Source organism: Ovis aries, chromosome 10 (assembly GCF_016772045.2).
Source record: "Ovis aries strain OAR_USU_Benz2616 breed Rambouillet chromosome 10, ARS-UI_Ramb_v3.0, whole genome shotgun sequence".
In the NCBI taxonomy this organism is placed as follows: Eukaryota; Metazoa; Chordata; class Mammalia; order Artiodactyla; family Bovidae; genus Ovis; species Ovis aries.
Window position 1 is genome coordinate 77,222,342 of NC_056063.1, and position 1,090,848 is coordinate 78,313,189.

The 1,090,848-nt window shown below is 41.8% G+C and overlaps 4 protein-coding genes, 1 long non-coding RNA gene and 1 other non-coding gene across 12 annotated transcripts; 3 read left to right on the forward strand and 3 right to left on the reverse strand.

Moving 5' to 3' along the window:
- Positions 1–19,325: 19,325 nt before the first annotated feature.
- Positions 19,326–251,080, forward strand: ITGBL1 (integrin subunit beta like 1). The gene is made up of 11 exons (XM_042255042.2): positions 19,326–19,635; positions 20,591–20,811; positions 117,416–117,562; positions 123,871–123,993; positions 128,995–129,135; positions 131,659–131,799; positions 140,344–140,490; positions 213,764–213,880; positions 239,452–239,598; positions 245,540–245,653; positions 246,662–251,080. The coding sequence occupies exons 1-11, from the start codon at positions 19,535–19,537 to the stop codon at positions 246,751–246,753; spliced, it is 1,491 nt and encodes a 496-aa protein (XP_042110976.1). The 5' UTR covers positions 19,326–19,534; the 3' UTR covers positions 246,754–251,080.
- Positions 241,924–891,161, reverse strand: FGF14 (fibroblast growth factor 14). Of its 2 annotated transcripts, none has more exons than XM_027973760.3 (5): positions 890,175–891,161; positions 371,641–371,751; positions 364,495–364,598; positions 255,432–255,630; positions 241,924–253,918 (listed from the first exon to the last, which is right to left on the reverse strand). In XM_027973760.3, the coding sequence occupies exons 1-5, from the start codon at positions 890,380–890,382 to the stop codon at positions 253,782–253,784; spliced, it is 759 nt and encodes a 252-aa protein (XP_027829561.1). In that variant the 5' UTR covers positions 890,383–891,161; the 3' UTR covers positions 241,924–253,781. The 2 variants fall into 2 exon arrangements, with proteins under 2 accessions (XP_027829561.1, XP_014953444.2); XM_015097958.4 differs by lacking the exon at positions 890,175–891,161 and adding an exon at positions 417,184–418,363.
- Positions 860,163–860,234, forward strand: TRNAG-CCC (transfer RNA glycine (anticodon CCC)). The gene has a single exon. It is a non-coding gene; the product is annotated as a tRNA-Gly (tRNA).
- Positions 891,162–981,983: 90,822 nt separating the features above from the next.
- Positions 981,984–984,767, reverse strand: LOC121820468 (uncharacterized). Its single transcript, XR_006061018.2, has 2 exons — positions 984,409–984,767; positions 981,984–984,056 (listed from the first exon to the last, which is right to left on the reverse strand). It is a non-coding gene; the product is annotated as an uncharacterized LOC121820468 (long non-coding RNA).
- A 144-nt stretch (positions 984,768–984,911) lies between these two features.
- On the forward strand, positions 984,912–1,043,667 carry TPP2 (tripeptidyl peptidase 2). 3 transcript variants are annotated; one of them, XM_027973762.2, is made up of 30 exons: positions 984,912–985,172; positions 992,375–992,503; positions 998,172–998,267; positions 999,863–999,967; positions 1,002,959–1,003,083; positions 1,003,753–1,003,916; positions 1,005,639–1,005,793; positions 1,006,459–1,006,535; positions 1,008,757–1,008,884; positions 1,011,341–1,011,440; positions 1,011,706–1,011,854; positions 1,013,561–1,013,676; positions 1,014,137–1,014,305; positions 1,014,998–1,015,155; positions 1,015,445–1,015,521; positions 1,017,429–1,017,535; positions 1,018,239–1,018,393; positions 1,021,086–1,021,202; positions 1,021,442–1,021,542; positions 1,022,122–1,022,218; positions 1,023,060–1,023,197; positions 1,024,514–1,024,758; positions 1,025,015–1,025,093; positions 1,026,956–1,026,994; positions 1,032,909–1,033,060; positions 1,034,107–1,034,203; positions 1,035,197–1,035,327; positions 1,038,483–1,038,690; positions 1,040,369–1,040,488; positions 1,042,730–1,043,667. In XM_027973762.2, the coding sequence occupies exons 1-30, from the start codon at positions 985,008–985,010 to the stop codon at positions 1,042,817–1,042,819; spliced, it is 3,789 nt and encodes a 1,262-aa protein (XP_027829563.1). In that variant the 5' UTR covers positions 984,912–985,007; the 3' UTR covers positions 1,042,820–1,043,667. The 3 variants fall into 3 exon arrangements, with proteins under 3 accessions (XP_027829563.1, XP_014953746.2, XP_042110977.1); XM_015098260.3 differs by lacking the exon at positions 1,026,956–1,026,994; XM_042255043.2 differs by having other exon boundaries at positions 1,035,197–1,035,338; positions 1,038,483–1,043,667.
- A 2,143-nt stretch (positions 1,043,668–1,045,810) lies between these two features.
- METTL21C (methyltransferase 21C, AARS1 lysine) lies at positions 1,045,811–1,059,250 on the reverse strand. Of its 4 annotated transcripts, none has more exons than XM_012184922.5 (5): positions 1,059,221–1,059,250; positions 1,056,768–1,056,976; positions 1,052,421–1,052,572; positions 1,050,143–1,050,260; positions 1,045,811–1,048,676 (listed from the first exon to the last, which is right to left on the reverse strand). In XM_012184922.5, the coding sequence occupies exons 2-5, from the start codon at positions 1,056,874–1,056,876 to the stop codon at positions 1,048,282–1,048,284; spliced, it is 774 nt and encodes a 257-aa protein (XP_012040312.1). In that variant the 5' UTR covers positions 1,056,877–1,056,976; positions 1,059,221–1,059,250; the 3' UTR covers positions 1,045,811–1,048,281. The 4 variants fall into 4 exon arrangements, with proteins under 4 accessions (XP_012040312.1, XP_027829566.1, XP_027829565.1 ...); XM_027973765.2 differs by having other exon boundaries at positions 1,056,768–1,056,979; XM_027973764.3 differs by having other exon boundaries at positions 1,056,768–1,057,058.
- Positions 1,059,251–1,090,848: the final 31,598 nt, after the last annotated feature.

Genomic DNA, 1,090,848 nt, shown 5'->3' on the forward strand with positions numbered 1-1,090,848 from the left:
AGCTCACCAAGCACGCCTGTGCGCTCGGGACCGGCACACGACCGCGGACACGCGAGCCGGGCCCGTGTGCGCGCCTGTGCATACGGTCTTGTCTTACTGCACAGGGTATCTGAGGATGCCGGCTAGTCACACCCTGGAGTGTGAAGTTGCTACATCACGAGGACCTTGGTGGCATTTATAGCTTCTAAGCATGTTAACATTTTCTCTTAACGTTAAAATATGTCATTATGTGGAATGAACTGGTTGCCCATTGGAAAACTGGTCACCTCCAAGCACTGTAAAGGCTTTCCTAATGGCTTAGCGAGTAAAGAATCCGCCTGCAAGTGCAGGAGACACCGGAGACTAGGGTTCGATCCCTGGGTCCGGAAGATCCCCTGGGGGAGGAAACTGGCAACCCAACTCCAGTATCCTTGCCTGGGAAATCCCATGGATGGAGGAGCCTGGCAGGCTACAGTTCAGGGGGTCGCAGAGTTGGACCCAATTGAGCGTGCTCACTGGCTGATTAGGGTCTATAAAGGTACCTGGCCCGAACTCCACCTGTGATGTTTCCTGGGGCTCCCAGAAGAGCAGGTTTGGTGAAATCAAAGAAACTTGAACACCCTGATCAGGGCCAAGGGGACATCTTTTCTCTCAGTGGCACTTGTTGAAAAGTTTACTCAAGGCCTAGCATCTTGCCTTGGAGTTGGATATTAAACACGGACAAGAATCCTTGACAGTGATTTAGTCCTTGGGTGTGGTCCTGTCTTCACACATGTCACAGAAATAGAAACATATGAATACAGGGAGAAAGGAAACAGAATGAAACCTCCTCTAGAAGAGAAATCAGAACTCCAAACCAAAGAATGAGTCCCTGTGAAAAATTAGAGCCCAAGGGATGAATGTTGAGTCACATACACACATTTAAAAAATAAAATTTAATTTTAATTTAATTTTATTTAAATTTTATTTTTAATCTTTATTTTTAAAATAAAATTTGATTAACTTACCATCTTAAAAAAATCTTTGCACAATCCATTCACATTGGGCCAATATTAGTGTCTTTTTAAAATTATTTAAAGGAAATTTTAAAAATAATTGGCATTTTATGAAATACAGAACCATGTGGAATATTTTTGCAAATTTATGAAGATAGTAGAAAGACCAACTATATAAAAAGCTATGTTTTAAACAAATGAAACCATATAGAAATATCTTTCATAACACAAAATGGAAGATAATATAAACAATGATATATCTGTAAACCATTCATTTAGAAACGTCTAATCATCTTAAGTCACTGCTCCTAAATGTTTTATCTAAATGTTAGTTTATTTCTCTTTGCATGTAGCTATGAGCATTCTTTGGAATTCATCAAGTTAGAATCATCAGTTAGAAAAATCATATTAACGAAGCAAAGACCAAGATATTTATTAATTTCTTGGGTGAAGTGATATAGAGGCAGCAATTTTACTAATCTCAGCACCACTCCTCACCCATCAGGCATTTTAGACTCCACTCTGGCCATATTTGATCTACTGCTGTGTAAGTATCCATAATTCATGCTTAGGAGCCAAACAATCCCATGGATGATGAGACGATGAGAAAGTCTTGGGAAATCCATGAAGAAATGATAGCTTACGGTGAACAATGTTCAATTCGTCATCTCCGAAGAAGAAAAATCTAACTTCAGGACTGGGGACCAGGCTTGATCACTCAAGAGCTTTTGTGTAGCAGAGTTGTATTAAGTGAAAAGGGAGAGAGAAAGCTTCTGACACAGACATCAGAAAAGGGATGGAGCATGCCCCCCTAGCTACTGTTAGCAAGGGAGTTATATACTTTCTAAATTAGTTATTACAGTAAATCAAAAGAATGTCTCAAGGTTGTAAAGATCTTACTAGACCCACTCCCATAATTTACATTTTAAGATAACAGGATTAGCCAGAAGGTTTTCAGGAAGGAGAAACTGTCCTCAAGCAGGATACATTGTTGTTATATAATCTTTACTAAAGAATGCAGAAAAAATTTGCCCTTTCCTCCCCCTTGAGAATTCCAGACCCCTATCTCCTCCTTGAGAGCCCCAGACTCCTTTCTCCTCCTCGGGGACCCTGAACTTCTTATCAACCTGCCCAGGAATTGACTCTCTCAGCTTAGTACAGGCATCCAGGAATCTGTAGAAACTCACCATGTATTGGAATAGGAAATCATCCTAAAGGCAGATACTTATGTCCCAAATATCACATCATTCATTCCACCTACTCATTATCCTTGGTGTTTCTTATCAGTAAAATTAAGGAGGATGGGCAAGCATCTTGTCCAGGTCTAATGGGCCCTGTGACTACACCCATTGCCATCATCCAATGAAAGCAAATTGCTGCCCCATGGGTTCAAAATAATTCACAGATGTGTCTTGTGAGATATTTTTGAGAAATAAGAGCAATTACCAACATTTGAAAACCATGAGATGTTTGGTTTATTACAAAAGAGAAGATCTGGCCAAGTCCGATGTGCATTTCCACAAGGCAAAGGCTGCTGGAGTCTAGTCGGACAAGGATTTCCTATTTGCTCCTGTTCCTCAGCCTACTTCAATGCCCACTTCCAGAAGGCAGGGAGGGTGGGTGTGCTCGTGACCGGTCATTTCAGTTGTGGCCGACTCTGCGAGCCCATGGACTGTAGCCTGTCAGACTCCTCTGTCCATGGGATTCTCCAGGCAAGAATACTGGAGTGGGTTGCCACACCTTCCAGGGGATCTTTCTGACCCTGGGATCGAACCTGCGTCTCCTGCGGATCCTGCTTTGCAGGTGGATTCTTCACCACTGAGCCACCGGGGAAGCCCTGTCAACTGTCTGTCCTTCCGCAGGGCAGAACTCCAAGACTGAGGGAGGGTGTGTGGTTGCCCTGGGTTGACTTCATTAAAGTAACTCCCCGTACCTGGCAGCTGGCCCCTGACCCCATCCAGTTATTAGCCCTGACCCCAGCCCTCTCTCTCCACCCCCAGGACAGTTCCACACCTCTTCCTCCCTTTCCATTTCTCCTCTATTCAACGCTATGAGATCAGACAGGGAGCACAGTCAGAGAGAAAAGAGGAAAATACACGGAATTTTTGATATAGTTCAGCCTCTGTATCTGCAGGTTCCACATCCATGGATTTAACCAACCACAGGTTGAAAACATTTAAAAAGAAATTCCAAAAAATCCCAAAAATCAGGAGTAAAGTGTATGAATTTGCTACATGCTGGCAACTATTTACTTAGCATCTATATTATATTTGCAACTACATACATAGCATCTACATTGTATTAGTTATCCGCCTGCAGTGGGGGACACCTGGGTTGGATCCCTGAGTTGGGAAGATTCCCTGGAGGAGGGCATGGCAACCCTTTCCAATATTCTTGCCTGAATCCCCATGGACAGAGGAGCCTGGTGGGCTACATGACTGATGGACTAAGCACAGCACAGCAGTTATTATAAGTAATCTAGAGATGATTTAAAGTATCTGGGAGGATGGAGGTTATATGCAAATACTGTGCCTTTTAATATAAGGGATTTGAGCGTTTACAGTGTAGAGGATGAAACCAGGCCAGTGTACAGCCAAATCAGTAAACTGTAATTTAGAGAAAATGGTTTTTGGGGTCCAGCAGGTGCTTTGAAACAGAAGTAACTATGAAACGCAGGACAGCAAAAATTTGATTAAAATAGGATATTTGTTTCTCATGAACTCATCTGCCCCTACCATTTATTTCCACCAAAAATTAGTATCTCATCTGACACTGCAGTGAGTAGCTGAGAAAACAATATCAATGCTGAGAAAGAAATTTTAAAATCCGTGGTGGGGACATGAAGTGCCATGTGCTCTGTGGAAATAGAGGATTCGATTCAACTCTGGAAGGAATCGGCTCTATTAGATCTATGGGTAGATATTTTAAAAAATAATTTTATTTACTTATTCATTTCTGTCTGTGCTGTGTCTTCATTGCTGCTCAGGCTCCTCTCTAGCTGTGGTGTGCGGGCTTCTCATTGCCATGGAGTCTCTTGTCCCAGAACACAGGCTCTAGACCTCTGGCTCAGCAGTTCGGGGGCACAGGCTTAGTTGCTTGGCAGCACATGGGGTCTTCCCGGATCTGGGATCTAACCTATGTCTCCTGCAATTGGCAAGCAGATTCTTTCCTTCTGAGCCACCAGGGAAGCCCTATGGGCTGATTACACTGAGTAACTACTCCAGACAGTCCAATATTTTTGAGAGACTTGTTAAGACTGGTTGTAATCTGTACACATCTTTCTTATATTATGTGATTTCAGGGCTCATGTATGACTGTTTTGAAACCAAATATGGATATGATTGAATTTCCTTTATTAGAGAGTCTTCGCGTTGGGAAAATAAAGGTCCAGAAGACTTACTTTAAAAATATAAACAGACCAACCAGGAGGCACCTAGTGTTGACTTATCCACCAGCAAGGATCAGCATGTGCAAAGTTCAGTCCATGAGGACAGGAGCTTTTTGGAGGTGGAGGGTCTGGGGGAGGTTTAACACCATTTGTTTCTACATCTTGAGCAGGAAGCATGATGTTGTAGGCCTCTGGGGTGTCCTCATCTTCTTATGAATCAGCTTTCCAGGAGACCACAAAACATTCATTCTCCATGTATATATTGCAAGGTTTTGGAAGATCCTTCAGCTTCCTAAACTTTCCTGGGAATAAAGACTTGCTAGGGTGAGCTTAAATGTTGCCATGAAGATTCTAAGTGTCTCTTGAGTGATACATGCAGCTACGGAAAAGCTCTCTTATAATGAAGCAGGTATCTCTTTGGGCAACATGGTTCCTGCAGTTGGCACCCCTTCACGAGGAAGGATTCCTTTCCTAAGAAACCACCATGGAATTGCCCACTCCCGTCCTTCTCCTGCCAGTCCTATGCACATCCATTATCAAGTAGACACGGACCAGTTCTGGAATCCCGGTAGATCCTGCACTCATGCTGTCGCGTGTTATCTGAAGCACTAAAAACACGTAAGTGCAACTGGGTGGTGAAACACCATCTGCTGCCTCAGATTTGAGGTTTTGCAAAGTTGTCACATGGGTGTTTAATGTTTCAGTGCTTCCTATTTGCATTCAGATCAGTCATACGTAGAAGATAGGCTGGTCCATCTTTCAACGGCAGATAAAAGAAGGAAAGATGATGTTAAACCTCCAGGAGACAGAAGTTATGATTTTTAAAAAGAATTTCATTTATTTTTGACTGTGCCGGGTCTTCATTTTCTCTAGTTGAGGTGAGCGGGGGCTCCTCTCTAGTGATGACACGTGGACTTCTCGTTGCAGTGGGTTCTCTTGTTGCTGAGCATGAGCTGTAGGGCACACGGGCTTCAGTAGTTGCAGCATGTGGGCTCAGATGTTGCGATTTTCAGGATCTAGAGCACAGACTCAGTAGTTGTGGTGCAGGGGCTTTAGTTGCTCCGAGGCATGTGGGATCTTTCCAGACGAGGGATTGAACCCGTGTCCCCCGCATTGGCAGGTGGATTCTTTACCACTGAGCCACCAGGGAAGCCCTGAAGCTATGATTTTTTAAACTGGGAAGAAATACACTGGGGCAAGGAAGGCAATTAATTTCTCTTACAGAAAAATAAGCTGCCTAATGATGTGGAAGGGATTCCCAAGGACAAACTGAACTTGGAAAATCATAGGGTATGTAAATAAGTGTGATTCTCACACCATGCCTACTTTCCAGGTTAATTGAAAACAATTCCTGCTCACGACTTTGTTCAACTTGAGAATTATATTTTCAGGAGAAACTAGATTTTCAAGGAAAATGAAAAAAGATTGTCAAATCAGGAATAAACAGTAATACCAATTAAATGCTCAGGCTGGGAGCGAAACAGGGATTTCACTGTCCTGAGTGGCAGCTGACTCAGCTGCCCAAAGGGACTGGATGATTTCTGAAAACAAAGGTCATGTTTCAAGAGACACAGTTAGTAATGAAACGAGGCATGCTTTGAGCACGCAATAAGAAAAGCTGCTGCCAGATAGGCATAAAGTTTTGAGTCCTGAAAATAACCTTGAATTTATTGTAGAGAATATCTTAGTATCCAGGAACTCAGCCCCTTCAAGGTTGAGGTTGCTGGGTTGCTGTCTAAGGCAAGCCACCCAAAATAGTGCTCACTGGGAGGAAGAAAGTCTAGACTGGGTGACAGAGAAGAGAGCTGATGACCACTGTGGATCAACTTGGGACCAGCTTACCAAGAAGGCTGTTGTCACCTCACTAATTCTCCTCTTAAAAGTTGCAAGGAGTTGGGACCAACCAGAAATCGAGAGCAACCGTGCCTGCATGGAATTAACACAGTGTGAGAAGCAAGCAGATCTGAGTAGGCAGGAGAGGCAAGGGGTGGATGGCATCAGGTTCTGTTGAAGCCACACCCAGAGCCTCTTTGACCAGGTCAAGGCACCCATCCCCAGCTGCCATGAGGAATGGTGCTAACTTCTCAGCGCTATCCTTGTTCTTCAGGGAATGGCCCTCTTTAGAAGACAGGACCTGTCCCCAACCCTGAGGGCAATCAGAAGCCAATAATGAACAGGCATGATGTACAAAAAACTGACCCCCTAACTCAAAATAGATCAACTCTCCCTTTCTCCTGAAGGTACTTGAATAAATCATGTGTCCCTAAATCCCTGTTTCAGACCCTGCTTCTAGGAAGCTAATCGAAGATGACTTCCAATTCTAAGGCTATTTCAATAGGAGTTAGTAAATTGCACTCTCTTCCTAGTTGTTTTTAGAGCCCAGAAATCTTGCAATACTTTAGTCCTGAAAATTCCAAAAATTTAATGTAGGTGTTTTTAAAAAATATTTTCTACATGCAAAATTATTTTGTCTCTGGAAAGTGACTGTTTTTCTTCCCTTTCTAAATTTATATATTTTATTTCTTTTCCTGCTTTCTGTGCTGGTCACCTTGAAGATATTGGACACAGAGGTTATTTTGCATCTCAAAGGGACAGCTTTCATTGAATTGATTAAGCAGTATGTAGGATATTTTCTATGGGTTTTTTGGTTGGTAACATTTTAGGTAGAGTTATTTCTATTCTTATTATACTAAAAGTTTTTTTTTTTTTTTACCTTGAATGCCTTTGTTCTTTTAAAAAAGCTTATTCCACATCTATTGAGTTAAACATATATTTTCCCTTCAATCTGTTATTGATATGAATAACAAATTCAAAAGATCTTTAATGTTACCTTAAATTATGATCTCCAACAAAAGCACATACAAAAAATGAGAGCAAGCAAACAACTAGGGAAAACAGTTTTATTTACAATCACCAGCTACTTTGTATCTGGGCCAAATCAAGAAGCTACATTGGTGTCAACTCCGTTGGTTAGAGGATGGTGATAATTACATACCATCAGGTAAAATAATGTCTGAAACACGTCTTCATACTTGTGGAAAACATTTAAAAATACAGAGTTGTCTTCTGCATCACTTTCAAGCCACCATGTCATTAGAGTTTAAAATTGCTACTTTACAGAAACCTGGAATCTCCATCACAGAATCTGCAATAAAACAATATTGTCAAGTCAAGTACCATAGTAGCAAGGCTTCTCGTGAAAGTTTATTGATTTTGTGCGTGCGTGCTAAGTTGCTTCAGTCGTGTTAACTCTTTGCAACCCTATGGGCTATAGCCCACCGGCCTTCTCTGTCCCTGGGGTTCTCCAAGCAAGAATACTGGAGTGGATTACCATGCTCTCCTCCAGGGGATCTTCATGACCCAGGGATTGAACCTGCGACTCTTACATCTCCTGCATTGGCAAGTGGGTTCTTTACCACTAGTGCCACATGGGAAGCCCTCATTGACTTCATGTCACATTATTTCTGCAGATATTACAATATATGCACCTATTTGGGCCAAAAGATATAAATATATTACCTAATATATTGAATATTATAAATTATAAAATATATATGTGGGCTATATAAATATAATATGTATATAGGATATATATAAATATATACACATATAATTTGTGCTTCCCAGATGGTGCTAGTGGTAAAGAACCTGCCAGACAATGCAGGAGACGGAAGAGATGTGGGTTTGATCCCTGGGTCAGGAAGATTCCCTGGAGAAGGAAATGACAACCCACTCCTGTATGCTTGCCTGGAGAATCACATGATTCTCCAGGTGGAGCCTGGTGGGCTACAGTCCATAGGTTCACAAAGAGTTTGTCATGATTGAAGCCACTTAGCATGCATGCATATATATACTTTAAGAAGATATAGTCAGATTTATTCTACTTTCTAAAGTTAATGAATCTTGTGCTAACACGGATTTTTTTTTTTAAATTCAATAGCAAATCTGTTCATGGAAGACATCTACAGAGAGAAAAGAGAAATGGGAAAATATACTATCGAGGAGGGGCAAAAAGGAAGATAATTGGACAATTATCAAGTGAATAAAAGGACTCTTTAAGAAATATGCATTGCGGTTTCTCTCCAAAATTATTCAACCTCATTAACCCCAGTGGTAACCTGCAAAGTTGATTTTGAGGTGTTTTCAGCTGGAATCTATCAAAACATATTTATTTCTTAAAGAATACAAGTATTTGAGGGAAATTTCTGAAAGATATGAGAAATAAATTCACTTTATGTATTATTTTACATTAACAGTCTCCAATGGATAGATTTGTCCTATTCTTGCTTTCATACTGTTTTTTATGGTAATTATTTATGAAGATGTGTCTGCTTATTCAGACTCTAACCTAACCTTATAAGTCTTTGCATCCCAATTTTGCTTTGTCTAGTACTTTTTTTTTTTTTAACCCAGGGAGGTGCTCAATCAATATTTGTTTAATGAATTAACTAAATACCACTTGGTCCACAAATTTAATTGCTTGAGATTAAAAGCTTTGTATGAATAATTTTCCTTTTGATGCAATAGGTATTTTTAGTGAGGCTGTCAAATATTTTTATATTAGGAATGGAAAATTTTCCATTCCCCTACCAGAAAGCAATCTTAAAACACAGCCGTGATAATGTCTAATTACTAAACCCCCAGGGAACGGAAGCTTCCTACTTTAGTGTGAAAATAAAATAGAGGATGATGTTGCATAAGTATGTCCTCATGAGTCTTTGAGACATCCTCACACTGTAAGACTGGAAAAGCCTTCAGAGGCCATTGGATTCATCCTAGGCAGGATGATAACTCAATTATGCAAAAAATATTGTTGCCTCTCTTATATAAGAATCTTCAGTGAAAAAACTTAGAAAATTGTTTAAGTGAGAAGTTTTCACAACGCTACATAACATGATAAAAATTACAGACATGACGGCTGTTATGTTTATATATCATTAAGCCGTTGAATGTAATGGGTCTTTTTAACTAAAATTGTTCACTCCAGAAATTATTTTCTTGTTATTAAAACCCTTCCAGTGACCAAGAGTGTATTTATTTTCCAAACAGTCACCGGAAATCTTCTTTGATTTAAGCCTATTTCCTGCTCTTGTCACATTATTCATGAATTATATTAATAAAATGATTGCTTATTGCAAATTCTATCAGGTATTTGTGTATATACTTGCATGCTATTGCTACTATTATTATATGAAGTTTTTAAAATTCACAGAGACAATGGCTAAATCTAGCCTAATCTTTTTCTCCAAATTAAGTAATCAATTACCTCTTGAAATTCAATATTGAGCCACAACTATTAGATCGCTGGAAATGATCAACTTTATTGTCATAAACAGTTGATAGCGACAATTGCTTATGGATTAAACTAAGATATCCCATATAACATCAGCTGTTACATGTAGTATATAGAAAATAAATGTATGTTATCTTAATTTGAATTTCCTAGAAGCAGACATTGGGATGAATACGTGCACGTTAAGTTGCTTCAGTTGTGTCCAACTCTTTCCATGTCTATGCACTGCAGCCCGCCAGGCTCCTCTGTGCATGGGATTTTCCAGGCAAGAATACTGGAGTGGGTCGCTGTGCCCTCCTCAAGGGCTCTTCCAGATCCAGGATCAAACCTGCATCTCCTGCATTGCAGGCAGATTCTTTACTGCTGAGCAATCAGGGAAGCCCATTATAATGAATATGTGTGTGCAATTAATTTTGAAAGAAGTGCTCCCAAGGAAGAACAAGACAGAAGCAAGACAGGGAGAGGAAAAAGCAGTGATCTGAGGCATAAGACTCACTCACAGAGAGTAGATTAACCAGGGTTAGTAGGGGAATGCTAGATTATAACTGACATCTCAGAGATATCTAAAGCCAGACAAATCTGCTGGGCTTTCAACAGTCATTGCTTAATGGAATCAGGAAGGTAAGTGGGGGAGGGAAGAGGGGAGGGTAAGGGTATAAAAAGAAACACCCAGGCACTTCTGACTTTCTGCAATTACTGACAAAGTGGTCCCCACAGCCTGAGGGCAGTGCCTTGAAGATCTGTGGATGCTGGCCTTTGAAAGTATATCAAAAGGGTACCACCTACACCAAATTTGTGAATCTGAAGTGGCCTGGGCAGGGAACCAACAACGTCTGCCACCTCCAGTTGATGCCTTCATGGTGCTGAGAAAATGCATCTAGCACATTTAAGGGCCGATGTAGTATAATGCAGGGATCAGCAAAATAACTATCACTGTAAATCCAACATAAGCTGAGGCTGTCCAAATTATCCACATCGGCGGGAGGCGGGCTGAAGAGACTTGTGAAAGGCTTTGAACTAAAGTCAGCCTTTAAAATATGGAAGACTTAACTGCATGGAAGAGAAGAGAGGACATTTTAAGTGGATGAAAAAGCAAAATGCTGCCAACTGGGAGGCAAACAAGGAGAAGGATTTAGGAGTGCAGAAGATTTGGGAGGAACAACTCCTGGGGAAGGGAGAGGAGGAAGCAGGATTGGGGAGGGGGAGCCATCGGACTGCTCTGCCGCTGGCATGGCCCTGGGTCAGCCCCGTGGGCAGCTGGTGTACAGGGCTATCCCCTAGTGACACCACATGAGCAGAAACGGCTGGACTCTCACTACCGCCTTACCCAGTCAGTGATGAGTCATTTCGAGAAGAGTCGTGCCCTTGGCTGCAAAGCTGAGGTAGTCTCTAGAAGGATAATTGATTTCACCTCTGCTTTCTCTTTGATTTATAAACAAGAAAGATATGATGAAAAATAAATGTAAATAAGCATAAAAGAGCTCTTTCAGTCAGTATAAAATAAAACCTATACCGGAGAAGGATACATCACAGTGCAGTTGGCCATATTTTCTCTTTCTCAGCAGTGCAGAAAACAATAATGAATCTTATATTGGATGAAATATGGCGCAGAACCTGGCAGACACATCACAGGTTCTCAATGAAAGTGAATGGACTTGATTTTTCAATTATTTGTAAAGTTGTCAATCTTAAAGGACTTAGGCATAAGTCATTCCAGTAATGCTTTGGAAAATGAACACAATGGAAAGTAAAAACTAATCATTTAATTAATATCTTTTTAATGTATTTAGAGTTTTATCATTAACTGGAAGAAGTAAATGTCATCTCTCTTTCTAACCACGCTTATATCCAATCAGTTGTAATAGTCCCAGGAAGAGAGTTAATTAAAATTATGACAATAACAAAACAATGAACTCAATTTTCCCCTTGTTTTAAATATCTTCTCAGCACACCAGGACAATCTTAAAGATATATAAGTTTTCAAGAATTATTGAGATTGAAGCTTCACTTGTATCTGAAATGCCAAAGCAACTGATTTAGGAGCAGAATTAACTAAAAGAATGAATTGTTCGACCATTTCAGCCAGAGCTCGAAAGGCAAGTACAATTTATGGTGTCTCCCTGGTCAAGAGGAAAGCAGAAGAAATCGACTGAGTTATTCAAAGACAAGACCATGAGCTTCTGTCTCCTCCAAAACTGCCTTTATCATCCCAGCTCTTTCTCAGCTCCTCAGTTATTCTTCTTTGGGGTTATTGGCCTCATTTCATCCCTCTCCTTTTTCCTAAATCAATTTAATTCTCACTCCATTTGCAGTAATGTATATAGACTGATTACCAGGCTTCTAGCAAATGAAATTTCTGTAAAACTGAATTTCGTCATTATTCATGCATATATGAATGTTGCTAACAATTTTCCTTACCATAAGAAAGTGTTTATGAGCTGCCTAGTCACACGTACTACATTAAAGTTCACATAATTTTTTTCATACTTATGATTTCAGTTTGTAAGTTGCATATTATTATGGGAAAATGTTCATCTCTGATATGGTCTTTTATACACTGTTATTATTATTATTTTTCCCCAAATGCTTGTCAATGTGTCAGACAATGCATTCAGTGCCCCAGACTCAGAGCTAGCAGGCAACGTGCGGAGAAGCTGTCTTAACCTACATAGAGTGCCTTTGGGCTCACAGGTGGCGCTAGTGGTAAAGAACCTGCCTGCTGATCCAGAAGACAAAAGAGATGACGAGGGTTCCATCCCTGGGTAAGGAAGATCTCCTGGAGGAGGGCATGGTAACTCACTCCAGTATTCTTGCCTGGAGAATCCGCATGGACAGAGGAGCCTGGCGGGCTATAGTTCATGGGGTCACAAAGAGTTGGACGTGCCTGAAGCAACTTAGAATGCAGGCAATGTGCCTTTAGTTTGCTTATCTTTTTCTGATTTATGTAGAATGGATCCTATTCCTGTTGGAATAATATTGAAAATAATGGAAACTGTCGTATACATAAAAGTTTTGAAACACACACCAGTGTATGGTGTGGTAGTAGTAAGGTAGCATTAGTCAGTTGTGTCCGACTCTTTGTGACCCTGTGGACCGGAGCCTGCTAGACGCCTCTGTTCATGGGATTCCCCAGGCAAGAATACTGGAGTGGGTTCCTTTCTCCAAGGGATCTTACCTACCTAAGGATCGAACCTGGGTCTCCTGCATTGCAGGCAGAGTAAGAAACCTAGCAATGATGATGAAGAGAGAGCTGAGGGACCGACCCACTGACCAGCCTGCGTAGTGAGAGAGGCAACAACCAGTCAGGAGTCCGGACGTGAGTTTGAACAAACTCCAGGATATGGTGAAGGACAAGTGAAGTCTGGCGTGCTGAGTCCATGGGGTGGCAGGGAGTTTGACATGACTAAGTGACTGAACAAGAAGGACAGATTTCAAATAAAAATGCATATAAATTAAATATATTTTTAACTTCTGGAAATATATGTCACATAATCTAGCTCCATATAAATGCCCATCACCAGAAGACTAAATACAAGTTTCCGTCATTTCCATCGCTAATAGATGTGTGTATGGAAGTGAATACGTATATTTGTTTATATTCACTTGCAAGAATATATATTCCTATTCCCTCTTTGTTACTGGAAGACTTTGAACAAATATATAAAGAAAATCGAATCACAGAAATTCAGAATTGGGGAAAACCAACATTCCCTTTACCTGTGCCACTTGGGAAACTGAAATTCATCAGGTTAAAGAAACCCGCCAAGACCTGGCAGTTAACGGATGGCAAAACCAGTTCAGAAACCCTTTTCTGAACAAACAGTTCAGTGTTCTCTCCACTGGCCGGCTCCTGGTCTTATCCTCCCCTTGCTTACTCATTTGATCAACAGTCGAGCGTGACTTTAAGAATTAAGAGTCTATTAGTCGGGATAACATAATATTAAAGTGATAAATCTTTTTCCCCTGAAGTCAATGAAAACAGCCTCCATATATTTCACTTTTCCTAAAATTTCCCTCCCACATCAACCAGAACTGTGAAAATACTCAGAAGACTGGAAGATTATTTCTTACCCCTGAAGCACCTAATATTTCCAGGTGTTTTCACTATGTGGGAGGAAAAAAAATGCTCTTGGTTTTGCTCTGATGTCTGGAAAAGTTGTTAACTAGACACCTTTTTATTCCACAGCTCTGGCCCAGATGAAAAGTTCTTTTTCTTGGATATTGAAGCTTATTTTTATTGCTGCCCGGGAATACTGAAGCTTCCTGAAAGCTTCAGAGTACCTTTAACTTTTTGGAAACACGGATGCCTCCTTTCTGCTGAAAATATTACCCGAGTGGATTTTGAGTGAAATTGAGATTTTTTAAAAAGAACACAAAACTTCAAACTTGAGGCTAAGTGATTGAACAATTAGTGTGGCTCATATATGTAGACAGATGAGTAAGAGCTGTTGATTATCTGACTCTAGATTAGCTCTCTGGATTTTTTTCTTTTTTTTTTTTTGTGAAACATATTTTCTTGCTGATTTTTCTATTTTAATGGCCTTAATGTAGCACATAATGGTGTGTTAATTCTTTCCTTCCACTAAACCTGAAATACCATACTTTGGGCTTCCCAGGCTGTAGCGCTAGTGGTAAAGAACCTGCCTGCCTGTGCAGGAGACATAAGAGACAAGGGTTCGATCCCTGGGTTGGGAAGATCCCCTGAAAGAGGGCATGGCAACCCACTCCAGTATTTTTACCTGGAGAATCCCATGGATAGAGGAGCCTAGTGGGCTATGATCCATAGGGTCACAAAGAGTCCGATAGAAGAAGCAACTTAGCATGCATGCACCATACTTTAGTTCAAACTGTTGAATCTAATCAAACTGTCAAAAAAGTATTCATTTATTCATTCATTTAATCATCCTCTAGGCAAATATTTGCTGAAATATTATTATTCCGTGCCAGGCACTGGAGTGACAGTAAGGAATGATCAAGCAGAAGTCCCTGCATTCATGGAACCTGCCTTCAATTGGGAAGAGGTAGGTAATACACAGTAGGTGAACAAAAGATGTGAGACCCTGGTCAAGGCTGCAAAAACAAAGACAGAAGAAAAGGTTCTTGGTCTGGAAGGCAGCTTTAGACAGAGCAAGGAAGGAGGGGGAGCAGAAAGGGGAGAAAGATGAGAGGGAAGGAGGAAGGGAATAGTAAATTAACCAACGAAGCTTCTCTGATGGCTCAGCAGGTAAAGAATCTGCCTGCAATGCGGGAGACACAGGAGACTCAGGTTTGATCCCTGGCTTGGGAAGATCCCCTGGAGGAGGAAAAGGCAACCCACTCCAGTAATCTTGCCTGGGAAACCCCATGGACAGAGGAGCCTGGTGGGCTACAGTCCATGGGGTTGTAAAGAGTCTGAAGCTACTGAGCCCACATGCACAAGCAAATAAATACTTCTGAAAAAATCTTGCTCAGCCTCACATCTCACACGTCTAGTTGTCTTCAGTTTTTGAGTCTTTCCTGCCTTGTCAACACGAATCACAGTGATGGAGCTGTCCATCTCTACAATTTCTATATGGGAGGGGCATCAGGAGGTCCATAATGTTGCAAATGGGCATTAGGGGGGGCCGTCTGGGATCTGAGCAGTCAGCCCTGGGAAAGGCTGTTCCCAAGGTACAGGGCAATGTCCAGCAAGGGATGTAGCTGTGAGCCATTGGCCATCAGCCAGGGGATGGCTACAGGAGCCTTGATGAGGGGATCTGGATGAGCACCCACCATGGAGACCAACATAAAGTGTCTTCTATGAAATGACACAGTATTTGAGCTTTATGCAATCAACAGTGTACAGAGCTACAATAGGGAGTGAATGTGCTGAAAACCATAGGTTAGAAAGAACTCCCCGGGAGCAGGATAAGGACAGAGACAAAAGTCAGAGGCTGGATGCAGTGAGGCCAGTTTGGAGGCTGTGGCAATGGTGGACAAAATAGAAGTAAAAGATGCTGAAGAGGGAGGCTGGATTACTAAACGGTGGAATCAACTTGATTCAGTGACTTACTGGACAATCCAGGTAAACTGTAGAGAGGAATCAAAGATAGCTCTCAGAATAGCGGCTACTGAAGTCAGTAAAATGATGTAATTAATTGTTGTTGTTCAGACGCTAAGTCCTGTCTGACTCTTTGCAACCCCATGGACTGCAGAAGCCAGGCTTCCCTGTCCTTCACCATCTCCTGGAGCTTGCTCAAACTCATGTCCATTGAGTCGGTGATGTCATCTAATCATCTCATCCTCTGTCGCCCCCTTCTCCTCCCACCCTCAATCTTTCCCAGCAACAGAGTCTTTTCCAATGGGTCAGCTCTTCACCTCAGGGGGACAAATTATTGGAGCTTCAGCTTCAGTGTTTTTAAAATATTTCTTGAACCCCAGATTCTATGATTTTGTGACCTGATGACTCAGAACTATGTTTAAGGACTAAGATGCTTTTCAGTCCCTTTAAGTTTGGTTTCAGGCACTAGAGAGTCTAGGCCTTTCTCTCAGAGCTGTCAGGGGGTCTTTGGGGTCAGTGAGAAGCTCAGAACCTTCCACACAGCAACTGGGTGCTTCCTACCTCTGTTCTCAGGCGGTGTTTGTCCTTGTGTTTTCTGCAAACTGGGAGAAGGAAGAAAGTAGGTCGTTCCAGGCATTAGTACTTTGGCAGGAAAAAAAAAAGTATATCAAAGTTTGCTAAAAAGAGAAAATGTTATTTTCTTTTATTTTGACAGAGTTTGTGTGGATGCAAGACCTTCTAGTGAGTCACCAACTCAGCCGCAATATAACTATTTCAGCTTCCTGGGAATACTGTTTCTGAGTCGCAGTGATATAATGATTTGAACATTTCAATGCTTTCAGGAACCTAGAACATACCATCTTTGCTTCACAGCTGCACATGGTCCTCATGGTAATATTCATCATTGCATGCTGCCCTGTATGAAAATACCACAGAATAAAAGAAATGTTTTAATTCCTGAACGAAGTGTTCAAACACCAGTTCCCTATTCCACAAGTCTCTTTTTCCCTCAGAAAATACGCAAAAAGCAATACATGACTCATTTGTTAAAAGTTCCATGTTTTCATTGCAAATTCCTAGTCAGGCTTTGGAATTGATGCTTCTCTTCGACGATTCCCATATTCTCTGAGTCACCAAAGTTTTTGGATGTTGGCAGGAGAGTCTGTTCCTACGATGTCCTCACAGAGTTACACGTGGCCAGGAAGGAACAGGGTGCCTGGATTTGAACTAGTAGTGAGGGTGGGTGTCATTCTTCCATCCAGGCATCCATGACCCCAGGCCTGGGCGCTGTGCAAATAGAATTCTCAGCAATACTGTTGAAGTGTAGCCAATGATTCCATAGGTCTGGGGCGAGGGTGCTGAGATCTTGCGTTTGTAACGAGTCCGCAGGTGCTGAGGATGCCGGTTCAGGAAATGACTGGTTTAGGGATTCCCTCCGTCTCTCCTCCAGATACGCCCCTCCCACACAGGATGATCACGTGATCCAGGGCATCCAGTAACACCAGACTTGGCGGCTCCTTCTAAACCACACTGTGGCTACCCAGGACTCCGGAATTTCCCGCCCAGACAGCTCGCTGTTGTGTACGCACATCTACCCAGTCTGTCCTTCCTCTGGCCGATGCCACCGCCAGTGTGTACGTGCGTGGTTCAGTAAGGGTTGGCAAGGGGTCAGCCTTCGGAGAAAAGAGAGAGAAGCTGGTGGCCCTCGGTTCAGGGACCTCCATATGCCTTTTTGCCCTAGCAGGTAAATGGTGGAGGTGGTCTTTTTAAAAAACAACAACAACAACAACAACAACTTTTTATTTTGTATTGCACTATAACCGATTGATGAATAATGTTGTGATAGTTTCGGGTGAACAGCAAAGGGACTCAGGCACACACACACGTATATCTATTTTCCAAATTCCCCTCCCACCCAGGCTGCCACATAACTCTGAGAAGAGTTCCCCATGCTCTACAGTAGGTCCTTGCTGGTGATCCACTCTAAATACAGCAGCGTGTACCAGTCCATCCCACACTCCCTAACTATCCCTTCCCCATATGCTTCCTCCTACCAATCCTAAGTTCCTTCTCAAGATTTTTTGATGTGGGCCATCTTTAAAGTCCTTATTGAATTTGTAACAATATTGCTTCTGTTCTCACGTTTTGGTTTTTTGGCCACCATCTTAGCTCCCCAACCAGGGATCGAATCCAAACCCGCCCTGCATTGGAAGGCAAGGTTTGAGGACAGATCCCTGGGCGTGGTCTTACATCTGTTCACGTAAATGACAGGAAGAGATTCCATCCGGAAATGTTTTCTCTGATTTTAAGGGCAGGGCACAGTTTGGGTGGTTCTGTTTCATGAGAATCTACTGCCTCTAAAGGTCTTAGAACAATGGGAGAATTTTTCTTCCCTTCCATAGAAGGGTCCACACCTTTCCCAGGTGACCGCGCCAGGTAGGGAACAGCGCTGGCTTTGAGGGCTCCTAGCTTTTAGCTGAAGTCCAACTTCCTGTGTGAATTTGAGTAAGTCCATCACTTTTGAGCAGGAAGGCATGCTTTGGTCCCAGTCTCTTGATCTTTATAATGGGAATACTACCCCACTCTCTGCCACATCTTCCCCATTTCCAGCCAACTTATCCTCATCCTTTGGCCTTTATCTCAAATGCCATCATTTTTTTTTTTTCATTGAGAAAATTTTTATTGAAATATATTTGGCATAATATTGTGTGAATTCCACATGGACAACGTGTCAATTTGATACTTTTTTATATTGGACCACAGTAACTAGATCAGACGCTTGGAGCTAAGATGGGAGTAACTGGCAACGGTTCCTCCTTTTATGCTCCTGATTTCATTCTATGTCTGCTAGCCCAATGGATTCCTAGAGCAGGGATCATGTCCCCTTAATTGTCTGCTGCGTCTTTACTGGCACACAGCCTGACGCCTAATAGATGCTCAACCTGTGTTTGCTAAATGAGGAAACGAATGTGTGGCTATTGTCAGAATTGCAGAGAGAATTTCCTAAGTGACTGGCACCGAGTAGGTGCTTCGCAAGTGACATTCATGATTTTTCAGTGCCATTGACACTGGAATCACACATTGTATCTTCTCATACTCAATCCGTGGGGAGAACGGGGTGAACTTGGAACAGCTACAGTCTGAACAGTCCAAGTCAAGAAAAAAATGTGGTGTGATAAACTACTGGCCTGAACAACTAGAAGCATGACACGCTTTTTAAAGGCTTAAGGAAACGAGAGATCCATAATTTAAAACGCAGGATCACAAGTGCAAAAAAGCGGCCCTTAACTCATATTGCTTGCCCCTCACAACTCACACCACAGACAGTCCAAGAGCGCACCTTCTTGAAGAGCAAGGGGTGAAAAGGAATTCCCTCCTGACATCACCTAACTCCCTCCTTCCTCTCCTCATCTCTGGGGATTATCTTATCTGTCCCTTTAATGTCAGCCAGCCCAAATAGCCTCTTGTCAAATATTTCTGGGGCCTGTACTTGAAGAAAGGAAGGATTCTCTCAAATCTGTGAACAGGACATTTTTCTTTCTCTCTCTCTCTTTTTTTATGTCAAAATAAACCATCTGCTTGTACAACTGTTTCTAATTACTTCCCTGCCTAGACTCTCCACTTGAGGGGTTTGGTACCAGCACCCCGCCCAGAGCGCTGCCGCCCAAACCCTCGCAGGCAGCTCGTCCACGCCCTCGCAGCTCCGGGTAGAGCCCGGTCCGGTACGCCTGGGTGTTTGTGGGTCCCTCTGCCCGGCCGTCTGCTGGGGGCACCTCTCCCCCCTCGGTCTCCCCGCCCCCCGCCCCCGGGAGCCCCACCTCGCAGCCACGCTCCTTGCTTCTGCAGCCTGGAAACTCAGCATGCGTCCCGCAGGCTTGGGGAGCGTCTTGCTGCTGGTGTCCTCCCTTCTCCTGCCAGGGGGGCTGTCAGCTGTTCCGCAAAGCTTTTCGCCGTCTCTGAGGTAAGTCTGGTTTGTTTTTCTTGAAGACAGACCTGCCCTGCCTTGCGTGGCGGGACTCAAAGCTCCGGGATGGCTGCCCCAAGCCAAGAGCAGTTAGGAAGTTGGACGCCAGATCAACTGTTTTTCAACCTGTTCCGATTCTCCTTCCATCTACACTGTGCATTGCCTTACCCCTGTTCATTTGCCCTTCCTTGGGAAGAATACAGTCATTGAATACATTTATCATTTCCTCCTGCTCCAGTGCGTATCAGGAGGAATTTTCTGCCATGCCAGGTGTACCTTTGTGCTCTCACCACCTAGAAGGCAGAGCATGGGGCGGGCATTAACATTTTGCATGACATTTTCAGAGGATTGGAGGCACATCTCGATAACTAAACTTGTATGCTTTAAAAGCATAGTTTGTAAGTATCGCTTATTGCAACTTGAAAAAGCCTTATGTCCTCTGCTATCATAACCTGTATGGTTCTTTCTATATAATCATCTCTCCTTTTTCATAAAACAACTGCCCCTGACCATCAGCTAGCAACAGGACTTTTGAAACAGAACTGAAAAGTCAGCCAAGAGTCAGACTTTGGATTAATTTGCATTTAATCTAAATGCGCTGTGTAAGGTTCGGTGGCGGACCTCCAAGGGGGCAGGCCCGGATCCTCCAGTTCACCTGGAAGACGGTCCTCTTCTTCGGTGGGGCAGGTCACCACTTAGACACCTGTGGTCATTTCTCCGGTGATGACCAGTGGATGGCATCAGCTTGGTCCTCGGAGAAACGTGGGGGTGGGGGTGGGGGGGTGCCCAGGCTAATGATCCCCAGGGGGTTGGCGGTCGGTCTCCGGTTCGGGATCTGGGTGGACCCTGGGAGGCCGCGGCGGCGGGCCGCGTTGAGGGGGTGGTGCTCGGAGCAGAAGGGGAAGTGCCTGGACGTGACCGTGGCCCCCGCTGTGGTCTGTCGCCCCTGCAGGAGCGGCCCGGGCGCCGCTGCGTGCAGGCTGTCCCGGGCCGAGTCGGAGCGCCGGTGCCGCGCGCCCGGGCAGCCCCCAGGGGGCGCTCTGTGCCACGGCCGCGGCCGCTGCGACTGCGGGGTGTGCATCTGTCACGTGAGTGAGCCCGGCGTGTACTTCGGGCCCCTGTGCGAGTGCCACGAGTGGGTGTGCGAGACCTACGACGGCAGCACCTGTGCAGGTAAGGGGGCGCGACGCCGGGCCCTCCGTATGCGCTCCCCGGGGGGCTTCGGCCCCTTGGGGGAAGGGGAGGCTGGGGGACCATCCCATCTGCATCCTAGAAGCCACCGCAGGGAGGGGGCGGGCCCTGCCTTCCGCCAGTCGGTTCTGGAATCACGCCTCTTAACCCCGACCTCTTGCTCTAGGGCCCAGACTTCAGTGGAAATAATATTTGCTAAGGTTCACTCGCTCGATTACAAATCTCAGCTTCTACTGTTTCTTCCTCATTACAGACCAAACCTCCCCACTTCCCCGTAAATGGAGTTATTTCGCTGGGCTCTCCACCCTGATCACGCATGTTAATCATAATATTTGCAGAGTGGAAGCCCCTATTTGTTTTATTTCTTAATTGAAGGGTAGCTGATCGACAGTGTGGCGTCAGCTTCTCACCCGTGTTTTCTTTCTTTACCAAGGAAGCACCGGAAAATCTGATTTTCCTAAATTCCAGGGAAGCCCACTGTGTTTTTGAATGTGGATTTGCCCTCTCAGAGGTAGCATTTAGTTGACACGTAGTGGCCTGTATCAGAAAATCGTACACCAAAACGAGCAGGCCTGTATTTTCTTGGAAGCGATAGCTTTGGTATTGTTTTCGCTGCTCGCATTTTTTGGCTTCAGTGCAGCTTGGTGTTTTGTAAGGGTGGAGTGAAAATAAATTCATTTCCTTTGCACATTTTAAAGGAGTGATTTGGGTTCTCATACTGGAAGGGGTCAAGCTATTTCTTCGAAGAGAACACCCCTCATGTCTATAACCAGTTTCACATAACTGCGCCATTTGCTTCGAGCCAAGAACCTCAATCAGGTCATTGTGAATGATCCAGGCCCTCGGTCAGTAAAAGTGCATTCTCAGTGCACTTTTGTGGGAATACACACAGTGCATTCCCACCAGTGTTTGGCAGACTTGTAGGGAAAAAAAAAAAAGAAATCCACTTATTTTACCCACAGTGTAGCTGAGAATAAGAGTCCAACACTAACAGAGAGATCAAGCATGAGTTTATAGCAAAATGTTTTTTTTATTTTTCCTCCTGTGGCATTTGGGCCTAGAAGCGCAAGGAGGGTATGTAATATGCGGGCTGTTTGACAATGAAAAAAAAAAAGTAACAAAAGTAATTTGGAGGGCCACAGGTGCTTCTGTGTGTTTGTGTAGCCTTGGAGGCTGTGGTTCAACCCTTTAAAATTATTGAATGCCACAGCTTATTTTAGCTTGTCAGTCCCACATGCTACAGTGCTATTAAGGGCAGCCCTTTGGAATGAAAGCTAAGTATGGGCTAATATTTCTCTCCAAATTCAACTGTTACCTGGCTTCTCTGTCTTTGATTGCCTCTGGCAAGGCCTCCTCAATATTGTGAGTTCTGGACACAGTTTTCAGGGCATTTTGCATTGTTCTTTCATTGGAAACATAAGAAGCAGAATGCAGTTTTTCAGCCAGTAAGCTAGTTCTGGTTACCAGTAGCTTGAACTCCCCCTTTAAAGAAGCCGATCGGTTTCCTTTCTGTTAGTTAAAGGGTGGCTGTGGTATGTATATATACTCTTGTTTATCTCCCATGGAAAATGATTTTTGTTTTGTCCTGCTATCTTGTCACTGCATTCCTTCCATCCTGGTGCAGAATGCAGCCCTGAGTCATGCATGGTTTTGTTTGCTTGTGTGTGCATTCCTGCTTCTCTATATTTAAGACTGAATGAAAGAACTGTGTTTGTTTCCAGTCCTCATCTTTCACGCTGTTGCCCATTGACGCCGGCTCGCTGGGCCTGGTGTAGAATCTGCCGCTGCACATTCACTGGCTACATTTGCCAGGCCAGTGAGGACAGCCTTACACACGGTCTATCTGGTTATCTTGCCAGCTTGCCCTCTTGTTCTGTGCTTCAAGTTTAGCTACTCCATTCTGTCTGCAAGAAATAATTCCTATATTATCGCCAGTAAGGTGGAAACATGGGCTTCCCCAGTGGCTCAGCAGTAAAAAGAATCTGCCTGCAATTCAGGAGACACAGGAGACGTGGGTTCGATCGCTGGGTCAGGAAGAGCCCCTGGAGAAGGAAATGGCAACCCACTCCAGTATTCTTGCCTGGGAAATCTCCTGGACAGAGGGGCCTCCTGGGCTATAGGCCATGGGGTCGCAAAGAGTCGAACATGACTGAGCACTCACTCCAGATAGAAACAGCAGGTTGTCTTTTATGTTTTATGTGCTTCTGGGCCTTGGTCTCTGTGATGAGCCCCTGTAGGAGATTTTCAGAAATAGAGTAACTTCCAGAGACTTGCCCCACCTCTGTGAAGAAAACACAGTTCTGCTCTGGCAGGGTATCAGAGAGTGGTTAAGACTGTGGGCTCTGGGAGAAGTTTTCCAGGATTTGAATCCCACACTTAACATCTGTCTGAACTTGGGCAGTTACTTAACATTTCTGAGCCTTGATTTCTTCATCTGAAAAATGGGAATAATAAAGTAGCTATCTTATGGGATTGTTGTGAGGTCTAACAGATGCAGGAGACTTTTGCATGAAGTCAGCACTCAGACATGAATATGCTTGTATGTGTCTATATAACATTATTTTGGGATGCGCAAAAGGTGAGCTAGGATGAATGGATAGAAAGAGATGAATAGATAAACAGCCTGGCTTTGTGTTTGTTAGTCAGTTGATCCTGTGAAAGCAATTTAGTTTCATTAATGTCTTGGGGGTGGGGGTGGGGGGACCTGTTATTGATCCAAAGTTCAAAAGGTCAAGCAAGGACAGCAATTTTGGCTCAAGCTGAGAGCAGCTGTAGGAGATACACTGTGCTCTTTTCAAGTTAAGTCCACTGGGATTCTTACACCGTGACTCATAGGAGACATACTTACTTTAGATGAGCTGGTTGAGAGTGATGACGTTTACACACGATCGCAAGTGGTCTCTCTCTCCCAGTCTCCACTGGCTCCTGGCACATGATCTTCCTCCAAATTCTGTAGCATAAAGATCTGACCCAGCGATTATTCGTGTGGGTGTGATGGTCTATTGAGGAGTAAACTCATCTTGGTGAAATATTTCTTTAAGAACAGTCAAATGTTTGATTCTATAAAAACAAACTTTTGGTTTGGAATTCAGGGTATCCTGAATAACCCCCCCTGGGTACCTGTGATTACACTTAAAGTATTGGGTTTCTTAAACATTTTTCCAATCACTTTTTGAAATACATCACTTAAAAGAGTTTCATTTTTAGGAACTTGGGAAAGCTAACTGAATCCATTATAGCCAGTTCTCTAAAGTGCTATTAGAGAAGGGAATGGTAACCCACTCCAGTGTTCTTGCCTGGAGAATTCCGTGGACAGAGGAACTTGGCAGGCTACAGTCCATGGGGTCACAAAGAGTCAGACACGACTGAGCAACTAACACACACACACACACACACACACACACACACACACACACACACACTCTCTCTCTCTCTCTCTCTGCTATATGGCCTTCCCTGATGGCTCAGTGGGTAAAGAATATGCCTTCAGTGCGGGAGAAGAAAGAGACTTGGGTTTGATCCCTGGGTCAAGAAGATCCAGGGATCAAACCCATGAATCACATCGACAGAGAAGCCTGGAGGGTTACAATCCAAAGGGCTGCAAAGAGTTGGACAAACGGAGAGACTAAGCACTCACACTTGCACACACAAAGTGCTGTATATTTGCTAGACTCCCTGTTTACTATTAGAGATGTTGTTATGTAGTTGCTTAGTCATGTCTGATCTTTGCAACCCCATGGACTGTAGTTCACCAGGCTCCTCTGTCCATGGGATTTCCCAGGCAAGAATACTGGAATGGATTGCCATTTCATTTTCCGGAGGATCTTTCTGACTCAGGGATTAAACCTGTGTCTCCTGCATTGGCGGGTGGATTCTTTACCGCTGCGCCACCAGGGAAGCCCCATAAGATGTTGTAAATACATGCATATGTATAACTGAATCACTTTGCTGTATACCTGAAACGAATGGGACATTGTTCATCAACTGTATTCACATATAAAAGGAAAAGTTAAAAAATAATAAAATGAATGTCAGTTAACTCCTAAAAAAATAAAAGTGCTACAAAAGATGAGGAATACATGACAGGTTCCCACTGAGGAGAAATACCAAATGCCTATAAGGCAAGGAAGAATGTAATTTCTATGTATTTCTATGAGGGTTCCATTAAGGTAGGAATTTCATATTGTGGTGTAAATTCTGGAAAAATTGTAGCATTTGACATAAATCTTTTAGTATAAGGAGGTTTTTATTCCAAAGGGTGGACAATTGGAATTCTGAGTGAATAAAAATTGAAGAAATGATTTAGAGGCAGAAAAACATGTGGGTGCGTTTGGAGAAGTGTAAAGGGTTCTGGGGCTGGCTTTGCTGGAAATTAGGGCTGTGGGAAGCCTGGTAGAAGATATATTGAGAGGTGCAGCTGGACAGCTGGCAGAGAGCTCTGAACCTGAAGGTGAAAGTTAAATGCTCAGTTGTGTCCGACTCTTTTGCGACCCCATGGATTACGTAGTCCATGGAATTCTCCAGGCCAGAATGCTGGAGTGGGTAGCCCTTCCCTTCTCCAGGGGATCTTCCCAACCCAGGGATCGAACCCAGGTCTCCTGCAGAAGAATTGCAGGCAGATTCTTTACCAGCTGAGCTACAAGGGAAGCACGCTGAATGTGAAGCCTGTGCTCAGTTAAACAGTATATAGGAACCATGAAGCAGTTTGAACATGGGAGTTTGAACATGACTGATGGTCAATGCTTTGATTCATGGAAAGTAATATGGTGCCTGGGGGCCCAGCAGGTTGGGATAGGCACTTGATGGGGAGGAACTCAGGTTAGATTGTGTTTGAATACTAGTTCCCAGGGGAGAGAATAAGGATAGAATTATGAGGCATTTTAAAGACTGCTGGAAGATAGAATCATATGCTTTAATACTCAGGGATGAGTAAGATGGTATCAGTGATAGAACTGATGGAAGAAAGTCAGGAGAAAGAGTCAGAAAACTCATCAATGGTGAAAAGGCCCTGCTAAATTAAAAACACTTATTTTTATCTGGAATTGCTGTGAAACGAAGAATGATTGCTTATAGAATGAGTCTGGACTTTATGGCACTTCTGGGGTTAGATTGGAATCTCGTCTGAATTGTTAACTCGAGTTAACTTGTTTCTGTCATTCATCCCTGAGACAGTCATTTGATTTCTCTGAAAGTTAGTTTCTTTTTCTGGAACATCTTTATGGGTATAAAGAACTTGACATTCTGCAGGATATTATTCAGAATAATTTTTAATCTTTATGTATAAATACATTTAATATCTATATAATTTAAAAATTAATTTATTCAGTTCAGTTCAGTTGCTCAGTCATGTCTGACTCTTTGCAACCCCATGGACCACAGCACTCCAGGCCTCCCTATCCATCACCAACTCCCGAGGTTTACTCAGACTCATGTCCATTGAGTCCGTGATGCCATCCAGCCATCTCATCCTCTGTCTTCCCCTTCTCCTCCTGCCCCCAATCCCTCCCAGCATCAGAGTCTTTACCAATGAGTCAACTCTTCACATGAGGTGGCCAAAGTACTGGAGTTTTAGCTTTAGCATCATTCCTTCCAAGAACACCCAGGACTGATCTCCTTTAGAATGGACTGGTTGGATCTCCTTGCAGTCCAAGGGACTCTCAAGAGTCTTCTCCAACACCACAGTTCTAAAGCATCAATTCTTCGGTACTCAGCTTTCTTTACAGTCCAACTCTCACATCCATACATGACCACTGGAAAAACCATAGCCTTGACTTTACTTTGTTGGTAAAGTAATGTTCCTGTTTTTTACTGTGCTGTCTAGGTTGATCATAACTTTCTTTCCAAGGAGCAAGCATCTTTTAATTTCATGGCTGCAATCACCATTTGCAGTGATTTTGGAGCCCCCCAAAAGATTAATTAATAGATTTAATTTATTCAGACTATGAAACATCCTTATAAGCATTGGTTTAAACACACATGGTATGAAAATACTTCAAATAGATGGAAATACCCCTAATATGGAAGTATTAGTAATTTTTTTTCTGGCAGCTATTTCTGATGTCTACACTGTTAAGTAGTATGAGAGCTGTATATGACTATTCATGAGAGCTGGATTTTCTGAATCCTTATAGTCTGTCCTAGAAGTGTTGGACCTACTTGCTCTTCACAGTTGCATTTTACTTAAATTTTTTTTTTTTCAAAATTGGAGTGTAGTTGTCTTACACTGTTTCTACTGTACAGCACTGTGAATTAGCTGTGTGTGCGTATATCCCCTCCCTCTTGGACCTCCCTTCCATCCTCCCATCTCACCCCTCCAGGCCATCACAGAGTGCCGAGTTGAGCTCTCTGTTATACAGCAGCTTCCTCCTAGCTATCTCTCTAACATGTGGTAGTATAGATATGTCCGTGCTACTTTCTCAGCTCATCTCACTCATCTCACATGGCCCCACCCCATGTTCACAGGCCCATTCTCTACGCCTGCGTCTCGATCTCTGCCCTGAAGATAGGTTCATCAGGACCATTTTTCTAGATTCCACATACATGCATTAATATATGTTCTTTCTTTTTCTCTTTCTGACCTACTTCACTGTATATGACAGACTCTAGATTTATCCGCATCTCTACAAATGACCCAATTGTGTTCCTTTTTATGGCTGAATAATATTCCATTGTATATATGCACCACAGCTTTATCCACTCCTCTGCTGACGGATGTTTAAGTTGCTTTCATATCCTGGCTACTGTAAAGAACACTGTGATGAACACTGGGGTACATGTGTCTTTGGAATTATGGTTGCATTTTCTTAGAGAATTGAATAACTGGCTCCAAGCCTATTTTGTGGAGTCACTCTTTGGTGTTTCTTTCTTAGTGGTCTTCTGTTTTCCACCTTGCCCCCCAACCCCCCTTAGATGCAATTCTGTATCCAAAGATCCAACCTATCCTGGATCATGGAGGACTGGGGTACATGTTTATTGTAAGACATCCACATTGTAAGTGGTGCTGTGCAGTTCAAACCTGTGCAGTTCAAAGGTCAACTGATTTATTGAAACATTACTCCGCGTCCTAGAGTCATCGGGGGTTGGGTTGTTTAATCACAGGAATGTAAACCAACTTAAGACTGAATAATAATCATTCTAGTTCTTGAAACTCTCCAGTTTCCAGTCCCATACTTCAGTCCTCTCCCTGCTCTCCAAACTTTTTTTTCTCTCACTATTCATCATGTTTATTTCATTTCCAAATTCTGCTCATTTGGGGCAAGGAGTTCAGCTATTATTTCTATTATCTTGTTTCTTGGTCATCCACAGTCTTTGAAGTCTTGGTGTCTATTCAAAGAGTTGATGTCTTTAGGTATTAATGTTATATATATATATATTCACTTTTTTCAAATCTTGCTTTATAATGTATATGTACTTATAAATAATATAAATACCAAGGCCTGAGGAAGTTCTCTTCATGCATATATATTCTGGTTGCCGGTTAAAGCATATATATGTGTATTCAAATATATATTTGCTACCTTAAATTTATACACATATGTTATATACATCTGAATACATCAATATGTCTTCAAAGATATGTTTGCACGTGTATGTGTTCATGGCATGTATGTGGGTGTTAATATATGAGTGTATGCACAATTGCATTTACCTGTGTGTGTTTACATATGTGTGTGCATCTAAAGGTACCACAGAGACACACACATGTAACCCCTCTTTCTGAAAGACTGCTGTCTGCAGAGGGGAGTCCATTCCCTTTTCAAATCTTTGCAATGCTAATACTTCTGATAGAAAAGGCACCTTGGGTTGTTATCACATTTGTAGACCTCCTACAAACCAATAGCTTATTGGGGCATACTTTGGGTGACTGCCTCTTCAAAACGTCTCATGAAGACAGTGGGAAGTTACTTGGCTGGCTCCTAATTTGGTTCTCCTTTTCACTGTTCAGTCAGTTAGGCTGCGGGAGCCACATTTGAACTACGATTCATATTTGGGAAGGATGAATGGATGAAAGTTGCTCAGTAGTGTCTGAGTCTTTGTGACCTCATGGACTGTAGCCCACCAGGCTCATCTGACCATGGGATTCTCCAGGCGAGAGTACTGGAGTGGGTTGCCATTCTCTTTTCCAGAGGATCTTCCCAACCCAGGGGTTGAACCTGGGTCTCCTGCATTGCAGGCAGATTCTTTATTGATGGAGCCACCGGAGAAGCCCCATATTTGGTAAAGAAGTTCTCTAATTCTAATACTAAAACTTTGTTCATAGACAGGAATGAAAAAATGACTCCCTTTTCTACTTTTTAAGTGAAAAATAGTACTGCTTTTGTCACTAACATATTTTTATTCTGCATACGTTTTATGGAGAATTTGAAAATTCCCTAAGGCCCCCTGTTCTATGCTGAAGCCTTGAATCCAGGGTTAGATACAAAATCCCTGAGGATTCTTCTTATAGCCTGCAGTCATAAAACTATAAACCAAATCATAAATTTTCTCTATCCTCAAGGCAATAATATCTTCTTGTCTGGTTTTGCCTATAACAATAAATTCTACTATTACAGAAATTTGATTTCCTGCTTAGTTCATCTGAATTTTCTAATCATACCTCAGCAGGGAGAAAAAAGGAAATAAATAAAATGAGATAAATCAACTTTTATGTCTAACTGGACTGGGCTTCCTAGATGTCTCAACAGTAAAGAATCTACCTGTAACAGGAGACACAGGAGATGTGGGGTCAGTCCCTGAGTTGGGAAGATACCCTGGAGGAGGAAATGGCAACCCTCTCTAGTATTCCTGCCTGGGAAATCCTATGGACAGAGGAGCCTGGTGGGCTACAGGGGTCGCAAAGAGTCAGACATGACTGAGCACAGGCAAGAACTTCAGGAGAAGACAGCTGGATTAGGGGACAGAAGAAGCAGGTGGAGGTGTGGTGGGGGACTGAAAGGGAGCTAATTGTAGGAGGAATTTGGTTTAGCTTTCTACCTTTCTTCCTGCCTAGAAGGCATGTGAAGTTCCAGAAGCCTTTCTTAAAAACTGAAGTTTAGTTAATTTATGACATTGTGTTCATTTCAGGCATGCAGCACAGTGGCTTTCAGATGTAAGTGTGTGTGCGCGTGTGCATGTGTGCATGTGTGTGTGTGTGTGTGTGTGTGCATGTGTGCGTGTATGTTTTTTTTCTGTTCTTTTCCATGATAGGTTATTCTAAGTTATTGAATATACTTCCCTGTTTTGTACAGTAGGACCTTGCTCTTTATTTGATATATAGTAGTCTGTATCTTGACTATGCCAAAGCCTTTGACTGTGTGGACACAATAAACTGCGGAAAATTCTGAAAGAGATGGGAATACCAGACCACCTGACCTGCCTCTTAAGAAACCTATATGCAGGTCAGGAAGCAACAGTTAGAACTGGACATGTAGCAACAGACTGGTTCCAAATAGGAAAAGGAGTACATCAAGGCTATATATTGTCCCCCTGCTTATTTAACTTCTATGCAGAGTACATCATAATAAACGCTGGACTGGAAGAAGCACAAGCTGGAATCAAGACTGCCGGGAGAAATATCAATAACCTTAGATATGCAGATGACACCACCCTTATGGAAGAAAGTGAAGAGGAACTAAAAATCCTCTTGATGAAAGTGAAAGAGGAGAGTGAGAAAGTTGGCTTAAAGCTCAACATTCAGAAAATGAAGAACATGGTATCTGGTCCCATCACTTCATGGGAAATAAATGGGGAAACAGTGGAAACTGTGTCAGACTTTATTTTGGGGGGCTCCAAAATCACTGCAGATGGTGACTGCAGCCATGAAATTAAAAGACGGTTACTCCTTGGAAGGAAAGTTATGACCAACCTAGATAGTATATTCAAAAGCAGAGACATTACTTTGCCAACAAAGGTCCATCTAGTCAAGGCTATGGTTTTCCTGTGGTCATGTATGGATGTGAGAGTTGGACTGTGAAGAAGGCTGAGCGCCAAAGAATTGATGCTTTTGAACTGTGGTGTTGGAGAAGACTCTTGAGGGTCCCTTGGACTGCAAGGAGATCCAACCAGTCCATTCTGAAGGAGATCAGCCCTGGGATTTCTTTGGAAGGAATGATGCTGAAGCTGAAACTGCAGTACTTTGGCCACCTCATGCGAAGAGTTGACTCATTGGAAAAGACTCTGATGCTGGGAGGGATTGGGAGCAGGAGGAGAAGGGGACGACGGAGGATGAGATGGCTGGATGGCATCACTGACTCGATGGACGTGAGTGTGAGTGAACTCCGGGAGTTGGTGATGGACAGGGAGGCCTGGCGTGCTGCGATTCATGGGGTTGCAAAGAGTTGGACATGAGTGAACTGAACTGAACTGAACTGAACTGAATCTGTATCTTGGAGAAGGCAATGGCACCCCACTCCAGTACTCTTGCCTGGAAAATCCCATGGACGGAGGAGCCTGGTGGGCTGCAGTCCATGGGGTCGCTACTAGTTGGACAAGACAGAACGACTTCACTTTCACTTTTCACTTTCATGCATTGGAGAAGGAAATGGCAACCCATTCCAGTGTTCTTGCCTGGAGATTCCCAGGGATGGGGGAGCCTGGTGGGCTTCCGTCTATGGGGTCACACAGAGTCGGACACGACTGAAGTGACTTAGCAGCAGCAGCAGCAGCAGCAGTCTTTATCTGTTAATCCCATACTCCTGTTTTATCTTTCCCCTTTGGTAACCATAACTTTGTTTTCTATGTCTGTGGATCTATTTCTGTCTTGTAAATAAGTTTGTTTGTGTTATTTTTAGTTTGCACATGTAAGTGAGATGTAATATTTGTCTTTCTCTGTCTGACTTACTTCACTCAATAGGATAATCTCTAGGTCCATTCACGTTGCTGCAAATGGCATTATTTCACTCCTTTTTATAGTGGATATTTTATGTTGTGTGTGTATATTTGTATATTATTCCACCTCCTTTGGGCTTCCGTTATAGCTCATTTGGTAAAGAATCCACCTGCAGTACAGGAGACCCAGTTCAATTCCTGGGTCGGGAAAATCAGCTGGAGAAGGGACAGGCTACCCACTCCAGTATTCTTGAGCTTCCCCTGTGGCTCAGCTGGTAAAGAATTCGCCTGCAATGTGGGGGACCTGGGTTGGGAAGATCCTCTGGAGAAGGGAAAGGCTATGGACTGTAAAGTCTGTGGGGTTGCAAAGACTCGGACACGACTAAGTGAGTTGCACTCACTCACCACCTCCTTTTATTGCCATATATGCCTTAAGTGCCTCAGCACATAGAATGAAATTCAAGTAAGTTAAATATGTATGTGCTGTGTCTCCCCTTCAGTCTTATTGTTAACTACAGCATCTTGTTAATATTAAATTTAAGGTGTAAACATCCCTATTTTCCCATGATTATATAAATATGTTATAAACACATATAGATAGGTTGTTTCCATTCATTTTTTCTTGCTTATTTTCTTTAAGAATAGATCATGGCCCTCAGTCTAGTTTATACATATATAAGCATTTTATACATATATTAAGAATTTTCACAAGTATATGATGTGTTGAGGTATGAATGTATTACTTCATTAGACTGTCTGCCAATTAGTGAACACTCTGGTTTGAAGTTTTTGTTATTTTTGTGTTTTTTGATATAGAGACTTGAAAGAGCATTTGATTTAAAATTGCTCACACATACACTCATACACACAGCTCTCTAGCACTCTGGCTCTTGCACAAGCAAGTATACACTAGAGTGAGTTGGGTTCCGAGACACTTGAGAGGGTGTCTCCAGGCAACAGAAGTGTGAATAAAAGTGTCTTCCTGTGTTGAGAATCTTGGCAAAGGGAAACTTCAAACAGGGTGGAACCAGGAGATCTGAAGCTTTTGTCCTTTGGGAAATTTTGATTCCAAGCCTGATCTGGGATTCAAGGTCGTGAGTCACATCTGAGGAGGAGGAGAATAGTACTGCTGGGCAGAGAGGACCATGGGGGATGGGCCAGGGCATTTTCAGAGCCCCACATGGGTAAATTCTCAAGCTATTTCCCATTAACTCTTAAATTGATAAAGATTGAGAGCTGCAAGAAGGTTGCAAATCTCATTTTCTTTGGAAAAGAGTGCTTTGTCTTTTCAAGGATCACATTTCCTGGCAAATAAGAAACTCTATTTGGTAATAGAACTCATTCTTCTGTCTACTCTAAATCATCTTATTTAAGGCTGGCTAGAATGATGGCTTTGTAAAGGGAAAAGAAAAGTAAGACCTTGATAAGAGTGCTCACTGGTCTGACCTTGTGTCACCTCAGTCTTAATTTATGTGGTGGGACAGGCTTCTGTGCCAAAGTGCCTGTCATCCTAATTGTACGTGATCACTTGTTTGAACATCAAATTGTTCCAAGTCAATAGTGACCCACTCCAGTTTCCCGATTTATTATTTTATCTGGATATTTCCTAGGAAAAGGCGGGCTAAATTTTTTTCTTACAAGGGGCCAGTGAGTTAGGTATTGCTTAGAAGCTTCTCTTACAGCAGTGCATGAACGTAAATTTGTGATTTAGCCAATGAGAATAAGGAGCCAAAGTGAAGAAATCAAAAAGCACGGTCAATGTATTTCCTAATTGGTCATTACTGCTCTTTCAAAGCTGTCATTTTCTGCTGTGCACAACAGTTAGACAAAACTAGTTATTTCTCTAAACAAAATGACTTGGCCATTTAATTAAACCTTTTCTTCTCCAAAATACAGAAGACAAGTTATAAACTGTTTTTTTCTTTCTTGATCAACACCATTGCTTATGTAAGTTCCAAAAGCAGTATTGATGTGAAAAGAACTCATCTTTAAGAAAGAAAGGACATTTTTAAGAAACTAAGAAAATATTTTTTTGAGAAAGAAAGCAAATAATTGATTTGTTAGCTGTGTACTAGATAGACTTCTTTTGATTTCTTCCTTGAATAGATATGAGCCCTAAAATTAGTGTTGTGTTGGTAATACAAAAGAATAATAGAAAAATATCTACTTACTCTTGAGCATGCTTTGATGGAAAATATTTTCATATGTAAGAATTCATTCACTTTGCTGACAAAAGTCCATATAGTCAAAGCTATGGTTTTTTCCAGTAGTCATGTGCAGATGTGAGAGCTGGACCATAAAGAAGGCTGAGTGCTGAAAAATTGATGCTTTTGAATTGTGGTGCTGGAGAAAACTCTTCAGAGTCCCTTGGACTGCAAGGAGATCAAATCAGTCCATCCTAAAGGAGATCAACCCTGAATATTCATTGGAAGGACTGATGCTGAAACTGAAGCTCCAATACTTTGGCCACCTGATGTGAAGAGCTGACTCATTTGAAAAGACCCTGATGCTGGGGAAGATTGAGGATAGGAGGAGAAGGGGGTGACAGAAGGTGAGATAGTTGGATGGCATCACTGGCTCAATAGACATGAATTTGAGCTAACTTTGGTAGATAGTGAAGGACAGGGAAGCCTGGCGTGCTACAGTCCATGGGGTCGCAGAGTCAGTCATGACTGAAAGACTGAACAACAATGAATTCATTCACTTCTTCTATAACTTGAAAGGGGTGATCAAAATTGCTATTCTTCAGGGACTTCCCTGGTGGTCCAGTGGTTAAGACTCTGTGCTTCCAATGCAGGGAGTACAGGTTCAATCCCTGACCAAGGAGCTAACATCCCACATGCAACACTGCACAGTCAAAAAGTGATATATATATATATGTATATATAAAATTCTCTATCCATCATACTGAGTAACCCAAGAAGAAATGCGTCCCCCACATCAATAGGTAGCTTCTCTTCAAACATATTAATGTTGTCCTGAGACAACATATTTAGGGGAAATTGTTCAGTTGCTGAGACTTGTCCAACTCTTTGCAACCCCATGGACTGCAGCACTCCAGGCCTCCCTGTCCATTACCAGCTCCCAGAGCTTGCTCAAACTCATGTCCATCGAGTCAGTGATGCCATCCAACCATCTCATCCTCTGTCATCCCCTTCTCCTCCTGCCCTCAATCTTTCCCAGCATCAAGGTCTTTTCAAATGAGTCAGCTCTCTGCATCAGATGGCCAAAGTACTGGAGTTTCAGCTTCAACATCAGTCCTGCCAATGAACACCCAGGACTGATCTCCTTTAGGATGGACTGGTTGGATCTCCTTGCTGTCCAAAGGACTCTCATTTCTTCTCTAGCACCACAGTTCAAAAATATCAATTCTTGGACACTCATCCTTCTTTATGGTCTAATATTTAGGGGAAATATTTTCATGAGTTTGGAGTCTTGAAATGAGAACCTCATTATTCAGGAGCCTCATTTTTCCATTGAAACTATATCTTGATTTTTTTCCTTTTTTGTGGAGAAGCAGACTGTGCCTCTCCTTTCTGTCTTATGTCAGAGATAGAGCACATAAAAGCTCAAATATTGGGCAGGAGAAAGAACACCTCATTCGTTTAGCATCAAAAGAAGTCCAGGTAACAGAAATCACTGAGACTAAATTACTCATACCAACAAAGAGCTTTTCTCTCAGCTGTAATTGAAATTCTTAGAGTGATTGCGATTAGCGCTAACTAAGGACTCACTAGAGTCAGCAATAGGGGAAACTCTTCTACAACCTTTGGTTTTTCCTTTTCCATAAAGTCAAAAGAAAACATAGGTAGGAGAGTTGAATACATATTTTTTATTTTCACGGACATGAACTAGTATTACGTGTATTACCCATTTTGGATAGTATGAATGAATCAACTTAGATATTATTTTTGCTCTTATAAAATTAAGGTGTTTATAATATGAAATCCAGAAGTTCAAATATATGCATTTTAAAATATATGTATGGTGTTTTTTAGAACAAAGAGATGTGAATTGACGGCAGTGTGCCAGGAGAGAAGTGTGCAGAGAAGACTGAACAATTTCGATTAGGTCATCATGAGCGTTTCCTTTGTGCCCTGAAGGTGGGCATGTCAACCTTTGCATCCTGATATGCGGGTTCTGGGGACAGGCTACATCTATCACTCATCAACCTGCCTGGCATGTGACATTCCTGAATGCTTCTATCTCAGACAGCCCTGCTTATATGCTAGATGAAGAATTTTAAGGCTTTCGAGGGATAGCGCATTGATTTGTTATTCATAAAGCCTTTCTGTGCATGCATATACATGCCTGCTCAGTCACGTGTGACTCTTTGCGCGCCAGACTCCTCTGTCCATGGGGTTTCCCAGGCAAGAATACTGGAATGGGTTGCCATTTCCTTTTCCATGGGATCTTCCTGACCCACGGATTGAACCCGAGTCTCCTGAGTCTCCTGCCTTGGTAAGAGGATTCTTTACCACTGCGCCACCTGGGAATCCCAATAAAGCCTTCATTGAATTTAATAATCTGTCCTTCAGGAGAGCTGAGTGAGAATGTTTGGACAGGAAGGAAAGGCAGAGGCAGACTGCTCTAGAAAATGCCTGGAAATTGGAATTAAAAAAACTAAGCAAGCTGCTTGTTGTTTCTCCAAAATTGTTGTTCAATGTGTGTCCTTGTGAAAGTCACTTAACTTCTCTGAGCCTCAGTGGAATTATGTTTAACAAGCATTTATTAAATATCTCCACAAGAATGTCTAGAGAGGTCACTCTGCTCTTTCTGGTCTGCGAGGTGGGTAGGTAGGTGGGAGCTGAGGAGCTGAGGGCAATAATTTTCTCAGCCGTAGGATTTAACATAAATATGTGAATATAGTGGTTCCTCAGTGGCATTAATGCATTGATGCGATTGTGACAGTCTGATATTTAGATCTAATTTGCGGGGGTCATTATGTTTCCTTTTGAAGAGTAACTGTGTTAAATTAATTACATGGAAGATTATACTAGCATCTTAAGGATTTTATGAAGGGATGAGAAAATTTTAAAGGAAAAGCAAAAATGTATCTAGAAACTAATAGTCAATGAAGGAATTCGTATCATTCTCATAAAAAGGAATTCCTTAATTATAAACGTAATGTTTGGTGTGTCAGAGGGGAAGAGTTCCTTTCCACTGGACTTAAATACACCAAATCGGTCTTTTTACGGCATCTTCCAGCTGATCTCTGTATAAATACATGCTCCAGAGGCCGTGGTGGTAGTGGTGGTGGTGGTTTAGTCGCTAAGTCGAGTCTGAACCTTGTGACCCATGGACTGTAGCCCGCCAGGCTCCTCTGTCCACAGGATTTCCCAAGCAAGAGTACTGGAGTGGGTTGCCATTTCCTTCTCCAGGGGACCTTCCCATCCTAGGGATCAAACTCTCATCTCCTGCATTGCAGCTGAATTCTTTACCACTGAGCCACCAGGGAAGCCCCCTAACGCCGTAAAATACAGCAATTTAATGAAAACCAAACTGTTGACCCATGTCACCACGTAAGCAAATAGGTTCAGTGGCTGTCTGTTTCCATGTGCATGTTCAGTAAGCCATTTATCTACTTTTTAATTAAATTACCACCTTTAATTTTCACATCTGTTCTGCCTTAGAAGAGTATTTTATGTAGCATGATGTGTTTGGTTTTTGGATAAGCTTATTTTGGGACTTTCTTTTATGTCCTGAGAACTTCAAAAAAGCACTGGAATAAGTCTGTGTATTTGGTATTATCCAGATTTCTGTTCTTCAGATTTTAAACAATGGAGCTCAATTTGTTTAAGAGGAAGAGAGAGTGTAAACAGTTTTAAATTGTGTGAGATGTCAGTACCACCGGTGGTTGGCCAGTGAACCATTGTAAAGTAATTGGCAGCATTGTTATGTATGTAGCTCATTAATTTAATGCAGAATATATTTCTTGTTTCTAGTGAAGAACTGTAGGTCCTTTAGGGACTAATTTCTCCGTGAAGTTTGATTGATTCTGAAATGCAAAATACTTACAGTTTTATTGGAAGTCAGTATAAATATTTTTGACAAAAATGTGTGTAATTAGTATTTCTAATAAGTTAGTTGGTATACATTAGTCACTAACATTAAGAGCTGAAACTGAAAATGGACCACTTTTTCATATTTAAAAAGGAGAAGGCAATGGCAACCCACTCCAGTATTCTTGCCTGGAAAATCCCACGGATGGAGGAGCCTGGCAGACTATAGTCCATGGGGTCACAAAGAGTCGGACACGACTGAGTGACTTCACTCACTTTTCATATTTAAAGACTTATATACAGATATAAAATTAGAGATACAGATCAGTGTGTCCTATGTGTGTAATCTCTATGCCATTTACTGGTTCAGTTACCAGCTATTTATGGAGAAACTACTACGTGGTTAGTTGGGGTTGTTGTTTTTCAGCCCCTCAGTCATGTCCAACTGTTTGTGACCCCATGGAATGCAGCTTGCCAGGCTTCCTTATCCTTCACTACCTCCTGGAGTTTGCTCAAACTCACGTCCATTGAGTCGGTGATGCCATCCAACCATCTTGTCCTCTGTCGTCCCCTTCTCCTCCTGCCTTCAATTTTCCCCAGCATCAGGGTCTTTTCCAATGAATTGGTTCTTTGCATCAGGTGGCCAAAGTATTGGAGCTTCAGCTTCAGCATCAGTCCTTCCGATGAATATTCAGAACTGATCTCCTTTATGATTGACTGGTTTGATCTCCTTGCCATCCAAGGGAATCTCAAGAGTCTTCTCTAACACCATAGTTCAAAAGCGTCAGTTCTTTGGCACTCAACTTTTTTATGGTCCAACTCTCACCTCTGTACATGACCACTGGAAAAACCATAGGTTTGATTAGATGGACCTTTGTTGGCAAAGTAATGTCTCTGCTTTTTAATGTGTTGTCTAGGTTTGTCATAGGTTTTCTTCCAAGGAGCAAGTGTCTTTTAATTTCGTGGCTGCAGCCACTATCTGCAGTGATTTTAAAGCCCAAGAAAATAAAATCTGTCACTGTTTCTATTGTTTCCCCATCTCTTTGCCATGAAGTGACAGGACCAGATGTCATGATCTTTGTTTTTTGAATATTGAGTTTTAAGCCAGCTTTTCCACTTTCCTTTTTCACCTTCATCAAGAGGCTCTTTAGTTCCTTTTCACTTTCTGCCATAAGGGTGGTGCCATCTCCGTATCTGAGGCTATTGATATTTCTCCTGGCAATCTTGATTCCAGCTTGTGCTTCTTCCAGCCCGGCATTTCTCATGACATACTCTGCATAAAAGTTAAATCAGCAAGGTGATAGTATATAGACTTGACTTACTCCTTTCCCAATTTTGAGCCAGTCCCTTGTTCCATGTCTGGTTCTATTGCTTCTTGACCTGTATACAGGTTTCTCAGGAGGCAGGTAAGGTGGTCTGGTATTCTCATCTCTTTAAGAATTTTCTACAGTTTGTTATGATCCACACAGTCAAAGGCTTTAGTGTAGTCAATGAAGCAGAATTGGATGTTTTTCGGGATTGCCAGTTTATTATCTGATGGATATTTGTTAGGAGCCAGAAGACTAAACAGTTATACTCTTGAGCTCAACTCATTTTCTGTACAATATTGCATCCAGAGAAGCTTCTAGTTATTGAAACATGTAGTTTGATTTGTGTTTATCTAGCACACCTGGACTCTTTAAATACAGGTTACCATTTCATTAGGATTGTGAAAAATGAATGAGAAATAAAATGATAGGTTGTATGTTAAACAAATGCTAGTTATAAATTTGTTATTTTTACTATATTCAAAGTAAAATAAGATCTTCTTTTTCATTATATTCCTTATGTACACATAATTTCCATTTAAGTTAATCAAAAATAATCCTCCACATGAAAATATCATGAATTTCCTATTTAAAAAAAAAGAAATCTAAGTAGTAAATAATTTTTGAGTGTACCTCCAATATTTGATTATAAGATGTGATGAAATTTAATTGTAGCACAGTATGACGTAGGAATAAACCCTGAATGTACTGTGAAATCAGTGTTATTCTGTATAATAATTTCTTCATGACTTCCTTTCATATACTTTTCAGTGTATGAATACTTAAATAATTCAAGCTTGTATGGAGTGAGGGGGATGTCTTTCAGATGTGCTGTCGTGTCTTACTCTTTGGGATACCATGGATTGTAGCCCACCAGGCTCTTCTGTGGAGAAGGCAATGGCACCCCACTCCAGTACTTTTGCCTGGAAAATCCCATGGATGGAGGAGCCTGGTGGGCCACAGTCCCTGGAGTCACACAGAGTTGGACACGACTGAGAGACTTCACTTTCACTTTTCACTTTCATGCATTGGAGAAGGAAATGGCAACCCACTCCAGTGTTCTTGCCTGGAGAATCCCAGGGATGGGGGAGCCTGGTGGGCTGCCATCTATAGGGTTGCACAGAGTCGGACACGACTGAAGCGATTTAGCAGCAGCAGCAGGAGCAGCAGGCTCTTCTGTGCATAGAATTCTCCAGGCAAGAATACTGGAGTGGATTTCCATTCCCTTCTGCAGAGGATCTTCCCGACCCAGGGATCAAACCCTGGTCTCCTGCGTCACCTGAATTGACAGGTGGATTCTTTACCACTAGCGCCACCTGGGAAGCCTGTCATTCAGATACTCATGGGTTTATCAGATTGGACAGTTTTCTTGGGTCCAAATAATAGAAAACCCAACTTATATATGCTTAAGAAAAAAAAAAGTTTGCTGGCCTACTTAATTGAAATATTTAGGAAATGGTTCCCAAAGTGTGGTTCAACTGGGAACTTGTTAGAAACGCAGATTCTGAGGCCCCACCCCAGATTTACCTGCTCAAAAGCTCTCACTGTGGGGCTTAGCCATCTGCTTAAAAAAGATCATCATGTTGCCTGATAACACAGTAAAATTTGAAAGCCAGTGTTCCAGGATGGAATCTGTCTTCAGGTGCAACTCAATTTCTTGCTCAAGGGATTGTACCAGTTCCTAAACTGGGGTTGTAGACCCCAGGGACAGCCCCATCTCCACGCTTCACATGGTAGCCAGTGGCAGCTTAAGATACCAGTCTTCATAGCATGTCATCCAGTGACAAGAGAAATGATTTTGCCTTCACAGTCTTCAGTACCAGGCGGAAACCTGTGTCCACCTGAAGAATGAAGAGAACCAGGAATGGAAACTGTATGCATCAACATATGCCATGTTTTTCCTTTATGTAAGTCTCTTTAGAAGAAGAGAGTCCGAGGGAGAAAATATGACTGCAATAAAGACGAAAAGATGAGCTACTGGAGAAACAACAGGAGATGAGCTGACTGGGGATATGAAGGCTATTTGAGGAATCGGAGGAAATGGTAAATAATATAAATCTGCAACATGGGGTTCATATTTTAGAAGTCTAGACCCCTTGCAGCTCTAAAACTTCATAAGCTATTCAAGTGTCATGTTTAATATTGTAAAATAATGATAATTTTAATCATTCATGCTATTGCTATTCTCAGTGGCTACATTACTATTCATTTATTCAGTCAATGCATGCTTAGCACTAGGAAGGCAGTAAACACACAGCCAGTATTGCTCACTTTACTTAGGTTAGTTTTACACAAAAATATGACTATACTGTACCTGTCAAGTGTCAAGCTTTTTAAAAAATATTTTCTAAATTGCATCAACCAAATGGTAAAACAAAATCTAAAAATATGTAAAAAACTACTAAAATACATTCTTAGGGTCGATACTTTATAATAAAATTTTCTTTATAATATTTCTTCATAAACCTTGAGTTTGTTTTATGGCTTCTACGTTTTTCCAGTGATTTTGATGATCTGTCTTAGTTTTTGTTTGTATATCTTCCTTAGATGAGAACAAATCAGATTTAGCATATTACTCAAGTGCATTAAATTTCACAAGAGAAATGTGTAGTTACAGCTGCAAGGCAGGTGTTGTGATCTTGTCAAATTGCTCACGCTAATTTCGAGCCATGTCAGGGAGGTTGCTGGGAGACGTAAGAGCAGCACAGGAAATTATAGGGAGCCTGTTGATAACAACGTGTCCTTGTACTGTGACCTAAGATAATACCTAACCTGTCACATTACCAATGCTCCAGTTAAAACAGAAGTCCTGTATTGGAGGTTTGAAGCTCCCCAGGTGGTGCTAGCGGTAAAGAACCCACCTGCCAATGCAGGAGACACAAGGGTCTCGGGTTCAATCCCTGGGTGAGGAAGATTCCCTGGGGGTGGGAATAGCAACCCACTCCAGTATTCTTGCCTGGAGAGTCCCATGGACAGAGGAGCCTGGTGGGCTATGATCCACAGGGTCCCAAAGAGTCGGACATGACTGAAATGACTTGGCATGCATGCATGTGCTGGAGGTTTACACCAATATCACTGAGAAAAGAAAATTAGGACAATTCTAAAAATATGGTTGTAATTATTGAAAGTTTAGTAGTGAAAATATGGATAAAATTGGCAATTTTAATTGTGATGACAGAAAAACATTATTTTTAAAATAAATATATTTGCTGAATAGTTGAATTACTTTGGTTGTGTTTTCACAGCTTGGTGACCATAAGAATTCAGTTCAGTTCAGTTGCTTAGTTGTGCTTGACTCTGCGACCCCATGGACTGCAGCATGCCAGGCTTCCCTGTCCATCACCAGCTCTCAGAGCTTGCTCAAACTCATGTCCATCAAGTTGGTGATGCTATCTGACAGTCTCATCCTCTGTCATCCCCTTCTCCTCCTGCCTTCAATCTTTCCCAGCATCAGGGTTTTTCCAGTGAGTCAGTTCTTTGTACCAGGTGGCCAAAATATTGGAGATTTAGCACCAGCATCAGTCCTTCCAATGTATATTCATGACTGATTTCCTTTAGGGTGGACTGGTTGGATCTCCTTGCAGTCCAAGGGACTCTCAAGAGTCTTCTCCAACACCACAGTTCAAAAGCATCAGTTCTTCAGCACTCAGCTTTCTTTATGGTCCAACTCTCACATCCATTCAAGACTACTGGAAAAGCCATAGCTTTGACTTAGATGAACCTTTGCCAGCAAAGTAATGTCTCTGTTTTTTAATATGTTGTCTTGGTTGGTCATAGCCTTTCTTCTAAGAAGCAAGCATCTTTTAATTTCATGGCTGCAGCCACCATCTGCAGAATTAGCTGTGACGTTTTCTATCATTGGTTTCCTAAGGCTGTCTTCTAGGGAAATGCATTTTCTAGGTGTGTGTCTTTAATCAGTGCCCTGGGTAATTGTCAAGCTCAGATATATTGGCAAAGTGCTGTGCCGGGGTCCAGCCCCCGCAGGATCCAGGGGAACCTGAAGGAAAAATGGCATCGGCGGATGATTTAGAGAGAGATAAGGAAAGAATATTGTAGGTAAGAAAATAGAGGAGAGACAGAGGCTGATATTCCTTGGTTTACATAGAAAGCCAATAAAACTTCGAGACAAGAAGTTTGCCCTGTTCACGGAGGCCACAGGTGCCTTCCCAGTCTCCCAAGGGAGTGAAGACGCAGAACGTCTTCCCGTTTAGGTCTTAGAAACCCGGGCAGATAAGTGAACGCAGGGAGCCTCTATGCTCCAAGAGATCAGCCTGAAAAAAGAAAGTAAGAGAGAAAAAAAGAGAAAAAAGGAAAACACGGGGTGACCAAGCTTCTTCAAGCGAGGCCCATTGTTTTTATTTTCAAAAGGATCTTTTACACCTTTACTTGTAGATAGAGGGAAATGAAAGATGCAAACTCATACAGAGTCAGCCCAAACATTACATCTGTTTTGTCTTTATCGAAACCAGGATTTTTTCTGCAAACCTTTCCCATAAACAATATTGTGTACATTATCTTTTGGCCTTGGAGGCCTGTGAACATTTTATGACCCTCTTTTGATAAAGGCTGTTTAACCAAAAAACTTATTTTCCCTTGAAATGTTTTTTCTTATATTTCTAATCTATGTCAGCCTCAAAAAGTATTAAACAGAGCTACATTCTCACGGAGTAAAGGTGCAGGGAGTTACAAGAAAGAACCAAATATCTCAAAAGTCTGATGTGGTTAAATTCAAGGCTACACTTGTTTTTCTTACATTCCAACTATGTTAACTAATGCATTCCCAGGTGCACAGTGGATAAGAGATATGGGAACTTAGCAACAAGCATTGGCCCAATAATGAAATCCTACATTAACACTACTCTAATAACTTTTAACTCTTTGAAAGGCTCTATGTTTCAGGCTTTCTGTGCCTCTTACAGTTGGGAGGATATAAATAATCACATGTGTAGCTGTAAGAGTCTGGATATATCTGCCAAACAAGGTAAAATGCTAACAGAGGGGTTTTGATTGGAAATATTTTTCTCATGTCCAGGAGACTTATTAGCTATAGACCTAAGTTGATTTTCTCCAGAAAAAGGTGATCAGGGTTAGCCCCCTGTTAATGTCAGAGGAGTTAGTGAAAGTCATGAAGTAGTAAAACAGACAGATTCTGGTTTGGGGGGTAGATGCTCGAGAAAGCCTAGGGAGCCCGTTGAGTTCTGAAGCCTTGCTTAACAGTTCTCTTCCACATGACCTTGTCATGGGTGGGATCTCCCGTGGTGGCTCCCGGCAGTGCTGGCCTAAAGTAAGAGTTTCATTTACTTTTCAAGAAAATGAATACGGGGAGGTCGTAGACATGTATCCAGTCTCAGCTTGTGAATTTTGTTTTGTTGCTGATCATTCAGTGTCAGAAAGACGGGTTAACCTCCCTCACTCACCTGGTGCCTAGGAAGACAGGTGAAAGGTTAACCAGGTGTGTGTTCTGTGTGTGGTTGGCACAGAAGGAGATGAGCATAGAGCCATGCAGAAAGGTTGGCGCCTCGGTGATGGTGATGAAAGAAATCCTGGGATTCAAAGGAGGAGACCAAGGGAGCCTTCGCTGTGATAGGAAAGGGGTCACAGAGGAGGAATTGGGGCCCCAGTAAGTGGAATAATGATGTCTGTGTTTCCCAAAAGATGTTTAGATGAAGCAAGTCTTGCCTCTCAACCCAAGGAAGCAGCCCTTGCACAGGCATCCGGGGGAGTATAAGGCTGTAGACACACGCACAGCGGCTTTTCTAATGGGAAGATGTGGTCTTTTCAGAACAATCTGCTCATCCTTTATTTTCTTTTTAAAGGTAGTGTTGTTTATGTTGTTGTTGTTCAATCGCTCAGTCATGTCCGACTGTTTGCAGCCCCAAGGACTGCAGCGCAGCAGGCTTCCTTGTCCCTCACTATCTCCCAGGGTTTGCTCAGATTCATGTCCATTGGGTCAATGATGCTATCTAACCTCTCAACCTCTGGCGACCCCTTTTCCTCTTGTCTTCAATCTTCATCATCAGGGTCTTTTTTTAGCTTGACATATGCGTTTAATTGAGTCTATATCTTGACTTGAAAGAGTGGCATTTCAGAGTTCATTCCTTTACTTGTAAGTAGGTAAAGGACATATGACTGCTTCGTTCCCCCCGCCCCTCCACCACTGATTGTAGAACTGGGGTGGACGGCTTTAGGAATGGACATGGGAGGAGATTCCAGGTCACAGGCTTTAGAACCTGGAGTTCTTGAGCTGACTCTTAACTCTGCCTTGTGTGAGCTGTGTCAGGATGTGAAAGCTGCTAAACCTGTCCGATAACTTTCTCAGCTGTGACCTGAAGAATAGGACAGCTTGATAGAGAGCACTACTTACTCAGCATGAACTGTGTGCCCAGGCGCTGTGCTAGGTACCCTATATATTGTTCATGGGATTCTCAATTCAGCTTTGTGAGAATAGCACTGTTGTGTTCTGACAACAGCAATAACTATTAATCTGCCTTACAGGATTGTGAGAGGGTAATCAATGAGGTTAGAGACATTAAACGAGCAAAAATCATATTCCAAAGTAGGGATAAAATTCTGTTTCTTTTGAGACGTAAACTATATACAGCTTTGGAAGATAGTTTCTGCCCCCTGACAACTCCCACCCATTAAATTTTTATGGAACCCCTCCTCATCCGTTTGCACATGACATATAAGGGGTGTAAATAGGTGGCACCGGAAGTTGAGAACCTGCCTGCCAATGCAGGAGACATAAGAGATGTGGGTTCAGTCCCTGGGTCGGGGAGATCCCCTGGAATAGGGCATGGTACCCACTCCACTGTTCTTGCCTGGAGAATCCCGTGGATAGAGCCTGGTGGGCTACAGGCCATAGGCTCACAGAGAGCTGGACATGATCGAAGCAACTTAGCATAGCAATATATTCTAGTTTCCCATCTATGCTTTGAAAAACCAGATAATATAGATGAATATATATGGAATTCAGGGTTAAAAATATTGGCCATATAGAATCTTGTCTGTCTTGAATTGGCTGTGTGACACCTAACAGGTTATTTCACTTCTTCTGAGTCTATTTCATTGGAAGAGTGAGAATCATCTCTCTTATGAAGCTTAAATGAGACAATGGAAGATGACCTATCGCAGGGATTGACAAAAATTGGATCACATTTAAATGAAATGTCACGGTTGAATGAGAGTTTGCAGAATAATTCTTTATAAATGCAAGTGAACGCCATCAAATCTAATAACAGAATGATTCGTGTCTGAAAAGTGTGAATGTAAATAATGTTAAGAGTAACATTTGGTAAGATCCCTTCTGAAGAAAGAGTTAGTAAACTTGTATTCTCTTTTGCACCAGAGGAAAAAGCGTAAATATACTGCCAGAGATGAGGTCGCTGACATCAAAGGACACCTGAGTACTGATGCATGCTGATAAAATAGCATTCAGTTTGTCTGACTCACTGGTGAAAAAATAGAAACCATTGAGAGGTGGACTAAAGGTCTCGGTGTGAGGATTGCTAGCTTTCAGAATAAGTGAAAAACAAAATGCTTTTCATCTTAGACTTTGTTTCAAGAGCTTACTTGCAGCGATGGAAACATTCAGTAAGAGTAAACAGAACTTTGTGATGGACTGAAAGTTTGCGTGCACCCCCCCCATCATATGTTGAAGCCCTCCCTGACTCTCATATGATGTGTATTATTAGGAAGTAGAACCTTTGGGAATTGATTCAGTTTTTTCCTGTAGTCATGTACCGATGGGACCGTTCGACCATAAAGAAGGCAGAGTGCCAAAGAACTGATGTTTTCTAGTTATGGTGCTGGAGAAGTCTCTTGAAAGTCCTTTGGACAGCAAAGAGATCAAACCAGTTAACCCTAAAGGAAATCAACCCTGAAAGGACTGATGCTGAAGCTGAAACTCCAATACTTTGGCCACCTGATGCAAAGAGCTGACTGATGGGAAAAGACCCTGATACTGGGAAAGATTGCAGGCAGGAGAGGGGAACAATGCAGGGTGAGATGGTTGGATGGCATCACCGACTCAATGAACATGAATTTGAGCAAACTCTGGGAGATAAGTGAAGGACAGAGGAGCCTGTCATGCTGCGGTCCATGGTGTTGCAAAGAGTCGGACATGACTTAGCGTCTGAACAACAACAACATGGGTTTAGATGAGGTCATGGCAAGTTCCCCCATGATAAGATTAGTGCTCTTATAAGAAGAGGAAGAGACAACAGAGCTCTTGGCCCTCTCTACCTTGATCTTGGATTCCCCAGCCTCCAGAACTGTGAGAAATCAGTGTCGTTTGAGCCTCCTGGTATATGGTGGTGTGTTATAGCCAGCTGCGCTAAGACACTCTTAATGGGCAGCTATTACTTAAGCATAGGGTTCTCTTAAGCAGAAACGAATAGTCCAACCCTGAAACCAGTGAAACCAAGATTGGTTAAAATAATGTAAACACAGTGTGAGAAGCCTTGAATTCTGTCTGGGATTGTCAGTTGGGAGGTACCCTTTGAATGGGGCCTGGAAGAAGGAAAGGGATTTGTATCCTTGGGGTATGATAGCATCAGAGAGGTGAGACATTCATCGCAAATGAGCGCAGAGAAGAGGCTGAACTGCAAATCAATGTGTCGACAAAATATGCCAAGCCTGACAAATGGAGGCCAAGTCAAAAGCGGCAGCCTTGGCTCTGTTCATCTCCTCACTTCAGAGTTTAGTCTGACAGATTTGCAGAGAGAGGGAGCAGAGTTTCTTGGTCATTAGAGAAATCATCACTGAAGGATACACTTTTCTGTTGATGAGCTAGGAGCCCCTTAGTATTCCCAGCATCAGAGTTGCCCCAAAGCCAGAGACATTTACTGACTTTTAGTCTCTACTAAATCTCTCAGGTTTCTTCTTGCTGGCTCCCATGTTAATAAGTGGTATACTGGAGGGTTGCACACCTGAGATCTCTCTGCTTCTGGGCAAACCAGTTGCCTGAAAATTCTATAAAGTGAGTTTTTGAAGGTCTGATGACTTTTCTACTCTTTCAAATGCTTCTGTACCTCCAACTTCTCATTCTGGAAATCACAGTGAGTTAAGTGTGTCTGAATTTTGTCATTAAGGAAATGGCCTGGTTCTCTGTCTCTGATGAAGGCTGGAGGAATCAAGTGTGTGGGCTCCTTTTCGGTAGTTTTCTCCTCTCCCAGGTCAGCAGATGGCAGAGCTGGTTGGGGCCAAGGTCTCCTTCTGACCACCCTCTTAAATCATCTTTGCATCCCTGCCACGGCAACCATTTGTCTTAGAAAGCTCACAGCTTCCACATTAACCCACTTTGGGGATTTCTCATCAAGAGAAGGTTTATATAAACAGGGATAAGCTGTGCAGTTGAATTTGGTTTGTTACTGTTGGAAGGGATTGTGAGATCAGGTGGCAGAGGGTTCATGTCTCCAGACAGATTCTGACAACTTTTTCTCCATCATCTGTGCGACCGTTTTCTTCTGCCGCACATCCCTTTGAGGATTTTAAATATTTTTCTTGGTTTTCAGCTGAATTAGAGGGTGGTGAAGTCTTGAGTCCCCTGGATGAATGTTTTCTTATGTGAGAATCTGGATTGTGAGCAGCACCTTCTTTGTCAAGTTCAACGGCTTCAGATACTGAGCTGTATTTGTGGTCATGCTCGACTGTTATTCAGTTAGGAGGTGATTTTGCTATTTTGGGAGATGAGGGAAATGGAAATAAATGGGGTTGCTTTTTGAGTCCAGAAATCCATTTGGCTCAATGGAGCTGACACACTTTATTGCAGGTTTTAGGGCCTCTTTCTAATTCGCAGTAGATACCGATTCCCTGCTTAGATTTCCTAAGGCCACATCTGTTAGTCGGAAAGGAGACTAGGGTAGCCAGAATTCCCGCTACAGATCTCTCTCCTCTGCTTTCTTTTCTCTGGTCCCTCCTTTCTTTGCCTTTCTTTCCCCAGAATCCCTTAGAGCTTGATGAGCTTTTCCTTTCCTTCCCCTTCTGTGCTCCTGGGAAATCCATTTTGTAAAGCACCCAGATTTAATTCAGCAGCCCCAGAGGGTGATAGGTTCAAATGTAGCCACCAAAGGAATTTGGAAAATCTCTTCAAAGAGCCTGGCTTTTGAGTGTATTGTCTTGTGGTACAATCCTCTTTTGAATTTCAGAAGCCTAATGTTAATTCTTTCTTTCTCATCACGTTGCTTTTCTAAAAATTCTTAAATTCCCCACTCCCCTTCATCCTCCAAAGTCAAATGGAGATGGGTCAAGCTGCCTAGGGTATAAATGCATTGAACAGCATTATTTAACAACAATCTCTCTAGGTAGGCATTTGCTAGGAGTGAATCCCAAGGTTTCCGAGATCACTTAGCCCATAGTAGATGCACAAAGAAGAAAATAAATAAGTAGGTGAAACTCCAGTGCTTTGGCCACCTCAGGCGAGGAGTTGACTCATTGGAGAAGACTCTGATGCTGGGAGGGATTGGGGGCAGGAGGAGAAGGGGACGACGGAGGATGAGATGGCTGGATGGCATCACTGACTTGATGGACGTGAGTCTGAGTGAACTCCGGGAGTTGGTGATGGATAGGGAGGCCAGGCGTGCTGCGATTCATGGGGTTGCAAAGAGTTGGACACGACTGAGCAACTGAACAAAGTAGGTAAATGGGTGGCAGGGAGATGGAAATGACAGATTTTGTTGAATGAGCAGATTTCATGTCTTCCTAAGCGTCTTCAAAATTTGGCTCCTTGGAGGTGCCGTCTAGAGCTAAGAAAGCCTCTTGTTCAGTCCCTTAGTTGTGTCCCACTCTTCTCAACCCCATGGACTGTAGCCCACCAGGCTCCTCTGTCCATGGCATTCTCCAGGCAAGAATACTGGGGTGGGTTGCCATTTCCTTCTCCAGGGGATCTTCCTGACCTAGGGATCGAACCCACGTCTCCTGCTCTGGCAGGTGGATTCTTTACTGCCGAGCCACGAGGCAAGCCAAGAAAGCCTCTAGTAGTTCGTAAGTAAAAGGCTGTTTTAATTTTCTGGCTTCCTTCCTTAGCAAAACGGCACTCTTGCCTTTCGACCTTTTACCCTCCTTCCCCATGAAGGATTGGGAGGATACTGAAGGATGATGATCCTGATGAAGGCTTTCTTTAACAAGACAGCAAGTTTCACTGACTTTTTGAAAAACAAACAAACCAGCATGAGGCTGCAATATTTCCCATTAAATCACTTTAATGTGCCCGATGTCCTGTCCTCTTTATTATGATTCTCAGTGTTGCAGCAAATTGTGTCCTGAGTGTCCTTGATTGAAATGTGCATTCCTCATTCAGGTATGGGGACCAGAGTGACTCCTTTCTTTGGGTGTGAAATGACATCTGCGTTCCGGACAGGCTTCAACCACCCGACAACTGTTCTCCCGAGTGATCTGTGAGCTGGGCCTTCGTCACCTGTTCAGTCTGCCAATATATTTTCCACATCTGTCCTCCCAGTCGCCCCGAGATTTATTTTGCTTGCCTGACGGCAAAATGTCCTTGCACCTGAGGGACCGAGGCTGGGGAAACATCGATCTCTTGTTTCTTTGACATGAGTCCATTAGCTTCATCTGTCTTGAGGACAAACCCGGCTAAGAGCCGATCTGATTTTTCTTCTTTGGGGACCTTTCAGAGTTTCAAGGTTACAGAGAAATTGGCTTTGTGCAAAGCCTGTTGCCATCTGTTGCTGGTTTCTAACCTCAGAGCCATTTAAGAGATGTGCCACGTTAGATTCACACAGACGCTTTAACTAATTATACGTCCTCGTACTTAACCCAAGAGCAAATATTAAGGTTTGTCCTATCTGTGCCATTTATCTAAATATCCCACGATTCAGCCTGTTTTTGGCTTTTTTGACATAGTGTTTATCTGTGATAAGATGTCATCTTCAGCGGCAGCGTGTGTATTCTGGATAGTCATAAAATAATAATGCATGTGAATGGAGAGCCAAAAAGCAAGCAGGGGATTTGGAGATTCCTGTTTTGTTTTAATTGAGAAAACTGAAACCCAGAGAGCTTATGTGGCTTCCTGTCAAAGTCTCAAAATTAGCTCATGTTTCAGGTGAAATTTGCCTTTGGCTTTTAAACAGATGATAGCACTGAACTTTTGGTGACTGTTTGCTTATTATTCCTCAGTGTTCTTAGATTTCTTAACTAAGAAATGACTGTTTTTTAAGGTATAAATATTATTTTCTAGTTAAAATTTGAAAGGGGCTAAAAAGTAGAAGCCTCAGTCAGAATATGCAACTATACAGCTCTTTCTTTCTATATATACACACATATATGGGCTTCCCTGGTGGTTCAGGTGGTAAAGAATCTGCCTGCAATGCGGCAGACCTGGGTTCAATCCATGGGTTGGGAAGATGCCCTGGAGGAGGGCATGGCAACCTACTCCAGGATTCTGGCCTGGAGAATCCCATGGACAGAGGAGCCTGGCGGACTACAGTCCATGGGGTCGCAAAGTGTCAGACACAGTTGATCGACTATGCACAGCACATATGTATACACACACTTCTATATAAATAAATATGATAATTATATTAATATTCTATGCTAGATTTTCTTTTATCATATTACATATGCCTCATATTCACTTCCTCACATACAGCTCTAATCGTAGAGCTTTTTTAAGGAGACGTGTGCTAAGGAAATAAGGAGAGGAAGGGATATGCTATATGCATGAAGATGCATTATGCACTGATGCCTATACAAGCAAAAAGTCATCGGCAGATTGTTTATCCAACAGTAGAAAGTGCATTATAGCACAGTAAATTAACGTGATAATTTGCAGTCATTGGAATGATAAGTACGAAGATTTCGTTTGTGGGCGTGGGTTGTAAAATCAGATTCGAAAAACCACGACTACTATTGTTCTGTCTCCTCTGCTATCAACTGTGGGAAAGGGACGTACGCATACAGACAAATATGCAAAATTCTGTGAAAACCAACTGGTGTTGGTGTGATTGTCACTGCTTTTTTTTCTTTGCTTTAAAATTCTTCTGTAGTTTCATATTGGTTCATACAGCGTGATTATAATCGTGGGGTACGTTATGTCAGGAAACGGAAACACACTAGGTGAAAAGGATGGCAGTGATAGTGACAAGTACTGAACGTCGTGTGTAAAAATGACAGATATTTCCAGTTGGCCAGGGAGGGTTTCGAATCCTCAGTTGGGCCTTGGGAACCATAAATTGAATAAGACCATATGAAAGGTGCTGGTTATTTCCAATTCCCAATCCTATATTCCCAATAAATTAATATTTTAGAAAGACCATTGGCTTCAGAAGTCTCCATAATATGTAAGTAGCAGGAATGAAGACTGGGCCCCAAATCCCTGGTGTCCATTCTTTAGAAACGTATGATACCGAAGTGGTGAGGATATTAGGGACTGAGCTTGCTCTTGGCATAACCTTGAAATAGCCCATCTTTGTTTCCGGCTGCCACAAGGATGGTGCCCCGTCTCTCTTCCAACAGGCATGAGCGTGGATCCCTCTTCCCCAGGCTTGATTTTCTTTTCCCATCCCAGAGTCTCTCATCCACCTGCCATCCTCTCAAGGATACTCAGGACTTAGTCTGGTTTTGGGGTACTGCTCCCTCCATGGTGCTGTGTATAGGGGTCTTCTGGGAGCAGAAAGAAGTAACTAACAGAGGGAAAATTGTTTTTTCGAGCTAATAGTGTTTGGTACTTCTCAAACCATACTGTAGGAGGGGCCTCACTCACGTAGGGTGAGTCCAAGTCAGGGAGGCAGAAGAGGATTGAAAAAGTCTTAACTTGGAGCTACTGGGGAGATGTATGGGGTGTCCCGGCATCTGTCTGGGACATTCCCCAGTGGCTCAGAGGTAAAGAATCGACCTTCGATGCAGGAGCCACAGGAGACTCAGGTTCAATCCCTGTGTCGGGAAGATCCTCTGGAAAAGGGCATGACAACCCACACCAGTGTTCTTGCCTGGAGAATCCCATGGACAGAGGAGCCTAGTAGGCTATGATCCTTGGGGTCACAAACAGTCAGACATGAGTAAGGCAACTTAACATGTTAGCACGTCTGGGACATAATTAGGAAGAAGATTTTCTATTTAAGGTAGGGGCTGGTGGTGGTGTAAACTTACATGGTTCACATAACCAGCATAGCTTCCCTTTATCTTGAGACAAGGATTCCAGTAAAAGGATTTGTTGAGCTAAAAGTTAATATCTGATAGCTTACAGTGTGTATTTCATAATTTGTTGTTGTTTAGTCTGACTCTTTGCAACCCCATGGACTGCAGCATGCCAGGCTTCTCTGTCCTTCACTATCTCTCGGAGTTTGCTCAAACTCACATCCATTGAGTCGGTGATGCCATCCAACCATCTCATCCTCTGCCATCCCCTTCTCCTCATGTCCTCAATCCTTCCTGCATCAGGGTCTTCTCCAATGAGTTGGCTCTTCACATCAGGTAGCCAAAGTATTGGAACTTCAGTCCAATGAATATTCAGGGTTGTTTTCCTTTATGATTGACTAGTTTGATTTCCTTGCAGTCCAAGGAAATCTCAAGAGTCTTCTCCAACACCACAGTTCCAAAGCATCAATTCTTTGGCGTTCAGCCTTCTTTATGGTACAACTCTCACATCCCTACATGACTACTGGAAAAACCATAGGTTCGACTATACAGACCTTTGTCAGCAAAGTGATACCTCTCTTTTTAATATGCTGTCTAGGTTGGTCATATCTTTTCTTCCAAGGAGCAAGCAGCTTTTAATTTCATGGCTGCAGTCACCATCCACAGTGATTTTGGAGCCCAAGGAAATAAAGCCTATCCCTGTTCCCATCATTTCCCCATCTATTTGCCATGACGTGATGGGACCGGATGCCATGATCTTTGTGTTTTGATTGTTGAGTTTTAAGCCAGCTTTTTCACTCTCCTCCTTCACTTTCATCAAGAGGCTCTTTAGTCGCTTTTCACTTTCTGCCATTAAGAAAGGATGGGGTATTTTCAAAAGTTTTATTGTCTTATGTTGATTTTCTTAATATTCTTTAATTGCCCCTTCAGCCTGTTCCCACAGCTTGTTTACGTGCTGATACCCTTCCCTTCAATCTATATTTCCCATCCGTATTACTCCAGGGTCACTATTTTTTCATAGAATATTTCTACTTGAGTAATTTACTGATATCTGAAAATTAAATATCGAAGCCAAGGTTCAAAATCGTTTTCTGTTGCAAGACAACAGATAGTACTCAGTATCGAATTTCTCACTGTAATCAAATTCCACTTACTCCAAAGGTAGATAAGCTCCCAGGGAGGCCAGGGGCCAGCAGGGATCAAGTCCAAGGCTGGGAACCAGGGAACCAGGGAACCAGGGCTGAGCTACCTTCTGTCTGCACACAGCTCTGTGATCATGTAAATCTTTTAACTTCTCCCACTTCACACCAGGGGGTGGCTTGACCTACTTAATCTGCAGATCTTCTTCAGGCTTGAAAAATTCTGGTTCTCTTCCCTGATTTTAATATTTAATGATATGCATAGTTGTCCTTTTGTTGCATGAGAATTAGGCGTGAATGATAAATGGCTCACAATGAATGGCTCTCATTAGTTATAACTTAAAGAAAACACATCCATTTTTAAGTCTTTCCTTTTCTCATTTTATTGGGTTTTCCAGTATCAGTAGTTAGTATCAGTGGCATTTGATTTTCCCTGGGAACCTTGCATCCTTTTATTATTGCCATCCTCGACCTCTTCTCTCCGTTGTTTTCATCATAGTGGCTGTGGATACATATGTTAAAGACTATTACAATGTGTCCTCAGTCACTCAGTCATGTCCAGCTCTTTCCGACCTCATGGACTGTAGCCCATTAGTCTCCTCTGTCCATGGAATTTTTTAGGGAAGAATTCTGGAGTGGGTTGCCATTTCCTTCTCCAGGAGATCTTCCTGATCGAACCCAGGTCTCCTGCATTACAGGCAGGTTCTTTACCATCAGTGCCACCTGGGGAGCCCACAGACTATTAAGCTGGATATTACTTCCCAAATCACTAGTTGCTTCCTGTTGTAATTCTGTGGTACCGTGTTTCTTTCCTCTGTCATTCCCTCTCATCCAGGGAAGATCCTTTGTTGGCAGCTTCTTGCCTATCCTGAACGAAGGTTAAAAACCTAGAGATGAGCATGGAGGAATTAAGAAACAGGGTCTATGCTACAAGAGTTAACAGTCTAGGGCGTTGAATTATTGAGCTGCTCGATCACCTTGGGTAGGGTCTGGAGAACCAGGGCATGCTGAAGGAACATGGCAGAGGGCAACAACCCACCATGGGAAAGACCCTGGAGCCCACCTTCTCAGATGGTGGGGGTCTGATATGGTGAGAAGAAAGAGGGTGACTTGGCATTACAGGATGCAGGGAGCTAGAATGGAGGCTGTCTGATAAAGTGGTCTTCTAGGCTCTGTAAGTTAACTTTACCTGATAAACATCATATTCATTATTATAGCTAATATTAATTGACCACTGTGAATGGGTTTCCCTAGTGGCTCAGACGGTTAAGGGTCTGCCTAAGGTGCAGAAGACCTGGGTTTGATTCCTGGGTGGGGAAGATCCCCTGGAGAAAAAAATGACAACCCAACCCAATATTCCTGCCTGGAGAATCCCCATGGACAAAGGAACCTGGCAGGCTACCGTCCATTGGGTCACAAAGAGTCGGACACAGCTGAGTGACTAACACTACATGAATGTGAAAGGCACTATGATAAGTGCTATAAGAGGGTCATTTTATTCCTCGCATTATCCCTTTTAGGTACGTGGTTTTTAAAAAAAATTTTATTTATTTATCTTTATTATTATTTTTGATACGGACCATTGATAAGTCTTTATTGAATTTATTACAGTGTCGTTTCTGTTTTATCTTTTGGGTTTTTGGCTACAAGGCATGTGGAAGCTTAGTTCCCAGACCAGGGATGAAACCCACACCCCTGCACTGGATAAATCATGGGTCAGGAGTCTAAAGCATAGCAATTTGGGGAAGCTTGGCTTCAGTCACATGGGTAGCGGTTGCTGGAGCCAGCTTCTGGAATGTCTGTTTAAGGGATGAGGAGAAGACATTTGCTTTCCCCTTCTGCTTACCTGACATGACATCCCCAAAGCATGTAACTGCCGTATCTGTTTTTTCCTGTTGAGATGGACCCAGACACTTAAACCAGGAAGGCATCAAGACTCTGAAAATTCTATGTCATTGAGCAAGCTAGTCATAAAGTGAAGCTGGAAAGGAAAGAAAAACTTTGATTCCCTTTGGTATCTTCTAATTGAAAATGGCCACATGGAAGTCCTAAGCAAAGATGCTCTTGACCCAAGCAGCCTGGTACTTCTCTTCCTAAGCTGAAAGCACATCACGTCCCTAGCCCCGTGTGGCCCTGTAGCACCTCTTAAGGGCTGTTCCTTTGGACGACAGCCGAGTGGTCTCTAGAGAAATTATCCGGAAATTGATTCTGATGCTAAGGAGTCCTTGAGAGAAATAGCATCTGTCTCTTGTTTCAGAGTAATTCAGCTGATAGATATTTTCTTTTTAGGCAGGTACAAAATTCCATGCTGCTCAAAGATGAGTGTTCCTTATGTAGGATTTAATACTTGGACAGTTCCAGTAGAGGTGGGGGAGATTTTGATGCCAATCTCTGATTGGAATGTTTTTCCAATACTAGCATGTGGTTCTGTGGTAGGATTTCAGTTAGTCAAGTTTTCCGCTCAGTCATATGATTTGGTGCTTCTGGTATTTACGTTCTCATTTAGTATAGATGACCTGTCACTGAACATTTTTGTCGTGCTTTTTTTCCTTTTAATTCAATAGCCAAAAAAAAAAACCAAAAAGAAGGGTTCTCTACGTGAGACCTCATATGACTTTCACTGGGAGCTGTCTCCACTTTCAACTTCCATTTCCTTTTAAATTCCACTGGCTGGCCTTAGTTTCCACATGTGCAGCTGGGAAGGCTCTTGTGTGAAGCCTGGTCATCATATTTCCTTTGCAGATCTGAGTGCTTTTTTTTTTTTAACTTCTCAAATATGACACAAAATCAAGACTTGAAATAATCTGTAGTGGTGTGGCCAAGAGTGGAAATATGAGGCATACATTTCTATAGAGCTATATATTATAATCATCCTTTTTTATGCCATTTCATACCTGTAAAATACCTTTATGAATTGATATGCTTCCCCAGGTCATTTGGGAAGGGCTGGTGTTTGCATTGGCTTATGTCTAGAGATCTACAGTGAGATGTTTAGTGAGATTCATTTAGGGTTTTACAGAAATAAAAGAATCAAGCAATTTTGACTCATCAAGGCTTTAGGATTTTACAAAAATAAAGGAGTTATAGTGATTGTAAAACTCCTAGAAGACAGCATAGGTGAAACATTCTCTTAGGTCAGTCTCTCCAGTTAATGGAAATAAAAATGAAAATAAATAAATGGGACCTAATCAAACTCATAAGCTTTTGCACTGCAAAGTAAATATAAAAAAATGAAAAGACAACCTGTGGAATGGGAGAAATCATTTGCAGATGATGCCATGAACAAGGGCTTAATCTCCAAAATGCAGAAACAGCTCATACCACTCAACAACCAGGAAACAAACAACCCAATTGAAAAATGAGCAGAAGACCTTAATAGACCTTTCTCCAAAGAAGACACACAGATGGCCAGTGAGTACATGAAAATATGCTCAACATCACAAATTATTAGAAACACAGAAATCGAAACTACAGTGAGGTCCCACCTCATACCTGTCAGAATGGGCATCATTAAAAGTCTCCAAATAAGAGATACTGGAGAGAGTGTGGAGCAAAGGGTCCCCTCTGACACTGTTGGTGGGACTGTAAGTTGGTGCAGCCACTATGGACATCAGTATGGAGGATCCTCAAAAAAACTAAAAATAGAACTACCGTATGATCCAGCAATCTCACTCCTGGGCATATAACCAGACGAAACTGTAATTCAAAAAGATGCATCACCCCTATGTTCATAGCAGCACTATTTTCAATAACCAAGACAAGGAAGCAACCTAAATGTCCATTGGCAGATGAATGGATAAAGAAGATACGGTACGTATATACAATGGAATACTACTCAGCCATAAAAACAACAAAATAATGCCATTTTCAGCAGCATGGGTGCAGCCAGAGACTATCATACTAAGTAAGTTAGAAAGAGAAAGGCAAACGCTGTGTGATATCACTGACATGTGAAATCTAAAATAGGGCACAAATGAACTTATCTGCAAAACAGAAGCAGATTTATCAGTCATAGCAAGCTGACTTGTGGTTGCCAAGGGTGATGGGGACAGGGAGAGGGTTGAACTGGTAATTTAGGCTTGGTAGATACCAACTATTATATATAATGGGTGAACAACAAGGTCCTACTGTATAGCACAGGCAGCTATATCCAATATCCTGGGATAAACCATAATGGAAAAGAATATATATATAGTTGTGTAAAACTGAGTCACTTTGCTGTCAGCAGAGATTGGCAAAACATTGTAAATCAACCCTGCTTCAATAAAACAAAAAGTTATGATGGCTGACAACTGGAGTTTTGGTGATGATCACACTGCAGTGTATACAGAAATTGAATTATAATGTTGTACACTTGAAATGTATCAAATGTTATAAACAAATGTTACTGCAGTTGAAAAAAGGGATTAGTTTACAAGATGTGAAATGTCTTTGAATTTAAAATATATACAGATGGTCTCAATCATTTGTTCAGATGGATATTTGCATGCACGGTTGTGGTATACATGTCAGCTGATTAAACTGCCAATGGGGCCGCCTCCAGCCTACTGGCATAAATGGCCTCCTGGTTCCCAAATGTTCATTATCAGTACAGTCTTGCTTTGTTTTTGCATTGTGTCTTTAATCACATACTGAGAAAAGAAAGAAAAGTGCTTCCCTCATAGCTCAGTCAGTAAAGAATCTGCCCACAGTGCAGGACACCTGGATTCAGTCCCTGGGTTGGGAAGATCCCCTGGAGAAGGAAATGGCAACCCACTCCAGTATCCTTGCCTGGAAAATCCCATGGACAGAGGATCCTAGTGGGCTGCACTCCATGGGGTCGCAAAGAGTTGGGCACGACAGTCTTGCTTTGTTTTTGCATTGTGACTTTAATCACATACTAGTCATATCCTGGTTATTTGCAACAAAGAATTTCAGACTTCATCTGTGTTTACTCCATATCCTTTTGTTATACTGTATGACTTCTACATGATATATTGGTTCTTACTTTGATTCCTATTAACTCTATCAACTCCTACCTCAGATCTTTGCAAGTAGAATTACACAGAGGTACTTGTCACAAAGTTTGTTGAGTCAGCAGTGTAGAAGGCTGCAGTAATTTGCTTTACCATGGAAGGTTGTACAGATTTTAGTGGATTTATCTGGAGAAAGAAAGCAGACTATTTTCTCGCAAGAAAATGTTCTTTTCTTTATGTTCTTTGTGTTCATATTTTCTCTTCGACTTTCACTGTAAAATGCCCTCCCTCAGTTTTGAAATTAGCAAGAACAAGGACAGTTGTCAAAAGTTGCCGCTTCTGGCTTGGACAAGAAATTTCGCATGTTGCTTCCATCCTGTTAATGTGAATTGCCTATAAATAGACTTTAGCAATTGATTTTACTTTTTGTAATCAGCTGCCCCCAGAGGGATCATTAATGGATGGCCTTGAAAAAGGAAGAAATTTCTATGTGTTTGACATGCTTTCATTACAGTAATTGGGGAAAAAGAGAAGAAATGGGATGTGACTCAGGGCTTGGGGGTCTCTGTGTCCTAGTTTGCTTCTCAGATGGAACTCTGTGCCTGAAACACATTCTTGCCTTCTGCTGCTGGCTCAGCTTGGCTTTCCTTGTGGCCATGGGCTGACCTTGGTCTCCCTGACCCTGCTCCATCCCCTGAGGCCATCACCTGCTGCCCCTGTGGGGCACAGGTGTCTCCTGCCATGCCATCCCACCTACCAAATGTAGTCCCCTAGGTACTCCCATTTTAGGTGCTCTCTCAGGATAAAGCCATCAGGATGAAGACTGAATTCAAAATCGCTTTTATTTGGTTGATCTTGGTTAGAATCGTCTTTGATCATTGCCTGCAAGCTTCAACACACTAGCAGAGAGTCCAATAAAATGTATCATGCAGTGCCTCTTTATAAATTGTTTTCTTTAAGAGGTATGAACAGGACTTCCCTGGTGGCCCAGTGATAAAGAACCCACCAGCCAATGCAGGGGACACGGGTTTGATCCCTGGTCTGGGAAGATCCCACATGTTGCGGAGCAACTAAGTCCTTGTACCACAACCACTGAGCCTGTGTGCCTGGGGTCCGTCCCCCATGGCAACAGAAGTCACCACGATGGGGAAAGCCAAGCACTACAATGAGGAGTAGCCCCCACTCGCTGCAACGAGAGAAAAGCCTGCACAATACAAAAATTAAAAAAATTTTAAACAAAATAAGAACTGAAGAGCCTCTTCATGAAAGTGAAAGAGGAGAGTGAAAAAGTTGGCTTAAAGGTCAACATTCTGAAAACTAAGATCATGGGATCTGGTCCCATCGCTTCATGGCAAATAGATGGGGAAACAGTGGCTGACTTTATTTTTCTGGGCTCCAAAATCACTGTAGATGGTGATTGCAGCCATGAAATTAAAAGACGCTTACTCCTTGGAAGGAAAGTTATGACAGCATATTAAAAAGCAGAGACTTTGTCAACAAAGGTCCATCTAGTCAAGACTATGGTTTTTTCCAGTAGTCATGTATGGATGTGAGAGTTGGTCTAAAAAGAAAGCTGAGTGCCAAAGAATTGATGCTCTTGAACTGTGGTGTTGGAGAAGACTCTTGAGAGTTCCTTGGACTGCATGGAGATCCAACCAGTCCATTCTGAAGGAGATCAGTCCTGGGTGTTCATTGGTAGGACGGATGTTGAAGCTGAAACTCCAATACTTTGGCCACCTGATGAGAAGAGCTGACTCATTGGAAAAGACCCTGATGCTGGGAAAGATTGAGGGCAGGTGGAGAAGGGGACGACAGAGGATGAGATGGTTGGATAGCATCACGGACTCAATGGACATGAGTTTGGGTGGACTCCGGGAGTTGGTGATGGACAGGGAGGCCTGGCATGCTGCGGTTCATGGGGTCACAAAGAGTCGGACATGACTGAGTAACTGAACTGAACTGAAACAAAAAACAGTTATGAACAGAGCTCACTGGGTTCCTCGTTATAGCAATGAGCTTAATAGAGTGATATTCCTGCTGACTGATCTTGGAAATGAAAGTTTCATTCACAAGGATGAAATTAAAGCACTATCAAGTTTAAAATGTCGTGCAGTTCTTTGTCAGTGAGGTTCATTATGCTATATTATTATATTCGTACAATTTCTTTCTTCTAAGGAGCTTAATGTTCTTGCTGAATGTTAACTGCCACAAAATTCTTGTGAGATTATTATTTTTCCTAATGACATAAAATTTCAAAATTATTTACTAATTAATCCTTTTGAATTTCTCCAAAGTAGGGTGAATTCAAACAGTCAGGAGCCTCCTCCTCTCCGAAGCTGGGCTGGTTATTGCATCTCCCATCCTTCCTTTCCGCGTAAATGAGCCCTAGATGGAGAAGTGCATTCTTCTGGGAAATGACATTTTGTAGCCTTTCAAACAGCTTCTTTAAAACAAAAGAGAATAAAAATTGGACACATGTGTAAATCTTCTGGGAACCCTGTGTCTAGCAGAGGGATTTGAATCAACTCCAATATCCAGTCTGGAAGTGCCTTGGACTTTTCCAGGACAAAAGCAAGTAAAACTTGGAATCCTACCTAGTTTGTTACCAGTTGAAATCACTCACAGTTTATTTAAATCTAGTTGTTCTTGCTCCTTCCTCTTGGCAGTAAATAGAATAATAATGAAAAGTTATTTGTTTTAGACATAGGAAACAAGCTTATGCTTACCAAATGGGAAAGGGGAGGAGGAGGGATAAATCAGGAGTATGGGATTAACAGATACCCACCACTATGTTTTGGGACTTCCCAGGTCACGCAGTGGTTGAAGAATCCGCCTGCCCATAAAGGAGACACAAGAGACGCAGTTTCAATCCCTGGGTAGGGAAGATCCCCTGGAGGAGAAAACGGCAACCCACTCCAGTATTCTTGCCTGGGAAATTCCATGGACAGAGGAGCCTGGTGGGCACAGTCCATGGGGTCGGAAAGACTCAGACATGACTATGGGCGTGCACACACACACAGTGTATAAAATAGATAAACAACAAGGCTTTGCTGTATATATAGCATGTGGAACCATATTCAATATCTTGCAATAACCTAGAATGGAAAAGAATCTGAAGCTGTGCTCCTGCAACTAACACAGTGCTATAAATCAACTATAGTTTAATAAACATTTTTACAGTTATTTTTAAACAGCAAAGTGATATAGATCTCAATAGCTGTGACTCTGATTGTTAGTATTATTGTGCGCCTCCTGTTCGGTTTTGTGGTGGAGACGGCGTTTGGCTTGACTGAGACTCACCTCTTGGCTCTTGCTGTTTGCCTTGATGACTTTGGCTTGTGTTGACTGGCCTGTATTGTAGGTTCTGGAATCTGTTGTAGGAAGAGCTCAAGTGGCTTGGATCTGATTCTTAGGAGGAAAAAGGGATAGGCAGGAAGGTGTTAGGAAGTCCTTTCCTAATTCCAGTCTCTCTGTGACAGCCCAACCTCCGGGAAACGTCTGAGTTATACTCCTTTACTGGACACTCGCAGCCATGGTTGATCTTGGCACTGGGAGCTGTCTGAGGTTCCAGCCATCAGCAGCAGGTGCCGCCAGCCCATCCTCTCATTCTCAGAGTCTTGATGGGGTGTAGCCCTTGTGTGCGCGGGCCTTGTCGCTCTTGTAGTGGTTCAGTTTCCAGGCAAAAGCAAGGAAGAGCTTTCCCATAGAGGGTCCAGCTATCTGACACTGGTATCCTCACTTGAAATACATCGATTGGGGGAGTTCCCTGGTGGTCTGGTGGTTAAGACTTCAGCTTCCAACACAAGGGGTTCAGGTTCAACCCCTGTTGTTGTTCAGTCGCTCCATTGTGTCCTACTCTTTGCAACCCCATGGACTGTCCCTGTTTCCTGTCCTTCTCTGTCTCCTGGAGTTTGCTCAAACTCATGTCCACTGAGTGGGTGATGCCATCCAACCATCTCACCCTCTGTCACCCGCTTCTCCTCCTGCTTTCAACCTTTCCCAGCATCAGGGTCTTTTCCAATGAATCAGTTCTTTGCATCAGGTGGCCAAAGTATTGGAGCTTCGGCTTCAGCATCAGTCCTTCCAGTGTATATTCAGGGTTGATTTCCTTTAGCATGGACTGGTGTGATCCCTGGTCAGGGAGCGAAGATCCCACCTGCCTTGTGGGCCAAAATCCAAAACATAAAACAGAAGCAATATGGTAACAGATTCAAGAAAGACTTTAAAAATGGTCCACATAAAAAAAAATATCTTTAGAAAAATACATTGATTGCAAGAGACCGGCAAGAAATCCTATGAAAAGGCAAGTGACTCTTAGATATTATCCAGCAAGGAAAGCAGAGTGTTCCAGAGAATCAGAACGCCCTCCAGTTACCCTTAAATTCGCTCCCCACTTAGGATATGTGATTGAAAGATCTGTAAATGCTATGTGACCTTAAGCTCTACCCTTCAGTGGGGTCAGTCTCTTCTTGTATTGCTTATTGTTGGACTCCCATGAAGCCAAGTTTTCTCCAGGATGTGTCCCATGGATACACTTTTGGATGAGTGATGAGCAAACTACAGTCTGGGGTTTGAGGTGGCGCACACACACTGCCTAACGTGCTTGCTGAAGTCCCTTATGATCTAACGTTTGGGAATCTCTCATCACAAAGATGGAGGATGTGAGGACCGGAGGATGCAGTGTAAGCCAGCTGAATCCTGCTGCCTCTGCAGTCCTTCTCCCCACAGGCTCCAGGGATGTGCCTGCCCTCCAACGGATGGGTTAGATTAATCCCATTCGCGGAAGCAAAAGGATGCAGGCAAAACAAAGTGAGAATTTACACTGCCCAAGGGAAATACCCTCATTTAAAGGCGGAGGGGATTTCATAGGCATAAGTGCACACTTAGAACACCAAAATGGATTCTCTTAAATAGGTGCCCTTCTGAGAGTGAGAGAAACACATTAAGCACTTAACAGTCTTTAATTTTTATGTAAATTGGTATTTTTATTCTCCAATTTAAAAAGGGTGTTGTTAAATAAAACACAGATGAAGAAAACCACACACAACCACGCATAGCTTAATAAAACATTAGACAGTTGAATTCTCAGGACAAGTAATTGAAATCTGCAGTCACACCAGAAGCCACGTGTCCCATCCCAAGTTTGACCTGACTCTCTGCCTTCAAAAGTAACCATTGACTGGGTGCCGGGTCCTTTAGTCATTTATTCACTATTTGACATGAATGACATTTTAGATATCCAAGACATAGTTCTAAATAAACCCGATTCTCCTGATCAGACGTGGTTTGATCCCTGGGTTGGGAGGATCCCTGGAGAAGGGCATGGCAACCCACTCTAGTGTTCTTGCCTGGAGAATCCCATGGACAGAGGAGTCTGACCAGCTACAGTTCATGGGCTTGCAAAAATTCGGGCATAACTGAGCACACACACAGAATTTAAGATTCAGCTCCTTGTTGGTAATGATGAGAGAGACAGATATGATTAAGTCACAATTTTGTTTGTTTCTATAGGACTTACACTGTAAGAGCAGCAGATATATCACAAAGGAAATATTAGTAGTCAAAATGTCAGTGACTTTTTCCCCCTAAATTCTCATATGCCTGGTTATAGTTTTTGAGATGGGAGGAAAGAGAAAAATGCATTTAGAATGTTTGTTTTCTCCACCAGTCTTTTCCTGGGAGAGGAGAGAATGAGGCGAAATGAATTCTCTTTCCCCATTTATCTCTTCATCTACAGGTTCCATCCTCTAACAATTTCCTTCCTCTGATTTAAATGCAATGCTCCTGGGAACATGTTTTATGTAGACTCAATAAAACAGGATTAGTCTGATAGTGGTTTGTTCAAACTGGCACAAAATTGGGAGCAAGTGCTATTTCCTACCTGCCAGATGTTGTATCTGGTAAAAGAAACGTGGGATAATCTATGTTACAATCTCCTGGGCCTTGGTATATTGTGAAATTTAGGGAAGGAACAAAGTCAGGATTCAGGCAGAAGGATCTAGAACATGAGAAGAAAGAAAGTTGTGTGCTTACTCGTGGGGCTTCCCAAGTGGGGCCAGTGGTAAAGAACTGCTTGCCTACGCAGGAGATATAAGAGATGGGGGCTCAATCCCTGGATTGGGAAGATTCTCCTGGAGGAGGGGATGGCTACCCCCTCCAGTATTCTTGCCTGAAGAATCCCATGGACAGACAAGCCTGGTAAGCTACAGTCCATAGGGTTGCAGAAGAGTTGGACACAATTGAAGTGACTTAACAAGCACACACACAACTGCTTACCTGCATGTACATTTTTCTAAATATGTGAACCCACTCTTTTAAGGCTACTTTTAGTCAGGATCGGGGTGAGGTTCTCAGGGGCATGACAGTGGGATATCATAGGGTTTCACTCTCCAGAAGGAACTGCTGGACCTATGAGGAAATGGTGACAGGAGTTTGAACTGATCATCAAGCCTTAGAGAATGGGAAGTATTATTCTGAAATAATGAAGGAAAACACAGCACGTTCCTTCCATGGGGGCTAGGATCAAGGAAGGAGCGCCAGGAGAGTCCAGAATTCACCCCTTCGCTGCATGGATGCAGCGTCTTTGTTCATGATTAGCAGAGAACATGCCTTTGCATGTGACACTGCTGGGCAGCTCTGAAATGACCTCCCGGCCCCTGGAGGATGCCCTTGAAATTTTTCAAAAAAGCAAGGAACCATAGAAATTGAAAGAACTGATCTTCTTTGGCGAGGTTTCATCCCTGGGGGGGGGGTTCATTTCCCCCTTGGCCTCGCTACGTAAAACTGTGGGGCGGTAACAAGTACCAGTGCTGAGAACTGAGACTGCCCTCTTTTGCTGTCAAAGATGACAGAGTCGAGCTTTGGGACATCAGGACATCCGAGCAAACAGTAACTACACAAGCAGCACATCTTGTACCGTGGTGAATGGTCATGTTGAAGAGCAAGAGTATTCGAGACTGGGTGTCCATAAATCCTGAAGTTACTACTCTAACCTTGATGGTCATCTTAGGCTAATGTGACTTGCTAAGGAAGAGCCGACTCACTGGAAAAGACCCTGCTGCTGGGAAAGACTGAGGGCAGGAGGAGAAGAGGGTGACAGAGGATGAGATGGTTGGATGGCATCACCAACTCAACAGACATAAGTTTGAGCAAACTCTGGGAGATAGTGAAGGACAAGGAATCCTGATGTGCTCCCCCATCCATGGGGTCAGAAAGAGTCAGACATGACTTAGGGAGTGAACAACAACAAAGTGAGGATTATGTGAAAAACTCAGAGTGTAGCTGAAATATGGGCATATCTTTCAATCTGCAAAGACAAAAGACAATTAAAAAAACAGCTGATTTTAAGAGTAAACATTTTTTTCTGAATGTTGAAATAATTAGTAAAAATATTTTGCATTTGTGAAGAGTTTATGAAGATGTATTCCCAGGGGAGCTGTCAAAAGTCCCACAGTTAGGATAGATCCATTTTAGAAAATTGAAATATTTTTGTTATAAGATTGCTCATTCCTTAGTAGTTGATGTCTCCATCAAGCAGTTGGTTTCCAGGTGGATACAAAAGTAGACAGAAGGGAACTGAGTCCTCTGATAAAGTCAATCCAGTGAGAATTTGGACATGACAATATGACTGCCACACCAAGCAACTTAGTTGCTATTTATACTACATTTGAGATTTGTTTTGAAGGTTAAATAAAATAATGAGTGCTTTGTAACAATATATGCAACCAAAATGCCACTACTAAAGCAAATGTTCTGTGTATGTCTCTAAATATCTCTTTCTAAGTAATCATCGAGAACATAAAAATGCTACCATCCTTACATTGCAATCACCGTTCTGACAAATTCATTCTAGATATGCAAATCTAAATATATCCCATGTATACATTTTCTATGAGAGGAGATATTAAAAAATAAATACTGAATGCAGAAATGTTGCATGAACCTTTCACCTTGGCACCTATTTTGGAGGAAAATAGTTTAAAGAAACCACAGTAGCCCGAGCCAAATGACTGCCAGCTGGCTGATTCCTTGCTTTAACTTGCTCTGGTAGCTGCTGCTCCTATCTTGACTGTGAATAAGGGGAACATTTTACCTGGCACATTTCTCTACTGTGCATTCCACTGTGCTTGGAGAAAACGACATCTTCACATCATGTCAGAGAAAAAACAGCATCCCGCAACCTATTTGTACAATTAGGGATAATTCTATGTAAGTGGAAGCCGATGAGGGCAGAATAGAGTGGTCAGCAGGTCATCTCTCCATGCAGTGTTAATACGGAGACATTCTGGGTGTCCATGCTGTGTTTTAAGCTCTTACCAACTCTCAAGCTTGCCTACTTATTTATTATAAACATTAAAAGCAGAGACCTTCACAAAAGGGCAAAATTAACAATGAGTGCATTCACACAAAGAAAATGTATTTGAATGAGGCGTCTCTGCTGTTAGAGGGATTGTCAGTGGGGTTGTCTCAAAGGGTGTTTGTGCTTTTCTCTAAATTGTTTGACTTTGACAATCAAGAGCATGTAGAGTCCCTGTACCAGGAGTATGCACATAAGTGGCATTTTTTTGTCTGAATTTTTACCAATTCCATGAATACTTTTTGAGTGCCTACTATGTACTGAGACTTCTCTGGTAGCTCAGTTGGTAAAGAATCTGCCTGCAATGCAGGATACCAGGGTTCAACTTCTGTGTTGGGAAGATCCTCTGGCAAAGGAACTAGCAACCCACTCCAGTATTCTTGACTGGAAAATCTCGTGGACAGAGACAGGAGCCTGGCAGGCTATAGTCCATGAGGTCACAAGGGTTGTACATGACTTAGCAACGAAGCCGCTACTATGTACTTGATGTGTATGTCTTTGAAGGACTCAGAGTCTAGCAGAAGATGTAAATAAATTAATAACTAGAAATGCTGTATTTGGTGCTGGGAATACACTGGTAACAAAATAGAACGGTGTCAAAACAGAAAGGATCTGAGACCTTTACTCTCTTTGCAAGCTAACAGGTTAGCCTGGTAATGTCATGGATGGTACCAGCAGACAAAAAATCCTGGTTCAGAGACAAAGGACTTTATTTGTTGCTCAGATCGGGACAGACAGCGTAAATTTCATGTTCATATCAGTTCTTCTTGCTCTCCAAATCTTATGCGAAATTGCAATGATGGTCCAGATGAACACCATGTACACAATAGTGAATTTATAGTTTCTACTTCTTGAGTGAATCTTACTAATCTATACTTTGTCTCAAAATTACTTATTATTAATACATTCAATTTTTCAAATGTATTACCATTTATATTTGTATTACCATTTATCATTGCAATGATAATGACAGTTATAACTCTGTATTATTAGTGGAAAAAAATTTTAACTTTTATTTATTTGTTTATAGCTGGGCTGGGTCTTTGTTGCCGTGTGGGCTTTTGTCTAGGTGTGGCGAGCTGGGACCACCCCTCACTGCAGTGCTTGGCTTTTCCCTTGTTGTGGAGGATGGGCTCCGGGGCCCACGGGCTCAGTAGCTGTGGCTCCCGGGCTCTAGAGCACAGACTCAGTAGTTGTGATGAACGGGCTTAGTTGCTCTGCGGCATGTGGAGACTTCCTGGACCAGGGATCGAACCCCTGTCTGCTGCATTGGCAGTTGAATTCTTTACCACTGAGCAGCCAGGGAAACCCAGTGAAAAATGTTTTAATCTCTATTTACTTTTTATTTCCAACAAGAATTTTCTCATTTCATATGTAACCTTAGATTTTTTTTTCTTGATAAATGTCTGAGCTTTCCCTTTCCTTTTGTTGCATTTTAAATACCTAATAGAATTCAAATAACTTCTTGATCAATTTTACTAATTTTTATCACTTTATTTACTGTGTATTTATGTATTCTTCCTCTGCCGTTATTAAGGCTTTGTGTTATTCTTTTTAATTCTTTCTAAATTTAGTGCTTGTTTTCCGTACTTTTGCCTTTAACTCATAATTGCTTTACACTGTGGATCTCACTGTATACTGATTTCTTATAGTGTGTATAGTAGGTCGCAAGGGGTGTATGGAGTACATGGCAGACACTTATGTACTCAAACAGAGAAATTTAAACCTTCGAGTACCTATGATGACATTTCTCTCCTGCTCTTTGCTGTGAGGAGTTGACTTTTGTGATCAGGGAAATGACCTGCTTCTTTGCACTTTACTGATTCTCATTAAAAGATGATAAAAAAAAAGAGTATAATAATACATTGAAAAAAATATGACGCATGAACTATTTTTATTCTTATATTTTAAAAATTGCAACGCTAATGCGTGCCTGTGGACTCAGCTGTGTCTGACTCTTTGTGACGCTGTGGACTGTAGCCGGCCAGGCTCCTCCGTCCGTGGGGTTCTCCAGGCACGAATACTGGGGTTGTCATTTCCTGCCCCGGGGGATCTTCCCGACTCAGGGATCGAGCCCGAGTCTCCTGTACTGGGAGTCAGATTCTTTACCACTGCGCCACCTAGAGCGCCCTACAACACGAATAGATCATTCTTATAAAGTAGAAATGCAGTAGAATATAAAGGAAAAAACAAAAAAAAAACTGAGCATCTCCCTGTCCCTTCACTGACAATACTAAACTGTATTTTTTTAAAAAAAGAGACTTATTTATTTTTTTAATTAAAAAATCCGTCTTAAACTTTTTATTTCCTATTGGGTATAGCTGATTAACAGTTCACCTGATAGTTTCAGGTGAACAGTGAAGGGACTCAGCCAGACATATACATGCACCATTCTCCCCCAAGCTCGCCTCCCATCCAGGCTGCCGCCTGACATGGAGCAGAGTTCCCTGTGCTGTATGGTAGGTCCTTGCTGGTGATCCATTTCAAATAGAGCAGTGCGTACCTGTCCATCCCACACTCCCTAGCTATCCCTTCCTCCCATCTTTCCCCCTAGCAACCCTAACTTTGTTCTCTAATCATGTGTGTCTCTTTCTGGTCAACTGTATTTGTAATTCCCTGTCGCCTCCTGTGACCTTCCGTGATTTGGACGAGAGGGCCTATCTCAGGGCTCTGTCTCACCCTGAAGGACTATCCGTAACTGACTTTCTCGTCCTCTTTCTGCTTGTTAACACCCACAGAAGCAATTATACCATGGCTTTACCCAAGCGCTGAACAAGGGCAGCTTGCGGTGGTAGCTTTCCAGGTCTTCATAAACTTATCAAGCTAACAACAGAAAAGAAACTGGACTTGCTGGATGTGGGTGTGTAGGTTTGAGAGTTGTCTGGGCAGCTGAACACCGTCCTCTGTTCTCTTTTTTGGCCGTGTGTCAGTCCTGGGTGGCAGTGCAGTAGTGGCATTAGAGGGGTGCTTTGCCCAGAGGCTCCGCTACTTTTGAAAGGTGGGTTTTCCTACCAAGTGAATATTCTTTTGGTGGTGGGCCAACTGCGACGTGCAGTGAACTAACCCGAGGACATTTGAGTGAACTTCAGATATCCTAAACTGTGATCATGTCCTGCTGAGCAAAATAAGACGTTCCCGATGGGGTGTGCTTTCCTCTTCAGTTTGATTTGGGCTGAATTACCAGGGGACATACCTTTCTACTTTTATGTAGCATCTGTGACATTGCAGATAGAAGACATGCTGCACTTTGTGATTGTGAAAGACAAAACTCCAGCGCTGCAGTTTCTTCATCTAGTTTCTTTCGGGATACACTTCCTGTGTCATGCGTCAGGAGAGCAACGGTGTTCTGATGAGAGGCACTGGGCTTCCCTTGTGTGGTTCAGCTGGTAAAGAATGCGCCTGCAATGTGGGAGACGCGGCTTCGGGAGGATCCCCTGGAGAAGGGAAAGGCTACCCACTCCAGGATTCTGGCCTGGAGAATTCCATGGACTGTATAGTCAGTCCATGGGGTCGCAAATTGTCAGACACGACTGAGCAACTTTCACTTTCATCGTTGTCCCTAGCAACCGTAAACAGCATGTTATCAGGTTGTTAAGATACTTTAGAAATGAGCCAGGTGAAGTAACAGGTGCATAAAAGGGGAAGCAGGGAGGGCTTGTCGGCAGTGCTGGGCATGGAGTGGCTCTGTCTTCATGCCATCTGCCCACCCTCTGCCTTCACCCCGTGGCTGCAGACCTGGAGGGGTTCCCAACTCAACAGGAAACACAAGAGACTCATTAACTGAGACAAAATCGTCTTCAGGTTTCGTGTCTCCTTTGTTGTGGGCTCTGATTTGCATGTGATTTCTGATTTCCTTTGACTTGTGTGACATGTCAGAGTCTTGTCTCCTGAGATCTCTCTCTTGACTCTGAACTGATTACCCAGGGTGACATTGAAAACATGAAAGGCTTCCACTTTCTAAGGATTGTGGATTTTAAAGACAGGCATTTGTTCAGTAGAGATGGTGGTCTTGAAGGTCTAATTGGGAGAACTAAGGCTTTTTGTACAAGGAAAGAAAATACAGAGACACTGGGGAAGATCTGGGGGAGGGGGCCGTTGCTGGGATTGGGAAAGAGGAAGTAAAGGAAATCTGGTAGCTAAAGGGTGTATCTGAAGAATATTTCCTCTCTGAGCCCCAGTAGAGGACGTCCTTGGTGGCTCAGTGGTAAAGAATCTGCCTGCCAGTGCAAGAGACATGGGTTCAACTCCTGGGTCAGAAAGATCCCCTGGAGAGGAAATGGCAACCCACTCCAGTATTCCTGCCTGGAGAATTCTGTGGACAGAGTTGCCTGCTGGGCTGCAGTCCATGGAATCGTAAAGAGTCGGACATGACTGAGGGACTAAACAACAGATGCTCCAGTAGGCATCCCACAATAATACAGTAGCCCTTCACATCCACTGGTTCTGCACCCATGAATTCAGAACCCACAGACACGGAGTGCCACAGTCCTGCACCATTTGATAATAATTACTTGAGCACTGGCAGATTATGGTATCCGTGGGGTCTTCTGGAACCAATCCCCTGCAGATATGCAGTGACAGCTGTATGCAGTGTAAACCTATTTCCTTCTAACCTCGTGCAAAAATTTCTGAAGACATTGCTTTCTCATGAGTCTGCGCTGTGTGTGGGCGCGCTCCATCGCTTTGCGACTGCACGGAGTGTAGCCCACCAGCTCCTCTGTCCTTGGGATTCTCCAGGCAGGAATACTGGAGTGGGTTGCCATGCCCTCCTCCAGGGGATCTTCCCAATCCGGGGGTGGAACCCGAGTCTCCTGTATCTCCTGCACTGGCAGATGGATTCTGTACTGCTGACCACCAGGAAAGCCCCCATTTGTCTGTGGTGAAGTCAGATCTGTTTGTTTGTTTTCTGCATTTTCCACCAGAAGTTCCATAAGGGAAGAAGGACAGCCTTTTCTGTTCTTGGCTTCAGCTCCAACAGCAAGGACAAGCGCTTGGTACAGAGTGCTCCAGTGCTTACTCAACAAATGACTTATTTATTTAGAAATAAATTATTGTTTTTATGATTGTATTGACAGATAAATGATTTTTTCCTTATTTTTCATCCCACTTCAAATGCTATTTCTAGCATATGTGGTTTTAATTTTTTTCTTATGATAAAAAAATATAATTTCCTTAATGTTTTTAAAATAGAGAAAAATGTGGGGCAGGGAAAGCACAATTTCATCTGCTGTGGGAAGCTATTAGTTCTTTTACATTCTTCTAGTCATCTTGTGTGTTTTTGTATAGCTGAAGTTAACTATAGCATCATTCCAATAATTAACTCTAGCTTGTGTTTTAAGGAAACACGGATATAGCAAGCTCATAGAACCACGATACAACTAAGCTTTTGGAAATACTAGCCCATTGATCCTATTTTCTTTCCACATCTGCTTTATGAAACTTAGAGCTTATGGAGGCATTGCTTGCAAAGGAGTCTGGGAAATGGAGTTTTAGCACACCAGACTTATTTTGTGTATTATTTCTTATAATTTTATTTCCTTTGTCTAGAATGCTTTTCTTGCTGCTGTTCACAAAAGTGATCCATTGACATATTTTAAGTTGCAATTCAAAAGTCACCTCTGCAGAGAAACTTCACCCTCTCAGTGACCCCCACATGGCCCTTTCTGAGTAAAACCCACCATGCAGTTCATTTCCTCTGTAGTGTTTCTGACCGTCTATAATTACTGTGTCTCTTGACTCTCTAATCCCCTAGAATATAAGCTCCAGGAGGGCAGGAATGTTGTTTTATCCTGTACTGTATCTGCAGGACCTAGCATTTGGCCAGGACTTTGCATATTTTATCCACGTTTGTTTCTGATGGATTCACCAAGATTGTAACTTTAGACTTTTTCCAGCTTACCACCTTAAGAACTGCAGTAATGGGCATCTTTGCACAAAACTGTCTACATTTCTGGCAGTTTTCTTGGTTTAAGAGAAGATGAGCTCTTGGATAATTAGGTTGGGAACATTTTGCATCTGCAGAACTGTTTTATAAGAATACTATTCCAGTTCAGTTTCCTGCCAGCAATATGTGAAAGCTTCCATCTTATCTCATCACCTCTGGAACTGAATATTTTCATGTTTAAATCCTTGCTAATTTTTTTTCCCATGGAAGTGTAGAGGTTTTTTTTTTTTTAGATTATAAACATTTTTCAAGTTTTAGAATATTATGAATATTCATTCTTGGTCATATTTTTAAAAACAAAATTTATGTCGTTTTGTTTTATGCTAGAAGTTTTCAACGCCTATGTAGTCAAAGCCATTGATTCTTTCCTTTGTGACTTCTTTTATTGAAAGAAAGGTTTATCCAGACAGCAGAAGAATATTCAGTCTTTAATTCTTTGATGTTTTCAATATTTCAGTTCTTTGAGATACTTTCTGTATCAAATTTATATTCATGAATTATATTTTAGGGGCTTTTAAAATTATCTTCTTTATCAAATTTGAAACTGGCTTATATTAGTAGGAAATAAAAGAACTAAACAGAAACTAAACAGAAACTAAACAGAACACAGACGAAAAGGAAAGACCATGAAACTAAAATGTTTTTATATCTTATGTATTTGTCTGTTCTTGTACCAGTATTGATCAAGTCTGAAAATCACATTTGAACACTATCCCCCCCCCAATTTTAACTGTATTTGCAAGCATAAATTATTATAGTGTTCATGCTCTAAGTGGAATAATGCCATCAAACCTGGTTTGCTTAGCACAATGTTGTGATTGCCTCAGTATCAAGTTATTGGATAGTATTATTGTTATTTGAGGGTGAGGTTGGAACATGGACCTAACTGCATCCTTGAAACTGATCACAGTGACTTCCAATAAGTGAGGATGAATTGGGGGGAGGAATTTGATTTTAGCCATACGGGATGCCAGTCATCCTCAATGCTTGACTCTAGAGTGAATGGAAATAATAGGCCCTCCTGTGAGTCCTTTAAGTGCTAACATATCAGCTGAAACCCTTAGACGAATCTCTTTGAAAAACAGTGTTCTCCAATTTCCTGTTGCTGCCTTCAGGTTGAAATTAAAATCACCAATATTTTATAACTGTGAATAGTTACTATAATAATTGATTTAATTTAATTTAACAATGTGCCTGCTGAGGCATAGATTATGCAGTGACCTTGAAAGAATGAAGAATATTAGAGCAATTAAATATGCCCTATGCTGATTTCTTAGTTTTCCTAATTTATTGGCTTTTCTTGGAATAGTTATTCTCTTCTCTATTTTGGAAAAAAAAAAAAAAAAGAACTCCAGGAATAGAATAGAAGATGATTTTAATTTGCAGAAACTATGGGTTTATCTGTTTAGGTATTATACATGAGAACTGTGAAAGGAAGTTCAGAATTGAGGGTGCAGAAAAAGTAATTGAGTGTCCGATTGTGTGGCAGACAAAACCCTAAGGTCACATCCTTGGATAGTCCGTTCCCTATTGAGTGGAACCTGTGAGTTGCCTGTAACCAGTAGAATATGGTAAGAGTGATGAATCTTATGGACAGAGGAGCCTGCCAGGCCACAGAGCATGGGGCTGCAAAGAGCTGGACATATCTGAATGACTGAACACTGTTTCTTATGGGTTACTGGAAAAGGGAGATTATACTAAGACCTTGTCAAGTCCTTGAAAGGAAGATTCAGGCCTTCTCTGAAGTTAGAGAGTCAAAGCATCAGATCTTCCCCACCCTCCAAAGCCCCCCGTGGCTTTGAAGAAGCAGGATGTCATAAATCTTACAGCCACCAGGAAAGGAATTTCACCAATAACCAGAGGGAGCTGGCAGGTGGAACTTTCCCTATTTGAGCCACTAGATGAGAAACAGCCAAACCTATACCTTCAGGACAGCCTTCTGAAGCTCTGATCAGAAAGCCTAGCTAAGCTGCATCCAGAATTCTGATCTGCAGAAGCTCTGAGATAAGGAATTGGTGTTGTTTTAGGCGTTTCAGTTCGTGGTCATTTGTTGTGCTGTCAGAGATAATTAAAACAAGCAATCCCTGGGATGGCATCAGCTAAGGCAGGGAGAATTCACTTCTCTGACACAAGATGTGCGGTTCCTTTCACTCTCAGTTTGTAGATTAATGTGAATAGTGTTGTTCTAATTTGAAATTATGCTCATGTCTGAAGAATCATCTGGTCTGATACTCCTTCTATTTCTTTCCTTGTGATCACTTTTTTTTTTTTTTTTTTTGAGGATTATGTTTTGTTTGATGGAAGTTACTGAAGGCTTAAGCCTGGACAACAGTCTCTTAGATAGCTCTCCTGTGGACAATTTTTATTAAGAGAGGCTGATAAAGATATCAAAGGGATTATTCTTGAAAGAATGCCCCCTCTGACTAATAGTTGTACTTATTTCTCTGAGTTTTGAACTTCTTTACGATTCTACTACTCTTCTACTTTTTGTCTATTCTCATTTAAGCCATTTTGCATCTGAGCTCAAGCGGACTCACCCTTTCTGGTTGTCATTGTGTTTGGCGACCTGATCTCCTTTTCCCCTTATTTGTCCCTTGTCTTTGCTGGATGATGCTGAGTTTCCCCTTCAAGTCTACATGCTCAGGGTGCTTATTTTAGTTTATATCCTCTTTCCATTCCCGTTCTGGGTTCACTCTTAACCCTGCCTCATTGCATCTTCCCCATGCCACTCAGCATTCGAGGAATTTCTGTCTCCTTTCCTCTTAAAAATTTTTCTCCACTGTAGAATTTCATTTTCTGCTTGGCAAGTTTCAGATTTAGATATGTGGAGCTTAGGCCTGTTCCTTTGTGGGATTCAAGTTTTGTGTTTACTCTCTTCAAAAAGTGAACAAATCAATCTGCAGCTTTGAGTGAGCACAGGATTTCTCATCATCATTGGATGGAAGATCACATATGAGCATCTCACCTGAGCTCTAGGATTGTGGACAGTGAATTACAGATTGTAAGTGAGCACAAGGACCATTCCCAGTATAGGTATGGTCCTTTGGAATCAGAAGCATCACAGGGGAACTTGGTTTTTCTTTGACCAGAGGACATCTGCTATAGATTAAATATTTGTGTCCCCCTTAGCACAGATTCACATTTTGAAATCCTAATCCCCCAGGTGATAGTATTAGGAGGTGGTGCCTTTGGAGGTGATAGATCATGAGGGTAGTCCCCACATGAATAGGATTCAGTTCAGTTCAGTCGCTCAGTTGTGTCCAACTCTTTGCGACCCCATGAGTCGCAGCACACCAGGCCTCTCTATCCATCACCAACTCCCAGAGTTCACTCAGACTCGCGTCCATCGAGTCCGTGATGCCATCCAGCCATCTCATCCTCTGTCGTCCCCTTCTCCTCCTGCCCCCAATCCCTCCCAGCATCAGAGTCTTTTCCAGTCAGTCAACTCTTCACATGAGGTGGCCAAAGTACTGGAGTTTCAGCTTTAGCATCAGTCCTTCCAAAGAAATCCCAGGGCTGATCTCCTTCAGAATGGACTGAATGGATCTCCTTGCAGTCCAGGGGACTCTCAAGAGTCTTCTCCAACACCACAGTTCAAAAGCATCAATTCTTTGGCGCTCAGCTTTCTTCACAGTCCAGCTCTCACATCCATACATGATCACAGGAAAAACCATAGCCTTGACTAGACGGACCTTAGTGGGCAAAGTAATGTCTCGGCTTTTGAATATGCTATCTAGATTGGTCATAACTTTTTTCCAAGGAGTAAGCGTCTTTTAATTTCATGGCTGCAGTCACCATCTGCAGTGATTTTGGAGCCCCCAAAAATAAAGTCTGACACTGTTTCCACTGTTTCCCCATCTATTTCCCATGAAGTGATGGGACCAGATGCCATGATCTTCGTTTTCTGAATGTTGAGCTTTAAGCCAACTTTTTCACTCTCCTCTTTCACTTTCATCAAGAGGGTTTTTAGCTCCTCTTCACTTTCTGCCATAAGGGTGGTGTCATCTGCATATCTGAGGTTATTGATATTTCTCCCGGCAATCTTGATTCCAGCTTGTGCTTCCTCCAGCCCAGCGTTTCTCATGATGTACTCTGCATAGGAGTTAAATAAGCAGGGTGACAGTATACAGCCTTGACATACTCCTTTTCCTATTTGGAACCAGTCTGTTGTTCCATGTCCAGTTCGAACTGTTGCTTCCTGACCTGCATATAAAGGAGGCCCTAGAGCAAACCTGCTCCTCCCACCGCATATTGTTGTTGCTCAGTCGCTGAGTCGTGTTCAACTCCTTGTGACCCCGTGCCAGGCTTCCCTGTCTTTTACTAACTCCCAGGGTTTGCTTAATCTCACGTTCTTTGGCTCAGTGATGCTACCTAGCCATCTCATTCTCTGCTGCACTCTTCTCCTTTTGCCTTCAGTCTTTCCTGACAACAGGGTCTTTTCCCAGTGAGTTGGCTCTTCACATCAGGTAGCCAAAGTGTTAGAGCTTCAGCCTCAGCATCAGTCCTTCCAATGAATATTCAGGATTGATTTCCTTTAGGATGGACTGGTTGGATCTCCTTGGAGTCCAAGGGACTCTCAAGAGTCTTCTCCAGCACCACAGTTCAAAAGCATCAATTCTTTGCTGCTCAGCCTTCTTTATGGTCCACCTCTCACATCTGTACATGACTACTGGAAAAACATAGGTTTGACTAGATGGACCTTTGTCGGCAAAGTGATGTTTCTGCTTTTTAAGATGCTGTCTAGGTTTATCACAGCTTTACTTCCAAAAAGCAAGCATCCAAATCTGTCAACATCATGATCTTGGAATATCCAACTGACAGAACTATAGGAAATAAATGTTTATTCTTTGTAAGCCACTCAATCTGTAGTTTTCTGTTACAGCAGCCTGAACCGATAAGACAGTCTTCCTTCTGGAGTCTGTTTCTCCTCTCTGATTACCTTCCCTTCAGTCCCTGTGTGTGCCAAGGTCTCCTCTAGTTCTTGCATCTGTGCTTCATCCTCCAAATCTGGGACTCGGAATATATTATAATAGACATTATAAGAATTGCTTGGGTGTTTCCTGTACCAGGACATAGCAGTGGCTTGGTGTCCTGCCCATTTGTGGGGCAGGAAATACTTTTATTTGTGCTGGTGAATTCATTTTGCCTGGGTTGTCTTTCTTTACTAAAAATCTTGCATTATTTTTCTTAACAAATATTTAGTGACTAATTATGTTTTTCCAGGCAGTTTACAGAGGGCTGTGGGGAGTTTAAAGATGAATAAGAGTTGCCTTTCTCCTCCCAGATATAATAAGTGTGAGATCTACTGGGAAGGTGACATTGATGTTTGGTGGGTACACATCTGCTGTGGCATAAGGTCGGTACTTGGTTAGCCTTACTAAAAATGAGAATTTTTGGCTTTGGAGCTTGAGATACAAAAAAGACTCGCGTGTGATTCTTGTGCAGAAGAAAGTTTCATAAAATTATTACTTCGTGACAAAATAACATTATTGTTATGATGATGATAAAATAAGATGTAACACCAGAAAATCTCCCAATTTCTTGTTATGTCTTTAAGAGAGTATTATAATTTTAAAAGAAGAGAGTATTATAATTTTAAAAGAGAAACCATATGCTCTTTAAAATTATTTTCATTAATCAAAAAATTAGTATCTGTTTTAAGCTTAGAATTCCTGTGCCTTTGTAATTCTCTCATACTTGTAAGTCTGAAGCTTTTAATATGGTCTTTCATAATTATACTTGAGATTAATTGAGAACCATTGACCCAGTGAAATCAAGTTCTGAAATTGACTTACCAGTAATGAATTCTTGATAAGGATGTATTATTCATATCTGCGGTAATTATTTTGGACTAACGATATTCTAGATTAAGTTGATCTTGGAAAATACCTCACATGCAATGCTTCCTGATCTCAAGACACAACTCAGTGATGAATAATATAGAGTAAATTTTATATTCTTGCAATAACTGGGAATGAGGTGCTGCCCTGAGTGTGTCTAGAAATACATACACAGCATTCATGTGCCTAATATTTAAATTTATTTGTATGTAATTAGTACCCTAAATTGTAATACCTTCTGCATTGCTAACCATTATTTTGTGTCGTGAGATTTTAAACATATCTCATGTTTAACATACGTTTTTTGTTTCCATGTGATGATGGGTGAGGACACATTCTGAAATAGCAAACGCAAAATAGCTTATATGTAAATATTCCATTCTGTGCATCCCCATCTTTTTGCATGGTATAAAGTATATTGATTGGTTTATGGAAACTTTATAACTAAATATGTATTTATTGCTGGATTAAAGATAAAAGTGGTCAAGATGTTGGCCTCTGTTAAAAACCTGCTAATTTTCATCATTGGAATTATTATGACTTTATACCCTTCAGTAAATAAAATAAAAGTATCCCTTAGAAAAAAATAAATCACTCAAAGCAAATTAATTCTTCCAGGTCAGCAAGGTGCTATTCCATGAATCCTATCTAATTAGTTTAATTTTTTTAGTTAGGAATCATTTTTAGGAGTTCATTTTCTAAAAGTGTCTCATTTCTCCTTTTTATATCATTTGTGTAGTGAGAGGAATATATTTATAACTGATGATAAATGTTAAAACAGATTACTTATCTCTAGTAATACTTACATCTGTTAATATTATGAAATTTTAATTTTCCTTCCAGCTGTTCAAAATCATTTGCATTTAATATCTGAATTTCAGTTCCTTTTATATCTCTTTTATGTGAAAGTGTAACCTTGAATCTGAAACAACCACTGAAAACACTGCCTTAAAAACTCAAGAACTTGAAGGTATGTGGGTGTGGCATGTGCACAGCCTCACATACCTGAACTTGGGTGATTTAGTTCCTTCCATCTTTGCCTCTGATGCCCCCGGGCTAGGGGAGACTGAACTCATATTAACAGGCGCTTTAACACTGGCCGCCAGAGGGCTCCCCTATTCCTTTCATCCTAGTATAAAAATACAAAGTGCAACAGCTCGTAAAATTCGCCATCAAACAAGAAGTGCTGTAGTATTTATGATAAAGTTACCTTTGGGAGTAAAATGTTCCAAACTCACTGTGTTCTTTTACAAAATGACTTTAAGGAACAGACTTGAGATTCACATTTTCATGGAAGCAAAGTGATGACTTTGTGTGGTTAGTTTTGTTTTTGTTTTTGGAGACCATGGAACAGACTGACAAGAGACAGTACTCAGTAACTCCATTGAAAAAATATTGACATTAGCTAATATGTGCATAAAACCATTATATACTTATAGATGATATAGAATATGATTCTAGTTATTGGAGTACAGTATAAGTGGGCTTGTAGATTATCCTGAAATGAAACTCCAGGTATTTTTGTTAGCCTAGCTTTTGGTATTTCATGCAAGGGTGGAATTTCTTTGGGCAGTCGTTGTGGTAAGAGGAATAATGTCACAAGTGATGTAAGTTTCAACTGGAGAGGAGGGAAAGGGTTGCTTTCTTTGTGGCTCTTTCCTCTGGTTCTTTCTGTGTTAACTGAAAACCAGTCCCTGGGGCTGAGACTTTGCCAGGTAACTCTAAGGGTTTCTAAAAAGCAGCTAATGCATTTGTCATTCTCCTATTTTCTTTAAACTGAGATTTAATTTATTTATTATGAATTTTTGATTTAATTTTTGGGCTGTTGGACTTCCCAGGTGGCACTAGTGGTAAAGAACCTGCCTGACAATGCAGGAGACATAGGAGACTCAGGTTCGATCCCTGGGTCGGGAAGATCCCCTGGAGGAGGAAGTGCGGCCCACTCCAGTATTCTTGCCTGGAGAATCCCATGGATGGAGGAGCCTGGCGGGCTACACTCCCTGGGGTCGCAAAGAGTCGGACAGGACTGAAGCAACTTGGCACTCACAAAGCCTGTGGGATCTTAGTTACCCGACCAGGGATAGAACCCACCCCTTCCTGCATTGAAAGCCCAGAGTCTTAACCACTGGACCACCACGGACGTCCCCTATTTTTTTTTTTTTTTTTTTTGCGATCATTTGTCTGCCTCTGACAATCCAGACGCTGTCCCCAGAGTTAATGTTTGCAGGCACATTTCTGCCATGAGGAGGACAGTAGGGTTAGCATTTAAAGGAAATGTTGTAATTCACAGGAAAACAAACTTTGAAAAAAAGAATGTAAAGAAACTCTTTGAATTCAGGTGAAATGCTTCAAATGGGTCTCTAGATTGATCTTCTCTGCGATGTTTTTAAACTTCAATTTATCATCAGTCACTGGAAATGTGATCTAACTATTCTACCTCTTTCAATTACTTTTTTCTCGAATACATCAGTTATTATTTCTGCACTTACATGTGCATCAAGGAGAATAACAACATGGAGGGCCTGGAAGCTCAATTATACACCCACACCTCCATGCCGTCTTTTCGACTGTGAGACTGCAATATTGTGTTACAGAAGAAAATAAAACAATCTGTTCCCCCTTTTATCTATTATGTTCCTCTGGTCTAAGGATTATTTTGCGTTTTCCCTAGAGAAAGATAATTTTAAAATAGAGCTAATTTTGTTTTATCTTGTACTTATCAAAATAGTTTCAAAGCAGCATTATGAATTCTGTTTTAATCTGTGCTTTTGAAATGATATTTCTTGATGCACGCTTTTTCTGAAGGCTCGTCTGTTCCAATGGTTCCCGTCTGTCCATAAGATAAAAGGAAAAGTGAAAGTTGCTCAGTCTTACCTGACTCTTTGTGACCCCACGGACTGTACAGTCCATGGAATTCTCTAGGCCAGAATACTGGAGTAGGTAGCCTTTCGCTTCTCCATGGGATCTTCCGAACACAGGGATTGAACCCAGGTCTCCTGCACTGCAGGTGGATTCTTTACTGGCTGAGCCCCCAGGGAAGCCCTCTCCACATGATATTGGTGATTGAAAACACCACAGTCCTTAGGCTTAGATTACCACATCTCCTTGAAAGGTGCTTGAGAAATGATCAGAGGGTAAAATTTAGTCTGGAAGTTCAGGTAGAGTTAGTTATGGTACAAACAGGTAGTAGCAAACCTAGAGCCGCTCAGCCCGGTGATTCACTGGCTTGTGTTTGGTGCCACTTTTGCTCAAGGAAACCCAAACTGTTGCAAGTGATAATTAACCACATTTTAAACCATTGTTTATCTCTAGCTCAGAATATGTGTCAGCAAAAGAACAGATAAAAAAGATTGATAGCAACTGTATATCGCCCAAGCCCACAAATTATTAAAATTCTCTTATGTTTTATGTTCCCTGTGGAAGCCTTTGAATTAAAAATGAAGGACAATCTTTTTAGTGAGATAGATTTTGCTTAGGAAAGTCTGCTTATTGTCCTACCATTTCTAAGTTCCTCTTATTTAGAAATGAAAATGCCTGGAAATGTTTTCATTAACATAGCCAAGCAGTTTTGCATAAAGCAATTGGTTCCTGCCTTTCCTGAATCATGACTTCAGTTCTGAAATCCAGTATGTTTCGATGCTGCTCCAGATGTATGTATTTACCATTTGGAAAAGAAAGTGTGTCCCTCTCTAGACTCCGTGAAATCAAATTGGCATGAAATGAACTTTGGCTCCAAAGCTTCTGCTGACATTTATTTGCAAAGGTTTCTGTGGCCAATATTCCTGCTGCCGAGGTGACATTAAACCTGGCTGGTCACCAGGGAGAACTGTGGCTTTTCTCTTCACTCATTCCGGGTGTGAGAAAAAAGGAACTACTTCAGGATATGCCAGCCTTGATTTTGATTTGGCTTTTTCTGCCCCAAGCAATCCTTGATATTTACATTTCAGCAAAAGACCAAAAAAAGTAAAATAAAATAAAATAAAAAACTGAATTTCCAGCACAGAGAGACGATAATCAGGGGGAGAACTTAACATTGCCTGGCTTTTTCTTAAAATGTATGTTAAGTCCCTCTTCCTAGATGCCTTGTGTGCTGGAGCTGTTGATGTCGATCATTTTTATCCCTGGATTTGAGGTACCTTTAACATAAAATATAAACATTTATCTTAGAATTCTGGTTCCCAGTCTTGACTGGGAATGCTTTTTAATTCCTAATGCTCAAGCTGCATCACAGACCAGCTGATCAACATGTCTGCGGTTGGAACCAGGTATCCAGTTTTTTGAACCTCCTAGGTGCCTACAGTATGGAGTCAAGTTCAAGAGTCACTGTCTCATACACCCACATCCCCAAGTGATGTCATCCTTCTTGATATGTGTAGCAGATGAGGACCCTAGGCTACAGGTCTAGATGTTCTGGAAGTGCAAGGTGTTTCTTATACCTGATTTAACTTTAATAACAAGTTGCACACTCCAACCTGTGTAATTCGGCCACTGTGGGGGAGAGTTGATCTTCGCTAATTTAGGTTTCTTTCTTTCCCTAGGATTGCAAGTGAGTTTCAAGGGAATTGAAACTAGCTGGAGAGGGTGCTGGTCCAGGCTGCTTCTTAACCCCTTGCTCTGGCCTTAGCCAAAAGGACACCAGCGCATCTGTCCAGCGATGGGTCTGTGTTCCACCGGGTCTCCCCAGGACTGCCCCTCTGCCTTGCCCCATCCCACGTGAAGGGCTGTTTGTTTCTCCCACGCTGGGTGTTGTGTGAGGCATTGAGGTGAACTGGCCGAGTCTGCCCTGAAGCGCCATCCAACATTTTCTCTTCCGCATCTTCTCCACACTTGGAAAGTGGCTCCCACGAGGTTTGCTGTTTCAGACAGAATGAGAGAGATATTGAATGAAAATATTAAGAAAGGAACCAGAATTAAACTGGAGCTTCTGGTCAGCGAAACCAGAGTCTCCTCTTTTTCTTTAGACGAAAGCTGTACATTCCTTTTTAGTTTAAAAGGAACCATAAAATGATGCCTCTTGTCTTGAAGCAGTTTTTTTGCATGGAATTGTTTGATTAAAAATTATCATTGAAAAGGATGTTACTATCAAAGTTCAACTCCACGTTTTTTTTTAAGACACATCTAATTGTCTCTGGTTCCTCAGGTACTTTTGTCATTTGTCTACACAGTATGAATCACCTTTAAAATTGTATCAACTGGTGCCGCCTCCACGGGATCAGGCAGACTTGTTTTAATCCCATTGGTGCTTCCTCTCTTGTCCTTTCGAAATTCTCCCTAATTATTGATGTGGATGAATTACTTCATTTTAGAGAATGTTTGAAGCTGATTTATTGACAGTTTCTTCATTAGTATCTTTACTGAGTACACCTCAGCTTGTCTAACTCAGTTCTGCATAAGCCCTTGGCCTTCAGAAAATATGATTCCCCCTTACAAAGTCCAAGTTAAATATGCATAGCATTTATGTTTCTGTTGTTGTAACCACAATATCCACTAATCATAGGCCTGTTATGTACCAGACACCGTGTTCCTACCTTATAAAGATTGTCTTGTTTAGTCTGACAGTCTCCATTTTACTGTCAGATGAGGAAACTGCTCAAAACACTTGTCCAGGTTTACTTAGCGTGTTAATCACAGTTAGGACCTGCTGAACACTCTTAACTATTAGACGTACGAATTAAGGCAGTTCTTGATGTTTGAAATGTTATTGTACACATATGTGTGTGTGTGTGTGTCCAACTCTTTGTGACCCCACGGACTGCAGCACAGCAGTTTTCTCTGTCTTTTACTGTTTCCCAGAGTTTGTTCAAACTCATGTCCATTGAGTTGGTGATGTCATCCAACCATCTCATCCTCTGTCTCCACCTTCTCTTCCTGCCTTCAATCTTTCCCAGTATCGGGGTCTTTTCCAATGAGTCACCTCTTCGCATCAGGTTCTAAAAATTAAATATGTTCAAATTCATAATAGAATTTCAGGAGAAGCTTGGAAATGTTTTGGAAATAAACCCTTTGAAGGTAATGTGATCGGTACTATTGAGACTTCCACAGAAAGTGTCTTGATACCTGTGTCTGATATGGGGGACAGTGGTTAGGGGACCTTGGTCTAACCCAGAGCTGCCTGATGGAACAGGAAGCTTGATGGAGCCTTCTTTCTCTGCACTGACCAGCATGGTAGCCTCTTTGCCCCTTTTCTTTTCTGTTGGCTGCTCTGCATGTGGAATCTGAGTTCCCCAACCTCTACTGCAGGAGGATGGAACCCAAGTCTCCTGCAGTGGAACCTTGGAGTCTTAACTGCTGGACCACCAGGAAAGTCCCATCTTTTCTTCTTCTCTTCTTTTCTTTTTTCTTATGATTTTTCTTCCTTTTCCTCTTTTTGTTGAATAAAGAAAATAAACACAAGCTTTGGCATCAGACAAAGTTTAATTCCTAATAATAATAATCTGAGTAAATAACTGAGTTTTTCCTTTCTAAATGCAAGTAGATAGTAGCACCTACATGTATGGTTATTTTTAGGATTAATGGGATGATCCTGCAGAGTTACTGCTGTACATCATCTGTTCATGGTGATTTGATCATGGTGATGGTCCTACTTCCCAGTGGTACAATGGTAAATAATCCACCTGCTATGCAGGAGGCATAGGAGATGCAGGTTCAATCCCTGGGTTGGCAAGACCCCCCGGAGAAGAGAATGGCAACCTACTGCAGTATTCTTGCCTGGAGAATCCCACGGACATAGGAGCCTGGCCAGCTACTGTCCATAGGGTCCTAAAGAGTTGGGCATGACGGAAGTGACCTAGCATGCCTGCCTGTTTGCACTAGTAGTAACATAAAAACTGGTGAGAGAAAGGTTTGCTACAGATTTCAAAGAACTTGTACTCAAATTCCCATCTTCTGTTTTCATTTGCTTTTCTTCTGCACTATCGTATTGCATCCTAAAAATAAATAAAAGACTCCAATTATAAATGTGGGGCTTCATTAAAACTTCCCAAGACGAAAGAAAACAATAACATACCAGAATCAGTGATTTAGCATGATCAAAATTCCAGAAATTGATTTTTCAGTAGTCTGCTCTGTTTTTTTTTTTTTTTAAACCAGACCATTAGCAGTGCTTTTTAGAGGGCAGCATTTGTTTTGTATCATCTGCAGTTAGAAAGTTTCAGCCCAAGCCCCAGAAACAAGTGTAGAAGTGGCGTGTGATAGAGGAAACCCGGTATTGTTTAGGGAACATAAACTAAAGAAGTCATCTCTTGGCCAGGATGCAAACAAGTCATGAATCAACTTCCATCCTCCACTGTGTCAAAGCTCCATGGAGGAGATGGCATCGAGTCACACTCCCAAAAGATAATCATCACTCTGTTCAGGGCGTCCCGCTGACTCCACGGGGCTGCTGGCAGGATGCTGGAGACACTGCAAGGCTGACTCACTGCCACCAAGGGACTTAGCACATGGCAGGAAAGGAGAGAGAGTTTAAGCTGAGTGAGATTCCGAAGCAAGGAGAGTGGAACCAGAGCATTGCTGAGCACATCACTCATCTGTGGGGCTAGAGAAGGAATACAGGATACCAGCAGCCAAGACAGGCTTCCAGGCAAACAGGTTGGTGTCTCAGGTTTGAGAAGGAGGTGGAAACGAACAACAGGCAGGCTGATGAAGTGGCCAAATCACTGCCTTCTGTCTGCTCTGGTACAGTCCTTTTTAATCTGACTCCTGTCTTAAATAAAAATGCCACTCGAGAGATAGGATTTGGGCAGAAATCAAAGAAGAAAGGACTACCAAATGAAGGAATGATAAGAAATTCTGCAGTGGAAGAATATTAACAAACTCTGGGTGGACCCAGACCAACAGACCTTTGCTAATATGGGAGCCGTGTTTGGTGACATATGGCTTGGAGTCATATTGGAAAGTTGTCCCATACTCATTGGTTCATTCAAGGCTTCCGTGGTGGCTCAACGGGTAGAGCACAGGAGATGCAGGAGACGTGGGTTCAGTCCCTGGGTCTGGAAGATCCCCCGGGGTAGGAAATGACAACCCCCTCCAGTATTCTTGCCTGGGAAAGTCTATGAACAGAGGAGCTTGGTGAGTCACTGTAAAGAGTTGGACATGACGGAGCGCACACTCATGTAATCTCAGAGTACTAAAAAGAAAAAAGCTCATCAACTTCTTAGTTCATTTGTTCTTGCACTTACTCATTTTTCAGGCACTGTGGTAGAAGTGGGAGACCTAGCAGAAAATAAAACCCGGTATCTGCTCATTTTTAGTTTTCATTATAATATGGGAAATAGACTGTAAGCTAGAAAAGAAGCAAAAATAAAGTATGTTAGATGGTGATAAATGCTACAGAAAACTGAACAGGCAGGGGGATTAGGAATTGTTGGGCTGAGGAGGACCGTGGTGTTACATAGGATGGCCAGGGAGGACTGACAGTTGCCAATGACTTTCCTTTGTATTCAAGGATAAGAAGGAGACAGTGTGGCTGGGATGCAGGGAATGAGGGGCAGGGGCTGGAGTTGACGTCGGAGGAGCAGTGGGTGGGGCCAGGGACACGGTAGAGTCTGATGGAGACACAGCAGAGACCTGGACCTGGGATGAGGGCCCCGCCAACTATGAAAAGTGAAAGTGAAGGTCGCTCAGTCATGTCCGACTCTTTGCAACCCCATGGACTGTAGCCTTCTAGGCCCCTCTGTCTATGGGGATTCTCTAGGTCAGAAGACTGGAGGGGGTGGCCATTCTCTTCTCCAGGGGATCTTCCCAACCTAGGAATTGAACCCAGGTCTCACGAGTTGCAGGCGGATTCTTTCCCTCTGAGCCACCAGAGGAGCTCGAAGGCATCAACAAGGTCTTCATGCCCTCAGGGATGCTGAAGGGCTTCCTGGCCCCTTTTCCTGACAGGTTATTCATCCACAATGAGCTCAAGTAAAATCGTGATCAAAACTGTGCTGATTACGTCTGTCCCTCTAGACTAGTTATTTTTCATCTGGAAAACTACACTAAAAAAATGTAAAAGGTGAGACTGCTACTATTCCATCCAGTTTTTACTTCCATCGTCCTAGCCCTGGAGCTTATGATTTCTGTGACTGATACGGCATATCGTGGAGGAATCTGAGTCCAACTGGAGACGCCAATAAAGTGCTCTCAAAAGTGACATATATACACTATGATGTGAAAAATGGGCTTCCGCTGTGGCTCAGTGGTAAAGAACCTGCCTGCCAAGGAGACATGAGACATGGGTTCAACCCCTGGGACAGGAAGAGTCCCTGGAGGAGAGCACAACAACGCAATCCAGTATTCTTGCCTGGAGAATCCCATGGACAGAGGGGCCTGGTGGGCTACAGTCCATGGGGTTGCAGAGTCGGACACGACTGAAGAAACTTAGCACACACACACACATGTGTGTAAAATAGCTAGTGGGAAGCATCTGTGGAGCACAGGGATCTCAGCTCAGTCCTCTATGAGGACCTAGAGGGGTTCAATGGGAAAGTGGGAACAAGGCTCAGGAGGGAGGTGATACATGTACTCTTACAGCTGATTCACATTGTTGTACAGCAGAAACTAACACAACTCTGTAAAGCAACTTTATTCCAATTAAAAAATATTGAAAAGAGATAAAACTTCCCTAGAAGCATGGTTTTCGAAGAATGATATGGATGACTGCCTCATGGGAGGCATGGAGGTTAGGAGTGAGAGACCAGTTGACCAGCTTTTCCACTGATGGAAGAAAAATGTGGTGAGGTTCATAAGTGGGATGCTGAGGGAGGTTCATCCACTCAGCGGGGTTTACTGAGCATCTACTGTGTCCTAAAATGTCCCATGTATAGGGTTCTGGGCTTCCCAGAAGCTTCCCAGAATTCTTTAGTGGTAAAGAATCTGCCTGCCACTGAAGGAGACGCAAGAAACATGAGTTCCATTCCTGGGTTGGGAAGATCCCCTGGAGAAGGGAATGACAACCCACTGCAGTATTCGTGCCTGGAGAATCCTGTGGACAGAGGAGGCTGGTGGGCCACAGTCCATAGGGTCTCAAAGAGTTGGACACGACTGAGTGAGCATAGAACAAGTCAGGGCTCCTTGCCCTCATGATATTTACCTTCAATGAAAATAAAGAAAAGTCAGATTTGAAGAGCCTTAACCAGAACACTGGAGAAGGAAATGGCAACCCAGTCCAATATTCTTGCCTGGAAAATCCCATAGACAAAGCAACTTGGCAGGTTAATTGTGCATGCGGTCACAAAGAGTTGGACATGACTAAAGCGATTTAGCACAAACCCAGACACAGGAACACATTTTATTAATCCAGGCAGAAAAAAGGCAAAGAACATGAGCAAAGAGTAGCAATTGCATGCAGCCTTAGAGTTAGGAAGATGAAGCCATGTCTTCAGAGGAAAAGAGACTAGTTGATCCAGCTGCAGGCAAAATAGTGCTGATGGACTGAATACACATTCATTGCTCAGCCAAAGACCTCATCTCAGGTCGTACAGGAATTTCTTTCCTTTTGTGTAAATTCAAAATGTAAACTAAATGGAAATAATGGTTCTTTTGAAAATTCAGCGTTAGTTGCTCAGTTGTGTCTGACTCTTTGTGACCCTACGGTTTGTAGTCTGCCAGGCTCCTCTGTCCATGGGATTCTCCAGGCAAGAATTCTGGAGTGGGTAGCTGTTCCCTTCTCCAGGGGCTCTTCCCGAGCCAGGGGTCAAACCCAAGTTTCCTGCATTCCAGGCAGATTCTTTACCATGTGAACCACCACTCTTTAGATCCCTTTCCTGGAGCTTATCTGTTCTGTCAGACAAAACTGATTGCCTATCCTGGATGAAATAAATATGGTGCCAGATCCAAGATTTCTTAGAAAATAAATTGATTGCTGGAAGTGTTTCAGCAATCTGTGAATGACCCTACATTAACTGTTGACAAGAGGAGCGGGGCTGGGTGCAAACAGTTGCCTTCCATTCTTCAAACGATTTGCCCTTCAAACCTCCTTGTGAGAACCCAACACTCTACCTTTCCGGCCAGCAGAGTTGGCTTAGAATATGTTCTGGAGTGTGTAGCTTACCAGTCAGCGTATTGGAAACTGGAAGTGTTTTTGCTAACTGAATGTCAAATAGATGAAACTTTACTCGTGAGACAGAATATTTTGACAAAAACACCATGTACCTTTATTGACAGGGCGCCTTCTGCTTTGGATTCATGCTCATCTAAGACTGCTTGTTTCTCCTGTCAGACACCCATTGAGTTGTGATGAATGCAGGTGACTTCCGAAATGTCAAAGTCTGAACACTTAGCTTGTTCACTCGAGGAGCATGTGTTGTTCAAATTCAGGGTCGCATCTTGTTTTTCTCTTGACAACACTTTGATCTTAAAATCTGGAAGTGCATCGGACCCTTGAGGGCGTGTATGTGGCTGTAAAAAAAATAAACCCATGTGCTCCTGGCTGGCTCCATCCTAGTAATCTGCGGTCCTTCCAGAAGCAGCGTGCGTCACTTCCAGTGATTCAGGGCCAGCTTGTGGGAGGGACAGCCACTCCACACTGCCATGGGCAGTCACTGCGTGGACCATGATGACTTGCCCCAGAGCTTTATTCCTCAGACCACATCTGTTGTGGTACGGGTGAAACGTGATGGCTGAGAATTATGGATTGTGGCCAACTGAGTTGTCACTCTCTGGTCAAACGTGGGCGAGAAAGAGAAGGTGACAGAACCCTTTTTTACTGCAGTTAAGTGTGATTAATCTTTGTCTTCCTAATGCAATTAAAAGAAAAAACCCAGTATTTTCTTTCTTTTTTCACCACCTCTCCTATACACTGCAAGTTAAAGTATTCTACACAAGTGAATAGCAGGGAACAATTTCTACCTTGCTGGAAATCCTCCCAATTAAAAGCATGAAAGTGTTAGTCGCTCAGTCGTGTCCGACTCTTTGTGACCCCGTGGACTGTAGCCCACCAAGCTCCTCTGTCCACGGAATTCTCCAGGCAACAGTATTAGCCATGCCCTCCTCCAGAGGATCTTCCTGACCCAGGGATTGAACCCAGGTCTCCCACATTGCAGGCAGATTCTTTACCATCTGAGCCACCCGCGAAGCCCAATTATAGCCTGTCTTTATTTCTTTTTTCTCTTTTTTATTTTTTTAAATTCTGAAAATATGATAACATACTTAGAAGAAACTTGGAAAATACAAAACAAAGGTACATATAGTTCCATTATGTATTATACAATCATTTTTAAGTAGATACGTGAAGATTTTTAGTTGGAGTTTCAATATCAAACTCAAAAATTAATAGAATGAATATACAGAGAAATAGACAGATGTAATAGACCTGAAAAACGCTATGAACCAAATTGATGTAATTAAGATTTATATAGTTTTTGCATAACAGTAGGATACAAATTCTATTCAAGTTCTCATAGACTCTAAACCAGTAGATACTGGAACATATCCAGGGACATAAGACCAGGTGCAAAAATTTCATGGTCTAAAGGTATTGAAATCATACAGAGTCTGTTCTCTTATCATTTATCTCTTATGATAGCCTGTCTTTGAAAACCAAAAACAATGAATATGGTCAGTAATACACTTCAGAGTATATATAACCTGCTCACATTGTCCAGGTTGTGGTTTATTTTATAGAGGAAATAGTTCAGTGCTTTTATTAGTGAAAGATCGGAAAACTCAATCTTTCCTCATTCATTCTTTTTGCCATTATTCATAAATCAAAAGTTAAAATATGACACGATTTCTAAAGTAGGGAATATAAAAAAAAAAAGTGAAGCCATCTGAGTTTGGGAAGGATTTAGATGGTCATTAGGTTGAATTATTTTGATAGCTTTCTCTACTGATGTGATTTTACACGTGTTTGTGATTATTTGAGCTGTCTCCTGCGCTAGAGTCTAAGGTGTATGGAGGCAGGGGCTCAATGTGTGGGCTCACTGCTCCCCGCAGAGAACCAGTATGGACCATGACCCAGAATCAATCAGCTCTAGCTTGAATGTTTGTTGATATAAAGACTGAGTGAATGAACTACCTATAACTAGTGTTTTGTGCAGTTTCTGTTTAAGGGGGTTGTCTAAAATTTTTTGAATACTTCTATCAAAGAGGAAGTAAAGTTCCATATAAGTTACATGTTTACACGTTTGAAAGTTGTTGTTCAGTCACAAAGTCATGTCTGACTTTTTGCAATCCCATGGACGGCAGTATGCCAGGCTTCCTTGTCCTTCAACATCTCCTAGAGTTTGCTCAAACTCATGTTCATTGAATCAGTGATGCCATCTCATTCTCTGTTGTCCTCTTCTCCTCCCACCTTCAGTCTTTTCCAGCATCAGGGTCTCTTCTAATAAGTTGGTTCTGCACATTAGGTAGCCAAAGTATTGGAGCTTCAGCTTCAGCATCCGTCCTTCCAATGAGTATTCAGGACTGATCTCCTTTAGGATGGACTTGTTTGATCTCCTTGCAGTCCAAGGGACTCTCAAGAGTCTTCTCCAAAAGCACAGATCAAAAGCATCAATTCTTTGGCAGTGCCTCTGCTTTATGGTCCAACTCTTACATCCATACATGATTACTGAAAAAACCATAGCCTTGACTATATGGACCTTTGTCAGCAACGTGATGTCTTTACTTTTTAATATGCTGTCTCAGTCTTAAAGTACCTTGAGCCTTTTTTTTTTTTTTTTGAAGTAGTAGGACTGTTAGAACTGTTCCAATTCATTTTAGGAAGATATTTTACAAGACAATCCTATTGACTTTGAAAATCTTTGGAGGTGGGTGAGATAAACTTTAAATGATGGCTGAGTTCATGAAGTTCAGCCAAAGTATTTAAACTATAAATTGAGCTTTACTTGTTGATTTTTGAAACTGTTATGCTAGTTGGTTCAAATCAGAGGTCTTCAGTGTTATTTCATGAAATTAAAATGTGACTAAAAAGTCACAAAGTATTAATAAGAATCACTAAGAGTTCCTTACAAGGTCAGATGGTAGGACTCTCACGGTTCCACCACCACTGCACTGAAATTCCTTCTTGTAGCTTCAAATTTCTCTTCAAGCTTTTTGTTATCATTAGTATTTATTCACTTATTCAGGTGTGAAGTATTAATTCAAGTACTACTATTTTCCCTGGGTTAGATATCATGCTGTTTTAAAGCAATAAAAGGAATAAAATTAGCCATTAAAGGGATAAAATTTAGCAATTAGATATTTCATATAAGTGGAGAAAAAATAGTTCTCCTTTTGTGTGTAGTTCATTTAGCATAATGTTTTCATATCAGTCTATGAAATGTGCCTATGAAATGTGCGTGGTATATGTTATCTGTGTTCACTCCTTTTCTTGATTCTTATTTTATTGTGCGTATATACAACATTTTGTTTGTCCATTCATCTGTTGATGGACATTGTTTCTGCCCTTTGGCTGTTGTGGATGGTGCTGCAAAGAACATTGGCATATGCTTTAAAAAACAAAAATACAATGGTTTATGAAGTCAAGTTCATTGGGAGGGTTTTCATGAATTTGAAAGAGTGACAGATGCTGGAAAGATGTCATGTCCACTTGCTTCATGGTTTTGGTGAGAATCTACCTTACCTATTAAGCAATTTAGGTAATTTATTGGTGATTTTGTGCTTTTCTTGAAGGTTTCATACTTTTTAATGTGCTCTCCAGGAGTCAAGACAAATGTGTACATCTTAAATTAAATCATACACCTATTTAAAGAACTAATCTTTCCAAATGATTCCTTAGAAGGAAACTGTTTATTTGAAGAGATGTTAATTTAAAAAAAAATGATTTGGGTACTATTAAGTGCGTTTTAAAAAAACAAAAAGCAAATATGCACTAAAATCCTTTGCAGTATTTCTCTACTTATCTAAGAAGCTAATGTCTATTTTAAGAGCGTACAGAGAGAGGATCAATATTCAGTACATTCTCTAACAAGTAGTGTGGTTGTTCATCCCAAATTAAAAGTCAAGTTCATAGGGCAACAGTGGAGAAACAGACATAGAGAACAGACTTATGGACAAGGGGAGAGGGGAGGAGAGGGTGAGATGTATGGAGGGAATAACATGGAAACTTACATTACCATATGTAAAATAGATAGCCAATGGGAATTTGCTGTATGGCTCAGGAAACTCAAACAGGGGCTCTGTATCAACCTAGAGGGGTGGGATGGGGAGGGAGATGGGAGGGAGTTTCAAAAGGGATGGGATAAAAAAAAAATCAAGTTCCCAATTGTTCTGCTTAGTAGATGCTTAAATATATTTTAGCAGAGTCAAAATATAAGTGACTATATTTTTAGAATTCAGTATCAGTGTATTTAGATGTCAGTTGCATGTTAATCGGTCTTTCTGTCAAAACCTAAGCTCCATAGATTATAAACAGCATTTTTATTGCAGATTTTCTAAGCACTGTGTCAGCTGATAAAGTTCTCTTCACTTCCTAGCACTTAAGATTAAGACGAGGGAAGGAAAGCTATTGAAATATGAAATTATTCTCTGAATATGAAATTATGAAGTAAGAATGTAAAAATGCATAATAACTTTAAACTGTTACCTTGCAGAATGTTTTGTTTTCCATAACACTAGCGTGATAAAGTAAAAAAGATTGATCAAAATAATGAGTCTAAATAATAGCCTTTCACTGTCATAAAGATGATTATAGTTATCAGTAAACGCCTAGAAGCACTAGGTCCTAACTCTTAACATTAGGTCCAATTTTTATTGCATGGTTATTTAAAGGCATGTAATTAAACTAACTGAAGATTATTTAAAATAGAAAAATTTAAAAATCCTGTTTAAGCAATATTAACAATAGATAATTGAGGTACCTTCTTCCCAGTGGCTGGATGTTAATATCAACATTCAACTGAATTTAAGCCAGTGCTGAATACCATCAACTAGAGCAAACTTCCAGAATGACAAGAATACATCTGAAGATTAACTACTCATTTCATGCTTATTAATTTTATCATTGAAATGTTTTGTGGTCAAATTTCAAAAGACATGATGGCTAGACTAACCCAGTTGGAACTTTTATTATTTTCATTCAAAATATCTTTGAATCCCTCTGAAAATCATGAATGGAGAAATTTCTCTAACCTTCCTCTGATTTGCTGGAATCTAGACTGCCTCCATGCATGTTTTTGTGGAAAGGTAAGCTTTTGGTCCAGAGTCATTTCTTAACGATAAGTTGAGGGTTTGCCCAAGAATCTGAGATCAATCTAGAAGTGAAAACAAGTTGACACAAATTGTCATTATTTTCATAAACAACAACAAAAAATGTCCCAAGCTGTCTTTAAGCTCTCGGAAGAAAATTTCATTCCTGAAAACTTTCATGGAGAGAGTTACCAAAACATTTTCCTTGCAAGATTTGCCAATTCAAAGACTTTATTCATCATCATTTTCTACTGAAAGTTCCAGCTGAACATTTCTCATGTTACCCTGAGGAACTGTATCAAACATTGACAACAAGCTTAATTTCTGTTGTGAAGAAGTTTATAAAGTATATTTCGTGTGGCTCTCTAGTTTAGCTTCTTGACATACATTTTGTATGTGGTCCTTAAGTTTATTTTCTTGTTCTTAAATATGGGTGCCTGGGGAAGGTTGGTGTTCCTATAGTTAAAAGGACTCTGCCTGGCAAATAATCAGGAGACAGTTCAGTTCAGTTCAGTCGCTCAGTTGTGTCCGACTCTTTGCGACCCCATGAATCATAGCACGCCAGGCCTCCCTGTCCATCACCATCTCCTGGAGTTCACTCAGACTCACATCCATCGAGTCAGTGATGCCATCCAGCCATCTCATCCTCTATCGTCTCCTTCTGCTCCTACCCCCAGTCCCTCCCAGAAACAGGGTCTTTTCCAATGAGTCAAGTCTTCGCATGAGGTGGCCAAAGTACTGGAGTTTCAGCTTTAGCATCATTCCTTCCAAAGAACACCCAGGACTGACCTCCTTTAGAATGGACTGGTCCTTGCAGTCAAGGGACTCTCAAGAGTCTTCTCCAACACCACACTTCAAAAGCATCAATCAGAAGACAAGGCTATATTTATTTCTTCTAAGAGCAAAATTAACTGCCTTTCTCTCCCCCAAATCAGGCTTACTGCTAGAACAATGTTGCATTTTTTTTTTCTAGAAGCATTTAGTTTCCAGAAGAGAGAAATACATAAAACAGCATCCACTTTCTCTAGCATAATCAATCTAAATAAGATTATATAACATGCTTTCTTAAGTCATTATTCTGAAATACTGAACCATGGAGGCAGGTGTGTTCCTGAAAGTTATGTTGGAAGGAGGTAAAATTGAAAGTGAGTGTTGAAACTGAGAAGTGTGGTGGGAAACACAAGTTCATGGGTACTGGATTTGAATCAGATTTTATGATTTGAGACAAGCCAGTCACTCTCCCTGGGCCTACATGTTGACTTTCTGATTCTAAACTCATAAGGGTTTGGTCAATAACCTAGTGCTAATGAACATAAAGTACCCAGCATAGGATCTGACATATAGTAAGTACTCAATGAAAGTTAATTTATTCCTTTCTTACTCTCATTTTTACTTTATCTTATGAAAATTTTGAGTCAGTTGGTACAAGACCTCTATTAATTTTCCTGTGATCACCTCAATAGCAAATATTGCCTTATCACAGAGGATGATTTCTGGTCAGATTAACTTATTTTAATCACATGTTAATAATTGGTCCCTGGAAAATACTGCGGGCCAATGATATTTGTGTATATTCAAGAAACCAATGGTTTTAGGTACTGAAGCCAATGACATTTAATAAATGTTTAATACATAGTCTTTCTTTGCTTATCTCTGTATTGAAGTACACCCTTTTTTTTTCCCCTATGGTGAACATGATCTACATTGTCAATAAATTATTTCCTAGACCTCTTCTGGCATCCAGTGTTCCTCTCTCTGATTGTGATCACATATTTTATAAGAACCGTGAGCGTATAGAGACAACCATATTAAAGTGATATGTCCTGCTGCATTCCATGATGAGTCTATTCAGATACATGAATTCATAATATTTTAATCAAGTTGATTATTACAGCCCTGACTACAGAAAAATTATATCAGCTCTGACTGCCAGAAAGTATATCTTGGTAATCAGAGGATTGGATCTCCAGGACCTTCTCTCTCTCTCTCTCTCTCTCTCTCTTTTTTTTTTTTTTTGATGACTACCAAGAACTAAAACAAGTTTCGGCCTAGTGATTTAGACAATATTTTAAATAGGATATGTATCTTAAATGAGTAAAATAAATTAGCTGAATATAATTTCATATACAATTTAGTCTTTAGAGATATAGAACATTTCAAAGAAAGCCTTTTTTTGTCCCAAAGATTTTTTTTTTTTGATGAAGACCATTTTTAAAGCCTTTATTGAATTTGTTACAATATTTTCTGTTTTTTGTTTATGTTCTTTTTTTTGGCTTTGAGTCATGTGGGATCTTAGTTCCCTGACCAAGGATCGAACTCACATCCCTTGCATTGGAAGGCAAAATCTTCACCACTGGGCCAACAGGGAAGTCCCCGAAAAAGGGCTTTGAGTTCATCCATTCAGACTGAAAATATGTGGCAGTTTGAGGATGCTGTTGCCTGTGGTGTTGCTTTGGCAAAAGTTAAGTTGAAAGTATAAATTTTGACAACTGGGCAATTTATTTTATTAACATACAGCACAATGGTAATCTCACTGAATTTCCTCGATTTAAGAATCCTAATTAAATAAAGTTATTCGTTTAAAAACATACACATTTTTCACATAAAACAAAAATGTTCCTCTCCTCTCCTAGCTAGATAATTAAAGTTGTCTTATGGATCACAACCTATTAAATTACTATAATCAACTCCCAAGTATTTTCACCTTAGAATGGACTCTAAATGTTGTCTATATCTTATCTGAAAAAGAAGGGATTCTCTAAGAGTATTTGCATTAGAAGCAGTCGAGTTTTAGTCACAATTATCTGTAGTTGGTTAGTTGCAGCTTAATCAAAAAAAGAATTATGCAATGAGGGTTTATTAATCCTATGTCAAACTTTGGTTACATAGATGGAAACTATATTTGAACCAAGCTTTAAAATATCATATGAATTAAAGCTTATTATTAATGTCTGTGCAAACCATACACCATAATTTTGCCAGTATTAGAATGAATAAGAGTCATTTGCAAGTCATTTGAAGGATAATTATAATTTTAAATATATAAAACAGGTTTTTGACCTATGCTTGAGTCCTTTAATTTATATTCATGTAAATGTGGAAACTTATACAAATGTATGAAAAATATGATTTGCAGGAAGAAAATGCTGGATTCATCACTACTTTTATTATTTACCAGTAGTGTGCCCCTGGACAATAATTTTATGCCTTCTTCATCATCTATATATTTATCAAATTTTTTTTTTTTGGTAATTACCGTGTGCCAGAAAATTGGATAGGAACCAAGGATATAAAATTAAGATGGCACATAGCCTAAAGAAGGTAACTGTTTAGTAGGGCAGAAAGCCATATCAAGGGATAATTATGGGTTAGGGAAGTAATAGATATATACATGGTATTATGGAGCCTGGAAAAGATTTCTTTTCCAGTTGAGTGTGGGAGGGCATTTCAAGAAGAAGAGAAAACATTAACAATGAACTGACTTACGGTCCTCGGTGGAAATGAAAGTCATTTGCAGCCATTTTAGAAAACATTATGGGCATATGTGTTAAACTTACATATTCATATAACATTTAATTCCTCAACTTTACCTTCAGAAATTAATAATAAACTATTTGCATGTATGGGCAAACCAGTATTTATGGAGAAGTTCACTTATCTGATTCCTTTCCGCATTATCCTTTCAAAAATAATTGTCCCAGGAAAAAATCCCTCTCTTCAGTGATGGATAATAAATAAAAAATTAATATGAGCCCTGTAAAAATAATATAAGAAATACAGAACATAAGTAATAACTAAAACTCAGATAATAAGTCAACATCTGAAAGACCGTACTGTGAAGCTAAAGATAAATTATGAATGACTTATGTTATGAAATTAAAAAGAAAGGATTATTTTTAATGGATAAATTGCTTCTCAGCAATGAACTCAAAGAGAAGATTCGAGTACTCAAGGAGAAAATTATGGAAGACAGAAAAAAAGTTTAAGGATTTAATAAATACTTACACAACGGTTATTATGTGACAGTTACTATCTTAAGCACTTTACAATTGTCATCTGACTTAATCCTTATAATAACTATAATACGAATACTACTGTTGTTCCCATTTTACAGACACGAATCCTGGGATATATAGAAAGATTAAATAACTTGCTGAAGTTCACACAGCAAAGATATATAGTGAGGATACTTATAAATTAAAAAAAAATCCTCTTAAAACTCTTGCAAAAAGAAAATAAACTGAAACTGCAGCTTACCAAATTTGATGTCATAAAAATTTGCAATATAATGACAGAAAAGAGACTAAATTCTTTAACTTATAAAATCCACTACTCATAAAAATCATGAAAATGTTCAAAAACCAATAGAAAAGTTGGCAAAATATATAAGCAGAAAATTGTAAGAAAATGAGACAAAGAATGATTTTGTTTATAAAATAAAAATGATTTATAAACCAAAGAAAACATGTTGAACCTCATACATAGTTAACACATGTCAACAAAATTCTCCAGTGTAATTTTTGATGCTCAGATCAACTCAGGTTACTTGGTAATATTCCATGTTATGTGTTGGCAAGTGAATCCTCACGCATTGTTGGTGGGAGTGTATTTAGTATCATTTTGGAGACAAATCTTTTAATGATATGCATGCCCTTTTATCCCTAAACTTCCCTTGTAATAATTTATCCCACAGATCTTTTCACACTTCTGCTTAAACATGCCTGTTCAAGGAAGAACCCTATGACAACATTGTTTGCAGTGGTAAATGATTAAAACTAGTTAAGTGAAATCATTAAAAAGGGACGGCTACATGGTTGTGGTGTATATACAGGGGAATATTATGCCTCTGTTAGAATGAGAAAAGCAGATCTCTGTAGGCAAGATGTTGACATGAATAGGGGTTGGGAGACAATTCTCCATGGGTTTCTTATGTTTCTGTACTTTTTTTTTCATCACAGGCACTGATTGCTTTCATTCCAGGATATCCTTTCGTGTATGTTTGTACAGAGAGTCTTGCAAGACACAGCCAGTGTCTCTTTCTGAAGCAAAGAGGGTTTGTTTATAACCTAGTGTAATAAAACAGTGCCCTTCTTTGGCATAGATTCTGGCATGCTTTTTTATTGTTCAGTTGCTCAGATGTGTCTGATTCCTTGTGACCCCATGGACTATAGCATGGCAGCCTTTCCTGTCCTCCACTACCTCTCGGAGTTTGCTCACAGATTCGTGTCCATTGAGTCGGTGATGCTACCCAGCCATCTCATCCTCTGCTGCCCTCTTCTGCTTTTAGCTTCAGTCTTTCCCAGCATTAGCATCTTTTCCAATGAGCTGGCTCTTCACATCAAGTGGCCAAAGTACTGGGGCTTCAGCTTCAGCATCAGTCCTTCCAGTGAATAATTAGGGTTGATTTCCTCTAGGATGGATTAGTTGGATCGCCTTGCAGTCCTGGGGACTCTGAACAGGCATGCTTATTCCACGTATTTTACAAGAATCAGGATCCCCACCCAGGAGGTTTCTCTCCCATAAACCTGCCACATGTGTAGGAATCACCCACTCCTCTTTGTGTTGTCCTGTGGGGACTGGAGCTTGGGTAACTGACGGAAATCGAGATTTCAGTTACTGCTATTGATGTGAGTAATACAGTCCTTAGACTCTGAACCCAGTCTCATGTCTTCTGCCAGAGTCCATGAAATGGTACAGGCTCCAGTACTCTTGCCTGGAAAATCCTATGGACGGAGGAGCCTGGTAAGCTGCAGTCCATGGGGTCACTAAGAGTCAGATACGACTGAGCGACTTCCCTCTCACTTTTCACTTTCATGCACTGGAGGAGGAAATGGCAACCCACTCCAGTGTTTTTGCCTGGAGAATCCCAGGGATGGGGGAACCTGGTGGGCTGCCGTCTATGGGGTTGCACAGAGTCGGACATGACTGAAGCGACTTAGCAGCAGTAGCAGCAGCAGTTTCAAATAGAGGAAAATCAGATCTCAGCCCCTTCTTTGCAATTTTTCTTTACTTGTCATGTTATAACCATACAGAATATTTAATATTACAGTGTCTTGAAATTAGACATGCTTTTTGTTGAACAAATATTGAAAGCATAGGTGATTATCTTCCATTTTTAGATATATCCATTTTGTGTTCATAGAAGCAAAGGTATTACTTTCTTTATGACTTCTCTACTTGTTAACAGTAAGACGAAGAATGGTGTTCAGTTTGAAAGCTAGTGTTTTCAGAAACAGAACTGGAGTATAAATACATATGGTAAAGTAATTAGCCTCCAATTAAAATTAATTAATTTTAAAAATACATGTCGTGGTTGTGTCAGAAGTGCTCCTGCACCTGTAACTAGTCTCTTTGTGAAACCTTTTTTTTTTTTTAAATTATGAAACTTTATTGGAGTATAGTTGTTTCACAATGCTGTGGTAGTTTCTGCTGTGCAGCAAAGTTAATCAGATATATCCCCTCTTTTTTGGACTTCCTTCCTATTCAGAGCACTGAATAGCGTTCCCTGTGCCATACAGTAGGTATAATTATTTTATACATAGTATCGGTAGTGTGTGTGTATATATATATACACACATACACATATATATATACACACACACATATATATACACACACACACTGATATATATATATATATCAGTTCCAGTTCTTCCCACCCCCCTTCCCCTTTGGTACCCATATGTTTGTTCTCCATGTCTCTATTTCTGCTTTGCAAACAAGATCATCTATACTGTTTGTCTAGATTCCACAGATATGCGTTAATATACGCCTTCACAGTTCTTTACAGAATCTCTCCCAGATATATTTTAGGTAGAAAAATAACATCAAAGCTAAGAACAAAGTCTGTTGCTAATTTTAAGAAAACTGAGAAGTGAGTATATGTGAAGATTTAACTTTAACTTGAAGCTTGCATATTTGGCTAAGCAAAGGAAATACTGCTTTTAATTCCTTTTCAAATTTTCTCTGATACGCGTTACATGAGTTTTCCTCTTATTTTCCAACTGTTCACTGAATGCCAGTGAAAAAAGTAAAATAATTAAACATGACTTAGTTCACGCTTGCTTAAAACTTAGTGTGATTCAGTGGTGTAATGATGAGCTTAGGTTTAATTAACTCTCTTCAGAATAAATATTCCAGTCTCTTTTTATTCCTCTTACTTTGCTTAGATTGTCGAAGATACACTGGGAAATATGGATTTTACTGATGCTGTGTGTTCAGGCAGGATGGAGGAGGGTGAGAAGGCAGAGAAGGACAAGTGGCAGGGTGGGAGAATGAGGGGAAGGTGCCAAAGGGTTGAGAAACAACTGATAAGATAAGGACTTAAATGTCAATTGAATTAAGGAATAAAAAGCATATTCAATTTTCTAATGTCAGTAGAATGGTGGGACTGAAATCGGATTGTAGATAGAAGGTGAGACTGGCAGTGGAACACTGCCTACCTGGAGCTTTAAATAAGGAACGGAGCATTGATTTGGAATAGAGACTAAGAATAGGGACTTGGGTTTAATACAGGGAGTGTTGATTACCTTTAGTAGAGACCAGGAGACGCTTGATGAATTTCACGGTATAAGAGGAAGGTGCTAACAACGAAGCTGAGGTTGAGTCAGAGGAGAGAGAGAAAGCAGGGTTTCCAAAGAACCAGATGGCAAAGAAATTGAGACTCCCTGAAAGGAATGGACCTCGACACAGCCTCTGAGGCTGCAGGAAGGAGGCAGAGTGGATGAGGGTTCCTTAAGAGGGAGAAAGGATAGAAAGCTGGGGGATTTCATTCCTGGTCATCCTTGTGGGTACCCAAGCTGAGTGGGAGACTTGAGAGCTTGGTTGAAAGTTTAGAGGAATTGTTTAAAGGCATTAACTGAGAATTTTCGCTTCAGTAGGTGAGGATGGTAATACTGGTTTTCTGTTTTTTCGTGTCATTTGATAACCGAATAATACGAATTAAAGTGATTTGTAACTCAGAATTTTAATTTTTTTTTTTTTAGGTGTTCTAGTATGGTTTGGTAAAGCTCTTTTCCAGAGTAAATACCTCTGTACCAATGTGAAAAGGAATGCAAGATACATTATCTAGAATGATTAAAAAGGGATATTTTGAAACTGAATGGTAGGTGAAACTTATCTATCATGGATTATGATGATAACTATAACTCCCGGGCTCTTGAGCACCAGGCCCAATACTTGTAGTGCACGGGCTTAGTTGCTCCAAGCCAGGTGGGATCTTCCCAGATCAGGGATCAAACCCACGTCTCCTGCATGGGCAGGAGGATTTTTTACCACGGAGCCACCAAGGAAGCTCCCAAACTGTTTATATTTTTATGTGAAGATATTCCTTCTCTTTGGAGCTCAGGCTAATACCACTGTTGTCATACTCTTCCCATTCTCAAAACACCTTGATTTTAATGGCTTCAAAACAAGCGAGCACGCTATTATGGCAATCTTTCCTTTCTTTCTGTTTTTTCTTTTAACTTCAAATAGCAATAGTTTATTTGTGCTCATGTGTCCATGGTTTAGGTAGGAGGGCGTGCTCAGTTGTGCTTGACTCTTTGCGACCCCATGGACTGTAGCCCACCAGGTTCTTGGTTGGTCCATGGAATTTGCTAGGCAGAATACTAGAGTGGATTGCTATTCCCTTCTCCAGGGGATCTTTCCCTACACAGGGATTGAACCTGCATCTCCTGCAATGCCTGTATCAGCAGATGAATTCTTCACCACTGAGCCACGTGGGAAACCTTTGGGTGGGAGTTGGTTGACATAAACTAGTCGCACGTTTGGTTCAGATCTGCTCCACAAGTCTTGTCAATTGATGATAAAAGAGAAGTCAAGCCCAGCTGTGCAGAGCATACTTAAAGCCTCTGCATAAAGATCTACTAGCATCCCATAGGCCAAGTGAGTTGTGTGTCCAAGCCAATGTCCTTTCCTCTCCATCCTCTAAACATACTGCTCAGTTAAGTTTGCCTCTCCTGTTCCAATATATATGGTTTCTGTAAGAGCTACTTGTGAATGAACTGTGTCTAGTTTTTACTCCTCCTAAAATGAGTAGGGATGTCAGAACAGTGTAACAGAGTGTTATATCCTAAAAGCACCTTTGCCCTCTGGTTTTATTTCCAATTTAATTTTTCTGTCTGCTGATCTAGATTTTAATTTTTTTAAAAGGGAGCCAATGATGACAACTCATTTGAAAACATTTTACCTTGTCCATGAGTTCCTTTTTTTTTTTCCCAATTTTCTAAATGACTTCTTGAGTTCCTAAAAAGTTTTAAAAATGAATACTAGTGAGCTCAATTTAGTCTCCATGCCAACTACTGAGAAGTATTTTTTTCTGCTGACTGATCTTTGTATTGTAGAAAATGTCTTGACTTAAAGTGCTTTACTTGCTTTCAAGAGAGTAGTTTCATTTTTTTTCCAATCAAGTGAACCAAACTGTCAACAACTTTTATTCTGTACCCGCTTTTATGAACAGCTTAGAGGAGAGGTACGCTAGGGGGTTATTGAATTAATAGAAAAGTCCTTGCTATTAGAGGATTTACATTAAAGTTGGACTGAACATATAAATGTTTATTAATTTTTGAAGTAAGTGAGAAGGAAATAAAATAATAAATTGCTACCATCTGCTTCTTTTTAATTGGTTGAGGGTAAAATACCTCAAGAATCTCTTGATCATAATGCTTGAAGACCTTGAGGTGATCATAGCTTTGTTTTAGCCATTGCACAGACTTCTTTAAGGAGCAATAGGAGAGATTTTTTTTTTAAAAAAATAGATTTTTTAAAAAGATAGATTATTAAAAGTCCATGTTTCTGGTAGTGTTCACTTCTGGGCATATTTTAGAAGCTCTCTATGGGGGAACCTTCCCACAGCCCACTGGAATTTAGGAGTTGCAACAGGGCCAACGGGAAAGGCTCGGTATTTTTTCGAACAAATAAAGTGGTTTTATTTTCTAGAAAATAGGGTTTGGGGAATGGAGGCGTCCTAGGCAGAATGATTAGAAAGATAAATCATGGAGACTCATTTTATCTGTTTCCCAGAGACTGCCCAGGCAGCGTGCTTTGTTATATGGGGGATTTCTATTGAATTTTTTTCCTATTGACTTTTTTTTTTTCTTTTTTTTTTTTTTTTTAATTTTAAAATCTTTAATTCTTACATGCATTCCCAAACATGAACCCCCCTCCCACCTCCCTCCCCATAACATCTTTCTGGGTCATCCCCATGCACCAGCCCCAAGCATGCTGCATCCTGCGTCAGACATAGACTGGCGATTCAATTCACATGATAGTATACATGTTAGAATGTCATTCTCCCAAATCATCCCACCTCTCCTCTCCCTCTGAGTCCAAAAGTCCGTACACATCTGTGTCTCTTTCCTGTCTTGCATACAGGGTCGTCATTGCCATCTTCCTAAATTCCATATATATGTGTTAGTATACTGTATTGGTGTTTTTCTTTCTGGCTTACTTCACTCTGTATAATCGGCTCCAGTTTCATCCATCTCATCAGAACTGATTCAAATGAATTCTTTTAACGGCTGAGTAATACTCCATTGTGTATATGTACCACAGCTTTCTTATCCATTCATCTGCTGATGGACATCTAGGTTGTTTCCATGTCCTGGCTATTATAAACAGTGCTGCGATGAACATTGGGGTACATGTGTCTCTTTCAATTCTGGTTTCCTCGGTGTATGCCCAGCAGTGGGATTGCTGGGTCATAAGGTAGATCTATTTGCAATTTTTAAGGAATCTCCACACTGTTTTCCATAGTGGCTGTACTAGTTTGCATTCCCACCAACAGTGTAGGAGGTTCCTTTCTCCACACCCTCGCCAGCATTTATTGCTTGCAGATTTTTGGATCGCAGCCATTCTGACTGGTGTGAAGTGGTACCTCATTGTGGTTTTGATTTGCATTTCTCTAATAATGAGTGATGTTGAGCATCTTTTCATGTGTTTGTTAGCCATCCGTATGTCTTCTTTGGAGAAATGTCTATTTAGTTCTTTGGCCCATTTTTTGATTGGGTCGTTTATTTTCTGGAGTTGAGCTGCAGAAGTTGCTTGTATATTTTGAGATTAGTTGTTTGTCAGTTGCTTCATTTGCTATTATTTTCTCCCATTCAGAAGGCTGTCTTTTCACCTTGCTTATATTTTCCTTTGTTGTGCAGAAGCTTTTAATTTTAATTAGATCCCATTTGTTTATTTTTGCTTTTATTTCCAGAATTCTGGGAGGTGGATCATAGAGGATCCTGCTGTGATTTATGTCTGAGAGTGTTTTGCCTATGTTCTCCTCTAGGAGTTTTATAGTTTCTGATCTTACATTTAGATCTTTAATCCATTTTGAGTTTATTTTTGTGTGCGGTGTTAGAAAGTGATCTAGTTTCATTCTTTTACAAGTGGTTGACCAGTTTTCCCCCTCTATATGCTGCTTACAAGAGACCCACCTCAAAACAAGGGACACATACAGACTGAAAGTGAAGGGCTGGAAAAAGATATACCACGCGAATAGAGACCAAAAGAAAGCAGGAGTGGCAATACTCATATCCGATAAAATAGACTTTAAAACAAAGGCTGTGAAAAGAGACAAAGAAGGCCACTACATAATGATCAAAGGAACAATCCAAGAAGAAGATATAACAATTATAAATATATATGCACCCAATATAGGAGCACCACAATATGTAAGACAAATGCTAACAAGTATGAAAGGGAAATCAATAACACAATAATAGTGGGAGACTTTAATACCCCACTCACACCTATGGACAGATCAACTAAACAGAAAATTAACAAAGAAACGCAAACTTTAAATGATACATTGGATCAGTTAGACCTAATTGATATCTATAGGACATTTCACCCCAAAACAACGAATTTCACCTTTTTTTCAAGTGCTCATGGAACCTTCTCCAGGATAGATCACATCCTGGGCCATAAATCTAAACTTGATAAATTCAAAAAAATCGAAATCATTCCAAGCATCTTTTCTGACCATAATGCATTAAGATTAGATCTCAATTACAGGAGAAAAACTATTAAAAATTCCAACATATGGAGGTTGAACAACACACTTCTGAATAACCAACAAATCACAGAAGAAATCAAAAAGAAATCAAAATATGCATAGAAACTAATGAAAATGAAAACACAACAACCCAAAACCTGTGGGACACTATAAAAGCAGTGCTAAGAGGAAAGTTCATAGCAATACAGGCATACCTCAAGAAACAAGAAAAAAGTCAAATAAATAACCTAACTCTACAACTAAAGCAACTAGAAAAGGAAGAGTTGGAGAACCCCAGAGTGAGTAGAAGGAAAGAAATCTTAAAAATTAGGGCAGAAATAAATGCAAAAGAAACAAAAGAGACCATAGCAAAAATCAACAAAGCCAAAAGCTGGTTCTTTGAAAGGATAAATAAAATTGACAAACCATTAGCCAGACTCATCAAGAAGCAAAGAGAGAAAAATCAAATCAATAAAATTAGAAATGAAAATGGAGAGATCACAACAGACAACACAGAAATACAAAGGATCATAAGAGACTACTATCAGCAGTTGTATGCCAATAAAATGGACAACGTGGAAGAAATGGACAAATTCTTAGAAAGTACAATTTTCCAAAACTGAACCAGGAAGAAATCGAAAATCTTAACAGACCCATCACAAGCACGGAAATTGATACTGTAATCAGAAATCTTCCAGCAAACAAAAGCCCAGGTCCAGATGGCTTCACAGCTGAATTCTACCAAAAATTTCGAGAAGAGCTAACACCTATCCTACTCAAACTCTTCCAGAAATTGCAGAGGAAGGTAAACTTCCAAACTCATTCTATGAGGCCACCATCACCCTAATACCAAAACCTGACAAAGATGTCACAAAAAAGAAAACTACAGGCCAATATCTCTGATGAACATAGATGCAAAAATCCTCAACAAAATTCTAGCAATCAGAATCCAACAACACATTAAAAGATCATACACCATGACCAAGTGGGCTTTATCCCAGGGATGCAAGGATTCTTCAATATCCGCAAATCAATCAATGTAATTCACCACATTAACAAATTGAAAATAAAAACCATATGATTATCTCAATAGATGCAGAGAAGGCCTTTGACAAAATTCAACATCCATTTATGATAAAAACTCTCCAGAAAGCAGGAATAGAAGGAACATACCTCAACATAATAAAAGCTATCTATGACAAACCCACAGCAAACATTATCCTCAATGGTGAAAAATTGAAAGCATTTCCCCTAAAGTCAGGAACAAGACAAGGGTGTCCACTTTCACCGCTACTATTCAACATAGTTCTGGAAGTTTTGGCCACAGCAATCAGAGCAGAAAAAGAAATAAAAGGAATCCAAATCGGAAAAGAAGAAGTAAAACTCTCACTGTTTGCAGATGACATGATCCTCTACATGGAAAATCCTATTGACTTTTTAAGATTTATTTTTGTTGGCATGCAGTTGATTTACAACATTGCATTGGTTTCTGCTGTACAGCAAAGTGAATCAGTTATACATGAGTGAGCTACCCAAGAGTATATATATGGACATATATAAACATGTATGTATGTCCATATACGTGGCCTGTATCGTGTGCTTGCCCGTTCACAGCTGTTTCACCTATGTATACATATATACATATAAGTATCTCCATTGAGATCCATATATACATATCTCCATTGGCCCGATTCCTTGACACATATCTTTATCTAAATGAGAAGGAGGTGGGTGATGGTGAGCATCGAGCTTCATTTTGTTCCTAGTAAAACTGGGGAGATGTCACTCATTCCCAGTTTCCTAGTCTGGTTACAGTGTTCTGAGATTCTTAGATTCCAGTTTGACTAAGTTCATTTCCATCAACTAAGAAATACTGTTGGTGGATAGTGAGAAATGGCAACCCACTCCAGTATTCTTGCCTGGAAAATTCCACAGACAGAGGAGCCTGGCAGGCTACAGTCCATGGGGTTGCAAAGAGCCGGATCTGACTGGGCGACTTTCACAAGACTTGAGTGGCTTCTTGAGATGAAGAAACGCTCTTGAATAAAATACCCCTACACAGAGCAGCAAGCCAAGGAAGAAACTAAAGGAACTGAGGGTACATTTTATTTTATTTTTTTAATTACAGAAGGAAATGAGGGAATCTTGGTAAAGGTTTCTGATGAAAAAGCTCTTAGAACTGGAGCTAGAGGAATAGAGAACTGAAAGTTTCTATCATCTGGTCCAGTAATCTTTCTTTCTCTTTCCCTTCTCAAGAGAAATATAGTACATCCTCTAACGATGGGGTAGGGTGGGAACAGCAGCTTCTTGATAAACGTGGATAAAACAGAGCAGGGAAGACAATTCTAATAATTCCCCATTAGAGACACTTGGGCTTCCCTGTTGGCTCAACTGATAAAGAAACTGCCTGCAATGCAGGAGACCCTAGTTCAGTTCCTGGGTTGGGAAGATTCCCCGAAGAAGGGATAGGCTACCCACTCCAATATTTTTGGGCTTCCCTGATGGCTCAGCTGGTAAGGAATCCACCTGCAATGCGGGAGACCTGGATTTGATCCCTGAGTTGGGAAGATCCCCTGGAGAAGGGAACAACTACCCACTCCAGTATTCTGGCCTGGAGAATTCCATGGACTGTATTGTCCATGGGGTCGCAAAGACTCAGACACGACTGGACTGAGCGACTTTCACTTTAAAGACACATACCCTGCATCCCTTGAGAAATACTGTATTTATGTACATGTTTAAGTTACCAGACCACAAAGAACAAATGAGTCCTAAAATGTTAGAATATTAACTCACCTGGTGAAGATCAGAAGACCGACTGTGGCAGAATATATATGAGCACCTAGGTTTCCCGAATTTCCAAGCTAGTGCTTGTGTCTGAGTGTCTTGTATAATTCTTGAATATGATGTATAATTATATGTTTGTGAATTTACTACCCATGATTCTGCCAAAATATTGTGTATTGTTTGCTATAGTTTATATTTTCTGTTTTACAATGTATAATTATTTCAGGTTACCAGAATTCTAATGTTAAATCCCTGAATTTTAGCAGTATTCAACCCAAACCCACTTTAAAAATAAACTTATCAGGATAATGTACAGTATTTTAGTGGGTGCTTTAAGTAACAAGTAGGATTTTGTTTCATGATATTGTCAGTAGCAAACAGATTCAGTAACAATATCCACCACCACTCCCCTGATTTAATATGTTGAATGCACTGTTTGAAGGGACTAACTTGGTTTATTGTAACAAAAAACAAGATAACTGAGGCTGTAGTATGGAGTTTTCAAGGTGAAAGGAATCTTGGGGGTGATTTCAGTCCAATCTCCTAACTTTGCGGATCAGCACAGTGAGGTCTAGAGAAATCAGATAACTAGACTCCTGAATTCTTTAATCTGCCAGCCTTAGCATTGTTTAATTTTCAGTAGTAAAGTCTGATGATTTTGCTGTTAGGATTCTTTCAACAAGTATTGAGGAATGCAGTTCTGAGCATGTGAGTTAGGAAAGGAAACATCAGACTAAACTGGTGTCATCAAGCCGCTGGTCCTCACTGACACCACTGTTCCTGGAGCAAAAAGCTGCTCCCATGTTGCTGTTGTTCAGTTGCTCAGTCATGTCTGACTGTGACCCCATGGACTGCAGCGCGCCAGGCTTCCCTGTCCTTCACTGTCTCCCTGAGTTTGCTCAAACTCCTGTCCAGTGAGTCAGTGATGCCATGCAACCACCTCATCCTCTGAGCCCCGTTCTCTTCTCGCCCTCAGTCTTTCCCAGCATCAGGGTCTTTTCCAATGAGTCAGTTCTTCACATCAGGTGGCCAAAGTCTTGGAGCTTCAGCTTCAGCACCAGTCCTTCCAGTGAGTAATCAGAGTTGATTTCCTTTAGGATGGACTGGTTTGACCGCTCATGTTTACTGCATTGCAATTAGATGGATAATGTTGATTGTAACAGGAAAAACACAACTTTTCAGCTAAGTGAGCTAATTATACTTTGTTCCTCTTATTTGTAAAACAAGGAAACAAAATCTATCTCACTGGCTCCTTATGGAAGCCAAAGAGACTAGCCTGCATAAAGTACTTATCACTCTACCTGGAAACCAGTACTTATTAGTTTTCCTTTCCTCTCCTCTTTTCCACTTTCCTAATCCAGGTCATGTGTGGATTAGTGTCCAGGCAAGACTAGAGAGCAGATCTTTCCATTGCTGGGGCAAAGTTCCCTTCTACGCAGAATCCTTCCATTCTTCACATAGAAGTGGGAAATAACTATCTAAGAAGTCTTTTTTTAAAAAAAATAAAGAAACAGGGAGGGACTGGTGCCGCTGTCTTGAAAATAGTCATTTCTATTACAAACCATGAAATAATTGTAAAATTAGCCAAGGGATCCTTTTCTTAGAATTTAGATGTGGCAGAGAGGCTGGAAGAGCTATAGTGGCTTAGAAAGAACAGGAGAAAAATTGAGTGTGTCTATTATTAAATGAGCTTGTTTGAATCCACTGGACATTAGTGGATTAGGATACAATGCTGGTCTTGGAAGTTTACCTATTTGACCAAAGCAAGTAGATCTGTGGGCTTTCCAGGTGGCTCAGTGTAAAGAATCTGCCTGCCAATGCAGGAGATGAGGGGTCGATCCCTGGGTCAAGAATATCTCCTGGAGAAGGAAATGGCAACCTACTTCAGCATTCTTGCCTGGGAAATCCCATGGACAGAGGAACCTAGTGGGCTATGGTCGATGAGGTTGCAAAGAGCCAGACACAACTTGGCAACTAAGCATCAAGAAGTTAGATTTGCAGGGCCAACTGAGTTCTCAGATTAAAACAGTCTATTTCAAGGTTACTGTGTGGCTCTAGCAGTGTATCTGACATGCATAGAGAATAATTTTTTAACATCTATCCTCCTATAGATGAATAATTATTTTCAGTGGTAATGATGGTATAGTAATTAATAATCAAGATTTATTTCCAGCTTTATTAAGATACAGTTGACATGGCATTGTGTAAGCTTAAAGTGTGCAGCATAATAATTTACATATAAATAATAGCCACAATAACTTTGGTTAACATCTGTCATCTCATAGAAACACAAAGAAAGAAGGGAATGTTGTTTTCTCTTTGTCATGAGAACTCTTAGGATTGACTTCCTTAACCTTTGAATATACTATACAGCAGGGTCCCCAACCTCCAGAATTTAATGCTTGATAATCTGAAGTTGACCTGATGTAATAATAATAGAAATAAAGTGCACAATAAATGTAATGAGCTTGAATTATCCTGAAAACATTCCCTGCCCTGGTCAGTGGAAAAATTATCTTCCTCAAAATTGATACCTAGTGCCAAAAAGGTTGAGGACCACTGCTTCATTGTGTGTGTGTGTGTGCGCGCGCGCGTGTGCACGAGCACTTAGTCACTCAGTCGTGTCCGACTCTCTGCAATCCCATGGACTGTAGCCACCAGGCTCCTCTGTCCATGGGGATTCTCTAGGCAAGAATACTGGAGGGGGTTTCTGTTTCCCTTCTCCAGGGGATCTTCCCAACCCAGGGACTGAACCTGGGTCTCCTGCACTGGAGGCAGATTCTTTACCATCTGAGCCACCAGGGAAGCCCAATGTATGTTAACTATGGTCATCGTGTTGTACATGACAGACTGGTACTTATTCATCATACTACTGGAAGTCTGTACCTGCATCCAGTTCTCTGTCCCCACCCTGTTAAGTACAAACCTCTTTTTTTTTTTTTTTTTTTACGAGTTTGGTTTTTGGCTTGTTTGTTTGCTTGGCTTGTTATTTTCAGATTCCATGTGTAAGTGAAATTACGCACTATTTCTCTTTCTCCATCTGACTTATTTCACTTTGCATTTTGCCTTCATGTTGCTCCGAATGCCAGGATCGCCTTCTTTCTCATGGCTGAGTAGTAGTCCATTCCACCTCTGTTCCCCTAGCCCAAGGAGACTGGGACCAAGCCCTTCTACCACGAAGATCTCCCCATGTCTTCCAGAGCTTGCTGTGGCTTTCCCCCTAGTCTGGGGTGGTGCAAATGTCCTGGGACTGGGGGTGATCAGGGACTTCAATTGTGGGAGGAGTAGGGGAGAAGAGGGGCTAGCAGAGCTGTGGAAGCACACACGTGGATCTGGGCTGGGCTGTCCGTGGGGATTCTCAGGCCCTCCTAGTATAGCATAGAAATGGGGAGGGGGCAGCTGCTCTCAGCTCTAGCCATTTATTTTCATATCTAAGAGGGAATAAAAAGACCACATCTTATACGTGAATATGTAGTTCAGTTCAGTGGCTAAGTCGTGTCTGACTCTTTGTGACCCCATGGACTGCACCATGCCAGGCTTCCCTGTCCTTTACCATCTCCTGGATTTTGCTCAAACTCATATCCATTGAGTCAGTGATGCCATTTAACCATCTCCTTCTCTGTCGTCCCCTTCTTGTGTCTTCAGTCTTTCCCAGTACCAGGGTCTTTTCCAATGAGTCGGTTCTTTGCATCAGGTGGCCAAAGTATTGGAGCTTCAGCTTCAGCACCAGTTCTTCCAATGAATGTTCAGGGTTAATTTCCTTTAGGATTGATGGTTTGATCTCCTTGCCGTCCAAGGGACTCTCAAGAGTCTTCTCCAGCATCACAGTTTGAAAGATAAATTCTTCTGCACCCAGCCTTCTTTATGGTCCTACTCTCACATCCTTATGTGACTGTTACAGAAACCATAGCTTTAACTCGATGGACCTTTATTGGCAAAGTGATGTCTCTGCTTTTAAATATTCCATCTAGGTAGGAAAGAGGGTAATCAGGATCTATTACTTGCAACTCTTGAGGATTAAATTATGCCCCAGTAAAGGATGGGTGAAATCCCCCCACCTGGTGACTTGAATGTGACATTTGGGAAGACAGTCTCTGAAGATGTAATTAAGATGAGGTCCTCCGGAAGTCTGATGGACTCTAAATCCAGTGACCCATGCACTTATAAGGAGAAAGATTTGAAGACACAGACACGCAGAGGAAAAACCACATGAAGAGAGAAGCGGAGCAAGGAAAGCTTGCTCAGACAAGGAGCACCAGGACTGCAGGCAGCCACCAGTAGGTGGGAGACGGGAATGGGAGCCAGTAGGTGGGAGACGGGAACGGGAGCATGTCTCTGGCAGAGCCTCTAGAAGGAATCAGCCCGTTGGCACCTTCATGTCAGCTTGCGGGTGCTAGAGTGAGGAAATTTTTGTTGTTTTAAGCCTTTCAGTTTATGGTACTTTGGATGACTGCTGCAGCAAACTAGTACACAGTGGAGCAGGTGTTTTGCCAAACGGGATGTTCGGCGAAGCCACGTTGTTGACACTACAATGGAGATTACCTTGCTTTGATACTACAGCAGCCTCATTCCCTGAGGTTGGCCAAAGTTCTTTTCAACCTTGGGTAAAGAGGATCTTCCCTGGTGGCTCACGGTGAAGAATCTGCCTGCAACACAGGAGACCCAGGTTGGGAAGATCCCCGGAGAAGGAAATGGTTACCCACTCCAGTATTCTTGCCTGGAGAATTCCAGGGACAGAGAGCCTACTGGGCTACAGTCCAAGGGGTCGCAAAGAGTCGGACACGACTGAGTGACACTTTCCCTTTCAAAGAGTAGGACTTATTTAAAGATTCTTTTCTTTCTAAAAACATTGTGCACTTATCTCCTGATAAAGTTATATAGGCTATTCCTTGGTAATTTTTGACAGTAAAAAAAGAAAAAAAAAGTCTACTCCTATGCGCTTTCCTAAATGGAGGAAAGCGAATCAAGAAGACCCTACTGGGCATGAAGTTTAGATAAAACATAAAAACAGCTGACCTTGGCTGTCATCTTTGCCTGCAGTCAGATCCTTAAGGAAAAGGTGAAAACATAGCTGGCAGTGTGTGCTTAAGATGTTAACATAAGATGTGAGGAAAAGGGGACCCCTAATAAAAAAATTGTGTAATCTAAATAAAGTTAAATAGCTTGAAAACACCTCTGATGGGCTTCGGTGTGCTGGTATATATCATGAGACTCTAAGAGAAGAATATAGCATGTCTCTTTCCATGTTTATTTTATCATAGAGCCTTTTATGGAAGAAGTTTCTGAAATTGCACCTCCATGTACTAATAACTTTGGGGTATAAGCACCTAAAATATAGCTTCTACTGATGCTTTATGGAGTCATTGTGAGATGAATGAGCCTTTTAGTATCATCTGTACATTTTCCTAATGTTTCCTCTATTTTTCCAAGTGTTCTCCATTTTAAAAAGTCTGTAACTTTTGACTCACAAACCGTTACTCATCTCTGTCATATATACCTGGTTTGGAGTTTAAGATCTTCCATCCAATATAAAAGATGTATTCTTTTTCCAGATGCTTCCTCTTCTTCTAAATCATTCTTATTTTCTTCCTAGTTGCTTTGGGGCTTTCGTTATTGGGATGAACCATAAAAAAATAGCTGACATGTACATAGAAGTGGCTGTTTCTTTGCTGTATGAAACAGGGAGCTCAAACCTGTTGCTCTGTGACAACCTAGAGGGGTGGGATGGGGTGAGAGGGAGATTCTAGAGAGGGGGGACTTATGTGTACCTATGAGTGATCCATGTTGGTGTATGGCAGAAAGCAACACAATATTGTAAAGCACTTATCCTTCAATTAAAAATAAATAAATTTATTTTAAAAGTGCTATTTCACATTGTTTAACCTAATACACCAATATTATTAAAGAATCGTTACAGTGACCGAGATTCTTAATTCACCGAAAGAGGTTTAGCCACTTTAAGAATAGCACTGAATAAGAGACATCGTTCAGACATTCAGCATTTTGAGAACTTGTCCATGGACAGAGGAGCCTGGTGGGCTACAGTCCATGTGGTCACAAAGAGTTGGACAAGACTGAGTGACCAGCACCTTCTTCTTCATTCTCCCTACAACCCATTCAAACTCTGCTCACCTTTCAAAGCCCAGTTAAAGGTCAAAGAAGTCCAGAAAGTCTTTCTCCTCTTCTGTAGGTCGTAGACTGCATCCTTCAACTTCATACAACAAACAGTTCTGGCTGAACATAACACAATCCTCTTTACATATTAACCTTGACTTTGCAGTTTGTGAATCCCTTGAGGACAAAGACCAAGGATTGTATGTGTTTTGCACTTCTGTCTAATATGCAGTCAATAAAAACATTAGCTGGCTTCTTCAAACAAGTCTCGATAAAAGTAATGACCACAAAAATAAAAAAAGCAAAATGTTGATTTGAGAGAATGAAAGGTTGAGAGACTTTTGTGAAGGTGGATGACTATGACTCTTATCCTTTTGACTCCTGAACCAAATTTTCCATCAGGAAACAAAATGTATACTTATTTTTCATGTTAATCTTATTCCAAAGTGGGAATTATAAATATATAGAGATATATATTTAATATGAAGTCACTCAGTCATGTCCAACTCTGCGACCCCATAGACTGTAGCCTACCAGGCTTCTCCGTCCATGGGATTCTCCAGGCAAGAATACTGAAGTGGGTTACCATTTCCTTCTCCAGGGGATCTTCCTGACCCAGGGATTGAACCCGGGTCTCCTGCATTGGAGGCAGACGCTTTAACCTCTAAGCCGCCAGGGAAGATATACAATTTTATTGCATATGAAATTCAAATAAACATAAGGCCAATGTTTAGTAGAATTTTATCTAAGATTCCTTACTTAGAGTTTGTGGTTTTGTGTGTTATAAAATGCAGCTAAATGGAAACAATTTTTATTGGGTTTTTGTGTCTTAAATGCACAAGTGCCTGGTGGACTTTTTTTGGTGCTAAATTTTCTGATTATGTGTTTTAGACCTATGGTTAATTATCTAGCCTAATGTCTCTATCAGTTAATGTTTTTAGAATGAGTTATCAAAGTTGATTTTGGAAATAAAGCCCACATAGTCCATTGTATGGAGTATAAATAGTGTTCCATGCCCCCTCTCCCCTGCCAGCTGCTGTCATATACTTGTGTTTGAATTTATTATGGTTCATTCCTGAGCCAGCATCACTCTTGAGATTCTTTGGAGAACAATCTAAGTCTAACTGGATGTTGTTAAATTCTCAGGCCACGGTAAGTGTGACTGTGGCAGATGCAAGTGTGATGAAGGATGGTTTGGTGACGCTTGCCAGTACCCAACCAACTGTGACCTGACCAAGAAAAAGAGTAACCAGATGTGCAAGAATTCTCAAGACATCATCTGCTCTAATGCAGGTAAGAATTCTGTCCCCAGAGCATCCTCAAATGAAATCATCAAAGTTGGGTCCTTAATGGAAATATGTAGGCGTCGAGAAATGTTGAACCTTGGAGTGAGACTGCTTTTGAGTGTATTTTTTTTTTTTTTTGAAATGAAATTCAGATAAATCAATTGGGAAAAATGTCATCTTGCTGAGACTGGCAAGTCTGATGCTCTCCAGCTGTTCCACATGCCTCCTTTAAGCAGGATATTTTCTGGAATAAAAACCCCTGACAGCATTTTATGTCAACTGTGAGCCATATTTTCAAATGCTGGATTAATTCTTTTAAAAAGGATTTGTATAAACTGAATTAATTGTTCTCTGTTACAGATCAAGGGGGATTTGAATTCATATGTTACCATCAGATAGAACTAAACTTTTCAAATTTGATGGAGGTTTCAGGTGCCCTGGATGTGAAACCCATTGAAGAAGATAGTTACAACAAGAGTTTTATTTAACTGAAGTATTTTTCTATCTTGTAGGTGTCATTTCAAACTATTTTTTTTTAGAAATGTACAGAGGAGCTGTTAAAATTAATTACCCAAATCATATAAAACTCAACAACTATGGTTTGGGTTTTAATGATGTATAGCCAATATTAATATTTTTTTGACAGTTGAGCACATAAAAGCTCAAAGTCAGTTTATATTCTCAACCCTGGTTGAAACTGGGAATGCTCCTGTCCTCACTGGAGGCTCTGATTTCATTGCTTTGGCGTCTGCTATGAACTGTAGTGGGTTTTTAAAGTTCTCTGGGTAGTTCTTCAGCACAGTGGTCCCCAACCTTTTTGTCACTAGGGACCAGTTTCATTTTTTCCAAGGACTGACAGTGGGAGGGATGGTTTAGGGATGATTCAAGGACATTGCATTTATTGTGCATTTTATTTCTATTATTATTACATCAGCTCTGTCTCAGATCATCAGGCATTAGATCCCGGAGGTTGGGCACCCCTTCTTAAGTAGATCTGGGGGTATGAGTTCTTGCTTTGTGTGCTCCAGGCCAGGGTTTGACGACACGTGAATACCTGCCCTCCTGAAGTTCCTGTGATTGGGGGACTCCTTTTGCAATCACAGCTGGGACCTTTTCACAGTCTTTGAGAGGAATTGCTCTGTGTAGATTCAGGGCAGTAGGCTGTTTTGTTAATAGTAATCAGGGCTATTTCCAAGGGAAGTTGTGACTGATGCAGCCAGGAACCAGGACGGAAGTCCTGACAGTCAGGTGTTAGCTGTCACTCTCCTGGCTTCTCTCCAGCACTTCCTTCTTTTCTTTCTTCTTAGTAAAATGTTTTTACTTCCGGTTCACAATACCCACCCTTCAAACACACACACCCGCGCACGCACACACACACACACACACACACACACACACTCTCTCTCTCCCTCTCTCTCAACTTCATTATTTCTAAACTTCTTTCGGTGATAAGTTTTGAAATCAATTTCAGTTTTGTTTCTTTGCAGTCTATTTTGGATTGATTGATTTTCAAATCCAGTGTTTTTTTAAAATAATAATACATGTAATAATTATCAAAAATTTAATAATACATTTTAGCCACCTAAGAATTAGTCTAACTGTTTCTTTTAACTAAGAATTATTTAGCTATTTAATAGTAAAAATGTTCGACTATCATGGAATCTAAACATGTGATTCACTACATCATCATCTCAACACATCCAAAAGGAGAAAATTTACAGAACTGTTTTACGATGAAACACGTAGGATAAGGTATAAAATGCATTTCTAAGATATTTTTACCTCTATTTTTTAACATGGATATAGTATTTTTATGTAATCTACTGTGCATATTCCAGTTTCGCCAACTGACCCAGCAATGCCTTGTATAGCATCGCCCCCACCTCTGTTCCAGTCTAGGGGCAGTGTCACATCTGGTTGTTATAAATCTTCAGACTCCTTTGATGTGTCTTTAGACAATGTTCACAGACAGCACAATCTTTTTTACTCTCACACTCTCCTCTCAGTTTCTTAGCCTTTCAAGTTGACTTTGGGGATCTTGTCCTCACATGTCTTTCTTTAATGCCTACTTCTACCAGCCTAGTTCAGGCCCACTGCCCACAAGTTGTGTTAGTCTGAGTCCCTTGGACAACGAGGAGATCAAACAAGTCAATTCCAGAGGAAATAAACCCTGAATATTCATTGGAAGGAATGATGCTGAAGCTGAAGCTCTAATACTTCGGCCACCTGATGGGAAGAGCTAACTCACTGGAAAAGACCCTGATGCTGGGAAAGGTTAAAGGCAAAAGGAGAAGGGAGCAGCAGAGGATGAGATGGTTGGATGGCATCACTGACTCAATGGACTTGAATTTGAGTAAATGTTGGGAAATAGTGAAGGACAGAGGAGCCTGGCATGCTACAGTCCACTGGGGTTGCAGAGTCGGGCATGACTGAGTGACTGAACTGAACTGAAGATGTTACTAAGAGTTGGATACGACTTAGCAACAGACAACAGCAACAACTGAGTTGCTATTACTGATCTTTCCCCCTCATACCGCAGTGTGGTTTTCAGGAAGCAGCTTGGAGCAGAAAGGGAAGAGGAGCTGTATGGAGTGGGGAAGAAGACTGAAGGGCAGGGGGAGAGGGAGATGGAGCTGGGGACCAAAGGAGTCCCAGAAGGTGGCTCCAGAGGGGCGCAGAATGGCAAGGCATAGTCTGCAGAGCTGAGCCAGAGCAGAACGAGTCTCCCGCACCATCGCATCAGGGATATAGGCTGGTGTTCAAGACAGGGAGTCATCCTAGAAAGAGCCAGCTATATTAGGCAGAATGAAAAGTCAGAACTAAAATAATCTAGCATGAGACAGAAGACCAATTCTAGAGACTGAGCTAATTGGCAATCAAGAAAGAGCCACGGTTTGACACAGCATGAGCGCACGAGTCTGGCGCGTCTGCCGGGGCTTCCATATGCCGTTTCTTGGAGGCTCAGTTGTGAATTCCACTTGATGAGTAAGACAGGAAGGCTCTGAACTGTTGTAAACTTCCTGCGTCACCCAGGGATGGTTCAGATGTGTGGATTGCAGGGAGCCAGCCTGTGGGGGACGTCAGGGAGGATTTGTAGAATTCAAAGCAGAGACTATGCCTTCTCATCTTCCCTGAAAACAATGACGGCATCGTAACCCTCATGATGGTACACCTCTCTCCCCAGCCGGGAAGTGCTCCTGGTATTCCATCAGATACATTCTAAAATTCTTGACCAATATTCTGGATCCCATACTTACAGACACTTTTCTCCAAACTCAAGTCGGAGTCTTCACTGTTGTTTGATTCTTCATCCTATTCCTTAGCTCAGACTCTTTCTTCAGCATCACAAGGCTTTTCTCCATCTCCTCTTCTTGAAATTCTATCTGTATACCAAGTGCCAACTCAAAACTTACTCCCTTGCTGTGCCTTTCCTCCTTCACGGAGCCAGCCTGAGGTCCATGCTATCTTCACAGCATTTGTCACAGATCTGTTGCAAATGCCTTTGAGTCATCTGGTTTCATATATCCATTGTGTAATAAGTATCAATCATCTGGCACATTCTTCCTGATCTATGATTTACTTGGTTTTAATTTTATTCCTCTTATTATCTCCTATAGCACCTACAACTTCACCAGTGTTATAATAAGAAATGAGAAAATGTAATGAATAGAGATGTGAATGGTTGAAAGACAACATGAATAAATGTGAAAATGAAAAAGAACGGTGATAATTAGAAAAAAAACAGATGAGACAGTCCCATGAATTGTAGCACTAGATTCGAAATGAACTTTTATAAATCAAAATAGTTTTCAGGGGAAAAAAAACCCAAGAAAATGAAATGTAATAAAAGTAAAATTCACACAGGCATTCTCAAGGAAGAAAAATAACAAGCTCAGGTTCTGTGAAATTACCATTTATTTGTGACTGTGAGAGAAAGAAGTGACCTGTGTAACAGAATCACACAGAGGGTTGAAAACCAGGAAACAGTGGGGTCTATAAATATAAAATGTGTCTGGAGAAAATATTTGGGAATATGACTAATGTACTCGAAGTCTTAATGGGAGAAGACAAAGAACCCAGCATTTTCTGGAAGTCTACAATGTGCTAGACACAATAGAGTTTTTAGAAAGATGACAGGGTGATATATTTATCACTTGTTCTTCAAAGTAGCTCTATGAAGTAGACATTATTTGCAGATAAGGAATTTGAGAGTTAGGAATAAAAATAATGACCTCAAAAGTGTATAGCTAGAGGGGATTAAGACCTGGATTTAGCTTCAGATCTTCCTTAGTCCAAAATCCATGTTCCTTCTGGTTCAACACATAGAGAATTTCCAATATTCAGTAGCTCAATTCAAATTTCAATATCTTTAGTTCCTTTCCATCCTTTACCTCTCAAAACCAGTCACCGAGTCATCTTTTCTTTCTCCTGAAAATATCCCCATGTGTATTTCCTTTTTTCTAAACTCATGACCATAACCTGGGTCAGCCTCTATCTTCTTTCCTGCAGACTGATGGACCAACATCCCTTCAAATCCATTTTGCCTCATTTCAATGCATTCGCCATGTGACAACCAGAATAACCTGGTGAAAATGAGTCATGATCACATGACTCCCTTGTTGAAATATTTCAATGGCTTCTCATTATTCTTGGATGAAAGTTGGAAATCTTTAATGTGACCTCTTTGTTGTTGTTCAGTTGCTAAATCTTGTCTGACTCCTTGCAACCCCATGGACTGCAGCACACTAGGCTCCCCGTCCTTCACTATCTCCTGGAGTTGGCTCAAATTCGTGTCCATTGAGTTGGTGATACTATCTAACCATCTCATCCTCTGCCACCCCCCTTCTCCTTTTGCTTTCAATCTTTCCCAGCATCAGGGTCTTTTCCAATGAGTCGGCTCTTCCCATCAGGTGGCCAAAGTATTGGAGCTTCAGTATCAGTCCTTCCAATGAATAGTCAGGGTTGATTTCCTTTAGGATTGACTGATTTGATCTCCTTGCGGTCCAAGGGACTCTCAAGAGTCTTCTCCAACACCACAATTTGAAAGCATCAATTCTTCAGTGCTCAGCCTTTTAGATTTCCATAAACTTCACCATTAGTGGCCTTTTTTTCCATTCACGGCGCCCTCTGCTTTATTTTCCACTATACACCAGCTGTCTTTTTTCCCCTGTTATTTCCTCTTTTACTGCAGAGCTTTTGCTTTTGTCTCTTGCTGGAAGTGGGCTTCTTCACCATCTCACTTCTCTTAGCTGTTATTTTTTCTTGGTTTTCAGTTCTCAGTTTAAGAGCCATTTCCCAGGGACCCTTTGACCACCAGGGATAAATCCCCTTACTGTGAGTTTCTGCAACACTCTGCACTTCTCCATTTATTTTATCACTTTGGTTTTTACTCATATAAAGCTTTAAGAGGAGGTTATGGCTAAATCGATCACCTGTTGCATTTCCAGAGACTAGGATGAGCTCTAGCAAATGACAAAGTCTCAGTTACTCTGTGGTGATGGATGTGATATCAATTAAAGATTAAGACATAAGCATTAAAAAAGAAGCTACTCAAGTGGACATGCTACTTCTCAGTATCTTTTGAACGCTGTTTTATTGTCAGTGAACTCACTCTCAGGGGTTGTAGTCAAATCCTTTTACACTTGACTGGGTATGTGGAGAGCGGTAGACCAGATGGCTCTGGTGCCTCTGTTTCACCCTGAGCTGTCCTGAGAGTCTGGTGAGGCTCTAGGATTCCAGGCGTAAGGAAAACCCACTCTGGGCCCTTTGTCGTAGGGACCTGGGTATCACTTTAACACTACAGCTATGAAGGTTTTAGGAACACTTGAGTTTTTTCATTTATTTAAATTTAATAATGAATGCCGCAAACATTTATTATATAAATAATAAGCTCAAATATTGCACAAAGCATTGAATAAATAACTGGTGAGGAAGATAAGCAAGGTTACTTTTCTCACAAAGCTTAGCATTTTCTGCTTTAGTTCACTCAGACCCAGGTGTAATCAGAAGATATTCATTCATGCATTGATTGGATGGACATTTATAATGTAACTCTGCTCTTAGGGAGTTCAGATTTACATTCATGGAACTATTAGAGGTCAATCATAATAGCTGTGTGCTATAAAATGTGACTAATGGGCTACAATAATCTCAAAAAAGAATGTCATTATCCATCTCATCATACCCACAGTAAAACCTAATAGGAATATAAAATTGATTGGAATTGTCTTTATCCATGAAAGAGAGGTTAAAATTCATTAATTATAATTTATGTGCATTTAACAAATAATTTTTGCTTTGTTTTAAATGGTCTAGGTACATGTCACTGTGGCAGGTGTAAATGTGATAATTCAGATGGAAATGGGCTTGTTTATGGTAAATTTTGTGAGTGTGATGACAGAGAATGCATAGACGATGAAACAGAAGAAATCTGTGGAGGTATGTATATTAACTTTGCAAAAAAACGATGTAAGTCCTTGATTTTGTCACCTGTTTCACTGAACTTTTATCTCTATGAGTTTATGTACTAGGTTTACTCATTTAAGCTGAACCTGTGTTTATTTGGAAAATACTTCATATAAGGAAATATAGACTAAGGCATTCAGAGCAGATTAATAAAGCTTTGTTGCTATCATTCAGTCACCCAGTTGTGTCTGACTCCCCGCGACCCTGTGGACTACCACACGCCAGGCCTCCCTGTCCTTCACCAGCTCCCAGAGTTTGCTCAAACTCGTGTCCATTGAGTCGGTGATGTCATCCAACCATCTCATCCTCTGTCGTCCCCTTCTCCTCCTGCCTTGAATCTTTCCAGGCATCAGGGTCTTTTCCAGTGAAAAATTGTTTATAATTTTTATTTTGTAACTATTTTATGGAAGTATTATTTACAGTGTTGTGTTAGTTTCAAGCGTACAGCATAGTGATTCAAATGATATATTTGTGCATCTATGTATTCTTTTTCAGATTCTTTTCCATTATAGGTTATTATAAGATATTGAATATAGTTTCCTGTCTTATGCAGTGGGTCCTTGTTGTTTATTTTATATAGAGTAGTGTGTATCTGTTAATCCTAAACTCCAAATTTATCCCTGGTATCCCCTTTGGTAACAGTGTGTGTTTTGTATGTTTGTGCATCTATTTCTGTTTTGTAAATAAATTCATTTGTATCATTTTTTAAGATTCCACTTACAAGTGATATCATATGATATTTAGAGCAGACTAGTATTTTTTGAGTTTTTCCCTTTAATTTTTTATTATTTTTTTAATTGAAGGATAATTGCTTTACAGAATTTTGTTGTTGTTTTCTAGTGCTTTAAATGCATGTACACCCGTGATGGATTCATGTCAATGTATGGCAAAACCAATACAGTATTGTAAAGTAAAATAAAGTAAAAATAAAAATTTTAAAAAATTTAAAAAAAAAGAAAGAAAAAAAAATGCAGAATCAGATTGTTCCCAGAGAAGAGCCAGATCATAAGGGCAACAGGCCAATTGCATGGTTCTGAAGCATTCCTAGTGGAATCTGTCTTCTTTGCTCAGCTTTTATTTCGCCTCTTTTCTCCCAGTCTCTCTATTGCATGTTTTAATTTCATTTTCTTTCCCGTTTTGAACCATAACCCTGTAAATACTCTCATGTGCTACTGGGGACGTTGAAGACCAATTGGATTATTAGCCTGGAATCTATCCCTCCCCACACACTTAGATAACTATTTTCATGATTGTTTCTATGGACAACCATTACTCAATCCATTTTGCTGTTGTATCAATTACTGCAGGCTTGCTAATGTCAAGAGCAGCAATGAGTACTTCTTATTCAATAGATAATTTACCAGGATCCGAAATGACTTGCCAGGGTTAAATGGAATTTAGACTCCTGTCTGTCTCATGCCTGGCTACCCTGCTGGCTCAAGTGGGTAAAGAACCGGCCTCAATGCAGGAGACATAGGTTCGATCCCTGTGTTGGAAAGATCCCCTAGAGCAGAAAATGGCAACCCACTCCAGTATTCTTGCCTGAAAAATCCCATGGACAGAGGAGCCTGGAAGACTGCAGCCCAAAGGGTTGCAAAGAGCCAGACATGACTGAGTGATTCTGCACACCCACACGTGTTGTCTGATGCCAAAGACTGTGCGATTGATTGCTCCCCAGAGAGACCTGCCCTGGAGTTTGGAGCTCCACAAGGAAAGCCCTTCTTACCACTTGTACTATATTAATAGTTCCCTTCTCTTCTGCTTCCCTCTCTGCAACTCTGTGCCCAGGGTTTCAACCAAGACTGGCACAGGGCAGGAAAGTAAACAGCAGTGAGAATCACTTCAGTTTGGGAGCACTCTTCGCTGCTGTTACGAAACATTTTATCCTTCTTACCTCTGGCCTAATCTCTCTATCCATAAGTAATTGATTCTTTCATTGAAATCTGAAGAGACTCCATCCACGGAATCCTGTCCTGCATATCAAATGGGTGATTTCAGAAGAGTATTTTCCCTGAAAGGATCAGGAGCCAGCGGGGTGGGGAGGAACCAGAAGGCCATAAAGTGTCACTAAGCTGCCGCTTTGTTTACAAAACAAATTGAGGCTTCAATTCCTGTGGTCATCCAGATGCTCTTGTTTTAGGTCAGCTCGGATCTCTCTCTCTGGTGTCCTTGCTGTACCACCAACCAGGATAAAATAAACAAAGAAAAGAACCTTCATTTTTTCCACCCAGTGACCTAAGCTCGATGCTGCTCAGACAGTTCTGCTAAAGGGCTTGTTCCAAAATGATTAGAAATTAGATAAAGCTGCCCACACATGTGATGTGTTTGTCTTCCTGATATTTCATTTGCAGTTATCACAGATCAAAAAAGAGGAAGGGAACATGTGTGGAGCCAGTGTTTTCTGATACACACTGCCAAAGCAAAGTCTATTTGCGTGTGTAAATATAAATATTGACCTGGAAAGAACAGGAAATGTTTAATGCTCAACCTTTCCACTTATTATTTCTGTTGGTTTGAGGCTAAAGCAATTTCATGGTGCAAACTCTCTGACCACAGACAACCAACATTCCCGTAAAATCCTATGGCGATGGCACTGTGTAGGATTCTAGATTTTCCATGTATCATTCACAAGAAAACAGTCTGTTGAGAGGTGATTTTACAGCCCAATAGGGAAGCAATTCAAAAAGAGATTTTCTTACTCCATCAGTTTGCACAAAGCCAAGAATGATGTTCGTTGTCTGGGCTGTGTATTGTCCTAAGGCTTATATTTTATCTTGGTTATCCAGCTATGTCTTATTATAGTATTTTCACTTGAATTATGAAGATATCTGCTTAATTTTCCATATCTGCATATGGTATAGCTTTACATGATTTATTCTAATAATCCTGTTCACCTCTATCTCAATGATTTTTTAGTATAACCTTGTCAGTACTGAATTTTATAAATATACAAAGAATTTGAGTGTGAGGGATGAAGATTTATGATCATTTGTTAATCTCATGGTAAGCCTTACATGAGATTAACAAACTGCTGCATGTTACATAAATTCCTTATAATGACAGAGGAAATAAACTTTGAAGATTTCTGAGATTATACTACTTTAAGTATAATCTACTTAAAGGAAATTCTACTTTAAGAAGTTAATCAAGTCTTTAAAAAAAAAAAGACAAACAAACCTGACTTCTAGGAAGAGCTTTTAGAAAGCAATTGTCTTGTTTTCTTTCAGTGTAACCCTCAGGTTCCTGAGGCTTGTGATATAACACTGGCTCGTGATATTTTTGTGTGCATACATGTAGAGATAGTTTAAGTCCATGAATAAAATGTATAGCTTTTATATTTTACTATTGATGAAATCATTTGATGGTCTTTATGTCAGCTTAAGTGAAAAAGTTAAAGTTTGCTGTAGAAATGACCCTTCTCTATTAGCTTGTGTGCTGAGTCACTCAACTGTATCCTACTCTTTAGGACCCCATGGACTGTAGCCAGCCAGGCTCCTCTGTCTATGGGATTCTCCAGGCAAGAATACTGGAGTGGGTAGCCTTTCCCTTCTCCAGGGGTTCTTCCTAACCCAGGGATAGAACCCAGGTCTCCTGCATTGCAGCTGGCTTCTTTACCATCTGAGCCACCAGGGAAGCCCCATCTCCAGCTTAAGAAGAGGTTTTCTGTAGATACTCCAATGGCAGCTCATTTAGACAGAAAACATGACATTATACATTGGGCCCTTGTCTCTTTCTCTGTATTTCACTGTAGCGCTTTCTCTTCATCTCTGACTCTCTCTGTCTCTCTGATATGTATCTGAATGAAGGAAGTCTCATCTGAGAGGCAAAAATAGCCTGAGACCAGCATATTTTATTGTATTTTCCCTTCATATGTGTGTGTACCAGGCCCTACTGACGCTCCTGCTGTTGACCAGAAATGCCAGAGTGTTTAGAAAGAAAAATAGCCCCTCTCTGGGATGATGGCTGACGGAGAAGAGAGAGGCAAGAGCAAAGCCTTTAGCCATAGACTGACAAAGGATAAATTCATGTAAAGCAGAAAGAATAGACTAAAAACCAAAACGGTGCTGTTTTTCATCATAGGTGCAAGAATACACGTTCATGGTTGTTGACATAGCTACAGAAAAAAAGAGGATATACAAGGAGATTTGGGGTGGAAAAGACTTGTCATCTTTTGGGAATTTGTAGGGTTGCTGGACATGGGCACAGAAAGTGATGAGGTCACATCATTACAAATTATATGGACATAAGTACAAACAAGCAGAGTAATAGTTTGTGGAGCAATGGGAGCTACAGTGGTGGGGGGGCCTCTGGAGACGAAACGATGGGCTGCCCTTACCTAGCACTTGTATCCTCTTGACAGATAGGAAGGGGATTTGACTTTAATACCAAGGGTCCATGCTATTTTATTTGCAGTTAGTAGTTTAAGTAACTACTAAAAGTTGATTTAGCTGAGACCCTCTGCCACGTGGTAAAAACACAACAGCTTGTCAGATACTGTTGAATGAAAAGATGAAATGTTTCCTCTAACTAAAGAAATGGCTCCGTCATTAATACTGTGCATCCAAAGAAGTAAGCACCATTGGTATCTCATGGTTGATTTCAAATGACTTAAGGAATGCTCTCAGAGTGAATGCTTATATACATTTGAGTTTGATGTACACATTTGTGACTGGAGGCCTGGTAGGCTTTCTCTGTCTTTCATGCAGTTTCTTGAACATTCTGTCATTTTCATCAGCCAACTGGCCAGGAAAAATTAGAGGACACCTTGACTTGCTTTATGTGTGTGATGATGTAGATATGGGCACACCTATGATGTTTCGGTGGCAAACTACATAATTTGATTATTTTAAGCAAGAACTGTGGAGTAGGTTGATTATTTCCAAAGGCAGAAGTGATCACCAAGAGGTAGAAAGTTAATTCTGCTTTTGAAAGCTGCTTTTTTTCCTCACTGTATAAAATTCATTTTGGGTAAAGGCCACGGAAAGTGTTACTGTGGAAACTGTTACTGCCAGGCTGGTTGGCATGGAGATAAATGCGAATTCCAGTGTGACATCACCCCCTGGGAGAGCAAGCGAAGATGTACATCTCCAGATGGCAAAGTCTGCAGCAACAGAGGTGTGTCTTTCATACTCATTACTACGTAATTGGGGAAAAAACAAAGCTCTTAATTATTACCTCACCTTTTCTGTGTATTTCCTTCCATGTGGAAGTCATCTTTTATAGGATTTGACTTTGATGTAAATCAATATTTCTTATACCAACAAGCATCCCTTTCTTATTTTTTTACTGGGCAGAACGCAGAAAGATAAGAAAGTTGCTGTCATACTTTCAGCTTCACTGAACAAATAGTTAACTCAGGGACTGTAATTTCTTTGGCAGCCCTCCAGAAATGACATGGTAGAGTGAAAAGGCGATTCTTGTAGATACTTCTGTTAAATGTCTCTTGACTAACAGAACCAGCTACAGCATGAACATCTAATTATTCAGAGAGTATTCCAGAAAACACTTGTCTTAATTGAGTCAATCAAAGGCTTGGTTACAATACTGAATTGATAGGAGTCATTTAGCTTTGATACACAATAATAAAAATGAGATAGTGAATAAAATATAGCCATGTGAAATTGAGATTGACCTTAGGCAGGAATTTAAAAAATATATTAGTATTGCTATCATGTAATTTAAAGTGAGTTAACTAAGTGTTGATATCAAATCAACTAGTATTAAACACTTGGAAGAAAATTCTTGAAAATACGTGTTCATCTTCCCTTTGTCAGCTCTCCTGGTAGATAAATAGCCATGTTGGGCTTTTCTGACTACTTGAAGTTATCAGTAAGTGGTCAGTTTCCTTCAATAAAAAAGTTAAAATCTAGAAAGCTGGAAAATTATTTTTTTGCATTTCTATAAATGAATGATACATTTTAATAGGTAATGCTTGCATGGAAAGCCTGAACACACCACCAGTTTTATCTTTTTAAAGGTTGACACAGAAAGTAAAATATGCCCAGTTTCTGTACACAGAGAAAGGAAAGCAAAAGGCCTGAACTTGGGACAAAAATTATAAAGAAAAGTCCTCTCTTTAATTTGTGCAGAGCAGGTCTGATTATTTATCATACTAACTCACTTATGTTTTCATTTATTATATAAGCTATGTAGGAACCCTACTGATGGACATTTAGATCACTAGTGGTTTTTCAATGACATGATGCCACCATATTTAATGTTCCTATACATGTACTTTTCAGTTCTTTCCCTTTCCTCTACATACATTAATTGAAGTGAGCTGTTATAAGTAACATACATCTAAAGAGTCTATGTTGTGAAACTGCCATCCAGAAAGTTGTACATTTTATACTCTGTACCTGCACCAACTCTTGATCCTAAAACAATCTATTTTATTTCTGTCTATCTGATGTCTGAAATAATTCTAATTCACTGTTGTTTAAAGTTCTCTTAACCCTTAATCATTACAGGTTGAGTTGTAAGCATTTTTACATTGATCTATCGTCATTATTTCTCTCTACAAAACTTCCAATTAGTGTCCTTTGTCTATTTTTCTGTAGGCATATTTGTCCTTAGATAATTCATTCATAACAATTGCTTATGTCTATGAAAGTAGCTTCGTCTTTTAAATACATATGACTACATGTTTCAGCTGTTTTTATCTTTTAGTTTGTTTTTGGTGCCTTGCCCTCAGCCAGAATTTTAGATTTTTATGTCATTAATTCTTTTATTTTTTCTTTAAATAATTTGCTTTGATGTTTTTGAATAAAAATGGATTTTATTTTACATTTTATGGTTTTATATCCTTAAATCTTTAGTCCAGCTGGAATTGACTTTGATGTAAGAGGTAAGAGAGGGATTTAATTTTGTTCCTTTCACAAATGATCTAAAGATCATTGCCCTAAAGATGATTATTTATAGTTCACACAACTTTATATGATTTACAACTTAACACTTCTCTATACGAATCTCCAAAAAGCCAGAGTTCTAGCTCTCCGCCTGCGTCAGTGTCCTCTATAGCCTGGGCTCGTCTGATGGAGCCATGCCCGCTTTTCAGTCTTTCTGGATATGCTCCTTCTGCTCCAGTGGGTCAGGTCTGCTTAGGATCCCATGTCCATCCCCACCTTCCTTGGCTCACTCTCGCTTTCTTGACCTCCCTTGAATTGTTCTACCTCCGAAGCTCCTAAAACATTTCCCCTTCTCTCTTCTTGTCCAGACCATCTACCTTAATTACTTCTGCTCACACTGACTTCCACTTTCCCAACTTTTAGAGTATTTACGTCCTAGTAAATGTTAGTGCTTCCGTGCTAGTTTTTTTATTCGCTTTTTTTTTTTGGGGGGGGGAGGTCGAATAAATTGTAAACCTCTTGAGAGCAAGGGTGACATTTTATGTTAATTGTGTTGGTGTTATCTTTGAGTCCTACCAGCACGGTGAAGTATCGGCATGGATAGTAACTTTTGTTTATGAAGGCTCTCTACTAGCCACTCTAGATGGTGTTTTCCTCTATAGACTATAATTCCTGAACACGTATATTTTCCAAATATGAAGTGAACAACAGAAGAAAGAGCAATGGGTAAGATGCTTTCTTTCATGATTTTTCTTCTTTCGACCCATACAAAATCATTTTTCCCCTCTAGGGATTTGTGTGTGTGGTGAATGTTCTTGCCACGATGTGGACCCCACTGGAGACTGGGGGGATATTCATGGGGACACCTGTGAGTGTGATGAAAGGGACTGCCGGGCTGTCTACGACAGATATTCTGATGACTTCTGTTCTGGTAAGTGCTTTCCTAACTCCTGTTTTTATTTTATTATTATTATTATTCTTTTTAAAAAAGATTTATTTATTTCTTTTATTTGACGGTGCTGGATCTTAGTTGTGGCGTATAGGATCTACTTCCCTGATCAGGGATCAAACCTGAGCCTCCTGCACTGGGAACCCAGAGTCTTCACCACTGGACCAGCAGGGAAGTCCCTAATTCCTGTTTTTAAATACGAAAATGTTCATTTCCCTCTTTTCAAGATTTATTCTGCTTCTCCCAGAAACTGTGAAAGAACTGAATGTGCCTTCTGAAGAATTTGAGACCCATAGGACTCCTAATATCAACCTGAAAACCCTTTAGAGACTTTGCCACACTGGGCAAAGATCTGAGATGAAAACACACCCACTCTCTGAAAAGCAGTCTAATCTTTCACCAAAAAGAACTATTACCTCCATGTATCTAATCCTCAGCAGTGAGAACACAAAGCTAGCAGACTTGACCCCGAACAGGAGAGGCACCCTTAAGGCAGCTGTTACTAACACAGTACAAAACTAAAGACAGTGTGGCTCTTGTAGGCAGTTTATTGCATTGCTTTTTTGGTATAATTTATATACTAAAAGTTGTCCTGCATTAAGTCTACAATTGAATATCAATTAGTGGATTCAAAAATTCTATATGGACCAGCTACTCTTTGCCAGCATCTTTGCTGCATCTGGGTCACTGGTTCCAGCAATGAGGAGACAAACATAATCCTTGACAGGGAGCCTGTAATCTAAACGCAAGGGGCTTCCCTGGCAGCTCAGCTGGTAGAGAATCCACCTGCATTGCAGGAGACCCTGGTTCCATTCCTGGATTGGGAAGATCCCCTGGAGAAGGGATGGGCTACCCAGACCAGTATTCTTGGGCTTCCCTGGTGGCTCAGCTGGTAAAGAATCCGCCTGCAATGTGGGGGACCTGAGTTTGAACCCTGGGTTGGGAAGATCCCCTGGAGAAGGTCATGGCAACCCACTCCAGTATTCTTGCCTGGAGAATCCCCAGAGGAGCCTGGTGGGCTACAGTCCATGGGGTCGCAAAGAGTCAGACATGAGTGAGCGACTAAGCACACACAATCTAAATGAAAAGGAAAAAAAAAAAAAAAAAACCACCCTGCCAGAATTTCTAAGAGTGCAAAGGAAAACAATAAGCCGTCCGTTTTATCTTAAAAAATGTCACTCAACAAAAATGAAGTAATAGATTTTATTACATGGGACGATCCAGGAGGCGTAGACACATGTTCATGCTTGATTGCTTGGTTGGTGTAAGGAAATATATAGGGAGCTCTGTCTCCAGATAAAAGTTTGCCAGCAAAGGCAGATAAAAGAGCTGCCCTTTTTAATTACGATGATGCAACTGCAAAGACTTCTCTGGCCTGGCCAAGGGGAGCTGGCTCCTGAAGCTTCCCCCTGCAGAAGAATCGCCCTGTTCTGATGATTCCTTGGGCTTGGGAGAATTTTCTGAATAGGCTCACAGAGGTGATGGGGTCGTAGGCTGTGATTTGAACAATAAGACATCAGGCTGTGATTGTGATTTTATTATTCCTTTGTTGAAGTGAGCTGAATGTGGCCAGTTCTCCACAGTCTGCCTCCCACACCTAACATGAGAAATTTAAGCAAGAGGAAACTCATTAACAGAGATCTTGTGCTGAGAGACACCTGTCAAGTTCGTTCACACACCTCATTCCATTTTATGTTCGCACGGACTCAGACAGGGATACATTATTATCTACGTGTAAGAGGGAATGTTCAAAGAAAATTAGCGACTTGACAAAGTTCACAGCGCCCTTAAGTGTCACCTGAAAACAACTTGAGCTGAAGTGCTCATGTTGTTTAATCTCCAAATGATGCACAGAGGATGTTTCGATTTTCCTTTATTTCGGTAAGGAAGAGATGTCCTTTGAATGCTTAAAATTCTTATAAAACTAGGCTTCTCTGAACATTGTTTTGATCTGGGGTGGGTGTCAATCTCTGGAGTAGTTCTTCATGCTTAGTAAATCTTTAGAATTCTATATGCAATGCTTAGTAAATTATTAGTCTTCACAATTTTTCCAATTGCCCAGAGTTGCACCAAGAGAAGAGAGCCATGCAATTGACTATTGAGTGTGGTAATACCTTAGTGTTATGAGATAGAAGTACCCCAAGGATGTGGATATTCTCTAGTGATTTATGCCAGGCTGGAGTGTAATAAGACTCAGATAAAATGAAGCTTTATTTTTAGCTCTCATTCCAGCCACCCTGAGAGTGTTGAGCTTATTTAAGTCCAAGAGAAATCTCCCATTGGATTATAGTTGGTTCATTTAATTGACCTAATTTTACTTATTCATTCCCGCTCTTTCCATTCATGTATTCAGTAATGCACTTCCATGTAAATATTTTGTGCCTGATCCATCATGGGTACAGGAGATGTGATACAAATTTTAAAATGTGATCTCTGCTCCCAAATAAATTAGTTGTATTTATTTGTTCTTTCACTCCTAAAGTGTATTTATCACTTCTTTTACACTTCTTTCACTCCTATTCACTGATACATGAGTTCATCCATATACACATATGACTCATATATCCACAAAGATACACACACATGTACATGCCTCAAAGAGGATACTCTAGACAAGTTTTGAGTGTGACTGAAATGACGGCATGACCAGCCATCGTGAAGTATATCAGCTGCTCTGTTATTCCAGTTCTATGAACTGCTCCCCTGAACTGACTTTCTGATTCTGAAATAACTCCTTCTTCCTGATGACTGCTTACCAGTCTGATCCATTTTGCCAAATTCCCAAATAGGAAAAAATATGCTGCAGTGTGACTTTCCACTTTTTCAGCTTGCTCCTGCCTAGCAAAATGATGAAAATATAAGGTTAGTCCTGGCCTAGAGTTCCCTTAGTGTGGAAAGTAGACTCATTTGGTAGAACCATATTATAGGAGGAAATTTGTCTTTGTGGATTAACAAAGAGTTAAGGGAAGAAATGGAAGGAAATTGTTACATACATTCAGTTTACATTGTCTTGAAAGGGAAAAATAATATATCAAGTGGATTTTCAAAAAAAATGACAAGTGCTAGTTAGATCGAATTCATTTCCCCCAATTTTTTCTCTCCGTGGTCTTCATATTTCCTTGTGAAAAGCAACTTGTAAATACCAGATTCCAGTTCATGAGCATTTTTTGTTCATTTTCAAGGAGAGAAATAGCCTCTGTGGAAGAAGAGCATTCTGGAATGGATGGAACTACATATGTCCTGGGTTGATGTTTCTGAGGTTAGATAGCTTAACACAAAAGAGTGCAATGATCACACACACAAAACAGCTTTGGTGTCAGTAACCTCTTCTATAATTTCTTGAGAGCCTTTAAAGCTCAGTGTTTTGTTTTTTAAGTAAGTTTTCTTTTTTTTAAGAAGGTTTCGGCGGTGCTGGGTCTTTGTTGCTGAGCGGGCTGGGCGGGGACTTCTCTCCCTTTGCGATGCGTGGGCTTGTCATCGCGAGGTCTTCTCTTGTGTCCCAGCACGCGCTCTGGGGCGCGCAGACTTCAGCGGTTGTGGCGCATGGCCCCAGGCATTGCAGCCTCTGGACTCTAGGATGCATGGGATTCACTAGCTGCGATTCCCAGGCTCTGGAGCTTAGTTGCTCCAGAGCTTATGGGTCTCCCTGGACCAGGGATCGAACACGTGTCTCTTGCACTGGCAGGTGGATTCTTCACCGCTGAGCCATTAGGGAAGCCCCTAACGCTCAGCGTGGCCGTGATGCCTTTGATGTCCCTTGCTGCCAGCTCCCCACCCTTGTGATGCAGTTCTGGCTGTGATCCTATTTACATGCCAACACTAGACACTGTTGTTTTTCCCTTGTCATGAATGTGTGTGTGTGTCTAAGGAGTGTTCGTAGGCCTTTGAAAGCAGTTCTCTAATGTATTTAATATCTGTGATAAAACAATAACATTCTATATCTTTCCTGTCTATTTTGTTGATTCCCTTGTCTACAGAGTTTAAAAGAATCTTTGTTAGAATCAATGAAATGAACTCCTGAAGGCCAAATATATGTGGATACATACACACCTAGATTTGACACATTAGCACTGAAATGTGATGTTTCAGATCAGGGTGGGAGAATTCACTTCTTCTAGGTCTCTCACTTTAAAGATAAAGTGAGATGGAGCCGGGAAAGGTGAACCATTGACTCAGTTAGGTGGAGGACATGGATCTCCTAAATTCTTCACGTTTGCTTTTTTCTCTATTTGTTTATGAAAGACTCTGATATAGTATGTTATGACAGTCTAAAGGATTTTCATGATAAATAGATCTTATCATTTCTAAACTTATGAATCAAAAACAAGCATTTTCATCATCTTCATTTTATCGCTCTAAAATTGAGAAACTAGTAACCTCAGAAGAGAAATTGCAATTTCAAGTTTTGATTTCCTGTCTTTTCTGAAAAGCTTCAGAACCTGGTATTGATACCTTACATTTCTAAGTGGGTTCCTAAACCCACTGATGAACTACCGTAAAGAATTTTAGTAGAAAAAGGTACAGTTTCATTTAGAAGGGAATCCATAACTTATTTTTGGCAGCATGTGACTTTTAAGTTATTGAATATAATTTTATAATAAAAATATAATTTTTAGAACTGTGAAAGCATAGTTTTGTTTATGTTTTCACTTGTCAGGTTAATCCCTGGTCAACATTTAGATTAGCGATACCACTGTCGATACTATTTTTCCCCATTCTAGACTAGAGTTACATTTAAGCCTTTTCTCTATTACTCTTGCATTTGCTTCTTCTGTGATATTCTTCAGAGTATTGGATTTAAGTATACCTACTTTTCCCCAAACAATGAAACCTTCAAAAACATTCTGTATGCCACTATTTCACCATTTAAACTGGTTGCCGTATACTCACTGACTCTCAGGAATTACTTTCACTGTGAATGTTTTACTCAAGCCATTCATTTTTTTCATAACCCTTCTTTCCCCAGCTTGAACGTATTCGCTGGATGTTGGCTTCTGGTGGCAAAGTGTAGAGGGCATAGACGTGGATGATTTGACGAGGCACAGGGGCCATCCTGAACTAGGCAGTGTTCTCCCACTTTGATCCTTTCTATTTAGAGGACAGACCTTTCAGGCCAGGCCAGTTGCAGCAATGACAATATCCCATCAGTTCTTTCCAGTGTGTACGCAATCGACCGCAGCTGTTTCTGAGAGTGCCTTTTGCTCAGATGAGGCAGGGGCTGGGGTCCAAGACTGAGCCCAAGACACAGAAGCTTAAGGATCATCACACATGTGGTGAAAGTGAGGGCACATTTTATATCTTCTTCCCGTTTTTGTTTGGAGTTGGTGATGCCTAGGATGACGCATAAACTCAGAGTAGTAATCCTTGAGAAGGTCCGTGATGCTGCATGAAATGCACAGGAAATAGAGGTGAAGACCTCATGGACCACGTTTCCCCTAGAACTTGTAGAAGTGCTCAGAAATAGCAGAGGGCCAGAAAAGTGAAGCCGCATAACGTTAGGGGCAAAAGCACAGAGAGTAAGAACTAAGCGAGGTAAATAGAACAAAAAGAGAAGAGAGTGGATATGAGGGCAACAAGGGGAAAGACTTGCATCTGCACATTTTTTAAACATTTGTTAAAGCACCCACAATTAATCTGACTTCTGAAGATAATGACCAGATTTTAATTTCAAGAATCTCTGTTAATAGTATCTGACCATCTTCACAAATTTGTTTTTTGCCTCTGCAGTGTTTTTTTTTTTAATGTTGACATGTGAATGAACCTCAGACAGAAAGTAATGGCTATTCTTTTTTAGAAAATGGTTACTTATTTTTAAATTACTTGTTATTAATTTATTGATTTGTTAATTTATCATTTATTTGAATTCACTGGATCTTATTTGCGATGCATAGGATCTTCACAGTGGCATGCTCTAGGATCTTTAGTTGCACCATGTGGGATCTAGTTCCCGGATCAGGAATCCAACCTGGGTCAGTGCCTGGGGAGCTTGGAGTCTTAGCCACTGGACCACCAGGGAAGTCCCTGTAATGGCTGCTCTTAAGCCAACTATAGCACTTTAGAATATCCTCCCATCAGTCCCCATCTTTGTCCACACAGACTCTGACTTTACTCCACATGCCAAGGGATCAGGACTCTCACTGCCTATGAATTCCAAGCACCTGCAGTAGGAGGTGGCCTTCTCCTGAGTACTTAGGAATTCCCTGGCCTCCTCACCTACTGGATGCTTTGTTCTAACTTGCACAGCTATTTTAAACTTTCAAGAGGAAAGCCTTTCCCCCCCCCTTTCAGTCTAACTGTATTTTTCAGTTTTATTGTTGAAGTATCAGCTCGTCTTGCACAAATGGCAGCATGTTCTGTACTTTGTCCAGCATCCTCCTGACACATTCAAGTGCCCTACAAATGATGCTGCTTGTCTCCTAGAATTTCAAAGTCACCGGCTCTCATAGAACAGCAGAATTGACTGTACTTTAAATGTTAAAGATTTTGTTTTAAAACCTGTTTTTTATCTATGCATTTGCAATACAGCTCTGTTTGCAAATTTTGCTCTAAAAATTATATCAGGACAGGGAAGAAGGGGAGGAACTTTGTAAGCTAGGATAAATGGCTAGAAGCTAGGGTACCCAATAACCTCAGAGCTATAAGTGTTAGTAAGTTAAATTTTTATAATAAAAATTCTTGTGTTTGAAGGTCTAAATGATCATAGTCACATGTCGTATGTATCTATTAGTAATCAAAAAATTTTCCTTTAAAATTATGAGCTCTAAGACAAAGTGTTAGTATCAACAGCAATTTGTTCCATAGATTCTATTACATAGCAGGTGCTCAATAAACTTGTTGAATGGAATTTAGTGTAAATGAGAGATTTGGGTTCCGTAGTCCCTAATAGCTCATCCTACTTTGACTATGATTTTATGATTTATTCCATGAAGAAGCTGGTTTACAATGAAAAGCTTCCTGATAGACAGTGTTATGCTCCGAGCCCGTATCTCCGAACTGACCGAGAGAGCAAGTCCACCACAGTATTGCAAACGCAAGAAGGGAGTTTGTTTATTCCTAGCGCGCTAGGGCCCAAGTCTCATCCCACACAAGGGAATCTGACAAGAGCCACGAACAAAGGAGTATGGCGGCTTATATACAGGCAGTTCTTTGTCTCAGTTACAGGAGTAGTTGGCGTTACATGATTGGCCAGGCAGGATGAGCGCATATCCTGTCTCTTTCTGGTAAACATGACTCAGGTCCTAGAGACCGTCGTTTGGTCCCTAACAGACAGATGCTTCAAACTTGACAGATGGACATCTGCCCACAGACCTCATGAGATACTGATAAAACAGGCCAGTCTTCACTGAAGGCCAGTTTTCATACTCTGTGATATATATTAATATCGACGGACATGAGTTTGAGTAAGCTCTGGGAGTTGGTGATGGACAGGGAAGCCTGGCCTGCTGCAATCTATGGGGTCACAAAAAGTCCGACGCGACTGAGCGACTGAACTGAACTGAATGCAAAATGCAAAATAGCGTGGATTTTTCATCCAGTACCAACATACTTGATTTACTTAAGGAAAGTGTAATTCCACTTCCTTTAAAATCCTTCATGCATTTTTGGAGGAATTATTGAAATCTGCTTTACTTTGCGTTTGTAATAATGAGTTTCAGAACGGTTATGAAGAGTTAGCAAAACTCAGCTAAGTTGTTCATTCCTTCCTGTTCCTACTTGGTTAGATGTGTGGGCTCAAATGAACAAAAATAACAATAGCTCATTTTTATGTAGCATTTTAAGATACAGTATATACTTCTTGATAAATGTGGATAGATAATTCGGTTTAAAATGAAGAACCTAAATGTCAAAGAGGCTGTCATTTGACCAGCTGTATTCAGTAGGGAGCAGGGTCAGGATTTGAACCTACTTATATGATTGATAACCTGGTCTATTTTCTGCTATACCATATCACCACTTATCACAGTTTTTTGCAGGCTGTGTGTCCATGTGTAAAGAAATTAATTTCTTTCCTGACCTCTTTTGTGTGTATGAAATTAGTCTTCAAGGGTTGTGGGTAGTAAAAAGGTCATGAAAATAAAGTCTGGGAGACTCCAAGAGCTGAGACCCTGTTTCAAAAACAAATCGCTTTCCATTTCCTATGGCTCTCCTCCGTGTGAATTAATCGCCAGATCCATGAAACCCTCCATTTGGGCCCCAGCAGGCTAATTCAATCTCATGCACTTGGATTTTGAAAGATTCAAGTTGATAGCCCTCCGAACCTGTTTATCTGATCTGGAGTTGTTGCTTTTCTTTACCCTTCATGATCAATCAATACAGCTCCGGTATTTAAGAACGTTGTTGAAAAATGGACTTTTGCCTTATATGTTTTCTGTGGTGCTGATGGAGATCCTGACTTCTTTGTGACACTCACTGTTTGGAGACTAATTCTGACTTCAGTATATTTTTCTCATATACATGTGTATGTGTATATATATAATACATTTTTACATACACTAATATACATATATACTTACTCTCATTGTGAAGGTCACGGGCAGTGTAACTGTGGAAGATGTGACTGCAAAGTAGGCTGGTATGGGAAGAAGTGTGAACACCCACGTTCCTGCCCGCTGTCAACGGAGGAGAGCATCAGAAAGTGCCAGGGAAGTGCCACTCTGCCATGCTCGGGAAGGGGTAAGTGAAGGTCTCAGGCCTTGCCACCCACCACCTCTCACCCTGTGAGTCGAGTGAATTTAGTTCACACGTATCTTATTTAAAAGGTAGCTGAGATTCCTGAATGAGGAAAAATTTGCCTTTTCAGAATAATGACTCCAGTATCCACGAGTGAAAATACGGAGAACTACAGTCTCTCCCTTTCTTCCTGTCGCACCTACCCACACACACACTCTCTCACGCAGTCTACTTTAGCTCTGAGATTTGTTCAATTTCCATCTAGTTCAATGCTGCATTTAAAGAAGAAAAAAAAAAGTTTGGATATTTGCTCAGAGATTTATCAATAAAACCAACTAATTGTCCACTGACATTTCTGAAACTTAATAACACTCTATTGAATTGTACTGTTGGCTTTTGAGAAAGCACTGTATAAACAGACAGCTTGGAATAAGCTTTCCTCCTCTTGGGTGGCATGTAGCCTCAGGTGTGTTCTTGGTACCAGATCAGTACACACTGGAGGAGAAGGAAGGATTCATCTAAGGGAAAGCTGGTTTCATTGTGTTTTTGATTTCTTAAAATAAGAAATACAATTTCACCTCTCATGTGAAAATGGCAAAGTTAATGTGAAATATGCTTTTGGAGGAACTGGTAATTGAAGTTATTACAAATTGTATTCATGAAAGAGGAAAAGGAGAAAGATTTCCCTTATGTGAATGTTAGATCAGAACCACCACAATATTGTAAAGTAATTAGCCTCCAATTAAATAAATTTTAAAATTAATTTTATGTTGCAGGGCTTTTTTTTTGAAAAAGGAATTTTTGAGATAGAATTCAAGTGTCATAAAATTTATGCTTATAGAGTATACAACTTAGAGGGTTTTTTTTTTTTTTTACTGTATTCATAGAATTATCTGACCTTCACCACTGACTTGTTCCAGAACATTTTCATCACCGCAAAAAGAAACTTGGTATCCCCTCCAATCACTCTCCTGTATTCTGTCCACTCAGCCCCTGGAAACCATTAATCTTCCTGTCTCTGTACTTTTGCCTGATCTGGATGTTGCATTCTAAACATGAAATGTGTTCTTTTGTTTCTGGCTTTTCTCGCTTAGTTTAATGTTTTCAACATTGTAATGTGTCGGTATCTCATTTTATGGCTGCATAATATTCATCTGTATGGATATACCACATTTGTTCATCCCCTCATCTGTCAATCAACATCTGAGTTGTTTATCCTTTTTGGCCATTGTGAATACTGTTCTATGAATATTTATATACAAGTTTTGTGCAGAGAATTTTTTTTTTCATTTCTCTTGGCTATCTGCCCATGAGTGGAATTGCTGTATCATATGGAGTTCTACATTTAGGTTCTTGACGTACTGTAACACTGGCTTTAAAGTGACTACACTGTTTTAGTTTTCCTTCAGAAGTGTATGAAGGTTCCAATTTCTCCACATCCCCACCATTATTTATTATCATATTTCATCTTTTCTCTATTATTACTTTTTTGAGGGGTGGGTCACAAACCCTCCCAAGTCTCCAAGATTATTTGTAACATGCTGTTTTCCTGTACTCTGGTATTTATCCCTAATGATTATAAGAAAGAGGATAAAATATGAGTAGAAGGAATTTTTAATTTCAGAAGCATTTCTGATTTGCCCCATCCTTCACTAATAACCCCAGACAGGAACCACTGTTATACCAGCATTAGTAAAATATTGTGATTCTAGTGCTTCAGCAAGCCTATTATGCTCTTAAAATAACAAAGACTAAAAACCAATTTTTCTTAGACTATTGTTATTTATTTATTGCCAAGAATAGCAAGCTATATAATAGAAAAATAAGAAAAGCATATAAAATATCTTAAACATATAAAATGACTTTAAGTGTGTGTATATGTGTGTGTGTGTGTATATTTATCTGCCAAAGTTTTCCATTTGTCTTGAATTTTTATATGTTAGTGCAAGAGAATTATTTATGGACTTGATATATCAATGTTTAATAAACTCTGATAAACATATTTGTCTCCTACCTTTCTGAAGAATCTTTAGTTAGTTCCTATATGTCAGGACTAGAGTATATTTAAAGTTTATTGTACCAAAAAGGTGTTAATATGTAGAGAATTATATTTTTAATTTTTTTAAAAATTCATTCAAGCCTTTTGATGCTCTTTACCAGTTGTAAGCTTCTCTAGTTTCCTCACAAGGAAACAGAGATATTGATGAGTGAAGTGGTTTTCCAAAAAACTATAACAAAATGTAAGAATTTTGAGAATGAAGACCAAGGATTTATGACAGGCAGGCCAGGGCTCGGACCAGTGGTCAGAGACTTCGTTTTTTATAGGGCTACATTTACAAACTCATGGGCACTGGAGGTTTTAAAGCAAATGGCCAAGATGAAAACTTCCAAAGGATTAGTTCTGCAGTTTATGAATGACAACTGCAGCTGTGGTTACATGAGTGAAGAAAGCAATTACAAGGCCCATCGGTTCTCCAGCCGGAGAGCCTCAGCAGCTCGCCAGCTGGGGCCAAGGGAAAAAAAAAAAAAAAGCAATTCTCCTGGTAGAATTAAATTAGATTACTTGCTTGTGCCGGTGATGACTATGTGTGATCATTATGTCTTAAATTCTTGGTTAATCCTGTGATTCCTTGATTTCTGTTCCTTCATTTAGTTAGATGATTCTCCTGGAGCCAGTGTGGATATCCAGTGGTTCATCCTAATTTCTGCTTCTGGGGCTGGGGGGTGGATGCACCTTTCTCTATTTTCCTATCAGTGTTCCGCTCCAAATGCAAACCAGTCGGACATGACTGAGCACACAGACACAGGTGATGTCCACACATCAGTTTTCAACTCTTCTTGGTTAAAAACACACTTTTATTGTTATTGAGGTTCTTCTGGGTATGTGCCTGGCTTTGGCCAGAAAATATGAGCACAAGGGATGTTATCACTTCTGAGCGGAGGATGCAGAGGCCGTGAGAGACTGTCATGCTGCCGTGCTCCCTGGCATGGAGATTTGCAGTGTTTGAGATGGTCGCTGGTTATTAGTCTGGATCTCTAAATAAGGAGATGTCTGCTGACCCACCAAAGGTCTGTAACACAAGTGAGAAATAAACCTCCGTTGTTTCAAGTGGCTGAGACATCGGTGTTCTTTGCTACGGCCGCAGAACTCCTGATCATACTCTCTTCTGCATGCAGAATTACGGAACACAGCCAAAGCAACACAACCCAGCTAGCAGTGCAACAAAAACGGCACTTAAAGCCGAAGAGATAAGTATAAAAAAATTGAGGTTTATTTTGAATATATTGTATCAGTATGAGTATCTAAATCAGCATAAATAGGGACTTCGCTGGCAGTCCAGCGGTTAGAAATCCATGCTTCCTCTGCAAGGGACATGGGTTCAGTCTCTGTTTGGGGAACTAAGACCCCATATGCTCCATGGTATGGCAAAATCAAACGTAAATATATGTATACTTTATAAGTGATACATTTATATTATTCTGTTAATATCTATAGCATTTATGGGCACAATAAAATGCTAAGAGCATTGAATGCATTACCTTTTTTAATATTCCCAAACACAATGAGGTAGGAAGAAATATAATTCTTCTACTTCTCATAAAAGAAGAAACTGGAACAATCTGTCATCTTACCTGGTAGGTGCAGGAGGTACAAGTTTTCATAGAAATTTAAATCTAAGCCCTTCAATGCAAGAGCTGTCATGTAAGATAATTTACTAACATTCTAACTTGTTACTGTGTTCTTATAACAATTTTCTGAACAACTTGCAGTGAATGTATATTTTCTTGTTATAAGTATTCTTCTGTAAAATTATTGATATGGCTGCATAGCATTCCATAATATGGTTGTATCCATAGCAAAATAATTTAATCAACCCTCTTTTATTAGAAATCTAAATTGTCTCTTATTTTATTCAAGTGACAAATATCATACTTTATACTCTTATAGCAGAGTATTTGCATAAATCCTAAGTATTATTCTTAGCTGTGGATTTGTTGTTGTTGTTGTTGTTCAGTGGCTCAGTTATGTCTCGCTCTTTGCAACCCCATGGACAGCAGCAGGCCAGGCTCCTGTGTCCCTTACTGTCTCCCAGAGCTTGCTCAAACTCATATCCTTTGAGTCCATGATGCTGTCTAACCATCTCATCCTCTGCTGCCCCCTTCTCCTTTTGCCTTCGATCTTTCCCAGATCCAGGGTCTTTTCCAGTAAGTCAGCTCTTCACATTATGTGGCCAAACTATTGGAGTTTCAGCTTCAGCATCATTCTTTTCAATGTATATTCAGAGTTGATTTCCTTTAGAATTAACTGGTTAGATCTTGCTGTCCAAGGGACTCTCGAGAGTCTTCTCCAGCATCACAGTTGAAAAACATCAGTTCTTTGGCTCTCAGCCTTCTTTAGGTCCAACTCTCACATCCAAAAACCATAGCTTTGACTATATGGACCTATGCCAGCAAAGTGATTTCTCTTCTTTTTAATACGCCGTCTAGGTTTGTCACAGCTTTCCTTCCAAGCAGCAGGGATCTTTTAACTTCATGGCTGCAGGCACTGTCCGCAGTGGTTTTGGAGCCCAGGAAAATAAAATAGATCACTGATTCTGCTTTTTTCCCTTCTATTTGACAGGAAGTGATGGGACTATCTGTGCAGTTCAAATGTTGAGTTTCAAGCCAGCTTTTCACTCTCCTCTTTCACCTTCTTCAAGGGACTCTTTAGTTCCTCTTCACTTTTTGCCATTAGAGTGGTATCATCTGCATGTCTGAGGTTGTTGATTATTTCTCTCAGCAGTCTTGATTCCAGCTTGTGATTCATCTAGCTCAGCTTTTCTCGTGGTGTTCTTTGTATATAAGTTAAATAAGCAGGGTGACAATTTTACAGTCTTGTTTTACTCCTTTCCTGATTTGGAACCAGTCTATTGTTCCATGTCTGGTTCTACCTGTTGCTTCTTGATCCACATCCACAGTTTTCTCAGGAGACAGGTAACGTGGTCTGGTATTCCCATATCTTTAAGAATTTTCCATGGTTTGTTGTGATCAACACAGTCAAAGGCTTTAGCATAGTGAAGTAGTAGATGTTTTTCTAGAATTTTCTTGCTTTCTCCATGTTCCAAGAAGTGCTGGCAATTTGATTTCTGATTCTGCTGCCTTTTTAAAAGCTGGCTTGTACATCTGGAAGTTCTTGGTTCACAGTACTACTGAAGCTTAGCTTGAAGGATTTTGAGCATAACCTTGCTAGCATGTGAAATGAGTGCAATTGTATGGTAGCTTGAACATTCCTTGGTATTGCCCTTATTTGAGATTGGAATGAATACTGACCTTTTCCAGTCCTGTGACTACTGCTGAGTTTTCCAAATTTGCTGAAATATGGAGTGCAACACTTTAACAGCATCATCTTTTAGGATTTAAAATAACTTAGCTGGAGTTCAGTCACCTGCACTAGCTTTGTTCATAGTAAGGCTTCCTCAGGCCCCCTTGACTTCACACTCCAGGATGTCTGACTTTAAGTGAGTAGCCATACCATTGTGATTCCAGGTCATTAAGACCTTTTTTGTATAGTTCTTCTGTGTATTCTTGCCACCTCTTCTTAATCTCTTCTGCTTGCTTCCCTTGTGGTTCACCTGGTAAAGAATCCACCTGTAATGTAGGAGACCTGGGTTTGATCCCTGGGTTGGGAAGATCCCCTGGAGAAGGGAACAGCTACCCACTCCAGTGTTCTGGCTTGGAGAATTCCACAGACTATACAGTCCGTGGGGTTGCAAAGAGTTGGACATGACTGAGCAACTTTCATTTTCACTTTTTTCTGTTAGGTTCTTATCATTTCTGACCTTATCATGCCCATTCTTGCATGAAATATACCCTTAAAACATCCAATTTTCTTGAAGAGATCTCCAGTCTTTCCCATTCTATTGTTTTCCTCTATTTCTTTGCACTATTCTTTTAAGATGGCCTTCTTATCTCTCCTTCCTGTTCTCTGGAACTCACTTGGGTGTATCTTTCCCTTTTTGCCTAGCCTTTTGCCCCCCTTCTTCCTCATCTTTTTGTAAGGCCTCCTCAGATGACCACTTTGCCTTCTTGCATTTCTTTTTCTTGGGGGTGGTTTTGGTCACTGACTCCTGTACAGTGTTATAGATCTCTGTCCATAGTTCTTCTGGCACTCTGTCAGATCTGATCTCTTGAATCTATTCATCACTTCCACTTTTTAATCATAAGGTATTTGATTTAGGTCATGCCTGAATGGTCTAGTGATTTTTCCTACTTTTTTCAATTTAAGCCTGAATTTTGCAATAAGGAGCTCATGATTGGAGCCACAGTCAACTCTAGGTCTTGTTTTTGCTGAATGTATGGAACTTCTCCATCTTCAACTGCAAAGAATACAATCAGTCTGATTTTCATATCGCCCATCTGCTGATGTCCATGTGTAGAGTCTCTCCTGAGTTGTTGGAAAAAGATGTTTGTCATGACCACCCTGTTCTCTTGACAGAACTATGTCAGCCTTTGCCCTGCTTCATTTTGTACTCTAAGGCCCAAACTCTTCTCTTATTCTGAGTATCTCTTGACTTCCTACTTTTGCATTCCAATCCCCTATGATGCAAAGTACATCTTTTGAAACAAACCAAGATCATTCCGTCATTTTTGAAATTGCACTCAGGTACTGCATTTCAGATTGTTGGCTATAAGAACTACTCCATTTCTTCTAAGGGATTCTTGCCCACAGTAGTAAATATTATGGTCATCTGAATCAAATTTGCCCATTCCTGTCCATTTTAGCTCACTGATTCCTAAGATGTCCATCTTCAATCTTGCCATCTCCTGCTTGATCACATCCGATTTACTTTGATTAATGGACCTAACATTCCAGATTCTTAGGCAATATCATTCTTTATAGATTAGAACTTTACTTTCACCACCAAGCATATACACACCTGAGTGTTGCTTCTGCTTTGGCCCAGCCTCTTCATTCTTTCTGGAGCTAGTATTGCCTTCTGCTCTTCCAGAGTAGCATATTGGACACCTTCTGACCTGGAGGGCTTAACTTCTGGTGTCATATCTTTTGCCTTTTCATACTGTTCATGGGATTCTTGAGGCAGGAATACTGGAGTGGGTTCCATTTCATCCTCCAGTGGAACATAGAACTCGTCACTATGACCAGTCCATCTTGGGTGACCCTGCATGGCGTGGCTTATAGATTCCTTGAGTTACACAGGCCGCTTTGTCATGACAAGGCTGTGATCCATGAAGTAGTGGATGTGGATTGAAAACATTTAAATGAATAAAAGTATAACTTCTTAATAAACGTTCCCAAACAATTTATATTCTCTAGAATAATTGTATCAGGGGTGGATGAGGGTTTCCCTCCGCCTCCCAGTAGTGACAATTTAAATAATTAGTTAGCGTTCCTTGGGGTATTTTCTGTTTGTGTTGAAACTTTTACCATTTATCAAACTCCTCTTATTGACTTCTATCATCATCAAAACAAACAATTTATCTGCAGGCTTAGTATTCAGAAGCTTGTGTTTGCAGCGTTTGCCTTCTTTGGTTGCCTTTCGTCGTTGTGTCTAAGTCATCGTCTCGTTTGGCGCCGCAGTCCCACATGCTTTTGTTGTCTGTCCTCTGTGCCCTTGGGGTTTCTTTCATCAGACTTGTTCTAAGAGAAATTGCATGTGTTTTGGGCCTTCAACACACATACCCATACACCCCCACAAGGGGAGCTGTGAGGTGGGAGGAGAATGACAAATGGAAGCTAAATATTGAACGTCGTAGCTTCTAGAAAATAGGAACCGTGTCCTCATTTGTATCAATTAGTATGCCTTAATTAATGAATCAAGCAAGTTGCTTCAGTTTCCTCACCTAGGAACATAATTTGAAAGGATAGCATGCCAAATTTGCACCATCTGGAGATTTTTCAATTTAAGCTATCATTTATCTCTTCTTTTTATTGGCAAAGCATACCTTTTCTCTCTTTGATCAACCGGAGACGCTTTTTGTGATGCATGCATTTTTTTTTTAACCTGTGTTTTTTCACTCTACATAATTATTTTATAACTGTCATTTTTCTTATTTATATATAGAGCGATACAATTGTTATTTGAAATAGAAAAAAATTTTTGTTTTAAGTCCTCTAAAAAATTATTGTCAATTTTTTGTAGGTAGGAGGGTCTTTTAATTTTTTAATAAAATTTTTATCAGCTTTATTGAGATATTGATATAAGAAACAAAAAATTGCACATATTTAATGTATATAATTTGATTAATTTGGATGGGTGCATATACCTGTGACACCATCAGCACAGTCAGGGTGATAAACATATCCATTAAATATCTGTGTATCCTTTTCCTGTGTGTGTGTGTGTACGTAGTAACGCTTAGCACAAGCAAACATTGACTATCTAACACAGTCAAACTAACAGAAGCAGAAAATAGATGGTGGTCACCAGTGGAGTGGGGAGGAGGAAATGGGGGAGTTTTTTTTCAGTGGCTATAAGTTTTATTTATATAAGGTAAATAAGGTCTGGAGATCTCCTATACAATGTAGAGTGGATAGCTAACAGTTTTAACTTTTTTGTGTGGTTTTGTGAACTGAAAAAAATTGTTAAGAGGATAGCTCTCCAAACATTTTAAGTACTGCACCACCTAGTGTGATTTTGATTGTATTTTTAAAATTCCCAGAGGCTTAATTAGATATCTTATTGTAAGTGAAGTGGGAAATGTATAGACGAGAGAACCCAGTATTTCCTTTGAGTAGTACTTTGAGTACACTTTGTCGACAAAGGTCTGTAGAGTCAAAGCTATGGTTTTTCCAGTAGTTATGTATGGATGTGAGAGTTGGATTATAAAGAAGGCTGAGGGCCGAAAAACCAATGCTTCCAAGTTGTGGTGCTGGAGAAGACTCTTGTGAGTCCCTTGGATAACAAGGAATGTTATCCAATCAATCCTAAAGGAAATCAACTCTGAATATTCACTGGAAGGACTGATGCTAAAGCTGAAACTCCGATACTTTGGTCACCTGATGCAAAGAGCCAACTTACTGGAAAAGGCCCTGATTCTAGGAAAGATTGAAGGCAAAAGGAAAAGGGGGCAGCAGGAATGAGACGGTTAGAGAGGAACATGATGGCAGAGGAGTAGGTGGACGTGGAGGACATCTCTCTCTACAAGTACGTCAGGGATACGCCTTCAGACACAGAAGTGCTCTCAGAACGCCAGCTGAGAGTGTGCAGGAGTACCTGACCACTGGAAAAGAGTATATGCTGCTGCTGCTGCTCAGTCACTTCAGTCGTGTCCGACTCTGTGCAGCCCCATAGACGGCAGCCCACCAGGCTATATGGAGCCATGCAAAACTCGGTAGGACGAAGGAACTAGGGGGGAAACAGGAGTGTTAGTAGGACTGGACCTGCCCTCAGCAGGTGGGGCACTGAAGCCGGGGTCCGATCCCCACCTCAGGGCGATTGTTTGGGTCAGAGGAGATGGTTAGATAGCATCACCAATGCAATGGGTGTGAATTTGAGCAAACTCTGGACGTTAGTGGAGGACAGGGAATCCTGGTGTGCTGCAGTCCATGGGGCTGAAAAGAGCTAGACATGACTTAGGGACTTAACAACAGCAACAACTTTGAGAAGGAGAGTGGGATTCAGATTTACTCTTTACCAATATTCAGTTTGATCGATCCCCTGCGTCTGTCAGAGCTTGAGAACTCTGGAACAGTCATACACTGAATTATGACCTTTCAGACATAGTTGCTGAGCACCCCAGCCAAAGAAGATGCAGAAATGATCCTGTAAAATAAGCTTCTTTACTCTTCCTTTTCCAGAAGGAATCATCCTACTTTCAGTGATGCACCAAATGGGGATAATATCAGTGAATTGGGAAATCATGCCAGAAGCAGAAGTCTATATTTTATCGTATTATAGACATTAAATGATGAGACATCAGTCTTTGGATCCCCAGGGTGTCTCCCATGGATCTCTGAGCACACCTTAAATTTTCAGTGTCTCCTTTACGGCTTTTATGTGTGCTCTAAAATCATGGAATGACCCAGAGTAGAAAAATAGTATCTAAGAAGAGAAAAAGCCTCTTTGTTATTTGCTTCCTTTGTACTCAGAAAATACTTATTAGGATGTCTGAAACTGTGTATGTGTTCCACATTCCACAAAGCCTCAACAATGTGAATGCTCTCTATTATGCCTTAGTTAGGGCTTCCAGGCTGGCACAGTGGTAAAGAATCCACCTGCCGATGTAGGAGACGCAAGAGACACGGGTACAGTCCCTGGATCGGGAAGATCCTCTGGACAAGGAAATGGCAACCCACCCCAGTATTCTTGCCTGGGAAATCCCATGGACAGAGAAGCCTGGTGGGCTGCGGTCCAGGGGAGTCACAAAGAGTTGGATCTGACTGTATTCGCATGCACACACACACAACTTATTTAAAAAATAGTATGGAGAGAAAAAGACTTGGATCGTGGGAAAACTAAATATAGTGCCTCCACCGTTCTTTGCGGTTTCATAATGTGTTGGGACGTTTTCTACCTTCATGAGGGACCAAAGTTGCAGGTGCCTTGTGCAGCTGCAGACTGGTGTTTTTCTGGACAGTCCATATTAAATCTGATATCAATCTCTCGATCCTATGAAGAAGCAGCGTTTACTAAACTACAGGCGTAATTTGTGTACATTGAAGGAAATTGCTAAATATAATGGAAGCAAGCCAAGAAAAGAAGATCTCATGTAAGGTGACTCAGTAGGAATTCTCCTTTCCAGCAGGCAAATAATTATCGCTTTTCCTCTTCTTTATTTCATCATGCCTTTCCTCTTGCTATTTTAATATTCAGCAGAGCAGAAAGGAAAAGAAATTCAAAAGCTGGATTTAATAATTTTGTCTAATCTTTTAAAAAAGATGGTACAAAGTAATTCAGTGGAAAATAATAAATGTAGTATTTTTTTTTGATAACCTGAGGATTTTCTGATCCATAGTCCAGAAAACCGTATCACTCCCCAGACAGAGTGAATATTTTGTGTGTGTGTTCCAGTCAGCGATCTTGCTTAAATGGTTTGTCTCTGGCAACAGAACATTTTGTGTCAAAGATAGAAATCACTCCAAATAAATGGACAATTTTTATTACATTTTGCATAACTTTTATGCAGTAAATTGAAAACTGGCAAAATTTTCTGGCTAAGAAAAGTTCCCAGTAAAGACTGCAACAAATATTGTCAAAATCTATTTGAAATGAAAATAGAATATTGGGCATGAATTCAATCCCGTTTCTTTAAGTGACCTTAAAATGAAATGTGTGACAGCTATGACAATTTTGTTACTATAATTATTTATTTCTATTAAAACATTAAGCCCACTGTGTAGGATGTAGTGTGGGGGCTCTAGTGGTTATTTACCTGCTTTTATTCAATATAAACAAGCAAACCAGATACATTTAATGGGGAACAGTCTCTTCGGATGATCCGCAGTAATCTTCACAGAACTACACATTCTGTTCACTTTCTTTTTAATAGAAAAATCGATGAGTCAGAGTAGTCTAGATTTTAGGGTCATGTAGATGATCAAAACTCTCTAATTCCTTTCTTGGATACATTAAAGCCTAAGATGTCTTTAAAGTCTAAGATGTCATTAAAAATTACATGGCTTGTCATTATGTTAAATTTCCATGATAGATATATATGCAAATATTATATTGTTCAGTCGCTCAGTTGCGTGACTCTTTGCAGCCCCGTGGACTGCAGCACACCAGGTTTCCCTGTTCTTCACCACCTCCTGGGGCTTTCAAACTCATGTCCGTTGAGTCACTGATGCTATCCAACCATCTCGTCCTCTTCTCCTCCTGCCTTCAATCTTTCCCAGCATCAGGGTGTTTTCCAATATGTTGTCTCTTCACGTGCAAATATTATATTCAAAAGAAAGTAGTATGTTCAATGTATAATCATACTAGAACATATTGACATCTTATGCATCATATTTTCATTCACGATGTTGCTTATCAAATTTAATAAATCTAATATTTACTGATCATTTTACCAGGTATAGGGCTTCCCCCCAGCCCCGCCCCCGATGGCTCAGGGGTAAAGAATCACCTGCAGTGAAGGAGATGCAGGTTTGATCCTCAGGTAGAGATGATCCCCTGAAGGAGGAAATGGCAACCCGCTCCAGTATTCTTGCCTGGAGAATCCCATAGTCAGAGCAGCTGGTGGGTTATAGTCCATGAGGTCGCAAAGAGTCGGACATGACTGAGCACACACACACTTAAATGTTGCCACAGAAATGCCAGCTTAACCTTGCTCAGTGCCTACTGCAATGCATCCTTGCTAAAATACTAAGTTTAATGTAACTAAAGTGACCAAGATATAACCTTCTTATACCTGAGGCAAGTATGTTAGCATCCTTTCGTGTGGTTTTCTTCCTCTTTCCTTTGCCTCCAATCATGTTTACTTATCTAATGGAATAGGAGAAGACACAATTCTACAGTGACTGTTTTATTAAGAGTCATTCATATTAGCAAAGCAGTGAAATAACAACAGTTTAGTGGTTGGATTGGTATTCTGAGGGCCCCATTATCTATACTGGGTATATGTACATATACCTGCCTGTCTTAAATGGCAAAAGGACACAGTAATTGCAGTGAGGCAAGGAAGTGGGGCTATGTGTTTGGGCTGAAAGACTCTAGACTGAATCTGGGTTCTCACTGGGGCTACCTTACTGGTGGCTTTGAACTTCGCTGCTTCAGGCTGCTTTTCCTCTCCTCACCTCTGCAGCAAGTGCACTTGAGTCTGTATTCTGACTCATTTGGATCCTCAGATTCTACTTGCTCTCATGGGTCCCATGGGTTTCACTTATGACTCACCTTCCTCACAGACTTTCTCTGGTTTTGCATCACTAACCTGACAGCTGAGTACTCTTCAGAAGAATCAGGTGAGTCGCTGTGCTGTTTTCTAGACTCTGCTTTCTCCCAAGTGACTGCTTTGGTACAGACTCTTACAGTCTTCAGTTAAGACATCCTCTCATTTGGACTGTAACAGTTAAGATGGATGAGATTTTGGTTCTTCATAAATATTTATTTCTCATGTGATGCCTTTAATTTGGATAAAGGAAGAAAGACAAGATTCTTTGGCTTCCTATTTAAGTTTCTAAGTCTTGGCCTCTTTGCTGCTCAAAATATCCATGCCAGGTGGATGTTGTAAATAGTACCAAATGGTCTGGCATAGCACTGTCATGAGCTGTTTAAAGTCTGAACGGTCCCAGGAATGAAACTGCATATATTTGCGGTCATATGTAACGTTCTTTACAAGGACATGAAATCATTTTCCAGCATTTCTTTTTCTGGAGTTTTTCCTGTGGCCCTATATTGCACAATAGTTCACTGAAGGAGCTTAAAAGAAATGCAAAAAAAAAAGAAAATTGTCAGACAATAATAGAGTCTACAGTGACTAGAAAGTTCTCTTACACAGCTTCACTTGATGAATTTTCTAGAAGTCTGCATATCATGATATATTGAGCTATAGCCACAATATGCCAGCAAATTTGGAAAAAGCATTGGCCACAGGACTGGAAAAGGTCAGTTTTCATTCCAATCCCAAAGTATGGCAATGCCAAAGAATGTTCAAACTACTACACAATTGCACTTATCTCACGTACTAGCAAAGTAATGTTGAAAATTCCCAAGCTAGGCTTCAACAGTACATGAATCAAGAACTTCCAGATGTTAACTCTGGATTTAGAAAAGGCAGAGGAACCAGAGATCAAATTGCCAACATCCGTTTTAGCATAGAAAAAGCAAGAGAATTCCAGAAAAACATCTACTTCTGCTTCATTGACTACACCAAAGCCTTTAACTGTGTAGATCAAAACAAGCTATGGAAAATTCTTAGAAAGATGGGAATACCAGAAGACTACCCTACCTGTCTCCTGAGAAATCTGTATGCAGATCAAGAAGCAACAGTTAAAACCGGACATAGAACAAGGGACTGGTTCCAAATTTAGAAAGGTGTACGTCAAGGCTGTACATTGTCACCTTGCTTATTTAACTTATATACAGAGTACTTCATGTGAAATGCTGGACCGGATGAAGCACAAGCTGGAATCAAGATTGTCTGGAGAAATATCAATAATCTCAGATAGGCAGATGACAGTACCCTTATGGCAGAAATCGAAGAGGAACTAAAGAACCTCTTGATGAAAGTGAAAGAGGAAAATGAAAAAGCTGGTAAAACTCAACTTTCAAAAAACTAAGATCATGGCATCCAGTTCCATCACTTCATGGCAAATAGTTGGGGAAACAATGGAAACAGTGAGAGACTTTATTTTCTTAGGGTCCAAGATCATTGCAGATGCTGACTGCAGCCCTGAAATTAAAAGACACTTGCTCCTTGAAAGAAAAGCTATGACAAACCTAAACAACACATTAAAAAGCAGGGACATTACTTTACCGACAAAAGTCAGTATAGTCAAAGCTATGGTTTTTCCAGTAGTCATGTGTGAATGTGAGAGTGGGACTATAAAGAAAGCTTAGCCTTAAGGAATTAATGCTTTTGAACTGTGGTGTTGGAGAAGACTCTTGAGAGTCCCTTGGACTTCAAAGACTGCAATCAATCCTAAAGGAAATTGACCCTGAATATTCTTTAGAAGGACTAATGCTGAAGCTGAAACTCCAATGCTTTGGCCACCTGATGCAAAGAGCTGACTCATTTGAAAAGACCCTGATGCTGGGAAAGATTGAAGGCAGGAGGAGAAGGGGGTGACAGAGGATGAGATGGTTGGATGACGTCACTGATCCGATGGACATGAGTTTGAGTAAACTCTGGGAGTTGGTAATGAACGGGGAAGTCTGGCGTGCTGCAGTCCATGGGGTCACAAAGAGTCAGACATGACTGAGCAACTGGATGGAAGTGATAGTCCCAATGGGCTGTCCCAGATAGTACAGACTGTACAGGTACAATCTGGCTGTCCCAGATGGTGGCTCGGATGGTAAAGGATCTGCCTGCGTTGCAGGAGACCCTGGTTCGATTCCTGGATCGGGAAGATCCCCTGGAAAAGGAAATGGCTACCCACTTCAATATTCTTGTCTGGAGAAGTCCATGGACAGAGGAGCCTGATGACAGGCTACTGTCCGTGAGTCACAGAGTCGGACACGACTGAGCAACTGACTTTCAGGATCATTGTCATGATAGCGAGATGATGGCAAAACTTACACACTTGAGTATAGTTTACTATAATTATAAAGAGGCAAAACCCAAGGAGTGTAATTCATGCGTGACTCTAAATCCACTATTCTGGATGATTCTGTTGCATAAAGAGAGAAACCCGGAAGGACTATAGTGGAAGAGAGTCCTGGGTGTGGTCGGAGGCCTAAAGTCTTGTGGCTACACAAAGGCGTGACAGGGCTGGAACGTACTGACATTATTTAACCCTCTCCCAAGTGTTCCTCCCATTACTCATGTGATCCCCGGGCAAACCCTTGACAGGCATTGACCTCGTGTTTGGATTGAGATGCTCACACACGGCGCTACAGTGCTGTGCTTCCTCTCAGCATCTGTAACCTCATCCTGCCAGCCACTTTCCAATCCTGGGGCCATGTGCCTCTGCAGGGCCAGGAGTTCGAGACATGGCCACATGGCCCACGAGAACCTCACAGCGTGCTTGTGCTTATCCTGTTCGTTGTTTGTGTGGCCCTGGGAAGTTTCATTTTACGTTACAGACTGTCGGTTTTATCTCTGTATTATAATTGCTGCTTCCTCTAAAATGCTGTGAGGGACAGGTAAGATGGCACATAGGAAACTGTTTTGTTAACTGGAAAACCAGCCTGCAGTTGTGAGGAATTGCTGCGGTTTAAGTAGACGACGCAACAGGTGAACTCAAGGCCATAGAATGTTAGAGAGAAAATAAGATCAGTATTCATTCACCTCATTCTTTAATTTATTCACACATTTGACCTATATTTATTGGGGCCCTACTGTGTGCCTAGAACAGGTCTAGGTGCCTAAGATAAAAGAATAAATAGGCAGCTAGTATCAGGGCTCTCAGAGAGCTTGTGGTCAGTTTGGTTGGAAAAGTGAAGTGAAGTGAAGTTGCTTAATTGTGTCTGATTCTTTGCGACCCCATGGAGCCTGCCAGGCTCCTCTATCCATCCATGGGATTTTCTAGGCGATAGAAAATGGAGTGGGTTGCCATTTCCCTCTCCAGGGGAATCTTCCTGACCCGGGGATCAAACCCAGGTCTCCCACATTGTAGGCAGACGCTTTTACCATCTGAGCCACCAGGGAAGTCTAACGAAGAAAACAAATAAGTTCTCTTAGCATTAGGAGAAGGAAGTCAAGATAAAATGGCCAAGGTGGGATATGCGGCCAGCTTCAGATAAGGGAATCAGGGACACTCTCTAAGGATTTCTTCTTGGCCAGATCTAAGTGTTGAAAAGGGGCCAGATGAGGGAAGATGGTCGGAAAACAGACCAAAAAAAAAAGATTTATACCATACTTCAGATTCAAGTAATGAAGGTTTTCTGGAAAAGATCAAAGTTGCATGGGCTTTGTTCTCTGAGAATCCAGAGAGGAGACTTAGAATTTGTTGAAGAAGTATTTTAAAAATACCAACCTGAGCTCCCACCTGACTTAATCGATCTGTGAGATGGCCTGGGCATCAGGGATTTTAAAAGCTCACTGGTGACTTCGCTGTGTGGCCACAGTTAGAATCACTGCTCTGCAGAGTTGTGTAATGGGCAGAGTCCTGCCACATAAGGACGGACACTTTTTTTTTGTCCTACTCCCCACAGAGCAAATGGGCCTTTGGGAGTGCTTGAGAGTTGCAGAAAAATGACTGTCCTGTGGGGTCTTTGCCGGATGCTCTGTTGAAAAGGTGGAAAAGCAGTGAAGCAGTGGGGGCTGGGGGCATGGGAAAAATTATGCTGTTAGTGAAAAGGATAAAGAATTTTCAAAACAGGAAGCCCCATCAGGAGGTACAGAAATATAAAAGAGTATGCTATATTTATTCAGAGATTTGCTCCATCCAAGTTTTTGTATATCTGAGGTAGCAGTAAGAATCTGTATTTTAGAATGGATCCAGTGTAATTATGAAGCTTTTGGGTGTGAATGCTGAGGTTGAACCTCTTTCACAATATTATCCTTCCCTGGTCCTCAGTTGCCCAGAGCCCTTAGTCTGACTTTCAGCCTTCACAGGTTGCTTTCTGAGAACTAATCTGTGATGTGCTTTTCCAACCAAAATTAATTTATATTATAATGAAAGATTCTTAGACTTCTATATCCCAGGATTCTTAATCTGAAATTCACACAATTCTGGCAGTTTATGGTTGGGTGTCAGGGCAATAAGTAACTCATATAATAGTGGAAATTAACTGTACATACCTTTTTATATTTTTATAAAGATGGGGCCTATGGTTTCTTTTACTGGGTTCTCAAAGAACTGCAAGATATCAACAAAAGGTGTGATATTAAAACCACTGTGTAAAACCAAAACACTTTTACAGAGAGGTCAGAGCAGCTTATTAAGAAACATATTTTGCGTTAGATGTGCCTTAATTCTACATTGTATGGTTTAATAGTTGAACTAGTCAATTATCCAAGTAGTAATCAAATGTAGAAATACTTGGTGATATCCAGTTGTATTTGTAACTTATGATGTGACTTCTTTTTCTCTGTAGTTGATGTGCAATATTTGTGTAAGTTTCAGATGTATAACATAGTGATTTATCATTTTTAAATGTTATATTCCATGTATAGTTATTGTAAAATGTTGGCTATATTCCCTGTGTTGTACTGTATGTCCTTGTAGCTTGTTTATTTTATAGCTTATAGTTTACCTCTTAATCTCCCACCCCATCTTGCTCCTCCCTCCTCCCCTCTCCCCGCTGGTAACCTCTGGTTTATACGCTATATCTGTGAGTCTGTTTCTTTTTTGTTATACTCACTAGTTAGTTTTGGCTTTAGGTTCCACATATAAATAACATACATTAATAGTATTTGTCTTTCTTTGTCTAACTTATTTCACTTAGAATAATATTGTCCAAGTCCATCCTTGTTGTTGCAAATGTCAAAATTTCATTGTTTAAATTTGATGGCTGAGTAGTATTCTATTCTATGTATATATATATGCACACACACACACACACACATATGCCCATAAACACACACACATACCTACCTCTTCATCTGTTCATCTGTTGATGGAGTCTTAGGTAGCATCCATTTCTCGGCAACTGTAAATAATGCTGCTGTGAAAATCGGGTTCATGAATCTCTTTGAATTAGTGTTTTTGCTTTCTTTAGGATTAAATACCCAGCAGTGGAATTGCTAGGTCGTATGGTAGTTCTATTTTCAGTTTTTTGAGAAACCTCCAGACTATTTTCCATGGTCACTGTACAAAGTTACATTCCCACCGACAGTGTATGTGGGTTCTCTTTGCTTTCCTGCCAACATTTGTGGTCCTTCTCAGTGACAGCTCTTCGGACTGATGTGAGGTGATATCTAAGTGTGGTGTTTAGTTTGCGTTTCTCTGATGATTAATGATTAATGATGTGGAATACCTTTTTCTGTGCTTGTTGACCATCTGTGAGTATTCTCTGGGAAACTGTCTATTTAGATCTGTCCTTTTTTTAACTGGATTGTCTGCTTTTTGATGTTGAGTTGTTGTTGAGTTGATGTATGAGGATGTAAGGGGATATTAACCCCTTATTGGTCTTATCATTTACAAGTATTTTCTCCCATTTAGTAGGTTGTCTTGGCCTTTTTTTTTTTTTTTAATGTGTTCACAAGATTTGAGTTTGGAATGAAATGACACACCAAACTCAAAACCATTTTCTTCTGAGGCATGAGAATTTATCATTGAAGTTTCTTATTAGAAAATTTGAAACATAAAATTTCAAGGAGGGGGGAAAAGTTCCATTCCTGTGTTTCTCTTTGAACAGAGTGACATTTCTTCTATAATGCTCTGGGTTTTATTCTCTACTCATGACAGGTGTCCATTCTGATTAATAAATGTTGCAGTCCTGAATTCTCAGAAGAGTGTAACCTGCCATTCTAGAAATAACAGGAGTATAGGAACAAGAACAGAAGGAAATTTAACTTGTATGCTAATAAAGTTCTTTTTGAATTTTATTAATATATATAAAAATTTAATAAAGAAATATAATTGGAGTTTTGCAATTCCTCGGTGGCTCCAAACTAAGGTTTAGATAGTCCATAAACTTCTTTCCAATCAACATTCAGTCATGTCATTATTGTTTTAATTTTAGCTAGTTATTGTCCATATGAGTCCTGGAATTATGAGGGACAGGGGTAAATTATCAAAGAAAATTCCAAGCAGTGTGACAGAGCACATAACCTGAAGAAATAGTAAAGTAGATAGACAAATAGGTCATGAAGCAGCAATAACTTCTGGGATTATTAATCTTGAATGAACCGAGCTCTACCTTCCTGGGCTTGAAACTGTTTATCATACATGTATCCATTCATGTATACATTTCTTTATTCAATGCAATTAATTCCATTGGCAATATAAAGTGACAAGTGGGCTCTTCTTAATGGTTACCTTAATGGAATGATTTGCGGGGCTGTTATTTGAACTTTGATGTTGCTTCTAGATTCTGGTTCAATCCAGAATCATAGAAATGACACCACGGCATAAACTGGACTGAGAGGAATGCTGTGAGTGAGAGTAGTGGCTTTTATTTGTTCAGTGTAGGCGATGAATATGCAGAAGTTTCCTAAGACCATGGTTGATGCTTACTCTAGATCACAGACTCTCAGTAACAAAAAGGTATGACATTACTGCTGCTGGGTCACATTGAAGAGCAATCCCCAGTTTGGGACATATTACAAGTTGTTTGGATTTCATGTCCTGAAAATGTCTAGCTTTCTTGATTATGTATTTCATTCCTTTGCCATTAGTTACAGTGCTAAGGATATAGCAATATTACACAACATCCATGTTAACTGAGTCTTTTGGACATAAATGGTAGAATCCTAGTTCAACCAGAAACAAAGGAGTTATGTGCTTACATAACCTGGAAGGACAGGGGTGAAGATGAGCTTTAGAACTAGTGGAAAAACCTTTACATGTGTCTCTCTCTTTCTTATATGCAGGTGTGCGTGCACACACGCACACACACACAAACACACACACTTACATACATGGATGCAAGCACATGACCACACGAAGCTGCCCCCAGCATATACATTTCTGCTGTGTTAGAATTTTGATCTTAATCTTGCCTGCTGTAGATGAATTATCCTCCATGCAGAAGGGTCATGGGTGCTAGCATCACCTAAGGTTATATTTTTCTGTGCCCTCACAAAGGAAAACGAGGGCGTGGAGAAAACGCCCCTGTAGCTCAAGGCAGAAACAATAGCTGGTGTGTCACCTTAACTTGGAACCATGATCAATTTTGAACCAGTTCTTATGTCCAAGAGCTTCCCAGCTGGTGCCAGTGGTAACGAATCCACCGGCCAATGCAGAGGACACAGAGACGAGGGTTCCATCTCTGGGTCAGAAAGATCCCTCAGAGTAGGAAATGGCAATCCACTCCAGTATTCTCGCCTGGAAAATTCCATGCACAGAGGAGCCTGATGGGCTACAGTCCCTGGGGTTGTAAAGAGTTGGATTCGACTGAGCATACACATACGTCCAAAGAGAGAACTGATGGAGTATTGAACTCGGCTCACCCCAGGGGCAGTGCCGGGGTGGTGATAAGTAACAGTTTAAGACTTAAAAGAAGGTTTTCCCTGACAGTCTAGTAGCTAAGACTCCGAGGGTTCCATTCCTGGTTGGGGAACTAAAACCCCACAGGCCCCATGGTGTGATGAAAAAAAAAAAAAGATTTCAAATAGCCCTTCTGGGCAAATGAAACAATGTTTACTGGCTACAACAGCATTTCAAGTTATATTGATCTTGAGAATCTTTGATTACATGTTGTGCCATCTTCCCATAGCAATATTGATATGTAGCATATGTTTCAGATTCACAGTATGAGGACACCGTGACCTGATTAGGCAATCCATGAATAACTGTGGTAGGAGAATAATAGTTCCCAGAGATAGTCATGTCCTGATCCCCTAGGACCTGTGATTATGCCAGATTATGTGGGAAGGAGGAAAAAGTGGCACATGAAATTAAGATTGCTAACGGGGCTTCTCAGGTGGTGCAGTGGTGAAGAACCCTCTTGCCAAAGCAGGAGTTGCAAGAGACCCAGGTTTGATCCCTGGGTCAGGAAGATACTCTGGGGAAGGAAATGGCAGCCCACTGCAGGATTCTTGTCTGGGAAATCCCATGGACAGAGGAGCCTGGTGGGCTACAGTCAAGAGAGTGTAGTGAATCATCTGGGTTGGCCCAGTGTTAATTACAAGGGTTCTCACAAGGGGAAGAGGAGACAGAAGACTTAGAATCAGAAGGAGGTGACATGAGGATTGACTTTTCGTTGTTGACTTGGACGATGGAGGAATGGGGCCGGAGCCAAGGAATGTGATGGGCCTCCCAAAATTTGAAAAGGCAAGGGATTATTTGACCGTAGAGTTCCCAGAGGACTCAGTTCTGCTGACGTCTTTATTTTCGCCTAGTGAAGTCCATTTAGACTTCTGATCCCTGGAACTATAAGGTAGGACATTTTGTGTCATGTTTAGCCACAGAGTTTGTGGAAATTTGTTTTAGCAGCAAAAGAAAATTAGTACAGGGACCTCCCTGGTGGGCCCAACGGTTAAGACTTCATATTCCCAATTCAGGGGTGTGGGCTCAATCCCTGGTCCTCAGGGAGCTAAAATCCCACATGCCTGGTGGCCAAAATGTAGAACATAAACAGCAGAAGCAATACTGTAACAAATTCAGTAAAGAGTTTTAAAATGGTGTTGTGTTAGTCACTCAGTTGTGTCCGACTCTTTGAGCCTCCACGGACTGTAGCCCGCCAGGCTCCTCTGTCGTGGACTTCTCCAGGCAAGAACACTGGAATGTGTTGCCATTTCCTTCTCTAGGGTAAACTCCCAACTCAGGGATTGAAGCCAGGTCTCCTGCATTACAGGCAGATTCTTTACCAATCTGAGCCACCAGGGAAGTGGTAGACATCAAAAAAATCTTAAAAGAAAGAAAGAGAGAAAACTAATACAGTGCCACAGGGAAATATTCTTTGACATAGTCACAAGGATATAAATCAATAAATCAGAATCTTTTTCTGAGTAGCTTATGTAGGCCCATGAATTTTTTTAGACTTTTACAGTCTGTAAAAGAATAATACTTAGAAGGTATTTCTTTTACTGCTAGTACTTCACCTACCAGCATAAACCTAAAAAGCTGACTAGTGTATAATTTCCATGTTGACTTTCCTTTGCATCATTTTAAAATAATGGAAATTAGTTTTTTTTTCTTTTCTTTTCTTTTTTTTACTTTATTTTACTTTACAATACTGTATTGGTTTTGCCATACATTGACATGAATTCATTTTTAAACACAACTTTATATGCTGCTTTTTGCAATTATATGAGATCTTACAGTTTATCCCACTTTGTAATGTAGTCTGGATATGTTGTTTTTAATGGCTGTATACTGTATTAAGAGATTTTGACCACATGTAACATTCATCTTTGTTTCCTCATTTAATCCATTTTTCTACTTAAATGGCCCATGAACACAATTATATGATTTTCATATTATGGTCTGAATTTTTTTCTGGTTTTGACATTTTAATACTGGGTATGCATCATTACCTGGAGTAAGTAAGTAGATCTAAGTCCTGGGCCCACATTTTGCGAGTCTCTTTTACTAAATTGAATTAAAAATTACAGGGACAAAATTAGTTAAGATTAATTTCTGTTTAGGATGAAAAGGGAAATCAACATACTTGTTTTCATCTTACCGATTGCATCTACTTTTGGCTGTGCTGGCTTTTCGTTGCTGCGTGCAGGCTTTCTCTGATTGTGACAAGCAGGGTCCACTCTAGCCACAGCGCACCGGCTTCTCATTGTTGTGGCTTCTCTTATTGCGGAGCACAGGCTCAAGGCGTCCAGGCTTCAGTGGTTGTGGCACGCAGGCCCAGTTGCCCCCGGGTTTGTGAGATCTTCCTAGACCAGGGATTGAACCCGTGTCCTCAGCACTGGCAGGTATATTCTTAACCATTGCATCACCAGGGAAGTCCAACATACGTTTTAAAACAGACAGACACCACAAACATCACAAAATCCAGAGTACGATAGAATTACAATTTTTATGATTTGGCTATAAATGACTCTGTATATATACATCAAGATTTGTTTCTTCCCAACTTTCCAAAATTTGCAAATGAGGGTTGGGCCTTATAGAATACGTTCACTGTTATGACTTGATCTCTGGCCTGAAGGCTCAATATTGCCATTTTTTGTTTCTTTTTCATTCAGGTTGCCATTTCTCACCTGAACCCCTTATAGACCTCAAGATCTTCCAGCAAAATATAATTGTGACCTGGAGTCTTGGTTTCACAGTTCACAAAAAGCTAGATTTTTAGGTAATAGAAATTCAGAGTTACAACCCTTCTGACTATATTTCACCTCACTTGAAAAGAGATAAGGAAGCTGATTGAGCCCAGATTGAAGCTAAGCCTAAAATGAGCTGTGCCTACTCGTTGAAAAATGTTCCCACACTCTAGAGCCTTTATTCTGCCTTTAAAATGCTCTTGTCCATCTCTTCACAAGACTTTGGAGGCTGGAGATTTTCAGAGTCTTAACGTGTTGATGTGAAGATAATACAAAAAGAAAGCTTTTTTCAAAACTTTTTTACCCTCAATGACTTCTCTGGGGTTAAAAAAGCAGATTTTATCTAAAACTGTTGGTCATGACAAATTAGGGATGGAAGGGATCATTGAAATCAGGAAGTGGGAAAGTTTGGCGGATTATCCCTAAAGCCTGGATCAGACAAGGAAATCAGCCAGCGGCAGCGCAGATTTAACTGAAGATGGGCATCCCCAGGTCAAGGGCCTGGGCTGGTTGGAGCAAAGAGATAGAACAAGAAAAAATGGGAGGAAATGTTTTAATGGATTGAAGACAGGGTGGATATGAGTGGAAAATCTTTATTTCAGTGAATACAGGGCCTTCTTCCATGGATTTAGTTCTATATTCCTGACATTGATCTAAAAGGAAAAAGAAAAATTGAATCTAGAGTGACGTTGGTGTGTGTGTATATATTTTCCTGTACCTGTGACTTAATTCTAAAGTCAATTAGCAATAATATGGGAATTTTCCATTATTTATGCTCTTTTCTCTAACAGAGTAGATTCTGTTTTGCAGACAGATGAACAAAATGTGAATTCATTAATAACAGGTAATTTCTGTCATTGTGATTAACATTATTAATATGGATTTTATTCTGCAGTTAGCTTGTACATTTTAATCTTTCCTATTAAAAATAACTCATCATAAATTTGAAGAAAACTATAAAAATTGATACAATAATGTAATCTGTGGTTTATTCATTTAACTTGACCCTATGACAGAGTGATCTAATATTTAGTGTATGATCAACAATCTGTAAGAAATTTTTAGGGATTACCTCTTAAGAAATCTTCTGCTAGGATGATGAATACCTACTGTTTCTTTCTAAAAGTCTAAAAAGTTTGTTAAATGAATTATCTCATATTTTCTTGTACTGAAATTGTTTTCTTATTTCTGTCCAAATACCTAATGCAGAATTCTATTTTATTTCTCATCCCACATGCAGAAACACTGTGTCATTATTTTTAAAAAGGGATGTAAATGCATTTAGTTGCTCTCTTCTATATGGTTTCCATATAGATTCCTGAATAGATGATCCTATAAAATTATAAAACTCAGGTCTCCTGTTGATTTTTATCCGAGGATGGGTAATGAGTTTAGCTTTGAGTCATTGCAGTTCCAAAGCTGTAAAGAAGATCATTGCAATCACACGTAAACTTCTCATTGCCTGGATCCAAGGCAAGACGAGATTGTAAAATGGACAATTGACGTGAGAACTTTCTCCTTCATGTTGGCAATCATCAGGGTAGTCTGCTGAATAATCTGCATGTAGAACATTTTACTTATTTATTTTTATTTTTATTGAGGAATAGTTGATTTACAATGTTGTGTTAATTCCTGCTATACAGCAAAATGATTGTTATATATATATAATATATATTAACACTATATATATTTATTTTTTTCTTTTAAAATGTTTTCTTCCATTATGGTTTATCAGAGGGTACTGAATATAGTTCCCTGTGCTATACAGTCAGAACTGATGTGTATCCATTCTGCGTATAACGGCTTACGTCTACTAACCCCAACCTCCTACTCCATGCCCTTCGCCTCTCTTTTCCCTTAGCAACCATAAGTCTGTTCTCTTTGTCTGTGAATCTGTTTCTGTTTCATAGATAGGTTCATTTGTGACCTATTTTAGGTTCCACATGTAAATGATATCATAGAGTATTTGTCTTTCTCTTTCTGACTGGCTTCACTTAATCTGATTATCTCTGCTTCCATCCATGTTGCTGCAGATGGCATTGTTTCATTCTTTTTTATGGCTGAGTAGTAACCGTGCATGTATACCACGTCTTCTTTATCCATTATCTGTTGATGGACATTTAGGTTGCTTCCATGTCTTGGCTCTTGTAAATAGCGCTGTTATGACCATAAGGGTGCTTGTATTGTTTTAAATTATTGTTTTCTCTGGATATGTGCCCAGGAGTGGGATTCGTGGCTCACTGGTAATTCTGGGCTTCCCAGATGGCGCTAGTGGTAAAGAATCAGCCTGCCAATGCAGGAGATGTAAGAGATGAGAGTTTGATCCCTTAGTTGGGAAGATCCCCTGGAGGAGGGCATGGCAACCCACTCCAGTATCCTTGTCTGTGAATCCCATGGACAGAGGAGCCTGCAGGCTACAGTCCATAAGGTCGCAAAGAGTCAGACATGGCTGAAGCAACTTAGCGCAGCACAGCCCAGCACATGGTAATTCTATTTTTAATTCTTTGAGGAACCACCATACTGTTTTCCATAGCAGCTGCTCCAGCTTCAGAATGTAGAACATCTTAAAGGAATGAAATCTTACTTTTTTGCATATATGCTTATAGCCTTTTGAGTCTGTTTTAAATCTCATTCAAAATACCTTATTGAATAAAACAATTAAAGTAACCAATTTAATAAATATTCCATTACGCTGATTAAACATGTCCCTCTGCAGTCTATTGAAAATAGCAATATATACAGGGCCTTGTATTCATTCAGAGCAGTCATGGGTACAGGGTGACCCAGAGCCCCCAGGGTTCCTAGAGGTATTCTGGAGATATCCTGGAGGGATCTTAGAAAGGTTACTTTGGAGAGAGAAAAATCTGGATTTGTTGCTTTTCCAATACCCCTAGCTCTTGCTTCTTCCAGGTAAATTTCACTTACATATGTATTATTTAGTAAGGATCTATCAATAATTTCATTTGGAAAAAAATGTTTCTGCTGGTTTCTTGTTGCTATTCCTGTTCAAACGTGAAAACCTTTGCTTTAGTGAAAGCAAACACCATTTCTTCCTGAATTTATCTCCAGTTTAGGCCAACATTTACATTCTATGCTCTAATAACTACAATGCATTTCATTTTCCCTGCTCAGAGCCTGTAAGTGTTCACCTGAAATGATGTAAAAATAAACTGTCACTCCAAAAGGAAAGAGAAGCGTCTGTGGATGGAGAGCTCAGGATTGTAGACACACCTAGGGTTGGTCACAGACTGAAACCCAAATGCTGAGGCAGAATAAAATCAAAGGAATAACTGTGTCCAGTGCTGCCATGGGGCTTGAGCCGCTCTGCATTTTATTTCTCTTAAATCTGTGACTTTCCTGAGAGTTAGACAGGAGGGTCCAGCATCAAGGATTTGATTTCCCTTCAAATCCTGGGCGCTGCAATCAGCTGGAGCCACCCGCAGATTCTTTTGTTGATAAGTGACTCAGGAAGAGACAAGGAACCCTCCCCATCGGCAGGCTGCAAGTGAACTGAACTGCAGCCTGGTTCCAGACATGGCTAACAGTTACTCTCGTTTTTTTGTAGAGGGTGGCAAAGGCATCTTTTATTGTAATAAGGTACAATCTGTGAATCCTGCCATATACCAGATTAAAAGAGCTGCTGCTACATCAGTGCAGAGAGAGTAGAGGCAGGTAATTATTCAGAGATAATGCTTCCGGGACAGAACATTGTCACCCATAATGGCCCCCTGCAGAGAGATAAATGGAGAGGCTGAGGCAGCCTACTTATTTTTTGAAGCCAGAGATGTTTTTTCGGTGACACAATTGCAGCTCCCGTGATTACCTTTCCTGTTTTACCAAATGAAAGGTTGTAGATTTTAATCATCATGTCTGATGGAGGGCTGATGTCACAAAGTGACAGAAGGTGACAATAACCTGCCGTGTGCAGACTGCTTTAGGACACAGTCCTGGTGCAGGATTGGGAAAACCGCTTCTTTATAAATGGGTAGATTGTTGGCTTATGCATCTTCTCAAATTCTAAATTAGTTCTGTTCCTACCAGTTAACACTTCATCTCTCTTTGCTTTAACGATGAAAATTCAGCTGGGAAGTGACCTCTGAGATGACAGATTTCATTTGATTTCAGGGATGACTCTGTTTTATCTATAGCTTGAGGGTTACCTGTAGGGCTAGATGGCTCTATAACTGTGTTCTTTGAATGGAGACGGTCCCTTTCTCTGATCTTGTATTTATTAAATAAAGGACTTCATCATTGTGTGAAGTGGACAGAAATAATATTCTGCCCAACTTGAAATGTCTGAGCTGGCTATTAACTTACGAGACGGAAGCCACTTGGTATATGGTTCAAGAGAAATTTGATGTGGTTTGTTCCCTTGCAGACTGTTTGCCTTGATCCTTTTGTAACTGTTAATAACTGGTTTTTATTTTCTGAGCATCACCAGTTTTCCTTGATTTTATGAGAAGTTACCTTTGCCTCCTGTGATTTTTATCCTATTTCATCAAAATCCTTTTCTTTGTATAGTTTTGGTAAAGCGTCTGCCTACAATGCGGGAGACCAGGGTTCGATCCCTGGGTTGGGAAGATCTCCTGGAGAAGGAAATGGCAACCCACTCCAGTATTCTTGCCTGGAGAATCCCACGGATGGAGGAGCATGGTAGGCTACAGTCCATGGGGTCGCAAAGAGTCAGACACGACTGAGCAAGCTTCACAAAGGAATAGAATATTTGCAACTAAAGCTTTTTATCTTGTACGAAACCAAAAAAAGTTAATCTGGCCCCACTCTGTATTGTATTTGTATTCTATCACGTATGCTCAATCATGTCTGACTCTTTGTGACCCTATGGATGGATTGTTAGTCCTCCGGACTCCTCTGTCCATGGGATTCCCCAGGCAAAAATACTGGAGTGGGTTGCCGTGCCCTCCTCCAGGGAAATTTCTGGACCCAGGGATCCAACCCTCATCTCTTATGTCTCCTGCATTGACAGGTGAGTTTGTTGTTGTTTTTTACAACAGGCACCACCTGGGAAGTCCATATCCTATCATAGTAATCATTAACTTTTACTGAGCATTTGCTTCTGTTCTAAGGGCATCACATAAATTTATCATGAATCGTATAATGTTTTAAGAAATACTCAGTAGGTGTTCTCACTGTACCCAGAAAGAAATTGCACTCAGGGTGATGACTTGTGAAGGATCTCATAGCTGAATAATGGGGGGATTTGACTCAGTTGAGTTGAATACCAATGCCCAGTCTCAAGCAAGGTACAAGGTGCCTTTACTGTTCAAAGTGTGGTCCTTGTATCCACAATAGCAGCATCACATCATCTGGAAACTCATCAGAAAGGCAGAATTTCAGACCCCACCCCAGACCTACTTAATCAGAATCTGCACTGTTAACACTATCCCTGGGTGACTGATATTCACCAGCAGGATTAATAAGAGCTGCACTGTTCCTTTGTTACAGGTCTGCCAACCTGTTTTGCTTCTGTTTAGGAGAGGAAGGGTTTAGAGAGGGTGTCAGGGTGAGTGATGATGCCTGCTTTGGAGAACTTGTGAAAAATAATAGCAGTGTCTCAACGTTGAGACTTTTCTCTTAGCACAGTGGGAAAATGATTCTTCTGGTTTCAATGACGATGGGCAAAAGAGTGCCCTGGGAAATATCCCTATGAAATCCTAAAAGAAAATAATGATAATAAATCCAGAAAGACTTATTGAGGGATCCAAGCATGTTTTTAAAATCCTTTCCTCTCCTAGCACCACATCTTTTAATTCTGAATCATTCTACTTCATGTCTTGGCACTGTACTTCTGCCCACTGGAAACACATTTATCGGGTTATTATGAGGGCCTGCCTTTCGGTCCTGATGGAGACAAATTGACGGCTAAGGTGTGCTAGGCCCCTTCCAAGCTGGATGGTAAATTTGTAGAGGAAATTGAAATCTGTAACTTAAATACACTAGTAATGTACTTAACCTTTACAGTCCGAAATGCTTTCTCAACATGCAACAAGGGAAGGTTGATATTTAAGCATTTGACAAATTAAGGTTTAAGAAGGAAGTTCCTTTTTTTATTTTGAAAGATTGTGTTAATTATTGACGAGGCCAGGAAATATACTTTAATTGGTTTTTCTTCATGGGGTAGTATTTCAATTCAGTATTTTGAACAGACTCTAGAAGTAACATTTAAAAATCGGAAACTGAAAGTGATATACGCACCTCCTGAAAGAGAAGCCTAATTATTTCCATCATTTTTCATAATATTATATTTGTTGTTAACTTTATTTGAACACTCAGTAGAAATGAAACTGATATTTCAGGCTCTGTGATGATTAAAGCTTCTGTCAGCTTTAATCTCCCTATCCTAATAGAATAAATTTGAGTTGGTGTGTTCAGTGAAATAACCACAAATTGAAACTTCAGAAACAGGTAGCAGTGGATGAATGTCGATTTCTTTTCTCTTGACAGCTCTGTAGAAAGGGATAATGATGGGTCCAGAAAAAAGTGCTTACATCCTGATATAACTAGCATAGCCTTTTTCCTAGATTTAAGACATTCAGTGATGAAGCAGACCAATGATTTTGTTGCTGTTGTTCAGTTGCCAAGATGTGTTTGACTATTTGCGACCCCACAGACCAATGATTGGCAGTAAGTAAATAACAGTGTTGGGAGTAGAAATGTTATATAAAATGCCCACATTGAGAAAAAATTAAAATTAGCAAATATTTATTAATTTTATTATCCATAACAAATCTAAGTCTTTTTCATAAATAGTGCATGCAAATTCTTCATAATTTCTTTTGCTGTTTTAAAATAGGCATCATTATAACCCATAAATGTTCAGAGCCTTTCCCATAATCCTTGATCTGTGAAGCATTTTGAAAATGGCACAGTAATTTCATGGTGCAAAAAGAATAACAGATTTGTGGGCATTTCAATGTTTTAAAAAGGAATTGTAAGTGAATAACAACTTTCATCAAGACAAGCAGCTGACCTTAAATGTTAGTCACTGATTGGCCTTTGTACATGAATGATGGGCCTTCTAAAGAATCAGTCACATCTTTCACCTAGTCTTTAAAAGTACCATCTACTCCAGGAAACCTAGCAATTTCTAAATGCCTTGATTTTTGCTTTTCTTGTGGAAGTTTCTTTTTATTGCGCACACAATGGCTTTCTTGTATTTCAGTGCTTTGTAAAGGTTTTTTAAAATACAAATGAAGGATTTGAATTTAAATTAAAGCCCAGCTGCACACATTCTTATTAAAGTTAATTCAATTGTGGAGAAAAGCTAATCAGATATTTTCTTGTGTTGTTAATTTGCCTCTCCTCAGGCAATGAAAGTACATCATTTTTAAAAGAAATCATTTCAAGATTCATCCAAGTTTCAAAAAACTGAAAAAGTCTTAGAACCAAGAGATTGGCTAATTAAATACTTTTTGATTATGATCTTAGTTTACTCAACAGAGAGCCAACAGGGTGTCTTGAAAATTTACCTGAAATAGAAGACAAGATCTGAATTGAAGTCCTGGTTTGGACACTTTCATGCTGTTACACAACCAGAGGTCATGTAACCTTTCTGATTCTCCTTTATCTTGTCTGCAAGTAAAGATAAGACTCTTGTTAGGATTAAATGAGGATTAATTGTGCAGTTTTCTGTTTCACTAATTTCTGTAATAGGTTTTATGGTTTACTTTCATTTTCACTGTTTTTTGAAGTGTAGTCTGTGTTGAAGAATTTCACTTTCATTTACCTTTTTTTCCTGGTGATTTTCTTTCTTTCTAGCTTTATGGCTTTGTGATCATATAACATAAATAAAGAAATCATGTTTTAGAATATTTGAGTGATTTTTATGTGATCTAGCATATCATGTGGAGGCTTCCCAGGTGGCTCACGTGGTAAAGAATCTGCCTGCCAATGTAGGAGATACAGTCAGGAAACCTGGGTTCGATCCCTGGGTCGGAAGATCCTCTGCAAGAGGAAATGGCAATCCGCTCCAGTATTCTTGCCTAGAAAATTCCATGGACAGGGGAGCCTGGTGGGCTCTAGTTCATGGTCTCTCAAAGGATCGGACATGATCAAGCACACACATGTGATATATAAAGTCAATTTTGGTAAATGTTCTATGGGTGAAAGTGAAAGTCACATCCGACTCTTTGCGACCCCACGCACTATATAGTCCATGGAATTCTCCAAGCCAGAATACTGAAATGGGTAGCCTTCCCTTCTCCAGGGGACCTTCCCAACTCAGGGACTGAACCCAGGTCTTCTGAATTGCATGCAAATTCTTTATCAGCTGCGCCACAAGGGAAGCTCAAGAACACTGGACTGGGTAGCCTTTCCCCTCTCCAGATTATTTTCCCCACCCGAAAATCGAACTGAGGTCTCCTGCATTTCAGGCCGATTCTTTAACAACTGAGCTATCAGGGAACTCCTTTGGGTAGTTTAAAGAAATTAGCCCTAGTAAAGATTTTGTCCAGATCCTAAATGATCCTGTTTAGACTTGATCTATCCAGGGTGGAAAAGTGTTGATCACTCAGTGGTGTCCGACTCCTTGTGACCACGTGGTCTGTAGCCTGCCAGGCTCCTTTGTCCAGGGGATTCTCCAGGTAAGAATGGTGGAATTGGTTGCCATTCCCTTCCCTAGATGGTAGAAAGGAGAGTACTAAATTTCCCATAACAATAATCAATTTCTCATTTTGTTTCTAGTAGTTTTTTATATCATATGTATTGATGAGACATGACATGGACAAAAAATTCATGACGTTATGTATTGATTAACATTCAAATTATAAAAGAACAAAATCATATGACATTGTTTGTTTAGTTTTTTTATATTAAATTCTGCTAGGTCTGAAATTTATGCTACTGTTTCTTCATACTATATGCTTGATAAATCTTCACCAATAGTTTTACTTTTATCATTTTCTTGAGTCAGATTTATCTTTTGTGGGCATCACATATTTGAATATTTGATTTTTAAAAATTTTTATTGAATCTGTGAATCTTTTAAGAGGGTGGGGATTAAACTATTTGAGTTTATTACCCTGATGTATTTGGTTTTACTCCTGCCAACTTCTTTTATCCTTTTTATGCCATTTTTTATTTTCGGAATTTTGTTTCAATGCCAGTATGAAACGCATTGTATAGGTTTTAATCTCCAATGCTTTGCAAATAAATATATCTCTTCTTATGTCTCTGATTATCTTATAGTATTTTAAAAACATTGTCAGTATAAACTTTTGTAATTATCAAGGTCTTCAGTTGAACGATGTCATTTGTCTTTCATGAAAGATTATCTTCATTTCATTTTCCCCTCATCTTTACTCACTGGAAATTATTATTATAACTTTAGATTTTTAGAATTCACTAAATTAAATTATGACTATTTCATAGTGCTTCTGTTTCAAATAGTGTTTTTGACATTTTCATTGAACTGTTTAACCCTATTTATAATAGTTATTAAACCCAACTACTGTAAGTAATGATTACAGTGCTTATAATTGGTCCTATTTCCCACCTTTCCTGTGCTTTTGATACCTTTTATTCACATTTCTCTGTTCTTAAAGGAATTTTCTCTGTGTAGTTTACCTTGAATACCTAAAATTATTTTTCTGTTTCCCCCAAACCTTAACATCCCGTTCCCTTTAGAAATCTTAATTTTGAGTGATAACATTTTATGTAAATGTTCCATTTCCTTCTGGTATTTTAATTATAATAAATCCGATCCTTTGTAGGTGAACCACATTTATTTGCCATCTGTATATTTAATTTCTATCATTATGTGAATCTCTTTCAATTGCATTCTTTCCCTGGAGCATGGTAAATCATTTGTAGCTTGATTTTGGGTTCAGGATTTCAAATAGGATTCAAATTTCAAAATTTCAGGATTCCTAGCCTGATTTTGGGTTCAAGATGCCTTTGTCAATGATTTTTCAGTGTCACTTTTGTACTGTTATGCTTGACTCTTCCTAGGAAGACCCGGGATTTGTAGAGCGGATAGACCTACAGCCAGCATCATCTGCCAATAATTTTGTCTTTGTTCATTTCTTCTGCATTTTTGAAACTATTGTCATTTTTATTCCAAATCACTGATGAGACTGATTTCTGCCCCCTTGTGAGTCTGCCCTTTCTTTTTCTCTCCTTAGAGACTTTAATGTTACAAATGTGCTGGGCTTTCTGTGCTCTTCTCCCCATCTCACCCCGCTCTCCTATCTCAAATAGCTCTCCTGCATGACTCTTTTTTTTTTTCACTGAAGCTGTATCTCTTATTGCGATCAACAAAGGAAAAAAAGATCTTGCAGGGCTAAAAAAGTTTTTAGAAGCATGTGTCTTTCTGAACTTGACTTATCACTGTGCTTGGTCTCTAGTTCTTCTTGCCGTCTCGGGGTGGTTTACTCTATTCTCTTTAGAAATACACTGCGACCATCAGTTTGCTGAAGGCAAAGGTACCTCCTACAGTAAGGACATTCCTAAACTGTCTCCAACCCAATATGTTTGAAAATTTTAATTGATCCTAGAACATTTACAGAAATATTTACTAATTTATTTGGCTGCATCTGCTCTTAGTTGCAACACAAGAAATGTTTCATTGCGGTGCGGGAGCTTCACTCTGGTTGTGGACTGTGTGCTTAGTTGACCTGCGTCATGTGGGATCTTAGTGCCCTAGCCAGAGACTGAACCTGTGTCCTCTGCACTGGAAGGTGGATTCTTAACCACTGGACCACCAGGGAAGCCCCCGATCCTAGAGCTTTTCTCCAAAAAGTTCACAAAACATCTCACAGAGCCTATGTTCCATGGAATTATATTTGACCACAAATGGCTAAAGATAGATCATTTTATAAGCTGTAAATATTATGAGAAATCCTTTGCTGTAATTATCCGCTAGTATTCATTTTCACTTTAAAGCCAATTTGCTATGCTTTTATATTTAGATAGAGCTTCTTTACAAATGAGAAGAAATAGTGATGAAGAGTTTCCCAGTGTTTTTCCTTGTTTTGTAAAAGTAATATGTAGATGTTCAGTGTATATATATATATGTATGTATAGTAATTCTTCAGATGAGGAAAATCATTTAATGAGGCTTTTAGAGATACATTTTAGACACCCACATAGAGACACTGCAGAAGAAATTGCAAACATTTATCACACACGTCATACTATCCTAGATTACACTGAAACATTGCAAGAGTGCTAAAAGATGCCAAAGTAACTAATTGCAGCAAGGGAACTTGTGTTTTTGCCTAAATTTGCCAATTGAAGAACTTTGTGTGTTGGGGGGGAACATTGTACCTCACTTTTTGGGTATCAAAAAATTATGCTCCATTATTTTACAGTGACAGAATATGATAGAATATGAAAAGATGTTTATATAAAACTATAAAAAAAAAAAACAAAAATGAAGAGAGTTCCCATAGGTATAGTTGGTCATCAAGACAAGCCTTTTAACAAATGTTGCTTATAGTTCAGTTCAGTCACTCAGTCGTGTCCGACTCTGCGACCCCAAGGACTGTAGCATGCCAGGCTTCCCTGTCCATTACCAACTTCTGGAGCTTGCTCAAACTCAGGTCCATCCAGTTGGTGATGCCATCCAACCATCTCATCCTTTGTCATCCCTTTCTCCTCCCACCTTCGATCTTTCCCAGTATCAGGGTCTTTTGAAATGAGTCAGTTCTTCGCATCAAGTGGCCAAAGTATTGGAGCTTCAGCTTCAGCATCAGCATCAGTCTTTCTGATGAATATTCAGGACTGATTTCCTTTAGGATCAACTGGATCTCCTTGCAGTCCAAGGGAATCTCAAGAGTCTTCTCCAACACCACAGTTCAAAAGCATCAATTCTTTGGTGCTCAGCTTTCTTTATAGTACAACCCTCACATACATATGTGACTACTGCAAAAACCGTAGCTTGGACAAGATGGACCTTTGTTGGCAAAGTAACGTCTCTGCTTTTTAATATGCTGTCTAGGTTGGTCATAGCTTTTCTTCCACAGAACAAGCATCTTTTAATTTCATGGCTACAGTCACCATCTGCAGTGATTTTGGAACCCCAAAAATAAAATCTCTCACTGTTTCCATTGTTTCCCCATCTATTTGCGATGAAGTGATGGGACTGGATGCCATGATCTTAGTTTTCTGAATGTTGAGTTTTAAGCCAACTTTTTTACTTCTCTTCTTTCACTTTCATCAAGAGGCTCTTTAGTTCTTCATTTTCTGTTGTAAGGGTGGTGTCATCTGCATATCTGAGGTTATTGATATTTCCCTCAGCAATCTTGATTCCAGCTTGTGCTTCATCCACCCTGGCATTTCACATGATGTACTCTGCATATAAGTTAAATAAGCAGGGTGACAATGTACAGCCTTGATGTACTCCTTTCCTGCTATGGAACCAGTCTGTTGTTCCATGTCCAGTTCTAATTGTTGCTTCTTGACCTAAATACAGATTTCTCAGGAGGCAGGTCAGGTGGTCTGGTATTCTCATCTCTTTGAGTACTTTCCACAGTTTGTTGTGATCCACACAGTCAAAGGATTTGGCATAGTTAATAAAGCAGAAGTAGATGTTTTTTCTGGAACTCTCTTGCTTTTTCTATGATCCAATGGATGTTGGCAATTTGATCTCTGGTTCCTCTGCCTTTTCTAAATCCAGCTTGAACATCTGCACTATGTATAAAATAGACAACTAATGAGAACCTACTGTGCAGCACAGGGAAGTCTACTCAGTGCTTTGTGGGGACCTAAATGGGAAGGAAATCCAAAAAAGAGGGGATATATGTATACAGCTGATTCACTGTGCTACAACAGAAACTAATATCACATTGTGAAGCAACTATACTCCAATAAATTTTTTTAAGTAATGATTAGAATTTTTAAAAATGATGTTGAAATGATGAAATAAATGTAGAAAAATAATGAATGGACACCATAAATAACCGAATGTCAAAACTAAAATTACCAGTTTCTAGAAGAAAACATAAGACAATATTTTAGCGACCATGGGTTAGGCGGAGATTTTTGTAGGGAATGAAAGAACACAAAATAAAAATTGATAAATTGAACTGCCTCATAATAAAAAGTCAGCTTCTAGTTATCAAAAGATACTGGTTCAGTCAGTTCAGTTCAGTCATTCAGTCATGTCTGACTCTTTGCAACCCCATGGACTGCAGCATGCCTGGCCTCGCTGTCCATCACCAACTCCCGGAGTTTACTCAAACTGATGTCCATTGAGTTGGTGATGCCATCCAACCATCTCATCCTCTGTCATCTCCTTCTCCTCCCGCCTTCAATCTTTCCCAGCAACAGGGTCTTTTCAGATGAGTCAGTTCTTCACATCAGGTGGACAAAGTATTGGAGTTTCAGCTTCAAAATCAGTCTTTCCAATGAACACTCAGGACTGGCCTCCTTTAGGATGGACTGGTTGGATCTCCTTGCAGTCCAAGGGACTCTCAAGAGTCTTCTCCAACACCACAGTTCAAAAGCATCAATTCTTTGGCGCTCACCTTTCTTTATACTCCAACTCTCACATCCATACATGACTACTGGAAAAACCGTAGCCTTGACTAGACGGGCCTTTGTTGGCAAAGTAATGTCTCTGCTTTTTAATATGCTGAGAGTCCCTTGGACTGCAAGGAGATCCAACTAGTCCATCCTAGAGGAGATCAGTCCTGGGTGTTCATTGGAAGGACTGATGTTGAAGCTAAAACTCCAATACTTTGGCCACCTGATGCGAAGAGCTGACTCATTTGAAAAAATCCTGATGCTGGGAAAGATTGAGGGCTGGAGGAGAAGGGGACGACAGAGGATGAGATGGTTGGATGGCATTGCAGACTCAACGGACATGAGTTTGGGTAAACTCCAGGAGTTGGGCATGTACAGGGAGGCCTGGCCTGCTGCGATTCATGGGGTTGCAAAGAGTCAGACATGACTGAGCGACTGAACTGAGGTCTAGGTGCTGTTAATAAAATGAAAAAGAAAATCACACGTAGGATAGCTTATTCTCAATACATATGTCTAACAATTACTTACTTGTACTTAAAATGTATAAGCAACTTTTACTACTCAGTAATAAAAGATAAACAACTCAATTACATGGGGAAAAGACTTGATTAGACTTCACAAAAGAAGACATATGCTTGGCAAAACCATATGGGAAAGTATTCAGCATCATTATCAGGGAACTATTCATGAAAATCTCAATCAGTTATCTACTCCTGTATAACCATTAGATGGATGAAATCAAAGAGACTAAAAACACCAGATGTTGGTGAAGATGTGAAGTCCAGAATTCTGAGGAGTATAAAATGGAACACCTATAATTTGGAAAAAATATACTCTGTGCTACTTAGATGTTTACCCAAGGTAAGTGCTGAATGTCTGCAAAACAAAACAAAGCAAAACAAAACTAATGGATAAGTAAATGGTGACAATTCATAAAATGAAATATTTCTCGACAATAAAAAGTAATACACACTACACATAATCACATGGGTTCTCTGGATGATATACACAATAATATGGATCTATTTATACAACTTTTATCCTCATTCAAAAAATAATTTGTGGAGGAAAATGCATTCTTTTCTGTCTTGACCTTAGTTTTTTGAAAACAGATGGTCAGATTTTCAATTTTGGAAATAAAAATGCTGCTCTTCTAAAATATTGATTCAGAAAAGGGCAACTTCTAAGTCACAGACTAAGTTCAGCCATCAGTTTAATTTCATCTGATAATACTGTTTTTATCTCTGATAATTGCTGTCAAAGACAAAGCAGTGGTTCTCAAACTTTAACGTACATCACAATCTCCAGGAGTTTCAGACTGGCAGATCTGGGGAGGAGCCTGAAATTTTTCATTTCTGACAAGTTCCCAGAGGAATACCTCTGGTCCAGAACAGAGGAATACTGTTGGATAATGGGCTTTCTTGGTACTGGTTGAAGACCTCAGAAAAACAATTAACTGTCCAGTTTGTATTTCGATGAGTGCATGAATATCAGAGTATGGTGGGAGCAGCTGCTGAGTCTTGAATTTCGAGGTAGATCAGTGATCTGACCTTTATCTGGGTTCTGGTAAACCACTATAAGACATACTCGTAATGAATATCTACTTCTGGGCAAAATTTTCTGTTTCCATATCCACCTGGCCTCTGAAGAAGCAATTGTGAGCTGTTATTTAGCCGTGTCACTGATTTATTTAAGGCGGTGGGACGATGTGGTAGATTTTATTACTGTGTCCAGTCCTTTCCATGTGTGTTGCCTTGTGACTCATAGGGCTGTCTGGGGTAGGGAAAGGGAAAGGATATTTACTCATTGGACAGCAAGCTTAGTCATGTGACTTGTCTTGGCAGTGATAAGAGAGTAGGATATACAGTTCTAAGGAGCAGCTCTAAAAGCCCTCCTTTACTTTCTCAATTGTTTTTCTCCTCTGCCGTTAAGAGTGGTATTTCACAGAGAGTGGCCATTCCATTGACCAGAATGAGAAAAATATGTGCAGAAGAGTTGCAGCCCACATGTAACCTGAGCAAGAAAGAAACATTTGGTTTTCTATGTCAGTGAAATTTGGCAGCTGTTACTGCAGCAAAATCTAGAGAAAATTATTGAAATATCCCATACCTCGTAGTTTATGCCAGATATTGGACTAGGCTGATTATGTATATTACTTTGCTTTTAGTTACCACAATAATCCTGTTAGTTAGATATTTTTCCTTCAAATTATAGGGGAGAAAATAAGATTTACAGAGTTAACCACATTAATTCTGGTAAGAGATTTCTTTCAATTATACCACAGTGTGGTAATACATAAAATGTTAAGCTATAAATAAATAAAATTATGTGGGAAGATGATCAAGTTTATCAAGAAATATTGTCAAAAGAGCTGACTCATTAGAAAAGACCCCGATGCTGGGAAAGATTGAGGGCAGGAGGAGAAGAGGGCAACAGATGATGAGAAGGTTGGATGGCATCACTGACTCAATGAATATGAATTTGAGCAAACTCCAGGAGATGGTGAAGAACAGGGAAGCCTGGTGAGCTATAATACATGGCAATCACAAAGAGCTGGACACGAGTTAGCAACTGAACAGCAACAGATGTTAGTTGAACCTGGGCTTCCCAGGTGGCGCTATTGATAAGGAACCTGCCAGCCACGCAGGAGACATAAGAGAAGCGGGTTCATCCCTGGGTCAGGAAGATCCCCTGGACGATGGAATGGCAACCCACTCCAGTATTCTTGCTTGGAGAATCCCATGGACAGAGGAGCCTGGCAGGCTACAGTCCATGGGGTTGCAAAGAGTTGGACACGACTGAAAACACTGCAAATCCCAGTATCTTTATCAATGGGCAACTACAGAAAATAAAACCTTCTCTACCAGAACTGATGTTTCCATTAAAAGTTAATTAAATAAAATTTTACCACTCAGTGCAAAAACCTCCAGTTAAAAATGTTCACTCTTTAAAACTCTGAGTATTATTTACTTGGGAATTTTTTTGGAGTGAATAGGCTAGGATTTTGATGTTTGGAAGTTGAAACTAGATCCCAGTAAGATGAATGAATGGGAAAACGTTATTAGCCGAATTTAGAAGCTTTTAGTTGAGTAAATAAACATGATAAACTTGACAGATAATTGAAGGTTTGATTGTTAGTGAGTCAGTAAATGAGGAATTCAAAGGAAAGACGGTAAAAGGTCTGGAGTCCAAGGTTTGTGCTTAGGAGGTCTGTGTTGATGAGTAAACTTGGGATATTCAAGGTGAAGTACTTTCCCATTAAGATGGGAAATAGTCCAATAAAGATGTTTTATGAGAAAAGATTAGCGCATCTATTGGGCAAGGCATTTGGGACTAGCTTTCTCATAAGTTTTATTTTTAAAATAAGTGTTTATAGTGCATCTGCTCTCTGCCAAGTGTTCTCAGTGTGGGTTGTATGCAGTAAACAGGAAATAAATCTGCTCTCACAAATCTCTTACATTCCAGTGGGAGAAACCAACAGAAGGGATGATCTTCTGAAATCCTAAATACAATGAAGAGACTGATAAGAGAGGACTGAGTGTGACTGTTGGGAGCGAGTGGTATTTGCAGGAAGGGGGAAGAAGGGATCAGCAGAAAAGGCCATGGATGAAAACCTGGTGTTTGAGCTGAGCTTTGAATGAACTTGAGAGTCGCTTGGATTGGAAGGAGATCAGTTGAGACAATCCTGAAGGAAATTCACCCTGAATATTCATTGGTTGCTTAAGCTGAGCTCAAATACTTTGGCCACCTGATGTGAAGGTCCACTGATTGTAAAAGACCCTGGTGCTGGGAGAGGTTGAGGGCAAAAGGCGAAGGGGGCGGCAGAGGATGAGATGGTTGGATGGCATCACCGACTCAATAGACATGAGCTAGAGCAAACTCTGGGAGATAGCAGAGGACAGGAGAGCCTGGTGGGCTGTCATCCATGGGGTCACTAACAGTTCTCAGGAGTTAGCAACTGAACCATAACAACAAGTGAATGAACTAAGAAAACCAGCTGGGGAAAGGCTGGAAGGAAGCGTGATCCTGGCACCCCAGCGAGGGAAAACGCTTTAAGGCAGCAGTGAGGTTCTCATGTTCTGTGATGTCACCAAGGCCAGTGATTCCCACATTTAGAAAAAATACATAGATCCTTCTGAAAATAAGGGTGTGTGTGTGTGTTTCCAATGCTGAGCTCCTTTTAAAGAATTCATTTTATAGGCAAGTAGGCTCAATTTCTATTTTTATTTGTCTTTTGTAGCTTCATGGGCATGTCTTAACTGTAACAGCTGTATTGGGAACATGTAAATTACATATTGTATAGTCGAAAAGAAAATGAGAATGCACAATTATCTGGGAATTTCCTATCATTCATGCATACTTTAAAAAAAATAATTTTGGTTGCCTAAATGATCTGTGCAACCTCAGCAAATAAGAGTTTCTCAAGCTTTTGTAGCACAAAATATTCTATGAAGCAAAAGATTTAGTCACTGGCCTATCCCCACCCCTGACCCCCCTTCCCCAAAACCTCAAACCAAAGAAAATTAGACACATGTTAAATATCTGGATAAATAAACCAAATAAAAGAAACCAAAATAATATATACTTAATAGAATGAATAGAAATATTATCTCTTTGAAATAAACTCCACTTTAATCATAAGCAAATTACTTATGTTAATTACCACATTATTTCATGTCATATAGTTATATGCAGTAAAAAAAAAAAAAAAACAACAGCTCTCAAAGTTTATTCTAAAGAGAATATAATTATGTTCATCTTCCCTGGTAGCTCAGTGGTAAAGAATCGCCTGCCAATGCAGGAGACACGGGTTCAATCTCTGAGCTGGAGAGATCCCCTGGAGAAGGAAATGGCAACCAACTCCAGTATTCTTGCCTCAGGAATCCCATGGACAGAGGAGCCTGGAAGGCTGCAGTCCATGGGGTTGCAAAGAGTTGGACACGATGTAGCGACTGAAAAACATGATTGTGTTATATATTCAGAGGTTAGAAATACTTAAAATGTGGCTCCATTTCAATTCTTGCTGTTATATAAATACTTTATTAGTATAGATGGTGGGGACAGGAAAAACATCTCTTAATCTGAATGCACTCAAGTAGAGAAGATTAAATCTATAGCTTCTTATATATTTGGATTAGCTCCAATAATATAAACCCAAACAGTATATACAAGTTAGTGATTATATGTGAATAAAGGCCCCTCTAGTCAAGGCTATGGTTTTTCCTGTGGTCATGTATGGATGTGAGAGTTGGACTGTGAAGAAGGCTGAGTGCCAAAGAATTGATGCTTTTGAACTGTGGTGTTGGAGAAGACTCTTGAGAGTCCCTTGGACTGCAAGGAGATCCAACCAGTCCATTCTGAAGGAGATCAGCCCTGGGATTTCTTTGGAAGGAATGATGCTGAAGCTGAAACTCCAGTACTTTGGCCACCTCATCAAAGAGTTGACTCATTGGAAAAGACTCTGATGCTGGGAGGGATTGGGGGCAGTAGGAGAAGGGGACGACAGAGGATGAGATGGCTGGATGGCATCACGGACTCGATGGACGTGAGTCTGAGTGAACTCCGGGAGATGGTGATGGACAGGGAGGCCTGGCGTGCTATGATTCATGGGGTCGCAAAGAGTCGGACACAACTGAGCGACTGAACTGAACTGAACTGAACTGAAAGATCCAAAATCACTGTGAAAAGACTCTTGAGAGTCCCTTGGACTCAAAGGAGATCAAAACAGTCAATCCTAAAGGAAATCAACCCTGAATATTCACTGAAAGGACTGATACTGATGCTGAAGCTCCAATCCTTTGGCCCTCTGATGCAAAGAGCCAACTCAGTGGAAAAGACCCTGATGCTGGGAAAGACCGAAGGTGGGAGGTAATGGGGATGACAAAGGATGAGATGGCTGGATGGCATCACTCACTCAATGGACATGAGTTTGAGTAAACTCCTGGATATAGTGAAGGACAGGGAAGCCTGGCATGCTACAGTCCATGGGGTCACAAAGAACTGGACATGACTGAGCGACTGAACAGCAATGAATAAAGATGGGCATATCAAGCCTTTTCTAGTACTCTAACACTCACTGTGTTGATTTTTTACTTTCGTATGAGAATCTGTAGAAAATCCATCCTAAAAATGCTTCAATGTCTATAGTCATCATAGTTTAATTTTGGCCTAGTTTGACTAGTATCTCAATAAAAAGTGGAGGAAACCATTACTGTTTGTCTAACCATCAACACCCAAACCATATATCTACTTTAAGTGACATAGTTTCCAATGAACGATTACAAAATACAGAGCCTATAGGACTCTAAGAATTACTAGTAACAGTTTACTCAGTGATGAGATTGTGTTTTTCCCAGTGGGTAAGAGATCCACTCCAGTAATCTTGTCTGGAAAATCCCATGGATGGAGGAGCCTGGTGGACTGCAGTCCATGGGGTCCCACAGAGTCAGACACGACTGAGTGACTTCACTTTCCCTTTTCACTTTCATGCATTGGAGAAAGAAATGGCAACCCACTCCAGTGTTCTTGCCTGGAGAATCCCAGGGATGGGGGAGCCTGGTGGGCTGCCATCTATGGGGTCACACAGAGTCAGACCCGACTGAAGCAACTTAGCAGCAGCAGCAAGAGACCACATTTTGATACTTTCCCTTCCATTTTACTGTTCTATGTGATACACTGAAAAATGCAGAATGTGTTTCCTTTTCAGTTTGCTCCTAACGTTAGCCAATTGATTCCCAATGGCAATTCAGAATAGAGCATTTAAATCTAGAAATGTACTTTGGGGTATCAGAAACCTTTACAGAGGCTTTTTTGTCAGGGAGAAAGGCAACTCTCTCGTTAGGCAGTGCCAAGTGCACCTGCGCTTCTAATCATCAAACGTGTATCTGCTTAGGGCAAAAGTTACCTTAGTTTACTGTCATTTAATCTTATGATTCATTTCCAAGCTGAGTGAGTCAGAAACCTGCACGACCTCTTGTTTAACGAAGGGATACTGGGGAGAATGTAGGGCTCCCCATAAATACAGATTCTCCCTATTTGATTGGAACTCTGTTCAAACATTTGTAGATTATAGGCTTGTAAATATCATACTTATATTTTCACCAATTTAAAAATTAATTGGAACCTTTTCTTTGACTTTCTTTAGAGACACTGAGTTCTCGCACTAGGTAAGCAGGGTATTTTTACATGCCTTGAATCACTTAAAAATAGCTTCAGCGCGTGCTCTGCAGAGATGGGAAAGAGAAGTTATAGCACATCATGATTCCTCACATCCTCTGTGTAATAAACTGGTCATGATTTTTGATACCTCAGTGTGTTCCAGCGTTTCCGAATTGATATTGCCACATCTTGTGCTATGACAGCGTTCATGGTGTTTGTTTGGGTGCCAAAGATTCAGGCTGCTGCCTTGTGAAATTTTGTTCTAGCTGATACCATCAAATATGTTTTATGAAGAAATTTAATTAGAGTCATTTTATATATGATATAATTAAATAATCACATCCAACTTCATTCTGAAATTAACTGTTCTTGGAGGCTGATATTTGAATCTACTAAATCTAGACACTTGCATGGGTACCCGTTAAAATTGTTTCTTTTCATAGTCATAAAGAGTTTTATGTTTTGATCACCAAAGTGACAAAATGGGAACGTACATCAGAAGTTGTTTAGAGCAGGCTTTGCTGAAACTGAATTTTCAGTACATGTTGGCCTTTTCAGTGACTTAAAGTATTTTCAAATAAAAATATTTAAAAATATTTCAATTTGATGTGCGCTGTATATATACATAAAGATATGAATATATGTAAGCAGATGTGTATGTGTATGGATTGGCTTTGAAATCAAATAGTGATGGGGGAAGCAAAGACAAAATGATTGAACAATAATTTTAAGGCCATCAATTATTATTATATTGGCTGTAACACACAGATAGAAATGTGCCCATTACTATAAGCCAAGTACCTCTTTTACTCTTGGTTTTCATGGGAATTCCGTATCTGCATAAAAAGTACATTTCCTGGGAATCGGTACTATATTTTCCCATTGTTCAACATTGCCAGCTCTCAAATTAATCTGATATACTTTATCTGCTCATGACTCCGTTGATTTTGTGCAGGAACTTAGTTCTGTAACAAAAACAAATTCTCACTACTTGTGTTGCACCAGTTAATTATTATTGAATGAACACTGATTAAAATAAAAGAAACTCCTTTATTAAAGGAAGTTCCTAGTACACGACTAACTATGTTGTGTGTGCTCAGTTGCTTCAGTTGAGTCTGACTCTGCAACCCTGTGGACTGTAGCCTCTGTCAATGGGATTCTCCAGCAAGAGTACTGAAGTGGGTTGCCATGCCCTTCCTCAGATCTTCTTGATTCAGGGATCTAACTGGTGTCTCATGCATTGCAGGTGGATTCTTTACCAATGAGCCACTAGGGAAGCCCCATAAATTATATTACCAAATATTAATGTAAGGTCCATATAGTCAAAGTCATGGTTTTTCTATTAGTCATGTATGGATGTGAGAGTTGAACCAAAAAGAAGACTAAGCACCGAAGAATTGACACTTTTGAACTGTGGTGTTGGAGAAGACTCTTGAGAGTCCCTTGGACAGCAAGGAGGCCAAATCAATCAGTCCTAAAGGAAATCAACCCTGAATATTCATTGGAAGGACTGACGCTGAAGCTGAAGCTGAAGCTCCAATGCTTTGGCCACCTAATGCGAAGATCCGACTCACTGGAAAAGACCCTGATGCTGGGAAAGATTGAAGGCAGGAGAAGGGGATGACAGAGGATGAAATGGTTAGATGCCATCACCGACTCAATGGACATGAGCTTGAGCAAGCTCCAGGAGGTGGTGAAGGACAGGGAAGCCTGGCATGCTGCAGTTCATGGGGTCACAAAGAGTCAGACATGACTTAGCAACTGAACAACAGCAATGTAAGGATAGAAGAAACCAAGGATCCATAATGAAAAAATATATCAAACAATATTTTTTACTTGTCATTCATCGGACATAAATTTAGGGTGTGTTGAGAGGTAAAGCTAAACTCCCCTTTTCAAAGAAAGTCAGTGACATTATTGTGTAGACAATTTGGTAGGAATGAAATGTACTTTGCACGCTCAGTAGCTCAGTCATGTCCAACTCTTTGTGACCCCATGGACTACAGGCCAACAGGCCTCTCTGTCCATGGAATTTTGTCCATGGCAAAAATTCCTGCTCCAGGGGATCTTCCAGACCCAGGGATCGAACCTGTGTGTCTTTTGTCTCCTTCATCAACAGGCAGATTCTTTACCTCTGTGCCACTTAGGAAGCCTCCATACTACAGTTGATCTTAGCAAAAAAAACAAGAAGCAAAGTGTACTTTAATGCCATATAAAAGTAAAAACATCATATTTGTCATTGCTACATAGTGTGTATATTAGAAACTGCTGATGCCCTTAAGGGATAGCATTTGAAGAACAAAGGGAAGAGAATATGGTGTCACATGTATGAGTTGAGAATAAAACGAATTAGCATTTGGCATCTGATATTCTTTAATTTTCTTACTCAAAAAAAATCAGGCGTTGCATTCATTTTGCGTAATTATGAAATGCAAAATGAAATAGAACTGGAAATCTTTCACAGTAATTTCTTTTGGAGTTTTGGAGTATTCCCCCATGATAGAATTTTCTTTTGTTCTGAGATACATGGGATCAAATTGCTTGAACAAGTGATATTTGAAGATACTGATGACTGTTTCACAAGAAGCACAAATACTCTTATTTCCTTGTCACTGGGAGTTAGGTGACTCATCTTCAAATTGCTTCATACGAAATACGATCAAGTCAGTTATTCAAAATATAGCCTATAGATATTCCTGAAACTGTTATTCTTTTTGAAAGAAATTAAATAGTTACTTTTAATATGTTTTCTAAAACAAACTGTTTCAGAACAGTGAATAGGTACAAGTTTCAATTTGAGTTTTTAGTTGTAAGGAAGGCTTATTCTTCCTGGCTTTTTTGTTTTCATTTTACTTAAGTTGACGTTATTATTCTGCATTTCATGCACCGTCTTCATGCCTTTCTAACTGCATCATTTCACTGGATGCTTTCAACTTTTCCCAGCATCTCTTTTTGTTGTTGTTGTTTTTGAAATATTTTGCACTTGCCTGCTCTCTAAAATGCATTAACGGAGCTTCATTTAAACTTCAGATCATCCAATTATTAGAATAGCACTATGTAGACAACACATGAAGAAATGAATCATTCACCCATTTCCCGTCTTTTGTCTCCTTTCCTGATTGAAGGGTTCAATAAATTGCTTCAGCTCATAATGACTATGAGAGTTAAATACTATTTTTATCCATTCAGCTGGGTTTTAAATACAGCATGTGGACCCGTCATTCTGTCATGGGTAGGAACTCTGGAAATTCTTGACAGCTTATAATCTTTCCTACTCATATTCACAAGTAAAAATGATTATACTTAAAAGCAGGAACTTTACACACTAATTTTTAAATCAACTTTCAGAAAGGCAAGAACCCCATGAAAAATCAGTGCCCTCTTTTCTTTTGCAAAAGTTTTTATCTCAGAGAACAAAGCATTCAGCATTTAAGGATTTAATGTATTAAATGTGTTACTTTGTCGCTGTTTAAATAGAATATAAGAAGTCTATTTGTGATAACACTTGATTTACTTATATGTAGATGTTCTAAGATTTAAATCCATATGGATTTAAATCCAAATTTGAATCCATATGGAAGTCTGTATGGTAGAAAATATTATTTCTGTGTAAGGAAAAATGTATAACATCGTGACCCATCAATTTATTTTTGTAGTTAACTAATTTATTTTTAGCTGTACTGGGTCTTGGTTGCCGTACGAAGGCTTTCTCTAGTTGTGGCGAGCAGGGGCTCCTGGGAGCATGGGCTTCTCATTTTGTCGGCTTCTCTTGTCACAGAGCACAGGCTCCGGGCTTTTGGGCTCCATAGATGGGCACGTGGGCTCAGTAGCTGTATCACCCAGGCTTACTCGCCCCGCAGCTCGTGGGATCTTCCCAGAGCAGGGCTCAAACCTGTGTCCCCTGCGTTGGCAGGTAGATTCTTAACCACTGGACCTTCAGTTTAATCTAAATCAAACCAAGCCCTCTCACTGTTTATTCTTTACCCTGATATGATTTTTTTCATAGCACTTTTTATTACCTGAAAGCATATATATATATATATATTTTTTTTTTTTGCTTACTTCTAAAAGTCGATTGTAGCCATTAGAATAGAAACTAAAGAAGCGAGCACATGTTTCTTATTTAGATCTAGACGAGCAATGACACATCAAGAACTATGGTGTTGTGATGTCCCAATGAATAGCTGATAACTGACTCACTGGCTAAATGAATTTTAAAAATCCATTACTTATTTAGTTGTTGTTGTTCAGTTGCTCAGTCACGTCCAGCTCTTTGTGACCCCATGCCAGGCTTCCCTGTCCTTCATCATCTCCCGGAGTTTGCTCAAACTCATGTCTGTTGAGTCGGTGATGCCATCCAACCGTCTCATCCTCTGTCGTCCCCTTCTCCTCCTGCCTTCAATCTTTCCCATCATCAGGGTCTTTTCCAATGAGTCAGTTCTTCGCAGCAGGCGGCCAAAGGATTGGAATTTCAGTTTCATGCATCAGTCCTTCCAATGAATATTCATTTTATTTAGTAGGAGTATACATTTTGCTAGGGAATACTTTCCATACGTGGCATCTATGGCTAAAGGTATTGAAATTGAAATAGTCACTGAAGGATATTACCATGGGCTTTGGTATTAGTCAATGCATTTTCTTTTTAAAAAAATACATTTATATGTTTTTGATGTGGACCATTTTTATAGTAAAGACTTTATTTGTAGTATTGCTGAATTTGTTATAGTATTGCTTCTGTTTTGTGTTTTGGTTTTACGGTGAGAAGCACTATAACTTCTTAATCAATATCAAGTTTTTTCTCCTCTTCCTGGGTTGTTACTTACTGAGCCTTTAGATTCGCCCCCAGGGTGTTTGCTCCATTTCTACAATAGAACTGACATCTAGATTTCTAGAAACTCTTGAAAAAGCAGTTGTGGTGCCACTGACCCAGATCCCTGAGAGCTGCAGGAGCACTGCAGTGTTGTTCTCTGCCTAATGAAAGCAGCTAATAATGATTAATGCCAATGAGTGAGTGTGTGCTCAGTGGGAAGAATGGAACTTCCGGATGTTGTTCTCAACTGTCCTCTAGATCGAAGTGTTTCCATTGGCTTAATCTTCCTTTTTTTATTTTAAACATCCATAAAGGTGTGAACTTTAAGCGCCATTCTGGAGAAAAAAACGTTTGTTGTTTGGCACTAATTTAGGGTATATTCTGCCACTCCACTAGAAAAAGATTATTTCTAGTATGAAAAAGCCTAAATGTTATAGGAAAAATACAAACATGCTAAAAAGAATCATCAAAGGATTTAAACAGCTTTCTCAAAGGAAATAAAATAATGACAAATGTATACCTAAAAGTTCCTTTGAAATGGAAATTTAAACTTGTTTGTAAATTGGAAGGATTTTCTTCATGCAATTCCGTGTTGAGATAAGGATTCGCTATAAGTAACCAGCTCTGACTTAGTTTCTTAGGGTAATTTACAAGTGTAAATTATGAGAGCCTCAAAAATTTATATTCCTGACCCAATACTTTTATTTCAAAGAATTTACTTAAGCAAAAACCACAGAGATGCAAAGATTTCTTTATATAAAAATACTTCACAATTTTATTCCAATAGTGGGAAAAGGAAGTCAATTTAAATATCTAATAATAGAATTACATGATTAAATGTAGAAGAATGAAGAGGCCACACTAAAAAGTAAAAGTATTCAAAGGATAAATGAAAGATATGGACAGTGTTCATGATATACGTAGAATAAACTGGATTTAAAATATATCCACAAGTAGCTCAAATGGTGAAGAATCTGCCTGCAGTGCAGGAGACCAGGGTTTGATCTCTGGGTTGGGAAAATCCCCTTGAGAAGGGAATGGTAATCCACTCCAGTATTCTTGCCTGGAAAATCTCATGGACAGAGGAGCCTGGCAGGCTTACAGTCCATGGGATCAGAAAGAGTTGGACACGACTTAGCGATTGGCATACCTAACTCACACACACCCCTCAAGTTTTATATCATATGTATTGTATATAATCTCTTTAAAGAATAGAAACAAATAAGCCAAAAATGTATAAGTGTCAAACTCTGAGTGATAGACATATACATTTTTTTAAAATTTTATTCGTTTATATTCATTCAGTCACTAAAATGTGATGAAATACCTTGGTTTTTGTTGTTGTTCAGTCTCTGTCGTGTCCGAATCTTCGAGGCCCTATGGACTATAGCACACTAGGCTTCCCTGTCATCCTTCACTATCTCCCAGGATTGCTCAAATTCATATCCATTGAATCAGTGATGCCATCCAACCATCCCATCCTCTGTCATTCCCTTCTCCTGCCTTCAATCTTTCCCAGCATCATGGTCTTTGCCAATGAGACGGCTCTTCGAATCAAGTGGCTGAAGTATTAGAGCTTCAGCATCAGTCCTTCCAGTGGATATACAGGGTTGATTGTCTTTAGGATTGACTGGTTGGATCTCCTTGATGTCCAATGGACTCTCAAGAGTCTTTTCCACCACCACCACCAAAAGCAGCTTGGTTAGTATGCTTATTATTGTATCTTGCTTAACATGCTTATTAACAGTTTCCCTGGTGGGTCAGTGGTGGAGAATCTGCCTCCAGTGCAGGAGACATCAGAGATTCGAGTTCAATTCCTGGTTCAGGAAGATCCCCTGGAGGTGGAAATGGCAACCCCTTTCAGTATTCTTGCCTGGAAAATTCCATAGACAGAGTAGCCTGATGGGCTATGATCCATGGGGTCTCAAAGAGTCGGACATGACTGAGCACAAGAATAATATTTACATTTAGCATGTTTATTATATACACTGAACTATTTAGAAGGCAGTTTCTAGGACAAATGATAAACAAATTACCACCGGATTATAAGAAGAGTCTTTTAGATTTCTATTCGCCAAAACTATTTTTGCCAAAATATAGAAATCAATCATGTTAAGCAGGTGACTTAGTAGTAATAGAAATAGTTACCTACATTAACATTTTCTATTTTCAAAATCCTCTGTCATGAAAAATAAATTTGTCTGTAATTAATTTGTAATAAAATACAAAATTTTGTGTGGCAAAAGTTCACTATAAACTTTTTATAAATTACTAAATTATTTTTTCTTTCACTATGATTAAATAGTTTTTAAAAAAATATTTATTCATTTAGCTGCATTGGGTCATTGTTGTAACATGAGGAGCTTTGATGGTAAAGAATTTGCCTGCAATGTAGGAAATCTGGGTTCAATCCCTGGGTCAGAAAGATCCCCTGGAAAAGGAACTGGCAACCCACTCCAGTATTCTTGCCTGGAGAATTCCATGGACAGAGGAGCCTGAGCAGGGCTACTGTTCATGGAGTCACAAAAAGTCAAATATAACTGAGCACTAACACACTCACGTGATGAAGGGTCTTTAGTTGTGGCGTGCCAAGTTTAGTTGCAGTGTTTGGGATCTAGTTCCCTGACCAGGGATTAAACCTGGGCCACCTGCATTGCCTGGAGGAGGGCATGGCAACCCACTCCAGTATTCTTGCCTGGAGAATCCCTAAGGACAGAGGGGCCTGGTGGGCTGCAGTCCATGGGGTTGCAAAGAGTCAGACACAGCGGAGCAGTGGAGCATAGCACAGCACAGAACCTGCACTGAATCTTAGCCACTGGACCATCAGGAAAACCCCTAAATAGTTTTAATAGACCAATGCAGTGGCCAAAGAGAAAGCAAAAAGCTGCATCAGTTTAAAAATATCAATTTGAAAGAGTTGGAATAAAATAGCCAGGGCTTGAGAAGCCAAGATCTCGTAGAAAACAGAAGAAATCTGCTGTGAATCTGCTATCCTATGCAGTGCTTTCCCCTCAGATTATTTGCTAATTTTCACCTTGTGCAGGGAAAGATGGGGATAAGCCAACAGAGGGCTTGGATATAAGGAGAGAAGACATTTGAACTTTCTAGAATCTTTAACGAATGGAGACTAAACAACGGTGAGGCTGCCAAGACTGCCAGGACTTGTAGGATCGTGATCTTAGAGATCACATAGGTGCAGAAAAGGGAATCAATACTACACCCTAATTTCTCTCCAGGGGCTTCCCTGGTAGAAGAATCTGCCTGCAGTGTGGGACACTTGAGTTTGACCCCTAAGTCCATTAAGATCCCCTGTCACTCCAAGGCATTTGCTCATTCATGAGCAGTGAAAGATTAAAGACCAAGAAGCCAACAACAAAATGACCAACAAACTAATCAGCACTTCAGAGAGTTGTGTGGTGTTCAGGAAACAAACACTGAATTTCAGGGCCCACTGAGAGCATGGATCGTAAACATATACAGAGGTGTTGGAGAACTAGAGAGAAATCAGACCTAACGAAGGCTGCAACATAAGTCAGCTCAGCCCTTGATTGGACTGGGGAGAGCCAGCTCTGATTTGGGCATCTGCTAGAAAATAAGACAAATGATCTCAGGAGAAGTATTTCACAAGAGTTTCTTCAGTGTCCTGCAGTTAATTAAAATGTGTCAAAGCAAACCAAACCAAAAAACAACCAACTAGGACCATTTGGAAAACAGACAACAGAAACAGATCCAGAGATGCTCCTGGAATAGATATATATGACCTGTGTTTTAAGAAAAGAACCTGAGATTAGGAGCAAGATAAGGGTGTCAAACACAGTTTAGCACAAATTTAGTGAACTAGTCAGTACCTAAAGACAATAAAATTATAAAAAGTTATAAGAAATGAAAAGGAATAGAACTATCATTATTCACCAATGACATGAATATCTGCTTATCTAGACAGTCAAAAGAATTTCAGGCTAACCATTAAAAGTAATAATATTTCAAAAATTCCTAGAAAGCAAGAATCTAAAAAAAATACAAGTCTTATAACTTTATCCCAGCAACAATGCTAGACGCACCAGAGTATATTCTATGTGATTCCATTTACATACATTTCAAAAAACAATAGGTCTAATAGTGATAAAAGGTAGATTGATAGATTTGTCTAGGGATTGTTGAGGGGGACAAAAGAGGACCATCTGGAGGTTCAGATAATGGTATATGTCTCCATTTGTGTTTTGCATGAGTCTGTTCACTTTATGAAAATTAATTAAGTCATAGGTCCATGACTGGGCAATTTTCTGTACATTTACATAAAATGACTTAAAAATTAATACACTAAAGTATGAGACACCTACATAAGATTTTAAATATTGAAAAGAAGGGCCACAATTAAAATTATGATTAATGCATTTTTCCTCTTAATAAAGAAGAGTATACATATGAATCAAGAAACACATAATTTTAGTTTTAGAATCTTGTTGACTTTCGAGCATCTGTTCACTTTCATTCTTCACAGGTCTTAAATTTTTATTGAAATGTAGACCTGAAAACACATCTATTTCTCTGATTCATATTTTTATGGTAAACTCTGAAATGAGACAATTGTGAACCCAGGAAATTATTCAGAGTGCAAGAGATGTGTCTTCATATTATTTATGGGGAAGAAATAGCCAATAAAGTCCTAAAATCATCAACTTGCCTTGCCACCTTGTTTACATGATAATTCATGTTAAATATTTACGTTTTTACTTGGATATTTCAGTCATTTTCAATTAGAGTATTTTAAGACCCGTGTGAGTAGGGTACCTAAGTAAATGATTGAAAAAAAAAATGAAAACATGAATAGCTAGGTTATCTTTTGAATTGGAAATAGATTTTTTAAAGTATTTTAAATATTTTTAAGATATTGGCCCTGTGGGTATTTCTCATGGGAATTTTATGAGTGTGAAGATGCTTTCCTTTTCAGTCGAATGCAGTGATGTCAGATGCTCCGCACACCTCTGCCAACCCGTCGCCCAGGTCATTGGCTCCAGGAACCTCTCAGCTGGTTTTTCCATCACGCGTCTTGGGCACTCTCCTTCAGGGTTTCTCCATACTGCTGTCAGGGTGATCTATCTAAAATCCAAATTGGATTTTCTAATTTTCCAGCTTAAGGGGTGGCTCAGTGATAAAGAATTTGCCTGCTAAGCAGGAGACATGAGTTCTATCCCTATGCCGGGAAGATCCTCTGGAGAAACCACTCCAGTATTCTTGCCTGGGAAACCCCATGGACAGAGGAGCCTGGTGGGCTACAGTCCATGGGGTCATAAAAGAGTTGGACACGACTTAGCAGCTGTCAAGCTTAATGCATTTTAAACCTTTAGGAAGAGCCCAGACTCCTTTCTTCTTCCACATCCACTTGGGCTAACTATAGATCTCAATCACGTGTTACTGTTTCTGAGAAGCTGCCTGGATGTCTGTGTTCCCCCAGCTACTTTTTATAAAAATGAATTTATTCATTTGGCTGCACCAGGTCTCAGCTGCGGCAAATAGGGTCTTTTCTAAGTTGCAGCACGTGGGATCTTACGTTGTGCCATGTGAACTCTTAGTTGCAGCTTGTGGGATCTAGTTCCCCGGCTAGGGATCAAACCCAGGCCCCATGCATTGGGAGTTTGGAATCTTAGCCACTGGACCCCCAGGGAGGTCCCAGCTACTTTGATCACATTCTTAGTGCACTGTGCTTTAACATGTAGGCATCTTTGTCTGATTTGTTCAATAAAATATTAGATGCCTAAGGAGTAATGTGGATCACAATAAGCTGTGGAAAATTCTGAAAGAGATGGGAACACCAGACCACCTGACCTGCCTCTTGAGAAACCTGTAAGCAGGTCAGGAAGCAGCAGTTAGAACTGGACATGGAACAACAGACTGGTTCCAAATAGGAAAAGGAGTACGTCAAGGCTGTATATTGTCACCCTGCTTATTTAACTTCTATGCAGAGTACATCATGAGAAACACTGGGCTGGAAGAAGCACAAGCTGGAATCAAGATTGCCAGGAGAAATATCAATAACCTCAGATATGCAGATACCCCACCCTTATGGCAGAAAGTGAAGAGGAACTAAAAAGCCACTAAATGAAAGTGCAAGAGGAGAGTGAAAAGGTTGGTTTAAAGCTCAACATTCAGAAAACGAAGATCATGACATCTGGTCCCATCACTTCATGGCAAACAGATCGGGAAACAGTGTCAGACTTTATTTTTTTGGGCTCCAAAATCACTGCAGATGGTGACTGCAGCCATGAAATTAAAAGACGCTTATTCCTTGGAAGAAAAGTTATGACCAACCTAGAGAGCATATTGAAAAGCAGAGATATTACTTTGCCAACAAAGGTCCATCTAGTCAAGGCTATGGTTTTTCCTGTGGTCATGTATAGATGTGAGAGTTGGACTGTGAAGAAAGCTGAGCACCGAAGAATGGATGCTTTTGAACTGTGGTGTTGGAGAAGACTCTTAAGAGTCCTTTGGACTGAAAGGAGATCCAGCCAGTCCATCCTAAAGGAGATCAGTCCTGGGTGTTCATTGGTAGGACTGATTTTGAAGCTGAAACTCCAATACTTTGGCCACCTCATGTGAAGAGTTGACTCATTGGAAAAGACTGATGCTGGAAGGGATGGGGGGCAGGAAGAGAAGGGGACGACCGAGGATGAGATGGCTGGATGGCATCACTGACTCGATGGACATGAGTCTGAGTGAACTCCGGGAGTTGGTGATGGACAGGGAGGCTTGGTGTGCTGCAATTCATGGGGTCGCAAAGAGTCGGACACGACCGAGCTGCTGAACGGAACTGAAGGAGTGATGAGAGCCAGAATGAGAGAAAGGGAGACACAGAGACTGAGAGACAGAGTTGGTTGTTTTCCTGAAAATGCATGGCTCTCACGTTCACAGTGCTATTGAATCTCAGTTTTCTCATCAGGTCTTCAAATGCCCGAAAGATTTCTGAATAAGGTAAATATAATTGATGCCCCATACCATGGTTTTATATTTTGTCAGATATATACTAACAGCATTAGAAGACGTGCCTTATTTTCTTTCTTTTAAGAAGAAAAAATAAGTTAGTTTGTTTTCAAAATGAACAAACTGGTTTGCAAATGTGTTTTGTTAGGAGATGGTGCATGTTTTCTTCCCTCTGTTGGTGGCGTTCTTGTTGACTTCTTCCCTCATAGCTCAGTTGGTTCAGAATCTGCCTGCAGTGCGGGAGACCTGGGTTCAATCTCTGGATCAGGAAGATCCCCTGGGGAAGGAAATGGCAACCCACTCCAGTATACTTGCCTGGAGAATCCCATGGACAGAGGCGCCTAGCAGGCTACAGTCCATGGTTTCACAAGAGTTGGACACGGCTTAGCGATTAAACCACATTGTTGTTGTTGTTCAGTCTCTAAATCGTGTCAGACTCTATGCAGCCCCATACACTGCAGCACGCCAGGCTTCCCTGTCCTTCACCATTTCAGGAAGTTTGCTGAAATTCATGTCCGTTGAGTCAGTGATGCCATCCAACCATCTTTTCCCTCTATGCTTGAGATTATTAGATGTTTCCATTAGACATTTATCCAGGACTTCCTCTTGCATTCAGAGAATTTTTATATCATGATCCTTACTTCATTCTGAAAAGCAAGAAGTATATTATGCTTTATTCTGATGCTAAGTCGCTTCAGTCGTGTCCAACTCTGTGCGACTCCATAGACGGCAACCCACCAGGCTCCCCTGTCCCTGGGATTCTCCAGGTAAGAACAATGGAGTGGGTTGCCATTTCCTTCTCCAATGCATGAAAGTGAAAAGTGAAAGTGAAGTCGCTCAGTTGTGTCCAACTCTGTGCGACCCCATAGGCCACAGCCCACCAGGCTCCTCCGTCCATGGGATTTTCCAGGCAAGAGTACTGGAGTGGGGTGCCATTGGTGTTAATTAATTACTTGTAGCATTTGTCCAAAATTAAGAATAGGTATAACTTAGTTATTTAAATTTATATTTATGAGTTAGTAGATACTGGATTGAATCTTGGCCCCACTATTCACTGACTGTGTGACTTTCACTTAACTACTTAAACCCTGTAAATCCATGGGCCTTGTCTGCAAAACAGGGATTAAATCAGGACCTTCTTCCAAGGGGTCATGGTGGAAAAGAAATCAAACAGTGAACAGGGAGTGTTTAGTACAACACCAGGAGCTGAGCTGCTTGGCCACAGTCAGCCCACTGTCCCAGGGTAGAACTGTTTTCTTGCTGACATGCAGCCTTAGAACATTTTCAGAGATCCCAGTCCCAAGACCAACCAAGATGTGGAAAATCCAAATTCATGGGCTGAAGACAATGAAGGTCTCAGTGAATGTCTGATGCGCCATAAGTGCTTTGTTATAATTATTTAAACGTATCAACTTCTAGATGGGAAAAAGTGGGAGAATGTCCAGGAACACATAGAATGCAGGAGAAGGAAATGGACATTGCAGAATTACCAGTTTGATTGATGGCATAGGATAGGTGTTTGGTTTATCTTCTCTGTTGTCGTGTGTGGGGGAAAGTGGACGTGTTGCAAAAAGCAGTTGTTAGACATGCATATTTACATGTAGGAAGAGAAGTGGTAGATGAGATATATTTAGTCAAATTAATGCACTAATAATTTATCCTCAGAAAATGCAAATCCCTGTTGTAGTTCTCTTCCTGCATGTAATTAAAGCATTCTTAGTGCAGGGAGGCTGCAGAACTTGAGATCATCTTGGTGTATGAGTGAAGAAGCAACTTGGTGTATATAATGTTGTGTTGACAATGTTATTTTGAGTGTTTTCTCTGCTTCTTTGTTTTTAAAGATTTTTTTGTGTGTGGACCGTTTTTTTAAAAGTCTTTATTTAATTTGTTACAGTATCTTTTCTGTTATACATTTTGGTTTTTCTGCCACAAGGCATGTGAGATCTTAACTCCCCCACTGGGGATCGAACTTGCATTGTAAGTCAAAGTCCTAACCAGTGGGCGGTCAGGGAAGTCCTTCTCCTTTGTTTCTTAATTAGAACTTCTAAATCTGTAAACCCAGTTTTTGCTTCCCCTTTCTATGATGCTAATCTATCAGTCTTATCTCTTTGCCTACATTTAAAGCAAACATCCACTGTTACCTCTAAAATTCATTTGCTTCTCTGTTACAACCTCCGACTGACATGCCATGTTCAGGCACATGAGCTGACTGGTTGTTGGCAGTTCTTGTAACAGTGGCCATACCTTTCCCCATCGATTGCTGCCATTGATAATTGCTCTTCAGAGAAGGTCTGTCTAGTCAAGGCTATGGTTTTTCCAGTGTTCATGTATGGATGTGAGAGTTGGACTGTGAAGAAATCTGAGCACTGAAGAATTGATGCTTTTGAACTGTGGTGTTGGAGAAAGAGTCCCTTGGACTGCAAGGAGATCCAACCAGTCCATTCTGAAGGAGATCAACCCTGGGATTTCTTTGGAAGGACTGATGTTGAAGCTGAAACTCCGGTACTTTGGCCACCTCACGTGAAGAGTTGACTCATTGGAAAAGACTCTGATGCTGGGAGGAATTGGGGGCAGGACGAGAAGGGGACAACCGAGGATGAGATAGCTGGATGGCATCACTGACTTGATGGACGTGAGTCTGAGTGAACTCCAGGGGTTGGTGATGGACAGGGAGGCCTGGCGTGCTGTGATTCATGGGGTCGCAGAGAGTTGGACACGACTGAGCAACCGAACTGAGCTGAACTGAATTGAAGCAACTGGAAGCCTTCATATCCAGACAATATGATGTATATTCACAGAGGAACTTATGTCATCAACATACTACTCTGTCTTCAAAATGCGCTCGCATTTTAACTTGTTTGTAATAGTTGGCTACACTTTCCTTTTCTTTGCGGATTACTAAAAGGCATCCTTAGTAAATATGTTTCTGGGGAGTAGGTTAGTATTTTTTTGAAGCGCCATGCATTGTTATTGTCATTGTTTAGTCATCAGGTCCTGTCTCACTCTTTGTGACCCCATGGATGGTAACCCACCATACTGCTCTGCCCATGGGATTCCCCAGGCAAGAACACTGGAGTGGGTTGCCATTTCCTTCTCTGGGGATCTTCCCAATGCAGGGATCGAACTGGCATCTCTGCCTGCCAGTTTTTTGGTCAATAAAATACATCTTAGATATATATTCAGGGTCCTCTTTTGCACAAATAGTGTTGATTAAGTTGATTAAACTATGTTCCCAGTATTGCTTCTGATAGAAAACTAGTCCAAAGGCAAAAAGGAAAGTACCTTGACTTAGCCTTAAACATAATGAAGCTGATATGGTGTGTGAGGGTTTAAGATTTGAATACAAATATAATTGTTAGCATTTAAGTTCAGTGAGCTTTAAAGTTACGCTTAGCCCAGTATACTTTGTTTTTAATTCAGCTTGCATAAAATTGATCACTGTTTAAATAAATTATTTCTTTGAACATTTCTTTTAATTCATTATTTTAAGTCTTAATCAAACATGCCACCTCTCTGATGATATGCTGATCATGGTCAATGGTCTAATCTAACACATACACCAAATTGCAAACAAGCCCCAATGATATAATTTTAACTTCCTCCTCACCTGCCCATCACACGTTAATATAAAACTTTTAAAAATGCATCTTGTGATGCATTCTTATCGCCATTTTGCATGTTACTATGGGCCACTTTCTTTCATTTTGACTTACTTTATTTTGTATGAGTCCCGTTACCTATTAGCTAAACCTGCCTAACGCACAATAGTGGTTTTCTTTATAGTTACAAAATATGTTGAGGTCAGTTTTCATTCTGTGGCGATTGGAATTCATACTGGAGGGTGACATTTTCTTCCTTGAGACCATCAATCTTAATAGTCTCATCTGTTTGATTTAGGTTTTAGACACTCTCCCTCTGAGTTCTGTATAGCACCTGGAATGCTGTCTACATGGTGGAATATTAATGATCGTCTCTACAGATTATGAAGCAGAGAATGAACAGTTCTCTGTTGATTAATCTGCAGAATAATCCTGAATGGAGGGAACAAAGGAAAGACTTCCCTGAGTTTCCTGTCTCTTCTTATCTCGTGGGTGGCACTCATGATAAAGAAGCTCATTTGTAAGAGTTCATGAACAGTTTCAAAAGAGTAGTGTAGAAAGATGAATTTCTTCTCCCAGAGATGGCCTACATACTGATTTAAGTGAATAAATTAGCATTCTGTCTCCACTCAGAGTGAATGGCCAATTAGTCAGGCTTTAAGTAAATTAATCTACACCTGAAATTCTGACAGCAAGCACAGCTCGAATGTGTGCAGCAGAGGTTTTGGCTGGTACCAGATATATCTGCTCTTTAAAAAATATAATAGCATAGTGTGGGGTGAAATGCAGCTGCAGGTTAGGTCATGAGAAAGGCTGCTGGAAGAATGATCTTAATTAAGGTGAATCCTTTCAAAGTGCTCTTAGCTAGAATATTTATGTTACAACTTGAGATGAAATTATATTGCTTTGTTTACTCATGTAGGTAGAAATAGGTGTAGATAAAAGGCTAGAATTCATTACAAAGTTAACAGTAATTTTCCCTGGAGCTGAGTGTAATGGGGAATTTACTGCCTTGTATGTATGTATTTTATTTTTATTTACATTGATCCTGTGTTGATTTATGGTCATGAATTACTTTGAAAATAATACATTTAAATCAGCCAAATCATAGTTTTAAATGCAAAAGACAGTTAGTGTTTTCATGCATGTGTGTTTCCGTGTATGTAATATTTAAAAATCTACTTGCAATTAGGAACGTGATTTTTAACAGGGGTTATGGGGATATACATTAAAAAATGTAGTAAGTGCATGTCTTAGGTAATGGCATAAAGTTTTAATGTCCTGCATAAACACTGAATACAAGATTCAAATGAGCAGCCTAGATTAAAAGGTATCAAACAGACTTCAGCATCATGGAGCACATTTTAGATCAATCAATATCTATATAGATCGATCAGTATCCAGCAGTATCAGGCTAGAATACCGCCAAGGTTCTGTTTTCAACATCATAGTGATATCTAATCAAGCCTTCAGTGGTGGTTGTGCACGGGGGCTGGGCAGATGGCAGACCACTTCTTAGAGGACGTGACAGGGATCAGTCTTAAAGGAGGAAGTGTAGATTTGATGAGCTAATTTTCATGTGAGCATGTATACGTGCACGTGTGTGTGTGTGTGTGTGTGTGTGTGTGTATGAGTGCAGAGGCCTCTGTATTTGGACCTCTTGAGAAGGAGAGGAAAACAAGGAATAAATGCACCTCAGCCTCAGGTGAGCTTTTCTTTATTTGAATTAAGTTGATCTTCCCTCACGTGTCTTAGAGTTTCTCAATAGCAGCACAATTAATATTTTCAGCTAGCTATTCTTTGTTGTGGGGCTGTCCTGTGCTTTGCCGGGTGTTCAGCAGTTTCTGTTTGTTACTAGATACCAGGGAAGCCTCCAACCCATCATTACACTCAAAAATATCTCCAGACATTACCAAATGCCCCTGGGGAGCACAATTTCCCCAGGATGAGAGTCACTGCTCTCTCTGCTTATAAGTCCAGGACTTCCCTGGTGGTCCAGTGGTGAAGACCCTGCTCCCAGTGCACAGGGCAGGGGTTCAATCCCTGGTCCGGGAACTTAGATCCCACGTGCTGTGCAGCAAAAGAAAAAAAAGTGAATTATTTATGGTTAAGGGACTGTAATCCAGAGACCCTATACTCTTTCCATACACGATTTCTGACAGTCAGAGAAATAACAAATAGGACCAAGAAGACCACAACAAACTATAGAAACAGATGTGTAAATGACCCGGTTATTGGTATTATCAGGTAACATATCGTTCAGTTCAGTCGCTCAGTCATGTCTGACTCTTTACAACCCCATGAACCGCAGCACGCCAGGCCTCCCTGTCCATCACCAACTCCGGGAGTCCACCCAAAGCCATGTCCATTGAGTCGGTAATGCCATCTAACCATCTCATCCTCTGCCATCCCCTTCTCCTCCTGCCCTCAATCTTTCCCAGCATCAGGGTCTTTTCAAATGAGTCAGCTGTTCGCATCAGGCTGGCCAAAGTATTGGAGTTTCAGCTTCAAAATCAGTCCTTCCAATGAACACTCAAGACTGGTCTCCTTTAAGATGGACTGGTTGAATCTCCTTGCAGTCCAAGGGACTCTAAAGAGTCTTCTCCAACACCACAGTTCAAAAGCATCCATTCTTTGGTGCTCAGCTTTCTTCACAGTCCAGCTCTCACATCCATACATGACCACAGGAAAAACCATAGCCTTGACTAGACGGACCTTTGTTGGCAAAGTAATGTCTCTGCTTTTCAATATGCTATCTAGGTTGGTCATAACTTTCCTTCCAAGGAGTAAGCGTCTTTTAATTTCATGGCTACATTCACCATCTGCAGTGATTTTGGAGCCCCCCAAAATAAAGTCAGCCACTCTTTCCACTGTTTCCCCATCTATTTGTGAAGTGATGGGACCAGATGCCATGATCTTTGTTTTCTGAATGTTGAGCTTTAAGCCAACTTTTTTACTCTCCTCTTTCACTTTCATCAAGAGGCTCTAGTTCTTCTTCACTTTCTGCCATAAGGGTGGTGTCATCTGCATATCTGAGGTTATTGATATTTCTGCCGACAATCTTGATTCCAGCTTGTGCTTCCCTCCAGCCCAGCGTTTCTCATGACGTACTCTGCATAGAAGTTAAATAAACAGGGTGACAATATACAGCCTTGATGTACTCCTTTTCCTATTTGGAACCAGTCTGTAGCAAATATATTTAAAAAAAAAAAACAGATGGCAAGACAGGTATTTAGACAGTATCCATTCCATGTGTGCTTAGTTGCTCAGTCATATCCAGTAAAAAATAATACTCTCTTTACTGACTGTCACTCATGGTGGTTTATGCATAAATTTGTTGGTCTTCAGTTGGGAGCTTGTGTGTGTGTGTTAACTGCTCAGTCATGTCCGACTTTCTGTGACCCCATAGATTGTAGCCCACTGAACTCCTCCATCCGTGGGATTTTCCAGCTAAGAATACTGGAGTGGGTTGCCCTGCACTCCTCCAGGGCATCTTCCTGACCAAGGGATCGAACCTGGGTCTCCCTCATTGCAGGCAGATTGAGTCAACAGGGAAGCCTTATACATGGTTTATTCTAAGCTCTGGAACATTTTGAAGGCTAATTTCAGGATACTTGTTTCATCAAGGTTTTGTGTTAGATTCTCCCAAGGACATGACTGATCTTGGATCTCTTTAGCTTTCTTTCCTGTTTACTCAAGGAATCCCAGACTCACCTTCTCTGCTTTTGTTGCTTGAAGTGCTGCGGTGGGCTTTGATTCTCAGGACCTCTTTCATATGAGCTGATGCTAATTGCTCTTATTCCAGCTCACAGTTTTCGTTTTGAGTTTCTTGAAGAATTACATGACTTCCCATAAGCACAGCCATGGAATAAACACTGTAAGTCCAGGATATTTCTATTCTTTTTATTACCAGAAGCTAACGCCCACATACTATGTACTTCATTGTAATATATCTTTTGTAACACTACTTCAAAAAGTGAAAATTAATAAGAACTGATTTAAAATCACATCTCCACACCAAAAAAAAAAAAAAAAAGTAGGGGATAAACAAGAGACTTATATTTGGAAGAGAATACATTTAGAATGTTTATTAATTATACTTTCCATAAAGCAATTATCATTTTGGTAATGTATCTTGCTTACAATTCGGGAGACCTGGGTTTGATCCCTGGGTTGGGAGGATCCTCTGGAGAAGGAAATGGCAACCCACTCCAGTACTATTGCCTGAAAAATCCCATGGACAGAGGAGACTGGTGGGCTACGGTCCACTGGGTCCCAAAGAGTTGGACACGACTGAGCGACTTCACTTTCACTTTCATGGGAAAGCAGTCAATCCTTTGGACTCTCAGGCAATCAGATGTATTTAAGCCAAAGATGTCTCAAAAGTGAAAAGTGAAAGTGAAGTCGCTCAGTCGTGTCTGACTCTTTGCGACCCCGTGGACTGTAGCCCACCATGCTCCCCTGTCCATGGGATTTTCCAGGCAAGAGTACTGGAGTGGGTTGCCATTTCCTTCTCCAGAGGATCTTCCCGACCCAGGGATCAAAGCCAGGTCTCCCGCATTGTAAGCAAGACGCTTTACCGTCTGAGCCACCAGGGAGGTCCTAATTAACCAGGATTCCTGATACTGCTTTTTGTGTGATGCAAACTTTATCAGTGTTTCAAGCATCTAATCTCTTATCCTTTCTTTGTTTTCTTTTATTACTAATTTCATTGGCTGAATAGCTTTTGCAGCAGCGATGTTGACTATTATCGCTAAGACTGATTGACTAGCCTTCCTCTTTGGCTAGATTAGGTGAGAGCAGAAGTCATTTCCCTGAAGAACTGATATTGCAATTTCCTGTTCCTTCAAAGAATACATTGCTTTTCAAACAGTGGCACAAATGTTTTTGACAATTAACAATTATATGTTATTTGTTTTTCATGATTTTGTATTCACTTTGATTTTATCCAAGACTTGAGTAAGAGACACATAAGCACAGTTTAACTCATAGTATGAAGGGACCCAGAGTAAAATTAGGTTTTATTCCAAACAAATGACTATTTAACCTATGAATGAAAGTGTAAGTCACTCAGTCTTGTCCAACTCATTGCAACTCCATGGACTGTAGCCTGCCAGGTTCCTCTGTCCATGGAATTCTCTAAGCAAGAATACTGGAGTGGGTAGTCATTCCCTTCTCCAGGGGATATTTTCCTGTAGTCAGGGAGATACAAAGGCTTGCATGAAGGGCTTGCATTTCAGATATGTTTATTTTCTGACAGTTTTTCCATTACCAGTACAAGCAGCTAATCACATGTGTTTAAGAGTTCTTTCTCTTGCAACATCATCCTTCTTTTTCTCTTCCCCTTATTAAGAAGCATATTTCTCTTTCTTCCTCCATCTCTATAATGGCAATCCACTCCAGTATTCTTGCTTGGAGAATCCCATGGACGGAGAAGCCTAGTAGGTTACAGTCCATGGGGTCGCAAACAGTTGGACACGACTGAGCGACTTCACCTCACCTCACCTCCTCCATCTCTATGCTAGTTTTAATATTCTTATCAAAGAATATTCTTTATCTTATCAAAGAATATTTAATATTCTTATCAAAGTCAATATTCTTATGAAATGTTTGCTCTTATCAGGTAGTGTCCAAGGAACAGGGGATGCCTCATCTGTTCGGTCCTTGTTCAGTTTTTCTAGGTAGGTAAGATTAGTCATTTGCCTTTTTACACAGTAAACTTGAACTCCAGGAGACGGTGCGGGACAGGGAGGCCTGGCGTGCTGTAGTCCATGGGGTCGAGAGCGACTTGGCGACTGAACAAGATTAGCCGTGGAAATCTCGATGCTCTCTGCTCTTAAGTATTTCATTGTATTGAAATAGTCATTCTGTCCTGTCTCTTGAAACACCTGTTCTTTTTTACATTGAGTATAAATATCGTTTAATAAAATGGGTAGAATTTTGTGAATGATGTCATCTTCCTTGAAGAGATAATTTACTTTTTGTCTGGCAGACATATGTACAAAGGCAGATAACTTCACCCAATCAGGCATTAGCATGACTTCTAAAGTGAAAACCTGTAATGTTTATGTTCTGTTCATCAATGCCCTCCTTCTCAAAGGTCCTTGAGTTCCAAGTACTATCTTGCCAGCCAGATGAAAAAGCCAAATCTCCATCTAGTTTATTCATCTTTTAGATGTTGCTTCCTGCTTAATGCTTTATCCTCTTGCCCTAAAAAGTTCAGGCTTGACAAATGTATGAAGGGGATTATTTGTGTATTAGGGAGAACTCACTACCCTATGGTTCCATTTTCTCTAGAATCTTGGCCACTGAAGTCCAGGCTGCCTTAGGAGGCTTTGGCTTAATCTCGTATATTGACTTCTTGTTAGTTAAAAATTGTTTCTGGGGCTAGAGACAAAACAGAAATAGGACTTTCAGGTGTCATAGGAGTTTGTTGAAAAATAACATCAGAATGAAATACCTTTTAAAGAAGTAGCATATTTAGTCTAGAAACCATAAGTTATCTGAACTATGCTGTTGGTAAAAATAAAAAAGGAAGTGGACATTCATATAACAGAAAAATGGATTAGCTGTGAAAACATATTACTTTCCATTATATAAAATTATATCAATAATTGCTGTTGTTTAGTGACCAAGTCTTGTCTGACTCTTTGGGACCCCATGGACTAAGGCCCACAATGGTTCTCTGTCCACAGGGATATCCCAGGCAAGAATACTAAGTGGGTGGCCATTTCCTTCTCCAAGGGATCTTCTCGACCCAGGGATCAAACCCTTGTCTCCTGCATTGCAGGCAGATTCTTTACCACTGAGTCGCCAAGGAAGCCCAGATTGATAATTCTGTGATTCTAATTGTGGAGCCCTTTTACTCTATAGGCTATACTTTTTTTTTTTTTTCAAAAGTTTAAACACTGTGCCACAAGCAAATATCACAGTCGTGCTTAGAAAATCCAAAAGGCAATATTTAAAAATATATATATTTCTGTTTTTGTCCCTTTAAAGTTACATATTAAGTGCACTCATGCCCAGCTGCTGAGTTGTGTTCTGATTCTTTGTGACCTCATGGACGCAGTAGCCCGTCAGGCTTCTTCTTCCATGGGATTTTTCAGGCAAGAATGCTGGAGTGGGTTGCCATTTCCTCCTCCAATGGATTGCCTAATTAAGTAGGCATTCCCAATTTAGTAAATTTTAAATGAAAAGGTTTATTTATTTCCTAAGATTATAGAGCGTGTAAGTGATAGATATTAAATTCTACCTTAGGTCTTTCTGAACCCAGAGCACAAATTCTTAACTCTTATCTGAGACTGCCTTATTGACTTCAGTTCCTTTAGTGATGAAAGCTTACTCCTTACCATGGCAGTACGTTCCATCAGAGTGAACGACTCTGATATGTGTAATACTATTTATTACAGTCTATTAAACTGTTTCCCTGTAACTCTTACCCATTAATTCTGATTATGTCAACTGTGCTGTAAAATGGCAAAGTTAAAGCAAGTTTGCTATATCCTTAAATTTTAAGGTTATTGAGTTTCTGACATTTTTGGCTGTGTAATTCCCAGGCTCTGCATATATTTGACACTGCTTTATTGAGAAAAAATGAATTAGGACCTGAATATGATGCTAAAGTATGTTTTCCAAAAGTGATTGTAAAATGTATGGCTAAAAGTACACATAATTATTGATAGGGCTTTATTTTTTTTATGAAACATTTAGTTATATAGATAAATTATGTTTAGGATTTTACTTGTCTATTTTTTAAATTTAAAATATTTTTATTTTGAAATACTTTTGATGTTAGAAGACTTAAGAATCGTACAAAGTGTCTTTCTTTTTTTTTTGCAAGAACAGTTTGAGGATAAGTTGCTCACATGGCGTTAACAATAGCTTCACATTTAAATGTACATATACACATATATCCTCATATATGGATACTCTTAAATATATACTCAATGTTCTTTCTAATGTTTATCATTTGGAGAAATTAATATTGGCAGATTCAGAAATAAAGAATAATAAAAAATAAGTTAGAAAATATTGCTTTATAGTTTATTTTTTCTTCATTGTAAAATATTAGCTCATTGATAGAAACGTATTGTTTATTGTTAGATGGATTTCATTATTCAATTTGTAAAATAAAGTTTCTAATTATCTCTGGTATGGAAAGAGAGTCCACACTTGTTTCAAATCAATTTAATTAGCACTCTTGAACTATTAAGGAAGTGATATATTCACTCACACCGTTGAATTTTTTAAAGTGACAAAACCAAGCACGAATTTGAAAGTGATGAGGGCTTGATTCCACCTTTTCCCTTTTTGCCCAAATATAGTTTATCTTCAACAAACTTTCTATAGAAATGTTTCTCTGATTGCATCAGCTCTTTCACTGGTAAATAGCATTTGTTGCCTTTGTCTATCCTTTGACATTTATTGCACAGAGTATTTCATGGTGAATTACAATTGCTTGTGCTTATGACCTAGAATGGAGTCATTAATTCAGTACCGAACAAGTATATGTCTGGATGTAATAGGATTGTTTATCATTTTTAATTGGAGGATGATTGCTTTACAATGTTGCGTTGGTTTCTGCTACAGGACAACATGAATCAGCTATAAGTATACATATATCCCCTCCCTCTTGAACCTCCCACCCACCATCCCATCCCTCCACCTCCCCAGGTCATCACAGAGCACCAGGCTGAGCTCCCTGCGTTACACAGCAGCTTCCCACTAGCCAACTGTTTTACGCATGGTGGTGTGTGAACGTCAGCGCTACTCTCTCAATTCGTCCCACCCTCTCCTTCCCTACCTTGAGTCCACAAGTCTATTCTGTACATCTGTGTCACTATCCCTGTCCTGCAAATGGGTTCATCAGCACCATTTTTCTAGATCCCATATATATGTGTTAATATGTGATATTTGTTTTTCCCTTTCTAATTTACTTCTCTACGTATGACAGACTCTAGGTTCATCCAACCTCACTATAACTGAGTGAGTTTTTCTTTCTTTTTATGGCTGATTTTTGTTTGCAGAATCCCCAACTTTGTGAAGCAAGGTGCCACCCACTGTCTGGCCAATAGATTTACCAGCTAGGAAGAAGATTCCTTTTCTCCTTTATATTGCCTCATTCGGGATTGACCACATTGATTACTTAAGCTCCACATTTCCAAACCCATTCATTCTCCGTTGTTGTTGTTGTTTTAACCTTGGAATTATTGTTTAGTTTCTGAGTTATAGTGGTAAATGAGTGTGATGTGGCTACCTAATTTATAAAATTTTTGTTAGAAATGAGTGAATTGAGTAATTTTAGTTGTTATAGAAACTAATCTTAAGGGTGAAATAATGAGATCATCTTACTTCAAGGTCTAAAAGACTTCCTCTGTGATATTCGCCACAAGACCTTGGGAAAGCTTTACAGAAAAGTGATCTTTGCTGCTCCCATATTGCAATTTCAATTTTAGACACTCTAGACAGACAACAGAAAATGATATCAGTGCATCATTTGTTTAAATGCCTTGCATGCATGCTCAGTCACTAAGTTGTGTCCAACTCTTTGAGACCCCCATGGACGGTAGCCCACCAGACTCCTTTGTCCATGGAACTTCCCGGACAAGAATACCGGAGCAGCTTGCCATTTTCTCCTCCATGTGATCTTCCCGACCCAGGGATCGAACCCTCAACTCTTGAGTCTCCTGCATTGGCAAGCAGATTCTTTACCTTCTGCACAAAGGTCTGTGATTGATTACTTCAATCCTTGTATACTAAGAAAACATGAATGGAAGGCTTGACATGTATCCTCGTCTTTAAAAAGTCGCCAGCATCTCTTCCTTGACTAATTGAAGTAGCGTCAGAATGGCTTGAATTATAAGACATCTTGCTGCTCACTTTGAAGCAATAGGTGAAGATGCCTCTTCCCTTTAAATTTGTCTGATGGAAGATGACTTTATTCTCACACACAAAATATTTGTGCTTGGATGAAATGGTACAGAATATTATAGTTCTCAAGTGTTTAATTCCTCCTTGTGGAAATTTCAAGGGAACTTCAGATGCATTTGGCAAGAGCTTTTCCTGGTGCAAGCAGGTTGCTATGGTAAACCTATTATTTTAGGCGAAGGACGACTGTGTTAGCGAAATGCTAATCTCTTTTCTGTTTTATGTGAGCCCCTAATTGCTCTCCCACTGTTGAGCCTGGATGCAAGTGTGGTTTTTGCGGTTTTCAAACGTAGAAGAAAATGAGGTTGTAGAGAGTGTAACTGCTGTTACCAGGCTGGCAGGTGCCTTTGATGATATGTTGCTCTTCTTAAATAATCTCATTCTGGATCAGAAAATATAGTTAATTTTTTTTTTGAGAAATAGAAAGAAATGGATTTTATGTGAGTTATTGAAATTACAGCTTCTCAACATGTTTTTGAATTATTAATATGTAAATGATAATATCTATCACAGATATTATACAGTTACAGATCCCACCTACAGTTCAGTTCAGTTGCTTAGTCGTGTCTGACTCTTTTCGACCTCATGGAGTGAGTGATGCCACCCAACTATATCATTTTTGTCGTCCCCTTCTCCTTCTACCTTCAATCTTTCCCAGCATCAGGGTCTTTTCCAAGGAGTCTGCTCTTCGCATCAAGTGGCCAGAGTACTGGAGTTTCACCTTCAGCATCAGTCCTTCCAATAGTCAGAGTTGATTTCCTTTAGGATTGACTGCTTTGATCTTCTTGCTGTCCGAGGGACTCTCAAGAGTCTTCTCCAGCACCACAATTTGAAGCATCAATTCTTCAGCTTTCAGCCTTCTTTATGGTCCAGCTCCAATGTCTGTACATGACTCCTGGAAAAACCGTAGCTTTGACTATGCAGACCTTATTCAGCAAAGTGATGTCTCTGCTTTTTAATATGCTGTCTAGATTGGTTATAGCTTTTCTTCCAAGAAGCAGGCACCTTCTAATTTCATGGCTGCAGTCACCATCTGCAGTGATTTTGGAGCCCAAGAAAATAAAGTCTGTCACTGCGTAAACCCACCCACAGCCTGAAACAAAGAGATCACTACTTATAGTAGGGTTCAGGCGTGTGTTTAATAAAAAGTTTGCATTCACTGATCTACAAATGGTGTGAACTAAGTACTGTGGGATTAGAGAGAAGACTGCATTCTGACAGGTGACTAAACTAATCAGGCAGGTCGAGGGAGGGTTTATGGAGAGATTAGATTTAAATAGGCTATTGAACACTAGGTTGAATTTTACAGAGAAAGTTGTAGAATATACGGCCAGTGAAATGCAGAAATTTAAACCTCTATGGGGAGTTCCCTGATGGTTCCACGGTTAGGACTCTGAGCTCTCACTGCCAAGGGCCCAGGTTCAGTCCCTGGTTGGGGAACTAAAATCCCACATGCTGTGAGGAGCATCCAAAAAAAGTTTTTAAAACCTCACATGCTATAATATTCTGTTTTGTTTATATACCATAATTTTATTAATGAGTCTGGATCTGATAGCTATTTGTGTTTAATCTTTTGAACTATGACTAAGTAATAGATATTGAGTAAATTAATTAATTCTTCCTCAAGTGAAAAATAAAATAAACACATATGCCAGTAGTTAGTTCATGCTTGTCAAAGAAACCAATAATACATAGTCAGGAAACTTATTATATGCCTCAAAATGTTAATTAAATGGTCGCCATAAACATATGTACCCTCAAACTTAAGAACTGAGGTTGCCCTGGTAACCGGGAGTGGATTATGTCTCAGGAATGGTGTGATTGGTGTTTCCCATGTCTGTCCACCATGGACTAGTCAACCATACTGCTGCTGTGTGCAGTTTGCCTCTGTCCCCAGTCTGGATCATAGATATTATTCACACATCTACCCATGAGAGGGCCAGTGTGTTCAGGCACAGCAGGCAATATTATGCACAGCTCAGAAAATCTGGGTTCTCACACCAGCATGGCTACATGGCCAATGTCTACTTTGCTAACCTTCGGCAAGTCATTTAGCCTCAGTGTACTTGAGTTTCCTCATCTCTTAAATAAATTGTAGACACTCATGGATCCTCATGACATTTTACAAAAAAATGAATGCATGCTAGTCTATATTTTTCCAGGGACAGATCCCGGGTCTACCAGTTAGAGTTCTTGATTGCTGATAACGGTCACCAACTTCATTCACTGAGATGAAAAAATGTTTTACTCCAAGGGCTTAGGCTCAGAGTGCAAGCTTGGACAGTTCGTTCACACAACAAGCCAGGGAAGCAAGGCAGTGCCAGCCGTCGCTTTGGAGCGTCCGCCTCCCTGCCCCTGGCGGCTCACCGCTGTGCTGTTACACTTGCCACTCTGCCGCAGTCCCCGTGCCTTGCTCTCACCCTCGAGAATCCGAGCCCTGGCCAAGGGCATCTGGGGTGTCCCTGCTCGGTCCGCCAGTTCCCTGGAAGAGGGGATATCATTGCGGGAGGGGGAGGGCCTTGTCTCCTGCTGAACTCAGCTCTGCCTCCAAGTAGAAAGATGGGTTGAAGGGCAGCCAGAACAACACTATCTATTGCTGTATCTTTCATCAGATTCTTAAAGGGACCATGACCCTGCCACTTCTGCCAGAAAAGATTATGAATCACTGCGTTAGATTATCTTTAATTACAGCTCTGAAGTGATATGATTCTAAATACTAATTTTTCTTTTTCCTATCGTATCCCAGCTCAGAATTTCTTTAGCATGATACAAAAGCAGTAACAGAATGACTAACAACATGGCAGGGTCAGCCCTGAAGTATCTTATGATCATTTCAGTGGGTGTGTAATTATGATGGTTGGGATAATGACAGGGAGTTAACAGATGTCTTGGAGTAGTCACTCGGCTGAATTTCTGGCAAACCAGTCCCAATTCCTCAGAAAAAAAAGCACTGTGCTTTCTCATACAGCCTCCTGGAGCTCCGTTATGATATATTAAGATACAATATGGCCAAATGTTTAGATGCACAAACTTTAAGCATGATGAGAATAGATATAAATTTGGAATCTATCCCTTGAGAGCTGGTTCAGCAGAGAAAGTTACTTGGCCTCAATATGTCTCCATCTCCTGTTTAGTAAAATGATAGTGATAATGTTAGTGCGTGTGCGGTATCATGAATACAAAAGGATGGAATGGAAGAAATTATAGGGTTTGAGGCATAGTTACAGCTCAGGAAATAATGACAAAAGTCATAAGGAAAATAATTAAGAAATTCCCAAACTGGGAACCAAACTCAATTCCAAAACAAGTTTCTATTTTAAACTTTAAGTCAAGGTTAATAAGGATATTTAGGACATGAACTCTGACCCACATCCCATGTTCAGATGAATTCTGTAAACTCAAAAACTGACACCGAATCACCACTAAAACATCAGGCTGAAATGTACCCATGAGATTTTTTTTTCTTATGTGGCAGACAGACCCAAATTAAAAATATTTTTAAATGACCGTATTAGTTCAAATTGTGTCAGAATAAATAAAATTGATTCAGTCATGTTAAATGGTCTCCTCATAGTGGAGTATGAAACATCCAGGGAGTTTCATCATTGAATGAATCTTCAAAAATGAATAAAACAGAACATGAAAAGGAGAAACCAGCAATCACCTATGAGCCAGGAGTTGTCCCTTCAGCTCCAGCTCGACCTCCTTGGCATTTATGCTTGACCTTCCGCTTGACCTTAGGGATGTAGGAGAAGGTATTTGCTGAATTGTTAGCAGACACAGACTAGATAACTGATCCAGGAGGTCTGGGTCTAATGAGATGCTGGTTTTCCTGAAAAGTCTTCCTGATTCCGTGAGTCTCCTAATGGGCGTGTTTTCCCTGTGTGTTTTGCAGGTAAGTGTGAATGTGGCAAGTGCACTTGCTACCCGCCGGGAGACAGCAGGGTGTACGGCAAGACGTGTGAATGTGACGATCGGCGCTGTGAAGATTTGGACGGCGTGGTCTGTGGAGGTGAGCAGTTCTCATAGCTCTCTGCCTGCAACCTGCGTTCTCTGCTTTTCTTATTCTACTTCTTTTTTAAAAAATCTGTTAAAAAGAAGATATACAAAAAGCCATATACAATTAGCATATGGTAGTGGTGATGGTGGTGGTTTAGTTGCTACGTCGTGTCCGACTCTTGCAACCCCATGGACTATAGCCCATCAGGCTCCTCCGTCCATGGGATTCTCCAGGCAAGAATACTAGAGTGGGTTGCCATTTCCTTCCCCACAATTAGCATATACATATACAATTAGACCTGTACATTTAGTCATATACAATTGGGTTGGTAATGACCTTGTACTCTGAATTTAGTCCATGTATATGTATGTGGAAAGACCCAGCATCCTATCAGTAAAAGAAGACGGACGCTAAACCAGATTCTCTGAAGACAGGGAAAGGGTTTGCTTCAACCAAACAGTTTCCAGTTTGTATTACTCTACTGATAAAAATTGATCCAGGAAGTATCACCTGAGACTTGAAAAAAGAATAAAAAACAGTAAGATACACTCCAAGTTAATTACACAGTAACAAGAGATACACACTCTGTTTTCATAGCGAATCTGAGACCCAGACACAAGCTTGTTACTCTTAGTTGCTCAGTCATGTCCAGCTCTTTGCAACCCCATGGACTCCTCTGTTCATGGGATTCTCCAGGCAAGAATACTGCGGTGGGTTGCCATTCCCTTTTCCAGGAGATATTCTGACCCAGGGATCAAACCCACGTCTCCCGCGTTGCAGGCAGATTTCTTACCATCTGAGCCACTAGGATAAGCAACATAAAGGAAGAATGAGGCAGAGAGAGTGTCATAACGAAGGTAATACTGCAAAAAGGAGAGTCGCGGGGATAGAATGTTGCCAGTGTCCATCTGAGCTTCATCCAGGGGAGGGGATGAGGGTCACCTTGGTTCCATTTCAGTCTTGCAAAGATCCGTATTGTAGAAGGTGCATGCTGAATATGGCCCCTCCCAGGTTTCTAGGACAATCGAGGTGAACTGGACATGGAATCACACAAACAGAATATAACTCAATCTCTTTAAGATAATTACCATAATGAATTGGGTATTGTTATTGGGGGGAAAGCCCCCAAAGGCACATATAAGTGAAGAGAGCTGACCATCCATCTCTGTCGTCTCTCTGACCACCACTTATGGCTGTCTAGCAACTCTCTCTCTAACCAACTATAAAACACTTGGAATTTCACCAAAAGTATTTTCCTCTTTCATTTTTCTGTGAGCCAAGGGAAAAGGCCCTTTTTAATAACTGTTGGGCCGCGTGTTTTCTCTCTCCCGGTTCCCATGACAGCCATCCTCAGAGACTGTTCCTCCTACTCTAGTCTCACAAATGGAAAAGTGAGTGAGGTTTGAGGCGTTAATGTCCCATCTCTGCAAAGTGCCAGACCCACGGCAGGAGTGTGGAGTTTAGTTCACAGATCTCTTGCTAAACCACAGTTTTCCCCAGAGTGACATACAACTGTTTGTACTTTATGTCAATATTACTTTTAGTTTAGATTTTCCCTTTACTTCTAGTAGTCATCAGAAATATCTAAACAGAATATAGTCCCTTTTATTGTTGTCATTAAGTACCTGACATAGTACAGACCTGTTGTATGTGCATACCCATAAAATAATGAATCCCCCTCCCCCCAGTGAATCTCTCTTTGTCTCCAGCTTTGGGGAGGAAATCAAGATAAAATGAACCTATATATCTTCTTGTTAGATGAGATCAAATGTTTACTAGGTAAATGAGAAAACATCTCACAGTGATAGTTTTTTTTTTTTACTTTTTGATTCTCCAGGCCTCCACTTTGTCCATCTACCCAGAGTTGTCTGTGCCCTAGGGGAGGGGTGGGGGCTACTGACTCCCATTAGCCAAACCAGTAAATGTACAAACTAAACATCAATTAGTTGATGCTATACAATCAGGAATGTAATTGCCCTAGAGACTAGAATTTTTGTAAAAAATGTATGAGAAGTCAGAATCTGAGATTAAAATTTGGATGTAAGTCATTTATTGGAAAGGGATTCCCAGATGGCTGAATGGTAAAGAATCTGCCTGCCAATGCAGGAGGCACAGGAGATATGGGTTCGATCACTGGGTTGGGAAGATCCCCTGGAGGAAGAAATAGCAACCTGCTCCAGTATTCTTGCTAGGAAAATCCAAGGGACAGAGGAGCCTGGCAGGCTGCAGTGCATGGGGTCACAAGAGTTAGACATGCCTGAGCACGTGTGAGCAAGAGAGTTTATTGGAGAAAAGAATGAGTTACTGGTAGGAAAGTGGGAAGACGTGACAGTGGAGAAGGGGCAGCCAATGAAGACCGTGCTATCAACCCGATTACTGCTGCGGTCAATGGAGCTTCATCCCAGTCCACAGGAGGAAACCCTAGTTCAGTTCAGTTCAGTCGCTCAGTTGTGTCCGACTCTTTGTGACCCCATGAATCGCAGCACGCCAGGCCTCCCTGTCCATCACCAACTCCTGGAGTTCACTCACACTCACGTCCATCAAGTCAGTGATGCCATCCAGCCATCTCATCCTCTGTCGTACCCTTCTCCTCCTGCCCCCAATCCCTCCCAACATCAGAGTCTTTTCCAATGAGTCAACTCTTTGCATGAGGTGGCCAAAGTACTGGAGTTTCAGCTTTAGCATCATTCCTTCCAAAGAAATCCCAGGGCTGATCTCCTTCAGAATGGACTGGTTGGATCTCCTTGCAGTCCAAGTGACTCTCAAGAGTCTTCTCCAACACCACAGTTCAAAAGCATCAATTCTTTGGCGCTCAGCCTTCTTCACGGTCCAACTCTCACATCCATACATGACTACTGGAAAAACCATAGCCTTGACTAGATGGACCTTAGTCAGCAAAGTAATGTCTCTGCTTTTCAATATGCTATCTAGGTTGGTCATAACTTTCCTTCCAAGGAGTAAGCGTCTTTTAATTTCATGGCTGCAGTCACCATCTGCAGTGATTTTGGAGCCCCCCAAAATAAAGGCTAACACTGTTTCCACTGTTTCCCCGTCTATTTGCCATGAAGTGATGGGACCAGATGCCATGATCTTCGTTTTCTGAATGTTGAGCTTTAAGCCAACTTTTTCACTCTCCTCTTTCACTTTCATCAAGAGGGTTTTTAGTTCCTCTTCATTTTCTGCCATAAGGGTGGTGTCATCTGCATGTCTGAGGTTATTGATATTTCTCCTGGCAATCTTGATTCCAGCTTGTGCTTCTTCCAGCCCAGCATTTCTCATGATGTACTCTGCATAGAAGTTAAATAAGCAGGGTGACAGTATACAGCCTTGACGTATTCCTTTTCTGATTTGGAACCAGTCTGTTGTTCCATGTCCAGTTCTAACTGTTGCTTCCTGACCTCCATACAGATTTCTCAAGAGGCAGGTCAGGTGGTCTGGTATTCCCATCTCTTGAAGAATTTTCCACAGTTTCTTGTGATCCACACAGTCAAAGGCTTTGACATAGTCAAGAAAGCAGAAATAGATGTTTTTCTGGAACTCTCTTACTTTTTCCATGATCCAGCAGATGTTGGCAATTTGATCTCTGATTCCTCTGCCTTTCCTAAAACCAGCTTGAACATCAGGAAGTTCACGGTTCACGTATTGCTAAAGACTGGCTTGGAGAATTTTGAGCATTATTTTACTAGCATGTGAGATGAGTGCAATTGTGCAGTATTTTGAGCATTATTTGGCATTGCCTTTCTTTGGGATTGGAATGAAAGCTGACCTTTTCCAGTCCTGTGGACACTGCTGAGTTTTCCAAATTTGCTGGCATATTGAGTACAGCACTTTCACAGCATCATTTTTCAGGATTTGAAATAGCTCAGCTGGAATTCCATCACCTCCACTAGCTTTGTTCGTAGTGATGCTTTCTAAGGCCCACTTGACTTCACAGTCCAGAATGTCTGGCTCTAGATGAGTGATCACACCATCGTGATTATCCGGGTCGTGAAGATATTTTTTGTACAGTTCTTCTGTGTATTCTTGCCACCTCTTCTTAATATCTTCTGCTTCTGTTAGGTCCGTACCATTTCTGTCCTTTATCGAGCCCATCTTTGCATGAAATGTTCCCTTGGTATCTCTGATTTTCTTGAAGAGATCTCTAGTCTTTCCCATTCTGTTCTTTTCCTCTATTTCTTTGCATTGATCACTGAAGAAGGCTTTCTTATCTCTTCTTGCTGTTCTTTGGAATTCTGCATTCAGATGCTTACATCTTTCCTTTTCTCCTTTGCTTTTCACTTCTCCGAGTAAAGCACACAATTCTTCTATCATCAGTCATGGGTTGAGGATGGCTTCTAGGAGGCGTTAATTCCCAGGCCACATCCAGCCTGTCCCACAGGTACCTGCTCAGAGCCGGCTTCTGTGGCTGGAGTAAACCTCTGGGCAGAGAACCTCAAGGGGTGCTGAGTGAAAGTCATCGTAACGGGAAGGATGGCGCTGCTGGGACACCGCCGCAGAAGGGCCCCGACTCTCCTGCCAGGTGGCCTGTCCTTTCTGGAAGTGCAGATTCTCGTTCTTTGGCCTTGTCTGCATGTTGCTGTTCATCCACTCTGCCTCTATCTGGTTGGATGCAGGATGAAGCACAGCAGATTAGGCAGTAGCTGGAGACGTGTTGATCTGTTAATAATCCTTATTCTCCTGGTAGAGCCTTGGCTACGATTTTCAAGATCCTTCCTCTCATATTTAGAGATTAATTCCTAGGTGGTCGATCTTCCCCAATATAGACAATATTGGAACCTAATTACCGAGGACGAATGTGTTTCAAGGTTGGAGAAAACGCTGCTGCTGCCTCTGTGTGCCCTGACCCGTGTATACTCGCTCAGTCGTCTCCGACTCTTTTGTGACCCCATGGCCTGTAGCCCACCAGGCTCCTCCGTCCATGGGAGTTTTCAGGCAAAAGTACCGGAGTGGGTTGCCATTTCCTCCTCCAGGGGATCTTCCCAACTCAGGGATCGAACCTCAGTCCCTTACATCTCCTACATTGGCAGGCGGATTCTATACCACTGGGTGTGTCTGCTAGCACCTGACACGCACGAATCAGATCAGCATAGCATCTTTGACCTGTATAACTGGATGGATTCTATCAGTGCTTTTTCTTAAACGGTAGCAACCGGCTCTACAAAATCACTTGTGCATTTAATTTCATGTTTTATTGACCAAAGGATCTCAGAACACTTTTCAAGTATGTAAAGGAAACACACCTTGGAAATTTCCCTTGAAAATATTTTATGTTGTTGTTAAAAAATATTCATTTATTTGGCTATATCAGGTCTTAGCTGTGGCACATGGGCTTTCTATTTATAGCACGTGGGCTCCAGAGTATCCAGGCTCCGTAGTTGTGACCTGCAGGCTTAGTTGCCTCATGATATGTGAGATATTAGTTCCCGGACCAGGGATCGAACCCACGTCCCCCACATTGGAAGCTGGATTCTTGACCACTGGACTCCCAGGGAAGTCCCCATGTGGTTGTTCTTAAATTTCACTTTGATATTCGAATAATGTCCTTGAGAGATTTGGGGTTAGGATGATACCATTAATTTAAAAGGTGTCTGTGGATAACAACGATCAATTTCACTTACCTTCTCCTGCTTTCTCTGAGCTCTGAACCCCAGGTGACAGCAGGAATCCTTACATTCTGGCACAGGTTTTGCACTGGAGCCTGTGCACACATCTGTACACATTCCAACGTGTGTACAGATTTGCTTTCCTTTTCATTCACTTGTGAATCTTTACTATGATGGTGGCTCAATCCTACTGCTTGGAGGAGGTTAGTTCCAGGAGAGGGGGAGACGTCCGCATCAGTGGTCAGCTCATGGGTATCCATAGTGACTTCTCGCTAGAAATGCCACACATCATTTCCAATCCACACTGACGCTCAGAAAGTGTTCCTCAACAAGGTAAGTCCAGTCTTGGTATTCCTGGTGGCTATGGTCTATAAAGGGGCTTCCTTAGTGGCTCAGATGGTAAAGGATCTGCCTGCAATGAAGGAGACCCGGGTTCGATCCCTGGGTCGTGAAGATTCCCTAGAGAAGGGAATGGCAACCCACTGCAGTATGCTTGCCCGGAGAATTCCATAGATAGAGGAGGCTGGTGGGCTATAGTCCAGGGGATTGCAAAGAATCAGAATGACTGAGCAGCTAACACACACATGGCTTATAAAGGTGCCATGAACAGGGAGTTGGCAAATACTGACTCTTGAGGGAAGTACGGGGCTAGCTAGGATCCCACCTCTGCTCCTGGCATTTTCAAAAACCGATCAGTACGTCACCTTGTTTCATGTGTGTTTCTACGTGAAGACATACCGTGTCACATATAGTTGATTCACTGACGTTGAGCTCATGGCCAGCAGCCCTGTAACTCATGCCTGAACAAAGATGATTTGGCTCACAGGTTTCTCCGTAACGCACATCACAGCCTTTTTGCACTTAGGAACACTGGCTAGCACTTCAGCACTGTACTTGGGAGCCATCAAAAACATCAAGATCACCAACGGAAGGTGCAAAAATGCGAAGAGTCCAGCACCACCGGTACTGGGAAAAGAACACTGGTCTTCAGTGTAAGAACTGAGCCAAGAAGGCAGAGCGTGACCTTCTTTGACCTTCGCTGGAAGTGTGAACCTTGCACACCTCCATTTTTCACCATTTGCCCTGTGTTCTCAAATGCCCTGGAAAGCTTCTCGAGTGTTGATTTCAGGAATACAAATAAATTTTAGGGAGTAGGCAAGTTCTCAAATATGGAATCTTCAAATAATGAGGATCAAGTGTAATTCATATTCTCACTGGAAACATCACCTCCCACATGAGTTTTGCACTTGGCCTCAAATTATGATTTCGTTAAGACAGTTGTGGAAGGAATTGTTTGAGCCTTGACTGTTATAGGGGTTCCCTGGTAGCTCAGCAATGGCAATACCACCCTGAACGCATCTGATCTCATCTGATCTTGGAAGCTAAGCAGGGTCGGCCTGACTAGGACTTGGATGGAAGACTGCCTGGGAATGTCGAGTGCTGTAGGCTTTGGGCTTCCCTGGTGGCTCAGATGGTAAAGAATCTGCCTGCAGTGCAGGAGACCTGGGTTCGACCCCTGGGTCAGGAAGATCCCCTGGAGAAGGAAATGGCAACCCACTCCAGTGTTCTTGCCTGGAGAATCCCATGGACAGAGGAACCTGGCAGCCTATAGTCTATGGGACTGCAAAAAGTCAGATGCGACTGAATGAGTAACACTGACTATTATAATCTTGAATTCAATTAATTTATTTATTTGGCTGCATCTGGCAGCATGTGGTAATCTTAGCTCCCTGACCAGGGATCGAACCCATGTCCTCCTGCTTTGAAGCATGGAGTCTTAACCACTGGACCACCAGGGAAGTCCCTTGAATTTCATTTTTTTTTCCTCTGCTGTTCTCTGGAAAGAAAATTACAAGAGACATGCTGTTAATTAACGAGTTTGAACATACAGTAATTCCAGTATTAAAATATATGGCATGCTAGACCCATTGATAAGGAGACCACAAGTTCCCTTCACAAACATTTATGTAAATGTAATTTGCTATATAGAAATATAAATGGCAAATTATAATGTCTGTTAAGTCCACAAACATGAGGCTCCCTTGGTTCCAACCTTGGCCAGCCACTTATTCCCAATATATCCTGAGGCAATTTACATATCCCACTTCTCTCACCTATAAAAGATGATTGATTATATGTCTCCTATAGGGTTATTGTGAGATTGAATGAGTTAATGCATATAAAGTACTCAGGGCTGTATCCAGCACATGTGTCATATGTAGATATAAATATTATTGTCATTAGTGTTGTGTGTGTGCACTAAGTCACCTTAGTCGCATCTGACTCTTTGTGACCCTATGGACTGAAGCCCACCAGGCTCCTCTGTCCATGAGATGCTCTAGGCAAGAGCACTAGGGTGGGTTGCCGTGCCCTTCTCCAGGGATCTTCCCAGCCCAGGGATGAACCCACATCTCTTCTGTCTCCTGCATTGGCAGGCTGATACTTTACCATGAGCGCCACCTGGGAAGCCCATTATTAGTGTTATATACATATATAGAGGATGAAAGACAGAACCAGTCCAGCTGGAGTTCATGCTGTGGGTTACAGTAAACTATGGGACATGGACCAGAACTCTTGTTTGCTTATTAATTCCATTTTATAACAGTTTATTCAGAATGATCACTGTCTGCTTTTTTCTTTGCATAAAGCCATCTTTATCCTCACACTTGACATTGAGCTATGAAGTCAAAGTGGCCACATGCATCTCAGGAGTGTTTTTAGTGGCTCTTACTCAGCAGGGTACCTAGGGGGTAGCATCTCATGGGTTTGCAAGCATGAAGAAGTAACACAAATAAGAGGACGCTGGCCCTTAAGGTTCAAACCACCACATGCATCGCCAGTTTCTGTATTCCTGAAAATACCCATTATCACAGAAAATATTATCTTATTTCATATTATCCCATCATGTATATAGCACATAATTAAGTCAGCAAATACTCATTACATACTTGTTCCATGTAATGACCGTCACTGCCTCTCAAACACAAGCATGCCTGTAATTTCTCCTAGACACCTTTACCTCTGACCTGTCTGGTTGCATTCCTCTTGGTTCAGTCTTTTTTTTTCAAAACATTTTTGTTTGAAGCAGACTTTTAAGCAGAACACTTAGTTTACTTTTTTAAATGTATATTTATTTATTTGGCTGCAGCCAGACTGGGTTGTGATGTGTGGGATCTTTCCTGGAGGCACACAGGCCCCCTAGTTTGGCGCCTGCTCTCCAGAGCGCATGGGCTTCAGTAGCTGTAGCCCTCAGGCTCGGTTATTCCATGGTATGTGGGATCTTGGTTCCCCGACCAGGGATTGAACCTATGTCCCCTGCATGCAAGGTGGATTCTTAACCACTGGACCACCAGGGAAGTCCCATCTTGGTTTAATCTTTAACCCATGGAAACTTGCTCTGTCTCCCTCCATTCTGCCTAACTGACTCTCTGGGATTATTCATAGTTCCCAGTTGCCCAAATCTGAGGTGCCATTCAGTTCTCATTCTGCGTGGCCACTTTTTAGCATAGGGTTGTGGTTACTCTGCTTTCAGTTCCTCTTGACATGCTCTTCTCCCTGGGCCGCAGAAGCACCTTACCCCGTTTCTTCTCTCTCTTCTCTCGTAATCACTTTATCTTATCTCTCAGAGGCAGAAGGAAGAAGTTGTTTTTGTTCAGTTGCTAAGTAATGTCCAATTCTTCTGTGACCCCATGGATGGTAGCCCGCCAGGCTCCTGTGTCCATGGGATTTCCCAGGCGAGAATACTGGGGTGAGTTGCCGTTCCCTTCTCCAGGGGATCTTCCCAACCCAGGGATCGAACCCACATCTCCTGCTTGGCAGGCAGATTCTTTATCAGCCACCGGGGGGAAGCTCTCAGAGCCTGCCAATAAATCTTAGCATTTCCCTATAAATTGCCTTTGGATGTCTTTTCTGCTGACTGTTTGCTGCTCTTGCATAACCTCAGCTTTTCCTGTTTTCTCTTAAGGTCAGTGTCTCCCAAGATGATTTCTTAGCATCATTCCCTCCTGGCTTCATACTCTTGAAATTCAAATTATTTATTTCCAATATGGAAATTCCTCCATATTCTGCATGGTCAAAACTGACATAATCGTTTATTTCTTGTTTAATTCAGGAAATATGATTGAGCCTCCACTGTTAGCCAGCACTGGAGATTTCATGATGAATCTATTAGGTTGATGGTCACACTTGAAGGGCAACATTGAGAAAGAAAGGATAGTGAGGTGGATGATCTGAAAGGAGAAGCACTAATTCAATGGAAACATACATGATAGGGGATTTGACATAGACTGGAGGGTAGAGAAGCTTTGCGAATGCCTTCATATCTGGTCAAAACTATACGAGGCCTAATATGTGCTTGTGTGTGCCTGTTAGTTGCTCAGTCATGTCTGACTCTTTGCGACCCCATGGACTGTAGCCTGCCAGCCTCCTCTGTCCATGGAATTCTCTAGGCAAGAATACTGGAGGGGGTAGCCATTCCCTTTCCAGGGATCTTCCCGATCCAGAGATTTAACTCAGGTCTCCTGCATTGCAGGCAGATTCTTTACAGTCTGAGCCTCCAGGGAGGGGAACTAATATGTGCTTAAAATGTATTAATCAGCTAAACATTGTGACCACCACATTTGGTAATTAGATCATAATATTTAGCCAGATGAGGGGAGGTGGATTGACCCAGGAGTCACAGAACAAAGTGTGCTCAGGCGTATGGCAGAAAGAGAGGATGACATGGTCAAGGGATTTTTGAGAACCAAAGAGAAGCTCTGCGTAATAGATGATAAGATAGCAAAGAGGACAGAATATGATAGATTTGTAAACATGTTCTTGATTTGAAAGCCTTTACTGTGGCTCAGCTGGTAAAGAATCTGCCTGCAATGCGGGAGACCTGGGTGTGATCCCTGGGTTGGGAAGACCCCCCTGGAGAAGGGAGAGGCTACCCAGTCCAGTATTCTGGCCTGGAGAATTCCATGGACTGTATAGTCCATGGGGTCATAAAGAGTCAGACACGACTGAACAACTTTCACTCTCACTGAAAGACTGATCAGAAACCATAGAAGCGTTTAAACAAGACAATAGCAAGATGACTCTGTTTCCAAAGTACCCCTGGCTGCTAGGCGAGCTCTGGATTGCTGGGAGGAGTGTGTGTTTGTAGAGTTGCTGGGTAAATGTGATTTTAGGAGATGCGTACTGGAGAGAGATGCAGGTAGGTTAGCTAGACGGAGGACAGTAAGGATGGGAAAACTGTGATATATTGGATAACATACTAGAGACATGACGACAGGCTCCCGAAATCCTTCGACTTGCAGCAGGGGACGTAGCCCTCTGTTAGACCCCTCCTCCAGCTCCCCGGAAACAGATGAGTATGGTGGATGCCAACCAGGCCACGTGGCTCATGGCAATGTGACCTATGGCTGATAATTTTCAACTAGATTGGGAGGGATTAAGAATGAACTGTGAAAGTCTTATGGGAAGCCCATACTTTTCCGTGAATGTCTTGTCTCAGCCAATAGGCATATCTCTTGAGGATTTTCTGGAAGCTATGCTTAAGGAATCATTGGAAGAGATTTGGGGCTCCTATGGGGCATAAGACTTCTAAGCCAGAGAAGCCTCAACATCTGTGCAATGCAGAGTTCATCTCCAGGTATCTGAACTGCATTACCTGGAGAAAAGGTTATCCCCAGACTGCGGTATAAAGCTGTTATCCTCATGAACTGCTGTAAGGACACCCATGGAGAGGAAAGCTGACAGGATGTGGTTCCTGTCCCGTCCCACATCCCTCCAAGGAGACCAGTGTCACTTGTCGATCTAAATGTTTAGTTGAACCTGAGAAGAGTGCCCCCCATCCCACCCTGGAAGTAAAATTCCCGTTTATGGATATTCATGATTGAAAGACATGAGTGAGGGGCAGGATGTCTTGTGGGGTGAGTCACAAGTTTCTGGTTTGAGCAGTCAGATGGGTGGAGGAGACTATGTTTTTTTGTATTGTTGTCTCCATTTATTGAAAAAAAAGAATGCTTTCCTCACAGAGGGCATTGGGAGTATAGAGTCTTAGCCATTAGACCACCAAGGAAGTCCCAAATACCTCTGTTTTAGATTTCTTGAAGCACCAACTACAGAATGTTTAGGAAGTTGATGTCATATAAACCAGCAATTCTGTGCCTTGAGAAAGGAGTAGCAGTTACTTTGTTCAAAGAATTCAGTTTCCACATCCTGTGGCCAGTCCTAAAGGAAATCAACCCTGGATATCCACTGGAAGGACTGATGCTGAAGCTAAAGTTCCAATACTTGGGCCACCTGATGTGAAGAGCTGATTCTTTGGAAAAGACCTTGTTGCTGGGAAAGATTGAGGGCTGGAGGAGAAGGGGACAACAGAGGATGAGATGGTTAGATGGCATCACCCACTCAGTGGACGTGGGTGTAAACAAATTCCAAGAGATACTGAAGGACGGGGAGCGTGGCATGCTACAGTCCATAGGGTCGCAAAGAGTCACACGTGCCTTAGCGACTGAAGAACAACATCACGTGGCAGCCCATGGAAAACAAATCCTACTGTGAGGCATGCGTGAAGCTCACTAGCATCATCCCTCGGGTGCGGCTTCAAAAAGCAAAATTGACATCGCTCATCTGGGTAATTTTCTCGGTTCACTGCCAGACCCTGAGTCATAGTACCTCTGACCTTGCACTTGGAGGGCCTGACAAGAAGCCCACATATCTAACATGTGGCCGGAGATCAAAATTCGGATCCCTGACTCCAAAGCTGGGACTCCCTGAGCATTTCCGCAAACAAGTAAAACCCCAAATAATGTAAACTTACTTAGTCAGCAGGCACATGAGAACTAACAGGCAATGATGTCCATCCACCTTTCCAACAAAAATAGGACTTCCCCGATGGCCCAGCAGGGCAAGAATCTGCCTGCAATGCAGGAGACACGGGAAATGTGGGTTCGATCCCTGGGTTGGGAAGATCCCCTGGAGAAGGAAATGGCAACCCACTCCAGTGTTCTTCCCTGGGAAATCCCATGGACAGAGGAGCCTTGCAGGCTGTGGTCAAATGAGTCACAAAGAGTCAGACACAACTGAATGACTAAGCACCAACAAGTACCAACAATAACGCTGAAAGTGATTAAATCAATTCTGGTAGGCTGGGATCAGTTAGCAAGCATTCCTGAAGGTGAAGGTAAGCAATTGCATAATTTTAAGCAGTTCAGTTTTGATTACACCAAAATTGCAACCTGAAAATGGGAGTCAAGAGAGTGACTGGCACAGAGAGAGTCAGTAGGAAGACTATGCCTCACTTAATCAGCTGAAACTGGTGAGCAAAGCGATGGTTCAGTGGTAAAGAATCCCCCTGCCAGATTTGATCCCTGAGTCAGGAAGATTCCCTGGAGAAGGAAATGGCAACCCACTCCAGTGTTCTTGCCTGGAAAATCCCATGGACAGAGGAGCCTGGCGAGCTATATAGTCCATGGAGTCCCAAAAGAGTTGCACATGACTTAGGGACTGAACAACATCAAGCAGTGTTCAGTGATCGTAGACTGCACGTGGACCTTCCCAATTCTCTATTAATAACAAAAATATTATGTGATCTACACATGCATGAATTTTTTTTTTTAATCAGATCTCCCTACCGAGAAAAAAGCTTTGGCTGGAGTGATAGTCCCTGAGATGTATTTGTGTGTTAGTGACACTTGACTTTAACATTTCATAAAGAAAATGTATCTATATGTTGGCTCTTATATGTTTAATTGTTCCTGGTGGCTCATACAGTAAAGAATCTGCCTGTAATGCAGAAGCCCTGGGTTCGATCCCTGGGTCAGCAAGATCCCCTGGAGAAGGGAATGGCTACCCACTCCAGTATTCTTGCCTGGAGAATGCCACGGACCGAGGAGGCTGGTGGGCTACTGTCCATGGGGTTGCAAAGAGTCAGACACGACTGAGCGACTCACACTTTCACTTTCAAGCTTAACCGGAGACCTCCCTCTGGTACTCCATATATCCAGGATGAGAAGAAGAAGTGGACTGCTTACTGCTTTCCTTTTTCCTCTCAGCTCCTGGAATGAGCCCATGAGTCCAATTTAAGACACAAGAAAGGATAATGAAGAGCCACCTCTTAATTACACAATCAGTTCACATTTCTTCTAGGAATTCTTTGGTTCGCAGCTGCAATTTGAAGATGATCAGGCAGCCTGAGAGTATGACTGCAGCGACACCTCCGCCCCCCAGGCACTGCTGGACTTATGTTGAGGAAGGCCCAGACCACTGACTCAGGCCACGCCTTTCTTAGCTGGACGATCTGAGTGGCCTCGTGATTGTCTCCTTGTCTCTGAATTACATCTTAAAACTGCAAACCCCTTTCCTGAGCTTGTACATATACCAGTGTTGGGAGGCACCCTGCCGGCCTGCAGGCCTTGTAGTTGCCCAGCCTGGAGACAGTGGCAGAGACATCAGTGGATTATTGGACAGGGAGTCGTTTTTTATATGTTGATTTATCTAGTTTTGACTGTGTTGGGTCTTGGTTGCGGCCGATGGGATCGTCTAACATGTCCCGGGCTCAGTAGTTGCGATGAGCTGGCTTAGATGCCCTGCAGCATGTGGAATCTTAGTTCCTCAGTCAGGGATCAAACCTGAGTCTCCCGCATTGCAAGGTGGATTCCTAACCCCTGGACCATCAGGGTAGCTCCTGGACAAGAGAATCTTGCAAGTCCACAACAAGAGTTTCTGGAGCGACACCCCACCCATCATATGGCAGGTGGCAGGACATGGCAGTAATCTTTGGTACTCCAGGGAGGAAGAGCTTAGCATTTACAGGGGAAATTGAGATCACGCTGGCTCATCGTTACCAGAGAGACCCGTGGCTGGGGCAAGAGGCAAGCACATAAACTGTTACTGATTAAGTGTATAATGAAGAGGATTGGATGGTCATATGAGTGAAGCAGAGACTGGTTGAGCAGGGAATGTGCAGAGAACAAGGGAACAGCCATCTTGAATGGCCTGACTATACAGCCAGTTAGGACTGTGTTCAGTGAAAAGTAATGACAAAAATAAGCCTGCAGGTTGTCACTTCAGGGTTGGGTAGATGGCAGCGTGAATGCCTGAGAGCCATTAATGTCCCACACACTTCTCTTCCCTCCCACTCTGCCCTTTCATAGCCATTGAAAACCTCCTGTTGTGCCCATCTTCTAGAAAAGAAGAAAGGGGAAAGAATAGGACAAAGGGGCAAAAGATATGCGCTAGTTGAGTCTGTCTCATTTTCTTTGGATGACAATAGCTTTCCTGGAAACTTTACCCAAGAGAGTTTCTTTTTTATCTCACTTAATAGAGTTAAGTCCTAAGGGCAACTCTAGGTCAAAAGGAGCCTGAGTAATCAAATATTTTCCAGATGAACATATCAGCATCTCCATGAAAAAAATGAGGGTCCTCCTATTATTAACGACGTGAAAAGAGTATTGGGCAGACAGTATGTATTAATAGTAGCTGATGCAATTAGATCCATTCATGTGGGTCAGTTACTTAATTGAGCACCATCATTACAGTGTATCAAGAAAGTGTGTCTCAGAGCGGATGGATTCATTGGAAATGTCATTGCTTAGAATATCACCACTCAAGAGTATTTTCAAAGATAATGGGAATGTTCCATATCTGCCTTTTTCAACACAGTAGCCGCTGGCCATGTGTGCCTGTTAAACACTTGAAATGTGACTAGCGTGGCTAAGAAACTGAATTGTAAATTTCACTGAACTTTAATAAATAGTCACGCTGATTAGTGATCACTACATTGGACCACACACATCCAGAGCATTCTTGGTGAATATTTTGGTGTAGGGGAAGGGAAGAGAATAGAAAGTAAAATCATGGTTGTGGGGTGGAGGAAGGGTTGCCAGATGTGAGGAGAGGATGAATGGCCTTGGAAATGAAAATCAAATGGAAAATTGCTTACCTGTATGAAGACTTGGGAAGCCAACTGAAGGCAGATTTCAGTTCAGTTCAGTTCAGTTCAGTTGCTCAGTCATGTCCGACTCTTTGAGACCCCATGAATCACAGCACGCCTGGCCTCCCTGTCCATCACCATCTCCCGGAGTTCACTCAGACTCATGTCCATCGAATCCATGATGCCATCCAGCCATCTCATCCTCTGTTGTCCCCTTCTCCTCCTGGCCCCAATCCCTCCCAGCATCAGAATCTTTTCCAATGAGTCAACTCTTCGCATGAGGTGGCCAAAGTACTGGAGTTTCAGCTTTAGCAACATTCCCTCCAAAGAAATCCCAGGGCTGATCTCCTTCAGAATGGACTGGTTGGATCTCCTTGCAGTCCAAAGGACTCTCAAGAGTCTTCTCCAACACCACAGTTCAAAAGCATCAATTCTTCGGCGCTCAGCCTTCTTCACAGTCCAACTCTCACATCCATACATGACCACTGGAAAACCATAGCCTTGACTAGACAGACCTTTGTTGGCAAAGTAATGTCTCTGCTTTTGAATATGCTATCTAGGTTGGTCATAACTTTTCTTCCAAGGAGTAAGCATCTTTTAATTTCATGGCTGCAGTCACCATCTGCAGTGATTATGGAGCCCCCAAAAATAAACTCTTACACTGTTTCCACTGTTTCCCCATCTATTTGCCATGAAGTGATGGGACCAGATGTCATGATCTTAGTTTGCTGAATGTTGAGCTTTAGGCCAACTTTTCACTCTCCTCTTTCACTTTCATCAAGAGGCTCTAGTTCTTCGCTTTCTGCCATAAGGGTGGTGTCATCTGCATATCTGAGGTTATTGATATTTCTCCCAGCAATCTTGATTCCAGCTTGTGTTTCTTCCAGTCCAGCGTTTCTCATGATAGAAGTTAAATAAGCAGGATGACAGTATACAGCTATGATGTACTCCTTTTCCTATTTGGAACCAGTCTGTTGTTCCATGTCCAGTTCTAACTGCTGCTTCCTGACCTGCATATAGGTTTCTCAAGAGGCAGGTCAGGTTGTCTGGTATTCCCATCTCTTTCAGAATTTTCCACAGTTTATTGTGATCCACACAGTCAAAGGCTTTGGCATAGTCAAGAAGCAGTAGATGTTTTTCTGGAACTCTCTTGCTTTTCCATGATCCAGCGGATGTTGCCAATTTGATCTCTGGTTCCTCTGCCTTTTCTAAAACCAGCCTGAACATCAGGAAGTTCACGGTTCACGTATTGCTGAAGCCTGGCTTGGAGAATTTTGAGTGTTATTTTACTAGCATGTGAGATGAGTGCAATTGTGTGGTAGTTTGAGCATTCTTTGGCATTGCCTTTCTTTGGAATTGGAATGAAAACTGACCTTTTCCAGTCCTGTGGCCACTGCTGAGTTTTCCAAATTTGCTGGCATATTGAGTGCAGCACTTTCACAGCATCATCTTTCAGGATTTGAAACAGCTCAACTGGAATTCCATCACCTCGACTAGCTTTGTTCATAGCAATGCTTTCTAAGGCCCACTTGACTTCACATTCCAGGATGTCTGGCTCTGGATGAGTGATCACACCTTCGTGATTATCTTGGTCATGAAGATCTTTTTTTGTGCAGTTCTTCTGTGTATTCTTACCACCTCTTAATATCTTCTGCTTCTGTTAGGTCCATACCATTTTTGTCCTTTATCGAGCCCATCTTTGCATGAAATGTTCCCTTGGTATCTCTAACTTTCTTGAAGAGATCACTAATCTTTCCCATTCTGTTGTTTTCCTCTATTTCTTTGCATTGATCACTGAAGAAGGCTTTCTTATCTCTTTTTGTTATTCTTTGGAACTCTGCATTCAGATGCTTATATCTTTCCTTTTCTCCTTTGCTTTTTGCTTCTCTTCTTTTCACAGCTATTTATAAGGCCTCCCAGACAGCCATTTTGCTTTTTTGCATTTGTTTCCATGGGGATGGTCTTGATCCCTGTCTCCTGTACAATGTCACAAATCTCATTCCATAGTTCATCAGGCACTCTATCTATCAGATCTAGGCCCTTAAATCTATTTCTCACTTCCACTGTATAATCATAAGGGATTTGATTTAGGTCATACCTGAATGGTCTAGTGGTTTTCCCTAGTTTCTTCAATTTCAGTCTGAATTTGGTAATAAGGAGTTCATGATCTGAGCCACAGTCAGCTCCTGGTCTTGTTTTTGTTGACTGTATAGAGCTTCTCCATCTTCAGCTGTGAAGAATATAATCAATCTGATTTCGGTGTTGACCATCTGGTGATGTCCACGTGTAGAGTCTTCTCTTGTGTTGTTGGAAGAGGGTGTTTGCTATGACCAGTGCATTTTCTTGGCAAAACTCTATTAGTCTTTGTCCTGCTTCATTCCGCATTCCAAGGCCAAATTTGCCTGTTACTCCAGGTGTTTCTTGACTTCCTACTTTTGCATTCCAGTCCCCTATAATGAAAAGGACATCTTTTTTGGGTATTAGTTCTAAAAAGTCTTGTAGGTCTTCATAGAACTGTTCAACTTCAGCTTCTTCAGTGTTACTGATTGGGGCGTAAAGTTGGATTACTGTGATATTGAATGGTTTGCCTTGGAGACGAACAGAGATCATTCTGTCGTTTTTGAGATTGCATCCAAGTACTGCATTTTGGACTCTTGTTGACCATGATGGCTACTCCATTTCTTCTGAGGGATTCCTGCCCGCAGTAGTAGATATAATGGTCATCTGAGTTAAATTCACCCATTCCAGTCCATTTTAGTTTGCTGATTCCTAGAATGTCCACGTTCACTCTTGCCATCTCTTGTTTGACCACTTCCAATTTGCCTTGATTCATGGACCTGACATTCCAGGTTCCTATGCAATATTGTTCTTTATAGCATTGGACTTCTATCACCAGTCACATCCACAGCTGGGTATTGTTTTTGCTTTGGCTCCATCCCTTCATTCTTTCTAGAGTTATTTCTCCACTGATCTCCAGTAGCATATTGGGCACCTAATGACCTGGGGAGTTCCTCTTTCAGTATCCTATCACTTTGCCTTTTCATACTGTTCATGGGGTTCTCAAGGCAAGAATACTGAAGTGGTTTGCCATTCCCTTCTCCAGTGGACCACATTCTGTCAGACCTCTCCACCATGACCTGCCCATTTGGGTGGCCCCACAGGGCATGGCTTAGTTTCATTGAGTTAGACAAGGGTGTGGTCCGTGTGATTAGATTGACTAGTTTTCTGTGATTATGGTTTCAGTGTGTCTGCCCTCTGATGCCCTCTTGCAACACCTACCGTCTTACTTGGGTTTCTCTTACCTTAGACGTGGGGTATCTCTTCACAGCTGCTCCAGCAAAGCGTCCTTACCTTGGACGAGGGGTATCTCCTCACCACCACTCCTCCTGACCTTGAACGTGGAGTAGCTCCTCTAGGCCCTCCTGCGCCCGCACAGCCACAGCTTCTTGGACGTGGGGTAACTCCACTTGGCTGCCACCCCTCGGGCATGTGGTCTTCCAGGCTTCTGCCCTTGACCTCGGACGTGGGGTAGCTCCTCTCAGCCACGCTCTGTGTGCCGCCGCAGCCGCCTGCAGCCGAAGGCAGATTTAGTAGACTTCAAATGTTTCATTAGGCTGGTTCTCCCTACAGGTTCTAGAATGATCTGTTACATGCTTATTACATAGATAGGGCTTTCCTGGTGCCTCAGTGGTTAAAGAACCCACCTGCCAATACAGGAGTTACAGGTTCAATCCCTGGGTCAGGAAGATCCCCTGGGTAGGAAATGGTACACACTATGGTATTCTTGCCTGGGAAATCCCATGAACAGAGGAACCTGGTGGGCTGCAGTGCCTGGGGTTGCAAAGAGTCAGACATGACTGAGCAACTGAGCAAACATGTACACATCACAGATAACATCACTGTGAATTCTACCCCCAAGGAGAGATGCCGTTCTCCCTGAATGTGAATAGATTATTCTCCCAGTTCTGCCACCCCTGGGTGTTTCATTGGCCTGAGTCAACAGAATAGGGCGGATCTGGCAAAAGTTGACTGAAACTACTCTGGTGGTTTTTATCATCTTTTTTTTTTTTTTTAAACTCTGACTTTCAGTATTATTCCACTCAGCAGGTCTCCTTTATGAAATATTCTCCTTGTTATTTTACAAGACAACATAATCATCATATTTTTCTCCTTCTTTCCTGGATAATCCTACTTGTCTGGCTTCCACCTTCTACCCTACCATAAATATCAGATTTTCTCAAGATTTACTTCTTCCTAAGTGGGCTCATTGACTTCCAAAGCTTTAAATGCCATCTCCTTTGGGAGACTCCAGCATGGACAGCCCTAGCACCAACCTGTCAAATGCCAGGTCTGTGTCAGCTGCTTCTTGGCCTCTCCTTGGTTGTCTTAAGAGCATCTCAGACACACAAGGTTCAAAATGGAGCTGACGCTCTGCTCTCAGCTCTCCCTCCTGCAGTTCCATTGTCTATTAGGCTGCATTGTTAGAAAACTCAGCCTTTCTCTCCCTCACCTGCCACATACAGTCCAGCAAGTGCCATAGGCACCCCCACCAAAGGAGATCTCAGCCAGCTCTCCCTGTCGGCATTGGCACCAGCCTTGTTGAAGCCTGCATCACCCTTCGCCCGGGCTCTGTAACACCCTCTCACTTTCCCCATCCTCACCGCTTCCGAACACACCAGAATCTCTCCCACCCAGTTGCCAAAATGTATTTGCAAACTGTAAATTACAACACATCACTCTCTTGCATAACACCTGTCTATGATTTCCCCTTCCTCTTAGAATAAAATCTAAATGCCTTACCAAGGATGAATAATTTGCTATGTTCTGATTCCTAAATATTTCTCCAACTTTATTGGGTTTTTTTTCTATTTTTTCTTCCTCATTATTCTTCAAATACACTGACTTTTTTCCCCCACTGCCTATAACATGCCAGCTCTTTCTTATTCTGAGAATTTTCATTTTTCCAGAACATTGACTGTCTAGCTCCTTCTCAGCCCATGGGTGTCAGAGAGCTGATTCCTCCAGTTAATAATGCTCTCTCTGCCAAATATACCACCACCCTCTTTAATGCTTCCTAGCTCAAGTGTATTTGTTCCCACGTTGTTATTTGTTTTCTTCCCAGTAGACTGGAAGCCCTTAAGAGTGGAGCTGATATAATACCTGGTGCATAATAAAAAAGTTTTTGAATGGATGCCTAAATTATTAGTTTATAAAGAAGATAGTATTAAAAGCTTTAATTTTTTTTGAGTAAAGAGAAGTCATGTAAATGGCAAAATGTTTAAATACTGTTGGGCTTCCCTTGTAGCTCAGTTGGTAAAGAATCCACCCGCAATGTGGGAGATCTGGGTTTGATCCCTGGGTGGGTAAGATCCTTTGGAGAAGGGAAAGGCTACCCATTCCAGTATTCTGGCCTGGAGAATTCCATGGACTGTATAGTCCATGGGATCACAAAGAGTCGGACATGACTGAGCGACTTTCACTTTTAAATCCCAATGCATTTTGACCATTGTCTGGGCAAGATGCCAACCTGACTATATGGAAGGGTGTGATAAATAAGCTAATAAATGAAAAACGATCTCCTGTTTCCTTGCATGTAAATTATATATTAAATTACTTGTGGTGAGCAACCGTTTATTCATTCTCAATGATATCCTAGATCAAAAGCAGAGTGTCTTTCTCTGCCATAGAGATTAAATTATTCCATTTATGTCAAATGATGGTAATGCTTACTAACCCAGAGTTAGTAAGAAACAGAAACATTTGAAAAGTCCATCACTTCATGAGATTGGTACTAAAAGCTCTTTCTCGTCGTCTTCCTCCTCCTCCTTCTTCTTCTCACCACACATTATCTGCCTCCAAAGGTGCTTCCCTGGTGGCTCAGATCATAAAGAGTCTGCCTGCAATTCGAAAGACCCGGGTTCCATCCCTGGGTCGGGAAGATCCCCTGGAGAAGGAAATGGTAACCCACTCCACTATTCTGGCCTGGAGAATCCCATGGATGGAGGAGCCTGGCAGGCTACAGTCCATGGGTCAGAAGGAATCAGACACAACTGAGCAGCTTTCACATACATACACATTAAAGGTGGATAACTTGTTCTGAACTTCTAAAGTAGACTTCACTTTAAGTAGACTTTTGTTTTATTGGGGAAATCAAGATGGAATTGGTTCCATAACTGTTACCTGAGTATGTAACTCTTGCACAGATTTGCTAACTTCATTCCACTCTACAGGACGTGGATAAAACAGAGCCATCTAAGAACTGTCTGTTGACTTTGAACCACCAGTTATTAACCAGATGACCTGCAAACATGTCCTGGATTCCAGTTTATGATTGTCAGTTGGAATTTGTGGGAAAAAGATAAGAGAATTTTGTAGGAAAAAAACCTCACTCCACAAGTGTTTTTGGAGGATCCCCTGTGTATAAGGCAGAGTACTTGGTACTCTGAAGACTACAATGATTTATCAGAAGTGATTCCTACTGTCAAAGAGTTCTGTCAGGTAACAGGTTTATCTGATACATAACGGCATATCGCAAGGTGGAAGAAAAAAAGTTACACCGTAAAGCTGAAAAATAAGTTGGTGTAGAAATTCAGAGGAGAAGATGAATTTCACTTGGGGATATTAGAAAAATCTTCCAGAGGCAGTCATTGCCCCTGTGCTTTGAAAATTCAGCAGGATCTGGTTGTATAGAGTAGATTCCTGTTTTGGCAAAGTCATGAAGTCAGGAAAATCCCAGAGCTACATAGGGAAGGATGAGTGGATCAGGAAGTGTATGGAGGGGACAGGAAGTAAGGTTGGGAAGAAGCATCTGGGGCTCTATTTTATGAACCTAAGACACAGAAGGTTAGAGTGGGTGAACTTCTTCCAATTAGCGTTAGGGAGTCACATAGTCCCAGATCTCAAAGCTATGTCATGAGCCAGAACACTGGAGAAAGACATGATCGAAGGTTTCTCAAAGGTTTCTGATGGTGATGCGTGTACCTGCTAAGTTGCTCAGTCATGTCCGTCTCTTTGCACCCGTAGGGACTATAGCCCGCCAGGCTCCTCTGTCCATGGGGATTCTCCAGGCAAGAGTACCAGAGTGGGTTGTCCTGCCCTCCTCCAGGGGATCTTCCTGACCCGGGGATCGAACCTGCATCTCTTACGTCACCTGCATTGGCAGACGGGTTCTTTACCACAAGTGCCCCCTGGGAAGCCCTCTGATAGTGATAGGAGTGCAGATTTCGGGAGTTGTTTCAACAGAACCTGGCAACTTCTTAGATGAGGAGAGTGAGAGAGATTGAAATATGATCCAAAACATTTTGAACTGGTTGACCAGAAGAAGAGCTGGGCTGCTTGAAGGGGTGGGCTACACAGAAAAGTAGCTCTTAGAAAGAAAATTATGTATACAGGGCTCCAGGTAGCTTTTGGATGCTAGTAGAACATCATGTATGAAATCACAAGCGCAGAACTTAGGAGAGATTTAAGGGCTGGATCACTGTGGTTAGCTACAGTCCTATGATTTGATGAATTTTTCAAGAGAGAGATGATAGACGAAAGAAGATGATTAAGGCTGGACAGTCAGGGGATTCCTACATTGATCCGGTCAGGCAAAAAGTAGAGGAATAAATAGACAAAGGAGGAGTTGAAAGGATAAGGCAAGTTCAGTGTCATGAAAACCAACTCAGGAGAGACTTTTTAAAAGGAAAGTACCCACGAATGTCAAATGCATCCCTTACACTATGCAGCTATTTAAAAAGACAGGGATTAAGAAAAGTCTCCTACATGTCTCAAATTGATAGTCATTGTCTGTTGGCTTTTTAAGAGTTACACTCTATTTTTTTTAAAAAAATCTTTATTTCCTTAGTGGCTGTGCTGGGTCTTTGTTGCTGCTCAGGCTTTCTCTAGTTGTGACCAGTCGGGGCTAGGCTCGGGTTGGACTATACCAGCTTCTCTCTATGCTGGCTCCTCTTGTTGCTGAGCTTGGACTCTCGAGCACAGGCTTAGTAGTTGCAGTGCTCAGCCTTAGGCGCATGTCGAATCTTCCCGGATCAGAGATAGAACCCGTGTCCCCTGCAGTGGCAGGCAGATTCTTAACCCATGGACCACCAGGGAAGTCTAGTAGTCATGGTTTATTTTCCATAATGAAAGGTATAGGCATTGTGACATGTGGAAAATGAGGAAACACTGAAATTAGGGAAAACTGGAGTCAGGTTCTAATCTTGTATGGTTTTGTGATTTGAGGCACAATTATTTAATCATGTATGGATACGAGAGTTGGACTATAAAGAAAGCTGAGCGCTGAAGAATTGATGCTTTTGAACTGTGGTGTTGGAGAAGACTCTTGAGAGTCCCTTGGACTGCAAGAGATCCAACCAGTCCATCCTAAAGGAGATCAATCCTGGGTGTTCACTGGAAGGACTGATGTTGAAGCTGAAACTCCAATACTTTGGCCGCCTGATACAAAGAGCTGACTCATTTGAACAGACCCTTTTCAAAAGACCCTTCCCAAATGCTGGGAAAGATTGAAGGCTGAAGGAGAAGGGGATGATAGAGGATGAGATGGCTGGATGGCATCATCGACTCAATGGACATGAGTTTGAGTAAACTGTGGATGTTGGCGATGGACAGGGAGGCCTGGCATGCTGCAGTCCATGGGGTTGCAAAAAGTTGGACATGACTGAGCGGGTGAACTGAACTGAACTATTTAATCTCTCTAAGCCTTAGGTTCTTGACTATTAAATGGTGATAATGCTTGACTCAATGGGCTATGGTGAGATGCAATTCAATAAATTAGCATATGGTCAAGAAATAGGCCTGTTAATCTAGGTGTCTCTTAAATTTTCCTCCCAGTTGCTTTTGATTCACTTCCAGATGGTCATGTGTTATGGGGAGCCATCACCTGCATTCATGGGTAGTTAGGTTCTATAAGTCTTAATAATGAATTGCAAGTAATTAAATATTGGCCACTACCTCCTTGGGCAGACCTGAGTGTAGGAGGAGACAGATGGAATATGTTTACTCTTGAAGATCCTGCCAGAGCAAATGGTCAAGGCAGAATGGTCTCAAGAGATCAGAGGGCCTGACCAGTTTGGATGATGATTTGATATGTCCCTGGAATGTAGGGCAGAGGTCACCGTGATTTTTCATTTGAATTTTTTTTTTTTTTTTTGCATTTTCACATTTGATTTTGCATTCCCTGGTGCTAGAGAAATGCTCTGTATATAATCATTAGGAAGAATTTGCCAAACAAATAGCTGTTTTGTTTGTTTCTTTGGAGAGATCTGGCCATCAGATAATGCACATAGAGGTAAAAAGAATTGAGAGTCATTGATTGGAAAAAAGAGAAACGAACATGGAAGATGATGTAATCACATGGGGTGTTGGTGGCCAGCAATTGGCCGGATGTATATGCCAGTGTGTAACTGTCACAGATATCTTGTTACATCTACACCAAAGATAAACATCCCCGAACCAGGAACCAGTGACACAAACAAAAGGGGAAGAAAAATATGAGTCTAAGCCTGGTGCTGTTTTTAAGTTCTACTCAATAATAGGGAGACACCATTACTTACACTTACATCTGTTGTTATTAGCAAACAGAGGGGCACGGGGAGAGAGGCGTCTAATACTGGATGCCATTCGTATGGAAGTTAACCTTTGGTTTTTATTTGGAAGTAAGAGAGGGATCAGGAAATGTGGGCAGGCAGTGGATCAGTCTGGGTGTCAGGGTGTGCACAGTGAGGACAAGCCGGGGGACTCCATCCTGGTGACGATGCAAACGGGCCCTATTGTGTATCCAGAAAGGATGGCCACCTTCCATTTTAATTTGTTCCAAGCTTTCTTTCTCTCCGGAGGCCCGTCTCTGATGCGACATTCAAGAGGACTGTGTTCAGCTAGAACTCGGGTGTGAAGTTCTCTTAAACACTCACACGCCAGATCGACTGTGGCTAAGGAGAGTGTGTTTGCTCGATAGGAGGCGAGATTTCCCTGGTTTACATATGTCTCCTTCAAAGAGTGTGACTCACTGCCTGTGTACCCGTCTCCTCCTCTCGCCCCACCCCGTGACTGCCTCGCAGGCCATGGGACATGTTCCTGCGGTCGCTGCGTTTGTGAGAAAGGATGGTTCGGGACGCTCTGCCAGCATCCGAGGAAGTGTAACCTGACGGAGGAACAGAGCAATAGTCTGTGTGAATCGGCAGATGGCATATTGTGCTCGGGAAAGGGTGAGTATCTGCTGGAGCTTGGACGTGTTCCCTGTTCTTATGTGTGGTTTGTATTGTACAGCAGTACGGTCCGTACAACCGGCTTCTCCGGGCTGAATGGAAACCATGCTGTCCTCTGCTCCGACCAGACTTTGAGCTTGAATTTCTCCCATTCACAGGATCATGGAAAGTTTTATCAGAAGGAAAGTCTCAAATTTACCTGTATGCTGCTTTCTTTAGTTGTAAATGAATTAGCGATAGAAACGTGTGTGCTAAGTGGCTTCAGTCGTGTCCAACTCTTTGCAAACCTATGGACTGTAGCCTGCCAGGCTCCTCTGTCCAGGGGATTGTCCAGGCAAGAATACTGGAGTGTGTTGCTATGCCCCCCTCCAGGGGATCTTCCCAACCCAGGGATCAATCCCACGTCTCCTGTGTCTCTTGCATTGGCAGATGGGTTCTTTACCACTAGTGCCAACTAGACATGTGTAACCTAATATCAAAAAAAAAAAAAAAATGAAGCCTTCAAAGTGGTTACAGTCTTCAAGTTGATGGAATAGAAACAAATAACCCAATCAAACATTTACCACAAATGAGCTCAAGAAGAAAAGCAACCCCACCCAGTGCCCCTCCCCCACCCCCAAAGGGCACATTTTTTTTTCTGAGTAGAGAAAGAATACTAATTAATAGACTGAGTTTTAGATATATTTTTTTTTGCAAAGTGAGGGTTTTCTTTAAATTGATTATTTTTAATTTTTATTGTTTTTGGCCACACATGGCATGTAAGATCTTAGTTCCCTGACCAGGAATTGAACCCATACATTTGAAAGCGTCCAGCCCTAAGCACTGGACTGCCAGGGAAGTCCTGAATTTTAGGTAGCTTGATATTGATGTTTTTGTATAAATTTTCGAAGAGACTTTAAAATCCTGCTCTCTCCGTGCATATGGGCCCATTTAAAGGCTGTCACGTTCCTCTTTGCTATTGGCTCAGACAGTAAAGAATTTGCCTACAGTTCAGGAGACCTGGGTTCGATCCCTGAATTCAGAAGATCCCCTGGAGGGGGGAATGGCAACCCACTCCAGTATTCTTGCCTGAAGAATCCTATGGACAGAGGAGCCTGGTGGGTCCATGAGGTCGCAAAGTCAGACAGGATGGAGCGATTAAGCACTGAGTGGCTGGAAAACACCTGGAAATTCTGGAAGTGTGTGTGTTCTCACTGAAGGTTCAAGAGCTGCTCTGCATGGGACTAGATGCCTGGGGGCTTCCCAGCTCACTAGGCTCCTTTCAGAACAGATGATCCCCACTTCCCAACGTGGAGCTGAAGCTGAAGCTGCATTTACCCTCAGACACCTACCCTGGGACAGGATTAGCAGGTAAATACCTTTCTGAAGAAGACACAGTGAAGAAAGAGAATTGCCTAATAGCCAGGGAGTACTTCCTCAGAAGTAGAATAAATATTCTGATTAGAGTCATTACATTCTGAAGAGAGAGACTCATTTTTTAAGCATCATAAATGTAGAAAATATGTATAAAAAATAGACTGACTAAACATTAGCCCAAAGGAATTTCCTTAAAATGAAACAGCATGAGAAAATCTCTCTAGTTAACGCCTTTTCAAATTGTTTGCTTTGGGTGGTGGAAATCTATCCAGGTATCAGTGAAGAGTGGAAAGCATATTTGTCTAAACTATTTGTTTACCCTTCAATGGGTAGAGAGTTTTAAACTTGGAATGTAAAAGTGTGACCAGTATCAGGACCTCTTATAGCCTCAAAGATGTTCATTTTGAGGTCAGTGTTAGTGATGAGGCTCGCATGTCTAGTTGGCAGTGGTTGGCTGTGGACTCCTTTGTTTCTTCCTGTTCTGGAAGAATCCTTGCTGAATTGTAGAGCAAAAAAGGTGTTATACATGAGATCATGGAATTGTATTCTTTCAGTGAACAGCGGGGATGCAGATATTATCCTTGTCAGCATGGAGGAACCTGCACCCCAAGAACCACAAGAAAAGAATCATGAAACAGATTAAGGAGCTTCAGCATGGTAGCTGAGAAGAGACACCCCCTTCTATGTTATTTAAATGGGGGCCATCTATTTCTGGATACATCTCATGGACTTGCCATTTTGCCACGTACTTTACCCTCGAATTTGTACATGAAAACCCCTCACCCTGGCTTTCACAAAGGAAATCAGTCTTTTTCTTTCTCCTGTGATGGGGCAGGTGTGAGCAGAGTGTCCTGAGATCCCCAGGGCACAGCAGTTTAGCATCCCAGACCCAGCTGAGTGTTTCCAGCAGAAAAACGAACCTGCAACATGGGCTTCCCTGGAGCTGCGAATAAAGCCGCCACCTCAGGAGACGATGAAGAAATAGCGTTTTATTTCTTTACAAATTGATAGCCAAGACAATAAATCACTCCATAGAAAAATTTAAAACAAGATACATTGTTGTGACCTTCATAACAGATGGAGGAGTTAGGACAGTAGTGAAGTCTGCCTGCTGGGATGTCGGGTTGCAGCATTTTGTCAGGCTTGATGGATGAAGAAGAAAGTCCGACTCTGTCAGTGGGGCAGCGAACAGAGATGCCTTGCCCTGACACACGATGGGTTTTTGTAAATAACTGGAGACGAACGCAGGGCCAGGTCTCCCCTAAGCTTAGCTACCTTTGATGGATGTGTGATACAATTCATAGGATGTTTGGGGATTTATTCCTCTGGATCCAAGAACACACAATAACCTTCTTGGCCTTGTAACTTCCACTTCGGTATAGGTCATGCCCTCTAATATCCTTAACGATGCTGTTGTGTGACACTTCTTAATTGTGTGTCATTCAATGACCCCTGACACTCTTACATTGATACTTGTCATCCAGATTAAGTCCGCTGTACCCCCACCACCCAGCCCTCATCCCTGGCCCAACCCAGCCTGTTCTTCAGGCCTGGAAAAGAGAAAGGGTGAAAAATCATGTTTCAGAAGCCACGCTTTGCTCTGTGTTCTGGTTGCCTCACTCAGCAGCTGTCTGGGCAGAATCTATGGGGTGCACAAATCATTTTTGAAACTGCATGGAAGTCCCCCTTCCCCCACCCATGGGAGAAGCATCACAGATAGACCCAAGAGTAGACTGAATCAGATTGGAATCTTAGGTTAACTGATGTACTTCCATTTTCTCATCTTTGAAGGCAGAAGAATTTCATTTCTTTCCCTTTCTTATGTCCTAAGGATGCTCTGAAGATAAATGAGAAAAGGTGGTTGATTGCTCAGGAATGGAAGCCAGCAAGCAGCACAGAAGGAAGATCAGAGCACTCTTTAGGGTCCTTACACTAAGACAGACAAGAAAGGAGTTAGGTGATGTGGTTACGAACTTACTGCCCCAGAGGTCCTGCCAAGATGGGCCAGCTGCCTCCTTCGACTGGACTGGGTCTCATGAGTGTGAGTGGGGCCCGACCGGTGGAGCTGGACAGCTGGTCCCCTCTTGGCAGTCCTGTGGTCTGTGTTTGTGTCTGTCTGAGAATCCTTTGCCTAAGTGTTTCCTTTTCTACGCATGTGCAATTTGAGCCCTGACTACTGATAAAAACAAGTCAGAGCACTCTACAACAAAGGCGTGGCTCTAAGAGGTCCTGATACCGGTAACACTGTGTTAGTATTACCGGCTATGCTAGTCCTTAATTTTACAAGCAGAAAAAGTTCCTACCTCTGAGAGGCACGAATAGAAAGAACAACGCAGCTGGGGAAAACGCTGACTGAGAAAAGCTACTTTTTCATCTCACATACAAAAATCAATCCCCATTTTTCACTTCTAGTAGACTTTTGGAACTGGAGTTTACTTGTCAAACAGTCCATCCAAGATACCATATTAACTCTAGCTGAGCTTCACCAGTTTTAGGCAAATACTTTGCTATAGCCTGAAGCTAAACATTCCAGAAGCAAGAGCAGTAATTACAATAGTTTCAGGGCTAGGGGGTAAGTTTAAAAATGAAACGTGAGATCTTTTCATGAGTTGTGACAAAAAGAGATATCCTAGGCATAATTGTGAATATCATGAACATAGAAAGTCATTTACTTCTGCTGCTTTGTAGAAATAATTTTGGAATGTAAAGGGGATAACTATTTTACAAACAACTGAAAACAACCAGATTCTTCCAATAATCATGGAATTAAAGAATGAAATAATGGTATTTTCTGAAGCAGTTACCATGAAAAGTCAATGAAATGCCCCAAGTCTTTTTTGTTTGCACTCAGATCACTGACCATTTACTAAGTGAGCTTATGATAAACACTTCCATGCCTAGAAATTTGAAAGAAAGTTTTTAAAAATATGACAAATACATTTCTAAAATAAGGTAACACCGTACCTGAATGAGACCAAGAAGAAGCCAGGATCCTTCACAGACTTGAGCCAGGAGGGCCCTGCTCATTGGTTCCTAAGCAACCACCAGGCTGTCAGTCACTCATCAGAACTGAAAGTTGTCTAAAATTTGCTCAAAGAAATGCAAATCAATGAGACCCTCAGGAAAGTAAGACAAGACTACATGAAATTATGCTATGGTTAAGCGAAGACTTCACAAATGTAGACCCAGCTCTCAACTTATAACTGGTTCTGACTACTCCCTTACCTTCGTCTTTAGGAGCATGACAAGGAATGTGGAAAATTTAACTTGGTTCTTGGGGACTTTTGCAGCTAAAATACAGATAGCCATTTCCATGATATGAAATACCACATAGTGCTTAATGCATGAGATGTGTTTATACGGATCCCTTCCGGATTCTGTGATGTTAGGAAATCCCTCTCTCTCAACCACTTGGCTCACTCAGTTTCTTAATTCATTTTTCAAGCACTGTGTTTCCTAGAAGCACTAATGATTGATTGCTGCTCATCTTCCAATATATTTTTTTCTACTTACTTCACCATCTCTTAAGGTGATTTTTGACGAGAACAATTTAGTGATAAGCATCTTTTAGTAAAAGGAAAAACACGTTTGGAAAAAATAATCCATCCAAGGAAATAAAAGGAAGGGTAAATCCTTCTTAAGTGTTTTCTTTAAATTTTAAAGTTGTCTTTACTCTTGTAGCTGAAATTTTGCCACATGAGGGTCTCATAGCCCATCAGGTGAAAACATTTAGACTGAAAGAACCTCCTTTTGTGACACCATTTAACTCATACATTTTCTTTTAAATATATTTAAGTAACTAATAAAATTATCTCTGGGCAAACCAAAATGTTCTTAATAACCAAAGAGGAAGTTTTTAATTAAGAACATTAAATAATTAATTAAAAAGAGGAGACATGAATAACGCAAAAAGTAGTTTGACCAAGACCCTCAAAAGATCAACATTTTGAGTGGATTAGAGCCTTTCTTGATTATGGCAACAAATTCTAAGAATGAGATCTGATATGTCAAATATACATGAGTTACTATCTGTGTATTTTTGGCACTTTAAAGAGCTACCCAATATGCAGGCATGTCCCTATTTAAAGAAAATCGCATAAACGAAAATCCAGAATTGTAAGCACAATAGTTTAGTAGTTCTTTTCATTATAAAATGCATCCCTACCTAATAGAACTTGCTATTCAATTCCTAAAAAAAATAAAATAACACAGCACCTTTAAGGCACAATTGAATTCAGAAAAAAAAAAGAAAAAAAGGAACATCTATTTTTGAACACCTTTTTGGAAGGCCATCCATAAGAATCAGCCACATTCTGCCCTCATTGACATTTCAACCAGGCGAGGCCATGGAACATTTGCTCAAGGCTAATTGCGACTGTCTAGATCCATAATGAAGCCTTTCCTGGATAACCTTTATGAATTACAGTAAGTCAGGCTCCCCTCTGAGTGACTGGCTAGTCAATAAACTTTTCCCTTTGATAGGTTATTAGACGTCCACTGTCATTGCATTGATGATATTCTGTTCTCAACCGAAACCTTTAGTTAAGTGATGACGGCAAGTAGTGAGTGCCCTTTCTGATTTCAGGCTCCTGCCACTGTGGAAAGTGCCTTTGTTCTGCTGAAGAATGGTACATTTCAGGAGAATTCTGCGACTGTGATGACAGGGACTGCGACAAACATGATGGGCTCATTTGCACAGGTGCCGTATCAACCTAACCTAATCGTTCTTTGTCATAGTTGGCAGTGGAGACCACACTCGCCGTGCCCTGCTGCAGACGGCAGGGCAGGAGAGCGTCCTTGCAATCAAGACCTACTGTTCATTGAAAGTGACTACAGGAGGGGAGGGGCATTGATTCCCAAATCCAGAGGAATACACAAGAATAAAGCCAAATTACATGGCTGTTGGGAAACTTCCACAAAGTAACCCCTCTCCCCTATTTATGCAGAAAAGAGAAAACAATGGTCTTGACAACCATTTTACTTTGAGCCAGATGTAGGCAATGGAATGTTACTTTAAACAGGTCCCAGGTGCCTCTTCCAAAGACCATTGGATGATGTGTTGGTTGTTTGCAAGGAATGGGGTGTGTGTTGAGGGGATGGGAGCGATGAAAAAACTTAGCAGTGTAATAGCTATTGCTTTCTCGAGTTATTGAATCCTGATAATCAGTTATGTCAATAAAATACATCCCCTTGAATAAGTTACAGGGAAAAGAGACATATATATCTGCTCTCCTTATTTCCAGTGGCAGGTAAAAGATGAAAGCTTCCGTGTCATTAAGCTTCACTTTCAATGAAGACCTTCACTTTCAGTCCACCCCTATGAAACAAGGCTCCTCTTCTGATTCCCCAGCTTACCTCATTCTATGCCAAGGGACTTGGTAGTTTTCCACATTTATTCATAAGTCAGACATAACTTGCTGTCTACAGGAAAACGAAATTATGACTTGGAAGCCACCTGGAGTGATATAGGATGGTCATTCTTAGATGCTACCCACAGGGTGGCATCAAGCAGCAGCCATTAATTGTGTGAAAAATTAGATTTCCCATAGCTGCTAAATGAGATAAGATGGTTCCAGAATAGAATCAGAAAATCTGCAGAGGATGAATGAAATGGTCTTGCTGATGAACAGCCACGGTTGGAATGACGTATTTTATAACGTGGTGCCTTTCTATCATGATGATGACGGCCCTGTGTACTCTGCTGCAGGGAATGGAATCTGTAGCTGTGGAAACTGTGAATGCTGGGATGGATGGAACGGAAATGCCTGTGAAATCTGGCTCGGCACAGAATACCCTTAATGATTACGTGGCAGGGAACCGGGTTCGTCTTTCTTCTCGGCCCTTAGAACGTATAAATGCAGAGGAAACCATGTATAATCACCACTAGGACAGGTCAACAAGACTATGTATGTTTTTCTCTTTCTGAATGCCTGAATGAAATCTGGGTACCCATTAAAAATGAGTTAAGCAAATTCTGATGAAAATAGCATCAGAAAAAAACTTTTCCTACCTTCATTTACATCAGTGGTTCTCAACAAGGGCAAACTTTACCACCCAGAAAACGCTTGACAATAATGTTTACAGGTAATTTTGATGGTTACCCTGGGAGGTGTGGAAGGCGTGTTAGGGGTGGATATCCAGTGGGTGGGCACCAGGGATGCTGTGAACATCCTCTGGGGCACAGGACAGTCCCTCCACAGCAAAGACTGACCTGACTTCACATGTCAAGGGTGCCTGAGCTGAGAAACATTGAATTACATGGTTGTTAGAAATGTACAACCCTGTACAAGAAAGACCACATTTGTGTCTAAGGAAACAATACAGCCTCACATAAATCCATTGATCATATTTTGCCAGGATTCCATACCACTCATCATTTCCATGGAGACATAAGGTATCCAGACACACATAGGACATGGGGCAGAAACTACATCATCAGTGCTTTTGAAAAAAAGAAATAAACCTGGTCATTTTAGCCATTAAGTCATTTGTCTTGTCCCCCTTTAGACTCACACACAAAAAAGACTCTCTTAAAATGAAGGAAGATATTATGAAAAATGTACAAGTCAACATTTTAAATAAATAGTGACATAACTTGCTTATATTCTGTGTCAGTATATATTTACCTACTGAGGATTAACTTCCCAAAATGAATTTTTATTCAGGGGTATCTATTTTCTATTTCTAGAACATTTTTTAATATTGGGCAGGGGTTACATGTATAAGAATTCTAATTTTTTACTATTTAAACTACTCCATGGTAACTTGCCTTTTAAAAAGACAGCATATAGTTAGATGTATGATGGGTCTGAAATATACATTCACCTCCCTTAAAAACTCTTATTTGTAAGGATACATTACTTATTGGAAAAGTAGGCTCATGCAAAGAAATCAAGAAATTATATTAAGATTAAAAGTCTCAAAAGCTCAGAGGGTTTAAAAAAAAAATCCAGAAATGCCTGAAATAGAAATTACAAGTATTCAGTCAATAATAAGAACAAAATGTTTATTTTCTTAATGGTGAAATTCTGCTCTGTATGAAATCCACATTGAATTATGAAAATGTACAATAATTCAGACTTCCCTTACATATTTACAGTTAAATCTACTTATACACATTAGTTAGGCAACCCTTAATTATTTAGAGCTAATAAAAACCCCACTTTTTTTTTTCTAAAGGTGACTTCTATCTTGTAAAATCCTAGAATAATGTAACAAAATCATTTCCACATTAAGATGAAAAGTTTTACTTGGAAATTTTCCTTGATGATGTAAATATTCTAGAGTTGTGGCTTGGACTTTTCTAAGTCACATCACCAAAAATAAGGAAAATATGCATCTGCTGAGTTACTGAAAATTTTAATAATGAAAATTATTTAAGATAAAATTTAACTGATGCTGATTTTGATAGTACTAATAGTGTTCTTGTACTTTAAGAGATTTATAAAATTGTCATTTCTATCCTGAGATTAAGGAGTGCAACCATGTGATTGTATCTCTAGTCTCAAGTATATCAATCAATATATCAGTTTTTGTAAATGAGGGAAATAGAAGCTGTGAAGGGACAATACAGATTATACTCTTTCCTCTTCTCTCTCTAAACCCTTTAACTCTCAAACAAAGCTGTTATTGTTCAGCTGCAGTTCTGATGCCTTATGTGATGCTGCACAGACACTGAACTTCAGTACCTTATCCAGCCATCATAATTTGCACAAAAGACCTTCATGTTCCTTTCTTGCAGAACTTTCCTTTCTATAAAGGACCAGATGGTAAATAGTTTAGACTTTGTGGGTCATATACATCTCTGTTACAAATTCTTGTTTGTTTTCATTTAATATTTTAAAGCTGAAAAAAACAAATTCATTCTGAGCTCCTGGACTGTAAGAAACATTGGGAGATGGATTTGGCTTGTACCCAAGCAGGAGTTTGCCAGCCTCTGCTCTACTGAAACTGCTCTTAGCTTCCTCTCTTATCACATAACCCTTGGTGTGTCTTCTTTTTCTTATCATTCTCTATATCTGTTAACCCTTTTCATTAACAGCACCTACAACAAAAATGCTGTTCTTTTTCTGTTTTCATTTAACAAAATGTCCTTAGCATTCATGTTTTCTTTTTTAAGAAAAAGTTAAAATATGGAGAAATTAGTGTATTATAAAGTTCAAAATGTGATTGGTCCAAATTTTTTGACAAAGCTGAAAATATAATTCAGCTCTATTCTGGGGTTTATTTAGCTCGGAATTATTGAGCCAAAAGGAAATTACGGCATTAATTCACATGGTACCTACACGCTAATGAATATTTTTCTTCTAAAACAAAAATATTTTCATTTTACCACTTTCTGTCTGCTGCAACAGTTCTTGTGTGTGTTTATGTATGATTTTGGGTCTCCAGCAATGCAGACATCAATAGATCTATGAAGACGTGATTTAACTTACATGTTTAACTTGGAGAAAAATAAACATAGTTACGTACAAAGACATAAATTTCTACCCTTCTTAGATGTGATTTTGTACTTTGACTTTTGATTCCATTGCTTAGGTAGAAACTCCCTCTTCAAAAAAAAAAAAAAAAGGCAGGGCAAGAATAAACTTATAACAGTTGGAGGGAAATTTTATTGGCTCATTCAAGTTGGTCAGTAGTAATGGTGGAAATACGTCAATTGGGGAAGGATACATGTTTGCCAATGGTGTTAGCACCAACCCAGTTTGCTTGGCAAACCATCACTAAGGAATTCCTCCATAAAGGACTTTTGAATAAGAGTCTACAAACATCCTGAGACCTAAGAGAATCACCCTGGACTCTGAGCTAATCTGGATTCTCACCATGCATTGGAAGGAATGGCCTCCACCACTTCAAATGTGAACACAACATGGGGATTAGACCAAATGAGAGAGAAAACCGAGAGAAAACAAAAACAAGACATAATTCAACCTTTGTTTGCAGACTCACTATCAAAGCTTTTGAAACCCCATTCAGTACTGAGTCAACAGGCCACTTTGTAAGCAAACAAAGCTACTCTAAAAAATGTATTTTACTCCAGAGTAACACAATTCACATCTGGAGTCTGAGATGCCTGTGTTTAGCTCAATAGCTATCCCTGGATATAGGCTCCTTCTAAAATGTTCATACTCCCTCTAGTATTAGGGAGAGAACTTTCAATGAAGTGGTACATGTCTAACTTTTAAGTCGAGAAGTATTTTTTTCTTGTTTTTTTAAAAAGAGCCAAATCTGATATTGGTCATCCTGAAAACAGCTGACTGTTTTAGTGCTTTAAGCATTCATTAAGCAACTGGCCAGGTATGATAAAGAAACTCCTCTTGCACTCCAAGAGGCAAATAACTGGACCACGGCAGGAGTCTTATGGGTTCATCATGGCACTTTTGAAGCCAGTCCTTAACCCAAAACACTCAGGGCAAAGGAACATTTGAAGCAAGAACCTCTGCATTCTCCAAGATTTGTAATGCAATGATGCTCAATTCCATTGTACTCTTTATATAGGTTGGACCATTTGCCTCTCTTCTCTACTTTTTTCAGGTTAAGTTGTAGCGAAATATTTTAGCAAACATAAGAAAACAAAATGATATCACTTGAAATATTAAAACAATAAACATTCCAGAGCATTGTTGAGGAATGAGTGAAGCAACAGCTACCATAACAGATCAGCAGACATAACCCTTCCACACCAGACATGAATGCAAAAGGCATGTGATACTGGAAAGACTCGATAAAATCAACATACGTACATGTAGGTACAGATCACATGGTGGTCTCCAAATACAAACGAATTCCATCAGATTTACTGTACAGAGTATCAGTGGCGACAGATTGCACTTAAAACAGCAAACTTAGTTTTTGAGGGGAGAAAAATGGTGGAGTCTTATCCTGGAAAAATAGCAAAAGAGGTATCATCAAAGAGCTAAAATCTTCTTTGGCATGGTAAAGGGGGAGACTGAGTTTACCAAACTTATTTACACGACATTTCTCTATATCTGTGGGTGATGCAATGCCATTTTGTTACATAAAGTTGTTCAATGTTTTGGAATATGCCTTCATATAAATATTTTATTCAATGTGTTGTATTTATGAATACAACAAATGATATTAAACACAGAAACTGTACAATGCAGACAGACTCTTTGTATGTAGATTGAGTAATACACACCAATGGCTCTTGAAACACAGGTCCTACAACATGCAGTTCATCAGTGCTGTCCTCGTTCCATGCAACAGGTCAGACCAGACACAGAGGAAATGATCTAACTAAATCACAAATAACAAGGACCCCTCTGCAGTACGTCTAAACATATATTAGAAGAAAGTATTTTGACATCCATTCATAGGGATAAATGCCCTTATAGATAACTCATGTAAAAAACAAAACAGGTACACATTTACTGAAATCTCATTCATTTACAAAAATAAATCTTGTCATAATTTTAACCGATAAACAAGCTTGCAGGAGAGAAAAAGAAACCAGCAAGTAGGGCTGATTACCAAAAACATAGGTGGGGTTTTTGGATGTGTGTGTGTGTGTGTGTGTGTGTGTGTGTGCGCGCGCGCGCGCGCGTGCACCTGCACACACGTGCATGGTAGGGTCAGTCCATCTAACTGGAATTTCAAGTTGTTATTCACAGTTTGTCACATACTATGGAGTATATGTCTTCCCTAAAAATTGATTAATTCATCTAATGTATTTTAACTTAGCCTATTAAAAATAATAGGCTTTGAAACGGTGTAATAAGAAATCAAGAGAGGTCAAAAGAATCATTTTGTTGTATTTGTACTTTAGCATTATCAACAATAAATCTACTCAGATGTTATGCTAACTTTTTATTTATTAAAGTGGAATTCAATATGAAAATGAAATAAGCATAAACAGTTAAATTGATAGTAAATCTTTAATCAGCTAAGCAGGCCAAAATTGTTAAAGGCTGGGCAAAGGCTGTCATGGAGACTTAGGAAAGCAGTGACAAAATAATTTCCCAGTAAATACAGTGCAGATGGGAGAAAATGGCGACTGGGTCATCCTTCCACATGGAAAATAACAAGAGGCCAGTACATGGATACCACATATAGTTTTCTATAAATGAGGTTCAGTTTGGTCTCAATTAACTGTTCAGAGGAGAAAAACATTGAAATTTATTAAGTATACACAGTTAACAAATATATTTCCAAACAGTTTAGTATCAAACATTTTGAAACTCTTTAGAGCCAATGGTGAACATTTTGCATGGTTTCTTCACTGTGGAGTCAACTGTTCCTGGACTTTCTCAGTTGCTGTCTTCCCTAAGCTCAGAATTCAGCAGTTGGAAATCCCAAAGGAAGTTAAGAAAGCAAAATCAAACAAAAGCAAGAAAAAAAAAAAAATATATATATATATATCAGATGGACTGAAAACCTGATATTTGAAAGTGTTGGTTTGCCTTTATTTTTAATCTAGAATAATTCAACAGACTGCATTCTGAGATCATGGCAAGGCACCTCTAATTCAGCTACAGGGCCACATGGACCCCAGAAGCTGAGTCAGAGGTATGGACCGGTGAAAAACACAGTACCTGACTCAGCATGCTGAGCTGAAAAAAATACTTTTTTTTTTTTTCTAATGTGTCCGGTTTAAAAACTTGTCATTAAACACCAAAAATATTAAAGTCTAATTTATAACTAACATTTGCATTGCTGCTGCAGGAAAGTACACAACAGCCGCCTTGCCCATGCTCTGCCGAGTGTGAGTGGAACGCAGCCCAAATCGGGGACGGTGTTAAGTTTGGTTCATTAAAAACAGGAAGGATTCTTTATCTGAAATGGATTTAGGTAGCGCAATTCTTGTAGGTTGTTAATCATTGATTTTTTTTTCCTTTTTTTTTTCCCAAATAATGAGGATTCATAGATGAAAAATGAACCTTAATCAGGCCTACAAGGCCTACAGAGTTCTTTTGACCCACTTTCTCAAAAACCAGTGGGTCTTGCTCGCTGGGCAAGGCAAATGTTACCATTACCAGTAAGCTTGTGATATGTATAAAACACACACACACACACACACAAAGAAACTAAAGGGGATGTCAAACCCAGATCATAGAGCGCTTCCCATGACCGCGTTTGACCCCGTTTCTCAGCCCGGCCGCGCGGGCCTCGGGAGCACAGTATCTGCTTCTGGACGGGGCGTATATGTGTGTTTCATCAGTAGTGTGAGCCGGAGACCACAGTCCTAATCTTTATAGATGCAATTTGTCATAATAGGTTTAGAAGCCTTTCTGTTTCCCTGATCGCTCTCCCAACTAAGCCAACTGCGACAGTTAAGATTGAGAGGAACACCATCCCTACAAAAGGTCACAGACAGTAGAGCCAGCAGCCCTGGAAAAAATAAACGGGAAGAAGAGAACTCCAGAATAGCACAGGTTTACAGCATCTAACTAGAAATTTACTCAAGAGTATCTGTGTGCTACAAAAATCGAACTGAAACACATGGATTTCGCCGAAACGGGACTCAAAAAGGAATATGGGTAGCTGTCAGCAGGCAAGGTGTCGAGTGGACTCGTGAAGGAGGTCATTCACATGAAGTGTCACAGTCACAGAAAAGATATTAAAAAGGCATTCCATATCTGGTAGGGCATTCCATGGTCTGAGTTGAGCTGGTTGTCCAGGTGTCTTCTTGTCGGGGGCGCCACGCGTTGAGATTTATCCACTTGCAACCAAGGAGTTCGGGCCAGCGGGGAGCAGCCTACCCCCAGCGGCTCCTGGGCCCCCGGAGGAAGCGGGAGGGTCTGGCCGGGATAAATGGCTCAACGGCGCTCGGGGGCGAGTCAGTCACAACACCTGTGAGGGTCTGGCTATGTCGTCTTACTTTTGTTGACTGGTTTGCCTCCATTCATGATGGCCGACGCGCTCGTGCTTTTACTCGGCGTCACCCCGGCCTTCGGGACCGTTTCTCCGACGTCATGCAAAGATGGTTCTCGGTACATGGCAACTAGTGATGGGGACGGGGGAGGAGGGCAGAAAAGGAGATGTTACCTGGTTAGGTTCACGCACAAACCTCCGCTGGAGGCCCAGTCTTTTTTCCCGGAAGTCGAGTAACCCCATCTAGAGGGAATTCCTGTTTTAAAGCAGTAAAAACCAGCCCCTGAACAGAAAGCATGACTTCCTTTTGCATTTTCCAGTTTTGTGTCTCCAAACCGTGCACGTCAGTGTGCCTGGATTTTTGTCGAGGAGAGAAGGTTTAAATGGGGGCCATAGACACACACACACACACACACACACACACACACACACACACGCCACAGAAAGTATATGAGAATGGCAAGCATTTAATCCAGTTCTCTTTGTTCAGTGAGAAAAAGTCAGACCTTCCTCCCACTGCTGCTGCTGCTAAGTCACTTCAGTCATGTCGACCCTACATGCTGTCAACACATGGACATTCATCTTCTCCAGTCTAGGTCTTTAGGTCATTAAATTCAAACTCTCAAGTGATTAAAAAGCAACATGATCATGCTATGTCAGCTTCAAAGCCATACAAAGCAACAGGCAAAGCCAGAACCTTCTGGAGCTCATTGTTTAGATTTTCTCTCCTGCCAGTCAAGCACAGACCCCTTAAATAACTGAAGGTAAGTGTGAGACGCTTTATATTTGTATGCCTCATTTTCAAATGTAATACTGAATATCTGTAATTAATATCCTATAAGGCAGATGTCGGAGAAGGCAATGCACCCCACTCAAGTACTCTTGCCTGGAAAATCCCATGGACAGAGGAGCCTGGTAGGCTGCAGTCCATGGGGTCACTAAGAGTCGAATATGACTGAGGGACTTCTCTTTCACTTTTCACTTTCATGCATTGGAGAAGTGCAATGGCAACCCACTCCAGTGTTCTTGCCTGGAGAATCCCAGGGACGGGGGAGCCTGGTGGGTTGCCATCTATGGGGTCGCACAGCATCAGACACGACTAAAGCGACTTAGCAGCAGCAGTAGCAGCAAGGTAGATGTGCCGAATGGCAAGAGGATCACTGGGACTGACATCCCAGGAGGCTCCAAGGAATTGAGTAGTATCTGGTGACATTACTGATTCCAATAGTTCGTGTGGTTTTGTTAGAAAAGGAACCTAGGGAATCCTGGGACAGGAACTTTCAGACTGACTGGTGCTTAGGGAGAACGAACTGACTTAGAATCTTCTGCCATCAGAAACACAAGTGAATTAGAGCTGCCCAACCTGCTTTTAGGGTTTTGAAATCTGATGTTTTATGAAGATACCTTATGTTTCATTAGGATGAATCACCATATGCATATATACACACATACACTTATATACAGTAACATATACAAATCTTAAATGCACAATATAAGTAGACACCTGTGGGGCCACCACCCAGAGCAAGGTGAGAGATATTCCCAGCCTCCCACGAGGTTCCCTTGTGGCCATGGCAGAGTCATGGATGTGGGAGATAAACATGTAATACATCTGATCAGGATAATGTGCACATGACACTCACCTTCCAATGGCTTGGGTAGAAAATGAGCTGCTGGTTTGGTTTTCTTTACTCTGTTTCCTTTCATAACTTGCCCTTCTTTATTCAATCCCAAAAACCAGGCTCTGCCAGATTCCTGTTGTCTGTACAGCATAGATGAGTAGATTACATAATAGTTTTCAAAAACAGATTCTTTAAACTTGCACTCAGGGGTAAAAAGTTCCTGTTGAGAGAAAAGGAAGAAATGAAGGTTAGAGGAAGGGATGGGAGCTTCCTTGTGGTTCCTCTTCCTTCTTGCAGAAACTCATCTAGGATAGCCAACCAGGCAGCACTCGGGCATGGATGACCTGATGTTCCTCTTCCTATGGTGTTAACTTTTATCAACATACAATGTGTTGAGAAGAAGCTGCTACTTTGGGGGAAAAATATATATATATGTACATATGTATGGGGCTTCACAGGTGGCGTTAGTGGTGGAAATCCGGCCTGCCAACGCCAATGGAGGAGAAGTAAGAAACGTAGGTTCGATCCCTGGGTTGGGAAGATCCCATAGAGAAGGAAATGGCAACCCACTCCAGGATTCTTTCCAAGAGAATCCCATGGACAGAGGAGCCTGGGTGGCTACAGTCCATAGGGTCGCAAAGAGTTGGACACAACTGAACTGACTTAGCACACATTCATGTACGTATGTATGTATATAGGCAAAATTATGGATGTCTTCTAATTAGAAAATAGAAGACAGGAGCAATAGTATTCCGTTGAACAGGATACAATTCAAGCAGGGTATAACCAGAAACAGCACGATAAAGTACCACCCTGTGCATGCCTTTGTGCTAAATTGCTTCAGTCGTGTCCAACTATGTGGGACCCCATGGACTATAGCCCACCAGGCTCCTCTGTCCCTGGGATTCTCCAGGCAAGATTACTGGAGTGGATTGCCATGCCTTCCTCCAGGTGGTCTTCCAGACCCAGGGGGCAAACCCATATCTCCTTTGTCTCCTGCATTTTCAGGTGGGTTTTTTTTTTTTTTTTTTACCACTAGTGCCACCTGGGAAGTCCAGCACCCTATATTCACAATACATTTAAAAAATAATAATAATATTGGGTTGGTCAAGAGGTTACTTTAGGTTTTTCTGTAACATCTTATGGAAAAACCCAAATGAACTGTTTGGCCAAACCTCTAAAAGATTTATTGAAGGTATTTGCTAACCTATTTTCAATATTTCTGTAGGAATTATTATTACATGATAATCTAACAGTTTCCAGTTGTTCACTGGATCACCTCTATTACAGGATGACATGTTTTACCTACAAAGAGGGAAACTGACACCTAAAACTAAACCCCTGACAATCAGTTGGCACACAAACTAGCCCCTGAAGCTGAGGCCAGGGGTCATGGTCTGGAGCCCCCCTGGAACTCTTCAAGAGAACCATCAATAGCTGTTATGACTAAATTCCACCCCACCTATTTTGAAACAGCACAATGAGTTAACATGACTTTCAACACCAAGATCTGCATCAACTGATGAATAACACACAGTTGCTACTTTAAAATTATTAATGTTACAAATATTCATAGATGAGTTTTACATACTTCTGGAAGTTAACCTACAAAAGCATTTCTGATAGACTTCTTTGAAAAATAATTTTAAAATTCCACCTTCCTAGATGCATATCATGGAAGTCACTTAACTAGCTTTTGTGGCTATTTTATATAGGCTCAACACTGTGCTATTCCATATTTATGAAATACAGATGCAAAGTAGACCTTTATTGTCATTATCTTTTTGAAAATATCACATATTTAAAATTTTTTTCACCTTAGTAGATTTTTATGACTGCTGAAAAATGGTAACTTTGTTTTCTTTTAAAGAAGTTATTTTCTATACACATTCAGAAAAACACATCATTTAGGATCTAAAAAAATAAAACCTTTAAGAGTTAAAATTATGCTAACCATAATAAGGGGTATGACATTGTTTCCTGTAGAAATGGTCTTTAAGTATTTCCCATGAGAGTGTTAATTATCAAGTGGTGTCTCTTGCAGGAAACAGTTTATCCAGAGTGCGCCATAACTTTAATTCAATGAAAGTTAAATTGTTTTCCAAGGGGAACAGGTTTTGTTAATGGCAGATGCTTCTCATGACAAAGATGACAGCTCCAGTGATTAATCTGATGAGATTAAAATAGCAGAAAGATAGGTTTAGCCCCTCCCAAAGGAATTTATGTAGCCCCCATTTGAATAAGGTACCATCTGAATAAATGTTCTGGTCTTCCACTAAGTTTTATTTCTCCAAATTTCCTATTAGTTCTCTCACTAGTAAGTGATAACCTTGGCAAGTCAATCTCCAGGCCCTGAACAGAAGAAAGACTGATAAAAGGGTTCAAGTTCACACATTTGTGGTGAGGTAAGGAAAATAAAATGGAATGTTCTAAATCTGGCTTATCCTCAAAATATTAATAAATATAATATTGGTTGAACATGGATCTTCTGGGACAAACAGATTAGAATTTGGCATGTCCTTTGTCATTTTATTAAGACAAGCCAAGGCATCCAAGGGGCTTCCCTGGTGACTCAGAGGGTAAAGAATCTACCTGCAATGCAGGAGACCCAGTTTCAATCCCTGGGTCAGGAAGATTGCCTGGAGAAGGGAAGGGTAACCCACTCCAGTATTCTTGCCTGGAGAATTCCATGGACACAGAAGTCAGGTGGACTACAGTCCATGGAGTTGCAAAGAGCTGGACGCGACTGAGCGACTAACTCTTTCACTTCACTTTCAAGGCGTCCAAGCATAAAAATAAAACCTAAAGCAGGTTTTATTGTTAAAAATCTGTCTTAGAATCGACTGGGAGTGGGTTTGGTAAAGGCTGACCAAGTTGATCATTCAGGCAGGGAGAGGAGCTGGCACCTGCTGGCTAAGATACTGGGTGTCTACCCAGAGTCTTTCCTTATTAAGACGATCATAGAAGACTGATCTTAATCTCCAGGAAGACTGACCTCCAGCTTTCGAAATGCAGGTCCACAGAGTAGTCAACCCTCCCTTACATGGATCCGATCCCTACTGCTGTGATGTATGAAAGATGGAGGATGCTGCTTGCCTTGCAATGGCAGTTAGAAATGTATGGTTTCTACTCTAAATTGACGAAGTTGAATATGAAAGATAATGAAGATGTTTATTCTCAGAGTGTACCTCAGTATGGTGGTGCTAGCGGTAAAGAACCCGCCTGCCAATGCAGGAGACACAGGAGACATGGGTTCAACTCCTAGGTTGGGAAGATCCCCTGGAGGAGGGCATCACAGCCTACTCTAGTATTCTTGCCTGGGGAATCCCATGGACAGAGGAGCCTGGTGGGCTACAGTCCATAGGGTCACACAGAGTCAGACACAATTAAAGAGACTTAGCAGGCACCTTAGCATACCTCTGACACTAAGTCTTTTTAGATACAATGTTTGCATCTTAGGACTACGAGGAAGTCAATAACACATCCTTTCTGCAAGCTGTGGCAGTGACTTCACAGGGAGGTGATTCAGTCTTCCACATTAGAGCCAAAGCTTTCAGGCAGTTGTGCTGGTAGAGACTGGTTGGTACTTTTTCACCCTTCTTTATTCTTGGTTAAATAATTACTGTGTATACACATACTCACACGCACACACACACTACATTTAAGGCTACTATTGTCTAATGCTCTTTGCTAGACTTTCAGAGAAGTTAATCTGCTCATGAAATACTGGAGTTGAAAACAACCCCCCTCATTCTCAGGAGAACTGGTAGGATTAATGGAAACTGAGATTGGTAACTACTCATAAGGGACAAATATACTTTTAATTTGCAAATGGAAGATAGAATAACGGTGAACAACATCTGTGGATCCAGACCGCCTGGCGTCAACCCTGACCCTACTCCTTCCTTGCTGGGTGTCCTGGGGAAAGTTACTCAATCTCTGGGCTTCAGTATTCTCATCTCTAAAATGGGTACAAAAATCACAGGATAAGGAACTACCCTGGTGGTCCAGTGATTAAGAATCCACCTGCCAGTGCAGGGGACACAGGTCCTATTCCTGGTCCAGGAAGATCCCACATGGCATAGAGCAACTAAGCCTCTGTACCACAATTACTGCAGCTCAAGCAGCTAAAGCCTGAGCTCCAGAACAAGAGAAGCCACCTCAATGAGGAGCCCACGCGCCCACAACAAAGAGTAGCCCTCACTCGCAGTAACTAGGGAATTCCATGTAGCAACGAAGACCCAGCACAGCCAAAAATAAATAATAAATAACTAAATAAATAATCACAGAATAACAGGATGGTTGGAGGAACTGAGCGACACCATTGCTGACTCGACTCTTTCTTAGATCTTGAAGCTGACCAAGTACAACACTTGCAGGCCTGCTGGGTCCAGCCCAGCAGAGCACATGTGAGGATAAATGCCCCTCCCTTAGTCTCGGAGTTGAGCAGACAGATGGAGTGGCAGGAAAGATGACAGTTCTCATTGGAAAACAAAAGCCTTAGATCTTTAGTGATCTGGTTTTCAAGGAATAAAAAACCCTGGATTTCTAGATAAAAATCTCCTGTGTATGTTGGCAACTGTTTGTTTTTTCCTGCTTTTGTTTTTCAGTATAGTGTGTATCAAGGATCTGAGATGCCCCCTGAACACATTAATTTGAGACCCACAGTGTGGACCGGCAAAAGAAGAGCTCAGGAAGGAAGGAACCCCAGGAGGCTTGTCAATACAGCCCTAACCTGATGGATGGTTTTTAAACGATTGAGCAATACCAAGATTGTGCCAGTGAGACATTCTACAGCTGGCAATGATAATATGAGAAGACGTATTTAAGTCTAAGCTCAGCTATAAACTCTTTGAAACTGCCAAAATGAAATAGATAAGGAGTTTGGTATGTCTTTTTCTCCTCCTTCCAGACTATATTTAGAGCCACCAACACTGCCACAGCAAAAATCAACAGCGATAGAGTCCCCGCAGAAGCTTAAATATTAATCTGTAACTTTGCCAAACGAAATCATCAAATCACAAAAGAGAAAAAACACAACAATGAAACAAAATTTCATATCTCCTTTTCTGTTGTGCTTGTTTTGAAAGGAAAGCACCATCTGTGGTGTACTTATTATCTTAACAGTAGCAGCAGAATTCCTCTTTGGAGGGAAACGTCTTTGTTTAGGAAAATATCGTGATGGGCCATTTGCATGCAGCAAGCTAGGCTTCTCCCATCAGAATGAGAGAAGGGTGGGGGGAAATAGAGGACCCAGGCTCCACAATTTGTAACCAATGAATAAGCAATAAACCCAGATAACTCAGCATAATCATAACCTAATAGCTAACAGTAACCTTGAGAATCTGACTCAGTGGTTGGCAAACTACAGTCCATGGGCCAAATTGGTGCTACAAAGTTCAGAGGAGAGTTGAGATTGCATGACCTGCAGAAACTGCAGTATTTACTGAATGGTCCTTGGCTAAAAAATTTTGCCAACTCTCATCTAAAGGTAAATTTCGAGGACTTTCCAACCTAGGGAATTGAGGGAGGGGTCATTAAGCTAGTTGCGAATATTTCCAAACGAGGTCTGGATTGCACTGATTTCCATATATACAAATGCAGACCATTTGAATCAGTATTTTCATCAGTGTTTCAGCCCTGGAAAAGCCTTTACGGTACGTTTTGGGTCCGGGCTTCCTGTGAGAGTGCTTGGCTATGTCGTAGTCCGCAATCCATTGAGTTCCTGAATCTCTTTTGTTTTTGTCTCTGACTATATTAAAAACTGTTGTTTTGTTGCTTAGTCACTAAGTCGTGTCTGACTCTTTCCAACTCTGTGGACTGTAGCCCACCAGGCTCCTCTGTCCATGGGATTCACCAAGGAAGAATGGGTTGCTATTTCCTCCTCCTGGGGATCTTCCCGACCCAGGGATCAAATCTCAGTCTCCTGCATTGGCAGGCAAATTTTTTTACCACTGAGCCACCAGGGAAGCCCTCCTGTTACTATACAGAACAAATTAATAACTGATCATGAAATTTTAGTAAATATTGATTCAGTTCAGTCAGTTCAGTCGCTCAGTCATGACTGACTCTTTGCGACCCCATGAACTGCAGCACGCCAGGCCGCCCTGTCCGTAACCAGCTCCTGGAGTCCACCCAAACCCATGTCCATTGAGTCGGTGATGCCATCCAACCATGTCATCCTCTGTCGTCCCCTTCTCCTCCTGCCCTCAATCTTTAAATTGGCATTATTCATAAGCTTGCTATTATTTTTATGATTAGAATAAAAATTTATTAAAGCAAGAAAAGGGAAACAAATATATTTACAGTGTATCTTTAAATAAGAAGCTTTAAGATTGTAATTAAAATATGTGGGAACTGGTTCTATAATGTTAAATCTGTTTTCTCCATAATATAGACATGAATAAATTCCTAAAATAATAATGCTTGCAACATGAACAGATGGTATCAGTGCTATAAATATTAGCAAAACTACCACAAAATAAATATGCTTAAAGAAGTATTAACCCAACCATATACCATTCTCACAATTTGTTATGGCTTAAAAATGGATGCCTAATAATACTACTAACAATGTCATTATTGTGTTAATAACACAGGGCTTCCCAGTTGGTGCTAGTGGTAAAGAATCTGCCTGCCAATGCAGGAGACACAGGTTTGATCCCTGGGTCAGGAAGAGCCCCTGGAGAAGGAAATAGCAACTCAGTCCAGTATTCTTGCCTGGAGAATTCCATGGACAGAGGAGCATGGTGGGCTACAGTCCACAGGGTCACAAACAGTCGGACACGACTGAGAGACAGAGTATGCATAATTACAGATAACACTTAACTTGTGTGTAATTCTGTACCAAGGACTTTTCTATACATTCACCTAATCAAGTAACCCACACTATAATCTATGAGATCGGTACTATTAGTACCCTCATTTTAGAAATGAAGAAACGGAGCCCAGAGGGGTTAAGCAATTTGCCCAAGTACATTTATTTTCATCAAGATGACTAATTTAGCTATTCCTATCCATTTATCATTCAACTGAAGAGAGGTACTTTATTTACAAGTCTAATCATTTTTTTTAGTTTTTTTTTTTTAATTTATAGTTTGCTTTTAATTGTAGGATAATTACTTTACAATAGTGTGATGGTCTTTGCCATACATCAATGTGATCAGTTGCAAAAATGGGCTGAATTCTTCACCCTCCCCTGAATCAAAGGTCTTCAGCAAGTCATTCAACTTGTCTTCTCACTGTGAGCTAGGGGGAGAGGGCAGAGGCTTGTCAGGCGCGTGTTCAATTGGGTTTGCCCTCTCAGTCTCTCCACTGTGCCGAGAGCACGCTGGGCTTGCCTGCTGGAGGAGGGACACGTGGACGATAGCCAAGTTGCCCAACTTAAAGTAGCTTGTTTCCAGACAAGTGATCAGGTGCTACCAACATCGACAGACCCACCTAGCCCAGCCCCATATGACTCTGGATGCACAAGCATTAATTACACATTTAATTGTTCTATCCTACTTCCGCGGCCATTGGTGGCTACCTGGTATCATTAAGGAACTAATAACCCATACAGATCATTATTTACTCAGTGAGAACACAGGAAATATATACCTTAGGGCTTTCTTGGTGGCTCAGTGGTAAAGAATTCACCTGCCAATGCAGGAGACATGGGTTCGATCCCCGGTCCAGGAAGATCCCACATGCCTCGGAGCAACTAAGTCTGTGCACCGCAATGGTGCCAGTGTTGCGGTGTTGAGCCAGTGTTTTAGAGGCCAGGACCACAACTACTGAAGCCCAAGCGCCCTAGAGCCCATACTCCTCAAGAGTAGCCACCGAAACGAGAAGCCCAGACACCACAACCAGAGAGCAGTCCCCGCTCAACGCAACTAGAGGAAGACCCGCAGGGCAATGAAGATCCAGCACAGTCAAAACCAAACACACAAGATTATTTTTAAAAATGTACCTTATACAGCTACTCTTTATCTACATGTAACTAGGGGTGAAAACAAATATAAATGGAAAATACTAATAACTGATATATGCTATCACTTTGGCAGAAGAGTCACATGTCTTAGGATATAATTGTTAAGGGGGGAAAAAGTAGAATAAAAGAGTTAAAAACAACAACAAGAACAAGAACAAAATACATGGGAATACTTAAAATGAATCTCTTCTCCTCTTCACCCAAGGCATATACACCTTCCCCAGCCACTGAATGATTGAAAAAACATTTGTGCATGCCTCTACAAGCTTTTTCTACTTTCTTTCCTTTAAGCTCCACTTTAAGTTAGACCTTCCCACAAAACTTTTTGTGTGTGTTTGCATTGTGGATTTTTCCTAATAAAAATGCTCAGCCAAAAACCACTTGCATAAATAAAAACCAAACCACACAAATAATCAAAAGTATCATTTATTCAACCTATAAAATACAAGCTTCCATATAAAAATGAACTAGAAGTAGGTTCTGAAATACTCCTAAAATGTTATATTTGTTGAAAAATATTAACCTATATTGAGCTTTATGAGTTTTAGAGCCCACTCACATATATTTTGTTTGATTCAACAGTACAGTTAAAAATGCTTTGAGAAGAAGAATAGCATGATCCCATGTCAGAGGTGATGATTTTAAGACTCTGAGGGCTTAGGTCCTCATAAGCAATGGATTAAGATGCTTTCATGTCTATTTGTATGATAATTTGTGTACATACTGCTGCTACTGAGCAATATTTATTAAAAACAACAACGTTGAAAATATGAGCCAAAGGTAAGGGGTTTCCCCTGCACCCAGAATATCAAATAAATCATCTTACTGGAATAAAAGAGGTCAGTAATAAAAAACTACCAACACTAACAAAAAGGAAAAAGAATCATCATCAACATGAACATGTGGAATACAGAGGGAGCTCACGTGGTGCTGAAATGAAAACCCAAAGATTGTTTTCTTTTGCTTTTATATTATTAGCTGGAAACACACTGGCCATGAGTCCCCAGATTCTGGTTGCAAGTTGGTTGATAATTCCAAAGGATACACAAAAGGGCAGATAAACACCACTGAAGAGAAGGGTCAGGAGAGTCAGAAAAGAGGTGAGAAAAGAGCCACACTTTGTGAGAAGAAGAGTGACCAATGAGAGGAAAATGTCAGCCTATTGGCTAAACGACTTTACCCAGATGAAGGCAACACCACGAAGCTCAATCCTGCTGTGGGTTTAATTATATAATTAGCACTGAGTTATTTTCATGTTATATGATGAATTTTACAGGCAAAAGTAAATTGTTTTACTTTCCAGGTTGTTGATTGAGAGTATGACACTAGGAAATGGGAATAATGGAAAAGGTCAGGTTTCATTCCAATCCCAAAGAAAGGCAATGCCAAAGAATGCTCAAACTACCACACAATTGCACTCATCTCACACGCTAGTAAAGTAATGCTCAAAATTCTCCAAGCCAGGCTTCAGCAATATGTGAACCATGAACTTCCAGATGTTCAAGCTGGTTTTAGGAAAGGCAGAGGAACCAGAGATCAAATTGCCAACATCCGCTGGATCATCGAAAAGCAAGAGAGTTCCAGAAAAAACATCTATTTCTGCTTTATTGACTATGCCAAAGCCTTTGACTCTGTGGATCACAACAAACTGTGGAAAATTCTGAAAGAGATGGGAATACAGACCACCTGACCTGCCTCTTGAGAAATCTGTATGCAGGTCAGGAAGCAGCAGTTAGAACTGGACATGGAACAACAGACTGGTTCCAAATAGGAAAAGGAGTACATCAAGGCTGTATATTGTCACCTTGCTTATTTAACTTCTATGCAGAGTACATCATGAGAAACACTGGGCTAGAAGAAGCATAAGCTGGAATCAAGATGGCTGGGAGAAATATCAATAACCTCAGATATGCAGATGACACCACCCTTATGGCAGAAAGTGAAGAGGAACTAAAAGCCTCTTGATGAAAATGAAAGAGGAGAGTGAAAAAGTTGGCTTAAAGCTCAACATTCAGAACACGAAGATCATGGCATCTGGTCCCATCACTTGATGGGAAATAGATGGGGAAACAGTGGAAACAGTGTCAGACTTTATTTGGGGGGGCTCCAAAATCACTGCAGATGGTGACTGCAGCCATGAAATTAAAAGACGCTTACTCCTTGGAAGGAAAGTTATGACCAACCTAGACAGCATATTCAAAAGCAGAGACATTACTTTGCCTACAAAGGTCCGTCTAGTCAAGGCTATGGTTTTTCCATTGTTCATGTATGGATGTGAGAGTTGGACTGTGAAGAAAGCTGAGCACCGAAGAATTGATGCTTTTGAACTGTGGTGTTGGAGAAGACTCTTGAGAGTCACCTGGACTTCAAGGAGATCCAACCAGTCCATTCTGAAGGAGATCAGCCCTAGGATTTCTTTGGAAGGAATGATGTTAAAGCTGAAGCTCCAGTACTTTGGCTACCTCATGTGAAAATTTGACTCATTGGAAAAGACCTTGATGCTGGGAGGGATTGGGGACAGGAGGAGAAGGGGATGACCGAGGATGAGATGGCTGGATGGCATCACGGACTCGATGGACATGAGTTTGGGTGAACTCCGGGAGTTGGTGATGGACAGGGAGGCCTGGCGTGCTGCGATTCATGGGGTCGCAAAGAGTCAGACACGACTGAACTGAACTGAACTGGTATTATTTTAAATTGATCAAAATGTATATATACATATACACACACATATGAAAAATGAAAGGGTTAGTCACTCAGTCATGTCCAACTCTTCGTACAAATGCTAAACTTTCTGTCCTAGATATTACATAATAAATTTGAAAATTTAAATACTGTGAACACACATGGTAACAAGTTTCCATTATTCTGCACTTTATAATGTCTAAATCCATTGTCAACTGGATAAATACATGCATGAAATTTAGGCATTATATTCTGGCCAGTCACTGTTCTTGACCTAGAGATACAACTATGAGCAAAAATGATATAATCAGTAGTCTTAAGGCATGATGTTCTAGTAGAGGAAACAGTTACACTATTGATCATATCATTACAAATAAGAAATTCTTACAAGAAAAGGAGTTATTTCTGTGAGAACACATAATAAACAAGCCTGACCTAGCCTGAATGGGTAAGGAGAAAACATTGAACTCCGAGCTAAGTGAGTTAGCTAAGCTTAGAGCGGGCTAAGGGCTTCAGCAGGAAAGAATCTGCCTGCATTCAGGAGACTCGGGTTCAGTCTCTGGGTGGGGAAGATCCCCTGGAGAAGGAAATAGCAACCCACTTCAGTATTCTTGCTGGGAAATCCCATGGACAGAGGAGCCTTGAGGGCTACAGTCTGTGGGGTTGCAAGAGTGGGCTATGACTTAATGATTAAACAACAACAAAGCAGGATGAAGAATATTCCTGGAGGGACTTCCCTGGTGGTCCAGTGGTTAAGACCTCACTTTCCAATGCAGGGAATGAAAGTTCAATCCCTGGTTGGGGAGCTGAGATCACACATGCCTCGTGGCCAGAAAACCAAACCATAAAACAGTAGTAATATTGTAAAAAATTCAATAATGACTTTAAAAACGGACATTAAAAGTAAAAACTTAAAAAGTACATTTCTGGTAAGGGTGACAATCACGTGCAAAGGGCCTGGGGCAGGAGCAGACACAGATTTTAGAGGACAAAAATAAAACTGAAATTGGAATGCAGAGTGTGAAAAAGACAGGAGTAAGAGCTGGGCTCTAGGTGCTAAACATGTGCCAGACTGGGTGGTCCCATGAAGAGTGTGGGGCTTTCCCTAAAAGCAATGGAGGAGCATTAAAAGTTTTTATGCAGGAGCATGTCAAAGGCAGGTAAGCATTTGGAAAGACCACTCTGGCGAAACTGTGAAGAATGGATAAGAGAGCCAGTTTGGATTCAAGGATGCTGGCTGTTCACTTCAATACCAGGCGTGGATGTCAACAGTGGAGACAGAGAGAAAAGGGCAGTTTGGGGAAATATTTAGGAGGTCAAATGGTCAGGACCCTGTGACTGTACATGGTGGCTAAGGGAGAAAGAATGTCAAGCACAACATGTAGGTTTTTTGCTTATGGAACTGGATGACATTTGGTGTGTGTTCACTGCTGTTTTTGAAAGGTCAAATACTGTAGTTCTTGGGCAAAATAAAGCTTCTGCGTATAATGTAAGTTTGCATGGTGCTTTCTGTCCTTTTATAGGATATTATTTCAACTATTTAGAGAGTAACTTTCCACAATGTTTTATTTAAATCAGTTACCTTAGGTACTAAGGACTTGTTTGTAGGTATGCCACAGTGTGTTTTCAAGAGTTTCAGTTTCATATTAGTAGAGAGGATCAATATTACATTCAGTTCAGTTCAGTTCAGTCGCTGAGTCATGTCCAATTCTTTGCGACCCCATGAATCGCAGCACGCCAGGCCTCCCTGTCCATCACCAACTCCTGGAGTTCACTCAAACTCACAGTCCATTGAGTCAGTGATGCCATCCAGTCATCTCATTCTCTGTCATCCCCTTCTCCTCCTGAACCTAATCCCTCCCAGCATCAGGGTCTTTTCCAATGAGTCAACTCTTCATATGAGGTGGCCAAAGTACTGGAGCTTCAGCTTTAGCATCATTCCCTCCAAAGAAATCCCAGGGCTGATCTCCTTCAGAATGGACTGGTTGGATCTCCTTACAGTCCAGGTGACTCTCAAGAGTCTTCTCCAACACCACAGTTCAAAAGAATTAATTCTTCGGCGCTCAGCTTTCTTCACAGTCCAACTCTCACATCCATACATGACCACAGGAAAAATCATAGCCTTGACTAGACGGACCTTTGTTGGCAAAGTAATGTCTCTACTTTTCAATATGCTATGTAGGCTGGTCATAACTTTCCTTCCAAGGAGTAAGTGTCTTTTAATTTCATGGCTGCAGTCACCATCTCTAGTGATTTTGGAGCCCCCCAAAATAAAGTTTGACACTGTTTCCACTGTTTCCCCCTCTATTTCCCATGAAGTGATGGGACCAGATGCCATGATCTTCATTTTCTGAATGTTGAGCTTTAAGCCAACTTTTTCACTCTCCTCTTTCACTTTCATCAAGAGGCTTTTTAGTTCCTCTTCACTTTCTGCCATAAGGGTGGTGTCATCTGCATGTCTGAGGTTATTGATATTTCTCCCGGCCATCTTGATTCCTTGTGCTTCTTCCAGCCCAACGTTTCTCATGATGTACTCTGCATAGAAGCTACATTAGCCTTCACAAAACAGAGCTTCCTGTGTTGTGCTGAATGCCTGAGAGGCAGAGTCTAGAAGCGTGCATGTCATTTTCAGTTGTTCAGTCATTTGTAACCCTATTGCTATTGCTATTTAGTCGCTAAGTCGTGTCTGACACTTTGCAACCCCATGGATTGCAGCACGCCAGGCTTCCCTGTCCTTCACTATCTCCCAGAGCTTGCTCAAACCCATGCCCATTGAGTCAGTGATGCCATCCAACCATCTCATCCTCTTTGGCCCCTTCTCTCTTGGCTTCAATCTTTGCAGCCCCATGGACGATGCAATAGCCAATCCTGCCTCAAAGAAGGGGATAAGCTTTTTTAATGTTATGCTATTTAGCTAGATTTTGAAAACTGAGTCAGAGTTTGTAAAAGTGAAGAAGAAAGATAAAAACAGCCAATTTGGAAGGAAAAGAACTGTATTTTAGAAATTATAAGAAGCTCTTTGAGGTAGGGGTCCTGGATGAGAGTGGTTGGAAGCTAAGCTCTGTGTGGAGAACTGAAGCTGGAAGACAGAAAATCATATTGGCCATGCCGTGGGATTGAGACTTTCTAATAAGCAAAGATGAGCTCCAGAGATGTCCAAGAAAACAGATGATGTCCTGAGAATGTGTTTTCAAAAGATAACTGACCGTGTGATCCAGCAACTATGTTCCTTGCTATCTTACCCAGATGAGCTGAAATTTGCATCCTCGCAGAGACCTGCATAAGATGTTTATAGAGACTTTATTTGTAATTCCCAAATATAGGGAGCAACCAAGGTGGCTTTCCATAGGTGGATGTATAAGCAAACTGTGGTAAATCCATATGCCAACTACACATAGGCGCTTGCCAAGAGCATTTGCCATCTGCCTCTGCGGAGGCTGAATCCTGAGATGCTGCAGCTGCTGACCTTCAACTTGTCCTGAAGGGAGTTCAGTGTGGAGAATGAGGCTCTTTGTGTTCCAGGAAAACTGGTGGAATAGGTCTTTAGATAGTTACATATTTTCAGGAACTGATTTCATGAGCCCAATCCTTGCATTTTCTCATATTTAGAGGAACACTAAATGCCTTCATGGTGACATCAGCTCCTCGAAACTAGCAGAAAACCTTTTTATAAGATAAGTGCTTGATTGCATGAACTGCCCCTTCACCTAAATCACATATAAATATGTCCCTCCCCCTTGCCTCTTTGGAGCAGTTCCTCAGTACTGTCTGAGATGCTGTCTCCTGGGCAGCAGTCCTCATTTTGCCCCCAAGTAAAACTTAACTTACAACTTTAACGTGGTACATCTTTTTTAGTCAACACACACAATGGAATATTATTCAGCAATAGAAAGAAATGATCAAGTCTTGGGGTATCTTAAATGCCTGTTAGTAAGTGAAATAATCCAATCTGCAAAGGATGCTTAGTGTATGATTCCAACTCAATGACATTCCTAAAGAGGCGAAATTATGGAGAGAGTAAAAAGATCACTGGCAGTGAAATTATCGATCTGATAATGATACATTATCTAGATGACATTGTATATGTCCTATATTTACCAATATCCATAGAATGTACAACACAAAGAGTAAATTCCAACGTAAACTATGGACTTTAACTCATAATGCTTATATGCTTGCATTCTCAGTTGTTCAGTTGTGTCCAACTCTTTTGCGGCCACATTGAGGGTAGCCCACGAGGCTCCTCTGTCCATGGGATTTCCCAAGCAAGAATGCCGGAGCAGGTTGCCATTTCCTCGTCCAGGGGATCTTCCCAACCCAGGAATCAAACCCACCTCTCCTGTGTCTCCTGCATTGACAAGCAGATTCTTTTCCACTGAGTCACCTGGGAAGCCCTTAGTTTATAGTAGTATACCAATATCAGTTCATCAATTATAAAATATGTACTATAGTAATCTTAGATGCTAATAATAAGGGAAACTTTTTAGGGGTGGGGGTAACTTGGAACTCTACTTTCTGATTACTTTTTCTATAAACCTAAAACTCCTTAAAAAGAAAGATAACTCAGAGTGGAGGAGGGTTTTAGTCCAGGGGCAGAGATTTACAGGTTCTAAATAGGTTCTCCCTTTAATGTCTTAATAAATTCCACATTAGGAATCACTTACAATTATGCATTGAGGATGCTGTATTAACATTTCTCAGGGGCAGTGGTTGAATATCCAGATTGAAGAAGCAAAAATGAAATCTCTAGATCAGTGATGGGCAAACTGCAGTCCCCAGGCAAAGTGTTATTAGCACACAGCCAAATCCACTAATTTACTTATTGCCTTGACTATTTTTGAGCTTAGTAGCTGATTTGTAGCAAATGAGACAATATGACTCACAAACCTAAAACATTCATCTGGCCCTTTACAGAATAAGTTTGCCAGCCCCTGTGTTAGATTCGTATGGGGACTGGCTGAATATGTATGGCCTTCATGGGATTCCCTCATTTCAGAAGAAATCATATTGAGATACAAGAACCTTCTCAGAAAAAGAAAAAAATCCGTTTGCTGACAGATCCCTCTGAGAATATCTGAGATTTGGAGATATGATTCTGGAGAAAGTTTTCCAGCCAACAAACTTATGGCTACCAAAGGGGAAGGTGAGGAGGGATAAATTAGGAGTTGGGGATTGGCAGATACAAGCTACTATATACAAAAGAAATAAACAAAAAGGTCCTACACTATACTATGGCACAGGGAACAATACTTCATATCCTATAGGTAATGGAAAGGAATATGAAAAGAAAATATAAATCGGTTTTTCCATAAGGTCATAACCATAGCTCAGTGGTAAAGAATCTACCTGCCAGTGCAGGAGATACAGCTTCAATCCCTGTTGGGAAGATCCCCTGGAGGAGGAAATGGCAACCCACTCCAGTATTCTTGCCTGGGAAATCCCATGGGCTGAGGAGCCTAGCAGGCTATAGTCGATGGGGTCACAAAGAGTCAGTACATGTATCACAGAATCACTTTGCTGTACATCAGAAACTAGCACAACATTGAAAATCAACTGTACTTCATTTTTTAAAAGTCTCATTTGAGGCTGAATGCTATGGTCATTCCACCTTAGAGATGAGTCATATGTCTCTTAGGCTGTTTGCATCCCTGAGCTGCAGGGTCTAAGAACCCAGGTCATCACTTAGGCTCCCGGCAGGCAGGGGCTGGTCCAGAACGCTGCTTTCTGAAGAATCAGCATCTCAGGGCAGACGGCTGGCGAAAAGGTTGGTGACTCAAGGGCCATCTGAATACTCTGCCTCCTCCCGCCTCAAGGTAACTATGGATCAGGTGAAACAATGTATCCAGAAGAACCTTCTTTGTTGTCAAGAGTTCTGCCCAGAGGGTATAGTTTTCCCTGCTGCCCTCTCCGTTTCAATGATTTTAATGCTTTTATACCATATAATTGGGGCTTCCTAGGTGGCTGCTGCTGCTGCTAAGTAGCTTCAGTCGTGTCCGACTCTGTGCGACCCCATAGACGGCAGCCCACCAGGCTCCGCCGTTCCTAGGTGGAGCTAGTGGTGAAGGACTTGCCTGCCAGTGCAGGAGACATCAGAGACACAGGTTCGAGCCCTGGGCTGGGAAGATCCCTTTGAGGAGGGAATGGCAAACCACCCCAGTATGCTTGCCTCTAGAACCTCATGAACTGTATAAAAAGACAAAAAGATAAAACTCCATACTACCCACCCTCCTCAGTTCAGTTCAGTTCATTTCAGTCACTCAGTCGTGTCAGACTCTTTGCAACCCCATGAATCGCAGCACGCCAGGCCTCCCTGTTCATCACCATCTCCCGGAGTTCACTCAGACTCATGTCCGTCGAGTCAGTGATGCCACCCAGCCATCTCATCCTCTGTCGTCTCCTTCTCCTCCTGCCCTCAATCCCTCCTAGCATCAGAGTCTTTTCCAGTGAGTCAGCTCTTCGCATGAGGTGGCCAAAGTACTGGAGCTTCAGCTTTAGCATCATTCCTTCCAAAGAAATACCCTCGTATATTTCCTTCTAGCTAGCTTTCTTTATGTCCATTTATTACCTTTTAAAATTTACCTTAAATAGGAAGAATCAAAACGGTTAGCTAAAAATACATACATGAAGTCTTCAACTTTCAAGGAATTCAGACAAACTTGGCCAATCTAATCTTAAACTGGGGTGAGAATTGAAGGCTGCCTGATGAGTTGCTCTTATACGCACAGGAGCTGTTAAATCTTAACAGGGATAGACAAATAGGCAAACTAGTCATATCGTTTAGTCATAGTTACGACTGGAAGGCAAGTCTGAGAGGCACCACCATGAGGTGATTAAATCGTGTGTGCTTCCTCCAACTCCAATTTGCAAATGAGAGTTTAGGTCCATCATCTTTAGGCTTTGGTGGTGATAAGAGTGTATGTTTACACAACACTCCACAGAATTTTCAAGAACGCCTTCTATAGTTTTAAAGTGGGAGTTGTTTATTTCGTGGAGAAATACCTAATTTTAAACATAGGATGCCTGATTTTAAACATAAAATTATGCACGAACTTGCAATGCCTGAGAATTACAAGAGCAGAGCAGTTCTTACCAATTGTATATAAAAACATATGCAATTAACAGAGAGACACTGTTTTAGTACAAAGTCACAGCAGGCTTATTTTTCAGAGAAGAAAGCTTTCGTTTCAGGCTGTGTTCTCTTCTTTGGAGAGGATAGAAAATGATAAAAAAACAAAAACAAAAACAAAAACCACCACCCCTCCTTCAAGGAAACACTTCTTCCAGAACAATCTCTTCTCATGAACTTAGATACTAGATAAAAACTGACTCAGATGAACTCATGCCACATAAAACCCTTTCTTTGTGTTTTAATCCTTTTAATTTTATAAGGCAGTGTTTTTCTGGTTTATAGAAGTGTACAAAAATTAAAATCATTTGTATGTCAGAACCCATGTTTAATTACTGTGGTCTTCTGCATGAGATTAATTTATTTCATTGGTAGGATAGCTATCCTGGGCTCTAGAAACATTCTTTAGAATAGTTTGAGAAAAGAAGCAAATATCAGTAAAATCTACATATTTTAATAGAATTGGCATTATGCTATGCTAAGCTTTTCTTTTCTGGTAAAAATTATTAAAAATTAAATTAGTATGTAAAACAGTCAGAATACATAAATGTTACTTGAATTCAGTGCTGCAAAAAGTTGAGTTTACTTTAAATGCAACAAAAAGATATTTACTAAGATGACTTTTCAAATAACCCTGAATGCTGATGTTTAATTGAAAGATTTTTAGTGGTTATTAACCCCGAGGACTATTATATGTCATCATGTATGGATCCAGTAGTCATGTATGGATGCAAGGGTTGGACCATAAAGAAAGCTGGGTGCTGAAGAATTGATGCTTTTGAACTGTGCTTGGAGAAGATTCTTGAAAGTCCCTTGGACTGCAAGGAGATTCAACCAGTCCATCCTAAAGGAGATCAGTCCTGGGTGTTCATTGGAAGGACTGATGTTGAAGCTGAAACTCTGGTACTTTGGCCACCTGATGCGAAGAGGTGACTCATTTGAAAAGACCCTGATGCTGGGAAAGATTGAAGGGGACAACAGAGGATGAGATGGTTGGATAGCATCACCGACTCAATGGACATGAGTTTGAGTAAACTCAAGGAGTTGGTGATGGACAGGGAGGCCTGGCGTGCTGCAGTCCATGGGGTCGCCAAGAGTCAGATTCGACTGAATGACTAAGCACAGCACTTTCTAATATTTACACATATTTTAGTTCTTAAACCTAAACTATGAAAGGGAAATCAAATCCGGTGTTCAATACTAATTTCTTCGGGTTTGATCTAAACTGACTCTCTGATCACAGTCTGAATATCTCTGTTGAGCTCTTATTCTGTGGTATCTAGAAAATCTGTTTGTCTTATTTTAAAATCATCAAATGGAACTTATAACAAAATCCCATTGGCCTTGGTTGTTTTTTTTTTTTTTTAATAAAACAGAGTTCTGTTTGTCATATTTTCAATTGTCTTCTTTTTCTTTTTTGGTGGGGTGGACATTTAAGAAGCAAAATTGAAACAGATAAAAAATTTTAAAATTCAGATTTGCACTTATTAAGAAGGAAATTTACCCTAAAATAAAAACTGAGAATATGCAACAGCTCAGTTTAAACGTAGCTGGTAGTCACTAGATCATTTAGAAACAGGTGGTTATTCAGGTCTGAGTCCAGCCTGAAGTGGTGCCTTTGACCTAGCCATTCCCTTCTCCAGGGGATCTTCCTGACCCAGGAATCAAACCCAGGTCTTCCACACTGCAGGCAGATTCTTCACCTTCTGAACCACCAGGAATCCCCAAACAAATAACGGCACAACCTAATCTCAAGATGGCCACGGAAGATGCCCTTGCTTTATCTGCACCCTGACCCAAGATAAAGGTCACTCTCTAGTGGGGTTGACACATATTTCAATCTCAGTCCTTATTGTTGGAGGAGACATGTCACTCACCATGTGTTTAAGTTGCAAACTGATTCCATTTGGAAATCAAGTGCAAGCCCAGATTCAGACATTTTTATTTGTGTGTCAGGGATGAAGAGGTGAAGATTATTGTACTTTGCCCAAAGAAAATGGCCTCCTTCTGAGATTAAGAAACAGAAAGTCCTGCTAAGCCTATTAATGCCATGTTAAACTCACCTGTGAATATGTCTTAACATGGCTTACAGTGATGATGGAAAAATAGTCTTGTCCTTACTTTTAAAATGAGGAATTAAAAAAAAACAAACCCTGAATTTCCGTTCAGTACCACAATTTTGCAATATCTGGATCTCTTCTATAACTATCACATCTAACTTGTAATATGACTGCTTACATTATCAGCAACCAGTGGATTCACTAGGACATTAGCAATGAAAAAACAGGAACAGTTTGAAAAAATTAAAAATATACTCAATGACATTCTTCACTAAACATCAACACTTTCCCAGGGCCAGGTGTGTTTGCATGCATTCACTTAGTTTTAGAACTATAATCCAAAATAACAGGAAGGATAACCATGAGGCATGAATTATTATTTGTATATCACAGGCAAGAAAGCTTGGATCAGCAGTCCTCAAACTTCAGCATGCATCGGAATTATCCAGCAAGGAGTTTATACATCATTCTGGGGATAGATTGGGAGAGATTCTGCATTTCTAAGAAGTTCCCAGGTGATACTGATGCTTCTTGCCTGGGGACCACTCTGAAAATCACTTCACTGTGTTAAAACGCCTTTTAACATTAAGCAGGAGCTTAATGCATTTCAGCTTTCTGCCCATGCAGAGCATAAAGACACAGTAACTATAGAGACATAGTAACCATAAAGACAGTAACTAAATCATTTCAGGGGCCTTGAACACTTTCCCCCACTTCTGGATCTACTTGTAGAACTTTCTAGTTCTTTATGTGATTGGCAAAAAGTCAGGAAAATGAGCAAAAGAATGTAATGCCCTACAGGAACACAAATATTGGACCCTGAGTGTAGATCAACAGCCTTCAGAATTCAGTTCAGTTCAGTTCAGTTCAGTCGCTCAGTCATGTCCGACTCTTTGAGACCCCATGAATCACAGCACGCCAGGCCTCCCTGTCCATCACCATCTCCTGGAGTTCACTCAGACTCACATCCATTGAGTCCGTGATGCCATCCAGCCATCTCATCCTTGGTGGCCCCCTTCTCCTCCTGCCCCCAACCCCTCCCAGCATCAGAGTTTTCTCCAATGAGTCAACTCTTCGCTTGAGGTGGCCAAAGCACTGGAGCTTCGGCTTTAGCATCATTCCTTCCAAAGAAATCCCAGGGTTGAATTCCTTCAGAATGGCCTGGTTGGATCTCCTTGTAGTCCAAGGGACTCTCAAGAGTCTTCTCCAACACCACAGTTCAAAAGCATCAATTCTTTGGTGCTCAGCCTTCTTCACAGTCCAACTCTCACATCCATACATGACCACTGGAAAAACCATAGCCTTGACTAGACGGGCCTTTGTTGGCAAAGTAATATCTCTGCTTTTGAATATACTATCTAGGTTGATCATAACTTTTCTTCCAAGGAGTAAGCATCTTTTAATTTCATGGCTGCAGTCACCATCTGCAGTGATTTTGGAGCCCCCAAAAATAAAGGCTGACACTGTTTTCACTGTTTCCCATCTATTTCCCATGAAGTGATGGGACCGGATGCCATAATCTTTGTTTTCTGAATGTTGAGCTTTAAGCCAACTTTTTCACTCTCCACTTTCACTTTCATCAGGAGGCTTTTTAGTTCTTCTTCACTTTCTGCCATAAGGGTGGTGTCATCTGCATGTCTGAGGTTATTGATATTTCTCCCAGCCATCTTGATTCCAGCTTGTGTTTCTTCCAGTCCAGCGTTTCTCATGATGTACTCTGCATATAAGTTAAATAAGCAGGGTGACAATATACATCCTTGACGTACTCCTTTTCCTATTTGGAACCAGTCTGTTGTTCCATGTCCAGTTCTAACTGTTGCTTCCTGACCTGCTTACAGATTTCTCAAGAGGCAGGTTAGGTGGTCTGGTATTCCCATCTCTTTCAGAATTTTCCACAGTTTGTTGTGATCCACAGAGTCAAAGGCTTTGGCATAGTCAATAAAGCAGCAATAGATGTTTTTCTGGAACTCTCTTGCTTTTTCCATGATCCAGCAGATGTTAGCAATTTGGTCTCTGGTTCCTCTGTCTTTTCTAAAACCAGCTTGAACATCAGGGAGTTCACGGTTCATGTATTGCTGAAGCCTGGCTTGGAGAATTTTGAGCATTACTTTGCTAGCATGTGAGATGAGTGCAATTGTGAGGTAGTTTGAGCATTCTTTGGCATTGCCTTTCTTTGGAATCGGAATGAAAACTGACCTTTTCCAGTCCTGTGGCCACTGCTGAGTTTTCCAAATTTGCTGGCATATTGAGTACAGCACTTTCACAGCATCATCTTTCAGGATTTGAAATAGCTCAGCTGGAATTCCATCACCTCCACTAGCTTTGTTCGTAGTGATGCTTTCTAAGGCCCACTTGACTTCACATTCCAAGATGTCTCGCTCTAGATTAGTGATCACATCATCATGATTATCTGGGTCGTGAAGATCTTTTTTGTACAGTTCTTCCATGTATTCTTGCCACCTCTTCTTAATATCTTCTGCTTCTGTTAGGTCCAGACCATTTCTGTCCTTTATCGAGCCCATCTTTGCATGAAATGTTCCCTTGGTATCTCTAATTTTCTTGAAGAGATCGCTAGTCTTTCCCATTCTGTTGTTTTCCTCTATTTCTTTGCATTGATGGCTGAAGAAGGCTTTCTTATCTCTTCTTGCTATTCTTTGGAACTCTGCATTCAGATGCTTATATCTTTCCTTTTCTCCTTTGCTTTTTGCCTCTCTTCTTTTCACAGCTATTTGTAAGGCCTCCCCAGACAGCCATTTTGCTTTTTTGCATTTCTTTTCCATGGGGATGGTCTTAATCCCTGTCTCCTGTACAATGTCACGAACCTCTGCCCATAGTTCATCAGGCACTCTATCTATCAGATGTAGGCCCTTAAATCTATTTCTCACTTCCGCTGAACGGTTTTATGAAGACCTACAAGACCTTTTGGAACTAACACCCCAAAAGATGTCCTTTTCGTTATAGGGGACTGGAATGCAAAAGTAGGAAGTCAAGAAACACTTGGAGTAACAGGCAAATTTGGCCTTGGAATGCGGGATGAAGCAGCGCAAAGACTAATAGAGTTTTGCCAAGAAAATGCACTGGTCATAGCAAACACCCTCTTCCAACAACACAAGAGAAGACTCTACACATGGACATCACCAGATGGTCAACACCGAAATCAGATTGATTATATTCTTTGCAGCGAAAGACGGAGCTCTATACAGTCAACAGAAATAAGACCAGGAGCTGACTGTGGCTCAGATCTCGAACTCCTTATTACCAAATTCAGACTCAAATAGAAGAAAATAGGGAAAACCGCTAGACCATTCAGGTATGACTTAAATCAGAATTCAGTGTGCACCCTTATCTGGGCCCCACGGATTGGGGTCTAGCAGTTTGGGGTTGGGATAGGGTATCTGCTTTAAGAACCCAGATAGTTCTGATGCAGGCAGTATTCCAACTTGCTTTGAGAAACTCTGGCTCACAGGCTTAAGAGATGTCTGGTTGTTTTCCGATACGAGAAAAACAGTAGCAATAACAATAACCACAAATATGCCTTTCCTGCAAGGACAGAAATTTTGAGCCACATCCCAGTTCAATTTGCCTGACCATAACTTACCCAGACCCTGTGATTGCTTTAGGACTCAAGTGTGAAACAGATCTATATGCAAAACTATGCAGATCTGTGCAGGGCATTAGTCATTTGACTCCTCCAGACCTGGGGAGAATCAACAGGGGCAAGAGGCAGGGACCCACCTGCCTCCCCTCCTCTACTTCCCATTCCAGCCTGTGAGCCACTAGGGTACCACATAGGATCCAAAGTGGCCAGTCAGATGTTCCAGGTGGGAATCTGAATCTACAGGGGGTGAGGCAGGTACTCAATGTGTTAGGGAGGCTGGTGAAGTGGGGATTGTGGTGGTGAATCAGAGCATGTGGTGGGGGCTGCTAAGGACCATAAAGACCTCATAGGGTGGTGGAAATGTTACCAGTTATGCATCCTATGCAGATGGCTTTGGCCTGGACTGAGCTACTCTCAGTTCCAATCAAAGACTGGTTATCCAACATCTTCATAGATTCTCTGGGTGCCCACTCCCACTGGGGCTGCTGACTGTTAAGTCATGTGTTAGTCACTAAGTCATGTCTGTCTCTTTGCAACCCCATGGACTGTAGCCCACCAGGCTTCTCTGTCTATGGGATTTCCCAGGCAAGAATACTGGAGTGGGCTACCATTTCCTCCTCCAGGGCATCTTCCTAACCCAGATACTGAATCCATGTCTCCTGCTGGGCAGGCAGATTCTCTACCATCTGAGTCCCCAGGGAAGCATACATTTCTATAATTCTGAACCTCTGACCTCTACATTGGAAAGGCAGGTCCACATCACCTATTTCAATCTTACATAGGCTCTTTCTACCCACGTTATTTTGGGGGAAATAATCTTTGATCTCGAAGGCACTTCCCAGTCCTCATGATTTCATCCATTGAGACTTAGAATAGATGCCCTTGAGAGGGAGCTACGCTCATAGAGGAAAGAGGACCAGATTTATCAACCGGCTCTTTTCTGTAGAAGTAGAAATGGAGTTCAGATAAATGAGAGAATCAGTCTGGAATCTTCACAGGCCGCTCCCATTTCTTCTTAGAAGTTAAGCTTGCTGCTACTGCTACTGCTAAGTCGCTTCAGTCGTGTCCAACTCTGTGCGACCCCATAGACGGCAGCCCACCAGGCTCCCCCCTCCCTGGGATTCTCCAGGCAAGAACACTGGAGTGGGTTGCCATTTCCTTCTCCAATGCATGAAAGTGAAAGTGAAGTCGCTCAGTCGTGCCCGACTCTTCACGACCCCATGGACTGCAGCCTACCAGGCTCCTCTGTCCATGGGATTTTCCAGGCAAGAGTACTGGAGTGGGTTGCCATTGCCTTCTCCAAGTTAAGCTTAGTGGCAGCTAAATAACCTCATAAACTATGAAGAAGAAACAGGACTTCCCAGCTGCCAGGGAAATCTCACATCTTTTTATCTAATACCAACCCCTGAGCCTACCAAAAATAGGGGCAATTCTGATGGTTCTTTTCATACAGACTACAGCATCAGCAACTAAAGGAAAATCTACTTTTTTAGTTAAAGTAAGTAAACAAAATGCCCTTAGATGAAACTACTTTTGACAGAGATACATCTGAGTGAAATATGAACCAGCATCTCAGAATGAAAGGCAAAACTCTTCCAACTATATTCCCTGGAACCACTTAGCTCCTGGAGTCTCAGAAATAGAATGTATCTATTTGGAGTTTACTGTATGTCCAGTACTTCTTGTCTAGCATGTACCCTATTGTAAAACAGCCTTTGTTTAGAAAGACCTAGGTCGTCATGTGACTCAATGTTTATCCTATCAACACCTCTTGTCAAATGCTGCCTATTCATATAATTTTCAGAGTCACGAAGACTGTCACAGGGAGAATTAATGTGGTAACAAAATCCGTGAAAATATGCAAAAGTGCACTTTTACTATGGCCTTTCAAGAGTTCTTACGGCCTCCTGAGTTCCTTTTCGGAACAAAGCCTAGGATGCATGAATGGGTGGGTGTATGAATGGATAGAAGGAAAAAGGGAAGGAAGAAAGGGAGGAAGGAAGGGAGTAGATATAGGCTGGCTGACGACACTTGTAAGGTAGAAAGGATAGATTAGCTTCTGGACTACAGAAACTATATAGGGAAAAATAGATTTTACATGGTACCTGCCCCAGGCCTCAACACAGCAAGTGTTCAATAAATACTAATACTTGTTGCATAAATGAAAAATAAAAATAATAAAATGGCCTTCCAATGATTCAGGTGCTCAAAGCACTCACCCGGCTCCCTTGATTCAGTTCAGTTCAGTTCAGTCGCTCAGTGGTGTCCGACTCTTTGCGACCCCCTGAATTGCAGCACGCCAGGCCTCCCTGTCCATCACCAACTCCCGGAGTCCACCCAAACCCATGTCCATCGAGTTGATGATGCCATCCAGCCATCTCATCCTCTGCCGTCCACTTCTCCTCCTGCCCCCAGCCCCTCTCAGCATCAGGGTCTTTTCCAATGAGTCAACCCTTGATTAAAAGCCATCAAGATATGGAAGCAACCAAAGTGCCCATCAACAGACCAAGGGATACAGAAGATGTGGTATGTAGACCTGATGGAATACTGCTAAACCATAAAAAGAATGAAAGTCTGCCATTTGTGCACCATGGATGGACCCAAAGAGTACTGTGAAATGTCAGACAGAGAAGGACAAATACTCTGCGTTACCACTTATATGTGGAATTCAGAAAATAAACAGATGAATATAACAAAACAAATATGGGCCTCCCTGGTGGCTCAGTGGTAAAGAATCCACCTCCCAATGGAGGAGATGTGGGTTTGATCTTTGGATTGGGAAGATGCTCTGGAGGAGGAAATAGCAACCCACTCCAGTATCCTTGCCTGGGAAATCCCATGGGCGGAGGAGCCTGGTAGGCTACAGTCCATGTGGTCACAAAAGAGCTGGACATGGCTGAGCAGCTGAGCACGCATGCAGCAGGAACTGAGCCCATAGGCCGCTTAGTGCTTCTCCATCCATTCCACAGACGCCCACTGCAGGGTTTCTGCATTTGCTTTTTTTTTTTTTTTTACCAGGAATGCTCTTCCCTTCATATCCGCAAGACCCCATTTCTTCCTCAGTGTTTTCATGTCTCTGGCTAAACACCCCGATTAGAGACACACTCAGAACCAGCTCTTATAAAGCAGATCGCTTTCCTCACATTGGACATGCCCTGTCTTGCTCACATTGCTCTATCTTTCTCTTGCTAATACCCACTGTGCTTTTTCTTTATTAACTGTCTCCTTCCACTAAAATGTAAACTTCAAGAGAGCAGTGACTTGGATGTATTCACTGGAATCCCAGGCACCAAAAACAGTCCATTACCATAAAATAAGCATTCAAGGAGGATTTTGAGAATAAATTTAAAAGTTTTTTTTTTTTAATTTCAAAGTCAGCATGCTTGATACTTTGTATAATGAATTACCATCTTGAAAGATAAAAAAAAAAGAGTATTCACTGAAACTCCTTATTAAGAATTCAGATCTTAGATAAAATTCTAATACAGCAATCTTGCTTTTCAGATCAAAATATAAATTAGGTACATTCCTTTTCCAGTGCTATTTATTAACAAAAGTTAAAAAGCAAAGGCCTTAAATTAGGGACATTCATTATATGAAAACAAAATGATGCTGTGTGATTCTGTATTCAATATACATTAACCATAATCTTTGACTCAAATAATATACTTTGTGAATCTCCAAATAAATCATAGATCGTGTAGGGGAAACCATAAGACAACTTCCCCACTGTAATTTACATAATGCTTAAAAATGAGGAAACACAAAATAATGACACATGAAGATATATTTTAGCTAGTTGAAAAACTCTAAGAAAACCTTATACCATAATGTCAGTTGTCCTGTGGGGTATTTGAAAGTCCGGAATGGCTAGTGTCTGTCACTTGGCCAGCCCAGGGAGAGATTTAAGCATGGAACCCATCTGACCACAAGTTCCCTCCATCAAGAGTCCTTTTAGCTTCAAGGCCCGGCAGGAAGGCCACTGGCAGACACATGCTCACTTAGGTGTCTTGGGTAGGTTCACAGCCATGAAAAAGCCCTCTATTCCTCGCTGACAGCAAAAGGATGAGTAAATACTCAGTTCACAATCCAAAGGCTTAAAATCATAATGAAAGGCTCCCATCTCTGGGGAAATAAGCTAACAAGAGAGTCCCAGAGGGAGAAACTGGCAAGGAGCTAGAACTGGGGAGAAACTAGCTAAGTCCAGTCCTTTCACGTCTGCTGGTTTCAGCTGACATTTTGAGCATGAACAGGATGTACTGATGATCCATGTGAGACAAAGCATCAGGTACTGTATTGCACTGTAGGTTGCTGTATAGTGAGAAGGCTTGAATAAAGCTGATGAAGCCCAAAACCCTGATGGCAGGGTCATTTTGTCTAATTCCTAACTGCACTCTTTGACATGTTTGGAAAGGGCTTATAGAGATATGTGCTTACTTGAAGAGTGTTCAATCACAAATGGCTGCATTAAATCTCATGCAGTAATGCAATATTTTGAAACAGCATGCCCTACTATGAAATTGATGATATTTGCCTTTAGCTGGGTAAACTTTTCAATGAACTCTTCTAACTCCATTTTGGAAAAGCCAGACTTTCAGACTGAATTTGAGATTTTGTCCAAGAAACTCACTAATTTATTGTACCAAAAGGCTTTTGTTGGGAGCATGACACTTTTTCACTCTGTGCATTAAGCTAGCCATTGAGAGATTAAGAAGAAATATAACCTTAAATAACACATAAATTTAATGCCAATTCGTGCCTACTGTATGGCACAGGGAACTCTGCTCAATATTCTGTAATAACTTAAATGGGAAAAGAACTTGAAAAAGAATAGATGCAGAAATCACTGAATCACGTTGCTGTACATCTGAAACTAACACAGCATTGTTAATCAACTATGCTCCAATATAAAATAAAAATTAAAGAAATATAAATAGAATACCAATCCAGCAGAAATGTCACTTTGCTGACAAAGGTCCATCTATGTTAAAAGCTATGGTTAAAGCTATGGTTTAACCATAGTCAAAGCTATGGTTCTTTCAGTAGTCACATATGGATGTGAGAGTTGGACCATAAAGAAGGCTGAGCACCAAGGAATTGATGCTTCTGAACTGTGGTGCTGGAGAAGACTCTTGAGAGTGCTTTGGACAGTAAGATCAAACCAGTCAATCCAAAAGGAAATAAACCCCGAATATTTATTGGAAGGACTGACGCTGAAGTTGAAGCTCCAGTGCATTGGCCACCTGATGCGAAGAGCCAACTCATTGGAAAAGACCCTGATGCTGGGAAAGATTGCAGGCAGGAGGAGAAGGGGGTGACAGAGGATGAGATGGTTAGATGGCATCACTGACTCAACGGACCTGAGTTTGAGCAAACTCTGGGTGATGGTGAAGGACAGGGAAGCCTGGCGTGCTGCAGTGCATGGGGTCAAAGAGTCGGACACGACTGAGCAACTGAACAACAATGACAAATACCAATCCAGACAGCTTTTGTTCATCTGGGGCTTCCTAGGTGGCTCAGACGGTAAAGAATCTGCCTGCTAATGTAGAGCTGGGCAATTATGCAATGTGGGTAAAGAAGTTTAAAAATGACAAAACCAAAAGAGCCGGTCCAGCAGGCACTGTTGGAAGGGTCCCTTGGTTATTAATAGGTGGAGAGAACCACAGTGCAGTCAACACAATTTTCACACTTTTCTTTACACTTCAATACATATACTCTTTCCATATGCTGAAGTACCTGCTGGGAACCCGAAAAGTGCCGGCTTTCATTGAACTGTGAGGTATTAGCAATTGTCACATTTCATCTTCCCAAATCTGTATCAAGTCAAATCTTCCCTCCCTTGTCATGATCTCCTTCTTGCCCCAAGAAACATTTTCATGCTAGTCAAGGAGTTGTATTTAGTCAGGCTGCTGACACAGCCGGGGGGAAACATCTTTGAGTGTTGCGCCAAACACACACCCCAACTCCAGCCTGCAGCCTTCCAGTCCAAGGCGAACAGGTCAGGGGCTATCTTTCAGATGACCAACTGTCAGTTTCCCTTTCATCAAAAAGAAAGTCAAATGTAGGGCAGTGAGTGTGCTGGAAGTTTTCAGAGGCGCAGAAGGAAGAGCCTTTGGTCTGGGGAGTTTGGCGGATTTGAAATTTGAGAGAAAATTACACAGCACAAGGGCCCATGATTACAGGCATACCAGATTATTTCATTTGTGCAAAGTAAAAGACATAAAATTCCCTGGCCAGTTGTCCCCAGCAGTGGTAAGCCCCGGAGAAAGGCAGGAGGAGCCTTCTAGATGACTGATTTGTATAAGAAGTGGAGTTCTTTAGCTGGACCCAATTCACCAGTATTGATATGGAATCTGCCCAAACTGTTTGGATTTAACGGTATTTTCAGGGCCTACTTCTTCTTTCCCTTGAAAGTTATAAAACTTCAGTTACAGTATTTGGATTGGGATGGTGACGGAGCCACATGTATAGAGACCGGAGTTTTGGGATTCGATATCATACCTATGCACTTGTGTTTCCTCTGACTTTAATTTGGGATAAAGGCACTCAGTTTCCCAGAGCAGTGGAAGACTAGGATGGCAGGGCTGGGCGAGGTCTGTCTCATGGGAAATAATGTTCATCACTGCCAGAGCTTAGAAGGGCAAAGCAGAGCAGTCAATTTCAGTGGGTCTTGGCATCATTAGTTCACATTACTGCCTGGGGGGTCTTTACAGAATCTAATACCTATGGCTGCTGGTGGTGTGGTTTAGTTGCTAAGTCGTGTCCAAATCTTGCGACCCCATGGCCTGTTGCCCACCAGGCTCCTCTATCCATGGGGATTCTCCAGGCAAAAATACCGGAGTGGGTTGCCATTTTCTTCCCCAGGGGATCCTCCCAACCCAGGAGTTGAATCCACGTCTCCTGCATTGCAGGCAGATTCTTTACCAACTGAGCTACAAAGTGAGTGAAGTCGATCAGTCATGTCTGACTCTGCGACCCCAGGGGCTGTAGCCTACCAGGCTCCTCCATCCATAGAATTTTCCAGGCAAGAGTACTGGAGTGGGTTGCCATTGCCTTCTCCAGGGGATCTTCCCAACCCCGGGATCGAACCCAGGTCTCCCGCATTGCAGGCAGACACTAACTTCTGAGCCCCCAGGGAAGCCCTAAATCCCTATGGTTAGCTATTTGTTATGTAAGTGAATACTGAAATATGTTTGGATAAGAAAAGACGTATTCATATGTCTCCGGTCAATAAGCTGTTTATTGATTCTCTATAGACAATGCCATGTTGCTAGAACCCAGGGACCTCTCCCATGAGCTGCGCCTCCTCCCATCCATGGGTCTCTGTGCTCTCAGCTTCAGTTTTCTGATCTTCATGTGACAATTTCAGGACTTGCCCCCACTACCTCACAGAATTGTGAATATCACATGTGATAATGGGTGAGAAAGTGTTGTGTAATTGTCAAGCAAATTCCAAGAGTTAAGCTCTTGGACGATCCTGAGGTGTGGAGCACAGCGAATGTGCTGAGTAATTAAACCTAACCCCATCTTTGCTCTGGTGTAGAAGGGTCCTCCAACCAACCGGTGCGTAACCATGAAATGAGATTGGCTAGCTTGAGAGCCAACGTCTTCCTCTTCCCTCTCCTTGTTTATTCTAAAGCAAAGTCTTTCAACATGGGAACTACTGACGTTTCCACCAGATAATTATTTGCTTTAGGTGGGCGGGGGAGATGCTGTCCTCTGTGATGCAAAATGTTTACCAGCATCCCTGACTTCCCAAGAGATGCCATCAGCACCATCTCCTTAAACTGTGACAAACAGAAGTATTTCCAAACAGTGCCTGGGGAGGAGGGGCAAAGTCACCCTGGGTAACTAACTGCTCTGAAGGAATGTCATGATTTAGGAGCAAAATGGGCACAAGGTGGAGGTCGTGAGGGAAGGAATCCAGCAAATTTTCAAAGTATTTAATTATTTTCACATATCTTCAAATTTACCTTTCTAAGATAACCTGTTCTGCATTTTAAACTGGTTATATGGTGGTTAACTGGAACTCGAATGAGAATTATCATTTTAATAAACCGCAAAGTGAGAGTGAGGCCACTGGGCTCAATATAATCCCTCATAGACAGTTACTTCCTGCATCTGGGTTCTCCATGTATCTGCTATAAAGTGACGCTTCATGAACACAGGATATAATTGGCATTTTGTGAGCCAACAGCTCTTCTTGTTCCAATTCGGATTGGTTCCTCCATGCTATAACCTGTGTATGTGAGCGGTAGCAGGAGTGTCTTTGGTCGGTACGATTAAACAGTAGACTACAGGATATTACTCTGCTTCTGAGGCTTACACCCTCTTCTCTCAAGTCTATTATTTTCCTTCCTTGCTTCATATTTCAGTTGTAGGAAATCTGAGTTAATGAAAGCTGAATTAATCTTACAAAAAGAAAACCAGAAATAATTAAAAACCCTCTCTGTTGTCAATTAAGTGCAGACCCCTACTTGGTCAAAGTTGTAAATCCATGAAGTCTCTAAAGGGCAGGACCCAGCAGCTGACAGTGTCAGTCTGGGGACCTCTGCCACAGATTAGGATAATGGTAATAATCAACTCAGTGATACCACTGGGTTCAGTATAATCCCTTACAGACAGTTACTTCCTGCATCTGAATTCTCCATGTATCTGCTATAAAGTGACGCTTCATGAACACAGTATATAATTAGCATTTTGTGAGCCAACAGCTCTTCTTGTTCCATTTCGGACTGGTTCCTCCATGCTATAACCTGTGTATGTGAGCGGTAGCAAGAGTATCTACATACATACTTCAGACTCTTTTCCATGATGGTTTATTACAAGATTGTGAATATAGTTCCCTGTGCTACAGAGTAGGTCCTTGCTGCTTATTTTACATACAGTAGTTTGTATCTGCTAATCTCAAGCTTATTTCTCTTTCCCTTCCTTTTTCCTCTTTGGTAACCACAAATTAGTTTTCTGTCTGTGAGCCTGTTTTTATTTTGTAGATAAGTTCATTCATATCATTTTCTTAGATCCCACATATAAGCAGTATGATACAACATTTGTTCTGACTTGATTCACTCAGTATGATAATCTTAGGTCCATCCCTGTTGCAGCAAATGGCATTATTTCGTTCTTTCTCGTGGCTAATATTCCATCGTCTATACGTCCTACATCATCTTTACCCCTTCATCTGTTGAATGGTTGCCTCCACGTCTTGCCTGTTGTAAACAGTGCTGACATTGGGGTACAGGTGTGTGTGTGTGTGTGTGTGTGTGTGTGTGTGTGTGTGTTCTTACTCGCTCAGTCATGTCCAACTCTTTGCAACCCCATGACTGCAGCCCTGCAGGCTCCTCTGTCCATGGGATTCTCCAGGCAAGAATACTGGAGTGGGTGGCCATTTCCTGCTCCAGGGATCAAACCCACGTCTCCAGCGCCCACTGCACTGGCAGGCGGATGCTTTATTGCTGCACCACCTGGGGACCCATATGAGGTGCTCACAAACAGGCCTGAATAAACCACTCCTCCTGCCCCCCAGGATTTCACAGACTGTGGGAGAAACAGGAGTGCAACAGACGTTTGCAATATGGTGTTAGAGACATTTATGACAGAAGCAAGCAAAAGATGCCAAGTATACGTAGAAGACCTGGGCTGTGGGCTGGGGCAGTTTAGTCCAGTAGCAACAAGGATTATACTGGGCTCAATAGTGTCCTCCCCAGATTGACGTCCACCTGGAACTTCTTGTTGTGATTTGACTTGGAGGCAGGATCTTGGCAGATGTAAGGAGTGAAGTGAAATTTAGGTCACCCTAGAGTAGGGTGAGCCCTAAATACAATGACTGATGTCCTTATGTAAAAAGGCGCGTGAAGACATAAGCACGGACAGAGGAGAGGAGGCCGGATGAAGCTGGAGGTGGAGACGGGGGTGCAGATGCACAAGCCACAGACGACGAAGGATTGCAGGCCACCAGCTGAAGACAGGAGGCGTCAGGGCTCAGGTGTGTCCTCAGGAGCTCCGGAAAGAGCCACCACGTGACACACGAGATTTAAGGTGTCTGCCTCCAGAACGGCGAGGGAACACACTCCTGTTGTTTAAAGCCACCCCGTCTGTGGTCATATTTTACAGCAACTGAGCGAGAATAACACGGGTCTCCCAGTGCCTCAGTGATAAAGAGTCTGCCTGCCAATGCCAGTGCAGGAGACACGGGTTCCATCGTTAGATCGGAAAGATCCCCTGGAGAAGGAAATGGCAACCCATTCCAGCCTTCTTGCCAGGAAATTCCACGGACAGAGGAGCGTGGTGGGCTACAGTCCATGGTGTCGCAAAGAGCTGGACACAACTGAGCCACTAAACAGCAAGGACACTAATACAGGGACCAAGATTACCTTTCCCTTTCCAGTACTTTGCTATTTGGAATCCCATAGCCAACGGGGGAGCCTGGTGGGCTGTCGTCTATGGGGTTGCACAGAGTGGGACACAACTGAAGTGACTTAGCAGCAGCAGCAGCAAAGTCTTCCGAATAAAAGGGAGAATTTTCCTACATTTTACATGGCAGTCCTTACTTTACTAAACTAGTGACACAATTTATCACTGTCCCAGAATTCTTGTCTGTTTGTCCTCAATTTATATTGACAGAAGATAACTAATATAAGAGCTCGCCTCAAGTAGCCTAAACTATTGCAGGCCTTTACTTCTCCCTTTTTTTCCAAAATTTTTCCTAGCACCTGTGCAATGACAAACTAATATCGACTATGACTCGTATGTCTAAGGAAGCAGCTGGTCATATTGTATGGAGCTATGGTTATCCACCATCACTACATTTGAGAATGCACTAGGGAGCTGTTTTAAATACCGATGCTAGAAGGTGAATCCTTGGAGATCCTAATTTAATTAGTCTGGTGTGATACTAGGTCATACTTTTTTTTTTTTTTTCCTTAGGGCTCCCCAGAGTTTCAAAAAGGCAGCCTGGGTTGAAAATACAAAGCAAGGGTTTCCTAGATAGAAGCTGATACTTTGCAGCAAAGTATATTAAATGACTATCTGATGGAACTAAATTGAAAGTACAAATAAAATCCAAGAATAAGCTCTACATGTGTGTTCACGTTTTACTAAATCTCTGTTACACACTCATGTAATATTTTATCCTAATACGATCTTCGTAGAAACTGGGGAAAGTTTTAAAAAAAAGGCGTGTGACCTGAGCCAGAGAGATAGCAATATTATTAATCTGGGGACAGCTGGGGGTAAAGTAGTCCTCCCAGAGATGTAGAAATAAGAGATGAAAATTTAAAAGCAGTAATAACTGTTACAGCCATGCTAGCCTTTTGGGACAAACCTCTCCAGAGTAAGCCATTAATTACACAGAAGAGAAAAATGGTCACTTTTGTTACCAAATGTGTTCTAGAAATGACTATATTGCCTTTTTATATTCTTAAGTGTGGATTTAAAATTCGAGTGTCTTATTACACGATGGGATACTTTTGAATACAAAATTGAGAATAGAAAATTGAATACAAAAATGACAGCCTAAAATACTTTTCTCACTTTCCTCTGCAATGCCCCCATTTATATTTTAGTGTTTTTACAATTTTGAGGAATGCACTGTTGTTTCTGGGGCTTCTCAGGTGGCACTAGTGGTAAGAACCCACCTGCCAATGCAGGAGATGTAAGAAACACAGGTTCAGTCCCTGGGTGGGGAAGATCCCCTGGAGGAGGGCATGGCAACCCCCTCCAGTATTCTTGCCTGAGAATCCCATGGACAGAGGAGCCTGGCGGGCTACAGTCCACGGGGTCGCAAAGGGTCAGACACGACTGAAGCCACTTAGCATGCGCTGTCCCTCGTTTCTAAAACAGACATCAAAGGAAGCCATAAAAGTTAACAACGTATAGACTTTTTGGTGTGAGCAGAGAAATCTCTCGCTGCACAAAACATAAAGTGTCTGTTGTTTTTAAAATCACACATCCTAAAAACTTTTTACTCCAAAAAGAGTGAAACAAGCATTAAATATGTGCTAAATAACCATATGAACTATTTAGGAAGAAAAGGTTGTCGAAAATGTATATATCTCAAAGCGTTTAACGTCTCTGAATTTTCCAAAATTTATGACGGCAGAATAACTTAGAAATGGTTGAGTCTGACCATACATTGTGTCCAAACCATTTGCTCAAGACTAATTGATGTTGATGTTCAAAATAAGTGATATTAGTAATTTTCCCATCTTTGCTATATATTCATATCTCTATCTAATCACAGTATATGTTATTAAAATGCCACAAAGGTACTCAAATATTTTAACTAGAATATTAGCTAGTGTTTATCAATGGGACTTAAGCAAATATTTGAACAATACACAAAAGTTTAAATTTTATCCAATTACTAATAAAATGACTATCACATTAAAATATTAGCCTGAAATACTGAATTTACTCCTATTCCTTACCTCAGAGTTGTGAGTAGTTAAATTATTAATGATACAAAACATCTCTCTCTAATTATTTTTTGGATGAAATTTCTGTAACTACGAGAAAGAAATGTAGTCACATATGGATAAATGATCACTTTGGAATTGCAGTCAAAAATACTAAGTAATAGAAGCTTAAAAATACTGAAGTGACTCAGTGTAATGGTTAGATATTAACCTGCTTTAAAACTTTTTTTCCTGATCTGGAGAACCCAGATAGAATATACTACATTTTAAAACAACCAAATCAATAGTATCAAAAGATACAGTCCAATGTGCCAGAAACATTATTTAGAATCAAATAATGATAAAGAACCAACTATAAAGGAGCTTATGGAGAAAATAAACAACACAAAGGAGGAAACAGACACAGATTTAAAACTACTTGAAAATTAAACAGTACATCAAAAGTATTTTCAAGCTGCTGATACGGTATTCGTCGAGTCTATGGATGTTAAGGGGCTTCCCAGGTAGCACAGTGGTAAAGAACCTGCCTGCCAGTGCAGGAGATGTAAAGAGATGTGGGTTTGCTCCCTGGGTTAGGAAGATCCCCTAGAGAAGGAAATGGCAACCCACTCCAGTATTCTTGCCTGGAGAATTCTATGGACGGAGGAGCCTGGTGGGCAACAGTCCATGGGGTTGCAAAGAGTTGGACACGACTGAGCACACACACACACACACACACACACACACACACACACACGCACATGTGTGCAGACACACACATGGAATTTTAGAAGATGCTTAGAAGTTCATAAACATCTCAATATACCAATAGTGAAAAAGGATGTTTTAGTGTAAATCAACATGACTCTTCATGTTGAAAGACTCAAGCCTCCAAAGGTTTAACTTCCACAGGTAGTATATTTCATTTGCATATATATTAATAGTACATTAGCATTCTATCTCTACAGACACAATGCACTTCAAGAAAGCCTCAGAAAATACACTGAAGCTAATAAGACACATGATGACAGGTTAATTTAACAAGTTACAAGGCTTTAATTATTTGATGTGATAGATGGCCCTTTTTTCCAAGTACTGACCAGAAAAAAAAGATTTCTCCCCAAGATGGTTAGGCTAAAAATCAACATAAAAGCATGAGTAGATAATTATCATCTATGTAAGCCTATTCATGCTACTAAAGTGAAAACTTTGAACATGACACAGACAAGTTATTTGAAATTATGTTGACTGAGAATTTTGGACTTTAGACACATAAACATCTTGCTTTTTACTCAATCAGAGCTGTTGTAGTACTGAATATTTATTTGGTCCCCAACATAAACTAGCTCAGACACTAAAGCAGCAGCCTGCAATGCAGGAGAAATAGGTTCGATCGTTGGGTCAGGAAGATCCCCTGGAGAAGGAAATGGCAACTCAATCCAGTACTCTTGCCTGGAGAATTCCACGCACAGAGGAGCCTGAGGGCTACAGTCCATGGGGTTGCAAAGAGCCAGACAACATATAACAGCCCGATTCTCTGAAATGTGAACTTAAGGAATGGGCTGACAGAACATTTTCATGTAAAACACTCAAAATCTCTTCAACTTGAGTTTTATGAAACTAGGGATTCTACATATTTGATTTTAACTTCTGTTTTCAAGACATTTTAATAGTTTTCAAACTAAGAATATACATAATTTAAAGGGAACCAGCTTAAAAAACAAAACACACTCCTACATACAAGGTAAGTACTTGTACCACCTTGACTTTGCACCTACATTGATTAAAAATTAATGCTGTCATACAGATAGAATTTGATGCTTGCCTTTGAGACATTTCCATAAAAATGTAGTAAGAACTACTACATTTGAATGCAGTCACATCGACAGTCCCAAGGAAGGACAGACATTATTGGAATAGAGCAGGGATTATTGGATTGACAAGGACCGTGGGGAAGCTCTCCAGACCAGAAACAGCCTGGATACATTATGAGAAGCCTTCAAGGAACTAAGTCACTGAAGAGTGGAAGAAATTTTTAGCTGCACAATCTAGCAGCCAATTCACTGTTATTGGTTAATTAGTCCTCCAAGGTTTGATAGAATTAACACAGAGTAATCTTTCGGAGGATAAAGAAAACATATCTCATATTGCTTGACATAGCTGCACATTTGGAATTGTTATTGTTTAGTTGCTAAGTTGGGTCCGACTCTTTAGCGACTCCATGGACTGTAGCCCACCAAGCTCCTTCTGTCCGTGGGATTTCCCAGGCAAGAATATTGGAGTCGGTTGCCATTTCCTTCTCCAGGCGATCTTCTTGACCCAGGGATTGAACCCGGGTCTCCTGCATTGGCAGATGGGTTCTTTGCTGCTGAGCCACCAGGGAAATTTCGAATAGTCTGCCTTTAAACCATGATACCAGGACAGAACTTTCTACTTTGGAGAGACCACTCATTACATTTTGGGGTGGGTGTCCTCTTCATTTTCTCTCCTCTCAGGATAGAGAGGTTTTGGCTTCTGTAAGTACTTCCCATTTATCCTTGGCTGAAAGCTGTGAAACTTTCTATTCGTTAACTTTTAATTCTCTCTAATTAACAAGTTTAAGATAATGACAGGACTAAATTGTCACACACACTGCAACCCAAGTAGGGCTGATGTAAAACAGGTACACTACGTGACTTAATGAAGCAATATTAAGGCAAAAGAATCCACAAATTACTCAAGTTCAGAGACACAAATTCATTGTAGCATTAAAGTCAGAAAATAGGAATTTCCTTTTATAAGACAGATTTTGGAAAGAAGGGGATTGCTTGTAGAATCGAGGATAATTTTCCTACATAGAGGAGAAAAAGGGGCCTCACTGAAGACCTCAAATTACAGACTATTCTTGCAGTGGTGGTGCTTCTGTCGCTAAGTCATGTCCAACTCTTGCGACCCCCAGGGACTTGTAGCCCGACAGACTCCTCTGTCCACGGGATTCTCCAGGCAAGAATACTGGAGTGGGTTGCCATTTGCTTCTCCAGGGGACCTTCCCAACCCAGGGATCGAATCCAGGTCTCCGGCATTGCAGGCAGAGTCTTTACCGACTAAGCAATGAGGGAAGCCCACAGACTATCCTTAAATAATTATTAGTTTTTATAATGTCTATTCATTGTTGGTTTCTAAGTATTTTTAAAAATAGACACCAAAAGAGATTATTAGGGGCTTCATGAAGCGACTGTCTTAGATTAAGGCAAGGTTTGATAAGTATTACACTTTGGTCATTTTTGTATGGCTTTGGGGCCAGTATTTACTGGTTTACGCCCTTCCATTAGTGAAGAGGGGAGTGATATCCTTCAGTTTTTATCACTGTATGTTCTGCATTTCCCTTTTTTCACACCAGAAGGAAAGGATTTAAAACTCAGAATAATGCTTTCAAACATATTGGATCATAAAACGTTTAATACAGGGAAATCCTTTCACACTCTGCGGCCCAGTTTCTTCATTTCACAGATGAGTAATCAGATGTTCTCAGAGAGGATGCTATTTGCCCAAGGTCACTTGGCTGATAGGAAATCTAATTTGCAACTAATGACAAATGTACGCTCTTCCACACAAGCATTTGTGGACATTTTTTTTTTTTTGGCCAGTGATACAGGTAAACGCAATTTCATAAAACCTGCAGGTAAACAGAAGCAGAGAGGAAAAACTAATATGTTGGAGACGAACAAATAAAAGTTCAAAAGTATGCTGGCAACTTAGAGTGATGAGAAAAAAATGACAAAATAAGATTTAGTAGAAAATCAATGCAAAGTTCTCCTTTAAATTGATCATAGCTGTGCAGATCCCACTCAGTTCTACAGTTATCGAAAGGAGAGCATCAATCTCAAGAAGAGTTCATGCCAAAAAGACTGGTGGTCAGACAGACTAGGTTAATTGAACGTCATTAATACAAACGAACGTCCACTCCAGTGAAGGCAGTAGTCCTACCGCATTCGTTTGGAGGCAGAAGACTTGTGCGAAAGTCCTAACTCTGCCCCAAATGTGACTTTTATCTGAGAGTCATCTGTAGTGATTTTTTTAAATGTATGCCATCCCCACTAGATTATAAGACGTACAGAAGTAGCACCATATTTATTTTATTCTCTCATATATCCCAGGATTTTCTACTGTGCTTCGCATATAGTAGAGATTCAATAAATACTTGTGGAGTCGATTGTTAAGGTATGTGACTTATCCTTTCTGAGCCTTGGTTTCCTCACTTGTAAAATGAAGAACCTACAGTTGTTGCTGTGCACGTAAAATAAGAGAGCATGTGGAAGTGTTTTAGAAGCTCCAGAGTGCCATAAATAAATCAGCGGTTACTACTACCATTGATCAGTTCAGTTCAGTTCAGTGGCCTAGTTGTGTCTGACTCTTTGCGACTCCATGAACTGCAGCATGCCAGGCTTCCCTGTCCATCAGCAACTCCTAACACTTACTCAAACTCATGTCCATTGAGTCAGTGATGCCATCCAACCATCTCATCCTCTGTCGTCCCCTTCTTCTCCCGCCCTCAATCTTTCCCAGCATCAGGGTCTTTCCCAATAAGTCAGTCCTTTGCATCAGGTGGCCAAAGTATTGGAGTTTCAGCTTCAGCATCAGTCCTTCCAATGAATATTCAGGACTGATTTCCTTTAGGATTGACTGCTTTGATACATGCTGCCAACGATGCTTAAAGAAGCAAACAATTTAGCCTGGAAAACTCAAGGTTAGTGAAATGGTATTGCTGCCTCCAAATAATTAATAAATATTAAAAGGCCTTCCTAGGTGGCTCAGTGGTAAAGAATCCACCTGCATCTCAGGAGACTCAGGTTCGATCCCTGGTCCAGGAAGACCCCACATGCTGCGGTACAACTAAGCCCACGTGCCACAGCTACTGAGCCTGTGCTCTGGAGCCCGTGAGCGGCACCTACTGAAGCTTGCATGCCCTGGAACCAAGAGAAGCCCCTGCAATGAGAAGCCGGAACCCTGCAACTGAAGAATAGCCTCTGCTTGTTACAACTAGAGCAAGGCTGTGAGCAGCAACAGCCTAGCACAGCCACAGGTAAACGAAAGCAAACAAAATCTAAATGGTTGATATTTTTAAAAGGGGTGGAGTGGCTTAAAGAATAGAGCAACCTGGTGGTAGACTGGGATAGGAGACTGCAAGAGACCCATGCTGAAGCACGCCCAATTCATCATCTAAGCGCAGTGTTTTGCTTGGCTTTTGCACACATTTATTGTGGCCAATAAATTGGAGAAGGAAATGGCAACCCACTCCAGTATTCTTGCCTGGAGAATCCCAGGGACAGAGGAGCCTAAAGAGCTGCCGTCTATGGGGTTGCACAGAGTCGGACACGACTGAAGCAACTTAGCAGCAGCATTGTGGCCAAAGGGGCTGAAGAAGATTCTGTTAGTTCTGAAGCTTTGTCCACTCCTATCTCTGGCCACTCTCTGACACTACCACCAGCGGAAATGTTCAAACAGAGGCTAACATGGATGATAGAGTGATTCATACACTGGGCAAGAGAGTGCACTTTTGAACTCCAAGGTCACATCCAGTTGTTCCCGGATATACTAAAAACTGGAGTATATTTTTAGTTGGAGAAACTAAAAAGTTTTAATTTGGTGATGCATGCCTGAGCTTAAAAAGGACTGGAGAAAAGGGCTACAGAATCCTCTTTTTGCTTCCCTGTGACAGAGAAAATAAAATTTAAACAAAGATTTATATTGGCTACACATCCCACCTTCCAAGAAAAAAAAATCACTATATAAAATTCTATATGAGATAAATACAATGTTATATCAATATATAAATATGACAGTTTATATATATATATAATATACATATATGCAAACCACACATACATATAATACCGTTATATAGGCCCATTATCTAATTCATGTATTTCATCTTGGCACTTATGTGAACTTAGTGTTCAGGCACATTAACCCCCAGAAAACTCTTAGCGAATTGATGAACTGTGAAACCACTTAGAATCTGTCTTCTCCACTAGAAAAAGAAAAAAAAAAAAAGTGTGTTTTCAGAAAAACATTTGGCCGAAAGACGATATAAGGGAAAGCTTTTCCCATTTAAATAGCTGCTATTTTTATAAATGGAACCAAATCAACTTCTCCATAAGGAGAAAACACACTTGTGAGGAGCTGAGAAATTCTGGGAGGCTTGGGGGAGGGAAGGAGGGATGTGGAGTTGCCAAGGAGTTTCTCTTACATTTAAGCAACAAATCTTAGGGGGAAATAAGAGAGAGGCACTGAGACATGTTTCCTTGCCTCTGTGTAGATTAGTACAGCAAGGACAGAAGTCTTAAGGGAGGACAGAGATCCTAGAAAAATGTACAATTTATGCCTAAAGGATTTCATGGAAGTCGTCAGGTAATGTAAAATGAAATTGGAGAGGCATAGAGGCTGTGTTCCCCTGGATGCTAGTATGCGCTTTCATTTGATATTAATAGTCTCTGAGCTGTGGGGGAAAAGCATCTTTACCTTTTGCAATGACTCCTTGCCACCAACTTAAGCACAGGAGCTAGAATGCTCAGGTCACATACACAAGCTTCTCAAGTAGAAACACTGTATTCTAAGGATAATTGTAACATACATGGCATGGCAATATTTTTCCAGGATGCTGGAAAGTTCATGAAAGCATTATATAACTCCCCCAAATGAAAAACCAGTCCAATCAACAGGGACTGCCTCCTGAACTTCTATTTCCCTATTGGCAAGACACATTTGGCACTTCCATCAATATAGATGAAAATTACGCCCGGGAATCCAGAAGGGACATCTCAGACCTCAGTGCTTTCCATCACTATCAGTGGGAATATCAGAAGGCAGTTTTCTTTCTGCATCATTTCTCTCTCTGAGTGAAAGCCAGTTATTTACCTGCATTTGTCGGTTAATCAGTCAGAACCTGAAGATATTACAGTTTAGGACTGTGCTCGAGAAACACAGTTGTTCTGTGAAACACCAAAATGAAAATTGCTTGGTGTTATTCTGGCCGTCTTCGCTCGAAGCCATAATTATTAGGATGCTTTCTCAAGGGCAGAATCCGGGGAGCCCACAGGTCATTATCAGAGTTTATTTTCTCCTGAAGCTTGCCATTCAGGGACTTCATTTTCAGTTCAGAGATATTACAGTAAATCCCCTCCCAATTTCTACAAATCAGTGTCTGATCTCAGCTGGCAAAAGGGCAACTTTAAAGCTAACCTCTTCCATATGTGCAGAAGGCCACAGCTGCGGTTATAGACTCTGAAAGCTGAGAAGAGCTGAAGGCGAACCCAGTCCCTGAACAAACCCTGCGCTTCTTCAAAGCACATCCTTGTGTCAAGTTATGGCCAAGGCAACATGTCCTAAAGCTATGTATCTGGGTGCCCTCCTGGTAGCTCCTCTGCTCTACCAGCCTCAAGACCTGCAATACTTCTCCCCCTGAAGTACCTGGAATTAGATGCCAAAGAACAAGGCCAGTGACTAAACAGCAGGTTCCAACTTCTTCCCCAATCAGCCCAATGGCCAGGTCATTGCAAATATCTCAGATCGTTCTCATGAGTCCAAATGCTGCCAGAGGAAGTGTGAGAGAATGGACATAGCCCTTCCTATCTACAGACTGTCACCGAGAGGCAGACATGCTTGGAGGAAAAAAGTGATAAAAAGAAAAAAATATGTTGGTTCAGAGACATCACTTTGCCAACAAAGATCCATATGGTCAAAGCTATGATCTTTCTAGTAGTCAAGCACGGATGTAAGAATTGGACAATAAAATAGGCTCAGCACTGAAAACTCAATGCCTTTAAACTGTGGTGCTGGAGAAGACTCTTAGAGAGTCCCTTGGACAGCAAGGAGATCAAACCAGTCAATCCTCTAGGAAATCAACCCTGAATATTCATTGGAAGGACTGATGTTAAAGCTGAAGCTCCAATACTTGGGCCACCTGATGAAAAGAGCAGACTCATTGGAAAAGACCCTGATGCTGAGAAAGACTGAGGGCAAGAGGAGAAGTGGGCAAGAGAGAATGAGTTGGTTGCATGGTATCACCAACTCAATGGACATGAGTCTGAGCAAATTTCAGGAGATGGTGAAGGACAGGAAAGCTTGGGGTGCTGCAGTCCAAGCAGTTGCAAAGAGGGACATGACTGAATAATGAACAACAAATGTGTTGGTCTAGGAGTCACCAAACTTCCACAATTACTTTAAATCAACAAGCTAGAGAGATGACTCCATGGTCTACAGTAGAACAAGGCAAGCAGCCTTCTCTCTGAAAAGAGAGTACTGACTGCAAACCCCATCCATCTCACACTTGGAAACCCAGCATCGCTCTTTTTTTGCCTCATGTTCTTTATCTTATCTCTTCATCTAACTTACAGCTTCCCAGGGCAGAGCATCACTGTTGACAATCCCTCTTCCACTGAGATTTCTCTAGATGAGAGCCTTTGGAAACCTGCTTTGTTACAAAAAGGATTTGTTCCACCCTAGTGAATGAAGGAAGCATAGTCATTAAGAGGGGTCATTTGCTCAAATGCCAGTCTTGGTTAGACAGTCGTTGTAATACCGTAATTGGCAAGATTCAGAAACTGATGTGAGACCAGCCTAACCATGTTACTCTCTGGGGCTGTCACCAAGGAGCCAGGCTGACATCTGAATTTAGCTGACACTGTTCGCTTGCTTTGAGGCTGCTTTTCCATTGTGTCTCTAACTGCAAAGGAGAATGACTCCCTGAGGGAAAACTTTGGGATATTGCAAGTGCGTAAACATCTGGGATTCAAATCCCTTTCAATTACATTCATGATCTACTATGTGCAGGAGGAAGTTTTGAGTCTAAAATAACATTAATTTAGTCTCAAGGTTAGAGAGAGAGGTTTCAGACTTCCTCTCAACCCCAGATGCTCTTTGGAACCCCAGAGGGGAAAAATCTATATGCATTCTGTAATGAAACTGTGATTAGACATGAGAAGGGAACTGTACCCTTGAGCTGCTTGGTGAGAGTAGCTGATAAATCAAATGGCTATGATGCTTGCTTCCATAAATCAGGAAAGAAAGTTCAGGCGGCCAAATGATTGACTTCAGAAGTGGTTGTAAGATGTTATTCTACCTAAGAGCAACTGCCTGCCCACACTGACAGAACCATCAGATAGAGTTAAATTGGGTTGGTCCTTTACAATCTCGATTGTGTTTTCTTGAGTTAAAACTCTCCATTGCTATTAGCTAAGCCAATCTTTCCTCCACTTCTTACCAGCACTACCCACATCATGTGAATATTACAGCCCCACTTCACCATGGTTTTCCTTGTGTGAACGACTCCCCAGTCAGAAAGCGCAAGCCATCAGCAAGTGGCCTAAGCTAGCAGCCAATGCTCTTCCACGCCACTCCTACAGGTAGCCTCTTCCAACAGGCAGGCCGACCTCTTTGCTGATCACTGACCTTAACTGATGATACACTCATTGACTTGTCTTGGCATCTACTTACGCTCTGCTAGAGCATCTTTGTGGCTCAGCTAGCAAAGAATCCACCTGTAATGCTGGAGACCTGGGTTCAATCCCTGGGTTGGGAAGATCCCCTGGCCAAGGGAAAGGCTCCCCACTCCAGTGTTCTGGCCTGGAGAGTTCCATGGACTGTATAGGCCATGGGGTCACAAACAGTCGTACACGACTGAGCAACTTTCACTTTCATTTTCACTGGAGGTTGGTGGTTTGGTGGTTTAGTCACTAAGAGTCATTTCCGACTCTTGCGATCCCGTGGACTGTAGCCTGTCAGGCTCCTCTGTCCATGGGATTCTCCAGGCAAGAATACTGGAGTGGGTTTCCATTTCCTTCTCCAGGGGATCTTCCCAACCCAGGAATCAAACCCGGGTCTCCTGCATTGGCAGGCAGATGATTTACCAACTGAGCTATGAGGGTACTACTCATCCCATTATCTTTATATATTATTAAAGAATCCTTTGAAAGGGCCAGAGACAGCAGTTGGGGCCCAAAGTCAGGCAGACAACAATGTCATTTGTACATATTAATAATAACAAAAGTTCCTTCCTAACTTAGAAATCAGGACATGGCTTCACTACAAAGAAAGAATAGCATACCCAATACTCAAAGACTTAGAGAACTTCATCTGTATCATCTTTGTTCAGGGACTAATAAAACTTTCAAATAAATAACAATTCAGGGGAAAATGTGCCTCAACAATATTTTCAGAAAAAAAAAAAGGGCTTAAATTGATAATTCCATTTGAAATGTTTCAAGTATGTTTCATAAATGTAAAAAATGCTGAAAATAAAAAGCATACGAATTAAGGAATTTGCAAGCTTCTACAAAGAAGTTATAAATATTTCAGGTTTGGACTGTTGACCTGAATATTCCACAAAAACACCTGTAATCATTGTTGTTGTTTAGTCAGTAAGTTGTGTCTGACTCTATGTGAACCCAGGACTGTAGCCCAGTTGTTGCTATCCATAGGATTTCTCAGGCAAGAATAGTGGAGTGGGTTGCCAGTTCCTTCTTCAGGAGATCTTCCCCACTGAGGGATCAAATTCATATCTCCTGCTTGACAGGCAGATTCTTTACCACTGAGCCACCAGGGAAGCCCTCATAATCATTATTGTTGTCTTAATGTGCTAATTTTATGTCAAATGGTAATTTGGCTTATTTAAGGTGCTCCAATGGTCCATCCTAAAGGAGATCAGTCCTGGGTGTTCATTGGAAGGACTGCTGTTGAAGCTGAAACTCCAATACTTTGGCCACCTGATGTGAAGAGCTGACTCATTGGAAAAGACTCTGATGCTGGGAAAGAATGAGGGCAGGAGGAGAAGGGGACAACAGAGGATAAGATGGTTGGATAGCATCACCAACTCAATGGAATGGAGTCGGTTGGACTCCGGGAGTTGGTGATGGACAGGGAGGCCTGGTGTGCTGCAGTTCATGGGGTTGCAAAGAGTTGGACACAACTGAGCAACTGAACTGAACTGAACTGAATGGTAATTTGATTTGAAAATAGCTGTGAAAAGAAGAGAGGCAAAAAGCAAAGGAGAAAAGGAAAGATATAAGCAGCTGAATTCAGAGTTCCAAAGAATAGCAAGAAGAGATAAGAAAGCCTTCTTCAGCGATCAATGCAAAGAAATAGAGGAAAAGAACAGAATGGGAAAGACTAGAGATCTCTTCAAGAAAATTATACGTACCAAGGGAACATTTCATGCAAAGATGGGCTCGATAAAAGACAGAAATGGTATGGACCTAACAGAAGCAGAAGATATTAAGAAGAGGTGGCAAGAATACACGGAAGAACTGTACAAAAAAGATCTTCACGACCCAGATAATCATGATGATGTGATCACTAATGTAGAGCCAGACATCTTGGAATGTGAAGTCAAGTGGGCCTTAGAAAGCATCACTACGAACAAAGCTAGTGGAGGTGATGGAATTCCAATTGAGCTATTTCAAATCCTGAAAGATGATGCTGTGAAAGTGCTGCACTCAATATGCCAGCAAATTTGGAAAACTCAGCAGTGGCCACAGGACTGGAAAAGGTCAGTTTTCATTCCAATCCCACAGAAAGGCAATGCCAAAGAATGCTCAAACTACCTCACAATTGCACTCATCTCACATGCTAGTAAAGTAATGCTCAAAATTCTCCAAGCCAGGCTTCAGCAATACGTGAACCATGAACTCCCTGATGTTCAACCTGGTTTTAGAAAAGGCAGAGGAACCAGAGATCAAATTGCTAACATCTGCTGGATCATGGAAAAAGCAAGGGAGTTCCAGAAAAACATCTATTTCTGCTTTATTGACTATGCCAAAGCCTTTGACTGTGTGGATTACAATAAATTGTGGAAAATTCTGAAAGAGATGGGAATACCAGACCACCTAACCTGCCTCTTGAGAAATCTGTATGGAGGTCAGGAAGCAACAGTTAGAACTGGACATGGAACAACAGACTGGTTCCAAATAGGAAAAGGAGTACGTCAAGGCTATATATTGTCACCCTGCTTATTTAACTTCTATGCAGAGTACATCATGAGAAACGCTGGATTGGAAGAAACACAAGCTGGAATCAAGATTTCCGGGAGAAATATCAATAACCTCAGATATGCAGATGACACCACCCTTGTGGCAGAAAGTGAAGAAGAACTAAAAAGCCTCTTGATGAAAGTGAAAGAGGAGAGTGAAAAAGTTGGCTTAAAGCTCAACATTCAGAAAATGAAGATCAGGCATCTGGTCCCATCACTTTATGGGAAATAAATGGGGAAACAGTGGAAACAGTATCAGACTTTATTTTGGGGGGCTCCAAAATCACTGCAGATGGTGACTGCAGCCATGAAATTAAAAGACACTTACTCCTTGGAAGAAAAGTTATGACCAACCTAGATAGCATATTGAAAAGCAGAGACGTTACTTTGCCGACTAAGGCCCATCTAGTCAAGGCTATGGTTTTTCCAGTAGTCATGTATGGATGTGAGAGTTGGACTGTGAAGAAGGCTGAGCACCAAAGAATTGATGCTTTTGAACTGTGGTGTTGGAGAAGACTCTTGAGAGTCCCTTGGACTGCAAGGAGATCAGCCCTGGGATTTCTTTTGGAAGGAATGATGCTAAAGCTGAAACTCCAGTACTTTGGCCACCTCATGCGAAGAGTTGACTCATTGGAAAAGACTCTGATGCTGGGAGGGATTGGGGGCAGGAGGAGGAGGGGACGACAGAGGATGAGATGGCTGGATGGCATCACCGACTCAATGGACGTGAGTCTGAGTGAACTTCGGGAGTTTGTGATGGACAGGGAGGCCTGTCCATCAGGGAGGCCTGCTGCGATTCATGGGGTCGCAAAGAGTCGGACATGACTGAGCGACTGAACTGATTATATTTACAAAAAGGAAAACTGACGTCATCTTTTCTGTCAAACGATTATGTTCTGGAGGAGGAATAAGATAAATTATATGAGCTATGTATTTCGCTAATAAAACATTTTTCAGGAAATAACGTAGTATCTTTTTGTTTCCAATAAGTGTATGCCCTGAAGGACCTCCCACTGCTGTCCTGTGATAAAATATTAAGGACACAGACGTTGAAAGCCAATGGACTTGAGTTCAAGTGTTTGTACAACTTCTTATTAACTGAGCGGCACTGGGCTACTCCTTTACTACCCTGGAGCACTGGCTTTGTTATCTGGAACGGACTGAGTGGTGTTGGTTCAAAACTTCCTATGCAAAGTTAAGATGAAGCTGAAATAACTCATTACTAATAATTTGTCCCAGTCATTTGGTGAGAGAATTACCATCGCTAAGACCCGAGCTACGAAATACTACAAACTCTGTGTTGTTATAAAGCCATCCTGGGTTTCTTTGTTACCCTCCATCTTTTGGAAGCAGTTGTCATAAAATTGCCAGAAATACTGCTGCCGACTTTATGGTTTTCCAGCAGCCACTTGTGAGGCAGCATATGTTCTAATTTTTTTTCCTAAGAAATCCTTACAACATTTCTGAATAAAAGCATTCATTACGGGCATGCCAATCTACAACTTAGAGTCTTTGCTACTTTTGTACTTAAACATGAAGTCAAAGTCCCCATCATTAACTTGTAACAACTGGTGTCTTTGTCTAAATAGTGAAATCATGTGTAATGAGAGATACTGAGACTTCCTTTCCTTTGTGTGAAGTAGGGTAGGGGAAAAGAGTGGTGCCCCAGAAATTGGTTTCATCATTTCTTTTCTTTTCTTAATTCAAATCTTCCTAAACCCTGTAAAACTTTGCATTCCCCCCTGCCCCGCCTCCCTTCGGACTTGGAAGGATCTTTGCTGCAGTTCATCATGAACAGGACTCAAAAGTACAGTGTTGATACACAAGCCATGGGCTGGGGGAGAAAAGGAGAGTATTAAGAGAGGCAAAAGGTTTAACAGGCATTTTTCTAATTGAATTGAGGAACTGGAATTTTCCTCCTAAGCAGATGATGTTACTGCCTTGCTCTAAAGTCACCAATGACATCTCATTCCTCATAGGAGGGGAAAAAAAAAGGAAATTCCTTATTCTACTTCAGAGGACCTACGTGATCGTATCTTTGCCTGCAGTCCTGACCTCTGACCCTTACCCATGCCACACCAGGCACAGCAGCTGTCTTCTCCCTGTTCCTCCCATTGTCCACTCAGGGTCACTGTGTGGACCTCGAGCTTGCTGTCCCGGGCCCCGGCGACCTCTCTCCAGCAACCTCCCCACGCGGATGCTCGCTCCCCCACGTGCTGTCTCTCTCTCCTCCTCTCTCTCATTTCATCGAAGCCTTGTGTCCCTCGAGTGTTCCATGGAAAATGGAGCTACTCCCACATAAATCCTGTCATTCTCTTCTGCTGCTTTATTTTACTTTCAAAGAGTTTTTCACTGCCTGAAATTACATGCATTTTCAGTTGGCCTGTTTAATTCTTTCTTTCACTGGTCTATGAACCCCAAGAAGACAAAACTTGGTCACGGTCTTTGATGTACCCTCAGCATATTGTAATCATGATAGAAACTTCAAGTTTAAATGAATGAATGAGTGTCAAGCATGAACACTGGATCAGTTCAGTTCAGTCTAGTCGCTCAGTCGTGTCTGACTCTTCGAGACCCCATGAATCGCAGCACACCAGGTCTCCCTGTCCATCACCAACTCCCGGAGTTCACTCAGATTCACGTCCATCGAGTCGGTGATGCCATCCAGCCATCTCATCCTTGGTCGTCCCCTTCTCCTCCTGCCCCCAATCCCTCCCCAGCATCAGAGTCTTTTCCAATGAGTCAGCTCTTTGAACACTGAATAGGGGCCTTTAAAAAAATTTAAACTCCTTATTGAATTTGTTACGATACTTCTTTTGTTTTATGCTTTGTTTTGGGGGCTGTGAGGCATGTGGAATCTTCACTCCCTGACCAGAGATCAAACCCACAACCCCCGCACTGGAAGGGGAAGTCTTTCTTAACCACTAGACTGCCAGGGAAGTCCCTATGGTGGCTTTCTAAGGCTGCATTACATTGCTAAGGAAATAGTGAAGAGTTGGGAACTAATATTTAGTTGCCTGGCATAGCCTCTTTTTCAGCACGCTTACTTATCTGTCTGTCTGATAACATTGTAGAGTATCTGCCACCTTCACTTAATAGCTAAAGCCTCAGATTTTACAATTTAAGGAATTTGCCCAAGGGCATATACTCAGCAAGAGACTGCCAGACCTTGAGACCTGGCTTTTAGCTTCCAAATTTGTTAATTTCATCATGACACAGATGTGAAATAAAACTTATAGAACTTCTAAGAACTTAAAAAGACTTTGTCAAATTCTTAGGAAAGCACTTATGATTATAAGGGAACTCTGACTCAGAAGCTGGGATGAGAAATATAATTAAATAAATCTTTATATAAGCGGAGAATCAAACCACCATGGGAATTAATAAAACCTAATTATTTTTCATTCTTCTCTGGCTCGCCGTCTTTCTAATTTCCCTTGATTATGGGCGTCTCTTTAAAATTCAGCATGTGTTCTTTTCAATCCATAGTTTCTCCTTCAGCAAATTCATTCTTTTTTATGGCTTTGCAACTTAATTTTGCATTTCTAAGACCGAACTTGTGCTTGAACTTCAATCCTATCTCCTAATACCTAGTGAATGCTGTCATATTGAAATCTAGGCATCCTGTCCCTAAGCAAAGTCAATATTCCTCTAGAACCAACTGGCTCTTTGTCCTGAATTTTCTCTACCACTGACATCACAGTCCAGTCATGAAGGAGTCACCATATTTAACTACTTAACCAAAAAGGAGTTCTATTTCATTAGTTCTTATTTAAATCACGTATATGACTCGTGTTTATCTCATTTTCATCACTTTCACTGGCAATACCATATCTCAAATCTGTGTGAAACCACCTCAGTTATTAGATGGCCTCTTAATTGATCTATTTTCCATGTTCTCCCTATTAGAATTCATCCTATACATCACTACACATTAGTATCACAGTTTCTCAAAAATTTACTGCCTACAGTTAAGAGTTTGCACTGTGTCACTGGGAAGGAGCGATCTATAATGTGGTCCCATTACTTCTTATCATGCTAGCTCCTACTATTCCTTAATATCCTCTTTCTCCAGGGGATCTTCCCGACCCAGGAACTGAACCCAAGTCTCCTGCATTGTAGGCAGACGCTTTACCCTCTGAGCCACCAGGGAAGCCCCTCCTGTTCACAGAACTCTGTTAAATATATACCCTACTCAATTCTGTCCTTAGGACTCTTCCACAGCCTCCCATTTCTTGGAATGCAGCCCCTTCTCCCTTTTATTCAAATCCCTGGAGGCTCAGCTCATGACCTACCCTCAGGAAGCCTTTCTTGACTGAGTTGCCACATTGTCTCAAGTCCAGGAGACACCATGGACAGGCTTGTGCTCTGGGGAGTGTGTTTCCTTTTTACTCTTGGACACTAGTCTTTCTTCCTTTTTAAATCTTATGTGATGCTTAATGGATGCCCTTCTGAGGATGCTTTAATCATTCTAATGCTTGAATTGCTCCATATCCTGAATATAATCTTCCTGTTCCCCATCTATTTGCTCACTCCTATCTCACCCTAACCTGGTCCTGCTTGTCAATTTCCCTCTTGGGTCAATTTCTCTTTTGGCTTTGGGAGTCAGCGTGTGTTTATTAAACACCTGCTGTTCATCTTGGATTGTTTGAGGCAATGAATATGGAGTGGTTAACACATCAGACCGAGGTATGTGTCCTTCACATGTGGCCCATCAGTGCATGCAAGCCACAGGACCAAGTGCTCTGGGGGCAGCTACTGGACGCTGGTGGGGCTGAGCAGTAGGCTGGTGGGGTGGTGAAAGGTGTAGGCTGGGCCCCAGCCATCTATGTCATAAACAGCCCTCGCGATCATCTCTAGCTTTATTCGCAAAGAGGGGAGGGTGGATACCACTTCTGCTGAAACATGTCCACTTCCTCCCACTGTCTCAGCATGCCTCTCTCTTTGAACGAGATGAGAAGTGGAATCACTACTCCTCCACGTGAAACCACACCTCTCCCCCATAGACACACACAGTGTGCACACAGATATGTCATTGACATGTCTGGAGTTCTCATTGTTTTTGAATTACATATTAGATGTGGAAACTACTCAAAGGCAGAGAGCATAGCTCTTCTCTGCTTGGACGTCACATTCACAATAGGGGGTCAGCAATTCTAGTGGATGACAGCCGCCTCCACTCATATACTCACAGTCTCAAAGGTCAGCTTCACTCACAAGCTAAAAGGAAGAGGGGAAAATCAATTTAAAAACAAAAACAAAAAACAAGGCAAATGTAAAGCAAAATGATACTATTTTTGAGTGCTGGGCAATTTGACCTATAGGTTTTTGCAAATGTAAACACCATTTTAAGCCATGCTTGACAGTAGTTTAATGACCAGACTCTGCAATTAAACATACCTATCTTTAAATTAAAATGCATTATATATTGCTTGGTTCCCAGGTGTCTCAGGGGGTAAAGAATCTGCCTGCAATGCAGGAGACAGAGAAGATGAGGGTTTGACCCCTGGGTTGGGAAGATCCCCTGGAGAGGAAAATGGCAACCCACTCTGGTATTCTTGCCTGAACAATCTCATGAACAGAGTAGCCTGGTGGATCATAGTCCAAAGGATCTCAAAGAATTGGACACAGCTACAAGGAGATCCAACCAGTCCATTCTAAAGGAAATCGGTCCTGGGTGTTCTTTGGAAGGACTGATGCTAAAACTGAAACTCCAGTACTTTGGCCACCTCATGCGAAGAGTTGACTCATTGGAAAAGCCTCTATGCTGGGAGGGATTGGGGGCAGGAGCAGAAGGGGACGACAGAGGATGAGATGGCTGGATGGCATCACTGACTCAATGAACCTGAGTCTGAGTGAACTCCGGGAGTTGGTGATGGACAGGGAGGCCTGGTGTGCTGCAGTTCATGGGGTTGCAAAGAGTTGGACACAACTGAATGACTGAACTGAACTGAGCACATATATTGCTACTTTATTTCATACCCTACTCCATCATCAAGGTTCTTGACTTGACAGTAATTTGAGTTAGAGGACTTTTTCCTCTATTAACAAATTGTTTCGAGTCTTTTCTAGGTGGTAGAAAGAACTCAGTGTTAAAAATTTAGTTAATTTATTGTCATTTTTTGGTTGTTGCTTTGTTTGGGCTTTTAAAAAAGTTATCAGCATGTTCCTGATGTCCTGATAACACAGTGAGAGCATGACTGCCCAAACTCGAGAACACAACTAATCAAAAAAATTATTTTCTCGTTTCATGATTACTTATCATAGAACTGTATTGGACTTAAAACTGACCATTGATGTGAAAGCCCCTTCACTGCTATCTGCGTCCCTGTCCAGGAGGCCGGCTGGTACAGCAGGCACTGGATGTCACCCTGACTCTACACCAGCTGGACCAGACTGGCTGCTAATAACTCCCATCAACCAGCTCATCACTGCCCTGATATCCCAGCCCAAGGCACTGGCTCCTGGCTCAGACCATGTATTTTATTCCCTTTCACAGAATTATGAGAGTACCAGTGTTCATTAAGCATCAAAAACTGCCTATTCCTGTTTGTGTTACCCATTTCTCTTTCCTGGTATCTCAGCTGGTAGAGAATCTGCCTGCAATGCAAGAGATGCCGATTCAATCCCTGGGTTGGGAAGATCCACTGGAGAAGGGAAAGGCCATCCACTCCAGTATTCTTGGGCTTTCCTGGTGGCTCAGCTGGTAAAAAATCCACCTGCAATGCAAGAGACCTGGGTTTGACCCCTGGATTGGGAAGATCCCCTGGAGAAGGGAACAGCTCCCCACTTCAGTATTCTGGCCTGGAGAATTCCATGGACTGTACAGTCCATGGGGTTGCAAACAGCTGGACATAACTGAGCGTCTTTCACTTTCACTACAAGAACAGGGATTTTTATTATGTAGGCAAACACTTAACTATTTGCATATAGAGTTCTATTGATTGTCACCATGAAAAGAAAATGCTTTTGTATTCGATTGCTGCGGCTGTAATAACATAGACCAGAGACTAGCGGCTTACACAATGGAATTGAGTTCCTCAAGATTCTCGGGGCTTGAAGTCTGAAATCAAGGTGCTGGCAGGGCTGGTCCGTCTGAAGCCTCTGTCGTTGGCTTATGGATGGCTGCCGTCTCACCTGGTCTTTCCTTCTGAGTCACTGTGTCCTTTGTTGTTGTTTAGTCACTCAGGCGTGTCCAAGTCTTTGTGACCCTATGGACTGTAGCCCTCTAGGCTCCTCTGTCCATGGGATTCTCCAGGCAAGAATACTGGAGTGGGCTGCCAGTCCCTTCTCCAGGGGATGTTCTGGACTCGGGGACAGAACCTGCATCTCCTGAGTTGCAGGTGGAATCTTTACCACTGCGCGTGTCCTCTTAGAAGAGCACCAGCCTTGTGAGATTAGGACTCCATTTAATGGTCTCTCTCATTTTAAATGAATTACTTCTTTGAAGGCCCGATTTCCAGATAAACCACATTTTGAGGTAATAGGGGAGTCAAGACTTCAACGTTTTAATTGTAATGGCACACAGTCCAGCCCATAACACTTTTCTTTTTCCAATTTGTCTGATTCTTGGGTTTCCTTCCACGGTTGCTATTAAATCACATTTATGTAGGCTGCTAGAAAGTCTATGGTGTGCCTTTTAAGAAACTTAAAAAGAAATCAACTGTCTCAATGATGGATAGACATGCAGGAAGATCAACACTAATAGCTCGAGTCATGTTGCTAGTTAATCCTGTCCCACCTGCAAATATGCAATCTGTTTTGTCTTCCCAAATGCACTATGTTATGTACTATCTACAAGCCAGAATCCAAGGCTAATTCTGCCTTTTCATCTCCAAGTGAATATTCAAAACACAAAATAAACAATGTGGAAAAACCATGGACTATAAATTAGAAAATATGATACCACCCATGATACTAATTAATGGCGTATTCTTTAATACTTTGTTCAAGAGTATATTGTAAAGCTAAGCCAATAGTACTTTTCCATTCTGTACTGTTCTAACAAAGACAGTGAGAGTCTATATCGAATGTCCTTTGAAAGTCATAAGGCACTGTGTAACTTACTGGGCTTCCCAGATGGCTCAGTAGTAAAGAACCCACCTGCCAATGCAGGAGACGTAAGAGACATGGGTTCAGTCCCTGGGCTAGGAAGATCCCCTGGGGGAGGGCATGGCAACCCACTCCAGTATTCTTGTCTGGAGAGAGGAGCCTGGTGGGCCACAGTCTCAGAAACTTGGCTGAAGTGACTTAGCATAGCACAGCAGTACTGGATAGCTGTTGTTATCCATTTTTGGATCATTATTGTAGGAGTGAATGGAGACTCCACTGTCTCCATACCTCAGGCTCTCTTAGTTGGGTCTCCTGTTTACTCCCACAATGCTCCCCACTTACCTTTATTACAGTATTCATTAGATGGTATTTTAATTGCACAGGTATTCATCTCTTTTCCCACTGGAGTATAAACCCCTCAAGTAAAGGATCTCGTTTGCAAGCAGCTCTGCTTCTTCAAGGCATAACCTTGCACGGTTTTCAGTGGAAGCTCTCCCACCCTCTGCTTACTGACTGCATCTCCCAGGACACATCAGCCTGATTTTCATTCTGGGGAGCTCGCAGCCTGTCTTCTTTGCTTCCTCCTCTCCAGACGGCGCACAGCCTCCGTCCGTCGGCTGTGGGAGGCCCACTTCCAACGGTCTTAAACAGTCACCCCAGTGTGTGTGGGATCGTAGTTGGGTTTGGCGTTTGTTTTCACCCATTGCTCGCTTCTGCCCACTGAGCACATTAACTCAAATAGAAACACCTGACCGTATCCAATTACCTCGTTCTTTTTTTCTCTCTAAAATCACCAGAGCGGTTCCATTGGCATGCAGAACATGAGCAGAGCAGGCACACCACTGTTGAGTGCCTCTATGATTTGGGAAAACCACCCAGCTAATTCGAGGCTGCCTTCTGATTTCCTTGTCCAGGTCACAGCCATCAGATTAGAGCAATTAACTGCTAATTAGGAGCCTGAATGAGAAAATTAATTCGGGGGACGTAATCATCTTCCTCCCTCCAGGAAACTGACACACGTGCGTGAGCACTGAGGGATGTTCTGAAATATCTGCTAGTATAACAAAAAGCAGCAGTCTTGAGACGGAGGGCTTGGCTAAATTAACTGATTACGAACCCAAAGCCTGTAGTTATTAGAGACCCAATCAATTCTTTTAACGTGACTGGGACATCACAAGCATGCCTTCCTTTCTTACTTTGAATGTGATCAAATTAAAAAACAAATACAAGGGGGAGGAGGCGGAAACAATGATTGGATTCTTCAGAGGACATTTTCCACATAATTCCCTATTTTGTGTTTGTCATATCAGCCAGAAAGATTTGCTTTAAGTTTTAGCCTTACCTGTTTAGAATATTTCTTCACTTTTTTTTTTTTTTTTCCTCCAGGATGCTTCCTGATTTAAGAGAAATCCTACTCCAGAATCACTGTGGACAGGTGACTGCAGCCATGAAATTAAAAGATGCTTGCTCCTTGGAATGAAAGCTGTGACAAACCTAGACAGCGTATTTGAAAGGCAGAGACATCTCTTTGCCAACAAAGGTCCGTGTAGTCAAAGCCATGGCTTTTTCAGTCATGTACAGATGAGAAAGTTGGATTGTAAAGAAGACTGAACACTGAAGAATTGACGCTTCTGAACTGTGGTGCTGGAGAGGACTCTTGAGAGTCCCTTGGACTGCAAGGAGATGAAATCAGTCAATCCTAAAGGAATACTGAATACTCTTTGGAAGGCCTGATGCTGAAGCTCCAATACTTTGGCCACCTGATATGAAAAGCCAACTCATTGGAAAAGACCCTGATGCTGGGAAAGACTGAAGGCAGGAGGAGAAGGAGGGCAACAGAGGATGAGATGCTTGGACGGCATAATTGACACAATGGACATGAACTGGAGCAAACTCTGGGAAATAGCAAAGCACAGGGGAGCCTGGCATGCTGCAGTCCACAGCGTCACAAAGAGTCGGACACGACTGAGCGACTGAACACCAACATCTCCTTCACTGTTCTTTGTGCCTTTTGGATTATCTTCGCTATGACTTCTTCTTCCCTCCTAGCAAAGGACCCATGATTTTCCCTAACATTCCCTCCATACACACCCTCCTTTTAGGAGTTCAGTTGCCACCACATTGAACTTGACCAGCTTGAACATCACCATGACTTAGAAATGATTCTGACTTCACACCTCCCTTCTTTTCTTCCACTGTGCTTTAGTTGAACAGGTCCAGGACTTTTTCCACTCTAATATCTCAGTAGCTGGAATGAAGTGTGTCTGAAATGAAACTCTCTTTCCTAAGAAAATACTTCTTCTAATTTTTATGCTTCCCCTTATTCACATTGCCCTTCTATGTCTCCAGGCTTGAATCTACTGGAAGTTCTTTCTTCCTACCTTGCTCCACACCCTCAAAGGGCACCAAGTACTAAATTTTTTTTTTTAATTTCCAACATTATTAGTTTTAAAAAGTTTCACATATATTGTCATGTCCCTTCTCTGATCTCCACGTCTTGTAAGACTTCATCTTCCTTTCCCAGTCCAAATCATAATTGGGGGGTCACCTAGAAAACCAAGCTCTTTACTGTGCATCAGTGAAATCTTCTCTTCCTCAAATCTTTCAGATTCCTCAACCATAAGGAGGTTAGTTCATATTCTAAACTTCTCCTCATTAGGCTCACTTCAGAATTTAAAGCACAAACTACCATTTCCTTGAGACTCATGTGTTCCCTAGTTATAGAAGATCTCTATAAAATTCTAAGATTTGCAAGAACTTAGATGACCATTATATCTACTACTGTGAGCAGGAATCCCTCAGAAGAAATGGAGAAGCCACCATGGTCAACAAAAGAGTCTGAAATGCAGTACTTGGATGCAATCTCAAAAACCACAGAATGATCTCTGTTCATCTCAAAGGCAAACCATTCAATATCACGGTAATCCAAGTCTAGGCTCCAGCTGGTAACGCTGAAGAAGCTGAAGTTCAACGGTTCTATGAAGATCTATAAGACCTTTTAGAATTAACACCCCAAAAAGATGTCCTTTTCATTATAGGGGACTGGAATGCAAAAATAGGAAGACAATAAACACCTGGAGTAACAGGCAAATTTGGCCTTGGAATGTGGAATGAAGCAGGGCAAAGACTAATAGAGTTTTGCCAAGAAAATGCACTGGTCATAGCAAACACCCTCTTCCAACAACACAAGAGAAGACTCTACACATGGACATCACCAGATGGTCAACACTGAAATCAGACGGATTATATTCTTTGCAGCCAAAGATGGAGAAGCTCTATACAATCAACAAAAACAAGACCAGGAGCTGACTGTGGCTCAGATCATGAACTCCTTATTACCAAATTCAGACTGAAATTGAAGAAAGCAGGGAAAACTGCTAGACCATTCAGGTATGACCTAAATCAAATCCCTTATGATTATACAGTGGAAGTGAGAAATAGATTTAAGGGCCTAGATCTGATAGATAGAGTGCCTGATGAACTATGGAATGAGGTTGGTAACATTGTACAGGAGACAGGGATCAAGACCATCCCCATGGAAACAAATGCAAAAAAGCAAAATGGCTGTCTGGGGAGGCCTTACAAATAGCTGTGAAAAGAAGAGAGGTGAAAAGCAAAGGAGGAAAGGAAAGACATAACCATTTGAATGCAGAGTTCCAAAGAATAGCAAGAAATAAGAAAGCCTTCTTTAGCGATCAGTGCAAAGAAATAGAGGAAAAGAACAGAATGGGAAAGACTAGAGATCTCTTCAAGAAAATTAGAGATACCAAGGGAACATTTCATGCAAAGATGGGCTTGAAAAAGGACAGAAATGGTCTGGACCTAACAGAAGCAGAAGATATTAAGAAGAGGTGGCAAGAATACACAGAAGATCTTCATGACCCAGATAATCACAATGGTGTGATCACTCATCTAGAGCCAGACATCCTGGAATGTGAAGTCAAGTGGGCCTTAGAAAGCATCACTATGAACAAAGCTAGTGGAGGTGATGGAATTCCAGTTGAGCTGTTTCAAATCCTGAAAGATGATGCTGTGAAAGTGCTGCACTCAATATGCCAGCAAATTTGGAAAACTCAGCAGTGGCCACAGGACTGGATAAAGTCAGTTTTCTTTCCAATTCCAAAGAAAGGCAATGTCAAAGAATGCTCAAACTACCTCACAATTGCACTCATCTCACATGCTAGTAATGCTCAAAATTCTCCAAGCCAGGCTTCAGCAATATGTGAATCGTGAACTTCCAGATGTTCAAGCTGGTTTTAGAAAATGCAGAGGAACCAGAAATCAAATTGCCAACATCCACTGGATCATGGAAAAAGCAAGAGAGTTCCAGAAAAACATCTATTTCTGCTTTATTGACTATGCCAAAGCCTTTGACTGTGTGGATCACAAGAAACTGTGGAAAATTCTGAGGGAGATGCGAATACCAGACCACCTGACCTGCCTCTTGAGAAATCTGTATGCAGGTCAGGAAGCAACAGTTAGAACTGGACATGGAACAACAGACTGGTTCCAAATAGGAAAAGGAGTACGTCAAGGCTGTATATTGTCACCCTGCTTATTTAACTTCTATGCAGAGTACATCATGAGAAACGCTGGACTGGAAGAAACACAAGCTGGAATCAAGATTTCCGGGAGAAATATCAATAACCTCAGATATGCAGATGACACCACCCTTATGGCAGAAAGTGAAGAGGAGCTAAAAAGCCTCTTGATGAAAGTGAAAGAGGAGAGTGAAAAAGTTGGCTTAAAGCTCAACATTCAGAAAACAAAGATCATGGCATCTGGTCCCATCACTTCATGGGAAATAGATGGGGAACCAGTGGAAACAGTGTCAGACTTTATTTCTGGGGGCTCCAAAATCACTGCAGATGGTGACTGCAGCCATGAAATTAAAAGACGCTTACTCCTTGGAAGAAAAGTTATGACCAACCTAGATAGCATATTGAAAAGCAGAGACATTACTTTGCCGACTAAGACCCGTCTTGTCAAGGCTATGGTTTTTCCAGTAGTCATGTATGGATGTGAGTGTTGGACTGTGAAGAAGGCTGAGTGCCGAAGAATTGATGCTTTTGAACTGTGGTGTTGGAAAAGACTCTTGAGAGTCCCTTGGACTGCAAGGAGATCCAACCAGTCCAGTCTGAAGGAGATCAGCCTGGGATTTCTTTGGAAGGAATGATGCTAAAGCTGAAACTCCAGTACTTTGCCCACCTCATGCGAAGAGTTGACTCATTGGAAAAGACTCTGATGCTTGGAGAGATTGGGGGCAGGAGGGGACGGGTCGACCGAGGATGAGATGGCTGGATGGCATCACTGACTCGATGAATGTGAGTCTGAGTGAACTCCAGGAGTTGGTGATAGACAGGGAGGCCTGACGTGCTGTGATTCATGGGGTCTCAAAGAGTCGGACATGACTGAGCGACTGAACTGAACTGAAATGAAAATATTATATAAAACTATGGTGAAGGACTAATGTTTGGAATGAACATATGAAAGTCCTTATGGAGATCAATAGCTTCCTAGGACGGACAAAGAGAAACTATATTAAATGAAGAAAATGTAAATTATACATACCAAAATAATGACAAAACTTTAAAGAATTATCATCTTTGATCATCAGATAATTTTCAGAAGCTTCCTACCTCAATGCTTCAGTGAACTACGTTACTATGTTAGTTTTATTACAAACAAAACACCTTTTGAGGCTGCCCTCCACTGCTTTTGGCCTTCAGCCAGATGTTAAATGTCATTCTGATTGTATGAATCTTACATTCTGTCTCCTGAGCTCCACTTACTCTTATAACTGTCTTAGTTTCCTCTCTAAATAAAGGTCTAATTCTAACATTTTCCTTTAGTTCTTTGTGTGTATACTCAGTTTTCAACCCCATCGACTGTAGCCTGTCAGGCTTCTCTGTTCATGGGACTTTGCAGGCAAAAATCCTGGAGTGGGTTGCCATTTTGTTTTTCTTTAATTTTCCCCAAATCTCATTTTTTACAGAGCTTTGCTTATTTATCCATTTTACAATAATTTTCCTTCACTGATTTCTAACTACTCTGCCGCTCTTTTTCTCAATTTGCAATCCAGGAGTTTACTTCTTTTACTAATAATAACTGATAGCTATTACCACTATAATCGTATGGGAACCAATGTGCTTCTAATTCCTGGAAAGTATCTTCAATTACAGTAGAGTGAGGGAAACTGGAATATGGGTAGTGTTATTGGCCAAATTTGTTCTATTTAAATACATACCTATATTCACTCCAAAATTAAGTGGAAATTCACCTGTAAGATACGAAATGCCTAAGCTCCATAAGTTAGCTGTATTTCCTGGATTTCAGTGTGGCTTACTTTTGGGAAAGTGTTTAAAGGCTTCCTCCTGGGTCCTATACACCATCAAGATGTTGGTTAAATAGTTTGGGGGCTTATGGTCAGGAATAAATTTCTTAAATAAGGATCCCAAAGTGATTTTGCGGTAACTTCACATTGGATAGTGTTATGGTAAAGTTAGAAAAAGGATTAGAGAACAGCAGTTAATTGTACATCTTCAGAGTATCAGTACTTTGTCGTATCTGTTTTCATTATAACAACTAGAATGTGAGTTCGATACTGATATTTGTGCCAGAGGACTCTTTACATTTGAAAACACTTGCTATTTTTTCTCCTGCTCAGACAATAAGCCAAATGAAGGGAAGGGTTGACAGTGTTGATCGAAACATTTGCTGGGACAGGTATGCAGGTAGCTCTTCCTGAGGGTGGCTATGAAGGAGCCCTATGTGTACAAGCAACTCCTGGGCTCCATCTCTGGCCCTTTCGCTTTCTATCTGGGTGGTCTTTGATGAATACATTTCTCAAATCTTGCTTCCCCTATGAGTATAATATGGGCATGTCATCCCTTCACTTTGAAGGATTGCCGTGAGCATTAAGTGAGAAGGTGATACAAAGTTCTATGAGCAGGAAACACACATTTGATATTCATATTTTGGAATGAGAAGCATTGTGACATTTAATACAGTATATGAGACCCTTTGGCCTTAAGTGAAGTTGCTCAGTCATGTCCAACTCTTTGCAGTCAATGGACTGTAGCCTACTGGCTCCTCCGTCCATGGAATTTTCCAGGCAAGAGTACGGGAGCTGACAATTTTACTCTCCTGTTTTCCTACAACCCCTACCCCCACCACCTGTAAATTATAATATTTGTAAGTTCAGGAATCTCATATTACTCCTTGGGAACTGTACGATATTTAATGGTCTGCAGAGAACAGTGGTTCAATAAATGTTTCAAGTGAGTGATATTTACAAGCCCATCTACTCTTCAGTAATTATCTTCTTGCTAATATTATTATATCTTCAACTCCTTTCTTTCACCAGAAAGAGGATTTTTATTGGTGTGTCCATCAAGAGCTTCTGCAGTAGCTCAAAGACAGTAGAAGAGTAGATTTCTAGAAGCCAGTCTCTACTCAAGAGTTACCTTACTAGCATCTTTAGTTCAGTAGTGTCTGACTCTTGGTGACCACATGGACTGCAGCATGCCAGCCTTCCCTGTCTATCACCAACTCCCAGAGCTTGCTCAAACTCATGTCCATGGAGTTGGTGATGTCATCCAACCATCTCATTCTCTGTCACTCCCTTCTCCTCTTGCCTTCAGTCTTACCCAGCATCAGGGTCTTTTCCAATGAGTCAGTTCGTCGCATCAGGTGGCCAAAGTGTTGGAGCTTCAGCTTTAGTATCAGTCCTTCCAATGAATACCACCCTCTTACTTGATCTATTAGTATTAACACGAACATTTTCATGGTCAATTTCAAGTAAAGTTTATAAATGTTCACTGAAACCTACAGTATAAAAAGGTCCTACACATTTAGGATTTATGAACATTAAGGGCATGTGGCCACTGAGTCCAGTTCATCCATTTGGAAAGTAAAGTTCTCTGGATGTCAAATGAGAAGCTAGATATGTTATATATATTGGCATTTAAAATCAAAATGAACACAGTATTACCTTTTCCAAGAGAATGAGTATAACGAATTATAGCACCTGATAAAGGTAAATAGAAGATATTATTGAAGCCTCATTTAGCCTTTATTTGTGACAAATGAGAAAGCAAATTGTAAATCAAAATGGGTACAGTAAAAAGATCTGTAATTCTCACAGGGAATATTAAACCAGAAGTCATGTTACTAATAATACAGAGTCTAAGAAGAATTCAGGTAGAAAAAGTGAAAAGAAAAGACACACAGAATTACGGAAGGTGATAAAAAGATGACCATTTACAATGAACCATAAGCTATTTTCTTATGTCTGATGAAACCCTTAGATCAGAGGTAAAGAGCCCCGATTCAAACCTAGACACCCTTTGGATCGCAGAAATAATAGGAAGGAAAGCAAAGTGGTTTCTGGTACCAAATGACAGCTTTTCACTTTAGTGCCACTTGGGTTGACAATTGATGTACAGGACACATGTCACAACTCATCACTGCCTATCATAACAATAGGCACCTTGGAAGTTTCCAGCACACCTGAAAACTCTGAACAGCACAGTGAAGTCTTATTTCATGAGGAGAACTAAGATCAAAGTCATTTTTGTGAAGGGAAAAAAAAATTAAAGAAAATATTATTGCTTTCTGCCCCAGACTGCCACTGTAAAAGGGCTATCAAAAATCAGGCTTGCTGTTAGTCATAAATCAAACATCATGAAACAAAGTCTGTGCATACATATTTTCTTTTTTCCCCTTTCATGTTTCTCTTTCCTTAACCAACTGAACCCACATTTAAAAATCAGGAGGACTTATATAAAATTGAGATTTCTAGGCTTCTCTTGAAAAGGGGCTTCCCTAGTGGTTCAGATGGTAAAGAAACTCCCTGCAATGTTAGATTCCTGGGGCGTGAAGATCCCCTGGAGAAGGAAATGGCAACTCACTCCAGTATTCTTGCCTGGGAAACTCTGTGGACACAGGTGCCTGGTGGGCTACAGTTTATGGAGTTACAAAGAGTTAGACATGACTGAGTGTGCACACACACTCACTGCTTTGAAAATAAATTATACTCTATTCCTTCAATTTTAAAATTTATGACCTGAAAGAAAATGAAAGTTATCAACCTTAGGGATACACTAAAACAATTGTTATGAATTGCTCTGACTTGTGTGTTCCAATTCAATAAAAACATGGATGCTTAGTACAGTCTTTATAAAAGCAATATTACCCTTTCGTTGTCTTAAAGTTATTTCAAAAAGTCAGGTTTTTTTTTAATTCAGAGACAGAAAACTATAAGGAAAGTATGGATTAAGAAAATGCACATGGTTATCAGTAGATGGTAGAGCTTCCCTGGTGGCTCAGTGGTAAAGAGTCCATCTGTCAACACAGGAGACATGGGTTCAATCCCTGGGTCGGGAAGATCCCCTGGAGAAGGAAATGGCAACCCACTCCAGTATTCTTGCCTGGAGAATCCCATGGACAGAGGAGCCCGGCAGGCTATAGTACATGGGGTTGCAACGAGTTGGGTACAATTTAGTGACTAAACAACAAAAAATCAGTAGACAGTAAGATCTTCTTTTTTTTTAATTATGGAAGTATTTGCTAAAGGCATTTTCTGTCCTTAGATACACGCTGGTCCAAAACAAAACTTAACTCAAGTGTCTATTTTTTTCTAGTGGAAGAAAATAAACAAATCTGATCTCCATATAGCTTACATATTTCCCCTAGAATACTAATAAAGATAAAATATATTAAGAGCATGTAGTGGACCATTTAATTCCACACAAATACTTTGCTGTGATGCAAATCCAACAAATAAGGAGGGAAGGATTAGTTTTTAAATTAAGGATGAATGTTCTAGAAAAGCTTGGGGGTAACTTTCTGGTTTTTATCTCAGCCTCTGATCTGAAAAATATCCTATGATAAAATAATTTGACCTTAGAATAATTATTATGTTGATTCATAGGCAGCTGATTTTATTGAAATTGTAACTCATGTGTCAAATTGTCCAGAAAATAATTGGTAAGAAAAAGAAATATAGACTGAAGTTTGAACAATACTATTCCACATCTCAGATGTCTAATTGGTCTTTGGGGGAGGAAATGGTGATTAAAATTGAATACGCCTTGATCAACTGATGAGAAATTATGACGTCTTAATTTTTTTTCAAAGACATAACTGTTTTTCTCTCATCTAGGTCCTCACAATTATGCTTCAAAACAAATCAGAAATACAAAAGACTTCTCACATTCTTATACTAAAAGAATCTTGAGATAAAATAGAAAAAAAATGTAACAAAGCATTTCTTATTAAAGTTTCTTATAAGAAGTCATGGCATTCTTATATGGACACAGGAATATATATCTTATATATCTTTCTTTTTTCTCTTTAAACTTTTTTTTTAAATTTTTCATTGATAGATTTAAAACCATTCCTGAAGATTACATTTTGGTAAATTAAGCTACCATACTAGACATGAACATTACATCATATAGTTTAATACTTTGATCTGTAAAAACATAAAGAAGTATCATATATTTGGCCTACAAAAATATAGAAGATGTGTTTTTCAATGTTATATTATCAAATATAATGGAAAAAATGAAAAAATTCATGAAATATTAAACTGTTTATGTTTTAACAATGGAAACTAAATTCAAATGGCATTATATGTGAATCCCAGAGACATTTAGAGACTTTAAAACTCAAAACATAGCCTTGATCACATTCTGTAAGTATTACATTCCATTAAGGACAGAACTCATTCACTGACAATGGTAGTTGTCTAAATAGCAGTGAGTAAAATTTCACCAAGACAGATGACTGAGCAATGGGATAGAGATCTTTGGGATTAAAATAAAAATTTCTTAACAGAAATGCCTAAAGTGTATGTTAGTCTATTTTTATTTTATGATATATTTGCTTAAAAAACTCATTCTTTAAAAAAAAAAAATATATATATATATATGCCTGTGGGTCAGTGAAAAATTTTGCAATTAATAGACTAACACAAATTTTAAATCATATACATCTTGCGAGTTGTCAATTTACATTTTGTGTGGGAAGATGAGTTGTGTTTTCCTGTGTCCCTTGGAGGGCTGTTCAGATAAACAATTGCCTGTATAAACGACCGAACTATGGGATTAGGTAGAGACATGTGAGTGTGTTTGTGCGTGTGTGTTTGTGTGTGTGTGTGTTGGACTTATGATTGTGTGGGTTGGAGTAAGTAATGAGAAAATCAGGATAACCAATGACCTTGGCACGACATTCGTAAAATTTTGAGGTCACTTCAATTTTGAACCATTATTTCCTAAAACTATTAGTAGTTATTGGATTCTAGTATTAGGCAGAGGTATGTTTAATATGTTTAATTAAAAGCATTAATCACTTGGCGATGAGCTGGTCTGAAGCAAAGACTACCTCATACAGACACAGTAAACATAAAATAGTTGCTGCATATGAAAGATTTCTGGTGAATTTTTAATGCATCGTGGGTGTACAGAATTCATGCATATCTACTCGAATCTCAGTGTTACTTGACTTTTTTCTGTAACTCAAGTCCATTCGGGGATGGAAGGTTGAAGATACTTTTTTTTTTTCTCCTGTCTGATCTTTCTCATTTCACATTCAAAGCTGTTACCGCTGATATCCCTTTTGTCTTTCAAATCTGAAGTTTCTTAGGCTCCATGAGCCCAGAGGATAGAAAAGTCACATCAATGCCTGGGTGTGACATTGATGCCATGTCTCCTAAGCCTCCTTCACTCCTGCCCAAACTCAGCTGTTGTTCTCTTGATAAGCAGAGGGGTGCCTGAGAGCCGTAAGGGTAAAAGCACTGCTTTTGCAGTGCAGAGGGGATTTGCTCCAGTGAAAGATCTCTTTTCATAGTTTGGTGCTGGAAAAAAAGATTTAGAGCCGAGAAACATGGCTTTACATCAATTTGAATAATGTGCGGTACTGACAGAAACACTGAGAAGTCAAAAGGAGCAGGGGGGTGGGGGAGGGCGGGATTGAATAAATAGATGGTGTGGTATTACTTTGCAATAGCCATTACTTTTTCTCACCATTTCAAATTCAGAATTTTGTTTCTATTCTACCTGGAAGACCACTTCCCATCATTCCCTTCCCAAAGTGAACTATTCTTAGGATATTAGGAAGACGACCCAAAGCAAGGAGAAAGACAAGAGGACAGGGATATAGTAAAAGATTAGACAAGACAGACTTCATGAAAATGCTTAGAGAGAATAATTCAAAGAGAAGAGGACAGCTAAAATTGGTCTTCAGTATTGTCAACTGTAACAATTTCACGGAAGTTCTGGCAGGAATGACATGATAACAATTACAGAGGCATGCACGTGGGTCATAAGCTGGAATCAAGAGCACTGGGAGATGTATCAGCAACCTCAGACATGCAGCTGATACCACTCTAAGGGCAGAAGGCAAAGGGGAACTAAACAGCCTCTTGATGAGGGTGAAAGAGGAGAGTGAAAAAGCTGGCTTGAAACCCAACATTCAAAAAAACTAAGATCATGACATCCAGTCCCATCACTTCATGGCAAATAGATGGGGAAACAATGGACACAATGACAGACTTTATTTTCCTGGGCTCCAAAATCAAATGATTTCCCATATAAGTAATTACATGAGAACACCATTTACTGTAACATACACATATCTGAATCTACTGAATATCTTTCTGTCTTTATCTCTCATGCCTATTCCCTTTCTTCTTTTTCTCTTTTTTCTTTTCTTCCACATTTCTCTCTTTCTGTGCTTCTTATAACATTTATCTATTAATTAGTCATTATTTAGCAATAAAATGACTTTTTTAACTTAATAAAAATTTGTAATGACATATTTAATATTACAAAGCTGTTAATTTAATACTTTCTATATCTTAAACATTACAATAAGAAATTTAGTTAAGATTCCTTAATAAAATATAAAAAATTATGCTTCTATCCCAAATCTAGAGTATGAGAAATCAGCTTTTGCTCGGAGAACCAGAACAAGCTATTAGTAATACATATGGTTGGAGGCTGCAGTTTCACCTCACTCTCTTGTTGAGAGGCATTACAACACCAAACAGCTTTTATTATCTGGAAATACCTACTGGTAGAGTGGTCTCCAAATAGATAAGATATTAAGCTAACTTGTCTTTTTAGAAATTTTTTCCAGGTAAAAGCTTTGAACATATATTGGATGAAGGTAGTGATGTCTGGATATTAAATAGAAAAATCCAAAGCTTATGTTATTTTTCAATACTTTACAATTAATGTAAAGAAAACATGCTCATAAAATATAGAAATTTAGTGCATGATATAATTTACAATTTGTTCTTTTCCTATACTATGTGAAAACTATATTTTGGTCCTTACTACAATTCTCAGATAAGAATTCTATGAATTCATCTTATGCTCTTCCATTCTAATTAATTACCAGAAAGTAGACAAAATTTGAGAGTAAGCTTTAAAGCCCTCTGGAGTCCCTGACTTCTGATAGATTGAAGAACGGATACAGTGCTATTTCACATGCCTATATGTCCTATATTAAAAGTGTGACAGTGATGCGTATATTTTCAAAATCCAGGCAAATCTTTTCACTTATTGTATATGTTGTACAGTGAAACAATATGTCACAATGAATTAATGAAAGTGTGCATAGAAAAATACTTTACCTAGAAAAAAGAGCTCAGTTTAGGTTCCAGATTTTATTCCTGTTTTCAGAAAACATGATTAAAAATACTTAACCATCTAGCTTTTTACCATGACCCCTAACCACCACAGCAGTCATTAGCTTCATGTCATGTCTGTGATTGTCACCATACACGCACCTGGCTGTCCCAGGTGCAGGCTCTGAAGAGCTTATCATAAAATCTAAAAATAGTAAAAACTCATGATAGTGAAGAAAGGACTTCATATTTCTTCTCTACTTCACAATTGATCAGTTACACTACAAATGTACAAATCAGTTACACTACAACATCTCACCAGCTGAGATGACTGGTGACATCTCTGGTGACGACCTCAACTAGCAAAGTCAAACAGGAAAGGGGACTCATAGCAAAGCAGTGACAGCTAAAAACAATTTTGCTCTCTGGATCCAGGGTAAAAATTTCATTCAAGATGCATGATAGACTAAAGGATTTTAATACAACAGAGAATGAAAAGCTCATCCTGAATCCTAAGACTCTTGAACTAACTGAGATTAACTCTTGGCTAAATGGGTCATGGTGTTAGTTGATGATCTTACAAACAGGGCCAGCTATCTAATAAACACATTCACTCCTCACAGCAATCCTATTAAGATGTTTTCATTATGAGTCATGCTTTGTAGAGGAAGAAACTCCCTAAGGCAACATAACTAGCTAGTGACTTGGCAGAGTCTGTATTTGAATCAAGGGTCTGACCTCTGAGCTATTTAGATTGCAAGCTTCTTGAAAAGTGCATCTACATCTCAATCATTTTGGTATTCCCTATGAACTTCCCTGGTAGCTCAGATGGTAAAATGTCTGCCTACAATTGTGAGGCCAGGGTTCGATCCCCGGGTCAGGAAGATCCCTTGGAGAAGGAAATGGCAACCCACTTCAGTACTCTTGCCTGGAAAATCCCATGGACGGAGGAGCCTGGTGGACTACAGTCTTTGGGGTCACAAAGAGTCGGACACAACTGAGCGACTTTACGTTCATGTTCACAGTATTTGTGGGCTTTCCAGGTGGTGCTAGTGGTAAAGAACCCACCCACCAGTGCAGGAGACAAGAGATGCGGGTAGGATCCCTGGGTTGGGTGCATCCTCTGGAGGAGGGAATGGCAACCCACTCGACTATTCTTGCCTGGAGAATCCCATGGACAGAGGAGCCTGGTGGGCTACGGCCCATAGGGTCACACAGAGTCAGATACGCCTGAAGCAGCTTAGCAGGCACACATGCATGGTGTGTATACACAACTGTACCAGGACATGATTTTTAAAATCCCACTTCATTATCACTTGCCTAATGTACATATTATAATAATCACAGCTCTGTCCTTCCCAAAATGCATTGCAAGTGAACAACACCATAATTCACTTTACATGCATTAAAGTGAATAATAATAATGCCGTAATAAATGCAGTTCCTAGCATCAGGTAGAGCAGGCTTCCTGGCCTACCTAATACCTGAATGACAGCATCACTCCTGCGGTGCCACGAATCTCTTATTCACCCAGGCCAGACCCTTGTCTCCTTAGTGGGCGGCCACAGGACTTCAGCCCTCCATCATCCTGGCTCTATTCATCTCTGCTTACAGCTTCCTCCTCACATTCCACTCACATAACTCCTCCAGCATTATGGTTATCACTAACCAACACCTAAGGGGGCTCTTTTTTTCAGGCTGGTTCACAGTCCATTCATACAGACAAAGATGCTTATTTTATAGTTTCCAAAATATCTTGTTTCTTTTTGTTTTTGTTTTTTTTTCAGAGAAATCTCTGAATCTTGTATTTTTTATGATGAGGTACCAAAGGGCAAATTTGGAAGAGCCTGGACCATCTCAGTGTGATTTTGGGCATGACACAACTTCTATAAGCCTCCCTTTTGCACCCCTAAAATGAAAGGATTGGCCTAAATATTTAAGCTTATCTTTTAGGTCTAAAGTTTGAAGGTTTCTAAGAAGTAATTCTGTTACTGTTTGAATTATCCAGTGAAAGATGAACAAATAAACGTGTTACTTAATTTCCTAAATTGAAAGATGATAGGAAAAAGGGTCCCAGAACATGTTATTAGATCTGGTACCAAGGGATTTATCACCAACTGGTTACATGACTGCTAAACCACTTCAATTCTACTGAAGTTCCCTCATCTACAATAAAAGCGATTGAAAAATACTTGACTTCCCCAGTTGGATTGCTCTCTGGAAAGTACATAATAGAATTATTTAACAGTGTTACATGATTGGAAACTCTATATACTATTACTCAAATCATCATCAGTTAATTGGTAAGTTTTAGATCTTGGAGAGTTCCTAGGGAAGATGCTTTTACTCCTAAGAAGTGAGTGAAGCTTTGCAAACTAAAATAGGCAAGCATATACCTTTATTTTCATGAGTCTTTTACTGAACTTCCACATTTTCTTCCACTGTGCACATAAGCAGCAAGCCACAATGGTATTCTCAATACCTAACATTTTGTCATTTATAGAAAGTAGAGGTATTTTCATTTTATAATTAGTTGCAGAGACCTCAAAATATTTACGCTCATCACTATTTAGATTTGCCACCAGATCTTACTTAATATGTTAATTAAAATCTACATCATTATATCATTTTTTTATATTTTGAAAAAGCGCATTTCAATGTAATTGCTTTCCTTAGCCATCAGTTTGTGCATTTCAAAATGCTTTTCTTAGAAGAGGCCCAAAGGATTGAACAGACTCCCAAAGGGGAGAAGTCCATGGGAAAACATTTCTAGTTGGCAGGTGAAGAAAGATGCAATACCAACCTCACCATAGTACTCACAGGCAGCAGCCAGACCTCCACCCACACCTGGATCTCCTGGATGTCAGATTTGTGTTCATCCCCTCACCCATGCCTTCCCTCTAAGTCACCATTACCATGTCCTTGATTTCTGAACCTTAAACACTATTTGGTCAGAAAAAGAAAAAAAGAAAATTCAGATTGACTCTGTATAAAGTCTTCTAGAAACTGATAGATTTAAAATTAAAATAGGAAATAATATAGAAAAGAATGTATATATAGGTATAACTGAGTCACTTTGCTGTAGGGCAGGAGTTAATACAACATTGTAAGTCATCTATGTTTCAATAAAATTTTTAAAAATTTTGTTGGTACATAAATGAAAATTTTTATTGATAAAAACTTTATTTATCAATGAAAAATAAACAAAATGAAAAGTTTCATGTATTTGAGTTACATTACCTCTAATGGAAAGTGTACACAGGTAAGCAGCTCCTTTAGAACACTATCCTCAGAGATGCTTGCTTGTTCCTAAAACAATCTTAACAACTGGGCTTTGATGAAGAATCAGAGGAACTAAGATGATGGTTGGGTTTAATTTAAATGGCCTCTGAGAGCAGAACCAGGCAACAACCTACATTTTAAAGGTCAAAGGACCTAAACACCCAACACAGCTACAGAATTTAATCATCACACAGGTCTTTTCCATATCATAAATCATTGGATGATAGGATGAGCATTTCTGCTTATTTGTAATGGAAGTCAAGCAACCCTTACAAGCCAAAATAGTGGAGAGACAGCTAAACACTTCCTCTAAAAGCATGGTCCAGACCAGAAACACAGGCATCACCTGGGAGCTGGTAAATGCAGAAACTCTGGTCCCAACCATGACCTAGAATTGCATTTTAGCAAGATTCCCGGGTGAGTTGTGTGCACATTAAAGTTTAAGAAACACTGTCCAAAGAAGGGGAAGCTGAAAACTGTGTAAAATGGACCTATAGAAAAGCATAGTTTTGAGGATTTTAAAAAATATATCTCCATCATTTTTTACATATTAAAGCAGAATTTAAATTTTTTGCTGTTTAGTTGCTAAGCTGTATCCGACTCTTTGCAACCCCATGGACTGTAGCCCGCCAGGCTCCTCTTTCCATGGGAATACTGGGGTGGGTTGCCATTCCCTCTTCCTGACCCAGGGATCGAGCCTGCATCTCCTGCATTGCAGGTGGATTCTTTACCACTGAGCCGCCAGAATTTATATGCCATAAAATTTACCCATTAAGAGGGCAATTCAGTGAATTTTAGTAAATATAAACAATCATGCATTCATAACCATGACTGAAGATTTGAAACATTTCCAGCATCCTTGTAAGTTCCTCAGGCCTTTTACAATCTATCTTTTCTTTCACCTTTGCTCCTAGAAAACTATTTATCTGCTGTGGGAGGCTATGGTTTTATCTTTAGAAAAATCTCATATAAATGCAGCCATATGTTATTTAGGGGATTTTTTGGTCTGACTTCTTTCACTTAGCATGACGTTTTTGAGATTGACCTAAGGGAATCAGTATTATGCTTCTCTTTATTGTTGAATAACATTCCCTTGTCTGGATGCATAGTTCTCTGTTCATCCATTTACCAGTTGCCGGATATTTGTTTTTTTTCCAATTTTGGACTTACTCTGAATAATCATGCAATAAATCTTTGCAGATAAGTCTTCGTGTCTCCAAAATAGTTTTGATAACTGTCAACAATATGATGTATAAGTAATGAGCAAGTAAAAAAAGAAGTAAGCAAATTTATTAGTCTCCTAGACAGTTATTCGTACAATAACCATTTGTACCAACAAAGTGGGCATTTCTGAATGTTGGGGAGAGAGCCCAGGATGTCAAGTGGAGGAAAGAATGGAGATGCTGTAAACTAGAGGAAGACTGACTTCCCTACTAGCTCTCGATACTGAATTTGAGCTCGTGGAAAGTAGGCAAAAGTGGGAGCCTACATCAAGTAACGATATTTATGGGAAAGTCCAGTAATAGCATTGTTGTGGCAAGAAGGGGACAGGGGACAGTAAATTGTTAAGTGTGAGAAACACACGGCAGAGGTTTGTGAAAGGCAGTCGAGGAAAGGTGCTCAGGAGTTCATTTTAAGATGAAAGGTTGGTTTATGAAGTGTGTCCAAGTCTCAGACCTTTAAAGAAGGCTCACTGACTGAACAAATGGCACCCAGAGGGCTAACCACAGACAAGGTCCATCAGCTCCTGGACGCCCACCTGGAATTCTTTTGTGATGCTGCAGCTACCAGGGCTGTGGGGCTGCCCTTAACCTTACATTTTAAGAAGCACTCGAGACAAGGGAAGAGAGATTGAAGACACTTTGGCAAAAGCAGATGAATGAAACCAAATGAGGGCCATTGCATTGTTAATTCCGCCCTCCCCCTACAACTGACTTAAAAATGCTGTGTTTGTCTGCAGGCAGCTCACCCAAGATACTATGCATGGAAGCTGGAGGAAGAGGATGATGTAACCACTGAGGTAACATTCCCTTATGTAGATTTCCCCAAAGCATTTTTCCAAGAAAAACTAGGTGTGAACTAGATATGAAGTGCTAGTCACTCACTCGTGTCTGACTCTTGCAACCCCATGGATTGTAGCCCGCCAGGCTCGTCTGTCCATGGAATTCTCCAGGCAAGAATACTGGAATGGGTTGCCATTCCTTTCTCCAGGGGATCTTCCCGACCCAGGGATCAAACCTGGGTCTCCCACATTGCCAGCGGATTCTTTACTTTATCTGAGTCATGATGGGATGAAAAGTTTTCACGTACCTGAGTATGCAGAAGTCAAGGATGGTTTGAGAGGGGAATAAGGAGAGGAACATGGACAGGTGGGTGAGGGGTTATTAGCAAGAGCAGGGATGAGCTCTCTTAGCTTTGTAGGTTTAAAAGTTTTGTTCAATATTTAACGTCTTTGATTTTTGGAACTTCTTGCTCTCACACTTGTACGTAGCATAACAAAAGAAAGGGATTAAAAATCTACTTGTAAGTGATATGAATACAATTGTCTAACAAATAACACAATATCAATTTATTCCTTTATAATTACCTGGGTCACCATTTTGATATGTCATAAATAAAGGCAAAATTATATAAAATGCTATAGCTACAGAGATTCAAAATAATTACTGAGCACAGATGATATTTTAGTTTGCCTGGATTAAAAATTCAGTGTATCTCAGCATGATTTTTACATATTTTAATAGAGAAAAATATGCTATTTTTTGTACTTGATTAACCTTCTTATGCCCTCAAGCATATGTTCTATTCTATTGTACAGATGTCTCATTACAAAACTCTTTAGGTTAAAACAGAGAAATCCTACATAGTATTTATAATATTTATTTTCATCAGAGAGTAAAAGTCATACATTCACATATAGAAAGTATGCTTTAAAATTATCTTTATTTCTGCAATGTAAAGATAATCACTGCTAACAATGGGAAATTTTTCTTTATTGCTATGTGAAGTATAATTGTTATTTTGCTAAACTCAATTTCTTTATCAATTCTGACTCAATGGACAGGTTTCAAAAACTGTGTAAAATAACTTTAGTTTCTTTCAAAGAAACATGTTTAAGGTCACATTGCTGCACCTGCTCTTTTTTCTCATCTTTAAAGAATTTTGTAAGAGGAAGAACAGAGCTTTCTTGCTCAATTATTCTAAGAACTCAAGTGGCAATTTCCAAACAGGTACATGAATTAACCTACGGTTATAATCTCAAGATCACAGGCCTTTTTTTCTCAATGGGCATCTGGAGTTCTGGCAATGTTCAGGCCACACTCACTTTATTTAATAATCACGTTTTTACCGCCTCTTTCCCCCTCACTTCATCTTTCTGGTTCCATCCTTTAATCAGTGGATATGAAGTTTTTCTTTCAATTAATGGAATTAGCAAAAGAAGCTTTGAAGTGTCTGACACATAAATTAAAAAATAAATAAATAAATAAACCTGAAATACAAAATTTTCTCTAAAGTGTAAACACTGATTAATTCTTTGGGACTTTTCTATGCTTAAAAAATGATACATTATTCAGAAGAGCAAGGCAGAGACAAGCTATGCTCTTTCCTTCTGTCCATTATGGCCTCAGGCACACAATTTCCTCATTATGAATGCTATTACTTGGTTTGGCAGTGTCTTCTTTGAAGAAACACTTAATCTCTTACTTTTCATTTGAATTTATTTTTTCCCCCTCTTACTAGCAAGAAACTGAAGAAATAAGAGGTTAAGTTTGCCCTCTGAAGTTCTGAGAAAGATGCTCTATTGAGTTACATCCCCTGCCTTTCTTTCTATAAACTTAACCAGGACCCTGGATGCCATCAGGATCCAGCTGTTGCATCAGCATGAGTTGATGTAAAATGGAGAAAATAGTAAAATTTACCAGTGGACATAATAGTCTGAGAAGCGTCTCTACTCTTTGGTCTCATAGAGGACTGTTGTGTGTGTGCTTGCTAAGTTGCTTCAGTCTTGTCTGACTCTTTGCAACTCCATGGACTGTAGCCCGCCAGGCTCCTCTGTCCACGGGATTCTCCAGGCAAGAATACTGGAGTGGGTTGCCATGCCCTTCTCCAGGGGATCCTTTCCTACCTAGGGATTGAACCCATGTCTCTTATGTCTCCTGCCTTAGCTGGAAGGTTCTTTACCACGAGCGCCACCTGGGAAGCCCAGAGGGCTGTTAGCAAACGTAATAATCTGAGAAACATCTTTACTCTTCGGTCTCATAGAGGACTGCCAGCTATGGTCTTGGTGATCAAAACAACACAGAGGAAAAAACCAGGGACTGTAAGAAATGGTAGTGACTATGCACAAAGGTATAGGACACAGATAATCCAAGCAAAGAGCAGATCATCCTAATCATTCTTCACTCCCTTGCCCACTCAATCCCTCGGCCAAGATGCATTTACTGAGTGCCTATTACCCATTAGGAACTGAAGGCTCTCAGAAAATCAAGGTGACTAAGACGTGAACCCTGACTTCAAGATGCTCTCGTTTCCAGCTTCTGACCAAAGCCTTTGTCTTAGGAAAAAATATCCACTGACATATGAAACCTTCAAAAGCTCAACGAAGCCTGAATCCACTAAGAATATTCTGTGTCAGACTGTCAGCAGTGAAAGATTAGTTTTTGCCTCTTTTGTTATTTTCTTAAAACTTCTTTAGATGGAAATATTTTCTGGACCAAACCCAAATGCTGCAATTGTGATAAAGAAATCATTCCCAAGCAAACTATGTATTTCCCCATCAGCTCTGGAGCCTCCAAAGGACTTGAGCTTGGATGCCTGCCCAAGCAGCTCCTCCGTCTGCTGAACAAGGTATTTTGGATAATACACTCCACCCTCGTTTTTTGGTTAATCCTCCAGCTTTCTTATAATGGTGAACAAGATATATATGTATGTCATATGTCAACTCAAGCAAGACTGTCATGATGGGGGAGTCCCTGTCATAGCCACAACATCCGTTGAAATCCTCTTATCTTCTTTTGAGGATCAAAGCCGTACTCTTAAGTGTTTGGATGGTAGGGAGAGTTTTATCAGTATTTATGAAGAGATATCTTAGGCAGAATTGCAATGTACCAATAAGATTTCCCCACAAACTATATTTCTAGCCATTCTAGAATAGCTTATAAGCTAAAACAGAATAACACAACTTAATTTGAAGAACAAACGTCTATTTTACCAAAGAAAGCATAACATAAACCTGCAAAATATAATTATCTTCGTGTAGAGCTAAGCCTACCTGATTTGTTTTTACTTAAAAGATTTCCGCTCCAACTATCTGTCCCAATCTCGGCTTGTCTAGGCATTGCCCATCTGTTACTCCAAGTTACAGAAATGGGTAACCTCTTTATCCTTTCTTCAGTCACTTCCTGTGAGGCCTGTTTTCCAGGTCATCTTGACTCGTTGCTGTTGTCTGGTCGCTCAGCTGTGTCTGACTCTTTGCGATCCCATGGACTGGAGCCCGCCAGGCTCCTGTGTCCATGGGATTTCCCAGGCAAGAATACTGGAGTGGGTTGCCATTTCCTTCTCCAGGGGATCTTCCCAACCCAGGGATCGAACTCACATCTCTTGTGTCTCCTGCACTACAGGTGGATCCTTTACCACTGAGACACCTGGGAAACTCCTTCGTCTTGAGTAGACATCAATAAAAACACAACAAAACCATGATAGAGACCATTTGTTGTGCACGTACCTCCTGCCAAATGCTTTGTACCCATTTAAGCACTTTACACTACTTTCTTTCATTCCCCATAATAAGCCTCTAAGGCAGAGGTACTTATCTCAAACTGAGAGGAAAGGAAAGGAAAGCTCAGGGTTTAAGAAACTCATCCAGTACCTCAGAGCTCTTCCATTAATCGAGCTGTTAAACTAATTGGCAACAAATTAAATTGTTGAGAAGGGAGAGGTGGTAGGAAAACAACCAAGATCTCTCCTTTACAGGCAATTATTTTTCTTAAGAAAAATCAAATAGAGCAATTGAAAGACCTAGAAGGTAACATGAAGAGTTCAGAGGTCCACTGTGAGAGCTGTGTGCAGCGGAGAGAAGGCTTACATGAAAATTGGGTCCAAGGACTTGGGGTAAAAAGGAGAGAAATCTATGGTTTAGTAAGGAAATCCTCCTATCATTATATTTAGCGATCAGTAACTTCAAAGTTAACCTATGTTGCAGACAGATAGGAAAGTATATAATTCTGGTACTGTAGGGAAGAATGTGAAATTGAATTTTTCAGGTAAACTGCAAACCTAGTGATCTGCTTAATTTTAAATCCCACATTTGACATGATTCAGGTATCTACATCTTTTGTAGCACTGCCCCTCTTTCATGCCCCAAACTATTGTAAATTGGATTTTTACATTTTTTTGTAAATGTAAAAATTTTACATTTTACTTTTTTTTTTTACATTTTTTCATACATAATAGATCAACCACAGTCATAGTGGAAACATGCCTTTACGTCTTCCATCCTAGGACTTGAAATCCTTGCCTTACAGACATGCATCTCTCCCTCAAATGTGGGGACCGATGTGTGTGACTGACAACTACGCCAGTGAGCAGGTGTATAATTAGAAAAAAAGGAAAGTGTTTGAGACTCGAGTGTACACTCGTCACTTTTGTTGTCTAAGATCGACGAACTTTGACAATTGAGCTTTCTATAACTGGTTCTTGGCTGACAGCAGGTGAAAAGATTTAAACTGAGAATTAATTACACCGATATAAAGCCACCAAGGGACATGCCAGTGGGAGATGCTCACTGACCCCAAAGGATATAAAATTTCAGAGAAGCAGCAGCTGCAATATATCAGTGGACAGATGCTTCTGATGCTTGGGAAAACACATGTCAATAAAAGACATGATCTGTAATGAGAGTATACAAGAAAAAAACAGCACCACTTTTCAGCAGATAGACTGTTTAAAACAATACGGTTTCTTCGTGCACAGCAGCGATGACCAACAGATGACCAATAATGGTTTAATATTTTTGTCATTAAAAATTAAGGAAAAGAAAGTAAGTGTTGCTTAATAATATAAGTGAAATTGTGAAATATGACCAAAATTAATATACCAAGGAGTGGGTGAAAACTTCATGTTCAGTTTATGCTTCAGAGTTGAGATATCGTAGGAAAATCATAGTTTAGCTAACGTTTTAGAAGAAAATCTGAATTTGAATTTTGAAAAAAACACTTTGTGTGCCATACCAAAGTTATCAAAATGCAGTAATGTCATATTTTTTTCCCATATAAGTGGAGAAAGTAGCACCCTTAAGTGTTCAGAGACACATAGGTGAATTTAAACAAATCACCTGCAAATTTGACTCTTTACTTACAAAAAAAGTGGCACTGTGGTAGGCTCACCCCAGGAAAGTAAAAAATAGAGACTTCACTCAGTGTCATGTCTGAATTATTATGAAATCTACTCCTTATTCTCCAGTCTCAAGTGTAACTCATTTAGATAAATCATTTGTACATGACAAACGAAACACTATGTATTGGGTTGGCCAAAATGTTCCTTCAGGTCTTTCCATGTCTTACACACACATATATATATATATATATCTCATATATGTATAATATTATGAATATTTTAAAAAGATTAAAGCCATGACGAGATGATCTGCAATTATTGTAATATAGTAGTTGCACTATCTTCTTGGGTCAATTTATGAACTTCAGCAGGTCCAAAATGTGACCTGTTTTGCTTCTCTGTGACTGATTCAAACACAGCACAGTAAATCACTTCCATAATTGAATATCCCCAGTAGATCCTCCAAGCCATTTAAAAGGAACATATTCATCCTTGGTAACTGTTGTCACTGTGTGATACTTATTAACTGTTGAACAATTCCTAAAGCTACTTCAAAGACTTTAAAAATAAAACAGACCTTTATTTTTTTGGCAAGGAGATGAGAGCAAGCATGCCTCGTAATAACTGCTTCTTAGTTTACTGGGTAATCAGTGTTATCATGAGATTTCCTAATTGAGGACTGCAAAGAGGCCCAGTATCCTTATTCAGCACAGAGTCCAATCTCTATACAGCCACACAGCCAACACTGGTTTTTAGATTAGATCCACAATAACCGTGCTATCCTGAACGGATGGGTTTAATCCATGGATCAATTCAATTGCTTACATGCTAATTTTATTCCAATTACGCTTGCTAGGTTGAGATAAAAATATCTCTGGCTTAAAAAAAGAAATAACACATTTTAAAGAAATCTCTACTGATTTGATTTTTGTTGCATTTCATTCTACATACACCCTTAGGAAGGGAAGTCTAAGAGGGAAGCCCCACCCCAGTTCTCTCATACCTTCCTGACTTCTCAGTAGAAAATCATTACCAGAGTCGCACTGGGCAATAGAAACTTCTGATGCCACCTAAGTCAGGGTCAAAGAAGCTCATTTGTGGCCCTTACCTTTCAGGATCTGAATTGTTGTGTTCCTGGGGCTTTCAAGTTCAATTGTTTGCTATCTACCCCTGGGCAGAGACTGGGTGTGCAGGTGTGCACCGACATCAAGAAGAAAAATGATAAAAAGGAATTAAGGAATAATACTCAGTTCAGTTCAGTAGGTTAGTTGTGTCTGACGTTTTGCGACCCCATGGACTGCAGCACACCAGGCTTCTTTGTCCATCACCAACTCCTGGAGCTTGCTCAAACTCATGTTCATCCAGTCAGTGATGCCACCCAACCATCTCATCCTCTGTTGTCCCCTTCTCCTCCTACCTTCAATCTTTCCCAGCATCAGGGTCTTTTCCAAAGAGTCAGTTCTTCATATCAGGTGGCCAAAGTATTGGAGTTTTAGCTTCAGCATCAGTCCTTCCAATGAATATTTAGCACTGATTTCCTTTACGACTGACTGGTTGGATCTCCTTGCAGTCCAAGGGACTCTCAACAGTCTTCTCCAACATCACAGTTCAAAAGCATCAGTTCTGCGGTGCTCAGCTTTCTTTATCATCCAACTCTCACATCCATGCATGACTACTGGAAAAACCATAGCTTTGACTAGACGGACCTTTGTGGGCAAAGTGACATCTCTGCTTTATGATATGCTGTCTAGGTTGGTCTTGGCTTTTCTTCCAAGGAGCAAGCATCTTTTCATTTTAATAAAGGAACAATATTATTTCCATCCTATACTCTTTATAGGAAGCACAAATCGGTTACGTTGGAAAAAGAGCCACCCTGGTTATTGTACATCCCTGTAAGTGAATCACCTTTAAAAATGCGATGACCTATGGGGGTGGGATAGTGGGATGGGAGGGAGTTGATATAAGTATCTATATAGCTGATATACTTTGTTGTACAGCAGAAATTAACACAACTTTATAAAGTAATTATACTTCAATAAAATAAACAACATACAAAAATTAAATTAAGCTTTAAAAAGGCCAGTGTCAAACAGTAGAGAGATATCAATTTTGACTGAATCTGTGTGAAATCAGTTCTATGTAATATGACAAGGTATTATCATAGCGTTCTCCTTTGTTTGGGGGGCCCCGGGTGGCTCAGTGGCAAAGAATCTGCCTGCCAACGCCGGAGAGGTGGGTCTGATCCCTGGATCAGGATCCCTTCGTTGGCAAAGTAATGTCCCTAATAGGCACGGCACTAAAAGCTTGTTTGTTTTTAAAATATAAATGCAATCTTGAATTTAAACTATTTGCATACAGAAGTACTTTTCAGAATGGGGAGCATTTGTGTGCTAAGTGCCCATAAAAACAGATGATTTAGCAAGTCTGTTCTTTTATATATATTTTTCTTTTTAACTTGGGAGGGAAAAGAAGGATTCCCATATAAGAAACATTCTCAACTGTACTGGCTGAATAGCTTCTGTGGGCATAAATGGGATATAGAAATGAGAAAGCAGAGTTCTTGGTCTCCAGGAAAAAAATATGGCCTGTAAATTTAGTTAATTTTTAGCTAGAAGGCCAAAAGACAGTCTTCAGAAAGTTGTCTAATTACATAAGACACTTGCATTTTAAGATGGTCTATACAGCATATGCAGGACTGCTGATAAATGTACATCAATAGAGAAAACCACAGACTATTTGCTTTATGTTGGCTAGTCTGTACACAGTTTAAATCAGTAAGTAATTCATCATCTCCACTGGTTTAATTACAATTCAGCACCCTGCCAATTGCCATTAAAATTCAAAGGCTGTTGTGTCTTATTGCTTAATTGTAGACTTGAGGAAACCAAACTTATGCTGAATGCAAACCACCTAAGTTGATGAATGTGCTTTGTTATATCCTGACATAAATTCAATAAATTTAATGGGATATTCTATCCAAACAAGATCATATTTCTAATTCATACATGATGTTATTCAAAAGTTAACACTGTGGCTACTTTATTTCTCAAACCAATAATATATATTTCCCTAGTGATCAAACAATTACCTCCAAGTGAGTATATGACCTAGTTAGAAAGATGTGTTAATAAAATTTTAGAACTTGAACTGTAATACTAAAGCGTTCTTAGAAAATTCGGATAGCACATCTTTATTGAGTATACAGTCTCTCTGATTTTGCAAGAAAGTTATGGTACCAGCATATCTTAAACAGCATATTTAGGTCCCTAACTCATTTCTCATATGTGACTCTTAAGCTGGTAAAATCATGAACTTTGATTTTTGATTCTTATACATTTATTTGTGTCTTATCGTCTTGACCTCTAGGAGGCTTTAAGCAGCTAACTGCTTTCTACAATTCGTTTCCAGTCCTGTTTGTCTTGAGTTGTCTGTAATGTAAAGAAAGAATTAAATCCGATGTGGTTGTTCCTTTGAGAACGAAGATTTTAAAGTACTCAATTCTTGAACCGCATCTTTCTTTGATAAGTCATGCGTGCATGCATGCCAAGTCGCTTCAGTTGGATCTAACTCTGTGCAGGCCTATGGACTGCAGCCTGCAAGGCTCTTCTGTCCATGGGATTCTCCAGGCAAGAATAAAATAGCAGCCCACTCCAGTACCCTTGCCTGGAGAATCCCATGGAGGGAGGAGCCTGGTAGGCTACAGTCCATGGGGTCGCAAAGAGTCGGACATGACTGAGCGACTTCACTTCACTTCACTTCAATCCCTGGGTCGGAAAGATCCCCTGGAGGAGGGCAAGGCAACTCACTCCAGTATTCTTGCGTATTTCTCAGCTCATTTAAAAAAAAAAAGATATAATTGGACAAAAACTATGAAGATGACAAAAAGAAATGTACAACAGTCACGCAGCATGTCATAAACCAGCTGTGTTGGTGATAAACCTTATAACTTCAGTTCGGATCTCCCCTTTGGGTTGGTATCTCCCCTTCCCTCAATGTGCATGTATTGATACCCGTCTCTGGTAGTACCTAAGGGTCATAAGGACAGTGACATATGCCTATTTTGGCCACAACTGTAACCTCAACACTATGAAGAGTGCCTGACACATAGTCTAATAATTTCATAAATACCTAAAATATAAATAAATATTTGGTGAGTGAATGAAGGAACACATTTCTCTGCATAAAGTAAAAAATCTGAACGTGCAGATTGCACCTTTTGATCTTCAGAAATACATGTTTCATTGCTGTTGACTAAATAAAAAAGACAAGAACTTATCCTCACTTGCTTAACTCCCTGTAACATGGAAGATATCTGAAAGTTTTATGGCTTTCTTTTTTGTATACAGTTAATGAAACTGTTTTTTAAAACTATGTTCAAATGAATGTTTCATGTCTAAGCAACCATTTGGAAAGATAATGAAGTGAAATGAAGTGGAAGTCGCTAATTTTTTAGCTCCCCTGTTTCTCCAGGGCAGCTTCCCAATCCAGGGATCGAACCTAGGTCTCCCACCTTGCAGGTGGATTCTTTACCAGCTGAGCCACCAGGGAATGCCCCCTCCCTACCAAAAAAAAAAAAAAAGCATAGCACTTAACAAATTACACAGTACTAATGGGGTCGCTAAGAGTCGGACACGACTGAGCGACTTCACTTTCACTCTTCACTTTCATGCACTGGAGAAGGAAATGGCAACCCACTCTAGTGTTCTTGCCTGGAGAATCCCAGGGACGGGGGGAGCCCGATGGGCTGCCGTCTATGGGGTTGCAGAGTCGGACACAACTGAAGCGGTTTAGCAGCAGCAGCAGCAACAGCAGCAACAGCAACATGTTGCTAACCCTAACCTTATGCAAATCACACCTCTAAGAGACAGATATTAAAAACTACCATTTCTCATGCGCAGAAAGCTCAATTGAGAAGCCTACCCAAGGCTAGACAGAGAGGAATTGTCAGAATGTGAAACATTCTGAGATAAGAGTCTAAGAAGCTTACCCCTACACCTCAGTAGTTGATTAAACACTGCCAAGCAATTTTGTAGCATCTGTAAACACACAAACCATTTCCGCTCTATTATGCTATCTCTGTCCTAATGGAGAAGTCAGTGGAAACAAGAATGCCTAGTATATGCTTGAACCTACACAAAGCAAATAACCATAGATGGTGTTTGAACAGGGGAAAAAACAATGCATGTGTGCTCAGTCCTGTCTGACTCTTTGCAACCCCACAGACTGAGTCCACCAGGCTCCTCTGTCCATGGCATTTTCCAGCAAGATTACTGCAGTGGGTTGCCATTTTCTCCTCAAGGGGATCTTCCCACCCAGCTTTCTGTGGCTCCTGCATTACAGGTGGATTTTTTTTTTTTTTTTTAACCACTGAGCCACTAGGAAAGTCCAAGAAAAAAAAAATAATGTCATAACTGTTTACACCTAAAACACAAATCATGGAAGCAAGGACAAAATCATCAAATAATAGACTCAAAAATTCTTGGGAGAAAACAGCACATAGTAAAACCAGTGGTTATTAAACTTTAATGTGTATATAGTATCATCTAGAGTGCTTCTTACAATGCAAACTACAAGATCCTACATACATCTGGAGGCTTGGATTCAATCAGAAGATTTAAGCAATGTTTCCTAAATTTTGCTGTATGTGAGAATTACCTGGGTTGTTGTTAAAAATCCTAAAGCCCAGGCTGCAAGCAGAGCAATTAAATCAGAATATTGTACGTCCAGTGGTAGGATTAACAGAGTTATCTTTTTTAGGCATTGTTTCCCTCACAGATTAACTCTAAACTGGTATTTAAATGTCTTTGTTTTGAACAAAGATGAGAAAATTTATATAAAATTATACTGATATATTCTGAAATATATTTTAATTGTCCTCAGTAGGAATTTCATCTTAACCCTGCTCATATTTCAAATAAAAACAGTCAACTCTGTGAGCCTGCAACTTTCTACAGCTCAGGGGAGTTGTGTTCAATGATGTTCTACTTCTTCAAAGAGGAGACCGGGAACCAGAGAGCTCCCTGGTAATTCCTGTTTGCTCCTTTGGGTGCTCACCTCCATTTCTGACAAAGATTTTGCTACAAGCACAGTGATTCATCCTGAAGCCTGAAGCCAAAATATGCATGAAAATCACAACTCTCAGAGATTAAAATTTATATTTGAAAGAGAAATGCTGGTAAGACTAAGGCGTGCATATGCAAAGAATTTTGGTTGCTCGGTAATCAGGTGACTTTCAAAAGAACATTTCGAAGGTAGAAGTACTTTCAAACATTCTGCTTTTATAAGGATATAAAGTAAATAGGCAAGAAGTCGTGGTGCTGTGCAAAGTAGACCAAAAGTAAGCTGCTCTCATAAATGCACTTTTGCATAATATGAGCTGTAAACTAAGCAAGCAACTCAGTAAAAACACAGTTATTCAGAAAGAGAGGTTGCAGATACTACAAATGACTTTTAATAATACCTAATGACCACTCCCAACTAAGGAGAAAGCTGATAAGTAAAGGATATCCCAGCAAAAAGTTCAAGGGATGCAGATTATCAGTGGGGCAAGAATTTACATCTTCCAATTGCTCTCAAAGGATTTTGCTTGTTGGTGGTTTTTTTTTTTTTTTTTTTTGCTGTTGTTGTTGTCTGCTTTTTTGGCTTGGCTATTATTACAGCCATAGGCAGGTGAAACCTGAGATATCTATTAAAATTATTTAGGAAGCTTTCAAAATGATTAACTCAAATGCATATACCCCTTTCCAGACCAATTATGTCTGCACTCTAGGATAGTGCAGCCAGTCATTAATATTTTTTAAAGTTTCCAATGTGTAGCCAAGGCTAAAATCCACTGCTTTAGTGGATATCATATCTTTCATATTATGAAAGATATGTTAATGCTAATAATGGTGCACATCTAGTAACAAATAGGACCTAAAAATTAACACCTCACTGTTGCTCCGCACTGTGTAGTGTCTGATGAAATCTACAATTTTAATTTAGTATTGCAAAAGCATTATATGAATTTTAAATTAAATGCAAAGTTAGGTTCTCTTTGGCTTTAAATTGTAGCCTATATTGTACAAATGCAATCTTGAGAAGAGCCTTGGCTTTTGAATTTAAAGAAATTAAAAATTCAACATGAGAAAAGAATATTTAGAAATAAAGAGAAATGTAAAATTATGAGTCGTAATAAAGGTAAACTTAAAGTAAAACTCAACTTTCAGCACTTCCAGCTAAATAAAGGCCACAACAAACTGATAGATGATTCAGAATAGTCTCAGTAAGCATAATTTGAATAAGTTTTGTTTAATGTGTTTTTGTGACTGCCCTCTTTTGTTTAAACTGAATTATTGTTCATGGAATATTAAAGAAAGCCCCGGTAAATGACACATGATTTAGAATATCACTCCACGAGTATAGACTCAAAATGGAAAAAAAAAAGTTTGCTCTAAGCTTGTAAAACCAAACAGATAGTTCTTCCTAGATCTAGAGATGTTCTGTCTAAATAAATAAGACAAGAACCTACCCCCCTGGACAGTTGGGAGCAAATGAAATCAATTATTCAGCTAATATGTTTTTGTGTCCCCTTAACACTGGTAGTTTTATAAATGCTTGTGATTCAAAGTCCAATGAAGACGTTATTGACAGGAAAAAAAAAACCTCAATCTCTTCTTGGCAAATGAGATTTGGATTCTAGCTGACATTTTGAATCTGATTTTAAGAAGAAATATTGACTGTCTCTATTTAAAAAGGATTATAAATTTGTTTTTAAAATTGTGAAATGATTTACAGGTGCTCTAGTCTATTCTTCTCAATTCACAAAAATTAATGCAGTCATCACATACTACACATGTATTACATATACATAAATATGCATGTATAATTTAAAACACATTATGGAGAAGAAATTCTTAATTTCTTACACCTTATTTTATTTTTTGAAGGCGTGCATGTGTGCTAAGTCACTTCAGTCGTGTCCAGTTCTTTGCGACTCTCAAGGACTGTACCCTGCCAGGCTACATGCATGTATGCCTTCAAACTATACAATAAGATGTAACAGATGAAGAACTTCATCTCCATAGTGTATTTTAAATTATACATATTCTTTCCTTTATTTCTCAGCTACTTAAAATATGCATCATAAGTGTCAATTATTTAATTTCCCTCACAATTTACAAACAATTATGAATGTCTTTTCAGTAAGATGCAACAACTTTCTTAATCCACTAATATAACAATACATTTTCTAGTAAGTCGACAGACTATCATGTAAATAAGAATACATGTTTACAAACTGATGGCTAAAAGATGTGTGGTGTTAGTTGCTCAGTTGTGTCCGACTCTTTGCAACCCCGATGGAGCCCTCCAGGCTCCTCTGTCCACGAAACTTTCTAGGCAAGCATACTGGAGTGGATTGCCATTCCCATCTCTAGGGGATCTTCCTGACCCAAGGATCAAACCCTGTTCTCTTGCAAACAGGCAGCTTCTTTAGTGCCTGAGCCACCAGAGATGGATATTATTGAAATAATACTAAAAAAAGAGTCAGAGATTTAAGTCAAAGAATTTGCAACTTAAGCCTTTCATGCAAAGTAGCAAATGCGCTGTTTTGTACATGTATAGCAACCAAATATACACTGGCTTAAAAACATACAGGTAACCAATACAAAATAAAAGTTTCAAAAAAAAAAAAAAAAAACCACAACAATACCCAGGTAATTACATAGTTACACAACAATTTTCTCTAAAATGTCTTCTACAATTTTATTACCATAACTTTAACTCTTCAGACCTATCTATACTAAAGACAATCAAAGTGGTGTGCTTTTCTGCTTTAATAAGTAGTCTAACCATAGTTCAGTAGTTTTAAATGTTTATCTGTAGATAAAAAATGGATTGATACAAACATATTATTAACAGAGCAACTATCATATGGATTTCCATGTAAGAAGGAGTTTATAACTTCAAGAGAGGGGCTGTTTGCGATTTCAAGTGTGGACCTCAATCAGGAAAGTCCTACAGGATAAATATCATGGTTAAATTATATCTTCCAGGACAGACACTATCAACTCAAGGAGCCCAAGGAATATGTAGAGACATCACAATCCATTGATATTTTGTATCTTTTCTATTAGAAACAATTACCCTTTGATTTTTTAAAGCCATCTTATAAGACTGATAATAATTAAAATGACAGTAGCATTGCTTATTTTACTATGTTACCAATTTGCTATTTTCCTGTTTTGTCCATTTTCAGGATGCCATCCACTCAGAATAGTGTGGGGACGGCCCAAGGGGATAGTGGTTCACCAGGAAATGCTCCAAGGGGCATGTACTGAACTAGTATAATCCCATATACTCTCCAACTAGTTTTGAGAATCCAAGAATATGTGTGGATTCTTTTTTCCCATAATAAAAATTGCCTTCCAAGTCAAAGGAATTATGTGTGTGTGTCAATTGCTCAGTCGTGTCTGACTCTGCGACCCCATTGACTGTAGCCCATCAGGCTCCTCTGTCCAAGGGATTCTCCAGGCAAGAGTACTGGAGTGGGTTGCCGTTTCCTTCCCCAAAAGAAATTATGAGTTAGTCTCTTTTAGGTTAGGTTTTAGCTCAGAGGTTTGCTTTCCAACATAATTTATTATTGAGCACACATGCTATTTGCTTTAAAGCATACACAATGCAAAATCCCATCATATTAAACTCAAACAAATTGAGTCTCTTCTCGTGAAATCACAAACATCAGGGGACAAATGGAAGCCATTAAAATAGAACTTTTTAAAACCATGACAGATGAGCCATAGAAAGAAGATCCCTGTATTGCTGCCAATTATGGACATTCGCTAAAACTAGGAACACCAGATGCACAGCAAGACTACTGTCACTGGTGAATTCTGCCATTATGTCACCCATACATAGACTCACTGTCCCTAAATGTCCTGTTCGCTTCACTCCTGTCCTCACTAAAAGACATCATTCCTTGAAATTGGCTTGAAGACCATGCACAAAAACATCACCTTCCAAATAAACCATTCAGCTTTGGGGCTCTGGTGAGTAAATGACATATACTTCAAGCTCATTTATCATTATAACTACAAATTTGTAGGCTCTCACCCTTTTATTCAACATATATCACAGTTCCTATCTCTTACCATATAGCTGATTTATCTTCTTGTTTTATTCTTTGCTCTGTGGCTGAACTGAATTGCTCAGTTTATAAAACATGGTACTTTGGGCTTAGCATAGGTAGCACTGTTATGCTTCTCCCCTTTAATAATTCTCAAACAGGAAGCATTAAATTCTAGTCATTACCTAATTCTCAGTGCACATCCTTATTGACTTTCATTTTAGGAAGAATATACTGGAGAGAGGAGCCTGGCAGCCTACAGTCCATGGGATCACAAAGAGTCAGACACAACTGAGCGACTAAGTACACACACACACACACATATACTTTCCCTAAATCATGTGCAGCTATTTGCTTGCAAGATACTTCCATGGAGGTACATGTGCATTCTTGAATATACCTTGGTGAACCCATAACAATTAACTCAGAGGACAGAGTTATGATGTTGGAAACCTGAAAGACTGTATGGCAAGTGCCAGAGACCAACATTCCCACTTCCTGTGATATGTAGAAATATACACGTATGAATTCAGATCAAGAAAATCTTTGCTTTGGGCTGATTCTCTCTAGGATTGGTAGAAAGATGGGAAAATCCACATTATCTGGTTAAAATGGGAACTCCTAGCCCGGAAGGGCTTGTCTTCTGAGGTCCTCATCACATACATCTGTTGGTCCTTTGTAAATGTCATGATTTGGGAGCAATGCAGAAGACAAAAAAAAAAAAATCATAAATTCCTTATGCAGCAGTAAATATGATATTTTAGGGTTTAGTGATTTTTGTTAAATGTCTGGGATAAGAAAAATTGCTGTGGAACCTGTAACACAACCTTAATTGGTAAAAGCAGAATGTCTTTAAAAGTGTAATATCAGTGGAAATTTAGATATGTGCTGGAATTTTTTAACAGTCATCACAACAGCTTTCACAAACTGTTGCATGCTGAAAGCACCTCTAACCTAAGTCATCTGCTTAATAAATCTTGATATGCCCATAACTTATAAAACAGCAAACAATAGCTCTAATCTGATAAGAAAACTTGAGCAGAGACTGCTCTAATTATAACAGCTAAGTGGGGAGAATTGCTGCTGGCATGGAAAAGAACAGACTCTAAAGTGGTCATTTACAAAGATACATCCAAAGGTGAATGATTAATTTGAAACTATCCAGTGGCAAAAACTAAGTATGATCTGGGGGAAGTGGCAAAGGTCACAAGGTGAGACAGGGAAACAGAGAAATGACATTGCAGGCGTGCTGAGAGAGACAGAAAAGAAACCAGGAGGAGAAAGAAAGTGACTTTCAAAAGGGTAACTTGAGAAAACCTTTTTCTCCAAGCAAAACAAAAATGGGATCAGAGCCATTAGTGAAGCGCAAGTAACACACCAGGAGTATTTCAAGAAGAGAGAAGGTGTCTTCTTCTTTGGGAATGTGCTGAGGGTAGAGGCAATGGACCAGAAAGGCTTTAGATTCGAGGTTGGCAGAAAGCTTTGAGCTCCAGGGCGGAGAGTCCTGGCTGTCCCTTGTGTGGCAGAGGTCAGTGCATAATCACACACCAGCATGGATGATGGACGTATCTGGTCAGCATGCCCAAAATCTGGTCACCAGGTGACCACAAGCATCTTTCCATCGCTTCTCTATAGTGCTCTGTGCTGCACCGCCGTAATCCTGTTGACAGCAGCTTGATCTAGCAGGAGCTGTGTCTGATTTATTTGCCAGGTGTACACAGTTCATTACTGCTGCTGCTGCTGCTAAGTCGCTTCAGTCGTGTCTGACTCTGTGCGACCCCATAGATGGCCTTCTACCAGGCTCCCCTGTCCCTGGGATTCTCCAGACAAGAACACTGGAGTGGGTTGCCATGTCCTTCTCCAATGCATGAAAGTGAAAAGTGAAAGTGAAGTCGCTCAGTCGTGTCCAACTCTTAGCGTCCTCATGGACTGCAGCCCACCAGGCTCCTCCATCCATGGGATTTTCCAGGCAAGAGTACTGGAGTGGGGTGCCATTGCCTTCTCCGACTAGTGCTATTAATACCCAAGTAAAAGATTTTTTTAAAAAAAGGATACTAAAAATAAAATATATGGCCCAAGAAGAAAGATATAAGCATATATAATCCAAAGTAATGCCTTAATTCACCTATGAATATTAAAAACTATTTTTTAAATGTATCAGCATTTGGAAAATCAATCACGAAGCATACAAAAGTGGAAGTCTGCACAGACCAAGCGTCTGACCGGCAACCTCATCAAGGGTCCTAGCAGGAAGGAAAATGAACTGAAATACTATTATCTGGGTTGTTGTTGTTTCGTTGCTAAGTTGTGTCTGATACTTTTGCAACGCCGTGGACTGTAGCCCCGCAGGCTCCTTTGCTCATGAGATTTCCCAAGCAAGGATACTGGAGTGGGCTGCCATGTCCTTCTCCAGGGGTTCTTCCCAACCCAGGGATCAAACTTGCATCTTCTGCACTGGCAGGCGGATTCTATGCCACTGAAGCACTAGGGAAGCCCCATTGTCCAGGGACCCTCCCTTTAAACTCGGAAGGAGAAAAGCTGAACTAAGGATGTCTTCTTCTTCTTTTAAGTATCCTTTACAAGGAAAACATGAGCATTTCATCCTGGCAATTTGGATACCCAGAAATTTTCCTGGTTGTTACATATACGTTAAATAAAATAATCATATTCTTCTTCAATATGGCAGGATAACAAATGCTAAACGGAAAATAAACCAAAACCTAAATATGGATGAAATGCTTTTCTCCTAATATACACATCAGAACCTTGAATGCTAGTCTTTTCCTTGCAATGGGGTGATTTCTCTGATACAAATTTGAATAGAAGTATGATTACATTTTTAACAGTTAGGAAACCCAGTTAGGGGACTCACTTTTAGGAGACCCAGAAATGCATCGCCATTAAATAAATTATATTTTCAAAATCACCAATGTGATAAAAATACAGGTGGCTTTCCATGAAGTGCTTTTTCCAAATAAGGTGACAAATGGCCCTCTTAAGGATATGACATAGGATACATATTATTGCAAGTTGAAACAAAAATTTCATTTTAAAATAATGACCAAAATGAAATTACATTCTGTGTTTAAGAACCATAAAACCCACAGAATGAATGAATTTAGTTTTCATGGAAATCAATTTAAAAAGCAGTAAACGTTCCCCTTTAGAATCATGCATAAACTTTTTGATAATATATTTATTTATATTATATTGATTTTTGTCTGGTTTCAGGACATCAAAAGATGTCACAGAAATGTTCTTTTATGGGATCAACTTTCATGGGATTGTTTCTAGGTCATTTCAATGAAAGAGTGAAAGCAATGTGACATTAAGAAAAGATAGTAATGACAGCTGTAGGCATGAGAAAGAAACCCTGAGGTCTACCAATGAAGTGAACTGAGTTGTAAAGCTTAAAAGACAGAATAGAAGATATTTTTTACCCCAAAGCTCCAGATATTTTTTTCCTATGAACTTATTGCCTTCATAATTGGAAAAGGATCTCAGAACGGTTATTTCCTTTGTCTCTGAAACTCATTAGACTTTATGAAACTTGGAAAGGCATTACGTTTGCAGATCTCTTACAAGCATGGACATTGTGTGAGTGCTAATCTGAAGAACGGTACCTAAGTGTGATCTTTACTTGAGATGACAAGTATGTAAAGACACTGAAGGATAAATATAAATGTCCTTTGTGGATAATCATAACTTTAGTCTTTTTAAAAATCTGAAGCGAGATGCTGGGGCAGATGAGAGGAGGAGAGGAAGAGGGCCCCTCTCTCCCTGCCAACCCGGTGTTTCCACTCTGGAATCTCCCGGCACGGAGGACGTGCCAGAGAGAGGACCTGCTGTTGGCACCATGCCCACCAGGCCAACCGCACAGCTGGGGAAGTTCTGACTTTTTCATGACGTGTCTGTGATCGGCTTGGCGGTGCTTGCTGACCTTATGTAATGAGTTGCCATCATTCAGCCAGAACATAATCCCAAGATCTGAAGATCAAAGAAAACATGATTGGGTGTTCCACCCATCTCTTGGAAAGCATTTCAAATGTCATCATCATGTTATAAAAAGTCATTCAGAATTCTCAAGGTCATGCAAAGGGCCCAAATGCTTCAGCTCATGCTGGTGGCCTCGCCTGCTTTGGTGAGTCTTTTGAGCTAGCTGTTTTCTCCTATGATACAAGTCCACCTACCAATCCCACTCTATAGTTCATCTAAGAAATGAGTTGTAGAAGAATGAATTCTCCAAAGAGATTTGTTAATTAAAAATCTTACGTTGTTGCTATTTAGTTGCTAAGTCACATCTGGCTCTTTTGCGACACCATGGGTTATAGCCCACCAGGCTTCTCTGTCCATGGGATTCTCCAGGCAAGAATGCTGGAGTGAATTTCTGTTTCCTTCTCTAGGGGATCTTCCTGACCCAGGGATCGAACCTGCATCTCCTGCATTGGCAGGTAGATTTCTTTACTGCTGAGCCACGAGGGAAGTCTTATAAATCCTATACACTATCCCAAACACTTCATGGTATGTATTCAGAAGAACGTCTAGATAAGTATGAAGAGAAAACGCCTACATTTACATATCAGAATCCTAATTTCTATGTGTGTACTCTTTTCATTGTGTAAGAAAAGAGATGTCTTCTTGATGGCGGTTTATGGTTATAGAACACCTAAACACAAACACACACACACATCACAGTGACCCCTGAAGATTACTGAGTTATCCTTTAAAAACTCACTTTGAAGTGGAGTTAACAAGATTAGCTCATGAATACATAATACTCTGGGACTCTGCAGTCTCTATATTTCTAGGACTTGGGTATGATATTTCTACATCTTTATCTTGCTATTCTCACCATCGACATCTCAAACATAAAATCACATCAGGTAATCGACAATGCAGTTCTACCACTGTTTTTCAAAGTGAAAAATTATTTTAAAGCATGAAGGGCTTGTTGGTAGAACACTGACATCAATAGGAAATGCAATTAAGTATTGAGCAGAATGGTTAAGGTAATTTTAACATGCTATTATTGAATCAATTAGTACACAGTAATTTGCCAGATATTCAGTGTTTCAGCAGACCCTTGGGCGACTCTCTCATTAAGCAAATGATTTGAATATTGAATAAATGAAATTAAGTGCAATGGTGTACCATATTCCATAGTTTTCCATAGTCATATTAGGAACATAATGTCTAATGAAGTTATTATTCATTAAAAATTTAAACAACATGATATTTTAGTACTGGTAGCTAACATTTTGACAAGTCTGAGGAATTTCTAATTGGTCCCAAAGATGGGCCATCAGGAATAAAATGATAAAATCAGGACTGGTTTTCAGGACTCAGAGAAGCAAAGTCAGACTTTGGCTTAAACAACCGCATATTGCTGATATGGTTTCTTTCTCCTCTTTTGGTTATTGTTATTGTATAAATGATGCATAAAAATTAATAAGAACCTTGTCTGCAATCAAATTCCTACAAGGTGTTGATTTTTTTTTTTTTTTAGATAAACACAGGGGAACTATTGCCCAAGGCATTTCTTCTGTCTACCCATTTCAATGTACAAGCACTCTCATGAAATGTAATGTTAAATTAAATAAACGCTCACTGCTATTTCTCCTGGGTATACATTTGGCCTTGCTAAGTCTATAAAAACAACCTTTTAAAGGACTGAAACTGCATTAGATAAGTAGTTAACCCATTTATGGTACCTGTGGAACAATTTCTTAATAATTTCCTTCTTTATTTTAATATGATATTTCATGTTACAATTTATTTCTCCTTGGATATTAAGAAAATGCCTCTTACCTCCTCTAGATAAAAGGTGCCTAGAGAATTTTGAATAGTTTGAAAGTTGTTTTTTCTGTTATTAATATTTCTAGGAATACAGATTTATGATTGAAACTTGTGAACATTTAACATGCCTTCTAATGAAAGCAATTATTTCTAATACCACAATAAATATACAACTCTGTTAGGTATGTGGTAGGTAGTTACCTATACTGCAAACTCTTTTTTTTAATGTAACTTTTTATTGTGTATTGGGGCATTAAAAAATGCCTACTCCTTTGAAGGAAAGCTATGACAAACTTAGACAGTGTATTAAAAAACAGAGACGTCACTTTGTCGACAAAAGTCCGCATAGTCAAAGCTATGGTTTTCCCAGGATGTATGGATGTGAGAGTTAGATAATAAAGAAGGTTGAGCACAGGATTGGTGTCTTTGAACTGTGGTGCTGTAGAAGACTTTGAGACTCCCTTGCACTGCAAGGAGGTCAAAACAGTCAATCCTAAAGGAAATCAACTCTGAATATTCATTGGAAGGACTGATCCTGAAGCTCCAATACTTTGGCCACCTTATGCGAAGAGCTGACTCACTGGAAAAAGACTCTAATGTGGGAAAGACTGAAGGCAAAAGGAGAAGAGGTCAGCAGAAGACGAGATGGTTAGATAGCATCACTGACTCAACAGACATGAATTTGATCAAACTCTGGAAGATAGTAAAGGACAGGGAAGCCTGGTGTGCTGCAGTCCTTGGGGTCGCAAAGAGTCAGACACAACTTAGTGGCTGAACAACAGTAGCCGATTAGCAGTGTTGTAATGTTTCAGGTAGATAGCAAAGGGACTCAGCCCATTCTTCCCCAAACTCCCCTCCCATCCAGACTTCCACATAATATCGAGCATAGTTCCCTAGGCTATACAGTAGGTTCTGGTTGGTTATCCATTTTAAATATAGCAGAGTGTGGGATCTTAGCTCCCTGATCCAGGATCAACCCCAGGCCCCCTGCATTGGGAGTGCAAAGTCTTAACCGCTAAACCACCAGAGATGTCTCCTACACTGCAAATTCTTAATATGAAACATTTTCTCATTGCTTCTATTGATAACATTAGTTGATGATTGCAGGATAGAAAGCAAAATGATAAATGGCAATATTTAAATAATTAACAATGCAGTAGATGCCCAGTCGTGTCTGATTCTTTGCAACTCCATGGACTGTAGCCCACCAGGCTCCTCTGTCCATGGAATTCTCCAGGCCAGAATACTGGAGTGGGTTGCCGTTTCCTTCTCCAGGGGATCTTCCCCAACCCAGGGATCAAACCCAGGTCTCCCACATTGCAGGCAGATTCTTTACCATCTGAGTCACCAGGGAAGCCTTAACCAGAGAAGTTAACACAAATGGGGAGTCAGTGAAGGTCAACCCTTTGTCATTATGCCCTTATGAAGGGCATTCACAGATAATTTCTTCCATGACATCGGTAAAAGCTTCTCCATTTGTCAGACTTTAGGTACTATTTGTATCAGCATAAGAGTACAGTAGAGTGATATTTCCTCTTTGTCTGCATAACTATTTCTGCTAAATGGTGACCTGGATTAATAACCAAATAAAAATCTCCATCTTGTCAGAGATGCAGCAGTTCTAAAGCCTCATAAAAATATCTTGCTCCCATTCAGTGTCTGTCTTTACTGGGACAGCAAATAACTACCAATTAGGATTCCTCGGCATGGACTGAGATGTACCTATTAACAAGTGACTCATCTCCTCACTTTATATAGTTGTCAGATCTTAAAACCACTATCTAACTCTAAATAAAACTCTCAAGAGATCTCCACTGTCTTTACTCAGAAGAACATTATGTACCTTTTCATGAACTTGCAATCCAAATTGAATGCATTTCCTTAAGACAAATAACGAGAGTGAAACCATATGTAGCTCAGAGCACAAAACACCCTTCTATAACACAGAGAAATAGTTCAAAGTTAAAATTTACTGTGTATGGAGTTCACATATATGGCAACAATAAGTTCCATGAGGCCAGGGGCCATGTCTGTCTTTTTCATTGTTATTTCTCCAGGTTCTAGCGTGTGTTGGATCAATATTGATTGACAGGTAATGTTAGAAAGAAGATGGGACCAATAATTTTAGATGAGTAAACAGTCATTATTCTTTCAATAATACCATAGCTCTAAAATCAGTGGGAAAAAATAGCATAAAGAAGAAGAAACAAGGAAAATTATCATAAAAGGAATAGCTATGCCAATTTTAGTAAATAACATGATATAAAACAGCCAATTTGGTTTTTCAAAAATGGTTGCTATAGTAGTTTTTCTGAAGAAAAAAGAGTCATATTTTTATGATCTATTTTATAAATTATTTTTCTTGTTAATTCCCAAGTAACTAAGAAATGGAATATAAGTTACTAACAAACGAGTTGAACTGAGGAAACTTAGAGAAATACCCAACTTCTATTCAGAGCCCACCATGAACTCATAGTTCTTAGGTTCTCAGAGTAGCTTACATACAACCTCATTCCTAGAAATAAAAAGAATTATCTAAAAGTAAAATATGGAATCAGAAACAAAAACCTTCGATTTTACTTGAATGGATGGTGAATGCAATTTCAGTAAGGAGGCCTCCCACATACACAAACAACTTTTAAAGATCATAATTTCCCCCCAATTTTAGTAATATTAGTTATGCTTCAATGTTAGAACTGATTTATCACGCCTTATATAGTATATCTGGAAAGGGAAATGGCACCCACTTCGGTATTCTTGCTGGGAAAATTCCATGGACCAAGGAGCCTAGAGGGCTACATACATGGGCTCACAAAGAGCCGGAAATGACTGAGCAACTGTGCATGAATACGGAATATCAACCTTCTTAGCATTTATGGAGTTTTTTGCAGTTTTTTTCATGGTGTGGAGAGTGAAAACAGAGATAGTTCATTGTCAAATATTATCTTTTGATTTAGGAATCAATTTTTCAGGTAGTCTTCAAAATTCCTTACATATAAAAATTCCTTTCACCATCTACCATCCATCCATCCTTTACAAATACAGATTTTTTTAAAAAGTGAAACATTTAGATATAACTTAAATTTTATTGCTATCTACAGTACTTTATATTGATATTTTTCACTCTAGAGTAAAATAGGATACAACTGCAAACTGTGATGATTTTTTTCTTTCTCACTATATCATTTACGAACATATGGAAATAATAAAATCCTTTCTGCATCGTTATTCTAATTACCATTATTCATGCTCTTGCTTTAAATTGTTCAAGTTTAAGTGGTAGCGACATTTACTAGAGGTCAAGGCTTACTTTTTTGCTTGAGATTCCTTTTTTTTCAGGGGAAGGCAGCATCACCACTCAACTCATTAATGCAAATATGAGCATGTTAGAGGCAGACATTGCATATCTGAGTTCTGCCTCTGTGGGATTATCATGCTCTCTCAGAAAAGGAAATGTGTAAATAACTGCTTTTCTGCAATTCCAACTCAAGAAATAAACAGACTCATCTCCTCTCTGCTGATGTTTAATGTTTTTCGTGGGGAAATGATAAGTGGCATGCATAATAAATACCATGCACAAGGAAGGCACTCAAGGAGCAGATTAATAAAATCTGCTGGTGGAACTGATTCCACCTGAACAATGAGCAATCAAGAACTACAGGCTGAAGACTTCCTATGTATCCATCGCTATCGAAGGAATGATAAGAAATGTACAAATATAATCACAGAATTACAGATTCGGCGAAAAGATAGGAGAAAAGAGTCTTAGAATTATTCATCTAGTCAAGATGTCCTCTGAATGGCTTCCTCCTATCTATTTCACTTTAGAGGGTTTGTTTGCTTTTAAATCAGGATTTTTTCACACATCTTTGAAGCCCCGGTGCGTACAACACACAACCGCTGTCAACGGGAGGCATGGGAGAATGTGGGTTGATCTGAATGAGCAAATAACTGAATTTATGATTATACACATCTCTGCAGAGTTCTTGGCTCTTCAGCCTACATTTAAATGTTGAGTAATTATACCGAGCAGCAATAATCTTCTATATATTTCTTACACACTCTTTTGATATCAGACATGTGTTTAATTTTTGTGAGTCTTTGCTATAGTTAATATATATATATGTGTGTGTGTGTGTGTGTGTGTGTGTGTGTGTGTGTGTGTGTGTGCGTGTGTGTGTGTGTATAAAATGATGGGCCCACATGGAATCAATCCACTCTCTACTCAGGACCCAGAAAAGATGCTCAAAACCCCAGGAACCTGCAGACCAACTAAGGCAGGAGGGAACCTCCTTTGTTTCAGGAATGGGACTTGGGTAGGAGGGTCCTGCCGAGAGAAAACCAAACTAGTCTCAGAGGAAGCACAAGCTTAGGAAAAAATAAACAACAGACAGATATATTTATTTCATTAGTAATAAAAAAAAATCTCAAAAGAGTTCACTTCTGGAGCAATCCACATTCGTTGTCACTGGAAACCTGCTCTTTACAGGATGTGCTTGTTCTAAACTACCCTTCAGGCCAGGAGGTGCCCAATGGCCCCAGGCCCATCATCTCAGGGAGAACCCTTGAGCTTTATAGGAAGGAGACGTCTCTCTTCCAGGATTGAAAACCAGCTGTTATTAGTTGGACATTCAATGTCTTTCTTTCTGTTTCTCTTACTTTATTTTTTTAAGTTTTAGCAAGATTCCTGTCTTTCCCTATTTTATCTTGATACTCCAGGTCACATATCTTGTCTATTCTTTCCAGATTGAACGGAGTGATCTCAGCTGGAACTTATCTCTGTGCACTTCCTCAAAGGCCAACCCATCTAGTCAGTGGGAAAGGTGAGCATTTTTACCGGTCATGTCATTCTGCTTACTTCATCAGGCTTGCCCGGTGGCTCAGTGGTAAAGAATCCGCCTCCCAATGCCGGAGATGCAAGTTTGATCCCTCAGTTGGGAAGGTCCCCTGGAGAAAGAAATGGCAACCCACTCCAGTATTCTTGCCTGGGAAATCCCATGGACAGAGGAGCCTGGCAGGCTACAGTCCATGGGTTCATAAAAGAGTGGGACATGACTGAGAGGCTGAACACACAACACCCTCTGCTTACTCCATGGGGGCTTGAAGTGGTCTATGAATTTGTAAATAACAGCAACAATGATAATAATAAAGAAATGGTAAATATAAAATCATTTATATTTTATATAATGATGTAGTGATGCAGACCCTTATTTATCAAGGGTGCTCCTTCAGCCACGTGCGTTAGAAATGCATCTTCAAAATTCTGAATTGAGGTTTAATTAACCTTTTAGGTGAATGTCCTGGAGTCTGGATATTTACAATGCTATCTGAGGAAGTTGTATGTATAATGAGGATTGTGACTTTTTGCAAGAATATCCAAAGGTCTGATATATTGTCCCCATGTTACTAGCATCGTTTTTATAAAGGTACAAGATATGAATGTACTCAGCAAGTCCTCTGCTTTATTACCTGGTATCCCAAATTGCTCCCATTGATTCTGTATATTTACAAATCAGGCAAAATGTATTAGAAAGCTTTCTGAAGAAGTCATGCTATTTAATAAGGTTCTCCCTAACATCTAACTTCCCTCATGCAGATGTATAGACCCAACTTCTTCAGCTCTGTCTGATATTCTGGAGGGAAAGGAAAACACCATCATCCATCACATAACAATTCTTTCTCCACCTGCTAACCATTCTTAAGACAGCCTTAGATGGAGTCTTCCAGGACACATGACCTTCAGCATCACCCAGTCGTCGTTTAGTGGGGTTATTAACCCCTCTGGATATCCTGGTCCAACTGAAGGCAGCGTCTTCATCCACCCCAGCTCCCTCCTCCTTCTGGGTTTTGTTTTCTTCAAGGGAAGCATCACAGCTCACCAGGTTCTGATGTACTCATATCAGAGTGAGCCATGATTTTGTTGCCTCCCATATCCAGGCAACCACAGACTTCTTTCCATAACTGCTTTCTATTTATGTCGTTTTGGCTGTGCTGGGTCTTCATTGCTGCAGGGGCTTTCCTCTAGTTTCAAAGAGCGTGGCTACTCTAGTTGTGGTACGCAGGTTTCTCATCATGGTACCTTCTCTTGTGGTGGGGCATGGACCCTAGGGCTTAAGGGCTTTAGTAGTTGTGGCATCTGGGCTCATTAGCTGTGGCTCCAGGGTTCTAGAGCACAGGCTTTACAGTTTGGCACACGGGCTTAGTGGCTCCACTTCATGTGGGGGTCTTCCCAGATCAGGGATTGAACCCGTGTCTCCTACATTGGCAGGCAGAGGCTTTACCACTGAGCCACCAGGGAAGCCCTCCATAATGGCTCAAGAACCATCTTCAAATATCTTGCCACCCTTTCCAGTCCCTTAATTCCCAAGTTGCCAACACCAGTGTCTCTTGGCCCAGAAACAAACCTAACATGTGTCTAGAAACAGAGTTACCGTGTGCGGCGTGTCTTCCTTTATTCAGTCAAGGAGCTGTCACTGTGGCCACACTGAAGCTCAGATTACAGGATTCATCTCATCCACTGCCTGGCAGATGCAGCAAAACAGGAAGTGGGAGGCATGGGTGGGCATCCCACCAGCACTGGGGTAAATAGCAAGCAGTTGCCTGAGGAGTACGTCAAGGCTGTATACTGTCACCCTGCTTATTTAACTTCTATGCAGAGCACATCATGAGAAACGCTGGACTGGAAGAAACACAAGCCGGAATCAAGATTGCTGGCAGAAATATCAATAACCTCAGATATGCAGATGACACCACTCTTATGGCAGAAAGTGAAGAGGAGCTAAAAACCCTCCTGATGAAAGTGAAAGCGGAGAGTGAAAAAGTTGGCTTAAAGTTCAACATTGAGAAAACGAAGGTCATGGCATCCGGTCCCATCATTTCATGGGAAATAAATGGGGAAACAGTGGAAACAGTGTCAGACTTCATTTTGGGGGGCTCCAAAATCACTGCAGATGGTGACTGCAGCCATGAAATTAAAAGACGCTTACTCCTTGGAAGAAAAGTTATGACCAACCTAGATAGTATCTTTGAAAGCAGAGACATTACTTTGTCAAGGCTATGGTTTTTCCTGTGGTCATGTATGGATGCGAGAGTTGGACTGTGAAGAAGGCTGAGCGCCGAAGAATTGATGCTTTTGAACTGTGGTGTTGGAGAAGACTCTTGAGAGTCCCTTGGACTGCAAGGAGATCCAACCAGTCCATTCTGAAGGAGATCAACCCTGGGATTTCTTTGGAGGGAATGATGCTAAAGCTGAAGCTCCAGTACTTTGGCCACCTCATGTGAAGAGTTGACTCATTGGAAAAGACTCTGATGCTGGGAGGGATTGGGGGCAGGAGGAAAAGGGCACGACAGAGGATGAGATGGCTGGATGGCATCACTGACTCGATGGACGTGAGTCTGAGTGAACTCTGGGAGATGGTGATGAACAGGGAGGCCTGGTGTTCTGCGATTCATGGGGTCGCAATGAGTCAGACATGACTGAGCGACTGAACTGAACTTCCTGAGGATGGGTGTCCAGAGATGTCATTCAGAGACAAGACGGGTATCTTCTCTCACGCAAGAACTCACACAAGAGTTCATGGGCACAAGGAAGAACTCACACAAGACTCCCTGGGCACAGAAATACAGGGGAGGGATCATGTATACCTGTGGACGAGAAATTTCCAGGCAAGAAGACAAAGCGTTGGAGGGAGTTAGATACTGCACTGCAACATAACAAAGAGGTTCCATCTTTATGCCCAAACCTGAGCCATGAACAGAGGGCCAAACATCAAGAAGGAATGAACGCTGTTCCATCTTGTTTCGCTAGAGCTGAGGACTGGGCGGAAGGATGTAGCACTGATGGTGGGAGGCGGCCGGGAGGTGCGAGACTTGCCTGTCTGGGTGTTCTTATTAAGTGGAGGACAGACAACAACACACATAAAGAAGCGTAAGTGAGAGATGCCTGCCAGCACAGAGCAGGGACAGCGGGGCCCCCTTTGTAGAGAGGGTCATGAAACTGTTTCTGAAAGAGACAACTATAGTATCAGAAAAACCATCTCAGGCCAACTAGATAAGACTTTGAGGTCCCTGAAAATACTTTTCTTCAGAATACATAGCATTTAGCTTTCCTCCTCCTTAATTACAGACTGTTTCAGCACCCCGCTGCCCCATGCCAACACACACAGTCAGTGTGTATGTATAGTTTCGGCGTCCAGATACCTCAGCGCCTGAGCGAAGAAGCGTGCAGCACTGCTTCAAATTTCTACAAAGTTCAACTTGGCAGCAGATGAAGTTAGGGAAGTCAAATATTTTATCTCACCCAGTGTTAGTTTCTGGGCCTGCGTCGTCTGCCTACCAATTTCCACCACATCTACTCTCACCATTTTGGTCTAAAGCTACCATCATCGTCCCCACCAGCCATGGAAACAATGCCTGTTGGGTGGAGGTTGGTCGTTGGGCTACCAGCTTTAGAATCACCCACCAGTGAAGGAGGGATTCTTATTAAACTGTGGATTCCTGGGCCTCCCCCCAGACGTATTGGATTGAAATATCTAGAGGTCCACCCAAGGAATCTTTATTTTTCCCATTTGTCCATGTGAGTCTTACGAGTCCTGATATCGACAATGCTTTTTCTTGGTTTGATTTTAAAATCTACATGGAAAGGAATTGTCTTCCTCTCCACTTGCATTACTTGGTTAAGAGACTCAGATGAAACACAGATTTCAGGAGAACACCAGGGCTCACTGTTTCTCCAAATGCCTGCATTGGGGTAACAGAAACATTTACAGCCCCACTTTGGAAAACAATATTCACATAAATGTCAGCCTGTGATAAGACAATGAAAATGAATCTTTATACATTTCATGTACATTTCTTTTACCTCATCATTGAGAAAAGTCAACCAGATTGAAACCAGAATTTTAACACCCCCAATTATCTTAAAGCATCCAAGGAACATGTTTTCCCGCCTTAGATCCAAGATCCTGGGTTTTATCCATTTTATCATCAGTCTCCTTTCTTTCCTTCCCCCACAACCCCTCACTTTCTTATATCAGAAACACCCTTTGGCTTCAAATATTCTCTATTTCTGCCCAACTGATGAATGTTATTTTTCTTTCATCCCAAGTTTTCTTGAGTGTTTGGAATTTACATTCGAACCTTAACTTTCTATGGAGGATTAACTTAGTCTTTCAAAGTTGTAGGTTGTTTGGAAGGGAAAAAACAAGCAAACAAACAAAGAAACAAAAAGAAACCCCCCCTTGACTGTTCCTCACAGCACTATAAATAGTTTGGAGTTGGTCAACATGCATTTTGTTTCCTAAACATTATTTTAAACTAATTCTTTTAAAAAGTATTTCCTTGTCAGTTTCTGTTCTGTGACCTTACAGCCTCTGTTCTACCTTCAAGCAAACTGCATCTGACATCAAATCTCTTGGGAGGCCTCATCAAGTAACATATTAGATCCATTATGACCACAAAAGAAATGACTATTGTCATGTTGATGAAAAGATTCCACAGGGAGCAAGTGCCTTCAGCATCGGAAATGTGATTGCTTACATCTCAGTCAAGATTCCTTCTTTCATCCCCGAGGTGAAATTATCTGACAAATGAAATATCTTTATTTGGATGGCAAGGGATTATGAGAGTTTCAAGTCAGATTCCAAGAGCGACTTTCATTTAATGGAACTTACTTTGAGAGATCTCAGTATTTCATTGCCTACATTCCAAATCTATAGATCCTCAATAAAACTGACCTCATGTCAAACATTAGTCTAATTTGATCTTTTAAAAGTGGGCACAAAACAAACTCCTTCATTTCTCAGACTTCAATCTTTATATCAAATTTTTTCTTTAAATCGTAGCTTGAGTGGAGTTTTCCTTTTAAAAATGTTACTCAGCTTAGTTCAAAACTTCTAGGTTAGGTTAACCCATGTTAGCTTTAAAGTTTAAGCTCAAACGTTACATGGAATACATTTTAAGAATATTAAACACCCAGTATATAATAGCAATATGTACTTCCTAGGTGGTGTTAATATCAATATATACTTCGCAGGTGGCTCAGCGGTAAAGAATCTGCTTGCCAATGCTGGAGAAGCATGAGATTCTGGTTCAGTCCCTGGGTCCTGAAGATCCCCTGGAGGAGGAAATGGCAACCCACTCCACTATTCTTGCCTGGAAAGTTCCACGGACAGAGGAGCCAGGTGGGCTACAGTCCATGGGGTCCCAAAGAGTCAGACACGACTGAATGAGTGCGCATACATATGATATCCAAATTCCCCCCGACAAATATTTTCTAATTTTCTTTTACTTGAGATTCCCCAAAAGAAACAGATTATGTTTCAAATGATACTTCTTAATGTTTTAAATTAATAAATCCCTAGGCAACAATTCTCTAAAGATTTTTATGACATCATCTTGTGTTTATAACTTCTTGCTAGAATAGGTGCCAGACCATATTATGAAAAATGTCTGGTGCATAAAAGCCTTATGGTGCAACAGTTAAAAGTGATCTAATGAGTCTGACTAATAAGGCTCAAATCCTATCTTCTCTTTTTACTGGTGACTGATGACTCTTCAGGCTCTCTGTGTATCCCTAAGATAATTTTAATGGTATTTGCTTAATTGGTTGGGAGGATTAAATGAGCTAAGACTGCAATACACTTATAACAGTACTAGGGAGAGTACTAGGTAAATATTAACCATTATTATCATTATATATTATAGTAACTGTGATATTGTCTTGTGCTAGATTCTTATTTTACTAGGTTCTCAGAAACCAATTACGGAATAAAGGACTGAATGTGGGAAAACATTCCCTTCTCCTGAAGTATTTGAAGTTCAAATTCCATTACCTTGAAATAAACAGAGCACTTTCACTAGAGAATATTAGTAAAAACTGGAAATCACACTCAATTTGGGTCTAAATCCTTTTTCTATAAGATGCTGAGGATTCTAAGGGCCTGGCCTGGGCAGGGGTAAGCTGGGTGAATAGAGTGCTCCTTCCTAAGTCCTGGGTTCAGAGCAGAGAGTCAAATCTGAGAAGAAGAGAAAGCCCAAGTCCTGCAAATCAGAAACTCAATGACCTCAACTGGAAGGCCCAAAACCAAATAACTGGAGAACCTGGGAGGAACTGGAGAACCTGCTGGAGAAAACAGCAGGTCGGATGAAAAGCCTGCCGCTCTTCCCGGGACAAATTCTGGCGCGTGCTGCTCCCCCGAGATGTGCTTCTTGGGGAGAAAGACCTTATTTAAGGTGTTGAGGACTGAACCAGGCAGCTGGCTCTGTCCTCAACCTATTCTTATCCCACCACTTACACTGCACCGAACGTAACCAGTACTTGGATTTTAAGCTAAGACACAGACTCACTCTGATATTCTCTACCTTTAAAAAAAAAGCCATCCAGGTGCAACCTCATCACAAGGAAACAGCATCTCAGAAGCAAAAGAGATCAAACAAACATTCATACTCCCCCTGACATCAATGCCTACACTAGAGCAGGAAGACATGATAAAATCATCCGCAGGATCAGAACTAGAGGCGATGGCAGAAACTGCATCTGATGACTTTCAGGCATCTCAGAGATGACGGGGGAGATGAAGAAACAAAAATAAGAGCACACACGTCAAATCAATGAAACTGACTTCATTTGAGATAAGGCATCTCTAGGAAATGATCTTTATCTGAGTAGAGCTTTTCTAAAGGGGAGATAGGGAATTCCAGCTTTCTCTGGCTCCCAATATGTTGAATATTCATCTTGGGCAACTGAATGCAATTTGTATAATGCAGGACCCAGGTCTGCAAGTAGAAATGGCCTTCAGGGAATGAGAAAGAAGTTTTCAGAAAGACTAGAGCCTGTCTCAGCTCAACAGGAAGGGAATCCACGCATGCCTCACATTTTATTTTCCTTGACAGGATTTTCCCAGATTTTGCTGAAGAAAATATGTCACATTTCATGGGAGTCCCCAGAGCACCCTTCTGCTCTGCTTAAATTTTAGCAGTGTGTATGTGCGTGCGTAAAATGTATGTACGTATACATTTTTTAATGACAGTATTTAACAACAGAGTCTTAAAGAATTCATAGTAAGATGACAGGCAAACCCAAATAAGAGAATCTCCTCTGAGGCTCCATGACTTTAATCTGTCAGTTTTTGCTCAAGGGATAATGGAAAGAAGTATTTCCATCTTAAGTCTCTATTGTTTGGACCCGCAGCAGATACGAATTCTAACTGCATTATAATATATGTACACAGCACATCTGAATGCGAATCACTCGTAAACAGTAAATATTACAGAAAAGAATGGAAAGGGGCTCAGATGCTAATACACATTAATACAAAACCAAGACTTGCTTACATTTAAATGCGATATACATTTTGATATTAGAAATATTTTCCCAGTAAAACACTTACTCAATCTCATTTCTTGTTTTTTAAAAGAACTACTCTCTTCTAAATTTTCTCTTCTAGAATTACATTTATTCTGTTTCTTTTTGTAAAATAATCTTTTACAAGAAACTCCCTAACAAAAGTACATTTCTAAATAGTAATAGGAAAAAATTACATTAATATCAACCCTTTCTAATAGCAATTAGGTGATAAAATTTCGTATGGGTTTACAAGTGGACAGATATTACTGCACCTTTCTTAGCCTATAAAATATCAGCCTATTGTGTTCTTTGCCTTACATTAAAAAAGAAGGAAAGAAAATGATCTGCTTATATAACATCACCCACCTAACAGCAAAGTTAAAAATTGGAATATTTGAATAAAGTGGATAAGATCTCTTAAAAAAAAGTCAATTCCTTCAAAATTTCTCAATTTTTGATGAACTGGGACATATAAAAACATGCAAACAGACGACGTTAAGAGGTAATGTTCCTCTTCTGCTTGATACACTGACGCATTTTCAAACCCTGCTGAATCAGGAGTTAACAGCTCCTAGGCGCTGTCAGAAAGGTCAGACACTAGAGCGAAACTGAAAGCATTCTCCTTGTGGTGGCTGCTATGGCTGTCCTGCAGGCCTTAGATGGATGGCCAATACCTTGGATGTGTTACTTACTGATGGGTAGAGGTAACCTTCTCCATTCATGGCTACGTACAACCCTGTCTTCACTCCCTGGATTGCAACGACGCGCAGTCCCACTGGTATGAGGTTGAACAGGGCTGCAAAGAGAAAGACGGTCCGTCACCAACGGGCAGGGGGAAGCAGAGTACCTACCCCCATCACTTTGCTGTTTCTTTCGTCCGATTTGAGAGACATTATGTCTGTTATAACCTTCTGAGAGGGTCCACTCCATTTCCTTCTATCTCTCTATTTAAGAAGGTTCTGTTATGAGTAAAGATAGCACGTGAGCTCTGATTTGTAGACCTTAGCAGGCTCCCTATAGCATTCTGAAGAACGGTGGGACAATAAACAGAATCAAGCCTGTAATCACGACTCCAGCACCACAGTCTCCGATACCATTTGATACCAGAAAAAATCAGCTAGGAAGACTCTCAAAGAGCTGAATTTTATTTTAAAGATTTTTGTGTGTGTGTTTTTTTTTTTTAATGTGGACCGTTTTTAAAGTCTTTATTGAATTTGTTACAGTATGGTTTCTGTTTTACGTTTTGGTTTTTCTCTCACAAGGCGTGTAGAATCTTAGCTTCCTGACCGACCAGCGATCAAATCCATACTCCCTGAATTGGAAAGTTAAGTCTTAACCATTGGACCACCAGGGAGGTACCCTAAAAGAGGACAATTTTAAAAGCCCAAGTTGAGTGTTTATTCTGGTCTTTTAGGTGGAAAGTTTGCTTCATTACTGCAATGTAATACAGGCAAGAAGTTTAAAAGGTAATTCCAAAGCTAAATTACTCTTGCAGAACCAACATGACATGCCAGCGGAGCCCAGAAAAGATGTGCACCTGCCCACATGCTAAATTTAGAAAGAACTAATCACACCGAATGGCATACGAATTTCAGAGAGGGAATTTTCTTCATTAATATTTCATAAAATTATGAGTGAACACCAAAACAAAGAAGGAAAAGTGTTCAATTTTACCCCCTGAAGAGATAAGAATGTTTCCATGTTTTATTTCTTCCTTTATTGACCAAAAATGTACTCGTATGTAAGTTTCACACTGCAGATAGCAATGTTATCATTGATTTTTTTTAAGTCCTAATTAACATCCTTAATAATGCATTTCCTTGCCAGGGTTATATACGACTGTGTAGTGAGCATTTTAGCATCATTCTTACTTTTCCCCTTTGGCCAGATGAGGGATTGAACCCTCATCGCTTGCAATTAAATGCAAGAGTCTTAACCACTGAATCTCCTAGGAAGGGTCTAGCATCATTCTTGGTGATGATTGCTTGGAGATTTTATTATAGACACATTTATAAGATTATCATTAATTATGAGAGGTAATCTGCTCCTATTTGCATTCTTAATTCAAGTCTAGAATTAAGTAAGAGAACTAGCCCAGAAGAGGCAATGAAAGCACTGAAGTGTTGAAGTAAACGTACAAGGAAAATATCTTAGGTTTAGGCTCTTGTTTGTATTCCATGAAGAACAAATAATTGGAAACCTGTGGGCAATTTTGACTTAAATCTGTGGGGCTACTCAGCACATAATTTTAAATGGACTTTCTACATTGTGTTCTATTTAATTCCGAGGCACATGTTTTCTCTGATCGAGTCAGGGGAGATTACACCCTCTCTTCCAATTACTATATGTTACTGATCTTGGGATCTCAAGATGTCTGTACTACTCAGATGATGAAATGAGAATGGCTTGCTGTGACCCTTGAGAATTAACCCTACAAGAACATTCAGGGGCATCAGGTTTTGTGGATATTCACTTTCAGGAGGCAAACTAGCACTGAACTGTCAACTGTCTTCTCTAGGACTCTAGAGGCTTATAATACCCTTACAGAGGAATAAGGCGTATGTTTGCTTATTTCTATTATACTATTTAATGTTAAACATGAGCGTGGAGTTATTGAATATTTGCGGCATGGCAACTTTCAGCATTTCTTCTTTTGTAATTTTTCGGCTGCGCTCTGCAGCAGGTGGGATGTCAGTCACCCAACCAGGGATTGAACTCAAACCCTCTGAATTGGAAGTGCAGAGTCTTAACCACTGGACAACCAGGGAGGTCTGCTCAGTATTCCTTCCTCATGGAAGAAAGTCATGGGATGTTTTCACTCTCTTCTATATCACCTGAACTGTCCCATCTTGCTAATATTTTGAAAGGATTGGTACCATAGGATAATTCCTGATTTACTTGCAAAAGTTTTTAGGGAAAACCATAATTATGCATCTGCCCATGCAAACTATTCTATCTGAACCTATTCAAATGTATTTATTCTAACCTTCATATATGTCCGATGGTCCTGTGTGTGTGCTCAGTCATGTCTGACTCTTTGCGACAGGGTTTTGACTGAGACCTGAATTATAAAATAATAGTTCTTATCATTTATAGGAGGAAAACAGAAAGTGAATCCACAGAATCACTGCAATGCGGAAGCCCACTCCATGATAACATGATAACAACAGATACTCACATTAATTGAAACATTATTATGGGTTTTCAGCCTTTTTAAGTCTAACACAATTATAAAGCAATCCCACGAGGCCTGGGAGAGTAAGAATAATGAAGAAGTTCATGCTACTTTGTCCATTCTGGGGAACATTCCAGTCTCCATATGATAGTGAATTTCATTCAACCCTGGCTGTACTTTAAAACTAGCTGTATTCACATAGACAGGATGAAAAAAAGTGAAAAGAGAAAGCAAACTCACTCAGTCGTGTCCAGCTGTTTGCGACTCCATGGACTATAGCCCGCCAGGCTCCTCTGTCCATGGGATTTTCCAGGCAAGAGTACTGGAGTGGGGTGCCATTTCCTTCTCCAGGGGATCTTCCTGACCCAGGGATCGAACCTGGGTCTCCAGCATCGCAGGCAGACGCTTTACTGTCTGAGTCACCAGAGAAGCCTTATAAGACAGGATGGCTATGCCCAACTCCAGGGCAATGAAATTAAATCAGTCTCTGGGAGTGGGTTTAGGGCATCAGGAACTTTTTTTTTTTTTTTAAAAAAAAGGCTCCTCAAATGATCCTAGCCTACAGACAAGGTGAGAACCACTTTCCTGAGGCCTGTCAAACAGTGGGCATTGTGAGGGAACAGCTGGTTTTATACATCAGGTTACCAGGTTGGGAATCTCTAAGGTAAGAGGGATTAGTTTGGGTGGGGCTTTAATCTAGCAATAAAGACTGACACATGAATATTTCTATGGCCCTCTTCTGCTTTCAGTATCTGTTAGTGGGAACAGTGGCCTTTAAGAGCACAGGAAAATCCCAAGCTTTTGGCCACTTGCCAAAAGTAAACTGAAGAGAAAAATCATTCTGTAATCAAATAATTAGATTTGATTCTCTAATCATGGTAATGCTTATCTTTGGTGCATAAAAGGGAGGCTCTAAGAATTTCAAAGCAACGCACTCTGTAAAATGAGTGTGATGATAAAGTATCCTGGGATTTCACTTCCGTTTGTGAAAGATGTTTCCAGGGCACTAGAAGCCTGGGTAAGCAGGTGAGTTGCTTCAGAATCTCTGTTAGGACCAATTATCCACCCTTTCCCATTTTCTTGCCCAGAAAGTTGTAGATCTCAGCTGGTGATCCTGGGAGGGCACCAGCGTCAGGGCATTAGGTTTGCCTGCTGCCCTTTCTCCCTTTCAAGGCATTTAAATCTTTTGACCAAGAAAGCTTAGCAGGGTGGTTCTGACTTTGCCTAGTTCTGTGCCGTGCTGTGCTTAGTTGCTCAGTCAGAGTCACGTCTGACTCTTTGTGACCCCGTGGACTGTAGCCTGACAAGGTCCTTGGTCCATGGGATTCTCCAGGCAAGAATACTGGAGCGAGTTGCCAGGCCCTCCTCAGGACTGCATCTCTGTCCTGACCCAGGGATCGAATTCAGGTCTCCCGCATTGCAGGTGGATTCTTTACCAGCTGAGACACCAGGGAAGCCCTTACTAGATCTAAGTAATCTCATATTTACTAGTGGGCTAGCAATGAGCTCCAGTCATGCAGGCTCAAGCCTCAGTTCTCTCATTTGGTGACTTTCGGGATGCATTCAGGGTGACTTTTAGGTTATTCCTCTTTATTTTTCCTGCCAATGGATGACTAATCTTTGTTTCGTATTCAGAGAAATAGCAAAAAACTGGAATGTTTGTGAACAATTACATCACACTCTGAAGCAAAATGGAGAAGGAAATGGCAACCCACTCCAATATTCTTGCCTGGAGAATCCCATGGACAGAGGAGCCTTGTGAGCTACAGTCTTTGGAGTTACAAAGAGTCGGACATGACTGAGTGACTTAGCTCAAGCAAAGAGGGCAGTGCTCTACTGAGGACCTGTCTGTCAGCATCTCTGACGCTCTCACCTTCATTTCTAAAGATCACTTTTCAGGGCTAATGATTTTCTCAGAATGTATAAGACTACTGTGATGAACCAGAGAAAAGAAGGTATCTTAAAATTCATCCTAAAAACTTGTGCTTTTCAGTTAAGATGGTGATACTATGAAAAAGTTGAGTTAATTAGTAATTCCCATTGCTTTTACAAAGCTGCTATAATCCTGCAACGTTTTATAAATTTTGCAGTCATGCAGTTTTCATAACCTTTTGAGGAGGGAACATCTATCTCAACCTGTTTTATTCTGTTCTGCTTTGTCTTTGCAAATGTTAAAACAGTAAGGAAACTAACCTAACTGACTTAAAGGGCACAGAAAACACAGTGGTAACTTGTAAGAAAAGAAGCTGTGGGTTAGATCTTTGCATAGGAATGGAAGCTCTTGCCGGCCAGTCACTATGATTTGGTTCTGATTTGCTTGTCCACTGGGGTTCTCATGCCTGCCTGGTTCCCAGAACTGTTCCTCACTAGCACTGGGGGGGGATTAGAAAGGATTTCAAGAGCCATACAAAGATTCTCTTCCAGGGAAAAAGCCTCATACATTTACTGAACAGAAGGTCCAGTATCTTTTAGTATCTCAGCTTCCCAGTCCAGTGTTTAATACTATGCAGATAACCAGATGTAATCATGTGTGTGTATAATTTCTACACCTATACTTTCATAATTTAGAAAATATTGTGCTGTTTATTCAACTGTGATGCAATACGCTTAAAAAAAAAGTGTCTACTGATACTTCTTAACTTGATATTTATTCCATCATGAATAAAAACCTTTTTTGACACTACAAAAACAAAAGGAGAAGGTAGGGAAAAAACTCATAAAACATTTGCTTGAAGGAAACTATTTTCTCAAGAAGTCCAGCTAAGCAGCATTTTCGTATAGCTATAATTTTTCTTTCTTTTTTTGAAAATTTTTCTTTGATGGAGGACATCAGCCTCTAGTCTGATAAATCAGAGTATCATAGCTCTTATAGGGATCAGACTTACAGAAAACTTGCTTTCATGCTCTACTAGACTCTGGCCAAAGAAAATCAGAGACATTGAAGACATGAGAAGTTAGGAATCTAAAGTCCATGTCCCTCACGACTCTAACACACAAGAAAAAGAGAATGCCTTTTGTCAAAAAGAGTGGGTGAGGAGTTTAAAGTAGGGAAAGGAAAATTAGCAGATATATATATTCATACATATATATATAATATATATTAACATGAATCAGAAGAAACTAACATCTTCTGCAGGTCAGAGATGGTTAAGTGCTGATGATTTTGAGAGTTCAACCTAATATCAGAATCCCAACAGGTAAACAATGTTTGGTGCCAATCTTATGAATAAAAATGTCTTCTCTTTCTTTCCTGTGTCTGAATTGCTTTACCTTCCCTTTTTCTAAATCAAGAGGAAATAAAGCAAACAAAAATCAATGAACAAATATGACAGAGAAAAATCTAAAGTTCAAAAGGACTACATAATAGAAACAAGGAGACGACAAGGTTAAAAATTGAATAGGAGGAAAATATAGATAAAGAAAATATTTAAAGTTGAAAGAAAAATTTAAAAATGAAGTAATGTCCGAAGTCTAAAATGCAAACACAATGTTTGGGGAAATAATGATATTTCACTTAGCAACACCAAATGCAAAAATAGCCTACTTTATATTATTAGCTTCTCTCAGAATCAGTGTATCTGAACAGTTGATGACTAGACTTTAAAACAGGAGCTGTCTATAATTTGGTTATATGTATTCAAAGCCTCCTTCTTCCCATGGAATAATGTTCTGTTATGTGAAGGATCAATGCTAAATCGATGAAAAGATTCATATCCACTAGTAACTTGTGATTAAATATTTCCAATAAAATTGATTTTTGCTTTTCACTCATTCTCCTGAGCAACGAAAAGTGTCTACTTTTGAACTGATATGCTAAATTAAAGGGAATCAGAGGCCAGTATGCACAGAAAATAGGAAACAGAAACACAGAAAGTTGAAGAAGAGTGCCAGAGTAAAAATACAAAGAAAAGTTATACGTAAAGAAATAGTAAAACGAAGACAGACATGAAAACAATGGAAGGTGGGTGGGTTTTTTAATTTAAAACAATAGCACAGATCCAATTTTATAACTAAATAATTCATACAATGCATTAAAAAGCACACAGCCTTCATGTTCCCTCTATAAAGAAAATATTATCTTGTTGAACACAAAGAATTTGAAAAATAACACTTCTATTATTTGAAACAACTAATCCTTATTGTTCTTGAATGTACACAGTTATCATTAAGAAGCTACACAGATGTACACCCATGGCTGGTTCACGTGAAAGTATGGCAAAAGCCACTACAATATTGTAAAGTAATTAGCCTCCAATTAAAATAAATAATTTACAAAAATAAAGAAGAAGCTACAAGTCTCACAAAGATAAAACTTTCAAAGTTAACAGGTAATCAACAGGTAATCAACTTTCATCTGAATGCATTAGTGCAGTTACTTTGATGATAACGAGATTCAAGTAACAATAACACTGGATATGACAACTGCTTGGGGAAGAAACTGAAAAGATGAATAATTATCTTAAAATGACAGGTGTCTTTTGTGGTTCTATGAATATTTCCATCCAGGTGGTCCAAGGAGAATTGTCAATGGCACTCTAGGGTATAACATTTGTAAAAATGAACGCTCGTAACCCAATATTTGCAAATGTATTTGTAAAGTCATTTAAGCAGCAGCATCTCTTCTACCAATTGTGTGAACCGGTGGCCTGGGGTGGTCACTTACTAGAATTAGTGCTGTCGTCCTTGGTCCCGTCGAGAGCTCCATCGGGGTGCATTTGCAAGTAGTAGCCTTGCCTGCAATATAACCTGGTCACTATACCCTTGAGCTGGGGATCTGAAAGGCAAACACAGAGGTCATAAGCCTCACAATGCATAGCAATAGAATTTCTTTTTTCTTCCCTGTTTCTTTTCTTTCTTTTTCAGAAGTAAGAGGGTATTTTATAGAAACATTTTATAGAAGCACCTTTTATTTTATGTTTCCCAGAAATGTCTCTGCATTTCTCAAGCCTGGAAGATGCTGATCACAGGAGGTGAAGAAAATGCCGTCATAAACTTATTTTACGTAAAGTCATAAAGCCATAAACTTTAGATAACAGGTCTTTAAAAAAAAACCTGACATGTATGTATTTAAATAATTAGTTAAAATGATTAAACTACTTAATCTATTTAGCTATTAGCTAAGTCCTAAACTAACTAGCTTAATAGTTTAAACTAATATCATTCAGGATGGTTGGACAAGAATTTTGCAAACTCCTGGCTTTAAGAAACCATATCAAAGGCTTTTTAACGGAATTTTTTTTTTTCACTTAATTTGACAAGTAATCCCTAAATGTGAAAAACTTTTATTAAAAAAAAAAAAAGCCATACTAACATTTGGTACACATTGTCAGAAAAAGCCCTGATACGGAGGGTGTTTCCTTGATGTTTAAACAGTCACCCTAACTTGCACAGAAGTATTGTGCAAGTATTGTATCAGTATTTACTGATGTGATGCCCAGTAAAATGTGAAAATCAGCTTCTGGACTGAGGGGGAGACACAGTAAAACCTAAGCTCTCTGGCCGTCAGTCAGTCAGTTCAGTCGCTCGGTTGTGTCCGACTCTTTGCAACCCAGTGGACTGCAGCACGCCAGGCTTCCCTGTCCATCACCAACTCCCAGAGTTTACTCAAACTCATGTCCATTGAGTCGGTGATGCCATCCAACCACCTCATCCTCTGTCATCCTCTTCTCTTCCTGCCCTCAGTCTTTCCTAGCATCAGGGTCTTTTCCAGTGAGTCAGCTCTTCGCATCAGGTGGACAAAGTACTGGAGCTGTATTGCATTCAACATTGCATTCAGCTCCAGCTGAATCTCCAATAATCTCTGGCCATAATCCAGACCAAGTAGATGAATTAGACAGATAATCCTATATAATTTATATAACCACAAGGGATAGTAAAATTATACTCTATGGATTTTTATTCTTGTCTCAAATAGCTTAAGCTCAAGGGCAGTGGAAGTTTATTACAGTCAAAAGGGAAATTACACGGTAACAGACTTCTCATTAGATGATTCATCGGAGAGATAGCCAGTCTAGTGATCTGGTGCTTCACAAACAGCCAACTGTACCTTCAAAAATAAATATTTGCATGTGGCTTTTCAAAGGTCACCACCATCTCATGACTAGATTTGATGGGAGACATCAGAATCCTCCCCATGGCAACTAGCATGTCTCTACAACCCCTGAATGAGATATGCAAATGTGATCATGCTGTCAAAACAGGCAGTTGTTACAGAATGATGAAACCGAGCATGTTGTAATTGATCAAAAAATGATGGATGGCAAACAGGTGAACACACACAAAAAAATGTGCAAAAACAAACCAAAAAAGCTGTTCAAAACAGAATATCCTCAGCCTTATGTTTAGTTCTCAAGAAATTAAAAAGAATGACAGCATCTGTTTCTATGTACATCTGATGTAACTGATGTTTGAGAAATGGCCCTACGGCACAGATTTTCTTCAAAGATATTGTGATATTGAAAAATCTGGAAAATAATGCATGAAAACCACAGCATGACAGCATTCGTGTAATCAAGCATGTTAGAGTTTTTGGAGGAGTAAGATTTTAGAAAGAAACATTGAAGAGATTGTTAAGTGGTAAAGAATCTGCCTGCAATGCAGGAGACCCGAGTTCCATCCATGGGTTGGGAAGATCCCCTGAAGAAGAGAATGGCAATCCACTCCAATATTCTTGCCTGGAGAATCTGGAGAATCCTATGGACAGGTCATGGGGTCACAAAGAGTCGGACATGCCTGGGTGACTAACACTCACACTAAAAGTGACTGTTACAATTGTGTCATGCATGTTCCTTGGGTGTGTGGGTTCTGTTGCTCCAGTTGTGCCTGGCCCTATGGACTGTAGCTCACCAAAATGCTCTGTCTATGGGATTCTCCAGGCAGGGATACTTGAGTGAGTTGCCATGCCCTTTTCCAGGGTATCTTTCTGAGCCAGGGATCGAACCCACATCTCTATGTCTATCTGCACTGGCAGGTGGGTTCTTTACCACTAATGCCACCTGGGAAGCCCCGTATGTTCCTTACTCTGCAGTATATAACTTTAAAAAATCACATAATCCTATGTGCCTTAGTGAACCTCACTCTGCTCATCACCCAATAAGTACTATTGAACCTTTAAAACCTGAGGATTTTTTTCCTAGTTTTACTGTATTATATTTACGCTTGTCACTGAAAATAGGTAGCACAGAAAAAGAAGGGATCAAAAGTGAAAAGGTGGGATAGGGGCGGGAATTCCTAGTTGCCATGAAAACATACCGAGATTTTCAGAGACAGAAAATTTTTTCTGCAAAAGCTTTATGTTCTGGATCACTTACTTTTAGTAATCCTATATTTTAGCTATGATATCTTCTGGACTTGAATTAAGCATACCAGGCAAGAAAGTGAGAAGACACGTGACCCTCACAAGTCCCTTCACTATTACAGAGAGAGCCCCCTTCTCTTTTGTTTCTTCTATTAAAAACATAGAACAAGCTCTGGAGAGAAATTGGAGAAAAGTGAACCCTTGTGCATGGTTGGTGGGGGTGTAAATGGGTGCAGTCCCTGAGGGAAACAGCATGGAGGTTACTCATGCTGATGAGTGAAACTGACCATCCTGAAAACTGAGCCATAGGCTCCAGAGATCCCACTTACGGGGATATATACAAAGGAAATGGAATCAGGATCTCAAAGAGCTATCTGCTGCCCCATGTTCCCTGCAGCATCTTTCAACACAACCAAGACGTGGAGACAATCTAAGTGTCCATCAGCAGATGAATGGACACAGAAATACGTGGTGTAGAATCACAGTGGAATATTATTCAGACACAAAAAAGGACATCCTGCTATTTGTGATAACAGGACTGAACCTGGAAGACACTAGCCTAAGGACCTAATTTCTAACCACACCTCATGCCTGCTAAGAAATTACAAGCAAAATACAAAATTGTATTTTTGAGTTCTTATTTAATTTCAAGAAAAGAAACCAAACTGATTTCTATTTATCTACTTTTACAGTATTTGTTTCTTCTTCTTTTCTTTTTTTTTAGAAACCATAGTAATATTGAGTAACAGTCAGTATTACTGTTCTTCTCAGGTGCCACAATTAACTCACTGAATTTTCATCACAGTTTACTTACAAAATGGGAAGCCCATTTGGATAATGAGAAAGAAAGCACAATGAGATAATTTGACAAACAGACTAAGTAACTAAGAAGTGCAAAGCTGGATTGACATGATCCTGCCCTCTTAACCACTAAATTATGTAGCCTGTAAAAATTGAACAATCAGACTAAACTATCTTAAACAACTTAAAATGAAATGCAAACATCTCTTCTTTATAACTAGATTCTCAAAGGTTATCTTGGGCTGTGTCTAACCCCTCTAATCCTGCATACTTGGAGCTGAATCTATAATGTAAAGCCATAACACAAAGTTAGAGATGACCAAATTTCCTGAAAATCTTTTCTAAGATCTGTCCCACTTTGCCATTGACCACATTTCCAATAAATCTCCATGCATGAAGTCCTCATAAAGAATCATAAATTTAATACCGTTTAAGTTTAAACTTCCTACAGTATCATTTTCACTTCAATTCCTCCATCTCCATCAACTTTAGTCAAAGATCCACTCTGACTTGACCACTAATGTTAACTGTTAACCCCCTCAGATTAACACCATGCTTGCCTTTTATATTCCATCCAATGAGTTGCCCAGTTCCTACAGACACTGTCTTCAAAATCTCTCTCACTGTTTTCCCTTTCTCTATTTTCACTGCCAGCAAGTGTTCAACCCCTCATGGCCTCTTCCAGGCCATGCAGAGTGCTGTTCTTGTCCATCAGATCAGGAAATACGCAGCAACTCTCCAACACCCACCAAATGTCTCACTCTGCAGCAGGAGGGGCCCACCTTACCTGCCGGACCTTAGTTTCTACTGTTCCCCTGCCATCTTCAGCATGTAGCCCAACCTGGGTCACTGGGTTGTTCTGACTCTTTGCAATCCCATGGACTACAGCACACTGTGGGCTGCCTACAAACATCCCATAATCTCCCACATTGATTCTGTTCCCGTAACCTTCAGTTCAGTTCAGCTCAGTTCAGTCGCTCAGTCGTGTCCGACTCTTTGCGACCCCATGAATCACAGCACGTCAGGCCTCCCTGTCCATCACCAACTCCTGGAGTTCACTCAAACTCATGTCCATCGAGTTGGTGATGCCATCCAGCCATCTCATCCTCTGTTGTCCCCTTCTCCTCCTGCCCCCAATCCCTCCCAGCATCAGAGTCTTTTCTAATGAGTCAACTCTTCGCATGAGGTGGCCAAAGTACTGGAGTTTCAGCTTTAGCATCATTCCTTCCAAAGAAATCCCAGGGTTGAACTCCTTCAGAATGGACTGGTTGGATCTCCTTGCAGTCCAAGGGACTCTCAAGAGTCTTCTCCAACACCACAGTTCAAAAGCATCAATTCTTCAGCTCTCAGCTTTCTTCACAGTCCAAATCTCACATCCATACATGACTACTTGAAAAACCATAGCCTTGACTAGACAGACCTTTGTTGGCAATGTCCCTGCTTACCTGTCTCAAATACACCCACTTGCATAGAGATGTGAAACTCTGGACTATGAGTTTCATGAGGAAAAGTGAAATGTACAGTATTGCTCACTATGGCACCTCCTGGGTCTAGATAAATGAGAGCTATGCACTATATCTTTTGTGAATAAATATTGACAAAGATGTAATTTTTCCAGTAATTTCATATTGCAGGTAAGAGTGAAAACTGGAACCACATGAAAACCAAAACAGCAATCATAGTAAAGCCTTAAAAATGTCCACAATTTTTGACTAGGTAATTTGACTTTTTAGAATTCCAAGTTAAAAATAAGTACTTCGTGTTTTACAGTTTTGTGTAATAACTTATGTCTATGACTTGAGCATGACTATGTAAAAATACTATTCATAGGAAAAATGAGAGACAATATGCCAAATGTTAAATGTAACTGTATTTTGATGGTTATCAGAATATATATTTTTCAATATTAATTATTTGAAAAATGTCCAATCATGATGGCATGTTAACTTCATAATGTTAATGCAGAAACTATAATAAATCTATGAATGCCTTTGAGAAAGAATGAGTTAAAATAGCATTTTGTACCTACTTGCAAGGAAGATCACATATGTATATGCAAATAAACTGGACACCTATTACTGCTTAGATTAACTGGTTGCCCCAAATTTTCAAGAATTCCACTTAGTATTTTCTCATCGTACATAATCATATGTTCATAAAAGCTTTCCTGTGATACTCATTTATACAATTGTTCAATGTAGCCCTGTACAGCTTAAAGTCAGTCTTTCAAATAATTAAAACAAACCCTTTCTCCCTAAGCCTAGAGTGAAAATATGCAACCAAAAATCACAGCAAAAACAAACAAAACAACAATTTTACTGAGAAAACCACGACATCAGTATGTGCAGTCAGACAAAGGTATGACCAACCTTCTAGAACTCTGTGCAAGAAGGCTCTAACCCTTCATTTTCTTACTTTACTTCCAGTACAAGTCTCAGCTTCCATCTATAATAATACGTGCTGAACCCATCTTGACTCTTTGAGAGAACAGTTAACAAAAAAAGAAACACAAACATCCCACATAACTGCAGGAATGGACAGGATCCAGACTTTGCAAATATTTAAAGCAAACAGCATCCAAAGTGTGTTGGGGGGGTGCTTCTCCCCATGCAGAGGTTTGCAAGATAGCAAACGGCCATGTATGAAGAAGACCCAGTAGTAGAACTTACTGCTGTTATTACCTCCAAAAATGACAAAGAGCTCAAGCATGGATTGACATTGGTATCTTCAAAGTCATGTCACATGCTACATTAGATCCGTGAAGTATGTGGGACAGGTGGGCCATCCCATATTACTGAGGGGTTGGCCCAGTGACCCTGCCTCTCAGCCACTGTTCCCAATGAATGCTTTGCCATAGGTTGAAATTCACGTGTTCCTGGTTAAGCGGCTTATAAATTATATTATCTAGTTTGAATAAAATTAGGATAGTTGAGGGAAAAAAAAAATCCCAGAGATAGTATGGGCCAGAGGTGAAATTAAAAAATAAGAAAAACAAGCTAAAGCTTAACATCAAGAAAATAAGGAAGATGATGTATATTCTATGTGGATTATGTGGTTAAAAGCAAGCATGAAAATAAGAAATCAAAACAATGATGATCTACTCAGATCTCACATGAGCTCAGCCAAAGGATTTTAAAGGTGTTTAGAAGACGATGTAAAATACATCTACTATAATAAAAATGGAGTGTCACCCTAAATAAGTGTTATGACTTGAGACATAAAAGAGTGGAAGTATTGCTTGTATGAAATAAACTTATATTGAAATGCATGCTCACTTTTTTCATTAAACTAATGGGACAAGAAGATTTGATGATGAAGTACAAAAAAATAGTTATTTTGCTTTCAATAATGATATAGCCCAAACTCCTATAACTTGGACTCTCAATTAATAATTGAAGGATGAATCAGTATCCGAAGTCCTACACCTATATTTTAGTTAGCCGTATAAAAACGCAAAATATTTTCCAACTCAAAAAACTGTTAGGGATCTTTATTCCCTTTTAAAATACTTATGCATCCAGAGCATCTTATTCTGCTCAAGATAATAGGAAAACTTAGCCATTATTATGTTTTTTGTTCTGCCTTTTTCTATTTGCTGTGCCTGGCCATTTCACTGAAAATGTCCTGAGGACACTCCTTGTGTGAAACCCTAGACTAACTGTGTTCTCTGATATTAATTAAAATAGAAATAATGAAAACTAATACACATGTATATGCAGAGGAAAAAAAGATATTTCATAATATATTAGCCTCAACACTTAGAACTGAAAGAAACGCAAGTCAGTCCAACTGCCTTTAGGTGCAAAGAAAAAATATCCAACATTTTTAATTAAAACAATCATTTTCTCAGAAGTCGGTTCATCTGAATAAATCACTGTCCCAAATTATTTTCACAAAATGTTCTGACTGACAAAAGAGAAATCAGAATAACTCTTAAGATGATGCATACATTTTAAATCTTTGAAACTAATAAATGTACAATATGGCATGGATTTTTATATGGCAAATATATAAATGTATATACACATGTACTACATTTATTTACTCATAAACCTTGGTACTAGTTATCAACATAGGTTCTTCAGCATCACTTCTCTATAGCTATGGAAAATCACACTTTTTAAAAACAGGGTAAAAGGCAATTTTGGGAATATATATTTTTGTGGTAGATCTAATTAGATTTTGGCACTCCTAGCAGCAGAAAATAGTATTGTGTATAATTTATCCAAATCCATAAATTATCATATAGTCCAATCATAAAAATAAAACATGCCCAGGAACTCTTCCAAAGGGCTGGGGGAAAAAAAAAAGTGAGAGCATTAAGGAAAATGATAAAGAAAACTAAAGGTGGGAAAATCTGCTATATCTTTCTGTTAATTTCTGAGAATGGTACTCACTTTCCTCTTGGAACTGAGGAAATGCCACCTTCAGAGCCCCACTCTCCTGGGAACCTTGTTTCAGCTATTTCAGAGTTGCTGCTCAACCCACCACCCCAACCCAATGCATTATCATGTCTGCTGAATTTTAACTGCTGATTCTACAGTCTACAGTGTCTTCTTCACCTCTGCCTACCAGAATCCTTTGCCTGATGGTATTAGGGATACACTCTTGCCTGAAAAAACAGTTTTGGGGCTCAGAGAGCTTGCTGTCTATTGAAAGAAGAGGCGAACTCATAATATGAATTTACACCAATTCATCATGCATTAAATTATTGGATTTACATGTCTGTCTGCCCAGCAAATACATTATACATCTTTTAATAATTTGCATCATGTATTATTCAAAGTAGCCTGTCACTATGCTTTGAACAGAACAGCTGCTCAACAAATATATATTGAACTGAATTTATTTTCTGTTGGTTTTTTTCAGATCAATAAGTTCTAAATGGAATTCAAGACAAAATGCATTTTTCTATATCTTATTTAAGACTTGGAGGAGTATAGTATACTTGAGATAAAGGTAAAAGTAAATGTGGGTTCTTAAAATTTTAAGCACTTATTTTTTTCCAAAAATTATTTTGGGCCCAAAATTCCCTTTAGGTAAAATATACTAAAAAAACAATAGTAGGTAAAGCCTTTCTTGGAGAAATGTCTGAGAAGATCATTGAAAGGAAGGCAAGCAGTAAAGATCCTGCTTAATATTTGACCCTAAGCTCCGAGGATCAGACAGACCTTGAGCAGACCTAGGTATCTAGGGCTTCCTGGTACAATGTGGAACTTCTCAAATATTCAGGGTCTACAAGTTCCAGAAAGAAGCACATCTTTGAAGCTCAGTTAGAAAAGCACCCCATTCCAGTGCCATTCAAAATCTTAGCAATATAATTTCAGTAAGGACATATTACTAAATATATTGTTACTAGAACATTCCATGTTTACTCAGCGAGTCCCTAAATATTTACTAACAACCTCTTTTCTATTTCTTTATGATGGGATTATTTTCAATTAAGAAAACCACCATGGGAAAAACTGCTGCAAACCTCCTTCGGAATGATGGGTTCTGAAAGCAAACTGCAGCATCTTGAAACACTCCCAAGTTTTGTGTTTACCTTATGATACTTTGGCACAATAAACACACACACACACACATCCCAAACATCATAGAGTGAAGAAGTTTTCACTTCGCCATATATGTGGCCAAAATCTCATTATTTTTAATGGACAATCTTTCACTTTCTACTGCTCAACACAAAAGCCATTTTATGCTTATTATAATACAAAATATAATTGCATATTATTAATCAGGCCTCTTACTGTGTTCTTCATAAAGTTTGAGACTAATCAAATGTAACTGAATGGCTTAAGGAACAAAGGCCCGAGAGTATTATTAGCATTTGCTAATATTTTGTAGTCAAACACCATAATGAGCAAATTTCAATGCTGGAAATGTGACTGAAAAAGAATGTGAATGCTATATGAGCTATATACCACAATCTGAGAGAGCTTAATAATTATGCAGAATTTCTTTAAAAGTCAAAATGACTTCTATTTCTGACCAAGAAAGAATAATGAGGACCAGACGTACTCTCTAATATGAAACAACAAAAAAGGACAAATTGAATTTTGTAAGACACTGGATACCAGGAAATGAAGGACAGAGGATTCCAGGAGATGGAAAAGAAATAAGGTGAACTCTTTTCTTCCCGGATTCAAAGGCTTAGAGATGTTCCAGGACCTGGTGAAGGAAGGGGAGCCCGGCGGACTCTCTAAGTTGAGATGAAGTTGAGTCCAGGGAAAGGAGAGGGCTGCAGAGAGAGAGAATTTCTGGGATCTACATAGGGTCTCCTTAGGTCTTCAGCTGAGTACTCATGGACAACTGCATATGAGGAGACCACTCAAAGCTGGGAAAAATCATCCGAGAGGAATAGAGGCAGCAGTGCCTCAGACACACACAAAACTGGGAACAATGCCTATTCCCGCTAGCCAGACTGGAAAAACTCATAATTCATGGGGCATTGAGCAGAGTATAAATAAGAGGCTTGCCTCTGTAGGAGGGGAATTAGCTTAGTCTGAGCAATGCTTCAGTCTCCCCTAACAAATTCTGAAAGCAAGAGCATACTGTTTCTGCGTAACTTAACTGCATCCCAGAATAAGTTCAAGAACATTTGTAGGAATACAAAAATATCTAACATTCAGGGAAGCAAAATTAAAAGTATTTGGAATCCAATAAGAAAATGCAATAAGGCATGCAAAGAAGCACGGGGATCTGACCCATAGCAAAAGGGAGAATCAGTAAATCAAAACTGACCCAAAGCTGCCCCAGATGTCGGAATATCAGACAGGGACATGCAAACAGTCTTTACTACTCTAGACCTTCCACACCTCCCAAAAGTTAAGTACAGCCCAGAACAAACTTTGATGGGTGAAAGCTACATTTCATGAAATGAAAAAAATATGCGGAATGGCATTAATGGCAGATTAGACTAATCGCAGAAACAGGGGTGAACTTGGAGATATAGTAATAGAAATGATTGCAAATGAAACCCACAGAGAAAACAGAATTCTAAAAAGAAATTAACAGAGCTGTCAGATAACTTTAAATGATTGGAGATATGTCTAATTGGAGATTCCAGGGAAAAGTACCAAGAGGGCAAGAAAGAAAGATATTTGAAGAAACAATGGCTGGAAATTTCCAAACTGATGAAAACAATAAAGTCAAATATCCAAACTGCTTAACACATTCCAAAGACAGGAAACATGAGGAAAACAATACAAAGACACATTGTATTGAAAGTACTTAAAACCAGTGATAAAGAGCTCATTGCTTCTTTCCCCAAGATCTGCGACTACTTGGAGACTGGTGAAGGGACCGGGAGGATCGGGGTCAGGAGTACAAAGGGGCATAAGGAAACCTCTATGGTGACAGACAGATTTATAACCTTGAGTATGAGGATGACATCATATGTTAAAACTTAAAAATTATACATTTTTAAATAGAGATGATTTTTATGACCATTATACCTTAGCAGAGTTATTAACAATCAAAGTAACAGTATGTCATGCTGGGAATAATCAGACAATATTAATCAAGGACAAAATAGATTTCAAGGCAAAGACTCTGACAATACATAAGGAAGGATCATTTCCTAATGATAAATAAGTCAATTTAGGAAGAATGCATAACAGTCTTGAATGTTTCTGCATCTACTGACAGAGTTTCAAATACATGAAGTAGAAACCAATAGGATTTGAGGGAGAAATAGAAAAATCTAATTTGAAAGTCAGAAATTTCAACTGTATTCTCAAAAAGAGAGAAAAAGTAGGAAAAAAAAAACCCTAAGGCTTAGAGTATTATATGTTAAATTTAACACATTCAGTTAATCACTAGAATGTATGATTCACTTCTTTCAGAAACTAGAAATGGGATTCTCTAAATTTAAGAAATCTGAAAAGCAACGACTGTTTGACTCACTCAAAGACTTTTTATAGCAGGCCATACAAATTTGCGCTCCAGCCATCATTACATTATCAGAAGTTGAGAATTAGTATAACAAAAAGGAAGATATTAAAGAATCCAAAGGCGTCTGTTGAAATTAAAGCGCACTCTTGTTTAATGGAGTCTTCCCGGGTTGCTCAGTGGTAGAGACCTGCCTGCCAATGCGGGAGACACAGGAGACGCTGGTTTGACCCTGATTTGAGAAGATCCCCTGGAGAAGGAAATGGCAACCCACTCCAGTATTCTTGCCTGGAATATCCCCTGGTGGGCTACAGTCCATGGGGTCACAGAGTCAGACATAGCATATATTGTTTAATACAATTCAGCATGCAAAGCCTTTTGTGAAAGTTATATTGGATTATGATGTGTCATATTCATATGAACTATGAATACAGGAATTAGGGCAGAAGTATAGCTTTATTAGCTTTCTTATGAGAAGGCATAGAGCAGTAAACCGGGAATTTCGCATGCAAAAAAAATGGTGTTTTCCATTTTTTAGCACACATTTGCTTTACAGCCAGGAAGCATTTCCCTAAATGTGTTATGCCAAGAAAATAATCAGGACAGGGGGAAAGTTTTAAAAAATAACTGTAGGTAAAAAGGACTGATCAATACATTCTCCACAGTCGAGGTTCACACTTTAGAATAGTGTTTCAGAGCAGATATTTAAAACCCACTTTGCCTGTTTATACCTAGAACTACAGAGGTAACTATCTAATGGGCAGAGTTGTAAGAATAGATGAAAATGGTACCAGTAAATACTTGGTTTACTTCTATTTAAGGAAGATGCAAATAGCTGAGGTCTGCTTCCTTCTAAAATTTCTGTTTCAGACTTTGTCTCCCAGCTACTTTCTCAGAGGGGAGCAAAGTTGTAAAAACCCTTTTGTTAACAATGTCAGTCCTCCTGGAAACTCCAGAGCAGCAGGGTCACAGGCAGGAAGGAGAAGGCATTCGGGGTACTTATTCATCATGTAAAGTCACATTGTCACCTTTAACTAGAGAGGGAAAACACTGAAGCCAGTGGTTATGAAAATAAATTAAAACACACAGACACTGTCTCTGAGAAATCAAGGTGGAAGTTCCATGAACAATGATGTAGAATTTGGTCTTGAATTTAGAGTTTAGCTGTAGACAACCAAGGTGTATTTTTTTTTAAATTAAAGTGTAGTTAATTCACAATGTTTTGATAGTTTCGGGTGTACAGCAAAGTGATTCAGTTATCTATATATATATGTGTGTGTGTGTGTGTGTGTGTGTATATATATATAAAATTATTGTTCCTTGGAAGAAAAGTATGACAAACCAAGACAGCATATTAAAAAGCATGTGAGAGTTGGACCATAAAGAAGGATGAGTGCTAAAGAATTGATGCTTCTGAACTGTGGAGATGGAGAAGACTCTTGAGAGTCACTTGGATAGCAAGAATGAACTAGGCTACCAGGCTTCTCCGTCCATGGGATTCTCCAGGTAAGAATACTGGAGTGGGTTACTGTTTCCTTCTCCAGGGGATCTTCCCAACCCAGGGATCGAACCCAGGTCTCCCACATTGGAGGCAGACACTTTAACCTCTGAGCCACCAGGGAATCCCTAGTCAATCCTAAAGGAAATCAATCCTGAATATTCACTGAAAAGACTGATGCTGCAGATGAAGCTTCAATACTTTGGCTACCTGATGCAAAGAGCTGACTCGTTAGAAAAACCCCTGATGCTGGGAAAGATTGAAGGCAGGAGGAGAAGGGGATGACAGAGGATGAGATGGTTGGATGGCATCACTGACTCAATGGACATGAGTTTGAGCAAGCTCTGGGAGATGGTGAAGGACAGGGAAGCCTGGCGTGCTGCAGTTCATAGGGTCACAAAGAGTCAGACACGACAGCAACTGAACAACAACATGTGTGTGTGTGTGTGTGTGTGTGTACACACGAGGTTCTTTTTCATCATAGGTTATCACAAGTTATTAAATGTGTGCTGTGCTCTACGGTGCAAGTGAAAGTCACTCAGTCGTGTTCAATTCGTTGCCACTGTATAGTCCATGGAATTCTCCCTGGCCAAAATACTGGAGTGGGTAGCCTTTCCCATCTCCAGGGGATCTTTGCAATCCAGGAATCGAACCCAGGTCTCTCGCATTTCAGGCAGATTCTTTACCAGCTGAGCCACAAGGGAAGTCCTATAGTAGGTCCCTGTTGTTTATCAAGCCAGGCACATTTTAAAGGGAGTTTAAAAAAATAAAAATAAAAAATAAAATAAATAAAAAATAAAACAGAGGGAGTTTACTCCACTCAAGTCTGAGAGCAAATTTGCACTGACTTACGCCTTTTATTCTGTTTTTTTTTTTTTTTTTTTGTATTTCCATTTTCTTTTTGTTCAATTTCACAGAGTTATAGAGTCATAGTGTGCTAATTTAATAAGCAATCTCGCAGTTTGGACATGTTTCGGGGCGCCGAGTGGGCAGGAGGAAGAGAAGTCTGTGAGGAGTTGGTTGAGAGTCAGCCTCCTTCCGCCCTCCCCCACCCTTCCAAATGCACGCTTGAGTCTTAAGTCCTGATTTCCTCTGCTTAAATTGGATTTGTGGTTTGTGGCTTTGGCATCAGATTCATACTTTTAATTTCTAAAAAAAAAGAAGTGGAAAAAAAAAACCCCCACTGGGAAAGGCATTACTCAGTGCATTTTGGCACAAGTCCTTTAGAGACGGGATAGAGGACTGCTTCTCACCCGTCCCCACTGGTTCTGTGCTCTCACATCCACTCTTTTGCTTTCTTCAAGACACAAAGTTCTTCACCCCAAAGCGTTCCTGACCTGTAACTGATTTGCTCCACCCCTTGCAAAAAAAAAAAGCACAGTGTCCTGGAGAAGAACCAGACAAGTCGAGGAGCCTGAAGCCACAGAAGAAAACATGATCCAGACAGTCTGCAGTCACCGCTTAGCGATCCTGGTCACAGGTGACAAAGAACACCACAACCAAAACGAGAAGTCGAGCTTGAAATCACTACATTCAGAAATACCACTTAAACACACGTTTGTTTGTTTGTTTGTTTTTCCTTTTATAAGATCATTTCACGCAGCCTAGAAATTGCAACATTTTTACCAGTTTTAAAAACCGGCTTCAGTCCTTCAGCCCACCGATATGGAAACAAACAGAAAACTCTTCATTCCATTCCAACTCTGTGTGAAAGACAATATGAGAACCCAAATTTGCTAGGGAGTTTAAGGCACTTCCTTCCTGAAAGAATTTACAGCGTTATGTGGATTTCAAGGTAGATTAGACAGCAAAAGTGAAGTAAAATTTACTCAGTCATGTCTAACTCTCGGCGACCCTAGAGACTACACAATCCTTGGAATTCTCCAGGCCAGAACACACAGTCCTTGGAATTCTCCAGGCCAGAACACAGAGTCCATGGAATTCTCCAGGCCAGAACACTGGAGTGGTTGGCTTTTCCTTTTCCAGAGATTAGACAGCAAACATCTCAACAATAATAAAAGACTTAATAGTCATTTATGAAAGCCACTGGACAAAGAAGATGGCCATTCTTGATTGACTAGCTGAAGAATGTGGGATGGAGAAATGCATACTGCCCACTAAGAGCTGTCTTTCTAAATCCATGTGGTTGGTGGAAGACTTCAGAGAGAAAGTGAGGTGTGCGCTAATCAGAGATGGACAGGATGTTGGGATGGAAAGAGACCTGGGCTTCTCAAGTCAGGAGAAGGTCATGATGGTACAAGTTTGTGAAGACCTTTTGACTGACAGGCTGGGTTTGGGGGATGTAGGGCTGCTGGCAGGTAAGGCTGGTTGCAGTCTGCAGGCATCTTTGGGCATCCAGAAAACTCAAGGTGGGCAGCAGGCACATTCATCAGTGGAGAGAGTCAGCATGCTCTGGGTTTTGTTTTTGTTATTTGTTTTATTTTTTCTTAGTTGAAAAGTGATCTGATGTTGTAACATTTTAGAGAATGCTATCAACTGCAGACTTTTACTCCATGCACAATGAAAGCTTGGGGAAATAAATTAAAAAAATTAATCTGAGAAATTAATTGGCTGTGTTTCTAGATCCTAAAGGAAATCAGTCCTAAATAATCATTTCAAGGACTGATGCTGAAGCTGAAACTCCAGTACTTTGGCCACCTGATCCAAAGAACTGACTCCTTGGAAAAGACCCTGATGGTGGGAAAGATTGAAGGCAGAAGGAGAAGGGGACAACAGAGGATGAAATGGTTGGATGGCATCACCGACTTGACGGACATGAGTTTGAGCAAGCTCCAGGAGTTGATGATGGACGGGGAAGCATGGTGTGCTGCAGTCCATGGGGTTGAAAAGAGTTTGGACACAGCTGAGCAACTGAACTGAATACAAAATTCTAAGCTTTGCTGTAGCACATGTTAGCAAGTTAGCTGTGTGCGTGTATGTGTAATGAAATTTAAAGGCTGTTGTAGTCTAGTAATGGAAGACTTTTTTTAAACTTTTTATTTTGTGTTGGAGCAAAGCCAATTAACAATGTTGTGATAGTTTCAGGTAGGCAGCAAAAGGACTCAGCCATACATATACGTGTATCCATTCTCCCCCAAACTCCCCTCCCATCCAGGCTGCCACATAACATTGAGCAAAGTTCCCTGTACTATATACAGTAGGTCTTTTTAAATGCTGTGACTTTATTTAGGTCACTCAGGATCATTCCTACTGACATTTCACAGGGGATTCATTTAAATAATATTTTAGGTTTCATGAAGGAGGGAGATGTAATAAAATCATTAATAAAAAATGTCTAAATCCTTATCAATATTTTTCTGAAATGTGTTAATATAAATAAGCTAAATATATTAGTATCTCCCTGGTCAATTTAAAGGCAGACAACTTTAAAATGCCATGTTTTCTTTTGGATATTACTTTTGCATGGAAAACAGCCAAAAAATGCATCTTAAGACATATATTTCTACTCACTTTTGTACAATAACGGGAAAGCCTCACAGAGAATATCAAATAAAAAATAAAGTTTAACTGTCATGAACAGCGGAGGAGGACATGGCAACCCACTCCACTATTCTTGCCTGGAGAATCTCATGGACAGAGGAGCCCGGCGGGCTACAGTCCATGGGGTCGCAAAGAGTTAGACACAACTGAAGTGACTTGGCATGCATGCACATGTGCACATTTGACCTAGAAACTTTAGTGCATATTATCTAATTAAATCTTTAGCCTAACCCGTAGAATACACAAAGAAAACTTGAATCTGTGAACACACAGCATTTGCCTACTCTTGCCCAGCTGGTGAGAGATGAAGTTGATTCTAAATCCTAAAACATTTTGGGATCTGAAAATGTCTTTATCTTCTGTTGCCACTTCAGTTACATATACAGGTATTTATCATCTACATCTTTATCCAAACTACTTCCTCTTCTTCCACACCTGTCAAAACACTTCCCATCAAGGCAAGGCCTTGATGTTTAGAAACATCCCCCTGTTTCTAAAATGCTCTCTTACTCTCTCTGTGGGGAAACAGTCTTTGTTTCCTTGATTTGCATTATTTTACTAAATCATCTTTGTTGAGTTTTTTTAAAAATTTTTATTTTATATTGGAGTATAGTTGATTAACAAAGCTGTGTTAGTTTCAGGAATATAGCTAAGCGATTCAGTTACACATATACATGTATCTGTTCTATTTCAAACTATTTTCCCATTTAGGTTATTATAGAATATTGAGCAGAGTTCCCTGTGCTGTACAGCAGGTTTTCGTTGGCGATCTGATGATATTTTAAATATAGTCGCTTCTTACGTTTTAATGCTCAATTTATTTAGATAACACAAAGCAAGTGCTGATATGTGGGTTTTGGAGCTTTTCTGCAGAGGGTGTGGGGCATTCTTGTATGACTGCTTCTTTCTATCCTCATCACCCTACATCTGTGGGATATCAGTGTCTTCCATTCAAAAAAGCATTTCCTGGCACGCCTGAGAAAACACTGACCTTGTAAAATGGATGAGTGCTGATTTCCAGGGCTCCTGTATGAAACCTTTCCATCTGTTTTGCTCTGCTCTGTGCCAGGGAGAATCATTTGGTGGCCATTGCTCATTTAAGCCCCTCGACTAAAAGGGGATCCATAGTTCAGAAGGTCATCGCAGAAAGGCAAAGCTTTAAATACAATTGAAACTAAAAAAACCCAAAACCCTCAAAATCTCTGAGAGGACAGCATACTATAAGTTATAACAATATGACTTGTAAGAACAAAGCTCTACACCCACACAAACTGTATACAGGCTGGCACAAAATGTTTCCCAGAGAAGAGTTTCCTATTCTGCACATTCATGACCACAGACCTATCCGCGGGGACCTAATCTGATTGGCGAGCAGGGTAAGCACCTCACCTTCCAGTGTTTTCTCATCCATAAGAACACACGTGGAATAATGTCAAACCACCAAGGTGAGGCCACCAATGAGATCAGATGTAAATCTGACACTCAGGAGAGGCCAGGCAGAGGTTAAATTTTCCTTCCCCTCCGCTATTGATTTCTTCTGCTCCTTTCATTAGAATTAAATTAGAATCCCCAATCTCCGCTTTTTGTAGTTGTTGCTCAGTTGGTAAATTGTGTCCGGCTCTGTGCAACCCCATGGACAACTCAACAGGCTTCCCTGTCATCCACTATCTCTCAGAATTTGCTCAAACTTATGTCCATTGAGTGAGTCACTGATGCCATCCAACCATCTCACCCTCTGTCACCCCCTTCTCCTTTTGCCTTCAATCTTTTCCAGCATCAAGTTCTTTCCCAATGAGTTAGTTGGCTCTTTGCATCAGGTGACCAGAGTATTGGAGCTTCAGCTTCAGCATCTGTCCTTCCAATGAATATTCAGTACTGATTTCCTTTAAGATTGACTAGTTTTCTCCTTGCAGTCAAGGGACTCTCAAGAGTCTTCTCCAGCACCACAGTTCAAAAGCATCAGTTCTTCGTCTCTCAGCCTTCTTTACAGTTACACCCTCACATCTGTATGAGACTACTGGAAAAACCATAGTTTTGACTATACGGATCTTTGTCAGCAAAGTGACGTCTCTGACAGATTTGGTGAAACTAGAAACAGTAATGCAGCAAGATGGGGAAACACTCTGCCCTTTCCTCTGAGCCTCTTCTTTCACAAGAGCCTCTCCAGTCACACACCCCAGACGCCTAGACCATCACAATGCCCTCACCCACCCCTCTCTCCAGCTGTATAGAAAATAGCCCAATTCCAGATGGAGCCCCTTGACTCCCAGTGTTCACATGGGAGCAGCCCAGGGGAATATTTCGTAGCAGCCTCCTTTCCAAAAGCATCCACATGCCTAGAAATGCCAGAATGCATCCTTCCTTCTCCTCACCTCTGTTTCACAGAGACAATGGTCCTCCTCTTCTGCTGCAGTCCATGGGGTCACAAAGAGTCAGACATGACTGAGTGTGCGTGTATGTATAGTATAATGGTTAATAATATCAGTGGCTAACTTGTAAGGTATTTGGACTTTGCACAGTAGGGAAAAGAAAATAAGGAAATAAACAACTCACAGTCACTACAAAGATGCAAAAAAAAAATACTTTCTTTTCTACATGTACTCACTGTTTTTAAAAAGCTGTCCCTTATTCAAACTCATAATTTTCCCCTAAAGAAAAGCGCCAGAGAATGCTTTGGCCAGAAAGCTCATCTGAGCTTTCTGTAAGATGTTACAGAAAAACCTGAAAGAACTTTTAGGTCAGTCCACACTATTACATAAAGGATTTTAATATGAAGATTTCCATATGAGTTCTCTTTACATATTCTTTAAAACAAAGTGTTGTAGGAACAAAAGAAAATTATCCTCACCCTAATTGTTTACCATTTAGCCACATATATTATTTGGGCATCAGAAAAGCTAATTAGAATCAAGACTTTCTTAACTTGATAATTCTCTTAACAGCAGAGAGGAAGTGTCTATACTTTGCAATTATGTGGGCCATTGAACATGTAAAGTGAAAGGAATTAAACTTGCTATGACTCACTACCATGCCCCCAAAATACCCCAGGCCTAGTATTATCTGGTTTAAGTGGAAACAAATTTGCAGAAAATAGTGAGGCGATTTGGCTCTGAATACTTGAGCCCTCCAGGAGCAGACTGTAACACTTGGACAGCGGGGGTGAGGAGGGTCAGGCACTTACTAGCTGTGTGGTTTGAATTAAACCACAGCCTCCCAAATCTCTCCACATAGTGCATATAAAAACTCTTGGCCAACCAATGTCAGAAGATGCTATAAGAACCTCAGACAGCATCTTAAATTGTTGGTTTAGTCACTAAACCATGTCTGACTCTTTTGGGACCCCATGGACTGTAGCCTGCCAGGCTCTTCTGTCCATGGGATTTCCCAGGCAAGCATACTGGAGTGGGTTGCCAGTTCCTTCTCCAGGGCATCTTCCCAACCCAGGGATCAAATCTGTGTCTCCTGCATTGCAGGCAGATTCTTTACCAACCAAGCCATCAGGGAAGCCTTATCTTAAAGCAGTGAAGAGAAATATCAAGAAATGATAGGTAAGTGGTCAGATCTTGGGAGTTCTGATTAATTGTGTAAAAAATGAATTTTAGCCTGAGAATATGGCAGGTCATATTCAGAGGATGAGATGGTTAGATGGCATCACTGATTCAACGGACATAAGCTTGAGCAAGCTCTGGGAGTTGGTGATGGACACCGGAAGCCTGGTATGCTGCAGTCCATGGGGTCACAAAGAATTGGACATGACTGAGTGACTGAACTGACTAATGGCAAGTCAGGAAATTAAAGCAGGCAAGTGACAAAATCCTGTGGAGATATTTAAAGGATGGTTCTCCAGGACTTTCCTGACAGTCCGGTGGCTAAGACTTTACCTTTCGACGCAGGGGATAAAGGTTCAATCCCTGGACAGGGAGCTAGGATCCCGCATGCCTCAAAGCCAGAATACCAAAACATAAGACAGAAGCAATATTGTAACAAATTTGATAAAGACTCTAAAATGGTCCACATTAAATAACCTTTAAAAAATAAATAAAGGATTGCTCTGGTCGCTGAACTGATTGTCAGATACATATGATGCGTGTGTGTGTGTGTGTGTATGTGTGTGTGTGTGTGTGAGTTGCCCAGTTGTGTCTGGCTCTTTGCAATCCCATAGACCTGGGTTTGATTCCTGGGTTGGGAAGATCCCCTGGAGAAGGGAAAGGCTACCCACTCTAGTATTCTGGCCTGTAGCTCTCCTACTAAAAGCATTTCACTTTCACAGGAAGCAACAGTTAGAACTAGACATGGAAAAAAGACTGGTTCCAAACAGGGAAAGGAGTACATCAAGGCTGTATATTGTCACCTGCTTATTTAACTTCTATGCAGAGTACATCATGAGAAATGCTGGGCTGGATGAAGCACAAGTTGGAATCAAGATTGCTGGGAGAAATATCAATAACCTCAGATATGCAGACGACACCATCCTTACGGCAGAAAGTGAAGAAGAACTAAAGAGCCTGTTGAAAACGTGAAAGAGGAGAGTGAAAAAGTTGGCTTAAAGCTCAACATTCAGAAAACGAAGATCATGGCATCTGGTCCCATCACTTCATGGCAAATAGATGGGGAAACAGTGGAAACAGTGACAGACTTTATTTTTTGGGGCTCCAAAGTCACTGCAGATGGTGACTGTAGCCATGAAATTAAAAGACAGTTGCTCCTTGGAAGAAAAGTTATGACCAACCTAGACAACATATTAAAAAGCAGAGACATTACTTTGCCAACAAAGGTCCATCTAGTCAAAGCTATGGTTTTTCCAGTAGTCATGTATGGATATGAGAGTTGGAGTATAAAGAAAGCTGAGCACTAAAGAACTGATGCTTTTGAACTGTGGTATTGGAGAACACCCTTCAGAATCCTTTGGACTGCAAGGAGATTCAACCAGTCCATCCTAAAGGAGATCAGTCCTGAATATTCATTGGAAGGATTGATACTGAAGCTGAAACTTCAATACTTTGGCCACCAGATGCGAAGAACTGATTCATTTGAAAAGACCCTGATGGTGGGAAATAACTGAAGGCAGGAGGAGAAGGGGACGACAGAGAATGAGACGGCTGGATGGCATCACCGACTCAATGGACATGAGTCTGAGTAAATTTCAGGAGTTGGTATTGGACAGGGAGGCCAGGCACGCTGCAGTTCATAGAGTCGCAAAGAGTGGGACATGACTGAGCTACTGAACTAAACTGAGGAATCAAAGTTAATATTAACATCTCTCTCTGAGTTTCCTTAAATTCAGGTCTAAATATATTCCTTTTGTCATAATTTTAGTGTGGGCATGGGACTCAGAGATCTTACAAGCCATTAATCTAATGACTACTTGAGAAGGATCTTTTTACTTTCTCCAAAGTACATATTTTTAAAGAAGCCATTAGATTTTCAGCAATTTTTGAAGTCTGATAATTTAACATCCTTTCAAATGCTTTGAGTCCTTTACAAAGTGCAGGCATCAATTTCAGTGCAGAATTCTATCAGTGAGTCACTTTATGCATTTCTTCTCCATTGCTTCCTTTATTTCCTCCCCCATGTGTTCATTCAAAGTTGGTTTTACACAGTAAAAATGCTTCCTTTTTATCCTGGATGTGAATATCACATGTTCTTTCATGTTAGGCAAATTTGTGAAATCTTTGAAAGCCAGATGAAAAATAATTACTCTCATTAGAAGGGCCATGAGGTACAAATACAGCTGCCCAAGAGAGGAAGTTTGGCAAATTAAAATGTAGGCGGACAATTGCATCAATTTGAAAAGAATCAACCATCTATACTTTGCACTAGGAATTATTACTAGAAAGGGCAGCATCTGATATTATTCAGAATATAATATATATATATAATAATATATATATATAATATATATATATAATATATATATTCAGAATATAATAATATAATATAGTCAAAGGTATGGGTGTTTCAGTAATCATGCATGCAGGTGAGAGTTGAACCATAGAGAAGGCTGAGTGCTAAAGAATTGATGCTTTCGAACTGCGCTGTTGGAGAAGACTCTTGACAGTCCCCTGGACTGCAAGGAGATCCAACCAGTCAATCCTAAAGGAAATCAACCCTGAATATTCATTGGAAGGACTGATGCTGAAGCTGAAGCTCCAGTACTTTGGCCACCTGATGCAAAGAACTGACTCAATGGAAAAGACCCTGATGGTGGGAAAGATTGAAGGCAGGAGGAGAAGGGGACGACAGAGGATGAACAAGATGGTTGGATGGCATCACCAACTCTCAATGGGCATGAGTTTGAGCAAGCTCTGGGTCATGGTGAAGGACAGCAAAGCTTGGCATGCTGTAGTCCATGGGGTCGCAAATAATTTAACATGACTGAGAGACTAAAAAAGAGCAACAACATCTGATACTTGGCATTCAGAAGGTCTGAAAGTGAAAGGAAAGATTTGTGAGAACTATAAAAAGTGACTAGATATTCAACACACATGCTCCAGTGCTTCTCAAACATTTCACTTAAGCACTTTCAAGAGCAGAGCAAAGTAAGTTGTCATGTTTACTGGTGGGTCTGAGGAAAGAACCCTCAAATAGTACCCAGTAAGCAGGAGTTTCTTTGGAATCCTGTATTCTACTGAAATTTTTGAAATATGTATTCCACTCTATAATCTGGCTTTGGTTGATATAAGTATTTTTAAATGCTTCACTAAAATTATGCTACAGGCTCAGTTGCTCAGGTGTGTCTGACTTTTTGTGACCCTGTGGACTATAGCCTGCCAGACGACTCTTCTGTCCATGAGATTCTCCAGGCAAGAACACTGGAGTGGGTTGGCATTTCCTCCTCCAGGGAATCTTCTCAACCCGTCTCCTGCATTGGCAGGCAGATTCTTTGCCACTGAGCCACCAGGAAAGCCCCAATTATTCTTAATCACTAACTAAAATCGATGCTGCACAAAGATGCACCTCTGGGCTCTCTTACCCCCGGGGACTGCTCTGTTCCCCAACAGTATCCACACCCCTTTGCAAAGCACGGTGGTGAGCAGAAAACACTTGGCTTGCTATCGAGGCAGAACAACAACAGTCCCTGAGTGTTATGTCACCCAGTCGATCTCAGCTAAATATTTTGCCTTTTATTTTCAAATCGATCTTCCCCACAGCCTGGAGGACAACGTGTAAAGAGCTCTGACACACACTAAGGCGTTGTGTCTTTTCTTTCTCTCCTTGACTACATTCCAGAGCCTCCTTCTCCACTTTCACCCTCCTGTGAGGATTTTACTTCTGCATAAATCACTTTTTTTTTTTTAACTTCTGCATAAATCTCCAGCCATCACACTGTTCTTCAATAATTTTATGGGTCCTGTTCACAGACTTTGGGCTCTAATAGTCAGATGTTCTCACAGTGTGATTCCAAGGTAGAAAAAAAGAGCCGGTTGAGAGGCAGTGAAAGATTCCAAGAGGAACAACGAATGCCTGGAAACAGGGGTATCTGAATGGAAAGGAAATCCACTTTGGAATGAAGGAAGAGGTGTGAAATGAAGTCAGATCCTTCCACAAGCCTATGGAAAGTTATTTTTCTTTCTCTGTGTATCTGTGTGCACGTACATAGACGTGTGTATCTGTGTGTATCTGAAATGGCGAAATGCTGTGTCATACTCGGCACACCAAGAAAACAAACCAAGAGAACCATTGCTTATCTGGCTCTGGCAGTGCCTAACCATGAGACCATCATAGGAAAACCTATGTATTTGGGCTTTATATTTGTAAGTTACCTTATCTACACAATGAGATGATTGAACTGGAAGGTTTTCTAAATTCCTTCTAGGAAAGACATGGGCTTCCCAGATGGCACAGTGGTAAAGAATCCGCCTGCCGATGCAAGAGACACAGGTTTGACCCCTGAGCTGGGAAGATCCCTTGGAGTAGGAAATGGCAACCCACTTTAGTATTTTTGCCTGGGACAAAATATTTAGTATTTTGCCCATGGACAGAGGAGCCTGGCAGATTACAGTCCATGGGGTTGCAAAGAGTTGGAAATGACTGAGCAACTGAGCATGACAAAGGAAAGATGTAGGAAAATAAACTACGGCCCAAAAAAAGATAAGAAATGCGAAAGTTGGTGATCAGTAACTTTACGTTTTCCTCCCAGTCTAGATTTCCAAAAAGAATTTATGTTAATATCCCTGGGAATGAAATTAAAGACAGGATGTGCTGGGAGATATGTTGTTATGTATTAAAGGAGGAGTGACCTGATCAATAGTTGTTCTGAACGGTTTTATCCAGGCCCAGGGCTGGCCCCTCATTGTACACATATAGAGTTTGGGAGTTTACAAAGCACTTTCACTTGTGTTATCTCATTTGAGTCTTACTTATCAGATAAGCAAAATAGATATTATAATAACTTAATTCACAAATAACAATACTGAATATTAGAGCAACTGAATCAATGATTCAAAAATACACTGCCTTAATCTGACACAGCTCTGCAAAATCAAGGCAGTTCAGGGTGGGGTCCAAGCTAGCATGAGCATTGTAGCGCGCCATAGGATTCAAGCCGGAATATTTGGACTTCTTGTCAAGTGGATTCCAGTCTTTTAAAGTTGATGGTAAATAAGAATAAAACTGTTTCCCGGAGTTATAGCAACCTGGAGCATGGGATATGCCATTTCATCTTTCTTGTAAACTTTAAGGAGTCAGGCAAAATTAGAACACACGCAAAATTTTATATTACTCTTTGCAAGTCCAGAAATTTATAACATTCTGGAAGCCAGTTTGATAATCTACATCTTTGTCACTGTTAGCAACTGCCAGCGAATGGATTTGGAAAATGAAAAAAAAAACAAACCAATTTTTATAATAGAACAAAAAGCCTTAAAATACTTGCAGCTGGCAATACATGCAATACACACAATAGAATAGCATGACCAGTAATATACAAAAGATTTACATCCAGAAACAGTTACTGACAAAAATAATCATTGCTCCAGATTTTACTAGAAATTAGAACCGAAAATAAGTTTAGCCAGTAGGTGATGTTCCAAAAGAGGAAATAAACAAAAAAGATTGTCAAGAATTTGTCTTACAACAAAACCAATTGACTTATAAGGAAAGTTGTAATTGAACTCTTGATCATACCTATGTATCCCAACAACAGTCAACTTTCATCAAGATATTGATGTTCTTTCTACATTCAGGAATTGGGGACCAGAAAGCAAAATTTATTTTTGTTGTTTAGCTGCTAAGTCATGTCCGACTCTTTTGTGACCCCATGGACTATACCCCACCAGGCCCCTCTGCCCATGGAATTTCCTAGGCAAGAATACTGGGGGGGTTGATGTTTCCTTCTCCAGGGGATCTGTCCAATCTAGTGATGGAATCTGTATCTCCTGCCTTGGCAGGTGAACTCTTTACTGCTGCTGAGCCACCAGGGAAGCCAAGAAAGCAAAATAGTATTTCCTAATTGCCAGTTTCTCTGTGAGTTAGGATTAAAAAGAGGAAACCAATTCCACTGATAGTTACAACTAAGTAAACAGCACAAGACCAAATGTATCCTATATGAAAGCCAGATACTTCTAAAAAGTAAAGAAAAGAAGAGAAAAAAGAAAAGAAATTTGTGTGAAGGTCCTGGAGAGCGTCCCAGGCAACCAGAACTGGAGGGCCAACATCCCAGAAGGGAACATGGAGACCAGCATGGTACTGCCCTTCATGCGTTCTCTCAGAACCTGCTGTTCAGAAGCAGAGGAAGGAAAAGGACTGAAAATCAGAGCAGAGCTCTCGGTAGTCCACAAGACTAAAGAGAAAGAAATTGGAGCTCAGGGCTTGCTAAGGAGTAGCGGCCTTGGTAAACATCCAGGCTTTCAGCTGGAACCCCTAGAAAGTTCTCTTTTGCCAAAATACCATCTACAAACAGACAAGCTAACACACACACACACACACACAGTTGAAAACCAGCTTTGAATGCAATTCTCACTAGAATAATTAGGGGTTTTCTGCCCTTACTCTGTGCATGCATGTATGCTCAGCCACTCAGGCCTGTCCAACTCTCCACAACCCCATGGACTGTAGCCCACCAGGCTCTTCCATCCATGGGATTCTCCAGGCAAGAATACTGGAGTGGGTTGCCATCTCCTTCTCCAGGGGACCTTCCTGACCCACAGATCGAACCTGAGTCTCTTGCATCTCCTGCATTGGCAGTCCTTACTCTAATTACCTGCAAAAAGAAAAAATATATATATCCTCTCCAAGGAAGATAAAATCATAGGCAGTCTGTAAGGTTTTCTACTGAAAATGTTCAAAGCTCGGTAAAAATTGCCAAAGTATCAAAGAAAATATGAAAAAATACAAGAGAGAAACAGAAAATAAACACAGATTTTTAGGTGTTCCAGATATTAGAGTTAACAGACACAGACTTTAAAATAACTGTGATTGGTACGTTTAAGAAAAGAGAAGAAATGATCATCTAACCAGAGAACTGAAATAATCAATGAAATTTCTAAAATTGAAAAATATACAGTAATGGAAAGAAAAAGATCAATAGATTTTTGTTTAGCAGAAAGAAATGATTAAATAACTGGAAAAGAACTCTTGAAAATTTGCAAACTAAAGAAGAGAGCACAAAAATGTACAAAATCTGGAAAAGGAGTAAGAACGTGTAAGACATAATGAAAAGCAATAACATAGAGGTAACTGAAGTCCTAGAAAGATGAAAGTGAGAGAATGGTTATATTTGAATAAAATTTTTAAAAATTCTGAAGCTCACCTAAAACCTTATACTCCAGCCAGGTTCAAAATGTGCTGCAAACCTCATGCAAGAGAAATACAAATAACACTATACCTAGGTATGATAAACTTGCTGAAATAAAAGAGAAAGGGAAAGAAAGGCAAGAAAAAAATCTTTTTGAAAAGCTTGAGAAAAATGAATGCATATTCTTTTCTAATGAGTGACAATTAGGTGACACTTGAATTTTCAAGAGGAAATAATGGAAACTGGAAGACAATACAATGCCCTTATTAAAGTGATGACAGAAAATAACTTCCAGGGACTTCCTTGGGGGTCCAGTGGTTAAGACTTTGCCTTCTGATGCAAGGTGTGCAAGTTTGATCCCTGGTCAGAGAGCTAAGATCCTACACGCCTCGCAGCCAAAACCAAAACATAAAGCAAAACAGAAGCAATATTGTAACAAATTCAAGAAAGAATTTTAAAAGGGTCCACATTCAAAGAATAAACATAAATAAATAAAACAAAAAAATCCACCAAGAAAACACACAAAAATATCTTCAAATCAGATATGCTGATGACACCACCCTTATGGCAGAACGTGAAGAGGAACTAATAAGCCTATTGATGAAAGCGAAAGTGGAGAGTGAAAAAGTTGGCTTAAAGCTCAACATTCAGAAAACGAAGATCATGGCATCCAGTCCCATCATTCATGGGAAATAGATGGGAAACAGTGGAAACAGTGTCAGATTTTATTTTGGGGGGCTCCAAAATCACTGCAGATGGTGACTGCAGCCATGAAATTAAAAGACGCTTACTCCTTGGAAGAAAAGTTATGACCAACCTAGATAGCATATTCAAAAGCAGAGACATTATTACTTTGCCAACAAAGGTCCGTCTACTCAAGGCTATGGTTTTTCCAGTGGTCGTGTATGGATGTGAGAGTTGGACTGTGAAGAAGGCTGAGTGCAGAAGAATTGATGCTTTTGAACTGTGGTGTTGGAGAAGACTCTTGAGAGTCCCTTGGACTGCAAGGAGATCCAACCAGTCCATTCTGAAGGAGATCAGCCCTGGGATTTCTTTGGAAGGAATGATGCTGAGGCTGAAACTCCAATATTTTGGCCACCTCGTGCGAAGAGTTGACTCATTGGAAAAGACTTTGATGCTAGGAGGGATTGGGGGCAGGAGGAGAAGGGGACAACAAAGGATGAGATGGCTGGATGGCATCACTGACTCGATGGACGCTAGTCTGAGTGAACTCCGGGAGTTGGTGATGGACAGGGAGGCCTGGCGTGCTGCGATTCATGGGGTCGCAAAGAGTCGGACACGACTGAGCGACTGAACTGAACTGAACTGATGATCAGTAAAAACACTATCTAAAATAAAAGGCAAAATAAATTTGCACACAAAGAAAACTGAGAGCATTCATAACCAATAGACTACACTTAAATGGCGCCACTACTAAAAAGTTGTTTAGGCAAAAGGAAAAAAAGAAATTCCCAGATGGAAACACAAAAATGTAGGAAGCAATAAAGAGCAAGGAAAAACACAATTATCGGAACAAATATTGAGTGCACCAAACAATAAAAACAATTTCTTGTAAGTTTTATTCATACATAGAAATAAAAGCATGACAATAGTAAAGAAAAAAACTAGAGATTATGTAGTAAAGTATAATAAAGTTCTAATACTGCATTAAAGGTGGAAAGGATTCAAATTTATATATTAAAATCTATTAACATTAAATGTGCTATTATCCAGGACAATCACTAAAATATTTGTAACGGATGTATAAACCTCAGGCTAATAATGGGGGGAAATGGAATAGAAAATATTCTTAACACATTAAAAGAATACAAGGAAATAATAATAAAAGGAATATTGAATAGGTTGGACAAAGAGAAAACAAATGTTAATATGGTGCAATTAAATTCAACTATATTAGTAATTTCATTAAATGCAAATAGACCAAATATATTCCCATTAAAAGTCAGAGATTTACAGTGTATTTAAAACAAAAACTAAAATAGAACAAAATAAACTTACGTTATAAGATGTCATGGTTAAGTATAAGGATATATAAAAGTTAAAAATATGAAGACTAATCACCATGGAAATACTAAAGCAGAGAAAGCTGGCATAGTTATCCTAATAACCAACAAAATATATATTAAAGCAAGAAAATAAATGATATTATAATAAAAGTGTATATCTACCAATAAGATAGAGTAATTTTGTATTAACCTTTAAAGAATAAAGGCAAAATCTGATGGAGCTAAATGAATACAGAAAAATATACAGTCATATATGGGAGATTTTTAACATAGCTGTCTCTGTAACTGACAAAAGTAAAGAAAAAAGTCAATTCTTAACAGAAAAAGTTTGAACTATATAATTAACCAACTTGATGTAATTGATACAGATAAAATGTTCTACTTGCCAAACAAAAAATATAAATATTTTGCTTCCAATCTGCATCTTTCATTTGTTTTCTGATTACAGTGGATTTGACCTAGGAATTTAGCAAATAATTATTTAAAAACTGGATAATCCCTAAATATATGAAAATCAAACAGGCACCTCTAAATAACCACAGGTAAAAGAAGAAATTACAATGGGAATTAGAAAATGTTTTACTGAAAGGAAAATGAATATATAACACAGCATAACTTGCGTAACATACCCAAAGGTAAATGCTCACAAGCCCATGTTTTCAGATAAATGTATAACTTAAATGTGTTTAAATTCTTTAATGACTTAAATTAATGAACTTCTACTTTATACTCTCAAGAAGTTAAAACAGCAAATTTAATCTTTAGAAAACAGAAGGAAATAAGGTTAAGAATAGAAGCTATTGAAACAAAAAATACACGATATTAAAAAAAATCAACTAATCTCAAAGTGTCTTCTTTTTTTTCAAAGTGTCTTCTTTTAAAAAGACCAATAAAATATAGTACATATAAATAAAATGGGTATTTTGTATGTGCAAGTCATATGTATTTGAGAAAAAGGAGAAAAGGCACAAACTATCCTTATTACAACAAAGGGACACATTGCTACAGATGTTATAAATGACTCCCAGGGATTATAACAATAAATCTGCAAATATAACATGAAAGAAAACGAGGCAGACACAAAAAGCACGTGCTGTTTGTATTTTTATGTTTTGAAACAGGGAAAGCTATTATATTGTGTTAGAAGTCAACACAGTGCCTATGTTTAGGGTTTACTAACTGGAAAGGCATGTGTGTGGAATTTCAAGGGCATTGCTTTATTCTCGATTCAAGTGATCTTTATACAAGAGCGTTCATCTTGCGAAAATTCATTAAGTTGTATGCTATTTGTGCACTTTTCAATGTGTGTATTATACTTTAATAAAATACTGATTCTAAAGTTGAGATATGCTTTAACTGTAAAAACTGCCATAAAATTTATAAAATAGAATTAGATGACATACATTTCAATCTAAAGTTCATTTAATAAGCCTTTGGAAGTGTTTAACTCTAGGAATTTTTAATGTCGTCTACTCTACTGTTATATGAGAAATACTGAGGGGATTTCTTAATCAATAGGAAAACAAATGCCTTTTTGAAAAAACAAAAGCTTAAGGTGGACAAAAGCACAAGGCACGATATTTCCCAAAAGTTGGGGAAGAGCATTTATTCGGTTGGGTTGTCACCTGAATTTTATGGTCTTGCAAAATATATGAAGCAATGAAAGAAAATATTTCTGAAAAAACAAATGGAGCTGGAATTACCCATAATTAAATAGAAGCATGGAAGAGAAAGAAAAGATGGGAGAAGATGAAGTAAAGCCATAATTCTTAGCATCCCCTGTTCACTTCCAAGTGGGTAACTTGAACCCTGGTTAGGAAGAATGTTGTGAACTTTGCAAGTATTCCCTAATTGGGAAGAATGTCCTGTGTACATTTTTCTTAACCATTAACAAGAAACTTTGGGGAAAAAGATAGCTATATGATAAAAGAGCAGAGCTTACAGTAGAAATCCAAAACTATAGGGTTTTAATCCTACTACTCCTACAGTATAGACTATTATAACCCAGGAAAAATGACTAATATCCATAAATTTCCATTTTTTAACTTAAAATTAGACATAATGTGGTCTGAAGAGTTTCTGTGATTTTAAGGTAGATAATGGTAAAGTTTGGTAAGTTGAGATACTGGTTGCCTTATACTTACTTGCAACAACTGGGGTATCTCAGATTTATTATTTCAGCAACACCCTTAAATTACTCAAGGCAACAAATGCTTAAAGAGGACCAGACACAAACAGCCACTTTGCCAGGAGAATACATATAAGTGCATACAAGTTCTCAGCCTTAAAGACTGCTTGATGATGGTACCTTCTACATGTAGAGGCTTTTCTCTCTCTATTATCTTTTCTGTCCTTTTTCGTTCTGTCCTCACTTTTAGCTTTCTGATGGTAAATGCTTACATTTAAGACTTTCTTTATCGTATACAGGCATATTTTGAATTAATGGAATTTACATATTTCTCAACCATACACCCAGCAGACAAGTATTACAAATTCCTTTTTGTATTACGTAGCTCCTTAGCTGCAACTTGAAATCCAATAGCAGGATATGCATGAAACAGGATGTTGCATCCAATATTGATACGGAAGCTATTAAACCAGTGTGTTTAATCAAGCCACTCGTGGATAAAGCACTCTTTAAATGGAATCACCTTGGATACAAGCTCTAATAACCAACTCCCTGAAGCACAAAGGAATCCTCTTGACTTATAATTACTTTCTTCACTAGGAAAATTACTATTTACTGAGATTTTTACCAAAGACTGTTTATCCTTTTCCAAACTCTGTCACGGTTTTTGAGAATCTTGAAGTTTCCCTGGCTGATTGCTAATCAGAAATGCAGACTTTCAAAGCCAGCACTTTTGATATAAATCCATTAGCTTTAGTCCTATGTTTGACTAATTCAGCTTCTTAAAATTGAGAACTTCACTGATGTAGTGTTTCTCCCTCTCCTCCAAAGAAAGAGGTGCTGCAGTCAATTCCAACTGGCTACAGTCCAGTGGTCTTACTTTTTTCTATCCAAACCAACGCTGCCACGTAGATTACTTTTTCCAATTTTGTTTGTCTTTTCTCGCTCTCTCACAGTTGCTATTTAGGGGCCAGGTATGCTGCTTTTGACAAATGTGTGCAATTTTATATAATGGACTTAAAACTGAAGACTGAAATTCCCTATGGGCACCATAACAATCCATTTAAGTTGCAGAACATGGTTGTGAGATGGGTGTGTGTGTGTGTGTGAATTCATTTCAGTAACATGTATCACTTACAGGCTTGTCACTGCTTCCAGATTTCTTCACTGGAACTTTATTCCTTTCAAATGGATTTTGCCTTAGTACCTACTAGGTCTTATCAAAACTTTGAATTAAAAAAAAAAATTCTATGCAAATGTCAATCCCAGAAAAACATAATGAGGTTGGTTAAGGAAAAAGATGTTTGAAAAATTGAGTCCTAGAAGTACCGGGGGGCATTAAACTAACTTTTAGTAGAGACTTAAGCAGATTTCTCTTTTGTCTCCGTATTCATATGTGTAAGCACATCGAATTTAAGCGTGTATATATATATATATATATATATATATATGGAATTGAACACACTTAGGAATTTGTTTTTATACCTCATGTGATATCTGCATCACATAACAAGCTTCACATTAATCTTTTAATTTACACATAAACACACTCATACATAATGCTTATTTTCTCTGTCTTTCACAATTGGACACAAAGAGAAAGGGAAGGAGGAGCTGATGAAAGCACCCTTAGCTACAACTTGTCTCAAACTTGAAGCTAAAAGGTACTCTTTCAAAGACAAATATGGGGAAGAGTCAGGGGAGGGATAGCGGGAGTTTGGGATGGACATGCACACACTGCCATATTTAAAATAGATGACACAGAGTCAGACACGACTGAAGCGACTTAGCAGCAGTAGCAGCAGCGACCAACAACGACCTACTGTATAGCACAGGGGACTCTGCTCAATGTTCTGGAATAACCCAAACAGGACAAGAATGTGGAAAATAACAGATACATGTATATGTAAAAGAAGCTTTCAATTAAAAAAAAAAAAAAGGTATCCACGCACTCTAAAGTTCACAGGAGCACTATTTACAATAGCCAGGCTATGGAAGCAACCTAAATGTCCATCAACAAAGGGATGGATAAAGAAGTTGTGGGGCATATATGCAATGGAACATTACTCAGCCATAGAAAAGAACCAAATAATGCTATTTGCAGCTACGTGGATGGACTAAGATATTGTCATACTGAGTAAAGTAAGTCAGACACAGAAAGTCAAATAGCAAATGATACAACCTATATGCAGAATCAAAAACAAAGCAGGATACAAATGAACTTATTTACAAAACAGAAATAGATTCATGGATGCAGAAAAAAATTATGGTTACTAGGGGATAAGGGGGATACATTGGGAGATGGAGACAGACATATACACGCTACTATATATAAAATAGATAACTAATAAGAAACTGCTGTATAGCACAAAGATCACCAATTCAATGGACACAAACATGGGTGAACTCCAGGAGACGGTGAGAGACAGGGAAGCCTTGTGTACTATAGTCCATGGGGCTGCAAAGAATCGGACACAACTTTTTGGCTGAAGAACAATAGCACAGAGAAGTCTACTAAATACTCGATAATGGCCTGTATGGGAAAAGCGAAAGTGAAAGTCACTTAGTCATGTCCCACTCTCTGTGACCCCATAGACTGTAGCCCACCAGGCTCCCTTGTCCACGGAATTCTCCAGGCAAGAATACTAGAGTGGATTCCCATTTCCTTCTCCACTATATGGGAAAAGAATCTAAAAAAAGCATATAGACTGATTCACTTTGCTGTACAACAGAAAGTAACACCACATTGCAAATCAACTATATTCCAATAAAAGGTATTCTTCCAAATCAACTTGCCAGGCCTGCTCCTCGCATAGAGGTCTCTGTATATAGACAGAGTTTGCTCAGCCCGAAGAGGTATAGCGAAGCCCCAAGGCCCAGGGTCTGAGTCTACACACTCCCCATCACCAACCATACCATGGAGGGCAGTGTGATGTGTGGAGTATGGCTTCCCTGGTGGCTCAGAGGTTAAAACGTCTGCCTCCAATGTGGGAGACCTGGGTTCGATCCCTGGGTCAGGAAGATCCCCTGGAGAAGGAAATCGCAACCCACTCCAATATTCTTGCCTGGAGAATCCCATGGACGGAGGAGCCTGGTAGGCTACAGTCCATGGGGTTGCAAAGAGTCAGACACGACTGAGCGACTTCACCTTCATCTTCAGGGCTGGTGGTACAATCCCTGGCTGCTTATGGGGCAAAAGAAAAAACCATGCAGTACGGGAAGTTTAAGTGAAAAAAAGAGTGAGTGTCCATTGCTCACCCATGTCCAACTCTTTCTGACCCCATGGACTATAGCCCACCAGGCTCCTCTGTCCAGGGGTTTCTCCAGACAAGAATATTGGAGTGGGTTGCTATTCCCTTCTCCAGGGGATCTTCCCAATCTAGGGATCAAACCTGGGTCTCCCATACTGCAGGCAGATTCTTTACCATCTGAGCCAACTAAGTTGGTGTAAAGATGTTGCCAAAAAGCACTTACTATTGTCCTCAAAGTCTCAGTTTCATTTCACCCTACAACCACGAATGATCCAGAAAGTAAAATGGTTATAGTCATGGGAGAATTTAGGTACAAGGGACATTTCTCATGATACAAATTGCATCAGCCCAGCAGCAGTAGCAGGAGAAGAGGAAATGTTTGCTTATTAACCACACATGCTTGACACTTCAACAACTTTTATCACTTTTATAACTTTCCAAACTGCGAAGTTCTGGGGAGGAAGTATATAAAAGCCTGACATATGTAAAATGCTCCAAACCTTCCAGGAAAACGTTTCCATCACCACACTAGCTAGGAGGTGTGTGTGTTAGGGCACTCAGTCGCCTCCAGCTCTTTGAGACTTCACGAACTCTAGCTTGCCAGGCTCCTCTGTCTGTGGGATTTTCCAGGAAAGCATTCTGGAGTGGGTGGCCATTCCCTTCTCCAGGGGCTCTGCCTGACCCAGGGATCGAACCCGGGTCTCCTGCACTGCAGGCAGATTCTTTACCATCTGAACTGCCAGGGAATGGCTGCCTCTAAAAGGGAAGTCTAAAGGATGACGGAATGAACCCATCCAGGCTCTGCCTTTCTGTTCTGCTTGGTGCCCAGTGTCCCAAGCATTGGACGGAAATGTGGACTCAAGGCTGGGGACACACTTCTGAGTGAAGGGTTACCCTGCGTGCAACACTGTTGGTTGCAGTGGCGGCTGGAGCGCCCAGGAGAGAACACGGAGAACCAGTAAGAGCAAAGCGAACCTTGTGCTCGATGTTCTAGCTCAGCCCGAGGATGAATCTAGTAAGATACTGGAATATAGTGAAGATTCCTCGATTATTTGAGATCCACTGTTTCTCCTTGGAAGAAAAGTTATGTCCAACCTAGATAGCATATTCAAAAGCAGAGACATTACTTTGCCAACAAAGGTCCGTCTACTCAAGGCTAGATGGTTTTTCCAGTGGTCATGTATGGATGTGAGAGTTGGACTGTGAAGAAGGCTGAGCGCTGAAGAATTGATGCTTTTGAACTGCGGTGTTGGAGAAGACTCCTGAGAGTCCCTTGGACTGCAAGGAGACCCAACCAGTCCATTCTGAAGGAGATCAGCCCTGGGATTTCTTTGGAGGGAATGATGCTAAAGCTGAAACTCCAGTACTTTGTCCACCTCATGCAAAGAGTTGACTCATTGGAAAAGACTCTGATGCTTGGAGGGATTGGGGGCAGGAGGAGAAGGGGACGACAGAGGATGAGATGGCTGGATGGCATCACTGACTCGATGGATGTGAGTCTGAGTGAACTCTGGGAGTTGGTGGTGAACAGGGAGGCCTGGCATGCTGCGATTCATGGGGTCGCATCACAAAGAGTCGGACACGACTGAGCAACTGAACTGAACTGAACTGAGTTCATTCTAAAAATATACACCTTGTATCAATCAGATCAGCATCCGAATATCTGGGTTGTCCAAAAAGCTTATTCGGGTTTTTTTCCCCCCAATAAGATGTTACTCCTTCTGCCAAGTAGAAGTCCCTGGAAAAATTACCTCACTTTCTCTCATCCATGAAGATAAAAATAATGCTCCTTATATCCTGAGGTTGGGAGAAGTAAGAGATGGGATGTACAACACCAGGTTGTATAGCAGGTCCAGAGGTTTGATTAGTTTCCCTGTGTTTTCCTTTAATGTGTTCAGTAGGAAGCCAAGACAGATCCTTCTACCCTGCATAGATCTGTTCAGTCTCTCCATCCCTCCATCCAAGTCCGACCCCAGCCCCGGAGAGAAGGGAGCCAGCAGATGCGTTCAGTGCTCTCTACGGCAAGGTTGGCCTCAGCATGAAATTTCCTTCATGCAAACAGCAGTGATATGATTTGCTGGAATAAGGATGAGGTAATCAGTGAACAACTGAAGCTACAGAAACGATTAAGCTGCTGGTGGCATTTACTTATGCAGAAAGATTAACAGAGTTAAACAATTGTAAGCTGGCCAAATGGTAAGGAGGATAAAAAGCCGTGAACAAATATTTAAAGGGCATAATGCAGCCCAGGCTAGGCAGGAATTATTTACAGAAATCTAAAGAGCTACTGTGAAGCATGTGCTGGAATAAAAAGACATTAAGCAATGAGATTCTATTTTCAAGAGATTCTATTTTCTCCTTTCAAAAGGGAGAAAATCGTTGGATTCTGAAGAAAACAACTGTCCATCAAACATTCAAGAGTCTCCTGAGAAAATATACTATATTCACATAGCCACTGAACTCAGTGGTTACATAGCCCTTGGAGAAACTAACCAGAAGAGATGAGAACTCTATAAATTTATCCCTGAATTCTTAATAGATAAAACTTTTACCATTTCCCCTATCTTAGAAGCCCTTTGTCATACTAACAGGATATTTTAAAAATTCAAAAGCACAAATGTAAAAAAAGTTACCTTAAGTTTTGCCAATAAAAGATAGTTGGTTTAACAGCAAGAGAGGAATGTATAATCAACAGGAGATTAAATTCTAAGATGAACTACACTGTAGTATATTTATATGCTGATGAGAATCATACAGGAGGATACAGAAATTATATGATGCAGAAGAGAGAGGAAAATATTGGATTTTCGTCCCTAAGTAGGGGAAAGGTTCTGTCCCTCGATTTGTGGAGGTTTTGACCTTAAATAGGAACACTAAGAGTTCATTCCCAAGTTCAGTAGGAAAAGGGGGAAGTGGGTAGATCAGCAGATATATCTGTAAAAGCAGTTGTGGAGTATATGGAAATTTATTTTCGATTATTTCTATTTTCTCAGAAAAATACAAGCAAGAACACAGCTGATGGAGAGGATAGGAGAGGAGGTCTAAGATGTTTGGACAGAAGATAAGAAATATAATCTATTCAAGTGTAAATATATTTTTAAAAATGTACCAAGAGCCCACTTGGTATTACTGACTATGAACTGAAAGAGGAACCAATCCATGCATATGCACATTTCTCATCAGCCAAAATCAGACGTGTAGGCGCAGGCACACAGTAGGTGGGCAGTTGGGTCAACCATGTAGTTTTGCCATGTAATAAGCAAGATAACAAGAGAAGAAGAGTCAGATAATATGTCAATAAAAATACCTAAATAACATATAACTAGACTTGTGAAGGCTGTGGTGGTGGTTTAGTCGCTAAGTCGTGTCTGTTTCTTGCAACTCCATAGATCGTAGCCCGCCAAGCGCCTCTGTCCATGGGATTCTCCAGGCAAGAATACTGGAGTGGGCTTCCATTTCCTTCTCCAGGGAGACTTGCAAGGCTGTACCAGATTTAAATATTCACATGTGTGCAATTGTTATAACGCACATAATACAATTTACAAACAATTTTTAGCCTTGACTCCATTACATTTTTCTGGTATTGGTATTAGGAAGAAGATCTAAGAACTCATTAGAAAAGGACAATGAACCAGTGTTACTAACAGTCTGAAATTTTCATGATTAATTTGTGACTCTATAACCTTGCTGGTTTGCTTCAGTTTATCGTGGAATATAACTTAACAGACACAAGAAATATTAAAAAAATATATTATCTGAGACAATTAATGAAAAATTAATGAAAGACCTCACATTAAAGTCATTACACGCTAGTGAAAGCCCTCCTAATGAATCCTTTTCAGAATTTCAGGTCAATGTGGCAATTCATTAAGAAGATAACATCACCTTATGTCACTTCCAAACACTTGCTGGAAAAACCAAAGCTGCATTCCTATATCAAAAATGGCTTGGTAAAATATGGCTTTCTTTTTTTTTTTTTTTTTTTTTGGTCTCTTTCCCCAAATCCCACAAATAAATCTCTGCTTCCAGGCACACTTTACTGCACTGTCAGTTTAAAAAAGTTAATAACACATTATTATATGTATTCAGGGCTTCCCTCCTGGCTCAGCTGGTCAAGAATCTGCCTGCAATGTGGGAGACCTGGGTTCAATCCCTGGGTTGGAAAGATCTCATGGAGAAGGGAAAAGCCACCCACTCCAGTATTCTGGCCTGGAGAATTCCATGGACTGTATAGTCCTTGGGGTCGCAAAGAGTTGGACATGACTGAGTGACTATCACTTCCCTTCACTTTACATGCATCCAATCAACAGATACAGATGCTCCCCCTCTACTATGGGCCTTGCAATAATGTCTGCGGTTAGTGCTAATGCCGTAAAGAATTGAAAGAGTGGAAAGCAGTGAGAAGGACAGGATATCAAAGGACAAATTTGCTTTTGAATTTTGGTTGTGTCACTTGCTATGTGCAAATCTTTTGGCAAAACACAGATTCTTTGAGCCTTGGTTTCCTTTGAGATGGTGATGAATCTCAACTAATTGAAGTAATGGAATCAAATATGTGACACCTGATGTTGGGCACTGGTTAGTAGAGGGGACCGTGGAGCCACCCTGGAACCTAGGTTTTAATCCAACCTCCATATCTTAACGTTATGTGAACCTGGACAATTTACTCATTCTTTTCTTTGGTTTCAGATACCTTATTTGTAAAATGGGTGGTTGGGTAATATTTTAGTGTATCATCAAATAATGGATAATATAGCGTACCTATGCATCTGCTTGCTGTGAGGATAGAGGGTACTCAGGGGCGGTGCCTGACATTGTGAGTGTCATATAGGTGGTTGGTGACGCATTAATAAGTTTCCAGTCAACTACAGCCATTGCCATGTGCTCACTGATCTCAATGGCCCCTCTGTGCCACTGCTACTCATAAATTCTGAGAAATACAGGATTTTTCATTCACTCGTTAAATGCTGTGGCTTGTTAGCTATATGTCAGGCACTGGTGAGACACTGACTTTTAAGTGGTTGCTGCCCGCCATCATACCATACGGGTCCCTATTAAACCTGATATCAAAGAAGCATAAAAGCATAGGGTGAAACCCATATTCCATAAAAAGTATTTTACACAATATAGCTTAAAGAAAAGAATCTTTTTTCCTGAACGACAAAGTGGTAACAGAAATTGATTTTTATATAAGGTGTCTAGATGCCTACTACCACGCCTTACAGCTAGCCTTTCAGCCCTAGGAGACAGTGAATGGTACCATATTCATTTAAATAAAATTATTAAATTATAGCAATTTCTTAAATTGAACGTTGGAACCATTGTAGATAAAATGACTAAATTAATTTTCTAGTCATGTCAACATAGTGCAGTTGACTTTAAATTGCATCAACCCCCTAAAATGGTCTCTTATATTTTTGAGTCTACCATTATCATGTTTTTAGCCTTTGAGTGCTAAAATGACTCTATTTAAAATATCATATACAATCTGTACTATCTAAATATCATAGTTCTTTTGGCTAAAATTTCTGACCATTTGGAGAGAAATTAATATAAACTATATCTAGAAAGAAACCTAGATTTCAGAGCAAAGTGATAAATCAGATTGAAATAGAATTCATTTACTACTCCCTTTCAATGTCTGCCATTATTTAAAATTAAGTATATAAAATTTAGAAGATATCCTTTTTACACTGAAGAGAGGGGAGGCTCATGTCTATTTTAAAATGACTTTCTTATAGGAACACTGTATAGACTAAAATCACTAACAGGAAAAACAGAATTTAGGAGCTAAATGTAGAACAGCTGCACTAATGATTCTACTAATTTGAAATATAAAGTGAAATCTGTAGCTGATAATGGTAACCTAGTCAGGGGAGTGGAGGAGAATTGGTGCTTCTGAAATCCTGTATTTGAAGACATGTCAGAGGATTTCTTTACCAGTTAATAGTACTATTTTCTCAATATATGTAAACTCAACTCAAGCAACGAATCTAACCTAACCCAAAGGAAACCATCTTACTGACTTAACCTAACTTGCATCTTACCTGACCTACTCTGCTATCTTACACTTTATATATTATAACACTAATTTATTGCACCATATTGGTATTAATCTTTTTTCAGAAGCTTTCAGCAAATGTAGAATGTCTGAAATCATAACAAGTCACAGAAAATATACATAAGGAAGCAAGGTCAATTTAAAAAAAGTCTTTGAAATTGTTTTATGTACCAATTCAGTAATAATCCCATAATATCTCTCACTTAGAAAGCCTGCATTTGACAGAATAGCCCTCATTAAAGAATGAGACATTTCAAGATAGAAAATGTACAATTTTTGTCTAGCCTTAATAAAACTAACAAGTAATAAAACTCTGCTTATCAAAGTTAGTCAACAGGTATCAAAAGATAGGTAGGAAGAAAAGTAAAAAACATCATTCTAGAAAAGTAAAAAAAATATACTTCCAAAAGTAAAACAGGATGATCTTTTGGGAGAAAAATACTCCTTCCTTATTTTGACCTAAAGAGCCCAAATAAGTAGGCTGTCTTTTTCTTTTCAATGGTGATGGCTCAGAAGCAGTAAGACAAGATGGTGGGCTTTTGCTGAAACAACTCTTTGCTGTTGATTATTTTCTGAAAGGGTGTGCTTGGCTTTCCTTACACAGTACCGTGTAAGAAGGAAGACCACTTCTCTTTTATTAGGATAGCTGATGGGTTTCTTTATCACAGTGTCGCAAAGAAATGTCTATATAGGTGTGTATATATATGACAGAATAAGTTGAAAACAAATTTTCAGTAGCTCATTTTTCATCCCTTGTTTCTTATGACATCCTATAATTTATGCTGGGTAAAATGTGTTAGCGAGAAACCCACATAATTACTGATTAAACCTATAAATACATTACACATGATATCATTGCTCCTATGAAAACAGCCAAAAAATGAAATATAGATTTCAAAACACAATTGCATTAGCTATACCAAAGATTTTGAAAAGTTATTATCCTACAAAAATGAAAGTTCTTCTTTGGTTTAAAAACTAATAACAAAAAAGTAACACTTTTAGAATATAATGTTCATATATATCATCACAGGTGGGTTCTGTTTCAGTTTTCCTTTTTTTGTTGTTGAGATTCCAAATAATAAAACTAGATGCAAATTGTTGGTTTCCTTGTGCCTTCTTTTTTTAGCTGTCAACAGATATTCTAAGTATCTTATTTTCATAAACTAATTAAGCCTTAAAGTGAGGTTGGTTATATTCTTGCATTCTTGAGAATAACTTGCAAATATGTAATCACACTCCAATTCCTTAAAAAAGGATAGATTATATGTGTACTCTTAGGGAAAGTTAAAAAAAAAAAGACATAACATTTTGAAAAGTATATTTACTTCTAAAATAGTCTAGTTAGAGCACCGTGGTCCAAAAACACTTTTTCAGCTTTGGACACATTGACATTCCTTATTTCAATTCAATTCGAGGGCAGTGACAAGTACCTGGGGCATGGCAGACACACTGCCAAGATTTGAAAGCCCAGGAATACAGAAAACAGAGACACTGCTCCCTACCACAAGCTACTGAATATGTGTGCTGGATTAATTATTATTGGGCATAAACAACAATCGTGAGGTATACAATGAGTTCTTTTTACTTCTCAGCAATGAGGGAAGACATCTCAGAGAAGCTGGCATTTTTTTCCAGGCTTTAAGAAATGGGCATCATTTCAACAGGTGAAGGGAGAGATTACGTGCCGAGTGAAGCACAAACTGAAGTGCAGAGATTTGAAACCGTGTGGTTGAACCATGAATGATGTTTGGAATCCAAAGAGTTATCGCAAGGGTGGAGGGAGATGAGTCTGGAAGGTAAGATAGAGTGCGGTGCCCACCATGACCACTAAGCCATCTAGCAAATTACCATCCCTTACAGGAGTAACTCAACTGGTGCAAAAACCACCTTCTATGGGGTCAGGAGGTGAACAGAGTTGGGGGGTAAGGCTTGACCCAAAGGAGATAAATAAACGTGTCATACTTTTTATATTAAATAAATTACTACTTAAAGGAGGGTTAAAAATAAAACCCTACATCTAAGATATGTATATTACTTTTCCCCAAAAGACAAAATATCAAGCTATTCTTTATTTTGTTGGCAAACATGTCAAGTGTATTTGCATTTCTGTGTCAAAAAGCAAACTGCAGTCAAAACAGATGTAATAAGAAATGGCAGTATACCTGAAGTTTCTACCCCTTCTCTCCTTCTCCCAACAGGCTAAGAGTATCCCCACTTCAGGGGCTTCACACACATTGTTCTTCAGACCTCTGCACCCTTTCTCAGATGGCAGCCTTCAGCCTGTAGCTCTCGGTGTCTCCCACCCTGTCTATTGGCTCTGACTAGGTCCCCCTTCCCACCACCCTTGCCCCGTGGTTCTCTGCTTCAGCCTTCTTTGTGCATTTCAGGACCTGGAGTTTTGTAATTTCTTATTAACTTGTTCCTTGCTACCTGCAGTGACTTTTTGTCTCACGTCTGTAAGCTCCGTGATGCAAGAAGAATCGTCTGCTCTTTTCAACACTGCACAAGTCCTAGAACAGGACTTGACACATGATAAGGATTCAATGACTATTTGCCAAATTAAGAATTTTCAAATAAAATGATAAATTGTCACACATGAAAGTTATACCTTTAAATCAAGAAATCAGAATTTTAAAATTTCCTTGGGTCAGTTCCTACGCAAAGAATGAGTACAGGAGGAAAAGGCAAGCATGCTTAAAAATATTTCCTAAGGAAATATTTAATTAAATAAGAATTGTGTATAGTTATATTTAGTAATATATAACCATGTAATTATATATTAATATACAACTTACACAATATAGTTTCAACATTTATTTTGCTTAAATTAAAAATAATTCCTTTCTAATACTCAAAGGGTTTATCTATATTTTCCTCACTGAAAAATATGTATCTTTATATAGAAAATATATTAGAAGGATAAAAGAAAAGGTCCTGATGAAACTTCCTTCTATTTTATTTCTTTTCCATTCTTCCATCAAAAATAAGGTAGCAAAAGTACCCTCAAATATATTTTTCTTGCAGATCATTGAGGCTTGCATATCACGGGAAACTCACAAATGTCAAGGGAGTAGCCAGGGTTACAAATGTTGAAATAGACAGCTCAGATGTCTTTTTCACTGGTAAAAAGTTTACCCTCATCCTAACATTCACAAGTGTAAAGCAAACCTTTCTTCATGACTCATATGATTCAGAACATTTATTGTTCATATTTATAAAATAATCCACTGGTTTACCTTTAAAGAAAACACACTAAGTTTTCATCATCCTTCATATTAAAATAATCCTATCTAGAAGAAATGTGCTTATTTACTCAAATAGATGGCAGAATTGGAGCTCTAGCTGGTGAAAATTGGGTTCTAAAAGATATTCAGATGAAATTAGGGGAGAAGCAAACAGGTTAAGTCACGATAACATGACCTTCCATGGAACAACAACGTTTAAAACAATCCAATTGGTCTTATAATACCCAGGTTTTCTGGACAGGGCTCTAGGCTAAAGTGGAAAATTAAAGTCCATTTTCTTAAACAGCTTCAACACTGGTCTGAAAACATCACTGTCCCCAAACTCCTCATTAGGAAGTCTCTTCTCTTATAGGTCTATAATTTATCTACCTTAGAACTTCCATTCTGATCCTGCTCAGATATTTGTCTTCTTGATTCTAAGAGCTGGTAACTCCAATTTCTATCTGTGACAAGGAGTGGCTTAAAAAAAAATACAGCTCTAGCTTTTGTTTAAAGAAGCATTGAAACTTTTGGTCATAAATCTGCAAATGTGTGGGATACACACACCCTCACATAGATATACACCTAAAACATATGCTTCTCTTACCCATCTTTGGAACAACAGGGAACTTAAAATAAATACAGCTGGGCACCGGGAATATAATGTGCTGGGCAAACATATACTCCTATTAACGTAAATACATTCTTCAGTGTTTCCTGCAGAGCCCACTTAGTGATGAAAAGCAAGCCATCACCATTTCTCCCACGGAAACATCCCACATGCTCGCCAAACAACCTCCCCTAGCAACTGGATGCCCAGCCGACTGGCAGAAGGAACAAAAGCCTCTGGGCTCCAGCTCAGGGGTGAGTCGCCTTCTGAGACTCTGGTCATTTTAAAGGCAGCACCAGAAGGTCTTGCTGGGCACTAGTTATTTCCAGAAAAATACGTCCAATGAGGCAACTATTCTCGTCATCTGTCTATAGTAACTGCTTCTTTTGCCTCGTGTAATTCTTGAGTCCTTGCATCAAGACTACCACGTATGGGGTTGTCTGCCAACCCCCCTACTCCGATGCGTTCCTCCTTCTCTGCGCCCCTCTCCTCGTCCCAAGAGGCGATCCCTAGACCTCAGAGTGACCAGTGCTGCCCGCTAAGCAGCTTTCTGGTAAATCTCAACCCAGCTGGCTCCCAACGCAAACACACTCCCACTCACTTCTCTCGCACCAGCCCCCGCCGAGCGCCTGGCGGAGATCACCACCCTCCGCCAAAGTCTGAGAGCCCAGCGGGTTTCCAAGAGCCCTGGAAACCCAGAGAGAGCCAGACCCAGAAATTTCTGGCATCTCCAGGTGGACTGGAAGCAGCCGGCGGAACCCAGAGGTGTTAGGGGAGGTTCCTCCCCCCATCCCCTGTCCATCGCCCCAACATTCCGGAGTCAGACTCTGCGCCCCGAGTGGCAAGAAGACCAGAGAGAGCAGAGACTCTCCCTGGGGGTCAGCCCACATCCGCCTGCAGAGCTAGAGGCAGCGGTGGGAATGGGCCACCCAGCGGGCTCCTGGCCGGTGGAGTTTTCAGTGGCTACAGGTTGCCAGAGAGCCGGTTCCCAGCTCCCGGGGGCGGAAGGCGCTCGGAGCGCTCGCAAGGGAGACTTGCCTGGGAGGAGAGAGGAGGGGGGCTGCGGGGGTGAGATGAGAGATCGAGGGCGGGAGGGGAGCCCAAAAAGGCCCCACACAGGCGGGGAGATGGGAGAGGGCCGAGGGCGCGCCTCCCGACAAGGACCCCCTGCACAGACCTTGGCGCCGCAATCTGCGCTTCTTGAGGCCGAAGATGCGAACTTTGGAGAAGATGTCCACCAGGTTACCGTTGCAGAGCCCGCGGTTCTTGCTGGGGCTGCTCCGCCTCCTGCTGGCGGACGGCCGGTCCCAGTGCTGCTCCCGCGCCTGCCGCTTCTGGCGGATCAAGCCGCTGGCGATGGCCGCGGCCATGGTGGCCCCGGCCCGGGTCCGGAGGAGGGAGGCACGGAGGGAAGGGAGCCGAGGGACCCCGGAGAGGGACGGGGAGACGCAGACGGCGGCTCGCCCTCGGGGAGGCGGAGAGGAGGGCTGGGGACAGGGCGCAGGGGCGCTCAGTCCCCACTAGGACCCATCGCCCTCTCCCCGGAGTGCGGGGCCCGGCGCGCAAATGCGCCCGGGGCGCGGCGGGAGCCCGAGGTGGCGGCCGCGTCGGAGCCGGGAGTGGGGCTCGGGGCTGCGGGCGCCGCCGGTCACCCCGCGTGCAGCCCGAGCCCTCTCTCCGACGGGCAGCCGCCGCCACTCGCGCGGCCTCGCTGTCCGTCCCGCCTCCCGGGCGCGAGGGCGAGCTGGCCGCCTTCTTCCAGGGCAAGGAGTGGAGGAGCGGCGCCCGCAGGGTCTCCGCGTCGGTGCGTCCAGGGCGCGCCGGGCAGGATTCAGCGCCTGACTCGAGCTGCCCCCCGGCCGGTGCCGCCGCCGCTGCCCGCTCGCGGATTCTGCCGGTGATTGTCAAGTGCTTTGGAAATCAGCATCTGGAGAGAGCAATCTTCTCCCAGGAGATCTCTAATCAGAGCGCTTCGTTCCCACCCCACTCCACTCCCCTCCCGTCCCCCCCTCCCCTCCTAGGTCAGTCTTCAGAGAAAAAAAAAGGGGGGGGGAAGGGGAGATACAAGGATGACTTTGAAAATATTAATAATCATATAAAAGAAAGCCCAAAATGGGTGGCAGGGGGGTGGGGTCCTAAGAGGCTGAACCAAAGCAGGTGGAATTGAAGGAATGATCAGCGCGCTTTTTCTTGGATGAAAACTCGCAGGTGTCCGAGGCTCCCCGGGCTTTGCGAGGGTTTCTGGATCTTAACGTGCCTCCTGGTCCACGGAAACTCGCGGGAGCGGCTGGAACGCGAGGTGGTTTCCGCCCTCCTGGCTAATCCCTCCAGCTCCGGAGCCTCTCCACCCCGGGAAGGAGGAGAGGGGAGGAGGGAGCTTGGGAGGGAGGCGAATGTGTCCTGAGAAGGGAGGCGTCTCCACTCCCGACCTAATCCACCCAGACTCGCCGGACTCTCCCTTGGCTAGCTGCCGGGAGAAGTAGGCTTGCCCTCCTGAAACCGTAGCAGAGCAAGAAGGAGGGAGGAGGGGAGGGGAGAAGACCCCACCTCACCACCCCCACCCCCTTCTCAAATTTACTCTGTAGCACTGGGAGGAAGAGACGGCTGCAGCTGTCGCTGCTACAGAACAGCAGCGGGGACGGAACATTGAAGAAGTCAGCACAGAGTATTAAGGGCGGGGAGGGTGACACAGTATTCCAGCAACAAGAGAAAGCAGCCAGACCGAGGGACACTCCAATTAGAGCTGCTGTCCCTGAGTAGAGAGCCAGGGAGCAAAGCGGATGAACTGTGTCTGACATTCAAACACAACAGCTGCTGCCTAGTCTCCCTGATTTCCTGTCTGTGTCCAACAGCAGTTCCGTGTTGGACGAGCGAAATATGAAGGCCCAGGAGGAGGGGAGCAAGTGGAGGGCGCCCCAGAAAAGGAGGTTGGGAGAGAAACCATTCACGCCTGGGTGAACGCAGATCCATGGTTTCTAGGATACACTCGGAGCGTCAGAACTAGGAGTAGCTTGTGCTCCTGTGGTTTCTCACCTTTCCCTCCTTCCTTTAGGCTGCCTGTCATTCCGGGAAGGCAAAGAAAAGAAATGGGCAAACTAGACGTCTCACAATCGGGTGTGAAGAATGAGGAAAGAAAACTCATTTGGTAATTGCTGCTTGTAACAATCGCTTCTCTGGTGGCTGCTTTTAGAGCCGGGAAGAGGACAGCAAGCAGCCTGGGAGCAGTTCTGAACCAACACACACTTTGTCTCAGGAATAGGCAGACCTGCAACCAGGCAAGTGGGAGAAGTTCAGACAAGGGCTGATGACAAGGAGGCTAGACACCTTCTGTTCTACGGAAGAACTTACCCACAGTCTCACCACGGAAGCAATTACTGCTCAGCTGTTTCTCGTTGTATTTACAACATATTTACTAACAAGTCTCTTCAGAGGAAGACACTTTAATCTAAAAGGAGTATGTAGATTTCAGTCCAATGCAGATCAAATTGGTTTTAGGATAATGTACTAATGTTTAACATTAAAGAGCATATTCTGTAAGCTGACTTTCCCTACCTTATTGTGTTTTATGCACACATGAAATCTATCTAATAGCCATGATTATTAAAAGGAATATGCATGAGGAATTCTTCCAGAGATTTGCAATCCTTAACCAGCTATGAGATAGGAAAAGTAAAGGAAAAGGGTGTGTTGGCTATTTTACTCTCTGCCTACCTTTTCCTCCCTGTTACATGTCTTTGTTCTCATCTTTTTACACTATGTATTTAGTGTTGCCATGCTCCTGCTGAAAAAGGAAAGGTCATTGGCAGAGATGGATACACCTAATAAAAAGCTATTAAAAATGCACTGAAATAAGTCGTATTGAACAGAAGAAGTAGCTTCTCCTGCCTTCCATTATTGAAGAGTGGCTATTTGGACATTTCAGACATTACAGATTGCAATTTCCTAGTGACTTTACAATTAAAGCAAACATATTTACTTATAGTAATGAGTTTTTCAAAGAAGCAAAATGTTAAGTATAGTAACCTTTTAAATATAGTACAATTGCCCCAAACAACATAACCCAGTTCGCTTTGAAAGCTTTTTTTTAAATCCTTGTAATAAATGTGTCTCGTATAATAACTTGAACAGAAAAGCTTCTTATTATTAGAGTTGTGTTAATTATTTTCTTTCCAGGCTTTTTCTTATAATTCAGTCTTCTCTACAAGTCTCTGGATTGTATAATCCAAGGGAAGGTTGGTGTTTTGGTTTCTTTAGACCCCTTCCCCTCAACGCCAGCCACCTCCAGACAAGGGTGCGATTCAGCACCGCGGACAGAGATTCTGCCCAGCCTTAGCGCTGAGCCAGGAAGCAAGTTCCCTGAGCGTGGGAGCGCCTCCGATGCTCTACCTTAAAAGCAGCTTTCCACTCCCCACCCCGCGCCACCCAAGGCGGGAAGGAAATTAATCCTCACTGCTTCCACTGGCATTAATAACCCACCTTGGAGCACAAAGCCTTTCAGCTTTTTGATAACCGAGAAATACTCTTTTTTTCCTGATGCATTCCGACCCCTGGCGCAGCGGACTCCTCAGTCTCAGGGCATCTACGCAGGATTGTGGATTTCACAAGCCTTAAACGGAGACATTTCTATCTTGTGTGGTTTCCTGTTTTAGCGGAGCAGGGGTTGGGGGCAGCATTGGGAGAATCCCCGTCTTTTCGCTTAATCCATGCGCTTTCCTTTTCACCTCCCCAAAACACTGTTTAGTTGTTTACAGATGGAGGTAATGAAAAAAAAAAAAAAAACGCAAGAGAGCCATCTGCTGTCTTAAACTGTGATAAAAGCATGTGCAAAAAAAAAAAACAAAAACACACACACACACACACACAAAAAACCAGGGTGAAAACCGTTCAGGACAGGTGAACACAAATCCATACCTTGCTGTGATTCAGAAAATAATTTCACACTCATGAGGACCTCCTTGGTGTCACTAATTTCACATTTGACTTTACAAAGGCAAACAATAAAGTACTGCTGAGACAGCAATGCCTCCTGACCAACCTGTCAGGAGTCTGAACTCTGATTTCAGACAGCCGCGTTCATTTCTTGCCTCTGCTCCATCCTGCCTGTATAAAGATCTCCAGTGAGTTGCTTTATTCTCCTTCAGCCTCAGTTTCCTTATCTCTAAAACTGAGATGATAATGAAATCTCCTTTTCAGTTCTTGTGAGATTAAAATTAATAAACAATTGTAAAGATCCTTGTCCAGTGTCTGGTAACATCCTCGGTGCTTAAAAATGACAGCTATTATTTTCATTGTCTTTCAGATCACTTATTTCTATCTTGGAAATTCTGTTCCAATTTCCATGGCTTTTTGGTGTCAAAATATATGTAACCTCGTGTATATTTCTCCACCTCCTAAATAGGTACACAGAAAATTATTTAAGTACTCAGAAATGTAAAAATTATTCTAAGTTTTGGGAAAAGAAGTTCAAGGTCAAACCTTAGTTCACAATTGACCAAATCTATGAACTTAGCTCTGTAAGCCTCTTTCCCCACTCATTGAATAGTGATGATAAAAACATTTCCCTGCCTCACAGAGAGCAACTCGTGTGCCCGCGAGAAAACAATTCTAACACTGCAAAGTATCACACAAGCATTAGTTCATTGGAAGCTGATTACCAAGTACTTCCCTGTGCTCACAAGTCTCCAGAAGATGCCAGGTTCCCTTTGGCCCTTCTACTTTGCATATGTTGTTCCTTCTGCCTGGAACATTTTTATTGCCTCTTGCCCACATTCCCCTTGGCAATATAAAACAGTAGCTAAAATCACAATTGGAGTAAAGCAAATGAAGACTCTACTCTGTACCCTTGAGCGATTCATCTAAACCTAAGTTTCAGTCTCCTTTGCTGTAAAATAGTCATAATAATGCAATAAGGTCACTATAAGGATTAAAGGAGAAAATGTGTATAAAACACAGCAGTGCAAACTCAATGTGCTCAGCCGCTCAGTCGTGTCTGACTCTTTGTGACCCATGGACGGTAGCCCACCAGGCTCCTCTGTCCATGGGATTCTTCAGGAAAGAATACTGGAGTGGGTTGCCATTTCCTTCTCCAGGAGATCTTCCCAAATTCAGTGCCTGATAGCTCTCGGTAATTCCTTAAATCCTCATTACTCGGGTCTTCATTTCCTCAATGACCAAGTCCTACCTACATTTCTATGAAGATGTCTGATAGGCATCTCAGGCTTAACTTGGCCAAGACTACACTCTCACTTTCCTTTCTCTAATCTGCTTTACAATGTCCCGCATCTCTGCAATGACATCTGCCTTCTGCTTGTTCTTCTGGCCCAAAACTTGGGCATTGTACTAAGCTCATTTCTTTCTTCAGGACCTTTATGCAATTCCTCAGCAAAATGCATTCACCCTATCATCAAAATAGATCTACAATATGATCACTTGCCACTGTCTATGTTGCTACCTGTCACCATCATCTATTGAACTGGTACAGTAGCGACCTGACTGGTCCCTTAAGATTCACCCTTGATCTTTAATATGCCCTCAACACTGTGGCCAAAGTGTTAAAGGTATAAATCCTATTATTTGATGCCTCAATTCACAATCCTACACCTACGCTTTGTGAAACCAAAGGCGTCACAGCGTCTACAACGCTCCAGATGATTTGTATCCCTCATCTACCTTCGTTTGCTATCTGTTGTCATCTCTGCTTCTCTCTTCCTTCACCAGTGGCTGTTCCTCACCCCACCTGGCATGCTGCGATGGAAGGGTTTCCATGCAGGCTCTTCCATTTGATTCGCTCACCCCCTTCAAAATTTTGCTCACTGATTATCATCCCAGTTGAGATCTTCTCTTACAAATCTAGCTACAATAGCAACTGCCACACAGTCAATCCCTTCTTCCTTCTACAGAGCACTTACAACTTTAAAAAATTCTATGCATTTTTATATATGTATTTTAATACGTATCTTATTTATTTGGACTATCTTGCTGTCTTCAAACACAAATATAAGAGGGAATGTATTTTGTGCCTCATTTGTCAATGGTCACATGTCCACTGCTTAACACAACACAAGGCAAAGTAGGTGCTTAAAGAATTAAGAGGTTGGATACATAGACAGCCAAACAGTTAATACCAAATAAGAGGAACAGAGAATCTCGCTTAGCCCAGTCTGTCAAGGATAAATTACCCCAGGATGTTTGATCTGTTTAAGCACCAAGAAATCTAAAATTCCATTTGGAATATATTCAACCTCAACCTCATAAATAGGATGCACAGAGAGGTCTTCACATTTTCTGTATCACTTAGGCTTCACTTAACGTGACACGTAGTTTGAGTTCTAAATTCCAGCCGTGATTCCCAGGGCTTACTGTAGGGTGTGAGGCAGACTCCGCTGGGATTGGAGAGGACAACACTACTGATCTCTGTCACTCATCCCTGCCAACACCCTGGCTGCTCCTTTCAGGTTGTCCTTTAGCTGCTATGTCACCTGAGTCTTTGCAACCCAGCTTCAGGAACAGCAGCCCGCCAGGCGCCTCAATCCATGGGATTTCCCAGGCAAGTACATTGGAGTGTGTTGTCATTTCCTTCTCCAGGGGATCTTCCAGACCCAGGGATGGAACCCGAGCCTTCTGCTTGGTAGGCAGGCTCTTTACTACTGAGCCACCTGGGAAGCCCTGCGTTCCGTTTGCCAATTGACAATATCACCCATTTTCAAACTTGTTACATCAAATCAGTCCTTGGAAGCTAGAGGAAATATAGGTTTGAATCATCTATAAATATAAAACTAAATAAAGTCTAAGGGAGGAGAGTATATAAAAAAGAACAGCCCTATTGACACTGATTTCATTATTAAAAGAACCTTTCCCCCCTTGCCTTCAGAGTTTTTGTTATATTCTAGGTTATTTTGTTGACTAGGTTGTTTAAATGTTTTTGTATGGTTTATGAAAAACAAGTACATTATCTCAACTTCAAATAAACAAAAAAGTCTAAAAATATATTTTGCAATACTGATGTCACTATTAAATGCAAACCCTTATTTTCACTAACTGATAGTCTGCCTATGTTTTATTCATACATGCCACAGCCACAGACATCACTTCTATGTGACCAAATTCACCAGATCTAAGAAATTATTGACTTTAAGAAGCATCATTTAAGTACCAAAGAAAATAAATTTCATTAAACCATATCATGTCATAAATCACAAGGTGTATATCAATTTCAGAGATGTTTATACAAAAAATATTTGCATGGTGGAATCAATGAAATAGGATATAATGGCACTATGTAAGTCTACGAATGGGAGTTCTACCCTTATTAACTGTGTCATGCTCTGTATTTTGCTTAGAAACATCTTACAACTTTGGATTAAAAAAGATTTTAAGTGCTTCAGGGAACCTGTGTTCAGATTAGTTTCATTATTGTCATTGTCTTAATTCCCTTATCTCCCAGTGGGTCTGAATTGGAAGGCTGGTTAGGGTAGAAACAAATATTCCTCAAATGTTCTCTGCTTATTTATTTGATCATCTCCACACAATAATTGACTCACTCCATTTTTTCACATGGTTTGCTTGGAATGTCAATCACTTGTGAACCATTTCAAGTTAAGGATAAAATATGAGGGCCCAACACTGTTTCACAAATAAATTATTATAAATTAATTTGGGGTGAGCTTGGGTATGTCATAAAGGATATATCGGCATTTATGTTTTTATTCTTTATTCTGGATTAAATAGGTTCTATTTGAAAATGTGTGAGATAATTCTGAGAATTTAGTCAACACTAATGACCCTTTTTGGTTTTCACTCATTTGGAAGAACATCAAAAAGTAATGTTAAGATGCACTTGGGACACAATTTCAGGTAGTTAATTAAGAATGGTGTGTATCCATTTATTACAGTTCAAGTTCAAAGTCTTATTTTTTCTGTGATAGTATTATTGATCTTTATTTTAGATTTAAAAAATAATCTAAATGAATGTTAAAGTGTTTTAAATTAGATTTCAAGGAGTAATTGATTATATTAATGTTATAATAGCCTCCTTGATTAATTTTGCTGGATATATTTATTTCTAGTAGGGAACAGATTTCCATCAGTTAAAAAAACCTGGAAGGCACTTTATTGTTGCTTAATATTTTGACTCAATAAAGAAAAAGTGGAAACTATTGGTACTGAAAACTTTTGAACATTCTTTACTATAGAAGCAATACCAGATTGATATGAGCAGATGGCTTAGCTTTATAAATCTAATGTATTTTTTAAATCTGACTAATACGCTATAAAAATAGTCTAAGTGGTTTCCAGTCTCCTATATTAAAATGAACCTGAAACATACATAGCATTCATTTCAGAACTTAAAGTATTGACTTATGCTTCCTCACTCTAATAACATCAATTTAACCATTAACCAGTGAACTGGGTTTTTGAAAAGACTATTAAATATTTCAACAGAAAAAAATATTATTTCGTTTTAAAAAAATGAGAAATGAACTTGAATTTATATCGTCAGTGCAGAGAGTCTGTGCACATATGATATAACCTTATCAGAGTATTACATTGTAACCAATTTCTATTCAATGATTACTACAATGGTCTCTTCCATTGCTGTGAAAGGTTCTAGGTTAATTATGTTCTTTGTATGTAGTAATAAATGTGAGTAAAAGTCATTCAGTCATGTCTGACTTTTTGTGATCCCATGGACTATACAGTCCTTGGAATTCTCCAGGCCAGAATAGTGGAGCGGGTAGCTGTTCTCTTTTCCACGGGATCTTCCCAACCCAGTGATTGAACCCAGGTCTCCTGCATTGCAGGCGGATTCTTTACCAGCTGATCCATCAGGGAAGCCCAGTAATATATGTGCACAGATGCACATGTTTATATTTGTGTTTAGTGATACATGGGCTAAACACAAATATGAACATGTGCACCTGTACAGACGTGCACACGCATGCCTACACATGCACGGGCCCACACACATGTCTGAATTCCTGATGCTGGTAAAGATCATCAGAAGGCATCAGGGATTTCTGAACACAAGCGACTTGCAAACTCCCAGTTTAAGAATCTCAAAACACTATTTTCATCACCACCCCAAGAGTGTAGACCATATCTATGTAATTTCAGTTTTGAAATTTTTTTTCAGTAACAGTTAAATGGAAATTAGGAATAAATTAGAATGTAGGTTTAGGTCATAATTCTTTGAACACAGATTGAGAGTATGTCTCTCTCAATTTATAAAACACTCAAGTAATATTTGTGTAATAGTCTGTGAAGAACTTTTACATGTGCTAAAGTGGGTGTCATGATCTCTGTTTAGGGGAAATATTAAGCCTCACAGATGTTAAATGACTGTTATGTTTACAGTGCTAGAAAGAAAGAAACAGATCTTAAGTATATCCTTTTCCTAACAAGCTATCTTGGATTTAGATTATCTGTGATTCCCCATGAATTTTGTACTAAAGGTAAAAGAATGGTGGCCATATAGATTTTGGGGGTGGCTTCCCAGGTGACTCGGGGGTAAAGAATCCATCTGGAATGTGGGAGACCTGGATTTGATCCCTGGGTGGGGAAGATCCCCTGGAGGAGGGCATGGCAACCCACTCCAGTTTTCTTGTCTGGAGAATTCCACGGACAGAGGAGCCTGGTACACCCCATGGGGTCCATGGGGTCGCAAAGGGTCAGACATGACTGAGTGACTAAGCATACCCATGTGCATTTTTATGGAACCTGGGTTCACAGATGCACAGAATTCATCCAGTTCTCAAAATGACCTGCATCCAAAGCAGGAATAAAAATCACAGCTGTAGATGGAGACGGAGAAGGAAGGAGCACACAGCATCCAATGCTACATTGCTGACTATAAAAGTAATGCGTACTCATTAAAAAATTGGAATATAAAAATAAAGGATAAATAAAATCGCCTCTAATCAATGGCTGGATGGCATCACTGACTCGATGGACGCGAGTCTGAGTGAACTCCGGGAGTTGGTGATGGACAGGGAGGTCTGGCATGCTGCGATTCATGGGGTCGCAAAGAGTCGGACACGACTGAGCGACTGAACTGAACTGAATCTTGACATGAAAACTTGGGTGTATTTCTTCTGGTTAAAAAAAATCATTTTACAGCAAATTTTGCTTTCATTTTTTTTGCCACAGTTTAGTGACTGAGAAGATGCAACCGATGCAAAAGCCAGTGTATCAAAGTTCATACACTTTCACTACATGACCTGGAAGTCCATCAGAAACTAGTATATCTACATGTCTCTAGAAACTCTGTAAACTCAAGAGATCAGTTCAGTTCAGTCACTCAGTTGTGCCCTAGTGTTGACCTCAGGCTCACCCAGATAACCCGGGATCATCACCCATTTCAACATCTTTAACTTAATCATATCTGCCAAGTCTCTTTTACCATGTAAACACATTCACAATTAGACGACTAGTGATAAGGACTCGGACATCTTTGGGGAGTGTATTATTCAGCCCAGCATGCCTTGTTGTAGTTGTTTAGTCGCTAAGTGATGTCTGACTCTGCGACTCCATCGACAGCAGGCACCTCTGTCCTTCACTATCATCTGGAGTTTGCTCAAACTCATGTCCATTGAGTCGCTGATGCTGTCTAACCATCTCATCCTCTGCTGCCCCCTTCTCCTTTTGCCTTCAACTTTTCCCAGCATCCGGGTCTTTTCCAATGAGTTGGCTCTTCACATCATGTTGCCATGCCTACACTCCATCTAAAGCACATGGAAACAGAGCCCTGCCTACCATTTGATAATCACACCCCAACCTCACAGCTATGGACAAGATAGCTGCTCCAGAAGGCCAGTTTTTAAATGAGAGCACTGTTTCATACAAATAAAATTTTTTTAAAAAGCACCAGCTGTTTACTTGATTGAATCTGACTAGCGCTGGCTCCTGCAGCCCTGTTGCTTTAGTCCCTGTTCAGAATGATGTCTTGTTATTCTCTGGGCTTCTCTGATACCACCTGCTTACCTGAATGTCTTATGACTTTAATTATTGCATCTCTCAGGAAAAAAAAAAAAAAAAGCACAGCAAGTCTCAGATGTTGCAGAAACAGAGCCATTTTGTTCCCCCTGTGGGTTGTGAGGATGCATTTTCCGAGTCCCACATAAATCCATGAAGAATTAAATTTCTTGAGTTTACAACATGCCTTTCATTGAGATTTAGGACCATAGAAAGGAGCTGAATAAAACTAAAGCTAGACATGTGATGCAGTGCAAGATGAGATTTAGGGCCTGAGGCTATCATCAAGTGAAGGAAATAGATTCAGAAAATCTTCTTTTTTTCCTTTTTCCCATTCCATTTTCATTTTCATTTAGCTGTAGGGGTAGTAGATAATTGCTATTTCCTTTTAGAAATTTAGACTAACTCCTTAGGTAAGAATATGCGTTCCCTGGGGATTTGACACTGACTGCAAATGAAGGGTATCATTCAAGTCAAAGATTTTTAAAGGAACTCAGAAATTTTTCAGTGAGTTTGATATGCACAGAGGAAGGAATTTCAGAGAAAAAGAGTAACTTCAGGCAGAACATCATGGAGAGTTTTAAACTGACAAATTCTGTTCTCTTATTGTCTAAATGCCTCTTAGCTCAATCTTGCGCCCTTTCCCCGCTTTTTATATTGTCACTCACTTTATTTTCCTCTGAGTCCCTACAGAGACTTGAAGCTAGTTTCTAAAGATGAGAGGACCCAACGCTTGCAAGAATTCTTTAGCTGTCACTCTGGAATAGTGGCCATTCTACTTTGCAGACAAATATATATAATTTTGAAACACTGACACATAGCAACACATGGATCTCTTCCCAATGAACAGAGATAAAGGGTCCAGGCAGAATTATGCCTTCCCCAGATGCTTAACTAGTGCAGCCACTTGGGCTAAAGAGGAGAGAACTCTAGCCGTGCTCACAGACCTCCGTGCATCTCCCCCTGTGCTAAGTCACTCAGTTTTGTCCTACTCTTTGTGACCCTATGAACTGCAGCCCACCAGATTCCTCTGTCCATGAGATTCTCCAGGCAAGAATACTGGAATGGGTTGCCATGCCCTCCTTCAGGGGATCTTCCCAACTCAGAGACTGAACCCATGTCTCTTACGTCTCCTGCATTGGCAGGCGGGTTCTTTACCACTGGTGCCGCCTGTTCAGTTCAGCTCAGTCGTGTCCCACTATTTGCAACCCCATGGACTGCAGCATGCCAGGCCTCCCTGTCCATCACCAACTCCCAGAGCTTACTCAAACTCATGTCCATTGAGTTGGTGATGCCATCCAACCATCTCATCCTCTGTCGTCTGTTGGGAGCCAGCGTGAGGAACTCCGCCCACGGCAAAGGTCATGAGGAAGGAAGCTTGGCATACGCAAAGACGTGATCAAGCCTCAGGAAACCCCCTGTTCCCTTGCCTCTACCCCCAAAACCAGAGTACTTTACGGGAGCTCTCCCCCATAACCATTTCTCTCAGAGAAGGAGTTAACTTGCAGCTCCAGTTAATAAAAATTCCTGGGCGTGACAAGTGTTTCAACTTACGAACTCTGAAGGTTCTCTGGCCTGCCTGATCAGGCTCATCCGGCCGCATGTGATTGTTTACAGCCTCCCAACTGTGAGAGGCACAGGATGTTTTAAAACTTTCTAAATACAGACTCTTTTGAGAAGTTAGAAGATCATTAATATAGTATTAGTGGGTTGATTAGGAATTATATTGGTGAAGGGTTTTTTCTTCATTTGTCATGCCAATAATTACTGCTAATTCCCTGCCCTGGGTGTGACAAGGATGTCTCAGGTCAAACCTCTCTGCTGACAGACTAGCTTGTGTGACAACCTCTCAACCATAAACAGCACAGAGAGTTTGGAGTATTAGCATAGGGCTTTTTTCATTGATGAGTCAATGATTGCCATCAGGCCTCCATATCCTTAGGCACCTGGGAATATATTAATCAATGTATTTGGAATATAGAAAAGGAAATATAGTAGTTTTTTGATGTTAGCAATACTAGACTTTTTGAACTAATGAATTTTCTCTTTTGTTATAGATCACTGTACTTTGTTATAAATCACTATGCTATGTAAAAATGTAACTTTATCACTATCTTAAGACAAAATAGATCTTAAGGGGAACATTGGTGAAGGGTTTACATTTGTTGAGCCAATATTTGCTGCTAAATCTCCATATTCCTGCCCTTATAATGAATATAACTAGCATATAGGAGAAATAAGTATTAACCTTTAAGATTAATCATGTTAAACCTTAGGTTAAGTAAATTCCTTTCTTGATTGTAACTCACTACACCCTCACCCTATAGGAATGCAACTTTATTTGGAGGGTGGCGCCTGATTTAAGAAAAAATCACCCCTGGAAAAAGAAGTTTTCTGGTTAACTGACCGGTATCAGAAAGAGCCATAAAATGTCAGCAGACCTCATGGCTAGAAGATGATGTAAAAACCCATAAGACCTTTGTATAATTGTATATGAAGCACCTGATTGTGACAAGGGTCAGGTCTGCTGACCCCGCGTGACTCTGTATTCATCCCTGTGTATAACAAAAAGGTATATAAACAAACCTGAGAAATAAAGAAATCGGATCAGTTTCTGGAAAGACTGATTCCCCCGTGTCATTTCTTTCTTGCTCCCCGCTTTCCTGGCTGAATTCCCATCTGAAATGTGGGTACTCACCAAGCCTGCTAATTCTGCTTGGGCTTCTGAGATTGGACTAGGGAGGCCTCAGTGCCTCCTCTCCTTCGGGAGAATGGAAAGACGCCTGTGGCCTACGTAGGTGGTGATGGGTATTCCATGTAAACCAGTTATTCAGCCTCTTTTTCTCCACTAATTTTCCTACTACACTATCCGTTTCTAATCTCTGTCTATATCTGTAATTAAATAAGTTTTTTCCAGGACACTGATTCCGTCCCCACCTTCGAATCATCCTGGATCCACCGGGGCTGGACCCTGGCAACTAACCCCTTCTCCTCCCACCTTCAATCTTTCCCAGCATCAGGGTCTTTTCTAACCAGTCAATTCTTCACATCAGGTGACCAAAATATGAGAGTTTCAGTTTCAGCATCGTCCTAATGAACACCCAGGACTGATCTCCTTCAGAATGGACTGGTTGGATCTCCTTGTAGTCCAAGGGACTCTCAAGGGTCTTCTCCAACACCACAGTTCAAAAGCATCAATTCTTTGGCACTCAGCTTTCTTTATAGTCCAACTCCCACATCCATACATGACCACTGGAAAAACCATAGCCTTGACTAGACAGATGTTTGTTGGTCCGTCAAAGCAAAATAATGTCTCAGCTTTTTAATATGTTGTCTAGGTTGCTCATAACTTTTCTTCCAAGGAGCAAGTGTCTTTTAATTTCGTGGCTGCAGTCACCATCTGCAGTGATTTTGGAGCCCCCAAAGATAAAGTCTGTCACTGTTTCCATTGTTTCCCCATCTATTTGCCATGAAGTGATAGGACCAGATGCCATGATCTTAGTTTTCTGAATGTTGAGTGCCACCTAGGAAGCCCATAAAATGGGCTTAGTGGGCCTCTCCAGAGGTTTAGTTCTAGCAGGACAAGTCTCAGATTTGTTCATCTCGGGGATTTTTGAGTATAAACTGGAGACAGCAATTTGACGTGACTTTACACTATGGGGTTTCAGTTTTAGCCCTTGATGCCCTGCTACAGGAGTGAGAGCTGACACTCAAGTCCTGCTTTCCACTTTGCATGTCACTGAGGCAATGATAACGCAGGTGTCCTACTCCAAGACCTTTGCTGTAACTTCTCCCCCTGCCTCCTGCGGGGGCACTGTACCCTCCACCTCTGCAAATTCACTCCCACTGACTCAGCTTCTGGGGATGGTCTCTTTGCCTCCCAAGCACCCAACCACCCCAGTGCAGGGCTCCGGACCTCAGGGCCTTGCCTTCCAAGAGCCTGACACATGTCAACACTTTTTGTTGTTGTTGTTGTTTTGAAGACATACACACTACACTGACTCAATGTACATGAATTTGAGCAAATTCCAGGAGATGGTGAAGGACAGGGAAGCTTGGGATGCTATAGTCTGTGGGGTCCAGAGAGTTGAATATGACTCAGCAACTGAACCAACAACAACAGTGCTATTACTTAAATAATCTGAGTTGTCCATGAATTACTTCATCTGACATTGGCAAAGTCAGCCCCCTTCAGTTAAGATTTTCATTAAAAAAAATTTTTTTAGACATAAAGGCATATGTCTTCATTTATATAATCAGCCATCATTCATTCATCCACTCAATAAACATATCTACTGAGCACTAACTCTCCACCACTAAGCTTGACCCAGTATTTAGATATTAATAAAAACCAAGTTTACCCTCAAGCAGCTCAGACTATAGGGGAAATTGGCACATAGATAAGTGGGACTGAGTGTTATAGATTCAGAGTGTAAAGCCGGCGCAAGGAGAGTGGAAAGAGAGTGAGTCTAGCTGGTGTGGGTCAGGAAGTGCCTCCTGGAAACAGCCATGTGGCAAGCTGAGATTTAAAAGCAGGTGTTCCACCAGGTACACGAGAGGGGCTTGGGGACTCCAGTGAGGAAGTGTCAAAGCAGAGAAACCCCAAGTTAAGACACAGCTTAACATGTGAATTCAGTGAAAATGGTTTCATGCACCAAACGTGCCCAGTCTGTGTTGGTGGCAAGAGTATGAAGAATCTTACTCTGGTGATCACATTAGGAGTCATTTGGGGAAATTTGCACCAGCTTTAGAATTGGCTGAGCATATGAACAATATGTAATGATTCATGGAGTATTGTCTTTCCATGTATGTTTGCAATATGAACCACTCGCTTACCTGAGTATTTGCATGTCACCTCACAATGCTCAACTGCTCTTTATCCACACTTCTCTATTAACCTGAAAGCCAGGGTGATTGGAGTTAAACTGTATACAAAATAGGATATGTGTGATATATGTCAGTAAACATATATATACACACACACAGACACAGACACACACACACACATGTTGCTGCTGCTGTTCAGTCACTAAGCCGCGTCCACCTCTTTGTGACTCCATGGACTGTAGCCAGACAGGCTCCTCTGTCCATGGGGTTCTCCAGAGGAATACTGGAGCAAGTTACCATTTCCTTCTTCAAAGAATCTTCCCAACCCAAGGATCGAACCCTCATCTCCTGCATTGGCAGGTGGATTCTTTATCACTGACCCATCTAGGAAGAACTATATATATATAAACTGAAGGGCAATAGTAACTGTTTATCAGTGGGGTACACTTTTTATATTTCATCTTTGTACTTTCCCCCCAATATTTCACAAGGAACATGTGCTAACTTCATAACCATAAAAGGCTGCCTTTTTTTTAAAAAAAAAAACAGATGTTGATTTTAGAAGGAACAGGAGGACAACACATATACAAAGGGGCAAGAAAGTCTTCACATTTAGCTGAGGATATCATTATCCTAGCTGTGAATGTCATTAGCTGATTAGATTGTTCTTCCTTCTAAATTGCAATTAATCTTATTACTCCTTTTAAGGTGAGAGCATATTCTATTTATATGTAGCAAAAGGCTTGTGTTCAGAATTCTTAAACATCAACATCTTTCCCTTTCTTCTTTGTTATAAAATTTTTCTGTTCTCATGATCACTCTAAGAACACAAACAAAACTATGAAAAGAGTAACATATTTTTCCTTGAAAAATCAAGTGGCAATCTCTAAGACCACCTCCACTATAGATTTTTGGGGTATGAACAATATAATTCAGGGTTGAGACCGTTTACCAGGTCTGACATCATAAAGGGCAAAATTAATTTAAAGTATTGGTCTTTTTATGACCTTGCCTTGGCTCCTAGATAAACAGGTCCAGTTTTAATTACAACACACTTATGTCCGCATATTCCAGTATTAATGCTGTGCTGATAAACACAGAAAGGCAACTTGGCCACCGGCATATCCAGTTCTCACGATGCTCTCTCTGTATTGTGCCACAACCATTCAGTCATTTTCTTTTTCCCTGACAGGGTATCGTGTGCAAGTATGCTCAGAACTTCTGCTGTTTCTGACTCTTTGTGACCCTAGGGATGCTGCTCTGTCTACAGGCTTCTCCAGGAAACAGTACTACAGTGAGTTGCCATGCCATCCTCCAGGGGATCTTCCAGACCCAGGGACCGAACCTGCATTTCCTGCTCTCCTGCATGGCAGGTGGACTCTTTACTGCTGAGCCACCACCCTTCTGCTCAGAATTCCCATAAAGAGGCTTTAAATCACCTAGTCCTGTTTTATTCTAACAACACTGCCCAGAGGATACCTGGTTTCCATGGGCATCCTCCAGGGACTGAGGACCCAACAGACCCAGAGTCACTCTCTCCTTTGCAGGTGGCTTGAAATTTAGAAGGTCTTTCCCAGTATTGGGCCTGAAGCCTGACTGGGTACAGCTCACTGGAATGAAATATGTTTCCCTCTTCCCCATGACCCTCTTTAAGTATTTCATTACAACGCAGGCCCTCACAGTTCATTTCTGTCCCTCTAGTTTTCATGCTTTTAATGACAATGACCCACCCATGACAGCTGTCGCCAAGGTCACACAAAACTTGCAGGGTTTTTTCTGCTCATCTGTTGACTTTTGCTGCTTGCTACTGGAACTCAAGTGAACCCTTCCACTCTTGACATCTCTGCTTCTCGCCCGTGGCTCCCTAAGTCCTATATCCACATTGTTTCAATGTCAAGTCTTAACACCCATGTTTTCTCTTCGCCTTCCATTGGCAGTTCAGTTAGTAGTGAACACTCAACTGTCCTTGGCACTTCTTCTGAGAATAGGTTTTGATGTTCTCTTTAGTTGCAAACTGAGACTTCTAAACGAAGTTGCATTTATCTACTTTCTCTAAAATCCTTTGGACTGTCTGCTCACCTCTCCACTCCTCCACCATGTGCGAACAATGAGGGAGATTTTTCCAGCTTCACTGAGTCAGGGACCATGCCTGCCTTGCCCACTGCTCATGCCCGATGCTCCCAGAGCCTGCCATCATGCTTGGCCAGGAGGGATTCAGCGACGAGTTGTCCCATAGCTTTGGAAGATAAATTTGCTCCGAGTAAGCTGGACAGCGCGCTAATGGCCATGTTAAACCTTTGGATCAGAAATGCACACTGTAGAGACACATGGAGCCCAGATCTCAGGGTCTGTGTCCTTCACTGGGGGGTTCCCATGTGGCACTAGTGGTAAAGAACCTGCCCGCAAGTGCAGGAGACAGAAGAGACCTGGGTTTGATCCCTGGATTAACAATATCCCCCGGAGGAAGGCATGGCAACCCCCTCCAGTATTCTTGCCTGGAGAACCCCATAGACAGAGGAGCCTGGCGGGCTAAGTCCATAGGGGTTGCAAAGAGTCGGACACGACTGAAGTGACTTAGCATGCACGCATGCAACCTTCGCTGAGCAGAGGGTCAGAAGAACAAGGTTGATCCGGCCTGACTTTCCCTATCGACCCTATGTCTTCTTAATGTTATTTCCTATATAAATTAGATTGCTATTTTAGCCCAGTGGATCTCCATAGTTGCTGTTCATGGAATCACAGAGGAAACTTTAAAAAAATATCTCTGGGGGGTGGGGGTAAGTCCTAAGTACAAGAACTGTCGCTAAAGCTCTCCAAAATCCACCACAAATACGGTATTATATAAATGATCAGAACAGTCCATTACAATTAATAGTATATCTTTTCAAAGATTTTTCGGAAGCATATTATTCGTGTCATGTGTCAACTTATAACCTTGCTTGCAATTTTTCTCTTAGCATATGGGGAAAAAAAGTCCTTTAATGGAAGACAGTCTGGCCTTTATTTTGAGCCCATTGGAAAAGAGGCACTTGTTCTTTCCATGACTTTTAAAAAGGAAATCATAAATACATAAATAAGCCATATCATCCCAGAGCAAAATTTGGTTCTTGGATCTCTAGCTGAGTTAAAGCAAGCTACAGGCAAGTTTCCTAAAATGAAAGAGTTATTTGTGTTGTTGTTTCTGTAATTGAAATTAGTCAATAAGTTGCCCTTAGACACTTTTGTTAAGCTGCTGCTGCTTCTTCTTTTTTAATTACAATAAAATAAATTTGAAAAATCACCTAAGAATTCTAAGGGCAAGAATCAGATTCTAAAATTCTAATTGAAACATTTTTCTTCAGTGTTTAACATAGGGGACAAATTTAGAAGGAAGAAAAAACTGTAATCAAAAGGTTTTGGGGTCAGTGTTGCCGAGGACGAAGAGAGAGAAATAGAGGAAAGATGGGACAGCTAACTACCTCTCGTGACACCCTGAAGTCTTGGTTTCCCTCTTCTGTTTCTCTTTCCTTTTTTTTTCAAGTTCTTTTCAGCCTTAATTTTTCACTGTTATCCACCTCCATCTTTCTTAATTAAGGAAAATAAATGACCATGAATAATATTGGTGATATTTTACATATTTTCTTATTTTTATTCTAAAAGCTGAGTCATTTCTATTTCTCAAAACCTGTTCAAACAGATACATTAAAGCTAACCAAAACTAACCCAAACTACTCCTTTTCCTTAAAACATGGTTTGTATGTGTTTGTGGTCAGAACTCACTCTCTGCACACCTCTAACCTCCCATGGTGAATACAGCAAATGCTTTAATAGCAATAAATCAGAAATTGACTAATATAAGATTTTCAGATTGCCTTGCAAATATGTATGTTGATTGAACTAATTGAACTAATGTTACTAATTATACCTTGGGGTATTTACCTAATTAGCTTGTGGCTGTAGTTTCACATATTATTCTAATCTTTGCAATTTAAGTAACTGAATACTAGTCTATGTATTATTATGGCTTTTATGTACATAAGTATGCATCAGTTCAGTTCAGTTTAGTCGCTCAGTCGTGTCCGACTCTTTGCGACCCCATGAATCGCAGCACGCCAGGCCTCCCTGTCCATCACCAACTCCCGGAGTTCACTCAGACTCGCGTTCATTGAGTCAGTGATGCCATCCAGCCATCTCATCCTCGGTCATCCCCTTCTTCTCCTGCCCCCAATCCCTCCCAGCATCAAAGTCTTTTCCAATGAGTCAACTCTCCAGCATACAACATACACACTTTTTCTTTTGTTTTTTTACAACTATGACTCAGAGTAGAGAATATATTTCAATTTCACAAGTAATATACTTTGGATTCTATTTCTTGGTAGAGCATGAAGCTATAAACGTCCATATCCAACTTGGTCAATATTTCCAAGTGATAATTTTTCTAGTTGCAAAAGGGAGGAGAAGAATTGTAAGTGCTTGCTGGTTTCAAACTTTTAATTTGCTTCATCACCAAGGCAAGGAAGTAGACCTCGAATAAATCAGTGATTCACTTCAAAGACGGAAGCCTTGACTTGATAAATAAATGCAGCAGCAGGAAGCAGCCTCCACTCCGCAGTGGACCGTGACAGCGGCTGATTCGCCAACACACGGCAGAAGGAGACAACGCAAACGCCCAGCAACAGGAGAACGGGCCACAAACCGCGGGCGGTTTACTCACGCACACCCTGCAGGACTCCTTCCCAGTCACAGAGACCCTCAAGTCACCGGCGCGCACAGTTACAAAGAAAGCTCAACAACACAATGCTGAACAGTGAAAGAAGCCAGACACAAACAAGTACAATCGTGACTCCATTTTAAAAGTAGAAAACGTCATCTCTAGACACCTGAAGAGTCTCTTAGGTGAGGAGTTGACTGGAAAGGAAAGAGGGACTTTCTGCGGCGATTGAGATGCTCTTTACCTTGATCTGAGTAATGACTGTAGGGATGTGTACATTTGCCCAAATTCACTGAGCTGAAACGTCTGCAGTTACTTCGTGTGTGTAATACTTCAATGCTTAGAAGAAAACAAACAATAGCAAAAACCGCTGCTCAAAGGAGTCTGGGGCTTCGCGTGTGATGCTAGTGATAAAGAACCCGCCTGCCAATGCAGGGGACATAAGAGAAGCGTGTTCTATCTCTGGGTCGGGAAAGGTCCCCTGGAGGAGGTCAAGCAACCCACTCCAGTATTCTCCCCGGAGAATCCCAAGGACAGAGGAGCCTGGCGGGCCTACAAGTCCCTGGGGTCGCAGAGTGGGGCATAACCTTGAAGCCACTTAGCACACAAGGTAGCCTAGTGGCGGCTCTGCGAACCGCAGCTGATGGAGAGTGTCTGGAAGGCCGCACTGCCCACCCTCTCTGCTGTTCTCTGTTCGCTCCATGAAAGAGCCTGTGGCAGTGGGTGGAGACTGGAAGGCCAGGTCCTCCCGCAGCAGGCTGTCTGGTGGGTGGGCCGTCCCGCGGTCCAAACCGCGACGAAGGAAATCTAGCTCCAGCTTTTGTGATAGGCTCAGGGAGATACAGACACACTTCACTGAAGTCAACGAGGAGAAGAGAAAAGGCACTTATTCCCAAAGTACATTTTAATAAAACATTTCCTACTAAAGTTGAAATTATCATGGGAAGTTCACAGCCCATCACTGCATAAAATTAGATTTAGGCAAATTGTGACTCAACTGATATGAGACCAGCATCTTCCTTTCCACCCCTTCAGAGTCACTTCGAGCAGCCACTTGGTCCCCAGATACCCTCTAACAAAAGTGAAAATGAGTGTTAGTCTCGCAGTCATGCCCGACACTTTGGGACCCCATGGACTTCTGCCCATGGAATTCTCCAGGCAAGAATACTGGAGTGGGTTGCCATTCTCCTCTCCAAGGGATCTTCTTCACCCAGGGACAGAACCCAGGTCTCCTGCAATGCAGGCAGATTCTTCACTGTCTGTGCCATCAGAGAACCCACCTACCCTCTAATGAATACTTACTAACCAGGTGACTCTATCAAAACACCTTCTCAGTGCTTCTTGGTCCTGATATCCAAGCTGCCCCCAACCACAATGCCCCCCTCCCCTGCCACCGCCCCATAGCTACACAAAACCCCAAAGACACACAGATGACCAGAAAATTCTCTCTTCCCCACCTGGCTTGTAAGTTGTCATCCAGCTATTGTCACCAATCAGTCTTAAAAATCATTCAATGCGTTATTTTTCCTGCTCAGGTAAGAAGCTTGAATTCTTATGAAAAGATTTTAAACCATGCTGTGTCATCTCAGAAGAATAAGGCACTTATTCTTCCTGTAGCAGGTCAGTGAAGGGAAGATGCTGAAGGCTGGATGGTGGTGGTGGAAGGTCTCTCAGTATCTCAAATGTCCTGCCTAAATGAACGTTTATTGAGTGCCAGCCTTAGTTATTGTTTTTGAGTCGCTAAGTCATGTCTGACTCTTTGCGACCCTATGGACTGTGGCCCACCAGGCTCCTCTTGTCCATGGTACATTCCAGGCAAGAATACTGGAGTCGGTTGCCATTTCCTTCTCCAGGGGATCTTCCCCACCTAGGGACTGAACCCATGTCTCCTGCATCGGCAGGCAGATTCTTTACCACTGAGCCACCCCGAGAGCCCATCAGACTTAGCAGCAGGCCCTTAACATACATTATCTCTTAGTCCTGAGACGTCCTGACCAAGGAGAGACCCTCTCTCCCATGCCTCAGTTGGCAAAACAAGTATGCTGCAGGATGATAGTGCCTGAGTCTCCCAAGACCAGCTGAAAGCAGCTCCTTAGTATCCACACCATGAAGGTTATGAAAATTTACATGTAAAGGAATGAAAAGAACTTCAAGGTGACTGGAAGTTCACCATCTTCTCATGAACAAAGACCGATCACTTTTAGCCACTTGCTGAATGCATAGCCAAGAAATTCACTGGCCCAGAGAGAGGCCCCTGTGCATATGTACCAGGAATGACTTCCTTTAATTAAGCACTGTTAAAATTAGTTATGATGAACATCTGGTGAAGAATGTCTTCATGAAATTAATGTTTACAATTATTCCCTCTGCTCTTACCTCTTGGGTTAGTATTAAATGTGAACATGGGAATAATATTCATTTAATTCCTAATAAAAGTAGGTACTAAAATAACAGAGTTGGACCATAAAGAAGATGGAGCACCGAAGAATTGATGTTGTCGATCTGTGGTATTGGAGAAGACTCTTGAGATTCTCTTGGATTCCAAGGAGATCAAACCAGTCAATCCTAAAGGAAATCAACCCTTAATATTCATTGGAAGGACTGATGCTGAAGCTGAAGCTCCAATACTTTGGCCACCTGATGGGAAGAACTGACTCACTGGAAAAGACCCTGATGCTGGGAAAGATGAAGGGCAGGAGGAGAAGGGAGTCACAGAGGATGAAATGTGTGGATGGTATCATTGAGTCAATGGACAGGAGTTTGAGAAAACTCCAGGAGGTGGTGATGGACACGGAAGCTTGGCACGCTGCAGACCATAGGGTCACAAAGAGTCAGATACAACTTAGTGACTGAATAACAGCAACTAAGAAGATGTTATACTTCTAATAATATCCAGGCCAAAAGAAAACCTCATTCAAATAAAACTAGTATTTATTTTTTTCTTTCATCTGTCAATAAGAATTCATCCCCTTGGAACCTCAAAGCTAAATATATTCTTTAAATATTGTTGCGATTTTCAGCCTAGATTTCTGGAATAACTTTTCTCCCACATTATTGAATTTTACTTTCAGCCATTAAATTGACAAATACACCAATCTATGGTTTTTTCCCATAAACTTATTCAAATCCTTTTCTAGAATTAAACAGGACATGAATAATTAGTAAGAATCATCCTTTGGAGAAAAAGGAATGCCTTTGTCCAGGAGCCAGTGATTCTCCACTAGGATTATTTTGCCCCCCCAGGTTTTATATGGCAAAACTTAGAGACATTTTTAGTTGTCAAAACTAGGAGTGATGGGACTTCGAGCATCTAGTGGGCAGATGTCTGGAGTGCTGCTAAGCATGCTTATGACTTTCCACAGAGACAAGTTATCTGCCAAAAATGTAAATAGAGCCAAGGTTGAGCAAGCCTGCCTCAGAGCTGGCATATTTGCAAGAATTAGGAGAGCCAGGTAAGATTGTGACTGAACATTGACCACTGATGAATTAACAAAGTTTGGTGAGTTTCAGATTCTCCATCCATCTCTAACTTTTCCAAGTGATACTTTCTAGTTCCAGCGACATAATAGCTCAGTACAATTCTGTGCAATTCCTATTCCTCTGACCTTGACTTCTCTCTGTGTGTTGTTCTCCAGCCCTTCCGGGAAAAGCTTTAGGGCTATTAACGGCACCAGTTCACACGCTCACTGAATGATGATTAGTAAAGTCTCGAAGCTGTAGCCAGCTTCCACAGTCCTCTCAGTCCCTCCCCTCCTTTATTTTTGTCTGATCTTCCATGATCCTAGGAGTGAAAAGATATCCCTTCTATACATTATCCTAGACTGTAAGCCCAGCTCTGACCTTTAGGATGGTTGAGTGAAGCAGATAGAATTCAGCCAGCAAGGCCCCCAGGAATAACTCAGACACTTAAATATAATACACCGCTGGCCCTGGCTGGCTTTGCATATTGAGTAACAAAGCTTTGTAAAAATCTCCCCATGTGCTGATCAGCCTTCCATCTTTATTTTGGATTCATAGACTCAAATCCCAGTCATTCTTCTATAATGGCACTGTTCACCTTAAATAGCCTGAGTGGGAAGAGAATTCAAAGCACGGAGAGCCTTACTGTTTGTGTTCACTATATTTAAATGGGGGGAAAGCTATTGGGTCCAAAGGCTACCAAATGCTCCTGTTAAAAGGCAATGGGGCCAAGAACTGGCATGCTTTGGAAAGAAATAGTATGAAGGGAAGAGTCAGAAAGCAAAAGAATCGTGAGATCCAAGAGGAGGGGGTAAAAGTAGGCGGGAGGGGGCAAGCAGAACATTACAGAGGACACCAGACAGAACAAGCAAACTCAAAGAGCTCTGGAAGGTGAGGCAGAACGCCTGGCTTCTTTTCCTCCTTAAATTGTCCAAATGGCCTTGTCCAAGTCACTCGGTCTCCATGGAACTACAGAACAGAGGACTTAACTTTGAATGATCTCATAAATGCCTAGCTCCATCTGTGCCTTGGGTCGGAGAAGGGGATGGCACCCCACTCCAATACTCTTGCCTGGAAAATCCAATGGACGGAGGAGCCTGGTGGGCTGCAGTCCATGGGGTCGTAAAGAGTCAGGCACGACTGAGCGACTTCACTTTCCCTTTTTACTTGCATGCATTGGAGAAGGAAATGGCAACCTACTCCAGTGTTCTTGCCTGGAGAATCCCAGGGACAGCGGAGCCTGGTGGGCTGCCGTCTATGGGTCGCATAGAGTCGGACACAACTGAAGCAACTTAGCAGCAGCAGCAGCAGCAGTGCCTTGGGTGGGCTAAGCTAGAAAGAAAGCCAACAATCAGCACGCCTAGATAAACAGGGTTCACATGCAGGGTTTAAAGTGCACAAAAGTGAGGTAGAAGGGTGATTGGGGGGGTTAAACCAGGTCTCCTCTCCCTCTGTGAGTGTGCTGGGGCTCAGTCACTAAGTTATGTCCAACTCTTTGCGACTCCATGGGCTGCAGCATGCCAGACCGCCAGGCTTCCCTGTCCTTCATTATCTCCCTGAGCTTGCTCAAACTTACATCCATTGATCTGGTCTTGCCATCCAACTGTCTCATCTTCTGTTGCCCCCTTCTCTTCCTGGCATCACTCTTTCCCAACATCAGGGTCCTTTTCAGTGAGTCAACTCTTCTCATCAGGGGGCCAAAGTGTCGGAGCTTCAGTTCAGTTCAGTCACTCAGTTGTGTCCGACTCTTTGTGACCCCATGAATCGCAGCACGTCAGGCCTCCCTGTCCATCACCAACTCCCGGAGTTCACTCAGACTCACGTCCATCGAGTCAGTGATGCCATCCAGCCATCTCATCCTCGGTCGCCCCCTTCTCCTCCTGCCCCCAATCCCTCCTAGCATCAGAGTCTTCAGCCCCTACCAACTTTGAATGATCTCTGTTCAAGTCCTTCGGAGCAGTAAGTATCTGGCTCTATCTGTGCCTTGGGTGGGCTGCCTAGCAAGGAATTCAACAATTAGCATGCTTAGATAAGCAGTCTTTAACATACAGCATTTAAAGTGCAGAAAAGCGATGTGAAAGTGTGATTGGGAGGGTGGAGCCCAGTCCCCTCTTCCTCTGGGAGAGTGGAGGGAGGCACAGGCACTCAGGGAGCCGTGATTCTTCCGGGGTAGATGAATGAGAAGCCTCCTCTGTGCTCCCCTGTCCTCTTCAAGGGGAACTGGAAAGCAGCGGAGGGAGAGTGAGTGGCCTACTTTCTGTTCTCCCAACGCACAAAGCTTGAGGCTATGGGATCAAGTGCCTTTTTCTACCTGAAATCCTTCGTAGGGCCTGACCTTTCTTGTCATCTGGGTTTTCACCCCTGTATCACCTGCGCAGAGAGCTCTTTCTGCTCGCCCAGTCTACAGTAACTGCCCCTCTCAAGTACGACCTGCGCTCTTTAGATCTCATCCAATTTCATCTACAGAGATTTTACTTTTCTCAATGTCACAGGTTGTCTTGATTTTTGTCTTTATGCGCTTGAGACGTGCTTCCCTCCTCGGGAGCAGAGCCCTCGTAGGTCTTGTTCATTACTGCTCTGTTCCACCTGACACCAGGGTCAAGTTCAAAAATGATTTGTTGAAAGAAGCAATGAATCAATGCACATGAAATGCTGCGGATAAAATTTGCACGTGGGAGAATCCGGGAAACAGAGAATGGAGACAGAACATGGGAAGAATAGTTTACATCCTTGGGAAGATAAGACCCCCAGGAGAGGCCACCCAAAAGACTCAGAAAGGGACAGACTTGACCCCGTAGGTCGAGTGAGACCTGGAGGGTCACAAGAAATGACCTTGGGAACTGGAAGCAGCAAAAGCGTGGGGAGATGGAGGTTATCAGCCTACCTGATATCGGCCTACCAGGTTATCAGTCCTGATGCCCAGAGGCCTACAGCTTTAAATCTCAAAAACCAGACTCACCACAAAGCAGGGGAAAGGACTGCAGCATTTCCACATAATTTAACATTTTCATCAGTATGTAGAGTGGTCTCGAAGCGTGTATTCTCCCTGTGATAGCTGTGGTCATCTGAATCTCAAAGCTAATAAACATTGAAATTCTACTAACTCTTTACTACCCAAGCTAAATTTCTTCCATTAGAATAAATTGCTATGCTATTGCATAAATTCCACCAAAATGATAAGACCATTGTATCCATGCATCTTAATGCTTTTTTCCTTGTAGCAAAATAAATAAATAAATCTCCTCACTTTGACCCTACACTAATACAAATATTAAGGAGAAATACAAAAGAGGGGCAAAAAAAGCCTGTCTTCGGTTTCAACAAATCTCAGGGTTACAATTCACTGGGCCCTCTGCTGCCTGCTTTTGGCACTGAAATCCAAGAAGCCTTTCTAAAGTGCACAGAAAACTTGGAAAAGAGACCATTGCTAGTCAGGCTTTTATCCAACTGTCTAGTTAAAGAAATTAAATTCTTAGATTACACGTTGCATTTCAAAGGTTTAACAAACTGAGTTGTCTTTGAATATTTTGAATAAATTAAAAAAAAACCCTCTCATTCCAATAATCTTCTATGATTCCTCTTCCAAACCTATGAAAAATGTCCAGAAGACAATAAACAGGCAAATCACTCGTGAATTATTGCTTGAAATTATCAAGAAAATTCAGTTGCATCACTAGCAAAAGATGACTTTACTTGATATCACTAAGTACAATTTTCTTTGTGAAAGTTATATTTCCTACTCTTTTAATATATTAAGTCTTTCTTTAAAAGAAAAAGGATCTATTACTAGGTGATAGTCTTAGACTTAGGCAAATTTTTATATCCTTAGATTGATAGAGGGCAATCATTAATTGATTTTTGGCCTAGTAGAAAACTAACATTTTTTTCAAGCTACAGTAGTATCCATGCAGGTATATACCTTAAAACTCTTGTTTGAAAATGCATCCTTGTGAAGGTTACATGTTATTCCTCACATAGAGTAGCTCTATGAAAAAATATGGTGCAATTATCTGATTTGCCAGCAGTGGACACTGTTACTCTAGTTATCATCACACAGGGACTAGGGAAAAAGCCTGCTCAATATCTCAGGAAATGCTTGCTCTATATTCCCTTGAATAGTCAATTGGCAATTCTTCTGGAAAAGTAATAAATTTTCTATTTCGGGAAAAAAAAAAAAACAGTGATACTCTTAGAAACCCAAAGATTATTAAGAAATAAATATTTACATTTTAGACTGTTCTCATTTGATTTTGTGTTATTAATTTATGGAACTTATCTAGCAGCTGCAGATTAACCAGTCATCATCAGGTTTAAGTATATCCTATCTATGCATCTACAAAAGATCAGTCTCCAGAACGATGTGGCAAATCAGTGTGAGAAACACACAAAACTCTTTGGAAGGTTCCCTGCTTCCAGCCCTGGCTACCCACAAAGCATCTCTGCCCCTCTAGACAGACCATCAGCCCTCTCTGATCTTTGTCATCTGTCTGGAAAGGAGCTACCTAAATTCACAAATCACCAAAAATGCCTACTCTGATGTTTGTATTTCTAGGACTCTTTCAGGACAGACGAGAGCAAAAAGCCTTTGCAATGCTTGTGTAATCAGGTAAGGTGTTTATTTAATCTCCATCCAAAAGCTACCCTTATAAAACAGCTATTCCTTCTGTGACGAGGCCAGAAACATAAGCTCCAGCCCTCAGGGCAAGCATAACAGATCCACCTTTAAGGCTAATGCAAATAAGGCTTTCCGCAGTGGGCTCAAAATAGAAAGCCTCTTACTCTCTACTTTCTCCTTTGCCTAGCAGAGGAGAACAACTTGCCCCAATCAGGGTGTTTACTCTGTGCCAAGTAGGTGTGATTATCATTCCCATTTTATCGATGAGGAAACTGAAGCACAGAGAATCAATAAATAGCCTATGGGTGCATGCATGCTCAGTCGTGTGTGACTCTTTGTGACCCCATGGACGGCAGCACGCAGGACTCCCTGTTCTTCACTATTTCCTGGAGCTTACTCAGATTCGTGTCCATTGAGTCAGTGCTGTGATCTAACCATCGCCTCTTCTGCCATCCTCTTCCCCTTTTGCCTTCAGTCTTTCCCAACATCAGGAGCTTTTCCACTGACTCTCAATATGATGCTCTCTACCTTGTCTGCTGCCATCTACTAGATTGTGAATTGCTTTGGGGCAGACAATATTCGGGACTTCCCCAGTGGCTAAGTGGAAAAGAATCTGCCTGCAGTGCAGGAGAGGCAGGAGACACAGTTCGATCTCTGGGTCAGGAAGATCCCCTGGAGAAGGAAATGGCAAACCCAGCCTGGAAAATCCCACGGGCAGAGGAGCCTGGTGGGCTATAGTCCATAGGATCGAAAAGAGTCAGACACAACTGAAGAGACGAAGCAAATGAAGTAACGCAAAGATCCTCTTAAACTGTGCAACATACAACATACCCTTAAAAGTGACTCTTCAGAGTATACGTTTATCATTTCTTGCCTGACTAGTGTGTAAAACCCACTCACAAACTACATTCCTTCTTTCTCAGAGCAAATCCAGTTTTGTTCAGATGTCTACCTTAACTCAGGCAGCCAAGCGCCTTGGGAAATGACCCCATCTTTCAAATTCAGAAATGAGACTCCATTAAGCTGATCCAAGGTCAATCCAGTGTACTGCACAAGTGATAAATTTAGCATCAGCCATGTGACCTAGTTCTGGCCAATAAATTCAGGGGAACTTTGCAGAAAGAGGTTTTCATTCCTAAGTTGCCCCTGGCGAGACAATCTCATTTTTCCTCTGGAAATTTTTTTTTTGGGGGGGGGGTCTATGGTGCCAGGAACTGCTGTAGTCACTTTGCTACCAGCCTGAGGAGGAAACCCACCCCAGGGATTGCAGAACAGGGACACAGGCAGTTCTGAATGATGTAACTGGAGGTCATGGCTGAAATGAGTCAGCCGTGTGAACCGCAGTCCCTTTGGACTTACTGCAATATGTAAGAATACATTTTCTTATTGCTTAAGCCAATCTGATGCAGAGTTTCTTTTCCCTGCAGTCAAAACACATTCAAACGGTTGTAAGTAGAGCCTGGGATCCCACTTCTGTGTCACAGTTTCCTGACACCATCATCGTGGTACAGGGTTCACTCCATCTCCTGTAATAGTTGTATGTGGGCAACCAGTCTAATGGGCTTCTCTGGTGGCTCAGTGGTAAAGAATCTGCCTGCCGATGTAAGAAATGCAGGTTTAATCCCTGGGTTGGGAAGATCCCCTGGAGAAGGAAATGGCAATCCACTCCAGTATTCTTGCCTGGAGAATTTCATGGACAGAGGAGCCTGGCGGGCTGCAGTCCATGGGGTTGCAAAGAGGCAAACCCAACTTAGTGGCTAAACAACAACTGCAACAACAGGGTCTAACAGCCATTGTAAAGTGGAACTGGACTAGAGCAATAGCGAAGAGCTTTTTGCTCATTTTTGTTTGTTTGTTTTAAAATTGTGGTAAAATATGAATAACATAAAAATTACCACTGAAACCATATCTAAGCCTATCAGCATTAAGTACTTTCATGGTGTAATCCAAAGACCAACACCAACCATTTCTAGAAACTTTCACCTTATAACACTGAAACTCTGTACCTATTAAACAATAACTCCCATCTCTGTCTCCTCTCAGATCCCGGCAACCGCCACTCTACACTCTATGAACTTGACTACCCTTGGGTACCTCATGTAAGTGGAACCATACTGTATTTGCTCTTTTGTGACTGGCTTATTTTGCTTAGCATAAAGTCCTCAAGGGCCATCCACTCCATCCATGTTGTAGCATGTATCAGGACTTCATTCCTTTTTAAGATGGAATAATATTCCACTGTATGTTTACATCACATTTTGTTTATCCATAGATGCTTGAGTTTCTTCTATTTTTTTGGCTAGTATGAAAAATGCTGCATGGTTCTAAGTAGCAAGTTTTAATACGGCAATCAAATGCATATTTAAGTCTAAATCACAGACTAACAAAGTGTGACCCTAATGCCAAATCTAGCCTGATGTTTATTTTTATAAATAAAGTTTTATTGGAACACAGCCATGCCCATCTGTTTATATATTGCCAAAGGTTGCTTTCACACTGCAGCACAGAGTGGAAGTGTTACAAAGAGACCACAGGGACCACAAAGCTTAATATATTTACTCTGGCCCTTTACACAAAACTTTTGCTAACTTTTGGTCTAAAGGATGCTTAATGAACTAGACTCAAAATCGGTCTCTTGCCTCTCTTATTGACCATATATCCTTCCTGCCCCCAGCTCATCATCTATAAGACTGAAAGAGTTTCTGAAATGCGAGCTCTACTCCAATAAGCTGCTTTCAGAACTTCAATAGTTCCAGTCTCCCCCAAAGATGGCACCACAGCTCCCTGGAACCATCCCTAACATCCATGATCCATCCCCTCCCCTCCCCTTCTCCCTCTTCAAGCCCCAGTGGCCCTTTACTCAGTCTCAGTTTCCCTTTGAGAAAGCGTTCCTTGACGCTCAAGAACTTTGCAAACACAAACTAGCTGTGCAGCCAACATTTAGTAAGTAAATGATGGATGAACTTTTTAACCACATCACAGCCACCCCTTGGGGAGGTTAATTTTTTGTTCTTACCTCTTTGTCACTTAAGCATTTGGATGATTTTCTAAGCCTGCTGAAGGTGCCAGACAGAAAGTGCATGAAAATAACTGGCTACTGCTAATGAATTCTATCAGCCTTGGGACTCCTAAATTCAGAGTGGTCACTTAGAATGAATCTTTTAGAGGTGGTTGGACTATGCAGTCTTGATAATTAGCTTACATTTTAATTTTTGTGTTTTAAAGTTACATGTTTTCAATAAAAGTAACAAGTATCACACAAAATGTTCACTCTGAATTCCATTCATTGTCCTAGAAAGCAAAATTTTGTACAATGTTAGAAATGTTGGAGGAATGGTGGCTATTAGGAATTACTATCCTATCGTGTCAACACACTGTTGTTGTTCAGCTGCCAAGTCATGTCTAACTCTTTGCAGCCCCATGAATTGCACCACACTGAGCTCGCCAGTCCTTCCCTACCTCCCGGAGTTTGCTAAAATGCATGTCCATTGAGTGGGTGATGCCAACTAACCATCTCACCCTCTGCTGCACCTCTCCTCCTTTTGCCTTCAATCTTTCCCAGCATCAGGGTCTTTTCCAATGAGTTGGCTCTTCATAACAGGGGGCCAAAGTGTCGGAGCTTCAATATCAGCCCTTCCAAGGAATATTCTGGGTTGATTTCCTTTAGGATTAACTGGTTTGATCTCCTTGATGTCCAAGGAACTCTCAAGAGTCTTTTCCAGCAGCAGAATTCAAGGCCATCAATTCTTTGGCACTCAGTTGTCTGTATGGTCCAACTCTCACATCATACATGACTACTGGAAAACCACAGCTTTGACTTTATGGACCTATAAGTGTCAACATGGCTGCACTCTTATGAAAGAGAGATCTGATTAAAAAAAGAACGAAACTACCCTATATGTGTGTGTGTGTGTGCTTGGTTGTGGCCAACTCTTTGCAATCCCATGGACTGTAGCCCACAAGGCTTCTCTGTCCATGGAATTTTCTAGGCAAGAATACTGGAGTGGGTAGCTGTTTCCTCCTCAAGGGAATCTTCCCAACCCAGGGATTGAGCCCAGGTCCCCTGCATAGCAGAAGCACAATTCTATATATAACTTTCCATAAAGAGCATAATGTTGGCATTTATGATTAATAAAATACTACCATATTATCTAGAGAGCTTGCTTTTACAGATAAAGTTCTGTATTGACCTAGCGAGATTATGGTATGTTATATCTAGAGGAAGAATTCTTTAGTTCCCATAGTTTTTAATCACTTAATGCTGAGATTTTCCAATAAAGTAATCCTAGAAATAAACCTTTCTTTAAAATGTGTTGTTTCCCCCAAATAAAAGTATTATGTAAAAGGCAATAATTTGGCAGTTTAATGGTAGAAAATAGACTTTCTGAAATAAGACAATTCTTCCAGGGTAATTAATGGATATTAATTCAAACTATAAAGCTCCACTTTTAAAGAGAGGGAAACTTTGTTGAGAGGCAGTGATGTCCAGATAGACCTTGAATATGCATTTCCAATGCAATTTTATCTTCTGTCAGCTTTGAGAGTCGTATTCAAGAGGTCTTCTTAAATATGCTAAACTTTGCCAATGATGTATAGGAAGCAAGGACTTTTATCTTTGGAGGGCATATTATACATTACTATTGGAATTTCTTTTTATCATAGTACTTATCAGTCATCAAAATAAATTTAAAAGCATGTTGGCTTCATTACCCAATATACAGAATACCAAATACATGCTGAAAATTAGTGCTGTTAAACAATTCAATAGGATTGACAGAGAAAGAGAAAGAATGTTGTGTGTGTGTGTGTGTGTGTGTGTGTGTGTGTGAGAGAGAGAGAGAGAGAGAGAGAGAGACAGAGAGACAGAGACAGAGAAAATGGAAGTGGCTGATAGAACTTCATAAGGTTTTCACTGTCAAAAGGGCAGACTTCTAGACCTCTCTAATAATGTCAGCTTAATCACAAATACATATATAAAATGAGCTCGTTAGTAATAACAGTAAATGAGTTCCCAATGCACAAGCCTCATTAGTGACAAAGAAGAAAAATTAGAGGGTTTTTCTCTTTTTTAAAAAAATGTAGAAATAAGAGAGAAGTTTGACACAATTTTCACATCTGCAAAAGTCCTTAAAATTAACAGTCATCAAACATTTCTGGAATAGGACATATACCAGTTCTAATGTGCTGCCATGAAAATTTTAACCTTCCTCCAACTTTACAACAGGCAATTTTTTTTTTTTGACTCAGTACTCTATTCCTTTCCAATTCAAGCGACTAGGATGGTCTCAATTGGCACAATTTGAAGAGACAGGAAAGAGATAAGATAGATTTCCTTTTCCTTTTGTGTGTGTTTCGGGGTTTGGGGGTTCTGCTATAGGAATTATACATTATCCGAAGGACACAAGACAATGGCACTTTCCTACCTCATCAGTGGTTTCACTGTCTTACATTTAGATGACTATTTCTGTGCCTCAGCTTTCCCCTCTGTGAAATGGCCCATGGATCATATTGAGACTGAATTCTATCCATAACCGAGAAGATGCCCCAGCACTTTCCTCTTTCAGGGAACTTTTCTCGTAACCAGATCTCTGTGCTATTCCCTGCTGTCATCACTGCCCAATATGAACTTCTGTGATGACACACTTCAATGAGTACTAGTTGGCAGCTCTATCTATCTGCAAAGTTTCTTTGCTACTCTTCCCCCATGCCAGTCTGTTCCCCAATGGCTTGGTGCTAAACAATCTGCCTGCAATGTAGGAGACGTGGGTTTGATCCCTGGGTTGGGAAGATTCCCCATGAGGAGGAAATAGCTACCCATTCCAGTATTTTCACCTGAAAAATCCCCATGGACAGAGGAGCCTGGCAGGCTACAATCCCTGGTGGCAAAGAGTCAGACATGACTGAGCTCACACACACACACACACAGCTCCTCAACTGCAGGTCAGCAGAAACTGGAGGGACTGTAGGCATTAGCAGCTCTTTGGGGCCACTGGTGCTATTTAGTGAGTGAATGCTGTTTTCAAACACTCAATTTGGTGAGTGCTAAAGAGTAAAAAGAAAGGAAATTCAGTAAAGGCACATGTGTGCCTGCTAAGTTGCTTCAGTAGGGCCCGACTCTTTGCAACCCTATGGACTTAGCCCACCAGGCTCCTCTGTCCATGAGGATTCTCCAGGCGAGAACACTAGAGGGGGTTGCCATGCCCTCCTCCAAGCGATCTTTCCAGCCCAGGGACTGATCCCATGTCTCACGTCTCCTGCATTGGCAGGAGGGCTCTTTACCACTAGCGCCACCTAGGAGGCCCAGCAAAGGCACACTGGTGCTTAAAAATGCATGCCCTTTAGTGACTGTGCCACGGAGATTTTTAAAAGCTCATGCAATTCCCCAAACGCCTAAAATAGCACTCAGAAAGATGTTTAAGTATCTCAAAGAACCTAGAGAAGAGTCAGCAAAAGATTTTTAATTGCTTGGTGTGGGAAATAGTAAGTTCTCACCAGATGGCATCCCACCCATTTTTGTCAAATAAATCCTGACTATTTTCACCATGGTGACCTGCTCCACCCCAAGGAGTGAATCACAGTTGCTCTGAACCAACTGTGACTAGACCACCTGCTTTTTCTTTTTTTTTTAAATTAACTTTTATTGCTGTACAGTTGCTTTCCAACGTTGTGTTAGTTTCCGCTGTACAGCAAAGTGAGTCACCTCTACATACACACATGTCCCCTCTTTTTTGGATTTCCTCCCCATTTTGGTCTCCACAGAGCACTGAGTAGAGTTCCTTGTACCATACAGTTGGTTCTCATTAGTTACCTATTTTATACATAGTATATCAATAGTGTATATATGTCAGTCTTGATCTCTCAATTCATTCCAAGCCCCTGTTCCCCGCTTGGTGTCCACACATTTGTACTGCAAGTCTGTGACTCTGTTTCGGCATCTGTGTTCTAGAAACTCATTTCCCCAGATTTCCTTAGAGAAGTGTGCCGCTGTGGGACCAGTTCCTGGCCCATGAGCTGTAAAGGGAAGTCTTCTGGTGGGGAGGAGGGGTGTGATGGGAGAAGTGCTAAGACAGACTTTTGTGTTTTTCTACCCATTTGGCCTGGCCCCTTCCTTTCTCTTTGGGACTTTGGTGTAAGACAGAGATTCCTGCAGCTCTGGGCTTCCCTTTGCAGCTCAGGTGGTAAAGAATCTGCCTGCAGTGCAGGAGACCCAGGTTCGATCCCTGGGTCGGGAAGATGCCCTGGAGAAGGAAATGGCAACCCACTCCAGTATTCTGGCCTGGAGAATCCCATGGACAGAGGAGCCTGGTGGGCTACAGTCCATGGGGCCCCAAGAGTCGGACACAACTTAGCAACTAAACCACCACCTGCAGCTCCAGAAGTTATCTTGTGTCTATGAGGCATTCAAGAAAGGCAGGAAAAACTGTTTATAAGTCACTGATTAAGCCACTGAACAAGCCTATAGTTTGATCTCCCTTCAGACATTTCAATTATTTTTTTTTTAAGTCACATCCTTATTAAGTTACTTACAGTTGAATACATCTTGACATACTTAGGTATTTTCTAGGCATAGCAACATTATATTATTATATACACCATAACATAATATTGGAGAAGGAAATGGCAACCCACTCCAGTGTTCTTGCCTGGAGAATCCCAGGGATGGGGGAGCCTGGTGGGCTGCCATCTATGGGGTCGCACAGAGTCGGACATGACTGAAGTGACTTAGCAGCAGCAGCAGCAGCAGCTGTCCTTAGAGAAACTTAAGTTACGAACTCTAGGAACAGGAAACACTGCAGTAACTGGTATTGATCTGTGCCATTTTCATCTTCTCTATCTGTTAGTGAAGTTCTTAGTGATCAAAAGCATGTCCTTTACTGATTTTTAAAGTCTTATCTGTAAACACTACACCTAGAGTGAGGTGCTTGAGAAATACTCAATTAAAATTTGAATAACTGTCAACCCAGTAACGTTAAGAAACTTAGGATCACAGGACTCAGCCTCTTAGTAATACCTCTTTATTCAGCCACAACCTCAAAATACCTTGTAGTTCAAAAGGAAAAGCTAGTTAAGCAATGTCTTTGTTCTCAGCAGGTTTTGTTTTTGAATGTCCAATTCAACCTTAAAAAAGTGTTCAATTATGAGGTTAACTAGACGTAGTTCTTGCTGTAAGGAGTTTTTAAGCTAATGGGAGAATAGATCTGCATAGTAAAAAGAAAGTGGTGGCTTACACGGCATGATAGCAGGAAGAGAAGTGTTATTCCTGACTGGAACGTTCACATACGCTACATAGGAGCCAGAGTTGAGCTCCACTTTGAAAGCTGAGCAAATTTTCAATATGTAAAACACATCTATCCAAGACAGACAGATGGTCCACAGGCACATGAAAAAATGTTCAAAATCACTATTAGAGAAACGCAAATTGAAACTACAATAAGGTACCTCCTTACTTTGGTCAGAATGGCCATCATTAAAAAGTATACACATAAAAAATCCCCAAGAGGGTGTGGAGAGAGGAGAACCCTCCGACACCATTGGTGGGAATGTAAATTGGCGTCGCCCCTTCGGAGAAATGAATATGGAGTTTCCTCAAAAAACTCAAGATCGAGTTTCCATAGCATCCAGCACTGAACCACCGAACCACTTTGCTGGACGGCAGAAACTAACCCAACATTGTAAATCAACTACACTTCAGTAAAATAACACAAAGCACATATCAGTTAAAGTGAGAGTGAAGAATGAAGATTCTATCTAAAGAGAATAGGTGGAGCGACAGCATAGATTTTTGACAAAAAGAAAAAAAAAGGAAAGAAAACGTGATGCAAAGAAAAGAGCACAGTAGGCTAATCAGATTTAAGATCATATTACAGAAGACTTTATAGTTAAGGCTCAGACCATTATCCTTCATTAAGAAAAAATGCAAAACGGTCCAAGGTTTGTGGCCAAATAATCATGTTAATAATCGGGTGGATATGTAGAACATAGTTAGACTAGTAAAGAGGTTTTATTACAGTACAAGTTAGACATTTGACCTGCCTAAGAAGAGATTGAGGGATGTCTAAGTGCAGACTATGGTAGTGTACACAGGAACAGAAAAAAATTTAATTCCATTTTCTCAGTCTTCCTAGTACCCAAGTATAATCTCCAAATTGAACAGTGTCAGTAACTATGTTGATAAGCAAATCACTGCCTGTATATATTCAACAGGATCTAGGAAACTGGAAACATTAAGGAATGGAGGAGAAGAATCAGACTCAATTTATATCGCCCAAGAAGATGAGCATATCCTGTTTGTTTAAAAGAGATGAATTTCAGCATGTAATCATCATTTTATGGATGCTCAGGCTTGTTGAATTTCCAACCCATCAATATCAAGCCTCCAGATTTCACCAATGCATAATTTGACAATCCTCAAACAAAAACAAAAATTTTAATGAGAATTTCAATTTGGAATTCAACTGCTAAGTATGTGACCTGCCCTTACAGCAGTAAGGTATAACATCACCACAATTCATTTATTATTATTGGTATCAATAATAGCATTAATCATCCAGACTATACTCATCCTTTCTGGTTCCTCTTTACATTTATTAACACCAGAAAGAGAATAATATTAACATGTCATATTAAATTTCTTTGAATCAACTATTAAATATTTGACAATGACCAATATATCATCTACTACAGTTTTATTATATTAATAAAACTGCTCCACTTTGTCCGATAGCTTGTGCTTCATAAATTTGATACACTGTCTTTAATTAAATCCCATCAACATTTATGAGGTACCTACTATGTTAAACATGGGATGATATTTTATGCATTAAACATTTTTATCTTTAAAATAGGCATGCAAACTGTATATTGTTATGCTACTGCATAGATGAAGGAAATTAAGAATGAGAAAATAAGTTGTCCATAATCTAGTAACAGTCATTGGTAGAGCTGCTCAGATGCTCCCAGTGAAGGAGAAAAGAGATAAAATATTTTTCTTATGGTCTTGTTCCTTGTTCCTTTTCTCTTTCCTTCTCTTCTCTCTCTCATATATTTTATTATCTCATTTTAGATGTTGAAAATTAAACTCTTGCTACAGTGACACATTTAATTGTGAGACTAATGAGACCATAGTAAATGTAATCAAAATAGTCAAGATAATCAAGATAACATGTAGGAATATAATCAAGAATCTGCTTCATGAGCGCAGATGGTTTCCAAGCTACAAAGAAGATACTGAACCCCAAGGAGGGCCCGCATTTCCCAGTGTTTCCTTCCAGGGACTTAAATTTGCATTTAGAAATGGAGCTGTGATGCAAAACAAAATCTTACCAAAAGAGCTATGAATCAATATCCCCTGGATACTGTGTCTAGTTTGTCTCATTTCAAAATTAGTTTTGCTTTTTGTAAATGAGGTACAAAAGTAAATGGATAACTAGTTATCCTTTTGGGCAAAGAAAGCAAGAGGTGAAGCAGAAGCTGTTAAGAAAGTAGGCCTTTTCTTTCCCCGAGGTTTACTGAGGTGTGATTGATCATTAAAATTGTAAGATATGCGGCTTCCCTGGTGGTCAGTGGTTAAGGATCTGCCTGTCAATGAAGGTGGCAGATCCTTAGTCTGGGAAGATCCCACACGCTGCGGAGCTTACAAAGCCCCTGCCACAACTACGGAGCCAGCGCTCAAGAGCCCGGCAGCCACAATACGGAGGTCCGCACGCCTAGAGCCTGTGCTCCGCAGCAAGAGATGGAGTGAAAAGTCCCTTTTCACAGCCAGCGCAGTGAAGAGCCTTGGGCAGCGCAATGAGGACTAGCCCTTATCGGCAGAAAAACGCAGCGCAACGAAGATCCAGCAGAACCAAACATAAATCAATAAATCTTGAAAAAAAAAAGTAAGATATTTAAAGCCTACAACTCAGTGATTTGGCATATGTATACACTGTGAATATTCATTGGAAGGACTGATGTTGAAGCTGAACCTCCAATACTTTGGCCACCTGATGTGAAGAACTGACTCCTTGGAAAAGACCCCGATGCTGGGAAAGATGGAGGGCAGAAGGAGAAGGGGACGACAGAGGATGAGATGGCTGGATGGCATCACCAACTTGATGGATATGAGTTTGAGTGAACTCCGGGAGTTGGTGATGGACAGGGAGGCCTGGCGTGATTCAGTCCATGGGGTCGCAAAGAGTCGGACACGACTGAGGGACTGAACTGAACTGACTGAACTGATACACTGTGAAAGGACTTCTCTTCACTGAGTTAATTAAACACAATCATCATCTCACATTTGCCTTTTTATTTTTTTGGTGAGAATATTTAAGTTTTATTCTCCTAATAAATTTCAATTATATAGTACAGTGTTATCTACCCTGCTACTGCTAAGTCATTTCAGTCGTGTCCGACTCTGTGCGACCCCATAGACGGCAGCCCACCAGGCTCCCCCATCCCTGGGATTCTCCAGGCAAGAACACTGGAGTGGGTGTTATCTACTCTAGTCATCATATTTATAAATTAGGTCCTTGGATCTAATTTTTTCCTTTTTAATCATTGAAAGTCTGTACCCCTTTGCCGACCTTTCTATATTTAACACCCTCCACTCCAGACCTTGGCAACTATTTTCCTACTCTCTGTTTCTATGACTTTGCCTTTGCTTTTAGGATTTTTTTTTTTAGATTTCACATATGAGTGATCCCATGCAGTATTTGTCTTTCTGCTTCTGCCCCTTAGCAGAATGCCCTCCGGGTCCATCCATGCTGTCATAAGTGGCAGGAGTTCCTTCTTTGTAACGCTGAATAATATTCCATTGTGGATACAGACCCTCTATTTTTATCCATTTATCAGTCCACAGTCTTGGGTTGTTTCTATACCTCCAGTGTTGTGAATAATGTTGCAGGGAACATGGGAATATAGACATTGCTTTGAGAGAATCCTTTCATTTCCTATGGACACATTCCCAGAAGTGGAATTGCTGGAGCAGGAGAATGGATCTTACAGTTTACCACCCCCCAACCCCCCAACACACAAACAATGGCAATTACGTGAGGTGAGGGTGGCAATAACCAACCTTATTGTAGTAATCATTTTGTAACACACATACACACCAAATCATTAGCTTGTATGCCTGTTATGTGTTTATAATAAAGCTGGAAAGCGAAAACTTATTAAATATAATGTTAAATCATATAAAAAATTTTTTAATTTAAAAAATATAAAAGAGAAAAGAAGCCTAAAGGAATGCTTGAGAAAATTACTTCTAGAAATGTAAGAGTTTGGTTAGTCTGCTTAAACTCGAATTAATAGCTAACTAACCCAGTCTCTGATTAAGAACACCAAGCATCAACACAGTGCTCTCTATGATGCTTAGTTCTTTGAAAGGAGCACACATCTAAGACTTATATAACATTCATTAGGTTTTTTCTCTAACAGAGCATCTCAGCGTGTGGCTCTGGGTTTCCTGAGTCAAAGTCACATAGCATAAACCTTAGAGCTCACGTCTCCTATGTTCACCTCACACCTACTGAATCACCCAGAATATCTGAGGATGGAGCAGCCTCTTCTGTTGCATTGGAATGTCTAAAGGGATACATATTTTTTTAAAATTAACATTCTATTTATTTATTCTAAATTACTAATTAATTTATTTTAAATTTATTTTTGGCTGTGCTTGGTCCCTGCTGCCATCCATGCCCAGGTCTTCCTCAGTTGCGGTAAGTGGGGGGCCACCCCTCGTGGGTTTCTCTTTGTTGGGGAGCACAGGCTCAATAATCAAGGGGCACGGGCTTAGTTGCTCCACAGCACATGGGGTCTTCCCTGGCTAAGGATCGAACCTGTGTCCCCTGCACTGGCATGGAGATTCTTAACCACTGGACTACCAGGGACGCCCCAAAGGGGTTGTTAATTACTCAGTTAAACCTCAAACACATCACGTTTGAGAGTCCCTCGGACACAACTGAGCAACTTCACTTTCACTTTTCAGTTGCATGCATTGGAGAAGGAAATGGCAACCCACTCCAGTGTTCTTGCCTGGAGAATCCCAGGGACGGGGGAGCCTGGTGGGCTGCCATCTGTGGGGTCGCAGAGTCGGACACGACTGAAGTGACTTAGCAGCAGCAGCAGCAGCAGCAGCTCTATGTTTTCCTTGTCTGTTTTCACAATGCTTCCCCTCTGACTATGTTAAGGTTTAAATGTGTGCCAGTATCAGTTTCTGCAGTACAGGCAAAGCATCATTATTTCAAGGTCATGTGAACTTTTATGTTGTGTGGGAGGAACTTACTCTTTCTTATGAATAACGCACACAGCAAGAAAAACAATGGAAATGCTAGAAGACATTAAGTAAGCAAATCTGTTCTTTAGATGCTCTCCTTTCATAGCTTCTTCTAAATTAAGGTTGTTCCTTTAAAGACCCTGGGCATGGAATTGTTATGCACCTGTGTTTCGGCTTCTCTTTATACCACTTTTGGGGCGATACCACTTCTTGCTGGTGATGTCTTTGTAGCGCTTTTGAATTCTCTACAGAATCTATCACATGCCTTAGACACAGTAAGAGCCAAATAGATATCTGCTGCCTGTTTAGAAGGGGATCCTGGTGGGCTGCCATCTATGGGGTCGCACAGAGTCAGACACAACTGAAGTGACTTAGCAGCAGCAGCAGCAGCCTGTTTAGAAGAAGAAGCTGATAAATTTATACTCTTGGGATAAGATGGAGTGAGGCCTGAGCACACTGGTGATGGGAAAGAACCATTTTTTTCTGAATTTGAGCTCACCTACGATTAGAGGATGAGATGGTTGGATGGCATCAGCACCTCAATGGACATGAGTTTGAGCAAACTCTGGGAGATAGTGAAGGTCAGGGGAACCTAGTGTATTGCAGTCCATGGGGTTACAAAGAGTCGGACATGACTGAGCAACTGAACAGCAACTATGATTATAGTGTAGATGAGTCACTGGGTCAATGGCCAGACTAAGAGTTTGTGACTCGGTGCCAACATGTTAAGATATTTTTTAAAACGACTGTCTACCTTTTACTAACTAAGATTGATGACTTGGAGGAAAAACTCTAATTGATTACATATTACAACCAATTTTAAATAAGTGAAAGTGAAGCAATAAATAGATAAATGTTGCTTATCTTCAGAAATGAAGATAAATGAGTTATAGGTGAATAAAGGTGAAGCTGTGATGTAATGGCTATGCCTAATTTATGAAGAGTGTTGTCATAAATCTGACAAGAAGTCTGAAAAATATCTCTTTAAATATTTTTCCCAACCTACCAAACTAGAATGTAACATTTAACTGTTGGATGTACAAAATACAGTTTTCTTATAAGAGCTATTGCACACATTTTTTTTTAAAGATCTACAAGGGAAATATTGATGAAGGCCCCATAGCTTAAGAGGTCTAGTACTTTATATTTAAAAATGCCCTAAAGTTTCCCTGATGGCTCAGACAGTAAAGTATCTGCCTGCAATGCGGGAGATCCATGTTCGATCCCTGGGTTGGGAAGATCTCCTGGAGAAGGAAATGGCAACCCACTCCGGTACTCTTGCCTAGAAAATTCCATGGAGGAGCCTGGTGGGCTACAGTCCATGGGGTGGCAAAGAGTTGGACACAACTGAGCGACTTTACTTTCACTTTTTCAAAGTTAAAAAGTCAGAGCATGGAGCTGGGAAATGAAGTTCCTCCTGCTCCTTCTTCTCATATCATTCATTCTTTAATCATTCATTCATTCTTTTATTCATACATACCATTAGCAGACTGTTTATGATGTGAGCATTGTTTGAGCTGAGCAGAGCTGGGAATTTGAAAGCAGTGGCAGGGGGCACTTTCAGGAAATGGATTTCTAACAGCATGTTGCTTCCCACCATACTATAAACTGAGGATAACTTTGGTCAAGAAAAAAGAGGAGGACATACCCAGTTATCGTAGAACTCATCAGCTGACGGGGTAAGAACTGTTGATAAAAGGGAGGATGGGGGACATTTGGCCAATAGGCTCCATGTTTGGGGACATTCATGGATCCTCCTTCATAAACAGATGGACCATGCAGGCCTTTTTAAACTATCTTTATCCAATACTCCTAGGTGGCACTGATAAAGTATTGGTAAATTAATAAATAACAAATTTATCTGACCCTGTGACTCTGACTGAAGGATAAGAAATGGTACTTCAGTGTTTCTGGCTGCCCTCATTCGGGCAGTCACGGGTCAGTCCACTGCCTTGGATGGTCTCTGGCGCTTTGTGAATATTCTTTGCCTGCAAAGGAACAGGAGTTCAGATGGGTCCTCTGGAGATCCTATGCAACCGGCTGGTGGGACCCCATCTTCATTACTTACGCCGTTGCACAAAGTCCACATGGCTTTTTATGACTATTTTTCACCCTCAATTAAACTCAAAACTGGCATATGACCATCTATTTTAAATTTTGCTTTATGTTAGTTTTTATATGAAGGATTTTCTGCCCAGAGGAACAAAGCCATGTCTAATTAGGTAAGAGGAGAAAAAGGTGGAGAGTTGTGATGACTAAAGGTGAAGCAGGGGGTTGCCAGGAAGCTCATTCCTTTGTCCTAGCACAAAACACCCCACATCCCGACAGAATGACATCAAAGGGCCAAGACGGAACATTCTTTTTTTTTCATTATTCATCATGTTATGAATACTACCAGTCATTGTTAGGGATGCTCTTTCTTCCGGTTTTATTATTTGCCTCATGACAATCTCTGAATCTCCCTCGACTGTCTTTTGTTCTAGTCAAAATAAATACCATATAACAGCTTTTTCTAATTGGTTTCACTGGCTATCAGTCCTCGGGGGGGCCAGATTTGGGTCTAATATTTTCAAGATGAGTGGAGGCTCCCAAAAAAGACACATATTTGTCAGCTCTTACAGGAACCATGCTTGGGAGATGTAGACCTTGAACTCAAGTGCTTTCTTTCTGTTTCTATCTTCAGCACATTCAGAAAACATTTCATCAAGGCAACATGTTCCCAGGATATTTTTGAAAGTAATCCCCCCACCCCTTACACCCTACATCTTGCTCTTTGCATATGGCTCTTCATGCAAAGACATTTTTGAGGTATTCCTGTGACTTTATCTGCCAAGAGGACCCTCTAAGTGATATTTAAAGACTGGGGATCAAACACATATGCAGATACTAGGATCCTAGATGAGAAAAATCACACTACCATAATTTTATACTTTTCTCAGTGATGTCTCCAGGTACTTAATGGGGCACATAGAAATATTCTAGGCAAAGTCAAATTTCAGTTCAGTCAAGTGTTTTTAAAGCTACACAACACTTTTAGGCTGGGAGGAGTGATGTTTTGTTGAGAGGGTCTAGTTCAGTTCAGTTCAGTTCAGTTCAGTCGCTCAGTCGTGTCCGACTCTTTGCAACCCCATGAATCGCAGCACGCCAGGCCTCCCTGTCCATCACCAACTCCCGGAGTTCACCCAAACTCACGTCCATCGAGTCAGTGATGCCATCCAGCCATCTCATCCTCTGTCGTCCTACGAGAAAGTTATTTTCTGGTATAAAGTGGCTTCTCCTATGAAACCAAGTCAGTGATGGTATACTGCAGCAGATATATTAACATATATTTGAAACTGTTTAGTGCATCAGTTACACTCAAGTGTGCATTCTATGTAACAGGGTGTGCCCTCACATTTTCCATGGAGCTAGGGGTCCCAAATGGGAATTTAATACAGAGTAACCCAAGGGATGGGGAAGAGAAGAGCTCTCCTCTATCAATGTTATTTTAAGCTTCCAGTATAAATCCCTGATGAATCAGACCGAACACAATAACAGGTGAATATAAGATTACATTCTTCCAATAAAAGCCTGCCTTCCATTGGGATCTGAGTTTCGTCTGTGAGCACGGCATGTAGATTTCTTCCTTCTTTCTTCCACCTGCTCTCCCAACATCAAAGGAACTTGTTGACTCAACAGTAGATATTGGTGAGGCTCCCTAAACAGTGAATAGTCTGTTTCAAAGCCATCGGAACTATTAGAGCAGCTGGAAATATTAAAACAAATGCAGAGGTCTTGCTATTTAGTTATGTGAAAGCAGGCGACCAATTTCAGGGCTCTTTTTGCCCTAGGCTGAGATATTTTAGCAGAAAGGCAGAACTCAGAAACCACAGCGTACTCTCTTTATCTATAGCATTGACTCCCTTCAAATTCTTCTCTAAATTCAAAATGAAAGTGATAGTCATTCAGTCATGTCCGACTCTTTGTGACCCCAAGAACTATAGCCCACCAGGCTTCTCCATCTCTGGAATTTTGCAGGCAAGAATACTGGAGTGGGTTGCCATGCCCTCCTCCAGGGATCTTCCCCACCCAGAGATCAAGCCAAGGCCTCCTGTATTGCAGGAAGATTGTTTACTGTCTGAGCCACTATTCAAAATATTTAGGAGTAAAAGTGCTCTGAGAGGTCATTTAATCTGGCTTTCTCTTTTCTACACTTCTAGAAGAAAACTAATTTCTCCTTTCACCCTCATCACTCATTGCAATCTTAGACTTGATTGCAATGGACAATCAAGTCCATTGATTGTAAAGTCCATTGACAATAAAGACTTAGTCTTTATCAAAGACTTGATAAAGTCTTTCTTTCAAAGATTTTTGGAGTTTTTTACTTTGAGGGGAGTAAACCAAATGCAAGAATAATGGCATAGGGATTCTTTTGCTTGAGGAAATATGCAACTGTATGGAGAAACAGCAGGTTTGGTGGATAAGCTTTGGTACAGAAAACTGTCAACTGGAGATCTGATATATATGATCAGAAATGTTGATTTGCTAGGTGGGTTGGGCAGATGACCCTTTCACACTGTAGTTTCTCTTCCTTTAAAACTATCTTCACCTTTCATGGACATACGATATGGGACACATCCCAAAACATGCACTTAATTTTACTTTCTTTACTTCTGTTTTTAAAGTTCTTGAGAAAGCATTTGACCAGCTGGTTTGGTACATAATGTGAACTGAATAATACACACGCCTGTTTAAAAAAAGTTACCCTCTTCCTCCAGAGGTCGTAGTCATGGAAACCTTCTAATACTTTTAAGTAAAATATAGCCATTCTTTCAAAGGAAACGTTAACATCATTTACAAAGATACTGCTCTATGAAATAATGCAGGCTGGTATCAAGATGGTCTCCTTTGCTATGGTATTTATCTTACTTTCTCTTTTATACTTGATACAGAAGTCTTGATTTTGTGGTGGCCACTATTCAATTCATTTGCTAATTACCGCACACTTAACTTTCTCACCTATCCATCCCTTTAAAGGTCTGAAATTTTATATTTATCAATATTTTTTAAAAGTCAATCAAAATCATTTATTACAATCATTGAATGCTGTTGACAACCCTACAGGCTGGTTAAGAAGTTATGTGTTTTATTAATCCATCTTGATTTGTTGTAGATTCTACTATTTAGCCACAGGACAATAACATCTGTCCTTAGACACAGGGAATAGATATAAATAAGTTAATGCCTGTCCAGTTTTCAGAGTAGCAGAATAGTTACCAATTGAACATTCACTCTTTGGGCCCACCCTTGGGACTCATAGATAGTTCTTCATCTTCACAAGAACTTTCAGAGATAGACATTCCTTTTCAAAGATTTTTTTTTTTTTTTAAGAGTTAGGTATTCTTTTCTCTAGCTTGATGATGAGGCTCTTGAGGTTCAGAAAGGCGAAGTAACTTGCTTAAGGTCACACAGCTAGCCAGTGGTAGAGCCGGAACTCCCCACAAACATCTGACTCTAAAGTTTCCAGGGCAGCATACTTCTCCTATGAGATTGCAATTGAACATACCAGTCATTTAAAGTTCATGAACATAAAATAGGTTTAATGACTGGGGAGTCCATATAAGACACTGCAGTGCTGCCTAACAATATTTTAAATTTTCCATTACCTGAAAATGATACCCCTTAGCTATCTGAACCAGAGTTGCAACATGGCACAGCTCCAGGGTGTACTGAAAGTGAAAGTTGCTCATCCGTGTTCTACTCTTTGTGACCCCATGTAACTATATCAGTTCAGTTCAGTTCAGTTGCGATCCCATGAATTGCAGCACGCCAGGCCTCCCTGTCCATCACCAACTCCCAGAGTTCACTCAGACTCACATCCATAGAGTCAGTGATGCCATCCAGCCATCTCATCCTCAGTCATCCCCTTCTTCTCCTGCCCTCAATTCCTCCCAGCATCAGAGTCTTTTCCAATGAGTCCACTCTTCGCATGAGGTGGCCAAAGTACTGGAGTTTCAGCTTTAGCATCATTCCCTCCAAAGAAATCCCAGGGCTCATCTCCTTCAGAATGGACTGGTTGGATCTCCTTGCAGTCCAAGGGACTCTCAAGAGTCTTCTCCAACACCACAGTTCAAAAGCATCAATTTTTCAGTGCTCAGCCTTCTTCACAGTCCAACTCTCACATCCATACATGACCCCAGGAAAAACCTTAGCCTTGACTAGATGGACCTTAGTCGGCAAAGTAATGTCTCTGCTTTTGAATATACTATCTAGGTTGGTCATAACTTTTCTTCCAAGGAGTAAGCATCTTTTAATTTCATGGCTGCAATCACCATCTGCAGTGATTTTGGAGCCCCCCAAAATAAAGTCTAACACTGTTTCCACTGTTTCCCCATCTATTTCCCATGAAGTGATGGGACTGGATGCCATGATCTTCGTTTTCTGAATGTTGAACTTTAAGCCAACTTTTTCAGTCTCCTCTTTCACTTTCATCAAGAGGCTTTTTAGCTCCTCTTTACTTTCTGCCATAAGGATGGTGTCATCTGCATAGCTGAGATTATTGATATTTCTCCCGGCAATCTTGATTCCAGCTTGTGCTTCTTCCAGTCCAGCATTTCTCATGATGTACTCTGCATATAAGTTAAATAAGCAGGGTGACAATATACAGCCTTGACGTACTCCTTTTCCTATTTGGAACCAGTCTGTTGTTCCATGTCCAGTTCTAACTGCTGCTTCCTAACCTGCATACAGATTTCTCAAGAGGCAGGTCAGGTGGTCTGGTATTCCCATCTCCCTCAGAATTTTCCACAGTTTATTGTGATCCACACAGTCAAAGGCTTTGGCATAGTCAATAAAGCAGAAATAGATGTTTTTCTGGAACTCTCTTGCTTTTCCATGATCCAGCGGATGTTGGCAATTTGATCTCTGGTTCCTCTGCCTTTTCTAAAACCAGCTTGAACATCAGGGAGTTCACGGTTCATGTATTGCTGAAGCCTGGCTTGGAGAATTTTGAGCATTACTTTACTAGCATGTGAGATGAGTGCAATTTTGCAGTTGTTTGAGCATTCTTTGGCATTGCCTTTCTTTGGGATTGGGATGAAAACTGACCTTTTCCAGTCCTGAGGCCACTGCTGAGTTTTCCAAATTTGTTGGCATATTGAGTGCAGCACTTTCACAGCATCATCTTTCAGGATTTGAAACAGCTCAACTGGAATTCCATCACCTCCACTAGCTTTCTTCGTAGCGATGCTTTCCAAGGCCCACTTGACTTCACATTCCAGGATGTCTGGCTCTAGATTAGTGATCACACCATCATGATTATCTTGGTCATGAAGATCTTTTTGTACAGTTCTTCCATGTATTCTTGCCACCTCTTCTTAATATCTTCTGCTTCTGTTAGGTCCATACCATTTCTGTCCTTTATCGAGCCCATCTTTGCATGAAATGTTCCCTTGGTATCTCTAATTTTCTTGAAGAGATCTCTAGTCTTTCCCATTCTGTTGTTTTCCTCTATTTCTTTGCATTGATTGCTGAAGAAGGCTTTCTTATCTCTTCTTGCTATTCTCTGGCCAGAATACTGGAGTCGGTAGCTGTTCCCTTCTCCAGGGGATCTTCCCAACCCAGGGATGGAACCCAGGTTTCCTGCACTGCAGGTGGATTCTTTACCAGCTGAGCTATCAGGGAAGCCCAAGAATACTGGAGTGGGTAGCCTATCCCTTGTCCAGCGGATCTTCCTGACCCAGGAATTGAACCAGGGTCTTCTGCATTGCAGGTGGATTTTTTACCAGCTGAGCTGTGAGGGGGGCATAATTCCCATCATCTTCTATAAGAATAACCCCTCCTGGAGTCATGCATTTCAGACCCTGAACTGCCATCGAGGGCAGCCCTGATGATAAACTCTTCCTGACTTAGTGGTTAAATAACAATCCCATGGGTAGTGGGAAAAAAAAAAAAACAAACAAACAGTAAATAAAACCACAAACACAATTTGTCATTTATAATTCTCAAGCCAGGTGGCACTAGTGGTAAAGAATCTGCCTGCCAATGCAGGAGACATAAGAGGTGCAGGTTCCATCCCCAGGTCAGGGAAGATCCCTGGAGGAGGGCATGGCAAGCCACTCCAGTATTCTTGCCTGGAGAATCCCATGCACAGAGGAGTCTGTTGGGCTACAGTCCATGGGGCTGCACAGAGTTAGATACGACTGAAGTGACTCAGCACACAAGCCAGAAACCCAAGCAATATACCGTAAAGTATTTAACATGTTTCTGTTGAGTGAATGTACATCCAGGCCCAAAAGAGGAATAAGAGATTTCTCACTGAGTGTCAATGCATGCATGGGTGTGTGCTCAGTCACTCAATCATGTCCCCATGGACTGTAGCCCGCCAGGCTCCTCTGTCCATGGGATTCTCCAGACAAGAATACTGGAGTGGGTTGCATTTCCTCTTCCAGGGGATCTTCTCAACCAGGGGTAGAACCCAGGTCTCCTGGGTCTCCTGCACTGGTAGGCAGATTCTTTACCTCTGTGCCACCTGGGAAGCCTGTGCCAGGGGATAAATAAGCCAAATTTCTTGGAGTAAGAGCTGAGAGATGTAGGGTAAGCGTCAGGAAACAAGCTTGACACACAGAACAGGCGAAAGCAGGTGACAGTGGTGAGAGCCAGAGGGGCAGGGGGGAGGCTCCCCAGCTCTGCTTCAGACCCTCAGCCACACAGGGAGACCTCAGAGCATCAGGGAGCTAATGGGCTAATGAATGGAACTTTAACACCCACTCCATCTCACTTCAGCTGTGTTCCCAGCCACATTTCAAGTCCCTCTTCTCTGCCTTCCAACACCCTCCTGGCCTTCTCTGTTCACACCAGCTGCTTTCAGCCAGTGGTCCTGCCCTTAGCCTTGGGCCCAGCTAATTCTCTCCCCAGCTTCTGCAGTGGATTGATTCCACCTCCGCCTGGTGAAATCCACTCATGCCTCAGATTCCCACCATGCAGAGCTTCTCCTCCAAGGAGTGTTCTCCATTCAGAATTCATTCTCTTCTGTTCTCACTGCGCTCAAAACCTCTATCTCACCATCCTCCACTTTTGGCCTTAATTACTGAACCACGTGTCAGCTGCCATGATTACATGTTTTGGCCTCTGGAAGACATAGTTTTGTCTTTAGCATGGTTCTAGCCTCCATGAGATTGAACAGAGGTCACACATGGTAGCTGTATTACAAATATTCGGCACTAATGGCATCTTAAATGACTGTCATGTGCCAGGCTTCAGGCAGAGTCTTTCTCTTTGAAGCATAGGCTTGCTTGGCCTTCTTTGACAGTAAGGAGGCTGCACTTCAGAAGGGCAACTTACTGAAATCAAAAGGTTAGTGTCAGAACCAGAATCCTGTACAGGTCCATTAGAAGTCCGTGACCCTTCCATTCTTCTATTCTGTTCTTTTGATGGGGAAACAAAAGCCAGTTAGATGAAGTAGAGAGCAGCTAATATTAGCCCATTTAAATAAATAAATAAATATATATATATATATATATATACACACACACACACACATATATGTATGTATATATACACATACATATATTACATGGAAACCTGTATTAAATTTCAGAGCAATCTCTGGTGTTTAGAACAATGAACCTGGGTTATTATAAACATGTTTCACCTACTAAATGTGCTCTGCTTTAGAAGGCAGAAACTTATACAACACATCACTGATTTTTCTTAGTTCGTTAATTTGCACACTTGACTATACAGAAACCAAACAGCAGAGGTCAGTTGGCCAATTATCCAAAAATTGTATAATTCAATGATTCCCAAATTTTCTCAATTTATAATGCTCTAAGGTGTCTCAGTAGTTTCCTTTCACTACACTCTAAGCCAAAATGATACCTCAGAAGAAGTGGAGTAGCCATCATGGTCAACAAAAGAGTCCAAAATGCAGTGCTTGGATGCAGTCTCAAAAACAACAGAATGATCTCAGTTCGTCTCTAAGGCAAACCATTCAATATCACAGTAATCCAAGTCTATGCCCCAACCAGTATTGCTGAAGAAGCTGAAGTTGAATGGTTCTATGAAGACCTACAAGACCTTTTAGAACTAACACCCCAAAAGATGTCCTTTTCATTATAGGGCACTGGAATGCAAAAGTAGGAAGTCAAGAAACACCTGGAGTAACAGGCAAATTTGGTCTTGGATGCGGGATGAAGCAGGGCAAAGACTAATAGAGTTTTGCCAAGAAAAAGCACTGGTCATAGCAGTGGGTCACACCCTCTTCCAACAACACAAGAGAAGACTCTACACATGGACATCACCAGATGGTCAACACTGAAATCAGATTGATTATATTCTCTGCAGTGAAAGATGGAGAAGCTCTATACAGTCAACAAAAACAAGACCAGGAGCTGACTGTGGCTCAGATCATGAACTCCTTATTGCCAAATTCAGACTCAAATTGAAGAAAGTAGGGAAAACCACTAGACCATTCAGGTACGACCTAAATCAAATCCCTTATGATTATACAGTGGAAGTGAGAAATAGATTTAAGGGCCTAGATCTGATAGATAGAGTGCCTGATGAACTATGGAATGAGGTTCGTGACATTGTACAGGAGACAGGGATCAAGACCATCCCCATGGAAAAGAAATGCAAAAAAGCAAAATGGCTGTCTGGGGAGGCCTTACAAATAGCTGTGAAAAGAAGAGAGGCAAAAAGCAAAGGAGAAAAGGAAAGATATAAGTATCTGAATGCAGAGTTCCAAAGAATAGCAAGAAGAGATAAGAAAGCCTTCTTCAGTGATCAATGCAAAGAAATAGAGGAAAACAACAGAATGGGAAAGACTAGAGATCTCTTCAAGAAAATTAGAGATACCAAGGGAACATTTCATGCAAAGATGGGCTCCATAAAGGACAGAAATGGTATGGACCTAACAGAAGCAGAAGATATTAAGAAGAGGTGGCAAGAATACACGGAAGAACTGTACAAAAAAGACCTTCATGACCCAGATAATCATGATGGTGTGATCACTCATCTAGAGCCAGACATCCTGGAATGTGAAGTCAAGTGGGCCTTAGAAAGCGTCGCTATGAAGAAAGCTAGTGGAGGTGATGGAATTCCAGTTGAGCTGTTTCAAATCCTGAACGATGATGCTGTGAGAGTGCTGCACTCAATATGCCAACAAATTTGGAAAACTCAGCAGTGGCCTCAGGACTGGAAAAGGTCGGATTTCATTCCAATTCCAAAGAAAGGCAATGCCAAAGAATGCTCAAACTACTGCACAATTGCACTCATCTCACATGCTAGTAAAGTAATGCTCAAAATTCTCCAAGCCAGTCTTCAGCAATACGTGAACCGTGAACTTCCTGATGTACAAACTGGTTTTAGAAAAGGCAGAGGAACCAGAGATCAAATTGCCAACATCCGCTGGATCATGGAAAAAGCAAGAGAGCTCCAGAAAAACATCTATTTCTGCTTTATTGACTATGCCAAAGCCTTTGACTGTGTGGATCACAATAAACTGTGGAAAATTCTGAGGGAGATGGGAATACCAGACCACCTGACCTGCCTCTTGAGAAATCTGTATGCAGGTTAGGAAGCAGCAGTTAGAACTGGACATGGAACAACAGACTGGTTCCAAATAGGAAAAGGAGTACGTCAAGGCTGTATATTGTCACCCTGCTTATTTAACTTCTATGCAGTGTACATCATGAGAAATGCTGGACTGGAAGAAACACAAGCTGGAATCAAGATTGCCAGGAGAAATATCAATAATCTCAGATATGCAGATGACACCATCCTTATGGCAGAAAGCGAAGAGGAACTAAAAAGCCTCTTGATGAAAGTGAAAGTGGAGAGTGAGAAAGTTGGCTTAAAGTTCAACATTCACAAAATGAAGATCATGGCATCCGGTCCCATCACTTCATGGGAAATAGATGGGGAAACAGTGGAAACAGTGTCAGACTTTATTTTGGGGGCTTGAAAATCACTGCAGATGGTGACTGCAGCCATGAAATTAAAAGACGCTTACTCCTTGGAAGAAAAGTTATGACCAACCTAGATAGTATATTCAAAAGCAGAGACATTACTTTGCCGACTAAGGTCCGTCTAGTCAAGGCTAAGGTTTTTCCTGTGGTCATGTATGGATGTGAGAGCTGGACTGTGAAGAAGGCTGAGCACTGAAAAATTGATGCTTTTGAACTGTGGTGTTGGAGAAGACTCTTGAGAGTCCCTTGGACTGCAAGGAGATCCAACCAGTCCATTCTGAAGGAGATGAGCCCTGGGATTTCTTTGGAGGGAATGATGCTAAAGCTGAAACTCCAGTACTTTGGCCACCTCATGCGAAGAGTGGACTCATTGGAAAAGACTCTGATGCTGGGAGGAATTGGGGGCAGGAGAAGAAGGGGATGACTGAGGATGAGATGGCTGGATGGCATCACTGACTCTATGGATGTGAGTCTGAGTGAACTCCGGGAGTTGGTGATGGACAGGGAGGCCTGGCGTGCTGCAATTCATGGGGTCGAAAAGAGATGGACACGACTGAGCAACTGAACTGAACAGTTTCATTTATTAAGTCATTAAGTCAAAACAATTTAGTAAGCATCGATGTCCTAGCAATTTAGTAGCCAACTGAAAAAAATAATTGAATCCTATTTTAATTTTATTCTTTAGATAGGCACAATGACGAATGGGTTCTTAATAAGCACTGTCCAACTGCTTATGCTTTAGAATCTTATTTTACTGATATGTCTCCCTTATTTCCTATTTCTTATTAATTTTCTTGCGATATTTGCTTTTAGTCAAAGCATTTGCTAACAAACCAGGTTTTCAAAGATAGGACATTACTGAGAGGAAGACAGCATGATCTAATACAGAAGCTATCGACGACCCCACGCTAGTAGCTTATGATGTTAAAAAGATGTGGGGTATTTTTCTGTTTCATTGAAAATTTGTAAATTGCACACAGCATCACTGGGAACTTGCAGTGGCACCCCAGAGTGCCTCAGTACGTAGTTTGGGAAACAAGTACCATCAGTATACTTCATGTAAGATATTTGACATAAATAATTTTATAGTATATCCTATTGCCAGTTAAGGTTTACATTTAATCTACTTATAAAAATGGGCTTAATACAGAAAAGTATATAAATTATGATTATACAGCTGTAAAGTGAACAGACCCATGTAACCTCCACCCAAATCAAAGAAAAGAACATTAACAATAGCCCATTTCAGCCCCTCAGGCTGCATTTCAGTCACTGCCCCTGTGCCCCTAAAGGTAATTACTATCTGCTCCTCTGAAACCATATATGGGATCTGCCTGTGTATGAACAGAGCCCGTCTGAAGCAGAGCCATTTTGGAGTTTCAGTGAATTGTATTTATGGCTGCCTCTCCACCATCTTTCCCAGCTCCCCTACACTGTGAAGTCGCTCTGAAGACTGAGCCCGAGTTGGCCCAAAGGCTCAGAAATGAACTTCTTACCAGAATCAAAAGCAACCACCCCATTGCATTCCCCGACCAAGGGGGCAAGTGACCTAATGTGATCCAATCAGAAATAAGTCCCCGGATTTTATTTCCTCCTTCTCTTCCTCCTTCCTTTCTTCCCTTTTTTAAAAAATCTCCTTTCCTTTTCCTTTTTTTCAATGCGACACTTTTTCTGTTTCAACTGGACAAGGAATAGGTGATCCCAGGAATGCTGACATCAATCCTGCAACTGTAAACTGAACTAGCCTTGGGACAGAAGGCAGATCGGAGAAAACATACAAATGGAAATCACAAAACAATAAATGTCCCACAGGGTCACCACAGGGTCACCGAGTCACAGCTGCACTTTATGTAAACTAATAAAAGCCAATTTTGTATAAGCCAATTTGAGCTTTCTTCCACTTATATACTTATCAGATCATAAGATTAGCTAAATATCAGCTGGCTGGAAACCTCAGTCATGTAAAACAGCTCCGTTCCCAATGTGGAAAAACTAGAATCTCATTTTCCTGACAGAAAAGAAAATGCTAAAATCTCCATTTGAAAGACCAATCAGCTAAGGCAGTTTTTGCTATAATTATGTTATATTTCTGGGGCTCCATCGCTAATCCTCCACTCATTCCTCCTGCAAAAGGAGACTCAAACATGTTAACCAAAATGGGGGTGCTTTCTCATGGGTTTACATTAGTCTGTTGGGTGAAATTTTCCATTCTCAATAGACAAATCTCCTCTTTTAATAGACATGTATTTTCAAAGCAAAACCCCCTCACTGTCCTTATCTTGCTAATGATGTTCCTGCTTACAGGTAATCTTATATTACCTGTAATCTGTATAGAACAAGGATATTTGATGTGGCATTTTCTTGACATTTCTATCCTACTATAATCACACTCTTTAATTGTCTCTGCCTCATCTGCATAGTAGAACTGAAGTCCCAACCTAGTTTCTGATTTTAATCAGAATTCATGGAGCCAGAAGTATCACTAAACATCATTCAGAAAACACTGCTATCAAAGACATTTTCCCAATGTTTTAAAAGGCAAAAGCAAACTATATTTTTCTTAAAAAAAAAAAAAAGGTCATTTGCATATGTGGCAAAAAAAAAAACAAAGGGATGTTTTTTAAATTAAATTTTAAAAAACTGAAAGCCCAACTGGACTTTTTAAGCCTTAATATAGGAGAAGTACAAAACCTGACTAGGATATACCTCTTAAATTATTAGGCTGATAACATCATCTGAACTCATTAGGCATTTGCAAAAAGCAATGATGATTCTAATAAAATGTCAGATCTACTTTCAGAGGATCTCTGTTGAATAAATTACCTCTGTCAGGTCGCTAAGGGCCCCTGTGGTTCCAGAAGCGAGCCAGTACCCCTAATGGATGAGTCCTCCCTTGAGGGTGATAATTCACTCCCCCTCGCTCCCCAAAGGCCAGCTCCAGCTACACATCATATCACCCCTGCCACAAAGTCAGGTAGAGACTTTCCTGGAGGGATGGCCAGTGTGTGTTGGGATCTATACATAAGCAGCAGAGCAGAGAGTAAAGAGGACCAGGAGCCAAGGGAGCAACCAGGGGCCAACTCATCCATGGGGTCACCATAAACCCTATTGTTTGAGCAGAGAATAAAGAGAAGGCATGGCCAGGAATTAGGGGAATGGTCACGACCATACCCCCTTGGTCAGGCCTCCCCGTGCAAATCCTGTGGGAACAATGACTAGCTGTATGGTCCTCAGTGAGATGGGTAACTGCTCTGTGGTTCAGTTTCCTCGAGTATAAACATGGGAAAAGTAACAAGACCTATTTCTTGAGGTAGTTATGAGAATTAAAAGAATATGCGTAAAGTGCTTATAGCACTTAACTAAGCACCACACAGATTTGGTAAAGAAATTAATTAGGAAGTAGGACTAACATTTACGGAGACTGTTTACTACAATTTTACTCTTTTCTTGATTCCACAAAGGGGAAGGAGTGAAACTGTATTGAATTTATTTAGTAAGACAGATCTTATAGCTCATCTATCTCCCTGGATTCCCTTAAAAAAAAAAAAATCAAAATAGGCATTATTAGCTCTAACTTACAGAAGAGAAAAATGAGGCACAGAGAGTTTAAGTAATTATCCCCAGTGCTCTGTGATTTGCATCCAGTTCTCCGTGGATCCAAAATCAAAAGTGTTTTTCCCATCTCACAACCTTGTAAGCTAAAGGTTAGAGTATGATGGGAATGCTTGAAATTGACAATAGAAAGAGGGAAAACAAAAGGAAGCAGATAAAGACAAATATGAAATAGGTTGAAGGCTAAGGGGAGGGTCTCTCATTTCTATTGTCACATTTGAAGTTAGTGCATCCCGTGGAATAAAAAAGAATACAGCTCTACACAAAACTGGTTAGTGATGAACTTCCATGTGAGCTCAGTCACGTCAGTCGTGTCCAATTCTGTGCAACCCCATGGACTGTAGCTTGCCAGGCTCCTCAGCCCATGGGATTCTCCAGTCAAGAACACTGGAGAGGGTTGTCATGCCCTCCTCCAGGGGATCTTCCCGATCCGGGACCTGAACCCATGTCTCTTATGTCCATTTGCATTGCAGGCGAGTTCTTTAGCACTAGCACCACTTGGGAAGCCCTAATGATGAACAGGAGAAACCAAAAGAGAAAAGGAAGGAAGAACAATATGGAAACCCACTCGGATGACAATGCAGAGCCATTTCCTGCAAGCAGAGGGCAAAGTGGAGCTAGAATAAGCATTGGAAGGTACATAGAGACGTCCATATTCCCATCTCAGCTATCGGTCAACATTTAACTGTTGGCTTCAGAGAAAGCAGCTGCCCACCGTCAGTCCTAAGTCAAGCAATAGACTTTTTGTTAGATAGAAGCGCCAAGACTCACAGTGTTATTGCTACTATTTATAAGGAATGAAAGGATTAATTATCTGCAAGTAATGCCAGCTCATTACTTCTGGCATTCTCCAGGGGAAAAAAACAACCTGTTGTTCCTAAACAGATAAATGTGCAATGAGGTCTGGTTTAATTAACTAAAATTGCAAAAAGGCAAGGTAATTGTTTCTAATAATTCAAGTTACCTAAGGAAAACATATACATAAAGACTATTATATTTATTTTGACTTCTGTGGATTTAAGAGTTATTTTTATACTACTCATTAGAACAAAAATGACCAAAAAAAACCCAGAGCTCAAAGCCATGCAAAGGGTTTCTATTATAGGAGTCCTGTTGAAAATCCCTGCTTCTGTGAGAATGTAAAAGGAGTCTATTAAAAATGGAGAAAATGATAAAATTTAAACTGGAACATCATGATTTTAATAAAATTGCTATTGGAAAGCAGTGGGTAAAAGAAAAATTTCCACATGTGGGTTCATACTTGATTTGTCTAGAAATTTTAGAGCTTTGGAAGAAGTGACTATTTTCTCAAAAACATCCCTACGGATTCCAAAATATTCAAATACATTTGCTGCAATGGATCAAGTCATTGTGTGTAGAAAACTCCCCTCCTCTGTCAGTGTCAGCCTGCCAGCAGTGGGGTGAAACGCACCAACACATAAACCTTAATGATACATCTGAGTTTCACGGCACAGGGCAAGATTAAGAAGAAACGAGGTAGACAAAAATGTTTTGGGAACAAATCTATTCAGGACAAGTGACAGAGATGGAGAATTCAGTTGGGGTCTAATCAATGCTCTAGTAAAGTGAGGACTGTAGGTTTTAGAAAAATTAGAGGATGAAAACCATAGGAGAGAACACTGTTATACAATGAAAAAGATAAAGTTATACTAGGTTGGCAAGAGGGGATATGATCCACTGATTCTTAAGGTTATTTCAAGGTAGGGTATTTAGGGGTCCATCGAAAATTAAGAAGCTCCTTAAAAGAATGACAAAGTCCTCTGACTCTTGGCCAAGTGTGCCAAGAAAAACAGAGAAATTGGTCTTTCCATTAGCAACAGTAGCAAAAGGGGGGCTGGTGAAAGGCATCAAGCCAAGTTAGTAATGCCAACCTTTGGGGGAAATCCACCTTGAGTTCCAAAGACTTAGCTACCATAGTTAGTTCTACCTGTTACTTGGGGAATCTCAGGAAAGAAGGGAAGGAGACAGAATGGCCTCAGGTATAGACAAGCCTTCTTAGTGTCCAGTGTGTGTATGTGTGTGTGAGTGAAGTTGTATCCAACTCTTTTGTGACCTCATGGACTGTAACCCACCAGGCTCCTCTGTCCAGAAGATTCTCCTGGCAAGAATACTGGAACGGGTTGCCATTTCCTTCTCCATGTGATTTTCTCAACTCAGGGATCGAACCTGTGTCTCCTGCATTGGCAGGTGGATTATTTACCTCCGAGCCACCTAGGAAGCCCAAAGGATCGGCATATTTCTCTAATTTTACCAATTAGTAGGGTGACCATAAAGTTTGACATTCAGAGAGAAACATTGTGAGAAGTGTTGCTGGCAATAATTGTGGTTAAAAAACACAAATTAATCTAACAATTCTAATTCCAACTCTTATTTGATATAATTTTGCTCTATTACAGTTACAAAACACACCAAATATATATTTCTAATTAATACACAGATTCCAAATTGTATCTCCATTTTGCACAACAGGTTTTAATCTAAAAGGATTTGTTTTCAAAACTAAATTCATCCTCAAAATATTAAGGAAGGTTTGGCACTATGAAATCTTCAAAACTGTGCTACAGTGTAAGATAGCATTACAAAAAAAAATGTCTAACAAGGCTTTGAATACTGCAATATGCTAAAATAAGAATGTATACATCTTGCTATCCTGCAAAGCGATGAATCAAAAGGCAGCCCCTTTTATATGGATGTCTAACTTGTAGAATGTTCTCTAAAAACTAGATCACAACAATTCATACATTATCTAAAAGTGAAAATTTGCATTCTAAACATATTTGGGAGCTAGACATGCTACATCTCAGAGAAACCCAAGGAATGTGTTAGAGAGACAAAAAGCCCTATTACTCATGTTACTAGAGATACACTATGAATATAGATGAATATAGCTGGCCAGCTCTATCCCGGAGAACAGAAAGAAAAACTGGAAAAATTAAACCTTTCTTATTGCCTGATTTAACTATCCTATTTTGGGTAAATCTGCAGAAGGCCCTTAAACTACTTTACCACAGTAAGTCTTCTAGCAAGCAGATGGGACAAACTAGAAAGAATGTTTTCCTGTCCAAACTCATATTACCTACGAGACATGATATACCTGACTTGCTCAGATGCGATAATGTTACTTACGTAGACATTTCTATGTGAAATTTCTAACCTAAAAATTATGGATAGAAGCCATCTAGATGCAAAGATGAAAGCATATTAACTGAGTCCTGCCAACATTTGATATGAGTGGTTGCTGTGTAGTGGCTCTTTGGAGTTGTAAACAAACGACCAGATAAAGAATCTTTGAGAACTAACTTGTTAGAATGTAGATAAACTTTTGTGCAGCTATGTTCTACCCAGAATCATTGGTATTCCCATATCCCTCTGGACCAGCACCATCATTTAGTATTCCTATTAAAGGAATTAACCTATGCACCAGGGTTAATTCAATATGCGTATACCAGAATTATAAAAGATTCTACTCAATACTGAACTATCGTTGCAACATCATTTTACAACTACAATATTTCCAATAATGTGTCATTGTAATTCATGCCTCTGGCCAGTTCTCAAACACTAACTGAAAACTACATTGAAATACTTAAAAGTATGGAGAACAGTGGGCTTCCCTCACAGCTCAGCTGGCAAAGAATCTTCCTGCATTGCAGGAGACCCCGGTTCAATTCCTGGGTCGGAAAGATCTCCTGGAGAAGGGATAGGTTACCCACTCCAGTGTTCTTGGGCTTTCCTTATAGCTCAGCTGGTAAAGAATCCACCTACAATGCGGGAAACCTGGGTTCGATCCCTCGTTTGGGAAGATCCTGGCCTGGAGAATTCCATGGACTGTATAATCCATGGGGTTGCAAAGAACTGGACATGACTGAGCAACTTTCACTTCACTGTAGAGAACGGTATGGAGGTTTCTTAAAAAACTTAAAATAGGACTACCATATGATCCAGCAATTCTACTGCTGGGTGTGTATCTGGAGAAAAACGTAATTCAAAAGGATATACGCACTCCAATGCTCACACAGCGCTATTTAAAATAGCCAAGACATGGAAGTAACCTAAGTATCCATCGACCAAGGAATGGATGAAGTTGTGGTACATATATACGGTGGACTACTACTCAGCCATGAAAAAGAATGAAGTGATGCCATGTGCAACAACATGGATAGACCTAGAGATAGTAATATTGAGTGAAGTAAGTTAGACCAATGAAGACAAATGCCATATGATTACCACTCATATGCGGAATCTAATTTTTTAAAAAGATACAAATGAATTGATTTACAAAACAGAAGCAGATTTATAGATAATGAAAACAAACTTGGTTACCAAAGGGGAAACATGGGGTGGAGAGGAGGAGGGATAAATCAGGAGTTTTGGATGAATACTATATATAGGCTAAATAAGCAACAAGGAGGTATAACAGAGAGAACTCTACCCAATATTCTGTGATAAGCTATATGAGAAAAGAACCTAAAAAGAGTTAATACATGTATATGTATAACTGAATCACTTTCACCAATAAAATTAAAGTATTAAAAAACAAAAAAATATTTTAAATTAAGTATTATTTTTATTAGGAACGATGAGATAATACAATCAGTAGTGAATCCACCAACCCCCCCCCCAAAAAAAAGGGTAAGAAAACATTTTTGAGTCTTTGATTGTTAGCCCTGGATCCATCCCATAAAAGAGAAATAGCAGGCCCAATTAACTGTCCTTTTCTGTGGTCAGTTTATAGTTTTTCTGCCAGTAGATTCCTCATTTGCTGGAATACATTATCTTGAGGACCCAAAGGGATGACCCTCATGTTGTCTGCAAGTGTCCCTGAGGCAAAATTGACAGGAGAAATATTTCAAAAGATTCAAACCCAGACATGTGCTAAAGCCGTTTCTGGGCAGACATCAATTACCTGAAAAATAAGACCAAGACTTGTGCTTGGATAAAAATTGAGCCTTGCCTCTGTGCACCTGTCCCACAGGGGTGTGCAAAGGCTCACCAGCTGGGATCTCCATGAGACGAGAGCTTGATGGCAGGTGGCCATGGAGGAGATGGCCTTTCCTGATGATCTGGGTTCACTGCTTCATCACAGTGGGTCGTCTACACTCTGGAGTCAGAGACACCTGAATTCACTTATTATTGCCACTTCTTCCTCCCATGAACTCAGATAAATCACGCAGCTTCTCTTTTAGCCTGACTATTCATCCATATCATAGAGATAATACATCCTCATGGGAACATATCCCCATGTCACGGGAATTCATCAAGATGATGCATGTAAAGTAACAGGCCCTCCAAACTATGGCTGCCCGGTATATTAATATCATAAAAGGCCTGGGAAATACATCCCAAGCTTGACCTTGTGATGCTTTCCCGCTTTGTGTCTTTCACATAAGTATTTCGCACAAAAATGTGCAAAGAAAATTGCATCTATAAGCCATTTTGCAGCCATAACCTTTCTAAGAACCAAGCTGAATTCAATCTCTCATCTGTTGCCACCATGAACATTGAAAAATAGAGATAAAGCAAGTTAAATTAAATTTTTTTTCATCTGTCTAGTTTATGATTTCTACTGTCTTTGGTAACAAGGAGAAATCTCATGGGATTACTGTTCTTTGAAAGTCCCTGGGGCAAAAATGAATAAAATGGATTTTACTAAAACTCATTTCCAACTGCAGTTTTTAAGAGTAGTTAAAGAAAGGGTTTATTCAATTCTATGTTATTTCATTATTATTTAACTAAACCTAACCTACCTTATAAGTCTACCAGAATCACCAATTTCTACAAAATGTAGCGCTCTCATGAGAGGGGGCCTATGCAGGCCATCAAGATCTGTACTGTCCAAAAATACATATAGAAATTTTAAAACAAATTATGACAACTAAATTGCATAGGAGACATGCTCATAAAAATGTAAGAAAGGTTGTATTGTGTGGAAAAACATGCCCAAGCTGCGAAAATATTACATCTATGAGGACAGCATCATAAAATCTAGATAATCTATAATAAGAAATGCACAAAAATATTTTTTAAATATAAATATTTTTATGCCTCAGTTGACCTACGGATTAAAATCTGATTTTACAGATTGGGAAAGACAAATACTTAAAATGCAAATAAAATTTAAAAAAAAACAGCATCAATAAGTCATTTTACTTGTCATGAGCATATCAGAATTGAAGAATTGATCACAGATTCAAGGTTTGCAGCACCACAAAATCATTTCAGATATTTGCTTTAAAAAGAGTTTTTCTAGTTTCTGTATAAGCAGATCATCAGGTTACTTCTATTATCTTCTAAAAGGATCAACCTTGAGTGGATGCTTAAGCTATGGAGGGATGTCCCAAAATAGTAACAATTTTAAAGTTAGCTTTAAATTAAGGACATTGATCAAATTCCCATGTGTGCATGTGATTAGTATTTAGAAAAAGAAGAGTTATAGTTATCTGTGTGCTGTATTCTTTTTACAGAACCCATTCTCATGTTAAATAACTTCTGGAAATAAAAAAAAATTAACACACTCATAAAAATATCCCATGGACCATGTGTTACAATGATTGCATTTATAAAATGCCAAAAAATCCCATTATTTCAGTATCTTGCTGTGTTTCACTGAGTCATCAGCATTAATCATAGATGACATATTGCTAATGCATTAGCACTGTCCTTCATGGTGTGAGAATATCTACCAGGGAAATAGCTTTTCTTTGTTGAAAAAAATCCATGGCTCAGATAAAGAAACCTGAAAATACATGTTTTTCATCTTTATCACTGGCCCCTTTTTTTGCAGCTGCAAATGACATCCTGTAAGATACTGTGCATAGATGCTCAAACAAGTTATTACTATTCAGTTCATAATAAAAAAAATTACTCAAAATATAAGCTGAAAAAGCACAGGGACTTTGATGCCACTTACATATTTAAAAGTAGGATAAAATAGCATGCCAGCTTCCCATTTTCTCCAAAGTTTTGTCAAAACAGCTATTTATTCAGCTCTGCCATTTTTACCATTCCTGCAAAATCTGCAAGGATTCAGAAGACTCTCAGCTTGAACTGAAGCCCAGGGTCACATCCAGAGTTTTTAATGACTGATCCGTGTGTGATGCTTGTGCACACAGGAGACACACAGAGCAGACAAAAATCCAATTTCAAGGTTAAGAAATTAATTTTGCAGCCATGTCTCTGCCCCCACCTCCAATTAGTTAGGAAATCATCGACTTTACCTTCATGACATGTCTAGGACTTAATCACTTCCCATCACTTCAACTGCTACAGCCTCAGTCCAAGGCATTATCACCTTCAGCTCAGATTACTGTAAAAATCCCTAGCTACGACCCTAACTCCAGGCTACAACCTGACCTCCACAGACTATCTTCTTTCTTTGAAAACAAAATTCAGATGCTATCACTCCTCTCGGAAAAATCCTGCAACAATTTCCCATCCCATGGAAGGTAAAAATGCCACAGTCTTGCCCTGACCACTACTGTGATCTCTTCTCCTGTGTGTGTTCATGAATAGCTCAGTCCTGTCTGACGTTTTGCGACCCCGTGGACTGTAGCCTGCCAGGCTCCTCTGTCTATGGGATTTCCCAGGCAAGACTACTGGAGTGGGTTGCCTTTTCCTTCTCCAGGGGATCTTCCTGACTCAGGGGTTGAAGCTGGGTCTCCTGCACTGGAGGCAGATTCTTCACTATCTCAGCCACCGGGGAAGCCTAATCTCTTCTCCTAATAGCTTCGTAATCCCACCTCTGATCCCAGCACACTGACCTCCCTGCCTCCTCAAACACACCCAGGAGGCTGTTACTCCAGGGACCTGCCGCTTCTTGCAATGTTCCTCCCCAGGATACCTGCATCTCTCACACCCTCACTTCCCTTAGGTCTCTGCCTAAACATCACCTCGTTGGTGAGGCTAGTCCTGACCACCATGTATTTCAACCCTCTGTGTCATTCTCTTCTCTTTCCCCTGCTTTGATTCTTTTTCACAGCAGCTTTTAGTGCTTAAACGCATTGATTCATCTTTTTCTTAAATATTTTCCTTTTCCTGCTACCAGAATCTTAGCTCCAGGAGAGCGTGGTATCACTTGCATTTTTGTCCTTGCTGTTATCTTCGGCACCCAGAACAATGCTTGCGAGTGGATATTCAACAAATATTTGCTGCTTTGACCAATACAAAAATAATATTAAAGAATTGAAGAGGCTGTTCAATCTATTTTCCTTAGTATTTTTAAGGTAAGTTTGCTGTAGACATTACTTGAGTCACTGGTTAAATGATCATCTCCTGCTGTGACAGCATAAAGTCCATAAGAATAGGAATGGATTGTGTCCCATTTGCTGACCTACTGCTAGTGTCTGTGACCGATCATGGCACACTTGTTAAATGTTAAGTGGACAGCTGTGTTATTTTCATTCCCACTCTTGAACCATAAATGAAATGCATACAAAACAATATTTCGGAAATTAGAAGCCATAGGTAAATTTCTTATGGACACTTGCATTTAGATTGGGAAATATAGACATTCCGATTTGGGAAGCTGAGAAGGATTCTAAATTATTAGCAAAGACAGATGATGAATAAGGGTCTTAAGTGGTTGTAGCAGAGATGCAAACAAGTGGTGATGATCAAATCATCAGAAGTTTGCCCTAGTGTTTTGCTGAAACTTTTCCAAAGAGCTGAATCTGCTTAAGAGGGTTAATGAGTTTTAAAATAATCAAGTAATTTTCTCCCCTCTCTGGAATATACTGTTACTTATAAATCTCAGTGTAATAACTGTATAAAAAGTTGAAAATTTTAGATTATACTTAGTAAAAGCTCCAGTTCACAAAACTGTCATGTGTATGTCTGTCTTCCATGTCATCTTCTACCCACAAAGCAATTATCCATTCGTTTTCATTTTTATGAAAGACTATAGGGAATTCTGTGTAGATTATAAAGAAGGAGATATACATTTGATTTTCTATATCAAAACATGTTTTGTTCCACTACATAAACACTGGACTATTCTTAGTATGATGAGCAAAACAACTAAGAAGACAAAGGTCACTTAGAATGGTGACCACAGTCAGGTAGACACACGGAGAGGTCAGGAAGCTGGGCATGAGCTCATGGCCCGATCAGCCAAAATAGCTCAGAAAGAAGAAATGAAGACAGAATAAATAATGCCAAGAATAGTGCCCAATAAACATATTTTCCAGTGGGTTCAATCCAACCCAAATAAATGCTTTAATCCACAGATACGACTTCCACCTGAAGACTTTGTCCCCTGAGATGGAAATTTGATCTGACCATTTCATGTTGAATCTGAATTCCCAATGTCAAGCAAACCTTGCTTGCATTTACTGATTGCTGGAGAAATGCCTCATAGATGACCTTATCAGTCTTCTTCAGCCCTTTGATTCCTCTGATAGTACACGGATTTAAAAAGAATCTTCGGATAATCACTTTAAAAAACTTTTCCAAAGAGCTATATCTGCTTAAGAGGATTAATAAGTTTTAAAATAATGGGTAATTTTCTTCCCTCTCTGGAATATACTGTTACTTGTAAATCTCAGTGTATTAAATGTATAAAAAGCTGAAATTTTTAGTTTGTAATTATTGAAAGCTCCAATTCACAAAACTGCCGCAAAACTTCTGTGTCCGTCTTCCATGTTCATCTTTCACCCAGAAAACAATTATCCATTAGTTTTTGCTTTTATGAAAGATTATAGGGAATTCTGTGTAGATTGTAAAGAAGACGATGTACATTTGATTTTCTATACCAAAACATGTTTTCCTCCACTACATAAATTATGGATTATTCTTGGTCAAATTCACAGTGGCCACTTTCTAAATCCACACACAGGGGTAATTAACTGATTGATGAAATTCTATAGCTATTGCATTAATAAAGAAAGCTTTCAGAGACCAAGTCATATATGCTGGCATATGTATTTTTATATGTGTGTGTGTGTGTGTGTGTGTGTATATATATATATATATATATATATATATATATACACTGATTCTGGTACATTTATTAAATATTTAGTGACTCTCTGTCATAATATATATGATAATATATCATACACAAATTAACAAATGTGTTTAATTAATAAATATGCTTTAAACTGTTTGGTAAACAGGTAAGCGAGCCTTAGAATTTTCCCCATGATAATAATTACCAGCTTTAAATGGGTTTTCAAGGATGGAGGCTCCTGTAAGTATTAATCAGACATCTCAGTGTACCTATTATATTTTATCTTTTTGGATATCATCCTAAAGTTATTTCACAGCAAACATCTAACCATAAATCCTTGCCAAGTTCTCTCTATTACTCACTCCAACACAAGCAGATTTATTATGAGATTAACAAATTATCCCCTAAGAAATCTCTGTCTCACAGTTTCTTCCAAATATTTTTTGTCACCTTTTTATTTGAAAATAACTTTCCAAAATCACAAGAGCTGTGGTGTTCTTGCTCATGAAATACTATGTCAGAACACAAACAAGAAATATTCAGTTGATGCCTACCTGCTGTTTCTGAGCTAGCACCTTGATTCGGAGCTTAGTGGTTATGGAAGGATGGGATATTCAACAATAATTTAGGATGGAGGTTATCAAGGCTGTTACATGTTTACCCCAGTTTCTGTTTTAATTAAATGCCCATTCACATCTACACCAATTCTGTGCTTACAACTGTACTGTCCTCCTAAAAGTTATTCGACTTCTAAGAGTGATTGTACTTCTAGAGCGATGTGACCGTGAGAACAAAAGGGTGACTGCCCTCGGTACCGTATTAGTGTGGGCTCTGAGCACTGTACCAGGTCGGCTACACATTGGTCTGTGGGGATACTGACTTAGCAATCAAGATGGTAAGAACGGGAGGGCGGCAGCCTCACAAATGAACTACAGATAACATTATAACCGGAGAAAACAGTTACAAGCAATCTTAGCTCTTTAGGAACTGAAAATGAAATGTTAGTTGCTCAGTCATGTCCAGCTCTTCTGTGACCCCACAGACTATAGCCCGCCAGGCTACTCTGTCCACGGGATGTTCCAGGCCAGAATACTGGAGTGGGTAGCCATTCCCTTCTCCAGGGGATCTTCACAACACCCAGGTCTCCTGCATTGACAGGTGGATTCTTTACCACTGAGCTACCAGGGAAGCCCTCAATGTCCTTCCTTAACCCAGCATAAAAAACTTTGCATTGCATAGTTTAAAGAGATTAATTTCTCAAGATTAACCATATGCCCTATATATATATATATTTTTTTTAATAACTTTGGGATACAATCCACATACCATAAAATTTACCCACTTAAAGTATACAAATTAATGGTTATTAGTAATTCACAGCAGAGAAGGCAATGGAAACCCACTCCAGGACTCTTGCCTGGAAAATCCCATGGACAGAGGGGCCTGGTGGGCTGCAGTCCATGGGGTCGCTAGGAGTTCGGCACGAATGAGCAACTTCCCTTTCGCTTTTCACTTTCATGCATTGGAGAAGGAAATGGCAACCCACTCCAGTGTTCTTGCCTGGAGAATCCCAGGGACAGGGGAGCCTGGGGGGCTGCCATCTATGGGGTCGCACAGAGTCGGACACGACTGAAGCAACTTAGCAGCAGCAGTAATTCACAGAATTGTGCAACAGTCACTACCCAAAACCCAATATATTCTTGAATTTCTTACACAACATCATCAAAGGATGCACCCTCCATGGGGAAATAGTCTGACAAAATGATCGTGTACAGCTTCTATAATTCAACTGGCAATGACAGTTTTAAAGAAGTTTGAGTTCAGTTGAATGGTTTCCAGATTCAGGTGGCCACAGGGACAAAACCACCAATTGACATGTGTGGAACTTGACTGGTGTCAGAAAAGCTGTGGGCTTCCTGTTTCTAATCTGATAAAAAGATTGAAAGTTGTCATTCCCAGCTTCACACCAAGGAAACCTAGACAAGTTGAAAATCAATAACTTCTCTTAGTTCTGTCTGAGAACTGAGATCACAAGGCAAACTGCTTCCCTGAGACTGTAAAGACAGGTGGGCCCAGAGAATCACAGCACGTCAGGAGCGGAGACCCAGAGTCAGAAGATGCAATACATATGTTTACACAGCGGGATACTATGCAGTCATAAAAAAGGATGGCATGATGTCATTTGTAGTAACACGGATGCAACTAGAGACTATCAGGCTAAGTGGAGCAAGTCAGAAAGACAAATGCCAAATGATGCCACTTCTGTGTGGAATCTAAACGTCACACAAATGGACCGACCCATGAAACAGAAACAGAATCACAGACCTATACAACAGACTTGCGGTTACTCCAGGGGAGGGTTTCGGAGGAGGGATGGAATGAGACGTAGGGGTTGGTAGACATACACTTTTATAAATAGGATGGATATCAAAGATCCTAGTATATAACACACAGAACTATATTCAATATCCTATGACAAACCATAATGGAAAATAATTTTAAAAAGTGAGGGTGAGGGAAATGAAATTTTCCTCGCCCTGAAACAAAACAATCTTGATAAAAATCCTCATTTAACTTGTAAGGTGTCCTTGAAGAATCTCAAGACAGAAGCCTTACTGTCAATGAACTTCATGATTTCTGTTCTTTAAAGTCTGTGTGTATGATGCTGTTCATTTTTATTCTTTTTTTTTTTAATTTGACTTTATTTTACAATACTGTATTGGTTTTGCCATACGTCAACATGAATCCACCATGGGTGTACATGAGTTCCCAATCCTGAACCCCCCTCATTTTTATTCTTATTTCCAAGAAATTGGTTTTGCCCACAGTTCAGTTCAGTTCAGTTGCTCAGTGATGTCCGACTCTTTGCGACCCCATGAATCGCAGCACCCCAGGCCTCCCTGTCCATCACCAACTCCTGGAGTTCATTCAGATTCACGTCCATCGAGTCAGTGATGCCATCCAGCCATCTCATCCTCTGTTGTCCCCTTCTCCTCCTGCCCCCAATCCCTCCCAGCATCAGAGTCTTTTCCAATGAGTCAAGTCTTTGCATGAGGTGGCCAAAGTACTGGAGTTTCAGCTTTAGCATCATTCCTTCCAAAGAAATCCCAGGGGTGATCTCCTTCAGAATGGACTGGTTGGATCTTACAGTCCAAGGGACTCTCAAGAGTCTTCTCCAACACCACAGTTCAAAAGCATCAATTTTTCAGTGCTCAGCCTTCTTCACAGTCCAGCTCTCACATCCATACATCACCACAGGAAAAACCTTAGCCTTGACTAGACGGACCTTAGTCAGCAAAGCCCACAAGAGGTTGCCAAATCATTAGCTACTGGTTACATAAATCCATAAATCACAAATTGTGAAATTTTTATTTCATTTCCCAAGTAATATAATGCAATTTTGTAATGAGAAGTAATTTGAGGTTTATAAGAACTACAGGAAATAAATTAGTAGTATGTGAAATTTAAAATGAACTAATACACATTTTGGAGAAGGAAATAGCAGCCCACTCCAGTACTCTTGCCTGGAAAATCCCATGGACAGAGGAGCCTGGTGGGCTGCAGTCCATGGGGTCACGTAGAGTCGGGCATGACTGAATGACTTCACTTTCACTTTCCACTTTCATGCATTGGAGAAGGAAATGGCAACCCACTCCAGTGTTCTTGCCTGGAGAATCCCAGGAACAGAGGAGCCTGGTGGGCTGCCGTCTATGGGGTCGCACAGAGCTGGACACGACTGAAGCGACTTAGCAGTAGCAGCGATATACATTTTGCTAGATTTACAATGATATTGCATGCTACTCCTTATGGAAAAATGTGTTTCCCCCTTAGTCAATGTCCTAGTTATTTGTAATATGCCCTGCGTTCTGTACCATGATCTCACCATGATTAAAAGACCTGTTACAGCATTATTTGGACTTGTGTTATGCAGTTAGGCAGGACATGTTAACATATGGCTAATCAAACTGCAAGACCTTTATAAACATCTGTCTTTCTACTTTAAATTCTTTGTACTGTATCTTAACCACAAGATAAGAATAATTATAGCAATGTGAGGAGAACATCTGTTGGTTAAAGTAAGGATCATAAAGACTGTTAGCAACTGTCATGTGTGAATGATCATAAAAATATCCGAAGGGCAGTAATTTTCTAAAAATTCATTGAAAGCTTCACTTACTGTTTTGCTTGTTCATCATATTTTGAAAGAAATACACATGCATGCTTGTGTTTTGTGTGTGTGTTACTCGATATAAGATGGATATATGAGGAATTTCTCTGCACAGCTCAGCCCTGAGCCAAAAAAGATCACATTTGAAGGGGAAAGAAGAAAGTTCTCAATAACTAGAAATTCAGAAATATCAAGGAAACATAGTTTTGAAAAAGGAAAAAGAATTGTTTTCCAGGTTTGGTAAAACAGAAGTGTAACAGTAAGTCAAATATTTTGCTTAAGGAAGAGCTAAGTCATGTTTTTATTTTATAATATATATCTTACCTATGTTGAATACTTAATTGAATTCAATTTAGCAAGTAATTACATGTATAACATTGTCCTAAGAATTGGAGAAAAATGAAAATGACTAAAACCTCACTCTAAAATAGATCAAAATCAAATGAGAGATAAAGGTCAACACATAACTGTAAAACAAGACAAAGTTCTAAGTAGAAATAAAAGTAACTTGCCACATCACAGGGAGGAGCAATTCCTCTTTAGTTGGAAAATCAGGGAAGCCTGCCTGCAGGCGCTGGCATTTGAATTATATCTAGAAGTGCAAAAGGGATTTTGAAAACTGGATTAGAGAATGCCAGCTTCTTCGGGTTTTGAGCTGTAATAAATAGGAGGGTATATGGGAAGCGAGAGCGGGAAAAAGCAGTTTGGGGCAGATTATGGAAGATCTTGATTTGGGGCCTGAATAGATTGGACCTGAGCACTGTGTCAGTAGAAAAATTTCTGAGGAGGGCTGTGACTAATGCCCATGTTTTTGTAATTCGTAAAATTATGGATGATGAATTGGAGTGAATGGAGGTTGGAACCAGGGATATTAGTTAGGGGCTGTGAGGATAATCCAGGTGAAAACTGATGGAGGTAGTCACAGAAAGCTTCAGGAGATGCAGCTGACAGATTCAGACTAGACTGCAGAGAAGAGGGTAAAGAAGAAAGATGACATCAAAGATAACCCAAGTCTCTGACTTGGTTGAAATCTTGCCCCGGCAATGAAACAAAGAAAGGAGCAGAGCTTAGAATAAAGAACTGAGCTTTATGAATCTGTCATAACCTCCCACTCCCCTCCAAATCGAGTTTGCAAGTAGGTTTGAGCTTCCTGATCAACAAATTAAAGGTACACCTAACACACCAGGCAATCTGCTCTTTAGGTTTCTTTTGTTCTTTCCAAACTTATGAGTGAGAGAAAGGACACTGGTTTACAAAAGTACTACATGGAACAATTTCTTATCCCGCCGGGACATGGATCAGCAGAACCCACTAGGTTCTAATTAGAGGCAATGCGTTCATAGTAAATGTGTTGTCTGATGCTTAGCACATTCTTGATTCAAGACACTTCCACCCACAGCTCCCTCTGCCTAGGAAGCTATGAGATTTCTGCATGGCTCTCCCAGTCTCTCCCTTTAAATGATCAGAGGGCTTCTGCAGCAGCTGAATAAGCAGCATGCCTCAGCACTCTCCATCCTTTCAATCAGCTTCAGAGCACCTCAGAGCACCTCTCCCCACTAATCATACAGGACAGACTACTCAAAATGGATGTGTTTACTCTTTGTTTATTGTTTGTCTGTTCCCAGTTGGAAAAATACAGAAAATTCCATGAGAGTAGGGATTTTGCTCTCCCACGTCTGTATCCTTCTAGAAGAGTTCCCATCATGCAGCTGGTCCTAAATAGAAGTCGACTGAATAAATGTTACTTTTATTTTGGCCGTAGAACTGTCAGACATCCTAGCTTCAAGAATTCTCAAGATGATTAGTTACTACCTGTGAAATTCTCAATCACCTGCCCGTATCATAAGGCAAGTATGCCCTTTCTTATTTATTACATTTAAAGGTGATTTTGCTGTTTCTTGGGCTTCCCTGGTGGCTCAGACAGTAAAGAATTTTCCTGTGATACAGAAGAGCCAGGTTCCACCCCTGAGTCTAGAAGATCACCTGGAGAAGGGCATGGCAATCCACTCCAGCATTCTTTCCTGGAGAGAGGAACCTGGAGGGCCACAGTCCATGGGGTCACAAAGAGTCAGATATGACTGAGCAGCTAATATACATGTCTTTTCTTATTTACTAAATTTAAATGAATTTTTTTACATGTGCAATACTTATCATTTCATTCACAGTTGACTAGACAGTGGCTAGGGACAGCAGCTGTTCTTGGGCCCAAGCATGCCTCTGAATCACTTGCTGAAGTGGGTTGCTGGCCCCAGTCCTAGAGATTCTGATTCAGTAGCTTTGAGGTGGGTCCAGTAAGCTCCCACGTTAAACTGGTATCACTTCCCAGAGACCACACTATGGGAACCACTGGTTTTCCAATTATGATATAATTACAGCAGAAATAGGCTGCAGAGTCAGGGAACTGGGACATTTTCCTGTCTTGGTGACAGAAGAGTGAGTCCCCAGGGGGACAGTTCCCTGCTCCTCTGTTTACAAGCCTTACGCTTCCTAACCTACTTTAAAAATACCTAGAAAACCTCTTTGCTTCCTTAACTGGATTAAGATTTTTACACCCAGTTTCATTCAGTTGTATTACACTGCTCAGAAGAACTAACTTCACAGTCAAAGAGTGTTGAAGATGTAATAGGAAGCAGTGAAAGCTACTATTACAAGGAGAGGGCACTGTATGATTCCCAGTTCCTGTCAAGACATTGTGAGGACCACACCATAGGCTGTTGAGGGTGTGTGGTTGCAAAAATGCACAATAAGGCCCTGGAGACTTTCTCTTTAATGAGATCTCTTGGCTTTTATAGATTACTGACCTAAGACCATATGTATCTTCATTATTCAAGAGAAATATAAGGATCACATTATTTATTACACACAGCAGGACACTGCTGAGAGAGCAAGCTGCTAAGTCACTTCAGTTGTGTCCGACTCTGTGTGACCCCACAGACGGCAGCCCACCAGGCTCCCCCGTCCCTGGGATTCTCCAGGCAAGAACACTAGAGTGGGTTGCCGTTTCCTTCTCCAATGCATGAAAGTGAAAAGTGAAAGGGAAGTTGCTCAGTCATGCCCGACTCTTCGAGACCCCATAGACCGCAGCCTACCAGGCTCCCCTGTCCCTGGGATTCTTCAGGCAAGAACACTGGAGTGGGTTGCCATTTCCTTCTCCAATGCATGAAAGTGAAAAGTGAAAGTGACATCGCTCAGTCGTGCAAATAGCTATCAAAGGGGAATGTCACAGGGCAGACGATGGTTATCCTTGTGAAGTGAGGAAATTTTATTAAATGAAAAATGGATCCGTTTGCTTGTTCTCCATTGGTTGTTTTTTGTTTCCTTATTCTTAAGGATTTCTGAAAATCATTTGCAGTTGCCTTGCCAGGCCTTCAGAAAGGCCTCTCCAGCACCCTGGTGCGCTGCAGACCTTCAGATGAGCACGTAGGCTGGAGATTCCCATCCGTGTGTGCATGTGATCGTGGAGTGACAGGTGAGCTTTGGAGTCGGGTGACATGCAGTTCGCAGTCTGGCTGTGCTATGTGGTCTTGGATCTCTCTGCGCCTCTGTTCCCTTATGGAGAAGTGAGGAACAGTAATACTTATCCCACACTATTACCTACGAAGACAGCACAAACCACCTAGAGAGGGCCCGCTGTATAGTCCCTGCTTAGTAAACCTTCATTTTTTTTTTTCTTTTTTGCCAAAATGTACACAAGACAAAAATTTCACCTTACTACTCTAAAAGATTCATGTAATTTATTAACTCCTGTAAGTGATTTCGACTGTGCTTTTCAGACTATCTGAGAACAGGATGTGGGGGTAGGGAAAGGTAGATTGGAGGGGGATATGCATATTTAGAAATTACATATGCAAAAATGTAATGAGAAATGAGAAAACCTCAACTTAGCTGTATAAATAGCTGTGATATTTTTTATAGTTTGACATTTTGTTAAAGGAGAATGTAACTTTTACAATCTTCATCAAAGGTGACATGAGTTTACAAGCGATGAACGAAACACCAACACGAATCAATAAATAATTAGCTGAGTTTCTGGACAGGTTTAAAAGGAAATAAAGAAAATCTGACAACATGTAGAGACTCATTTAGAGGCCAGGGAGCCAAGGGTGGTAGGTGGGTGACCCAGTGTCACTTAACGGAAGTTAAGTGCTTCTTACAGCTTCTGTTTTTTGTAGATTCTTTATTTTATTCCCCTCTTAAACACACAGATTCTCTAAAAGTTCCAAACTAATTTTCCAAGTGCATCTTCTTGGTGGAAGCACCTGCTTGCCAAAGATGGGGGTGTGGGGTTGGGAGGACCACAGAATTCACTAATGAATGAGTGAACTGTAATTACAAATTGGTACCTTGTAAAGAGGATAAATTTTATTCTCATTCCAGGAGCTTAGGCCTGAGTTCCACACTTCTGGGCTTTCATCAGAATCCCAAGCTACACAATTGACTATTCTTCATGCATTATCCTCAGTCATGCAGAATTTTTAAATGTCAGAGCTGAAAGGACCTGAGGGTTAAACTAACCCAAGACCTCAATTATATAAACGAGGAAGAGCAGCCACCCAAAGTGTGCAGTAACTTACCCAGAGTCATAAAGATGGTAACACATAGATCATAGGTGGTCATGGCCTAGAAACCCATTCCTGGCTCCTAGAACGATGCTCCTTCCAGTGGCTTACATGTCCTCTCCTCTCCTTTAGCCATTAAAGATGGACCCAAAGGGGGTTTCTCCATGAATCCCTCAAATGGGTCCTTGGGTTTTTTTAAATGTCTATTTATTTATTTCACTGTGTGGGGTCTTAGTTGTAGCTTTTGGGATCTAGTTCCCCAACCTGGGATCAAACCTGGGCCCCTTGCATCAGGAGTGCAGAATCTTAGCCACTGGCCCACCATGGAAGTCTTGTCCTTGGGGTTTTTAAAAGTTGCTCTTAAATGACCTGGACATCCAATAATAGGGGAATGCTAAACAGATTATATAAACCTATATGCTGAACCACAGTGTATCCATAAAATTCATACTCTAAGATATTTCAAAACGTGAATATGCGAGATATTCACACATACTGTTTAAAAAGCAGGTTATAAAGGTGATTGTCTTATGACTTTTGAGTATTTATAAATGTCAAAGGAAGGTTATGAAAGGTTATACACCAAGACATTAACAACCACTAACTCTAGGTATTGCTATTGCTGGTGAATGTGTAGTTTACTCTGATATCCATATGCTCCTCAAAAGTACATGTTATTTTCCTAGCTATAAAAGAGAGAGAAAAGAGCTGGACAGCAAGTAAATATTTCAGTAAGTAAACAATCTGAGCCTTTTCTGACCCTGTTCTTGGCTTTCTCCCTTTTGCCCTGACTCCACTTTTCCTCAAATTTTCCTCCAAGACTCCTTATAACTGCTCTCACTGTTTCTGAATAGAAATGTTCATTTCAGTCATCGGTCCAGCCCCAGACGGCACCTCTGGTCTCCGTTATGTTCACTTATGATCCCTCAGTACTAGAACACTCAACTGAAACTACAAGTGAGAAAGAAGACGAGATGAAGGCTGAGGAGTCATCTACTTGCAAGGAACAGCAAAAACCAAGAGAATGGAAGCCAAGGACATCTTAGAGGGCACTTCAAGGCTGGAATGTAGGGAGAGAGCCAACAGCTGGGGTCGAGATGAAGAAGGGCATCAGCGAACAAACAGAGAACACAGTCAAAAGTTAGATCATGGAAACTGAGAAGAAACATCAGTGTATGAAATGCTGTTGTTTATGTATAGGCGCAGAATCGGGTGGTAAAGAATCCACCTGCCAATGCAGGAGACATAAGAGATGCAAGTTAGATCCCTGGGTTGGGAAGATCCCCTGGAGGAGGGCATGGCAACCCACTCCAGTATCCTTGCCTGAAGAATCCCATGGACAGAAGAGCCTGGTGGATGTAGTTCATGGGGTTGCAAAGAGTCGGACACAACCAAAGCGACTTAGCATACAGAATCAGGACAATTAAAGAATAAGCTGAAAACAGTTTAAATGAATGATAGCCAAAACATTATTTTGATCATTTAAGAACACGGAAGAGCAATTCTGGGAAAATGGCACACTGAAAAATTTCCATGTGTTCTTTCATAATTAGAAATGAGGAACATTACCCTTAGCGTAATACCTGGTCTCAGAGGAAAGATAAAATCAGGGAAAGAAATTTGTCAGTGATGGATACTCATCAAGGGAGCCTTGTGGCAGAAGAACCAGCACACCTTTGGCTCAGAGAGACATCTGGAAGCCATATGTTAGATCATGGAGAGGCTAATGCCAGACACTTCTTTGCAAAGAACAGTCTCAGGGGCAAGAGATGACCGGCTCCTCTCTAAGCCCCCAGGGAAAGGCTCCAAATGGTTGAAATTTACTCGCAAAATGGTAATGAGCTGTCACTGTTTATGATGAGCCATGACCTTCTCCCAGCCTTTGGATCAGCTGAGCTCACAGCAAGTTCCTGACCTTTTTCCGTTTTTGCCTTTTCCTCTTTCTTCCACCTTTCATAGCTTACCCTGATGATAATAGAATGGCTAATGATGGAAGACGGTCAAAGCATTTTTTTCCTATTAAGGTTGAGATGATTTTTTAAGAAATTAGAATTTAAAACAATTCAGGAATTTAAGATTGCTAATTGATTTTTTTTTTCCTTTTGCAATCATACTATAATTTGGTGCATGGAGAGGAGCTGTGTCTTGAAGACATGCATACAAAGGTGACTTTCCTTGTGGCTCAGCTGGTAAAGAATCCGCCTGCAATGTGGGAGACCTGGGTTCAATCCCTGGGTTAGGAAGATCCCCTGGAGAAGGAAAAGGCTATCCACTCCAGTATTCTGGCCTAGAGAATTCCATGGACTATAAAGTCCATGGGGTCACTAAGAGTCGGACACGACTGAGCGACTTTCACTTTTTCATACAAAGGTGACTCTTGGGCTGGTATTGTTCTAAATCTAAGTTTCCACAAAAAAAAATCCTGGATCACAGGTGCCTGAAAGGCAGCCTTTACATAACACCGTGACAAAGACCTGTGCTGATGTCAGGTGTTGCTTGAAAAATTTTGCACACAGTGACTCATTTAATTCTCACACAGCCCTAAGAGGTGGGCACTGCTATTGTCTTCATTTGTAAAAACTGTGGTGGGGGGAAGTTACCACAACCCACTCAGGAGCCCAGCATCAATAACAGAAGAGCCTGGAGTCTTCACACAGTCAGGCTTCAAACCATCACCCTGTAAGCTGTCTGTATACAATAGCAGTTCATGTCCATTTCCCATACACAGGTAGGCTGCAATTATGAATTCATTTTAGATCAAACCAGTCAATCCTAAAGGGAATCAACCCTGACTATTCTTTGGAAGGACTGGTGCTGAAGCTTGAGTACTTTGGCTACCTGACGCAAAGAGCCAACTCATTGGAAAAGACCCGGATGCTGGAAGACTGAAGGCGGGAGGAGAAGGGGACATCAGAGGATGAGATGGCTGGATGACATCACTGACTCAATGGACATGAGTTTGAGCAAACTCTGTGAGATAGTGAATGACAGGGAAAACTGGTGTGCTGTAGTCCACGGCGTTGCAAAGAGTCGGATATGATTGAGCAACTGAACAACAACGAAAGTCAGGGAAAGCATTCCCAGAATATCAACTGGTCGTTAACTGGTTATGATCATTCAGCTATTGTTTCTTCAACTTTCTATATTCCTACTCACAGCCTGTGAGATAGGCTTGTGATGCTATGAATCAGAAAAGACTCAGTCTTCCTAGAAGGAACTTTTTTTCACTCAGTAAATATTTATCAGATTTCTCTCATGGGTCTGTCAGGCACTGTACCTGGTTCTAGGAGACTGTGATGAAATAACCTGACATGCGTCCTACCATCAAAGACCTTACGATCTATTATGGTGGTGATTCTTGAGTAGTTTCACACTCAGGCTCAGAAAAAACAGTGATAGCATCTGTACTGGAGTAAAGAGTTGAGACTCTGTATCAGCACTTGACCCACTCCACTGCCCAACCCTGTTGAGTGTCCTGGGGCTGAGGGATCAACTATCCCATACATCTGATCCCTTCTAAACACATGGGTGTATCCACACCCATAAGAAAAACTTTGGAGGAGTGAATGCAAATAAATATATATATACTATGACATTGCGGGAACCAACGTCTCATGCTGGGGGACATCACAAGGGATTATAGAACCACTTATAAGGGAAGACTAACTCAGTGTAGGGTAGGTCAGGCACGGAGTCCCAGGAAAACAACATCTAAGTTAAAAACCAATGAATGGGTTGACCAGATGAATAAAGAAGAAAGGGAAGAATGGTCTAGGAAAATAAGAGAAAAGCAGGTACAATCAAACTGACTGGGTCACTGAACTCGATTGGACATGTGAGCTGGTGTGCGTCACGGTGGGCAGGGGAGTCTAGAGGATGAGCTGACTCATGAGCCACGTACCTGTCTCTTTGGAAACACATGACGTAAGCTGGGAACGTTCACATTGTGAGACCGTGAGCCACCATGGAAGCTACACCAGGTACATCGAGGATGTCAAACCAAGTGGCTAGTTTCTGCTGCAAAGGGTTGGTTGGCTTTTGTTAACGTGGACATCTGAGCAATTCCCAGAGGATGTGACTGGGGGAGTAAGACATCCCTTTTCTTTGCCAGCTCTCCCCGGGTTTCAAAAATGGCAGCCTCCAGCAAGGACTAATGGATTTGTTCAGTGTTTCTTAATGCTCATGTGTAGAGCCAAAAGAGACATTCAACGTAACAAAGGAACTGAAGTCATCATCCTGTTCGAGATGAAGCGGAAAACAGAGCTCAACCTTTCAGCGCACTGCCTGGCGCTTCTGTGGTTATCCCAAGCACCCCCTCTGCTTTCTCATTCCTCTCCCGAGAGAGTTAACCGTGCCTGATCCCCACTTTCAGGAAAGCTGCCAAGCTGAATCAACTGCTGGGGTGTCTCAGAATTCATCGGGGAATTTGCAGCCCTGGCTTCTGCATGGACTGGCATTATTCAAACAGTCTTTGCTCATCATGTTGGAAGATAAAGCATCCAGCGCCTTCAGCAGAGAGGAAGGGAATTTCTAAGAGGCTTAGAGTTGAAAAGGGACTAGATTATCCCACACATTTTCTATCAGCCTGGTTATGCTTGGGGAGAGAAAAGAGATGAGTCACTTTAGAAGGCTATGCTTATGTGATTCAACACAGGAGTAGAAAAATAGATGTTTCATCAAATCAGACGGGAACCAAGTCCTGGCAGAAGCAGAAGTGTGACCTGAAGCCCGATTTTGGACCCTTCAACCCAACTATTCCTTAATCTCCACCTGAACACCTGTCAACTTGAGTGATGCTCTCCCTGCCTGACACCTGTCTATCTAGAGTTATGGCCCCTCCCAGCATAGCTTAGCCTGATTAACTACTGGACCCAAGGTTAGCACATCCATCAGTAATGATCTTGGCTGATTTGTCTTTGAGAAACAAAGATACATAGGGTGGCATCAGTTTCTTTCCAAAGAAGAGACCGCTTTAGGAATGTCAGGCAATGAATGACGTTTTGGCATCTTGGACATGATTTAATTTATCCTTGGGATTTATTCTAAGGAAGCAATCCAAAATTTAATACAAATTATTTGAGTTTTGCTTTACTATCTATTTTCCACAGACAAGGCTGTTTTTCATTCTTATATCTATCTAGTGAGGCTGTTATAAAAATCCCCACATAGATACATAATCAAATGCAAATAAGCTCAAGAAATGTTGATTTTGCTCTTGAATTATAGCATTCTCTATGCAAATAGTAGCTTTTAAACTTGCTCAGAGCTTTCTCTGCTCAATGCCAGTGGCAGACAAAATATTTTACTGTGGCCTTGGCTTCAAGATTTCACTGCTTTCATCTTTACACATAGGAACAATATCAGTCTGCAGGTCTTTCCAATATGCTCTGTGTGCTTTTCTGACTGGTTTTTGAAGGGCAGTACACCTTCAGGATAGGACCTAGCTAGAAGACTTGGGTAATGACCATATTTATAAAGATGATTCTTAACTAAGAATTTCAAAGCCAGCTGAGAAAGATGTTGGGTGATACCCCCCTTTCGATGGCTTCTCATCACTAACCAAATTTGAAATAGCTTCTGTTGATGTGAGTTAATCTTATAAAACTAGCTCACACAATACATCATTCAGGTATAACATAATGAAATAAATGTCAGTGTTTCCTAAAAGATGATTCCTATGATAACCTGCTATCAGTTTAGAGAAATGGACCACCTCTTATCTCTCCCAAAGTCTCAAGCACAACATTTGCAGAACTGAAGCCACCATTATAATCCCATAGAAAAGACACAGAAAATTTAAAACAAATGACAGCTTGTGCTGAACTTGCAATTACATTGGGTGTTTGTATAGTATATTTAGTAATTACAACAACTGCCCTTATTTACATATAAGATATAAATCAGATAAAATGTGTTTTTGCAATTGTCTATCTATCCTCAATGTATTAAGATCCAGTGAGTAAGTACTACGTACATGAAAGGTTTTCAGTGCTATGAAGGGCTTTAGAGACAAAAGGGACATGTTCTTTGTCAGTAAAAAGTTTAGAATTCTTACTGTGTAAAATGGAGATAGCTGAGAAAGCATCTACAGAACCTTTCTTTACTGCCTTTGCCACTTTTCTGTAAGTCTGAACTTCTTCCAAAATAAAAAAGGTTATTATAAAATTGTACTGGGAAAAGGGAACCCTCCTACACTGCTGGTGGAAATGTAAATTGGTGCAGCCAATGGAAAACAGTATGGAGGTTCCTTAAAAATCTAAAAATAGAACTACCATCTGATCCTACAATCCCACTCCTGGGCGCATATCAGGAGAAACCAATAATTCAGGAAGATACATGCACCCCAATGACCACTGCAGCCCAGTTCACAGCAGCCAAGACACGGAAGTGACGTAAATGTTCACTGGCTGATGAGTGGATAAAGAAGACGTGGAGCGTATATACAAGGGAATATTACTCAGCCATAAAAAGAATGAAACAATGCCGTTACAGCATCATGAATGGACCTAGACATTATCATACTAGGTGAAGCAAGCCAGACGTAGACAAAAATCATACAATATCACTGATAGGTGGAATCTAAAAAGCAATGATACAAAGGAATTTATATTCAAAACAGAAACAGACTCACAGACACAGAAAACAAGCTTATGGTTACCAAAGAGGAAAGCTTGTGGAGGTGATGGAATTCCAGTTGAGCTATTTCAAATCCTAAAAAGATGCTGCTGTGAAAGTGCTGCACTCAATATGCCAGCACATTTGGAAAACTCAGCAGTGGCCACAAGACTGGAAAAAGTCACTGTTCATTCCAATCCCTAAGAAAGGCGACACCAAAGAATGCTCAAACTACTGCACAATTGCACTCATCTCACACACTAGTAAAATAATGCTCAAAATTCTTCAAGCCAGGCTTCAACAGTACATGAACTATGAAGTTACAGATGTTCAAGTTGGATTTAGAAAAGGCAGAGGAGCCAGAGATCAAATTGCCAACATCCACTGGATCATCGAAAAAGCAAGAGAGTTTCCCAAAAACATCTATTTCTGCTTTATTGACTATGCCAAAGCCTTTGACTGTGTGGACAACAAACTGTGGAAAATTCTGAAAGAGATGGGAATACCAGACCACCTGACCTGCCTCCTGTATGTAGGTCAGAAAGCAACAGTTAGAACTGGACATGGAACAACAGACTGGTTCCAAACAGGGAAAGGAGTACATCAAGGCTGTATATTGTCACCCTGCTTATTTAACTTCTATGCAGTGTACATCATGAGAAATGCTGGACTGGAAGAAGCACAAGCTGGAATCAACATTGCCGGGAGAAATATCAATAATCTCAGCTATGCAGATGACACCATCCTTATGGCAGAAAGTGAAGAGGAGCTAAAAAGCTTCTTGATGAAAGTGAAAGAGGAGACTGAAAAAGTTGGCTTAAAGCTCAACATTCAGAAAACGAAGATCATGGCATCCGGTCCCATCACTTCATGGGAAATAGATGGGGAAACAGTGGAAACAGTGTTAGACTTTATTTTGGGGGGCTCCAAAATCACTGCAGATGGTGATTGCAGCATGAAATTAAAAGATGCTTACTCCTTGGAAGAAAAGTTATGACCAACCTAGATAGCATATTCAAAAGCAGAGACATTACTTTGCCGACTAAGGTCCATCTAGTCAAGGCTAAGGTTTTTCCTGGGGTCATGTATGGATGTGAGAGTTGGACTGTGAAGAAGGCTGAGCACTGAAAAATTGATGCTTTTGAAGTGTGGTGTTGGAGAAGACTCTTGAGAGTCCCTTGGACTGCAAGGAGATCCAACCAGTCCATTCTGAAATCAGTCCTGGGATTTCTTTGGAGGGACTGATGCTAAAGCTGAAACTCCAGTACTTTGGCCACCTCATGCGAAGAGTGGACTCATTGGAAAAGACTCTGATGCTGGGAGGGATTAGGGGCAGGAGGACAAGGGGATGACAGAGGATGAGATGGTTGGATGGCATCACCAACTCAATGGACAGGAGTCTGAGTGAACTTTGGGAGTTGGTGATGGACAGGGAGGCCTGGTGTGCTGCAGTCCATGGGGTCACAAAAAGTCGGACACGACTGAGTGACTGAATTGAACTGAACTGACTGAAGGGCAAAGTGGGAGAGGGATAAATTAGGAGTTTGAGATTAACAGTACATACTGCTATATATATAATAAACAACAAGGACCTGCTGTATAGCACAGGGAACTATACTCAGCATTTTGCAATAATGTATAAGGGAAATAAATCTGATATATATATACGTGTGTGTGTGTGTGTAACTGAATCACTTTGTTGTACTCAATATTGTAAATCAACTACATTTCAATAAAATTTTAAAAAATCTTATTGGGGAAATAAAATATATTTGTATGCAATTATAAAAAGATAGGACATAAAGACAGCTGAGAAAGGTTAACAGAGGTGCTTGTGCTTAATTGTTAAGCCAATTATATTAACAGTAAGTCCTGAAGAATCTTAGGGCAATCCAGCCATGTGGTGGTAGATTTTTATTTTAGAATAATATATTTTTTAAAATTTTTGAGTAATTTCAAATTTATAGAAAAGTTTCAAAGCTTCACTGTTTGAGGCCAAATATTCTCAACCCATTATAATTCTGTCAGTGAAACTCTGAAAGAAAACTGATTTTACAGATACCATAAGTTAGCATAGAAAGTCTACAGACGGTTCACCTTTTATAAAAGGTGGCTCTCCTTTATTCCACCTGGGCACAGGAACAAAACCAGCCAAAAGTAGCCAAACTGAATGTTTTAATATACAGGTTTTTGTTACCTGAAATAAGCCTGAATAAACCATCAAGAGCTTTGGAAAATGCCACAGTCTGAAATATGAATCATAAACTCTTACTTCCGAGAGGGGGACAAATACCAGTAGGTCAAAAAGAAACCAATTTCCTAGAAAACAACAGATGTGGCAATTAAACCCAAAGTTCTCAACTGCAGTTCCCAGTGTGGTTATCTCAGCTAGGCAGCCCTCTGGATTTGTTTGATAGAAGGTAAATGGAAAGGAAAGCAAGTCGGTTCTCATGAGTAACGGGGGCCTCAGGGATCACTCCCTCTGAATCACAGGACGGTCTAAATGAGATGCCACGTACAGTGGGTGGTGGGGTGCTCACAGAAGTCTGAGGCAGTGTTATCAGCTCTCGTGTAGATGCGAACGTGTCCAATGATCAAAGTGCCCTGAGCACTGTTACAATCCAGAGCAGATGTGAGAAACAGGGTAAAAGTAAAAGTGGGCACACTCTAGAACTGTGAGTGTGTTTCTGAACTGATAGTGCACGACACTTCTCAAGGGTGGATGGGGAGACGTGAATTCCATCACTACTCTGGCTCCATCCAGCAGGTAGTGAGAGTCAGTGACTCAGTGACTCTATTCTTTATCTTCCAAGCTCTGTTCATCAGTTTCAGCTTGTCAATTGAATGTGGTGAAATGCCGAAAAGCTCGTGTCTGTGAGAGCACAGGCTAAGAAGGGCCTCCCAACCACAGGTGGTTACTGAGCTTTCCTCTATACTGTTACATTCCAAAGACAGGACCTTCCCAGTGATGCATTTGAGTTATTCTAATAATGAAAAAAAAAAAAAGCTACAGCGAGGTCCCACACTACTTCTAAGACATTTCATTATCTGTGAGAATAAATTGGAGAGGCAGAAGAAGACAGAAATCAGGGAATTGGGGTAGGAAATAATGAGCCTTAGATGCCACTGAGGATCCAGGTAGGGAGGCAACTAGACTGCAGGTCACAGGTGAGTCCCCCAACCTCACAGCGTCTATACTCATAATTTATGCAGAAATTAGCCCAGAAATACTGAATGTCAGTTTTCTAGAAGCTTAGACATCCTCCGCTTCCGTCATATTAGACAACACCTTTATGACCACCAAAAGGAAATGAAAAGAAATCAGATCACCGCTTGCCATCTAATTGGTTTGTATGTGCTAGGCAGGCACCAGATTCCGGGGACTCCAGCATGGATCTTCCTTATCTGAAAACTGATCTACCTGCCTTGAAAACGTATTGAGTCTTTCTTCATCGCCCACAGTTATGAAATTTCTTCTTCTTTTTTTTAATTTGGAGTATAATTTCTTCACACTGTTGCGTTCATTCTGCTGTCCAACGAAGCGAATCAGCTATCCGTATACATAGATCCCCTGTCTCTCGTACCTCCCTCCAAGCCACCCCAGCCCTCCAGGTCATCCCAGAGCACTGAGCTGAGCTCCCTGTGCTTTGTAGCAGGTTCCCACTAGCTATTTTACACATGGTGATGTATCTACGTCAATCCTAATCTCCCAATTCTGTCTCACCCTCTCCTTCCCCCTCTGTGTACACGTCTGTCCTCTACATCCGAGTCTCTATTCCTGCCGTGGATCCAATGTATGGCAAAACCAATACAGTAAAGTAAAAAAATAAAATTTAAATTAAAAAAATAAAATAAAATAGGAACTGAAGAAAAAAAAAAAAACCAAAGTAAGGGAAATCCTCTCCAAATCACTACACAGTTATTAAAATCGTTCTGTCCGAATGCCCATTTGATGAACAGACCTCAGTACTGAATGGCTCTCTCCTGCGCTTCTTGAGGCATCTTCGTATTTGGGAGTTATCTATGTCTTGCCATTTCAAAGTGTGTATCGTAGGGCAGGTAGTAGAGGGACCTGGCATCTTACACCGGGAAATAAAACAAAGCTGATGCTTAACCAAGTGGTAGCTTCCCAGATGACTCAGTGGGTAAAGAACCTGTCTGCAACGCAGGAGATGCAGGACACGCAGGTTCCATCCCTGGGTCGGGAGGATCCCCTGGAGGAGGAAAATAGCAACTCATTCTGGCATTCTTGCCTGAAAAGCCGCATGGACAGAGGAGTCTGGCAGGCTACAGTACAAAGGGTTGCAAAGAGGCTGACATGACCAAGCAACTAAGCATGTGTGCACGACCAAGTAACAAGTGTCCCACTGCCCTCAGGTCACAGCTTTGGACAATTCACTGCACACTAGGTCAATGAATAGCAGCATGACTGATAACATGTCTCAGTTCTTTCCATGTGATGATCTGATTGCTGTTGAGCAAAGAAAGTATAAAAGTGGATGTAAATGGTAGTATTTTAAACTTGTTACAGAAGCCGACCTGTTTAAGTCAATTTTCAAGTTTCAATAGGGATATTTAAGACCAGTGAAACTGATTTGCAATCACAACCTAATTCGGTTTTGGGGTGGGAAAGACTGACAGTCACTTGTCAGTTATCTCTGCTCTAGGATCTAAATTTCCAAATTCTGTATCTAAGTTATGTCATCAATTAGTACCAAATATTTCCACCTTGATTTGCAGAAAAGTAACTGAAAGTTTAGGTCAATTCGAATATTTGTCAGTTATGAAGAGGGAATTACAAAAATGTTCTCTTTTAATGTTAAAGTCATACTTGCTGTTTGAAATAAAAATAGAAAAAGTAGATTAGTGAGGAAAAACATAGTTCCATGTATATTACATTTTTAACATCTCGTGTATTCTTTCATACCTTTTCTGTATATACTTGTCAGTTTGGATAAGATCATGTTGAATATATTTTGTAACATTGTTCTAAAAATAATACTATATTTTATCTATAATGCATAAAAAAAGACCTACTGTAGAGCACAGGGAACTATATTCAATATCTTGTAATAGCCTATAATATAGTGGAAAATAGACTTCCATTTGTATTATAATATAATGGGCTTCCCTTGTGGCTCAGCTGGTAAAGAATCTGCCTCCAAGGCAGGAGACCTGGTTTCAATCCCTGGGTTGGGAAGATCCCCTGGAGAAGGGAAAGGCTGCCCACTCCAGTGTTCTGGCCTGGAGAATTCCATGGCCTGTATAGTCCATGGGGTCGCAAAGAGTCGGACACAACTGAGTGACTTTCAGTTGATAATGGAAAGGCATGTGTGTGTGTGTGTGTGTGTGTGTGTGTGTGTGTGTGTGTATCACTTTGTTGTACACCTGAAACTAAGATAACACTGTAAGTCAACTATACTTCTATAAAAATATAAGTATCTTTCCATGTAAATAGATTTGATAGAAGTAGATAGAGAGATGATAGTTACAACATCATTTTTGTTGGTTAAATACTATTATATCCTATTGGTAACTTTTCTAACCAATTTCCTATTGTCGATTAGTTGAAATGTATTCTTTATGAGTTTGATTTTCATGAGTTTGTAGTTTCACTGGGCCTTGCAATAAACAAACTTGGAGTTTATAACTACATATATGTTCCAAATTATTTCTTTAGGATATGACTTTAGAAATAGAAAATTTGCATCAGAATAGATGTTCTTGTAAATATTTTTATAGAGATTTCAAATTTTTCCTTCAAAAAGTCTCCACCAATTTACACTAATCTACCATCAGGAATCGAACTTGAAAAACCTAGTTGTGTCTTTCTTTAACATTCCAATACATTAATAATCTTAATAAAAGATTCATCTTGTTTATAATGAAGTGTACTATAGACTGATTCAGTTCAGTTCAGTCACTCAGTTGTGTCCGACTCTTTGCGACCCCGTGAACCGCAGCACGCCAGGCCTCCCTGTCCATCACCAACTCCTGGAGTTCACTCAAGCCCATGTCCACTGAGTTGGTGATGCCATCCAACCATCTCATCCTCTGTTGTCCCCTTCTCCTCCTGCCCTTAACCTTTCCCAGCATCAGGGTCTTTTCAAATGAGTCAGTTCTTCGCATCAGGCGGCCAAAGTATTACCAGACTCTTAAAGGAAATAATGTAAAGAAGTCAAGTGCCTCCTCTGTTTTCATTCTCTTCTTTTCCAGTACGCTATGCTAAGATATAGCTTATTAGCCAAGTTTCCCAAAGCCAAACAGAGAGCATACAAAGAGCCCCTCTCCTTTCCAGTTCTTTACAGAAACTCTCACAAGGTTGACCAAGGAATTCCAAAAGTCCTTGAGTTTTGAATAATGAAAAAGTATACCCAGACTAAAATGGAGGAAAGAGTCATGTCGTTCTAAAATTAAGAAGTAAAGGAAAAGAAGGTGGTGCGGCTGCTTCCTTATGGCCCTATTTAGCTACTTTCACACTTTAAATGAACCATCTCTCTTGACTAAGTACATGGTTGAAAGAGCATAGCTCCTCACTTCAGTTTAGAAACAGAACGTTCTCTCACAGTGGGTTTATGTTATATAACTGGTTTGAGACAGAAAATAAAATTGATGTGAAGCCGTTAAAACAAACAGTTAAAATGGCAGCAGAGGGCACCAGCCGTGAAGGTGGTGGCCATTCCTGCAAAGGGAGGAAAAGCCTTGAGGACAACTTCAACCTATTTTGGTCCCCATTTCAGAGGAAAGGGATGCCTATATTCCGCAGAGCTAACAAGTGGGTCTAATCAGCAAGAGCTCTGTCCACAACCTACTTCCTGTTCTCAGGTGTAGACACAGAGGAGAAAAGGAAAATGTGTTTATCTTTTCTGAGGACAGGGTTTCACGCTTGTGTCTATTTACGTGAAAAGCACCTATTAAACATTTTTCTGTTGCCAGTGTAGAATGAGATCCTGAGCTCAGTGTCTGGAAAAGTCTAGGTTTTAAAACCAAGGAGACCTACATCCAAACTCCGTTTTACCGATTACCAATCATGATACTCGCCTATGTTAACTTCGCTCAATTTCAACCTTCTCCTCTGCAATATAAAGATGATAATAATAACAATACTCTCAGGATGACTGTGTTATAAATAATGCATCCGATACAAGGTAGAATTGATGGCATTATCAAAGTGACAACCGCTTGCTCAATTTCAATCATCAATCAGCAGAGATGAAGGATGAGAGGATATGGAGAAAAGAACATGAAAAAAATCAAAGTGGGCTTGTATTCTCTTAATATTGCATAAGTAAATGAGAATATGCAATCCATAGGGTCGCAAAAAGTCAGACACGACTGGGTGACTGAACTAAAACAATGCTAAATTTAAAAAGCAGATAACTTAGACTGGGTTTTCTATTTTTAATAATGCCATTGTTCATTTTAGTGCATTATTTGAGTGATGTACCCTTTACAAGAAGCTGAGAGGCCCATCTCCATGGGAACAAGGTTGAAAAACTTGAAGACATTGTCTTTCTTACAGTGCATTCAACTGAGAATCATAAATGGCATTATTATAAAACTTTTGATTAATCGCTTAATCATGTATTATATTCTCCTAAATACTACTAATATATGGAGAGAATTACTATGGTAACATGCCTTGATCTTTCTCTCAAAGAATTTCCAGTAAAATTCATTAAACATTAAACAAAAATCTTCACCTATGATTCACACTTCTTCCCTCTTTCAAGATTCTCAATACCCAGGAAGAAGGCAAGGCTTAGGTGTATTTTCCTTATGCTGTACAAGTATTTAGCTGAGTCACGGAGCTTAAAGAACAGCCCAGACAAACACTACTTCAGGATGGTTTTTGATGATGTTTCTTCATCCAGATAACGGCAGTCCATACGAAATGTTTCTGGAAAGACCACAGAAAGGCAAAGTCTTTGGTTTCCCAGATTACTAGCACTCTCAGCCGTCATATTACGGAGGACACTAATTCTGCAAATCCAATCTCCAGATCATTTCTCTGCCAAGGAAAATTTTTTTTTCTGCACCTGAGTTAAATGGAGAACTGTCTCACCAAAAAAAGGGGAAAAAAAAAGGATGAAGCAAATCATCTATCTTTAGCTGTCACTCACAACTTTATGAATATATTTGTGGCAATGTATTTATTTATTTTTCTTGATATCATGTAAATGTTGTGTTTTGAGATTATTTTTTTCTAGGTTTAGCTTGGAGATCAAAGCAGGAACAGGAGTAGAACTGTCATGATCCCTTATCCTGCCACAGGACAGGTATCACGTTAAGCCTTGAATAATCTCTAATTCTTTAAAGTAAATGAACTCATCAGTTTGCTTGTCTAGTGACTCAACAACGCCCTGTGGAACCAGATAGCAGACAAGGATGCTGGGTTATAGAAAAGACCATGGCCTAAGCCACATAGTGTCATGAATGTTATATAAATTAAAATTTGGCTATAACCTTATATCTCACTCTTCATAATTGGGTTTGGAAAGAAAAATGAGGTCTTTGATGCTAATGTGAAAGTAAGTACTCTCATAATAATTTAGATGCCTTCACAGGGCTCCCTGCTCTGGGGAATTTTCTCCGGATTATTTTGTCTGCACGAGAAGGGTTCAGAACCATGCTGCTGCCAAAGTTAGTGACCTGGAGAAGCAGCTGTAGTCCCTGGCAGGATATCACGGGACAAGCCCAAAGTGACTGATAAAACACAGGCAGGACATAACCTCAGGGTGTTTCACAGTAGATTGGTGTTTGCAGTGAAATAAAATAGTGCCATGAAATAAAACAAGTTAAACAGGTTAAAAATAAAGTCACGTGGTAACATAATAGCCTGGGTTTTCAAAACTTGACAAAGTCAAGATGGTAAGAGAAAGAAGAGGAAGCACTCACTCCCAAGCTGGAGTTCGTGAGGACAGAGATGCTCACCAGTGGTACCACCTTCCTCCCTGTTGCCAGCCTCTCCATCAAGGGCTCTGGCTCCGCCTCTGCTGGGTGCCCCATCCCCCTTATTAAGCCCTCTCTGCTTGTTCTTTCAAAGTGATGCCAAGTAATCAACTATTGATTTTATATACAAATGGAGGAATGAATGAGTGATAATGGTGCGATGAAGCACTGGTTCAAACTATCTTATCATTCCTTTCAGAAGAACACAGATATTCAAACAGTCACTTGAAGTCATATCCACACGAAAACCTACGTGGGGATATATAGCAACTACATTCGTAACTTCAAAAACCTGGAAGCCACTAAGATGTCCTTCAGAAGGCAAGTGGGTACATACACTGTGGAAGATCCAGCAATGGAATTTTATCCAGTGCTAAAAGTAAATGAGCTATCAAGCCCTGAAAAGACATGGAGGAATCGTAAATGTATATCATTGAGAGAAAGAAAGGAGACTAAGTGCTGAAGAATTGATGCTTTTGAACCGTGGTGTTGGAGAAGAGTCTAGAAAGTCCCTTGGACCGCGAGGAGATCCAACCAGTCGATCCTAAAGGAAATCAGTCCTGAATATTCATTGGAAGGACTGATGCTGAAACTGAAGCTCCAATACTTTGGTCATCTGATGAGAAGAGCTGACTTGTTAGAAAAGTCCAGGATGCTGGGAAAGATTGAGGGCAAGAAAAAGAAGGGGATGACAGAGGATGAGATGGTTGGATGGCATCCCTAACTCAATGGGCATGAATTTGAGTAGGCTCCAGGAGTTGGTGAAGGACAGGGAAGCCTGATGCGCTGCAGTCCATGGGGTCACAAAGAGTCAGACACAGCTCAACAACTGAACAACAACAAGAAAGTGAGAGAAATCAATCTGAAAAGGCTACATACTATTTGATTCTAACTATATGTCATGCTGGAAAAGACAAAACTAAGGAGACAGTGAAAAGATCAATGGTTGCCAGGGGCTAGGGAAGAAGGGATGAATAAACAGAGCACAGAGGGTTTTTAGGGCAGTGAAAACACTCTCTGCGATACCATAATGATGGATACATGTCATCGCACATTTCTCCAAAGCTGCAGAATGCATAGCACCAGGAGTGAGCCCTAACGCAAGCTGTGACTGGGTGATCGTGATGCATCCACATGTGTTCAGTTGTAACTAATGAACCACTATGGTGGGGAATGTTGATAACCCGGGAGGTTATGCATGTGTGGAGGCAGGAGGTGTACGGGAAATTTCTGTACCTTCAGCTGAATTTTGCTGTAAAACAAAGACTACTCTGAAAACATAAATTCGTCACATGTGCAAGCTCAGTTGCTTGGTCATGTCTGACTCTTGGTGGCCCCATGGACTGTAGTCAGCCAGGCTCTTGCCAGTCTCCGCTGCCCAGTAGAATTCTCCAGGCAGGAATACTTGAGTGGGATGCCACTGCCTACTCGAGGGCATCTTCCTGACCCAGGAATCGAACTTGCATCTCTTGCATCTGCTGCACTGACAGGCAGATTCTTTTCTACTAGCCTCTCCTGAGAAAACATAAGTTCTTCATAAAAACTTAAAAAATCATAACCAGGGAGAAGAAGGAAGAGGAGGAAAGTGGGAAGAAAGAGAACGAGAAGAAGACAAAATTAAAACCATAATCAGCCTTTCATATTGGAATTTCCTCCTTAGGTGTGCTAGACTTTATTTTTTAAAAAATTGACTAACCACAAGGATTACTGATAAAGCCATTAGAACAAATCTCAAGAACAAAGAGACTTCAGGAAATATTACTAACTACAGGATTAACTGTTTTTCTCACGGTCATCTTCCAGGGAAGGAAACACTCTCAGATGGCATTTTAAGTTTCGGTCACAAATTCTGAGAGATTCACAACCTATCTGTTGTCCTGCTAAGGGGTCCCTTAAAATTTTCCACTGAAGCATGAATTTATAAACAAATAGTTTCTTAAATTGAAAGGAACTATGTCTTCTTGAGTTACAGAACCCATCAAGTACATGATTTGACCGCTGATATGCACTAAAACAATTTCTTAGATTTAGCCATCGTCCCTCCTAATCGCACTGCATAAAACACAATAAATATCAAAAATTTATTTTTGATGTCTCTTTGTTTCATAGCCTCCTACCACATACCAGGCACTGTCATTTATGCCATTTCATTGAATATTTTGTCCCTAGAACAACTGTGTCAGGTCAAGATGAGACCAGACTTGTTCGGAGCCTAACAGCTTAGTCAGGTTTCGAGAAGAGGTGGTCTCCTAACAGCAAGGACACAGAGGAAGACCAATAGCTAAGATCAATGCTAATATAGAAAATATCTCTATGTATCAGGCACTTTCAATGTCCTAATGAATTCAGTCTCCACAACAATTTTATTAAGCCTCTATAAAAGCTACTTTGTGAACGTGAAGAACACGTGGCCCGGTAGAGAAGACATGTTCAGTTACTAAGTAGTGTCTGACTCTTTGCCACCCCTCTGGCTGCAGCACGCCATGGGGTTAAGAAATGCATCTAAATCTAGATGGTGGAAACAGGATTCAAACTCCCTGAATCACTGCACATCTGGCCTAAACATAGGCTGTGAGGAGAGGAGAGCACATTCAACAGTGAACATTTAAATACACTGTGGGGAATCTCAAAACTCTCCTTATTTCTTCTCTGATTTTTTTTTGACATAGATTTTTTTTATATATTCAGTTTATTATGGAATAGCTATCTCTACCTGACCATCAGTGCTCAAATGGCACCAAATTATTAATTGAAAACATTTTAAATTAAATTTACATATATGAATAAAGTAACATGTTAGTTGCCAAAAGCAACTTTTAGTTAATTTTTTTCAATGAGACATTTCTTTCCACTAGTTTAACAATTCTGTAACACTTAGTGTATTCATAACATGTGTGTGTTGAGCAGAACCAAGCCTCATTGCAATAGTATGTGTAAAAATCTGCAAGTCCTAGAAGACAGTGCTTCGTAGCAATGGAGTGGGGCTGTCATAGGCAGGGGCAAGGCAAGCTCTTTGTAAACATGTTTTGTGGGCTGGGAAGTGCTGGGTTCCACTACAAATGCCTGCAGCTGTGCCCCCATCTATACACCACATTCGCCTCCAAGCATGAGTTAAGGTTTATAAAATGGGGACCACAGGGTCGCAAGGGGCTGTTCAGGGAACAAAATCCAACATATATTCAAAGGTACTTGGAAAACCATAATATGCAACTAAAATGTAAAATACTGTTGTAAGTATCAAGTTGGTCTCTTGCAATGTTATCAGTATTATTCTAGTGTTTTGTCCCTGGATATGATATGCAGACTGATTATCACAGATTTCTATGCACACTCCAATCCTGGATACAATATATGTCCAAATGCAAACTTCTTGTGGGGTAGTTGTGCTTTTTTTTTTTCAATGGTATTTTAAGGTTGTATTAAACCCAAGTGTGGGTGGATGTTTCGATAAGAGAACCATCACCTATTTCTCTGCTATTTTCCAAAGAACCTGACGCAGAATTCTTTAACAAAATTAAAAGTTGAATGCATGCTGTTACCTGAATGTAAACAAATTTGACTAAGAAGCACAATTTGCCTTTCCTCCCCGTAGACTCTGAAAATAATTTTAGTTGAGGTTTATTTTTCCAACTTCAATAGCAGTCTCAGCAAGCAATTTACTGTCTTTTCAAAAATACTAAAACAAATGGAAATATTCTCTCATATTTGTTACTTCATTAGTTCTCAAAGCCAAGCTGTTGAAATATAGAACTATTGGTCTCTCATTCCAAACTTCCCTTTGGAAGGGAGTTATCTGGATTTTGGTATAAATAACATGTTTTCTCAATAAAAGAAAATAAAATCCATTATTGTCATGAAAAACAACTAGCACTCGAGTGACCAATATAAGTAAAAGTATAATTTGAAGTATTTTAAGTGAATGATTAATCATGAAAATTATCCTATGAAGTAATTCAATTTTAATCTATATAGTTTTCATTTCACAACTGAGAACAATTGAAACGGAAGAAGGTAAGGAAAACTCTCAATTCTCTCCATATCTTAATGTTTATCGCTGTTTCTAAAATATAGAACTTTTAGCTAGCTTGCTATTGGAATAATATGAAAAGGTTTCAACATTTTAACACAATGCAAAATGTGCATTTTAAAATTAGCAAAATTGAAAAGGCCGCCTAGGAGAAATAGGGAGCAATGTGGTAAACTGAGATTAGTTAATTGCTTATAGATTATTTTGCTAGGAGTTTTCATTGTTGGATCAACATCCATAGAGATCCATAGGATTAAATATAGCATGAGCTGCCCTGCACAGCCTTTGAAGCCAGATAACAGTGAATACTATTTTCAAATACGGTAGCTCTTTTAAAATGTGGTACATCTGAATCATTTGTGGAATTGACAGGATTACAGACTCCCAGGTGACATTCTGGATTTGCTTAATCAACATCTCCAAGTGTGGGGCTTGAATGTGTACATTTCACAAATATCCACAGTGAATTTCATGCTCAAAGTGGAAATGAGGAAAAGTTTACCACACTTGAAACGCTTCCTTATGTATCAATCCAATAAAAACACAACCAATAGCAAAGCAAGATGTTAAGAAAATGACTCAGCGAAGACCTTTGGCAAGGCATTCAAACAATATGCTTGGCTTGGGGAGGGGCTCACCTGACACGGGGAAGGCAATGTTAAGAAGACGGTTAGCGGTCAGACCCTCTGCTCAGATTCTAGCCCCTCTCCGGTCTTCATCTTGAGGCCAACTGAATTAGAGGGCACAGAACCTTCCTCAGAAGAGGACATCTGAGAAACTCTTGTCCTACCACCCAGCCCCTCCTAGAGGAGACCAGTCCTGGGTGTTCACTGGAAGGACTGATGCTGAAGCTAAAACTCCAATACTTTGGCCACCTGATGCAAAGAACTGACTCTTGAAAAGACCTTGATGCTGGGGAAAGATTGAGGGCAGGAGGAGAAGGGGATGACAGAGGATGAGATGGTTGGATGGCATCACCGACTCAATGGACATGAGTTTGAGCAAGCTGCAGGAGTTGGTGATGGACAAGGAAGCCTGGTGTGCTGCAGTCCATGGGGTTGAAAAGAGTCGGACACAACTGAGTGACTGAACTGAACTGAAATGCCACTGAGTAGGGTTTATGAGTCATTTCTGCCACTCTATGAACCTGAAGCATCTGGTTCTGCCAACCCTCACTCCAGGCATAAGCACAGCCTCCCATGTGCCTAATCATCTGCCTTCCTCCACTGGTCAAGACTTCGAGAACCAGGTTCCATTCCCTGGAGTCCTCCGTGCCATCTGTGTGTGTGCCTTCCCTGAGTCCCAGGACAGATAAACACCCCCACTTTCCCCTGATGGCCCCACGTCTCTCTTGGAGAAGTTATAAGCTGCTTAAATTCTCATAAGTGATGGAGCAGGTATTCAAATTCAGGTCTGTGATTCTAAAGGTCATACTCTTTCTACTTCACAGCATACTGATTAAATATTTCTCTCAAGAATGAGGTGTTTTAAGCAAGCCTGTGGCAGGCGCTGACTCCTAGGACATTCATAATTAAATTTTCTCTGCGTTGTCCTTTGACAGCAGATCAGCTCTTTTGTTTATTTACCTAAGAACTGAAACACTTTAAATGTCAGAGCCTGGGGCAGCAGAACTGACCTGCTATTGGAGGATAAGAGCTGAACTTGTATTCTCGCCCACAAAGACAGTTATCCCATTTTAGCACAGGTGTGAACATTGCAGATCTCTTCAATTTAGTTGAATAAAGAGAGAAAAGTTTTATCTGTGTCAAGCACTTCAGTTCAGTTGCTCAGTCATGCCCAGTTCTTTGTGACCCCATGGACTGCAGCATGCCAGGCTTGCTTGGTCAGTCAAGTACTGGCTTGCATCCAAACAAAAGCAGGAGAGGCCGCGTTATACAGATAAATATTTAGGAAAAACATACATACTTGATCTTCTGAAGAACTTAGAGAAAGTGTCATCTGATGATGGTGATGTTGGTGATGATAGTGTAAGCATAGTGATACCATGTATGCAGGCATGCTCAGCCATGTCTGACTCTTTGCAACCCCATGGACTGTAGCCCACCAGGTTCATCTGTTCATGGGATTTTCTAAGCGAGAATACTGGATTGGGTAGCCATTTCCTTCTCCAGGGAACTTCCTGACCCAGGGATCAAACCTGCTAGTGGTATAACAGTGTTTCCAGAAAGGGGAGGAATCAGGAGGAAGTATGGTGTGAATGGCCTTATTGGAGGTGGGGTGTAGAAACAGGTACAGATATGGCTAGATTTGTAGATTCTGTTGTGAAAAGTTGAGGGCATTTTATTTTATTTTCTTAATTTTCTCTGGGAATAAGGAGCGTAGGACAGCAAATGGCAGAAAGGTCAGGTATTTCAAGAGTAGAAAAGGAAGATGACTAGAGAAAAATATCAGGACATGGGGAAGTGCTGAGGGCATAACAGAGGAGAAAGTGAAAGTCACTCAGTTGTGTCCGACTCTTTGCGACCCCATGGACTATACAATCCATGGGATTCTCCAGGCCAGAATAATCTGGAGTAAGTAGCCTTTCCCTTCTCCAGGGGAACCTTCCCAACCCAAGGATCAAACTCAGGTCTCCCACATTGCCAGCAGATTCTTTACCAGCTGAGCCACAAGGGAAGCTCATAATAGAGGTAAGTCACAGTGAATTCTGTTTCCCTAGTGTTCATAGCTTCTTTTAGTAGAATTAGCAACTCGAGTGCAGGAACACTTAACAAGGATATTTGGGGAACTCCAGAGTTGGAGCATGGCCTGACAAGAAAAGGGGGTTCTCAAAGTCAAGTGAGTTTAGGATGTGGGCATAAGGTTCAGTGAGATGGTGAACAGGAGGAAAATGGGAAATCGACGTGTCTAAGAACACAGGGGGCTTCCCCGGTAGCTCAGTGGTAGAGAGGAGCTGGAGCAGGAGCTGCAGGAGACCCAGGTTTGGTCCCTGGGTTGGGAAGATCCCCAGAGAAGGACATGGCAACCCACTCCAGTATTCTTGCCTGGAGAATCCCATGGACAGAGGAGCTTGGTGGTTGATAGTCCATGGGGTTGCAAAGAATCAGACATGACTGGGCACACACACACCCATGAACACAGGGGTTCAAACAAGGCTGAAGAACGGTCCCAGTGGGAGGAGACAGACAAAAGCTAGAGGGAGAGTATTAAGGTCAGAACACATGATATTTACATGAGTGGTTTGGAAATAAACACTTCTCAATGATCACAACGCTTAGGGTATGACACTTGGGTGTGTGTGTGGCTTAAGTTGAGTGGAGAAAGACACTGGAAATGAGGGAATCAAACAGTCAATGGCCCAGGAGGATGGATTTGACATCATTAAAGATGAAACAAGCTTTAGAGTTGAGAAAGACTGCTAGCTGGGTGCCAAAGTCTTGGATAAGTGAAGGCTGAAAATAGTCTGTAGGTCTGAAAATAGGAAGGGAACACAGAGATGCACTTAAATAGCAACATCCTTGAAGGAGCAGAGGTTTTTAAAAGAGGGTAAACAGTAATGGTCTGATGGCAGGGGCGTTCAAGTTGAATATCGACTCACCCTGTGAGTCTGAGGAAATGTGATGAGGGAGAAAGAGACCCTTGAGAGACCTGAATAGCGACCCAGAGTTTCTAAAGCCCCTCCTTTCCCAACTCAGTCTTATATGAGTAGCCCTTTCCTATTTCTCACTCAGCAGCAGTCCTGAATCACAAAACAGGGATGCCAGGAAACCCGTCAGTCTGATGCTAAGGGAAGGTCAATCAAGGAGTAGATGCAAAATCAGTTTGCCCTGGACCACGCAGGGAAAACTGTTGATCCATTAAATTCAAGAGATATTTACCAGGAAATTACTTTGACTGAGAATCCACAGATGAGACAATTCTTATTAGCTGCTAGAAATGCCAAACTACTTCCCAGAGCCCAACATCCTCAGAGCCTAATGAATTCATCTGAGACAGGAGGCAGTGTGTTTTCTTTACATTCCACAAGGGAGGGGCCAGGAGCTGTGACTTCTATCTTTGGATTTTCTATTAACTGCCAGACCTTGAGCAACCTCTTACATTTCCCGAACCCCAGACTCCTTACCTACAAAATGACTGATGATGGACTAGACAATAACCAGTGACCTTTTCCACTCCGGGGAACAAAGACACCATCCGTGATTTATTGGGAATTCTGAGACAGACCGGCCCTGTCTATTTGATTTCCATCTTGGCAACTACCCTCCCCAAATTCCATCCTACCTCAGGGTCCCTTCCCATAAACATTCAGGGTCCCACTGGGTGGGGCCTGCCTCACTTAGTGGTCTTGCTGCACCGTCAAATAGAGCTTGCTTCATATTACAGAGGGAACCTCCTCTATTATTTAGAGGACACGGAGGGTGGCCTCTCCTCAAATTCTAAAAAATGAGAAACAACCACCACATCTCTCTAGTGCCAGAAATAATTAAAAAAAAAAAAAACAAATAGCAGAGGAAGGGGAGGGAAGTAAGAATGACTGGGAGTTTTTCTAATAAGCCTTTTTAAAAAGCCCACAAAGAAAAAAAAAATAAATAAAAAAAATAAAAAGCCCACAAAGATAGGTGGTCTCTTCAGATCCAGCGCAAGGAGCCCCTCCAAAATGAGATGAGGAATTAACCTCTCCCAAACAGACAGTAATATCAACCTCTCTTTTTTGTTACTGTTTTTTTTTTTTCCCCCTGCCCCTCCCCACGACTCCATCTGCTCAGAGGAACCAAACCTTCCTGGATTGGCATGAAAATTAAAAATAAATGGGAAGGAACTTGGAGAAGATAGATAGATATCACAGCCTCAGATAGCCAATAATATTGTCCTGACTTGGTTTAATATCCAAACAAAAGCCAAGAGGTTTTTCATTTACTGTATTTTAAGTGCTACAAAATGCTAAGAAGTCGATCATACTAAAATAATACTCATATAAAATATATGTTAAGTTCCATTTTTAATTAGAAAAGAGGGAAAACCTTTGGATAAAGATTTGCATGTCAGTTTTGGGTGCTATAGTAAGGCTCCATACCACTTTTCACAAAGGACACTCAAAATTACCTGTTTCCATCATCACAGCATTTAAGCAAATTTCTCTATTAACAAATCAGAACAAGGCTTCACCTTGTGTGAAGCCCTGCGCTGGGCTCCCTGGTGAGTAAGAAAGAGCACAAGGTAGGGCGTCTGATCTAAAGTGATTGACAGTCTAGTAGGGAAACTGTGTTTATGTAGTAAAATGTTTTCAAACACACACAGGTATTTACTCCTACACAAAACAAGTAACAGACTGACATCACCAGATAATGCTTAACTGATGGGTGGACAACTATCAGTAAAAGCAAGAGTGATATTTCAGAGGTGGGATAGCTCAAGCTGGTGGGAAAAGTTTTTAGAGAAAGATTTTAAATAATTATACCAACTAACCATTCATCTTTTTACCTTAGTAGTCACTATGTGAAGAATGAGTCTTTTCTATCTGGCAAGTACTTTTAATGTACTAGTGAATGTAATAATCCTTTCACCGCACTGTGCCAATAACCTAGCTTCTAATAATGGGAAGAACAAAACCATCAATAAACCATCCGTGTGTTTAATGTTCAGCTCAGGGTTTATCTTTGCCCCTCTCCCCTCATCTATGCCCAAGTCAAGAGTGGACCTAAAGGCAGACTTTCAAATAAGAGCAATTGGTAAATCAACTTCCTAATTAGGAACAATTCACTGAACTTGAGAACTAAAAAGAATACACAAATATATACATATATAGATTACTCATTGAAAGAAAAGTTATGACCAACCTAGACAACATATCAAAAAGCAGAGACATTACCTTGCCAACAAAGTTCCATCTAGTCAAGGCTATGGTTTTCCCTGTAGTCACATATGAATGTGAGAGTTGGACTATAAAGAAAGCTGAGTGCCAAATATTTGATGCTTTTGAACTGTGGTGTTGGAGAAGACTCTTGAGAGTCCCTCAGACCGCAAGGAGATCCAACCACTCCATCCTAAAGGAGAACAGTCCTGGGTGTTCATTGGAAGGACTGATGTTGAAGCTGAAACTCCAATACTTTGGCCACCTGATGTGAAGAACTGACTCATTGGAAAAGACCCTGATGCTGGGAAAGATTGAGGGCAGGAGGAGAAAGGGACGACAGAGGATGAGATGGTTGGATGGCAACACTGACTCAATGGACATGAGTTTGAATAAATTCTAGGAGTTGGTGATGAACAGGGAGGACTGGCATGCTGCAGTCCTTGGGGTTGCAAAGAGTCAGACATGACTGAGCAACTGAGCTGGACTGAACTGAGCATACACGCAGAAGCACACACAAATATAAAATAGCGTAAGTGTGACACACATTTATGATGGTCATTATAGTTCAGCAGAGGAATAGATTTGCCCTTTAACACTTTAAATCACAAATATTCCTCTTGTTTCAGAAAAAGTAAAAATTAAAGCAGGCAAAAGGGGATATTTAATCAAATTTCCTCTAATATTTGTCTGTTAACACCTTAAATAGCTGACAAGAAAGATAATTCTAATGATACTTTCTTTTTTAAATGAGAGCATTTTTTATTTTTTAAGATTTGGTTTCGATGTGGACCAATTTTAAGTCTTTACTGAATTTGTTACGATATTGCTTCTGCTCTATGTTCTGATTTTTTGGCTGCGAGGCATGCAGGATCTTCACTCCCTGATACCAGGCATGCAGGGATTGAACCTGCATCCACAGCATTGGAAGGTAGAGTCTTAACCACTGGACAACCAGGGAAGTTCCTAATGATATTTTAAACACTCAGCATTTTCCAAGGATTGCAACTATTTGAAATTCCTCAAGTTTTCCCATGGTATACACACAAACAAGAAAAGCAAACAAAAAAAAGAAAGAAAGAAAATGGCAGGTGTGTTTTCCTAAATTTGTGAAAAATGCCAACTCTATTATAAAAGCTTAGAAACATTTTGCATATGGCTATCTTATTTATTAAACCACCCACCCTGTGCTTGACTTAGTACAATTCGATTTGCCAACTATACCCTTTAAGATTAAAGAAGAGTCCAGATGTAAATAGATAATTGGAATTCACGGGGCTGTGTGTGCGTGTGTGCGTGTGTGTGTGTGCGTGTGTGTGTATCTGACTTAAGCTATTGGTCATCACCCTCAAGATTTACATGCGTTTATTATAGGTCAGGCTATTGATATTTCTATCGCAAACATCTCACAATGATTTTCATTTTGGGGTCACTACAGGTAACAATCTTAGGCACATTTTTGCTTTCAGTGGAGAAACCTAAAAGAAGCAGTTCTGTTCTCTGATTATTCATCACCCATTATTTGCAAAATTACACACAGGGTTTTGATTTGGTATCAGCTGACTCCAGGCACACCCAAACTTCTCTCCTCCCTATTCTCTAAGGCACAGCACAGCTCTGCCACCTGTCACTATGAAATCATCCCCCAAAGAGAAAGGAAGGCAAAGAAAAGGGAGGAAGAAAACTGAAGTGTGTCTTTCCAAAGGCAGCTGCACCAATGCCTCTTCTGTCTTCCTTCCTCAGGCACTTATGAAATGCTTACTATGTAAAAGCAAATGCTCCACGCACTGAGGACTGAGACTGGCCCTTGAGTCTTCACTGCAGCTTTCTTTGTTTCCATTTTAAAGCGTTAAATAACAGAGGCCCTTCTGCTTTCAGAATAAATGAAAATTGAAGGATGAGAAATTCAAAAGTGTTAGCCAGTTTCACCCAGTGAATCACCTAACGCTCCCAACCCGACCATTAGTTCTGCACCCAGTATTCCAGGCTTTGTGAGTCTCCCACTTTTCATGGCTGGCTCTGGGTTTTGTAAAACAGGAAGAAGCCGTCTCCGCCTGCAGGGGAAGAAGCGCTCAGCTGGAGCTGAGGCTCACAGAACACACTTCCCATGCACATGAAAAACCCACAGCTCATCAGTGCAGAAATCAAACATGCCTGATTTATATACAAACAATGGTGACATGATTGTCACAGCACACATGCTGACTTCACTGGCTTGGGAAATTATCCAAAAATCAGCTAACAAGCCCTTCGAAGAGGAGGGCAGAAGAGGACTCTCATGCTGCCTGCCATGTGTGTCTTTCTTCAAAATCAAGCGCCCAGATCTATTTGGAGCAGATGTTCTGAGGTCTGAAAAAGGCTGATTTGGCAAATTCACTGCTATTATGCATAATATCAGACTCTTTCCTTTTATAATAGTATAACTTAGAATGCTAATCTCCATCTCATCCTCATTAAGCAAATCCCATATCTATAAACTGCCCCTCTGGCTGTGTTCAATCCTTTGGGGATTAAATTGGTGAAGAGACACAAGGATTCATTCTGAGGTCTGATAGAGCTCGGCTGATTCCAGCACTGTCTGGATCCAGCAGATAAAGAGCTTTGTTACTACGCTGTAAAAAGCTCCGAGGTGTAGGAAGAGGCAGTTAGTTTAGAACATTCATCCCTCATCCAGTCTTAGATTACTGCGAATGTCTGGGGAAAACCAGACTCTCTATTTTATTCATTCTTCAAAGTGAAGAAGAAACAATGCAAAAAGCAGGAAATTTTATTTACTCATCAAATAGTTACATGCCATTTTATCTTGTGCTAGATTTAATCAAGTGAACAAAATGTCTTGAAGTAAATGCATTTGAGAAATGAAGTAACTTGAGCCACTGTAACACTGTGTACGTTGACTGACATGCGTTATGTCATTACAAACACCGAAAGCTCAAGCAAATTAAACCAAATCATGAATGCCTACTGTAGCTCTTCAGCTTATGATTTTAAAGAACCTAATCCAGAGTAGAAAGCTATAGAGATATTTGACTTAGATATTTTTACCAGAGAAAAAAATTGAAAATCTTTGGAAAGGTATGATTGATGAAACAAAATTATTTTTTTCTCTTCACTCCCATCATTTATCCATAGAGGACAATAACCAAAATAGAAACAGAACTAACATGTTCTCTGGGAATCAGGACAACTATTTGTGGCTCAGACGATAAAGCATCTGTCTACAATGCGGGAGACCTGGGTTCGATCCCTGGGTTGGGAAGATCCCCTGGAGAAGGAAATGGCAAGCCACTCCAGGACTATTGCCTGGAAAATCCCATGGACGGAGGAGCCTCGTAGGCTACAGTCCATGGGGTCGCAAAGAGTTGGACACGACTGAGCGACTTCGCTTTCTATTTAATACTGACGAGGATTATTCAGTTCTTTAGATTACTTGCCACATATTAAGTCTCCATTATGTCTTAGGCTTAATGATAAACACTAGAAATATAGAAGTAAACAGAAGGGAAATGAATTTCCTGTCTTCATAGAGCTTATGATCTTGTGTGGGAGGGAGAAAGTAAGTGAGTTACTAAGCAAGCACATTATGAATGCTCCATGTTGGAGGGTGAAAAAGGGGTATTACGTGTCAAGTACACATTATAAATTTCAGGAATACGAGGTCAACTATATGGGAGATTTCTATCCATACCACCATTATTTATGGAGCCCCCAAAATCCCTATGAAAAATAACATAATTTAATAAAAGGAATATATTTTTGTCCATAGATTTGTTTCCAGACAAACTTTTTAGAAGCCAAGAAGAAAAAATAATAGACATCTTGATTCTGTAAAGTCTCCTGGAAGGTAAAAATTAATGGGCTTATCAAATCACTAGGCACCAGGTTGAGGAGACCAGGATTCTGGGGAGGACAGGCCACCCACATGGTTTCAAAAATGCAGCAAGGAGACCAAGGAGACAGATTGTGTAGACATGGTCTTGACCATGATCACTGTTAAATAGCTGAAACCAATCAATAAATCTTCAACAGCAAGAGCTGTCAAGGCATAGGGGGACCTGTTAGCTAGGGAAGGTCAGTGGGCAGTGAGAGGGGGCTGAATGGGATGTGTTAGGGGGAAATACTAACCTAAACTTTGTGGTTTCAGACCAGAAATTTCCTTAAGATAGTCTCTGATCCTTTTCTTTGCAAAATATTGAATGAGCAGGAAGTCCAAAAGGGAGAGGATATATGTATACAAATAAATGATGCTGTTTCCCAGTAGTCATGTACAGATGTGAGAGCTGGACCATAAAGAGGGCTGAGCACTGAAGAACTGATGCTTTCAAACTGTGGCGCTGGAGAAGACTCTTGAGAGTCCCTTGGACTGCAAGGAGATCAACCAGTCCCTCCTAAAGGAAACCAACCCTGAATATTCCTTGGAAGGACTGATGCTGGAACTGAAGCTCTAATGTGTTGGCCACCTGATACAAAGAGCCAACTCATTGGAAAAGACCCTGATGCTGGGAAAAATGGAAGGCAGGAAGAGAAGAGGACGACAGAGGATGAGATGGTTGGATGGCATCATCAACTCAGTGGACATGAGTTTGAGTGAACTCAGGGAGATAGTGACGGACAGGGGAGCCTGACGTGCTGCAGTCCATGGGGTTGCAAAGAGTTGGACACAACTGAGCCACTGAACACCAATAGCTGATTCACTTTGCTGTACAGCAGAAACTAACACAACATTGTAAAGCAACTATGCTGCTGCTGCTGCTGAGTCGCTTCAGTCGTGTCCGACTCTGTGCGACCCCGTAGACGGCAGCCCACTAGGCTCCCCCGTCCCTGGGATTCTCCAGGCAAGAATACTGGAGTGGGTTGCCATGTCCTTCTCCAATGCATGAAAGTGAAAAGCGAGCGTGAAGTTGCCCAGTCGTGCCCGACTCTTAGTGACCCCATGGACTGCAGCCCACCAGGCTCCTCCGTCCATGGGATTTTCCAGGCAAGAGTACTGGAGTGGAGTGCCATTGCCTTAAAGAAAAACTGAACAGGAAGAGTCCATTTCAAGGAAACCAACTTTACTAATGACTTTGGTTGATTCCTATCTCGCCAGTGTCACAGGTCAGTCTGAGTCTTGGACAGACCTTAGGGAGAGCCTGAAGGCAAGGTACGGAAGCAGGTATGGAATTCCCTCTGGCTCTGTCTCCTATCCATTTCCCTCCCCTCCCAGGCAGTAGCTGTCTTGCGTTTGTAATCATAACTACCCAGGCTCCTGAGGTTATTCTCAATTGAAAATATAAGTGAATTCTCAGTGTGAATTTCAGTGGGCTCACATTGCAATTTCTGATATCACAGGGAAAAATTAAGATCCACATTACACAGAAATGTGCTTGACAATACTGTCTCCGTGTGAAGCATGACTTAAGCAAGGGGTGTTTGGCAACAGCTTTATAACATAAGTCAAAATAAAATTGGTTTCCATGCCACCCATACAGTTACATAAAAATCACAAGTAGCAAAAATGTTCTCGCTTTACATTGATGGCTTACCAAGCATTTGTACATTGTTGTATTATATAACTACCCACAAAGAATACATAAGCTGGTTAATTTCTTTCCTTCTATACAGCCATTTACATCTTTTATAACTTGGAGCTTCATTGTGAAAAAGATCCAAGTTTAGAAAGTTTTCTGTAGTGACAGATGAAATTTAAATTGTGCTATACTAGCATGAGATCGGAGAAGGCGATGGCACCCCACTCATGTACTCTTGCCTGGAAAATCCCATGGACGGAGGAGCCGGGGAGGCTGCAGTCCACGGGGTCGTGAAGAGTCGGACACGACTGAGCGACTTCACTTTCCCTTTTCACTTTCATGCATCGGAGAAGGAAATGGCAACCCACTCCAGTGTTCTTGCCTGGAGACTCCCAGAGATGGCGGAGCCTATTGGGCTGCCCTTTATGGAGTCGCACAGAGTCAGACACAACTGGAGCAACTTAGCAGCAGCAGCAGCATGAGATAGATGTGGATTGCACTTAACGATGTATTGTGTGTTAGCCTCTCAGTCGTGTCTGACTCTTTGCGACCCCATGAACTGTAGCCCGCTAGGCTCCCCTGTCTGTGGAATTCTCCAGGCAAGAATACTGGAGTCGGTTGCCATTTCCTTCTCCAGGGGATCGTCCCAACCCAGGGATCGAACCTGGTCTCCTACATTGCAGGCAGATTCTTTCCATCTGAGCCTCCAGGGAAGCCCAAGCGATGCATTAAACCTCATTTGTTTCTCACAGAAAGATAAATATCCTTATGAACTGATCATACTTGAGGCTCAGAAATGCTAAGTAATTGGCCCACATTTGTGTAGTTAGATCTAGGATTAGAACTTAGATCTGAGTTACTATGAAGCCCATTCAACTCTTTTTATGAAATTAGAAATGCAAATATCTCTCCAGATGAGAGACTGGAAAATCTTTATTTTCTTATTTAATTGAATTTTGGCTACAGCCCATAAGATACAATGAAAGTATATGTAGGATAGTAAAAAAAAAAAAAAAAAGAAGAAGAAGAAGTATAACAATATGACCACTCTTTATCTTGGAACTTTGAACAGCTCTGGTCCATTAAAGAGTCTCAAATGACCTTAGGAAATTTATTTCCTTGAGACTGAAAGAGCATATACATACAACCCATGAAAATAACTATAGCTGAATCTCTGTAAAGAGAACATTTTGTAAAAGAATGAAACGTTAGAGAATCAGGAAGATAAGGTTTCTATTCACTTACTTATCAAAGCTTTTTAAGGGTAACTATGAAATTATCGTATCTACTTGTACATTTCTAAAATCACAAGTCTATTAAGTAGCTTCCTAGAAACAGAATCATGAAAATAATGAGGGTGGGGGGCAGGGCTTGAATTCATGCCATTAATGTAGAGGTTATAAATGTGCTACCCTTGATATTCTAAATAAATGATATATGCCTGGCTCCAGACCTCCTGCTCATCCACAGCTCCATGTTCCCTTCACATCAGCTGCTGCTAGCGCAAGGACTCTGCCCACTGGAAGCTTCTATTTCTGGTGGAATAAAATGACTGAAGGCCAACTGTGCTCCCCTTCTCCGCATCCCTGCCTGCCAGATACGATTTGCTTCAATTTATTCAGCCTCTTCCTTCCCCTCTCTTCTAAGGAGGATCCTGCTTTGTCTGCCTGTTGCCAAGCTCTGTGATGAACAATCAGAAAGAAATAGGAAGGAAAAGATGATGCTAAGATAGGCCAAAGGCAGAGGACTGAGGGAATTTTATAGGGAGAAGAAAAAAAAAAACTTGGAAAAAAGGAGAGAGAGAGCCGCAGTACCTGAAGGCAGTGGATGGGAGAGAAAATAAGTAAGACCTTAAGATATCTTGAGAAATGATGGCATTCATCTCCTTCATGCTATTGAGATATTCCAGCAGAGACCTTGAGTTACTGTGACACATGGTTTGTTCCACTGTGTTCTTTTACGCTGACACGCTCTAGGTCTGCGCCCTGGGCTTGCCAATGCATAAGTGTTGCACAGGTTGGGGGAGACGGAGCCAGGGCTGGGGAGACGCTGCACTAACAGGCTGTCCCAGAGCTGCACTGCCACAGTTCTATCAGGACAGCCTCACACAAGGCCAGAGGTCCACGAGAGAGGGTCCCAAGGGCAGATGTCAGTAATCCCAGGCATGTCCTCCTCACCCCCTCCTTCCCCTGCCTCGCTCACCAGTCCAGATTTTATTCCCTGTAAGTGTCCTTTAGGAAATCTGCCTGAGACAGAGCAGCAACTGATCGCTCAGAGGCTAACTTTGGTCCAAGACTCTCCAAAAGAATAAACCTAATGCGATTTCTTCAATACTCAAGACCTGACTTGACCCCAGCTATGTATTTGCTTCCTGGAATTTCATGTGCTAGAAAAATGGTTTGCAATTAAAAAAAATAATTCTTCAGTACTCTACATATAACCTTTAGAAACTGGAACTTCTTTCCACGAAAACTCACGCTAGTTTTCATGGTATCTTCATGATCTTTGTTACTTTTTCATTGTCTTTCAAGCACGCTCTGATTTATAGAACATTTTGAATCTTTGAATCGCATCCGATTGTAGCAAATCCATATAAAACCACAAAGTGTGCCAAAGAGAAGCAAGGTCATAGAACAGCGCAAATGAAATGAAATAAAATAGTTCTATGATAGGATCAGCATGAAGAAATGACTCGAACAAGAAAAGATTTGGAGGTTCAGGTTGGACTGAATCCGGGGAGAAAGAAGTTCACTATATTTCACATGGACAGGGGAGCCTGGCGGTCTGCAGTCCAAGGAGCTGCAAAAAGCCAGACACAACCTAACGACTAAACAGCGACAATATATAACAGAATACTCGGTTTGACAAACCCATCCCAATCAATATTTCAGCCGATACACGCGCATACACACTCTTAAAGGGCTATATACTTATGCTTGTCACCTCAGTGTCACCTTGATTTTTAAAGCCCCTTTCAGGAGAAGATCTGAGCTGCTTGTGCTTAAATAGACACTCAAGAAAGGGGAGGAGGTCCTGTAACTAGACTGTATTAGGGCGCAACATCTATTTAGCAAGAACTCTCACTGGTTCTAAGGTATTTATGTCCCTTTGAAAGTTTATATGCAAAGAATCATTTGGTTTCAGCAAAACCAGACCCTGAATCAATTTCACAATTGTAAATCCATGAACTCGAACCAGCGCTGCCTATCAGCTGGCCTTGCCCCACCTGCTGGGCACGTACTCTCTGGGGAGGTGGCGCCTGTATGATACAGGGTGTCAGCGTCACCCGTCTACCTGAAAAGCAAAATGCTGTATCTCAGGAGAACAAGCCTAGACCAGCGAGGCTCTCACACCGGAGGAAAAGGCGGGCTTTGTTTTCGCCTTGATTCCAGCAGCTGTGCCTCCCTTCTTTCTGGGATCGATGTGCTCTTATTTCTCGCAGCAGGGGAGGAGGTGCTCATGTAATGGAGCAGTAGGTATAAAAGCAGAGGATGTTAATGCAGAGTCTACAACTCAACATCCCCGGAGACTGTGCCCTCCAGGAGCCCACGACTCCAGGGTCCGACAGAATGAGATGGAGCTGGCCCAATGGAGCGTGACAAGCCATCACATTACAAGTCGGCTGGAGTCTCCGGAGGAGTGGCGGTGTCTTCTGGTTGCTGGGGAGGGAACAATGGATGAGAAGGCTCTTAAAGAGTTATAAGCATAGCTGTGAGGCGGGGGATTTGTACAGATGACTCCCTAGTGATACGGGCTGTGCAGACAAATAGAGGATGCTCGTGGCCACATAAGTCACCGCACCAAGACTTTCTATCTATAAAATAAGGAAAGCATTGCTTTCCCGTTTACCCACCCCCTGACCCCAATGAGGGTGCCGCAAGGGACGCACTAGCCTTGAGCACAGATTTTCAAAGCTGTGCCCCAAAATTCAGAATCAGGATAATATTCCAATACAACATATCTAAATAAAAAGCGATGCAGAAATACTCATGAAGAAAATATCAATTTTTTAAAATTCAAATTAATTGCATGCTAAATCGCTTCAATCATGTCCAACTCTTTGTGACCCTATGGACTGTAGCCCTCCAGGCTCCTCTGTCCAAGGGAGTCTCCAGGCAAGAACACTGGAGTGGGTTGCCATGTCCTCCTCCAGGGGATCGTCCCAACCCAGGGATTGAATCTGGTCTCCTGCATTGGCAGGCAGGTTCTTCACCACTAGCGCCACTTGGGAAGTTTCTAAAATAGGGCTGGAGCCTGCTTTTGAACCACACAACTCATGAGCCTTTTTACAGCCCTGCTTTGCTCTTCAGAAAGCTGTTGAGATCATTACATGATGGATACGACAGGAAACTCTACAAAGAAAGGATGTTATTGCCCCTGAGTGCCTACTAAGATCCATGCATGAACCCACTGGGTTCTTTAGAAACAGGATCCCGTTTAATCCTTGTAACTTTCTGAGTTAATCGTCATTTTTCCATTGTGCGGATGATGGAAATAAGGTTCTCACAAGTGTCTGGGCCAGGACTTTAGCCCTGGGTGTCTACCTCTGTCTCCTGGGTTCTTGTTACCCTCGTGGTGCTAGTATCCATTAAAAATAAAATTTGTTCTCAAACTTCTTTGATGCATTCTAAATACTTGAAGTAATATGAAGAGGCCAGGAGGGGCTGTCAGATGCCTGAGTTGAGAGTGAGCCAACTGGATGCTCATCAAAGACCCCTAAATTCCAGGAGACGACGCTATCAGAAAAATCCACATCAGAAAAATCCAGGTCAGAATCACGGATCGAAGGAGACGGTAGCGTGAACTCTGATCTGGACACAGGAAGAGAAGGCGGAGGTGAATGTATGGCTCCCTTAATTGAGGTTATTTACATCCATGTTTCTCTTTGGCTGAAAGGCGTCTGGACAAAGAAACCAGGTCGCTTTATTTATACGTGAAACTTTCAGGAAATGTCTCCCTTTCGTGCCCCATCTGTCCTGTCCTGAAATACTTTCTAACAACCAGCAGCAACTTGCCGGCTAGGTCTCTCCTAGACTGGTCTTGGGCTCTGGGCTGCATGTGGCTGAAGCGGCTGTCCCCACCCTGGAGCAGGTGCCTCACAGGTTGCTGATTTTACAGCCAGTGTTCTTGGGGTCACTGTGCCGGGCCCCCTGGCTGACTCAGGGTGGTCAGTAAGCCCAATCACCGGCCCCTGGATCCGCACCTGACGTTTTCACATGCGCTGTCCTGCTGACTTTCATTTCTCACTGCCAGAGCTAGTCTCAGTCCCTCCCAGTCTCATGGAAAACAAAGCTAGATTTTTATAATAACCTCTTCACATTTTTTAGCATGCTATAATCATTTAGGTTCTTTCACTCCAGGACCTTTCTTTTGAGTCAGAGAATGAATATCCCACTCCCGACCTGTGCGATGGGTGTAAAGGCAGTTGCTGTACTTGTGGAAATTTGCATCATCGAGAGCCACCCTTAGTTCTGTGTCTGTTGTCTAGGAAGAGTCACTAAAGACTAAGAGAGTGGAAGCAGAAATTGGAGCGCATACAAGGGAGCTGAATCAGAAAGAACGGCCTGGGGGAGAGGAGATCAAGTTCAGAGAAAAATACTACGTATTTTATAAAGAAAGATTCCTTTTTTTTTTTTTTTTTTGAGAAAGCAATGGCAACCCACTCCAGTACTCTTGTCTGGAAAATCCCATGGATGGAGGAACCTGGTAGGCTACAAGTCCATGGGGTCACCAAGAGTCAGACACAACTGAGCGACTTCACTTTCCCTTTTCACTTTCATGCAATGGAGAAGGAAATGGCACCCCACTCCAGTGTTCTTGCCTGGAGAATCCCAGGGACGGGGGAGCCTGGTGGGCTGCCGTCTCGCACAGAGTTGGACACGACTGATGTGACTTAGCAGCAGCAGCAGCTTATTTTTTAATTGGAGGCTAGTTGCTTTACAATGCTGTGATGGTTTCTGACATACAACAATGCAAGTCAGTCATAACTACACATATATCCCCTCCCTCTTGAGTCTCCCTCCCACCCCTCCCCACCCCACCTTTTAGGTCATCACGGAGCACCAAGCTGGGCTCCCTGGTTTGTAGAGCAGCTTCCCACCAGCTGTCTATTTCACACCTGGTAGTGTATATATGTCAGTGTTCCTCTCTCAGTTCATCCCACCATCTCCCCCTAACCCCACTGTGTCCACAAAAGCGTCCTCTATGTCTAGAGCAGAAAGATTCATTTTTAACAGGAGGAACAGCTGCCAAGCTGTAACCAGGGTCGAGGTACAGGGAGTAGGCAAATAGAGAGAGGGAGACTCCTCTAGATATTATAGACCCAATAGATGTGTTTCAGCAAGCCCTTTGGATGATTCAGATGCTCACTAGTTTGAGAACAACTGGGCAAAGCAGAGTGTCCATGCCTTTCAGAAATATTTCTGTTAAATGACCCATGTCAACACCAAAATGACTGGAGGAAGCAGGCAGCCCTAAGAGGAGGTGAGTGTGTCATACGAGATCTTGGGAAATGAGGATTAATCTGCAGCCTGCACACCCATTTCCACATGTCCCTTGGGAGGCGTGATAGTCTTCCTGCCCTTATGATGATAAGATGCTGAGCTATGGGTCTGTCCCAGATCTGTGACTCTGTAACCAAATGGTGGGACACACTTCACCTCTGACTGCTTGAGGGTTCTCCCCCTAAAGATGGGGGAAGGGAAACCACTCAGGCTCAGGCTGGGCTGGGCAGCGTGAGAAGCAGCGGCTTTGAAACTGACAGCTTTCCTGGAGCTGTCTGATACTGCAGGATAACTTACACAAGGGTATCACAAATTCCTGGAGAGCTGATGAGAAAATAAGAAATTAAAAGTTTAGATCAAAGAGAGGAAAGAAAGGGGGGAGAAAAGTAGGTCCTCATGATGCCATACTGAACAAAAACAAGTATAAAAACCCATCATGTCTTGGATCAAAGAGAAATGCAGAATTCTAGGTCATGAGCACATCTTGAGAGCCATGAAGAATACTAACATGGAAAAAGAAAAAAAGAACGCTAATGTTTGCTTTTCGGTTTTCATAACATTGGAAAGCTAAGGCTGAGGAAGGAAAGGAGACATCCTGACCTCTTACCAATCTCAAAATGAGAAAGAGACCAGAGTTAAATGCACAGAAGAGCGAATTCCCGGAAGAGTCTATGTCTGAATTCTAGACACTCTTCATTCGGGTGGGTGCCTAGGCAGATCCGGCAGCATTTGGGAAAAACCACCTCTTGGCGGGTGGTTGGGAGTGTGAGGTTTTAGACACTGGACCATCAGGGAAGTCCCTTAAGAGTTCATTGGTGGTTAGCTATTATTATTGTAGATCAAAACAGACTCTTTAACTGTTAACCAGTTTTCATCATTAAGTGATATGTCTACTGCATTAGACATTACAGTCTTACTCTATTGTATTGCAGTCTTACTACAGTCTTAAATCTATTGTATTAATTTCCTGTTTTTTGCTGTGACAAACTGCCACGAACTTAGTGGCTTAACACGATTTATTATCTCACAGTTCTCCAAGTCTAAAGTCTGGTAAGTCTCACTCGATGTAGGCACTGCTGGGTTGCTGCCCAAAGACTTGAGAAGACAGTCTATTTCTTGTCCTCTCCACCTCTTGTGACCCTCAAGAGGTCTTCTTCCATCTTCAAAACCAGAAGCATTGCATCTCTCCTTGCCTTTCTTCCAAAGTCACGCCTCCTTCTCTGACCTCAAGCAGGAAAGGTTATCTGCTTGTGAAGACCCATGTGATTAGACTGAGCCACCTACATAATCCAGGATAATCTCTCTTTATACAAGATCCTCACTTAATTACATCTGCAAAACTCCTGCCACGAGAGGTGACACGTGCAGGGGCCCCCAGGTTCCAGGGATTAGGACATGGATATCTGTGCAGGTGAAGGAGGCATGTTATTATTCAGATGGGCTCTGAACCATGACAGATGAGAGGTTTAGTTACATAAGAGTAAAATGCTTTAAAATGCCATCCCCAAACAGTCAGAATTTCTAAAGAAATCTATCCTGAAATGAAAAACAGGCAGGGTGAAGGTGAAGAAAGACCATTCACCAAGAAAAGGGAGAAAATACTGGAAGCGAGGAAAGACCATGGTACCAACTACAAATTCTTTTTTTTTTTTAGTATTCTTTTTTCTTTTTTTTTAAATTGAAGTATGTTTCAGGTGAGCAGAAAACTGATTCAGTTACATATGTGTATGTATAAATATATATATAAATATATATATATATATATTCTTTTTCAGATTCTTTTCCACTGTAGGTCATTAGAAGATATTGAATATAGTTCCCTGTGCTATACAGGAGGGTCTTGTTTATCTGTTTTACATATGAGTTAGTGAGTGAGTGAAGTCACTCAGTCGTGTCCGACTCTTTGCAACCCCATGGACTGTAGCATGCCAGGCTTCCCTGTCCTTCACTGTCTTCTGAAACTTGCTCGAATTCATGTCCATTGAGTCAGTGTCTACTGAGAACCCTAAGTTTGTTTTCTATGTCAGGGAGTCTATTTCTGTTTTGTAAATGAGTTAGTTTGTATCATGTTTTTAGATTCCACATACAAGTGATATGTTGGTCATAAAATGAAATAATATCATTTTTAGCAACATGGCGTTTGTTCCAAAATGGCTACATAAAACCAACAAAAGACATAAAAATTAACTAAAGAAAGTCAGTTGCACATCAGCCACGTTTCCTACAGATAGTCAATGAACTGAGCTTAGTAATGCATTCATGCCCTCAGTGTCTGACTTACCCTCATCTTCATCCACTGAAGAACAAGAAGCTCCCTAACTCATATAAAGATCTCTACTTTCAGATCAAGCGTTTATTGTTCTTCCATGTTATACCTGTAGTTTGAACAGGCAGACAAGCAGGAAAAAAGAAAGTACAAATTATGCAAAAACATGAGTAAAACTGATTTTCTATACCGTGCAGCCTAGAAAGAGTGGGGCATGGAAGAACGTAGTTTAGAGCTAGGAAGAAGACTAAGAAGCCAATTAAAAACTTTCAGACTGGAGATCGACATTACACCTTCATAATTTTGCAAGAAAAAAACCCAGAAAAGTTGTAATATCTCATGTACAGAAATGCCCGTGATGAACTGTGTGTTCAAAAATTTGTTCTGAAGTCAAATACCAATAGGTTTGGGTCAGTCACCATTGCAAGTTTCTTAGCTTTTTTTATTCCAAATGGAAAATAAATAATATTACTTAGGGTCACAATTTGCTTCAGATTATATGTTTTAGTAAGCACAGCCATTTCAATAAGTCATTAAGTTGCTCGACACTATAATTATCCATACAAAAGTGGAGCAGATTGACTGAAGCCCTACTCCTAGGTCATGCAAAACTGGAAAAATCACTGTGAAGGGCGTTTGCCTGTGGGCAGTTGAGAACAGTTGTATTAGCCATCTTTCCATACTCTAATTTCCTGGATGTTTTAAGCTCCTGAATACAAGAACATCAACCAAAAATTTTCATTTCGTTCATCACAGATAATTTGTATTCGACTGAGTAGGGACTTGGTGTGTTCCCCGCATACAAGTGGTTTCTTCATAATTTGATTTATTCTTTATCTTATTAATATTGAGTTGATTACATTTACTATGTGTACTAGTTTTGTGCCCTTGAATGGGAGAGACTGAAAGACAGGCCTTCTTATGTCATTTATAAAACAAAGGCAACATATTTGAATCCAGTGTGAAATTTTTAACATGATATCTCCAAATGATTAGGTGAAAAGTATATTTATTATAATTTATTATTGATACTTATTCTTAAGTGAAGTATTATGATAAACAAAAACATTTTTTAAAAATCCTCTCATATGGAGAAAAGGGAACCTTCTTACACAGTTGATGGGAATGTAAATTGGTGCAGTCTCTATGGAAGATGTAAATATGGTGCAGTCAGTATGGAGGTTCCTTAAAAAACTAACATTAGAGTTACCATAGGATCCTACAATTCCACTCCTGGGCATATGCTTGGAGAAAACTCTAGCTCTAAAAGACACATTCACCCCAGTGTTCATAGCAGCACTGCTCACAGTGGTCAAGACATGGAAGCAATCTACATGTTCATCGACGGCTAAATGAATAAAGAAGATGTGGTACACATATATACAATGGAATATTAGTCATAAAAGGGTGAAATGATGCCATCTGCAGCAGCATGGATAGACCTAGAGATTATCACACTAAGTGAAGTAAGTCAGACAGAGAAACACAAATGTCGTACAGTACCACTTATATGTGGAATCTAAAATATGGTACAAACGAACTCATTTGCAAAACAGACAGACTCGCAGACACAGAGGTCAGACTTATGATTACCAAAGGGGAACGGGGATGGGGGGAGGATTAAATTAGGAGTTTGGGATTAGCAGATACAAGCGACTATATATAAAGTGGACAAGCAATAAGGTCCTACTGTAGAGCACAGGGAACTATATTCAAGATCCTATAATAAACCACAATGGAAAAGAATATGAATGTTTTTCATTTTGATTTATATCAATCAACTTGTCTGCCCTCACAGGACTCAGTCAACTGGGAGTTTAAATCGTAATGTTAGTGATATGCTTGCCAACACGTTTGGTATATTCCTAGGAGAATACCAAAAGCAGAGAGACCTAACATTCTTTGTAGCTCAAGAGACACTTGATGAAAATTTTATTCAAACAAAAGCAGGTACCCCACCCTCAGCACAGCTGGCACTTCGGGCTGGGTAACTGTTGGTCACAGGGGGCTGTCATGTATTGCCCAAGGTTGACTGTTACCCCTCATCTCTACCCAGCAGATGTCAGAAGCGAATCCCCAGTCTGACAACCCAAAGTGTCTGAAGGCATCCCAAACGTTCCCCCAGAAGAGGATCACTGGTCTAAACAATATGGGCTTGCCAGACAGAGGAAAGGAAGCAGCGACATCCCTTAGGTCCTGGATGAGAGAGTCTGAGCTGTCTGTTTCTTTGCATTCTGGTAAAGAGATTTGTGTTGATAAAAAGAAATAATAAATGCCTCCTACTTACATCATTCTTATGAAATGCATTCATGCACATATAATCCTAATAGTCTTGTGGGAACATAGGGTTGATATTTACTTCTTTTATAAAATGAAAATGCAGCCCAAGGTAAGGGAAGTGATGTGCTGAAGGTCAGTTTGAGCACTTCCTGTGCTTTTCAGGCCTTTCCCTCAAGGATTATTATGTTTGAGCCATTCTAACCACTCACGTCACTTGTCCCTCCCGTCTGTACCTGGCTAAATCAAATCACAGTTGTTCAACAACATCCAAGCAACAGATTTCATGGATTCATTTAACAAAGTCTCTGACATAAAGCGGACATTGTGTATTCCACTTTATTCCATTGTATTAGGCACTTTGCTAAATGCCAAGGCTTAAACTCTGAACAACAGGTTTTATTTTTTTATTTCTTCCTCAGGCAGCCCAATTTTCAATCAATATACTTGCATGTGGCCTGCAAGGGCTGGTCTGCCTCTCCCTGGCAGAGGACAGGCAGCCACTAGTCTGAAGTCAGTTGAACAGCAGGTTTCTTTTTCCGCAAAAGGAGTGAGGAGAAATGTCTTATAATGTTTAAAGCAGGTTTGGGGAAGATATTGAAAAGAGAAGGCATGCACTTTGGCTTCCTGGGTAAAAAGTCTGCCTGCAGTGCAGGAGATGCAGGAGATGAGCCTTCGATTCCTGGATCAGGATGATCCCCTGGAGGGGGGCATGGCAACCCACCCCAGTATTCTTGTCTGGAGAATCCCAAGGACAGAGGAGCCTGGTGGGCTACAGTCCATGGGGTCGCAAAGAGTCTGACATGACTGAGTGACTGAGCATGCAGGCATGCACTTTGGCACATGCCAACTGAGACGCTTCTCCAAAAAGGACCAGAGAGGAACACAAGTGAAGACCAATCGAGAATGGCCCGTATGCGAAGTGTGACACTGTATGCTGCTGCTGCTGCTGCTAAGTCGCTTCAGTCGTGTCCGACTCTGTGCGACCCCATAGACGGCAGCCCACCAGGCTCCTCCATCCCTGGGATTCTCCAGGCAAGAGTACTGGAGTGGGTTGCCATTTCTTTCTCCAATGCAGGAAAGTGAAAAGTGAAAGTGAAGTAGCTCAGTCGTGTCCGACTCTTCGGGACCTCATGGACTGCAGCCTACCAGGCTCCTCTGCCCATGGGGTTTTCCAGGCAAGAGTACTGGAGTGGGTTGCCATTTCCTTCTCAAATGTGTGTTGAGGAACTCAAAAGCCTAACTTCCAGAGGTTCTTTTTGAATGGTTGACCTTGAGCATCTCGTGTCATCCGTTTGGGTCTCACTTCAGATTATCTGAGATGCAAAGGGCAGCTTAACTGACGTGTTTTGGTGATGTCACAGCAGTTCCCGAATGTCACCCTAGTGCTAGGCTGTTGTCCACTGATGCTGTGTTGTCCTGGTATACGTGTGAATCAGAAGGATCTCCGGGTTTACAGTTTCAGGTTCTGTAAAGCTTTGACCCTGGGGTACTGTGAGTGAATTGTGTAGACAAAACACTGGGATGGGAGAGTCTAAATTCAAGGCCGAGGGGGCTCCAGCCAGCTGTGTTAATGGGTCTTGAAACCTAGTTGCACAGAAGTTATCGGCAGAGCAGTTGTGCTCCCACTGAGCTTTTCCTGGGTTGGGACCAGGGTAGCCCCCTGATATCCCCTGTTACTCCTTGCTGCTGCTGCTGCTGCTGCTGCTAAGTCGCTTCAGTCGTGTCCAACTCTGTGCCACCCCATAGATGGCAGCCCACCAGACTCCACCGTCCCTGGGATTCTCCAGGTAAGAACACTTCTTAGGAAGCTGCAATTGAAGGCACTTCCTAATCAGATTCTCCACTTTCAGAGGTACCCTCCTCTTCCTGATCGACTCTACCCTAATTGTTAATTATTCAGGAGATCTCTCTGTGTTCTTCCTCCCAACTGCCAGTAAAGATCGAAACTATGAAAGCTACTTTGTTAAGTAAATTAGATGGGTGCTCTATTTGGGGAGGACGAAGGAAATACGTCAGTAAATTTATAACAATTCATGAAAACCTGGACTACACCTTCATCATCCAGTGGCAATTATTTTTCAGATCAGTGGTCCTATTGAGAAAGGAATGAAAGCAAAGACTCCTCTTGCTTTGAAAAAAATGCACACGCATCCAATTTTGTGTCCCTTTCAGGTGACGTGAGATGCTTTAAAGCACTGAGTTAAACCCAGTTTGGAAAGAGCTGCCCTAAAAAGACTATGGCATTAATCATTTCCAAACCCATGATCCGTCAAAGGTACGTCACGGTGGTACAGGCACTTTTAGGAGGAGATTGTAACCTCAGATGACTCACCATCATCCAAGAGGGGGAAGGAAATATAAGGTTAGACCCTACACCTCTCTCCAACCCAACACTAAATCCCAAACACATTATCTGATCAGACATACGCAGACCACGAACAGCTGAATGAAAATACTGATAAAAGACATCAAACAAAATATCCCCCATCTATTGGAGAAACGTTGGAGAAGGAAATGGCAACCCACTCCAGTACTCTTGCCCGGAAAATTCCATGGATGGAGGAGCCTGGTAGGCTACAGTCCATGGGGTCACAAAGAGCTGGACATGACTGAGTGACTTGACTTTCTTTCTTTCTATAGTTCCTTTTGGAGAAGGAAATGGCAACCCACTCCAGTGTTCTTGCCTGGAGAATCCCATGGATAGAGGGGCTTGGTGGGCTATGGGGTTGCAAAGAGTCGGACATGACTAAGCAACTGACACACACATTGGAGAAATGTGAGTTATGTGCCCTGACTCCCCAACATGGCCTACAAATAGGACATCTTTCTCTCATCATGCTTGCTCCAGGAGAGAACCGCAGGAGGCCCCAACATAAGTGGCTGAACCCTCGCTGACTTTGCACATCCGTGTTGGTTAAGCCGTCCTCAGAGTCTGAGGCTGTCTGTTGGCTTTCACTCATCTGATAATTCTGATGATCCTTTGTGTTGTCACAATGGACACTGGAGGATGAATGTCCAAGAAGCATCTCAGCTGTGCACAGTCAAGCGCTTGAGTGAGCACAGGTAGATGGAAGATGTCACAACAACAGCTAAATAGACATCCTGGAGGAATGATTCAGGGGAAAACAGCTGTACAGAGGAGAGAAAGGCTGTAAACCAGATCTAAATATATGTCCATAAACACAGGAGTTTCCGTTCTCACAGGATGCTGGAAACAGGAATGCCTCATCTCTTCCACAAACACTGGGTTTTTAGAATTCTGTAAAGAGTGACGAAAATCTGCAGGATGGCACCAAAGGCTGGGATACGAGGACTTGGTTGAGATATAAAGAATCTATGGGCACAAATCAGTTTTCGGATGTTGCTCTACACAGAGCTATGATATATCTGTCTTGAAATTTTCTTAACAATCTAGAAAGGGATGGAAAGGAGCCTGCAGAGAGAAGGTGATGGGGATGGAGAACATATTACCTTGTTTGTAGGGACCCCCTGAGAGAAGGAACCGCGAAGCTGTGTGTCTGAAAAGTTCTCATCCTGATCCCTGATGCAATTTAGAGAAGAGTAATGGGTACATATCCCCTCCAACCCCTGCCTTGATTCTGGTGTGTGTTTTAAATTTTGCAAAGTTGCGTGACTCCAACATCTTAATTTGGTTTGTAAAGCCCTTCTTGAACTGTAGGCTGGCTTTCCTGGTGGCTACCTAGAGGCTCCTAGAGCATGAAGAGAGTCATTCATGAAGAAGGAATTAGAGTCTGAAAATCAGTCTTAAGGGCAAGATGGGCAAGATGATGAACGTGGCAGTCCCTCTCCAATGTGCCCTCCCAAGAGTGATCACCAAGTCATCACCCACTAACCGCAGTCTTCCCTTCCCACCAAGGGTCCCTGCTCACCTGTCGACGTCACCTCTCTACCTCCCACTCCACTCATAAGGAAAAAAAGAGAGAGAGATGTTTTTTATCCTTGCCCCAATCAAGACACTCTGGTAGTCCAGTCATCCAACTACTAACTCCGTCTTCCACAGCCTATCTCTAGTCTCTAGATGATTTCCAGAAAGATATTCAGAATAAGATTATTAATGGGCAAGAAGATACTTTGATATAAAAGAATTATTGACACAAATGGTTGGGGTTTAGACGTACCCGCATACAACTACGTCACTATAAATCTGCCCAGAGTGTCTGGGAAAAAATTAGTGTATCTTCCAGGAAATATTTTTGAGTTTTATTAACATAAAGAAGACTAGCATAACAGCTCATACATGTTATTATTATTTTATAGCCACATGAATCAAGCATGAAGAACCACAACGAGCAGGATATGATAATACAGCAAAGATGACAGTGAGCATAGGCGCTTAGACTGACATTCGAGGGTTTAGTCCCCTAGTTTTATTAGACAATCTGGCTCACTGTGGTGTCAAGTTAGCACGCTGGTTTCCTTGGTCCTTCCACAAATGGCACATTGAACAAATCGCAAGCGCTGTTTTTGATATCAAATAGAACGTCAACCCACTTGAAAAGGATTATTAAAATTACTTTGTCTCATCTTTAGCTAATCGTTATTGTAAAGCACAAGAATATGTTGATAGACCAAAAGCCTAAATGTCTACAATCAGAAGGTGAGAATCAAAAAACAAAATATAAGTGCATAGATTTGCTAGGCTGAAAGTGTGATTTACAAATCCATAAGTTAGTTCAGAATAAACATTGCCACCCCCCTAGTTTAGGTCTCTCCACTGACATATTTAATTTTAAAAATATATTAATTGGGCCATAAAATCATCAGATATGTCTTTTGGGGAGGTGTCTGTATGCTAATAGTATTAGCATAATACTATTAAGAGTGCGCTATTTTTAGCATTCAAAGAACCAGACACACACAACTCTAGAAATGAATTAAAGAACTATATTTAAAATGCAAAACTCACACATCAAATCAAGTAAATATTATATATTCTTGTTTGTAGCCTAAATAAGAGAATGACCAGATACCGAAATGAGAAATTTTAGAAATAAAATACACCTACATATCATAAAAGATCATTGAAAGTTTATTTTTGCTTTACTAAATAAAATTAATCAGTTCATATACCCCCTCCTCCCCTTCCTGCCATAGGCATATACCTCGCTTGGCATCTCAAATATTTGGTTTATTTTAGGAATAAATCAGATGACAATGCAAGCCTGAAAGATTCTTTATCATAATCAGTTCATCTCTTGAGAGGTATTTAGAGATGCTCATTTAAAAAAAAAATTGTTAGCCTGTTAAGCATAGGATAAGGATTGAAATATTTGAAACATCTTCATCTTTACATATGTCAGCAAAAAACATATTTTCATTTAAGAAAGAGAATGGGTCTCTTCAGTGGATCCAGTGCATGTTCCTTTGAAGTGAGGCTTTTTTAAGCCTGGTTTATCATCTTTGCTGTTAAAAGTAAAAGCAGCTGGTACAGAGTTTTTCTTTTTACAGGTAAAGGATTAAGCGAGCTTCTGGTCCCTGAAATGATTTACTCTGGGCTCATATAATCAGATTTTTGTTTCTTTTTTTCTGCAGAATGACCCAGTACACCTTGTTTAATGGTGAAAGAGTGGGGAAAAGTGAAGCTGTTATGCCATACTCTGCCTTTGCCACTTACAAGCTGTTGTTTTCTTAGGGAAAATATTCTATCTCATTTTTCTCCTCTGACAAAAGAAGGAATAATAAATACCTGCGCTGAGTGGCTATTGTGAAAATCTCGCGGGATAATAGGCGTGTGTGAAACAATTAGCAGAGCAGTGGCTCCATTCTAGATTCTGTGTGCGTAAGGAAAGTGTCAGATTGAAAGTCAAGACCGTACAAATTGCCTGGAAGTCATTTTATGTGAACGTGAACCTACCCTAATCAGCCCCATTCTTCCGGATGCCCTGTGTTTGATCACCTTCGACTTGACTTTCTCACACCAAAGGAATTCCAGAGTGGTTGATACGTTATTTCTCGCCTTGTGTTGGTGAAAGAGCAAACATATGCTTAAATATTTTCCCAAGAGATTCCAAGTAGGCAGAGACCTAGCTTTGAGAAATCTCTAGTGGTGCTCTTATCCCACGTCTTGATCCGAACTTATGTAGATTCTACAGACAGAGAAGGAATGTGTGTGTTATGTGTGTGTGAGGAATGTGTGTGTTATGTGTGTGTGAGGAATGTGTGTGTTATGTGTGTGTGATTTTCTCCTTACCTTTTCACATAATGGTGGTCCCTTCTCTCTCTCTCTCTCTCTCTCTCTCTCTCTCTCTCTCAATCCTCTGTGTCTGATTAAGGACCACCACCTGAAGGTAGCATTTTATCGCTGCTGTGTCATGAGAAACCTTCAATTTATGGGTTATGATCTTTAAAACTCATTTAAATTAACATTGGAGAAGGAAATGGCAACCCACTCCAGCACTCTTGCCTGGAAAACACCATGGACGGAGGAGACTGGTGGGCTGCAGTTCATGGGGTCACAAAGAGTCGGACACGACTGAGTGACTTCACTTAAGGGGTCAAGAGTTGGACAAGACTTGGCGACTAAACCACCTCCACCATATGCGCTCAGTCATGTCCAGCTCTGTGACCCCATGGACTGCAGCCCACCAGGCTCCTCTGTCCACGGAATTTTCCAGGCGAGAATACTAGAGCATGTTACCATTTCCTTCTCCGGGGGATCTTCCTGACCCAGGGGTCCAACCCATGTTCCTTGCGTCTCCTACACTGGCAGGCAGATTCTTTACCACTGCACCACTTGGGAACGGTAACTACAAGACCACTGTTTGGTTGTGTCTTCCAATGCTTTCCCAGGTTTTACACTCACACCATCACTCTGAGATCAGCTACCGTCTCCATGTCACAGCTGAGTCATCTACAGCTTAGAGGTTTGTTGACTTTCCTGTTGTCACACAGAACTCCTCTGTCTGATTCCAAATCCAGAGCTCGATTACCCTGATTTGTCACCTGTGCCAGGCAGGGGGCAGTCAGGGAACACTGTGTGGTGAGCCTCTGGGTGTCCCTGGCATTTGGCAGCTCATCCAACAAGAAGAGATGGCCAGGAATGAGTGATGTCGGCCATGGAAGCCCAGAGTAGCCAGACCTCAAGTTCAAAGGCAGAACCCAGGTTGTCTAGACTGAAGGCACATTTGTAATATTAATTTGTCTTTGCTTTATTGGCTCTGGAGGAGAAGCAGGTTTTCTTATTCAGTTCTCTGGATTTCAACTCTAATTCTTCAGATACTGTCACATTCATTATTTAAATCCAAATAACTTCCTGCCCTAAAGCAGCAGTCTTTGACATTGCTGCCATTCAGCTGAAAATGGGGAAGATGTTGGATTCAAAGAAAAGGCAAAGATTATGAAAGAAAATGAAACACTCCTGAGAAAACAACAATGAACTGCCAAAGGAAGCCCAGTCAACCTCAGGAAAGAAGAAAGTTTGAAGAAAAATGAAATCCATACAAATTTGAGACCATGTCCATCTTGAACATGCCGGAAAATCCTCACAGGCCATATATAATTTATAATAAAAGGCACAAACTTCGTCTTGCACAATCCAATGCCCTTTCCTTTACCTCCACATTTTTGAGTGGAACGAATCAATAAATGTGCTCTTTCTCCATCTAAATGAACGAGAAAATCCAATTTCTTATTGACTCTAAAATCACTGTTGCAGGACAGAGCACCCAAGCTGAACACACTTTCAGGAAACCTCACTTCACCGTGAACCATTCTGTCTCTTTGGGATGGGTTTAATAGTCCTGAGTCTTCTGATAGTTTGTTAGATGCCAAGCAAAAAGTTAGTGAAAGTGAAAGCACTGGTCAATCAGTCATGTCCAACTCTTTGCTACCCCGCGGACTATAGCCACCAGTCCATGGAATTCTCTAGGCAAGAATACTGGAGTGAGTTGCCACTCCTTTCTCAAGGAGATCTTCCCAAACCAGAGACTGAACCTGGGTCTCCTGCATTGCAGGGATTCTTTACCATCTGAGCCACTAGGGAAGCCCCATTAGCACATGCAAATTTTTTTTTTTTTTTTTAGTTCCAAACCATAAATATCCATTATTTGCCTGCCTGAGTGTTATGGTTTGCATTGTGTCCTGTGTCCTCCCCCCAACCTCCCACCCCCAGGATTTGCAAGTTATGGTCCTAATCCACACTACTTCAGAAGGTGACCTTAGGTGGAAATCAAGTTGCTGGTGGAGTTATTTAAGATGAAGTCATGCAGAGGAGGGTGGGCTCCCAGTCCAATATAACTGAAATCCTTACAGAAGCTAGAAATTTGCATACAGATAAACAGGTAGGAAAAATGCCTTGTAACCTGAAAGGAGATGCAGAGAGAGGCATTGATGAATCACGAAAACACTGAAGGTGCACAGCAAACCATCAGCAGCAGGGGGAGAGACACAGGAAAGCTTCTCTCTGAGCTTGAACTCCCAATCCCAACCTCCAGAACTGGGAGACAATAGATTTCTATTGTTTAAGGCCCCCAGCTCATTTTACTGTGTTGCATCAGTCCTCCTAGCAAAGTAATACACTGAGGCTGTCTCATCTATGGGCTCCAAAGACTTGGTGGTCAGTTTTCCAGTTTTAAAAGTTATGTAAATAAATGGAAATATCAAAGCGAAGTCTCAGGGAGTTTATTTCCTTTCAAGGCTAAGTGTGGACGATGTAAAGATATTAAGAGGAAAATAAACGAGAAACGCCTGACACATACCTATTCTTCTTTTGCTTCAGGAGCCACTGTACATCAGCAGTTTAATAAATTCATCAAACTAAAGACTTTCTAGATCTTATGCATCAGACCACCTTGGAAGTTGAGAGAAAAATCTGATTAGCAAAGAAACAAAACCATGGAGTTTAGGAACCGCACTTCATGGTCTTTATATTCTCAATCACAACAACCACTAACTTTTACAGATCACTGTAGAACCTGCAGAAATTGTAGCTACGCCTCGCATAGTATAGACATTCAGTAACTGACAGCCATCAATATATACCCATACCTGTCTTAGCAAATAAGCTGATGTTTTGACTGGGGATTGGGAAATCAGATGAGTCAATAAATGCATCTCTATCTATTCTTCATTTTCAGAGCCAGTGCATTACACACTGATTGGGAAATTAAATGAAAATGAATAAATCTGTAACCAAGTACCATTACAATATCTTTTCCAAAACGTATTATACGAAACGCTCCTCTTAAAGGTTCATTTCAGAGTAATTTGCAAACTTTTAGAATCAAAACCTCGTTAAAATCCTTTATCAATAGATAGGGCTTCCCTGGTGGCTCAGACAGTAAAGAATCTACCTGTAATGCAAGATACCTGGGTTTGATCCCTGGGTTAGGAAGATCCCCTGGACAAGGAAATGGCTACCCACTCCAGCATTTCTGCCTAGAGAATTACATTGGCAGAGGAGCCTGGTGGACTACAATCTTCGGGGTCACATGACTGAGCAACTAACACTTTCACTTTTTTTTTCACCAGTTCTCTTAAAAGTGCCTGATTATTTAAGAACTAAATTTAGTTAGCAGAAAATGAAGCCCTATATTGTAGTCTCCACAGCGATATTTTAGATGACGGATCATCCCACAACCTGTGAAACTAAAGTATTTTCAAGCCTCTCTCACTTTTGACAATATTTTCAAGGAATTCTAGCCTTTTGATACTTTTTTTTAAACTTTCTATTAAATTATTTGGATGGAAAACCTCTGGTCTTGTGTTAGAAATCTTAACCTCTTTGATTTTATACAATAGAAAACTAAACAAAAAAATAGCTTTTGAAACATATATTTGCAGAAAGTTTTTGTGATACATACATATGCAAACACCAGAATGATACAGATCACCCTACGTCTTTCCAGAAGGTTCAAATTCCCATATTGACCATCAAAACCCTAAAATGTCTGAAAACCAAAAGTTTATAACATGTTTAGTGGTAAACTCCGACCTGATCAGATGTGAGGATCTTTGCCTCTCTTGCTTATCCCACTTAGTATGAACAATCACAGTTTTCCTACAGATATGAAAGTGCTGGTATACTGCACAGATCCCATGGGTTATGGACAGTGTGTGATACACAATAGTCCAGTATATACTATTTATAGATATAATATCAACATAGATATCTGAAATGTTTAAATTTTAATTTTGAAATATATCTTCCTGTCCCAAGGATTTAGATAAGGAATTATGAATTTTATGTTTTTTCAATACATTCTAAAAAAGGCAAAGTGAAAGTTGCTGTTGTGTCCAACTCTTTGTGACCCCATGGACTGTAGCCCACCAGGCTCTTCTGTCCATGGGATTCTCCAGGCAAGAATACTGGAGTGGGTTGCCATTTCCTTCTCCAGGGGATCTTCCCGACCCAGGGATCGAACCCTGAGCTCCCACATTGCTGGCAGATTCTTTACCATCTTAGCCACCAGGGAAGCCCCTTAATACATTCTACCTCACACCAATAAATGAAATTCATCAACAAATTCTTATTAGATATCGATCTTGTACTAGATTTTACAAATAAGAGAGTCTTCACTCATTAACAGTTTGTAATCTAACTGTAATGAAAACATACATCCAACTAAAAGAAAAACGATTCTATAAGGAATGTCACAGATTTTGGTGACATTTGTTACAAGAGTTAACCACCAAATCAGAGACCTCAGATCCTCCTTGTTTCTATTCCTTACCCAAGGAGGCGTCATTCTTTCCCTCTGAGAAAGAGATGGCCTAAAAACACCCCTCAACCAGACAATCCCACTTGGGACATCAGAAGACATTACCTCTCAGGCAGATAAACCTGGAAAATCATGGCCTTCAATTCAAAACACAGCGTGTTAGGTTGAACTAAGTTGGCCAGAGACCCATGAAGACCCTACGGGGCTTAGTGCAAGCTTCCCCACCCCCATTCTCTCCCCTGATGAACCGCTATCTATTCTAGCACTTGCCTAAGTGTCAGATGCATGCTCAGCACTTTATAAATGTTACATCATTTAATTCTCATACAAGCCCAGGAGGAGACATAAGTCATATTCATTTCCCAGAGGAAAAACTTCAGAGAAGTGATACATACAAATCGCCTGGAACTTCCAATTTGCAAAGTTGGGACTTGGAAACGGATTGCTATATCTGACTTAAAAGTTTATACTAGGGACTTCCCTTGTGGACCAGCGGTGAAGACTTCACCTTCCAGTGCCGGGGTGCAGGTTTGATCCCTGGTTGGGGAGCTAAGTTTCCCCCATACTTTGCGGCCGAAAACCCAAAACATAAAACAGAAACAATATTGTAACAAATTCAATAAAGACTTTAAAAACGGTTCACATCAAGAGAAAAAAAATCTAAAAAAAGGTTATATTCTTTCTATCAATTTTCCTTATAGGCAACGGTCAGTATATTACAGGGGAAAAGACTGAAATGATCCACTTAAAATAGTTTGGAACTCTGACATTAGTCACCCCACTTTGTAGATTCTTCTGAACTGTGACTTCAGTGATGACATCATTTCATACAAAAGTAAATAGAATTTTAGTTCTTTTTTTTTTTTCATTTCATCTCCTTTGTTTTTACTAGATTGTCAGTCATAGAACAGAGGCTCAACCTTTTTTTTTCCCAACACTTAACACAGTCCTGGCAGATAGAGCTCACTCAACAAGTTTTACATGAATGAATGAGGCTGTCAGTACTCAGAGGCCTTTAGATAGCAGATACATGGGCAATATTTATCTAATGGCTGATATGTGTGTCTCCACAGTTATAGGCATTTCCTCGTGCTTTCTACATCATCCTAGGGAACAAGGCAAGACAGAATGGACTAGATTTAAAGAAGGAAAAGCTAATCTGTTGTCACTTATGCAAGAGAATACTAAGTTTCCTCTTAAAAAAAATAAAACTTAAAGGGTAAGGTTGGATTTTGAGAAATCAAAGTTAACCATGATATTAAAAGGCTGAAACTTCTGAAACTACTTTCTGGTAGGAGATTTATTGGTGTATTTAGAGACTGTCTCTCCTGATGGCTTAGCACCCTTTTTATAGTGGACATCATCTAGAGACTTTGTGTTTAAATGATATGTAACTGAACACAAGCCATTTTGTAAGGTGATGGAGGGATTCATGCACTTCAGCGTGACCAGCTCCCCTGTAAGAGAAATAGACGAAGCATACTGAGCTGCAGAACTGCTTTCAGGATTAGAAAGTGTCCATTTCCTTAATCTCCTGCTCTTACACTTCCCCTTATAGGTCAGGGTTAATCAGACGTCCTTTGACTTCTTCTTGGTCTTCAGACCTTCCCTTGGGTTTTCTCAGCTTCTTTGATGGCATCAGCTGCTATGATTCTCTGCTGACACGCAAATATTTCAACATCCCTCATCTTCAGCATCCTGCTAGACTTCGTCCTGGAATGTCCCAACCCAGCTTCTCCTTGGGCTACCTTGGTGGGTGGCTCAGTTGTAAAGAACCAGCCTGCCAAAGCAGGATACCAGGGTTTGATCCCTGGGTTGGGAGGATCCCCTGGAGAAGGAAATGGCAACCCACTCCAGCATTCTTGCCTGGAAATCCCATGGACGGAGGAGCCTGGTGGGTTACAGTCCACGGGGTCACAAAGGAGTCAGACATGACTTAGCAACTAAACAGCAATGAAACAGGTTCTACTTCTGTGTCCAAACCATAAGTGACACTGTTTCTCCCCTTCTTTCCCACCCCTCCTTCCACCACAAAATGAGATGTCTCTCCTCCTACAGTCCCTGGGTCATCATCAGAGTCATCCCTCCTTTTAACTTATCCCCACCTAATGCCAGTCACTGAATCCCATCAGTGCTAACTCCCGAGTATCTTCTGAAACCAGTTTCCCTGCCTGTCCCTAGAGTCCAGCTTTCATTTTTGGTTCTCATCACCTTCTACTTGGATTACTGCACAGGCAGGTGACAGGTTCCCCCAACTCCAGTCCAATATCCACACCACAGTCCCCATTTTCTCCTCAAAAATAAAATCTGACCTTATCCACTTCAGGCTTGGCCAGTTCCGTATCTGCCTCTCACAGTTCAGTGCCCCATTTGCAGCACACACGGATCCAACCTAGTTTTTCAGTCCTCTCTCTGCCTCCTGCACATTTTTTTCCCATCACTGGGATCTTTTTCCATCATCTCCAGTATATGCTGAGTCCTTTGTGCATCCCTGGTTTTGCACACACCGTTTCCCTGTGCCTGATTAGTCTTTCCCTGCCTTGATGTCGGGCAAAACCCAGCTCATCTTTTGCGACCCAGATCCAGTGTCGTCTGCTCTGTGAAGCATTTATTGATTCCCTCTGCAAGGACTAATCTCTTTTTTTTTTTCTGAAAAGAAAATAAACTCCTTACCCTGTCCTGAATCAGCTCCATTAGAACTAAGCAGTGGGCTTCTTTCCTGGGCCCCAGGCTTAAGCGCACCAATTACACACCCTCATGCTGCTGCTGCTAAGTCGCTTCAGTCGTATCTGACTCTGTGCGACCCCACAGACGGTAGCCCACCAGGCTCCGCTGTCCCTGGGATTCTCCAGGCAAGAACACTGGAGTGGGTTGCCATTTCCTTCTCCAATGCATGAAAGTGAAAAGTGAAAGTGAAGTCGCTCAGTTGTGTCTGATTCTTAGCGACCCCATGGACTGCAGCCTACCAGGCTCCTCCATCCATGGGATTTTCCAGGCAAGAGTACTGGAGTGGGGTGCCATTGCCTTCTCCAAATACACACCCATGATTCATTAATTAATGAACACGTGGGTGCCTTTGTCACTTACCACTTTCATCTGGAGTTCAGTGATGGCACTTTACTGGGGGTCAGAGGGAGAAGGTGCAAACCGTACAGTTCAATGACCAGATCCAGCCTGCCTGTTGCTATTAATAGAGCTTTATTGGAACACAGCCACACCCATTCATTTCTGTGTTGTCTAAAGCTGTTTTCATACCACAATCATAGCACTGGTTAACTGTTTCAAATTGTATGGCTCAAAAAGTCAAAAACGTTTGGCATTTTACAGAAAAATTCACCAGCCCCTGAAATAGCCTGCAACCCAGAGCTGCTGCCACTGTCAACACCTACTTCAGGCCCAAAGAAGCATTTCCCAAGGTCTGTTTACCTTTCTTCTCAAAATGAAGGCTACTTTACATTCCAGTGATACAAAGGTCTGTAGGTTGTGTCATCAATGTCAAAGACTGACATTTCTGGGAGTTCTTTGGTGGTGGCCTGGGGGTTAAGATTCCAGGCTTTCTCTGCTGGGGCCCCAGTTCAGTTCCTGGTCGGGAAGCTAAGATCCCCCTATTTATGCGGCAGACAAACAGCAAAAAGACTGACATTTCTTTGGGAGCAAGAGAGGAACTGAGTGCTTTCGCTATACCCTGCATATATCCTGTCATATCCTTCCGCTAAGAGAATATCGATGTAGTAGACGCTATGTAATAAAATATTTCCCCCAAATGCTAAGTGTCCATCTTCTCACTTCTCTTCATATTCTTATTTGTGGTTCCAGAGACACTTATAATTCATCACAATATATGCGATAGCATACATGGCATTTCAGAAACATTTTGTAATGGTAAAACATTCATTTTCGTCTTAAATTTAAGTTGATCTACAGGTGACAGAACATGGTCCACTGGAGAAGGGAATGGCAAACCACCTCAGCGTTCTTCCCTTGAGAACCCCATGAACAGTATGAAAAGGCAAAATGATAGGACACCAAAAGAGGAACTCCCCAGGTCAGTAGGTGCCGAATATGCTACTGGAGATCAGTGGAGAAATAACTCCAGAAAGAAGGAAGGGATGGAGCCAAAGCAAAAACAATACCAAGCTGTGGATGTGACTGGTGATAGAAGCAAGATCCGATGCTGTAAAGAGCAATATTGCATAGGAACCTGAAATGTCAGGCCCATGAATCAGGGCAAATTGGAAGTGGTCAAACAGGAGATGGCAAGAGTGAACGTCGACATTCTAGGAATCAGCAAACTAAAATGGACTGGAATGGGTGAATTTAACTCAGATGACCATTATATCTACTACTGCGGGCAGGAATCCCTTAGAAGAAATGGAGTAGCCATCGTGGTCAACAAAAGAGTCCAAAATGCAGTACTTGGATGCAATCTCAAAAACAACAGGATGATCTCTGTTCATTTCCAAGGCAAACCATTCAATATCACTGTAATCCAAGTCTACGCCCCAACCAGTAATGCTGAAGAACCTGAAGTTGAACGGTTCTATGAAGACCTACAAGACCTTTTAGAACTAACACCCCAAAAAGATGTCCTTTTCATTATAGGGGACTGGAATGCAAAAGTAGGAAGTCAAGAAACACCTGGAGGAACAGGCATATTTGGCCTTGGAATACGGAATGAAGCAGGGCAAAGACTAATAGAGTTTTGTCAAGAAAATGCACTGGTCATAGCAAACAATCTCTTCCAACAACACAAGAGAAGACTCTACACATGGACATCACCAGATGGTCAACACTGAAATCAGACTGATTATATTCTTTGCAGTCAAAGATGGAGAAGCTCTATACAGTCAACAAAAATAAGACCAGGAGCTGACTCTCGCTCAGATCATGAACTCCTTATTACCAAATTTAGACTCAAATTGAAGAAAGTAGGGAAAACCACTAGACCATTCAGGTATGACCTAAATCAAATCCCTTATGATTATACAGTGGAAGTGAGAAATAGATTTAAGGGACTAGATCTGATAGATAGAGTGCCTGATGAACTATGGAAAGAGGTTCGTGACATTGTACGGGAGACAGGGATGAAGACCATCCCCATGGAAAAGAAATGCAAAAAAGCAAATTGGCTGTCTGAGGAGGCCTTACAAATAGATGTGAAAAGAAGAGAAGCAAAAAGCAAAGGAGAAAAGGCAAGATATAAGCATCTGAATCAGAGTTCCAAAGAATAGCAAGAAGAGACAAGAAACCCTTCCTCAGTAATCAATGCAAAGAAATAGAGGAAAAGAACAGAATGGAAAAGATTAGAGATCTCTTCAAGAAAATCAGAGATACCAAGGGAACATTTCATGCAAAGATGAGCTCGATAAAGGACAGAAATGGTATGGACCTAACAGAAACAGAAGATATTAAGAAGAGGTGGCAAGAATACACAGAAGAATGTACAAAAAAGATCTTCACAACCACGATAATCACTATGGTGTGATCACTCACCTAGAGCCAGACATCCTGGAATGTGAAGTCAAGTGGGCCTTAGAAAGCATCACTACGAACAAAGCTAGTGGAGGTGATGGAATTCCATTTGAGCTATTTCAAATCCTGAAAGATGATGCTGTGAAAGTGCTGTACTCAATATGCCAGCAAATTTGGAAAACTCAGCAGAGGCCACAGGACTGGAAAAGGTCAGTTTTCATTCCAATTCCAAAGAAAGGCAATGCAAAAGAATGCTCAAACTACCACACAATTGCACTCATCTCACATGCTAGTAAAGTAATGCTCAAAATTCTCCAAGCCAGGCTTTAGCAATACGTGAACCGTGAACTTCCAGATGTTCAAGCTGGTTTTAGAAAAGGTAGAAGAACCAGAGATTAAATTGCCAACATCCTCTGGATCATGGAAAAAGCAAGAGAGTTCCAGACAAACATTTATTTCTGCTTTATTGACTATGCCAAAGCCTTTGACTGTGTGGATCACAATAAACTGTGGAAAATTCTGAAAGAGATGGGAATCCCAGACCACCTGACCAGCCTCTTGAAAAACCTATATGCAGGTGAGGAAGCAACAGAACTGGACATGGAACAACAGACTGGTTCCAAATAGGAAAAGGAGTACATCAAGGCTGTATATTGTCACCCTGCTTATTTAACTTATATGCAGAGTACATTTGGGAAATGCTGGGCTGGAAGAAGCACAAGCTGGAATCAAGATTGCCAGGAGAAATATCAATAACCTCAGATACGCAGATGACACCACCCTTATGGCAGAAAGTGAAGAAGAACTAAAGAGCCTCTTGATATAAGTGAAAAAGGAGAGTGAAAAAGTTGGCTTAAAGCTCAACATTCAGAAAATGAATGTCATGACATCTGGTCCCATCACTTCATGGGAAATAGATGGGGAAACAGTGGAAACAGTGTCAGACTTTATTTTTTGGGCTCCAAAATCACTGCAGATGGTGACTGCAGCCATGAAATTAAAAGATGCTTACTCCTTGGAAGAAAAGTGATGACCAACCTAGACAGCATATTGAAAAGCTGAGATACTACTTTGCCAACAAAGGTCCATCTGGTCAAGGCTATGGTTTTTCCTGTGGTCATGTTTGGATGTGAGAGTTGAGCTGTGAAGAAAGCTGAGTGCCGAAGAAGTGATTCTTTTGAAGTGTGGTGTTGGAGAAGACTCTTGAGAGTCCCTTGGACTGCAAGGAGATCCAACCAGTCCATTCTGAAGGAGATCAGCCCTGGGATTTCTTTGGAAGGACTGATGCTGAAGCTGAAACTCCAGTGCTTTGGCTACCTCATGCGAAGAGTTGACTCATTGGAAAAGACTGATGTTGGGAGGGATTGGGGGCAGGAGGGGAAGGGGACGACCGAGGATGAGATGGCTGGATGGCATCACTGACTCGATGGACGTGAGTTTGGGTGAACTCCGGGAGTTGGTGATGGACAGGGAGGCCTGGCGTGCTGCGATTCATGAGGTTGCAGAGTCGGACACGACTGAGCGACTGAACTGAACCGATCTGAAGTAAACTGAGAGGTGAAATGAATGAAATGTGAGCCTAACTCTATGCTCAGAAATATTCAACACTGAATACCAGCAATAAATGTAGACATATATAAAACTAAAATGGACATGATTTTAAGTTTATGTGGATAGAATTAACATTAAAAAATAAAACTTGTGCATGTATTATAATTCCTATTTCCATTTTATTATTATATGCAATTTTGAATATAATTATTTTAGAAAATATATGCAAATGGTTTTCAACTTTTTAAAAATTTTCCTTGACTTGCATTTTTGGTGACATTTAAATTTTGTACACTTCGTACACAGTTACATGTTTTTTTTTAATCATTTAGAACATTGCTGTCAATAAAATAAGCTACCGACCTTTTTTAAATTTAAGCTTAATTAGTGATTTTGCTAAAATGAAAGCGAGAAAAATAAAATCTAAGGAGTAATGATATCATTGTTTTTATAAATTACAAATGTGTTTCTTAAGAATACTAAATCACTGGCCCATTTACAGAACATCCAAAAATAAGCAATAATAATGAAATTCTGTCATCTTGCATTGTTTGCTAACACTTAGTCATGCAAATCTTATAGTTTGAGGGGTATTTTAAAATCTTGTCTTTACAAAGGCATATTTGCTTCCCTCGTCGCTCAGACAGTAAAGAATCTGCCTGCAATGTGGGAGACCGGGGTTTGATCCCTGGGTTGGGAAGATTCCCTGGAGAAGAGAATGGCAACGCGCTCCAGATTCTTGCCTGGGAAATCCCATGGGCAGAGGAGACTAGCAGGCTATATAGTCAGTGGGCTCACAAGGAATCAGACATGACTGGACAACTAACACTTCACTTCCACTGTCAAGGTAGAAGAGAGAGCACATAGTCCCGTTCAGCCAAGGTAGTCCAATGAGCTTGATGTCTGAGGTTAGGGGTTTAGACTGTGGCATGCGGGTCTCCATTTTCCCTCCTTCCTGTGCCCTACAGCTGGGGGCAGGGGCTGTTTCCTGGGGTCACTGTCTAGCCCCTGCTTCCTGGGTTCCTGCCTCACTCCTAGCCACTCTCCTCAGGAACATTTGCACCTGTGTTCTCTCTATGGTGGGTACAGTGATTGCTGAGTTCAGATTTGACTCACATTCAGACCCCAGGATAAGTCAGCTCAGCTTTTGGTACCAACAATGTAAGCGGATTTCCCAGACTCCTTATCACACCAGTTGTCTTGTTTCCTCATAACTTCTGTGGCAACCAAATATCTCTTAATTCCTTTGTTACTTTAATATCTGGCACATCCAGATAGACTGTAATTGGTATTTGAACGGGGATTGTATCTTTTAATATTGTATTCACAGTAACTAATACACTATTTGAAATATAGGAGGCACACAATAAATGTTCATTGAGTATGTACCTAGTTATAGCATGAATAATGCAATTTCCATGGCCAGGAAGTTCTCTTCGGTGTTAACAAGTTCTTAATGCATAATTCAGTGTGGACTCAAAATTACTTCTTGAATGAAGGAAGGAGTAAATAAATGGATAAATGGTTGAACCAGTTCAACACCTGTAAGGAGTATGGGGTTCAGTCACTAAGTCATGTCCGACTCTTTTGCAACCCCATTGACTGTAGCCCACCAGGCTCCTCTGGCCAAGAGATCTCCCAGACAAGAATACTGCAGTTCTTGTCATTGGGTTGCCATTTCCTCCTCCAGGGGATCTTCCCAACCCAGGGATCAAATCTGCACCTCCTGCATTGCAGGTGGATTCTTTACCCACTGAGCCATTGGGGAATTTAAGTTACTGGAGTATTTTTGATCTGGAGTTAATTCTTTCAGTACCTTAGTTTCTCCATGTGCTGAATATTGGAGTTGCTGTCTTCCATCACAAGTAAAATTCCCTTGTTTATTTGTGTAAGCCCATGAAACTCCTCTGGTGAGAATCCTACAACTATTACAGCTATGTCTCGGCCACCAGCTCAGTACATGTCATTTGCCAAGAACATGTTCAAAGCAGATGGACATGAAGTCTGTGAAGCTTTCATTATTTTTATTATTACTTGTTCTAAAGGACATGAGCCTGCAATCAAACATTGCTACAGAGAAGCTGCAGTTCCCGGACAGCTGCAGCCCCTGCAATAGCAATCCTGCTTCGGGGAGTCTGATTGATATGAACACAGAGACTTCAGTCAAGTGCAGGAAAAAAAGAGACTATTTTATAACAAGTTCCAGGCTATCTAAGAACCTCCTTGACACATATTTGGAAACAGAATAACATGATAATAAAATCTAGACACACTCCTCTCAGAAGACATCTGCATTGATTTTCTAACTAACTCATTTTTTAAATCACATAACAGACCCAAAGCTAGTCTGCATGTCCTTCTTCCTTCTTAGAAGAAAATTAGCTGCTTCATTTTTTATCAAGGGATTTTACACTGGCCCATGAAGTTAAGAAAGGCGATAATTCTTTCTTTTAAAAAATAAAATTGGTATCTTATTATTTAAAAAGGACACATGGGGACTTCCCAGACAACTCAGGGGTTAAGACTTCATCTTCCAGTGAGGGTTTGATCCCTTGTCGGGGAGCTGAGATCACACAAGCCTTGGAGCCAAAAAAACAAAACAGGGAATGGAAACAGTATTGTAACAAATTCAATAAAGACTTTGAAAATAGTCCACATCAAAAAAATTTTAAAAAATAATACAATAAATTAAAAGTAGCACATGTGCATTGTAGAAAGCAGACACAGACACATGGGAAAGGCAGAAGATAAAACAATCACCTCTCCAATTAAGAGTTTACCACCACCACATTTCAGGGTATCATTGCCAATAATCACACACGTGTGTATGCATTTCTTCAAAGTAAGATAATACAATAATAGATTTTGAATTTTTTTTAATTAAGGATATCTATACCTCCTTTCAAATAAATTCTCATGTCATCTAATACCCAGTCCTATTCAAATGGTCAGTTAGCCTCCAAATTTCTATTACTGATGATTTGTTTGAATTGGAATTTGATACAGGACCACTCATTGTTTCCAGCTGCAATGCCTCCTAAGTGCTTTTCAACTGGGCCTAGTTACTTTTCTTAGGATATTGAGTTGCCAGGGAGACCAGAAATTTCTTATCTCTTAACTCAGGAGTAAGCAGAGGTTCATGGAGATAGATAGCTATGTGACCACAGGTATATAACTCTATATCACCAATTCCTGATGAAATAACCAACAGGATACCCCAAAATGAGGATGACAGCTCTATATGGTCTAGAAATTTAATGATGCATGCTACTTTACATGCCGGGACCAAATGTCTTCTAGACATAGGGTGGATTGAATGGGATTGAAGGAAGGCAATTTCCTCTGAAAGCCTAAGATGTCTAAGAGGTCAATAGAAGACAGTGAGGTTCCATAATGGGAGTCAGACATGGGGGCAGTGCTCGGCATAGTAGAGGCACCCAGCTGGGCATCTGTGTTGCCTCTGTAGACCAGTATCTTTCAGAGTGCATCAGTCACTCTAGAAGACTAAGGACCCCTGCCATGAGTGTGCACACCAAGCAGAGGGCAAGACAGGAATCTCTGAAGGAAAAATATTGGGACTGAAAGGCTACAGTAAAGCCTGGTTGGTGCACCGGAGTGTAGACAACATTTGAGGAAAGCAAGGACTCAGAAAATACACCATCCACAAAGGCCTCCTAAGCAACCCAGCTGATGATCTAGGCCAGAATAACAGAATGAAGCAAGACCACTAAAAGGAAGCTGAAGGAATAGAAGTTATCCAGGGAGCATGGAACCAGGCAAACACAGACAAAGAAATTCTGACACTTAGTCTAAACAGCGTTGCAACATTCATGCCTCAACGTATTTTGATAGAGATTATCTATTCCTGGAAAGAAGTTTTATCACTTTAAACTAATAAGAAAAAGGAAATGAGTAAGAAAAATCAGCAAAAATCCCTGATTCCAAAAGAATCACGGTCGCTAGAAACAGTGATTTTGAAGAATTTTTAGACTTTATCATATAAGTAAAAACAAAAGAAAAAGATTAGAAAACTATAGCTGCTGTAACTATGTTTCCAAATGCAATTTTAAAAATCAAAGGAAATAAAAATTAATAGTGATCATCTCTAGTTCATGAAGCTCTTGGTGATTTTAATTTTATTCTTCATGCTTTTCTGTATTTCTCACATTTTCTAAAAGGAGCATACATGATCAGTATCATCATATTTTTATTTTACTTTTATTGGTACAATATGTTAATTTGGGCTTTTATTGTTTCCAACAACACTTTAAATGTAGTTGAGTCTATGAGTCCTTCCTTGATGTCATAATTTCTCACTGTATGGGCTAGATGGCCTTTTTCCAAACTATAACTTCAAATGTGATCTGTGTACCAATGACATGCTCAAACATATCTAACTACTTATTAAATGGAAACCACTTTTCTCCAATAAGTCTTTCCTCTTTTCTAGTGTTAACTATTTCATCAAATACATCTAATTTACCCAGCAGCTCAGACTAGCTTTCCTTGTGGCTCAGATGGTAAAGAATCCAACTGCAATGTGGGAGACCTGGGTTTGATCCCTGGATTGGGAAGGTCCCCTGGAGGAGGGCATGGCAGCCCACTCCAGGATTCTTGCCTGGAGAATCCCATGGACAGAGGAGCCTGGCGGGCTACAGTCCCTGGAGTCACAAAGAGTCAGACACAATTGAGCAACTAAGCACATCATATAACCAGACTAGCAGAAGGTGTTGAAGAATCATAGTATTTGAATGAATGCTGATTTTAGGAAAGAAATGACATTTGAGAATGGTCTCAAAAAATTGCTAGGGTACCACCAAGCGTATAACTAGGACGTGATTTGCTAATGAAAGACCACTATGTCTTATCAGAGTAAAACCTGAAGGCGTGAAAATAAAGTGCTTTGAGATATCTAAAAACTTAGATAAGTCCCTGCTTAAAATAGACTGAGCTGATCACGAACATAGTTGAAAAATTATTGTTTGTGCTTTTGAGATACAAAGTGCAAAATGAGCCTCTACTTATAATGGTCTAGAGAAATACTGGCTTCACCCTTTCTTTCAGAAGGCTGAAGACATGTTTCATACCTGGACTTAGAAGTGGTTTATACATTTCTTAAGAAAAGAGTCACAAACAGTCGGACACAATTGAACGATTGAACAACAACAACAAAATTTCAAAGCTTATGTACGGCTTAGGTTAATTCCAAGAACATCATATACATGAACACCTGAATTTTGATAACACACAATGCTCATTTATGTTGCATAATCTTGTATCATATTTAACACAAATTGACGACCCTCTTCAAAACAGTTTTAAGCAGTCCAAAAGAAGAAAACTTCATCATCTCTACTGGGAAAATTTCAAAAACCAAACTGGTATATGTAAAAATTAATCTAAACATATGTTATATTTATGGGGAAAGACAAAATGAAAATGAAAGGTAGCTTTAAAAATCAAGGCATTTATATAAATACACAATTCAAATATGTATAATTATTTCTTTTAACAAGCTATAGTGCTTAAAAAGAAGGTTGAATGCTAATTTACATTATTATAGATAAATGATATTATAATGTCACTCTTTTTCAAAACTAAAATATTTCCATGAAAAATAATTCCAAAAGTTTTAACATTGTTTAACTAAATATCATTATTATTGAAATAATTGATTAATTTCAGCTCATGTTACAGATTCACGAACATCTATTTGGTCAGGATGAATCAACATCATAAGAAGGAGAAAGGAGATGGGCCTTGTAGAAGTTTTCAGTATAGAAATACCTCTTTCTTCAGGGATATATATAATCACTGCACATGTTTACAACCTCTAACTTGTGGCTCAAGGTAAATCATTCCTATATGATCTACTAGGCTCTTTTGCTAGGAATCAAGGTCAAATGGAGCCTTGTACCCTTAGCTTCTTGGCTGATAACTTACAGCAAAGCTCAGGAGTTCTGGATATGTAGCAACAAAGCTTAAAACACCCCTTCAAACCATTGCTCTTAAATTAGCTTCTCTACAATTTTGAAAATGTGTTCTGGAAGTATAAGAAAGATAACATTGCTTATTTTAAAATACATGAAAGGGCAATTAAAAAAACACACACACATGCTTGGAAAAAACAATATATACAATAGAAAGGTAACTGTCATTTGACGAGGATTTTACCAAATCATCAAGTAAATTCATGACAAATAAACTATCGATCATTTTAATCACTATATATGGTTATCTAATGCTGAAGCTGAAACTCCAATACTTTGGAAACCTGATGTGAAGAGCTGACTCATTTGAAAAGACCCTGATGCTGGGAAAGATTGAAGGTAGGAGGAGAAGGGGACGACAGAGGATGAGATGGTTGGATCACATCAGCTCAATGAACATGGGTTTGGGTAGGCTCTGGGAGTTGGTGATGGACAGGGAGGCCTGGTGTGCTGCAGTTCATGGGGTCACAAAGAGTTGACATGACTGAGCGACTGAACTGAACTGAACCTAATAAAAGAGTATTCAAACAATTCTGTTTTCAACATATTAAAAGGTATTTTCATGATATACATTTTGAGTAGAGGAATGTAGCTCTAGGCTCTACTTAAGCATATTTCAGATGTAAGTAATTAAGAATGCCAGCGCACCAGGGTACACTTAAGCAATACATTAATAATAACATTTGGTTTAAAATCTACCCTGATTTTAAGCAGGGGATTATTAATGTATTATGAATCCATACTAATTATCACAGTAGAATGCCCAGAATTTTAAATGAGAAACTAATTCATAATAGTAATTTCTATTTTCAAAAAATCAAGCTTAGTTCAATGTCTAATAAGTACCTTACGACTTGCACAAACTTCTTTATCATTGTTACTGTAGCACGTGATTTGAGAACATCTTAAAAAGCTATTACTTTTTCTGACATCTAATTTGCATCAGGTTCTTAATTTTCAACTGAAAATCAATTAGGCACTCAAAAATAGAAGAGCCAGTGAAATTACGTTATCAATAACAGTGCTATTTTACCAAAACCAGTGAGCAGTAAAGACAATGACAGGCCGGAGTTTTTCACTATCAAACGTATTTTGCTCTTCAAAGACATGTTTATAAAGCTCCCATGAAAATTATTCCAGATGACACATTCAAACAATGTTTCTAAAGTTTCTAGAAGGAACTATTTCTCTTCACACACATTTTTCCCTTTATTCTTATGAGTCCTAAGTCCCAAGTGTCTTTCTCTAATTATGGCCTAATTATTGTTGAATCCTTGTCATGCCTCCATGAAATCTCTCTTGGATCTGCAGAATACCTGCCGCCTCTTAGCCCAAGCATTTATCACTTTGGACCCAGACTGTTGCAGGTACCTCCAGTTCAGTTTTATTCCTCCCCATCCATACCCCTGGAATAGGATATGGCAACCCACTCCAGTATTCTTGCCTGGAAAATTCCATGGACGTGGGCCACAGTCCATGGGGTCACAAAGAGTCGGACACCACTGAACACACAGCACATCCATACCATCCCTGGTTAATGTTGTATCATGAAATATGTGTCTTAAAAGCATGGAACCCCATGGCTTGCAGAGAAGAAAAAATATATATATTTATATTTATATATACTCGAAACTTTCCACCATCTGACATTAACTTATTCACTCACCATTTCTCCCACTGTTTCTCAGTAAAAAGTTTCTGTCTCCCACTTCACCCCTTGGAACCATGCCTCCAGAGCACACATTGGTTTACTTAGAAGCCCCATGTTTCCCAAGACCTCCAACAGAAGTGTGCACAGAACAAGCAACATGTACGTGAAAGCTTGACTTATTTCAAGTCACGAGATCACCATATTATCCTGCTGAAAAGGCCGTCTGAAATCATGTGGTTCGGTCCTCTCATTTCATAAACATGACTCTCGTGTTGTGGTGAAAGATAATTGCTTGACTTGTGTATAGCCACCCAGCTGGATATTGAAAAATCAAAACAGGAATTCTGCCTCCCAGGGAACTACCATCTTTGGTTATTTAGTATCATGCAAATAATTTAGAAACATCACTAACGGTGATGAATGAATAAGGTGCAATGACATGCTTTCATTGTCCATTGAAAAACTGCTGAGACCTTTTTCTCTCAAAAACCAACTCCTATTTTTGAGCTATTACATAGAAAGTGCTTCCATATATACTGTATGATCAATTTTTGACAAAGGAATTGAATTATACCAGTGAGTTTTTTACAGTCTATGAGATAACTGTGAGATACCTATTTAAGTCAAACATTTTTTTTAACAAGATTTAATTTTTGCTCTGTGGACTATAATATAAAGACTTATTTTCATATCCTGTCTTCATGAATAATGCCAGGAAGGCACACCACATACATATGTTTACTGCCTTGGTGACTGGTTCTCGAAGGACGGCAACGTTATTGGGCAGGAAAGACGAACCTTTTTGCAGAGAGGCAATGGAGACTCAGCCGTAGAGAACAGACTTATGGACACAGTAGGGGAAGGAGAGGGTAGCACGGGAATGTACACACTGCCATGTGTAAAACAGATAGCCAGGGGGAACTCGCTGTGTGACACAGGAGCTCAACCCAGGGCTTTGTGACAACCTGGACAGGTGCAAAGGAGATTCAGGAGGGAGGGGACGTATGTATACCTATGGCTGATTCATGTTGATGTATGGCAGAAACCAACACAATATTATAAAGCAGTTATCCTCCAATTAACAATAAATAAATTGAATTCGTTTTTCTATGCAAACCTGAGGAAAAAAGCAAATGTGATGAAGTAACTTACAACTTTAACAGCTTATACTACCAGCAAATCTGTTGGCTTAGCTCCTCTCTCAATCACAGGTAAGCATCGCAGGGGGAGAAAAGGAAATCAAACCCAAGTTATTTCATGTCCTTGGAAGCTCTGCTGTGTCGATGGTAGGTGGCAACACAACAGGGGGATAGAGAACTGAATCAAGATTGTAAGGGAAGTTTAAAAGTAGTGTCTCTGTAGATAGGCAGAGAGAAAACTACCCAGCCAGTGATATCCATGGAAATCATAGTAAAACGTGTGTTTCAGGGAGGTTCAGGGTTGACAGTCTGACACTCCAGCTGTCTTCAGGGAATGTTTAGTTTTAAACTAAAGACAGTAATCCAGCTGATGTATTACTTGCCTTCTTTTTACTTTCTACCAGTCTCCCTCTGTTTGCTATTTGTTCCATGTTCCCTTTGTCTTCTTTAATAACTTGTATAGCCATCACGTCAGGACAATACCCACTCCCAGAAACGCAACAGTAAACTGAGCTTCGTCACTGTCTTTCTTGAATAGACATGTATGAGCAATTCTCTCAAATGGAACAGAAAGAGATCAACTTATTTTCCCTACTTCTGCATCCCATCTTTGTAAACAAATGGTAGATAACTTGATAGATACCTCCAATCTTTCTCTAGTCTTCATCTAGTCTGCCTAGGAAGATACCCACTGGTTAACAGTATAGTGGGAACAGTTTCCAATTTTTATCACTGAAGTGAAACTTGAATGCAAGAGATCTAGGTGATAGGGATAGGAAGAAGTCCAATCACAGTCCTAAAATAAAATGTAAGTGAGGACCTGCTTTGGGGAGGGGGGTGGGGTGGGCACTGCATGCTTGTAAACAGACTCGCTACCACATGCATGCTCAGTCACATCCAACTTTTTGCAACCCCATGGACTGTAATCTTCCAGGTTCCTTGGCCCATAGAATTCCACAGGCAAGAATACTGGAGTGGGTTGCCCATTTCCACCTCCAGAGGGTCTTCCTGACCCAGGGATCGATCCAGAGTCTCCTGCATCTCTGGCATTGGCAGGCTGATTCTTTAGCAACAAGCACCACCTGGGAAGTCCCATTGATGGAAGACAGAATCACTATCCAAAAACAAACAAAGAAAAAAAATGGGCTAGGGACACCCTACAAATGCACAGAATGGAAATGAGAAATATAATACCATAGTCTCCATGCAAACTAATGCAAAATAAGAGAAAATCGTGAAAACAGAAGAGCAGAGCTTACTTCTGTGACGGAGCCATATCAGTTCAGTTCAGTTCAGTTCAGTCACTCAGTTGTGTCTGATTCTTTGTGACCCACTTGGACTGCAGCACGCCAGGCCTCCCTGTCCATCACCAACTCCCAGAATCTACTCAAACTCATGTCCATTGAGCTGCTGATGCCATCCAACCATCTCATCCTCTGTCATCCCCTTCTCCTGCCTTCAATCTTTCCCAGCATCAGGGTCTTTTCAAATGAGTCAGTTCTTTGCATCAGGTGGCCAAAGTATTGGAGTTTCAGCTTCAGCATCAGTCCTTCCAAAGAATATTCAGGAGTGATCTCCTTTAGGATGGACTGGTTGGATCTCCTTGCAGTCCAAGGGACTCTCAAGATTTTTCTCTAACACCACACTGCAAAAGCATCAATACTTTGGTGCTCAGCTTTTTTTAGAGTCCAACTCTCGCATCCATACATGACCACTGGAAAAACCATAGCTTTGACTAGATGGACCTTAATTGTCAAAGTAATGTCTCTGCTTTTTAATATGCTGTCTAGGTTGGTCATACTTTTCTTCCAAGGATTAAGCGTCTTTTAATTTCATGGCTGCAGTCACCATCTGCAGCGATTTTGGAGCCCCTCAAAATAAAGTCAGCCACTGTTTCCACTGTTTGCCCATCTATTTGCCATGAGCAATGGGACCAGATGCCATGATCTTCGTTTTCTGAATGTGGAGCTTTAAGCCAACTTTTTCACTCTCCTCTTTCACTTTCATCAAGAGGCTTTTTAGCTCCTCTTCACTTTCTGCCATAAGGGTGGTGTCATCTGCATATCTGAGGTTATTGATATTTCCCCCTGCAATCTTGATTCCAGCTTGTGCTTCTTCCAGCCCAGCGTTTCTCATGATGTACTCTGCATAGCAGTTAAATAAGCAGGGTGACAATATACAGCCTTGATGTACTCCTTTTCCTATTTGGAACCAGTCTGTTGTTCCACATCCAGTTCTATTGCTTAATGGCCTGCATACAGATTTCTCAAGAGGCAGATCAGGTGGTCTGGTATTCCCATCTCTTTCAGAATTTTACACAGTTTGTGGTGATCCACGCAGTCAAAGGCTTTGGCATAGTCAATAAAGCAGAAATAGCCGTATCATAAGGATGCAAATATATAGTCTTTGTGACAGAAAAAGAGAAGGCCATAGCGCAGGAAAGGTGGTGAAAAAACGACTTATCACTAGATGGTGAAGAGAGGGTTGAACTTCAGGACCCAGAATTGCTATTCTCACTAAAGGCGGCAAAGAGTAGCATTGATTCAGGGGCCAAACTGAATCACTGATGAAAGGACAACCCACAGAAGAATTCCTAGAAATTACAGGAAGACAAAAACCAACGTGTAGACAGTAAGATAGAAGAGGCTCAAGAAATAAAGGCGGGAGGGCAAAATAGCTTCTCAGAATTGATGGATCCCTGAGGAATCATCAAGAGCAGAAGAAATAATTAAAAGCCCAATGAAAGAAACGTTTCCTAACTAACAAAAGTATTAATAACTTATGTTTCGTTTTTGTTTTTGTTTTTTTTTCAGATATATACCCAGGAATGGAATTGCCAGGTCATAAGAGCTATCAAGTATCATCAAGAGATGAACAGATAAAGAAGATGTGATATCTTTCAATCTATGCAATAGAATACTGCTGCTGCTAAGTCGCTTCAGTCATGTCCGACTCTGTGCGACCCCATGGGCTGCAGCCCACCAGGCTCCTCCATCCACAGGATTCTCCAGGCAAGAGTACTGGAGTGGGTGCCATACTCAGTCATAAAAAGGAGGAAAACATTTTGCCACTTTCAGCAGCATGGATGAATTTGAAGAGCATTTGCTAAGTGAAATAAGTCAGGCAGAGAAAGACAAATACTGTATAATATCATTTATATGTTAAATTTTAAAAAAACTCATGATTTTGTAAAAAGAAGGCAAATAATATATCAACTAGATTACTGTCTTAGCTTAAAACTTGTACAAAAAAAAAAAAAGCAGCAGACTCACAAAGAGAACAAACTAGTGGTTGCCAGTGGGGGGAGCAGAAATTAGGGGTGGGGAGGTGAGGGTACAAACTACTGGTGTAAGATAGGCTACAAGGATGTATATACAACATGGAGAATAGAGCCAATATTCTGTAGTCTCTGTAAATGGAGTGCAACCTTTAAAATGGTCTAAAACAGTTTAAGGACGTTTTAAAGTCATTTGTGTTCAGGGCTTTACAAGTTTTAAACGAAGTTAGTAACAATCCCTTCCCGAAATCCTGCCAGCATTGTCAACCGAGGAATATAGAACAATGGAGGGATATGTGTACAGAGTTTGGAGGCCAAGCTCTTACAAATGACTAATTTTATTTCCAGCTGACTCACTTCACTGTGTGATGAAACAAGAAAGCTATTTTCAGATAAGCAAGACCTGGACAACATATCACTCATTGACACTTCTAGAAAAAATTGCCTGAAAGCTCACTCGAATGATAGAAAAATAGAGACAAAGAAGTTAGGCAACAGCGAAGTAAAGTTGTAAATTGAGGTCTCAAAAGCAAAGGCCTTACCAGAGGAAAACTAGTAATATAAATGTGCAAATTGGTTGATGCAAAGCCACAGAAGTGGGGATATTTGTGGCAAACTTGAAAAATTCACACCCCATCCGCCACTGAAATGCAAATGCTGAAAATATGTCCACTGCCTCCATTCAGCCCAGAGAGGCAGCAATGCTTGACCTCTGCTGTGAAAACATACTAAGATCTCCCCTTCACGGGTTCCCATCCCAACAGAGGTGCGAACTTGGACATCAGGTAGATTGTGAAGCCATGAGCAACCTTGACCTTGAGGGGTGACCCGAGTTTGTGCCTAACTCACTCGTTTTACTGCACCACTGGGCATGCATCATGCCACATCCTTTACCAGATAGCTCCTGAGGAACTGAGTACCACTTTTGATGTTGGCTAAAATAACCACAGGTTTTGTTCTATTCCAGGGCTAACTTATAGAGCCTAACATTTGTACATGATTGAAACAATGAGCCAAGAAACCTAAATTTACCCAGCAAAACATATTCTCCCTTTCTAAAGTTACATAGAGAAAAACTGTTGAAAATTTCATTGTGAGATATCTTTGCAATACGTTTAAAATCAGTGTTTAACTGGTTCCTTAAATTTTACAATAATTGGTGAAGTCTTTTATGCTAATCAGGAAGGAACAGTACCTACCAAGTAGACGATATCTCTGCTGCACAGAATTCTATATCAAAGGCCTGATTATACTTGCATTAATTATGTTAAAAAATCGTATTAACTGTTGAACTTAAACTAAGTAAAAATTAATAGAAAAGAGAGATAACCAACAAGGACCTACTGTATAGTACAGGGCACCCTACTAAATATTCTGGGATAACCTATACTAGAAAAGAATCTTTAAAAAGAATAAATCCAGGTAAATATATAACCAAATCACTGTGATGTACACTGAAACTAATGCATTATAAATCAATTATACTCCAATAAAATTAAAATTTTAAAAATTAAGAAAATAGAGCAAAATATCTATTTTGTAAAATTCTGGATTATTTTCTGTCTTAAAATGTCTATGTTCAAAATTTTCTACATATGTAGTTTTTATAGATAATCCAGTTGGTAATTTTAAGTATCACTCTAAAATTTGGGCAATGGATACAGGTCAGCTTAAAATGAGAAATTATCTTTCAATAATTTATTTATAACAATGTATCATAAAGGATAATAAAAGAAATAAAGTTATAATCTGATCATTTGAAATGCAGATACATCATTTTCTCAGAATAGCTTGATTGGAATTAATGGTACAGTTGTTCATACATTCTGAATATCCAAAAGTCTAATTACCAGTCGATGTGTGAAACACATTTCATTTGAGCCTTTTTTCTGAAAGGACACCAGTGAAAAAGAAATTTAAGATGAGACTTTTCCTCAAGACTTTTGCAAAAAATAAATTCTAAATTATTAAAAAGGTGAATATTAATGTCAGTAAGAAAGAAGAAAAGGTGTATCATTAAATAAATGTGTGACTATGCTGCACATTCCAAATGTAAACAAAGGGAAAAGGATAGAGATCCAAAATACCAATAGACGAAACGACAGATACGGAGATTTTGGCCAGCATTGTAGGTAAAATCTTGAATGATTGATAAGATGCCCATCTCAATAGAAAAACATGCAAAGGGCATAAAAACAAATTCATAGATGCACCAATTCAAACCTCAAATTAAACATCAGCACAACGCCTCTTTTTTATTTTTAATGTTTTTGCCTAGAAAATTGATAGATTTTTTAAAAAATGTTAATATCTTATTCTGGTATGTATGCAGGGAGTTTGATCAGTGTCTACTCTCCTGATAAGAGCAAATTGTTATTTTTATGAAAGCAACTAGTCACTAAGAGTCTCAGGTTTTTTTCATAGCTTTGGTTTAGTAATTTCACATTAAGGAACTCCTACTAAGGATATAATCAGATCTATGTCTATGTATCTATGTATGTAGTCAACAACACTTTCATTGTGGTCTCATACCTGGTTTATAGAGCTATCACTTATTAATAGAATAATTAAATTCATTTTGGTAGTCCATATATTAAAATAGTAAATAGCCATCTAAATATTTTCAAAAATAGTTGAATAGTGGGAAAATTCTCATAATAAAATGCCAAGAGGAAAAAACTATATGTACAGAATGATTTTAACTACATAAATAAATACTCCAAAATCTCCATCATGGTTATCTCTCAGGCATGATTTGCTGGGAAGTTTTTATTCTACATTTTTTGTGTATTCTTATTCTATGATGAGTATATCCAAATTCCATAATTATAGGCTATTTTTCTTTTGTAGGTTAGACTTTTTGCTCATTCATTCATTCACTTTGTAAATACTCACTGAGTACCTAATATGGGTAGAGTTGGTATTTAACACCAAGTTCTAGGTAATAAAGTTCATTACTCTGTCTGTAAATTAAATATCACGAAATCGGCAGTCTTAATTATGACATAACTAGTCCAAATTAAAAAACATCAAACCTTTTTAATGATAATATATTAACACCATCAAAACCACTTAGTAACAAGAGAAAGTGCATATGCGACGGAATACATGTAACAACATGGATGAACCCAGTTCTGTATATTTTTAACATTTACTTCAATCAAAATTATTCTACTGACAGTAACATCAACACCACAAAAATGTACTGTTTTGAAGGACTTTCAAAAATAATAATAACGGAATGCCAGAATTCTAAGTAGTCTTGCACATTTTAAAATCTGTCCTTGGCCATGTATGATACTTCCTAACACAACTTGCAGGGTTGAAAAAAATGACCAAGAAAAACCACTTTCAAGCATCTGGAAAGTGATGAATGCTACAGTTGGAAGTGCTGCAGAGGGGTGAGAACCTCTTCATCAGACGCAATCTGCATGCTTGCCTTGGTGAGCTCTCAGGAGAGGAGGCGGGGGAACTCCTTAGCTCTTGGTCCCGCTCTTAGTCCTGGTGCACTGGCCCAGATGTGGGCTTTAAAAGTAAATAGAGAGTGACGGGCACATGGGAAGCCAGAAGATAAACTTTGGGGCCACTTCCCAGACTGTGAACTTCCTGAGATATAAATAATTTAAGACATTAATAGATACTTTAAAGATACAAATTAAGATACTTTAAGATATAAAATAGATATATTATAGAGTATAAATCAAAATCTATGCATATTCCTTGAGTAGAACGTAGGTTTTCAGGTAGTTATTAATACTTGGACTCCCTACCCCAGTGCCTGAAAATGATTATTTTTTTTTCCTTTTCATCAGCCACTGGGGAATCTTCACAGAAAAGATGTGGATCATTCTCTATAAGAGGGACCCCAAAGTCCAACCCATATGTGATGTCCCAGATGGGGTGGAAGGTTACTCTGGGGAAGCTTCATGGAGCTGGGCACCTGCGGCTTGGGTTGGAGTTCTCACAATGGAGGGGCTGAGAAACAGACACGTCGGTACATGATCTGATGAAGGATCCGTGAACTTCACCAAAAGAACCAAGAACCAAACAAAGGTGAGAGTGAAGAGTCCAGAACGACACCCAGTGTTGGCGCTGCCATCGTCTGAGACAAGCCTTGTAGACAAGTCTGTGGGAACCATCCTCAGTTCTTCTAAACATGACTCCTCACCCTCTGTATGCTGGTGCCCCTACGGGTCAGTTTCTTCTCTTTCAAGACTGGAAGAATGTACACATCACTCTCTTAATTCTCTACCCCATCTCCTTCCCCAAATCAACCATCTCCATTCCAAATGTGTACAATGTTTGGGAAGACTCAGCTATTTTTTAAAGTGTTGTAAATGATTAAGAACTAAGAGCATAAATGTTGGCATTGTGTCTGCCTGGCCTCTTTTCCTCCCTCCAGAACTAATTCTCAATATAAAGACAACAGAATGGGGAATGAGCTGGCTTGCAGAAGAGTTCATCTTATTCTTTAGGAAATGATCTAATTTGCCTGCAATTTTTAAAAGTTCATTTACTAGATATATCATGTTGTACCATCAATTTGAAGACCAAATAAGACTTGCTTCTCAGCAGACTTGTAAGCAAGCTGAGAGCACTAGGAGAGTACCCAGGGGAGATCACTAGGCAACCGAGATCAGAGGAGACCTGAGTGTCCTTGCGGCTCCAAGGTCCATTTCTTTGGATGAGGATGCTCTGATGAATTCCTTCTGCCTGAAACCTTCTCCTCATTTTCCAGGACCATTAAAAACATTTTAAAGAGATGACTGAATAGCAGGAGGGGAAATGGCAGCTCTTGTAAAAGAACATTTAAAACTGAAGTAATGTTTATGAGGATAAAAGAGGCACCCCAAGCTATTCGGCGAAAGGCGAGTCATTGCTTCTCTTTCCCATCACTCGGTCAAAGTGTCAGCCTTAAACCAGGCAAAGATAAAATTGCTTTATCTTGCTTTCCAGTACCTTCAGAGCAGGAGTTCCCAACATCCAGGATCTAATGCCTGATGATCCGAGGTGGAGCTGATGTAATACTGATAGAAATGAAGTGCACAATAAATGCAATGCCCTTGAATCACCCCCAAACCATCCTCTAATCTGTGGAAAATTTGTCTTCCAAAAAACTGGTCCCTGGTGTCAAAAAGTCTGGGGGTCGTTGCTTTAGAGGACCACATATTCCTTGAAGCTCTTAGTAGAGACCTAGCATGTTTAAGTATATGTACCAAAGACTTTGGGTAAAGCAATACAACTCTGATGACAGAGTTCAGGCATCAATCAATGAGGAAGAACTGGAGGGGACACGTTTGCCTTCACTGAGGATGTGATGGTTTGCTCATTTCAGTTCCACATTTTCAGCTCTATCTGATTGCTCATCCCAAGAATCTCACTGATATTTGTGGAAATATTCTCAGCAATATTTTCTACCTTCTTTCATGATCTTCAACCAAATGCAACTTTTCCTCCTTTTGCTCCTTCATTGTAAACTAATTTTTATTTTGAGTAGATATGCATGTTCCAATATTTAAGATCGTGACATTGTCACATAGCTATAAGCATCTTATAGATTTTTATTTATATGGCTATGAATACATGCCTTTGCCTTCTATGTGAAATCAAAAACTTCTTATTTCTAAGGATAACCTGGTAAAATGTGCCAAAATTCTGACACAGTGTTATAAAGACTTAAGTATTAACTGCAAACATGATTGGTAACACTCGTGAAACTAAAATGAGCTTCCAAGTGTAAAATTATAATGTTTCAGTTTTAGTATCTACAAATGGAATCTTATGTATACAGCAGTATATTATTTCAACTGTAATCCTGAAAGTAACAACTGTTTTTTAAATTAGCTATAACTGTTTAAGCAACCAAAACAAATAGAGAAACCAAAAATCACATGGAACGTGAAAGTTGCTCAGTCGTATCTGACTCTTTGCAACCCCATGGACTGTAGCCCACTAGGCTCCTCTGTCCATGGGATTTCCCAGGCAAGAATACAGGAGTAGGTAGCCATTCCAATCTCCAGGAGATCCCCAGAGGTCAAACCTGGGTCTCCCACATTGCAGGTAGATTCTTTACCATCTGAAATACCAGAGAAGTCCATAAAAAATTCCATATCAAGATACTCAACTTACCCATTCTAACTATACAGTGACTATACTTAAAATTACAAAGAGATTTAAGGGGTGACTCCAAAAAAGCCAAATTAAGACCATAACATTTTGTCAACAGCATTCAAAAGAGAACACAATGCAAATAAATTGGAAAAATTATTGTGAAATGCTTTTATCTCATAGAATGTACTTAAAAGGAAAAAGCCATAGAGTATACTTTAGCTCAGTTAGAATTCAGCAAGCCTTCCTACAAAGCTATTCCTCAGTCTTATTTAAATTAAAACCTGAAGCTATGTCTCTTCTTGTTAGCTTGTGTTCCTTATAGAAGAGAAAACCATGATAAGAGACGAAATAGAACTGGCATTTGCCAAATGACTCTAATCCATCTTCCCAAAGACTAAGTTCTCATTAATTTCAAGAACTGGAGTCACGACCAGAAAACCAACAACAGCAACAAAAATGGCTAAATGGCTACTTAAATGATGGGCTTTGACCCTGTTCAATCCAAAACTCAGAGCGATGGGAAAACATTTTTTAAAAAGGTCAACATTCAATATGAAAATAGATACACAGATTTGTGGTGCCTTGAATAAGTAACATCTTCTAAACTCAAATTTCTCATTAATTTCTTAGAATATACCACAGCAACTTCATGTGCCAGAATTGAAATAAACCCATTTTCCTATAAAATCATTTGACTTGGTACTTTTATTCAGTTTCAGTAACCTTCCATCTGTTGAAGAAACTTGGATTCATCCTTGAGGCATTTCCATCTCTCAACTCGACACCTAATTCATTAGCAAATGTTGTCTAATCTTTACCTTTTATGTTAGGGCTACTTGGCATCACTCACACTGGTCCAAACTTCCATCATCTTTCATCTGGATTGCTTAAAAAAAAAAGCTTCTTATTTCCAACTGTTCTCCGTTAGTCTATTCTCAATCCTGCAGCCTTTTAACAGTTATCAAGACTGTCATTTCCTTTGTTCAAAGCCATGAAATAGATGAAGTAGCTTTTCATGTCAGTCCAGGTAGAAGCCAGTTCCTCAAACACCTTGAGATCAGTCTCTCTTACCTCTCAGCTCAGGCCCTGATTTTCCATCCCTCTCTCCTGCAGTAACTCGCCTTATGTTTCATGAAATCCATGCCCCAACTTGAAACCTTTGCTCAGGGCATCCTTTCATGCTGGAATGCTCTTTCCTCCTGCCCACACAGTGAACTCGCTTATGACTTCCAAATGTTTACCCAAATATCATCCAACCCATGAGGCTGACCCTACTGAAAATTATAGTATCCCCACACATTATATCCCTGGGCTACATTTCTTTCCTTTGCACTCATTGTCTTTTAACACACTCTATACTCATCTATGCAATTCTTCTTGGTCCACTACAGTACAAACTCCATGTCGACAGGATGCTCTGGTCTGTTTTGATTCACAGATACATCCCGAGCAGCGAGAATTCGTTGTCGGTCTCACACACACAGAAAACAAACTTCTGCTTACTAAAGGGGAAACGGGGAGGGACAAATTGGGGATTTGTGATTAACAGATACATACTGCTACATGTAAAATGGATAAAGAACAGGGACCTGCTGTATGACACAGGGAACTATCATCAGCATCCTGTATTAATAATAGCCCATCATGGAAAAGAATCTGAAAAAGAGTAGATATAGCTACATAAGTGTATAACCAAGTCACTTTGCTGTCTCCCTGAAATATTGCATATCTTTACTTCAGTAAAAACACGTTTGTGGAAAAAAATTAATGAATAAGCATTTCTTTTTCTTTCTTCCATTTAACTTTCCTACTAAAAAAAAAGCATTTTTAGTTACATACTTTCTTTTCATTTGCTAACAGGCATTCAAAGAGGGAGATATATAGACCAGTAATTAAAACGACTTGTATTATTTGCTGACAATTTCAAAATAGGGCATAGAATGAAGGCTGGTTCTGATAGAGGCAGATATCATTAAAATAATGATATGAGTTATATATAGTCAAAGGAAGCAGGAAGCTTTTGGAGCAATCACATTAGAAAAATGGCAACAGCAAGGGCTTTGAAGATGTATTCCCCAGACAACTTACAATCAAAATCAGCACAAGAGAAAACACATTTTCAAGGAGGGGCGCCTCCTCATCCAGGTGTGAATTTCCTCATTAACATGTTGGATGGATCACTTTTTAAGTGAAATGATGTTGATAGTGCCAACCACAAAGAGCTACAAAGGCAGAAATGGCTCCCAAAACATTCATTAATATTGATTCCCAATGCCTCCTACTATCACCATTTCTGGTCTTTATTCTTTAAGTGGAGAGTTCCTGCAAAATCCCCAAGAGTTATCCATTCACTGTACTTGAAATTCTCATAGGAAGTACCACTGATCAAACTAACAAAGTTAAACAAAGGAAGTTAGAAGTTAGTATAACAGGTCTTACCCCTTATCATCTTTTCTCTGCACACTCTGCCATGTACTTTTTATATACTTTTTACTCAAGACAATTCTATCTTAATTAAAGCTAAGTTTCTCTCTTTTTCTTTTTCTTTCCCCCCACTCTTGTGTGTGTGTGTGTCTCTCGTGTGTGGTGTATGTTCCAGTGTGGTAGAATGATTTATAAACCTCCCTGTATGTACCAAGCACCATGCTTAACCCCAATTCATTTAATCTGAAAATAATCCTTAAATGAAAGTTCATTTGCTCATTATCCTCCAACTGATAAGTGCTGGAGAAATTATTTGATCCAAGTTTGGCAACTTAACAATTTTACGTTATTTTTCTAAATTACCTGTTAGAAACAATGGGAGTGATGACACTCCATTTTCTGATTATTAACAGAAGAACTCTGATGTGATAAACAGTGACTATGACACGGTTTAGAAATGTAAGATAAAAGCAAATTCCTGATTTGATATCCAGAACAATAAAACTGAGTTCCCTGGTTTCGCATAGAATACTATAATCCTGGGGAATTAGTAATTTATGTTGATTCAGGTGAGAATGAATGTCCTCTGGTAGGATGAAAAGCTTGGGTACCCAGAGACCTCTGCAGTAAAACCCATCACCCTACTTTTTCTTTGGTATTGGAAGATCAGACATGCTAAAACAGAATTTCCTTAACTGAACCTTAAGGTATTCGTAAGTTGCAGAGGAGAACACAACTTAATGACTGAACACACATACACACACAAGTTGAGAATATTAAAAGGAAAATCATTCTACCTCATGCATAAAGGAAATGATGAAGACAAGCTTAACAAAGTGATAAGAAACCATCTTTAGCTTCAACTCTTAGAATTTTGTTTTACTAGCTGCCTTGACAATCAAACTTCCCAGCTCTATTAAATTGTAGCTAAACATAAATTGTTGTTTTGTATGTATTTACTTCCCTGGTGGCTCAGACAGTAAAGAATCTGCCTGCAATGTCGGAGGCCCGGGTTTGATCCCTGGGTCAGAAAGATCTGCTGGAGAAGGAAATGGCAACCCACACCAGAATTCTTTCCTGGAAAATCCCATGGACAGAGGAGCCTGGCAGGCTACAGTCCATAGGGTCCAAAGAGTCGGACACGACTGAGCAACTAACACTCTTTTTAACTTTTCATGTATTTACTATCCAAGGTCCCTGAAGCAGGAAAAAGGGCAGGCTACCATTTTGAAACATTGATCAATATAGAGATCAATCAATAGTTAGAAGGACTCTGAATGTAAAGTTGTGATGAATGATAAGTCTTGATTAAAAACTAAAGCCAATTCTTTTCTTAAACCAAATTTTCATAGGCAGTGGTTGATCTCAACTTTAAATGCAATTTGCTAGCTAATTTCAATTCAAATTAAATGTAGACTCTTAGAATTGAGTGGTACCTCAGACCTAATTTCATCTCGTCTCTACATTTTACACATGAGAATGTAAGTGACTTTCTCAAGAAAATTAAAAATCATCAACAACAAAAAGAAAGAACACAAGGAAATGTATATATGTATTTTTTTTAAGTCTCAGAATTCACATGTGCTAAGATGGCTGTCTGTGCATGCATGCTAAGTCACTTCAGTCGTGTCTGACTCTTTGAGACCCCCTGGACTGTAGCCCACCAGCCTCCCCTGTCCGTGGGATTCTCCAGGCAAGAACATTGGAATAGGTTGCCATGCCCTCCTCCAGGGGATTTTCCTGACCTAGAGACTGAAGCCCCATCTCTTCCCTCTCTTGTATTGGTAGGTGGGTTCTTTACCAGTAGTGCCATCTGTATATTAGATAGTAAATTGGTACTTTTCCTCTCCTCTCATTCTTATTCCAGGCTCAAATAATCTACCTAGTTTGATTGAATTCAGCACATGCAACTGTAAATACCTTTGAAGATGAGTAAACACATATGAAGTTGGCATTAAGCTTTCAAAACTTTCCAGAGCTTACAGGGGGAGAAAAGGCAGCTTAGACAGCAGGTGGTCTCGTGAGGTGAGTTAGAAACCATGATACTCCCCGAAGGCTCCCACGGCTGACCTTCTGTGTTATCTGAAAGTTCCTCTCTGAGCCTGACTTGCAGGATCTGAGGCCAAAGGAACCAGACTTTAGAAGGTAACCGTGTCACCTGTCAGGATAAGCACACAGTTCCAAAAACAGCCCTGCCATAATTTATTTCATCAGATTCATTGGCTCATGAAATAGGACACCGCACTGGTTCAAACTGATGGGACTGGAGGTGGAAAACACCATGGTACATTTCTGGAAATCATATATACACTGGTGGGTCCTCCATTGTGAAAAGTCTGTGTAACCAGAAATAGCATGCAGGCCCATATAGGTGAAATATTAAAGGAAGAGAAGAATTAATGCAATTTAAGGGCTTCTTAACAGTGCGTACATGTATCCTCAGTCGCTCAGTCGTGTCCAACTCTTTGCAACCCCTTGGACTGTAGCCTGCCAGGCTCCTCTCTCCACGGGATTTCCCAGGCAAGAAGACTAGAACAGGCAGCAGGTCCCTTCTCTAGGGGATCTTCCCAACCCAGAGACTGAACTCGTGGCTGCTGCGTCTCCTGCGCTGGCAGGTGGATTCTTCCCCACTCAGTTATCTGGGAAGCCCCTCCTAACAGTGTGACCTAAGCTGACAATGTGACTTAGCTAAGTGTTCTCATGACTACCTTGCCTGGACCTAGTGAGAAGCAGAGACTGTAGCTCTGAACACAGGATCTGGCACAAAGCAGGTAATGGGACAAAAATGGTATTAGGAGTTGTCGCTTTCTACACTGCCCAGCACCTTCTCTGTGCCAGACACTTTGCACATACCTCCTCTAATACACCGACCATCTTTCTGAAATGTCAATTTCAGAAACAGAGAAGACGGGATTTACACAGATGTTTGATTTCAAAGCCCATGACTTTGCTACTTCTCCATCAGTTCAGTTCAGTTCAGTTCAGTTGCTCAGTCATGTCCGACTCTTTGCGACCACACGAATCGCAGCACGCCAGGCCTCCCTGTCCATCACCATCTCCCGGAGTTCACTCAGACTCACGTCCATCGAGTCAGTGATGCCATCCAGCCATCTCATCCTCTGTTGTCCCCTTCTCCTCCTGCCCCAGCATCAGAGTCTTTTCCAATGAGTCAACTCTTCGCATGTGTCTAAAAATACTGTGGAGAATCAACTTACACTGAGCCCTCACTTTGTATTAGATCTCACAATATTCGCATGTACCTTTTGAATTTGAAGCTATTTGTCCCATTTTACATACCAAGGAACTAAGGCACAGAGAAAATGGGTCACATGCCCAAAGTCTTAATACTTTAATTAGTGGGGTAGCTTTCCATTCTTGTGTGAGTTCATTTCTCCAAAACATGTAGCCAACAGAGAGTAAATTATATATAACAGCTCGACCTAACTGTCAACCTGAAAGTTTCTCCTGATGTTTTGTCAAGTTTGGGGTCCAACAATTGCCAAATTAAGAGAAACAATAAAGTGGTAAATTTGATAATCAGATAGAATTCTTTATTTCCTATTAATGAAAATGGACCTCAAAGTGTGGCAAATATACCTATACCATGGATTCAAAATCAAGTCGGTGTTAAAATGTACAATTTGCATAACTTAGAAATGTACTGAAATTAAATAAACCAAATGGAATATTTGTTTATGCCTCAAAGTCTGAAATAATATTTAGATGTAAAATGTGGCATATTTCCAAGTCCTCTGGTAAACATACCTAAATGTTTTCTTCCTGAGAAAGCAAAGTCAGTCCACAAGGTATCTGACATAGACAATTGGAAAATATAAATATTTCATTGGAAATGTATAGATTTGAAATTCTATAATCTAACAATCAGAAATATATCCTAATTAAAATAATTTTTCAAAATTGTCCAAATTTGAACATTTCATATTAAAAGACGAAATGGCAACTCACCCCAGTATTCATGCCTGAAACATCCCATGGACAGAGGAACCTGGGGGGATACAGTCCATAGGGTTGCCAAGAGTAGGACATGACTGAGCAACTGAGCACACACACACTTATTAAAAAAGACACTTGTTTTGTCATAAAGCTCTTATCATAGCTGATATTGTAGAGAATACCATAGGTCCATGGTTTTATACTTGAAAACTTACAAAGATAAGTGTTTTATGCATAAGCTCATTTAATTTCCACAATTATCAAATGAAGTGTGTATGTGTATATATTTTGATTTATAGTTCCAGTTTAGGAAATTGAAACTCTAGCCAGAATTCGGACCCAAGTCACAATGATGTCAGACCTTCCCTGGTTGCTTAGTTGGTAAAGAAGCTGACTGCAATGCAGGAGGCCAGGTTCAATTCCTGGGTCAGGAAGATCTGCTGGAAAAGGCATAGATCACCCACTCCAGTATTCTTGGGCTTTCCCGGTGGCTCAGCTGGTAAAGAATCTTCTGGCAATGCAGGAGACCTGGGTTCAATCCGTGGTTTGGGAAGATCCCCTGGAGAAGGGAATGGCTACCCACTCCAGTATCCTGGCCTGGAGAATTCCATGGACTGTATAGTCCATGGGGTTGCAAAGAGGCAGATACAACTGAGTGACTTTTACTTTCACAATGATGTCAAGATTTTGCCTCCATAAAAGGGTAATGGTCACACTTCTTTCAACTCTAACTAATGAAGATATTTGTGAAAGCTGTTTATCTACCTAAATAGATACAGAATTCAGAATACAATCTTAATTTTAGAGTGATGTTTTCAAGGCTGTAGGGAAAACTGAGTACCAAGGTAACAGATTTTAAATATTTGTTCATATTCACTGGAGTATAGTCCATATAGTATATCCTTTATGCTCACAACAAAACCAAATTATATTCTATTATCATTCGTTTCCCTTTTCAATTGAAAGAGAAATTGGCCCATATGTCAAAAAGATAGACAATTTCTATAAATATATTTTATCCAGAAGAGGGCAGTGGCAGACATTCAACCTAATGTCTGATATTTTGGTCAGAGGAAAGCCAAGCTCAAATAAAATAAATGCCTATTTCAGCAAGTTGCACTTCCTTTCGTGGCCTGCAATGCGACGAGAAGGAGCATTAACACATGTGGATAAAATGTTTTGAAAACTAACGCTAGTATTTTAGCAGTTAGCTCATTTTATCAGCCAGCAGAAGAATGTGATTCTGTGTGATTCTGGTCAGTGTTACTGCCTAAGGGGTCCACATTTTCCCCAAGCTTGAATTTCAAGGAAGTTTACATTGGGCATTCAGGTACAAAAGTCCTCTCTATTTACAACTATGTTCAGTTATTATGTAAGGTGCCTAAGGGCAAAATGTTCATCATGATATGAAGTCTTCAAAAATGATTCTGCTTCATCAAAACTTAAATGACAGAGAAATAGAAAACAACGGTAGTTTTGATAAGTCTGATTTCCTGAGTGGCTGAGACAAGTGATACATGAATCACATAACTGCTTCAGCTCATTTTAATTGCTAGCTTTGTCTTCTAAGCAATTCTTTTCTGCACTATACAGATATGAAAGTACCCTTTATTTGGGGTCCATGGTTTTACACTTGAAAACTCTTTGAGAATAGCTGCCATTCTTAGGGCTTCATCTCTTTCTCTTGTGTTTTGAAATTCCATTTGCCTGTAGCGCAAATGACAGGAGATTCTGTTAAAAGAAAAATCATTTTCTAGTATTTAGTAATTAGCTTTACTATGTACATTTGATCTTTTCAGAAAAACTGGATAGATGGGGTTCTTACCGAGGTCAAAATGGATCAACTTGAATTTTATCATTACAACAAACATTTTTATCAATATACTCCCATAAATTCCACAGATACTTATGAGGCTCTACCTGTATCAAGCATTTATATTATGAGTTTATTCATTCTTTCAGTTAATTACTGTCAATTATCTGTTGACCAACTGTGCTGTTTGCAAAAACAACCCCTCACAAAAAAGGAGTTCGTGTTATGAACTGCTACAGGGAAGCAGAGTGAAAAGAAGTTATAAGTTGTATAAAACATATAGAATGGAGCTGAGTTGTCTTAGTTAAGTCCCACAGTCTCTGCCTCAGTTACAACATCCATAAAATGGGAATATAATATTTACTACTAAGAAACTGCTGTGGGTCAATAGATTGTGTTTATAACCTGTACCGAGTGCTCAACTGCCCCAGATGCTCGACAACTGTAACCATTGTTTTGGGATATAACTTTCATATAAAGCCCAGCCTTGACCGCAACGGGCAGTCAAAATTCTGCTACTGATCAAGATGGCAGCGCTAGAGAATGTCACTTCCCACGTGTCCTTCCCAACCTTTAAAAATGGCCCTAAAAACCTGGGGACAACCAGAATGATGGCTGGAACTCACATCCCCATCCGTGCATGCCCATTCCAAAAAGACATCCACGGATGCCAACTCTGAGAGGATGCTTCCAGTGTGGTCAGAATCTAAAAGTACACAAGGTCCTTTTCCATGTATTAGCCTTGCAGCTGAGAGCAGATGGCACAGTCACTCTGAGCTGGCAAGAAGCTGACAGTCTAAAGTCCAAATGGATATTATACCATCTAAACCCAGACAGGGAAGCTTAATAACAGGAGCTTCAATACACACTTTTTATAACAAATATTTTATAATGTCTCGCTGGCTAGTCCAAAATGAAATTATTTCCTTCTAAACATAACTTAAATCAATGTAATATGATTATATAATAAAAAAGAATAGGGAACAAATACATACATTATATGTACTTATATTTTACATTACTGCATGTTATAACATGCATATCTGCATTTCTATTTCAATGTTTGTGCGTGCTAGGTCGCTTTAGTGGTGTCTGACTCTTTGAGACCCTCTGGAAGCCCTACAGCCCACCAGGATCCTCTGTCCATGGTATTCTCCAAGCAAGAATACTGGAATGGGTTGCCATGCCCCCCTCCAAGGGATCTTCCTGACCTAGGGATCGACCTGGATCATATCCAGTATTGGCAGGTGGATTCTTTACCACTAGCACCACCTAGGATGCCCCTAGATTTGTTTAATGTAGTATTATACTCAAGCGCCTGCTGCTGCTGCTGCTAAGTCGCTTCAGTCGTGTCTGACTCTGTGCGACCCCATAGACGGCAGCCCACCAGGCTCCCCCATCCCTGGGATTCTCCAGGCAAGAGTACTGGAGTGGGGTGCCATTGCCTTCTCCAATGCAAGAAAGTGAAAAGTGAAAGTGAAGTCACTCAGTCGCAGCCCCATGGACTGCAGCCTTCCAGGCTCCTCCATCCATGGGATTTTCCAGGCAAGAATACTGGAGTGGGGTGCCATTGCCTTCTTCCACTCAAGTGCCTAGGTCCAGCTATACTAGATCACCTGGTTATAATGAGTAGGTTTGGGCTCAGCAGATACAGGACAATCACCGAGTTTATCAGTTACTAACTCATTTGTTTCTCAGCTCCCCATTTCTACTTTGTAGAGCTGAGCATGGCACCCCCAAACCTCATTTCTGCTTTGTCGAATTTCTCCCCATTAGGCTCTGCTTCTGGGGTCCCTGGAGCCTTCACAGCTGGAGCAGGAAGGGGAAAGTCGCAGACAGAAGTTGCTCCTTCCATCTCTAGCCGAGGAGCCTCTTGGCAGCCTAGGACTCCTGGGAGCCTCGCCCCGCCATCTGTCATCAGCTGCAGAGCCTTTCCTGGGCGGCACCTGAACACAGCTTGTGGTTCCATCCACAGCCTCGCGGCCCAACTTCCCTTAGATGCCAGCCAGCCCTGATTCCCCCATCAGTGGTCTGGATCCCAGCTTCATGGCCCCTTCCTCTGAATCAGATACCCCAGCCCAGCTTCCCTCCTCCCTAGAGATCTGAGTTTGAGCTTCACGGGGTCTAGCCTCCAAGTTTCTGTGTTTTCCCCTTTGTTCTCTCCTGGTGGTGGCAGTGGTTGTCAGTTGCTTAGTCATGTCCGACACTTTGCAACCCAGTGGACTGCAGCACACCAGGCTTCCCTGTCCTTCATTACCTCCCAGAGCTTGCTCAAACTCATGGCCATCGAGTCGGTGATGCCATCCAACCATCTCGTCCTCTGTCGCCCTCTTCTCCTCCTGCCTTCAGTCTTTCCCAGCATCAAGGTCTTTTCCAATGATTTGGCTCTAAGCATCAGGCAGCCAAAGTACTGGAGCTTCAGCTTCAACATCAGTCTAGTGGTGGTAGCTGCTTCTTGAAGCTGCCTTTTCCAGGATACCTTAACCTTTAAGTTACCAGTTGACAGCGTATTTGTAAGAATTCTTTAAATTTCTCTGTTCAACTAACTTGACATTTCTCTCTCCTGACCAGACTCTGACTGCTACACCTACTGAAGACTGCTAAAGTGGTTTCTTTTTTATTTGAACATTTAAAGTAAGGACTGCAGGCATGTTTCTATATACACATAAAATGATCATAAATGCAATTGCTATGGATACTGACTGACACGAGGCTGACACACTGGTGATCACAGCGCAGCAGTGCCTTTGATGATGCCGCTTTCAGAGATGGTGAACAACGCTTTACAACATGCTGAGCAAAACCAACTGCCATCTCCTCTGATTTATAGTCTCATCTCTGGAAAATTCAGCACATGTCTTAAAATGGTGAAAAAAAAAATAACGCTTTGTGTTCCTATGTAATATACAGTCATGGAAGACGTGGAAGAAGACTCGCGCAGGGCAGTCAGGCATTGCTGGACATCTAAAGACGCTGACTCCGAACACTCAGCCCCAAAGCTGCCCAGAACCTTCCCAGATGCCTCTGGGAGTAAAAGCCACATCTATTGAGAATCAAAAAAGCCAACACAGGCATTCTTCATTTTATTGCACTTCACTTTATCAGGCTTTGCAGTTACTGAGCTTGGGGGCACTTTTTCTGCTTGCTTTCTTCCCCACAACAACTTAAAGGTTTGTGGCAACCCTGCCTTGAGCAAGTCTGAGAGTGAAAGTGATAGTTGCTGAGTCGTGCCTGATTCTATGCAACCATACGGACTGCAGCCCACCAGGCTTCTCTGTCCATGTAATTCTCCAGACAAGAATACTAGAGTGGGTTGGCATTCCCTTCTCCAGGGGATCTTCCCAACGCAGGGATCGAACCCCAGGTCCCCTACATTGTAGGCGGATTCTCTACCATCTGAGCCACCAGGGAAGCCCCTTGAGCAAGTCTATCAGCATCCTTTTCCCATCTGTGAGTTTATTTACCCATTAGAACAACCACACAAGGAGCTGATTTCCTGGTTCACTGCTGACATCTCTGAGGCACATCTCAGAGAAGGTGTGTGACTTCTCCAAGGACGTGCAGCATCCAGCTGTCAGTGGTCAAATTCGAACCCACAGCTTTGGATTCCTGATGCCACTCACCACCCCTCCCTGGACTCTTCTTCCTGAGTGGAGGATGGGCAGGTACAGAAGACGAGCCAGGAAACGCAGACTTCTTGGACAGCCAGGAAGGAAAGAAACCAGACTAGGCACAAGCCAGGACCTTGTTTGAACAACGAGAAATTTTGCCAATGAAGAAATCACCCACAAGATGTCTGTGAAGCTGAACTAATTTATATCCACTGCCAGCACCTACGCTTGCCCTTTTTTATAGGTAGTTGCCTATGAGTGCATAGAGTCTGTTCTCATACAAACCCTACACTTATAATAAACTAGCTGTCTGCCTCAGCAAACAATTGGAGGGCATAATCTTTTCAGTGATTGTGTGATTCAGTCATAAGACCAAAAAAGCTGTGTTCTTACAAAGATGCCTCCCAGGTGGAACTCCAAAATCCTGAAGAATTACCCCCAAAATGCCTAAGACAAACATTTGCAGCTTTGCAATTCAGACTATGTTCAATCTGTAGATGGTCAGCATGTTCCTTTCAAAATAGAGCCACATGCTACTTATTCTAAAACGGCTAAGGCCTTTAGAAAAGATTCGGAATGGAGCATTTTCCTGTTTCTGTGGATGGTCAGAGCCAGTGTCAGAAATCTGCTATCACCTGGTGAATCCATCTAGGATGACTAGCTTCCTAGCATCAATTGAGTTCAGTCGTTCAGTCACATCTGACTCTTTGCGACCCCATGGACCGCAGCACGCCAGGCTTCCCTGTCCATTGACAACTCCTGGAGCTTGCTCAAACTCGTGTCCATAGAGTCAGTGATGCCATTCAACCAAGTTTCCCAACTTGCTCCTTGACAAATTAATAGTGACCTTAATAAATTCTTTTGTCTACTTGAGCACAGTGCTAACTCAGATGTCTTTATCACATCCTTTTTCAGGGAGCAGCAAAAGAGACTGGGCTGACACCCTGCCACATTCTCTGTGACCCAAGTTGTCAAGAGTCTGATGTCTTAGACCAACTCAACAGCACACAGAGGTACAGAGGCATCTTTGGAGCTGAAGGCCAAACTCTTGACATCAGAAACTCTCTGTGGGATGGAAAATGACTGACAGGGTCTACCATCTTCCCAAATTATCCACCTTTCCTCCATCATGGGAGGATGTTTTTGTCCTATAGCGCATCTGCCAAACAATACTCCCAGGAGCGTTTGAAGCCACACAGTATGAACGGAACAGAGGTAACAGGAGAATAAAACTGCCTTGTGTGTAAAGTTCACAGCCAACTGAGGTCTGGGTCCAAACTGTGAGCCCAGAGCCCTGCAACCACTTATCATGACAAGCAGTCCACCAAAGGAAAGCCACAGCCCCAGGGCCCCAGTCTGGAGGAGCAGCCACTTACTGGAAGGCACTGGAGCTCCCAAGGTAGCCCAAATTGCATCTTTAGAGTCATGTTGAATTGGAGCAGAACCCTATGGTCCTTGCCCACTCGTACTCAATGGCCTCTGTCTGCCTTTGTCTCTAGAAAAACTTTAACCAAAGAGTAAAACGTGCAGAGCATGGCCAAGAGGAGCTACCCCATGTCCGAGGTCAGGAGTGGCAGCCTAGAGGAGCTATGCCGCGTCCAAGGTCAGGGGCGCCGGTCGAGAATGCCAGGCTGCAACAGCTCAGGAGCAGCTGAGAGGAGCTACCCCTGCCCAAGGCCAGGGGCGGCGGCCAGGAGTAGCAACCCAGCTTCCAAGGAGCAGTGGCTGTGCAGGCGCCGGAGGGCCTAGAGGAGCTATTCCATGTTCAAGGTCAATATGGGCAGCGGTGAGGACATACCCCTCGTCCAAGGTAAGGAGCAGTGGCTGTGCTTTGCTGGAGCAGCTGTGAAGAGATATCCCACGTCCAAGGTAAGAGAAACCCAAGTAAGACGGTAGGTGTTGCAAGAGGGCTGCTGCTACTGCTGCTGCTAAGTCGCTTCAGTCGCAACTCTGTGCGACCCCATAGACGGTAGCCCACTAGGCTCCTCTGTCCCTGGGATTCTCCAGGCAAGAACACTGGAATGGGTCGCCATTTCCTTCTCCAATGCATGAAAAGCAAAAATAATACCAAGTTGTAGATGTGACTGGTGATAGAAGCAACATCTGATGCTGTAAAGAGCAATATTGCATAGGAACCTGAAATGTCAGGTCCATGAATCAAGGCAAATTGGAAGTTGTCAAACAGGAGATGGCAAGAGTGAACGTCGACATTCTAGGAATCAGCAAACTAAAATGGACCAGAATGGGTGAATTTAACTCAGATGACCATTATATCTACTACTGTGGGCAGGAATCCCTCAGAAGAAATGAAGTAGCCATCATGGTCAACAAAAGAGTCCAAAATGCAGTACTTGGATGCAATCTCAAAAACGACAGAATGATCTCTGTTCTTTTCCAAGGCAAACCATTCAATATCACGGTAATCCAAGTCTATGCCCCAACCAGTAATGCTGAAGAAGCTGAAGTTGAACGGTTCTGTGAAGACCTATAAGGCCTTTGAGAACCTAACACCCCCAAAAGATGTCCTTTTCATTATAGGGTACTGGAATGCAAAAGTAGGAAGTCAAGAAACACCTGGAGTAACAGGCAAATTTGGCCTTGGAATATGGAATGAAGCAGAGCAAAGACTAATTGAGTTTTATCAAGAAAATGCACTGGTCATAGAAAACACCCTCTTCCAACAACACAAGAGAAGACCCTACACTACTGGTGATGGACATCACCAGATGGTCAACACCAAAATCAGATTGATTATATTCTCTGCAGCAAAAGATGGAGAAGCTCTATACAGTCAACAAAAACAAGACCAGGAGCTGACTGTGGCTCACATCATGAACTCCTTGTTACCAAATTCAGACTTAAATTGAAGAAAATAGGGAAAACCACTAGACCATTCAGGTATGACCTAAATCAAATCCCTTATGATTATACAGTGGAAGTGAGAAATAGATTTAAGGGCCTAGATCTGATAGATAGAGTGCCTGACGAACTATGGGCGGAGGTTCGTGACATTATACAGGAGACAGGGATCAAGACCATCCCCATGGAAAAGAAATGCAAAAAAGCAAATTGGCTGTCTGGGGAGGGCTTAAAAATAGCTGTGAAAATAAGAGAAGCAAAAAGCAAAGGAGGAAAGGAAAGATATAAGCATCTGAATGCAGAGTTCCTAAGAATAGCAAGAAGAGATAAGAAAGCCTTCCTCAGTGATCAATGCAAAGAAATAGAGGAAAACAACAGAATGGGAAAGACTATAGAGATCTCTTCAAGAAAATTAGAGATACCAAGGGAACATTTCATGCAAAGATGGGCTTGATAAAGGATAGAAATGGTATGGACCTAACAGAAGCAGAAGATATTAAGAAGAGGTGGCAAGAATACACAGAAGAACTGTACAAAAAAGATCTTCACGACCAAGATAATCACGATGGTGTGATCACTCACCTAGAGCCAGACATCCTGGAATGTGAAGTCAAGTGAACCTTAGAAAGCATCACTACGAACAAAGCTAGTGGAGGTGATGGAATTCCAGTTGAGCTATTTCAAATCCTGGAAGATGATGCTGTGAAAGTGCTGCACTCAATACGCCAGCAAATTTGGAAAACTCATCAGTGGCCACAGGACTGGAAAAGGTCAGTTTTCATTCCAATCCCAAAGAAAGGCAATGCCAAAGAATGCTCAAACTATCGCACAGTTGCACTCATCTCACATGCTAGTAAAGTAATGCTCAAAATTCTCCAAGCCAGGCTTCAGCAATATGTGAACCGTGAACTCCCTGATGTTCAAGCTGGTTGTAGAATCGGCAGAGGAACCAGAGATCAAATTGCTAACATCCACTGGATCATGGAAAAAGCAAGAGAGTTCCAGAAAAACATCTATTTCTGCTTTATTGACTATACCAAAGCCTTTGACTGTGTGGATCACAATAAACTGTGGAAAATTCTTCAAGAGATGGGAATAGCAGACCACCTGACCTGCCTCTTGAGAAATCTGTATGCAGGTCAGGAAGCAACAGTCAGAACTGGACATGGAACAATAGACTGGTTCCAAATAGGAAAAGGAGTACGTCAAGGCTGTCTATTGTCACCCTGCTTATTTAACTTCTATGCAGAGTACATCATGAGAAACGCTGGGCTGGAAGAAACACAAGCTGGAATCAAGATTGCCGGGAGAAATATCAATAACCTCAGATATGCAGATGACAACACCCTTATGGCAGAAAGTGAAGAGGAGCTAAAAAGCCTCCTGATGACAGTGAAAGTGGAGAGTGTAAAAGTTGGCTTAAAGCTCAACATTCAGAAAACAAAGATCATGGCATCTGGTCCTACCACTTCATAGGAAATAGATGGGGAAACAGTGGAAACAGTGTCAGACTTTATTTTGGGGTCTCCAAAATCACTGTAGATGGTGATTGCAGCCATGAAATTAAAAGATGCTTATTCCTTGGAAGAAAAGTGATGACCAACCTAGATAGCATATTCAAAAGCAGAGACATTACTTTGCTGACTAAGGTCTGTCTAGTCAAGGCTATGGTTTTTCCAGTAGTCATGTATGGATGTGAGAGTTGGACTGTGAAGAAGGCTGAGCACCCAAGAATTGATGCTTTTGAAGTGTGGTGTTGGAGAAGACTCTTGAGAGTCCCTTGGACTGCAAGGAGATCCAACCAGTCCATTCTGAAGGAGATCAGCCCTGGGATTTCTTTTGGAGGGAATGATGCTAAAGCTGAAGCTCTAGTACTTTGGCCACCTCATGCGAAGAGTTGACTCATTGGAAAAGACTCTGATGCTGGGAGGGATTGGGGACAGGATTAGAAGGGGAAGACAGAGGATGAGATGGCTGGATGGCATCACTGTCTTGATGCGCGTGAGTCTGAGTGAACTCCGGGAGTTGGTGATGGACAGGGAGGCCTGGCGTGCTGTGATTCATGGGGTCGCAAAGAGTCGGACACGACTGAGTGACTGAACTGAACTGAAGTTTAGTCAGAGGCGTGAGAACATGCAGAAACAAAGAAAGACAGTCACAGGAGCCCAAATAATAACAATGTAATCATGAAGCATAGTCATGGATCTTTAGTTCCTTCTCACGGGCTATAGGTAATATTCCCAGCCCTGTTCTGTGAGCTGTTTTGTAGATATTGATACCCCCACCAGGTGGAAAAGTTAACTACACGATGACCAGACTATAGTCACATGACATCACCTGCCCCAATTCCAAGAACTGGCCTCAAAAAAATGAAAACAAACCGACCCTGGAACTGAAATTTAACTGAAAAACAAGGATGACGCTGGTCAGCCCCCTGATTACCAATTTCAAGTTGACTGTCAGAGCTGACTGTGCTGTTTCTGCATATAGCCCCCTCCCTCTGTCTATAAAAGCTCTTGCCTCTGATTGTCAGTGCAGTGGAGGGTGCAGGGGAGGAGTTGGCTTTTGGACAGACATTCACTCTCCCTGCCCCTCCAGTTGCCAGCATTCAAAATAAAGCAAGCTTTTCCACCAACCTGGCCTCTTGACTGGCTTTGAGCAGCGAGCAGCAGGACCTCACTTTCTCTTACAATGTGCTGCCCTCTCCCCCATGATGCTGGCCCATCTCCAGCTTCACCTGAGCTTCTGTAAGTGAATCTGCCCTAAGTCTGCACATGCGATACGATTGCCTTAACACCTCCCCCCACCCCCGCCCCAGCCCTAGCTCTGTGCACCCTCACTGGTAACAGACAAGGGTTTCGTTTCCACCCCATGCACCCTGAGTCTCTGTGCAGAAAACCAGCGGACAATCTGTCGCCCATGTGCTTTTCTGTTTAATAACCTGTTTACAGAAAGGCAAGTCCCTGGATATTCACACTTACAATGATCATACGGCTGATATACCCAGATATAACACCGAGACAGTCTTCTAAGATTTGTTTCTTACAAACAGGGCATCTATGGGCTTTTCCTGAGCAAATGCTGCAGAATTATGTTGGGGGGGGGCGGCTTTTTTTCAGCAATTTACAGATAAGGTTCATGTTTTGATGCCCAGGCACTAGGTGATCTCAGAGATACTTGGCATTTATAGCAAGTCGTGAGTTACTACTGCCACATTCTACTGAAATATTTCTACAAATACACTTTGCATGATAATTAGCTTGATGAGATTTAGACACTGAACCGTGAAACAAGCAAGAAAATGCTCAGAAAGCAAGAGATGTTAAAAATGTTGCTGCTATTAAAAATGACTAAGACTAGAGGAAGTCAGACACAGGATATGAGCTGAACCCCGAGATCTATGGGCTCTGGACATGCCCCTCACCCCTTTAAGATATACAGTCTGTATCTTAAAGATGAACAACCCTCAGCTGAGAAAGGTAAGGGCCCAAAGACACAGAGCTCACCCGTCTACTTTGGTAATAGATCTTTCATGTCACTTCTGCTTAGCCTCTGGCCTTCTAACAATGACCTTTCATCCAGAGAGGGGTTATTTGCGAACATGATAAGATAAATAAACCAGGAAATCAGTCCTGAATATTCATTGGAAGGACTGATGCTGAAGCTGCAGCTCCAATATTTTGGCCACCTGATGCGAAGAACTGACTCATTGGAAAAGACACTGATGCTGGGAAAGATTGAGGGCAGGAGAAGGGGACAATAGAGGATGAGATGGTTGGATGGCATCACTGACTCAATGGACATCAGTTCAGTTCAGTTCAGTCGCTCAGTCGTGTCTGACTCTTTGAGACCCCGTGAATCGCAGCATGCCAGGCCTCCCTGTCCATCACCAACTCCCGGAGTTCACTCAGATTCACATCCACCAAGTCAGTGATGCCATCCAGCCATCTCATCCTCTGTCATCCCCTTCTCCTCCTTCCCCTAAACCCCCCCAGCATCAGAGTCTTTTCCAATGAGTCAACTCTTCGCATGAGGTAGCCAAAGTACTGGAGTTTCAGCTTTAGCATCATTCCTTCCAAAGAAATCCCAGGGCTGATCTCCTTCAGAATGGACTGGTTGGATCTCCTTGCATCACTGACTCAGTGGACATAAGTTTGAGTAAATTCAGGGAGTTGGTGATGGACAGGGAGGCCTGGCATGCTGCAATCTGTGGGGTCACAAAGAGTTGAACATGACTGAGCAGCTGTTGGGACTATATTTGGTCCTTTCCCTATACTTATATAATATGATAGGGTAAACTATTTCCTCTGAATGCTGAGAAATCCAAAGGTAAAATAAGCAGACACCTCCTAGACACACCTGACAAAATGGAAAGTGGCCTAAATTCACAATTTAAGTCATTTTTTAGTTGTTTGTCAAACATAAGAAGTATGAACAGTCTTCAAAAGGCCTTAAAAAACTGGAAATAGAACTCCTTATGACCCAGCAATCCCACTGCTGGGCATACACACCGAGGAAACCAGAATCGAAAGAGACACATGTACCCCAATGTTCATCGCAGCACTGTTTATAATAGCCAGGACATGGAAGCAACCTAGATGTCCATCAGCAGATGAATGGATCAGAAAGCTGTGGTACACATACACAATGGAGTATTACTCAGCCATTAAAAAGAATGCATTTGAATCAGGTCTAACGAGGTGGATGAAACTGGAGCCTATTATACAGAGTGAAGTAAGCCAGAAAGAAAAACACCAATACAGTATACTAACGCATATGTATGGAATTTAGAAAGATGGTAACGATAACGCTGTATGCGAGACAGCAAAAGAGACACAGATGTATACAACAGTCTTTTGGACTCTGTGGGAGAGCAAGAGGGTGGGATGATTTGGGAGAATGGCATTGAAACATGTATATTATCATATGTGAAACAAATCACCAGGTCAGGTTCAATACAGGGTACAGGATGCTTGGGCTGGTGCACTGGGATGACCCAGAGGGATGGGATGGGGAGGGAGGTGGGAGGGGGGTTCAGGATGGGGAACACGTGTACACCTGTGGCAGATTCATGTCAATGTATGGCAAAACCACTACAATATTGTAAAGTAATTAGCCTCCAATAAATAAATAAATAAAATTCACAATTAATAAATATCTTCAAAAATGTTTTAAAAAGGCAATAAAGCATGTCCACTCTTAATCTCAAATATACTTTGTGTTTTTTTCTAAAGCAAAGTGCATTTTCAGAGCCTATAAAAATTTGTAGATGGATGAAACTCAAGTGTACAACTTATATGCCTTAGGAGTAGTAACTGTCCACATTCTTTCCATGCTTGTGTGTGTGTGTGTGTGTGTGTGTGTGTGTGTGTGTGTGACAGACAACCCCCAAGAGAAGAAAGTCTCCAAATCTTCATTTTACAGAATATCCTTTCAAGGGACAGAAGACAAACCTTACTAAAAACTAATCTAATAAATTTGGGGATCAGCAATTTATTTTGTGCAAATAATGTTAAATATCAGCTATTTCCTCAGTGCTCCCAGTTAAACCATTTTAAAGGAACTCTAAACCAGAAGTCGAAGAAGGCAATGGCATCCCACTCCAGTACTCTTGCCTAGAAAATCCCATGGGCAGAGGAGCCTGGTAGACTGCAGTCCATGGGGTCGCTAAGAGTCGGACACAACTGAGCGACTTCACTTTCACTTTTCACTTTCATGCATTGGAGAAGGAAATGGCAACCCACTCCAGTGTTCTTGCCTGAGAATCCCAGGGACGGGGGAGCCTGGTGGGCTGCCGTCTGTGGGGCTGCACAGAGTCGGACACGACTGAAGCGACATAGCAGCAGCAGCAGCAGCAGCAATCCAGAAGTAGCAAGAACAAAATCTAAGAAGAAATAGCACTGAAAGGTATTTTCTTGCTAAAAAGCCACCAAAACATTACACAGGGTTAGAAGTAGATTCCTTACCATTCTGGATGGCTGTTGAGTCCAGGCCTGACAAAATACTTGGGGAATTCTAACAAGCAATGCTAATGAACATTCTCTTTGTGCACTATCGTTGCCTTGAGGCTGAAACTGGGAAAACTCTGTGCTAACTTGTTGTAAGCATCATGGAAAACCTCGAGGGGCAGAAGAGCCCTGTTTTGCCATTGCTGTCATCATTCTCGATGATCAATTAAGATCATATGGAACTCCGCTGGGCCACTGAATCTTAAAATAATTCAGAGAAGCCAGTGAGGGATGGAATCTCCAGGCAGCACAAATACTACTCATAATTAATTTGTACGCATGCTAATGACAGGCCTTCGTGTGCATTTTTCATGGTATCTTTTTAACCCCGGTGCAAGTAAGACAGGCATTTTTTACCCTGTATCGCTGATGGGGTCGCTGATACGTGGAGAGTCACAGAGTAGCAGAGAAGTACCTTATATCCAGGTCTCCTCCTACTTCCCCAGCCCCCATCTAGAGCTCCTCCCAGGAAACCCGCTCTGGGCAATCTCAGAGAGAGCAACCGTTCTCCCTGCAGTGTCCTCAGGGACTGGGGACATAGGCCAGCTCCCAAGCCTGCAAGTCCTCGTCCTTCTGTGCTGACGAAGGAGAGGAGAAGAACTGTCGCAAAAGACCCAAACTGCGAGGGAGCCGCTGTGAAGCCTGCCTGGCAAAATATTGTTTCTCCAAGAAGGTAGCTTTCCAAAGGTGGCGTTGAAGGTCTATTTGCCATCCTTAAAAATCTGATGAAATTGCCAAGTAGGAGATGGCAAAAATAAGAAGAGATTAGCAGGAGAAACAGGTAACGATCCCTGATTGAACTCTCTGTAAATCCCCCACGCAAGAGAATGAATACCAGGGGTATTGCCTGAGCTCACGGCTCAAGAACTGCCAAAAAAAAAAAAAAAATCCCTCTGCTCTGGAAAAAGGAGAAGGCAATGGCAACCCACTCCAGTATTCTTGCCTGGAGAACCCCATGGACGGAGGAGCCTGGAGAGCTGCAGTCCATGGGGTCGCTAAGAGTCGGACACGACTGAGCGACTTCACTATCACTTTTCCTTTCATACATTAGAGAAGGACATGGCACCCCACTCCAGGGTTCTTGCCTGGAGAATCCCAGGGACGGGGGAGCCTGCTGGGCTGCCGTCTATGGGGTCACACAGAGTCGGACACGACTGAAGCCACTTAGCAGCAGCAGCCGCAGCAGCAGCTCTGGAAAAGAAGGAAAACTCTAGACGCAGAGAAACATCCACTTTCTCACGGGGTAAAATCGCCACATGATTCTAGATCACAAGTCTTTCAGAGCAGAAGGAATAGGTTTACCTTGAGATGGACTCGAGCATTTTGACTAATTTCAGGAGATGAAGATGCAGTGGTACTCAGATACATTGTGAGGTCTTTACTCGGACTTTGCTATTGAATCCATGCTCTTTGTCTAAAGGTTCAAAGAGCCTCAGGGTATGAGTAAAAGCATTATCTCCTTCCAGACTTGATTTGCTTCTTTTAACAACAATAACAAAAAAGTCAGTGTTCTGAGGCATGGCCAGTCCACTCAAAGTGTGGTCCTCACATAGGCAGCATTGACACCACCTGGGAACTTGCTGAAATGCAAATCAGGAAGGGGAAAGTCACAGAAGGAAGTTGCTCCCTCCATCTCCCACTGAGGAGCCTCAGACTCCAACTCAGACCTGCTCACAGAGTCTGCATTTTAACAAGGTGTCCAGGGGTTCGATGTGTACTTTAAGTTGGAGAAGCACTGTTTAGGGTCCTTGATCTGAGCAGGCAATAAACAATAAACGCTGGAGAGGATGTGGAGTAAACGGAAAGCTTTTACAGCTTCCCTGGTGGCTCAGTGGTAAAGAAATTGCCTATAATGCAGGAGACCCAGGTTCGATCCTTGGGTCAGGAAGATCCCCTGGAGAAGGAAATTCTCCTGTTGTTAGGAATGTAAATTGATACAGCCACTATGGAGAACAGTACGGAGGCTCCTTAAAAACTAAATTAGAACTGCCTTATAAGCCAGCAATTCCACTCCTGGGCATATACCCAGAGAAAACCGTAATTCAAAAAGATGCATGCACCCCAATGTTCATTGCAGCACTATTTAAAATAGCTAAGCCATGGAAGAAAACTAAATGGCCACAAAGGGAGGAATGGATGAAGAGTAGTACCCAGATACAATGGATTATTACTCAGCCATAAAAAGGAAAAACATTCCATTTGCAGAAACATGGTTGGACTGTCATATAGTGAAGTCAAGAAAAGAAAAACAAATATGGTATATTAGCACATATATTTGAAATCTAGAAAAATGGTATGAGTGAGTGAAAGTCGCTCAGTCGTGTCCGACTGTTTGTGACCCCACATACAGTCCATGGGATTGCAAAGAGTCAGACACGACTGAAGCAAGTGAGTACCGTGGGCTGTACAGTCCGTGGACTTCTCCAGGCCGGAATCCTGGAGTGGGCAGCCCTTCCCTTCTCCAGGGGATCTTCCCAAGCCAGGTCTCCCGCACTGCAGGCGGATTCTTGACCAGCTGAGCCACAGGAGAAGCCCAGAAAAATGGTACAGATGACCTTATGTGCAAAAGCAGAAATAGAAACACGGATGTAGAGAACCTATTTATGGCTGCTGTAATCGGGAAGGGTTAATTTTGAATTTATGCTGGAGCTGCTTCTGTGACTTTAACCTTCACCCTGCCACTGTTTTGTTACTATAGGCACCCATGATGACCTGCCTCGGGGAGGTAACCTGAGCTGCCCACCTGGGAGGGAGTGTAAGGAAGTCCTGCCTAAGGCTTGCCATTCTAGGCGACATTTGCAAGGACTGAATAGCCTTTTTACTATGTTTCCTCACCTTCCCCCATCTCTGCTCTGATCCAACAAAGAACCTGGGAGGCCGCACCAAGAAGGTTATTTTGAGGTTTGTAGCCTGCCATATTCTTGATCAGCAGGCTCCCAGATAAAAGTCCCTTCCAACACTTCATCTTAGATTCATCGACTTATTGTGCCAGGAGCAGAGCAAGCCTGGACTCTGAAAAGGTAAAAATAGCAAGTGGGAAAGGGAGAGGAGGATGAATGGGGAGATTGGGATCGACATCTATATACTACTGATACTATGCATAAAATACAAAACTAATAGGAATCTCCTTTATAGCCCAGGGAACTCTACTCAATGCTCTGTGATGACCTGAACGGGAAGGAAATCCAAAAAAGGGGAGATAAGTGCAGACATATAGCTGATTCACTTTGCTGTACAGCAGAAACATGCACACCATTGTAAGGCAACTACACTCCAATAAAAAATAAAAAATAAAAAAAACAAGAGAGAGAAAGGGTAACCTGTCAACAGCCAGAGGGGGAGAGCCTTCTTTTGCCCCTGAAGTCACAAACCCGGCATCAGTGTCCTATTTACAAATGCGAAGGGATCTTTAGTGATTCAATCAAGAGTAAAACACATTTCCAGAATTCAAATTAGGTTACAGCAAGGATCGGATCCAAAGCCTAAGTGAAGAGTGTGTGGCGAGATGCATCTCATGCAAACAAAAGTATCGATTTTTTTTTAATGTAAGGAGATTCTGTTTCACCAAACTGTTGCTGTGCTATTTTGATTAAAAGGACATTTGCTGAAGAACTTAGAAAAATGAGGCTGATTGGCTCATTTCAAAATGTCAGTAAACTAATGATTGTGTCCTGAGGGCAGTGTATTAAGGTCTGCTGCTGGAGGTTAGAAGTCCACATTTTAACTGAAAAAGAAGTATTTTGCCAAGTCTGCGTGTTTTTGTTTTTGTTTTTTTTAAAGAAAAGGAGAAAATTGCTGCCAGTATTAAGTAGGTCTAGAGGTTAGAATTCCACATTTTAACTGAAAAAGAAGTATTTTGCAAAGTCTGCGTGTTTTTTTTTTCCAAAAGAAAAGGAGAAAATTGCTGCCAGTATTAAGTAGGTCTAGAGGAATAATGAGATATTTTCCCCTGATCATTTAATTGACCATGGTTGACCTCTATTGGAGCCAATTAAATTTTTTTTCGTAAGGAACCACTGACCTATTTTATTCCATTTTCATGTCTCTCAATATTTGACAAGATGGTGAAAAAAAAAATCTAGTTTGATTGTAACTGTTTTTGAATCCCTAATTGCTAGAAATTCTAAAACATCTCCAGGTATTTTTATCACTGATAATCAGTAGCTTTGATGCAGAACTTTTATGTATGATTGGAGAGTAGATTTCTAAAAGTGTGAAATACTACAATGTTAAATATAGCTAACTGGGACATGAAGCCTATTCCATTTATTTTGTTTTTCCAACAGGGCTTGACTGACATACTGGTTCTTGCAATACATTTAGTCATCCAGAACCAGTCGTCTTTTAACTGGAAGAAATTAAACGAGAACTGTCTGTCATTTTGTAAACCCAATTTTCATAGCATTTCAGTGCACTCAGCCAAATGACTTAGGTAGTCAGAATATCACAGATACTAGATTCAATACAGAAGGTATTTAATTTTAAATGGTAATGTCATCATCTGTTAATCATTTTAAGTGTCTGTACATACCGACACACACTACAATCAATAGTCTGCATCTTCAGTAAACAATTATTGAAGATGATGATAGATTCCAGACAGTAGTAAATACATTGATTACAGGGTCTCCATGTATAGCATTTTATATTCAAACAGGTCAGTAGATTCGACACTGGATCACAGGATTACTACCAAGAAGCAGCTCCAATTTTTGGATGAGGTTCAAAAATTTTTTCCAGAGAAATAGGATTTACTTTACTAAAAAATACTTAACTTGAATATGTCTATATTCAGTAAGCCAACTTAATGCTGAGAGATTCATGCCAAGATACACAAACCCATTCGCATAAAGGATCCAAAGTTAAATCAGTCTTAATAACTGAAAAAGCTTTAGGCCAAAGAACATGACGCAAGGTAAACAGTCGTATGCAAACATATCCATTTGTGTTTATAGTAGCTTCCAACGTTTCCCATGGGGCTGATGTAAGAGAAAATATGTTTACATGCTTTTTTAAAAATCAGAGGGACAATATTTATCGGGCTTTCCTGATAGCTCAGTGGGTAAAGAATCCACCTGCAATGCAGGAGACCCCGGTTCAATTTCTGGGTCAGGAAGATCTGCTGGAGAAGGGATTGGCTACCCACTCCAGTATTCTTGGGCTTCCCTTGTGGCTCAGTTGGTAAAGAATCCTCCTGCAGTGCAGAAGACCTGGGTTCAATCCCTGGGTTGGGAAGAGCCCCTGTAGAAGGGAAAGGCTACCCACTCCAGCATTCCGGCCTGGAAAGTTCCATGGACTGTATAGTCCATGGGGTCACAAACAGTCGGACATGACTGAGCGACTTTCACATTCAGGGACAATACTTATGACACTGAGTTAATGAATAGTTATCTGTATATTCATTTCATCTTTATACTAAAAGATCATGTTCATTAAAGCCAAGACTAGTGAGTAAGGAAAATGAAACAGGTGGCCTACACCTGTACTGAGGATACTCTGAAAAGTCCATAGAAACATTTTAAGAAATTCATCTATAGTGTGGACTGCTGCAGAATTTAAGCAACACACATTTATGTCCTGATGATTTTCTCTTAATTAGGCTCTAGAATACCTTGTAACACATCATTTGGAAACTTTAGCAGGTTTTCTCCACTTGTGAACTTCAATTTGATGAGTACTTGTATTTTATGTAAGAGACACAGTTTAAGAATAACTTTCCTAAATGAAACAGAGATGGGTACAGAAATTTAGCAAACTGCCCTATATGCTGACCGCTTTGAGATCTGGGTTCCATGACACTGTTGGCAAATTGGCATGGAATATGAGTGGTAGAATATTTAAAGCTCAAGTCAGAAGTGATAAAAATGTATTGAAGTGCCAGGCCTGGAAAGACATCTGCAAAGTTTATTTTGTTTTGATTTGCCCAATTTTGACACTTTTATAGTGAGTAAAATTCAACTCAATTCAATACATATTTTCAGCACTTTGAGGTGTTCAAAGATGAGGAAAATAAAGCAGCTAGCCACAGAGGAAGAGAATAAAAATAGGGAGCTACATTTGAGCATGTACTATGCCCCGGACACCTCTAAGCACGTGTTATGATTTAATGCATAAAGGGAGATATAACTGTTAATGTGCATTTGTGAATAGTTGATGCAAGAAAGAGTAGTTATATCTTAATGCAGAGCTTAGCACAGCAGCTGACATTTGGACTTTAAAGATGAAGCTTAACTTCAGAAGTAGAAGAAGAAAATGAAGGCATTTCAGGAAGATGGCGCTTCCTAAGGCAAGGCCCATATGCAGCAGCAATTATAAGACATGATCAGAAAACAGTCTTACAGTTTGCATCACAGGCCTGTGGGGCAAGGGGGAAATGTTTGCTTTCTTAAAACTAAAGACCGAGTTCCCTTGTGCAGTTTATCAGAAAGACATCTAATCTCATTTGGGAATTCAGTACATATAAAATATTCTTAATGACTTTAATGGAGTATATAAATATATTTTTAAAGCATTTATTCAGGACATTTATAAATTATTTAGACTAAATAATGGCATTAAATTGAATTACATTAAATAGTAATCATTAAATATTCATTAAATATGACTTCATTAAAGATGAATTACATAGCATATGTGATGTTTTTCATCTCTGAAAATGATCATATTTTTGTGCTCTAGATTGATTTTTAAATTTCATCTATTACATCAGTTTGGAGTAAATCAGTGCAGTAGTTTTCTTTATTTTCTTTCCGCACCATAAATTTGTGTTACATATGTAACTATTTATATCTGTGAACCATCCCAATTTTTCTCCTTATTACAACAGGCGATATGGCACTGTATCTGGAAGGTATATAGCCATGTAGCAGTAGACAGTGGCAAAGGATTAGAAATATTTGCTGGACTTGAAATATTTGCTAAGAAGAGGTTAATGTTCAAAAAGTGAAACCTGGTCTCAAATTGGATCTCTCAACAATGCTAAGAAATTTTATCTGCTATTTGTAATGACAGGTTCTATGTTTTCATTTCCCCCATTGTTAGGTATATATTTAAACCAGTATGTATATATAGGTGAAAATGTACAGGTGAATAGGGTGTGTGTGTGTGTGTGTGTGTGTGTGTGTGTAAATTTACATGTATACAAGGAAATTTGCACATTTACTTGTATAGCTCTTGGTCATAGATGTGTGGTCTTCCATTCTTAGAGGGACAATTTCATTTTTCCTATAATCTGCCTGATTTGACAAGAAACAAACGGGACTAGTTTTTCCAGGACTGCTTTCCTGGTTCAACTGCAGAGGGGAGTAGCTGCATTGCGACCATATGGCCTCCAGCTGAATTTACCGATCCCTGACCTAGGCATCCACGGACGCCTCAACGTCCGCCATGGAGCCTTGTCACTCTGAGCCTCAGTTTGTCCCCACTGTGGCCACGGTGTCCTGGTGAGGAAACCGTGCTGGTCTCTGCCTTCCTCCCTTCACCGCCAGCTCAGTTCCCCTTCACCCGGGTTTGGATTTGTCGCAACAGCTTCTGTGTTTTTGCTACGCCCATCCTACTTCTTCCCTCATTAAAATAATAATTTACCTTTCCTGAAATACCATTACCTGATGTTGTTGTTTCATTGCTAAGTCACGTCTGACTCTTTTGCTACCCCACAGACTGTAACCCACCAGGCTCCTCTGTCCATTTTGGATTTCCCAGGCAAGAATACTGAAGTGGGTTGCCATTTCCTTCTCCAGGGGATCTTTCTGACCCAGGAATTGAACCCACGTCACTCCAGGAGACTCTTGCACTGCTGAGCAACCAGGGAAGTGCACCATTATCTGATACTCCCCTTATAAACTGATGAAGTTTCCTTTAGCCTCAAAAAATCTTTTAGAATCTTTATCCCAACATAGAAGACTGGACAAACGAGCGAATCAGACCTTGGTTCATAAACTCCTCTTACAGGCAGCCCTCTGACCTTTTACCCATTTATTTCTCTTGTCTTCCAAGCCCTACCTACCCTTGTTGTCCATTCCCCAGTGAGTTCCCACATTTAAGAAGGCCCTTCATGAGCTTCTGACTCTCCAGCAATCTCTGTTTTCTCCATGTCCCTCAGCTTCTACCAGGTCTTGACATATTAGAACTGGACACACACATTCATTTCTGGAGCTGGGTTTGGGGTTCCGATTCTCTATCTTCTCTGGATTTAAATCCATCAGAGCAGGAACCATGCCTCAAGTCCTTTGACACCTCAAAACTTAGCACAGTGCTTTGGGCAGAGGTACCTGTAAAATGTGGGCTTCCCAGGTGGCCCTGGTGGCAAAGAATCACCCTGTCAACACAGGAGACACAGGAGACGTGGGTTCAATCCCTGGATCAGGAAGATCCCCTGGAGGAGGGCATGGCAACCCAGTGCAGTATTCTTGCCTGGAGAACCCCATGGACAGAGGAACCTGGTGGGCTACAGTCCATAGGGTCACAAAGAGTCTGATACAACTGAAGCAACTTAGCACACACACAGATGTAAAATGTACTCTTACTTGTGCTGAATAATAACAACAATAGTAGCAATTACTGAATGTTTATTATATACCAAGACTGTGTCATGTTTAAAGGGGTTCATTAATCTAACAGAAAATAATTAAAATAAAAGAGAAACAAACAAAAATCCTCCAGAAGCTTACAGTCAGTTTATTTAGAACATAAGAAAGTGAGCGTGAAAGTCATTTAGTCATGTCCGACTCTTTGCAACCCCATGGACTATACAGTCCATGGAATTCTCCAGTGGGTAGCCTTTCCTTTCTCCTGGGATTGCCTTTTCTTTCTCCCAACCCAGGAATTGAACCCAGGTCTCCCACATTGCAGAAGCCACAAGGGAAACCCAAGAATACTGGAGTGGATAATATATCCCTTCTCCAGAGATCTTCCCGACCTAGGAATCAAACTGGGGTCTCCTGCATTGTAGGTGGATTATTTACCAACTGAGCTATCAGGGAAACCCTTTAGAACATAAAAATAACCACAAATTAAAATGAAACCAATTGAAGAAATATATCACCAATCACAAAATGCTTAGGGCTTTGTGTGTTGAGTAAAAAGAATGAGTTACCAGGGTGAGATACATTTAGTTAGCAAAGATTTTGGTGGAGGAAGTTAAATGGGAGATGATCGTGGATTTGGGAAAAATGAAGTGGAAGAAAGTATTCTTAGTGGAAATGGAGGGGAGTGAGGATTCTAATAACTCCTAAAACCAGAAGGGATTGTTCAATTGCTAATTGCATTAGTCAGGACACCCTTCCCCAGTAACCTCTACATACACCAAAACTCTTGAAATGACAATGTATTAAACAGATAAAGTACTTAACCATATTCTAAACTTGGATCCAATCTTAGGAATGTTTCTATAGATCTTATTTTCAGAATATTTATAAACTATCTAGTGGGAATATAACATATTAGAATATTATATATATATATGATATATATATATAGGTTCTTCATTCTTGGTCATTTTTTAGATACTTTTTTAAGATATACTGAGGATCTTTTAGATATACTGAGGACTCTTGAGAGTCCCTTGGACAGCAAGGAGATCCAACCAGTCCATCCTAAAGGAAATCAGTCCTGAATATTCATTGGAAGGACTGATGCTGAAGCTGAAACTCCAATACTTTGGCTAGCTGATGTGAAGAACTGACTCATTGGAAAAGACCCTGAGACTGGGAAAGATTGAAGGCAGGAAGAGAAGGGGAAAACAGAGGATGAGATGGTTGGATGGCATCACCAATTCAATGGACATGAGTTTGAGTAAACTCTGGGAGTTGCTGATGGACAGGGAGGCATGGCGTGCTGCAGTCCATGAGGTCGAAAAGAGTCAGACACAACTGAGTGACTGAGCTGAACTGAACTGCTGCTGCTGCTAAGTTGCTTCAGTCGTGTCCGACTCTGTGTGACCCTATAGACGGCAGCCCACCAGGCTCCCCCGTCCCTGGAATTCTCCAGGCAAGAACACTGGAGTGGGTTGCCATTTCCTTCTCCAATGCATGAAAGTGAAGTCGCTCAGTCGTGTCCGACTCTTAGCGACTCCATGGACTGCAGCCCACCAGGCTCCTGCGCCCATGGGATTTTTCAGGCAAGGGTACTGCAGTGGGGCGCAACTGAGGATCTTTTAAATATAATTCGAAACTAATTCTAAGCATGTCTGCACTGAACACATTAAAACACAAATCAGTCATAATTTAATGTCTACAATTGCTTGGATTGAGTAAGGCTGAAATTGTGAAAAAGCCCCACATAATCTTTATGCAAATAGAGAATCCTCACTTGGTGTGTCACACTTAAACAAATGTCACAGGAGCAGGTTGGAGGCATAGCCTCCAGACTGGAACTCTTGCTTTATTTCAAGCTACACAACCAAGGCAGAGACTCCAATAACCTCGTTTTAGAAGCACCGTCTTATGGCAGACTTTTAAAGCATGACGGCAGTTATCTTTGAAAATATTTATTACATATTCGATTGCTTTCTAACAAAACTCCTTCCTCCGCCTACTCTTGCTCTCCTGTGCCTTTCTGGCTTTTAACCACTGAATATCTTTGCCATTGTTGCTGTTTAGTCACTTCGTTGTTGTTTAGTCGCTAAGTCTTGTCTGACCCTTTTGTGACCCCATGGACTGTAGCCTGCCCACCAGGCTCCTCCTGTCCTTGGGATTTCCCAGGCAAGAATACTGGAGTGGGTTGCTATTTCCTTCTCCAGAGGATCCTTCCAACCCATAGACTGAATCTTCTTCTCCTGCATCGGCAGGCGGGTTCTTTACCACCGAATAACTCCACATTTTCCAGCAGAAATTCTTCTTTGTACAGCAGTTAAGTGCTTTCCTGCCTTGTTCTACTAATAGCATTTCAGTTTCTGCTTCTATTGTTTATCTGGCTAATCAATTCCTACCCCTCTTCCATCCTGTTTAGTATCAAACAAATGAGTAACATCTTTCTTCCAGATCATGTTATAAACTGAACTAAAGCAGAGGTATGGTTGTTCCCACAATTTATGCCTGAGAAGCATAAAGAATTCTAGGGGTAGTTAATCCATATAATGATTGCTATTAAATACAGTATATTTAAAACCCCACACTTGAATATGGAAGCATTTTGAAAGAAATTGTGTTTTATTCAATTGTAAAGATCTTAGAATTTCTCAGTGTGTTAATACTTTTTCAAGATGTGCTAAGCTGCTTCAGTTGAGTCTGACTCTTTGCAACCCTATGGACTATATATAGCCTGCCAGGCTCCTCTGTCCATGGGGATTCTCCAGGCAAGAATACTGGAGTGGGTTGCCATGCCCTCCTCCAGGAGATCTTTCCTACCCAGGGATTGAACCCGTGTCTCTTCCATCTCCTGTATTGGCAGGCAGATTCTTTACCACTAGCACCACCTGGGAAGCCCTTTTCAAGATACTGATGGTAAATTTTCTCTCTGCTTTCCACCAATGGCTGGGCATGTTCCCCAAATATTTGGATTTCAGAAAGATGATAGTGCATTTGAGGAATTTATGTTCATATTCATGAAAAAAGTTTTCAGATGAAATCCAAATAACTTTAGATTCTGCGTTTATTACCTAGAATGAACTTGGTATGGCAAAAGCAGTACAGGCTTCCAAGTTTCACATTTGTTCTTTACTTACGCAGAAGATAGTCAACCTCTCCAAAGCTCTCTTTCAAGTACCTGCCTAATTTGAGGGTGACCATTTCCTATTTTATAAGTCACCCTGGGCATGAAATGATACACGTATGTAATGTACCTGGCACAGGATAAAGGTGAGTCCCCCTCCCTATCATTAGACAGATAACCACAGCCTGACTTGACTCTTAATAATTTTGCATCTTATTATCTCATGTGTCAAGCAAAAACTAAAAATTTCTTTAGAAATATTCCCTACACTTTAAAAGATTAAGTTTGTATGTTCTCTGATTCTCACGTTATCCTCAGTTCTGTAATTTGGGCAATACATTTAGTCCATTGCACAAACAAAATCTAATATGAGGCAAACCCATTTGTGGAAAGAACTGCTGCCCTTTATTGAGCACGTATTGTGAATTAATATTGTTCTAATACCTTATAGGCTTCCCTGCTGGCTTAGATTTTAAAGAATCTGCCTGCGATGCAGGAGACCCAGTTTTAACCCGTAGGTTGGGAAGATCCCCTGGAGATGGAAGTGGCAACCCACTCCAGTATTCTTGCCTGGAGAATTCCTTCGACAGAGGAGCCCTTAATGTCTAATTTAATCCTCCACAGCCCTGGGGAAGGCATTACTATTATTATTCCCTTTTTAGAGATGAGGAGACTGAGACACAGAAGGTGACTCACAGGGACTGACCCAGACAGTTGGCAAAGAGGCCAGGTTTCAAGCCAAGTGGTCAGGCTCCTGAGTGCAGACTAGTAGATGTGAATCTAAGTGGTGGGGGCAGTGGCGAGGAACTGTGGGTCTCCCTTCTCCCTCCTAGCACCCACTAGTCCCGTCAGCTCAGTGTTAAAAACCTGGAAGCCCACTGGGAGTCATATCTCATGAGTGGAATTCCTACACAGTACCTGCAAGCTTTCTACTGACCCCTTTTTCAGAAGATTAGTAGGTCATTTGAAAAGTATGTTTACTCTATTTCAAAGTCTAGGTCTTGAAATAAACATTCACTCATCTACTCATTCAGTCAACATGTGGTCCACTCTGCTTTAGGCATGTGGAATAAAGAAAGAAGCCTCTCAAATAATCTTTGGAATGATATGATTAAATAGGCATGGTTCTGGGTTATTTTAAAAAAACAACCTTGATAATAAAAGTAATAAATTAATTTGCTAAATTATTTTAAAACCCATGCAGTCAGCACTTTGTAGTATCCACATGTTGTACTTTCATTTCTGACCCTCCTATAAACCTACCAAGTAAGTAGATGTATTCCTCACTTTTATATGAGAAAGCAGATTTATCTAACTTGAGCAATTTGGGCATAGTCCTCTCACTGAGGTCTTCCACGTTCAAGTCCAGAATTCCAAAGACTTGGAACACAAGCCGCTAGAAGATGTAGCTCTCACGGGCTTACAAAAGTAGATCACAATTTTACGGAAAGATCAGACATTTAGCTATACCTTCACTGACACCTATTTAGAGCGGGATGTGGCATTCTATGGGTGTCCTCAGCGGCTCAGCAGTGAAGAATATGCCTACAATGCAGGAGATGCCGGTTCGATCCCTGGATCGGGAAGATCCCCAGGTCGGGAAGATCCCCTGGAGGAAGGCATGGCAACCCAGCCCAGTATTCTTGCCTGGAGAATCCCATGGACAGAGAAGCCTGGCAGGCAATAGCCCATGGAGTCACTTACAGTCAGACACTACTGAAGCAACTTAAGCATGCACACACGTGACATTCCATGGCATAAAATTATTTTGATTGACTTTCATGCACAAGTTCAATTAGCAGCATGAACAGATCCAAAGACAACTATTTTTCATTTACTAATTGCAAGAATCCAAGTCACATTTACAAGCCATGGCTCTCCATTGAGTGCTGGACAATATATTGTAAAAATTGGATTTGCTGGTATAATGAAAATGGAAGACAGGGTGTTCCTGTCTGGTCTGAGTACTGTGTTCATTAGGAACCTATATCAGGGTTTCTCTTCATCCCTCTCTCCTCACTTGCCCTTCTGTGGCATGGGAACATGCTTCAGGGGTAGGACACTGGCAGCTTTGTCCTAGAAGAGGCAGAGAAGAACACGAACCCCTCCTCAAGTCACAAAGACCCCTGGAGATCATTTACTGCCCAACATACGTGTTAAGTTGCTTCAGTCGTGTCCGACTATTTGCGACTCCACAGACTGTAGCCTGCCAGGCTCTTCTGTCCATGGGATTCCCCAGGCAAGAATACTGGACTGGGTTGCCATTTCCTACTCTAAGGCATCTTCCCAACCCAGGGATTGAACCTGCGTCTCTTATGTCTCCAGCATTGGCAAGCAGGTTCTTTACCACTAGCACCACCTGGGAAGCCCCCACCCCACCCAGAGTATCATAACTAGAATTCAATTGTGGATGTATCACTAGTCTACACTGAGTCTCCCTGAAGTTCTAAGTCAGAACTACCTGTGGAGCTTTTTCAGAATATGCATATCTAGATCCATTCCCAGCCCTACTGATTCACAATCATCTTACTGTTTGGTAAAATCCAGTACCTAAGTAATGTTACACTGTGTATGCGTACCATAACTTCTAATCCATTCAGCTGCCAATGGACATCTGTACTGTAACACTGTAAAGCAATTCTCTTCCAATTAAAAAACAAAGCAAACACCCAATGGCTAGTACCAGTTTGCAGCCATGTTTGCAAGCCACTGACAGAAGTGCTTCAAGACCAGGAGGCAAGGGTCTTGACCCATGCACCCCATCTCCTCAGAGGCAAACACAGAAGATGACGCTGTTAGAGTTAAGGCCGAGGTTACAGAGAAGAAAACTATTTTAGATCAAATGTCTTCAAAACGCATAAGCACTAAAAAGAATAAGATGGGAAATGGTTACTTCCTAGGCTACTTCCTGCAAGAAATAGACCCTGAAGAAAAGACCGTGAAATGTCCCTGACAACACGGCCGCCACGCTGCAGTTCCCCTGCCTGTGGGAACAGCTGCTTTGTTGTTTTTTTTTTTTAATTGGAGGATAATTATTTACAATGTTGTGTTGGTTTCTGCCACACATCAACCTGAATCAGTCATAGGTGGTGCGTATGTTCCCCCTTCTTGAACCTCCTTCCCATCTCCCTTCCCATATCACCCTCTAGGTGGTCACAGAGCACCGCTTCTGAGCTCCCTGTTGCACAGCAAATTGGCACCCTCTATTTCACGCATAGTAATGTATGTATTTCAATACTACTCTCTCCGTTCGTCCCACCCTCTCCTTCCCGCACTACGCCCACAAGTCTGTTCTCCATGTGTGCATCTCTGCTGCTGCCCTGTAAACAGGTCCATCGGTACCATTTTTCTAGATTCCATCAGTTCAGTCAGTTCAGTCGCTCAGTTGTGTCCGACTCTTTGCGACCCCATGAATCGCAGCATGCCAGGCCTCCCTGTCCATCACCATCTCCCGGAGTTCACTCAGACTCACGTCCATCGAGTCTGTGATGCCATCCAGCCATCTCATCCTCTGTCGTCCCTTTCTCCTCCTGCCCCCAATCCCTCCCAGCATCAGAGTCTTTTCCAATGAGTCAGCTCTTCGCATGAGGTGGCCAAAGTACTGGAGTTTCAGCTTTAGCATCATTCCTTCCAAAGAAATCCCAGGGTTGATCTCCTTCAGAATGGACTAGTTGGATCTCCTTGCATTCCAAGGGACTCTCAAGACTCTTCTCCAACACCACACTTCAAAAGCATTAATTCTTCGGCGCTCAGCTTTCTTCACAGTCCAACTCTCACATCCATACATGATCACTGGAAAAACCATAGCCTTGACTAGATGGACCTTAGTCAGCAAAGTAATGTCTCTGCTTTTGAATATGCTATCTAGGTTGGTCATCACTTTTCTTCCAAGGAGTGAGCGTCTTTTAATTTCATGGCTGCAATCACCATCTGCAGTGATTTTGGAGCCCCCAAAAATAAAGTCTGACACTGTTTCTACTGTTTCCCCATCTATTTCCCATGAAGTGATGGGACCGGATGCTAAGATCTTCGTTTTCTGAATGTTGAGCTTTAAGCCAACTTTTTCACTACATATGCATTAATATACAACATTTGTTTCTCTTGTTATGCTCACTTCACTTTGTATAGCTGGCTCTAGGCTCTTTCACCTTGACCTGAGAGAGAAACCTGGTCCATGCCAAACAGAGCCCTGAAACTTCAACTATCAACTAGCTAAAAAAAAAAAAAAAAATCACGATTTGGGATTGAAAGTTAGATTGATCTTGAAGGGAATAAAAATGGTGTATTTGCATCATTTTTTAATTTACAAGAGAGAAACAGATTCACGGATTTAGAGAACAAACTGTTGGCTACCATGAAGAAAGGTGAAGGGAGGGATGGAGGGATGGTTAGGGAGTTTGGGATGGACATGTACACACTGCCATATTTAAAATGGATAACCCACAAGGACCTACTGTATAGCACATGGAACTCTGCTCAAGCTTATGTTACAATCTAATCAGGAAGGGAATTGGGGGGAGAAGAAGAGACACATGGATACGTACGAGTGAATCACTTTGTTGTACACCTGAAAGTAACATGACATTGTCAGTCACCCATGTATGTGTGTGTGTTCAGTCTCTGGGTCATGTCAGATTCTCTGTGGCCCCGCGGACTGTAGCCCGCCCGGCTCCTCTGTCCACGGGGATTCCCTAGGCAAGAATACTGGAGGGGGCTGCCATTTCCTTCTCCAGGGGATCTTTCCAACCCAGGAACTGAACCCTCATCTCTTGTGTCTCCTGAATTGGTATGTGGGTCAATCAACTGTACACCAATAAATTTTTTTAATAAAATAAAAATAAATTAGGGAATGTGTTCCCCAGAGCATAATGTCAGCACTTTCCAAGGCATTCAGGCATTGATGGTTTAAAGGAATCAGATTCCAAATCCTCAGCCTCCATGGGAACTCTCTTCTAAAATTCTTCTGCCTCAGACACCTGTCTGGGAGGTCTTACGCCCACGTTAATGTGCTTGTCCGCCACCCCCTCCCACAGATGGGCCTCACCCACCTCATGAAGAGAAAACATACCTTCCACAGACCTGGAACGTTACTGTGACGTGTTGCCCAGCGATGGAAAATCTGGTCATGGGACCATCCAAAATACTGGTGCTGGCGAAGTCTCCTTTTGCTCCACAATCCCTTCACCAGTCTCCCCCCACAATCCTTCTCAGGAAGATATGAATATCTAACAAAATTTTTTCTATTTACCAGAAAATTCTCTCTGCCAGTAATCACCTTTTTTTTTTTTCAATAAAAGGCCCTATTTTGATTCATTGTTTGCTACTAATAATGATAAATAAGTACAGAAAAAATGTTAATCCTCAGAACCTTATTTCCCAAGAACATTTTTAAAATTCAGTTTTCATTTGTAATCATATTTTGTTGCTGCAACTATAGAGTGTTGAGTATTCAGGTAGAAACTTATCTTAATTAATACATCCTTGTATTTTACCCTGAACATTATCTTAAGTGTATAAACTGTACATACTCAAATACTTCCATAAGATTGGAGAGGATGTCTTTGAATTCGGACTGAGAATGTAATGGAACCACTTTTGCTTTATCTGGTGAGTTCAGAACACAGCTAATAGAGTGTGAATATCATCAAGCTCCAATCTTTTTGAGTTTAAAGGCACTGAAATATCACATTCTTGATGTCTAATACAAACAGAATTATCCTAGCTTGTCTTAGAGGGTCTAATAAAACTGTGTTTCACCAAGGGAATCTTTTTTGGCATTTAAAAGTCATGTTTCAATCAAATATAATCAAATGTAAATTGACCAAAACAAAATGAGAAGTCATTAATGACTGAAATATTGTTTGTAATTGCTACCAATCCTCAGGCTGTATTAGAGTCATGAATTCTGTTCTCCTGGGCTGTTTTTGCTTTTAAAAGCAACTGATTAAAAAGCAACTTAATTTATTCACAAGCTCACCCAAGAAAAATGTCATCCAACACACTGATGACTTCTACATATTTTGGAATTTTCTAGTTTCCCAGTTGTATGTCAGGCTGTTATTTTTATATCCAATCCACATATTGGTAGCAGGACTTCTGGTCTTAGTTGCCATTCTCTCCTCCTCCCCAGTATAGCTCTTCCAACTTTATTTTCTTGAAACTCATCACATCCCAACCCTGCCCCAACCCTCAGACTTTCAGCTTGTACCTTAACCCTTCATCCCACCCTTTCCTGACAACAACCCCCTAAATCTCATTTGCCTTCATGCACTTTTTCCTCTGTTACAGATAACAATGATAACAAGAGTATCTCACTGTATATGTATGTGAGAAAGACATATATATGTCTTTCCACATGTCCACTGGAAAAAGTCCTCTTTACCTCTTAAGAGACTTCCCTATAAGATTTCTAGTTTCCACCTTATCGCTAAACTCTTGGATATTTTTCAGTCCTTATGAGTCTTGATTATTTGGTTGCATTTTACATTGCTGGGCTTCCCTGATGGCTCAGCGGGTAAAGAATCCGCCTGCAATGCAGGAGACGCAGGAGACCTGGGTTCAATCTCTGGGTCAGGAAGATTCCCAGCAGTAGGAAATGGCAACCTGCTCCAGTATTCTTGCCTGGAGAATCCCATGGACAGAGGAGCCTGGTGGGCAACAGTCCAAAGAAAGGGTCTCAAAGAGGTAGACAGGATTGAGAGACAAAGCTCACACTGCACACTGCCTTACACTGCTGAAAATCAAAACACAACTTTTTATAAGCATTTTGATGAACTAGAAAGATCTAGTTAGATCCCCTAGATTGCAAATACTCTGGTAGGGAAGTGAACTTTTTTCATTTTTTTTTTTTTTGGAAAGATTATTAAAATTACTTTTGAAATAAATATTTTCAATAACAATGGCAAATATTGGTTAAAGACTTAAATGTTCCAAGTTCTCTTTTAAATGTTTCATATTTATTAAAGCATTTGACCCCTCAAATAACTCTGAGAGTCACTGCAATGTCACAGGAGCTAAGAAGAAAATTTAAATTGCTCAAGTTCATAGAGGTGGCGTGTGTTTGAACTTCGGCTGCCTGACTGTGAAGCTCATCCTCCCGTTCATCAAATGATGCTGAATCACCCGGTAAATTACTTACCCAGAATGCCTCATGCCCCAAGTAATCAAATTAGTTGTGATTTGGGTCTAAGGAATATAGCACTTACAGAAAATTATATATAGAGATGATGATGCAGAAGAAGGAAGAGGAGAATGAGGAGGAGGAGGAAAAGATGATAGACAGCTACATAGACAGATGAGAGATAGCCGGATAGCGGTAGATAGACAGAGCCTGGTGAGAACGAACTCATTAAGATGACACTTCTGTTTCAAGTAGCTTATCAGTAGTAATGCTGAAACCAATGCAGAAAAAGATTAAAGAACTTGTTGAAGGTCATAAAATCCGGTTCTGCAACAGAATTTTCTAGGTCATATGCAGCCGACCATGTCTGCAACTAGACTGAGAAGAAGCTACCTTTTATCTTAAGCACTTTGCTGAGTAAAATGACAAAGGTGGTAGGAGGGAAAATGCAAAGCTAATCAATAATTGAACGAAGCTACAAAACGAACTTGTGCCTAAGAATCAGACATTGGGGAAGAGCATTAGCGCAGTGAATTTAAATGCAAAGAATGTTGCTTATATAGGAACTTAGCCCAGGGGAAAAGATTAAATAAAAATTGATTTTTCTCAAGAGGTGCTATCATTCAGAACATCAAGCGGTGGACACAATAGATATGGTAATAAACTAAATTTTTAATATCCAGATGATCAAAGCTTTGCTTGATTTTCCAAATTAAAATAATATGAAGCTTCCAAAGTCCCTAGATAGGGCCCATGATCCCCATTACTTTTCTATTTTCATATTGCTGTACATCTTTAAAAGAGTTTTTGGGTGGGTTGGTTTTTTTTTTTTTTTTTTTGCATTATATGTAGCTTATGTTATCTGTTTTTAAGGGATTTTGGCCAAGTCTCAGTCCACCAGCCCATATTTTAAGTTCTTCATATGGTGAGGCTTGCAGTGTTTGATTTATTTTTAAAAAATTCCTACAAACTTATACATGTAATAAGCATGAAACAAAAATAAAAATAATTTGTGTGAATTAAATATTTTAAAGTGGAAGTGCTTTGGACCTAGAAATACACAACAAGTGAACTTAGTTAATGAAAATACTGCCACAGAAAAAAATTCAAGCTTTCTCCAGAATGTAAGATGCAGATTTACAGGTTGATAAAAGGCACTCTGGGCTTCCCTTGTTGCTCAGACAGTAAAGAATCTGCCTGCAATGCAGGAGACCTGGGCTCAATCCCTGGGTGAGAAAGATCCCCTGGAGAAGGAAATGGCTAACCACTTCAGTGTATTCATGCCTGGAGGATTCCATGGACTGAGGAGCCTGGCAATCCATGGATTCCCAGAGTCAGACACAATTGAGTGATTAACACAAAAGACACCCTCAAGCCATATTGTGCACAATCCAGGATGAGCATTGGGGCAGGCATAAGAAAGAATGGTGACATGAAAATGGCAAGAAATAGAACTATTTGGCCTCAGAAAAGTTCTAGGGAACAAGGCATGCGTTATAAAGGGACAGAAGAATAGGCAGTAATATTAACTAAAAATTACTAAAAATTAAAAAGCTGTCCCATTTGAAAGTACTAACTAGGTTGCTAGCAGAAACCTGGAAAAATGACTGTGGATTATGAAGTGTGGATCTGGGACAAAAGATAGTATAGGAAAATGTAATTTATAGAAGGGAAAAATTTTTGTTGTTGTTGTTTTTTCAGTTCAGTTCAGTCTCTCAGTCGTGTCCGACTCTTTGCGACCCCATGAATCGCAGCACGCCAGGCCTCCCTGTCCATCACCATCTCCTGGAGTTCACTCAGACTCATGTCCATCGAGTCAGTGATGCCATCCAGCCATCTCATCCTCTGTCGTCCCCTTCTCCTCCTGCCCCCAATCCCTCCCAGCATCAGAGTCTTTTCCAATGAGTCAACTCTTCACATGAGGTGGCCAAAGTACTGGAGTTTCAGCTTTAGCATCATTCCTTCCAAAGAAATCCCAGGGCTGATCTCCTTCAGAATGGACTGGTTGGATCTCCTTGCAGTCCAAGGGACTCTCAAGACTCTTCTCCAACACCACAGTTCAAAAGCATCAATTCTTCAGCGCTCAGCCTTCTTCACAGTCCAACTCTCACATCCATACATGACCACTGGAAAAACCATAGCCTTGACTAGACGGACCTTAGTCGGCAAAGTAATGTCTCTGCTTTTCAGTATGCTATCTAGGTTGGTCATAACTTTTCTTCCAAGGAGTAAGCGTCTTTTAATTTCATGGCTGCAGTCACCATCTGCAGTGATTTTGGAGCCCCCAAAAATAAAGTCTGACACTGTTTCCACTGTTTCCCATCTATTTCCCATGAAGTGATGGGACCAGATGCCATGATCTTTGTTTTCTGAATGCTGAGATTTAAGCCAACGTTTTCACTTTCCTCTTTCACTTTCATCAAGAGGCTTTTTAGTTCCTCTTCACTTTCTGCCATAAGGGTGGTGTCATCTGCATATCTGAGGTTACTGATATTTCTCCTGGCATTAATTTTGACCACCAAAATGGGGATAATTATACTCTCAAGAAAGGAGGAATGTTGAGTGTTGCCATACTGCGGTTGTGTTACAGAAAAAGTAAGATTATGGAACATCTAGCTATTAAATTAGAGAAGAAAAGGCCAACTTTGTATACCAATAGCTTTTTTTTTTTTTTTTTTGCACTTGCTGAAGTTAGAGATTTAAAACAAAAGGGAAAGCAGAATTCCTCTTAGGTTTAGAATACACCAGCAGGGAATCAGATCTAGAAACATTTTGTAGCAGTCATCTGTTCAATTCTCTGGACAGATTTTTTTTTTCCTCTTCTCTTACATGAGCTGGAGAGCTAGCTCATATCTTGCTTTCACCAGTTTGAGATTTCCAGTATTTTTCTTTTTATCATTTTCTACCATCACTAGCTTTCTCTCAAGTCCATTTGTTTTTGCTCCATTTTCTGTGTTTTTAAGAGAAAACAAAAATTCTTCAGCAACCAAGGGAAGTTCAAGAGGGAGGGGATGTATGTGTAGCTGTGGTGATGCTGATGAATGGCAGAAACTAGCACAATATTGTAAAGCAGTTATCCTCCAGTTAAAAGTGTTTTAAAAGCTTATAGTGGTAAATAACAATGTTATTTTTAGCCTCTTTTTCCTTCATACTCAAAAATAATCATTCTTTTACCCTTTGCTCTTAGAAATACTATTTTATTACTTCAGTATTCAGAACATGCTTCAGTTTCTCCAGGTTAAGTTTATAAAGTTCAGCAAACTACATGAAATTCCCATAATACAAAATAGAATATAATAATCATGTATTTCCATGAGATATTAGTACTGTTTTTTTTTTAATTTTATTTTTACTTTAGTTTACTTTACAATACTGTATTGGTTTTGCCATACATTTCTACTGTTTTATCACTTAAAAAAATTAAACTATTGACTCCTTCTTTCAGCACACTTAGTCCTCAGATATCATCATTTCATGTGTAAACTTGATCAAACTATCCCCACTTTGTTACTAACAGAAACCTAGAAATTTTATTCTTAATAATAACTTATTTTGCTAAGGTTGTCAAATTAGTTCTCCAATTGATTAGCCAATTAGGCTTTTTTTTTTCCTAATTGGAAAGCTTTATTGACTTTTATTATTATGTGTGTATTTAAATTACAAAAATAATTTATACTCCTAGTAAAAAATATTAGAAAACTTGGAAAATTATTAAAAAATTCATAATTTATCAACCTACAGATAGTCATTGTCAACATTCTGCTATGCATTAATATTTATAATCATAGCAGTACATCCCAAAGAGTAATAAAGCACTTTATTTACAGATGTGTGAAAACTAGTCCTCTAATTAGTAGAAATAGAAAAAAAATGCTGGTGCGTGGTAACTGTTGATACCTGTGTATATCCATCAGCCAATGGACACTAGCCATTTCGGCTTTGTGAGTCTTCTCTCCAGAAGACTGCTGGATGTCAGGACGAAAAAGCTGGCCCTTTTACCCAATAAAGGCAGTGTGTGTGTGTGTGAGTGTGTGTTGTGTGTGTGTGTGTCTGTGTGCACTCTCAGTTGTGTCCAACTCTTTGAGACCCCACGGGTGTAGCCTCCCAGGCTCTTCTGTCCATGGGATTTTTCAGGCCAGAATGCTAGAGTGGGTTGCCGTGCCTTTCTCCAGGAGTTTGTCCCAACACAGGGACCGAACCCACGTCTCTTGAGTCTACTGCATTGGCAGGCAGATTCTTTACCATTCGTGCTGTCTGGGAAGCCCCAGTGCAGGCAATAAACATTTGAAAGACTATTTTCTTGTTTAGTCTTACTTTCTAGGACAGAAAATTATAAAATGGATCTGAACTGCTTCTTTGTAGAACAGATTTTACATAGTATAGTATAGTTTAATACATGTAACAGTATTTCAATAAATATTTATAGTCTAATTTTCCTTTTCAGCAACCTGATATCGTAGCATGGAAGGTGAAACAGGTTAATATAAAACCTCTAGGAAACTGATCAAGATGGCACAGAAGGAGAATTCAGAGATCACTCCCCTCCGTGAGCACATCAAAAATATATCTGCACGTGGGGCTGTTCTCACTGAAAAGGAACTGGAGACTGGCAGAAAGACTCCTGAACACCCGAGGCTTTAAACAGGATCCACAAATAGTCAGGGAAGAGGGGAGGAAAATGCATCAGGTCGCGATCTATGGTCCTGGGAGAGGAATCAGAGGGAAAGGAAGGTTACCTGGGCAGAGACCCACCCTGGGGAGCAAGTAGTTCCAGCCGCAGTTGGGGTATCCCAGTCCTGGGATCCTACAGAGAAGATGAGTCCCCAGGCTGGCTGGGGGGTGGCTGGGACTACGAGGGAGTCTGGGGAAAGCTGGAGTGGCATCTGGGTGGGGCAGAGGCGGCCACCACTGACACTTACGCAAAGAGCACACCAGGGAAGTACAGAACCCTGACGGCAGTCAGCCCACACCATCCACCGAGCCGAGGGTCCATGTGGCCCCAGCTGCTCCACAGCAAGGCAGAGGATGCAGAGGCTTGCGGGGGGGAGAGGGGGGGCAGTGACCAGCTCTGAGGAACAAGGGAGACTGGGACATGAGACTGTGTCCCATGAGAGAGGGTCACGATTGCTGGCACCTGACAGGCAGTGCGGAGGAGACAGCTCAAACCTCTGCCTGCAGCTGGCACAAGCAAAGGCCCCCCTTGCTTCACCACTATCCCCGCCCCCACTCTGGGGGAACCATCCCAGCTGGGACAGGGAAAGCACGCACTTCAGGGTAACGGCCGCGTCTATTTCTGCTTTATTGACTATGCCAAAGTCTTTGACTGTGTGGATCACAATAAACTGTGGACAATTCTGAAAGAGATGAGAATACCAGACCACCTAACCTGCCTCTTGAGAAATCTGTATGCAGGTCAGGAAGCAACAGTCAGAACTGGACATGGAACAACAGACTGGTTCCAAATAGGAAAAGGAGTACATCAAGGCTGTCTATTGTCACCCTGCTTATTTAACTTCTATGCAGAGTACATCATGAGAAACGCCGGACTGGAAGAAACACAAGCTGGAATCAAGATTGCAGGGGGAAATATCAATAACCTCAGATATGCAGATGACACCATCCTTACGGCAGAAAGTGAAGAGGAACTAAAAAGCCTCTTGATGAAAGTGAAAGAGGAGAGTGAAAAGTTGGCCTAAAGCTCAACATTCAAAAAAACGAAGATCATGGCATCCGGTCCCATCACTTCATGGGAAATAGATGGGGAAACAGTAGAAACAGTGTCAGACTTTATTTTTGGGGGCTCCAGAATCACTGCAGATGGTGATTGCAGCCATGAAATTAAAAGACACTTACTCCTTGGAAGAAAAGTTATGACCAACCTAGATAGCATATTCAAAAGCAGAGACATTACTTTGCCAACTAAGGTCCGTCTAGTCAAGGCTATGGTTTTTCCTGTGGTCATGTATGGATGTGAGAGTTGGACTGTGAAGAAGGCTGAGCGCCGAAGAATTGATGCTTTTGAACTGTGGTGTTGGAGAAGACTCTTGAGAGTCCCTTGGACTGCAAGGAGATCCAACCAGTCCATTCTGAAAGAGATCAGCCCTGGGATTTCTTTGGAACGAATGATGCTAAAGCTGAAGCTCTAGTACTTTGGCCACCTCATGCGAAGAGTTGACTCATTGGAAAAGACTCTGATGCTGGGAGGGATTGGGGTAAGGAGGAGAAGGGGACGACAGAGGATGAGATGGCTGGATGGCATCACGGACTCAATGGACGTGAGTCTGAGTGAACTCCAGGAGATGGTGATGGACAGGGAGGCCTGGCGTGCTGTGATTCATGGGGTCGCAAAGAGTCGGACACGACTGAGCGACTGAAATGAACTGAACTGAACTGAAGGGGAACGGGGTCAGCTCAGTCCTGACCCTACGGGCCTCTGCTCCAGCAACTTGGGACAGACTCTGCCCTGGCAGAGCAGGGATGGCTCCTGAACAGAGAGAGGGGAAACCCCACCTCACACTGGCTGCAGTTCTAGCCCCGCTGTCTGTAGCCCCACCTCTTACTAAGATGATAGTGGCCAGCATATCCTTAAGAAAGATATGACTTGGGTCCACATCATATCCAGCCCTCAGGCAAAGACATGGGGCACAGGTAGTTTCCGGAGGAATGCTCCTGTATAAGGACACACCTTCGAGATTGCAACAGGGAATCCTGTTACCTAAACTCAGGAAGGTAGATAAAGTTTGATAGGGCCCACATGGGGTCTCATTGATAAGGTGGCTTACTATGTTGACCTTGCAAACAAAGAATAAAATCACAGTGATCTGTGAGATTGACCAAATTACCCAAACGGCATCCTGTTATCTCACTGGCACTTATCTTCTCAAACCTGCAAGACCACCCTCGGGCTACATGACCACCCCTCCAGTGAATTTTTCTTTGGCAGGGTATAAGAAGGACTCTGTCAGAAAGGGAGAACGCTGGTTCCCCTTAAGGGCCAGTCAGCCTCTCTTTTCCCTGTAATAAATTTCCTTTTCTTCCCTGACTGCCTGGCTCTCTCTCTTTTTCTCTGCACTCGCCTTACAAACTTGCGCAAAATGAAATGGCAGGGGAACTGCCTCAGTTGAAGAGCAAGAGAAAAACCCCTAAACCAATAAATAATGAAGCAAGGAATCCAAAGCATTAGTTGTAAGAGTGTTAACTGAATTAGGGAAACAGATAGATGCACTTTCCTTTCTTTTATCCCGACACATCTGTCTCAAGTGTCCACTTCATATCTTTATATCACACCCACTCTTCTCTCTGGGAATATCTGGGCTCTGTGCTGCAGCCCCGACTGTCTCTCACACAAGATTCCTCACTGTTGCTGGACTCCCTCGTTCATGTTTTACAGTAAAGTCTCTAGAACCCGATTTTACACCCTGTCCCCACTCCTGTCACATGCCTGTGGCTTACCGCAAGATACTCCCTCTTCATTCACTGCTCTGTTGAAGATCAATTCCAAATGCCTTAGTGAGCTATTGCATTCCTTTCACTGCCTGATCTCCAGGCGTTTCCACTCCTTTCCTTTTCCCACCCCCTAACCTTGTACTTGTAGCGATCAATGCAAAGAAATAGAGGAAAACAACAGAATGGGAAAGACTAGAGATCTCTTCAAGAAAATTAGAGATACCAAGGGAACATTTCATGCAAAGATGGGCTCGATAAAGGACAGAAATGGTCTGGACCTAACAGAAGCAGAAGATATTAAGAAGAGGTGGCAAGAATACACGGAAGAACTGTACAAAAAGATCTTCACGACCCAGATAGTCATGATGATGTGATCACTAATCTAGAGCCAGACATCTTGGAATGTGAAGTCAAGTGGGCCTTAGAAAGCAACACTACAAACAAAGCTAGTGGAGGTGATGGAATTCCAGTTGAGCTGTTTCAAATCCTGAAAGATGATGCTGTGAAAGTGCTGCACTCAATATGCCAGCAAATTTGGAAAACTCAGCAGTGGCCACAGGACTGGAAAACGTCAGTCTTCATTCCAATTCCAAAGAAAGGCAATGCCAAAGAATGCTCAAACTACCGCACAATTGCACTCATCTCACATGCTAGTAAAGTAATGCTCAAAATTCTCCAAGCCAGGCTTTAGCAATACGTGAACCGTGAACTCCCTGACGTTCAAGCTGGTTTTAGAAAAGGCAGAGGAACCAGAGATCAAATTGCCAACATCCGCTGGATCATGGAAAAAGCAAGAGAGTTCCAGAAAACATCTATTTCTGCTTTATTGACTATGCCAAAGCCTTTGACTGTGTGGATCACAATAAACTGTGGAAAATTCTTCAAGAGATGGGAATACCATACCACCTGACCTGCCTCTTGAGAAATCTGTATGCAGGTCAGGAAGCAACAGTTAGAACTGGACATGGAACAATAGACTGGTTCCAAATAGGAAAAGGAGTACATCAAGGCTGTCTATTGTCACCCTGCTTATTTAACTTATATGCAGAGTACATCATGAGAAACACTGGACTGGAAGAAACACAAGCTGGAATCAAGATTGCTGGGAGAAATATCAATAACCTCAGATATGCAGATGACACCACCCTTATGGCAGAAAGTGAAGAGGAGCTAAAAGCCTCTTGATGAAAGTGAAAGAGGAGAGTGAAAAAGTTGGCCTAAAGCTCAACATTCAGAAAACGAAGATCATGGCATCCGGTCCCATCACTTCATGGGAAATAGATGGGGAAACAGTAGAAAGTGTCAGACTTTATTTTTGGGGCCTCCAGAATCACTGCAGATGGTGATTGCAGCCATGAAATTAAAAGACACTTACTCCTTGGAAGAAAAGTTATGACCAACCTAGATAGCATATTCAAGAGCAGAGACATTACTTTGCCAACTAAGGTCCATCTAGTCAAGGCTATGGTTTTCCAGTGGTCATGTATGGATGTGAGAGTTGGACTGTGAAGAAGGCTGAGCGCCAAAGAATTGATGCGTTTGAAGTGTGGTGTTGGAGAAGACTCTTGAGAGTCCCTTGGACTGCAAGGAGATCCAACCAGTCCATTCCGAAGGAGATCAGCCCTGGAATTTCTTTGGAAGGAATGATGCTAAAGCTGAAGCTCCAGTACTTTAGCCACCTTATGGGAAGAGTTGACCCATTGGAAAAGACTCTGATGCTGGGAGGGATTGGGGGCAGGAGGAGAAGGGGATGACAGAGGATGAGATGGCTGGATGGCATCATGGACTCTATGAACGTGAGTCTGAGTGAACTCCGGGAGATGGTGATGGACAGGGAGGCCTGGCGTGCTGTGATTCATGGGGTCGCAAAGAGTCGGACACGACTGAGCGACTGAACTGAACTGAACCTTGTACTTTGGGCTTCCCAGGTGGGTCTGATGGTAAAGAATGCGCCTGCATTCCATCCCTGCTTCAGGAAGATCCTCTGGAGAAGGAAATGGCAACTCACTGCAGTATTCTTGGTTTGGAAATCCCATGGACAGAGGAGCCTGGAAGGCTATAGTCCATGGCGTTGCAAAAGAGTCGAACACAAGGTGCAACTAAGCTAAATGAACAAACCTTGAACTTTCTGCTCTAGCTACATCGTGAGTGTCAGTCCCTGAATTGGAGGCTCTTGTTCCTGCTGTTACTTCTGCCTCAAGCATTTTCTTTTGCCACACCCTGTCTCCCCCTGTCCTCTTTACTTTGCTAATTCGTTGTCTTCCTCCAGGCATTTAGGTAACCCTTCCTCTGGGAAGGCTGGTCTGACCCCTCCTGCCTGCCTTGTCCCCACTACTGTCTGCCAGACCATCTCCTCCCAAGACCGAAGCTCCTTGAGAATGGACTGAGATTTTGTTCCTCTGAGTCTTTTCACCCACAAAGTGGTTAATAAATAAAATTAGGACATTTCTATCCAACTTTCATTATTAGCCAGGATCACAATCCCCTGACTAATCAAAAGAAGGCATTTCAGTGGAATGCAAGAGATGTTTCATTTTCACTGTTCCAGTCTGGTTCCCTCACCTTCCCAGACTTATGTTCAACTCACTTTCACCCACTCGATCTCACTCACCTGGCCTGTAATCTCAAAACCACTGTAATATCTAGACCCCACTTTCTAGATCCCACTATCTAGCCTGAAACATTACAACACAGACTAATCTCATTCTCCAAAGTCCTATAGTATTTAAGGCCATAAATCGCTACTATGTTATTACATTGTGTTTATGATCTTCAAACATGTTGTAAGCTCAGTTAAATTACATCCCGCATCTTGTATTTCTCCCAGTACTGAGTGAAAGTGAAGTCGCTCAGTCGTGTCCGACTCTTTGCGACCCCATAGACTGTAGCCCACCAGGCTCCTCTGTCCATGGGATTTTCCAGGCAACAGTACTGGAATGGATTGCCATTTCCTTCTCCAGGGGATCTTCCAAACCCAGGGCTCGAACCCGGGTCTCCCGCATTGTAGACAGACGCTTTATTGTCTGAGCCACAAATGCTCAGTGAAGTGAAGTGAAGTCGCTCAGTCATGTCCGACTCTTTGCGACCCCATGGACTGTAGCCTACCAGGCTCCTCTGCCTGTGGGATTCTCCAGGCAAGAGTACTGGAGCGGGGTGCCGTTTCCTTCTCCAGGAGATCTTCCCAACCCAGGGATCGAACCTGGGTCTCCCTCATTGCAGGCAGACGCTTTACCATCTGAGCCACCAGGGAAGACTCACAAGCTCACTAGTAATCACAGAAACACAATTACAGCAATGGAAAGTAATGAACCAACACATGAGATCCATCAAAATGATCAAATTTGGAAACTCTGATATTATCAACTGTTAGTAAAGCTATCAGAAGTCAAGAACTCGTACGTATGTGTGGACATAACATGGTGTAGCCATTCAGGATTCAGACTGGCAGGATTTGTGGAAATAAGAATTTGTTTGCCTTAAGACACAGCAAGCTCCCTCCTAAATATATATCCCAGAGATAGTCTCAAAAATCTCATCAGGGACACAGATGAAAACGCTTTCCCTGACCTTTTATCTGACAATGAGGAGTTGGAATTCGCCCCCAGGGTCCTATTCTCAAAATCATTACAATAGTAGGGGCTGAATAGTAGAATATACCGGAAGTCCATTTTAGAATAGTACTCAGAAGAGAGACACAACATGGCAAGACATAAACCACTTAACACGCAAAAACCAAAAATCTATCGGACAATAACTAGTCTTGTAAATTTAAAATATAAACACACAAAACACTATATGCTGCTGCTGCTGCTAAGTCGCTTCAGTCGTGTCCGACTCTGTGCGACCCCGTAGACGGCAGCCCACCAGGCTCCCCCGTCCCTGGAATTCTCCAGGCAAGAACACTGGAGTGGGTTGCCATGTCCTTCTCCAATGCATGAAAGTGAAAAGTGAACGTGAAGTCGCTCAGTCGTGTTCGACTTTTCGCGACCCCATGGACTGCAGCCCACCAGGCTCCTCCGTCCATGGGGTTTTCCAGGCAAGAGTACTGGAGTGGGGTGCCATTGCCTTCTCCGAGATAAACTGGACAGATGATACACAGATGCATGTGATAGATGGTGATACATTAGATAGATAGAGAAATGGACAGAGGAAGGACCCTGCTAAGACAGTTTTTTCACATACGGATATAAAAGTCAAGGCGTGATTATTTCAATCCGAGGTCCCAGTTAAAGAAGCAGTTGACAGACCGACAGATGTCAATGCACAGATGCTAGGAATTCATTATTTAAAAGTTATAAGTAGTTTCCTGTCTAAGAGGGTTTATTTTGGGCTACAGATCACATTACTTACCCTTTATTTAAATCTAAAAGTGACCAATGAAGCATTTGGGAGAACTGTTAAAAAGGCTTTCAGGTGTTTTGTTGACCTAAATACATTTCCATTTGAGCAGTTGCATTTATCCCTGAAAACACAGTCAGCAGGGAGCTCTGAAGCATCTGCTGTCAAAACCATCAACACAGAAGGCCTTTCTATCCCATCTCCTACAATTACATTGAAATGAATCACTGACCATTATTTTATACCCTCGACACAGTTATTTTTCATCAACAATTCCCCACTAGTGCAGCACTATAATATTTCAATGGAAGTGTGATTTTAAAATAATTAGTTTTATTTCTGCTTCTATGTCTGTAGTGATTTTAATCTGACAAACCATTCCAAATAGTTCTTTATTCATAGCTACTATACAAGATTTAGAACAATATGACCAGTTTGGGATTGCTTCTCCTAATGAAACAAATTTGTATAGAAATATATACATGTATGTGTGTGTATATGTACATATATATTGTTGTTTATACTTTAAGGCATAATAATCACTTTTATGAAAGTCTTATTAAATGGACTATAATTTAGATCATGCCAATCAATCTTCTATAATATTTGTATATATGTATCCTTGTGCACATGTTTCATAGAAATATATATATTATGGGAATATATATGTACTCACATACACTCTAGAAGATTAAATATATAATAAAAGACTAGCGTAGAGAATAATATATAAGCTAAGAGTCGGACACGACTAAGCGACTTCACTCACTCAAGAAAGTTATATATAAACAGGAATTGAGAAAAAAGAATTTCGCAAAGAAGGAGAACATTCATGCTAATCTATATATCATGATTCTCTAGACTGAGAATCTAGTTAAAACAGTCCCACCATCTTTAATCTACTAATTATTAGCTGACAATTGATATAAATGCAGCAGGATTAATTAGTTAACAGTCTCATATGGACTCATTAGAAGCATGTTTTTAACTTCTGTCATATAGCAGCATCGGCCTCTGGTTTCAGCAGGAGGAGGTTCATACCCACATCACGAGCATAAGCCAGCCTTGCCCACATACAGGGGAATAGACTGTTTACATGTTTCCTTACTATCTACTATGGGAAAACATACACTCTGCTTTCCTTGATCTCTTTCTGAAACACACACGTAGTAAGCAAATGTCTGAAGCGTCAAAAAACAAAACCAAAAATTTTGGTTTGAACAAAAATTCCATTTATGTTGTCATCTTTCCTCTCCTGATGTGGTGTTTATTACATCTAAGCACATGTATTGTCTGTAGATCCTGAACAAGGCACCGGGCTAGACCTTGAGTACCAAACACAGTCAAGTAAGACACAGCAGGGTCTGCAGGAAGACCAACAGCTCATGCAAAAACTGCAGGTGCTTTGCATTATCGAGAAGTCCTGCTGTGAGCTTTTCCTGAGCATGCCCAGAGAGTGACAGAGCACGTGTCTGCCACCTCCAGTCATCAGGTCCAGTGGATGCAAATCTCACAGGCACAGGCTCTGGAGGAGGAAATGGCAACCCACTCCCGTATTCTTGCTAGGAAAATCCCACGGACAGGAGAGCCTGGCCGGAGTACAGTCCAGGGGGTCACAAACAGCTGGACATGACTGAGCGATTAAGCGCACACGCATTGGCACGGGTATATGGCTCAGTCGTGTCCGACTCTTTGCGACCCCATAGACTGTAGCCCGCTGGGCTCCTCTGTCCATGGGATTCTCCAGGCAAGAGTACTGGAGTGGGTTGCCATTTCCTTCTCCAATATACTCCCATGCTACTGCTAAGTCACTTCAGTCGTGTCTGACTCTGTGCGACCCCGTAGACGGCAGTCCGCCAGGCTCCCCCGTCCCTGGGATTCTCCAGGCAAGAACACTGGAGTGGGTTGCCATTTCCTTCTCCAATGCACGAAAGTGGAAAGTGGAAAGTGAAAGTGGAGTCGCTCAGTCGTGTCCGACTCTTTGCGATCCCATGGACTGCAGCCTACCCGGCTCCTCTGTCCATGGGATTCTCCAGGCAAGAGTACTGGAGTGGGTTACCATTTCCTTCTCCAATATACTCCCATGGAACTCCATAAGTAAAGTAATTATGGGCCTCAAGTATTATCTAACCTGTCTTAGGACTTATGCCTTTGCACACGTCAGAGTTACTAGTCTTCATCACTTGTGTAGCAATTGTGGAAACCCAGTCACAGCATAACCCGGCAAAGAAGATTCCTCTCCGATGACAAGTTGGGCTAATCGATAGTGGCTGTTGGAGGCTACATGCTAAAACTCGGCAACATGAAGTCATGAATGCTCCTTCCTAATGATGGAAATGGCATCTGAGATGGAGGGACTCAAAATTAATGCTTTGTATTATCTTTTTACAAAGTTGCTTGAGTCAAGAATTTTAACGTTAAATGAAAGAAAAAAATTTCTGTTGGCACAAATGTCTCCTGGACATCTTAAATTCAACTCAAACCTCTTCAGTGTACCCTCAGGTCAAGTGTCTCTGAATGAGAAAATCACGGAAGAAAATTCCTAGAAACTGTTTCCATGCACACTAGAAAAATGTGACAATTGTCTCTTCTTAGAATCTTTGCTTTCATCTGACCCAACTGAGATTTCCTGTCAAGTTATATCTAACAGGAAGTCCAGGGACTTCCCTGGCAGCCCAGGGATTAAGACTGTGCTTCCACTGCAAGGGGCACATGTTCAATCCCTGGTCAGGGAACTAAGATCCTGCATGCTTCAAGATGCGGCAAAAAAATAAATAAAAGTTTTAAAAGTAAAATAAAATGAGGTCCACTTGCACAGTGAAAAAGCTCAACAACATTTTGTTCCACATGCGATATGGACAAATACTGCATTGCAAGAAAGCAATGACATGGAAACTTTTTTCTGAGCTATATTCTGAATTTTCTTTAGAATTCCTTTAACTGGCTGTTCTTATTACAAATACCATGGAAGACTTAAAAATGAATAAAATACTAGGACTCTGGAGGGCAGCTCTGTAACAGAGTCTATGATATTTGGAAAACTGCCTGTAAATAGTACTTTCCTACATGTGGGTTTCAAACCTCAATTCCAGGGGATCTTTAAATAAGACTTTGGCTGTAATTCTTTTCTCTTATTTTACAATGCATTTGCTTTGCAGAATTGTGTTCTCCAAAAGAACCAAGATCTCAAAAGTGAAATATATCATAATATGACCCAGAACTTTTTATCCAATGATAGTTTTTAAACTTAAACACTTTATAGTATTTTGCATCCTAATAAAAATGTTATTCATATCTGGAATGCAAACGCTAGTAACTGGTATTTCTCAGACTTCAAAAACTATATTAATCACTGTATGTGCTTTGGGTTTAGCTGCAATGCTCCCAGCAACCCTAGGAAGTAGAAACTATTATTACCATTATTGTGCTCAGTCGCTCAGTCATGTCCAACTCTTTACAATTCTGTGGACTGTAGCCCACCAGGTTCCTCTGTCCATGGAATTTTCCATGCAAGAATAGTGGCGTGGGTTGCCATTTCCCACTCCAGTTTTTATCATTATTATCCCTATTTTACAGATGAGAAAATTGAGGCACAGAAAGTTCAAATAACAGGTCCAAGGTCACACTGAGAGCTGAAGGCTGAACTCAGGTAGTTTCATTACAAGTTTGAGCTCGTGGCTGTTGTACTAATCTGCCACCCATATTAACAACAACAAAATCTGTAGAAAATAATCAGCTCCAATACACCCACAGCCTTGCTTTGAAAATGGGTCATCTTATTCAAAAAGCTTTAATTGCAAAAAGCACTATAGCAACCAGAATGGTCCTGCTGGAAGAATTAGTTTTCCTAGGATCAACATAGGCAGCAAGCCTAGCTATAAAGCAGCCCACAGATGAAATAAATAAATGTTGAGAAAAAAAGCGCAGATTGACAAAGTGAGTCCACAGGCTTGACCACATGAAACAATCCAAAGTAACAATGACCGATACGAATAAGAAAACTTGCTCTGTCCCATTAGCCAAAATAGAAAAATCTGGGTAAAAAAAAAAAAAAAAAGTAACATGTCCTTCTCCATGGTTGTTAATTAACTCATTTGCATTTGGCTTATTCCATATAAAAGTAAATTAATGCTTCTAAACCACTCTCTTCTTGCCTCCATACTTGACTAAGGGACCAGCCCTAGACATTTGATCGAGGTGAGGATAAAAGCTGAGAGGTTAAGATTTCTCAGGCAAACAGCCAGAAAATTTGCCACAAGGATAAGAGTCTGAAACTAGGCCACTCTGCCTGTTATAAATGGCTACTCTGCCCATTATATTTTAGAAATGGCAATGAGGTCAGTTCCAAACCTTGCAAAGTTTGGGGCGGTCTTGTGGTGTCCCTGGTTCACTGTGCACTTACCCAGCTACACAATCATTCCTCGGACACCTGCTCTCTGTCTGGGGCTCTTCAATAAACTTGATTTTTCCAGCGTACACAATGCATTTATGTTGAAGCAGCTTCTTCTCAAGCATCTATCTCTCTTGTCAATTAAATCAAGACAATTGACAAAGGCTAAAATCCAAAAATGAAAATATTAGTCACTCAGTCATGTCCGACTCTTTGCAACCCCATGGGCTGTGGCCTGCCAGGCTCCTCTGTCCATGGGATTCTCCAGGCAAGAATATTGGAGTGGGTTGCCATTTCCTTCTCCAGGGGATCTTCCAGACTCAGGGATCGAACTTGGGTCTTCTGCATTGCAGGCAGATTCTTTACTGTCTGAGCCACCAGTGAAAGCCCAATTCTAAAAGTAATGACCAAATAGTGCTTTCTGCTTTTGTGAATTATCTGCAATCTTATCCTCTAGAGACATATTCTGTATAAACAAAAAAAATTATTTGGGCAAGAAAATCTGGAGACACCATATAGTTGCCTAGATAGTGGATTGCTTCATCATAAAAAATAATAGGCAACCAAAGTTGATGTACATATGCTTGCTGTGTCTGGATAAGACTGGACTCCAGTATTTTTAAATAGTGAATGAGTCTGGGGGAATGAATGGACTTAGGTTTGGTGAACCCCACTTGTAATGGACTGTCAACATCCCAAATTTGTAGGGTGATGTGTGGCTCAGCTGGTAAAGAATCCACCTGCAATGCAGGAGACCTGGGTTCCATCCCTGGGTTGGGAAGATCCCCTGGAGAAGAGAAAGGCTACCCACTCCAGTATCCTGGCCTGGAGAATTCCATGGATTCTATAGTCCATGGGGTCGCAAAGAGTTGGACATGACTGAGCGACTTTCACTTCACTTCTGTATACATCCCATTTTTTGTTTACTGTCCTGGAATAGTTTATAATAGCCTCATTTCACTCTGAAAATGTCTTGATTTGGGGGAATGAATAGTATAGTCATCACATATCAGTATCCTTCAAATCTGGTAAGGATGGCTTATCTTTCAAGAGTATCTAATTCACATAATGGTTTCACTCTATTGTCTCATTTTAACTTAGTGGAGTGAAATTTTCACAGAAATCTTATTATATACCTGTCTTAAAGCAACATCAACTTTATTGTGACAGCTTTAGGTCAAACTCCCCGAGACCCGTCTAAACTGATCACTCAGCCACACTTGGTGCTTTGGAGGAAAACAGGGTAGAAATATCTGGAACCAGAGCTGGGAAAACTCTCCAACATTGCTCATTTATAGTGGAGGTATTAATGGAGACCTGGAAATGTTACTGTAAAAATTAAAGCTTAACACAAATAAAATGATTGCCTAGCATCTGGCAAGTAATACTTAATAAATACTGCTCTATAGTTCACCAAAACTTATCAGTGCTCTTCTCTGTACTAGACACTAAGTTGGGTGTTGGGTCATTTCAAAATCAAGCAGTATGGCCTCAGCTCACTAATGAGTTTCCATACTTTACATAATGTGTTTTCAAAAATTACTTCAAACTTTATCTTTCCTTTATCTAAGAAATAAAAGGCTAAAAAATTACCTGGAAGAGGTAACACTTTGCTATGAATGGACTCTAGTCTGCCTGTAATTTAGTATTATGTAGTCTTGGTAAGGGAGAGTGAAAAAGTAGGAATACAGTATGTATTTTAAAAAGAGATAGCCTGCCTCTAATTAAGGGTGATGGAGTAGAAACTAGACTTGATAAACCCCCATAGTGAATAAGCAAAAGGTCACAATTTTCTGCCACTTTCACAGAAACTCAATTTCCTTTTCAATGCCCCCTGTATAAATTGGGTTATAAGAAAATCTGAACACAAAAATTGACAGTATACCCTATAGCATTATTGTATTACTCTGGTGAAAAGTGATAGAAACTAAACTTAAAATCAGATTTACCTAAGTGAAATAAGAGTTGATTGTATTACAAAAATCCAAGGATGGATTAAACAACATTAAAAAAAAAAACAGAACAATACAACAACATGCAGAGTTATGGGGAAGGCAGATGGCTGGATCTCAGTACAAGCAGAAACTAGGAGCAGAAATGTCAGCAAGACTTTTTTTTTTTCTGTCTTTGACTCATCTTCTGTACTGAAATCTAGCAATAAACACAGTCACCAACATTTTCCCTATGTGGTAGGCCCTTCTATACTAGAAACAGACTTAACCTCTTTCTCAAGTTCTGGTGCCAAAAAACCCAGGAGAGGAAATTCTAGTCAGCTAGGTTTGCTTAAAGAGTCCATTCCTGGACCAATCGACTTTGGTCATATAAGAAAATGGATGTTTCAAATGGAGGCATTGGAGTTTCAGGAAGAGGAAGAAGAACTAGGCATCCGTCCAGTAGAAGTCCAGTGGAGCTAATTAGGCCAGGATCTAGCTCTTGGTGGGTATTTTCTAACAGGGTCAATCCTTGCCACATTAAACAAGACAGTTTCCTTTTTTGTGCAGCTCTTTACGGATACTCATCAATAAAATAAAAGAAGAAGAAGAAGAAACAGGTTATGGATTAATGCAGCATTTTAGAAGAGTTTTCATAAAGTGGATTCTAAAAAGAGAAAATGCATTTGTGGAAAATGTGCTTACTTCTCCAAGAATCGCAGCATTTGCTGAACAAATGGACCATAAAAATCATGAGGAAATAGACATTTGTGATCTAAGAACTTTCTCTAGCTAGATAAACGATGGATTTATTTTTCCCATATATAACTTTGATGCATTTTGAAAATATATCAAACTCAGTCACATGAGATTTTTCTCTGTGTGTGGATCGTCGCTATTACTTAGTTATGCAGATGCTGAATCATTATACACTGAAAGAAAAATAAGTCAGTTTTCCCTGACTTATTGCAAAAAAAAACCTGTGTGCATCTACCACTAGAGGGCACAAATAAGACTTTCTGAGGGGGAAAAAAAGGTCTTGAAAATGACAAAACAGCACATTTGGAATCAGACTGAATTAAGATATGTAGATATTGCATGTTTTCCTTAAATCTAGGAAGAAAAATCAAAACATACTCACATTTTGCCATGGACCATTTTGTTATGTTTTCCCCCTATCTTTTTCTCTCCAAAAAAAAACAAAAAACAAAAAAAGAATTTATAAGGAATATACAAACTATCAATGATTCATAAAAATTTAGACATATGCAAAACTATTGAAGTTAAATGACTATCAAATAATAGGGTAACATAAAAACACTGCTACAGCAACATGGTAAAAATGTCACAAGTTGGCAAAACTATTATTCATAGTTGCCTGAGTTTCCCTAGTGGCTCAGACAGCAAAGAATTCGCCTGCAATGTGGGAAACCTGGGTTCGATCCCTGGTTGGGAAGATCCCCTGGAGAAGGGAAAGGCTACCCACTCCAGTATTCTGGCCTGGAGAATTCCATGGATTGTATAGTCCATGGGGTCACTTTCAAGCCACATTTAGGATGTTTGAAGTAATTCTCTCCTGAAATCATCAAGCACAATACAGTTCCTAAAACTGATTCTAAATCTTGTAACTATCAGATATACATTGCATCGCTCCTAAATCTTGCAAGTATCAGATATACATTGCATCTCTTCTTAGCTAATGAGGCACTGGGGTAAAAATAGGATATGATTTGGTTGCTATCTTCACACAAGCATGTGCTTGAGTCATGCCTGCAGAATCTCTCCATCTTCAACAGCTGTTTTACTCTTAAAGAAAAAAGAAAGAAAAAAATAACCCAACTTCTCCAGAAAAAGCAAACACTCCTTAATCTTGTCACTGTGGATGCTTGACAAGTACCGATAACTATGGCAAGGTGTGACGTCTCCCTTGATTTGTTTCCAGGTTTGTTTGTTAATAAGGGAGAGGGCTTTTCTAGAATCAGTGCTTCTACCAGAAATAAAAACAAGAACAAAGTTTGCTGCTATGCTTTGAAGGTAAAGAAAAGTAGTCAGGTGGTGATGGCATACTGATTTGATTTTGTGATGAGTGAAAGCACCATTGTGAACTGGATATGCCTTTTACATCTTAATCTTTTCTCCCATATGTTTCAAGTCACTACTTTGCAGCTAGCATCAAGAATGTATTAAAATACAGGTTGCTTTCATTTTGTTGAAATTTCCTTGCGACACAAATTTTTAAAGTTATAAACAAGGAGTTCTAGAGTTTCATAGAATTGCTCAGCTTAGCCCTTTCTAATGCTGCTCCTTGAAAAAAAATGCCTATTTTTTACAAATCTGATACCTTCCAAAAATGTTTTTTTGTATTCAATTTCTATTTCCTGTCTTGCTTCAGATTTTGTTCCTTTCCTTCTGGTTCCACTATGGTTCATCCCCATAACCTGGATGGGTCCACAGGAAATGGCAATTACAACACCACCCACATTTATCCTTCCATTGATGGGTGTCCATGGAGCACTGAATAAGTATCCTTTTTTTTTTTTTGAAGCAGCTTGTCTCCAGATCTGAGCCCCAAGATGGTTTCCTCCACCAAATGCTTTTGGATGCTTTGTCCTGTGGGATTTCGTATCATGGTTTTTGGAGGTATGGGGCGGGGGGCACAGCTGCTCCCATAGAAGGACTGCTGCCCCCCTACACAGCCTCTTTCTCTTGCGTCATTAAGTGTGTGTTAGTCGGTCAGTCATGTCCAACTCTCTGCAATCCCAGCCACTTGTAGCCCGCCAGGTTCCTCTGTCCATGGGATTCTCCAGCAAGAATACTGGAATGGGCTGCCATTCCCTTCTCCAGGGGATCTTCCCAACCCAGGAATCAAACTTGGGTCTTCCTTGCATCACAGGCAGGTTTTTTTTTTTTATCACAGAGCCACCAGGGAAGCCCATGTATGCCACAATTATATCTATGTTATTTTCTTACAGAAGCCCTAGCAAGCAAATGAATCATCATAAACCCAGAAGATAAATACCCAAAACCTTTAATATGCTCATAGCCCTCTCCGTTCAGTTCAGTTCAGTTCAGCTCAGTCGTGTCCGACTCTTTGCGACCCCATGAATCGCAGCACGCCAGGCCTCCCTGTCCATCACCAGCTCCCGGAGTTCACGCAGACTCGCATCCATCGAGTCAGTGATGCCATCCAGCCATCTCATCCCTTGTCGCCCCCTCCTCCTCCTGCCCCCAGTCCTACGTTATAATAATTTAATGGCACATGGACAGGCTATGCCAGACACTGCCTAGGCCTTTGCTGGCATTCAGTTAAGCCAGACTTCCATGCACTGTGGTGGCTCAGTAGAAAAGAACTCCCCTGTCAATGCAGGAGACACAGGTTCGATCCTTGGGTCAGGAAGATCCCCTGGAGAAGGAAATGGCACCCCATTCCAGTATTCTTGCCTGGAAAATCCCATGGACAGAGGAGCCTGGCAGGCTACGTCCATGAGGTCGCAAAAGGGTAAGACACTACTTAGTGGCTAAAACGACAACATAGATGGTAGTAGCAGTTGTGCCATTTCATGCACATGTGCAAGCCTAAATTAGAAAGAATGAGCTAGTGTAGAGTGACAACTGTTGTCATTAATAAGAGCTTATAATAAAGTCAATTATGTGCTGTTATGCGTGAAGTCTTCTACTAAAAGATTTTTCCCCTGAAATAATTAAACTGACAGCACAAGCTGATGGTCTTCAACATATTAAAACTGTGCATATGACACATTTGTGTGATAATTACCATAGTTTTCAATGAATTTTAAAGATATGCTTTGAAATCAAGTTCAAAAACTGTGTTAGCAGAATCTCAGAAGCCTCTCCTCAGAACTGTATTATTTCTTGAAGCACACATGGAAGACATCTAGGTGAGATTATTATAAATAGTGCCTTTTACGGTCACTGGACAGTCAACACTGAATGAGACCAATTTCCATTTCCACTACTCTGTCCGCCAAAGCACCCTAACCAAGGCACGTGTATTCCTAAGTTCGGCATATTCATCAGTAAGTGAGTGAGATTCTCAACCCAGCACATTTTTTTCTCTATTCTTGATATTACGCAGCTCAATGCTCAAGTAACAAACATCAAAAGTACATGTGCTTCAAACAGTTTTCATCTGAACAAACATCACACAAACACAAAAGGAAAAAGAATTCTAAAAATATGATCTAAATCAGAAAAGTTAGATCATTTTAACAATGAGCCTCTCTATCTAAGTCAAGAAAACATATGACAACCAAGTAATTTCCCAGTAATGTATGACACAAAAATTCCAAAAAATAAACATTCCCGGATTTCGTTCGGTTATTTGACAAGCATGACAGATGATCTTGTTGTCAACAGCCATTATCTCCTTTTTTTCAGTTCTAAAAGAACCTCAATTTTGTTCAAGGTATTGTGAGTAGGAGTATGAATCGTGCTGCTGAAGGAGATGAAGCCCTCGCGAGTGCTACTATGTGAATACCGATTAAGTGAAGGCAATCAGGACCATTGCTTGTCAGTGACTCATCTACAAATGAACACGAGACCCAGTGCTGGCCAGGGAGCTCTGTGCAAAGTTCTGCTGGGGATGGGTGTGCTTCGGACATTGTCAGGCGCCTTCTGAATCTCTGCCCCCCATCTTGCAATCATGGGGGTAGAGGTCAATCCACCCATGGTGGCAGGGTGAAAGGATGAAAATCTGGATCCCAAATGAATGTCATTAAATTTCTGGATTAACCAGCTCTAGAACTTCCCTGCCTTCAGCGTTCTTAATTGCATTTAAGCCAATTTTAGTTGGGTATTCTAATGTTTCCTTTTGAAAGTATGTTAAATCCTATGACCCAAATTTCTACATATGAAATTTCCTTCAGTGGATCAGTTATAGCTGTGAATGTCTTTATGCTCCAAAATCTGACTGTTCAAGACACTCTTGAACAGTTGAAGTAATAGCCCTTCTCCATAGAGCTACATAGATTCCCCAAACCACCCCAGGAATTATTGGTACATTAATCAAATTCTTGGTTGCCCTAATGTATTTTTCAAACAGGAAATCCTGCCAAAATGGAGAGTGTTTAGAAAAGTATATTAACATTATTTTGAGTACAAGAGAAATGAAATCCATTTATAGTGAAAGAAACAAACCAGAAAACACCTGCACAAAATAACTCCTATTTATTTTTCAATAATGTTCTACTTAGACGCCAAAGGAAAAAATGGTGAGCATGGCATAAAACAGCAAGTCTAATCCAGCACTCTGATAAGCAAAGCACATTACTGAATTCAATGACTCAAGACTTTTTTTTATCCTGCAAGTCTTGTTCCTCTGAGTCAAAAAACTCTTCCTGGTTGCTTGTCCAAAGTTACTTCATATTGACCATCAATGCCAATGGGGAAAAGAGTGTTGTCCTGTTCATGTTTTCACCATTTACAGTGTAATTGAAGTCGCTCAGTCATGACCAACTCTGCGATCCCATAGACTATAGCCTACCAGGCTCCTCTGTCCATGGGATTTTCCAGGCAATAGTACTGGAGTGGATTACCATTTCCTTCTCCAGGGGATCTTCCCGACCCAGGGCTTGAACCCGGGTCTCCCGCATTGTAGACAGATGCTTTTACTGTCTGAGCCACCAGGGAAGTCCTTTACAGTATAATGCTCAATATATATGCATGAAAACCATGGTGGTTTAGATTGATTCTAGTAGCTGTGGGTAGAGCCTTAAAGAATTAACTGACTAATGAAAGTGAGTATTGATTTTTGTGGTTCCTAAGGCATTTTATCGGAGAAGGCAATGGCACCCCACTCCAGTAGTCTTGCCTGGAAAATCCCATGGATGGAGGAGCCTGGTGGGCTGCAGTCCATGGGGTCGATAAAAGTCAGACACGACTGAGCGACTTCTTTTTCACTTTTCACTTTCATGAATTGGAGAAGGAAATGGCAACCCACTCCAGTATTCTTGCCTGGAGAATCCCAGGGATGGGGGAGCCTGGTGGACTGCCGTCTATGGGGTCTCACAGAGTCGGACACGACTGAAGCGACTTAGCAAAAGCATTTTATGAGATGAACACCAAAGTCATATGACCTCTAACATAACCATAAGCATGGTATAACAGTATTTTCACATTAGCACATTAAGAAAGATGGCCCTTTTTCTATGTTTGAGGTTTGCTAGAGAACCTAGATTCAGCAATATTTCATTAATTCCCTAATTCATTCATCAGCTACTCCAGACACTGCCTCTGTTACACAATTATTGAGGAATAAGTATTGTCACTAGAAAACACTCTTTTCCAAGATCTTTATAAGTGACAAGATGGAGGCCCAATAAGGTGATGCAATTTACATCAGTGTATCTATTTAGTGACAGCATCGTAACTTAATTCTAAATGCCTTACCTCCCAGGCCACTGCTCTGTGAGCCATAGCATGCTGTCTGGACGACAATAATAATCCTCCAAATGACTGCCTATGTTCAACTTCACCAAGTAAAAGCATGAGTTTCAGATACAGAGAATAAAACATTCTTTCAAACCAGTCTTAATTTTCTGACTCATTCAATATAATGAAAATGAATTGTCTAAAAGGCAAGGGAGACTATCACATCAAGTAACAGTACCCAGGGAGAAAAGAACAAAGTTCAAAGAACTGATGGGAACTTAATGACCAATCCTTGGTTCCATTTCAGCTTCTGCCAGCAGGCTGTGGTTTAAACTCTGACACTATGGGGCAGGGATAAGTTAGGAGCTTGAGACTGGCAGATATGAATAAAAATAGACAAACAACTATATATATACATATATATATATGTATATATATATAACCAAATCAGTTTGCTATACAGAGAAATTAGCACATTAAAAATCAACTATATTTCAATAAAAGAATTTTTTAAAGGAATAAATATATGTATGTATAACTGAATCACTTTTCTGTACAGCAGAAGCTAACACATTGTAAATCAACTATATTTCAATAAAAAGTTTAAATAATTATACTCCAACACAAAGAGTTAACTACAGTCATGAGCACTGACCAAATCTGAGTTGATAAATAAATAGTACCCACCAGCAAACCCCTAAAATGAATGAATGATGGTATGATTCAGTGGCTATAAAGTATGTTGCTGAATTATTTTAGATCACACTCAGATGAATATTTATTGAAAATACTTCGATACATATGTATTGAAAAGTACCTTGTTCATATCTAGGCAAGATACTGTATTAGCCCGGTGAGAAAAACGAGATTCAAAGTGAAGCAACTGACCCAAAATGAGCCAGGAAATAACTGATAGGATTCAAATCTGGGTCTTCTGAACTTTAGGTCACATTTTCTTCTGCCCTGTGTTTGACCAGCTAAGATTCACGACTTTGTTGGGATGGCGGGTCAGGCCTTATGAATACACAGTGTATATGTTTATACTGCAAGTCAGGTATTCAGCATCCCTGTGTGCCAGACACTGGTTAGGGGGTATGACATCAAGATGAATCGGCAGGGCCTACTTTCAAAGAGCTTATGTGACCCAAAGGGAGACACATCTGTACACAGACAAGTCAATATGTGGTCAATACCACTGCAGTGGAGTGCTTTCCAAGCTCACCCGAAGGGCATCTTTAAAATACTGCCTCTCCTGGTGGCTCAGATGGTAAAGACTGTGCCGACAATGCAGGAAGCCTGGGTTCGATCCCTGGGTCAGGAAGATCCCCTGGAGAAGGGAATGGCTGCCAGTCTAGTATTTTTGTCTGGAGAATTCCAGGGACAGAGGAACCTGGAGGGCTATAATCCAGGGGGTTACGAAGAGTCAGACATGACTGAGCGACTAACACACTCACTCCTGTACACGTCAAAAATATCATCATCAAAAACGTCATTCTTTCATACTAATCATGGGTCTGTCCATCTAAGCTTTTGAAAATGCAAATATTTCAGCACAGAAACCCAGTGTCCTTAGGGCCCAGGATGGCTGGTCTGCCTGGTTCTCTGAAAGGGGAGGGGATAGAAAGAGGCTGAAAAGAGTCGAGTCAAACGTCCCTTAATTTCCATTTCTGTTACCAATCTGGTGTTTGCTCCACTGAGCAGCTTTCACCAGCCAAAAATGATTTTCTTGTTAATTTTCAGGAACAAACGTGTGCCGTTTTAGTCCACCCTGTATGCTAGGCCATGTTTTTCGGGAACTGCTGCACACACACAGTGTAAATAATAAGCGCTCTTCAAAATTTGGCAAATGCCCAAAATGCAGCAATTCTCCCATACCTAGGAGGTATGTAATTTTTAGCAAAACTTTTATTAAATAAATTTGAATTAAAATGTTTTCCAAGCATAGCGCCTCCAAGGCTCTAATATATAATGTGTCAACAGTCCTTGCATGGAAAATTAAAGTTTTACTGTCTGTAAAATATTCATTTTTGTTCTGTCCAAGTGCTTTCTAAAGTCCCATACTCAGGTGTCCTGCAGGGCAGTCCCCTCTTCATGCTGTTTTATGTATTTTAGGATGCAGAAAATGGATTACAGAGATACAGAAAACTGTAGGTTTTTTTTTTTAAACTAATAATAGCTCACGTTTATTGAGAACCTATTATGTGCCAGGCTATGTGTTCAGGGCTTTACTTGGACTATCTTACCACTTAAAAGAATGCAATTTAGTCAAAATAGAAATGTCTACAGCAGCATGTCATTAATTAAAATAAGTGATTCCCAAATAAGTATTCACAACATGTATTGATATAAAATCTTCGTGTTTTTGAACTGTGGTGTTGGAGAAGACTCTTGAGAGTCCCTTGGACTGCCAGGAGATCCAACCAGTTCATCCTAAAGGCAATCGGTCCTGAATATTCATTGGAAGGACTGATGCTGAAGCTGAAATTCCAATACTTCGGCCACCTGATGGGAAGAACTGACTCATTAGAAGAGATCCTAATGCTGGGAAAGATTGAAGGCAGGAGGGGAAGAGGATGACAGAGGATGAGATGGTTGGATGGCATCACCCACTCAGTCAGTTTGAGTAAACTCCAGGAGTTGGTGATGGACAGGGAGGCCTGGTGTGCTGCAGTCCATGGAGTCGCAAAGAGTCAGACACGCCTGAGCGACGGAACTGAACTGATTGATATAAAATGATGTTTCCCATGGAGATTTTAAGAAACACTAGTTTTTTTTTCAATACTAATAGGTATTATATTTTTTAAAAAAACCTTGCGCTGGTTAGTATTATGTGTCAACTAGACTAGGTTAGGAGATGCCCAGATGGCCGGTAAACCTTTATTGCTGGGTGGATGTGCCAGGATGTTTCTGGAAGATTAGCATTTGAGTCAATAGACTAAGTATTGCTTTCCTCCTGACCAACGTGGGCATTGTCCAATCCACTGGAGGCCTTGAAGAGAACTAAAGGGTAGAGCGAGGGAAAGTTCTCTCTCTCTTATTGAGTTGGGACATCCTTCTTCTCCTAGACATGAGTTCCTGGTTCTCAGACCTTCAGACTCCAGGACTTAGACCTGGAGCCACCCCACCTACCCTCCTTGGCCCACACCGTTGGCTCCCCTAGTTCTTAGATCTTTAGACTCAGGTTGAGTGATACCACCAGACTTCCTGGTTCCCTGACTTGCAGACGACACATGGTGGAATTTCTCAGCCACCATATCCACCTAAATCAACTCCCATAATGTCTCCTCTTGTACATCTATAATGCCCTAATGATTCTGTTCCTCTGGAGAATGCTGACTAGTAGGGATGGCACATAAGTTTAAGAGAGGATAAGCTAAAGCAATCAAAGACATCTCTGTGCCATAACTCTGCTTAAAGCCTTTATTACACAACCACATATAGAACTCTGTGAGAGAGCGAGACTGCAGACAGACATGCACACTCACGTCAAGGCACACACCACATCAGAGAGCGTCTCTCTGACCTGGTGTTCCACAGAGCACACTTGGGGAAACGCGAATACAGAAACTCAAAATATAATAATATGTCGGTATCAGGTGGGAAGGACATACTCCAGGGGCAGACTTGATATGAAATGTGTTTGAAAGGAGTCTTTCCTTTGACTGATGGAGGGAAGGGGGTAAGGAGTTGGAGGGGATGAAAAGGACAAAGGCACAAGATAGATGGAGACAAGATGGCGCAACGGACCCGGTCAGACCTGGGAAGACCTTGCCAACCACATCAAGCAATGGGGCAACAAAGGGAGCTCCAGTCTGATAAGCCTGATCTTCTTTCCTTCACTGAGCATAACAGAAAATCACACGCCCCTGTCCTACAGCCTCGACTTAGTCCTGATACAAGTGTAGGACTTTTCACTGAGAAGTTTAAAACCAAATCAGATACAAAAATCTTCATATGTAGACATGACAGAGAAGCAGCCTCATTAAGATGTATGCACTGGAGTATCTCCCAATATTCTGAATTGGAGGGAAAATGTGGCTCTGGTTTAAGCAGCAGCAGATGTTGGAAAGAGCACTGACCAGGAAAGGGAGAGATTTGTTTTGGTCCCGGTTCAATCATCTGGGTGCCTGGTAACAAGTCCCATAGACCCTCGTAGGGCTCATTGGTGAATGCAGGCAAGTGGCTGGATGGTCTATAGTCTTAGGATGTCCTAATAGTCTACATGGACGTGAGTCTGAGTGAACTCTGGGAGTTGGTGATGGACAGGGAGGCCTAGTGTGCCACGATTCATGGGGTAGCAGAGTCGGACACGACTGAGCGACTGAACTGAACAGAACTGAATAGTCTATGCTTTCAAACTGTGGTGTTGGAGAAGACTCTTGAGAATCCCTTGGACAGAAAGATCAAACCAGTGGATCCTAAAGGAAATCAACCCTGAATATTTACTGGAAGCACTGATGCTGAAGCTAAAGCTCTGACACTTTGGCCACCTGATGCAAAGAGCTGGCTCATTAGAAAAAGACCCTGATTCTGGGAAAGATTGAAGGCAGGAGGAGAAGGGGATGACAGAGGATGAGATGCTTGTCTTGCATCATCGACTCAATGGACATGAGTCTGAGCAAGCTCTGGGAGATGGTCAAGGACAGGGAAGCCTGGTGTGCTGCAGTGCATGGGGTCACAAAGAGTCAGACACGACTGAGCAACTGAACAACAGCAATAGTCTATGCTCTCCAGAGCATGTTTGGTTTGATTGCCTTTCAAAGAGCAGCAGTAAATATTGTGCTATGAAGTGGGGAAGGTTAAGACCCACCTGGAAGAAGTGCTCCAAGGATTTCATGTAAAGACTAACAACATGGTGGAAATCGTTCCCTTACATCTCTAAGACACTGGGCTTCCCCACGGGGGCCCCCATTCTCACAGAATTCTTCCAAGTTGACCCTCTCCCTCCATGCTATAGTCATCCGTGCTTCCCATTTTTATTGCCTCCTTAATGTGATGAGTCCAGGAGTAAGGTGATAAAGAACACTAACAGCAGTGACTGAGGGTGGGGGACTGAAGGGCAGACGGACTCGGCTCTCATCTTGGCCTCAGCCTGCGCATCTCCTTCTCATGTTCTTCTCTGAGACCCCGCCAGCATCATTCCCCTGATCTAGACCAAAGGTCCTCAGGTACAGGCACTGTCTTCCCCTGAACATTTGGTGATGTCTGAAGACATTTTTGGCTGTCACACATTGGGGCGGGGACTTGCCATGGTTGGCACCTGGTAGGTAGAGGCTAGGGATACTGCTAAACCTCCTGCAAAGCACGGGACAGCCCCCCTGCCACCAACAAATCAAGTGGATAGCCCCAAACATCAGGACTGCGGAGAGCGGGAAACTGCCCAACTGAAGTTTTCAGTTTAGCCCAAGAAAGACTCTTGGGCTAAAGAATTTAAGGGCAAGGGTACCTTAAAAGGGTAGGTAACAGAATTGCAGGGATTATACTTTTGTATAAGTGGAGTCCTTTTGCATTTAAAAATATTTTTTGATAAACTTATTTTAAAATGTTTCCCTACCATGCGGTGAGGAAGAGAAGGGAGCACTATTGAAGAACTCCGTAACTTTTGAGGCTTCATTATGATAGAACACAAACAGACAGGTCACTATGAGGCCTACTGCCAGGCTCTTTGAGTCTTTGCCACTGGAATGAGCTATAAACTCATATATCAATCTCTGAATGCAAATGGAAGTGACTGCTGCGGGCCATGCTGATGCTGGGATCCCAGCTCATCCAGAGTGAGGCTGTAAAGCCCATTTATCTCACCTTTGCAGGGACCCTTTCATCTCTTATTTTCATATTTATCTATTTATTTTCATTTGGCTACATCATGTCTTAGTTGCAGCATATAGGCTCAGTAGGTGTGGAGCGTGGTCTTAGCTGCCCCGCGGCATGTAGGATCTTACTCCCCCGACCAGGGATCAAACCTGGATCCCCTGCACTGGAAGGCAGATTCTTAACCACTGGCCCACCTGGGAATTCCCTCCATCATCTTCTTAAACCTCATTAAAAAAAAAAATCAAAGAAAAGATTAGGGAATTTAGTAGCCATACTAATGATTAATCACATCCTGAAGAGGAACTGAGCTTCTTCATTCAACTCAAGGGTCCATGTGAAATAATGACTCACATTATTATGTAACAGTTTCATTTATATAACTCTTATCCTTTACATGGTGCAGCGTTTCACAGCCATTAGCTAACTTATTTCTCACAACAATCTTACAACACATTAATCAGCCCATTTTACTAATGAGAAAACATCCAGGAAGTCCACACAGCTCACGGGGTCTATAAGCAAATTCAGATTCCCCAGCGGCTTCTTTCTCACGCCGCCCAACACAAAGCATGAAAGAGAAGACACTGCAATACACTCCGATACTCCACATTTCAGGACACAAATGCTGGATTTCTACCCGTAAAAATAAAAAGGGTGGTTTTCTTCACCCAAGCGAGGTTAGCGCTACTGCTGATAGCATTTCGCTTCATTGAAAATGTAAGATGTGGCCAAACTCCTAAGCCCGGCTCACTAGTTATCTTAGTTTGCTAGGACTGCCGTATGAAGTACCATGGGCTTAAAAGACAGAAGTTTATTTTCTTCCAATAAGAGGCTGGAAGCCGAGATCAAGGTGTCAGCAGGGATGCTTTCCTCTGAGCCTCTCTCCTGGCTTGTAGGTGGCCACCTTCTCCCTCTGTCTTCACACTCTCTCCCCTCCGGGTGTTGGTTTCATCGCTTCCTCTTAATAATGACAACGTGCATGCATGTACTAAGTCGCTTCAGTCGTGTCCGACTCTTGGCGACTCTATGGACTGTAGCCCACCAGGCTCCTCTGTCCTTGGGATTCTCCAGGCAAGAATACCAGAGTGGGTTGCCATGCCCTCCTCCAGGGGATCTTCCTGATCCAGGGATCGAACCCAGGTCTCTTACATCTCCTGCACTGGCAGGTGGGATTTTTACCACTTATGCAACCTGGAGAGCCCAATAATGACAACATTTGCACTGAATTTGGGCCCACCCTAAGGGCCTCATTTTAACTTCATTTCCTTTCTAAGGAAATTTCCTCCAAATACAATTGTATTCGAAGGCACTGGAATTTAGGAACTCAACATATGAACTGGGGCCAATGCAACTCAGCCCAAAACCCTGATGTCAGGAAATGTCTTAGAGCGCAGATCTGAGTTCCATGAAAAGCTAAAACTCAATTCCAAAATAGATCTTTTTAGAGTTATGAGGTTCTGCTTTCACCTATAATTTTTTTCACCTGTTAAAATATACCTAAAGAGTGCATTTTATTCTTAGAGCTTAGCTTTGTGCAGTGATGTGGAAAATGTATTGACACGTTAATCTACTAATATTTCAAGTTCTGCTGAACATTTAACTTTAAAAGATGTGAGGGGGTTGTTCAAGAGGTCTGTTTAGGGCTGCTGGGGAAACCGCTTTTTGATTTTCCAGATGATTCACCTTCCTCCCCCGCGGCGGCCCCAGGTCCCTGCCAACATCAGGTGGTCCACATCTTCAGCAGGAGCTGCTCTGAGCAGAGAGGTCCCTACTGGCCTTGTCTCCAGGTCCATTAATCTGAGGTTCTCCTAAACAATAAGTGATTAACTGAATTTAGAATCATCTCAAATAAGACAAAGCCTTTTAAAACATACCTGACATTTTCTCAGACTTTGAGAGAGGCTGGAAATGGGGAAAAGAGCCTCAAAGAGACAGGAACTGCCCAGGGCAGGCCTGTGGGTGGAGAATGAAAAAGAACTAGAATTTCATAGGTAGATCCTTGGGTTATAAAGTCCGGATTATATTCCCCAATCTTCCATTTGTTTCTTGCATGCTTTTGGGCAAATGGCCATCTTTTGGAGGTTGACCTTTCCTGTACAACCGGTGGTTAACAATCTCAACCCTGCCTGTTTTACAGGTTTCCTATGGGTCAAATGAAGCACAGCATGAGACACGGTAATGTAAACTGTCAGCCTTTGAAGAAGCATTTTGGTTCGTTATGTATTTCTGGAAAAGGCAAATGCATATTCTATAGCTTTCTACTCATTTTCTTGAAGATAAATGGTCTTAAGGTGTTAAACATATACAGGTAGATTTCAAGTATTAGCCCAGCTCCCAGTATAGGCTAAAATTTGATGAAGCTCGTGTTTTCAGAATAGAATGCCAGGAGTGGGCAGTGTTCTTTAAGGAACACAGTTCTCTCTCTGCAGGTTAGGGTTTGCAACCCCCTAGTGGCTTCCATTTCCCTTCCCCGTCAAGGGCACTGGGGATGTAGGGGGAAGAGCAGGAACACAAGCTTCCACACCCGTGAATCTAGTTCTCCTTTCTTTAGTTGGAAATCCTTCTAATCTCAGAGTTTGAGAGAGGGGGAGGAATCATATAGTATTAAAAGGAATTATAAAAACTACTATCCTGATGCTGGGAAAGATGGAAGGCAAAAGGAAAAGGGGATGACAGAGGAGGAGATGGTTAGATAGCATCACCAACTCAATGAACCCGAGTTTGAGCAAACTCTGGAAGATAGTGGTGCGCTGCAGTCCATGGGGTTGCAAAGGAGTCAGACATGGTTTAGCAACTGAACAACACCAACTACTTAATAACCTCTTACAATGTCCCAGCACTGTTTTAAGAAGGTATAAGCTCTGCCTTGCCCAGTCCTCCCAACAATCCTTTGAGGTAGGCATTGTTCTTCTCGCTCTTCTAGTTCTGAGGAAATGAGACGAATACCTAAAGAGGTAACAGGCAGGGCAGGATCCATACAACCTCAGCATCTCTGCTCTGGGTCCTGCGATACATGGCGTGCATGAAACAACAAGAATGTAAACATAGCTAAACCTTTGAGATTAAACACTGACTCTGCTCTAAGGATTCCCAGTTGAATTTGGGGATTTCCAAATTGATTCATAACTCGCACACCGTGAGTCAGAGTCATTAGCCTGGAGAAACCACTGAAAGCCACTGAATCTCAATCGAAATGATACTGTTTCCCATTAGCAAAATATAAGGAGTTGCAAATATGGTTTCTTATGCACAGAGGCAGGACTAGCCATAATAGATTATGGCAAATGGAGTAACTAGTGATACAAACAAATACTGCAAAGGAAAAACGCAGGGATGAACTGCATCTGACACCATCAAGGCAGGCTTCATGATTTTGGCATTTTAGCCGGGCCTCAGAGAAGTAGGCTTTCTTCAAACAAGGAGAGTGGCGTAGCAGAAAGAATATGACATCAGTAGACAGTAAAGAACTGAGGGACGGATGGTATAATTCTTCACTAATTGTAGCTTAAATAGTTCCTAGAGGAAAATTATAACTCTTCTCCCTTAGTCTCCATTAAACCAAATGGATTTTCAGAAAAACATGCCTACAATGACATCTTAGAGCTTCAGAAGCCATATCAATAATGAAATCAGAGATGTGGCTAACTGTTCACTTCTCTGATACAGAGCTCATCAAATTGTAGCAGAATTATGCGATTATTGCTCCATGAGATCCTCCCTTTTTAATCTCTGTACATCAAACACTCTGCCTGGTACCTGAACCACAATACAGCTTAACACACATTTGATTAAGTACCAGTTGCAACATCCAGTCAATATTGACTGAATTTCCATTAAGGCTTTATTTCTCCTTTCAGATTTTACAACTAAAAGTTTTCTCTGTCAGGTACTAAGAAAATTAGAACCTATTTACTTAAAACCGGTTTATTGAAGTGTCTCATCTCAGTGAGATAAACCCTTGAAACAGTTTTATATTTTCCTAACCAATATGATTAATATGCTACCTCAAATCCTCTTTTCCTGCTAGGTGGAATATCTGGTCATTAAAACTTAGTCCGGAGCTTCCCTAGTGGCTCAGTGGTAAAGAATTCTCCTGCCAATGCAGGAGACATGGGTTCAATACCTGGGTCAGGAAGATCCCTTGGAGTAGGAAAAGGCAATGCACTCCAGTATTCTTGCCTGGGAAATCCCATGCACACAGGAGCCTGGCGGGCTACGGTCCAGGGGGTCACAAAGAGTTGGATTCGACAGAGCTACTGAGCGCGTGCAATGCACACACACACAGCTTGGACAAGAAGCCTAGATGCCGAAAGGCAGGGTAGATTCCTGAAATGTTCACCACTGGGTAGGCAAGGATGTGATCTGGGGTGTGTGAACACTGCATTGCAATCTACACGGAGTGGGAAAAGTGGCCGTATGGTGGAGATCCTCTTCCAACCAAAGGGCACTGAATCACAACTCAGCAGAGACACTTAAAACTAAACATCAGTGCTTCAGTTGGACAGTCTGCAAAACCACGTCAAGTCATGTATGTGTTTCTGCTTGGAAGATATGAAAAGAGATACTGTAGTTAAGATCAACATAGAGCAAAATAAGAGGGGGAAATCATCAGAGGGTAGCTCCCAAGAGAAAGAAGAGGGTGAAGGAAGGGAGAAGAAAAACTCTTCCTTAGAAACCCAAATGGAGAACTAGGTCCAAATGTCTCCTACGGCTTATTAGGCATTCCATAAATGTTTTGAAGGAATGAATGAATGAGTAAAAGAAAACTAAATGAAGAGGGAAGAAAGGAGAAAAGGAAGGGCAGCAACCAGAACTCCACGTTTATGTTTTGCGATGGTTTCCCTGTTCTGAACAAGGGAGTCCTGCCATTCTCGATGGGAAATCAAGCCTGCTGCTCCACCGCCGCTCATGTAATGCTGCCTTTCTCGTCACCACTGTGGTTTGGTGTCCATTTGGCTAAAGGGACAGGAAAGCAGCAGGTATGCCCTTCTGGGGAGCAAATCTTACTCAAGACAGACAACAGTTAAACAGTTGATATAACCTTGTCTTTGCAAATGGAGGGAAATAGTTGAGGGCAGCTTCTTAGGAACTCTTTTTATTTCATAATATTTTCCTTGTAAATATCAATATTCAATGTTACCAACTTTCTGCTAATCGTACTATCCCAAGAAAAGATAATACAGATAATAGAAACTTAAGAATTCCTCAATCAAGGCTGAAGGGAAATTGGAAATGACTACTAATGGATACAGTTTCTTTTGAGGGTGATGAAAATGCCCTAAAAATTGATTATGGTAAAATGGTTTGTACACCGGCATGAATATGCTAAAATTCTTTGAATTCTATCCTATAAGTGAGTGAACTCTATCATATGTGAATTATATCTCATTGAGGCGGTTAAAAAGTCATTTGTAGAAATCAATCAATATGAAAAGAAAGAACTCCTCAGTGAGACTCTAAGCTCTGTGAGGCCTTTAATCACTATATTCCCAGCATAGTGCTCTTAGGAGATAATTTAAAAATGTTTTGAGAATGAATGAAAGAATGAATGTTATTGCTCATTCTGGACACTGATTTTCATCTCCTTATCAAGAAAAGTAGTAATAGTGCCTTTGTCCTATATCTTAAAGGTAACATATGGTGGACTGTGATTTAAGAATCTATAGGAATAATTTCTGACCTATTAATATGATGCTATAACTTAGGATCTAAATGTAAAAGCTAATAGAACAATGAAAATCTGAACCATGTAAGACATCTTAGTTTCAAGTATTTTTAGATATGTTATCTCTTGGTTTGGGAGGTTTTTTTAAGATTTTTTTTAATATGGACCATTTCTAAAGTCTTTATTAAATTTGTTACAATATTTCTTCTGTTTTTCATTTTGGCTTTTCGGCCATGAGACAAGTGGGATCTTAGCTCTCTGACCAAGGATCGAACCTGCATCCCCTGCATTGGAAGGCAAAGTCTTAACCACTAGACCACCAGGAAAGTCCCTATCTCTTGGTGTTTAAGAAATACTAAGAAAAGGAGCTAGAGTCAGTTGCAGGTGTCCTGGACTGGAGCTATGTGAAAGCTAGTTGCTGGCACATTTCAGCTTTTTCAACAAGTGCTGTTTTAAATGGCAACTGAAGTTTCAGCAAACGCAGAATCTCTTGGTCAGGGGTTGAACAAAGCTTGCTATTCTAGGCATATTGTGATAAATTATAAGAATGGATCACAGGAATACATTTACTGGAAAGCAATTGAAGAGAAAGCTTTTAGAAAAACAGATTTTTGGCGAAAGCAGCCATTGAGCTATTCTGGTCTTTGGCATTATGAAACCAGAGAGCAAATTTCCAAAGCAATTATTATAAACCAGCATCACATTAAAATCAACTCTTTACATCAAATGCCAGGAGATGGAGATTAACATCTTGTCTTACAAACGAGCACTTTGCATCACTGAAACCAGCACAAAGGCTTAAACCAGAAGAGTTGATCAAGTTTGTGGTATTAGTAATACTGCAGAAGATCTGATCTTTGAACATAATCCATAAAGTTTCTAGCATCTCCCAATGTAACATGGAACTCTGTTAACTGAGAGTGAACTTGGATTGAAAAATGGAGCTAATAGAGACATTAAATTACCTGGGGAGCCATACCTATGATTCCTAGGTTTCCCTTGTAGGTAGAAAACACATTAACAACGTGCCCTTGCATGACCTCTGTTCGTGCTCCAGCCTTGTGTGTAAGAAGCTGCCCAGCTTCTCGCTATTGTATGCTCAGTCGGTACTTTTTTGGGAGGATGGTATAAGCCTGGGTAAATACTTCCCTCTGGTCAGTAGCAATGATTGGCAGTGTCTCTCATTTAGATGTAAGCTAGTGGTAAAGGCAACAAGGATAAAATAAAGGATGAGGAACACATCTACTTTGAAAATGCTTCTAAATAAATATCTGTGCTATCAACATACATCCACCTATTTCATATGGATGGATTCATAAAATTTCCTCCCATATATGAAACATTTTTCTTTTTATAAAAAGCTCATCAAGTGCCAAACACACAGTCACAACTCACAGTAAATGTAAATCCTTTGAAATGTTCTCTGCCCAATTCCACAAAATGACTTCTCATAGATAAATTCTATCTTTGATGATAAATCAGAGCATCTGGGTAGTTTATGGGTACTAAACTCATTCTACTTTAATTGCGTAAATTACCCTCTAGCAAGGAGATATTCACATCAAGTACAGAACCTTGTGTGATATGCCGTGTTTAACGAGATAAGGCATTTTGTTCTCTGTCTCTGGCTTAGATGGTAAAGACTCTGCTTGTAATGCAGAAGACCTGGGTTCAATCCCTGGGTTGGGAAGATCTGCTGGAGGAGGGCATGGCGACCCACTCCAGTATTCTGGTCTGGAGAATCCCACGGACAGAGGAGCCTGGCAGGCTACAGTTCATGGGGTTGAAAAGAGTCGGACACGATTGAGCAACTAACACTTTCACTTTTTTGTTCTCATACAGGAAGGATATTTATACTAAGCACCTGCTTGTACAAATGTGATAGACAGACACTATGCTAGGCATCAAGTTTATGCATATGAGTAAAGCAGTATCAAGACTCTATGATTAAGGGACTTCTGGTGCAAGTGGGAGGTCAACTGGTAAACCCATGACGTTTCAGTTTAGGAAATACTGTCTAACCAGAGGTGTGTCCTGTGTCACAGAAACACCAATGAGGGTGTGAATCTCTCAGCAGGGTTGCTGGTGATGATTCTTAGAAGTCGTTTTGGGCTGGGTCGCCACAGGATGGTCATCAGGGATACATCTTCTAGTAGGTGATCTGGTTGCTTACAAAGAACAACAATTCAGGGGCACGACAGCATAGGGTAGATAATGAGAATGTGACCAAGAGGAGGCTAGACTGTGAAGATTCACAAATACCATGCGTAGGAATTGGGGACTTTCATGAACAAAATGAGGAGCCTTCAAAGGCTGTTGTGCAGGTTGATGAAATGACATCTGCAACCCCGGAAAACATTCTGGATGCTCCTTAAAGGAGTATCTGCAGCAGAGAGAGATGGAAGGAAGTAGGTTGGTAAAGCCATTCCAAACACAGAGGGCAAGTGGCAGAAACCTAACTGAGACATGTGATCCCTCTTGTAGATGACATGACTTTTCACCAGCTGTCTTGATGTCCTCCATGCTAGAGGGTCATGCATGCCCTCCCATTGACCCCAGCAGCAGCCAGGAGATTTGCTTTGGCCAATAGAATGTCACAGGTTACTAACTAGCAGAAGTTTTAAGATTCTGATCAGTTAGAAGAGACCCTGGATAGAGCCATAGTCATGTTGCAAGGGACATCGGATGTAAGCAAGAAACACACCTCTGTCTCTATAGGCTAAAGACATCTGGGCACCTTTTTGTTTCAAGCCTAACCTTGTGGAAGCCTAACTTCTACAATGCCCTAATAATATACATTTTATGTCTCTATTGTCTTGTGCTGCAAACCCTGCTGATGATTGATCCACAGGTATTTATGGGACATCTGCTTGAATGACAGACACTCTGTTTTCGTGAACCAGTTTTCACCTGTCCAAGACTTGGTGATGGACAGGGAAGCCTGGTGTGCTGCAGTCCATGGGGTCGCAAAGAGTCGGACACAACTGAGCGACTGAACTGAACTGAGCTTCCACCCACAGAAACTTTGCAGTTACGTTCTCGGAAGAGATAACATTAAATGAAACAGTACCTTTAGCAAGTCAAACAGCACAGAAATCCCTTCTTCCCTCTGGCTGGATCAGGGTGGAAGATGAAAAGGGAAAGCTGAAGAGGGTAGGAAATAAAGACCAGGTTGGGAAACAAGAAGAGGGAAAAGTTATACAGGCAAAAGCAAGAAAGAGGAAATCTGTAAATCACCTTTGGGACCTAGCGAGCTGACCACTCTTAATAAGCAGCTGCTATCTGTGTTGTCCAGCACATTGGTTGGGGCCTGAGTCTGACTAGCAAGAACAGTTTAGCAATTCCTCAGTCACGTTAGCTGTGTTTTGAGCACTCAGCGGTCTCAGGTGCAAATTTGGTGCAGATATAGGGTCGCAAAGAATCAGACGTGACTGAGCAACAGATCTGAACTGAACTGACCCAATAGAACATTTTCATCACTGAAGAACATCGTATTGGACAATATTGGTCTAGGAGAAGTGAGATAGAAAATGAAAAAATATATATAAAGTGAGAAAGTCCTTGAATGCCTGGACAATATTTTATTTCATTTGAAAAGTTTAAAATTTGAGAAAGGTGTTAACAATAACAAAGAAATTGAAAAGATCAATCAAGAAAGAAGAAAAAATAAAAGACAAGGCTTGGAGAAAAATAAGACTGAGGGGTTTTGCAGCCACCCAGAATTCACTGACCTAGATCAGAGTGGTGATGGCAGAAACGGGAAAATAGGAATACAGTGGACTCTCAGCATTTGCAGAATCTGTGTTTGCAAGTTCACCCACTCACTAAAATATATCCATAGCCCCTCAAATGAATATTGTCTGTGCCTTCACAGTCATTCACAGACATGTGCTGAGCCGAGTGGAGAAAAATTTAAGTCACTGATGGCTGTGCCGGCTCTCATCTGAGGTTCCAGCTGATGCTGTAAGGGTCCCTTTCGCAGTCTACTGAGTGCCATGTCTTCCACGTGTTTGTGCTTTTTGTTGGTGATTTTAAGTGGCCTCCTGATGTACAGTTGAAGTGCTGTCTGGTTTCTCTACGCGCAAGAGGGCTGCAATGTGCCCCAGAGATAAGCCCTGCTCAGGTGTGAGTTGAGTGCTGGTAGCTGGGAGTTGCAGTATCGTGCGTGCTCAGTCGTGTCCAGCTCTTTGCGACCCTATGGACTGTAGCCCGCCAGTCTCTGCTACCCGTGGACTTTTCCAGACAAGACTACTGGAGTGGTTGGCCATGCCCGCTTCCAGGGGGTCTTCCTGACCCAGGGATCGAACCTGTGTCTCCTGGATTAGCAGGCTTATTCTTTAGCACTGAGCCACCTGGGAGTGCAATTTTAAGGAGTACATATTAAATAGCGTCTCTAATCAGAAATACACAGAAAACAAAGCTCTGAATTGATCAGTTGGTCCAAATGGTGTGAGCAGAGGCTCACAGGAACCTAGCCCTGCATCCTAGGCACAATGGCACAGGATTCCCTAAGGCAGTGTCGGAAGCAATGAGACAGCGCATCGCTGCGGTGCCTGTGCAGAGGCAACTGTGGGGAGGAGGCCTTGCAAAGCAGACATGACAGAGGCAGCAGACCCCATTAACGATGCTTCAGGCTGTACCTGTTGAAACAATGTGCACCACACCCCAATCCAGAAGTTTCCTTTAATTAAAATATAGGGTTTTCTTGGGCTTCCCTCATACTCAGTCGGTAAAGAATCTGCCTGGAATGCAGGAGGCCCGGATTTGATCCCTGGGTTGGGAAGATCCCCTGGAGAAGGAAATGGCAACCCACTCCAGTACTCTTGCCTGGAGACTCCTGTGCACAGAGGAGCCTGGAGGGCTACAGTCCATGGGGTCGCAAGGGTCAAACATGACTTAGCTACTAAAGGACCACCACCAAGATCACTGGGAAGAAGCCATCCATAATGGAAGGATTTTTTAGCATGCATACTCAGATTTTTTTTTAATCTACTATTATTGAAAATCCATGCAATACCTTTCATAATTTACCTTTTAACTGAAAAAGAAGAAGAAAAAAAAATAACAACACTGGATCTGGGAGTTTTAATTTCTATGCCTTTACGTGAATCAGTCAGCCTGGATTAGTTTCTATCCATTTCTCAATCTGAATAATAAGTAAATAGGAAGTCTGAAAAATAAGTGATACATTGAGCCCACTGATTTAACAACTAAGTGCATGTGAGACTTTAGTTGAAAAAGCCATGAACTTTGAAAAATCTGTTAGAGTCCCTCACTAAAATGTTAGAAACTGAAATGCCAGATCTTTTTTGTTTTTGTTTTTTCAAAATATGGTTTGGAGGATGCTGAACATATTTCAGGGAGGAATCAATTTGCAAGAGAATAAAAGGTCATGAATTGTAATCCTTCAGATGAAAGATCAATAAAATTAAAAAAATAAAAGGGCCAGGTTATTATGTACCCCTCCAAAATCTGTTATTTAACCATTTTGCCTTTTTGTTATGGTTTTTTAGTATATGTGAGCTTCCTTGCTGGCTCAGTGATAAAGAATCTGCCTGACAATGCAGGAGACACAGAAGACATGGGTTCAATCCTTGGGTTGGGAAGATCCCCTGGAGGAGGAAATGGCACCCACTCCAGTATACTTGCCTGGGAAATCCCATGGACAGAGGAGCCTGGGGTCCATGGGGTTGCAGAGAGTCAGATAGGACTTAGCAACTGAGCATATTTTCCGCAGGTATCCACTGAATTCCTTTCAATGAAGTTGCAGCTTCAAAAACCTTGAACCAAAATTTTTAATTGTTTCAAGGAGACCATAAGTTAAAATATGAAGCAAATCACCAAGAATCTATCCTTAAAACCCCACTGTTTGTTATTAAACATTACAGATTATGTTTGCGAAGTATTGCTGATCCTAGTATTGATAGAAAATATTCACTCCTACAATGTAAACAAGACTCTGATGCTGGGAAAGATTGCGGCAGGAAGAGAAGGAGGCAGCAGAGGATGAGATGGTTGGACGGCACCATCAACTCAATGGACATGAATTTGAGCAAACTCTGGGAGATGGTGAAGGACAGGGAAGGCTGGCATGCTGCAGTTCACGGGATCACAAAGAGTCAGACTGGACTTAGTGACTGGACTTAGCAACAACAATCTAAACAATTTTTGGAGAATGAAGAAGAACATGTACATTTGGGGGACATGGGGTGAAGATTTCAAATTTCCAGTGTCTCACCAAGTTGTACTCATTCTTCAATATCAGTGTCCAAACCCAGCACCATGTTGACTGGTCTATTACCATGTCATCCGTAGCTCCCTGGGATCACCCATAGCTCCCTGGGATCACCTTCCTGGGATCAAGGGATCCCTATGAAATTCTATAGTCGCGCACCTTTTAAATTATCAACTCTCTGCCTAGTAGACTGTCCGGGGAGCTATTTGCCCACCACTGCCTTCTGGGTACCTGGCACAGGGTCTGCACCTAGCAGGTGCTCATTCAGGGGAACAGCTGTTGGATGAGTGAACGGGTCGGTGAACCAAGGGATGTGGCCTTTTCTAGAGCTGAAGGTCCGCCACTCTCACCTAAGCTCTGGGCATAAACAGAAAGGCACAGAAAGATAGCGCATGCCTCTTGTGATCAGACTTAAAGTTCTAAAAGCAGGGCTTGCATGTGTACAGGTCTTTAAGAAGGTGTGAGGACATTTGTATCTATAATAGCTGTTTCCTGGGAATTTTGTAGAACCTCCACTATCAAAAATGCCCTGACTTTCTGAATGTAGCTTCCATCTCTGGAATCCAAGAATAGGTTTCCTAGCTGAAGCTTGCCTTTTTCCCCCTGAAAAGAAAATGTGGTCTTTAATTTCTGGGGAGGCTTGAGCAATCTAGTGTAGTGTACCGGTAAAGCACAATTGAAAGGATGATACACGGTAATCACTTAGAGCTAAGAGACTTGTTCCTCTGTGCCAAGCTGGGAGGACTCAAGATTCAAATTACTTCTCAACAAGGACCCAGATCACCGTTTATCCTGGAACTTAGAGAAGTGTTGAACATGTTAGTCGCTCAGTCATGTCTGACTCTTTGTGACCCCATGGACTGTAGCTTGCCAAGCTCCTCTGTCCATGGGATACTCCAGGCAGGAATACTGGAGTGGGTAGCCATTCCCTTCTCCAGATTTTCCTGACCCAGGGATTGAACCTGGGTCTCCTGCTTTGCAGGCAGATTCTTTACCATTGGAACCACCAGGAAAGCCCTGGAATTTGGAGGTCACGATCAAAATGCACGGTAGTCACAAATTCAATTCCTCAGATGCCAAGGGCTTTCTCTATATCACACTTAAAAGAAAAATTATCCATCCCTTGTTCTATGAGTGGTCTGATGTTCATGATGTAAGCCACATTTCCAGTGCATAGGATCTGGTAATTTACGATAAAAATAATACTGACCTCTAACTCAGCCACTCACATTGACAACGACGGTTATGGGGTTGTCTTCCCCCTCATTCGTGGTTCTTAGGAAACTGCCATTCAAGTGTCCTTACCTTTGACATTACTGCTAATTCGAACACAATTTGGATGTGCTGTGAACAGATAACGGTTTCTTTCCTTTTTTTAATGTGACCCAATTTGCTACTGCACACAATTTTTCCTTTTGTGGAAACCGTGCCTTTAAATGTTGAATTAGAGGCTTCAACCCTCATGGTCAATATTGTTTTCTCCCAGGGGAATACGGCTGCCAAAGGAGGACTCTGCACCCAGGGGAACTTGTACAAAATAAATCCTGAGAATCTGACTGTTTCCTCTGGCTGCAGAAACACTCGTAACTGAAAATCAGCCTGAATAATAAACGGTTGTCATCCTACTGCTGAACTAAGACAGGCCGGATGAGTGACAGAGAGAAAGGAACACGAGATATATTTGCTTTCATGGGAAAAAAAAAAAAAAAAAAAAAGCAGCTGCCTTCTTTATCATGCTAAAATAAAAGAAAGAACGAAAGCAAAAAGGGGTCGGGGGGAAGGAAAACTGTGTAAAAGGGAGCCAGAAACTGCTTTCATTTCATTATTTTTAGAAGCAATGAGCACATGTTTGATCAGCCCTCCAAAGTGTGGGGGGGAGCATGGCATGAGTGCAATGAATCCTTCTCTCGGGGCCACATCAGGACAGGGATGGAGGTTAAACAGTGGGCTTTAGAGCTGCCCTTGCTCACTGTGGTGAAACAGCCTGTAGGAACTGAAATCTACTTTGAGAAAGCCTTGTTTAGTCGCCAAGTCATGTCAACCCTTTAATGACCACATGGACTGTAGCCCACCAGGCTCCTCTGTCCATGGGATTTCCTAGGCAGGAATACTGGAGGAGTGGGCTGCCATTTCCTTCTCCAGCGGATCTTTCCAACCCAGGGATCGAAGCTGCATTGGCAGGCAGATTCTTTATCACTGAGCCACATGGGAAGCCCTTGAGAAAGCCTTATTTCAATGCGATGCACACAGCATGATAAGAGCTGGACTTTTTACTGTGACCTCCTTATCCACCTTATAAATGGTGCACAAACACCATTTCTTTAAAAACAAATTAGTATTTTATGGCTGGGAAAATCTGCCTTAAAATTCATAGAGGCAGGATCTTATCATCCTCTATTTTTCCCAGACCACAACAATGTTCCTCAGAGGGAGAGTCAGTCTAGCAATTTTTAAAATAAAAGAACCCAGAGAAGAGGATGGAAATCGTAAGCTCCTTTTCTCTTGAGCCTGTGATTCTGTTTACCCTCTCTTGACTTTTGACGAAGGCCGAGGGCATCAGCAAGATCACATAACATGCTGAAGGCAGTTGCTCCTCACAGCTGTGCCAGCAGAGCGGGCTTCTACATGAACAGAGAGACCAGTGAAGCCCCTTGAACAGGTTGCCGAGAGCCTTGGGAAAGACACAGAGGCGATTTCTGGGACAGACAAAGGTCTGCTCCCTTCCTGAACTGTTTGTCAACAAACACACGCTGAAGACTGACCCTGTGCCAGGGAAGATCCATGACAGTGTGAGCTGCTGCTGATTCTGGAGCTGAAGATACTAGAATATAGTTGCAAGAGTCAGATGGAGCATTAAAGACAGACGTGACGCTGTATCTGCAACAACACAGAGAGAGGGAAGGAAAACTCCGCACTCACAGTTTCCAGTGCCGTTCATCCCAGATCCTATCTCTGGATGCAAGAAAGGAGTAGGCGGTGCTGGTGGTTAAGAACCCGCCTGCCAGTGCAGGAGATGCAAGAGACAGGGGTTCGATCCCTGGGTTGGGAAGGTGCACTGGAGGAGGAAACAGCCACCCACTCCAGCAATCTTGCCTGGAGAATTCCAGGCCAGAGGAGCCTGGGGAGCTACAGTCCATAGGGTCACAAAGATCAGACATGATTAAAGTGACTACACATGCATCATCCGTCATCTTTAGACAACCTGAGGACACGGAAGGGTCTATGCCTTTAAGCCAGGGAGCCTGCTCCCATTCACAGGCTGGGCTCTTTCACATCCTCTCCTGTGGAACTGTCTTGCCCTCCGTTTTGCTTCCCACGTTTCCCTGACATCCTCAGTCTAAGAGCTCTCACTTCCTACTCTGTTTCCAGCCTCCCACTCACCCCTCCCACCCAACACCTGGTCACCCCTCCAAGCCTCCCTGAGACACCTGTCCTTCGTTTGGCAGCCAGCTTCTTGCAAGCCCCCGAGGACAGGACTGGGACCAGACCATGAGATCAAATTGTTCATGTTTCTTTGCTCAGATCGTAAACGATCCACCTGCAACGTAGGAGAACCAGGTTTGATCCCTGAGTCAGAAAGATCCCCTGGAGAAGGGAATGGCAACCCATTCCACCTGGAGAATCCTATGGACGGAGGAGCCTGGCTGGCTACAGACCGTGGGATTGCAAAGGGTCAGACACAACTGAGAGACTAACACTTAACTGTACCAAGTGCAGCAGAAATCATAAACCCCAAATGAAAAGTTACAAAAGGAGAGCACTCAGCCCTCACTAAGCAACAGCCCATAAGACATTCCAGAAAGCAAAACTGACAACAGGAACCCACTGCCAAGAAAAGAAACAGTTCAACTCTTTCGAGTCATATGATCAAATTTGCAGATTCACACTGCTGCTCAAGAGGCTCAAATAAAAAATAATATTTTTGTGTCCTTTAAAAAACTGATTTATTGTTGTTCATTGTTCAGTCACTAAACCGTGTCCAGCTCTTTGAGACCCCAAGGACTGCAGCACACCAGACTTCCCTGTCCGTCACTATCTCCCGGAGTTTGCTCAAACTCACATCCATTGAGTCAGTGATGCCATCCAACCATCTCATCCTCTCTCTCTCCCTTCTCTTCCTGCCCTCAATCTTTCCCAGCATCAGGGGCTCTTAATGAGTCAACTCTTTGTATCAGGTGGTCAAAGTATTGGAGCTTCAGTTTCAGCATCAGTCCTTCCAATGAATATTCAGTGCTGATTTCCTTTAAGATTGACTGGTTTGATCTCCTTGTAGTCCAAGGGACTCTTAAGAGTTTTCTCCAGCACTGCAATTGGAAAGCATCAGTTCTTCAGTGCTCAGCTTTCTTTATGGTGACTGAATTCTGCTTAAAAGCCCCAGTCAAAAATCATCTAACTGGTAAACTTTATCGCAGCCCATGGGAGGAAGTTCTTTCAGGAAACCAGCTTCCCCGTAGGAAGAGCAGTACTGTCCAGTAGAATCTTCTGTGATGGCGGGAATGTTCCAGAGCCACGCAGTCCAACAGGGTGACCACCGACCCCACATGGCCATGGAGCACTTGAAGGGTGGCCAGTGAGACTGAAGAGCTGAATGTTTAAAATTAGTTTAAAATGTAAATGTGTATAGCCACATATGGTTAGTGGCTGCCAAAGGGAAACATCACCGGCTAACTCAGAACCCACTAGTCCTCAACTATAGAACACAACTGCCCCTTTGAGCATGTGACTGACATCATGTCATGGGAGGGTAGGGGGTCCGTGTCCACATTCATCTTAGAATAGAGGTTGGGCCACAAGCAGGTGGTGAGGGCTCCCCATTCCTTCTCTGGCTTCTCCTCCTCTGTCGACTGCCAGCTCCCAGTTAAAGGAGAAGGGGAAGGGTGTTAAGATTGTAATTTTCTCCTTTAATAAATTACGGCTTTCATGTCTATTACGTCGATGGAGACGCAGAAATCCTATGTAGAAAATATCAGCTCTCTTTCTCTTCCTCTTCTTCTCCCTGCTATTGTCTTTCTCCTCTTCTTCTTTTCTTTCTTCCCTTCCTTCTCTTCTTTCTCCTCCTTCTCCCACCCCTTTCTCTGCTCCTCCTCCTTTTTCAGCAAGGTTACCACTCTGTCTTGCACCCAAGCAGATGGCTGTCCTGGCCTACCAGACAGAGAAAGCCATTTATGCAGCAGCGGCAGCCAGGGTGATATTTCTAAACACATCCCCCATCACAAAAGCATTTATCTCATCATCAGATCAGCACTGCAGTTCAGGGAAAGATTTACAGCAACCAAGAACACAGGGCATCTTTTGTTATCCTAAAATGATAGGTGGGCCAAGATGGTCTTCAGCAATCATTTTAAAAAACAAAACAAAAACCCTTCTGTGAAATTTAGCTTCCTGGGATTATATTCTTCCAGACCTTGCAAACCCAAGGTAAGCCTTGTACCATCAGGAAGTGAGGACTGTTTTCCTACTATGCTCTTCAGAGCTAGTCCCTACCTGCATCTTCTAATATGTTGTTTGGTATAACTTCTGGAATCTTTCATCTTCATTTTAACCCCTTTTCTTGCAAAAGTCTTTATGTGAATAACTCACAAAGCATTGTGAATAAAAAAAAAAGAAACCACATTGTTTTAAAATCATTAACAATGGCACTTTTTTTAATGCAAACAAGAACTTTAAATGTGATCAGTTTTGTTAAAGTTATTTTAATAAAACTGAAACTACAGGATATAGCAATTGAAAGTATGCTATAGCTTGAAAATAAGCATAAACTGAAGATACAAATTGGAGTAGGAAATGGCAATCTACTCCAGTGTTCGTGTCTGAAAAATTTGATCGACAGAAGAGGCTGGTGGACTACAGTCCATGGGGCTGCAAAGAGTCGGCCACGACTGAGCAATTGAGCACATCAGGATATAAATATAAAATATTTGAGACAATGTGGACAGGGGCACTTTAAATAAACTTGCACAAAGTTGTTATGCATTAACTGACTCCTCGTTTTCAGATGAGTGTCTACCTGCGCTGTTCCTGTGTCAGTTTTTACAAAGAAAGAATCAGCTGTGAGCAAGACACTCACTAGTGTCCAGAACACTGATGGAACAGTGAGCAAGCTGATGAATGAATGATTGTACAACGAAGCATTCAAGAAAGAGCTATGCTAGCAGTCTCTTCAAGAAATTCACACAATGAAGCACTTAAATTCATCAGAAGTCCTTGACAAATGATAAGGGAGCTTCTAACAACAGACTCTTCATCTGGGTTTATAGCCAGGAAGGAAGTTTCTTCTTTCAAATTAAGGTTTTACTTTAGAAACTCCTTCCAGAGGCTAAAAGCCTAACCTTAACTTTTAGGATATGAATAAACATAAGAAAATAAAAAACCTTCATGTCTTTTATTTCTCATCTTAATTTTGCTGGAAAATCATTATTTATGCAAAAAATGAATTAAATTATTGTAAGCAACAAGCAGTTTTTCAAATGAAAGTTCTTTCATGTCTGCTAAAAATAATTATGTGTGTTGTTGAATTTAATCTATCCACACTGGAAAAGATTTTTGTTGCCAGTCAGGAAAACACGTTTAATGCCAGTTTTTATAAGAGTGGCTATTTTCTTAAGAAGCACCACAAGATACTGCCACATTTTGATGAGTGGACACTGCCCACCTCCAACAATTCTTCAGTAAATGAAAACACAAAATCTTGCAGTTTTCTGTCTTTTCCCTGCGCTATATATTTTTAAAAGAGATTTCAAAATAAATTTTGCAAAAAAAAAAAAAGCATGAACTATTTACTTTCTAAACCGAAAACATTTGTGTTTCTAAGATATTACCATAAAATACTTGCATCAAATTTCAGGAAGAAAAGAACGTAAATATGAAATCAATTCTTAACAATGGTTTAAAACAAATCTATTCTACTCAGATAACCCAGCCTCTCCCCAGTGTAGCTTGGAGTGGTCTTCCCTCAAAACTGTTTTTTCAGTTTCCAGGATTACAAATTCTCAGAAGGTTGTTGGAGGGGAAGCGGGTAGGCACAAGAACAAAGAGACAGGATTTAAGAGAGAGAACCAGGGTGTTTTGATGGAGAAAGGCAGGAGGCTTGAGACCTAGAATCCAGTTCAATAATATGGTGATGTACACATACAATCCCTGGCTCCTGAACATGAATCAGCTAGAGAACTCTGGTCAGCCTTTCTGGAAATATGTTCCGAAGCCTCCTAGTATCTCTTTGCTTAGTCCCTGGAACACACTCTCCCCTTGAATTATCTCCTGTCTTAAGAACACCCTCAGCTCAGCTTCTCTGTATACCTCTCTCCCATGTGTTTAAGCCACAAATGAAGTGCATCAGTTAACACAAGATAGACACTTCCTCCTTCAATACACTCGAGAACTAGAGGTCATCTTGTTGATATGGGGCAAAATTTGTGAGGCTCTGAAACCCAAGGGAATATTCGGGTAACCTAGCACGTAATCTGGAAGTATCATTAGGTAATTTCTTAGTTTTTTGTCAGTTAGTTAGCCAAGCATGGGAGATGATGTTTAATAACAAGGAGACATGGAAACCAGCCAGATCTTCTGCTGGCTGTGAAATACAGGACGGTCAAAGCGGGGCATATCAGCTGTATCCCAGCGTTAGACAATGATTTATGTACTTGGATCTACCTAATCCAAAGCATTTGGGAGCTCAGACATAAGCAAAAACTGGGAATAAAAACATATGTTATTTGAAGGAGTGTGTACGTGACTATTTTAGAATATTTGCACGTTTATATTAATTGTCCCCTCATTTTTAGTGCTTTCCATGTTGTTTCTTTGCCAGTCTTATGACAAGAAAAGCGACCTATGAGCAAAGCACTTTCTGCTTCATAACAACAGCAATGGATGATGAGTTGATGAATTAATGCCCACACGATGAAGTGTGCATGGGATCTATTTAGCTCAAATCCAAAGCATACCCAGTGATTCATACCACAGATTGGTCCAGTGGGAAATACGTCTTTACAGAGCTTCGATTTCAATATTAAACTACTTTGAAAGACTCAAATTTTCTAGAAAGTATACGTTTTTTTCCCATTAATTCATAAAGCAGAGAAAACCTTGAGTGTAGATTGTAGATCCATCAGGAAGTCATGTCATGTCTTACAGGAACCAAGCTAAACTCAAATAATGTCAGTGTTTTCAGTCTTAGTTTCTGTTCTACTGGTTCTTGGTAGGTGGGTCATTCTCTAAATTGCAGGCTCCTCATTTTAGGGGAAGCAATATGTAGTGATCTTTTGCTTTTCTCAAGGAAAATCACTAACTTTTTCAATTAATGTGTTCCCGGTGACTACTGCTTTTCAGAGATGCCACTTCTTTTCTGTGTGGCCTCTCTGATCCAGCATCTTCCAATGTCTGTGTGCCAAATATATCCTAAACTGATTCATCAGCAAGTAAAAAGCCAAACCTTCGGTCTGCTTGGGTGTTTTCTCGGGGACCTGATGGCTCACTGAAACCCTGCCTTCACTCAAAGAGGAGTCTATTCCCAAGAGCTATTCAAGCACAGAGGAAATGATAAAGAAAAAAGATCCCATGTCAAAAAAAAAAAAAAAAAAGGCCCTTCATTTCATAATTTTTACATAAAATTTGATATCACTATACTCCTTTACATCTGTTATTAAAGAAAATAGACAACATTTAATCACATCCCAACAAGCATATATGAAAGTATCACCATCCGTGATACTGATCCATCACTTTCAGTACCCAGCTCATGCCCTAGGCCTCACCTGATCACAGCACTCATCACAACTCGCATGGATGCAATCCTCCTGCATCACATAAGTACAGGGCCAAAGCTGCCTTGATCAGCTTCCCTGGCTTCACCAGTATCTTGACTGATCCATCTGCTTGGGAAGTCCAGAGTGTTGACTTTGAGAATGCCCAAAGCCCAGTGAGTGCCCTTCAGTAGCTTGACAGGAGTAAAGTGAGGCCTGAGGAAAGGAAAACTCCTGCCAATGCGGATTATAGAAGCTTGGAAAACCAAAACTCTGAAAACAGAGTCACAATCCTCCCATCGTGTAAACCATTGCTCCCAAGGCCACTGAAAACCAACTTTGGGGATGTAATCCACCAATTTCACTCCAACTCCCCCAGCTTTCCAATGCAACTACTTCATACTCACCCACGAGCTATTTTAACTTTAATTTTAAGGTTGTATCTACCATTGTAATTTAAACCCAAATGCAAAGACTTTATCTATCTCACCTTTTGTACTCAAGGAGCTATATGTATCCCTTGGGAATTTGATATTGTGGAGACAGTAAGCAGTCATGGGGAAGAGATATGGAGGGAACCATGTTAGGAAAGGACATTAAAAAAAAGAAGGAATGAAGGTTAAAAGAAATCTCAAACATAGCCTGCAGAATGGGAGTTGGTAACATAACAAGTGTGCAGCAATAGCGTAACCACAGATCACACAGCACAGAAGTGGGTTTGTGACATAAAGGCCCCACCGTCTCTTGGACTTTCTGCGACAAATGATAAAGAAATAGGAATACTATTGAGAAATACCATTAAGCATAAAATTAAGTAGCTGAGAAACCCTGGCTTATCCTCAAAACATGTGAACCAGAACTGAAGGAAGTCTACTGGGCAAGGAGCTCAGAGCTGGCGCTAGTGGTAAGAACCCACCTGCCAATGCAGGAGATTATAAGAGACTCAGTTTCAATCCCTGGGTCGGGAAGATTCCCTGGAGGAGAGCATGGTAGCCCACTCCAGTATTCATGCCCAAAGAATCCCCATGGACAGAAGAGCCTGGCGGGCTACAGTCCACGGGGTCGCAAAGAGCTGGAATCGACTGAAGCAACTGAGTGCTCACTGCATTGAGAAATACCCAGTTTGCCCCAAGAATCAGCACCATCCCAGTAGCTGCAGAGAATGGCCCGTCTCTGTCTCTATTACCCACGTGCTCTTGGTCCCTGGGTTGATCCCTGCAGTGAGGGTCTGATCTCCTTCACCAGTAGATTCCTTCAGTCTTGGTTCAAGTGTTTCCAGGATAAGCCAGTATTTTTCAGCTACCTAAGTTTATGCTTAATGGTTTGGGGATGACAGCATCTTCTACTAGTCCTCAGCTTCCACTCCGCTTAACAGATATGTTCACTAGTACATGGAATCTTATTGCTACCACCACCATCAACACTACTACCACTACTGATAATAATAATAAACAAACAGCACTAATATAATGTTCATTTCTTGCCAGAAACTCCCCTGAACATGTTATACTTAGGTACCGGCTTTATACCCATTTCATGGAGAAGTAAATCAAAATTTAAAGATGTTAAGTGACCAACTTGGCAGAGTACATCTGAAATTTAAGCCCACACTGTCTGGCTCCAGAGACCATGTTATTTATCTCTATTCTATGATAATTCTCAAGAGTGAAACTTAATAATGAGTCCAAATAAATCACTAAAATTGTGAACAATATAATTCTTTCCTTAAGAAAGCCCTTTGCATGGACCATTGATCATATATCCCCTTTCAAAATACCTTTATGCTTGGTGTATTTCTTAATAGCATATGAGTTCTAAAATAGATCTGTCAGTGAAACTTGATTGGATTTATAAATATGATCACTCCTCCCCCTACTTAACATTTCCCATCCAAATTACCTCCTTAACTTCACATTTCACTACTGATATCAAAAAAAAAAAAAAAAAAAGTGTGTTTCTGGCAAAAGGTTATAAACTTTCATGGAAATCTTTTGAGAGAAAGGTTATTTAGCATCGATCTCCAAGGCAGGACCATGGGGTAGCCAGTCAAATGCCAACAGATGTAATTTCCTTATTTGAAAGATAAATCATTTGAAATTGATGATGCTTTTCTGTTGACAGTATGTACGTCAATCATTATGACTATTTACTATCATTTCCATGCTGTATCTCTGCTCAAATATGGAAGCTTGTTGATAACAATTAAGATGAGTCATTTTATAGAAGAAATATGCTTTACTATCTAGTGTTTTCCTAAATTAGAAGCCTGATCATATTATCCTGCTTATTAGTAACTGCCCAAGAAGAATGCATGTAGTATATGAAATTCATTGCTGGGATATATGTCCATATCTATTTATCTAGTAGCCTAAAGAAATATAAACAGGCAGTAGAATACTAGCATTCCTTTGAAATAAATCAGTGATAAATATTAAGCAGCTTAAACCTGAAAACTTTGTTCAAACTACCCTAAAAGGTCCATTTATCATGTGAATCACTCCCATATATATATTCCATACTGTCTAGGACTATAATTTCAAATGTATTTTTCAAATCATATTTATCATTACACTAAATGGTACTTTTGGTACCATGTTGATGCTGAAGTTGAAGCTCCAATACACTGTGAAGAACTGACTCATTAGAAAAGACCCTGATGCTAGGAAAAATTGAAGGCAGAGGAGAAGGGGACAACAGAGACTGAGATGGTTGGATGGCATCACCAACTCGATGGACATGAGTTTGAGCAAGCTCCAGGAGCTGATGATGGACAGGGAAGCCTGGCTTGCTGCAGTCCATGGGCTTGTAAAGAGTCAGACATGACTGAGTGACTGAACTGAACTGAAATGGTACTTTAGTAACACTCTAGTAGCTTCTAACTTAAATGCTATTTTGTTTAAAGGAAGAGTCAGCAAAGTGCAGCCTGTAGGCCAAACCCAACTCTCTACCTGCTTCTGTGTGACTCAGACTCAAAGGGATTTTTCCAGATTTGCAATCAACTTGATGACAGGGAATGCTAATTTTGAATTCCAATTAAACCAAATGTTATCTCAAAAAATGTAATGTTCTTATTAGTAAGTGTAGTTGACAGAATAATGGTTCCCAAAGATGTTCACACCCTCATTCCCAGAACCTGTGAAAATGTTTCCTTACTTGGTAGAAGGGATTTGGCAGATGTTATTAAGGTTATGAACTGTTTGAATCATGTCCCCAGAAAGGTATGTATGTGAGTATGTGAGTGTGTGTGTGTGTGTGTGTGTGTGTGTGTGTGTGTGTGTGTGTGTGCGTGTTAGTCGTTCAGTCGAGTCCAACTCTTTGTGATCCCATGGACTGTAGCCCGCTAGGCCAGACAAGAATACTGGAGTGGGTTGCCATTCCCTCTCCAGGGGATCTTCCCAACCCAGATACCAAACCCTTGTCTCCTACACTGGTAGGTGAGTTTTTTACCACTGAGCCACAAGGGAAGCCCCCCAAGGGTTGATGGCCACCACCAGAAGCCAGAGGGAGACAAGGAAGGATTCTGCCTTGACTCTCAGAGGGAGCATGGGCCTGCTGACACACTGATTTGGGACTTCAAGCCTCTAGAACTGTGAGAGTATAAATTTTGGCTGTGTTAAGCCACCCACTTTGTGATAATTCATTATCATAGCTCTAGGAAACTAACTCGTGGACATTAAGATGAAAGGTCATCCTGAATTATCCAAATGGTCCAGAGAGAAACACAAGGAACCTTCAAAGTGAACAGCCTCTCTGGGTTGTGATGAGAGGGAAAAAAAAAAATGTGAGGCTGGAAGCAGGATGAGAAAGAAGCCATTTGCTGGCCTTGAAGACAGAGGAAGGTAGACATAACCCAAGGAAGACAGGCAACCTCTATACTGGAAAAGACGAGGATGCTCCTTTTTCAGTGGAGCCTCTAGAAGGCACACCTTGGTTTTAGCCCAGTGAGATCTTTAATGTATCTCTGAACTCCAAAATAGTAGGATAAAAAATTTACATTGCTTAAGCCACCAACTTTGTGATAATTTGCTACAATCACAATAGAAAAGTAATATAATAGATCTATAAAGCTGTACTCAGTTATAATTATTATTGTTATATGAATGTCACCAAATTTTATGAAAATTGCTTATTTTTCTCTTGTACCTACATAATATCTCTGATTTTTTTATCTCGGATCACAAAGCCTAAATGTTCTCTACCTGGAGCTTCAGAAAGTTTACTGATACCTTGTTTTGCTTTAGCAAGTTTCAAGGTTGTCAAAAAGAAAATACAGACAGTCCTGATTTACGATGGTTTGACTTACAAGTTTTTGACTTCGCGATGGTATGAAAGCAATATACATTCAATAGAAACTACTTCTGATTTTGGATTTTGATCTTTCTCTGGGTGAGTGACAGGCATTATGATCCTCTCTCATGATGCGGGCCAGAGCCAGTGAGTCCCGGGTTCCCAGCACTCACATGATCACTAGCCTCAGAACTGATACACTTCTAGTCATTCTGAACACAGACAACCATTCTGGTTTTCTCTTTCAGCAAACAGACCAATCAAGTGCACAAAACATTGAATGCTTTCTTATAAAGTAGGCTTTAAGTTAGATGATTCGTCTAACTGTGGGCTGAGATAGGTGTTCTGAGCATGCCTAAGAGGCCCAGCTATGATGGTCAGCACATTAGATGTATCAGATGCATCTCTGACCTAGAATATTTCCAACTTAGGATAGGCTGATCAGGACATAATTCCACTGTGAGTTGAGAAAGGTCTGTACTTAAAATGCACATCTCTCATTTCTCAGTATTTCTTGTTGAATAGTTTATTGAGGTTCAGAACCTTAATTAAACAGTTAATTGAGGTTCAAATTAGAGAAGCAGATTTATTGTCTAGTTGTAGCTCTCAAAAGGAATTTTAAAATAGTCCCTCTATGACTATATTTGCTCAATTTTAAAATTCATCTGGGCAGTTTGGGGATGTGACACCATAGAGTGTCTGGGACAGCAAACACGTGAGTCAAGAGTCAGAAGGAGATGTTAGAGACCCTGCCACAAAGGCACGTCCTGACCACTTCCAGAAGCATATGCAAGCCCACTGGTCCCAGAGAGATGGATAACACACCATTCCTACCAGCAGGTGGGTTGTAGCCTTTAGTCAATGTCACGTGTTTGCTGGGCATGTCCAAGACTGGAATGTCCAAGTATATTCCTATTTGAAACATGACACTCACCTATTAATATGTTTAGAGTCCATCCCTCTATGAATTTCTTCAGAATTCAGAAATTCCAAATTAGGTCACCAATAAAGTTAAATAAAACACTCTTCTTCTTTGCTAGTCATTTGTTCAAAGAGATCAAAACTTACCCAACTTAACACCATTCGGAGCTTGGTAGCCTCATTTTGAGGAGCTAATGGTTAAGAAGATGTAAATGGATTGCTGAAGACGGGCTGAGTCAGGAAGAAAGGGGGTAAGCATTAGCAGGTTGTGCCTGCTCTACAGACTGGTTAACCCTGCTTTTACTTGTGGGAAGATGGTCACTTAAAGAAAAGCATCTTTCGTTCAAGAATCACCAGTAGGTGTTGAGTGTCTCCCAGGTGCTGGGAACAGAAAACCCAGACTTATCCCTGCTCCTCAATGAGCTCAGTGGTTTGCCATCAGAATAGGAGGTGGCTTTGACTTTTTCTCCCTCCCTCCTCACTGCACCCCAGCCCACTCAGTCTCGCCCCACAAGAGCTGGCGTATGTGCCCTTGAGCAGAGAGCTGGCACAAGCAGGGGTGCCCTCACCCACCACCAGAGAGACGAAAAAACAGAGCAGAGAAGTCACGCTTGGCCTTCCAAATCCGTCAGATGAAGGTTCAAATCCACTCCCCTCAGTAGCTACGTGATGGTGGGAAAACAGCATGACAGATAGCCCCGGTTCTCTAGAGCTCAGATCCCAGACCACGAGCACAGCTGCCCTTCGGGGGCTGCTGGGAGGGCTGAGAAGGCACACAAACGCTTAGCAGTTCTTTGCACAGTTCTGTAGGGCTCCTGTTCACCAGCGAGGCTTCTGTCCAAAGGCAGCTCAGTAAAGGAGCTCGTGTTGCACGTGTAGGCATCTTGATGGTACACGTGGCGGAACTGTCCCAGGATGATGGAGACGTGCAAGAGGACACCATGAGACATCGGGCAACCTGGGGCAAAGGCGAAGGCGTGGCTGCTGTTCAGTCGCTCAGTCGCGCCTCATTCTTTGTGACCCCGAGGACTGTGGCCCGCCAGGCTCCTCTGGCCATGGGATTTCCCAGGCAAGAATACATCGGAGCAGGCGGCCATTTCCTCCTCCAGGGGATCTTCCCAACTCAGGGGTTGAACTGGAGCCTCTCATATTGGCAGGTGAATTCTTTACTGCTGAGTCACCAGAGAAGCCCACAGAGCTTACTAATCCCAGTTTAGTACAAGGATGTAAACAACTTTAAGTCGAGGGGGTGAATAAAATGGTGAGAAAAGGTGTGGAAGAAAAGAGAAAAAGTGAAAGGGAGAGGGGGCAATAAAGACAGGCAGGGGGCACAGAGACAGGTGTCACTAATTATCCAGAGCTCGTCATCAGGCCATCTAGACTCACATGCAGGGAGCAGCTGGGCCATGCTGGTCGCAGCTCTAAATCTCTAAGATCGAAATGATTCTGGTTTTTTTTTGTTTTGTTTTTTTTTTTTTTTTTGAGGTAGAGTGGTGATAGATGATAAATGAGGTAAGAAGATGCTTTAGACAGTTTTCAAAAGTAGATGATAAATGGCTAGTAAATATGAGCAAAACAAATGGCCCATTGTCTGTTAATAGCACAAATTAAATCAATATGATGCAATGTTTGCCTATCAAAGGAACAGAGGCTTAAAAAGGAGACTCTCGGTGCAGTTAAAGACACAGTGAAGAGACACATTCAGGTATCGCCGACGGAAGCATACATTGGGATAAGAGTTTGAAAAGCCATTTGGTGATATTTATAAAATTAGACTGCGCCTATCTTTGACTTATTAACCCTCTTTAGAAACTCTCATAAGGTAGTTAATTATTAATAAAAGACGATACGCCAAAAGGCCCACAAAAAAAGTGATGGACAGAAGTGCAGTAATATAGTGAGAAATTGGAAGCCCCCCAACTGTTCAATATTAACATGATGTTTTAAAAAGACATGGTATATCCATATGGTGGAATACTTTGTAGCCATTAAAAATGAAGGGTTTTCAATAACATGGGGAAATTTAATAACATTAAAAATGTCAGCTAAAGAAAGCATATGTTCTCACAAAAGCTAAGATTTTATTAAGAAAAAATACACTGAGATTACTATTGCTGGAATTATAAACGCACATTTCCTGATTCTTCTATTTTTCCAAATTTTCTAAGTGCACATCCATTATCTTTAAGCTCAGAAAGGACATAAAGCTAGTAATTACCATAATAAGGAAAACAAAGGATAAAAGGGAACAGTGGTCCTCTGTTTCCTTTCATGATTCTGAGACCTTATGCCTCTGAGAAGAAAATGTTCAGTGGAAAAGTAAATTTATTAATTGATTTCAAAAAGGCCATGAGATGGTGAGGAGAGAATTTAAGAGGTAGCAACAACTTCTTGAAGATGGAGCTATTTCTAGGAGAAGAAAACTTTCTAAACCTCTCTTCAAACTCTATGCTTCTTAATGCGGCATTTTTCATTTTAATTTTGCAGGCCTATTTTAACTGAATAGTTACTTAACAGAACTAAAGCTTTAGAATACATCCAGGCTATGCTTACTTTCAAGATGCTTCTTAAACTCATTCCACCTGTAATAAATTTTTTTAGAAGTTAGGGACAGAAAAGATTTTCTCTCCATAAAAGTCTTTGGAGTTTCATTGCATTTGACTATAAAAAGTTTGTTCTCAACTTCCAAGAAGTTAAGAACAAAATTTTATACTGTGGTCCTTTAACATTTTCAGCAGAGACCTTTCAAAAATTTTTTCTCCTTATCTTCTTTCTCTGTTACTTGAATTTTGTATTTTAACATGAGTTAAAGGATCCATTGTAAATAGTACTGTGTTTTATCTGACTCCTCTCTGGTAGCCAGCAGGAATATATATATTCAGTTATATGTGTATTAATAGATATGTATGTCAGGCATATATAGAGATTCAGTTATATATTGCTGTTTTTCAGTCACTAAGTCGTGTCTCTTTGCAACCCCATGAACTGCAGCATGCCAGGCCTCCCTGTCCTTCACTACCTCCTGGAGTTTGCTCAAATTCATGTCCATTGAGTTTGTGATGCTATCTAACCATCTAACCCTCTGTCACCCCCTTCTTCTCTTGCCCTCAATTTTTCCCAGCATCAGGGTCTTTTCCAGTGAGTTGGCTCTTCGCATCAGGTGGCCAAAGTATTGGAGTTTCAGCTTCAGAATCAGTCCTTCCAATGTGTATATACTTGTTCAGATTCCTTTCCATTATAGGTTATGACAGGATTTTTAATATCATCCCCTGTGCTATACAGTAGGTCTTTGCTATTTACCTATTTTACATATAGCAGAGTGTATATGTCAACTCCAATTTTCCAATTTATCTCCCCTCTGCCGCTATCCCCTTTGGGAATCAAATATTTTCTATGTTTGTGAATCTATTTATGTTTTATAAATATGTTCATCTGTATCATTTTTTAGACTTCACGTATAAGTGACATCATGTGATATTTATCTTTTTCTGACTTTACTTAGTATGATAATCTCTAGGTCCAACCATGTTACTGCAAATGGCATTATTTCGTTCTTTTTCATGGCTAAATAGTATTCTATAATATTATATATATTTTTAAATGAAATAACAGTACAGTAACCGGAGCAATAATAATGATTTAACTAGATGTTTTGTAATAATCATCTCACAATATGTTCATATATAAACATGTTATACACCAGATTCTAATATAATGTCATGTCAATTACATCTCAGTAAAAAGGTTTATGTAGCAATAATAAGAATGATTTTGATAATGAAAAACCATATCCATGTAGAATAAGAAATTTAAAGATTTCCTTATGAGTTAATATATTAATATCTTTCCTAGATAATTCAATTTTTATCCAAAAATGAGTCTAAATTTTATTTAGTGAAAGGCACTTGGGGTCTGAAAGCAGAACACTTGCAATCAGAGCTGGATCCCCCACGTTCATGAAAGGAACAGGCCACTCCACTCCTGTCAGCTCTTGCATGGAAATGATATGGTCCCGCATCTTATCCTGACAACACGAGACAATATACACAGAAGTGAATGTAGGTTGTGAAGCTATTATTTTAATTCCTTCACAATAAAGGAGGGGAAAAACTTTGGCAGGGTTTCTTCACTCAATAAACATGCTGTATTTTTTCAAATGAAGAAAAGATTAAAAGTAAACTTTGTTGACCCACTCTGGAAAAGCTCTTAGCCTGGACACATTACGTTGAATACAGCCTCAAGAATTTACCAGTTTTAACATGAGGTGACACAGTGGTAAAGAATCCACCTACCATGCAAAAGATGCCAGAGATGCAGGTTTGATCCCTGGGTCAAGAAGATCCCCTGAAGAAGAAAATGGCAACCTACTCCACTATTCTTGCCTGGGAAATTCCTTGGATAGAGGAGAGAGTAACCTGGCAGGCTACAGTCCACAGGGTTGCAGAGAGTTACACACGACTGAGCATGCATGCTTGCATGCAATTCTTTTCTAGGTAAAAGGAAATGTGATTCAGGAAGTACAGCTGATAGTTTACAAAACAGAGAGACCACAGCTACTGTAACAGTAAATGGGACATTGCCATTAATAAGCTTAAAATATCCCTGAGTAACATAAACATTATTTTGCCTAAACAACTCACTGGGGACAACAGGTTAGGACATCTATGCACTTCAGTACAGAATGGTACAGTGTTTTGTAGACTTAAGTATAAAGTGTGTGTTAGCTGCTCAGTCATGTCCAGCTCTTTGCAACCCTGTGGATTTAGTCCAACAGGCTCCTCTGTCCGTGGAATTCTCCAGGCAAGAATACTGAAGTGGGTAGCCATTTCCTTCTCCAGAGGATCTTCCCGACCCAGGGGCTGAACCCAGGTCTCTTGTACTGCAGGTGTATCCTTTCCCATCTGAACTACCAGGGAAGCCTTGTAAGTAAAGTAAATAACCTCTTTAAAGATCCTCTCATTAACTGTAAAATGTTAGCAAATTGTCTTAGAACAATATTAATATATAAAACTATGTATAATCTCCCTGCTGTATCCTAATGGCTTGTTTACAACTGTGAAGCTAAAATTAATTTATAAGTTACAAGCAAAGAAAACTACCAAAATAGTATGAAAAATAGTAAGATTAATGTGAAGGACTACATCGTTCACTGAGACAACGGCTCTCAGCATGAATGTGATGGTACCCATGCGCAAAGTCTGACATGTTCAGAAACATAATTTTCCTAATGTTTTTCTCTATTCAAAATTCTGTGAAATCCACACTGGTATGGTGCATGCCTGAGTTATACATGTGGTGTACACACAGGCACAAACAGTCTGTGTGTGTGTGCACACAGATCACATGCAGCACACTGCAGTCATATACGCAGTATATATGGAACACACGCAGATACAAGTCTGGCTGCGTGTGGAGGACAACTTGAGTCTTTCCCATTAAATCTTGGACACATAAACAGCACCCCTCATGCTAATCATGATCAATCCAATAGAAAGTATAGGGACAGAAACTGCAGGACCATAAGGAGCCCCAGAAAATCTGGAACACGCTTATCTTATTTTCTCTAGACCAACAGACAAGAGTCTGAGCAAGCTCTAGGAGTTGGTGATGGACAAGGAAGCCTGGCGTGCTGTAGTCCATGGGCTCACAAAGAGTCAGACATGACTGAGCAACTGAACAGCAACAATGAAAATAGCATTGCAAAACTGATCATTTTCTTGAGGAACACACAGACACTGGGGAAAGGTTTACACAACCCCATCTGAGAAGCTCTGGCATCTACGTCATGTCCTTAGCTGCTCAGTCCTGTCCGACTCTCTGTGACCCTATGGGCTGTAGCCTGCCACACCTCTGTCCATGGGATACTCCAGGCCAGAATACTGGAGTGGGTTGGCATGCCCTCCTTCAGGGGATCGTCCCAACCTAGGGATCGAACTCAAGTCTCCCACCATGCAGGCGGATTCTTGATCGTCTGAGCCACCATGATAAGTCTAAATACTTTGTAAAGTTTTATGAAAAAGAATTCTAGAATTCCTGATTTGAATAGAACTGTCAGGGGGCCAGGTCCAGCCAGATCTGACAAATTGATTTTGTTGCTGATCAGGCCAACAACACCAGCAACAACTCTCCTGGGCTGGGCGTTCTGGTGTCTGATTTAGTCTAGTCTCCATTCTCATCCATTATCCTATTCTCTTTCCTACCTTCTTTTCTCCTCTTTTCCACCTTCATGCCCTGTCCTTGATCTTCTTAAATACCACCCTCACTGGGGACAGGTAAGACAGACATACCAGTGAAACAGATTTGCTTTCATCTTGAAAACCCATAAAACAGCTTCTCTGTGTAAGGAAAGCCTCACTTACAGTTGTTTACAGGGCTAGAAATTCCAAACTCCCGGCAAATATTTAAGACTGAGGCCTTTTCCTTTGTTGTTGGTAGTTTTGTCACCAAGTCATGTCTAACTCTCTGGGACCCCGTGGACTGTAGCCCACCAGGCTCCTCTGTCCATGGGATTTCCCAGGCAAGAATACTGGAGTGGGTTGCCATGCCCTCCTTCAGGGGATCTCCCTGACTCAGGGATCAAACCTGGGTCTCCTGCACTGCAGGCAGATTCTTTACCATCTGAGCCACCACAGAAGCCCTTTGTTAACACAAAACAAACAGATTTCCAGGCCTAGTTACCTGCACAAAAACGTAGAAGTTAATGGACATTCCACATATATGAGGTAGATGCCTTAAGCACTTGCTCTTATATACAAAGCTACAGTCTCCATAAAGGAAGCACAAACAATAATAGACCCCCCAAAAGCTGATATATTCAATTTTCAGGAATTCATTCAATTTAACAAATAGTTATTAAGTGCCTACTATCTGAAAAATACTGCACACTTTTGATTTTTCTCTTTACATCAATAATGAAATAAAAGATCAAGATACTTATGTTCCAGGTTTTATTTATCCATCTCCTTTTTGAAGAATATCTATTGGCCATCTATGATGATGTACTAGGCATTGTGTTGGGTTCAGTAAGAGGTTAGAGAGGGGAAAGATTATTTTTCAATGGAAAGAATGGAACATGTGTTATGCATGAACTGGCATATAAATTTAGACTAGAAAACATCAGAACTGCAACTTAGAGAAAGGAGAGGGATAATGAAAAGGATCAAAGATAAAACAATATAGTTTTGTGGTAAAGAACGCGAATATGGCCAATTTGAAAAGATCCAAGTTTAAGGTGCAATTTTTTCAATTAATATTTTTGTGAACTTGGGAAATTATTTAACCTCTACAAGCTACAATTTCCTTTTACTTGTCAGAAGACTTTAAATAGAAACAGTCATAGATTGTTTCATTTCTGTTTTGTTTTGGAGAATTAAATGTAATAAAATACAGTATCTGGCACAGGGTTAGTGCTCAACTGAATCAATAAAGGCTACATATTTTCATTATTTTTTCAATCATTTTTCAGTCATTTTTCATCAACGATTACTTTTAATATTCTAGCGTCAAACATAGCATAAGAGTCTTCACAAAGACAGAGAATATAGAACCAGCTCTGGGAGTGGTGAGCATTCTGATTTGATTAGTTTAGATTTCAGAAGAAAAGTGAAAGCTGATAGGTTTGAAGAGTTGTTCTAGACAAGCTGGAAAACAGGCTGAGATATTGGGTTTAACATGGAGATAGTAAGGAAACCTCAGGACAGCGGGTGGCGATAAAATCAGAGGTATGCTTTGAAAAGATAACCAAGGATGATAGGATGAGCTGAACGGGGTGACGTAAGAAGAGAGAGGATATTTCTTGAAAAGTGTTTCGATTAATCAATTGAGATTTAAGAGACAACATGGAAACTTGAGAGTTGAAGTGCTATGAAAAGGAGGGATTGGATTTGAGAGAGAGACTATGGTGGGTATCATCCCTTAAAACTTTCTGTAGCATCTTTAAATTCAGGAATCTTAGCTTCAGTAGTTCTCATGAGGAAAGCAAATGCCATGGGACCAAATTTGTATCTTAAGAGTCTAAATATCTATTACGTACAAGGGCCCCATTGTGTGTGTATAAGACCATTTTAGCTTCATGTTAAAGCTGAAAACCTAGTGGATTTTATAGTCTCACACAAGGCCCAACCAAGGAGAAAGAAGGAAACTTTTCCTCCAGCTGTTTCTGGCAACCTTCCCTCATATCCCCTTTTCTTGAATTGGTTACGCCTTCATTCTTGAAGCAATCACTGTGATCATGGAATTTCCATGTGTTTTAGGACTTTAAGCCTTGTTCGCCTGAATTGACTTTTGTGCCTAAAAGCATGAAACTCTATTAATATGGTTAGGACAGTGTTCTCAACCAGAGGCAATTTCTCCCTGCAGGAGACATTTGGCAATGTCTAGACAATTTTGTGGTTGTCACAGCTGGAAGGGTGTTACTGGCATCTAGTGGGTAGAATAAAGGGATGTTGTTAAATATCCTACAAAGCATAGCACAGCCCCCTACAACTCAATTATTGAGCCTAAAATGTCAACAGTGTCGAGGCCAAGAATACTGGATTAGAACCATCAGGGATTACCTCTGAATCTGAGGGTGGGACTAGCTCCAAAACCAATTTCACATTCACAGAGAAATGTAAAATCAATGTTAGAAAGACAGCTGCAACGTACATTTAATTCATATGTGGAGGAAAATGTTGCCTGGTGTCAGTAAACAAATGATGTTACGTCCGGCAAGTCATCAGCAAGGCAACTGTCCCTGACTGCGTGCTGAGGGGATTCAGGATGGAGAAAAACAGGATGCTGGACCTCGATGGATAAGGTGCCTATCAAAAGAATGATTTAAAGGAACCCAGACTTACATGTTCCCCTACATAGGGAAGCGCTAAACTCATTAACTTGAAATGTCTGGTTTTCTTCAATTGATAGCAATCTTTCAATGCTCCACTGTTTGGTTTTTGATGCAAAAACTTCACTGTGTTCCTCCCTAACTTCTTTAGCGTAGTCCCTTAGAGCTATCTGAGAGGCTGCCTCCTGGGCTTACCTGCTCAGCAAGTCTGCTGAATAAAACATAATTCTCAGGCATTCCCTGGCTGTCCAGTGGTCAGGACTCAGCGCTTTCACTGTTGTGGCCAGGGTTCAACCTCTGGTCTGGGAACTAAGATCCCACAAGCAATGTGGTACAGCAAAAATAACTAAATAATTCTCAACTTTAAAGCTGTGTATTTTTTTTTTCTCAGTTGACAATATACTCATTAAAAATTAACTGGGTGGGGGAACACTGCAGAAATATAGTAAAGATCTCCAAAGATATTTTCTTTCATAAGAAAATAAAGAAACTAACCATAATGTCAAAATCAACTTTTTGATAGCTTTGAAAATTAGCCAACAGAGGAATCCAAGGAATGTTTATTTTTAAAAGATCAGCTGAATCTCAACAAGAACAGTGCCCTATTTAACTTGCCCTATCCCCATTGCTTTTCCCTGGCTCCACAGTAGCCTTGAAAAACAATAGCTTTGCACTCACAACAAATGTGAAAACCAGCAACCTACCCACCACTGGAGAGAGCAGAAAAGGATCAGAGCTCTGCCCAAAGCACCATTAGTAGATGTTATTATATTACTTGTCTAGCTTCCTGGAAACCTCCGCAACCAGGGGTTGCCTTTATTTGGCCTGACTCAGAGATCATTCATTTTAAACAATCTTCCCTGAAGGCCTTTGTCCAAATCAATCAGGGATAATTGTTTAGCATCAGAGCTACCTCAGAGAGTTGGGGCAAACAAGAAGCTGACCAAAAACTTCAGGGAAATATCTGGTGAATGAGTCATTCATAGGGAGGTGTCTCAGACTGCAATTAAAAAAAAAATACCACTGGAATATTCCCCAGGGTAAAATAGTCTTGATAAATTTTAAAAGATGAAAATCATCTGAAGTGTGTTATCTGACCACACGAAATGAAGTTAGAAATTAATAACAGCAGGAATATGAAAAATTCACAAATATATAGAAATTTTAAAACATATTACTAAATAACCAATGGATCTAAGAAAGTTTAAGGGACATTAGAAAATAATTTAAGACAATGAAAATGAAAACAAAACATACCAAAACTTATGAGAGTTAGCTAAATGAATGCTTAGATTGAAATTTATGCCTGTAAATGCCTACATTAAAAAGAAGAAAGTTCGCAGATCAAAAAACATAACCTCCCACCTTAGAATCTAGAAAAAGAAGAACAAACTAAATCTAAACCATGCAGGAAAAAAAATAAATGTCAGGCTTGAAATAAATAAAACAGAGAGCAGAAAAAAAAGAGAGAAAATCAAGAAAAATCAGGTTGGTTCTTTGAGTAACCATTAGACTGACCAAGAAGAAAGAAGGCTGCATTATTAAAATCATTAGCGAAAAAAAAGGGCAATACTACTGACCTTACAGAAATAAAAAAACATTATAAGGAAACATTCTGAACAATTGTATGCTGACAAATTATGCTAATCCAGATGAAATAGGCAAATCCTCGAAAAATACAAACTAATGAAACTGACTCAAGAAGACATAGAAAATCTGAATAGACCTGTGCTAGTAATCAAAAAATTTTCCACCGAGAATCCCAGGCTCAAATGGTTTCCCCAGTGAATTCCATTATATCTTTAAGAAGAACATGAATCCTTCACACAAAATTAAAAAAAAAAAAAGAAGACTAGAACAGAATATGTCCCATTCATCCTTTACGACAAGTGTTACTGATAACAAAACAAAGACAGACCTCCCCATTCAAAAATTTGCAACCATATACCTTATGAATTATAAGATAAATTATAAAATAAATGAAACTTTCTCAACCTAATAAAGAACATGAAAACCCACAACCAACATCATAGTTTCGGTGAAACACTGGAAAGTCCTCCTGTAAGACAAGGAAGATGAGAAGTATATCCACTCTCACCACTTGTACTCAACGCTGTACTGGAGGCTCCAGAGAGTGCAATTAGGCAAGAAAAAAGGTCGCAGAGGAAGAAGTAAAACGATTTACATTCAGATATGACATGATCCTGTATTCAAGGAATTCACTAAAAAAATCTATTAAAATGGATAAACAAGTTCATCAAGGTTACAGGATACAAAATACAAATTAAAAGTCAGATCTGTTTCTATGCATTAGCAAGGAACATTACAAAAACTGAATTTAACAATAGAATTCCATTTATAATAGCACAAAAAGAATGAAATACTATATGAATACAATTAATGAAAAGACATGTTCAGTAAAATTCATAAAGCATCATTGCTGAAATTAAAGAAGACATAAATATAGGAAAGACATTCAGTTTCGAGTCAGAAGACCTATTATTATCAAGATTGCAACACTTCCCAAACTGATCTACAGACTTGACACAATCCCTATCAAAATTCCACCTTGGTTTCCTTGTAGAGTTTGACAATCTGATCCTAAAATTCATATGGAAATGCAAAGGACCCAAAATTGTCAAAACAATCTTGAAAAGGGTGAAAACAATAGGAAGACTCACCTTTCTAGATATCAAAATTTACTACAAAGCTAAAATAACCACGACAAAGTGTTACTGACATAAGAAAAGACATAAAGACCAGTGGAGTAGAACTTAAAGTCTATAAATAAATCCTAACATTTACAATCAATTACTTTGGACAAGCATACCAAGACAAAGGATGAATTTTCAATATATGAGAAAAAGAACTCTTTTCAGTTACATGTTCCTTGGCCAACTGACTTCCACCTGCAAAATAATGAAGTTAGACCTCTACCTCAGACCACATACAAAAGTAATTCAATGCACCAAAAACCTAAATGCCAGAGCTAAAAATATAAATCTATTAAAAGAAAATACAGAGGCAATTCTTCTTGACCTTAGACTCGGCAATAGTTTCTTAGTATGACAGCAAAGCACTAGCAACAAGGGAAAAACTGATAAGCTGAACTTCATTAAAGTTTAAGAGCTATCTTTGTGCTTCAAAGAACACAATAATAAAAGTGAAAAGACATTTCTTCCATGGAACAGGAGAAAATATTTGTAAATTTTATATCTAATGATCTCATATCAAGAATATGTGAAGAACTCTTACAACTCACAGTAAAAAGACAAATTACCTAAGTACCAAAAACAAAAAAAATCAGCAAGTGATTTAAATAGACATTTCTCCAAGGAAGATATAGCGAGATGATCAACAAGCACATGAAAAGACAATCAAATCATTAGGCATTAGGGGATGACAAACCAAAAAAAAAACAAAAACAAAAACCTATACCACTAGGATATCTATAATCAAAACACAGATAGTAACAGCTATTAGTGAGGATGTGGAAAAATAGAAATCCCCATACACTGCCAGTGGGAAAATAAAAAGGGGCAGCTACTTTAGAAAACAGTTTAGCAGTTCCTCTAAAATTTTAACATAGACTTTATGACTCTATGACTCCGCAATCACAATCCAAATTTATACCCAAGATGATTAAAACCACATCTTCACAAAAACGTGTAAATAATTGTTCACGGCAGCATTATTCATAATCGATAAAAAGAAACTCAAATGTCCATCAACTGATGAATGAATACCCATCAGGTGGAATACTATTCACCCATAAAAAAGAATGAAATGGTTATACAGGCTACAACAGGGATGAACCCTGAAAACATTATGTTCAGTGAAAGAAGTCACACAAAAAAGATAACATGTTGCATGATTTCATTCTCTGCAATGTCCACTGTAGGCAAATCCAGAAACAAAGTTGATCCATGGTTGCCAGCGGCTGGGAAATGAATGAGGGAATAATGACTGCTAATGGGGAAAGCTTTTTTTGAAGGGAGGATGATAAAAATGTTCTGCAATTAGGATGTTTGCACAACTTTGTGACTATGGTAATTGCCACTGAACTATACACTTTTGAAAGGGTGAATTTTATGGTAATAAATTATATCTTAGTTTAAAAAAAGACATTGGGAAGAAATGAAAGGCTGAGAAGAAGAGAAACATTAATTTTATTTAATTGAAAAATATTGAAAAACTGTGCCTTATAATGACAATAGGGCTATGAATATGACAATGATGATGATAGCTAAGATTATTAACTTTTACAAAAATTCTATGAAACAGGTATTAGTTTTATCCCATTTTCAGATGAAGAAAATCAAGTTTAAGGAGACAAGGAAACAGGCTATAAGTTACACAGAAAGAAAAAGTGGCAAAAATAGAATTCAAAATCAGGTCCTTTAATTCTTTTAGACACTGGCAGTGATAATGTCCCTGCTCTTGAGATCACATTTCACTTATAGAAAAAGACAAGTAGAGAAATAATAGTCATCAAGTAAAAGAAGTTAGTAACAGAGCTGTGTGCCAAGTGCTTTGGTCGAAAGGGAAGCAACACAAAAGATGACCCCATGTTCCCCAAGAAGAAAGGACAAGAACATCCTTTGTAGATAACTAGAGTAGCGGAAGACCTGCAACCATGATTTTAGACATTTTCTTGATGCCTTGTAGCGTCTCTCTCCTTACTTCCTGTGTACCCACCATACACATTTGCGAGTGAAATTTAGTCTTGTCCAACTCTTTTGCGACCCCACTGACTGTAGCCTGCCGGGCTTCTCTGTTCAAGTCAATTTTTTTGTTGTTCAAGGGATTTCCAAGGCTACTGCGGGTGGGTTGCCGCTGGAGTGGATTGCCATTTCCTTCTCCAGGGGATCTTCCTGACCCAAAGATCGAACCTGTGTCTCCTGCATTGGCAGGCAGATTCTTTTCCACTGAGCCACCAGGGAAGCCACCATTTAGATATGAACTGAGCTTCTAACTACACAGTTGGCTGACCCACACCTTCTAAGGCGTATTGGTTTCTCACACAGTTTTGAAGGCTGTGCTTATATTCCTTGTGGACAAGCCTTTAGGTACAGAGACCTACCTCCTGAGTATTTGGAACTTTTATGGGTTCTGCTTTGAAAGGAGTTCATTTAAACTCATTTTTGTATGCTGTTATTAGTAACCTATTCAATGAACTACGAACCCTACTCTGAACAAAACATACGTAAGCAGCTGTTAATCACAAAGGAACCGCACCAGGCATCTACAGAGGAGTCACTGTTTTAAACATGGAAGGAACAACATCACATCTGGATAATGATTTTTCTGATTAAATTTGTTGCAGACAGACAGAAGGCAGAATTAGATCAGTAGTGAGTTTATGGAGTAGCATTAGCAAGAGAAAGGAAGTGAATCCACAAATGTCACTGTGGAGAGAGCAAGCAGGATGTATACGCCATCTCCTAATAGATTAATTAGGATAAACTAAACAGCATGTTCAGAAAGTTTATAGGATTGGCAAATAATGTTTCGGTAAGGTCATTTATAAGCCATTCAGTGGCCATTATGATGGTAATTTACAGCCGTGACAATTGTCTAGACAAGAGAATTAAGACATTACTGGTTCCAGTTTTAATTTGAAACAAAGCTAACTGCATTATATTAAGTGTCCTGGTCTTGTGGCCTCCAGCCACTGGCTGCAAATGTTAAACTCATTTGCTGTTTTTCCCAGAACAGATAACAGGAGTGGGCAGGGGCGGGAGAAAGAAATGAGTCAATAGTGAAGCAATTTGGATTCAAGCAAAAAGACTCAGGGAAGGAAAAAGATCCTTCTTGCACAGTGACGTTATCCGAACAGCAGGGTCCTCAGATTGCCTGGCAGTGGGAGACATCCCATAAACTGCCTTAGGTAAAGCGAGGGCTTTATCTTTGAAAATAGTCTACAGCTGAGCATCGACTTTGTTTGTCCTGCCCTTACAAGCATAACCTTGAAGCAAGGCTTAAAGCAAACAGGGGCTGAAAATGCAAGTCGCTCAGTCATGTCCAACTCTTGGCAACCCCATGGACTGTAGCCCACCAGGCTCCCCTGTCCATGGGATTCTCCAGGCAAGAATACTGGAGCAGGTTGCCATGCCCTCCTCCAGGGGATCTTCCCCAGCCAGGGATCAAACCCAGGTCTCTCACATTGCAGGCAGATTTCTTGACCATCTGAGCCACCAAGGAAGCCCCAGGCAGGAACTAGTGGTCTCAGTGAACAGGAAAGAAAGTAGAAGGGAGAGACCCTCCTTCTCCTGTGAGTGGGACCCTCTAGGCTGATTTCTCAGGAGCACCGTGATGTAGGACCATGCATTCATTTGTATTTGAAGGCAAATTAACCTTGCGTAGTTTTCCTACTGAAGTTTTATTTATGCCCTCTAGGCCAGTTGTGTGTGAGCTACATACTCAGTCGTGTCTGACTCGTTTCGACCCCATGGACTGTAGCCCACCAGGCTCCTCTGTCCACGGGATTCCCCAGGCAAGAATACTGGAATAGGTTGCTATTCTCTTTTCCAAGGGGTCTTCCCAACCCACGGATTGAACCCATGACTCCTGTGTTTTCTGCAATGCAGGCAGATTCTTTATTGCTGAGCCACCAGGGAAGCCAGGCCAGTTACTTCTTAACATGTCTCAATTTGGTCCTTCTTCAGTGGATATCAAGTCAGAGTTAGAGTAGGAACATCTCAGAATCGCCCTTAGGGGACACAGCCAAGACCCCCAGGCCCCTCCCTCCACCAGCACCAGGAACCCCTGCTCTAGACTTAGGGGCGTGTGGATGGGCATCCCAGTTTGGAAAGAGTGACGTGAGTTTTAGGTATAGTTCTGTCTTTTCCTATGACCTGGGCCAAGTCACTCTACTCTCAAACCCCCAGTTTCTTTATCTGTAAAATGATGAAAGTAGATTGTATCTTTAAAATTCTGTGATTTTAGGTGCCCATCCCATAGGTAGTAAATGCCCCACATCCTTTAAAATAAGTGAATATATAATATGTAAATATTTATCTATAAACATATTTTATAGGTAATAAAATAATATGTATTATGTATCTATATATAATAAAATAAATAATCTCCATCCATATGTAATCACACATATATAGCAGGCTTCCCAGGTGGCGCTGCTGGTAAAGAACCCACCTGCCAATGCAGGGGATATAAGAAATATGGGTTCCATCCCTGGGTCCAGAAGATCCCCTAGAGGAAGACATGGCAATCCACTCCAGTATTCTTGCCTGGGAAATCCCAGGGACGAAGAAGCCCGGCGAGCTACAGTCCACGGGGTCACAAAGAGTCAGATACAACTGAAGCGACTTAGCATTCATGCATACCTATATAGCGTACTGCACACACAGATTTATACTCCATAACCAACAGATATTACAGTAAGTGCATCTTCAGTCTCTAGACATCCCTTCCAAAGTATTTCCAGGTCAGGATAAGATTAGTTTAGGTCTCAGAATCAGAAGACAGAAAAGCCTCAGGGCTCACAGTAGCCCGCTCCTGAGCGAGGGTGGTCCTTATAAGCGAGAAACCTCTAAACGGCTAGAAGCCTACACCCTGAAGCTTTTGTGTTGGGAGAAAGGGCCTCCGACACTCGGACTTCACAGCGAAGTCAACAACTTTTATTGCTCCTCTTCCTCGCTGTGGTCCTCTCCTCACCGGCACCAGCTCCTCCCAGCTTTCTCCTCCACCCACACACCCTGACTCACAATTGGCATCTTCTTTTCAATCACACCCCCTTCCAGTGAGGTTTTTCTGAAACTCGCCCATTCAAGGTAGACCATGGCAACGGCGGCAGCAAACCACAGGGCTTTCTTTAGGCACCAACAAGAAGCAAGGCTCGGTGAGAGACAAGCGTCAGAGCAATGAAGACCATCTTCCAAGGCTAAGGAAGGGCTGGAAGAGGCAGTTAGACCACAGTGGTGTCTTCCAAGCACAAAACCCCAGGACGGACCCATTCATACCAGCATAAAGTATAATACATGAATTTCTTCTAGAGAAGATGGTCCAGCCATTGTTAGTGATTCCAAGAGTGGATATTTCAGGCACATGGGCCTTTCTGCTTTCACCAACATTATATTCTACTGGCAGGAGCCCATTCATCAAATCATGTAGTCATGTATGGATGTGAGAGTTGGACTATAAAGACAGTTGAGCACCAAAGAACTGATGCTTTTGAACTGCGGTGCTGGAGAAAACTCTTGAGAGTCCCTTAGACTGCAAGGAGATCAAACCGATCAATCCTAAAGGAAATTAGTCCTGAATGTTCATTGGAAGGATGGATGCTGAGACTGAAACTCCAATACTTTGGCCAGCTGATGTGAAGAACTGACTCATTGGAAAAGACCCTGATGGTGGGAAAGATTGAAGGCAGGAGGAGAAGGGGATGACAGAGGATGAGATGGTTGGATGGTGTCACCAACTCGATGGACATGAGTTTGAGCAAGCTCTGGAGTTGGTGATGGACAGGGAAGCCTGGCGTGCTGCAGTCCATGGGGTCGCAAAGATTTGTACACAACTGAGCAACTGAACCAAACTGATTCCTCAAATCGCCTCTAGGAAGAAGCCATAGGAGAAAGAACTGCAAAGCGTAGCCAGGAAATTCGTGCTGAAATTGAACACAGCCTCCTTCTGAGTGGGGAAATGGGGATGTGATCATTCTAGTTCCTCCTTCTGAAGACCAGAGAAAAGATTTCTGCTCTGCCTGACAAATTCCATATCCTTTAGGACTTTTAAAATAGTGTTCCCGAAATTGACTGCTACTTAAATATGGAGAGGAAAATCTGCCAAAGTGATTCGATTATTCAAATGCTTCAAAGAACCACTAAAATACTGGCTCTGGGGGATGAGAGGAGCTGGCCCGCCCTCTCTGGACGCCTTCCCCTTGCAGCCTCTGACACAGCTAGCAGACTTCCAGAGGCTCCCCCCAGCGCTTCAGGTTTAAGCTCACTGAGCAATGGGAGGCATTAGTTCCCACTCTTTGCCACGTCTCCTCAGTGAAGCCCCTAAATTACTCTCCTACGTCTAAATGTCCCAACCGCAACAGAGGTCCTGAAATACATCAGGAACTGGCTCAGTAACATGAAATGTCATTATTCCACAACTTCATACCTGTTAAGATTTGTAAGACGTGTAGGTGATTCTCTTACCATCTTTGTCGAGTCACTAAGATTGCATCAGCTAGAAACTCTTCATCCAAATTAAAATAAATCTTGTCCACAGAGAAGGCAAGCATGGATTGCTTATTAGTGAAAACGGTCTAGTGCCTTGATTTCTTGTTGCTGTTGTTTATTCGCTTAGTCGTGTCTGACTTTTGTGACCCCATGGACTGTAGCCCACCAGGCTCCTCTGTCAGTGGGATTTCCCAGGCAAGAATACTGGAGTGGGTTGCCAATTCCTCCTCCAGGGGAGCTTCCCGACCCAGGTATCGAACCCACATCTCCTGACTGGCAGGCAGATTCTTGAAAGCTCCAGTGTCTTGGTTTAATAGAGCTTTATTCCTCCCAGGAATTAAAATTCTTGGGATAATATGCCATCCTTTTAAATCTCAGCTCTTGCAACTTTACCTCCAATAATAGTTTAAACTACAAATCTCATGTATGTTTAAATAGTGTGTTCTAAAAGTTGGGTACTGGGTTAGGATTAACTTGACGTGGATTGGTTCATCTATCCTCAAAACCACCAGATGAAGCAGGAGCTGTTATGATTTGTCTGGGTCACAAAGCCAGTTAGCAGTTAAGCTAGAATCCCAGTCCTTAACACTAAACTAGCTGATACATTGGGCTTCCCGGGTGCAGTGGTAAAAAAAAAAAAAATCCACCGGCCACCGCAGGAGACGCCAGAGACACAGGTTCGATCCCTGGGTCGGGAAGATCCCCTGGAGGATGAAATGGCAACCCACCCCAGTATTCTTGCCTGGAGAATTCCAGGGACAGAGGAGCCTGGCGGGCTAAGGTCCATGGGGTCACAAAGAGTCAGACATGACTGAGAGACTTCATGATGGAGCACGCACGCATAGCTGATTACCAGATCCTTCAAAGGGGTTCTTACTATCCAACCTTATTTATTGTTTGCCTTTCACCATTGCTGCCGAATTCCTCTGACTCATGTCTCTGATTCCAGGCTGTAACCTAGTCCACGCAGAGCTCCCCTCAAACTTCCGTAAGTGCTTTCCATCCTGCACTGTGCTGCGTTCACTCCAACTCTTCAGAAAAAAATTCAATCTCACACCTCCTCCACATTCAGACCCCAAGTACCAGAACAAGAGATCCAACTATTTCCATTTAAAAACACTGAGGTTCTTTCTCCTTCTCCCTCAATATGTCACATTCCAAACTCTCCCCGTCCTTTTCTTCTGCAGGTCCAAGGCTCTCCTGCAGCTCTGCTTTCTCCGAGCAAGCATTCTGCAGCTTTTCCCAGTTATATTATGCACTGGGGACTCATTCTTACGCTAGTTTAAGAATTTATGCTTCAGTAGAAACACCACAGGGTTTAGAATCCAGAGGCCCATACTGAAATTCAAGTTTTACTTACAAGGTTACTTAATATCATGTGGCCTTAGGGTTTTCATTCATGATGTGGCGTCATTAACAATGCTCCAAGGAGGAAATGAAATTATAAATGCATACACAAGTATGTAGAAATACAAACAAATATATGTAGCCCACCAGGCTTCCCTATCTGTGGAATTCTCCAAGCCAGAATACTGGAGTGGATAGCCATTTCCTTCTCCAAGGGACCATCCCCACCCAGGAACCGAACCCAGGTCTCCTGCATTTCAAGTGATTCTTTATAGTCTGAGCCACCAGGGAAGCCCTGTGTATTTGTCTACATATATAAAACTTCATAAAGTATATTTTTATTTAATCGTTACGCAATATTTATACATGAGTATACATATACACATGCCTTCTCTGATGGCTCAGATGGTAAAGAATCTGCCTGCAATATGGGAGACCCAGGTCAAGAAGATCCCCTGGAGAAGGGAATGGCTACCCACCCCAATATTCTTGCCTGGAGAACTTCGTAGACAGAGGAGCCTAGCAGAGCTGAGCAACTAACACTTTTACTTTATACATATATTTATATGTATAAAATCTAGTACACAAATATAATAGATTGGAAAACTATAAAATGCTCTAAAGAGGTAAAAAATCATTACAGTGTCTTAACTGGTAAATAGAAGGATCGATATAGACATAGAGACACAGATAAAGATAGACACTAGATTCTAGCAATCTTTTTTGTTGATATCCTTCTCAGGTTCTAGCATAATGATACACACAATAAATTATGCTCAAAAACACCTGAATACGAATTTTTCAGGACCACTAGGGAAAAATCATTGTTCCCATGTTATCCCCTGGAAAAACATGCAGACTAGGGAGATATATCAGTGACCAGGCAACTATTCCAGGATAAATGCAGATCTCCAGGTTCTCACTTGAGACTTTTATCAACCAAGCTGCTCTGTTAGCTTTTTCCTTGATGAATCGGACTTCATTTTTCCTAATGACATCCAGAGAATGTACTCACTGTTTGTAGATAGCACCAAGTGGGTGGAGTGTCAGCTACATTTGGAGGGTGTCACTGCAACTCCAAACATTGCTGACAACTTGAAGATGTGGGAAGATACAAACAAGAGCATCGAGAGGACCACACGTTAAAAGAAAAAAAAAAAGGACTAATGCCATCTTTATCACGAGTCTCCTCAGAAAAGTTGAAAATGCAAATGCTAAAACTTTTGACCTAGTAGGTAATCTCTCCATCATAGTAAATGGTACCTTTACTATGGTACCACTCACCAGGTACCCTGGAATCCATCTTTACTTGAAGATCCCCTAGCTGGACAAGCATAGAGGATATGGAGACGGCTGGGAGAGAATAAATAAACACACCTAATGGACGAATAAGCTGTATTAGTGAGTATATAGAGTTCATAGGAAAAGAGACGACGACTAATGGAATATACTCACAGACACGCACAGAGCAGCCACCATCTTCTTCATATCCCCCCAAAAAGATTTATATCCCTTCAAAAGGTTTAGCCTATTCCTTAAGAATAGGGTTTAGAGGCAAAACAGTCTCTGAGGTGTAAGACCAGGAACTTATATTCTCTCTTCTTTTGTATCACTGAACATCCTTTCTAGGGCAGATATTGAAGGGTCTTGAACACACGCATCTGATTCTTTAGCAAGAGTTTAGATACTCTCAATCTCGGATAGTCTCAGATAGTCTCAATCTTGGATAGTCCAATCTTGGATAGTCTCCGATAGTTCGGATACCCCCAATCTCAGATCGTCTCAGATAGCCTCAGTCTGGGATAATCTCAATCTCGGATAGTCCAGAGCTCCAGTGATAAGCAACTGAGCAGGGTTCTTATGATAAAGTGGAGAAGAGAGTGGGGAAAGTGTTTGAGCAAATATTAACCTGGCACAGTTGTGATCCTGAAGCGGTAGAGAATGGTGAGAGACAGAAAGTGCAGAAGGGGTTTGAGTCACTGGAGAGGAACACTTTGCTGTGTCCGTCACTGATGACACACAATATGACCGGCTGTGCCCCTCCAAGCCAAAGCACCCGGAAAAGTTACCATGGTCCCTGTAACACACAGCTGGTCCAAAGAGCCTGTCAGCATGCCGACACTGACCAGCAGGGGAAGGAAGTTGATAGCATTTGTTCCCATTCACCTACAAGGAAAGGAGTCTCATTCGCAAGAGGCTAGGTTATGATGCTTCACAGAAGAGTCTGGGAACGTGATGAGTGGGAGAGGCGACCAGGAGGCAGACGGAGAAATCGCAAGCGTTCGTGCACCCCACTGGTCTGTAGTCAATATGACCTGAAAAACACCTTTTACACCAGGCGATATTCTACTGCGTTGGGAAAAAAATCCTTTTTAGCTCCTTCCCAGAATTAAACTTTCTCATCCAAGCAGTACGGCTGCAGACTTCTTGGAGAGGGCAAACTCGGCTTAGAAAAGGTCTGACCTTAGTGTTTTAGAGTTATTGTTTTCCACTTGCAATTGCAGACCTTCCAAAACATTTGCAGAGAAGTGCGAGCCTTTAGCAGTAGACAGTTTGGCCAAATTTGCATTTCTAAACATGTGGCTTTTCTCTGACCACCAGCCGCAAAAGGGCTCAGAGTCAGGATAACGCAAAGCTGATCATTTTATTTCAAGCTCTTTCCCAAATCCTCTGAGAGGTGGAGACTGCGGAAAGGGGTTAATGGGCCTCTTTATCAGACCTTTGGGAGCAGTACTGACCCAAACATTTTGGCAGGCCCCCACTGAAATCCCTTCAGTCTCACTCTGGATAACTAATAACTTAAGCATCTCCTTAAAGGTGTGCAAGACTGAGCTGGAGCCCCATTTCAAGACGGTTATGACGACCTGCAACCAAAGTGATCCAGAGCCTGGGGCGAATCCTACTTCACTTTGACATTGTGAAAGGCCTTGTGTTTTCCCTTTGTTCTGATGGCACTATATTTGCTTATGGAGTTACGTTCTGCTTAAACAAATACCACCACAAATCAGTTTGCATTTCCCGAAATGATTGTTGTATGGATCAACAACTAATGAGATGACGCAGCTCCCCAGAAGCACAGGGTGGTGATGAAAGAGAATCTGCTTCTTAAAGTCATGTTTGCAAATCTCAAATCGGATGATGCATGTGCAAATTGGGGGCATAATTTTCAGAATAAAACTTGGAGAGGGCAAACTCGGCTTGAATAACTCTAGGAAAATAAAGCAGTTAGGTCATTGCCTCTGGAGAGAAGCATTGGATGGCCCTCTCTTCCCACATGCTTTTTACAATTTAGTATCAACAGTATCTATCTATTATCTCTTTGAAAATAGATGAGATAATTCACCGATTTTAATAAAAAATGAGACCAATGAGAGGACAGGAGTGGAATTAAATCAAATGTATTATAACTGAAATCTAAAAATCTCAAAACTACGATATTTTATTATTTTAATAAAATCTATTGAACAGTTCATTTTAAACACTTTTCTGCTTTGCTTTTAAGTATATTTCATGGCGTCTAATTTTTTCTTGTGGAACTGGGTTGCAATGCCTTATTTTTCCTCCCCAATTAACACAAGTATTGACACCAATTTGCATGAGGGCAAACACAATTTAGCTCAATGAGCCCATTTGCCCCTTCTCCCATTAAAGGTTGACTGTACAACTGGAAACTGCTAATTAAAGCTTAATTGTTACCTACCTACCGTACACTTCTCACTTTATTAGAAAAGTGGCTACTGTTGGAACAACTAGCTTGACTACGCTCAGTGGAAAAGACTAGCAACCAGGTCCCGTCAATGGGTAAGGTCTCCACTTGGGCAGAACACGGACTTCACCGTGGCTCCAATTACAACTTTCAGTTAGAACAGGGCAAACTGATTCCGCGGTAACAACAACCAAAAGAGTGAGACATTCCATCACGTTGCATCGGGCTAGGAAAGGTTGGGAGGCGGGTAGTCTGACTTGCTTCTGCCCAGCTTATCTCACGACCTTAAGGTTGTCCCAAACAGCTTTTTCTTAACCCACTTAGCTGCATCTCCCTAGGAGGCAGGCACCCTCACCTCGTGCCTCCCCTCTCCTCTTGGACATCTCAGGTAAGATTTGGCCTGGATGAAGCGAACACTCTCCCCTCTTACCACCTCCCTGGACCACACCTCACTTCACTGGTCAGGAAAGCATAGGAATAGAGTAGGTCGACTTTGCCCTTCGGGGAAAAAGACTGATGCAAATCAGATTGGAAGTATCGCCTTCTCCACAGACAGACACACCAACCCCATCCTGAAGATGGTTAACAGGATGGCTTCCTTCCCTTCTGCTTATGAAGCAGCAGAAACGGAGGGAAGAAGGGCTCTGCCGTGGGGCGTTGGTGTTTGTGTATGCGTGTGCACACACATGCATGTGCGTTAACTCAAGTGAGTTATTTAATCTCTATGAGCCTTGGTGTTTCCATCTGTAGAATGGGGATGATTTCTCAGGGTGACCTTACAGGACTGATGGAAGGAATAAATGAGGTGATGCCTGTGACAGGCTTAATAGAAAGCAAGGCACAAAAAATAAAAACCCTCCATAGTAACTATCACTGTTGTTCGTGAAGAGTACTGGACGTTTGGCACACAGACTTTAGGCACTGTGTATGTAAAGCACATTGTACTTTCGGTGATACTGCAAGACCTCTGATCTCAGGATGCCTTCCAAAGTCAGAGGGGAAGAAACTTTTGGCACAGGAAGAAACTGGTGCCCTGGACTTCATAAGAAAGAGTCCCCCAGAGTTGGGGACCTGAATTAGAAAGGGCACAAAATGTCCAGAAAGGGAGAGACACATAGCAACATATCACCATCTCCCAAGTCAGGGTTGAGAGACCAAAGGAAACCTTCTGGAAGAAACTGCCTAAATTTCTATTGTAATTCAGCGGATCTTCAAAAGGCTGAAGGAGAACATCTGAGATGGGAAGCGGGGAGTGGGTCCACGGCCAGCAGTGACTAGTACACTCAGGTTCGAGGCAGTGAGGATTATCACCCACCCAACTGTCCCACTGGACATAAAGGACCTTGCTCTTGGACTTTGCTTCCACCAGAAAGCAACTGAGAACCTACCAGTGGCTGCTACAAGGGTCACAGTGTAAATATTTGGCGTTGGAATGAAACTCTAAAGCATTTAACTAATTCACCCCAGAAAAATGTCAACACCCACACACTCCTACACATGAACAGAGGGTGCTTCATTTTTCAAAAAGGATGTTGCTAGGTCTAAAGAGTTGTTAGAATTTGCTATAATTTGGGTAAATATGGAAGAAAGATTTGGGCCACTGTCTTATCTTAAACCACATGGCTACCTACCTGTCAGAGATTCATGACAAGCTGTATCTGATAGAACGCTCAGGCATAGCTCTTCCCCCAACACTTTAGATTTCACATTTTCTCAATTCAGTTAACACGAATGCTTCTAAGAAGCCCTCTGATGCCTCTAAGTCTCTAACTCAGGAAAACTGTCAGAAGACCGTCATAAAAGAAAGCCATATTTGAAAGTAAGTGACTGACCTCTTTCCAGACTAACAGGATTATCCCCCAAATGGTGGAAAGCAGGCTCCAAATTGTTTTAACAACTCCTCCAACAAGAGAGAGAGAGGAACAGAGAGAAAGGGAGGAGGAAATCAAAACGTCTGAGAAGTATTTAGATGGGAAAAATAGCAAAGCATTTAGACAATTTTTGTATATGTTAAGAAAGAAAGGAGAATCCATTTTTATAAACCTTAAATAGTGTTTATGGTCTTAGAGCCCATAATGAATATTTTGACAGTGAGAATCAAGTTGATATAAGACTTGTAAAAATGTTTGTGCTGAAAGAATGTGTGAAATCATGTAGCCCAAACCATGCCTTTTTCTAATCACCATGGTGAAGTTCAGAGAGGTTGACTGGCCTGCCTGTAGCCACCCAGTAAATTGGCCATTGTTCTTACCCAGTGATAGGAGCTGGTTCTTCTGCCAGGATGACTTTCCACCCAACTGCGGTAACTCAAAAAATCTACAGATTATAGAGTTAACAAAACTTTCCTTGGTGGGATTGTGCCTTTTGGTTTATGGAGAAGAAAATGTGTTTTTCTGCTACTTTCCCTAGGAACTCTCGCTTCATTAAAACATTCATTCCCAAGATAAGTTTCAAGGTTAAGACAGCATTCAAAACACATGAAAGTCATCCCTCCTGGTGCAGCTGAGTCAACCGGCAGCCATGGAGAAGCGGTACGAGTGGCAAGTCAGCAGGGAAAAGACGGAATCGTGGCGCTCACACCCATTCTCCTTCTGAGCCATCTAAGGCACAACCAGAAGCAGTGCTGGCAGTGCTAGGAGACCCAGGAATGTGATAAGACACAGATCAAATGTCACTCATGAAAACAAATGTCTGGATGTTCCAAAGGGTCTGTGTGGTTTGTGTTGTTTGTGTTGTTGAAACGTTATTTCGCAATCCTCATCTCCTTGGAGTTAGAGTACATGGCACCATTCTTCCATAAAAACAGTAATTAAAGACTTCTTTAAATATATACATATTAGCAGCATACACACTCCTATCAGTTTATCTTGTGACTATCATAAATATCGTGCACACAACAGATGGAAATGGCATAAACAACAAAATTTTGCATTATTCATAAGCTATGTGGTTAGCTTTTCCCAAGGCTCCATGCTACTGAGGATTATGTGTACATATTTATATGTTCTCTGTTAGAAATCAAGTCTTTAACAACAACATAGTTCTTAACGGAAGCATTTTAATTGGGGGGGGGGGGGTTATCAAATTCTTAAATTTGAGTATCCTGCACACTCAAGTTTATCCTACCTCTCAAACCAGAATGAAAACAGCTAATCCGAAAGACAAAATATCTGGGGCTCCTTAGGAAAACATCAAGGGGAGTATTTATTAAGGCTGGACCATATGTGCCTGAAGGAGACCACCTGCAATATGAGAGACCTGGGTTCAATCCCTGGGTCGGGAAGATCCCCTGGAGGAGGAAATGGCAACCCCCTCCAGCATTCTTCCCTGGAGGACCCCATGGACAGAGGAGCCTGGCGGGCTACCATCCGTGGAGCCGCCAAGAGTCAGACACGATTTAGCAACTAAGTCGTGCACCACCTAGCACCGTCTTAGTCGTGCACAGACTTAGCAACCACAACAACATATTTTCAGCAAAGGTCCTCGTGTTGAATACAAATATTTCATATGAGAAACACCAAAAAGAGATAGCATCAAAAATAACCACAACAAGTGGGATAAGCCCACTCTATCCTTTCCACCCAAAACAGAGTGATTTTTAAGCTGTCTTCTACAGAACCACACTCTTGAAGTGCAAGTTAATGAATAGGTGTTTCACAGTGAGTTTCCTGAGAACAGTCTCGAGAGTCAAGTGGTGCTTGAGAGGTGCTCCCAGGAATATACCTCCAATGATGCGAGAAAGGCAGGATCAAGCAGAACAAAAAGTGAGCCCTCGGAACCTCAGGAGGCTCTGGGCTGGGATGACCCTGAAGATCTGTCCCCAGCTGAAAGCAGACTCCGTATCTCTGTATCACTGATGGCCCAGTGGTAAAGGATCTGCCTTCAGTGCAGGAGACCTGGGTTTGATCCCTGGGTCAGGAAGATCCCCTGGAGAAGGGAAGGGCTACCCCCTCCAGTATTCTTGCCTGGAGAATTCCACAGACAGAGGAGCCTGGCTGGCTCCAGTCCATGAGTGGCAAAGAGTCAGACAACTGAGTGGCTAACACTTTCACGTTCACTCTCTGCACCAGCCAGTCACTGGTGGTAGCTTGGCAGGCAGTTCCTGGCAGCCGCAATTCCCCATGAACCATAAGCCACTGATGGTCCATGTTGCCAATGGCACTTCTGATTTGAAGGGTCTGGGACGAACAGTACAGTATTGCCTTCAAAAGGGATTTTTCATTGTAGGAAGCACCTCCAAGTCAGATTTCAAACCATAGAAACCTTGATTTGGACTTTTAAGACCTCAGATACTCAGGAAGGGTGCCTAGGCAATGAAAAAGAAGCATCTACTAAACAAGAAAGAATTAAAACTTTAAAAAATTCAGCACGGGGAAGAGAAGGATGCAGAAATCTTTCTACCAGCTTATTCATATGAACAAGTATTCTCGGCACTTAAAGCTATAAAAATTAAAAGAGCATGGACTCTGGAGCTTTTCTCATTCTAGCAATAAATAATACTCACCCCAGATACAAGATCTGGCAGATTTGTTTTAAAGCTCCCTCCGTTTCATTGGCATGCATGCATGCTAAGTCACTTCAGTCATGTTCGACTCTCTACGATCCTACGGACTGTAGCACTCCAGTCTCCTCTATCCATGGGATTCTCCAGGCAAGAATACTGCAGTGATGCCGTGCCCTCCTCCAGGGGATCTTCCCAACACAGGGGCTGAACCCACGTCTCTTACGTCTCCTGCATTGGCAGGCGGGTTCTTTACCACTAGTGCCACCTGGGAAAACCTCAGTGGCATGCATTCTAACATAATTTTAGCTTTTATGTTTATTAAGCATAAAATTATAAATTACATTGCTTTGAACAATGATCCTAATAAAAATTCAATTTAGAAAATTAGATTTTTTAAGTCATATAAATATTTTTATTACAGAGATATGAAAGAATGATTAACAAAAGGTTGTGAGGAATAAACCTATTACTTTAAGTTCTGCAAGGGAAGTTTAAGTGAAAATACAAGTTCATGGAGGAAAGGAAATGATGGAAATTTTCCAAACATCAAAGAAGAGCTTGCTTATGTACGTTCAAAATGGAAAATGCAGGGACTTTCCTGGTGGACCAGTGGTTAAGACTCCACCTTGCAATGCAGTGATCCCTGGTCAGGGAACTAAGATCCCACATGTCTTGGGGCAACTAAGCCTGAGTGCCAGGACTATTGAGCCCAGGCACCACAATAAAAAGATTCCCTATGATCCAACAAAGATCCCACCACAGACAAATAGTAAATAAATGAATATTTTAAAAAGAGAAACTTAAAAAATTAAAATCTAAAATGGAAAACGCTGATTAACAAATGATTGTACTTTCCAGATGTGATTGTGACTCAAAAGAGAGATGGTATACTTTGATTTTTAAAATACTGAAAATACACTAAAAATCACATACTTTGCAACAATGATGTAAAATTTAGGCTTCATCGTGAAATGTGCTAGGAACAGATACTTTCTAAGCTATCTGGGGGTGAGAATAAGCAGGCAAGAGAGTTTAAGGAGCCTATATTTGAAAGTCTCTCCCAACACTTAACTACTCATAAACTGTGAGCTGAAACCATTGCTCTTGTAGCACCTTAGAACCACCAACAGAAACTTGTTTCATTAAATTTCAAGGAAGCATTTTAAGAGTTTCCTATTCAGCACAGCAAAGGTGACCACATCCAAACCAACCTAGGAGAGATTGTCACTGGATAATGAGGCTTTGCACGGGAGAGAAAAATTCAACTGAGGGAAATTGAGGGCCAAATTGGTACCCTGTATTGAGTCAAACAGACTGGAAATCTAGTCTGATTTTTTTTTTTTAATAGGTAACTCATGCCTTGGGAAGGGGAGAATGTCTTGGGACAGAGGCCAGACCCCTAAGTGATATCACCAGGAGGAAATGCAGCCACCTCAGCACTGCCTTTGATTATTTTTTCTTACTGTCTTTACTCCCTTCATCTTTTCCTTCTTCCATCTCCTCCTACTTTGCCTCCTTCTCTTCCTCCCTTCCTCTCTCTGTCTCTCTCTCTCTCTCTCAAGACTTCTATATCAGCAAAAAAAAAAAAAAGGAAAGTTTATGATTATAATGAAAAAACAAGCAACATAAAAACTATTCATTATTTGGCCAAGATGAAAGACAGAATGGTTAACACAGCTTTATAGGAAAAAATGGTAAATAAAGTGGTAACACACTCTGAATTACCTTTCAAGGTTATTTTGGTGTCTGCCATTTTAGCTTGAAACTAATCAGACTTTTGGTTCCATCACTTGCAAAATTTTTTGAAGGTGGAAATAGAAAAACACAAAGACACACATGTAAGCTTAGCATCTCTTTTGCCACTTGAATGCAATAAATCTACACTGGACCCCTGTGTGCTAGGTACGTGCAAGGCTCGGAGGAAGCACGGCTTGCAAGCCTACTTTTTAGATTATTTTTTACAGACTTTTCTTAAAAGTGGGCCATTTTTAAAGTCCTACTGCATTTCTTACAATATTGCTTCCGTTTTACATTTTGGTGTTTTGACCAAGAGGCACGTGGGACCTCAGTTCCCCGACCAGGGATCAAACCAGAACCCCCTGCACTGGAAAGCGAAGTTTTAACCACTGGATCATCATCAGTTGTAAATTGCAGACTTGCCTTTGCAAGTCTCCTTTAAAATTGAAATTTTGTTTAATAGTTTTTCAGCGAAATTTGGTTGCTCCTTTAAACTCCAATACCAAGAATTATAAGATTGGTGATGTTACACAGGACTCTTGTTCAGTTTACCCAGCAGAGCCCAGAGGCTGGAAGGAAGTGTCTCAGGTAGCCTGCAGCCAAGGGTGCGTTTCGGACTGATTTTCTTAAAAAGGGCTTCCATTTTGAGACTTATTTTTGTCATGAGTGCTTCATGTTCATTTTGATGAGCATGTAATTTTGCCCTAGCTTTTCCATTTCAGTCCTCAATTCCCGTTCAACCAAACACTCTGATTTCACTTAAATTTTCCTTTCACAATTGTGTGGATGTTTTCTGAGAGAATAGTTAGGGCCCCTTCATTGACAGGGTTTCTCTTAGTAGAGTCAAGCAGGAAGTGATCAGATGGCCGCAATTCCAGTCTCCTAACTGGCTCCACAACACGCTTCCCCAGAGGCAGCCTCTGTGCTGTGAGCCCACATCAGCTCCTGCTGACTCTCTTCTCAGCAGTTTCAGGGTTCCCCCCAAACTCTTGTTGTTGCTGTTTATTTAATATCGTGCATTTTTCTTAAACCACTAAGGCAGTTCAACCTGTCTCCCAAGCCAGAAGCAAAGAGAGGGAGAGTCTCTAGTTGTTGTCCAGTTGCTAAGTCATGTCCAACTCCCTGAGACCCCATGGACTGCAGCACGCCAGGCTCTTCCCGGTCCTTCACTCAGCCCGTTTATGTCCACTGAATCGGTGATGCATCCAATCATCTCATCCTCTGCTGCCCTCTTCTCCTTTTGCTTTCTCTCTTTCCCAACTTCAAGGTCTTTTCCAATGTGTCATTTCTTTGCATCAGGTGGCCAAAGTATTGGAGCTTCAGCTTCATCATCAGTCCTTCCAATGAGTATTCAAGGTTGATTTCCTTTAGGATTAATTGGCTTGATATCCTTGCTGTCCAAGGGACTCTCAAGAGCCTTCTCCAGCACCACAATTTGAAAGCATCAATTCTTTGGTTTTCAGCCTTCTTTATGGTCCAGCTTCAGCCATGAAATTAGAAGACACTTGCTTTTTGGAAGAACAGCTATGACAAACCTAGACAGCGTATTAAAAAGCAGAGACATCACTTTGCCGACAAAGATCTGTATAGTCAAAGCTATGGTCTTTCCAGTAGTCATGTATGGATGTGAGAGAGTCAGACTAGAGTTGAGAGTTGGACTAGAAAGTTGGACTATTAGAGTTTTAAAGAGTCTCTAGACCAACACACAGATTCCTTGAATGGTCAAGTCTAAGTGTAATAGCCCAGAACTTGCCAAAGGAGCTCAAAGCACCACTGCTCCTGAATCCCCTGGACCCTGCTCAGAACCCTCATGGCGCTACCTTTACTCAGCAGTGCTCCCCATCTGATCCACATTGGGGTTAATCCATCACATGCCTTCTTGTACCACCAGACCTTTAAGCCTCTTGAGGTCATAGACTATTCCATTTTTCTCTTTCTCTTGATTACTTTCAGTTCAGTTGCTCATTCATGTCCAACTCTTTGCGACCTCAAGGACTGCAGCACGCCAGGTCTCCTTGTCCATCACCAACTCCCAGAGTTTACGCAAACTCATGTCCATCAAGTTGATCATGCCATCCAACGGTCTCATCCTCTGTCATCCCCTTCTCCTCTTGCTTTCAATCTTTCCCAGCATCAGGGTCTTTTCAAATGAGTCAGTTCTTTGCATCAGGTGGCCAAATTATTGGAGTTTAAGCTTCAGCATCAGTCCTTCCAATGAATAGTCAGGACTGATTTCCAACTACTTTATAGGTTGCTTAGTGGCTTCAGTCGTGTCTGACTCTTGCAAGCCCATGGACTGTGGTCTGCCAGTCTCCTCAGTCCATGGGATTTTCCAGGCAAGAATACTGGAGTGGGTTGCCATTTACAAATGATTCATTCTAGGCACAGCAATGAGAATATGCATTGAATGAATTAAACAGGGAATTATGATTCTGACTTTATTATCAAATTAACAGGAACTACTTACAATACTGACCATCCAGTTCAACTCAGTTCAGTTGCTCAGTCGTGTCCGACTCTTTGTGACCCCATGAATTGCAGCACACCAGGCCTCCCTGTCCATCACCAACTCCCAGAGTTCACTCAAACTCACGTCCATTGAGTCGGTGATGCCATCCAGCCATCTCATCCTCTGTCGTCCCCTTCTCCTCCTGCCCCCAATCCCTCCCAGCATCAGAGTCTTTTCCAATGAGTCAACTCTTTGCATGAGGTGGCCAAAGTACCGGAGTTTCAGCTTTAGCATCATTCCTTCCAAAGAACACCCACACTATTAGGGGGAGGAAAAAACTACTAATATCTTCATCTTCAAAATGAACAGCAAAGATATATTGGTGTAGTGGAAGCAAGATGGCCTGGCATCCAAGCTTTGTGGAAAGCTTTGCTCAGGCAGGAGTCTTCTTTCTAACCAGGCAGCATGCTTCCATTAAATCCAAATAAACTCCAGTTCCACATCCCTCCCCATGGGGCAAAACACTCCGAGCTTTCGACTAAAAGGACAGAAAAGTATACTGAATGGGGCCAGCTGTCAGCTTTTGTAACATATTGTTGCAACCGCCACTTTTAAAATTATTCAACACCTGGAAGAAAAGAGTGACAAAGATGGAGATTTCTTAGAAAAGAGCCCATTAAGCAGGCAATCCGTGTCTGCAGCCAGGGTTCTCCCAGCCTGCTTTGCGATTTAAGGATCAGTGTACATTGAATGAAAATGCAGTGCTCGGGGAATTCAATCATTACCTTTTTTTTCTTTTTTTTACAAACATCATAAACGTTAACAGAGCTTTACTTCTCTTCCATTAAGGAATACTATATGTTAATACAGTAACTCACACTAGGGGGGAAATGCAAATGAAAGGGTTTAGAAATCTTTGCTTAGAGAATAACCACATCCTCCTGGAATGTTCCTTTCACTTGCGGATCTCACTGTACCTCAGCTAGTGTCGGGGCTAGGCATAGGATCAGAATAGTTTTCCAATGGTAGGTGAAAGAAACATCCTGGAGTAAATACGTCAAGCTGATCTTTAGGGGTCCATGAACAGATTCATCAAGTGACTAAAGTCAAGAATCTGTTGGAGTAACTGTCAATAAATCAAGAACCAAAAGAAATCTTCTGGAAACCTTGACCTATTGTACATATTAAATCATTATTGTTGCTGTCACAGTTAATTAAAAAAAACAATAAATCAGAAGGGTGGCACTGAAGAGTAAGAAGAAATAGACTCAACTAAAGAATTATTCTTTATTCCCTTTCCCCAACAAGCACCCTCAACAGTATCTGCTTCTGCCTGACAGATGGCCAGTCTGACTTCGAGAACGCTCCTCTGTGCTCCAGGCACCAAATAAATGAGCAGGTAGCCCAGCTTCTCTAGATGGTGCTAATGAAGAAAGACTCATAGTCTACCCGTTTCCAGTAAATAGAAGGCATTACTGTACTTCGTAAGGTCCCAGTAGTCTTTGTTTAGAATGCTCCAGCATCGGGAAAGAGGAAAGACATGCTGCATTTCATCTGAGACAGCCTGAAGGTGAGAATTCGGATCATTATTCAAGAGTCAGGTCCTGTAGACAAGATGCCCCTCCCCTGAAATGATTGGCAAACTAGGAAACAAGCTGGGAGTCTAACACTGGAATGCCTTAGCCCTGACCTAACCTTTGACTTCCCAGTCTCGAGTTGCACGGTCTAACTTCTGGATGATGACTTAGTTGTACTGTGCAGGATTAACAATACTGCCCATCGTGGTCTCCTGGGGAAGACCCTCCTACTTTCTCCACTTGCTCATTGATTCCCTTCTTTTGCCATTGTTTACAACCAATGTTCACTGGAAGGACTGATGCTGAAGCTGAAGCTCCAATACTTTGGCCACCTGATGTGAAGAGCCGATTTACTGGAAAAGACTCTGATGCTGGGAAAGATTGAGGGCAGGAGGAGAAGGAGGTGACAGAGGATGAGATGGTTGGATGACATCACCAATTCAATGGACATGAGTTTGAGCAAACTCCAGGAGGTGGGGAAGGACAGGGAAAATTGGTGTGCTGCAGTCCATGAGCTTGAAAAGAGGTGGACATGACTGAGTGACTGAACAATAATTTACAGCCAAATCATGAAAAGGTCCTATTTGTTTTGAAGCCATGACTGAGAGTCCTTTCATTGTCTCTTTAATTCTTAACATGAGTATCTGGCCCACCATTTAAGATGCAGAAACTTTTTTTAAAGAGAGAGAGAGGTTTTCTTTCCAAGGGGTCTTGGATAGCTCCAAGGTGGGTCCACCATCTTCAGTGAAATTAGGAAAGCACATTGATCATCACCCTGTAAACACGACTGAAACTCACAATGTGCTCAGTTCACCATTCACACTCTCTGAATATCACTCTGAACCCTCAGCACTCCTCACAGAAGTCTGGGAAGCATCTGGAAAAATCTGCTCCCACTAAGTCATTACGCAGGTCATCATTTGTCACGTATAATTCTAGACCGGGCATGCGTGCGTACTCAGTCGCTAAGTCGTGTCCGACTCTTTGCAACCCCATGGACTGTAGCCCACCAGACTCCTCTGTCCATGGAATTCCCCAGGCAAGAATACTGGAGTGGGTTGCCATCTCCCTCTCCAGGGGTTCTCAACCCAGGGATCGAACCTGGGTCTCCTGCCCTGGTAGGCAGATTCTTTACCACTGCAAAACAAGGGAAGCCCTATAATTCTAGATCAGGAGTTCTCAACTGGGAGTGTCTCTGCCCTCTGTTCCCCAGGGCATATTTGGCTGCTGCTGGAGACTCTCTAATCGTCACAACTTGGGGACAGCTACCATCTTCTAGCAGGTAAAGGCCAGGAACGTTGCTCAACATCTTACAGTGCCCAGAACAGCCTCAAAGAATTATCAAGCCCCAAATGTCTGTAGTGTCAAGGCTGAAAAAGCCTGGTCCAGATACTCTCTCTTGCATGCCTTGTTGGTATGCCACGAGGCATATTTGGTACGGAAAGCCTCTTTTTACTCCTCAGCCTGAAGAACTCCCATAAACCCTGAAACGATGACTCACCTATAAATAAAGGAGGGGAAAAACAGCTATACTTTTTTGGTGGGAACTGAATGTCACCACCCACATTCTGTGAAGGAGAGGCAGATCACTATTCACTCTTCTAGGAAAATTAAGTTGAAATGTTCACAATTTACTTCTTTTCACTTCACATGCAAATTACAAGGCTCTAAAAATGGGAGATGCTGACAGGTTAATTGCTCCCACTCCTCTGGTCCAACTGCACTGAGCTGAGGCGGAGGAATCACAGAGCAGGAAAAAGGCATCCGAGAGGGTCAGCCTGCTCCGTGAAGCTGGGTGCATCAGCACCCTTTGAGTGTTGAATTAAAGTGACAGCTAATACAACATGTACTTAACATTCGCTGGTTCGATGCCAGCTTTTTAAAATAGCCTTTTAAGAAGAAATTGGCACTGCTTTTACTCCTTTATTATTTTTTTTCCCCTTGTACTTCTTAAAAATAAGATATAAATGTAACATATGTTTCAGGCACATTGGCTCAGAACTCCGGCAAGGTAAAAAAGAACTCTCCTAGACAGCCAGCGCTCTCAAATAAAAATCATCTCCAGGTCCCAGGCCTTTCTAGTGACACAATTTTTGGCCCCAAGGGTCAGGTTAAACGACTGCACATTTATCTTCATCCTGAGTCCCTTCTCTGTGACCAGCAACCTTCCTGCTACCCTTTGTGTGTATGTATATTTAGGCTATTTATACAGCTCCCATTAGAACATTTTGCATCCTTCTTGAGATGATGAACTTTTCAAAAGCAAACTGTGAGTCTCTGAATCATCTCAAACTGCTTTTTCCAGCACAGGGTTATATATACAATACTCAGCACATGTTAGTTGATCATTTTTATTTCTGAGTGGAAAGGGAGTCGGGATGCTATGTACATTATTTTAACCATATGCCTCCTCTTCTGAAAGCACTGTTCTTATTCATGGTTGAGTCTGAGTTGATGTTGTACTGTTCAAGCTCTTAGAGCAGTCGGAAAGAGAAAAGTAAAAGTCAGAGGCGAAGGTTGAGGTTCCAGATAGAGACATACATGTGAACTGAAGGCAAGAGCAGATGAGCTGAGCAGAGGAACATTTACAGAGAGGAGCCAAGAGACTAAAAGGAGCAGAAGAAATGTGTTAGGAAGGAGAGAAACCATAAAAACCAACGCAAGTTGGGCAAGAGAAACAGGAGTGATCACATGGCATGGAGATCCCCAAGATCTCTCAGTATGGAGCCCAGATCTATCGTGGGCTTCAGCCTAGACTCAGTGCAGCTTGGAGGGAAGGCAGGAGGAAGCTGAGGAAAACGGTAGCCAACAGACCAGACAGAACAGATGTCAATGGTTGCACCCCCTGCTGGCCGGATGACCTCAGACAAGTAACTTAAAACTCCCCAAACTCCATGTCCTCATATTCAAGATGGAGACCGTCACGATGGCAAATCAGGGTTGAGGTGATATGCGCAATGAATCGGGTACATTGGCCAATGCTGTGTGAGCGCTTTCTCATAACATCACCCAGTACTCTAATTTCTGGAGACAAAACATATGAGTAACAGCAAAAGCAAAACTGGACTATAGGCATGCTTAATCCGCTTCAAACTTCATCAGCTAACCACTAATTCCCAGGGAAGAAAGCATCGGATTCTCTTGGGAGACTTTAAAGCACAGAAACTACACATAAAACTGGGGGGAGGAAAAAAAAAAAAAACTGCTTTCCTGCTATTTCCTTCCAGGGGAGCAAAAAACAAGGCATTCTTAAAACCTTCATCACAAGACATTTCTGTCCTGAAGAAAACAGGAATCTTTTCCAGAAATTTCCAGTCCGACATCAGTGTTACCATCCACTGTGCAGAGAATTCCTCAATGTATTACTGCTAAGTTGCTTCAGTCGTGTCCAACTCTGTGCGACCCCATAGACGGCAGCCCACCAGGCTCCCCTGTCCCTGGGATTCTCCAGGCAAGAACACTGGAGTGGGTTGCCATTTCCTTCTCCAATGCATGAAAGTGAAAAGGGAAAGTGAAGTCGTTCAGTCGTATCCGACTCTTAGCGACCCCATGGACTGCAGCCTACCAGGCTCCTCCGTCCATGGGATTTTCCAGGCAAGAGTACTGGAGTGGAGTGCCATTGCCTTCTCCGAATGTATTACTAGCCCCCTAAAATAAATTTGTACGACTTAAGAAGTCATTTGCTAAAAGTGAGAAAAGTAAGACATTTCATGTTTAGGAAATAATATTTCATTTTTTCAACAGGTATCAAATCAAAGCCCACTCTGTATGTTATTAGAATTTAAGTTCCCAGAACAGTGGCAGCCGTGAAATTCAGGGCAAGAAAAATATTGACCCAGAAAAATAAAGGTAATTCATCAATCAGTCAAAAGTCACCCCCCTCCCAGCCTGTCTTACTCTGAAAAAGCAGCATGCAGCCAGTTCAGCATCCTACTGGCAGGGCCATGCAGGCTTGGACAGCCAAAAATGAAGGGCACTGGTGGAGCCTGTGGGGGACGGATGGAGAGCCGAGCTCATCAGAGGCAGCGACGAAAGCCAGGACGACTGGAGACGGTGATCAGGCCCAGCTCAACTCAACCGCCACTGCAAGAGCAGGTCAACGTTGCAGGAAAACAAAACACATTAGCACTTAAAATGGCTTAGGAAAATCTTCTGCAGAGGCAGAATTCTGCTCCTGTTTCAAGAAGAGAGTCCTCTCTACTGTTCACGTGTTCCAGTTTCAGGAGCACAGTCTGCCTTTGGACCCTCGTCAGCTCCAGCTTTGCCTAACTCTGCAAACGCAGTATTGATTTCCAGAGGCCCAGCCTGAAGAGCTTTCATCAAATCCCCATTTTTCTCCTCAATGCCAGAGCTCTACCTGAATAAAAAGCATGGCCCGCAAAGCAAGACTTTCTTTCCACGTTATTTGTTCAGCAGACAGGACTGAGAGCTTAGATTCCTGATCAAATCTGGATGGCCCTTGACCAAGGTGAGAAGAGAGACATCAGGCCTAAGCCTGACCTGCAGTGCTTGGTAGGCAATATCTGGGCAGTGGAAATGGGGATCAGAGGCGAGCATGGACTTTCTGGGTTGGAAATTGCAACTAGAACAACTAGAATCTCCAGCTGAATTATAAGGAGCTCAGAATCTTCTAGGAGGTGCAAAAAAAAATATTTTTTAAGTGAAGGAAATATTATACGTTAAGGGGGAAAAAAAATCAAATCCCTCAGAGCTTAGGTTCATTTTGTGTTAAAAGGCATCCAGTTAAGCTAGAGCGCTAATGGCTCTGGCTCTTCCTCTTTCCTCTGGACTCACACCTCCCACAATCTCCCCTCGTTACACCCCAAATGAGTATCTTGGTGTGTTTTCATCCACACTTTTATACTTGCTGATAAGACAACATGCTAAGGTATATGAATATGCATTGGAGGAGGGTATAGCAACCCACTCCAGTGTTCTTGCCTGGAGAATCCCTGTGAAAAGAGGAGCCTGCTGGGCTATAGTCCACGGGGTCGCAAAGAGTCAGACATGACAGAATGACTAAGCATAGCATGTATGTACATGAGTATGTAAAATACAGACACGCAGAATTTTTTCTTTTACAAACTTGAGATTATAAACTGAGCGTTTCAATTAGGAGCAAAGGCATGATTCACTTATTATGTGTTACGTCTGCATAATATTCCCATTGCTCTTCTTTTTCAAATTCTTCCCTGCTTCGAAGAAGCTAGACTGGTTAGATCAAAGACCATTTTTCTCTACTGCACTTGTTGTAAAGCGATGCTGTATACCCTGCCTATCCCCAGCACCTCTAGGCTGTTCCTGTTGTAATTTACATGGAGGCAGTCTCACTCATGGTAACTCCCCAGGGCTGCTCCCCCGTGCAGTGGGCACCCCACAGGCACAGAAAGGAATTCTTCAGTTCAGTTCAGTTGCTCAGTCATGTCTGACTCTTTGCGACCCCATGAATCGCAGCAGGACCTGATTAAACTGTGCCCTCCAGGGTTTATACTGTCAAGTGAGAATGCGCCACTTCCATCCTTGTCAAAATTGCTTGTAGAGTTGAACCTTCTGAACTTATTGTGGAGTTTGGTTTAGAACTTGTGTAACAGGGTGTTCTCAATCATTTAAAAAAAAAAAAAAAGGAATATACGTCAAGGAAGAATTTATAATGTTTACTTCCTCCTAGAATTGGAAGGCTGGATTAACATTTTGATGGATGGGGTTGAGCTGTTGAAACTGGTATTAAAATGCTCTCAATTTATGTATCTCAAGCCCCAACTCACATCTTACAGCTCTGGATCCTGTGAAATGTCTCTAGCACAAGAGTCAATATAGCAATTAAAAAGCAAAAGGTTTCCTTTTAGTTAAATTTGAGCCATGTTCAGAGCTTCTCAAGAAATATTTATTCACCAAACCTAAGCCTAGGGCACTACTAATACTTTATAGCTTGGATATAGTTTAATTTAATGTTGTTAACTAATATAATCATATGAAAACTATAAATGTATGGCTCTGGGCAAGTGACTTTACATTTCTGGCTTTAAAAAATTTTTCAATTGTATAAAATCTAAAAGTTGGATGAGAATCAAATTTCTAAAGCTTCTTTCCATTTGGTCTTTTTGAGTTCTACACTTCTTAGATTGAATGACTCAGCACTGCATAAAGATGTTTTTACCCGAGGAGTAATAGTATTAATTCTCCTTACAAAAATATGTGGCTATGCTTGTCATTTAAGAAGATAAATAAAAGTGCTACACAAACAATTCAGAATCCAGATTGATTCTAAAAGGGAGAAAAACCTCTGAATATATCTCACCTTTGGTTGTCAGCAGGAAAAACTCTTAATCTATATATAAAATCCAACATGTGATATTTTTTTAGTCATTACTAAAAACAAATGCAGAAATTTAAGGAAGAGAGCTAAATATCTAGAAGTTTCAAGACGTTAAATGCATTTTTCCTCATGATATTTGGAAGATACAACGCAGGCTGCTTGGGATGATTCATATTTTGCTATATACCCATCCTTGCCTAATGCACTAGAGTAAAACATTGGGTCCCCTTCTTGTTCTGAAACACAGCAGAATTTTTCAAGGTACAATATACATTTTTCAAAAGCACATTTTGTAGGTTGCTGTGACTTGGCACTAAGAGGCACTTCACACAATGTTCACAGCTACCCTTGACTAATGGGTTTCCCTACTGAATTCACGCTATGTGGACACTCCACAGCATAAGGATTATCAATACATGTTAACGGCATGGTTTATGCAAGGAAGAAGAGAGAGCCCCGAGCTGAAGTTTGCACACTGATCTCAGCTCGGCCCTTCTTCAAGCCATATGGACAAACACTTAAACTCCCCAATGTTCTTCCCTTTCTCTGAAAGATAAGGAAGTGCGCTGCGCATGCATGATGAGCTAACAGCTGTAAATGTGAAGACAGTTCACTCTGTAAATGCCTTATGACCACGGCGACATTCGCCATGCTGAGAGGACAAACGCACAGTGGTTTCTAGAAAGAATTTTTCCTGAGTCCTTTTTCATGTCTAACATGTCCAATGAACTCTAGATACCCCAACACTGCAAAAAAATTAAAGAACAGAGTTTTTACAAATGTGTCCATGTGATTCTAATCAAACTGTGTTATGGAAGCAATTATTATCAGAAGAGAATTAGATCTGGAGATAAAATGATTTTTATCAGATGGAAATTTTATGAAATAAATCAGAACTGCCAATCCCCTAATGAACCCAAACCCACAAGTAAAGGAAGGATGTTAAACTCGTGAAAATGTAGCTCTCTCTCAAGGCAACTGAGTGAAAGAACAAGGAAATTTAAGACGCTAACCCTAAACCTGATGAGAAGAACTGACTCGGTGGAAAAGACCCTGATGCTGGGAAAGACTGAAGGCAGGAGGAGAAGGGGAGGACAGAGGATGAGATAGTGGATGGCATCACCGACTCAGTGGACATGAATATGAGCAGGCTCCGGGAGTTGTTGATGGACAGCAAAGCCTGGCATGCTGCAGTCCACGGGGTAGCAAAGAGTCAGACACGACTGAGCAACTTAAATGACTGATTGACTGAACTCTCAACCTATTGCCTATCACTGCTCTGAGCACTGGAGAACCCAAAGAAAAAGGCTAGATCCTTGTCCTCCAAGAGCTGAGAATGCAGGCGTGATAAGAGATGAAGGTTCGATTCCTGGGTGGGGAAGATCCCCCTGGAGAAGGGCATGGCAACCCACTCTAGTATTCCTGCCTGGAGATTTGAGCCTGGTGGGTTATAGTCCACAGGGTCCCACAGAATCAGACACGACTGAAGCAACTTAGCACGCACACACCCAGCCAAGAAATTCTGACCAGTGGTTTGCTAGCCCCAGCCTGAATTCCTTTAGTAGCCATGACTGCCTGAGACAACTCTGGTTGTTACAGAGAGGAACGGCCCGGGTTGTCAGAGAATTCTCATCCGAGCTGAAATCACTCTCCGTGTGGCCCCTGCCTAACGGTTCTAACCCTTCATGGAGAGAAAGACTAAACAGCTTGCTCTATTATGCCTAGAGGACGTTCGTTTGAAATACAGGTCAGTAAGTTTGTTTCATTCAGGACATTTCTTTGCCAAGTTAAGGGTCCCGTTTTCCTTGAGCAGTCCTTGCGGTATGTGATCTCTGCACCAAAGAACATCTTGGTCATTGTCCCAATACCCCTCAAATCTACGCCCTTCTGGAAATACAGATCGGAAAGGAACACAGCCCTCTTAAGGGTACCGACCGAATACCACAATTTAGGCACAATTTCTCCATTAAGGCAGCCTTCAACCCTACACAGGAGAAAACGGAGGGAATAGATTTAAAGGATATTTGAGGGGGCTACTTAGCACTCAGCTTTCATTAGCCATCTTTCATCATCTATTGGAATCCTATCTGGGTCAGTTAAACTATCCTAGAATATGCTAGTGTTCACTTTAAAACCTCATTTCCTACAGTTCCAAATATAGGTTTCAAATTATCTAGAGAAAAATCAGCCTAGAAAAATGGTAAAGCCACACACATTCCCACATTTACCAAAATCCGCTATGAGGGCGAATAAGGGTGCAGGCAAGACCCTTTGTTAGAAAGTGTGGTTGGTGACTCAGCGTAGACGTCAGTGACCAGATACAGATGTGGGTATATGGCTGAGGGCAGAGGGCAATGCATGGCGATAGGGGACCATCAATGCCAGAGTGACAATTTTTATGGCTACTGGAGATCCAGAAAGGGACCAGAATTATTAGCCTGGAGAAGAGAATGGCTACCCATTCCAGTATTCTTGGCCAGAGAACTCCATGGACAGAGGAGTCTAGCAGGCTATAGTCCATGGGGTAACAAAGAGTGAGACATGACTGAGCATCTAACATACAAACACACATATGCAACATATCTATCAAATACAAGACATGATTCAACTTACACAAACACAAACTTAAGTTTTATCCCTTTGAGTAAGGACAATCTTAATGATCAATGATTATGGCGATCCTAAATGATGCTTTGAAGAGGAAAGGTTTTAGCTCAATTTTGGCACATCCTCCATCTCCTAGTGACTATTTTAATGCAGTTCTGTGTCTTCAGTGACTGATAATCAATCATTTATAGCTTCCATTGCTTTCTCTTCTCCCAGCGTCCACAAAGAAAAGGAAAAAAGGAATTTCAACACGTTCTCGTTGACATTGGTGCTTCAGAACTGCAACTTGGCACTTCATGCTGAACAAAAAAAACATTTCACTCTGATTGATTCCTCTCTGCACAGAAATGCTCCAAATCTCTTCCAGCTCCCAAGTCCAAATTCACCCCCTAGCAATTCCCAAAGTGGTAGCACACTTAGCACTCTCTCAATCTGCCTTCCTTCTTGACTCCGAAAGCCTGCCTCAACCCATGAACAAGCCCCTCCATCCCAGAGCATCTTCCTGCAACCCTGGTTTCCTTGGATGTTCCAAGACTACAGTATACATCTCTTCAGTGTTACAGTCTTAAGCTTAGTAACTAATGCCTCCATCCTGGGCCACACCAGATGTGCAGGCATGCTGGACCAGCCCATAATGTCCAGCCCTTTATTTTACACCCTTATGGCAGAAAGTGAAGAGGAACTAAAAAGCCTCTTGATGAAAGTGAAAGAGGAGACTGAAAAAGTTGGCTTAAAGCTCAACATTCAGAAAACGAAGATCATGGCATCCGGTCCCATCACTTCATGGGAAATAGATGGGGAAACAGTGGAAACAGTGTCAGACTTTATTTTTTGGGGCTCCAAAATCACTGCAGATGGTGACTGCAGCCATGAAATTAAAAGACACTTACTCCTTGGAAGAAAAGTTATGACCAACCTAGATAGCATATTCAAAAGCAGAGACGTTACTTTGCCAACTAAGGTCCGTCTAGTCAAGGCTATGGTTTTTCCTGTGGTCATGTATGGATGTGAGAGTTGGACTGTGAAGAAGGCTGAGCACCGAAGAATTGATGCTTTTGAACTGTGGTGTTGGAGAAGACTCTTGAGAGTCCTTGGACTGCAAGAATATCCAACCAGTCCATTCTGAAAGAGATCAGCCCTGGGATTTCTTTGGAAGGAATGAGGCTAAAGCTGAAGCTCCAGTACTTTGGCCACCTTATGGGAAGAGTTGACTCATTGGAAAAGACTCTGATGCTGGGAGGGATTGGGGGCAGGAGGAGAAGGGGACGATAGAGGATGAGATGGCTGGATGGCATCACAGACTCGATGGACATGAGTCTGAGTGAACTCCAGGAGCTGGTGATGGACAGGGAGGCCTGGCGGGCTGCGATTCATGGGGTTGCAAAGAGTCGGACACGACTGAGTGACTGAACTGACTGAACTGATTTTACAGTCTCCAAAGGAGACAGTTTTCTATTAATTCAAACTGCATACTTCTCTTTCAGTTCAAAATATGAGCTTTATTTCTCCTACTAAACCTGTGCAACTGTTGACTAATTTAGACTTGCCTTTCACTCGACACTTTTCCAATCACCTCTAATAGATGATCTTAGTCTCTCTGAGGCCATACTAAGGATAAGAGCAAATTACAGACTAAAGGACAATATTCAAAAAGCTCATAATTTTTTGTTTTTACTTTCCAATCAGCAAAATCTATCTTTCCTTTGTTTTTTTCTTGCTGTTTTGCAAACCAGACTGCTTCTTGGAGGCACATTAAAGAAATTCACGTTTATATAATAGGTAAATAGTGTTTTCCTTGAAAATAACATCCTGCCATTCATTGGCTTCCCTGGTGGCTCAGATGGTGAAGAACTGGTCTACACTGGGGGAGACCTGGGTTCGATCCCTGAGTCAGGAAGATTCCCTGGAGGAGGGCATGGCAACCCACGCCAGTATTTTTGCCTGGACAATCCCATGAACAGTCTGGTGGGCCACAGTCCATGGGGTCGCAAACAGTCGGACACGACTGAGCAACTAAGCACTTTCATTTGTTTGACTAGTTAGAATTCAAACCTTTTCAAATATATTTATTTATAAAAACTATCTGATATCAGGCATAGATCTGCTTCTAACTCAAAAGTTTTACTAAGCTTTGTTTATTTACTAAATTATATTATTTAGATTTTTCCTTCCCAGAAAGACTTACTACCACCTAGAATAACAGATACAAGTAACAGAGAGACATTAAGTATCAAAAGAAAAAAAAAAAAGAGTCGTCAATGAGAGGGCTGTGAAAGTTGAGGACTCTTCATTCCCATGGCGTGCTGAGAGTAACAGGTGGGTGCTTCCTGGTCTTGGGCGCCTTTCAATCAAGCATACACACCATCTGGCAACTTGTCTGCAGAGCTACGTAGACCACGTGTCTTTGTTTTACATCATATATTGCACGCACCACATCTTTGACTCACAGACACTTCCAGATTTATTTGAAATACGCTCACAAAGGGAAGCTCACATATGACACCCTCCATTGCTGACTAAATAAGAGCCAGCTTTCCTTGTTGAGAACTGATGTTGACCAACATTCTCCTTCATGTTTATTAACTGTAAAATGACTAAATGGAAACATACTTTCTTTGCTGCTTCCTCATGGCAGAGTTTCCTATTCCCAAGATTTTTTTTCATTGAAAATGACATTACCTATATCCTATTACATGTATTCTCAGGAATGTCGGGCAGTTCTACTTCTTTACCAACACAAATGTAGGTGAGCCTAAAAGTTAAGATTCATTAACATGTGGCCAGCGTGCCACTTAAGAAACGGTGAAGATGAAATAAATAGAATTCTAAGCCACTCAAAGTCTCAACATCTTCCTTTCTGACATCAATGGTGGTTTAGCTTTCTCAGAGTATTAACTGAATAATTTATGTGATTAAGGAACGTTAAGATTAGAATTAATACTTAATATCTAATTAATACTTAATATCTATTTTTCCTAGGATTGAAAACAGGGTCTATCTATCTATTAATCTATCCATCTATCACATTCTATCATCCTACAATATCTGGCTGATATTTTTCCTATTGATCCTTTCCCATGCCCCAGGCCCTCTGCAAAGTTTTTTTTCTAATATTATACAATTTTATCCTTAAATAACCCAGGGAGTTAGCTCTTACGTCTCCCATTTGACAGATAAGAAAACTGATGTTTAGACAAGTAAAAAACGCTCACACAGTAAATACGTCCTAGCGCTGCGATTCTTATCGTGGGTTTTACTGGCTCCAAAAGTGTGCTCTTAACAGCTCGACTTGCTGCCTTCTAAACATAGCACACCTCTGTCGTCTGCAAGCTGAATATTAAAATATAAAACCGCCCCCTCGGTCATTAAGTGTCTTTTTAAGAACATACATTTTGGGTTGATTTTAAAATAATACTCTCAAGACTACTGGCTTCGAACGTCTCTCCTTCGCTGACTCCCTTCTCAAGCCCCTGTTTCCCACCCTGACTCCTCTTGGTCACCTTGAATGGTTGTTCAGCCCAGGGGAGAGCTGGCCCGGTCTGACCAGTCCTGCAGCCTGGAAGATTGAGGAGCAGGTGCTTCTTGGACGTTCTCACTTCCGGGAGGTTCTTTGCTAGAGACAAAAACCCTTACACAGTGATATCTAGTCATATTTTGCTAATTTCATGTGGATCACACCACCACCACCAGTATTAGCAACTGGCGCTTCTTCAGCACTGACAATTCACAGGGCTCCATGCAGGGAAGTCCGAAGTGAAAGTCGTGCCGGACTCTTTGCGACCCCATGGACTACACAGTCCATGCAATTCTCCAGGCCAGAATACTGCAGTGGGGAGCCTTTCCCTTCTCCAGCGGAATCTTCCCAACCCAGGGATGGAACCCAGGTCTCCCACATTGCAGGTAGATTCTTTACCAGCTGAGCCACAAGGGAAGCCCACCTGACTTTTGCAACTTCATCCCCAGGATAAGCTCATGGCTTAGGGAGGACCCCATCCCTACTTCACGGGTGAAGTGAGCCCAGTGATGATGTAAAGAGGCCAAGAAGTGGTACTTTGTGCTCATGCCTGCTACTCTGTCCTCTCATTACCTCTTGCTACTGGTAACGGTGGATGCAAAAGATGGCCCAGTTGCGATTAGTCTCCATCTGCTGACCTGCGACTCTATTTTCCTGCAAACACCCGGCCCTCTCAGCTTGGGAGACTCCACTCCTCCAGTCTTCCTCCTCTATCTCTACCGGTTCCTTCTCAGGCTCCTTTTCTGGAATCTCTCTCTTTATCCAAACTCAGGGCTTCTCAGATGTGGTCACGGTATATTAGAATAGACCCTACCCTTCCCACACCTACATGTGTGGTTGCTAATGGCCAGAGTAAAGCCAGACTTTATAAATATCTCACTAATATTCCAACCCCATGGGGGTGAAAAGGTATCCCTCTTTACCTGGTGAAGAAAGAGACTTTAAGAGTTAAAGTGACTTATTCAAGGTCTTAGAGGAATTAAGTGGTTAGAATCTGACCTTGAGTATATTAACCTAAAATATATTCTTTCACCTAAATTATTCTCCTTCTTTTTTTTTTTTTTAAATAGTGTATTTTGATGTCTGTCAACCTGGTGAACCAAGTTGCCACCAAATGCACTTTTTTTTCTCCCTCTTTCAGAAACCAGTTTAATATGTTGTGGAATATATGAGTCATTCTTTAAAAGTCTTCCATTGTAAATCAATGGGGGGAAAGTGGCAGATTGCAAATCAACAGCTTATCAAGGGCACATAAAATAAGTACCCTACTTTGCATTTTTATGTTTATTTCTTTTGAAAGTAATCTTCCCTGCCTTTCTGGCCCACCGTAAACCTAGAAAAATATCCTTCACGAACAGCAGTGTCAAGAGGTGAGCTGGTTACAAGGATGAGCTAGAAATATTTAGAAATGAGAGGAAAGAATTTAAAGCCGGAGCAGAAGGCAGAGTTGGGGTTGGTAGGGGAGGCAACACCATAGACAGAGGTAAAGAACTGTAAGATGCAATGTTGAAAATTTACAAGCTGGATACCCTAATTATGCTGCTTTAGAGTTATGCTGTCTCTTAAGTATTCACTAACTGAAAATCCAGCAAAGAAAGCTCCTTCTCCCCCTTAGGATCTGTCCAATGGCTATTTCATACTCAAGAGAACCTATTAAAGAATAAGCAAAGAGTGAGATACCCTCCATCCAGGGAGGGTAAGAGGACAGATAGAATTCATATTCCGATCTCCATTTCCTTCTGGCTGTAAGTCGCTGGGTAAATTACCTAAGCAGCACCTAGCTCTGTTTCCCCATCTGCAAACAGTAAGTATGACAGTGGTTCCTCTCCTGAAGACACTACACTCATTCTCGGGACCAACTCCCAGCCCCTCATCTCTACCTGGACATCTAAGAGGTCATCCATTTCAAACAAACTCTGCAAATCCCCTGTCGTGCCAGCGCTCCCGAAACTTCTCACCTGAGAGTGTGACAGCTCCACCCTTCCAGGTGCTCAGGTCAAACACTGCAAACTCAGCCTTCTCATCTTTAGGCAAATCTTGTTGTCTCCACCTTCAGACCGTGGCTGACCACCTCGATCACTACCATCTTGGTCCAAGCTGCTCAATAAAAATCAACGGCATTTGCACAACGCTCTCTTGACCATCACTTTTACTTCTGCGCACAACCCCGTCACAGTCAGAGTGCCTCTTCCAAAACATGTCATATCAAGTCACTGCTCCAGCTAAGGCCCTTTAGAGGCCCCCATCTCGTTCCGAGCAATAGCCGAAGTCCGTATCATTGACTACAAGCTCTCCTTTGCTCTGGTCTTCTGCTGGCTCTCCAGCCTCATCACATCCCGGTCTCCCCCTCACTCCCAACTCTGCCTGCACCCCCATCCTTTCTGTTCCTCAATCATACCAGGCAACTCCCACACTGGGTTTCCCATCTGTGGGAGACACACACAGCCCATGTCTCCCTCCCTCTGAGTTCCACCTTCCCTGGTCCTACCTTACACCCCCTCCCGTCTCCTTTCCTGCCTCATATTTTAACAAAGCATTCCTCCCTGCTGAATATGTAATATCATTTTCATATTGAGCTTACTTTTTTGTCTAGTTTCCCCCGATCAAGTGAAAGCTCCACAAGGCAGGAACCCTCTTTCTGCAGCTGTACTCACAGTACTACAACAGAGGCCAGCCAAAGAAAGAGCTCAGACTCCTGAACAAAGGATGAACTTGGAAGATCATCCCTGGTTCAGGCCCCCAAGACTGTCGATGAAATATACCCGAGTTCCTCTTAGTTGAAAGGACAGTCAGACGTGAGAGTCTTCTCTGATCTCATTCTGCCTCCATGATTTAGTAGAAAGTCTGCTGCTAAGTCGCTTCAGTCGTGTCCGACTCTGTGCGACCCCATAGACGGCAGCCCATCAAGCTCCCCCGTCCCTGGGATTCTCCAGGCAAGAACACTGGAGTGGGTTGCCATTTCCTTCTCCAACACAGGAGAGTGAAAAGTGAAAGTGAAGTCGCTCAGTCGTATCCAACTCTGTGTGACCCCATAGACAGCAGCCCACCTGGCTCCTCCGTTTATGGAATTATCCAGGCAAGAAGACTGGAGTGGGTTACCATTCCCTTTTCCAAGGGATCCTCCCAATCCAGGGGTTGAACCCGGGTCTCCTGCATTACAGGCAGATTCTTTACCAGTAGTACCACCTACGAAACTCATGCTCAATGGTGTAGCCACACAAAAGAAGGAAGTCCTTGAGAAACTGGGCTCTTTCAACCTTGCCTTTGCATCATTCTGACTTCAATGTGCTTCTGACTGGTTTCCTGGTTTATGTTTTTAAACATCTGCAACCATCAGATTATGTACTTCCATATTTGACTAGAAAATAGTAGATAATTTTCCACTTATGCTAGGTACCGGGAAGAATCAAATTCACCGAGACAGAAGGTAGAACAGCAGTGACCAGGGGCCAGCAGGAAGGGAAACGGGGGCTTGTTTAATGAGGACAGAGCTTCTGTCTGCAAGATGGAAAGCATTCTGGAAATGGATAGTGGATAGCGGTATTGATGGATGCACACAGTGTGACTGAGGTTAATCCTGGGACACCACACATAGAAATGGCTCAGACGGCACATTTTTTGCTATGGGTAGCTCAACACAGCTAAAAATCTAAGAATTAAAGGAAGACATTACTAGGTGATATTCAACTGTTTCTTCTGAAATGGCTACATATACTAATCACCTTCAAAGGTTCACAATTATTCTCTGAAGATATGCAAATATTTTATTGCTATATACACACATATGTATGTCAGACACATTATAAATGCATATTATTCATAAATTATATCTGATGCAAAAGCTGACATTCCAATACTTTGGCCATCTGATGCGCAGAGCCCACTCATTGGAAGAGACCCTGATGCTGGGAAAGATTGAGGGCAGGAGGAGAAGGGGACGACAGAGGATGAGATGGTTGGATGGCATCACCGACTCGATGGACATGAACTTGAGCAAACTCTGGGAGATGGTGAGGGACAGGGAGGACCAGCATGCTGCAGTCCATGGGGTCTCAAAGAGTCAGACAAGACGTAGGGACTGAATAAAAACAATGTATCTGAGCTTACAGAAGTTAAAGGTTTGACATCTTCCCAGTGGTGTACAGTGGGATTTGGAATTACATTTACTATAGTCAAACAGTATGCAGAAAAGACTCTAACAGTTAGGAAAGCTTTAAAACACTGAGTGGGGGGAGTCAAAACTTTTGCTTCTCAGAGGAGCATGAATTCTGTTTACTGTGTATCTCTGGTTAAGATTACTCATAGCAGACACCGTCCACATACATACTGAAAGGTCTTCAGAGAGCAGGCTCTTTCATCTGGTCAAGGCAGTGTTATCTTTTGATAATCATCTGATTCATAAATTTGCTTTACTGACTGATTCTATGGCATATATTTCCAGTGAATTTCTGAAACAGAAATCCAAAAACAAAAAATCGTTTGGCAGAATTTATTCCTTTGAAAATTATATTTGAGGATTTATTTATATTTTTCTGCAATGTTTAATCATGCCAAATAATAAGATTTATTAATTATGTAGACTACATTAGAATTCCAGCATGTCATTAAAGTTTTACAAATGAATAAATTAAAAGCCATGAATAATTCAAAAATCTAATCTCCACTGAGCTAGCAATATAACCCAATAAAATTATTCACTGTAAACTCTCCATGTCATTATCACCCAAAGTTTGGTCCATAGGCCAACAGCATCCACAGGAAAAATTCTCAGATGTGAAGAATCTAAGAACCTCCCCCCAAACCTTGTTTAATATAAATGACTCAAGATTTGTGTGTCCTTTAAGAAGGACAGCCCTAGGGAGCTATAAAGATATATAGTAATTTTTTTCAACTGGTCTCCTTTCCAAATTTAGGATCATCAGGGATCTGAATCAAGGAAGAACATTCATTTATTTTTCTGATCTCCTGAGCCCTTAGTTCTTAGCTGGTGAAACACACTTTCTAGAGAAAAGTGTGTCTCTTTGGGAGATATATTGATAGAGGATCCCTGTCTTTAATCTTTGGGATCACCAGGTCATAGAAGTCTGAAAATTACAGGCTTCTCCAGAAAGGAAAATCTTCAAGAGCCTCAGGAAAGAATTCTGCACACAGTAAATAACCCACGGGTGCCGGCTCACCAAACAAACAGACCGAGAACTCTCCCAGTAAACAATGTCTTCGTCCATCCTTGTATTGAGTGTATAAAAGCCTGACCCTATTAGTTATAAAGAGTAACAATTTGTGGCAAAAATATGACAAAGTACATGGTCCTGGGATGTTACCAGTACGCTCAGAACTGTAAAGCTATCATGGGAATTTGCTGTATGACTCGGGGAGCTCGAACCTGGGGCTCTGTGACAACCTAGAGGGGTGCGGTGGAGAGGGAGTGGGGAGGGAATTTCCAGAGGGAGGGCATATATGTATAGCTGTGGCTGATTCATGTCAATGTATGACAAAAACCAGCGCAATACTGTAAAGTAATTATCCTCCAATTAACAATAAATAAATTTATTAATACTTTTTGTAAAAGAACTTTAAAGCTATCCCAGGAGGTGGAAAGAATAGCCTCTTTTCTGGACGGTGCCTACCCTACTCCATCAGCATGTACCCCACAACCATGTCACTGGCCTTAGCCCAGGGCTGTTCACTCTCTAAGAAAGGCTGTGAATAAGAGTTTAAAATGTGCCTGGGTTCAGAGGTTGTATACTCAGCAAAAAATTGGAAAGACAAAAGCTATGAGCATTTTCTTGTTCAGCTATCAATGTTGTTGAGTTGCTAGGCACATCCGACTCTTTGAGACCCCAACTATGGAATTCTCCAGGCCAGAATACTAGAATGGGTAACCTTTTCCTTCTCCAGGGGATCTTCCCAACCCAGGGGTCAAACCCAGGTCTCCTGGATAGCAGGTGGATTTTTTACCAGCTGAGCCACAAGGGAAGCCCAAGAATACTGGAGTGGGTAGCCTATCCCTTCTCCAGGGGATCTTCTCGACCCAGGAATGGAATCCAGGTCTCCTGCATTGCAGGGGGATTCTTTAACAACTAAGCTATCGGGGAAGCCCTCACTATCTCCCAGAGTTTGCTCAAACTCACATCCATTAAGTCAGTGAAGCTAAACCCACAGGCTGCGGAGCCTGTGTGTGCAGCTCCCCTCTGGAGCTGGCCATGGAGACCCCCTCCTCTCTGCTGACCCGAGTCCATCAGAGAGACCAACAGGAGACTGGGCTGGTGGGTGGGAGCCGAGTGCTCAGAGGGTCCCACCGCTGGAAGGATGCAGGGCCGGGGGAGGGGCACCGGGACGCAGGGCCGGGAGTACCGCAGAGCCAGGAGCGGGGACCTGGGGCCTGGAATCGGGCTCCTGGGTTTGCTCCGTGACTGAGCATCTCCCTTCTGACCTGGCCTGCAGACCTCCTCCCAGTCTAGGGCTGGAGAAAGGGGGGCTGCCGCTGCTCCCTTCCTGCCGTGGGGTCTGTCCATTACGAACATGGAAACTTTTCTGCCAGCTTCATCCCATGCCCATCTGCTCCCCTGAGACCTTTCCACACTTGTTCCCCCACAATCGGCAACCCTAGAGACTCACTCTGTTCTTTATCTGTTCACATCAGAAAAAAAGAAAAAAAGAAATATGGGATGAACTCCCGACACAGGCAGGCCTGGATTCCTGCGAGGGGCTTAGACCCCGCGTGCCTTTCTCCAGCTCTGGAAAAGCCCTGGAGAAACATGCAAGAGAAGCAATCAGGGGAATAGTGACCTGTCCTCAGGTATTATAGCAGACACCCTGCTCCGTCGACCTCTAAGAACTGGTAAATGTCACGACGAATACTTAAAAGGGAGGGACAACAAGCTGGCACAAACTGTATTTCAGCAGAACCAGTGTTTGGCTTCTAAACCACCTGGGAACCTTTTCCCCCATAGAAAGAAAGCATTCTAAACTCAATGCCAATCAAGCAAAACAAATATTTTTTTAATATTATAAATAATGTTCAAGTCACCTAAGTCATAAATTAAATATATCTTAACATTATCTTCAAGCTTTCACAGTAAAAATTTCACAGGGAAGAACTAACAAAACTCTAATCTGCAAATTAACAAACAATAATTACAAATCTAAAATAACAAATGTCTTAAAGGTAAAATGTTGAATTCAATAACAGTGATTTGATTTACAATCAGTTCAGTTCAGTTCAGTCACTCAGTCGTGCCCAACTCCTTGCGACCCCATGGACTGCAGCACGCCGGGCCTCCCTGTCCATCACCAGCTCCCATAGCTTACTCAAACTCATGTTCATCTAGTTGGTGATGTCATCCAACCATCTCATCCTCTGTCGTCCCCTTCTCCTCCCGCCTTCAATCTTCCCCAGTATCAGGGTCTTTTAAAATGAATCAGTTCTTCGCATCAGGTGGTCAAAGTACTGGAGTTTCAGTTTCAAATCAGTCCTTCCAATGAACACCCAGGACTGATCTCCTTTAGGATGGACTGGTTGGATCTCCTAGCAGTCCAAGGAACTCTCCAACACCACAGTTCAAAAGCATCAATTCTTCGGCGCTCAGCTTTCTTTAAGTCTAACTCTCACATCCATACATCACTACTGGAAAAATCATAGCTTTGTTTGACTAGACAGACCTTTGTTGGTTGTTAATTTATAATAGGAGATTCATATGCAGAGTTTTGATATCTAGGGAAATCAAGGTTGGCATCCACTTTGAACTGATATTAGGGACACATATACCTGAAAAATCATGTTTTTAAAATCTACTTAAATTTTAATTATGCAGCTCTTTGTACCCCCCAAATCTCATTAATTACCATTTATGTGCTCAACTTGCACATAATGAGCAACATTTTCTTTTTCATCATTAAATTTGTCTCTTAACTAAATTGACATGTTTACTAAATGAAATAATTGGGACATAAGATATTTGTATTGTGAGAACTGCACCAAGTCAAAATATTCTGAAATATACTGAAAAGACTATTTAACAAGAAAATAAAAGGTGACAGTTTAAGAGAATGAGACAAAGATTAATTGGATGCCACAATGCAAGATAAAATAGGTTGCAGGCAGTTTTCTAGAGACCATTAAAAATGTATAGAATATAATGAACTTTTCCATCTGAAGTACTGTCTTGTATATCCTGTCTTTCTACCTCCACTTAAGTCATAGAGATACTTTCTTTCTATCACACTTCTCTAAATTACAAAAGATACACATTCCATCAGCATGCCTGGCACTATCTTTTTCAGTGAAAATTCATTTCCATATCTCATATCTAAGTTAGACAGTATTTCAGAGAGAAGCTGAAACTCCCTTTGCCTTTAAGATATATTTATGGCCATAGCTCCTACGAATGTAAAATGTGTAAATTTGTCAGTGAGTCAGAGCATCATATCTTCATTAGAAACTTCCTCATATTGTTACAGCCAGGAAGTCAGGTTAGAAAGAGACAAGGATGAGACAGTCAGGGTCATTGATTCATTTTTATAGAAAACTGGGAGAATATTTAATTGGAAACTTAATAATGTAAATTAAACTATTAAAATAACCTAATAGTACTTAAATACAGATGTCCCCTAACCTCTAACTCATTTATATGTCTATGTGTATGGTTTATGTTTCCGCCTTTAGAGAGGCAGTACATAAAGAATGAAATTAAGTCACTGAAAAGAATGGCCTGGCTGAATATAATTATGTAGCCCCTGAACTATTTTGCTTATCAGCCTGACATAGTGGAAACCACAGCACGAAGTACAGGGGAACTGAGGGTCAGCACGCTTCATTTCAGCTGAGAGTAGAGAGATTGTGAAATGATTTTCTGGTAAGGAAACTGGTAAATCACAAAACCAGGATTCCAGCCCCGGTCTGCCAGACTGCAAAGTCCTAAGGGAGCTATTGCACTGAATAAATTTCCATTTCCCGTTTTACAGTACATTTTTTTCCTTCTCATCATACTCTGGCCAAGCTGGGCTATTTCTTCTGTTCAAAGAAATATCTGATGTACTATTTTTTCAAAAGAGTTAAAGATAATAAGATCCAAGTGATGCTTGGTTGATTGGTGCTACAGAACAGTGATTCTCAAATGTTAATATCCTTTTTAAAAAAATGCAGGTCCTGATTCACAAGGTCTGGGTGGGGGCACTCCTAGCAAACTCTGGGGTGCTGTTGCTGTTGCTGTTGGTCCAAGGACCACACAGAACAGCAAGGCTCGGGAAGGCTATGATCAATTTTCTGCTTTGGGGCTTGAATGAGGTTGACTGAACTGCTAAATTGGGTGTCTACACTTAGAGCATTAGCTGTCCATCAGACACAGTGATCATCCACCTGCTGAAAACAAAACAAAGGTAAAGATATGAAACAAGGTTCTTACCAAAAAGGGGTTTCTATGGTTTCTGGAACTCCTCCAAACCAAGGAAGCCCCAGTGACCGAGAAAATCTGGAGACAGTTTTACTATGTTCTGTAATTTAGGATTTACTTTTCTTATTGCAGTCCCTTTGGCATTTTCTTAATTAGTTTTGATTCTTCACCCACTTAGAATAGGCTATCTCGGAGGAAAAGAAACCCCTCTCCTCTAACATAAAGTTGAAGGCAACATACCTTTAACCTATGTATAGAACAGGAACTACACGCGACATTTTGTAATAAACTTTAAGGGAAAAGAATCTGACCCAAGAATAGAGATAGACTTTTAACAGTCACTGCGCTGTATTCCTGAAACTAACACTCTTATAAATCAGCAATAATCCAATAAATAAGAAAATACGCCTCCTAAAATGTCAGTGGAAGCAAGAAAATCTTCCAAAAGCACGGCATTAGGATTGAAAACTCTAGAATTTAATTTTATCAGGAAAATGCAAAAGGCATACTAGTATCTCACTCCAGGCAAAGCCTCTTTCCACCCAAAGAACCCTTCCCAGTTGTGCTGTTTCACAGTGGAACTTTAACACCATCCATTTCTCACTTCACATCACAGCCTGTCTCAGGGATGTTACCAGAAACGCTGGTTGTCCCCTTGCTCCTGCATTATTATTTTTTTTTAATCAGCATTGTGAGGAAGAAAATCCCTCTTACAGATAACATGCCTAACTCTCAGCAAGATTACGAACCAGCTCTTGGAGGTTACAGATAAAATATTTCTATGTATAGCTATCTTAATCCAAGACAGAAGAGAAAGCATATGGCCAACCAAATGCAGGCATTCTGGTATCTCTGCTTCTCCCTGCTCCATGAAATCATGCTTCCTCAGCTCACAGGTTACATAACTTGAAGGACTTGTCTTCACTTGAAAAGCACGCTCTCCCTTCCTACCTTCCCTGTCACACTGTGCAACTAAAATCAGTTTTTTCAGCAAAGTTGAGGGTGGATATTTGCCTCTTTTAAAAATAACAGGCCAATTTTCTGTGTTTTGCCCTTATCGCCTTCCTGCACTGAGCGGCATCATAGAAAACGCACAACGGTCGAGTCTGCAGCCGCAGCCCCAGTTCTCCCCATCTAGGGACCACTCTTTTAAGTGTTGCTGCAGGGACCATTCTGGAGTGCTGCTATGGAGGAAGCAGAAGAAGAAGGAAGGTAAACTCTACCCCAGAATAATGTCTGTAAATTCCAGAAAGACTGAAGAATCAAACATCAATGGGAAAAAAAAAAAAAAAAGTAACATTGGGAGAAACCACACACGAGAATGACTTTTACTCTTTTCCTGGGGAAATTGTCTCAAAATACATAGTAGTGAAATGGCCAAGATGTATAACAGGAAAAGCGTTTCCACAAATCATCAACAGAAAGGTGAGCAACATATAAAAATAGACATGTGTGCTCAGTTGTTACGTCGCGACCGACTCTCTAAGACCTCCTGAAACATAGCCCACCAGGTTCCTCTATCCATGGGATTCTCCAGGCAAGAATACTGGAGTGGGTTGCCATTTCCTTCTTCAATAAAAACGGACACAGGTTCTGAAAAGATTGTTCCCAGGGGAAAAAGGAAATGCAAAGTTCCAGTGAACATGAGGGAAGATTTTCAGTCTCACCAGTCATCAGGAGAATATAAATTACAATAATTGGATTCTCTGCTTCCCATCAGATTGTGTAATAGCCTGTGGTTGGGGGCTGTGGTTGGAGGGCTCTGATTGGAGGGCTGTGGTCAGAACGCTGTGGTTGGAGAGCTGTGGTTGGAGGGCTGCGATTGGAGGGTTGCAGAGGAAGGGATGCTCTTACACATCCTTCTGGAAGACTCTATCTCTCAGGTAATACAGTGCTTCCTCACTCTCCCAGAGCTCTCCTGGGATTGTACCCTATACCATCCATGCATGCATGCTCAGTCACACAGTCGTGTCCAACTCTTTGTGACCCCATGGAATATAGCCCGCCAGGCTCCTCTGTTATGGAATTTTCCAGGCAAGAGTACCGGAGCTGGTTGCCATTTACTACTCCAGGGGATCTTCCCAACCCAGGGATTGAACCTGCGTCTTTTGCATCTCCTGCATTGGCAGGTAGATTCTAGTGCCACATGAGAAGCACACCCTATATCATCCATGCAGCCAAACATGGCAGCCAGATTCTTTCCCCGCCATGAAAAAAGACTCTTCAGAAGAAACAACAATCGAGTCAAAAGATGCAGATTTCCTTGTTGAGGATCCATCAAAAGGAACTGGGACAACTAACAAAGGCAGCTCAGACTCCTGCTGGAGTTACATGATGGAGAAAATATCATTTGTCCACCTGCTTTTGCTAATTTCAGCTCGAGAAATTCAATATAGAGATAGTCTATTTTTTTCCATTATTAAAAAAATCCTTTCCATGAGTAGCAGCCAACCTGTCCTCCCATTACCTACAGAACAATCCACTTAATGAAGAGGGAAAGTATTTGTTTAGAGCACAATGAGGCTAGATGAACCACGGGAGACAAGGTTCTGCCAATGAGAAGCCCTAAAGCTCTGATCCAACAAACAGCTCCTGCCAGGAAGTCTTATTTTTAGTTAGGAAATGATTTTCTACAAGCCCTGCAAGTTTTGCTTGCTTTGTATATAAGATTTAAAGAATCTTTGCTCCTGGCAGCCTGAAAATGGAAAATAAACTAAATGCTCTCTTCAGGTTCTAAGACCCCAGAGTGGGGAAATGAGAGATATGCTGGCTTCTGATGACAGGAAACCAAACCCCTGCTCCTTCTATTGACTGGCCTGAATCTCAAATCTAAAGCATTTGTACAATGGTTATGATCAGAATAACCTAGTTTGGGAGACTGAAATAAAATAAGAAGCACACAGATTTGTAAACTGCAGAAATAAGTTTTGAGCCCACAGAGGTCCTTACCAGTCCTCCCCCTACCTCTTCTTTCTCTAGTATTCCTCAGGAAATAGGAAAAAAAATTACATGGAAGTTAAATACTTAAATTTTATATTTAAATCGGTTCAGTCTCTCAGTAGTGTCTGGCTCTTTGCAACCCCATGGACTGCAGCATGCCAGGCTTCCCTGTCCTTCACAATCTCCTGGAATTTGCTTAAGCTCATGTCCTTTGAGTCAGTGATGCCATCCAACCATCTTATCCTCTGTCATCCCCTTCTCCTTCTGCCTTCAATCTTTCCCAGCATCAGGGTTTTTTCTAATGAGACGGCCCTTTGCATCAGGCAGCTAAAGTTATTGGAACTTCAGCTTCAGCAAGAGTCCTTCCAATGAATACTCAGGATTGATTTCCTTTAGGATTGACTGGTTAGATCTCCTTGCTGTCCAAGGGGCTCTTAAGAGTCTTCTTCAACACCACAGTTCAAAAGCATCAATTCTTCAGTACTCAGCTTTCTCTATGGTCCAACTCTCACATCCATACATGACTACTGGAAAATGTATTAAATATTTAAATATATGTAAATCTATAATTTGGGCGGGGCGGGGGGAGGCAGAGCCAAGCCCTGGACTTGAAGTGACAGGGAGGTGTAAATATCCACTCTGCCTATTTAACCTTTGTCCTTCTCTCAGTATTTTCTTGGAAACTATTCATTCAACTAATCCTATCTCTTTAGAGTACAATTCCATCCAGTGTGTGGCAGACTGTTGGCTTTCCCTCCAAATTACTTCTCAGTTGGTAAAGAATCTGCCTGCAATGCAGGAGACCCCAGTTTGATTCCTAGGTCGGGAAGATCCGCTGGAGAAGGGATAGGCTACCCACTCCAATATTCTTGGGCTTCCCTTGTGGCTCAGCTGGTGAAGAATCTGTCTGCAATGTAGGAGACCTGGGTTTAATCCCTGGCTTGGGAAGATCCCCTGGAGAAGAGAAAGGCTACCTACTCCAGTATTCTGTCCTGGAGAATTCCATGGACTGTATAGTCCATGGGGTTGCAAAGAGTTGGACATGACTGACTGATCTTCACTTTCACTTTCACTCTTGCCCTGGAGTAGAGGGTTATACAGCTAGAGACTATATTTCCCAGCCTCCTTCACACTTTGACATGTTGTGACTAAGTTCCTGTCTGCAGAAGGGATTCTTGGTCACCGAAGTTGGTCATACTCTCTACCATTCTTTCTCCCATTTCTTACAAGCTAGAACAGGGATATATTTAACAGTGACTCAGCTACAGCCACGAAGATGAGGACAAAGCCCAGAGGACACAGAGCAACAATGTGGAAAGAACATGGGTCTCTGAATGACCGCTCAAAGCAAAGCTAAGCTATCAAATTGAACTTGTTAGGCTATTACATAAGAAAAAATAAAGCTCTATCTTCTTTAACTGACAGAAAAAAAAGGGGGGGGGGCTATTTGTCATAGCAGCTTAATCATTACCTTAATAAATGAAAAAGAAACCAATTGTTCAACCAAATTCTGCATTAACTTCTTCCATCAGTAACTACATTTTGGTATGGACTTCCAGCAAGTCAAAAAAGTTTTAAAGTCCAAAGTACATGATCTAAGTTTTATAAACCCAAGTCACTGGTGAAAAATAATTGTCTGGGACTGACAGTTATAACAACAACTAATTGAATTATTTAACTAAAACTAATTAAGGAGGTTGTGTGTGTGTTTGTGTTTAGTCATGTCCAACTCTTTGAAACCCTAGTGACTATAGCCCACCGGACTCCTCTGTCCATGGAATTAAGGAGGGAAAAGGGCCAACTGCTAATTATTTCTGTGACATAAGTTGGGGGTATCAGTGTGGAAAAATGGAAAGAAAGCAGGCAGACCATTGTTTCAATACAAGACTCCACAAATACTAGGCCTCTTAGTTAATTTCTCTGAGTCTCAGTGTAATGTAATGTAATGAAATACATGTAACATGGGGATAAGACAATCCAGCAAGTGATGTTACAATGTCTAGTCAGGAAATGGGAAATAGTAAGCTGCAGCAAGAGTGTAGCTATTACCAGTAGTCCTTTCATCAACATGCATATTTACATACAAAGCTCTAAAGAACAGTGCATCGCACTGAGATAATAAAATTCTTCAACAACCATGCTGATGAGCCCTTTTTCAGATCCATTCTCTTTCCTCTTTTGGGACTGTCTAGACGCAGCTGATGCCCTGGAGTGCCTCTCCTGGATCTCATCCCATACTGTCTGCACTGAGAAATTTTCTTACTTCTAGAAGCCCCACACCATTATATTTAGCAGGTGGTAATCCTTTATCTACAAGTGCTGCAAAGTTTTCTTTAAATTCTAAGTGTTTAACAGGAGTACTGCTAAGGAGGCTTGCATCCTTCATGTATTCTGTAAAATCTAAGCTGGTACTTATTACGCAGGGACGAAATTTCCATGTAATTTGTGTAGCATTGCAGATCTGCACTGGCTCAGAATTTGTCTGCATTTTGGGTTCTGTACTTGGTCTTGAGTTGTTCTTTAACTGAAAAAGCATGACTTGCAGGATGGGTGTGAGGCGACTTCCTTCTTTCCAACGCACAGGAAGAGGGAGGCAATGGCTATCTATAGGCAGCACCTGCATTCTCTCTGGTTTCTCAGAATTCTGCTCTTTGACCAATTCACATGCACCATAGGGTGGGCTTAAAAAACAGAAGAGAGAAACCCAAATATGGGACTTTAAATGAAACAAAAAATCTCCTTTAAAATTACATTAGTGAGCCTTAAAATTGAGCCTTCAATAAAATTACATTATCGAACCCTTGTGCTAAACTACAGATGAGATGGCTGAGTGTAAAGCTATCAGATGAATCCATATGAATTATCCTGAGTCCTTTAGGCTGTTCAAGCTGTGGCATGCAACACGCTGAACCCTTTAAACCAGCTACAGATTAGGGTGCCATGTGATTACGCATTGATTGCTTGGGTTCAGCTGGTCTGTGAGGCAAATATATTTTCTTCTCAAATACAGAGCACTGAAAATAACAATGAAATGTGCCTCAGAGAAGGGGTCTATTCTCCAAGTGTACTGTTCCCTTATTGTGAATATCCTTGGACTCTTTTCAAGGAAGAAACTCATATGTTTCTGTGAACACACTTAAGTACACAAGGCAAAAAAGATTCAATGTATCTGAACCAGGCAATGAAACAATTTCACAATGATAGCCCTTCAAAATTGTGGAAGAAGACCCACCAATCATCTCCTATTATATAAAATGTAGAAACTACCAACTGTCTCTAATCAGTGTCAAGGAAAGAAAAGAAAAGCTGTTGCCCCCTGCTTAGCGAATGGCAGCAGAGATATTTATTTCATCTTCCCTGCGGAAATTCCAACCAGTAGAGAAATCAGCCTCGCACACGCACGTGCGTGCGTGCGTGTGTGTGTGTGTGTGTGTGTGTGTGTATCTCTCTTCTCTAAATGATCACTAATGCCTTCTACTGGCTGCCTAAGCTTGGGTGAGTTATTAAATCACATGTCTAAATGTAGACAAGATGCTACCTGAACTGCCTCTCTTAAAGGTTACTCTAAGAATTGCTCCAAAAAGACTCAAGTAGGTATGTCTTATCAACCTTACAGCAATATGTAAATGTAGACATTTCTCTAATCCGTTAGAACATAGTCATCTTGCTTACGTGACACTGTATGCCTGTTAATTAGCAAGAAGAATAAGCTCTAGAGACCTGCTCTACAACACGGTCCTCATAGTCAACAATAAGTATTTTATACTTAAAAATATATTAAGAGGGGAGATCGTGTGTTTAGTATTCAGGGCACAACAAAATAAAAATCTGAAAAAGAGTCAGTTAGAAAACATAGAGAACAATTATTGGAACTTTCTTTAACGTATTTCAGGTGATTCTTTACAAAATGTAGACTTAGTTTCACCAGGGCAGGGATAATGTCAGTTTGATCAGTAGTTGGATGGCAAGGATTCAGCAAAATGCCTGGCATATAGTAGGCATTCAGTGGAATGGTTACTAAATGAAGAACTGAATTAAATAAGTAATAATATCACAGAATTAGAAAAAAATTCCCATAACTCAACTATCATTAATATATATTTTGATATAGATTTTTCTAGCTTTTACTGCTGCAAGGCCCTCATGAAAACTGATTTGTATAAAATGATAGTAATAGCTAAGGTTTATTGACAACCTACTGATTGTAGGTCTATTGACAACCTATTGAAAACCTATTCACTAGACTATATGAACACCTAACAGCATTATCCCATTTAATAAATATAAATGCATGTGTTAGCGTTAGGATTAGGGACCTCTTTCATTCTCAGAAAAGAAATATGAGATTTGAGATATGGATTTAAAGTGTCACTTGATGCCCAAATTTGGTTTCTGTTTAATATTCAGGGACAAACCTATGTGTGCAAGAGATCTACTGTATAAAGTTTAAAAGTGTAGTAAGGAAAACATTAATTTAGCAGCTTACAGTCGATTGAAACAGCACGTCATCATCTTTCCTACTTACTTCTTGAAAAACTTCACATGCAATTGAACAGTGTGTAAAACATAAATATTTTGTTTTATTCCTTTCTCTTTCAAAACAAATTATGTAACAGATGGACAGTATCGCTTTTATTTGTCTTAGAAAAGAACTGAAGCACAGAAAGGTGAGGTAGCTTGGCTGAGATATCCAGTAGGCCAAAGAGAGATTTATTTTCAGAATTCATCTCTCCTTAATCTCTAACCTACTACTTTTGCTACATGGCCTCTCAAAGAAAAGTTAATGATGATCACAGTAGAAGTGAGCCTTGAAAAAGGCAAAGAACCATCCACGTTAAAACTGTTACACTAGCCTGCAGTCACGGCAGCGTTGTTAAGATTTTCAAACATCAATTAGTCCTCAAATGTTGAGCTAACAAAGGAAAGCAAACAATGCTCTCACAAATGTAACTGTGTCAACTTTTTAAAATCAGGATGAGTTGGCAAACACGTTAATCCACACTGTGCAAAGGTACTTGAAAGAGACGGCGTGGGCGCTGGCACAGAAGCCGAAGCAAATCTGGACACAGAAAAAGACAAAGCGCTGCTATAGTTAGGGGAAAGTGAGGAACCCTCACTTGAAAGTTTGTTAGACGATTTATGACCGACACTCCTACGTTTCAATCAGTCAGCGTTCAGTTCTGCGTACTCCCTTTGCAGGTGCACTGTATTTGGCACTATGGTCGCTGGTTTTCAGTCGCTCAGCTGTGTCTGACTCTTTGTGACCCCACGGACTGCAGCACGCCAGGCTTCCCTGTCCTTCACTACCTCCTGGAATTTGCTCAAACTCATGTCCACTGCGTCAGTGATGCCATCCAACCATCTCATCCTCTGTCGCCCGCTTCTCCTCTTGCCCTCAATCTTTCCCAGCATCAGGGTCTTTTCCAGTGAGTCAGCTCTTCACATCAAGTAGCCAAAGTACTGGAGCTTCAGCACTATGGGATCTATAAAGAAGTAGAAGTCTCTGCCTTTTAGACACTTAGAAATTATTAACATGTACTTCTTTACCAACTCAAGTAAAATCAGGGAACAGATAAAAATGAGAAAACATAGATGCGTGTTGCTACAGAGGTTTATGGAACATATATACTCTTTCTAAGGCTCAAACAAGAGGAGAGGGTTGGGAAACACAATAAATTCAGTATGAAATCATGCATGTTGAGGTTTCCCAGATAACAACAAAATTCTGTAGAGCAATTAGTGAAAGTGGAAGTGAAGTCAACTCAGTCATGTCTGACTCTTTGCCACCCCATGGACTGCAGCCTACCAGGCTTCTCAGTCCATGGGATTTTCCAGGCAAGAGTACTGGAGTGCGCTGCCATTTCCTTCTCTGTAAAGCAATTAACCTTCAGTGAAATAAGTAAATAAACATACAGGCCAATGTGACTCACACCCAGGGCTTATGTAGAGGAGTAAGCGGAGGCTAGATTGGCAGAGAAAGGTTGAGGCCAGACTACACAAAGCTTTGGATCCCAGATTAGATTTGAACTTAATTTGTCAGGAAATTGTGAGCTTAGTTTGAACCAAGAATTAATATAATCAAAGCTGTGTTTCAGAGCGCAAAACATATTGTGTGCAAAAACAACAGAAGCAAAGAAAACTGTGCAGCTACACGTCCGTCGACAGATGAATGGATAAAGAAGCTGTGATACATATACCCAATGGAATATTATGCAGCCATAAAAAGGAAAGAATCTGAGTCCGTTTTAGTAAGGGGGATGAACCTACAGCCTGCAGCACAGAGTGAAGTCGGTCAGAAAGAGAAGAGCAAATATCATATATTAATGCATATGTATGGAATCTAGAAAAATAGTACTGATGAATCTATTTCCAGAGAGAGAGTGGACTTGCGGACATAGCGAGGGAAGGAGAGAGTGGGACATCCTGAGAAAGCAGCATTGACGGGTATATACACACTATCACGTGTAAAATAGGTTACTAGCGTGAAGCTGCTGTGTAGCACAGGCACCTCCGTCTGCCGCTCTGTAACAACGTAGAGGGCGAGAGTGGTGGGGGGAGAGAGGTCAAAGAAGGAAGGGACATACATATAATCATGACTGATTCTCACTGACGTATGGCAGAGCCCGCCACAACAGTGTAAAGCAATTACCTGCCAATAAAAATAAAAATTAGAAGAAAAATGTGCAGAACAGTGTCTCGTGATATTAAAAAAAAAAAATGACCGAACAAGATGAGGAGTGGGGAAAAAAGAGAAAGCAGCATTAAAGGAAAGACCTGTTGAGATTGGTGGCTGATCACAAAGAAAACAAAGGAGCAGGTGGCGTCTAAACAGCAAACTTTGAAGCCTGGATGGTGCAAAGGAAACAGTGACATTGCTGCAACAGGGACAGCCCGAGGGATCCCAGGAGGGAGCATCCCAAGAGAAAGAGCTGAGCTCTGGTGAAGAGCTCAAGGACCAGCACACCTCTGCACTGGACATGGAGGGCTGGAGCCATGGAGATGGAGGCCTGAAGGCGGGTCAAGGCCTGAAACTGAAGACTTTAGAGCATCGATTAGAGTGTGTGGGTTTCCCGGGTGGTGCTGCTGGTAAAGAACCCACCTGCCAGTGCAGGAGACGTAAGAGAAATGAGTGTGATCCCTGGGTCGGGAAGATCCCCTGGAGGAGGGCCTACCAACCCACTGTAGTATTCTTGCCTGGAGAATCCCATGGACAGAGGAGCCTGACCAGCTACAGTCCATGGGGTCCCACAGGGTTGGACATGATGAAGTGACTGAGCATGCTCTAAGTAAGATCTCCAAGAAGGGGAAGAACCAGCAGTGGACTGAGAGTTTGTCCTCATGTTATCCCTTCCTTGGGAGCAAGGGAAAAAGAGACAGTGGGGGAGAAGTGTTTACAAAGGTAAAGAGGACCCGGACAGTAGACTGCTATTTAGCATAAAAGAAAGAAAGTGAAGTCGCTCAGTCGTGTCCCACTCTTTGCAACCCCATGCACTGTTGCCTATCAGGCTCTTTTGTCCATGGGGTTTTCTAGGCAAGAATACCGGAGTGAGTTGCCATTTCCTTCATGGGATGAGAAAATTCTGAGCCAGTCAAAGAGCATGGGACCTGGAGCAAGACAAATGGATTGCCCAGCCGGAAACGAAGTGGTGACCTTGCAGGTGGCAGTTCTGCAGGATGATGGTGACAAGAGCTGAAGATCAAGCGTAAGACAGACAGCAAAGAATGGAGGCCAAGTGGGAAATATCACCAAGTACTCAGAAAGGTACAGAACAGTACTGAGAACAGTGTGTGTGTGTGTGTGTGTGTGTGTGTGTGTATTTCTGTGTGTGTATCTGTGTGTGTGTCTGTGTCTGTGTGTGTCTGTGTCTATGTCTCTGTGTGTGTATCTGTGTGTGTGTGTGTATGTGTGTGTGTGTGTTAGGGGGTATCTTCCATGGTTGAAAAAAGAATGACATCAGGTGTTATACAGGACTTCCTCTGAGACCATTTTAAGTGAGTTGCCAAGCTGGAGGTGTTCACACAACCAAGGGAGGAAGAGAATGAGAGAGCCCCCCCGCCCCGGCCCCCAATTCTTAAGCAGGATTTCAGAAGAGAATGGCTGGGGAAGCTCTTCCATGTCTCTTGAACTCCTTGGAGAGACAGAGATCCAAAGAGGATTTCTTCAGTGTTAGAGCGCTGTGGCACACCTCCCCGCTCCTCCTCGTGAGAAACCTGAATTGGATCCCGGGACCCGTGACTCTGGATGAGCTAGGAGAAGGACTGGCCGTCCTCCCCATCGAGGGCAGACCCAGGGTGACTCGAGCTCCCAGGCGCCTCCAGGCAGGGATGTGTGAGTGCTCCAGACCAGGTAGACGCCAAGCAGGATGGAGAATCAGCCTTGGCCTGTTCCTGTACGCCTCCTGGCAGAAGAGGAGACTCCGGCAGAACAGAGTGGGGACCATCGTGGTCCAGGGACTGGGAGGAGACCACCTCCAGGCAGGAAGAGGCATGTGCCCCGTGCCAGTGTAACTGCAGGAGGGGAAGCCTACGAAAGCATCACCTGGAGAGAAAGATGAGCGTGACCCAGGGCGGAGACCAGGGAGAACCGGCAGAGATGGGCCACACCTGCTGCACCCCCTTTCCTGAATTTCCACGCTGCCAGGGAACTAAGTAGTTGTTGCTCAGTCGTGTCCAGCTCTGTGTGACCCAATGGACTGGTAGCCCGCCAGGCTCCTCTGTCCATGGGATTCTCCAGGCAAGAGTCCTGGAGTGGGTTGCCACACCCTCCTCCGGGGCATCTTCCTGACCCAGGGATAGAACCCGCATCTCCGGCTTGGCAGGTGGATTCTCGACTACTGAGCCACCGGGAAAGCCCAGGGACTTAAGTGGCAGCTGCCAAGGGGAGGAGCCAAGCAAGGAGGCGTCAGTCACCACTTCCTGGGACACAAGCATCCAACTGAACCACACCTGACCTGGAAGAAGTCCAACAGTGAGCTAATGCAACTGTTTAGAGCCATAATTACCCCAGTATGTTGTGCATATGCTTTTTAAATGGTCTGTTTTCATAGCAAAAGGAACGTTATCACCTGAGAGCGATCAAACATCATGACATCATCCACATCTCAGGCAAGGAGACCACCCCACCCCCGCCATGTGTAACCAACAGCAGGCAGAGTGGAGGTAAGTTTCAGTCATGAGTTTATGCATAAGCGTGACACAGGTTGCATATTATATGAATGTGCTTTACCATGTTGAAACTCCTGAAAAATGCTGCAATGAAGAAGTGTGTTTACTTCATTAATCCTCATGTTTCCCAAATGTATTTATCCAAGGGGTATTTTTTTCAGAGAAGTCTGATTAACATCCCTATAATCTAATATTTCATTGAACAGAGTTTTAAAATTATCATTCTAGACATTTAGCATATTACAGAATCTCTACCTCCAAAATCTTTTTGGAATATTTCATTGTTTAACGGCTCATTCTAAAGAATGAGCTGTACAATGTTATTCCTTTATTTACAAATCGTTGTGACAACATAATTGTTACAGTACTTCGCAGTTCTCTAACTTACCTCATCGAGAAATTAATCACCCTGTATAAGTGAATTTTCATGATAATTGGAGCTCAGTCCTATACATTTTAACATTTAAAAAGGCAAGCTATTAAAAATAAAACCTCCGAAAACAATTTAGCCAGCTTATTACTCGGGGTGGCTGTTATAAACAGCAAAGTTACATAGAGTCATTACTCATTTGGTAGAGGGTCTAGGCCCTTGGAGACTGTATGGGTGGGGGCACCAGGTTCCCCCCAGGATGGTGACTTTTGATGGCTTGGGTGCCTGTTGTAAATTGCCTTCTGTTGCCTCTCTTACAATCCATTGTCAGCTGTCAGTCATAGTTGGCAGGCTCTGAGTGAGAGCTCTAAGAGCCTGGCCTTTGTAAAAAGCTTTTCTTTTCGGGTCCCCCAAGAACCTTACTAGTTGAAGTGTTGATTTTGTTTTATTCTTTTCCGGATTCAATCTTTTAAAATGTCAGGAGGTGGGATTTCATGATGAAACAGTATTTCCTTAGTCCTCAGGGCTGCTGCCTACAGTGAGCAACTTGTGCAAAGCAAACAGGACCAAGGGTGAGCGTGGCTAAAATCTAGTGGGGGGGCCAGGCATGCAGTTATGAGCCTGCGGGACTTTGCCGGCCAAGCTACGCACCCCCAGGCCTGCCCTACCAGAGTGGGTACCTTGACTAAAGTGCCCAGGAGCACCCTGCAGGCAGGGGCACTATAGGCTGTAGGGCTGGTCACCCCCACAGCCCTGGTGCTTCAGCCTGCATGAGGTGCCACTCGCCTTCAGGCGTTTGAGCTTTCTCTTCCAGCATCCTTCAAATAATCCACCCAATTCTGTCCTTCTGCCAAGCCTCTTTTAATCACCAAACAAGATTTCCTTTATTGGTAACAGTGCACCATTTTCGAAATATCACTGATAAATTAGAACTGAAACATACCCACCCACAAAACTCATTCCCCCTGTTCCTCTGCTCTCAGCCTACACAAGCTGAGACCCACAAATGGATAAAATTAAGTCAACCTAATACTGCATGGCCCAGTCATCACTCATTACTGACCCCAGACCCCTAAATATCCCAAAATATATATCTATGAAGCTAATCCAATCTCTCCGGATCGTGTTGGGAAGGAAAGACGGGAACCAGGGAAAGTGTTATGCACATTTAAAATCAAATAGAAAAAAATAAATCAGCCATTTGCCACAGGTAGGTGGCACTGAGGAGCGTGAGAGCAGGCAGGAGATAACAGAAAATATATGTGTTGGTCTCTGCCCCCAGTTCTTTGCACAGAGCTCCTAAAAGCCTTGTACGCTCCAAATGATAAAAGCACTAGGAGCATCTTTTATTTTAATGTGGCAACTCTGGCCGGGCTCCCGGATGGCTCTTGGCTGTCGACTGCTCACCAGAACAACCCAGCCATGGTCGTTGATGTTCCGTGGTTAAGTCATGTCCGACTCTTTTCGACCCCATGGATTGCAGCATGCCAGTCTTCCCTGTCCTTCACATCTCCCGGAGTTTGAGCAAACTCATGTCCATTGAGTCACTGATGCTATCTAACCATTGGCTTCAGCTTCAGCGTCACAGGGTGATATATACTTCCCATTTTTCATTTACTGTCCTGGAATACTTAATAACCGCCTTCATTTCACTCTCAAAATGTCTCAATTTGGGGAATGAATTGTACAGTCAACACATACCAGTTTCCTTCAAGTCTGGTAAGCATGGCTTTACCTAAGTGTTTAATCTGCTTCATAGTTCTGTTGGTAAAGCTCAGGGTTTCTCAATGCAGCACTATTGATATTGGGGGCCAGATGATTCTCAGGGGCGGGGGGGCCTTCCCTGTGCACAGCAGGATCAGCCCCCTGACCCCTACCCACTAGATAGATGCCTGGAGCGCTCACCCTCAATTATGACAACTGAAAATGCCTCAAACGTTGTCAAATGTGCCCTGCAGGCCAAAATGACTCCTAGCTGAGAACCACTGGTGCAGCTGAAATCCCAGAGAAAATATAGTAGAGACTGCTCGCTACTGTCCAACTTGCTTTCTTTTACAATCCATGATTAACTATTTCAGCAAATAACTGGGTGATACCTCTAAAATCATTGATCATTTGAGATAGTTCCATGTAAATCTACCCGATGGCTCTTGCTTTGGAAGAAAAATTCAAATTCTAACCCCTTTTGTTCTGTTCCTTGTTCTCAGGGCTGTTTCTCTCAATTAAAACTGAACCACGTTTTCCTCGTCAATCAGAAAGACAGTGGCGGCCGCCTCAGAATTTCTCTTTCATTGCTGCCTTCCTGAGAAGGCAAATGATTCTCCTATAATCTGTAACTCCTCTGGCCATTTATTCTGATCAAAGTTGAGCAAAATTGGAGCTTTAAAGGGACTGAATGAAAAACCCAGGACCGAGAGCAAATATGAATGTTCAACCACCTTTGGCGGCCCAGACAGCGAATCTGCCTGCAACGTGGGAGACCTGGGTTCAATACCTGGGTTAAGAAGATCCCCTGGAGGAGGGCATGGCAACCCACTCCAGTATTCTTGCCTGGAGAATCCCCATGGACAGAGGAGCCTGGTGGGCTGCAGTACATGGGGCCACAAAGAATTGGACACGACTGAGCAGCTAAGCATAGCACAACAATTTTGGGGTATTAAATACAGTGATAGGGAAATTTTACTGAGCTATATTCAGTCAATTAAACACAACACAGGTACACACACATACGAAAGAACAGGAAATAAAGCAGGGTTGGAAAGAAGGTAATCCATTTAACGAAGTAAACTGGAATTCTACAACAGGTAAGAAAACAGACTGTCAGGCACAGTCAGGTGTCTTCCTAACTCATAGACAGAGCCATCAGAAAGGCCTGCGATGGAAGATTTACCCTGGCTTGTAAATGAGGCAAGATTACAAAGTAATGTAATTTCCTGGATAAGGTGTAAGTAAGTAATTATCTCATCAAGGAATTCTGCTTCTGGTGGGCAATTAAAGGGGGAAAAAAAAGAAACAGAGCCTTTCCTCTGTCTCAGAAACTTCTGCTGGGATACCAAAGGCTATCACCAGCTTGCTGTAGAATGTGTCCACTTGGGTTAAAACCACAAGTCTGCAGAGAGAAAAACAACTGTTACCACCTAGCTTCTGAAGGGCTAATCTTGTGACTACGTAAACTCACCTAGCTCTTAGTACATCAGCGCAAGCTTCCTCTAAGCTTTCCCACGTCAGGACATCTACAAGGCATACTTGATGTGGGACGGACTCTGGTAGAGAACGTAGGTTTTAGGAGATGAAATTTGAAGCTGACAATGTTAATCAGCTTCTGCTGATTGGATAAGACTCTGAGACCATTTGATTGCCACCTGGGAACTCAGTTTGGGTGCAGCACCCAACCAAACTCCAAATTATTACTGAGCGGTATTTTAATCTGAGAATATAAAAGGACAGTATAGTTGATATAAGAGAGGGGAAAAAAAATGAAGAGAAGGTTGAGAAGCCAGATGATCACAGACATCCACAAGGTCCTTGAAGAATAACAGTAGGAAAAACAAAACAGGGCACCCAGAAACTCATCAAATTTTGTTGGGATGTTTCCAAAAGTTTTCTTGGAAACTACTGAATTACTCTAAAGAGTTAGTACATCTTCTAGAATTTTCCATACCTTAAGCAAAACTTACTTTCTCCGTAAGATGTAGTCTAAATTAATATATCACCTACTAACAATTGCTCATGCTAAAGCATAGGGTAAACTTACCAAGTGGGTGGCATTTCTTGATTTAAAATTAAGACACTGCTGAAAATACAATAAAATCAGTTTACACAGAACATTGTTTAACTTTAAATTTGTGCTATAAATTAAATTTCAGTAACTTGGAATAAAACAGTAAAAATGAACCAAAAATTTGTCGAAAAGAAAAATGGTATTTTCCCCTGTGGAATAACATTCATTTGCCTTCACTTTTTAAATGAGATTAAAAGGAATGATGCTAAAGCTGAAGCTCCAGTACTTTGGCCACCTCATGCGAAGAGTTGACTCATTGGAAAAGACTCTGATGCTGGGAGGGATTGGGGGCAGGAGGAGAAGCGGACGACCAAGGATGAGATGGCTGGATGGCATCACTGACTCGATGGATGTGAGTCTGAGTGAACTCCGGGAGTTGGTGATGGACAGGGAGGCTTGGTGTGCTTCGATTCATGGGGTCGCAAAGAGTCGGACACGACTGAGAGATTGAACTGAGCTGAACATCTTTCTACCTAAACTGAGTGGGTTTGTTTCAAATTCATTTCCTGATATATAAGGAAAAGGGAGGGCTGGCTTGCATAGTAATTGGCATAATAGAAACAGTAAGATTATTGCAAAATTAAGTGTTGGCTGGCTTAAACTGACATTTTTCTGATGACAGTGGCATCAGAGTAAATAATGGTGAATATATACAATTTACTTATTAGAAAAAGAAACCCACCTCCAGAATAAAACTCATTACACCCAAGAATAAGTCTTCAGAATAATATTTTTCTGGAAGTAGATTCTTTCGATAGTTATTAGACACAGATGATTGATTTCTACAGTCTACTGACGGTTTGGATGGCATCCTGGTTTTTTCTGTTTCCTTTTCATGTACATGTACATTTCTAATGAATAAAGTCCACGACTACTTATCTTGTGACAAATGTGTATTTTTTCCATCTCTACTTTCAGTTTTCACAATTGCTTCCACCAGCCCCCGAGCTGCAGCAAGAAATAAAGGATGCTGACAAGATTGCCAGTGTACAGTGTTTCTGTGGAGACCAACTTTGGTCTCCTTCCTTCCCTTCCGCCCAGCTCTTCAAGCTGAGTTAACAGGAGGCCTGTCCTGGGCTTTCCTGACAGTTCAGCTGGCAAAGAATCCGCCTGCAATGCAGGAGACCCTGGTTTGATTTCTCAGTCGGGAAGATCCCCTGGAGGAGAGATAGGTTACCCACCCCAGGTATTCTTGGGCTTTCCTGGGGGCTCAGTCAGTAAAGAATCCACCTGCAATGCAGGAGACCTGAGTTCAATCCCTGGGTTGGGAAGATCCCCTGGAGAAGGGCACAGCAACCCCCTCCAGTATTCTTGCTGGGAGAATCCCCATGGACAGAGGAGCCTGGCAGGCTACAGTCCATGGGGTTGAAAAGAGTCAGACACGACTAAGCCCAGGGCACAGCACAGTCCTGCTCTAGCTCCTCAGAGAGTTTTGCCTACTGCTGGGGGTGCAGCTGGGACCTCGGCCCCTGCATGGGGCAGGGGTGCTAATCCATCGCTCCTGGACCCGCCCCGGGGGGGCAGCCAGAAGTAGGGCAGACATGGATCCCACTTGCTTCTCCCCACCCCTGACTGCCTGGTCTGCTGACTTTTTTCTTCATGCCCTCACACAGCTCAGTTACTTTGCTCCCTTCTTAGGTCTAAATACTGGCCTGCCCACTTCGGACCCTAACAGCTTGCCCATCACTTGCCAAATCCCTGTTTCAATGGCCATCTCCTGTCCTCCTATATCTTCAGTCTGAGGACTGGGAGCATATGGGGAGAATGTGACAGGGCATGGTGGCACTCTGATGACTCTAGGAAGCTCTGAGTGACAGCTGTCTCCATGAATTATTTATTCTGCCCAGTTGATGCCACGGATCACGTCAGAGGGACCCCACTCGAACACGGGAGAGATGTACTCTTGGTTTCGTTAACTGAATGTAGGATACGAACGATAACGTGAAAATTTCAGGATTAGTTAAACAGCTTTGGGACAAATCGCGAGGATGTAAAGCTAATAAGAACAAATACACAGTGTTAGAGTGTTATCCACTCTGCTCCCGGTTGTTCTTCAGGGGGGATCTCTGTGCCTGCTGTAACTATACAGATGTAAACTTACCTGTGGATGCATTGTTCTGCAGGTAATTTTAATGTTCTCCAAACAGAACGTGATCTGAAAAAGTTAGAAACCGGTCTCTTCATTCAGCCGCTCCTTTTATAAATGTTGCTTCCAAGGCACAAAGAGGTCATCCTGAATTCCTGAGAACATTCTAGCGCCCCCCCAACAACCACCACTCTCCAGGTAAGATCGAAAGCATGGCAGACCCAAAGCCGACACTTTTTTTTCTCTCTACGCTCCCTAGTCTTAGTCACATAACATGGTTTTTTTTCCTTTAAATCCGGAACTGATGATTACACAACAAACAACTCAGTTGGTGGCTCAGAGGTTAAAGCATCTGCCTGCAATGTGGGAGACCTGGGTTCGATCCCTGGGTTGGGAAGATCCCCTGGAGAAGGAAATGGCAACCCACTCCAGTATTCTTGCCTGGAGAATCCCACGGAAGGAGGAGCTTGGTGGGCTACAGTCCACAGGGTTGCAAAGATTCGGACACGACTGAACGACTTCACTTCACTTCACTAGGGATTATATAACAACAATGTATCCTGCTTGAGGACAGTTTCTCCTTCCTGAAAACCTTCTAACTAATCCTGATATTTTAGAATGCAAATTATGGGAGTGGGTCTGGTAGGATCTTTCTGTTGTTAAGTTCTAATCCTGTTATCCTAAAACATAAATTGTAGGTGTGGGTCTGGTAAAATTTTCGCAAACTTGAGACCTTCTTTTGATGTATTGTAATAACTAACTAACTTAAAAGGTATATCATTTCCTTGCCTAAGACTAGGGAGTGGGCACTCTCCTCCCTCTTCTGATGTCTCTGTCAGAAGCTTTCTCTGTTCCTTTGCACTGTAATAAAACTTCTGCCACACAAGAAAAAAAAAAGCCAATACATGGGTGTCTGGTCTCAGCCTGCCTGTCCAGATTCAGCCCAGCCCTGATCAACACACACAGCCACTGCAGACAGTGCCCATAGCCCCTGAGGGCACTGACCTCCTCTTTGTCAGCAAGATCTGCCATCTCTACCTAGACACAGTCACAGGCTAATCTAGCATCTGATCCTTTATTAAAAAAAAAAAAAATGTCCCTGACCACAGCCCCAGAGCTCCAGTCTCCATCAGCTAAAATCATCTTTGGGTTTTTTTTTGCAACTTATAAACACCTCTCTCACGGCATATATACCCTCCCCTTATCAATGTATATTTGCTTTGGGTTCATCACTCTCAGGGAAGCCCTCCCCCCACACAGCTCTTTGCAGGTAAAACTCTTCTGCCTTCATAACCCTCAGCCCTAAAACAGCTCCCCAAACCTTCTAGCTTCTCCCACAAATGTTTGCTCTATGAATGAACAAATGAAGGAAAGAAACCTGGATGATAGAATACTAGAGGAAAAGCACTGAACATCTTCTGCAGGCGAGTATTATATTTTATAGCTAAAACAGTTAATGCCTGATTCCATACAGCTGGTTTGTGACAGGGGCCAGGACTAAGAGCCTCCTTCTGATTCCAGTGGTATTTCTCACACGCCCCAGTGCTTTATGTCTGCCCTGAAACAAACAAACAAAAAAGCATCAGGAACACTTTTTTCTCTGCAAAGTATGAAGTCTAACTGGTGCCTTCATAGTGGTTCTGAGTGGCGCGAGCTGCCCGCCGCCTTTCCCACAAGGTTAACTCTGCCCGAAAGCTTTTCAAGGGCTCTGTAACTGGCAGATTTGGTAAGACGGAGGGCATCACCAGAGAAGCCCTTCTCGTTTAATGCAGAGAGCGAGAAGGGAGGGAGGGAGGGAAGGAGGAAAAAGAGAAAAGGGAGGAGAAAGAGAAGGCGGATGAAGCAGAAAGAAGTGAACAAGAGAGGAGGGCAGAGGAGGAATCAGAAGAAGAGAGGAACGGGGAGGTGACAATAATTTTGAGCAAAATTTTTTAAAGACACCAGTTGAAGCCTAATTACCTTGTATATACGTAAATGATACTCAACTCCTCAGCTGTTTATATCGTCAGTAAAAACTCAATCTCAAGTACAAATACACTGGGTCCCCATGACTGTGGTAGCCCTAGCACACTTTCTGGAAACCAGGAAGTTTGTTTTCACACCCAATGAAGCCTGAGCCAGCAAAGAGCAAAGCGATACCCTGCGGGCGCGGTGGTGGCCGCGTGCCAGTCTGCAGGCTGTCTGGAGCTACTGCGCATTTGCTTTCTGCACAGTTCCAAGGGGAGGATCCGAGTACTGCTCGGTATTCATTTCCTCTGCAAGCCTGCAGAGGCTTCTCTTCTCCAATTCACCACAACATACTGAAGATAACCATGTTTTCCCCTCCATCACAGAACGGGTGTCCATTGCCCCAAAAGTGCCAAGAAACAGAATGGATGCCAGGCTTGACAGGAAAACAGCTGGCCATCTTCTAAGCCATTCTGTAAAGAGGTCGGATCCTACACAGCCCCTCGCAGTGTCCCAAGGCCAGCCTGTCCTTTCTCATTTCCTGGGGTTAGACGTGGGACCCCTCTGCTTCCGGGGTTCCCTGCCCTGTGCCCCATGTCTGAATGCCACTTCTTTCACCTCGTGGCTCAGCAGAGAAGTTACTTCCCCAGGAAGCCCTTCCTAACTCCTGCAGAGAAGAGAGCAGCCCCTCCTGGGGCTCCCTGTAAGTTTCCCTGTCTCTCTCCAGTACACTGCCCTGAAGCATTCATAGGAGACACTTAAAGTATCCGGGGGCGGGGGGGGAATGGATAATTTAGACTGCTTTAGAAATAAAATGCATGTAATTTTAGTGTGGGCTTCCCTGGTGACTCAGACCATAAATAATCTGTCTGCAATTCAGGAGACCAGGGTTCGATTCCTGGGTCAGGAAGATCCTCTGGAGAAAGAAATGGCTACGCCCTCCAGTAGTCTCTCCCTTAGACCAGCATCTAGGGAAAATGGAAAGGGCTGAGGGTACCTGGTAAGATCCGTCGGGGCTGTCCTACTTCAACTAAGCACCAAGAACAAAGCGGAAGTTCTATAAGAGGCAATTACAGGATTTTGAGTAACATTTAAGGAGCATTACCCTTAGCTTCTTGGCTGGTATAACAAGTTTTAAATCAGCCTTGGCTGCAGGTTGTAGAGAAAAATCTTTGCAATATGTAAACCAATCACTGTGCTCTCAGTTATAAAGAAATGAGAAAAAAACAAAAGTAAATGAAAACCAATATGAATGTAGCATCTTTAGAGAATAATAAATTAGCTGGAACCAGCAATCGAATAGCAGTTCCCAAGATGTCACTATGTAATTATAGCTCATCAGAGTATGTCTTGCATATTCCAAAATAACCTGTTACCCTACCCCCTTTCTTCCAAACTGGGAAAGTAAAGATGACAGCGGGCGTCGAAAATAATGACTAAATGGTTCCCAGCTAACAAGGGTGGCTATCAGCTTTGGAAGTCCAAAATTTTCCATAAATACACCATGCAGAAAGAAATCTGAACGTGTATTCCTAGAATTTGAATTACCCTTAGTCTATTTCAGGGATTTTCATAACACTTTAGAGATAAAATGATTTTCTTTGCTTGAATTTCAAATAAAGGGAAGATTATTACCGTACAAATGGAGGCTAACCAACAGGTCGGGCTGGGCTGGGTAGATGGAGGAATCTTTCTGCTCATAGTCTCTGAGATCTCATCATCCAAGATGACTCACAGATGACATGAACGGCTTCATTAGAGCGTGGTACCAGGAGCTGGGGGCGGGGGTTGGTGTCTTAGCTCAGTTCCGTGGGGTTCGGCTGCATAAAAACAGTGGGCTAACACATTCAGCCCATATCAGCTGTGTGTGCTAAGTCGCTTCAGTCATGTCTGACTCTTTATGACCCCATGGACTGTAGCCCGCCAGGCTCCTCTGTCCATGGGATTCTCCAGGCAAGAATACTGAAGTGAGCTGCCATGCCCTCCTCCAGGGGATCTTCCCAACCCAGGGATCGAAAACATGTCTCTTACTTCTCCTGCATTGGCAGGCAGATTCTTTACCACTGGCACCACCTGGGAAGCCCAGGATCAGTGCTGCAGTATCAGCACAGCACCAGCTGCTGCTGCTGCTGCTGCTGCTGCTAAGTCGCTTCAGTGGTGTCTGACTCTGTGCCGCCCCTTAGATGGCAGCCCACCAGGCTCCGCCGTCCCTGGGATTCTCCAGACAAGAACTCTGGAGTGGGTTGCCATTTCCTTCTCCAATGCATGAAAGTGAAAAGTGAAAGTGAAGTCGCTCAGTCATGACCAACTCTGAGCGACCCCATGGACTGCAGCCTACCAGGCTCCTCCATCCATGGGATTTTCCAGGCAAGAGTACTGGAGTGGGGTGCCATTGCCTTCTCCGAGTATCAGCTGAGGACTGGGTAAATTTCACTGGACAAAGGGATTTGAATATTACAAAGCAGAGGCTGATCTTCAGTATGATGTAGTTGGGGAGAACTGCCCTTCATGGATAGTGCAATAAATAACCTGCACTGTTTTTAATACTTTAAATGCTCAAAACACTTTAAGGTTCATACATCAGAAATAAACGTTTTAAATGAAATACTTAGGCTAAATGATCTAAAACTTTTCAGAAGCAGTAACTTACCATCTAAAGTGGAAACAAAACTTCAAAATGGTTATTTTCTACCAATTATTGCTTGAACCTCCCTTGCAAGTAATGAAGGGCAAAAAGTTTTACTTTGTATTCCAGGTTCATTCTGTCCTGGTGAGGAGCTATAATTAGGGGAAATGGTGCTACAATCAATCCCCATTGCTGAGATTCTTTCAGCATTACTTATTCCTAAATAGGCAGTTGTTTATTTTAGGTGGTCTTTCTAAAATTCCTAGCAAAGCGTACCTGGGCCATTTTTTTATATAAACGTAGAAGGCAATGGCATCCTACTCCAGTACTCTTGCCTTGAAAATCCCATGGGCAGAGGAGCCTGGTAGGCTGCAGTCCATGGGGTCGCTAAGAGTCGGACACAACTGAGCGACTTCACTTTCATGCATTGGAGAAGGAAATGGCAACCCACTCCAGTGTTCTTGCCGGGATAATCCCGTGGACAGAGGATCCTGAAGGACTATAGTCCATAGAGTTGCACACATAGCCAATCACAGCCAAAGTTTAGCAAATCATAGCCAAAACCTAGCACTTACTAAGAGGTAGGCATACGGTAGGCAGTGAAGACACAGAAGCAACACATTTTCTCATGGTATTTAGACTTTCTAGGGGCCCCTCCAAAATAGTTCATTTTTACCTGTATTTAATTGACATTTTCATTACATATCCTCTTAGGAATCAGTGATTCATTTTTTTTTAAAGAGATTTGATAAATGTTTTTTTGGTGTTAAGGAAGGAAGACCTTTCATTTTAAAGATAAGGAAATGTAACATAGGCAGTGAAAAATTATATGGTATTAGGATTTCAGAATATAACAAAAATTCCGTCCCAAGTATTAAGGGTAAATAAACTATCATGTATTCTTCACTCTTCAAAAAACACCAGAAATACTAACCGTGAAGATAATATCTGTTGTGCATGAATATTAGAGTTTATGAGATTAATAAATGCCAATACTCTCATTTTATGCCAAGTTTTATTAAATCACATACCTAACAGCTTGTTTTGTACTTTATCAGTGTTGATAGTTTAGATCCAATATGTTTTCATGGACCCTGGAATAATATCTGTTTTTAGATACTAAGTATTAGTAAAGATAAAAATATTTCTAGCACAGCACTTCAGGACATAAAGTTGCCTTTAATTCATGAACTATTATTAAAATTCAGATTTTATTTTTTTAAAAAGCAGCCTAGAAGGAAAGTCAGAGTAAACACTCTTACACAGTGTAATGACTTAAACTCTGGCACAAGGCTCTGTTTTAGGTAATAGCAGAAAGTCCAAGAATCAGAAAAGGTAATTTGGTCAATTAAGAGTTCCTCTTGTCCACAGGATTTCCCAGGCACAAATACTGGGGTGGGTTGCCATTTCCTCCTCCAGGGGATCTTCCCTACCCAGCATCCGAACCCAGGTCTCCTGCATTGGCAGGAGGACTTTTTACCACTGGCACCACCTGGGAAGCGCATTAAGACCAGAACCCATCAGAAGCCTAAACTCAGCATTTCCAAATCTGACATGATCAGAATCACCAGGTGGGGATGGGCAGGGCTAATAAAAAGATATCCACAGGTGGCACCCTTCTACAGAGACATTTTTTCAGCTACTCTGGGGTAGTCCCAGCAATCTGGATTTTTTTTAAGAGCTCCCCATGTACTTCTGAGGTATAGCTGGTTTGGGGACACAAGTTTGATAGAGTAAGATAGAGTTTGTATCATAGCTCTACCATTTACCATTCTTGGGACACTGGACAATTTAAGACAGTCTAACTTTCATGACAGCCTAACCTTCAGAGATCAAACTGCCAACATCTGTTGACTCATCAAAAAAGAAAAAGAGTTCCAAAAAAATGCCTACTTCTGCTTCATTGACTATACCAAAGCCTTTGACTGTGTGGCTCACAACAAACTGTGGAAAATTCTTAAAGAGATGGGAATACCAGACCACCTAACCTGCCTCCTGAGAAATCTGTATGCAGGTCACAAAGCAACAGTCAGAACTGGACATGGAACAACAGACTGGTTCTAAATCAGGAAAGGAGTACATTAAGGCTGTATATTGTCACCCTGCTTATTTAATTTATATGCAGAGTACATCATGTGAAATGCTGGGCTGAATGAAGCACAAGCTGGAATCAAGGTTGCCAGAAAAAATATCAATAACTTCAGATATGCAGATGACACCACCCTTTTGGCAGAAAGCGAAGAAGAACTAAAGAGCCTCTTGATGCAGGTGAAAGAGGAGAGTCAAAAAGCTGGCTTAAAACTCATCTTTCAGAAACCTAAGATCATGGCATCTGGTCCCATCACTTCATGACAAATAGATGGGGAAACAGTGGAAACAGTGACAGACTTTATTTTGGGGGGGGCTCCAAAATCACTGAAGATGGTGACTGAAGCCATGAAATTAAAAGACGCTTACTCCTTGGAGGAAAAGTTATGAGCAACCTAGACAGCATATTAAAAAGCAGAGATATTACTTTGCCAACAGAAGTTCATCTAGTCAAAGCTATGTTTTCTTCAGTGCTCATGTATGGATGTGAGAGTTGGACTGTAATGAAAGCTGAGCACTGAAGAATGGATGCTTTTGAACTGTGGTGTTGGAGAAGACTCTTGAGAATCCCTTGGACTGCAAGGAGATCCAACCAGTCCATCCTAAAGGAAATCAGTCCTGAATATTCTTTGGAAGGACTGACGTTGAAGCTGTAACTCCAAAACTTTGGCCACCTGATGTAAAGAACTGACTCACTGGAAAAGACCCTGATGCTGGGAAAGATTGAAGGCAGTAGGAGAAGGGGATAACAGAGGATGAGATGGTTGGGTGGCATCATCAACTCAATGGACATGAGTTTGAGTGAACTCTGGGAGTTGGTGATGGACAGGGAGACCTGGCATGCTGTGGTTCAGGGGGTCGCAAAGAGTCAGACAAAACTGAGCAAATGAACTGAACTGAACTGAATCCTCATGACACTCATCTATAAAGGGGAGGAGAAGATACCTTTCTTTGGAGAGTCTTACTTGGATTACGTAGGATAATGAGATGTTGAGCAGTGACACCAACACAAAATCAATCCTGGGGTTTGGGGGGGGATACATTGGGAGATTGGGATTGATATACACACACTACTGTATAGAGAATAGGTAACTAATGAGGACCTACTACAGAGGACAGGAAACATCTCTATACTCTGTAATGACACATATGGGAAAAGGGTCTAACACAGAGTGGACATATGTATACGTATTACTGACTCACTTTGCTGTCTATCTGAAACTAACACAACAACATTGTTAATCAACTATACTCCAACAACAATGATTTGTAAAAAAAATTAAAGGGAAGTGGTTATAGTGTTTCTGCTCAGTGGACTATCCTCTGATAGATGTGGAAGTATATCACATCATGCTCATAGCCTAAGGCTTTTTTTTTTAAGAGGAAAATTTATTTAATTAATGAATACATCTGTATTAAATAAAGATAGGACTGCCTATCTTCTCTTTTAAAAAAAAATCCATGATCAAAAATGGTTTGTACTCAGCCATAAGAAACAATAAATTTGATTCAGTTCTAGTGAGGTAGATGAACCAAGAGCCTGTTACACAGAGTGAAGTAAGTAAGAAAGAGAGAAACAGATATTGTATATTAACACATCTATATGGAATCTAGGAAAATGGTACTGATGAACTTATTTGCAGGGCAGCAACAGAGATGCAGACACAGAGACGAGACCTGTGGACACAGTAGGGGAAGGAGAGGAAGAGAGGAAAAGAGAGAGTAGCACTGAAACATATATATTACCATATGTAAAACAGATAGCCAGTGGGAATTTGTTAAATGACCAGGGAGCTCCACAGGGTGCTCTGTGATAACCTAGAGGGGTGGGATGGAGTGGGAGGTGGAGGGGAAGTTCAAGAGGGGTGAGACATACGCATATCTATGGCTGATTCATGTTGATTTATGGCAGAAACCAACACAACATTGTAAAGAAATTATCCTCCAATTTAAAAATAAATTTAAAAAAAATAACAAAAAACCCAGTTTGCATCCTTTCCCCTCTTTCCCTAAAATTAGCATCTACTAATGACATGGAGGCATACTTGCTGTTCTCTAACTTGGTGAAGTAATATTATGTAGGTTTCCATTTAAAGCATGAAAGTTGGCCAAAAATAAATGTCCTCCCCATTTCAGCCGATTGAGCTGTATGGCCACCAGGCCATCTGTGTTTGTTCTAGGGGAATTCCAGAGACTATAAAAATACTTATATATGCCAAGTGAGTCCAAGGGCCTCCCATGGCACCATTCAGGCTTTCAGCAGAAAGAAGAAGGCTTCAACTGGATAGTTTGAGAAGTGGGTTTATAGAGGAATTGTATGTAAGAGACTGGGCAGGGCATATAGAAACTGCAAGGGATAGCAAAAGGACCCTGAACTGAAGATGGGGGTCAAGGGCTTCCAACCACACCTGAGCCAAAGGGCTAAGCAGCAAGTGATTATTCAAGCCTGGGAGCCAGAGGAACCCCCTCACAGGAGCTGTGAACTTTGGTCAAGAGACACAGCCAGCCCATAGTGACCCTTCAGATGACAGTATGAGGAAGAAGTCCCCAACCTCACTTCCTGCTAGTTGCTTGCTAATGCTCCCCATTGGTCAAAGGTCAAGATCAGCCTTCTGGGCGGGACGGGGAAAAGTTGAGAGGAGACTGGAGTTAGTTCAACTGGAATTTTTTACTCACCCAAAAGGACGAAAAAGAATACAGTCAACTGAAAATAGATCAGAAGGGAACTCATGAAAACAATAAATGTAAATGGAACAAAATCAATTTTTAAAAGAGAAAAACATTGCAGAAACCTATACAACATTGTAAAACAATTATCCTCCAATTTAAATAAATGAAAAGGGAGAGAAATGTTGCAATAATGAAAAATTGAAAGTGATATAAGTGTCCACGCTATGAGCACAAACTCTGTGCACCCTGAGGACAGAAGTCTGGTCTGTGCTGTTTACTGCAGCCTCATCAGCCAATGTAGGTCAGGGCATTGCAGGAGCCAACACTAATGACTCATTCCTCAAGGGCTGGTGGAGTAATTCACAACAACCCATGCAACGGTATAATGTGCAACTGTGAAAACCAGTAAAAAAAAAAAAAAAGATTGAAAAATGGCAAATGGGAAGCTTTGCATGATTAAGTGAAAAGAGAACACTACAGAATAAAGATCTCATTTGTCTGAAAACAAGATAGGTAGATATTATAAATAAAAGTAATATAGTTTCACTGCCAATGATTCCATTGGATAATATAAAGGTGGACCCATGTCATCACAAGCTTGTCCAAACCCACAGAATATACAACACCAAGTGGAAGCAGAATGTGAATTATTCACTCTGAGTGATTATGAGGTGTCAGTGTAGGCGCATCAATTATAACATATGTACCACTGCAGTGGAGGATGTTGATAATGGCGGAGGTTATGCATTTCTAGGGGCAGGGAGTATATGCAAAATCTTGCTACCTGCAGCTTAATTTTGCTGTGCCTATAAGTGTTCAAAAAATTAAAAGTCTTTAAAAAAAGGAAGATAAGTAATACTACATCATATACACATGTAATGTTATTTATACAGAAAAATGCCTAAAATTATAAATACAACTGTATGTGAAATCTCAATAGAAGTTTTAATGAAGTGAAAAATGGAAAAAGGAAAAGAATTTCAGTCTTCATTTCTGACCCATTGTATCAACCTTTTATAATGAACATGCTAATTTTATAATTTAAACCATTTAGATTAAACACAAATAAAAATTACCAAGGCCATCTGGAAATTTCTAGCATTAACCGTTAGGTCACTAAAATATACAGGGAAAAACACACCATATCCAGTTTAATTGCTTCTATAACAAGATGGGTTCAACAGGTCACCAAGAAGATAGAGATGTCAGTTAGATAAGCTTTAGACTTTTATACTTTGAAAGAGAGTGAAAGTGCTAGTCACTCAGTCGTGTCCTACACTTTGCAACCCCAAGGACTGTAGCCCACCAGGCTCCTCTGTCCATGGGATTCTCCAGGCAAGAATACTGGAGTGGGTGCCATTTCCTTCTGCAGGGGATCTTCCTGACCCAGAGATTGAACCCAGGTCTCCCGCACTGCAGGCAGACTCTTTACCAACTGAGCCACCAGGGAAGCCCTTTTTATACTTTGCCACCTAGGAGAAGGGGACCACAGAGGATGAGATGATTGGATGGCATCACTGACTCAATGGACATGAGTTTGAGTAAACTCCAGGAGACGGTGAAGGACAGGGAAGCCTGGCTCACTGCAACCCGTGAGGTTGCAAAGAGTTAGACATGACTTAATAACTGAACAACAACAACAGCACCTGTCTAGAATCCCAAGGTTCTAATGATGGCAAAATCGTCAGGAAGATTTTTATCTCCCCTTTTTAAATCTATTTTGAATTAATTAAAAACCATATCTGATGAGTTGAAAGAAAAACACTTTTAAAAATAAAGCAGATTGAAATCGTATGTTAAGACTTGTCAGGAGATAAACAAAAAGCAGTGAGAGGAGAGCTAAACCTAACGCCTACCCTTAGAAAAAGGCAAAGATTTTCTCTCTCTTTAGCTGAGGGCAATACACGGGTCCCAGCTGCACTGAATTCTCTTGACAAAAAAGCAGCAACACTGGACATATGGTGTGGTTCAAACCCTGCTGAGGCACTTTTGGACAGGGACACTGAAAGATACACCTAACCTGGTTAATAATAGCAAACCACTGATCCATCAGCTAATGGTGTTCCTAGGAAATAGAATTCATGAGAAAAAGAAATAGCAGCATGAGACAGAATTAATCCACAACAGGTAATTTCCTTCTCTGTGCACAGCCCTCACCAAGAGGAAATCCGAAGATGTACCACCTGTTCAGCTGTGTCTTTCATGAGATTTAGAGTGACCTACCACCAGAATCACTGCAGATGGTGACTGCAGCCATGAAACTAAAAGACGCTTACTCCTTGGAAGAAAAGTTATGACCAACTTAGATAGCATACTCAAAAGCAGAGACATTACTTTGCCAACAAATGTCCATCTAGTCAAGGCTCTGGTTTTTCCAGTAGTCATGTATGGATGTGAGAGTTGGACTGTGAAGAAAGCTGAGTGCCGAAGAATTGATGCTTTTGAACTGTGGTGTTGGAGAAGACTCGAGAGTCCCTTGGACTGCAAGGAGATCCAACCAGTCCATTCTGAAGGAGATCAACCCTGGGATTTCTTTGGAGGGAATGATGCTAAAGCTGAAACTCCAGTACTTTGGCCACCTCATGCGAAGAGTTGACTCATTGGAAAATACTCTGATGCTGGGAGGGACTGGGGGCAGGAGGAGAAGGGGACAACAGAGGATGAGATGGCTGGATGGCATCACTGACTCAATGGACATGAGTCTGAGTGAACTCCAGGAGTTGGTGACGGACAGGGAGGCCTGGCGTGCTGCAATTCTTTGGGTCACAAAGAGTCGGACACGACTGAGCAACTGAACTGAACTGAACCACCAGAATGATGGAAGGCATTTGGTCATTTATACCACAGGATGAAATGAAACATTGCATTGGCCTAGAAGTAAATTTTGTGATATAAGAAGAATGGGGTAACAAAAAAAAGTTACATTCTTCATTCTTAATCTCTTCATTTTAGTAACAGATATTTTGCGTGTACTGGTTTAAAACACCTGAAATTTAATGCACAAAGAATAGTGATTTTTTAATGCTCGCATACAGTCAATCCATATTCCTAGTTCATGGGAAATGCTTTACTCATCTTAAAAATAACTTTCTTTTTGTACAAGTCAAGCTTTAATACCCTTTTCAACACACACACACACACATACACACACACACTCACACACAAAAAGGAGCTGTGGGTGCAGGAAATGTGGGAAACCACTGCTTTAAACCATATCCTGGTTCTGTCTGATTTGGTGTATCTCATCTTTGATCCTCAGCTATGGAGTGCGGGAAACATGCCTATATATTTTATGCCCAATGCAGACATTTTGTTTTATTTTCACTCCTCATTATTTAATAAATTATTCACATAATGGTAATGACAGCATTCAACTCATAAATATGTACGAAATCCACAAGAAGTAAATGTATGCTGATTTTATGTGAACAAGATTTTATGTTGCCTGTAAGAGAATCTTAGCATATATTTGAAGCATTTTCTCCCGAGCGCTTGCAGGCACATTCTTCTGCCTTCACGTTAAATGACAGAGGTTGACTGCTTTCTCTGTGATGTGGCTTCTCTATAACACATGCACAAGTAGCTCCTCTGGCCCTTGACATCTCTCTCTTTTTTTCACTCTAAAATTACAAACGATTTGTCTATGGCATTTTTAATAGATTAAAAGCACACTGTCCAATGAAGAATTGAAATGACGATGTTTGGACTAGGAGTTATTACCGTCTCATGTTTTACAATCTGTGAAAATTTTGCATTGAAACTGGAGAGATCCCCCTACTAATCCCCAGATTAAAAATAACATTGGGAATATTCAGAAAGTAAAGGAGGTAAAAATGAATTTGAGACTAATGAGCTGAGCTCTCAGATGGACAGGCACTCCCCTGGGAAACAACTAGGCCATCATCCCAGTGCCTCACAGGGCTCCTAGCAAAGAATGGCAGACAGCAAACCTAGAATTAGGGTCTCAGACTGCTGTGACCGATGAACCCCTAGAGTCAGCACAGATATGATACTTCCGAAGTCCTGTCCCATGACGTGAGTCCAAATTCCAGACCCTCAAAGGTGATTTCCCTCCCCAGTGTCCACCTCTGCCTAATTAGCCCAATAAACTCTTCTGCATCCGACACAACACCTTCTAAAATCTTCCCAAGACTAACAAGAAAGGGATAATTGTTTAAAGTGATGTTTTGCATATTACCTTTCAAGTGACGTAGATTCAGTATACAAAATGAACTGGACAGATAGGATCCCTGGTGTGCATCCATCGCAATCTATCACAGATACTAACGACCTCGACTGGGATAGGAAGGTCGACAGATGAGATGGCTGATGGCTGACTGGTCACGCATGAAAGCAACACCTTCTCAAGCTGGATTTAAGAGCAATAAGCAGTAAAATGAACAAAACGAATCACACACTTCTTGGCCGAGCATCTTACTACTGTGCAAATATCATTACTATTCATATGACTTACCAATATGAACGTGGAATGCACATACTATTATTAAGAAGCACTGTGGGATATGAAATGACCATGAGTTTTGGCACTGATGGAATGGTTTTCTGCAAATTACTCAATCTGAGATTTTGACTAGTAACACATTGTCCTGAGGAGGACTGCATGGGATGATAGAAGTTAACACCGTTGCATGGTTGAGGTCTCAGTAATCATGCTTTTAGCTTTAACTACTGAGTTAGACTAATTAGGGTTTTCTGGAAATTTCTGTCTGCCTCAGATGATAAAGAATCCGCCTGTGACACAGAAGACCTAGGATCGAGCCCTGGGTTGGGCTCCAGTCTTCTTGCCTGGGGAATCCCATGGACAGAGGAGCCCAGAGGGCTGCCCTCCATGGGGTCACAGAGTCAGACATGACTGAGCAACTAAGCAAACCACAGTTTAGAAACATACACATATATAATACCATATATAATTATTTTATCATCGCTATATCAGAAGCACACAGGCAAAGATCACTTAGAATCTTCTCCAAACTACAGGCATGTTTAGACGATGGAGTCTTTCTTAGTTTATTATATTTGCTGCATGCCGTCAAGCAAAAATTGTGCAGCTCTGAAAAGACTGTTCACCGCCAGTTCAAAGAATTCTTCATCTTTTTAAGGAGAGTTGTAAGGCCTAGGGTGCAGTATTCAAGTTGCCTAAAAAACACAGAACTGTCATAGCATACATAGTCTTCTTTCCGAAACACTACAAAGGGATGTATGCGTCTGACCTTTAATGTTTTTAGAGAACATTTTTTTTATTCAGGCAGTATCTTACATAAGCGGCTGCAAACACATGAATGATGTGCTTAGCTGTGAGCATGACATTTTAAAGTTGACAGCAAATGATGCAAAGAATTCGAGGTGGCAAGGTCTTAGAGTTGCCATTAATAATAGAAGAACGTGACTTTGACTAATTTGGTAGCGTGTTTCGGGTAGCTGTGCTGGTGAGCGTCCTTTTCAAATTAGTGGAGGCCAAGAAGCACAGATAATGAAGCCATGATGCTTACTAAAGCATGTCAACCTAGAAATATGGTGCAAGGGCTAACACTTTGCCTGACTTTCTTTTCTTCACTTTAATAACTATCTGTTCGGGTATTTCTGTAGCTTTTAATTTTATCAACGGCCACACTACCAGAATACGGCCAATTTTATCAACCTTATTTCTAAACAGATGCTAGACAACAGGGTTTGTGGTTGATGAAGTTCTATTTTAGAATGACTGTCAAGAAAATCTATTTTAGAAATCATTATTGACTTTACATTCCTATTTTAAACAACAGCGGTGTCTCTTTGCCTTAAGTGTATGCATTCCTGTTTAATTCCCAGGTTGTGCTTAAGCTGATTTTCAGAACTTAGAAAAGCCACACTCACGGGCTTCTAGGAGAGACAGCCCCAGCATCAACTTTCGCTATCAATCTGTGCCCATCCTATGCAGAATTCCCTGTGGCCTTGAGACCCTCCAGCCAGTACACACTCTTTGTGTTGGTTCCCTGTCATGCAAACTGGGATGATTTAGAAGATTCCTTGTAAAGGTAACTCATCAGTCCTCTTGTAGCCGCGGACTTCCTCTTCCATCCCCAGGGAAAGGGAGCGGGAGGCGGTCCAGGCAGAGACCAGCCCCAGGCTCTGCTCTGTCTCCTTCCATTATCCTGCAGGAAAGCATCGCATGCAGGGCAGGAGCAAATCCTCAGCGTGGACTGGATCTCACCAAGGGGAAGGGGGAGAGAGCCAAATGCTGAACACCCTTTTCCCACTGCTGGTGGGTATTCGGTTTTTGAAGAGCCTCTTTAAGAATTGTAGTCAAGGTGGGAACCCACCCATCTGAGAAATAACACGAATGCTACTTAAGTCTCTTTGATATCCTACTAACATCTGAGACCATTAAAAGAGGCTCCCTGGTCACAGGCTAAGGGTCTAAAGTGAAAGTGAAAGTGAAGTCGCTCAGTTGTGTCCAGCTCTTTGCGACCCCGTGGACTGTAGCCCACCAGGCTCCTCCGTCCAAGGGATTCTCTAGGCAAGAATACTGGAGTGGGTTGCCATTTCCTTCTCCAGGGGATCTTCCCGACCCAGGGACTGAACCCAGGTCTCCCACGCTGCAGGCAGACGCTTTAACCTCTGAGCCACCACGGAAGCCCTAAAGAGTCCCTTTTTTCACAGATGAAGAAACAGAGTCTTGGAGGGTGAGATGGTTGGAGAAGAAAGATGGCGCCAACTATAGCTATCTCCCGAGGCTCAAAGTGTGCCCATTGGAGAATGAGCAGTGGATATACTTAAATTTCTAGAAGGGTAGCTTCTAAGATAAGAGTGAACAAAATAGCAATATATTTTGACATCAGCTCTGAGCCATTCCTAAAGTCATTCTTTTATAAACTAATGCATTTAATCAGCAGACTGGGTAGGTGAAACGCGGTGGCTGAGCATAGGTTCAAAATGTATCACTCTTTGGAAAACGAAATCAAGATACTCTCAAACGCAGGATTTTAGACACGTAACCCCTAAATTGCACTCATCTCACATGCTAGTAAAGTAATGCTCAAAATTCTCCAAGCCAGGCTTCAGCAATATGTGAACCGTGAACTCCCTGATGTTCAAGCTGATTTTAGATAAGGCAGAGGAACCAGAGATCAAATTGCTAACATCCGCTGGATCATGGAAAAGCAAGAGAGCTCCAGAAAAACATCTATTTCTGCTTTATTGACTATGCCAAAGCCTTTGACTGTGTGGATCACAATAAACTGTAGAAAATTCTGAGAGAGATGGGAATACCAGACCACCTAACCTGCCTCTTGAGAAATCTGTATGCAGGTCAGGAAGCAACAGTTAGAACTGGACATGGAACAACAGACTCGTTCCAAATAGGAAAAGGAGTATGTCAAGGCTGTATATTGTCACCCTGCTTATTTAACTTCTATACAGAGTACATCATGGGAAACGCTGGACTGGAAGAAGCACAAGCTGGAATCAAGATTGCCGGGAAAAATATCAATAACCTCAGATATGCAGATGACACCACCCTTACGGCAGAAAGTGAAGAGGAACTAAAAAGCCTCTTGAAAGTGAAAGAGGAGAGTGGAAAATTTGGCTTTAAGCTCAACATTCAGAAGATGAAGATCATGGCATCTGGTCCCATCACTTCATGGGAAATAGATGGGGAAACAGTAGAAACAGTGTCAGACTTTATTTTGGGGGGCTCCAAAATCACTGCAGATGGTGACTGCAGCCATGAAATTAAAAGACGCTTACTCCTTGGAAGAAAAGTTATGACCAACCCAGATAGTATATTCAAAAGCAGAGACATTACTTTGCTGACTAAGGTCCATCTAGTCAAGGCTATGGTTTTTCCAGTGGTCATGTATGGATGTGAGAGTTGGACTGTGAAGAAGGCTGAGCACCAAAGAATCGATGCTTTTGAACTAGTGTTGGAGAAGACTCTTGAGAGTCCCTTGGACTACAAGGAGATCCAACCAGTCCATTCTGAAGGAGATTAACCCTGGGATTTCTTTGGAAGGAATGATGCTAAAGCTGAAACTCCAGTACTTTGGCCACCTCATGCGAAGAGTTGACTCATTGGAAAAGACTCTGATGCTGGGAGGGATTGGGGGCAGAAGGAGAAGGGGACAACAGAGGATGAGATGGCTGGATGGCATCACTGACTCGATGGATGAGAGTCTGAGTGAACTCCGGGAGATGGTGATGGACAGGGAGGCCTGGCGTGCTGCGATTCATGGGGTCGCAAAGAGTCAGACACGACTGAGCGACTGCACTGAACTGAACCCCTAAAAGCTTCACTCTACATATATTTTGGGTACAAAAAACATTTTTCATTAAGCTCCAAGGTAGGAACCACTCTGCAAAATTCTTCCCCGCTGCTCTCATGATGTTCATTCATTTACTTTTAAGCTAAATGACTGAAAGAGAATGACTGTGAAAGGGGGAATCACGTTTAACCAAACACAGACAGTCTGGCCCCATCTGCTCCAGGTATAATGACAGTGCCCACTGCGAGGCCACAGATAAACACAGGGCAGGTCTGAAGACCCTCCTTCAGGGGATTTGACAAAGTGTCTAGGAAAGAAAGATAATGCTTTCTGATGATACTTTATATAGAGCATATATTTTGTGGCTTATATACCACCTAGGTTCATTTTTATTTTATTCTATTTCAGTGGCACTGTATGACTACAAAAGTATTGGGAATTTGTGGAAGGAAATGGAGAGGGGAAATCACCTATAATCACTTATTGAAAGATTACCGTTTCTCACACACCGTTGTATTTCCTCCCAGTCCTTTACATGTGTGTGTAGACAGATAGATAAATAGATGCAGATTAATTAAATACAGTGTCTTCATCCTTTGTCCATGTAATACATTTATGTGGAAAGCATGATATTTTGGTAGCTGCCACTGTTGTATTCCCACATAGCTCAGTCGGTAAAGAACCTGTCTGCAATGCTGGAGACCTGGGTTCAATTCCTGGGTTGGAAAGGTCCCTGGGAGAAGGAAATGGCAACCCACTCCAGTATTCTTGCTTGGAAAGATCCCATGGACAGAGGAGCCTGGCAGGCTACGGTCCATAGAGCGCCAAAGTCGGGCACAACTTACATTATCTTTCTTTCTTCCTTATAGATAAGTTTATATGTTTAACTATTTCTCTATTGTTGGAGGTTCAGGTTATTTCTACCTTTGGGCTATTAAAAGAACGGTACAACTAGCAGCAGCTTAACGAAGTGTACATGCTATACGGAAGCATGGATACTATCATATATAAAGTAGGCAACCAATGGGAACGTGCTGCATGACGCAGGGAACTCAAACCGGGGCTCTGTGACCACCTGGGAGAGAGGAAGAGGTGGGGGAGGGGAGGGAGGTTCAAGAGCAAGGGACCCATGCAAACTCTTGACCGGCTCATGCTGACGTATGGCAGAGGCCAGCACAAAACTGTGAAGCAGCTATCCTCCAATTAAAAATAAATCCATTTAAAAATGTACATGTTATATTTAATGAATTCAGTTGTTAGAGTTTTCTTCTTAATAACTGTGAGCTACGTAGGGCTTCCCTTGTGGCTCAGCTGGTAAAGAATCCAGCTGCAATGCAGGAGACCTGGGTTCGATCCCTGGGTTGAGAAGACCCCCTGGAGAAGGGAAAGGCTACCCACTCCAGTCTTCTGGCCTGGAGAATCCCATGGAGAAATCCATGGGGTCACAAAGCATCAGACAAGACTGGGCAACTTTCACTAAACTTCATATGTGCTCAGCCGCTCAGTCCTGTCCGACTCTCTGAAGCCCTTCAGACTGAGGCCTCCAGGTTCCTCTGCCCGTGGGATTCTCCAGGCAAGAATACTGGAGTGGGGTGCCAGTTCCGACTCCAGGGGATCTTCCCAAGGTGTCTCCTGCATTGGCAGGCAGATTCTTTACCACAAGCCCCACCTAGGAAGCCCCTTATGAATGTCTTTATCATTCCTCATCAACTTACAGTGCTAACAAACTTATTGATCCCTTACTATATACCAAACACTCTTTTAAGGACTTTCTATATATTTGCACATCTTAAACTTTACCAGCACTATAAGATCATTCTTACATTTTATCATCTTTAAGGAGGAAAGGAAACTAAGCCACGGAGAAAATGCTCTAATTTCTCTCTAAGGCCACAGGGCTGACACAGAGTGGATCAAGCGTTCAAAGCCAGAATTCTTGAGCCCGGCTCTGAATCGTATCAGTTACACTACCTCCCTAAAGAACAAGTTCGTGGGTTTATTAAGCATGTTATTTTCATATTTTCCCCATTTTTTAAAACAGCACTTTCAAACAGGAATGTTAATGTATTTGGATAAGGAACAGTTTTAGAAAAAAAAAAACATACAAAGGAAAGCGGACCCAGTGACTCAACTCCTTTGCTGAAACAGCTCTACCCTCCCCACAGATGACATGTGTCTCACTCCTCCTCTTGTAGAATTACACAGTGTCATGCTCATAATTTTTTGAGAGAAAGAATAGGAATACAAAGTCATGAGTTCAAGAGGTGAAAAGTGGAGAACTGTGATTTCCATGTACCGAACTATGGTGGTGAGTTGGCCCTGAGTCAAATCCTAAGCCCACTCTTTTCTTCTAGACGCAGCCATAGGAGAGGTACTCACCTCCCTAAGTGCCCCCTTTCTCATCTGAAAATAGGGATGTTAACACCCTCTCTTGCAGAGTTACTGTGAAGATGAAATCAAATACCGTCACACAGCCACTGGCGAGGCGAACGCATTATGCCATTGTTTTCTCTCCCCTGCCTGGCTTCCCTCAAAAAATTCATAGCGACATTATGGCAAAAGCCACCACAATATTGTGAAGTAATTAGCCTCCAATTAAAATAAATAAATTACATTTGTTTTTTTAAAAAAGCACATAAATAAAAATACAACTCTTCTCGGAAACAACATAGCTTAAAAGTCTAAGCTTTTATAAGATAACTATTAACATCTTCTTCAGAACAAAGATCCTTTAGGAACTCCGTTTGAAATCCTTTAGGCTCTTCCCTGGAAAATATCCAGCCATCCTTTCTCCCACTATACGCATAGAGTGCCTTCAGAGTCTGCTCCTGAGTTTATGCCGACTGCTGGAGTTTCTATCTCCAGAGTTTGTATCTTACTGGAAACAGAGTGACTTGGAGACACAGAGCCCAGGGACTAGGCCTCCAGAGTAATGATTTAATATATCAGGGAGGAAGCTCTCCAGATGGCAAATAACAATTACCAGCATCATTTGAGTATATTGTGGATGCAGGTCTGTACATATTAAATTATTATTATTATTTCTTTCATTCACTCTGTTCAAATAACAGTCCCTACATAGACGACATGCTGCAGAGAAAATAGGCAATTATTTCAGCGGTATCCAGACATAGCCACTGAAGAATAAATAACATATTTATCTTTTTAAAATTATGTAGCAGGTTAAAAAAAATGTCATTTTAACAGCTGGCACCAGAGTTCTCCTAAAAGAAGGAACTGTCTTTGCTTAGGAAAAATACCTAGACAGACTGCTTTAAGCAGGCAAGTGTGACCCAAGGGGAATGCTTTATGTGAAAACAGCAAAAGCAAGTGATAGCCTGACTGCTCCATGAAATGTTAACAGAATTTGGAGGGTGGAGGAGACATCTAGAGAGGCAAGACCAGTCATCAGTGAGAGTGAAGGGGGCATGTGTGTGTATGTGTGTGTGTGTGTGTGTGTGTGTGTGTTATTAGTTACTCAGTCGTGTCCGACTCTTTGCAACCCCAGGGACTGTAGCCCGCCAGGCTCCTCTGTCCACGGGATTTTTCAGGCAAGAATACTGGAGTAGGTAGCCATTCCCTTCTCCAGAGCATCTTCTTGACCCAGGGGTCAAACCCTAGTCTTCTGTGTCTCCCGCACTGCAGGCAGATTTTTTTTTTTTTTACCTGCTGAGCCATGAATAGGGTAAGAGACAGTAACTTAACAGAAGATCTGATCAGGCAAAAAAGGAGGTCGGTTAAAAAAATTCCGAATGGCAGGGAAGTCAAGGCATTGAGTTATTAACCATGTCAGAGTCTGGTTCTTTGAGGTAAACCGCCTTCATTACTGCAAACCTTCTGTAAAGCCATTATGCACCAATCCCTTCCTTGAATGGTGGGTTTGGCTTCACTTTTGAGAATACGTGGACAGAGAGATACGAGTGGCTCCAGGAGCTGAGATAAAAGTGAGATTTAGAGTCAGCAGAAATACAGAAACAGCTCTGAGGTGGAAATAAGAACATGAACCCCAGGGAAATAACAGAAATTGTCAGGAGGTTGTTGAGCTTCCTGCAGAAAGTGGACTTGGGAGTTTGAATCAACTCTCTGTAAATTTCAAAGGAACCTAACACCAGGGTACCATTTGTGAAGAGAAGCAACCTCTGGTCAACAGGCACAAAGGGAACAGAATCCCGAGTGCTTTCCCAGGTGCTTGGGGAAGTGAGTTCAGATTTCATCCGCTTCTGCTTCGGATTTCTATTTGTTTTCCAAACACTTGAGCTCTTTGAAGAGTGATATTTTCACAAAGGTAAATAAAAATAATTTTAAATGCATTCTAAATGAAATCAAGTCATTGTTTTGATGAAAAGCCATTCCTTTTACAGGTTATCGAGTGGCATCAGGACTGAGTTACCCGGATGCAGGCTCTGAGTGTGCTCAGAAGACAGGAAGGCCACCCAATGGCCTGTACTGCCGCTGTTCCTTGAAGCTTTTATGAACCTAGAATGTCCAGTGAAGAGGAAGCAAGAGCGACCCTCACCATTAAAAATCTGTTCAGCAGACCAGCAAAGTAACATGTGTCCTGTCTACCTTGTAGCACGTTCTGGCCTCCCTTCCTCTTCCTCTCACAGCCATTTTTTTCTCAAAGCAGAGCAACCAAATCCCCACCCCTCCCACCAGAACAAACCTACCATGGGCACTAACAACCCCCTGATGATCCAGACTAACAATCTGCCCTCGTTGGAATCCCTGGTTCTGTTTTTCCTATTCATCCCATTATTGTTGTTCAGTCGCTAAGTCTTATCTGACTGTGGCCCATGGAGTGCAGCGCACCAGGCTCCCCTGTCCCTCATGATCTCCCAGAGTTTGCTCAGATTCATGTTCTTTGAGTCGGTGATGCTATCAAACCATCTCCTCCCCTGCCTCCCCCTTCTCTTCCTGCCTTCAATCTTTACCAGCATCAGGGTCTTTTCCAATGAGTTGGCTGTTACATCAGGTGGCCAAAGTATTGGAACTTCAGCATTAGTCCTTCCAATGAATATTCAGGATTGATTTCCTTTAGGGTGGACTGGTTTGATATCCTTGAAGTGCAAGGGACTCTCAAGAGTCTTCTCCAGCACCGTATTGGAAAGCATCAATTCTTTGGCACTCAGCTTTCTTTATGGTCCAACTCTCACATTCATACATGACTACTGGAAAAGCCACAGTTTTGACTTTACAGACCTTTGTTTGCAAGGTGATGTCTCTGCTTTTTAGCACACTGTCCCGTTATTATTTTGATCCAAATTCCTCAGTCATTCTACTGCTCTCCTGCCTCCACCAGTGCCTTAAATGGTCTGTTTCCCAAATCCTCTCCTGGGTTTTGTCTTTTAATTCCACATACATTCTGTGCTTTGACTGTCACTGAAAATGACTCCCAAATCAACTTCTCCAAGACTTCTCATCTCCAGCCTTAAACCTCTACTCCTGAAAGCATGCCGCACACATCCACCCAGATATCTCCCCAAGCATCTCACTGTCTGTATGCCCCAACAAGTGGAGGCCACAAGGGATGACTTGCCAGGATTTACCCTCTGTCCACCAGGTACCTCTCCCAACTACACAGAAACACGCATTTACACTGTGAGCACGGTACTCTTCCTAGCCATATAATGGCCAATAAGTTCCACATATATAAATTCAGAGGACATTCTTGCTCCTGCTCATAAGCCTATCTCCTTATAGGCATCACATAAGCAACACCAGCCACATCTTATTTAGACATTATTTCATTCTGTCTTAATATCATAGTTATCTGAGTGCTTATAATAATAACTTACTTCTTTTTCTTTCTAAAAGAATGTTTCTTTCTCCACAACAATTAATGTTCCCTAGTGGTATGCTGAATTGAATGGTTCCCCAAGCCAAAACTTCCTTGTGCCTATTTCTACTCTCAACGTACCGCCTTCAATGTTTATCTTAAGCTCAGCTACTAAGAGCTTTCTAAAGTTGCAGGTCTCAAGACGCAGTCCACATACATAAGCCCATAGGATTCCCCACTCAAAAATGATCTTCATAATTAGAAATGATGCCTATCCCCTCTTAGAGATTCCCCCCTAACACTCAGCCAATAAGAGCTCTGAAAAGTCCTACAACTGAAAAACACTTTCTAGCTTTGGGTAAATTTTTGTCTTTGGATACATTTCGTTCAAGTCATACTTAATAATATCCGAAAAAGTCAGGGGGCAATTTGTCAATATAAACATGTACAGTGGCTGCAACAAGACAGAAGTTGTCTCTTTCTCTGAGCCAGAGAAGCAGTCAGTGCAAAGCAGATCTGGCGGTTCCAAGATGAGAGGGGCCAGGCTCCTTCTACAGTGCTGCCCAGGGGTCTTCAACAGGCACTGCTTCACATCCTAAGATGACTCCACCAGTTCCTGCTCTCACATTCATATTCCATTTAACGGAGAAAAGAAAGGTGAACACACTACATCTTCTATTTTAAGCAAATTCCCTGGAAATTGTTCACACCATTTTCACTCCTATCCTGTTGGGAATGACTTGATCACATGAGCACAACTACCTGCAAGGGAGGCTCGGAGACAGTCTTTAAAGATGTGACCAAGTGCTTAGCTAGGATGTCTATTGCTGTAAAAGAGGAGGAGCGTGGAGAGACGAGAAGAACTAGTCATCTCTGCTACAACATCCATAAAACCCACGTGGGGATGAGAGACTCTCCTCAATGTGAACGAGAGACTTGACAACTGCGAATGAAATTACAGGGGACACATATTAAGCAAACTAGAAGGAAACGTTCACTGGCATTATCCAAAAGTTCACACTGAAAAACAGCAGCTTGCCATAAGCTTATTTTTCCATATTCTAGCCATTCTTATGAAATAAAAGATTTTTCAAAGATGTACATTGAAATATTTTTCAGAACTCATGGTTCAGTTCAACCATTCTACCATGAAAAGATGTAACAGAATTATTTTTCTCTAATATACAAGTTCATAGGGAGACATTAAGTGACATTAAGTCATCACTTTTATTACCTAATCCTTAATTTCAAAAATGTCACTCACTGACGGTGTCACCTTGGGTGGGTCAGTAAACATTTTCAAGTTTCAGTTTTTTTCCACTGTAAATTGAAGATAATAAATGCACACTGCAGTATTGTTTAAATGGTTTACATAGAATAATAATGCAGATAAAACACCAGAACAGTTTTACATGCTAAAAATGGGTGTAACGAGATGATCTTTAATATTCTGTTTCTATGACCAAAAAACTGTGAAGGGTAAAGAGGTGTTGCAGAATCATTCCTGGCATGGGCACTTCAGGAAACACTGTAGTCAACTTGCGCTTTTTCCTTTCCCAGTGAGAGAGCAGTACCTGGACACAAGCTGATCTCCTGTAGCATCTCAAACTCTAGGAAACCACTCTTGAGCACACACAAGTATATTTCTGGTAGCCCACCAAGTCTTAACTCTTTTACAAAGAACACTCACAAAACTTTCTAAGACCGTTTTGATCTACTCATCACCTCCCTGAAGGAGTCTATAGAACGCAAATTCTCAATAAAATTTGTGGTCTAAGGAAATGATTGAAGTTTGCCAGATAAAGGAAGAACTTACTAAGGATAAATATGGCAAAATCCTAAGGGGGAAAAAAAACTCTTTAGCAATTCTACACTCTGGCTAACTTCTTACCTTTTATAATATGAACAATCGGAATAAACAGTGCAGCTACAATTTCTTATTTTAAAAATGGAATTAGACTAGAGGCACTGAAAAGTATTTGACTGCTTTGAAATTCTAAGGAGTTAAGTTTCTATGTTCATTTTAATGTGGATGTTTTTAAGATTAAATGCATATCTGTGCATTGATGACACGTGTAGGACCCTGGGTGAGCTTGTGATTCTACTATAAAATAACAGAAACACAAAGCTAGAGCCTTTTCGATCGAGATTTCAAACCCAGGTGCTTATTCACAGTTTAAATGCAAACAATTCTACTTAAAAGTTTGAACGATATTGCTTACTAACTGCTGAGTGTGGAAGACCCTAAATAATTAACAGAACCATAGTTTCTATCACAAATAATGTTTATAGGCCTTTAGCTATCTGCATGTATGTGTGTGTGACCACTCACACATACACACATAAATCACATATTTTGCAAAAAGGCAATGAGAGTCACCAAAGGCATAAAAGAAAGAAAAAAGAAATCTTGCAGGACCATAAAATTAAACATTTTTTATTCACTTAAAAATTACTGCAGACTTGTACCTTCCTGATGGCAGATGAAATTTTTCATAGAGCAAAGGAGAAGATTCACAACTCCATAATAATCCCTCTGGTGACCTGACAAATGTCCTTGGCACGCAGATTAAAACTACGCTTTTGGTTGTGAACACGGCTTCAGGGGCTGCGTGTCACTGCTTCATTAAGAACTTTCACACTGCGTTTCTGTGTGTTGTATGAAATATATGCATAGTAGCTCTTTTCTAAAGACAAAACGTCTAGAAAAGTAACCTCCTTGGAATAACCTAGAAATGTACGTTTCTAGAAAGAGGATGAACAAAGGATGGGTGGGACAAATGCTAGCCGACACTTTTATCACATCAAAAAGAAACCCGGTTCCTAATAACCTGGAAGGTACACCAAGAATTAACACCACCTGATCTTGGCTCTGAGTCCTAGATGCTTTGAGAATACACCACATTCCAGCATTGCTGGTGACTTCCTTCACAAACCCTCCACCCTTTTAGATGGCTATTTAGCCGGGGAATGGACAAGCCAGATCTTTGTAAACAAGCCAAAGTAACACTTGGATAGTTTTCTGTAATTTTAGAGCACTTAGTAAGTTCCAGGTCCCCGTCCTAAATGTTCTCAGTGCAGAAGTTGCAATGAGGTAGCAACTATTTTTATCCCAGTTTACAAATGATAAAATGGAGGAAAAGAAAGGGAGAGCAATTAGCCCAGGGTCACGACAGCTAGTTGCACACAGCATGAAGCCGATGCGGACACTTCAAGACAAACAGACGAGCCAGGGCAGGACTATGATACAAGGCAGGGGTCGGTAACAAGGACCAGGGAGAGCATATTCATCCCGGGACAGGGTTCACAGCAACACAGCTGCAGAAGGAAGGAAAAGCGACCTGAATCCTTGGTTCTCAGAACACGCTCTCACTGAGGGCAAAATTGGTCTCATTGTGTAAGGCAGCTCCGACCTTACAGATGGAGTTAAGTAACCTAATCGGTAGATGTTTTATGTAAGGGACCCAGAATCCAAGGCAATCACTGCCGCTTTACCAGGTTTGCCTACATCCTCTCGCCTGAAGTCATTATCAGCACTGATTCCCTGGCACCATCTTTGCTCAAGCCATTCTGCCTACCACTACTCGCCTGCCTTTTCTTGAAAGAAATGTTCTGCCTCTCAAAGCTTCCCCATCACACGGGAGCTGGTCAAGCTTCCCCTCTTCCCGGCCTTTTCCTTTTAAAGGCTTAACGAGCCACAGTATCTGTCATCAGTCATCCATTCATTGAAACATTTTGGTTTTCTGTATAACATCTTAAACTCTGCAGCCAAAGAGCATGGGGTGTAGCATCACTTCTCTCTCATCACTTATAATGCTCCTTGGTGTGATTTGTTTGTACAAAATGCCTAATGGACATTCATTCAATGAAGATGCTAATGAATATCATAATTTATGTGTTAGCCTACTTCTTCCACTAGGCCACCCATTTGTGGACCACAACAAGTGCGCAATAAATCTTTATTGATTAATTACTTCTCTACTGAGTCAGAAATCGTTTGCAGTGTTATGAAAAAATGATTATGAACACAATCTAGTAATTGTTTTTAAATAAATGGTATTTAATAATATGTGCCTAAGGTACTTTGTGTAATTCCATAAAAGCCACACTATGAACACAACCTCTGGGATTCATTTCGAGAGAAGGCACACATTTTTCTTCCTTCCTTCAAGTGAGGATGCGTGGCATACCTTCTGGACCTGAGGGGTTCTCCTTCTTTTCGAAACACAGTTGAGAAATTTGAGCTCTCACAGTGATAGCAATCAAGAAGAAGGCTTCTGACTCAAGGCTACCAAGTTCCTCTCATAAATATATTTCGCTTTTGCTCGGGCCTTTGTGAAAATGTTGCATATGCATGCAGCTCATGGGTGTGTGCTCTGGGTTAGGCTAAGAGTGTGAAGTTAAATATGATGGATCCTTGGTTTACAACATTATCTGGGACATAATAACTATTAACATCTCTATTTTAAAAGGTGTGTGTGTTTAGTCGCTCAGTCATGTCCGACTCTTTGGGACCCCATGGACTGTAGCCTACCAGGCTCCTCTGTCCATGGGATTTCCCAGGCAAGAATACTGGAGTGGGCTGCCATGCCCTCCTCCAGGGGATCTTCCCAACCCAGGGATCGAACCCAGGTTTCCCGCATTGCAAGCAGATTCTTTACCATCTAAGCCAAGAGGGAAGCCTATTTAAAAAGTTAGACATGCAAGTGTTTTATAGTAAATTTTGTGGAAATTTTTATATGTATATATGGCCCCACCCTCACAATTATTTCCTACTAGTATTTATTTAAATTTCAGACCAGAACTGTAGAGCAGATCATATAACTTATATCTCGTAACAAGAAAATATTTCAGTTGACTAAATTTCTAATACTGAATGTTTGTTAAAATTTTCTGGCTCTTGGCCATCAATGCAAAGAAATAGAGGAAAACAACAGAATGGGAAAGACTAGAGATCTCTTCAAGAAAATTAGAGATACCAAGGGAATATTTCATGCAAAGATGGGCTCGATAAAGGTCAGAAATGGTATGGACCTAACAGAAACAGAAGATATTAAGAAGAGGTGGCAAGAATACACAGAAGAAGTGTACAAAAAAGGGCTTCACGACCAAGATAATCACGATGGTGTAATCACTCATCTAGAGCCAGACATCTGGACTGTGAAGACAAGCGGGCCTTAGAAAGCATCACTATGAACAAAGCTAGTGAAGGTGATGGAATTCCAGTTGAGCTATTTCAAATCCTGAAAGATGATGCTGTGAAAGCGCTGCACTCAATATACCAGCAAATTTGGAAAACTCAGCAGTGGCCACAGGAATGGAAAAGGTCAGTTTTCATTCCAATCCCAAAGAAAGGCAATGCAAAAGAATGCTCCAACTACCACACAATTGCACTCATCTCACATGCTAGTAAAGTAATGCTCAAAATTCTCCAAGCCAGGCTTCAGCAATATGTGAACCGTGAACTCCTGATGTTCAAGCTTGTTTTAGAAAAGGCAGAGGAACCAGAGATCAAATTGCCAACATTGGCTGGATCATTGAAAAAGCAAGAGAGTTCCAGAAATACATCTATTTCTGCTTTATTGACTATGCCAAAGCCTTTGACTGTGTGGATCACAATAAACTGTGGAAAATTCTGAGAGAGATGGGAATCCCAGACCACTTGACTTGCCTCTTGAGAAACCTGTATGCAGGTCAGGAAGCAACAGTTAGAACTGGACATGGAACAACAAACTCGTTCCAAATAGGAAAAGGAGTATGTCAAGGCTGTATCTTGTCACCCTGCTTATTTAACTTCTATGCAGAGTACATCATGAGAAACGCTGGACTGGAAGAAGCACAAGCTGGAATCAAGATTGCCGGGAGAAATATCAATAACCTCAGATATGCAGATGACACCACCCTTATGGCAGAAAGTGAAGAAGAACTAAACAGCCTCTTGATGTAAGTGAAAGAGGAGAGTGAAAAAGTTGGCTTAAAGCTCAACATTCAGAAAACGAAGTTCATGGCATCCGGTCCCATCACTTCATGGGAAACAGATGGAGAAACAGTGGAAACAGTGTCAGACTTATTTTGGGGGGCTCCAAAATCACTGCAGATGGTGACTGCAGCCATGAAATTTAAAGACGCTTACTCCTTGGAAAAAAAGTTATGACCAACCTAGATAGCATATTCAAAAGCAGAGACATTACTTTGGCAACAAAGGTCCATCTAGTCAAGGCTATGGTTTTTCCAGTGGTCATGTATGGATGTGAGAGTTGGACTGTGAAGAAGGCTGAGCACCGAAGAATTGATGCTTTTGAACTGTGGTGTTGGGGAAGACTCTTGAGAGTCCCTTGGACTGCAAGGAGATCCAACCAGTCCATTCTGAAGATCAGCCCTGGGATTTCTTTGGAGGGAATGATGCTAAAGCTGAAACTCCAGTACTTTGGCCACCTCATGTGAAGAGTTGACTCACTGGAAAAGACGCTGATGCTGGGAGGGATTGGGGGCAGGAGGAGAAGGGGACGACTGAGGATGAGATGGCTGGATGGCATCACTGACTCGATGGACATGAGTTCAGGTAAACTCTGGGAGCTGCTGATGGACAGGGAGGCCTGGAGTGCTGCAATTCATGGGTTCACAAAGAGTCGGACACGACTGAGCGACTGAACTGAACTGAACATAAATGGCCCAGAAGACATACGAAACAACATCCAATGGAATTTTTAACATAATAGACATAAAATTATTAGTATGCAAAATATTACTCATTTCACTTCCCCCAGTAAACCACTTGTGTGCTATGCTTTGTGCTTAGCTGCTCAGCCATGTCCAACTTTTTGTGACCTCATGGACTGTAGCTCACCAGGCTCCTCTGTCCATGGATTTGTCCAGGCAAGAATTCTGGAGCAGGTTGCCATTTCTTTCCCCAGCGGATCTTCCCAAATCAGGGATCGAAACTGTGTCTCCTTCACTGCAGGAGGATTACAAAGGATTCTTTACCCACTGAGCCACTGGAGAAGCCCACCCATTACAAAAATTTATCTTTGGGTGGATTAACCCTCAGCCACTGGAGTTCCACTTTTTACCTTTGTCTTTGCCCAATGTGAGCAGGCTTTGAACTCGCTTTAGTCACCCTGCTATTTCATGCACTTCAGGCACAATGCCTGGCATGCTGTGGGCACTTGATAATTGTTTGATTAAAGAATAAATGAGAATCTCTCAAAGCCACACAGATGAAATAAAATCTTTTGAAGACGGATGACAAAAAATTGCTTCAGAGAATAAAGTAATCTTTGAAGTTGAATCTAAGAATCAAATAATTCAAAACCTTTTCTACATTACCCTGGCAATTTCTTTTTATATCAATACCACTTTGAAACAATGAGTTTACTTTATCGAGTCTTTATTTCTCTCCGTTGTGATCAGAAAAGACTGATGAGGTGGTTTGTGTTCAAAGATGCCTGCAAACCAAATCCTATTGCAGACTCATGAAAACCATCTGCCAAAATTGGAGGAACCGCCTTACTCTCACACATCCCCAAATTCTCAGTAAATAACAGGAAAACTGATTCAAAGTTCAACACTGAATTAAAATTGATTCCGCTTTGTATTCATTCTAAATGCAGACTGGGATATTTATTTAGGTTTGTGTTGTTCAGCCTTCCATAATACTATTAAGGGAATTAAAACAAAAGTACTTTGAATCCTTCAGAAGAAAAGCATTAGTCTCATAAACTTTAAATAGTCACCCCACTCAGTCAATAAAGAATCTACCTGCAATGCAGGAGACGTGAGTTCGATCCCTGGGTTGGAAAGATCCACTAGAAAAAGAAATGCCAGCCCACTCCAGGATTCTTGCCTGGGAAATCCCACGGACAGGGGAGCCTGGTGGGCTAAAGTCCATGGAGTTATGAGTCCAAGACAATTTAGCGACTAAACCAGCAGCAACACAAAGATAAGCACCTTTCATTCATTTATAGAGAACAATATATTTCTACCGTTTCATGTACCTGAAGAGGTGCTGTCTTTTCCCATTTTTAAAAGTGTCTGTCTTTCCACATTTTTCTCAATCTACTGTGAATTTATCAGTTTCCTTTTCCAGGTGCAGTACTGGTAAGTGCCAAGGGTAACAAATGAAGGCCTAAGAATTAGAGGCCGTTATTAAACTTATTGGGCTTCCTAGGTGGCACTAGCAGTAAAGAATCCACCTGTCAATGCAGGAGATGCAAGAGACTTAGGCTTAATCTCTGAGTCCAAAGATTCCCTTGAAGTAGGAAATGGCAACCCACTCCAATATATTCTTGCCTGGGAAATCCCATGGTTAGAGGAACCTGGCAGGCTACAGTCAGTCCATGGGGCCGCAAAGAGTCAGACATGACTAAGCAACTGAGCACACACATTAAACTTATTTCTGGCCCTTTTGCCTTATAAACCATCAGTACCAGATTGGAAGGGATTCAGTCAGAAATCCCTAAACGCTTAGTATTAGTCAAATTATCTTACCAATTACAATTTGTTTATCACTCCTTGAGTGTGGTCCCTTGTGAGCCCTGCAAAGAATTAAACACAATGAAGGTATTAAAGCCACTGCTTGTCTGCTTTACTATGGTTACATCTCTAGGTCCATTATACAAGTTCATAGGTTTATACACCTTTCCTATCCAGCACTGACCCTATGCCTATTTTGATGGTGTGATAATCTGATGAATGTCTTTCTATCCCACTAGAAAACCCAACAATAAGTTTTTTTGTCAAAGAGTCAGATACTAAATATCTTAGGCTTCATGGACCAAAAGCTCTCTAATTGCTCAGGCTGGCCATCATAATCTGAAAACAGCCATTTTGGCAACACAAAATTGAATGAGTGTGACTATGTTCCAATAGAACAATATTGCTGTATCTGTACCCCCACATTTGAAATTTCATATAATGTTTTGCGGACCACAAAATATTAGGCTTCTTTCCATTTTTCTTTTGTCTTAGCTTGTTCTCCCTACAAAAGCAGTCAGGGATGGCTCACAGTTTGCTGACCCCTGCCTTTGACCACAGGATCCACAAGAACCGATTCTGCACCCCTTTTATTTGCAGACACAGCTTCAAGCCTTGCATAGTTCTCTGGATGTTGTAGGTACTCAATACATGCTTATTAAATGCTGAATAATTTATGGTTCTCACAACACAATGATTAACTTATTTATGATGAGAGAATGTGTTGGAACATTTTTTACCCTCTCTCTCTCAAGACTCTAGTGAGGCCAAAATATGGGAACCTTACAAGGGTAAGTCATTTCCATTGTTGTTGTTCAGTCACTAAGTCGTGTCTGACTCTTTGCGACCCCATAGACTGCAACATGCAAGGCTTCCCTGTCCTCCATTATCTCCTGGAGTTTGCTCAAATTCATGTCCATTGATTCTATGATGCCATCCAATCATCTCATCCTCTGTCACCCCCCTTGTCACCATGCCCAGCATCAGTGTCTTTTCCAACAAGTTGGCTCTTTGCATCAGATGGCCAAAATACCGGAGCTTCAGCTTTAGTATATTCCAATATACTCTAGTATATTCCAATATTCCAATGAATATTCAGGACTGATTTCCTTTAGGATGGACTGTTTTGATCTCCTTGCCGTCCAAGGGACTCTCAAGAGTCTTCTCCAGCACCACAGTTTGAAAGCATCAATTTCCATTAAGTTGAAGATATTTAGAAAGGGACTGACTGAGTCGTCAAAATTAAGCTTGGCTAAGTAAGTGGAATGGTGATTAGCCACCCAGAACATTACTAACTGTCACAGCCACTCCCCGTCCAGGCCAGCCTCTGGACGCAGTAGTCACCAACCCCCGAGGTTCCGAGGAATCACCTCTCTTAGGCTCTTGGACTTAATCTACTTCATGCTGGTGCCAACTACCAATTTCTCCATTAAATTCCAGTACTGTGCCTGAGCCCAGCCTCAGCGTGGCATCGGGTCTCTCTGCACACACAAGACTGGGCTGTAGCCTTGAACATCTCTCTAGAGTCAGTGATAGGGAACAATCCTAAGTGGGTCTAAGGCCGCTGTCTCCCTTGCCTAGCGGTCTTACTGCCTTGTCCCTCCACACCCTACCCTTTAAATCACATAGTTTTCATCCTACGCAGTCAACACCAGTCTTTGCTGGAGCCACTGAGCCCTAGAGATGACGAATCAGCAGCAGAGAACCACCTCATCTTAGTGAAACCTGCTCTACACACCCATGCAAACCTATAAAGTGTATTAGTTTCCCTCAGAAGAACATAGATTGTTGCAGAAATCAGTTATATAACCACTCACATTTTGAAAAATAACATTATTCTTTTCTGCTTTGTATCACTTTCACAAAGAAAGGTAATAATCAAAATAAAAGAGTGCATTAATATTGAGCAATTGTAATTTTCTTAGTAAGCAGCATGTTTTACTGTACATGACTCTGAAAGTATTAAAAACATGCATGCATGCTTAGTCATTCAGTCATGTCCAACTCTCTGCAGCCCCATGGACTGCAGCCCGCCAGGATCTTCTGTCCATGGGGATTCTCCGGGCAAGAATACTGGAGTGAGTTGCCATTGCCCTCCTCCAGGGGATCTTCCCAAGTCAAGGATCGAACCCGTGTCTCTTGAGCCTGCTGCATTGCAGGTGGATTCTTTACCATCTGAACCACCAGGGAAGCCCATTAAAAAGATGCTTTTGCTAAAAAGAGTAATTTAATTTAATTATCAAATAATGCAAAATAACATTATGAATTATCTTCATTCCTATGTAAATGATCATTTAAATGTTAAAATTAAGCATTTTCTTCTTTTGAAACTGACAAATTTCAAATACCACCCTGGACATTTTATACATTGGACTTGATCCTTGCCTTTAGAGCAGAGAAACTATATTTAGAGACCTCAGTGGAACATAGAGAAGAGAACTTGCTGGTGTGCTCAGAAGGCTTGGGAGGGAAAAACAGTGGGGAAGATTTCACGGTGGTACTAACAGAAGCCTGGCGGAGCTCACTTCTTCCCTGTATCAAGAATTTTTTATCTATTCATCAAAGGAAATAAATTCACAAATATGTAATAGATGGAGGGATCAAGCGTTTTAGAACCAAGTAATTATCCATCGAGCTAAGGGTCCTCCATGCCCTCAAGCACTCTTGGGCAAGAATGTCAGAAATTTCTCCTGGGCAAGACACTGAGCAAGAATGTCAAGGACTTAATCTGAATAAGGCGGGGTCCTAAGAATGAGACTGGCAAAGAAGACAGAGCTCAGAAACCAGCAGCCATGGTGCACCTGGATGGATTCAACAGGTGGCCTCCTCTGCTCTGGTTCTGACCACCAGAAACAGGACTGGAAGACCCCAAGCCACCCTCCCGCTTGCCCATATGATGCCCGTCCAGCCTTCTCTCCGCACACAATGTGGAAGTGCCCACAAGAGGAGAGAAAGGCTCCCATCGCTGCAATGAGTCAGCACCCCGATGCTGACTCTCCACTTGCCTGAGTTAGAGCCAGCCTGGCTGGTGACCCCGGGTCCCCTTTGGCCCAATCGCAACAGCTGCAGGAGGGCCAGCTAACCAGAGCCGGTGCAAATCCCTTCTCCTGGCATGCACTTAATTCTCTAACGTGAATCAGTGGTCAACCCTGAACTAGCCTTCCCATTTGGAAGTCTGCCGTCACAACTTGAAAAGCGCCGAGAGTTTTTTGAAAATGGCTTGATCATATTCCACTAACGAAAGCCTAACTTTGGTGGGGCTTTGTTACAGTTATCAATAACAGGGCTGCTTTTACAAATTTAAATGAAGTGGCAAAAACTCATAGGGTTTACCAGAAGTCAAGTCTTATCTGCCAAATATTTCATAATATACACACTGCAGAGCAAATAAATATGGAAATTTCTGAGCATTTTCAAAGTGGGAGATTCAAGTGTATCACTTCTTGAGGGTAAGTCTCTCACGTTATTATCCGCCAGAATTTCAAATGCAATAGGAAAACGTGAAATCAGGATCCTACACCGTTTCCACAGATGTTAAGTGTTAGTCGCTCAGTTGTGTCCAACTCTCTGAGACCCCAGGGACTGTAGCCCGCCAGGCTCCTCTGTCCATGGAATCATCCAGGCAAGAATACTGGAGCGGGTTGCCATTCCCTTTTCCAGGGGATCTTCCAGACTCAGGGACTGAACCTGGGTCTCCTGCATTACAGGCAGATTCTTTACCATCTGAGCCACCGGGGAAGTCCTCTTACCTGTTTCCACAGATAAGAGATTTTTTTTTTTTTTTTAAGACAGCATATCAGCTTGTTCTGGGCTTTCACATGTAAAGTATTTACTCTATCAGACACTTACTAAATGCTCAGCAAACATGAATTCTTAGCTTTTTCTTTAAGGCTTTGGTAAGCCTTGGTAATTTCCAAGCCAAAAGTTAACAAAACCAGACAGAAGAAATCACTTCACCTAAAACACTGAGCTTGAGATGCAACAAAATACGAAGCATCTCTATATGAATACGTTTTTAAAAATATAGAGTCAGGGAGCTTCCCAGGTGGTCCGGTGGCTAAGGCTCCCAATGTAGGCTCCCAGGTTCGATCCCTGGTCAGAGAACTAGATTCAGCATGCTGCGGCAAAGCCCTGGGAAGCCAGATAAATAAAATAAAAATAAAAAAGTATGGAGTCAACCTATGGAAAGAAGAGCAGAGAAGGGAAAGCAGAAGACAGCAGTGAGAGCCAAGAGGCAGTCTGAGCATCTCTTCTGAACACAGGAGACCCCAGCAACAGGCCTGCATTCCTTCCACTGGCAGGGATGGCTCTGGGCCCACTCTGCTGGAGACTGCAGGAACCAGGGATTTGGGGAGCACTTGGTACCTATTCATCCAGATGACATGAAAACTCCCCTCGTCCTCCTCCACAGCCCTCTGCTCAGTCTCTCTGCAGTCAGTGAAAACGGGAGGGAAAGTGATGAACCCTCAGTTTTTCGGGCAGTAGGAAGACAGCATCCACAGATTGCTGTCCCCTCACCAAGCCCACGTTTCCACCTCTGGTAACCACTTCCCTTTCACCCACCAGTCAGTAGGCTCCGAGGTGCTTCCTCCAGAAGACGGTGACAGACAGAGGTCAGGTGTCCAGAAAGCCACTGAAGGCCCTCTCTTCTCTACCATGGCAGCCTCTGGCGTCTTGTCATTTGGCCACCAAGTCTCAGCATTCACTTTGCAAAATGAATTCATGTATAAGAAACTTGCTGAGAGCTGCAGGCTCAGCACTCCGCATACAAGGAAGTGACAAACCTTACTTATTGATTTTGTTTTTTAATGGCCCTTCTTTAGAGAAGAAAGCCTTCTGATTCCTCCGTTGCCTTGGTTCCCCCTGGTGGTCCTGACCCACGTGTTAACACACAGGGGCCACATCAGGGGCAAAGGTTGGCTCCACACCTCACTTCCTGGTTCTCTGCTGAGGGTGTTTGCTTACTTCTAGACATGTAAATGGTTTGCACTTTAATGTAATCAAAGACTGCCAAAAAAAAAAAAAAAAAAAACACGCCACTTGAAAACCCTTGGGGGAAAAAGAAAGGAAGGGGAACAGGTCTCCAAGACAGTGTCTCTAAAGCAGCACGAGTCTCACGACCTTCACGAACAAGGACTCGAATGTTTTACAACATTTTCCCAAGGCATTATTTTCTAATAAATCTCCCCTGGTTTTGCATTCTTTTTGCCGTATAATATGCAAAGAAGAAAAGAACAATGACTGGAAATTAGGCGGCTGTGATTTGAAGGGCTCTCACTTGCATGCTGAGAAGTGTTATAAGTGAATATTTTTGGCATCAGCTGCTGATAACAGCTTGGTACTAGCGGTGCTTGATTCAAGATGTCATATGATACAATAATACACAAATTGAACACACACAGGGTGGGGGGGAATAATCACACAACCTGTCATGGGTGTGGTAGTTTTTCGTGAGCATTCAGGGAGGAAAAGGCAGAAGGAGAAACCTGAAGTACGACATAAACAAATGAACAACACCTATCATACCAGGAAAAAACATTACTGACAAACGGAACACATGATTCTTACGTTGTTGTAACATGACTGGTTTCATTATTCAAAACCTTATAGGATAAATTTATGAATGATCTGGTCCAATTAAAGTACTAAAGCCAATGAGAAAGTTTATTTACCCAATATGATCACATGCTTTTCCTATTAATCTTTAAAAATTAATTTTCTTAAGAGAATAGCCCTTTCCTCCACTATTTAACCTTTGTATCCCATTGGTCCTTCAGAGTCAGACTACAAAAATATATATATCCTGAATGTGATTAGGATAACTTTAGAATGGCCTTATCTAAAAAGTGTTTCAATATTAGCCATCAATTATCTAAGATTAACTTTAAAAGCAAATACATTCCAAACATTAATTTCCATGATGTTTCCTTTCATACTGAGGCATTCTCTTGTCTGGTACACTGTCATTTGTCTTTGAACATTTGAGAAGATACTGGTTCTGAATTTGTTAGCCCCTCTTCCTTTTTAAATTTCTTTTCCCATTTGCCAAAAGAACTATTTTGTCCCCTGAGTCTATTAGTGACAGCTTTCCAATTTCAGTTTTAGTATTTGTAGTTCAGTGGCCCCTGTACAAGTCCTGGCTCCCCGAAACCAGCTACACGACCTCCATCAAATCATCCCTTCTCTCCATGCCTTCTTTCCCCATCTACCTCATCAGGTTGCCAGGAGCACTAATGAGTTAGGGTGGTGATGGGAACAATACCTGGCACACAGTGAGCTCTCTGTTAATGTGCTCCTCTTGAAAGCTGATGCTATTCACTCACAATGCCTATTACTCACAATATTCTAAAATATTCATTTTTATTTGTTTCCCCATTGGTCTATGGATTACTCCAACTCAAGTCATTGGCTTGATTATTGCAAGCTGGCCATCCATGCTTTCTTTTTTCTTAGTATAACTGCTTTACAATGTCGTGTTAGTTTCTGCTGTACAGCAAAGTGAACCAGCGATATGTAGACATAGATCCCCTCCCTCTGGAAACTCCCTGCCACACTCCCCAGTCCACGCCTTCGCCATCACAGAGCACCGAGCTGAGTGCCCTGGGCTACACAGCAGGTTCCCACTAGCTCTCTGTTGCACATGTGGCCGGGTATACATTCAGTCCTTCCCTGCCTCCCCTTCCTGCTCTGTGTCCACAAATTGGTTCCCTACGTCTGCGTCTCTAGCCCTGCCCTGCAAACTGGCTCATCTGCACCATCTTTCTAAATTCCATACATATGTGTTAATACAGGGTATTTGTTTTTCTCTTTCTGACTTACTTCACACTGTATGACAGACTCTAGATCCAGCCACATCATCAATGGGATTTTCAAACAAGAAAACCCTTTCAAGCTCTGTTGTCCAGCTTCCATTTCTGTAGTGGATTCTCAATCACCATGATTATTATTATCAGACTTTCGTTCAACAACGAACCACACGTCTCACAGTTCTGATGCCGCTGAAGAATAGTTGTCATCCAAGCTTTAGGCCTGGAGATGTTCTCAGCACTACGGATAAATTCACTATCTTCTCTGTCCCTCGGGTCCACTTTTTTTTTTTTTTTAAACAGCAGGGATCTTCACCGCACCCTGCTCTGTGATTCCTAACAGCAGGTGTAGGCAGAAAGGGCTCCTGCAGGCTTTCCCTTGCCCTTTAGCAGAGTCCCATTCTTTCTTTCCCTGTAACTTTTCAGCACTGTGTGGTTTATAATGCATTTGCACAACTAGCATGCACGGAATCCCTAAAACCACCTTCCTAAAGATAAGGAAGGCAGTTATAACTGTCCCCTCAAATTCTCCCAGGCAACGCGGAGTCAAAGGTTAAGATTTTTAAATCCTAGAATTAGAAGAGTCAGAGGAAACTGTAAAACCCAGGTCTCAGGATTTCCCTCCCAAAGCTGTGTTCACAGTGCCACGCTGATTCTTGAAACTCTGAACCGTAGTGCGGAAGCACAACTGAACAGCCTCATTGTTCTCTTTCCTTTCCAAATCATTGCCCCCAAAAAACATCTCTGGAGACTGTGTTTCCTTCAGTTAGATACTAGAGCTCAAGAAACATGAGACAAGACAGCAAAACTGGAGTTCAGTAAGAGGGCTAAGATGACATTAAGTGTGTTTCTTTCAGCTATTCACAAAACCCTCGCAAAGAGGCCACACGATCTAATTCTGCCATGAAGACAATCCTGTTGAAGGAACTGACCCATCTCCCATGTCTCTGTAGCAAACCCAAAATCAAAATGACACAAAATCAAAATCAAAATTTGCGAGAATCAAAATCACACAAATGCAGCCGAGGAGATACTTGACGACACAACCTGAGCCAGGGGATCAAGGTCGGTGTCAACAGTGATAAGTCAGATTGACTGTATTGAGAAGTGCCCCTGGGTATGAAGTGATGAGACTGGGCACTTTACCTCTGGGATCCTCCCCACAAAAACCCGTAAGCCCAAGCTACACGTGAGGAAAAGGTCAGGCAAATCCAAACTGCGGAACAAAACACTGGACCACTGCTCCCCAAAGGTGTCAAGGCCATCAAAAACAGAGAAAGTTTGCGAAACAGTCACCGCCCAGGGAAGCCTGAGGAGACACGACTGCTCAATGTCATGAGGTGTCCTGAACGGAACCCCAGACAGACAACATTAAGTAAGAAGTCCCATCCCTTCATGGGAAATAGATGGGAAACAGTGGAAACAGTGCCAGACTTTATTCTTTTGGGCTCCAAAATTACTACAGATGGTGACTGCAGCCATGAAATTAAAAGACGCTTACTCCTTGGAAGAAAAGTTATGACCAACCTAGATAGCATATTCAAAAGCAGAGACATTACTTTGCCGACTAAGGTCCGTCTAGTCAAGGCTATGGTTTTTCCTGTGGTCATGTATGGATGTGAGAGTTGGACTGTGAAGAAGGCTGAGCACCGAAGAACTGATGCTTTTGAACAGTGGTGTTGGAGAAGACTCTTGAGAGTCCCTTGGACTGCAAGGAGATCCAACCAGTCCATTCTGAAGGAGATCAGCCCTGGCATTTCTTTGGAAGGAATGATGCTGAGGCTGAAACTCCAGTACTTTGGCACCTCATGTGAAGAGCTAACTCATTGGAAAAGACTCTGATGCTGGGAGGGATTGGGGGCAGGAGGAGAAGGGGACGACGGAGGATGAGATGGCTGATGGCATCACTGTCTCGATGGACGTGAGTCTGAGTGAACTCTGGGAGTTGGTGATGGACAGGGAGGCCTGGCGTGCTGCGATTCCCGGGGTTGCAAAGAGTTGGACACGACTGAGCGACTGAACTGAACTGAATGAAATCTTGCGTATGAATGCCAAGTCACTTCAGTCATGTCCAGCATTTTTGTGACTCTATGGACTATAGCCCACCAGGCTCCTCTGTCCATGGGATTCTCAGGGCAAGAAGACTGGACTGGGTTGCCATGACCTCCTCCAGGGGATCTTCCCAACTGATGGATAGAATACTGTCTCCTCTGTCTCCTGCATTGGCAGGCGGTTCTTTACCACTAATGCCACCTGGAAAATCTGCATTAATAACAATGCATCAATATTAGTTCATTAATTGTAACAAATGTACCACACTAAGATGCTAAGTAGGAGAAAAGTAGGTATAGGGTACATGAGAACGCTATGTACTACTATCTTTGAAACTCCTCTGCAAACCTAAAACTTCTGAAACACAAGTTTTTATTTAAAAATAAAAAATAAAAAAAAAGTTGGGACTTCCCTGGCAGTCCATGGTTCCACTGCAGAGGGTGTGGATCTGATTCCTGGTCGAGGAACTAAGATCCTACGTGCCGTGAGGCCAGAAGGTAAAAAATAAAATAAAAATAAATAAACAAAATAGGCCAATATATTTTTAAAACTACATTTTTAAAATTCATTCCTTTTATTTTACTGATATCTATGGATCCAAAGACAGCAGAGACATCACTTTGCCCTCAAAGGTTTGTACGGTCAAAGCTATACTTTTTCCAGTAGTCATGTGTGATGTAAGAGTTGGACCACAGAGAAGGCTGAGAGCCAAAGAACTGATGCTTTCGAACTGTGGTGTTGGAGAAGACTCTTGAGAGTCCTTTGAACAGCAAGGAGATCAAACCAGTCAATCCTAAAGGAAATCAATCCTGAATATTCATTGGAAAAACTGATACTAAAGCTGAAGCTCTAATAGTTTGGCCACCTGATGCAAAGAGCCAATTCACTGGAAAAGACCCTGAAGCTGGGCAAGATTGAGGGCAGGAGGAGAAGGGGGCAACAGAGGATGAAATGGTTGGATGGTATCACCAACTCAATGGACTTGAGTGTGAGCAAATTCCAGGAGATGGTGAAGGACTGGGAAGCCTGGCGTGCTGCAATCCACGGGGTCACAAAGAGTTTGACATGACTTAGCAACAACAACAACAATGGATCTAAATAACTGAATTAACCAACCATTGTTTATTTCTTCGTTTTACAGAGGAGCAACATGATGGATCCCACGGGAATCTGACCACATGGCTGGGCTGCCCTCATAGACCATCCTTGCAGTGGGGCTCTGTTCCTACTAACACATGCCCCCAATCTTGTTTATACCAGATGTACTAGTTATTTTAATTATGCAACTTAATTAGTTTGAAATCACAAGTATAATTGCAAAAGAGTCGTTATTTCTATGAAAAAAAAACCAGACTAAATGGTTTGAAAAAAAAACTTGATAAACGCAAATAGCTAAAAATACTCCTTTGAAGATGTATGTTTTTGTACCATAAAAGATTGGGAGAAAATGTCATGAAAGTCAGGAAGAGTTCAGATTGTTCACATTCTTCAAGTTTTGCTCTACTTAAAGACACCAAAATTAGAAATCATAGATTGTGGGTGTTATTTCTGCGGCAATCCAAGTCATTTCAACCACAATCAAAGAAAACACCATGGTGCTATCTCAAAGGACTGTTGAGTGAGCATTTATATATTTAATATAAAATAAACTGTTTTAGACACGTGTATCATTTTTAATAATATCCCTGCTTTACTGCTTTTTCATTAACTGATCTTTTCAATGAACCAATTACCACTGATCACAAATGACTAACCAAGGCATTCTATCTACTGAAGATGGTTTTAGTTTTCATTTTTCAGGCAATAATTTATAGTCCATTTTGGGCTGCTTTTCATTTTACTGGTAAATTCATGTTTTTATTCTGTACTGTTTTATAATGAGTGCCCCATGCAATTCTGTCACCTTTTCCCACCAGTGGACTCTAGATACAAGAGTGATTGCCTAATTGTTCTGTGCTGCTCATAAGAAATAAACGCGTCTTTTCAAATTCTTAAGGAGCAAAAGGTTCCTTCTTAGATGAACAACGTAAAGCATCCCGTGAGAGGGGGAGGAGAAATCCCTGAGAACAAAGCAACTCAAAAATGTTTGTCTGTCTACCTGTTGTAGATTCAGTGTCTGGGGAAACAATACCATTTCCTCAAAATGAAGTGAGTCTCTTTTTGAAGAACTCTAAGTAGGAGAAGGAGAAGGCAATGGCACCCCACTCCAGTACTCTTGCCTGGAAAATCCCATGGATGGAGGAGCCTGGTAGGCTGCAGTCCATGGGGTCGCTGAGGGTCAGACACGACTGAGCGACTTCACTTTTACTTTTCACTTTCATGCACTGGAGAAGGAAATGGTAACCCACTCCAGTGTTCTTACCTGGAGAATCCGGGATCAGGGATGGGGGAGCCTGGTGGGCTGCCGTCTATGGGGTTGCACAGAGTCAGACACGACTGAAGTGTCTTAGCAGCAAGTAGGAGAAAGGATGAAACTGAATAAATGCAAGGTGCTTCTGCACCACGATGACACTGGATATGAATTTGTTTCTTCAATCGCAATGCAAGCAAGATCACGAAGACATACTTTACCCTTCCCAAGAGAATCTCTCTTTCTTGGTTATGGTGACAAAGCTATTTCTTTCTCCATTGCTAGGAAACTCACTCTGATCAAAGCTGAACCGTAACAGTTAGAATTTTCTAAGCAAAATGAACAGCAAAATGCCCTAAGGATACAACAAATTGAATTAAATGGTTATTTACAAATTCAGCTGTTCACCCTCAAAAAAAAAAAAAAAGTCCTTGAAAAATTAGTGTGGTTTTTGTCTGGGATATGCTTTGGAGGAATAATTTTTTTAAATAGGGCATTTATTAAAAACACACTTGGGAGACAGACGGAAAGAGCTGAAACGGATATCAGCTACCCGTCGGGAACATAAAGCAGTACAGAGGATCCAGAATCATGCTTCCTCGGATTAAGCAAGATGAAAGTTTAAAGGTGAGGCTTTGCAGCGTGCACTTAGGCTTGGACGGACTTACGAGGGTTCCATTATGAGCAGACTATTACCAGAAATACTGGCTGGCGAGTAGGCAGGAGACCAAGAGGAAAATCAAACAGGGAGAGAATGGTTGGGGCTGCGGGCTTCTACCCATGACCTGCACCCCTCAGACACACCCCCATTTCCCCCAGCTCAGGGGAGGAGACGATGGAGGGTGGGAGGTGAGAAAGAAAGAGAGGTGGGGAGTGAGTGAAGATGGGGATGTCCAGGAGCAAAGTCTCCGGAAGGAAAAGCTTCCTCTTTTTTCCCCCTCCAGTGCTTCCCACAGGCTTCCCAGGTGGTGCTAGTGGTAAGAACCCGCCTGCCAATGCAGGATTCGTAAGAGATGAGGGTTCAATCCCTGGTTCAGGAAGATCCCCTGGAGGAGGGCATGGCAACCCACTCCAGTATTCTTGCCTGGAGAATCTCATAGACAGAGGAGCCTGGCGGGCTACAGCCCACAGGATCACAGAGTCGGACAGGACTGAAGCAACTTGGCACGCATGCATGCTTTCCACAAGAATTAACCTTGACACGAAAAGTGCCACGTGAAAAGGAAAGAGGCAAACAGGACGGTCTGAGCTGCACAGCACACATTCCCCAGGTCTGAGCAAGGTCAGATTTGGAGAGTACATCAACTTGGCTAACAAAATGTGAGTATCCCCCAGTACCATTTTAGGGACGACAGGGAGAAAAGCAAACACATAAACCAAATACAGAAATGCAGTGACCCTTTGAAAGCTTGCTCATCTTAGTCCTGGGCAAACTTCTGTTTGTATATATATTTCATCTTTCCAGTGTTTGGAATGAAATTTGACTTAACTGACATTATTAGGGCTAGCTCTTCTACCTTTAAAACCTACTGCTATTTCCTGGTACACTCCCATGTGATTTCAAGTCTACTGTGTGGAAAAAATACAAACCTCACATTCAAAAACTAAGACTACACACAGTATACCAGCACTGATTGCGTTAATGGAGGTAGGAACTATCAGCATTCTTCTCTTCACAGCCAGGCTCAGAACTCACCACTTGCGCTATTTCTCATATCCTCCCTTCCCTCCACCCAGGAACCGCAGCAGTCCCATTTGCGTGTGTTCTGCCTTCTCATGTAATTCCCACCGGACATTTCCATCCACAAGTCTGTGTGGACCTTCTAGCTAACCTTGCATCATCAGAGTCAGCATCATTCCCAGACACTACAGTCTTCTCGACATAAGTTACACCACCATCTTCTCAGGATCGAACTCCCGTGTGATCGGCTACAGCCCTCTCTTCCTAACCCCCCCCAACATTTCGTCAGTTATCCAAATTTTCCCACTCTGTCTCCACAAGGATTCTAATTTATAGCCCCAAGGGATTTTGAACCCCATGATAGTAAGAATCTTATCTTGCTGTTTATCTGTTTTAATTACCGTGGCCCCGACACCTAGCACAGCACCACGCACAAGAAGATACAGAAAACATACTTGTTGATGAAAGTCATACATTGCTAGACCTCAAAACTATACTCGTGGCTGCTCATCTTTAATATAAGGCAGGCACACACAAGAGGATTACTTTTAGAAACCCTTTGCCAATCATTGACCTCTGACCTAACTTTTTTTATCCCATGTTCTCTTCCTAGCCCCATCAACCCCCTATCAACACACACACACACACACACACACACACACACAATGCGGCTTAATGAAAAAAAAATTTTATTAAAGCTAGGTACGGCTAGCTCTTCTACCTAGCTTTAATAAAATTTCAAATTGATAATCATTACAAAAATATTATTTTCAAAAGAAAAAAAGATGGTTGCCTTTTTTTTTTTAATCTTCTAGACTTTCCTCAAAATAAAATGGAAAATTGGCAAGAGTTTAGGTCAATTTGATTAAACGTACACAAGTCAATTCAAATAGTTCAAGCCAAATACTTTACTGAAATATTTCTTTTTCTCCATCTACTTAATTGTCAAAATTGACCATATCGTCAAAAGCTCAGTCTACCTCATCTGTTCTGCTACATCTATAATCAAAAGTAGCATTTTGGAGCAGAATAGTTCTTTATACATATTTATAAGACTTTTTCTTGGAGCTGACTTTTTTTAAGTGTTTTCAATAAAATTTCACATAATGCGACTGATGTATAATGACTAAGAAAAATATGAAAGCACAATCCAAGTGACAGTTATGGATTTCCTACCTGGGAGAAAAAAAAAAAACTGCCACAGAGCATGTTGGGAACATCAAAGAGTGAGACATGGGCTTATAAGCAACTGAGAACGTAGAGACAAATTATCGATAATCAATGACAAGCTGGAAATACAGATGGCTCTGATTGCTACGCTTCCCTCGCCCTCCTCTGCCCTCTCATCTTGCCTTACCCATGTGGATTCCGCAGGCCATCATCATAACTACCACCCACACCCCACCCTCCTCATTTTGACCTTCCAGTCAAACCCTGGTCCACACTGCGCCAAGCAGCTGAACAGGACTGGAGAAAACCACCCAGCTTCCCTGGCACTCTCCTTAGAGTCACAACTGCTAGGCTTCCCTGGTGGCTCAGTGAGGAAGAACCTGCCTGCCAGTGCGGGAGACCCGGGTCCGATTCCTGATCTGGGAGGATCCCACACGTGGCCGAGCAGCTCAGCCCCTGCACCATAGCTAAGAGCCTGCGCCCTAGAGCCCAGGCGGCCGCAAATACTGAGCCCCCGTGTCATGGCTACTGAGGCCTCTGCGCTGTGGAGCCCAGGCTCTGCAAGAAGAGAAGCCCTGCGATGAGAGGCCCCCACACCACAACTAGGGAGCACCCCCCACACCACAACTAGGGAGCACCCCCCACACCACAACTAGGGAGCACCCACACACCACAACTACGGAGCACCCACACACCACAACTAGGGAGCACCCCTCACACAACTAGGGAGCACCCCACACACCACAACTAGGGAGCACCCCTCACACAACTAGGGAGCACTCCCCACACAACTAGGGAGCACTCCCCACACAACTAGGGAGCACCCCCCACACCACAACTAGGGAGCACCCCCCACACCACAACTAGGGAGCACCCCCCACACCACAACTACGGAGCACCCACACACCACAACTAGGGAGCACTCCCCCACACCACAACTACGGAGCACCCACACACCACAACTACGGAGCACCCACACACCACAACTAGGGAGCATCCCTCACACAACTAGGGAGTACCCCACACACCACAACTAGGGAGCACCCCCCACACCACAACTACGGAGCACCCACACACCACAACTACGGAGCACCCACACACCACAACTAGGGAGCACCCACACACCACAACTAGGGAGCACCCACACACAACTAGGGAGTACCCCTCACACAACTAGGGAGCACCCACACACAACTAGGGAGTACCCACACACCACGAGGGAGCACTGACACACCACGAGGGAGCACTAACACACCACAAATAGGGAGCACTGACACACCACAAATAGGGAGCACCCCTCACACAACTAGGGAGCACTCCATACACCATGAGGGAGCATACCACACACAACGAGGGAGCATCCCACATACAACTAGAGAGCACCCATACACCACAACTAGGGAGCACCTACACACCACCACTAGGGAGCACCCCACACACCACAACTAGGGAGCACTCCATACACCATGAGGGAGCACCCCACACACCACAGCTAGGGGGCAGCCCTGTTCACCACAACTAGAGAAAGCATGAACAGCAATGAAGACCCAGCACAGCCAAAACTAAATAACCAAAAATATTTTTTAAAGAAATCATGACTGCTAATCTCTCCAGAGTGGTTTGTAATGGAAGGCAAGCCTACAATATCCTGTGGAAATTATTTGATATTTCCTTTTTCTTCTAAACTCCAGCACTCTCCCTTGCTTCCACACGTTCCCCTCATGATCCTCCAACCGCCTGCACATGCCCCCAGGCAGGCTGTGTCCCTTCCTGCGGCTTTTCTTGACACGTCTGGATTCTTATATAAAGCTCCCTCCACCTGGGGAGCAGACCCTCCTCACAGTGTCCAAGAGCACTACCATGGCAAGAGGTTATCTCCCTAAGGATTCTTTGCTTCCTTGCCAGCTCGTGGAGAATTCGAAAAAAAAGTTTTAAAATACAATATCCAGCTTTTTTCACTGTTTTCTCTGGAAGGTCAAGTGGAACGCCTAGTTCGCCATGTTGTTGGTTAATCTTCTTCCTCATCTCATTTGCTGTATCAGCAGCAATGAATATAATTGATCTCTCTTCCTTTCACATGGTATCAGGAAGCCTGCTTTCCTAGCCCTCCTTCATATCAGGGGTTCCTGTGTGTTCTGTAGACTTCAGTTCATCATCACACCATTCCTCTTCCCCATCTACACTGCTTCCTCAGCTGTGGATTCAATCAATTACCCACACTGCCAAATGGAAGTCTGCAGTCCCCACCCTAACCCCGGAATTCCAGGCTTAGAGATCCAATTCTGTTGACCATCACCACTGAAGTGTCTCTAAGAAACTTCTGAAACTTCGCGCATCTGAACCCAGACTCCTGGTCCCAGCTCCCAGACATCCTCCTACAAACTTCCCCATCCCCACAAGCAACCCCATCTGTCCACTTGCTCAGCCCCCAAATCCTGGAGTTCTCCTTGACTCCTGTCAAGTCTCCTTTTGATTTGGAGTCTGTCCAGAGTCTGACCTCTTCCCTCCACCAAAGTCTGCCAGGTTTGAGCAGCCACTCTTTTGTTCCTGAATCGTTTCAACAGGGTTTCTTTTAACTCTTGCCCCAGCAGTCAATTCCAACACAGTAGCTAGAGTGGTCCCTATAAAATGTAAGTCACATCATGTTACTCCTTTGTTTGAAATTCTCCAGTGCCTCCCTATCCCTCTAGTAGTTAAAGGCAAACTCTTCACTATGACCTTCAGAACCCTAAATGAGCTGAACACCCACTGCCGCCCCGCTCTGCTCCACCTGAAGCGGACTCCTTGGCATTTATCAGCATGCCAAGTATGCCATCAAGGCTGCTCAGGTGGCTCAGTGGTAAAGAATCCAGCTGCCAACACAGGAGACCTGGGTGTGATCCCTGGGTCGGGAAGATCCCCTGGAGGAGGAACTGGCAGCCCACTCCAGTATTTATAGCCTGAGAAGCCCCATGGACAGAGGAGCCCAATGGGCCACAGTCCACGAGGTCTCATGCCACCCCTCAAGACCTTTGCACCTGCTGTTCCCTTTGCCCAGAACGTCTTCCCAGGTTCCTTTGTGACTCTTTCCTTCACTCCTTCCAGTTCCCTGCACATATGTCTTCAAGGATTTCCTTGATGATCCTCTATAAAACAGCATCTCCCTCCAAAATTCAGCACTTGCTCTCATCCTTCTCTGTTCTGTGTTTTTTCATACCATCATCTTACACATTTTATGCTCCGTGGCTTTCTTTATCACTATCAATACCACACCATGAGGATAGTGATCCTGGACACTTTATTCAAGTCTGTTTCCCAAAACCCAAAAATATGCCTGGCAGATAAAAAGAAATCAGACAGTAATTGTTGAATAAAGGAATTGACTGCAATTGGAGAAGGGACATTTCTATGAATACTCAGATAACATTTACTGAGTGCTCCCTATCAGGCGCACTGAGTGCTCTGCACGTTTTATCTTTCTAAACCTTCACAACAAACTCTGAGGTGAGCTCTTGCTGATCCCTAATTGTACAGATGAAGAAATCATAGCTGGGGGAAGTCAGATAACCCACCCACCTCCCAGGGCCACCGGGCGGTGGGCTTGAGGCTGACACTGCCAGCTGCTTCTCTCCACGGCCCATTGTCTTCCTGCCAACTCCACACATCTCTCAGCTGTGTCGCTGGGACGAACCTTGAGGGTAACCTTAGTGTGCAGTGAGCACTCAGTACACGTCAGCAGTTAGTGATTCAAAAGTTAAACTCCACACACAGTAGGTACAATACTAAACGGTAACTTAACAGATTCACAAAGCTACATAAAAACAAATTCATGGTAACCAAAGGGGGAAGGGGTGTGGGAGGGTTAAATTAGGAGGATGGGACTAGTAGATACAAAGTACTATGTATAAAATAGACAACAAGAATCTACCCTGGAGCACAGGGAAAGATATTCAATATCCTGTAATCAACCACAATGGCAAATTTTTGTTAAAGCCATGTAGATTTCTAGATGCAACATTTTCCAGCAGAGATCTGGTGTAATGTCACTGTCTTGCTAAATGGATACCACCACTGTAAGTGTGGAATTTTCATATCTTCAGCTTTTGTTCCCCAAAGCTACCTGCTCTCTGTGGATGCTGAGGTTCAGGTTGTCAAGACTTGATTACTTGCCAGGGTGCTGCTGAACCCAACTCAGCATGCTCACAGGCACAAATCAGAAAAACCCATTCGATGAAACATCCTCTCTGAGGATAAACAGCTAGGGGTGCCTCTGGTCCAGCTCTCTAGGACCCACTCTCCAGAGTCCTGTCTTCCTACATAACCCCACAAATCCTCCTGATCAATGGAGGTAGCCGCCCTGAAATGTGCGTGGTTAGACATCTTCTCTTCTTTGCACTTGTCTTCCTGACCCAGAATCCTGTGGCTACTGATTCTGAATCCAGCCCTCCCATTTCCAACACTGTCACCTTATGTTCTAGCTCCTGAGGCTTACCAGACATGGGTTCTCTAGTCAAGCCTGTGCCTGCATACACACGTGTTCAGTCACTCCAGTCGAGTTCAACTCTGAGACCCCATGGACTGGAGCCCCCCAGGTTCCTCTGTCCATGGGGTTCTCCAGGCAAGAGTGGGTTGCCATGCCCTCCTCCAGGAGATCTTCCCAACCCAGGGATTGAACACAGTCTCCTGTGGCTCCTACTGAGCCACCTGGGAAGCCCCAGTCAAGCTTAAGTAAATTTAAATCATATTTTCTAATTATGCAGAATCAGCAGTTACACAGCCAGACAGGCTTAAGGAAAAAGAAAGAGGAACAGGTGTGTGATCGCCTGCTGTCACGAGGACTCCGATGCTTCTCATCTCCTGGCATTCACAGTTTTTATAGCCCCCTCCGACATGGAACAGGAAAGATCTATGTGGCTAGGTCCTAAAGACCTTGTGGGGTCTTCCTTGCACTCTTGGCCCATTCGCTCAGGAGGAAGTCAGCGATTACACCTCGAGGACACTATAGCAGCCCCAGGAAGAAGTACAGGCAGGACGGAACTGAGGCCTCCAGCCAACAGCCAGCACCAAGTTGCTATCCACATATGTGAGCCAACTAAGAGTATTCTCCATGCTGGCCAGCCTTCAGATGACTGAGTCTCAGCCAACATGTTAAATGCAACTCTGTGAAAGACCCTGAGCTAGAACTACCCCTCAACTCCTCTCCTTGACAAACTGGGTGAGAGATAAAATGTTTCTTCTTCTTTGAAGCCACTGAGATTTAGGGCAATTTGTTATGCAGCCAAAGATGGCTAAGAAAACATGCATTTAAAATCCATTTATAAGGAAAGTAAACCTAGAATGCCATGAGCCCTGTAACAAGAAGTGCATATAAATATAACTCAACATTCAAAATACATGAGGAATATGAGAGATGAAATAAGGGGCATCTTTTTGTGAAACTTAAAGTTTTGATTGTGTTTATGTGTGCATTTAGTTGCTCAGTCATATCTGACTCTTTGTGACCCGCTGGACTGTAGCCTGCCAGCCTCCTCTGTCCATGGGACTTTCCAGGCAAGGATACTAGAGTGGGTTGCCATACCCGCCTTAAGGAGATCTTCCTGACCCAGGGATCGAACCCAAATCTCTTGCATCTCCTGCGCTGGCAGGTAGGTTCTTTCCCACTTTACCACTGGGCAGCCCCTCCCAGGTGGTGCTAGTGGTATAACATCCCCCTGCCAATGCAGGAGACAAGGGTTTGATCCCTGGGTTGAGAAGATCCCCTGGAGAAGGAAATGGTTACCTACTCCAGTATTCTGGCCTGGGAAATTCCATGGACAGAGAGGAGCTTGGTGGGCTATAGTCCATCATGTCACAAAGAGTCAGACACGACTGAGTGACTAAGTGTACACACACACACACAGAGACACACAGACTCACACAGGTTTCATCTCTGGTTGGGGAACTAAGATCCCACATGCTGCATGTCTTGGCCAAAAAGAAAAAGACCACTGTTTAAGATCCAGAAAAGCTGTCAGAGTGATACCACTTATTTTTATGGACCATTTCTTCTAAAAGGGAGGAAAGAGTATATACTAAGAAAGGCTACTATTTAATGAGTAAACATCACTGAATAGTTTTTGCATTAATGGCTGTACATGAAGTGAAGTCAAGTCAAGTTGCTCAGTCGTGTCCGACTCTTTGCGACCCCGTGGACTGTAGCCCACCAGGCTCCTCTGTCCATGGGATTCTCCAGGTAAGAGTACTGGAGTGGGTTGCCATTTCCTTCTCCAGGGGATCTTCCCAACCCAGGGATCGAACCCAGGTCTCCCACATTGCAGGCAGATGCTTTAACCTCTAAGCCACCAGGGAAGCCCAATGGCTGTATATAATAGCAATAGTAATTGCTGACTTTTCTTTAAGTTAGTCAGTGAGAGGCATTGTCCAGAGCACTTTACACATGTTGATTCATTTAATCTTCACAACTACTTTATGACTAGAATTCCAGTATTGTCCCCATTTTACAAATGAGGTAACTGAGATACAAAGAATGTAAGGAATGTACTAAGGTCACACAGATAGTAACCACTTAATCCCCACAGCAGCACTCTGACAGACACAAGCACTTCTTAGGAGCATAAAGTGTTCCAGGTTCAAGGCCAAGCTCTTCCATGCTTTTGCACACAACAGCCCCAGGGCACCTATTTCACATATAAGGGATCTTGGAAATTCACTCAGTGTCTTACAACAAACAAACAGCTCAGGTTGGAACTGACCCCAGAACAGACCCTCTTACCCATTCAGCTATTCTAGAGAAGCCCAGCTGGGCTGGGCCAGCAGCATAAATGGACAGCTACTTGAGGAGGTCTTCTCCTGGACAGTTGCCAGAGAAGCATTTTAGTTAAAAGCTTTCCAAATACTTGAATCATGCCAGCTGTCTCCCAAAGGACACTGGAGATCTTCTCTGTTGGCAGAGGGTAGATTTTACCAATGCCAAGTCAACAACTGGTAATATTTGTATTTAACAACAACAACAATAAGCTTTAGACACCTTCCCACTTATCATCTCATCCTGATTACAAAACTGATTCAACATTTACTGAATACCAACAAAGGTTCATATAATCAAAGCTATGGTTTTTCCAGTATTCATGTATGGATCTGAGAGTTGGACCATAAAGAAGGTTGAGTGCCAAAGAATTGATTGTGGTGTTGGAGAAGACTCTTGAGAGTCCCGTGGACTTCAAGGAGATCAAACCAGTCAACCCTAAAGGAAATCAGTCCTGAATATTCATTGGAAGGACTGATGCTGAAGCTTCAATACTTTGGCCATCTGATGTGACAAGCCGACCCACTGAAAAAGACTCTGATGCTGGGAAAGATGGAAGGCAGGAGGAGAAGGGGGCAACAGAAGATGAGATGGTTGGACGGCATCATCAACTCAATGGACATGAGCTTGAACAAACTCTGGGAGATAGTGAAGGACAGGGAAGCCTGGCGTTGTTGCAGTCCATGTGTTGGCAAAGAGTCAGACACGACTGAGCAACTGAACAATAACTATGTGCAAATCAGTATGATGATCATTAAGGAACACCCAGTTACACATAATTTACCTGAGTATACTGATTTAGAACTTATGACTCTCAAGAGAAGTTTAAAGAGCTTCAGTGATCTGTGGGATATCAGCCATGGCACTAAAGAAAGTTACAGGACACAGAGGGGGAAATTCAACCTCTATACCATCTAGAAAAATCCAATACCACTATGTCAGAAAAATAAATTAGACTAAAAGTCAGCAGACTTACCCGAATGACTTTGAACAAGTCAATTCATTTGTCCACTTCCATGTCTTCATTTGTAAAACAAAAAGATTGGTCTACAAACCAGCAAATCTGTCCTTGCACAATTAGAATGTCTAGATTCAGACAACATGCAAAACAGCAGGACTGAGGTGGGGCTTGGTACATGGAGGGTATCAGGGACAGAACATGGTAAATATCCAAACCCCAGAGCCATTCATACATGAATTAGGAAGACTTTATACATATAAATTCTTCATATATATATATATATATATATATATATAGCTTCATATATATATATATGGCTTCCTGGGTGGCCCAGTGGTAAAGAATTCACCTGCCAATTCAGGAGCCGCTGGAACTGTGGGTTCCATTCCTGGATGAGGAAGATCCCCTGGAGGAGGAAATGGCAACCAACTCCACTATTCTTGCCTAGAAAATCCCATGGACGTAGGGGACTTGTGGGTTACCGTCCATAGAGTTGCAAAGGAATTGGACATGACTGAGCACGCATGTGACACATTGCATATATATATGCACATACACACATATATATATATATATAAAGACCCAGGGAAAAGAGCATTCCAAAGTATCAGCAAAAATATACTGAATTTTCCAAGACTTGAATAAAACTGGGACACCAGAAATAGTAACCTTGCTAAGTAAGTAATGGCAGATGTACTTGACACTTGGTTAATGGGATCTAAAGAAAAGCAAACATGAGCCCACACAAATGCATACATGCATATACTGCACACGCACACTCAATCCCTCGCACAGAAGTGAGGGAGGCTTCCCACTCCCTCAGTGGAGCGCGGAGCCTGCGCAGGCGTCAACATGGAGCTCTTACCCAGTCTCTGCACCAAAGGCATGGAACGCACAGTGCGCCTGCGCATGCAGCACGTTTTCCTGCGAGCACAGACGAGGTCCGGGAGCTCTTCCAGACTAGGACGCTTGTACCAGCGAGGTGAAGGCGCTCATTGAACCAGTGGAAAGGACTAGAAGCCTGAACTCTGGCTTCCTGGTTAAGGCAGCTTTACACCCGACTCTGTAGTACCGGGGAGGAAAGGATATTCTGCCCGGATCCTGCCGGGAACGAATCAAAGGATGAAGAAAGTTGCTTTTTGGTGCCTGCGAGTGCCTTTATTGCTCAGAAGGATCTTCCAGTTTCGGCACAGAACATAGCAAAGTAAATTCAAGAGTAAATGGCAGAAATAGGGAGGGCACTGAAGTGTTCAGCAAATAGGAGGCCAAAACGGCTGTTGTCTGTCGCAAAACTGCAAAAAATGCTCCATGGTCATCCATTAAAGGGATGCGAACAAAAATTCTACAGAATTAAATGGTAACCTTTTAATTCCCTGCTCTGCTGTGGGTAAGATGCCAGGTCCTCTCCAGTCGTCATCATGCAGTTGGTTTAGTCTGCGAATCTCGGGTACTCTTGAACCAGTTAAATTTGAATTTAATAGTTGGTGGAAACCAACTGATAAGGTCTCCATGACCTTTCATTTTCCACCCACGCGTATCACTCACAAGATAGTCAAGGTGCTCACTGCCCATGACGTGACCCTAAGTCATCCCTTCACTGCCAATTAGAAAATGATTTAATTTAGGGCTCATTTTGTTTTCCTCAAAAATAAGGACTTTTTTTCTAGCTCCATGATTCTGACATCAGCTTTCATTGGGAAAACCTTGGAAGGGCTTTAACTCTAACAAGTCCAAATGATGGAGAGAAGGGGAAATGCCCCTTTATTCTTGCCCCCTTCAATCTTGTTAAGGTGAAACAGACACACTCTCTGTGTCTATCTCTCTCATACATCCTGCCCCTTCCCCACTTTCATTACTTGAGAGTCTTGGGGGGATTTTTTTCCCTACTCTTTATTTGATTATTAACTACTTAAAGCGAGGAATCCTGGCAGACAGAATCCTAAAATTTAAAAAATAGAAATGACCTTGAAGAGTATATGGAATGAATGAAGCTAATAAATATTAAAAGAGAGTTAATTTTTTAAACTATTAAGAGAATGGAGCCCTTTCTCTTGAATGTGAGCTGCACTTCATGTGTATCTCTGTTGCGTCTGTCCTCAGGATTCATGCCTATAGGGGACAGAGGAAAGCAAGGAAAACCTCCTTTCTTTCTGATTTTTTTTTCCAGCTGCCATACAACGCCCTCTTCCTGTGTCTGTGGAGTGACAAGCCCTGAGCGCTGGGGGAGGGAAGCCTGGCCTCGCCAGCTCTGAGTTTCCTTCTCTCCAGAGTTAACCCATCATTTGGGGCCAGGTGCCAGGCCAGATTGTTCTCCCTTGGGGGTGGGAAGTGACGGCCAGGGTCTCATCTTCAGGAGCTCAGAACTGCATCCAGGGCGTGACCTAATTCAAGCTCGTGTCCTTCTACTGTGCCAACATTACCTCTGCTGATATTTCCAGCTGTGTCCCATATGGCCCACGTCCGTTCATTTACACACACACACACTCACACACACACACACACACACACTTCGGAAAGGTCTGGTCAGCCATTTAAATAGGCTCGAGGCTCTGACTGCATCTACAGTGTCCTTCCATTCATTACACCCGGTGTGGTCCAGGGGAAGAGGTTTTTTCTGAAGGGTGTGAGGAGAGATGCATTTGAAAGTGCGTTCCTCAGGGAGAACTGAGCTGTTCTTTCCTAAGAAGGTCATGAACAGATCACATTGCATTAGGAGTCTCTCTTGCCCTGGTTTCTGGGCCCTGGAGGGTTGAGCTTTATGATCTACCAGGTACAATTATCAGATCAGTGCTGAAGAAACATCTTTTTCTATGTGAAGCTTTCAAAGCAAAACTAAGTTTTATCAATGATTTTCCCCAGAAAAGATGACTGTCTTTAATTTGAGCTCCAATGCTCCTGCTGGCAAGCATCCAGACTTTCCCATAGCTGAACTGGGCTGATTGAAAAGTCACCTTGTGAATTGGGGACAGGATGCAGGTATGGAAAAACACTATCATCACTACTCAGAAGTACTGTCATATTAGCAATAACCAAAAAGAAAGCTGAGAAAGGAGCAAGGAGGGGGAAGGGGGAAGTTGAGGAGATTAAGGATCAGCGCCAGGTGGTGCAGCAGTAAAGAACCCACCTGCCAGTGCAGGAAACACAAGAGACGGGTTCCATCCCTGAGTCAGGAAGATCCCCTGGAGGAGGGCATGGAAACCCACTCCAGCATTCTTGCCTGGAGAATCCCACGGACAGAGGAGTCTGGCAGACTACAGTCAACAGGGTAACAAAGAGTCAGATGTGACTGATGCTACTAGCACACATACATGAAGCAAAATGTTTTTTTTAAAGGTGTATAACACAGGCTATTTAAAATGAACAGAGAACTGAGCTATTCTAAAGCACAGCTGCAGAGGCTATTCTTCAACCTCTGATATCTGTGATCACATTTGAGAACAGATCACGTTGCCCCCTTCTCTTCCTACTTCTTGGAAATACAGAAGACGTATCACAGTATCCACCAAATAAAACATAAGAATGTAAGTAGAAAACGTGCTGATGCACGTTTCTTTCATATCCAGACCAGACAGAAATGAGTATTTGAATATTATTAGGGACTCATATTTTCCAACACTTGTTTACTATAGCTCATGGTGGGGACCTTTCATGGGGGGAAAAAAAAAGGAGAGAGGGAGACTGTCATTCCTATTTTCCAAAGTATTGACTACACTGTACTAGACTTCATACTTATGGGTCAGTAAATTTGAATTTAAGAACAAAGGGATCCGAGTTTCAGTTTAGCTGTGCTGCCAAGGACTGTTTGGCTTTTCCTGACAAACTCTGTTTCAGTTCCTCCTCTGCTAAATAAAGGGCTCCATTCTCTTTGAGGAACTACCATTGTCCCTTTTTGTATCAACACTCCTTGCATTTCCATCGTGTGACATGATGAACAACGTTCAAAGCCTAGGAGAAGGTAAGTCTGACTTGCTCCTTTTGATGAAAGTGAGGAAAAAAAGGTCTGAAGTGGGAGAGAACTGACAGTAGCACCTACACCTGGACACACCTGCTGTTTTGTTTCCAAAGGGGCTCCATGGACATAGTCTCATTCAAGTCTCACAACAGACCTTGGAGGCTCACATTCATGGGTGAATTGAATGGGGAAATTTAAGGGTTATCCCACGACAGTGAAAAACACCTTTCTTATGTCCATAAGATGTGCATGACTCATGCACATGAGGCATTCCATGTGCATGACATGGAATTTGGGCTAGAAGGTTGGAAATGTCTGTATATTCCAGCACAATCAAATCCACCAAAAGGCGTATTTCGCACAGACACTTGCTACCACGATCATGTCATCTCCCTCTTCATCCCAGTACTGTTTTGGTGTTCCAACCACTTCCTGGAAACCTTGATCTGATAAAGACACTCAGCGCCAGCCCAAGGAGCACTCTCACAGTGGCTGTTTATACTTGAAGGAGGTGTATTTTCCTTTTTTAGGGCACAAGTCAGAAAGCTGCCTACAGCAGAAAGCTACTGCTGATTATTTTGGTCCCAACACTGTCCTCAGACACAGAGAGAGGGAAAAATAAAGGAACCAACCCTCCGGCCACGGCTCCCCCGGGCTGTGTGAGAAGGAAGTAGGTGGGGAGAGGAGACCAAACCCAAGAAGGACGGTGGAGTTCCCCTGTCCTCCTCCATGGGATGCAGGCCCGTGTGACGTAAGCACGTGTACTCTGTATGACGTCACACACACCCTCCTGCCTCTCCTTGGGCCATAGCCCCTGGAGCAAGTTTACATTTAGTTCAAGGACACTGGAGCCCCCTTAGAACACTGAGAGCGTTACAGTGCTGTAGGGGTACAGGAAGCTCCAAGCAAGGCTCCGTAGCAAGGTTCCTAAGCAAGGTTCCTACTGATCTAAGCAACAGGAAGTTTAAGGATGTATTAAACAAAGATCATGGCATCCGGTCCCATCACTTCATGGGAAATAGATGGGGAAACAGTAGAAACAGTGTCAGACTTTATTTTGGGGGGCTCCAAAATCACTGCAGATGGTGATTGCAGCCATGAAATTAAAAGACGCTTACTCCTTGGAAGAAAAGTTATGACCAACCTAGATAGCATATTCAAAAGCAGAGACATTACTTTGTCAACTAAGGTCCATCTAGTCAAGGGCCTATGGTTTTTCCTGTGGTCATGTATGGATGTGAGAGTTGGACTGTGAAGAAGGCTGAACACCGAAGAATTGATGCTTTTGAACTGTGGTGTTGGAGAAGACTCTTGAGAGTCCCTTGGACTGCAAGGAGATCCAACCAGTCCATTCTGAAGGAGATCAGCCCTGCGATTTCTTTGGAAGGAATGATGCTAAAGCTGAAACTCCAGTACTTTGGCCACCTCATGCGAAGAGTTGACTCATTGGAAAAGACTCTGACGCTTGGAGGGATTGGGGGCAGGAGGAGAAGGGGACAACAGAGGATGAGATGGCTGGATGGCATTACTGACTCGATGGACGTGAGTCTGAGTGAACTCTGGGAGTTGGTGATGGACAGGGAGGCCTGGCGTGCTGTGATTCATGGGGTCGCAAAGAGTCAGACAAGACTGAGCGACTGAACTGAACTGAAACCTGAACTGTAAACAGAGCATTCTGCCTTGAAGGTACAACTCAGCATAAGACTGTCTTGAATTTGAAAGAACTCACAGGCAGTGAAGGCTGGTGTATAAATAGTCAAATTTCACCTAAGTGCTTGGTCTTTTTTATAAATTGCAGCAGAATCAGAGAACTCAAATTGTCTGAGAGCTAGAAGGTAACAAGGCAGGCTCAGCTGGTAAAGAATCTGCCTGCAATGCCTGAGGTGAAGGTTCTATCCCTGGGTTGGGAAGATTCCCTGCAGAAGGAAATGGCAACCTGCTCCAGTATTATTGCCTAGGAAATCCCATGGACAGAGGAGCCTGGTGGGCTAGGCTCCATGGGATTGACTGAGTGTCAGAACATTATAGATGGTAGCATTTGAGCTTAATCATGAAAGAGGAATAAGAGTTTATCATCAGAGCTGCAGGAAGGGTATGCCACTCACAGGGAAGAGCCTAGATTTTACTGGAAATAGTGGGAAGTTTAGTGTGGGCTTTGTTGTCAGTGGACCAAACAAGAGATTCGCTGGGAGTTATCTCAAAAAGGCAGAGGGAAGGAGGAGTCAAAACACTTTTATTTCTTGGCATTATTTATTTTTTTTGGCCACACCACACAGTAACCTTTTAGTTCCCCTATCAGAGATTGAACCCAAGTCCCCTGCAGTGGAAGCATAGAGTCTTAAACACTGGACGACCAGGGCTGGATGACCAAGTCCTAATTTATTTTTAGATTAATAAAATAATTATATTTGAAAGGTATATTTCCACCTTCAACCCAAGTGAAACTGAAAGTCACTCAGTCATGTCCAACTCTTTCCGACCCCATGACCCAGAAGGCTCCTCTGCTCATGGGACTCTCCAGGCCAGAACACTGGAGTGGGTAGCCGTTCCCTTCTCCAGGGGATCTTCCTAACCCAGGGATCGAACCCAGGTCTCCTGCATTGCAGGCAGATTCTTTACCATCTGAACCACCAGAAAAGCTCAACCCAACGAGACATTTTTTTTTTCTTTTAGTTAAAGAAGATATTCACCACAACCTTAAATTCTATGGAAAATTGCCTCTAATCATTAGTCCTTATGATTTCAACAGTCGAAATTCAAGAATAACAATATGACCCAAAAACAAAATAACAAATCCCTCCACAAAATAACGCATGGCTGTTTAAGACAAAGAAATAAAGATTTAAAAGTCCATAATTAAACAACAAGGACTTATTGAATAGCAATTCTCTACTTTGAAACCACCACACCTGTTTTTCATCATCACAGGAAGTGCAGCAATGAGGTAAGAGCTCTGCCAGCTTGAGGCAGAAAGACACAGCCAACACGCACACACCAAGATGTTCCCTGTAGTTAAGAAAATGCTCCTTGTGCCACACAAGCCACAGTCACGAGGTATTACATATTGAAAAGAAATGGTGGCTCATAAGCTGAGACGTCAGTGGGGCGGGGGAAGAGTGAGATTTCTTTCTGCTGCTTGTTAAAATAGAAAATCTATCTTGTGCCAAAGCAATTAGCAGCATTGTGGTTTCCCTAACAGGGTAATCATACAAAATGAAGTTATCAATAAAGTTACCAACATCCCAATGTAGGTACCATCATGTCTTACTCAAATGGAATGATTGTTCTTTCCACAGATTTTCCAAAGCAGCTCTCATATGCACTTACCCTTTACTGAAGTCCCATCCCTTTATGGCAAATAGATGAGGGGAAAGTGGAAACACTGACAGATTTTATTTTATTGGGCTCCAAAATCACTGCAGACAGTTACTGCAGTCATGAAATTAAAAGACACTTGCTCCTTGGAAGGAAAGCTATGGCAAACCTAGACAGCATATTAAAAAGCAGAGACATCACTTTTACTGACAAGGGTCCATGTAGTCAAAGCTATGGTTTTTCCAGTAGTCATGTTAGAATGTGAGAGTTGGACCATAAAGAAGGCTGAGTGCTGAAGAACTGATGTTTTTGAATAGTGGTGTTGGAGAAGACTCTTGAGAATCCCTTGGATGGCAAGGAGGATAAGTCAACAATCCTAAAGGAAATCAACCTAAATATTAATTGGAAGGACTGATGCTGAAGCTCCAATACTTTGGCCACCTGTTGCAATGAGCCAACTCATTGGAAAAGACCCTGATTCTGGGAAAGATAGAAGGAAGGAAGAGATGGGGCAACAGAGGATAAGACAGTTGGATGGCATCACTGACTCAATGGACTTGAATTCGAGCAAACTCCCTGGGAGATAATGAAGGACAGGGAAGCCTGGCATGCTGCAGTCCACGGTGTCACAAAGAGTCGGACACAACTGAACAACTGAACAACAACATACTAGTTTCTGATGACTACATCCTCAAGTGCCACATCCACTTCCTGAAGTGAAGGGGCCAAGTCCACAAGTTTTCTCGTACAGGTCACTTCAACCAACCAAGCATATCTTGAGTTTTCCAGGTATTGTACTAGGTACAAGGATTCAACAACTAATAAGAAAGCATTCCCGCCCCCATGAGAGTTGGCAGTCTCATCTCATCATCACAGTAACTCACAAAACAAGTGTTCAAACTAAGCATTCGTGAAATACAGGGCAAATAAACAGGTGGATAGACAGGAAAGTAAAGAAATGCCAACTGCTATTTCAAAAACAGTATGAAAAGGCAAAATGATAGGATACCAAAAGAGGAACTGCCCAGGTCATTAGGTTCCCAATATGCTACTGGAGATCAGTGGAGAAATAACTCCAGAGAGAATGAAGGGATGGAGCCAAAGCAAAAACAATACCAAGCTGTGGATGTGACTGGTGATAGAAGCAAGATCCGATGCTGTAAAGAGCAATATTGCATAGGAACCTGGAATGTCAGGTCCATGAATCAAGGCAAATTGGAAGTGGTCAAACAAGAGATGGCAAGGGTGAACATCGACATTCTAGGAATCAGTGAACTAAAATGGACTGGAATGGGTGAATTTAACTCAGATGACCATTATATCTACTACTGCGGGCAGGAATCCCCTCAGGAGAAATGGAGTAGCCATCATGGTCAACAAGAGAGTCCAAAATGCAGTACTTGGATGCAGTCTCAAAAACAACAGAATGATCTCTGTTCATTTCCAAGGGAAACCACTTAATATCACAGTAATCCAAGTCTATGCCCCAACCAGTAATGCTGAAGAAACTGAAGTTGAACAGTTTTATGAAGACCTACAAGACCTTTTAGAACTAACACCCCAAAAAGATGTCCTTTTCATTATAGGGGACTGGAATGCAAAAGTAGGAAGTCAAGAAACACCTGGAGTAACAGGCAAATTTGGCCTTGGAATGTGGAATGAAGCAGGGCAAAGACTAATAGAGTTTTGCCAAGAAAATGCACTGGTCATAGCAAACACCCTCTTCCAACAACACAAGAGAAGACTCTACACATGGACATCACTAGATGGTCAACACCGATTTCAGATGGATTATATTCTTTACAGCCAAAGATGGAGAAGCTCTATACAGTCAACAAAAACAAGACCAGGAGCTGACTGTGGCTCAGATCATGAACTCCTTATTGCCAAATTCAGACTCAAATTGAAGAAAGTAGGGAAAACTGCTAGACCATTCAGGTATGACCTAAATCAAATCCCTTATGATTATACAGTGGAAGTGAGAAATAGATTTAAGGGCCTAGATATGATAGATAGAGTGCCTGATGAACTATGGAATGAGGTTCGTGACATTGTACAGGAGACAGGGATCAAGACCATCCCCATGGAAAAGAAATGCAAAAAAGCAAAATGGCTGTCTGGGGAGGCCTTAACAAATAGCTGTGAAAAGAAGAGACGTGAAAAGCAAAGGAGAAAAGGAAAGATATAAGCATCTGAATACAGAGTTCCAAAGAACAGCAAGAAGAGATAAGAAAGCCTTCTTCAGCGATCAATGCAAAGAAACAGAGGAAAAGAACAGAATGGGAAAGACTAGAGATCTCTTCAAGAAAATTAGAGATACCAAGGGAACATTTCATGCAAAGATGGGCTCGATAAAGGACAGAAATGGTATGCATCTAACAGAAGCAGAAGATATTAAGAAGAGGTGGCAAGAATACACAGAAGAACTGTACAAAAAAGATCTTCACGACCCAGATAATCATGATGATGTGATCACTAATCTAGAGCCAGACATCTTGGAATGTGAAGTCAAGTGGGCCTTAGAAAGCATCACTACAAACAAAGCTAGTGGAGGTGATAGAATTCCAGTTGAGCTATTTCAAATCCTGAAAGATGATGCTGTGAAAGTGCTGCACTCAATATGCCAGCAAATTAGGAAAACTCAGCAGTGGCCACAGGACTGGAAAAGGTCAGTTTTCATTCCAATCCCAAAGAAAGGCAATGCCAAAGAATGCTCAAACTACTGCACAATTGCACTCATCTCACATGCTAGTAAAGTAATGCTCAAAATTCTCCAAGCCAGGCTTCAGCAATACGTGAACCGTGAACTCCCTGATGTTCAAGCTGGTTTTAGAAAAGGCAGAGGAACCAGAGATCAAATTGCCAACATCTGCTGGATCATGGAAAAAGCAAGAGAGTTCCAGAAAAACATCTATTTCTGCTTTATTGACTATGCCAAAGCCTTTGACTGTATGGATCACAATAAACTGTGGAAAATCCTGAAAAAGATGGGAATACCAGACCACCTAACCTGCCTCTTGAGAAATCTGTATGAAGGTCAGGAAGCAACAGTTAGAACTGGACATGGAAGAACAGAATGGCTCCAAATAGGAAAAGGAGTACATCAAGGCTGTATATTGTCACCCTGCTTATTTAACTTCTACGCAGAGTACATCATGAGAAATGCTGGACTGGAAGAAACACAAGCTGGAATCAAGATTGCTGGGAGAAATATCAATAACCTCAGATATGCAGATGACACCACCCTTATGGCAGAAAGTGAAGAGGAGCTAAAAAGCCTCTTGATAAAAGTGAAAGAGGAGACTGAAAAAGTTGGCTTAAAGCTCAACATTCAGAAAACGAAGATCATGGCATCTGGTCCCATCACTTCATGGGAAATAGATGGGAAAACAGTAGAAACAGTGTCAGACTATTTTTTCTGGGCTCCAAAATCACTGCAGATGGTGATTGCAGCCATGAAATTAAGAGACGCTTACTCCTTGGAAGGAAAGTTATGACCAACCTAGATAACATATTCAAAAGCAGAGACATTACTTTGTCGACTAAGGTCCATCTAGTCAAGGCTATGGTTTTTCCTGTGGTCATGTATGGATATGAGAGTTGGACTGTGAAGAAGGCTGAGCACCGAAGAATTGATGCTTTTGAACTGTGGTGTTGGAGAAGACTCTTGAGAGTCCCTTGGACTACAAGGAGATCCAACCAGTCCATTCTGAAGGAGATCAGCCCTGGGATTTCTTTGGAAGGAATGATGCTAAAGCTGAAACTCCAGTACTTTGGCCACCTCATGCGAAGAGTTGACTCATTGGAAAAGACTCTGATGCTGGGAGGGATTGGGGGCAGGAGGAGAAGGGGACGACTGAGGATGAGATGGCTGGATGGCATCACGGACTCGATGGACATGAGTCTGAGTGAACTCTGGGAGATGGTGATGGACAGGGAGGCCTGGCATGCTGCGATTCATGGGGTCACAAAGAGTCAGACACGACTGAGCAACTGAACTGAACTGATTTCAAAAATGTTCAAGATGAGAGTGGCAGCTTTTAATCTGAAAGTTCATTTCTTCTCTCAGAAAGGAAATCCTCTCCTGTATTTTGACTGTTAGACATTTCCCGCTAAGCTCCAAACCAAGCGCCTAACCATACCTGTCAGGAGGGTTCATTCTATTAGGAACCAGGTAGAATGTGTTATTTATCTCATTTCTATCTGCTTTAGCTTCAAAATTATCCATATATATATATAATACTTCTGTTAATATAACATAATATCCAAATAATATATATTTTTATAAACATAAATATATATATATATATACACACACATATACATATACCCACATGCTTTCCCTAATAAATAGATCAAAGAAATCAGTGGTAAAGAGAAAGTATTATGAAGCCTGCTATTCTCTCCTTTTACAAAATGTCATTACCTTTTCACAAAGAAACACACATTGCTCTAAAAGTCAGCCACACTTCCATACATGTGAGGCCCACTGCCAAGGTGCCTCGCAGACTCCATCCTGACTGGGCAGAGAAGACCAGAACCAAAGTCTTGTTCAAGGACGGTGACTCCATGTACTCTCTCCTGCAAGCCGCACCAGGAGCGTGTCACCGCCTCCTTTGCAGGTCTGTTCTACTTGACTAAGCTCCTTAAGGGCTGGCACTGTGACCCTTTCTTCTTTAAACACCAGGTACTCAGCACAGTCCGGGTCAGACCCCACAGCTTCAAGAAAGCGGACTCAAAGGCATATGTCAGTTTGCTAAAGTAAATACCAAATGCATTTCCTTTTGAGATATTTTGTCATCCTCCCTGAAATCGCTGAGGATCCCCTATCATATCACAAAATCAGAGTTGGAAATTTCTGTCCCAAATAGCATACCTCTAAAATATATTAGCTTGAGTCCTGTGTACCTTAGGGAGAACCCCAGGCCTGAAATAAACTAGGTAAGACCTCAAACACAGCAAGACACTGAGTCTAACACAGATTTATTAAAGCCTTAATTCCTTCTTCTTACCTTTATAGCCAATTACTCCCCTTTACAATATCCCAGGATATTAAAAAAAAATTGTATATTACATTACACTCTTTCATGAATATAACAGCACTGTGAACGAGTAGAAAGTAGGACATAACTACTTTGATGCATAGTAAGCACATACTGTGTAGTCCCATAGCTGCATTGTTCAGGGAAGAATAAGGCATTTGGCCAGTGCAATCTAATTAAGCGGAAGTATGCCCTGCCAGGACACAAAGGTCTAAACCAGAAGACTGTACGGAGTCTTATATTAATCCCAGGGCGGGTGCAATACACCAAAAATTGAAAGCAGGTTGCGCTTTGGGCCTGGAGAAAATGTAACATTCTTAAATCCTAAATTCCTGACTTTTCAGCTACAGTAGTCAACCAAGTTGCAATGACATCCTATTATGTTACAATCAGTTGTGGGTCTGTCAGAAGTAATCCTACCTGTAATAGCTAAAATATTATATTTTAAAATAACACATTTTCAATAAATTAAAGCAGACTCAGAATTAGCTCTCCAACATCATTACTGTCACCTGCGTGCCCAGTAGGTTTTCTTGAGTGTGAGAGAGAGGAATAGACATCCACAAGCACGTCAAGGCTATGGTGCCATGCTAGTTGAACACAACACTTGGAGGAAGGCTGAGGATGAGATGGTTGTAGGGCATCACTGACTCGATGGACGTGAGTTTGAGCAGGCTCTGGGAGTCAGAGATGGACAGGGAAGCCTTGTGTGCTGCAGTCCATGGGATCACAAACAGTCGGACACAACTGAGTGACTGAACTGAACTGAACTGAAGGAAAATCTAAACAAACTGTGTTTACAGATTGCGTGAACTAGCGCTCTTGAACTCTATGTGTATGTTTTCATATAAAATGTTACAAAAGTTGACACCTTGTTTCTCAGCCATATTATAGAACTTGATTTTTTTTGTTCAGATATCTCAAGTAGACCTCTTTAAGAATCAGAATTTTAATTTTAAGTGCTTTTTTATAAAGATGATCCTAAAACCTCTGAGACATATGAAAGATTACAGTAAAAATAACATAATCCTCACTCAGAATATCCCTTGTGATCATCACCATTAGACATCGACTTCCTCGGGGATGGCTGAGGTGTGGCAGGCATGTGCCTGCGCACAGTGGGTCATAGCATCACACTTCTTAGGTTGTACTGTTACTGAGTCCACGCTCATTCTGCTTGCCACATGACAGGCCAATAAATCTGAGAGATGAGGATTTGGGAAGCCGGCTGACGGAGAAGATGGCAGGCTAGCGCCTTAAAATAAAATAACCATTTATTGGAGTCTGGATACCAGACTCTTTTATAGATAAGGGATTAGGGGGAGAAGGGGAGTTGAGGAAGCAAAGTAAAAAGGCCATTAATCTTGCAGATATCTCCTAGAATGGCAAGCCTCAGGCAGGGGGTGTGTAAATTACTTCCTTCCTGCCATTAGCAGGTGGACAGGGTTCTGAACAAAGGCACTTTTACTTTAAATCAGGCAGAGGGACAGGGTTCTCTGCTGTGGGCCATTCTGTAGATTATAATAACAAAAGTAACAAAATGCAAGTTGAAGAAACAGTTACAACAGGGTGTCAGAATTGGCTTCTTATCTGCAACAGTATCTGAAGGCGATAGCACCCCACTCCAGTACTCCTGCCTGGAAAATCCCATGGACGGAGGAGCCTGGTGGGCTGCAGTCCATGGGGTCGCGAAGAGTCAGACAAGACTGAGAGACTTCACTTTCACGCATTGGAGAAGGAAATGGCAACCCACTCCAGTGTTCTTGCCTAGAGAATCCCAGGGATGGGGGAGCCTGGTGGGCTGCCATCTATGGAGTCGCACAGAGTCGAACACGACTGAAGCGACTTAGCAGCAGCAGCAGCTACAACAGTATGGCTGCTTTCTGTTGCTTTTGTGGGTCACGCCACGTTCATTCATTCAGTTCAGACAGTCATTTAACTCTTTGGACATGTGGTATAAAGAGGACACCACTGTCAGTTTATCTACCTGTGGTAAGGATGTATTTTACTCAATAGGAATGAGACTCTTTATTGCTCTCTGGATTAGAGATGTGCTGGTTTCAAAACCTCGTTTGTTTTACCCACTTCCCCAAATGTAGGACCACATTCTCGGGGTGCTCAGAAGCTGGAGCAAGCACAGGAGGCATGAGAGCCTCACTTGACCTCCCTCCTCGTCCCCCACTGGTGAGGAAGCATCTGGCCCCGTCTGACCAGCCCAGAACACCAGGACCTGTCTGTCTGGCCCTCTGCCCGCCCCAGATCTCTGACCCACTCTCAGGCTCTCACACTCTGCCTGAGGGGCAGCTGGTGGAGTTTGATCAAGAGGAAACCCTTGCTTAGTTCTTGTTGCTGCTGCTGCTGCTAAGTCGCTTCAGTCGTGTCCGACTCTGTACGACCCCATAGACGGCAGCCCACCAGGCTCCGCTGTCCCTGGGATTCTCCAGGCAAGAACACTGGAGTGGGGTGCCATTTCCTTCTCCAATGCATGAAAGTGAAAAGTGAAAGTCAGGTAGCTCAGTCGTGTCTGACTCTTAGCAACCCCATGGACTACAGCCTACCAGGCTCCTCCATCCATGGGATTTTGCAGGCAAGAGTACTGAAGTGGGGTGCCATTGCCTTCTCCCTCCAATAAATTGTCCTATTTACAGTATATTTGCTCAACCCAGATAAACCCTCCCCTGCCCCAATCTAGCCCCCTACAAAAACTTGAAGCTAGTATGGACATTGGCCTTCACTCTACATCCTTGGAAATCAAAACTGATGCCAATGCCGTACTTTATTTCTTCTTCGGGGTTGCTTCGGTTAGGGTTTACCCATTATTTTCCCCTCGTGCCACACATAAAAATTGATAAGAGCATTTGGTATTTTCCATAACTGGGAGCGACTGGAGGCTCCAGCCACCTTGGGTCCCTCCAGTCCCCTTGAAGACTGAGAGGATAAACAGGTCAGCATGGCCATAGGACATTCAACGCACAGAGGTGAGGAAGATGTTAACTACTGGAAGATTCAGTTGAGACTCTGTACACAGAAGGAGCTCCCCAGATGCTGTGGGAGCTGACCAAACCTCAGAATGTCCTGCCTGAGTGCTAAGTTGCTTCAGTCGTGTACAACTCTTTGCAACATTATGGACCCACCAGGCTCCTCTGTCCATGGGATTCTCCAGGGAAGAATCCTGGAGTGGGTTGCCATGCCCTCTAGGAGATCTGCCCAGGCCAGGGATTGAACCTTAGCCTCTGGCATCTCCTGTATTGCCAGGCATGCTCTTTATCACTAGCGCCACCTTGGAAGCCCCAGAATGTCCTATTTAACCCCACCTGGGTTCACAGCTGTATTAGGCTCCTGGGGCTGCCATAAAAATGTATCATAAACTGGGGGGTTGGGGGGAAGGGGGGCTTCACCAACAGGAACGTATTGTCTCACAGTCTGGAGGCCAGAGTCCAAGATCAAGGTGTCTGATGCAGGGTTGGTTCCTTCTGTGGGTTATGAAGACTCTATTCCATGCTTCTCCTCTTGCTTCTGGGGGTGACTGGCCATCTTTGGCATTCCCTGGCTTTAGTAGCATCACCCCGTTCTGATATATGCCTTCATTTTCATGTGGCATCTGCCTGTGGGCATGTCTGTGTCCAAATGTCCCCCTGTGTATGAGGACGCCAGTCCTGGTAGATTAAAGGCCCACCCTACTGCAGTGTGACCTCATCTTAGCTAATTACAGCTGTAGTGACCCTGTTTCCACATAATTTCTCATCCTGGGGTTCTCGGGGTGGGACTAAGCATCAACATTGTGAATTTGAAGGGAATACAGTGCTACCTGTGACCCCAGGGGTGGTATTGATCACTATCTGTGGATCAGCTGACACAGCACCTGGGCCACAGAAGGTCCACATTCAACACGAGGACTAAATAAATGAACGGGTGTGTGTACAACCCTTGCTGAGGGTCACTCATCTGGTCTGGGGTGATGTGGTTTTCCTGATCCTATTGAACTCTGTACACTCTGGAGAGAAGCCGCTGCTGTGAAAAAGTTTCTGAGACTGTTGCCTGAAAAAGTGAGGCACTCTGAGCTGTCTGATCACAATAGAAGGCTCTGAAGTTGGAGTGCTATAAATAGCAGGCAGTCTTAGCCTTCCAAATATCATAGGTACTTATAAAAAAAAAAGATTTTAGTGTCAGATAAGAGTTTTTGAGTGATTTGATTTTTAAGAAAAGGAGACCAGGGAGAACTAACTATAGTTTAATTAATTATATGTACAAATGGTGGGCTACATATAGATTCACAATGATGTGTCTAATCAACAGCTGCAGAAGGTGGGAAATCGTGAGCACGGACCCAGGAGAGTGTCCCACTCTCCACTCCGGTGCTTGGATGCCCCTCACAGGACCATTCAGGCTCTGGATGCTGAAAAGGAAACCTGGGAACCTGGTCCTGGAGGGCCCAGCTTCCCACCTCTGGATACACGGTGTCGTCAGTCTCTGGGACGTGCCCCAGGGCAGGGTTCTGGGGAGGGTGGGGACCGAAGTCCAAGATGGTGTCAGAGATCACCTGCATGTGCTACTTAAATGCGAGCCTTGTCAGGAAAGTCTTTCTGAGTTCACGGGAGCTTTCCAGACACTCAGGCCAGAGTGACACATTGCCTGTATCCTCCCATCAGCTCTGAAGCAGTGGGTTCTACAGGCTGGTGCCCATGGCTGCTCTGCTATGGAAACGGGAGATGTCAGCTAAGTATGGTGGTTGACATATAGATATAAATATACATGTGCTAAGCACTGTGTGTGTCTATGTGGGTGTGTACATGCGTGTGTGTACAGAGAGAGACACTGATGAAAGCCACTTTGCTAATATCCCCAAATAGCTTCCATGTTTACCAAGCAAATTGTAGCTGCTTTTCCTGAGACTACCTACAAAAGTGTATCGTGGACAGATACACATCTGTATAGTTTCTAATGCAAAACGCATGCATATGCCTCTGTGTGTGTCTGTGTGTATCCTCCCAAAGCAGCTGTAGGTACTGCAAAAAGTAATAGTTTGGGAGTTATTCGGGAATCCAGAACTTGGGTTCCAGTCTTGACACTGGTGAAAAGGGGCAATAACGATTTGTACTGACCAATCTGTGGGCACGAAATGAAAGAGCTGATGTGAAAGCGGCTTATGAACCACGAAAAGGACAACACTCAGGAGTCTCGCAGGTTGAGGAAGGGAAGGAAAGAAGCATGTGGGGATAGTTTCGAGCGACCTTGCGGTCTAGATGGAGATGTGGGGGACCCTTCCCCACGTGGATTCAGTCGATGCTGGCCTAGAGCTGCCATGTAATCTCCTCCTGGACCTTTGCTGTGGGACTGGGGTTATCCAGGGGCAACGGTGACTGTGCCGTTTCTCTCCATGTTTATGCTTAGCCTTTCCATGCCCATTCCCTCCTTTTGGAGACTAATCCCCTCATGCAATCTGAGAGGGAAAGAATGGGGTCTGCTCATTTGTAACAAAAGGCTGAATCAAGGAGGTGCCCCCACTTGGAGCAGGTGCTCTTTGAAAGGGGACGGGTGAGGACAAGGCTGGAAATACAAAGAAGCATGCCAACCACATCTATCTTGTCACCCACGTGTCTCACACCTGCGGAACCACGGCCTCTCTAATGGGTCTGAAACCTTGAAAACAGCCACATGAGATACAAGGAGGCAGTGGTGTGTGTTTATGATGAACCCCTTGGGGAATGAGGCCTCATTTCCTATGCCCTTTGCTCCCCCCCACTAAACTCTTGGCCATCTCGACATATAAACAAGACTCCCTGTGGAGCCAGTATGGCTGTTCTCGGAAATGAGAACACAGGCTCAACTTGTAACCAACCTAGGTGGTTGGTGCAGTTCAAACAGAAAAAACGTCAGGCTGTTCACAGAGCATTGAATTGTCTAATGTCTGCTTGACATTCTGCAGAGGCAGAGACGCCAATCTGTAAGTTATATGATCAGACTACAAGCTCTCCTTGGCTGCCAAGCAGCTGCATGGTTTTGGAAAAACTCCTTCGTTCCTATGGATTGCATTTTCTCATCAGCAAAATGACTATATGATTTTGGAAAAACTCCTTCGTTCCTATGGATTGCATTCTCTCATCAGCAAAATGACTGTGTGTGTGTGTGTGTATGTATGTGTGTGTGTGTGTGTGTGTGTGTGTGTCCAACTCTTTGAGACCCCATGGACTGCAGCACACCAAGCTCCTGTCCTTCACTATCTCCCACAGTTTGCTCAAACTCATGTCGGTGATGCTATCTAACCACCTCATCCTCTTCTGCCCCCTTCAACTTTTCCTTCTCCAGAGGATCTTCCTGACCCAGGAATTGAACCTGTATCTCCTGCATTAGCAGGTGGATTCTTTACCACCAAGCCACCAGGGAAGTCTGTGTGTGTGTCTGTGTCTGTGTGTGTGTGTGTGTGTGTGTGTGTATATATATATATATATATATATATATATAGCTAGAAATCAAATTATACTGATTATTTAAATTTCCATAATATAGATAAATGAGATGGTATGCATGGTATGATATTTTGGTTAACAAGGAGTTGCCATATAATTAATTCTCAATTTTCAAGGAAACATAGTGTAAAAAAAATGTAATTAACAACTACACAGAATATAATTTTTAAATGAATTTGAAATGTAATACCTCTCAGTCATTATAAACACACATTTTCATTTAGCAGTAAATGTTGAAGTGCTCGTTAATGGAAATTTTTGGTCAGTTCTTGTTATTAGACTTTTCCATACTTTATTTTTACAAGTATATGCGTGTGTGAGATTTTTATAGGTGAAGACAACTGAACATTTGGACTACTGCCAAAATGTGCTTGTATTTCATTAATTTTGCTTGGGCCTCAGCATGTTTTCTAAATTTGAACAGGGCACACTAAATACAACAAAATTAGATCCCACATCTGGTTTATAACCAGTAACATTCCAGTAGCTTTTGATTCTATAACTAATAAAGCAAATCATGGCTCCCCCTTAGTAATTGATTTGGATTAATTTGCACCCCTCTCCCCACCTTACATTTCAACTGTCTTCAAACCCAGAAGTTCAAAATGATCTTTAATTTCTAAAACTCTTTTCAGCCCAGACTACACCAGAACAGACCAAATTCCCTCAGGCAGACCCAGGCCAAGAGTAGTCTGACTCAGACACAGCCTGGCTCAGGTGAGACTGAGCCCAGGAACACAAGGGCCAGACGGAGGACAGAGCTCTGGACACAGGTGGGCTCACCGAGCGCTTTCCCCTCCAGCGTCCATGGGAATAAAAGCTAATGGGCTGGAGAGATGCCTTCTAGGGAGAGAGGAAGCATTACTTTCCTAAACACACCTACATATTGCTTCTAAACGTCTCGCCAGATGCACAGAGTCCTGCCGTGAACACCTTGAGTGGTTAGCTGAATGGCTTAATGCTTGCAGCTTAGCAACTTTAAACTGCAATTTCCTGAAATGAGCTTTACCACCAAGACAGAGACCTCACCATGGTAATGGAGGACATCAATAAAACATCCCCTGGTGTGGAGAACAGGGACATATTTATTACAAGTGGGGAAGACCGATTAGGCCTGTCTGTCATGATGCCGATACACAATGGGTCCCGGCGGCTTCGGGAATCCCATAACTGTCCTGACTTAATGGTGGTGAGTCGTGGGCCCTGATGAACATGGAGAACCTTCAGGAACTGCCCACTGGATTCTCTAGAGCAGTGCACACACTCTTAAAAAAATTATCCCCAGCTCTGCTTAGAATGTTAAGTCTTCTCATATTGATAAATAAAGAATTGGTTCAACATTTCCTTCCCTGCCTACGACATGGTTTCCCTGTGGTAAAATTATCTTTTTTTTTTTTTTTTTTAGCTGTGGCACACAGCTTGTGGGATCTTAGTTCTCAGACCAGGGGTTGAACCTGGCCCGCAGCAGTCCGAGTGCGGAGGCCTAGCCACTGGACCGCCAGGGAATTCCCCAAATCATAGTTATTAGCTTTGCAAAATAACGTGACACAAAAGCCCACACAGGATTTTAAAATTTCAAAAGATCATTCTGTTTATTGTTTCATATTAAATTGTGTATAAATCATTCCTAAAACAGATAATGTAATGTGTTCTAGTCTCACCCATCTTTTAAGAAATATACATTTGTTCCCTTTATGTCTAATTTCTACCTCTTCCCAGTTTATCTTCAAATCAAAAAAAAAAAGAGAAAGAAAGAAAAGAAGGAAAGGAAATAAAATTTGCTATGTGATACTAAAAACAACAAAATAAAAACTAGAGAAATGTTCTATTTTGACCTCTCCAGCCCTTGCTTTTCTCAAAAATTGATCCTTATGCCAGCATTTCTTAAACTGGCAAATAGCACAAAGGAGAAATAGAAGGTCTGTGGTTTCTGCTTATAACATAAATTTGGTTAGCATTGATTCCAATGATTTTTTTTTCCTTCTTCTGCCCAAGTGTAAGATTTAAAAAAGTCCCCACAATGTCAATTTATGAGTTATTGTAATTGTAATTAATACTGCATCAGCATTTGACACACTTCAGTATATAAGAAATACTGAGAAAAAATTGCTACATGTTAGTTTGAGAACTTTTAAGCTGCATTAGGCACAAATTTCTCTAAGAATACTTGGAATTCTGAGTCTTCAAAGGCAGGATTACATGTACCTATGGATTTATAAGACTACTTTTTCTGTAGCTCATTAACCTACTCCTTTTTATTTTGTTTCCTGTCTTTATCATCAATGAAGCAAGCTAACTGAGTACCATTAAAGAGTCTGATTCATAATTTTCTTTTGAGCTATCTAACAAAAATACACAAAAACCTGATGATATTCAAAAGGTATTGCTATGACATTGGTAAGAACAAAACCCTATCTCTGAGTCAGATTGAAATCACATTATTTATATAGCAATCCAGATTAAATTTAGCAAAAATGTTTTCTTTTAAAAACCTTTACTGGCTCCTTTGTGAATATAAGCTATAAAGTCTTACCACACTCCCCTCGATTCTCTTTGTCCTTGGACAATTTTAAAAGATATGTGACCTACAATAACCAATAATCAATCATCGAGGGAAAAAAGATTGGAGTAAAATTAACTTCCTAGTAGCAATAAAATATATTACCTGTTGACGTTGTTGTTTGGTTGCTAAGTCATGTCTGACTTTTTGCAACCTCATGGACTGCAGTACACCAGGCTTCCCTGTCCTCCCCTATCTCCCAGAGTTTGCTCAAACTCATGTCCATTGAGTCAGTGATGCCATCCAACCATCTCAGCCTCTGTCTTCCCCTTCTCCTCTTGCCCTCAATCTTTCCCTGCATCATATTATCTGGGTGGGCGGGTGGGGTGGGGGGATTTAAATCCAGGTTCTGAGTTTCATTTGCTGCTCTCCAGTTTGTTACATACAACGATTAAGGAAACAAATTTAGTCCAGATCAGTGATTATTTCACTGCAGCTAAAGTAATGCTCAAGGAAATTTAAGAGTTATGAAGCCTAGGACTGCTCCAAGGGTCTCGGTGTGCAGCGTACGTGTGTATGTTCTGAGCCTGTGCAGCTGTTTGTGAGCACACGCATGTGTTTGGAGGCATTACCATATTCACCTTGGCTGAAGTTATAGGAGGAAAGACAGAAAGACATCGAGACATGATAGTAATTTTGTACCCAAGGACAATAATCGCAGCTATGAAACTCAGTGTGCCTATTACGTGATCCCATTCTATGATCAAAGTGGAAAGGAGGGGCTGCAGACTCAATAGAATGGAGGGAGAGGTGAGCTCTCTCTTGCCCAATACACACACTTACAAGAGCCTGCTGGTGTCCATGAGAGCTTGGGCTCGGCCCAGGGCCAAAGTCCGGCTCCACCATTTACAACAAACACCAAACCATACAGATGAGGTGTCTTCCCTTGTGGAAGTGCACAGCCTGGGTGCAAAGACTCTGGCTGCAAAGCCTTTACATTCAGACCGCAACAGAGCGACCCACACTGAATGTTGGGTAACAGGGTTTTTGTTATTACTGGGCACCAGATATCATGTGAGGCACTGATGGTTATGTAATCAACTGCAAAAAAAAAAAAAAAAAAAAACACTTATGAACCCTGTTTTACTTGTGAGGATACTGATGTTAAATGAGGTGAAGTCTCTTGCCCATTTACAGTTCTTTCTTTCCTTTATTAAAGACAGACATTACACTTTCATATGAGAAATTCTGTGTTCTAAGCCACATTACAAATATTAACATATTTAAGTAGTTCATTAAAACTCACAGTTTTTTTCCCACATTCTCTGCTAACCATTAACTGGTATATGTTGTTATTTCTGCTAATAATTTTAGAAACATTAAAGGCAAATTTTTGTAAACTTTACTGTGATTCTTAATTCAACATCATAAACACACACAGTGCAGTCATAAGATATTTTTTTTTAAAAGGAAGGTATTTTTGAAACCATAGTACATCAAAGAGAAAATGCTCAAAGGAAATGAAAGGAGCCTAAAGAGATGGGGCAAGATTTCCACAAACAGCTCTGAAATATCACCCTACAGAAACAAAGGAGAAAGGATGCAAAGGAAAGATGAAAAGAATGGACTGGTCTTTTAATTAGACCCGGCATTACTCTCCTTCCCAAAGAATTTTAAAAAGGAGTGTAGAGTATTCAATCAGATTAAGGCTATCAACAAAAGGAAAAGGAAGCTTTTAGAAAAATGCTACTATGAGATTATCTTTCTCTTTTGTTTACTAGAAAGAATAGCCACGGTCCTTCTGACAGCACTGTGGGCCATCCCAGAAGGACCGTGCCCTCTGATGAGCACCTCCCTCCGGTCTTGTCTCCCTCACATCCCATCGGGTTCCTATCACCCAGCCCTTCCAGCCACCTTGGTATGATGTCAACGTGCAGTAGATGTTCCCGGGTTTTTCCCTCCTCCTGGAACTCTGTTTTTCCAGATAGTATCATGGTTAACGCCCTCATCTCCTTGAGGAGACCTGCCCTGACCTTGCTATTTAAAATTCAAATTTGCAACCTCACCCCCACCCCAGCATTCCTAATCCTACCTACCTGATAGCATTTTTTCATAATGCTACCATTCTCTATCACCCGATATACCATCATGTTTGCTTTCTATTTTGTCTAGTCCCTTGGTCACCCTCTACCTCTTCAATGGAATATATAAGCTCAGTGAAGGCACAGATTTTGTTTTGTTTTTATCCATCTTTTCACTGATATACCCTGAGTGTATACAAACAGTGCCTAATATAAACAAAGAAAAAGTGTTTGTTCAATAAACTTAAAATGTGATATTTTTTCACACTTGTTCAGATGGATACATGCATGCTAATAAGTTGTTTCAGTCGTGTCCGACTCTTTGAGACCCCATGGACTGTAGCCCATGGGGCTCCTCTGTTCATGGGGATTCTGCAGGCAAGAGTACTGGATGCCCTCCTCCAGGGGAATCTTCCCCCGCCAGGGATCGAACACGTGTCTCTTGCATCTCCTGCATGGCCAGGCAGGTTCTTTACCACTAGAGCCACCTGGGAAGGCCATCCAATATACACAGCTTGTTTTTGATGCTGCTGCTGCTGCTAAGTCGCCTCAGTCATGTCCAACTCTTTGCGACCCCATGGACTGCAGCCCACCAGGCTCCTCCGTCCGTGGGATTTTCTAGGAAAGAACACTGGAGTGGGCTACCATAAAACAAACAAATCAGTCCCTGTGCATATGACTGAGTGTTCTTGAGAGAAAAGGAAAACTTATACTCCCTATTATTTATGGAGTTGAAATGTGAGATAGATGAATCACAATCATTCTGATGTTAATTCAAGTTTTAAATCATAACCTCAAATAACAAACTAATCGCAAAATGTAAAGAATAAGCCCCCAAAGCCTACAACCACTAAATATCAAATGCAAATGACTAGAGAAAATAAATTTCTCTGCTGAAGACATGGCAGCCAATTTCTTTTTTCAAAAATGTTGCTTAATATACTAAAAGGCACAAACAGCACAATGCCAAATCAAACTGGTGAAATAATCAGGCCAAACTTAGTAGAGAATTATCCTATAATCTAAGTTCAATTTAAATAAATCAAAACCAGAAGAAGAATGCTGATTCCCTTCTTACAGTTTCCTTAGCCTTGTGAATTAGTTTCTTGAGACAAATTAATACCTAGTAAACAGACAAAGGACAGCATATTTAGCACCATTTCCTTAAAACACACAGGAGAAAGAAGTACTCATCTATTATCACGTCGCTTAGGAAATAGGGTGGGGTGACAGGAGGAACAGGCATACAAGAAGACAGCTCAAAATGATTATAAAGCCTTTTGTAATCTGATATCTTAAATCCTACATTTTAAAATAAATTTAAAAGGGGGACAAAAGGACTCCTAAAAATGCATGTGAGGAAATGAATCTCAGTGTCCCGGAGCTTGTGGCTGAAAAAGAAAGTCCATAAAAGACCAAAATAGATAAATGATTGAAAATGAACAGAACAAAAAGTCAAGGCAATAGTCCCAGTTATTCCTCTGCAGAAGGCAGACTTACAGAGAAGGCTCTGTCCAGCTCATGTGTTAGACCGAAATAACAGTTCAGACTAGTACAGGAGAAACCCAGCAAAAATCCAGAGGCTCAAATTGAAAAAAAAAAAAAAAAAAAAAAGTTAAATGAATTATTAGCTTCCAGCAACTGCCCTTATATCTCCAGGTTCTTCATCTAAATAAAGTGGAAGAATGTCAGGTTATCACATCCACCTAGGAATGGCTCTCTGATCCTCCAAAATTGCAAGAACTATATCAATACCTATTTCTTTGCTTTCAGTACCATTAATGATAATTTTTAAAAATTCATACATGCAGTCCCTCACGTTTGGCTGCCCTGTGATACATCTGTTAGGATCCAAAGGTTCAGACAACTTGGGAGGAGCGGGGGGGGGGGGGGGGGGGAGGAGGGGAACCAGCACAGAACAACAGGAAATCACTTAAAAATCACCAGTGATAATTATGGTTATCTCATATGAGCTTTTGTCTCAATCTATGATGCAGAGCAAAGTAGCCATTAAATGACTGAAAGGTGCCTACAACTCCAGATAATTCTTTTCATTCAAATAAATATGTTCAGGTGGCCAAATCACTTCTGTAAATCTCTTTTATCTGACAGAAGACAGATAAATAGCCTCAAAACAGAAGAGATACAGATTGGACTCATTTTTAGAAAAGAAATAAAAAACTTCATAAGCAAAAGACAGCATTAAGGGAAATGGAAAGATCAACAAAAAAGACTTTGAGCAAATACTAGAATGTGGCCTGAGAATCTGTGGCCCAGGAGGACTCCTCTTCTCCTTCCTGGGGAAAATAGGAAAAGAGGGGGCTGCATTTCATGAGCTTTTGCTTTTCTATTGTCTCCAGTGAGAGCACAGATGGTCTCCTCGCCACCATTCTCCTGTCTGAGCTTCAAGGCAATGAAGTCCAACTGCTTCACTTTGTCCTTGAGTTTTAACATAAACAAGCAATGCTTACAACTAATTCAAGTCAATCATCTGGAAGGCTAAAGTCCTCCATAAGTGCATGTATTATTTATCCATCTACCCATTCAATTATTGATCAAAGATATTTGAGCACATATTATACATAAACATTGTGCTTTAAGAACTACATAACTTCCCAGAAATCAAGTTCTTGGCAGGGGGACTGTAAAATTCGGTTAATAATCTGATGAAAATGGGTGAAATGTGTCCTCTAGACAGAAGATCTGTCGTCTCCATTTCTAGGATAACTGACGTTTAAACATGTCCCTATCTCCTCCGTCTCCCCGTATATATGTTAGTTTTCTCTTGCTACCTGTCAGTACATTTGTCCAAACTCCTCAAAGAAAGGACTCTCTCCATCCATGGACCTCCCACCTCCCCGCGCACCTGAAGCACACACAGCCGTGTCTGGCACATTCTGGAAACAGGATGCAAGAGGAGCAGTGGCATAGATGGCTAAAGGGGGAAAATCTGCAGTTCCACGGCTGAGTGTTCTCACAGATGAAGAAGAAAATGAGTTCCTCAGCATAAATGTCTAGTAGGAAACAAGCCTGTACCTAACACTGCTCGTGTTCTAGAAATCAGAAGAGCCTTCCAGACATCCTGGTGCTCAACGTGAAACTTACCCTCTACACCATCATTTGCAGGAAGAGGAGGATCCCAAGACCTCCTGTATGCTCTTGATCAACCTCCCTTTCTCTTCTCCAGTCTCAGCACCACCCAGCACTGTTCACCTTCCTCTGCCATCTCTTCTACCTTTATGAACCAGGTTCCATGCCCAGAAGATCCAGTCCTCCACTCCTGCACTGGGTCCCCTCCATCTCACCTGCTCTGGAATGTTCTGGTATAACTCTCAAGTCTCTCTCATGCATCATCGATCAATTTTCCTTCTCCACTGGACCCTTAGCATTTAGCACATAACCATGCAATGAAACCTTAAACCCTTAAAAACTAAAAGATCCCATACTCTCTGATCCAGGACAAGTTTTTGATACACGACTTCAGAGTTGTCTTTATTCTTTCTCTCTCCAGCTCCTGTCTCTCTTCCCAGTTTCTCTTGAGCCCTTTCTGATATGTTTCAATCTCACTGCAATTATGCATTTTGTTCATGACTTTGTTCCAGTGTGACCTTCACAGAAAGGCCTCCCTGACCACCTTACTCAAAGCTGCAAGCCCAGCACCCTTGCTCAAGTCTCCCTACTCCTTTCTCTACTTTATTGTTCTCTAGAGCTCCTATTGCTGTCTGACATCCTATACATTTTACCCATTTCTTCACCTACCTTCTTGCCTGTAAGAATGACATTTGCATGAGATCAGGATTGTCTATTTTATTTTCCATTCTCCTGGCATCCAAAAGAGTAATATGCCAATTAAAAAAAAAAAACAAAAACAAAAAACGTGGTCAATGATTCAGTGGTTTGGGGAGAACCGTAGCATAGTGATTAAGAGAAAGGCTTTGGAATTGGACCGTCCTGCACTGGAATGGGCAGTAAGAAAATGCTTCTTGTGAAAAGAAAATGAATGTCCCTTGAGCAAATCCTCCAGAGCAGAGACAGGCAGGCAGCATCATAGAAGAGAAAGGACACAGAAATAGCAACCAGCACAGCACCCAGCACCAGACATCTTTGTGCAAGCTCTGAATTACGAGAGAGATGAATTACTTCACCTCTTTGGTCTCATTTTTCTCAACTTCATACTCACATCACAGTCAATAGTTTCCACTAATCTGAGGGCTTGTTAGGTGGTTGACTGTAAGTGGGAAGGGTAGGGAAAAGAAGAGAAGCGTTTAAGTTTGAAGTGTTTTTGTGCTAAGACTCATGGTGCTTCCCTGAAACACAGGGGCCTGAAGGTAACATTCTATTTCATACATTTGAACACAAGGGTAAGAATGAACCAATCAATAGCTGACTTCCCACTTCCCCGGAGAAAATGCATATTGAAGTAAAACAGTCATTATTATAAGATGCCGTTATATGTTAATATTTTAAAATATATCTTTAATAAATAATTTTTAATTATCACAGATTTTATTGACTCTACATGAGTGTGAAACATTAAAGAGAATCCAAAAATGCAAAATAATGAGGATCCCTTCTGCCACATTTGTAAAGCTGAGGGAAGATTCCATTTTCCCAGAATTTAAGGCTGCAATCCATGATTTCTCCAGAGAGAGCTTTACCAACATCTTTTTTAAAAAATTCAACTGCTTTGCATCCTGTCCTGAAATACATCATCCATAGAGGATGACTAACTCGCAGCAGACCTGTCTCCTCTAGAGGGCTGGTTGAAACGTTGCCATCCTTCCTGACAGTTATAAGTATTTCGGTCATTAATAATTTTTACATCTGTCTTCACATTTATAAGGAACCCCCTCCAAAGCCTTGCAAGTTGGACAGCTTTATTTTGCATATATATATTTTAAGCATCAGTGAAGGGACATGATAAGTGCTATTTTTCAAGAAATCAGAAAGAAGACCAGAAGTCCCACTTTTAATGCTCTGACCTGTCTCATAATGCCTCTAGCTAACTAGTGACACAACTTAGAGCAGATCACAAAGTAAAGGCCTTATGAAGCTATTTCTATTTATGGTATTTCTAGAAACATTACCAGTTCTATGTGTCAAGCTATGTAAAACTTGGGAACAAGATTATCATACCACACTAAGTAAGTCGGGATATCCAACATGCCACCCACAGGCCAGATGAAGCTTTCAAAATTGAAAAGCCTCATATATATGTGTATATATATATACACATATATATATGTGTATGATTCATTCCCAAAAGTAAAACTTCCCTTCTACCTTAAGCCAACATAGCTCTCACATATGTGCATATGTGAAATGTTTATTGTTTGAAAACACATCCACGTCCATGATTTACAACTAGAAAATCAGTTTGCATTTGGGAGAATATGATTCATAGGTTTACAAGCAAGGTGGGGGAGGGGGCGTATCTTTTCCAAATAAAGGGAAACTGGGTCATAACACAGTCTAATACAAGGTCAACTTGTTAATATACTAATGACTAGCAATTTAATCATACTTTAAATCGTAAAAAATAAAGATTCTACACTCTCCTGATCCAGGGCCAAATTTTTCTGTGACAGATGACTCCAAAATGTTGGCTGGCTCAGGGTCCACTTGCGTGAAGACTAAACTAGAGTTAAAGCTCGTGGCGCTGGTCTTACTTAAAATGACTCTCTTGCCAGACACTGTCCTTGGGACTCAGCGAGGTGTCAGAAATATACATGTGACCCAAGACGAGACCCCTCAGCCTTCAGTACACTGGGAACACAAAGGCTCTGCCAGAGATATTCAGCATGATTCCTGTTTGCGATTTCCTGTGTTCTGAGGATGGGAGATGTAAACAGTTACCAACCAGTTACCAAAAATACTGGTCACAAAGGACGCACAGCGTCTGGGAGTGAATAAACAATGCTCCTTCCAAACCTGCTGCTGCCCATTTGGTGCCAACTTTTGGTTCTGACAAAAAAAAAAAAAACAACTCCCTTCAGAGGCACAAGTTGGCCATTTGTTTTGTTCATCTCCAGTGTGTGAAGGGCTCTTTCTATCAGAGAAATTCACCCAACAGCCACCACAGGATGTTTCTCATTTTTGATGACTGAAAGGTACATGCCGGGTCTGGAGGAGGAAGCCATTGATTTATTTTCACCACTTCTCTCTGGCTGACAGCGATTTAAGAGAGAAGGAACAAGCCAGATCACTCATCTGCCTGCTTGGCATGCCTGGTAGTCATGGGAGCCCAGATCGAGGCCATCTGTTCAGGTCCCAGCCTCTCCAAATACACACAGAAGAGGATGTCTAAAGGGGTGTGCTCCCACCCTGCTCTGGAGGACCGCGAGGTAAACCAGAAGACCCAGTCGGAGCCGCCCACCCACTCCGCTGGACTTGGGCTGATACAGTTATTTCTAAGTCGATTGGCCTAAATGAATGTTAAGTTGATTTGAACATCCCTGGCTCGGTCCTATCTTCCAGACACGTAGGCAGGTAGACCCACTGAATCGATAGAAACGCGTGCTGCACACAACCTACAAAATGAAACCCGCCTCAGAAGGCATCCTCCTCAGTGTCTGCCTGACGGTGCGTTACTGCGCCTTCAAACTCGGCTCTCAGATGCCCCTAGGTGACTGCAGCCAGAAAGGCTGTCTGCAGCAAAGCATACAGATGATGGCCACTCTTCAGAAACAGCAGAGTCATGTAGCTCCACTCAGTGAAATAAAACCAAATGAGATGTCCTCTCTCGCTTCAACCCAGCCCTGTTGCGCCAAGATTCATGATCTATTATGAAGAATCGCCAATCAACACAGATGCGGTTGGGAGAAAAGAATGCATTAGTATAAGGTTTCCGTGATTAGAATTCTAACCACGTTTCACATGTTATAAACCATATTGGAAATAATTTAGCTTCCTGAGACATTTTGAATTTTGCTTTTTGTACTCTAAAAGGTGCTATGCGTTTCAGTTGAGGTAATCATGTGAAGGCTGCCCTGGATTTTCCAAATGAATCCACTATGCTAACAAGGAAAATTCTGGAATCTAGGGCCATTTTGGCAATTGTGTTGGTGACACCTCTGTGCCCAAGAAAGCCCTTGTTTTCAGCTCATACTGACATCAAGTCTACCTGTCTGACTAGTAGCCACAATGTTAGACCTGCGTCTTTTTTCTCCCCTGCAGGCCCTTCCACCTCTAAACCTACGTTTCCATCAACACTTATCCACAACCCATTCCTTCAGGGGCCTTCCCGTATCTCAGTACAGGAAAATAACTCATGACCACGTATCAGTATTTCAGTTCTCTCAATTTATATACCTGCACTTCCAGTTAGGCTGCCTGTTTTACACAGCCCACTCTAGGAAGTAACTGCAGAGAGGACCGAGAGCATCATCACAGACACACTACGGTACCACAACGGTAGCACCCAATTCTTACTTTGTTGGATGCTTCCTGCTGAAATTTGTGCTGATTAGATTTTGGACCTTGCGGACTTTCTAAATTACTTTTAGTTAAGTCATCTCTATATCTATGTAGCAATCTATTCCATGCATAATGTAAGTCCTCTCAAAAAGGCCAACCTTTTTTTATGATTTAGTAACTTTAGCAGCCATACACCAAACCCAGTTCCCACCAAGAAATGAGATAGAGCCGAAAATGTTAGGAGAAATAAGGAAGGTGCACCATCAAAGGAGGATACCAGTGAGATGCACTTCAGTTTACCCTTCAGAATCTGAGGATGCTTAGGAGTTGGAAGTACAGGTAGAATGTAAGGGAGGAGTATATTGGACTAAGAAGCTTGAAAATATTAATAAGAGACTATTTTGAAAGCCTAGAAAGACTACTAATTTTCCAGGATCCCCATCTCCAGTGCACTTATTTTGAGATTAATCATCCCTCATTCCCATAGGAATGTTGAGAAGTATTCTACAGAGAAATTGAGCCTGATAATATCAAAACTCAAGGACATCATGGAGAGTGGGGAGAGGGGAGACACCAAGACACCCATCTCTCCTTTCCACCCAGCTCTAGGGTGTCAACGGCCAGGCTTATGCTTCCTTCAGAGGAGACTGGAGGATCTTGCTCTAGAGAAATGGGGAAAAAAATGTATTGATACTGACTTCTAGGGATTCTCAGGCAAGAATGATCTGGCTGGTCACAGAGGAGTGCAGAGTGAACGAACCCAACTTTTTCACAAAGCTTCTCATTGGTGTTTCAGCATAAAGATGGGTAGAAAAGCAAGAATTACCAAATCTTTGAGAAAAGCCTCCAACTGTAAGATAGAGAATGAAACAGGGGGGAAAAAATGAAAATTTCAAATAATTGACAAGGATAGCATCATAGATAAAAGACACTGCATCCATGAATTAAGAACAAAATGTAATACAAAGGATAATTAAAAATACCAAAAAAAGAGTTCTCTGAAATTAAAAGAATGAAAGTAAAAAAATTTTTAATCCAATAAAAGAACAGGAAGATGAAAGCAAGGAATTAAGTCCCAAAGGGGAACAAAATGTCAAAGAAAGGCAAATAAACAACAACAAAAGGACTAGTTTAGAAAATCCACATGGTCCAAAATCTAACTGATAGAAATCTCAGCAGGAAGATCAGTCTATAGAGAAATTATAAAAAAGAAAAGAGCATTTCTCAGAACTGACTGATGTGGGTGTCCAAATGGAAAAGTCCTTGAGAATGTCTAGCCCAATCAATAAAGGTCCACCCCATATAATTAGAAATTCTAGGGAATGAAGTGAGAGAGAAGGTCACATACTAAGAATTAGGGAAAAGTGGTTATCAGATTCCCATTATTAACACTAGAATCTAGAAAACAAGAGAATGATGCCTTCAAAATTCTAATGAAAAGTAATTTTCATCTAAAAGTCTAAACCTGGCAAAATGACCACTTCGGCATGAGGATAAAATAAAGACATTTTTAGACAAGCCTTTAATAAACATGCCATGTCACGTGTTCCTCCTTTCTCAAGGAATCACCATAGTTAGGAGTGATATGAGATTTGAGAGAGAGAAGGCCCCACACATAAAGAGGTTAAAGAAATTTCCAAAATGATAGCATGAACTACCCAGCTCATAGTAAACAAGAATAAAGAAGGAACACGTCGTATGAAGTGCTGGGCATCTGTCACAAGTCGTTTTTCATTTTTACCTAGTTTGGTAGAAGGAACCGGAGGTGAGAGTGGAGGTTAACAACACACTGAATAAGGAAGTTGTCTACTTGGGTTTGGATAAAAGGTTAATAGATTTTCAAAGGCACTTTGATAAATTCAGTTAACTTAAAAAAATAAACAAAGTAATGCTTAATATCTTCATATTTTTGGCAGACTTACCAAAAAATCAACCAAATTCAGTTCAATTGCAATTCTGCCCAATGAAGTGTGACCCTGAATTTCTTTTCAATTGTATTGTTTTTACATTAAAATTGCCCCTTCCTCTGCCTTCCCCACCCTGCCCCCCCCCCCCCACCATTTTGCAAATCTCTTAGAGGGGAATCATGTAGTTTGGAATTGGAAGCAATTGTATTTCACACCAAAAAGTACTTTTCTTTGAGAGAACTAAAAGAAAAAAGCATAATAATAACAAGAAGTTAAAACATTGATTCTCTTTCTAGTTAACATCTAGGACTGTTACCAATTCTTTCCCTCTCATCCTTAGTAAGTAAGTGTTAATAGCTCAGTCATGTCTGACTCTTTGCGACCCCATGGAATGTAGCCCACCAGGCTCCTCTGTCCATGGGATTCTCCAGGCAAGAATACCAGAATGGGTTGCCGTTCCCTTCTCCAGGGAATCTTCCCAACCCAGGGATCAAACCCATGTCTCCTGAATTGCGGGCAGATTCTTTACCACTGAGCCACCAGGGGAAGGCCCCTGGTGCAAAACACACACACACTCCAAAGAAGAGTGTAAATCAGTTCTAGATGGTCCACAACATAGGTAAGACTTTGACCATGAATTCTTTGTTGTGCATCCCAAGATGTCCTTTTAGTTTACAATCAGAGATTCTCTGGTATCTCATCATTCCTTTTGTCTATCAATCATGCTCTCCTAATTCTGAAATAATAATTCACAACTATGTTGAAAAGAAATACGGTAAAGCATCCAACAAACCAACCTTGAAATCAATATATGGATCTAGAAGACAGTAATAAAGATGCAAGGAAAATTCCTACCATAATGGCTAAAGCTTCTGCAAGAGGAAAAGGTAATCAATTAAATTACCATGATGAATGTGCTTTTGTGGACATTTAGAGTCCCTAATAAATTAGCAACCAGATTTACTCAAAAGAGCGGCTCCCTCATATTTCTGTAATCACTTAGTCAATTTCGAAGTGTGTATTAGTTACCTAATATGTGCTTGGCACTGAATTAGATATTGAGATTTTTTTTAAGTAAAATATGAGCTACTACTTTGCCTTATGTGATTGTTGTAAGAAAGCTAAACAAGCAAATAAACATCAAGTAGAAACAGGAGTTAAAGTTGAAAAACCAATGAGAAGCTTGACGGAGGAGGTGCAGCTGGAGCTGTGCTTAGTCACTCAGTCCTGTCAGACTCTGCGGCCCCACAGGCTGTAGCCCGCCAGGCTCCTCTGTCCATGGGGATTCTCCAGGCAAAAATACTGCAGTGAGTTGCCATGACCTCCTCCGGGGGATCTTCCCAACCTGGAGGCAAAATTAAGAAAAAAAGGACAGAGGAGAAGAAAGCCTCTCCAAGTCGGGGACTAAAGAAGACTTTTGTTTGGGAGAATTGTCCACCCAAACCATCATACTTAGAGAAACCGCTTCTCAATTATGAGCAAGCACACAGTAAGCGAATATTAAAAAGCACCTTGTCAGCGAGCATTACAGCTTCCGTCTTATATGTGGGGATGGATGTGTGTATGCACACTCAGTGACTCAGTCACATCCCACTCTTTTGTAACCTCATGAACTATAGCCCACCAGGCTCCTTTGTCCAGGGCATTTTCTGGGCAAGAATACTGGAATGCATTGCTATTTCCTTCTGCAGGGGGATCTTCCCTACCCAGGGATAGAACCCACATCTCCTGCATCTCCTGTGCCTCTTACATTGGCAGGCAGATTCTTTACCACTGAGCAAGCTGGAAAGCCTATGTGGGGATATTCATCCTCCAAGAGTTTGAGCCCACTTGCAGGAATTAAGGGGCTTCCCAGGTGGCTCAGTAGTAAAGAATACACCTGCCAATGCCTGAGACATAAGAGACTCAGGTTCGATCCCTGGGTCAGGAAGATCCCCTGGAGGAGGGCAGGGCAACCCACTCCAGTGTTCTTGCCTAGAGAATCTCACGGACAGAGGAGCCTGGCAGGCTACTGTCCATTGAGTCACAGCTGAGCGACTTAGCACTCAGACACACAGGAATTAAGAAGTAACTGAGAGGGAAAGCAGCAGGTACCCACCATCCCTTTAAAGAGCTGAGTGTCAGACAAGAGGAAATGGTGTGGCGGAGTCGAGGCCTTCCAAATGTACAGACATTAGGAAAGCAAGGGAGAGGATTAAGGGGTTGAGCCCCAAGGAAGTAAGATGGGAAATAATCCCCCCCAAAAGTGGACAGCTTTACAAAGAAGGCTCTTTTTTCCATATGAGACTAGAGAAAAATAAGAGGATGGTTCTTTTATTTAAACAGGAAGAAAAAGTATTGCATTGTGAGGAGACAAATTTATTAATATTTTAGAGCTCCTATGTCATTCAAAATGACACAAAGTGGATGTAAAATATCCGTATCCATCTACCCATCCATCATCCATCCAATACACCCATTTACTTCTTCAGCGACCTCCTTAAGGTACAGACTGTGTGTTTAGCACAACTGTGGGCTTTAAAGGATACCAGACAACATGGAGTTCCTTCCTTTAAAGCGTTCCCGATGTTTAATTAAAGGCTGTTCTTTCCCCTCCCCCAACCCACCCACTGTCCCTGTTATCAGCTCAAAGCAAGAAGGCTGACAAAGCTGCTATTTGAAATATTTTTATGACTGAAAGGGCTACCTTCCTGCAAGGTTTCCAAGACAGGGCATTTTGTCAAGAACTTTTTATGTTCTCTTACTATGAATAAAAGGCGGAAAGCTGACACAAAGCTCTGGCATTACTTTTCCTTTTTAACTTGAAATTGCAAAATGATTAAAGCCACCTAGCCACAATAGTTGACCTATTAAGGAAGAACGCCGGTCAGGTGCCAGGCAGGGAAGGGTATGGAGATGTATTTATAAAGGACCCCCCAGACTGCATGCATTTTCCTCTGGGGCTGTTCTCCCTTCCTCACCTCTCTTATTAGCTTCCCTGTAGCTTCACGAGGCTGCCCGAACTGACCCTGCTCAACATGGAGTCTCGCAAGCCATAGGGAAGTGACAAGTACAGTGGTTAGGCGGAGTAACTATAATTTGAGATCTTCAGTCACCACAGTTGACTAATTCAAGTAGAAAATCAGCTTTTTTCTTTTGACTGCACCATGCAGCATATGGTGTCTTAGTTCCATGACCAGGGATTGAACCTGTGCCCCCTATATTTGAAGGGCAAAGTCTTAACCACTAGACCACCAAGGAAGTTCTACATTTTGGAAATCAGCATTTTGGATACTTCCTCAGTAGCTCAGTGGTAAAGAATCCACCTGCCATGCAGGAGATGCGGGTTCAATCCCTGGGTCAGGAAGATCCCCTGGAGGAGGGCATGGCAATCCGCTCCAGTATTCTTGCCTGTAGAACCCAATGGACAGAGAAGCCTGGCGGGCTACAGTCCATGGGGTCACAGAGTCAACACTGAAGTGACTTAGCATGCAGGTTATCACCTAAAAGTACATAGCCACTTTGATAAGGCCAGTACTGACAAAGCAGCTTTGTGCTCCACATGTTGAGGACTAATTATTCGTGTTGCAGTCTTCTACAAGGGGACAGTGAAAAAAATCACTGGAAAGCAAGCTACAGAGTGACTCCCAGCTGCACCCCTGCTACCTCCTGTATTCTCTATCTGACACTGCCACTGAAATGATGTTCAGATCCATACGCAGGGGAGGCATTCTGGAAATACTTTGCATAGGGCTTATTGCTTCTCTGAATTTGCCATGAAACCCTAGATAATCACTTCAGATTCTAGACTTCAGTCTTCTCCACTTTAAAAATAAAAGAAGACCAACGAAATCAACCCAATGCTCTGTTACTCTACACAGTGATGTTGTCTTCTTCAGAATTTACTTTTAAGCCTGCAGACAACAGCAGCGACTAATTCTAGAACTGTGTATAATACCCGACATGATCATCTCTGACTTTATAGAATTAAAATAACTCAGACATAACAGCAATCCAGCAGCCAGGATTACTGACAGCTCAAGGAACAAAATAACACAGAAATCACACTAAATGTTTAGGAATCCAGCTAAAAATGGTGATGCCTTTCCCATGTTTGCTCTCCAGAATATCCTAAACCCATCCAGGAACACCAGTGGAGGGCAAAATGGATCAATGGGCAGATTTTGGAAGATACATTTCTTGGGGGGAAAAAAAGGTCAAAATTGAGCATTTTGCTGACTCTTCTGGTTTTCGTAGCTTAAAGCATTTCTTCTTGCAGGAATCTAAGTATTTGAGTATATAATTCAAAATTATAAGCCAAAGTGACTGATCTCCAATGTTTTAAGCTACAACATGAAAACAAAATCAGTAAGTACAATAATAAGAGCTCAGGAAAACACCCCAAGCTGGAGACCATTTATTTTGAAACTGTTGGCAAATCTCCCATGAAGGATATTGTTTTCAAGAGAGAGCAAGCACGCTCAGGTATGGGTGAATCCATTCATAAATATAGTCAACCAAGTGCCACGCAGAGATAATAAAAACTTAGAGTCTAAGACAGAAGGGTAATTGCATACACAGAATGTTAAGAGTGGTGAAAGGAGAGGGGTGTGGAGGTAACTTACGGGTGCGGAAGTGTGCACATGCCTGCTAAGTCGCTTCAGTCGTGTCCAACTCTGTGTGACCCACAGACTGTGGCCCCAGTCCCGCCAGGCTCCTCTGTCCATGGGATTCTCCAGGCAAGAATACTGGAGTGAGTTGCCATGCCCTCCTCCAGGGGATCCTCCCAACCCCGGATCAAACCCGCTTCTCTTTATGTCTCCTCTGTTGGCAGGCTAGTTACCACTAGCACCACCTGGGAAGCCCAGGGTGCAGAGATAGGGGTGATCAATTCCCCTGGGGGAATGGACAGAGAGTGTCCATTCCAGGCTGACAGAGACAGTAGCATAATAAAAAACAAAAAAGTAGTCAATGTCTAAGGCATTCTGCACACTGGGAGTTGCTTCTTAGACTTCAGGCACGGATTTCAAGGGCAGTTATTTTCGAGACCCGCTTACGGAGGACCTAGTTGGCCAACCTAATGTGTAAAAATTCTCCCACTAAAGGGTTTGCAACAGATGAATAGCATAATAAGATGTGCCTTTAGAAAGATAACTGTGTGAAGAATGGATTGGCGGGGTGTGATATTAGACAGAGTCACATGCCAGAGTGTTGGCTTTCAAACTAAATTTAAGTGACCCCTTTCTGCAAATTCTATGGGTCAAACCTTCTACTAAACATAGCTCTCATCTTCTCATATTGCCTCTTTAAGAAGCAGGGCAGAATCTAAACACATTTTTAATATCCTGTTAGATTTCCATAGCTGGAAAAAGAAAAGCTACTTAAGGCTGACATTAAGGTACATTCCTTGAGTGGCTGAGCACTCTAACCCGATCTTCCTCTGACTGTACTCTTGAATGTAACATCATTAAGTTTGCAGGGAAGAAATTCTAATAACCATATTCTCTGCCTTGTGTGTTTCATACTCTGTCACAGAATGAATATGGAGTGCTTTTTAAGCTGATTATATAATTTACAGTGGGATCTGCTTCATTCTTAGTTATCAGGAAAATTATTAAGTTAGCAGCTGCAATCCACTTTTTATACTTCTGCCAGAAAAGGGGGAATGAGATTCATCACATACAAAATGATCCTCCATGAATAAATTATTCTGTGGTTATAATATTTTAAAATTCCCTCATACCTATTAAAAGCTAAATTAATCAAATCACTTGGATATCAGGATGTTTTAAAAAGATAGATATTGTCAAAATGCTGCAATTTTTGGTAAAGATTTCTCCAACCACTGAGGGAACCTGAATGAAAATAGAACTGCTTCCTTAAAGAACCTTACTAAATCCATTAACTATTGATACATAACATGCTGCTTCTGGATAAAAAGTACTCATGGTTTGTCCACATGGGCAAAACACTAATTTGATGTGTAACAATACAAATAGTGGCTAATAGAGTAATCATTTGAAAACTGAGTTTTCAGAAATCAAACTAAATTTCTTTCTAAATAGAATATAGACCAAGGGCATTTGTTAACAAATTGATTTGGATTCATTCTCATATCCTATTTGGTACAGAAAATCTGTCAGTTTAGCCCGCTTGAACAATGTTTGAGCACTCACTGTATGTCAGGTTCTGAGTGTGCAAAGAATCTGTAGTACAGAAAAGGCTTGTGCAGTCACACTCAGTCGTGTCCAACTCTTTGCAAACCCATGGACTGTAGCCCGCCAGGCTCCTCTGTCCATGGGATTTCCAGGCGAGAATATTGCAGTGGGTTGCCATTTCCTACTCCAGGGGATCTTCCTGACCCAGGGATCGAACCCCCATCTCCTACATCTCCTGCATTGGCAGGCAGAGTCTTTCACACAGAGCCGCTTCAGGAGCGCCCCCTGCCATGAAGCACACCTAAAACGAGCACGCTGGAAGATCCAGAGAGATGGGACTATCCATTCACGATGACTCACCGGGGTCAGCTAGTAAGCAGAACCAGGCCCGGGGAAGCAGGTGGTGCTAGAGGAGACAGTCTACCTTGACCTCAGACTGGAGTAAGAGTGAAGGCAGCAGAATGTGCCATCCCAGAACATGCCGCCCTCGGTGACTGTTTTCAACTCACAGGCAGCAAACGCAGAGACGTGTCCTCTGAACTCCCCTTATCTGATTCAGCTTCAAGACAGACTTTTCAAAAGGAGCTTGGAACTCCCCCCAGAGTTACACCAACCAGAGAGGACTGGCCCTTCCCACCAAAGACTAGAGGTCAACACTACACTCAACCCAACTGTCACCCATTTGCTCCTCTAGATTCTTCTTAGGACCCATTTGTCTTTCCTAAAAATCATTTAATCTCTCCTCAAAGGCCTACATCCCTTCTCCCCTTTGCCTATTAAGATGGTTTCTAAGTCTGGATTCTGATCCACTTCTGGGAGTTATTCATTCTCCCTGGGTATTTCACGCGTAACACACAAATACAATTGCTTGTTGTTCTCTTGTTGGTCTCTTTTATCACAGGGGTCTCAGCTAAGCACACAGAAGGGAAGAGGGACATTCTATAATCTCTCTTACAGAATCGTGTGATGCTATTTCCCATGGTCAGTGAGTTTGATATCAACATGCAGCAAAGGGAAGGCATTTGTCAAAATATAAACAAGGATGGGCTTCCGAGGGCCAATCTATACCTATTAAAACATACAAAGCATTCTAATGATTAAGAAAGGACAGGATGCGGTGGTATCTCTGAGAATGCATATGACCCTAAGTAATCTTTCCTGGGTAATAAAATGCAATCTGATAGGGATATCTCATGAGGCTGTGTGAGTGGGCAGGGAATTCACAGATGAGCTTTGATGTGGGTAGGTGTAAAATTATACATTTATGCAAAATAATTCAAATGTCCCTTGTAGAAAGATGAGTTCCAAGAAATCACTTACAGCTTAGAAAAGGATCTAAAAGTCAGATATTTCCTTAAAATGTGTTACTACAGTAGAAACAGCGTATCAAATCCTGAGTGACTGCAGATTTTTGACAACTGTGGTGTATCTTTATAACACATTCTTACAGCACAGATGTCCAAAAAGATGGGCAACCTTGGGGATGGTACAGGAGGTAGCATAAGGGAAACTGAGTCTTGTTCAGATCTGAAGCAAAGAGAAAAACATGGCCAGTGAGAGAAGTAAAGAGAAGACATTTTCCTTTCATCCTTCAGTGCAGAATGTGAATCAAGGAAGACAGAATTAAGAACCGTGGGATGTAAACAATGCAAAGACTAGAAAGAGCAAATGGTGAACAAGAGAATCTGAAGGTAGCAAGCCTGAGCATGAAGGAAATCATAAAGGTAATCAAGAAAGAGCTAAAGCCAGACAATGGCACAGTAGTGTACTACAGGAAATTGGTTCTCAAAATGGGGTCTCTGTGATACAATACTGTCATCTGGGAACTCGTTAGAAATGTAAAATCTCTCTTGGGCCCTTGGATCTATCGAATTAGCAACTCCAGGGGCCCAACAATATGAGATTTAATAAATTCTCTAGGTGATTCTCATGCACACTCAAATCCAGGAACCACTACTCTGAAAGCTAATAGCTATGAAGGTACTATAGTTACCAGGTAGTTACCTGGGAAGCTGGGTTTACAGGTGGCTTCTTTGGTCAAAGGGCATTGACATCGCTTTAGTGAAAAAGTACTTCTTCCTCAACAAACTCCTCTTACTGATGCCTTGAACACAGGTTGCTATCCTAACTCAAAGCTTCCCACAGGGTTTATCTAGGCCGGTGGTCCTCAACTTGGGCCATGTTGCTTCTCAGAGAATATATGGCAATGTGAGGGGCAATTTTGGTTGTCAAAACTGGGGAAATGGAATGGTACTACCATCATCTATTGGGCAAAGGCCAGGGGTGCTGCTCAACACATTACAACACACAAAACAGCTCCCCTTGGCAAATAATTGTCCTTAGAGCTGCTGTTGAGAAACTCTGATGCTGATCAGTTGCCCTGGGAACTAAATTCACACCAAACATCATCTATTGGCCCTTCCACATTCCTTCAACCCAGATTAGTTCCACTAGAACAGACTCATTGGAAAAGACCCTGATACTGGGAAAGAGTGAAGGCAGGAGGAGAAGGGGACGAGAGAGGATGAGATGGTTGGATGGCATCACCGATGCAATGGACATGAGTTTGAGTAAGCTCTGGGAGTTGGTGATGGACAGGGAAGCCTGGCGTGCTGCAGTCCATGGGATTGCATAGAGTCGGACATGACTGAGTGACTGAACTGAACTGACAACTTGTGAAATCATGGTTCCACTGATAGTTAATTTTCCCTTTAGACACAACCCTTTCCATGATCTGCCTTCCATTCCCTCATCTTAATCATATATGACTTTTCTCAGGTAACACAACCCTCTCAGCTACACCCTCCATGTCAATGTTCAATCGACCATTCAAAAACCCTCAAAGAGAATTGAAGTTGTATTTCCAGCACTTCATCTTTCCTGACTTGAACATGTTGTATAAATACAGAAAGATAGTTTCTATCATGATGCCACTTGGTGGGGAGCCGTACAAATCTGTGAATTTTCATTCCACAAAGATAATACAAAATGTCTATCCACAGAAACAGTTTTCATTTTTTCTTCTTTTTATCAACAGAAATTTCAAAGCCAAGAAGCTGAGAGTTGATGTTTTTTCTAGGCATAAAGTTAAAAACCCTGCACATGTTTGGTTTCTTGTTTGTTGTTGTTCAGTTGCTAAGTCATGTCCGACTCTTTGCAACACCATGGACAGTAGCCCTCCAGTCTCCTCTATGTACGGGATTTCCCGGGCAGGAATACTGGAGTGGGTTGCCATATAATGTGTTATGAACCCATGGCTTTAGGTTAAATTAGGATAAATTCTGAGTACTCCATCAGAAATCTCAGTGCAGTAAACCTATAAAATATTTTAAAAGCAGTGCTTCCACTAATCATCAGGTCCATAGAAGTGATGGACTGTTTTCTCCTTCAGAGTGACTACTAAGCGATTCTGGGGAGATATGTGTGTTCTGAACTCTGACACGCTGTTTTCCAGCACAAATCTGAAAAGGGAACAGAATGAATATGGACTATGGGTGACCTGTTACAAACTCATGCTTGTAAAAATATTCATCAGCAATGAGTTAATATGTATGTACCAAAGCCCTGTGTGATAGTATGTGGAAGGAAAATTAACTTGCCAGTAGGTTATTTCCATCTGGGCACAGAGACTGCCCCCAAATGCCACTTGAAGCATCTACAAAAAATGCACTTCTCCAAAGGGCTTCAAGAAAGAAGTGACGGGCATGACAGAAATTATCCTTTGACCTCACTCGGAGCAAGACAGATTCTTCTCTCCACATCTCCAGCCTGGGGAAGAAATTCTGACATCTCTCGTTTTGAGTAAGTTCTATTTCCTGTATCACGTAGTTCCACATCTGCCTTCGCAAACTGCAGAACTTAATGGGAAAGAAAGGCCTCTCTTGTATGTGGCGAAAGTCATGCTGGCCTTTCTACAGGACACAAGCGGAGAGTCAGCCAATTGACAAGAATTTACTGACAACAATCCAGGTATTCAGGTATAAAGCAATGACATGGGAATTCACAGGAAGTCGGGTGGGAATGAGGAAGTTTGCACGGAAGTCAGGGGGTGGAGATCCACCAGATTTCATAAGCAAGGTTTCTGTATATGAATGGTCAGTGGCCACTGCCTCCCTCTCATCACCTTAAACTCAGGGTCAGTCCAGCTTAATTTGTCTCAGGGAGCAGCAAGTTCCCCTTGTATTAGAGGGGAAGTAACTGCAGCAGCAATGCTTCCCTGGTGGCTCAGCTGGCAAAGAATCCACCTGCAATGCAGGAGAGCCCGGTTCAGATTCCTGGGTCGGGAAGTTCCCCTGGATGATGGATGGGCTATCCACTCCAGTATTCTTGGGTTTTCTTGGCGGCTCAGATGGTAAAGAATTTGCCTGCAATGCGGGAGACCTGGGTTTGATCCCTGGGTTGGGAAGATGCCCTGGGGGAGGGCATGGCAACCCACTCTAGTATTCCTGCCTGGAGAATCCCATGGACAGAGGAGTCTGGCAGGCCACATTCCATGGGGTCGCAAAGAGTTGGACATGACTGAGCAACTCAGCACACATGTACACCTGCAGCAGGATCACCTTATTCTTGTTCAAATACACTTATGTTCCCTCTGTTTCCCATTCTTCCACCTCTCACTCTCTGCCATGTGACTCCCACTTCTTTCTCATTCTTCTCTTCAACACCCCTCTTCCAACTCTTGCCCAAGGAACACCATTCTTCTCTCACTTCTCAACCTCTCATTATAATTCTTCACTATGCCAGTCCAAAACACCCCATGATATTAGTAAAATTCTGGAAAAGTACAGCTGTACGTACAAGTGGCAGTTTCTCAGTCATGTCCAACTCTTTGCAAACCCATGGACTGCAGCCTGCCAGGCTCCTCTACCCATAGAATTCTCCAGACAAGAATACCGGAGTGGGTAGCCATCTTCTTCTCTAGGGTATCTTTCCAACCCAGGGATCAAACCCAGGTCTCCTGCATTGCAGGCAGATTCTTCACTGTCTGAGCCATGAGGGAAGCCCATAAGTATAATAAAATTATATGCAATTTAAAACTCCTAAAGAGCTGCTGGAAGTCCCCAAAATTCCCCTTCAGAATCTTAGAGCAAAAATGTCCCAACTCTTTCCTCATTTTTCTCTAATTAGATTTGCTTCTCCCCACCAAAGTCATTCAAATTATATTCTTATAATATAAGACAATTCTGCAATGTCTACTTTGCTTAAAAATCATATTTTTAAATAAAGTATCACAGGAAACCTTCAGAGTATTTCAGCTTAATAAAAAAAAGATTTTGATGAGTCTATTAGTTATGTGTAACAAATTATTAGAAAATTCAGTGGCCAAAAACAACAAACATTCATTATCTGACAGTTTCTGTGAGTCAGGAGTCCAGGAGCTGCTCAGCTAGGAGGTCCCGGCTCAGGGCCTCTCAGTTTCACTCAGGTTATCCACAAGGAGGATGCTGTCTTCTCGAGACTTGACGGGAACTGGGAGGTCCACTTCCAAGATGGCGCACTCAGAGGCTATCAGCAGGAAGCCTCCATTCCTCACCATGTGGAGGAATGACCCACCATGTGGGCCTTTGCAGAGGCTGCCTGGGTATTCAGAGGCAACTGGGTTCCCTCAGAGCAAGTAATCCAGGAAAAAAAGAAACCAGGCTACCTTTTCTAACCTGGGCTCTGAAGTAACACTCAGTCACTTCCATTATTTTGCCCTGTGCCTTAGGACTAAGTCATTAAAACCAGATCACATTGAAGGGAGAGGGGTTAGGTTCCAACATTTGCAAGGAAGTTTCAAAGAATTTCTGGACACATTTCAAAGCACTTGAATGGGCAAGGCTTGAAACCAAGGCCCACTCAGAGTGTTATTTCCATGAGGAAAACTCATGCTGTAATCTACATGCAAGCATACGTTTAAAACAGAAATTTTTGTAAGGGGGACACACCCCATGATGTGTGAATATGGCTAAGGATGTTGCCAAATACTACAATGTGTTATTGAGACAAATTTGTTGAAAGCTCCAAGTTCATAGCTTTTGCCAATATAAAATACTCAAGCAATCAGATTATCTACATCTATGTACAGCTGACCCTTGAATAACACAGGTATGAACTGCACAGGTCCACAACAGTGGGTATTTTTTCAACAGTAAATTCAATGGCACTGTGGTTGGTTGAATGTGTGGATGAAGAGCCCAGAATATGGTGGAAGCTGGGGTACAGAGGGCTGACTATAAATTGTACTCTGATTTTCAATTGCAGGGAGAGTTGGCACCCCAATCCCTGTGCTATTCAAGGGTCAAACTGGATACACATACATCTCCAACACTTTAGTCCAATAATTTAACTTGACAATTAAAATAACTATGGCACACCAATAGGGTTGTATAGAAAATAACGGATGACTCACAGATGAGAATATGGGGACAGTTTTAACTACTAAGGAAACAAGTTGTTTTAATAGCTCATAAAAATGATCTACATTTACTCATACATTAGGACAAGTCCATTGTTAACTATCAGTGATCACATAATCTAGGTCATCTTTTAAGATACAGTTATGAAAAAGAACATGGTGTTTTTAGGAGATAAACGTTTCCCTCTCAAAATATTCTCTCTTATACTTGATTGCTCTAATTCCCATCTCATTTGCACTGCCTTTTTCTCTCTCTCTCTGGTCCTGGAAGAAAGGTGTCCTGGACCAGAAGAGTTTAGATTTACTTTTGCCCTCCTCCACATGAAAGGATGGTCCAAATCCTAAAGTGTACTGTCGGAAATAATTGTAGTTCCATGTCTAGTTCACAAGGAATCAAAAACTACAATATCTAAAAATAAAAGCAGAATTTCCCGGAGGTCCAGTGGCTAAGGTTCAGTGCTTTCATTGCCACAGGTGCAGGTTCAAACCCTGGTTGGGGAACTAAGATCCCAAAAGCTGTGCCATGAAACCAAAAAACAAATAAAAATAAAACCAGTATACCTAGTAGGAAGGCATATTTAACTCATGCGAAAAAATATCAGACATAGCCCACGAAAGCATGAGCAATAATACATTTACATTGCTAATAAACTACTGCTTTTTCTGTCTTTCCATGTATTCTTTCTAAAGATCTTTGCTGGCTCCTTCCCTATCCAGGTGTTCAATAAGATTACTTAAGGAAAATGTGTGGCTTTTGCTACACATTTATATATATAAATGTGTTACTTATATATAAATGTGTTACTTAAGATTCCTTTTCTTCTCTTCTAAAGTGTTTTCCCTGGTGGACTTGTCAACTTCTATGGCCTCAAAAACCAGCTAAATATCAGGATCACTCCCAGTAGTGAACCTCCAACCTAGGAATCAACCAACCACAGAACCTGCCCTACTTCGGTATTTACTATTGAAAAAAATCCAACTGTTAGTGACCTGCACAGTTCAAACCCATGTTGTTCTAGGGTCAGCTGTATACACCACTGGCTGAAGCTGAGAATTTTGATACAGTGGGAATATCTGCTTAAGGCAAATTTAAAGAGCCCCTCTTGTGTGAGACAGAAAGTGTGAATGTGTGAAATCCTAGGACCTGAATTAACACAATTTCCACATCCTCCCAAATTTAGACAAACCTGCATGTGATATAGAAGGAACAGAATTTTAAGTAGCTCTACGCTCTAATGTCACAAAATTATTTATTGACAGTATATTCTCTATTGTAATTTACACCTTCAGCATCTGAAATTCTTATGCAGTACACTTCAAATAAAATGGATGTGAATATATTTATAACTCTTCATTATAATTAATTTTTATAAAAATTACAGAAAATTCTCATACTAATTCAACAAATACAATAATAAATTGTCCTAAGACTAATTTAGTCATAAGATTTTCATTCCATTTCATTCCACTTTGCAGAGAGAACAGGCAACAGCTGAGTTAGCGCAGTGTTCCCATCCCTCACGGACATCAACTTTATTGCCAGTTAGAAATCACTTGCTCAGGATAACTATTTTTGGAACTTTTCACAAAACAGTCTTACTGCCTGAAGTGAGATCATAATAGATTTTTAAGTAGAGAATGGGAGAAGAAAGTAATAATATTTCAACAGAGGAAGAAGACTCTGAAGGAGTCCTCCTGGGAAGCCACTGAAACACCTCCTCCATCTCAGGTGAAGGTAAAACCAGACTCAGAAATACACCTCTTCCTTAATACAACTCTGCTCCTTACTACAAGTGGAGCCTTTTTAGACCCAATCCTGCAGCTTTCAGTGAAATGGAGTTCCTTCCAGGACAAGAATAACAGAAGCAGTTGGATAGAAACCTAGAACTTTAGGTTTGAGACCCTCATATTTGCCTGATCTTTAAAAACACAATATTCAGAAAGCTAATACCTATGTCTTGCCTGACAAAAGGACACTGAGCCTTAATGAATCAGTCAAACACGGAGAGTTCCTTAAGCTTCCAAAGGGCTGTGTGTCACATAAAATCTGTCATTATTATTGAGAAACCTTGTAAATCTGCTAGATGGATAAATATCCAAGAGGCAAGAAACACACTATACTCAACAAAGGAAGGCAAGATCAGGTCACTTCACCCTCATGACCCATGTCCCCCTGTCAATTGATTCACTGAATCACACAACTGGGACAGAACTCAAGTTCCATTAGTTACACAAATAATTTTACTAATGCTATTCATTTTATTTGTGCTAAATAGATCCATATAATGGGACATTCAGCAAATATTTTTTAAGATAAGCCAATTCTCAATATGCTGACTTGGATTTCTGAAATTGAAAGAATTTATTAAGTGAAAAAAGAAAAAGTCAGAACAATATGTATGTAAACTATAATTTTATTCTATAAAATGCAAATATGTATATGTTCATTATAAACTATACATAAAAAGAGAAGTAGATTCATTTCTATGGGTACTTATTAAATATCTGGAAAGTTTCATTTCAAACTGTTAATAGGTACTACCTCTGAAATGGTAAAAAAAAAAAAAAGAGAAGAAAAAAAGGCAAGAATCAACATTCATTTTGACATCATAAAACCTGAGCTGTTTCATTTTAACAAGCTTGGATATTTTTCAACATAGACTACTTTCATTATAATGTTTTCTTAAAAAGAAGTGTCCTTAAAATAGAAAACTAATAAGGAACTAGTACATGGCATGGAAAACTCTACTCAGTACTCTGTAATGACCTATATGGAAAAGAATCTTAAAAGGAGTGGATATATGTGCATAACTGAGTCACTTTGCTGTACACCTGAAATGAACACAATTTTGTAAATCGACTATACCTCACTAGAAAGATTTTTAAATGTGTCCCTGCCCTCCATTGGGGTCGATTCCTCACACACCATGAAGGCCTCCAGCCCACAGCATACCATGTGCATCGTGTCTGTGGACATGTCGTTCACAGAGTACTTGGAAGACCTCCTCCACAAAGGGTGGAGAGGCACCTGCACACACACACCCAGCCCTTTCTGAAGTGGGGGGTGTGGAGGTTGCCGAGAGGGCCATCGCCTGCATGAGGGAGCTGCCAACATGATACAGAGAAGGCCACTGATAGCAAAGTCAAGGTCCAGAAAGAAAAGAGTACACTGTTGAATTCTGGAATGTTTATCCTCCCTTTAAAGAAGGCAACTCAAGGTAGCAGTTAAAACAGCCTGCTCTACACATTGCTTAAAACTGAATCCTGAACCCATCTGTCATTAGCTGGGGAACTCAGAAAACTGCTTTTCTGTGCCTTATTCCACAATCTGTAAATTAGGGGTATTAATAGGGATATTATGATGTTTAAGTGACTAAGCGCAGAAAAAGTGCTTAGAACAGTGCCTCAGATGAACGTAATACGTATTCAATGGATGTCACTTGGAGATAGTGTTCTTGTTGTGTCTACACTAACAAGTGGTCAGAAGGAGGGGTGATGGTGGGAGAGGGAGGTGGCAGAGAAGGTATTAAAAATGGGGCTCACTCGTTGTACCCACCTTATAAATGTCTCCAACCAGTCAAGTTCAGACAGAATCGGGCATAAGCCCTCAAGATTTGACTTACTATTCTCTAGAGATAGATGTATATATCTTCAGCGATAAATAGTTCAGCGATTACAAGCCAAAGTATTGTAAAAGCAGGGACATTAGAATGGAAAGATTTTCACCAACTGCAACGCTATTATTTCCATTTTGATAGAAGACCTCACATCAGGAAAATCCTATTTCTAATGGGCAAAACTTGAACTTTATACAATAAGAGTTGTTTGCCTTTGAAAAATGATCATTTAATTTTTAAAACATTTGGTTCCTTCTAAATAGTGATTTTCTAAAAAACAGTTGAAATATGAATCAATAACAAAAATACATCCAACTGATACATGTTCAGTAATACATCAATTATATGAAACAATTCCTCCATCATGATTGTCTATGGTCTTCACTGAGATTTGTTTTAAATTCATTTTTGATACTCAGTAGACACTGACATCACCAAAATTAGAAGGATTTTCTAATATCAAGTGGGTATCCTAGTGAATGTATGGGATTTCTTTACAGGCAGGCTTTTAACCATATACTGTTTTGTTAGGAGGCCTGGTTGTCTGATGCTATCAGAAGCTCCAGGGGTGCGGTCAAGAGCACATGAGTTGTCAGAGCCCAGTGCAGCTTATGCCTTGAGCATTTACATGGTAACATCATATCTGTGTGTGTGCATGCTCGCTCATGTGTGTTCTTTACTTGAAAGCACGAGAGGTATGTTTGGTTCATGTCTGTTTTTACCTCCATGATACAAATCCGTTCTCTTCATCACCACAAAAATACATTTCTTAACATAAATTAGAGCTCCACAATGAAGGCAAGGAAAAGAAGGACTCAGGTGACAAAATTTCCTTTTTCAAATGTTGTAAATGCTTATCTGAGATACAATTCTACAATGAATACCAGTTAAACCCTGGAAAAATTTTCATTCATCAATTCAGATAAAATTTATAACCACCTAATAAATGCCAGGCATAATACAAAAACATGCTTTCACATACAGCAGAAGAGCAAAAAAAAAAACAAAAAACAAAAAAACAAAAACCCACTATTTTGCACCTTAATATTCCTCTCCATATTCTCATCACTTTTAAGATATAAAGGTCTTTCCACATTTCAATGATTTAATCCAAATAGCATGGACTCCTTCATTCTATACAGCTTGCTAGTTTTCTCTTTTCGCCTAATACTAACTAAAAGGCAGCTCTTCTAACACTCAAATTCCCTAAAGAAAAATGGATACAAGTAATTTTGAAGTTAGTGCATCTGAAAATGTACAATGGTTTAAGTAAAGGTACAAGCTGCTGTTCCAAATAAAGTTTCATTTTTAGCCCTTCATATCTCAGCAAAATTCTCCTTGTACAATAAACTTTTGAATTAGATAAAGTTAAAAAAAACTCACATCCTTTATGTGTTAACTTTGTGAAATTCTAAATAGAATTCCATTGGGAAACTACTATAGTGGTTTAGAGAAGAAATTAACCAAAATTAACTTTATGTTAAAAAACAAGCAATCCTCAGGGAGAAAGATTTACTTTTCCACATTTACAACTTTTTCTGGTACCTAAAATACAATGAAAGAAAATGTTATAGTATACAGAATATACATAGAGTGAGTAGACTGGATTTTCAATAAAAATGTTATTTCAACCCAAAGTATGAGGATGATTTTAAAACAAAGCTGAAAAGCTATAAAGATTAGAAACCGCTATAAAACCTTTGAAGAATGAATTGATTATCCATTTTCACCTTCAGCCATTCTAACTTTGCTTTTACCTGGCAATAATTAATACCACAAAAAGCAGTATCTTAACATACACCCAATATGCCCTGGGTATAGAAACCTGCTTTGAAGGTGGATCCAGATTATGTCTTTTGTCAGTCTATGGTGATTTTTAAAACCATGGCACATCATATTCTTGATTTCAAATTCATGAACCACATGTGGATACAATTACAAGAAGACTTTATTAGGAAATCCTCCAGTTTTGAAAACTAACCTATTAAAATAATTAAACCACTTGCCCCAAAATGTACACTACTTGCACTTCTCTGGGGCAAATAAGCCCAAGCATTATAGCCTAGATGGAAATATCTTGATTGAAAATGTTGAATGTCATGAATGAGATGGAACAGGTTAAACGGAATGACGGAGCTTTTCTTCATCCTTTAAAATTAGGTACATTATTTTAAGACAAAATGGTATTCCACACAGTGCTGGTTATTTAATCAACTTAAAACCTCAAGAGGTAATGCAAGATGAAAATAAAAGTTCTCACTTCAAGTTTATGTAAATCATAGGTAGCATCTCCATGGTAAGTTGAGAAAAATTGCAGATAAGAGGGCAATCATCTTTGGAAGTCAATGTCAAGGAGGAAAATGACCACTCCCCCTATCTAATCATTCACACCTGTCTCAAGTTGCCTTCGTAGAAACATTATTCTTCATGTTCTCCTGTCTTAGCCAAGCCAGTTCCCACTGTACATTCAACCTAAATGTTGCAAAATACCCACACACACACAACTGCATCAGCAGCAGATACACTCATTCTGAGGGTGCACAGAGCCTATCTATTGAATATGTGATGCAGAATATAGGCCATGAACGCCAGGACGTAGGGTCTCCGCACCGAGGGCAGAACCTACAAAGCAGAGAAGACAGCAGATTGCTGCCTCGTTTGAAGGTAATTCTACAACATCTCCTAGTCAGATGATATCACCTTCTGATTCATAGAATTTATAATGGAGACAAGGAGGGGGTGGGTTAAGACCTCCGCATCAAAATTCCGGAACAAATAATATCTCAGTGTCTTGATAATAAATGTAAGGAGTGAACTGTAAAATAGTGCAGTGTTAACTGATACGCTCTTTTCAGAGCACCTCATTTCAAGACAGTCAAGTCAGAGCAGTCTCACAGTAAAACGTAAACATCCTCATCAACAGCGCTTCAAATGCCCAGCTGTCGTCCTGTAGTTATCTATGGCCCGAGAGAAGCATTAGCTCAACCAGGACAGAATTTTTTTAATTTCTTAAGTAACAGTCCAATCCAGGGCTGATACAGCAGTATCATGGCGTCAGGAACCAAGGCTCCACAGGCTTGTCTCTTGAATTCACATCCTCCGCTCCTCTCTCAAGGCCGCCATCTTAGCTCAGGACGCCATCTTCTCTTCCTTAGACTGCCGTCATGGCCTTCTAGTGTCATTGCTTCTGGGCAGCTTCCTCATTACTCCCATAAACCAATGGGATCTGAGTGTTCTCAAGAAGATTCTAAATTTATTACCGTGGGAGTCAAGGCCCTTCAAATCATGGCCTGGGCTTACCATTCCGTCTGCACTTCCAGCCAAGCCTTCACACTCTGTTGCCATCTTCCAAACACTGCACAAGCTCTTGTTCCTTCCTCGTTTTTGCTGGGCTGGAACTCCCCTTCTCACCTCTACTCTGTCCTTTCTCAGCCTCATCACTCTTCAAGGCCCACGTTGGATGTCATCTCATTTGCTAAGTGCTATCTCCTTTCTGGGCTCTTCTGCCCACCAAAATGAACTCAATAAATATTTAATGAGCATAAAGCAAGGTAAAGGACTAGAGATAGTGGCATAAATGAGTGATTCTGCTCAAAGTGGTTAAATATTTAGCAGATGAAATGGAAACTTTACTCATTAGAATAAAACATTATCAACAGGATGATGGCAATATGATCAGACTGCTATGGGGGCACTTAATCTCGCCTCCAGACAAAATCAAAGGTTCTACAGCTATGTACAATACTACTTTCTTAATTTAGTACTTGTATGGTCAATAAATATACGTTTATCTTTCTTCCCTGCCAAATTATGAGTTTGTGGGGAAGGGGGCCCAGGGGAGGCCACTCCAAGATATGCTTCAATAGAATATTGATTATTTTGAATTAAGGTTACTTAAGAAACAGCCAAATCAAGAGGTACACTTTGACCCTCCTTTGTCTCTCTGAAAGCAGGAAATAAATCTTCCATGGGAAGGGACCACTCCCTGCAGGTGAAGGTAGAAGGAGAAAGAGAGTTCCAGGCCTGAGAAGCCTGTAAATAAAACTTGCTACTTCTTTATTAATTTACTACCCAAACTTTGCCTAAACTCCTTAATAATTAAGCACCCAACCTAAGTTTCTTTGTCCTGTCAGTTCCTCTCAAATTTATTGTTTCTTTGTCTAAAAAATATAAAAATTGCTTGCATTAGCTTCCTTTTGGTCCTATTTCTGAGAGACTCCATGCTAACCAGTTAAACTTGTTTCTTTTCCCTCTGTTAATCTGTCTTGCATCCATTTCAGGCATAAGAACTCAAGAGGACTGGGTGGGGAGATTTCCCCATCCCCAACACTACCCATACCACTATTTCATTTACTGCCAAAACAAATAAGAAGGATTTCATTTTGACACTTATTTATGAAGTCCATTCAAGTACAGGAAAAAGAATTCAAGCTTTAAATAACCATATTGCAGCATAAAAATTTTAAAACCTGACTAAAACAATACTGAGTTATCTTTAGTCATATTATGAAGAATAAAGACATGCTAACTAAATCCAAATGGAAAAGATTACTTTTTGAGGTACTGAAAAGGAAAAAGATTTACCTTCCATGGGAAAAAAATAATTAAAGCCTATGCAGGTCAGGAAGCAACAGTTAGAACTGGACATGGAACCATAGACTGGTTCCAAATAGGAAAAGGAGTACGTCAAGGCTATATGTTGTCACCCTGCTTATTTAACTTCTATGCAGAGTACATCATGAGAAATGCTGGGCTGGAGGAAGCACAAGCTGGAATCAAGATTGCCAGGAGAAATACCAATAACCTCAGATATGCAGATGACACCACCCTTATGGCAGAAAGTGAAGAAGAACTAAAGAGCCTCTTGATGAAAGTGAAAGAGGAGAGTGAAAAAGTTGGCTTAAAGCTCAACATTCAGAAAACTAAGATCACGGCATCTGATCCCATCACTTCATGGCAAATAGATGAAGAAACAGCAGAAACAGTGGCTGACTTTATTTTGGGGGGGCTCCCAAATCACTGCAGATGGTGACTGCAGCCATGAAATTAAAAGACGCTTACTCCTTGACCAACCTAGACAGCATATTCAAAAGCAGAGACATTACTTTGCCAACAAAGTTCCATCTAGTCAAGGCTATGGTTTTTCCAGTGGTCATGTATGGATGTGAGAGTTGGAATATAAAGAAAGCTGAGCACCGAAGAATTGATGCTTTTGCACTGTGGTGTTGGAGAAGACTCTTGAGAGTCCCTTGGACTGCAAGGAGATCCAACCAATCCATCCTAAAGGAGATCAGTCCTGGGTGTTCATTGGAAGGACGGATGTTGAAGCTGAAACTTCAATACTTTGGCCACCTGATGTGAAGAGCTGACTCATTGGAAAAGACCCTGATGCTGGGAAAGATTGAGGGAAGGAGGAAAAGGGTATGACAGAGGATGAGATGGCTGGATAGCATCACCGACTCGATGGACATGGGTTTGGGTGAACTCCGGGAGTTGGTGATGGACAGGGAGGCCTGGCGTGCTGCAGTTCATGGGATTGCAAAGAGTCAGACACAACTGAGTGACTGAACTGAACTGAAACCATTTAGGCATAAGCTTTTGATTCTACTAAAGAGTGAGTTATCACATGAAATACAGTAAAACTTGATTATTTTAAGAGATGTATACACATGAAAGAAAAACATTGAAATACCAGTAATACTGATATATAATTCTGCACCAAGCTCTTCTAATCATTAATTTATAAAATTAATGCACTCCAAAACTCAAATTAAATAGTTAATTCAGCTTAACATTTAGATCAGTTGATTGTGATCTTCAGGTATTGTGGTTGCTAGCTTATTTATAGAGAAAACACACTCTTATTAATCTATTTGAAAAAAAAGCCCAGTCATTTAGGATGGCACTAATTTCCTCATTAAAAAAAAAAAAAAAAGTGAATCTGGGAGAGGTTTCGCAGTTTCTGCTTTTCACATGGTAGATCAGCTGGGAAATCAGAAATAGGACTCCAGCCTATTCAGTGAGATAATAAATGTTCAAAGAGCTTTGTGAACTGTAAAGAACTATAAAAATGTACGTTCTGTACAAGCTGGATTAGAACACTCTGTGCTCATAGAGACTTCAAGTAAATTCTGTGACAAAAGACGCCTTTTCCCAGGGCATGAGACTGCCATAAAGATGAATGTTTATTGTTATTCTGAAAGGAAAAACAAAAGGCATTTCCTCGAACTGAAGAAAATAAATAACATTTTATTTTTTAAATATGATGTCTCTATCAACTGTTTTATGACAGCTGTGGGAAGCCCTTTGTCTTATTGCCATTTTGAGTAGCTTGAATGAGTTTCTCTCTATCCATCCCTGCCAATTTATAGCCAAGATTCTTTACCCTCATATTTAACATTAAACAGGGAGGCATTTGAATCTTTCATATGATCTTGTCTGGAAGAAAAGTTTTAACTGTGATTTAACCGCACTTGAAAAAATCTTAGCCCCAAAACACACTTTCAACTTTCTGGTCTCTACCTGAGAAAGAGGATGAGCCAAACCATTGAAGATCATGTGGATACCCTGGTTCATGGCGGTGAGTCTGAAGGTAATTGTTATTGGTACCTTTTTACTAGAGAGAAGATGCTGTGAGTGCCACAGGACTTTGCTCTAAGCTTTTTAAACCAGTTGCCAACAGCACAAATGTGCACATTCATACGGATACGCCAACATTGATCTCCTCAGTAAACACTCAAAGGATCAAGAACTGTTGTGTTGCAAAACGCTTTGGGGGCCACGCTTGAGGTTGTGAGCCATCAGCAATGCTTTACTCTGACATGACTTTCATGTCAATTTGTTCTGATGGTCTCCAAGTTTTTATAAAAGCCAAAACCTCACAGCGGACACAGTTCAACTTCAGAAAGTTGCTAGCGTGTCCACAGTAACTCCTACCAAGGTCTTCGTCTGCAGGCTATGTTCATTCACGCAGTCTCAGACTCCAGCCTCACTGCTTTAGTTCTTCCCTGTTTTCTGCTAAAGAATGTTTCCTGTTTACTACTGCTGAGGGTGGGGGGGAAAGAATTGTGGCAATTAGAGAACTTCTCCATAGACATTTTCATATAAAGCCACTTCCACTTAACTAGTATTAAGTGGATACTAACAAGTATTCCACTCACAGATTATCAGTTCAGTTCAGTCGCTCAGTCATGTCCGACTGTTGGCGACCTCATGAATCGCAGCACGCCAGGCCTCCCTGTCCATCACCAACTCCTGGAGTTCACTCAGACTCACATCCATAGCGTCGGTGATGCCATCCAGCCATCTCATCCTCTGTCATCCCCTTTTCAACAGACCTATTGGAGGTTAGATTATAAAATGGCAGAGAATGGCTCTTGATAACAAAATTTAAGCTTGTTTTCACCAAAAGGCACCCACACCACCCTCACTGGAACTGTCCACAGCACCCCGCTGATGGTGGTTAGAAACCATAGTCTCCCAGTTCCTCTGCGGTTGGTCATCAGCCCACAGCAGAGTGAAGAACCTACTGTCTGTGGGAGGAAGGCCAGAGGGACCAGAAACCCCACACATATACAGGTGAGCTCTAACCCCTTCGCAGAGTCACGAAATCTATGAGACCTAAGCTCTTGAGTCCAACCTGTTTCCCCAACTGGGATCCAGAGCCAGCTCCTTCCCAGGTAAAAAATTCCCTTTAAAAATCCACTGAATTCCACAGTCTTACTTTTTCTCTCCCTTTTTAATTGGAAGATAAATGCTTTACAGTATTGCGTTCGCTTCTGCCATGCATCAACATGAATCAGCCGTAGGTATACATACTGCCCCTCCCTCACATGCCTCTGGGTTGCCCCAGAACGCTGGGTTACTCCGTGTCATATAGCAGATTCCCACTGGCTGTCTACTTCACGCATGGTGATGCACACGTTTCCACGCTACTCTCTCCACTCGCCCCACCCTCTCCTTCCCCCACTGTGTCCACAGTCTGTTCTCTGTGTCTGCGCTTCTATTCCTGCCCTGCAAATAGATTCCTCAATACCATCTTTCTAGATTTCATGTTAGTATACAGTATTCATTTTCCTCTTCCTGACTTACTCCATATTCTGTATAACAGGCTCCAGGTTGATCCCACACGCAGGAGTCTTCTCACCATGAGGCACCTCCCTTCTGGGAGAGGGCTTTTCCACAATCCAGTTACTAGGTAGGGCTGCCCCTCCTACTTCATCATCCTTTCAGTCACATGGGCCAGACAGTAACCAAGGAGAAACCAAGTTCTTAAGTTCTTTTGAGACGTGACCCCTTTGCAAATCTCCAAGTCTGAGTCCCCCGGTGAGGAAATTCAGACTACACATAAGCATACATTTTATCACCTTACAGAACCCCAGAGAACCATCCAAGGACTGGACTGAGGAATCTCTGGGAATGGAAAGTTCTAAGCAGATCTGAAGACAGAACCCCCAGTTCAACTTTCAGTTTTGTTCCTTATTGACTATAAGACTTTAAGCAAGTCAATTAAAATTCTTCAAGTCTCTATTTTCTCATTCACAGGATAGTAATTCCTGCCATCACCACACCTCTGGGTTCTATCAATAAAAATCAAAGTTTTGTAATTATATATCTCTATGGCAACCCACTCCAGTGTTCTTGCCTGGAGAATCCCAGGGATGGTGGAGCCTGGTGGGCTGCCGTCTGTGGGGTCGCACAGAGTCGGACACAACTGAAGCGACTTAGCAGCAGCAGCAGCATGAGGTTAAAGTAGGTCTTTTAATTAGAACCCTTGGAGGCATCTTTGAGTCTTTGTTTTTGTCTCTCATCTACTCACTCACCTTGGTCAGGTCCTTATGCCTGAACCCCAGTCTCTGCTTCCCAGTTGTTATACATATGCATTGTAACATATGAGTAAGTAAACGTAAGTATACATATATAACTGGAGAAAGAAATGGCAACCCACTCCAGTATTCTTGCCTGGAGAATCCCATGGAGAGAGGAGCCTACTGGGCTACAGTCCATGGGGTCACAAAGAGTCAGACACCACTGACTGACTAAGCATGCATGCGTGCACGCGCGCACATGCACGCACACACACACACACATACACACACATATAACGTCTATATCTACATTTGTGTATGTAAACATACAAAATTTTATATGTGAATGCAATATGTATTCATTTATCTCTCTGCCTTTGCTTTGTTGCTATAAGACAGTCATGTTTCCAAAATGAATTATTGTTTGATCTAAATGATATTCTTACTAATCATTTCTGCACTGGCACAAAGTTAGCCAAGATAGAGAATTTAGAGCATAGAGAGAAAGAGAGAGAATTTGCTGATGGGGAGGTGGGGAGAAATGGGCACAAATAGGTAATGAATCAGCTTTCATTGAGAAAGTTTCTTCTCATTCAACAGAACAAAGATTTTGAAACAGATATTAGGAAGATGTGATGCAGAAGTATAGCATCCTGTTGGCTTATGGGTCTTCACAGTCTCTGGTAAGAGCTGACTCATCTTAACCTTCCCTCCCCTGGAACCCTAGGAAACACCAGGATCCCCAGTTAACAGGCCCATTTCTGAAAGACTGTACAACTTTCAAGAGTAAAATATAAGTGATTAAAAAACATAAAGGTACTAGATATTAATCCATGTCATACTGGTGTTCTGGATTATCATATTTCTGAAAATAATTAGATTTATAAATATCATGTGCTCCTTGATTAATAGTCTAAGTATCAACGACATACTATCACATAAAAGTGATAAGTCATGTCATTAGGGACGTGATGGAATCTGTGATCCACGTGTGGATTTGGTGAGCATTCTGGCTCATGGGTGGTGCCAGTCACACAAGCCTCACATGTGTGCCCTCCACTGCAGGATTCTGCCTTTTATAAACTCTGCCCACATTTTGCCTGGGCAGTACAGCACTGATTAAAACACTGAAAATACCCCTCCCTGCCAAGAAGCCAGCAGTTACTTCTATATTCTGTCTTCCTCCCTACAATAAACTCTTCATAAAAAATGTCCAAGCTTGTTCTTTCTCCGAACTTCACAATGCGATTTAAAACATAAAATAATCTCAAACAGGTAATATCTTAAAGAGGAAAAATACACATTTGTTGGAAAATAGGTTACAAAAATTCTCTTTTAGAACAGACCTTTATACCAAATTTGCTTAGAACTACTAGATGTGACTACAATTTCCTTACGCACTATTGTGTGACAATCACTATGAAAAGTACCACTTTACAATTGTTAGTTTTAAAACTCACTATCATAAGCAAGAAGAATTCTAGAGTTGAAGGAAAAACACAAAGTAAGGAAGTAATCCAATAGCATTAGATGGCCTCAAAGGGAAAGAAAAACACCACCCAGGAAAATACAGAATTCCCATGTATTGCTATCTTCTATTGTTGCATAATAAATCACCCCACAACATCAACTTGAAACAGCAGCAAATATTTACCATCTCACAGTTTCTGTGGGACAAGAATTATCTAGGAGCATCTTAAAACCTAAAGTACATGACAGAATTGATAACAGTTTAAGAGATTTATCAGTCCTGACAATAATGCAATGGCTGCATTTCAGTTACTCTACAGAAGTCATTATTTCCTTACATGTAAAGACAATACAATTCACCTGCTGTTTAATGTTGATATTAAAGGCCCACAGATGCCATCTTTCAGGGCCTTTGTTCCAACAAGAGAACTATGTAAGAAGTAACTAGACCTGCCTCATCCCTTGACTCAGTAACATAAAAAGCTAAGGTATAATTGGATCCTCTGGACCTAAATGAATAGGTATGCGTGCATGACAAGTCACTTCAGTCATGTCCCACTCTTTGTGAACCCATAGTTCGTAGCCCTCCAGGCTCCTGAGTCTGTGAGATTCTCCAGGCAAGAATACTGGAGTGGGTTGCCATGCCCTCCTCCAGGGGATCTTCCCACCCAGGGATTGAACCTGCAACTCCTGTATTGCAGGCGTATTCTTCATTACTGAGGCACGAGGAAGACCCCTAAATGAATAGGAGGAAGAGTCAATAAGGAGAAGGCTTTTCTTTACGAGAATCCAGTCATCACCACAGACATGATGCCATTTCAGAGGATTTGTCCCCGAGAGAGTTTATCAGGATGTACCGTGAGCTCCCAGTCAACAGACTGGTCAACTCATCAGTCACCTCACTGACGGAACGACCACGCGTGTCTCTGTGACCTAAGTCCTGGGACCACTGGCCCACGTGTCACACATCCGGGTCACCCAGCCAGACCCTGGAGCGCAGGGTCAGTAGAATGTGGTTTTTCAGCCTCACGGAGGCTCCGGCCACGTCGCTCTTCTTCTGTCACTGTCTTTCCCTGGAAGGCCCCTGCGGTGGCCACCACAGTGCCGAAGCACAGAGAAAGGAGCCCAGCACGCAGCGGCTGCCCGCCCTCCGGTCAGCGGAAGCCAGACCGGAAACCGCCCAGGAGCGTCCTGCTTTCTTCCGTCGTCAGAGGTACAGGGCCTGAGACGCGCTGACGGGGAGGCAGGTGCCGTGTCTCACGCGAACCGCCATCTGACGGGTCAGCTCTCCTCCTCGGTGTCTTCCCCTGGCTGCAGAATTGATCGGTGAGTAGTGCTGAGTCCTGGTGATACAGGATCTTCCTGCAGACCTTACGAATGGGAATCACAAGGTCACACTCTCTCCCGACTCCGTGGGAGTCGGAAGTGGCTCTTTACCTGTTCGAGGTTAAGCGTTGCCACCCTACAGTCTGCGTGTGTGAGAACTTCGCTCAGGACCTCCTCAACTGGTGTGTGTCCCCGAATGCACCCACGTGAACCTACGTTTACAATCCAATAGCATTAGATAGCCTCAAAAAGGCGGGGGGGGGGGGGAGTCACCCAGGAAAATAAAAAGTCCCCATGTAATAATATTTAAATAATGCATTGACTATTTTGTGTATAAAGTAATACACTTCTTGGAACATGAAAGCCTTTCTAATAGCGTCACTGCTTGTTGTTTCCTGGTCTCAGGATTTATGACTGAAGCTTTGAGCTACAGAATTACCACTGAGAATTCCAAGTTCAGGATTTGGTCTGTCTCAAACTGCCCTAGCAGAATTCTTCAACTGCAAAATGGGAAGAACAGTTCTATTGACACACCCAAAATTAAAAGGATTATAGACAATTACATTTTAAAGGAAATGGTAACAATCAGAAGAGAGAACACATTATTAAATACAAAGATTAATTTTAATGAGATCGCTATGTTATCAGATACCTGGATGACTTTATTTAACCAAAGGTGGTGAAGAGTGAATTTTCCACTATGCATCCAGGATTATTCTTGTAATATCCCATAGATTTATCAAAATAATAAAGTATACATATACAAATACTCCAGATCTTATAATTTTATGTTTTTTACTCAAATGTAGTTAAGTATTTATTGAGTACGGTTTGATGCACTGTGGGTACCAAACAAGTGTTAGAAGTGGGTCCCTGCCTCTAATGACCTTTAGGCCTTGGGGAAATCACACACACACACACACACACACACACACACACACACAACACAACTTAACCCTGTCTTTTATGTTCAAAACTCTTCCCTCATAACAAAAACCAAACCAGCCAGAAAACTCATTCAAATCTCTTAACTCCTGCTATAATTACTCTATTCCTATGTCATCGAGTTATTGGACACAAACTTGCAACAACTGGCCACCTGGATTTCTATATTCCAGGTACATTCCTAAAACACAAGTGGGTCTCACTGACTCAAAACTTTATAAAATCAAAACTCATAACCAGATATAAAACACTCATCATCGACCCATCTTCAGTTCAGTTCAGTTCAGTTCAGTCGTTCAGTTGTGTCCGACTCTTTGCAACCCCATGGACTGCAGCTCTTGCCTGTCCTTAAATCTGATCACCAGTTCCACAGGGTTCACTGCGTCCAGAGCACTCCCCACACTGTGTCTTCTTACAAATAGTTCTGCCAGGTGATCCACAGGCTGGTGTGTGGAGGGTTTTCTCTTTTCTCTCTCTCCTTAAAATGGCCTTAACTCTCCTCTTTTCCAACAAACTTTTATTCATCCTTGAAAACCCCAGTTTCAGTGCAAACTACTTAACTATTTTAAGTTAATAGCCCCTAAAACCCAGGGGCTAAGGTGAGACTTTATATGCATTATTATTATCAGTCCTCACCACACCCCTATAAGATATGTGTCATTATCTCTACTTTACAAACAGAGATATGAGACTGAGATACAATGATAATTTTTGCCCAGGATACTTTTGAACTGTGGTGTTGGAGAAGACTCTTCAGAGTCCCTTGGACTGCAAGGAGATCAAACCAATCCTAAAGGAAATCAACCTTGAACATTCATTGGAAAGACTGATGCTGAACCTCCAATACTTTGACCACCTGATGCGAAGACCTGACTCATTGGAAAAGACCCTGATGCTGGGGCAGATTGAAGGCAAAAGGAGAAGAGGGTGACAGAGGATGAGATGGTTGGATGGTATTGCCAACTCAATGAACATGAGTTGAAGCAAACTCCAGGTGAGAGTGAAGGACAGGGAATTCTGACTTGCTGCTGTCCATGGCAAAGCATCAGACATGACTTAGCGATGGAATAAGAATAACAATGAGGAGACATGGAGATAAGACTCAAATCCAGGTTTGTCTGACTCCAAAGCTACATGAGTACTTAGTAATGATGTTACATACTGACTTTTAGCACCTAGATTCTTTTAAAGGTTCAAAGGGAATGCAAAAGTATTCAAGTGAGTTGACATATAGATAAGCAGTCTCAGTGTGGTCACATACAGCTTTCTCTAAAAATTCTCCTCTCAAGTCAAAGAGCTGTACAAAAGCTCCCCTTCCAGTATACCTCAAGTTTCCTAGATGGTACGTTGCAGTCCTAAGAAACCAGCACATTTCCAAAAGGGTCTCCTTAACGGGTGCAGGCAGGTGAATACAAAAGCCATCTGCCCGTTTCTTCTCTGTTTTTCCAGGTTCAAGAAAGTGAAATGATCCTAATACTCTAAGAGTAGACTGTTCATCTGAGTCACACCAAGTAACTTGATTACCGCTAAAAAAGAATTTGAAAATGAGTAAAGTGGTTCTTTATGATCAGCCTTTTGGAAGTCATTCAAAAGTGCAGCAGTACCTCTTCAAAGAGGAAAACTTGAATTTAAATCTCACTCTCTCTTCAGTGTTGTTTATCAACAGCTGAGTATTAAATTGGGATGCTTGATTTATGTTATGTAATTTAACAAGTATATAATTTAAACATTCATAATTAAGTCACTATTGGGGTAAATGGAATAAACACAAGATTAAGTTGGATAGTGAGGTGCTCATCACCAGAGGAGTTCGATCAGATGGGGAAGATACTGAGTTTCTAGAACCCTGGTTCTGAACCCAGAATGCACACTGCAACCACCCAAGGAGTTTTTTCCAGGATGGAGGCCCAGGTCCCACCGACAGAGATGTTTATAAAGCTGGAGTGAGATGAAGCATGAAAACGGGTTTGTTTTTTTTACTACATGGAAAGAAATGCAAAAAAGCAAAATGGCTGTCTGGGGAGGCCTTACAAATAGCTGTGAAAAGAAGAGATGCAAAAAGCAAAGGAGAAAAGGAAAGATATAAGCATCTGAATGCAGAGTTCCAAAGAACAGCAAGAAGAGATAAGAAAACCTCTTCAGCGATCAATACAAAGAAACAGAGGAAAAGAACAGAATGGGAAAGACTAGAGATCTCTTCAAGAAAATTAGAGATACCAAGGGAACATTTCATGTAAAGATGGGCTCAATAAAGGACAGAAATGGTATGGACCTAACAGAAGCAGAAGATATTAAGAAGAGGTGGTAAGAATACAGAGAAGAACTGTACAAAAAAGATCTTCAAGACCAACATAATCACGATGGTGTGATCACTAACCTAGAGCCAGACATCCTGGAATGTGAAGTCAAGTGGGCCTTGGAAAGCATCACTACAAACAAAGCCAGTGGAGGTGATGGAATTCCAGTTGAGCTGTTTCAGATCCTGAAAGATGATGCTGTGAAAGTGCTGCACTCAATATGCGAGCAAATTTGGAAAACTCAGCAGTGGCCACAGGACTGGAAAGGGGCAGTTTTCCTTCCAATCCCAAAGAAAGGCAATGCCAAAGAATGCTCAAACTACCACACAGTTGCACTCATCTCACATGCTAGTAAAGTAATGCTCAAAATTCTCCAAGCCAGGCTTCAGCAATACGTGAATCGTGAACTTCCTGATGTTCAAACTGGTTTTAGAAAAGGCAGAGGAACCAGAGATCAAATTGCCAACATCCACTGGATCATTGAAAAAGCAAGAGAGTTCCAGAAAAACATCTACTTCTGCTTCATTGACTATGCCAAAGCCTTTGACTGTGTGGATCACAATAAACTGTGGAGAATTCTGAAAGAGATGGGAATACCAGACCATCTGACCTGCGTCTGGAGAAACCTGTACGCAGGTCAGGAAGCGACAGTTAGAACTGGACATGGAACAACAGACTGGTTCCAAATAGAAAAAGGAGTACATCAAGGCTGTATATTGTCACCCTGCTTATTTAACTTCTATGCAGAGTACATCATGAGAAACGCTGGACTGGAAGAAACACAAGCTGGAATCAAGATTGCCGGGAGAAATATCAATAACCTCAGATATGCAGATGACACCACCCTTATGGCAGAAAGTGAAGAGTAACTAAAAAGCCTCTTGATGAAAGTGAAAGAGGAGAGTGAAAAAGTTGGCTTAAAGCTCAACATTCAGAAAACGAAGATCATGGCATCCGGTCCCATCACTTCATGGAAAATAGATGGGGAAACAGTGGAAACAGTGTCAGACTTTATTTTTTGGGGAATCCAAAATCACTGCAGATTGTGATTGCAGCCATGAAATTAAAAGACGGTTACTCCTTGGAAGGAAAGTTATGACCAACCTAGATAGCATATTAAAAAGCAGAGACATTACTTTGCCAACAAAGGTCCGTCTAGTCAAGGCTATGGTTTTTCCAGTGGTCATGTATGGATGTGAGAGTTGGACTGTGAAGAAGGCTGAGTGCCAAAGAATTGATGCTTTTGAACTGTGGTGTTGGAGAAGACTCTTGAGAGTCCCTTGGATGGCAAGGAGATCCAACCAGTCCATTCTGAAGGAGATCAGCCCTGGCATTTCTTTGGAAGGAATGATGCTGAGGCTGAAACTCCAGTACTTTGGCCACCTCATGAGAAGAGTTGACTCATTGGAAAAGACTCTGATGCTGGGAGGGATTGGGGGCAGGAGGAGAAGGGGACGACAGAGGATGAGATGGCTGGATGGCATCACTGATTCGATGGACGTGAATCTGGGTGAACTCCGGGAGTTGATGATGGACAGGGAGGCCTGTCGCACTGCGATTCATGGGGTCACAAAGAGTCGGACACGATTGAATGACTGAACTGAACTGAATGCATATGTCTCAGATGCTACTCTCTCAAATCATCCCACCCTTTCCTTCCCACACTGTGTCCAAAAGTCTGTTCTTTATGTCTCCGATAAGTCTGATTGTGGATATGATCCATGCTACAACATGGTACTAGGTTAGACCTTAAGTTTCTCTGGATGTGCAAGTTCAGAATAAATTGTTGCAGTGATATTGTTTCCTGGGTGTAGCTTCCAAGTACAAAGAGGCTGCTACTATTACCTACACCTCCTTGTAGTATCCTATCTTCTGCAGATCACCAATTGAAGAGATATTAAAAGTGAATAATTCAATCAATTAAATCAGGAAATATTTACTATCGACTATCTGCAAAACACTCCTCTGGGCACTGAACATTCAGTAACAAGTTATTGGTCTCACTGGAGTCTCAGATCTCACAGGAGTGACAATTTAACAGGCATGAATGGCTGCAATACAAACCTAAGGTGATAAGTTTGAAGTTTAAGTGCATGATAGTTCATTTAAGAGAGTACACCCAATTGGCGAAGAAAAGACTGATGCAGGCAGAAGTATATTATCTTATTTTCTTAAGCTATGGTGCAAAATCCATACCTTATATGTTTTATTGAAGGAGAATATATATCAAAGGAAAATGTAAAAGTTGTAGATCAGCCTTTAGGTATACCAACACGCACATATACCTCCCTAAACATCTACCAGAAGAAATTCTATTAAGCAAAACCTTCTAGAGATTTTTCCTTTTTTTAACCAAGGGCTAAAGTGAAATTTTCTGGAGTGACACAGATATATTGTTGGTTTATGGAATTTAACGAAATTCCCAATAACTTGAAACAATCGCCTAAAAACAGCCACCTTGCTAGTGAACCATGCTGATCCCACAGGATGAAGAATACCTGAGGGCTTCCTTGGGGGCTCAGTGTAAACAATCCACCTGCCAATGCAAGAGACACAGGTTCAATCCCTGATCCAGGAAAACCCCACATGCTGGGGAGCAACCAAGCCCATGCGCCACAACTACTGAGCCTGTGCTCAGAACCCAGGAGCCACAACTGCTGAGCCTACGTGCTGTCACTGCTGAAGCCTGAGCACCGAGAGCCCATGCTCTGCGACAAGAGAAGCCACTATGGTGAGAAGCCCATGCACCGCAACTAGAGAAGGCCCAGCACAGCCAAAAAGAAATAGATAAATAAAATTAAATTTTAAAAAAGAAAGGATACTTGAGGGACTTCCCTGGTGGTCCAGTGGCTAAGACTCTGTACGCCCAATGCAGGGGCCCAGGTTCAATCCCTGGTCGGGGAACTAGATGCCACAACCAAGACCTGGTGCAGCCAAATAAATAAATGAAATAAATATTCAAGGGAAAAAAAAAAGTCTGATTGTGGATATGATCCATGCTATGATCTAGTACCATGTTGTAGCATGGATCATATCTACAATCAGACTTATCGGAGACATAAAGAACAGATATGAGAGAACATCAGCTAGCCGACATTTGCTGGATTCTATTTCGGAACACTAAACTTCCACAAACAAGAATTAAGAGAGGCAGAGCTGGAGTCAAAGGAAGACGTGGACTAAATCTATCATGTGTATGTCTTAGTTGCTCTGTCGTGTCCAACTCTATGTGACCCCATGGATTATAGCCCACCAGGCTCCTCTGTCCGTGGGATTCTTCAGGCAAGAATAATGGAGTGGGTTGCCGTTCCCTTCTCCAAGGGATCTTCCTGACCCATGGGTCAAACCTGGGTCTCCTGCCTTGTAGGTGAACTCTCCATCTGAGCCACCAGGGAAGCCCTACCTATCATAATAACTAGCCAGTCGTCTCTGGCTGAGTACACCTAACAGAACAGGAACTGCAGAGGATGCTAGGAAAGGTCACTCGCTCTAATAAAAAGTAACACCCCCACTGCCACAGTCACACCCCGAAAACGAAATCCACGTTCATATGTGGTCTTGTCAATCTTCACCACTAGGCGCAGGATCGAGCTAGAGGCAGGAGCCTGGCAGTCCAGGAGGAAGCTGTGTTCCCTATCTCTGATTCAGCCCCGGGTACGCAATCACTGCTGTGCTCGAATCCGAGCCCTCAGACAGTGCGATCCAGATAATAAAATGCTTTAGCTGAAGAGAGAAGACTTGGGAATAAACTAATGACTAGAAACTCAGCTTTTTGGCACAAATTATAATTCTTTCTTTAATAAAGTTTAAGCTATTGTTTTTTAAAAAATCAAGCATATCATATAAAATCTACCTTGTAAATAAAATAAAGACCTGACCTTCCGATGTTAAGACTATTTACATGAGAAGCTATATTTGGAAGCATGAACTATAGTTTCTACCTTAAGACTGTGTCCTCCAGATTTCAGAAACGAAAAACACTCACCTGAATTCCTTTCCAGACAAGAAAACCACTGCTTAGTTTAAGAAAACCCAACCTCAACTCAGAAGATAGTGTCAATAAAAGTCCTCTGCCTCTTTTTTTTATATAATTTTTCAATCCCGCTTCTTAAAAAAGATCAACAGATAAAAAACTGTATACATAAAACAGAACATCATAACCAAAAGAACAGTGTGTCCTAATGTATCTTCCTTCTTTATTGAGTTCAAAGCTAACTGAAAGGAAAAAAGAAACCTATTAATTCAGAAGCTGTAGATTCTAGAGTCCATTTATTACATTGATTTTCGGATTCTAAGGAGTAAGTCAGCTAATTCTGCTTTCAATAAAGATGCCTGGCTGGCTTATTATTTTATTAAGCATTGGAGTCTATGAGGACCCTGTCCTAGGCTGTCTTCTCCTTCCATGCCTTCTCTCCTCTGTCCTTCATTCATTCCTAAGTTTTCATTTACTGGCCACATACAGATGGTGCCAGCATATCTTTCTGTACCCTAGAAAGTCTTCTGAGGAGTAGATACGTGTAACTACAGTCTACAGTGCTCTTAAAGATATATGTTCCTCCCGCACAGCCTCTTCCAGAAAGAACTTCCACTACCACATAAGTCTAAATAAAGTACATATCAAATGACACATCAAGTAACTTTTAGTGAAACCTCATTGCTTCTGGTGTCATATTAAATATACAATAGGAAATCAATTTAATGATTGGTTGATTGACATTTTGAATCAGGTCAACTTCACCTGGGCTTCCCTGATGGCACAGCAGTAAAGAATTTGCCTGCAATTCAGGAACTGCAGGCAACGCAGGTTCACTCCATGGGGTCAGGAAGAGCCCCTGGAAGAGGGCACAGCAACCCATTCCAGTATTCTTGCCTGGAGAGTCCTGTGAACAGAAGAGCCTGGTGGGCTACAGTCTGTGGGGTCCCAAAGAGTCACTGTAGCCCACTAGGCTCCTCTGTCCACGGGATACTCCAGGCAAGAATAGAGGAATAGGTCGCTTGCTAGGTTCCCTAAGCTATATTTTCCTACCACATGAAGATTATGTGTTGTCCAGTGGTACTGTCAAGAAAAAGAGAGTCAGTTATTCAGGGTAACTCCCACATATTGATAATAAGTAATCACCACAAGTCTAGTGGTGCCTGGTGTTAGAAACAGCCCCAGTCACCTGGGTCCTGGGGTGGGAAGTGTGCTCTTGTGGTCCAAGCTCCCTCCCAACAAATCCGGATTCTCATTTATAAGCCTAGCAGGTCCTATAAGGCTCTTGAAAGAGGCAAATCCAAGCTAGACTTTAAATATCAGGTTCTTTTTTTTCCTGAAGAAAATAAACGAATGATGGAGCCTGAAGTAGCCAGGTAGAAAAAAAGAAATGGGCTACAGTTTTCACAGATAATACAAAATTGGCAGGATAAGCTATTTAGAGTTTTCAGGGTGTAAGCAGCAAGGCCAGTAGCAAAACTCAGATTTAAATACACAGTGTGAGAGGGGAGATGGGGTTTGGAAAGGAAGGAAAAGAAATAAAAGCCCAGGAGCAGAATAGAGTTCAAAGTTGCAAATGAGATTTTTAAATTCAAAGAAGTAAAAAAATAATAATAATTTGGGCAAAGAATGAGCAAAAGTTTGCTTTAAAATGTGCTTTCTTCATTTAAGTTCTTGTCATTTAATTGGCACATTGTGTCTGATACTGCAACCCCAAGGACTGCAGCACTTCAGGCTTCCCTGTCCTTCACCATTTCCCAGAGTGGCTCGAATTCACGTCTGTTGAGTCAGTGATGCTATATAATCATCTCTCCCTCTGCCACTGCTTTCTACTTTTGCCTTCAATCTTTCCCAGCATCAGGGTCTTTTCCATTGAGTCAGTTCTTCGCATCAGGTGGCCAAAGTATTGGAGCTTCAGCTTCATCATCAGTCCTTCTAATGAATATTCAGGGTTGATTTCCTTTAAGATTGACTGGTTTATAACTTCGTTTATAACTAAGGTAAAAATCCTCAGTGAGAATAACCTACAAAGTTTACCTCAAAATTGTGACGTAATTATTATTAAATATTAGCAATCAAGGAAGATAATAATAAAAATAACATAAAATATACTAATCAGAAAATCCTATAAAATATTTTTAATATTCACTTTGGCATACAACAGATGGGGAAACACTGGAAACGGTGTCAGACTTTATTTTGGGGGGCTCCTAAATCACTGTGGATGGTGACGGCAGCCATGAAATTAAAAGACGCTTACTCCTTGGAAGGAAAGTTATGACCAACCTAGACAGCATATTCAAAAGCAGAGACATTACTTTGCCAACAAAGGTCCGTCTAGTCAAGGCTATGGTTTTTCCAGTGGTCATATATGGATGTGGAAGTTGGACTGTGAAGAAAGCTGAGCGCTGAAAAATTGATGCTTTTGAACTGTGGTGTTGGAGAAGACTCTTGAGAGTCCCTTGGACTGCAAGGAGATCCAACCAGTCCATTCTAAGGGAGATCAGCCCTGGGTGTTCTTTGAAAGGAATGATGCTAAAGCTGAAACTCCAGTACTTTGGCCACCTCATGAGAAGAGTTGACTCATTGGAAAAGACTCTGACACTGGAAGGGATTGGGGGCAGGAGGAGAAGGGGACGACAGAGGATGAGATGGCTGGATGGCATCACCGACTCGATGGACGTGAGTTTAAGCGAACTCCAGGAGTTGGTAATGGACAGAGAGGCCTGGCGTGCTGCGATTCATGGGGTCGCAAAGAGTCGGACACGACTGAGTGACTGAACGGAACTGAACTGAAGGCTCAACTCAACAAGATATACAGCAAAAGCAGATAATATTGTAATATTCTAGCAGGTATGTGTGACAATGTTCTTTAGCTTCAGAACAATATATGAACTTCAAAACTGTCTCTTTGCAGCCAGTCCCACTTCAAGCAAAACACAAAATGTTCCAGTCTCCTTCAGCCCTGAAGGCTTGTGAGTAAAGAACTGGTTAGGCCCATATAGTACAACAGGAGACTCAGGGAATACATGGCTTCTATTGGGGTTGGCCAAGAAGTTCCTTTAGGTTTTTCTGTAACATCTTATGGAAAAACCCAAACAAACCTTTTGTCCAACCCAATACCAGGCCTCTCAATCTGACTCCATTCAGCTTTTACTGGGGCATTTTAGTTAATACTGTAGGATACACAAGAAAATTCTTAGGGTTTTGCTGGTGGCTCAGCAGTAAAGAATCCACCTGCCAACGCAGAAGACATGAGAGATGCAGTTCGATCCCTGGGTTGGGAAGATCCGCTGGAGAAGGGAACAGCTACCCACTCCAGTATTCCTGCCTGGGGAATCCTATGGACAGAGAAGCCTGGCAGGCTATAGTCCATGAGGTCATAAAGAGTCAGACACAACTGAGCAACCAAACAACAATGAAAGTATTCACTATAGGTAAAGCTTTAAAATTATATCAATTGATAATAATAATTTTAGCATAGATCACCCACTGGAAAATGTCAGAAAGAAAACTAAAGTTGTTTCTGGAAAAGAAATGTGAAGGAAGGGACTGATAAATAAATGTCCACATGCTGGGTGCTTCCTCAGGCACTTTACTTCCATGTTCCCCTTCAGTCACTACAGACATTCAAGGGAAGTATGCTCTCTCTACTACCAAAAGCAAAATACGCCCAATAAACAGAAACAACTCTGAGCTAGAGAGGAATTACAGGTAGGATTCCAATCTTTAACTCCAAAGTTCACACAGCAAAAAAATAAAATAACAGCAACCAAAATTGTTTTTTAGATATACAACTATTAATAGCAGTTTTCAAAGAAGACAATAAGGACACAGAGGCTCTGTGTGGCCTTTAGACAGGGGTCATAGAACTGGCCATCTCAATCAATAGGACTGGGGACATCTTGGCCAGCACAAGCCAAAAGAAGATAGAGAAGATCCTTCATGTGGAGGAGGAAATTAAAGATGGACAGTTTTCTATGCTTCCTATTAAAGAAGTGAATTCGCTCAGTCATGTCCAACTCTTTGTGACCCACGGACTGTAGCCCACCAAGCTCTTCCATCCATGGGATTTTCCAAGCAAGAGTACTGGAGTGGGTTGCCATTTTCTTCTCCAGGGGATCTTCCCGACCCAGGGATTGAACCCGGGTCTCCCGCATTGCAGGCAGACGCTTTACCATCCGAGCCACCAGGGACTTAGGGAAATATGCAAATCAAAATTCAGATTTTTAAACATTTCATTTTTTAACATGATAATAATATCATCAAAAACCTCTGTGAAAGTGGTTATTTGTACTCAGAGTTCGATTCCCCAGTTTTAAATTGGAGATATCTAAAATTAAAAACATTAAGAAAAATATTCTTTTCAAGTAAATCAAACCTATTCTGAACACATTCATTCAGCAAAGACACCAGGCATCAGAAAGTAGTAAGTTTCTCACTGGACATAAGGAAATAGCCAAGATGTAGTCCTATGTTTGATTCATTTGTATATGTCACATGTATCGCGTGTATACTGAGGGAATGTGGAGCTAGATATACACACATATATATGCACACATACATATATGTACAGAATTCAATGGCTAAGCCTTTACTGTATGTTTCCAGATGTTAAACTAAGGCAAAAGAATGCCAGCATGCTGTTAGTAATTCCACCTTGTTCCCTTCCTTCAGCATTTTACTTGGCTGTGCTGGGTCTGAGTTGTGGCGTGTGGGATCTTTCATTGCAGCACACAGACTCTCTAGTTGCAGAGAATGGGCTCCGCAAGTTGCAGCGAGAGGGCTTACCTGCCCCTCAGCATGTGGGATCTTAGTTCCCTGACCAACCCAGTGATGGAACCCACATCCCCTGCATTATAAGGCAGATTCTGAACTACTAGACCACCAGGGAACTCCCTCCACCTTGTTCTTTTTTTTTTTTTTCTAATTATTTTTTAATTGAAGGATAATTGCTTTACAGATTTTTGCTGCTTTCTGTCAAACCTCAACATGAATCAGCCATAGGTGTGCATATATCTCAGGTGGGGAGGGAGATGGGAGGGAGGCCCAAAAGGGAGGGGATATATGTACACCTGGTTCTTAAGGCTTGGAGGCCCAAGTAAACAAGTTAGAAAAGGGAAGTAAAAATCACCTCATAACTGTACTCTTCCCTGACGATGTAATTACAAATAAAATATCTTTGATGTCATAAAAACAAACAAACAAAAAAAGCTTTTATTTTTAAGCAAATAAAAACCATGATCTTTCAAAGTTTTCAACCCAGGCCTTTTGGAGCTTTGGTTGTGTATCCTGGGATGCACCTCCCCTGTGCATGTCCCACTAGTGACGCCTGCAAGACAGAGAATAGCGGCACTGCTCTGAATTTACTCCTCTGGTTCAAGCCTTCTCTTAATTTCCCAGTGCACAGCCAAGGGAAGGCTGTAATACTTAAGTATAAGGGAATTCAATATTTGGAAAGAACACAAAGAAATCAACATAGAATGTCATGGAACTGGACAGTCTAGCATAGAGTTTAGCTGTTTTCAGCTTACAGTTCAGTACATGGATGGCTCCCTACTCAGCCTCCAACCTGCCAAAATACCTTCTAACATCTAGCAACCCAGGGTCTACTCAAACCCAGGAGAAGTTGGGAGAGCATGATGTTTCTTTTCCTAGGTGGTTAACTCCCACTCTCAGGGCTCAGGTTCATGAACTTATCCACAGATGACTAGCCCTGACACTGTCCACCTGCTTTAGGAAAGCCTCTGCACATTTATAGTGACAGGGCTTTGAAAAGTGAAAGTGTTAGTACCTCAGTCGTGTCTCTTTTCAGCCCCATGAACTCTAGCCCTCCAGGTTTCTCTGTTCATGGGATTATGCAGGCAAGAATACTGGAGTGGGTTGCCATTTCCTTCTCCAGGGGATCTTCCCAACCCAGGGATCGAATCCAGGTCTCCAGCATTGCAGGCAGATTCTTTATTACCTTTACCCAACTGGAAAATAGGGTGATTTTTTTTTAAACAAAGCTTAATATACCTTAATATATATTAAGGTATAACAGGAGGGGTTGTTCTCTTACAACTTCAGATAACTTTCCTCTCACGGAATATTTAAGTTTTACATGAGATATTTCTTGAAAAATCTGTATGCAGGTCAGGAAGCAACAGTTAGAACTGGATGTGGAACAACAGACTGGTTCCAAATAGGAAAAGGAGTACGTCAAGGCTGTATATTGTCACCCTGCTTATTTAACTTATATGCAGAGTTAAATCATGAGAAACACTGGGCTGGATGAATCACAGGCTGAAATCAAGTTTGCTGGGAAAAATACCAGTAACCTCAGATATGCAGATGACACCACCCTTATGGCAGAAAGTGAAGAAGAACTAAAGAGCCTCTTGATGAAAGTGAAAGAGGAGAGTGAAAAAGTTGGCTTAAAGCTCAACATTCAGAAAACGAAGATCATGGCATCTACTTCCATCACTCCATGGCAAATAGACGGGGAAACAGTGGAAACAGTGGAAACAGTGGCTGACACTTTTTTGGGGGGCTCCAAAATCACTGCAGATGGTGACTCCAGCCATGAAATTAAAAGGCACTTACTCCTTGGAAGAAAAGCTATGACCAATCTAGACAGCATATTAAAAAGCAGAGATATTACTTTGCCAACAAAGTTCCATCTAGTCAAGACTATGGTTTTTCCAGTAGTCATGTAAGGATGTGAGAAGTGGACTGTAAAGAAAGCTGAGTGCTGAAGAATTGATGCTTTTGAACTGTGGTGTTGGAGAAGACTCTTGAGAGTCCCTTGAACTGCAAGGAGATCCAACCAATCCATCCTAAAGGAGATCAGTCCTGGGTGTTCATTGGAAGGACTGATGTTGAAGCTGAAACTCCAATACTTTGGCCACCTGATGCGAAGAGCTGACTCATTTGAAAAGACCCTGATGCTGGGAAATATTGAGGGCAAGAGGAGAAGGGAACAACAGAGGATGAGATGGTTGGATGGCATCACCTACTCAATGGACATGAGTTTGGGTAAACTCCAGGAGCTGGTGATAGATAGGGAGGCCTGGCATGCTGCAGTACATGGGGTGGCAAAGAGTCAGACACGACTGAATGACTGAACTGAACTGAGATATTTAAGAAGTGAATCAGAATAAATTTAAACAAAAGTACAATTTATATCTCACAGTGAATTCTGAGCCTCATGGCATTAACAGTAAAGCTAAGTAGACAAAGTAAATATAAATACAGTTTTATTATTGTCAGTATATTAATGAAATGACCATGCTTTGAACATTTTAGATAAACATAGATAAGAAGAGTCAGAGCACTATTTTAATCAGAGATAAATATATAAAAATTGCTCTTTCCATATACCTATGAATAGTCTTTTATTTTCACAGTGGTATTAATTTCCTTAAAGTCCTTGTAAGTTTTAGAAGGGTATTAATTTTTTTAAGTGCTTATAAGCTAAACTACAGTAAAGGTAGGCATTAGATAAGCATGCCCATGATAGCCAAGTAAACAAACTTAAAAGTACAAAAAAAAAAAAATGAACAAAGACCCCAAGGGCATTGCCAGTCGGTTTTGTGGAGCAATAAGACCAGTTTCCAGTCATAACCTATTTTACAGTTATTGCTACTCTCACTGCATTTTTCAACTTGAACATGTACTAAATGTATCATGAAATGCTATCTAAGGACAGCTGTGGACTCTCCATTCTGCTTGGAATACTCCAGTCCGAGCCCATCCTTCATTTGGTCCAACAAGCAGAATCTTGTGACATAAGTGGCAGTGGTAAAGGGAAAAAGAAATGGGAGAGCAAAGGGGAAGGAAGATGCATGAGTTTATGATAGAGCTGACATCTCTGTCAATATTGCTTCTTTAGCTTCAGGACAGACCATCCCCAGCAACTCTTCCATCTTTATCTGACCTTCCAATTCTCTCCTCTCCCTGTATAAAGACTAAGATACCAGAAATTTGGAGGTAACAAAATGAGCTTCTAAGTTACCAATGTGACCTACTTATTTGAGAGCAGTTTAAAGTGCTAGTCAGATTGTGGTGGTGGTCATTTAGTTAGTCCTGTCTGAGTCTTGCAACCCTGTGGACTACAGCCCGCCAGGTTCCTCTGTCCATGGGATCTTCCAGACAAGAAGACTGGAGTGAGTTGCCCTTTCCTTCTCCAGTGGATCTTCCCCATCCAGGGATCAAACCCACGTCTCCTGCACTGGCCCATAGCTAGATTGTACCAATCCATAATTACCAATGCCAAGGTGCCTGCCTGCCTAATAAGCCTGATACAGGAAGTAGACACACTTTAAAATGTCCTGTTGAACCTATCCATCCTAAGCTGCGCACCTAAGCACCTAATTTTACTTCTCTTTTTTTTCTTGCTTCTAAAGGCATTTAATGAGACTAGTTTCCAAGTTTTACATCACTTGATAAGAGAAACCAGCACAGCAGAAAGGTTTCCCTGGTAGATCCCGTGGGGCTCAGTGCTTAACAGAGAGGAAGAGACTTCTTTCCTTGGACAGTTTCTAGGCCCCTGCTGTGACCAGAGAGACAGCAGTAGAATCCGTATGTGTACCCAGGATTATTTCTTGATCCACGAACCAGCCACCCTGAAGGACTTTGCCTTGTATCCATTTCTTCATGTCTCAGCTGAACTGTAACAAGAATGCTGCTAGTTAAACTTAACACTGGTTGGTGTGGTCAGGTAGGTGGAGCACTGTTCCGAACAAGACGCTCAGACGTAGACGCCATCGCAGACACATTGAAACATATCGTTTCTTAGTGGTCATCCAGCTCATGAGCCTGCAGTGGGGTTGAGCCAGGACCTTTAAAATAAGGATGTACTGGTGGTAGATGTCCTCATTCTAATTTACTATTATTTCCTTATTTTGGTGATGATGGTGATAACCTACACACATGGACCCTATGCGTGTAGGATATCTTTCGGTTCAAGCGACTGAAAACAACTGAAGTTTCAGGGGAACAGAACAGCAGGTGGATGTTGGCATGAATGAAGAACAAAGGCAGGTAGTCCTGGATGGTAGTGGGTAATACATCAAGAAACCAGATGTGAAATGGAGACAGCTGAGCTATGAGCTGAAGGTCTATGGGTTCTTTGACTACAGTAGCTTGAGCACTTGGTAGTGCCAAAGAGAATTCTTTTAACTTTACTAAGTAGTAAAAAAGAGACAATTCACTCATTTCTCCCGCTCCCTATGTATATGTGCACATACCACATCTTCCTTCTCCATCCAACTACTGATGGATATTTAGGCTGCTCCATAGCTTGGCTAGTGCTGCAATAATTATGAGGGTGCAATGTCTTCTCTAGTTAGCATTTTCTTCAGCTACTACTGCTGCTAAGTCGCTTCAGTCGTGTCCGACTCTATGTGACCCCACAGACGGCAGCCCACCAGGCTCCCCCGTCCCTGGGATTCTCCAGGCAAGAACACTGGAGTGGGTTGCCATTTCCTTCTCCAATGCATGAAAGTGAAAAGTGAAAGGGAAGTCGCTCAGTCGTGTCCGACTCTTAGCGACCCCATGGACTGCAGCCCACCAGGCTCCTCCATCCGTGGGATTTTCCAGGCAAGAGTACTGGAGTGGGGTGCCATTGCCTTCTCCTTTCTTCAGATAGATACCCAGAAATGGAAGTGCTGGATCAGATGGTAGTTCTAGTTTAAATTTTTTGAGGAGCCTCCACTGATTTCCAGAGTGGCTGCACCAATTTACATTCCACCAACAGGGCTCAAGCTTTCCCTTTTCTCCACATCGTCCCTACTGCTTGTTATTTCTTATCTTTTTGATAATAGACATTATAAAAGGTGTGAGGTGATAACCTATTGCAATTCTGATTTACATTTCTCTGACAATTAGTAACTTTGAGTATCTTCTCACATACCTATTGTCCATCTGTACGTCAAGATATGTCAAGATACCTATGGACAATAGGTATGTGAGAATAGGTATATTCACATCCTCTGCTCATTTTTTAATCAGATCATTTGTTTTATGTTACTGAGTTGCATGAGTTCTTTATATACTTTGGGAATTAGTCCTTATCAAATATATGATTTGCAAATATTTTCTTCCATTCAGTAGACATTGCTGAGCAGAAGCTTTTTAGTTTGATGTATTTACACTTGTTTATTTTTGCTTTTACTGCTTTTGCTTTTGGTGTCAGATTCAAAAAATCATCACTGAGACCTATGTCAGGAAGCTTACTGTCTATGTTTTCTTCTAAGAGTTTAAAGGTTTCAGGTCTCACTTTCCAGTCTTTAATCCATTTGTAGTTAATTTTTAGTGTATGATAGAATACAGTGGTCCAGCTTCATTCTTTTGCATGTGCCTGTCCAATTTTCCCATTTATTGAAGAGACTGTCCTTTCCCCATTGCATATGCTTGGCTCCTTTGATATAAATTAATTGACCATATGGCATGGGTTCATTTCTGGGCCCTGTATTCTGTTCCATTGACCTATATGTACACATTTATGCCAATACCATACTGCTTTAATTGCTACAGCTTTGTAATATAGCTTGAAATCAGGAAGCATGTTGCCTCCAACTTTGCTGTTCTTCTCAAGATTCTTTTGGCAATCTAATTTCAATTGGCATCTAATTTTAAGTAAAAATGATTTCAACAAAAACTATTTGAAAGCCATAAAATGGACTGGTGTGGGTATAAAATATTCTGGTTTTTAATTTCAAAATCCCAAGTTTAAAAACCCAAAATATGTAACTTATTCATTATTTTTGCATTGATCCCACTTCCAAGCTACTCATTTCTGTCTTCAAATTGCTGTTAACACAAACCCTTGCCCAGTGGGTGTCTTAGATGAAAGATTCTGTTTGTCTATAGATTAGGTGAGCCCACAAGCATCCAGAATTTAGTCATAAGCTAAATGTCTAACATACTTCCAAGTCCATAAATACATTTAACATGCTTAGTGTTTGTCCCTCAAGTTAGAAAAATCCAAACCAAAATTTTGCTGAAAGAGTATTTCACTATTCAGCAGCTTAAAATATGGATATTTTGCCAAGATGTAATAATATGACAGTTAGGAAACAAATATAATGTATATTACCTGAAATTACTTTTGGGCAATGTTTGAAGTACTCTGCACCTGTATTGCCATACTTGTTAGCAGCACCAACATCTATCATTTTCCTTAATTTTCTAGTAATTCTAAAGTGAAGAGAGAAAGAAGAGCTCCTCATAAAACATACAATAATATTTAAAAGTATTTCTACCAATTATAAATTTTATAGAATACAAGAAAGAAAAGGTCAAAGTTCCATCTTCTGTTAAAACTGTAGTAACAGTGGAAGCTTCCTCGATGGCTAGGATGGTAAAGAATGCGCCTGCAATGCAGGAGACTTGGGTTCGATCCCTGGGTCAGGAAGATCCCCTGGAGGAGGAAATGGCAACCCACTCCAGTATTCTTGCCTGGAGAGTTCCATGGATAGAGGAGCCTGGAGGGCTACATTCCATGGGGTCGCAAAGACTCAGACACAACTGAGCGACTAACACACACACAGACTTGTCAGTTCTGGGAGACAGGCATTTGCTCACCTGTGTCCTCAGCTGCTAACACAGACCCTGGCCCATAGCAGATGCTCAATAAATTTTTTTTTAATTGGAAAAAAAACAACCTGTAACAGTGAAAGAAAAGCATAGTCAAGCAAAAACTGTTACTAAGATTCACAGAGGTAACTGCTTCTGCTCTGGGTAATAAAAGTAAGAGAGCAAGACTATGATTCACAAAAAGAGCTGATGACCCTCATTTCCTTCCCTCGAGGCTTTCACAGACATGGTAATGGGCAGCAAAGACACTGGGTGAGAAAGTGCAAGTATAACTGTGCCATTACTTAGGACGTGACCTGGACTGTGGCATCTTTATACGGCAGTTTATTTTTTTACTCAATACTATATTAATGCAACAGCATTCAGAGCCTTCCTAACTCTGCACCAGTCGGACCTTTTTTTGCACTGTACAGCTGTCTATTGCCTTTACCCTAATTGGCACCAAAAAAACACAAAAGTTTAATCATTTGCTCACTCACTTCCCACGGAAGTGACAGAATTCAGGTTTTTGCTGCCAATTTGCTCCCACCACAATGTGTCTACAACTGTTATCACCACCTTTTTAAAATGAACCCCTTCCCCTTCTTACATGAATTATGCTGTGGACCTGTAAATATCCATTTTATAAACTTATAACCTAGGATCTCTAAGAAGGATGCTAGTTCTAAATCAAAGAAATTGAAATTGCCTCTTATAAGGCATTACTAGGTATGTATTTGTAAAGTTTAAATGGTCATTAATAACTAAATTTGTGCTCTTGTTTTAACAAGTGATCACCCTTAAAATATTTATTTTGTGACATTCTGAAGCATTAAGATAACCAAGAAATAGATATTGACCCCCTCCCCAAACACAATTCAAATTTTATAACAGAAGGGAGAAGAAAAACAAAATACATTTCCAAGACTTGTGCTTTTAGCAAACTGTTTCCTTAATGCATCTCTCCACTAAGCAACAGTCATCAGGGGTTACTCAAACGCATAACCAGAACAGTGTATCAGGATTCCTGTACAAGAAGTTGTGGCTCACGTTGCTGAAAAGTTCCCTGTAGCTCAATAGCCTGTGACATTTTCAGTCTGGTAAACATCACCATGCTGGGAAGTTCACTGCTGCCCCATGGACCTCAAGCACTACAAACCAAGTTGTTCAGTCTTCCCATCCCAGAAACATTCTCTAGTTCATAACCGTTACCACATCCACTTTAGCTCCTCTGCCAGGCTTCTGGACTCCGAATTATGGCTCTTCTCATCCTCCAAAGTAAAAAGAGTCCCTTAACATTACCCAAAGTCTCCAAACATGAACCTTTTGCTCAGCCTCTGACTTGCACTCACATTATACTTGCCTTGCTAAGAATATACTTGTCTCTCCTGGCAAAAGACACACGCATTTAAAAGTCAGCTCGGGTCACACTTCTCAACGAGATTTCCCTTTCTTCCCGGCTCATCCTTCCGTGGGTCTCCTACAGCCTTCCCGCGGGCCTTTCATACCTCATTACCAGTGTTCTCTATATGTTGAGCTTCAGTACTTTGGGGCCAAAGACCAAATCTTTACAGAATGTTTTAAATCTCTCCCAGTAACTAACATGGAACTTACCCCATACAGTTATTGCATAAATGCCAAAAGGGAGACAGGGACTCAAAGAAAATTCTGGAGGTGATGGATAGATAATAAATATCTCATCTTTGTGGTGAGAACACCAAAGTGTATTCATATGTCCAAACTCATCAAATCATACACATTAGATATTCAAGGTTTTTTGTATATAAATTATAGCTCAATAAGATGCTAAAAAATTTCTGCTCCACGGCAACTACAGGTCTCTTGGATACAAAATAAATAATGGCATAAATTACTTTTTACAGCAACAAATGTCACTTTTAAAAACTAAATAAATAAATGCTGATAGGTTTACCCAGATAGATTGTATAGTATCTGTCTTCTCAAAACCTCAGGATCATCTTTTCAATAATTTCCAAATAAGATGTTTCTCTACATTAAGTGCATCTTTGGAACGACAGCCCTGAAGACACCAGAGAGGAAAGACAACGTTGCTGTGTAGAAACAGATTTAAAGGACAACTTACCCAGGGGATTTTTGCCCTGTCTCCAAAAGAGCTTTTGACTTAGATTGTCTTCAGGAGGATGTTTGCATTGCAGAGCAACATTGGAATCTAAAGACTGCTTCCAGGTTGCTGCTGTTCAGTCGCTCAGTTGTGTCCAGCTCTTTGTGACCCCACGGACCTCAGCATGCCACGCTTCCACGTCCTTCACTGTCTCCCAGAGTTTGCTCAAACTCATGTCCACTGATTCCATGGTGCCATCCAACCATCTCATCCTCTGTCACCCCCTCCCCTTCTGTCCTCAATGTTTCCCATCATCAGGGTCTTTTCCAATGAGTTGCTCTTCACATCAGGTTGTCAAAGCATTGGAGCTTCAGCTTCAGCATCAGTCCTTCCAATGAACATTCAGGGTTGATTTACTTTAGGATTGACTGGCTTGATCTATTTGCAGTCCAAGGGACTCTCAAGAGACTTCTCCAGCACCACAGTTCAAAACCATAAATTCTTTGGCACTCAGCTTCCAGGGTAGAGGGCGGATTTGTTTTCCACCCAGGATAATAAAGACCATGGTTCCCTGATGGGCAAAGACTGGGCATTTTTTCAAGAAGCTCCTTAAAAGAAGGCAGATTTCCTAAACTCAGAGGTCCTCAGCTCTGACACCAACCCACTGTGTGCAGGTGCCCGCCTTGGCCACTCAGCACAGGCCCCTGGCAGATATGAGGACCTGAAGCTGCTGACCCTAAGCTGTTGCTGTTGTTTAGTCGCTCAGTCATGTCTAACGCTTTGTGACCCCATGGACTGTAGCCCACCAGGCTCCTCTGTCCGTGGGACTTTTCAGGCAAGGATACTGGAGTGGGTTGCCATTTCCTTCTCCAGGGGATCTTCCTGACCCAGGGATGGAACCCACATCTCCTGCATTGGCAGACAGATCCTTTGCCACTGAGCCAGCTGGGAAGCCCATGTCCTGAGTAATCCAGTCCTTCATCTCTGACCCAGGAGCCTCCATCCTCAACCAGCATCCCTGTAACGGGAGGACGGGCTTGTTAGCCTGCATGTGGGGTCAGCTAGAGAACCCTTCGTAGTTTCAGACAACTTCTGGATGTTAACTCAAAGTGACTGTGTTCAGTTAGGAGTTTTTAGTTTACAAAAGAAAACAGAAGTTACCACATCAAGGTCTACACATCTCACATGCGATGGTACAGGCAAATCTCAAAATCAACAAGTGAAAAGCACATGCTCAAGGGCACGAGGATTTCAGGATTTGATCATCTGAGGCTGTGTGTGTATGTGTGTGTGTGCATGCCCACTCAATCGTTTCCAAGCCTTTGGGACCCCATGGACTGTAGCCCACCAGGCTCCTCTGTCCATAGAATTTTCCAGGCAAGAATACTGGAGTGGGTTGCCATTTCCTTCTCCAGGGGATCTTCTCAACCCAGAGATCAAACTCGTATCTCTGAAATCTCCTGCATCGGCAGGCAGGTTCTTTACCCACTGAGCCACCGAGGGAAGTGATCTGAGGCTCTAGGCTAAGGTAAAGTCAGAGAGAGTAGATCGGGGCTGCCTCTCACAGGAGGCACGGGTAGGAACTGAGAATGAGGTTTCTGGGGTGATGAGAACACTCTAGATCTTCAGTGGGGTGGTTGGCACAAAAATACACACAATAGTCAAAGACATCAAACTCTACTGTAAAGAGCTGTGCATTTTAATGTATGTAAATTATGCTCAATTTTTTTTTTTTTTTAAAAAAAGCACTACAAATTCTAAATATCCAAACACTGAATATGTTGCATTCCCCTTTAGTGTCAGGATAGAATGATTCACAGAGACAATACCGGCCATTCTCATGTATACCCTTTGAACCTGCCTTTAATCGGTAGCTGCAATATAGGGATTTAAGACAACGCCTCTGGAGAAAGACTGCTCGGGTTTCAACTGCTAGCCGAGTGCTGCTGCTGCTGCTGCTAAGTTGCTTCAATCATGTCCGACTCTGTGTGACCCCATAGACGGCAGCCCACCAAGCTCCCCCGTCCCTGGGATTCTCCGGCAAAAACACTGGGGTGGGTTGCCATTTCCTTCTCCAGTGCATGAAAGTGAAAAGTGAAAGTGAAGTCATTCAGTCATGTCCGACTCATAGCGACCCCATAGACTGCAGCCCACCAGGCTCCTCCATCCATGGGATTTTCCAGGCAAGAGTAGTGGAGTGGGGTGCCATTGCCTTCTCCACAAACAAGTGCTACTTTGGATAAATATCTCGAGTTCAGACTGATGTATCTCATTTACCATCTGACAACTGTATTATTGGCATTTTTTGCCCTTTTTCCCCCTTACGGTAATATACATAAAAGTTGAAAAGCCAGTTGTATAATATACTAATCCCAACCTTGCCTAAAGAGTTAAATTGATGACCAACCTTTTGAAAGACACAACTAAAGGAAAGATGTGAGGACAAAATCTCAGGTATGAGAGTACAGATGCTGGGAGAACAGGCAGGATCCTTGGTGATGGAAAAGCAGTTGACTGAAGCGACCGGGACAGAGTGGCCTGGGCGCCGCGGCCCTGCAGAGGAGAGCACGGTTAGCACTTTTAGCACATCCCCACTGGTTCCCATTCCCAGGTAAAGGGCCGTGCGCCACGGGGGGCCAGAAACACCTCTGCACGCTGTGGTTCAAGATTATTCCCAAGACTTTTAAAGGAAATATAATTCCAACTAAAAACTGATAAACAGCATCAACAAATATTAAAAAAAATAAAAATTTAAAAGAAATATAATTAGGAAAGGTAAAATAAGTAAACAATCATGATCCCGCAAATTTCTGTTTTAAAATTTATTTTTGAATGTGTTGCTTTATCATGAAGGTATTTCTAACATTCAGAAGCCATTCTATTAAGTATTTCCAATATTTTATATTTATTATTACATGTGTGATGTATGAGGAATTTTGCGTCACTTAACTGGCATTTGGGTGGGAAGTTTGAATGTAAAAGAAAAAAATAATTAAGATGATGAAAAAAGTGAATTCCTAGGAAACAAGTCATTGGATAATAAAGGAGGAAAGAGCAGACTGGGTCACTCTTTTCACTGCCCCACACACACACCTCCCCCCCCCCTCCCCCGCCCCCAGGTAACTACTGTGTTTAATTTAGAAAGTGACTCAGGCCTCGAGCAACAAAGCCCTTTCTTTGCTTTCAAATGGTAACACCTGGATTACAACAGAAACACAACCAAGGAAGATGAGTTTCAGACTTTCAAATGAGTGGCTATTTAAGAAAAAAAACAAAAAAACCCTACAATTGTTTTAGCCTTGGAGCCTTATTTTCGGGGCTGCCCTGATGGCCCAGCGGGTAAAGAATCCACTCACATTTCTTCTTTTTTTAAAGTCTGTCACATGCTCCACACAGGAAGTGGGAAAATCAGAGATTTCAATTCCTCTCAAACTACACTTTATCTAAGAAAGAGGCAGCATTTCAGTAGAGGCTACCACACACTTCAGTGATCCACTCTAATTGTGCAGACAACAAAATGTTATGAGGTAAAAAAAAAAAAAAAAAAAAACAGACATTTTAATTACAACTACATTCATTTCTATCCAAGAAGCAGGTGCACAAACCTACGTATGTATATTCAATAAAGTTCACACTTCCTTTTTCTTGCCAGACCTGAATACTCTGGGAAATTGGCTTTTAACTATTATTTGACTCCCCAAATGGTATTGTGCACAAAAGCATCTACTATCAACAAAGAACTGTATATCATCTTTGAAAAAACAAAAACACCTTTGACTTACCTTTATTGTAAGGCTTTTTTTTTTTTTTCATCTCTATGGACTTTGGAGTCAAGAAAATGAACTCTCTAACCCAGAGCAACTCTCCCAAGAACTGCCTATTCAAACTATGATCTAGAAGGGGAAACTTGTCCAAGTTTCCTACTTGCTATTAAGTTACCACACCCTCTTGAATGTAAACAGTCTAGAGAGAGGCAAGTTTTGCTCTGTGTTTCAAGGAGACAGGGGTGTTTTATTGGCAAATGGTCAGTAGCTCAGAATCAAAAGGAATCGTCCAAATCGTTCAAACCTTGGTCAGAACATCCTAGATATCTCCCTCCTTTCCCTTCCCAAATTCAAACTGGCCACTGAGATACATGGACTCCACTTCCTCACCAGCCCCTGTATCTGCCTTATTTTTGACTTCACCACTTCCTCTCTGGCAGTTCTTACCTTCAACCAGCTCCACACAAAGATTTTTCCACACTATTTCCAAAATTATCAAGAGTCCAAAATAGCTTAATTGAAAGATTCACTGCAAATGGCTAATGAAAAACTAAGGACACAAGAGGTACCTTAAACAGAAGACTGTAAGACCCTCTACTCCCCTCTGTCCTCCACCGCAGTCCTCACCGTCTACCCATCCTCTACCTGATTGCCTCTCCACTCTGAAGAAAGGACAAAACATAAACAAAACAAATCAGTGACCTTACAGATGCCCCAAACATACCCTTGAAGGATGGCCCCCAAATGGGCCCCTCTCGGAGCGAACAGGACTCCAAGGGATTCTCCAGGAAACCAGTAAACCGCTACTAGTTATTCCCTTGAGCAGCCTGTGGGAAACTCAGGTTAAAATTAATTAACAACCTCGACAAATTCGTAGATAGCAGCCTTACACTCTGCTGTAAACCCCACTTGCTCTGGAGTCTGACAAAACTGGTTAAGACGGCCGAAGAATTCTTACCAGACTCAGTCCTCCTGGATCTCAGCACCCAGTTGAGAAAGAAAGAGGAAATCTCACAGTTTCTTCCTTTCCAAGCCCCACTGGTTATTGATCCTTTCTCTTCCAGCAACAGCTACTGACTTCGTTTGTCTCATTTCAGGTTCTGAGAACTCGGCCTGGAAACCATCAGACTGAGGGTCCTCAAAACATGGCCGGTCAGAAATGTAGGTTGCACTCCAGGTGCAGTTAATGTCCTGATTGGCTGAGCCTTTCTTTGGTTGTCTCTGGATGTGAGGAGGAGGATCTTGGGAGGGTGGGAGCTTTTGCACATTCTTTGGGGACACTTCTTAGAATCCAACAAGTTTTTCATTACTGCCAGGAATATTTACCATTTGTCTCAACTGAAACCTGACAAGATATTAGAAAAAATCTTTTTTTAATTTAAAATAGCTCTACAGTGAGAAGTGGGCCAGACTGAAATCTGACATTCAGAGCCTAATAAGAACTTTTTTAAGGACTCCTCCCCCAAGTTAGGCTTCCCAGGTGGCTCAGTGGTAAAGAATCTGCCTGCCAATGCAGGAGACTCAGGAGACGTGGGTTTGATCCCTGGGTCCAGAAGATCACTTAGAGGAGGAAATGGCAACCCACTCCAGTATTTGTGCCTGGAAGATTCCATGGACAGAGGAGCCTGGCAGGTGGGCTACAGTCCATGGAGTCACAAAGTCGGACATAACTGAGCATGGGCATGCACACGCGTGTGCATACACACACACTACTGCTACTACCACTACCCCTAAGCTAAGTGAAACTGTGAACCCAGAAGGAAAGAAAGATCTTCTGAAACAGACAGCTCTAAGTCTAGTACACAGAAATCTTTTTATTTCCATGCTAGTTGAAGAGCTTCTCCCCGCTCCAAAGCAGCAAACAGAAGATAACGTAGTCCGATGGGTGATCAGCTCTTTGATGTCATAAAAGTTGTAACACAATTCTTTGAGGAATTCAAAACTATTCCTTGTTTCAGAAATTGAGTTCTTAAAGGAACAGAAATGCAGCCCATGAAGCAATTCAAAGTCCACCTATCCATTTTAGCTATCCCCACATCTCCCCTACACTGGTAGGTATTACAAAATCCTGGATTTAGGAAACAAAAGTCCTTCTTGAAGGATCTTACATTCTTTCCCTGTGTCTTGAAATATAAATAGTCTAACCAGTTTTCTTGAGGAACTGATGACCAATTCTTTGAAAAGGAAACTTCAAGGAGGATATTATCATAAGATGGGAGAAAAAAGGTTAAAAGACTGGAAACTAGGCCAACAAATGTCTTTTAAAAGTGTAAAGCCATCTGAGCAGGGAACCTTAACCTACTCCATCTGCCAGAAACATAATTTGGGTCTAGCATTCTTTTATAAAGCAGGGAGCCTGCCTTATCATACCCTCAAAATAGTCTTTTTCAACTTTTAAATTTAGAGTGAAGTTGTGTGTGTGTGTGTGTGTGTGTGTGTGTGTGTGTGTGTGTGTGTTAAGATTTGAAAATCCTTGCGATTTTCCCCAATAGTTCAGAATAACAGAAGGAAAAACAAGATAACGTAGGCCAGGTCCTCTCCAAAAAATGTTTAGAGACTGAAGGAAAAGACACCTGGGGAATACAATAGATATAAAGGAATGCCATCTGTTTGAGCACCAACCACACAACGCTGTAAGATGCATGAAGAGCTCTTGGTGGTATCACCAGTGAAATACAAAGTTTTTCTTCTTCCAAAGATCAAAGCTGGGAGACGCACTATCTCTACAACGCAAAACCGGCTCTTCCAACAGTCACTTCTGCACCATGAGGGACCTGCCACACCTCTAAAAGGTCAATCATGAGCCCGAAGGTGGCCTTCCATCTCTGATCTCAAATTTAAACTACAGCTTAAAATATACTCAACATAGACCAGGAGAGACAGGAGGAAGAGGGGAAAGTTCATTCAGAATCCGGATTGGGTGGAAAAATGACAAGAGGCTTGGCATGTGAGAACTGCAACTGACCTGAGACTATTTTAATCAGTTCCCATGGGTTGCAGGGGCAATATTCATTGGATATTCATTGAAAGCACTGACCCTGAAGAGCCAATCCTTTGGCCACCTGATGCAAAGAGCCAACTCACTGGAAAAGATCCTGATGCTGGGAAAGATTAGAGGCAGGAGGAGGTTGGGGCGTGACAGAGGATGAGATGGCTGGATGGCATCACTGACTCAATGGACAAGAGTTTCAGCAAAGTCTGGGAGATGGTGAAGGAAGGACAGGGAAGCCTGATGTGCTGCAGTCCATGGGGTCGCAGAGAGTCGACCCGACTGAGCGACTCAACAACAGCATACACTGCAGGTGAGGAAACTGAGGACGGGAGAACTAAAGGAGCCAGCGGGTCTGCCCGTGTCGAGTGGGGACTGGGCTCATCCTCTCCCAGTCCTGAACTCGGGCGCCTCAGCCAGCAAGTTAGCTCCTGCCTGCCGCCTAGCCCCTTTTCCTCTGAACGCCCGGGCGCCTCGGGTGAAGGCTGCCATCTGTGCGCCGGGACCACACGCCTCCGCCGTCCTCCGGCTCCGGGGGCGCACAGGGACGCGCGCGTCGTAGCCGGCCCCGGGATGCCCCGCAAAGACACACGCCGGCGTCAGGCGGCCGTTCTGGCCCGCGAGTCCAGTACCGCCCGCACGGCCGCTTCCGGACACGTGGTTTCCATAGCAACGGCTGCGCCGGCCGCCAAGCCCTCCTCCCCCCCCCCCCGAGACGCCCCAGGGTCGGAGGTCATCTCTGTGGCAACGGAAACGTCTGGCGGTACGGCGGCTCGGCCGGGCCGCTTTCACCGCATTGCGTAGCCGAGCCCCCGGCGCTCTGAGGAAGCGAGCGCGCTGTGGCCGGCCTCCAGGGTTCTGGCCGCGGGTCGCGGTGGACGAAGGCCGCGCGTCGCCTGCCTGCCGCCCCCACTCTCTCCAGGGTTCCATGAGGCCGACTCCGAGCTCCGGTGGGGCCAGATACCCGAGAGGCTCGTCTCCTAGAGGCAGATTCGAACGGCTGAGGTGGCCGGGTTGACGGTGGCAGAGAACTCTTGGGGTCCACTCGTTGCTCTGGAGGCGGGAGCTCGGCCCAGTCGTGCCTTTGATGGTGGCTCCGGAGGGCGGAAGACGAGTAGCTGAGTGTGGTTGTGGGGAAAACAGGAGTTTGCAGATGACGGCTTAAAAAACGGGAAAGAGCAAACCAGGTCGGGGCGCCTCCTTTCCCAGCAAGTGAAACTCGAGGCTGCTGGTTTAGGGGCTGTCCCCTCAAGAACAAAAACGTGCCGCATGGGAGAGTGCTGTCTTCAGAGGAAGCTCAGAAATGAAATGATTCAAATTCACTCAACTGTTTTGCCAAATGCTTGCTTTTTAAGGAGCATATTAAAGCTCAGAAAAGAAAATGAAGCAGGCTTCTGCAGAAGGAACCAAAGGGTGCCCTAACACTTGTTATTTAAAGGCTGAGCGGGCCAGAACCGGTGTATGCCAGTCAGTTCAGTTCAGTGGCTCAGTTCAGTTCAGTTCGTGTCCAACTCTTTGCGACCCCATGGACTGCAGCACGCCAGGCCACTCTCTGTCCATCACCAGCTCCCGGTGTCTACTCAAACTCATGTCCATTGAGTCCGTGATGCCATCCAACCATCCATCCTCTGTCGTCCCCTTCTCCTCCTGCCCTCAATCTTTCCCAGCATCAGGGTCTTTTCCAATGAGTCAGTTCTTCATATCAGATGGCCAAAGTATTGGAGTTTCAGCTTCAGCATCAGTCCTTCCAGTGAATGTTCAGGACTTAGCTCTTGGGCTTATGTGCTTAAGGGAGGTCTGAAGTTTTGAGATTTAGCATAAGGGCATGAGAAAATGTGGGCACTGTGGAATATTGCAGACCGTGTTTCAGGATGCCCTGGGATGAAGGGTCAGAAAGCTGCTAATAGCTTTTTCCTTCTTTGTGTTATCATTTAGAGGCCAAATTCTTGGTTGACACTGTTGGAAAGGAGTAAGCATCAAGTGATCTTAACCAAGTAAATCGTATGATACTGGCAGTTACAGTCCCACAGTTCACTTTCTCAAGGAACCCTGTTCTTCACTACTCATTTAATTAAAATGTATTGAAAACCTGTGATCTGTCACAACCAGAGTTTTTGTCAGGGAACAATGATAAAGGCAGTAGTGCTTGACAGTTGTTAGGTGACTTTCTTAGATGGTATTAGTAGGTTAGATAAAAACTTCAAGATTCCCTGTAAAACTTGTCTGCAGTATACCTCCTTTTTGCTTTCATGTTTAGGAAGGCCCTAAGAATTCCTCCGTTAAACTTCTCTACCCTTCATCATTCTTCCTTTCACTTCTGGCCAAATCAAAAAAAGAAAAAAAAAAATAATGTTTGTACCAACTACAGAAATAAGGAAAACATCAAGACATACCTGGTCTTCAAAAGCAGAATAGCGAAAAAGTTAGTGCCTCTCTGGAGGCATACAAAGGAACTGAGAAATCTTGAGGCAATTCCCTGGCTTTCTGTCCTCAGATTCAACTCTTATAACTAAATCTAGCACATGGTACACAGTCTAAAACCCCAAGAAACACTGCACAGACTATGGCATTAGGCAGCTAGACATGTCAGTAGGTATTTCCCTGACCCACTGTCCCTCCTGGAGGTAGTACTAAGTTGGGTTCAAAGGTTTTAAGAATATAGACACAATGCAATGTCTCGTTTAAAACTTAATAAAGCTTCAAATATACTGTTTAAACATCCCAACTGTTTCCCCTTAAGGCATAAGAAACTATTTTGAATAAATGCTTCCATTTTGAGACATCTACATATTTATAGAAAGCTTATGAGTCAATTGAGTGAGTTATGATGCCAGAATGTACAAAGGAGCAAAAACTTCAGTGATTGTCCTTGTTACCACATTTATAAAAATGCTTCACAAAAGTCCTCAATGTTTGTGTTGCTAAAATATGGAAGACTGGGTTTGAACATTTTTAAAGGAGTGGTTCCGCGTGGGAAATGTGAAATATAGAATCAGCTTTCGCACCTTCTGAAAGCAGTGCATCCTTTGAGCGAATGTGCTTGGTTATGGATGCTGCCTGTGTTGAAAACAGGCTGGACATGGGTACAGCTAAAGTGAGCTCCATTGTTAAAACCAGGTACAGATGATCATGCATTTGGTTTCACACTTGTTAACTTGGATAGAAATTAAAGCAAACATAAAGCAAAAACATGACACTCCCAGGTCAATACTTGGAAGCCTAACAAACATTGAATTGTTGGTTCATGAGATGCCACTGCCTGCAAAACTCATTTTGCTACTTCAGTAACTAAAGCTTCCTGGATGGAGTCCAAGGTCAACTGGTGTTATTGGGTTGGCCAAAAAGTTTGAAGTTTTTCTATAAGATCCTACAAAAAAAAAAAAAACGAATGAAATTTTTGGGCAACTGAATCCATGGAATCCCACTTTGAAGGCAAGCATATGAGAAGAAGAAGGGTCTGACATCTGTTTGGTGTTCCAGCCATGCAGTCTGAATCTGCTGTCTCCATATTATATCTGCTCTGTGTTTAGAAATGCAAAGGTTATGGCCCATCAGTGGGCAATAGCTCTACAGGAACCTAGGATGAGTCGGCAGGTGGAGGAGAAGTGAAAAATGCTTACTCTTTTTTTCTTCTCCCTCTTCCTATTTTGTCACTTCCCAAAGGCATGACCTCCCCAGATGTAAAGCAATTAGCTTTAAAAGACTAACATATATTTACATGAGTAACAGTGGCACACCAGATGTTTTTGGCACCTAAAACACCTTAGTATATGGCAAAAGCAAAGCTGGAAGACACCTTTAAAAAAGAGGAACTAGAAAGTGACAATGACTTCTACCAAGCCCTGCTTGTTTCATCTCAAAGTTACATAGCAGAGAGAGTGAGTTTTGAAGAGGAAACTCAAGGCCACGAGTTTGTCGATTTTCTAAATGTGCTTTGCAGAACTAAATCTAGGGCACCCGCTTCATACCCTCCTTGCTGCTAGCACTGGTCCCTGATAAAATTACCTCTGGTTACAAATTATTCTTAAAATCTGTGCTTTCCAAAATCCATCAAGCCATGGAAATTTGTGTGTGGGCGTAGCTATACATAAGTCCCCTTCATGTTGCAAACTTTCTAAGATGCATTCCCATGTCCAGTCACTTTTGTTCGTGTCTGTGGAGACAGTCATGTGCACGCACCCTCTACAATTGTTTGCATTTTGTGTACTTTGCTATACAGTACTGTACAGAGTACAATAGTACAGTATCTTTATTTCAAGCCCGGGGTGTACCCAGACATCACTGGATCATTTTTCTAAGAGGGTAGGCAGAATTGAATCCAGCAAGTAACCGGAACCTGTCGAGTGTTTGTGCAGTCGCAGCTCGCCCTCCATCTCCTCTCTGGGGTGGCAAAGAGTTGGAAACGACTCAGCAACTGAGCGTACATGCACACACTGCACACTCTGTCTCCTATTGCTGAAAATCCTTCAGTTCCACCATCTCCCGCCTCCTCTCCCTTCTCTTATCAGTAACTCTTGTTACCTGTTCGTTCACACAATGCCAGCTCCTGTATGCCAGCTGTTGTACTGTACTTTGTTTTTTATGTGTTATTTCTGTGAAAAGTACTATAAACCTATTACAGGACAATACTGTATAGCTGATTGTGTTGTTGAGTACCTAGGCTAACCTCGTCAGACTTACGAACAAATTGGACTTACAAACAAATTCTTGGAAGTCATTCGTATGTAGGGGATATACTATATTTGCGCATCTATGGCTTCCTTTGCCTGGTGGACAGTATGTATCTGAATAGACATCCATGACATGACCTTCCTATTTATCTTTATTGCAGACTTCTTTTTTCCAACTGTATTTATTTCCTTAGCAGCCATCAGTCAAAGTTTAGTGACCTAGATTATTTCTGAAACTGGCCTGGGATACACATTGGTCAGTCCAAACTATCAGTATGAGTTTAAACAAACAGATTAAGCCCTCCTCCAGGCGAAATAAGTGCCTTGGACTCAGTATTCCCTACTTAATGATCTGCCTAAAATACAGTCACTTTGCATGACTCATGCAGTGAAAGCTGAAGCAGGTAACATCTATTCTAAACATATAGCTATTCCTCTACTAGGAAAATAGGAGAAAGTAGGACATTTAAGCAGAGGCATGCGCACCCACGTGTGTGTGACTGTGTGTGTCTGATAATAGCTGTATTGTGAGATATTGGACGTCTTTATGAAGACAGTAAATTTACTTTCTATCCAAGATTTCTAAGCTATTACAATTTAATTTTAAAAGCATATATTGTACAAATGCATTCTTCATGCTCTTTTCCATTTAAGTTTTATACAAAAAACAACCACCAGTAAAAACATATTTAATTATCACTTCTTATTTAAACACTAATCAGTGACTTTTGGGTAGGTGAATAAAATGCCCTTAAGTTTATGACTCTATTATTTGCTTATTTCCACACCAACCTGGTTATATAGCAGTACTCTGACATTTCTCTCAGGAACCCCAGAGCAAACTGTATTTGTTGATAAAGCACTGGGAATAAGCAGTAAATTATTTTATAACTTGGAAAAATTAGAAAGAAAAAGATTCCTCTAATAACAAGTCTTTACAGCAAATTCATGATCCTAGTACTGGTACTTGGAGGTATTCTGCCAACCTTCTTAGTTTGAAACCAGTTAATTGTCCTCATTTGAGATGTAAGATAATATAATAGGTAGTAGTCAATCTGTTCTTTTTGGTTTTAACAGTTAAGAAGATTTTAGTCTTTGTTTTATTTTAATTACCCAATTAACTTCTTAGTTATACTGCTATCTTGGGATCAGAATCATTTTAGGCCTCATGTTAATAGCAGAAGGAGAAGAGAATTTACCAGCTACAGTCCTGAAAGTGGATGGCTAGGCATGGGTTTGATTCAGTGTTGCAGGCAAAACTTTAGAAGGTGAGACAAATAGTGTGACACATCAAAGTCCCATTTTTAAAACGATTTACAAAATTCTGCAACTCCCAGGTTGGCACTCTCACCCCTGGCATTCTAAGACTTAAACCATCCTATTCAAGTAGTTGAGGCATTGTTAGACGCAGTTTGAGTTAACCCATCAATTCACACCCAAGTACTTTAGCATTCATAAGCTGCAAATTAAATTGCTCTAAAAATAACTCATCATTTGTTTGACACCTTCCAAAACGCCTCTGAAGCAAAAAAAAAAAAAAAAAAAATCTACTTTATTCCAGAAAGATGAAAGTGGGTGGGATGGGGGAGGTGTAGTAAAAAGATCTTGAATCGTGTATGGGTGAAAATTAGTGTTTCCAGTAAAACTGTTTACCAAAAATAAAAATAAAAATTTATAAAAGGCAGTAAGGAAACTTACTGTTCCCTGCTGAATTACTGCCCACTTTCAGCACTATGGAGGGAGAGATTCTAGATCTCTAAAACAAACGGCCAAGTCCAAAGAAATGCTTTTACAGTATTCCTTTCTCAGAGGGAGATAAATCTCTTCACTGGACACAAGGCTTCACTGGACCACTGATTTGACTGTGTGAGGGAGTAACCCTTGTCTCAGGGGTCTTGGCGTGAACTTGGGAGAGGGTAGTGTTGCAGATCTGGGTATGACCAGGCCATCAGCAAGTGTTGGGCCTGATGCCGGCTTGGTCCGGGTACCCACAGCTCACCGCCCAATTGGAAATGCGGCTGGGGAGGTGACCACACTGCTTTCTCCTTGGGTGATGCTCAGGGTGGTGGTACCATCTCAGAGTTGCTAAATACGGAGGAGTTAAGAGAGACGAGGGTGGAAGGACAGGGCATGGAGCGGGTGGTGGACAAAGAGGAGAGGGGGACGGAGAGAAAGCCGGTCAAGCTAAACCGAGCACGGAGCTGAGAACTCCAGGTCGGAAGCAGGGGGCCACTGCAGCACCCCGCCGCCCAGAGCTTCCCTCAACTGCCACCCAAAGGTCCCGGCAGAAGGCAGCTGCCAGGCGTCCTCCCTGCGTCCAAGCACCTGCCCTCTGGACCAGCAGCACAGGGGGCCACAAGGGGGACCCAGCCTCCGCATCCACCCCTCCATCCCCGCCCACCCAGCCTTCCTCCCACCTCCCCACCCCTCCTCCCCTCCCTCCTCCCCTCCCCCTCCCCCTCCCCCTCTTCTCGCGCCGCCCAGCTACGCTGCATCAGCCAGCCCCGGAGGCAGGGAGGCGGCCGCCACTTGCCGCCCGGCCGGCGGGGCTCCGGGTGCCAGCGCGCCCCCGGCGGAGCTCGCAGTGTCAGGGTGCCCGCGGGAAGCCATGATCTACTACACCGCAGTGCCGCCGTCAGGAGCCCCGGGCGCCCCGGGCTGCCGCGGCAGGACGGCCAGGGCCCCGCCCCCGTCCCCCAACACGGCCCCCAGACACAAACACCGGCCTCCCGCCCCCGGGTCCCTCCCCGGCCTGGGCCGAACCGGGGGACACCGCACACCGCACCACCTCCCCCCCCCCCCCGCCCCTCCGCCTCCAGCGCTCGCGCTCTCGGACCCGCCGCGCCCGCGAGCCGCCGCCACCACCACGCAGTCCTCCGGCATGGCCTCCCCAGGGCGACTCGCCCACAGCTCCGCGGCCGCCCCCAAACGCCTCAGACTGAAATCCCGGGAAGTGAGCCCCGGGGACCCGACTCCCCCGAATCACCTGCATTTGCATTTCTTATATAACGTACTGCAAGCGTCCCGGTTGGAGCATTTTGGAAAGGGGGCGCACGATCGCCGCGAGGCTGAAGCAGGGACCCGGAGCCAGGCGCACCCCACCCTGGGGACCCAGATGCGGGGCGAGGACACTGCTTTATTAAAGGGAGAGACCGGGCTCGTCGGCTCGGTGTGGGGTTCCCTCCCAACAGGAGCCCCGCTCAGGTGTCCCCAGTGACAGGAGGTGTCGGAGACAGAAAACCGGAGAAGAGTTAGAACTCCGGCACGGCGAGCTAGACGGGGGCGGGAGGCGGGGGCCGCGCGGGAGGGGGAGCCCCTTCTACTTTGGTAAAGGTGATGGGGTGGCGGACACTGTGCAAGCTAATCAGAAAGTCTCGAGCAGGTTCTCGGAGCCGAGCTAGGTCTCCCCGAAGCCTGCAGCACAAGTCGGCGGAGCTCTCGGCTTCTTTTTCCTGGCAAAGAACGAAGCTTCGGCTGCCTCGGGCCAAACCTTAAGCTATAAACCCTTCAATACTTCACCAAACATCGGCAACCAGATACATTAATTTAAAAGAAAAAAAAAGTTTCCTCCTCCCTCCGAGTGATGGATTGTGTCACAGCCAAGGGATGCTGACACGGGTTTGGGGGCTCAGAGACGCGGATCCAGCTGTTCCTTGTTTATCCATGCAATAGCTCTATACACTATACTGTCCTGGTCCTTTGCTGTCTCCCCTGCCTTCCTGCATAGCAGAACTGCAGATCTAGCTCAGTGAGCAACAGACAGGTTATTAGGAGGAAAAACATAACATGATGCATGTTTTGCTTACCAGTTGGGTTCTTGTTTTTCTTAAGACTCTTGCCACAAAGACACTGCAGCATATGCGTTCCTTTGCTGAAAATGTTCCAAAGAAACCACATTGATTTGGGCGAAAAGCAATCCAGCAGCTTAGACACCCTGAGAAAGAAGAGATCCTTGTGGTTGCATAATAATAATTTGAAATCAGTTCTCCTGAAGAGGGGCACCGGTTTTACCATAGGAAAAACGATGATATTCCGGATCTTCTCCCAGTTTTTTCCCCTCACGTGGTGTATTTCTTTGAGACTTCTCAGTGATTGTTTTTTTTCGGCCAGGGTGAACGATTTTATCCCCCTTGATCACCACTGGATTATTACCAAAGGGTTGGCCAAAAAATCCTTTTTCAGCGTGAAGACAAACAAAAAAGCAAAGAAATCCCAACTGAGAGCAGAGTTAATCAAGGAGAACAGGAATGCACAAAAGATCCCCGAAGAGAAAACCATAGCCTTTTTACTTGATCGCTATGAGGATGAGTGAGTCTGCAGGAGGCTAAGCAGGATTCGTCTCACTGAGAGAAGACTGCCATTGTGTTGTCCCTAGGAGAGAAGATTTAAAAAAAAAAAAAAAAAGGAAAAAGGAAAGAAAGAAAGAAAAAAGAAAAAAAGAAAAAGGAAAGGAAACTGAAAAGAAAAAACCACCACCAGCACACACACACCCCGATACCACCTCCGAGTCTGACAGCCGAAGACACAGCCTCCCTTCTCTGTGTCGATTTTTTTTTTTTTTTAAATAATCAATCGCCGGTGCTCAGTGGGATCGGATAGAACCTGCAGTTCTCAATCACCACGAAGAAAAGATGCAAATTGAGGTGCCTGGGCAGGCTGGTCGTAGTAGATAGACAGCGCCACGGACCCCCTGGCTCCTGGCTCGCGCTCCGCCAGTTTCCAACAACGGTGAGCATGGGGAAAATCTCCCCTCCGGATTCCTCGCCCAGCCTCGGATGTGAGTTACAGGCATTAAAGGGAGGAGGAGTTGAAGTTTGCATTGAAAAGACTGGCTTTCCATGACGTAGCCACGTGCTTTCAGACCCGTCACCAGTGAGATGCTTGCACCCGCCCGGGGAGGGCAGTATCACTGCAGTCTCCCCGCCGGTTCCCCTCTCGAAGTATCCCCCGCCCCGCACCACCAGCACTCAGCCCCAACCCACCATTCGACCCCCTCCCTCCTCTCCCGGCCTGATGAGGCTTGCTGCTTGCCCTCCGAAGCCAGCTAACACAGACTTCTCTTTCAAAGTGAATTCTGAAAAGGAGAATTGATGATAATTAGCAAACCTTCAAAAATACATGGGATGGACCGGAGGCAGGGGTTTAAGCGGAAACAGCAGTTTAGGACCACTCCTCGGCCAACATTAGTTGCACCTAACACTTTCCAAAAACAGCCTGAAAAGCATCTAAAACCTTAAGGAAAACTCAAGTTCCTTTAGTTCTTACTTGAATCCTACTTGAAGAGCTGCTGGAAAAATATAAGCTAGGCATATGATAAGTATGTACTTGCAGGTACTGCCTGTTAAAAGAGCAATCACTAAGATCAGGGTGACAAGCTATACTTTGTTGAGGAGAGTCATATGTAAATGGGAATATTTCTGCCTTTTCTAGACAACCCATGATCTTCAAATACTTTTTTTTTTTTTGGTACAGAAAGCACTCTGCTTGATTCGCACACTAATTCATTGCTTTTTTTCTGCACTCATTAATTGAACTAACATTAAATTCATCCTTATTCTGTTATCTACGCTTGTCTACAAACTTGTCACCTGCCGCCACCATTTAACTGAACAAAACGGGCAAATTTTTTTCTTTTCTCAAGATGTAACCCAGTTTCCTAATTTCCCAGAAAAATGAAAACATTTAGGGCAGTGTTTTTTTATTTATTTTATCTCATTTGAGGAAATATATACAAGATAATACAAACTGTTACTAAGAATCATATAACAAATTCCAGTGTACTTCCTAATCAGAATTAATAAATGTTACAATTTCATATTTGTGTGCTGAGCATTTTCAAAAAAGTAAAATTCACCACTTTCACTGTTGTTAGGCAAAGGACTTCAAGTTATGCCAGCTTATTAAGCTCTGTCTTAATTTCAAAAGATTAAAACTATTACCTCTTCTGCATGGGATACCAAGCTATCTTATAAACAAATAGATGTAGATTTATGTTGTTGGAGACTGATAGAAACTGATTTTAAAGAAATTTAACTACTTACTTTTCAATTACTAAAATATGAAAATATAATAAACAACCTTCCATGCTAGTGTTTTCTAATATGCAAGAAGGATTTTGAGGTGTCAAATTTGTATCCAATATCCTTAACCCTTTCGGAAAATGTCAGTTGATTTTTAAACATGGTAGAAGAGGAATTTAATTCCAGCAAATTTTATTTAAGTTAAGAAGCTTGAAAGTTAAATGCTGATGTCCTCAACATACTTAAGGAATCATGTCATACAGGTTAAAGAAATTGCTTAAATAAAGTTGGAAAAGGCAAGGGAAGAGAGAATATATAAAAGTCTGTGAATATAATGCCAAATGACTGATAAGCAGCCTGAAAAAAACCTGAATAGTGGAGTTCTTTTTTTTTTGAAAGAGGGAAAACGAGACAGCATGGCCAAATAATTAGGACAGAATTTTTGGTATCAATCAATCAGGGTCACACAGCACATGCTGCTTTTATAATGTGTCCTGTCAGGGGTTCCAGAATAACCCAATATATTACCACTGGACATAGGCCAAGGTGCACAGCTGGATGAAAAATAGTCCTCATCAAGGTCTTCTGAACTCACACAGCTCAAAGTTTCTGTAAAAGCTTGCCGAGTTCCCTGGGGTATCTCACAATTAGAGTAAAATCTGGGGACGTGTTTGCATCTTTTCATTTGCTATTTGTGTAGAGAGAGTGTTTCTCAAAGCGGCTCTTCTTGCCTCTCCAAATCAGAATCTCTTCTACACATTGTGAGAGAGAACTTGATCCCTATTAACACAGAGAATGATTGAATGACTGCCAGAAAGTCATGGTTTGTTTTGTACTGGTAGAAAACGTAGTAATTCTTTGTCCCGTGACCGAAGGAGCAACATAAAAGGTGATTAATTGTGACTACTATTTACTGAGAATCTATTATGCCAGGCACTGTGTTGGTTGCTTCTCTTTTATTTTGCTGTTTAAAGCAAGGAGAAATCTTTTCTTACACTGAATGAAATGTCTATAGTTTTTTTTCTATATTTACCAACACATTATTCATTTACATTATATAGGCTATTAATCACATTATTAGGGCTTCCCAGAGGGCGCTAGTCATAAAGAACCCACCTGCCAATGCAGGACACATAAGACTCGGGTTTGATCCCTGGGTCAGAAGGATCCCCTGGAGAAGGAAATAGCAACCCACTCCAGTATTCTTGCCTGGAGAATCCATGGACAGAGGAGCCTGCCAGGCTGTGGGCCACAGGGTCATAAAGAGTCTGACACGATTTAAACAACTGAGCACACACGCATGCAATCTCATTATTAAACAACCAAAAAATACCACATACTTTTGCCTGAAAAAGACGTCATAACACCAATTCAGGTCGCCTTTGGTCAAAGGGAGTTGCAATTTCTAACAAGCTTTGAGGAACCCAATATAATTAGTCAACTAATATTTATTGAGCATTTACACTGTGAAAGTAACTGTAGAAGAATCCATCAGTTCAGTTCAGTCCCTCAGTCGTGTCCAACTCTTTGCAGCCCCGTGGACTGCAGCACGCCAGGCTTCCCTATCCATCACCAACTCCCAGAGCTTGCTCAAACTCATGTCCATCAAGTCGGTGATGCCATCCAACTCTCTCATCCTCTGTCAACCCCTTCTCCTCCTGCCCTCAATCTTTCCCAGCATCAGGGTCTTTTCAAATGAGTCAGTTCTTCGCAGCAGGTGGCCAAAGTATTGGAGCTTCAGCTTCAGCATCAATCCTTCCAATGAATATTTGGGACTGATTTCCTTTAGGATGGACTGGTTGGATCTCCTTGCAGTCCAAGGGACTCTCAAGAGTCTTCTCCAACACCACAGTTCTAAAGCATCAATTCTTCAGCACTCTTCTTTATGGTCCAGCTCTCACATCCATACATGACTACTAGAAAAACCATAGCTTTAACTATACAGACCTTTGTCAGTGAAGTAATGTCTCTGCTTTTTAATATGCTGTCTTGGTTGGTCACAGCATTTCTTCCAAGAAGCAAGCATCTTTTAATTTCATGGCTGCAGTCACCATCTGCAGTGGTATTGGAGCCCAAGAAAATAAAGTCTGTCACTGTTTCCATTGTTTCCCCATCTATTTGCCATGAAATGGTAGGACCAGATGCCATGACTTAGTTTTTTGAATGTTGAGTTTTAAGCTAGCTTTTTCGCTCTCCTCTTTCACTTTAATCAAGAGGCTCTTTAGTTCCTCTTTGTTTTCAAGACTCCATGGTGCATGCTAATTCATGAAACTAAACCAGATTTCCAGTTATGCAGTAAAGAAAACCAAGGGCGGTTTGCCTCCAGCTTAGAGATGATCCAAAGATACTCACACCCACCTGAGTTCAGACCTTTATTTAAGTTTTGTTTTGGAAGACATCAAAATATTTACTTACCCTTTGCCATGCTACATTCAAATCAATATTAGATGACAAAAATATTTTTTGGCAAAGGGTAAGTAAATATTTTGATGTCAGATGGCAATGACGACCCTGTATGCAAGACAGGGAAAGAGACACAGATGTGTATAACGGACTTTTGGACTCAGAGGGAGAGGGAGAGGGTGGGATGATTTGGGAGAATGACATTCTAACATGTATACTATCATGTGAATTGAATCGCCAGTCTATGTCTGACGCAGGATGCAGCATGCTTGGGGCTGGTGCATGGGGATGACCCAGAAAGATGTTATGGGGAGGGAGGTGGGAGGGGGGTTCATGTTTGGGAATGCATGTAAGAATTAAAGATTTTAAAATTTAAAAAATAAAAAACTAAAAATAAAAAAAAAATAGCTATTAGAAAGCAAATGTAAGCTTTAGAGCTAAAGAAAATAAGGAAAATTTCACGGTAACTGTAGAACTGGCAGGAAAACCTGTAGTATATACAAGTAGAAAAAAAAAAAGACTGTGTTATCACAAGGCTCAAGTAAAATAAACCCAGTTCTTATAATCAAGCTCACTCAAGAATTAATTTCACATTCAGCATATTATAGTAAGCAAACCTAAAAGTAAGTGTAATGACCAGAACACAATAAAATACATATTTTAATCTTAATATAGATTCTATAAACTTTCATGAGATTAGTTATCGAAAATCTCTGTAACTATCATTTTCTAATTGTTCCAGTTACTCTTCTACTTCATTCTTCCTTTTAGCTATAAAACCCCAACCCCACCACACTTTGGGGAGGGCACATGGGTATTCAAATAGAGAATATAATTCCCAGCTCCGTTGCAGTTAGGCAAGGTCATGTGACCAGATTCTGACCAATGAGATGTGAGCAAAAGTGCCACATTCAACTTCCTAGTCACATTCACCAAAGGAAGTTGCTTGTCTTCCACGTCTCTCGTCTCTCTTTTCTTTCCTGCGAGCAGAAAGCAATGGTGTGAGCGTCTTTGAGAACACAGACAGGAACACACACCAGGAATGAAATAACAATATAGAAGGACCTTGGATAGAGCAGCCACACTTTGCCAGAATTTACCCTCCTGCCCCTGTTCGGATCAGTGACAGAAAAAGAAACTTTTATTTTTGAGCCACTGTATTTTTGTGTGACTTTGTTCCAGCAGCTTATCCTCTCTATTGACTGGCCTGATATGAATAGCAATACACCTATCTATTTGGGTTATTTACTTATATTAAAGCTCAGCACCAAGAATTGATGCTTTTGAACTGTGGTGTTGGAGAAGACTCTCAAGAGTCCCTTGGACTGCAAGGAGATCCAACCAGTCCATCCTAAAGGAAATCAGTCCTGAATATTCATTGGAAGGACTGATGCTGAAGCTGAAACTCCAATGCTTTGGCCACCTGCTACGAAGAACTGACTCATTTGAAAAGACGCTGATTCTGGGAAAGATAGAAGGCAGGAGGAGAAGGGGACAACAGAGGATGAGATGGTTGGATGGCATCTCCAACTCAATGGGCATGACTTTGAGTAAACTCTGGGAGTTGGTGATGGACAGGGAGGCCTGGCATGCTGCAGTCTGTGGGGTCACAAAGAGTCGGACACGACAGAGCGACTGAACTGAACGTATATTAAAAGGATAGGGACTTCCCTGGCTACTTTGCACTTCCAGTGCAGGAGGCACCCGGGTTTGATCCCTGGTCAGGGAACTAGGATTCTGCGTGCCATATGGCACAGCCCAGGAGCAAAATTTTTTTTAAGACAAAGAGCACAAGTACATCACATATAACCTATGGATTGGTTCAGGCTGCCTCGCTTCTTTCCAATTACTGTAGCACCCATATATCTCTTGGCTGTTTCTTACAAGCCGCTCTTGCTTACCCTCACTGCCAGTGCAAACGTCTTATTGTCAGATCTTGCTTCCCCTTGCCTCCTCTGCCCTGCTCCCTGCCCATCAGATGCAACCTATGACAGTCAAGACCTTATGACCACAAGAGTAAAGGAGAAGAAAGACAGAGAGCAAAGCGATTGGAAGAAGAGTTGGTCAGAAAAAGAAGACCTGTGTGTAGCCAAGGCCCTCGGTGTCTATATTTACTTTGCAAACCTTTTTTTGGAAAGGGTGATGCATTTTGTGATTTGCACACTCATTCTTTCTCTTATCAATTATTTCTCAATCATTCTTTCTCTTACAATTATTATCACTTTTTAAGGAATAATTCTCTTCTTCACATCACTGAGCTAACTACTCCATAGTAACTCTTCTTTTCCCCAGGTTCCTCCATTGACTCATAGCATAGATACCTCTGGTCATCTCTCCTGGAGCAAACAGTCTGGAAAAGGAACTGCAGTCCTTCTCTCTGCCACCTCCCAGCTTCTCAGTGAAGATGGAGTGACTTGAGCAGCCCAGGGTTCTCTGTCCCCATCTCTTGCTCTCTCTCTCTTTGGATCTGCTGGCCTTCAGAAAGCTTTCAGACCCCTCTGCTTCACGTTCTCTACTCAGGAAGCACTGGACCAGTCTGGAAGCCCATAGCCCATCTTCTAAAAGTGGGCCTGGAGACCAATCTCTCTCTGAACTCTTTAAGGGGACTTGGAGCAGGCTCCTTTCACCCTTCTACATCAGTGTGCTCCAGATGGCTCTCATTTGCCAGCATCTCCATCTCTAAACCTAAGGAATTTTGTCCAAACCACAGAAGTCCCCTCTGCCTAGGCAATCACAGAAGTAGCATACCCTAGGAGAGTTTCTCCACGACTCAACACCCAGCTCCCTGACCCCTTGGGAGGGATAATGATAAAGCATGTGCTTTTGCTTCTGTCCCAGAGTTTTCCAGTGGGAGGAAGGCACAGTCTGCCACCAGGATAGCTGGCTTAACAGACAATTGGCCTTCTCCCCTTCCCCATGGAGCCATGATCCACCGGTCCCTCATCTGATACGTTCATAACCTAAAGAAACTACTTGTACTAGAAGCTTCATTCTCTGTGGAAATTCAAACCATGACAGGCTTGCAGAGGGAAGGCGCGGTTTCTGGGGGAAAGTGTCTACTCTCCAGATCCAAACTCTGCCTTGAGCGGTCACTGCAACACTCAGATGTGGGGGAAGCAGTTAGAGAAACCAGCTCTTGTCCCCAGGTTAAATGTAATTCCCCAACACAAACCTTCAGCTCAGTTCAGTTCAGTCATTCAGTCGCGTCCGACTCTTTGTGACCCCATGAATCCCAGCACACCAGGCCTCCCTGTCCATCACCAACTCCCGGAGTTCACTCAGACTCACGTCCTTTGAGTCGCTGATGCCATCCAGCCATCTCATCCTCTGTTGTCCCCTTCTCCTCCTGCCCCCAATCCCTCCCAGCATCAGAGTCTTTTCCAATGAGTCAACCCTTCGCATGAGGTGGCCAAAGTACTGGAGTTTCAGCTTTAGCATCATTCCCTCCAAAGAAATCCCAGGGTTGATCTCCTTCAGAATGGACTGGTTGGATCTCCTTGCAGTCCAAGGGACTCTCAAGAGTCTTCTCCAACACCACAGTTCAAAAGCATCAATTCTTGGGCGCTCAGCCTTCTTCACAGTCCAACTCTCACATCCATACATGACTACTGGAAAAACTATAGCCTTGACTAGACAGACCTTTGTGGGCAAAGTAATATCTCTGCTTTTCAATATGCTATCTAGGTTGCTTATAACTTTTCTTCCAGGGAGTAAGCATCTTTTAATTTCATGCCTGCAGTCACCATCTACAGTGATTTTGGAGCCCAAAAAAATAAAGTCTGACACTGTTTCCACTGTTTCCTCATCTATTTTCCATGAAGTGATGGGACCAGATGCCATGATCTTTGTTTTCTGAATGTTGAGCTTTAAGCCAACTTTTTCACTCCCCACTTTCACTTTCATCAAGAGGCTTTTTAGTTACTCTTCACTTTCTGCCATAAGGGTGGTATCATCTGCATATCTGAGGTGATGGATATTTCTCCCGGCAATCTTGATTCCAGCTTGTGTTTCTTCCAGTCCAGTGTTTCTCATGATGTACTCTGCATAGAAGATAAATAAGCAGGGTGACAATAGACAGCCTTGACGTACTCCTTTTCCTATTTGGAACCAGTCTGTTGTTCCATGTCCAGTTCTAACTGTTGCTTCCTGACCTGCATACAGATTTCTCAAGAGGCAGGTTAGGTGGTCTGGTATTCCCATCTCTTTCAGAATTTTCCACAGTTTATTGTGATCCACACAGTCAAAGGCTTTGGCATAGTCAATAAAGCAGAAATAGATGTTTCTCTGGAACTCTCTTGCTTTTTCCATGATCCAGCGGATGTTGGCAATTTGATCTCTGGTTCCTCTGCCTTTTCTAAAACTAGCTCGAACATCAGGAAGTTCACGGTTCACGTATTGCTGAAGCCTGGCTTGGAGAATTTTGAGCATTACTTTACTAGCATGTGAGATGAGTGGAATTGTGCAGTATTTTGAGCATTCTTTGGCATTGCCTTTCTTTGGAATTGGAATGAAAACTTCCCTTTTCCAGTCCTGTGGCCACTGCTGAGTTCTCCAAATTTGCTGGCATATTGAGTGCAGCACTTTCACAGCATCATCTTTCAGGATTTGAAATAGCTCAACTGGAATTCCATCACCTCCACTAGCTTTGTTCATACTGATGCTTCCTAAGGCCCACTTGACTTCACATTCCAGGATGTCTGGCTCTAGATTAGTGATCACACCATCGTGATTATGTTGGTCTTGAAGACTTTTTTGTACAGTTCTTCCATGTATTCTTGCCACCTCTTCTTAATATCTTCTGCTTCTGTTAGGTCCATACCATTTCTGTCATTTTTTGAGCCCATCTTTGCATGAAATGTTTATCAGCAATCAAAACTAATATGTCTAAAGCCATCTTTCTAACTCATGTGGCCATATTTCTATATTGAATCTGAACTTTGAAGTGGAGAGAAGGGGAGAATTAATTATCATGTCTTAAGATGCCCTCCATACTAGAACATAATGCAAGAAAAAAAATCTTTCTCTTTATTCCTGTTATGTTAGCAACTTTAATAATAAAGCAGTGAAGAACTTGCCAAGAGATACAGGCCAAAGCAGGTGAAACCCTCTGAGTCCTCAGTAATGCAATCTTCTCTTGGCAAAATGCCATGAGGATTCATTTCTTACCTAAAGGAACTTTATCTCAGCCTATATATATATATATTTGTTGTTCAGTCACTAAGTCGTGTCCAACTGTTTGAGACTCTGTAGACTGCAGCACTCCAGGCTCCTCTGTTCTCCTCTATCTCCCTGAGTTTGCCCAAATTCATATCCACCATACAGATATGTTGTTGTGTGTGTGTTAGTCGCTCAGCCTTGTCTGACTCTGCAAACCCATAGACTGTAGCCTCTGTCCTTGGAATTCTCCATGCAAGGATACTGGAGTGGGTTGCCATTCCCTTCTCAAGGGTATCTTCCTGACCCAGGGGTCAAATCCAAGACTCTTGCATTGCAGGCAGATTCTTTACCATCTGAGCTACCAGGGATATGCATGACAGTAAAGCCCTAGTGTCCTGTACAGCTTAGGAAGAGTCCAGAGGGCCCTTCTTCCCATCCTCTGAGGCAGATAGGAATTAACCTTATACCAGTGGGATTGACCCTAAACAATCTGAGAACCTGCACAGCATGGCCCATTGTATCAAGATCTCTGGACATTCATAACTCATGCTTTCCATCGATACACATGTTAAGCCTTCTTTAATGTGATTTACGACAAAAGTGAAGTGAAGTCACTCAGTCGTGTCCAACTCTTTGCGGCCCCATGGACTGTAGCCTACAGGCTCCTCCATCCATGGGATTTTCCAAGCAAGAATACTGGAGTGGGTTGCCATTTCCTTCTCCAATGACAAAGCTAGACAATATGTTAAAAAGCAGAGACATCACTTTGCCAATCAAGGTTCATATAGTCAAAGCTATGGTTTTTTCCAGTAGTCATGTATTAATGTGAGAGTTGGACCATAAAGAAGTCTGAGTGCTGAGGAATTGATGCTTTCAAACTATGGTTTGGAGAAGAGTCTTGAGAGTCCCTTGGACTGCAAGGGACTCATACCCATCAATCCTAAAGGAAATCAGTCCTGAATATTCATTGGAAGGACTGATGCTGAAGCTGAAGCTCCAATAATTTGGTCACCTGATGTGAAGAACCGACTCATTGGAAAAGACCCTGATACTGGGAAAGATTGAGGCCAGGAGGAGAAGGGGGTGACAGAGGATGAGGCGGTTGGATGGCATCAACGGACATGATGATTTGTTGATTGGATAGTTGGATGATTCAATGGACATAAGTTTGAGCAAACTGCAGGAGACAGTGAAGGACAGGGAAGCCTGCCTTGCTGCAGTCCATGGGGTCGAAAAGACAGACAAGACTTAGCCACTTAACAACAACAGTGTGATTTAAATTCAATGTGAATTAAATATCATTACTAAAACTATACCAAACCAATGGTAACTATACAACTATTTCAAACAGCACTCTACTTTCTCCCATTAATCCCGAGTTTTGTTGCACCTTATACTGTGAAAGTATGGCCTCAGTTGAAAGATATTGTCATCCATGATTTGAGGTGTTCTGAGGATTGTCTCTTGAAAAGCCTATATGGAGGTCAGGAAGCAACAGTTGGAACTGGACATGGAACAACAGACTGGCTCCAAATAGGAAAAGGAGTACGTCAAGGCTGTCTATTGTCACCCTGCTTATTTAACTTCTATGCAGAGTACATCATGAGAAACACTGGACTGGAAGAAACACAAGCTGGAATCAAGATTGCCGGGAGAAATATCCATCACCTCAGATATGCAGATGATACCACCCTTATGGCAGAAAGTGAAGAGGAACTCAAAAGCCTTTTGATGAAAGTGAAAGTGGGGAGTGAAAAAGTTGGCTTAAAGCTCAACATTCAGAAAACAAAGATCATGGCATCTGGTCCCATCACTTCATGGCAAATAGATGGGGAAACAGTGAAAGAAGTGTCAGACTTTATTTTTGGGGGCTCCAAAATCACTGCAGATGGTGACTGCAGCCATGAAATGAAAAGACGCTTACTCCTTGGAAGAAAAGTTATGAGCAACCTAGATAGCATATTGAAAAGCAGAGATATTACTTTGCCCACAAAGGTCTGTCTAGTCAAGGCTATAGTTTTCCAGTAGTCATGTATGGATGTGAGAGTTGGACTGTGAAGAAGGCTGAGCGCCCAAGAATTGATGCTTTTGAACTGTAGTGTTGGAGAAGACTCTTGAGAGTCCCTTGGACTGCAAGGAGATCCAACCAGTCCATTCTGAAGGAGATCAACCCTGGGATTTCTTTTGGAGGGAATGATGCTAAAGCTGAAACTCCAGTACTTTGGCCACCTCATGCGAAGAGTTGACTTATTGGAAAAGACTCTGATGCTGGGAGGGAGGGAGAAGGGGACGACAGAGGATGAGATGGCTGGATGGCATCAGCGACTCAAAGGACGTGAGTCTGAGTGAACTCCGGGAGTTGGTGATGGACAGGGAGGCCTGGCGTGCTACGATTCATGGATTCACAAAGAGTCGGACACGACTGAGCGACTGAACTGACTGACTGAACTGAGGATTGCAAAGAGTCTGACATGGCTGGAGTGACTTAGCATGCATGCAAGGGGGAACTACCTTTCTTGCACCTGGAAGCTGGCCCTTACTTGCTATCACCATTGAATAAGACCACTTTGAAGATATCATTTTACACTGGTAGGAGAAATTTATCCTCTAAATTTTCTCAATTTGGGCAGAGATCTGTAATATTTCAAAATTTAGAATATTATTTGCCCTCTACCATAGTTCACTGTATAAAGTGAGAATAATTGCAGAACAAGGTTAACAGTATTGACTATGAGCCTGAAGAGAAGAGGATAGTGCCTCAGTCTCAGCTTTTCCATTAAAGTTCCCAGTTCCCACATGAAAACACTTTGTAAGTGGAATACATCAGATGGCTTCAGTTTTCCTGATTGACTTCAGATGGACACATTGTTCTCTCTGCCTAGATTCCAGTTGTTGCTCTTCTTGCTTAGTTTTCCTTGCTAAATTATGTTGAACTATAGACCTCTAGGCTCTTCTGTCCATGGGATTTCCCAAGCAAAAATACTGGAGCGGGTTGCCATTCTCTTCTCCAGAGGAATCTTCCTGACCCAGGGACTAAACCCTAGTCTCCTGCATTGGCAGACAGATTCTTTACCGCTGAGCCACCAGGGAAGCCCATAGATTCCAGAAACTTGGTACTTTATTGATAAAGAATTCCCTTAGACCTTGTGATGGTAAACAATAACACCCCCAAATCCAGTGTTATAATACAACCTTCAACCCAATATATACGTGTTTTATTACACACTCGAAAACATGTAAACATATTTCCTCCCATAAATGTTTGCTGAGCACCCAACCCAACAGGCTACTTTTTAGAGAAAATCCAGTTGACTCTGTAGCACATTTTACTCTGAATTGAATATTTGAAAATGACTTGGTTGGGCTTATCTCTCATATTTCCTCAAAAAAGTGGTTTAAAAAATTAAATCTGATGCTCATATAAGAAAATGTGAATTTTCTTATGTGTATGGAATTATTTTGCCCACAAACAAAATTTTCCTGTCTAAATTAACATGTGTCATTCATGCAATTCCAAAAAAAAAAAAATTTGTCATATATTCTAACATTTTGGTTACAAAGTCAATGAAGAAAAATGCCAACTCAGAGAGAATTTACATTCCAAAAAATAAATGGCACAAGTCTATTTGATCATAAATTTCCATAAGTTAAAACTTAAGGCTATTTAACTCACTTAATATGGTACCCTAATAATCTTTAATGTGTGTCTAGCTAATAGTTTGTGTCCTGAATTTCCACGTAAACTTAGATTCTGAAGATTATGGGGGAAAAAGTCCCATTTCTTTGTTCATGTCAACCAACAGCCTCATGAACATTTACAATATTGTAAATTTAAGTGCACATAATTGAATTCCTGCCCAAGAAGGTGTGAAAAATGTTTAAAATACTGTGTTTGAACACTGACTTGATTTAAGGTATTGTTGGTCTCTGGACAACAATGCATTTTACTTTATTACTTGTTTGAATGAGATAAATAATAGAATGCACACACGTGTATAAATGCTCAAGATAATTACTACTTAACATTGACTTTGTTTTTTTAAATAAACATTGTAATGAACAGTATGTAAGTAATTAGTCAAGCACATCATGGCCAGTATTTCAGATTATACTTAAGGAATTTACAATTAGGATAAAATCAGAATAAAAATATACACAAATCATATTGCAATTTCAATATCAACCACTTTCTCTTAGCAGATATTTCTCAAGCTCTGCTACACATTAGCATATTCTTGTTCATTTGTTTTTAACTTTTTAAATTAATTTACATTTTAAATAGGCATTCCCAAGTGTTTGGAAGTGTGTAAATTTCCATTAGTAAATTGAATCTGATATTATTCCATTAAGGCAACACTTTTAAGTAGGATTTTCAAATATGCTTAGGTAATAGAAGGCAGGAAGTATGATATTGAATGCAGAGCCATATGAAATAGTGTTATAGTAAACTTCAAGTTACTGAATATGTTTTTCTGATAATAGTCATAACATCTTTATAACAGTGTGAACGTTAGCAACAATGTTCAAAATCTCAAGTCAAGAAGCAAAATCTCAAGTCAAATCTGGGAGAAAAAACAACAACAACAAAAATCCTATCATGTTTTCATTTAATTTCCTACAACACAGAGGAAAAGACCACTGCTTGCAGCAAAACATTGTCATTTAATTTTTGAACACTGGAAACTCAAAGGCAGCTAACCAAAGCAGTTGTGAGTCAGGACTAAAAGGCAAGCTGGGTTCCATTTGTCAAGCCAGGACTCAAGGCATCAGCCAAGGACATCTTCTGATTGGTTCACTCTGAGAGGCTGCCTTTTTCTCATTTGTCCTCCAAAGGTGATACCTTTTATCTAATTGGTCAGACCAGAGGGTATGCTTTTTCTGACTGGTCAACCTAAAGGGTGCCTTTTTTCTGATTGGTCCATACAGAAGGGACTTTTTTTTTTTTTTCTGACTTGCACAGATCTCAGAAAGCCTGGCCTTCCTTGCAAATGTATCCACCAGACCAAGGAGACACTTGTTAAGTACCCATGACACCAGGGGGACCCACCTCTAGAGAAGGGAGGGTATAGACACATAAAACGAATCAAAGAAGACAGACTTAGATTCAGAAGAAATGGTAAGTTTTGAATTCAATCCAAAGTATGAAATTCAGATAAACTATGCCTTATTTTCTACCTTTTTCTAATTGGTGTGCCCAGAGAATAATGTGCCTGGTGATATTCTAAACAAATTATTTGTCATTCCTTGAAACCTGAGCACTGAACAAATATCTTTGTACCAGAGTCCATTCTCACCACTTCTCTGCTCCTGCTCTGATAGTGGTTCCATCATGTCCAGCTGTTTTGTGACCCCATGGACTGTAGCCCATCAGGCTCCTCTGTCTGTGGGATTTTTCAGGCAGGAATACTGGAGTGGGTTGCATTTCCTTCTCCATGGGAATCTTCCCAACCCAGGGATGGAATTCGCATCCCCTGTGTCTCCTGCATTGGCAAGCAAATTCTTTACCACCATGCCACCTGGGAAGCCCTACCACATTTCTCCAACGTATTAAATGTCAATTTCTGCAGCTGATGAATATTTATCTCAAACATACAAACGTCAGAAAGGTATTCAACCAAAAGCATAGTGGACTGCTGGTCTGAATCTAATGTATTTGAGGATTACTAGTTCTATTTATTTAAAAAATATTTGCAAATCTATATCATGCATGCTTACTGATTTTTAACTCTGGCATTTAGCCAGCCAATTCATGAGAAATTTGGCCAGGTTCTAGGAGTGTTCAAAAGTCTAAGTCTCTAGAGAATTTCAGCTTTGTCTCTGTGAGACCAGCCATTGAAAATTTGAAAGTTCAGACCATCGGCATTAATTTTCTCTCTCCGTCTCTCTGTGCCCTCTCCTATCCCTCTCTTTCTCTAATATGAAACTTGCATGAACACACACATAGACACAAGTCTGTGAGCTTAACTTTTCCTAAATTGACCATTCATTTTTGTCATGTTTAAAAAAGAATAGAGAAATATGGTGCTACCTGCAAAGGGAGCTTTTGCGGGTGTTTCTTTAAAAACACTGGCTTTAGGGACCTGAACACGTGGTCCAGGTTTGGACCACTTCTATAAAACTGGGCTGAGTAAAATCCTATGGTATTTTGCCATTATATCACTTTTCCAAGGCCAACACCTCCTCTTACCTTCTCTCCACCATCCCCATCCACACTGGAATTATGGAAAGTGAGCAGGTTAACCAGCAAGCCATGAACAGAAGACTTCCTTAACCCTTCTCACTCCCCAATATTATACTTGTGTAGTTAAAATTGGACTGATTTGTGAAATCATAATGTGTATTTTCATTTTAAGCTATTCTTCACACTAACTTACAAGTTCTGTCTTTTAATTATACATCTACAGTAATTTCTATCTTTTAAATTGCTCTTCTTTTATTCTTGTATTCTTTTCTTTTTATAATTATTCTCATTTAGAAGTGCTGTATTTTCAGAATATGGTGTGTTGAGCCTTCCATAGGGCCTGACACATGGTAAATTTTTATTCTTGGGTAATTCTTGAGATTTTCCTCTTTCTCTTTGGTGATCTGCAGTTTTCCCATGGTGTGCTTATGAGTGGATTTATTTTTCCTGAGCCTGCATTCTATATGGTGGAGACTCTTCAAGTCCAAAATTCTCAATCATCACCTCTTCAGATATTTATTCCTTGCCATCCTTTCCATTTCTCTTTTCCTAAAAATTCTAAACAGAAATATCGATTCCTGTTCCTTTGTGTCTTGGGTTCATGATTTCTGGCTCATGGTTGACATGTGTTGTGTTTTTATTTCTCTGCTCAAGCATCTTAAGCATGCATTAAAGTCTCTGTCCGATGGTTCTAGAAAGTTGATGTAATATGGATCGAATTTGCATTCCAATGGTTCGTATTCTTAGTGGCATCCCTTGGCACATGATTCAAATGCATGTCGGAATTTTGGCTTTCAGGTGGTGAGCAGGAAGATTTCTGTCTGTATTCTTGTTCTCCTCCTTCCTGTTCCCCTTCACTCTGCACTAATGCTGCCTCCATCCTGCACTTGTCAGGATCACAGTTCATACCAGGATTGACAGCATTGCTGGTGTTCACAAGCTCCAGCGGTATTCAGGACACTGCATCCAGCTCCCAAGGGAGTGCTTGACCATGCCACCTGAACTTTATCATCTATTTCTCTAAGCTCCTAACTTCCCACGTCCCTGGGGAATAGAAAGAACAATGATGTTTGAGTCCTTTACAAGACAGGGAGTTCCATTCCAGCTCCTGGCCTCCAGATCCCATTACCCCTCAAGAACCAAACCCTCAGATTTTTATTCTAGTTCTGGTTCTGGAAAATAGCAATCTTGATTTTTGACCCCAGATATGTAACTTTGGCTTCTGGTTTTTGTAGCATATTCATCATTGTCATGTAATTGGAGTAGAAAGAGTAACTTACAATGTGAATTTACTTCAGATAGTAAAACATCTGCCTGCAGTGCAGGAGACACAGGTTCGTTTTCTGGGCTGGGAAGATTCCCTGGAGACCAGAATGACAACTCACTCCAATATTCCTGCCTGGAGAATCCCATAAACAGAGGAGCCTGGTGGGCTACAAGGCCATGGGGTCACAAAGAGCTGGACATGACTGATCAATGCTTTCACCTTTTTTTATATATTAACTATCTAAATATTACTGACTTTAATCATAAGTGTTTATCAACAAAGATTACATGGAGGAAGCACTAAGGAATTTGAATCTTTTTTTTTTCTGATTACTATGGAAAATAATAGTTCTTACTTCTTTACTGGCCATTTCTGGCAATCTCTATGACTTTATAAACTTTCCCTAACACCCTAGCTGATTACAGACTAGCCATCACAACTGAGCAGTTTCACATGGTCTGAAATATTTTTCTAAAGACTTTTTTGGTTGCAAGGGATAGAAACACAACATTAACTATTGATACCATTAAGTTCAAGAAGAGCAAAAATTTCACTGATTGTCAAGGCTGAAAGGAAAATGAGTTTTCCATCTGTTGTCTCTGTTCTCTCAGCAGGTCAGATTCATTCTATCAGAGGGGCTTCCTCTACCAGTTCAGGGAAAAAAAAAATGATTCTGAAGTCCCAAGGTTTCTGGAGCAGTGAAGGTTTGAAATTTGTCCTCCAGACCCACGTTTAGAAATTCCAGGGAAATGTTCTGATTAATGCAGCTGGAGTCAGTTGATCACCTCTGGGCAAATTGAAAGTGATCGTGGATGCAGAGGGTATAATACCATTGTAGCACTCCACTGAAACAACGTGGATAAAATAGGATGGTGCTGATCGTGGCAGACAAGACAATAGACTTCCATTATGGCTTTTAAATAAACATAAAAGTAAAGAGTATGTTTGAACTCTCGGGACACAAAGATTGCCGCAGTTAGTGTTTGATTCAGGAAGGAGACACCACTGTATATTACATTAAGGATGTAATAGAAGCAATTAGTGGAGAATGCAATGGCAACCCACTCCAGTATTCTTGCCTGGGAAATCCCATGGACAGAGGAGCCTGGCGGGGCTATAGTCCACGGGGTCGTAAAGAGTCAGAGGTGACTTAGCGATTGAACAACAACAGAGGCAATTAGACATTTACAAAGTAATTGGAACCAAGGAAAGAGCTGAGGACACAGAGGCTGGCACTGAACTAACTTTAGGGATAAAATAAGCCAATGAATTGTAGAAGTGTTGGGCAATAATTGTTTAAACTACTGAGTCATTTCTTTAGGGAATACAAAGATGAAGAAAGCATCATCAGAAACTTTCTTATTTTCTCTTAAAAAATGATGAGGAAACAGGTGCAGTTGGGGAGTTATTCAAATAAACGAGATACTGAGTAATGTGTGTAACATGATCAAGGACCAGTGAAATTTTCTGAGCTGTACTTTACATGCCCCACTAATTTGTGTGATCTGGAAGCCTGCTCCCCGTGATAAAATAGACTCTCCATTTCTGTGTGTGCCCTGTGTTTTTTGAGAGTTATTTGTGTCTCTTTCTCCATTGTATGGAACAAAATCAACCTATTACAAGATACTTGCGAGAATATAGAACTACAAAATAAGTATAAAATCAACCAAGGATCAATCTGATCAATGTGCAGATGTTTCAAATTTGAGTTTTCGGGGAGCTTGGGAAAAAGGAAAACATGAATTAGAAATATTTTATCACAGTAAATAATAATCAGATCATCAAGAAAACAAATGTGGTCAGTACCTGGAAAACATAGTGAGTGTCTCCATGAGAAAGTAGAAATATAAGGAATAAAATTTACTTCAGCTAATAGTAATTGAAGACTAGATATAACATTTATCTTGGAAAAGAAGGAAGGCTGAAATTTTATTGAGCAAAGAGTCAACCACAAAAATTTAGTGAAAGAAGAGCAAATTGCCCAAATAATGGGAAGGAAAAAAAGAAATGAAATCGGAAAAATGAATATTAAAATAAGATCAACAAAGCCTTGAAAAACTTGCAAAACTGATAGCAGTTGCCTCCCCCAAAAAATATATGAGGAAAGCACACACACACACTTGCACACACACACACTCACATATACACTCACACTCACACACACACACTCACACTCTCACACACTCACTCTCACACACACTCACACACACTCACACACACACACTCACACACACGTTCAGTTCAGTTCAGTCGCTCAGTCGTGTCCGACTCTTTGTGACCCCATGAATCGCAGCACGCCAGGCCTCCCTGTCCATCACCAACTCCCGGAGTTCACTCAAACTCATGTCCATCGAGTCAGTGATGCCATCCAGCCATCTCATCCTCTATCGTCCCCTTCTCCTCCTGCCCCCAATCCCTCCAAGCATCAGAGTCTTTTCCAATGAGTCAACCCTTCACATGAGGTGGCCAGAGTACTGGAGTTTCAGCTTCAGCATCATTCCTTCCAAAGAACACCCAGGGCTGATCTCCTTCAGAATGGACTGGTTGGATCTCCTTGCAGTCCAAGGGACTTTCAAGAGTCTTCTCCAACACCACAGTTCAAAAGCATCAATTCTTCGATGCTCAGCCTTCTTCACAGTCCAACTCTCAAATCCATACATGACTACTGGAAAAACTATAGCCTTGACTAGATGGACCTTAGTCGGCAAAGTAATGTCTCTGCTTTTGAATATGCTATCTAGGTTGGTCATAACTTTTCTTCCTAGGAGTAAGCGTCTTTTAATTTCATGGCTGCAATCACCATCTGCAGTGATTTTGGACCCCCCCAAAAAATAAAGTCTGACACTGTTTCCACTGTTTCCCCATCTCTTTTCCATGAAGTGTTGGGACCGGATGCCATGATCTTCGTTTCCTGAATGTTGAGCTTTAAGTCAACTTTTTCAGTCTCCTCTTTCACTTTCATCAAGAGGCTTTTTAGTTCTTCTTCACTTTCTGCCATAAGGGTGGTGTTATCTGCATATCTGAGGTTATTGATATTTCTCCCAGTAATCTTGATTCCAGCTTGTGTTTCTTCCAGTCCAGCGTTTCTCATGATGTACTCTGCATATAAGTTAAATAAGCAGGGTGACAGTATACAGCCTTGACGTACTCCTTTTCCTATTTGGAACCAGTCTGTTAGGCATGAAGAAAGGGGCTATCACTATGGATGGTGCAGGTGTTTAAAGGGGAGAAAGAGGAAATTATGAGCAACTTTGTATATGTTTTTAATGCTACTTACTTAAGTGATGCAGCTTTGTGAATTATTATGAGGTACACAATATTGCATCCACCTCACAGATCCAGGAAAAGAAGCAAACCAGCCCCAGAGTGGCTCCCAGTATGTCCAGTCCCAGCCCCAGCTGTCTCCCTCCACAAGCAACGGCTCTCCTGCCCTTTAAGGCACTCGCTTGCTGGAGGAGGTTGCAGGAGAGGAGCCGGAGGAAAAGCTGCCCAGTAGGGAGAAGGAAGTCACCAGGCAGAGTGTAACAAGACAGGACAAAAGAAGCGCATAGAGAAAGCAAGTGACAGTGGAAGGAAGGGAGGGAGAAGAGCGACTCCAGTCCCCTCTCGTGGGAGGCGCTGCCGAGTGGTCATGTTCCTGGGGGAAAGGTCCAGATGAAAAAGAGAGAGGGCACAGTCTGAGCGTGGAGAATTCAGCACAGAGTGTGAGAAAGCTAAAAGAGTTAACTGTATATTAACCATAATTAACCGTATATTAGTGTGACATCTAGAAAAATGGTATAGATGGGCTTATTTGCAAAACAGATATAGAGACACAGACAGGGAACAAACATATGGACACCAAGGGGAGAAAGGAGGGTGGTGGGATACATCGGGAGATTAAGATTAACACACACACACTACGCTTCCCAGGTGGCACTAGGGATAAAGAACCTGCCTGCCAACATAGGAGACAGAAGCAAGGCGGGTTCAGTCCCTGGGTCTGGGAGATCCCCTGGAGGAGAGCATGGAGATCCACTCCAGTATTCTTGCCTGGAGAATCCTACAGACAAAGGAGCCTGGCGGTCTGCAGTCCATAGGGTCACAAAGAGTTGGACACGACTTACTATGCACGTAAAACAGACAACTAAGGAGAATGCTCAGGGAATCCTATTGAGTGCTCTGTGGTGACCTAACTGGGGAGGAAATCTGAAAAATGAGGGGATATTTGTGTATGACTGATTTACTGCGCTCTATGGCAGAAACTAATGCAACATTGTAAAGCAACTGTACACCAATAAAAATTAATTTTTTAAAAAAGAGAGAGATGATGCAGAACCTGAATGAAGTTTGGGACACGTTGAATTTTTAGAAAACGCTCTCCCTCCCTCTGGAGGGAAGGAATACGTGGGTTTTGATGCTGGTAGGTTTCTAGACTTGGAAGTGAACAGATGAAATTCTTAGCTGATGACTTCAATGTTTAAGTGAAAGAAGACTCTGAGTTAGGAGTAGGGATGAAAGTAGGGGGATGGAGTAGTTTGTGGAGAACGGAAATGGGACAAAAAATAGAGAGTGAGAAACTTATAAGACAAATCCAATCGAGTTGTCAGGCAGGGCTGGGTGCCCTCTTGGAGTTTGAGATGATTTATTTAAAGGAAAGTTAGGTTGCCTGTCTGCATTTCTCTCCTCCTGAAACATTCATCTGTCTGTGTGTAAGCACAGAAGTCATGGTCGGGTGGTTGAGTCATCACAGACCGGGGTTTGACCGGGCAAAACCGACAGAAGAAAACAGAAGAAGGTAAAGGAGGTGGCAGGAGAGTGACAATGATGAAAAAATGAGAAGGACTCTGCGTTGCCCGAGGAAGAAAGTGAGGACAGGTGTGTATGTCTGGGGGGCAAGGGTGTAAGATGGTGAGAAAGTGCTGGGGTAGGTTAACTGGAGAGAAGTCACTGATGAGAGGAAAGGGGATGGTCAAAGAACCGGGGTAAATTGAAGATTTCAAAGATGGTACAGTTTATCCACATGACAAGTTTCAGGTTGGACTGTGAGAGTGGAAGGCTGAGGGGGTGGGGGGCGGAGGAGAGGATGGTTGTGGAAATAGGGGCCAAGGAACCGAGAGGCTGGCATCCCAGATGGGACATGCCCCAGAATGACGAAATCCCTGGGAAGGACGGTGTGAGTCAGGGAGAAGGGGAAGGCTGGAGCCAGAAGGATTTGGGGAATGAAGCCCAGAGGCTGTGGATGAAGTGGATGAAGCAGTGAGGGAGAGAAAAGAGTGACTACGTGGCTGCCATCTTTGTAACCCTGAGACTCCGGTGTGGAAAACCTCACAGGACCCCCTTGCCCTCTGGTTTCTGGTTCCGCCATTGGAGAGCCCTCTCAGGAGACTGGCGGCAGGGAGGCCTGAGTACTTCTCCCCCAGGGGGCACCAGGCTGACTGTGCCCCTCAGCTGAAGGTCACTAGTAGCTCAAGGCAGCAAACCCTACGTGAGTCTCTTGTCCTGGGTTTTGATAACAATTCCCATCTGCCTCCCTTGAGGCAACCAAGGTTACTAGCTCCCGGTTTCTGCCCCATTCCTGCGCTATTCCATGTGGTTTCTCTACACCCTATTTGTATCTTTGTAGAGGCTCCCTTTTTAAAGATCCTATTTGAATTTTCCTACTCTGAGGTGCCATCTGTTTCCTTGCTGAATCTCTGATACCACGATAGGATCCAATGGTGTGAGCATGAAGTTTAAAATGAAGGAAGGAAGGAGAGGGAAGAGAAGGGGAGGAAAGAGGGAGGCTGGGAAGGAGGGAGGAAAAGACCGAAAAAGACTGATAATCCAGAAGGGGTGATGAGAATTAAGGAGGACGCCTACCCCACCAAGTGTCTTGGAACCTTGTGGTGTGTGAGAGAGAGAAAAACAATGCCTCCAATTGGGAACAATGTCCTCAAAAACCTGCCAGACATCTGTTAGAGGCCACAAGTGGGAAGAATGGCAAAAATAAAAATAAAAATACCCAGAGCATTTGAGGATGGAGGGGAAGATGGGACAAAGAAAGGAAGACGTCACACTTCTTCCATCTTGTATCGATCTGTTGAGGGGCAGGTGTACCCTGTTCTTCAAGACAAGGCAAGAGTGACCCAGAAGGCAGTTCAGAGGTCAGCAGGGCTGTCTCTTCTGCTTCAAAGAGTGAGGCCATCATCTCGGTTTCAACAGCCAAGATGGCGGTCACCTGGGGTCTTGGGAACATGACGCTCGCCCTGCGGAGCAGCAGAGGCAGGACCTCCGCCTCAGGGGGCCTGAAAAACAGAACACTGAACCAGAGAGGATTCTTCTTGAGCCTTAAGAGCTAACGGTATTTGGCAAATGGTATTTGCTGGGGACACATCACCTTTTTTCTCATCCTTATTTCTCCTGTTTGGAATGGGAACGTCCGTCTCATGCCTGTCCCATGCCTGTCCCACCAGGAAGTACATGAATTACCTGGGTTCACAGGTTCACAGCTGGAGAGGAATTTTCCTCTGAATGAATCTTTCTTCAAGTCTCACCCATTTCGGACTGAGATCATATTTAGACTTGGGGCTTTAGACTTTAGAATTGGCGCTGGAAGGGATTAAGACTTTGGCGCTATTGGGAAGGAATTCATATATTTCACATGAGAGGAGAATGTGAATTTCGGGGGCCGGGAGCAGAATGTTATGGGTTAAATGTTTGTGTCCTTCCAAAATTCAGGTTGAAGTCCTAACCCCCAATCTGATGGTACGTGGAGGCATAGCCTTTGGGAAATAGACAGGTTTAGATGAGGTTATGAGGGCGGCTTCCCTGGTGGCTCAGTGGTAAGGAATCCACCTGCCAGCGCAGGAGACACAGGTGAAGATCCCTGGGCCAGACGATCCCCTGCAGAAGGAAATGGCAACCCCCTCCAGCATTCTTGCCTGGAGAACCCCATGAACAGAGGAGCCTGGTGGGCTACAGTCCCTGGGGTCACAAAGGACTGGACACCACTGTGCAAACATGCACACCTCACTGATTGCAGTTAGCGACTCAGGTCATAGCAGGGTTTGTTGCTGTTGTTTTAAGCAGGAGACAGGGCAAAGCCTTTCCTGCAGGCAGTGGTCAGTGTCTAGCTACAGACAAGGGGCACTGCTCTCCGAATGCAGAGATTAGGGAGCGAGTCATAGAAAGCTTTTTTAAGATGGAAGGGACTGGGATGTGTTTCAAGGCTGATGGGAAAGGGATTAAGATAGAGCAAAGGTTGAAGACTTAGAAAGAGAGAGGGCGTAATCCAGGAGAGGAAGTCTCACAGGCAACCAGCTCCTGACGGTGGGGTGGTGGGACTGGTCTCCCTCATTTTGATGGGAGGGAGGAATTTCGCTAAGAAGCCACAAGGATCTGTCGAGAATGGCATGTCATGTACTCTGCATATTAATTACTCACTCTGGATTAATAATGACACACGGAGGTAGCAAGCTCTGGGCTGAACGAGTCTGTATCCTCCTTGGTGCATTCCTTGTTCCCAGGTTGACCTGCCCCAGGATATCTGTTTTGTTGGGGTTTTTTGCCTCCATGAGTGTCACCTGTGACAGGACAGCACGTATCCCATGTATCTGAACACTCAAGGTTTAAAACAGGGGTCTCTTTTCTGCCCTCTTTTGGTCCAGCAGAGACATTCTCCATGCTGTGAGGGTGTTAAAGATCTTAGAGCTCCTATGATGAGAGGAGCCCTTTACTGCTTGGGGTCTAAACATTGTACGATGGTTCCTCTCATACAGCACCCTAAACGTGCCGAGTCTTTAACAACCAGCGAGGGGAGTGGTTACACTGGCCCCCACGAAGGCGGTCACCATGTCACACATTGGGAACAGAGGCAGGAAGGTCACCATCAAAAGATCAGAAGGATGAATACAATGAAATAGGGGAAGCCGTGGTGTTTGCCTGAAGGATCTGAACGTCAGAAACCACGTCCAAAGTCCAGTAAATCCAGACCGATCCCAAACCCAAACCTCGGTTCCAAGGGAAACAGAGTTCAAGTCAAAGAGAATGTGGACAGAGCAGGACAGGTAATGTACAGGACAAGGTCAATGACAGCATTTGAGTCTGTTACAGAGTGAGTGTGACGTAAATAGAGAAGGAACCAGGGACGTTTTCTCAGCCAGTCTACTGCAGGAATTAGGTCCATGAAGGGTAAAGAGAAACACTCTCAGATGGCCAGAGGAAAGGGGGAAGAAATACTAGTTTGGGAAGGAAGCGTGGCGTTGGAAAGGTCACCAACTGAGAGCTCAGAAAAGTGCCTGGCACCCCCTCTTGGGCCCCGACCAGTGACTATTTCCAAATGATTTCTGGGACAGATGCTATTAATAGCCTGCCAGTGGCTCAAGGGAAACGTGTTGAGTAGAGGCTTATTGCTGGGCTGCTGCTCCATAGGAATGGTCACATACCCACACAGCATGACCTGTGTACAAGAGATATATATAGTAAAACTTTGATAGAACTCACTTAATGTACATTACCAAGTCTCTATTTCTTCTGAAGAAAATATCTCCCACTCAGAAGACAGAAAGTGAAGCTGATCTGAGAGAGGAAGAGGTTTCTTCCATCCTTGAGACTCAGAGATGCTGAGATTGAAAGGATGGGACTCTGGCTCCCCGAGATGGTGAAACCCATCAGGCAGGGGGAAGGCTTGAACCTAGATAGGGGGTTGTATGCATGTGGGTGATTCTACTGCAACTGCTCTGCACACGGATACAATCTCACATTACTTGAATATCTCCCAACTCAATTTAATCTGGCTTGGCACCCAAACGCGGATTGATATGAAGTCAATCTTAACCCTTGAGGGTTCTCCACCCCTCTCTCTTGGATAGTCAAAGAAACGGAATACCCTGCGTGCTCCCAAAGTTGTTGTTCAGTCTCTCAGTTGTGTCTGACTGTTTGCGATCCCGTGGACTGCAGTATGCCAAGCTTCCCTGTCCTTCATCATCTCTCACAGTTTGCTCAAACTCATGTCCACTGAGTGGATGATGCCATCCAACCATCTCATCCTCTGTCATCCCCTTCTCATCCTTCCCTTGATCTTTCCAAGCATCAAGGTCTTCTCCACTGAGTCGGTTCTTCCCATCAGGTGGCCAAAGTATTAGAGCTTCAGCCTCAGCATCAGTCCTTCCACTGAATATTCAGGGTTGATTTCCTTTAGTCCATTTTTGTCCCAAAGAGTTTTTGTCCCAAATGTCCGTTTTTGTCCCAAAGAATTCTCCCCAAATGTCCACTCCTCAAAAAGGAAATGGACGTTTCCTTCTCATTTCAGACTTCTAACTGGCCCTCCCCCATGTCAGCAAAACCCGAGCTGTCACCAGCTACAGGCTCAGGCCCATCAGATCCTTTGAAAGCTGTGGTTGAGGTGTCAGGACCCGGGTGGCCCAGTGGCAGGACCCGGGCTTAGTGTTCAGGTTTGTTCACCAGCATTTCCCTGAGCCTGGACCACAGAGCGATGTGTCAGAACACGTGTGTCCCACCCACAATAAAGCCACGCCCACCTTCCCCTTTCCCCCTGAATTTGGGGATACCCACAAAGTTAAGCTGCTTTTCTTTTTCACCTCTGAAATATCAGCTCCTTCTCTCTGAAAGAAAAGTGATTACTCAAAAGAAGGCCTGGACTTTTGAGACAGAAAGGCAATCTTTTTCTTTTCTCTAAGAGAAAAGCTTGAAGGTTGAAAGTGTAAAAGCATTTTTGCCCCTTCTGAGCATATGTGCTTAGTCACTCAGTCATGTCTGACTCTTGCGACCCCAGAGACTGTAGCCTGCCAGGCTCCTCTGTCCATGGAATTCTCCAGGCAAGAAACTGGAGTGGCTTTCCATTTCCTTCTCCTCTGAGCACATAGAGTTTGGGTAAACTCCAGGAGTTGGTGATGGACAGGGAGGCCTGGCGTGCTGCAGTCCATGGGGTGGCAAAGAGTCGGACACGACTGAGCGATTGAACTGAACTGAACTGAGTGTACAGGGTAGAAAGAACAATCTCCACCCTCCCTCCTTCTAGTTGAGTAAACAGGCTCCCCTACACACACCCAAAATCAAAACAGGAGTTTTTGTTTGTTTGTTTGTTTTTTCTTGGCTGATGGGAGAGGACAAAAATGGGTAGACCTATTTTATTCAGCTCACCTCCACTACATGTCTAAACTCAAGAAGCTGTGTGAGCCATGAGTGAAGCTGAACCTAGATCACTGGTCTGGAAGGATCTGAGAGTCTGTGGGCTCGCTTTGCACACCTGAGACAGGTAGCTCAAGCACCTGCGTGTCGTGTAGGAACATGGAATCAATGATGGTGACTTCACCCTGTGGAACGAAGTGTCTGAGTTGGGGAGCAGCGCCAGACAGCAACCAGGGATGACATTAGACTTCCAGGCCTCCAGGCCGTTTAGGGAGAGGACACCGAGGTTGGGGGGCCCTGGCCCAGTTCTGGGGACAAAGGAGACAGCTCTGGGGCAGCTGGTCGGCCTGTGTTTCAACAGTGACACCGTGTGGCAGCAGGACTATGGGGACAGCAGAGGACATGAGATTTCTGGTTTCCTCTCTGACATTAATGACTAGTGATCCCCTGGAGGAGGAAGTGGCAGCCCACGCCACGATTCTTTTTTTTTTTTTTTAATTAATTTGTTTTTTTAATTGAAGGATAATTGCTGTACAGAATTCTGTTGTTTTCTGCCAAACATCAGCATGAATCAGCCATAGGTGTGCATAGGTCCCCTCCCTTTTGAACCTCCCTCCCATCTCCCTCCCCACCCCTCTAGGTTGATACAGAGCCCCTGTTTGAGTTCCCTGAGACCTACAGTCAATTCCCATTGGCTTTCCATTTTACATATAAGATGGTACTGAAGAATTTATTTGCAAGGCAGCAATGGAGAAACAGACATAGAGAACAGACTTATGGACATGGGGAGAGGGGAGGAGAGGGTAAGATGTATCAGGAGAGTAACCACTGCCATATTCCTGCCTGGAGAATCCCATGGACAGAGGAGCCTGGTGGGCTACAAAGAGTCTGACAGTACTGAGCGACTAACACTTTTCGCTTTCATGAGTAGCCCAAACGAAAAAGGTTGTCGCCCCCTCCAGGCAACCCTGAAGGGTTTGTACATAGGGATTCAGAGCTCCATCTCTGAGTAAAATGAGTCCCTGTTGTCCTGGAAGATTCTCTGCATATGGTTCATTCAGGAACTTCAAATGAGAGAGTAGTTCACCTAGGACAGAAAGTTCCGGTTCTTCCTCCAGTCAAATGCCATCTTGAACTCGGCCCATTCATTCTCTGAAAAGATCTCCAAGGTACAGGATGCGGAAGAGTATACTCATGGCAGGATCCATGCCCTCCTCTGCCCAGCCCAGCAGACAGCAGGAGGTGGAACAAAAGGACCCAAAACTTGGACTTCTTTCTAAATTCCGAGAGGAGGATTCTCTGCTGTGGGAGGACTTGCAAAAGACAGGACAGAATGTGCGTGAGTCCAGGCACCAGCACGATGAAACCCAGTCTTCAGACCTGACAGATGGCCACAGCCAAGAGCCCTTGAGTGTGCGTGTTCGAAGCACATTGTGAGGAGCTTGGCAAAGAAAACGTTGCCTGCGCACTGACACTTCATGTATGACAACCTGTGTTTTCAGAGTGAACAAAAGTGGTGAAACAGTCTGTCACTCTCAGAATTTCACGGCAGAAAGGGGAGGGCAAGGGGAATGGAACTCCACTGGCTAGATTCAAAGGAGGATGCATTTAAAATAATAATAATAATAAAGGAGGTACAAGGGTTGCAGAAATCAAAGAATTCCAGGGCCAAGAGAAACCCTACGTTTCTAATTCTATCCTCTCACTTCCAGGAAAGACTGTGGGTTTGTTTGTTTGTTTATCTTTTTATGTTTTCCAGGAAAGACTCTTCTAGGTTCTTTTCAAATGTATCATAGCTCCTCTCACACACCACCAGTCACCTGGAGGGCTCAGAGGTTTTATCTTGGTTTGTATTCCTAATTGCATACATTTCTACATCAAAAGAGATTTTGCTTTTTGCCCGAAGTATAAACTTGGCTACTGAAGTGCACTCAGGAGATCACTGTAAATGTAAATCAGAACTGTTGGTGATACAACAATAAATCCAAGGCTTTTGAAAAGCTTAATTGAAATAGCACATGTGGTTAATAGGAACTCCTTCACCATGAACTAAACCCACAATTCCATCGCTCTCAAAAGGTGGAACGGCAATAAGTTAATACAGCATATTTAATATCTTCATTCCTTATGCAATTTTGATATGTGGTGGTTACTTGGGGCTTTCCAGGTGACTTAGTTGGTAAAGAATCCTCCTGCCAAGCAGGAGACCTGGGTTTGGTCCCTGGGTTGGGAAGATCCCCTGGAAAAGAAAATGTCACCCACTCCAGTATTCTTGCCTGGGGAATCCCATGGACACAGGAGCCTGGCAGGCCATGGTCCACAGGGTCGCAGAGAGTCAGATACGACTGTAGCAACTAAGCACGCATGCAAATCTTGATGTTTTGGTTCAAAGGAACAGCTTTATAACCTGGGTCACATCCAGTAACAATACAGGGGAACTGACCAAAGCTTTGAAATTTTAGTCTTCTTTTGTATCTCTTTTTTTCCCATCTTTATGAAAGGTGAAGAGCAACAGGGAAGCGAATTTTCCCTCTAAAATGCATCATTCTTCCGCAACAGCCATTATAAAAGCAGTCAATTTTGGTTTAGAATAATATTTTTCCTTCACTACAGAGAAACTAAAGCCAACACAAAACAAGACAGAGTGAGGGGTCGCAGGTACGTTTACCCAGTTGAGACCCATTTTCACGTATATCTCATATCTCTCATTTTCCTAAAGATGTGATATTCTGTACTGTTCATTTGTCCATGTGGTAGACACTAGCCACATGTGGCTACTTAAGTTTTCAATTTTAATTAATTAAAATTAAATAAAATTAAAAATTTGACACCAGCCACATTTCAGGTGCTCAATAGCCACGTGCAACGGGTGTCTACTCTATTGTGGGTGCTGAGTTGCTAAGTCACGTCTGACTCTTTGCTACTCAGTGGACTGTAGCCAGGCTCCTCTGTCCATGAGATTTCCTAGGCAAGAATACTGGAGTGGTGTCATTTCCTGCTCCAGAGGGTCTTCCCAACCCAGGGACCATATCCACGTTTCTTGCATCTCCTGCATTGGCAGATGGATTCTTTACTGCTGAGCCACCTGGAAAGCCCCATTGATTCTCTCAGGGCAGAATTATAGAACATTTCTTTAAATGCAGAAATCTCTATTGGACAGTGCCATTCTAGGTAGGGAAAAAAACACGTACTTACTTTTGTTAACCTGTTACACAGTTTTATAACACTTATCTAACCTGTGGCTAATCTTGTGGAAGACGTGTTGAATATACCACAGTTGAGGAGATTTGGGTTTTAAATCATCTACAAAAGAGCAAAGAACTATCTTTGAATTTTGAAGTGCCCACCAGCAAAATTTGATTTCTTCTCACTGCTTCTAGAGCTTTCAAAGGAATGCCCACTGATAACTTTGTTAGCTAACATAAAAATGCTGATTAAAGCTGGAGGAAGCACATGGCAAGTCCACTGTAGTGACCAAGGACATTTAAAGTGAGGACATCAGACATTTACTGCTTAACTCAACTCTTCACCTGAACCCTAGTATTCTCAGCCCACCAACTCCAGTTGGTGAAGTGTCGACCAAGAAGTAGCACGTTAGTGTTAGATCTGTATCCTCTGATCAAAGTAATTCTAATGAGACAATTGAAAGAAAATATCATATGAGTCTCCAAAGGAATCTTAGGAGTTTTTCTATAATTTATTCATAGAATTTAATGCAAGGATCTTCCGATCAATTAGAAACAATCACACATAAAAGAAAACTGTAAATTAATTAATTAACTGTAATTAATTAACTGTAATTAATTAAATTAATTAATTAACTGTGATTAATGAAAATAGATTTTTTGGATTGGCCAAAAAGTACATTTAGATTTTTCCATAATACCTAACGCTGAACTAATTTTTTGGGCCAACTCAATGCAATAATGCCTACATACATATTCATTGCGCCATTTCATATATTATCTCATTTAAATTCCTGACAGTCCCCTGGTGCAGGACTCATGATTCCATTTTACACATGAGGGCATTGGAGGGAATAGATTATTCTTAAAGACCATATACCCAGTAGGTGAAGAGCCATGTCCCCCAAACGTTCTTCACTCTACTTTACTCTAGAATGTAAAAGAGTTTGGCCTTCAGGGAACACATGGAAGGTCAACCCTTTGTTATTCACTGGCACTCAAGACCAAGTGATGGCAACCAACAAGGAGAGCCGTCATCTACCTCCAATGTGCTGCTTAAGAGAAACAGGGTCCCGTGAGCCCCAGGCTTGCCAGTGGTCATACATTTGACACTGGTATCGCCAATGATAATAAGCAGCACGTCATTCGTTTCTAAGCTCATTGTCATAGAAGCATACTGTTCACTCATTCAACAAATGTGCCCGGAGTTCTCTTTCATGTCAGGACCTGTGCTAGGCACTGCACTAGGCAAAGGCTTGGATGTGGTCCCTGCATCCCAGCCTGAGTAGACTGGTGGCCCCTAAGACTGGTCTTCTCCCTATGTGATGCTTGAAGAAGATATTAGAATGCTACTCTCTCAGCTCGTCCCACCCTCTCCTTCCCCACCTATGCTTACAAGTCTGCTCCCTATGTCTGCGTCCACTGCTGCAGATAGGTTCATTGAAACATACACATTACCATATGTAAAGTCGGATAGCCAGTGGAAAATTCTGTATAATGCTGGGACTAAAATCCGGTGCTCTGTGATACCTGAAAGGGTAGGATGGGGTTGGGGGTGGAAGGGAGGTTCAAGAGCAAGTGAAGTGAAAGCTGCTCGGTTGTGTCCGAGTCTTTGCAACCCGGTGGACTATACAGTCAACGGAATTCCCCAGGCCAGAATACTGGAGTGGGTAGCCTTTCTCTTCTCCAGGGGATCTCCCCAACCCAGGCTTTGAACCTTGCTCTCCCTCATAGCAGGGGGGTTCTTTACCAGCTGAGCCACACAGGACGTAGATAGACCTGTGGCTGATTCATGCTGATGTATGGCAAGGACCAATACAATGTTGTAAAGCAAGTATCCTCCAATTGAAAATAAATAAATAAAACATTGAGTGGAAAAAGAAGATATTAATTTAAAACTCAATGGAAGTTTAATATTGGCTGAGGTCTGTTGAACTTTAGGTGTTTAAAAATTTACCTAATTTATCACCTCCCACCCATTAGGATGGCTATTACTAAAAAAAAAAAAAAAGGAAACAACAAATGTTGTCAAGAATGGGGAGAGATTGGAACCCATTATAGGTGGGAATATAAAATCGTGCAGACACTATGGAAAACAATATGGCTATTCCTCAAAGTGGTAATAGAACTAGCATATCATTGAGCAATTGAGCAATCTCATCTCTGGGTATATACCCCCAAAATGTTAGAACTGCTAGACAAATTCAGTAGTGTCAGGATACAAAATCCACATACAAAAATCAGTTGTGTTTCTTTACATGAACAACAAAGTATCTGAAAAAGAAATAAAGACAAAAATCTAATCTATAATAGCATCAGAAAAAAATAAAATACTTAGGAGTAAATTCAACCAAGAAAATAAATGGAATAGAGAGAAGAGGACTGACAGAGAATATTGTTAGGAAGTCAGTGAAATGAGAAAGAAATGAGAAAGTTAAACCTATACAAGGGTGTGGGAAAAAGATGGATTTAAAGGTGTTTGGAAAGTAGAATCAACGATGCTAAGTGGCAAACTGATGTGAAAAGGAAAAGGAAATAGAAACCGTAATTAAATTCTTTTCTCGTGCTCTTTTGTTACTTCATAAATTGGACCTTATTGATGTTCATCTTTTCTTCCTTATGTGTGTTAAAATTTAAGGATATGCATTTCCTATTATGGGCTCCAAAATCACTGCAGATGGTGACTGCAGCCATGAAATTAAAAGACGCTTACTCCTTGGAAGAAAAGTTATGACCAACCTAGATAGCATATTCAAAAGCAGAGACATTACTTTGCTGACTAAGGTCCGTCTAGTCAAGGCTATGGTTTTTCCAGTGGTCATGTATGGATGTGAGAGTTGGACTGTGAAGAAGGCTGAGTGCCAAAGAATTGATGCTTTTGAACTGTGGTGTTGGAGAAGACTCTTGAGAGTCCCTTGGACTTCAAGGAGATCCAACCAGTCCATTCTGAAGGAGATCAGCCCTGGGATTTCTTTGGAGGGAATGATGATAAAGCTGAAACTCCAGTACTTTGGCCACCTCATGCGAAGAGTTGACTCATTGGAGAAGACTTTGATGCTGAGAGGGATTGGGGGCAGGAGGAGAAGGGGATGACTGAGGATGAGATGGCTGGATGGCATCACTGACTCGATGGACGTAAGTCTGAGTGAACTCCAGGAGTTGGTGATGGACAGGGAGGCCTGGCGTGCTGTGATTCATGGGGTCGCAAAGAGTCGGACACGACTAAGCAACTGAACTGAACTGATGGTGTCAACTGTATCACATGACTTTTTATGTGTAGTATAGCCATTATCACTTATAAGTGATTTCACATTTCCATCAACGTGTCTTTTGGGAGAATGTGTTATTTAACAGGCACATTTATATTTTCAGCTACACAGTGCTTTTCAGTTATTTTTATTTCTTATTTTTTATTGAATTGCACTGGAGTAAGAGGACGTATTCTGTATAATAATTCTTCTTAAGCTGTATTGATACCTTGTGTAGAGTGTGGCATGAAGTTCCTTTTTATAAACGTGCTGTGTGTGTTTGAAAAAAATATGCATTCTCTAGTTGTTCAGCACAGAGTTCTACATAGGTCCATTGGATAAGATTGTTCATTGATTGCATTTTTTTAATATTCTATATCCCACTATCAATAACTATGAGAAGCATTTAAAATAGTCTATCAAAAGCAATTGTCTTGTGAATTTCTTGGTCCTCCTCATTTTCACTTGATGTACGTTGAGGCTGTATTATGGCTATAGTTTGGGATGGCTATATCTTCTCGGTGAACTGAAAATGGTATCATTATACTGGACACCTCTTTATTTCTTTTTTTTTAATTTTTATTTTTACTTTATTTTACTTTACAATACTGTATTGGTTTTGCCATACATTGACACGATTCCGCCATGTTTAAAATCTGTTTCATTTGATGTTCGAGTCTGTTTCTGTCTAATGTTTGCCTGATGCATTTTTTTTTGTTTTCACTTTTCAAACTTTCAGAAATACAACTCCTGAAAATAACACATAGATGAGTTTATTTTAAAATTTTGTGTGACACTCGTCTCTTCAACAGATTTTAAACAAAATTTTAAAATGGTTCCACCAAAATAAATTACTCTGAAATTTGAATACTGAGAAAGAACTCTGTGGGTTCCCTAAACCCTTGTCATTCTTTGCTCTGGACTCACATGGTCCAATATGGTAGCCACCAGCCATATAGGGCTTTTGAGCACTTGAAATGTGACTACTTTGAATTAAGATATACTAACAGTATAAAATACACTCTAGATTTCAAAGCTTTAGTACCCCCCCAAAAAAAGAATGCAAAATATCTTAATATTCCTGTGCTGATTATAAACCTAAAACATTTTTCATAGATTTGGTAAAGTAAAATATATTACTAAAATTAAATTCATCCATTTCTTTTTTTTTAATGTGGCTGTTAGATGAAAATTATCATGAGTTCTACACTTGTGGTTCATGTGATTTTCCTATTGGACAGCATTATTCTAGATCTTCCTAATGCCCAACTGCATTCTTACCCTTGGGGTCTAGATGATACCTTTGTTACTATTGTAACAAACCCCGTCTTTCTTGCTTACTATAGTTCAAGTTGATTTGGGGCACTTGCCAGCAGAAGTCATAACTAATATACTAACTATAAAGACTTTCTTTTTGGCATATCATTTATTAGGGACTGAATTGTGCCCACCCAAAATTCACAAGCCAGGAAGGGAGTTATTAGGAAAGGAATCAGCCAGCACCTTGCACTTGGCCTTCCCAGCCTCTAGAACAATGAGAAACCAATTTCTGTTATATAAGTCACCCAGTCTGTGGTGACTTTTTATAGCAGCCTGGATGAATCAAGATGTTATTTCATCATCCACTGATGCCAAATTCTTACTGTACTGATCCTGAGATGTAAGTTTTCAAGAAGCCACTGAGTCGTACAAATAAAAGTAAGCTGAATGAAAATATCTGTTGCCAGAACATGGAAGACAAAATTTTTGAAGTGATTCCATTAGCATGCAATTACTAACAATTTTCTCTCCTCCTAAATGTTCCACAGAAAAGAGGTTGAGAAATATTCTCTGTGATCCTGGGAATTGATACGCGATAACTCTAGCCCAGTTTTCATCCCTCTGGAGAGTCACAGCAGGCATTATCACATTACAGATTTCGAATTATTCTCAACTAAAGAAATCAGATTACCGTGGTTGTATTCCCCAGGTTTCCGAAATTCATTTGATGTAGTTATGACCATGTCTCTGGCCAAATTTGACCATTATTTTCTCAGGAGAACAACCAAAATCTCAAATAAATTTGGAAAATGCTGCCCTGGTGTTTTAAAATGGTTTTAAAACTTCAACGATAAAGTTTTTTTTAAAGACTTTCTTCATTTTGTTTCCAATAAATTATGTCAGATTTTTAATCAACAAATAATTCAGAGGCATATGCTCTCATTATTTTGTTGGCCCAAATTGTCAGGAAATCACTTAATCATATCAATGGTTATTCAAGAGGTTTGTAGTCGAACTAATGAAAAAATTGAAGCGTTATCCTTCATGTAAGAAAGCATGGATAATAACTCACTATTAAGACAGCAAAAGTTGTTTTTCACCAGTGTGATGGATACAAGCAAATCCATCTAGTCTCTCTTTTCCTCTCACAGTAAATGACAGACTTGTCTGTAACAGCTGGCAAAGTCTAGGGAAGGGGAAATTCACAGAAGCAGGATGTAAATAAATCATCACTTTTTGAACCATTGACTCTATCAATGCAGCCTCATAATAGAATTTTTTGGTTTAAAAGAAAAAAAAATTTTTTTTTTTTTTTGGCCATACCACACAGCATGTGGGATCTTAGTTCCTAGACCGAGGGTGGAACTTATGCTCCTGCATTGGAAGGTGGAGTCTGAGCCCCTGGACTGACTCTCCAGGAAGTTCCTAGAATGTTTTTAAACATATCCCTACCTCTTATTGTTTAGGGTGGTCCCCAGTTGGCCTACTTATTTCTTAATTTCTAATGCATCGATGTACAGCTTATCTGCAGAACATTTCAAAAATCTTAATTATAATTAAGACCTAAATCCACATTTATATGTTCAACTGTTAATATTTCTCTTTAGTTTTTCTTCCATTACCTTTTTAAAAATTCTGTTGCTGTTCATAGAGCATTTAGATGTCTGATGACTGTTCCTAACTTGACATTCATTCCACTATATAGGGTTAAATTGAGACTTGTTTACATTCATCTTTGTTCAAGAGGAAAGTGTTCCACTTAGAAATTATTTTCAAATGCTATCAAATTTAGTATTTTTAATTAAACATTCAGTTCAGTTCAGTTGCTCAGCCGTGTCTGACTCTTTTCGACCTCATGAATCAGGCACGGCAGGCCTCCCTGTCCATCACCAACTCCCGGAGTTCATTCAGACTCATGTCCATCAAGTCGGTGATGCCATCTGGCCATCTCATCCTCTGTCGTCCCCTTCTCCTCCTGCCCCAATCCCTCCCAGCATCAGGGTCTTTTCCAATAAGTCAATTCTTCGCATTAGGTAGCCAAAGTATTGGAGATTCAGCTTTAGCAACAGTCCTTCCAAAGAATATTCAGGACTGATTTCCTTTAGGATGGACTAGTTGGATCTCCTTGCAGTCCAAGAGACTCTCAAGAGTATTCTCAAACACCACAGTTCAAAACTGTAAATTCTTTGGCACTCAGCTTTCTTTGTAGTCCAACTCTAACATCCATACATGATTACTGGAAAAACCATAGCTTTGATTAGATGGACCTTTGTTGGCAAAGTAATGTCTCTGCTTTTTAATAAGCTGTCTAGGTTGGTCATAGCTTATCTTCCAAGGAGTAAGCATCTTTTCATTTCATGCCTGCCATCACCATTTGCAGTGATTTTGGAGCCCAAGAAAATGAAGTCTGTTACTGTTTCCACTGTTTCTCCATCTATTTGCCATGAAGTGATGGGACCAGATGCCATGATCTTCATTTTCTGAATGTTGAGCTTTAAGCCAACTTTTTGACTCTCCTCTTTCAATTTCATCAAGAGGTTCTTTAGTTCTTCTTTACTTTCTGCAGTAAGGGTGGTGTCATCTGCATGTCTGAGGTTACTGGTATTTCTCCTGGTGATCTTGATTCCAGCTTGTGCTTCATCCAGCCCAGCATTTCACATGATATACTCTGCATATAAGCTAAATAAGCAGGGTGACAATATACAGGTCTAATTCAATGAAATATGAGCCATGCCATGTAGAGACATAACAAAGAGAGAAAAAGTCAAGGTTGATTGCAAATCCATCTGCTTCAGCATTCTCACTTGTGGGCTCTAACATATTGTTTCTGACTGACCTTGTATGTTGTACTCCACTTGACTTAACCAAACACTATGGGGCCTGCATCCTATTAAAACTTAACAACAAGTTTTCTATCACCTAAGGGTATAATTGTGAGGCCAATATTTAGGAGATGAGGAAAGTCCAAAGTGTTCAGACCGGTGTTTGGACCAGTTCTCCTAAAGAGCATCTGACAGTACTGGAGGTTCCAGATGAGAGTCTCAAAGTTGAGCAGAACCCTCAAGAGACTCGAAAGCCAAGGGGATCAGCTGTAATGAATGAGTGAAGAAAACAATTCCAGTAGCAGTAGTATCCAAAGAAATAAGATACCTAGATATACAAGTAACCAAGGTCAAAGTAACCAATAAGTGTGATTTTATACACTGAAAATCACCAAACCACAGGCTCCTGTGGAATGGGCCAGCTGATCCCATGGACACACCCAGGGTTCCAAGGACATGACCTGAGCTTTCGTCCATGAGGTGACCCTTGGAAGGACATCCCAAGACAGGGAACAGGCTGCAGAGGGTGGAAAAGAATATTGGGGGAAACTGCTGCAAGTTTCGTGTAGCTTATGAGTGTGAACTTCGAATTTCCCTCGAGATAGTGCATTGCTTACCAAACTGCACAATCTCTCTGCCTCGGGGCTTCCCACTGTCTGAACCCCTTTCTCCCCCGGCTCAGCCCCACAAGCCCCTGCAGATCCAGGTGACAGACAGAGATGGTGTTTACAAAGTGCTGGGAATGTTCCACTGTCCGAGCTTGCTCACGGTGACATGGTAACTCACCGAAGTATACTTTAGGATCTGTGTGTGTACCCTTACCTATGTATGTTCTGTTTCAATTAAAAAGTACAACAGAGACTTCCCAGGCAGTCCAGTGGTTAAGACTTCATCTTCCAGTGCCGAGCGTGCAGGTTCGATCCCTGATGGAGAAGCTAAGATCCCGAATGTCTCAAGGCCAATACACCAAAACATAAACCAGAAGCAGTATTGTCAAAATGGTCTACAGAAGGTCTGTTTTTGCCATGGGTCTGATGACTTGCTGTATCTTCTTAATCTCTTTGTGTCCTTTTTTTTTTTATAATGAGTAAAGTGAGGTGGATACAGGAGCCAAACTATCCCAAAGTGTTGTTACATGAGTTGATGGGTTTGGAAAGGTTTTGAATAGCATCATCTGTAAGAAACAACAGTAATGAATGCCTTAACATCCTTGAAAGTGAAAATGTTAGTTGCTCAGTCATCTCTGACTCTTCACAACCCCATCGGCAGTAGCCCGCCGGGCTCCTCTGTCTATGGGACTTCCCAAGCAAGAATACTGGAGTGGGTTGCCATTCCCTTCTCCCGGGGATCTTCCCAACCCAAGGATCAAATCCAGGTCTCCTGCAGTGCAGGCAAATTCTTTACCATCTGAGCCACCAGGGAACCCTTAATCCACAATAAAATTCCCATTTGCCTTCAGTGAAGGTCTTGAAGGAAGCAGCATCCTATCTCGTCTGTACATATAACTACAGTGGAACACTGAGGGGGAAAAATGATCCACATAAAAACATTCTTAAAAAAAAAAAGTAAAACAAAATCAAGTGAATAAAAAATGGAAACCTCTCTACCAAAGCCTAACCATGCCCTCCATATTGATTCCTGCTTCTCTCTGACCCACTGCTACATCGTATCATATTCCAGCATTTGCCAGTTAGCCTCTGATTTTACCTCCCTTGTCGAGGCCTGTTCCCATCTCTGGCTGCAGCTGTTTTGACCAGCCCTCAGCCCCCCTCCTGCTCCACTTTCAGCAGCCCCAGTAGGCCCAGACCCCTCAATCAGGTGAGACCCCCATGGCAGGCCTTTTCCTTGAGGCAGAAGCAGACACACTTATGTGGTCCATCTTACCCTCTTTGTACAGGTTTGACTCATTCAGGAGATCATAAACTCCCCGTCTAAAGAAACTGTTTTCCAAACCCATGGTTGCCATGGTGAAGGGATGGTAAGGACTTTGTGCAGGTCCTGTCCACACTGCTATATTTAAAATGGATAACCAACAAAAATCTATTGTATAGCACATGGAACTCTGCTCAGTGTTATGTGCCAACCTGGATGGAAGCGAGGAGGTTAGGGGATGATGGATACATGTATATGTCTGGCTGAGTCCCTTCACCATTCGCCTGAAACCAGCACAATGTTGTTAATTGGCTATAGCCCAATACAAAATGGTTTTGGTATTAAAAAATAAATAAATAAGTTAAAAAGAAAAAGAAACTGTTTTCTTCATGTTTTCATTCAGCAGAATACCTGGCATGGGCCTGGTGTGCAACAGACATTCAACAGATGAGGGATGGCATTGCCTGGGCAATGTATTTGGTGAGAAGTTCACCAGCATCAAAAGAACAGAAGGGGTGGTGGAGACCAGGGTGGGGGTGGGGGGCGGATGCTTTCATGCTTCTCGTTCTTAACAAAGTGGATTTCATTACGTATATCTGAAAGAGTTTAATGGTTTGTTTTGTTTCCTTTTGATTTTTCCCTACAGTTGAATCTGAATACCCCTCTGCAAAGTTCTAACCAAGGTACTCTTTACCACAAATACCTCACTACCAGAGAGATTAATAAGTCTTTTCAGCTTGACTCATAAGTCACAAATTTCTGCAAATAGGAGATTTTCAAATAAGAGGCAAAATCTCCTTGCTTAGTCACTCTGTTGTCTGCTTGAATCAGCTTAGAGTCTAATAGCACCTCATGCTCACAGGCATATACAAGTATTGACTTTCTTTGAGAGAAATATTATGTTCTAATGACCAAGAGTGATGAATACTGCATTGAATGAAAATAAGACTCACCCAATATTTCAAATGACTATAAATCTTCATGTTCTCCCAAGCAAAAACACATTCCTATTTCATTACCAGGGAACAATTTGAAAGATTTGAACTACTAAAGAGACTAAGTAATATGCTTGGTAAAAGAATTTGGGTCTTATTGAGCCACGGAGAAGTTGACATTAAAGAAACATTGCTGCTACTGCTGCTGCTAAGTCGCTTCAGTCGTGTCCGACTCCATGTGACCCCACAGACAGCCTCCTACCAGGCTCCCCTGTCCCTGGGATTCTCCAGGCAAGAACACTGGAGTAGTGGGTTGCCATTTCCTTCTCCAATGCATGAAAATGAAAAGTGAAAGGGAAGTCGCTCAGTCGTGTCCAGCTCTTAGCAACCTCATGGACTACAGCCCACCAGACTCCTCTGTCCATGGGATTTTGCAGGCAAGAGTACTGGAGTGGGGTGCCATTGCCTTCTCCGAAAGAAACATTGAGTAGGGACTAAATTCAGTTGGGGAACCAACTGGAGAAACTTTCAGGAGCTGCCCAGGTTGGGAAGTTCTAGTGAGGGTTCTAAGGACAGTAGTCAAAGATTATTTAGCTGAGAAAGCAGGTGTGTTTGAAACACAGGAAGAAGTGGCTGGTATTATTTAATTAATTCTACTGTGCGGATTGTTTTTCAACAGACCAGGCCAAAGGACAACTTAACACCTCCCACGGGAAGTTAAATCCAGCTGGGGGCCTCCCACCTGTTTCACAACACAATATCCTTCCCTACTCATACCTTTGGCGTTACAGATGGTTCAGTGGTAAAGAACCTACCTTCCACTGCAGGAGATGAGGGTTTGATGCCTGGATTGGGAAGACCCCCCTGGAGGAGGCAATGGCCACCCATGCTTGCCTGGGAAATTCTACGGACAGAGGAGCTCACCGACTAAACAACAACAAAGAAAAAATTTGTAAGAATAGGCATTGGGATTCCCTGAACCAATCATTTCTCATTTCAATGGGCGCCATCAGAAGACTAACAGAAGAGAGCTTAGTCAATCCCCCCTACAATTCCCTTCAGAGACCTTTCAAACCTTACAGCTAAGAGCAGTGGTGAGAACACAGGGGTCTCACGCTTTAGGAGGGGGGGGTTGTCTGAATTGGGCTGGTGGAGGGCCAAACGTGGTACAGACAGGGAAGTCTCACAAGCAGGAAAGTGGGAGGGAACGGTTGAAATTGTGTTGCTGGGGAATCATGGTGTATGAGACCCTCTGTCACGACACCTGCTTGGCCCAAAATGCCCCCATGTCTCTGTCTGATAGCCCTGTATTCCAGAATACAGAAATGGAAACCTTAAAGAAAAAAATTGTGCACCTGGACAGACGGCCTTGTATAAATTGTCTCCTGGGGGAGACTCTTACTCATTGGGTCAGCAGCCTGAGTCAGCCCTGAAGAAAACGTGGCCCGAGGGAATGCACAACAGATTGAGAATAATTGCTCCCCCAGGGCCCCTGGGAGATTTTCTTTTTTTTTTTTTTTTTAAGAATGGCTAGAAGCCTACATACTTTTAACTTAGGAAAACAAGAAGAGTAGACCAAAAAAAAAAAAAACACAAAACCCTGAAATTTCCCATTAAGAACACTGATAAGGATCAGCTTCATTAATTTATTTTTGAATTTTGAAACATTCTCAAAGAAAAAGTACAATATTTTTTCCTGTAGTATTGGGGAGGGGGTTGTTGACCCCATGTCCTATGACTGCTGTATATATTAGGGTTTATTCCCTATAAATAAGGACATTCTCTTACATAACCACAGTTCAATCAGGAAATTAACAGTGATAGTTATTACTACCTTACTTGTTAGAGCAGTTTTAGGTTATCAGTAAAATGGAGTGAAGAGTACAAAGTTCCTTGTTCCTGCCTTGTTCCTGCATGCATGCACAGCCTACCCTACTGACACCTTGACATTTGTTGTAATCCGTAAACCTGCACTGACGTAATGACTGCGCGTCATTATTGCCCTAAGTCCACTGTTCACATTAAGGTCCGTTCTTGGTGGTGTACAGTCTATGAGTTTTGACAAATGTAATGATATGTACCCACCACTATAGTATCATACAGAATAGCTTCATTGCCCTAAAAAATCCTTCTTGACACCCCTGTTTATCCCTCCCTTCAACCTGGAAATCACTGATATTTTCACTGTTTCCACTGTTGTTGTTGTTCAGTCACTCACTCAGGACCCTTTGCGACCCCATGGACTGCAGCACCCCAGGCTTCCCTGTCCATCACCAACTCCTGGAAGTTTACTCAAACTCATTGAGTCGGTGATGCCATCCAACCATCTCATCCTCTGTCACCCTCTTCTCCTCCTGCCTCCAATCTTTCCCAGCATCAGGGTCTTTTCTAACTCTAAAATAAGTTCTGGCTCTTCGTATCAGATGGCCAGAACTGTTTCCGTTGGTTTGCCTTTTCCAAAACTGCCCTATGATTGGAATCATAGCATAGGGACTATTTCAAACTGGTTCCTTTCACTTAGTAATACGAATTTATGTTTGTTTCCTCCATGTCTTTTCATAATTTGGTAGCTCATTTCTTTTTAACGTTGAATAATATTCCATTGTCTGGTTGTACCACAGCTATTTATCCATTCACCTATTAAGGGATGCTTGGTTACTTCCAAGTTTGGGAGATTATGAACAAAGCTACTGTAAATAGGTTTTTGTGTGGATATAAGTTTTCAAATCTTTTGGGTAAATACCAAGAAGAGTGATTGATGAGTCGTATGCTAAGAGTATGTACAGTTTTTTAAGAAACACCAAACTTTCGTATTTTCTTTTCTGTATTTTCTTGTCTGTCAATGTGGGTTGCAAATTTTTCTGCTGAGCTGACATCTTATTGGTTTGTAATGTTTACATGGTCCGTATGGGTCACCATCATAGTCAAGACACAGCACAATTCCATCCATTCAAGAACCCCTCCTCTATCATTTTATGACTGCAACAGCGTCAGTTTCTCCCGAATCTCCAATCCCTCTCTAACTCCTGGCATCAACTTATCTGGTCTCTCTAATGTTATCATGACAGAAATGTTATCTGAGGGCTTAGTGGTGGTTCAGTGGGAAAGAATCCACCTGCCAATGCAGGAGACATGAGTTTCTCCTCCTGGTCTGGGAAGATCCCACGTGCTGCAGAGCAGCTACCCTACGCACCAGAACTACTGAGCCTGTGCCCTGCAGCCTGGGAGCTGCAACGACTGGGCTCACAGCTGCAACTCCTGAAGCCCACGTGCCTAGAGCCCGTCTCCACAACAAGGGATGCCGCCACAACAAGAACCCTGAGCACCACAGCTAGAGAGTAGACCCCACTGATCACAACTAACCCCCTCACGGCAATGAAGACCCAACGCAGACAAAAATAAATAAATCACATAACACTATAGTGCATAAGTTACCTGAATGCAATCATACTCCATGGAAGCGCTGCTGCTGCTAAGTCGCTTCAGTCGTGTCTGACTCCGTGTGACCCCACAGACAGCCTCCTACCAGGCTCTCCCGTCCCTGGGATTCTCCAGGCAAGAACACTGGAGTGGGTTGCCATTGCCTTCTCCAATGCATAAAAGTGAAAAATGAAAGTGAAGTCGCTCAGTCGTGTCCGACTCTTAGAGACCCCATGGTCTGCAGCCCACCAGGCTCCTCCATCCATGGGATTCTCCAGGCAAGAATACTGGAGTGGGGTGCCATTGCCTTCTCCTCATGGAAGCTTTAGGGGTTGGTTATTTGATGCAACATAATTTCCTTGAGCTCCAAACAAATTATTGAATGTATCAACAATTTCTTCCTTTTCATTGCTGAGAAGTATTCTGTGATATGTTTAACCATTTACCCATTGAAGGACATTTTAGTTGTTTTCAGTGTGGGGCTCATAATAATGAATAAAGCTACTATAAACATCCAAACAAATGTTTTGTGTGAACAGGTTTTCATTTCTCTGGAGTAATGCCTAAGAGTGCAATTGCTAGGTTGCATTGTAAGCACATGTATGGCTTTAGAAGAAACAGCCAAACTGTTGTCCACAGTATGCCTGCTCCATTGTACACTGTGTTTGTGAGATTAATCCAACTTTCTCGTGTTATATTATCATGTTTATATATTACTGGTCATTTTTCATTAACTTGGTTATGTCACATTGATTTATTACTGGTCATTTGGGAGAGCCTCTTCCTGATTTTTAAAAAAAATTTCCCTTTTACTTTGTTAAACAGCTTCTAAACTGATACGGATACTCTGTATCTGATGATATCAAAATCTGAAATGCTGGAGCCCTAACTCAATTTTGTTTTTTTCTGTTAAATTTCATTCATGATGATTTATCTCCTTGTAGGTTTAATGATTTTTTTTTAGTTCTTTTTTTTGTTTTTGTTTTTGGTTGATCATAATCTGTGGGGAAACTGGAGGCCCTGATTGAGGATAGTTTCCCTGTGGAAGGATCTGTGTTCGTCTCTGCTGGGGGTTGGAGGAGGTACCACCTGCCTGGGACATTTTAGCTCCTTTTCAGTGCCCCCAGTTTAATTTGGCCTCCGTGATAGCTCAGATGGTAAAGAATCTGCCTGCAACATGTAAGATTTGAGTTCAATATCCAGGTCGTGAAGATCCCCTGGAGAAGGGAATGGCAATCCACTCCAGTATTCTTGCCTGGAGAATTCCAGGGACAGAGGAACCTGCTAGGCTACAGTTCAACATAAGAGTTGAACATGACTGAGCCACTAACACTTTTCACTTTCAGTGTAATTTAGGACTCAAATTCCATTCCCCCCAAGTCACACTTATTTCACACCCTGGTCTCCCAATTAAAAGTCAATCTTAAATTCATAGGATAAAGGTAAGCAAGGAGAGGGAAGAATGGAACCAAGTGCTGAGTGGCTTGGGACCATGGCATTCCACAAACCAAGGACCCCAACTGGGTCCCCCAAAATGCACACTGAGCCCTGCACAGGTGAGGCAGAACAAGAAAGTAAGTGTGAGGATTCAGTGTGGAAAAGGGTTCCCTAGGAATCACCTTAGGGATGAAATGTTTCCAGGGGCAAACTAGGAAGTACTGTCTTTCAAATTCTACCAAAGACCACCCCTGGAAAAAGCCCTTTGGGGCAGCTTTCCGATATACCAAAGTCTTTTTCCAACCTTACTCAGAGCATTAAAATAATGAGAACTCGTATTGCTAGAATCCCAGCTCATCTAAACTGAGTCATGTCAGGTAAACAGTGACTTTAAGTAGGGAAGGCTGTAAGTGATGTTCGCCAAGACCAGGGTGAACTAGAACACTCTCCATTTATGGGGTTTGTAGCCCAACTTTTGGATGAGGTCACAGTTACTTATCCTGAGCTAGGGGATATTTCCATGCACATGGAGTTAGCCAAACCTGGATGCTATATTAAGTGGCCTATTTCCGTGTCTATAACAATCCTTTTTGTTGCATAAGGATACTGAAACACAGACAAGAATGTAAGCTCTTAGTTATATATCCCTCACCAAGTGGCAGGAGGCTGTCTACCAGTGCTTGAATATTTCTATTTTGAATATTTTCAAACCTACATAAAAGTAGAGAGAACAGCATAATAAACTCCCATAGGTGCACCACTCAGAGTTTAAAATTTATCAAAATTTTTGTCATAATTAGTTTATCCTCTTTGAGATTCTTTTGTTTGTTGTGTCTTGTTTTGAAATGGGATGTTGTTTTGTTTTAGCTAAAAGATTTTAATGCCACCGATGTGATACCATTTCAATACCAAATCATTTAATATTTACTACCAATATTTCCTGACAATAAATTTCCCTCCCATAAGCACAATACCACTGTTCAGTCACCAAGTCCTGTCCAGCTCTTCACAACCCCACGGACTGCCACACACCAGGCTTCCCTGTCCCTCATCAGGGCAAGGAGAAGATGGAGACAGAGGATGAGATGGTTAGATGGCATCACCAATACAATGGATATGAGTGGACTTGGGCAAACTCAGGCAGATGGTGAGAGACAATCCCATCGTCACACCTAAAACCTTCAACACAACGCAGGCTACATATGGATTTTTCATAATTTTTTCTGCTTGTCCTCTTTTGAGGATCATTTGGGATATTTCTGGGCTTTCCTGGTGGCGCAGACAGTAAAGAATCTGCCTACAGTGCAGGAGACCCAGGCTCAGTCTCTGGGTCAGGAAGATTCCATGGAGAAGGAAATGGCAACTCACTCCAATATTCTTGCCTGGAGAATCCCATGGACTGGACAGAAGAGCCTGGCAGACTGCAGGCCAGGGGGTCCCAAAGAGCTGGACATGACTGAGCGACTTCACTTTCTTTCCTTTTCTTCTTTGGACTATTTCTACTCTTCTGTGTTTGTAAGTAATTATCAGACATTTCATGACTAAATAATTCCTAAAAGAACATAGAAATTTAATTTTGCTTTGGAGCTCCTTTTCCCAAAATATGCTTGTTTTTATACATTCAAGTCCCCCTACATGTGCCCTGTTCTGGATTTCGGCAGGAAGAGTAGATATGTTTACTGAGAGTGTTTCCTGCGCTGAGCTAATTCGTTTTGGTTTCACTGGGTGAAGAAGACCGAAGTCAATGGCAGACAGACAAACATGGCCCCAAAGCACATAATTTACAAATAAAAAGCAAACCCAGACTCTGGTCACACTAAAAGAGAATGTACTTGGACCCCACTGATTTTTAAAAGAACAAGTCTTGGAATTTTCTGAATTTTATTATAATCTGACATGTATTGGCCTCCATTTCCATGAATTCTTTTTAATCAAATGAAGCTTTTAAATATCTGAGTCAGTGTGAGGTCAAGCGGCAGATTTCTGTGTTCACCATTTGTTCACTGAAATGGAACATCGGAAAGACAGTCAATAAATCACTCTGTCATTTGAAAAGTGAGCTAGAAAGAAGATAATAGGAGTGGTAAGAAAAATTATAAAACGCCAAATATATTTATTGCCATTCATTCATAAAACAGAAGAGAACCAATTTCAATCTTTGAAGCATAATTCCAAGATAACCTTTCTTTGCTTTCAGTCAAGGAGCTCTGAGAACCAACCTCAGCTCGAATGTCTCTAAATATAGAAAATCAGTTTAACTTGGGAAATGGGACTGTAAAATGTTAGCAGCCTTTTTTTGAGCTTCTGAAGTCCCAGTTTTCGCATGCACACTCCATTTCTAGTATAAAGGATGAATAATGAATAGCTAAGGTCCATCTCCAACTCTCATTTACCCTGCCCGCCCTGCTCTTCAATAGAAGCCATCAGATTGCATATCAGCCTGTGGAAAAGCCCAAACCCTAGATTTGAGCTGAACAGCATTCTAGCCCTTGCTTTGACACTTACTGGCTGCGTGACTTTGTATAATAAGATTTCTGAATCTTACTTGTGCCATTATCTGTCATGAAGTCATGTCCATCTCTTTGTGATCCTCTGGACTGTAGCCCACCAGGTTCCTCTGTCCTTGGGATTCTCCAGGCCAGAACCGTGGAGCAGGTTGCTATTCCCTTCTCCAGGGGATCTTTCTGACCCAGGAATCCAACCCAAGTCTTCTGCATTGGCAGGTAGATTCTTTACCACTAGAGCCACCTGGGAAGCCCATGCCACTATATAAATTTGGATTATAATACCTACTTTCTAAGGTGCGGGAAGAATTAAATTGAGTGTTTCTCAAACGTTTTGGTAATTTTGCGTCACCTGGGAAGCTTTGAAAAACCCAGATGCTCAAACCTCACCCTCGACCAATACGATCAAAATCTCTGGGGGCCACTCAGATCTCAGTACTCTCTGCTAAGCTGCCTGGCGGATGCCACTGTACAGTCGCGTTCACGAACCCCGTGGCTCTGATATATATACGCATCTAGTACACTGCGGCCCTCAGCAGACTTTCCGTCTGTGTTGGCTGTAACTATCACGTCCTATCAAGTTTCAGAATGCCTTTTCTCTCGCCGTTCGGTCACCTGAGGTGTCTCCAGACTATTAACGTGAGTAGAATTTGACATTAGAGCTTCCCTGCCGTCAACATCTCATGTTTATCCCTTTGAAGTCCCCTTTCATTTCTTTTTTTAAATTAATTTCTACTGGAGTAGAATTGCGTTACAAGTCTGCTTAGTTTTGTAGATTCTACTGAGTTTTCCACAATTCTACTTAGTCTTTGCTTCTATTGTGCCACGCAGTGAATCAGCTACGCACACACACTTGTCCCCTCTTTTTCAGATTCCCTTCCCATCTACGTCTCCAGAGGACACTGAGTAGGGTTCCCTGAGCTCTACAGCAGCTTCTCATTAGTTATCTATTTCATACAAAGTACCGATAGTGTATACACGTCAGTCTCAATTTCGCTGTTCATCCCACCCTCCCTTTCCACCCTTGGTGAGAATCCCCTTTACTTTATTATCTCCCCATCTACTCACTTAATAGCATAGCCATCCAGGGAAATGTATTCAGTATCCTGTGATAGACCACAATGGAAAAGAAAATGGGGAAAAAAAGTATAGATAACTGAATCAGCTGTGCAGTAGAAATGAACACAACATTGTAAGTGAAATATGCTGCTGCTACTGCTGCTAAGTTGCATCAGTTGTGTCCGACTATGTGCGACCCCATAGACGGAAGCCCACCAGGCTCCCCCGTCCCTGGGATTCTCCAGGCAAGAACACTGGAGTGGGTTGCAATTTCCTTCTCCATTGCATGAAAGTGAAAAGTGCAAGTGAAGTTGTTCAGTTGTGTCCAACTCTTAGCAACCCATGGACTGCAGCCTACCAGGCTCCTCCGTCCATGGGATTTTCCAGGCAAGAGTACTGGAGTGGGGTGCCATTAATAAATTTGTTTTAAAAAAGCCCCCAAAATAGCCATCTTATACGCCCAAAATTAAAGATGCCAGGCGAGGGTAGAAAGTTACTCTCTCTGAGTAGAATTTCACACTGCCTGGACTCAGAAAGTGAGATTCAGATCAAGGGGTCATCTTAGTGACATCTCTGTGATAAGCTCGGTCACTGCTCACTGCACTAGGGTAACTGTGGGGTTGAAATTTATGATTCCCCACTTCCAACTCTACTCAGTGACACAGTATGGCTGTTTGGGTTCCTTTGTCATCTGATTCCATAGTTTTATTCCGATTCTTCTTTGTGTCCTGCAGTAACGATTGTCCTGGTTAATTTCACATCGCCATTGTCAAGGGTGTCTTGGCACGTGGCCAGACAAACCCTGCAAGCATCTTATTTGAGACTCATCCATTCCCAGGGTGGCCAGATTGTGATTTGTTTGCTTTTAACTGAAATGAAAATACGAGTTAATTAAGATGAGACGGTGAAGTGATGAGTCTGTCCTTAGTCAGAGAAGTATTGCTTCAAGAAAACAAGCTGGAGTATTGTCATGTGCGTGAGCCACCTCATTTTTCTGCTGATATGCTTTACAAGCACGTGCCAACCACCCTCAACAGAGTTCTCACACGAAGATGAATACTTTTCTGCAAGACTTGTTAAATCAAGGTGATGATTGAAAATCGACAGATGAAAAATTGAACCTCCCAAGTAAGCCAAACACTGGAACCGAACAATATGAAATTTCAATCTCTGCCTCTTTAATGCCTCCAAATTCTTCTATCAGTTTATAGCTCAGACTGATAACACTAATCGACAAAAACAGTTTCACCGCTGTTGAGGTATTTCTGAGTCCGTGAAGATAAGGCTTTGAGGGAAGGTGTACAGCAGTTTTTAGTGTCCATCTTTCTGAGTTTGTTGTCAACTACTTTAAAGAGTAGTCGGCATGTACACACTGCTGTATTTTAAACAAATAACCAATAAGGACTTGCTGTGTAGCACAGGGAACTCTGCTCAATACTCTGTACTAACCTTAATGGAAAAAGAATTTGAAAAAACAATAGGTACATGTATAACTGAATCCCTTTTCTGTATAACTGAAACTAACACGACATTGCTAATCAAATATGTGTGCATACTAAGTCGCTTCAGTCATGTCTGACTCTTTGCAACCCTGTGGACTTGGGACTGTAGCCTGCCAGGCTCCTCTGTCCATGGGCTTCTCCAGGCAAGCATACTGGAGTGGGTTGCCATGCCCTTCTCCAAGGGATCTTCCCAACCCAGGGATTGAACGTGCATCTCTTATGTCTCCTGCATTGGCAGGTGGATTCTTTATCAATAGCGCATCCTGGGAAGCCCTAATCAACTGTACTCCAATACGAAAGTTAAAAAATTAACATTGCAACATATCTTTTAAAAAAGAGTAGTTAACATTCATATCAACCACTTCACTGCTCAACTTCCCACAGTTAGTAGATGAATAATAAGAAACCATGTTGGAACTCAGTGTCCAAGTACCTTTGTTTTGATGGCCATGTCTTGACTCCATTGGTGAGGGAGGGATTCCCACCTTGAGATTTCAGTCCAACCTGCAGCACCCCAGCTGGACATAACTAACAGGGGTTATGAGTCACAGGGACGCCCAGCCCAGGACAAAAGGACACCCTGCCATGCAGGGCCAGCTGGTGGGGTGGGGGGTGTGCTCTGGAATAGGGTAGTCAACCAAAGGCTGGCAGAGGCAGGTTTTGCAGTAACAAGAGAGTGGGTGACCTGTGGTTCCTAGTGGGAGGATGTGACTGGCCTGTTTGAATAATTCCAGGGGCAGTCAGAAACCCACTCCTCAGGGGTGAACGGCCCTGTGCCTAGTACCCTCGATGAGTGAAGTTGTTTGCCCCATCCTCAGGAGCAGAGTAGGGAAACTTAAACCATTCAAGGTTTTCCCACATGTCAAGGCACATGTAATACTGAGCTTTTAACTTAAAGTTGTGTTCCCCAGCCTTATACATTGAGGGCTATCCGGTCACTTGATGGGTCAATTAGAGGGACAATGATAAGGTGAGAGAACCGGTGGTTGGTATACTTAACAGGCACTTCCTTGTATAACTGTATTGTTGTTCAGTTGCTAAGTCATGTCCAGCTCTTTGAGATCCCATGGACTGCAGCATGCCAGCACTCATCCTCTGTCATCCCCTTCTCCCGTCCTCAATCTTTCCCAGCATCAGGGTCTTTTCCAGGGAGTCAGCTCCTCCCATCAGGTGGCCAAAGCATTGAAGCTTCAGCTTCAGCATCAGTCCTTCCAATGAATATTCAAGGTTGATTTCCTTTAGGATGGACTGGTTGGATCTCCTTGCAGTCCAAGGGACTCTCAAGAGTCTTCTCCAGCACCACATTTCAAAAGCATCAGTTTTTCAACACTCAGCCTTTCTTATGGTCCAACTGTCACATCCATGATTGACTATTGGAAATCTTTCCCATTAAGCTGGAAACTTCTTGTGGATAAGGGCTGTGTCTCTCTCCTTTCCCACTGTGGTCCCAGCTCCACACAGAGCAGAGTACGTTCTTTAATTAGTTAATGTCTTTCTCAGCTTTCTCAGATCCTCTGCACTTAACCATTCTGTACGTCTGATTCAAGGATGCTAGTTCAGCTTCATGTTGACGGAGGAAAGAACATGACAGTAACCTCACCACCTTGTCATCTTCAGTTTTGTGGCACCGCTTAATTGTGTCCTATTTTGTAGGGCTATCAGGAAAACAAATGCCAAGTTTCAGTCTCAATACTGTTTCTAGACATGCTTGTTGAGAGTCTGAGGGCCACAAAAGTGTAACTTCTGCAGAAATGGAGATCAAAAAGAGCCCGTCTCTAGTCAGGGGAAGAGAGAGTGGTGATGCTGGCTGGTACACACCAAGCATCCTTTCCTTCGGCGCCCGCTGCAAATGTCAGGAATGGTATACTCCTTTAGGCTGCTCTCTTCAACGTGTATAATTCTGGAAAATGAGTCACCCTTTCGCCTCCCCGTCTCTCCCTCTTTAAAATTCAAAACCAAAGTCCAATCCCAAATACAGTTTATTAAATGCTGGCTAAAGAACAAAACGTACTGGGAGACCACTGTTTAAAGTCAATTTAGCAGAACGTATATATGGATACCAAGGGGAAAGGGGGAGGGGAGGAATTGGGATATTGAGATTGACACACGATTGATACTAGGTATAACATAGATAACCAATGAGAACCTACCACATAGCACAGGGAAATCTACTTAACGTCCTGTGGTGACCTGAATGGGAAGGAAACCCAAAAGGGAGGGAATATATATATCTGTATGGCTGATTCATTTTGCTCTACCGCAGGAACTATCATAACATTGTAAAGCAACTATACTCCAATAACAATTCATTTTAAAATGTTTTAAAACTTTTTTAATTAAAAAATTAAGTCAATTTAGCAAGGCTGCCCAGAAAAGAAGTAAAATAACAAACACCAATATCCAGATGGCTTTTCTGATTAACAAATTGGATTAAATTCTGTCTCTGATCCACGAGCTTCCTTCTTATACATTGCAATTTTTCATTATTTTGGCTTATTACAATTTCCAGTAATAAAGTGCCCTCGACACAGCAGCCATTTGAAAGTGATTTCAGTAAGAAGAAAACTCTCTGTAATGAACTATTTCAACGGAGATTAGAATATATTTCATTCTTCACAATTTTCCCCCTGGTAATTAATCCTTAGTGGAAAGAAGGCTGAAGACTTGATTCTCCATTTTATAAGCTATCTGGGCTTGGAGACCACTTAATCTCTCCAAGCTTCCATTTTCTCATCTGTGTAAAGTGGGGACAATAATACTTATCTTGCCAAGTCATTTTGCAAAATCAATGAGACAGTACCCCTGAAAATGCTTTGCAAAGTACAAAATGTTATGTACAAATGTAAGATACTATCAGATCAAAAAGTTCTTTGGTATTTTCATTTCATGCTTTTTTTTTTTTCATGCTTTTTTTTTTTCCTCCCTGAATCCTCCAGCTATTTTTCTGTCAATGAAGGAAATGAAAACTAAAATGTTGCTGTTATTATTGAAGCTGATCTCTGTAATTTCACTACTCATCCATGGGCAGCCCAAATGCAATCTCAGACTCCAAACAGCTCACCTATGGAATACTAATTAGGAACCTGGTCTCTAGACCAAGAGCCTGGATTAGATTCTTGTTCTGCTATCTCTGGGCTGTGTAGCTTCTGTGTGGGTGTGTGTTCAGTCTCAAAGTCATGTCCAGCTCTTTGCAAACCCATGGACTGTGGCCCACCAGGTTTCTCTGTCCATAGAATTGTCTAGGTAAGAATGGGTTGTCATTTCCTTCTCCAGGAATCTTCCCAACCCAGGGATTGAGTCTGAGTCTCTTGCCCACATCTCCTGTGTTGGCAGACAGATTCTTTACCGCTTGAGTCACCTATGAAACTGCTGTGTAGCCTAGAATACATCATCTAACCTCTCTGAGCCTCTCGGAGTTTCCTACCACAATACTGGAATAATAATGGCTTTTCCCTCATGGTTCCGATGAGTATTAAATGTGTTCATACAAGTTATGTATCTAGACAGTGCCAGACATAGTACATTTTCAACAGACTTGGTTATATTTAATAGAATTACCTCCAGCCATTTTCTTTTCTCTTTTTTAAAAAACATTTTATTTCATATCGGGGCATAGTTGATTGGAAAAAGCAAGAGAGTTCCAGAAAAAACATTTATTTCTGCTTTCTTCACTATGCCAAAGCCTTTGACTGTGTGGATCACAATAAACTGTGGAAAATTCTGAGAGAGATGGGAATACCAGACCACCTGACCTGCCTCTTGAGAAATCTGTATGCAGGCCAGGAAGCAATAGTTAGAACTGGACATGGAACAACAGACTGGTTCCAAATAGGAAAAGGAGTACATCAAGGCTGTATATTGTCACCCTGCTTATTTAACTTCTATGCAGAGCACATCATGAGAAACGCTGGACTGGAAGAAACACAAGCTGGAATCAAGATTGCCGGCATTAATATCAATAACCTCAGATATGCAGATGACACCACCCTTATGGCAGAAAGTGAAGAGGGACTAAAAAGCCTCTTGATGAAAGTGAAAGAGGAGAGTGAAAAAGTTGGCTTAAAGCTCAACATTCAGAAAACAAAGATTATGGCATCTGGTCCCATCACTTCATGGGAAATAGATGGGGAAACAGTGTCAGACTTTATTTTTGGGGGCTCCAAAATCACTGCAGATGGTGACTGCTGCCATGAAATTAAAAGACGCTTACTCCTTGGAAGGAAAGCTATGATCAACTTAAATAGCATATTCAAAAGCAGAGACATTACTTGGCCGACTAAGGTCCGTCTAGTCAAGGCTATGGTTTTCCAGTAGTCATGTGTGGATGTGAGAGTTGGACTGTGAAGAAGGCTGAGCGCCCAAGAATTGATGCTTTTGAACTGTGGTGTTGGAGAAGACTCTTGATGAGAGTCCCTTGGACTGCAAGGAGATCCAACCAGTCCATTCTGAAGGAGATCAGCCCTGGGATTTCTTTGGAAGGAATGATGCTAAAGCTGAAACTCCAGTACTTTGCCCACCTCATGCAAAGAGTTGACTCATTGGAAAAGACTTTGATGCTGGGAGGGACTGGGGGCAGGAGGAGAAGGGGACGACCAAGGATGAGATGGCTGGATGGCATCACTGACTCGATGGATGTGAATCTGAGTGAACTCTGAGAGTTGGTGATGGACAGGAAGGCCTGGTGTGCTGTGATTCATGGGGTCACAGAGAGTCGGACACGACTGAGCGACTGAACTGAACTGAACTGAACTGATAGTTGATTGACAATGTTGTGATAGTTTCAAGTGAACAGCAAAGGGACTCAGCTAGGCATATACAGGCGTTTAATCTCCCCCAAACTCCCCTCCCATCCAGGCTGCCACAGAGCAGAGTTCCTTGTGCTATACAGAAGGTCTTTGTGGGTTATCCATTTTATTTATATTTTTTATTTTACTTTACAATACTGTATTGGTTTTGCCATACATCAACATGAATCCGCCACGGGTGTACATGTGTTCCCAGTCCTGAACCCCCTCCCACCTCCCTCCCCATACCATCTCTCTGGGTCATCCCAGTGTGCCAGCCCCAAGCATCCTGTATCCTGCATCGAACCTAGACTGGTGATTCATTCCTTATATGATATCTGTCTGTACATGTCGTTCCCAAACTCCCAAACTATCCCTTCCCCCCATCCTTCCTCCCCACCCCCGACAGCCGCAGGGGGGGTTTAGATTCCATATACAAGGGATGTCATGAGATACTTTTCCTTCTCTGTCTGACTTGCTTAACCCAGTGTGACATTAGAGAGTGTTCCAAGTCCATCCGTGTTGCTGCCAATGGCATCATTCCATTCTTTTTAACGGCTGAGTAACATTCCATTGTGCGTAGGTACCACATCCTTGTCCACTCCCCTGCCGACGGCCCTTCCAGGTCTTGACTATTGTAAACAGTGCTGCAGCGGGCACTGACAGCTTCTCCCTGATTCTCCCCACCTGGTGGCCCTGCTACACGGCAGGTCACCTGTTTCCCCAGGGGTCTGACGGCCGGAACCTCCGATACTGCCATCTTGCTGATGTCATTCTTTTATTCCTCGATGTTTAATCCCTTTGCACTTCTTTCTCCTCTTTCTTGTTTTCTTTCCTTTTTCTTTTTTTTTCCTTGCCTTTTTTTTCTTTTTTTTCTGTCCCCTCTTGTCTAATCCATGTCACTTCAGTTCAGTTCAGTCACTTAGTCGTGTCCAACTCTCTGCAACCCCATGAATCACAGCACGCCAGGCCTCCCTGTCCATCACCGTCTCTCGGAATTCACCCAAACTCACGTCCATCGAGTCAGCGATGCCATCCAGCCATCTCATCCTCTGTCGTCCCCTTCTCCTCCTGCCCCCAATCCCTCCCAGCATCACAGTCTTTTCCAATGAGTCAACTCTTCGCATGAGGTGGCCAAAGTACTGGAGCTTCAGCTTTAGCATCAGTCCTTCCAAAGAACACCCAGGGCTGATCTCCTTTAGAATGGACTGGTTGGATCTCCTTGCAGTCCAAGGGACTCTCAAGAGTCTTCTCCAACACCACAGTTCAAAAGCATCAATTCTTCAGTGCTCAGCTTTCTTCACAGTCCAACTCTCACATCCATACATGACCACTGGAAAAACCATAGCCTTGATTTAGCCCCATGTATTTTTCAGCCTAACAAGCTTTATAAAGATACTCAGGTATTTGGACCTCACAAAAATAGTGTTAGTGAAGGTCACACAAGATTTATTTCTTTATTTTTAATTGAAGGATAATTGCTTTACAAAGTTGTATTGGTTTCTGCCATACATCAGCATGAGTCAGTCAAAGGTATATATCCGTCCCCTTCCTCCTGAAACTCTCCTACCTCCCACCATCCCACCTCTCTAGGTTGCCACAGAGCACAAGGTTGAGCTCCCTGTAAACAGGGCTTATAGTGGATATGAAATGAATGTAGTCAAACTTAGAAGAAAAAATACAACTCTTCCAGGGTGGTCTCTTAATATTAGGAGTCACTATTTAGCCAAACAGAATCTAAAATATGATACAAACGAATTTATTTACAAAACAGAAACAGATTCACAGACACAGGAAACAAATTTTAGGTTACCAAAAAAGAAATAAGGTGGGCAAAGGATAAATTAGGACTTTGGGATTAGCAGATGCAAGCTAAAATATATAAAATAAACAGTAAGGTCCTACTGTATAGCACAGCAAACTATATTCAATATCTCACAAAAAGCCATGATGATAGAGATTATGAAAAAAGCATATATGACTGAATGCTTAGCTGGATTCGGAAAGCATAAGTTTTAATACTCTCAGTGTAGTTTACGGTTCTCCTGGAGAAGGAAATGGCAACCCACTCCAGGAGTCTTGCCTGGGGCATTCCATGCAGAGGAGCCTGGCGGGCCACAGTCCATGGGCTCACACAGTTGAGCGCCTAATCCACCATCATAGTTTATGGTTATGGTTTCATCCAGAGATGTGGCTGTGTAACCAGGATCCTCAGGACGGAGCACACAAATAGTGACCCTGGAACCAGAAGCCGCTACATAGTCCATCAGCTCCAGGGCAGATTGAAAGTGACGAGTCCCAGCTGGATGGAGGAATCGATCTCCTCCTCCCACCAGGCCCTCTGCGTCTCCCACAGCAGTCCACCGACCCTCAGGAACGGCAACCTCCCCATCGGTTCCTGCATCAGGAGGTGGGCAGTACCTGGAGGGGTATGGGCTAGAGCCCCTGGTGCTTCTGCTCCCTGCATCCAAGACTCACTGGGCGTGGACAGACATCGTCCACCCAGGGGCCCACATCCAGGTCCCCAGTCAGGGAGAAAACAATGGCCAAACAGGGCCTTCCTCCCAACCTCACCATCAGTTCATTGGATGAGGGTGGGCAGGGACAGTGCAGACACCAGGGAGCCAAGAACCCATCACGGGAAGAGGGAAGGAGACAAAGGGAGGCAGAACCACGTGTGAACCGGGCTTGAAGCTCCCAGAAGGCTTTCAGACTTCTTTACAAGTTCAAAGAAAAAGTATTAAGCATTGTAAGACTGCAATTACTGAGCGTTATACCCCAGACACAGAGTTCTTCTAACTGAGGAGTTCAGTGCAACCTCACTGGCCTCCTTTCATGGCTCAGCATGTAAAGAACCCCCCTGCAATGCAAGAGACAGGGGATCTGCAGGTTCGATCCCTGGGTTGGGAAGACCTCCTGGAGGAGGGCATGGCAACGCACTCCAGTGTCCCTGCCTGGAGAATCCCAAGGATAGCGGAGCCTGGCAGGCTACAGTCCATGGGGTCGCAAAGCGTCGGGCACAACTGAGCGACTAACAAACACTTGTTCACTGGTCACTCACCCGTGCAGCTGATCCTAAGACATATTCCTGTGTTAGCTCAGCCGAAGCAGTGCAGTTAAATGTCAACTGGAAAGGAAAACGGGCATATTATCCATCAAAGTTAAGGTTCTCACTACTCAGCCATAAAAAGAATGAAATGTCATTTGCAGCAACATGAATGAATCTAGAGACTATCATGCTAAGCAGAGTAAGTCAGAGAAAAACAAATATAACTATAATGTGCTATCACTGATTTGTGGAATCTAAAATATGATACAAATGAACTTATTTACGAAATAGAAATTGTCACAGACATAGGAAACAAACGTACCGTTACCAAAGAAAAAGAGGACGGGGGAAGGATAAATTAGGACCCTGGGATTAGCAGATACAAACTGAGGAGGGCAAGGCAACCCACTGCAGTCTCCTTGCCTGGAGTGTCCCATGGACACAGGAGCCTGGTCGGCTGCAGTCCATCGGGTTGCAAAGAACTGGACACAACTGAAACGACTTAGCTCACGCACCCACAAACCACCATGTATAAAATAGATTAACAACAAGGTCTTACTGTATAGCACAGGAAACTATATTTGATATCTCCCAGTAAACCATAATGGAAAAGAATATATATATATATATTATGAACATATATATATATATATGTTACTGAATCACTTTGCTGTATCCCAAAAGTTAACATGTTGTAAGTCAATTATGCTTCCATAAAAAATTAAAATAAAAACCCAAGGTTCTATCTCTGTTCTTACCAGTCAGTAACTAGTGTTTGCTCAGTACCTACTGAGCCTTGTATTGGGATTAACTAAGGGTGCTGCATTTTGGAAAAGATGGAATTCAGGTACATATTTAATTGCATGAAACCACCTCTCTTGGATAAAATTAGATTATTAGCATACTGATGATGAGAAAGAGGAGGAAGAAGAGGCGGAAAGAATATGGAGGGGGAGAAGGAGGAGGGGGAGAGAAGAAAGAGGAGGTGAAATGAGAGGAAGAGGAGTGGAGACTTCCCTGGTGGTCCAGAGGTTAAGAGTGCTTTGCAGCACAGGGGATGGGGTTCAATCCCTGCTTGGGAACTAAGATCCCACTATGCTGTGGCAACTAATGCCACTCACCACAGCTAGAGAGCCCACGCCACAATCACAGTCTTGGAGAGATCAAACAGAGCTGTACTTTTAATAAATCCCAACAATTACTACTAATTTCTTCTTGCTGGTAAAAAAAAAAAAAAAAAAAAAAACAGTAAGATAATATGTCTGAGTTAGTCATGATTAGATAGAATTCAGCCAGAATAATGTCAACTGTTTATGTCATTAGTCACGCAACTAGTTTAACTTGCTCTGAGTTTTCCCATTATAAAGCAAATAGAATGCAATTTACTCAAAGCTTTTTACTAGAATTTAAGAGCACCACGAGCTACTTCTTTTATTTTCCGGGCATATATTTATGTAATTTTACTTTCCTAGTGTGTATAGTTTGTCTTTTAAAAAATACTTACAATGATGTTTCTGCAAATGTCCTTATTTACTGGTTGAGCTGTAGTTATAAAAACTCATTTCGTTTGCATCTAACTGAATTTCAAAGTTTATAGAAAGACATTTATATTAGTCAACCCCCCCAAAATAAGTTTTGTTTTAATGCTACTATTAATTATTAGCTCCAAGCAAGATAGAACATCAAAGTTAACCTTAAAAAGCCACGAAAATGGAGTAGGGGTTGTTGTTTGTTTTTTTTGGCTGAGCCACGTGGATTGTGGATCTTCGTTCCCTGCCTGTGGATTGAACCTGGGCCCCCAGCAGTGGAAGTGTAGAGTCCTGACCACTGGACTGCCAGGAAATTTAAAAAAAGATGTGTTTTTAGTGGTGTCCAAATTATGCTTTACTTGTAATGATCCTCTTAAGTACCAGTCCAGTACCAGTTTGCTCTGCCTTTCCAGTTTCAGTTTTAATTTATGATGCACACTTTTAAAAGACATTTTTTCCTTATCCTAGAAAGAACCATGACTGTTGGGTATATGGGATAAACTCTAATAACAATATATTGAATGCCATGAGTATGCCGTGTGGGCTTCCCTGTTAGCACAGTGGGAAAGAACCCGCCTGCCAGTGCAGGAGATGCAAGAGACGCAGGTTCAATTCCTGGGTCAGGAAGATCCCCAGAGAAGGAAATGGCAACCCGCTCCAGGATTCTTGCCTGGGAGATCCTATGGACAAAGGAGCCTGGTGGGCTACGGTCCATGGGTTCACTAACAGCCGACACAATTGAGCAGGCACACGCGCGCACACACACACACACACACACACACACACACACACTTGATAAGCCTCAATGTTTTCCAAAATAAGCCTCCTAACATCTCTAGTTACATATGATATGTTTTGACACTTTTTTCATTGAGTTGAACTTAGAAACTCCAGTAATCAGTACCCTCAACTCCAGATGAACAGTATTTTAAGTGTTAGTTTCTGACTTTGCTTTCACTTGCGTCACAGTGGGGCTGGGGTGAAGGAGGTGTGGGGCTGGGTCCATCGTAGCCACCTGAACGGCTTGGATCCTGAAAGGGGGAGGCCTCCCGGCAAATGAGAGTACCCTGCTCTACAGCAAAGGATTGGGGAGTCTGGGCTGGCCTGAGTGGCGCCTGCTCCGCTGTTACCGCAGCAGAGCCTCGGGATCGTTCTCCTTGTTCCATAAGTGCCCGGGAGTGAGTCTTCAGACCTATCGTACTGAGGGACCCAGATGAAAGAAGATCAGATTGGTGGTTTCTGATTCCCTTGGCTAATACAGGAGCCATCAGAATAGGTGGGGTTTATTCACGTATAAATGAATGCTTTGGACTATGAAGCCTTTTAATTTCCACTGGACTAGAACAGTGCCTATTACAGTGCCTGATACACTAGGAACTCGAATTTTGAGCAACTAAACATCTGAGACTTTCAACTCTTTGAAACAAAGAAATTCTACTTCCCTCTGACTCCTTTTAAATGTCAGAATGAATCAGCATATTCTACAAATGTCTACTCTACTAAGAAACTCTCTTGGGGGGAAAAATGTTTTTTCAGAAAAATCACTTCTATAGTCTATGTATTAAGAAAACCTATTTTGAGGGGGGAAAAAATTGCCAGTCTTCCAGTCCTGGCAATGTAAGTGACAGAACCAGGCAAATTACATCTACACTCTGACAAATTACATCTATCTCTGACAGATTTTCCAGAGATCTATGACTGTATGATTTAATACACTTAAATAACAAGGAATCTACCAGGAAATTGTGGAGTCAAAGATATGAAATGTGTGCATTCAACCCCTGCCTGTTCTAGATGGAAGTCCTAACCTATGAAACACCAGCTGCACATCAAGACCATACAGAGGTATCATAACCGAAGGAAGAAAAGGACGAAAATGTCCAGAAAGGCTTCTTTATGGTATACGTGCTCACTGCAATGCAGACTTCAGGGAAAGACACTCTTGTTTCAGTACCAGGAAAAATTCATTTTTCTTAATTACAATAATCCCTGTTAGCATTGTCTGGTGGGTCTCAAGGCATTTAAACACTATCAATATTTAAACTAAGGTGTATTGTTTATTTAATATAAATTTAATATTTAATTTTATAATCTTTTTTGAATCACAGAGCCTTTCAGGGAGGTGATGAAAGCTCTGGGCCTAATTTTCAGGAAATAATACATTCACACAAAATTATGCCCCAAATTGCAGGTGATCCATGGACCTCAGGTTAACAGTCATATATCTATGAATATCCAGGAGCTGCTCAGACCTTTGCACTTCCCAGGTGGCACCAGTGTGGTAAAGAACCCACCTGCCAACTTAAGAGACTTAAAAGACTCAGGTTTGACCCCTGGTTAGGAAGATTCTCCTAGAGAAGGGCATGGCAGCCCACTCCCGGGTTCCTGCCTGAAGAATCCCATGGACAGAGGAACCTGGTGGGCTACAGTCCACAGGGTCACACAGAGTTGGACACGACTTGAAGGGACTTTACACACACGCACTCAGATCTTTAAATATATAGATATTTATTACATATTATTTCACATAATATTATACAATATATATTTATCTTCTGCCACAGAATAGTTTGAAACTATTTGCAAAAGGAATCACATCATATCAGAATTTGTTACAAAATTAAACTTACAGGAAATAAAAATGATTTAAACATTTATCTAAGTAGCAGGGCTTCAGGACTTCCCAGGTGATGCTAATGGTAGAGAATTTGCCTGCAAATGCAGGAGATGTAAAAGACTCGGGTTCAGTCTTTGGGTCGGGAAGATCTCCTGGAGGAGGGCATGGCAACCCACTCCAGTATTCTTGCCTGGAGACTCCCACGGACAGAGGAGCCTGGTGGGCTACAGCCCATGGGGTCACAAAGAGTCAGACATGACTTAAGAGACTGGGTGTGGACGCACGTAGCAGGGTTTCACTAATCTCTGATGGATAATGTAATAATGAAATAAAAGCCAGTCAACAAAGAGAAACACATTTTTGTAATGAGCAAATTTGGAATATATTAGGATTTGAAGAGACTTCTTTTCACTGGGCATAATAAATCAAATTACCATGAGAAAAGAGAATATAAAAATGTTTGTAATCCACTTAGCTTATTTTAGCAAAAATGGTTTCAAGATGGTCACTAGTTTCACTTGACTGTGACATTTGTCTAATTTTAGGGGCAAAGAAACTTGTATTTTCATTTCATTCGTTCACTTTCTCAAAAACATCATCTTATCTCCCAGGAAAACATGGGCTGTCCAGGCTCAAAACTCTGTTCAAAAGCTCTATATTGAAAAATAATAATAATTTCCCTGGTGGTCCAGTGGCTAAGACTCTGTGCTCCCAATGCCGGGGCCCAGGTTTGATCCCTGGTTGGAGAACTAGATCCCGCATAAGACATGGCACAGCCAAATAATAAATAGAAACACCCTGCAGTGACCTTTGTGCCATGAACTGCTGCAGAATCGCAAGAATTCCTTCCAATAAGAAGCTTCCAGAAAGGAGGGCTGCCACATCTGACACGCTTGTGGGTGGAAATACAGGTTCTGAAAAGAGCAGGTTTATCTGATTCATCTTTCCGTCTTTCCCCCTGACAGCTCCTCGGTGACTCATTTAGCAAGGAGGCTGATCGGAGCCACAGACACACAGATTATAAGGTTCCAGAACTTCAGGCTTGCACACCATTCGCACTGTGTATAATGGTCTACAGAAGCCACTGCTCTTCCTGCACAGAGCAGCTGCTCCGTGTTTCTGCAGGGAAATGAAATTCTTTTCTTGTTGATTTCTTTTCCCCTGTGAGTTAGAAGCAAATATTTGCCACCTGGACTCTTTCCGGTCTTCAGCTTCTGTCTGATGCTAAAGCAAGCCTGGTAGGCCAGTGGATAAAAAGTAAGGCTTCAAAGAAGCAGACTGGAAATCAGAGTGAGGCTTGTTCGTATTTTCCTCAGATTACTGAAGCAAAGCCTCAGCCACATTACAGCTTTGTGACTTCAGCACCTGCCTGTCAAAATCAATGAGGATAGCCAATCCAGTTGCCTAATCCTGGATGCATATTTCTTTCTTTAAATTCTTCCAATAACTGCACATATCACACTTTAAAGTGAAAGAAAGTGAAAGGGAAGTCACTTAGTTGTGTCCGACTCTTTGCGACCCCATGGATTGTAATATATCAGGCTCCTCTGACCATGGGATTTTCCAGACAAGAGTACTGGAGTGGGTTGCCATTTCCTTCTGTACGGGGTCTTCCTGATGCAGAGATCAAACTGCATTGCAGGCAGATGCTTTACCATCTGAACCACCAGGGAAGCCCGATAGCACTTTAAGGCACTCTATAACATGCGTGTTTTTGGAGTTGTAGGGCTTAATAACCAGATTGCATAACCCCTCTCTGGTCATACACATCCTTCTTTCCTGCCTCATACATCCTAGGTCCTCAGTAACGTGTCCATCCTTTTGTTGAAATGAGCATCAAATGCCTGGTTTGCTTTTCAATCTATTTACAAAAAGCATACAGATCAATGACTTTAATTTCTTAAGTAGATTCAGTTCAGTTCAGTTCAGTTGCTCAGTCGTGTCTGACTCTTTGTGACCTCATGAATCGCAGCACACCAGGCCTCCCTGTCCATCACCAACACCCAGAGTTCACTCAGATTCACATCCATCGAGTCCGTGATGCCATCCAGCCATCTCATCCTCTGTCGTCCCCTTCTCCTCCTGCGCCCAATCCCTCCCAGCATCAGAGTCTTTTCCAATGAGTCAGCTCTTCGCATGAGGTGGCCAAAGTACTGGAGTTTCAGCTTTAGCATCATTCCTTCCAAAGAAATCCCAGGGCTGATCTCCTTCAGAATGGACTGGTTGGATCTCCTTGCAGTCCAAGGGACTCTCAAGAGTCTTCTCCAACACCACAGTTCAAAAGCATCAATTCTTGGGCGCTCAGCCTTCTTCACAGTCCAACTCTCACATCCATACATGACCACAGGAAAAACCATAGCCTTGACTAGACGGACCTTAGTCGGCAAAGTAATGTCTCTGCTTCTGAATATGCTGTCTAGGTTGGTCATAACTTTTCTTCCAAGGAGTAAGCGTCTTTTAATTTCATGGCAGCAGTCACCATCTGCAGTGACTTTGGAGCCCCCCAAAATAAAGTCTGACACTGTTTCCACTGTTTCCCCAACTATTTCCCATGAAGTGATGGGACCGGATGCCTTAAGCAGAATTAAAACTATACAGTTTTTAATGATGTATTCATGAAAGACCACATACAACACTCAGTACAGTGAGTGCACGTGCCAGTAGGGCCTGGATCATTCACTATTTTTTGTTGCTGTTGTTGCTTAGTTGCTAAGTTGTAACTGACTCTTCTGTGACCCCATGGACTGTAGCCCCACACCCCCCAGCTCCTCTGTCCACGGCATCTTCCAGGCAAGAATAATGGAGTGGGTTGCCATTCCCTTCTCCAAGGCATCTTCCCAACCCAGGGATCGAGCCCGCGTCTCCTGTGTCTCCTGCATCACAGGCAGATTCTTTACCGCTTAGCCACTGGGGAAGCCAATATTTTTGTTGTTATAGTTTCCTCCTCAAACTCAGAAATTTTTAAGTTACAAATATTTTGCTGGATAGATGAGTCAAAAGATGAAGACAGCATTACCCCAGCCTTGCAAACATTTTTTTTTTTTTGGAAAAAAATTGCCTGGCATCAATAAATTAATGAATGACCAGTAAAGTTTTCTTGAGAGTTTTCCATACACTTTAGTATCACAAAAGAGATTTTTTATGGACTATACACTCTATTCTAGTGATGTCAAAAGGTTTATACTAGTCCTGAAAGCTACATGCCTTCTATTAATACAGACCAAGACCTACTCTTTACAGTTATCGATTAATACTGATAGAAGGCCCAGAAGGAGGTGTGACCAATGGAAGCCTCACATAGCTCAGGACTCTCGAGGGGTCATAAGAAGCTCATTCACCAAAGGTGAGATGACCTTAGGCCCCAGCTGACTGATTTCTCCAGCTGACAAAAACCTGATTTTTCACACAAAAATACAAATTACACCTATTTCTTTTCAATCATTTCAGTGTAAGAATAAGGAAATATAGAACATAATAAGTATATGTTGGATGTACTATAAAGAAATTTAAGTATAAGAATAAAGAAATATGTACAACCTGGGTTAATATAGGCTGTGAGTAGAGACCAAACAGAGGGTTAGGAGGACATTCGAAACTTCATTGCTATTATAATTAAATAGTGTTACTTTCATACTTGAGAAGGGCGAGCTTTTACCTCTTCTAAGGTATTAAAACAGTATTGAGTGGATCTCGCTGCCTAGAGGAAAAGCTGTTTTCATTTCACTACCATGAAGTGGTAAAGAATCTGCCTGCCAATACAGGATACATGGGTTCGAACCCTGGGTTGGGAAGATCCCCTGGAGGAGGGCGTGGCAACCTGCTCCAGCATTCTTGCCTGGAGAATTTCATGGACAGAGGAGCCTGGTGGGCTACACTCCATGGGGTCACAAAGTGTCAGACTTACAACAACAACCATATGAAATTACAGGTTGTTTTCCTTTATTCCTTGATATAGCTATTCAATCAATATTTCCTGAGAGTCTGCTAGTTGATGAGAGGGTAGCTTGTAACCACTCCATACGTGTGCAGTTCTTACGTGCTGTAATTCTTGAATTTACAAGATCTTGTTATACTGTGGGGGCAGCTGTGTGGGCAGAAAGAGGAACGGTATGTGAAAGGTAAAATTTCACAGCAAACAGTAAGTCATCCCTTTTGCCACTCATATGAGAAAGACATCTTTCTAAGCCCCCAAATCAGAAATGAACAGCAGGCTTTAGTTGGTCAGAATTCAGTGTAAAATATTGTGCCTGGAAGACTAGAAAGGGCCCTTGCCTGAATATACTACAAGTCAATACAAAGGGAGACTCTACTTTCTTTGGATAAATTCTTTGGTTTTGATTCAACATAAGAAGGATTCAGAATAAACATCAGGGTCCTGAACTGTTACGAAGGGAGACTCTACTTTCTTTGGATAAATTCTTTGGTTTTGATTCAACATAAGAAGGATTCAGAATAAACATCAGGGTCCTGAACTGTTACGAAGGGAGACTCTACTTTCTTTGGATAAATTCTTTGGTTTTGATTCAACATAAGAAGGATTCAGAATAAACATCAGGGTCCTGAACTGTTTGTACATCTTTCTCCTTCAAGACCTCGAATTATCACTAGATCATCAGTTAGTAGGAGATGAGAAGAGACAGCATCTTGCGTACAGTTTGACCAGTTATACTTGGAATGTTGCCAGAACTCAGAGGAAAACTAAGTGAGCTTCTGGTTTAGGTCAGCACATCACTGCTGAGCTGGGGTTTGAAGACTGAGCAGGAGGAAGGAAGGCTGGTCCAGGAATCAGGAACAGCATCAGCAAAGGCGCAAGGGTGTGGAAATATTTCTTTCATTTGGGGACTGGAAGTGAGCAGTGTGCCATGGCCAGAAAACAAAAAGAGGTAAGTGATTGGCAAAAAAAAATTGTTAAAGCCCTTAGTGATGGAAAACCCCCTTAGAACAGAAATTTTGATGCGGGACCTTAAACAAGCCCCCCAACTGTCTTGGACCTCAATGACAATAGAAACAAAGGAAGGTAAATAATCTCCAAGACTCTTTTCTGGGTGAAAAACTCAATGATTTAAAAGCCATTCATGTAAAAAATATACCTGAATATTGAGATCCAACCAGTCAATCCTAAAGGAAATCAGTCCTGAATATTCATTGGAAAGACTGACGCTGAAGCTGAAATGCCAATACTTTGGCCACCTGATGCGAAGAACTGACTCATTGGAAAAGACCCTGCTGCTGGGAAAGATTGAAGGCAGGAGGAGAAGGGGACGGCAGAGGATGAGATGGTTGGATGGCATCACCCACTCAGTGGACATGAGTTTGAGCAAGCTCTGGGAGCTGGTGATGGACAGGGAAGCCTGGCGTGCTGCAGTCCATGGGGTTGCCCAAAGAGCTGGACGCGACTGAGCGGCTGAACTGAACTCATAGCATACTTCAATATAGTGCAGACATTGGGTTGACCAAGAAGTGAATAACGTCTTATGGAAAAACCCAAACTAACTTTTTGGCCAACCCAGTATTTATTCAACGAGTTTGTATTATGTCATAATCTACACAGCACAGTAGGGACAAAAGAATGAAACCAACACAGGCTTTTTAAGGCCGTGAAAATGTTCTGGATGATCCCATCATGATGGATACACACCTTTTCACATGTGTCTGAATCCACGGAACCTACAATGCTGAGTGAACCCCAGTATAAACGATGGACCATCAGGGCATTATCTCGTGTCCACGTAGGTTCATCAGCATTCTCGGAGGGACTATTCTGCCATTTTGTGGTGTCACTGTCATTGTCTAGAGCTCTGAGTGGCCCCTTCTCAGGGTCCGTCTACAGCAACTTACATTCCAGCGCCATGCACACTTCTGAAGTGGGGCCTACGAAACTGCCTTTTAAGCAAATGTCCCAATTCACTTGGAAGGAAATAGTATGTGAGCCACACTGCAGAAAGGCATTTCAAACACAGAGATTTCAAGTCAGATCTGTCCCTTCGTTTTCGTGTTTTTGCTTGTTCGATAGCACCAAAATCCCTGAATTAAAGACAAACACTAAATAACAAAAGAACCCCTTATCTAAAATACATTAGGACAGGCTGTCTTTAGACTGCGTCCTCTGTCATTAACGATGATTGCTAAAGCAGAGTGGCCTCAATTAGCTGAGAACAAGCCAAAGCTATTATCAGAACTAGATGGCTGAAACTGTTAACATCACTGGGACGAGGAAAGAGAAATAAATGGGTCTTTTCAGGCAAGGAATTAATAAGGGGGATGGATTCACTTGCCAAGAAAATAAAAACTATTCCTTATGTCGAGAGAGGCCTGGCAGAGAAGCTTGATGTCAAAGCTCCTCAGTGACAATTAGAAATGAACAGCTGCCACCAGTGTCTCACAATAGGGTAGGTTCTCCGTAGTGCGGTCCCCCGGGCAAGTCTAGCAGCATCACCTGTTGTTCAGTCGCTAAGCTGTGTCTGACTCTTCGTGACCCCATGGACTGCAGCACACCAGGTCTCCCTGTCCCTCACTATCTTCTGGAGTTTGCTCAAGTTTATGTCCACTGAATTGGCGATGCTATTCAACCATCTCATCCTCTTATCCCAGCATTACCTGGGATTCTAGTAAAAAGAAAAAAAGTAACATCTTAAAACCCCTCCCAGTCCCAGCAAGTGAGAAACTCTTAGAGATTAAGCCTAGCAATCTGCAGGTTAATAAGAGCTTTCTGGCTACAACTATGACAGCTGGTGAGGAAGTGGAGAAATTGGAACCTGTGGGCACTATTGGGAATATATAATGGCGAAGTCACTGCAAAACAGCGTGGAGTTCACCCGAAAAATTAAGGATCCCGCAATCTCACAGCTGGGTGTATACCCAAAAACAGTGGAATCAGGATTTTGAAAAGTTATCAGCGCTCTCATGTTCATTGCAGAATTATGCATAAGAGCCAAGATGCTTCTAAATGCTCAGAAAATGTGGCATAAACATACCATGGAATGCCAGTTTTTAAAAAGAAGGAAATCTTGCAACATGCAACACCATGAGTGAAACGTGAGGGAATGATGCTCAGTGAAATAAGCCAGCTGAAGGACAAATACTGCGTGCTTCCACTTACAGGAGGTACCTGAAGGAAGGAAAGGCATAGAAAGCAGAGAATAGAATGGTAGCTTCTTGGAGTTGGTGGGAGAGCAGAAGTGTGAATTACTAATCAATACACATAATGTTTCGGTTCAGTAAAACATACAAACTCTAGAAATCTGTTGTACAACATTGTACAGCCTATAGTCGACCATGTATGGAATTGCACACTTAAAATTTTGTTCAGAGTAAATCTCTTTTTAAGTGTAATTACTAATATAAAGTAAGAATCCCCTGGTGATTCCAGTGCAGGCAAAACTTTGAGAACCCCTAAACCTAGACAGTATATTAAAAAGCAGAGACATTACTTTGCTGACAAAGGTCCATCTAGTCAAAGATATGCTTTTTCCAGGAGTCCTGTATGAATGTGAGAGTTGGACCATAAAGAAAGCTGAGAGTCAAAGAATTAATGCTTTTGAACTGTGGTGTTGGAGAAGACTCTTGACAGTCCCTTGGACTGCAAGGAGATCCAACCAGTCCATCCTAAAGAAAATCAGTCCTGAATATACTTTGGGAGGAGTTATGCTGAAGCTGAAACTCCAATACTTTGGCCACCTGATGTGAAGAACTGACTCATTGGAAAAGACCCTGATGCTGGGAAAGATTGAGGGCAGGAGGAGAAGGGGACGACAGAGGATGAGATGATTAGATGGCATCACCGATTAGATGGACATGAGTTTGAGCAAACTCTGGGAGGTTGTGAAGGACAGGGAAGCCTGGCATGTTGCAGTCCATGGGGTCGCAAAGAATCGAACACGACTGAGCAACTAAACTGAACTGAACCGTAGAGGGAAGTCAGGAACCAGTTATTTCCTTATCATGCAGTTGTTGTTGTTGTTGACCAGTCACTCAGTCAAGTCTGATTCTTTGCAACCCCATGGACTGCAGCATGCCAGGCTTCCCTGTCCAGCACCAACTCCCAGAGCTTACTCAACTCACGTCCATCTAATCGGTGACGCCATCCAACCATCTCATCCTCTGTTGTGCCCTTCTCCTCCTGCCTTCAATCTTTCCCAGCGTCAGGGTCTTTTCTAATGAGCCAGCTCTTCACATCAGGTGGCCAAAATATTGGAGTTTCAGCTTTAGCATCAGTCCTTCCAATGAATATTCAGAGTTGATTTCCTTTAGGAGTGACTGGTTTGATCTCCTTGCAATGACTGAGTTTAAAGAAAAAAAAAAAAGCTAAACTCAAGTAGTTATAGGAAAGGGTTAAGAAGCACAAAGGGAAAAAAGTCTCCAATACAAATCACATTTACACTAAAGAATCTGGCTATTTGCAGACAGCTGAATCAGATGCTTTAACCTTTTATAGCATCCTACGCCCACCTCTGGTCTGTGTCTTTCTCCCACTGGAAAAATTCTCCAGTTCATTTAAATTAGCATGACAGTTTACCAAGTGGGTTCATACACATTATCTCATTTGATCTTCTTAGTAATCCACACAAGAGGCGGGGATCATTCCCATTTTATAAGTGAGACTACTGACACAGAGAGATAAAGAGACCAATGTGAAATTCAGTTCAGTTCAGTCACTCAGTCGAGTCTGACCCTTCTCGACCGCATGAATCGCAGCACGCCAGGCCTCTCTGTCCATCACCAACTCCCGGAGTCCACCTAAACTCATGTCCATTGAGCCGGTGATGCCATCCAACCATCTCATCCTCTGTTGTCCCCTTCTCTTCCTGCCCTCAATCTTTCCCAGCATCAGGGTCTTTTCAAATGACTCAGCTCTTTGCATCAGGTGGCCAAAGTATTGCAGTTTCAGCTTCAACATCAGTCCTCTCAATGAACACCCAGGACTGATCTTCTTTAGGATGAACTGGTTGGATCTCCCTGCAGTCCAAGGGACTCTCGAGAATCTTCTCCGACACCCCAGTTCAAAAGCAATTCTTCTGCGCTCAGCTTTCTTTATTATCTAACTCTCACATCCATACATGACCACTGGAAAAACCATAGCCTTAACTAGACAGACCTTTGTTGACAAAGTAATGTCTCTGCTTTTTAACATGTAACGTGAAATTACACGACTCAATCAACAGGGTCAGAACCTGAATTCTAGACTTTGGCTCATTCCCTAATTCACTCTGCCTTTCTGTAGACTAAGGTTACTGACATTCAAGAAGTTCCTCCCAAAGGATTTAGTGCAGAATATCTCAGTCTCGACACTCTGGATGCTTTGGGCGGGTGAGTTCTGGGGTGCTGTTTGTTGGTGCAGGGAGGACTGGCCCATACATTCTAAGAAGTTGACCCGCATCACTGACCTCTCACCACTAGATGGCAGTAGCACTCCTACCTCCAGTTCAATTCAGTTGCTCAGTTGTGTCTGACTCTTTGCGACCCCATGGACTGCAGCACGCCTGGCCTCCCTGTCCATCGCCAACTCATCATCACCTCAAGTTACAACAATCCAAAAGGTCACCAGACATAGCTAAATGTCTTCGGGACAGGTTGGCGAGTAAAACCAATCTTGTAGAGAATGCCTGGTTTAGTTTAACTGAAACTCCTTCAGAAGCACCTGAAGTGCTTCTTGAACCTCAGATGGCCCTGCCCCAACCCCTGAGTTTCTGATTCAGTAGGTCTGATTCAAGACCTGAATATTTGCATCTCTAACAAGTTCTCCCGGAGAAGGCAATGGCAACCCACTCCAGTACTCTTGCCTGGAAAATCCCACGGACGGAGGAGCCTGGTGGGCTGCAGTCCATGGGGTCGGTAAGAGTCGGACACGGCTGAGCGACTTCACTTTCACTTTTCACTTTCATGCATTGGAGAAGGAAATGGCAACCCACTCCAGCGTTCTTGCCTGGAGAATCCCAGGGACGGCAGAGCCTGGTGGGCTGCCGTCTATGGGGTCGCACAGAGTCGGACACGACTGAAGCGACTTAGCAGCAGCAGCAGCAGCAGCAGCAGCAGCAAGTTCTCCAGTACTCTGGCCACCTGATGCAAAGAGCCGACTCACTGCAAAAGACTCTGATGCTGGAAAAGATTGAAGGGGACGACAGAGGACGAGATGGTTGGATGGCATCACTGACTTGATGGACGCAAGTTTGAGCAAACTCCGGGAGATGGTGAAGGACAGGGGGGCCTGGAGTGCTGCAGTCTACGGGGTCAGTCACAAAAAGTCAGAGACAACTAAGCGACTGAACAACAAGTTCCCAGCTGATGCTGCTGCTGGTGGTTCAGAGACCATCCTTTGAAAACCGCCTGTCTAAACCACTTGTGAAGTCAAAAAGTATATCCCTAAAAAGGATGCTTGCTTTTTAAAAGATTTCATTAGCAAACAATGGATAATGAAAACAAACAAAGATTGCCTTGATCCACAGTGAAAGTGAAAGTCGCTCGGCCTCCTGTCTGACACTTTGCGACCCCATGGACTATACAGTCCATGGAATTCTCCAGGCCAGAATACTCGAGTCGGTAGCCTTTCCCTTCTCCAGGGGGTCTTCCCAACACAAGGACTGAACCCAGTTCTCCCGTATTTCCCGCAGGCAGATTCTTTATCAGGTGAGCCACCAGGGAAGCCCAAGAATACTGGAGTGGGTAGCCTATCCCTTCTCCAGCAGATCTTCCTGACCCAGGAATCGAACCGGGGTCTCCTGCATTGCAGGTGGATTCCTTACCAACTGAGCTATCAAGGGCTGATCCACAGCCTGCAGTTCAATATGCAACATCTTCCTGGACACCCAAATGGGGTTTCCATTATTAACACATGGCCCTTGAATATTATTTAAACAAAAAGCACTCATGCTGCTAACAGGAAAATACCTCTTACTTCTCCCCAAGCTCTTTATGAAGTTTTAAAATTTATTAGATCTTCAAATTCCTCTTATGATACAGGAAAGACGACACTCTAGCTTTCTTTTTTTTCCTTGCCCACTGCTACTAGAGTTAGCAGACCAGATCAAGAGATGGCATGAATAACACTCTCCCTCTCAGAATTATGGAGAGGACCTTATTTTATAATGAATTTAAAGTGCTCTCCCTGAGAGAAAGAAATTCTGAAGTCCTGGGTGTAGAACTTTTCATGCATGTTTTCAAGAGATAAAGCAGGTCTGTTTCAGAATAAAAGTTCTTTTTCATTGCTTCCTGCATTTTGTTACCATTGTTTAACAAATAAGTTGTCGTTTATTGTTGGTCCCTAAGTTGTGGCCAACTCTTTGCCGCCCCACAGACTGCAGCACGCCAGGCTTCCCTATCCTTCAGTATCTCCCAGAATTTGCTCAAACTCATGTCCATCGAGTCAGTGATGCCATCCAACCATCTCATCCTCTGTCACCCTCTTCTCCTCCTGCCTTCAATCTTCTCCACCATCAGTCTTTCCCAATAAGTCAGTTCTTCACATCAGGTGGTCAAAGTATTGGAGCTTCAGCATCAGCATCAGTCCTTCCATTGAATATTCAGGGTTGACTTCCTTTAGGATTGACTGGTTTGATCTCCTTGAAGTCCAAGGGACTCTCAAGAGTCTTCTCTAGCACCAAAATTAGAAAGCATCAATTCTTTGATGCTCAGCTTTCTTTATGGTCCAACTCTCACATTTGTACATGACTACTGGAAAAACCGTAGCTTTGACTATATGGACATTTGTTGGCAAAATAATGTTGAAGTTATTATGAAAATAATTGATGAAGGGACAGTTGCTTATTTCTTCCACCTTAACAGAGGAAAAAAAAAAAGTGATGTTTATGTAATGTGACTAGAAATTCTCTTACTGTAATGGTGCTAATTGAAATACAACAAACACTTTTCTGTTGCATATCTTCCTTTTGAAATCTAAGTTAGCATTTTAAAAACTAAGCACTGACATTTTAAAAGCCAATAATTATGTAATTATAGCCTGTATACTTTTAAATGATTGAAAGGGTAATGGCCCAGGAGAAATGTCTTATAATTAATTAAATGTTTTTATGTGAAAAATGGCAAAATGACTCAAGGGTGAAGCAGTGAAAATTTGCAAAATTATTTCTTTGAAATAAGCTCACTCTATATTCTATGTAACTAGGATGTGCGCGCGCAATGGGTAATTCAATCAAATAGTAGCTTTGCAAAATAAATGCATTTTCATAGCAGTCTTTTTTTATGTTGGAATATAACTGCTTTGTTTCTGCTGTACAGCAACGTCAATCAGCTATATGTATACATACATCCCCTGCCTCTTGGACCCCCCTCCCCTCTCCCCATGCCACCCTGCTAGGTCGTCGCAGAGCACGGCGCTGAGCTCCCTGTGATACACAGCAGCTTCCTACTGGCTATCTAATTCCCACGTGGTAGCATGTGTACATCAATGCCACTCTCTCAACTCATCACCCAAGAAAGGAAGTACTTCAAGCCCCAGCCCCCTAGCTTTTTCCTTCAGCAGTGCCCCCACCACCACCACCCTATGCCCTGCCCCACCAGGCTGGGGCCTGGTTCATAAGAACCTGAACCTCAGACCACTTTGAAGAGCCAAAGAGATTCCTGAACGAACCCCTGCTGTTAGGACACTCCCGATAATAGTGTGGGGACCAGTCTCACAACCGTTATAACCAGGAGGAGTTCAACTCCTCCGTCTCCTGAAATATCTATTGTAGGGGCTTCCCTGGTGTTTCAGACAGTTAAGAATCCACCTACAATGCAGGAGACCAGAGTTCGATCCCTGGCTCAGAAGGATCCTCTGGAGAAGGAAATGGCAACCCCTCTAGTATTCTTGCCTGGAGTATTCCATGGGCAGTAGCCTGGCTGGGGAAAGTCCAGGGGGTCGTAAAAGAGTTGAACACAACGGAGCAACACTTTCCTTTTTCTCCTGAAATATCTATTGTAGGTTCTCCCCTTATTGTTCTTCTGTTGAAAAATTGGTTTCATTATAACTATCATTTAGTCATAGAAAGGGAATCTAATCCCCTGAAACTTATCAATCAGGAAAGGAAACCTAAGACAATTATCTGAGTGACTCAAATAAACAACTGCTTCCACTGTTTCAGCATAGGAAAGAAAAAACAGACTTGGCAATAATCTGATAACAAAAAGAAATCTGGCCATTGCAATACCTAAGGTGGATTTTATCTTAAATTGTCCATTTGTGCTGTCTTCAAGATGGTAAAGAGTCTGCCTGCAATGTGGGAGACCCGGGTTCAATCCCTGGGCTGGGATACCCTGGAGAAGGAAATGGCAACCCACTCCAGTATTCTTGCCTGGAAAATCCTATGGATGGAGGAACCTGGTGGAACCTGGTCCATGGGGTTGCAAAGAGTCTGACATGACTGAACAACTTCACTATCAGCCTAAACTAAACAAATCATGTTTTGTTTACATCACTACATGAAGTGAAGTGAAAGTTGCTCAGTCATGTTCGACTCTTCGTGACCCCATGAACTGTGGAATCCTCTAGGCCAGAATACTGGAGTAGGTAGCCTTCCCCTTCGCCAGGGGATCTTCCCAACCCAGGGACTGAACCCAGGTCCCCCACACTGCAGGCAGATTCTTTACCAGCTGAGCCACAAGGGAAGCCCAAGAATACTGGCATGGGTAGCCTATCCCTTCTCCAGGGGATCTGCCTGACCCAGGAATTGAACTGAGGTCCCCTGCATTGCCAGCGGATTCTTTACCAACTGAGCTATCTGGGAAGCCCTATAACATCTCCTCATAACAGCTTGAAATACTCAGACTCTATTGTCTGAATATCTGAGAGAAATATGTTTCTATCTCAAACCAGGCACTCGTTTCCCTCGCTTGCCTACTTCCTACCAGGGTGGCAGACTGCCTGAGAGACAGGGTGCCATCAACTCGCCTCTTGGCCGACACGGAAATTCAACAAGAAGGAGCAAGCCACATGCCTAGCACCAAAGCGACACGGAAATCCTGGTACTGTTTAACATGTAAATATTGGGTTGGCCAAAAAGCCTGTTCGGGTTTTTCCATATGATAGTATGGAAAACCCAAATGAACATTTTGCCCAGCCCGATATTTCAGTGACAACCGTGGAGATTTATAAAAGGAAAACTGAGTTGGGAAAAAACATGTGATGCCTTCCTTGATTTTGTTTCCTCAGTAGCATGTGTCGCAAACTGTTCATGATAATGGGCACGAAAGTGGAATCAGGTACAGTCTTTGTCTCCAAATATTTCATGCTCCATTAGGAAGCAGAGACGGAACATCACCAATCATTGTAGCTGTTGACTAGGACTATTCACAAAAATGCCCCAGGAGCTTTAAGAATAGAGTTGAAGGCCCCGAAAATGGTGGAGGGGAGTGAGTGGGGATGTGGGGGCCTGGAAGATGAGTGGCATAAGATAGAAACTGTATCATTAACTTTGAGGCTTTCCCTGCAGTGATTACAAAGGCAAGTCGCTCATGTATTGGCACAGCTACTTCATATTTTAAGAAGGGAAAGTACACTTAAAGTGGTGTAAAAACAGCCTAAAACCTGAGGCGTGTTTAAACGTCTTAATTTTACCCTTTTACTATTTAAAGCTCAAGTCAGCGCTTGTTATGTATTAAGCTTCTGTGTTTATGAATCTCCCGAGGTGGCTTCTATTAAATGCCTTGTTTCTTGAGTAGCAGGTATTCTCCTGTGTTTAGCTTCTCAGCCTCTCAAGAGCTCACTGTCTCTGCCCACTGTTTTCTCTGCATTTCTCTGCCCTCTGAGGTTAATAATAATGAGTCAGTGTGAAACCATCATAAAACACTTTAAATTGCCCTAGAAATGAAAATCTCAATTATTGTGATTAACTAAGCCCTCTGTGGAAAAATGGAGAATAATTGGGGGCTGCTAACAAATTTAGGCAAAGTAATATCCTAAAATATGGTTTCCTTTCGCATCTCTTCAGTTCTGTGTTAATGCTGCCTGGCATTCTAGCACTATTTCTGGGTGAGAGGTAGCCACCTCTTCCGTCTTCTTTTATAATAAACAGGACAACAAAGACCATAACAGCTTCAGGACAGAGTCCAAAGGGAGCCTTGGAGTAGAGGCGATTTTGAACCAGAAACAATAGGAGGAACAGTTCCAGAAATATTTGCAAAGCAGAAAACTGACATCATCACTAGAGCTTTGTGAGAGAGTAAATGCCATTTTACCAAGACGAGAACAGAGAGTCCTATTGACATTCTAATGGAGCTATATGCGTACATATACAAGTGTGGATATATTTCAGAGATGAATGCATGTGAAAGTGAAAGTCGCTCAGTTGTGTCCAACTCTTTGTGATCCCCTGGACTATACAGACCACAAGGCTCCTCTGTCCATGGAGTTCTCCAGGCAAGAAGACTGGAGTGGGTTGCCATTCCCTTCTCCAGGGAATCTTCCCAATCCAGGGACTGAACCCAGGTCTCCTGCATGGGCAGGCAGAATCTTTAGTGTCTGAGTCCCCAGGGAAGCCCATACTCTATATATGAATACACAGATAATTACATACACATTTCTATACATACATACATAATATACATTTGTACAGATACTACATATAATACTTATATATAAAGATATCTATTTGTTTATGTATACAAAGTATATATACATTATATATCTTATATATGTGTGTATATGCTATCTATACACATATACACATGTCTATAATGTACAATACACACACACTGTGTGTATATATATAGTATATGTAAGTGTATATATTATATATAGTAGTAGTAATTGTTGTGCATACTCAGTCCTGTCCAACTCTTTGCAACCCCATAGACTGTAGCTGCCAGGCTCCTCTGTCCATGGGATTTTCCAGGCAAAAATACTGGAGTGGGTTGCCATTTCCTCCTCCAGGGGAGCTTCCGAACCCAGAGTTCAAACCCTTGTCTCCTGAGTCTCCTGCGTTGCAGGCAGATTCTTTGCTGTTGAGCCACTGGGGAAGCCCTATTATGCATAGCACACATGTGTATACATGGGTGTGTGTATGTGTATATTTAGTATGTGTGTGTATATATAGTATATATAGTATATGTGTCTATACGTATATTTAGTATGTGTGTATAGATAGTATATATAGTATATGTGTGTGTATGTATATTTAGGATGTGTGTGTATATATAGAATACATATGTGTATACATAGGTGTATGTATATGTATATTTAGTATGTGTGTGTATATATAGTATATATATGTGTATGTATATTTAGTATGTGTGTGTATATATAGTATATATATGTGTATATGTTATATATATATATATATCATATATGAAAGCATGTCAACAGTTGCACAGAGGAAATTTTCCAGATTTGTAGACTAACCAGGGAGGTTCTTTCATGCAATGACTATCAAAGCTTTGTGACACAGTAATGAGATATTGTCTCCATAAGCTCTAAGGTGTTTTTAAATCACCTTCTCACATGAAACTATCTACAGTGTTGTTATTGTTGTTCAGTTGCTAAGTCATGTGTCCAGCTCTGAGAGCCCATGGACTTCGCATGCCAGACTCCTCTGTCCATGGAATTTTTCAGGCGAGAACACTGGAGAGGATTGCCATTTTGCGTCTCCAGGGTACCTTCCTGACCCAGCGCTGGAATCTGCATCGCTTGTATCTCCTGCATTGGCAGGTGGATCCTTACCCCTGCACCACTTGGGAAGCTCCCGAAATATCACCATCTCGTTTCCATTGTGAACCATGTGTCTCTAGTTACCTACTCGAAACAAAGCACAGAGACTTAGGACACAAAGGTAAAGACGTGTGAGGTCCTTGAGAATGATGGGGGTTATATCTTATTTATCTTTGTGTTCTAATTATCTAGTACTGTGCTTTTTCTAAAATGGACACAAATATCCATTAAAAGGACATAATTCAATTCAAGCCAATAGCGTTCTCACTATTCACTGCCTACGTAAATACATTCATGAGTACCAGGCTAATTACAAAATAAATGGAAAAAAAATAAATGGAACTGTAATTTGTAGTCCTTGATCTCATGGAGGTTGCAATCAGCTATGGAAACGAACACATGAAGCGATTCAAGAATAATAATCCAACTCTTTGGGTCGCTTAATGAGGGAAAGGTGAATTTTTCCCTATAGATTTTCAGAAGGATGAAAATGAGCTAAATGAAACTGAAAGTCAATTTATCAACTGCTTCTTCATTGAACATGCAAATCTGTTCAGTTACAAAGACATCTGAATTTGATTCATAGCTTTGCTATTTTAGTTAATGGAATGAGGCAGAAATTAACAGAGTGACATCATAAGAAACTCAAATGGGAAAAACAAAACAAATAAGCCAATGTGGATTCACTTGAAATTTAACATCATCTAATCTGGGGAAAGATCCTAAAGAACTGAGGGATTGCTGCCCCCAAGAGGTTAATCAAGAACCTCCAGAATTAAAAGGATGACTCATTTAAGTTCAAGAGTCAAACAACTGAGAAGTGAAGAGGTAGGGTTGGCCTTATTTTATAAGAAAGGGAGACCCAAGCCCACTAATTCTGGAAGGAAGAAAGGAAGGTTGTACGAAGCTTGTCAACAAGGAGAGGAGTTTGTAGCAAAGGAAAGAAAAGAAGGTGTGTTTTGCTCCAATGAACATCAATGGCGACTTCTTTGGGGAGTCTTAGCAACTTCTAAGTTTTTTGTTTGGTCATTTTCGCCCTCATTTCTCTGTAGATACTAGTGTTTAATAACCGTGAAGCATACCTAAGTGGCTCTGTCAGTTCAGTCGCTCAGTCGTGTCCGACTCTGTGTGACCCCAGGGACTGCAACACGCCAGGCTTCCCTGTCCATCACCAACTCCTGGAGTATGTTCAAAGTCATGTCCACTGAGTCAGTGATGCCATCCAACCATCTCATCCTCTATCACCCTCTTCTCCTCCTGCCTTCAATCTTTCCCAGCATCAGGGTATTTTCTAATGAGTCAGTTCTTCACACCAGATGGCCAGAGTATTGGAGTTTCAGCTTCAGCATGAGTCCTTCCAATGAATATTCAGGATTGATTTCTTTTAGGATGGACTGGTTTGATCTCCTTGCAGTCCAAGGGACTCTGAAGAGTTTTCTCCAACACCAAAGTTCAAAAGCATCAATTCTTCAGCGATCACCTTTCTTTATGGTCCAACCCTCTATGCTTATTTCAATTATTTAAGAAAACTATGGGGTCTTGTCTTACTCAACAATAGGCCAGAGGAGGGTAACCTCCATCAGAATTAACCCTTGGCATTTATTTCCCTGGTGGTCCAGTAGTTAAGACTTCCAATGCAGGTGACACAGATTTGATCCTTGGTTGGGGAATTAAGATCCCACATGACCCCAAGATTCCGTCAAAGAAAAAAGAATTAACCCTTGCATGTAGTAGAAGTGAAAGCCTATAGACAAAATCGCTGCACCACGGAGCTCTTCTTAAAGTAATAGGCAGAAGGAAAGGAGTGTGGGGCCCAGATTCTTCTTGTTGTTATTCAGTTGCTACATTGTATCTGACTCTTTGAGACCACATGGACTGCAACCCCCAAGCTCCTCTGTTCATCATCTCCCAGAGTTTGCTCAGATTCAAGTCCACTGAGTCGGTGATGCCATCCAACCATCTCATCCTCTGTCGTCCCCTTCTCCTCCTACCTTCAATCTTTTCCAGCATCAGAGTCTTTCCCAATGAGTCACTTCTTCTCATCAGGTGGCCAAAGTATTGGAGTTTCAGCTTCAGCATCAGTCCTTCCAATGAATATTCAGGGTTAATTTCCTTTAGGATGGACTGTTTTGATTTCCTTGGAGTCCAAGGGATTCTCAAGAGTCTTCTCCGGTACCACAATTCGAAAGCATCATCTTAAAACATGAGTAGTTTAATTACCAAAAGTCTCTAATAGCAAATTGTTATCTGTGTCAGTTTCAGGAACTCCTCGTATTAACTCAAACTTCCTCGTATTAACTCAAACTTCTAACATTCAGTTAGAAAAGCATATGTAAATCAGGTGGGCAGAAAGAGGAGACAGTGGATGCTGAAAACAACCTTCATCTCTGTCTTTGGGTGTATCTGGGATTTATGCTTAGAAAGTCACATGCCCACCAACTTGAGAGCTTTGTTGTAAATGCTTTGCCCCTAAGTACAGTTGACTTATGTCTCCCTGTTCCTGTCCTGACACCCACTTTGTAACCCCACACAGAGGGACGGGTCATGTAAACTCCTTTGCCAACTCACACATGTATTGATGCTCCTCCAGCCAAATCCACGTCATCCAAGATGAGGACTGCATCCCCCTTTGCACAAAGACAATGTCCACACCAGGCAAGCTGAGTGACACGGAAACCGAATCTACCCCTATGAGGTGCCTTCCTTCCCTTAAGAGCTAGAAGAGGCTGGTCAAACTGGCTATGACAAGAACTCTGCAATACCAGGGCTCTGAAAGCAGAAAGAGCTGCAGAAGGGAGAGGGGAGAAGATTAACAGCAAGCAGATGGACGCTTGTGATGGAGCCACAAAGATGGGATCCAACGAATCTGGAAGCGAAGGTAAATCAATTTTAGGACAGATGTCGGCTGGTAAGGATGGAGCCAAGACAGTCAGAAGCAACAGCTGAGGATTCTCTAGGCAAAAAGCCCAAAATGAGTTTAAGGGGAAATTAGCATGTTTAAAGGGGTAACTTAGAACTCACTAGTTCTTACATGGTTGCCATTTGTTGTTGGTTAGTCACTAAGTCGTGTAGGATTTTTTGTGCCCCCATGGACTGTAGCCCACCAGGCTCCTCTGTCCATGGGATTTCCCAGGCAAGAATCCTGGAGTGGGTTGCCGTTTCCTTCTCCTGACCCAGAGACTGGGCCTGCGTCTCCTGCTTGGCAGGTGGACTCTTTACCACATAGTGTTTGGGCCTAAATTCATCTTCATCAGGTGGACAGTACAAACAGCATTGGATGTGTTCTTAGACTTCCTTTAATGACTAAATTACCTCTGCCTCATTGCATGAAGGATTTCATAGCGGTGATGATGTAGGTATTGAGCAATAGAGAATTTTCTGCTATAGCAGTAAACAAGGGTGTCACAATCATCTGCCTTTGCAGCCCTCCACCTTGAGCCCTGAGGGAACTCAGGGCTGAAAAGAACACCTGCCTTTTAGCAGCCATCAGAGGGCAGCCACTCCCTGCTTTGAGCGCTCAGGAAACTCGGGATGTGAAAACACAGGATACTGGCCGCAGAGAGTTGAGGTGCATATCAAAGGAATGACCTCAGAGAGCCCTGGCTCTTGCCTCTTCTCAGAGAAAAGCCCTAAATCCCTGGACATATCCAGTTTCTTTAATTAGCAGTATCTTCTGATATTCTCAAGTACCTGTCCTTTGTTGCGAAACTCCTACATTCCCTAGCTCCTCCCCTTGCAGAAACTTGCTGCAGCTTGGAGCAGCTTCTCAGAGCTGCCTGAAATGCTGTCTCACGGGCTGAAATAAAACTTAACTCTTGTCTCTTATATTAGGCTTTTTTTTTTTTTTTAATCACCAGTATCCATGCCAAACAGGCATGTTGTCTTAAGCTCTGCCTTTCTGAGCTTCATACAGAGATTTGTAATATATCATCTATAGATGTTTATGAAAATGTCTGTAATCGCGGGGAAGCCTCATGCTCAGTTGTGTCGGACTCTTTGCGACCCCATGGACTGTAGCCCGCCAGGCTCCTCTGTCCATGAGATTTTCCAGGCAGGAATATTGGAGGCGGTTACCATTTTCTTCTCCAGGAGATCTTCCCAACCCAGGGATCGAACCCGAACCCAAACCCAAAGCCAAGTATCCTGTGTCTCCTGCAGGCAGAGTATCCCTGGCCTTCAATAAATGTTGTTTTTTGTAGTTGTTGTTATTGTTTTGGTTCAGACTTGAAGTTCAGACTATACACAAAAGTTAAAATCAGAAAGAATTTTAAAGGTGGAGACACTTCTGAAGACCCAGAGGGAGTTGAACACAGATGTGTAAGCCATGGGGTTGTAGTGAACTCAAAGAGACGCCACCAAGATCCCACTGCAGGAAGCACTGGGTCCCAGCTGCTGGCTGTGAGGTCACAGGCAGCCTCCGCATGTCAGCCCTATGAGATGGAGTCTTTCCTGCCATAGCAATAAACAAGGATGCCACAGCCATCAGCTATTCTGGCCCTCCAAATGCGAATTTCTGAACCCACGGGCCGCCCAGGCCACAAACAGTCAATGCCTGTGATCTGGTAGCTCAGTCTGCCACCAGTCCCCACTATGAGGAGGATCGAAGCACGTGAAAAATCAGATCACAGGATGCTGGTCCCAGATAGCTGAGATACTCATTAAACGAATGATTTCAGGAAGCCCAGATTCTTGCATCTTCCCATACATATATATAGCACAACAGTGCCATATATTTCTTAACTTGAGATTTCCTGGTTTTCCTTAATTAACAGTAATCTTTTGGTGTTCAGACTACCTGCCCCTTATTATAAGCTTCCATATAACCTGATTCCACATCCCTCATCCCCACCTCCATCTCCCATCCCACCCACCCCCCCCACCATTGTTTATAAGTAAATTTTCAGCTTATCATCAAAAACCAGCTATGAAAACCCCCTTTGAGGTTCAGCTTTGTTAGCCTATTTTTTGAGTTAGAGTGGAAAGTGATTTTTCTGCTGCGCTAATATTTCCATGTGTCTGCATCAATTTTTATCTCAGGAGTAAATCTTTTCAGATATTTGGTGACGAAATTCTCCTCTTTGATCACTTCACTCTGTAATTAAAACAGTGACTATTTTTAGTTAGCAAAACAAGCCCTTACCTTGTATTTAAAGACCCTGCATCCTCCAGAAATAGACGGTAAATGTGAAACACCTTACTAAAAAAGAAATGTAAGCAGCATCTCGTTTGGAGAGTACCCGTTCCAAAAAAAAAACTGATTCAATGGCAAAGTGAGGACATTTTTAGCATGCTTTCCCAGCTGAGACCAAACAGATGCTTTCCTGTTTGAGGGGGTGCCACAGGGAATTGTCTGAGCAGTCGTCATGTACGTATGCTCAACAGGATTCAGCGTAAACAATGGGAAACTGCACTCTGGTAGGAAATTGACGATATTAGACTGTTTCCTTGGATAGATTCATACTTAGAAATACAGGGATGGCTTGTTGTCTCAAAATTTCCATCTCTCTAGCCAGAATGGTGTGTTTCCCAGGTAAAGCGGTGGTAAGGAACCCTCTTGCCAAGGCAGGAGATGCAAGAGACCTCGGTTTGATCCCTGAGTCGGGAAGATACCTTGGAGGTCTGGACTACTGGAAATGGCAATCCATTCTAGTATACTTGCCTGGAAAATTCCAACGACAGAGGAGCCCGGCAGGCTGCAGTCCATGGGGTTTCAAAAGAGTCGGACACGACAGAGCACACACATGTACGTGTAGGCAGAATGGTGGGCTGTAAAGATGACATCCAGGATGCCAATCCTAGAAACCATGAATCCTAAATATTTATGAGGTACCTATTGTGCGCGAGACACATTGCTCAGAAAACCTAAGAGGCTATTGTATTAGACTTCTTGCAAGTGACCTAGCTTTTAATGCACGCAGTGCCCGGCTTTGCCTCGCAGCCAGGAGGAGTCTGGCATACCACCTGCCCCCCCAGTTTGGGTGCCTTCCTCAATCCCCCACTAAGAAGGTTGTACATCCTGGGGAATCCACTGAAATGTCAAATCTGGGGGACAGGGAGGGTGGTCCCTCAGGAATAAAGAGCTGCAGAAGATGGAAGTGACCCGGGAACCGTGGATGACAGTCCACAAAGGACCACGTGCCAGCGTCCTACAAGAATGTTATGGCACAGTCGTCCTCCTGTGGTTCAAGGATGATCCGTCCAGCTGTTCCTGACACCGAGTGTCTCCCCTCTGCTCCAAATTAAAAAAAAAAAAAAAAACAGTTCCATTGCATCTTTCTAAAAGAGAAAGGGTCAATTAGAAGTTAAGGAGCATTCCAAGTTTACAAGGTTGGTTTTGCTTCCCTGGTGGCTCAGATCGTAAAGAATCCGCCTACAATGCAGGAGACCTGGGTTTGATTCCTGGGTCGGGAAAATCCCCTGGGGAAGGGAATGGAAACCCATTCCCGGATTCTTGTCTGAAAAATCCCATGGAGAGAGGAGCCTGGCTGGCCACAGTCCATGGGGTCATAAAGAGTCAGACAGGGCTGAGCAACTAACGATTTCCGTTTCTTTTGTTTAAATACTTGACATAACTTCTTAGTTTTTTATGTTTCTAGCATCCCCTATGCTTTTTGTCCTCTAGCACCTATCAGACCAGCATCTTTAGGGCGGTGCTCTGCTGAGACTGATTTACCAGAGTTCACTCACTGCAACAGAATCACAAGCTACCCAGCAAGGTGGGACACCAGCCTGTCAAGGCAAATTCTAACCAGACGGTGGCACTGTTGCAAAGGCAAAGCCGAGGGAATAAACCTAAATGAACTGGTTTTGATAAGCAACATTTTCCAGAGTTTACACACACAGACACAGAAACAGAATTAAAGCTTGTATATGACATTTTTATCCCTGTTAAGGATAACTCTAATTGTAGAACTAAACGCATAGTTTACCCTTGTGTCCACTGCAGCACGCTTTCCTACAATGTGTAGCTTTGCAGTTTACTTCTATCGTCAGCTCTCAGTTGTGAATATCACAACCATTTAATCACTAAGAAACAACTGAAATGGTTAAAAATTGGGAATGTTTCTAAAAATTTGGTATGTTCATGGAACTATATAGAGATCATGTATACAAATCTTTTAAACTCTGAAAATGAGAATAATGCAATGCTAGATGAAAAGTTTGTATATGAAATTCTAATCCATAGTAAAAGTCTAATTTTGGCTATTGGTCTCTATCTCAGAGCAGTGGAATGACAATGCTTTTAATTGTAATCAAAGGTGCAATGAGGTATTACCTCACACCTGTCAGGCTATTATAAAAAAATTTTTAAAAAGAAGTGTTGGCAAGGATATGGCAAAATTGGAACCCTTGTACACTCTTGATGGGAATGTTAAACGATGCAGCTGCTGTGAGAAACAGTTTGAAGGTCACTCAAAAAATTAAAAATAGAACTACCAGATGCTCCGGGAATCCCACTTCTGGGTATATATTCAAAGAATTGAAATCAGGATCTTGACGAGACATCTACAGTCCCATGATCTTTGCAGCCTTATTCATAATAGCCCGGATATGGAAACAACCAAATGTTCATCAACAGGCGAATGGATAAAGAAAAGTTAGCGAATATGTTGTCATGCTTCTAATCGCTCAGTCATGTCTGACATTTTGTAATTCTTTGAGACTGGAGGTGTATTTGGTTAAAGCGAATTAAGTTTTAAAATTCTAAGTTCTAGAAGTAGTAAAAAAAAAGAAAAACTTATCTGTCCATGTTACGTTTCACCAACAATGGAGCAAACTGTCTGATCTATTTATCTCAAGAAAACAGGTGTTTAAGGTCTCTTTACTACATGCCTCAGTTGATTTTTTTTCTATTTAGTTATTTCTTTCGGGCTGAGCTGGGTCTTCATTGCTGCGCGTGGGCTTTCTCTAGTTGCTGCTTCGTTGCGGTGTGCAGGCTTCTCTTTGCCGTGACTTTTCTTGCTTTCCTTTGATTCAGTGAGCATGGGCTCCAGGGACGCACGTCTCAGTAGCTCCATGGCACGTGGGATCTTCCCGGGCCAGGAATGGAACCGGTGCCCCTTGCGTTGCAAGGGAGACTCTTATATCTTCCCTGCACCACCAGGGAAGCCCAGCCTCAGTTGATTTTTACAGCCTGTTTCTTACAAACTAAATAATCCTTTTTTTGAAAAATTGATTTGCCTGCTCTCTGGAAGTCTTATCTAAAGGTGGCGGGATGCCAAATGATATGATCAGCCACACACACTGAGTCACTATGGCATCTGAGCCAGCTGTAATAATAGTGATTATTTGATTATTTATGGTCTCTGTGGAAGGTACTTTTTCTCATTAAACCCTGATAAAACCTTCAGATTTGTAGTTGAGGATACTGAGGCCTTCTTAAAGGTCATGAAGCTAATGAGTGGTGGAGCCAGTCCCCAGAGGCAAGACCCCTTAGCTTCTAAGTGCTTTTATTCACAAATTCTTGGCCTCTCTCCATCAAGTCAGGAAACTTGGGTTCATCATTATGCTGTCTGTGCTTAGCTGCTCAGTCACGTCTGACTCTTTGTGACTCCATGGACTGCAGCCTGTCAGGCTCCTCTGTCCATGGGGACTGTCCAGGCAAGAATACTCGAGTGGGTTGCCATGCCCTCCTCCAGGTGATCTTCCCGACCCAGGGATCGAACTCAGGTCTCCTGCATTGCAGGCGGATTCTTTACCAGCTGAGCCACCAGGGAAGCCCTAGGACCATCATTAGGACTGGCCTTTAATTGGATACTGAACCTAACAAGTTTTCCTGGCACTCTGAGTTTGGGCAGATGGATGGGACTTCAGAAATCCCATGCAGGTGTGCAAATATCAAGAGCTGCAGTGGTTGGGCTGGTCCGGCCTGTGCCCGTCCTGTTGAGAGAGACCTGCGGCTCTGAGATGCCTCCTGCAGTGACATCCCAGAGGGCAGGAACTGTCCTTGGGTAGTTCCTGCATTGCACAACTTAATTCATGTCTGTCCACGTAAGCGTGATTTACTGTCCTGGGATTCAATGGGAGCAATGTGCTTGCTAACTGATACACATAACAACGAGGATGGAACAAAATAAATACCACATGCTCTGTTCTAGGCAAAGCTCTTTCAATTAAGTAAGACGAAATTCCAAAGACTATGAAATAAAAGTGTTTAATATAAGGAGGGTGGCTCAGTGGTAGAGAATTCACCTGCCAATGCAGGAAATGAGGGTTTGATCCTTGGTCCGGGAAGATCCCCTGAAGAAGGAAGTAGCAACCCACTCCAGTATTCTTGCCTGGGAAATCTCATGGACAGAGGAGCCTGGCGGGCTACAGTCCAGGGGGGTCACAGAGAGTTGGACAGGACTTAGCGACTAAACAACAACATGGGGGGGATCACCATAATCAAACCAAAAGCAGCTCAGTGGGCTAGGGCTTTTCTGAGAATATGATAGCCCTGGATAATGGAGTGTTCTCAGCCCCGCAGCAGTGGGGCTCAAGAGCCAACTTTCAAGAACCTCACTCCAACTCTCCATCACACACTCACGCCCGTCTGCTTCTTTCATCCACCTGAGCACAAGACGACTCTTAGTCTCTTCAGCTACAGCCAGATAGAACATGGGGACATCCTTGCTGCCCACACAGCAGGGACCATGCGCCTTGTGTGAAGGGAAGCCTCAGCTCTCCCCATACTTCTTAAATGAGGACCCACCATTGCGCTCTCCACAAATAATCAGTCCCAATCCACTGCATGTATTTTGTGTGTCCGTTAAGTCTACCGGCTCCAAACGTCCTCTGGAAGCCAATGGATTCACTATTCTGCCCACTTTCTACTGATTCTGCAGAAGGAAGGGGTGGTCTCTGGTCCCAGCAACAGCTGGTCAGAGGGGTAAAGGGCAGCTCTGGTACCCGAAACAAGAGGGAAATGGAGGGAGACTTACACTGTGGCGTCTGCTTGTTTACCTGCACTAAATATCTGCAGTTAAACACATCTCATCTCTCCCAGTATTTATTTCCTTCCAAAGGCACCTCTCTCTCCTATGTGAAAAACTCACACTTGTCCTATTTATATAACACTGACTCTATTTCTCAGGAACTGACAGCTCTAGCCTTAGTATGCTAAGAGCACATGTTTAAACTTTCCTAGATTAACTGATAATAAAATGTACTGTTTTGAAATTGATTCAAAATCTCCCCTCCACGCCCCCCACCGACCCCCTGTAACTACAAAGGAAGGGGGCTCCGTTAACTCTTTCCCATTCAAATGAGTAAACTGAAGTCCAGAGAGGTTCACTGTCTTGTTAAAATGACAAACCAATGAAATAGGACTAAAGGTCAAGTCTCCAGATTCCTAAAGCCAGCTCCCAGTTCAGTTCAGGCTCTCAGTCATGTCCGACTCTGTGACCCCATGGACTGCCACATGCCAGGCTTCCCTGTCCTTCACCATCTCCCAGGGTTTGCTCAAACTCATGTCCATTGAGTTGGTGATGCCATCCAACCATCTCATCCTCCGTTGTCCCCTTTCCCTCCTGCCTTCAATCTTTCCCAGCATCAGGGTCTATTCCAATGAGTCAGCTCTTCGCATCAGGTGGCCAGAGTATTGGAGTTTCAGCTTCAGCAGCTCACATCCACCTCCCAGTACCAATTTCTGCGTGGGGGAGACATGAACGGCCCTCTGACATGCCCCCCCCCAACAGGCACATGATCTTCACCTTTTCAATTTTTCTAGGATTTTTCTCCCCACTTCCCTTTGCCCTGAAAGGCAAGACTGTCCTAAATGTTTGGCTCCAGGCTCTGGGTTTATATCTACTCCAGAAATTCTTCACCCTACTGCTAGCCCTAGGAGGCATACAAGCAGGTATTTTTCATATGTCGTCCAGTTTCCCCTCAATATTCCCAGCAGGAGTCTTGATCCAAATTATCTAGTTTATTATTTCTCTTATTGAAGTTTCTCGGAGCTGGACCTGTGTTACATTGTTTAATTGAGTTCGGAGGTAGAAAGAATAGAAATAGAAATAGAGAGGATGGCAAGTATCACTTAAAGTATTTATAATCATATAAATCTTAAGACTAAACGAATAGATATTATTTATATCTTGGCATAGTGAATGTTTGGTATGATGAGAACATCTTTTGAACTGAGGCATCTTTGGAATGGCCTTTCTATGGTTATAGAATCTCCCACATTATCAGTCCTTCCTGCCCATGCAAGAAGTCAGAACTGAATCTGCCAGCCTCCTTTACAGCTAAGCGCAGACCTGGGCCTTAAACTTTGAGGAACACATTGGTCCATCCGGCTGTGCCCTGATTGTCCAGGCAGTGGGCGTGTACGCGAGGCAAGGACGGCCTTTGCCTCCGGGGGGCGGCAGTGCTTAAGTCTGAAGCACCTGAATCTCCGTTTCTCTGGTGTGAGCTGTTGTAATCCGCATCCTCCGAAAAGCAGACGTCAAGCCTGGCTTCGAGGAGCAAAGATGCTATCGGGGAAATGCCTGGGCGAGGAAAAATGGTTGAGTCCACCAAAGGTTTGGGAGAGCCGTGAGGGCGCGATGCGAGCCCGACCCCCGAGTAAAGACGAGAAAAGCCAGCGCTGGGTGCCCGGCAGCCTAGCGAAGGCTTGGCAAAGCCGCCGAGGCGGGGGAGTCCTCCAGCCCCAGTCGGCTGTCAAGGAAGTTGCTCATCTCACAGGACCCGAGCGTCCCTTTCGTCCTTTCTCCCCGGGATCATCGCCCGGGGGCGGGGGCCGCCCACGGGAGGAGGGGCCTCGCTGGCAAACCGCGCTGAATTGCCAAGCCCGGCATCTGGACACGTGGGATGCTTTCCCAATCTCGCCGCTGCCTGGGATGCTTGATCAAAGGATATTCTGTAAATAATACGGTGCCACAATAGTTACAAAGCAGGTGAGTCAGGGGAAGAGATTGCTGTTGCCCGCGCCTCTGCCTTGGCACGCTGCCCCCCCCCCCCCCCCCCGCCCCGCAGGTGATGCGGAAGGGAGGTGGGCCTGGAGACACCTGGCACAGCGCTTCCGGCTCCGACAGTGCTGCGTGGGAAGGTGCGGGCGTCCCGCCTGGCACTTCACTCCGGATACCAGGCCTTGCCCTCCTGACCCTGCCGTGTTCCGTCCTCCCCTTCCTCCTCCTCCCCATTCCTAAGCCCTCGTTGTGTTTATCTGTATCTTCATTGTTTCCTTCGGAGAGCCAATAATGGATCAACCGTTGAGCTGTTTGTCCGGTTGCGCAAACGGACTGAGCATTGAAAGAGTTGCCTTAGCTGGGAATGTCATTAAATCCAGAGAGCAGCCGGGGTAAAAACAAGAGTGAAGAATACTGGGGCTCCAAGACAAACCATAAATGACTTCGTCCTGAGCTCAAGGGATTTCAGAGGTTTTAAAAAGCAGTGGTCTTCAAACTGTGGTACAAAGTCCTGGATAACTTCAGTCCCATCAGTTTCCAAAGGCTTAAATGTCCTATCTCCTGTTTTCCAAACTGACCTGCTTGAAGACATGCCTGTGATGGAAGGACATACCGCCTTCCCACCTGTTTCACAGCTGGGTCTCCTGCTTTAAAGATAAAAAGGCACCTTACTATGGCACATCTCCTGCAGGTGCAACAGCTTCTTGGACATCAAATCAACGGACGATTTGAAAAACAGGCAGCAAAATCTTTAATCACAGCCCCAAAGCATGCATCTCATGCATCTTTTTAAGACCTGCATTTTCAGCAAGAATTTTCTTTTTGTTCTGTAATTTTTATCTTAATCAAATAGTAAAGCTTAGGATGTGTATTGTTTTGATCAACCTGCCAATAATTGAAAGATAATCTAAAAGAAAAATATTAACATTTTGATCCCAGGAAAATTTTTAAAATATTAACATACATATTTTTGTTGCAGATAATAAATGATCAATAGGACTTTCCATTATAAATATAAATTACATTAGGATAAAATTCTGTGTAGAATGATAAAATTTCAAGAAGAAAGCAATGTCAAATGTCTGATTGAATTTAAATGGAATATCTTCAAGTATATAAATGCACAATGCTAAGTGTCAAACAACAACAAGAGTGTCAAAGAGTAACATTTAAATGAATGACATAGAAGTTTAAAGAAAGTCAATATTTATAAAATGTCAGATATTACATTCCTCATTCCTTGAGAGTATGATGACAAATTCTAAGTTATATTAAAACTATAGAAGAAGGTACATAATCTTTCTAAAATATTTTTATGGGATATGTAAGCAGAGTAAATTTTTTAAACACTGTTACAGGAGTCTAATAAAAAGCCTGCCACTTTGGTTTCGTAGTGAACAGTTCATTCCCCATCCATTCATTGGGTGACACTCCAGCAGAGCTCGACTGGTGTGGTAATCAGAGACAGGCAGAATAGAGATCCAGCTTTTTCATCAATTCATTTTGTAACCCGTGGCAGTCAGTAAACCTGTCTATCTTTGCTCTTCATCTGTAAAATGAAACGACTGGACAACAGTTGAACAGTTGAACCTGGAAGCTATTCCATCCACTCTGTCACTATATGTTTTTGTTGAATGTCTTCTGAGTTTGTCCTTCTCTTTTCTCCCTCAATCACTGTAAGTCCTTTTTGAGGTAACATAAACACAGTTGGGAGTAGGAAGGAAAACTGGTAACTATCCTGTTTCCTCTTCACTAAAGAGAACGTGCTTCTCTAAGACTTACGGAGTAGAATGAACGGGCAAGTAATCAATTCAAAGAAACTGCACAGCCTTTACGGTAATTTTTGAGACTTCATGGAGAATCCCCTAATCCTGTGAAGTGGAGACTGGTGTACATAGGATTTCCCTTGACACCATGCATTCATAACCTGGAGTCCATGATAGAATCTGAGGGGTTCAAAAACTTGAGTAGAAAAAGATAAATACAGCTTAACTTCAACTAAACTTTTAATTAAGTATTTCCTTCAATTATAGATGTAGGTAATAACCGGAGTGGTATTAGCATTACCGTTTGTTCCTGTGTCACCCGTAAAAATCAGCTTCTTGTCATAGTACAGGTCTCAAAATATCATTTATGCTCTTTACTATTGTGCAATTACGGGCACTTATTAGATTTGGCACTAGCTCCTGTTTACTTTACGCAAAGAAGCGTATGTGTAACTACATACACACATGTACAAAACTATTTCTGTATAACAAAGTTGGTTTTCATATTTTGATAGCTATTTCAACATCATTTCTTCTGTAATCCTCTATATTTTATGAGTTTAAAATTGTTCTGAGAAGCTGACCTTAAGGCTGACCAGACTGCCAAAAGCATCCATCCTTGGCACATCCTCACAAAGACTGAGATTACCCTGGCATGAATACAGACAGAAAAATCATTAACGGGCCACTGGGGCAGCATGGAGCAATTGATAGCAGCCACTCTTAATCTGGAAAACTGCCAATTATGGCTCTATCAGGGTTTCCCTGGTGGCTCAGATGGTAAAGAAATCGCCTTCAATGCAGGAGACCCAGATTCGATGCCTGGGTCGGGGAAGATCCCCCCTGGAGAAGGGAATGGCAACCAACTCCAGTATTCTTGCCTGGAGAATTCCATGCACAGAGGAGCCCAGCAGGCTAGATCCAGTCCAAGGTTCGCAAAGAGTGGACAAGACTGAGTGACTTTCACTTTCAGCTGAGTGACGAACCCTGAGGATCAACCAGGAACACCAACTTAAAGAGAGAGTCGGGGCCGGCTGGGCGTTGGGGGGGGTGGGTAAGAAAAAGAAAAAAAAAAAAATGTTTTTCAGAAATCCCGGAAGCCCAGGGTAAGACAAGAGGATAGGAGGGGCCCACTTCGGGATGCCACTTTGTTACTGGCTACCGAGGGCGATGGAATCGCCAGCAACCCGCTTCCTGTTGACTGCAGACTGCAGCCCTGGCCCGTGCCCACTACCACCATCACCATCCTTCAAAGGGACACACCTTCGAGACAGGGGAACACCAGCCCGACACCACTGAATCAAAGAGCTCCCAACCAGAAAAATCACTCCCACTCTCCCAAATAAAAAAATTGATCTCTTGGCTTTTCGCCAATATCCGACACACCTAAGGGGTTTAAGCGAGCTCGCGTGGGCTCCCTTTGCTCCGGGTCCACCCGGGGGGTTCCGCCGCAGCTGACCGCAAAGTTTCATTCATCCACACCTGCATGTTCAGAAACCGTCGACTGTCAGAAGGGGGCTTCCCGCTTCTCCAGAAGGCAAGCCCCTACTTAGCCCCCACTTCCTTCTCTGTCCCCGCGGTGGGGCGGGGATACGCGGACGCTCTGCTTAGAAGCCGACTCACCCTCTAAAAAAAAAAATCCCCGCCCCGTGCGTCTCTCTGGTTTAAGGACCCCCCCGCCCCCGCGAGGGCTCCGGCCCCCCGAACCCCTCCGGCCACGCCTCAGGCTCCGCCCCCTTCTCTGCGGCCCCGGGTACCTCTCGGGCTCGGCTTCCGGAGAGCGGCGCCGTCGGCTCTGACGTAGCGGCGCGGGATTGGCCGGTCCTCCTTGGCGGCTCGGCTATTGGCCGGAGGCTGGCCCCGCCCATCCCGTCCGCACCTCCCCTCCTAACCCAGGCCCGCGGCCGCCCGGGTTGTCCTCGCGCCGCCGCTTGTCCGCGCGCAGCCCGGCCGTTTGCCTCCCCGCCACCCTGCAGCCTGCGTCCATGGCCACCGCAGCGACCGAGGAGCCCTTCCCTTTCCACGGCCTCCTCCCGAAGAAGGAGACCGGGGCCGCGGCCTTCCTGTGCCGCTACCCGGAGTATGACGGGCGAGGGGTGCTCATCGCCGTCCTGGACACGGGGGTCGACCCCGGTGCCCCGGGCATGCAGGTGCGGCTGCCGCCGAGGGCCCCAGCGCGGGGATCGGGGACGGCGGGGGGACGCGGGCCTCGGAGCCCCGCTGTGCCACCGAGAGCGAGCTGGGCGCCGGGAGGAAGCCTTGGGCTGGGAGGCACGGGGCCCGGGGCGCCCGGGCCGGGCCCCGATGCCGGCCCAGACAAAGCAGCGGGGCCCGGCGCTGTCGTTCGGGGCGCCGATCGCCGACCCCCACCCCCGGGAATCCCCTTTCAGCCTGGGCGCCGCCAGGCCCCGGGGCCGGCGGGCTCCCTCCTGCCCAGCCCAGCGCCCTCCTCCGCCGCCGCGGCTGCCTCGTGGACCCAAGCGGCCAGTGCCCGTTATTTACCATTTTATTATCCTGGGGAGGGTGGTGTGGTGCTGGTGGGGAGGCTACAGAGAAGGGGCAAATCAGAACTTTAAGTGTTTTTTTTTTTTTTTTCCTGTGTTTTCTTACTGTCGTTCGGGTGATTTGATTTGGGGTGGAATGTTGTTTTTTTTTTTTAATCTCGAAACAACGAAAGCCTCCGGTTTCAAGAAGATAGTCAACTTCCGGAATTGTTTCCTCCGGTAGTTTTCTGTGTGCTATTTTTAAACCCTCTTCTGCAGTGTACTAGTTTAGGGTCAGCTGAAACGCAGGGCTTATTAGGCTTTTACGTAGAGAAGAAGCCAATTGAGTTTGTTGTTGGTTTTTTTGTGTTTTTTTTTTTTTGCGAACTCTTCCAGGGTGCATTCAATTATGCTTGCTTTTTTTAATATTTTTCAACCTCAAAATGTAAGACCACGTACTTTGTGATTTTTTAAAAGACGACTTTGTTTGACCTTTGGAATCGCTGAATCAAGGTACCCTTGTGAAAAAGGTAATTTTTTTAAAAACGTTGTATCTCCGTTGAAAGCCTTCTGATTAAAGTTTTCAAAGTTTGGCTTTTGTAAATTTAGCCTTAGACTTGCAGGGAAACCGAGTAGTCAGCAGAACCTCAGCGTTGCTCAAGGTCCCATCTCTTGGACGTCTAACGGGGCTGATTGCTGATCTCTTTCCGTGTCAACCCTTCACCTGTATGGCTTAAAACCCTGAAGTTGAGGAATTCTCTCATGCCTCTGCCCTCTCAAATCCTTGATTGTGTTCTCTTATAAGCGAGATAGCAAGCGTTTGGGAAGTTAGGATGTAATTCAAGGGGAAGAGGAAACAGGTCGACTCTGTAGAGAGTCCCCCCGCGGGGTATCTTGCTTCCTCCCCTTAATTTTTGAGCAGCGGTCTGGAGTGCCAGTCACCTGCTTCTGGCCCTGCCGGGCAGCTCTGGAGCCTCAGAAGAGAAGCAGGTGACACCTTCCTCCTGCGCTGGAGTGGTCCAGTTGTGTTAATAACTACGGAGACTCAGAGCAGTGCCAGCCATCACCTCCTTGAGACTTTATTCCCTGGTAGTAATGGTTTCCATTCCGGGGTGGTGTGTGTGTTTCCTTTTTATAGGGATAAGTGGGAGGAGAACAGCTGGAGGACATGGTTCACTGGCTCTTTTGTCAGGATAATAAGGGGATCGGAAGAGTTTGGAGGAGTACTGTCTGGGGAAAAGACGCTTTTGTAGAATCTCCCAGACCTGCTCATCCCGTCCTTCCGTTCTCTTTGTAAAGTATAGACAGTGACTCTCATCCCACCTCGCTGCTCTGAAAATTGAGACAGTTAGTTACCTGTGACTGTTTAAAGAGCTCAGGAAAAGCGCTCAAGAGACTCATGTTTTTAAGCAAGGCTTAAATAACCTTGAGGGAGTTTATGCTGGATCTTAAACCACCAGCTGTCTGAAGGATAAATGTACGTTAGGTGTGTGTATCCTCAGTTGCTTCAGTTGTGTCCAGCTCTTTATGACCCCAGGGAGCCCGCCAGGCTCCTCTGTCCATGGGAGTCTCCAGCCAAGAATATTGGAGTGGGTTACCATACCCTCCTCCAGGAGATCTTCTCGACCCAGGGATCGAACCCTCATCTCTTACCTGTCCTGTTGTGGCAGGCAGGTTCTTTACCACTAGCACCACCTGGGAAGCCCTTAGGTGTGTGCGTGTAACAATAAATGTTTGCATGACAGTGTATTTGAAGGGAAATGAAAACTTAACACTTACCTTCTAACAGCTTTGAGAGATTGGCCTAAATATGGCCATTCGAGAAGAATTCAGTAAGGTGATTTGCAAACATGAGTGAATTTTTAAGGTTTTTTTTTACCCTCCTTACCTGTAACAAAGGTGTTTTATAGATCTGTGTATGCATCATTAAGGTAAGAAGGTAGATAGAAATAAAGTGGAAGGAGCCAGTGAAATAGGAAGAGACGCTTGAACTGGACATTGGAAAAGCCAGTGAAGTCTGAGCAGAGAACTGGAGGCACGAGGAGAACTCTGAGGAATACGGTGGTGAGTCCCGTTCTCTGGAGACGGCCTCGGGCTCAGTTCTCTTTTGTGACAGCGTGTAGGCTTGTTAAATGCAGAGGGTGGCAGGATGAGAGGAGTAATAATTAAATAAGTGGTTAAGTCTTTTCCGTAGCAGATATTCAGGCATCTAAGGTTTTGCATTAAAAGATGCTGGAGTCGTGCAGACTGTAGCTGGTAACAGAGATTGATCAGGGGGCCAGCCAGAGTTCACGAAGGAGAGACGGAGCTTGGACAGGACCTGGAATTCAGGGGCCTCCCGGCCACCACTGGTCGTCATCCAGATTGCCAGAGTACCCTTCCTTAAAAAATAATAAAAAATCCCGCTATCACACCCTTGCTTAATATCAAACCAACTATTTGGGCCTCCCAGTTGTCTTTACATGAAAACCCCCAGGCCTGAACTTTGCACCTGCCATCGCCACCTGATTCCAGCTCCTTGCGTAACCTTGGTTTGCATCTCAGCACTTCTGTCCCCCGCCCCTGAATCCTGGCTTCCACCAACAACACTCTACCCCTTTCCCAGATCTTCCAGGTCTTTCCCCAGCACATGCCGCTGCACATGGGGTTTAATCTGTCCGCAGGCCTTCTACAGGCACCTGTAAAGGCCTATTTAATCCCGTAACCCACCTTTGGGGATATCTGCTGATTTACTTCCACCATCTCCCACTGCATGCATTGTGTATTTTTGTGTATATACCAACCGCTGTGTCAGGACCTGGGACTTCAAAGAGGGAGAGGGCCCGGTCCCTGCTGACGGTTCCTTTTCCCTCTTTGCTCTTACAGTGGTTTATTCATATTCTCCTGGAGCACTTAGCATTTCATTTTAGTCTCTTGCTTTTCATACCTTTTTCCTGGTTAAGTTAAAATTCCTCGAAAACACCTATCCAGATTCATTTTCTGTGAAACGTGCTTGTGTTAAATGGGAAAAAAAAAAATGCATATGTGTGATTATATCTGTAATTTCCTCATGGGAAAGAAATATATAATTTGGGGACGGAGGTTACAAGTAGTCCTGTAAATGTCTTTCTAATTTCATATTCACTAAAAGATAATAGAGGGGGCTTCCCTGGTGACTCAGTGGTGAAGAATCCACCTGCCGATGCAGGAGACATGAGTTAGATCCCTGGGTCCTCCCCTGGGGGAGGAAATGGCAACTTACTTCAATCTTCCTGCCTGGAGAATTCCATGGACAGAAGCAGCCGGCGGGCTACCGTGGGATCACGGTCAGACACAACTTAGCGACTAAACCACGACTAAAACAAGATAGAGTACAGTGAAGAAATTATGATCGATGTGTGTTTAGTTACTGGTAGTAGGTGCTGCCAGTTTTAAGGTTGCCTTTCAGTTTGCCTTTCCTGATTTCCTCCAGGCTGGGTTGTGTGTTCTTCTGTCCCTTCCTGGACACTGTCCTTCACCTTTATTATTCATTGTCCTATGTCACTGTACTCTTGTCTCATTTGTCTTTCCAGCTGGATTGTAAGCTTTCCGAAAGCAAAGCCTGTCTGACTCACTTTATCACTGTGTTCTTAGAATAAGAGTCATTTCTTGAAACATACCGTGCTTTGCTCAAAAGGAGTGTTCTCAGGATCGTCCCTGAAATTCCAAGTGAGCGCTTGCTCCTTCACTGCAGTTTGTGCAGAAAAGTTGGCGAACTTCCCACTCTGATTCTGATTTTCTGTAAACCCTCGCCAACTTTGCCACAGTGAGTGTTTCACTGGAGATAAAAAGTAGCTGAGGTTCTTGATGTTGGGGAGGAACCTTTGGGCAAGTTCTGTTCCGTCCTGCCTCGCATCGCCCAGGAAGCATCCCTCGGTCTCCCACTCCATTCCCAGGGCTTATCACCTTTGCTGTCGTCGCAGTAGCTGTGTCTTCGGTCCCCTGTGACCGTCCAGGCCTCGCAGTAGAGGGACAGCGGTCTCAGGTTAGCAGTGCAGTTTCCTCTCCTCCTGCCAGAGCTCCTTGCAGAATTCTCAGCCAGTGTGCCTTTCTAAAACCTTCCTACCCTTAAATTCCCTCTTGCGTCTTCTCTCTAGTGGAGTAGGTCCCTTCACCTAATGATGAAGGGAGAAGTGCACAGACAGAAAACCATATATATGAGAATTTTTCATGGGTAAGAGAGAGGTCCTAGTGAGTAAAGCTGATTGCAGTAGCAGATGCTGAATAAAGCACAAAATCCCGTTAGGCTGTCTTCCTTTGCTCACACACTGATGAATGAGGTCTCCAATGAGAAGGATCCGTGTCGGACTTATTAGTGATCTCTTACGATTCTTGATCTCAAGGCACTAATGTTGTTTGCTTTAAGGAATGAGAAAATGAAGACAAATGGTTTGTCTTCTTAGTGCTCTGATGCAGCTTTCAAGTCACACAGTTACTTGGAAAACTTTTTAAAATGGATTGTTTGCGTATGGTCTTAATACATGATCCTAGCTAGTTTCATAGGAGAGTTTATAGGAGAGTTTGCACTTTTCCTAGTGGTTTCTGTTTTTATCTTGTTAGATTCTCTTACATTTTTCTTCATTCCTATATTTTCATTTCATGTTTGAAGATACTTAGCCAGTCCCTTCAAAATCAGTGTCTGATTTAAGTCTTATCATAATCTTGTCAGGGTTGGATATGATTTCTGCGGTGATTTTAATTGTGATTTGGAGCCTTCTGAGTGTATTAGAATACTTATTCCTAATATAGACAGCCCCCAATAAATAATCACCCAGTTTAAGAATTTTTATCACCCGAAAAATTACAGCAGTGCGGCCCCCGACAGAACTCTCAGCCAGCCCCTGGTTGGTCGATGATTGAAGTGAGATCTGAGATCCACCAGCCACCCCCTAATTTTCCCTTGTAAAGAAAAAAGCGTGTGTGTTTCCTCCACATAGCGAACTCCTCCTCTCCGGTGCACCTCAACTGCAGGATTCTGAGGACCCTGCAGTGGTGGGGGTGTGTGTGGGAGGGGGTGGTGGCGGTGGCGGGAAAGACTCCTAGGATTGGACCCTGCACTTCAGCTCAAAGAGGGTGAATTCTCGGGTGCAAGGGGAATCTGAGGGCTGGGCGCTTGGCACCCTGTAGGCTTTTTTTTTTTTAACATTCCTGTTTCTCTCTTTTTTAATTAATTTGTTTTCAGTTGGAGGCTAATTGCTTTACAGTGTAGTGTTGGTGTCGGCCACACACGAGCATGAGTCAGCCGCGGGCACACATGGGTCCCCTCCCGCCCCTCGAGGTGGGCACACAGCGCCGGCTTTGAGCTCCCAGCCTCATCCAGCAGATTCCCACCAGCTGTCCGTTCCTCTTTCTCTCGTGAGGGCAGGGGTCTTCTGTTTTCTGCCTTTTTCAGGTCTCTGGACCTGATTCCCGCTGCTCACTCAACACATGTCTCTTGAATGTGACAAATCCTCCTGGTGAAGTTAGCCCAGAGAGAGCCCCAGAAGGGTTCCCCCCCATAAAGGCAGTGGGGTGTTCAGTGTTACCATGGGCTGCAGCAGTCGGAGGGCCCCCCCGCAGCTGAGGAAAATCCATCTTAACGCCGAATAAGGAGTGTCAGGCTGTCCAACAAGCCAGCAGCCTCGAGTGCCTAACAGACGCTGGCGGGTTTGGACTAATCTGGGGAATAAAACAGACACAGCCCTTGCCCCGGTGGAGCCTCCCTCCACTAGTGCTAATCGGGGAAGAGTTGCAGGCGTGATTATGAAGCGAGTGGAGTTCTGCAAGGCCCCACGGTACCACGAGGAGGAATGATCGGGTTTAGGATGACGAGCGCTTAGACCAGGTCGGCAGGGAGGTCTCTGTGAAGGGGCAGCGTTCTGTAGAAAACAGGGTCCCTGAGTCGAGACCGGGACCCTTGTGAACAACTGAAGGGACAAAAAATTCTCAGCAGGAGGGCCTGGTGCAGGAAGGTGGCGGCCGTGGCCAATGAGTGGAAAGGGGCCCAAGTGGTCAGGGTCGGGAGGGTGCTCCTGTTGATCCTGGAGGGCTTCCTGGGGGTGGCGCCCCGTTAGGAGGGCAGGAGGCGACGGTGGGGGAGAAGCTCAGGATGCCGGTGTGGACACCCAGAGAAGGTGGGTCTGAACCACACTTCAGAGGTAGAATGAAGGACCTCTGGGGATGCTGGCTGTGAGCACTAAACTAGAGAGGCCGAGAGGGCCTTCCTGCATTTCTGGTTTGAGCACCCGAGTGGGTGTTGGCTTCCTGGGCTGGCAAGGCCTGGGGAGGGGCCAAGTGTGAGTGGTGAGTCTGAACCTGACTTAAGAGGTTCGCGTGCTAGTGTGGCCTCCAGTAATGAAATGTTAGTAAGCGTTTTTCCCTTCAAGCTTTGTGCTCATCCAGCCCCAAACTCACCTTCTTCAGATCTCTCTTCAAATGTTAGCGTTCTCAGCGAGACCTTTCTTGACCAGCCTCCTTAGCACTGAATGCCCCATACCACCTGTCTCCCTTCCCTGCTTGATTTTCTTGGTTCTAGTGATTACCGACTGACATGTTATATATTTCTTGGTTTATTGAGTCCATATAACACAAAGTCTGTGAGGTTTTCTGTGCTGTACCTCTAGTGGAGTGTGGCGTATGGTAAGTGCTCAGGAAGTATTTACCTGAATATATGACTACATTTTCTTGAGAGTATCTGTCAAGCTTTTGGCTTAAAACAGTTCAGGTCCCTTTTTTAAATGAATGCAGATTTTATAGACTATTTTCTATATGGGGACGTGTACATGCACAAACACACATTTGAGGGTTGGCATTTCTTTCCCAGTAAAAACTGGATTCTGTAATTCATGTTTTAATGGTCTCTTAATCTTCAGGTTACAACTGATGGGAAACCGAAAATCGTCGATATCATCGACACGACGGGAAGCGGCGACGTGAACACAGCCACGGTGGTGGAGCCAAAGGACGGTGAAATTGTTGGTCTTTCAGGAAGGGTGCTCAAGGTTGGACCTTTTATCTTTTCACTGAATTTTTCTCTTTATTTTTTTGTGCTGTCACCTCAAAGCATCTCATGTTTTCACCTTGCATTCCATGGTATGATGTTAGTTACCTGTTGCTGTATCACAGATCACCCCAAGATGTCATGCTTTCAAGCAACAAACGTTTACGGCTTCTGTGAATCAGGGAAGCAACACAGTAAAGGCTTCAAGTTTCTTTGACTTAACTGTGCTCTGGTTAAATAACCTGTATTCTAATTCTGCTTCTTCCAAATAGCACATGAACTGCTGATGGTTGATGTCTAACTCTTCCGCCAGTATAAGATCAGCTACTGGTTAGGTGCTTTGAAGATGCTCGTCCTCTCCTTCTCTAAGGATGCTGTTGCTAAGCTGTCTTGAGTAACTGGTGGTCAGTTACTTATGGCCAGTAGTAGTTAGGAGAACAGATAAAAGCAAAAAAGTGAATAGAAGCATACGCCTTTCACGATTAAGTGTACAGGCAAGAAGAAAAGTGCACAAGGCACATGTGTGCAGTTGCATGAGTAATTTCAGCGAACACCGCTTCGCCTGCTGTAGATAAGACAGAGCGCTGCCTCGGGGGTTCACTGTGTTCTCCAGATCACAGCGTATTTTGGCTTTTGTGAAATCAGTTCTTTGCTTTCCTTGACGGTTTTAACCACCTCTGTGTGGATACCTGTTGTGAGTTTTGCCTGTTTGTGGGCTTTGTATGAGTGGCCTCACTTCCATGTTGTTTCATGTCCGCTTTTCCTGGGTGTTTGTGCGATTCGTGAGATTGAGCCGTGATTTGCGTGGGGCAGCGATGTGTTCGGTTTCATCGCTCTCTCTGGGACATGGTTGTACCACGAGGTGTCCGCTCTGCTGGGAACAGTTGTTTCTCCTGTGGGACTGTCACAGTTCTTTAGAAAACGTTCTTGTAGACATACTCTGCGCACCCATGTGCAGGTAGCTCTAGGGTATGTGCCTGGGAGTGGAGTTGCTGAGTCAGAGAGAGAGGCCTTTACTGGGTGAGACAGCTTCACCCGTCTTTTCCAGCTGGTTGTACTAAAATACGTTTCCACTAGAATATGCAGGCCTTTTAGTAGTCGCGCTGCTAACAGTTGATGTTTTCAGGCTTTTTAACTTTTGTGAAGAGATGAGAATTTAGCTGTATCACTTTGTAGTTTTAATTTGTGTTTCTCCGACGACTGTTGAGATTGAGCCCCTTCTCGTGTGTCGCTTCAGCGTCTGGATTTTCTCTTTTGAGAAGTGCCCCTCCGCGTGCCTTTGCTGGTTGCTTTGAGTCCTGAGTCATCTGTCGTTTTCTTACTTGTGTGTGGGGTGACCTGTCCTTGGGTTACATGTGTTTTGGGTGTCTTTTCCCACTCTGTACTCATATTTTCACCTTCCAGGTGATGTCTCTTCATGCGGAGGACATCAAATCTGTTGTAGTTGGAAATCAGCCCTCTGCCTTTTTGGTTAGGGCTTTTGTGTTTTACGAAATCCTTCCTCCAGCTGACAATGAGTGAAAAGCACCAGCCCTTAACCTCACAGACCAAAGGGAAATGAACACCCCCACACCTGCCACCAGACCAGCCGCAGATGAGAGTAGGGCCCTGGCCAGCACCTCGGTTGGAGCCAGGTGGAGGATCCAGCCCAGTGGTGTCAGCTTCTGATTGACAGAATGTGTAAGAGAGGAAATGTGTGTTCTTTTAAATCACAACATTTGCAGTAATTCATAACACAGCAGTAACTAATAGACTCAGCAAAAGATGTGCAAGCTGTAAAAAACACTCAGATAGATATTCTAGAACTGAAATATTTTTATGATAGCTGAAATTTTTTTTTAAGACAACATGACTGGAAGGATGTGGTAGCAGAAAGAAGATGACAGAAGAGTCTGAGCGAACTTTAAAATCAACCAATAGAAAATAAGCATTCTGAATAATGAAGAGAAACACTGGGAAATAACAAACTTAGCTTAGGAACTTGTAGGTCAATAATGAATGGTCAGATATTTGCATCATCAGACCCTAAGAAAGAGGGGAAAGGAGTGTGCTGCTGGAAAAAAAAAATTGGGGGAGAAGTTCTCCCAAGTTTGGCAAAGATATAAACCTACTAATTCCAGAAGCTGAGTGCACCCCACATAGGATAAACTGAAAGGGATTTATGCCCGGAAACATCCAATCAGACTGCCAAAAATAGCCGGGAAAAAGTGACCCACTGTATAGACAGGAAGGATACTTGATTGACTTCAGCCTTCTCATCAGAACCCTAGGGGCCCGAGAGGTGTGGCATGACATTTTTCCAGTGCAGAAAGAAAGGCTCTGTCCATCTCAGATTCTGTATGCAGCGAAAATACGTTCAGGGGGAAAAGGTGAAATAAAGACATTCCCAGATAAAGTAAAAGTAAGAGTATTTATAGCCAGCAGATACGCTTTTTTAAAATAGTGAAAACAGACAAACAAACAGACTTTTCAAAGGAAAACCTGAAGCAGCAGAAATGTAGGACAAGCAAAAGGAACCGTAAAGGTCTTGAGTAAATATGATCACCTGCTTTGATTTTTTTAAAAACTGTATTTGATAGTAAAGGAAAAAAAAGAAACCCTTCCTGACCCCAACTCATGAGGATATTCCCCCATTTTTATTTTCTCAAAGCATCCATCATTTTTCTTTCCTTGTTTGTTCTAGAATTCACCTGGAATTGATTTAACGCTTCCTTTAAAATAGGAGTCCCTGTACTCTTTATTTCCATCTGAACACCCACTTGTCCCACCGCATATGTTAAAAGTAGGTCCACAGTTTGCCCACCAATTTTCAGTGCCGGCTTTTACTTTGCAACCTTCAAAATGTGGTGACTTTTGGCTTCTAAAGCCTCGTTGCCCATTCTGTGTCCTTAGGGTTTTTGGTTCTTTCCCTTTTCCTTATTCTAATTTTAGCAGCATTTGGAAGGAAGCACACTGCCTTTTAAAGTTCTACCTCATTTAACTTGAAGCCATTTTTCAAATCATCACTTTTTAGGCTAGTTCAGAGACTGTGAAAGCCTCAGCCACACTTAACATCGAATTTAGATGCAGTGAGAGCTGAAAGGGAGAGGGTCCTTGTGTCTAACCGGACCGTGAGGCTGACAAGTCTCAAGTACAGTTTTGAGGCAAAAAAGTCAACATGATTTTCTTGCATGCACCGTCAACAACTCACGGTGACACTTGTCTCATTGAGAAAACCTTCAATTCATTAAACAGCCTTTCTTTAAAAGAGTCAGAAAAATGAGGTGTAATTAGTAATTAAAGAAATTCTGTTTCTTGTTTGAGAATCAGTCTTACCACACTGTAGTTACTATGTAATTAAAACTCTTTTAAAGAGAGCAGTTTAAAATGGTAAAAAAATAAATAAAGCGCTTTGATTTTTAAGAGAGACCCAAAATAACTTCATTTGTATGGAATACTCAGATATGTAAAGTGACATATTCTCTAATGGCCTCAGAGTAAAGGTAGCTGAGCACAGAACTGATGCTTTTAAACTGTGGTGTTGGAAAAGATTCTTGAGAGTCCCTTGGTCTGCAAGGAGATCCAACCAGTCCATCCTAAAGGAAATCAACCGTGAATATTCACTGGAAGGACTGAAGCTGAAACTGAAGCTCCAATACTTTGGCCACCTGATGTGAAGAGCCGACTCATTTGAAAAGACCCTGATGCTGGGAAAGATTGAGGGCAGGAGGAAAGGGGATGACAGAAGATGAGATGGTTGGATGGCATCGCTGACTCAATGGACATGTGTCTGAACAAGCTCCAGGAGATGGTGATGGACAGGGAGGCCTGGCGTGCTGCAGTGGATGGGGTCGCAAAGAAGAGGACTCAACTGAGCAACTGAACAACGAACAACAGAGCTAGCTTTAACATGGTTAAGGTTGACTAGTAGAACCGTGATTATGCGTACTTTTTATTTTCTTATTTATTTATTTTTTAGTTACATTTTTGTAACTAGTCCACATGTACTGTGAAGAAAATGCATGGTAGCAATTTGAGAACTATGTGGTTCATGGTCCCTGCGGAATTTAGTCTTGCTTTAATTAAACACAAATTATGTCTACTCGATTATTTATATTGTATTACATACATAGTTTAAGTGATTGCGATTGTCTCAACACCCGATTATTTTGCAATTACTTTGATCGGTTATTTCATTTAATCCTTTGGCGTTTCACAGCTTTTTGTCATCTCTGCACAAAGACGTCATCAGGAACATACGGGAACAAAGCCACCTGGGTGGTGGGACACCTATGATTAAATAGGCTAGTGATTGCTTACTCTTTTATTGTTGCAACACGTTATTATTGTGTGTCACGGGTGTTGCAAGAACAAGTTAAGAATCTCTATTATCTAAAGAACGCTGGTCAGTTTTGAATGAAAAGCGCTAGTTTGTACGCCAGCATACTTAAAATTTCACAAACTCTAGACATCATTGATTCAGAAGTGATTACTGATATGCAGACTTTTTTTCAATTGAAGGATAATTGCTTTACAGTATGTGCAGGCTTTTGAAGGTCAGTAGATCTTGGAAGTTCTGTGGACAATTGTCTTCCTCTATTTAGTTGTGAGAAAATTTCCTCTACAGGCTTCCTGTCTGGGGAGTAATTTGATGAAGAGGGACTTGAGGATTCGAGTCGAGTAGAAATCCTGCGCAAGTAATAATTGTGAGTCAGTCCACAGCTTTTAGTGGTTGACAGTTCAGCTTCATAATCTGTACACCTTTGAAAGCTGTTTTTAGTGAACATGGGTCCTGAGATGATAGAATGTGAAGGGTCCCCATGGTCTTAATTGACATTTCAAGTTGGTTGATGTTCACACAAGTTCTTATTCATGGGAATTGTGAAGTAAAGATGATTTTCTTCCTCTTGCACATGAGGAAGTGGAAGCCCGTGGCTCCCACCTGGTGAGGGGCAGAGTCTGGGCCGTAGCCAGGTTTGTCTGGCTTTAAATTCTGTATCCTTTACACCAAGTTTTTGTCTCTTGATAGAACTAGATTCCAGCTTTCTTTTTCCACCCTCCTGTTTGGGCCAGAAGTTTAATTTCTCTTTGCTTCTTTGCTTTCTCTGTTTGTAAACTGGGCATGCTCTTTGTATTTTATGTAAATTAAAAGCTTGAAGTGTTATTTTTAAATACTTTGAGAGAGCAGGAAAGACTATTATAAGATGTTGTATGTAATTATCATGATTTTATAGAGCTTTTTTTCTTAAGAACACAAAGAGCTCTTTTTATAGGCTCTGGGCCCATCCCTATAGTATCTTGGAGGAGAGTGAAGTTCTTTTTCTTAGCGAGACATCTGAGGGTGGAGAGGTTCTGTAAGTTGCTTCCCTGCCCTGGTTGATGGGCAGTTGGGTGAGGGGGGAGTGAGCTGTCCTGAGTGCTTGGGAACTGAAGGTCCTAGCGGTTTAATGTGATGTTGATAGCCCTGCATAAACTGTAAAGCACTGTGTAAATGAAAGTACTCTAGTTAAGCTATCTCACTGTTGAGACAAAAGGAGACAGAGATATGTTAAATGGCAACTTAGAGTATTAAAGAGATGCTCTAAGATGGCCTGCTCCAAGTTGAGCCCCAAGGATAGATTTTCCCCCAGGACTGTACCATTGGAATTGGGAAGCATTTAATGAGTGAGAAATGTTCTTTTTTCCCATAGATTCCTGTGACCTGGACAAATCCCTCGGGCAGATATCACATTGGCATAAAAAATGGCTACGATTTCTATCCAAAGGCTCTCAAGGAAAGAATTCAGGTAACGGACCATCTAGTATCATGACTTCTTCAGATTCTATTCAGACTGAAGAAAGAGACTTGATTCTATTCAGACTGAAGAAAGAGACTTCCTTAGCTCTCACTAACCTGATGATTATTAAGGGAATCTGGAGACTTTCAAATGATATCTGCTTCAAGAAAGATGCTATCCAGTGAAATGTTACCTATTCGTGTTTCCTAATCTGAGATACATAGAAAAGTTTAGGGAATCTGAATACCTTGAAATTTTATTCACATTTTGTGTATTTGTGTTTTTCTGGGAAAAGGGATATGCTTTCGCTGGATCAATTTAAAGCCTAGACTGCCTTATTTATTCCTGTTCCTGTCATTGCCATGTAGTTCATCCCATTTTCCTAGTCTTTGCCTTGCTTTCTTGATCCCAGGTAGTGATGATTCAGTACCAGGGAAGGAAGTAACTCAGACCTAAAGCAGCTGAAGGACGGGAAACACAGTCTGTCTTTGGAGAGCTAAGAATTGTAAAACCAGTGAGATGGAGCCTGCTTTATAATAGCACAGTCGACCTTTCGGTAGTTACGGGAGAGTTTGAAATGTTCATTATCCATCCATTATAGTAGCCACGAGCCACAAGTAGCTATTGAGAACTTGAAATGTGGTTAGTGTGACTAAGGAAATGAAGTGTTAATTTTATGTAAGATTTTAAAGTAGTAAAACAAGATGTGATCCTTGCAAGTGGGCCTTCAGGGTGAGACCTATGGGCCATATAGTCTAAGGTTGTGATTTGCTTCTCCAAGGGTCAGTGAGCCAGTGAGAAGTTACTCAGTATTTTACATATAAATCTTTTACTTGTCAGATTCCAGTCATTCTGAAAAAAATTTTTTTTTTTCAGAAAATAAATGCACATAAGTTAACTTCTATTAGATACTCTTTTATTTTAATATTTCAGGCTGAAATGCACAGTCTTTTTATGCATTGTATTAAATTTAATCAGTCACATTCAGGTATGGATTAGGGTCAAGCAGACTCCCCTTTCTTAGTCCCTTGGAGTTGATTGTTTTAGTGGAGAGGCTTTCTTTAGCTAGTTGACTTCCACTGGGAGGCACTGTAGTTCAAGACACTCGGGAGGGCAGGCAGACCAGTTTCAGCAGCAAATAACCCATCAAGTCAACAAGGGTGGGGAAAAAGGAACAGGCCAGGGAGGTGGGAGACAGGAAGTCCACCAGAGTGCAGCTGCGGGCTTACCCCTGTCTTCTGCTTGCTCTTGGCTGAAGGCATTTCTTTTTCCTCAAATGATGGGATTTCAGGCTGTTACCTGACATGGTATTATCTATTCTTGGAGAAGGATTTAAATGGGCGCCTGTGATGTATAAAAATAACATCTAGCTGTGCCTTGGTAAACTTGTGCTTTTAGAGTCTAGGCGTGGTGAATTAACTAATCAAGTTTTTTGTAACTGATCCATTCATTGCTTTATCAACTTGATTATAAATGATTTTTTTTTTTTAACCTCTGTATGAGCACTGTATAGCATTGCAGCTAATAACAACTCTTAAATTCCTGTCTCAGTTTACCTGCATGTTAGTCCACCTCATTGGAAGGGCATTTCTCTGTCTTTGCAGAAAGAACGGAAGGAAAAAATCTGGGACCCTGTCCACAGAGTAGCTCTCGCGGAGGCCTGTCGGAAGCAGGAAGAGTTCGACGTTGCCAACAACTGCCCTTCTCAAGTTGGTGCTAGTTGCTTTTATTTAAACATTACCGTGTTCTTAGAGAATTAACAGTTCTTAGAGAATACACAGACTTTTTCCCCAAGTTTGTTTTCTCCCCCATGTTTTAACTTGTCTAATTTTACTTACTTATTTTCCTTTCCTCGTTTGTCCTGAAATCAATTTATATATCAATTAAATGTTTAAAAGTTCTTAATGAACATAGAATGGCCGCACGGAAAAGTGCACACACCCTAGATGTGATGTCATGAATCGTCACAAAGGCAGCACCTCGAGTGCACGGCACCCCAGCACCTCTCATGCCTCTGACTGCTCACCGCTGCCTCCACCCAGAAGCAGCCACCATCCTTGATGGCTGACACTGTCCAGTGACTTCACCCATTCTGAATTTTGTAAACTGGAATCATGCGGTGTCTGTCCTCTTACGCGTCGCTGCTTTCATCCGATGTTTTCTGTTCGATCCCTCCAGCGAAGGGTGTTGCAGTAGCTCACTCTCGTTACTCTGTGAGGGCCGGACCACAGTGTATGTGTCCAGTCTGCAGATTGATCCTTGCTTCATTTCCAGTTTGGGGCCAGGATGAAAAAATCCTGGTTTGGAAGTTCTCGTGCCGGTCTTCCGGCGGGTTATAAAGTGACCGTACCAATTCCGTCGGAAGCGTACGAGAGTTCCCATTCTTCTACATTCTTGCTGTTGCATGTTTTGTGAATCAGTCTATGAGATGAAAAAAATAGCATCTCGGTTTATTATGAAAGCAGTAAGTGCTATTGCAGAAACTGGAGCACCAGAGGTATTGTAAGGGTTAGCAGGTGAAAGTCTCTGGAATGTCACCACCCAGGGATGCTAGCAGCAACTTGATGTTCGTCCTTCTGAATTTCTCTGTTAATGCATGCCAGTTTTTAAATGAATTTTTAAATCGAAGTATAGTTGATATATAGTGTTTTAGGTATACAGCAAAGTGATTCAGTTATACATACATATATATATATATTCTTTTTCAGATTCTTTTCCATTATAGATTATTACAAGATATTGAATATAATTCCCTGTGCTATACAGTAGGTCTTTGTTTATCTATTTAATATGTAGTAGTGTGTATCTGTTACGCCCACATTCCTAACCTGTCCCTCCCCTCCCTCCCCCTCTGGTAACCATGGTTTGTTTTGTGTCTGTGGGTCTTTTCTGTCATGTCAGTAAGCTCATTGGTGTTGCTCTTTTTCAGATTCCACACATAAATGATATCATGGCGTTTGTCTTTCTCCTTCTGATTTATTTCGTTTAGTGTGATAATCTCTGTATCCATCCGTGTTGCTGCAGATGACATTAGTTTGTTCTTTTTATGGCTGAGTCATACTCCATTGTGCGTGTGTATATATATTTATATATGTGCCACGCTTTGTTTATCCAGCCACCTGTTGATGGATGTGTAGGTTGCTTCCTTGTTTGGCTGTTGTAAACAGTGCCACTGTGTACACTGGGGTGCATGTTATCTTTTCAAATTGGAGTTTTTATCATTTCCAAGTATATGCCCTGGAGTGGGATCGATCACTGGATCCTGTGGTAACTCTATTTTTCGTTTTCTAAGGTAATCCCCATACTGGTTTTGAAACATAGTGGCTGTACCAGTTTACGTTTCCCACCAACAGTGTAGGTGGATTCCCTTTCTCCATGCCCTCTCCAGCATTTATTATTTGTAGACTTTTAGAGGATTCTGACCAACATGAGGTGACGGCTTCATTGTAGTTTTCATGTGCGTTTCTCTCATAGTAAGTGACACTGAACATCTTTTCCCGTGCCTGTGGGCCACATGTGCGTCTTTGTTGGAGGAAATGTCTATTTAGGCTTCTAGGCCATGCATTTCTTAATCAGAAATGGGGTTGTATCGGTGATTCTGAGCCCTGGCTGTCTGGTAGGATCACGTGAGGAGCTTTAAAAACTCCGTGTTTGTGTCCTAGAGAGGAAATAAATCAGAACCTTACACAGGAGGCAGATATTTTAAAAACTTTTCAGGAGTTTTCATTAACATGCTGGTCGGGTCAAGGCCCCCCAGCCTGTATAGATGTACACACACACACTTTCATTTACTTTATCTGTGTTCATTTTTAGCAGCTCTATAATTTTTGGTTAGATCACTTTTGGTTCTTCAGCCTCCTGTTGGAGACATGAAATATAGTATTTCAGGTACTACATATACGGCACTTACTAAAGAAGGGGGAATCTGAATTTAATTAGCCATTTTATTTTGTATGCCACAAATGCTTATATTGTCTTTTTCCTTGAGGAGGAGTAAACATTGAATATATTGAATAAGGAAAAATAAAGCATAGCTTAAGATTTGGGGAACATGTGAAACCTAAATTTTTATTCACTTGGACTAGTCAGGCGAATGTAGGGCCATCTCGTATAGTACGTACTTTTTAAAAGTGCTTAGATTGAAGCATACGAATTTTCCGTTTTTATAGCTCAGAATGGTTGAATAGCAGCTTATATGTACTTGGTCATAAATACAGTATGTATTTAACTCAGCAAATTTAACAGAGGCGAGATTATTCATAATTCCTATTATTTATTTGGGCTCTTAAGAAATAGATTTGAAATGGAAATGTTCCTGGATATAAAAACCTAAAGGTAGATAAACTAATGTGTAGCAATTTTAGTGTTGCATTTAGAACTGAATCATGCAGGTACAGGTCATGTGACTAACACCCTTGGCCAAATGAGGTCCCCGCCACCTAGCACTGTGTCTTTCCCAAAGCAGGGGTAGTGAGGGACTGACTATGATAATAAGTGAAATTTTTTTTAATTTAATACTTTAAGTGATATCTGCCACTAAATTGAATTTCAAATTGTACAGATATAAAAGGAAAATTTTCTTATATTTTTCCAGGGTAAAATAACTTTACTACTGGGTCACATTATCTTTGGTTGTCTGTTAATATCACTTGTCAAGAGCACAAAATGTACTAACATTAACACATGTTCTAATTGATTAGGCAAATAAATTAATCAAGGAGGAGCTTCAGAGTCAAGTGGAATTGCTAAACTCTTTTGAGAAAAAGTACAGTGATCCTGGCCCGGTGTACGACTGCTTGGTGTGGTTTGATGGTGAGACCTGGAGGTAAGCCATGTGGATTTTATACATCTTCATTTAAAAATGGTCTTGCCTGCTCTGAAGAACATTAAGCCCTCAAAACTGCCCAGAGATTTGGTTTACAAGACATTAATATCTCTAAGCAAAGCGCCTCGAGAGCCGGGTTGGCTTTTGAGTAGTTTCGGATAAAGCCTTTTGAACCTCTTAGTATTTTAGGCATGAAAGCTGACTCTTAACCTCTCTTAAAGAATCTTACCCCCTTAACCAGACAGTAGTCATTAAATAGACAACAGCTCATAGAAATGTTCCTGATTGAAGCTGGGCAGTTTGGAAAGTAAGTGCAGGAGGATCTGGCAAGAGTATCTACTATAAATGTTGTAAGGGCAGAAGAGGGAAGTGGGATAAGGATTTACCACCAGAGACCTAGACGCTAAGTTGGTCTGATTCCTGAAGCCGGTGGGTGGTTTTCTTCCTGGAGGTCTGTGAAGGACAGTTCCTAGAGCCCCTTGTGCCTGACTTCATTTAAGGGCTGGTTGCTTAAGTCATCTTACCCAGTCTTTACTGAGGCCCCTGTGACAGAGGCAGCTGCCACGTTTGTGCTGGTAAACAGATGGTGTGGTAAGAAGAACCTCGAGAAATAGTATTGTGTGATTTTTAGATAACTTGCATTACCTGCTCTTAATTCTCCTTTCCCAGAGCCTGCATTGATTCGAGTGAAGATGGGGATCTGAGTAAATCGACTGTTCTGAGAAACTACAAAGAGGCCCAGGAGTACGGCTCCTTTGGCGCCGCTGAGATGCTGAATTACTCCGTTAACATATACGACGATGGGAACCTGCTCTCCATAGTGACCAGTGGAGGTATTCTGTCTCAGGTTTGCTAACTAGAGATGAACGTGCAAAGTACCGGGAGGAAAAATTCCTCTGCCCAAAAACAGCCTTAAGGAGAACTGACCGATCCCTACGACAGAACTAGGTCTGGAGTCACGGATGTGATGAGATTTCCTGGAAAGGTTTTTTTTTTTAAGGCCACAACCATGTAGGATCCATTCCAGGAGTGTGAGCATGGTCCAGCTACAAAAAGAATAAACATAGTTCATTCTGTGAACAGTAATTTCACCTCCAAATACTAACTCCTGAAAATTCACCCATGAGTGTGAAGGATCAGGATCCTTACCACAGCTTTCTGTGTAATTTCAAAAAAGTTACAGACTTTCTTGGAATTTGTGTGTTGGTTTAAAATTATGTTATTCATCCTGTGGAATATGTTATATAGTAATCAAAATGAATAAATCTGCATATAACTATATGTATAAATCTCAGATCCATAAATTTTAGTGAAGAAAATATGTTGATGTTAAAAAAACTGTGTGAAAATGGTTTATGGGTGTGTGTGTGGGTGTGTGTGTGTGTGTGGTAAAAATATAAAAATACAGGTGCACAGAAGGTGTGCACCAGCTGCAGGGCAGTGCTCGCTTCTGGGAGGGAGTGAGGAGGGTGAAGTGGGGTACCCAGCTCCCCCCGCCCCCCCACGTCCGCAGAGGCACAGCTCAGGTACAGGAAGCTGCACAGACTACACAGTCGCAGGGTGGTGAGTTCTGATGTGTGCACACACCCCGGAAACCTTCCCCACAACCGAAACAACAGACCTCCATCACCACCACCCTCAAAGCCTGGCTTGTTCTTCCCTTATAGTCCAGTTGTCTCCACTCACATCCTCTGGTAGCCGCTGAAGGGCTTTCTGTCCACCCTCGATTACTGTACATTTGGTAGAATTTTATATAAATGGAATTTTAAAAATACAGTTTGTTTTTGCCCGCCCATTTCAGCATGTCGGGCTGAATCCATATTGTGATGATAAGTAGCTTGTTCCTTATTGTTGAGTATTTCACCGTGTGCGTCCACCATGGTTCATTTACCCATTCACTTTCTGATGCGCATTTGGGTTGTTTGAACAACTGTGTACAGGTCTGTGTAGAAGCTGGTTTTTGTTTTAGTTGGAACCCATGTCTGGGAGAGCTGGTTGGGTGTGGTCGGGCCATACGGTATTGAAGACCGTCCGAGCTCCCCTTGGCAGTAGCAGAGTGTCACACCCGCCGCAGAGCGGCGTGCACGTCCCCACCCTGGGGGCCACCCTCAGCCTCAGCCCTTTAGCAAGGGGTGGCTCCATGTGGCCTTCGTTTGCCTCTCCCAGATGACTCATCTTCTCATACATTTATTTGCCATTGGTCATCCTCTTGGGAAATGGTTTTCAAGCGCTCTTTACCCATTTTTCTTTTGTGTTCTCTTTTTTTTTTATTTGAAAGGTTATGTTCTGGACATAAGCACTTTGCCAGTTACATGCGTGTGAATACTTTCTCACCTTTGTGACTTAACAGCGTAGAATCCCAGATGGCAGAATAGCGTATGTAATTCACAGTCGTTTTTTGTGAATTATTATTAAGAAACAGAAGAAACAGTACCCCCTTACACGTTAAGATAAGAGTGTTTTTATTCTGATTACTACTACGCAGATTGAATCTCGCGGTTAAAACTTTGAGCCTCTGAGGGTGTTACCTCGTCTTCTCCCCTTCTTGCCTCTAGGAGCCCACGGGACACACGTAGCTAGCATAGCTGCCGGGCATTTTCCCGAAGAACCTGAGCGGAATGGCGTAGCTCCTGGTGCTCAGATTCTTTCCATCAAGATCGGAGACACAAGACTAAGCACGATGGAGACAGGCACAGGCCTCATCCGAGCTGTGAGTGCTCCTGAGCTGCCGGCGTCCAGGGCTGATGCTTCACGGTCGGGGACACTTTGATCAGCAAGCTGCTCTTGCTTTACCAAAAATGCATGGAACTGTATCCAGTGTATAGGGCCTTGTTTTCAAAAGCCCCAAATGCTTAACTCACTTAAAAATATTTTTATTAGAAATTATTTGGGGTAAAGGGATTTGGGGAAATATGAAAACATTGTTTACATTATACTTCTCACTTGTAGTAAATCCCTTAGCAAACTATTTTGAGATACTTTTAAAAGCATGAAAAAAGGAAGACGTCTCAGCCAGCCTGCTTCATCAATGTTAAGAAGAATTTATTCTTCATTTCACTTTAACATATGAATTCTATTTCACTTGAGTGAATTTAAACTTTAAAGAGACCTCCTTCATCTCTCCAACTCAATTCTGCAGATGCTGGTTTGTTTTTTATTGACTACTTCCCGTGCCGTGTATCAACACCACCCCCAAACACACACACACACACACACACCTTTTTTTAAGTTTGTCAGCCATGTCTGGCAGCAAGTTATGAATTTAGATATGAATTGGAGTATGATTGGTTACAGAACTGTGGGATGCCTTTATTGTGCTGGCGTTTCTGTTTTTATGAATGGCTGCCTAAGCTGGACTCTTTATCTTTTTACTAGATGATAGAAGTTATAAATCATAAGTGTGATCTTGTCAACTACAGCTACGGAGAAGCGACTCACTGGCCAAATTCCGGGTGAGTGTTCTTTGCCACTCGTCAGCCGTGGAAGCTCAGCTGACAGAGAACAGTGAGCGTTTCTGTATAACTGGATCGAACGTCACAGCTGAAGGAGAGCAGACTTGGGTAGATCCTGCGCGTCCCTGAGGCCCTTCGTCCACGGTCACGTCTTTGACGCCGGTGTCCCCTCCTGGCCGGTGGACCCGACGGCCCCTGGGACCCTGTCCACAGGCAGCCCGGCCTCGGGTGTGCGCGCCTGACGGAGCCCGGCCCGCGGGAGCCCGCGGGTGCTGCGGCGGCGGCGCCCCTCGGCTGCTGGCTCTGCGGAGGCCGCCCTGGCGGCGTGCTCAGGGCCGCGGGTGTGGGGTCAGCGCTGTCCTTGGTCACAGCGCGCGCCCTCCCCCCCTGGACGGCCGTTTCACGCCTTCTCCTTGGGGACTCCCGGCCACCTCCCCATCAGTGCTCAGCTGGCGCCCTTGCTGCTTGCTTTCCCAGAGTAGGTAAAAATGCTTAGAGGGGACTCCGGGCCCTCCTGTGACCGCCTGACCCCACCAGCTGCCATCCCTTCTTCTTTCATGAAGCCTACCTGGGATGAAGAGCCTGGCCCTGGTCCCCTCCACCCTCGGAGATGCCCTCCAGCATCGACCTGCTCCTTTCCTGGCTCTCTTTCCTGTCAGAGGGACCTGCTCAAGTATCCACTAGCTTTAAAACTAACCAGTAACAAGCCTCCTCATCTCCCATGGCCTTTGCTTGCTTTTCCAGCAAAACCTAGACTGGTGTGTTGACCGTTGTCCATCGACGGCTCTCACTGCCCCAGTGCCCTCCCTGAGCTGTAGGGTCTCCCAGCCTCTGGCTTAGCCTTGACCTCATGTTACCCCAGCCTTTCTGTCTTCATAGCGCTAACTTAGCGGTGGCCCTATCTGGAGAGTTTCCTCCCACCACCCCACCCAGATACACCCGTTGTGCATCTTCTGAGCTCTGTGACAGAGCTCTGCCGAAACGCAAATGTCACCAAACTAGAGCCTGTAGGTGGCTGTCATCAGTGACTTAGTTTCCATGGGTGCGTCATCAATGCTTTTGCTCAATGAAAAGAGCCGGTTTCAGTGGCTCTGTGTCTCAGGATTGTGTTTAGGTGACGTACATGGTGGCAGGGCTCTAGAACGATCCATGGGCGCCGGAGTGTAGAAGGGACCCTGTACCTGCGGATGGCCAGATAACCCCAGGAGATGGTTTAATGTGGTGCTGAAACCATTCCTGTACTTAACGGTGGTGGTTTCACAGTCTGTACATACGTGCAGTCTCAGAACTAGACACCAAAGAGAAGGTCGGTTCTACCACAGGTTGATTTAAGAAATAAAAATTTTAAAACCCACAATTTCCTCAGCTGATGCTCATTTCCAGACCTGGTAGGGAGCACGCTGTCTGCCTCAGTTGTGAACGTGACCTCGCAGGAGCGAGAAGGATCTGCTTCCGTGTCTTCATTACCGCAGTGTATACCTTTCTCTCCTGGGACCTTCCTTCTTTTACAGTCTTCTTACTCTAATGTGCTTTTCCTTCACTTTATGATTTTACAGTATCCTTGGCCCTTGACCTTTTTACATCGGCCTCATTTTTCCCTTGTGGTCTTCTTCCTTGCTGTCAAGCTCTAACCAGATATGTTAAATCTCTCTCCCTGGTGCCCTATTCCCCCATTCACCTTTGCCGCTTGTCACAGCTGTGTGAGGAGTTGGTCCTCCACACTTCACATGGCGGGTGGAGTGGACCCCCTGTGGCCCCTGACCCAGTCTCTGCTAATGTTGCAGTCTTTGCTTTTGGCCCCTTGGCAGTTTATTTTCCCCAATATATACAGTTTTGTTTTTAGCACATTCCCCACTAAAAACGGGGCCTCCTAACTCCCTCCACTGAACCCCGACTGGGGTATGTCTCTGGGCATGGCTCCATCGTGCTCCACTAATGCTGCACGTGCCCGAACTTACCTGACCTCGCTTTTAAGTGTATTTTAGTTTTATAAACACTTTGTGAGTAGGAGCAAGGCACTTGGCAGTTTGAGAATGTCCCTGAGTGATTCTAAGCTCCCCTCCTGACCTGTGACCACCATTCTGCTGCTCACAACCCATGTTTTGGTTTTGTTTTTGTTTTTTCATATAAACCATGTTTGAAAATATTTTCACATTACAGTAATCCATTTCTTGAAAAGTGGACAGTTCATGTGTTCAAAGGAGTCCTCTCCCTCTTTCAGGAGGATATGTGAAGTAATCAGTGAAGCCGTGTGGAAGCACAATATAATTTATGTCTCAAGTGCTGGGAATAACGGCCCCTGCCTGTCTACAGTTGGGTGTCCGGGAGGAACCACGTCCAGCGTGATAGGTGAGTTTCCAGTTTTAGAAAGAAACTTAAAAACAAGCAGACAAAAAGATTCAGTCCATCCAGTGTTAACTGTTCTCTCTCCTACACACAGGACACTGAGCCTATAATAGACCCTCAGGAAAGTGAACTCTAGTAGGGACCCACTGATGTAGAATTTCATCTCCAGCAGACTGGAATAAGTGTGGAGGTACAGATCACAGATAGCGGAAGCATAGATCAGGCCTGTTGTTTAGTCGCTAAGTCATACCCAATTCTTTGTGACCCCGTGAACTGCAGCACACCAGGCTTCCCTGTCCTTCACTATCTCCCGGAGCTTGCTCAAACTCATGTCCATTGAGTCGGTGATGCCATCCAACCATCTCATCCTCTGTCGTCCCCTTCTCCTCCTGCCTTCTGTCTTTCCCATCATCAGGGTCTTTTCCGATGAGTCAGTTCTTCACATCAGATGGCCAAAGTCCTGGCACTTCGGCTTCAGCATCAGTCCTTCCGATGAATATTCAGAGTTGATTTCCTTTAGGAAGGACTGGTTGGATCTCCTTGCAGTCCCAGATCAGGCTGTGGGATCACAAAAGTGGGGTTCCCTCTGATTTGAGGATCTGGGCAGGGCTTTCTGGAAGAAGTGTGAGAACAAGGATTTCAGTAGGTAGACACAGGCAGGAAGGAGAAGGGCTTTCCAGGCTAAGTGAGCAGCATAAATGAAGACGCTTGCTTCGCTTTTTATTTATAGTGTACGGCTGTGTATTTATAGCAGAGCTTCCTCCTCTAGTTTCTCTGGGAGCATGCAGGAAGACCCAGAGGTAGAGGAAGGGAGCTTCGTTATTGAGAAAAGCAGCTGAAACACGTTTACTGTGTACCTGTGGCCTGCCCCACCCTTTGGTGTCCAGGATCGGATACAGGATTGTCTGCTTCACTGGAAACCAACAGGAAACAATAATGCCTGTCAACGAAAGTCGTAAGAGATCAAATCATTTGGAGTCATAATATGAAAATAATAAAATTAGTTTCTATTATACAACAGTAGCTGCCATCTTGTGCAAAAAACAAAACCCCGCAAAACATGAAACCCACCCCTTGGTTTTTTTAATGTGAGGCATGAATGAGGAAGGGTGAATGGAGATCCCCTAAATAGTAAATGAGGCCTGAAGATTTCTGGTTTATTTTTAAACGTGGGCTCAAAATACCTCTTAATGTTTGTGATTGAACATGTGACTATAAAAACTGGTCCCAAACAGTTTTCCTGGTGTATTCATCATTAACAGCACAATACATACGTATCATAGGAGTTACTGTAGTTGTATAGGTATTAGAGATGATGTTATAGATACACAACAATATTTGGGCATTAAAGGTTAGAATAGAAACTGGTCCTTTAAAAAATATTTTTGTTTTAAAATATCGGTGATCTTACATTTATGGGACATGCTTGTATTCGTGGCTTGTAAATTTTAAGCATGGTGTCGCTTGCTTTCGGTAACCTGAAATCTCTTGATTAAGTAATTCTGTTAAATCGTGTGTTAAGACAGCAGCGCCTGCCAGTGATTCATGCATTGTGTGTTCCAGATCTCTGGATACTTTTAAGGACACAAAAGGAAACAAAATAAGCCTGAGAGGCGCCTAATGATCAAAATGCACTGCTCCGCCACAGCGCTCAGGATCTTGTCATTTTCTTACCCCCAGATTGGCAGAACACTTTAACCTAAATTCTGCAAAATGACTGCGGTTTCATGTGGCAGCATTGTTGACCTAAGCCCTCTTAAGTCACTCATTCTGTCCAGCCTTCTACCCAGGAGACGTGTGCGTTGTGAAGGAGAATGAGGAGCCGATAGTCTTGGATTTTCTGAGTCTTGTCTCTGCCGGTCATTATCTTCAGTGCATTTTTTTAGCCCCTCTCGGCCCTGTTTCCACATCCCTGGCATGAAGGGCCTGACTCTGATCTCTGAATTCTGTGATTTCACAGTCTTAACTAGTTTGTGTCTGCACATTTATCTAGGAGACTGTAGCATGTTACATGTTTGTTACTGGCTTACTGAAGCCACTTTGCAGGGAAGGACTACTGCCAATTTCATGGGTAGAATTTTCTATACCATGGTCATTTAAAAATGAAGATCAATCAACTAATTCCTTTATTTTTCTGAAGTTACATTTTTACAGTTTGAAACACATTTCTCTTTCTCTTTTACACATACACACACTTTTAGTTACATTATCCTGTTTAGTCCACATAATAGTCCTGGTAGGTACTTTTATATACAAAAGCACAGCACCTCGTGTAGTGTCTGGTACGTAGTGATCTTGCCTGGGTCGTTAAATTTTTTCACCTTTCCATTTTGTGAGAGAGAACGGTGGTGTCCAGAGAACAGGTGCTTCGCCGGGATCCCACGGCTGGGGGAGCAGTGGGTTTCGAATCGGGACCCCTGTTCTGTATCCTTTTGTCAATGACCACATTCCCCCCGCAGGTGTGGGCGCCTATGTGTCTCCTGATATGATGGTTGCCGAGTACTCTCTGAGAGAGAAGTTACCTGCAAATCAGTACACGTGGTCTTCTCGAGGCCCCAGGTAGGTTGTGCGTGGAAGTGAAGTGGAGTGAAAGTCGCTCAGTCGTGTCCGACTCGTTGCGACCCCATGGACTGCGCATGGAATTCTCCAGGCCAGAACGCTGGCGTGGGTAGCCCTTCCCTTATCCAGGGGGTCTTCCCAACATGGGACGTCACAGCCGTTCTGTCCGACTGCCTGGGGGCAGGCGCAGGGCTTCGCCCTGAGTTCATTTGCCCGTTGGCCCAGCGCCCACCTCCTAAGCAGACTCTGCCTTGCTCTCCTTCAGCGCTGATGGGGCCCTCGGAGTGAGCGTCAGCGCCCCGGGCGGCGCCATCGCCTCCGTCCCCAACTGGACGCTGCGGGGCACCCAGCTCATGAACGGGACGTCCATGTCGTCTCCCAACGCCTGCGGGGGCATCGCCCTGGTCCTCTCAGGTGAGGAGCGCCTCAGCTACCCCGCTCGGAGGCTCCTGCTGGAGCCAGGAGTCGTCGGCTCTTCCACACGTTTCTGTCACAGTTTAAGTACTCTTAATGAGATAGCCGTGACACGGAGAAATGGATTTTCAAAGTTACCATCTTACACTTGGCCTTGCTGCTGTTGGGTCACTGGGCGGTGTCTGGCTGTGAGCCCGTGGACTGCGGTGTGCCAGGCTCCCCTGTCCTTCCTGTGCTTCACCTCAGTCTGGGTTCTAAAATCCACGGCTTACTTGTTTATAAGCTTGCTTAAGGAGGTGTGAAGTGTCTAGACAGTTTCATGAGATAAATTTGATGGCATAAAATAAAGTCAGGTTGTAGCCATAAAAAGTGATTGAGTACCTTCCTCTTCTTGCAGACAGATATTTCTGCTCTCTAAAGTTCTCAGGGCGAGAAAACGTGGTTGAATTGGTAATGACCTGGCCCATAGTAAAGTGTCTGGTGGAGAATCGCTTATGTGATCCTAATGGTTTGAACGTGCATTCGCTCAGCAAGCGTATTTATTAGCTGTTACTATTAAGCTTTATTTTGGCCTGGGGCTAAGTAGGGAACAAAACATCAAAAAGACCTGCCTGTGTGGAGTTGATGTTAAAGCTGGAGAAGGAACACACTATGAACAAAGTAAAAATTCGCTTCCATGACACAGTAGAGGGTAGGGGCGTTGCCATGGAGCCGGTGAAGGGGCTGGCCCACGGGGAGGCGGGACTTCTCGGTTGACGGGCAGGCGGCTGCATGCTTGCCGGGGAGGAGGGGGCCATTGGCACTGACTGGGGCTCCACCCTGGCTCTACGGTGGGGCCTCTCCGAGTGTCTCGGGCTCACTGCTGCCCCTTCCCTGTGGCACACTATTCTGTCTGCCTGGAATTCCTTTCCCGCCAAGTCTTGGCCCTGTGAACACCTGTGTATCCCTGAGAGCCGACCCCGTGTCTGTTCTTCTGGCAGGAGCATCGCCCTCTGCAGGATGCTCCCTGACAAAATTGCTTGCTTTCTGGGTTGACTCTCACAGTGCCATCGTGTTCCCATGCTTGTTTGGTTCACGTTCTACACTCCTCCTGAGTATTTGCACGTTCAGCTCTGGAGAGGACAGGCGTGCCGCCTCACTCGCTTCCACCTCTCACAGCAGTCCTCATCAGAAGGTGGACGGCTGGGTGGCCTCCACGTCGCGTGGACAGTCACCCCCAGCCTCGTTGTCCCCTGTTGTTGACCAAGAGGCTTGTCATCAGCCTCCTGGGATCCAGTCTCCAAGGTGCTGATTGAGCTGTGTGGGGGCCTGAGCATCTTTCTGGCTTGTGTCCGTACCCCTGGTGTGTATCCTGTGTGCCCTGGTTGAGACCTTCTGCCAGTGACCACGTTGATTGACCAGCACTGTCTTAAGGAAGACATCACTGGAATGCCTTTTGGTCCCCGTGCCGAGCCCACCTTCATGCTGCATCGTAGCGGGCGTGTGGAAGTTTTCACTGAATGAAGTCTTTGTGCTCTGAGTCATACTGCTTGTCACATGTTTAAGAAAGAAAAAAGATTGAAAAGTGAATGTTGAGAGACAAAAACATTAAAAGCAGAAAACGTACACGTCATCCATACTAGGGCAGGGGGAGGCCGGGGAAGCGTTTCAAGTAACCGTCGTCTGTAAATAAACACTAGTTTCTTGATTTCGTTTTTCGATTTTAGGTCTGAAAGCTAATGATGTTAACTACACAGTTCATTCGGTCAGAAGAGCTCTTGAAAACACTGCAGTGAAAGCTGACAACATAGAAGTATTTGCCCAAGGACATGGTATTATTCAGGTATTGCTGTTTGTTTGAGAAGTGGGTTGTAAATAGGACAATATTTTGGCTGTTATTGGATATATCCCTACAGTAGTGATTGAGTTTTTCCAATTGTTGACTATAGCCAGAGTAGTTCTCTGAACCACAAGCGAAGAAGGTATGAAAAGAGATTTTATAGTTGAATTTGTGGTGGTACGATAGAGAGATGGCAGCGGGCAGCGAGTGAAAGCTGACCAGACATAACGGCACGTGGAGGATTCCTAGCGTCATCACTTGGGAGTAAGAGGGTGAAGTGGAAGGTGAGGCCAGTGGCTGGACCGGTGTTTTGTCCAGTGGGGTAGAGCTTTATCACGTAGTTCAGAGAGGAGAGTGTTGAAGCTGACTTCTTGCTACAACTGAAATGAAATGGGTGATTTACAACAGAAGATTTTTTTTGACCCAATTATGTGTATCTTACTATTTGTATCCTTTTACTTAGGTCGATAAAGCCTATGACTACCTCGTTCAGAACACATCGTTTGCTAACAAATTAGGTTTCACTGTTACTGTGGGAACTAACCGTGGCATCTACCTCCGAGATCCTGTTCAGGTGGCTGCACCTTCGGATCATGGCGTTGGCATTGAGCCTGTATTTCCAGAAAATACTGGTGGGTGGTAGCCAGAGAGTAAGCTCACATGTTCACATTTTTGGTTTGAATTAATACTGTAATAGAGAAGTGCTGTTTAGGCTGATGTTTTAAAGAGATAAGAGTGAACAATGTTAATATTACTGTACATTTCAGAGCATAGGGGAAACTGATGGCAACTGGGGACCCTGATACAGTGGCAGTTGAGTTAGCAGTGTGACTACAAGAAAGTAGTAGAATGGGCCTGCAGTCACGTAGAGCTCTTATTAAATTGTGGACCATAAAGCATCCAATGCCTTTTCTTTCCCACCTTTACTGCTTGAGTGTAAGACCCAGATTTTGGTTGCAGAGTGGGAAAATCAGGGAGAGCCCCAGCTCAGTGAATGTAAACAGAATTGTCATCACTGTAAACTAGGAGTCTCTTAGATTCCGTTAACTGCATGCAGAATGAAAAAATGACCCTAAACGCCTTATGTTAAGGTTGTGGCCGTGCTGGTGAGCGCGTGGATGGACCCCAAGCGTGCTGAAATACGTGTGAGGGAGACGGTGTGACTGATGTGTGTGGGCTGTGCTTGGGGAGCCCGTATCTACTACATTTTATAGCCAACGGTGCTTTGTTGCCGCTGAGTGTTCGTGAGAGACGACAGAACGTTTTAAACTGGAAGAAGAAGAAAACAGAGCTAACCTTCACTTTTTGGTTTTTTTAATGCCAGAAAACTCTGAGAAAATATCCCTCCAGCTTCATTTAGCCTTAACTTCGAATTCATCGTGGGTTCAGTGTCCCAGCCATTTGGAACTCATGAATCAGTGCAGACACATAAACATACGTGTGGACCCCAGGGGCTTAAGGGAAGGACTGCATTATACAGAGGTACTCACCTGCGTGTCCTCTTTCCTGCTTTCTTTGCACTTTGTAGGAGTGTTTGTGTGGCAGGCTGCTCACCCATTAGGCTGAGTTAGTCAGGGGTTGGCCTGCATATAGTTGTTCAGGCTGTTTGCCTTTGATACGTGCCGTGACATCAGAAAACTGATGCTTTTACTTAGGACCTTTCACCTTTAATATGAGATGAATTTATTCTGTGAGCAGGTCCACCTTCTTTCATTCTCCCCTTTTAAAGAAGCTTCGTTTGTGGATACTGACCCTTAGCTCTTTCCTCCAGGTATGTGGCTATGACATAGCGTCGCCCAGCGCAGGCCCTCTGTTCAGAGTCCCCATCACCGCGGTCATCGCTGCAAAGTGAGTGCCTGGTCGTCACCCGCGTGCTGTCTGTGTGACTCTGAGGTGGCTGTTCATGGGAGTGGGCTAAGCTTGTAAAGCATCCGCAGGCCAGAACCGAGGAACTGGGTTTCAGTTCTGCTCCTTGCTCAGCATGCAAGGTGGCATGTGGTCAGTCAGCTGTTCCTGTTAACAGGGAGGAGGATTAATGGCGTCTGCCGCCTGCCCTCCAGCAGGGTGATAGCGCCCTCCTGGCTGCCCGGGCTGGAGGCCTGAAGCCTCTGCAGTGTCTTGACAGTGGCTTTGTCCCCTCCCACCCCGACCTCACTGCCGCCACCCCCATCTCTGGAATCACAGTGTCTCCTGGTTCTTCCGCATTTCCAGTCCCCTCTGTTTCCGGCTCTTCCCTTTCCATCTTGTCTTCCACCCCGGACTGAAGGGTCAGGTCTGATCATACTGCTTCCGTATAAGGTCCTTCAGCGTCTCGCCTGAGGATCCTGCTCTGCAGATTGCCAGTGGTGGTCCTGCAGAGCCCGTGTCTCCTGCGGCTCCATCACCACTTTCTGCATCCCACGAGCTCACAGAGCTGACCTTCCCGCTGTCTTCAGAACAGGCCTGTTTGCACAGCTGATTCTTTGTTGCAGTCCCCTGTCTCCTAACACGACGACCAGGCAGGTTCCCAGTCATCCCCAGCTGAAGGGGGTCCCTCCTTTCTGCTGCTTCTCACTTTTACACGCCTGTGGCTTAGGCTTTAGCCAGTGTGCTGTCATTTCTAATTTACTCCATTTGACTGTGAGCCCACAGAAGACTCGGGGCCTGCATCTTATGTAATCCCACGTGGAACCCACTGTACAGAATAGACACAAAAAATGATCCAGTACATGAAGGACAAGACTGAGATGAGAGTTCTGGAAACAGTGGGAAATTCTGGGTTAGCACTTTCTGTGGAGTCAGTTGCACAGTGATATTTAATATGCAGTAGGTCTCAGCTGTATGAAACAGAATGAAATGGAGATAACACAAGTGAAAAAATGGCAGAACGGTTAAATTCTCAGCTGCATTTTCACTGGAAGTCCAACAGGAACTTATTAGACGAGGTAACGTGTAAGATTCAGGAATTGGCTAGGACCTCTTCTCCTGACGGAAGCTCTCTGGGGCCACTCCGCACAGACGAAGCACTTTGCATCTTTTCCACGAGCACTCCCCGTCTCTCAGAGCATGCTGCGTTCAGCATCTCTGCTGGGCGTTCTGTATCCACGGGACTGGCCGAGGATTCACTGTTGCGTCTGTAGCTTCTAGTAGCTGTGCCCTCGATGGAGCAGGCACTCATTAAATGTTTGTCACACTGAGTAGAGTTAATCCTTGGTATCTGCTTCAGCTTTCCAGTGTGGATACATAAACATTTGACCTTTGTGTTTCACTGATGCTTTTCAAAAACCCGATGGAAGTAGTTTTCCTTCGTACCATGTCCTTTCTGGCATGGCTGCATTTTATAACTACAAAAGGGAATAAATTTAATAGCAGTTTCAGAGGGATGAAACAGTATCAGAGTCACAAAATGTTGCCTTTGATTTTGGTATTTTTAGAGTCAAAATAGTCCAGATTCTGGTTTTTGGAAACTTCTGTGGATGTGGTAGAATTCCGTTAACAGCAGCAACAAAAAAGAACTGTGTGTCTGGGTGTATTATACACAAATTATAGAACGAGTAAAGAGCAGAAAAACCGTCTACACTGGGCGCCCCCAGTTCTCTCTGCTGACATGTTGCGAAGATGAGATGATACTGTGCACACCGGTGTGTTCCCAGCCTTTAACTCGCTGTGTTCATTTCCCAGGAGCTGTTGAAAGCTAGAGTGCCAGTGGGTTTACAGTATGAAGCCATTTTTAATGAGAGTTTCATGTTTAATCATTAATTTTTATTAATTTTCAGAGTAAATGAATCAACACATTATGACTTAGCCTTGACAGATGTACATTTTAAACCTGGTCAGATTCGAAGGCATTTTATCGAGGTTCCTGAGGGTGCAACATGGGCTGGTAAGTAAAATTAGAGTCTGTCTTGCCCACTTGTCTCTTTTTGTTTTTTGTTTTCTTTAATTGGAGGATAATTGCATTATAATGTTGTATTGGTTTCTGCCATACAACAGCATGAATCAGTCAGAAGGACACATGTCCCCTCCCTCTTGAAACTCCTTCCCACCCCCCACCCACCCCCTCATCTTTCTGTGGATTCTGAAGGCCAGAGCAGATAAACCAAGGGGGAGAGATTAGGAAAACTTACCAGTGAAGTTGAATAAAGGGATACTAATGGAACTTAGGCATGGTAACAAACAGAGGTTTCTAAAATTAAAGTCCTCTTTATCAGGAACGGATTGGTTTGTAGCTAAAGTAAGAGGAAAGGTTGAATTTAGCAACAGAGGAGGAAGAGATTTTAAAAATCCCCCAGCTAGGATAATTGTGTGTCCATCCGTGGACCGTTTCTGTTTCAGGCTCTTCGCAGCATCGCAATTGCTCATTTAAATCCTGATTTGTGTATTTTCCATAGCTAACGTTTCTACTCTCTCATCTTAATTAATATTCTATCAATTCGTTGTTTCTAAGGAAATAGGCAGGTTTCACTTGAATGTATCGTTTTGTTCTTGATAGCTGAGTCCCCTAAAGTAGGCGTAGGCGTCACGGAAGTTTGTGTCCCTTTGAAACCTCAGCAGTGAACGTGTTGCCTCTCGCCTTCTCGCCTCAGAGGTCACCGTGTGCTCCTGCTCTTCTGAGGTGTCCGCCAAGTTCGTCCTTCACGCAGTGCAGCTTGTGAAGCAGAGAGCGTACAGGAGTCACGAATTCTACAAGTTTTGTTCCCTTCCAGAGAAAGGAACGCTCACTGAAGCTTTTCCAGTCTTAGTAAGTTTTAATTAACAGCCTGAAACCCGAAAACTGCTTCTATTTGTCTTCCGTGTGGGCGGTTGTTGCTCGGCCGCTAAGTCGTGTCCGACTCTGTGACTGCAAGGACTGTGGCCCAAAAGGCTCCTGTATCAGTGGGGTTTCCCAGGCAAGAATACTGGAGTGGGTTGCCACGCCTGCCTCCAGGGGCTCTTCCCGACCCAGGGATCGAACCCAAGCCTCCTCCTTGGCAGGCAGGCAGGCTTCTTGACCACTGAGCCACCTGGAAAGCCCTTGGTGTGAGCTAAGACTCAAGTATTTTCATTTGATTTGATATTTTGTATTCAGAGCACACTGGGCCTGTGTGTTTTATTAATGCTGAGTAATGTCAGAAGATAGGTCATCTTACTAAGACACTTAAGACCAAGTAAGGTAAATACTAATCTCTCTAACTCTTAAATAATTTAGTCAAAAGAAAGTTCTGGTATGGTACATGCTGACGCTTCACAAAGTGGACCCTGGTTGAGAGTGTTTTCTCATTGTATGGTAGACTTTTTATATTGAGGACTTTTTTATTTACTTTAGTCATTTTATTACTGCCCTGTTGTTAAGAATCCATGAGGTTAATTTGCTCTATAGGTGAAAACTGCCGCTCCTTCCCACAAATTACTTCAGTGTGGCAGATTTCCACACTTACCTATAGTGTGAGAAATGAGGGCTTCCTTCTAGAAGGTGAATGTACTGATGACCTTCTTTAAACTTGCTACTTGGTAGTTTGAGTTGGATCCCTTATTTTTCCTTTATCTCTTCTTGAAGATAAGTGATCAGAAGGTAAACTTTCACTTGTGTTCTTGTATGTGTTAGAGTAATATGATTCATCTTTAAACTTTCTAGTGCAAAGAATGTTCAAACTACCACACAACTGCACTCATCTCACATGCTAGCAAAGTAATGCTCAAAATTCTCCAAGCCAGGCTTCAACAGTATGTGAACCGTGAACGTCCAGATGCTCAAACTGGATTTAGAAAAGGCAGAGGAACCAGAGATCAAATTGCCAGCATCTGTTGGATCATCGAAAAAGTAAGAGACTTCCAGAAAAACATCTACTTTTGCTTTATTGACTACACCAAAGCCTTTGACTGTGTGGATCACAACAAACTGGAAAATTCTTCAAGAGATGGGAATACCAGACCACCTTACCTGCCTCTTGAGAAATGTGTATGCAGGTCAAGAAGCAACAGTCAGAACCAGACATGGAACAACAGACTGGTTCCAAATTGAGAAAGGAGTACATCAAGGCTGTATATTGTCACCCTGTTTATTCAACTTTTATGCAGATTACATAATGAGAAACACTGGGCTGGAGGAAGCACAAGCTGGAATCAAGATTACTGGGACAGATATCAATAACCTCAGGTAAGTAGATGACACCACCCTTAGGGCAGAAAGCAAAGAAGAACTAAAGAGCGTCTTGATGAACGTGAAAGAGGAGAGTGAAACGGTTGGTTTAAAACTCAACGTTCAGAGAACTAAGATCATGGCATCTGGTCCCATCACTTCATGGCAAATAGATGGGGAAACAATGGAAACAGTGAGAGACTTTATTTTCTTGGGCTCCAAAATCACTGCAGATGGTGACTGCAGCCATGAAATTAAAAGATGTTTGCTCCTTGGAAAAAAAGCTTTCATCAACCTAGATAGCATATTAAAAAGCAGAAACATAACTTTGCCAACAAAGATTCATCTATTCAAAGCTATGGTTTTTCCACCAGTCATGTATGGATGTGAGAGTCGGACCATAAAGAAAGCTGAATACCGAAGAATTGATGCTTTTGAACTGTGGTGCTGGAGAAGACTCTTGAGAGTACCTTGGACTGCAAGGAGATCCAACCAGTCAATCCTAAAGGAAATCAACCCGAACATTCATTGACGAATATTCATTGAAAGGACCGATGCTGAAGCTGAAACTCCAATACTTAGACCACCTGATGTGAAGAACTGACTCATTGGAAAAGACCCTGATGCTGGGAAAAATTGAGGGCAGGAGGAGAAGGGGACGATAGAGAATGAGATGGTTGGATGGCATCACTGACTCGATGGACATGAGTTTGAGTCAGCCCAGGGAGTTGGTGATAAACAGGGAAGCCTGGAGTGTTGTAGTCCATGGGGTTGCAAAGAGTCGGATATGACTGAGCGACTGAACTGAGTACGCTGATTACTAGAAAATTTAAAACTCGGTATTCAAGGAACAGCTTTTGTTTCTGATTTTTTTAATAAGAAAGAAGGGAGGGACCATAATTCCATTTGACTTTGGTTGCCAGGCAGCTCTGAGCCCCAGACTACTGCCTGTGACCACTGAAAATGCCTACACAGCTGTCACGCCCCTTCTCTTGCCATTGTTCTTAATGATTTTTCCTTTGGTCCTGTTTTTATTCTGCTTGTTTTCACTGTTAATTTATTATATGTACTTGGAAACCGCCTCAGATCTCTTACGACAAGCAGTTTAGGATTGTGGGTGGGTAACCGTGTATTTAAATACCTGTGTTCGGTCTCCGCAGCTGATTTGGGTAACTCCGTGCGCAGCTAATAACAGGATTCTTCGAGTTTTCTCCCTGTACAAATAGGAGAAGTTTGAGACCATAGAACTGCTTTGAGACATCTGTTTGTATTTTGTGATTCATGCATTTACAGTATGTTTCATTTTTCTCTGCAGGGCGGGAAAGCAATCGAGTTTTGCATTGCTCGCTGGTGGGCAAGTCTCAGCGATGTCAACATTGACTACACTATTTCTTTCCATGGGATCGTATGTACTGCTCCACAGTTAAACATTGTAAGCTCACCTTTCCATCATTTTCAAGGTCAATTATGCAGGTTACTGTGAAATAATGTCAATGGTTGTATTTAAATTTTAATGGGGACATTACCTATGTTCAGGAAATAGCAATAGTCTTTTTTTCATGGGTGCTTATAAACTCTGTATTTGACACATTTATTTGAGGTTTAAGTATTTTAAAATGCAGTTCATTTTCAGTAAGTTGGAGAAACTGATTTGATAAATATCCTTCATAGCATGCATCAGAAGGAATCAACCGTTTTGATGTTCAGTCCTCCTTGAAGTATGAAGATCTGGCTCCCTGCATAACTCTGAAGAGCTGGGTCCAAACACTGCGGTATCTTAAATGTTTCAGGGCTACAGTGTTGGGTTTCAGGGGGGCGGTGGGAGGGCCCTCTTCATTCTTTGGGAAGGGTCTTTTTTTTTTCTTAAGTCACATGAAGGCTGGAGATGAAAATTCACTGCATGACTTTCCAGCCTAGAAAACTGGACAGGTCTCTGGGGAGACCTTACGTGACATGCACCGGGAACCCTCGGGGGGCACCTGGCAGGACCCACCCTGTGACGAGGGCAGGACTGTCTGCGTTCAGACCTGTCCTTTAGCCCTGTTAAGGATCGTCACCCTAGTGCTGGGATCTGATTACATTAGGACTCTTAGTTGGTAGTTGAAAATGTTTTTATCATGAAAAGGTTGTTACCTTTTTAATGCTGCAAAATTTTAACTTTGTGTGTTGCTGTGGTTTGGTCAATAAAGAATTATGTAAATTAATGATTAAAATGTTATAAAATACGCTGGAAAGGACAGTGTCCAGGAATGCTCATTTATCAGTTATTGTGATTTGCCATAGTTTTCACTGCTTATAGTTTTTTCTCGTTTAAATGAACCTTTGACTCTTATGCAATTGTCTGATTACAGCCCACTGAGTGCAAAAACAAAACCTTTAGGATCAAGAGATGTTTTGCCAAATAATCGTCAACTTTATGAGATGATCCTGACTTACAACTTTCATCAAGTAAGTGTTTGTGTGATCAGATATACCCTTGCAACAAATTTCTGTGTTTTTATAAATTGTAAAATAAGGGAAGGACAGTGTGTTCAATGGGGGTGTGTGCGTATACATACATATATATGAAATAGAATCAAATAAATAACACTAGCTAATTTAGAATTATTCTTTGGGAAATTATGATATATAATGATGTAAGCACCATTCAGATCTGAAGTCACAAATGCTTACTTAGTGGCGACCTGACCTTTGAGTCTTAGTTAGCGTAATCACTGACATCTGTCCTCCGATACCTGTCCTCTGGTTCGGTGTCTTGTCGAAGCCAGCTGCCTTCTGATTATGGAGCTGGGCCTCTTTGCTCTCTGCGTTGACGCAGTGAGACGTCAGAATGGCTCCTCGGTTGAATGGGTGGTAAAGGTAGTGGAGACGAGCATAAATGTCAGGGCGAAGTTTATGGAGAATCAGTAAGATTTTAGTAAAACTCTTATTGAAGCATAATATGAGCTACCGCTGGGGAGATGTTTGATACTGGTGGATTGTCTAGTTTCAACCTTATAAATATATTTGTTTTATTAAAAACCGATGAGTTAAACGTCCTAAAGAATATATATTGCTTTATAAATGGGTGCAGTTGCCTAGGTTTGTGTCTTTTAAACCTTGTAAAGGAGAAATATGTTTTATTAGTCCCTAAATACTGAGTGTTCTGCATTTTTAAGATTGGTTACCTCAATAAAATGTTTTTAATACTTTTAATGTCAGTTTCATTGATAACAGTATTACACATCTGTATTAGAAATCGTATAAACCATTTCAAGTAATCTATCTTTCTTTTTTTTTTTTTAAACAGCCCAAAAGTGGGGAAGTGACCCCCAGCTGCCCGTTGCTCTGTGAGTTGTTGTACGAGTCGGAATTCGACAGTCAGCTCTGGATCATATTTGACCAGAACAAGAGACAGATGGGCTCCGGCGACGCGTATCCTCATCAGGTAGGAAGTGGGCAGTGATCTTTAGAATTCACAGAAGCCGTTTCCTGGGCCGATGAACCCGGATTCTTGCTCTGGTGACGTCCCTGCTCTGTGATGCCGCGTGGGTGTGTGTTCAGCATTTGACTCAGGGCCGGCAGCTCCTCTCTCTGCTGCAGCTGCTCAGCCGCACCTTTGGGCTCCATCTGGCTTTGGGTCAAGAGGATCCCAGAAGGATACTCACAGACACCGGCTGGCAGAGCCTTTTGTTATTCTCCTTCTGACCCTGTGCTCACTGCCATCTGAATGCTGAGAGCAAACCATCAGGATATGTGAGCCCGAAAAGTGGTCCCAGGTCTGAACTGGATCGAGAGCACGATGACAGGGCCAGGTGTCTTCAGGTTATTAGAACTCTGAGGCGCATTCCTTCTCGGTGGGCTGAGTACTGATCACTGTCCGCCAGGGGCTGTGCCTGGCACTGTCGTTTGGAAGGGAAACAGTCTCTTAATCCTAGGATTTATAGAAATTTTATCCTGACTGAAACATTATGACCGAGAAATTACATATTTCCTATAACATTAATAATTCAACGCAGAATAGTAAAAAGAGCCTATGCAGGGTTTTCCGTCATTTAAGGAATGGTTTCCATTTTCATCAAAGCGAGGCCAGGCACGTGTCCCTAGTGCAGATGGGTTATTATTGCAGCCGTTCCTGTGGTTGCTTTAGTCTCAGAAGAACCTGTTGCTACAGAGAGGACAGTGTTCCATCCACCTGAGCAGCTTGATTGGATGGAGCATAGTACTGAGTAGATTCACATTCCTTCATGTCCACGGGCTCCCGTCTCTGCTGTCTGCAGTAAGCCAGGTGGCGTGTTGGATGTAATCTAAAGGTTACCAATCGTGTGTATGATAACACGTGTGTATGTCTGTCTTAGATATCACACAGCAGCTCAGTTTTGCTCATTCTTATGTTTTATACGTGCCTGTGAAGACCCACAAACAGGGAAGTCATTGCCTTTGTGAGTGGAGACAGTCAGCTGAGAGCGTAGGAGTAGCCTGTTGTTGTGGGAGGCCCAGGGCTCCACAGCCAGAGCCGCCTTCAGCTCCTCGATTCTCTACTCTGCACGTGACCTTGGACAGGTCACGTGACGACTCTGACCCTCACCCTTGCTCACCCGCCCAGCTGGGATGTTGTGCACGTGTAAATGCGTGCATCATAACTTGCCCTGTACGTCACACTGAGCGCTGTGTAAGGGGGCATTCCTACTGTCTCTCCCCTTAGGTTGAGACTTCCGTTCATGTGGCTCAACTTCACTTTTCCCAAATACTTCTCTTTTTCAGTATTCCTTGAAGCTGGAGAAGGGAGATTACACAATTCGACTGCAGATCCGTCACGAGCAAATCAGTGATCTGGAACGTCTGAAAGATCTTCCATTCATCGTTTCTCATAGGTTGTCTAATACCTTGAGCTTAGATATTCATGAGAATCATAGCCTTGCACTTCTAGGAAAGAAGAAATCAAGTAACTTGACGTTACCCCCCAAATACAACCAGCCGTTCTTTGTCACTTCCTTACCTGATGACAAGTAAGTGGCGACAGGACTTCTTTCAGTGTCTGTCTTATTCTCTGTGGTCTTTTAAGCGCTGGTTTAGTGCATGAGGCTACACTTATACTGTGTTGTCACTGACCTTTATAGACTGAGTTATTTCTCCCTTTGGCTTGTGAAATCTTAGCTAAGGGAATCGTTTCAGAATGCAGTTGTTGTGATGTTTTCCCCCCTAATTATCCTTGTGAAACTTTCTCTTTTGTTCCTTTTCTCCTCTTTTGAATCTTCTGATTAGAATACCTAAAGGGGCCGGACCTGGGTGCTACCTCGCAGGATCCTTAACGTTGTCAAAGACTGAACTTGGAAAGAAAGCTGTAAGTAGTTTCTTTTTGTTTTTTGTTTTTTTTCTTTTTGTATTGAAATTGCCTGTTCTGAAGTTTCCTTTTCTTTAAAAATGGAAATTAATTCCACATTGCAGTAAAAGAGAAGATCTCTCTGGAAAAGGAAATTTAATAGTTTTTTTCCCAAGTTAATAGTAAAGGTTAATTAATGTTTGGTTGTATTTCTATATATTTAGTATTCTCTTTTTCCAAAGTCTAAGTTCTTAGGCCTTGAACCTGTCCTGTCTTGGCTTGGTTACTGTACTTGAACTTCCCGTGAAATACATAGATCCAGATCAACCTTGTCTTAAGTGAATGGGATGTTTAAAATTAGAGAATTTATCGAGTTTTAAGAATGTAATATTGTGGATACACGGAAAAAAATCAGATCTTCTTGGGTGACTCCTAAAAACCAGTCAGAATGATTCTTGCTAATAAGCAATAATTTTTACTTGTAGAGATCTTTCTCTTATTGGAATTTTGTGTAATTTTGTGCAAGATACTTCTTTTGGTGTTGTAGTTTCAAAATTGTGCCTCTTGTTAAAAACATATCTGGTTGTTATGTTTTAGAGGTAAATGTTGGATTTGATGGTATCTGTTTTGGTTTCCATCTGTTTTCATTAGAGATTTATTGTGAGAACAGTGTTTATATAGGTATATCTCCCTTTTTCATAAAGTCATTTCATCTCCACTCCAATAAAAGTTGTCGTTCTTACAATTTTATATTTCTCTTTAGCTTTAGTTCTTACAAAGTAAATCTACCACTTAATTCTGTAATTTATGAGTGCTGTTATAAAAATGAATAGATCTCAAACATCTTAACAAGTACGTTCATTCATTTCTTAACCACTGTTGAACCAAAGATGGCTTATTTGCTGACAGAGAAGTGTCATCAGTTATGACTTTTGTCCTTAGAAGTCGTTTTCCCTAACATTTCTTGAGTCTTATTTCAGTTCATACTATTTACTTATGTGTACTTTAGTATAGGTTACAAACATTTCAGTTTAATGTGAAGTGAATCAGTAGTTATTGGAATTCATAGATACACTGATTTTGGGAAGTCCTAGTAGTCTTTTTTAGGTAGATTTCATTTTCCGGTAAGGGAAACGTTGGTGCCTCTGCTCTGGGGCTTCACCAGAGAGGCTTCTCATTCAGACAACTCTTCTGAAGCATCCACTGCCTGTGATGAGTAAGGAAGAAGAGTATTGTGATCATGGAAGTTCGCTTTTAGCCACTCAGAGCTCTGCTTGCTGGCTGTATTCTTTAAGAGGCCATAGTGAAATTAAATTATAAACAGATGGGATTGACTATAGTTATTACTTACCAGGATAGATTTTCTTGAGGAAACCTAAAGCCATAGAGTTAATTGTCATTTGCAGCACATGGTTTATTTCATCTGACCTCAGCCTGGGGCTGCGTTTCTTATGCTTTGGGCAGTGGTGAAGGTAACTGGTCCGTGTGGCTCCTCCCTGACGCTCCCAGTCACCTCGAATGATGCTGTTCTAGCACCTGGACGTGTGTGCTTGCTGTGATGTCCTTGTAAATCCGTCTCTGAACCGTCAGCTAACTTTAAACGTCTTCAAACCTGTTCTAACAACTGACGGGATTTTGCTCTAGAAATCATTGAAATACATTGACCCTTAGGAATAACATATTTGAGTGCACTTTTATCCCCCCCAAAAAACAATTCAAGTGGTGGGATTGCTTTCTTTAAAAGCCTGCCATTTTGGTGACCCTTCTAAGTTGCGTGGCACGTCCAGGTAGAGCGGAAGCTGGGAGAGGATTAGACAGAGGTGGTATCACCGTCCTGCGTAGATTTTGCATGTTTTCTTACAGAATGTCCTTCTAACTCCCAGGGGCAGTCTGCAGCAAAACGACAAGGAAAATTTAAAAAGGTACTGATTGTCAGTTCTTTAAAGAGATGTCTTAAAGCCTTATTTGCATATTAGTTAAACTTCTTTTCCTGTCACTATTATCTTTTTTAAAAAAATCTCTCCCTTAGTTTCCTTTCTTTAAGTTCTGCAGTATAATGCTTTTAGCTTATCAATGTTGACATACTGCTCTCTGAAATTTTTTTTCCTGCCATAAATTTCTTGAAGACCCCTGGTTTATTTGTGTATAGAGAAAATTCTAATACTATTCATTTCGTACTCTACGTATGACCAAGGAATAATGCTTGAACTTTTGAATTTCTAAAATCATATATAGAGGGGAATGTGTTGTTGTTTTTTTTTCTTTTAGCTATATATGACAAAGTTATTTTTAAAATCTAAAGACATTTCTTAAGTGGGATGATTTGATTAATAAAATATTACTAAAATATTTAGAGTGAAGTTTATTTCCTGCCCTTGCGTCTTCTTAGTTCTAGAAAGGCAGAGACAAAAAGAGCAGTGGACATAGCAGGAACAGAAGTTAAGAACTGATGGCCCCAAATTAAAACTTACACTGAGCACAAGCAGAGCTTAAGACCCTAACCAGTAAGTTGTCTGATCCGCTCCCCTGCTGCTTTTTAAGACAGTCTCTGACTGGCTGCTGGAGCAAAATTTAACTTGAAAAACTCTTCTTCAAGTCTACTTTAGAGAAGAGGTTACATGTTCAGTAAGCTCTTTGGTGAGGACCTGCTGACATCATGCTTTGTTGTAGAGATGTATGGCTCACGCAGTAAGTACTGCAGGGTGAGAGTTAGTGTTTTGAGATAGAAACAAAAGATAACGCTGTTTCTAGTGATCTAGAAAATTCATAGTGATCTGAAAATGGGGATCACCATTTTATAAAAGATCAACTGTCTTTACTAAAATAACTTCTGAAATTCTGTGTTACTATGTAACGGTAAAGACTTTGTTCAAACAAAATGCACCACTGGGGGATAAAGGAACATTGTCTTCTCTGAAGACCACATTCCTCAGCTGAGCATCTTGACCCATTTGAAGGCCATGCAGATTCATCCAGTGGAACTTAACCAACATTAAAACAAAAATAGAATGAAACAAAATGTCAGTTCATCAGACTCACAAAACTGTAATTTCATTTTGTGTGTAGCTGATCTTTGATTCATTTTGAAAACAGCCTGAAAGCCACTGCTTCAGAGAATGAGGGCAGGCATTCTGGCCTGCTCAAAAGACGGTACATGTCTCAAAGGCAGAGCGGGTGTTTCCTTCCTGTTGTGTAGTCTGGTTGGTCTTTTGGGAGTTTTGAGGAATTTTGTTAGTATTAGACTACTTGAAATAAGAAACTGTCATATGAATAGAAGCCTTATTCCTGTGGTTAGGAAGCTTCTAGAGCGGATAGTTGGAGTCACCGCCTCCGTTTCTCCCGTCTTCAAGTGCAAGTGCGTGGGACACTCTTACTTTAGAAAGGATCATTTTTATAGTTTTCTAATTGCATTATGATGATAAAATTACATACATTGCATAATTATGTATTTATTATAAATTTATGTTATAATTTTATATTATATATTTTAATTTGTATATTTTATATAAATGTATAATTTATATTTTAATTATATAATTATACATTATAAAATTTTATATATGTATAATTTATCACCTGAACAAAATACCAACTTTTTGTACATACTCTTCAATAGATTTGTCCTCTGGGTCTCAGTGACTTTTGATTTTAAAATGTATGCTTCCCATTTGTAAGTTCATTGTAATGTGAAAGAATATAGTTAACATCATAAATAGCACTCTAATATGATATTAATTTTTAAAATAGCTATTTTACTTTGTGTGAAGATATTAAAAATTTGAATTTATATTTTTTAAAATAATTTAAGAGGTAAAGGTATTATGTTTTGAACCAGAATTTAAATGCTGGCGTGTTTTACTTTCCAAAGAATAGTTACTGGTTTGGGAGATAGGTTTGATTTTTCTAACTGGATCAATTCAAATACTGCTGAAATTCCCTGTGAGTAGCTGGAGTGATTTATTTTCTTTAAAAACACGCTTACTGTTAAGTGTCTGCTGTAGAGAACTTATAGCATTTCTGCTCTGAATAGTCTTTTTTGACTGTCTTTTTAAGTCATTATCAAGATTTCTTTTGATTTAATGGTATAAAATCATTTCTGTTAAATTGACCCTATACTAAGCCCTTTAGAAGCTGAGTTGTGAAAATATGTGAAAGAACAGATGACCATGATAAAATAAAAAATAACTTCTTTTTTTTGGTTGGGGATTAAAACTGCCATGTCCATAATTTTTAATAATAAAAAGTAGTGCTTGTCTTGAATTTTTGTTTTGGGACAGTATTAACATTTATAATTACTAATTTGTTATATATTTAATGTATGTAATGCTGATTACATAATCAAGATCCTTCATCATCAACTTGCCCCGTCTCTTGCATTTTCAGTGTAGTTCACAGTTGCTATTATATATGGTTTTTCTCTATCTGTATATAGATCTTTGTTAGAGTTCATTGTTAATCACCAGTTCAGTTTAATGGATTGTTTATTTTATTCAACTGTTTTCTCTCTTTACTAAAACATCTTAGCCAATGCCTTACCTATGAGCCTCGCAGGAGGCATTGCCTCACAACAGACAGGCTTCCCCTCCTGAGTTTGTCCTTCTCCCTGCTCGGGCGAGGAGGCAGGGTCCCCAGGGGGACGGAAATTAGGTCAGAGGGAGTGGTGGTTGCCCCCCACCCTGGGCAAGTCCAGCACCGCACAGGAGCATGACTCCAAGGGAGTCGGGCTCTGGTAACAGAGTAGAGGTTGGAGTCACTTCCACCTCGAAGTTTACGTGTTCGGCCTCTGCTAAACAGATGACACAAAGTGTCTGTCCCTGTAAGAACTTTGTGATGAATCATCGACTCCAGGGTGCCAGCACTTCTGACTTGGCTCCAGCACAGGCCAGCTCCCACCCAGGACAGTGAACCTGGAGGGGCGAGCAGGGTGGTGGCAGGGACCCTTTCCTCTCCCTGGGCTCACATGTCTCTGGAGCCCTTTGCCCACGGGCTCTGGCCCCCTGACTTCAGAGGTTGGGTGGTGCCAAAATGGCCAAGAGTGGATTTCTCTGGTTCCTCCCCATCCGTGGGTTTCTGCGCTTTAAGTGAGTCCTCCTGAAACAGCAGTTATTATTTTAGCACTACTACACAGTAGCTCCCACACTTCCTATTACAGCACCCCCAGACAAAGTTTAATTGTGGAAGCTGTCAGAATGGACATATTTTATGTAGCATTCACACCTCAAAATCCTGTTTTAGGAAGGAGGAAGCCAGTACTGTTTCGTGGCTCAACCTGTGCAGTTTTTTCCTGAAATTTTGTGATTGGGGCCTTAAAAATGGCAGCAGTGCCATTTGTTCCAATTGTAGCACCTCCGTTAACGAAAACACACACAAGATTTTAGCTAAGCACTGCTTTTACTATAAACCCGAAGATGGAATTTTAGAAGTTGTCTTAATAATGATGTAATTAGGGCCACCTAGGTATTGGCTCAAAAACAGACCTAGCAAGTGTAACATGGGATGTCATTGCCCAGACACCGCGTTAACTTTTCTCAAGTGAAGATGTACACGCTGATGAAATAGATGCAGATCGAGGTAGTTACACGAGCTCTCGTCAAAGCAGAACTTCTCAGAACCATCTCTACCTGTTTACTTCCCCTTCTCTCCTCGACTCCCTCTCACTGGGCCTTTACTGCCCAACCCTGTTGGGAGCCACGTTAAGCATTACTGACAAAATGGAGGCATGGCCCCAACCCCCTCTCCTCATCCTGCAGGCACGGTCCCAGGATGAAGGAGTTAGGTCTTGTGATTCTGACTTGTTCTTTCCTTTCTTCAGTTGAGTTGGCTGGAAAGAATGTTAAGGTGCTTGTTTTTGAGAAAAGCATGAGAAAGCACAAAGCCTTCTGCAGTTGTGCCTAGAAAATAATCTATAAAGTAACCATTGACATTTGTTCAAGGATCTTTACAAAGAATGTTCCAGGATTAGCACGTAGGCCACAGCTTGAGGCCATGGGAAGGATTGTTATCTGAGACCTGTTTGTGAGGGGAATGTTTATGGCAAAGGAAGTTTGCTGAGCCTAGGGTTTAGGAATAATTAAGAATAGCTAGGCACCTTTTTAGGAGATAGTGAGCTTAGGATACTAGAGGCAAGCAGGGTTTAGAAAGATAAGAAATAAGCTGAGGGATGTGGTACACAGCCCAGACAGAAGCATGGGTTACAGTGTAACAACATGTTCAACTCTGGTTGAAGGGCAGCAGTGATTTATGGAGATAGTTAATCTGGGTGAGGGGGAGCTGAAGATGTGAAACCTCTGACCTAATGCTTTTGTCAAAGTATAAAAGAAGACCTGATGCCCGAAATAAACATGCAGGCCTGCACCTTGAGTCAGAGGCTGCATCGTTCTCCGCCGGCACCGCTCATCCCTTCAGGCTGATTCCCTGGCTGCTGGGGCTGGACTCCGGCACCACCCCCCGCCCACCTGCCCTGCAGCCCTTGGCCGGTCAGCGCCCATGGCCACTGTGCAGCCAGGTTGACAGTTCCCTCTCCCGTCTGATGCCACCTCTCAGCTGTCCCCAGCCAGCCCCTCTCGGTCTCACACCAGCTTTGCCCAGGGTCTTCCGTGGCCTCAGACTGTCCCCCCGCAATGGAGTGCTGTGGCCCACGCCAGGGCTGACCCTCTTCCCTCTCTCCACCCCTGCTGGTCTTGTCCAGCCCCTCGTCTTAAGCACCCCAGCAGACACCATCGGCCCTGCACTCACAGGGCATCCCCGGTCCGTTCATTTCTTCTCTCAGCCATTCTTCCTTTCCAAGCCATGTCAGGAGACCCGGGCTTCTTGCCGACTTGTTCCGCTCTCTCTCCACTTTTGCCCTCTGTCATCCAGTCTCCAAATACCGTATCAGAGAGTTCTTAAGCACCAACCAGAATGGTTCATCCATCCAGGATCCAGCGTTAGCCAAGAGCACAGATCTTTGATCACGCCACTGCCTTGCGCTCGGAATAACCCCCGTCCTCTAACCGCGTCCTGTCAGCTCGGCTTCCTCCCTGTGCGCCCGAGTCTCAGCAGCTCGCCCTGCGCTTGCCGCCCCCCGCTGAAGTTTCTGCCCATGCTCGTCTTGTCCCTGCCAGCGCTCCTTCCCCGCCTCGCTTCAGTTCTTTAGGTTCATTGCAGTTCTCTCATTTAGGCCACTGAGGCTCCATGAGCTCAGACCTCAGCTCCTTAGACTGTCTCTGTTAACAACTTTGTCTCCACGGGTTCCCCACCAGCCCCCTTACCCACCTGTCACACTGTGCCCTCACCCCGGTCTGTTCTCTTGATACTCTGTGTCGTTACTCAAGTTGTTTATTTACTGACCCGTTTGTTGGCTGTCTTCCCGCAGCGCTAAAGGCCCTTGTCTGCTTTGTTTTAGAGCCATTACCTTGCACGTCATGGGGTCTCAGTAAGTTCTAAGGATGGAATAAAGAAAGAAATTTCTCTTTAAATTTACTTAGAAAAGAGGATCTTTCCTTTTTTCAATTCTAATTTATTTCCCTCCTCAGAAATGTGGTCACTCAGTACTTTTTTTTGTATTTAGTCTTTCACAGAAAACCAAGAATACCAAATACACATACATGGGGAAAGATTTGTCCTTATTTCCTTTGTTTTAAAGGAGATAGTAGAAGCATCATCTCTCTAAAGTTTGGGAGAAAATGACTTTGATCACAGATTGGAACTTGAGATGCATTGTGGCCCTTAGAATCCAAAGTGCAATGTAGTACCGCTCAGGTGCAGCCCATGTTAATGTGCTATTCACCTAGTGAAGACTAAGACTGCTAAGTAAGCAAAAGAGTTACACACGTTAATTTAGGACTCTCTCCACAGGATGTAATCCCTGTTCATTACTACCTGATATCTCCACCAACAAAGACTAAGAACGGCAGCAAGGATAAGGAAAAAGACTCGGAAAAAGAGAAAGATTTAAAAGAAGAGTTTACCGAAGCATTACGAGATCTTAAAATTCAGTGGATGACAAAGTAAGTTCTAAATGGCTTTGAATCCTCCAAGTGTTTTCTTTTCCCAGCTGCGACAGCCCTTATGTATATATGTATATATGCAAAGACTGTGTTCAGAAATGTCAACAGTGAATAGGATTGCAGGTGCTTTTAAATTTTTCCTGTAATTCCATTTTAATCCTATCCTCATTTGCTCTTGGAAGGGAACTTTATTGGAAGGTGCAAAGAAAACCTGTCACTGTTTGTGCACTCTCCAGAGATAATCAGTGTCCCGTTGTTATTTGTCTCTGTGTTTATACACGTAGCAGGTGGGCGGATCCCTGTTTTCCAGTTACTATTTGGTTACGAGCAAATTTAAAACCACCATTTCCAGCATCTGGAAATGATCCCAGGGACATGCAGCCGATAAAGGAACAGCAGTTGCTGAGGCCAAGGCCTGGGTGAATTTGGTGGAGAGGTGGGGGCTCCCTCCTGCTCAGCCCCTGCTTTTGAAGCGGAGGGTCTGCCCGGCCGGGCACCGCTGAGACCCCGAGGCCCTGCCCACACTTGGGAGCAGTGACGTCACACCCAGTGTGGCAAACCCTGACCTCAGCTGCTGTTCCTCCCGCCATATAATCAGCAAGAGTATAGTTTACTCAGCTTCCCCAGCCGGGAGCATGCAACATTTGTCTCTTTACTCATTCAAGACTTCAGATTTTTCAAGAAAGTGTAAATTTTCCTTCTTTGTAGATCTTAGACCTTTCTAGATCTTTTCATCTTAACTCTTTTTGATTTTTTTTCCCTTTTAATAAATTGAGTTGTAGCTGGTATGTAGGAGAGCTGTTGATGCTTATTTTTATCCAGCCATCTTACTGAACTCATAATTAAAATAATTTTCAGTTTTATTCTTTTGGTTTTCTAGATACATGGATTTATACTTCCTGCAAATCTTTGTGAATAATTATATTTCAGATCAATGCATTAGGTTATTGACTGGAGCTTCAAAACAGTATTAAATAGGAGTGATAGATCTTTTTCTTTCTAAAAGAACTAAATAATGACTGTTTCTTTCTTTCTTATTTCCATAGGCTGGATTCTAGTGACATTTATAACGAATTGAAGGAAACATACCCTAATTACCTTCCTTTGTACGTTGCACGACTTCATCAGTTGGATGCTGAAAAGGTTGGGCACACTCATTTTTTATTATGAGTGTATTACTTTGCTTGCAGTATTAGATAATGTTTGTGTTTGAAATAAAGGTCCAGTCCTGATCATCTATTCCTGGTGACTGAAAACGTGTCCTCACCTTGAATGTTCTGTTGAGCTATTTTCATAAAGCTCTGGACTTGGCCATAACTATATCATTTGGTTGAACAAATATTCTTGGCTGGTCTGGTTCGGTCAACGGGAGGAAGAGGAGATAGGAAACCCTAAGGATTGCTCTGTTGACCTTGGCCTGAAAACAGCTGGAAGCAGAAGGCAGTGGTCCTGGCCTCCCGGAAGCCTGAGCAGCTGCAGCAGAAGCAGAATGCTCCTCCTTTGTGTTTAACGATTGTCCCAGCTCCCAGCTGTCTCGCCTGGACCGGCTCCCACTGGGAGCCATGGCTGTAGACGGTGCTTATAGCCCTGATCAGCTCAGAGTCCTGAAGGGCTGAGCGCGAGCCAGAAGGTACCAATGGGAGCAGATTCCTGGGGCCGCCACACTGCCCCAGGAATAAATAAAGTGAGACTCTGGTTTCTAGTCCTGCTTTCTCTCATTTTTGAGATTTCAGTAGTAAGTCAACCAAGAATTTGTCTCATCAGCTAGTGCCTTTCTTACTCCTGTTTGCGTGTGGTGTGTAACTAGGTAACAGAGCCAATCACATTTCTAAAGTCTTGATAAGATACCCGGGAAAAGGGTTGCCTTGGAGAAAACAGTTTATGTCTCTATGAACTTGGTCTCTCGCTTAGTCTTACTGTTCAGTGCCGGCAGGGAGTGTAGGGGCAGGTATTTTCCTGTCTGCGCTCAGGTTCTCTAGCGATGCTGGTGGTCGCGAAGGTCACACCGGGAGGTGGCACCCGGCCCCTGGCCTGCACAGCCCACCTGCCCCTGCACCACTGCAATTATCACTCCTCCCAGTCCGGCTGCTTGTAGGTACTTCCTTTTTCTTATTTCTTCTTTTCTTTCCTCCTCAGGAACGAATGAAAAGACTGAATGAAATTGTTGAAGCTGCAAATGCTGTAATTTCTCATATAGATCAAACAGCCCTAGCAGTTTATATTGCGATGAAGACTGACCCCAGGCCTGATGCAGCTATTATAAAAAAGTACCTAACCAGTAAATACTCTTTCTTGCATCTCATTTCTTAGTTACTTTTTTTGGTTATTGAAAATATCCTCCTTTTCTGGTATTTGTCTATATCCTTATTGTTGGAGTTATCAGGTTGGGGATCCTTAAATGTTTGGTGGTAGTTTTCTCTGGTCGTTTAAGGAAAAGCAAAGTCATCGGCTTTCTCCACCATCAGGTGCTGTCCTGGTGGAGAGATGAGAATGACTGATCACACAGTCCAACCATTTGGGGGTTTGTGTAAACTTGATATATGGAGAAGCACATAGCAGCCTATAAAACTAATTTTTCAACTATTTATTGACCAATAATAGCATGACACACTCCAAATTTAGCTTGTAACGCTTAATAAAGTGATAAGAAAATTAGCTTAAAACTATTATCTCGAAACTGTTGACAGTAATACTTGAGAAGGGGGATTATAGTTTAACCTTAATAAACCCTAGTGTGATATGTAAACAAGTGAAGCCAGATTTGTGCATTTATTAGTTTCCCTCCACGTGAGAGTGTTCCCACGTGCTGCTGTGATGGTCCACCCTTCGTGACCTCCTGCCCTCATCTCCTGATGGATCGTCCAGGATCACTTCCTCTGTTGCCTGGGTTCGTTTCCAACCCCAGGGTCCTTAACTGACAAGGGTAGACAGTCCCACCTTCTCTTAGAGTTGCTTTAACTAATAAACGGAAACTGTGCAGACTGCCTGAAAGGACGGTCATTTCCTCTCAAGATTCCGCCTACTGCAGTCAGGATTTTTTTGTTTAATACAGAATGCTTGATGGTAAATGCTAGAACCCTTGGCATTACATCATTCATACTGCTGATATAGGTCTTATGAATCTTACAAGCAGCAGTTTTCAAACAGAATAGAATATTTGCAAAATAGGTGGTTGGCCATTGTCAGCATCCTTCCATGGAGCCTTGTTAAAATGTTGCTATGTTCTTGTTAATAATTATAGTGGAATTGACTTTTATCCCAATATAAAATGTTTTTGGTGTTAAAAAAATAATAATAATAATAGTGGACAGTGTAGCCACCAGTTATCTACAAGGGATTCCTAGGAGCATTAATTTCTCATTTCCATGCAAAACTGCTTTTTCACTTAAGTCACTTGTGTCAACGATTATAAGACAGCCATTTTGTAATCTTAAAACTTCTAATTTTTTTGGTGATCTAATACTGAGTTTTAATTACATTTAAACTGCAATTTACTCTGGCTACTAAAGTGTGTAATTGAAGTTGCTTCCTCAAATGTACCTATTACCACCTTTATTAGTCCCTAACTAAATTTGATTCAGAGATGTTTATTGAGCAAACACTGCATGGGACACCCTTGAGAGGAATGTAAAAAAAAAAAAAGAACCAGACAGTCTCTACTCCTAGAAAATGTACTGTCTAATACAGAAGATGAAATGGTGAGATAGAATGTGACTGAGAGTTAGAAGTATTTTAAATTGTGAAGGCTTATGGGAAGGAGAACTGACTTATTTTTTTCGAGAAGGGATAAACCCCATGGAATGATAGGTATTTAATCTGAACAGGTCAGTTCTTGGAAGAGGGGAGGAAAAGAATATTCCAGATATATGGAATCCGGGCTGTTGGATCAGAGAATGTGGAAATAGCAGGGTGTCTTACAGGTGACCTAATCCAGGCCTGGCTTGTCCAGCACACCCTCCCCTCAGCCTGGCCTCCACCCTCTGCATCCTCCAGCCCTTTTCGGGGCAGCAGGCACAGTTGGTCAGGATGCCACGGGCGACCAGATGTCCAGACCTCGCCGTGCCTGCCCCTTCTTGTTCCACGGCCCCACTTCTTCACAGAGTGGGCACAGTGCCTGTGCCTGACTCCTGGAGTTACTGTGAGCACAAGTGAAATACTCCTGAGACGTTCCAGATGCTGCGCGGCATCTACAAGGTTGAGGAGTGAGTGGACCCCATTCAATAAAAAGCTGCATAGTTGCCCCGAGCCCATCGGTCCTTCTGTTCTCTAGTCCAGAGTGACCAAGCACGTCAGGTCCCCAGAAACGTCTCCATGAAAAGAGTGAGAGTGGGCTCATTTAAAACTTTGAAACGCTTTGCTGATAAACTCTTAGGCATCTTTTAGGCATAATTTCATCTGCATTGCAAGTGTATGACGGTGGGTAGCTCAGGTTGTAGCAGGTTACTGCGTTGTTTGGCGGTTTTTTCCCTTCTCGTGTTAGTTGTCTTTTGTACTGATTACTGTTGACTTGATGGTCCCTGTGGATTTCATATGGGGCACGTTTCACTCTGCATCCTCAGAACCCCCCTCACCATTAGATAGCTTGTCCATCCCATCTTTGAGTGCCTCCTGGTCATCATCTCAGCACATTCGTCCTCATTCGCACCCAAGTTGGACAGGGTGCTTCAAATAAGCAAGCTTTCTGAAGTGCACACTGTTCCCCAGAGTGTAGGCTGTTACTGCATTTCATTCAGCAACGGTTTATTGAGTGTTCCGTGCCAGGCATTATTCTGGGCACTTGGAATACATCCAAAAACAGAGACGCCTCCCTGGAAAGCAGGGGGCCTCAGGAATGAGAGCAGCAGGTGCAGGACCAACCGCGGAGCTGAGTCCTGGCCCTGGCACTTCCTGACTGGGGCCTTGAACAGATCGCCTGATGTCTTTGTGCCTCAGTTTCCTCCTGTGGAAAATGGGGGGCGATTGGTGGTCGCTTACTCACAGAATTATTCTGAGTATAGATGAGTTAATACGTTAGAATACTAAAACCGCTTGCTGGCGCATGCAGAGTAAGCGTTGTATTTCTGTGCATGTACTGAAGTTCACGACTACAGAAATATGTGATAAGTGATATTTATGAGAAGCCTAAACACTTAGAAGATGCTGTTCTAAGACTTCTGTAGCCAACAGAATTGAGAACCCAGCACTCTTTCCCCTCTGTTGCGTATGGCATGCTGTTTCAACCAAGTACAGTGACCCTAACTCATGTAATCCGTGCGTGTGAATACATGGCTTATATGTCGTACCAGCAAACGTCTGTCCAGGGCTGTACGATATTTCTGTGTTGTAAACCTCAGGCAAGAGGTGAATGAGTTTAATCTCAGATAAGGCTGTGCTCTTAATGCCGTGTTACTGACCTGTGGACTGTTCTGGGCTTGGTGTGCAGTGACATGGACAAGCAGAAATCGACACTGGTAGACGCACTCTGCCGGAAAGGCTGCGCCCTGGCCGACCACCTTCTCCAGGCCCAGGATCAAGATGGTGCCGTGTCGAGTGACTCGGAGGGGCGAGAGGAGGAAGGAGAGAGCACCCTGGACTCTCTGACGGAGACCTTCTGGGAGACAACCAAGTGGACCGATCTTTTTGACAATAAGGTACCCTTTCTGCTTTTTGTTTGGGCCCAGCTCTTGAGGGTGTGTCCCAGGCCTCTCTTGGGCCCAGCGGGCTGACCAGAGAGGACGGAGTACATGGATGGAAGCCGAGCTGGGCTCTGAAGAAGCTGCGGTCCCAGTGAGCTGTCCCCCTGGTTTCCCGGCTTTGAAAACCACTTGACCGTTGTTCGGTCTATGTGCATGGCTAACGGTGGCCACACTAATTTGGAAAGAGTTGGAGCCTCGGGTCACGCTGTTTACGTAGGAGCCCAAACTGAGGCACCTGGGAGCTGTCTTCTGCCTCCCACACCTGTCCACATGCTCACTTGTCAGGGTTGGAGGCAAGGGTATTCTGGTTAGTTCTCACTTCAATTTATAGCTGACCAGTTTTTAAAACCTAGTTTTAGAAAAAGTAACCTGGATGAGCTTTTTAGATTTTCATTATAGAAGCATTTTAAATCCCTTCTGGCGCTCAGCTGTAATTCTTATGGTAGAGATTATGTAACTGCAGGTAGCTGTCAGCCTGCCTTTTTCCTGGACATAAAGGAAATGAAGTCAGTGGAATGCTTCTTACCCAGCACAAACTCTTGAGTGTGTTGTTGATTTTTGTTTGTTTGTTATAAGCAGACAGATGCTTGTTTTCAAGAGCAGCTATGGTAATTAGTAGTAAAGACCTCTGGATGGAAGTAGGAGAAAATTCTTCCTGTCCACCAGGTTTTCCCACCTGAGTACTGAAGTGTGGTTAGAGAAGGAACTCAGTTCTATTCTGAAGACTGAAGGAGTCAGTCCCAAAGGTTAAGAATTTAGATCTGAAATCAGCGCCTGGAGCCTGAACCAGGCCTGCCTCTGCAGCGCTGACCACGCTAGCCGAGGCGGGTGGCTGGCTTCTGATGTGGGCTGTGGGCTCCCACAGGCTCTCAGGAGTGAGTGTTGAGAGCCTGGATGGGCGTCAGCAATACTCACTGTTACTACAACAGTTACCACATGTCTGCCATGTGCCAGACACTGCACTTGGCTGCTGGGAAAAGATGAGTAAGAACCTGGTCCAGCAGCCAGTGGCTAAACACTTGAGCATCAGGGTAAAATTGTTACAAGTAATTCCCTTCTTGCCATACTGCTTCTGTTATTCAGGGCCGCTTCTGCATTTTATTACCTATCCGTTTACTGTGTTTGTAGCAACAGTTGTTGAACCCTTTGCTTGACACTAGAATACAAATAAATGTGAATAGGATTCCTTTCTTTGAGGACATTCTCCACATTCTAAAAGTTTATATTGCATATAAACCCCTTTCATGGATTACTGCCTTGTGGTGAAGGGGCTTGTGTCATTGAATGAAGCGATCAGCCATGCCATGTAGGGCCACCCAAGATGGATGGGTCATAGTGAAGGGTCTTGACAAAACATGGTCTACTGAGGCAGGGAAAAATAAGTGGTTACAAGTAACTGCTAATGATTTATCATAATAGCTTTCTTCCCCCAATCAATTATCTGCTCTGTGTAATACTCAGGTCTTTTAAAGACACCGATTGTTCCTTTAGAAAGTTTTAAACATTGGCTTGATGTGATATGTTCATTTGAAAAGTTACACTTCTGTTAATGCTCCAATTCTTTCATTATTAAAGCAATAGCTTAAATTGTCAACTATTTTGTAGATAAGCTGTATCTTGTTTTATATTCTAGGTTTTGACATTTGCATACAAGCATGCATTAGTGAATAAAATGTATGGGAGAGGCCTTAAATTTGCAACCAAACTTGTAGAAGAAAAACCAACGAAAGAAAACTGGAAAAATTGTATTCAAGTAAGTAAATTGTATTCAGTATTTAAATCAGCAGTGTTGAATGTCTTTCATTAGTGACAAGATAGTTAGAAAGCCTCATGGTAGTGATAGGATAACCCCAACTTCATCGTGACTTTTAATTATTAGTCTAATGACGTCATGTGAAATATACTATCAGTGTTCTTGCCTGGAGAATCCCAGGGACGCAAGAGCCTGGTGGGCTGCCATCTCTGGGGTCGCACAGAGTCGGACACGACTGAATCGACTTAGCAGCAGCAGCAGCAGCATGAAAGATAGTAAGCTGTTTACAGTTTTTTTTTTTTAATGTGTCTCACTCCTGTCCAGAAAACCTATATTTAGCCTCTAGCGTTTTCAACACAGGCCAAATGTGTTGGAGATTTTCTGCAGTTAGAAGACAGGTTTCCTTTATGAAGGAAAATAATTATTTTTAAATACATGTTGGCTCAGAGCCAAAATGGTTGAGCTTTTAGAGTTTGTTTGATTTGATTTGTCATTTAAAATGATAGGCCGTTTTTTTATTTTACCATGTGTTATATGCAAGCAAGTTCTGTGCTTGAGCTTTCTGCACAAATTAAATGTCAGGTGTAAAAACTTAGTGAATTCTGAGGAAATTGTTTCAGCCTATTCTTGTCTTGGGACAAACATGATTAGTTTATGCCAAAAAGGTAGATGCCAGTTGAGGGGAACTGGTCACGCCAAAGGCGGCCAGGGGCCTGGTCTTCCTATTTCAGGTGGCAGTAAAGACTTAGCTGTGGCCATTTTTGGTAGTTAAACTATAGCTTATCTTTACTCTTAGACCTCTTCTGTGTATCTTTACCAACTCAGTTCAGGTTGTAAAACATTTGAAATTTTTCTGTTTTATCAAAAAAATGTTTATATTTCTTTGGGAATCCTCACTGCTGCGTGGACTGTTCCCGAGCTGCCGTGATTGAGGGCTCCTCTCTGGTTGCGCTGAGCGGGCTTCTCATCGTGGCGTCTCTTGTCGCAGAGCAGGGGCTCCAGGGCTCACAGGCCTCAGCACTTGCAGTTCCCGGGCTCCAGGGCACAGGCTCTAGGGCACAGGCTCGGTGGTTGTGGCGCACCGCCTTAGCTGCTTCAAGGCAGGTGGGATCCTCCCAGATCAGGAATCCATCCTGCATCTCCTGCATTGGCAGGCGGCTTATTTACCTCTGAGCCACCAGGGAAGCCCCGTAAGATCTCAGTTCACGTCTTCAGATCTTCGAGGAGGTGGAGGGAGCTCTTCCTGGAACCAGTTGGTAGTCTCCCCGTGGCTTGTGAGGCCTGTGGGGTCCCGCTGCTGCCGCACTCCCCAGCCGCAGCTCACCCGTGTCCCATGTCTCAGTCTCACGCCTCACATCCACCCTCTGCTTCTCCTGTCTGTGTGACTGATACCCACCCCCTCCCAATCTGTATTAACAGCAAATTTTATTTTTACTATATACCGGATATATTCTTAATTATTTACTTATTTGTTCATTTGTTCAATAGCTTTTGCTTTCCTGAACACAGAATGTAAGTTTCTTGAAAGTGGGAAGTGGTTTCACTGAATGCTTTTCCCTAACACCTAGAGCAGGGAAGCTAGGGTGGGAAAGAAGAAAGGAGCAGGTCAAGTCATGTTGATGGGGAGGAAGACGGGAGGGAAGCAGGAAAGTCTCCCCGAATGATGATAATCACCAGGGAGGTTGGTTGGTGGGCTTCCCTGGTAGCTCAGTTGGGAAAGAATCCGCCTGCAATGCAGGAGACCCTGGTTCTATTCCTGGGTCAGGAAGATCGCCTGGAGAAGGGACAGACAGGCTACCCACTCCAGTATTCTTGGGCTTCCCTAGTGGTTCAGATGGTAAAGAATCTGCCTGCAATGTGGGAGATCTGGGTTCAAACCCTGGGTTGGGAAGATCCCCTGGAGAAGGGAAAGTTTGCCCACTGCAGTATTCTGGCCTGGAGAATTCTATGGACTGTGTATAGTCCATGGGGTTGCAAAGAGTCAGAGATGACTGAGCAAGTTTCACTTTCAGGTTGGTTGGTAGGAAAGTTGGTTGACTAGTTGGTCATGAAGAATACTGGTTGGTAGGAAGGAAGGTTGGTGGGTGTGTTGATGGTGGGTTGGATGGAAGGAAAGTTCTGCCTGCCACTTCTTTATTTTTGCTACATATTTAACATGGAATTTACCCTAAATACTGAGCTTGGAACATCTTTTTTTAATAGTATTTTCGTATGTTTTATTATTTTCATGTTTTATTACAGCTGATGAAGCTGCTTGGATGGACCCATTGTGCGTCTTTTACTGAAAACTGGCTCCCCATCATGTATCCTCCTGATTACTGTGTATTCTAAGATAGGAACCAAGACTTTACATTTTAAAAAAAGAAGGTTTTATAGTGAATGGATATAAAAACAAATCTGTGGCATTTTTAGTCTAATGCATGTTTTCATCCGCTATCAAATACTGATTATTAAAATGATGTGTATTTATCAGAGAATTTGCTGGCGTGTGGCTTAATACATGTAAACCTAGACCTCTGACATCATGGTGTTTTCTCAATGCCTCACATTGCTGGCAGCGGGCTGTGCCCTGGATGCCAGCACCAAGGACTTTCAGTTGGGTTGCAGCTCTTACATGCATGAGAGGATTTGAACAGTAACTTTTAACTGCAAACCTGTAAAATTCTATTTTTTATTTTATAAATGAACAGGGTTTTAACATGCTTGACTTTAATTTTTTTGAATGGTATGAAGGCCTTAAAAAAGCTACATTAAGCGTAGCTAAAATTATTTATTGGACTAAAAAGTAACAGAACTTCATTTCCAGATTTTTTTTTTTTTTGGCAAACGTTTACATTCAATTAAGGGGAAAAAATAAAACCGGCACAAATAAATGCGTGGCAAATGCTGGAGCATAACTGCTTCAATCACTCTTCATCTTGGAGTTATTTCAAGCCAATCATTCTTAATATCTCTTGACGTGCAGAGCATCAGAATGAACTAATAATACATGTATAAGTGCCAGACAGCTTAAATCTGTATCAGGTATTGTAAAGACACCCATATGGTTTGTTTATTACCGTTGAAATAATGTAAACCACGTGGATAAATGTGCAAAACCAAGATCGCCGTACACCATATGCACTCTGATACCTTAATTTTTTTATAAATAATAAAAGTGAATATTGAAGCTTCTTAAAGTTGGTCTTAATTTTTCATGAATAAAATTTGGGGTTAGAACAGAAATAATATATTAAACCTACAGATAAAAAATTCAATATGAAGTAATTTAATTTACAATGTTTATTATAGGCTTGCAGTTATTTGAATATATTTCCACATCTTTTATGTGATTAACTTGTGTATGTTTAATTTTATTATTTTTATCTTTCTGGCTATCCTTCTTTCATTTTTCTTCTGTAAAATAAACACACGTAGACACTATTAAGAGGCCTCTACTCACTTATAGCAAATACGTGTGCATGCGTGCGTGCGTGTGTATGTGGCTTCTAAATCTTTCCTTAGAATTCACTGCTGTAAAAGGCCTGCCAGAGATCTGATCTTGTTAATCATTCATAACTTTTTTGAGTAATTCACTCCTCTGTGTGATGAAATCATCAGACCCTTGATGAAAAAGTGCAAATATGCATGCAGACATTTGGTAGTTTCTGAGCCATCTTTGTTCATCTAAAGTCCATCCGTGAGCAGCCACATTCATGTTCTCTCACACACACAGACTTTCACCTAAACATATATGGGCCCCCACATACACAGGTTCAGTCCAGTCAGGAAATCGAGACATACAGGAGGGCTAGGGTGGCTCCCCAAGGTCATGCTGCTGGCTGACTACTAATGAGAGAAAGTGTTGTATAACAAGTTTTTCATTTCCGAAAGAACTTCCTGCCGCACAGAGCCTCAGGCTCAGCCATGGGTAAGTGCTCAGGTCTTCCATGAGGAAGCGTTCAGCCCCACAACATGTGTGGCTGACATCCAGGAATATGACAGCTTTCAGAGTCCCTCTGAGCATCTCATTTCCCTTTAAGCTTTTGAATTAGTCCCAACAGTTGTCTGTCATCTCAGGCAGCCACAGAATTATACAGTTGCTTATAATTATCTCAACAAACACCCCGGGGAAAAGGCTTCTTGGTCCATGAGAGAGCTGAGTCCTGTCCAAGACGGCCTTGCACATGGCGTTTTCTGGGAAATGATTGAGTTTTGAAAAAGTTGTTCTGAGAATTTTTGTCAGTTTTCTCTTAACCTAATGGAGGAGAGAATTTTCAGAGGTGCTCTTTCACTGACAGAAGTTACACCATTTCATTGAAATCAGACCTTTTTTTTTTTTTTTTTTTCAAGAATATGACTTTAGTATCCAATTTTAATGTAATTTTAAGATTAGAAACTTCCTAGTAATCGATTCATAGATTTATTTTGAAGTACTACCTTATGAGTTGTGTCAGGATATAGTGAATCCTTCAAATACTTTTTTATGTAAAATCACCATTGTTACAGAGTTCCCTGATTTCTCACTTTATTATTCAGGTTTTGGTCTTTTTGCTGTATTTTTTAACGTGGAAGGAAGTGTGGAGTTCCGAGTGCAGTGAACCGCCGGGCCCTCATGGCAGCCAGGCCCACAGGAGCCTGGTCCTCTGGTGCCGTCAAGGCCCTGATGTAGTGCGAGGTGATCAGGTGGGGTACCAGTCTGCAGAGAGGTGGTGATTGACAGCGCTTCTTAATAGAATGTATGATACAGCATGAATGTATTTATGATAACACCATAAAATTCATACACAGATGGATTTTTTTTTATAATATGAGTCATGTCTGGCTCTCTTGTTGTACCAAGGACTTTTGTATCCAAATACTTCTTTCAATGAGATATAAGTCTTTCTCAGATAATTTTAAGTTTGCTGTGGAAGTTAGAGATAGGTCCACAGGCTGGCAGAATCTGCTGTGAACTGTTTATCCTAGGAAAACCAGTCCCTCAGTTTTACCCACAGGTAGTGACACAAAGCTGCCTTGTTAGCCCCTTTTTCTGTTGAGATCTCTCGGTGCCTCCATGCTGACAGCCAGACCCAAATGCATCCCAGGAGAAGGCATCCTTAGCAAAACACATTTCTATGAGGTTGATACCTGAGGAAAAGTGATAACCTTCTTAAAAATTTTTATTTAAGTTCAGTTACACATATACATACATTATACTCTTTCCTATCATCACAGAAAAACGGGGGTTTTTGTTTTGTTTTTATCGTGCCACATGGCTTATTGAGATCTTAGACCCTACCAGGGATCAAATCCACAACCTCATCCGTGAAAGGGCAGAGTTCTAACCACCAGACCGCCAGGGAATTGCCAAAATAGTAGTTTAATGGTGCGTACATTTATTTTTATACATACTTACTTCAAAAAAAACATGACTTTTAAAAAAGAAGACAGAATTACTAAATTAATTTGGAAAATGTACATCAGCCTCAAAAAAAGGCTTTACAAGTTAACACATGATAAGTCTCATAAATACAGTGTTCAGTGGAGAAGCATATCATAAAAGAATATACACGGTTAGATTTCATCTATATTAAGTTCAGAAACAGTCTTTAGTAATATTATTATGATTGAAATTTTGTTAAGGATAACTTATCTCCTGATAAGTTTGTTTCAGCAAATTGTTTGCTGGTTGTTTCAGACTGTCTTTGCCAATAATTTACTTAACACAGGTTCATTGTGAGAGTTATGTTACAAGCCAACAGCGTACAGGATATATCGTCTCTTAATAAGCCAATAGAGAAATACTGCAAAGCAGCTGATGGATTCAAATGATGACACTAGCAAAATAGTGCTATTAGAAATTGAGACAGGTTTCCTTTCTGGTGCTGGTGGCCAGTGTCTGCACCACACCATTGAAAGCAGTGGAAAGAAGCACCAGGGGCTGGTACACAGTGTTCTCAGCACTAGTTCCAGGCCCTTAGAAAAGACCCATTTCCTCGTCCCAGCACTGTTTCTGTATTTTTCAGTTTCAGCCAGTGTTACGCCTATCAGTCAGTTCAGTTCAGTCATTCAGTTGTGTCCAACTCTTTGCGACCCCATGGACTGTAGCACATCAGGCTCCCCTGTCCATCACCAGCTCCTGGAGCTTGCTCAAACTCATGTCCATCAAGCCAGTGATGCCATCCAACCATCTCATCCTCTGTCATCCCCTTCTCCTGTCCTCAATCTTTCCCATCATCAGGGTCTTTTCCAATGAGTCAGCTCTTCAAATCAGGTGGCCAAAGTATTGGAGTTTCAGCTTCAGCATGAGTCCTTCCAATGAATATTCAGGACTGATCTTTAGGATGGACTGGTTGGATCTCTTTGCAGTCCAAGGAACTCTCAAGAGTCTTCTCCAACACCGCAGTTCAAAAGCATCAGTTCTTCGGTGCTCAGCTTTATACTCCAGCTCTCACATCCATACATGATTACTGGAAAAACCATAGCCTTTACTAGACGGACCTTTGTCAGCAAAGTAATGTCTCTGCTTTTTAATATGCTGTCTAGGTTGGTCATAGATTTTCTTTCAAGGAGCAAGCGTCTTTTGATTCCATGGCTGCAATCACCATCTGCAGTGATTTTGGAGCCCCAAAAATTAAAGTCTGTCACTATGCCATGAAGTGATGATCTTAGTTTTCTGAACGTTGAGTTTTAAGCCAACTTTTTCACTCTCCTCTTTCACTTTCATCAAGAGGCTCTTTAGTTCTTCACTTTCTGCCATAAGGGTAGTGTCATCTGCATATCTGAGGTTATTGATATTTCTCCCGCCAACCTTGATTCCAGCTTGTGCTTCATCCAGCCCGGCATTTCACATGATATACTCTGCATAGAAGTTAAATAAGCAGGGTGACAATATACAGCCTTGATGTATTCCTTTCCCTGTTTGGAACCAGTCTGTTATTCCATGTCCAGTTCTAACTCTTGCTTCTTGACCTGCATACAGATTTCTCAAAAGGCAGGTAAGGTGGTCTGGTATTCTCATCTCTTAAGAATTTTCCAGTTTGTTGTGATCCACACAGTCAAAGGCTTTGACATAGTTAATAAAACAGAAGTAGATATTTTTCTGGAACTCTTGCTATTTTGATGATCCAATGAATGTTGGCAATTTGATCTCTGGTTCCTCTGCCTCTTCTAAATCCAGCTTGAACATCTGGAAGTTCACGGTTCACATACTGTTGAAGCCTGACTTGGAGAACTTTGAGCATTACTTTGCTAGCATGTGAGATGAGTGCAATTGTGCGGTAGTTTGAGCATTCTTTGGCATTGCCTTTCTTTGGGATTGGAGTGAAAACTGACATTTTCCAGTCCTGTGGCCACTGCTGAGTTTTCCAAAGTTGCTAAGTTAAGCCTATAACTTTTCTATTACTCTGTACCCTCTCCTTTCACTACAGCTGAAATTTGCATGAAGTAGAGTCTTTGAAATAAAATACATGGACACTGCCGAGCTCAGTTTCAAAAAGCATGTGACGAGTGTATATTGACAAGTTTAAGACCATGCTCTCCAGCAGAAATAACAAGGGGACATCCACTTGTTAATGTGTTCATGTAAAATTTATTAAACACTTAATTGAGAACTCCAGGAAGCCAACAAAGCTACTTTCCTATTTTCGTGCTGTGCCTGTGTATATTCAATTAACCAGATAATCCGAAATAGGTTGTTTTATAGAGCTGCTGTAATAATCAGGTTTATTCTAGGTAGACACGTTGATTCTACACACTACCTTCGCCATCTTATAAAATTTCTAACACTGTTCAACAGACCCACTAATGTTTCAAAAGGCATTTTGTTTCGTTCAGTCCCATTTTAGTATTCCTTTAAAGAGTTTGATCGATGACTCTTGAGATTCAGCCAAGAGTGTCGTGTCAAAAACTTGCTTGAATTTGTCTAAAAATTCATAGTCGGTGCTGAATCTGAACTTGTTGGCCCAAAGCAGCACCGTTCCTGGCTGACAGAGGTACACCATGGTGGCGAGCAGCTTGTCCAGGAAGTAATGGTGGTAGACCACGTCGGAGGCCAGCACGTAGTCGTAGTAAAGCGTGGACTTGGGGAAGCTCTGCTCCAGGCCCTCCCCCCACACCAGCTCCTTCACTTCCGGCAGATACGTGGTGCAGTTGAGCGTGTTCTTTAGGAGATTGTATTGTAGGTTCCCCAGCACATCAGGCAGATCTGTCGCCGTGACTTGAGCCCCTAAGAGAGAAAGAAAACCTGCCTTGAGTACCTGGAAACACCGGGGCAGCCCAGTGGACCCATACTCTCAGGGGGAAAATGCAGCTGGGTTTCCCCCCTTGACCTTCTGGACATCTGGGCTGGATTCTTTCTCGTGGGGTAGACCCCGCGCTGTGCCCTGTAAGATGTTCAGCAGCATCCCTGGTCCCCATACACGAGGGGCAAGCAGCACCTCCCCAGCCAACCCCCAAGGCATGATGCTCAGAAATGTCCCCTGACATTGCCAAATGTCCTTCATGGGTCAGACACCGCGTTTGGTTGAGAACCACTGAGATAGAATAACATTTCCATCTTTTAAGAAACTGAAACCGTGGCACCGGGGAACTCTGCTCAATACTATGCAATAATCTAAATGGGAAACGAATCTGACGCAGGATAGATACTGTATACATATAACTGAATCATTTTGCTGTATACCTGAAAGTATCACAACATTGTTAATGATACTCCAACAAAATTTAAAAAAATTTTTTAAGATGCTAAAACAGTGTTATAGTTTGGGGAGATTTCAAAGTAATTAACATACCAAGGTTTGGGGCTTCCATGGTGACTCAGACTGTAAGGAATCTGCCTACAGTGCAGGAGACCTGGGTTCGATCCCTGGGTCGGGAAGATTCCCCCGGAGGAGGGCATGGCTACTCACTCCAGTATTCTTGCCTGGAGAATCCCATGGACAGAGGAGCCTGGCAGGCTACAGTCCATGGTGTCACACAGAGTCACAACTGAGTGACTAACACTTTCACTTTCACTTTTTTACTATAATAACGCATGGTGTTTTCCTTCTAAAACTGTGTTTATCTGAAGATTTTGGTTTTCTCGTCTGGAGGGTATCAGCACCTTTCCACAGGGGAGGATCTATTTTGTATGATTCTCCCCCCTATTAAATGTATTAAATTAACTTTTAGGTATTTTAAAAAAGAAAGTGATCAGTGATCACAAAGTAGATCGCCATATTTCCAGACAGATTTTGATAGATGTGTAATCACGTAGGCAGAAGTAGACCAGACACACCCACCTCTTACGCAGAGTCCAGGACGCACAGCTGGTGTTTGGGGTATAAATCTGTTTTCATCTTGGATTCACTGACTTGGTTTCTTTTCTTTTTTCCAAAACCTTAGTTATGGTAGTTGCAATGAAAAGCAGGACACAGCATAAAATAGCTGTTTACGACCAGAACTCAAGAGTCACCCCTTCAGGATGTCACCTTTCTCACATGCTAAGCAATGGGTTGGACGTTAGTGTCTCTAAGATGCAATTATCTCAGGGATAACAGGAGTCATTCTGGCCCGGACGTTTGCAGGGACTCAGTGAGGGCAATCACGGCCAAACACCTAAACCACAGCCCATCATTCAGTCAACATGTATCATTACTGTTGTCCTGGTGAGCATCTTTTGAAACAAGCTCGAGAACAGACAGACAGACACACCCAGAATACTGGCCACGATGGAAACGAGGCCTGGTCCAGCACCGATTTCCAGTATCTTAGCACCTCGGAGATTGAGTTCCTCTGTGTGTTCCTCCAAATACTGGCACAACGCTATGGCCTGGAAAACATTCACACTTGTCACTGGACGCTGGAAACCAGAGACCCCAATCCCCACTGCCAGTGAACTACTAGAAGACATGATCAGAGTTCCAGCTTACTGAGGGGTCCGTAGGAATCAAAGCACACGTGCCATGGTGTGTTTTGACCTGTGGAATATGAAAGTAGCAACTTGCGTCAAAGAAACCCGAGGTGCCGACTTGCTAAAGGGCCTGTATACAAAGACTCTTGATCAACCCCCAGGGAGGAAGAGCAGCTCAGCTCTTCCAGAAGCAGGAGCTGAGGAGCTGCAGGACAGCAGCCCCTCGCCCTGGGCAAGTCGCATCAGGTCCCCACCTGCTGGAAGACCACTGAGCTCTAAAACTCTCCAAAACCTCCCTCCTGAGCCCATCAGCAAGCAGGTTGCCTCGGACCTTGCCTGCTATACTGGACAGCAGGGCAGTCATTTGTCTTTTAAGTAGCTCATCTAAGACACTCTGGTAGGACAGTGCTTCCCAGACTGTAGTGCACACTTGGATCACTGGGGAGCCTGGTTAAAGACACCCCTCCACGTGCAGTAGGTCCGGTGGGGCTCAGGTCTGCAACTCTTAACAAGTCTGCCTTGCTAATCAGCCAGCCCATGGACCATGCTTTGGGTGGTAGCAAAGAAATTGCATATTTTGCACAGTCAAAACAAAAACAACCCCCCCACACACCGACAAAGAACCAAGGTGAATACACTTCGATGCATTTTTCGACAGAAAACCAAAGGTCCCTTTCCTTCTTGCTTCACTCCCTTCTGCCCACCTCCTGCCCTGTCTGTGAAGAGATAAAGGGAATTCGATGTGTGCGGATGCCGGAGGCGTTTTGTGTGAGCCAACGGGGTGGGGAGCGGGGGGGGCGGGTCAGCTAGTGATGCCGGGGGGCCACAGAGACTAGGGGAGTGAGCGTGAGGGCATGACCCGGGTTGGGAACATGAGTCCTGAGCTGAAGAACCAGCATGAAAGCTCAAGTGTGCACACACCTTTAGGCCTCGCCTTCTGACGGATGCTTGGGGTTTGTGACTATTTGTAGCCGAGGCTGGAGTGGCAGGGGTCGGGGCTGGCCAGGATCAGGTGAGACACGCCGGCTGCACTCACAGTGGCCTGCCCCAGGGGAGGTGGCAGACCCAAGGCCGTGGGTCTGTCCATTCATCCTTAGCTCCTCTCGAGGGACTTGGAAGGGGCGGCTGGGAGTGGGGGGATGGAAACTGAAGCACAGGTGCGAAGTGGCTCCAGCATCCAACCCGCGGCAAGAGCTCGAGGGCTGGGGAACGGACGTATTGAGGAGAGGCGTCCTTTGGATCTTAAGAAAGGGTCGTTCTGCAGAGTGGGGGTTTCAGCATTCGGAGGTGTGTCCCCAGGGCCACCAAGACTCATGTGTGACTTGGCTTCCGGAGCGGCAGCTTAGGTGTCCTTCCTGTGGGTCTTGCCCTGTGAGAAGCTGGTCCGGTGAGTGCCACCCGGGGACGGGCCTTCCCGAAGGAGCAGCTAAATCGTTTAGCAAACACTCCTCCACCTCCCCAAGGCTTCCCTGGTGGCTCAGACGGTAGAGAATCCTCCTGCAGTGCAGGAGACTCCAGTTTGATTCCCTGGTGGGGAAGATCCCCTGGAGAAGGAAATGGCAACCCACTCCAGTGTTCTTGCCTGGGAAATCCCACTGACGGAGGAGCCTGGCGGGCTACAGTCCATGGGGTCACAAAGAGTCCGACACAACTGAGGGACTAACACGTTCACTTTCAGCCACACCGTAAAAGGTGAGGGACCCCTGAGGGTTGTTGGACATGGCCCCAAAGATTTTGCCCACTGCAAAATCTAAACCCTAAAGACTTTTCTTCTGATTTTGTTTCTTAACAGTTCATATGAATTTTTCATCCTACTTCCCAATATGCTCAAGTTTATGTTAATGTTAAAAAAGAGTGTTTCAGGAAACACAGCATGGCAGAAATGGTTTCTAGGAGACACGCTGTGTTCTTGCACCTTCTAAGCACACCAGCAACACCCTCAGGGCCATCCAGGGACCCTTCATCTGAGAAGCACAGAATGTTAAAGCACTTGGCAAGGCGCCCACGGCAACACAGTTGTACACAAGTGCTATTCCCATCCCCAGAAACCCTGATGCACCGATGTCACGGCCCTCTCACCCCAGGCCACACCACCGCTCCGTAACTTTCGATGGATTCTTGAATGACAATCTTCTTGCCCACAAACCGATAGTTCTCCTGAGTGTAGCTGGCGTAATTCGTAGGAACAAATTCCTGGAGGCTTCGAAGTGATGCTTCTATCTCATTAGAATCTGTGGGACCAAAAATAACAGGTTTCATGATTTGCGAAAGTGAAAGTCATTCAGTCATGTCCAACTCTTTTCGACCCCATGGACTATATAGTCCATGGAATTCTCCAGGCCAGAATACTGGAGTGGGTAGCCTTTCCCTTCTCCAGGGGATCTTCCCAACCCAGGGATCGAACTCAGGTCTCCCACACTGCAGGAAGATTTTTAACCAACTGAGCCACAAGGGAAGCCCAAGAATATGGGAGTGGGTAGCCTTTCCCTTCTCCAGGGGATCTTCCCAACCCAGGGATCAAACCCAGGTCTCCCACATTGCAGGTGGATTCTTTACCAGCTAAGCCACAAGGGAAGGCCCCCATGATTTGTGGGTCCACTGCAAATATACTAATTATTGCTACAATTAGTCGAATGGGAAGAGATTGAGCCATCTTCTAGAAACAGAGAATGTTACCAGTGACACTGGTCACAAACTAGCTCAGACAGAATATCATGGGGTGACTGGGATGGAACAGTCTGATGGGGACTTTTATCAGATGACACGACGCCAACGGGTGCCCTGGGCCCCTCCCTCAATTTCGGACAGAGAGCACTGTGGATCCGCCTCTCCCTTAGTTTTGGTGCAAGGAGGCAAGTACGCTACCAGGCAGGATGGCACGACTGTGCGTCTGCAGTAAGAAGGACCCGGGCAGGCACGGACCGGACTATTTTTAGGTCTTGAAGTGAAGTAACATCCCGCATGCTGGCTGGAACATGTGCCTTAAGTCATTCTACGACCGCTCCTCAAAAGGTACAGGTCACCCAAAGACGAGCCAGCTGCACAGCCCTGGGGGAGGCTGTCAGATGAGCCCCGACTATTAAATTACTCATCCTTTAAATACTCCTTTACACTCATGACCCACTCAAGTGGCGCTCAGATATCATATAAGATGAGAGGAAAAGAGCACCTGATCAGGGATGATATCATGGAAGCCCAGAATGTCACAGGTTTCCCAGAGGGTTTCAGCATTTAATTAAAAAAAAAAAAAAAGTGAGTAAAAAGGTCAGAATGAGGATGCTAAGCACATGGAGGGGTCATGTGCAGAAGAGGGGGGCGCTGCTGGTGTCTCCAGGGAGAGGCATTGGTAGCGAGGAGTTTGGGTCGGGGGCGGTGCATGAGACCAGCCTTTGTTGCCTGAGCTGCCCCTGGAGACAGGTAACCAGGGATGGAATAGCAGAAAGGAGCTGTCAGTGAGCTTGTGTAGGCTCTAGTCGGAAATATATGTTCAGGAAGGAAGACGAGGCTGAGTGCAGTGTGAAGGATAGGGAGCCTTTGAAGAAGCCAAATCAAGGGTCCACCCCTCGGAGCTCACAGTTCACTGAATTCCGCCTGCACTAGAGCAGTTCTCTGTTGCAGCTTTCTCTGCAAACCCTTGTGAGATGGTCACAGTCAGAAGAGTCTAGACATGTGGAGCAAACACTGAGAAACATTTACGAAAGCTTGACCATGCCCGTTGACTCTGATTATGAGAAACTGAGGCTGGCTCTGGGTATGTATGCCTTTGTATGTTTTTTCATGTTTTTCCAGAAATTCATTTGTGTTGCATTTTATAGAAAAGTGTTCAAATGGTCTTTGATTGTAGTGTGAGCCAAGTGCTGCTGCAGCAGCTGCTGCTGCTGCTGCTAAGTCACTTCAGTCGTGTCCGATGCTGTGCGACCCCACAGACAGCAGCCCACCAGGCTCCACTGTCCCTGGGATTCTCCAGGCAAGAACACTGGAGTGGGTTGCCATTTCCTTCTCCAATGCATGAAAGTGAAAAGTGAAAGTGAAGTCACTCAGTCGTGTCCGACTCTTAGCGACCCCATGGACTGCAGCCCACCAGACTCCTGCATCCATGGGATTTCCCAGGGAAGAGTACTGGAGTGAGGTGCCAGTGCCTTCTCCATGAGCCAAGTGACCAGTTTGTAAATTAACAGAATGACACCTGCAGCTCTCAGCCGTGGGTTCCGATCTAGACTATTCCAGCCCCAGAAGGAGAATTCTCTGTCCTGACCACAAAGACAAGAAACGCAGACTTCCTTGAAGCTTGTAAGAATCTACTGAAGCACAGTGGCCAAGTTAGTCCTGAGACATCGTCTTTTCCTGTTGTGCGCCCTGGAGAGACCCTGGGGAGAGAAGGGGGCCTATGATTCTCACCAACTTCATATAAGGCAAGTTCTTTGGAAGGAATGATGCTAAAGCTGAAACTTCAGTACTTTGACCACCTCATGCGAAGAGTTGACTCATTGGAAAAGACTCTGATGCTGGGAGGGATTGGGGGCAGGAGGAGAAGGGGACGACAGAGGATGAGATGGCTGGATGGCATCACTGACTCGATGGATGTGAGTCTGAGTGAACTCCAGGAATTGGTGATGGACAGGGAGGCCTGGCGTGCTGCCATTCATGGGGTCGCAAAGAGTCGGACACGACTGAGTGACTGAACTGAACTGAACTGACATCCAACAACAGGAACCTCAAATCTATCACCCAACAAAGAGGACCCATCTTCTCCCGTAGGCTGAGCAGCTGACTCTGAGTGCTGGTTTCAGAGGCAGCAAGAAGGCAGAGGAACAGACCATGTGGTGCCCAGGAACATCCAACAGCCAGGCTGGGAGCAGTGAGGAAGCACTGATGTGTAGGATTTGGCCGTCACCATGGTGACAATGCTCCCAACATGGCAGTCCCCAGGGAAGAGACGCAGCTGCTGAGCATCATGGGCGTGTCCACCATGGATGCGACATCTACCAACAGCCTCAAGAGCACAGATCATCATAAGATGTAGGAAGATAATTCGTGATGAGACATGAGTATTTATTACCTAAGTTTTTCATATAACTTTCCCCTTTATGTAATCCATTTTGTTGTATGTTTACATGACTTAAATTTTAACAATGGCCATGTTTAAAAAACAGCTTGCAAAAATTCCCAAAATGCAGGAGCTGGTCCAGGCCATTGGGTAAGAGGAGGGAGTCGTGGGCTGCCCTCCTTCCATCTGAGCCTCTGGTCACTGGAGCAGGAAGACCATCAGGGACCCAGGGCACTTCCTGCCAGTTTCTGGCCCCTCCACATTGGCTGGACCAGTCCTTCTTTCCTTCTTCTCACAGATCACCACATGGAAGCTAACTTTCCTCTCGAGACTGTGGGAAAAGTTGATGGGCTGATTTATAAATGGCTCATTCTTTCACGGGACGACAAAAGATAAGCTGATGGTCTTCCTTTCTGGGTCAACATTGTAAAGAAACATGGGCATAAAAATATCCCTCCTATAAGACCCCTTTCCTTGCTACAAAGATAAAGAAATTTATGTTGACTGCACATGATTTTCATTTATTGTACCTATGCCCACCTGTGGGAGCTTCCCCGGTGGCTCAGACCATAAAGAATCTGCCTGCAATGTGGGAGACTCAGCTCCGATCCCTGAGTCAGGAAGATCCCCTGGAGAAGGGAATGGCAACTCACTCCAGGATTCTTGCCTGGAGAATCCCATGGATGGAGAAACCTGGTGGGCTATAGTCCATGGGCTTGCTAAGAGCTGGACACAGCTGAGCGACTAACACAGACACACACACACACACACACACACACACACACACACATGCTCACCTGATAGTTTTAGAGAGGTCAGCTTTTGGAGACAGGCAGAGTAGCATTTTTATGTAAACAACTTAGCAAAAATAAATACCGTCCTGGTTTAGCAGAGTTGGAAGAGCATTTCCCAGGATCAACGACAGTACATGTTTTGAATGTTATAACTTGGCTCTTATGACATCATTTGTTATGTCTGTTACTTATTTCCTACTGATTCGCTGTCCAGAAATGCAAGCCTGACTGGTTATGTTGTCCTAATGGGAAAATGGCTTTACGAGGATTCACTGTAGACTACGGCTGCCAGGAATACATTTTGGCCAAGAGCAGGAAGGAATCTAGATTTCGTTTCTTTTTTAAAAGTTCTTGTTAACAAACATCTGACTCTCCTAGAATTTGGAGAAGACAAAGTTGTGGATGTAGGGATTATTACCATTACTGCCACGCTTCTGCTGGTATAAAGGCCTCCTTCTACCGTTTCATGATCAGAAAAAGATCTAGAGTTCAAAGGAAATGGACTGTCTGGCCCCTGAGGTTCACTGGAAAATGCCATCCCCAGGAAAAGAAGTGAGAGGGTGGAGAGGTGAGGAAGGAGGTTACCTCCCGGGCATCTGCTGGTGCCGTCTGTGTGCAGAGTCTCATCGTCCGGGGGGCTCGGGGCCTCTTCCAGGGGCCGGGGCTGCTGCTCGGAGCTCAGACACGCATCCATCACGGGGCCGCTGGGGAGGAGAGAGCCAGCCGGGTCCAAGAGCTCTGCCGGGTCTGAATTGCCCAGAGCCTCCGAAAGGTGCAGCTTATCGCCTTAGCATCTGCTGAGCCGGAAAGAACACCTGCTTTTCAGCTTAGTTCCTTGGACGAGGAAAGCAGCCACCCAGAGCTGCCATCCTGGTGCTGCAGAGCAAAGTGGAAGGAGACCAGGAAGCATTACCCCAACTTTCCTGTGCCTGGAGAAAGGCAGAAACAGAGCCTCTGGTAGCGAGACCGGTGCTGCCTCGCTGCGGTCTGAAGTGTATCTCTAAGAGCTTTTGGGACTGAATGTTGACGAAGAAAGCCTGACCCAGCTGTACATATTGTTGCGGGTATCTTGTGAATTGAGGCTTGATGACATCATGCATTTGGCCCAAAGGCAAGACTGCTCCCTTTCCATCTGAGGCTTTAGCGCAAGATAGTAGAAAGCTCTAGGGGCTGAGGGCCAGGAAGCTGGTTGGCTCCCCATTCTGACTCTTGGCGACTCACTTAATCCCCTCCATGCCATTTCCTCATCAGCAAAAAGGGAAAGATAATGATATCTGCCTACCTCCTAGAGCCGTGGTGAGAAACAGAAGAGGAAAAGTGAAAACCAGCTCAGGAAACCCTACCAATAAGAACGCGTGGCATTCCTGCGGGACCCCACGGGTTGCTGCCAAGCTCCGTTCTTGTGCTTTTAACGTATCGATTCGTCTCATCCTCACAACAAACCTATGAAGCAGATGCTATTATTATGCCTCTCCTCAGATGAGAGATATTCGGGCACAGAGAGACTCAAAAGCAGCCCGTGATCACGCAGCCGGCCAGAGGCAGAGCCAAGAATTCGGTCCAGGAGGTCCAACTGCAGGGACCACGTTCTTGATCATGAGGCGGGACGCAGCCCAAGTTGCCTCACTTCAGCCATGGGTTTTCTGGCTGATTTTTTCCCTAAAGTGACTCATAACACTTACTTGTCACAGGGATATTTTCCAGTCTTCCATTTTTTTTTATTTAACAAAATGTAAATCATTTTCCTTATCTGCTTTTATGCTCCGCAGTTAACCCATCATATTTTTTTTGGCCAGCTCCAGACAGCAGTCAGCCACACTGTCCACACCATTACTAATTATTCTGCACCTGGAAGGGTTGTGTGCCCTGCCGTCAATGTTCAGCAGGACTGAAACTGTGGAGGCTGCTGTGAATGTAATTTAGCATTTTCACGTGCTCTGGAATCAAACTTTTGAACTGTGGTGTTGGAGAAGACCCTTGAGAGTCCCTTGGACTGCAAGGAGATCCAACCAGTCCATCCTAAAGGAAATCAACCCTGACTATTCATTGGAAGGACTGATGCTGAAGCTGAAGCTCCATTACTTTGGCTACCTGATGCGAAGAACTGATTCACTGGAATAGATCCTGCTGCTGGGAAAGATTGAAGGAGGGAGGAGAAGGGGACAACAGAGGATGAGATGGTTGGATGGCATCACGGACTCCATGGACATGAGTTTGAGCAAGCTCCAGGAGATGGTGAAGGACAGGGAAGCCTAGCGTGCTCGAGTCCATGGGATAGAAAAGAGCTGGACGTGACTGAGGGTCTCAACAGCAACAATAAGGAATCAAACAAATGTTTATCCCAATTTGCCGACTCAAGACGTATTTTCCTCTTGCAGATACTTACTTGGTTCATCTTTTCAACTTGTCCCCAGCTCCAGGAAGTTAATTGTTCCCCTAAAAGATAGCTGACTGGTTGTTGGTGAGTACCTAGGGTACCTTCACCATTCGGGGAGGGACCCCACATTTGGATGTTGGCTCTGCCATGTACTATCTTTGCTGAAAATGCAGATAAGGGTGATTCTGATCTCAGATGATGGTTGTAGGAATTAATCGAGGTAATCTCTGCAAAGCCTCTCACACGTACAGTATTAGCTGCTACTCTCGTCTCCAAAGTCAGAGAATAATCAAGACAATGCTCTTTACAAGACACCCTCCCAGCACCATGGGGCCCCAAGCATCGAATTTAAGACATTTCTTCATTTCACATGCAAGGAAAGGAGATCTGTTTTTGGTTCAATAACAAGTAATAATTTTCCCTGTGGAATGAGATGACTCCCTTCCCCATTATTGTGGTTGACGTGAAAAATTAATTTTTCCTCCAGAAAGCAACCTTGAACACAACTACAGAAGCCTACCTACTGTTCATCATTAGCTCAATACACTATAGGCTCTATAGCATGGGTTAATATTTGATAAATAATTGGGAAGTTCTGAAAAGGACTTCTTGTTAGTACCTTCAAAATAATTTCAAACTGTTAGTTTAAACAGATCTTTACCTTATGTAGCAGAAGAGAGTTGAGATTTCTATACAGCCTCGAATCCCCAGTGTTTTATAGAGGTCTGCATCTGAGTGGATTAGCATTTTATGAACAAAAGCCAGCCAGTGGAAGTCCAAGTTATTTAGGGTAGCATTACCCACCAGTACCCAGACATTATTTTGCTAGAATTTCTTCCCTCTCTCTATGGCTTTCTCAGTTTTCTATGTTACACACACACACACACACACACACACACACACACACACAATTTTTTCAACATGAAAAGGAATCACTCTCAAAAGATGCAGAAAAATCACAGCAGCAGAATAGACCTTTCTCTCTATGGTGTCCAGTGGCTGTGATATGGACTGAAACGCAGGCTTAACATTTCACATTGAAAAAAAGTGGAGGGTAGACAGTTGGGGTTTTGTACAAACCTGCACACTGAATGCTCATCAGCCCAGCTTCTGTGGGGGAAAGAAAGGGCCTGTCTGGCACAGTCTCTCTCCTAGACCCTGATTCCAGCAGCCAAAAATAACAGAAGACTCTGCCCAGAGGGGGACTGGAGAACGTCTATCCATAAGAAGGGGCTTGAGTGAAAGGCTTACAGTCATATAAGGAGTAAAGTTAGCTGGGGCAGGAGTGGATGAGAAGTCAGAAAAGTCTTCCCAGAAAAAAGCAAGCTGTTGTCTTTGATTTCATTGAAATAAAGGGCAATTTAAGAAGGAGGAAGATCGTGTGCTCATCTAGGTAGCCTGGAAACATTTAGAGTAGAAGATAGGGCTTGTAAACTAAAGCCTTGGGCAAATGGGAATTTAAGTAGACCTTCACATATATGAGGGACCACACTTACCCAGTGAGCTGAGTGAATGATTTAGTTTGAATAGATCTGAGCCTAACTTTATTGTTTGTTACCCAAATTTGGAAGCCTCTCCTCTGTGTCACTTTTTCTCCTCTAGTCCATTTCTTTTCACTTTGGGTCTTTATCCAGACATGCTCTGCTCCTGACTGTCTCCTCTCCCGTAAGCGAAGGAGGTGACCTGCAGTCTTTTTCAAGTCTGGCATTCGGTTCGAATGCTCTCTCATTCCTAAATGGTCTGGTCTTCTGACTGCGTCTTGCACTTGGTGACCCCTTTCCACCAGGTATCATCTTCCCTGGTAGAGACAGCAGTAAGAGGGCCATCATTACACTTCCATAGCTAACTCTTCAAAACTGATGGCAAGTTATATACTCTGTGGGTGTGTATGTTTACACGCACACACATTTATTCTGCGTGCCTTACAATGAAGAAAAGGACAAAGGGAAAAAAAAGATGTTTTGGATCCCTTAAATTCCAATATCTGGGAAAGGAAGCCTGGCCAACATTTTTTAATGTCAACCTCTAGGCTTTTTTTTTGTTTGTTTTTTGTTTGTTGTTGTTTTTTTTTTTTGTATAAACCTTATAAAAGCTGTTTGACTGAAAATGAAACCAGATAGAAGTATGTGTCTCTTTGAGCTAATATGGAATATTCTATTAAGAGTTGCTTTTTAAGACTGCTTTCAGAATTGATCTTTTTGGTAGCTGCTTTTAGAAGCAAATCAGAAGTCTACTGCCCGGAGCTCGAGTAAGTTAGCCCGAGGTTCCTGAAGGCTGAACTGTGGATGGGGTACATCAGAACCACCTGGAGGCTTTACAGAACACAGACTTAGCTCCTAGGAATTCTTGGCCATTGGTCTAAGAAGGAGCCTAGGAGTTTGAACTCCCCGCCAGACAACTGTTCCCAGCATGTCTGTAGCACCTGGCGGGCAGTAGCTGTCCATCCATAGGGCAGGGGACAAGCGGGCTGTTTTCACATAGTTGAAGTGCCAGCCAGTTGGGAGGGATTAGCCTTCTGCCTGGCCCTACGGGGCACACTGGTGAAGTAAGTTTCCAGGAGGCAGATTTGGGCACAATCGGAAAGAATTCTGTAACAAGCCGAGCCCCAAAACAACTGATCACGGGGAACCTAGCATGGTGGACAGTGGGCCAGGTTTAGAGCCAGAAGATGCAAGGTTGGATAAAAGTTTGTGTGTGTGTGAGTTGCTTCAGGAGTGTTCTGCTCTTTATGACACCGTGGGCTGTCACTTGCCAGACTCCTCTGTCCATGGGATTCTCCAGGCAAGAATACTGGAGCGGGTTGCTATTTCCTCCTCCAGGGGATCGTCCAGACCCAGGGATCCAACCCAGGTCTCCCAAATTGTGGGCAGATTCTTTACCAACTGAACCACCAGGGAAGCCCAGATAAAGGTTTACACAGGCTCAGTGAGAAAGCTGCGTATATGGGGCCACTCTGCCTTCCTGCATCAGCAAGGACCCCGAGGTACCACTAGGCTGTCTCCCAACTCTCTCGGCCGGTGGTCGTCAACCAAGGGGAGCCCTCCGTTCCTCCCAGAAAAGTCTAGTAACTTGGAGACCATCTGGCAATTTTGGCTTATCACAGCTGGGAGAGGGGATACTGCCAGACGTTTTACGTCACTCAGGACATCCCCCGCACTCTCACCGCCCCACAAAGACCCATCCCACCCGAAAGGTCAGCAGGGTCCAGGTTGAGAACCCTAGTCTAGGCGATGGGTGGGAGTTGTCATGCAGAGTAAATTCTAATTGCCGCCTTGCAAATATCGTCTACCAGCAGGCTAATCCCTGCCTCCTCATGCTCAGGGTCTTCATCCATAAAATGGGTGTGTTTGCACTTACAGAGTGGCTAATACACGCTGGATTCTGAGCTGCAGCCCCACAGAGACCCAGCATTGCAGCCCCTGGCTTCTTCTGGTTTCTCCCAGGACCAGACCTAGAGACAAGGATTTGAAAGTATTTTGGGGGGCGGTGGGGGGGGACAAGGAAAGGAAAATAATCCAGGGAAGGATGTTTAGAAGTGGTATATACAACAGGGGGTCTTCCCAGGTGGCTCAGCAGTAAAGAATCCACCTGTCAATGCAGGAAACGCAAGAGATGCAAGTTCAGTGAGAAGGAAATGGTAACCTACTCCCATATTCTTGCTTGGAAAATCCCATGAGCAGAGGAGCCTGGTGGACTACAGTCCATGGGGTTGCAGAGAGTCAGACATGACTGAGCAGACACGCACGCGTGCATCTACCACAGGGGACAACACAGACTTAATCACATGGGAAAAGGCTTGGAAATGAGGCAAAATACAGACCTCAGAACCATTCTGCTCTAGGTTTGGGGGGCTTCTGGGCCATCTTTACACCAACAAGTCAGCACAGATGCAGAGACAGAGGCTGCAGCACTCAGATGTGTCCAAGGAATAGTGAGATGGTCTCAGTTCTCTGCTCATGGTAAGAAGTGAAATTTTATACACTGAAAAGAATCTGGCACAGCATCTGGTGGCCTAGAAGGTCATCAATAACACATCTTGTATTAAATTGTATGTTGTCCAAGTTGTGGGCTGGACTAGAAGCTTGCTTGGAGGGGCTCTGCGTCATTCTCTGAATCAAATGGAGAAGCTGATCATCAAGGCTTCAGAAATAACAGACCCAGGGCAGCTCTGGTCCTAGATGGCTCAGTAGTATCAGGCGTTCATGGCCTCCTCTTTGAACAGTGTCGTAGGGCCTCAACCACAGTTACCTTCCACCTGTGCAACTGCAGATTCGGGCCCTGGGGGACACAATTCTGACTGGTCTAACTTGGTCATAAGTTCTGCCTCCTAGACAGGGCTGGTCCAGGAGAGAGAAGCATCTGGCAGGATCACGAGGAGGAGGGCTGGCAACTCCAAGAGGGAAGCTGAGCCCCAAACAAGTAATTTTGTGTGTGGCCTCCTCTCCTCCCTGCCATCCTGTGCATGCCCACTTTCCTACTTTCATAAACACAATTTAGAAGTGAGGACCCATCTTCTTGACAATGGAAGATAACTTCATAGCTCAGTTGGTAAAGAATCTGCCTGCAATGTGGGAGACCTGGGTTCAATCCCTAGGTCAGGAAGATGCCCCTGGAGAAGGGATAGGCTACCCACTCCAGTATTCTTGGGCTTCCTTCGTGGCTCAGCTGGTAAAGAATCTGCCTGCAATGTGGGAGACCTGGGTTCAATCCCTAGGTCAGGAAGATCCCCTGGAGAAGGGAAAGGCTACCCACTCCAGTACAGTCCATGGGGTTGCAAAGAGTCGGACACGACTGAGCGGCTTTCACTTTACTTTTCACTGGCCACCGCATCCGGAGAGAATGGAGCCATTCTTCAAGTTGAAACCTCTAGACGATGCCATTTTTTTTCACTAGTTCCATGCTTCCCTCTCAATAGGCAGGCATTTCTAGGAGACCAGAGATAATAACTGTTTCATCACCACTTATCATGAGGCACTGCTCCCGACCCAGAAGATGAACAAGAGACTCACTGCTTTTCACATAACCTTCCCCAAAAGTTCTGCCAAGGAAGAGTTGCTGATCAGGCAAATATGTGTCCATCATCCTTACTTACAGCTTCCCTGGTGGCTCAGGTGATAAAGAATCTGCCTACAATGTGGGAAGCCTGGGTTCAATCCCTGGGTCGGGAAGATCCCCTGGAGAAGGGAATGGCAACCCACTCCAGTATTCTGGCCTGGAGAATCCCTTGGACGGAGGAGCCTGGCGGGCGACAGTCCACGGGGTCACAAATAGTCAGACGTGACTGAGTGACTAACACACACCATCCTTATGAGGGAGACTGTGATGGGAATTCACTTCCAGGGAGATGAGAGTCTTGGTGGAGAACTAGATGTTCTCCGAAAGCCTGGTAACCACCAACATTTAAAAAGTGTGTGGCTTTTCAGTGTGTTATGCAGATAATATTTGGTCACAGAGACGTGCCATTCCAGAATTTCTGACCCCTCAATTATTTGGAAATACAGTGCCTCAAAGTCCATGATATTCATGTCAAATACTGGGTTGGCCAACCAATTGGTTCCTATTTTTCCACATCATCTTATGGAAAAATATGAACAAACTTTTTGATCAACCCAGTAGTTTAGGCTGCAGCATACTCTTTCACCTGCCAGACTTCTGGGGGAGCCTCTGAAGGTGCCAGGGGAAAGGGTTCACTGATGCTGCTAAGGGGAGATGTAAAGACCTAGACCAGTCAGCACTGTGGGGAATCAGACACAGGAAACCTGCCCAGCGGGACCTTACAGTAGAATTCTTCTTGTCTTGGTTTGGCTGAAACATAAAGAAGATGGATGCCTTGTCTTATTAAAGAGAGACTACCATCAGAAATTTGAAAGTCAGAGATTAAAAAACATTCAGGTAACACTTAAATTTTGTCAGCCATGTGGACATAGAAGCATTTGCTCCTGTTTCATTTGAAATATCCTTTATGGAATGACACACACTACCAGTGAAGAGAGAAGAAAGAAGATGGGTGAAATGATCCAATATATCTGGAAAGAGTGAGTGAAGCGCCAGTCTTTTCATTTTAAAAATAGCACAAGCCTGGTCCTAGGCGTCTGAATCCACACTCAATCACATGGAAAGGGCTGGCTACCTATAAATTATCCGCCTTATAAAATGGCTCTGACAGGAAACCACAGTAGTCTTGAAGGAGTTCCATGCATTTTGGAGAAGAGATGTAATCAGCTGTTTGTTTCTATTTTCACTTTTTCCTCAAGCCAGTTCTTAAAGACAGATGTCCCCCCAAAGAAATGTCATCATTATTTTAGAAGAATCAACTGTCACCATGGACAAATCACAATTGGTCATCGCCAAGGTTCATGTCATTGAAATAGCCAAGAGTGCTTTGGAGCTGAGCTATAAGCCTGTGATACTCATCACATGGAGGAATGTCATATTTGGGAAATAGGTTACATAAGAAATGCTAACATTGAAATGTCTATGAAATAAGAGTGACCTTGCTAATTGTTGTTTGGTTGCTAAATTGTGTGATCGCTTTTGCGATCCCGTGGACTGTAGCCCACCAGGCTCCTCGCGCTGTCCATGGAATTCCCCAGGCATGAAAACTGGAGTGGGTTGTCATTTCCTTCCCCGAGGGATCTTCCTGACCCAGGGATCAAACCCGCATCTCTTGCATTGACAGGCAGATGCTTTACCACTGAGCTATCAGGGAAGCCCAGTTTGCTAGTGACATTGCTCTTAATTTAAAATTTAGTAAAGCATAACTTTTTGATGTTTATCTTAATCCTAGGATAGATGGAACCAAAGGAATCTATTAGTCTGAAAAAAAACCAAAAACCCTCACAGCAAGTCAACTTTGAGAGTAAGGATGGGAGTTGTTCCCTGGGTTCCAGGTTTATTGTCAGATCTAGGAAGCAGAAGTGACTGCAACAACCTCCCAGCTCCCTGCCAGGAGCGGATGCCTCCAATGCCATCTGTTCTTTCCGTATCGCCATCAGCTGCTTGGAAATGGTGCTTTTTAGAGGGGCTTAGTGGTAACTCATCATGCTCTGGTTTTAGCAACAGCAGTTGACCTGTCCGTGTTCAGAAAGATCATTTTTTCCCAACAGATTTTGACTAGGAAAGAATGTTTACCTGGTGGGACTATTCTGGGATGAGCCGCCATGGAGCATTCCTGTCATTCTTTCCCCTCATTCTCGGGCAGACTCAATTTGAGAAGCACGGGTGCTCATCGAGGGCCGTGTGGTCATGGGTTTGGGAAGATGTACTGAATGATTTCAGTATCGACCCAGGTGAAAGGCGTGAGAGGGGCATGGAGCAGTAGAGAGGCAGTTCCCTCGGAGCCAGCCCTCCCTCTTGCCAACTGTGTGTTCCCAGAGAAGTCACACCCACAGGCTCCCTCTCCTTCCTCTGTTAGAGATGATAACATCTCCTAAGTGCTTCTCTGTAGGTCCTTTTAGGAGGCAAGGGAGACAAAAGATACAAACCGGCCTTGAAAATTACAGTGCTTCTGTAAGCTTTGGGCTTCCCAGGTGGCGCTCGTGGTAAAGAACCTGCCTGCCAGTGCAGGAGACACAAGAGATGCAGGGTTCGATCCCTGGGTTGGAAGATCCCCTGCAGGAGGGCATGGCCACCCACTCCAGTATTCTTGCCTGGGAAATCCCACGGACAGAGGAGCCTGGTGGGCTATAGTCCATGGGGTCACAAAGAGCCAGACACGACTGAGTGACTAACAGTAAAGTATTTTCAAAGATGCTCTAGAAATGCGTATCCGAGAATGAAAGGAAAGAAAACCTCTGTGTGCCATAAACTAAGAGGGAACTCAAAGCCACAGCAGTAAGTGAGCGAGTTCATGCCGCCACAGTCTGGGGCGTGTTAGACTTGGGAGCAGGCCTGGAATCCAGAATCTTTGGGATTTTGATGCTTTTGGAAGCCAGAAGTTATGACCTTGGGAAGACAGGATGGTTGATGTGGGACTAGGGTGAATCCAGGTTTGGGGCAGGCCCTGATGTTTATGCAATCTAGGGGGAGTATCCTCTTTAAGGAAAAAAAAATTAATTATGAATATAAACTCAGGTCCAAAAGTAATATTTATTTAAAATAAGAAAGCACCAAAATTAACAAAATCTTAAAAGGTGAAAAATAATATATTAACATTAATGATTTACTATATATAACAAATATAATTATTATAACTGTATAAGATATTATAATATATTACAATCAAGTATAATAATTATTATATATGTAAAATCTAAAAAGTACAGCAAACTAGTGAATAGAAAAAGTAAGCAGGCTCACAGATATAGAGTCACCAGTGGGGAGAGGGAGAGGAGAGGGACCATACAGAGAGAGGGGGGAAAGAGTTATTATGGGATTAAATAAACCATATATGTGAAGCTTTTGAAAACTGTAAAGCACTATAGAACTTAAAAATATCTTTCATTCAATAAAATAAATTTTAATGAAAAATAGAATATTTTAAAAATAATGTATTAATAATCATGATTTACTACATATAATAAATAAATAAGATGTTTATACAATTATAACTATACAATGTAATAATTGTGTACTTTGTAATAATTAACTGCATTATGTAATATAATAATAATGATATAAGATATACTAAATTTTTGTATTAGTATAATACAAAATTAACTTCCTGCAATGCTTTAAAAATATTTCCTAAATTTTAGGCTGCCTACTTTTTGACCATTTTATATGGTACCAATATATTTCTCAGAGAAGATAAAACATTAATAAAATTTTTTTTCTTCTTCAAGGTTCCAATAAATTTATTTCAGTTAAGATATATTGATAAAGTTTCTTTAGCTTGAAAACCCATTATTGGTAATATCATGTGAATTTTGGGTGGTGGTTTAGTTGCTAAGTCGTGTCCAACTCTTGTGACCCCATGGACTGTAGCCCACCAGGCTCCTCTGTCCAAGGGATTTCCGAGGCAAGAATATTGGAGTGGGTGGCCATTTCCTTCTCCAGGGATCGAACCCGGGTCTCCTGCATTGCAGGCAGATTCTTTACCGACTGAGCTACAAGGGAAACCAACATAAATTTTTAGGTTGTCAAATTTACTTCTTTCATACATGACTTGTAAGATTATGGGACGCTTAAATTATTCGTATGAATGGACTGGCTGTAAATATTCTTTGAACTGACACAACTTACTGACAAGATTGTGATCTATGCCCTTGTTTCTGTAGTGAATTGTAAGCTTTTTATTTATCTTCTCCAGCGTCAGTATTTCATATTAAGCACTAAGAAGTTTAATCTTTTTTCCCAACGTGTTCACACTCCTTTCTCTTTATTAACTGGTAGGAGAATTATGCTTAAGTCCTTGAACTCCAGGCATCTGTGGGCTTGAACTCCAAGATGCAGACAGAGGGGAAATGAATGCAGTTAAGGGGACGCGTCTGACAGGGAGAAGATGCATATCTCATGCACACACACTCTCACCCATACATAGACGGAAAGAGAGAGCAAAAATATTGGAAACGAAGATATTGTTAAAGAAAAGCCAAAATGGAGGCCCCAGCTTGAAGACAACCCTACACCAAATTCTGAGTCACGTGACGAAAGGTTAACCTGTCCTGATTTCCCCCAAATGCTGACTCCGGCCTTCAACAAAACTCCCATTTCAGAGGGATAGAGGTAAGATGAGCTGTCATAAACCACCTCGTTAGGACGTCTGCCAATAAAGATCTTTCTTCTTACACTTGTTGCCTGGATGTTCAGCAAGAACACTTAAACTCAAGCTGCCCCGTGCAGGGTGACCTTCCAGCCTCCTGGCCGGCCGACCTGGAACAAGCCAGCCTCTGAGGGCTCTGTCCTAGAAGGAGAGTGACTTTTCAGGAACCCAACACATCAGGGAGTGAGGTGCTTCCTTCTTCCACTTTTCACCAGTCGTGAGAGCCCACCTCTTACACTTTGCCCCTGTAAGTCTCCTGCTCTCAGGGTGGGTTTCTCATGAAATAACAGATCCCTAGCAAGCAAGGCACTCTGAACACTTTTTTTTTTTTTTGACAGATCTAAAATCTCTCTTTTTTAAACTTTTAATTTTCTATTGGAGTATAGCCAGTTAAATGGAAAATATAAATTTACAGCCAGTTAAATATTAAAACTCAACATTCAGAAAACTAAGATCAAGGCATCTGGTCCCATCACTTCATGGCAAATAGATGGGGGAACAGTGGAAACAGTGACAGACTTTGTTTGGGGGGTGGTTCTAAAATCACTGCAGATGGTGACTGCAGCCATTAAATTAAAAGATGCTTGCTCCTTGGGAGAAAAGCTATGACCAACTTAGACAGTATATTAAACAGCAGAGACATTGCTGACAAAGGTCCATCTAGTCAAAGTATGGTTTTTCCAGTAGTCATGTATGGATGTGAGAGTTGGACTGTGAAGAAAGCTGAGTGCTAAAGAATTGATGTTTTTGAATTGTGGTGTTGGAGAAGACTCTTGAGAGTCCCTTGGAATGCAAGGAGATCCAGCCAGTCCATCCTAAAGGAAATCAGTCCTGAATATTCATTGGAAGGACTAATGCTGAAGCTGAAACTCCAATACTTTGGCCACTTGATGTGAAGAACTGACTCATTGGAAAAGACCCTGATGCTGGGAAAGATTGAGGGCAGGAGGAGAAGGTGACCACACAGGATGAGATGATTGGATGGCGTCACCAACTCAATGGACATGAGTTTGGGTAAGCTCCAGGAGTTGGTGATGAATAGGGAGGCCTGGTGTGCTGCAGTCAATGGGGTTGCGAAGAGCTGGACACAACTGAGTGAACTGACAAGGAGGCATGGCAACCCACTCTAGTATTCTTGCCTGGAGAATTCCATGGACAGTGGAGCCTGGGGGGCCATGGTCTGGGGGGTCACAAAGAGTTGGATACAACTGAAGCAACTGAATACGCATGCACGCACAGATAGCCAGTTAACAATGTTGTGATAGTTTCAGGTGAGATGCAAAGGGACTCAGCCCTACACACACATGTATCCATCCTCCCCAAACGCCCCTCCCTTCCAGGCTGCCACATAACACCGAGCAGAGTTCCCTGTGCTCTGCAGTAGAGCCTTGTTGGTTCTCCATTTTAAACATAGCAGTGTGTACAGGTACCTCCCAAACTCCCTATCTAGCCCGCTCCCCCTGTCCTTCTCCCCTGGGAACCGTAAGTTTGTTCACTGTGAGTCTGTTCTTGTTTTGTAAATAAGTTCATCTGCATCATGTCTTCTCTGCACATAAGGGGTATCACACAGTATTTCTCTTTTTCTGTTTTACTTCAGTTAGTGTGACAGGAGACTCAGGAGACATGGGCTTGATTCCTGGGTCAGGAAGATCCCCTGGAAGAGGGCATGGCAACCCAGTCCACTATTCTTGCCCAGGAAATCCGATGGACAGAGGAGCCCGGTGGGCTGCAGAGTCGAACGCGACTGAAGTGGCTGAGCACGCGCACCAAAGCAAGGGAACTTCAGGAACACGATCGACTGGGCCCTCTGAGCCCTCAGCACAATTTGTATTAGATGGAGGGAAATGACAAAGACAGGGAGGAAAGAAAGGTGTCTGCAATCGCTTTTCCTGGTCAGCCTTGTACTCCTGGTATGGACAGTACAATAAAAACGAGGAAATGAAATCAGAGGTATTGTGGTTGGAAAGGAAGAAAGAAATTTCATACAGAAGGATTTTCAATGTGGATTAGTCTATACATTCTATCAACAAACTATTAGAACTAAGGAAAGAGTTTAAGTTTGTACAAGACCATGTACAAAAACCATGTCATGTGCTAACCTCCACATTTTAGAAAGTGTAATTTTTAAAATATGCCATTTACAATATAACAAAAATGATTAGGAACCAAGGCATAAACCTTTTGAAGATGTTCTGGGAAACTGTCCACATAAGTTAGTGGAAAACCAGTTCCAGATGAACACTCCCATTTAAGTGGCATAAAGATAAAAGGAGCTCTGGTAAACCACCTCATTAGGACATTTGCCAATAATGACACTGTTCTTTCTACAGCTGTTGACTAGAATTTCAGCAAGAACACTCTGAAACTTTTGGAGCGTCACGTATTCTCTATTTTCTTTTTCTTGTCTTCACTTATTCAGTTAAAGTGTATCACACTTTTCTTTGCTTATATCAAAATAAACAGAAAGAAAAATCCAGAAGCAGGAAATAAAAGTAAACTGGGAAAATCTTGCAAAATCACAAAGTAATTCTTGGGGCCTTCCTGGTGGCTCAGATGGTAAAGCATCTGCCCACAGTGCGGGAGACCCGGCTTCGATCCCTGGGTTGGGAAGATCTCCTGGAGAAGGAAATGGCAACCCACTCCAGTATTCTTGCCTGGAGAATACCATGGATGGAGGAGCGTGGTAGGCTACGGTCCATGGGGTCGCAAAGAGTCGGACACGACTGAGCGAGCTTCACAGCTTCAGAGACAGAAGGCCCTGGAACAGACCCACTCTCTCTGTAGGAGGGTGAGCGCTGACAACCTCTGGAATGAAAGATTGCATTTGAGCGTGTGCTCAGTCGTGTCCGACTCTTTGCAACCCCGTGGACTGTAGCCCCCCCAGACTCCTTTGTCCATGGGATTCTCCAGGCAAAAATCCTGGAGTGGGTGGCCATTTCCTCCTCCAGGGGATCTTCCCAGCCCAGGGATCGAACCCCCATCCTTTACATCTATTGCCTGCGTTACCAGGTGGATTCTTTACCACTAGCGCCACCTGGGGAACTATTTACTGACTCATTTCTTAGATTCCAAATCGTATTGTCAATGGTAATAAGAACTCAGTCTCTTTTTAATTGGTATCATGAATCAATCCATTGGCCAAAGGAAGACAAACGTATTTGCTACCAAGAGACTAGTAATGCTGCCTGACATGGGCACACATGCTTTTCAGCTTTCAAAACCTACTCATACATATCATCTCATTTGCTGCTCATAGCAATGTTGTGAGATCCACAGAAAGAGCACTGAAAACAGGTGGTGGTAGCCTAGGAGGAATGTTTCCAGTAAACATTTCTCCAAGGGCAGCAGCAAACTTATAGGACAGCAACATTTATCAGAGTAAAAACCAAAACAATGGGTCCAATAAAAATAAACTTCCTCCATGAAAGAAATAATTGATAAGCTGGACTTCATTCAAATTAAAACTTCCACTCTGCAAAGGGCGAATATATATCCAGAGAACAAGACAGGCCACAGATGGAGAGAAAATAATTGCAAAAGATATATCTAAAAAAGATATATCTGACAAAGGACTGCTATCTAAACTGTACAAAGAACTCTTAAAATTCAACAGTAAGAAAATGAGCAACCTGATTTAAAAATGGGCCAAAGCCCTTCACAGACACTTCACCAAAGAAGATACACAGATGGCTAATAATCCTATGAAAAGACGCTCCACATAGAACGTCATCAGGGAAGTGCTAATTAGAACAACAATGAGATACCACTGTCCCCCTGTTAGAATGACCAGATTCCAGAACAGTGGCAACACAAGTGCTGGTGGAAATGTGAAGCCACACGAATGCTCACTCACTGTTGGTGAGGATGCAAAATAGGACGGCCACTTTGAAAGACCGTTTGGGACTTTCTTAGAAAACTAAACATACTTTTACCATATGATCCAACAGCCTTGCTCTTTGGTTTACCCAAAGCAGTTGAAAATGTATGTCTACACACACACACAAAAAAAACCCCTGCACAGGGATGTTGATAGTTGCTTTACTCATAAACTCTTAACTGCAGAACTTGGAAGCAATAGATAGATAAAGAAATTGTGATCCATCCAGATAATGGAATATTCTTCAGTGCTAAAAAGAAATGAGCTTAAAAAACAAAAGACATGGAGGAATCTGAAATGCATATTACTAAGGGGATGAAGCCAGTTTGAAAAGTCTACATACTGTAAGATTCCAACTATGCAGCATTCTGGGAAAGGCAAAACTATAGTAAAAAGATCAGTGGTTGTCAGGGGCTAAAGGGACGGTAGGAATGAAAAAGAATTAAGCACACAGGGTGTTTAGGGCATGAAACTATTCTGTGTGATGCTATTATGGTGAGTACATGTCATCATAGATTTGTCAAAATTGATGGAACGCACAACTCTATGATCGGAGGTTACTGTAAACTGCGAACTTGAGGTGAGGCTGATGTTTTGGGGCAGGTTCACAGCTCTGTCTCAAAGGTACCATCCTGGTGGTTATGTTGATGGAGGCGGTGCACGGGGTGGTTGGGTATTCGGGAACTCTTTGTGCTTATTCCTCAGATACGCTGTGAACCTACAACGGCCCTAAACGATAAAATGATTGATTAAAAGCCCCAAATGGCAATGAAAAGCCTCAATATTTAACATTTTAGTTAAGAGACTTAAATGACAATACAGGGTAGGTTCCATTTTCGTTTTCTTTGAGAAAAAAATTTCACAAGTTGATCTTTTGCTAATCCCGTCTCACAATGTTTAATAGAAAACCCTGAGCAGAAATCAGAATTCAATCATCAAGTCCATGCAAGTTGAAACCCCGAATTGCAGGGCAGCTTAAGTACTTTACACATGTGTCAAGAAATCAGCTGATTTGGTTACAGTCTTGGTCATCTGCCCAGCACAGCAGTAAGGGTGGCATTATCAGTGGAACGGGTCCGGGATCATCTTTTCATTCCAGACATATGAATCACTCTAGGTACTGGAACAACACAGTGACTGCTCCCAAAGGAAAGGGGCTGCAGGATGCCTCAACACATAGACAATACGATCGGAAATACTCAATTACACATATGTGGAAAACAGCGATCTGATCTTGTGGTATCTCTTTGAGAAGCCCGAGATAGACAGGAGAGAATATGCAAATACTCTCTTTCACTTAGAAGATGAATGTGATAAAATGCACTTTTCATGAAAGATGTATGTGTTAGCTGTCCCAGAATGTGTTCATTCCAGTCCAAAATGCATGCTGAGTTATCCCAACCATTTAAAAACCTCTGGCATTGCAGATGGTCAGAAAATTGTGTCCCAAATTTAGTCTCTCTCTTTGTCTCTCTTTCTCTTAACTCTTCTGGCACAATGAGAGCTGTAGGATCATAGACCATTTATAATTGCTTCAACTCTCTCCAACTTATCACTCATTTTATTTAGAATTATATCAATCTCATTTTTATATTTTTATGGATGTTTCTTATTTAGAGTATACATCTTTCCACTCTCTTGGTTTAATTAATTTATAGGTGAAATACTGAGCTAGATTCCTTCTTTTTTGAAACAATTGCTTTTCTCTCTGAAACAGTCTCTCCTGGATAATTCTTATTATTTCCTTCAGCACAACTCAGTTATCCTGGTACCCGGAGAACTTCCAAAACTTTCTGAATATAAATCTCTCTTGCATTCTCTTCCATTTTGGTCCACTTTAACTAGCCAAGATTTTATCTCTTGCCTCCTGGACTGTGAGGAAATTGAGGGCTGGAGGCTGGGATGATTATCATCATAGAAGAGATGCTCTTAAAGGTTTAATGAATAAATTAAAGTATGAATAAATAATGGGCTCCCCTGGTGGCTCAATCAGTAAAGAATCCTCTTGCAAAGCAGGAGACCTGGGTTTGATCCCCTGGAGGAGGGCATGGCAACCCACTCCAGTGTTCTTGCCTGGAGAATCCCCATGGATGGAGGGGCCTGGCAAGCTACAGTCCACGGGGTCGCAGAGAGTCGGACATGACGGAGAGACTAAGCAAAAATGACACAATGAATAAATGATGGGAACAAGTTATCTTTTGTGTCTTCAACAAAATTCAGGATCCTACATGTTTAAAAAGTTGATGTAGGTCAATTTCTTTAAATGTAGAGGAATTATACTTGGAGAATCCCTTGGACAGAGGAGCCTGGTGGGCTACAGTCCATGAGGTTGAAAAGAGTCAAACACGACTGAAGCGACTTGGCACAGCACAGTACAGAGGGATTTATCTATCAGCTCAAGGGTTCTCAAGCTGCATATATATATATATCAATCACTTTTTCTCACCAGGACTTTTCTTTGCTAAGCTTAAAATATCTAGAAAGTTACAAAACAGATATAATAAACACCAGAGTCCCACCACTTAAAATTTTTACATAACCTTTTATTGTATTTGCTCTGGCATCCACGCGTGCTAAGTTGCTTCAGTCCTGTCCGACTCTTTGTGACCCTATGGACTGTAGCCTGTCAGGCTCCCCTGTCCGTGGGATTCTCCAGGCAAGAACACTGGAGTGGGTTCCATGCCCTCCTCCAGGGGATCTTCCCGACCCAGGGATGGAACTCGCATCTCTTGTATCTCCTGCATGGGTGGGCAGGTGGGTCCTTTACCACTAGTACCACCTGGGAAGCATTTGCTTCTGGAGTTTTTTTCATAATATTGATACAAGGAACCGTCCCTTTCAATAGGTGAACTGTGCCAATCAGAGGCTTCCTGCCTTTCAGCTCCATCCAGTGAACCAGTGAAGTTGCTCAGTCATGTCTGACTCTGCGACCCCATGGACCGTAGCCTGTGACCCGTACAGACCGTAGGCTGCTCTGTCCATGGAATTTTACAGGCAAGAATACTGGAGTGGGTTGCCATTCCCCTTCTCCAGGGGATCTTCCCAACCCAGGGATCAAACCCAGGTCTCCCGCATTACAGGTAGACACCTTACTGTCTGAGCCACCAGGAAAATTCACCCTTTTTTGCCTGCTCTGTGAAAATAGCTGTGGGTTCCTTCAATACATTTCCTTTGCTGGCGGGAATAATTGCTACCCTTTGCCAGTAGAGGGCGCAGGCGGCCTGGGTCTGCCTCCTGGTCCAGGTGTGCTGGCTCCACCGAGAGGCCCTCCCAGGTTTGGCTCCTTCAGTGCACGTGGCCTCCCCAGGCCCCAGCTTCTGCTGAGCTCAAAGCTCCTCTGCTGCTCTGTGCAAGGGACCCTGCAGTCAGCAGCATCAGGGGAAGCAGTGAACCCCCGTCTCCCCCAACACCGTTGAACAGTTTTGTAGCTCAGGCCTTCCCCGGGAACAGCTTTCCCTGGCACCCTCTAGGGCAGACTTCCAAGGAATATGACCAGCACCAACCGCCACGGCAATTTCTCTCCCACCAGGCTTGCCGGGGCCCTGCCCTCTCAATAAGATGTGGGTTTCGGCTCCATTGATGGAGGTAAGTGGGGAAAAGGGAGTCCTGTCCTAAGCGTAGCAGCTGCTCCCTGTATTTGCTGTTTCTACAGTCTTTTTGCTCTCTTCTTAATAGCCAATGTCTCGTTATCCCAATCTCCTGTTAACAGCTATTAATTCTCTGCGGTCAACCTGCCCTGTTAATGTGTGGTTTCTTTTCTCTGACCTGACCCAAGCAGAAATGGATACCTGCAAAGGTCCCTTTCAGCAAGGATACTGAGCTTATGTTTCTCTAATAAGGTATGAAGTTAATGACTGTTGCTGGTGTAGATGCTTTTATATCCAGACAATGTTAGGTCCTTGCCCTTTCAGTCCCATGAGTGCCAGAGAGAATGATTCTGACCACGCAGAGGAGCACTGGTTCCCTTGGGGATGGCCTTCGGATGGGTCTGAGCTATTCATATAAGTCTCTGTGACTAATGATTATTGGCAATGGAGTCTTGGGCAAAGAGAGGAGGCTCTACTCAGGTGCACCGCCAGGGGTTTTGAACTTGTCACCCCTTGATGCGACCCCCTCCAACCCTACCTTTTCAAGAGCAGCTCCTGGGCTCTCATGGAAACCAGGTGACTCTCAAGGCTGATATTCCCATCCGAAGGCAGTAAACTGGAACTCAGTGGCTACAGGTGGGGAGAGCCCAGCAAGGTTTGCTTGTGAAGGACTCACCCCAGCAGCGTCATAGCTTTCCAAGATAAAGTGGCCACTGGCTCTTTGGGGGAATTTTTACCCCCTACTCCCGCCTCATCCCTGAAGCTGTTGGCTCTAGGGGGCCCTCAACTCACAGAGGGGCACAAATAGGGAATTAATAAGAATTGTGTATTAATTCAATTAATTCAACCAGTTGAATGGATATATGGAAGAGAGAAAGTGGAAGAGAGACCCAGCTCACTGCACATCATTGGAAGTACCAGGGCGCCCACTTCTTTCTTGCTTTTGTTTAAATTGAAGTATAGCTGGTTTATCACGTTGTGTTAATTTCTGCTGTACAGCAGAATGACTCGGTTACACATATGTGTTCTTTTCCACATTTTCCATCCTGGTCTATCACAGGATATCGACTAGCGATCCCTGTGCTGTGCAGGAGGAGCTTGTTGCTCATGCGTTCTGGATATAATGGTTTGCATCTGCTCAGCCCAACCTCCCGACCCATCTGTGCCCCTTGGCAACCAGAAGTCTCTTCTCTGTGAGTCTATTTCTGTTTTGTAGGTAAGTTCATTTGCGTCATAGTTTACATTTCACATATAAGTGATATTGTATGATATTTACCTGTCTCTGACTTACTTCACTTAGCGTGATAATCTCTAGGCGCATCTATGTTGCCGCAAATGGCATTTTTTCATTCCTGTTTCATGGCTGAGTAATATTCCATTGTGTGTGTACATATATATATATATATTCACCACATCTGCTTTGCCCACTCGTCTGCCAGTGGCCATTTAGGCGGCCTCCTGGTCTCGGGTACTGGGAACAGTGCTGCTGTGAATATCGCGGTGCCTGTAGGTTTTGGAATCGGGGTTTTGTCTGAGGGCACCAGTTTCTTACTCTGAAAATTGGCAATTAGAAGGAAAGAATCACACACCTACCTCACCCTTCGGATAGTCAAATAGCCCTAAGTGAAGAACAACAGTTCTTATTTACAGCGGAATTTTAGCTAATACTAGAATTCCAATCTCCTTGGTGGCTCAGATAGTAAAGAATCTGCCTGCAATGCAGGTGACCCGGGTTCAGTCCCTGGACTGGGAAGATCCCCTGGAGAAGGGAATGACTGCCCACTCCAGTATTTTTGCCTGGAGAATCCCATGGACAGAGGAGCCGGGCGGGCTACAGTCCATGGGGCTGCAAAGAGTCAGATAGGACTGAGCAACTAACACTTTCACTTTCCAGCTAAGAAATGACAGGAAAGTAACACTTCGTCACCCGACAACGGTCAGCAAAGGATGTCACTTGACCCATGATTGGTGGGGAGCTCTAATGGAGTGATGAGGCTGTCACCACCCAAATCCTTTGATCAACCTTAGCATCTCTGAAAATAGAAACTCGACATTAGCTGCCTCCAGATGCAATGTGATACGAAGCACACAGCACCAACTCTAACATACTTGCCAAAAAGAAGTCAAACCTGAACCTAATCAAGTCTCTACGGTGAAGTAGAAGACATACAGGGGATAGAAAAGAAGTTAAATAAAACCAGAACGTGGGACATTCTACAGGACAACTAGCCTGGCTTATTGAACAAGCCAATGGCAGGGGAAAAGGAGGAAGAGGGGGGATTCAGTTTTATCAAAAGAGCCTTAAAAGTCAAAAGCACCAAATGCGTGAATGGACCCTGATTGAATCCTTTAAAAAAAAATTTTTTTTTTCTTTTTTGGCCTTACCATGCTTGGCATGTGGGACCTTAATTCCCTGACCCGGAATCGAACCGGTGGCCCATGCAGTGGAGGCACTGGAAGCGTGGCGTCTCAACCATGGGAGGAAGGAAGTCCCTGGATCCTATTTTAAATAAACAATGTGTATAAATATTTTGAGATAATCAGGAGAACTTGATCATAAAATGTTTCGGAATAATTACTGTTAACTTTATTAGGTGTGATAATAACATTGTGGTTAGAGAAGAAAATGTTTTTATATTATAGGGACTAAAATCTGCTGGAGGGAAATGACAGATTGTCTAGGATTCTCTTGAAAATAGCAACAATAAAAAAGGAAACAGTTATGCATAGATGAAATAAATATGGAAAAATCTTGATAACTACTGAATCTGGGGAAATGGTACACAGAGATTCATTGCACTGTTCTCTGAAATTTGAGGCATGTTTTGCAATGCACTTCCCAGGTGGTTCTAGTGGTAAAGAACCTGCCTGCTAATGCAGGAAACACAAAGACTCCGGTTCAATCCCTGGGTCAGGAAGATCCCCCAAGCGAGGAAATGGCAGCCCACTCCAGTCTTTTAGTCTAGTGGTCCCCAACCTTTTTTTGGCACCAGGGACTGATTTGTGGAAGACAGTTTTTTCCACAGACTGAGTAGGGGATGGTTTGCGGATGACTCTTTTCTATTACTACATCAGGTCCACCTCAGATCATCGGGCATTAGACCCTGGAGGTTGGGGACCCCTATTTTAGACAATAGATTAAGTAACAAAACAAAGCAGAAATTAGAAACCATTCAAATGAGCAGAAAAGGAACTAAGCGTCCAAAGTCTGAAGGGCATGGAAAAAACATTCACTGAAAACTTGTAGCCTTAAACGTATTTATTATTTTTTAAAAGAGCGACAAAAATGTTGCTTCTCGGCCTTTTGGCTAAGATCAAGTGCAAAAGAGAGACAAAAATAAACACGAATTTATGGCTTTGGAAAACGTACTTTTCTGCACTTGGTCAAGATGGAGTGATGGGGATTGAATTTACACACCTGCCTGAAACAACAGAAAACTGGGCTACCTGTGGGAAACAGAGGTTCCCAATACATTGGACATCAGGTCGCAGAAGAAGCAATCCCAGAGAAATGGACATGAGCAGCTAGTCCTGCGATTAACTCGGAGCCGGTCAGCATCAGGGCAGCCTTGTCAATGCAGGCGAGGAGCCGTGAAGTCAGAGGAGAGAGAGACCACGGTGGGCTGGTGTAGGCTGTTGAGAAAGGCTTGGTTAGAGCTCACTGCCGGTCATGGTATTTTAGGCTAAGAGGAGACAGTTGAGACTATGCCAGCTAAAAGGGTATCTTTTCTTTAGGTTCACATGGGGAACCATTAACCCAGTACAATGCTCTTATTTTGTGATAGAAAAAGCCCCGGGAGGTTCGGCAGATAGGGACAGAGCTGGGTCTGACTCCGTGGTCCCTGGCTGGCAATCTGTGCCTTTCTGCTTTCCCATTTGCTCCAGCTGGCCATCTGGGAAGGAACAGCAGCTTTGGAAAAACAGGAGTGTGCGGTAGTTCCAAGAGGGGCCGAGAGGAGACTGAAGCTCCCAGAGTGCCTTCCCTCTGTGTCTGGAAAGAAAGAAAGAAAGTGAAGTCGCTCAGTCGTGTCTGACTCTTCGCGACCGCATGGACTGTAGCCCTACCAGGCTCCTCCGTCCATGGAATTTTCCAGGCAAGAGTACTGGAGTGGGTTGCCATTTAAAGTAGCTGCCTTTGAAATCTCATACCCAGTCTTTAAAAATAATGTGACTTGTGTATCCCATTCTGTAGTGAGCTTTTGGAATTAGACTGGGGATAGGATTCAGATGAGTCCATTAATTGGTGACTTTGGCCATGTTACTGAAACTTTGGTGGGCTTCCCTGGTGGCTCAGATGGTAAAGAATCCATCTGCAATGCAGGAGTCCCAGGTTCCATCCCTGGGTCAGGAAGATCCCCTGGAGGAGGGCATGGCAACCCACAACAGTATTCTTGCCTGGAGGATCCCATGGACAGAGGAGCCTGGTGGGCTGCATTCCACAGGATTGCAGAGTCGGACATGACTGAGAGACTAACATACGCATGGAAACTGGGAGCCTCAGTTTCCACATCTGTATCAAGGCAACAGAGAAGGGAGGGGGAATCCAGGGCAAGCCCAGGTGGCTCGATAGGTTACTAAAATGTCAAATGTAGGTCTGACATCTGCCATCAAATCCAGCTTAGGAGTTTATATAAGTGGAATACATTTATACAAAGATTTCTACATTCATGCCCATAGCAATTTTATTCGGAGTAGCCCAAAACTAGATACTATTCTGAGCTGTGTCTGATTCTTTGTGACCCCACGGACTGTAGCCCCCCAGGATCCTCTGTCCATGTGATTCTCCAGGCAAGAATCCTGGAATGGGTTGCCATTTCCTACTCCAGGGGATCTTCCTGACCCAGCAATCGAACCTGGGTCTCTTGCATCTCCTGCATTGGCAGGTGGATTGTTTAGCATTAGCACCACCTGGGAAGCCCCAAGCATTACTCTCATGTTTAACAATAGGTGAATAGATAAATTATGGTATATTCATTCGGCAGAGTACTTACTTAGCAGTAAGATGGAATGAGCGATGGATGCATGCAACATCACAGATGAATCTCAAAATAATTCATTTACAGATAATTCTACAAGATGCAAACTAATCTACCTTTTCGGAAAGCAGGTCAGTGGTTTCCTGCAAAACAGGTGTGGAGTGGGTGAGGAAAGGCAGGGTAGAGAGATTGTTTTAAAAGCACAGGAAATTTTGGGGGAGGGTTGGATATGTTCATTATTTTGTTTGTGGTGATGGTTTCATGGGTATCAACTTGTGTCAAAGTTCGAAAACTGTACAGTTTAAGAATATGTGGTTTGTGTTCAACGCTATCTTGATAAAGCTATCTAAACAATAATCTCAATAGTGAGATACCATTTCATACTCATTAGATGGGAAAAATTCAAAGACTGACAGTTATCTGACATTTGTGGACAAAAAGAACACGACCGTATTGTTATGGTATACGAGTAGGGAATGGCACCTTGGTGGGGGTGGGGGGAGGTGGTGGTGGTGATCCGTCAGAATCCTTCAAGATTTAATAGGTACTTTAACAAGCGCTGTAGAACTTCCTCGGCAGTCCAGTGGTTAGGACTTTTCCACTGCAGGGGTAGTGGGTTCAATCCCTGGTAGGGGAACTAAGATCCCCTGATATTCATCAAGGCCAAAAAAAAAAAAAAAAGTGCCATAAATGTAGTGGGTTTTCTGGGAAAATGGCAACCTAAACACCTCTGTGCCCCTCTTCCTTGCTCAGCTACTTTTGAGCAAAATAGCGGCTGAGCTACCAGACTTCCATATTTTTCCAGGGGACCTGCCAGGATTCAGATGTCCAAGGACCTTGCCCGTTTTCCCCTCACCCTCTGTTGGACTCCCTCCTTACAGATCAGAAAAGCTTCTGAGCTAAAGTATAAGAAACTTACCACAGAAAGAGATCCAGAGCAGTGCTGACTGTCTCATTTGTCATCACTTGAGGCTGGGAGACAGTTAGATAGTATTTATGAACTGCTGCTAGAAAAGGCTGGATTCCAAGGATCCCATATCTGGCCGCAGAGCCATACATCCAAACAGAAACAGAAACACCTACGTGGACATGTGCTGAGTCGCTCAGTCATGTCAGACTCTTTTCCTCCTCCAGGGGATCTTCCCGACCCAGGGATCGAACCCACGTCTCCTGCATGGCAGATGGATTCTTTACCACTGAGCCGCTGGGGAGGCCCCACGTGGACATATATTGTTTTAAAGACGGTGATGAATATACTAGAGAAATCTGTTTACAATGAACAAGTAAATTAGAAAATCAACTTCAAGATGAAGGAAATACTTTTAGGCTATGAAAATCCAAATGGCTGATGATACACTGGCTTCCTGAAAGTGAGTGTGAACTTGTTAAGTCACTCAGTCGTGTCCAGCTCTCTAAGACCCCATGGACTATAGCCCAGCAGGCTCCTCTGTCCATGGAATTCTCCAGGCGAGAATACTGGAGTGGGTTGCCATTTCCTTCTCCAGGGGATCTTCCTGACCTAGGCATTGAACCTGGGTCTCCCGCATTGCAGGCAGATTCTTTACCATCTGAGCCACCAGCCTTGGTGGCTTGGATTTCTACAATTCTGTATAAATGTGAAGTAAGGAAGCTTGCAAGAGAAGAGGCTTTCTGCAAAGGAAACTCTGACAGTAGTCTGGAAGTAAAAGATCCAATTCTCTTACCTAAACCTGGTAGTTAGAGAAAGGCTGGGACCCACTGGAAGCAAAACTGTCTAAAGATCTTATCTGACAAGGGGAAGATAAGGGGAGATTAGAAAGCGTGAAAGGAATGTCCCAAAGTTACTGGTGACATCTCCATCAATAACTCCAGCAAGCCTCCAAGTCTCCAGCAAGAGTCCCCTGCTCTGCACCCGGGTCTCAGAGGGCCTGGCTTTCCTCCACCCAGAGCCCGCCTTGCAGGGAAGGAGTGCCCACTGTGTGTGGCAGGGGAGGTACCCACCCACCTTCTGCATGTGCTGGGGGTTCCCTGGACTCCAGAATATCCCTCCCCGTGGTCCTGAGCCAACCCTCAGGGTCTGGATGTGTATTTTTTCCAAGTCTTTTCTCCAGGGAATGAACACACGTGGCAGGACGCAGCAGTGGGCAAGGACTGCTCAGTATGTATTTGTGTGTGTTGGGGAAGGCTGATGGAGCTTGTGTTGTGCTGTGTCCACACTCACAAGTGTGACGTTGTCCTTCCTTGTGAGAACAGAGCCGAGTGGGGACAGGAGGGGTGAGGGGCCATGAGCCAAGAGTGCCACACCCCCCCACCCCAGTTTCCTGAGCAGATTCCTGCGAAGTCTGGGAATTCTAAATTTAAGCCCAGGCTTTATGAAGATTTATTTGTTACCTTGAAGGTTAGAACATGTTTTGTATCACAGCTTGTTAGTTTGATGGATAACTTTTACGTGTTTAGACAAAGGGTATGTTGGCCTTGCATTCTTGCCCTGGGCCCTGTAAATGTCAGGGCAGCATTGTCTATGGGAGATAATGAGCCATGAATTCAGAGAAGGAAGAGATGGCGGTGGGCTGGTGTGAGCTGTCGAGAAGAGCTTGGTGAGAATTCACGCCGGTCATGGTATCTTAGGCTGGGAGGAGACAGCTGAGGTTCTGCCAGCTCAAAATGTCAAGTAGCTTTGATTCAGGCTCACATAAGGGAAAGCACTAACCTAGTAACAGAGCTCTGATTTTAAGATAGAAAAACCCAGGGAGGTTCAGCAGCTAGTAACGGAGTTGGGTCTGACCCCAAGGTCCCTGGCTGGCAGTTCTGTGCCTTTCCATTTTCCCATTTGCTTCAGCTGGCCAGCTAGGAAGGAACAGTGGCTTTGGAAAAACAAGACCACGAGGAAGTTCAAAGAGGGGCTCAGAGGAGACTGAAGCTCCCAGAGTGCCTCCCTTCTGTCTGTCTGGAAACACAGCCTCAAGTAGCTGCCTTTGGAATCTCATACCTGATCTTTAGAGCTGATGTGAATTGTGTGTCCTGTTCTCTAATGAATCAGAGATTCAACAAATTAGAGATCAAGCTTTGGAACTGGACTGGGGGCAGAACTCAGAAGCTGCCCATTAATTGGTGACTTTGGCTTCCCCGGTGGCCCAGATGGTAAAGAATCCGCCTGTAATGGAAGAGACCCCAGTTCAGTTCCTGGGTCAGGAAGATGCCCTGGAGAAGGGCATGGCTACCCACTCCAGTATTCTTGCCTGGAGAATCCCACGGACAGAGGAACCTGGCAGGCTACAGTCCATGGGGCCCCAAAGAGTTGGACACAACTGAGTAACACACTCATTGTTTCTTTTTTGGCCAAGTTGTCGAAATTTTGAACCTCAGTTACCCCATCTATAAAATGGGAGTGGTTAATGCTAGGGTCCACGTGACGAGTAAATGATATAACGTATATCAAGCATGCCTGGTGCTTGATTGGTCTTGGATGATGAACTTTCTCCCATATCCATGGGAACAGGAGTTCCCTAAATAAATGGTCATTTGTGGTCTGGTCACAAGGCTCTGTGTTGTTTGTGAGGACCTCAGGATGGTATTATATGGTGTTTAGGATGTACATTGCGATGTATTTACTCCCTTTGGAAAATGATATGGCAGCAACAGCTGAGTTTTGAAGAACTGATGACATGTTAGCTTAGGATGAACACAGAGCAATGCTGAGTCCTGGTAAATTTACTGTGCAGCCACTCATAATCAGTTGAGATTCTTGGATGAAGGGCACACTTTCCTTTCCAGAGTTCCAGTCTATTTTTGTCAGCAAGGAGAAGTGATATGGCTTATTTTGTAACAATTCTTATAATCCAATGATGAAATGTGTGTTCTAAATCTACTAATCAGTTGGCGAAGACGTAGTATTGTGCTTTTCTGGGTATTTAAAGGGAATATCTGAGTTGCTGCTAAAGCCATGGGATGGTTTGTATGTTGTGCAGAAAAATCAGAAAGAGTCCTGTGGCAGTTCTTGTTTTTTTTTTTTTTTTTTTTTTTTTTTTAACTAGCAAATATATATGGAATTTATGAGTCTTAAAATGAAATCAGTGAAAATATACAAATTTAGTGGTCAATATGTTCTCCCTTAAGGGGACTATGAATTTTTAAAAAAAAATGGAACTTTAACTTGTATCAAGCTATCGCTTTTAAAAAAGGCATTTGATTGATTGATTGATTGATTGATTGATCTGGCTGTGCTGGGTCTTCACTGCAGCACACAAGATCTTTAGTTGCAGTACGCAAACTCTTAGTCACAGCATGTGGGATCCAGTTCTCTGACCAGAGATCAAACCCAGGCCCCCTGCATTGGGAGGTCAGAGTCTTAGCCACTGGACTACCAGGGAAGTCCCCAAGTTATCACTATTTGCTACAAGTAACAGAATTGCTTTCCCCCAACTCCCCCTTTCTCCTTTTGGAGTTTTCTTGATCCCTTTCTCCCATTTCATCCACACCCCATCTCATATCTCAGACAGCCTTCAAGACTGGTTTTTGTTTGTTTGCTTGGTTTTAGGTTCCACCTATAAGTAAGATCATATGCTTGTGTCTTTTTCTATCTGACTTATTTCACTTGGTCTTCCCTGGTGGCCCAGATGGTAAAGAATCTGCCTGCAATGCAGCAGACCCGGGTTCAATCCCTGGGTCAAAAAGATCCCTTGGAGAAGGAAATGGCAACCCCCTCCAGTACTCTTGCCTGGAAAATCCCATGGACGGAGAAACCCGGCAGGCTACAGTCCATGGGGGTTGCTAAGAATCGGACACAACTGAGCGACTTTACTTTCACTTTTCATATCACTGAGTATAAGACCCTAGAGTTCTATCCGTGTTGTCACAAATGGCAAGATTTCATTCTTTTTTTTAAAGACTGAAATAAATAAATATATCTATGTATATATAAAAATATCTCACGTTTTCTTTGCTCATTTATCCATCAGTGGACAGTTAGGTCGTTTCCCTCTCTTGGCTATCCTGAACAATACTGAAACAGACAAAGTTTCAAATGAGTGTTTTCATTTCCTTTGGATGAATACCTAGAAGTAGAAATGCTGGATTGTTTGGCATTCCTATTTTTAAGTTTCTGAGGAAGCTCCATACTGTTTTCCATAGTTGTGCTCTGGGGAAGCCAGTAGAGAATATTTTAGTGAAAGAATGGAGGCCTTTTAGAATGTGTGTCATGTGGATATTCTCATTTTATCACTCTAGTCATTCAGTTAATTCAACAAATATTTGGGGAAGGAGATTTCTGAGAAGGGGAATAAATAGAGCAAAGGCCCTAGGTAAATGCATATCTGGAACATTCAAGGGACAGAAAGGAGGCCAGTGTGGCTAGGCTAGTGTAGTCAAAGGAAGAGAAATATAAGATGAACTTGGAGGGTTAGTAGAGAGCCAGATTATGCAGGGCCTTGGAGGTTGTATGGACCTTTCTTTCTTTGAATAAGATGGAGATTCATTGGAGGGTTTGGATAGCAGAGAGTGCTTTCAGTATTTTTCTTTGTTTTCAGTTTTCAAAAATTTTATGATGGTGTATCTTGGCATGAATTTCTTCGGGTGTATCCTGTTTGGGAATTTCTCACTGATTCTTTCTTTGGTCATTTGCATTTTTTGCTACTGAGCCCATTCAATGAGCTTTTTAATTGAATTTTTCTGGCAAAATATTTTTCAATTGATTTTTTTATCTATTTCTTTTCTGTCTTCATTTTTTCATTTGTTGCAAGAGTTCTTTTAGTTGTTCACTGGAGCGTTTTTATGATGGCTGCTTTAAAATCTTGCACAGATTCTTGTCTTTTCTCACTGAAGTGAGATGACATGCTCCTGGTTCTTGGGGGATGACAGTAATATTTTCATATATCCTGGACTTTTTTTTCTAGTTCCTCTTTAAATCTTCTACGTTGGCTGTTATTAATAGTTTCCCATTTGGTGAAAGTCTGGGCACCAGCCTCAGTCTGTGGACACTTTACCCCTGGGCTGGGAGGGAGGGGGAGGTGAGTCCACCCTTTACTAGAGGACAGGGCATAGTCCACACTGGCACGGGGCCCAGGGGAGAGAGGAAAGTGTGTGATTTACTTGTGGTATTGATCTCAGGTGGCCTTGGCCTGCAACGGCTTGGAGCGGAGCTTGGGTTCCCAGCCAGAGGTTGAGGCTGGGCCATTGTGGAGAAAGCACCAGATCCTAGCCCCTAGTCCAGTGGTCAGTGACAAGGGCGCTGGCCCTTTGGCTTTGCAGAAAAGAATTCCCACAAAGACAGAAAGCAGTGAAGCAAGTATTTATTAAGAGGAAAAAAAAAATATGTACAGTACATGTGGATAGACACACGGGCAGAGTCAGAGAGAGAGTTGCGGAGTCTTGCCCTCACAGTGGTTTCAGTTCAGTCGCACAGTCGTGTCTGACTCTTTGCAACCCCATGGACTGCAGCAAACTAGGCCTCCCTGTTCATCACCAACTCCCAAAGTTTACTCAAAGTCATATCCATCGAGTCGGTGATGCCATCCAATCATCTCATCCTCCGTCGTCCGCTTCTCCTCCCACCTTCAATCTTTCTCAGCATCAGGGTCTTTTCAAATGAGTCAGTTCTTTGCATTAGGTGGCCAAAGTATTGGAGTTTCAGCTTTAGCATCACTCTTTCCTTTGAATATTCAGGACTGATTTCCTTTAGGGTGGACTGGTTGAATCTCGTTGCAGTCCAAGGGACTCTTCAAGAGTCTTCTCCAACACCACAGTTCAAAAGCATCAATTCTTCAGCACTCAGCTTTCTTTACATGGTCCAATTCTCACATCCATACATGACCACTGGAAAAACCACAGCTTTGACTAGTGGTTTGAATTACTTTAATGGGGCATTTCTTCTGGGTTTCCTTTGGCCAATCATTTTGATTTGCCTGGTTCCCAGACCATATGTGGCATATCTCAGGATCCTCGCATATGCGCACACACACCTCTTAACCAAGATGGATTTTACCCAAAAGGCGTCGCCTCCACGGAGCCTTTTCTGAGCATGCGTGGTCAGGGCGGTCTCCTGACTTTGAGAATAAGGACTATGTGGTCTGGGCGGGTCCCAGCCACCTCGCCTTAAGCGTCCCGCCCTTCTTGTCATGCAGTTTCCATCCGCAGGGGGCGAATCGCCCATCGCTTTACCCTGGGAGAGCCATCCGCCTCTTGCCTCAGTATCTAGAATAGAGCGGGTACTATCAAAAGCACCGTGTCCTGCTCAGCTTCCTCTTTCCTGATCCTTTGGGTACAGACAGCAGTCACTTCATGGGGCTTTTATTTCATCTACTCTTTTGATAGCGTTTCTCTGTGCGTCCAAACCTGTGTCCCGTGGCGACTGGGAATCGGTTTAACTTGTGAGGGAAATAGAGCGACATCTGCTGGACACGGCGTGAACTGCTAGCTCAAGGAAGTTCACGATTATTAAATGGTGCTACATTCCTCTCTATCACGTTAATTACTTTGTGAAGCGGAGGTTTTTAGCTGTTGCAGAAAGAAAAGCAAGTACTGCGCCACGATTAATATGGAGTGTCCAATCTGATTCCTAAAGTTCAAAACGTTGTGCAGTGCCCAACAGGCAGGCACACACATCCCGCTAATACATGTGGTTATATAAGAATGAAATAAAAATATTTTTTTCTTTGAATTTATATATTTTTTCCAAGCAGCTCCTAAGCTGCTGATATAAATCATAATTAAGTCGTTTGAACATATGCTGCTTAATACATTGAGCACGAGATTTTTGCAGAAACTAATGCCTGTGGCCAGCAATTTTGTTACGTAAATAAATATTGAAACACTCCAGTCAGTAATGTTTGGGTAACAAAAGACGTATTAATACATCTCTGGTCAATAAGTTGTTATAATGTGCAGCATTGCTGGCTTATTTATTTTGCCTGAGGGGTGCAATGAAAAAAATCAGAAGCACTAAAGGCATTGAGAGAGTTTGGGAACCTCTGACTTAAGGATGAATTCCTCCTGCTTTCTCTCTTTCTTCCAAGTAATGAATCACACCCTGCATGGGGTGTAGTTGTGTGCATAGAACTAGGAAATCCTCAGACCTAAGTCTTCATCTTGCTTATGACAAACACCGTCTCTGCCTTGTCCTCCCCCAAGTTCCCTCATTACCTTAAAACTCAAACCTAAGTCTCTCTGTCCCCAGTTTTCATGGCACATGGACTACACCGTCACCATCTGTTGTAACTTGGGTCTCTAAAGCCAAGAGGAAACACATGCCTCGGCTCCCCCAGAGACTTGTTTCTAAAAGAAGGCAGGCCGTTCGGGTCACCAGAAGACTTGGCTTGGGTGTCATTTTGCAAATACCCCCTCCACATGGGTAATTCTTGACCAATGTTGTTCAGTCGCTCAGTCGTGTTCAACTCTTTGCAACCCCATGGACTGCAGCACACCAGGCTTCCTTGTCCATCACCATGTCCTGGAGCTTGCTCAAACTCATGTCCATTGAGTCAGTGATGCCATCTAACCATGTCATCCTGTCATCCCCTTCTCCCACGTTCAGTCTTTTTCAGCATCAGGGTCTTTTCAAATGAGCCGACTCTTCGCCTCAGGTGGCCCAAGTATTGGAGTTTCACCTTTAGCATCAGTCATTCCAATGAATATACAGGGTTGATTTCCTTCAGGTTTGACTGGTTTATCTCCTTGCAGTTCAAGGGACTCTCAAGAGTGTTCTCCAGCATCACAGTTCAAAAGCATCAATTTCTTCGGTGCTCAGCCTTCTCTATAGTCCAGCTCTCACACCCATACATGACTACTGGAAAAACCATAGCTTTGACTATACGGACCTTTGTTGGCAAAGTAATGTCTCTACCCTTTAATATGCTGTCTAGGTTTGTCCTAGCTTTTCTTCCGAGGAGCAAGTGTCTTTTAATTTCAGGGCTGCAGTTACCACCTGCAGGCTGGTGGACTATAGTCCATAGGGTTGCAAAAGATAGGACATGACTGAAGCAACTTAGCATGCATCTAACATGTAACTGTGTAACAGCCCTGTGTATGTGTGTGTTGTGTGTGAAGTGGCTTCAGTCGTGTCTGCCTCTTTGCGACCCTATGGACTGTAGCCCACCAGCTCCCCTGTCCATGCAATTCTCCAGGCAAGAATAGTGGAGTGGGTTGCCATGCCTTGCTCCAGGGGGTCTTCCTGACCCAGGGATCGAACCCGAGTCTCTTATGTCTCCTGCATTGGCAGGCGGGTTCTTTACCACCAGCACCGTCTGGGAAGCCCTATAACAACCCCAGAGAACATGTAACCATAGAACAGCCCTATATGGAAGATAAACATATGATAGGCACATAGCGGTAACAGCTCTAGTTTGCACTGCCAACAAGTGACAGGCAATCTTTTTTTAAATTTTATTTATTTTTCATTGCAGGATGCTTGCTCTGTGACAGGGTGCTGGTCTCTGCCTTACATCAGTGTGAATCAGCCACAGGCTTACATATGCCCCCCGTCTCTTGAACAGCCCTCTCAGCTCCTACCCCAGACAGTATTCTGAAACATACTTCACTCTAAATCCCGCATGCTGTGTAATCTACTTAAAGACCTTTTAAGGAACAAGTAGGAATTCAGAGTTAAATAATTTCATTCTGAAATGGGGACACTATGAGCCGAATGCAAGCTATGGGAAACTCTATACAACCAACAACCTGGTTTCTTCGATTTGAAAAAAAATGTCAGGAAAAACAAACAAACAAACAAGGGAATGGGAACCATGAGGAAATGACATTCATGAGAACTGGAAATCATCTGACTAAATATTTGATACCAAGTAATTTCTGTTGCCCCTTAGATAGGAGATGGTTGTTTAAAATAATCTCTCTAGTAGAGATTTGTAAAATGATAAAAATTATATATCTGTGACTTGCTTCAAAACACTAATGGAGAAGTAGAGGAGGCAGGTATGACTAGAGGTTAAAATTTTAAGGCTGAGTGAGGGGCACACGGAAGTCCATTATACTGTTGTCCTTTCTGTGCATATGTTCAAAATTCTCTACAATCAAAAGAAAGAAAAGTCCTCAGAAAAGTATTTTTACTCCTGTGTCTTGTGACACATGACGTTGTTCAGCCCTCTTTGCTCCCTGAAACTGTCTCCCTTTAGTATCTACGTCCCTCTGCCTTTCAGATTGTTCTTTCTCAACCTCATT

Bases quoted from the DNA above. Each gene is read 5' to 3' on its own strand.
- ITGBL1 (XM_042255042.2), top strand. From the start codon at position 19,535: ATGCGTCCCGCAGGCTTGGGGAGCGTCTTGCTGCTGGTGTCCTCCCTT. The intron at 213,881-239,451 runs GTGAGCAGTTCT...ACTGCCTCGCAG, and splicing joins GGACGGCGTGGTCTGTGGAG to GCCATGGGACATGTTCCTGC. The intron at 239,599-245,539 runs GTGAGTATCTGC...TTCTGATTTCAG, and splicing joins CATATTGTGCTCGGGAAAGG to GCTCCTGCCACTGTGGAAAG.
- FGF14 (XM_027973760.3), bottom strand. From the start codon at position 890,382: ATGGTAAAACCGGTGCCCCTCTTCAGGAGAACTGATTTCAAATTATTA. The intron at 371,752-890,174 runs GTAAGCAAAACA...TTTGCCTTTCAG, and splicing joins GAAAAACAAGAACCCAACTG to ATCCCCAGCTCAAGGGTATA. The intron at 255,631-364,494 runs GTAAGTAACACA...TTCTCTCAACAG, and splicing joins AAGGTTACCTCTACCCATCA to GAACTTTTTACCCCTGAGTG.
- TPP2 (XM_027973762.2), top strand. From the start codon at position 985,008: ATGGCCACCGCAGCGACCGAGGAGCCCTTCCCTTTCCACGGCCTCCTC. The intron at 1,014,306-1,014,997 runs GTGGGTGGTAGC...TTTTAATGCCAG, and splicing joins TGTATTTCCAGAAAATACTG to AAAACTCTGAGAAAATATCC. The intron at 1,035,328-1,038,482 runs GTACCTAACCAG...CTTGGTGTGCAG, and splicing joins GATGCAGCTATTATAAAAAA to TGACATGGACAAGCAGAAAT.
- METTL21C (XM_012184922.5), bottom strand. From the start codon at position 1,056,876: ATGGATGCGTGTCTGAGCTCCGAGCAGCAGCCCCGGCCCCTGGAAGAG. The intron at 1,052,573-1,056,767 runs GTAACCTCCTTC...TTGGTCCCACAG, and splicing joins CACCAGCAGATGCCCGGGAG to ATTCTAATGAGATAGAAGCA. The intron at 1,050,261-1,052,420 runs GTGAGAGGGCCG...AATGTTTTCCAG, and splicing joins GAGCGGTGGTGTGGCCTGGG to GCCATAGCGTTGTGCCAGTA.